Genomic DNA, 1099668 nt, shown 5'->3' on the forward strand with positions numbered 1-1099668 from the left:
GGGAGAACAGTAATCAACAGCCAAAGTCCCCCTCTCCCTCCCTGCTCATTTCTGGCTCTCTACCTACTGTAACAACTCTACCCCCAGATTCCCCAGGGGTGCGCATCTTTCCCTCCTACCTGGCTAGGCACTAATCCAGCCCCTTGGTGGAGGTCACTTTCCTTTTCAGGGACTCAGTGTCCTTCTCGGGGACCATACGAATCCCCGCCTCCTCAGGCTGCTGAGGGGGACCCTTCACCCCACCGGCTCCCACCACTCAGTCTTCCCGAGTGCTCCCCAGGAAGCTCACACTGTTCCTAGTTTCCTGAAACTTTTTCAGCCTCTAGGATAGAAACTGTGCAAATGGGAAAACTGAGGTTGGGAGGTGGGGGTGGGCTCCAGAGAACTACATCAGGTCACACAGCTTTGAAGGAAGGGGCTGGCCTGCAAGACGCGGAATCTTCTCCAAAGCTCCCCAAAAAGGCGCTTAGCACCAAGGAAGCGCCCAGACGAGTTTCGCGTCCCTCCTGGGCCTCTCCGATTTCGCTCTTCGGCTCCGCAAGTCTCTCGGAGGAAACCCGGGTACAGGCGTGGAGCTCGGGCATCTGCTGCTCGCAGCTGTCCCGGGCGCGCGGGGGTTTATGGGAGGCTGGTTGCACGCACCAGGAGCGGCCCTGACGCCAGCGTGGTTGTCATGGCAACCGGGGCGGGACAGGGCGAGAGCGTGGCCCCCAGCCTTATTTGTTTCGTGTTGGTTTTTTTGTCTCAACTCGGGACAGGTTCTCGAAGTTGTTCTTTGTTGTCCCTTGTTCCTTCACAGTTGGGCAGCAGCTGATTTCCTGTCCCCGGGAGCATGTACAGTTAATTAAATGACAACCCTGGGCGGTCGGATTCCCGGCCACAATCAGGTGCGTGTGGAGATTCACGATTAGGTGACGTGGGGTCTGGTCTCCCCGTGTCAATCCGGCTCACGTACACGTGTCGGGTTTTTTTCTTTTCCTATTTTGCTTTTGAGGACTCTGTAATTTATTAACGGCATCTATAATTTATCTCACTTTACCGGCCAGACCTTGTTTAGACCAAATCATGAATCTGAATTTTGCAGAAATGACTCACTGGTGAGTAATTTCATAAGGAAAGCATCATTCTCTACAAAGAGGTTCACAGCAGGATTTCTTTAAATAGAAAACTTCCTCAGTGCACTGAAAATAATTCATATGATATCGGATTTGTTTGGGTACAAGATTCCTTCCCCTGCGTTTTGTCCATAGATGTATGTAAGTCACTGTGTATATCTGTGCAGGGTGTGCCTGAGGATGGGAATGGGGCTGAAATCCAGTCTAGGCTGCGTTCCCCAAGTTGAAGAACACCGCACCTTCTGATTTATCTATTAGTGTGGGTGTCTTTTTCTGCTTGCATGAAATTTCTGTGTCAGCCACCTTCCCACATGTAATAATTTTACAGGAACCAGTCACGTGGCTTTGGGCTTTATGGAATGTTTATATCAAGCTTTCATAGTATGTCGTTCCATTTCGTTCATGCCACAGACTTTGTGTGGACCCAAGTCTTTGAGTAAAATTAAACATGCTGCAAACAAGGTCACATAGGATTGGATATTCCTTCTTTTTCTCTATTCCATTAGGTCTTCCAGGAACCCAGATTGATTCCATCTTCTTGCTCAAACCAACTTGAGGAACATTCTGCAAACTATGGGACCAGTACTCTTACAAAGTGCCAGGCTCATGAGAGGTAAGGAGAGACCAAGTAACTGGCGTAGATGGGAAGAGGTTAAAGAGATGTGATGATTAATTACAATGAGGGTTCCTGAACCAGAAAAAATATTAGTGGAAAAAGTAGTGGTATTGATAAAAGTCTATAGTTCAGTTATTAGTATTGTACCAGTGTTAATTTCTTAGTTTTGAAAATGTGCCATCGTTAAATAAGATCCTAGTATTAGGGGAAGCTGAGTGAAGGGTAAATGGGAGTTACTGTCTGCAATTCTGAAAATTCAAAGTTGTATCAAAAAAGAACGTTTTTAAAAAGTGATACGCAAGTTTGAATTTTTTCAATTATCGCCTTTTGTGTGGCAAAGATGGCAGTTGTCTTCCAAAATGTGTTTTCTTTTGTTTCCGTTACAGTAGTGTTCTTGCCACTTACCTGGTGACCAGCAAGAGGCCACCTTCCTCAGCCTGCACGGCAGAGGTATAGCCAGAGAAGCCTTCTCTCCAATGCCAGGCGAGCAGGGACCAGGTGGGGCGTGCTGGGTGTGGTGGGCCTTAGGACATCAGGTGTAGGGCTCCCCTCTGCTCTTTCTCCCTTTCCTGGAGCTGGAATATGGATATTCCTCCAACCCAGCATCAGTACTGCAGTGGGGACAGTGTCCTAGGTGATGGATGTTATGAGTTGTGTGGTACCCCTCAAAAAGGTATGTTGATCTTAGGAGTGTATATCAATAATACCTTTATAAAAAAAAAAGATTTATTGATGTCCTAATCCCCTGTACCTGTGACTGTGAATGTGAAACTGGGATACAATAAAAAATACATATATATATATGTATATTTGGTCTCTGTTTCTGGTTCCTGGCACAAAGATCCTAAAATGCTCATAATTTTCTGAGTAATAAGGGTGATAAGAGCATCTTTAGTTATAATATTTGGCCTTAATCCCTGGTTCCTAACACAAGAGCCTCTAAGACCCTGGAATCTCCAGAGTGATGAGGGTCTTTCGTCTGCTAATGAGATGACTGGTGGTGGGTGGGGGCAGTAGATAGCCTCAGAATTGGGTCTGGTCTCCAGAAAGACTGAGCCATGATTAAAAGGTTGGAAATTTCAGCTCCAACTTCTTGATCTCTGGGGAAGGGGAGAGGATGGAGATTGAGTCAATCACCAATGATTAGCCAATGATTTAATAAATTATGCTCACATAATGAAACCTCCATAACCCCCTCCCAAATTATGAGGTTTGGGGAGTGCAGGTAAAATTGTCATATTTCCAGAATCTCTCGCCCAGCCTTAGTGCATCTCCATATCAATAGGTGTTTCCAAGGGATGGAGAGAACTAGTCCATCTCCATATCAATAGGTAATTACAAGGGGGAGCAGGGCATATCTGGACCAGAGAGGTTGGGTGAGGCCCCTTTTTGCAGCCAGGTTGTGAAAGACCAGGCGAGCAGAAGTGGACAACTGCTTGTAAGCAATAAATGGGTTTCTCCCACTTTGTTTCTCCTTTTGACTGATTTCAGTTTCAAAGGTATTTTGCACTGGGCTGGGAAAATATTTTGCCCCTGGAGTTGGAGAGAGAGCTTCTTGGCTGGTGAACATGCCAGGGGGGTGGCACACCCTAACTCCACGGGACAGAAGCTCCTGCCCTCAGGACCCTTTCCAGTTTCAACCCATGTATCTTTTTATCTGTATCCTTTATAATAAAGGATATAGTAACAGTAACTGAACTATTCTCTGTGAGTTATGTGAGCTGTTCTGGCAAATTATGGAACCCAAGAAGGGGATCATGGGGACCCCTAATTTATAAACCATTAGAAGTATGGGATGCTCGGAACTTGTGATTGGCCTCTGAAGTTGGGAACAGTCTTATACTGAGTCCTTAACCTGTGGGGTCTGACTTGAACTCTAGGCAGGAACTGAATCACTGGACACCCAGTTGGTGTCCAGAGAGTTGGAAAATGGATTGTCGGTGTGGAAAACATCCATACATTTGGTGTCAAAAGTGTTGTGACTAAAAACATCTCAGCAATGACCTTATTTGGAAGTAAAGTCTTTGCAGTTATCAAGTTAAGATGAGGTCATGAAGGGGAGCTCTAATCCTGTAAGACTAGTGTCCTTGTAGGAAGAGGACAATATAGAGAAAGACACACGGATGATGGCCCTGTGAAGATGTAGGCAGAGATTGAAGTGATATTGTCACAAGCCAAAGAACACCTAGGGTAACCAGAAACTGGAAGAGACAAGGAAGGATCCCCCTTAGGGCCTTCAAAGGTTGCATGGCCCACATATTGATTCCAGACTCTTGGTCACCAGAACTGTGAGACAGTAAATTCCTGATGTTTTAAACCAGCCACTTTATGGCACTTTGTTACTGCAGCTCTAGGAAATGGATATGAATAGCAGAGCGAGGAAATGGAATGAAACTGGGGCTTAAGAGGTCAAACAGAGAAGAGCTGCTCTGCACAGCCTGGACCACTTACCTGAGGACAGTTACCTGGGAAAGAGTCATTCTTCTATTGCTGGGCAGCTGCATCTCAGGAGGTTCCTCCCTGCACACCAGGTGAAGCACTAGGGGTGACCTCAACCTGGATGGCGGAGCGTTCTTGACTCTGAGTGAGAAAGACATTTTGAGAAGGTTGGATGAGTGTAGGTAAGGAAGGAATTCCTTCAAGTGAGACTAGTGGGGAATGGCAGCTGCCTTCAGGGAGCAGAGAGCAAGGAAGAGCAGAGGGAGGAAAGGTGTGTGATTAATATAGAAATCAGATGTATAATTATATATGACTTGATTAGTTTTCATGTAATTCCTGAAAAGTGATCAGGAACAGAACAAACAAGACCAAAACAGTTTCTGTGAACTAATTGCCCTTGCTATTGTTTCAATACCTTGTAAGACGTGGCGCCCCAGGAAACTGCAGACTGCCAAGGATTAAGTTTAGAGTTGGTTAATGGTTGTCCTGTAAGTCCCCCCCACCCCCCACCCCGCACAGAATTCTATTGTGACCGCGCTCACACGGTGTTGGTGTCCTGAGCTGCAGGCCCTAGGGCTGGACTCAGGGTCAGATAATGACTGTGTGTTGATCTTGTGTTGAACCCCCTCCTCAGAATTCTTTGGATGTTTGGGTTCATTTACTCAATAAATATGAGGAGTGCCTTCTCGGCATTACTCTTGCGCTGTTCCGCCTTGAGCCCCCTGGCTGGCCCTTTCAGGTCTTCGATGTCTCATCGCGTCTCCTCCCTTGTCTGTGGGTCAGAGGCAGGGAGGGACCGACAAAAGGGAAGCTCATTGAACTCCTGTTCGGCATGGGGCGAATCCCTTGCCAATTCCTGAAGCCAGGGTCACCTGGAGTCCAGTGTCCGCTTAAATCTGCATGGTGTGGGAACTAAGCCCCTACCACCCCAGGATTTGGGGGAGCTGCAGAGCATTGGATAGACTGAGATTATGTTCTGAAAACTTCCCAAAGGCAAAGGAGATTTTCAGGCAGGCTAACTAAAGAGCAGGATAGCACAGCTGCAGTCCTGTCAGGATCACCCAGGCAGTGGGAACTTGCAGGCCCAAATCAGCAGAAGTCTCAGTAGCCCTTGCTTACTTACCTGAAGTAGGACAGAGAGATTGAAGACTTGTGTTTAGGTATAGAAAACCGAATGAGATAGTGAGGTAACAGAGGCACCCCTGGATGAGTGCAGAGATGAGATGCAATCATTTAAGCAGTGAGAAGTCTTTTTGCCTTAGATAAAAAGTATACACTCAAAGAAAGGGGAGTGCAGGCAACCTCAGAGACGAGGCACTCTTAAAGGGCTTAGAACTCTGTCTTTTTGACATTCTTTTTATTTTTAATTTTGGTATCATTAATATATAATCACATGAGCAACATTGTAGTTACTAGATTCCCCCCATTATCAAGTCCCCCCCACATACCCATTACAGTCACTGTCCATCAGCATAGTAAAATGCTATAGAGTTACTACTTGTCTTCTCTGTGCTATACTGCCTTCCCTGTGCGCCCCCCCATGTTATGTGTACTACTAATCTTAATGCCCCTTGTCCCTCCCTTCCCACCCATCCTCCCCAGTCCCTTTCCCTTTGGTAACTGTTAGTCCATCCTTGGGTTTGGTGAGTCTGCTGCTGTTTTGTTCCTTCAGTTTTTTCTTTTTTGTTATACTCCACAGATGAGTGACATCATTCGATACATCTCTTTCTCCGCCTGGCTTATTTCACTGAGCATAATACCCTCTAGCTCCATCCATGTTGTTGCAAATGGTAGGGTTTGTTTTCTTCTTATGGCTGAATAATATTCCATTGCATATATGTACCACTTCTTTATCCATTCATCTGCTAATGGACACTTAGCTTGCTTCCATTTCTTGGCTATTGTAAATAGTGCTGTGATAAACATGGGGTACACCTGTCTTTTTCAAACTGGGCTGCTGCATTCTTAGGGTAAATTCCTAGGAGTGGAATTCCTGGGTCAAATGGTATTTCTATTTTGAGTTTTTTGAGGAACCTCTATACTGCTTTCCACAATGGTTGAACTAACTTACATTCCCACCAGCAGTGTAGGAGGGTTCCCCTTTCTCCACATCCTCGCCAGCATTTATTGTCCCTAGTCCTATGTTCTTTTTGGGTGAGAAAGTTCATAGACAAAGTAGCTGTGTTGTGTGGAGTGTGCGAAGGGGCCAGGGCCGTGGGAAAGAAGGAGCAGGGTGAGGGAGACATTTGAAGAGGGCCTTGTGGGGCGGGGGACACAGAGAGGTTGGGATGGGGGAGTGACGGAGGCAGAGGGAGCAGCTAGCACAAACGCTCTAGCAACCGCTGCAGCACAGACGTTTCTGAGGAATTGTATGAAGCTGCTGTGGACTGGCTGTTTGACATTTAGGGCTTACTGTGGAGTACTTACGGGATGGTAGTTAGGCTTCCAAAATTTTCAATTTGGGGTGCCAATTGAAGAATTGATTGCTAAAATGATAACGTGTCTGGGATTTTGTTTAAAACATAAAAAGACCCCTTTGTATGTTGGAGACACGGCCAGGAGGCCAGCATGGCTGGGACAGGGCACTGGGTGGGGTGCCGGGACCAGGAAAGGACAGGGCTTTGCTCTAAGCAGACCTGGGGCCACCAGAGCATTTCTGACTGAGGAATGCTAGCAGGGGTGCTGTTCACAGGCGTCTGTCCTAGCTGGGAGGATGGTGTGGGCAGTGGAGACAATGAGCAGGGGATGGAACCCAGATGTGTTTGATGGCAGAGTTACCACGATTTCCTGATGGGATTTGGGAGTGGTAGTCCCATCAAGAGGGTAACCCCAGATTTTAATCTGAGCAGCAGGAAGACTGAATTTGCCACGAGCTAACATGGGAAAGCCACGGTGGAGCGTGAAAGCCTGCATTTCCCCTAAAACTTCTTGCACATTGCGTTCTACCCCGTTATGTCCTGTGTGTGTTTTGGTAACATTGCGAAGATGACCTTGTTCCTTGCAGGGTTAACCCCTCAGGGAAATGTTGTCTAACAAAGTAGGATACTTGGATCATAGAAAATCAGTTATCTGCATGTGCAAGCGTGTATATTTTCTTCCATCTCTTGTCTGTACACTCACATCAAACTGTCTTAGTCACTGTAGCTTTTGGGAAAGTCTCGAAATCAGGTGTAGGGTAAGCCTTCCAAATTTGTTCCTGTTTTTCAGTGTTTTCACGATTCTAGATCCTTTGCATTTCCATGTAAATTGTAGAGTCAGATTGTTTTTCCTACAAAAAGGCATGCTGGGACTTAGTTATTGGGATTGCTTTGAATCTATGGATCAATTTGGGAAAGAACTGTCTGACCCGTGGAAAAAGCATGCCTGTTATTTCTCTCAGTGATGTCTTATTGCAACTTCAGTTTATAGGTTGTGCACATTTAAAAATAAAATCAAGGTTATCCTTAAGTATTTCACATTTATGCTGTTGTAAATGGATTTTCAAAAATCCATTGAAAGATCACATACAGAAGTGCTGCTGCCTTTTGCATCCTGATCCTGAAGGGAGCAGGTGCTCCGAAAGCCCAGGGCCCCTGTTCTGAAGCTTTCCTCCTTCTGTGTCAGAGAGAGAGGCCAGGGCTCAGGAGGTACGAAAGAACTAGAATAATGGTGTCCACTGTGTTTCCCAGCCTGAGTGGGGCCAGAAAGGAGCTAGCCCTTGTGATGGCCACAGCTTTCTGGGCGCCAGTGGAGAGAGTGCCAGGTGCTCCTTGGTGCCCAAACGTCTTCCTGTGGAGTACACTGTATTTGCTTATTTTGCAAGTTCCCCTCTGGGAGTGTTTCTTGCCATCCATGAGCTGTGAATTGCTGTGAACCCAGTTTAAAAATAAAGATTTCATGTCAGAGCGAGCTCCTGGTAGTCATGTGGGCGCAAAGAATGACAACACAGATGATGCTGAGAATATTCAGCGAGCTACAACTGACAGTGCAGCCCGGGAACCCTGGACCCCACCACTTTGCCGGGTGCAGCCTCTCTCTGAGCCTGGAAGGAGCCCTGGATGCCTGACTCACAAAGGAAGGGGAAGTCTCGCGGCCACTCTGTCTCTGTGGCCTTGGGAGAGTTCGGAACATTCTGGAACCTTACTTTTCCTGTCTGTAGGACTGGCAGCCCCTTCCTCCCAGGCGGTGTAAGCCCTGTGGAGGTGAAGCTGCCTCCTTCTGGGAGGTGAGGTCTGCCTGTCCCCTAGGCACATTGCGCCCTCAACTTCTTGAGGGCGAACCCTGCCCTGCCTGGTATGGTGGGGTGGTTTCCCTGGGGTCTGTGTCAGGGAGCACAGAAGTGGGGGGCAGCAAAGAGGTCATGTCTGGAAAGGGAGACCTGGGTGACCCTAGGCAAGTTCCTGAATATTTGGAACTTCAGGTTCCCTTATCTGTAAAATGGGGACAGTTGTGTATCCTACCCCTAAGTTTGTCCTGGGGAGTCAGGGCAGTACTGAGTTTTAGCACAGTGTGTGGAACTCACTGCTGAGCACCTATGAAATGCTAGTTATTACTGTTTCTGCTGTTAAAGGCATTACTATTATAATGAAAACCTTGATCCACTTGTGTGTATTTGGTGTGTTGGCATGTGGCTGTATACCATTTCATGTTCTACCCCTATTGCTAAAGATGGTGGCTGGGATGCTGGTGTTGATTGGTTAGCACTGGATTGGGTCATAGGACAGAGACTGGTAGAGATTTATTTCTCAGTTTGCTCCTCTGTGGTAGGTAGCACGGGCAGAGCTCTGGCTGAAATCTTAAGATTTCGCTACCCTACTTCAGGGGTCAGAGACATTTAAAATTGCTGGTATGTTCCAGAAACTTCCCTTGGAAACTCAGTGTTTCTTTATCCTCCACTTTAGGTTGGCCAGCACGTTTACACAAACTACTGTTTGACGCAGCTGCCGCCGTGGTTAGCTGTTAGGACCAGCGTCCCATGCCCAGAAGCCACGTGAGTGCTCGGGGCCTCTTCTCTGTGGAATGAAGGCCCTGACCGGCCCAGAAGGGCTCGTTTAGCTCCTTGGACATTTGAAACTGAGCTGCTTCAGAAGTTGGTGGCCACCTCCTAGATGTGCTGGACGGGGACAGGCCCCTCCAGGATTTTGTGCTGGGCCGTCTATCTCTACAGGGCCTCTCAGGCCCTGCCCACTGCCTCCAGGGAGGCCGTTTGCTCTCTCTTCCTGTCTCAGGGGTCACTTGAAAAGCTCAGGCCTAAATAGGATGAGCCGCCCTTTGGGAGGATCACGGGCAGAGGATAATCCTGTCCAGGTGGCCTTTGTCCTCTGGCTGTTTTTGTGGTTTCTTAATGCTGACCAAAACGAGTAGAATTTTTTTCTTAACCAGCTGGGCCTGCACTGGTGCTGCGAGCTGGTCACTCTTACTTGGCCCTGTGTGTGTGGGGAAAATCCAAGCCAAGGTCCCCTCCCCTGACTGTGCTTGGGGCTCTCAAGTAGAGACTGTTACGGGCTGTCAGGACCCAGCAGGACAGAGCCTGACACCTGGGTGGGATTTTGTCGGATACCATCAGGGCCCAGCCAGCCCTGTTTTGGGTCAGGGCTGCCTCCGTGAGGAAGAATGTAGAACTGAGAGTCATCGTAGAACTTGAAGGCAGCTTGGAGGCCTCCTGGGTCAGTCAGCTGCTTTGTTAGAGGCTGGCCAGCGGGTGACTTGCTGAGGGGTGCTTACCCTTCTAACAGTGCCACGGCCGCTAGGCGAGTGCATGAGAAGGTGGGGGCTCGGTTTTGTGGGGTTTCAGCTTTTATCTGCATATAGCAAGAAAATAGGGGCACTGTCAAGTAATCCTCATATTAGGGAAACATTTCCAGAATGTTCTCTTAGCAAACACAAACTTTACTGGTACTTTAAAAATTCTTTTTTAGATTGAGATATAATTTGCATATCACAGTTCACCTATTCATAGTATACGATTCAGTGATTTTTTTTTTAATGTTCAAGAATTGTGCAACGATCACTTCTATCTAGTTCCAGAACTACAGCAGTCACTGCCCATCCTGTTCCCCAGCCTTCGCAATCAGTAATCTGCTTTTTGTCTATGTATTGGCCTGTTCTGGACATTTCATACCAATAGAATGAAACAGCGTGTGACCTTGTGTGTTTGGCTTCTCACTCAGCATAATGTTTTTAAGGTTCACCCACGTTGTACTGTGTATCAGGACTTCATCCATTTTTTATGGCTGAGTAATATTCCACCACATGGATGGACCATGTATTTTGTTAATTCCATCATCTGGATGATTTGGGGATGTTTTTACCTTTCTGCAGTTGTGCATAGTGCTGCTGTGAACATGTGTGTACACAGATGTGTGTGGATGTGTTTAAAGTTCCTTTGCGTATTCCTATAAGTGGAATTGCTGGGTCATGTGGTAGCTCTGCACTTAACTTTTTAAGGAGCTACCAGACTGTTGTCATATCAGCTACATCATTTATGACCCAGCACTGCCCAAGGCCTCCAGAGCTCTTTGGAGACAAGGATTCAAAGTCTGTACCGGTTTCCCAGAGCTAGTTGCGGATCGCTGCTGTTGATGGTGTTTGATCCTTGGTGCTAGGGGCAGCACGCAGTGGGGCAGCCAGGAGGAGGGTGGGCCTGGCACTTGGCTGTCAACAGTCTTTTCTTTATACATTAGCATTTAAAAATCATGGGACTGTACATCTGGAAAATGTCACCTTCAGCCCAGTGGGATGAGTGGCTGACTCATCCTTTAGCCCAGGACATTGTCTGAAGCTAGGGGATCTAGTTTAGGCTTCTCCAAGGTCCTGGGCTGGGTGCCTTCACCTTTGCCCAGTCATTTGTTGACTAAGCAGTACATGGTCAGAGCAGTAAGTATTTACTTAATGAATGAATGAATGAATGAATGAACAAATGAGTGAAACCTCCTTTCCTGTCACAGGGCCAGCAGGGGAGGCACAGCCATAGCATTACAAACAGTCAGCGTGGGGGTTTGGCAGGGAGCTTCCAGATGCCATCCCAGGTGTTCCTTTGGGTCCCGCCTCTTCCCATCCTATGCACGAAGGGGCTTGATTGGGAAGGACAGTCTGTTAGTAGTCATGGCATGTGATGGTCAAGGTCAAACAGGCAACACCCTTGAGCAATTATTTTTTAAAGATTTATAAATGTCAGTGTATGTGTACTCTTTGTTGTGCATGGATATGTCAGCTCAGCAAATCAAATGATTTTATGTTTTCTCTGGTTAGCAGACGTCCACACCCTCCTTCAGTTGAACCATGGCCTGTGGTCTGCTGGGTTCTCCACCTTCCTGTCACCCAGAACCCAGCGGGCACAGAAGAGGAGCAGGGAAAGAGGAGGGCTGGCTCCTGGTGGGCACTGAGGTGCGCACACAGCCCCCACACAACACCCCACATCATACGTGCTTGCTGGCATGCACACCCTGGGTCAGACTGCCTGCTGGGGCTATTTCTGCCCTTGAATTTTGTCTGTCAGGGGTCTTGTTCATTTGGCGGGTACACACTGCTCACGCGCCAAGAAACCAGCCTTATATGTCGGGTGTTAAGGATTAACAATGGGTGTGACTTACAGAAAAACAGTTCACAGAGAAAGCGGATGCAGATGGCCCTTAACCAAGGCGTGAAGATACTCAGTCTTTCTGCTACTAAGAATAATGTTTGTTGGAGCTTCCCCACCACATCTCTGACCTGTTGTCTCCAGAAGAGGACACCATTCTGTTGGTGGGAATCAGGCATTGCCATGTGCTGCTTTTGAGAGTTCCCAACAACTCTGAGGGGGATTTGCTTACCCTCTGCTCCAGCAGTTCCTCTTCTGGAAATGAACCCCAGAGATACACTGTCAAACGTGAGGGTTGTGATGAGACTGTTCATCACAAGAATGTGAACTAGTGAAACTGGGGAATGACTTAGATGGTTGTCGGTGGGGACTTGGGGGTGGAGCTGCTGGTGGTGTGGAGCCACGCCCCCGAGTGAAGGAAGGAGGGGTGTCTGTTGTGTCTCTGGTGACAGGAAATGACAAGTGGAAAAAACCAACTGAAGTAAAGAGCTGTAGTGCACTCATCTAAGGAAAGTGGACGGGGTGGGGGCATGCTGTATTTTATTTTTAAACACAGAAGTATAAAACATAAATGAACCACACAGTCACCTCCAGGGGGAGGGAAGGGAGGAGACAGGGTTGCCAGGAGATGACTCTGGGTTTCCTTTCTGAGAGCACCGTGTGTTTTAATAATTATAACACAAAAGTATGTCAGATGCTGGGTGGGTGGGGAAGCAATCTCTAGAAACCAAAGCAAAATGAAGTAAATGAATCTAGGTTCATTCACTTGTCAGCTGAGACTCAGGTATGTGACTTACCCTCTCACAGGACTTAGTACTAAACACAGTAGTTTGTATGTAAAGGTTTTAGTGAGATGTGCCATTAAGGCCAAATTTTTTTTTTTTTAAGATCTTTGTTTTGAGGAATTGTATTTTTGATTTTAGGTTACAATGCCATAGTCTCACAGTAATGTCCCACCTTATCAATGGGAAGCACGTTGCAGGACTCGCAGTGGATGCCTGAAACTGAGGATAGTACTGAACCCTGTATACATTTTTTTCCTTATCTACATCCCTGTGACAAAGTTTAATTTATGAATTAGGCACAGTAAGAGGTTAACAACAATAACAGTGCAAGAGAAGTTAAGAGATGTGAATGTCATCTCTGTCTCTCAAGATGCCGCATTGCCCTTCCCTCACCCCTGTGCTGATGCTGTGGCCTGAGCACACGCCTGTGTGATGAGGAGTGAGGTGGCTGACACGGGCACTGTGACCCAGCGGGAGGCAGGTGCCTGTACGAGGAGCATATGCTTCCCCACGGTCAGCTGAACCCTGGGGAAAAAAAATGGGAGGTGAGGGGGACCTGCTGTGTAGGAGGAGAGAACACATAATGTCTTTAAGAACCACAATTTTCATCACCAAAGAAAAATGCAAATGTAAAATCAAAGCACTATGTTAAAATGTTTTAATTCCTAAATCTACATCTGGGAGTGTCCTGATTGTGTAGACAGTAAGAGGGTTGTGTCAGTGTCCCCCTCCCTGAGGGTGGGACAGGTGCGTGGGAATCAGAACAGGTCCCTGAGTTGGAGCATCAGATGTGCTACAAATCCACGGGTCCATGCCTGTTGGTGCTCAAACGAAAGGAAGAGACTCACTGGTCCCCTTTGGAGGGTGTTAGGGAACCAGCTCATTTTGAAAATTGGTAAATAGAGGGAGAGAAGCAAGCGTTTATCCTGCCTCTTCTCCGTGAGCTGAACTCTCAAAGGAGCAAAAGAATGGGTGAGGGCAAGGTTGCCTCACAGATCAGTGCTGCCCTACAGAACTTTCCAGAATGTACCTGCGCTGTCCAATGTGGCACCTGGAATAGTTTGAGGAAGTCAAGTTTTAATTTAATTTTACTCTATTTAGCCACATGTGGCTAATGGACAGTACAGCTATTGATATATTCTGGCTAATTAAACTGAAATGATGGAATTACAAGCTCGTAAGGTTTCAGACACCTAATGAGATGATGGGTCCAGACCGTGATCTTCAGTGGCCACCAGCCCAGCGAGGGTGCACCTGCTTGTGGAGGGACGTGTGCTTGGTTGGGCCTCAAAATCTAGTTGACAGGAAATCAGGGGAATGTTGCATTATACCACAAGGATGCCATCAGCATCTTCTGCTGTGGGAAACAGGACACATGGCCTGAGTTCTTCACTGCACCATTGAAGGAAAGCTGTGGGGGATTGCCTGTAGATTTCAACCTAGTGTAACTCTGACACAGATGGAGAAATGCTTGTTAAGTTGTGGAAGGTGGGATCATGGGAGCGTGGTTTGTTTGTCCTGCGGAGATAAATACTGCCCAGTTCATTCGTCAAGGGATGTTGTATGGGATTTGCTTCACAGAAGCCAGTAGGGCATGTGGAAGACCTGGAACCTGCGTGGTGGACATGCGCAGTTAACCCTGCTGTTCTCCCTGCTTCTGTGGGTGTGTTTGCAATTTTCTGTTGTCAGCATTTAAAAAATGGGCTGGACCCAGCCATTCCCTTGGCGCTTTTGATGCACTTTGCCCAGGGCAGGGGATATCGATGTTTAGGGACATTTACAGTGATGGTTGCTTGTGGTTTATTAAAATTCAAGCAGGAAATCTTCCACCAGAGATTCTGGAATTGCTGGGAGGGGCTGTGGCCTGTGGCCTGTCACCTGTCAGGTGAGAACCTCTCATTACAGCATTCTCATTTTCTTTGTTTACACTGTGCCTTACACCATGGTGCAACCATCACATCTAATTCCAGGACACTTTATCCCAAAAAGGAGCGTCTACTTTGTTAGCCGCCACTCCCCACTTCCCGTCTTGGGGCCAGGCCTCATCCTCGGGCCTTGGTAACCAGCAATCTGCTTTCCGTCTCTCTGGATCTGCCATTCTGGGCATTTCCTATAGATGGGATCGTACAACATGTAGCCTTTAGTGACTGGCATCTCTCATTCAGCTTCATGTTTTCACTGTTCATCCACATTGTGACATGAATCAGAACTCTATTCCTTTTTTTCATTTTTTTCATAGGGTGTGTACATTTAAAATTTATTTTTTTAATTTTGGTATTAATATACAATCACATGAGCAACACTGTGGTTACTAGATTCCCCCCATTATCAAGTCCCCACCACATATCCCATTACAGTCACTGCCCATCAGTGTAGTAAGATGCTAGAGAGTCACTGCTTGTTGTATTCCTTTTTATGGCTGAGTAATATTCCACAGTATGTGTACACCACAGACTGGTTATCCATTCATCTGTGCATGGCCATTTGGGTGTTTTTACTTGTTGGCTGTTGTGAATAGTGCTGCTTTTAATTTTAACATTTGTGTACAAGTTTTTGTATGAATACATTTTCACATCTCTTAGGTATACACCTAGCCGAAGAATGGCTGGGTCATTCAGTAATGTTGTATTTAACTCTCTCTGAGGACCTGCCAGACTGTCAGCCACATCACCGCACTATGTTACATTCCCAGCAGCAGTGTGGGAGGGTGCCTCTCCCGGCCCTCAACAACACTTGTTCTTTTCTTTCCTCCATTAGAGCTGCCCTAGCAGGTGTGAGGTGGCATCTCACTGTGCTTTTGGTTTGCATTTCCCTCATGACTAATGACACTAACCATCCATCGTTGCCTGTGCTTATTGGCCATTTGTGTATATTTTTTGGAGAAATGTGTGTTCACGTCCTTTCTCCTTTTTTGAATTGGGTTTGTTGTTGATTTGTAAGAGTTCTTTATATGTTCTGGACACTAGATCCTTTTCAGATATATTATTTGCAAATGTTCTCTCCCATTCTGTAGGGTTGTTTCCCACCTTTTCATTGTCCTTTGCCCAAAATATTTTAATTTTGATGAAGTCAAAAGTCAAAATATACTATTTTTTTATTTTGCTGATATTGTGCTTTTAGTGTCATATCTAAAAATCTCTTGCCAAACCCAAGGTCATGATTTACCCTTATGTTTTCTTCTGAGAGTTTTTTAAGTTTAGCTTTTGATATTTAGGTCTCTGACCCATTTTGAGGTAATTGTTAGATCTGGTGAGAAGTGAGGGTTTTGTGTGTTTCTGATCGTCTTTTCTGTTGGCCTGACGACATTTGGACTTGGTTCACTAGGAGGGGGGAGGGTGATTGCTGGGAAATCCAAAAGTACTTTTTCTCACCTAACAAATAATATATTGAGCACCATATTCTGTCCTGGGCCCTGGGACAGTAGCACTGAACAGAGGTGTTCCCTGTTCTCATGGGGGACAGGGGTGGGGAGCACCAGAGAGAGGAGTTAAGTAGATAGAAGGGCAGGTGGTGGTGAAGTGGGAAAGGGGATAGAGACCTGTGGAGGGGATCGTGTCATTTTGCTGTCTCAGCTGGGACCTGAACACAGAGCTCTGTACAGACAGCTGGGGGCAGAACCTTCCAGGCAGAGGGAGCAGGAAGGGCATAGGCCCTAGGTGGGACTGGACTTGGCCCGCAGAGGAGGAGCAGCCAGGGCGTCCTTGCGGCTGGAGCTGAGAAAAGGGCCTCAGGTGGGGCGAGGGGGCATGGGATGGCAGATGGGGTCAGATGATGAGATGATGACAGGCCCCTGAGGCTGGGGTGGGGGCCTTGTTTGACCCTGAGTAGCATGATTTACAAAAAGGCCCCCGATTTGACACTCTTGGGCTCAGCTCTGCTGTTTTCTGAGGTGGGTGTAGGTGCCCATTCCCAGACCCACTCCCTGCCCAAGGGGAAGATTGCCCTACAGGGCGGAGGGGAGAAGTGGGATTTCTGTTCCTGCTCTGACAGCTGGTGCCGAAAGCGCCGCTACAGGAACTGTTTTATAGTCCCATGGCCTTCACTGAGGCTAGAAACTTACTTTAATGCTAGAAGCAGGTTTCCTTGCTGGTTTGGAGCCTCCTGAGGCAGCCGCCAGCTCTGATGCCACAGGGCATGTGCAGGGAGGAGCCGGACAAAAGGAAGCCCAGGCAGCACCTCTGGGTGTCACCATACTGCCGTATGTCCTAATGGAAACGGTGAAAGAGGTGCACTCCGGTCCTCACTTTCCATGCACATTTCCTCTCGGGAATGCAGGTAGCTTTTCTGGCCCTTCCTGGAATTTTCTGTGCAAAACCTGCCTGTCACTTCAGCCATAGGCCTCAGTGGAGCTGGTGCTCAGTGCTGCGTCTTGTCTGGGCCCTGAGGGAGTCAGCCCTAGAAGGGTTGAAGCCCCCATTTTGCTATGGGCATGTTGCAAATGGCATGGAGAGGGCGGGCATAACTCTTAGTGGACTGCGGAGGCTCATGGCCCAGGAGGCCGCTGGTGGGGATAGGGCCGGTTCTTTCTCGTGGGAGGGACAGGTGACCAGCTGGCCCCATGGCGACAGGCGCACCAGGAGGACTCTTGGGCATTGCTCTCCTGTGGTCATTAGCTGTTGCGCAGATTCTTCTCCCAGGCAGCACCTTTGTTTCTGTGTCATGGGCTCGTCCCGCAGCACCTGTTCTCTCTCCAGGGCAGCAAGGTTGGGCTTTGGCCACAGGCCCCTGCTGCTGTGGAGGCTCAGGTGCTCCTGTGGGGCCGCACGTGAGTGGGTGGCTTTGGGTACTTACTGAGCACCTCTGAGAGCAAAACACACAAGTTTCACATGCACTGTGATCCTGGGGGAGCTACTAACAGTTTTAAAGAACCTTGTGACCAGCCTCTCCCCCTTTGAAAGTGACCCGTGTAGGTGCCCTTTCTCGCACCGTGTGCTCAGCTTGGGAAGGAAGGCAGGCTTCATCTCGTCGCTGGGAAAGGGCTGTCCGAGTTGCTGAAGCTGCTGAGTGGGATCTGGGTGTCAGCACTGGATTGTTCCCTGTTTTCAGAAATTTTCAGGAGAGATGTGCTGTGTCTGGGGGGAAGGTAAAACCATAATAATCACTACACCACCTTCCTGGGATGGGATCTGTGCTACCTCCAGTGCGTGGTTCCCCCTTCCGTGACTGCTGGGAGGGAGGTCGAGGTCTGGAGACCTGGTATCCCAGGCCTGGTCCTGCATGTCCTGAGGGTGACTTTGAGCTGCTGGGCTGGCAGTAACTGGCATGAGCTTCAGGACTGTCATTTTCTGGCGGTGATGTGTCCCCAAACCTGCTCTGCTTGCACACACTGCTGGAGTGAGCTGCCACCAGAGCTATTCTCCGTTGTGCAGGCTGCCAGGGATTTGCATTTAGGAATCTGAAGACCATTAAGGTTTTATCTTTAAAATGTTGATGGTTACTGTATAGTTTGTTGAAGATTCTCCTCTCCAGGCTAATTTTGTTAACAATATCCCAAAACATTAATCTGGAGGCATCATTTGCAAGTCCTCTCCCTTAATGAAACAATCAGATTGTAAATGGATGTTTATTTGCAGATGTAGCAGCCAGAGGCACCTGGTTCCTTTTATTCCCTTCAGTCAAAACAACCTGCATCTCTGGGTGGTTCTTGAACCCAGGACTGGAGGTGACCAGCTCAGATGGAAGTCTTGGTCTGACTTTGCCTTGGATGGCAACTCCCCTACCCCTGGTGGTGCTGGGCTTGCATTTGATGTGCGATAAGCATTTCAGATGGAGTGTAGTGTTTGGGCACACCTGGAGTGTTAGAAGTGCCCTGTTAGGAGGAAGCTGAGATGCTCCTGAACTTGACCTTCCCTTTTGGCTTCTGTGACGAGCTGAGTACCTCACTTGCAAATGGGGTGTCTTGCAGGAAGGATTGGGTAAGAGAGCACGTGTGGGGCCGGGTGCGAGGGGATTCCGAGTAGAGAGCCAGGCCTGGGTTGATTTGTCTGACGGATGGAGTGACTGGAGGCACTCCATTATGTGCATTCACGTGGCTTTCTGGAATCTCCTCTGCCATTCCATAGCTCTGCGTGCTGCCCCTCGGTCCTTCAGGTTCACTGCACAGTCCCTGGACCCCTGCAGGGCACAGGTAGCCCAGGCAAGCCCGTGGGATTGTGTGGAGGGGATCGTGTCATTTTGCTGTCTCAGCTGGGACCTGAACACAGAGCTCTGTACAGACAGCTGGGGGCAGAACCTTCCAGGCAGAGGGAGCAGGAAGGGCATAGGCCCTAGGTGGGACTGGACTTGGCCCGCAGAGGAGGAGCATCTCAGGCATCACTCTAGCCTCTTAAACTGATTGTAAGTGGTCTTTCAGTACCACGAATGCCTTTTTCTTCTCAGCAATCTTAAGTCCATTTAGAAAAGTTGTTAAAGGTTTTGAACTCCTTTATTTTGCTTCATCTACTTTTCTTGGAGATGGGTTTTCACATACTTGTATATTTCTGCCACTTCATCTTTTCTGCTTCCATTTCTTCCTCCCTTTTACAATCTCTATAAATCCAGATTCCATCCTTGGGGCCCAGCTCCGATGAAGCATTTCTAGATTCTTCCCCTACTACCCTCGACTGTCAGGGTGGACTTCCTTTTCAGTGTGAACTGTGTATAAAATGATGATCGGCACACGCATCTCACCGTGCTGGGTCTGTGCTGCCACGAAGGCGGGGACCATGGGCCGTCCCTCCTCCTGCCTTCCACAGAGGAAGTGCCCCCTGGACCCTGGTCCCTCAGAGGTCACCGTCTGGTGCAGAACCTGTATTTGCCCGGGGCCTGTTGACATCCGTGTCCTGCTGGCCAGACAGGCTGTGCTCTAGAAGGGGTGTCCCAGGCGGTTAGTAACTGACTGAGCTCCTCGTGCTGTAAAAGCCCCTTATTGGGTTCCACGTCACTCAGATGAACAGTGAGCAGCATGAGTCCTCTGCCTCCCTGGAAGCTTAGGCTGCTGTGTGTGTGAATAGAAGCGAGCACGGCTGCAGTGCTAGTGATTTGAAGATGCTGTGCTGCTCCGGCCGGCCGCGGAACTCTGTCCCGGAAGGAGCTTGAGGAGGCGTGGGTGAAGCGGTGAAGGTGCGCGGGGATTCACAAGAGGCCCTGCAGGGTTCTGGGCTCCTCCGGCTTTCAAGTTGGTCATTCAGGTCCCTGTGTCTAATGTCATTTCCATGCTTAATGGTTTTCCTCCTTCTGAGACAGGTAGGTTGAAGCTGAGCAGACACTGAGCACCCATGAGAACTGCTGTTCTTTTGCTCAGAATTGAACTGGGAAGAAGGACCTTTACTGAGATATGTGGTCAAGATTTGGGAGTGTGAAGAGGAGATGAAAACTGTGTGTGTGTGTGGTGCATGGGTGCCTGTGCATGAGTATGGGCACACAAACGTGTGTGTTTTGGTGTGTGTGGTGCAAGGTTGCTTGGTGTGCAGCAAGCCTCGTGTGCTGCAGCTTTGTGGGCAGGGAGGTGTCTGTTAAGGCCCCAGTTTCCTGTGTCCATCTCCTGCCAATGGGGTGTTCATTGAGTGGGGCCTGCTGATCCCAAGCCTGGGGCACCATGTGTTCCTTGTCCCTTTCCCTTGGCCTCTCTGGAACCCAGGTCCCAGGCTGTCGGTGGATTGGCCACCTCATGAGAAGCCTCTGAAAGAGTGACTGAGTCCCTTGACTAGGACAGAAGCATTTGTCAGTCATGTGTTCCCTTTTGTCAAGTGGCTGTCCACCTGTTGAACTGCTCTGGCCCCTCTTCACACCAGGTAGAAAGCTCCCCAGGGTCAGGGAGTCCCAGTGTGGGATGGGTAGGATACCACCAGGTTGGGGGTGAAGTGACGAGCCCGCCGTCGGGCCCAGTGTTCCTGTAAAGTTCAGCAGAACTGGAGGACTAAGGTGCTGATGAGGTGGAGGCTCAACCCCAGGTAGGTCCCTGAGGCTCCCCCACTGCCTCCAGGCTGGGCTGGGCTGTGGAGCAGAGCCTCGGTGGCAGGCGGAACACAGCAGAGTGCAGGTGGTGATTGCTCAGAGATCTCCATCCTTCCCATGGGGAGGACACACGGTGCAGGGCTGTGACAGTGCTGCCTGCCTGCCCAGAACCTAACCTGGAGTGGGATAGTTGGGGGGCAGTGTGGTGTGGACCTCTGCCCTTCTCAGGGTTTCCCTGACACACAAGACCCCGCTGTCCCCAGCCATCAAGAGCAAAGGTGAGTCCTGGTTACTTGGAGAAGTTGGGCCCTGCGGTTCCCTTCCTCCCCTGGGCTTTCTCTGGGGGCACCCAGGTCTCCAGCGACTCAGCTCCAGTGTGTCCCCCACGGCTGGGCCCGTGCCCATCAGGTCCTTCTCAGCCTCTGCGCTTGTCCTGAGCACTTTGGTCTGATGCTCAGGCATGTGTGTTTCTGTAACTGGGTTAAAGTTTCATCCAGTGAAGTAATGGAGTTGATGGCATGGAATTTCCTTCTGCGAGGGACCTATTTATCTTGAGAATGTGTAGGGCTTTTAGGATGGTATAAAACTGACCCATGTAGTTATTAGACAGACTGACCTTGCAGTGAGCTGTCTGTGATCGGCACTTTTCGAAACTAAATTTCTCCTGGCTTGTCAAAAGAGTTAAGTTTGAGTCCTGGCCTGTTTTTACACATTCAAGTCCTGTTTTTGAAATGTGTTTTTACATTTCAAGTCCTGTTTTTGAAATGTATTTTCTCTGTAGTCAGTTCTGCTATAATGCTTGTTTTGAAAAAGGAGATTTGTTCCAACACTACCAATACATAGTGCATGGTTGGAGCTTAACACACAATGTTGTGTTTGTTAATGTGTGATTTTTTGTCTGGGAGAAATGCTAGGTTAGAGGTTGGGAAGCTGTCGTCCACAGGCTGGCATCCTGTTTTGGTAAATAAAGTTTGATTTGGGATATAGCTATACCCATTTGACTGAGGAGCTGAGTAATCAGGATGACCAGTGACCCTCAGAGCTGAAAATACTTGATCCCTTTAAGAAGAGTTTGCCAACTCCTGCACTAGTTGAATCCAGAAAACTGTTCCTGGCTAAAAGAGCACCTGCCCATATATAAAATCAAAACACACACACATCTCAGTCATGTACCAAGCCTCCTCCAGGCCTTACCCACCCACTCCTGGGGTCAGACAGCCTTCCAGCATGTCAGAGTAACTCAGAAACTGCAGCCCACCCACGGCCATAGCAAATGCCAGGTCTTCCCCCAGGTGAGGAGTCAGGCTCCAGGTAGCTTTGTGTATAAGCATACATCATTTTATTGCACTTGCTTTAATGTGCTTTGCAGACACTGCATTTTTTATGGATTGGAGGTGTATGTCAGACCTGTGTCAACTAGTCTCTCAGTGTCATTTCCCCAACAGTGTTTGCTCATTTTAAGTCTCTGTCACATTTTGGTGATTCTCTCATTATTTCAAACTTTTTCGTAACTATTTGTTACAGTGATGTGTGATTGCTGAAAGCTCAGATGATGGTTAGCATTTTTAGCAACGAAGTATTCTTAAATTAAGGTGTACATTGTTTTATTTAAGACATAATGTTGTGGCATACTTCATAGACTACATAGTACACTTCATAGTATTAGTATAAGCATAACTTTTGCAGTATTTGGCAGAAACATAATTGGCAGTGTCTCCGGGTATGCCTGTATTTCTTAGCTGTTTGATAAGCTGCCGTTTAAAAATCAGGTTCCTGTCTTTTGCTGTGTCACTCATGAAGTTTTGGGGTATTTGGCATCTAACTCTGTTGTTCCCAGAAGCTCTGTGTTTCTATTGCAACAAGTGGCCAGTTTTTAGAAGTGCATGTCGCACTCCAGCAGAACGTACTGTACTTTGAAGCAAACAGCAAAAGGTGGTGTCTCTCACTGATGACACTCCCTAAAGTTGGAATCATTTAATATCTTGTCACCCTATTGGGTGAGAGGTAAGGCCCAATTTCCCCCCTCTGAGGAGTTTCCAATGTCCTTTGGAAACCTCATGCCTGACTTTGCGTGGTAGACGGGTTGTTTTGATGGGCACTGGAGGAGCACAGCTTCACTTTTCAGCACGCCCCACCCACTGGTGTGCTGCCTACCTCAGTTTTCCCACCTGTAAGGTGGGCTGATGATAGCACTAGTGTTGCAGGTGGTTGTGAGGATCATCTGAGGTGACCTTGTGGGATGACTGCTCAATCGGTGTTAGGTGTTCTGCCATTAGAGTTAAGGGCAGCTCCACATGTCTGTTAACAACTGAGGAGCAATAAACTTGGGCCGAGGTCTGAGGATCCAGGGTTGAAAGAGGCTCTGAGGTATCTGGTCCAGGCCTCCCACCCGCTAGCTCCTCACTGTCGATCCTACCTTCATTCCTTCATCAAATGTTTGCTGTGCATCTACTGTGTGGCTGGCCCACTTCTAGGACCAGAGACACACCGGGGATGTTGATGTTGAGGCCCTGCTGTTATGTAGCCTGTTAGCTGGTGGGTGGTGATGACATATGCCTATGGGGGTCCATACCTTCTGGCTGGTGGGGTCGTCCCTGGTTTGGCCCCAGGCAAGCCAATCTTAATTCTCTCAGTCGCAGCCCCTGTGGAGGCTTTTGATTTTGAGGACAGCTGCCATCTGCTTGTCACTCTCACTCCAGATAAAAATATACCATTCAAACACATAGGCTTTAGACCATATAGTGGAACATTCCCTGGTGAGCAGCTCGTGAGAATGCCCAGTGGAAATAAGAGTGGTGGACCTGGTTCTAGACCCTTAGTGCCCCGTAGGCTTGGCTTTCCCCACCTCATGGGATGGATGGTATGCCTGTCCTCTGGGTGAGTGGCAGCTGTCACACCCAGCATGTGTGGTTGTGCCCCCCTCCCTCAGCCCTGCCTTGCACACAGGACATCTCCCCTCATCTTCAGAGTCCAGGTATTCTGAGTCCAGCTGGGCCTTGGGTCTTCCTGATGGTAGATAGGAGAGGAAATGCCTGTATTTCTGAAATGTCTGAAGTTTGCAGACCACGAAGGGTTAAGACCCGAGCTTCAGTCAGTGAGTGGTAAGACTTTGCCTTTTGAGCAGATCTTAAGCACAGGACTCACTGTGGCTGCCCTCCCCTGCTGAGACCCTCCCTCTCCAGTGGCCTGGACCCTCTCCCCAGATTCCTGAGCGTGAGAGGCACCATCTCAGTACACTCACCTTCCAGAAAGTCAGAATGCAGTCATTTTCAAGGAAAGCACTTTACTTGTTTGCTCCGCTCTACCCTGTAGGGCAACCCCGGGTACCATCCACTTCATGAGGCTAATTTACAGAAATGCAGAGTTAGCTCAGTAGCACATAGCAGACCCATACTGTTTGCACTGAAAATGAAGACGAATGGGGAAAGACGTTCCTTCCAAGGAAGAGTTTAGCCTTGAGTGGGAGGAGAAGCCGCTGACCAGTGTGGGGTCGTCGTGGCAGTCCTGGCCAGGACCGTGTGGATGTGGGTCCTCCTGTGGTGATGGATGATGCTCTGGCCCCGTGGCCCCTCGGGGCAGCTGGTGCCCAGGAGGAAGGCAGGGTGTGGGAGTGAGTGGAGGGGTATGGGTTACTGCTTAGAGCTTGGACGTCACTAGTGACACAGAAGGTGGACTTGTAAGCTGCATGGACATTTGCCAGTAACCAATGGGAAGATGGCTGCAGCATCCGCCCCCTCAGTCCACTTAAGGTTACATGTCGTGTTCTCGGTTTGGCCTGCTGGAGAAGCCAGCTGCTTGTCCGCCCCGTCTCACAGGCCTCTGGACCTAGGGCCCTCCTGCCCCTGCCTCCCCACAGGACCTTCACTCCCACCCCCAGCCCTGGGGGCTCTTGTCCTTCCCCTTCTCACCTCTGTAGGTGGGAGTGTTATTGCATCTAGCTTTCCTCCTTCTGTTCCTTCTCTTTGCATGCAGGACTGAGACAGTCACTGGTAAAATAAATAATTTAATCCAGAAACTTTTAATACAGAGAGTGAACGTTTCTTCATAATCCACTCCAGAGGTAAGTGCTGTGGATTTTAACCAATTTCTTTGAGTTGTAATTTTAGTAAACTGTAAGCATTTTTTCCTGCAGAGTTGCAAGCATTTGTAAACCCTGTGAAGGCTATTGCAGTATTCTGCAGTGAAGTCACTCTCTCCACGCAGCGTGTCTCTGATATGTGGGTGGGCAAACAGGCTCAGGGAGTGACAAGCTCCCCTTCCCAGTCACTGCCTGAGGTCTGGCCTCTGTTCTCTGCTGTGGCTGGTGGTGGCGGCTGGCTTTTGGGGTCATCTTTCTGTTTCCCAAGTTAAGGCTGAGCACAAGGGATGCAATTTAAGAGAGTTTGATGTTTAAAACTCAAGAGCTGACATTTTTGGTGTGAGCTGTTTCCAGAATGCAGCCGCTGCATCCCCACCTATCACTTAGATAATGTGTCAGGAAGGGGCTTTGCCAGAGCAGACTGCGGTCTCTGTTCTGGAAGGGAAGATGTGTGTCTGTCAGCCAGGGGCTGCCGGCACCCAAGAGCAGCTCAACTGTTCTCTGCCCAAGTCCTACCCTGGGCACCAGGGTTTGACTAGAAAAGTGGGGGATTCAGAGCAGTGCAGATCTGGGACTTCTGAAGCTTCCTCAGGGTACTGTCCTGGGAAGGGTAAAAGTGGTTCCTGGGTCCAGGTAGGAGGTGAGAGGCCGTGCAGCGAGATGGCACAGCCTGAGCCTCGGAACCACCAGGGCACAGATACCACCCCCTGTGCTGTGCAGCTGCCCAGTGAAGCTCCTGCTCAGTCACCTGTGTGTCAGGAGTGTGGAGCTTGGCCAGTGGGCTGCTGAAGCCAGTGTCTGGTGTTGGTTTCTTGGTCCTTCTTCCTTCTGGACAGGAACGGTGGCCCACACCGCCCTAGGACAGTGGCAGACAGTGGCTGCCGTATGCACAGGCCTGCACCTGCCAGCAGACACTCCCCAAGCATGGGGTCTGGTAGGTGGCTCAACTCAGCCTGTCCAAACCAGCCCACTCCCAGCCTTCCTCCCCGAGATCACTCCTTCCTCATCTCAGAAAATCAATTCCATCCTTCCATTTGCTCAGGCAAAAACAAAACAAAGCAAGCCCCCTTCTGCCTCCTGTTCAGCTGTTGGTGTGTTGTGTTGTCCATATCCTCTACAGTACACCCAGCATTTGGTCATGTCTCCCACAGCCCTCTTCCCACTGCGTTCTGAGCCACAGGATCCAGAAGCCTCCAACTGCTCCCCCTGCCGCCCCTGCCCCAGTCTGTCCCCATCAGCCAGGTGACAAATCGATCCCTCCCCCTACATCCCTCTGTGCTCCTCCTGAGGCCAGTCTACATTTAGCACCTTCTTTCCCCACCTCTTCACACTCCCTTTTCAGGGCTCCAGGAAAAGCACCCCAAGTCCACCTCTCAGGGACATTGGCGCTGCCCCTTCTCCCAGCGTGGACTGCTAAGCCTCACTTTCCTCCTGCCTGAAGCAGGAGTTTGCTGGTACTGTTCCTTCTGGTCTGTTGATAACAGAGTAGCATGAACCGCATTTCCTGGTATAGGTGGGTAATGCCTCAGGGTTGTAGCTCTGTGATTGTGTCTATTTACTTTTTTTTTAATCGAGATGTTTACTGGCATTGTGTGCCCGACCTGTGTGCCATGTGCTTTCTCTTGGTCTCCTGAGTCCTGTTCAGAAATTTGAGTTCCTACTACAGCATAATTCACCCTTTTGGAGTTGTTCTGGGACAGGTTTTCCACCTGAGATTCCCACACTAGTTGGACAGTGGCATTTTACCAAAATGAAGAAGTTTTTGGTAGAGGCGGACTCAGTGGCCCCATCTTCCTGGGGTTGGTCTATGTTGGGCCCTGTTGCCTCTACGGTGGCTGGAACCTGCCCTCCTAGGGGCGGAGGAAGACCCCTCGCGGAGGCCTGTCTCCACCCAGACAGGAGCCCGGAGGACGCACCGAGTAGGCCCTGCTCACCTTGGTTGTGCTGGAGAGTCAGGAGAAGGGGTGAGGCCGCCTGCGTTTCAGCCCTGCCCCTGGGGAGCCCTGTGCCTCAGCCAGCCATGTGGCCCTGGTGGCCTCACCTTTTACAGAGGGCCTGCGGCCGCAGGGGCCTCCTGGGCAGCAGCCAGCGCGGGAGGGGGCTGCTCCCTGTGCGCCAGGTTCCCTAGCCGGGCTGTGGCCGAACTTCTGCTGTTGTTGCTGCCTCCCTTCTTCCCCTCCCACTGCTTGCCCCGAATTTTGAAGCAGATCCTAATCTGCCTGTTGGCTCGGAATAACAGCAGCCTCTTCACCTGCTCTTTGGAAAGTGCTGTGATGCACCTCCTCCTGGCTTCAGCCACACTTCACTCCCCAGGCTCACTCTGTTCCTCAGAGCTGGTCTCTTCCTGAGAACTTTGTCACTCTCCCTGGGTCTGTGCCTGCAGGGTGGTGACCGCCAGCTCTGATGTGCTGGGGGCACTGGGCCTTTCTGATGGGCCTACCAGCAGGAGCAAATGGCCCGCAGTCCCTGAGATTGGCAGGTCTCTGCCCTGCATGGCCTCTGCTGCAAGGCCTCTCTGTGGAGGAGGCACCACCCTGGGGGGAAGGTCAGAACCCGAGGCGCCATCCCCACAGCCAGCCCCACCCCCTCCAGCTGCACTTGTCCTTCGTGGTGGGGGAGGAGGGCAGCAGGCGTGTCCCCCAACCCACCAAGTGGCCTGCCAGAGGCGCAGGGCTTGTGAGGCCAGGCCGGCCATTGGTTCCGGGCCCAGGGTTGGCGGAGCTCCAGCCTCTCAGCTTCAGAATGAGCTGTCTGGACACAGCACAAGCAGCCAGTCTCCTGGGCCCTCTGCTGGGCACCCCAATAGCTGCCAGAGCTGGGATGCTGGGGGGCCCTGAGGCCGCAGTCGTCGCTGGGCCTGCAGGGAGCAGCGCTGTGCTTGTGAGGCTCTGCTCTGGCCCCTGTGACTGTTCTGCACCCCCCATGATGAAGTGAGGTCGCTTGGGCACTGCCTTGCCAGTCTGGTGACCAGGCGCCCAGAGACGTGGTTGTCAGCTCTCCCCACCTTCCCCCCCGTTCATGTGGGCAGTTGGTAGGAAGGACTTCATGCAGGTCTGGGGCTCAGATGAACTTGATGGGTTGGAGCTGGGCTTACAAGGCTGAAGGTGTAAGAATGGGAATAGGTCAGCATAAGAGTAGCCATCTTAGGGGCCTAGAAGCCATTTTCTGAGTATGTGACTTAGAAAGAAAAACTGGAACTGGGTAAGGCCTTGGAAAACAAGTTAATCATGAACACCGGGTTGGGGGCAGCTGTGGCCTTTGGTCAGCTAACCTTGGTCAGCTAATCTTACATACCAAGCTTATCGTGCAGAACCTCCCTAACCATTGAGGAGTGGTCTTATCTTGCTCTCGCTTAACCCCAGGATGTATGACTTGCAAAAATAATGTGTAGCTGTGGAAAATTACTGAGTTAAGTGTTTTGAAAATACTATATAAACCCTTGACTTTGAGTGCTCGGGGTCTTTGTTGAAACCCACTGCGCCGGGGAGACACTTGGACCCCAGCTAGCTGAAATAATAAACCTCTTGCTTGTTGCATCGATCTGCCGTGGCCTTTGTCTCCTCACTGGGGGGAAGCGCAGACTGGAATAAGGCCGTTGGGTCTTACAAAGGCCGCTCAGGGGCTGCCAGGCTGGTGCAGAGGCAGTGTGGAGCCGCATGTGGGGGTCAGTGCAGGATTGGGGGGATCGGCATCAAGGTGTGGCAGTGCATTCTCTCCGTCTACTTTGGAGCCTCCCTCCGCAGTGGGGACCAGGCGATACTGGGAGCTTCTTGGGACAGAACTGCTTCGAACTCCAGCAGGGGCCCTCCTTCCCTGAGGTCCTGGCTTCCCTCACCTTCTGCCCCACCAGCCTCCTCCCTGGCCCTGGGAGTGCAATTACCTGCCATCCCTGCCACCCCAGCTGCCCTGTCATCCAGTTCCCCAAATGTTTGAGGAGCTGCTGTTTCAGGCGTCACCTGAGGAAAAACGACCCATCCCTCCCACAGTGCTGGGGGCGCCCGACGTTTGTGGGCTCATCTGCAGGCTTACAGGGAGGCAGGCTTGGCAGACCCAGTGAGCGGGCTGACGGGGTTTGGGCTCAGGGCACATGGGAGGACAGAGGCCGTGGGAACCCAGGCTGAGGGATGTGGTAGCTCCCCTTGCTGCCCTTGGGGCAGGTGGAGGACTGGCTGGGAGATAATGGGCCAGAGTGGAGGGTCAGAGTGGTTTTGGGGTGGCTAGGCACAGGCTGTGAAGCCAGGAGGGATCGGGGGCGGAAGGACACTGAGGGGTGGCCTGGGCCTTCAAGCTTCGGAGTTCTTAGCCCACCATTGGTCCCCCAGTGGTGACATGGCCATGGGGGTACCTGCCCGAGAAGCAGATGGCTGAGTGCTCTAGCCAGGCCTGCGGGCCTAACGTGTGCAGACGGGTCACCCTTCCTCTTGCTCATGGAGCACAGAGCAGCTGTCACTTGTTTTTCTGTTGTCTGAGTCCAGAAAGGGCCTTTTGGGGCAGGGTCCTTCGCTGTTGCTCATTTGTGAAATCAGCTGCATTACAGAGATTGTCAGTGAGTCAGCTCAGAAGCACGTGTCCCATAGCCACTGTGTTGCCCTGTGCTGCCCCTAGCCTCCCGGGAGGTGGACTGCTGGCCTGGATCTGTCCAGTCCTGGCCAGGACAGGCCTCCCAGGGTGCTGGCTGGTGAGGTACCCGCGTGGACACAGATGGAGCCGGTAGGCTTCCAGTGCGGGCAGCGCCACAGGTGTGCCCTGACACTTGGTGAGGGGCTCATGTAGTGGGCTCCTCCCCGGCTCTGTGTTGGTGGGTGTGCGCACCAACTGCCCTGTGGAGAACTGGCACTCTGGGAATTAAGCTAGAACCTTGCAGCTAAATGGTGTTTTGTGCCCCAGTGAACTCTGACCCGGAATCTCATTTTCTCATGTTCTGCCCTGTTGGGACGTCAAGGCCAGGCTCAGAGCGGCCCCTTTAAGAGCAAGTGCCCAGGTCCCAGACTCTGTTGTGGAATGCCAGCAGCCTCCCTGCAGACAGACATCACTGCGCTGTCGCTGTCGTCTGTCCCATCTCAGTGAGGGTTAACAACAATTGAGCTTGTTGTCTGGAACTGGTTCAGACTGGTTTTCTGGAAAGTGCTTTGTCTCTCAAACTGAATCCTGGGAAGGGTCATGTGGAGCCCAGTGATGTCATGGGATCAAAAACTGACTCAGCTGTTATTTCTTTTCTTTCTTTAAATCAAGATATGTGTGTGCTGCAGGTAGAGGGCACTGGCATGGTAGTGGGCCAGGCCTTACCTCACTCAAAGTTTACCTTGCCAGCGGTCAAAGGGTTAAATGTGACTCTCTCCCCCCAACCCACTCCTCACCCCTCTGAGGTCAGCCACAGGGAGGAAGCAGCCCCTTACTGAAGGAGAGGTGAAGGATCCACCCGAGTCAGTGCAGTTGCGGGGCCCAGGGAGTGCCCTGGGACAGTGTGGTCCCCCTTCCTGGATTCAACGCCTCCAATCCAGTGCAGCCACTCAGAATCCTACGGGCAGGGAGTTCAGATCTAGAACCGTTTTGCTCTATTTGCTTTTGAGTCTGGGGCGCAGAGAATTCCTTCTGTCTCACAAGCAGCCCCTCCCATTGTTCCCGCCCAGGTCCCCACTGGCCTCAGCGCCCCAGATGTTCTGCTGCTCCTGCCCCAGCCTTCCCCAAGACTCTGAAGACATGACATGGGCACACTTTGTGGGCCCCAGAATGGTTGTATCTATTGCCATCATCACATGGCAAGGAAAACACTCCCAGCTGACTCCCTGGGAAGTTTCTAAGAAGGTAGCAGCCTCATTGTGCCATGTTAAAATGTGTTTTCTCCTTCCCCCAAAGTTCAGAATGACTGAAGAAGCATGGAGTCAGAAATGAGCACTTGAATGGGACCCGGTGGAGGATGATGTGGACAGCAAGAAAATAAAAATGGAGAGAGGATTGTTGGCTTCAGATTTAAACACTGATGCGGACATGAGGGCGATGCCTGAGCCGGGAGCGGGCCCAGCCCAGGGACTGCTGAGGGGGCCTGAGGTGATGGCCATAGGCAGAGGCGAAGGGCAGGCAAGCAATGGGCCTGTGAACATGCGCACCACACACAGGTAAGAGGGAGGGGCCTGGAACAGGTGCCAGGCCTGGGCCTGAGAAGGTGGGGCGAGGCTGCCCCTTAGGCCTGTAAGAAGCAGCTTTTGGTGGGTTACTGTGGAGATGGCCATGGGCTCCTGCCCTGGCATCACTGTGCCATCCTGGCCAAGAGGTGTCCCCACTGGGGCCCGGACATTGATGGCATGGGATTTGGGTCTCACAGGACAGGGAGGTATCTTCCATTGGCTCCCCTGCCAAACTCGTACCTGTTGTCTCTCCAACTTGATGTTTTTGGTTTGTAGGAAAATGGGTTTTCACTTAATCACATCTCCTTGTTCTCAGATCTGGGGCTTGGGGGGTCAGGGTTGCTGTGCCCTGCCTGGGTCACTTGTCTGGGGGCAGAGTTGGAAGCCCAGCCTGGCACACCTCTCCTGGGCCAGCTCTTCACGTAGGCAGTGTGTTGTGGAGGGCGGGGGTGCTTGGGTTCTCCGTGACGTGCTGGGTTGTGCTCTTCTTGGTCAGTACCAATCACTTCAGGAGTAACTTTCCTGATCCTCAGCTTTTATGAGGTTCTTAAGGAAAAAGCTCGGAAGAATGAAAACTCAACGAACCACCCCATTTCCTTACTCACAGCCCTTAAAACCAGAGGCTTCTTTTAAAGTTCCAGAAATAAAATTGTAAGCCTACATCTCCTTTCCCTCCCTCGGACTTGGTCCTCAGCAGCATCTCAAGTCAAGTCTCGGGCTGAGGAGGAGCCCATGTTGTGGACATCTGTCGGGTTCCTTGGGTACTCCTGGGCCCAGGTGCACATTCTTCTGTGATCACTGTACCCCCCTGCAGAGCATAACAGTGAATATTGAAGGAGCTCAGAGTTGACACTCAAACCCAGATCTTTCTGTTGTTGCAACTTGGGGGGCTGCATTTGGCCTCTGGGCCTCTTGGTTCCAGACTTTCCACACTGTGCCCATTGGCTTCCAATCCAAGGTTACTTAGAGGATGGGATGTTGTTCTCTGAGGTCAGTGAGAGTGATATCTTATGACACACAAAGGTTGCAAGGGAGCAGGGGACAGAGATTAATCTAGGCACATGGGCCAAGGGTGGTCCTACAGACAAGGCCACCCCAGGGCTTTTGTAAAGCAGTGTGAGGGTGTGGAAAGAGCCTGGTTTTGGTGGCCAGTAGGCAGAGCTGGGGTCGGATCACATTCCCTGATTTCAACCAGATGATCTTGGTTTGTGTGTCTTCGTTCATAAAGTGGGCAGGTTTCATCAAGTGGAGCTCACAAGTCCCTGAGTTCCCACATAGAATGTTCTGTCTGGTTCATTGGAGAAGTACAATTGCAAATTTTGACAGAATCTTAGGATCAAGTCCTGTTCTGAGGTTAGTGGCCCGGTTTCTGTGTTAGAAACAGGCAGTCTTTGGATCCTTGCTGAGAGCATCTGGCCTGGGACATCCCTTGGGAACCTCACCATAGCATGGTGTGGTTGCTCCGTTGCTTTCCCAGGCTGGTCTGAAATCCCCCACAGGGCAGATGCAAAGGCACAGGTGTATCTGGCCACAGTTTATGTTGGCTGATGCTGTTTGGCTTTAGATTCACTCTCGTAAGATGGACATGCCAATTTTAGATTGTTGTGCCAAGAGAATTTAATTTTGTTCTTTGATTGAGGTATTGCATGCATCCTGAAGAGTACATACTTGCCACCTGGTAGATTTTCACAAACTGAACACATCCTTGCAGCTCAAATCAAGAAACAATACCTACTCCTGAGGCCCTCTCACATCAGCTTATTGTCACTACCTTCCCAGGGTAACCACTTTGACTTCTAACAGCCTAGATTACTTTTTCCTGTTTTTGTACTTTAAATAAATGAAATTTTATAGGCTGTACCCTTTGCTTGCCTTCATTCAGCATAACATTTATGAGATTTATCCGTGCTGTTGAGTCAAGCGGTTGGTAATTCATTTTCACTGCTGTGTAGTATTCTCTTTCCAGAATTTCTATTTGTTTTTTTTTTTTCCCCAAAAAACTGTCTCGTTTTTTCTTTGCTGTCTTATGACCCACTTTGGGCATGTTGAAGAGTAGAGAGAGCTTCTGGTTTCTCCTAGGAGAGAGAATTTCCTTTTTTTTTAAGTGGCTGATGAATTGAAATCACCAAAAAACAACTTTATTGTTTTTTTATAACTACTCAGGGATTATTTGCAGCATGCAGAGGCCGATAAAGGGGTAGCATCAATTCTCTCCCCCTCAACAGCCTCCCCCTTCCCATCCTTCTTTGGCAGTTTTTCTATCTTAGTCTTCCACTATGTGTGCTTTTTATTTTCAAAATAAGTCAAGGCTGGAGAGCCACTTCCAGCAGTGACTGAGAGAGATTATCAAATCCTTCCCCTCCAGGATAACTATAAAACAAGACAAAGCTGACCCCTATAACCAGCCATTTCGTACAACAATCTGAGACGTGTTTGTGCCTAAGAACCTGCTGGACTTCAGGTGCGAGTGCCAAGAGTCTGCCCCCCCCCCCCATGCCCTCTGCAGCTCCAGTAGTGAGGAGGTGAGCTGAGTCACTTTCCTCTGGCTACGTTCAAGATTTTCTTTTTCTTGATGGGTCTAGGGATAGATCTCTTAGTATTTGTGCTATTTGAGGTTTTTTTTAGCATCCTGGTCTAGGAGCTTAAAAAAAAATTTCACTCTTGGTAAGTATTTATATGAGTGTGTATTATATAATTCTATAAACTTAGATAGAATTTTTTATTTGATGTCTAAAAAGGAGGACAGGTACCCATTATAGACACTCATTTGTTGAATTAGTTTACCCTCTACCACCCACCTATGCTTTCCAGAAGTGGTTTTGATACAATGTGGTGCTATGTAGAAACCAAGAAGTTCCACAGACACATTAAGTCATTCTGGGCAACAGGAATCTACATTATCTGTTAATTCTGCTAAGAGACCTTGGAGATGCGTGATCTTAAAACCACACACCTTACTACTTGACTAGATGATTTATATCATCAATGTAAGACACATTATTTTGAGCCACTAAAACAAAAATACTACCATTTAAACTACAACACAATGCTTAAATATCACTGATTGCTCTTAGAGTCAGTGAAATATAATACTTTTTTTGACAAGCACAAATAACTACAATATTTTGAGGAAAACCATGTAAGCTGAGAGCACTGATAATTACTGGTCAAAGGAAGTCATACAAAACAGTTGTAATCAACAAGCTAAAATTCTATCCTAGGTGGAATTTTTAAAATGGAAATTTCAAGCAAGTCTTTCAGAGACAGGAAGCTACCTTCAAATCAGGATGTAAACAATTTGCTAATTAACAGCTTAAAGAGGCAATTAAATGGCAGTTAATAACACTGATGCATATGTAAGAGAATGTGTGGAATTATCACTTAGATCACTGCTCTTTTCCTCTCTCTGGACTGTATACAAATATCCCCTTCTTATTTAAATATAGAACCTTAACAGTATTTCTCAAGTAATTATGAGAGTCTTGTGCTTACAAATTGATTATATAGTCTTCATTAGTTATCTCCTATCTACTCTAATTAAAAAGCTATTTTTCTAAAGAAAAAAGCTTACAGTAGTTTCAAAAGTTACTTTCAGAGAACATTCAAATTGCAATTCAGTTTACCTGTTCTGTGGGGCATCTCATCGATTTTGAAGCCTGCCCATTGCAGCCTGTAAACTCTGAAGTTGTCTTTTGTTTCATGATTTTATTGTTTGTCCATTTACTGTGTTTGACTCAAATTTCATGCCCTTAATAATATTAAACTTTTTTTTTGTATTTTCCTCTCCACTGTTTTGGTTCTGTTTCCTTGGAGATCTCACCAGTTGGAAGAGACTGCTTATCTTTAGAGCATGCTGTTAGTGCCAAAATATCTTTGGATATTATTTCTTGTCCTAGAAAGACATATTAAAGAAAAAAAATGAAAAATACAATGCAAAATAATAGAGCAAGAATTCAAAACACTGCTTCTATGTGTTTTAAATTGTTTTCAATTCAAACCCTTCCCTTTTTGCTTTTTATTATTGTTAGCAACCATAAAGACAGCAATTTAACATTATTGAGCATATACTATGCGCTAGTCTTGCACAACATACTTTATGTGCATTTTCTCATACCCACACCAACTCCACAAAGTAGGTGGTATCTCCATTTTGCAGATAATGAAACTAGAAGCCAGGGAAGTGAAGTAATTTACCCAAAGCCATATATATAGCTCAAGGCTCACTAAGGCCTGACGTGATTTTGGATCACAGGTGTGCTGAGATACTGACCACTTGGGCCTTGGTAGTGGGCTGAGGCCTGGGTCTGCTGCTGCCTGTCTGCTGCCTCCTGCCAGTACCTCAGGGTTTGGTATAAACATAATTTTCTACATGTTCCATGACATTAAAAAAAAGTTGTAAACACTCACATGGTCAATAAATTTCAGTGTACTATTCTCAAACCCCAAACTGATTGCCAAATTCTTGCTCTTAACATGATATAATAGTATCTCTTTAAAAAGTCATAAACTATATGAAAAGCAGGTCCTATCAATAAAAAGAAGTTACTTTTTGAAAAAATTCCTGAGTGCTATTCTAATCTGATTGTTGAGCTACATGCCATTTAACCAATCGCCCTTTGTAAACTAAGCTCAAATAAAACAGAAAAAAAGAACATTCAGTGGTGTCTTGCCAATGGGTTTCAGCCCTGGGCAAGTTCGCTATAGATTCACTGTGACCAAAGAAATCCACAGCAAAACATTCTTGGAGTGAAAGTGTTATACCCAACTTTATTTCCAGGTGGCAGGTCAGTCCCTAAAATCCCGTTCACTCAGAGCAAGTCTTTATGCAGCAAGCTAATCTCTGCCTCTGGGCCTCTCAGCCCAGTCGGCGCGCACAGCCGTCCTCTGGGCCTCTCTGCACAGTCATCCCGCACAGCTGTTCTCTGGGCCTCTATCCTTGGCGCTGCCACCACTCCAGCCTCTGCTCTGCTCTGCTCTCCTGCAGCCTTGCAGACCTACCACCATGTCACGCCCAGAGCGTGACTCTTTTATATAGAGTCAATAGCCATGTATTGCCCACAGGTGTGCAGTGAGCTAGTCAACCAGGGGCAGGTGAGAATCTTGGCCACAGGAACTCTCATTTTATCCACAAGTGGCTAGAGCTGAATCTGCTGTTCGTTAGATAATTTGTGAAAAAGACCACCACAAATGATGGCACCTGCTTTAAACTCATGAAAAACATTTCCAAATTCTAAGTAAACCAAATATTTTATTTTTTGGCATTAAAGACCTTTGGTATTTGATATTTAAAAACTTTAAAAACTAAGGAATGTGTTAGTTTCAGCAAACGGGTATTATGCATAAAATGTCACTCATTAAATATAGTGAATATACACTGTGCATGACACTACCAGACACTGATGATATGCTAGTATATAATTCATGATCCTTAACTTTATGAAGTGAACAGACTATAGCACTGTTTCTTAAACTTTAATATGCAAAGGAATTACCTAGGTGTAGGGAAAATGGAAGCTTCATGGCCAGGATCCTCACCTGACCATGATCTACTGGCCTGCTAGCACATGCAAAGCTCACGGGTGCAGGCTTGCACACATGTTGGCAATGAACCGTTACTGGCCATGTTGCTATAGAAACACCTCCGCCCAGTACTGTGTGCGGAGAGCAGAGAGGCAGAGTCAGACCTGCAGACTTCCAGACAGATGTGCTTTTAGCACTAGGCCTGCCACCACGAGAATAAAGGTGGGTATAAAACCCTTTCACCCTCAACGTTCTGTTGTCATTTTTTGGTCTCACTGAATCCAGAGTGTACTTGCTGGGAGCTGAACTGTCCCTCCAGTGAGACACTAGGGGACTTGTTACAACACAGATTCTCCTGTCCCACCAAGGAATTCTGACAGTAGCTGTGGGAGGGGCTCACTTTGCATTTCTAACAAGTTCCCAAGAAATGCTGATGCAGCCCAGTCTAGGACCACATTTGAGGAGCTATGTTATCTATGTCATTTAATCTTTACAATCTTGTAGGGCAGGTTTTATTATTCCAGTTTTATAGGGGAAAAAAACTGCTCAAAGAGGTTAAATTGGTGGTTCTTAACCTTTAGAAGTCACATGAACCATTCAAGAAGCTTAAAGATTTCTGATATTCTTAGTAAATTTGGAATGGGGCCCAAGGATCTGCATTTAACCAAGACCCCAGGTGATTCTTATCAGTGAATCTCAAGACCCTACAACACACCCTGGGCTAAATACTATTATCAAGCAAAAAGTAGTTGTCATGCTAGGGGCCCTTTAATGAAAGACAAAATGGGCTATTTTTGAAAATGCTGAAACTATTTGGTCTGCTTATAAAACTCAAGAGGATGAAAAGCCAGCTGCATAACTGGCACCCTCACAATAGTGCACAGGATCCTCCTTACAAGATCATTAATATATAGCAAGACTCAAGTTAGGAAAATGCTCGTTACTGTATCATGTATGAAAGTTACACTAACATTAAAGCTATTATAAAGGAAAGGTGGTAGAAGAATCTCACATATAACCTGTACTTCAATGTTTCCTTCCAAGACTGCCATAGTGCCACAGAGAGTAACCTGTATTTATTATTGGAAAGCGTGTATAGGAAGTTAACTCCTTAAGACTAAAATAATACCTCCCACGTCACTGAAAGCATCTCACCAGCACTTCAAATGCAACACCCCGAAAAGCACATCCTAGAGCAAATTCGCAAACCCACTTCCCATGTTTTGCGCTTCTACTGGGGGTGAAAAGGAGGTATTTTTGTACTCTAAAATATAGGACATATTTTGAGAGCCTTCTCAAAGCTTTTCGTCATTCTATCATTAAGGGTGTACCCTAACCTCCCAGAGCAGCTCAAGTCCGCTCTCTACCTCACCTGACCTATTTCGCGTCTCGGCAGATCCGCGCCGCCTGGGAAACTCTTCCCCCGCCAGCTACTCCCTCCCATCGCCCCTGCTACCAACCCGCCTCGACGCTGCCCTTGACCGAACCAGCCCAACTCCTGCACAGATGAAAGGCGGAATTTCGTCTCAGGTGTTATAGTTCTCCGTACTGTCGACAAGGCCGCAGCTCCTTGTCTTGCCTGCTCAAGTCCAGCCCTTGACCTCCCCTTCAGGTTTCAGCCGGCTTTTTTCCAGGAAGAATACTCTGAACCTCTCCGGCCACGGTCAAGCGTCCCTGCGTGCTCCCCCAGCACCGGCTGCTGGCTTAGCAGGCGCTCTGCGCTGCCCACGCTCCTCAGCTCTGCTCCCTCCTCGCGCCGCCCGCCCGGCGCCCTTTGCCTCGGGGCCCTCGCGCACCGCGCGCCTTGGGTAGACGCCCGAGGAGGGGAAGCAGCCCCGAGGCGGCGCCTCCGGAGCCGGCGTCCCTCGCACACGGCTCCCGGGGCTGTCACGCTGCCCTCCGGGCTCTCTCCGCCCTCGGGCCGAAGGTACAGGCCCCCAAGGCCCCGGGCACCACGGCGCCCCCAGCGCCCGAGCCTGAGAGCGGAACGCACGGGACCAGACGGCGCAGCGCCGCGTAGCGGCAGGACGGCGGGCGCCGGGCGGGGAGCGCGGCCGGAAAGGCGCATCCCCGGGCAGCGGGCCCCTCCCCTCCCTTCCGTTCCGCCGCCGCCGCCGCCGCTGTCCCTGCTCGCAGCGCTCCGGCTGACAACGGGTGCCGGCGCCTGGGTTTCGGGTTCGCCCGCGGCCGGAGGCAGACGCGGGACGGTGGTCGGCCGGGAGACGCCGATGCGCACGGGGCCCGGACGCAGAACGGAGGGGCGGAGGGCGCACGGAGCAGGCCTGGAGACCCCCGAGGGGCCGGCAGAGCGATCCCGGAGCCTAAGCCGCGCGTTCCCCGCCCGCACACGCGGCGGAGGGCGGGGCGGCTTAATTCTACAAAGTTACATAATCACAGCAAGGATATGGAAATAGCGGGTTGCTTAATGGTCAAAGCAGTTTTACCTCACCTCAGTGCATTTCCTTCCCATAATATCTATCTCAGATTCATTTCTTACATTATTTCATTACTATGCTAATTCTAAGAAACATTTGATCTAAGTAAATAATACATCTTGGAAAAATCTAAGTGAATAATAGATCTAGAAGATTCAAGGAAGAGTTAGACATATTCTGGCAGTCTGCCACCTGCTGTCAACCTGTCCTTGTTAGTGAAACACAACAGGGCAAAGAGAGAAGCCCCTTCTCCCTGGTGGCAGGAAGGGGGAACATAAATGTCACCGCACGGGTGAGTTTTGTAGACATTGTGGCCACCTGCTTACACATTCATCAAAATGTTTGCTGCTTGCTTTATTCCATTTGCCATCATACTTGCTCTGTGCATATACTTCATATGCAATCAAACAATTTATATCATGTATTTCTCTTCACTCACTAGCATTCCCCAAATATGTGACTTAATTTCCCAGTATGCATGTTGCTCTGTTGTCTATTATATACCAGTATTCAGTGATAACAATATATTTATTTTTAGCTATATTATTTTACTCATACTATTTAGTTTCTATTTTATTTTCAGGGTTGGTAGACATTTTTGAATGCCAAGAATTTATCATTTCACGTTTCCATTTCATACAATCAGTATACCTTATGTGAAAAATAATTATTTTCCCTAAAACCAACCTGACGTTAACTTTCAATGCTTCTGTGTAGAAGAGTATATAAAACGTTTTCCAACAAAACTGGGAGGTACCATATATCCCTGCAATACAGTAGTTAATGATAATAACCACATAACTGCCACCACTGAGTACTAAGGGACTTCTGCTCTCATTTAACTTTCCGAATGACATGAGGATTTTACAATGTAAGGTAATTTGTGCATCACGCAGATGAATGACAGCAGGTAACGAGTCCAGGAACAGTCAATATTTGGAAATCCAGCTAACCTGGCCGACAGTGGCATTTGTTCACCAGGTTTGTTCTTTGTGAAATATGCCTTCAGAATAAGCCCACAGACCCAGCGATTTCAGCTCAACATGTCAGTTTACTTGTAACCCCAGTGGTACTGGCAGTTAAATTATTACAAACATCTTTCCAAAGACACTGGACCGACTGAAAGCACAGAAGGAGAGCATGAGGCCGGCCGGGTTGTGATGAGGCCTCCTGGTTCGGGTGGAGAATGAGTGCTTGTGATAGGACGTCATAGGTAACATTTACCTCTTTTTTCCACAGGTGGAGTAGGAGCTATTTTTCCTACAATGGGAAATTTTTATCTTCCTCCCTGTGTATACATATATTTCCAGCGAATGCAGTTTATAAACCAGGTCTGCAGGGAAAATGGAAGTTCCTACGGCCAGGATCCTCACCTCGCCCTAATCTACTTGTTGATGTAATTGGTCTACTGTGTAGACACCCACTTACACACCCGCCAGCAATGAGCCGTTACTGCCTCAGTCGATGCAGTAGGAGCTCTGCCCGGTACTCTGGGCGGAGGCGGGTTACAGACCTGCAGGCTGCTGGTGCAGACATGACTCCAGCATTCCACCTGCCGCCCTGATTACAAAGCCGCATAAATCCTTTCATCCTCAACATTCCTTTGTTGTTATTCGGTCTCACTGAATCCAGAGTGAACTTGCCTGGGCCTGAAACCCTCCAGTGAGACAAGGTCAAATTATAGCATCAAACTTTCTAAAAGAGATGAATATATGCATTTCTTTATATAAAATAAATTTGGATCTGGGGCATCAGTATAAATGGGTAACACTTATTAAGTGAAAATAAAGGCTTTCCCTTTTGAACCCAAAAGTGAGACCATCCGCATTTCAAGGGGCTGGCGACCTGGCCTGGGTCACAGGTCATTGGGTGATGCGACAAGCTACGCAAGGCGCGGTGCTAAGCAACAGCTCCCCAGGCTCCTACGTGGCCGGAGGGAGAGGCCTCCTGGATCACCACCCTGTTGAGTGTAAGGTTGAAGGCACTAGGGGGAGGGGGGAGCACGTCAGACACTGATGACGTGCCAAAGTCCCCGGCTGCTGTCCCCTCCCAACCTGAAAAATATGCTTTAGGCTAGCCAATCCTCGCGCCGCTGTAAATCTAAGCTCTGCCTCCCCCTACCTTCTTTAAAAACTCGCTGCCTGTCTACTTTCGCGCGAGTTCTCCGGCCTGTGACTGCCAGGCCGAGAAACCTCGCCCGGGGGCATTCAAATAAATTACCTGGCCCTTTGTTGCCTCTCTTTTCCTGTTTATTTCGGCTAGAATTTATCTTACATTGAGGTGTTCAGAGTCCAGAGCACGGCCGGGCGAGGGGCGTGGGGCGTGGGGAGACCTCTCCCGGCTGCAGCCCTTAGGGACCCGTGAGGACGAAGTGGTTTAGTCCCTTTCACAGGACATTGCCTAGATGCTGGCCTTTACCCCCACCGTGTGAAATGACTCATGTGCAGTGTGTTTATATGTAAAATTGTTTTTTATTTTAACTTTGTCAAAGCCCAGGATCATGCCTTGCTAACGTGTATTGCACAGCGTGATACATGAAACTTTGTCGAAACAGCGCTCAGCAAATGATTTCTGAAGTTGACGGAGACGTTTCCCGGCAGAAGTGCCCTGGGAACACATCCTGAAGTATCGGCAAGTCCCCGGGCCCGTCCCGACAGCACCATCCCCCCGCCCTCTGGGCTGCCTTCCGGCTGCCTCACCGGCCTGGCCCTGGTCGACCCCCACTCCGCGTTAGCCTTCTCCCGTCCCCTCTGTCCCAGGACAGTCTAACTCACTCCATTGTATGAAAGCCTAGCCTGCTGCTGCCCAGGAAAACTTAATTTGTAAAGAGCTTTTCGCTTCCAGTAGGAAGGCTGAGACTTCCCTTGCAGTTTCCGGGCGCTCCAATTTCGCCCTCAGGAAAGCACTCGGACCTCCCCGGATCTGACCCTTGGACGCATTTGTGATGTTCACGCGCCCCCTGGAGGCAACAGTAATCAGCTTCCGGGGAACACCCACGCGCGCGACAGGTGCGTGTGCAAGTTGGGGGTACGTGCGCCCCGTGGACGCGTGCACGAGTGGTGGGCGCGCGCGCGATGTGCATGTGCGTGTCGGGTATGTGCGCGTCATGTGTATGAGCACGATGTGCACTTGCACGACGTCTGTGTGTGTGTGCGCGCGCAAGTGTGATGTGCGTGTTGGGTGTGTGTGTGCGTGCGTGATGTACGCCATGCGTGGTGCACGTGGGGGTTCGGCAGGGCAAGGCAATATTCCCGAACCCCCCACAGCCCCAGGCCTGCCTGCTGCTCTGACTTCCCTCCCTACTCTCTCCTCCCCCTCGCTCGCTGCATTCCAGCAACTTGGGCCTTCTCTCCGATCTTTGTACAAGCACAACGCTTCGTGCAGGACTTGAGCTTTGCACGGAATATTCTTTTGCCTGCCTCCGAGATGGTCCCTTGATGGGCTCCACATCTTTCTAAAAGCTCAACAGTCACTTTCCGAGCGGTTCCACTCCATCCGGCTGCCCCTCCATGCCGTCCGAGAACTCACCACCACGTCAATGACCTCCTCCCTTCTCTCCGCGGATCACTGAGTGCCTGCAGTGGGCTCTGTCTTCCGTGGGATATACCAGCCTACCAGGGGACAGGCTGTCTCCTGGAGCGGACAAACGTGTCAATCCCATTGTTTACTTAGTTGTTGTCAGTCTCCCCCACTGGAATACAAGCTGTGTGAGAGCAGAGACCGTGGTCAGCCTAGCCCACTGCCTTATCCCCAGAGCCTAGAAAGATTACGTTAACTTGCCCAAGTTTATACAACTATTCATAGTAGAGGCATTTGCATCTAGGCCCTGTTCTCTACACCACTAGACTATCTTGTCTTACAAACAGCTCTCAGCCATTCATGATTTGTTCTACAAATATTTATTGACCACCACCACATGCCAGCTATTGTTCTAGATCAGCGGTGTTCAATACAGCTGAAGGCGATAACGAAATGTTCCCTGTCCTGCCCAATATGGTAGCCGCTCGCCATACGCTAATGCAACTGAAGCTCTGAATTTTTTTTCACTGTAATTAAGCTAAAGTTAAGTGGCCACATATAGTGAGAAGCTGCCCAAATGACGGTGTAATTCTAGACACTAGGGAAACATTGGTTAAAAGCAGAGACCCTTGTGGAGTTACATGCTGGGATGAAGGCAGAGGCGAGGGGAAAGAGAAAGACAGTAAATAAGAGCCATAATAATAAGTAAGTAAATTAGATAGCATGTGACATGCTAAAGAAAATGAAAGTACAGCTGAGTGAGGAGGGACGGGGCTGCATTCAAAAATAGGGCCGTCAGACCAGCCTCAGAAGGATATGGTACTTCAGTCCCACCCCATTTCGACTCCAATTTCTCTCCTCCTTCTCCCCATCCTGGTCCTGTTCAGCTCCTGGAGGATGGGGCCGTGTCCCGTCCAGCGGGACTTAGTTATTCGTGGGGACGAGGGGGATCCGACCTGAAAGAAAATGGGGGCGAGAGAAGAGCGAAGGCAAGACAGTATTCTGATCAAGCCTTCAAATTTTATTGTAGGACGGGGGTAGATATACACCAGTGTTCAGGGGCAGAGTGGGCCATAGGATACTTGGAGGCAGGGGATTGGCTGCATAGCAGGGGTGGCGCAGCGAGTTACATTCTGATTGGTATATGACAATAGGGAAGGAGGGGGAGAAGAGTATCTCTTGGCGCGCGCGGGCTTCCTTGTTGGCGCGCGCGGGCTCGTAGCTAATCTCCAAGAAGTGAAGCAGGAACCTCATGAACTGTGGCCATCTTGTTGTCTTTGTGTGGCTCCCAACATCTCCTCTCTTTCTATTTATTTTAGAAAGGTGGGCCTTAATCGAGTGAGGGAATAGAGGCCTGGCTCCTCCAGCAGGGTAACATTCTGCAAATGCTCTCGGTATCTTTTAGGGAGGAGAGGCAGAGCTGAAAGCCAAATTGACTTTAATATGTCAAGGCTTTATGTACATATGGATACCAACCTCTATGCAAGCCAGGCGTATTCTCAGGGAGGACCAGAGAGGTTCTAGGAAGAACCCTCCCTTGCGGTACTTTGTCTCGCACTCATCTCGATGCCCATACCCTCATAGTTAGGGGTATGTCTGGCTCTGGCTGACCAGCATATGGGCCACATTAAGTACGGTGCCAGAATCGATGGTACCATGGTTGAGACGCCTGTAAAGTTGAAAACCGGAGACCGGGAGCATTGGTTGGCTCGGTGTAAGACTCTTCATCACAGGCCGTAAGTCTGTGATAATGAACAGCAACCGCTGGCTTGACGAGCTGGTCAACTTGCTCTCGAATAAAAACTGTCAGTTTTCTTAAGGCCCAAGGGCCAAGAGACACTAAAAGGAAGAATCCTGCCAAGGGTCCAAGGATGGTGGGGATCAGAGTAGTTAACCAAGGGGTGGCAGAGGTCCAGTTTTTATACCAGGCCTCATCCTTTTCTCTTTGTTTTTGCCTGGCTTCTAGGTTTTTCTTAACTTTATCAATGCTATCTTGCACTAACCCTGTTTTGTCTTTATAGAAGCAACATTCTTCTTTAAGAGCAGCGCAGAGGCCTCCTTCTTTCAGGAAAAGGAGGTCTAACCCTCGGCGATTTTGGAGCACTACCTCAGAGAGAGAGACAACAGATTCTTTCAGGCTGTCTAAACCCTCTTGCAGATTTTGTATGTCTTTATCAATAGCTTGACTAAGAGCATAATATTGTTGTTTAGAAGTAATTATGGAGGCAATGCCTGTTCCAGCCCCAGCTGCTCCTAGTCCTAATAATACAGATAAGGTAATGGCGGTTACTGGCTCACGCTTAGTGCGAGTAGAGCCCGAGTAATATGGAAGGAGATCTTCGGTGGGATGTATGAAAATCTTGGGCATGAGCATGACTAAAACACAATATTCATTGTTAGATATTAATAAGCGCGGGTTAACAGAGGGCGTTATGCCAAAGGAGCAAGCAAAATAAGTACCGTTGGGCGCGACAAGGAATTCATAGGACAGCGGGGGTGAGAAGGAGCTGTTACAAATGGGTACTAGCTGAGGGGGTAGACGCAAGAGGGGGCTATGTATACAGAGGCCTATTCCCGAAAGCTGCGTCAATATCCAGTGGAGTTAAGGGATTTTGCAGTCATATTAGCCAGGCCTTTAAGGATTTCGCCTGTGGAGGGTAAAACCGGGGGGAGCAAGGCCTGGAAAACAGTACTAGTAGACAGGGGAGAAGGGTTAGAAGGTCTTGGGTCTCTTGCCTTAGGGGCAATAGGGCCAAGGACAACGTGCTTGTTGGCGTTTGGAATAGATCGAATTAATTTGATTTTAAAAGTGAGCCCAGGGTCCTTTCCTGAAACATAAAGCCTTAGCCCCCATTCATGTCCCCTGAGCCATCCATCAATAGGGGCCCTTTTTCCCTTGTCAGTAAAGGTAATGGAGAGCGGTGTACATCGCCCTCTTGTGGATTGGGTGCTTTGACATTCTGGGGTAACAGTTGAGTTAGGCTTGGGATTCCAAGCCCTACTTACAGTTATATAATCCCAGGTGGAGCTAGGCTTCCAACTAGCATCTCCCGTAGTCTCACACCCCCAGGAGTCACAGAAATAGGAGTCTCTATATCCACATTTATAGTTAAGGGCTCGATCTCTATGAGCTCCCGGGCAGACATAAAATTCTGTTTCTCTGAGGTAGGTTCTCCTAGGGGTGTTGTTACACCCAGGAGAAGTGGTAGATTGTCCTTCAGGGTAGGTCTCAGGGGAGGTGGAAAGAGGAAAGTAAATGTCTGGGGTCCCCCAGGCCGTAGAAGCTCCAGCGGCCAAGTCACAGAGATCAGGGGCAAGAACAGGCCATGGGGGGGTACTTGCTAAGGTGGAAGAACTGAAAACGACGTCTCCTGCTTCATTGGTGACTGTCCAGGTGAAGTTGGAAATCTGATGGGTCCAAACGGGGCGAAAGGTCATGACGAGGGTCAATAGTGTACATATCTTCATTTTTGCCTCCTGAAAATAAACAGAAAGGGAAGGCTTCTCAGGGGTTAATATGCCCTGGACTGGAATTATTATTGTTTTTGCCTCTATTTGTGTCTAGGAGTTTAATGAGCCTATCTGGGAGCCATCGGGCATTTTGTGCCTTAGCATCATATATACAAGCATGTCCTTTCCCCCATATGAGCACAGGGTCAGGCCCGTGCCATGTGTTGGTCATCGGATCTCTCCACATAGCCTGTGCATAATTATCTGCCGTGGAGGGATGCCAAAGGCGATCAGCAGCGGTTTTACCCGCGGAGTCATAAGTAAGGAAATTGAGAACAAACAGTGCATGATTTAGGAGTGTCTTTGCATTACCTGTTCTCGGATAGAGTACTTCTCCCCCCGACTGAAGTTTGAATAACATGTTTTTAAGGGTTAAGTGGGCTCTTTCAACAATGCCTTGGCCTTGGGGATTATAGGGAATTCCTGTTACGTGCTTAATATCTAACTGCGCACAGAACTGTTTAAAGCTAGAGCTGGCGTATCCAGGCCCATTGTCAGTTTTTAAGATTTTAGGTTGTGGTAGATATGCCAGGCATGAGAGGACATGGGTAATAACATTTTTAGTTGCCTCCCCCGTTTGCAAGGATGCACATAGGAAACCACTACATGTGTCAATAGACACATGGATATATTTTAATTTACCAAAGGGAGGGTAATGAGTGACATCCATTTGCCATATCTCTCCTGGGACTAACCCCCGGGGGTTGATTCCGTTATGAGGCTCTGGGAGGAGAGTTAAACATCCTTGACATTGTCGAACTATTTGGCGGGCCTGTTCTCGGGTGATTGAAAATTTGAGTCTAAGAGTGTGAGCATTGAGATGATGTAGTTCATGAGCCCGTTGGGCTGCAGCTAAGGGTGAGTCTGGCGTGACAGAGGCTACTAATTGAGTCGCCAGATCAACCCTGTCATTGCCTTTGGCAAGCGGCCCTGGAAGGCCAGTGTGAGCGCGTATGTGCCCGATGAAAAAAGGGGCATCGCGGCTTAAAATTAATTTTTGCAATTTTGCGAATAGGGGGGAAGCATTTGTAGAGGGACGTATGTAAGGCACTGTCTCTAATAGGGGAACAGAGGTTGCTACATAGGCACTATCAGTGTAAAGGTTAAAGGGGGCATCTATTAAAAGCTCAAAAACCTTGATTATTGCAGTTAGTTCAACAAGCTGTGCAGAAGAGAGGTCTGTCTGTATTCGAGTAACTTGCCCATTAATACTGAAAGCGGCTATGCCGGAGGAGGACCCATCAGAGAACACCATTACGGCCCCAGCAATTGGCGTGGTTTTAGTTCTTTTGGGAAAGACAACTGGGGTCTTTTGAAGGAACTGGACTAATCTGTCTGCAGGGTAATGATTGTCTATTGTCCCCTGGAAGGAGGTGCAGCTAATTGCCCAATCATCATCATGTTGAATAAGCCATTGTAATTGAGATGTATTGTATGGGAGGGTTATAACTTCAGGGTCTTTCCCAAACAACTTGAGAGCTGCCTCTCGGCCTAAACGTAAGAGGGCAGCAACTAATTGAGGATAGGTAGCTAAGACTCTAGGGGGGGAGGCTGGCAAATGAACCCAAAATAGTGGATGGTTTTGCCAAAGGACTCCTGTAGGGGAGAAGGGGGTAGGGAAAATGAGCAGCCACAAACTTAGATGTGGAGAGAAGTAGCTAATGGTCTGTTCAGAAATAGCCCGCTCTACAATGGTTAATGCCCTTTGTGCTTCTGATGAGAGCGAGCGGGGGGAGGAAGGATCAGGGTCTCCACGTAGGACATCAAACAAAGGCTTTAACTCTCCGGTGGTCAGCTTTAAATAAGGCCTGAGCCAGTTGATGTCTCCTAGCAGACGCTGAAAATCATTAAGAGTGTTTAAGGAGCTTCTCTTTAACTGAATTTTTTGAGTGAGGATTTTATTAGAAAATAATTCAAAGCCTAAAAATAGTTGGGGGGGGTGGACTTGGACTTTTTCTGGGGAAATTTGTAGTCCTCGATCTCGGAGGGCAGCGACTAGCTGTTGACTGGCCGCATAGAGCTGTTGCTGGTCAGGACCGGCAAGAAGAATATCGTCCATATAATGGATAATATACAAAGTGGGGAAGAGCAACCTAAAGGGGTCTATAGTCTGGGCTACAAACTTTTGGCAAAGAGTAGGGCTGTTGGCCATTCCTTGTGGGAGAACTCTCCACTGAAACCGGGGAGAAGGCCCTACACAATTGGTAATGGGTATACTAAAGGCAAAACGTTTGCAATCATCAGGATGCAAAGGTATGGAGAAAAAGCAATCTTTTAGATCAATTACTAATTTGACATACCCTTTAGGAATGGCTATTGGAGAGGGAATTCCCGGTTGTAATGCGCCCATAGGGACCATGGTCTTATTGACTGCCCTGAGGTCTTGTAGGAGCCTCCACTTGCCTGATTTCTTTTGAATTACAAAGATTGGGGTGTTCCAAGGGGATGTAGAAGGTTCAATATGTCCAGCAGCCAGCTGTTCCTGCACTAACTCTATGGCTGCATTTAATTTTGTAGTGGTAAGGGGCCATTGATCGATCCAGACAGGAACATCACTTTTCCAAGTAATCTTGTCTGCCTGGAGTGCAGGAGGAGCAACGGCCCTTACGAAAAATGTTTTTCAAACCCTAAACCTGAGCGGTCTATCTTAGGCGTGGCCAGTATCGGGTTGGGATCTCCCTGTTTTAGTTTGCCCAACCCCTGACCAGGGAGGTAACCCTGTGAGAGCATCTGCTGTGTTACAACTTCATTAGGGCTACACATGATGACTTTCATTTGAGAAAGGATATCTCTTCCCCAAAGATTTACTGGCAACCCAGGAACTACGAAGGGTTGAATGAATCCGGTATTTCCTTCTTCATCTTCCCAGTTTAGTAACTGTGAGCTCTGTAAGGTGTTTCTTGACTGCCCAATTCCTTGTAGATGGGTCAAGGAAGCGTGTAAGGGCCAGCTGGAGGGCCATGAAGCCTGAGATATGACCGTAGAGTCGGCCCCCGAATCTAAAATTCCTTCAAATACTTTTCCTTGGATCTTAAGCTTAAGAGTGGGGCGTTCTTTAGTAATAGCTTGGATCCAATATAAGTCTGAAGAACCTGGGGTAGAGGAGCCTCGCTTCTTATGAATAGCAGGGTGAGATGTACTTAAAGGGAGGGGGAGTGCCTGCGCAAGGCGCTGACCTTTCATAATGCTGACAGGGCACTGGGGAGCACTAGCAAGAATTTTTATTTCTCCAGTATAGTCATTGTCAACTAAGGAAGGGTGGACAATAAGGCCGTTTATTGTGGTGGAAGCTCGCCCTAAAATTAGAAAATAAGTATCTTTGGGAGGTGGGCCATAAATTCCTGTGGAAATAATTGTAACTCCCTCTTCAGGCGTTAATATTGTTGAGGAGGAGGCACAGAGGTCAAGTCCTGCACTCCCGGGTGTGGCCCGATAGAGGGCGGGAGTGCTACAGCTAGGCTGTTCCCCGAGGCCGGCTGAAATGGAATTGGCTGGGGGGCCCGGGGCTGGCCCCTCAGCCCGTTTCCCTGAAAAGGGGGGGTGAAAGGATTTGTGGTACTATAAAAAGGATTTGTTGGATTGTTACGGCACTCTTTGGCCCAGTGCCGCCCCTTATGGCAGCGAGGGCAAATACCGGGGACTGACCCAACTCTAGGAGGAGGAGCTGAGGTAGGGCATTGGCGAGCGAAATGGCCTGGCTGTCCACATTTAAAGCAGTTACGCATAGGCGGTGCGCCCCTGGGGAAGGAAGGAGGATAAGAAGCCGGGGGAGTCTGAACAGCGGCACCTACAGCTAAAAGGGCTTGGACTTTGGATGTAAAAGGATCGACATCTCTACACATTCTCAGCATTTCATCAAGAGTTTTGTCTCGAGTCTTACCGCGGAGGACGGCTCGACATGCCGAATTGGCGTTTTCATAGGCTAGCTGTTTTACAATCTTGTCATTGGCAGCCGCGGAACCAAGGGTCCTTTCGGCGGCCTCTAACAATCTGCTAACAAATTCGCTATAGTCTTCTTGCGAGCTTTGAGTGATCTTAGTTAGAGGAGTGTTAGCAGTCCCGGAAGCAGGGAGTGATATCCAAGCGCCCAAAGCGGCATCTTTCACTTGAGATAAAAGACCAAGGGGAAGGCGCTGCTGCCTGGTTTCAGAGATATATCTGCCCTGTCCCGTAAGCTTATCAAACGTCCAGGACGCTGTTGGGGAATGAGGGTCTTTTACATTGGCAGCAGCGATGGTCTGACAGCGGTCAGCAAAATCTGCCTTCCAAGTTAAAAACTGACCACGGGTAAGCACAGCCTGGACTATACGCAGCCATTCACCTGGGAGTAAATGTCCTCCTCGAGACAGCGAATCAAGAACAGAAAGGGTAAAAGGGGCATTGGGGCCATAAGCTTTAACGGCTGCGTTCAGCTCTTTTAAGCTTTTGAAATGGATTTTGTGAAATTCTCTAGGGCCATCGGCAGGTTCGGCCGGCTCTGGCTCAGCCTGCTCTTCCCCCTCACTTTCTAATTCCTGAGCAGCAGGGGCGTCTTCACCATCGCTTTCAAGATCGCCCTCTTCCGGGCTACGTGTTGTGGAGGTGGGGCCAGAGCGGGCGGAGGCCCGGGTAAGAACAGGAAAGAGCAGTTTTTTAGGTTTTGTGGCTGTAAGCGGTTTCTTAGAGAGGCTCTTTCGCGAAGATAATGAGGGACGAACTGGTTGGGAGACAACCAATTTTTGGAGATGGCAAGTTATTCTTTGTTCTACTATCTGTGCTATTAGGTCTTCAGTGCTGGTAGGGGGGCTAACAGGACCGGGAGCCGGAGGGGGTAGCGGAGGGGCTGACGGGGGCAAAAAGGCCGGGGCGCAAACATTGGGAGGCCGAATAGGGGGAGTGTAAGAAGGGGGGTTAAGCGACGGGGCGGCAAGGGGCCAATCTGGGTTGTGATACCTGGCCGCCTCGTCTTCTAGTTCGGCCGCGTCTCCCGGATCTAAAGGTTCGCTATTTTGGCTCTTAGTCACGACCGGAAAAACCTTTTGTGTATCGACAAAGTCCGAATCTCGAGGGAGAGGCGGATAAATGCAACATTTGGGAGGGGTATCATGGAGGGCACCGAGCAAAGATGGTGTCAGGCTAGGGGAGGGGGATTTAGCTGACTTTGGAGCAGGGGGATCACTCGAAAGAGACGATTTTGAGGCCGCCCGAGATAGGGGGCGGAGGCAATATTCTGCTACTGACAAGAGTTGACGTTTATCAGGGTCAGTATTTTCAACAATATCTCTGATAAGACTCCAATAGGAAAATACTGAAACAGGAACAGAGTCAGGGCCGTTTTTGATAAGATAATCATTTAAATCTCTACCTACTTTCTGCCATTTTTTAGGATGAATTTCGGGGCCATTAACAATAAACCACGGACTTCATCAACAAAAATAAAAAACTTTACCAAGTCTTTCTTTTTAACTCGAACTCCTCTCTCCCTAAGCGAACTTTTTAGGTCTCTTATGAAGACCGCTTCTTTACTTAATCTAGTTCCCATTTTCTTATAAGGCGGCCGGTACTCACCAGGGACGACGACCTCCGTGAGCGGCGAAAGGCGTCTCCTATTGTTTCATCAAGAAGGGGTCTGGCCAGACGATATCTTACTCGGGGGTCCGCCTGCGAAGGATCCGCGCCTCTGGCCCCACGTTGGGCGCCACTTGTCCCGTCCAGCGGGACTTAGTTATTCGTGGGGACGAGGGGGATCCGACCTGAAAGAAAATGGGGGCGAGAGAAGAGCGAAGGCAAGACAGTATTCTGATCAAGCCTTCAAATTTTATTGTAGGACGGGGGTAGATATACACCAGTGTTCAGGGGCAGAGTGGGCCATAGGATACTTGGAGGCAGGGGATTGGCTGCATAGCAGGGGTGGCGCAGCGAGTTACATTCTGATTGGTATATGACAATAGGGAAGGAGGGGGAGAAGAGTATCTCTTGGCGCGCGCGGGCTTCCTTGTTGGCGCGCGCGGGCTCGTAGCTAATCTCCAAGAAGTGAAGCAGGAACCTCATGAACTGTGGCCATCTTGTTGTCTTTGTGTGGCTCCCAACAGGGCCGGAGGCTGGTAGACAGGTAGGCTTGACTTAAACGGGCAGTGCCCTGGGTCCATCTCCTGCTGCTGGGCTCTGCTGGGTGAGGACCCCTCAGAGACGGGCGCGGGATTCCCCAGGGGAGCGCGCGCGGGCTCGCCCCGGCCCGGCCCTGGAGCAGCCCCTCCGACAAGGTCAGCCGTGGCCTGCGCCCGGTGAGGGGCCCCTGCCCTGGCTCCTTGCAGCCCCGGGACGCCGCCCCTTCCTCTAACCGGTACTCTCCTTCATGTGGAGCCCGGGGGCCGCTGAGAGCCTGCTGCCTGCCCTTCACACCAGCTCACCGAGTCTCCCCACCTTCAGAGATCGCTGCAGATCAGGCAGCCGCGGTTACGTCCCGAGAGCGCAAAGATCTCCCGAGACCCTCTTATCATGCACAGCTCCGCCGGGACGGCAGCTTCTCCGTGGCGGGTACGGGGTGGCGGCTCGCGGGGAGAGAGCTAAAGCACCCCTCCAATCTTCTGATCACCCAGAAGTAGTGTGAAAGGGAGCAGTGGGCCCCCTGCTGCGAGCCCTGCCCCACCCCCGGTCCCCCGCAAGTTTGCCAATGACTGACAAGCATCTTCCCGCAGCAGATTAGTTCCCCGCCCAGGACAGACGAGGGGGGCTGGGCTGTGGGTGAGGGGACAGCAGGTCCCCCGGGTCGTGGCCGACCCCACAAGGAGGTGCTAGGAGCCCACCTGTGGCGGTGGTCTCTGGAATGCACGAACTTTGCACCTTGCCCTAAGCTGTGAGCCTCAATACCAGTTTAGGACAAGAGAAATCCCACTCAGCATCTTCTTCCACCTTCTGATGCTAAATCAAAAGTGTAATTTTCACCACGATCAGTTATGCATAACTTCTCTTCTGAGGTTGTCCTTTTGGCCCAGCAGGGGATCTCCGAAAGAGGGTGAAGACAGGCTACAAACCTCCCCCTGGCCACAGTGACGGTACGGATGGGAGACTCAGGAGCCGTAGGGCTGGCGCAGTCTGACGTGACGGCTCCCCAGCTCCTCTGTGACACTTGCAACCCTCGGGCCTGCTCTGCTTAACAGTGTCCCAGCTGGGAGCTGCTCCTCCAGATCTGCGGGGAACATATACATGGCAGCAGTTCAAGCTGAATCTAATGCTTGTTGACTCTGGAAATGTGAAGGATATATCTGTTCTCAGATGTGAAGATGAGAAATGAACAGAACATGAAGGAGAAAATTAGTTCATCTGACACTTCTAGCAAGTCTGCAACTCGAGTAACAGAACCAGTTATAAGCAGATTTTCCAGCTTCTAATCACAAAAGGAAAAGAGACTGGTCTTTATAGTTTTTATGTTCAAAATATGTATAAAACGCTTGTAATGCTTACTTCAGATTGTTAATTTGTCAAGTATAAGAGATTTGCAAGTCTGGTAACGATTTTCATTTATTTTACAATGAGACAGATTATTATTCATTGTCGTTCTCGAGCCTTATTTTATTACCATTTGCAAAAACGGTTTTGACCTTACATCTAAATGAAAGCGTCATCAAAGAATATGGAGGCGGCATGGGAGTAACTGAATACATCCAGCATTTAAAGTACATTAACCATTAGAAACACATCCATTGCAGATAGGCTCAGCCTCAAGGAAAGACCACACACACACACACACACACACACACACACACACACACACACAGGAGAGAAAATCACTGTGTCACACAGGAGAGAAAATAAGCTCTTCTGCTCAGAGCTGGGACCCAGGTGACAATGCCACAGAGTGAAGGGAGGGCTATGGTGGAGATTTGTGTAGTTGTGCATGGCAAGGGCCAGGAGGGTGGGCATGTGGCAGTGTCTGAATGCAGGGAGGGGCCCAGGAAATGGACCCTTGAAGAAGTGATGTCACTGATGACACACCCAGTAGAACCTGAATTGTGACCTGGACAGAACCCAGATCCTGGTCGCAGACCCCAGTCCAGCTCACTTGACCGGAGGCGCTCGACAGAGCAACATGCGGTCTTGTTGTGCGGAGCCTTCTGAAGGCGTGGAAGTCAGGGAAGCCGAGAGAGAGTGTCCTCTTGCTGCCTGTGGGCGTTGGCTCAGAGACCACCTCCAACGCCTCTGTCCATGTCTCCCGAGGACCTCCAAGGTAAGACAGGGCAGCCCAGAGCGGGCCACTCCAGGGCCAGACCATGAGTGTGACCCATCCCGGGCTGACTGTCCCCCCGACCCTTCCTGTGTGTGTGTGGTGGGCGTGGGGCATGGGTGGCACTGCAGGCTGGGGAGCAGGGGGCAGTCAGTGTCACAGCTCTGGTCTCATCATTCAGGATGTGGAGGTGCGTGTTGGGACCAGGTACTTCCACCCACATGTCAATCCTGAGCCTGGGGGTGTCCTTTCCTTCCCTGAGTGACTGGATGTCTACGCAGAAGGCCAGCCCTGTGTGCCTGATTTCGGGGGCAGGGTTGGAGGCCCACACTGGGGTGCCTCCTCCCCAGCTAGCAGGTGCTGGCTTTGCAGAGCCCCACACTGGGGAGCATGGAGGAGCTGGTGGATGGATTTACCTACTCCATCTCCCTGGACCTGGGGCAGGCTGTCTACACCCCAGGACCCCGTTCCAAACATGGCAACCTGCCAGGGCCCTCCCAGGGCTTTCCCATGAGAGTAGCTGACAGTCCCACTCCAGGGGGCTTGGAACCTTGTTCCCAGGGGCACCCCATGGGGCTGAGGTTTCTCGGGTGAGCTGCAAACCTCCCTTGTCCTGGCGGGTCCTGGGTTTCCCACTGACTATATCCCTGCTGCCCCTCTCAGCGTGAACCTGAGCCAACTCTCCATGGGACTGAGGTCCCCACGTGCAGGGATCCCGGGACAGGAGTGAGGAGGAAGGGGAGAAAGCTCTCCATACTAGTGGATCCAGCTCCAAATACCAGCCGGAGCACTTCCGAGGCCGTACTCCCTCCCGAGGACGCGGACCAGCTGGCAGCTGTGAAGGAGAAGCAGGGACAGTCCCTACTCCCTGCAAGGTATGCTGAGCACCCACCCCTTCCTCGGCACAGTCGGGCCTCTGCCCACAGCCCCGCTGTGTGTCTTGCTTGTCCCCACATGTGTCTGAGCCGCAGCGTGCTCCTCTGACAGGCAGGGTGGCTGGCGATCAGCCTGTTAGGGTGCCCATGGGGAACACGGGAGGCACCTTAGTGGGGCTCCCCTGGCCCCCAGCACTGCAGAGAGGACTGCCGGCCAAGCTGGGCCACTTCGGGGCTTACTTCTCTGTACCCGATGAAAAGTCTTTGGCCTCACCCGTCAGTGGCCTGAAGCCTGGCTCATTTGGAAATGAGACTTTGGAACGGAGGCCCGCAATTCCCTGGGACTGGGCCTGGTCCTTGACCTCACAGTGGCCCCACGAGGGACCTCTGGGGGCAGCAGAGGGGTACCTGGGAAGGTTCTGGCAGGACTTCCTTAAGCAACAATAGCTACGCAGTGCCCACTTTGTGCAGACCCTTTGGGGACACTTAACATAACTGAGTGAAGGAAGCAGACACAATACTGGGACCCCATCCCGGGTGGACTTGGGCAGTCACTTCAGGCATCATCCGCAGGTCACGGCCAGGGAGTGTCACAAGCGATGCCCTCAAGGCCTCTTCAAGCAACAAGGGGCATGACGAGGGGCCAGAGGAGGAACTGAAAATGTGAGCATTCACTGGGTTCAGAGGGGGCGCTGCCCCTCTCACAGAATGGGGGGAGGAGGAGTTTGGGGCTTGGGGCAGGGGGAAGCCCAGCAGAACCCAGCAGGTCACTCATCTTCGGTTCCCATGGGCGGGCTGAGGACTGGGGACTTCCTCTTTGGGAGGATGGGAGAGGATGGGGTCCCAGGACAGATACATAGGGTCAGGAAGGGGGAGGGGCAGGTGCCTGGACAGGCAGGGGAGTGCACAGCGGCCAGGCCCACACAAGGGTGGACCAGGAGGCCAGTGTGATTGGGAAGACGAGGCTTCTCACTCTGCCACCCTCCGGCCTTCCCCCAGTCCCAGGATGGGACAGGCTAGACACCTTGCCTGGGAGCCCGAGCATGTGCCCAGCGTCATCGATGCCAGCCAGCCTTCATCCACCCTGGAGGGCCAAGTCCTCCACCACTTGGTCCAGGAGGAGCACCTGGGACCCACGGTGGCAAAGCTGGAAGGTGAGGGGCTGCAGCCAGGGGACCGTCTAGGGTGGGCTTCCCGGACTGGGGTTCCCTTCAAGGCAGTGAGGGCTCTTCTGTCATTGTAAGGTGTGGGGAATCAGCCCCGGGGTGACCCTTTCTTTGTGTCCCGCTCCAGAACCACGGCAGAGGCAGCTGGCTCCAGAGACACAGGGAGGGCCGGCTTCGTGGGTAGAGCCCGTTCAGGAACTCCCTGAGACCCCTGTGCGGGAGCTACGGCCGGTGTCACCTGCTTCAGCCCCTGCAGAGCAGGAGGACATCCCAGCAGAGGCCTCAGCTCCAAGGCAAGGCCCCAAGCTGGAGCCCCAGGAGCCCTCAGGCATGGGGCCCGGAGCAACTGCCATAATGGTACCAGGCCTTGCAGAGCCAGAGACATGTCCAGACCCCATGAGCCCCTGGGACATCCCAGGAGTGGTCTCAGCCCCGGTGCCAGGCCCCGAGCTGGAGCCCCATGAGCCCTTGGGCCCGGGGCCCGTGGCACCTGCAGGAATGGCGCAGGGCCTGGCAGAGCCAGAGGCGGACCTAGAGCCCACCAGCGCCTGTGTCGCAATCACCCCGGACGTGCCGAGGTCGGAGGAGCGGACCATCCTGCAGTTCCCCGCCCACATGGTGGCCGAGCAGCTGACCCTGATCTGTGCGGTGAGCGGAGCGGGCTCTCAGGGTCGGGGTGGGCCTGCCCTGTGTCACGGGCTGCCCCAGACCTACTGTCCCCTGGCGTGGACTCCTGTGATCTGGGCCCATGTCCCAGCTTCCCCACGGACTCACCATGTGCCCTGAGAGACTCTCCTCACTCCCAAACCATCCCTGACCACAGTGGGGGGGACAGTAGGGCTGGCACTGAGGGATCCTTGCAGACCAATGAGGAGGAGCAGAGGGAAGGTGGGCAGAGCCTGGCTGGGCTGGGAGGGGCAGGACAGGGGAGGGGTGCTCAGGGAGGTGCTGCCAGGGCCTTAGGTCCTCCGGCCATTGGCCTGGAAGGCCTCCGCAGCCTCCGCAGTTCAGAGGCCCCTGCCATGCACCTGACGGCGTGGGGGACACAGACACCAAAAAAAGTCCCGGGTGGAGGTGTTTTGGGGGAAACTGCACCTGAGTGGGGAGCGGGATCCACGGGGTGGCAGAATGGGAGGCAGATGCCCCAGGATGGGCAGGTGTGAGCTGCCTTGTGCTTCAGGGAGGAGGTGAGTGAGGGTGCCTGCGAGCAGAGCCCCTCCATTCCCCACCACTGTGGGGTCCTGTGCATCTGGTCCTGGGCGCCTCAGTGGATGTGGTCTGAAGCCTGGATGGCCACAAGGCTCACAGCACGTCCCCAGCTGCCTGTGCCCCAGCTCTGACTGGTGACCCTGCCTGGGAACAGGGGCACCAGGGGCACAGCTGGATGACACCCCTTGTCATCCCCAGGAGCTGTACAGCAGGATTGAATACGGCCAATGCAAGGTCTACTTAGAGAGGCCACCAATGATGGAAGGCACTGAGCTAGTGGGCCCCAACGTGGAAATGGTCATCAGGCAATTCGATGGCATGGTTAGCTTGGTCATCTCCTCCTGCCTTGGGACCGTGACCATGACGGCCCAGAACAGGGCCCAAGTGGTGCAGTTCTGGATCCGGGTGGCTGAGGTGTGTCATGGGATGGCCCCTGGGGTCCCTCCTTTGCCAGCTCTCAGGATGTTTGTCTGCAGTCTTCCCTGCATGGTCCCTGAGACCCTTATGCCAGGGGCATGAGGACATGGACTCGTAGGCCCCGGGGGTGGGACAGCTACAGTCCTCCACCCAGGAGGGCTGCCCAGCAGGTACCAGGTGTGCTGGGCTCCCTGGGTGTCTGTCTCCTTAAGGACAGGAATTCACGGGAGGACAGAGCACAGAAGCAGGCCAGGCTCTCAGCTCTGTCTTCCCTCCCAGGAGTGTCTGGCCCTCAAGAATTTTGCTGCCCTCCATGCCATTCTCTTGGCCCTGCAGAGCCGTCCCATAGGTCGTCTGGAGAGCACCTGGGGACGAGTTTCCTGGTGGGTAGTCCTGTCCCTGGGACCAGGGCACCTGAGTGGACAGGGACACCCTACATCTTGCAGTGTCCCTCAGTGGGCTGGGAATTCCTGGGAGGCGGCAGAGCCTAGGGGCAGGGATGGTGGGCTCTTGGGGCCCCCTGTGGGTTAGGCCAAGGGTACCCCTGCAGGAATCAGTTTCCTGCAATGTCAGGTATGGGTTGAAGCCCATTGGAGATCTTGAGCTTGTGTTCTGCAGTGACCTGGCCCAAAGCAGATTCGCCCCTGGGAGAACTGGGAATGGAGGCCCTGGGTGGAAACATGCAATGCCCTCCCCAGGCCACGGATTCCCCAGGGCCCAGAGCTGTGGTGGAAAGCCTCATGCAGGCTAGTGGATCTCCTGGGTGCCCCAGGAAAAGGGGTCTGCCCCCAAACTCTCCACCTGCTGGCCATGTTTCTCCCTCCTCCTCTCTCCTCCCCTTAGGAAGAGCTCCCGGACCTACAAAAAACTTAAAAAGAGGGATGAGGAGGCTAACAGAGAGTGGCTCCTTGAGGTAAACGGAGGCCAGAGGTCTGGAAGGGGGGGTCCTCGGGGCAAGTCCTCTGCTGTGCTGTGGCACAGCTTTGGGGCAGACTCGAGGTGTGCGGGGTGGGAGGGGGAAGCTGACAGGGAAAGTAGGGACCCCCAGGCCCCCGAGGGCCTCGTCTGTCTCCCTCCCTGGCTCCACTTGACTGGGGGCCTGGCATCCAGTGAGGACCCAGAGGAGAGGCTCCAGTCAGGGCTGGGGCTGGTGTGGGGTCGGCAGCAGGGGTGGGGCCTGTGGCTGAGCAAGGTCGGCTTCTCCCTTGGGTCCCCTGAGCCTGTCACTGCCCCTCTGTGGCCTCGGGCTCCTCATGTGGACATGGAGGGTTGCCGTCACCGTGGGGTGTGGGCCTCCCAGGTGAGCAGGGTCCAGGGAACACAAGATGGGCCACCTCACCTGGCCATGTGAGGGGACCATGCTGATAGCCAGGTGACAGTGAGTCCTCAGGGCACCCTGGGAGGCAGAGGGACCTCCCCTGACACTCTCAGGGTGGCGGCCGTGGCCCAAGGACCCCCAGGAGTATGAGTGTGTGCTGGAGCTGGGGTCGCTCTAGGCTGAGAGCCTGCTGGAGGTGGGGACAGCATGGGTGCCAGGGGGCTCAGGCAAGGCATCCATCCACCACGGTCTGGTTGTGGGAGGCCACGTGGGAGGGAAGCATGAGCAGCTGAGTGTCCTGGTCCTTGCAGGAGGTGAGGGCCCTCATGAAGCAAAAGCTGTGCGCCCGCAGGGGATGCCAGTATACAAAGAAGCAGGTGAGAGTGGCGTGGCGCGGGTCACGGGCGGTGGGGGCGACCCTGTACCTGCCCCTGGTGCCACCAGCCCTGAACTGCCGGCACTGGGGTGACCAGGAGGAGGGCGAGAGCAGCTGGGTACAGGGGGAAGGTGGAGGACAGGTGCAGGGCCCACAGGTCCTGGGATTGGCCAAAAGCCAGCCCTGGGAGACCCCGAGAGGGGAGAGCAGGGTGAAGGGAGGTGGGGAGGCAGCACAGGGTGGTCCAAGGGAGCTGGGGGCTGTGGGTGTGGGGTTCAGGGGAGGCTCTGTGGGTGCCCCTGAGGCAGGTGGGGACTCATCACCTCCCCACCCCGGTGGCACAGGGCATGGTCCCATTCCTTGGATTGTTTCTACATGACGTGCCCGTCGACCAACTCCCGGAAAATAACGACGTGAGTGACCCAGCAGGGAACAGGGGGGCAGGATGGTGAGATTTAGAGAGGAGAGAGCCCCCCAGTGAGCCTGGACCTCTCAGCACTGGGCCTCCCCGCCTCCTCAGTTCCCCCTCCACCCCAGGAGCTGGGCTTCTTGGAGAGGACTGCCAGAAGTACCCACCTAAGCCCCAGTCCTGGCCCCAGGGCAGGTGGGGCTGAGGGCTCCAGGGGGCAGCATCTGGGCAGGACTGGTCTCCCCCTCAGGCCCTGCCCAGGGGGAGGGATGCTGCTCCTTCAGGGCAGGAAGCACATCAGGGGGCTGGCAGTGCCTTCCTGCCTGAGGCCCCAGTCTCCCTGTCTGCCATCACACAGTTGCGTGGGAAGCTTGGCCTCAGCTCCCCAGTGCAGTCCCCGCTTCTCGGTAGCCCCATCCCGGGCCAGGTCCGGGTGCTGTTTCTGGGCAGGCCTGCCCCTTGGAGGGCCCTGGAGGTCCTCCAACTTGAGAAGGGGTAGGGATGTGCCGGCCTCGTTCTGGGCTCAGGGGGCTGTTTCTGATGCACTTTAGTTGCCTTCCTGCCTTCCAGGGTGACGGGATGAGAGAGAGACAGTTGAGTGCCCAGTCACGGAAGGTGAGGGATGGAGTCAAGACCCCCTGGGCAGGACCCTGTCTGGCCCATCCCCTGGGTCTAACGTGTCTGAAGAGAGTTAAGACACACAGAGCTGAGGATACTAAAGGTTTTGTCAGGTGGGGGGTGGAATCAAGGCCTCCTTCCTGGAGGAGGAGCTGGAGACCCAACAGTGGGAACAGGCAGGGCTGGATGTCATTGGAGGGAAGGCGGGTTCCCGTGTGAGCAAAGATCCGGGACCATCCCAGTGCCCCACTCCTCACCCCCTCTTGTCTGCATCCTGTCCTTCCTCTGCCCCAGGTCACTGTCATCCTACATGAGATGATGATATATAAGTACGTGGCCAGGCTGTATGACCTGGAGCGCAAGGAGCACGTCATGTCATTTCTCCAGGCCATGGAGCCCCTGGATGAGGAGGAGAGGTGAGGCCGGCCGGAGTCAGGTGTGGGCTGCAGCTGCTGGCAGGCTCTGGGGGACGGGCCCCCTGACGTGTGGCTCCAGGGGCTCACAGGTGTCCCTCTGTCCTGCAGCTACAGCCTGTCCTGCCAGCTGGAGCCCCCAGGCCAGGGGGCCAGCAGAAAGGGACTGTTGCAGTTCTTCAGGCCCCACAAGATGTAAACTTATGGGCCGGCCAGGGCCAGGTGAGTTTCTGGGCTGGGGCGATCGGCAGGGGGTAGTGGGCTGCTCCTCAGCCTCAGGGAAGCTTCGGGCCATGCTGGGTGTGGGGGCGTCCTAAAGACCGGTGGGGCTGGGGTCCCAGCTCCACGGCCGACCAGTCCTGTCAGACTGAAGGGTGGCTCCCCTCCCCCTCTGGAACCCAGCCTCCTCCTCTGTGAGTAGGTGACGCTCAGGAGCCTTCCTGTGACAGGGACCCCCCCGGGTGCTGGTGATTGACAGGACCCTCCACTCAGGGCCCGGAGCCCAGGGGGCAGTGGGGACGGGGTGGAAGCAGGATAATGGGGGGAACCCGGGATAACCTGCCTCTTCTGCTCACCCGCATGGCCCTGTAGCTGCTGTCATCGGGCCCTCGGCCCTGCTGGTGTCCTGGCTGCATGTGGAGGAGAGCTTCTTCCCCTTCGGGCAGGCGGCACCTGGCACCCCAGGACCCCAGTCTGCTTGCTGCTCCTCTTCCTCCCGCTGCTCATCCTGAGCCTCTCCTGGGGCAGGTGCTCTGGCACCTCCTCTGTCGGCAGACCCGGGCAGCTCCCCAGGCTGCGGCTGTATCCTCAAGGACCCGTACATAGCTGCGGCCAACCTGGCCCCCTTCGTGCTGTGTCGTCCCCTCTGCTCCCGTGGCCCACTGGACAGAGGCGAGCCGCCCCACCGTGCGGAGGATGTTCCTCTTCGTGCAGGTGGCCTCCCGCCGTGACGCCAACTCCTGCCTGGGCGCTGTCAGCTACTGAATCGTAGCCACAGGGTTCCAGGAAGAGGCGGGGGCCTTTCCTGGGATGGCCATGGACACGGCGCAGTGCTGCATGGGACCACAGCCCCCTGGTTCCCAGTGGAGGCATCTGAGGATGCAGGAGTGGCCGGCTGTCTCAGGGTTCCGGAGCTTGCTTCCAGGGGAGCCCCCTGTACAACTCCCTCCCCCATCCCTGAAAATAGCCTCCCCAGGTGCAGTGTGGTCTGGGTGTTGTGTCTGAGGTTTATGGTTCCTGGGGGTTGGGGTCATCCCTGTGCAGAATGTAATAAATGATGAACGGATTGCCATCACACTGCTCTTTCTTCTCAAAGCTCTGCCCCTCCTGCAGACATCGTGTGCCCCAGCCCACCCCACCCCCAGCCCTTAAACTCTCTGACGCAGGGGGGCCCTGACCTACGCCAGGTTGTTGTCCATCCTCTGTCCTCTCCCCATAAGGCGCTCAGGAAGAGCAGGGCGCTTTAAGCCCCAGGCTGGCACACCTTGGCAACACTGTGGAGGGCTGTTCAAACAGAAACTAAACCTTATTTCCTGTCACCTATAGATTGTGATCAGACATAGAAACTTGCTGATTAGAAGCCCCAGGGTGTCTCTTGAACACCACTGCAGATGTACCCAAGTAGATCCCTCGGCTGCAGGGCACCAGCCTAGCACTGTCCCATTTAATGAGACAGAGCCGCTCCACACATTGCAGAAAAGTCCTTTTCAAACAATGCTGAACTTGGTCTCTCAAAGCACCTCCAAGAGGTGCATGCCTTCCACTGGGTGGCTTTCTGTGAGCCCAATTTCTCCACACTTCACACCTCAGAGCACCCCCCAAAGCTCCCAGGTCCCCAGTCCTCCCCCATGGTGCCCCTCAGCTGTCCATCCCCAGGCCAGATTGGTGTGAGGCCCCTGGTGTCCCGCTCCTGGGTCCTGGCTGAGCGGCCTGACATCTGTGACAAAAGGCTCGGGAGGCTGAGCAGAGGCACTGGGCTCTGGTCTCCCCATAATGCTCCCCCGGGGCTCTCAGGATGTGTTCACCCTCCCAGGAGAGGAGGCCTGGCCTGGAGGGGAGTTTCAGGATCAGCACGAACACCCCCTTGGGTGCCCCAGGCTGGAGACAAGTCTCCAGGTCTTATGCTGCAGGTGGGGCCCCAGACTGGGAATAGGGAAGCGGACATGGGCCCCCCTGACAGCCTCAGGTGACCGGGTGACAGGAGGTAAAATCAGGACATCTGGCCACCTTCCTTTCCCTTGCCCTGCCCACAGTACCCTCAGAGCCATTTGCCTGCATGGTGGTCCCAGGGATGACCTCAGGCTCCCCGGCCACATAGGGAGGTAGGTTTGGGCAGGAGGAGGGCAGACGGGCCTGTGGCGGGGTGGTGACCTAGGTCAGTCCTGTCTCCCTGCACAGCCCACAGCCTCAACCTGAGACACATGAACTGCTGGGCTCAAAACAAAGCAGCAGCCCTGGGCCTGCTGGGTGGTCACTGGGCCAGCGGTCCATCCTGCCCCGGTGTGTGCAGGTGCCCAGAGCATGCCACGCCCTGGACTGCTGCTGCTGGAACACCAGGCTCACACGGCTGCCTGGCCACCCTGTGAGCTACAGTGCACCTGTCCCACCCGACGTGTGCTGGGGAGGTGGCAGGGCCCTCTGGCACCACGTGTGCTGCTCTGGGCCCAGGCACAGGGCTCCTCAGAGAAGCTGATGCCCGTGTTCTTGTTCACGGAGTCCAAGAATGAACTTTGCAAACACTCAAGGTAGGAGAGCAAGTGGGAGGCTTTTATTTAGAGATAAAGCTAGAGGACAGAGCTCTTGATTTGCACCTGGCCGCAGGGGACAAGATAGCCGTGGGTGGTGCGTTGTCCAGGGGATTTGTAGGCGGTTGAGAGACAAAGGGTAGGGATGCAAAGTGGCTAAATGGTCCCCAAATGATTATCTTTGAAGAGACAATTTCTTGTCGTCTTCCAGATTATTTTGCAGAGTTAACACAATAAATTTACTGCTCTGATTCTTTTCCAGAATAACAGCTTCTTGGTTTGGGAGTATATCAGTCAAGACTGCCTGTCCTGCTCCCAAGGTGAGCTGACTTGTTGTCTACTATGTTAAGAAACCTATTTTTTGACTTCTTGGGTTTTAAAATGCAATCTTATCTTTGGGATGGAATCTTTCCTGTTTTTACTATGTTGTTTGTGACTGGGTTCGCTTGCCGTTAGTACTTGCCTAGGATGCAAATCATTTGATTAGGGCTAGGGGAAGAAAAGCAGCATGTGGGTAAAGTTAAAGAAAATAAGCTGGGCCTTTTAGCAGGCTAAAGTGAATTTTACAATAGCCTCATTTAATTGACACAATGAAGATCTGGGCTATGCTCAGGTATTTTCTTATCTGGGGGATGTTCAAACATTCCAGGCCAAGTTACTCCTGGCTTTTTAGTTTTAATCTCTTTAGTTTTAGTTTTAGTCTCTCACAGAAGAATGCTTATATTACTTTATAGAGAATTAATGTGACTGACTTTGCTTAAGTGTTTCTTACAGAGCCCGGGTCCCTCCCGCAGGCCCCCCTTGCACGCGCTCCAAGCTCTCTGTTCCCACGCTCGCGCCCCTCTCTCTCCCCGCTCTCCCGCGTCTCCGTCGCACACCGCCCCCCCCCCACCCCCGGGAGCTGGGGCTCCCGTCGGGAGGGCGTGTGTATTCTCCTCGGTTTTTGTCACCGCCGCAGCGAAGAACTGAAGGGCAGAGACACAGCAGTGAAGTAGAGTTAAAGTTTTATTTAAGGAGGAAAAGTGCGCCCTCCGAGCGAGGGGAGTGCAGGCCCCGCGGAGAGGCGCCTGTGCCCGACCTCCGCCCTGTGCCTCCGCAGGCCCTGCCCGCAGCGCCGCGCGCCAGGCGCTCCTCTGGAAGCGGGTCCCGGGGGGCCGCGCACACCCGGCGCCCCGCCTCGGCCGGCGAGACGCCCGAGACCTCATCTCGAGGCCGGAGGGGCTGTCGGCCGAGGCCGCGGCGGCCACAGGCCCGCTCAGCTCGGGGCCGCTTGCAGCGCCTTCCACCGCAGGCCTCACAACAACTCAGAGGTACGCGCGGCCTCGCGGACTCAGGCCGCCGCTCACCCAGCGCCGCCGGCAGGTCCCACCGGGGGCTCAGCGCACAACAGGCAGCGCGGCTGCTACGTTGCTTCTATGTCCGCAGAGTTGCCGCACAAGGCGGCCGCGGCAGGCGGGCCCGCGCCCCTGGGGGGAGGGAGGCTATCGCCCCGTCTGAGGCGGCGGCGGACGGCTTCGCGCACTGCGGGGGGAGGCGGCCCCGCCGTCGAGCCCCGCGAGACGCCGGCGGCCTTGCGCGTGCGCAGTCGTGGCCGAGGGCACAGGCCCTCTGGCGGCGCTGAGGGAGGCCGGCGCGCGCTCTCTTCCGGACGCGCGGGAGGAGGAGCTCGGTGCCCGCGGCGCGGCCTGTGGGAGCGGCCCTAGGGGCGGGCCCGGGGTCCGGGTAGTGAGCCGCCGGCAGGCCGCGCTCCGGGAAGACAAAACGCAGCCGGAGGCCACGGCCCGGCGCGGGAGGGCGAGGACGTGGCGGCCCGAGGCGGGGGAGGGAGGAAGGCGCGGGGCGCACGTCCCCCGCCCAGAGCTGTTGAGTTGAAGCTCCCGGCTGGTGGCTTCGGGCTCCTCCGTGAAGTGGGGGCCCCGGCGCGTCTGTGGGGCAGCCAAGGTGTGGGGAACGCGGAGAACTCTGAAGGCGCCGTGGGCAGGCTGGAGGGGCGGCTGGCCGGGGAGCCCGTGCGGGCAGCTCCGGGGCGGGAGGCGCGCTGTGGGGCTCCCGAGGGCCCAGCGCGTGGGCGGCGGTCGGTGCGCTCGGGCTGAGCGGGGGCTGAGCGAGGGGACGAGCTTCTCGGTGCTGGAGCAGGTCTTGTGTCCGTGAGTTTATGGTGGCACGAGCGTCGTGTGTGTGATTTCATCAAATAAGGCCGAAGCGTGTCCTAGAGGGCAGGTCTGGAAGAGGCCGAGCTGGGGTTTGGCCGGGTGGGAATGATGAAAGGGGCATACGGTGGAGGTGTTCAGGGTGTCAGTTTAGTGCCGAGCCTCAAAGTCTACCACGGGGGGAGGACATGCGGACGGGGGCTGCGGATGGTCAAGGAGTAGATCCTGACAGGGTTGAAGAATTGGCATGTTGAGGACATGGGCTGGAGGCACTGGAGGTTGAGGTCTTCAGTGTAGGATGTCAGTCTCCAGTCCCTCCCAGAGGTCAAACTGAGGTCCCCAAAAGAGTAGAAGCAGGTGTTCACCATACATCACGTTATTAGCCTAACCCTCCTGGCACCGCCCAAGGGCCCAGGTGTACACTCGTACCTGGCAGAATAGTCCAAACGCTGACAGGTTACCTCCCAGGAGACTGCTTTGCATATACAAGATTTAAATACCCTTCACCTGCTGAGTTAGCCCATTTTTACTCACATTTAAGAGTTAGATTTAGAATCCTACTTTTAAATTTTATTTATTCCTGATTCTATAAATATCTATATTAGCTTTTAACCTTAAAAATATAGTGATACTAATACAATATACCTTGCTTTTTTCACTTAAGCTTGTTCCATATCTGAAAAAAAAATTTTTGTTTGATTCTTTTTGATGGCTGAATTTTATTGACCAATTGTCTATTAATAAATGTTTGGGGTTTTTTTTCGTTTTTCAAATGAGATTGAAATGTATAACGTGTATGTATAATTTTACTGATGTTCTAATATACTTGAAAGATATATCTGTATAAGTAAAATTACTGGAGCAACTGGTATGTACGTCTCTAATGCCGATAGATTGTGCCTGTCAAGTACACTTTTCTGTACAGGTTCACCAAGTTTAAGAGTTTCTCTCTAGCAATCTGAAGAGTGCCTGTTTCCCCATGCTCTTGACAGCACAGTGTATTTAAAGACATTTTTGTGTCTGTCGATACTATAGGAATAATATCTTTATAGCATTACTTTTATTTCACCCATGATGAGTAAGGTTGAGGATCTCTTCACGTGTTTGAGTTGCTTTTATTCCTTTTCAGTGAACTATTTGTATACATTTTTGTCTAGATTTCCGTGACTTACTGGTCTTTTTACTGATCTGAAGGAGCTTTATTAAAAAATTGGGATATAATTGACATACATTGCATTAATTTTAGGTATACCACATAAAGATTTGATGTATGCTTATATTGCAAAATGAGCACCACAATAAATTTAGTTAACAACCATCACCACAAATAGTTACAAACTTTTTCCTTGTGATGACAACTTTTAAGATCCACTCTGTAAGCAACTTTCAAATGTACAATATTGTCAACTATAGTCGCCATGCTGTAGATTACATTCTCGACTCACTCGTGTTAAAAGTGGCAATTTGTACCTTATGAAAAAGTAGCTTTATACCAGTGTGTGTGTGTGTATACCAGCCATCTGTATGTTTTATGAAATAGAAATATTTTCCTGTGATTTCTGTTACTTTATATATGTTGCATTGTACCATATATTTTTTAAGTTCATATGGTTCAATTGATCCGTCTTTCCTTTTATGTTTTTTTGGATTATTTTTATATTGTGCTTAAAAAGGCCTTTCTCCACTCTAAATTATGAAAAATATCCTCTCAGAGTTTCTTTTACTAATTATCATTTTGTGTTAAAAATTTAAATCTTTGCTCATCTGGAATGTGTTCTGGTGTAAGATACAAAGTAGAGATGAACTCATTTTTGTTCCAGTGGCTACCCAGTTATCCCAACACCATCTATTAAATAATCCATGTATTTTTCATTAATTTGAAAAGCCCCCTTGACATTGTGTAAGCTGCTGCATGTGTATTGGGGTCTGTTTATAGACCTCTGTTCTGTTTCATTGGTCAGTCTATCTAATAATGTGTCAGTACCACACTGGAGTACCACACTTTTTTTTATGGTCTGAGGGGGCAGATGAGGAAGGCTAGTATTGACTTCTGCAGAATGTAAAATTTTGGTGAAAGTACAACATACAGAACAGTGTACAAATCACAGGAATAAGGCTCAGTGAGAATTCAGAGTGTGAATTACAGGCAGTGTGTATTTAGTACACATAACCAGTACTCAGATCAAGAAACAACATTACCAGTATCCAGAAGCCCCTTCTGACCCGTACACTCCTCAGTGTAACCACTATCTTGGCTTAACACTGACCTCTAATAGCATATTCGCTGTGCCACTTTTGAAAATATGAGTTGAATTATTCAGTGTCTATTCTTGTGTTTGGCTCCTTTCAACATTATGTGTGTAAGATTCAAGTGTGTTGATGCACATAGCTGTAGCTTATTCAGTCATTGCTGTATATTCTATTGTATAAATACAGCACCTTTTATTCATTTTACTGTTAATGGATATTTGGGGATTTTCAATTCTTTGCTATTATGAATAGTGCTTATAGAACATTTTTTACATGTTATTTGGTGAACATATATTCACATTTCTGTTGGATATGTAACCAGGAATGAACTACTGGGTCATAGGGGATGTGTATGCTCAGCCCATAGTAGCCAGATGGTTTTCCAAAGGTATTGCATCAGTGCCTTAGAGTTTCCATTGCTGCACATCTCTGCCAACACTTGGTATTTATAGTAGAAACTATTGGTGCCCCACCCATTTCAGTGCACATAGGCATCTCAAACTATTTCTCTGAGTTTCCCAGGCCACCAGAATCCCTTAGGTCCCCCTCAAACTAGGTGAGAAGAGTAGGGGATTAACTAGTCCTGAGCAGAGATCTTAACCGGTGACCAATGGGAGGCCAGCTTCCTCGACCTTTGGGCAGTACAGCTCTGAAGCACATTCTACCCTTGCTCCTGGAGTTCCCTGGAGGGCTTACGCTCCAGCTGGCAGCAGTGACAACTTGCCCGATGACACATCCTTTATCTGTTACCTTACTTTGCCTTCCCTCTCTCACGTTTCCACTCCCCTGCTGGTGTTTTCAACCCTCAGCCCAGGGCCCACTTCCAGGGGTATCCAAATTAAGAGTATTTTTTTTTTCATTTTAGCTGCTGTGGCGGCTAGAGAGGTGATTAGAGGGGAAAACATGTCTAAAAAGTCTCTAAAGGGGAGGAGATGATAATGAAAAAAGGTTGAGAAACACTGGTCCAGATCTATGCTCCATCTCCAATACACTTTTGTGTACAGTATGAGATAAGCTTACAGTTTAATTTTTTTCTTTTACATATGTTTATCCAGTTTCAAGAGCACCATTTGTTGAAAAACTTTTTTTCCCCATCGAATTACCTTAGCGACATTGTCCAAAACTAATCAATAACATAGATGTGGTCTCTTTCTGGGCCCTCTTCTGTTCCATTGGCTTCTTTGTCTATTATGCTAATTCCACACTGTCTTGACTACGCTAGCTCTATAGTAAGTCTTAAATCAAACTGTTAAATCCTCCAGCCCTTTCCATTTTGAGGTTGTTTTCGCTATCCTTGGTGCTTTGCATTTCCACACTAACTTTAGGACCAGCTTGTTATTTTTCACAAACACCACTAGAGTTTTTATCAGGTTTCTTTTCAATCTGTAGATCAATTTAGGGAGACCAGCAAATTTGGTCTTCCAATCCATCATGACATACCTCTCTTTTATGTAGGTTAGTGTTTTTTATAAATAGGTTTGTGTATTTGATGCTATTGTAAGTGATAGTTTTTATTTCTCAAGTTGCTAGCCTATAAAAATGCAATTGATCAACCATAATGTTGCTCAAGTAATTGTACATTAACGATACCAAAATAAAATAAAAGAGCATAAAAACTACCTAAACCACCAAGTCCAGCAGGAGTCCCAGCACATCAAGTCAGCATCTTTAAAGTAAAAATGAAGTGAATAAGGATTTTTAAAAATTTTATGCCAGTGAATAATTAAAACTGATTCAGGCAAAACATTAATCCTGGACCAATGACCATGGAAAAGCTGAAAAAATTAGCAGAGAATTACCTCCGTTAAAAGTCCCAGGCCTAGAAGTTTAAAGAACGTTTTTGTAAAGTTCTAAAGAACAGCATATTCCTGAGCACTAACAATGTGCAGACTTCATGGGGTTAAAGATTAAATTAAGCTCAAAGACCATAAACATCTTAGAATTATGAAAGGCACATGGTAACAACCAAAAAAAAAAGCAATTGATCTTATGTAATTCAATCAAATATTGGATTCATAACAATAATGTTATTTGTTTGTGTTATCTATTTATACAAAACAAATCCAAAATACTGATGAATAGCAATATATACATTGGGTTGGTGCATTCATTCCTTTTTTTTTTTTTGCATTCATATTGTTGGGGGAACAACTACCAATTCATACTAAAGTGAGAGGCTAAAGAAAATACTATAGAATATTGTGTTCTGATAATATACAACAAGGATGATTTTATTCTTAGTTTCTTAAAATAAAACATTGTGATTCATTTACCTTTTATTCTACCAGACTTTCTCCAATCTCACACTCAATGTTATTTTATCAGCATAACATACCTTTTTGTATTTATGCATGTTTGTATACTGAACAATGTTTGTTATATATTAAAGTTTTTTATAGTCATTAAATATTTTCAGTCGATAATTTAATAAAATTTAAATAATTAAATTTGCCCTTATGAGAAACCAATATGTTGATCGCACTTAGGTAAGAGTACAGAAGCAGAATATACATGGAGCTTATGTATGTAGCTGTACTTTATTTTTTTTCTTCCTTTAATGCATATCCTTATATACTGGTGCTTTGTTTCTGTAGGAGATAGTCTCAAAAGTAGGATTTCTGGATCAAAAAATATGTGCATCTAAGTTAGGAAGCATAACAGTAAAATAAACATTCATGAACCCATGAACTCAAGCAGAATGAAAATACTTCTGATCCTGTGGATGCTGCTGGAGGTTCCTCCCCGAGTCATTCCCCTGGCCTCTCCACAGAGGTGGCCACTCATCTGAAGGTTGTTATGCTCATAACCCCTTGCTTTTCTTTATAGTCTAGATAGATGATAGATGATAGGTAGATAGCCAGATGCATGCATACCTACATCAGGACTTAGGCCTAAACACCATATTATTTTGCTACATTCATTTTTAAGCTTTATAAAAATGGCTATCATGATGAAATAGTATTTACATTGAGGCGTATTTTGATCACTAAAAAACAAATATTAGCTAAATTGCTGGCATTGTTTGCATTGTTCACAAAAATATTATTCTATAAAATATCTGAATAACATTTTTTTGTTGCTACATATCAGTGACTCTTCAACTTAAAAGTGGTGAAAGACAGACTAATTGTAAATGCTTTTCATATATATATCCATATTATTTTCTAGTGGCATGACCCTGTGCAGATATTTAAACATCAGTCATTTTGGCAAGAAAAACCTTGCTGAACTGTGTAAAGTACAGAGTAGACACATGGGAGGTTTTTGAACCTGGAGAAAGCTAGTTTTCTATAAATTTCTTCACAACTGTTTCTTATATTTATACAGATAATTTAATTGCTGTAACACCAGTTTGTTTCACTAGATGGGGACATGAGGCATAATAACTACAAATGCCTTCAAAAAGGAAAAATAACTTGGTATCTTCAGAACATAATTACTTGTAAAAGAGAAACTATTGCATGCAAGATGTCATCTTAAAGGATATGATCTTCCATGTAATGAATTGTCAGCTCCAGGGAGAAACATCAGCCAGGGGATGACACTGAGTAATAGTTCCTCAGTGAGCTGAGTGGGCTCCTTCATTTTATTCACCTATGCAATGGATGAGTTCATCTTCTCGTCCACTGACCATGCATTCATCAAGCACCTACTGTACCAGGGGCTGAGGCCTTGACATAAGGAGGACGCAGTTGTCAAGAAGTTCTCAGCCTTGGTCGAGTAGGGGAGGTAAATGTGTAAGCTATCACGTGTAATATATTTGGGGGGAACTATTGAAGGGTAACACTGGATCGGGAAATGCTTGGCTCTTACTGAGTAGGAAGAGATGCCAGGGTGAGTTTTCAGGAATGAATAATTCAGAGACAGCCAACGATGGGAAGAAGACTAGAGCAGTGGTCCTGACAAAACTTGGTGAAGACCTGAATCACGTGAATACCGGCATGGATAGACAGGAGGAAATAAATGTACAAGACATGGAAGTGACAGAATAGGTTGGGCTCAGAAACCAAATGGTTGTGGGGATCAGAGGTGAGGAAGAGATTTCCTAGATAGCTTAGGACGAGGACTGGGGAGGTCGGCATAAAAATTCAACGTGATTATGAGAAATAGAAAATAATTCTAATAAAGCACCTCTACTTACATCTTAAATTGTAAATTGCCTCCTGTGGGTAAAATTGTAACATTTCCAAACTGTCTCGCCTGGCTTTATAGTACATCTACATATGGATAGGCGTTCAGAGGTGGAAAGAAGTAAGGCTTTAGTTCATTTGCATCATTCCTCAGGGGTGGAGAGAAGCATCTACATATCAATGGATAATCACCTGGGCAAGGAGGGCTTATCAGTGCCTGAGAAGTGAGGCGGGGAGGCCGGTTTTGCTTCTGGTGAAGCAAAAAAAGAGAAGGGGCCCCGACTGCAGTCTGTAGGCAATAAACGGGTTTTAAACTTTATTTCTCCCTTTGACTGATTTCGGATTTTAGAGGTATTTTGCCCCAGGATTTCCTGGCCCCGGATTTACACAGGGTTTGGATTTAGCAAATCATGTCATCAATTTCCTTTCTCCTTTCAATAAACGGGTGCCTTCCATTTACCAGGAGCAAAATTTTTATCTTTGTTATTTATAAGGAAAATCACATCAAATCTATTTCTAATCTTGCCATTCCTGAGCTTGCTCTGAAGTTGCTCTGAACTCAAGTCGCTTCAGCCGGTACATGTGACTGGTGGTTCTCAACCAGGGGCAATTGTGTACCGCTCCCACTTCTCCCCACTGCCAGGACACGCCCCCTGCCACCCTCACCCCCGCCATGAGACATTCAGTCTGGAGACAGTTTTAGTGGCAATTGAGGGCAGGGGCTACTGCTGGCATGTAGTGCTTAGAGGCCAGAGATGCTAAAATGCTAAACAACCTACAAAGCCCAGGACAGGCCCTGCGCCAAGCCCCGCCCCCATCACAAAGAATTCTCCAGCCCCAACTGTCAGCAGCGCTGAGGTTGAAAGGCCCTGAACTAGATTAGTGTATCCTCTGACTCTGTTAATGCCACCTAATGATCTCTCAGGTGCCTCCTCACCTCTCATTGCAATATCTCTGCCCCGTACTTCCGGAACTGATTCCTAGGCCGCACGTGGACTTCGTCATTGCCAAGAACCGCCCCCCTTCTGAAATCCTACGGCCACACGGTCCGATTCTCATTACGACCACTCTCCCACCAGCGTGCTTTCTCCCTTGCTCCCTCTTTGTTCTTTGATGTCACCTAGACCTCTCTCTAGTTTTATCAACTTCTCCCTTTTCCCCCAATGTGACCTTATAGACCAGCACTAGAAATAGAAATATATTGCAAGCTGCATATGTAATTTAAACTATCCTAGTAGCTACGGTTTAAAAGAGTAACATTACAATTGCACTTAATTTTCATAATGTATTTCATTTAACCCAATATGTTGAAAATGTCAGTTCAGCATTAGTCAATATACAAAATAATTGATGGAACATAATGTAAGGTTGAAGGTACTCGGGGGAGGGGGGATCACGTCAGACACTGATGACGTGTCAAAGTCTCCGGCTGCTGCCCCCTCCCAACCTGAAAAATGTGCCTTAGGCGAGCCAATCCTCACACAGCTGTAAATCTAAGCTCTGCCTCCCCCTACCTTCTTTAAAAACTCGCTGCCTGCCCTGCTGAGTGTGACTTCCCCTGGCCTGTGATAGCCACACTGCGGAACATCATCCGGGAATTTGCGTTCAAATAAAATACCTGGCCCTTTGGTGCCTCTCTATGCCTGCTTATTTTGGCTAGAATTTATCTTACACATATTACATTTTTTTGTACAAAGTCTTTGAAATCCCGTGTATTTAGTTATTTTTTTATTAAGGTATTAAGGAATTATTCTATGTATTTTACACTTATGGCACATTGCTATGCACACTGACCACTTTGCAAGTGCTCAACAGCCACACGTGTCATTGAAGCTAGTTTCTTTCCACCACCGGTGCCCTCCTGTTGATAAATCCAATGGGCCCTCTTCAGACTCTAACTCCATCAGCTTTGGACATGATTTCCCACTGCAACATCTCTCTCACGTTATTGGAATGTAGTGGTTATGAGCCAGGCTCTGGAGCCATACTGCCTGGCTTCTAATGCTGGTTCTACCACTTCGTAGCTGTGGGACCTGAGGTAAATAACCTACCCTCTCTGTACATCAGAGATAATTGTACCTACCTCTAGGGTTGTTTTGCAGTTTAAATGAATCAATAGAGAACACTTATCTAGTCCTATTCTAAACGCTTTACATGTATTAACTATTACCTAAAACAGTGCCTAGCCTCTAGTAACGTGTATGTATCTATACGAATAGCATTTTACCATTTCTAATCACTGCCCAGGTCAGAAGCTCCCCTGGCTAGGATCACAGCTTGGCAACAGCTGCAGAGACAAGGAGCAGATCTGTTCTGCATGCTCTCCTCCCCATCCTACCCAGCCTATGCTTGCTGATTGTAATGGATTGAGTTATGTCACCCTGAAAAGATATATTGTGGTTTTAACCGCCAAGATCTTACTGGGAAATAGGGTCCTTGCAGATGTAATTAAGATGAGGTCATACTGGCTTAGGGTTGGCCTCTAATGCAACGTGACTGGCCAGATGACGTAAAGATACGCAAAAAAAAACCACCCAGGATTCTACAAACCAAAGCGACTGGAACAGGTGCCACCTTGGCCCTCAGAACTAATCCTGCTGACACTTTATTCTGGGCTTCTAGCCTCCAGAACTGGGAGACCTTCCATTTCTGTTGTTTAGGGTGCCCTCCCCGCGCCGTATGTGGTCCTTCTTTAGGGCAGCCCTACCAGACTAACCCACTGAAGGGAGGAAGGAGGATGGCGGGAGATCGCGGGGCAGGTCGTTAAGGACAAGCAGCAGCCGCGCAGGCTAGGAGCCCGCGGAAGACGCGCCCCCTAACGCTTCGACCTTGGGTCACCCACCGTTCTCCCTCAGCCCCGCCCCGGCTCTCAACAGGGCGCAGGCGCAGGCCAGACTCGGGCAGGCGGCGGGGCGCAGGCGCAGGCCAGACTCGGGCAGGCGGCGGGGCGCAGGCGCAGGCAAGACAGGCGGTGGAGAGTGGGGGGTGGGGATGGCGGCCGGGCGTAAGCGCAGAACACACCGGGGTGGGGGGAGGGGGTCGTGGGGCAGGCGGCGGAGCACATGCGCAGGGGAGACCGGTAGTGGGGGTGGGAGGCTTAGGGGCTGGGGTGTGGGGCTGGCGGCGGGCCGCATGCGCAGGGAAGACCGGCCGTGGGGCTTGGGGGGTTAAGGGGTGAGGGCTGGGGAGTGGGGCTGGCAGCGGGGCTCAGACACAGAGCAGATCGGCGTGGGGTCGGAGTCTGGCGGCGCGGAGCAGACGCAACCCGTTGGGGCGTGCGAGGCGGGCTGGTTGACCCGGAGGAAGGGTCTTGTCGCGGGTGAGCTGGGTGACGTGTCAGCCTCACGGTGCGGTCACCGCGCGCGCGCGCCTCCTAAACTGGGCTTAGCTTCTCAGCGTCGATCCCACTTCTGGGCATTTGCATATCACTATTAGTTTTTGGTGTAGGCGTGCGAAGAGGCTTGGCACGCACGGAGCGCACGCAGGTCTTTGAGTGAACGTAGGGGTGGAGAATTGAGTAACGGACGAGTGAGGCGGGAAGCCCCAGTGTGGCTTTCAGCTAAGAAGAGTCAGTGGTTGTGCTTGCTTATCAGTTACTGTCCATTACACAGAAGAAAGAATAGAAATGTGGGAAAACTCGGCCCCCTTGTTAAATCATGTAATAGGTCAGTTAGAAGAGTGGCAAAGAACTTACTTCTTTCAGGTCCCTAACTATACCGAAAGACCTAAATGTTCATGAAAATTGTTTTTGAAGATAATGCGTTTGATGTGTTATATGCAGAAATTATTTCGAGAGTTTCCTAGTAATTCTATGATGAACAGAAACACAAATGAAGTTTTACAGGTCTCAATACGATAGGTTTTAGTTTGTGATTTTTGTTTTACCTGCCATGTTATCTGCATCATAATTCTTCGTGGTGTGATTTAAAAAAAAAAAAAAGCATGCACTGCAAGTAAGCTTTCTAAAAATCAAGTAAATTCATTCCGGTGTTTTTTCGGTAATGAAAAAAAGCATCACGTTTTTAAGCTTTTAATAATAAGAGCTGCCATGTATCCAGGGCCTCTCATGTACCAAGCAAAGTGTTAGAAACTTTATATTTGTTCTCTCTTTATGTATTAAGCAATCCAAGTAGCTGCTTCAGAACCCTGGAAATACAGAACAGGGGACAAAAGTTCAGACTCTTAATATCTCTTCCTAGTCCCAGGCATTTCCACCTCCACGTGTCCCAGAACTCCATGCCTTTCCCCAGTCCTGCCACACTCCCGCTGCCAGAAAAATCAGGAAAACCACACACACAGCCATGTGCCTTTTCTTTCGGGATAATCAGCAGCCAGGTTATGCCAGAAACCTGGGAGTCTTGTCCCCTTCTGCCTACTTGTCCCCCACATACCTGTCACCAAAAACCTTGCCAGTTCTTTCTACATATTTCCTTCCCATTTGCTTCATTCCCATCGCCACCACCTTACTCCATCCCATCATTTCCCTGCCTTTTCTGTTGCTGGCTGGAGCCCCACTCTGGCCCTCCTGTCCCTCTCCTGTCTGGTCCGTTTGCTCTGCAGCCAGAGTGATTTTTTCTAATATGCAGATACGCTGTCTGGGTTAAAACATTTCAGAGACAGCCCTTTAATAACCTGGAGGATAAAATCCAGTCACCTGAACTTGGCTTACAGTAGCCTTCAGACAAGGCCTTGTCTGCCTTATCGGCCTATTACAGTCCTTTTTCAATTCTTGCAACTGAACACAATCTCTTTTGCTCTTCAATGTGCAATTCCCTCTGCCTTGACCACTCTTTTCCCTCCTCTATTCCTAGCCAACTTCCATTCAACCTGTAGGGTTCAGCTTAATTATCATTTTCCTGACTCCTCTGGACATTTCTGCTGTATGCTAGCAGAACTCTTTCTGTAAGACTTGCCACCCTACCTTGGCTAAGTTCTGTGGTCCCGTCTGCTTTGGGGAGGGGGCCCATGGTATGAAGATCTTATGATTTAAAACATTTTTTTTTTTCTGAAGACAAGTAATATGTGCCCATTGAGGGAGTGGCTTGCAGGTTGAGGACTGGAACTATTTGGGGCATGTGCATGTTCAGAATTTAAAAACCCAGTGCAGGTGCTAAATGCCTACCTGTTGAATGAAAAGTGGAATAAGTTGCTGCTGTCTTATGATTATTAGAGCTATTTTGAAGTAAGTCTGCTGTTTGAAAATAAATTTAATTCTTATATGTTTCTGTTTTTGTGTACAGGTTAGCAGAACTCATGGTGACTGCATGAGTGGAGCCCGGCTCATGCGTCCCCCAGCGTGGATGGGTACTCGGTCCTGAGAGTGATGGTGGGGGGGCTCTTTCGGCAGAAAAGCAGTAATTAGATATGCATGTAATTTACATAGGAAAATAAGTTCTTGAGTTATAATACGGAATTGCTCCATGCAGATATAATGGGTTTATTCATTAGCGTTACAAGCTCTTAATATATTTCATGTGAATTTTAGGATGTTGTCATTACCAAAAAGGGAGAGAAATAGAGTTTGGGCAGTGATTGCTTTTTATCTCAGCATGAATGATTTGTAATAATTTCCAGTTTTGTATGCATAAAGGTGTCGGGAAGCTTTGCCAAAGCAACTCAGGTGCAATATTAGTGAAAAAGGAATGTGAAAGCACAGTAAAGACTTCGGTGTGAGGGAACCTGTTCTGTCAGTCAATTTATGGGTTTTGTTCCCCTGTCAGGTGAGGAAGTTGCTGATTTCTCCTTGTGTATCATAATGGTCAGAGAATCTGTCATGGAGGCTGTTTAATAATGTTTAGATCAATTAAAAAACATACATATTAATACAGTTCTTCAAGTGGTACATTTCTTTTTTCTGTTATCGTTAATATACAATTACATGAGCAACATTGTGGTTGCTAGACTCCCCCCATTATCAAGTCCCCACCGCATACCCCATCACAGTCACTGTCCAGCAGCGTAGTGAGATGCTAGAGAGTCACTGCTTGTCTCCTCTGTGCTCCGCTGCCTTCCCGGTGCCCCCCGCCCCGCCCCACATTGTGAAGTGCTGCGTATTTTCTTCCCACTGCACTCTTGGCCTCCTTTGGTGATCCTGCAGCGGGCAGCAGTCTCCTGGAGGGCTGGTTTAAAACACGCTGCTGAGCCTCCCCTGGGGTTTCTGTTGGAGCAGGTTTGGGTGGGCCTGTGAATTCGTGTTTTTAATGAGTTCTCGGTGCTGACGAACCTTTGTGCTAGTACCTAATCAGAGGCAGTTTCTTAGGTTTAAGGTAAGCCGTTCAGGATTTCATCCCTACAGTAAGTTAGGGGATAAACAGTTTTGGAAACTTACTTTTGCAAGTCATCTTCTACCATTGTCGCTGCAGTGGTACATCAGTCTATTCTTTTTAATCTGAGCCAGTGGACTGATAAAGTAATACAGGCAGTAAAACAGGGAATCCCTAGTCTTTCTTTAAGGATTTACTATTTTATATATATATATAATATATATACCTTATGTAATATATATACCTTATGTATATATATAAATATATATACCTTATATATACTATATACTATATAAGGACATACTGGCTCTCCAAATCTCATTATGCTTCAGCTGATGTTAGAGCTAGTTTACATTCTATACTTGTAAGGATATAAGGGGTCAGCTTAAGCATGCAAAATATAGCCGTCGTTGAAAAATTGCCATATATTTTCTCTAGAATTAAATAACAAGTTGGGTCAAAGTGCGGAGCTATGAAACTGCATCTAGCATTGGCCTATCTTACAAACTGTGCTATAATTATTGGAAAGCCATCTGTTTTAAAATGAGGTGTTATATTTATGCATAAACTCTTTTTTTAGTCTTTCTTTGATACATAGAATTCTAGGAAGGAGGTTGTTCTCCTGGCCAAAATGAAACACCCCAATATTGTTGCCTTTAAAGAATCATTTGAAGGTCAATGTGAGTCTCCCACCTTCATGCATTTCTGGATTTGATTATGGCCACTCTGCTTTCCTAAAGTATCTTCCACTTGTTTTAGCTGAAGGACATCTGTATATTGTGATGGAATATTGTGATGGAGGGGACCTAATGCAAAAGACTAAACATCAGAAAGGAAAGTTGTTTCCTGAAGATACAATAAGAGACTGACTTACACAGTTTCCCTCAAGGTTTAGAAGCAACTTTTCTCCTAAAATCTGTGTCATTTAAAAGCACTGGTGTCTGATTTCCTGATGGACTAGTTAGAAATAATGTGTTTCTGTACCAGAGTGATTGTTTAGTGTCATCAGGGTATAGCTGGAATAAGAAATGAAATAGACATGTTTACAAAGAATCAAGGAATAAAACTTCCATGTTTAGAAGAATATCAAAATTGTATTTCTCATCACTTTCTGTCCTAGATATTTACAGTTCTGATTGTGATTGTGGTCACATTTTGGGAGGCAAATTAATTCACTGTGTGTTACCAAATCACCAGAGGAATGGAACCTGCATTTCTGTGTCTTGGGAGTACCTAGTCTCAATCTTTTTCCTTCTGAATTTCAGTGTGTTCCCTTAAGTCTAGTGCTTACTCACTTTTAGTGGAAAAGTGCATGCTAAATATCATGGAACAAGTTGACTAAGGGAAATATTTAAGTAAACAACTTTAATGGTGCTGCATTTGATTTAAGGTATAATAACATATTAGGAAAGTATATTGGCATAAATATTTTTCATTTTGAAGTTGTGCTTTTAAAAATATGGGTTCCATAGGAGGTCAGCCTTGGGCACAAATGGATGGCTCTCCATAGCAAAAAGGGGAAAAACATCAGCTTGACATTTAATTATAGGGCCCCTTGGAGTCTGGAGATTCTGAGTACTGTTAACTGGAGGGTTATGAGCTGATCTCAAAGGACTGTTGATGATACAATGAAATCTTTTAATGTTAACATTTGAATATTAAGAAAAAGTAAATGAAAATCATGTAATGCTTGTACTGTAAAAAGTTGTAGCATATTCATTTCTTAGTGGTGAGCTACCTTCCTGTATGTATTCAAGAAATACTTGTATTTGGTTAAATACAATAAAACTATAATGAGCATTCATATGTAAGATACTGACTGACACGTAGGATTCACAGCTTTCCCGAATGTCCCCGGCCACGCTGAGTCTTCGTTGGACTGTGTAATTTCCAGGAGTTCTGCACTCACAGTACATAAAAGTCAGGTCAGCTGAGGCCCAAAGACAATTCTTTGGAGTCTTGGGTTCACACGAGCCAGTGACTGAATTCCTGCACATCTGCATCCTTTTTCCTTACAGATACTTAACTGATTTGTGCAAATGTGCCTTGGAGTAAATCACATTCACAAGAAACGTGTGTTACACAGAGATATCAAGTCCAAGGTAAGTGGACCTAAAAAAAACCCAAAACCATTTCATTCCCTCTATTCTCTGTTATTCTATTTCCTTCTGGGACATTTTATTTATAGTCTATAATACTTAGACTAGCCAAATAAGGTACTACGTGAGAAGAAATCATTAAATCTCTTTCATAGTAGTGTCAACATGTTCCAAGCTCTCTTAGTGACTGATTACTAAGCTGTATGTTCTCAGCTGGAAAATGGTTGAGACCTGGGCTTGCCACGTGGAATTATTCTGACAGAGGGTCGCTGGCTGTCGATCAGGCTCTGCTGATACAGTCTGAAGCTCACCTGTTAGATTTTTAAGCAGTCATCGTGAATTCTCAAGCAGGGGACCGTGTAGCTGTTGAGAGAGTATCCTGTCTTTACGTGTTCTGCTGGGGGACTCAGCTGTTGGTGTTCCTACCGCGCCTCTGTCATCAGCAGGCTGTGAAAGATGCTTCTCCAGAGACGTCTGCCTTATGGAAGACATCATCTGAGCTCTTCTTTTCTTAATGCAGAATATTTTCCTTACCCAAAATGGGAAAGTAAATCTAGGAGATTTTGGATCTGCCTGTCTCCTCTCCCAGTATGTATGTCTATTCTATGGCGGTAACAGTAATCAAAACATCCATTATTTAGGAATGCTCTGTAAGTTGTCTTTGTCTCTTTTTGGTTTTAGTCCCATGGCATTTGCTTGTACATATGTGGGAACACTGTATTACGTACCCCCAGAAATTTGGGAAAACATGCCTTGTAAAAATAAAAGGAAGTGATCTACTTATTTGGTGCCAGGGTGACTGGTGACAGGCATTGTAGCCTACAAACAAGGTTCGGTTTTTAAAACAGTGTATCTAAAGTAGTGTAGAATCTAAATTCCCAGGCTTCTAGATGAAAGCCCTAGTTTTACAGCTGTCTTAATCAGAGCTGAAAGGAGCCGTCAATGCTGAAAGGCGAGTCATCTCTGGGGACTGTATGGATTATGTCACCGGCCCCCAAACTTCACAGCTCCTACTTTTAAAAATCCCAAAGCACAGGTTGCAACCTGAGCAGTTAAATCAGAGTGTCTGGGGTGAGAAACAGCCATTAGTAATTTTCCAGGATCACCAAGTGATTCCAAATGCAGTAAACTTTGGGAACCACTGGATCATGTCATTGAGTTAACATTTATGGATTAGATAATAAATACTTGACTGATAGGTTAATTGGTCACAAGAACATAGTATGAAAATCTTATGATTTAAAACATATTTTTTTCTGAATACAAGTAATATGTGCCCATTGAGGGAGTGGCTCGCAGGGGGAGGACTGGAACTATAGAGATAGACAAGAAGGGAATGGCAGCGTCTCGGTGTTTTTTCCATCCATTCCCTTTTTCCCCAAAACCTAGTTTATATACCATCTATACAGTTTGGTATCTTGCTATTTTTCACTTTATATTACATCATACCCATTTCACCATGTTAAAACTCTTCACAAAAATCGTTAATGGTTGCATAGTATTTTACTACATGACTCTTCCAAAATTTACTTAACATTCCTGTGCCCCTGACCGTGTGTTCCCAGTTCTCAGCGTCATAGACGGTGCTGTGAGCGGTAACGCTCTAGGTGTAAACACGTCCCTGTTTTGCATCGCATGTCGGCATGAATCCCTAGGAGAAACACCTAAAGGCTCTTGTTACCTGCTGCCAAGTTTTCTCTGAAAAGGGTATGATAGTGCATAGTAAGATTCCTTTAAGAGTAAAGTTGGCTGAATCGGGGACAGAACAGCTATAAAGGAGCATACTGGGACAGTTGGGGGAATTTGAGTTTGGGCAAAATACTAGATAATATTGATGAGGGTTACAGTTCCTGGATGTGATCACGGTGCTGGGTTTATAAGGAGGGTGGCCCTGCACTCAGGAGAGGGGTGCTGACATGTTCAGGGGCGAAGTGGTTGATGTGTGCAACCTTTTTTTGAAGAGGTTCGGATACATACAGGAGAGGGAAACGGCACGCAAACGTGACATGTGTTAACATTGGGGGAATCCAGGAAGGGGCATGTGGGCATTTACAACTTTTCTGTGGGTTTCAAATTTCAAAAAACAAAGTTGGGGAAAAGAGTTCATAAAAACCATTAGTTAAAATAAAAAGAATATCATCTAGGAAAAGTCTGGAGGGTGACAAATAGGTGGTAAGAATGATGGAGGGAACAGGAGGTGCTTAGTATAGAGGAGTGGGGGTGTGTGTAGGGCAAACAGGGGAGCCACTCTGGTCTTTGAAGAGCTCCCCTGCAGGAGAGTGGGTCCTCTTGTCCCTCATTTGGGAACGGCGAGCTAATGGACAAGAGTTCCCGGAAGATGCATTTTGGCTTACTGTAAGGAAGAACCATCCCAAGCCACCCCCAGGGGCTGCCGGCTGGGCGAGGGGGGGAGCTGTCCACCAACGCTGCGTCCGCCCGGAGGCCTGCCTGTCAGTGGCATGGAAGGTCCCGGTGGAGGCTGCGCCAAGCGACTCCTGAAGTCCTTCCACCTGTGGTCCTCTGTGCCCACAGATACTCCCTCTCGCAGCAAACACTGCTGAAGCGACACCAGGACCACCCTGATTTGGGGGCTGGGGGTTTCTGCAAACATGATGTTAGGATCTAAGGATCAGGCCCACACTGCCCTATATTTTAATAGCGAGGAACTACTTGGGATTTCTGTTCTTATTAAAGGTAATTTACATTTGTTATGTTGGAAAATGCATGTATTTTCATGTGCTAGCTCATGACCCCCTGGCCGTCGCCTCGTTTCTTCATGCTTCCAGGGACACTGGTCCTTGGGCTGCCTTCTCTCTGAGCTCTGCCCCCTCCAGCACCCGATGAGTGTGGGGTGCACACCGTGAACGGCCCCTTTTAGTCCTGAGGCCTCTATAATGTGCCGGATCCCAGCGCGCGGTTTGCTTTCCCAGGATGAGTTCATTACAGAGGTTTTTTTCCATGTTTCCATTGCTCTTATCTTTGCCTTGATCCACTTTTGTAGCATATGCTAATGGGAAATATCCACTTTTTGGTTCTGTAGTTGTATATTTAGCTTTCCTCCGTCCCTTCCTCCCTCCATCCCTTCTCTTCTCCCTGGAGAAGTCTGAAGTGCATACTGCTGGGGAGCAGGCCCAGGGCTTTCTGGGGAGGAGTGAGGCAAGGGATGTGACGCTTGTAAGCTTGTTAGTGTCATTTGACTTTTTAGAAAGCCATACATCGATTTTTAAAGTATATTAAAAATGTGTGCCTGCAAAAATATCGGTGATGGTGATACACCCGAAGCAGCACTGGTGGTGAGACTTTCTAGGTGAGACGTTTTTACCATTTGTGTTTACCTTTCTCCCGAGTCACCGCAAGATTCTGGTGGTGGTGAGAGCGCAAGATAGCACCTCAAGGACTCCCTTAGGAGGAAGGATGACCAGGCAGCAGGCACATTTATACAATTAAAGTAACTCATCTGACTTCAGTGCAGCTGGCATTTTCTTATGTCCACTCTCTTTCCTTGCATCTGCTTTTACAGTTCAGTTTTCCTTTTTAGTTTCAGGCAAATAGTTGGAAAAGTTTTCTCCTCAAAATATTTCAGGGGTCTGTGAGCCCACTGCCATCTCATTATTCCTGTGAGCTTCAGCACCTGATCAAGCAGGAGTTTAAGAAGAATCCCTCGCAGCGCCCTTCATCTACAAGGTTTCTCTCGAGGCATCTTCGCGTGGCTTCTCCAGAAGTGCTGGCCCCCAGCGGTGCGACCCGTGTTGGACCGGGAACAGTTTACAAGCACATGCAGAAAAAAAATATATCTCTTAAACACAACTGCATGCTATCCATGCTTGTAAAAATTAATGCACACGTATAAAAAAAAGAAAAAGTGAAACTTCCTTTCGCTCCTCTTCTCCCTCCATGACGCTTCCCCAGGTGCGATTGCAGGTAGAGTTTGCATTTCCCTTCAGGTCTTTTTCCAGACATACGTGAATGTCTGTTTACATCTAAATTACATATGTATTCTTACATAGCACTTTTTTTTTTGAAAGTTTTGAGCATTGATCATACTTGATATATATATATTTTTAAAAAGTTTTTTAAGGTATGATTGATATACACTCTTATGAAGGTTTCACATGAAAAAGCAATGTGGTTACTACATTTACCCATATTATCAAGTTCCCACCCAAACCCCAATGCAGGCACTGTCCATCAGTGCAGCAAGATGCCACAGATCCACTATCTTACATAGCATTTTTACATTTCAAGTTTAAATATTGTGGGCAAGAATGTGGATAATTAAATGACATTATGGCAGTATCTAAAGAGTGTTTACTTTACAGCTTCCAATTCTCTAAATTGTCAGATCGTCATAGAGTATGGTTAGCAGATATTAGAAGAAACCAAAAAATCTAAGCATAGTTCACCAAGAAAAAAGGGTAAGGATTTTGGAAAGCTTATATTTTGTTAAGTACCCTTTTTAAATGTAGTGTAACAAAATACATAAATAAATTTCAAGTTATTAGAGATTATTTTCAGAGATACTCCTCAAATCAAGTGTCTTTTTGTCACTTCAGACATAATTCTGTACCAAATTTTATACATTTAGTTTTTCAGGGATCAGAAAGCCTGGTTGGGATTTGAGCGATGTAAAGATTCTCCTGTTTTGTCATTGGTGCTGTATTTACTCAGGTTTGTTACTGGCCAAGAGAGACTGTGTGACTCTTATAGGAAATTCTATCTATCCCCAAGTTTTGGGAAAACCATTTTGTAAACAAATGTTTTAAAACAGCCTTTTCGAAGGTTGGAACTGCCAACATATTGGCTGTACAAAACTTGCCATACATCTTGTCGTCAATCCTGAGCAAATTTATTGTCTCTCTGGAAGTTGTCATCTCTTAATTTTATCAAAGCTATTTTTGTTCCTTTTCATTTGTCACAAGCATAAGACAGAGGAGTTAGTATGAAGAACATCCTCTGTAGGGACATGTTGCAAAATGCCCATGGTTTGGTGCTCATTATTGTGTCGTACGACAGAAGAAACACTTTGAGAACTGTGCTGCTTTCTCAATGTCAGGTTTTAAGTGTTCTTTTTGTAAGATTGTAAATCTTGCTAGTGGTATAAACTCCCAGTGTTCATTCAGCCCGTTCTCCATCTCAGAGGCCCACAGTCACCTTGTTCCCATGCTTGGTTTTATGGTAGCGTTATTAGGTGCTGGCTTGTAGCTTTTGGTCACATACTGGGGTGGTGGGAAATTAAGTTTTAAAATTCTGGGAGGCAATGACAATAAAAACAGTCTAGAAGAGTTTCAAGATAGTTTGGAAAAGTGTCGTTTTTAATTTTCTAAAAAGAGAGGAATGAACTAGTGAAGAAATGTCACCATGTGGGGCCCAGTGTGTCGTGGCAGCTCCCCCTCGTCTGCACACACTGAGGCCAGGGCAGTGGAAGCTGTGTGAGGGCAGCACCCAGGGCCTCATCTGCTCACGGTGTGTCCTCAGCATTGTAGGTGCTCGGTAGCAATTTCTTACAATGTTGAGTGAATGAGGGGCAGGGGAGCAGGGCTCTGCCAGAGGATAGCCAGGCAGGAGGCCCCCGTAGCCAGGGGATCGGTTGCCTGTTCTTCGCGGCTGGTGCCTGGTGAGGGGCTTCTCGGGAGGGACCCTGTTCCACTGGCCGGCACAGCTGCCATGGATGGCATGGACTCCATAGCCAGGTTGTGCCGAGGTGACAGTGGCCTTCCCAGTGCCTGGCGTGCCTTCCCTCCCGGTGCCTAAGTGGGTTGGCTTAAGTGAACAGGGGGAGTCTTGACTTTCAGAAGTTAACCTTAGGACCAAAACAGCAGAAATAGCCTCTTTTAACAGCAGAGGTGTGGTACCGGGAAATTAAGGCTTGAAGTCACTGTTGAGGCTCCTGCTTTGACTCTAAAAGCTTCATTTGTCTTCATTTGTCCCTCTTGCTTTACGCACGTCACATTAGGAGCTTAGACCTCGCGCTCCCTCTGTCTTTCCTTGTGCTTCCCTGCAGGCCCCAGCAGGGGCAAGACCGCCTCGGAAGCGAGGCTCCTGCGTGGGTAAGTGCTGGGAATGGGGTCTGTGCAGCGGGCCGGCCGGGGGCTGGGGAGGCCTGGTGGTGCCCGCCCGGGAGTCTGCATCTTGGGCATGTGGGGTACCCGGGAGCTCTTGGCCTGCTCTGCTGCTGAGCTGCTCAGGATCACATTCATTTTGTTTCGTCATTTTTAAATGGATGACAAGTGGTTGTCAATACAGACGCAAGAGGACTTGTCCTGCTTATAGTCAGGACACCTTGCTTTGGCCTGGCTTTTGGTTTGTTTATATTTTATTGTGGTAAAATGTACATAACATTACCATTTAGCCATTTTTAAGCATACAGTTCGGGGCCATTAATTACATTTGCACTTCTGTGTAAGCATCCCCTCTCTGTTTCCAGGATTCTTCCTTTACCCCGTAACAGAAGCTCTGCGCCCATTAAGGAGTGAGCCCCACACACCCACCCCGGCACCTGGCAGCCTGTCCTACGTTCAGTCCCTGGCGTCCCCTGTTCCTGGCGTCTCACTGAGCGGGACCGCATGGTGCTTGCCCCCTCGTGTCTGGCGCGTTTCGTTTAGCCCGCTCTCTTCAGGGCTCATCCACCTTACAGCCTGTATCAGCATTTCCTTCCTTTTCATGGCTAAATAACATTTAGTTCACTATTTTGATCTCGACATTGCTCTGTTAAAAGCCTTTGAGCACCTCCCACTGCCCGTGGATCAAGCCGCATCTCCCAGCCTGGCCCCCAGCGTCCTGGTCACCCTGCGTTGTGCCCGGCAGCACGACTGGCTTCCACCAAAGCTGTAGCGACTTCCCGGATGGTGGCAGCCGGTCCACATCCCAGCTCAGCCCACCCCAGTAAGTCGTCCTACTGATGTTTTTTTTCTTCTTTTTTATCGTTTTAAGCAACCTTTCAACTCAAAAAAGAAAAGATACACTAACAGCAAATTATTGTATTTATGAAATGTACTAGTGATCAAGCTTGTAAATTTTTTGAATGAAGATTAGGTTGTAATGAATAGCAACATCCCACCATTACGTTGCTCCAAGTGGAGTATGTCCTGCCCCATACTGTTTTTCTCTGTGCATGGTAGTGTGTATTTCCCAGCCTTATTGAGGCATAATTTACATGCCATAAGATGTGTGCAGTTTTACATACAGTTTGGATGAATTTTGGTAATTTTATGCTGCTGTGTAACTGCCTCCACAATCAAGGTGTAGAAATCCCATCCCCCTAAAAGGTGTTTCATGGCTCTTTGCAGGGGATCCCCACTTCTGTCCTAGGCAGCCCCCACTGTAATTCTAATACCATCTCCAGTGGACACAGCCATATGCTTTTGCTAAATGAAAGGTGTGCTATGTAAACAACAGAGACAGAACCAAAAAGTAGGTCGGGCACAGAGGGTGGGGGAGGGAGTCCCGATGGGCCGCCAGCAGCAGTGGGTGTGAAGGCAGAGCTGAGGGGCACTGAGCCACTGCTGTGCTGGGCACTCTGTACAGCAGTGACTCGGTCGGGTCGGGACATCAGGCCCCTGGGGACTTGTAAAAATGCTCAGGACTACCACCGTGCCACGATTCTGGGGTGTTTGTCTCTTGGGGACGCCCCCTACATGTGTGGGGAGAGAACCACTGTATAGAAATAAGAAAACCTGCCTGCTCTGGCCTCTAATTCATTTATTCATTCAAACTGAGAACCTATATGCTGGAGACTGTCTAGGCCCTGGATTTGAATTCTTCTCAAAATATATGCATATTCTGTCAACAGTAGATAGCATGTCACTGTACTTCATGAAATAATTATTTGTGGCCTCTATAAAGACTTCTCAAATATGTCACTTTTATATATTCTCTTTGTATTTGTGTGACTGATGTTAATGGCTGTTAATATATGACAATATATATGTATATATATGTACATGGTTTTTAATATACATGTATATGATTTTAATATACACTTATGTATGGGGTCCTGTGGTAGTTAATGGTTTTTTTTTGGTATCATTAATCTACAATTACATGAAGAACATTATGTTTACTAGGCTCCCCCCTTCACCAAATCCCCCCCACAAACCCCACTACAGTCACTGTCCATCAGCATAGTAAGATGCTGCAGAATCCTTACTCATCTTCTCTGTGTTGCACAGCCCTCCCCATGACCCCCCACACATTACACATGCTAATCGTAATGCCCCCTTTCTTTTTCCCCCCCAATATCCCTCCCTTCCCACCCCTCCTCCCCAGTCCCTTTCCCTTTGGTAACTGTTAGTCCATTCTTGGGTTCTGTGATTGTGCTGCTGTTTTGTTCCTTCCGTTTTTCTTTGTTCTTATACTCCACATATGAGTGAAATCATTTGGTACTTGTCTTTCTCTGCCTGGCTTATTTCACTGAGCATAATACCCTCTAGCTCCATCCATGTTGTTGCAAATGGTAGGATTTGTTTTCTTCTTATGGCTTAATAATGTTCCATTGTGTATATATACCACATCTTCTTTATCCATTCATCTACTGATGGACTCTTAGGTTGCTTCCATTTCTTGGCTATTGTAAATAGCGCTGCGATAAACATAGGGGTGCATCTGTCTTTTTCAAACTGGGCTGCTGCATTCTTAGGGTAAATTCCTAGGAGTGGAATTCCTGGGTCAAATGGTATTTTCTATTTTGAGCATTTTGAGGAACCTCCATACTGCTTTCCACAATGGTTGAACTAATTTACATTCCCACCAGCAGTGTAGGAGGGTTCCCCTTTCTCCACAACCTCTCCAACATTTGTTGTTGTTTGTCTTTTGGATGGTGGCCATCCTTACTGGTGTGAGGTGATATCTCATTGTGGTTTTAATTTGCATTTCTCTGATGACTAGCGATGTGGAGCATCTTTTCATGTGTCTGTTGGCCATCTGAATTTCTTCTTTGGAGAACTGTCTGTTCAGCTCCTCTGCCCATTTTTTAATTGGATTATTTGCTTTTTGTTTGTTCAGGTGTGTGAGCTCTTTATGTATTTTGGGAGTTAATGTTTTTAATTCATGAATTTTATTTTAAATTAAAATAGGTGACTCAGCCTACTTCACTTTGGAATAATTTAAGCATTATTTAATCTGTATTTTTAAATATCTTCTAAAGCATGGGGAAGAAAAGGTAGAAAGTGTAGCCATAGTGATTTAAGAAGCATCAACGAAAATTCGGGTGCAAGTGCACTGAGAACAGCAAGCAGAGAAGAGAAAGGTGAGCTACCCAGGTTCCAGCCTGTGTGTGAGTGAGGGGTCGGGGACACAGAAGAAAACCTACTTTCACCTACTAGTCACAGGTGTTGTAAGCCATGGAAGACACACCTGTTTACTTATCCAATAAAGTCTTTCATGGTACAGGAGTATTTTATTACTCATAATAAAAGGAGAGAATAGTATTTATTAATAAGAGCCTTTCGAAAAAGTAGTGTTTCTTGCACTACCATAAAAGCACGTATAGAAATACACATGCTCTTGGAGCTTCATTCTTAGACATCATGTGTAGTATGTAAGGATATATGTATTATTCTTTGAAATTCACTTTAAAATTATTAGTATTACCTTTTTATTTGGAGGGTTTTTTTTTTCCATTTCCTTTCCTAGACTTGAAAGAACATTGCTGTTAGATGGGAGTTGGAACGTGAAAAGAAAAAGAAACACTTCTGTATTGATGCCAGCGTAAATGTGTAGATACAAACGCACACATCAAATAATATGCTTAGCAATCCTTTTTTACTTTTTGAAATCAGATGGTAAATCAGCCCATCTAGGGGAAAGCCAGCTCCCCACATGCTCCCAGGCGGCAGCGGAAGAGAAATGCCTCCAGTGCGGTTCTGGGAGCTGCGTCCGTGCTCACCTCCAGCGGGACAGGGGAAGAGACAGGTTAGTCGTCAGATGGGATACTATTATTTTATTATAGACGGGTCTCTAAGTTGTTTAATGGGCTAGAGGATTTTTTCGAGCCCCTCTGTGAAGGGTGTTTGGTGCCATGCGTCAGAGCAGCGCTCACACAGGTGAGCACAATAGATTTTAGTAGAGTGATGTACAGTCAACTTTGCTTTGCAAACTTTTTTATTTTTCCCTGCTTTTTTCTCTTCACAACTAGGTGGCCCTGTAGTCAAGTACACTGAGCATAATGCCCATAAACAGTGGCTCAAGGAGACTCCAGAAACCTTGCTGAACATCCTTAAGAATGCCAATCTCAGCTTGGCGTTTCAGACATCCACGGTATATAGACCAGGTGATTCACGTCTATCGCACAATGGTGGAAACACTTGTTTTTGTTTTTAAAGCTGTGATGAAATATACATAACATGAAATTTATCATTTTAATCATCTTGAAGCATACAGTTCAGGGGCACTAAGTACATCCGTGTTGTGCAGCTACCACCTCCTTCCGTCGCCAGAGCTTTTCCCATCTTCCAAGACCTGAGACTGTGCCCATTACATAATAGCTTCCCGTCCCTCTCTCTCAGGAACCTCTGATTTTAAAGTTAAAATGTTCTCCCGAATCATTTCTAGCCAGTCTTAAGCTGTAAGTAAAGTTCCCCATGAGCTTCATTACGTCTGTTTTCTCGTTTGTTTGCTCTTTAATGATCCTGCGACTACTTGGGAGAGTGGCCAGTTCTCACTGTGCAGACACACCACTGCTTTAATGACATCACAATTCAGACCTCATAACAGTAACTTCTGGATTTCTTGTGCTCAGTACTTGAATTCTGCTATATTGAATAGAGCTCAAAAAAGAACAATTAGGATTTGGTTTTCTTATCGTTTCCATAGACATTTTCACTAAAAGTGTCCAAAATAACCTTTCCCAATACTGTCCTTAGGATCTGGGCCAAAGGACTGCATCAGGGTGTGTGTGTGTGTGTGTGTGTGTGTGTAGTTTTGATAATCCAATTGCTAAAGTCACCTTGGGAGGTTAAGATCTAAGATAAGTTACACTAAGTGGACCCTATGAGGGTGTGGCAAGCCTGTATTCACTGTAACAGATTTAGCTGTATTTATTTGATCAGTATTTACTGAGTGCCTAACATGCAGGTTAACACTTTTTAAAAGGGTTAGTTTCTTCCCTGAAAGAGTTTACCGTCTGGGAGACCAGCGCACAATGTAGAATCTTAGAGCTGCCCGGGCTCTGGTGGTGCTGCCCTCGCACTGGTACCGGGGCCCCAGGGAGAGGTGGATGCACGGGAGCCAGGTGTGAGCAAGGTTAATGGCTGTGAATTTATTTTGTTTTAGCCATTATAGGTCCTGGATCTTGAAGTTCTTGTCATTTCAGGCAAGTCACTGTTTAAAAAATATATCATAGCTCTGTATTGAAAGGGCTTTTATAAAGATTTAGCCCACATTTTTATGTTAGGTTATTGTCTTGTAAGCAAAAATCTGAACGTAATTACCATCTGGAAAATTTGTTTAAAGCATGCATGTAGTCTTAACTCCCTATCTTTACTTACCTCCATTGGGAAAACTTGGGGTAGGAGGGAGCTCAGAGGAAAAACGAACTAGTCCTGCTATCCAAAGGTAACTCTTAATGCTTTAATATTGGTGCTTATGTTTGAGGGTTTTAACTGTGATTTTCCACACTTTTTCTTTGGAAGAAAGGACTTTAAAAATTTAATATGCATTCTGATGCTTACCAGGCCTATTTTATGCCAGAAATCATGTTGGGTAATACAGGGAGGCACTACAGAAGAAATACAAGGGCATGGCATTATCTTCAGTCAGCCAGCAAGCTTTGGAGGGTTTTAGCTCAACAGGCACGATAAGTAAGTACTATTGAAATTGCCATAATGTCTGTTAATATTCCTCTGCAGGTTCAGAAGGGTTCTTGAAAAGCCCCCTGGCTGAAGAAACAGAGGCATCAGACAGTGTTGACGGAGGTCATGATTCTGTCATTTTGGATCCAGAGAGACTTGAGCCCAGGCTGGATGAGGAGGACACGTACGTAGGGTCTACCTGGACAGTTCTAGCTGCATGTGTGCACGTGTGGCTTAAATTATACCTCAGTGGTGCCAGGTTTAGTAGGAGCTGGTTGTATCATTTACATTGTAAATGAATGTTGATATCTGGATCTTGTGTCTGGGTTTGGTAATGTATAGTGTTATGAAAGAATTCCTGACAGGGCCTTAGGTTATAAGAGTTCATCTCAGACTTACTATTTTATATAATCTGTTGGATTTTATTTTGAAAAAGTTGTAGAAACAGTGGAAAATGATCTTTTGGAAGAGCTGGCAATGTTTTTGTCTGTTCCATTGCCTTATGGAGCTCATTTTTCAAAGACATAAATATCGTTACTGTGGCATTCTGCTTTGAACCATCAACAAGTATTCTGTGCCCTTCATATGGAGGCTCAATATCCAAATTGTGTTTTCACAGGGACTTTGAGGAGGAAGACAGCAGTCCTAACTGGGTGTCAGAACTGAAGCGGCGAGCTGGCTGGCAGGGACCGTCTGATGGGTAATGCCCAAGGAAACGTCCCTTAGTCACGCTGAGCAGATGTTTAAGATGAGGAATTAATGTTTGGTCAATGTTAGCCCATGGGATATGTATTTTCCTTGGAAACAGAATGAAGAGGAGGAAACTGGATATTGTTCCTGATTAGGACCATGAGGTTTAAAAATTGACAACTATTGTTCTTGAACTCAGAGGAGAAGGTAGGGCCCAGGGGGCGTGGGCTTCGGGCCTGTGGTCTGAACAGAACCCGGATGCTGCGGCTTAGTGTCTGCGGAATCTCAGGGAACCACTAACCTCTTTGAGCCGAATTCCCTCCCCTCTGCAACGAGGATGCCAAAGCTGCCTCCCTGGCCACTAGAGCCGCCATGATGTTACTGTTTGAGTTACGATCTGTGTTTCTTACTGTGTAGCTCTTTTTACATTTCCTAAAGGTTTCAGGGCCTAAAAATATTTAATTGTAACTAATGATGTGATTTTTCAGTAAGACCTGCTTCTGGGTAGTGACCAGTGATCTGCAGTGACCTTCAGTTCCCAGCCATCCTTAGATACAGCCCCCCACGGATGCACGTGCCAGCCACGGGAAGGGTGGAGTGGGCTGCAGGACTTGTCCAAAGTTAGCAGGCCGGTTATAGGAGAAAAGAAGAGGCCAAAGGTGAGGGGTCTATGCGGGAAATACCAAGCTAGAGAGTGCTGGGGAGCAATGGTGTGGGCATCCCAGTGTGCATGGGTGTCGTGACACACAAGCTGGGTCTGGTCATTCAGTCCTCCTATGCTTATGGGGGGAGACTCTTTTACTAAACAAGAAACACACTCCTCCCAGGAGACCCCACAGGGGCCAGTCTGGGAGCAGCACTGACCCAGGGTGGGGTCAATGGTCAAGTGACAGTGGGGAATTTATAGAACTACAGTAGGAGCGTTCATAACAATCTACTGAAATGTGAATGCGTTTTAACAGCTCTAACTGCACATATAAGCGACAGTGGTGTAGACCCTCACCCCACACTTTATTCACACTTAGACATTTGATCAGCCTTAGTCTCCTCTGGTCTCTAACCATCTCTCCATCTTCCCTTATGTCTCAGGACCTGGGCATTTTTGAGGAGTGCTGGTGGAATCTCTCCGTTTGGTTTGTCTGGTATTGTTCTTATAAAGGAGGCAGAGCTAAATGAAGGGCCTTGGGAAGGAATGTCGCCGGGAGCGGAGCCTTCCCGTCTGCCTGTGACTGCTGCTGGCCTTGTCGTTAAGGCAGCGCCTGCCGGTTTTCCTAATAAGATGAAAGTCACGTGACTCTCTAGCATCTTACTGTGCTGATGGACAGTGACTGTAATGGGGTGTGTGGTGGGGACTTGGTGATGGGGGGAATCTAGTAACCACAGTGTTGCTCGTGTGATTGTATATTAATGATACCAAAAGAAAAAAAACACTAAAAGGCTGGGGAACCATTGTTTTAAAGAGGCTGAGAAACTGATCTTTTTTCCAGTTTTTTTTTTGTGGCAAAATACACATGACATAAAATTTACCATCTTAACCATTTTGTAAGTGTTCAGTACAGTGGCTTTAAGCACATTCACATTGGTGTGTGGCCATCCCCACCATCCTCATCTCCCCAAACTGAAACCATGTCCCCATGAAACACAAACCCTACCCCAACCCCTCCCCACCGTCCACTTTCTGGATGTGACCCTCTAGGGACCTCCTGTGAGTGGAGTCAGACAGGAGCTGTCGTTTTGTGATGGTTTATTCCATATAGCATCCATGTTATAATGTGACTTTTATTTTACCTGATCCCACTGGCTGCTTTGAGAGCAGGGGTGGCAGGGGGTAGGCCAGGGCAGGGGCAGTGAGGTAGAGGCGACTGCACTGCCAGCGAGCAGAGACGGGAGCAGGTGTTGGGTGATACTAACAGGTGTGGAGAGACACGATCAGACTGGGAACCTATTTTGAAGGCTGTTCTGATGGCTTTTGAGAAAGGACCAGGTGTGGGAATACCAAAAAGAGAGGAATGAAGGAGTCTGAGATATGGGCCATGGCATTTGGGTGGATGGTTGTGAATTTGGGGGCAGGTCTGGGAGAGGAAGATGAGTCAGAATCCAGCTTTGGCCAAGTTAGGTGAGACATACTCCAAGAGACAGGTGTGATGGGCAGATGACGCTGGAGAGTCCAAGGGTGAGTCTGAGGTCAGGGAACAGACTGGGATGGGGACAGAGGAAGCCATCAGTATAAGTGAGGGGCTGAGCCACTGTGGGTGAGACCCCTAGGTGGCAAGTATGGACAAAGAGGAGCAGGGCTGCGGAAAGCTGGGGTACACTCTGCACGAGATACGGGGAGCAGAGGTCAGCCAAGGGGAGAGTTGTGGACAGCAGGGGATCAGGTAGATCAGTGAGAGGCCAGGGACCCCACTTCCACAGCCAAGGTGACACGTGACACCAGGGCAGCCACTGGGCGGGCCCCCTGGGGCAGGGACCCCACTCAGTAGAAGCAGCTGCTGCCACTGGTGACATTTCACTCCCTGAGCATCCTGGCTTCAAAGTCTCTGCAGGGGTGGGGGAAGGAGAGGAGGGTCTGGAGAGGCCAGTGGGGGAGGGGGCCAAAGCAGGGCCCCAGGAGGGCTGAGCAGCCAGGAGTCAGCCGGAGGCCTCAGCTGAGGTAGGTAGTCCTGATGGGGGTTAAGGAGCAGACACCCCCATTCCGCCATCCACAGGGGGCACAGGAGGAGATCTGGGGTCACTCCACCAGCCCTAGGGCTTGGTCTGGAGCTGAGCCCTCTGCCTATGGCCCTGCTCACCCTCCCACAGATGTCCAGCAAGGTGGCCATTGGCAGTAACATCAGGCAGGCCCGCTGGGCCGTGGAGCAGCTGCGGATGGAGGCAGGCATTGACCGCGTGAAGGTGAGGGCCGGGGTGAGGCGGGCATGTCTGGGTGAGGGGGCAGGTGGCCAGCCCGGGTCTGGTTGATGGTGCTGGCCTGCAGGTGTCCAAGGCGGCCTCTGACCTGCTGCAGTTCTGCACAGAGCAGGCCAAGAGCGACCCTTTCCTCGTGGGCATCCCGGCTGCCACCAACCCCTTCAAGGAAAAGAAGCCCTGTGCCATCCTATGACCCCATGGCCTCTACCACTCAGGAGGCCTCAATAAACAACTGAATGCTGCTGGTGCATGGCTTGGCTGGGCTGCGGTGGGGGAGCAAGGAGGGGCCACTGGGCTCAGCCCCCCACCCACCCACCCAGGATCCTGGCCACAGCAGCACAGACCCCCCGAATCCTGGATAGAAGAGCACGCACTTCTGCATTAGCCAGTGCCCTGTCCCACTGCACAAACACAGCCAGGGCAGAGTCCCAGTCTACATGCCAACGCACAGCACACATGTCACACACATACAGAGGTGTCATTGTACCAACGTTCCCAGGTCCTTAAGAGCCTCCCTCTTTCTTGTACACACCCACACCCAGCGGCATTCAGACATGCACAGGCAGGGTTACCGTCACCACACACCCAGCCAGACTGCCTCCCCAGGGACATGCAGACACACGATCCCAGAAACCACTCAGCAAGCACACATGCCCAGACACACAACAGCGGCTGCCACTGAGGCTTTCACGCCCTCAGAGACACGCCCCAGCCCCAAGCAGGCGAGGCAGAGCTCGGGTGACAATGAGCCCAAAGTCCAGGCTGAAGCACCAGCACAGAACGTTTACTTCTCCTTTGCTCTTCAGAGACAGCTGGCATCCTAATCACAACAGAAACGGTGCCCAAGGGTGGGGAGCAGCCCTGGGTGGGCAGGTGGGCAGACACCAACCTCACCTCCCCTGGGCCTGGACTCCTTGTGCCGGAGGCCTGTGGGTGGGGCAGAGGCAGCACCAGCATGGGGGAAGGTTCCCAGGAACAGGGCCCGCAGATCCTCACCCACAACCACATCCGCCTGCTCAGGCCTGCAGCCTCCAGACCTCCAGCGATAGGCCCCCAGAGGCAGCCACCACCAGGTTGCCCTCGGCACAGATCTGGGAGGGCAGGGATGTAGGAGTCAGGGGTGCTCTGGGGAGCCAGGCAGGGTGCGTGGGGGGCAGGGCCTTACCCCATTCAGCACGTTGTGGTGGCTTCGGGTGCAGATGGTCCTTGGTGGGTCTGTGGGCACATGCACCTAGTCAGGAGCAATGGGCAAAGGTCATGAGGTGTGCCCTGGCCATGGGGACAGGACAGGGAGGGGACCTGTTCTAGGGCCTCACCCGGATGGTCTTGTCGGTGGATGTGGTGTACAAGGCCCCCAGCGAGTGTTTGATCCCTGTGATCTGAGACCTGTGGCCCACATCAAAGGACTGCAGGAGGGAGGGACAGGTGACACTCAGGTGGCTCTTCCTAGGTCAGCCCCTGCCACCACCACCTGGGGGTGGGTCAGCTGGTAGGGAGGAGGCCCAGGGAGGGTCGGGCAGGGGCGAGGGCCCTGGCAGACCCGGACAAGCTGGAAGCAGCCGTCACGGTTGGCAAAGACATGCAGCAGGCCCTGGTTGTCGCCAGCCCAGAGCTGGGGCCTCTGGTAGGACATGCAGAGCAGGTAGGAGTCCAGCTGTGGGAGGGACGTGGGACGGGTAGTTCAGGCTTGGCCAGGCCAGGCCACACTGCAGCCCCCAGCCCACCAGGCCCTTGGGGAGGGCCCACCTGCAGCCGCTGCAGGACGCTGTTAGCCCGGCGGTCAAACACCACGAGCGTGTGGTCCTCACTGCCCGAGATGATGTGCTGGTCGTCCGCCAGCAGCGCCAGCACCGCACTCGAGTGCAGCCGCCGGCTCTTCAGCAGGGCCGGGCCGACTTCATGGGCAATGGGCCAGGAAGGAGAGGGACATCAGAGCCCCTTGGAGGCCCCCAGCCCACCTGAGTATCCCAGGCCTTTGTCCTCCCTGGAAAAACCCTTGGTCTCCTCCCAAGCCCCCATCCTGCAGGTGACCCTGTCTCTTCCCTCCTGTCCCAGCCTCCCAGTATCCCCAGGTCTCGGCCCTCCCATCTCCTGTCCCATCTCCTCACTGCATCCCATCTGCTCTCAGCACCAACCAGAGGACCTGGGCACGTCCCAGCATAAAATGCCTCCTCCTGCAGGTCATGCCCCAACCCCATCCATACCAGCCCCTTTAGTTAAAACAAGAACAAATAAATAAACAGTAGAAAAGGTTTATGTGCTGGACAGTGTTGGTTCTAGGCATTTTACGTAAACTAACATTTACTCCACCCATGTCCTTACTGTCATCTCCTCCCCCTAACCCTATGAGGCTGGGGTTGTTACCTGATTTTACAAATGGGACAGTGGGGTTCCAGCTTCGCTGGGGTGACACAGCTAGGAAGTGGGGGAGCAGGATTCTCAGGGGTCTGTCCTGCCTTCCATGGGATTCAAGCTCAGAGGCCCCTCCTCTGGGAGCTCTCCTGTCCAGCCCACCCCAGGTGGAGGCAGGGCTTCCTGTCTCCAGTACCGGCTCCACACCAGTCACCCTTGATGCCCACAGCACAGGCCACTCTGGGTGGTTAGCATCTGGTTATGTGACTATCACCCTAGCCAGGCTGTGAGCCCAAGTGTCTCCCTCCCCAGCATGACCCTGGGGACCTCAGGCAGCCCTGATCTGCCCACCTAGGCCCCGAGGTCCCTGGCCCACCTCTGGGGTCGTAGACAGTCACCTTCTTGTCGTAGGTGCCAGTAACAAGGATGTCAGGCTGGTAGGACAGACACAGCACTGCTGCCTTGCCCCTGGGGACACATGGATCACAGGGCTGGCGCTGTAGCCACGCAGGATCCTGCCACGCCCCCCCTCCTGCCCAGGACCCCTCAAACTTTATCTCGCCAAACTGCTGCCCATCAGCTGCCATGTCCCAGAGCTTCACCGTGCTGTCCCAAGAACCGGAGCACACTCGGTGGTCCAGCGCCGCCAGCGACCACACCCAGCCCTGCGGGACCAGATGCATGTGATTGTCCCCATATCGTAGATAACAAAATCAAGGGTCAGAGGAGGGAAATTACCCAAGAATCCAGAGAAAGTCAACAGAGCATAGAGTTTAGAGCTGAGCTCTGTGGGCCTGACTTCAGAACCCAGGACCTGCACAACCTCACCTACTAATATTCGTAAGTCAAGTCCTGTGGAGGCTGAGCCCCAGCCAGGGTCTGAGGCTATATGACAGTGAGATTAAGAATGGGGCCTGGGCGAAGCTAGTGCTCTCCCTGGGCTTCTTCACTGAGGCAATGGGCAGAAAAACAGTCCCTGTATCAGAGCTAGTGTGACTTATTTCTCCTCAAACACTCGAAGGAGTGTACTGGGATGTGTCCCATTCTACAAATGAGGAAACCAGGACACAGAGAGGCTGGGTACCTTGCCCAAGGTCACACAGCCAGGAAGTTGCCGAGTGAGATCTGAACCCAGTGGCAGGCTCTGAGACCAAGCTTGTGGCCACTGGCCTAGACCACCTCCTACTAAGACCACCGCCACAGTGCCTTACCCAGGCCTCCCACCTCCTATCCCTGCCTGGCCTTCTGCTTCCTTACCTTGTGGGTGCTGTTCTGGGTGCCCAGGGCTTTGACCAGGACATGGCTGGGCTCCACCCCAAGCTGCCGCAAGTCCCACAGGTTGACGTTGCGATCTCGAGAGCCCGACAGACACAGTGTCCCACCCTGAGAGGGCAGAGAGGTGGTATTGTAGGGGTTACCCTGGCTCAGCCGTGCCTGGCTCCACAACAACCCCTGGCTCACCTGGAGCAGCAGCACTGAGTCAATGGAAGCAAAGTGCCCATCAGCCAAGCAGAAGTACTCAACCTGGCGCCCATCCTCTGCCCAGTGCGACAGGTGCTGCTCCAGCTCAATGCAGGCTGCCGGCCAGTCAAAGTCCTCCTCTGTGGGGCACCATGAGCAGGGTCCCCAGTGGGTGGGAGCCCTGCCACTCACAACAGCTGTCCAAGCCCACCCCTGGCTTCCAGGACTCTAGGGAACCCAACTGTACCAGACTTGTAGAGAACCCCAGCTGGATCCCTCATCCCACCCCAAGGAGGCCCAGGCTCAGGCTTTGGGACCACCAGCCCATCCACCTTCCAAGCACTCCTCATCGTTGTTCCCAAAAAATGGGGCATTGGAGTCTCAGGACCACCCAGGTCTTGGGGATAGCATCCTCAGCACATTCAGGTCCTGCCTCACCCTTGGCTGAGGTCAGACCTCAGCCCCTCAACCCTCAGGTTGGGCATAGGAGCTAGGGCTTCATAACTGACCCTTTCTGCCTTGGCCATCTGAACTGGACCCAGGAAGTATTTCTCAAACTAGTACCTGTGTATCTGGAAGCGCTGCCAAGATGCAGAACCCAACCCCTAGGTACAGAGATTAAGTGGTATGACAGAGCTGAAGCATCTTATGTTTATCAAGCTATTTGGGAGAATCCCATCAATTCAAGGTCACTAAGCTGTTTTATCCCCCAGAGACAGACACAATGACCAACAGCCCCTGCTTAGAATCCCACACTAGATCCTCCACTTGAGGTTCTGTGAATTCAGATGTCAGGGATCCCAACCTTTATACTGTAATTTGTGTTCAAGGGCTGCAGGCTGTGGATCTTGAGTTTCTGTCTCATCTCCACCTAGGTCAAGATTCTAGGGATGAGTGGTTTAGACATAGGTAGTTCCTGATTCAGCATCTAGATCCAGGACCTGAGAATTCTTGGGCTTACTCTGAGTCCCAAGCAGATTCCAACAGCTGAAACTTCAAATCCCTGTTTTAACCCCTGGCCAGGGACAAGGGCCTTAGTACCACCAGACTGCAAACCTGCAGATCACTGGATCCTGAGTTCAGGTACCCAAGTCCCCAGATAGATTTCCACTGTCTCAGAACCCCAAGTCTCTGCCTCAGGTTCACCCAGAGGTCAGTGGCCTTGGCGTCACCACCTCAAACTGCACCTGAGCCAGGACAGCCATGAAGCCTGCTCCAGGGGCTGTGCTCACAGCACCTCAAGCACCTTGTCCCTCACCCCAAGCCTGATCTGGGGGGGGAAACCCCAGCCCCCGGGCGCGCGCACCTTCCACCACGGGGTAGGGCGCGCGTACACGGCGTTGTGCGCGTAGCCGCCAGGTGACACGGTCATGCACGAGGTTGCGCAGCGTGTGGCACACGCGCGGCAAAACGTGGAGCACGAGGCGCGCGTCCAAGTAGGTGCAGATCTCGAGCAGCAGCTCCGGGGGAAGGCTCAGCAGGCCCGGGACTCCAACGGCCTGACCCTTGAGTGCGGCCAGCGGCTCCAGGGCGCCAGGGGATCCGGCAGGCGCGGACAACAGAGGGACGCGCGGGGGCGCCAGTCCCATTTTCGGCGGACTGAGCACGCGGGCCACGTAGGCCTTGGCCTGCGCGTCGGGGTCGGGCTCCGGCTCCGGCTCCGGGTCGGAATCATCGTCCCAGGAGCGGGGATCATCACACGGCCCTGGAGGCAGCTCCATGGCGACAAGGTGGGCGCGCCTAGCCCGGCTATATCAGCCTAGGGCCTTCGCGTCCTGTCTCCTAGGCAGCATTAGCGCATTTCCGGCGCTCTCTGATGACGTTACGTCAGCCGGAAACAAGCTAGCCACGCGGAAACAGGAAGGATCCTGGAATCCCGCTAGCTGGAGGGGTCTTTGGGAGCTGTGTTGGTCTAACTGGAAAATGCAGATTCCTGGTTCCTGCTTTTTAAACAAGCAACGCTGGTTGTGCTGATGCGGAGGGACAGCTGTTTGTGATTTTACACGCTTCTGTCGCAGTTGCCTCTCAAGCAGAACTGATGTTAGAAACCTTAAGTCCCTTTTCCGGTTCAGTCTGGGGCGTGCTAGTAATTCAATCTCCTGTCTCCTTCTGGAGCCAGAAACATGCAGTGACACTGCAAAAGCTCCAGCTAAACAGTTACTCTGAATTACCTAAAATCACACTTACTGACTTTTGAGCCAGGCAGCATTAGCTGGCCCACACAAATTGAGCACTTGCTCTTCCCTCCCCCAACCCTTGAATATCCACTTGGTTCTTTGCTCAAATACCAGCTTTGCAGTAACCCTTCCTGGAATATCCTACTGTAAGACTGCGACCATTTTTCCCGTTTTTATTTCTCCCTTCCTCGCTGTTACTTTCTCTTTGGGACATACCACCATCTTCTATCCCCTCACTAAAATACACATTTGTTGAATGCTGGATGCGTCAGGATCTCTTTTTTTCCCAGGTTGATGCAGGTGATCCCTGAGTCATACTGAGGTTGCCAACAAGAATTAGTATTCCAAGGCTTGAGCATCCTCAGCCTGAGCAATTTCTCATTTGCTGTATTAACTGTTGCTATCTATGTACCTCCCACAGGTCTGGTGCTGAGCTGAGCCATCTACAGAAATGTCTAACCTGCCCAGCAATTTGGTTGTCAAGTCAGCCAAAGATGAGCATGGTGCAAGCCTCACCCCTTGCCACTTAGTTTAGTCTAAGGCAGATGGGGATCTTGAACCTGGGCTGTAACACGTACAGCTTCCTGTTACTTAACTCAGGACGTTTAGTGAGCCCTAATTATGTCGCAGAAAATGCACTGAACATGTATGCTATCACATTTCATCTGCCTTTTTCCCATTCTCATTTCACACAGAAAACTGAGAGACTTGCAGTCTGCACAAATGTTAACTTACCCACCCCTGATTATTTCCTGACCCAAGTCCTGTGCATCCCTCATTTTTAAAGCTTTGCATAACCCCTCCACATCTCTACTGTCAAAGCCAAGGACATAGGCCAGATGGGAGTCCAACGGTTTCACAAGAAACTGATCTTTACTCAACAAAGTTCTACACAAGTGGAATCTTGCGCCGTCTCGGCGCCAATCCCCAGCACAGCACGGTAACAAATGGACAGACCCTGGAGCCCGCAGGAGGAAGATGAAGAGGGACTGGGAACAGAAGGGACTGCAAATCAAAGACAGTCAGGGTCTGCAGTCCTGGGCAGGGGAGGTTGAGAGGCTGAAACTTCGTTGTGCAAAAATCAACCAAAAATAAATAAAAAATTAAATAGTTTTCTCTAAAAACAAAAGAAAGAAAACTATAACTAGGCTCCCCTTCCCTAAAGGTGGTTGGAGCCCCCATTCTGGGTGAAGGGGTTACTAATCCCATCAGACAGCCAACTCATCCACACACCCTAAGACCCAGCAGAGGATGCTCCAAATAACAGGAATTTCCAGAAAATCAAGTGATTTTTTTTTAAAAAAGTTTTTTTTTTCTTTTCTTTTTTTACAAATGGCTTCCAGAGACCTGCTGGAGTTTCACTAAGGGTGGGGGAGGAAGCCAGCTGAGTTTATGGAATGTGCACCTTGGAACAGAGGCAAAGCCTGACCCTATCTGTGAAAACACAGGGCTGTGATAGGGGTGGGGTCCAGGACCCAGAGAGATGGATGAAGCAGTTCCCAGGATGCAGGAATCTAGTCAACCCCCGACCCCCCCACCAAGAAATAACCCAAAAAGGGCCCCAAAAGAGGTACAAAGCAGGAGGGAAAAAGAAAACATTAACAGGGCTGCAGGGCCCGGTTTGTTTCAAGGCCAACTGGTAAGTAATCCAGGTTCAAGCCTCTCCCACTGCGACCACACCCTCAACCAATCCTAGGTTCCCTAGAATCACAGCTCCAGTTCGGTGAGGTCTCAGTGCCCACTGGGAGCTGGGATGAACAGGAAGCCCCAGGCTACAGACTGGGGTGAACGTTTACCACCTTTCCCTTCCTCCAAGCCCTCAGTTTCCTTCCTGCTGGCAAAGCATAAGCCTGCCCTGCAAATTAAATGCCCTGGCCCGAAGCCCTTACAACTCAGGCCTGGACCTGAAGAGAGCTCTCAGAAGCACGGAGAAACAACGCTCCTGAAACTGACTCGCTTATGTATGCAGAGATGCAGGGGTAGCTGTCAGCAGCTCTGGCTGCCCCCCGATGTCTTTGGTGGGGGGAAAGGTCCCAGGCCAGCATCTTCAAAAGTTGCTGTAGCGCAGGGGAGGGAGAAAGGGCAACCTCTGGCCAGCCCCAGCCGCTCCAGCAGTTCCCACTCTTCTGGATGGGACAGGCCAAGGAGGGGAACACACTGGCTGAGCTGCCAGGAAGTGTGCAGAGCAGGTCCCAAGCGTGCAGGTGCTGAGAGCAGCTCCAAGGTGGCTGTCTTCTTCCCCCCACCCCGGGGTCCTGGTGGAGGCCCCAAACCCACCCAGCCCTCCCCAGTCATCGCCAATTCCGGCGAAACAGCAGAAGCTTCTTAAACTCTAGATGCAGGTTACACGGAAGGCCTTACAGGTTAACTGAGGGGTTCACTAATTCTACTGTCTCCATGCAGTCGGGGAAATGGTGGGGCGGCTGGCCCAGCCTGGCTGGCTGCCATACCCACACATGCGTGTGGCCACGTGTGAGTGTCTCTACAAGGACTCTCCCTCCCTGCCTGCCTTCCCCTTGCTTCATCCTAAGCCGGATTTGGTCGGCCGTGTTGATTCTCCCTCCCAGAAGGCTGGCCCAAGTGGGCTGCCCAAGGTGACCCCAATTGAGCAAAGGGCCCTTGCTGCCAAGAAGTCCCACCCCCCTCCCATTTGTAGGATGAGCGTGGAGGCCCCACCCACCTGCCTGCCCACCAGCCGGCCACACAGGGTGGCCTGGTATCAGGGAGACGGGCAGGGAAGGCATCTGGATTTGGGTCCCACTCACTCCTCCCTAACCCCCCCTCGACCAGGGCACAGCGACTTCTGGACACAGTGTGCTCCCCAGCAACCCCTCCGACGATGACGCAGACAGAAACCTGTGAGAAGAGGAAGCAATCAGAGCCTGGGCACATCCAGCCACCGCCCCCCACGCCAGCAGTGCCAGCCGCCTGCGCACAGCTTCCTCACCTGGCAGTCGCCATGCTCGCCTAGACCCCGTAGAAGGCAGCCAGCCTCTCCTTGAGCAGAGGTGGGAACTGTTCTGAGAACTGCTGCCAGTTATCCTCCCCAACTTGGTCTTTGAAGCCGTGGAGAATCTGTGTGGAGGAAGGAGGTGAGGGGTGCTGGGAGCCCAGCAGGAAGAACATGACCTCTCCCCTCAGAGTGTGGCCCAGCGCCACCATAAAGGCCTGTATCAGGGCCAAGACAGGGCTCACCTTATAAAACATGTCCCGAAGGTCATCCTTCGGGCTCACCCATGAGGCTACAGCATCGCAGAAGAAAATAAAGTCCTGAAACGTGACGGGTCCCATGTGAAGGGCGGCCCATGCCCAGCCCCAGTGCCTTCCCTCAGAGCCCAGCTGCGCCGACCTGCACCACGCCCCCAGGGTTGACACCAATCATCATGCAGATGCCTCGGAAGGCAGAGTCCTTCTCCTCGTTGTCCCTGATGTTCCTGAGGGACGTGCACCTGTGGGAAAGGCAGCATCAGCGGTCAGCCAGCAGGGCTGGGACACCTTGGCCGTCTGGGCAGCAGGGCTGGGGTGGGGCATGTATGTTTGGCAGCCAAGGTGGCAGGGCTGGGACATGCATCTATGGGCTGGCACAGAGGCGGGCAATGGGCTTCCCCCCCACTGCCCAGCCCTCCACGCGGAGGCTCCATGCAGGTGGGCACACACCAAGGCCGGATGAACTGCTGCAGCATCGGTGCCACCTCCTGTGGGCACACATAGCCCAGGCGGCCGATGGTGATGGCTGGAATGGCAGAGGGACTCATCAGGCGACCTGTAACCCCGAGTGGCCCCGGGACGGTACGTGGCGGGGCCTCTGGCATGAGGCACCTGCCCCGCCCCTCTGGCCCCAAGGGAATAGCTCTTGCTGGCTGCCTGGGCCACAGAGCTTGGCCCAGCAGGGTCTCCTCTGAGGCCAGCACCTACCTTGGGGCTCCCCCCAGAATCCCCTTCCAGACACCCTCCCTGATTCTTTCCCAAGGCCTCCAGGTCTAGAAACCCTACCTCTAGGAGGTGGGCAAGGGGTTGGCAGTGGCCCTGGCCTGGTGCCCACCTGTGTTTTCCAGCAGCGTCTTGGGGGTGTTGGGCCGGTTAATGATCTCCACCAGGTTGTTCAGGACCATCTGCACATAGGGCTGCATCTCTGCCCCTGGGGGACCAGCCAGTCAGAGCCCAGCATGGCCCGTGCCACCCTTGTTGACCTCAGAAACCATCCAAACACAACCGGTGAAGGAAAAAAAACCTCTGGCTGATCTCCAGCCCAGGACCCATGGCCCTCATCCTCCAAACACCAGAGGGTTCCTGGGGGTCATCACCGCCCCAGGCAGGGAGGTGGCAAAGGATCCAATCAGAATAGGCCTCCTGTCTTCCCTTTTTGCAAAAACCAATCACAGATGGCTTTTCAGCTGCTTGGCCTCCCTGAAGAAAACCACTCAGAGATGTCCTCTTGCCCCTGGCCAACCGCAGCCTTCCTCAAGGGGCACCAGGGCCCCCCGAGGGGTATCTGCAAGTCAGAGCCAGGCTCCAGCCCCCCACTGCCCAGCAATAGGCCCGGGGTCAGCATGGGGCCTGCTCACCCATCTGCATGCAGATCTCGCCAATGGCCCAGGTGGCATTGTTGCAGACAGAGATGAACTCGGGGTTCAGGTTGGTGCCCAGGATGGGCATGAACTCAGCTGGAGGGGAAAAAGAGGGGTGCTGAGCCGGAGACCAGTCAGGGTGAGCTCCCAGACCTGGGTGGGCAGGCCCCCTCACACACTATGAATACATCCTAGTTCGGTTACTGTCTTCCCCAGTCCTTTCTCCATTCTTTGAGGCCAGGGCTGGGCTAAGGCTGTGGGATAAGGATATATCCCCCAGAGGGGTGTCATACCGATACAGGGCTTGACGTGGATGAAGCAGGCTTTGGTGAGGTCTCCCAGGAGGGCAAAGGAGCTCTGCCGGACCTCGGGCATTGAGTCCTGGGGGTCAGAGCAGGGTTAGGGTGGCCCCTGCTCCCCTCCCCCAAGCAATGTTCCAACTAATCCCTCAGTGCAGAGCAGCGAGGAGAGCAGCCCCCAGAGCCTGACGCTGCCACTTCCCAAGGCCAAGGCTATAGGCCATCCTGATATGCTAGGGAGGGGCCATTCTGATACCCAGAAATGGACAGAGCCTGTGCTTCCCTATTTCTTATTTCCTACTTTAATTTCTACATTCTTTGCTTTTTCAGTCATATTTTTACTCGTATCTTACTTGAATCACTTTTTAAAATTACGAGCTTATTTTAAAAGATGGGTCCCTTTTTGTTTGATGTTCTTTGGGCATAATCAGAGGCCAGAGTGACCCATGAAGGTTGCTGGCTGTCATCACTGTCTGGTTAGAGGCCCACAGGCGGCTCACTCACCTGCATGCACTGGAAAAGCAGTGTCATGATGTTGCTTCGGGCCACCAGCTGCTCCACGTGGCCACCCAGGCCCTCAGCCAGGCCGCTGAGCAGGTCTAGTGCCACGATCATGAAATCCTTGTCAGGGGCCTCATACTGCTCAGGGTGCTGGGTATACATCTAGACACAGATGGGGCAGTTGGGCAAGTAAGGGCAGCGGGCCTGGGCTGGGGCAGCAGCAGAAGGGCAGGGGTGGTAGTGGTGTGCTCACCATTGCCTGGGCCAGCGTCTTCTGCACCAAGGTCACACAGCGCTGGTAGACGGGCTCACAGTAGGGCAGGAAGCCACTCTGCAGGGCAGTGGCCACGGAAGACAGGCACTGGAGGGGAGGAAGAAGAAGGGAGGGGAGGTAAGCTTCAGGCAGGGTGGGGAGGGGTGCTGGGAGAGGGCCTGGAGCCCACTGACCTCCAGCAGAGGGAAGAGGTCCTTGTCTTCGTCCTTGAGCTCATTCCACTTCTGGATCAGTGGAGGCATCAGCTTCTGGATGTATTCCTAGAGGGGGAGCAGGAGGTTGGGGCTCCCTGGATGGGGGTGCTGGCCCAGGAACCAGCAGGGCTCCCCGTGACTCAGATGTACCCGCCGCCTGATTGATGAGAACTGAGCATCTCACTGTGGCTCATGGGGCTCCACAGGGCCTCACCGTCCAGCCAGACCTCTAGGCCCTTCTCATCTGCTCCCTTCTCACCAGTCCCCAGCCCCGCCCACCCCGCCCCTGCCCCCACGGAGCCCGGGTTGGCGCCTCCTGGATCCCACGGCCCCTGAGCTCCCCCGGCACAGCACTTACCACGCTGCCTCATAACTGTCTCCCCTGCTAGACGGGGAGCAGGGCGAGGGCGGGGACCAGGTCTGTCTGTCTGCCTGTTGAGGTCACGGCCATGTCCCTGGCGTGCGACACAGGGTCGCCGCCAGGTCACTGGATGCCAAGGGGCACGGGGATCAGGAGGAGGGAGCCACTGTGGGGTCTCACCGGCTGGTTGAGGTGGTGGCCCACAGAGTCAGCCAGCGTGCCGATGGCATCATAGAGGATGAGCAAGTTCTTGTGCTGGTACTTGCCAAAGGCAAAGACGAGGGTATCCAGGATGTAGCTGAGGTAGGGCACCAGCTCTGTGCAGGCCTCCTCCTCCAAGGTGGCAAAGGCACTATGGGTGGGAGAGGGTTAGTGGACAGCTGCAGGCAGGGCTGGGCCCCAAGTGGGGCCAGGAGGGCATCCTCAGGATCAGCCAGTACGAATACTGAGGCATCAGCGCCATGTCAGGGCTCACGAGTGTCATCACTTCCCAGAGGGCAGCCAATGGGATGGAGGTGGGGACTGTGGGGCCAGGGGTCAGGGGTCACCTGCAGGCTGCCTCCTGCACTCTCTTGTTGCCATCTAGGATGCGCTTGAGCAGCTCTGTCATCAGAGGCTTCAGGTGCATGTCAGGTGGCTGGCTGACAACCCAGTGGGCATAGCGGCTCAGCGTCCAGCAGGCGATGGACCGGACCAGGGCCTTCTTGTCTGACAGGCACTGGATGAGGTGCGGGATCAGCTCTGGCAGGTAAGGGACCATGCCCTGCATGCAGCCTGCAAGGATGGGGCGTGGGGTAAGACTGAGCCCAGCCAGGCTGGGACACAGCCACCTTTCTGGGGAGCAAGCATCACCAGCACACCTGACAGACAGGGCACGAAGCTCAGAGCTTCAGTAACTGGCTGAGAGCAGGATTCACAAAGGCAGGGCCAGGAAGGCAGGTGGCATCAAGGCAAGCCTCCCCCTCCACTGCTTGGCCCCATCACAGTCGTTTATTAATTCACAGGTGGCTGGGCTACACGGCAACTTGGGCAGCAGTGACCCGATGGATGATGGAAGGCACTTTTTTTTTTAAACCTTTCTTTGATGTGACTTTTCAGTTTTCTATTTCTCATCCTTTTTTTAATCCTACCTTTTAGAGAACACAGGTAATAGTACACCACCTAAAAATCCATGGCTCAAGATCTATTTTTACTGGTGCAGGGTCAATTCCTCTAGATCTTTTCCCATGAATATGTAGAACACCTAATGCAGTCTATATGCACATGTATTAACATGAGATACATTATACTTATTATGTAAGGGACCCTTTCCTTAGATCAATTTTAATAGCTCTCCAGGGTGAGGGCTCCTACTGCTGTGTCTGAACTTTTTTTTAAATGACAGGCCTGGATGCCAAGGTGGTCACCAGGGATGCCTGTAACAGATTTGCAAAGCTCACTGGTAATTCAAGTTGTACAAGACAAAGGGAATCCAAAAAATCATACCAGTAACGGCACATCATGTTAAGTTTGAATAAATGCCAACCACCGTGCCCCTCTGGTTCTGGCAGGGCAGCCTCGCAGATGGCAGGTTTGAGGCGCAGCTACATCCTGGGTGACTAGAGAAGTAGTGTCCCTCTTTCTGCACCTCACTTTCCCCCTCTGTAAAACCCACCTCATCAGACTGTGGTGAGCCCATGGGACCAGACTGCCTGCCACAGGGGAGCCCTGCAGAAGTGCCTGCTATTGCGTGGCTGTAATTGTACTTACACCCTCACAGAATTGCCTATCTGAGAATTAAGGAGTGGGTTTGCACTCTGGGGTTTCAGGCTTCCATTCAGGCCCACAGGATCGCCACTCTGGAACAGTGTCAGGCCAGCACTGAGGTCAGAGGTCAGGTACCACCAGGCCGGCAGGGTACTCACCCTCAGCAATGGCTCCCAACACCAGGATGCCTGACTCCTTGACCACCCACTCAGGGTGGAAGAGGAGGCCCTTGAGCAATGGGAGTAAGTGGGGCAGCAGTTCCTCCCGGAAGACATTGGCCAGGACGTCCAGTGCAGCCGCCGAGCACTTCCCTGGGGCAGGAGAGGAAATTGGGGAACATGCTCAGGGAGGCCCACCGGCCAGGCCAGCGCCCCTCTCTGCACCGCCTGGAACCAGAGATCATGACTGGGACCTTCACAATCTGCTCTGCGTACGCTTCTCATCACCTCCGGAGAGGGAGCCCACCCACTCCTCCTCCCACCTGGGCCTGGGTGCCCTCCACTCCCCCACCCACATGCCAGGCCACCCACTCAGATTCCAGTCGGATAAAGCATCATCATCATCATCATTCTGTGAATTCTGGGGACCCTCGAGCTGCTCAGCCTCATGGGGCAGCGTCACAGTGCGCGACTTGTGGAAACGTGGCTTGATGTCCTGCTCACTGTCAGGGACCGCTTCATCCTCTTCCACATCCCCCTGTGGGGTGGGGCAGATTGCTAAGCACCACCTGGGCCCACAGCCCCAAGGTCCCAACCCTCGCCTGCTGACCCATGCCCAGCAGCCCAACTCACTGACCTTGAGCAGGATGATGTCAATTTCTGAGTACTTCATCCCGTTTACCAGGATGGGGATCAACCTTTTGGGAGAAAGGCTAATCACCAGGATGCAGGGACCCCCCCACATGGGGCTCCCAGCCTGGGCAAGAGTGAAGCACCAAGAATGCCGAGTGGGCAGAAGCATCAAGGAGCCCAGGGACAGACTTACTGAGTGCGCTGCTTCTCCTGTCGTGCGCCCATCACCTCCCTTAGTGGGCACTGTCCTAACCTGTTCCCAGCCACTGTGATGGGGACAGTGCTGACACAACTGCTGGCTCCTGAGGAGGGCTCCTGACCCAAACCTGACCACTCAGTGAATTCTAGACCCCTTAGTACACTGAAAAGCTTGGAAAGTAGCCAATCCCTAGCATGCCTTAAGGTAGGGAGGGATGTGTGGCCCTGCCACCAGGCCAGATCAGGGGAGCAAATGGGGAGGGAAGCCAGCTCCCTCAGCTGGAGCCTACACACTTCAGAACCAAAAACTTTGATTCAGTGACTCAGAAATAGGCATGTGATCCAAGCTGGTCAAGGAGGGTCAGCCCTAGGGCTTTTGTTGGGGATACTGGTCAGGAAATTTTTTACTCTGAGGTTCCTCATCTGGAAGGCTACAGAAGGCCATAGCACTACCATGAAGGAAGAGCATGCCTGAGAACAAAGCCAGCACAGAGGAAGCAGATCCAAGCCTAGACAGATGCCTTTCCCGTCTTTTGCACACATGGACCCAGCTATCCCTGAGGCCTTTGATTTTTCATTTTTTCCACCTATAACTTACCTTAAAGTCATTAAGGTTACATTATCACTTGCAAAATAAAAGTGCACAGGGAAACTGAGATAGAGGATGTGGACTGGGGTTAACACAGGAGGTGATCAGAGGGAAGGCAGAGGCACTGTGAGGGTGGAGGCTGGGCTGGGCCAGGGCTGGAGGGGGACTCACTGGACCAGGTGGGAGGCCAGGACTTCCTTGCAGATGGGCTGCTCGGCCAGCGTCAGCCAGAACTCGCAGGCCTCAAGGGCCACATTCTCATCGTGGTCCTGGGTCCTCTGCAGCATGTACTGGGTGGGGCGGGAGGGAGGCTGAGACCCCACGCAGCAAGGGAAGCCCCCCCCCCCGCCTCCTGCCTTGCAGCATGCACTTGGGCCGGCCTTAGCCATGCACACCTGGATAATGCTGTGCATATGGGGGATGAGCCTGTCTATCCGCACTTCCAACAGCATCACCAGGGCACGGCACACGTTCTTGCGCACCTCGGGGTCATCATCCACAGCCAGAGCAAACAGGTGCTACAGAGAAGATGTGGTCAGCTGAGGCATGGGGCTGGGGGCTAGGCACTCGGCCCTAGCCCTGCTCACCCCCAGCCCAGTGGCCCACCTCGATGAAGGTATCGATATTATCCATCAGCGCCTGGGCCCGGTCCATGATGAACTGGTTCACGCAGGCAATGGCATGGGACCTGGCAGGGAGCAACGTAGGGGTCACTCCACCCCCGCCCACTGCAGAGCCCCTTGCAGACTCCTGGGAAGCCACACCCACCTGATCTTGGGGTTGCAGTGCTTGAAGAACTGTAGGAACTTGGGGATCATGATGTTTAGGGGCCTGTTGAGGGCATCGCTGTCCAGAAGCTCAGACGAGTCTTCACAGATCTTCTGTAGGGCTCCGAAGGCTCCCTGAGTGGAGAGGAGTAGGCAGCCAGGCGTGGGCCCCAGTCCAGCCCAGGTCCCATTTGAGCTCAGGGCGGGGGGCCGCAGCTAGTCGCCTACCTCACAAGTGTTGTAATCCTCTGAATTGAGCAGGTTGCACAGCTGCGGCAGCAGCTCAGGCCACATCTGAAGCTCACCCTTGGAAGCGATGGTGGTGATGAGAATTCCTAGGGTAGCCGGGACAGGAGCCTGCCTCAGACCGGGCATGGGCCTGCCACACTCACCCTGCCACTCACTCCACCAGCGTGCACGCTTTCTGTCTACCATTCCCCTGCCCTTCTACCCCCGCCTGCCCTGAAACCCTACTGGCTCCTCTTGAGATCCTCCAAGCCTTACTATGAGCCACCACTGTTTCAAACTCTGGGATGCCACACAGAAATGCAAAATCCCTGCCTATGGAGCTGTCTAGTGACGGAGGCTGTGAGGAAAGATAAAATCAGCAGAAGACCTAGGAGGCTAGATGCTAAGAGCAAAGTGGAATTAATGCAGAAAGGATGGCTGGCTAGCCAGGGCTGAGGGTGAGGGTAGCCATTTTAAATTGGGTGGCCGGAGCAGGCCTTCCCAGGTTGATACCTCAATATCTGAGCAAAGACCTGAACGAGGTGAGGGAGAAGCCAGAACTGTGAGAAAAGAGCAGCCTAGTCAGCAGGAGCAGCAGGTGCAAAGGCCCAGGGGTAGGAGCAAGTCTGGTGTGCTCAAGGGCCAATGGGGCTGAGTGGAGAAAACAAGGGGGAGAGTGAGAGGAGGTGAGGGCTGGGGGCAGGTCGCAAAGGGCCATGTGGCCTTGGGGAGGCCTTGTACTGCTTATTAGAAACCCAAGTTCGACCTGCAGAAGGCATGTGAAGTGAAGGGCAATTGAGCGCTCGGGCAGCTGAGCTGAATATGGGTGATGTAAGTGCAGAGATGGTATTTAGAGCCAGGAGGTAGCAGTGTGTGAGGGCACACACTGGGAGCTGCCACTGCCATCACTCCAGGTGACCCTGGCTCACCTGTCTGCTGGGAATGGTGTCCCTGCCTCGGGTAGACTGCTCAGACACCAAATGCAGTCTGAGTCTTGTCCCTGTCTATGTGACCTTGGCCATACTGTCTAACTTCTCTGTGCCTTACACTAGGGAAAAAGAACACCGGCCTCCTATGGCTACAGAAAGCTTCAGTGACTTAACTGAAGTATTTAGAACAGAACGTGGCACCTAGAATGGGCTCAGTAAATCCAGATCCTACTGCTGGCCTCAGAGAGGATGTTGTCAGGGCTGAGGGTCACTTTTAACAGAGGTGGCAGGCCCCAAGATCAGCACTTCTGGCAGGCCCAGTATCTGGCTCAAATTGAGTACTATTTTTTTGTCTTTATGGCATTTGTTTTTAAGGTCATTTTCTCTTTAAGGTGAGTCAATGCCTTTCACTTAAGAGTTACATACAACTTTCTTTTAAAAACAACTTTTAAGGTTGACACAGATTTAAAGAAAAAAGGTGCAAGTCTTTATATGTCAATTACAACTCAATGAAGCTGGTGTTGGGAAATAGTATGAAATAGTAGGGTTGGTGGTTATCAGTGGTGAAAAGACTTCAGGTAAAAGTGCTTTAAAATGGTTAGTCATCCTTCTGTAACTTCCTTGGTAGCCTTCTCGGAGGTAAGAAGGCTCTAATACAAACCTAACTCATATTTCATCTAAATCACTTTTGGAGAGAATTAGCTGATGACAGTGAGCTCCACCAGGGAGCCTTCATATTTTAACCTGCAACACCCTCAGGACCTAACACAAAATCCTGGTCACTGAGTGGCTGCCTCAGAAGTCAGAACGGCTGTTTTGGGAGGGAGTGGTCTGGAGTCTGGACCTGCATTGGCCGCTTCTGAGCTCTGCTACTTACCAGGTCAGCCCCTGAAAAATCTCTGCCTCCGTTTCCTCATCTCTAAAATTGCAACAATAATAGGACTACCATCCACGGTGCTGGAATGTTCAGTGACTCGATATCCTTAACATGCTGAGAAACTTCTAGGCCAAGAAAGAATCGTCAAAGGCTGGCTCCCATTGCTCCCCTCACCTATAGTGGCTCGAATGAGTGAGGAGTTATCACCGATGTTGTTGAGACACTCCTGTTTAATGAAGTCAGCCACAGGCGGTGGAAAGCTCTGGTAATGTGCCTTCACATTGTTCTTGAGGATGAGGCCACTGAGAGAGCGAGTTGGCTCATCTGGGGGAAGAGGGCTGAGGCTAAGAAGACCACAGGGGGGAGAGCGGGGTCCAGCCTGCATGGAGGGGCACCCAGGGTGTACCTTCCGACTTGAGTCTGGTCAGGACGAAGATTAGGTAGTTGTTGAAGTCAGGAAACTGGTTTAGTTGTTTGAGTTTCTGCCAAATTGTTAAGGGACTTAGGAGACAAAGGCCTTCCCCAGGTGGGACCCCCTTAACATCATGTAGCTCAAAGTACCTCTGACACATGGACGCCATGCCCAGAACAACAGAGCATTTCAGGGACACCAAATTCATCCAGGGGGCTGGGGAGCATGCCTGAGCTTCCCACTCACTCCTAAAGACCTGACTAGAACAGGAGAGGGTTGGTGGAGCTGGCTCTGTCTGAAGCTGGCAGCTGCTACTCAGCTCCCATCACTACCCTCCCAATGTTGCCTGCTTTTTCGGAAAGAAAGGGAATCCACATTTCCAAGTGAAACTTGCTAATGGTCTACATATTCTAAATGTTTAACTTACCGTATTTTAAGCAACAAATTGAAAAAGAAATTTTTAACCAGGAACCTAACAACAGCTGAGGGCCAGCTAAAGGTGCCCCACATTACCGCAGGGCCACATTTCCTCTGGAAATGGGACCCTAAAATTCTAATCTTTAATTTGCTGCATGGGTTAGCTCCTTGTCACAGCAGAATGAGTCTGGGGATTAGGGAGTTAGCCCCTTCCTCTCTGGCTTTTAGGGGCTACAGATGCCTGCCGGCTTCCCCCAGGCCCAGAAGGAAGGAAGGATACATCCTGCACGATGCGTTGCGTGGCTGTGTTAGGTGACTGTGAGTCTTTGAGAAGCTGCAGGACCTGCTGCAGGCCCTGTTCGTCTGGCTGCCAGTCCATGGTGCAAGGCGAGCTGCAGGGTAGGGGACGGGGGTCACCATTGGGTCCCCAGGGCTTGGTGTGAGGCACCAGGCTGAGCCCCCGGGGAGATGGCGGCGGCAGTGGAACGACATGAGCGCCCTCGGCAGACGGGCGGAGGCCACAGATCCACACCAGCCCACGTGCGGGGTCCCCTCCAGTTGCACCAACCACAGCGAAGCTGTAGCGGGCTTGGGAGAGCGGCAGGGGGATGCGGAAGCGGGCCACTGAAGGCTGTGGTGGGGCCCAGTGGACCCTCTTCGGGCCCACCGCAGAGCTTTCTTCCCAAGGAGGCCCGTGCCACCGCCCCCGGCTACCAGCCCTAAGGCTTCCGCCTCCCTCGCAGCCACTAGGCGGGGGCCCAGACACCTCTCCATCCAGGGGCTCTGCCCCAGACCGCGATACAGTGCCCCAGTCCCTGTGGTCTGCCCGGTGCTGGTACGGCCCCCGAAGATCTCCCCTCCTCCCGAAATCCAGCCCTCAAGCGCCTCCAGATCCCAGCCGCCTCCTTTGTCCTGGTCCGGTCCTCGAGCCTCCCCAGGTGCACTGTCCCAAGGCGCTCCTATCGTCCTGATCCCTGCCGCCCCCTCCAAACTCAGAAAGATGCTAGACATCCCCCTTTCTGACCTACCCAGGCACCGTCCAGATTCCCCTTAATCAGGCCCGAAGCAATTGCCAAACAGGTCCGCGCTGCCTCTCAGAATAAGAGCCAGTCAAGCACCCCACCCCGCGACAGAAGCCCCTTGAACGGGTCCCTGTCGCTTTCCCCGATCAGGTTTAGCCAAACCCTCCCCCCGCCCACTCCGACACCCGTCCCAGTCAGCAATAACTCCTGTTAACGGATCTCTGCTGCTCTCCTTAATAAAGTTCGGTCAATCCCCCCACCACCTCGAACCGGAAGCCCCCCCTTCATCCGATCCCAGCAGCTTTCTCCAATTAGGCCTGGCTGAACACCCCCCAGAACATTGCACCCAACGGATCCCAGCGACGCCTCGCAGTCAGACCCCGCAAAGCCCTCCAGGCCGAAGTCTGATGCCCCTCCCTATCAAGGCCCAACAAGCCCCCCCAACTTTTCAGTGAGGCCTCCCCCAATCAGACCCAAACAAGCTACGCCGAAACAGACTCCACACACCCGATCCTCGCGACGCCCCCCAATCAGGCCCTAAGCAGTTCCCAAAAGCCTCCCCCAATCACATACCCTCCAGCCCGACCCCCAGTCGCCCCACTGGCCGATTCTCAAGGTACCAGGACCTGACTCGGGTCCGAGGCCCCACCCCCTACGCCCGGCTCCGCTTCCCCCTACCCCGCCCCGGCCCGTTCTCGCTGCCTCGCGAATCGGGCCCAACCGGGTTCTCGGCCTTTCCCGGTCAGGCGCGGCCCCGACGCCCGGGCCGCGCACGGCGCAGATCCGGAGCTTAGCGAGGGTCGACGCAAGCTGGGACCGAGCCGCTCGGTCCCCGGGTGAGGCCCACTTACCGGCCTTGGACGGCAACAGCGGCGCCTTGCGCTGCGGCTTCTCCTGAGACTCGCGCAGAAGGAGGGAACCAAAGAGAGGGAATGCAAAAAAAAAAAAAAAAAAAACGGCCCTGAATGAGCCGCGGCGGCTCCCGTACGCCGTTTAAACTGTCCCAACGGATCCAATCGGAAGGGCCAGCCGTCACACGAGATATGGCACCAAGGAGACCCAGGCCCCGCCAAGGCTGGATCACGTGACCGAGGAGTTGGCGGCTCCCTTGCCTCTCTGGCCGGTCGGTCCTCCTAGTGTCTCGTTTTCTCGGCGTACCTCACGCGGGCCTGACGGCCGCTCTTAGCCAGGAGCTGAGTTTAGTGACGCGTGGGGACTTTCGGGGTGTGCTTGACCCGGGAACCCCTCAGCCAGAGCAAACGAGCCTTTGTCAACTCCTCTAAGAAGTGAACCGTACGTCCTTCCTCCTATCCAGAGGGGGTACTCGGGAGAAGTACAGTATGTGCACGCAAAGAAAAAGCGGGGTCTGGGGAGGGGAGGTAGTGAGCCTGGGGTGGACTTTACCCCAGACAAAGGAAGGAAAGCCAGACAAGGAGGGTGTCGGAAACGGGCTGCGTTCCTACGGAAGTCTCTGCCACATTTTGCGTTATTTTCCAGCACTGTATGACACTTTTTACAAGAATATGAAAAGCTTACAAGGACATAAAATTATAAATGGAATGAATTAATACAATAAGCTGGAACAAAAAACCTAATCTCTTTCCCTACCTGAGCTGAATAAAGTGGAAAAGCCCAGGAAATGTTGGCAAGGTCAGGGTCATGAAGGTATGTTCGTGATCCTTGCACCATCTGAGGACAAAGCAGGGCACTTCGTTCTCTTAAGAGCGAAGAAGCAACGGAGTAAGAAGCGTTTGGAGACACTGGAGCGTCTTGGTTTCCCTCCTCCCGGTCCTGCCGATAACAGGACCTCCAGCCGTTCAGAGCCTTAGTTTCCCCACTTGTCAAATGGGTATAAGAATAGTTTGGCTGAGCTAGAGATTATCCAAGTTAAGCATTACCAGGCCTGATGTAAATTCTTTAAAAAGTTGGCTTTTATGTCGGGAGGCTCAAGGCCGTCCTTTCACTGTATTCAGCCCCTCCCTAAACCAATATTTACTGAATTTAGTAAATCAACTAAGGTTCTAATCCCAAAGAACGATCCAATCCTGCCCTGAGGGACTTTCTGGCCTTTGAAGAGGCACAAGGTCAGTTTCTGCCCTAACCTGGAGGGGCACAGGTTTCTCAGCCCGCTTGCCGTTGGCAGAGTCAGTGCTGGCTCCATTCGCTCATGAAAACAGGTACCCAAGACTTCTTCTGCCGAGCACTGGGGCTTCCCAGGCTTGGGAAGGGTCAGCAGGTGCCTAACTGCATTCCGAGAGTCGCGAAGACTTCCTGAAGGAGCAGCCTGGACTCCCACCTCAGCGGGCTCGTCTGGACAGAAACCCAGCTTGAGAGACACGTGCGGGAAGCCGCCGGATGCGCATGCGGATTAGCCTTCCCTAGCGTGCTCCAAGCGAAGAACCACAAACCGCGTCTTGCCTCGCGCGGGCACCGCAGAGTTTACGGATCCTGGCTGAGACCCAAAATCCGGGGGAGATCCCCGGAGGTGGGCGTTGAGCAGGGAGAGTGAGATTGAGGGACTGGAGTTGGAGGTTTGGAGAGGGGTGCGAACAGTAGTTTTCTGCTCAGGTTTGGGGACTGTCCCAGATAAGGGGCATGTGGGGAGCGACTTGGAGATGCAGGAGGGAATTTGTTAATGCTCAACCTCCCTCCTACATGTTAGGTTTCCAGTGGCCCTGAGCAAGCCTCGGGGGAGGGAATCGGAGTAGAATAAAGTGACCCCTGGTGCCTGTGTAGTTCACAGTATTGGCCTTCGTTTGATCACAAAAGTCTTCTTCCCTCTCCCCGTCTGGTGTATTTGAGTACTAAATCGAGACTTTCCCCTAGTTTTTAACTACGGGTTGTCAGGTAGTTTTCCAAGTGTAATTCTCACAACTGTCCCGTGCACGGCAAACTTACTTAAACATAATTACAAGCGCTCAGTACAAAAACGAAACTGAAGGAGCTGATGTCAAACCGTGAATCTGAGACAGGAGACAAACGCCTCTCGGCTTACAACCAAGGAGCATTGGGCATCTCATCACACTGCAGCTGTGTTTAAAGGTCAGTACTTCTCAAACACAGCCCTAAACACAAGCCGATTGCTTCACCCACAGCATCAGTTTCAGCTGTTTTAAATAATGTCAGGGTTAACGTTATGAACATTGCTCTTTAGAACTTGATTCTCGAGATGCTTCTCTATTTAATCCTATTTTAGAGATGAAGAGCATGAACCACAGAAAGGCTGTGACTTATCCAAGATCACACAGCTAACAGGCACCAGAATAATTGGAATCCACGATGGTGGGACTCACCAAACCCTGAATTTGGTTTTCCTCCCCGATCATACTTTTCCCATGTCGGAGCTGATGAGTGTGGGGAAGGGAGGTGCTGGGATTCCATCAGCATCTGCTGTCTCCTGACCATCAGAATTGAGGCTGAGCCGCTGCAGGGGTGACCTACTTCTCCCACTTGTGTTTCTTTTTAAAGACCCAATGGCTGCTGGTGGTTTTGAAGGAGGAAGCAGAGGTGGCTCCATTAGCGTCCTATGTCCCCTCCTGCCCTACTGCATCATCAAGCGGAATGTCACACGTGGGCCAGCTCACCATCCCTCAGAAAGACCTTTGAACCCATGTGGAAACTACACCAGACAAGGCTTACTGTGGTAGCAGGAAGCAAGAAGGGGCAGGTGTCCTGTTCCATAGCCAGAGAGCTCTTTCTTTGGCAAGTCAGGCATGATTTCAGCTCATGGTCTTTGCACCTGCTGTTTCTCAGCCTGGTACACTAACAGGGACCACCTTCAGAAGTTGGAACAAATGTCACATTCTTGGGTAGGCCATACCTGACCAACTTAAAATTGCCTCTCCTCTCTCATCTCAGTCCTTTCCATACTTTTTTCCACATACAAAGTGTAACTGTCTTGATGTGTTTTGTATTGTTTCTTGTCTGTTTCCTCCAACTGGGATATTAACTCTGCTAGGAGGGCACTTTTTTTTTTACTAAGGTATCACTGATACACACTCTTACAAAGCTTTCACAAGAAAGACAATGTGGTTACTACATTCACCCTTATTGTGTCCTCCCCATACCCCATTGCAGTCACTCTCCATCGTGTAGTAAGACGCCACAGTCACTACTTGTCTTCTCTGTGCTACCCTGTAGGACAGGGCATTTTGTCTGTTTTGGTGCTCAGTATTTGAAAAGCCCCACCCCCACTGGCTGGATCTGAGTCTGAGGTGAGCCAGGTGTTACCTCAGCCCTCCTCCATGTCCACTGGCCCCAGGTAACTGCTGTGATCTGCAAGTTCCGGCCCTCCCCTGATGGAAGAGGGATGGGGAGCCTGGCCTTGGGCTGGACTGTATAGTGCTGAGCTGCTCAGCATTCCTGTGTAGGAGATGGAGCCATGGTGGGGGACCCAGATGTTGTTCCAGGTCTAGCATGTTTGAGAAGGGGTCAGGAGGCAAGGGCATCTTTAAGCATTTGTGGGCTCAGTGGAGAGCAGGCAGCTTCCACCTCCACCAGGGAGAGCAATGAAGGCAGGGCACAGACGGAGCCCTCCAGAGGTACTTGGAAAGTCAGGCTTCTTTTAGGACACCCATCAACAGTCATGTTCTCCCAAGGTGGAACAAACAAGTCCCTTGTCCTTCTCTAGGCCATGTATAAATATGGGCAGGGCCAAACCCAGGTTCCCTGGGATCTGGATCCTAACCCTCCTCACTTCCTCCAGGGTGAACACCCCATTCCCTCCCCTCCCCTAGGTTCTACCCCAGAACCCCCTTCAGTGTATTTTCCAAACAGGAGCCAGAGGGAGCTGGTTAGGATAGAAAACATATCCTGTTGCTCCCCAGCACAATCTCCCACCAAAGGCTTCTCACTTAAGAATAGAGTCCCAAGTTCTCATTCTAGCACACAAGGCCCTGTATATAATCAACCCACCGAACTCGGTGTGTGGGCCTCCTTGAGGCTCCCCGTAAGGACCAGGCACTCCCCCAACTGTACACTGGCTGTTCCCTTGACTTGGGACAGGCTTCCTCACCCAATTCAGGACTCTGATCTGATATGCATGAAATAGCCCCTCCCCCTAGGCTCTACCCTGAACTTCACGGATACCTCCCAAAATGGCTTCCCCTTTTTGTCTATGTCTATTTCTTTCTAGAAGAGCAGGGAGCATGCATAGTCTGTTCTGGGCACTGCTGTAGCCCCAGGGCCAGCACACAATAGGTGCTCAGTGTCTGCTGGATGAACAAATTGATAGCTTGGGCCCAGCCAAATTGGACCATGAAGAGACAATGGGACATGAGACTTGAGGAACAACAGTGTGGGGTGCAGAGTGGAGGGGAATGGGTTCCAAGGAGAGCCCAGGCCTACAGGAGGGGATGCACCCCTGTCCTCCCCACACCCCAAGTCCCCTGTTACCAGGCCAGACCCAAGCTTTTGTAGGCATGGTGACAGCCAATGGGGCAAAGCTCAGGTTGGAGGCAGTAAAGAAGGCAAACCAGGCACAGTTCCAGCACTAAGTCAAGTTCTTTACTTCCCAGAAGTGATGGCTAAAGGGAGGGAGGTGAGGTGAGAAGTGGAAGACAGAAAGAGCCAGAGAGAGCAAGGAGGTGGGGAAGGGAGAGGACAGTAAACCACTGTTCTATAAAGTCTCAGGAGGTAAGTGCTCAAGGTAAAAAAAAGAGTCCTGGAGAACCATCTGCGGCTGCAGGAAGCATCTCGTTTTCCTTCTGTGTATAAGTCCTTGGGGGGTCGGGAGAGGCTGCCGCCGCTGCCGCTGCATTAAATAGTTATGTACATCATCGCAGAGAGTCCCAGACCATGGGCAGGCGGGGGAAAGGGGTCATTTCACCAGGGGCCGAGTTTTATCATCATCGCCACACTGGTGGGCTTTGTACTTTTTCACCTCTGCCATGTACTTGGCCCATGCGTCACCTTTACTTGTTAATACCTGTGGAAGGGAACACGGGGGTGGGGTGGGGTGTTGGGAAGGGGATGCCAAAGTGGCCAAGAACTGGGGTCAGGACTCTCCAGAGACAGCTGACCCACCCCAAGTTCCCTCCAATCCACAAGATCCTGGGTTTGAGGTACAGATACCCAGAGTCAAGTTACCCCAGGAACTTGTTGCAAGCACTCTCCCCACACACCCCTACCACTCAGTACACCCAACCAAGGCCCGGGTGCTGGACAGGGAGGGACAGGGCTGGTCAGCCAGGTGCTGAGGCTAGAAAGGAAAGGCAACATGGGCAGCCCGCACACCCAGTCTGCTCACCTCATCCTCCGTCTTCTGCTTCTTGGCTACTATTCCCGTCTTGAGGGCTAGTTTGTTCCCGCCTCTGCGCTTGCCCACCTGGGTGAAGGGACAGAAGACTGCAACGGTTACAGGAGCCGGGCCCGCCCTTGGCGGCGCTGAGGCCCACTACACCTTCCTAGCCCGGCCCGGTGGCCCGTCCCGACGCCGCGCCCAGCTCCACCAGCCGGCCGACCTGCGCAGCAATCAGAGAGGAGCACACGCGACTCTTAGCGCCTGCCCCAGACCCATGATGTCCAGGCAGTTCTGGGCCCCTGGGCTGGCCTCCCTGGGAGCAAGAACCCCCTCGTTGGTGGGGATGGGTTCGGTCCTCCTGCCGAAGCCTCACTCACCAGCTAGCAGGACCACACAGGCAGCAACAGCTCCCTTTAGTGAGTACTTCCTGTATGCTAAGCCCTGTGCCAAGTGCTCTGGATGCATCCTGTCCTTGCAAGCTGCTCTGAGATGAAGATTACAACCAGCCCCATTTTATAGATAAGAAACACCTTTGAGAAGGAGCGGCCCAGACCCTCACTCATGCTGGCAGCAAACAATGGGGCAGGGTTCAGGGTCAGGAGGATCCAAGCCACAGAGCGGCAGCCTTAACCACCAAGCGACAGACACTCCCTTCCTGGCACTTAACCTGGCCTCTTTGAGAGTGGCCCCGCAAGCCCCTCAATGAACAAATGAAAAAGGCAGCGACAATTACTGCTACACATGCTCACAGAAGGGCACCTGGTTCGGGCCCCAGTTTTCCCACCAAACCAGAAACCCAGGTCCTGACATTTCCCTTCCTCCAATAGTCTTACTCTGGACTTCCTTACTGGTCCTCCATCTTCTCCCTCTGACTGAAGGCTCCCCGTGCCCGTTGGGCTGCAACAGGCTTTACAGACATCATACCTCACCAGGATCAGGTGACCTGCGCTGCAGAGACCATCCTCAAGCTCATTTTAAACAAATTAACTGAGGCTTGGAGATCACTTGCCTAAAATCACACTGTTAAATCCAGGACTAGACTTCCAGCTTGTTATCCTAAAATTAATACTTTCTCCACACCACAGGGATTTGATCTCAATACCAGGGACTGAGCAAGCTCAGAGTTGACCATCAATATAGATGCCATTTATTTAGCCTTGAGTTTCTCAACCTCAACTAATGACATTTTTAGGCTGGATTATTTTTGCAGGAGAGGAGGCAGCTGTCCGGTGCATTGATGTTGAACAGCATCTCTTTTCTCTACTCATAGATGTCAAAAGCATTCCCTCCCCCAATTCTGGGAGACAAAAACGTCTCCAGGCTGCCAATGTTGAGGGCGAGGGCATATGGTCCCAACTGAGAACCACTAGTTTAGCCCTTCTTAAAAACAGTCCCAGTTCTAACCACTTTTCCAGGATGGCCTCACCGAATTCTCATCGCATCAAAAGAGGCGATGATGTCCATTTCTGCAAATAGGGAAATCCAAAAAAGCTGCGATCTCGACTGTCACGTCCGACATTGTATATATCTAGCACCCAGCACAATGTCCAGCACAAGATAAGGTGATCAATAAATAGAGACTGGACGAATGGGATTCAGGGAAATCAAATTTCCTGAGGTCACACCGTAAGCGGTCTGTTATCCACACATATCAGACTTCAGATTTAAATTTGTCCCCTTCCGCACAGCGGGAGATGGCCCCAATATCCAAATTCGGATGCCGCTCAAGTGGAAAATCTGGTATCCTGGTTTCCCCATCCCCGAAGTGCTGTTTCCAATGCAATTCCATGCTCCAGGCTCCCGCGGGAAGGCTTCAGGGGTCCCCAGGGGTCCCCACCCTCGCTCGTCGGGAATCCAGGTTCCGCATCCTCAGCGGGCAACCCGGAAGACCCCCTCATCAGGGCGGGAGGGTGGATCCGGATCCCGCTCCCCTTTCTGAGGCCCCGATTCCCCCTGCCAAGGCAGGCCCTGCAGCCCGCCCCCACCCCCGCGCCTCCTTACGAAGCTGAGTGTGGAGCCCGGGCCGCCCTTCCTCTTCGGATCCCCGGGGCCGGCGGCGCCTGCCGGCTGATCGGGTCGCGGCAGGCCCGGGGGCGGCTCCTCCTGCCGCTGCCGCTGCTCCTCCTCCATCTTCCGTTTGAACAGCTCCAGGAAGCTCCCGTCGTTGGCGAACAAGTTTACGCCGCCCGACACTGGGCTTGAACCCGCGCCCGACACCTCCTCGTCCCCACTGTCGGGGGACGTCCCGGGCCCCGATTCAACCCATCGGCAACCTCCGCTGCCGCCGCCCGCGGGGCCCGGCGCCTCCCGGCCCGGAGGCTCCGCCCGTCTCCCTCGGGCAGCCATTTTGTCGTCAGGTGCCGTGCAAAGGACTCCGGGAAGGCCGCTCGGGCCCGCGCTTGGCGCCCGACTGGTCGCGTCCCGGGCAATGCATGCCGGGAACAGCGGTCCGGACCTCGCGTCCGCAGTGGAGGCGGGGCATGAAGGGCGGGGCGAATGAGAGGTAAAATCTTATTTGCCGGGCTGCACCACCAGGAGTTTTATAATCCCGCTAGATTTGGGCAGGAGGGACGCAGACATGGGTTTGGCGGGAATGAGACCTTCGTCGGGGACTGAGGCTGTAGCTGGCTCTCCGGCGGTGAGGTTTCCGCTTGGGACTGGGGACACATTAGCATTCTGCAGGTAGGACCCCCTTCTGGCAACAGAGATAATCTGTGAGGGAAGGGACCCCGTCTGAGACTGTGTGCTCAACTGACATCTCGGAACCTAGGTCCGTAACTAGGTCTAGAGGACATACCTAGTCTGAGCCTCCCGACTAAAAATGGGGGTGTCTGTGGAGTACCTGTCTGTGGATGGAACTTTCAGTTGGGAATAGAGACATCTGGCGGTCCCCATCCGAGAGTAAAAGCATTATTTTATAAGATGAAGTACTGAAGTGAAGTCAGAGGTATTTCTAGGATGGAGTCCTCCATCTAAGGTTAAGGGTGTCCGCTAAGGGCCTGAGACACAGTTTGTATTCCTGCCCAAGAGAGAAATTCAAACGGGGAAATCGCCGAACTGGAGCTTTCCCTCGAACAGAGAGCAAAGTGCAAGGAGTTTTCGGGAATAGAGTCCCTCCTACGACAATGATCGCGGTTGTAGGTGGGGTCCCTGTTCCTGGCCTGCCCCAGCATGGGCCAGGGCTCAGAGCACAATGCACAGGGATTTGTGGACCCTGCCCACAGCTGGAGTCGTTCTCCCTCTAACCCACCCGCAGCCCCGGGACCTGTCTCCAGCCAACTAATCGGTTCATTTATGGTTGGTTTGCGTCAGGAGCCAGGTGTCTTATAGCCAATTGCCGAACAGGAGACGGCCCTGAGACGATGTCAGGACACTAAGTGGAGAATAGGGGAAATGATCGACATGAAGTTGAGCCTATGGAGTCAGGCCAGGGCGGATCTGGGATCTAACTTCAGGGAATGGGCCTGGACCTAGTGTTTGGCTGGTTGCTAAGGAGTGGTTGGCGGCTACCGGGACGTGAGAGTGATTGGTGAAAGTGGAAAAAGGCATAGTCAATAAAAGAAGAGCGGCAAGACTCACAGTCCAATCAGTGAAGGGGAGGAGCCTGGAATGTACCATTGTGTTAACTAGGCAGGGGAGTCTTTTAAAAAACATCGACAAGAGATCAACAAGGTGAATCCTGGAGGCGGAGGACATTAGAAATATGGATCCTACTAGCTCCTAAAAGTCAGACTGTGAGGAAGTTAATTCTGGTTCCTAGCTTTAATGGCGATGTGACAAACAATTCCCCCTTGGGTACTTTGCACGGTGAGCTCCGCTTGATCATGTGACCCGATTCCAAGATGGCGACAGGAGTGGCTGGTTGGGGGGCTGAAGCAGACGAGTTCGAGGATGCCCCTGATGTGGAGCCGCTGGAGCCCACGCTTAGCAACATCATCGAGCAGCGCAGTCTTAAGTGGATCTTCGTCGGGGGCAAGGGTGGCGTTGGCAAGACCACCTGCAGGTAAGGAGGCTGCGGCGGGGGCCGGGAAGACACGTGGGATGTACCACTGGGCTAAGGGAAGGCCAAAGCCGGGCGAGCGGGCTGGGCCGGAGTCTTCTGGGTTTTACTATCCAGAAGTTACCTGGAGCAATGGAAGACACCGTCTGAATGGAGGCCTGGCACTCCGAGTTGGACCATCCCCGTATGAGGCTCAAAGGCCGAACCACATTGAACTGAGCGCACGGGGGCCGGGAGAGCGCTTAACGTGTGCGTTAGCTAGACCGTACCAGAGTGAGCTCAGAGTAGAGGGAGAGGCACTGGGGCAAATTACCCTAGTCTAGTGAACCTTGCCGTTCTATACCTACGTTGGGGTGGGGGTGGAAGGCAGGGAAGGCACATGATTAAACTATCCCAGTCAGCTGGGAGTGGGACGAGTCCCTGGGGCAGATTATCCTAGACCAGTGGACTGAACATCCTGAGTTTAGCAGAAGGTGCAAAAGACCCCTTAGCTTAGCGTTGAAGAAGGGGTCGTGGGGTCAAACTATGCTGGCTGAACATCTGGACCGTGCCACTCTACAAGCAAAGAAGTAGACATCAAGCCAAATCAATAGTCAGGTGAAAATAACATGCCAACCAGCTGGAGGGGTCAGTTGGTGAGGTCAGAGGGGGCCCTTCAAGGCAGGGATTGAGACTTGATCCTACAATTACCCATGTTCTCCTCTCAAGGCCCCTGCTGATCCAGGTCCCCTTCTCCTGGGCTCTACAACTTCCCTTGCAGACCTAGGGAGCAGAGCCTGACTCCCTCACTCCCTGCCTTTTGACCTTTCCCTTGACCAGCTGCAGCCTAGCGGTCCAGCTATCCAAGGGGCGGGAGAGTGTTCTGATCATCTCCACTGACCCAGCCCACAACATCTCGGATGCATTTGACCAGAAGTTCTCCAAGGTGCCTACCAAGGTCAAAGGCTATGATAACCTCTTCGCCATGGTGAGTGGAGCAGGACTCAGCTTCCCACTCCAGCAAAGGCCCTTTCAGACCTCTCCTGTGAACATGCATATCCTGTCCATTCAACAATCTCTGTCTCTCCAGTTTCACCCCTTTGCCAGCATACCCACAGGGGAACAAAAGAGGAATGTTTCCCCATCAGGAAGGACACCAGAGTGACCAGAGATTAGCAAGTGAGAGGGGAAGGGAGGAGAATATCAGAGCCACATGGTATAGGACTTTGCAGATCACTGCTGAGTGGTTTGGTTTTGATTGCAAGTTTAATGGGGAGCTCTTCGTTTTAAGCAGGGCAATGTCATGACCAAATTGATTTTTCCAAAAGTTTCCAGTGGCTGACATGTGGAATATGGATTGCAAGTCAAAGACAGAAGCAGGGAGACTAATGAGAGTGGGACTGTGACCAGGGAAGAGGGCAGAAAATTGAGAGAAATAGTCAAATTTGGGCTCTCAGAAGTAAAGCAATACAACGGCTTGGTTGTAATGAACGAGGGAAAGAAATGAATTAAGTACATGTCTTAGTTGGCTCCCTGAGCAGCTGGGATGGGGAAGACTAGGAGAGGAGCAGGTTTAGAAGGAACAAATCAGCAATTCCATTTTGGCTACAGTGAATCCAGTCTGCCTACTGGACTTCCAAGTGGATACTACATCAGGACAGTAGCTTAGTTTCATTCAGTCTGCAAGCCAGGGACTCACAGGAGATTAGCCTGGATTTGGGAGCCATTGTCCCAGGAGTGGTATCTACAGCTGCCTGAATGGAGGAGAATGTGAGAGGACAAAGAAGCCGAGCAACAACCCAAGGGCACATCAGCATTTAGGGTCCAGCAGAGGAGGAGGAGGAAGCAGTGAAGGAGGACAAGGAGTCACCGGTGAGGTGGGAGGAAAGCCAGAGGGTTTGGGCTCCTAAGCGCCTCAGGCAGGAAAAGGTTGTTGGCTCCAGCAGGCACATCAGTTTTAGACACCATCCTGGGAGGAGGGGCAAAGCCTGCCTGGAGATAGTAATCCAAGGCTCAGGAGACAATGATTGCCATGATGGGGGCTGAGAATGGGGTCATTGCTGGGGAGAAATGGGAGGCAGGGTGTACAGTGCACTCTTTTGGAGGAAGGAGACACTAGGGCATGTTTGTTTGCTGATACAGATGCTCCAAAAGGGAGGGTCACGTGATGTTGCAGGAGGGCATGAGGATGCTGGCTGAAGACGTCCTTTGGTGGGCTTAAGCTCTGTCCAGCACGCAGACCCAGGGCTTGTGCTCTGCCAGGGCTGGGGATGTGGGCGCATTTCCTAGGGGGAGATGAGAGTGTTGGAATCTGGTAGCTTTTCTTTCTCACTAAGACACAGGCAGGGCACAGTGTCAACAGAGTGCAGTAAGCAAACGGGACAGAAGGGTTTTGAGGAGGGAGAATTTGTGACATAAATGCTCCCAAAGGTGGGTTTTCTAGCTTACCAAGTGCCGTTGGAAATCTGTATCAGGAATGGGGCACAAGGCAAGAGTTACTCATCAGGTCTGTTCCCCTGCTGTTCGCCTCTGTGCAGCTGTACCAGTGAGCTGGGAATAGGCATACCAGTGTGGGGACTTTGCCAACCCCTGAGGGAAAGGGGAACGGATGCCAACCGAGAAGGACACTTGACACTGAGCACAGGGGTAGTTGGTATGAGGACAGGGTGGCCCAGAGAGGTTTAAATAACAGAGGAAGACAAGAAGACCCAGGCCAGAGAGTGGGATATGGGTGGTTGGAGGTGGCCCAGTGATTAGGAGTCACCCATCAAGAGTGTGGTTGTAGGTGGTGATGGGTGGGCAAGCTCCCAGCAGAGAAATGACTCATGGGGCAGAAAATTGGGGGCTTCACCAGGTGACCTGTGAGGTCCCCAAAGAGGTGATACAGGGGGAGGATAGAGGCATTCAGTCCATGATGGGCCAGGGTCCCCAGGGATGGTCATACCTTCAGATTCCACATCCATGTTGAGGACCCTTCAGTCTGCCAACCATTTCCAGGCACTGGGGACACAGCAGTGAAGCAGACAGAAAACCCCTGCCCTTGTGGGGCTGACATTCTGCTGTGGACACAGGTGCTAAACGTAATAAGTAAACCATGCTAGGAGGGGTTAGATATTAAGGAGAAAGGACAGCAGGTCTGGGGTCGCACTGTTAGATGGGGTGGTCAAGGGAAGACTCCCGTTAGAAGAATGATCTGGAGGAGGTCAAGGGCCTCAGAGGGTGGAGGGGGGATGAACACCCAGTGCAAAGGCCTTGTGGTGGGCTTATCTTCCCTCCGGGGCACTCATCGGTTGCAGTTTTCCATCTGTTTGTGAAATGGTTTAACCATTTGTTCAACCGCCCGAGACCTTAAGTGCCTAAGGGAGGACGGTGGCAACTCGTGGATGTCCCCAGCCATGACCTGATGAGAGGGGCTCTGTGATGGCCGCCGGCCCTGGTCTACTCCTGGCCTGGCCTGGATCCCGGGCAGGAAGGTCGGGCAGCAGCAGCAGCCTGAGTCTCGAATCCTCGGCCCCCCCAGGAAATTGACCCCAGCCTTGGTGTGGCCGAGCTGCCCGATGAGTTCTTCGAAGAGGACAACATGCTCAGCATGGGCAAGAAGATGATGCAGGAGGCCATGAGTGCCTTCCCAGGCATCGACGAGGCCATGAGCTATGCAGAGGTCATGAGGTCAGGCCTGGCCAGCGGGGGTGGGTGCTGCCAGGGGCTGGGGCGGAAGTCGGGGCTGAGCAGGCCTGACCCCCATCTCTCTGCAGGTTGGTGAAGGGCATGAACTTCTCAGTGGTGGTGTTTGACACGGCGCCTACAGGCCACACACTGAGGCTGCTCAACTTCCCCACCATCGTCGAGCGGGGCCTGGGCCGCCTCATGCAGATCAAGAACCAGATCAGCCCCTTCATCTCACAGGCAGGCAGGGCCCCAGGGCATCCAGGAATTCCCTGGGTCAGAGTGGGTCCCCAGGCGCCCAGCTGTGCATTGACAAAGACCTTTCCCACACATGGCCCCTTTCTGGTCCACACTTCCCGGTGGGTGGGTTCATCTTCACCATGGGGGGACTGTCCCTACTATTCCACAGGATTCAGAGTCCCCGCCCTCTGCCCACTGTAAGTGTTTCACACGCAGCTTGGAAATATGCTAGAGCCAGGTAGTCTGGGTTCAAAGGTCCTGCACTCTGGTGTCACACGGCTATGTGACCTCAAGCAAATCATGTCACTCCTCTGGGCCTCACCTTCCTTGTCTGTCAATGGAAAGCAGGCAAGTGCTTCCCGTGGGTTATTAGCATGACAACCTGGCAACCCCAGTGCTCCCCCCACACCCCCACTTATGCACACGGTGGTGTGTAGTCCCTGTACAGAACCGGTGCCTCTGATAGAAACATCTGCGGGCCGCTGTGTGCTAGGAAGTGCTCTGAGTACATTATGTGTGTCAGCTCCTTTGGCACAACTCTTGGAAGGAAAGGAAGGGAAACAGGCTCTGGGCAGTGAAACTCCTCTGGCCACAGTCCCCCAGAAATGGCAGAACTAGGATTCAGCTCCTGCGGTCTGCCTGAGGGCCCATGCCTTTGACCACTGGGAGGTGTCAGGTGTCAGCCCCCCCACGTGTTTAGCGAGCCCCCAACTTGGGTTGTAATGGGCCCCAGGTTAGCCATGAGCCTTCCCATGTCCTCCCTGCAGATGTGCAATATGCTGGGCCTAGGGGACATGAACGCAGACCAGCTGGCCTCCAAGTTGGAGGAGACGTTGCCTGTCATCCGCTCCGTCAGTGAGCAGTTCAAGGACCCTGTGAGTTGCTGTCCAGTTGGGTGGTGAGAGGCTTAGACAGGGACATGGCCAGAACCTGCCCCACAATGTCCTCTCATGCCCTGCAGGAGCAGACGACTTTCATCTGCGTGTGCATTGCTGAGTTCCTGTCCCTGTACGAGACGGAGCGGCTGATCCAGGAGCTGGCCAAGTGCAGGATCGACACACACAATATCATCGTCAACCAACTCGTCTTCCCTGACCCTGAGAAGCCCTGCAAGATGTGTGAGGCCCGCCACAAGATCCAGGCCAAGTACCTGGACCAGGTGCGCATACCCAACCTCCTGCCTGGCCCCCACGGCTCTGACCCTCGAGGCTGGAGGCTGGGGCCTGGCCCAGCCCAACCAAGGCACCACCTGCCATTTCCCATATCTGATCTTTTGCTCCGTCCCACCTTCTGATCCTCTAACTCCTGCCCTTCACCCTACTTCAGTCCCGCCACCCTAATTCTGGCCCTTGAGGACTGTGCCTGGCTCTGACCCTGGAAGCAGGAGGTCCAGCCCAGTGATTTCTGACCTCCCCGGCCCATTCTCCACCCTACCCCTTCCATGGACCCACACGCTTTCCCTGCCCTGTGGCCTCCTGACTGCTGCCCTCCACCTTCTGCTCTGGCCACAGATGGAGGACCTATACGAAGACTTCCACATCGTGAAGCTGCCACTGCTGCCGCATGAGGTGCGGGGGGCAGACAAAGTCAACACCTTCTCTGCCCTTCTCCTGGAGCCCTACAAGCCCCCCAGTGCCCAGTAGCTCCATCGCCAGCCCCAGCTGCTGCCATTTCACACTTACCCTCCACCCATTACCAGGCCAGAGTTTGCACAAAGTTCCCCCAGAGTACAGGGGGAGCCATGTTGGGGGCAGGAGGCAGGGAAGGATACTGTTCCCCCTGGTGGGGCCAGGGGAGCTGTAGCTGCCCCCCACCTCTCCCTGCCTCTTGCCCCTCAATAAAATGATCTTAAACCACTGTGGATGTTGACATAGAGGGTTTGGGAGTCAGTGCCTCCATGTGTAGTTGCATAGGTTGTACACTGCACAAAGATGACACATCTAGAGGGGCACAGTCACAACAGAGACCTAATAGAGATGCATGTTGATTGTGGCAATTTTGGAAGGAGGGTGACTTCAGTCAGGGATAACTTTTCCTAGCTCTATATGGGTAGGGGTGTCCCTTCTGGGGTTGTAAAACCTGGAGTGGGTGAAAGGCATCTGCCCACTTCCTTTAAGGCTCAAAGCGTGGGAACCCGGAGGGCCCTTGGCCAGCCCCAGGCTGGTGGGGAGCAGATTAGGCCGGCAGCGGGCCCACACTGCCTGCTGTTTGGTTTAGGAATTAGTAGGCGCCCTGGGCTGAGGCTGGGCCTGCCAAACAGGATTAACAGTCTGCTTCCCAATTCCTGTCCCTGTAAGATGACGTCAACCCCTCACAGCACAGGGGGGCTAATTAGGGAGCAGGATGTCAGAAGGCTAAGGCTGGAGGGGTCCCCCAGGTCCCATCCTTCTTCCAGAACTGTCTCCCTGAGTGGCCTGCAATTTGAATTTCAGTGTGGCCATTCACAGGCATGGAACTAATTCACCTGACTCTAGGAGGCACCTAGCAGCCCCTATCTCCTTCACTCCTCTCTCTGCTGCTCTCTGGAGAGCCCCTGAACTGGGTATGATCTTGGGTGTTGACAAGTTCTGAGCTAGAGCTAGTTGGGGTCAACAGAAGGGGGGTGCCTGAGGACATGCATGAGTCAGGAAGTGGTATTCAGACTGCACACCCAGGGTCTGAGCGTGCCAGAGGGTGCGGTAAGGGGAATCTCAGCCACGAGCCTAGACGTGTCCCCCTACTCGTTTCTACTGGGTGTGCACAAGTGGGTGTGGACATGGGGTGGCCTTTGTAAGCCAAACATGGTGGCAGAGACCCCACGCTTCCAGCCAAGCTGCCTGGGTTCAGGTACCAGCTGTGCCACGAATGAGCTGTATGTCATCTGAGCCTCAGTTTTCCCTATCTGCATAGGAGAAATAAAAGCACCAACTAAACATGCCAGCTTGTAAGGCTTCAATGAGATGAAATAAGTAATGCTTTTGCAACAGCATCAGGCATGTACTGCCAGGGAGTGTTTGTTATTACTCACTGTTACAATTATTAAGCATGTCAACTAGCCCGGGCAGCCTGCCCCCAGCCCAGCAGGAGTCCAGCAGTCAGAAGTGTCTGGGAACACGTGAGCTGGGGGACGGGACACAAGCAGGTGGTACGAAGTAGCAGCAGTGTGTGGATGCATCCTAGGGAGTGGGGGCCTCTGGTGAGAAATGGAGCCCATAACTTAAAGCCTGTCCCCTCCCCAGGACCCAAAGCTAGCAGTGCCATCCCCTCACCCCTTTTTATGGGCTGTCCAGCAGCTGGACAGCGGAGGGTCGGCCGAGGGTGACCAGCCTGGGCCAGTTCCTAATTACTCTGGGCGGGGCGGACAACTGCCAGGTTGGGAACACAGTGTCCTGGCCCAGCAAGACTTAAGGGCGGAGCTTTGAGGAGCCATCTGCACTCCTAGCACATGGTAGGACTTGAGGGGCTCAGGGACACCCCAGGGTACCCCTCTTGGGGCTGGAACCTTAAGCCTCCACCCTTACCACATCAGGCTACATGTTTGAGGTCAGGGATAGGGATGCTATTTGTGCTAGGCTGGGAATGCCACCTTCGCAGGTGTGCCTATGAAGGGGAAACATCTGTCCTGCACCCAAGTCAAATGAGAGGAAAAGGTTTTGGGTCCCTAAGCTTGTGTGTCCATGGCAAAGCTGAGAGTGTTGGAGTATGTGCCCCAAAGTGAAGGCTTGTTGGGGAAGGCGCTATATTGATGGGCAGATGAGTTTCAGGAGAGATTCTGTGGAGACCCCATCAGGATGTGACCCTCAGAGTCTGTGGGACTGTTGGGGGAGGAGTCACTGTTGTATGGAGTGTCTTTGCAACACTGGTGAATATCAGGGACAGCAGGCCCCTGCTCTGACTCCAGGACCATGTGCCTCTGTATGGAAGGCTGATGTTACTGCATCTGGTGTGTGACCACGAGTGTGTGTGTGTGCAGGAGTGATTAGGAGTGAATGCAGGCTACCTGCCCCTGTGACACTGTGTGGCTGTGTGTGGAAAGGCGTTCTGGGATCTGGTTGTGTGACCTTGCACGTGTCTTTGTTACGTGGTCTGATCACAAGAGAATGCAGGGTCCCTTGCTCCCAGCTCATGTGCTCCTGGGTGGTGGTTTGGAGCGCTGTGTGGGCCCCCAGGAGCTGAGAACCTAGTAGCTTAGTGTCCATCTGCCTTATATCTGGATGTTGGGAGTGGGGATAGAGCTAGGTGTGTCTTGTGTGACTTTCGAAGTCCTTGTGACAGTGTGTACTGCCCTCTCTGTCACTGTGGCTGTGTTGCACTGAGGGAGGCAGAATTTGGGTCTGGGTCTATGTGTGACAGCATGTGACCACAGGTGAGCAGTGTCTGTGTCCCAGGCTGGGAAGGAGACGCTCCCTGCCCCCTCCCCTAACTCTAGGTCCAAGATTCCTTGGAACTGCCAGTCACTGATTGAGAGAGACAGAGGAGGAGCAAGGGAGGACAGGGAGGATTTCTCCCCCTGCCCTGGCTAACAAGTGGCAAGACTTCTCCAAACAAAGTTCTGAGGCTGCAGCAGAGGGGGGCGGGCCAGGGAGGGGCCACCCACACCCACTCCCCAGCTCCCTCCCACCCAACTGCTGGAGCCATCCGCCCATTCTGTCCCTGTGCCCGGGTGTCCCTGCACACGCTGTAAGGTGAGAAGGGCCCTGGGTATGGAGGCAGGAATCCATCATTGTCCTCAGGGTGGGGAGTGAAGGGCCTGGAAGACTGGAAAATGGACAGAGGGAAAGTCAAGGTGGGTCCAGCAGAAAGGGGAGGGGCAGAGCCAGGGCAATTAAGTGGATGGTAGACAGGCTGGGGCAGCTGTGCAGGACAACATGTCAGCCTGAGGGAGGGAGCCTGGGAGGCAGCTGTGGGGACGAAAAGCCAGCCTGAGGGCAGGGGGCCTGGAGGATGGGAGCTGAGGGGGTCGGTGGGGGGGCACTTGAGGACAGAGCTTTGGAGGGTTCAGAAAGGAGTGCAGGGGTAGAGAATGGGCCAAGACTGGGAGCTATGTAGGTGGCCTGAGGGGGGTGGGGGCCAGAGGGAGAGGGAGGGGGACGTAGGAGCACGAGGAAGGGGGTGGCTTAGGACAATGGGCTTGGGGAGGAGGACTAGGGGCTAGGGTGGGAATGAGCAGGGCTGGGAGGAAATGGGAACCAAGGCAAAGGACAGACCGAGTAAGTGGCCCCAGTGTGGGAGGGGACACCGGGGTGAGTGGCGCCACATCTCTCCAGTCCTGCTCGCAGCCTCCAGCCCGGCTCCCGACTCCTTGGACGGCAGGACGGGGTCCTGTCCAGCCCATCTCCTCTGGCCCAACGGCGGGGCGCCACGATGACAGTCACATACACCAACCGCGTGGCCAACGCGCGCTTCGGCGGCTTCTCGCAGCTGCTGCTGCTCTGGCGCGGGAGCATCTACAAACTTCTGTGGCGCGAGCTACTCTTTTTCCTCGGGCTGTACATGGCGCTGAGTGCCGCCTATCGGTGAGGCAGCCGGGGAGGGGCGTCGGAGGGGCAGGGAGGGGGCCGCGGGAAGAGAGATCTACGGCTGGTGATGGTGGGAGGACTCGCCCGTGACCCCGCGGACCCTGCCTCGCAGCTTCATGCTGACCGAAGGACAGAAGCGCTACTTTGAGAAGCTCGTCATTTACTGTGACCAGTACGCCAGCCTCATACCCGTCTCTTTTGTGCTCGGTGCGTTCTGGCCTCTGAGAACCCCGTTCCTCTGATCCTGAGAAACCCATTCCATCCATGCTTTTTGGAGACCCCCATGCCTGCCCCTCTGGGGCCCCCTCCTCAAATCCAACCCCCACAGACTCCCATTTCCATATCCTTCATGCCAGATGTGTTCTCTCTCCTGAAGACCTTGGATGTCACCTGGTCAATGCTCCCGTGAGAGCCCTGTGTCACCCACAGGCTTATCCCCTCAAATGTCTTCATGAGATTACTAGTGCCTCCCACACGTCCTGGACCCAGGGACACCATATAAGTCCAGCCTCTCAGTCTAGCCTGAGGGACATTTTTCTGACAAATACTGGCCCCCTAGTCCTCTGTGACTTCACCTGACCCCATTTCAGGTCCCATACTCCCAGGTGAGAATCTCCTTGTGACCATAAACAACCTGCCTCTGTGCCCTTAACATGGACCCTGTGTCTCCACCTCCATACTGGGGTCTCAATCCCTCATCCCAGGTGACATCCAAATAGCCAGGGTGACCCAGCCTGCTCTTGCCTTTCTGACCTCAGGGCTGGGACCCCCCTAAGTTCCAAGACCAGGTGTCCCCAAGTGGTCAGAGTGACCACCCTGCTCGGTGTCCTGGATGCAGACCCTATGTTACCTTTTCCCACAACCTGTGCCCCCAAGTTCCTGGCCCTAGTGTCCTACTGAGCCCCCCATTCCTGTCTCTCCCGCAGGCTTCTACGTAACCCTGGTGGTGCACCGCTGGTGGAACCAGTACCTATGCATGCCCCTGCCCGATGCGCTCATGTGCGTGGTGGCGGGCACGGTGCACGGGCGCGACGAGCGCGGCCGCCTCTACCGGCGTACGCTCATGCGCTACGCAGGGCTCTCGGCTGTGCTCATCCTGCGCTCCGTCAGCACCGCGGTCTTCAAGCGCTTCCCTACCATAGACCACGTGGTGGAGGCCGGTGAGTCTTAGGCCAGAGACAGGGTGAGGGCGGGGGGGGGCGAGGCGAGGCAGGGAAGGAGCGAGTAATCCCCCACCTCTCTTTTCTTCAGGGTTTATGACCCGAGAGGAGCGCAAGAAATTCGAGAACCTTAACTCGTCCTACAACAAGTATTGGGTGCCCTGCGTCTGGTTCTCCAACTTGGCAGCACAGGCCCGGCGTGAGGGCCGCATCCGCGACAACAGCGCCCTTAAACTGCTGCTGGAGGTGGGACTGCCAGGAGGTCATGCATATAAAATACCCAGGAAATTGTACCCCAACTAGAGTTGTGCCAGACAGCAACCTGCCACGTACCTCCCACCAGGCAGATTCCAAACACCCTTACCTAGTGGTCCCCAGATACATGCTTATCTCTAGGTGCATGGGGCCCCTATCCCAGCTGTATATTCACCTATCCCTGGAGCCCCCAGAAGTACACACTCACCTCCATTCCAGGTACCCACATTTCATCCCTATCTGTGAGCTCACAGTTCAGCTCCCCTCATGACCTGTATCCACCTCCAGGAGCTGACTGTGTTTCGGGGCAAGTGCGGAATGCTCTTTCACTACGACTGGATCAGCGTACCCCTTGTCTACACCCAGGTAACCACGCGGTGCCTCCATTTATATCTGACGTCGGAGGTCCTGACGCACTGGCCTCAAGGGGAAACTGCGGGCCAGTTAGGACCCCATCATCGTGATCCGCTGAGGTCGGGAGAACCCTGACCTGGCGACCCGCCCCGCCCCCAGGTGGTGACCATCGCGGTGTACAGCTACTTCCTGGCCTGCCTCATTGGTCGCCAGTTCCTGGACCCGGCGCAGGGCTACAAGGACCACAACCTGGATCTGTTCGTGCCCATCTTCACCCTGCTGCAATTCTTCTTCTACGCCGGCTGGCTCAAGGTGGGTGGGGCCCGAGGCCCGGCCTCCGAGGATGAGGCGGGCAGGGGTTCTCAGGGCTCCGCCTACCTCCTCCCTTCAGGTAGCCGAGCAGCTCATCAACCCTTTCGGAGAGGACGACGATGACTTTGAGACCAACTTTCTGATAGACCGAAACTTCCAGGTGAGACATCTGCGTTGCGACCATCCCCAGGCACCCAAAGCAGCCCTGGCCCCACCCCCGCCAAGACTTGACCAGCTCTTGACCCCGAACCATCTTTCTCTCTTTTGCTCACCATAGTCTTAACCACCCACCTCCCGGTTACCCGCGCTTTGCCACCCCCACCCTGCCCCGCATGTCCGCGCCCACAGGTGTCAATGCTGGCCGTGGATGAGATGTACGACGACCTGGCCATGCTGGAGAAGGACCTGTACTGGGACGCAGCCGAGGCTCGCGCCCCTTACACGGCGGCCACAGCTTTCCAGATGCAGCAGCCCTCCTTCCAGGGCTCAACGTTCGACATCACGTGAGCCAGCGGAGTGGGCGGAGCCTCTTGGGGGCGGTGTTTAAGTCTGCGGGGAGTATTTAATTGAAGGAGGCTATTGTAACAGGACAGGGCAAAGAGCTTTAACTGTAGAGATTCGGGGCCAAGAGCTATAGTCTATGAGGACTAGGATGGGGGCAAGGGGCAGAGGTGGGGCTAAGGTCTGCGACCAGGCCACCAATTGGGGGCCAACCTAAGGGCTGAGGTCTATGAGGATTGGACTGGCGACCAGGGGCGGTACCAAAGAAGACGCAGCAGAGTCACAACTGAGGCTTTTAGGCCTAAATTTGAGCAGAGCCAGAGCATAAGGCCAGGCTCTCTGATGACGGGTCAAGGCTTTTTGGGATAAGTTAGACAAAGAAGTGGGTGGAGCCAGGAAAAGTAGAGTGCCTGAGTCCCAGCTGTGTCAATCAAGGAGAGGAGCGAGGTCGCAGCACTGACCCACTGTGAGTCCCGCAGGTTGGCCAAGGAGGACATGCAGTTCCAGAGGCTGGACGGCTTGGACGGGCCGCTGGGCGAAGCGCATGGCGATTTCCTACAGCGCCTCCTACCTGTGAGCGCGGGCATGGCCGCAGGGGGCCTGCTGGGCCGGCGGCTGTCCCTGCTGCGCCGCAAGAACAGCAGCGTGTCGGAGACGTCCACGGCCGTCAGCTGCGCGTGCGCGTGCGCCCCCGACGGCGCGATCCCGGAGTGCGGCTGCGGGGACCCGCTGCTCGACTCCGGCCTGCGAGAGTCGGAACTCGAATACCGCGCCGGCCCTGAGCTGCCCGCCCCCGAGCCCTTCACTATCGTGCCGGTGCCCGCGCTCCGGGGGCCGGCTCCACCCTGGCTGCCCAGCCCCATCGGCGAGGAGGAAGAAAGTCTAGCCTGAGATCTTCGGGCCCGGGATCCCCAGGGACGGGGAACCAAGTCTCCCGCAGCACGCACGCAGCGGTCTGGGTCGCGTCAGCCGAGTATGGATTCCACCTGCCCTGGATTGACCGCATCCTGCTAGCGGCCCTGCCTTCATGTGGGCACAGGGGTTTGGAGCGCCACCTGGGACCGGCACTAGGCTAAGGGCGGAGGACTCCTATGGCTTTTTTGAACCAGTCCTTATCACCAGCTCTACTTCCATACCCCTTACTGCCTCAGAGGCCTCTATCAGGATGCCTGCCTTTACTCTTTTCTTAAAAAATGGAGATGTGAGTGCCTATCTCACCAGGCTGAGAGGTTGAAATGAGGGTTTTAAAATCTTTGGTACATACAGGTGCCCAATAAAATCTTAGTGGCTTTTGCCTAATTGATCAACCCAAGTCTTCCCGCCAGGCATTATGCCAAGTAAAAATTGAAGATTCTTCCAGATTATTTGATGAGGCTCTGCCTGCTTCTTCCCGGACTCTGCTCTCTGGAATGCTCCATCAGTGTCCATGGCTTTGCTTTCATTATGGTACCAGCCACAGCCACTGAGCCACAGCTTCCTCCTGCCAGCCTTGCTGTGTGAGTCTGCAAGTGACCCATCCACCCCAAGTTTGTGTTCTCAGATGCTCCTTCAGTGCTCCAGGTCTTAATTCAGTCACATGCTAATGATTCCTGAATTTAGAAATCCAACCAGGATCCCCTCCCTGATTATAGACCCAGAGAGCCAACTGCCTGCTTGCCATCTCCATGTGGGGATCTGAACATAATGTGCCCCCAAGCCAGCTCCCTATCTGCTACCCAAACTGCGGCCCAAACTTGAGTCATCTTCCACTCGTCTCTCACTCCCTCCACATCAACCCATCAGCAAATCCCATCAGCTCAGGCTTCACATTGTATCCAGAATCCAATCATTTCCCATTCTACCAAGGACCCCACCAAGGCCAAAGCCCCCATATGTCACCCACCCACCCACCTTGGACTAATGACCTCTGCTCTGGTCTCCCAGCTCTGGTCCTTACCCGCCAGTCTGTTCCTACAGCAGCCAAAAGGAGCCTATGAACATCTGTCAGGTAATGCCTCTCTTTTGGTGAGAATCCTGAATGATTCCCATCTCACTTTGAATAAAAGCTAAAATACTCCCCACAAAAGCTAAAGTAACCTGCAAAGCCCTACCCTGGCTTCCTCCCACTCTTCTCTTCCCCACACAGGCTCCTTGTTGTTCCTCTAACTCATCACGTCTCACCTCAGGGGTTTTGCACATGCTGTTCCCTCTGCCTGGATGGCTCTTCCTTCAGATATCTTCTACAAAGCCCCTCCCTCACCTCTTCCAGGTCTTTGCTTAAATGATGTTACTTCCTTGGTGAGGCCTCCTTTCCTCTTTCATTACAAATCACCACCTCCTAAATCCACTTCCTGCGTCCCCATAATTTTTGTCTGCTTTAATTTCCTCTGTAGCACTGCTCACATTAAACTTTTGTTTTATCCGTTTTGTTTATTATTTTGTCTCCCTTCATTGGAACTGATAGTGCCATGAGGCTGGGGTTTTTGACTGAAGCTTCTTCAAAAACTACCACACATGCACAGTTACAGATACAAACATGATTCTCACTCAGCTCCCACTGGATGCTGTCAGTCACTCATACTTTAGTAAGAAAGAACACAAGCTAGGCCTTTGTGAAAAACAAGGGTCTAAGTCCTTGGCCCATCTTTTCTCCCCTCAGTGCCCAGAGTCCAGCCAGGGGAGACTGAATGTCTTTATTTAATCTTTCAAGTATAAAATCACTCTCTCCTCTGGCAGCTCATTAACCCCAAGGAGAAAATCAAGGCTAAGAATCACATTGCTAAAAAGAACAGACCCGTACCTTCCTCCATCTCAGTCCTACATTCTTGCCCAATCTGGGAGAGTAAAGGACAGAGGTCATGACCTCAAGGTTCTCAAGCACATGACCAAGGCATGATGTTCAGCCCCATGTGAGTTGGGAGAATCCAGGGTGGATTAAGCCCTGACTGGCTGGGCAGGGGGCAGGATTCTGAGGTCCATCAGTGCTTATCAGTGGGGCGCACGTTCAGAGGCATTAGGCGTCCCAGGGGTCCACGGCGAGCATTAGTGGCAAGCCGCTGCTGTGCCAGGAATGACTGGGCATGGGCGGGTGCCCATTCTTCACCAGCTCGCTGCTGCAGAGCCATACCCTGGAGGGAGGGAGGGGGTACAGTAGGGGTCAGGTGAGCCTACCGCACCCAAAATACTCTAACCACGGCTAACATACACTCACCATATTATACCAGGCACTGATGAGTAGCTTTTCTTCCTGCTCCCGCTGATTCCGACTCTTCTCAAAGTCCATCTGCAGAAGAGGTAATAGTCACAGGCCTGGATATGCTGGGGGCAGCCAGGAGGGATGAGGACACCCACCTCCAAGTGCCGGATGCGAACGTCCCGCTCCCGGAGCTGTGTCCTCAGGGAATGGAGTTCTGGGGGTGCCCCTCCAGGTGGCCGCTGCTTGGGTTCCAGGGTCTGTATGACCTTGGGGTTAGAAAGGACACAGCCAGGGTGACCTTGGCTTCACAGGACATCGGACACATCGAGCTGCATGTAGTCTGACAGCTTCTGGCAGCGTGTAGAAGTCTATGATATGAAGGGCATGACAGGTGCAGGACTGGAGAGCAGAGGTGCAAACTGGCAGAGGCATGAACCAATGCAGGCAGTGGCCTCAGCAGGAGGCCTGTGGGGCAGCAATGTCCTCACCGTGCGTGCCTTGTCCACATAGCGGCGATACCGCTCTTCCATGGCCCGCAAGTCTGCATCCTTCTTCTGAAGGCTATGCTGCAGCTCCTCAATTCGACGGGCTGCTGGGGGAACAAGGTGGCCCCTCAGCTCCACACCAGGCTCACGGCTCCCCCAACTTGGCTGGCGGCTGAGTTCTACTCACTGCTGCTATCAGCAGGTGGCTCCAGCTCCTCAATATATTCCCGTTTCCGCTGCAGCTCCAGGTCTGCCTCATGCAGCTTTTGCCTGCGGACAGGGGATGGGCAGCAGCAGGCTGAACTCTGGGCCCACTTCTCCTTCCTCTCAGGGTAGCCACAGCCTTCCCAGCTGGCCAGAAGTGCCACAACCCCCCTGGACCAGTCCCTAGTCTGGTGCCCCCTGGACTAGCCCCACAACCCTCCACTTCTCCCCATTCTACAGGCAGTGGTACAGCCATGACCATCCCTTTCCAGCTTCTTCTACCCTCAATCCCTCAGTCCCATTCTCTACCCAGCAGCCAGGGATCTTCCTAGAATGCAAATCTCTCATAACAAAAATGCAAACTAAAATTCAGTTCTGCTATCTGTGGCCAAACCCCAGAGATCTGATAATATTCTCTATAGGTAAGAATATTATTGTGTGTTGGACGTGGAATGTGGTATAACATCTACCAGCGAATCCTTGGCTATGTCTATGAAAATTAAGGCATGTGCCCTCTGAATCACCAATTCCACTTCTGAGATATACATGCGCACTTTGGAGATACTGCAAGTCTGTTTGACTCCAGAACACCAGAATAAAGTGCATATCACAATAAAGTGAGTCAGATGATGTTTTTGGTTTCCCAGTGCATATAAAATTTATATTTACACCATACCGTCATCTATTAAGTATGCAATAGCATTGTGTCTTAAAAAATCTTAACTTAAAAATACTTTACTGCTAATAAACGCTATCCATCATCTGAGCTTCAGTAAGTCATAATCACTGATCACAGATCACCATAACAAGTGCAGTAATAATGAAAAAGTTTGGAATACTGCAAGATTATCAAAATGTGACACAGAGACCTTAAGTGAGCAAATACTGCTAGAAAGATGGTACCTATGTGGACTTGCTAGGCACAAGGCTGCCACAAACCTTCAATATGTAAAACATAGTATCTCCGAAGTGTAATAAAGCAAATCACAATAAAACAAAGTATGCCTGCATTTGCACACAAGTAAAATGATGTCTACACAAAGTTTGGTTTGGTTGCAAATACCTAGAAAGAATGAGCTAAATACATGATATTCACATAAAATGCTTTAGGCCAGCCCTTCTGTATCAGTATTCTGCAGAATTAAGCCCTAATGCCTCCATGTCTCCATCTTCTGTAAAGAAGTAACTTTTTCTGTGCTCTGGGTTGGCATTAGCTACAGTCCATCCTTGGCAGAACTGAGCAAAGTCACTCAAGTAATTTTCTATTAGACCTAATTTCCCCATGGCACCCCAGATAACAAAGGCTGCTATATATATAAAAAATAATGACTCCCTTTTTTAATTCACATGGAGAAATTTCCTAGACATCTTGTAGAAGGACCAAAGTACTGACTAGCACATATTATGCTACATTTTGTGTAAATAAGGAATGAGAATAAAAATCTATACTCATATTCATTTGCTTAAAAACCTCTGGAAAGATTACCACAATAAACTAATAGAAGTAGGGCTGAGGTGGAAACTGGGCCAAAGGGGGATTGAGAGGTACACTCCTCTCTGTATAATCTGGTATATATTTTGGTTTTTTTAATTGTAAATGTAATAGCTATTTAAAATAGTTTAACAATGTAAAAGGGAAAAGGCGACTATCACTCTGTCACAGTACTTGCTGAAATTCCCTCCGTGCTCCCCACTGTTACCCCAAAAGTCCCTGGCTCTTTTCCTTGGCCTATAAGACCCCACTTGATCTAAGCAAGCATTTGGTCTGTGCTTCAGTGGACCTGCTGTGCTCCTAGGTAACTCCCCATTAACACCAAATCCAACCCCAAGCCTTTGCCCCCGTCTTTCCCCCCTCCAGGAGTGCTCTCCCTCTGGGACTCACAGATGTTCCTCCAGCTTCCTCTTCAGCAGGGTGGACTGCGGAAGAGAAGCAGCACTGGGTCAGTGGGGAGTCCAAAGGTTCCAAACCCTTACCGGGGTGACAGTAGGAAATGCCACCCTGGGTCCACGATACTTACAATGGACTGCACGGAGCATCGGGCAGCAGGGGGAAGAGAGAGGAGAGTTACTGGGGGTCACGAGGGAGAACCAGGCGGGGAGGAGGTGGGCACTCACGTCCTCAGTCTTGCCCCCCTGCTCCTGCAGGGCCTTCTGCAGGTCCTCCACCTGGGCCCGCAGCTCCGACAGCTGCTGCTGGTTCAGCCTACAGGAGTGGGGGCCGCTCAGAGACTGTGACTGCCCTCGGCCCCCGCTCCACGAGCGCAGGGCCCCCCTTCATCTCCGCCGGGTGGATCTTCCCCTCACCGGTGCTGTGTCTCAAGCGCGTGGCGCGCGCGGTTAGCCTCCTCCAGGTGGCGCTGCAGCTCCTCCTGCCGTTCCCGGTCGGCCGCCTCCTTCTGGCACAAGTGCTTGTTCTCCAGCTGAAGCCGCAGGAGCGTCTCCCTGCCGACCGGGGAGGAGGGAGCTGGGCTAGGAATGGGGCTCCGGCAGGGAGACTGGGAGGACGTGGGTAGGAGAAGGATGGAACCCAGGGGAAGTGCGCAGCCAGACCCAGGGATAGGATTAGTACTGGGGACCGGACCTAGGTATGGGTGGGCGGAGCTATGAGCAAAGCCTAGGGGTGGAGCCAGGTAAGGGCGGGGCCACAGAAGCTGGTTAGAAGCTGGTTAGAACCCTGGGTATACGGCTGCTAGAAAACAAGCCAGAGGAATGGGAGGAGCTGGGGGGGCGGTATTCACCTGAGCAGGGTACCGGGCACTGAGCCTAGCACGCGCTACCCTGAGGAGAGGACTGTGGTCTGTGGGGCAGGGCCTGACGTGGGCATGGGTAAGGCATGGGGTTTTTGCCTGGTGAGTGGAGCCAGGTGGGCTGGATGTAATTTACGCACTAAGGGTGGATGGATGCTGGAGATGCTAGCCACCAATGAGGCTAGATCCCCGCCGGCTACGGGCAGAAATGGAAGAGAAGCCCAGCTAGGACTTGGGAACCTGGAAGGGCAGGCCAGGGTAGCTGCAGATGCCTACACCGGAGAGGGGCTGAGAATGGGTAACTGGCAGGCCTGGGTGGAGCCAAAACTCTTAGTGACTCCAGGGTACCTGAGCTCTGCAGGTAGGATCTCGGCTGCTAAGTTTTCCACAGCAGGTGAGGTAGGATCCAATGAGGGGTCTGGAGAATGTGAGAAAAGTTTTCAGGTGGCTCTGGAGCTCTCAACCCCATCTGTAGGGTCCTCTTTCCAAGGTCTTGCCAAAGGCCAGGTTTGGCTCAAGTTTTGTCAAAGGCCAGGCTGGACAAAAACCCCAGCCCTGGCTTGACAGGGAGTGAGTTGGCTTTGCCCCACCATGAGTTCAGGAGGACAGCCCCCACTTAGCCTTCCATCAGTGTGGCCTAGACAAGCCCTGGGACTTCTATCTGCCCTGGGCCACCCCTCTTCAGGCCCTAGGGCAGGTCCGCAGCTCACCGGCCTGGGTCAGCCCCCGCGGCTGCAGCTGGGTGCAACGCAACTCGTCATTGGCCTCTCGCAGGGAGTCCCGCTCTGCCAACAGCCGCTGGAGAGACAGGTGCAAGAGGCCACTTGAGGCAGGATCGGCCTCCTGAGGAAAGGCTGTGCCTTGATGGACAGGGTGGGGCTTGAGCGGTGGGACCTCAGCCTCACCTCCTTCTCCTTTGTCACCGACTCGAACTTTTCCTCCAGATTGCGACACTCAAAAAGCCATTTCTCTGCCTTCATGGCCTCCTCCTGCCACTGGCCCTGCAGTTCCTGAACCTGAATGGAGGCAAGGGGTGAAGACTGCAGGGCTGGAAAGGAGAGGCAGGGACTGAAGAAAAAGTGAAGGAGCAGGACCAGAAAGACCAACGAGTAGCTTGGAGGGGTGGGTATTGCAAATCAAAACCGGAGCTGGCCTAAAGCTCAAGGTGGCCTACGTGGAGCGCCTTAGCACCACACGAGGGGCGCGTGTGCTGGCCTCATTCCCAGCGCCAAGTTCTCCAGGCTTTGCCCAGCGCGCACCTGCCTCCGCTGCGCCTCCAGCTGGGCGCGCAGGGAGCCAGCCCGGCGCAACTCGTCCTCCAGCTGCCGCGTGCGCTCGGCGTGGCCAGCGTTGCACTCCTCCAACTGCCGCACCTGCCGCCGCAGCTCCCTCAGCTCGCCCAAGCGGAGCCTGCAGCTGTTCAGCGTGGCCTCCAGCTGCCCCGCGCGTTCAGAGGACTGCCTGGGAGAGGGGGAAATTGGGGAAAGGGGACCAAGAGTGCAGTCAGGGTTCAGCTTGGAAGCATGTAAGGCTCTCAGGTAGGGGAAGGTGTCTTGTCAGCCTGGGGGTGACTAGGTTCAAGGTGGTAGATTATGAGGGTCTGGGATCAGCTGGGACCTGATGTTGCAGTTCATTATGGGGCATAAAGGGAGTCCTAAGCATCAATGGTTAGCCTAGAGTCACAATCAAGGATCCTTGAGGATGAAATTATGGGGACAGAGAATAACGGGGGGGTTACAAGGGAGAAGCCCTCAGGGACACTTTGGGGTGGGGAGTTGGCTGTGGGTTTGAAGGAACTGTGGGTGCAGGGCCCATGGAAGGGTCTTGGGGAGCTTTGGGGCAGAGAGAACACTACGGGGTCCTTAAAGGTAAAACAGAGGCTCCCTGGACACTAACATTACAGGGGTGCCATGTGGCCACAGGGTGCCCTTTAAGGTTACAGTGAGGTTGAAGGGTGGGTGCTGTGGGGCCCCCTCTGTGCTTTGGGGTCACAAGGTGCTGGGGAGTCATAAAATGGTAAACTCGTGTCCTAGGGGGCACAAAGGTGTCACAGGGGTAGAGAAGGGGGGCGCTATTACATTGTGGGGTCTTGGAGGGCACCATGGGATCCTAGGGCATGATGAGACTCAGAATGGTATAGTAGGGTCTGGGGAGCACTGTGGAGGGCCTGGGCTTGCTGGGGCTACAAGGATGCTCTAAAGTCTCAGGACTACAGTGTCGTTAACAGAGGGATACTGTGGGGTCCCATGGACACCTTGGATCCAGGAGGCTCAGTGGTGTTCAGGGAACATGGTGGAGTCTAGGATAGTGCAGAGGGTTTCAGGATGGCACTGCAGAGTCTAGGGGACATTATGAGGGTCTTCTGGGCACTGGGGGTTGCAGAGGTACTATGGCATCAGAGGGGCACTCTAGCAATGCGGGTGTGTGATGGGGACCCAGGGACCCACCACTCACCGCAACTCATCCATCTCATCCTTCAGGGCCTGAGCCTCCTGGGCCAGGCTGGTTAGCTCCTGGTTCCGCTGCTGCAGCTCGGTGACCTCCCGCTCCAGCTCAGCACAGCGCACATGCTCATCCTCCCTGCCACTCTCCAGCCTGGCGGGTGGGGAAGGAAGCGCCCGTGAGGGGGCTGTGCCACGTCATCCCATGGCCCTCTCTGGAGCTGAGCGCACCTGAAGTTCTCTTCCTGCAGCTGCTCCAGCTGGGATTGCAACAGCAGCAGCTTCTTGGCTGTGAGGCCGGGGGCACCCTCACCCTCAGGCTGGCCCACCTGCTGCCGCAGTGCCACATTCTCCTGTGCCAGGCTCTGCTTCTCCTCTGACAAGAGCACCAGCTGCAGGCAGGCAGCACGGATGAGCTGCAGCTTGCAGGGGGCTGTGCAGACAACCCTGCCCTGGGAGCACCCCTGGTCCCACCACCCTGGCCCCACCTGCCGCTCCAGGTCCAGACAGCGCTGCCGCAGCTCATCCCCCTCATCAGCCTCTTCACTTAGGAAGTAGTACCTGCGGGACTGATGGGGGGGAGGGCAAAGAACTCAGGGATCCCAGAGGAAGACTGGGGGAAGGGATGCTGGGATCTCTAAGGACAGACAGGAGGGGGCCAGGAAACCCTCAGGATGTTAGAAGAGAGGGCTGGAACCCCAGAGGACGAGAAGAAAGGTAACACAGGGATCCTGGGGACCTTAAAGGCTTACAGACAAGCCCCACCCCCTTACACAGCCCAGGGAATCAGTAATGGGGTGAGAAACAAGGTTCCCACCCCTTACCTGGTTATCAAAGTTCCCGTATGTCTCCAGTGACAAGGAGTCAGGAGTGTCTTTGGTCATCAGCTGAAGGGGATGTGGGAGCACAATGAGATGAGCTGAGGGAGGCCTTCCAGGCTTCCATGATCCAGCCTGAGAACCTCTCCTTTCTCCTACCCCCAAAGCCAATTCTCCCCAAAAACCCCTGCTGAAGCTGTCCTGCCATGTGTCCAGCACCCAGAGAGGCAAGGTCCTTTGAGCATGTTAGATTGAGACTTAGAGCCAGGAAGAGCTAGCAGACACATGAGACAGGGTAATCTGGCCAGCTGAGCTCCTGGCAGAACCCAGCTCTTAACCAGATAGAGCCTATGCCCGTTACCTCTGTTCTAGAGATGTTCCCTCCCCTGAGGCTCCTTGCTACACCGGCGCCTCCACCTACCTCCTGGATGGCTTTCATCACCACATGCTGAACTGATTCTTCCAGCGTCATGATTCTCTGGATGTGCTCTGGGGATCAACATGGGGGAGACTGAGACATGGCTGATGGGTGAGGAGGATGTCCTTGGGTCTTCCCCTGGGGACCCCCCAACATCCCCTACCCTGCTTTTTCTCACAACTGATGGCACAGTCTAGCACCAGCTGAAGGAGCTTGCCAAGCTCTTCTGGGTCTGAGAACTCGCCAATGAGGTTCACATCTGGAAGGTGTTGCTCCAAAATGGGATGCCCCAGGACCTGAGAATGGGGGGCAGTATTAAGGGCTCAAAGACACCCCCTTCTCTGAACCCAACCCCCTAAATCCAATCAGTTACTCACATCCTGGGAATACTCCATCAGGCTCTGTAAGATTTTCTTCAAGTTACTGACCTGAAGAGGGGCAAGGAGTTATCCAGGGTCCCAGAGCCCCCCAGAAGGGGCCCTGAATCTGTCTACCTCATTTCCCAATCCTTTGTCACCTCATCCTGTTTGTTTCTCTGCCCAAATGTCCCCTCTCCTAAGGGTGACCTGTCTGGTTGCCTGCCCTTCTTGTCCAACACCCTATTTTGTTCACATGCCCCCAGTATCCACTTTTTACTACCTACCCCATACCCTTGGATCCCAGCCACTCTCATCTCTGACCTGGATTACTGCACCTGCCCTTCCTGTCTCAGCTTCCCCTCTTGCTGACTACCTTCCTTCCTCCCCAAACACCAGAGGGAGCTTTTCAAAGCCCAAGCCAAGTCCTATCATTCCTCTGCTAAAACCCTTCCTTGACTTTGCACATCACTTAAAATAGAATCCACCTCCCTGTCCTGGCCTGCCAGGCCCCTGATGACCTCATCTACCATTCCTGCCTCCCTGCCATTTGCCAATCACAGCTAGTTTATTCCCAACTCAGGGCCTTTGCATTTGCTGTTCCCTGTGTGTGGAATACGGTTCCTCCAAATCTAACATGGAGATCAGCCAACCTGACTAACCACCCACCCACTTCCAGTTGCTCTCTCTCATGGCCCAGTTTTTATTGTTTTCGCAGGACTTACTGTTACTGGAAGTGAGGGTTTGTGTTTATGTATATTGCCTTTTGTGTTATTCCTTGCTGCACACCCAGGCTTCCCTGAGCGAATAATAAAAGAACTAATTGGCTCATCACCTCTTCCTGGCCAGGTCTGTCTGTCCATCACACAGGAGATGTGTCTAGCTAACCCTTCCCTGATCATCTCTTCACCAGTCCGTCCCCCAGTCATGAATCCACCTATCACCTTCAGCCTCCAGTTGGGACCTGGGTCGTCTGAGATGCCCTGGAGCCACGCCTCGTTGAACCAGGAAGGGTCTCTGGGGGCAAGAAGGTGGGATGAGCTGCTGGGGAACCCTTTCGGGACCCTTCCCTCAGCCCCACTCACATCTGGTTAAGCACATAGGCTATGGCGAGGCCACTGCTCAGGTCCTGGGGACTGGTACAGGGTGGCGGGACGTGGAATGTCTGCAGCTGGGGGGAGAGGAAAGGCCAACGCGCAGAGTCAGCGCCTGTAAGAAACGAACCACTCCCCTTTTGCACACTTTCTTGATCAGCAGGAACCTCTCACGGCGGGCAGGGGCTGGCCTGATGCTCCAGCACACCAGCTCCGCGGGAGTGGCCTCTGCTCACCTGGAAACAGAGGGGGGCGTGGCCTCACTTCACCTCTGCCCGATAAACCCAGTGCGACCAGGTCCGGGCTGAACCACGAGTCACCTGGTCTCCACATGACCAGGCCAGCTCACCTGTGCCCTTGCCCCACGTGACCCAGCCACGACGGGGCGGGGCCTCACCTGTTCTTTCCACGCAGACCTGCCACGCGACGGGGGCGAGGTGCTCAGGCCAGAGTCCAACGGCCCCTCAAGCAGACGACCCTTCCTCCTCCCAGCCCCAGGACGAAGGAGTGGACAGAGCCAAGGCCGGGGCTCCCGGGAGAAAAGAGCGGGCGCACACCTGACCCTGGCCCCACCCCAGACCTACCCAGGTGAGCAGAGACCCGCACAGCTCAGCCTTGTCCACACTCATGGCTCCCAATGGGATTCGACCCGGCCGCGGTGCCCCGCCACCGCAGCCGCCTGCAGATTCACCACCAGCGAGCGCCCTCAGCCCCGACCTCCCGCTCGGCCTAGAGCGCCGCCCCGCCCCGCCCCCTAGGCGCAGGCCCCGCCCCATACACGTGATCTCCCGGCGGCGGCTCAGGCCTCCAGGCCCGCCATCTTGGACCCGGGCAGCATTCGCGCGACCGCCCTGCCGCTAGGGGTCAGTCTGAGCCAGCCTTGCGCATCCCTGCCACCCCTTCTCCTTGGTCCTTTTGGGGTAGCGGAGACCTCAAGATCATTCTTCAATATCTGAGGCGGAGCCATTGCAGCCTGTTATACACGCTCGTTCATGACCTTTCCCTTCAGCTGAAGAAATCCTGCTGCATAAACACTTTGATCGGAGCTTTTATCTGCGCGGGGGAGGGTCAGGCCACACACATTCTGTGGACTTGGAAGGAGAGCCCTAAAGGGGTCTTCCCGGTGGAGGTGATTTAGGAGTCTTGGCCCAGGGATAAACGAAGAGTTCGCAGGTATGGCCCTAGGTCGAGGGCAGGATAGGTCAGACACATGTCCTGGGTAAAGGACAGACTCACTTGCCCAAGCGTGCATGCGCCTTCACTGGGCCTCTCCGAGCTGCGCGCTGGAATCCTCTGGCCTTAGAACCAAAGACCAGGCCACCCTGGACCTCGCGGCCCACCAGGGGTCGCGCAGACCGCAGGAACGCGAGGCCCTGGAGGAAAATGTGCCCACTCCGAAAGAGAGAGACGCCGCCTTGTCGGTGGAGGGGGTTCACAAAGGAAAGTAATAACAATAGTAGTTAGCAATAAAATCGCAGTCCCCGTTTATTGAGTGCCTACAGTATGCAGTCCCCGTGCTAAACGATTGAAATATATAGGGGGTTGAAATCTCCCAGAGACCCTAGGTGGCAAGTGCTGTTTTAATTCCTGGTTCGAAGGCGAGGAAAAAGAGGTTCTAGGTGGACCCCGCTCAAGAGGAGGAGGTAAGGCCTCCAGCCGCGCCCTTTGGCGCCTGAGTCCCCGGCAGCCCCTCCCCCGCGGGGTGGGTGAGGTAATGAGCGGTAATTAGAGGTTATTAGCTGTACCCGGAGGGAGAGGCGGGCTCTGCTTTGGGGGTGGGTCTAGTTCTGAGGGGAGGGGTCCTCTTCCTTCCAGCCCAGTCTGGCTCCAGCGACCCTGCCCCAGAGCTGGTTGGGCAAGATGACCGCAACCCCAACGCCGTCGCACGAACACAGTCACTCTACCACCAGACACCCAGTTACAGTCCACTCAGATGCGCAGCCGCACGCACGCGGTCCCTCGGAGGCTCGTCTACACCCGCACATCCCCTTCCTGCGTTGTTTTCAGCTTCCAATCCCTGGGAACAGGGGATGGGGGAGGAGCGGAGATGGGGGTGGGGGGAAAGGGGACAAGGGCCGGCAGTGCCGGCTTCCGTACTGGGCTGCCTTCCGGCGGGCGTGGGAACGACTGCCGCTGGCTCCCCTATCCCGCCCGCGCGGGAGGAGAGGGTACTGCCCATAGGGGAAAACAGGACCATTCTGCCCCCAGTTTAGAAGTAGAAAGTGAGCCGGGAACTACGGTTGTTACAAGGATGGGGGGCTGGGCATATTTGTGAGAATGCCTGGTTACTCAATGTTGGGGACATGCTGGGAACATCAAATATTTGTGGTGGGGGTCCCCAGTATTTGCAAAAAACGCAGGGATCTTGATGGTTAGGAGGCATCTGGGAATACAAATGCTTGGAGCACGGTCATTAATTTTTCTAACGTTGACGGTATAATGGAGGGTGACCCGACTCCCCAGATTTAAGGAAAGGTCCGGGTGCCCTTAATTTGGGAGAGGGGCCCTAGCCCTCCATTTGGGGAGGCAGGGAATCATGTTTAGGAAGAAAGGGAGTTCTTGTGTTGACAGGGAAAAGCAGCAATTCCTATTATGGGATGCACGGAGCCCCTCTCATTCTGAAGGCATGATCTTCAATTCAATGAAAAGGTCACAGGTTTGCATTTTGGGACCCTATATTTGGGAGGAGGATGCAAACCTCCATTTTCGGTAGAGGGAGCCCCCAAGTTTGGAGACCTCCATGAGTAGGGGCACAGAGTGCGGGTCTCGGCCAGCAGCCCCCAGCTGGTTGGGAGACCCCACCCCCTCCTGCTTGTTTCCAGGAACAGCTGGGCCCAGCCTGGGTTGCGCTGCTGGGAAGCTGGTGACTCAGCCCCTCCCTGCGGCCACAGCTGGACCCCCGCCCGCCCCTCCGGCCTTCACATCTGGGCAAAGACCCAGTCCTGAGGGCTGGGAAGGGGGCCCTGGGTTCACACAATTGGAGGTTGGTGCCCCTCTCCTGGGTTGGCCATACCCACAGGGTGGACACCGTGGCACATACCACCGAGACCCTAGCCGACTCTAGCTGGCCCTTTGCACTCCAGACATTGACATCCCTCCAGGAACTCCCATCCTGTTCCCCCTCCCTGTGTGTGTGTGTGTGTGTCCATGTGAAGTGTGCTCACATTTACATAGATGTGAAATGGTGGGTCTGTGATTGTGTGTGCATGGGTGACCCTGTGTGTGTGTGTGTGTGTGTGTGTGTGTGTGTATCCATGTGAAGTGTGCTCACATTTATGTAGCTGTGAAATGGGGCGGGGGTCTGTGATTGTGTGTGCAGGGGTGTGTGTATCTGCATCCACCTGTGTCTCAGTGTGTCTTGGGGCCCTGGGAATTGAAGCATCAGGCTGTTTGTGAGTTAATGGTGTAAGGGAGGGGAGCTGTCAGGGACTGGGGCACACACTTCTCTGTATGAGACCTTGCTTTGTGTCTGTTTTGTGTCATTCTTTGTGTGAGAAGTATGTGATAATCAGTGCCTAAATATGGCTTTAGGTTGTGTTTCCCTGTGACCATGTCCCACTTTCTCCCCTTCATGTGTCTTTCTGTGATATAGCATGACTCTGACATACGGTTTCTTGGTTTGTCCACGTCCCTGAGACAATCTGAGTGTTCCTATGAGTGGCCTTGTGGGTTCATTTTCATGACCCTGCTTTATTTCGTGAGCCCATGGCTGTATGACAGCATGACTGCCATGTTTTCTGCCCACCATGTATTTCTGTACCTCTGCAGTCTCCGTGGAAGAGGCGTGGCTGTATGACCATTAGAGTCCCGGTGTCCAAGACTTTGAATCTGTTTGTATATTTGTCTTAATGATGATGATGTGGCTTTTTCAGAATGCCACTTGTGTGTGGAGATGGCCTTGTCTGTGTCGCTGCCAAATCTGGTGGGTGACATGTGTGCCTGTCTGGGGCTCGGTTGTGTCGATGAGACCATGTCCTCTTTTCGCTGCAGGGCTGGCTGGACTAGGGAAGATTTGTGCCAATGTGCAGCAGGTGTATACTGTTCGTGTGACACGGTGGGTCATGGGAGAGTTGGAGGGTGTCAGAGTCACCCAGGACAGGCCCTCCGCGGATGCGCGCAGGGGGTGTCAGGCAACCCGTCCAGAGGCTGCCAGGAGGGCCCCTCCTCGCGCTGCGGGGGCGTGTGCGTCGTGCGTGACGTGAGACACGGCGGGGGACGCTACGTGCGTGGAGCCCGACGCGGTCGTGCGTGCGAGCACGGGTTGCGGGGGGGGGCTGGGTTCGCTGCGTGTACGCGTGCGTGGGCGACAGCTGGGCGGCTGGGCGCGCGAGGGTGCGCGGGGGACGGCACCCCCACCTCCCGGGAGTGTGAAACCGGGAGGGGGCCGCCGTTAACCCCTTCCTGCCCGACCTGAAACTTGTGGCCCCTCGACGGAGCGCGCGGGGGCTTCCCCGGCGCGCGGGGGCCGTCCCTGCTGAGGGAGGAAACCCCCCCCTTTGGAGCTGAGACATCCCCCCAAGTTACCATGGGAACCGGAGCTTCTCCCGCGGCTAGCGCGTGCTTCCTGCCCCCACCTCCTGCTCTTCCTCCAGCTCCCTGGTCCACCCGGCAATGTGCTTCCCGCGCCTGGTCTCTGGGGAAGAGGGCTGGGGTCAGCCCCGCCAGAGCGTGCATGACTCAGGCCAGCCTGGGGGTCCCCTAGCCGCAGCCGACTTTGCTCCCCAACTCCCCGCCCCCGTGACTCATCCCTCGCGGCTTTACCCATGTGTGACTCAGGCCTCTGGGGAGGGGTCTGCGGACTCTGAGACCCCCCTCCCCCCGCCATGGCCGTAGGGGCTGAGAATCAAGTCCTGGGGACTCGTGCGCCAGGGGAGGGGCTCCCTCTCCAGCGGGCTAGGGGCGGTGTCTTCCCTTAACCTGCCCTAGCCAAGTCACCAGACGCCTCACTCCTCAACCCCTAAATTGGCAGAGTCTGCCCCCAACCCCAGGCCTCCGGGAACCCAGCCCCTCCTCCACAGCCCACAGGAAGTTTTGGCAGAACCCCTCGTGGCGATGAAACGGTTAAAGCCGTTTTCTTATTCATTTCATCCAGGGGCCCCTTTTGACTCAGAACAAGCCAGGCGCCCCCTTGAACCAGGCCTCATGGGGGCCTGGGTTCATACTCCACCCAACATGTACCATTTTTAGAGAGGGGAAGGAAGGCGATTGGTGAGCTCGCTGGGGGTCTTGGGTAGCATATAGATCTGGGTTCAAATCCTGCCTTTGCCCTCATTGCTATATGGGTCTTAGTTTCACCATCTGAAAATGGAGGATAATTATGTCCAACTCACAGTGATGTTGGGGGAATAGGTGAATAATAATAGACAGGACTCTGCATCCAGAGCTGGGTGCAGGAGCAGGGTGGGGGCCTGGCAGGCGGAAGGACCCAGGCTCCTCCTCCCTCTCAAGCCTGGGTGTCAGGGTACCCAGCATAAGCCAGTCCTTGTGGGGCAGGCTGTGCCCCACCCAGGCACTCTTGAGGCCATGGGGTTCATCTGTCCACCCCCTGCCCTGGGCAGGCACCCAGGAAGTGGGAGGTGGGGCAGGAATGAGGCGGAACCTGTTGGGCCCGTAGCTTCCCTGCCCCCACCCTCATTCCGGGGCCCTGACAGGGCCCCCCCACGCTGCGGCCCCACCCCCGCCGTCCTGGACGCCTGGGTCCTGACCCGAGGGTGGCCCGAGGGAGGGGATGTCGGCGGAGACAGCGTCTCGGGAACATCCTGTGGACTGCTGGCTGGACAGACGGGATGATCAGCCCCTCCCTGGGAAGGGCAGAAATCGGCTGGGGGCAGAGTAAACATGGCTCAAGGTGGCCAGACTTGGAGGGGTGGCAAGGAGTGTATACATACAGTCACCCCGTGAGAGACAGAGCCAGTTCAGACACACCAACCCCCATCACCCTGGCCACAGAGACTGGCAAACAGAGAGACAGTGACAGGGTCAGACACACTGCTGGGCAGACAACTCCACAGTGGCTGTCACACACAGGCAGTGACAGGGCACACTCAGGAGCAAGACTAAAATGTGCCACGCACGAAGCTGTCAACAGGCCAGAAGCATGCAAGCAGGGTAAGTATGACACAGATGCATCAACTTGGCACACAGACAAGATGGACACACTGACAAACTCAAGCACAGAAATGCATTGACATCCAGGTGAGATGCTCACAGCCCAGCAGGCACAGTGCTGTGTTTACGCACAGAGACAAATGTGACAGGCCAGAAACACACAGGCAGGAAAGAGAGAGAACAGTGCATCAGACACAAGTGAGTACTGAATTGCATATTGACAGAGAAGGGACAGTCACTTTCATCAGAAGCACCCTAAGAGCTGCACAAGATATTCACACACACACACACACACGCATGCCACACTGTCAGATCCTGACACACAAGAGAAAGCAATACACATTCATATATAGAGCAAGATCAACTCAAGAAGATCTTTAGAGATGGACAGGAGGACACATACACACCGTGATCTCACCTCCAGTTGCACACCTACTCAGGCTCCATGGGATACCTTACAGATACAAACTACCTATGGGTAACACACACATGTCAGGCCCACCAACTGGGCAGACACAAGCAGACAGACATATTCACAGACGTGGTCTAGCCAGACAGTCACACCCAACACAAACGCACAGACAGGCCACAGTCAGACATTCATAAATACATTGGCAAAGAGACACCTTGACAAAACCTGTTGGCTAGTGTGCACAAATACACACACACTCATGCACCAACCACAGAGCTCACATAGACACACACAGACCACACAAAGACAAGCCATGTACCTAACACACACACATATACATACACACTTGACATGAATAGGTTAGACATGAATTCCAAAACAATACGTGCATATAGGCCAGCCACATGCAACCTATTCTACAGAACACACACACACACACTCTCTCTCTCTCTCTCTCTCTCTCTCTCTCTCTCTCTCTCTCTCTCTCTCTCTCTTCCCCATCCCACAAAGCAGACAGTCCCTACACACCCCTGTAGGGTTGGGGCCAATACAGACACATGCACTCAGGAGACTGGCCTCACACACGCTCACACTCCCTGACCGGCCAGCCACACACAAACCCATAGCTGACCAGACACACACGTGCTCCTGGGCCATGTTGAGGTGCTGTGAGGCTCTGGGCTTCCCAGCCTGTCTCTGCCCCGCCCCCAGAGATCCTGGTGCTTCCTCTCTCCAAACATCACCCCCCTCTTCTCCCCCTGCTGTTTGTCACTTCCCCTAGGAGGCCCAGCTCATCAGCCTCAGTCCCTGACAAGGTATGGGCCTCTTTTATCAGCACATTCCCTGTACAGGGGGCACCCAGGATCTCAGCAATCCTCAGGACCCCCAAGAGCTAACTGGCAGTTGTGGGGGAGGGACAGAGCAGCTTTGTGGGAAACTCCCCTCATGCCCAGCTGAGTCAGCTTGAGGAGACACTCTCCTTCCTAGTTCCAGGAAAACCCAGCAGTTTCCTCTCAAGGAGATGGGGTGAGGGACCCCCAAACCAGAGGTGGGAGAGGGAGGTGGCTGGCAGGGTAGGGGTTCCTGGGGGAGGGCCTCCAGGATTCTCAGCCTCTTCCTGCCCAGCTGCCTGTCCACACCCAGGGGCAGGGACGCGGGTGGCTGGGTGCTATGACTTGTGGGTTCTTGCCCTGGCCTGCCCACTGGCTGACTCACGGGCAGCCCCCAGCCCAGTTTCCTGGTGAAGGCCCGTCGGTCAGTGGGGCTGGGGGGATGGGGGTCACCAGGCTATTTATAAGAAGGAGAAGTCCCTCATGCCAAGGCCAAAAGCCCCAGAGAGACCCGTGGGTGGGGGTGGGTGAACTTCCTCCTTATCCTGCCCCCCCAGGGCCAGGGCTCCTGGGTGTGGGGGAAGCCTGGGCACAGGCTTCTCAGCCAGATGCTGATCTGGAGCCCAGGGGCTGGGCAGTACCCGGCTGCCAGTCTGGGCACCCAGGCCAGGCAGGGGAGGGGGCTATCCTCACACCCTCCTCAACATGGCCTTGGCGCCAGTGGGGCGGCATGAGGGGGTGGTGCCCAGGCTACAAGGGTGAGACTGGCAGGGGCCTGGAACCGGCTGTACCAGCTTGGCTGGGCCCCCGCCCTCCCTGGCTGGCCCAGTCCCCACCCGCTGCTCAAACAGCCATGCAGAGTGCATGGAGCAATTCAGTCCTACTCCAACATGCTGGCTTGTACCCCCACCAGCACCCCTCTGCTCTGTGCCTAACTCAGTTTCTCTCTGTGTTAAAGGCCCTTCATGTAAGGGCTTGCGGAGTTTGGCAATACAATTGGTACTGTATAAATGCCTCTCTGGTTGTGAAAATCCACAGTATAGTGGCTGATGCTCTGGAACTGGACAGCCTGGGTTATATTCCAACTCTGGCAACCTCAAGCAAGTTCCTTACCTTCCTGTGCCTCAGTTTTCTTTAAAATGGGGCTACAAAAATAACATGCATTTCTCTGTGTTGTTGGAAGCAGACAATGAGTAACTCCATGTAAACCACTTAGAAGAGTGCTTGGCTCATGGTCAGGGCCATAAAAGTGTCAGCTATTAAAATAATTATTTCTCAGTCTATTTGCCTATCTTAAGTGTCTCTGAGTCTCACTGTTGGTCTGCATGACACTAACCCTGCCCCCGATTTGTCTCTCTGTTTGCCCCTCGGCACCTCTCTCTGCCCTGAGCCCACCCTCATAAATCCACTTTTCCTTGCCCTCCATCTTGACCCCCTCTGGACCCACCTCTCCTCTCTCCAGGACTCTTCTGGCATGGCCAGTCTCAGCACTGGCTGGGACTGACTCACTGTGGTCTCCTGGTCCATGGGACCTTCAGGTTGGCTTCCAGAGATGCTGCCCTCTGGCCAGACCTGCCCAGCCCCCAGCGCTGCCCGCTTGGCCCCCGCAGGGCCCGGCCAGATGTCAGCTGCAGTTATTAGCATGGGCTGGAGACAGGCCTGGCAGTATGCCCACCAGACTCAGCGGCCACTGGAATCTCCCTTGAGCCTGGGGCAGGGGAGAGGGGCAGTTCAAGCAAAGGGAAGAGGGGATGGGGCACCCAGGGATCACAAGGACCTTCCAAAGTTGGGGGATGCCCCCAGTTTCTCATGGGACCTTCCTCCCCAATGTCACTGCTCTGCTGGATTCCCCTCTGCCTCCACACAGCTCAGTTTCTCTCACCTCTCCTTTTCCTTCTCTCTCCTACACTTGGTGAGCTGTGCCTGCCCTACAAGGCTAGCTAGCCCTGTACTTCAGCCTCTCTCTGCCCTAAAGAAATGTCCATCCTCCCAGTAGAGGCCTCTCTCCAAGAGAGACTGAGCTTCTCACCTTGTTTTAGTGGCTCATATTGTTTGGAAGTCCCACCTTAAATCTGACTAGAAGCCTCACCATCTAATCCTCCACCCACTCCTGGGGAAAGGGTTCTGGGTTTCCTCAGATTTTCCCCTTGGATTTTCAGGTCGCCTCTGACTGGAGGGAAGGAGAGCCCTCAGATGAGGGAGACACTCTTTGGAGGGATGGGATCCCCCTTTGTTAATTACTCGATTGTTAACCGGACTCACTAGACTAAAACAGGAGCAGGGACCCTAGCTCCCATGAATGAGGGAGGGGGCACCCCAGCCTCCAGGGGTCTATGGGGGAGGGGCTCCAGACCTCCTGGCAGAAAGGAAGGGCACCCCACCCGAGGGAGGAGGCATCCAGTCGTGCCAGCCCGCCCAGGCGCCGGGACGCCTAGAGGCACTGGCCCGCCCCTCCGCACCCCGTCGGGCCGGGGGCGAAGTCCGACCCAGGCCCGCGGGCAGGCGGGGACCTGCCGGGCTGGGCCGGCCTGGCAGAACGCGGCCCCAGAGCAGCTGGGTGGGGCCGAGCCAGTCGGCTGTCGGGGCACCGGGGGCGGCGGCGAGGCTGGTCGGGACTAGCCATCCGGGGGCCCGGGCGCGCCCTGGGACCTGGCAGATACCCGGGCTCCCGGTTCCTGGCTCCGGGCCCCGGGATAAAGCTGGCCCCACCCCTTCCTGTGCCCTTATATGGGCGTCGGGGGGGTGATACTCCGGGGGCCGCCCCGCCCCCAGTCGTGTAGATGGACTCCGGCCTGTTGCCCTGGCGACCAGACCCGCTCCCCGGTGAGCCCCCCTCCGTTGGGCCAATGGAATGGTCCTCGGACGTGCTCCTCCTCGTTCGTCTCCGGGCGCCGCGGGCTGAACCAATGCTGGGGCGGGGGGACAGTGATGGAGGTACGTGCGGCTGGGCGTGTTCCGAGCCCTTCGGCTTCCGCGAGGGTCGCACGCCCAGGTAGTTCTTCTTCCTCCAAGAACCCGACGGGACCCAGGGCGGGGCGCACGGTCCCGTAGGAACCGAGTGACGGAGGCAGGGCCGGGCTCCTTCCCCGGGGGCTGTTGCCACACTTCCTGCCGCGGCGCTCTTTCCCCAGCCTGTTTCTAAGGAAGGAGTGGGGTTGGGCAACCGCACCCCGGCTGTCGGGCTAGGTCCAGGCACCAGGAGCCGACACGGTGTCGGGCAAGCCCAGGGTCACTGGGGGAGGGCTTTGGGATGGGGACAGAGTATGCCGGTGCTTAGTGGTCACCCACGAGAGGGAGCATCAATCATAGAAATCCTGCAGTCCAGGTTCCCAGGATCCTCAAAGCCCCAGCCTCGTGTGTCTCAACTAGGGACTGTCTGTCACTGTCATCGCAGCTCTGAAAGTGTCCCCCGACCCTTCTAAGTATTTTATATGGGTTTCTCTGATGACCCCAGTGACCCTCAACTTCTGACAGTGTCATCTACCCCATTTATTTTCCCTGACTCAGCGTACCCCAGGACCCTCACTTTCCGCATACCCCAATCTCTTTCCCTTCGCACTTACGGGGGAGCCTGTTCCTCCCGTGTGCTCCAGAACCCCTACTCGTTTCTTGCACGATGGGTCCTCCAGCAGCTCCATGTATGCTTTTGATTTCTCTCGCTCTTCAGTTTTCCTGGGTTCAGCCCCTCCTGTGAAAATTCCAGTCCTTCGACCCCTCTGTACTCGGGACCCCCACTCAATTCCTGAAGCAGGCATCTTACCCCTTACCCATTTACCCTGCTCAAACCTCCCGTCTCTTCTTTGTGGCGTCTCCCAGGGTATTCTCACTCCTCCAATACTTTTCAGATACCCTGCCTTTCCGTGTACGCCTTAGGACGCCCTTACCCCCTTCCCCAAATAAACACATTTGCTCTGAAGCAGGTCCTCGTATCCCTCATAGCGCACTCTAGGGGGAATCATAGACCTCCCAGAGCCTCTCCCGTTTGCCCGCTCCAGCACCCACTTCCTCGCTCACCCCGGGGTCCCCTGAGCCCCTCCCCCTGCAGCAGCGCCGAGCCACCCAGCCCGTGGCCGCTGTTTACAAGGACACGCGCTTCCTGACAGTGACGCGAGCCGCCTCCTCCCCTTCCCCACGCTCGAGGAGGGGGGAGCGGGGGCCCGGCTCGGGCGACGGCCAATCGGAGCGCACTTCCGTAGCTGACAATCGCCGTATAAAGCGTGTGGCTCCGGCTGAGCGGCCGAGACCTTGAGCGCGGCCAGGCCAGCACCGGATCCCGCTGGGAGCGGGGAGCAGGGTGAAGCGACGCCAGGAAATCAAGCACGCCAGAGAGGGGCAGAGGGACGCGAGAAGCCGCACAGAGCTTCCTCGTACAGCCACCGGCTGGCTTCTCCCAGCCGGCGCCGGCCCCCGAGAACGCTTGTCCAGACACCCAGTCCGGCCACCACCGCGGACAGCGCGCGGGTCACTGCAGCGAGGCCCGGGGCGGCCCCGCAGGGACCCCCCCAGACCGCCCGGGCCGCCCGGATGTGCACTAAAATGGAACAGCCCTTCTACCACGACGACTCATACGCAGCTGCGGGATACGGCCGGGCCCCGGGCGGCCTCTCTCTACACGACTACAAACTCCTGAAACCCAGCCTGGCACTCAACCTGGCGGACCCCTACAGAAGTCTCAAAGCACCTGGAGCGCGGGGCCCCGGACCAGAGGGCAGCAGTGGCGGCAGCTACTTTTCTGGCCAGAGCTCGGACACAGGCGCGTCGCTCAAGCTCGCCTCATCCGAATTGGAGCGCCTGATCGTCCCCAACAGCAACGGAGTGATCACGACGACGCCCACGCCTCCGGGACAGTACTTTTACCCCCGCGGGGGTGGCAACGGCGGAGGTGCGGGGGGCTCAGGAGGCGGCGTCACCGAGGAACAGGAGGGCTTCGCCGACGGCTTTGTCAAAGCCCTGGACGACCTGCACAAGATGAACCACGTGACGCCCCCCAACGTGTCCCTGGGCACCAGCGCGGGGCCCCCGGCCGGGCCCGGGGGCGTCTACGCCGGCCCGGAGCCGCCTCCCGTGTACACCAACCTCAGCAGCTATTCCCCAGCTTCGGCGCCCTCCGGAGGCGCTGGGGCCGCCGTCGGGACCGGGAGCTCGTACCCGACGGCCACCATCAGCTACCTCCCACACGCGCCTCCCTTTGCCGGCGGCCACCCTGCGCAACTGGGCCTGGGCCGCGGCGCCTCCACCTTCAAAGAGGAACCGCAGACAGTGCCTGAGGCGCGCAGCCGCGACGCCACCCCACCGGTGTCCCCCATCAATATGGAAGACCAGGAGCGCATCAAAGTGGAGCGCAAGCGGCTGCGGAACCGGCTGGCTGCCACCAAGTGCCGGAAGCGGAAGCTGGAACGCATCGCGCGCCTGGAGGACAAGGTGAAGACACTCAAGGCTGAGAACGCGGGGCTGTCGAGCACTGCCGGGCTCCTCCGGGAGCAGGTGGCCCAGCTAAAACAGAAGGTCATGACCCACGTCAGCAATGGCTGCCAGCTGCTGCTTGGGGTCAAGGGACACGCCTTCTGAGCACCACCACCCCCCGTACGGACATTCCCCCAGCCTGGACGGCTGGGCGCACGCCTCCCACGGGGCGAGGGGTCAGGCCGTGGGCACCGGCCCCGGGGCCTGGGGGTGCCGCAAACCACACTGGAGCCCTGCCCGCCCACTCTGCGCCCAGTCCTTCCACCTCGACGTTTACAAGCCCCCCTTCCACGTCTTTTTGTATTTTTTTTTTTCTGCTGGAAACAGGACTCGATTCATATTGAATATAATATATTTGTGTATTTAACAGGGAGGGGAGGAGGGGGCGATAGCGGCGGAGCTGGCCCCGCCGCCCGGTACTCAAGCCCGCGGGGACACTGGGGAAGGGACCCCCGCCCCCTGCCCTCCCCACTCTGCACCGTACTGAGAGGAAACACGCACTTGGTCTCTAAAGAGTGTATTTTAAGATGTGTTTTTGTGTGTATGTGTGTGCGTTTGTGGTTCTGACTTTTTATTGAATCTATTTAAGTAAAAAAAAAAAAGGTTCTTTATTAATTTGTTGTCTTTTTTTTCCTGCCGGGCGGGCGGAGGGAGGAGAGTACTATGCCACCCCCACCCACTGCTGTTGTGGTTCCGTCCTGTATCTGTGGACCCCTCGCCAGCTCTGCCCAGCTATCTTGAGGCCCGGTCCGGGCGTCCAGCCCTTCTGGTGTCCCCTGATCTCCGGGCTGAGAAGATAGTGTCGGGATGCAGTCCAGCCGCCTACCACCAGGGGCCATGGCGCCGCTTCGGAGAGAAGCGCACAGTGCGCAGGCGTAGCCCCGCCCAGCCGCGCGCGCCGGGGCTTTCCCCGCTTACGCAACGGAAGCACTGCCCATATCTGGGCTCGTAGTGCCTAGTGACGCGCCAGCGGTCTCCGGGCAGATTCCGGGAATCCCCTCCCCCGCTCTGCCGGGCAGGGCCGTGGCGCCGGGAAGAGGGCCGGGATTTTCCCAGGCAGGCGGCTGCGCGCGCAGGCCCGGAAAGCCCCAGGCCTGGGTCCAGAGCGTGTGCGGTGGGCGGGCCGCGCTTCTGGGCCCCGGGAGCCACCCCAGAGTCTCCCCCAACGGGCTGGCGCCCCAGCCCTGCTGTGCCCCACGCCCTCTCTGTCTGACCTGATCCGGGCAGGGGGTAGCTGCTGCTGGCGCGTCGTAGCCACCGCGGTTCCCCACACCCCCGCCAGGAAGGGCGGCGCCCGCCTGCCAGTTTTCCCTCCCCGGTGCCAGGCCGGGAGCAGGGAGACTGCCAGGTCTGGTCCTGCCGGGGCGGCTGCTTGGGCCGCCGGGCGCCCTCGCGTGGGGCTCCCTCTCCTGCAGCTGGCTGTTGGCAAGGCGGATGGTGAGCCCCAAGGGGGTCTGGCTTGCTTCGGAACTGGAAGCCCCCAGAACAGCAGAGAAAAACACAGCAGAGAAACCAGGCCACAGGGGAGGGGTGGGCAGAGCAAACACCTTATTAATTCATTTGTGCAATGCTGAACAACTTAGCCCTGAAGACATAGCCTGGACCGCGGCAGACAGACAATAAACAAACATTCAGAGATGGTGGTAAGTGCGAGGAAGAGGAAAAACAGGTCAAAGTGGTAGCGATAGGGCAGGGAGGTGAACTGCTTTGTAAAATGGATTGGGAACGAGGGCCTTTAATGAGATGATTTCTCAGCAGATTGGCAACAGGGCCCTGAGAAAATCCTTGGTAACAGAGTTCCTGGCAGAAGGAACAGCACATGCAAAGTTCCTGTAGTCAGAACAAGATTTGCCTATTAAAGAACAGCAAGAAACTAGTGGGCCTGGTATGGGGTGAAGTAGAAGTGGGGAGATGAGGTCAGGGACAACAAGCACAGGGCCTTGAAGAGTGTAGATAAAATTCCAAGGCCAAGATAAGTGAATTTGGAGGGCATATCGGTGGATAGCATTATTAATGGGTATGTGGATTAAGGAAGCATGTCGGTCCTGTTTTGTGGAATGGGGGCTCAGAGTGGCAAAGCCACTTGCCTGAACATGCACAGCATCAAACTACACTCCTAACACTGTCTTGCTTCTAACACCTGCCCCCCAACCTAACCCTCACCCTTCCACCCCACGGGCAGACAGGCAGGTCTCCCAAGGTAGAGTGGGGCAGAGTGTGCAGCAGGGACTGCCTGTAGCTCAGACTCCAGCTTTTTGTTCTGTTCTCAGGACTAGGTCCCCACCCTCTTCTTCCAGCCCCAGGGACCAGTCCTAATAACCATTAACTGGGACCCTGAGCTTCACGTAAATTGTAAATTATCTTTTAATGTGGTGGTGCTGTGGGTTGGTTTTCTTTATTCCTGTTTTACTGGTGAAGAAACCCAGAAAAGATCACAGCTCTTAAATGGCATTTCAGCCCAGTGTGACTGAGGGCAAGATGTGGGCTAAGCACTGCACGGTCATGTTTTAGGACGCAGGGCATCCTGGGAGTTGATACCTGCAGGGGTCTAACAGCTCTCCTCCACCGCACCCTCCCCACCCCCGCCCCTTTTTAGAAGCCGCGTTCAGGCCCAGGAGACAGGTGGAAAGAAAGCAGAGCATGAGGCAAGGCTGCCATCCTGTGGTTAAGATAAGTAACTACAGTGTCAGTATACCAGCCAGGAGGAGGTGGGGTTGGGTGGGGAGGGTGACGACCGCACCAGGACAGCACACCAGCAGATTTATATCTGTCCCTAATACTTTATTGATGATCACCTCTAGGCCTATGCCGGGCTAGCTGAGTTCCAGGGAGGGGGTCACCATTCACCAGCTCCCACCTGGGAGCTTGAGAAGGTTTAAGGCCTAGCCCAGTAGGGTAATAGACTAAGGAGTTTGAAGGGGGAGGTCTGGCCTTTCCTGGGTCAGCACAGGACACCCAGGCAGGGACAGGTGGGGACCAAGAGCCCAAGCTTGCCGCCCATCTGCCAGCCTAGTTGTGTTTGGAGAAGTATTCCTTGCTGTCGTCCACATTGGGCTTGATTGTATCACTGCCTGGCTTCCAGCCAGCGGGACAGACTGTGGAAAGACACAGGGATGCACATGTGAGGCTGGAGCCCCATGTTTAAGGTAGAACAGTAGTGAGGGGACCAGCAGAGGCAAAGTGAGAGCCCGAGTTGCAGAAGAATAAGCCTATAGCCAAGTGGTCCAGGCCCAAACACAGTGCATGTGGAGAGAGGCCCTCCAAGTCCAGCTGCAGGATTTTCTGGCTGACATTTTTATTTTTGGCCACTTTGATCCCATCTTTCTCCCTCAGCCCCAACCCACTGGACTTTGAGGGCTTGTGGTCAGGTTGTGTCCTCCAACCCAACTAATTTGATCAAGCCTGCCTCAGTACATGCCTTCTCAAAAATCTATAGCTCTTTCCCCCTTTTACTGGGGTTAACTCCCCCACCAGACTAGCAGCTTCCTGCAGACAAGGTTCTGAACTAAATCTTTCTTGAGGCCCTCACATCCACCCCACACAGGTAATACAGCAAACAGCAAATGTCTGCATGAAAGACAAAGGGGCTGCTGCATACATGCTCCCATGTGAATACGTGAATGTGTGTATCTGCTCACCTTCCCCGTGCTCATCTGTGTACTGGAAAGCCTGGACCAGCCGCAGAGCTTCATCCACAGAGCGTCCCACAGGCAAATCATTGATGGTGATCTGGCGAAGGACACCCTTGCCGTCGATGATAAAGAGGCCCCTGAAGATAGCACGGTTTACAGTGAAGAGCTGGGAGCTCCCAGGGCCAGGGGAGGGAGCACTGACTGCCTGCCAGCCACAAGGCTGGGGGCAGGGAGGGCACTGCCCTAGAATGGTCCCCTCACCCTGAGGACGGGGGCTCCCTGAGGGTCCCACAGTACCTGTAGGCAATGCCCTCATCTTCCTTCAGCACACCATAATCGTGGGATAAGCTTTTAGTCACATCAGCCAGCAGGGGGATGTCCAGGGGGCCCAAGCCTCCCTCCTTCCGGGGAGTGTTGATCCTGGGGGTGGGAGAGAGAGGTCTGGGACCTCAGGATGACTGGCACAGCAGGGTCCTCACCCTATGGGCTGGGTGTGATAAAGGCTGAAAGGGTGTGCTGGGTGTGGGAGATATGGGGCTTTAGAGCAAGGCCCTGGGAGCCCCACCCACCCCACCCCAAAGTGGGTGCAGGGGCTGTTTCCCACCACTGGGAAGCCTAAGCTAACATTCCAACAAAGTGACTTCACATGTTCTGGTGGCCTCTAGCATTCTGAGGCAGAAAGCTTGACTTAGCGTCTCCATCCTCAATTTAGCTCTGCTGGGGCCCAGCCCTTCACTGTCTTGAACCGGAGTTTCCACCTTCTTAAAATAGTTCTTGGAAGGGAGGCCATGTTGCCCTCAGTGTAATAAACCATCTGCAACTCTCTGCATCAAGTTATTCATTTCCAAATGTTAATTACTGCCATCATTGGTAAGAACTTAAGTGTCATTATTTCCATTATTTTCAAGATGGGGAAAAGGAGGTGCAACGGTTGAGCAACGGCCTCCAGTACACACAGTTGCCAGGCCCTTTAGAGGGCGTAGGCTTAGCTGCACCCTCCCTCTCTGCCAGTCCCTGCTCTTACCAAGCCAGGTGGGTGAACTGAGAGTCGACAGAGACCCCCAGCACCTCGCAGCCCAGCTTTCGGAAGTCCTCAGCATGCTCACTGAACGCGATAATCTCCGTGGGGCACACAAAGGTGAAGTCCAGCGGGTAGAAAAAGAGGACCACGTATTTCCCTGGTAGAAGGAACAGGAATTGGTGAGGAGTTAGACCTCCAATGCCCGGGCCCCGCCCCCACCTGGGCCCTCTGCAGGCCGCCCTCACCTCTGTAGTCGGAAAGCTTCACCTCCTTGAAGGAGCCATCCACTACCGCCGTGGCCTGGAAGTTCGGGGCGGGCTTTCCGACATACGCGTGGCCGGAGGCCATGCCTGAAAGCTGAGACCACCCCCCCACCCAACCCCGCCGCGGTCAGTGCATCTAGAGAGATCCTTTGTCCTCCCTTCCCAAGGTCACGCTGCGAGCCAGGCGGGATTGCGGAGTCAGAGCGGCGGAGACAGCAGCAGTGCCTCGCACCCTCCGGTACCGGGTCGGCGCGGCCTAGAGACTGCGGGAGACCCGCCCCCTGGTCTGCACGAGCCTCCGGGCCGCTGCCGCCGGGCACCCCTATCGGCTTGTCATCCCGAGAACCGTGGCGCCAAGCCCACCGCCTCGGGAGGACACCCCTCGCGGCCAGGGAGCTGGGAGCCCGGGAAGCGGCCTGTTTTCCGAGGCTCTGGCCTCGGTTTCCCCCGCAAGGACAAAGGCGGCCAGCGCTGAGGTCAGGATAGAGCCAGAGATGCTCCAAGGGGGTTCCCCCGGCCCGGCACACTCCAGGTGTCCATACCTGTGTGGGCAAGGGCGGGACGCACGGACTAGCGGAGGCGCGGACACGCGTTCTCAGCTCCCAGGGCGCCCGGAGCAGCGGAGCCCTTTATGTGCGGCCCAAACCATGATGTGCAGAGCGCGGGGGGGGGCGCTGAAGAGTGGAGCGGTCGGGTCCACTGCAGCCCCAGGGGAGGGGGTGCGGAGCCGGCCCGGTCCACGAGCCTGAGGGTGGCGGGGAGAGAGCAGCAGCCGCTGCCTCTCCGTAGTCGCCGCGCGGAGCTCCTTCCCCGAGTGCCCCACGGTCGGTTAGATTCTGGTATGGCTCGGAGCCTGGTGGCGCTGCCGCTGCCGCCTCTAACGCTCCTGTTGCTGGCGACCTCTGCCCAGATCTCCCCCGACTACCATTACTTCGGCGAACAGGGCGAAGGCGACACTTGGGAGCGGCAGCGGCTGCAGAATTACCAGAAAGGTATCCGCAGGCCGCGGGTATGACGGTGCGGAAAGGTGCCCCATTGCCCCAATTAGCCAGCTGGCTGCAAAGGCCCTTCCTCAGGTGCTTTGGATGTCTGCCAGCTGCGCACCGGAGGCTTCCCCTTGGGCTGGTTACTTTTCTCTGAGGCTGTTTTCTCATCTGTTAAATCGAAATAGAGACTGCCTTCAAGCATCTAACGGGGAGAGGGAATGTGGGCAGGCAATAAATACCAAAACAGAAACATCCATAAACTCATGGTTAAGTGCTAGGAAGGATGGAGATACCTAGAGGGGCCAGATAAACTTTTGAAGTCAGAGAAGGCAAACTGATGAAGACAGGAAACCAATGCAGCCGGAATCCAGCAAAAGCCAAAAATGCAGAGATTTAGGGGGAAGAGCGTGCCACGGAGTGGGAGCAGCAGGTGCAAGGACAAAAGGCCTGATGGACAAATGGAAAGAGGACGGTGTTGCCTGGCGGGCGCTTGGTGAGGGCATGAGTTGTCAGGAATATGTGACCTGCACAGTTGGGATAATAGCTGCTTCTTAGGGGCGTGGGGAGAAGTCAGTGTAAGAACATTGTAAAGGGCATCCGATCCACACCCAGTAAGTTATTGCTGCTTTAAGTGGTCTTAATAATTGTTTTGTACTATATGATAGCTCATCCCTTGAAGACAGGAATCTGCCTCCGATGGCAGGCGCCAAGGTGGCTGTATTACACTCCCAACTGGACAGGCTGGCACAGGTGGGGAATGTCTGTAGTCCCTCTGGGCCACTCATTAGGTGTGTGAGCTTGGAAGAGTAGTTCCATCTCTCTAGGTCTCTCAGTTTTCTCACCTGGGAATACTGGCAAGATAAAATTAGGTAATCTGCAGTGTGGTGTCTGGCACAGAGGCAGAACCCAGCAAACGTGAGTTACTGTTATTTGTTAGTGTCTTTATCTTCCTCCCTCCCTAGAGGAGGGAATGGAGAGTAGACTTTCCTCTACCTGGTTCCATCCCTAGACTTGGAAGACTCGATCCTTGCCCCGTGGGGAAAGTGGCGCTGCATTTGCGAGGCAGGCAAGCAGCTGCGCAGTCGCCAGCTGCTGGGTTCATCGCCAGACCCCATGTTCATGGACCGCCAGAATCAGGTGCAGGTGCGGCCCTGCACACAACAGGATTGTTCGTCCTGCAAGCCAATCGACTGCTACTAGACGCCCTGAGCCCGGGTGAGAGATGGACGCAGGGAAAGCTGGGAGGAGGCGGGCGTGCTAGTCCAAGGTTGCGAGTCCCCAGGGTGGGCGCGGAGAGAGGAAGGGCGGTGGAGGGGCGGGTACAATGCTGGCAGGGGAAGGGGGAACTGGGGCCCCCAGTCTGGGACTTGAGGGTGGTGAGCCAACAGGGAGCTGACTCGGGAGATGGAAGCCCCCTGATATCCGGGGAGAAAGGGAGAAAGATAGTGAGGGGCGGGGAGGGGGAACTGTTACCCTGAGTAAGGGGCATGAGCCTGGTGAGGGGCAGAGACCCTCAGGCCGAGGACGGTGGGCCGTGCAGACACTAGAGAATGGAAGGAGTAGCGAGCAAACATGAGAGGCATGAGCCTCACTAATATCGTGCGGGGTAGGGGCGGGGAGAGGAAGACGGTGGCGGTGGGGACGTGAACCATTAGCTGGGGGGAAAGCCAACGTGATGGACGGAGACTCGGCAGGAGTCTGTTGAGATCTAGGACCCCGGTGTGTGTGACCTCAACGAGGGAAGAAAGCAGAGTGGGGGTGGGCGGGAGGCGGGAGTCCCGGTGAGGTACCCAGAGAGAATGGGAGTTGGGGGACCCCACGTCCACAGGCCTGAGCCCACTGGAAGCGGGGATACCTAGTCCAAGAGGCTTGGGCTTGGTGGAGTGGCAGGGATCTCGAGTCCAAAGGGGTTCTAGAAGGGTGACAGGGGCCTAGTGATGTGGAGACACTTATTCTGGGAATATAGGGTATTTGACTTTCTAGGCCCTGACTGGGACGGGTGCTCCAACGCCTGCCTCAGCTTCACCTTCATTTCCGTCTCCTCCCACCAGTTCCTGCGGATTGGGCTCCAGGCAGCCCCAGGCGGAGCTCGGAATACTACCCCGTCCACCCAGTGCCTCAAACTAGCAACTCGGCGGGCGTCCTCGAGAACTACAATTCCCAGGGAGCTGCACGACTGCGGCATCGGCGTCGGCTGCGCAAGCGCCAACGTCGTCGGGGGGCGTGCTCTGTGCTCCGATTGGTCGGGAGCGGGAGTCACTCCGGGGCCCGCGGAAAACGCGAGCCGAGACCTGCGCCTGAGGAGTTAATTACTGCGGCTCGTGGCGGCGGCCTAGGCGGCATGGATATCAGCGACCTGGAGAGAGACAATACAGGCCGTTGTCGCCTGAACTCGCCTGTGCCCGCGGTGTGCCGCAAGGAACCTTGCATCCTAGGCGTCGATGAAGCGGGCCGGGGCCCAGTGCTGGGTGCGCCCTCAGGGCCAGGGTAGAGGAGGGGGCATGATAAGGGGGGTGAGAATTGCGCTGGAACGGGAGCCGGGATTTCTCCCGACCCAGGGAAGGGCGTGAGAGTGATGATGGCCATGACATGGTAACTGCATCGAAAAAAAGCGGGGTAATGGAACAAGGATGGTGGCTTTCCCGGGTTCACTGGTTGGACCTCCACTTCCCCAGGCCCCATGGTCTACGCCATCTGTTATTGTCCCTTGTCCCGCCTGACAGATCTGGAGGCCCTAAAAGTAGCAGGTGAGCCCGAGGTGTGTATATGGGGAGGGGCTTCCTTGGCATGTGCAGGGGCGGGTGCAAACTGGAGGGGGCAAGCAGGACCCGGGAGAACTAGCTACTCTCCTCTCCCAACCCTCCTCCCAGACTCAAAGACCCTGTCGGAAAACGAGCGGAACAAGCTTTTTGCGAAAATGGAGGCGGATGGGGACTTTGTGGGCTGGGCACTGGACGTGCTGTCTCCAGACCTCATCTCTACCAGCATGCTTGGGAGGTGAGGGGTACTCAGGAGGGGTCAGGGTGGAGGGGCAGCCATCATGGTCTGGAAGGCCTCGGTGGCTGGAATGGGGTTGACTAGGTTCTGTCCCCCACCACAGGGTCAAATACAACCTGAACTCCTTGTCCCATGATACAGCCACTGGGCTGGTGCAGTATGCCTTGGACCAGGGTGTGAATGTCACCCAGGTGAGCTAACTGTTGGGTTGCCCTCATTTGATCACCTTGGGATAAAATGCAGGTCTAGAAGTACAGTGGGTGATTCAGCGTCAGACATATCTGGAGTACCTCCGGAATATTCGTTGGTGTTGCTCACTTCCTACAGCTTTTCCTACCTTAAATGTGTGCCTCACCCAAGACCATGGTGGAGACCCAGCCCCAACCCCACTTAATCTATTTCTGTATTCTAAAGGCTCAGGATCAGAACAACTTCCAGCTTCTGTCCTAGCCCAGGGCATGTACCCTGCCCCATCCTCCTCTCTGGTCCCCTCATCTGCAGCCCCCTACCCTACAACCTGCTCCCCACTCAGCAGGTTTTGAAATGTAAATCTCAACATTAAGTTTTGTGGTCATAGTAGAAGTTAAATCCAGGTAATTTACAATCAAGTAGAGAAGAACGAAATTCAGTTACCAGAATGAAATATAAGTAGGCATTACATCAAGTACTCAGACAAAGAACAGGCTGTTCTGAGGGAATACAAGAGCGAATACACTTGAGACAGGGAATGTAACAAGGAAGACATTGCTCAGGAGGTGACTGGTGTCCAGGACTGGAATGTGGAGCTGACTGCAGTGCTGGAGCAGACAGACAAGGGCCCTACCTTCAGGGGTTCATGGACACATCAGGGGAGACTGATGGTCAACTGATAACAAATAATGAAGATGACTTCTGAGGACAGTAACTGCTATAGAGACTTTTATCCATTACTTCCCTGACCTTGTCTCTGCTCCATCCATGGGACCTTCTTACTGCTGTCCAGCATACTCGACATGGTCCAACTTCAGGGCCTTTGCATTGGCTGCTCCCTCTGCCTAGAACACTCCAAGATCACATGGCTCTTTCATCTTCTGGCCTTTAATCAGATGTCACCACTCCTGAGTGACCTTCCCTGAACCTCCCCTACCACCTTTCACTACTGTATCCTTTATTATTTGCCCCGTTCTTTGTCTGTGGCCATCACCAGGGTGGGTGCTGCATGAAGACAGATTTTTGGTGTGTTCACTGCCATGTGCCTAGCATCTGGTGCAGCCATGGCATACAGTAGGTGCTCGGTAAATGAAGACTGCAGCTTGATCAGAAAAAGCCTCTTTGGGAGGTGATGATCGAGCTGAGACTGCGGAGAAAAGATGCTGCCTGGGGACAAGCTCAGAGAAGAGTGTTCCGGGTAGCAGGGACAGCAAGTATGCAGTTGTTTTTCTGATGTTTGTTGAATGAATACATTTCTGTCATCATGGCAGGTGTTTGTAGACACTGTAGGGCTGCCAGAGACATACCAGAAGCGGCTGCAGCAGTGCTTTCCCGGTATTGAGGTGACAGTCAAAGCCAAGGCAGATGCTCTCTACCCTGTGGTCAGTGCCGCCAGTATCTGTGCCAAGGTTAGGCTCCCACTGGCCTTGGTCAGCTCCCAGCATCCCCCTGGGCAGGGGAGATGCTTCAGGGGAAAACGATCTCAAGTACCTGTCTTGCTCGCAGGTGGCCCGTGACCAGGCTGTGAAGAACTGGAAATTTGTGGAAAAACTGCCAGACCTGGATGCCGATTATGGCTCAGGCTACCCCAGTGGTGAGCTGACAGCAGTCGGGGCTGCCTCTGGAGCTGCCCTGTAATAGCCACAGTGGCAATGACACTTCACAAGTCAGGCCTAAGCATGCTTCTGAGGTTTTCTAAGTTCTGCTCACCCCACTCTACAGCAGAAAAGGCCAAGGCCTGCACAGGGGCCCCTTCCTTACAGCCAGTGAGTGGCAGAGTTGGATTCCAGCCGGCAGGCTCCCTCTGCTGGCTCTCTGGAGCTCCAGTGAGAGACTGAGCCCCACATGGATGTCTGTCCATTTGTTATGAGGGGAGGGGGCAGAGGTGAGGGGTGTCAGCTCATGTCCAATGGGCTCAGCTTAAATCCATTGTTTTCTCCCCATTATGAAATTCAGTCTCCTTGTTGAGGTAGAGGTGATCATGTGCCCCTTGCCTTGACCCCAGTAGACTGAAGATTCATTGGCTGGGTTCAAGGAAACTTCTGGCCCTTCTGAGACCCAGGGAGGGACTGTCAGTAGGGAGGTATCACAGCAAGTCTGACTGCAACTTAGGTGAGGCCCAAGTGAGGAAACCAGGTCTGGGCCACATGTCTCTAGGCAGCATTTGGTGCTTCCGAGTGCTTGGAATGTGCCATGCAGGGCTGAGCCCTGGGATCTTAGCCGTCAACAAGACAAATGAGGAGCTCCCTGTCCCCACTGAGCTTACGGCTCTGTCGGGGTGATGGGTGTTAGCCCAGTGGCCCACAGATACTGGCCTAATGGCTGTTGTCCTTGGAGGGGATGAGGAAGGTGTCTCAGCGGCAGCCTCCCTGCACTGTACCTTGAGCAGCTGTTGACCTGGTGAAGAGCCTGGAGAGCTGCCTGTGCAATGGTCCTGAGGCTGGAAGATGTCTCACAGTGGGTAGTGCCCCAGGTACTCTGGAGGAGGCCTGTTGTGAGGTCAGGGAGGCCTCAGGTGCCAGGCTGAGGAGCTGGGACATTACAGCAGGACTCAGGGATGCCCCATTGCCCATCCTGCCCTCCGCCCAGATCCCAAGACGAAAGCGTGGTTGAGGAAGCACGTGGAGCCCGTGTTCGGCTTCCCCCAGTTTGTCCGGTTCAGCTGGCGCACAGCCCAGAACATCCTGGAGAAGGAGGCGGAGGATGTGATGTGGTGGGTGTCCTGGAGGTGCTGTGGGGACGGAGGGAGGCCAGGCTCAGCCCTGCCTGGAAGGGCCACTCCCCTGGAAGTGGTCAATGTTACCACCTCTGTCCCACAGGGAGGACTCACCCACAGGGGATCAGGAGGGACTGGGGAGCATCACATCCTACTTCGGTGAGGGTCCCCGAACCCATCCCCACCTCCCCCACCGGTACTTCCAGGAGCGTGGCCTGAAGTCAGCCACCACTCTCTAGGAGCCAGCCTGCACCCCTTTACCTGCCTCCCCCACCCCCAAACTTCACTGGTGATTAAAAGTGTTCTAAGGAAAAACTAAGCGTGGGGTGGTACTTTGACTTTGGTGCAGAGGCAGGGTGAGGGTGTGTGCTCTGACACGGAGACTGAACAGGATGGTGGGCACTGGTTGGTTTGGTTGGTTTTATTTCATGTCCTAAGTGTGTACTATATTTGTATGATGCGGAATTAGGAGGGAACATCAAGAAGCCTTCGCACCCTGCCCTCAGCTCACTGGTGGGCATACTAGGGTGTCTCAGTCCTTTTGGGCTGCAATTACAAACTATCACAGACCAGGTGGCTTATAAACAACTGATACTTATAGTTTTGGAGGCCAGAAGTCCAAGATGAGAGTGCCAGCATGGCCTCGTTCTGGGCAGGACCCTGTTTCAGGCTGTAGACTTCGACTTCTTGCTGTGTCTTCACATAGCAGAAAGGGTGAGGGACCGCTGGGGGTCCCTTTTATAAGGGCGCTAATCACATTCATTCCTGAGGTTTCCATGCTCATGACCCAGTCAGCTGAAAAGGCTCTACCTCCTAATACCATCACTGGGAGTTATACTGTCAACATACCAATTGGAGGGGAGCACAGATATTCAGACCTTAGCATGTCCTTCTACGTCCTTCTGGTGTTAGCCTGGCACATTACTAGTATACTTAAAAAGAAAAGCACAGATACATTCCTTCCTCAAGTGTTGTTTTGTTGTGTTTTTTTTTTAAGACAAATGGAAACAAACTATCCCCTAGATAGTGCACATTGCTCTATTCACCACATACATCTTGGAGGTAATTCCAAATGGTTGTGTAAAGGCCTCTTTTATTCCTTTTACAGCTCAGTCTTCCAGGCATGACTCTCCTGTAGTTCATTTACCACCTCTTAGTAGATACTGGATTGTCACATCTAGATATTTTGTGTACAGCAGGGAATAAGCTGGGAGTGCCATTATTTCTCATGCAGTTTTCCCTGTAGGATAAATTCCCAGAGGTGGGTTTGGAAGGTCAGGGGATCTATACGGTTTGTAATTTGGAGAGAAATTTCCAAGTTCCCCTTTCTGCAGCCAATAGGGGCTCCAAACCTCCCACTAAGTGCCTGTTGAGGTCCAGGGGGCCCTGGGAGTACATGATGGGGAGGCCAGCTCTGGTCTGAGGCTCGCAGAGCCTGAGGAGCTTTCTGGCTGAGAGCTGAAGCATGAGGCGGGTGGAGCAGACAGCAGGAGCATGAAGGGGTTCCAGGAAGTGGGAACAGCAAAGGCAGAGACCCAGAGGTAAGAGGACCTGGCTTCAGGAAGGCCCCGAGAGCAGAGGTAGTGACGGTGAGCCTGGGGGAGAAGCTCTGGCCTCCACATCTCCCCCACACTAAAGGCAACTCTTTTTTTCAAGCCTCAGCCTGTGGCTATCATAGTTGCAAAACATTACCAAATTTGATTCCATTTACCATTCTGTCCCATCCTCTTCTATGCTGTTAATTTGGGAGTTTCTCAGATTTGCTTTTCCTCTCAAAGAATTAATAGAATTATAGTTTATCCTGAAATTATAGGCCCTTCTGGATGGATGGAATCGCCTGAGCAAGATGAGGAGAAGCTGTCCCTCTTTCTCCCTTCCCTCACAGCTGGTGACAAGCAGAAACTAGCCGGCACCCCAAAGCTGTAACTCAAAAATGCTAACTTGTAAGAAAATTTTTGTCTCGCCTCCAGAGTCTGTTGTTTTTCTAACATGTTTTTGAATCCCTGGATGTTCAAATGGGGTCCCCAGATCAGCGGCACCAAGCTCACCTGGAACCCAGAAATGTGAAATCCTGGCCCCCATGCCAGACCTGCTGAAGCTCTCCAGAGCCTCCTTCAAAATGAACCTGACAACAATCCCTACTTGAAGGTTGCAAATGATCACGCCTGCTCTCCTCAGGGCAGCGTGTGTTACCCCCTCTCATGTATCTCCCTCATCCCCATCTTCCAGTTCCTGGCCCAAGGTCCTCAGTGGTATCCCTACCGCTGTCCTGCTTACAAGTGGCAGGCATGATGGCAATCTGATGGATCTTCCTCTGTATAAACCTTCCATGGCTCTCACACCCTTTATCATCAGGTCCAAGTGCCTCCAGTTGGCGTTTAAGGCCTCCTGTGGTCTGTCCCTTTCCCATGCTGTGCTCCAGGCTCTCTGAACAGCTGGAAATATCCAGGCATCCTGCTTGAAATGCCCTTCCCTGTGACTTGGTCACCTGCCTGGAGGTGCTTCAAAGGCTTTACCTCACTTTTTTTCCCTTAAATGCCTGTTTGTCCTCATCATGACACAGCATACAATACCATCAACAATTTAATGGATGATGTTCACATTTATTGAGTATTAATTATGCACCGGAAACTTTCTAAGCATTTTATTTGACATCCCTCCCCCTAGAAGGTGGAGTCTGGGATGCCTCCCCCTTGAATGTAAGCTGGCTTTAGTGATTTACTTTAGTGAATAGAAAGCAGAGGTGACACTGTGACTTCCAAGGCTAGATTGCTAAATATGAGACAACTTTCACCTGGCTAACTCTCTGGGGACACTTGCCCTTGGAATCCATCCGCCATGCTGTGAGGGAGTCCAACCCACAGAGAGAGGCCACGTGTAGCTATTCTGGCCAACAGCCCCAGCTGAGGTTCAAGGCCAGAGGCAGCACCCACCACAGTATGTGTGCATGAGGCCCCTCTTTTACCAGTGAGGAAAGTGAGGACGTTCTAGGGTTTGTAGACAAGGAGGAGGATGTAAAGTAGAGTTTACAACCCAAATCCGGAATCTAGATCCAGTTTTCAGCCTTTAGTCTAGACTAGGATTTGCAAGAAGGGGAGGAAGAAGGAAAGGGAGCATTTATGCCTGACACCGCTGGGCTGCCTATTCAGAGGGAAGGCCAAAAAAGGTGTCCTGAGGTCTGTACAAGTCAGGGTGCTTTTTGGAGGGCAGGCCTCCTGCTCTTGTCCTTTCTCTGGACCTCTTCCTATTTCTGACACCTGGGTATTCCACGTTACGGCAAGTTTCTTCTTTGCTCCAGGGTCATCCGTCATATACATGCTAGTGTGAATCAGACTCTAGCTCTAGGACTTGAAGATTAGAAGCGAGACACATCGCTTTCTGACAGCTATCCTCACCTATTTCCCCAAGAAGCAGCCGCATCATGTGCTCTCGTTGGTGACTTTATTCAGGGGGAGAAAGGGGAAAGGAGCTAGAGTCATTTCTCTAATATGGCGAGGGGCAAATCTCTGGCGCCCCACGGAGGAGGACCAGGACTCTGGAAACTAGAAGGCAGAGAGGGAGAGGGGTGGGGATCCGGGTCGAGGGGCCCGGTTGCGGGAAGGATGTCTCTCTCCTTCGAGGCCAGGCGCCCTCTAGGGGCCGCTGCCGCTCCCGCTGCCACTCCCGCTGCCCGTCGCATCTAGGAGCCAGGTGCGAAGGCGGTGGGAGCGCGGGGAGGTTGTTTCCCGTGCTTTCCGTCCGTGTTTGGGATCCGGCAGTACCGAGATGGAAATGTTGAGGCAGTAACCGGAGCCAGGAGCTGCCACCGGCAGCGCGTAGCCCAGAACCGAGCGGCAAAGGTCCGCCCCGTTAGCAAAGATCTGGGAGACGAGGTGGGGTTAGGGTCCTGTGGGCGGAGCCCAGATCCCTTGGGGGCGTCTTCAGGGGCGTGGACTTGAAAAGGCCGGGAGTTCCCTGACTGGTTGGGACCAGGTCTGGGACGCGCGGTCTTGGGGCTGGCAATTTCTGCCTCTGGTTTTTCCAGGGAGACTGGGGGCGGGCTTGTAGCGGGAGCGGGGCCTTGGGCAGGGCGAGTCGTTCTTACTGGGTCCCAGGGGGGCTGGGGTAGGGGAGGGACAGATTAAGTCCGGGACCTTGGGGAAGGTAACTTGAGCCTCTGGGTCTTCCAGGGGAAACTGGCTGGGCCTAGAGCAGAGACGGTCCCTTGGGAAGGGGAAATCCAGACTCTGTGTCCTAGGGAAGGCTACGGGCGTAACCCACTGTGGAGACCGGGCTGCGGGAAGAAGAGGGGGAGCCGGGAACGTTGGGAGTACCAGTCCAGATCTGGGGCTTAGGCGGATTAAGACAGGACGCAGTAAGGGAAGGTCTCAGTCTCTTCCCCTTGCCCTCTGTCCCAAGCTCACCTGCCCATAGGTATTGCAGCCAGGTTTGCAGGCCGTCTTTTTTAGGAGTGGGGTCCAAGATGGGCCGCAGGTGATATCACTCTGACAGGCGGCAAACCTGGGGATGATGTGTGGAGAGAAGAAGGTGGGAAAAGGCTCCGAAGTAGCGTTCTCGTGGGATTCCTGCGCTCTGAGGCTTCCGCGTGTGTTAGTCGCTCCCTTACCTCCAGACCCCGCCTCTTAGGGCCACACCCCTACACACACCATCCCCTGGATTTCACCCAACCCGTATTCTCCACAAATAACCCAGGGCCCTGTTACAATGGGCCTCATCCCTGCAGACCTCAGACCAACTATTCCAGGCCAGCCTCTTTCATTCTCCACCCTTGTGGCTTCTCTGTTCAATCAACAGGCCCGCCCCTTTAAAAAAAAATTCTGTCCGTGGAAGGCCACGCCTCCTTACTGCCAATCTTAAAAGCCGACGCCTGAGCAGGCCCCACCCCTTTCTGCCAAGAGTCTAAATCCTGGGTCTCATCCTGAACCCTTGGCCGGGGTTGCAGCCAGGCCCAAGCCCTTTCAAACGCTAGGTGGAGGAGCAAGCTGAAGATCCCTCCTTCGGCCACGCCCCACACGCCGCTCTTCGCCTACCAGGAATCGCACAGCTCAGCGCAGATCGGCATCCCCAATAGCAGCAGGCGGAAACGACTAGGGAGGGCAACTTGGAGGTGTCCCAGGAAGGATTCGCACCTAAAGAGGGAAAGACAGGCCCGGATGGGTCAGGATGCGCTGGGATTCTAGCCCCTGGAGGAGGCAACCGGAGCAAAGAACACAAGGAAATACGGGCTGGGGGTGCTGTACTCACCCGAGACTCGACTTCTCACAGCGTTTTGGGGTGATCCCAGGGCCTGATGCCTTTGGTGTGTCCATCTCTGAGGGACAACAGGGCCATGGAGAAGGGGACTCCTGTGAGTTGAGGTCTCGGATCCTCAGGTAGGGTTGGGTAACTAAGACACGGAGGTCTCATGAATAGGAGAGACCCCAGTTACATCAATCTTCCCAAACATAAAATGTAAACAAAGACACTTCACTTGGGATGCAAATGCAGTTTCAAGTAATAATAATCCTTTATCATAATCGGCTTATCATTTATTATGTCTCTGGAGTAGTACAGATTCTCACATGCTTACATAATTCTCCTTTATAACACTCCTGTGAGGTAGGCCTGTTATTTTCCCCCATTTTTAATGGCTCGCTTGAGGTCCAGAGAGATTTAAGTGACTTGCCAGGGTCACACAGCTACAAAATGGTAGAGTGGGATTTGAACCCAGGCAGTTTGACACTTAAACCACCATTCTTCAGCACCAGGTCCGGCTGTCCCTGACCCCTGGTCATCCTAAAACACCTGTCATAAGGAAGTTCTGGCATTGCCATGGTGGAGTGGGGGTTCCTTGGTGTTGGGGATTAGGCAGGGTCTGGAGTGCTCACCTGACAGGTGCAGCTGGCCTGTGGCCAGATCGGCTGCCAGCCTATGGTGTCTCCGGGACCTAGCTGGGAGTGGGTGACTCCCTTCACAGGCCCCCAGCAGGATCCATGCCAACATCAGTCGCAGGGCCCAGGCCAGGCTCCTGGGTCGAGTGCAGCCCCTGCAGGCCATGTCCACCTGAGATAAGAGTCAGCTGGTATAGGGTGAGGTTCCTCCATCCCCTTTAGGAACTCAGGGTGGCACCATAATGATGCACACCTGTGAGACAGAGCCAGGCAGAGCTGAGAATGGGCAATTGATGAGGAGGCAAAAGCCATCTATCTTCAAATCCCAGGGGCCACCAAAATCTCCCTCTGACCCAGGAACTCCCCCATCAGACTCACGTCCCCTCCATCCCTCAGGCCCAAGTGTCCTCTCCCAGTCTGTCCATGGTGCCCCTCCTTACTCAGGCCCAGCAGGATCTCGCACCCTGTTGGCCCTCAGGCAACCCCCGTCGTCCTCAGAACTAAGGGACCTCCTCAATTCTTCCAATCTCCTTCTTCTGACCAGTAATTCCTCCCTCTCTGCTGCCCAGTCTCCCCCCCAGACTTGTTCCCACTGGCCCCTCTCATGATCACCTTCTCTCCACCCATAATCGGCTTAGGGGCTGCCAAACAGGGCTGGGCCTTTGGAGTCAAGTTTGGCTGTGGCAGGATCGGGTTCTGTTACTGGGGTCCAAAAGCCCTAGGGCAGGGGAAACTGGGAGGTCTCTGCTGGCATGACAGTTCCCTCTCCCACTCTGCCCCCTGTGGGCACCTCTCACCTGTTAGCCTAGATCCCTGGGATCTAGGGAGCTGCTAAGACATCTCAGGGTCAAGTCAGGAAACAGTGGCAGCCAAAAGGGGCATGATTTGATGCAGAGAGGGATTTCCCACAGTTCTGTCTCCATCCCAGCTGACCAAGGCAGATGGACCTGAAGCTAGTGCATATATATCTTTGTGTTGGCCTTTACATTGAGCTTTTAGCTTAAGCTCTGTATCTGTATGTGGGGAGTGTGTGTATGTGTACATTTTAGGAGACTTGTATATGTGTCTCAAGTCAAGTGTGTACAGTTGAGTAAGAGTCATAATAAATATGGGGTAGGGGGATGTAGGATCAGTATGGGTGTCCTGCAGGATGTGGATGAATCAGTGGATAAAAGTTGTTGACCATACATACTGATCATGAGTGAACAGGTGGGGTGCTGTCATGTGTGGAGAGGGTGTGTGTCTGTATCTGAAATGCATATGCATGTGTGTCCCTCTGCAGTTTCTTTGAATGTGTGTCCGTTGCAAGCATTCCCTCAATTCATCTATTCACTCAACAATTATTTACTGAGCACCTATTGTGTGCGAGGTTCCAAGGATGCAGTAGTGACAAAGACATAAAAATCTCAACCTTCAAAGAGTTGACATTACAGTGGGAGAGTCCTATGAGAAATATAGCCCTACAGTGGGTATGAGTGTGTATGTGTGCCTGTGTGCTGTATTGTGAGGATAATGTATCTATATGTTGGATGAGAGTTTGTGTGTAGTGAGCTTTCCTTCTTTTGTGGCTATGTGTCGTGTGCTTCTGCTTACTGAGTGTATGTGTTGTATGTGTGTATCTGCATTTGCTGAGTGTGTGAATGTCTGTGTTTTCCAAGTATGTGTTTTCAGAGTGTGTTTACGTGTTTGTGTGTGTATTTGCTGGGTGTGTGTTTGTATTCTGTGTTTATGTGTTTGCAGAGGACTTTGTATGTTTGCTGAGTGTATATTTGCAACTGTGTACATATGTTTGTGTGTGAGTCTGTGTTTGCTGAGTGTGAGTTGGTGTGTATTTGCAGAGTGTGTTTGTGGAGTGTTTGCAGAGAGTGTGAATGTGTATATGTGAGTCTGTTTGCTGAGCATGTGTTGGTATGTTTGTGTTTGTGTGTATGTCTTGAGAGTGTGTGTGTGCATGCCTGTGTTTGCAGAGTATGCACATGCATTTTGTGAGCAATGACCATTACCACAAGTCTCTCTCCCTCCCTTCTCAGGATAGTGCAGTTTTTGCCTGGATCTTTCACTGTTTTACTCCCAGATCCCGAAACACTGATTTGCACGCAGTAGGTGATCAGGACTCATTGAGTAAATGAATGAATCAGTAGGCACTGTCTCTGGGACCCTCTGTTGATACCAGTTTATGTCCTGGAGGCTTCAGCAACTATAACCTAGCCTTCCCCTGGTCCATCTTGGGTGATTCAGGGTGCTCATGGGTCAGATCTGTCCAGCCACTGGGCTGTACCTCTTGCCAACCCTTAGTCTCCCCTGACTTCAGACCCGACCCCACACTCAGATTTCAGCACCGTGGACAGGAGCATGCACGATCAGTACCACGGAGAGTTCCCGCGGCCGTCGGCGCGAGCAGGGGCGACAGAGCGGAGTGCGAGCTTTGGACAGAGAAGTGCGAGCAAATGATTCAGCGAGATGACAAAACCAATATGCCGACAGACAGAGAAGAGTAACGGACAGAGATAACTGAGGCAAAGGCGCAAAGCTCAGAACAACTGAACCAAGACCTCGCCGTCGCCCCGGTTCGCCGGCAGGGGTCGCTTCCGCTCACTGACTGCACCCTCCAGGGCCTGGGGCCAACTGAGCTGGGACCCTTAGGTAGCCCCCTCCCAACCCTGCCCCGCAATGCGTAAACCTGGAGCGGGGAGGTCTTCGGCACTTTTCCCTCCACTCTGGAAAGCATGGTCTGCTTGGCTTCAGCTCTAGGACCTCTGCGGGAGGGTGCATGTGAAAATCTTCAGCTGTCCCCTTTCCTAACTACCAGCTAATCGCTCCTATAAATACAGCCCGGCCCAGCCTGCCTCCTTAATCCTGACGATGAGGGAGGGAGTCTCTAGAGGGGCAGCAGGGTTCCCCGAGGGGGTAAGTTAAGGGAGGAGGCCGTACATGCACGGAAAATGTGTTTCTGAAGGGGCATCTTCCGTAAGCACAGGTCTTCTCAGTGCAAAAGTTACTCTGTAAGAACACATCTCCTCCGTATGTGGGGGTCTCGTGGGTAGGGACAATTTCCCACAGAGAATATAGCTTTTAGGGGATCTTTCATTGAAGGTATCCTCCCTTACCAGGCTCCCCACGTCAAAAGCCACCCGTGGGGATTTTTCTCTAGGTGGGGGGAGCTTTTGAGAGGAAGCATCCCTCTCAGAGACCATTTGTCTCAGGAATGATTCTCAGGGTGAAAGGAGAGTTCCTGACGGGAGAGGGCCGCACCGCGGAGACTATCTTCTATCTCCCCGTGGGAATGTGTCTTCCGCAGGGGGTCGCTGCGGGGTGGGGGTGGGGGGTGTCCGCATAGGGAATGTATCTCGGTTAGAATGTCTCCCTTGGGGTGTTTCTAGATTGGGGGTCTCCCTGTAAGCACGTCTCTCCCTTGGGCCGTTTCTCCTTTTAGGGGTCTCTGGTAGCTTGGCTCCCTCTGGGGCATCCGGAGGCTCCTCCCCACGCCTGCCCCCTCCCCCCAGCGCGGGCAGCCACGGCGGTGGCCGGGCTCGGGCGCCCAGACGCAGTAACGGCGCCGGGCCCGCCCCAATTCGCTCCGCCCCCGCCCCCCCCCCCAAGCCGCCGCCGCCGCCGCGGTCCCCGCGGCTTCTCCCTCCTTCCCTCCTCCCTCCTCCCTCCTCCCGCCGCCGCCGCCGCTGCCGCCGCTTCCCTCCTCCCTCCCCGGGGCCGAGGCCGCTGCCGCTGCCGCCGCCATGGATGATTCGGGCCTGATCCGCCGCCGGAGGCTGCAGGTACTTGGTGGCCGGGGCCACGGGTGGAGGGAGGGGGTCGGCGCCCTGGGGCGGGGCCCGGTAGGGGGCGGGGAACTTGCGCCAGGGCAGGCCCGAGCGCCCCCTCCCACTGCCTCCGGACGCTACCCGAGGGGAACGCGCTGGCCGCGCGTCCCGCCGCGCTGGCGACCCCGCCCCTCAGGCGCCGCCCGGGGATCCAGGGAGATGCCGGAGGGGGTGCAGCCTGGCGCTCCCCCTCGAGGACAGACTGAGGGACTCCTGGACCGCCAGAGGGGTGGGGGGTAGGGCCGAAGTCATTGTCCTGGCGCTCCGCCAGCCTTGGGGAGAAGGGGCGCAGAGCAAAGTAGTTGCCCCAGGGCTCGCGCCCCTTGGGGCCGCCGGCGCTGCAGCAGCCGTAAACATGTTTATACGGCTGCCTCGCCCCTCACCACCTCAGGAGCCCCTTTCTGAGGCGTGGGGACCCCCTGCCACCTCCAGGCACCTGCTCAGCCATCAGTATTCTTCCTACTGCCCTAATTGGACAGGCACCTAGACAGCCTCTCTCCTCAGTCTTCCTCCCACACCTCCCTCCACTACAACACCCCCCACACCCCGCGATCCTCAAGTCCAGCCCAGTTTGTGGGTGGGCGGGAGCAATTTTTAGCTCCTTGCAGCCTTAGAAGATGCTGGTATCCAGGCTGCGCAGGCGCGCGAGGCGTGAGTCCACTGCTCGGAGTGGAACACTGAGGATTGTTGTGGAGTGTGGGAAAGACGGGGACAAATCCAGGCGTTAGGAACTCCCACCTCCAAGGTGGGTGGGGATTCTGAAGCTGAGAAGTGTCCTCTTCCCGTCTTCGGTGTGCACTTCTAAGGGTTAATACTAGGGGTCGATGCTGCCCTAGAACTAACCCCAGATGGAAAACTGATCAAAGCTACCCCTTATGGCCTGTTTGGGGTCTGGTCCTTCTGGGCCTTGTTGGAGCCCAGCCCTGGGCTAAATAATCTGGAGGAGTTCAGATAAAGCCTAGCAGGGGCCCAGACTCAGGCTACATCCCTAGCGTGGAGGTTGGGAAAAGAAGGGGAGAATTCAAACCCTTCACGCAGGGCTCGTCTATTTCTGGAGTCCTCTAACCCACCATCCCTAAGGTTGGAGACCAAGGTGAGCCGATCGGTCATTGCAGCAGGAAAAATCGCAAAATCGGGGTCAGACGGCAGGAGGGATTTCCCGGGCGCCTGAATGATGCTGGACCCAGAACTGCGTCCAGAATTTCCTTTCAAACAAAGCCTAGATGGCCCCATCTAGGAGCCTGTGATTTTCAGAGGAAAAGCCTCTGGATTTCCTCCCCAGCCCAAGGATAAGTTAGGAGAAAGGGTTCGGAGAAAAGTGAGGGAGCTGCGACAATGCCACAGCAAATGCTTGAAGAACACAGACTGGGTCCGCGCCTTCGGGTGCCCGAGAAAGGGGAGGGAACGGGCGGGGTCTTCATGGGGTGTGTCCCCGCCTTCTGGGCCGGCCCCGAATCCCATTGGCTCAGCGCCACGCGGGACTTCGGTCTCCCGCTCAAGACCCCGCCTCCAGCCCAAGATCCTCCTACTCACCCACCCATCCTAACTCAGGCAACCTTTTGGCAAGGTAGCCCTGCCGGAGTCCTGCCGCTACCTCTTCCCTTCAGTCAGGTTTATCCCTTTGGCTGCCTTGGATACACCCTCATACACTGGTGCAACCCCTTAGGAACTGTCCCACAAACCGCGGAGGGCCTGCGGCTTCCCTGTGGGCAGTTGGGATCGATTATATGGACAGCATTCTCACTTCGAATGCTCTGTCCCCAGCGCCGTCCATTAATCCTGGGAAGAAGCAAAATCTGCTTGGCAGAGTAGTTCAGCCGCTGGGGATGGAAGTGGCGTCTGTCTACACTGACGCTAAGAATCCAAATCCTCCAAAGCTCCAGTTTGTCCCTTTCTTCGACCCTAGAATGTTTAGGGGCAATAGTGGACAGGGCTAGGTTCTAGGACTTCTCCGGGAGGCACTTAAAGGTCCCCCAGGGGCTCACTCTCGAAGGCAGAGTGTACGTGGGTCTGGAGTTCCGGGCTCCCTGGCTGGTGAATCCAGGTCTTGATTTCTCTTGGGCCATTGCGGTGTCGCAGCCCGATCTGCAGGTCCAAGCTGCAGCTCATTCAAGCTGATCCTGCAAAGACAGGGAGAAAACCTGGTATGGATTCTAATCACCCATGGCTCGGGAGGGCAGGTCTGCAGATCTGGACAGTGTGCCCTTTGACCCCGACCATATGTCTGTCTATACATGGGAGTGGGAGGTCTCTCTGGTCCATCCTTTGTCATGCAGCACGTCTATTCACAGTAACTCCTGTTTCTACGAACTAATATTTATCGAGTGCTTACTATGTACTAGGCATCACATTAACGTCCTAGACACCTGCATATCTCAAAGAACACTCTAGGAGGCACTGAGCATTGGAAGGTCATTTACCAAGGTTATAAGACACAAAGCTGGAATTTGAACCCAGGGCTTTCTGCTATCAGAGATCCTAGAAGAATCCTTTTTCCCCTGGTTGGAGCCATCACCAAATGGCTTTTGAAATTCACCTGAATCTTTCCGCCTGCAGCCTTAACCAACCTCGTTTATTCACTTTAGCTTGTGGGCACAGAACTGGCTGGAAGGTGGCACCCCATCTCCCCATTGTTCTCCTGGAAAAGGGGTGAAGACCTCTGTCACTTGATCGCTGTAGCGACTTCCTGAGTGCTTGACAAACAGAACACGACCTTCTTCTGATATAGACACATAAGTTAATACCTACCAATTATTATCATTGCCATTTTTGAAAAAGACCACCCAGCAGTTGCCTGATTCCCTTTTCGATCTCAGTTTTGAACCACCCTAACTACCCTCACCCACAACTCTCTGTGAATGTGGCCGGGAGTCGGATAGAACTGTTGGGGTGTGCGAGGATTCATTCATTCAACCTCTCATGCTTGAGCATGCCAGGTTCATCCAGGCCTTTGCAATTCCCTCTACCTGGAATGCCCTCTCCACAGATCCTTCCATCTTAAAAGTCACTTCCCCAGGGCAGTCTTCTCTGACCATTTTGTCCCCCCCCCCCCCAGCCATTGTTCATTCTATCATCTTGCTTAATTTTATTCATGACACTTACTACTGTCTAAAATTATATCGTCCCCTTCTACAGTAATTTTATTGTCTGCTTCCCTCCTCTAAATGCTCGTCTCAAAAGGGCAGGAATTTTTGTCTCATTCACTGCTGTGTCCCCAGTGCCTAGCACAGACCTAGCATACAGATATTTTCAGATAAAGACTTCTGTTTCATTTGCACAAACACACGTTAAGATGACAACTCAGGAGTCCTATACGGGGCCTTGCGCTGGTTTTTTGGGGTTGGGGATAGGAATCACCCTGGTTACCCTTTCCCCCAAGGAGCCCTGTTCTTAGTGCATGGCCGGTGGTGCAGGTGACGATGCTGGTGAGGGGCCTATACCACCCGACTTCTGCTCCTCCAGGGGGCTGACCGGGCTTGTGGGGAGCGGTTGGTGGTCCACGCTGACCTCTATCCTTTTGCCCGTTTACCTTCCAGAAGGATTTGCCCCTGCCCCGGAAAAGCAGTAGGTGAGTTTTGGGGGAGAGCCGCACCGGGCTGGCCGCTCCTTCTTCCGCGCTCTTGGGGGTGCCAGGCGCGCGCGCGGGCGGGGCCTGGCGCGCTGGTGCACAGCAGCGCCCCCTCCTGGCAGACGGCAGCCGCACGGCCCTCCCCTCCCCCGCCCTCCCGGGCCCGCTGCGGCTCCAGCCTCCGCCGCGCGCGCTCGCTCCTCGCGCCGCCGCCGCTGCCGCACCTGCCACCATGTCGCCGCCGCCGGGTCATGTCTGACTCTCTCTGGACCGCGCTTTCCAATTTCTCGATGCCCTCCTTCCCTGGCGGCAGTATGTTCCGCCGCACCAAGAGGTAGACCCCTTATCCCTCGAATCCTGACCCCGCCCTCCCCCAAAAGCTACTTCAGCCGCTGCCGCAGGGCGGGGCCCAGGATGCTGCACCCGTCCAGCTGCGCCAGAGGTGCCCGCGCTGCGCCTTCCTGCCTGGCATGGGGCTGAATGGGAGGCAGTGCCGGCCACGGCTGGGGGGACCAGACGCTGGAAAGGGAGGGGGGGCCGTGCCGGGTGGGGGTTGCGGCGCCTTTGTCTGCTCGCCCTGCAGGCTTGGGAAGTCTGGTGGGGGTAGGGGAAGAAGGGAAGGGTGGAGGGCTCAGCACCCTAAAACAATACCCGCAGCCTGGCCTTCCCCCACCCCTGTGCCGCATGCTCCTGGACACGCTAATATGCTCAGTCACTGTGTCGGGGGAGGGTGGTGGTGGTGAGGGGAGTGGAGGGGCTGGGGGCTCCCTCTTCCTAAGCTGGAATCCTGAGGGTCGGAAGGAAAGGGGGGACTTTTATCATAGTACAAACTACCCCCCAGAGCACAGCCTCATACGGAAAATTGTGACACAGCGTCACACAGGACATGATGTCACACACACATACACACACAACAACCCTAGTGGCCCAGATACACTGGTGAGGCACCACTCACACTCGTCCATACAGTAGTCATAGGTCAGAGGCACGCAGACACACACAGAATCACCTCCAGCGTCACACACAGACACCTAAACCTACAGGTGCAGTATTGTACACACCTAGTAAGATGTCACATGCATAGTGATCCACACACATGATTATGCATCTGAGATAGACACAAGACACATGTGTGGCAATGACATCCATGCACCCAACAATGTCACAACACATTATATCATCTAAGATATAGACTCCAGAATAAACAGGACTCCTGAATAAACAGACACAGGGAATCTTGCAGAGATGGACACACAATATCACACGTTATATGCAGGACTCACCTAGGGAATGTCATATGGTGGTACACTCAGACATGTTAAACACACACAGTAGATGCCACATGAGGACTCACATGGTGAATGTCACACATAGACACAAACACAGTATCTCACACAGAACAGACTTAGAATGCCACACAAAAACAGGTACATGTCGCAGAAATTATGCATCAAGTACATGTTACAGCACACAATGGCACAGTCATGGACGAATGGCATTACACAGTGTGTCACATAGACACACAAAGATATACAGGTTGTGTCACCTAAGGTAAATCCAAGGCCTATCACACATGATGTCACACTATGATGTGCCCAGTGCAGAACTCATACACTGCATGCCCCGTGTGGACACACATCGGGAATGTCATACTCAGACCCAGACACGCACTCAGTATATACAGTAGTGTCACACAGATAACATGTCTATCATTCCATGACTGACATTGTGCCCACATGGTCACACATGATCCATACCAGCAGTTTTGCACACATATGCCATACATATCACATCCCTTCCCATGTATAGTCCTGCCTAGGCCTCCACCATCTCCTCTGAGCAGTCCTCCTCTGAGAATCCAAGCACACAAAGATGGCAGATAGGCTGGGATCTGAGATGGGAAGGCGGCTGGCTGGCTCACAAACTCATTAGGCTTCAGCCTGGCCTGGCCACCTACCTTGCCTTACCTTCCCCGCAGCTGCCGCACCAGTAACCGGAAGAGCCTCATCCTGACCAGCACTTCGCCCACGCTGCCGCGACCCCACTCCCCACTGCCTGGACACCTGGGTGAGACAGGTGGTGGGTGTGGACCAGACTAGAGGGCGTGACCACAGGCAAGGGGCGTGGCCACCGGAGAGGGGTGTGTCCACGCTGCGGGAAAGTGGGTGCAGAGTTTGGACAGAGGAAGACCCAGATTGGACAAGGGGCGGTCCTTGTGTGGATGTGGTCGATCCGTAGAGGTACCGGCATTGGTGGGTGGGTACCCAGGCAGAGCTAGATTGGAATGGGGATGGGGCAGAAAGGAGGAGCCATTCCTGAGGGGCGGGGTCATCCCAGAAGAAAGTGAAATCTGCCTGGAGGGGGTTGGGCTGACTCTGCAACCAAAACACCTTAGGGAGGCGGGGCCCCATTAAGGAGGCGTGGCCCACTTATACATGGGCTGGACTAAAGGCGGGGTCTGTTGTGCTACTCGCTTTGGGATCAAGAAGCCTGATGGAGTTGCCTCCCACTCCAGGCCTAAAGATCCTCCCTTTTTCCGCCACAGGTAGCAGTCCACTGGACAGCCCCCGCAACTTCTCCCCCAATACCCCCGCCCACTTCTCATTTGCCTCCTCCCGAAGGTGAGTCCATTTCCCCAGGGACCCAAAACCTAGCCGGACTCTCCCCACCCACCGTCTGGGTCGCCATCTGTTCTAATTTGCACCTGGGCCAGGGCCAGAGGGACCCTCAGCGTGCCCTATAGGAAGGCGGGGCTAATTGCGTGTCCGGAATCAAAAAGGGCGGGGCTTCCTTTGCCACGGAGGAAAAGCGCTTGCGCTCTGGGCCCAGGGTCTCAGTCGGCGGAGCCTCGCTCTCCCGGCCTTGAGTTTCCATAGCAACAGGACAGGCGAGAGGAGATGAGGTGCGCAAGCGCAGACTGCAAGATGCCCACTGAGCAACTCCAGGTCCCCAACGTTTGGGAGGGCCCCTAGGGTTATTTTTCCTGGGCTCCAGGCGGAATATCGGGTTTCCCTAGGAAGGTCTCTGAGGGTTTCTGGAGTCTCCAATGAATTTTCCGGCAACTGGGAGTGTGGACGAGAGATTCCTCGAATGATTTTTGGAGAAACTGGTGGTATTCACTAGGGTGTTTGGGCGGGTCTCCTTTTCGTTGAACTTCATTTATTCTAAAAGGTTGTCTGAACACCTTTTGTGTTCTGGGAGCTGAGCATACGGGGTGAATGATACCCCATTTCTATCCTTGGAGTTGAGTTGGGGGGGGCAAGTCAGAGGACCCAGATCACTGCAAGGGCTGGTGAAGGCTGTCATGGGAGTCACACGAGATCGTGGGGACAAAGGACAATTCCCTGGGGAGGTTGGGGAGAAGTCCCCTCGATCGTGGGATTCGGCTGAGGTCAGTCAATAGGGAGCCAGCAAAGAGCTCTAAGATTGGGCCTGATGTGGTCGGCTGGGTGGGCTGAATGAGAGCATCGCCTGGAGGGAGAAGTCCGGCGTGTGAGAGCATGTGTCCATGTGAGTGTGCAATCTGTGCTGATGTGGCGAGTGTGTGTTTGTGAGATTGCTAATATGTGACCACACGTGTTCATGGTGGGGTGAATCAGCGTGTGAGTGAACGTGTGTACCTTTTGGGTTGTAAATACATGTGGATATGTGAGGGAGCATGCCCCTCCATGGTGTGTCTCCATGGCTCTGTGTAATCTGTGTGGGAGTGTGAATGAGTGCATGTCTCTGAAAGTTTGAATGTGTCTCTGTGTGAATGTGGAAGTGTAGAATGTGTGTGAGGGAGTGGTTCAGAGTGTGAGTACAGGATCTCTGTAGGCGTATGTGTCTAGATGTGAGTGTATGTCTCTTTTTGCATGTGTGCTTGTGTCAGTGTGGGAAAGTGTAATATTTGGGTCCATGTACGGAGCAATGAATGCATGTATACATGTTTGTGTTGATGAGTCATATGTGAATATGTGTGGCTGTCAGTGTGTGAACTTGACCACACGGGTCACACTAAGGCTAGTGGGAGTGGTCAGGAGTGTTTATGTCTGTGTGAACGTGAACGTTCCAGTGTGGGAGCATGTGTTTACTGGAGGGGTCTTTCTTCTCTGTGAAGACCCACTTGGTCTCCCCCTGAGAGATTTCTCATGGGGGTTCCTTCAGGAGTTAATTTTTGAGGTCCCTCTGGGATGACTTCCTTCAGTGGGCTATTTTGATCTTCCTCCGGGTCCACTCTGGGGGCTTCTTTGGAGAGGAGGACCATGGGAGCGGAGGAGACTCATCTTTGATCCAGGTCCTTGGCTGGAACACTTCTTCACCTCCTTGATTCTGATGGCCTTCTTAGAATCTTAGAGCACAGATCCATTTCCCCACCCCCTGCCCACACCCTGAGGAATGAGGGTACCAGTGAAGCCTGGTAGCTTCTGAGCACCTCACCTGGGTTCTAGGGCGGACGGACGCCGTTGGTCTCTGGCTTCACTCCCTTCATCTGGCTATGGCACCAACACACCCAGCTCTACTGTCTCGGTGAGTGTGGCAGGAGGGTGAGTGGGTGGGAGCTGTGGGGGTTACTCCAGCTGGAAGGTCTACATCCAGGCCAGCAGCTGGGCTGGCCTTAATGAGAGCTTTTAGTTTCTCTTGTTTTCCAGGGGTGTCACCTGTCCATCCATTAGCATGTCACAAGTCCCCTCCACAGCACTATTCTCCACCCTTGACCTATCTTCTTTGGTGTCCTACTCATGGCCTACTCAATATTTTATAGATAATGACATTAAGGCTTACTTGCCCAAGTGTCTGTATATGGCCAGGGCCAGGCTGTACTCTTCACCCAGAGCCCATTTGCTCACCATCTTCAATACCTGAAGTCTCTCTACCCATCTGCCCCTTTTCCTAACTGTATCTTTGGTTCACTCATTCATCAATAGGTATGATGCTCAGCAGACATTTATTGTGTAACTGACATGTGGCAGGTGGGCTTTACAAGCTGGACCAAGGTCCAAGGATTCACAGAGCCCTCATGAGGGAGACAGACCAGTAAGGAAGCATTTGCAACACCTGGCAGTCTGAGCTGTGATGGGTTAGCACCAGATGAGGTGATGGTTGGGGTTTGGGCACCTGACTCAGCTGGGGGGAGGGTCAAGGAAAGCTTCCTGAAAGAGGAGGCACTGAAGCCAAGACAAAGGATCAGGTGGGGTTTGGCAGGTGGAAGAAAGGATGGAGTTGTGTTTCAGGAAGGGGAACAGTATATGCAAACTCCCAGAGGCAACAGAAAACTTTCTACATTTAGGAAGTTGTAAATAGCCTGTGTGGCTGGAGCTTTGGGTTGGAGGAGTGGAGGTGAGGCAAGCAGTGCCCCTGACCAGGCTGCGGTTTCTCAGACAGGGCAAGGAGGTGGAGTTTATTCTACATGCCGTGGGAAGGCATAAAAAGGCTTTTTTTTATTTTTTATTTTTTGCTTTATATTAAGTTGTATTAGAATTTCAGTCTGATCTATTGGAAATTGTGATCTGTAGGTCATGGATTATGTGCACTGAAAGATACAGATAGGATGGGGAGCTTTAAGCAGGGGAGTGAGTGATATTTAAAAAGGTCATTCTGCCTGTGGAATCCAGTGGATGGCCTTGTGTTTCCCCACTGATATCTGTGTGTCTGTGTTTGCCTCCGCTGCTTGCCAGGCCCTGACCAGAACCAAGCAGAGCCAAGTCCCTGCCCTCGGGGAGCAGACAGCAATAACAAGTAACAAAGATGTTGTAAATCAGGAGATAAATACAGCAGGAAGAGACAAGACAGCCCCAGGGAGTGAGGGTGTGTATTCAGAGGAGGTCTCCTGGAGGTGTGACATTTAAGCAAAGACTTGAAGGAAAAGTGATTGGTAGTAGGTATACTCCAGGCAGAGGGAACAATCAGTGCAAAGGCCCTGAGGCAGGAGTGTGCCTGGCTTGTTCAAGGACCGTCAAGGAGACCTGTGTAGCTGAAGCAAAGTGAGTGGGGAGAGGTGATGGCAGGGAGACAGGATCCAATCTAACAGGACCTTGTGGGTCATGGGGAGAACTTCAGCTTTCACCCCGAGTAAGGTGGGAGCCAAGGAGGGTTCTGAACAGAGGAAGGATGTGACTTGACTCAGGTTTTAATAGGATCCCACTGGCCACTTATGTGTCTGTGCCACTATTCTCATCCGTGTCTGTCCCTGTCACCCTATCTGTTGTCAGGAGTCCCAACTTAGGCCCTGGATTTCAAGGATCTTAAGTCAGGTCCTGATCATGGACCTACCCAGTGGCCCATCAGTCCCGGGAGTCCAAGTTCAGGGTGCCGAGCTGTGGGGGGCCCGCGGTGGCTCTGACCCAGGTCCCGCCCCTCTCCCCAGTCTTCCTGCTCCTCCCAGGAGCGCCTGCACCAGCTGCCCTACCAGCCCACCGTGGACGAGCTCCACTTCCTCTCCAAACACTTCGGCAGCACCGAGAGCATCACCGACGAGGATGGCGGCCGCCGCTCCCCAGCCGTGCGGCCCCGCTCGCGGAGCCTCAGGTGAGCCGGCATCACCCCCCGCCCCCAAAGTTGGGCGTCTGGGGGCCCGGGCACTGCGAGACCCCTGTCCCCGCGAATAAAAGGCTTGCAACCTAATACATGAGGTTTTACCTGGAGAGAACTAACGCCTGTCTGCAGTTTCGGAGGCAGAAGGCTGGACAGGATGGGTTTCTTTCCCCGCAGTCCCGGACGCTCCCCCTCCTCCTACGACAACGAGATCGTGATGATGAATCACGTCTACAAAGAGAGGTTCCCGAAGGTGAGGCGGGGCGGGGGCGGCCGCGGGGAGCCCTCGCTCACCTTGGCTCCGCGCGCCCCCTGGTGGCCGGCGCGTGTAGCGCGGGATCCTGGAGGCAATAGCCTCCCAGCACACCCCCGGCCCCGGCACCCCAGCCCTTTCTCGGTGTCCCCCGCAGGCCACAGCACAGATGGAAGAGAAGCTGCGCGACTTCGCCCGCGCCTACGAGCCAGACAGCGTGCTGCCGCTGGCCGACGGCGTGCTCAGCTTCATCCATCACCAGATCATCGAGCTGGCCCGGGACTGCCTGACCAAGTCCCGCGACGGCCTCATCACCACCGTCTACTTCTACGAATTGCAGGAGAACCTGGAGAAGCTGCTGCAGGACGTGAGCACACGGGGAGGCAGGCCCCATCAGGCCCCATGCTTTCCTTTACCCTACATCCATTTAGGGGGCACCTGCCACGTGCCAGGCTGCTGGTGTGGAGCTGAGAATTCAGGGGTGAAAGAAAAAGACGTGGTCCCCACAAGAAAGACATGACCCCACTCTAGATCTGATGGGGAGGCAGGAATTTAGGCTCCCTCACCTCCTTCAGGTCTTTACTCAAGTGTCACCTGCTCAGGTGGCCTCATAGGCCCCCACATTCAAATGTCAAACTCAGCTCACATTCACCACTCACTGTGTCTTTAGTTTTCTCCATCTGTCACAATGTGTTTTTACTTATCTTGTTTCATGGCTCACCGCAAGTGGGTAGTGAGATTGTTTACTGTGTGTCCCTGGTGCCAGCACAATGTCCAGCCTACAGTAGGTGCTCAATAAGTGTTGGTTACATGGATGAATGAATGAATGAAAGCAAAGATAATGCCCCCTGCAAGTCAATGGTAATTGATGACATTTATTACACACCTACTGTGTGCTGGGCACTGTATACTGGGGCACTGGGAACACAGCAGTGAACAAATCAGAGAAATAGACCTGACCTCTTGGGGCTGGTATTCTAGTGTAGGAGATGGACAAGAAACAGAAACAAACAAATCAAGGAATTTGATTTCAGTGATGCTTAGGGCTTTCAAGCAAACAGAACAGGGCAACCAGGTGGAATGTCAGGGCTTTCCCTGTAAGGCCCACAAGGCCTCCCGGGAGAAGGTTTACATTGAAATTGGGACAAGATTAACAAGGTGGCAGCTATGAGAAGAGCTGGGTGGACTGTGTGCTGAGTTGGAGGAACAACACATGCAAAGGCCCTGAGGTGAGAAGGCAGACTGGAAAATTCCAGGATCACAGAAGCCAAGCAACTGTACTGTCTGGAAGAGGTGAGTTTGGATAAGGGCACTAGAACCAGAATGTGGGGCTCTGGGCTCCAGACCCCTGACCCAGACCCAAAGGGCAGTACCTTGATGTCATGGCATTTGGCACCCAGTCTTGTTTGAGACTGGTTTCTGCCACTAGGTCCATAGAAGCTGACAGCACAGACTCTAGACAGCCTAGATTCACATCGGGCTCATCACTTACTTGCTTGCAGCTAAGTCATTTAACCACTCTGTGCTTCAGTCCTTCTGCTGTTAAAAAGAGGATTCAGTCATTCATTAATTCCACAAATATTTATTAAGCAACTGCTGTGGGCCCAGCACTGGTCCAAAGCTGGCTAGTCAGCTGGAAGTCAAACAAACAAAAATCCCTGCCCTCAGGAAGCTGATACTGGAGCAGGAAAAACAAAAGATAAACAGGCACAGGGCTGGGACTAGGACAAGGCCAGTGATGAATTTCCCCCTGCCTCAGAATCTTAAAATAATTATTAAAAAAAATTGAAAAGTAGATATATTAAAACTTAATGTTATTTTAAGTTTGAATATTTTATGTATAATGAAATCAGGATTTGTGAAATTTTACTCCCCTGGCTTTAATGAAAACACACTCTTCAGGAATGATATTTTCGTATCAATATTAAAACTGTTAACCATTCGAAAAACACATGGATTGCTGCTCACTTTTCCTTGGGCTGCGAGCTCCAGTGTGGCTCAGCACAGCCCTGCTGGACCCTGTTCTGTTTAAACGTTGCTATTTTGCCTATCATGGATTTTTTTTGCATTAATTTTGCTTTTTTCAAACAGTGCATTAGAATATTAGTTATCTGGAAGAGTGAGGTTGTGGGTGCCAAGCTGAGTGCCTCACTCTCCTTGTCCTGGTTTCTGTCCTGATAGGCATTGTAAATAAATGAGTATGTGGTGCATGTGAAGGGGATTCAAATGGTAGAAAAAGTAGAGTAGGGTAATCGCAAATGAGGGTGCTGCTGGGAGGTGGAGTGTGATTGTAGGTTGGGGTGGAAACTCAGGGCAGACCTCTGTGAGAATGTGACAGCTGAGCAGAGACCCAAAGGAGAAGAAGTAGGGAGTCATGCAGGGATTGAAGGGGAGAGCATGCCAGGCAGAGCGACTCTGCATTATAGGGCTATTTTTAAGATGATTTGAGTGAATTGAGATTTTAGGATAGTGTTTGCTATAATAAGCACCATCATTATTTTTACCTGTGGCCTGGGGTCTCAGTTTTCTCACCTATAAAATGGGACAACAGCAACCGTGCAGACCCTGTGGGGTGAGAGGGGCCCTGGCTGAAGCAGGGCGCCTGAGATTCCCACCCCAACCCTGCTTGCTGCCCCAGGCCTATGAACGCTCGGAGAGCTTGGAGGTGGCCTTCGTCACTCAGCTGGTGAAGAAACTGCTCATTATTATCTCACGCCCTGCGAGGCTGCTGGAGTGCCTGGTGAGGGGGCTGGGCAAGGATGGGGGACCGGTGGGGGCCCCTGGGACCCGCCACGAGCCTGTCCCTGCCCTGCCTCACCTCAGGAATTCAACCCTGAGGAGTTCTACCACTTGCTGGAGGCGGCTGAGGGCCACGCCAAGGAGGGCCACCTTGTCAAGACAGATATCCCCCGCTACATCATCCGCCAGCTGGGCCTTACCCGGGACCCCTTCCCAGGTGCAGTCCGGTGGGCTCAGTGGGCTCCGGGGGATGTGGGTGAGCCCACCCAGAACTCAGCCTCCACTCACTCTCATTCCCTTCCCAGACGTGGTGCACCTGGAGGAGCAAGATAGCGGCGGCTCCAACACCCCGGAGCAGGACGACCTGTCTGAGGTAAGGCCAGGGGGCCCAGCTGGCAGCACTGTGGTTCTGGCCTGATGGGCCAGCGCGCGCACCTCCTGGCTCTCTGCCTCCAGGGTGGGTGGCTCTCTTGGTCTCAGCTATGAATCTCAGTTTTACCATCTGCAAAGTGGGTTAATAATAGCTCTTCCTCCACAGGCTTTCTGCTCTCCTGGTAAAATATGCCTAACATAAAATGTGCCACTTTAACAATTTTAAAATGCACAATTCAGTGGTATTTAGTACATTCACAATGTTGTGTAGCCACCGCCTCTGTCTAGTTCCAGAACATTGTCATTACCCTGGAAGGAGACCCTGTATTCATTAAGCAGTCACTCCCCATTCCCTCTCGCCCCCCAGGCCCTGGCAGCTACCCATCTGCTTTCTGTCTCTGTGGATTTTCCTGCTCTTGATATTTCATATAAATTTATTTGCATTCTGTGGTCTTTTGTGTCTGGCACGATGTTTTGAAGGCTTACCCATATTGTAGCATGAATCAGTGCTTCATTCCTTTTAATGGCTGAATAATATTCCATGGTACATACAGATGGGCCATATTTGTTTACTCATTGCACACTGATGAACATTTGGGTTGTTTCTTTGGCTATTGTGTGAATAGTGCTGCTATGAACATTTATCTACAAGTATATGTTTGGACAACAGTTTCAATTCTTTTGGGTATGTACCTAGGAGTGGAATTGCTGGGTCATATGGTAATGGTACGTTTAACTTATTGTGGAACCTTTGATTGGCTTTTGAGTTCAGTGTCCCTCTGTATAGTGAAGATTGCCATAATCCCACTCCCAGGCCACACTTTAACAAATCTTCCACATGTCTAGTGGACACTGCCTGCCATAATGGCTACATGTTTTCTCTGAACTGCCCAGTGTTTTTTTTTTATTTGAAGCAAAATATAGAAATCAGATTTTGCCTCAGAATATGGGTTTCTGCTTTCTTTAAAAAAAATCAGAAGTTCTCTTACACTGGTAGAATGGCCACTATCCCAAAGACAAGAAATAACAAGTGTTGGTGAGGAGAAATGTAAGTGGAGAAATGGGAACTCTCCTACACTGTTGGTGGGAAAGTAAATTGGTACAATTGCTGTGGAAAGCCGTGTGGAGGTCCCTCAAAAAACTAAAAATAGAAATACCATTTGATCCAGTAATTCCACTTCTAGGAACTTACCCAAAGAAAACAAAATCCCTTATTTAAAAATATATGCATTCCTATGTATATTGCTGCATTATTTACAATAGTAAGATATGGAAGCAACCTAAGTATCCATCAATAGATTAATGGATACAGAAGATGCAGTACATATACACAATGGAATATTATTCAGCCATAAAAAAGAAAGAAATCCTGCCTTTTTTTTTTTGCAACAACATGGATGGATCTAGAGAGTATTAAGCTCAGTTGAATAAGCCAAGTGGAGAAAGACAAATACCATATGATTTCACTTATTTATGGAATATAAAACAAAGTAAAACAGAATGAACAAAGCAGCAGTAGACTCATAGACACTGAGAAGTGACTGGTAGTTACCATGGGGAAAGAGTTGGGGTGGGTAAGTTGCAGGGGCAAGGGGGATAAAAGAGCACAAAAGTTCTCAATCATAAGTTGGTCACAGGGACAGTAGTACAGCATGGAGAATATAGTCAATGATTCTGTAACATCTCTATGTTGACAGATAGTAACTGTACTAGAAGGGGTGAGAATTTAGTAATATGGGTAATTGTTGAACTACTGTATTGTATATTTGAAACCAATATAAGATTGTATATCAACAATACTTTAATTAAAATTTTTTTTTTGAATCAGAAGTTCTAACAACACTATAGTGGAACCAGCTGGCACTGAGTGGAGGCTGCCCTGTGATATGTTATACCTGTTCCCCAGTCTCCCATGGCCCCCTCCTGGCCTACCTGGCTCCTGAAGGCATTTGAGTTTGTAATCTTTGTTTCAAATTGTGTCTATGAATTCACATACATACATACACACACACCTTTCCTTTATATATATATATATATTTAAAAGAATCTCACTATACATGCCATTTGTTTAATTTTTTTGAATAGGTAATGGAATGACATCACTCAAAAGTCTAAAACTCTAAAAAGGTATTTATCTTTAATTGTTGTTTGAGGATTCTACATAATTCCATTCAATCAAACTTGTTAATTGAGTGATTCAAATCTTCCATCTCCCTATTCATTTTTTTACCTGACTAACATTTTCTGAGAGATAAATGATAAATCCTTGTTTTGAGCAGTTTCTCCCTGTAAATGTCAATTTTTGTATTAGACTTTTTTAGGCTATATTCTTAGGAGCATACAAGTTCAATATATTTTTTATCTCATAGATCTTTTTGTGAAGTGTTTATGTAATAAATCTCTTTGTACCTAAGAAAAAGAAAAATAATTTAAAAATGTATACAATGAAAAATGTTACACCCATCTTTGTTCCCTATTTCCCTCTGTACCCCCAAGTATTATTATATGTACTGCCAAGTACTCCCAAATATGATTAGATAGCTCTATTTTGCCAATTTTTTTATACCAAAGTATATAGTACATACTGTTTGTTGTTTTTTCCTCCACTTAATAAGATACTTTGGAGAACTGTCTGAATCAATGTACTAAGAAATTCTTCATTCTTTTTAACAGTGGTACAATATGCCTTTATAAAGATGTGTTTATTTAAACAATTGCCTGTAGATGAACATATGGATTGTTTCCAATCTTGCAATGAGCAGTATACTACATGTCATTTTTCATATATGCAAGCATATCTAAGGCATTCATTCAAAAGTGAACTTGCTGGTTCAAAGGGAACATGAGTCTGTAATTCTGGTACATAGCAAAGTACCTTCCATGGGTGTTGTACTAGTTTCAGTCCCAACAGCAGGGTATCAAAGTACCTGTTTCCCCAGTTTTTCCCACTGAGTGTGTTAGCCTTTTGGATTTTTTTTTGGCCAGTCTACTAGTTGAAAAACGGTATTTTTAGATAATTTTAGTTTACCTTTCTGTCACTATATGTGAGGTTCAGCATCTTTTCCTATGATTCAGAGCTCTAATTTTAGTTCACATATATTGCCTATTTTTCTCTTCAATTGGTAGGCTTTTTGGTATTGATTTCTAGGAGCTCTTCATATATTAGGGTGGTTATCCATTTTGTAGGCTTCTTTCCTAATGGAAAGAAGTTAGGAATATGGCTTCAGAGGTAGTCCTGGGTTCAAGTCCTGATTTGATTACTCCCTCAGTCGCATTTGGATGAAGGATTCACCCACCCCTTCTATGTGCCTCAGTTTCCTCATGTGTAAAATGCAAATGAGTCTGGATCTTATTTTATGGTGGTGATGGTCTCCATCTTCATCCTGCAGGGACGTAGCAGCACCGCCAAGGCTAAGAAACCCCCTGGAGAAAACGACTTTGAGACCATCAAACTCATCAGCAATGGTGCCTATGGGTGAGCCACCCGGGGCTCTGGCGGGGGGAGGGTGGCGGAGGCCGGGTGTCTCGGAGGTGACAGCCAGTCCTCGCTCTCTCCCCCTGCAGCGCTGTCTACCTTGTGCGGCACCGCGACACCAGGCAGCGCTTTGCGATGAAGAAGATCAATAAGCAGAACCTGATTCTGCGCAACCAGATCCAACAGGCCTTCGTGGAGCGTGACATCCTCACCTTCGCTGAGAACCCCTTTGTGGTTGGCATGTTCTGCTCCTTCGAGACCCGGCGCCACCTCTGCATGGTCATGGAATACGTGGAAGGTACGGCTGCCTGTGGGGCTGTGGGGAGGATGCAGGAATGCATGGTGGTCAGGGTTCCTATGCACCTGCCTGATCCCCAGGCACCATATTACTATCCATATTGACTGTTCACCTTTATGTTTATCTACCTACTTATCTATCCAGTCATTGATCATCCATTCCATCTGTTTATATCCAGCCACCAGTAGGTTTATCTGTTTTCATTTCTGTCAATATAGGCACATCCCTCCACCCATCCCCCATCTATTTATTTGCTAATTCATCTCTTTTTCTATCCATATATCTATGTACTGTCTCTATGCACCCATCCATCCATCGGTTTGAATATCCATCCATTAGTCTGTCAATACACCTGGTTGTTTATCCATTATACATCTATTTTTAAAAATCAATAGCCTTCATTTTTTAGAGCAGTTTTAAGTTTACATAAAATTAATTGGAAAGGACTTTGAGTTCCCCCACACTCCCTTTCCCCCAGTTTCCCCTAGTACTTACATCTTGCATTAGAGTGACATGTTTGTTATAATTGGTGAACCAATATGAATGCATTATGAACTAAAGTCCACAGTTTATTTTAGGGTTATGCTTTGCGTTGTACATGTATTTTTCATCTATCCATCTTTTTATGTATCTTGCCATTCATTCATCCATCTATTTATTCACCCACCTACTCACCACTATCCATCCATAAATACCAATTTATTAACCCATTCATCCATCCATCCATCCATCCGTCCATCCATCCATCTCTCCATTCATCCACCCACCCACTCATCCATCCATCTGTCCACCCATCTATCCATTTTTGTTCATTCTAGCAACCATCTCATCTATCTAGCTATGTCCACCCATTCATCCATCAGTTACTCCATCCATTTGCCATTCATCCATCCAACCACCAATGTGTATCTTTTTCATGTTTATCCATCCATCCATGCTTATATTCACCCAAATAGTAATACTTCCATTGCCCAAATACACACATATTGTGGTTATTAGGCTACACACATGATCTCATGGGGCTACAGCTGTGCCATGCCTTAACCGACCACCCATTTACACAACAGATGTTCCCTCGTGGTCTCTCTTGTGACACAGTGGTGTCCCGGTAGACATATGTCTCCCTCATGGAAGTTGCATTCTGGTCTGTATAGACAGACAATGAACAAGCAAAACAGGCCAAAAGAGACCATGTTGTTTCATACAGTGAGGATGGTAATGAGGACCCAAAGGCCCACGAAGGCCAATGGGACGTTGGGGAGCAGGGCCCTCTCTGAGGCCTGCACTGGACCTGGAGTCCTACACGAGAAGGTGTCTGGGTTTGGAGGCGCCATCCTCTCCCTGCAGGACCCTCAGTCACTCTGAGTGTCTCCTCATGTGTAAAACTGGGCAATCATGCTGACTGTGGGGTGCGGCCAAGAGAACAGGAGGAGCCCCATAGAGGGCGCTCCCCATGTGACTGGGAGAGGGGGTGCTCCTCTCTGAGCCTAAGTCTTCTTAGCTGCAAAGTGGAGTAACATGGGGTGAGGACTTGATACTGTGGTGCACGGTGAATGCTCAGCTCAAGGCTGCAGATTCCGGTGTAATGTGGGTTGCCTTCACCCACAGGGGGGGACTGCGCCACTCTGTTAAAGAACATCGGGGCACTGCCTGTGGAGATGGCCCGCATGTACTTCGCTGAGACCGTGCTGGCACTGGAGTACTTGCACAACTACGGTATTGTGCACCGTGACCTCAAGCCAGACAAGTGAGCCTGACTGCTCCCCTTTCCCATCACTCCCTCCCTGCTCCTCTGGAGGCCCTGTCATGGAAGGGCCAGGGGTGAAGTGGATGGGCTTCGTTTCAGAGACCCCTGCTTGTGTCTGCAGCCTTCTCATCACCTCCATGGGGCACATCAAGCTCACAGACTTTGGCCTCTCCAAGATGGGGCTTATGAGCCTCACCACCAACCTGTATGAAGGCCACATCGAGAAGGATGCCCGGGAGTTCCTGGACAAACAGGTGTGTGTGCGGGCATGGGGTTCACCGTGGGTGGAGTGACCCAGCAGGATCATGGGGCCCAGGGCCTGGTGGGGGGCTCAGCTCCCCCTCGAGGCCCCTCCTGTGGCCAGGGCGCAGGCTGACGGCCTGCCCCCAGGTGTGTGGGACCCCAGAGTACATCGCGCCCGAGGTCATCCTGCGCCAGGGCTATGGCAAGCCGGTGGACTGGTGGGCCATGGGCATCATTCTCTACGAGTTCCTAGTGGGCTGCGTGCCCTTCTTCGGAGACACACCTGAAGAACTCTTTGGACAGGTCATCAGCGGTGCGTGCCTCCGTGGTGGGCAAGTGGGCGCACGCGGACTTAGGCCAGCCCAAGGCCTCCTGGACTCCAAAAGTGACCCCCCACCTTCCTCTGCAGATGACATCCTGTGGCCGGAGGGGGATGAGGCCCTGCCGTCAGACGCCCAGCTCCTAATATCGAGCCTTCTGCAGACCAACCCCCTGGTCCGGCTCGGGGCAGGTAAAGGGTCTGCTGTGTTAGAGAGGCCGGGGGCTCAGGGCCCCTTGTCAGGCAGCAGGGTTCCAAGGCTGTGTCTCTGGGGCAGGAGACAGGTGGACGGCTGGGCTGCTGGGCTGGCTGTTAGTTGTCCGGGCATTCCCTCCCCTGCCCTCACCTCTACCCTTTCCTTCCCAGGTGGTGCCTTTGAGGTGAAACAGCACAGTTTTTTCCGAGACCTGGACTGGACAGGTCTGCTGAGGCAGAAGGCCGAGTTCATCCCCCACCTGGAGTCTGAGGATGACACCAGCTACTTTGACAGTGAGTGAGGACGGCGCGGGTTTGGAGGCGGGGACCAGCCTCCCAGAGAAAGGAGGGGACTGGTTTGGCGGGGGTGGGGCTTATTGGGAGGCGTGGCCCATCGGGGCGGGGCTCAGCCTCCGAAGAAGGTGAGAAACGAGATTGGGGTGGAGGTAGGGCAGGGAGGGACAGGGTGGGTTCCAAAGTTGGGCGAGGGCTGGGCAAGAAGGCGGTGCTGGGACCCAGAAAGACGCCAGGCCCTAGACGAGCCGCTGTGAAAAGCGCCCTACTTGGGGTATGGAGGTGTGGCATCTCTGGAGGAGGGGATGACGGAGCCTCCGAAAGTGCGGCAGGGGCCCGGCCTGGGGGCGGGGCCTGAATCAGATACGGGAGCGCGGCAGGGGCTTGGCGGGACCAGCAGGCCAGGCTGGCCCCGGGCCGCGGCTCAGGTGGGGATATGATCTGGGTTCACGGTTCACGGCCCGCCCACCCTCTCCAGCCCGCTCGGACAGGTATCACCACGTGAACTCCTATGACGAAGACGACACGACGGAGGAGGAGCCTGTGGAGATTCGCCAGTTCTCTTCCTGCTCCCCACGCTTCAGCAAGGTGAGCCAAGGCGGGGCGCGGGGCGGGGCGGGGCCTGAGGGGCCCCGGCGAGCAGGGTGCAGGCCCGAGGTCTCAGGCTGGGGAGGTTACTGAAGAGGGCAGAGGTCTGGGAGTGAGGGGTCCTGGGAAGGCAGCGTGGGCATCTTGTGATAGTGGAGCCTAACGAACCTGGACAAATTGTGGAAAAGAAGCCCACGTGAAGTGGAGCTAGGCCTGAGGAGGCGGGGTCAGGACCTGGGGATGTACAGAAGGAGCAGCCAGGGCGCGGCAAGGCTGGGCCAGGCCTCCCTTTGAGGAGCAAAGTGTAGAGTGGTGAAGGGCCTAGCCTGGGCATGGGTGGACATCATCGGGTGGGGGCCTGGGAGGTGGGCCAGGAAGGAGAGCAGGTTCTTAGGACCGGGCTTAACGTTGGGAGGTGGGGCCTGAGCTGAAAAATACTGTGGTTGGTGACAGCCCAGAATTGAGGGGTGGGGGGTGCAGCCGTGGGAAGGTGGAGCGTGGTTTGGGCGGGTCCACTTGCTGGAAGCCGATTTGTTTGGGAGCGAAGGCGGGATCTGGGAGCTTGATTTTCCTCCTGCCACCACCCCCTCGCCCTTGCAGGTGTATAGTAGCATGGAGCAGCTGTCACAGCACGAACCCAAGACGACCCCCGTGGCCGCAGCGGGGACCAGCAAGCGGGAACCGAGTGCCAAGGGCCCAGAGGAGAAGGTGGCCAGCAAGCGGGAGGGCCTGGGCGGCCTGACCCTGCGTGAGAAGACCTGGAGAGGAGGCTCCCCGGAGATGTGAGCAAGGGCAGGGCTGAGTTTGGGGATGAGGCCTAAAGGGGCGTGTCTCCTCTGACCACGCCCCTTTGCGCAGCAAACGCTTCTCTGCATCGGAGGCCAGCTTCCTGGAGGGGGAGGCCAGCCCTCCGTTGGGCGCCCGCCGCCGTTTTTCCGCGCTGCTGGAGCCCAGCCGCTTCAGCGCCCCCCAAGAGGACGAGGATGAGACCCGGCTGCGCAGGCCTCCCCGGCCCAGCTCCGACCCCCCAAGTTCGCTGGATGCGAGGGTCTCCAAAGAAGCAGCTCACGGGGATGGCACCCCCAGCGCCGGGGACCCAGAGGCCAGTGAGTTCCGCCTCCTGCCGCCTGCCTTAATCCAGTGGCCAAATACCGAGCATTCTATAAGCCTGGTGCTGTTTATGCAAGATCTCACCCACTCTTTGAACTCAACCTGGGGTTCTCATCAACAGGAGAAAGACCCCGTATTTCATGCTCAGTCAGCACATGTATTTGATCTCTTCTTTGTATCAGGAGCTGTGCTAGATGCATAGATTACTTGCTGTCATGAAACTCAAAATCCAGCAAGGGAGAGAAGTGGAGCAAGCATGCTAGCAGAGGGAACAGCATGCAGAAGTCCATGACTTTGGACTGACCTCTAACCCACCTGCTCTATTACAGCTGACCGTGTGCACCCCGGCGACCTCTGCCCACCCTCGAAGGATGGGGACACATCAGGCCCTAGGGCCACCAATGACCTGGTTCTGCGCCGTGCGCGGCACCAACAGCTATCAGGGGACCCCGCGGTAGAGAAGAGACCTCGAACGGGGGGCAAAGTCATCAAGTCAGCCTCAGCCACTGCCTTGTCTGTTATGATTCCTGCAGGTGACACTGGGCCCCAGTGGGAAGGGGCTGCCCCTATATGTGTCAGGATAAGCCAATGAAAACACTGTATGTTCCCCGTCCACAGTGATTGGCTCTGGGATGGACTAATGAGAGCGCTAGGGCTTTGTTTGACTTGGGAGGAGAGTGGAGCAGATACAGAGAGAGCAGTGTCTTACTGGCACTGACTTCTGACCGTGGTTCTGTGTCTGCAGTGGACCCCCATGGAAGCTCACCCTTGGCCAGCCCCATGTCTCCACGCTCTCTCTCCTCCAACCCGTCCTCACGGGACTCCTCACCCAGCCGGGACTACTCCCCGGCTGTCAGTGGGCTTCGCTCCCCCATCACCATTCAGCGCTCGGGCAAGAAGTACGGCTTCACACTGCGTGCCATCCGCGTGTACATGGGTGACTCAGATGTCTACAGTGTCCACCACATTGTCTGGGTGAGCAACTCATGCGTGTGGTCTGTGTCCCAGGGTCAAGGGGAGAGAAGACACCCCACACACCGCCCCCAAGGGACAGGGGGACAGTTCACCCTCTAGAACCAGGCAACCTGGATGAGACTCCTCTGACCCACGGTGTCACTTCCCTCTCTGAGCCTCAGTTTCTTCATTTGTAAAATGGGGGAAATTAACATATCATAAGGTGTTATGAGGATTACCGTGCATGAGGAACTAGGTGTCTGGCACATAAACTTATGGACTTTCCTTGTTACCAATCCTGTTAACTCTGCCCCTGTGGGGTGCCCCATCCCCAGCACGTGGAGGAGGGGGGCCCAGCCCAGGAGGCGGGGCTCTGTGCTGGGGACCTCATCACCCACGTGAACGGGGAGCCTGTGCATGGCATGGTGCATCCGGAGGTCGTCGAGCTGATTCTTAAGGTGAGAGCAAGGGACGGCACGAACTGGAGGGAGGGTGGGAGAGGGCGGGAGAGAGCCTGGGCAGCTGGAGCGAGCAGAGCATTTCCCCTGCTTCTTCCCTTAGAGTGGCAATAAGGTAGCGGTGACCACAACGCCCTTCGAAAATACCTCCATCCGCATCGGCCCTGCGCGGCGCAGCAGTTACAAGGCCAAAATGGCTCGGAGGAACAAGAGGCCCTCTGCCAAGGAGGGCCAGGAGAGGTGGGTGGGGCCATAAACAGCGGCTTGATAAACTCGTTTTTTTTAGCAGTGGGCGGGGCTTATGTGGGAGGGCCACAGGTGAGGAAAGAAGGGGCACAGTAAAGGTAGCCAGGGCCCCCCAGTGAAGAGCAAAAACCAGAGGACAGAGGAGGGGCTGAGAAAGTGGGAGGAGCCAGGAAAGGAAGCTGTGCTAGTCTGTAGGCTAGGAGAAAAGTTTTATGGGCTTTTTGGGCAGGTGGGCAGGGCCTGTTCTTGACTAAAGAGGGCGCTGTGCAGATAGTCCTGCCCAGTTGGATGTATTTATAAGACTGGGAGGGACTCGGAGATTTCTATCTGGAAAGAACATGCCGACATGACTGGGCCAGTTGAGATAATTTCTTACCTTATAGGTAGGAAGGCTAGGAGAGGTGCGTGGGGCCAGGAGGGTGTTCTGTTTTGATCAGTGGGTTTGGCCTGCACAAGTAGTGAGTGGGGTTTGAATGAGAGGGGCAACACTGAACCGAGCAAGGTGAATTTCTTCCTGACCCTTGGGTGGGTTGTAGCGGAGAGGGAGGTGCTAGAGAGGTAGGCGGGGCCAGAAAAGTCGATTGTTTTGATGGGTGTTCCTAGCTTGGGCTGGGAATGCCCAGAAAGGAATTGGTGGAGCCTGAGGGGAGGGGAGCCAAATAGGACCAGAGCTAGGAGAGGTTCTTTGTTTTGATAGGTGGGTTGTAGCTGAGGAGGAGGGGCCATAAGAGTGGGCGGTCCCAGGGGTGCTCCTGAATCCCCGAAGTGGGAGGGGCCGGGGCTCTGCAGTTTGGTCAAGGTTAGGTGGCATTCTCCTTGGACTTCAGCAAGAAGCGCAGCTCGCTGTTCCGCAAGATCACGAAGCAGTCGAACCTGCTGCACACTAGCCGCTCGCTGTCATCCCTGAACCGCTCGCTGTCGTCCAGCGACAGCCTCCCGGGCTCACCCACACACGGGCTGCCGGCGCGCTCGCCCACCCACAGCTACCGCTCCACGCCTGATTCTGCTTACCTAGGTACACTCTGCGCCTGCGCTGGGGCTTAGGGCGCCGGGTGGCTGGGGGCATCTGGGTGGGGCCTTCAGCGCACCACTTGCAACACCCTCCCTCCCGGCAGGAGCCTCATCCCAGAGCAGCTCGCCGGCCTCCAGCACGCCCAACTCTCCTGCATCATCGTCGTCGCACCACATCAGGCCCAGCACGCTGCATGGTCTGTCGCCCAAGCTGCACCGCCAGTACCGCTCTGCACGCTGCAAGTCTGCAGGCAACATTCCGCTTTCGCCGCTGGCGCATACTCCCTCCCCGACGCAGGCATCGCCGCCGCCGCTGCCGGGCCACACGGTGGGCAGCTCACACACGACGCAGAGCTTCCCAGCCAAGCTGCACTCGTCGCCGCCAGTGGTGCGTCCGCGCCCCAAGAGTGCTGAGCCTCCGCGCTCGCCGCTGCTCAAGCGCGTGCAGTCGGCAGAGAAGCTGGGAGCCTCGCTGGGCGCAGACAAGAAGGGTGCGCTGCGCAAACACAGCCTGGAGGTGGGCCATCCGGATTTCCGCAAGGACTTCCACGGCGAGCTGGCGCTACATAGCCTTGCTGAGTCTGATGGCGAGACGCCCTCCGTCGAGGGTCCTGGCGCACCCCGGCAGGTCGCTGTCCGCCGCCTAGGTCGCCAGGAGTCGCCCCTGAGCTTGGGCACGGACCCACTTCTGTCCGAGGGCGCCCCCAGGCTGCAGGCTTCGAGTAAGGAGAAAGAGTCCCCAGGTGGCACCGAGGCGTGCACCCCGCCCCGCGCGACGACCTCCGGGGGCCGGAACCTGGAGCGGGACGCCAGCGGGACGCGACACCAGAGCGTGCAGACGGAGGATGGCTTGGGTGGGGCAGCCAGGGCTGTAGCCAAGGCTGCGCTGAGCCCGGTGCAGGAACACGAGACAGGCAGGCGCAGCAGCTCCGGCGAGGCAGGCACGGCCCCGGTACCCATTGTTGTGGAGCCCGTGCGGCCTGGGGCCAAGGCCAAGGCGCCCCAACCTCCTGGCTTGGACTCCAAGGGGTCACAGAAACCAACAACTCTGGCGCCTACCACACCTGAGGTCCCCCGGGGCCGGGAGTGCTGGGTACTGGAGGTGGTAGAGGAGCGGACCACGCTGAGCGGGCCTCGCTCCAAGTCCGTCTCTCCCAAGCTCTCCCCGGATCCCCAGACCCCCTCCCTAGCCCCGACAAAGAGTGCGCCCAGCAGTGCAGGGCCCCCAGCCCCACCTGCTTCCCTCATGGTCCCATCCACCAAGCCTGAGGTGGGGCCAACCTCCTGGTGCCCTGCTGAAGCTGTACCCCCAACAGGCCTGACCAAAAAAGGGGCACCCTGTCCCATGCCCCCAGGTCCATAGCCAAAAGGGCCTCTGGCTCTGCGCTGTACAGCCACCTGTATACATATGTACACATATAAATAAAGTGCGTTGTGCTGCGTGAGCTTCCTGGGGCTCCCTACTGCTCCCCTGGCAAGCCAGGCACGTGTGTCCATCCTCTTGCCTGTGTGCTTGTTGAGGGTGGGAGCACCAGTCCTGGTTACCATAGAGAGAGGACGTGAGTCTTGGTTGGATGCTTCCTCCTGGTCCCACTTTGGGTCTCACCTGCACACCAGCTGCCCCAGACCCTTAGGGAGAGAAGAGGACCTGCAATGCTGTTCTGAGTCCCAGTACCCACCTGAAGAAAAGGCTAACCGCCCTGGCCACCACTTTCCTTTTATTCCTGAAAAATCTTGAGTCTTTGTGTTAGTACTTCCATGTTGCAGATGGGTAGACTGAGTCACAGGTTAATTAACTAAACTGGGGTTCAAGCTGAAGTCTAAACTCGCTCCTGAGCTTTAGCTCTTTTATGGTCCACTGGGCTTCCTGCAGAGAATACCCTGCTCTCCTCCCCACAGGGCTCCCATGCCTTCACTAGAGGCTGGAAGGCTTTCCAGAGGGTTGGCAGCTGGGTACACAGTGTGCCCCCTCCCCGGTGCTCCTCTCTGAGGTTCCGATTCATGTCACTCACACAGGCCCAGGGCCCTTCTGGGGCTACACACCACTTGGAGTGGTCTTCTGTGGCATTGAAGGTTGGCCCAGTTGGCCCAGGGAAGGCTGTCTGGGTCACATCCAGCACATGCCGGGCCCTAGAACAGTTGGAGGGCAGGATACCAGGAGAATTTTGCCAGAACTGGACCTGCAAGTTGCTGCCAAGGGCTTCTGCCAACCAGCCAGAGTACAGGTCTATAGAGGACAGAAAGGGGACATGGGCAGGGGCAGGGTCACTACTAGCGATTACCTAGGCCACTTCCCCATCAGCTGTTTCCTCAGCTGTTACTTCCTGGCAATATTAATAGTCCTTACTAAATTCTTTACATGCATCACTTCATTCACAACAATTCCTCCAAGTAGATATCGCCATTTTTCAAGTGGGTAAACAGAGGCCTCGGTTAAATCATTCATCACACAGCCAGAAACCAATATTTGAACGTAGGTCTGTTAATTGTCTATCTTCCATGTGATTATAGCTCCCAAAGAGTCCTAATCCCTATCCCTGACCTGCCCTTGGCTATGGACATATCAGACACCCCTCTGCAGAGGAAGAGCTTTCCAACCCAATGTCAGGGCCTACCATCTCCAAAGTTTCCAAATTTGGCAAAGCTCTGGAAGGTGGCCCCTGCCTTTGATGTGAGTGTTATACTGCTGTTCCAGGGTCCCTGACGAATGTGGTGGCCTTTGATCACCTCCTTCAGGTGGGGAAATTCCTGGGCAAAAGCCCCTTCCAACTTATGGTCATACACTAGGGGGTAGGTGTAGGTCAGCTGTCTTCCTGGAGGGCAAGAGGAGAGAAAAATGAGGGACTATTCCATATTCTGGCCTGGGAATCAGGAACTTTCCCTGCCTCCCTGTCCCCACTCACCAATATTCAGGAACTGGGTGAGGGGGAAAGACACACAGAGCAGGGTCTGACCATAGGTGTGGGCACTATAAGGCCAGCTGTATGCAGCAGAAGCAGGTGGAGGGAAGCGTGGAACACTGTGGACCAGCCAGAAGCCCCCTTCTTGGTCCAGGAGCAGCACACCTGAACCAGAAGGCAAAGACCAAGGGATTGCTCAAGGTATCTCAACAACACGTGCAACCAGTAGCTCCCTAGGTTCACAGGAGGCCTGGAGAGGGTGTGGGCAGTGTCTCGACCACTGCTGGGTTCAGTTTCTACAGCTGTCAATTCTCAAAGTCCAGAGGAAGGACACCACTAATATAAGATGAGTAAACAGATGCCCTGGGTCTGACCGAGCAGCCCACTCTCCCACCCCACCCACCCGCAGATCAGAGGTTACCTGAGAGAAATGCATACGGAGACCAGACCCATTTCCCAGCCCTCACCCTTCGTGTGCCCCCGGCTGGAAGAGTCCTGGGCCCCGCTGGATTTAGGTGGCTGGTCATTGTAGAGCAGGAAAGCGAGCTGGGAGAGATGGATGGGTCAACGTGAAGGCTCCCCCCAGGTCGGCCCCGCCCTAGAGTCCCACCCCAAGTTCAGTCCAGCGCCCCTTCACCTGGCTGGCATTGTTCCGGTACAGCGGCAGCAGGCTGCGGCCCACGGCCCCCGCCGAGCTGTTGATGGGCACCACGCCGTCGCGCCAGCCCCCTGAGCCCTCGTCCAAGTACTTGTATCGCAGCCCTCTCTGTTCCGCATCCCCGGGCCCGCTCTGGGCTGGTAGTTTGTAGACGACGAACCTGCAAGTGGGGAGGAATGGACAGACATGGAGGACGGGGGAAAGAAGAAAGCTCAGGCTTCAAGCAGGACGCAGAAGTCCCCAGCTCGACCCCGGGGGCATAGTCGGTGCCCGCTTACTCACCAGTCTACAGGCTGTCCCGAGTCTCCGTAGCAGGTCAGAGCTCCTACAGGGACCCACAGCAGCGCAGCCACGAGTAGTGAGCTCGGCGCGGCCATGGGGCTGAGGTCCAGTAATCTGTATTGGCACCGTGGGGCGCCGGGTCACAGGATAGGCCGAGGCCTCCTCTAGACGACTTTCACTTCCCCAATCCGGACTGGAACCTGGGGCCGTGCTGTGTGAGTTTCCTGGGGCTCCCCCCTCCGCCCCCGGCAAGGCCAGGAAGATGGATACCCCGCCTGCTGGAGGAGAAGCTGAGATTTGAAAGGCTGTCCTTGTTCCCCGGGGGCGGAGCTTCCCTGCCGGCTGTCGCTCCCTGCCGGCTCCGACCCCTCTGAGCCAACCTGGGACTGCCTCCAGCTTTCCGCGGACTCAACCCTCGAGAGACCCCGCCCTCTGGCTCGGCCCAGACGACGCCCTCTCAAGGCCGGGTTTCCCTAGTCCGGCCTCCCACCGCTCCTGGCCAATCATAGCCCACATCTCTCCGCCAGGCCCCGCCTCCACCTCGTTCAATTCGCGTTCTACCCAATACGAGCTCTTCCTAGAAATCCCGCCTCTGCCTCGGTTTCTGGGTCTTTCGCCAATTCAATCTTTTTTTTTCTTCCCTGCCTTACATCCTGAGGTCCAACTCTTGTGACCTTTACTTTCTTAAGGGACACTTGTGCTTCTGATCCTCCCCCTTTTCCTTCTGTATGTTTTCTGGGGCCCTCCTGAGCTAGCCTGGGGGTTACTTGGATCGTAACAGGGTGAAGGGTGCTGGTCTGGGGCTGGGCTGAGGGCTTTTAAATGGAGGGAGACTGTCCCAGAGAATGTCCTTGGGATTTAAGGCAAGAAACAGGGACGGTATAGCTTGATGTTTTAGTGGGGGAAGGAAGGGTGACAAGGCCCTGCAGTGCCGGAAAGGTGTCACTGAGTTTTAGGAGATAAGGATGTGAAGGTGTGTACGACTTCTCCCCGCCTCCAGGCCCATATCACTTCTGGGGGTTCAGCTTCCACCCATTTTCCAGCACCCAAAACCCACAAAGTCAGGCCAACGCTGAAGCTTTATCTGGGAGCGGCATTTTTACAGGACCCATAACCATTCACAGCAGATGCCAGCCACTATGTGGAGGGAGCTTCATTAGTCACAGTGTGAAGCCCCCTCCTAGACCCAGGGTCACTGGGAAGCCTCACCCTACAACCCCTCCCGCTATCCAGGAACGCCTGTGAGCTGATCTGAAGGTCCAGCTCTCTGAGGGTCTGTCTCTTCATCCGAAGTGTCCGAGGGTCCATCTGAATCTGCCTATCTGAGACATGCTGTGTCTGCGTGACCATTAGACGTCTCTGTGTGGCTCCCTGTGGCTGAGGATTGTGGGAGCTTCCATTAGAGCTCCCCCACGTCTGTCTATGGGCCAGCCCTTGGTCTTTCGGTGCATCTGTGGGGCCGCGAGTCCGGCGATGGTCCATTTAAAGGAAAACCACCCTGCGTGGATCTGTTCCAACCCCAGACCCCGGGAAGGTCCAAGTGCTGGGGCGGGGCTCAAAGGTGACGCTTCATGTGCAAGGCCAGGTGGTCGGAGCGCGAAAAAGCGCGGGGGCAGAGCTGGCAGCGGAAGGGGCGCTGTCCGGTGTGTTTCCGGTAGTGGCGGGTCAGTTCGTCTGAGCGCGCGAACCTCCAGCCACAGCCGTCCCAAGTGCAGGCGTATGGCTTCTCCCCTAGGGTTTGGGGAGCGAGGGAGCCGTAAGCGCCACTGTGTGACCCACCCCTCCCTGGGGTCCACTCCTATATCTGGCCAGACTCCTCTGTTCAGCCTTGGTCTGGACTAAGGTGAGGCAAGTGAGTTGCCTAGGGTGCAAAATGTAGGGAAGAGCTCACTCTCAGGAGAGGGGTCTGAATCTTCACCCAGGTGCATCCTCTGAGACCCCGACCTTTTCTGTACCTAGATCTGGCACCACACTCGCTCTCACTTTCTGGGCCCGGGTCTCATTCCCTACCCCAATCGTCCCACTCCCTGTTCCTGGTATCCTGCCGGCGTGTCCTGAAGCCTTCTCATACGTTGTCCCTGTCCCCTGTGTTCCAGTCCCTCCCTTGTACTCGCGTACCCTCCTGCGCCTGGCGTTGGCCCTTGAGCCCCGAAATTATTTGGTGTCCCAGGCCCTGTCCCCATGATTGAGCTCTCCACCTGCTATGCCTGGCGTCGCTGCGTCTCTGCATACCTGAACAGGTCCGTACACGGCCCACCCTTTGTGGAACCCCTAAGCATAGGCCTCACCTCTTCTCCCTACCGCTATTCCACGGTCCTGCCCCTGTTTTAGGCTTCTTGGGGACCCGGCTTTTCCTCCTAGGCCCATCCTCCCCCTCTGTTTCCCAGCTATTACCCCTGCCCTCCTGGACCTGCCTCTGCATCTGGGTTTCGTCTCGTTATCTGGGCCCCCGAAACTGACTCTAGCCCTGTCTCCGCTCCTGAGCCTCAGCCACGTCCCCTACAGTCTGGCTCCGCCTTCATGCCAGGCAACCCACTTTATAGTCTCAGCTACGGTCCCTGAGACCCTAACTCTTCTGCCCGCTTTCCCCAAACCTGAATCCTGTATCTTGGCCGCGTCCTGGCGTTCCGATTTGTTCTCCCGACAGTCCCTCCTCTAGCCCCACCCCTTACTCCACCTGCCAGGCTTTCTGCTCCTCAGTCCATCCCTAGCTCAGATCTTACCCGTCACCTCCCTGAAACACTGCTCGGGTTTTCCAGCTCCTGTTTCTGCTCCCACCTGTCTCCTGCACTACTTCCTGTCCGGCTCCTGAGGTACTAGGCCAGCTCCTAGCTCCCCACGCCCCGCCCCTTGCTCTGAGATTTCGCTTTAGCCCCGCCTCTAGCGTATGGATCCGCCCCTACGCCTGGTTTTCGCCTCTAGCCCCGCCCCTTACCCCTGGTTTCTTGGCTTCCCAAAGCCCCGTCCCGGTCCCCGCCCCTCACCTGTGTGCGTGCGCAGATGCGCCTTCAGGTGAGAGCTCTTGGTGTAGCTCTTGCCGCAGCCCGGGTACGTGCACGTGTGCGCCGCCTGCCTCTTGCGCGCCCACGAGCGCCGGTTGCGCTTGGGGGGCGCGGTCTCCAAGGTCCCTCCTGGGTCTCCTGGGGTCCTCCCTAGTCCCCCACCCACCGTCCCGGGTCCCAGACAATTCAGGAAGGAGGGGGGCGCGGTGGGACTGGGAGCGGGCGCTGGGAGGCCACGGAAGAGCTGGAAGTGCCCTTGGTACTGTGGCGCGGGGTACAGAGCAGGGTAGCCAGACAGCAGCCCGTAGGGAGCACCCGGCGCCGGAGGCACGGAAAGCCCGGTCCGTGAGTAGTAGTTGCCGGAAGAGCAAGCGCCCGGCCCCGGGTACATTGGCTGCAGTGGCAGCACTTTGGACTCGGGGGCCGGGACCAGGGCTGGGCCCACGAAAGCGTCGGGCGCCGGGGCTTGTGGGGCTGGGCGTGCCCAACCCGAGTGCTCCTCGGGCCCCAAGATCCCAGCCACCAGTCCCGGGCCCCCCGCGTACGAGCCCAGAGTCTCGGGCAGTGGCAACGGGAATTGCGCCCCGGAGCCCTCGCCCGGCGCCAGAGAGCAGGTCTGAGGTGCGCCGCCTGGCTCTGGGAAGTTGCTGAGGAGAAGATCCAGGTCCCAGGCACTGGCCGCGTCCCTCTCGTCGTCTTCGTCCTTAACGGGCACATCCTTTGACTCCAGCCTCATGTGCAGGGGCGGCCCGGTGGGATCGGGGGGACCCGGGCCCAAGTCCTGCACCTCCTCAGAGCGCCACCACTGCGGGAGGAAGCCGGTAGCGTGAGGCTTCAGTGGACACCAGGGTACTTTGTCCCGAAGCGGAGGGGACCAGATGCTCTAATGGGGGCAGGTAGGCTGGCCAGAGGCTCTAGAAAGGGGATCTTGTTTGCTTGTCTGTCATGTCAGTGTGTCCCACTCCCTCACTCCCTCACACTGTAACCACCCCCACCTCCACCCCCCCTCCTCAGTTCCAGGGACAGAGGTTGAAAGGGTCTGGCTGGAGACAGGAGATAAGACTTACATTATCTGCAGCCACATTCAGGCACTGGGGGAAGGGGTGGCAGAACCAAAACTGGAAGGGAGGGGGCAGCCTTGCCTCAGTTTCCCCCCAGAATCTCCCTCTCCTTCCCTGTTCTTCAACACGATTAATTCCCAGGATTAATTCCTAGATGTCCCCTAGACACATTTGCTGTTTCCCCTGATATCTGAGGCAGTCTCACTGAGCCTAGAGCCCCATCATGTTCGCTCTGAGCTTCAGTTTTATGGCAGAAATAGTCCCTTAGACCAAATTCAGCCCCCTGACCTGGGCTGAGAACCCCAGCCCCGGCTGGGTCTCTGGATTCCAGGGCAAGATGCAGTCCTGACCCCCAGACTCTGTGACCACAGCCCAGGACCCCAGGCAGCCCACCTAGAGAGACCCCACCTGTCCCCACCTTGAGGAAGTCTTCCTGTGTGTCCGGGAAGGGGCCCAGGGTGGCCAGCGTGCTGATGGAGGGCAAGGCGGTCTCAGCTGCGGCCATAGCTGGCTGGTGCCCACCCTGGGCCTCAGGCCTCCTCTCCTTTGGCAGCCTCGTGGGCTCTGAGGCTCTGATGGCCCCTTAGAGGGCTCCTTTCTGCTCTCAGCTGATTGGCTGCAGCCCTTGATAAGGGGCAGGCAAGGCGGGGGTCACTGTTTCTGGGGAACAGACCTTGCCTCGGCCTGTTTGGGGCTGGGCCTTAAAGAATGACCCTGTATCCAAAGCCAGGTCAGATATTCAGGGGCTGGGGGTTTAGGGGTTGAGGGTTCAGGGATTGGGTAAAGAGAGGCACTGAGTCCCCAAAGGAGAGACTTGGGAGCCTGCTATCAGTTACCCTCTTAGGGAAGAGCTAACAGGCAGAGTGGAGATTCTGGGAAGGGGCTTAGAGACACCCCCCACCCCCACGATGAGGGCCCTGCAGCCCTTCCCTCCAATAAACAACAGCAACCGTGTTGATGGCGGGACTTGGCACCAACACCCTGCCAAGCCAAGCATTATCAGACACCCCAGATGTTGGAGGCTGCTATCAGGTGGGGGCCCAGAACAGCCAAAGCTCTGTTCCTGGTGAGTGGGAGGGGTGGGGGTGGGTTAGTTTGGTTTGAAATTGTCTGGGTTGTGAGCTCCCAGAGTAAGCCCAGCGGCAGGAGGAGCCCCTTCCAATCAGCCACCACTGTCTACCATGGGCCCCCTGTGTGGCCCCCCAGAGTGGGGCTACCTGGAGGTTGAGGTGTGTGCAACTACAGCTGCCCTAGTGTGAGGGGCTGGGCCAGGGGAAGTTACCCTCTCTCCTGGTAGGTTGGATGGGGCCACAGGAAGTATCTGATCTGCGGGAGACCTTCACCAAACCCTCCTGTTGGTCTGGCCGCTGCTTGATTTCTGCCTCACTGGGGGAATCTGAGGTTGTGCACCAGGGACCTCCACTGAGGTGCCCTGGGAGCCTGGGCAGGCCACACGAACACACAACACAGACACAAAGTTCATAGTCCCTCCCCCCACAATATGCAATTACATAGTGACAGATTCCTGGTCCCTCAGCCACACAGACCATATAGATCATACATAGACACAGTGCCCGATAGGAAAATGCAGCCATATACAACATCGGTTGCACAATGTCATAGTCACACAATCTCTCAGACATAGAATTCATAATTAGACACTGACACAAGTTACCTAATCGCACAAAATCACACAATTTAGTCCCAACCAAACAGACACATGAGATTCCTGGATATGTTGTCACAGAACTGTAGAGGATGCAGTCACGCAACTCTGTCAAACATAGACGTAGCCTCAGGCACAAAAGCATAAAACACGGCTGCACACAGCCATTCACACAGCTATACATTAGACACAATCCTTTACAGCACCACACAAAACGTACACCCTTACACAGTCATGCCACCTGTCACCCTCCCGGCATGTAATAGCAGAGCTACCAATGCCCAGCCATAGGGGGCGCACCCATTTAGACACAGACAACCACACCAACCTGGAATCCACACTCTAATGGGGAAAAGCTCACAACCTCACCCCGGCACACACACACCACCACACAGTCAGAGTTGGTGTGCCATAGATAAATCACACAGAAAGGCAAAAAATTATCATGTGCCACAAGGGGGAGAGGGAGTAAAAAGTAACGTAAAAGCCAGCTTGACACACTCACTAGGATGGTTATAATTAAGAAAAATAAGTGTCAGTGAGGAATGGGGCACTTGGAACCCTCATACACTGCTAGTTGGAATACAGAATACTGCAGAGTCACTGTGGAAAAGTTTGACAGTTCTTCAGGAAGTTAAACCAGAGTTACCCTATGACCCAGAAATACCACTCCTACGTATATAGCCCGAAGAATTAAAAACAGGTACTCAGACAAATACAAGTACACCAGTGTTCACAGCAGCATTAGTTACAATAGCCAAGAGGTGGAAACAGTCCAAAATGTCCATTAGTATGTGGTCCATCCATACAGTGGAATATTATTCAGCCCTAAAAATGAATGAGGCTCTGACACATGCTACAACATGAACATAAAAAAAAAAATTGCTGAGTGGAAGAAGGCAGTCACAAAATATCACATATGGTAAGATTCCATTTATATGAAGTATCCAGAACAGGCAGATCCATAGAGACAGAAAGATTAGTGGTGCCATGGGCTGGGGGAGGAAAAAATGGGGAGTGGCTACTAATGGGTACAGGGTCCCCTTTTGGGGTGATGGAAATGTTCTGGAACTGGATGAAATGGTGGCTGCTCAACATTGTGAAAATACTAAACTGGATTGTACACTTTAGATGGTTCATATTATGTGAATTTCTCCTTGAAAAAAAAAAAGGATGGAATTAGAGTGATTTCCTAGAAAGGAAAGCAGTCTCTCCTGGGAAGAGACCTCCTTGGTTTTGGATAAGGCACTGAACAGGCAAGTTTGGCTCTGAAAGATGAGGCAAAGGAATAGGGAGAGAGGGGGCATTTGGCTGGGAAATAAGGCCCCTGGGAGCATGTGGCCAGGAGGGATGATGGACTTCCCAGGGGGGCAAGGCCTGAGCCTCAATTTGGGTTTCCTTGTATGTATGCTGTCATTACCCTCAGACACATACCCCCTGAGCATCAGAGAACTCCAACACCCATGCCAGCTCTAGGGCAGGGAGCTTTGGGGGAAGGAGAGAGGCCATAGCTGGAGGGAGGTGACCAGGAGAAGAAGAGATATGCAGAATCCCAGACATTTCAGGGTGGTGATGTACCCCCTGCTGTGTGGAAAGGAGGGTTCAAGCCATTTTATTTGGATATTAAGAGTGAGAAGGGTCCTGAAAGTGGGAGGGTCCAGGACCATCCAGGCCCCAGGCACTTGGGGACAGGTAGGCCAGTGATCACATTCAGACACAATCTCGCAGTTACAGCTCAGTCTGAGGTGATGTGTGAGGCAGCGCTCTCTAGACAAACAGCTCTCCAGAATGTTTATGTGGGAAGATGTGTCCCTGAGTGGGAGGGGGTGGGGTGGAGGGCTATCCTGGAAACCTGGAGCCTGGCTTCCAGTACTGGTCTGATCTGCACCTGGCCCACTGTAACCTTAAGCAAGATTGTTTTGCTTTCTGAACCTTACTCTCTACATCTGAGAAATGGGTGGGCCATAGTAGATGTGTGACTAAGTTACAGAGATAGTCAAGCACCAGGCACCCAGATTCGGATGCACACCAAACTCATAAAAGTGACCTAGTGAGCATGGCCACTCACATATGTACTCATTTCACACTCAAGCACATGATCACACAGGATTGCATTGACCAAATTACACTGAGACATGGATACACAATCACAGACATACACACAAATATCCAGTCATATTATTACAAACAGCCACACCTAGAGAGAAAACGATTAAAACAGTGTCACACAGACACATGATCACACAGAATACCACTACCACAAGCTTACAATTACAGAGACAAGAAACCACAAAGTAATTCAGACACACAGTAACAGTTACACCGACACACAGTCACCCACAAACAGATACACAGTTATGCCGGCACAATCACACGCATAGATGCATAGATGCACAAATGCACAAAGAACAGAATCACATCAAGTCACATACACAGTCACACGCGGCTATACGAGCTTCCTAGGGCAGACCAGCAGACAGGTTGGGCTGAGATCACCCACTGGAGCCCACCTCCTTTCCCCGCCCCCACAGCACCCTATTAGGGGAGACCTGGGGGTCCAGCCTCCCGGGTTCCAGGACTCATTTTCCTCGTGCCTAGTTTCCCTGTTTAACTACAGAAACCCTGTTCATACGCCCTTTATAACTGACCAACCAGAAGTGAGCCGAGCCCCCTCTTGGGACCAATCAGAGCAGTTATACAGCTGGCCAATTGGGTTGGCCCACTCGCCTACCGCATCTTCCGTAGCCTGATTGTTAAAACAGCTAACACGTTTCGGCCTGGACGCGCCGGTTTCCGCCGGCGAGGCCTCCGTCTCCCGTTTAAAAGGCAGAGCCGTGGAGTAGCTGAACCAATGAGAAGCCCTGTGCGGCCTCAGCCCCTCCCACCCCAGCCAGAGGTCAAAAGGCTTGGTTGTACTGAGGCCTGCGCGCTAGGAGGGAAGGTTCCAGGTGAGGACTGGCCAGAGGCCGGGAGCGCAAGGGCTGGGGCCACGGGTGAGGCTGCTCTGCTCGGCCGCTCCCGCTCCCCCAGACTGGCGGTGGTTGTTTCTCCCGCTCTCCAACCCGCTGCCCATATGGCCCTGAGAGGCGTCTCCGCGCGGCTGCTGAGCCGCGGAGTCTGCCTGCGTTTACTGAGCACGCGGGGGTCGGCGGCGGCGCAGACAGGTCAGTGCCAGCTCACGGGTCGGGTGGGGAGGTGAGGCTGGAGGTTCGGGGGACCTTCCCGGGGTGATTTTCCGGTCCTGTGTTTGCAGAGAAGGGCGGGAAGACACAGAGCAAACCGACCAAGCGTAAGGACTCCACGTTGCGCCTTGCGTCTGCGGCCCTTGTCCAGCGGTCTGCCTGCCCCGGGTCGGGGTAGGGGCTCTGTCCAGGAATACGAGGGCTGCCCTGGCGGGGAGGCAGGTCCGTGGCCAGGGCCAGAGGCGCTGAGGCAATGAGTGTCCCGGAGACAGGCTACTTTGTCGGTCTTGTTTGCAGCCCACATCCACCGGGAGCCAGATGGGGGTGAAGTGGGGCTGAGGATTCCAGGAGAGGAGGGCGCGGTGGTCTGGTGGAATGGGCCAAGTAGAGTCCCGCCCCCTCCCTGTCCCAGCCTCGCGTCCGGAATTTGACTGGAGAGACCCGCTGATGCTGGAGGAGCAGCTGACAGCGGATGAGATCCTCATCAGAGACACCTTCAGAACCTACTGCCAGGAGCGACTCATGCCTCGCATCCTACTGGCCAATCGCAACGAAGGTGCCCATGCGGTGGGTGGGCACCTACCACCAGGCACACCAGCTCTGCTTGCTCCAGGAAGGCCTCTGGGCTTCTTGTCCCTGGGCTGGGTCTGAATTTGAACATCTGTCCCTTTGCAGTGTTTCACCGTGAGATTATCTCTGAGATGGGGGAGCTGGGTGTGCTGGGCCCCACCATCAAAGGTAGGGACAAGTTTCTCTCCATGCTGCAGTCCCCAATGTGTCCTAGAAAGCTCTTTTCCCTGAGTCCGGGTTTCCCAGTCTATACAGCGAGGCTGTTATCTGTATGTCTGAAAGTGGTAGTTGCATTAAAGTGGATAAGCCCTCAAACCAGGGCCAGCTTGGTATCCCCCTTCATGGGTGCCCCTCTGCAACTCTGTCTCTTGGGTGGGAGTCACTGGTCCCGGCTGGGCAGGGCTTTGTCCTCCACTGCCTATCTGCCCTCCCCCAACCAGGGTATGGCTGTGCTGGGGTCTCATCTGTGGCCTATGGGCTTCTGGCCCGAGAGCTGGAGCGGGTGGACAGTGGCTACAGGTCTACCATGAGTGTTCAGTCCTCCCTGGTCATGCACCCTATCTACGCCTACGGCAGCAAGGAGCAGCGGCAGAAATACTTGCCCCGGCTGGGTGAGCAGCTGCCTGGGGGGCCTGGTGGAGGGACGACAATCTTAGTGGTCTGAGTGGTCTGGAACTCAGGGCTGGGCTCCCCCAAGTCTGCCTTCTGTCTCAAGGATGGCACCAATGACCGCCTGGTTTCCCTGCCAGACTCTGGGCCTCACCCCCACACCTGATCCTGACAGTCCCCTCCTAGGTCTCTTGACTCTGCTTCTTTCTCACCATCATCTCCCTCCTGATTTTCTTTCTGTGTTCCTCTATCCCAGCCTAAAATTGAAAGTATTAACTTCCTGACTGGGTCCACGAGGCCCTGCATGAGCGGGCCCCTGCTGATCTTTACACGTCATCTCTGGCCACTCCCCAGACTCAGCTACTTGGAATTATCCCAAAGTACCACTGGACCTTTGTATATCCTGTTCCCTCCCTCTGCTGGGACTGCTCTTCTAAACATTTCCTGCTTAACTCTTTTTCCCTGCCCTTTGAGATAGATTAGCTCTTTCCTGATTCCTGCTGGACCCCGCCCCATCATGGCATTATGAATATGGCCTGGGAGGACCTGCCCCCCATCATCTGGGTGTGCCATGAAGGCAGGGCCACATTTGCTTTGGCCTGGCTCATGGAGAGGCTAATTTTCAATTGAGGAGATGTAGGGGGGCTGGCAGCCTTGTCCATCTTGTGCTTGCAGCCAAGGGGGAGCTCCTGGGCTGCTTTGGACTCACAGAACCCAACTATGGAAGTGACCCCGGCAGCATGGAGACCAGAGCCCGCCACAACCCATCCAGCAGGAGCTATACTCTCAATGGGACCAAGACCTGGTAAGGGGCCTGGGTGCCTCAGGGGAGTTGGGCAAGGATGGGGGTGGCGGCCAGACCCCTCACTGTCCTGTCTTCAGGATCACCAACTCACCTGTGGCTGACCTGTTTGTGGTATGGGCTCGCTGTGAAGATGGCTACATTCGGGGCTTCCTTCTAGAGAAGGGGGTGCAGGGCCTCACAGCCCCTACGATCAAGGGCAAGTTCTCCCTGCGGGCCTCAGCCACGGGCATGATTGTCATGGACGGTGTGGAAGTGCCAGAAGAGAATGTGTTGCCTGGCGTGTCTGGTCTGGCGGTGAGCAGTGGCCTCCTTTGTAACTGGTATTGGGTCGCCTGCTGGTTCATCTTTCCTGGGGCTAACTAGGGAGCAGATAAACACAGTCCCTGTCTGGTGGAGCCCACAGAGAAGTGATTCTGAAAGGTTCTGCTTGGCTCACTGAGGTGTAGCAGCTGTCCCTTTTTGGGGACCACCTTGCTCATACTGGCTCTGTCTAGGACACGTAGGCTTCAACTATCTCAATCCTTTGATGTATGTTCTTCGTCCTGTCTCCTTGCATCAGCCCCTGTATCTGAGTGTCTAATCCAGAGCCTCAGCTGGATAGAACTGTGTGCAAACCAATAGTGAGCAGGCACCGAGCAAGACCTGACATGTATGAGCTTTGGTGCCAGGACTATGTGTGATTTAAATGGCTGCCCTGAGTCCCCTGTTTATACTGACTATGGGTCTGGACTGTCTGGGGAGGGGGTTTCCCCCTACTTAAGAGTTACTTCCAGACACAGGGCCTCTCAGCTCCTGGGTGGGGCTGAGGCCCCCTCTCAACCCTGCAGGGTCCCTTCGGCTGCCTGAACAATGCTCGGTATGGCATCGCCTGGGGCGTGCTTGGCGCTGCAGAGTTCTGTTTGCACACCGCCCGGCAGTATACCCTGGATAGGTGTGTGGGGGCCTCATGGAGTGGAGGGGTTCGGGTTCCATCCCTTACCCAGCCAGTGACTTCTCACCCTCCACCCAACAAATCTAAGTTCCCCACTCTGAAATGGCGGGGAAGTTCTGAGCAGTGATGGGCTGACTCAACCACAGGCGGAACTGTGGCAGCCTGGGAAGGCTTCCTGGGCTGGTGCAGCCTGGGACAGGACCGTGAAGTGGGCCCCCCTCTTTTACTTACCCTGACCTTGCCTGCCTAGGATCCAGTTTGGCGTCCCATTGGCTAGGAACCAGCTGATTCAGAAGAAGCTGGCAGATATGCTCACTGAGATTGCACTGGGCCTTCATGCCTGCCTGCAGCTCGGTCGCTTGAAGGATCAAGACAAGTAGGGGCCGAGTGTGTGGGGAGAGGGGAGACAGCTGTGACAGCTGGGCATGGTGGTGGCTGGCCCTGAAAAAGGTTCTTCTTGCTGGGTGGCCTCTGGGGAGGTCCCTTCTCTCCCTCTTGGCTTTGATGGGCTGCTGCTGCCTGCTTGTCCCCCATTGGGGTCTCAGTGTCTGTTGCTGAGACTGTAACTTGGGGACTCCTCTGCACCTGCTGGGTTTGCCCTGGGCATAAGGACACCTGAATGCCCAGAGTGGGGCCATTTCTTTGTGACGCAGCACTCATTCCATGTCTGTGCTGCTCCCAGGGCCACCCCAGAAATGGTTTCCCTGCTGAAGAGGAATAACTGTGGGAAGGCCCTGGACATTGCTCGCCAGGCCCGAGATATGCTTGGGGGGAATGGGATTTCTGACGAGTACCACGTGATCCGGCATGCCATGAACCTGGAGGCTGTGAACACCTATGAGGGTAGGGGCTGGGTCCCTGGTGGGGAGGGAGTATGGATCACTGGCCTGTCTAGGGGAGGGGGCAGTTGAGGGGGGGCGGGGGCAGCAGGCCTGAGTCCCGTCCCCAGCTGTCACCACTGGCGGTGTGACCTGCGTCACACCCTTCCCCTGGAGTGGCTCACACTGGGACCATGGAGGTGAAATGCTCTCAGCCCTTTCCCCGGAGGTGCTCGGGAGGAGGAACTGTATGGCCTGCTCAGGCATCCGCTGAGTGGGGCACACTGCCTGGCAAGCTGGGCAAGTGCAGGGCAGTGAGAGCATACTTAGACTTAGGGATCCCCACTACATTTTACGTTAAGAGAAAAAAGAAGAGTCGCTGGCAGGCTGTGGTGTTTGCAGCTGGCAACTGATTGTGTGTGACTCACTGGGGCCAGAGAACCCCTTGCCATGTGGGAAGACAGACATGGAAAACAATCATTAAAATTTTTTAAAATATACAATCCTGTGTGAGCCAGGCAGAAACAGAGGAAGATGTAGGAGGTGACAGGCACTGTTCTAGGAAGAAAGTGGAACCCTGATAGGCCTTGAGGGAGGCAGAGATGGTGAGGGTAGTGTCTTTGTGCTGTTCTTGATGGGACATTTTAGAAGCAGCAAGAGGGAGGGGTGGGGGGACCCTTCAGGTGTGGGAAGGACTCCAAGGACAAGCAGAGGGGACCTTCAGATGGTTTTAAGCAGGGGAGGGATGGGGTCAGATTGGCACTTAAGGACATAAATGTAGTTACTTTGTTCCAGGAAAGGGAGGTGATAATCTCTGCCTTCCAGAGGGAAAGCAGCTGAGAGCATTGAGGGCCATACGGTGACCCAGACCCTGGGGGAGGGGAGGGGCGTGGGATGTGGTGTGGGGGAACGCGTCAGCTGGCACAAGTGACTGACCTTTGCTTCCCTGCCCCTCCTGTGGGTAAGAAAGGGCCAGACAAGTTTCCACAGAGCTCATCTGCTCTTTCCACCTCCGTGGGAAGGAAGCATGTCTGGGTTGAAAATCAAACGTTTAATCAACTGTGTGGACCTAGGGTGGGCTGAATTTGCCAAATGTGGGCAGTGCCAAAGCTGGGACCTTGGCAGCAGGGCCGGACCTGCTGAAGTTTTAGATCCACCCCCAGGACTTTTTTCTTTTTCCAAGATGCATTACAGAACTGTGAAAAATAATTTTCTCAGCAGTGCCCAAATGGTGGCCTCTGAGCCTTCTCTTGGTGGCTGTCACAAAGGGCACTTTTCGGGAAGCCGTCAGCACTCGCTGTCCTTGTGGCTCTGTTCTTCTTCCAAAGTAGTGGCCTGGGGAGAGGGCGGAGGGACATGAAGGGTGACTTCAAGGAGAATTTGTGAGCTGTTAAGACTCCAAACCAACTCTGTCTATTTTGTCCAGGCACTCATGATATTCACGCTTTGATCCTTGGAAGAGCGATCACAGGGATCCAGGCGTTCACGGCCAGCAAGTGAATGCACGTCACCCTGGGGCCCGGAGTGCCTCAGGTCCCTTCCTGGGGAGACCTGTGCCCTGAGCTTACTCAGGGAAGTGGTGGAGGCAGGGGAAGTGAGAGACACTAATTTTTAAACACCCAAATTTCCCTTTTAAAATTAATCATCTGTGCTCCTTAAAAAGACAATGGGACCCTCTGAGCCGAGTTTCTCAGTCCGCTTTTAACCATGTATGGGAGTGAACTCCACTCACCCTAGAGCAGAAGCTTCTCTTGCTGGGGCAGCAGTGAGAGGGAAGGAGAGTGACAGGGAAGCAACCTCTGTGGGACCAGTGTCTGGCCAGCAAACGCCCCCCCCGGACACCCCCCCCACAAGTTCCCTGTGTGCCCTCTGACCCTCCTGTTGCGAGGTTATGTGCCTTATGCTGGATGTTGGAGCAGAATGACACCGAGAGTGAGAATAATAAAGAATCTGCATGTCTAACCCCACGTGTGGGGCCACAATTACTTGTAACCACCCGAGAAGTCACTTTGGTCACAGGAGAAACATGGGGGCAGTGAGGCATTCAGGCAGGGTGGGGAAGTTCCCCCGTGTCATCTGGTGCCTGAGTCTCGGCCCTGCCATAATAAGCCCATTTTAGGCACTGCGCAGGGCTCGGGGCTGGTGGGAAACAACAATGGTCCGGCAAGCACAAGCAAGGGGCACAAGCAAGATGGTAGCAACACCAGGGGCCTGGCAGTGATAGTCCCTGGGCTGGGTGCTAATGTCTTTGGTGTCTGTTGACATTTAATTTCAGCCACTACAACTCTCCTTCTTCAGGCAGCACCCCATGTGTGAATGTAGTCATACCTCAGGCTGGACACACAGGTCTTTGTACACCGACTCCACAGTGTGGCACACTTGTTTGAGCTCTGTTTCCAAATGGCTGATATTTGCCATTTTCTGGGTGAACTCTTGGAGCTTTTCCTGAATGATCTTGTTGTGGTCATTATAAGTCTGATGCATCCTTTCCTCTAGCTTCTCTGTCAGGTCTGAAACCTTTTAAAGAATAAGATGTACTCTTAGAAAATCAAACGATAGGCCTCAAAGACATTTGTCCTGATAGGCTTCTTAAGACTTCTGCAATTTGTCTTACAAAAACGGTAAAAACAATCTCAGTGAGGTGGAGGGGGGGATGGGTGAAACAGGTGAAGAGGATCAAGAGGTACAAACTTCCAGTTATAAAACAAATTAGTCAAGGGATGGAAGCACAGCACAAGGAATACAGCCAATAATACTGTAACATCTTTGTGTATTGACAGATGGTAGCCACGCATATCATGGTGAGCATTTTGTAATGTATATAATTGTCAAATCTGAAACCAGTATTATATATCAACTATATTTCAAAAAAAAAAACAATTCGAGTGACTGGGGGTGAAATTGCCTATAAATTAACTTCTTTCAAAGGCAGGATGCAAAATTTAGTATCAAGTATAGGCTTCACCAGGTTAGGAAGAAGTACACCACAGAGACTAGGAGACAGCCTGCAGCCAAGTGGCCTCCAGTGGTGGGATCATAGGAATGTTTTTATATTTTTTATGTTATACTTTTCTCTACTTTTTAAATGTTCTATGATTTACCAGGATGTATACTGGTAGGGATGGGGGCACGGAAACAAGGCAGGGAGAGGTCAGTCTGTTGTTTAGAGATGACATGTGGAACCAAGCTGTCCCCCTCTCAGGATCTATGATGCATTCTGAGAAGTGGCTCAGGGACAATCATTAACATCAGATCTGTAACATCAAGGTTTGTTAGACATAAGCCCTAGCTATGTTGCGCACTCCTGTTCCCCATCACAAGCCACTGGACATCTGGAGGACACGTGGGTGTGATAACACGGGCTATGCCTCAAGCCCCTATATGCCCAGGCCCTACCTGGCAATGAAATAACAGGGCTGAGCTGTGTGTGTAGATGGACTTTTGTTCCTCATCCTGGCTCTCACTTGAGCAAGTTAATTTCCAAATCTTACTTTTCCCACCTGCAAAATGGATCTGATCTCGCACAAATTTATAAGGGGGAAATGAGGTACCATGCAAGCTTCTGGCCTAGAACCTATCACTCAGCAGTAGTGCACTAGCCCCCTCCCCCTGGGGCTTCACCGTGCATCTGGGGGGCTCTGTCACCTTGATCTTGAGGCTGTCCCTGAAGTTGGTCATGAATGCGTAGTCTTTCTGCCGGCCCTCGTTGATGTTTTCAATCAGCTCCTGAGCCCTCTTCTTCAGGGTGTCGATGCTCAAGTCCAGAGAGGAAAAGTAGGGTCCTGACTTCCCTTCCAGCATCATCAGCTGGCGGTTGGCACTGGAGGTCGCGATAGAGGGGCTAGAGACCTGACTTCTGAAAGCACAGGAAACTGAGATCACCAAACTCCAGAGGGTAGCTGATTTGAATCAGCTCTGTGGTGGGAGAACCAGTGTTGTGTGTCTCCCATGGGCCACACTTGATTATTTCACTCACACACACCTTGGAGAAAGGGATGGCATCCCCCTTTTATAATTGAGAAAACAGACCCAGAAACACAAAATCTGCCCAAGGTTCCAGAACAAGGAGATCAACATGGCTGCAAAGCCCAGTCATTTTATTACATCAACTTGCTGCTTTGAAATGAACATCCATTATACTATTTATACACATTATAGTATACTGTATTTATATACTATACTATATATAATATAGTACACTATATCTCATCAATTATATTTACATTATAGTACACTATAAAATACTATATAATGTATATAAAAGAAACTTGTCAACTATATACATTACAGTATACTATATATAAGTATATTTATAGTACAGTACGTAGATGATCTTCCTGTCTCCAACCTGCTGCATCCCCTTCCATTCCTTCCTAAACCTCCAAGGTGATGCCCATAGCATGCAGACCACCAGGGGCTAGTGTACCTGCACATCTCTGCTTCCACCAGGTGAGGTGGCCTGTCAAGAGTTAGTTATGTTGAAAAAAAATCTCTTTTAATGCATGAAAGTTGTTTGTCCCATATTATATACATGACTGTAATTTGTAATTCATTTAAATCTCCTTACCCACTGAAATGGCAAAAAAACTGGGCAGCTGTCTAATACAAGTTCAGCTGAATGAATAAAGGTGAGTCTAATAAAACAACTATTAAATCAGGTCTGAAGGAGATAATTACAGATTGGAGCAAGGATCATAAAAATCTACAAGGATTCTGCACAGATTGTTTTGTCAGGACCTGTAAGTTTTTGCTCTGCTTTAAAAACACAAAAGTGGACATTGCAGGCAATTATGGATGAGGTTTTGTGCAAAAAAAAAAGTTATAATCCAATCAGCAGACACATTGGTGTTTTAATGTAGATAAAATGTTTAAGGAAAGCTTTTTATTTTCTGTTTCTCTGCTTTATCTGATCTTTAAACACTTTGCATTTGCCAGGCACAGTGCTAAACTACAAGCCTCGTCTTGCTGCATCCTCCCAACCAGGTTAGCCCACCCAGCATCTTTACCTTGTAGCTGAGGATGCAAGCTCAGCAGGATCACATTACTTTCTCAGGATCGCCTACCAGTCTGTGGCACCCCGCTGGCCTGACTCCCTGGGTCCCACTTCTCCCTGGGTCCTCAGTTTTCCCCTTACCCTCTGTGGTCCTTCCCAGCTCTGAACAGCTGAGACTCAGAGGTGCCAACCCAGCAGTTCCTAACACACCAGTTCATGAACAGCCATGAAGTTGGCTATGACTGAAAGCCAGGCAGTGATTCCCTCAAAAATTACATCTTGATTTTTGGATGCTTTCACCATAATACTATTTCTCTTGGCTTTTTCCCCAACTGCCTGAGCTTTTCTTTTTGGCTCAGGACACAAACACAGTGAACCCCCATGCCAGAGATCTCATCTGCATAAAAGACCCAGGATGTCAGCTGTGTCCAGGTCCTCATGTATTCCTTGACAGATTGTTTCTTGCCTCTGTACCTTTCTGCTCTCTCAGACTTGACCTGTGAGACCTAGCCCAGGCCAATGCCTCCTTTAAGGAGTTACCCATAACCCCGTTCCTGTCTCTATCACTGCATGTGCTTATCACTGCTCACATCCCTATCTCCCCAGAGGGCTGCGTTCCATTTATCTCCGCATTACCCAAATCAAGCACACAATAAGTTCTCCATTGTTTGCTGAATGAAGGAAGGACATCTTTGTCCATACTGTTCCTTCTCCTCTGGCTTCATACGAAGCATGGAAGTTCATCAGCCTCCAAGGGAAGATGCATGTGGGCAATGTATTTATGAAGACAGGAAAGCAGGTCTCCAACTGAGGCAGACATTTTATCACAAACACTTAACGTCAGCTAGAAAACAGCCCAACTGAAGGCTCCCTGGGTATGCTTGTAAAAAGATGTTTTGCCCATGGGACAAAGGTTTGCTAAGATGTTTATGACCTTTGAGCTTGCAATTACTTTTCTTTCCTACAGGGAGGTAAGGCAGTAGACCCATCCAGGCCTGGGGCACACTGACCTTTTAACATTCAGACTTCTGTAACATCTATCAAGTGCAAGCAGAGAACACAGAGTGGATGGCTCTTAAAAGGACTTATCTGCTAGATGACAATGGAGCTGGGGCATGGGTTCAAGAAAAGCTGACCTTTGACTTCTCCAAGACCTCAAGCACTAGCTGCCTTCCTGTTCCACCTAAATCTGGGGTTCCATCATGTCAGTCACCTGCTGGGGGCCTCCGCAACTCTTCCCTTCAACTCTGTGTCACACCCACCCACAAAAGCCCCACGCTGGCTCTCCACAATCAAGCGCTGTCTTTTTTTTCCACGCTCAGGAATTTAAGTGATGCTGGAGGAAATAATGACCCTGTAAACAGGGTTGCTGCAGAGTCCTGCTCTCCCACCTTCAGGAGGTCCTCAGGGCCACTGGGCACCCTGTCTTGTGTTCTAACCGCCTCTCTCTCTCATTTCCCCCATCAGCCATTCCGAGCCTTCACAATTCTCCTGTTCCTCACCCTTCCTCTTTCCAAACTCCCAGCTTGCCTCTGCTGGCTCCAATCCCATCCATGCTGTACCTCACCTGGGTCTCATACCTGTGACACCTCTCTTTGGCTGGCCCTTTCCCTGGGCCTGTCATCTCAAGTCTCCATTTTTAAAGCAACACACACACACCATCCATATATACATATACAACACACACACCATATACACACTATTGCACAAACACAAACACACTGTTCTCCCATCAAACAGCAGGTCTCCCTGAGCCAAACACCTTCCTTACTTCCCATCACAGCCAAGGTTCTAGAAAGAGCTGCCAACACTTTCTGAGCATATTTTCTCACTTCCTCCTCACTTCTCAGCCCACTGCAATCAGGTTTCCACCCTAGTTCTCACATGAAGTGGCTTCTGCTAAGGTCCCTGGTGACACCTGGTAGATCCTTCAGCCTGTGGCTCCCCAGACCTTCTGGTTGGTGCTAGTGACCGCCCTTCCCTGCCGACCCACACACAGCATCCCCCGGTTCTGCCCTTGGTCTTGCTCTCTCCCCTTTAGACTCTTGTTCACAGTCTTCTACAGCCAGGGCCCCCACATATCTTGTCTGTTGCCCTCTCCGGATATCCCCCCACCTACCAATACACAATGCACAAGCTGTGTTCCCCAAAGGCACCCTCATTGCCAGGAATGCCCTGGCAGTCCCTTTCCTTACCTAAATTGTTTCTTCCAGAACAGTCTCCCCTGGCTGGGTTATGTGTACACAGTATCTAGTGTCACTGCCTGCTCCTCAGTGTCCCCTCTAGTCTCTGGGAGGGCAGGCTGGGCATCCCTATTTTCATGTCGCCAGTACCCACCCCTCATGGTAGGAGTAAAAAAGGGACATCAAATAAATGAGTGACCACTGAGGGCTTTCATTACCATCCACAATCCAGGACCCCCAAACTTATCCTCAGCCCATGCTCTCTCCTGAGTTCCCAACAATGTATCTGACTACCTCCAGGCCGTCTCCACATAGCTGTCCCAGAGGCATCTCAAAACTCCTCTGAAATTGCACACCACAATTGCCATCTTCCCCCCAACCAAATTCATCCTCCCTCCCAGCTCAATAACACCAAAAGCCACATGGTTCTCCTGGATGTCCCACTCCTGCCTGACAGCCTATGAGAGTCCCCACCAGCAATAGGATCAAGTAAATCCCCTAGCACAGCACACTAGGGCTTCCAGGATCCTGGTTTCCACCGTCCCTTTCTACTCTCCACTCTCAGTAATTTGAAACCTTCCAGTTTCACCAAACCCACCAGTCTTTGCCTGAAATGACTTTCCCTTTCTGCCAACTTCATAGGACACCATTCAGAGCTTCTTCTAGTGCCCTGCACCCCTCCCTCCCCCCATATACACACCTTCACTGACTAATCACAATGCTGCCACAGTTCATACACACCAGTACCCTCCAGGGCGCCTTGCATGCCCTGGGTGGGACTGCATTCTACTCATCCCAAACGTTTGCTGAATACCTAAAGGGATGAACTACTGCCAGAGCCCAGTGTCACATTCCTGCTTGCAAGCCTCTTCGTACCCAAGCTTGCGTTGACCTGACAGTGTAAGGATCCTGAAATTAAAATCAATGAGATAACCAGGTGTTTCTCTTTGTGTAATTGGTTGCAACCTGCCTGAGCTGCTAATTGCTCCAAGTTGCTCCTTTCCCAGGCTCAAGGGATTAAGGCTGGAATGGGTCTTCGTGGCAGCTCTGCAAATGGTGAAATATCACTTGAATTCAGTTCGTTCAAATTTCATTGTGGGACAAAGGTCTGCATCAGATGTCTGCGGAGAGCTTCTTGATTTTTTCCAACTTCTCCTTTGGGGGTTTACTCCTTTCCATTTCATTTTTCTTAATACTTAGCAGCTGTATATTAATCAGGATGCTAATGAACCATAGGCTTCCCTGGGCCCACATTCACCAATTAACTTTAATAAACAAAATACATGGTGTCCTCTCTGCTGGCTTCCCTTGTTCCCAGGGCCTGCTTCTGTTGCTGAACCCTGGATGGAGGCCAGGGAAAAGAAGTAGGCCTGACATAGCAGGCCGGATGTCTGAGGCCTGAGGCCTGAGCAGAGATCAGGTGGGACAGCAGGAAGAGTATCATGCTGAACACGTCGTCAAGCTCATCTGCTAATGGTCTGTCCTTCTAAGGAGTCCCTAATTCAGCTGTAAGGATCAGGACATAGTGAGCGGGGCCCAGACTGGCAGGGAACCCGAGAATAGCGGAGGAAATGGGTCTAAGTGAAGAGACCATCTGTTCACTCCAGGTAAAGATGTGACTGGCAGGCGAGTGAGCCAGAGCCACCTGCTGGTGGGGCTCTCCTTTCGTGGCCTCTAACAGATACACAAGTAAACAATCAGCCAGCCACTTATGACCACAGGCAGGCAGCAGTCCCAAGAGGGGAGGCAACCTAATCAAACAATCAAGGAGAAACACAACAGAACCACCGGTGATTCGGCAAATCGCCGTTTGGCTGAAGTACGGCCAAAAAGTGGCCGTAGTGGAAAAGGTTTGATTTGAAACTGCCGAGCCTGTTCCTCACCCTCTGCTTTCCTCTCTTGAAATATGTTCACATTTTAAGCATGTTGCTGAGTGTGTGCTGCTGGATCTATTAACTGGCCCTTGCACTGGTTCTAATCCGTCTGTTTTTCAGCCCAGAGCTCTTGTGGAACTCCTTGAAGTCTCTAACTGGCTTGCAATTGTGTCTCTTCACCACTTAGAGTCAGATCTAAGCATGCTCTTTGCAGGAAGATGTTAACGAACAACCGACTTCAATCATTTCTTTCTTTTTTTTCTGGTCTCTAACTGACAGCACACACCTGGAAACCACCCCACGCTGTAGCCTGCTTTAAGGACCCACGAATCTGGCTTTATGCCTGGAGTCTTCAAGGCCCTAGCTCACTCTCTCCCCAGGTGAGCTGTTCACCTTGCAGCTGCAACTGAAACTCCCACAGCGCCATTTTTTGCCCCTGAGTTCCAGGTCAGAAAGTCCAACTGTATCCTGGACATATCCCTGGCTACCTGAAACTCAACAAGGGCAAAATGGAACTTGTGTTCTCAGTTCTGCCAGTGAAACCTCCACCTGCTAGAAACTACCCCAAGCTAGAAAGCAGGGAGCAGTGGTGTGCTGGTAAGCATTTAACAACTGGCTCTCTGGGGATGGGAGGGTAGAAAAAAGCTCTGATTTGTAGTGTCTGCCAATTTCCATGGTGCAAAGACTCCCATTATAGTCAATTTCAAACTACCAACAACAAGCTGCTAAATTCCAAGGTGGGAAGAGATGGATAGAGCTGGCTTTTTTGAGCTGGTAGGAGCCGGCTCCAGCACACCACAGCATACAGTACCCCTGCTGCCAATCACAAGGCCTGACAAGTTAGCTTTCTCTCTGTTTTGGGACCACAACAGTCTACAGACATCCTTGGCTCTTCCCCTTTGTGGATAACAAGAGAGTTCCTGTGGCCAGGATTCTCACCTGGCTATGGCTGACTAGCTCACTGAACACCTGTGGGCAATACATGGCTGTTGACTCTATATAAAGAGCTACACCCAGTGCTCTGGGCACGACATGGTGGCAGGGCTGCAAGGCTGAGGAGCTCTTGTGCACAGAGGCACAGAGGACGGCTGTGCGGGACGGCTATTTGGACAGAGGAGCTCAGAGGACGGCTGTGTAGACAGAGGGGCCCAGAGGCAGAGACCCGGCTTGCTGTATGCAGACTCACTCTGAGTGAACGGGATTCTAGTGACTGACATGCCACCTGGAAATAAAGTTGGGTATAACCCTTTCACCCCAAGAACATATTGATGTCATTTTCTTTGGTCACACTGAATCCATAGCGAACTTGCCCGGGGCTGAAATGCATTGGCAAGACACCCTTCCTCATGCCTCACTAAATGACCCCCTGTCCAGAGCTGCCCTCCATCTGCCCTGCTAGACGCCACCCCCACAGGAGCCTCCCACTGATCTCCCCACATCCACTCATACACCCCCCCACCCATTTACCACAAAGCAGTCAGTATCTTTTTATAACAGGAACCTAAGCATATCTAACCCAGCAATTCCCCTCCTAGATAATCTACCTAAGAGAAATGTAACATATGTCCACACTAAAGCTTGTACACAGATGTTCATAGCAGCGTTATTCACAAAAGCCAAAAAGTGGAAACACAAATGTGTCAACCAATGAATGAGTAAATAAAATATGGTTGATCCATAATATGGAATATTATTCAGCCATAGAGAGGAATGAATTTCTGATACACATTACAATCTGGATAAACCCTGAAGGCATTATGCTCAGTGAAAGAAGCCAGCCAGTCACCATGGACCACATAATTGTATGATTCCCTTTATATAAAATGTCCAGCAGAGGCAAATCCTTAAAGACAGGAGAGTAATGGTTTCCAGGGGCTGGGGAGGATGCAGGGACAGGGGTGGGGGGCAATGGTTTAGGGGTGCAAGGTTTCTTTTCAGGGTATGAAAAGGTTATAAAGTTGATTGTGGTGATGGTTGCACAGCTCTGTGAATATACTGAAGACAATTGAATTATGCATTTTAAGTTGGTGAATTGTATGGTATGCAAATTATATCTCAATAAACCTATTATTAAAAAAATCCTCAGGACAAAGTGCACAGTCAACAAAATGCTGGGTGACTGGCCCCTTGCAAGCCCTCCTCTTACTCTCAGGCCGCACCCCCACCAACCTGCCCCAGCCACACTGGCCTGCCTTCAGCTCCCTCAGTGCCAGGTACAGGGAATTTGCATACATTCAGCCCTTCCTTCTACCCTCAAGCCCATTCAGCACGGACTGTCCCTCACCTTCTGATTCAGCATTGCCTCTTCAAGGGTGCTGTCCCTAGCTCCCCATTCAGGGCTGGCTGCCCCCAGGGGAAATGTTTTCCCAGCACCCCAATCTCTTCCATATCAGTACTTGTTCAATATCTGCCTCCTGGTCAGATGGAAGCACCCAGAGGGTATGAACACATTTGTCTGGTGGACCTGGGGTAAACTTAATGCCAATCACAATGCCTGATACACTCGCCTTCTTGCTGTTCTGTGAGCACATCAAGCTTACACCTAACCACAGGAACTTCACACTCTGCCTGGCAATGTTGGGGCCCCCAGAAGCCTCCTGGTTGGCTCCTTCTTCTGCGACCTCCTTAGAGATCTTCTGTAAATACTCTGAATTCCATGTTACTTTAGTTCTCCTTACTCTGCTTTGTTTCTTCACACCACTTGCCACCTGTGGAAATCATTCTTTTTTTTATTATTATTATTAGTTACTGTCTATCTCACTTTTAGAAAGTCAGCTTGGCAATAGACCCCAAATAGTCAACACAATGCTGAAGGAGGATAACAAAGTCAGAGGATTGGTGCTACCCAACTTCAAGTCTTACTATAAAGCTACAATGATCCAGACAGTGTGGTATTGGTGAAAGAATAGACAAGAGGACAATGGAACAGAATAGAGAGCCCAGAAATAGACCCACACATATATAGTCAACTGATCTTTGACAAAGGAGAAGAGGAAATTCAATGGAGAGAGTCTTTTCAACAAATGGTGCTGGAACAACTAAACATCCACATGCAAAAAAGTGAAGCTAGACACCAGCCTTATGCCTTTCACAAAAATTATCCCAAATGGATTATAAGCCCAAATGTAAAATACGAAACTAAAAAACTCCTAGAAGATATCATAGTAGAAAACCTAAGTGACCTTGGGTTTGGTGATGACTTCCTAGATACAATATCGAAAGAAAAAACTAGTAAGTTGGGCTTCATTAAAATTAAAAACTGCTGTGCAAAAGATACTGTTAAGAGAATTTTATTGTTGTTAACAACCATTTGATCAATAAATATGAGAGATGCCCTCTCAAAAAAAATAAATAAATAAAATAAATAAAAGTCATTGGATTTATAAACTAAAAAAAAAAAAAAAAAAAGATACCGTTAAGAGAATGAACAGACAGCCACACACAGGGCACTCATTTTTGCAAAACACATATCTGATAAAGGACTGGTATCTAAAACATACAAAGAACTCTTACAACTCAACATTAAGAAAACAAACCATCTGATTTAAAAAAATGGGCATAAGATCTGAACAGACACCTCACCAAAAACGATATAAAGATGGCCAAAAAAAGCATATAAAAAAAGGTTCAACTTCCCATCTCATCAGGAAACTGCAAATCAACACAACAGTGAGATCCTACTACACTATCAAAATGGTGAAAATCCCAAACACTGACAACACCAAATGCTGGTGAGGATGTGGAGCAACAGGAACTCTCATTCACTGATGACAGGTATGTGATTTGGTACAGCCACTTTGGAAGACAGTTTGGTGGTTTCTTACAAAACTAAATATACTCTTACCATATAATTGAGCAATTGTGCTTCTTGGTATTTACCAACGGAGTTGAAAATTTATGTCCACACAAAAATCTGTACATGAAAATTAATAGCAGCTTATTCATAATTGCCAAAACTTGGAAGCAATCAAGATGTTCAGCAGGTGAATGGATAAATAAACTGTGATGCATCCAGGCAATTGTGCTCCTTGGTATTTACTCAAAGGAGTCGAAAACTGAGTACATTTTAGTGCTAATATTCCAAGAACTAAAAAGAAATGAGCTATGAAGCCATGAAAAGCCATGGAAGAACATTAAGTGCATATCACTAAATAAAAACAAGTCAGCTGCAAGACAGCAGGAATTCTGAATTGTTCACTATTGTACCCCCAGCATCTAAAACAGTGTCTAGCCACTAGCCAAAGCAGACCCAATATTTGATGAATCAATAAATATGCAAAACAAAAACCTTTTTGGCATCCCTGATGCTTTCTTTCACTCCAACATCTAATCCATTAACAATTTCTGTCAGTTCTATCTGCTTGAAGATATCCAAAATTTGACCACTTCTCATCACTTCCATAAATCTACCATGGGCCAACCCAGAGTCGTTTTGCACCTAGATTATTCCAAATACCTTCTCAGGTAGTCTCCCAGCTTCCACTCCTACCCTCAACAATCAATTCTCCACATGGCAGCCAGAGGGAGTCTTTTATTACTTTACTCCAGACAACTGCAAACATCTATAAAGGACCACCAGTAAATCTTTCCAGCTTTGGGGGCCCTATGGTCTCAGTTACAATAACTCAACTCTGCAGAAGTAGGTATAGACAAGCATGGCCATATTCCAATAAAACTTTATTAACAACAGCCCTCACCCTGCTGTAGTCACATCAGGGCCCTCTTCTATTCTGAACCTTTTTATGGGTATTTAACATCCAGACTCTTACCTGTTTGACATTATTTCTTACTATCTCTCCCTTTAACTCACCGGTTCCAGTGCAGTCTTCCTTCCTGGCCTTTGCAGCTGTTGTTCCTCTGCCTGGAGCATGGTTCTCCTACCACTTACTCTGTGAAGCCTTCCCTGACAGCCCCTCTTCTAAACTGGACACCTGTCACTCTTCCTGACTCCTGTATATCCCTGAGTTTAGCATCACCTGATCGCCACATATTTCTGACTTTACAGTCTGTCTCCTCCTCTAGAATATCAGCTCACTGTTGTGTCCCCAGCACTTAGAATCCTGCCAGAGATATGGATGATGCTCGACCAGTATGAGGAACAAATGGGCCAAGTGCAGACAATGGTAGAGTTTTGTGTAAGAAACAAGTGACCGAGAAGGACCCAGGGGTCTGTTTGGCCCTGTTGGGCCGGGGGCTTCCTCACCTAGATGACCCCCGACCAGCTTCCTCCTCGTGCTGCTGCTCCTTGCTGTCCCGGAAGGGCTGTGGCTCCGGGTCCTTGCACTCTACGTGGGACATGTCCACCTGTGAGCACAGCCAGGGCTTGAGGTCGAAGGAGGGAGAGTGAGAATGCAGGTCCCCTGGCTCCTGCCCTGCCACCCTGGCACCTCCGTGGGCCGCAGGAGCGACGGCAGGCGCTGGGACGGGCACCACGAGGGTGGTGCTGTGGAGTGGGGGGATCCTGCGCCTGGAGCACAGGAGGCTGGAAGCGGGGAGACCCGGAGGGGCCGGAGTGAGGGCAGGGGCTTCGGGAAGGGCGCTGGCGGGGCTGGGCTCCCTATGTTGGCTCGAGTCCTTTGAGGAAGAAGTGGTAGCAGAAAAAGAAGAAAAGAAACGGGTGCAGGGCGTGGGCATCTGAGGCTTTGTCTACCCTGCTCCTGGCACACGCCAAGCGTGTGTGTCTGTGCTTCTGGCAGCGGCTGGCAGCGAGTCCGTCACACAGTCCGTTCGTCAGTCAGGGCCCAGTCAGTCAGTCAGGCAATCGGACCCGGCGCAGCAAGGGGCAACCGCAATGGCAAAAGATAAGCAGCCGGGCTCGCGTCTGCCGAGGAAGCCCAAGATCGCGGCCATCCAGCCCGTCAGCCCGCCCCCGCAAGAAAGAAACAAGCGTCGCGTACTCCCTGTCGCTGCATCCTGTCTTTTCCCGCCTTCTCGTTCGCATTCTCTGCGCACGCGCATGCCCCGCCCCCGGCACGCCCCCACCCTCACCCCCTCGGCGCGCATGCTTGGTCTCGTCTTCCTCTGAGGGCTTGAGCGCATAGCGGGACGGGGCGGGGCCGGCCGTTAAGTGGCGGTTGGGTTATAGTGGGCTGCGCAGCGTGCCGCCACCGCCGGAGGAGAGGCTGATCACTGCGCGCGCATGTGCGAGGTTCCCAGGCTGAACAGTGGCAAGTCTAGCTGATCCTGCCCTGCGTACGTACGTTTCAGTTAGTCGGTTCTACCCCGAGAAATCCTTCCAATAAAAAATTCTGACCTGCTGTTCACTGATCATGACCGATTGCCTTCAGTGAAAAAGTTTATGCAGTTATCACCTTGAATCAGTTAACTGCGTTCCAAAAGTACGAGCTCCTTGACAGCATGGTGGGGGCTGGCCCTTACAGAGTTGGGCCCATATCCCTCACTAATAGTTGTAACTTAACAGTAATGCCTTAACAGCAACAATAATAATTAGCACACTAGGGGCCACAGGCTGGGAGAAAATATTTACAAAATAGACATCTAAGAATGTGTATCCAGCATCTACAAAGAACTCTTGTAAAGTTGTAAACTTTTGTAAACTCTTGTAAAATAAGACAAACAACCCAATTTAAAAATGGGCATGATTTGAATAGGTGTGTGCTAAGGCCCTGAGGTGCGAGCAAGTTCAGTGTGTCTGAGGGGCAACCTGGTCTAGTGGGAAGGGAGAGCAAAGATTGGAGGAGGCCAAAGATTGGGAGTGAAGAGTTGAGCAGGGTTTGGGCTTGGGGGCTAAGGCCAAGGGTTGGGATTTTGTTCCAAATGACTGGGAAGGAGGTGGAACTCCTTTCCGGCACAACTGTTAGTGTCCATATGAGGGAGGCAGTGGGAATCCATTTGCCCATCCCTTCTGGGCAGGGTTGTGTCCCTAGCCACACACACTAGAACACACACCTTAACACCTACCTTTGGTCTGGAGAACACACGTGTGAAAATGGGCTCTGTCTCTTACCAGCAGGAGTGATCATAAGACTGTTAGTCAATCTCCAACCCGTCTATTACTGAGGTTATAATATCTTAAACACTGGGTTTTGTAGCAGGGATAAACACCTGGAACACAGTAGGAATTTAATAAACAGTGGCTAACATTACTATCTTATGGCCAAGCAGCAAGTTAAACCAAATGCATCTTCCTGAAGCATTAGATTTGAAGATTTAAGGGCTATCTACAGAGAAAAATATCAAAGACTCAGTTAAGCATGTACACACACACACACCCTAACCAAAAGCAATACACAGATGCAGGGTGATTTTTATGGTGCATGGTTTGTATCTTGAAACATGCAAAATAAAACCATGTCTTGTTAAGGTAACATATAAAATTAATTTAAAAAGCACACGAGAATGATAACACCAAATTCAGTCAACCTCAGTGGAGTGGGGCAAAAGGAAGCCCATAGGGTCTTCAAACAATTAACCACAAAATTCTAAAAGGTGAATTATCCAAAACAAAGCCAATATTCAGATTCAAACTAACTGGGGGTGGATTCCTGGGTGTTCATTGTATTAGGCTTTATATTATGTATGCTTCCTGCCTTTACTTTCTACATGGCCTTTACCCTTTCCTTCCTTTATTTTTCTCCAGGCCCCCCCACTTACCCTACCAATGTCATCTCCTGAGTCAGCTTTGCCCATTGCCAAGTCTTCAGCTCATGAACACTGCTGGCACTTAGGAGGTGCACATTTATTGCGTGAATGAGCATTTTTCTTTTGACTGAACTATTTAATTTGAAATGAAAAACAGATATGACTGAGGAACCCTCAGGAGATGGGTGCCCACAGCCTCACCTGACTACCAGCTGTGCTATTACCGGTGGGCTCACGGTTGCACAAGAAACTGTCCACATTTCAAAAAGTGTGCCACCCATGAAGACAAGGGACTAAACAGCATGATGGCTGGGATTGGCTTTATAACATTACCACAGATAGAGGTGTGAGATCCTGCTCCCTGTTCAGTGTTGAGTGGTAGGTTCATGGAGCTTTATTCATCTCATTATTCTGGGCACATGTGAAATCCTTTTGAGAATCTTTTTAAAAAGAGCTGCTTTTTAAGGAGAGGGAGAGATGAATAGGTGGAGCACACAGGACTTTTAAGGACAATAAAAATACTCTTGCATGATACCATAATAATGGATACACATCAGCATACATTGGTCCAAACCCACAGAATGTACAACATGGAGAGTGAACCGCAGTGTAAGCTATGGACTCTGGGTGATTGATTGTGTGTGTCAATGTAGGCTCACCCACTGTAACTAATAACACTGGTAGGGATGTTGATAGCAAGGGAGTCTGCATTTGTGGGGGCATGTGGTATGTGGAAAATCTTGTGTATCTTCTGATCAATTTTGTTGTGAATCTAAAACTTAAAAGTTGTGGGGTAGCTTATAAAAACATAGTTTACTGGCCCCCTAATACACACCCCTAGCTCTTACCACTTAGGGGTAATCTTGGCTGCTGGAGCCCCAAACCCTGACTTGGTCTTCCCCTCCCACAGGGATAGAGAGTTCTGTTCTGTTCACCTAGAAGAGGGCCTGGCACCAGTAGGTGATTGGTTAAGACTTCATGGAACTAGACTTTCTTGGGGGGATCTGGCTTAGGCTGACCAGGATTCCCTGAGATCAAAGACACCTCCAACCCGCCACCCCTCACACCCAGCACACTTCCAGTCCTAAGGAAAGGAACCAGATGAGGGAAACTACCCACTTTATTAGCCAGTAGCCAGCCTTCAGGACTCCCCAGGGCCCACCCTCAAGGGTGGACAACAGAATGTACCTGCTACCTGCTCCCCTGCCCCTGGGACCCTGGGCCGGGTGGAGAAGGAATACCAGGGTTTGGGGGATGGCCTCATAGAGGCCTCATAAATACAAGGGGGTCACAGGCGAGGGATGCAAAGGGGCTGGGCAGCAGGGGCTCGAGAGGGCAAGCTATTCCCAGGGTGGCCCATGTCATGCAGCTCCCTGTGTTCGAGGGGGCCCCGTGTCAGCGTCCAGGCGGCACAGGGGACTGTCGTACACCATCTGCAGGTTCACCTTGTGGCCGACCAGCTCCCGGATATTGTTGATGCCATATTTGATCATTGTTGGGCTTGGGATGGGAGGAGACATGGTTTAAGGTCAGGTCATGCTGTCCTCTGATCAGACCCTCTCTGACGGCTCCCACTCCATCACAGTGCAAGTCCGAGTCCTCCTGGGAGCCCACAAGACCATGCACAATTTGCCCTGTCACCTTCCTGCCCTCATCTCCCTCCTTGCTCCCGCTCCAGCCCCACCGGCTCTTCTGTGTTCTCCAAACACAGCGGGCATGTTCCTGCCTCAGGGTTTTTGCACTGGCTGCTCTTGCTGCCTGGAACGTTGTTCCTGGACACCCCTTCATCTATATGATCTTTACTCAGATGTCACCTCCTCCACAAGGCCCTCCCTGCTGTGTGTCCCTTGGACACACTCTAGGCTTTATCTGTTCAATTTACTTATGTTTCTAATTATCATCTTTCTTGCTCCACTAGGATTCTTGCTTCACAGAGGTAGGAATGTGTGCTGTGGTAGTACTAAGGTAAGCACTAAGGGTTTGTCAGGTGCATGGATGAATGCACAGTGCTGAAGGTCTGCAAGACTCCCACCCCACCCCCAGACCTTGCAAGTCATCTGAGTGACACAGCCAGACACCCTAAATGGTCTTGGCACTCACCGCTCCAGGGAGAGGCCCCAGGCAATGACTGACACGTTCTCGGGGAGCCCCATGGGCAGCAGCATCTCGGGACGGAAGAGCCCAGAGTTCCCAACTTCCACCCACTTCTTCAGGCCTGTAGGAGTAGCAGAAGGACAGGGGTAGATTTGTGGTTGAAGTCTGGCCTGGTGGTGAACTTAGGAGGCGAGGTGAGGGTTTGGCAGTGACAGGGAGCCAGGCTGAGCCATGGGCACCATGAGACCTCCCTTTACCCCAGAATTGGGTTCCACCCTAACCTTGGTGGTAGCTGAACACCTCCATGCTGGGCTCTGTGTACGGGTTGTAGGCTGGTTTGAAGCGCAGCTGGGTGATACCTGGGTGGGAGAAGCAGGCAAAGGGGTGGAGAATAAGGCTGGTGGCCAAGATATTTGCCCCACCAACACTGGTCACCCTGGCCTGCCTGCTCACCCAACTTGGTGAAAAACTCCCGCAGGATGCCCATGAGGTGGCCGAGGGTGAGGCCATGGTCAGCCACAACGCCCTCAATCTGGTGGAACTCAGCCAGATGTGTGGCATCCAGTGTCTCATTTCGGAATACACGGTCAATGGAGAAGTACTTGGTGGGTGTAAAGGGCTTCTGGGGGTGACAGAAGGGCCAGGCCCAGGAGTGGGTCAGAAAGCCGGTTGGTATGACCCCCCTCCTCCACCCCCAGCCCAGGCAGAGGCACACTTTCTGAGCCAGACGGTAGAGGGCACGGGCACTCGCCGACGTGGTGTGCGTGCGTAGCAGGTTCTTCCGGGCCTCGTCCAGCTTCCAGTTATACTTGTACCTTCAGAAGGACATGTGGGAAGTCTGTGCTGTGGCTCTCAGGCCCCCAGATTCCTTGCCCTGACACCCCAAAGGCCCAGCCTTGCCTTACCCCTGTGAGCCATAGCCACCCTGAGAGTGGGTCCGCTTCACCCGATGGACATAGTCCATGGGGAGCTGCAGGGCCTCAGCCGGATCTGGGCAGGACAGACAGTCATGTGGTCAGTCTGGGAGCATTTCTCAAACAGCCACCGCACCGAGAGCACACAGTAACACAATCATTCTGCCCTCATGCGTTGCCCTCCCCCCGCCACCACAGCATCCAGACGGCACTTGGGAACACCCCAGTCACATCCCTCCTCTGCCCAGAGCCCTCTGTGGTTCCCATCTCATTCGGGGGAAAAAGCTGAAGTCCAAGCCCTTTCCATGGCCTACAATGCTCTGCACAGTCCTGTCACATCCCTGTCCTGGTCTCTTTATACTTCTACTTGATCACTCCCTCATCACAGGGCCTCCCAGTTGATCTGTGAGCACACCAGGCATATTCTAGCCACGGGGCCTTTGCACTGGCCATTCCCTCTGCCTGGAATTCTTTCCTAGATGTGGCATCCCTCACTTCTTTTGACCTTTACTTAAGCAAAGACTATTTTAAATTGACAGCCTCTTCAGCCGCTCCCCCCACTGCATTTAGTGCCATCCTCTATTACCTTTTGTATTACTGCACTTTTGGATTACTCAGGATTTAATACATATCTCCCCCAAAAGGAGGCAGGTCTCACCAGGACAAGGACTTCTGTCTCGGTAGGGGACTGTGACCCAGGTGGTTCAACACAGATCCTGGCATACAGGAGGGGCTCAGAGACTACTGTATAAACTACTGTGCAAATTCTTAAGAGCCCTTTCCAGAAACACCATTTTGGTGAGCCTGAAAAGCCTGATATCAAATCCCAGCTCCACTACTTATAAGCTACGTGACACTAGGCAAGTAAAGTTTCTTCTCTGAGCCCCAGTTTCCTCCTGTGTAAGGGGGACTAACAATACTACTTCTCATAGTTGGCAGAAACACTAGAACAGTAACTCGCACAGAGTGCTTAGTATTAAGCTTTGGGTACCATGACAATGACAGCAATGACGTAGCTGCTCCGAGCCAGGTAACGGGCACTGGGTGGCCTCACCTGCCCTCTTGGTGGGGGAGACAACCACCATTGTGGCAAGTCATTCAATTTCAGACCGTAAGGATAGTAAAAGGAAGAAATAACTAGCAACCAAGACCGAGGCCTGGGGGTATAAGGGCATGTCAGGGTGGCCTTTCTAAGGTGACACATAAGCAAAGGTCTGATGCTAGAGCCAGCCTTGAAGATTCAGGAGAAAATAGTTCTCATCAAAGATCACAGCATGTACAAAGGCCCCAAGGTGGGAAGGAGGAGTGGTAGGAGATCACAGGTTGACAGAACCATCTTGCAGCAGCCTTTTTGGCGATGCTATGGAACACGGAGCTTATTCTCTAAAATGGTACACTACCCCAAAAGCTCTGCCCAGCCTGGCACCTCTGATGGCGCACCAGGACCCACCCACCTCGTAGGAAGAAGGTGTCATGCTGGTCGCGTGCTGGGTGCTGCTGGGGCTGGAAGAGCGCGTCAAAGTTCCAGAAGGAGCTCTCAATGAAGTTGTCGGTTGGCATCTCAGTGAACCTGATGGGAGACACGGCCTGGCTGCCCTGCCTGTGCCTGGCAGCTGGGCCACCAACCCCTGGCCTTGTGCTCACCCCATCTCCAGGAAGATCTGCCGGAACTGGGTGCGGACCTTGAGCAGGGGGTGCAGGTGGCCACTGTCGGGGAGGACCCCATGGGCTGAGAAGTTGTAGGGTTTGAAGGGTCGGTCTCGCCAGGAGCCACTGCAGGGGGATGCACAGTCCGTGGAACTGGTGGGGGCTGCCCAACCCACCAGTCTGCCCTGTTCCTTGGGGCCACTGCCTACCTGGAGATCATCTCTGGGCTCAGCTCTGACTCTTGCTTGGCGATGCTGGTACTAAAAGCACTGCCTTTGCTCACCCAGTAGGTCTTCAGGGTTCTGTGACCAGAGAAGGGGAGGGGACATCATTGCCACTTCCTCAAAGAGGCTTTCCTTGATGTCCTATCTGATGCTGACCCCAATACCACTCACCAAGTCATTCTGTTTCTTTTCTTTCTGACAGTTATTACCTGAAATCCTCTTATCTGGCCCGCACTGAGGATCCTGTGTTAATTCACTTATTTATTCGACACTTCTGGAGAACCTACTGTGTGCCAGGGCTTGTGCAAGGCACTCAGCATACAGCTGGGCATGGTAACAACAGGGCAAGGTTAGAGGACTGATTCTGTGTCAGGTTCTGTCCTATTGAAGTTGTCCCACAATCTTGTGAAAAGGGGCCATTTTACAGATAAGGAGGCCGAGGCCCAGAAAGATCAAGTGACTTCACCAAGGTCACACAGCTAACTAGTGGCAGAGCTGGGACTTAGAGTGGGCAACCTGGCTCTAGTCTATATTGCCATAACTCCTACCCCATTCAGAGTCTGCTCACAGGGTATGTCATCCCTATGAGAGTATAGCTCACAGTCTGTCCAGGACCCAAAATCAAATCAGTTCCAGATGGTGCTTAGGATTGAAGAAAATAAATACAGCACAAGGGGTGAGGAATAGGAGTGAGGGGCTTTTCTCAAAGGGAGAGCAGGGTGTCAGGGTGGCCTCTTTAAGGTGTCATAATTGCAAAGGTTTGATACTGGAGCCTGGCTTGAAGCTCAGCAGAAGAAACAGCATAGGCAAAGGCCCTGAGGTGACATAAGCCTGGCCTATATGCTTGACAACCACATTGTAAAGCAGTTCTGGGAGGAGGATAGCTCCCAGGCGACACGTAGGTGACCTGGGTCTGAGCCTGCAGGTGGCATCCACTCACACTTCAGTCAGCAGCTTCCTTTTCCTGAGCTCATTCCTCTCCTTCTCACCCAGCTTCTCAGCCTGCCCACCCTGGACCAGCTGGAGCCGCCGCTGCACCTCATCTTCCACGTTGTCCACCTGCCATGGTAATGGGTGTTAAGGGGCTGTAAAGGCCAGGGCGCCCACACACAAATGCCTGCCTGCCCACCTGCAGGAACTCACCACACGGAACACTCGGGGTCCATCGGCCATGCTCTTGTCCACGCGGACCCACTTGTTGGACATGGCCTTGCTGAAGCCCACCTTGCCACTGGGCATTCGCTGGGGGAGCAAAGCTGCAGTGAGTGGGACAAAGGGGCCGCCCTCATCCCATCACCTCCCTAGGCCCTGCCCCCCAGGTGTCTACCATGAGCTCGCTCTGGGCCAGGCCTTCCGGAGGGACGCTGCGCAACACCCGCGCCTCATGGCTGCCCTCCCGGGCAATCTCCTTGCCCTCAGCAGTTAGCTCCCAGTGCCTGGTGGAATGCAGTTCAGCCTCGATGATCTGCGGGGAAATTGGGGGAGGCCCCCACAGGGACAGGATTTAGAGCCAGGCACCCCCTCACCACAGCACTGGGGCTACACAGTCCCTGAAGCTTGTTTCACATCCCAGCTTTGCCACATCCCAGCCAAGTGGCCTCCCCTTGCTAAGCCTCAGTTTCTCTTCCGCAACATGGGAATAATGATAAAGATGGTTCACAGGTTCCAGGATAAGGTAAAGTACTAAGGGTATTGCCTGTCAAAGGACAAGTTTTTTTCATTGCTTTTGAGCCAGCAAAAGATTTTTCAGGTCTCAAATGAACTATTTGTCTCCAGGTTTATGTGGAGTGCCTGCAGTGCCTGCAGTGTCAGAGAAGGGCTGTGGAGGTCCACATTACACACTGGAACCTGAGGCTCATGATGAGCGTGGGTTCCGGTCATGGAGACAGGGGCAAGGCTGGGTGGGACCTACAGGCCTTAGCTTCATTCGAATTCTCAGCTCTGCTCCTCACTTGCTGTGTGACCTCAGGAAAGTTGCTTAACCTCCCTGGGCAAGTTTTCATACCCATAAGAGATGGGTGTGGTGGGCTCTACCTCAGAGGATTGTTTTGAGGAGCAACTGAATTAATACACAGAAAGAATATGGGGGCTTAGCACACAACAAATGCAGAATAAATTCTAACCACTGTTACTATCATTGCTACCAAATCGGACCGTTGTTATCAGACTGAACCACATTAAATTCCCACTAATTAACTCTGTGACCTACTTAAATGTCAATTTCACATCAATCAAGGTACTGTCACTATACACACTACTGCTTCAATCCCTTCTCTGCAGTGACAGCCTGGGGTTCTGCAACCTGAGTGCCTAATTTCAAACGGAGGTTTGCCTGATCGGTAACACCGATCAAGCTCCTGACCAGTGCATACAAGCTGTCACATCTGCAAAAAGGGGATACTAACAATGCCATCATTGTAGGGTAATTTTCAAGACTGCATGAGAAATAAAGCTGAGAAGAGAGTACCATGCAGAACATGAGGTTGACAAATAAACAGCCCAGATTTGTTTTGAGTCCTACTGACCTTAGGGATCCAGACTCCTGCGTTGCCCAAGGTGACAGTTGCACTTCATCCGTGCTCCGCCTGCCTTGCCATGAATCTAATTCCATTCCCTCTTCTGAATCCCCTCTCCATTCCAGCTGCCTCTCTACAGCGACACTACGCCCTCACCCGCACCCCAGTCCTGCGCCTACTAAACCTTCCCAAAGGTGATGCAGATGGCACACACATCCGACTGGCTACAGCTCCTGCCGTGGCTTCCCGGTTCCCCCGTGAGATAAAGACCTACAGGGCTTTACAAAAATTTTGGCTGTGCTGGTCTCTTTCCACACCTGTCCCCTCTCCTCCATACTGATCCCTAAAGCTTCCCTCCTCGGTGCAAAGACCCGACTCTGCTACCTCCTCCAAGACGCTCTCCAGGCCTCCCAAGGCTTGGGTCAGCTAGCACTGGGTTCCCTGTGCTTCATCAATCACTCCGGTCACCTGCGTATCTCCCCCATCAGACCGCAACCTCCATCAAGGCAGCGACCGCGTTTTCCTTGTCCACCATCGTGCCCCAAACGCTGATCATGCCTCGGAGGACGTTTACTGCATGCCCGTGCGCGCGGGCCCTCACTCGTTCCTGACGCCTCGCCTGCGCACTCCGGGCTGGGCTCCTGAGGGAGTCTGGCCTGGAAGGAGCGCCCTCCCGGCAAGTGGGCTGCAGATGCAAAAGTGAAGTGGCCCGGCATCATGGCCCGGCTCACCTCGCCCAGCGCCTGCAGGCTCTTCACGGCGCCCACCACGGCTTGGTGCTCCACGCCCAGCTCGGCCGCCAGTTCCGCGCTGTCCAGGCCGCCACTGGCCGCCTCCAGCCTCCGCAGCAGCACCTCCGCCAACGGACCGTCCGCCATGGTTGCTCCTAGTGCGCTCGGCATGTCCCAGGCCGCGCCTGAATAACCGGAACCGGAACCGGCGCTGGGAGCACGTGCTGCCATCTTGTGTGTGGAGAACCTGTTGCAGGCTCAGGGTGTCGCCATCTTGAATGTGGCGACCGTTCCTCAAAGGGTGGGAGGGGTTCAGCCCTCAGTAGCTTGTGGTGTCCTGTGGACCAGAGAAGTCAAACTGACGATCTCAAGGACAGAATTACAGCGTTGCCTTAAGTTTCATCCAGTCCCACCTGTGGTGGGCTTTGTGACCTTGGACTCCCCCTTCTCTGGGCCTCGCTGCCGTCCTCTCTTCTGGGATGCTCTCCTTCCCTGTGGGAGGGCTGTGGTGGTGGGTGGGCTCGAGATTGTCATTGTACTGATGTCAACTACCTTTAAATTTTCAAAGGGAGGCTGGGTAGGGACCATTCCACTTTTAGAAGGGAGAGGGACTCACCTAGTAGTAGTTACAGTCAGGTTGCCTCTAATCTGTGTGGATATCCACTGGTGTGCCCAAACCAGGGCTAAGTGTTTCAGCTGTGTTATTTCATTTCCCACCAAAACTTTATGGTGTAGATACTGGTATAATTCCCATTTTCACAGATGTGAAAATTGAGGCGCAGAGGGTAGTATGACTTGCCCAAGGTTCTACAAGGAGTTGGTGAAGAATGGCGTCGGAAATGATAAACACCCTGGATCCCCCCACAGCACACACATACCCATGTTCTGAAAAAATCAATGTCAGGGAAATTATGCATGGTCTAAATTAGCGCTGACCTACAGAAATATAATACAAAATACAAATGTAATTTAAAATTTTCCAGTAGCAATGTCAGAAACGAAATGGGTAAAATCAATTGGAAGAATTCACTGCAATTAATATGTCCAAATTATCATTTTGACACTACAAAATTTCAAGTGAACTATGTTCCATTATTTTTTCCTACTGTCTTCAAAATCTGATGTGTCTTTTACATTTATAGCACATCTCAGTTGGGACCAGCCACATTTCAAAGGGCGAATAGTCACATGTGTCCAGTGAAGACTATGTAGCATAAATAGATTCTAATCCCAGATCTACCACTTATGTCACTCAGCCAAATCAATTAATCCTTCTGTACCTGTTCCCTTGCCTGGATGGAGATGATATAAGCCCAGGTGATTGTGAGAATTAAGTAAAATACGGTACTGGCTGATACTGAGTGTGGACCATGTATCAGGTACTATCCTGAAGAGAACACCTTTACTCATTGAATCATGACAACTACTGAGCTTGATGTAATTGTCATGTACCCAATGGCCCCCAATCCTGACCCTACAGTGGAGGTTCTGATAAAAATTCATAATGTGTCCCTCCAAGTCCCTTCTTAGCTTCAAAGGACTTTCCCTTTTCTATCTCATAGCAATTAAGTTTTAAGCCTGTTCTGTGCCATGTGCTGGAGACACTGGGGGATGGTGAGGTGAACCAGAGAGGCAGAGTGTCTACCTCCAGCAGGAAGCACTGAGCGCATTGGTCCATGACACCTGGTGGAAGGGAGGGAAGGCAGGAGGGTCAGCAGTGAGAGGCCCGGAGTTGTCACTTAGGCTTAGGGCTCCTGCTCGTGAAGGGGGCCCGGTTGAGTGATACTGGATACTGCCTGAGGGAAGAGGAGAACCTCAAGTTCCCCAAGTCTCCTCATTCTGCCTTTTCTGAGTCCCTGCCACTAGCAGGAAAGCACCCCTTCCCTACCCTTTTGCCATCCATTCCCATGTTCCCAGATCCAGGGCCTGTTTGCTCAGTTTGGGAACCCCCCAGCCCTCCTTCCTTCTTCCTGCAGCCTGAGGAGAAGGAGCTGGTGTCAGTCACATGCCTCTGGCTTCAGAAAAAGAATCTAGACTCAGGGGTCCTGCCCATCTCCCTTGAATCTTATCTCTCTCACCATCTGTCTCATTTTTTTTTCTCCCCAACGGAACCCCTTGCTCTCTCTTTAGCTGTTCCCTGCCTTCTCCTCTTTAGCCGTTTAATTGCAAAAGCCAGGCCGTTTGTGGGAGACCACAAGCCAGCGACCCCTCTCATTTACTGGCTGGTGGTAAGGGGTGGTTAAAGGAGAGGCTGCAAGGTCGGGTCGGGGGTTGGAGGGTGGAGACACAGGACACAACACTCTACCCCACACTAGGTAGGAACCACAACCTATAGTCACATCTTCATACCTTCTGGGCTTTATTCTCTCGGACTCAGGACAACTCTGAAAGCTTTGAAAGCATTTCTGTGGGGCAGCAGCTGGCCAGCGTCGCTCCTCCTGGCCTTAGGTGCTCCTGTCCCTTCAGAGAGGCTAAACGACTTGCCCCAGGTCACACAGCATAAGTCTGACTAACTCCAGGGCACTAGGGGCCGCAGAGAGGAGAGAGCTAGCACTCTCCCCGCTGGCCTGCAAGGCTGTGGCACCGGAGTGATGTGAAGCCCGAGTCCCAGCCCTGAGCTCTGGTGCGCTCTGCCCCATTCTGGGCAGGGTAGAGGCAGCTGGCGCGAGCGTTGCAGTGGGAGTTCTCCAACTACAGGGTAGAAAGCGGCTAAGGAAAACCTTGCCCACTGCTCCCTGCAGCTGGATGAGAGAAGGCAAAGCTGGGACAGGGTGCTGGTCCTACGCGGTGACACCTACGCTCGCGCGGGTTCTTTAAACGCCCAGAGCTGAAACCAGTCGCGCGGGCGACAACGGGGTTGGGCATCAAGCTCTGATCACATGACCTGGCCTGAGTGGGTTCGGGGCCCCCACCCAACCGGTGGGCGGACCCCACAACGCGTGGTTGACCCTCATTGGCCAGTGGTGCGGCCAATAGAAATCGGCCATCTGGGAACCCAGCGTTCCGAGGCACAGTCTAACATGCTGAGCTGAAAAGGGCCCAATGATAAGCCATAGCCGTGCCCTCAGACCAATGATAGAGTGTGAAGGGCCGGCCAAGAGGCCGGGCCAGGTTCGTTTGAGAGGCGGTAGGGTATAAAACTGCACTGCCGGCGGCAGCGTCGGTTCCTACTGCAGAGCCGCAGCTTTGGGAGGGAGTTAAAGGGCCCGCGCGCCGCCGCCCCCTCGGCCCACCATGCTGCTACCCGTACCGCTGCTGCTTGGCCTCCTCGGCCTGGCCGCCGCCGAACCCGCCGTCTACTTTAAGGAACAGTTTCCGGACGGAGGTAACTCCTGGTCCCGTCTGGAGGACGCCTAGACGACGAGGCCGGCCCCCCAGTCTAGATCTGCTTTGCCGCTAGTAGTTACTGCTCTGGGCCAACACCGTGGTCCCCGGGGATTAGAGCCGCAGGCGATCCTTACGCGTTTCTGGGGTGCGTGGAGGACACAACGACCTCCGGCTGCGGGAGTTAGGGTTCGCTGGAGGTTCTCTGGAGGTGTCAAACTAGAGGTTGGGGTGGGAACAGCCACGGGGGGGTGTAGGTATCGCTTTGCTGTCTCCAGCAGCTTGTGGCTCCTAGCAATGTTTGTCGGGGGGAATCAGTACGGTCTAACTGACCTGCTCCTCTGATCCCCTAGACGGGTGGGTCCACCGCTGGATCGAATCCAAACACAAGTCGGATTTTGGCAAATTTGTCCTCAGTTCCGGCAAGTTCTACGGTGATCAGGAGAAAGATAAAGGTAAGAGTTGGGGGGCGGGGGAAAGTGATGAGATCCAGGAGAACTTCCTGGAGGAGGCCCTAGTCAACACAGTTTGGGTATCCTCAGGAGCAGCAGAGTAGGGGGAGTCGACCTTAGGTACCCCGCAGGTTGGGGCCGGCCATGACCTCGCTTCATTCCCCTGCTAGGACTGCAAACGAGCCAGGATGCCCGCTTTTACGCTCTTTCGGCCAGATTCGAGCCCTTCAGCAACAAGGGCCAGACGCTGGTGGTGCAATTCACGGTGAAACACGAGCAAAACATAGATTGTGGCGGCGGTTATGTGAAGCTGTTTCCAGATGGTTTGGACCAGACAGACATGCACGGAGACTCCGAATACAACATCATGTTTGGTAAGGCGCCCCCGCCCTGCTGCTGACCTCTGATTAAAGGGAAATCCAGACCTCGTGGGTTCCTTGGAGCCTGTGGCAGATGGCTTGTCTTCCGTGGGGAAGCTGAGAGAATAGTTACTAGTTTATAGCATTGTTATTGCTGCTATAGGACTGTTAATTCCTGCCATCTTTTGTAGGTATTTCTTAATTTTCCTAGTGAGGGTGAGTTGTGGAGTGATTATTTTTTATTTTTATTAAGGCTACACTTATAGCCGTTTTTGAACCAGTCAAGGCCTGAATCTTGTCTTTTGAGATTTTGGAGGTCTAAATTATAAGAACTAAGTTTTCTTTTTGTAAAGAGAGGTGGGTGGAGGCCTTCAGTGGTAGGCAGCCTGTAGCCCTAACTGGACCTGCTTCTCATCTAGGCCCCGACATCTGTGGTCCTGGCACCAAGAAGGTTCATGTCATCTTCAACTATAAGGGCAAGAACGTACTGATCAACAAGGACATCCGATGCAAGGTGTGTCTGGGGGTGGTGACAAATGGCTGCTGGGGGTGGTGACAAATGGCTGCTGGGGCCACTCAGAGGCCAGCTAGGTGGGCGGGGCCACTCACCTCCCATCCTCTTCAGGATGATGAATTCACCCACCTGTACACGCTCATCGTGCGGCCAGATAACACCTATGAAGTGAAGATTGACAATAGCCAGGTGGAGTCAGGTTCCTTGGAGGACGATTGGGACTTCCTGCCACCCAAGAAGATAAAGGATCCTGATGCTGCAAAGCCTGAGGATTGGGATGAGCGGGCCAAGATTGATGACCCCACAGACTCCAAGCCTGAGGTTGGTGCTTGTGCAGGGAGGGGCTCCCTACCATGGAGGTTGTGGAGGATAGCCAGGTCACCTCTGACCTCCTTGTCTACCCTCAGGACTGGGACAAGCCTGAGCACATCCCTGACCCTGACGCTAAGAAGCCTGAGGACTGGGACGAGGAGATGGACGGAGAGTGGGAACCACCAGTGATTCAGAACCCTGAGTACAAGGTGGGCTTGGGGCTGGGCAGGGGTGTGCCATGTGGAATGCACCAATCGCAGCTCACCTGTCAGTTCCCTTCCACAGGGCGAGTGGAAGCCCCGGCAGATCGACAACCCAGATTACAAGGGCACTTGGATCCACCCGGAAATCGACAACCCTGAGTACTCCCCCGATAGCAACATCTATGCCTATGAAAACTTTGCTGTGCTGGGCTTAGATCTCTGGCAGGTGAGACATGGAAGGGAGAAGATGATCCCTAGAGGAACTCCGGTGCTCAGGGTCACCTAAGAGGAAAGGGACAAAGTAGCATTCAACTGTGAGCAGGTCTGACTCCAAAATGAGGTTCTTTTTCTGAAGAAGTTCTTGGTCTATGAAGTTCTCACAACACCCACTTTTAGATTCTATTTATATGCCAGGGACTTTCCCAAGTACCTTTATACCAACCAACTTGTTTACTGCCCCCAGCCACCTAGAAGGTGGTTAGATAACCCCATTGGAAAGTAAGCTTTGTGGAGACCAAATTATCATGTTTTGTTCACCAGTGTACCTTCTGCACCTAGAACAGTACCTGGCATGTAGTAGCTACTGGAGAAATAATCTGAACATGGAAGTGAGACCCCGTTTTACAGATGAAGAAAGTGAGGTGCAGAGAAGCAGTCATCAGCGTAAAGTCATATAGGCAGGAAATGACAGAGCAAGGCTTTGAACCCAGGCAGTCTGTTTTCTAATCAGTGTTACACTGCAACATTGTGTGGTGTTCATGGGGACATAGGCTGGAGCCCTGTCCAAGGCCAGGGCCCCTGGATGTCCCCATTGACCACCCTCCCTGCATCCCCCCACCCCAGGTCAAGTCTGGCACTATCTTCGACAACTTCCTCATCACTAACGATGAGGCGTACGCGGAGGAGTTTGGCAATGAGACATGGGGTGTCACAAAGGTGGGACTGGGGTCTGCCCTGGCCTTCGTGGTGGGCAGGGCTGGTGGGTTGGGGCCAGGTTCTGAGGTGTGTGGTCTGCATGCAGGCAGCAGAAAAGCAAATGAAGGACAAGCAGGATGAGGAGCAGAGGCTAAAGGAGGAGGAAGAGGACAAGAAGCGCAAGCAAGAGGAGGAGGCTGACAAGGAGGATGAGGAGGACAAGGATGAGGACGAGGAGGATGAGGAGGACAAGGATGAGGACGAGGAAGAAGATGCCGCTGGGCAGGCCAAGGACGAGCTGTAGGGGCCACACCGCCGCCTCAAAGGCTGGACTGAGGCCTGAACACTGCCCGCCGTAGAGCCGGCCACGCCAAATAATGTCTCTATGAGACTGGAGAACTTTAATTTTTTTTCCAGGCGGGTTCTGATTTGGGGTGGATTTTGGTTGTGTTCCCCCTCCCTTTTTTTTTTTTTTTAAACTGGTGTTTTGTCTGATTCTTCAGCTCTTACCCCTGACCCTCATTGTCTTAGTTGATATCTTTGCTTTCCTCTGTCCCCTTCTCTCCTCCAAACCCCTAAGTCCAACTCCACCTTGGGGGCCAGGGGTGGAGGTGGGTGCAGTCTGGAGAAGTCCCAGGCCCAAGATTCCATCTGCTCTCCTTCCTGGGTCCCAGAGGGGGGCAGGAGAAGAGGGTGGCACCCCCACCCAGAGCACTGAGGAAGAATGGGGCTCCTAGGGCCTGAGCTCCAACCACCCCCTTTTCTCCCATGCCCCAGGACTGGGCCACTTCTGGGTGAGACAAGTGGGTTCTAGCTCAGCTCACACTGAGAATGTAAGAACTACAAACAAGATTTCTATTAAATTAAGTTTTGTGTCTTCCTCCTGTGTCTCCTGGGAGAGGTGACTTAAGTAACACTCGTTTTTCAGTTGCTAAAGCATTGGTTGAATGTCCTGTAATGTTACAAGGACCCTTGTCTATCCACACTACCCCAACCCAGTGAGAGAAGGTAACGTTTAAGTGCCATTGCAGATACTTCACGTATTAACTGATTGAGTGTGTGCATCAAAGTGGTGAGTTTTGGTTCTAGTTCTGGTTCAGTTTTATGAGGAGACAGCCCCAGAATTTGGCAAGAGGTGGGGCAGGGATATGAATGCACACCACAGTCACTATCTCATACCACCCATTTTATAGTGGACCACATGTACCTCCTACTCAAGGAGCAACATGGCATTGAACGAACGATCGGACAATTTAAAAACATCAACCAGGTTAAAATCTATTTCATAATCCAGGAGGTATCTTCAGAGATGTTTCCTCATGGTCTTCAATGGCTAAATTGGTAGTTGAACTTAATGGAAAGAAGTGCCATGGAGGGAGGGTTGCAGAGATTGAGTTGGTGCAGGGATGGCAGGGGAGGAGAGTCAGCCCCTGAGGTTGGCTTAGGACCTGTCCTGGGATCCATATTAGTGCCATGGAAGTCCAGTGGGTGGTCAGGACCTGATGTGTGATGTTGCAGTAGAGGGGTAAGCAACCTTTAACATCCTGGCCTACTCTGGTGGAATATTCTAGGCTTGGCATGCTGTGAAGCCAGCAGCACCTGGTTACGGTTGGATGGTGGGTGAGGTGTTAGGTGACTGTTCCCTGACCTGGGTGAGTGCTTCGATGGAAAGGGTGAGAAGAGCAGTGTGGATGTAGGTCATGGGCAGTTTATGATTGGGGGTTGGGAGGGAGCCTCACCCCACTAACTGGCCAGTAAGCCCAGCCTCACCTCCAGTCCCCCAAAGCACCATCTTCAGCTTTGACCAACCACCCTTTCAGTTCCTCAATCGTGGACGGGCCTCTTTCCCTCCAGTGACCCATGGCTCAGTCCCATCCCTCTGGAAAGCCTCTCACTCCATCCCTCTGTTGCCTCCAGGATTGGTGTATCCAGGAGAAGTGTGGGGAAAGAAAATATTCAATACAGGGAGGCCTCAAAAAAAAAAACGCTTCCTTAAATATTCGTGGGGTCAGCCTGGGGGTTGTGGGGTGAATAAAGTGGTCGGGAAAGGAGAAGCAGAGGGGGAAACTGTAACTAGATTCAAACTGAAAACCCAGCTTTCCCTCAGGAGTGAATGAGGCCACAAAACGGCCTTGTGTCCTCTCCTTCAAAGCCAAATTTTATTTTAGATTTTTTTGGACGGGAAGAGTGAGAATTGGAAGAAATTAGAGTGACCTTTTTAGAGTATCCTTTCCTGCCCTGAGTAATTTCAATTTCAGGGCTTGAAAGAATTCCTGTCAGGGTGGCTGTACCAGAATAAAACTAATTTTAAACAGGCAAAAAAATGACCAAAGACTTTGCGGAGGAACTTTAAATACCTATGGCAACTACACGAAAATTTTTAATGTCTTAAAGAAATGAAACTCAAAGGCTTTAAAGTGGGGAGCCATTTTGTGGCCACATGACGTCACCACATGACGTCATTCAAGGAAACACGTGATGGGCTGCGCGCCGCGCGACCAGCCCTCTTTCCTTCCTGCGGCGCGGAGTTGAGTCTGCGCATGCCTGGTCAGAGGGCGCTCTCGTGCGCATGCCCACCAGTGCCAAGGGGGCGCGCACAGGTCACGTGCTGCGGTGGTCGGCGCGCGCACCGTCTGCCCCGGAAGCGGTCGAAGCGCGGCGCGCCTAGGCGCTAAGATGGCGGCGGCGTGAGTTGCACGTTGTGTGAGGATCCAGGGGCCGCCGCGTTGCTCGGGCCCCGCCATGGCTGTCACTATCACACTCAAAACGCTGCAGCAGCAGACCTTCAAGATTCGCATGGAGCCTGACGAAACGGTGCGAACCGGACAGAGCCCGGGGGCGGGAGTGACGGGTCCCGGGGGTGGTGTGGGGGTGGGGAGGCCGGGATCCGGATGGGAGGGGCGGGGAAGACGGTGCGGGCCGTGACCCGCCTACTCCTCCCAATTTGATTGGCTTGCTTGGGGGCCCCTGGATGGTCCCCGGCGCAGCCCCTGTCAATGCGGGCGTTGCTCACGGGCGGGTCCCTTGGCGAAGCCCCACCTCCGGGGCGCCCGCCAGGCCCCAGCTCCTGTGTCGGCTCCCTCGCGGGGCGCGGGAGCAACAGACTCAGATTACCGACTGGGCCGAGCGCTCTGAGACGCGGGCCCGGAGTTCCCCAGTTTGCAGTCCTCTTCTCGGGACGGTGGTGGCCGAATCTGGGAATAGTGATTAGGAGGTGCCGAATGGTGACGGCAGCGACGATGATAATGATAATAAACGGTCTGAGTTTCAGTGGTCTGTTTGTTGGCCGTTTGTTCTTCATAGTCGCTAGGCGTCTTGGCGTTTTATTGTTTCACTGAATCTGCGAAACAGGGTTGTCATTTGATGATTCTAACTCCCCATTTTACAGATATGGAAATGTGAGGGGTAATGGAATTTGCTACAGCAAGTACTGGCAGAGCTGGGAATCAAATTCGGTTTTGCCTCATTTGAGAGCCCACTGTCCAAACATTAAGTTGCATTTTTGGTTGAAGAGAGACAGGGTTTAACAAACACATTGAGTGTCTGTGTGTTCAGCACCTCCACAACTACCCTATGAGAGATTGAAGCCCGCTTTTTGTAGAAAAGGAAGCGTACAGATTTTTTGACTAGTTCAACTGTTTGACTTCGGGCAAGTTAATTTTTCTTTGCCCGTTTTCTCAAATATAAAATGAGGCTAATGATATCTATTTCATAACAGTTGTTATGAGGCTTTAAAAATGTAATATATGCACATTTAAAATAGCACTGTCAACTTAGGATGCTTTGGGTAAACACTGTCAGCAGTGTGGAGTGAGGAACTCTCCTATGCCCCCTTTATTCTATTTATTTTCCACTGTACTTTATACCATCTGGAATACATAGTTTTTTCCCCACATGAGGGTCATCTTTATGAGAACAGGGGTTTGTGTTATGTTTTGTTCCCTGATACGTTCTCAGCCCCTAAAACAGGTCCTGATGCATAAAGTGTTCGGTAAAACTGTGTTGGGATGGTGGGATGATTGAACAAATGCAAATTCTGGCACGCTTGACTATGAAGCTAAGCCTTTGGCCATCAGGGCTTTTGTAGTTTCTCCTCCCCAGCTAGAAGGGAAGAGAGAATCTTGGGGTTTTCCATGACCCCTTGTACCGCTTCCTCTAGGTGAAGGTGCTAAAGGAAAAGATAGAAGCTGAGAAGGGTCGTGATGCCTTCCCCGTGGCTGGACAGAAACTCATTTATGCTGGCAAAATCTTGAGTGATGATGTTCCCATCAGGGACTATCGAATCGATGAGAAGAACTTTGTGGTCGTCATGGTGACCAAGGTGGGTGAAGTATGCTGGTTGGAGGGTTGGGTAGATTAGCTGGGGAGCTGGCAAAGAGCCAGAAGAGATTAGCCATGAACAGGGCAGGGCTGAGACATGGTGGGATGTTGAGGCTAGATAGGGATCCTGATGCCTGCTCCCTTTTTCTGGGTGTCACAGGCCAAAACTAGCCCAGGCACCTCGGTTCCCCCAGAGGCCTCACCCACTGCTACCCCGGAGTCCTCCACATCCTTCCCTACGGCCCCTGCCTCAGGCATGTCCCATCCCCCACCTACCGCCAGAGAGGACAAGAGCCCATCGGAGGAATCAGTCCCCACGACATCCCCGGAGTCTTTGTCAGGGTAAGGCAGGGAGCAGCAGCCCCAGGTTGGGCCCTGTCCTCCCAGCACATTCCAGCGCCCACCTACGTGGTCCCACACACCTGGGGGGAAGGCAAGCCACCAGAAGCCAGGGTCCGATTTCTCTCTCTTGAATTTGCAGCTCTGTTCCCTCTTCAGGTAGCAGCGGGCGAGAGGAAGACGCGGCCTCCACTCTAGGTGGGTGGGTGGTTCTCAGGGAAGAAGCATCTGGGTGCCCCAGCCAGTAGCTGGGCCTTGTGTGGGTGTGGGAGGGCCTGGGAGCTGCTCTTTCTTCTCCTTGCTGCTCCCTCCACAGTGACTGGCTCTGAGTATGAGACGATGCTGACCGAGATCATGTCCATGGGCTATGAGCGGGAACGGGTCGTGGCTGCCCTGAGAGCCAGCTACAACAACCCCCACCGAGCTGTGGAGTATCTACTTACGGTGAGGTGGGGCTGCTGCCTCCTGGGGAAGCCTTGAGGGACTATGCAGGCTTCAGTGCCCTGGTGGGTGGTCAGGGAGGCAAAACCTGCCCCCAAAAGTCTTTGGGTCATGGTTCTAGCCAGGAAAAGGCTTCCTGCAAGAGCTTGGACACGAGTGGTGGGGTGGAACCAGAAGAGGCCAGGGCCAAGGCTTCACCTGTGTCTTGTTAGGCCTGAGCATACAGAAAGGAGGTAGCAGGAGGTCTGTGCATTAGAACTAAATAGGACTCCTGACAGGGAATACCTGGGAGCCCTGAGCCAGAGCACGGTTCTGTCCAGGAGAGCCAGGTAACCGAGCAGCCAGCCCCGGAAGCAGGTGAGTGGATTGGGAAGTGTGCATGTGGGGTGTCCGCTGTCAAGGCATCTGGCTTCTCCTCCCTTCCATGCCTCCGGGAGTCCAGCATGGTGTCTGACTACATGCCTGCCTTTTGCCAGCAGGAGAGAATCCCCTGGAGTTCCTGCGGGACCAGCCCCAGTTCCAGAACATGCGGCAGGTGATTCAGCAGAATCCGGCACTGCTGCCTGCCCTGCTCCAGCAGCTGGGCCAAGAGAACCCTCAGCTTTTGCAGGTGCAGCCCTGGGGTCAGGGGAGCTAGTGCAGGAGCCACCTCCCCTGCCTCTGGGTACCACAGCCCCAAAGGAGGAACCTTGTCTCCCCATTCCACAGAGCAAAGGCCCCTCTTTCCTAGCCCTCAGTGTCTGTCTTGGCCCAACATTGGCCCTACTGTATGCTGGGTCCAGTATTTACATTGTGAATGATTGTCTGTGTATTTCCTGTTGATGGCCTATCTCCCCATGCTGGACAGGGCCTGCATCTAATGCTGCTGCTGTTTGGCCAGAATGGGCACCCTCTAAATGTTTGCTGAGTAAATGAAACAGCTAGGGCTGACAGGGCTCTGGGCTACCGTCTCTTTCCTTCCATCTACAGCAAATCAGCAGACACCAGGAACAGTTCATCCAGATGCTAAACGAGCCCCCTGGGGAGCTGGCAGACATCTCGGATGTGGAGGGTGAGGTGGGCGCCATAGGCGAGGAGGCCCCACAGATGAACTACATCCAGGTGACACCACAGGAGAAAGAGGCTATAGAGAGGGTAAGAGGATTGGCTGAGGGGGGACACCCCCCACCCAGTGTGTGGGGCTCCTTTCCCCTGCTCATACCTGCCCATCTTCCCACAGTTGAAGGCCCTGGGCTTCCCAGAGAGCCTGGTCATCCAGGCCTACTTCGCATGTGAAAAAAACGAGAACTTGGCTGCCAACTTCCTCCTGAGTCAGAACTTTGATGACGAGTGATGCTGGGAGACCAAGCCGCCCCCTTCCCCATCTCCCAACTCCACAAAAGTTTTATAAAAGAAAAAAATATATATATATTCATGTTTATTTAAGAAGTGGGAAAAAAATCGAAAACTTTAAAAAAATCCGAAACACCCCAACTTCCAACCCTCCTAGAGTGGCCCCCATTGCCATCTTGGCCTGAGAAGACCCAGGCCAGACAGCTGTCCCCCATCCCCCGCCCCATCCCTGCCAGCTTCTTCGAGCTGGCAGGACTGGAGGTGACAGATGGGCCCCTCTTGGCCTCTGTCCCAGCTCCCTGCAGCCAGATGGAGAGGCGGCTGCTTGCTTCTCCCTTCCCTGAAGAGCCCCTGAGACCTTCCCCCACCTTCTTCCAGGATGAGGGAAAGCTGGAGCTCCAAACTTTGATCCTCCATTGGAGTGGCCCAAACCTTTCCATCTGGGGTGATCACTTAGAGGCCCAAGGCCCCCCACCCCAGTCTGGCCTTGCCCTCCAGCCTGTATCCCTTTGCTGGGGAGGAGGCCTGGTTGGTTCTGTCTGGGTTAGGGCTAACAGCTACTCTGGAGGTCAAGGCCACCCCCACCACAGGATAGAACTACATCTCTGATAAAGGTTTTGAAGTGAATAAAGTTTTAAAAGCCAGTCGTGTTGGTTTGTGACTGCTGGGGCTTCGCACTGGAGCTCATCTGGGTCTGGGGGCTAGTTGGACACAACTGACGTGGGAATGCCAAGGGGCAGAGCAGACTGTCAGCCTCTGCAGATTGGGGCTTCCAGTGTCTCTTCCCTCTTTGAAGGGTCTCATTCCTGGGCAGAGGGTCCCAGCACTTCCCCACCTCCAGTCACTGCCATAGTCTGTTTTGGCTACACTCACCCCCCCACCCCAGTAATTGGCTAATTACTGGAGATTAATGTTGATAAACAGAAGCCCTCTTCTCTTCTGCCATCTGTTCCTCTATTATTTCCCCAACTGCACCCCTGTTCCTCTCCCCCCATAGTCCCAGTTAGTTGGCATGGCCTAGAGTCCAGGAGTGAGCAGAGCCAGGGAAGGGTGGGGGATTCCCTGACTCCAGGTGCTGGGGAAGGAACCAAGGGCCCAATGAGGGGCATGATGAGAAGACAAAGATCCCAAGGAGTGGGGCTGACAGGCAGCAGGTTTTATTGGGAAAGAACACAGCTCAGGAGCTGGGTGCCACAGAGGCTGCTGGGTCTTGGACAGCAGCGGCAGCCATTGCAGCAGCTCGCGCCTCCTTCTTCTGTCTTTGTTTATCCTCCTTGAGGCGCTTGCGCTCCTGCTTCTCCAGGTCTTGCAGTAACTCCTGGAAGCGGGTGCTTCTCGGGTCCACATGGTAGCCCAGGCGCTCCTGGGCCTCAGCCTGCAGCCGGGCCCGCCGCTGCTTGTCCGCCTGCTCCTGCTCCCTGCGCTGCTGCTGTCGCTGCCGCCAGCTCTCAATCATCTGGGGCATCAGGGCCATGCGCTCTGCAATGAGCTGCTCCCTGCAGGGGACGGAGAGTGGGTGGTGGCTGCAGCACCCACCACAGCCTGCCTCTCCCAGCTTCCCGTGGAGATGAAAAACTGGGAGGAATTATGGCGGTCCTTAAAACTGTCAGGGAAAGTGCTTGACAAGTGAAAAAACAGGCAGGGGAGATGAACTAATTCATATGTGACCTTGAGCATGAGAGCCAGGCCTCAGTAACCCCCAGGAGCAGACCCCAAGTCAACCCACCATTTCCCTGAGCTGTCTATTGAGTCATCTGAGCAGTGCACACTGCTGGGTCATTACCAGGCTCACTCCATCCAGATATCATTGAGCACCTTCTGTATGCCAGGCCCAGTTCTAGGCACAAGAATGAAGGCAAGAAATACATCCTCCAATCCTGTGAGTTTGTAGGTGCCATTCACAGCTCCATTTTAAGGATCACAAACGTGAGGCTGGAAAAACTAAAGCCCCACTGGGACTGGGTTGGGAGGTTATCCAGCTGGGATGGGGCAGAGATGGGGGTTCACATCCTAGCTCCACCATTCATTGCCTGGGTGACTCTGGATGAGTGACTGCACCTTCCCAGACCTCAGTGTCCTCTTCTCTAAAGTAAGCATGAGCCCTCTTCCTCTCCAGCTGTTGTGAGGCCAAGAACAAACATCTGGAACACATTTACATTTGGCCTGCTCCCCAGCTCGCCAGCCTGGGCTGCCCCTTCCCTCCAGGAAGAGGCACTATCCGGATGCCCCTTGTACTGCATTCTTCCTCCAAGTTCGATCCTTGAGACCTGTCTCCAAGTTCTGCCTCTGCCCTTGATCCCAGGACCATTTTACCTCCCACTCTTCCCCAGCTATGTCAAGTCCTGGCTACTGCTTAACGCACATTCTTGCCTTAGGGTCTTTGCGCCAGAGGTCTTCCTTCCGTGGCGAACACTCTCCCTAAGATCTCTCCAAGGCTATGTCTGGTCATTCAGGTCTCTGCTTAAACATCAAATCCTCAGGCAGAAGACCTCCTAAACCAAAGTCGCACACTTCACTCAACGTTATCTTCCTCATGGTTGTCATCATCTGAAATATCTTTTGTTCCCTGCTGTGTCCTCAGCACTTAGGACAAGACCCCGCACACAGTAGGCGCTCAGTAAAGATTCGCTGATGAATTACTAAATGAACATATTCAGAAGTCTATTTTGCAGCTAGGTGAACATGCACGTAAATCTAAGCACGCAAACCCCACGACGAGCACCCGGGGGAGTAAGCACAGTTGCGGCACAGTTCACCCACTCGACAGCGAAGGGCGAGATCTGCAACCCAGCACCTGCCCGACCGCACGCACCTGGCCTGACGCTTCTGCTCCTCCGCCAGCTGCTGCACCCTCAGAGACTCCTGCATGGCCTCCAAGTTCGGGTACCACTCGCGCTCCTCTGCCTCTAGCTCTCGCAGCTGTTCCCGCGATGGCCACAGCGAACCGGCAGCCACCCCGGAGGCGGCTCCGTGCCGCGCGAACTGCTTGGCCGCATAGCGCGGCCCCAGCTGCCAGCGCGGGGTCAGTGGGTCTTGCGGGTCCGGCCACCAGGGCCCCGGCGAGCGGCGAGGGGGCGGCGGCGCCCGGTAGCCACGGGACCCGGGGCTCAGGGTCGCCGCCAGCCCGAGGAGGTTACTCACTTGCCGCGCGGGCGCCGCCATCTTGACCGTGTGGGGTCCTCGCGGGCGGCCGGGCTGACCACGGCGCTGCCTGAGCGCGGAGTCCGTAGGGCTCGTCCCGGGCCGGGCTAGGGGTCCCCGCCGCCTCAAGTCCGGACAGCGGCCAGAGGGAGTAATGTATGTTTTATACATCTTCAAGTATAATTTATAATTTTACTTTCGCATTTATGTATTAAAGCCGCAATTAAAATTTAATTTTACGTATTTAAAACACTTTAATTTTTTGTTTTAACATTTAAATGTTTAAAATTTATTTTAGTCATTTACATACTTGAAACAAATATGTCAGTTTTAAGTTCAAGCTACGTATTACATTATGTTTTAAGTATTTAAAATCTGTTTTTAAAGTTCGTTAAAATCTTTCAATTATGTTACTTATTTAAATATTGATGACATTGAATATTTTATGCTTTCTATGATTTTTTACTATATGCTACTTTATGATTTTTAAATTCTTCATTATAATTTTATTTTAAATAATTTTTTAAACCTTACCTAGACGTTTATTTTAAATATTTAAATTTTCTAAGCAAAACGTTTAAAGTTGTATGTATTAAGATATTTAGGTAGAAATTTTATTGTAAATATTCAGTTATTTTATGCCTTTTAATTTCTTTTTTAATTTTTATTTTGATATCATTAATATAAAATCACATGGGAACATTGTGGTTACTAGATTCCCATTATCAAGTCCCCACCACATACCCCATTACAGTCACTATCCATTAGCATAGTAAGAAGCTATAGAGTCACTACTTGTCTTCTCTGTGCTACACTGTCTTCTCCGTGCCTCCCCCTACTTTATGTGTGCTAATCTCGTAATGCCCCTTATTCTCCTTCTCCCTCCCCAGTCCCTTTCCCTTTGGCAACTGTTAGTCCATTCTTGGGTTCTGTGAGTGTGCTGATGTTTTGTTCCTTTTTTGTTTTGTTCTTATGCTTCACAGATGAGTGAAATCATTTGGTATTTGTCTTTCTCCGCCTGGTTTACTTCACTGAGCATAATACCCTCTAGCTCCATCCATGTTGTTGCAAATGGTAGGATTTGTTTTCTTCTTATGGCTGGATAATATTCCATTGTGTATATGTACCACCTCTTCTTTATCCATTCATCTACTGATGGACACTTAGGTTGCTTCCTTATCTTGGCTATTGTAAATAGTGCTGCTATAAACATAGGGGTGCATATGTCTTTTTGAAACTGGGATCCTACATTCTTAGGGTAAATTCCTAGGAATGGAATTCCTGGGTCAAATGGTATTTCTATTTTTAGTTATTTGCTTTCCACAATGGTTAAACTAGTTTACATTCCCACCAGCAGTGTAGGAGGGTTCCCCTTTCTCTGTATCCTCACCAGCATTTGTTGTTCCTAGTCTTTTCTATGTTGGCCATCCTAACTGGTGCGAGGTGATATGCTTTTTAATTTCTTCTATTTTAAAATGTTTAAAATGTCTGGGTGCAGAAACTAAACACTATTTTTTTAAAAAGGATTTCAGCTTTAAAAAGGAGGAAAATTCTAACCTATGCCACTACATGGGTGAACCTGGAAGACATTATGCTGAATGAAGTAAACCAGTTGCAAAAGGATTCTTTGTATGATTCCACTTACATGAAGTACCTCTGCGTTCTTAAATTCATAGAAACAGAAAGTAGAATAGTTGTTGGCAGGGGTGGCTGAGCCTGGGAATGGGAATTACTGCTTAATGGGACAGAGTTTCTATTTGGGATGGTGAAGTTTTGGAGATGATGGTGGGGTGATTGCACCATAATGTGAATGTGCTTAATGCCACTGAACAGTACACTTTAAAATGGTCAATGTTATATATATTTTCTCTCTCTCTCTCTCTCTCACACACACACACAATGAATTGCAGTTTGCTCAGCAAACCAGGAAGCCTTGACAAGGTTGTTCACAGTTCATAGCAACACCATGTGTATCTTACATATCAATTCCAAGCTGGAAACGACGCACGCACCCAAGTTCATCGGCAGTATAATGGATACCTAAGTTTTGATGTTTCAGCCAACAGAATACTGCACAGAATTGCAAGAGCAGAAATCACAGCTGCTCACGTGGGTGATTGTCACAGACATCCTATGCAACAAAGGAAGCAGGGCCCAAATGATTTCTTTTCATAAAGGAGTGTTTTTCATTGCATAAAATTTACACTAATTGTCCTTTTTATGTAAAGTTGAAAAATCCTGGTGATGTAAGGGATGCACACCTTAAGGGGTCAATGATAAGAAAAGGGAGGCAGTGGTCATTCTGGAGCTGGGGTGGGATGCCTCTGGTGGGATAAGGGAACATCTGGGTGTCAGTGGCATGGCAGGGGGTGGGTGGTGGTGGTGTGCAGCAGGGGAGGGCAGTCATTTTGTAACACATCATTGAGCTGGGTGTTTCTGTACTGCTTGCTTTTCTCTAACTGGACCACATTTGATGTGACTTCTTGATCTGGCTACAGTGATGCCTGAGTTATAACGATTCTTTCAGTTGTATATGTGTCAGTTGCACACTTTCCTGTAGATTTACTATGTTTCACAATTTAGAAAATTAAAGTACAAGCAACGAAAAGGATTATAGTGAGCAGCCTTCCACCTATCTCCCTTCCTCCCTCTTCCCTGTCTGAACCCCTCCCCACTCCTGTGTTAGTGTCTATGTATCCTACAGAGCTCCTTTATACTTACTTATTTACAGTGTTAATGGATTATTTCACTCAGAGGAAAGAGTCCCTTCCACTCATGCCATTACCCAGGTTTAACAAGTACCAACATTTTGGCTCGATTGCTTCAGATCATTTTTTAAATTCCTTTTTGAAGGGGGGAGAATTAGTGAGAATGTTTGATATCTTATCTGGGTGATGGTTACATGAGTTTATATACCTGTCAAGATTCATTAAGTAGTACACTAAGATTTGTACATTTTACTGTACATACCTCAATATAAAAATGTAAAAAAAGAAGGACTCTGTACTCAGTAAAGAAAAGATCCTTTTAATAAAACTTGACCCCTACTACAAAAGCCTCCAAGGACAATAAGGCCTCCAGCTGCCAAGTCACCCCTTGCCTTCTCTCCCCTTCTCAGGAGTAAAGCTTATTTTGACATTAGCTTATTCTTTCATGACCAGTCTTTATGCATTTGCTACTTATCTGGAGTCTAAGGAAACAATATGCAGTATATATATTTTTAAACAATTTACATAAATGGTATCCTGAGCATATTAGTTTGCACCTTTTCTCCCTCAACCTCATGCTTTCCAGACATTTTCAGATATTTCCACAGAGATTCCTGTAGGTTTATTGTACATGCTGTGCAGCTGTGTTCGTTTTGTTGGGGGATGGTCACAGGGCCCATTATTGATTCAGGAAATCACTGAGATGGATTACACCAGTACATATTTTGTTCCTTCTTTCCAGGTTTACAATTGGGAAGAATGAGTCATACAAACCTTTTCCTCTTTTTTTTTTTAATTTAATAACTGTTTGTTTTAAAAATCCTGACAAAACGCACATGCAACTTAGCATCATGACTATTTTTAAGTGTACTATTCAGTGACATGAAGCATATTCATACTGATGTGCGACCATCCCCACCATCCATCTCCAGAACTCTGTCATCTTGCAAAACAGAAACTGTCCCCGTTAAACATTAACTCTTCATTTTTTGCCCCTCCAGGCCCTAGTAATCACCACTTTACTTTCTTTCTCAATGAATTTGATTCTTCTAGGGGCCTCATCTAGGTGACACCATAATTATTTGTCCTATTGTGACTGTTAGTGTCCTCAGGGTTCATCCACATTGTAGCATGGGTCAGAATTTCCTTCCTTTTTAAAGCTGAATAATATCCCATCATATGTATTTACCACATTTTGTTTATCCATTCATCCACTGATAGATACTTGGGCTGCTTCCACCTTTTGGTTAGTGTGAATAATGCTCCTATGAACGTGGGTGTACAGTGTTTACTTTTTAACACAAAAATAGAATAGCATAAAAATACCTGACTGTATCACATGTGGAAAGGTAAATATTGTTTGGCAAAACTTTTATTTCCATCATATATACGTGTATGTATATACTAGGGTTCCAGTTGCAGTTGATGCTAACAAACCTTCCCCAACCAACCATTTTTCTTATGCTCATGGATTCTGTCGATCAGGAATTTGGGCAGGGCACAGCATGGATAGTTTGTCTCTGTTACATGCAGTCTACAGCTGGGAAGAATTTAAAGTTGAGTTGACTTGATGCCTGGCCACCAGAATCATTAGAAGGCATTTTCATTCATTCATGTTTTCTGGGGGATGCTGGCCAGAGCTCAGCTGGAATATCTACACAGTGGTCTCTCAGTAGGGGCCAGTTTGAGCTTGCTCAACAACACGGCAGCTTGGTCCCAAGTAAACAAGGCTGAAGTGCATGACATCTTTCTAACTGAGCCTCGGAAGTCACATGCTGTCATTTCCATCTGTATCTATTGGTTGAGCCAAAGGTTATCTAGGTTCAAGGGAAGGGGTCAGAGACCTTATTGCTTAATAGAAGGATTGTCAAAGCCACACTGTCAAGGTCACAGGCAAAGGATTTATGTAGAGCATATAGAATGGGACATACTGTTGAGGCCTCTTTGGGAAGTACAATTTACTACCTCTGGTTCACAGTGTAAAATGTATTTCTTACTGTGCTTCATGGTAAAAAAAAAAAAAGTATGAAAAAAATGTGCTCATTTTTGTCCATGGTATCAATAAACTACAATTATTCTGTCAGACTGTTTTGATGGACCTTTGTTTCCAATTTTTCCTGATTGCAGAAGTGATGCTGCAGTGAGCCTGTCTGTCTGTGTCCTCATGTGCCCACAGGGAAGTTTCTCTGGGGTACTCAACAAATCCAAGTTCCTCCCCAGGATTTGCTGAGGGACAGATGGTGTGGTTGAGGTCCTGTAAATGAAGAGAATTGAGGAGGAGGTGAAGTGAAGAGCATTAAGCAGCGGCCAGTCATACAGGCATTATAAGCCAAGGTGAAGGTTTATTCTAAGGCAGTGGGGAGCCAAAGGAGGTCCTTGAGCAGAGGAGTTGATGTATATGATTTATGATCCTCCCCCAGCTGCTGAGCTGAAGAGACATTGAGTAGGGTGACTTGTAGGAGCAGGAAAACCCTTAGGAGGTAGAAGGGGTGTGGATAACATGAGAGTTCCTGTGGCCAGGATTCTCACCTGGCCCTGGTCGACTAGCTCACTGCACACCTGTGGGCAATACATTGCTGTTGACTGTCTATAAAGAGCTCCGCCCAGTGCTCTGGGTGGGATACGGTGGCACGGCTGTAAGGCTGCAGGAGAGCAGAGCAGAGGCTGGAGTGGTGGCAGCGCCGAGGACAGAGGCCCAGAGGATGGCTGTGTGGGACGGCCCTGTGGACAGAGGGGCCCAGAGGCAAAGACTGGCTTGCTGCATACAGACTTGCTCTGGGCGAATGGGATTTTAGTGACTGACCTGCCACCTGGAAATAAAGTTGGGTATAACCCTTTCACCCCAAGAACGTTTTGCTGTCAATTTCTTTGGTCACATTGAATCCATAGCGAACTTGCCTGGGGCTGAAACCCATTGGCAATACAAGGGGCCACCTGTTCCCTGACCTGCACTGGCCTCAGGGCCTTTGCATTAACTTGACTGAACCATCTCCCAGGATCTTACATGGTAGGTTCTTTCTTGTCATTCTTGTTTAACTCGGTGGTCACCTCCTCCACCCCTTGGACCTTTGAAGACACAGAAAGAAGAAGTCTTCCCTGACCTCAAACAGCTAACAGTCTTGTGGGTGAGACACACAAATAATTACAATGTAAGTGAAGGAGAGGGGCTGATAGGCAGCAGGTGTGGAACTTCTGAGCTGCAGTTTCCTACCAGTCCAGGAAATCTGGGAACTACTCTGAGAAACACCAACCTAGAGGTTAAGAATAGGCACTCTGATATCAAACCAGCCTAGGCTGAGTTTCATCTGCTGGCTGGGGCTCCGTACACAGCAGATGCCAAATGGCCATGGCAGGGAGGGGCCTCTGAAGGCAGGCTTTAATTGGAGGTAAAATGCAATATAAAATTAATCATTTTAAAGTGAACGATTCAATGGATTTACTGCATTCACAATGTTCTGCAACCACCCCTTCTATCTAGTTCTAGAACATTATCATCACCCAACAATGGAACTCCATACCCATTAAGCAGTCTCTCCCTATTCCCCCTCTCCCAGCCCCTGGCAAGCACCAATCTGTGCTCTATCTCTACAGGTTTTCCTATTCTGGACATTTAATATAAATGGAGTCATACAACATGTGATGGTTTGTGTCTGAATTCTTTGACTTAACATGTTTTTGAGGTTTATCCATATTGTAACAAGTATTGGTAGTTGCTCTGAGCTGAGTTGTGTCTCCCTAAAATTCCTACGTTAAAAGTGCTAACTCTCAGGACCTCAGAATGCGACCATATTTAGAAATAGGGTCTTTAAAGAAGTAATTCAGTTAAAATGAAGTCATTAGGGTGGGCCCCATCCTGGTATGACTGGTGTCCTTATAAAAAGGAAATCTGGACACACACACACAGGACTGGGTGAGGGGACAGGGAGAAGATCTACAAGCCAAGGAGAGAGGCCTCAGGAGAAACCACCCCTTGACATCTTAATCTTGGACTTCCAGCCTCCAGAATTGTGAGAAAATACATTTCTGTTATTTAAGCTCCCCAGGCAGTGGTACTTTGTTATGGCAGCCCCAGAAAATTAATACAGTACTTAATTCCTTTTTATAGCTAATGATATTCCATTGCAGGGAATTTTTTTTAATAACCCAAGTATTCAAAAATAGAGAACTGGTTAAAGAAATTACTGAATATCCACAGGATGGAATACTATGCTGTGCTATATGTGTAATAACTACATTATACTACATGTAATACTATATGTGTTTAAAAAGAATAAGGGCTGATTCTACATTGTGGCTCTTAAAGTGTGGTCCCCAGGCCAGCAGCATTACCACCACCAAGGAACTTGCTAGAAAAGCAGGCTCCATCCCAGGATCAGGTACTCTGTGGAAGGGGCCCAGTGATCTGTGTGGCAGTCTTCCAGGCTTGAGCCTTGAGCCAATGCATGTTCATGTTTGAGACCTACTGCTGTATATGTATCAAGAAACAGCCCAGAGGTTCACAGCCGCCAGAAGTGTTTTTTAAAAACAATAATGCCAAAAAAAAAAAAAAGAACACTAATGCCTGGGTCCCATCCCCAGAGATTCCGATGTCATTGATTGGGGAGCAGAGTCTGGGTACTGATTCCCCAAGTCAAAGTGACTATAATGTGCAGCCAAGAATGTGAACCACTGATTCGGAGCCAACTCCCAGATACAGTAAGTGTAAAAGATTCATGTTGCAGAATATTCCTTGCAGGATTGTGATGCTTAGAAATTGGATAATGAAGAAATACATTTGGGCTAGATATATACAATGGGACAGTTTTCAGCAGAGAAAAATCAAGGAACATGAAGTGAAAGGCAGATGAAAGTTGAAAGGATGTATATACATTATGATACTATGTATATTGTTTTCAACAGTGCAACAAATTTGACATGTTTTCTGAATCAGTTGGCCTATTCAGAGATTAGGGACAAATATAGAGCCAGTTTTCATATCTGTGATATTTTATTTCTTAATTGGGGTAATGTGTACAGGGGTGTTTGTTATATTTTTATCTATACTTACTTGAATACCTGACATATTCACTTAAAAAGCGGGGGGCAAAACAAGAGTATAGAAAGCTTTCATCTGTGCCTTTTAAAGTTTCTTTCTGCATAGTTAAAACCATTTTTTTTTTTTTTAGGAGAGCAAAGTACAGGCTTTTATTTAGAAATAAAGTGAGAGAATAGAGCTCCGGAGGGGACAAGAGAGCCCCTGGTTAAAACCATTTTTAAACTCCAAAGGGAAGCCTCTCCCCATCTCATCTGCCCAAAAGGAAAATCCTGCTGCTCCTTTCAATATGCAAATACATGTAAACTGTAAATACAAATACAAGTAAACCTTAGTTGTAGATTCTCATTTCTTTCTCCCCAGAAGGTCAGCGTCTAATAGACGCTCCATTCTTAAGTTTTTTAACTGAACTTTTTCTTGAATCTATGTTGAAAAAGAGCTTCTGCGGCCTTGTACAGGCAGCTATGTAGTCCTGGGATTTTGCCTAGTGAAGCTAGAGGACAACGTGGAGGCGCGTGTGGCTGGAGGGAGTGAAAAAGGGGAAGAGGGTCGGGAGACGAGGGTGGGAGGTGATGGGAACAGACAGGATGAGGCCTGGGGGGCTGCAGGGAGGACTTCGGCTGTTATCCCCACGTGAGGTGGGAGCCCTGGAGGGTTCTGAGTCAGAGGGTGCCTGCGCGGGCTCAGGTGCTCGCCGGCGCCCTCGGGCTGCTGCGAAGGTTACAGGCTTTAGGGGGAGGAGGCGGGAGCTGGGGTACCAGGGCTGAGGGGCTGCCTGTACTGGTTCGGGTGGGAGATAATGGGGTTCGTTTTCATGTGTGGGACCAAGAAGGGAGTGAAAAGTAGGCAGATTCTGGGTAGATTCTGGAGGGTATGGGACTTGCTGTCTTATCAGATTGGGGGGGGGTCAGTCAAAGAAGAAGATGGGGTCAAGGATGCTCCAAAGTTTCCCTTCCTTAGCACCTGGTAGGACTAAGCTGCCATAAGCTGGGTCTACTGAACAGAGGAAGGGCAGACTGGGGCTCAGGACTTCGGATGTGACCGGGTGAATGGGAGGCATCCGCGCACCTGCCCGTGGGGCGTCCCGGAGATAGGTGTCCTGGACGCAGCCTCCATGCAGTCCCTAGAGCTGCCGCCAGAGGGCGAGCGCACCCCATCGCCCTCGCCGCTCCGGGAGCTGGGGGAGGGGTCCGGGAAGGACTGGCGCCGCGGCTTCTCACCGCCCCGCGGCCCGCAGCTCCTCACCTGGGTGTGAGGTGGGGGCCGCGGAGGCGCCGGGACCCCGAAGCCTGGGACGCGGCTCCCACCCCTTTATGTGCTGGAAGCACTCCGACCTCCACCCCCCCAGCAGGACGTTCCCACCGCCACCAACAACGCCTCAGGGATCTGCAAAAATGTCACCTCCTCACGAAGGCCTTCCCAGACCATCTTGGGGGCAGAAGCCCCGCCCCCACATCTCTAAGGCGCATCCTATTTAAATATCTTAACACTTAAGGCTCTGAAATCATCTTACTTACGTTGTATTGTCTGTTTCCTGTATTACGGTGTAAAACCGGTGGCAGCAAGGACCCATTTTCTATCTTGCTCCCTTGTATCCAGAGCTCAGAACTGTGTCTGGCCTCTAATAGGTGCTAACGAGAAAAACAACACCAATGATGTTAATCATAGCTTACTCATGCTGCTAGTATGTATCAGCGTCTATTTTCGGCTCTTATGTAAATGTTCTCGAGTCCTCAGAACACCCTACCCGGGAGGGACTGTTATTACCCCCATATTACAGAAGAGGAAACTGAGGTCCAGAGTGGTTAAGGGACTTGACAGACGTTGCACAGCCAGAAAGGTACAGTGCTGGGATTGAAACCCCAGAAGACTGGCTGCATGGTCTGGTTTTGCTAAATGGTTGAATGGGGCCCTGGACCTGGAAAGGAGTCCCTCAGTGCCTCTGAGTCCCTGCCTCTAGACCTGCCTTTCCAGGTCCCCACAGCCCACATACCAGGCTGCCTTTCCAGGCCCCCCACCAGGCTGGGGGGAGGGGTGGGAACCCAACAAGTTTGGGTTTACTCTCCTCCCCATTGTGGGTTTAGCAGAGGAGACTCCCAGGCTCCCAGGCAAAGGGCAAGCCATTAAAAGGGGGTCTGGAAGGGTCAAACTGCACTAGCCAGACAGCAGGGTCGACTGTCTGGGACCCTGAGCCCATTCTCAGACAGACTGACAGGCAGATGGACAGACAGATGCTCCTCAGCCAGCTGGCCACTCTCCTGAGCCTGCTCAGTGGGGCCCAGCTACCCACAGGCTCTGGGAGGCCTGGACCCCAGGATCCCTCACCCCAGCCCTGGGCTGCTGCCAATCAGTCCTGGGCTCTAGGCCAAGGGGCCCCAGCCTCCCTCTTGCCATCCTCCTCTATTGGCACCTGGAAGACTTTCTTGGGCTTGCAGAAGACCAGGAGGCTGGGGACAGGTGCCCTGCAGCATGGGCAGGAGGTGGCTGCTACCATGTCTCTGCCACTGGACCCACAGGAAGTGGCCCTGGAGATGTGCAAAGCTGTGCCCTTCATTCAGGTGAGGGTGGGTGGGGGAAGGAGAGGGCTGGGTTTCAGCACCTGTTTCCTCTCTTATAAAATGGGAAATGGGGCATAAGCCTCTTACTGAGACCATGCCTCCATCCTGTCTCCCAGCTTCTGCTATGGCCACACCCCCCTCCAAATATATTTTTCTATTTATTGGCCAGGGGGTGCCCATGAGCACTTGAGAGCCCCTCCATCCTCTACTCAGAACCTTCTATGGCTCCCACATCATTCAGAGAAGAAGCCAAAGTCTTCCCCGAGGCCAACAAGCCCTGCAAGCTCTGCCTTTTGTGTCTGTGTCCTTACCTCCTTCTATTCTCTCTCCTACTTCACTCCTGGCACGTTGGCCACCTTACTTTTTCCCAGACACACCAGCATTCTGTCTCCCTCAGGACCTTTGCACTGGTTGCTCCCATTGACTCTAGCATCCCTGCACCCCACCCGCTGCCCTGTCAACATTCTATGGCTCCTTTTCTCACCTCCTTCAGGTTTTTTACCTGAATGTTATTAAAAAATGCACCACCTCCCACCCAGTTCCTCTTGTTCTCCTTAATTTCTCGCTATAGTACACATCATCACCTAGTGTAGGAAATGGATTTTGTGATTGCATTCATCACTTCTTCCTCACTAGAATGTCTGCTCCACCAAAGAAGGGATTTTTATGCCTTATTCACTTCTGTATCCCTGTCCCCAGAATCTAGAACACAGCCAGGCACACAGTGGTGTGGTCAGGGTTTGTTGAATGAATGCTGAATAGTAAATAGTAGTGGTATTTGCTTCCCAGGAGCTATTGGGAAGTCTGAATGAGATGGGTGTAGGGATAAGCATTCAGTTGGTGTTCTATAAAGGCTGTAGGAATGCATATCATGTATTGTTTATGGCCCAGGCTTTGGTGCACCAGGTACCAGGTGTACCTGGGTTCAAGTTTGCCTTAATTGCTGATCTCTGTGTGACTCAGGGCAAATGGCTTCCCTTCTCTGACCCTCAGTTCCCACCTTTGCAAAATAGAATTAATAATAGTCGAGACTTCTGCCAAGTGTCTGGGACCATGTCCAGCAAGACATGAGTTCCTAAGACCCCTTGGCTTGTTATTCATTCAGCGAACCTGCACTGAATCCTGGATCAGCTGCCTTGGCCTGACTCCTGCCTAGGTTGCCCTGCACAGCTGGCATGCTGCATCAGACCTGGGGCCTGAGATCCAGCTGCATGCCCTCTCACAGACCTGCAAATGCCTCCCCAGCAGGTGGGGGTGGCGCAAAGGTGCTCTAAGTCTGAGCAGCCCCCTGAACAATTGTGTGGCCTTAGGCAAGGGACCCCTTTGAGCCTTAGTTTCCTCATCTGTAAGTGGGAATCATAATGGCTCCAGCCTCTCAGCACTGGGGGGAAGGAGGGAGTTCGCCTAAGGTGAGTAGCGTGGGCCAGGCCTGATGTTAGGGTTCAGGACGTGGCAGCTTTGGAGGTGATGCACTTGCTGCAGCTACACCCATAAGCAAAAGGCACAGAAAGTCCCTGTTTCCAGAAAGCTTAGATTCTGGGAGAGAGAGGAACAGTGAAAGAAACCCCGAAGAGATTTAACTACAAATGGCTCTGAACACACCAAGAGAGATTTGGCGGGTGAGAAGAGAGACCACCAGGGGGCGACATTTCCCTGGGGGCTGCTTTTACGATGAGGTCGAGGTCGAATGAGCTAGTGGGAGGGTGTCTGGAAGAGTGGCCCAGGAGGGGAGTACAGCAGGGCCAAAGCGCTGGAGGGAGGCGTGGGTCTGCTGTATTGGAGCAACAGTGAGTATATTGGAGGGGTGGCTGGGACCAAGTGTGGGAGGGGGAGGGGGCAAGTTAGGGCGGAGAAGGGAGGACTAGGGGGTTTAAACAGAGAAGGGCAATGATCTGGGGGCAAGCTGACGGCTCCACTTAGTTGGAGGGCATCATAGGAGGAACTAACATTTATTTAGCACCGACTGTGTGCCAGGCAGAGGGTTAAAGGCTTTCTGTTTAGCCTCCCTGCCCTGGGGCACCTGTAATACCACCCTTTCCCGCTCTCACTCATCCCTAGAGATGGCAGTGGCTTCCTGCTGGTGCCAATCCCCAGGCTACCTTGTCATGGTGGCCTGCCTGGAAGGAGCAGTCCTTCCTTGTATTAATCCTCTCTGTTGAAAGGCCTATAGTGGTGTCTTCTTTACCTGGTTGAGCTTTGATGATTTTCCTGGTGAGGAAATTGAGGTCCAGAGAGGTTGAGTAGCTTACACTGAGTCACACAGCCAGCAGCTAGCAGAATCAGGATTTGAACCCAGGCATCCATGCATCTCAAGGTGGGTGAAAACAGATGGGCGTTTATTCTCACCACTCTGACCCTGCACTCCTCTGCCCTTAACCCGTCTCCCTGACTCCGGCCCCAGGTGTTCTCCCAGCGCGGATGCACGGCCGTCCACCTCCAAAATCACCTCTGCTTTGGCCACTGTTCCTCCCTCTACGTCCCCGGCTTGGGCCCGGCCCCACTCGTCCTCTGCAACAGCTGTGCGCCTGCTCGCAAGCGCCGGGTGCCCGTGGTCCTGTGGTGTTGGGCGGGCAGCCCAGTCTCCCGACGGCGGGTGAAGATGTCCACTGTGCTGGTTGAGGAGTGTCACTGTAGCCCAAAGGTGTGATCTGAACATGATGGACAGAAACACAGATACACTCACTTCAGAGAGGGGAGATGGCCAAGGAAGACGCTGACCCAGATCATGCATGCTGGGTAGAGACCAGAGACACAGGGGCAACCAGACAGATCTCCAGAAACTTCGTCCTGCTTCTGGGGACACCAGGCACAGCTCCAGCCATGGGGGAGACCATTCATAGTCACACCACACACTTACTGAATTCTCAGTTTGCCAGGCCCTGCACTAAGCTTTTCACATGAACTAAAACAGAGCAGCCCAGTGAGATAGGGGTTGGTATCACAGAGAAGGAAACTGAGGACCCAACAGTCAAAGCCACTCACTAGGATCACACAACAGTAAGTGGCAGAGCCAGCATTCAGACTGTGTGGTGCCCACTTTTAACCCCCAGGCTGGAACTCTCATAGAATGAGTCAAAGACACACTTCCGCAGCGGGGAGGACAGATGGCCCCACCCAGACCAGGAGACGTGGTGCTTCCTCCAGCCTGAGACCCCAAGAAACCAAGGCAGGGGGTCAGACAGCTGCTCAGAAAGACCTGGGCTCCCCAAGTCAATGGCAGGACCCACATGCTCCGAGATGCCCCTCTTTCCCCCAAACCCGTCCCCACCCAGCCCCATGCCTAGTGTGGCATTCCACAAGAACCATAAAGGTTGGCAAACCCAGCTGTGTGTGGGCTGTGTTTTCTCCCAACCTGGGAGCAGGTGGCCCTGTGCTGTGGTGCAGGTATTGGGGGTGCTCCCTCAGCTGGGCACAGGGGCTGCGGCGGGCGAGGCCAGCCTGGCTTCGGGCAGCTAGAACCAGGGCCCTAGCAGATGGGACCGTCTGGCACAGACACCGGGACATGTGGTGCTGTCAGGGTTGCCTCCAAATGCCCCCCGGAGCGCAGGGGTGGGGGAGCAGCCGGGCCCCTCTCAGCCTTCTTCCTGCCTCAGGAAGGAAGGCCCCAGGTGAGGGGAGCAGGAGGAGGGGACACGAGGAAACAGATGGGCCAGCAGGGCGTGGGAGCCCGCGACCTCTGACCCCACAGGCCTGCACAGAAGGGTGGGAACAGGCCAGGCAGGCAGCTCCCAAGGCTCTGCTCCAAGGGCCCTGGGGAGGTGGGAGGGTCATGAGGGGCTCATGGGGGGTGCATTCTCTCTCCTCCCTCCAAAAATCTGTGCCAACCCCCAGGTGATCAGGTGATGTCAGAGTGGGCAGCTCAACCCTGGCACTGCGGGCACCCCTCTCTGGCAGGCAGGAGGCCCCTGATTTCCCCCCATCTTCAGCTGTGCCCACCTCCTGCCAGCCAGGGAGCCAGCTGGGAACCTTGGTGCGGTGGGGGGCGCCCAGAGTCCCTGCCCCCTCCTGGGCAGTGCCAACCAGCCCCCATCCCCGCTCCCCAGGCCCAGTAATGGGTGGGTAATGAGTGCTGGGGGAGCGGGGGAGGGGCGGGAGATGCAGGTGCCACAGGCGCTGGCACAGGGGCCGCTAATCAGGTTTGCCAACGCCATCTGTCACCGCATGAGCATCTGGGGCTCAAGGTGACCCTGTCACCCTCAGTTACAATTATGAGTTTGGCATCTGTATTAAAGCCCGCCAGCCAGCCAGGCAGGGGAGGGCTGGGGTGGGCATGAGGGGGTGTGCGGTGAGCCCCTTCCCAGGGGTCCTGTTCCCAGGGGCTGCATGGCTGCCAAGGCATGGGGCTTCTCAGTGCTTGGGGGAGTTCATGTGTGTGTGTGTGTGTGTGTGTGTGTGTGTGTGTGTGTGTGTACGCATGCACGCTTGTGTCAACCTCCACAATTCTGCAAGTGTATCTGTTTGCAGGGCAAGGAGTTGTGGGTTTTTGTGCGTCTCTGGGTGTGGTCTGAGCTTGGTGGGATGGCTGAGGATGAGAGCCAGCCCTGAGATGGTGTGGGTGCACAGGTGAACATGTATCCGTGCAGTGGGAGAGAAGCATGTGGCGTGCTGTTCCAGGTGTCTCGGGGTGATGGTCTGTCTCAGGGTGTGTGTATAGTTGTGTATGATATGTATGATGGTCTCAGGCTGTGTGTTTGGGGGTATGGCTCTGTGGGTAAGATCCTGTTGAAGTGTGTGTGTGTGTGTGTGTGTGTGTGTGTGTGTGTGTGTGTGTGCTCGCATAGGGCAGCAGCTGGAGAGGCTCTATGGTCACTGTGGGGCCCCTGTCCTGCTCTTTCTGTTTGTTCCTGCCCCCACACGCCCTTCTTCCTGGGCTATAATCTGGGGGGGGTTGTGCTCAGAGAACACAGGGGGCTGGCTCTGAGGAGGGCTGTGGGCTCTGGGTTCTTGGATCTGGATTCTAGCTCCTCAATTCGAGATTCTGGCAGACAGGATCTAGAGGTTTGGATTCTGGATCCTGGGTTCTGGATACTGGGCACTTGGACCTGGATTTTAGTGTGTGGGTCCTGAGTTCTTGGATCTGGATTCTAGATTGGATTCCTGGGAATCTCGATTTGGATTCTGGATTCAGGAATTTGGATTCCAGACTCTGGATTCAGGTCTGGGTTCTCCTTTCAAGACCCTGACTTCCAATCTCCAGGCTGTGTGCTGAGCCTGGGCCTGTTCTCTCTGCCCTTTTATTTAGGCTGGGCCACTGGGCAGCTCACCAGCCCCTGACCTGGTGAGTGCAGAGACCGTACATAGCCACCAGGGGACACCCTTGGTCCAGGTTTGGGCCAAGTTGACCCAGACTATGAGGAGTTAGGGGACCGCCCTAGCCTGGCTTGACCCTGGCTTGAGGGGGAGAGGGCGGGGCTTCGTCTCTTGCCCCTCCCTTCCCAGTCTCCACTGGTGACTGATGCTCTGTCTGTCAAGCATGGAGAACTGAACCAGCCCCTACAGACCCCTAATCTGGACCAGGAGACAGGGCACCCGGTCCATGGGTCACACCTGGCAGAAGGTGCGTATGTCCTCAGAATTGTCACTGAGCATAGGAAAACGTGTGCAGGTGTCACAGGGTACCATGGGTCTGGCGGGCACATGTGACTGTGTTTCCGTGGAGTATGAGCCCATGGGATAGTGCGTGGCCATGAGTGTCTGGCAGGGTCCTCAAGTGACAGGGCATCTATGAGGCCTTATCTATGACAGTGAGTGTCAATCTGGTGTGGCCTAGAAGTCCCTGTCAGATGGGTGTGTCTGACTGACATGTCTGTGTCACTGGATGTCTGCGATGTATCTGCAGGTGTCGCTGCGTCCATGAGGGTGTCTCGGAGGGTCTGGAGCAGTGTTCCTGAAGACTAGGTCCCCATGGTGGTGGTATCCTGTTAGCGGGTGTGTGAAGATATGCAGGGAACAGGTGTGACTTTGGAGAGTGTTGTCCAAAGAGGAGCGGGGAAGGTTCCGGGGTGGGGGCACCAGAGGCCCTGGGAGCATCCCCTTCCTTCCCTTCCTGGGTAACTCTGACCCTCCAGCTCTCTGGGTCTCCCGATGGCTGGGTCTCTTCCGCCCGCTCAGCGTCTCATGACTTTGCAGGTCCTGGCCCGCGGCCTCATCTGGCCGCCAGGCACAGCCCGGGCACAGTGGGCTCCGTGGGCCTAGGCTGGCTGGCCTTCCACCCCAGATTTCTCAATCCCACCCCCGCCTCTCCTTGTCCTTCTGTCCGTCCTTCCTCGTTTGTGCATTTCTCTCCATCTTACAGGCCTCTCCCATCTCTTATCTCTCCCTGTGTCTCTGTTCCTCCCCATCTCTGTCTCTCCCCGCCCGGTTTCCCGTCTCTGTAGGGCCGGGTGGGTCCGGGTGGGTCCGGGACAGCCCTGCCCGGGCGCCGCGGCTAACAATGCCCCATTCAGGCGGCCCGTCGGCGCCATGGCAACGCGCCCGCCCCGCCCTCCCCGCGCGGGCCGCGCGGGCCAGGAGGATGCCATGGTTACGTCAGGCGCGTGCCCGCCCCGCGCGCCACCGCCCCGCGCGCCCTGAAAGGGGCCAGACCAGCAGGGGGCGCCCATCCGCAGCCTCCGCCAGGAGTCAAGAGGCGCCGTCCTCCTTGGGAAGGAGGGACCTTCAGCCTCTCCGTGCCTCAGTTTCCCCTTTTGCAAAATATCAGGAATGGGCAGAGATCGGTGTGCGTGTGTGTGTGTATGTGTATGAAAGGGAGCGAGAGAGGGAGGAATGGCGGGTGAAGGCGCTCACTCTTTGGGGGTAGGTTTGTGTGAGTTTGCATTTCAGAGTTGGTAGAAATATATGTATGAACATGTGGGTCCATGTTTGCACCCTTGTGTGGATGTTTTATGAGAAATAGTTGCTTGCAGTTTGGAGGTGATTGTATGCCCATGTGTTGGAAATATGTGTGTGTGTGTATTTTCATGCCTATGTGTGACAGTAAGTGTCCATGTAGTCAGGGTGTGATGGTTTATCGGTGTAATCTGCGTGTGGTCATGTGACTGCTAACACGTCCCTGAGTTGCGTGCTGTGTGTGGTATGTGTGTGGTTTGGGTGTGACTGTGAGCTTATGAGTTCACGTGACTGTGTGTGTCCATGTTAACATGCCTGGTGTGTGGTGTGTGTGTGTGTGTGTGTGTAGGATGGTGGATGGCCATGTTGTTGGGTGTGGTTGTGAGTTGTGTTGCTGCTGTTTGTGTGTCTGGGAGTCTGTGTTCACAGTCATGTGTGCATGTGTGTGGTGGAACTGGGTGTGGGTTCCGAGGATTGCTGGGGCCTGGCTGAGCTCCGCCTCACCTGAGGGCCTCCTGGCACAGAAGGGGGTGCCCAGCTGCCTGGGACCTTGGACTCCCCGCAGGTTCAGGAGATCCCCGGCTGATGAATATTCATGAGGTGGGGGGCTGGCACCCACTGCCTACAGCTGCGCGTCCATTAGCGCCTCTCCCCTATTCTCCATGCTCTGACAGCACAGGGGAGGGGATGCAGTGTGGGCCTGTCCCAGTCTCCTGGGATGGGTCCTAGTGGCTGTCATGGGGGCTATGTCACCATGCCCAGCTGCTTGTTGGGACAGCTAAGGAGCTATCTCAATGTTGTGACAGGTACTGGGGAGAGCGACTGTTGTGTGACAAGATGTCCTTGTCACCATGGTATGACTATCACCCACTGTTTCTTTGTAGCTCTGTCCAGGGACTGAGGGTGTCATGTGGCAGTGTGAGATGTGTGCCTGTCACCTGCAACAGTGGAACTCTGAACATGTGTCTTTAGCGTGTCTTTGAGCAGTTCTGTAGTGGCCCATACCTGCTGGCTGCCTGCTCTGTGACACCCTGACAGTGAGGGTGTATTGCTGTGTACTTGGAGTGATTGGTTTGGTCCAAACACTGATCTAGGGACAGCTGTGTGGCCACACCCAGGGGAAGAAGTGGCCCATTCTGCTTCCCCTCCTGGTGACCAAGTGGGGCAGTGACTCTGTGTGGCCACGTGGCTAACACAGATGCAGGGGACCCCAGGCAGAGTATGTCAGTGTCCCTCTGCAAGTCAATGTGACGTGGATGCAGTGTGAGGGTCAACACGTCAGGGTAACTGTGAGGACGTGGGACACTATGAGGCTGGAGGCATGTGTGACCAGAATCGTTAAGGGTGTGATGGTATTTCTGTAACAGCACAGCTGAGGGTGTGATAGACAGTGTCACTGGTTGAAGGTGTGACAGTGTGGCTCTGTGTGTGGCTGAAGGTGTGACAGCATGCTTATGTGTGACAGCATGTGAGACTGTATAGTTGTGTGTGACAGTGTGACTTAGGAGACTGTGTGGCTGTGTGCGTGGCTGTGTGATCAAAGGTGTGACAGTGACACTATGCATGTGACAGCGAACATGTGTGATGGCAGGAGCCAAGGGGCTGTGACTGCCCCACCCCCACCCCCACCCCCACAGGCTGCACAGGGAGCCCGGCTACACTGCCACACACAATGACACTGTCGCAGCCTCAGTCATGCTGTCATATACAGCCATGCTGTCATGCCATCATGCTGGAGGAAGGCCTAGTGGCACAGGACCAGCAGCTGCCCAGCCTGGGGATGCATATGCACCTGGGACAGGAGCACCTGGAGATCCGGTGCCAGTGGATCTGTCTTCCCCATGCAGTCTGGGTTTGGGGTGTGCCCTCCAGATGCAGCAGGCACGGGGTGGGGAGGGCTCCTTGGGCCTGGGGGACTCCAGCCAGGGCCCTGGCATGTGGCCGGGGGGGCCCTGCAGCTTGGCCAGGGACACAGTGCAGCAGGCTTCACCCCCCTGATACCCACTCCCCGGGTTGGCGGGGCGGTGGCAGAGGACAGAGGCCCCATTCAGGAGCCAGCGCCAGGTTTCCAGGGCAGGTGGGGTGGGTGTCTGGCCTGCTGCAAATGAAACGTTTCCCCAACTGGTTCCCTTTGCCACAACAACCCTGGCCAGGCTGTGGCACCAGGGCATGTGGGAGTGTATGGCTGTGGGGCTTGTGCATAGCCCCGGGCTGGCCTGCATGTCCCCATTTGTGGTTTGGGGAAGTTTGTGGGTGTCTTTGGGTGTTGGAGTGGCCAACTTTCTATGTGTGTAACTGTTTGTACCCATGTGTGATCTTGTGTGTCTGTGGGTCCTTGAGTGTGTGTGTGTGGGGGGGTGTATGTCTTTGTGTGTGCTGCATCTATGGGTGATTTTGAGAGCACCTGTGAGCGTCCAGTAAGTCTGTCCTGTGTGAGATTTTGTGTCCTCTGCACTGTGCAGCCCTGTGTGTATCTGGGTAACTAGGCTCAGTGTGTGATCTGGAGGTGAGTATAACTGTGCCTGAGTATGTCTTTGAGCAAGTTGGTGTGTCTTTGCAAGTTGGTGTATGTCTGAGTCCCTGTGGGGGTCTATGTGATGGTGGGATCCTTTGTGTGTGACTGGGTGTTATCGGTGTCACTCTGGGAAGGTCTGTATGGGACTCTCTGTGCGGCTGTGTGTGTGTTTGTGTGTCTGTGTGCTACTCTGGAAGGCTGTGTGACAGTATCTCAGGGTGCCCCTGTGTCTGTGTGTGATCACAGTATTTTATATGATCCCCCAGAGGAGGAGGGATTGTATCTGTGTGTCCAAGTACGCCTATGTGGGTCTTGTGATTTTGTGCGTGTGTGACGTGGTCTCGGGTGTCCAGCCAGGAGTGCCTCGGGAACAGGGAATATAACTCCTGAGGCCCAGACCCCATTAGGAGCTCCCAGTCTGGGGTAGGGGCAGCAAGCAAAGGCTAGAATCCCCAGGCCTGGGGCACAGACCATGTCTGTTAGGTTGGGCAGGGGAGGCATCAGACCCTTTCAGAGAGTAGGGGATCCTCAGGGCCACCAGGAGGGCCTAGAGCACCCCTCTTCCCCACCCTGGCAGCACCCACAGCCTGGATCTCCACTTGTCTTGTGGGCCAGCTGTTCAGCACCTCCCCTGAGAGGCCTGTCCAACTGCCCTGGAGCCCAGCAATGCCTGGTTCCACCTTTGGTGGCCCAGGATAGAGCTGCCAGAGTCCAGATGTTTCAGTCCCCCCACCCCCTACCCCAGCCAGGGAGTACCATGGGCCTGGTTCCCGGTCCTCCCTCCCTCTCCTCTCCCCCCGACACCTGCATTGTCAGAACACACCTGCTGTCAGCTGCAACCAGGTGGGCAGCCCCGGCAGGGAGGAATGTGGGGGATTCCAGCTGTGGCATCCCAGCTGTGCCTGGCCCCCTGGCAGCACCCTCCTCCCCCACGATTTCTTGAAGGCCAGGTGTGCCCTAAGACTTGGGCTCTGTGAGGAGGGGCCAGGGGGCATTGGTGTTCTCCACGGCAGCCCAGCTGACTGCCTGTAGAAGTCCTCCTGGGGACAACTGTGGAGTGGGGAGCAGAGTGGGGGGGGCTGCTGCTTGGGAGGGGTGTGGTGGGTACGGTGGGGTGGTCTGAGAGTGCGGGTATGTGTGTGAGCATGGGGGCATGTAGACGGATGTGGTGTGTGAGTGTATAAGGAAGCAAGCTGTGTGTGTGTGTGTACATGGGAGGGTGTTCTGGTGTGACTGTGTGTACATGGAAGGACGGGTGGTATGTGTTTGTGAGTATGTATGTGTGAATGGAAGGATGTGTATAAGTGGAAGGTTGTGTCCTGTGTGTGTGTGTGTGTGTCTGTCTGTCTGGAAGGATGGGTGTTTTTTTTGGTATCTTTCTGAATGGAAGTATGGGTGTTGTGTACATACGTCTGGATGTTGTATGTGCATGTGACTGTCTGAATGGAAGGAGGGTGTCCTATGTATATGTGTGTGTCTGGATATTGTGTGTGTATGTTTGTGCATGCATGTGCACATCTATCTGAATAGAAGGATGGGTATGTTATGTGTGTGTGTCTGGATGTTGTGTGTGTATGTCTGTCTGTCTGAATGGGAAGATGTATGTTCTGTGTGTGCGTGTCTGTCTGAATGGACGGATGGGCATCCTGTGCATGTGTGTATGAACAGAGGGGTGACTGTTGTGGTGTGACTATGGGTGAGGTGGGCATGGGATGCTGCCTGATGTAGGGCCCAGGTTTGGGGCCGATACAGGAGGAGGAGGGCCAGGCTGCAGCCCTAGGTGTGGCATGGCTGGAGGACAGGCCAGGAGTGCGGTGGGACTGGGCCCAAGGTGGAGGGGCTCCTGTGGGTGCGCCCCTTGTTGCATGTTTGCAGAGTAGCAAGGAGGGTCCTCCTAGATCTCAAGATCTCCTCAGGCCGCCAGCTACATTAAAGGTACCAGACCCCCCCAAGCCCCCACCATTTCTTCCTGAGCCATCCTGGCCCCCACCCCTTGGTCCCCAAATGCCTTTGCTGACCCTTCCCTGAGCCCCTCATAGACCCCAGACCCCTCTTGCACTCCCTCCTGGTCCCCTTGTAGCCCCACCCCTCCCCCTGGTGCCCCCCTCTCCATGCCCCCTCCTCCTGCAGCCGTGGCAGTGGCCCTGAAACTGTAAACGGTGTTAAAAGTTTCTGTTTACGAGAAGCCCTTGAATTTTTAAGGACGTATCGATTCCCTGTGCCACGGCCTTGCCACAGCAGCGGCTGTGGTGCAGGGAAAGCCACGTGGGACCTGTGAGATCCCAGGGTCAGAGCCCCCCAAGCAGGGAGTAACAGATGCACATGTACCCAGACACACACTCAGGTGTGCAGAGCCCCCTCCCTGACTGGCACGTGTACACACACACCTAGTCCACACACCTACACAACCTGATACACACTCACAGACCCACACGCCTGAAAAGACACCAAGCCCCCCTCCTGACACACACATGCACGTGTGTACATACACTCGGATACGCACAGATCCCTCATCCTGCCGCACACCCTTAGGGATCACCCCAAAGAGAGCAGCACACTCCTAGTGACACCCCATGTACACTTTCTGCCACATACAGTCTGATCACAGACTGACCCACTGACCCTTGCACACGTGCCTACTTGGTCACACACACTCCACACTCCATGACACATGCAGAGACCCATATGCCTGCCACACATACGCAAGTCTGTCACACACACTGATACTGTCTCACAAAAAAGACCCTCAGAGCCGATGCACGTACTGTGGTCAGCTGGAAACACACGCGTTCATCCACACAGCCACATCCCAATGCTTCCTGTCAAACCCAGACCCTGTCTACATTTGACTCCCACTAGAATATCAGCCTCCACCCCACTGCAGGGTCTTTAGTCTTGTTCCCATGTCACCAGCTCCCAGGTACCCCAGCCAGACCTGTATCACTGCTACACAATACTGGTCCACACACAGACTCCTGAATGTACACTGACCTCTTTTCCCGATTAGGACCCAGACCCACCCACACAGACACCCAATACACAACTCCAGCCCCCTGCCTCAGTGGTGTAATGTGAACAGGAACACACCCCCTAGGGACATTTTCACACACACATACACACACACACCCTTTTCGCCTGCTTGCAGGGCCCCAATGAGCATAGCCACAGCAGCCTCTGTATACACACACACACAGGCACCAACACCCCTCCGACAGACAATGCATAGCTGAGAATTGCCACAGCCTCTTGGCCCAGGAGGGCAAGAAGTTGCTAGCTGCACCTGGCAGCAGGAGAGAGCTTTGTCTCGACAGGAGCTGCCTGGGGGCTGTGGGCACCACTTCCCCACCCACCCTGGGGGTCACCCAAGAGTTTTCCCTGCCCGCATACTGAGTGTACACTCTGGAAATAGGGGGTCAGTGGGCTGTATGAGGGACTGGAGCTGCACTTAGGTACATGTACCTAAGGCCTCCATGACCCTGTCTGTCTTTGTGAGTTGGGCTGTGTGGCCCCTACTAGATCCATGTATGTTCATGATCAGGGCCAAGTACAAGTGTGTGTGTGTGCGTGTGTGTGTGCCCGCGCGCAGGCATGCACTGTTTTCAGAGGGGTGGGAATGGCCTGGGTGTATATGTGTGATACCCATGTACATGGCTGGGAGATTCTCTGAGAGGGATTGTCAGTTGACTGGGTATCAGAACTGTTGGTCAGTGTACCCGAGGCTCAAGAGTACGGGCTTCAGGTATGTGGTGTGTATGCTCATGTGTTGTCCTAACTGCCAGTGTCACTTGGTGTTGGTGATAGTTTGTATCTTTGTATCAGGGCCAGTGTGCTGTGTTGTTTGGCACTTATGTCCAGGTGTCTGATGGTGTGTGTTTGTATGATGGTGTGCATCTCCTTTTTATCAGTGTCATTCTGTGTGCCCAGGTGTGTATTGCCACAACTGCCAAGACATTTTGGTACAGCTTTGTGTGTGTGCCATGTCTGTTTGGGCATGTATGTACAGAAGTTGTATGGAGCACGTCAGGGTGTGGTTGTGCAATCATGCCTGTGTCAGTGTGTCAGTCTGAACCTGTACACGTCAGCATGCATCACTGTGTGTGTGTCTTGGTGTGTATTAGTAGTGTGTGTCCGTGTGAGGTCTCATTGGCATGTGTCTGTGTGTATCTGGGTGTTTAAACATGGTTCGTTGCTGGAATGCGTGTGTGTCGGTATCATGTGATGGTGGGCATGTCCTGTGTGGGTCGTGGGCTGGTTTCCTGGTCTTGGTGTGTGTGCACGTGTGTGGGTTGTGTGTCTGCCGTATGCGGGGAGATATCGGCGTGTGCTTTGTTGTCGACGCGTGAATCGTGTGGCAATGCATTCTGTACGTGACGTGTGGCGGGGTCCGAGCCCCGCTGGGAGTGAGCGTGTGCCTGTGCTGGAACGCGGGCCAGCACGTGTCGGGGTGGCTGTGGCGGTGTGCGCCCCCGCACGCGCGCGTGTGTGTGCATGTGTGTGTGTGCGTGCGTGCGTGCGTGTGTGTGTGTGTGTGTGTGCGCGCCGGCCGCCGCTCCCCCGCGCGCCCGCCCCTCCCCGCGCCCCTCCTCCCGCCCGCGCCGCCCGCCCGCTCCCTCTCCCCGGAGTGCGCCGCTTCCAAACTTTGTCTAAACTTTCACTTTCACAGCGCGGCGGCGGCGGCGGCGGCGGCGGGCGAGGGTGACCGGCCGAGCGGCGGCGGCATGGAGTAGACGCGCGGCGGCGGCGGCGGCGGCGGCGGCGGCGGACGCAGGAGGCAGCGGCGAGCGCGGCGGCGGCGGCGGCCCCGGAGCCGGCGGGGCCGAGCCTGCGAGCGGCGAGCGCGGGGCCGCGGGCCGGGCGGGCGCAGCGCGGCGGAGGCCGGAGGAGCTGAGCCGGAGCCCCAGCCAGAGCGCGGCCGCCGCCTGCCGGGCCTCCCCGCGCCGCGGCCGGCCCCGCGCTCCCGCCCGGGCGCCCAGCTATGTACTCCCCGTACTGCCTCACCCAGGTACCGGCCGCCGCCCCCGCGCGACCAGCCCGGGAGGGGAGCGGGCGGGCGGGCGGGCCGAGGGGCGCGCGGCGGCCGGGGGTAGTGAGCCCGCGGGCGACCGAGGGGTGCAAGTCGTGCCGTGGGGAGCTCCGGCTGTGCTGGCAGCACCGTGCGCGGGCGACCCTGGCTCCTGAGCGGACTCCCACTGGGGGTCCCCGGGGGTGGTCGGCTGCGTGCGTGGCGCTGCCCGCGGAGCGCGGAGCGGGAGTGCGTGTGGGTGCGCGCGCGCGCGCGCTCGACTGGGGTGCGGTGGACCCCCAGCGACCTGTGGGCGACTGTGGCTTGCACCCGGGCAGCGTGTTTGCGGGGTGACAGAGTGACAGTGGGTAGTCCCGAGGGCGCATAGTGGGGACTGGGTCCCGCGGCGCTCCCTGGGGCGGACGCAGCTGTTCCCGAGGGTGGCAGCGACCGGCGTGCGTGGCGGCGGTCCCTGCGTGCGGCCGGGGTGCCCGGGGCGGGCCGAGCGGCCCGGGCGTCGCCCCAAAGTCTTTGTTCAGGCCTCACATGGGATCGGGGCTAAGAAAATGGCGGGGCTCCCAAATTTCCGAGGGGCAGGGGAGGGAAGGGAGGGACGGGCGCGCTGCCAGCCGGGGCCGCGCCTCTCTGCCGACCCTGGACGCTGCAGCCGTGTCTCCCCCCTCCCAAACTTTCCTCGGCGCAAACTTTCGGGCCCCAGCTATCCCGGCCGCTGAGAGGTGGACCGAGCCGGCCAGGGGAATCCCGTCCCGCCGCCCGGAGGCGGGAGAGGCGGGAGGCAGCTGTGGACGCCGCCGACAGTGCTGCGGCCACGCCGTCGGGTCGGCAGCGGGCACAACATCGTCAACCTTGGCGCGCTGGGAGAGTGCGTCCCGCCTCCAGCGAAGTTCCCCGAGCGGCGCTCAGCGTTCCGTGGCGGCTAAGGCCCGGGGAATGCTTGCCCTGCCACCCCTTTCCCGGACAGTGGCCCTAGGCTCCAGGGGAGCACAGGAACTGCCCAGAGTCCGGCAGTGGCCCTGGTAGCACTAGCACTGGCTGCAGGGCCAGGCCACGGCTGGTAACAGACTCTGCAGAGCCGACACCTGGAGGCTGCCTAGTCCTGCCTTCCAGCAGGGCCTGCCATGTGAGAAGAGAGTCTCTAGGCCAGGCCTGGGGTCCTAATTGTCCCCTCTGCCCAGCGTGAGCCCTCTCAGCCATATGCCAAGTGTGCCACAGCTGGGAGTGGGTGTCCCTGTGAATATGGCTGCTGCTGGGTGTGGTGAGGGGCAAGAGGGTAGTATGACAGGGGCATGTGTCAGCCACGGCCACGCCACACTTGCTTACCCACAGATACAAGTGTGTGTGTGTGAGTCAATTTTGGGTCTATGTGTGGCCCCTTTTGGCCACCTGTGAGCAGGCTTGCACGGCATGGACATATGTGTGGCCCAGGGAGCAGGATTTCCTGCACAAAAGGGGGTGTGGATGTGTGTTGGCAAGGTACACATGCACTCATATGTGTCACTGTACATGCAGGTGTGAGCAGGCACTTTGGCCGCTGTGGCAGGGTGGGGGATCCTCATATCTGTGCCTCTGACTGGCCAAGCAGTCCATCGTGGGCTCCTGCACAACCCTGCCCCCCTAGGTAGCTTTGGGGTTATGTTTGGTTGGACTGCTTGCTGGTCTTGGGAGCCTACTTGGGATCAAAACCCCATGCTCCAGCAGCCTTTTGCCCACAAGCAACCTGCCGGGCTCGCTGGCTTGCCCCTCGAGGCCTGGGTGAGACTCCAGTCCCTCGGATGTCACAGAACCTTGGGAAAGAAAACGCCAGCCTTGATGACAGGACTCGGAAGAGGTTGGGGCAGCCCCCATTCTCAGGGAGACAGCCAGACTTGATTCTGACACCCCAGAAGGGAGCAAGGGCTCGGCTCCGGGTTGTAGGCCTGTGGTGCCAGGGCAGCTGCGGAGGGGAGCGGGCATGATCTCACTGGGTAGCACCCCCAGCTTTGGGCAAGCAGCTACTGTTGTCAGGTCAGAAGGGTTTGGCCTGCCCCTCCAGAGAGCCACATCTCCTGAATTCAGAGTCTCTGTTTTTACAAATCTTTCTGCTTCCATAGTTCACCCTGCCAGTCTGTCTTTTTCTCTCCCTGTCTCTGGCTTCCTCTGCCCCTTTCCATCTCTCTCTCTCTGTCTCTGCCTTTCTCTGTCTTTGACTCTCCCTGTCTCTCCTTGTCCCTGTCCCTGACTCTGGTTCTGGCCCCATCTCTGCTGCCCCCTCCCACTGTGTCTCGGACTCTGTCTCTCTCTGGCCTGCATCTCTCTCTCTCTCTCTCCCTCTCCCTCTCCCTTTTCTTTTTTTCAAACCAGAATTGGCTTCGATTTTAAAGTCAATAAATGATTGAGCAGGAATGAGCTTGGAGCAGCGGGGCCCTGGCGGGGAAAGGCACTGTGGGCGAGGGGGAAGGGCGGGGGGAAAAATCTCCTTCTGGAAAAAGCATCGAAATCCAGGGCGGCTGGGCGGGGCGCTTGCTAGAGCTGTTTGCGTCCACTGCAGCCGCAGGCCTGAGTCCTAGGCAGAGAGGAGCGGGTGGATGGATGGGGACACCCACCCCCTCCAGAAACAGACACACACAGAAGTGTGGACACATGTTCACCACTGCCGTCCCCAATATGGAGACATAAGTGATGTTCTCACACTGATGTCCAGACACATGGCCATTAATGGACCTATGGACATAGGAAACAGTGGCCCTGCGTTCCTCCTGGACTCTTGTGCACACACACACACACACACACACACACACACACACACACCCGCACCTTGAGACGTGACGTGTGTATTGACGGGCTCATGGAGACAAAGACTGATACAGGCTTTCTCGAGTGTGTGTTCACCCCTGCACTTGCTCACATAGACCCAAGGATGGATGGACGGATGGACAGACACACACCTTTGCACAAGACATCAACGCTGTTGGCTCACCTGGATGTACACAGACATTCATGCACGCCGAGATTCTCTACTGCATGGCCACACAAGCAGAATGTCCATGCATACTGCAGAATGTTGCTGTGCCGCCATACACACAATCCTTCCAGGGTTGAGGGATGGGTTGGGGCCTCCCTGTTGCCTCTCCCTTCCCCCCAGCTCTCTCCCTGGGTCACTTTGGCCACCCCTCTGTCCCCGTGAAGCTGTTGCTCCCTGTCCTGGGACCAATGTAGGGTCCTCTTCTTATGGTGCATTTTCTCTCTGGCTCTGGTACTGCCTGCTTCATGCCCACCTCTGGGGTGGGAGCTGTATGCAGGTATGAGCTGGGATGCTGTGGGCCACGCTTAGGGATGGGCTCCATGAGATGCTTTGAGGTTGGGCCAGGTGCTCCGGGCTGAGGGCTCCCCTGGATTAGTTAGGGAGACAGGGTGCTCCCTTCTCCCAGGGGTCCTGGCCCAGCCGGGAATATCTCATGTGACTTCAAGGGCTCCAAAACAAGGCTGTGGGACCAGAGGTGGAGAAGTGAGCTTTGCCATAAGGCCGAGCAGAGTTTGAGCTCTATGTCTGCACCTTCTAAGCCTGTGACCTGAAGCACAGGATTTTCCTGATCTGTAAAATGGGCAATAATGGTGCCTACCTCTCAGTCTGGGATTAGACTCAGCACAGCACCTGGCATGTGACATGCTCAAGAAATGGAATGACTTGTCATTTTGGTTCTGATCCTAAAGCCACCCCCAGGCCCTCCCAACTGATAGCAGGCTGTTTCGGAGGGGTGGAAGGCAGGGCAGAGCACTTCCCAACCCTAGAATTCCAAGTGGGCTGCCTGGACGAGGAAGTAAGAGAAGAGTTTGGAAGGAGAGAGGCCAGCTTGTGGACCAGCTCTTTTCCCCGGCAGACAGTTGTGAGGGGTAGTGGTGAGAGTGGGGGTCCTGTAGGCCAAGAAGAGGGTGGCAGGGGTTCAGGGCAGGCAGAGATGATGGCGGGGGCCTAGGGAGCAGGAGGCGGGGAGCCAAGGCCTGGGTTGCCCCGTGGGGAGCAGATGCTGTGACCTTGGCCAGGCCTGCTCTGGCGCCGGCTCTGAGTGAGGCCTTTGCGCTGGAGTGTGCTGGAGTGTGTGTGCACATGAGTTGCCCCAGTGTGAGTGGGGTAAAGAGCCTGGGGGTGGGGGGATGGGTCCTAATGATGGCTTCAGGGATGTCCCCATGGCTCCAGAGCCATTTCTACATCTGCAACTGTGTGTTGTCACCTGGACCTGGACTCATGTGCAGGACCCTAGGCTGGTGCTTGGCAGGGTCAGGCAGGTGTGTGCTGGGGATGGGCATGCAGCTGTGGCTGCCAGCAAAATCCTCCTGGTGGTCAGTGTCTCACTGCTGGGCCTCCATGTCCAGCCCGCTGGGTGCGTGGCCTTTTTTGTCTTCTTGGTCCCTGTCCTCTCTGCTCTTGAGCTTGAGTTGGGGGTCTCACACCTCCTTTCAGCTGGACCAAGAGAGGCAGAGGAGACAGGGACATCTGCGCATTCCTCCAATGCAGCGCTGAGGATAGGGCCCCTGTCCACCCAGTTGGGGTGGGGGGGAAAGGGACATATCTTCATTTTCCTGTCCCCAAAATCCCAGTTGTGGAGGTAAAGGAGTCAGGGGAATAGCTGTGAGCAGCTAGGGTTCTCCCAGATCTGGATGCGTGTCCATGGCATGTTGGGCTTTACACCCACCATTTTCCCACAGACGGCCATGCGGCTACACATGTCAATGTGGGTCCCTTTCCAAGTGTCCCTGTGTCTCCGAGTGTCTGTCACTAGGTACTGCCTCTGTCTGCAAGGGTCATCCTAAGCTCTGTCTCTCTGTATTTGGGTGACAGTGGGGCCAGGCATGTGTGTTAGGTGCCTGATGTCTTTGTGTCGTGGTGCTGCCATTGTGTGTCACAGTGCAACCTGGTGTATCCTGTGCACCAGGGTTTTTTTTTTTTTTTTTTTTGCAGCAAGGGTTGTATCAGTGTCACCATGTGTCTCTACTTGTGTCAGCATATGTGTCATTGCCTTTGTCTCTGGGAACCATCTCCCCCTCCCATGTCGTTGCGCATCCTGGGCTTGTCCCTGTGACCCTCGATGTGTGTCTCACCACAACGACACCTCTTCCTGGCCTCTCTGGGCCTCTCCGCATTGTGGGAAATGCCCGTCACAGTAGCAAGGCTAGTGGCTGGGAGCAGGCCGGCCTCTCTGTGGCTTCCCCTGTGGCTAGGTGGCCGTGGTGGCCCTGCTATGGGCCCTGCCTGTGCCTCTGGCCCGGCACGGACAGAAGCCTGTTGTGTGTTGAGGTGCGGGTGTGTTTGGGCCGCCCACAGGCCTCCCTCTGTCTGCCCGGCATGCATTGATCTTGGCTTCTGCCTTGTCCGTCCTGGCCTGGCCGGCTGGGGTGGGTGGCCGGCTGTCTCCCTGGGCCCAAGCCCGCTGCCCCCACTGCCTCCACGGCCAGGCCTGCCCTGGGTTCCACACCCTGTGCCTCCCAGGGCCCCTCCGAGGCTCCAAGGGTGCAGATTTGGAAACTGAGGCCCCCCTTCTCTCTCTCTCTCCTCCCTCTCTCCTCCCCTCCTCCTGCGCTCTCTCCCTCTCTCTCCTCCTGCCAAACACATCTTGGCTCCGTCTGAATATCTCTCCTCCTCGATTTTTGGCTCCAGCTCTGGGCGCGTTCACTAAAAGAAGAAGGGCTAGCTCCCCCCTTCCCTGCTCCCCTCGTCACCGCCTCCCCCTTCCTGAAGAGCCCCTCTGAGGGTGGGAGTGGCCTTGTGCAGGGGCCTGGGTCCCCCAAGAGGGCTTCGCCAAAGGGGGCACAGGCCTGCTGGGCGAGGGGGCTGGTGGACAGGGCCTGGCAGCTTGAGGGGGCAGTGACCGGGGTGACCGTGCTGCCTGGCTGGCCAGGCAGGCGGGTGGGGAGGGTTTGGGGGCATGGAGCTGGGGTGTCTGGCTTCTGGTGGGGCTGGCAGGCCTCTGTGAGGCGCAGCTGTGCCCAGAACTCTGAGCTGTGTTTGCCACCACTACCGATGTGGCTGCGCCAGCCGGGAGGGGGAGGCGGGTGGCGGGCACTGCGGCGCTCCGTAGCCAATCGGAAGCCGGGGTTGCACTGGGGAGCTTTCCCCCCACTGGGCCCCACCCTGAGGGGAGCTGGGGGGGTGGCCAGCCACGGGCAGGGGGCAGCTCCATCACTACTGTGAAGGACCCTGCCCCCTTGACTGAAAGCTCAGCGCCAGCCTTCCTGGCACAGATTGGGCAAGGGTGGGGGTCTGTCCCCACCTGAATCTGTGGCAGCCAAGCTGGAGGAAAGGGCTGCTTGGAGGCGCAGCCCACCCCCTTGGCTTCCCGGGCAGCTTTTAGTCCAGGGCAGCCAGGAGCTGGGGGTAGTGGGGACCAGGTATCTAAGAGGTTCTGTCCAAACCTCAGCTTTGGTCGAATCATCTCGGGAATTTATTCTAGGTCCATTTCATACAAAGTTGAACACTGTCACTGGCACATGCGGGCACAAAGAATCACACTGTCACACACAGGCCATGGCAAGCCCTGGCACAGGACACCTCCCGAAATCAGGCACACACAGACATAGGCGTCTGCACACAAAGAGGCTCGCCTTCACACAGACACCTAGATGCCCATCACCCCCCCGACATCGGTGAGGTGCTGCACACGCAAGGACGTGTGCGTGGGTGGGCGCAGACCAGCAGGCACACTCAGTCGCACAATAACATGCGGTGAGACACACAGCCCAGACACACGCACTGCCGCCGCTGAACACGCAGGAGTGCGTGGACCCACAAATACAGCAAGAAGTGCATGGCACACGTGTGCAGTAACACTGTCAGGTGCCCAGAAACACACATGAGTGCTGACCCCTACCCCCCTCCTCAGACACACAGGAGCACACACACACAGTGACACACTCAGACACACAGTGATACACACACACTTGGCAATGTCTGGAAATATATCTGCTTGTCACACGTGGAGGAGATTTGCCCCTGGCACCTAGTGGGTGAATGCCAGGAATGCTGCCCAACACCCAACAGATGCCCCCACCACGATGTCATTCCCCCAGGTCCACAGTTCCAAAGTGGAGAAACTCAACCCTGGTGTATTGTCAGACACACATGGTAATGCACCTGTGTGCACAGCTAGCCCCTGAGGCCCATTGGACACACACTATCTACATACATACATAAAAGGACAAGAGGCCAGCTGACACAGCATGTCATACATAGTCTGGCCCATAAAGGCAGACCCCGTCCCCACCAAGTCCAGGCACAAATAGTGTGGCCATGGACAGTCCTGTGTTGCCCCACACAGGGATTCACACCTGAGTTACACGTGGCCAGGACACCCCAGCATAGGACACACCGGCCTTTTGGGCCTTGCGGCTAAGGGCCTCTCTTTTGTTTTTCCCACTGCTGGCAGCCATTGAGACAGTCCAGGGTGGAGGCAAGACCACCTTATGAGACTCTCACTCTCGTGGGACCTGTCTCATTAGTCCTCTGGCCATTGACTCCTCATTTCTGACTCTGGAGAAAGAAGGATGGCTGGCAGACTTGTGTGGGCAGAAAGCCTTTGGTAGGATAATAACGACATGAACATTTGTCCTACAAACCCTAGTTGTGGCTAAAGTGTGCTATGTGCGTGCTGGGTCCAGCCTGTGCTAGGTGCCTTTCCAGCTTGTCTTTCTGAATTCCCTCCAGGTGTGGCAAGGTTAGCTGTGCCCACGTGTGTGTTACTGGGTGCATCTGACAGTCTATTAGGGCAGGGGTTCTCCATTTTGACAATGTTGGCATTTGGGACATTTGGACATTCTTTGGAGAGTAGGGCCTCTGAGCCAAATTCTGGGGTTTGAATCCTGGCTCTGCTACTCATTAGCTGTGTGACATTGGGCAAGTCACTCAACCTGTCTGGTTTCCTCTGCCCGGGTTGTGGTAAGGATCAGAGGAGTTGGTTTGTAGAAAGTACTTTGAAATGGTGCTTAACGTGAAGGAAGTGCTTGATTTTATAGGCGAAAAACTGAGACTTAGAGAAGAGGCGTCCAGTGCTAGGGTCAAGGGCTAAGAGATGGTGGAGCCTTGGTCTCTTCTCTGATTGCCACCACCTAAAATCCTACTGATGGGACAGAATTGCAGCTTATTCTCTGGCCTTTACCAGATTTCAAAGTGGGCCTGTATGCTTGCATGTCCCCATATGAAGCTTGCCCCAGCTGTTGGCCCTTAACCCTCCTTACCACTCAGACCTTTGGATCTTCTTCCATTCAGGACTCAGAATGAGAGTGGATGGCCATCTCACCCCCTCTACACCCTCACTGACCAGGCTTGCCATCACTACCCTGATGGGATCCGACGGGGCCCAACAAGGCCCAATGCCCTTTCCCACACCTTGCTCGGCACCCAGCTGGAGCCTGTATGGGGGGGGGGGTGCAGCTGGGGGCCTGTGCATTCCTTTGACAAATATTTCCCAGGCACCTCCTGGGTGCCAGGCCCTGTTCTAGGCCCTGAGAACTCAGCAGGGAGCAAAATCAGCAGAGGTGCCAGCCCCGGTAGGAGGGCAGACAGTGAACCCAAGAAATGGTGGAGTGTCCAGTACTTGAGACAGTGATAGGTGCTGGAGGAGAAGGAGAACAGGTAGGGCCCTCGAAGTGCTGGGCAGCTGCGGTTTCAGAAGAGGTGGTCTGGGAGGCCTCGTGGCTCTGCTGACAACTCAGCATTGTTCTGCCACGGCTCAGGTGTAGCCAGCCCCCAGGTCCTTTTCCCTTTCAAAGGGGCAAGCCTAGAGGTCAATGGTTCGTGGCTTAGCATGGTTGCCCCCACCATCTATCTGCCAGGAATGCATTGTGGTTGCTGCAGCCGGAGGTCATCCATTATCCATACTTGTGGATACACCGTATGCTGCCTGCCCAAGACCTGGGGACAAGATGGCGGCGGCCTCTCCTGTACATAAACTGGGGCTCAATGGGCATGGGGCATTCTCAACCCTGCTGCTCTGAGCTGGGGGTGGGGCGGGGGCAGCTGGTGGCCCGGAATGGCACTTCCACCTGGGCCCCTCGATTTAGCTCCCCCGGGGCGGGCCCAGTTTATTTTTACCTCAGCCCGTCACCCTGGCAGTGCCAGGCTGTGCCATCTTTGTAGGGTCTTGGGGATCTGCCCACAGCTTGAGGGGACCTGGCTTTGTCTGCCAGACCCTCAGTTCCCACTGGGTCCCTTCTCCCTCTACGCCCAAAGCTCCAGGTGTGAGGGCTCTGGGCTGGGGCTGGTGGGGTCAGCACAGCTGGCTGGTAACCACCGTGCCCAGCCTGGTGGCATTTGGTTTGGCGCCCTGCCTGCCCCCCACCCCCACCCCATGCCCGGGCAGAGCTGAGCGGCTGCTGCTGCCAGTCTCCATTTCAAAGCTGGGGGTGGGGGTGGGGGAGCGCCGGGTGCCTACCGGCCCCGTGCCTGTCCCGTGCCACCTGGGGTTTGTCCCCCATCCCTACTTCCTGGAAGGGCCTTGGCTGCTTTTCCTGCTGCCCCTTTGCAGCCTGGAGTTCAGGGAGGATGCCCGCCTGGCTTCCATCTTCCCTGATTCCTCTCTCTCTTGCTTGCCGGCTCGCTTGTAATGGCTCACCGTTTTTGGCATGTCCTCCCCTTCCCCCTCCCATAGGCACCAACCTTGCTTCCAAACCGGCCATAGCTAACTCTCCGACCTTCTCTGCTGCCGGGGGCTGGGACCCTAGAAATGACAATTTGGGGGGCCAGGCATGTTGGCACCAGGGGCTTTCTGGGTGCTTGCATGTGTGTGAGGGGGACCCATGCTCCAAGCCAGCTTGTGCAACCCGCCTCGAGGTTGGCAGAGTTGGCTGAGGAAAGGGGATGGCAGAGGAAGTGGGGGCCCTTCCATTTCTGACTGTCCCTGGGGCCCCATGTTGGCCTGCAGGCTGCTGGGAGACCAGGGTTGGCATTTGTGCCCAAGCCCAGGGCCTGGACTAGCAAAAGCAAGTCTTCATTTGTGGGGTGCCCTGACCCTTCCTCCCCCAAGGTCCCTCAGGACTCCCCCTCCTCCCCAGGGCTGGGGGTGGGTGGGAGAACCAAGCCCCACATTGGGCACTTGTGCCCCCAGAGGGGCAAGGGACTTCGGAGGAACCGGTTTACTGCCCCACCACCCCCCAGCCTGCTGCCCGGGCCTCTGCCTCTCTCGGCACTAAACAAAGTTTGCTAAGTAACTTCAAATGTTATTTGAGGACGGCCTGGCCTCAGCCCAAGGCGGCCCTGTGGAAACTTGTTTTTCGCTGCCGAGGCTGCAAGTATCAAAGACACACTTTCGGGGGGGGGGTGCTTTGACGCCTCTCTGGACTCTGTGGCAGGGGCTAGCCCTGAACTGACACACACACAGAGCCCACGCCAACAGAGGGACACCCGCATCATGCTGCATCTTGTACACCGGATGCACGAGGGCCACGGACCACAGCACACACCGTAATACACACAACACACACATGCCGACACATCGAGGAAGTGAAGTGGGGTTCTCAGGGTGCTGTCCCCCAGCCCGTGGGCTCCAGGATTTTCCCAGCTGTGAAGTTTCTCAAAGCCTGGAATTCTGTATTCTAAGGTCTCCGGGGCACGAGTGGGGGCTAGGACAGTTCTCCTTTCTCTCAGCCTCAGTTTCCCCAGCCATAGAGGGACGCGAAGGCCAGGACGATATAGGAAGTTTAATCCTACACTGATCAGGAGTATGCCTGGGGTTTCTCATCCCTCAGGAAGTGCTGACATGAGGAACGAGTCCCTAAAAGTGGGATCTGAGTGCAGGGCCTAGGGTAAACCAGTGCTTGCAAGTGTCAGCCGGCTTTTCTGTCAGTCCTGACCCCACAAACATGATGTGTGTCCCCCCTGACTGAAGGCCTCAAGCGAGGTCCCCAGGCAGCTCTGGGTTCTCCAGGTGCCAGGGAAGCCTCTGGTTTTGTCACTTCCTCCTTCCCTTTTTCTCCAAGCTTTTCTTAATCTTTCCCCAAATCCCTCCGTCTCCAGGTCTCCAGCAGTCCTTCCTGCACAGGCCTGGAGCTCAGGGGAGGTGTGGGACACAGGCTCAGATATGTGTCTCTTATGGAAGCCAGCGAGGTCTGAGGTCACTTCCTGGGCACCCCAAGCCCAGGCCAGGGGCTGGGGCTTGGGCATCTGAGTGCAGCTGGTGAGGGGAAGATTTATCATAAAGTCCCTCTGACCTCCCATGGTTTGCAAGCAAGGGGGTCCCATTGGACACAATGGAAAGGTCAGGGCCCAAGGGGACACTGGACTGACCCCCCCCACCAGTTCCCGAGAGCATTCCTGTCCCACTGTCAGCCGGACCTTCACCAAGATAGGTTTGCAGGGGGTCCCCATTCCCAGCCCCACTCACAGTCAGTACCCGCAACACCCCGCCACCCGCAGTCTGTCGAGAAGTGACAGCCTGTCACAGGCACCGCCGCACACCGGCACAATCTGTCGTCCATGCACAGTCTCACACACAACCTGTCACACACATGCACACACACACAGCGGCACAGTCGCACACACAGCCAGCCTCACACGATCACACCAAACGTCACAGCTTGTCACAGCCATAGACTCCTCACAATAAAAATAACAGCTACCAACTCCAGAGTAATTATGCCAGGGCAGCGGGTGGGTGGGCGATTGCATGTGACCTCCTGTAACCCTCCCAACACATGGCAGGTATGAGTAACCTGTTTTACAGATGAGGAAACAAAGGCCACAAGGTCAAGTGCCAAGGTCATGGGCCTAGAAGTGGGGTGGCAGGAATTACTCAGCCAGGCCCCCAAGGACAAGCAAGACTCAAACAGGTACCCCTGCTTTTCAACCCACTCATGTGTGGCTGAAACCCCCCCTCCTAGCTCTCCCCATGGGAGCCCCCATCCCATTCCTTGAATGGGGAAAACTGAGGTTCCAAGCAGCCCAGCTAAGAAACAGTCAGGGGCCTGCTGACTCTTTGCTTAAGGGAGCTCAAACTGCCCTCTGCTGAGGACATTTGAGCCATGCCCTCCACCCGGAATGCTGCTTAGCTCCTGTGGCTGGGGGTGCTGTAGGATTCCCTGTGTAGGAGCTGTTGGGTGGGGCCAGGGTCCTGGAAGGCAGAAAAGTCCTGGGTCTTCTAAACCTCTGTGTCTGTCCACACAGGGCAGGGGGTGTTGGGGTGGCGGTGGTAGCCTTGGACTCCCAGTCAAGTCCCTCTGCCCAGCCAGCACCCGGAGCTTCGAGCACCCTGCATCCCTACTCCCTCAGGGCCCTCCGCATTCCAGGGCGCTTCCTCCTCCTCAGCAGCCCGCCTTCTCTCGATTTCCCTTTCTTTGTGTTCTCCCCCCATCCTCCCGCCACTCCCAGGGGCTTCCCCCATTAGGGCTGCCATGGCCAAAACCAACAATGCTCCAATGAGAACCTGTGGGGAGCCCGCCCTGCCCCCTGGCCCGCCTGAGAGTAGATTCAGGCGGCGGCCCTTGCGCCCTGGCCACTCCTAGGGGGCTTGAAAGCACGTGTGCACAACCCTACTATGAGGCCAGCAGGGCACTCAGGCACATGCAAACCCACCCAGAAGGACGCATGCATGCACACAGCGGCTCGGACAGGGGTCGTGAGCACATCCTTGCCTCATGTGCCCCCAACCCCATAGGGATCCCAGGTACTTATGCACACTCAGGCCTGATATCCCAATAGGACTGCCAGGAGCACACATGCCCATAAAAATGCTCTTGCCTGACACCAGATAGGGGTCCTGAGCGCGCGTGCGCGCACACACACGCATCACATGCACTCTCTGCCTTACACCGGGACTGGAGTTCCCAGGTTGGGTGCTGTTCTATGCCCCCATGGGGGTCCTGGGCTCAGATGGGTCAGTGAGCCCACAGAAGCTGCTGGTGCCCATGCATGTGGCACCAGGCCCACGCAGGCAAGCGCTTCCCTAGCCTGCACACGCGTGTGTTTCACGTGAGCTGCACACCTGCCAGGCCGCCCAGGGCACCTGGCTCCAAAGCTGCATTCAGGTTGTTGGGGGAGGAGACTGGGAAGCAGAGGCCCAATTCCCACCATTTCTCTTAGAACACCCTCCTCCCTAAATGTCCCCGGGGTGCAGGTGAGACGCCCCAGAAGTGCTGCCCAGTGGCGCCCCTGCATGTGCTATATTTATATTGGAAATTTGTACCTTTATATATATTTATGTGTGAGAATCTTCCCCCATTCCTGCTCCACGTTTGTACTTGGATTTTACCACCCCCACTCGGCTTTGCCCCAAACCTGCAAGCCCATTTCGCCAAGCAGGGACCTGGGGCGAGGCGGAAGCAGCCTTCCCCCTGCCCACTGTGGACACCCACTTTCTTAAAGACCGGGCCACACCGCCAAATTCCGCAGCCCTCCCCGAAACACAATCGCGGGGGTGGTTGCTGGCGGCGAGACGTGGCTTTTTGGTGTGTGTTCACTGTTGCTGCTTAAATTAATCCTGAGTGACGGCCGGCAATTCCTCTCCACAAAGAGGCCATTTAATGCCCCCTCCTCTGGCGAAACTTCCACTGGGGCCCCCCTGAGTTCAGCTTGGCAGTTCAGGCCTGTGCTCCCAGCCTGTCTGTCCTTCTCAGGTGTGCTGGGGGCTTGGAGGCGGATTCCCTGTGTGCACCGTGGACATAAGGAGCGAGCGCGGGTGGGTTCTGGAGAGGTGGAAATATCTTAAAATAGAAGCGCATCGCTGAGCAGAGGTCTAGGCAGAGGCGATGGGGATGCCCTGGACTCCCTAGACTGCACCACTGCCCAACCGTTGCGCTTTGTTGCCCCACCCCAGCTGAAAAAAACTTAGACCATCTTCTGTGCTTTCTCCGTCTCCTCCCCGCGGGGGAATCCAGGTCGCCCCCAACATCGCCCTGAAGCTCCAACCCCGCGCCCTTGGTGTGCAACTCGTTTTGTGTCTTTGCAAACCCTGATGGAGCCGTGCTGCCATCCCGTGCACTAGCTACAGCGTACGCACTTCGCCAGGCGCCCGCCGCCTACGGGCTCCCTTCCTTGACTGCTTCCAGGTGTTATTTGCGCGTATGAATCTGCTACAATTGGAGGGGGGAACACGAGTGGGTCAGGGTCGTAGGGAGGCTTCCTCTGGGGTTAGGAAGGGGGAGGACCGGGTGCTTTTCACGCCGCCAAACATGGATGTTGGCAGTCCAGGGCATTTAACCGCGCCGCACGGGGTAGGAAGGGACAGCACAGCCCCTGACCGCGTGGATGGCCCTGGCCGCGGGGTCACTAGACAGCTGCGAGCTGCGGGCCGGCTGTGCGCAAAATAGCGCTTGCGCGTGCGAGGAGGAGAAAAGGCGGGAAATGGTGCGTCGAGGCCCCGGATGTGGGAAGTGCCTTTGCCACGTGACCGTTGGGTCGCTGAGGTGGAACCGCTTTAGGGATGGAGTTAGGAGTGAGGACCGCTGCCTCCGCGGGCAGGTGAGGGGAAACCGGGAACTGGTCTGAAGGAGCAGCGGCAAAAGGAGTCGTGGGCCATTTGCGACCCCGCCAATGGCCCTAAAATGATGCAGGCGCCTGGACTCCGACGGAGCGGGGGTGGTCCCTGTGCTGTCCTTTGGACTCCGCTCTGTGCAGGAGCGGCTCCGTCCCGCCTAACTCGCCCAGAGAACCCCAAATGTGACCCGCGGGGACGCCTGGGGTCTACCTGGCTCTCGTTATGCGGCGCTGGCCACTTGCAGCAGGAGAGGCCGCCGCCGGTCGGGGATGGAATGGCGGCGCTCTGGCCTCGAGGCTCGTTCAGTCCGCAGGCGCGCGGGGTGGGGCTCGGGGTCGCCTTTGCAGACGCTCCCTGCTCCTGGGCCCATCCTGACACCCGTCGGGGATAATGCGCCCGAAGGCTTTGGAAATGAATGTAACGGGGGATGATTCCTGTTGTTCTTTGGCCGCTCACGAGCCTTGTGGGTTTAAGCGCCCCAGGATCCGAGGGCGATTTGGGGGCGTAAATCCCGAGAGGGTTCCTCCTCCACGCCCCATGGCGCGCATCGCTTCCTCCAGACCCCAGGCCTCGGAGGAGCCTCCTGGTTTTATCCCCAAGCCGCCTATTCTTGGGGGGAGGAAGGGTGGGGAAATTTACCAGGATAGATTGTTTGTTTCAAGGCTTGGCTGGGTTTGGGGGCGTTTGGCCTTCATCGCACACGGGGAAGAAATGTGACTAAGTGGCAGAAAATGCGCTTTCCCTTTCCCTCTCGCCTGCCTTCAGGCCGCGGGAGTTGCGCAGCCTCCAAGAACCTTTTTAAAAATTTGCCCCCACATCCCCTGTGATCAACACCGCCTTCCCGCTGGTGGCTGACCTCTTGAATTTGGGGCTCTAAGGCAACCCCACCCAGTGCTGCCAGCCATTTTGCAGCACTTTCTGGGCAGGCCGGGGCAGAAGAGGAAAAAGTGAGGAGAAGTGTGCGCTGAGTGGGCCCGACTTCACCAACCTGTTGGAGGAGGAGGATGGTGTTCCACTGAGGTCCCAAAGCCACCCGCAGCCCAGCTCCAACAGCCCCTTGGCCATCAGAGAAAAAGCCCAGGGCCCTCTTCGCTGGCCCGCCCCTCGAAAACCTTTATAAACCCGACTTCTCAACCGAATTACTTAAATGCACTTTGATGGTGTTAGGTCCTTTTCCTTTTGCACGTGCACATGACAGCCTGCGCCTGCTTCCCCCTGGGGAGGTGACCCGAGGCAGTGGCTGAACCTGCGCTCTGCACCCTGGACCCAGAGGCGACCTATCCCAGCAGCACCCTCCGCCCCCGACCTCCCCACCTACCAGACCACACTTAGCTCCCTTCCCAGTTCCCCTTTATATTTCGTGTTATCTTTTCCTGCTTAAAAAAAATTATTTAAAAAAAAGTATTTTAAAAAAATTTAAAGGAGTTTTATTAGTTCTGTTTAAAAGCGTGAGACAGAAGCTAAATGATGGAAACAGGCTGTTAAAAAAAGAAAGAAATACATGCCCGTTGCACTCCGTGGAGCTGGCAAGCCTTGCTTGCCTCGCGACTGAGCTTTTGGTCGCCAGTTCCCTGGTAGAACCGGGCATGGGGCACCTGGGATCTCGGCTGCTGAAAGGCGCTATAGAAATGCAAGGAATTATTATGATTTTAATAAAATTGTGTCTCATTTAGGAGCGTGCCTCTGCGCTGCCTCTGTCGTCGGAGCCCAGGTTTGCCACGGCAAAGTCTGTAATCAGAGAAAAATACCAGCTTTGTTGAGGGTTAGAATATATCATTGGCTAATGTGTGTAGGTTTAAAAAAAATAATGCTAAGCATTGGAATAATTAAAGAGTAAGAAATAACTCATCTCTCCTCTCCCCTCGGCATTGTCTTATTTAAGGGTGGAAAGCGCGCTTTTAGGCAGAGCTGGTTAGTTTTAATGCCGGCTTTTTTCTCGCCCTCCTTTCCCTCCGCTTCGGTCTGATTCGCAAATCCCTAAACTGGCACAAGCCGGGAAACTTGCAGCGGCTGTTCTCCCGGAGTTAGAGCCTTGCTCTCCTTTTTTCCCCTCTTTCAGAGACAACCCTCTCCTCTTCCCTCCCCCAGCCCTGGGCCCTGACCCACTGCTTGGTTTGCGCTAGAGCGATTTAAAACAGAAAGAAAGGAAGAAAGGAGCCGGGCTCTGGTACCCCTGTGCCAGCCGAGGCTGCGTTTCAGAGGCGGCCGGCTGGTGGGAGAGTCAAACCGGGTGTGTGTGTGGGGGGCACTCAGCTGCAGTCTCGATGCCTATCCTGCATCTCCCCCACAAAAAAAGGGATCAAGTAATCAAATATTTCTAAAGATCGCAGGCTCAAACAGCTCAGATCCCTTGTCATATTTTAAATTAAGCCGAACAGTTCTTTCTTCCCAGACCCGTATGCAATAGGAAGAGAAAATACGGTCCTCGAGAGCCCGCCTTGGCAGCCCTGTTTGGTAGGAGAAAGAGCTGCCCACTTGGGCTGGGTCTGGCGTCTAGCCCCAGGGCAGTGCCACCACCCACAGGACCTAGATTTGGGGAAGGACAGCAGGGTCTAGGGCCACTGGGGGGCACAGCCTGGGGAGATTGCGGAACAGAAGAGCTCTGCATCAGAGCTACAGAGGTTTGCTCCGGGCTGGTGGGAGGCTAAGTGGCTATTTGGTCCTTGCTCCAGGTGTGGGGTGGAAGGGCCTGAGAGGAAGAGGAGCCTCTCCGTAGTGCTTGGGGAGGATTTGGCTCCCTGAGAGAAAGGAACGGGAAAAGTGGGCAAGAAATGGGGGTCGGGACTTGTTTCTGCGGGCGCCAGTGGCTGTGCAGTGCCCTCATGTTGCAAGGGGAGTTATTTTTTTATTTGCTTCAGGTGTTTTTAATTAAATGTGTTTCTCTTTTATTTTCCTTGTTATTTGGTGCTTAGACTTTTCAGCGATCCCTTGCATTTGTCTTTTTACATAAGCAGAAACTTTTTCTCCCCTTGGAGAAATATTGTGGGAGGTATTTTGCTTTCAGTACTTTCTCTTTCCTGCTTTTTTTAAAATTTAGTTTTAAAATTATAAAGTAAATTTAGTGCTAGTGAAAGTGAGGGGGGAGCCAGCTGGGGCTGGAGCCTGGGAAGGGGGAGGCAGATGCAGCGGGGTTGGGCCTCCCTTTCCCCAGCAGTCCCAACCCAGGACCCCCCCACCCAACACACACACACACACACCGTCTCCTCTCCTTTCGAGGATCTTGTGGACAGGGATGACAGCAGCCTGCCCTGATGGGTGCTCATTCACTCTCCAGCAGACCCTGGCTCTGCGGAGCCACCTTCCCCCATACCCACACATACTGAGTCCTCCACCCCATCCCTGCTTGTGGACAGGGTGAAAGGAGAGGCAGGAGAGACACTTACTCCCCTTGGATACTATAGCTGTTTGGCTTTCAGCTCAGGTGGGCCCTGTTTGTGCCCCACAGGTGTCCTGCTAGCCTGGTAACCTCACTGCACAGTTAGTTGCCCTGTTGATGTGATCAGACTTGGGCAGGCACAGAAACCCCTCCGCAGCAGTGTGGTGTGAGGGGCTTCTTTCCATCACCCATTTTTGTGGTCACATGAGTAGCATACCCTACTCTGTGAACATGTGTGTACATAGGTGCTCACATTTGATGCTATTGGTGTGGGCAGGAGCTATTTCTAAGGCACGTAAATTATGAGAACTCTATAGCTTAAAAACTAAGGCCTGTTCAGCAGCGCTGAAAATGTTCTATTAATCTGGGTGAGGTTTCACAGGTGTGTTCACTTTGTGAAAATGTTTCGAGCTGCTGATTTAGAACTGTGGGCTCCTCTGTTCTTCTTTATCTGTGCCACGTTTCAGTTAAAAAGTTTATTAAAAAAAAAAAAGAAGGCCCAACCTCTAAAGAAAAGGCTAGCGTTTCACAATATTAATTATTATTATTTAAATAAGAATGTCCTCCTGCTTTCTTTGCATAGGCCTCCTGCTAAGGAATGGCAGGAGAGCTTGTAAAAATTAGTGAGCTGATAAAATGCTCTGCAGGCCTGTGGCCCATGAGGCTTCCTGACCTGTCCACGTATAAGGAGGGCTTGCAAACTGGCTTACAGACTCAGGGTTAGCTGTAGGATTTTAACATTTCAGGACCAAAGGATAAAAAGTGGTAAGAAGGAAGTTACTTGCCAATCACATTTTGCTGTCAACATCTGGAGAGCAAAATTACAGCTGTTCTCCCTCCCCCCCATTACCACCTCTCCTTTTTTTCTGCACACTTAAATTTTTTGTACGCGTGCCATCCATACTTTGGTTTTCTGCTATGTTAAAACATTTTCACGCGTCTGCTCAAATCGAGTTGTTGGGTTTAAGCTTTAAAAAAAATAAGTATCTTATAGTTTGACAGTATAACTTTTGGAGTGATTTATTTGAACAGGCCTGCAGTCAATTGATAATCACCTCCCTTTTCTTTCCCCTCCTTGGCCTTCCCAACACCATTTAGGCCAGATGCCTGGGGGAGGGCGCTCCGTGGCCCTCGCCTCTGCTTCTCTGGGCAGGTACTGACAGCTTCACCCTCCACGGCCCTTCTGCAGTGTTTTTGTTTTCCCTTCGCCCCCCAAAAATATTTGAACCAAAAAGCCTCTTTTTTTTTCCCTCCACCCACAGCAAACTGAAAGGGCTAGTGAACCGTGATTCAACAGAGCCAGGGCGCCTCTTTTCTTCCTTAGCATTAATTAACTCAAGTTCGTTAGGACGTTGGGTCTGTCGCCCACAGTTTTCTCTTGTGTGTGCTGAATCGGGTCATAGAGGGAGACTTCCCGTGCAAACAGTTTGTGTTGGAGCTGGAGGACACAGAGGGGGAGAGAGGGTGGGAAAGAAAGGGAGCCGGGAGGGACGGAGGGATCATGGTGGAGGGGTGGGCATGGTCCCGAGCTCTGGGCACCCCAGTGCCAGCCTTGGAGGGGGCTAGACACCAGGGGAATGAGAATTCTCAGGTTTCCTTGGCAATGATACTGATGATAAAATATTTGGTGGAGAGCAATACATTTTGAGGGATTGAAACCATGCCTCAGTACAACTCCTAAAATTGTACATTTTGGGGAAGCCGCTCACCCAGACAAGGCCAACCCAGCTCTCCTGAGCCCTGCAGCAGTGAAAATGCTGGGCTGTTCCCATCCTGGCCATCCTGCTCTCTGCCTGGGGTTCTGGGCACTGCCTGTTGCCGCAGCAACTGCAAGAAAGAGGCTCTCTCTGGGCTGAGGATGCAGGGAGTGAGACTGGCCGAGGGCTCAGGGACTCGGAGACATTCTTCTCTCTCCCTGGTCCTTCTTTCCTGTGGCAAGGAAAAGAGACCCAGCAAAGCAAGAGGGTGTCATAGGGATCCTGACAGACCTCTTGCAGAGGGCCTGGAAGGTCTCAAAATGAGTCTCAGCGTTCGGACCAGTGGTGCTAGAGGCAGAGGAACATCTCTCCTGGAGGATCCCCAAGCCTTTTGTGGGTCGGGAGTTGGCAGCCAGGCCCTCCTGCGAGTTTTCAGCATTTTTCTCCATGTCTGGCCTTCTCTCCCATCCTCCAAATATTTTAACAGAACACGCTTGGGCTGCAGACCTCATCTGCTTAATGCTGGCCTCCCCTTCCTTGCTTTCCACCAGCTTTTAAGTTCTTTAGCGAAAGTTGTGAGGCTGGCCTGTGGGGTTCTTCCTTCTTCCAGGGACCCTGGCCACGGTGGAGTGACACTTTCCAGGCTGATGAGGGGGGTGAGGCTCAGACTTTGCAGCATTGCCCTTGCCCCTTGCAGTCCTTGGCTGTCACCTGTCCTGTGCACTCTGTGGAGGGTCCCACCACCACACATCTTGGCTGTAGGATAGAGCTCTGGCCTTCCCAGCTCTTACTCCTATTTGGTGACACAAGGAAATTTCAAGCTAAATAGTGAATTAAAGACTAGGGTTTTTGTTTCCTATTCTTTGCAGAGGATGAAAGTAAACAATTTCCAGTTGCACCAAAGAGAATAGACGGTTTCCCTCAATGTCCCTATTCCTACCCTATTTTATTGTGTGCCAGGAGGGTGAGGGGAGATGTGCCTGGAGCAGGGTAGTGTTTGGAGCCAGAACAAGGCTGCCTGTTGGCCCGATCCCAGGCCACCGCTCCTGGTTTGTAGTCAGGAGGAGAAAAGGAAGGGAAGAGGGGGGTTGGTTTTATAGGAGAGGAGTGTGCAGCCTGGTTCAGAGGCAGGCCCTGTCCTAGACCCAGCACAGGGGTGTGGGGCAAATCCATTCATCCAGCATAAGGACGCTGGAAAAACTGTGTGGGGCGCCTTTCCTGAGCAGAGGGAAACAGGCCCAAGTCAGCCAAAAACCCGCTTTGTCCAAATTCTCCGAGCCTCCTCGAAATGTGCATTTTCTGGTTTCCATGACTAGCATTTCCAGTCTTGGATGATTTCACTCTGGCTGCGGAGCTCTTCCTTCTTGCCCCCTCCCCCAGAGAGAGGAGGCCTCACCAGCCTCTAGGATAAGCAGGCTCCTTCCTTTGGCTGCCTACAGTTCTCCTACCATCTCTGTCTGTGAGTCTGGACACGCTCTTCTTGTGTCCCTTCTGTGGGACAAGACAGGAGAGGACAGGGATCCAAAGCTGGCCTCTTTCAGTTTGGGCCAAGGTGGAATTATAAAATCCCAGGAACTGGACTAATTGAGGCTCTATTTGTGGCTTTTAAAAATTTCCTGTGTCCTTTTTCACCCAGGCTGTAGATACGTAGTAGTAAAATGGATATTGAAGTATCTGGTAATTCCTACATATATTTTGTCAGTTGTTTGCACTAACTGTATATAGTTATCCAAATTAACATGGAGATATCAAAATGTATGTGTATGTGTGTGTGTGTGTATATATATATATATATATATATATATATATATATATATATATATATACAATTAGCATGTGTCCAGGGTCTGAGAGAATAAATCTGGCCCTTAAAGCAAACAGGATAAGAACAAATAGTATTTTTTTTTCTGAGATAAAAAGACCTTGAAACAGTGGCCCTGTCTTTCAAGATATAGCTTCTTGGGCTTTTATATGTTTCACTATGGGCATGTATGGGCCAGTTGTGAAAACCTGTGTCAGGCTGGGCAAATTATTTTGTTTCTTTGGAGCATTTTGAATACTGTACATATGAGTGAGGTTCTGTACGTATTTTCCTGTTTTCCCTTAAATAATCCACAAGGCCTCATTTGTTTTGTAGGTTTTTTTGGAAAACCACACATTTTACTTTCTCGAGATAGAAACAGTCATTGTCTTTAGCTAGTTTTTCTTTTTTTTTCCGCCCCATCCCAAAGCCCTTGTCTTTCCTCCTTGTTCACTTTTCCTTCTGGGCCCTGTACGCTTTCCCTCCATCCTTGTCCTCTCTGTTGTCGTGGGCCCAGTATCTCTCCAGGTTTGACTTTCTTCTTTCTTTCTTTCTCCCTCTATCCATTCCTTTTTCTGTGGCTTGCTCAGTCTTTTTCTTTTGGAAGCACATTTCTCCCAGTGATGACTGAAACCCACATGGGTATTTCAGAACTGTTTCAGTGAAAACTGTTGCTTTTAAAAAAAAAAATTCAAATTCATATACCCGACAATACCAAGAAGGAGGCCTTTCTTTTTTACAAAGCCAGAGAAATTCCTTTCCAAAACCAAAAGCGCATGTGAATTTTTAAAGCCTTATCTCTGGCTTCTCCATTTTTCTTTTACGTGGGGAAAATACCATTTCTCCCAAACTTCCCTCCTTTTCCTTTATTTTTTTCCCCTAGTCGTCATTAATTTTCTTTTGGGCTCGCTGCTCTCACTGGCTTCCCTGGCTCCCTCCCTGCCCTTTGTTTTTTCTCTCATCCCCTTTCTCCCTCTTCTCTCCTTCTAGAGGCCTGCCTGTCCTCTTGCTCCCTCCATCTCCTGAACCCTAGCACTGTGAGTGACTCAGCCAAGGAGAAGCCTTGAATGTTCCGAGGTTTTTTTTGTCTTAGCTCTGGTCTGGGTGCTGAGCGCCTGAGCTCCCCACCGGGTGGGAGGGGAGAAGGGAAGGAGGCTGAGTCGGGGACAGGTAATCTTCCTAGAGGAGCCTCCTCTCTCTTTACAAAAGGGGGACAGTCCCCCTTTTGTCTGGGGCTCCTGAGGGGCGTGTCCAGGGCCTAAAACCACTACCAGCGGCATGCAGGAGGAGGGGACTGCAGGGGCAAGGGCTCACCAAGTATTTTACTGGAACCTGAGCGGTTCTTCTCTGTGTGTGCCCATGGGAAGGAGAGACAGAGGGAGACCCTTTCCCTGCCCCCACAAGCATTCAGAGTACCTTGGCCACTCTTCCAGGAAGGCCTCCCCAATCCCCCTCAGCCAGCAGCCCCTGTGGAAACAGGATGAGGGGACATGCTGCCTGGTAATCCACTCTGCCCACCTTTAAGGTTATGGCCACTGGCAGGAGAAGGACAATTGACAATCGACAATTGTTCTGCCTCTGTGTTCTCCCTTGGGAAGGGCCTGATGCTCCTCGGTTAGGGGAACATTGAGAGGGCTTAGTGGATTCTGCTGGGCTTCCTGAGGCTCCATAGAGACACCCCACCGGCCCTTCTGGACCACTTCTGTGTCTGGTCTCTCCGAACTCCATTGACCTTTGATTCTTCCCTCCATCCAGCAATGAATTATGGATTTTGTCCCGTTTCCCTAATGTCCACATAGATCCTTCCATCCGCCATCTCTGAGCCACCCACCCAATTCTACCATCAGATTTAGAATCAGTTCATGTTCAGTGTATCTCTTCTACCTGGCACTGTGGTCTGTGAAATGGAACATGCCAGAATTCTCCAGGAGGCTTACATTGGCCATTTTCTGTTTGGGATCTAATATTTAGTATAAATCAAAATAGCAGGAAAACACCCCCTTTCCAAAGACAGGCTCCTTTGTAGTTTTTACCTTCTCATCTTGACTTTAGGAAGTAAGACTGTTTCTCTCAAGGTGGATAGGCAGGATTTGTTATCTTATGTCACTCAGCTAACATCTTTGGCTAATTGGACTTAGGGTGGTTATTAACATGACGTTAATTATTGAAGTCACCCTAAGAAGCCAGTCCAGAGTGACACCTGCCTCCTGTTCTCTCACCTCGGGGACAGCTGTGAGCTCACTTCAGACCACTCAGGACCAGAACGGGGGTTCCAGGTGCTGGGAGGAACCTTTCCCATTGTCAGGGTTCAGTGCCAGCCCAGGGCTGCATGTTTTGCTTTGGCACACCCCAGGCACTCTTCTGGGAACGTTTCTGCAGAGCATAAAGGCGGAGAGAGAGCACAGTGTTTCAGATGGGGCAGAAAGGGGCACGAGTGAGCAGTGACCTTTCCCATTGCCAGCTGAGGACTGAGCCCCCCCTGGGGAGAGGGTAGCTGTAGGGACTCCTCTGAGCAGCGGGATCAGGCTCACTGTGTCCACGTCCTCCTCTGCTTGTTTCTTTAATAACTGTCTCCTTACTGCTTCTGGAAAGCCTAAGGCATGGCTGCTTAATAGCCCCTGTTGGAGAGAACCACTGTGGAGGAAGGTGCTCCTGGCCTTTCTTCTCAGTGCTTACCTTCCTGCCAGCCTAAGGGGAAGGCCCAGGAGCAGGGGCTCCTGGTGGGCCTCTTCTCTGTAACTCTGTTTCCCCAAGGCTGTTCCTTTTCCTGATAGAGCCTTTTCCTTTCTGTTTTGTTGTTTCCTTTCTTAACTTTCTCCCTGCTATTTAGGTTTCTTATTTTATGCTCTTGCACCTTGCTCCGTGTAGTTCAGGCCCTTTAGTCTGAATTGAATCAAGTGACAGGTGAGTGTCCCCCTTCCTCCAACTAAGAGACACTAAACACAGATCAAGTGGAGGGGGCAGAGCTGGAAAAAGCAAAGAATTAAGTGGCTGGGTGGTGGGGGAAGCATTGGAAAGACTCGTCTGTTTGGAAGTAGTGTCCATCTTCCTGTCTTTGTCATTTCTCCCCCGGGTTGGCTGTTGTGTTTGTGGCTGCAAGTAGCGCTTGTCAGCGGAGTGCTGTGACAGGAGGCTATTTTAATAAACTGTTGCAGTTTCTCGAGCCGAGCTGCATTGCGTTGGCACCCTCGTCACCACTAATGGAGCGTGCGTGGCTGGGTGTGGGCTGAGGGAGGCAGCCAGCGGAGCCCACTGTGGGCTGGGAAGGGGGTTTGCAGAGTGTTGGGGGGCTGCTTGTCTGGGAGAGCTTCTGCAAGCAGCAGCCAGACCCAGGGGCGAAGGGGTGGCCGCACCCTGGGCACCAGGTCCCTTCCCTGGAAGTGCTGCTGGCATCGACACTTTCCGAGCTCTCTTTCTTCTCTTTCTATTCATAGCACCACAGGCTCGTGTGTATGGCCAGGGAGGAAAACTTCCACTCGCCCTGTGTGCTCCATAAATAAAAAAAGAAATAGAACCAGAAAAAGAGAGAGTGTGCGGGCCTAAGAGAAAGAGACTGAAACCAAAACAGAGAGAAGGCGCAGCTGCTTTCCCCAAGGCCTTCTGGGGCTCCCGCCCGCCAGCCTGCCCGCCCGGAGTCAGGCCTTTATTTATTTAATTTTCTGTTAAAAAAAAAAATTCCGAGTCTTCCTCAATCCTAGTCCCCTCCACCCTCCCTCCAAATTTGCTGGGTGGCCGCTGCCAAATGGACCCGAGTGGGAGCCTGGAATGAAAAATTCATAACTGCTGGACTTTGCTTGTTCATTAGACGTGAACTTGTCGATTGGGCAAATTGTTTTTGGTCTCCAACTGCCGGGGGCTCTCCCCACCCTCCCGGCTTGCCCGGTTCCCTCCTCCCCTTGGACTCAGCCATTGGCTGCTCGAGGATGTCTCATTGCCAAATAGGTGGATCCTTCCCCCTCTCTCTCTGTCTTTCTCTCTCAATCTCTCTCTTCCTTCCCCCCTCCTTTTTACTGGCTTTGGCAGGAGCAAGTGGATAGGGATTGAGCATGAAAGGGGAGAGAGAGCGAGTTTGAGAGAAAAAGAAGCAAAAAAAAAATCCAAAACCCAAGCAGCGCTTGCGCGCGCGCGCGCGCACACCACACACACGCGCGCGCGCACACACACACACACACACACACACACACACACACACACATACACACACACACACACACACACACACACACACACACACACATCCCATCCACGTCCCCCTCACTCCCTCTCTCCCTCCTTCCCTCCCTCCCTCTCGCGTTCCCTCTCTCTCTCTTGCACGCGTCTGCCAGCGACAGTCTGCAGCCGGTCCGAACTCGTCCTTTCCCCGGGAATCTGCGAGCTCCCCCTTTGCTCCGACCGGGCTCCGAGGCGGAGGGAGGCGGCTCGAAGTTTACACCCCTGTGCCGCTGCCAAAGCCGAAAGCCTTTTTCCTCAGCTGCCGCTTTTCCCCCTCCTGGTTTTTGTTTTTGTTTTGTTTTGCTCGGGGGTGGGGTAGGGTGTGCTGTGTGTTGGGGGTGAGCGGCTGGGAGGCAGGTTTTTATTTTTAAATTTTGCATATTTTTCTTTCTTTTTTTAACTGGAAGAGGATGCACAGGGGGTGAAATTGAAAAAAAAAATTTTTTGTTGTTGGCTTTTGTTTACCTGCCGTGTGTGGCAACTGGCTCGCTCCCTCGCTCAGCTTGCTATCCCTGACCTTTCTTTCTTTTTGCTCCTTTTCAAAAAAAAATATTAATTTCCCCCTTCTGTGCAATGGAGCGTGGAGGGGGGAGGAGGGGGAAGGGTTTGAGAATCCACCCAAGCCCAGCCCCTCTTCCCCGGAACACCAATAATAGCCCCCTTTAAAACATTTACCTTCCTCCTCGGCTCCGCCCCCTCCCCCTCCCCCACCCGCCCCCAACTCACAACTCTGTTGAGTCCAGAAGCTCAGAATCGGGCGTTGGGCTTTGCCGGGTGCTTCAGATCAATGGTAATTATTTAATTTTTTCCGGTTTTATTTTTGCAAACAGAAATCAATTATTACTTAAACTTCAAACAAGCAAACAAGCAAAAAAAACAAAAAACAAAAAAGCGAGAGCCCAGCCCTCTGTCACCTGAGTGAGAAAGGGGGTGAAAGGGTCAGTAGGGACGGGGCCTCAGGACGCCCCATGTAGCTTTTAACCCTAATGTGGCTGAGACAACCAACTTATTTGTGCTAACAAGAAGTGTTTTGTTCCTTATTACTGTGATTAACATTAGTATCCGTGTGGATAACAATGCTGAAATCACATATTTAGGATTTAGATCTGATTAAAAAATGCTGGGGTGGGTGTTCCAGTTGGAGCAGGAGAAGAGAGAATGAAAACAGCCTGGGGAGGGGAAGCCAGATCCGTTTCCTCGCTCGCTTGTGGATGTCATGTTCTCTCTTCTTGGTGGTGGCCAAAAACCGACCTGGCATCAGGCTCGAGGCGGCTCCTGCATGCCCCACATGTGCATCTGTGGGTGCCCTTGCAGACCGGACACCGCGCCGGGTCGAGCTGACACGAGTTTGCAGCTGCGATAGAACATGGAGATGTCATGGGCGCGACAGAGCCTGGCGGGGATACCAGCAGCGTGTGTGTGTGGACGGCAACGTTGTCTGTGTGCGCGTGTGTGAGTGAGGGAGAGAGAGAGAAAATAGGTGTGTGCTCAGGCTCCGGGTGCCTCTGTCTGGCTGCTGAGGCTGAGATGGGAGCAAGCGGCTGGCTAGGCTGGTGGTGGTTCCAGACCACACTTTTGTAGAACAATCACAAGAGAAAATTGTCGTGGGGGGAGGAGGAGAAGACGATTTTTCTTGTGATCCTCTTCTAACGCCGCTTCTCTCCTTTCTCTTCCCCCTCACCCCGTCTTCCCTCCTCTTGTCCCTCGCCCCGCATGCTCCCGGCTTGCCGCCTGCAGGATGAGTTCCACCCGTTCATCGAGGCTCTGCTGCCTCACGTCCGAGCCTTCTCCTACACCTGGTTCAACCTGCAGGCGCGGAAGCGCAAGTACTTCAAGAAGCACGAGAAGCGGATGTCGAAGGACGAGGAGCGGGCGGTGAAGGATGAGCTGCTGGGCGAGAAGCCCGAGATCAAGCAGAAGTGGGCATCCCGGCTGCTGGCCAAGCTGCGTAAAGACATCCGGCCCGAGTTCCGAGAGGACTTCGTGCTGACCATCACGGGCAAGAAGCCCCCCTGCTGCGTGCTTTCCAACCCCGACCAGAAGGGCAAGATCCGGCGGATTGACTGCCTGCGCCAGGCCGACAAGGTGTGGCGGCTGGACCTGGTCATGGTGATTTTGTTTAAGGGGATCCCCCTGGAAAGTACTGATGGGGAGCGGCTCTACAAGTCGCCCCAGTGCTCGAACCCCGGCCTGTGCGTCCAGCCACATCACATTGGAGTCACAATCAAAGAACTGGATCTTTATCTGGCTTACTTTGTCCACACTCCGGGTAGGTCGCTTTCAATCCCTCCCTCCCCTATTTTATTTTACTTGCTGGCATTTGTTGTGTTTATTGTTCCTCCTTTTTCCAAACGATACATAATACATGCAATGGGCCTAACTGCTGTACCTGTCCTGCTGAGGCCTCCAGCGTATTTGATGTTCCTTTTTCCCGTATTTCCCTCCACCCTCTCCATTCTTCCTCCTTTGCTCCCTTGCCATGTTACCAATTTTGTGCATCTCCATCTTTGGAGGACTCATCTTTCCCAAAAGACACTGCAGGTCTTAGGACTGGAGCCAAGGTGCCCCAGAATTACCCGCGATGGTGAGTCTGTGATGAACATCGCCACCAACACCACTACCACCACCACCCAAAAAAAAAAAATCAATCGTTGCTCTGATTTAAAATGAGTCAGAAGTATAGGGGGGCAGGTGCTGGTTTTCCTGCCATCTTCCCCTCAAGTCCTGGGGGAAAGCTGGATTTGGCACATGGGGGTGGGCAGCAGTTCAGCAGAGAAAGGGGCATGTAAGCCCTACCCCCACCCCCAGTGTGAGATGGAATGAAGAGAAAAGAGGAGAGAAGGCAGAGGTGGGCAGATTCTGGGGCCCATATGCCCGGTGGTTGCTGTTTTAGCTGGAATTTGACTGTCAGAGTGAAGGAGAGTCGTCTGATTTCATTGAGAGCGAAAATGAGCTGAGACTCCTTGTGCTCTTCCCCTTCGTTGTGTTCCGCTGAAGCAGCAGCGGGTCCCCAGGACAGACGCCCAAAGCCCCTGCACCTCTGCCAGGCACTGAGAGGCTCTCCGGCACAGTCAGGGAGCCGCACTGCTGCAGCAGAGGTCTTAACAAAACCATCAAAAAACTCTTGTCAAATTTCCTTTTCCTTTTGTGTTCCAAGTAGTTCCAGTTTTCCTCTTTGCTGTTCCAATTTTACCCTGTATTTTAGGTCAGGATGGTTCAGTTCTCCTCTCTTCCTTCCCACTCCCCTTCCCTTTTTATAATTTCTTTCCGCTTTTGTTTTCTTACAAATTGAAACAGAGATGGCTGGTTAATTTTTAGCCTCCACTCAGCTACGCCCAATTTACTGCCGCCTTTGAAACCTAAACGGGCGGCACTCTGTGATTAAGCAAGGCAGAAGTGTGTTTACATTATGCCCAACCAACTTGTAATGAGGGGGCTACCAAACCTTTCTTTCTCTGTGTGTGTTTTTCCTTTCCTCCTTTCCAGTATTTCCCCCGTTGTTTCTCTTCTTTCTCATTATGCGAATGTAGGAGAATGTGGCTTAACTTCAACTCTGTCAATGTTCTCTCCCACAAGTGTGTGTGAGTGTGTGTGTGTGTGTGTGTGTGTGTGTGTGTGTGTGTGTCTTCCTTCCTGTTCATTCACAGAAAAGAAAAGCAACTCACTTTTCTGCTGTGGTCACCCTCTTGCCTGTTGGGAAGTTGGGATAAGTATGACTTAATCCAGAAATGAAATTTGGGGTTGCTTTCCTCATTATGTTGACTGGGATTAGCACTGAGAGTTTGTATGTTACGGAACTCTGGGGAGGAAAAGGTGGTATCTGAAGCTTCTCTTCTTGCTCATTCTCTCACACTGTAAGGAGGGTAGTTGGTTAGAGACAGTGGACACGGTCCCCGGCCCCCCACCGCCCCTACTACCCTGCCTCCTGTCATGGATCTTTCTCAGCCTGAACCTGGCCCTATATGACTATGACCCTTCATGAAGAATGACCAACTGCCTGTCCTCTCCCCCATTTGTCCTTTCTCTTTTTGAAAAAGAGACTAAAAAAAAATTTTTAAGTAATCGCCTATTCTCTGTCTACACAGTGAGTCAGAGTGGGGAGGGTGTGTGCCTGCTGGCTTAAGGGAGGCTTAGAGTCTTCAGCTTATGTCTGTCAGATAGCTCCTCTGCCAGGGTATCCTGTACCTTCTGATTTTAGAACTAGAGCCTCCAGGACAAAAATCAATACTCATCTTCTTCCTGAGCTGGCTTCCTCCTGCCCTGCTCTCTAGATGGATCCCTGTAGCAGAGGTGTTTCCCTGGCCTCTTTTATTTTAGACCAAATTCTTGACTGCTGCCAGCATGGGGCTGAGGTGGGAAGAAGTGTGTGTGATGAAGGAGACTGTTTTCTGGCTAGCCTTCTGGCTCCGGGACTGACCGGGCAGATGTTGGGAGAAGGGAGGTGCTTCCACTGCCCCCCAGCTACTGTGAGATCATTTGCCCAGTAATATGAGTGAATTCATGCCCCATCGCATGCACCCAGGCCACCTCTGTCCCAGTTGAGGCAGAGTTCCTTGACAAAAGCTGAGTGGAAGACTGAGGACGTTTTTAATAATTCATCTATAATTCAGCTCCCTGGTATCCAGGTAGTTTCAGTGAGGGTAGGATTTTTCTTGCTAGAACTGCTTTAATTCAAGTGTGCCTTACTAAAGGAGTGGGGGTGACTTGGTGCAGCATGGGCCACCAGTGGCCTTGGGTAGGGGGTCTCAAGATGGCATGGAGCGAGCACAGCTTCCTGTCTGAGCCACCCCAGTTTTCTAGGAAGTGTGTTCTGGCCGAACCCCCAAACAGCATCTGTCTGGGAGCACAGCCTTCTCCAGGCCTGAGCCTATAGACACATTCAGACAGTGCCCCTTGCTCCTTCCTCCTAGTGTAAACGGGGTACGGCCAAGGTGGCAAGGGATTAGACAAGAATTGCTTTGGACTCAGAAAGAAGTGCTTGTTTTCCTCAAAACTGAGCTGAAGAACCCGATCTGGCTGAGCTGGTGGCCCTGGGTTTGATGAAGAACAAATTTGACATAGTGGTAAGCGTGGGGCTGTGGTTTCACCTCCAGACGCCTTTGTGATCCATGGCCCTCCAGTGCCCTTGTTTTGCCCCACATGAAGCTAGGGAATAAAGGACGCATATGTGACATCAGGAGCTCCACTCCCAGACTCTGGGATCTGAAAGGCTGCCCAGAGCATGCCGTGGCCCCACATGGGCAACCCTCCTCTGGGAAGGAAGGAATCTTGCTGAGTGTCTGCTGTTTAGAGAGGAGGTCAAGGCAGAGCTAGGTCAGAGAGCACTGCCATGGGATGGAGGAGGTACATTCCTGGTAACAGCCTTCCATCCAGAGGGGGTATCCCTGGACAACTGGCTGGAAATGGAGGGTTGGGGAAGGGGTAATGTGGGCCAGGAATCCTCTGCCAGTGTGAGGGCTGAGCTAGTGGAAGCACCGCAGCAGACTATCTCTAGGGCATCTGCAGGGCTCTGAAAGTCTCCTGGTGTGCTCACACCTTCCCCCACCCAGGCCTCAGTCAGTGGTAGGAAAGAAAAGAAATCTGAAAGTAATAAAGTGCTTTCCTGCCTAGAAATTTCATCTTCTCCCTGTCAACAGTGGAGGCCCACCAAGTCCAGGCATTTAGGTGGTAGCTCCTCATCTCAGCTGTTTCATTATGGAGAAGGAACCCCCACCACCAGTGCCAGCAGTTGCAGACTTATGGCCAGTCTTGATTCATCCATACCCTCCACTGCCTGCCCACGCCGGGTTTAGAAGAAAATCTAGACATCATAGCCTTTTATCTGTAAATATTTCTGTACACATCTCTAAAGATAAGAACTCTTGAAAAATGTACCCGCAATACCACTATTGTGCCTAAAAATAATCAACAACTTCTTTATATGGTCAGATAGCTAGTCAGTGTTCAGTATTTCCTTAATTATCTCTTAATTTTGTTTGTTCACATGGATCAAAACCCAAATCAGGTTCCTTGCACTGCAATGGGTTGATGTGTCTTTCAAGACTCATAATCTCTAGGTGGTCCTCTTCCTCCTCCTCTTCCTCCTTCATCTTAGTTTCTTTTCTGGCAGTTTCTGGGTTGCTGTTGAAGGAACAGAGTCGTTTGTCCTGTAGGGTTTCCATGCCTGGACTCTGCAAATTGTGCTTCCCTGGGTCATTCAGTGCCCTGCTCTGAGAGGAGATTCTGCCTCCCTCCTGGCCTGATCCTGGGACAGCTGGGCCTTACCTGTCACAGGAAATGGATTAGCACCTGAGGATTTGTCTAAGTGAACATTTTCAAATGTAAACTTGCTCTTCTGAGGTATAAGAGCTCCTGGTTTTTGCTCTGTGCTTCCAGGCTTGGAGTTTTGAAGTGAGCACTGGTTTTCAGCCGCTTGTCTGCATCCTTCTCTGGTGTGAAGGTCATCTCTTGGCCATGTCAGCCCATCCAAGGTGGGGGCCAATGCCAGCGATACCCTCCAATCCTTTGCTGGATGCCTGGCCTGTCTGGTGGCTCTGGTAAAAATGCATGGGAGGGGTCACAGGAGTACCAGCCGCCCTCTCAGAGGGCTAACCCCTACCGTGGCCCCTATGCCACCTCACCCACTGCCTCCTTTTTCAAAGTTCAGAAATGCCACTGGTCTGTGTCTTTGAGGCAGCACCATCTGGTGCCAGGGCTGGTGAAGACAGATTCATAAAATTAGCAAGACATACAGATGATCTTTTAATGCAACATAGGATCCCCTTTAGAACATCCTGAAAGAGATACCACTGTCATTCAAGGGTCAGCTTTGGTTGTTGTAAAATTCTTCTGTTTGTTTAACTCAGAGGATGGTTAAGGGATTAAACCAGATAATACTTTAAGGTACCAGCACACAGCAGGCAAGCAGTGGATGGCAGCTGCCTCAGTTACTATTGTTAGGATCTCGTGAGCCCAAGGCTGTCTCCGTATCACCTTGACCTGTCAGTCTTATTTCTGTCTTACAGGAGACCCAGGTGAGAGCTAATTTTTCTTGAACATGGCAGCCTTTTACATGCTGAAGGTAGTGCTCACGGTTCCTCTCCCCTCTCCCCCAGGAAGTTGTCCCTTCTCCAGGCCAAACATTGCCAGTCAGTCCCTTCCGCCTCCTGCATGTGATGCAGCTCCTTGTACCCTTGCCATTTTGTTCACCATCCCCTGGAGGTCCTCTTAAACTGGGGTGTTTGGTATTGAACACAGAAACTCTAGGTGTGATCATATCCCATGGGAGCTATAGGATTTTCGGGGCCTCCCAGATATGTAATTTGTGGGACCTAATGCAAAATGAGAAAGCAAGGCACCTAGTTCAAAGTGATTAGGAATTGGGACACAACAGTTAAAGCATTAAACCAAGCATGGGGTCTGTGTGACTGGCCAGGCTGCCTTTGCTCTGTTAATGTGACATGGGTGCCTGGCTCTCTGTCGTCTGAAAGGGTGATAGGGCTCAGACTGGCCTCAGCAGGGGTGTGGCCCCAAAGAGGAGATCAGAGATGCCCAGACCCGGTCCTTGGGCTTGGTTTCATTCTGGGACTCCTTTGGCCATCTACTCCCATCCCCTTTGTCCACAGCGCATGTCTGCCCAACCAGTCAGGGGTCTGTGCTAGCTGGGACATGCAGGGGGTCTTGGTGCTGTACTCCACTGGCTGGTTGGAAGCTGTAGTTCAGTGAAAAAAACAACCACCCTTGTTTGAGCTTGAGCCGGGAGACATGGGCTGTGAATAAGCCAGAGGGGACCTGGATGCCTGAGCATGGTGACCAGCTGTGCTCTACCGCCCACCCAGGGGAAACAGGGCCACTCTGCAGCAGGAGGGCTGGGGTCCAGACATGCAGAAGGACTTCCTGAGGATTTCTTTTACTTTTTGGCATTGAAATACGCACTTGGTGAACCCACTATGAGCAAAGCCCTTCTAAGAATGAGAGACTCATGCACATGGCAGGCTGGGTGAAGGCCTTGTGATGATTTCTAGAAGGCACTGTCCTGTAGGCGTGAACATTAAGTGATCTTAGCTGGAGGGGAGAGAAGACCCAGCAGGGCTTCCATCAGGGGCCCTGAAGAGGAATACAGGGCCCATCTCGACCACCATATAGTGTTGCAGAGACTTGGGGTGCCGAGGAGGGGTGGGCCAGAGGGGCAGAGGGCTGTGCCATGGTCTCCCTCTGTTCTGGGTCCTGTAGCAGCTGACAGAGGACATAGCTGAGTGTCCCCCTTTCTGCCAGGAAAGAAGGTAGCTCCCTCCCCACCCCTTTTCTCTTTGCCCCATCAGTCCCACCCCCCCACCCTGTCTCAGGAGCTGCCACGCTTCAGTTATTTTATCCTTCAGTGTCCGATTCAGAAGTCCTTTCAAAGGCCCCAGCCGTGTCAGCGCAGTGCTCACACAAAAGGCCTCTTTGATTTCTTGTTTGTTTTCATTTGCCAGCAGAGGGGGAGGGGGCAGGGGAGAAAGAGCTTCTGGATTTTAAAATTTTTATTTGGGTTGCTTCATTCTTAGAGGAGTCGGCTCCCTGGAACTCCTTTCTGATTTGGGGGCTTGGAGGCAAGGGGCGGCCTTCTGGTGAGAGGGCTGGGTGGGAAGTGCGGGCTGCCCCAAAGTGAAGGAAAAGGTTATGGGGCTTCAGGACATAGTTGTTGATTCACTTTCAGACATTCTGTCCTAGGCCTGAAGGTGGGAAGAGTCAGATTGGAGCCCTGATGGTTGGGTGGGGAAAAGTCTGAAGTGTCAGCACCAAGGGACACTCCCCTGCTAGCTGTGTCCCTAGCAGAGGCCTCGTCACAGCTGTAGGACCTGTGCAGTCCTGAACCTCAACTTTGCCATTTTCCCTTTACCATTCCTAATTCTGCCATTTCTCTCTAGGTTAGACAGGAAGTGGGGGTCTTTCTAGCATGCACACACCTCAGAAATTCTTAGCACCTTGAAACACAGGCTGGGGCTCCCACTCTCTATCAGGGAATAAATTGGAGGGGTGAGAGGTCTACCCAGCAACCGGGCATCTGGCCAGCAATAGTGCCCACAGGCCCAGGATGAGTCCCCCAGGCTCTCTCTCTCACCCCGTACCTCTCGTCTGTCCATGATGGCTGCTTTGTGAGACGCTGCAGCATGCGTGCAGAGGACCTAACCACTTGCTTGTGGAGGACTTTGAGGGCATGCTGGTACTGCTGAGGCACTGCCCAGGAGGGAGCAGAGGCTGAGAGGAGCCAGAGGGCCACTCATGCTCACCTCTCTGGCAGAGACACACAGACCAGCACCTGTTGGGGTGCATACTTTAAACACATACGGGTGCACCCTGACATACTAGTAAGAAGAGGTGCAGCCTGTCGGTTGTCATGCCCTTGCAGTGGCCTGATTGCCAGGGCTTGAGAAGAGAGCACTGGAGAGTGAGGCTTGGGCAGGTGGTCACGGGCGTCAGCAACAGGGAAGTGGGCCCATGGGGTGAGGGGGGTTCCGTAGGGCTTGGTTGGCAGACGGGAGGAGGAGGAGGCTGGGGGGCTGAGAGATAGATAAATATAGCTGATGGCATTTCTGATGATAGGTTTTTCTTGGCACTGAGGGCACTGTGGAAAACAGCACGACAAACGCCCGGCCCCACAGGCCGCCGTCGCCATTTTAAGCATGTTTGAGCCGAAGGGTTGTTGGCATTGGAAGAGGGTCCCAGCAGGCGGAGGGGCTGTGCAGGGATATTTGGCTGGATTGGGCTTTATTTTACCCAACTGGGTGCCTGGGTTCCTTACTTTGTCCAAATGAATATCTAACTTCTGATTTTCTGGCCTTCTGGAGACTTAAAAAAAAATATCTGGGTGTTGCCATCTGTGGTCCTGTCTCCCAAGTGACTTATGCCCCACCAGCCGCTGTGGCCTGCCTATCAGTGGGGATGTGGCTATCCCGGCTCTTTTCCTCACATTGGATGTCTTCTGGGGGGAGGACCATTGTTTGCTGTTATTTCAGGGACACACAGTAACTTAAGGGGTACACTTTTGTCTAGGCTCCGAACCTCTTGTTCCTTGTTGACAGAGAAGAGGGCATCCCCTTAGTCTCTGTCCCCCGCTTTGATTCTGTTTTTCCGCTGAAGGTCCAGTATGGCCAAGGCACTGTGCTGAGTCCTGTCTGTGTGTTGACCACCCAAATTCTCACACCAGTTCTAGTTTTAAGCCCATGCTTCAGGTTGCACACGCACATGTACATGTATGTGTGTGTATGTGCACACTCAGGAGACACACGTGGGTTTCTTTGGGTAGGGAGGAATTGGTGAGCTAGACCTGGGGACCTGGGAGGCTTCCTGGAAGATGACCTGCTTGAACCGCACCTTGAAAGACGTTGAGGAATTAGCTCGTTTTTGTCAGCTGGCTGAGCCTTTTCAGCCTGTGGGGAGCTGATTCCCTCCTCACAATGGCTGAGTGATACAGGCGGGGCAGGTATTATTATCCCCCATACAGAGAAGGGAACCCAAGTACAGAGATGTCAAGGCACTCAGGTCACACGATGCGTTTCCGGCAGAAGGACCCCAGGTTCCAGGTCATTAAGCACCTCAGCTTCCCTCTGGGGCCTCGCTGCCACCCCTTGAACTTTACCAGTATTGCTGGCCTTGGTGGAGTCTCAGAGGAGAAAGCCAAGTGAGTCCCCTTGGCCTCCATCGCTCTCTAGGAGCTTAGACAGAGGGTCTGAAGCCCAGCCTGTGGCTCAGCTCAAGGGCTCCCCCAGCCGCTGGGATGGAGGCAGTGGGCACCTGGCCTGTCCTTGACACTGGCCTCCCTCCCCACCCGCTGGCCCCCTGCCTCTGACCTGAGAGGCGGCATAATGACTTAGATGGGGACTGTCGGCTGGACACCCCACCCCGCTGCAGCCAACTCAGCTTCTTGGCACCCCTTCTTGGAACTGGGGGAGGGCAGGTAGAGTGTGCAGGAAGTCCAGGCATGGGGCCAGGTGAGCTTGGCTGGATCTCGGGATCCCTGATCCTAGCTCTGTCACACCCTTTTCCTGGGAGCCTGCTTGAAATTGCAGTTTGAAATAAAAATGAATGTAATTATCCTAATTAACCAGATGATCGCTGGAAGTTTTGCAGTAATCTGCTCTTCACGGCCTTTTGTGCTCCTTCACATAGCACTCTTACCCTTATCCATTTCTTAAAGTTTGAAAACTTTGGGACTGTGTATATAAAAATTCTCCCAACTTGCTGAAGGGCTGGGTTGTGGGAGAGGCTGGCTGGTTCATGGCTAAAGATTTTACCTGTTTCTGTGGCTTGTAAGACAAGGACGTACCCTCTTAACCATTGGTATCAGCTCCTGTAGAGCAGGGTTTCCCAACCACAGCACTGTTGACTTTTGGGCCAGGTAATTCTGTGTCGTGGAGACCATTCTGTGCATTGTAGGTGGTTAGCAACATCTCTGGCCTCAGCCCACTAGATGCCAGTTGCAACCCCCCACCCAAGGTGTAACAACCAAAATATCTCCAGACATTTCCAAGTGTCCCTGGGGACAGGATTGACTAGGCTGAGAACCTGGGTGAAACAGGGATTCAAACAGAATATCCCCAGTATTTACCTCTTGCCTCTCCTCTGGTTCAGAACCTCACGTACCTTTTCTTTCCTGGCAACAGAACTTCTGAGCCTCAGCTGTCGCCCTGCACATCCTAAGCCATTTTCCCTTTTCTGGGCAGCAGGCCCCTGCTCTGACGCCGTCAGGGCTCCTTTCCCCCATGGGAATGATGAGCCCCTGCTCCAGGTCTCCTGCTGAACAGCCGCCTGCTGTCTTGCTTCATCTTGGTCTCCCTGTGTGCCAGGCTGCTGACACAGGCCCTGAAGCAAGGGTCTGCTGCTCGGCTGACCCAGGCCTATGTGGTGAGCCAATGACCCTATCAAGCCCATCTTGGAGCCCAAGGAGCGGTACACGTTCGTTTCTCTCTCTAGCATGGGTTGCAGAGACTGGAACTGTTGCCTGAACCTCAGCACTGCTCTTTTTAAATGATGTATTTCTTTTTATTATAGTAATAAAACACACTGTTTGTAAAACATACAAACAATAGAGAAATGTAAGAGACAGGCAGGTCTGCAAACCACCCTCCTGCACAGGAGAGTAACTCACTTCCCAGATTCATGTAGGTTCTAATTTTTGTCATCAATTCACATATCAAATAACTTTTAAATATAGAAATATCTATTTTAATAGCAGACAGTATGTTTGGGCTGATTGAATTGAGTGCTGTCAAGTACCACTGTGGTCTTAATTTTATCCAATCTATGCCCATTCCACTCATGTCCCCTGTGGCCCCAGGTTCAGAGCCATCTCTCCTGAAGTGACAATTTCTGCTTATCTATCTGGGAACAGGGTGACCGGCATAGCATGTGTTGGTGTCTGAATAGCCAGGGTCCATGCCTAGGACATTCCTGCTAGCAGTGTAACCCTGATGGTAGAAATCAGGGCCCAAGCCTCAGCCTGTGCTGAGACCCCACCAAAGGCCCAGCCACCATAGGGGTTGAGATGGGGCACCGAGGGAAAGAGGGGCCTTTGAGAAGTGGCCTGCTTGGCTGTGCCCTGCTTGGCCCCTACCCCTCACCTCAGGAGCTGTCTTCCCACCTCTTTCTTAGAGGCCCAGCGTGCTTCTCTGCATGGGACCAATCCTCCACAGCTAGCTTTGTGTCCTGGAGGATTTTCTAGACCTACAGACTCCTTCTCAAGGCAGCTGCTGCTTTTTTCTTCTTTTAAAATGGGGTGTCAGTGTCTGTCCATCAGCCTTCCAGGATTTATCCTATCATAACTCTTTGTGTCAAGCTTAAAGACATGGCAGAGAGAAAACTGTTCTCTCCAGGCCAGGGGTAGGGGCAAGACAGGGAGAAGGAATCTGGAGATTGCTTGCAGCTTGGTCTGGTCTCTTGGAGGCTGCAGGTGACAGCTGGGAGTAGGGTGACACCTGGTGACTCTTCTGGACTGGATGGAGTGTGTTGAGAGATCAGGAGATCCCTGGAGGTGGCCGGCAGGAGGCCGACCGAGTGCAGCCTTTGAGGAGTGTGTCCTTATTATGCCTGCAGATTATATCCCTATTAGCACATAATTATTATATAATGGGTGTTATTGCATAATGGCAATTATATAACACATAGCCCAAAATGGGGGGGGTATAATAAGTGTATATCCTCTGGCTATAAATAGCCACCAGCCCTGCACTGAATCTGTGGTCACACCAGAGCTACCTTATAAATACCCTGCTCTGGGCTATAAATTTCTAGGTGGTGAGGCAGGCAGGCTTGGTACCTAGTTAGGGGGTGGTAGGAGAGGCCTGCAGCCCCACCCAGCCACATGACCTCATTGTTCCCATAGTAACAAGAATGCTCCCTGGGGGACCAAGGGAAGAGAGGCCTTTAAAGGGAGGAAGGAGGCAAATAGAAAACTTGGGGTGGGGTTGCTGAATCTGGGGTTGACTGGGGTGGAATCCCAGGGGCAGAGGACTGGGTAAGGTGAGACAGGCCATCTACCCTCAGGTGTTCAACCAGCACCAGGGCAAGAAATTCCATTTCTTTCCATCTTCTCTTTAGAGGATCTCAGGTCCCCTCCCTGTATATAGCAGGTCATTTGAGACTCAGCTGCCTGTCTGGGAGAACAGGGAGCCAAACGGTCTCTCCTCCTCCTTCCTTCCCCCAGATGATCTCTCTGTGGTTCTGAGGCCACTTTGCTGGATGGGAGTTGAATGGCACACCAGAGCTCTGCACCCCAGCTATGTACACCCCAGAGGGTGGGGCTGCTTCCCCTACCAGAGGTTTTCAGCCAGTTTTGGCCTTAGTAATATAAGAAATATGTGAACAATTTGGTGTGTGTCTCAGAGAGCCTCATGGAAGTCATGGCACTAGGAGATGATGCCTGGGAAGAAAGAGGAGACAAGGATAGTATTTTGGTCCCAGAAGAAGCTATGGGGTAGGATATGATCTTTTTAGGTGTATGAGAGGTAGTTTCATTTTGGTGAATAGCTACTCTTGTATCCCTGAAGGTAGAAGAGGAAATCGGCAGCTGGGGGGATTGAAGTTGGTTGGGAGGGAGAGAGGGAGGGTGGATGACCAACTCATCCCACTTTGCCCAGTAGTTTCTTGGTTTCAGCACTGACAGTCCCTTGTCCTGGGGACACAAACTGTGAGGCTTTGAACACAAAGGCCACTACTCCATGGAGTAGTGATTCTCAGGGTATTAGCCAGCCTGAGAGAGATGGACAAATGAGAGGCCCCTGCCCTGAGAGCAGCTGGCCACACTGCATCTTCCTCTGTTGCCCACAGCCAGGATCATTGGTTACCCTAGAACAGCGATTTTCAACGAGGGGTGACTTTGCCTCCCCCAGGAACATTTGACAGTGTCTGTAGACACTTTTGGTTGTCATAACTAGGGGAGAGTGCTGTTGGCATCCAGTGAGTCAAGCCACTGCACAGGACAGTCCCTCAACAGGGAATCAATCATCTGGCCCCGAACGTCACTAGTGGCAAGGTAAGGTCAAGAAGCTCTGCCTTGGAGAGAGGGTAAGACCCTGAGTCTGTCCTCAAGACAGCCCTTGCCTCTGCTAGCAGAGGGGGGCCCCTGGCCTCCTTTATTAATTTCTTGCAGCAGCTCTATTGTCTGCTTTGTTTGTGGGTAGGGGTCTGGGTCTGGGAGACCTTTTGTAGGGAATTGTGGGGCTTCTGAGAGGGCCTTTTCACCCTTGGAAAGCCCTTTTCAGCTAAGACAGTGCCAGGAGTAACTCCTGCCAGCCAGCATGGTGCTGGTGTGGATCTTTTGCCTGTTATTTAAAAAAAAGGAGGGGAAATCATTAAACACTGATCCCTTATTGCCTACCAAAGTTTCCAAGAGGCAAAACCTGCCTGCTTCCTCCTGTTTCAGGCCAGCTCTTCCTGTGTAGCCCTGAGCTGGCCACGGCAGCCTCTGGGTCCATGGGGCCCCCTGAGTGAACAGGCCCAGGGCATGAACTCATTTCCACGAAAGCCCACCCCCAGGCCCAGCTACCAGGGCAGTACTCTGCCTGCTGCCCAAAGATTTCACAAATGGAACAGGTATGGGAGCTGTATCCCATTCTGGCATGTGGAGTTTCCAGAAATCTGGATTCTAAGCTACCTGATGGCATTGATAGCAGATTACATTTTGCATACATGAAATGTAATGAGGAGAGTGTAGCAAATCCTTTCTTTCTCACCTGTGTTTAATGCCTGTTTAGTTTGCTACCCTGCTGCAGTTTACTTGGTGCCCTCTGGCCCTGACCACACATACAGTATGGCCAACTGGTTCATGGTTTCTGCTGGCCTGGGATGGGCCCTGCAGATGATGGCCAAGATGGTGGTGCAGTGGTCTGGTGTGCACTGGGTAGTTGGCCAGAGCAGGAAGAACAGGTGGGCCTTGGGCTGCTCATTGTGTGTGTCAAGCCCTACTCAACTTGGGATTGGAGACAGCTAATGAGCATGGGTTGGGAGGCAGGGCCCACAGGTCTGCAGGCAAGGCCTGCCTGCTGTTCCAAGGGAAACTCTGTGGGGAGGAGCAGCGCTGGCTTCAGACACAAAGGCCACTGCTCCACGGAGTAGTAATCCTCAGGGTATTGCCAGCCTGAGAGAGATGGCCAAATGAGAGGCCCCTGCCCTGAGGACAGGCCAGATTTCTCTCACTTATTTATGGTATTGTGGCTTATAAAGTGGGCCCAGCACAGAGAACTCTGGGCATAGTTTCAAATACATGCGTTTCTTTTAAATTAAACAACACACACACACACACACACACACACACACACACACACACACACACACACACACACACACACACACACACACACACACACACACACACACACACACACACACACACACACACACACACACACACACACACACACACACACACATGTCTGTTCAATGCTGCTGCCCAGGAGCATTCCCAGCAGCCACGTGGGACAGTAACTGAGGATGATAGTTCTGAAACCACCGTTTAATATTAGATTTTGTAATTCAGGATTCATTAATATAATTACTCTGATGCCAGCTTGGTTTGGCAAAGCCTCTTGAATTGTATTCCTCCCTCACAAAGCTCTCTGGCTGCAGCGATGTCTTTGGTGAACCAGAGCCCCACTCCCCGGGTTTGTGGCTGGTAGGCAGAGGCGTGTGTTGGTCACCTTGGTACACTCTCCGTGGGAGAAGCTGGGCATTCCCACAGTGGCGAGTCCTGCCTTTATGTGTCTTGTCACGAGATAGACACCTCTGGAGAGTCTGTGGCAGAAGCAAGCAGTCAGCTGGGTGAGACTCCATTTAAATGCAAGTTGGATCCTGGGTTGGGTAATTTTGCTCCTCTGGGATACTTTGCACTTAATTTTGTAGGTTTCTCTTGCTAGCCTGGAATCTTGGAACTGTAACTATGTTTTATCTGCCTTTGCATCTGTCCGTTGCCCAGCCTATAGTTTTATACAACTCATAAACCCGTTTTGAATATTGAATTACCTTCAGATGGGAAGCAGCTGACAGCCCATCCTTAAGACAGCAGAAAGGCATGAAACAGCATAAAACCCAGAAATGGGGCTGATGAAGGAAGGGAGTGAAGGCAGGGGAGAGGGGTTGGTGTGCTTTCTGGGTGGGCATCATGAGGGGAGAGAATGCTGACAGATGAGTGGTAGAAGCTTCCAGAAGGCTGGAAGGGATGTGGCAAGCAAGTGAGAAGCTATGGGTTAATGGATTGAAAGGGACTTGGTTTCTCAAAATATATTTTTTTCCCTTTACAGGAATGAGGTGTCAGGAAAATGGGGGAAAAGCAGCCCTCTTCCTGGCCCCTGACTCATCCTCCGGCCCCTTCTTAGAGGGGCCCCTGCCGGGTGGGTCAGCCTGCCCTACCCTCACTCAGGTCTTCTCTCTGTCTCCTTGTCTGACTCTGCTACACAGAAAGGGTGTCCCCACTTATGGCCTCACAGCACTGACCCCCACCCTCTCCCTAGAGCCCACATACTCTACAGATGTAGCCTGTGGGGCTGCTGAGCTCGCCCAAGACAGGATCTCCTGCCTCGCTAGCCTAGCAGGTGCCCTGCTGCATGGGTTGGCAGGGCAGCCTTGGGGCCCACCGGGATAATTTGCCTTTTGCTCAGAGGCTCCCCTTCCCCTCCTCTCCTTTTTTCAGAAGCCCTGGCCTCCAGGCCCATCATGTGGATTTGGGTGCTAGCTCCTCCTGCCCTCTCTCCTGGGGACCCTCTGGCCCCAGCCTCCTGGGTTAAAGATAGCTGCCATCCCCCAGCTGGTACATGTGCTCCCAGCTCTGGTGGCTGGATTTGGTTCTTAACAATGAATTATTAAAGGAATGTGAATAGTGTGTTCCTCACATGCACAGTCATCTTCTGTTGCTGCCCCTTCACCAGTCTTGGACCTTAGAGTCAATCCTATTTGTTTTCAGTGAATTCCCAGCTCTCCCCTCTCCACCTTTAGACTCTCCACCCAGCCACTCCCTCCCTGGTCCTGAACCTTTTCCCTTGGGCCCACCGTGTGCCTGTCTTTCACTTGTTCTTGGAGTCTGGCTTGCTTTCTATTCCAAAATTCCCATTGCCTGGTGGAGGGGTGGCCCCGGTGCCCTGTCTCAGGAATGTGGCCTGTGGGGGTGTGGCATGCTATAGCGTGATAGTAGTTTGCAAGTGTCATTTGGCTCAGAGTCCACTTGAGCATGAAATTTCCAGAGACTGAGGCCAGCCTGGCTCACATGAGCACTTCTGGACCCTCAGGGATGAGGTTTGCCATCATCTCATTATGTTTTTCTATGACTGGGGAGAGAGTCACACATGTATAGTCTTTTATCCCTCCACTGTTTTTTAAAAGGTATTTTTCTAATTATAAGACCAGTGCATATTATTCATAAAAACACTAAATAAGGACAATGCCTGGAGGGATAAGTAAAACTTAGCAAAATTCTTCCACTTAAATAATATGATTACCTTTTTTTGTACCTTTTTATACCTATTCATGCACATATTTTATTTTTTAAAAGTTGGAGTTTCTGAGAAACACTTTTGGGTACTACTTTTAAAATTTAACACTATTGTATATTCTGCCATATCATGGTTTTTCAAAAGCTAATTTTTGGTGGGTTAGCATCTTGTTAGCCTCCTTGCCCCTAATTCTCAACATTTCTAATGATTTCTATCCCCTTTTCATTTTAGAAATGAGAAATTACTTTTTATTATCAGTGTAATAGGTGCTTTAAAAAAATACAAACATGCTTTTTAAACAGCTATATGAGACTTCAGCATGCCAGAGTTGTAACCCTCTGTGTGTAGAGGTCTTTGCATTGTACATTCTGCTATAATGGACATCCTGGTGCACTAAGCTTTGCGGCTATGTTTATGAACTTCAGACAAGGCTTCCTAGCAGTTGAATTACCAGGCAAAGGGTGCAGACTCTTCTGAAGGCTATTCATATATATTGTTAAATTGCTGTCTAGAAATTTGATGCCCACAGATGACATGTGAGGGCCCATCTCCTCACATCCCCAGCTATATCTTGTTCATGCTCCCCAGAGTCCAGAAAGAAGCTCCTGTCATTCACACATACCATGCACATGTCACGTATGTATCATGCTCCCATCCCTGTCATAGGTGTACATTATTGCATCAGCTCATGTATCCCCTGATGGACACATGCTTTTGTCCATCATAAGAGCTAATCTTGGACATTACCACATACACTTGTACCCTCAAACCTGTGTTTTTATGTGAGTCTGAGGTCCCCTCTCCCAGGCCTTTCTCTGATAGCATTGCTAGATAGAAAAGGAGGCATCCTCAGGGCCCCTGGCATGGCAGTGTCGGTTCTATTGGGCCAGGAGCTGGCAATGGAGCCCAGAGGCTGCCTGGAAGTGAGCAGGTGCTGGCCACACATCTTAATGGTAGCAGCTCTCTAGTGCCACTGCCACAGTGGCCACCAGCACATACCCTGAGCTCCTGAGGAAGCAGTTGCTGCTGCCTAGGCCTGAGGCAGACCATGCCATCTGCCACCAGGACCCTGGACCTGCCTGGCGAGGTACATGTCCTCCTATGACTGGAGGGGAGGCTAAGGGAGAGCAAGCTGTGAGTTTCTCACTCTAGGCTCCAGACTCTGTTTTCACTCACATACACACACACGCCCCATGCTCAAAAGACGGCATTCCCCAGGGCCATGTGGGCTGGAGAACACAGCCCCTTGTGCCCTGCCCCAGGGCCAGGGCCGTCCCCTCCCCAAATCCTGAGGCATGTGTGTGTGAGCATCCTCTCCTGGGGCTCCATCCCTACTGGCTTCTGCCAGATGCTCTCAAATCTGCATGTGCACAAACGTGTTCATTCTCCTCGAGTCCAATTCATATGCCACTTTCTATGTCTCTAGCCCATCAATGCTGCAGGATCTTGGGCCTCTGGTGCCCCTTGTCTCCCACCCCTTCTACCTAGTGCTCCATCTTGCCCAGAACTTGACTGTCCTCAGGCCCTGTCAGGTAGGAGCCACCCTACGACCCCTGGGACCCAGTAGGAAGCCTGTGAAGTGCAGCAGTGGGGTGGTTGTGCGGGACAGGTAGACACACCAGAAGCCTTTCTTCTCTCTTCTTGTGGTGGCGGCTGCGGTGCGGCAGTGCCAGGCATCCAGCACCTCAAGGGCCCATGGCTGTGCTATCGCAGATGGGACATGTGTTTATAAAGTGTGGTCAGTTCTTTTCCACTGTGGTATTCAGACGTGCTACCCTGTGAGTGTCTGTGCATGTTTGTCCAAGCATTAGGAGGTGGGTGTCTGTGTATTAGTACGGGTGGGGTGTATGTGTGAATGTCAGTGCCCATCACACCTTGAGGACTTAAGAGGAAACTTGAGGGTTAGGTTCAAATTCCCTTTGCTCCCACGAGGACACAGAAATCAAGGGAGGTGCAGTTACCTGGCCCCCCCCACCCCATCACCCAGTGAGTCCCCAGGTCATCCAGGGGCACAGGGGCAGGGTTTGGGGTAGGGACTATAGGTCCTGAGCCCCTTTGGCCTTGAGTGAGTGTCCCCATCCTCAGTGTGTACACTTGCTGCAAATTGTCAGGCCCTTCCCACCCGCTCAGCCACTGAGCAGCTCCTTTCTGGGGTTCTTTGTGAACCTGCCTCACTATTAATCTACCTGTTAGTAAAAGAGATTACAATTGCTATAATTACAGGGCACTATGGCTCCACCGTCAGGAGCAGGGCTGAGGAGAGGTGGGGGGAACACAGCCCCACAGGAAGTTGCTATTAAAAGCCCCATGTTTAGATACGGTGCAAGGACAACAGCCCTTCCCGGGGTCTGGGCAGGCATGACATAGGAGGTCAGCTGGGTGGAAGACAGGGAGGGCAGAGGAGCCCCCCAGGCTTCCTGACCTCGTGGGCCCCATACTGAAGGGATGGGCCTTCATAGGTATAGAATGGAGGAGATGCTGCAGCACTTGTCAGGATAGGACAGTGGCTCTCTTCTGAGGGAGCTCCATAGCCACCAGCTCCTGGTGATTTGTGTGAATAAACAGAAGTGCCTGGCCCACAGCTGTGCACACAGTGCCTCTAGGAGAAGAGGATCCTCTGGTCAAATAGCACAGGCGTTCTCAGTGGGGTGATTGTACCCCTGGGTGACCTCTGGTGATGTCTGGAAATAATTTTGGTTGTCACTACTTGGGGAGGTGGGTAGTCACTGCTTACATCTAGTGAGCTGAGGCCAGAGATGCTGCTGTCCTACAATGAAGGGTACAGCCCCCAACATCAGAGAGTGATCCTGCCCCGAGGGCCAGAGTGGGATTGGGGCACTTGCCCTCGTTCCCTCCTCGTGCTCTGCCTGGTCCTCATAGCCCACTGAGGCACCTGGCAGTGAGGGGCTCAGATCCTCTCCCTCAGCTGAGACTCATAGGCCCCTCTGGGTGGGGAGAGTCTGGAGCAGGGTGTACAGGGAGGAGAGGGTTGGCACCCTCCTGCTCCCATCCTGTAAGGACACTGGCCACACCTCTGCTTCTATAGAACTCACATATGGGGGGCATGGAGCAGAGCAGGGCTGCAGCCTCACTGGTAAACTAGAGCTTGCTGTTTTCTGGATGGGCATAGGAAGCCTTCCTCTACTATTCATTCCATGTGCCAGGCACTGCTTCCCCTTTCCCACTTTTCTTTCCAACTTTGGTCCCCGGCAAGGTGCATCATGGGGGAGAGGACAGGTTGGTTGACTAGGAGGCATGGTGAGGTGCGTCCTGCAGTGCTGGACAAGGTGAGTGCAGGCACTTGGTTCTGTATCCTAGGGTATGTGCTTTGCTTGCAAGTGGGCCATGTGTGAAGGGGCTTCTGATGCCCTCCCAACCCTCAGGCTGCTGTGTCTCTGTTTTCCCCAGACAAAGCACCATGATTTTCAGTTGTAAATTCTGTGTTTCACACGGAGTCCCTAATAGTGGAGTTGCTTTGCCTTTTCCCCAGTTTTTTTGCCTTGACAGCTCCAACCTTATAATTTTACCTTCTCCTGTCTCACACATACTCCTTTTCCTCCCTTTCCCCTTCCTGGGGTTTTTATTGCTCTTTGCTGGGAACCCCCTTTACGAGGGATCACTCCTGACAAGAGGGGAGGGGCTTCCTGTCAAACATTGGGAATTGATATTTTGTTTGGTAAAATGTCTGTAAATAGGCTGTAAGGCATTGATTCTACATGAATCCTTGTGCATGAGTGTCTTTTTGTGTCTGCACGTCTCCACTCATGTGAATGAATGTCAGGAGCACAGAGAAAGGGAAGAAGGAGGAAGGAGGAGAGAGGAGAGAGATGGTTTCTGGGGACCCTGGGGCTGTTCTCTTCCTTCTGGGATACTGTCTTGGCCTAAATCACTGGTCCTGATCAAAATTGGGCCCAAAGCTCAGGCGCTCTGAGAGCCAAGGAGAATATCAGAAAAGAAACCGCTACATGCCATGGTGGTCCTGGACCAGCTGGAATGGGACAGTGGGCCTGTGCTCCCCCTAAAGCTGTGGGTCTGGAACCTGACGAAATCCAGGTACCCAGGACTCGGAAGTGGGTTGTAGAGGGAGCTATTCCTCCCGCCCTGGTCTTCCACCTGTGAATGGGAGCCCATTTGTCTCTTAGGTAGGACAGTCTGCAAGGCCACTCCCTGTTCTTTTTTTTAAGTTAAGATTTCTTGTTGCCTTATATTGGCCCCTTTTTAAAGCTTTAGGTGACTTATACCTATCCCAGGATATGATGTACAGCAAACTCAGTAAAAACTCTGGTGTACTTGACTTTGTAAACTCAGCCACATCCGTTTGCCCACCATCAGCCTTCCAAACTGCAGAATGCTCTGCCTTTCAGCTGCTCCTCAGCCGACACCCTCCCTGAATCCATTTTGAGTTGCTCTTCCTCATCCCCATTAGAAAATGTCGACCCTGACTGCACCATGCTCTCCAACAAAGGTGCAGAATGATTTTGGCTGCTTTGTCCAGGAAATAAATTCCTTTCTGGTGCCAGAAACCATTGAATGGTGCCATGTGTTGAGCTCGGGGGCCCAGCACCATGGGCAGGGCTGTTGCTCAGGGCAAGGAGGGTGGAAACGTGGATCAGCAGGCTCTGGTGTTGAGAACTTTGCTTCCCACACATCCCACGTGCCTTGGTCAAGGACCCGGACCCAATAACTTGCTATTTGGCTTGCTCTCTTAGACCTGGTTTTCCATCTGCAATTGCCTGTGATCTGGTTGGTCCCTGGACCCATAAAAGACAGCCCCTGCTGTGTCTTTTCTTCCCTTGCACCTTGCCCTGGTGCTCTTACTCTCACTGCTCTGTGAAGGTGGGCTTCCCCAGGGTCTGCTCGCTCTCCTCTTCTCTTCCTGTGCTCTCACCTGTAATCAGTGATGCTACTTGTCAGTGTCACCGAGCTCCATCTCAAGCCCATGACCATCCAATGAACTAGATACTGCTTTGATACTGAATTATGCCCGAAAGCCCAGTGGGCATAAGAGACTTGCTGGAGGTCATGCATGGGGGAGCAGCCGCTTAGGTCCTGTCCCCTCTGTGCACATCTTCTCCTCCCTGCTGATCCCCCTGGCTTATCTCAGGTCTGGTTTCTCCAGACTCTTCCTTACAGCTCCCCAGCTGACATCCAGTTGATACTGTGTCCATAAGTGACCTCACCGCACTCCCAGCCCCACTCTTTTCTCTCCTTTCCAGGCCTTGTCTCAGATGGGGGCATCACCAGCTACCCAAGCTTGTGAGCCCTCACAACCAAACTGATGTGGCCCTGTGGTGGCTCCAGAGCACTCCTGTCTCTTCACCACCGTTATTTTCCAAATTCAGTTTCTTTTCCTTTCTTTGCATTTGTTTCTTACTGGGATATAAGTTACATAATAAAATTCAGTATTTTAAAGTGTGTGACTTGGTGGCATTTAGTGTATTCACAATGTTGTACAACTATCACAATGCCCGAACAGTTCCACCATCTCTCCCAAAACCCCATACCTATGAATCAGTTTGTCCCAATTCCTCCTTCCTCCCAGCCCCTGGCAACTACTAATCTGCTTTCTGTCTCTATGGATTTGCCTATTCTGGGCATTTCATATCAATGGAATCATATACTATGAGGTCTTTTGTGTCTGGCTTTTTTCACTGAGCATAGTGTTTCAAGGTTCATCCAAGCTATAGCATAAGTCAGAATTTAATTCCTTTGTGGCTGAATAATATCCCATTGTATGGATATACCACATTTTGTTTATCCATTCTCCTGTTGATGAACAGTTAGGTCGTTTCCACTTCTGGTTGATTGTGAATAGTGCTGCTATGCACATGTGTGCATAACTATGTGGACATATGTTTTTATTCTCTTGGGTGTATACCTAGGAGGGGAATTGCTCTGTTCCGGAGTTTTGTAACTACCTTTAAATGGGCAGCTGGTTCCACCATCTCCCACAGGGGCTGTCTTCTTGGGTGGACACCAGGCTCTCATGAGTGGGCCTCTGCTGAGCATTTCAGCATCGTCTCCCATCACTCCCCAGCACCGTGTACTCCAGCAAATGGAGCTCTCTGCAGGTCCTGCATGCACTTGTTCTGGTCTTGCCTCTGGGCCTCTGCTCATGTTTCTTTCTGTCTGCCATTCTTTTTCCCCCTTTATCCAAAAGCCTCTATCTTTCACACCCCGACCCAGCTGTCACCTCCCTTGATGCAGCCTTCTTCCACCTTACTTCTCACCCATGAAACCCATTCCTCCTTTTGGGGCTCTCTGCATTTTGTTATGTACCCAGCTTCCAGTTGCAGGGGAAGTTGCCCAGGGCAGCTTCTCTGGTACTATATTCTCAGATATCTAGTAGGTAACGGTGCTTAACAAATGTCCAATTAATAGCAAGTCACAGTATGCACTTTTCCTGCATGTTACAGATCTGTATGTGACCCACCCCAGTGCCCCTGCAGATGTACAAATGAACATACATGCACAGAGGGCCTCCCATTACCCTCTGGGCCCTGGGGGTCAGTAGATGCCAGCGTCCTCACATTCACTCCTCCCTCATCTCATGGGAGCTGTTAGAGGAGGGGTATGGGACAGGACTCCAGGAGCTCCAGAGGTGACTCTGAGGGAGCCCAGTCCCCTTTAGTCCAAACAGGTGAAGAGCAGGTCACAGGTGACCTGGTTTCTCTCTGTTCTCTTTCGCTCCTCTAAACACAGAGGGGTCGTCCTGTCCTCCCTTCCAGACCAGCCCCTCTGGAGGTGGTCCCAGAGCAGCCTCCAGGACCCAGTGTTGTTGGCCACAAGTTTAGGCTAGCCTCGAGCACCCTGTGTGCCTCCAGGACCTCCCCAAGGCCAGGGCAGGGTCCAAGCAGAGGAGCGGGAGCAGCTGCCCCAGGCTCAGGTGGGTGTTGGGCCTTCGATCCTGGATCCCATCACAGAAGGTGGGGCTGAGGCAGTTTGGGATGCTGCCTGGCCTCTGCATCAGCCCTACTGAGACTCCAAATGAGTCTTCAGGTCAGGCTCTGCCAGGAGGCCCAGGGTAGGCAGGCAGCTCAGGTGGGCACAGCACCACCCCGGCCACCCACCTCAGGCCCAGGGAGGAGCAAGGGAGGGCTCAGTGAGGGCACAAGGGATGGTGAGAACAAAGGAGGGGAGAAAGGAAGGGGAGGTGCTGTCTGCACCGGTCAGCATCAGGTGAGGCCCCGCCCTTACCCTTGTTTCGTCTCCAATTGGATCCTCCCCTGGCCATTCCCCAGCTGGGAGTCCAGCTCCTGTCAGCCGGTGTGTATCTGTTCCACAGCAGTGAGCTTGATATTCTCCAAGCCCAAGTACAGACAGGTTCCCCAGGCAAGCCAGGGGCCTTCCTAGGCAGCCTGGCCCTCCTCCTCCTCCTCCCTCCTCAGCCCTCTTCTCTCCCTGGGCCTCTTCCCCACGTGGCTCATTACAACTCCAGTTGTTCAGGTCTTGACCTCAAGAGCCTTCCCTATTGACCCCTGACCAGCGATACTAATCTGTGTCAACAGGCCCCAGGGGTTAAAGAAACACAACCCTCCGCTCCCTCCTTAGCAGGTGGCTAGAGGGGCGGGGCAGCTCCTGGGAGCACAGGCTCGAGGAGCTTCTGCAGCACTGCCCCCTCCCCACTGTGCCTGCCCTGCCGCACCCCCTTTCCTGCTTGCTGGGATTTTTTTCTTCTTTGGCTGACTCCCTCCTGCCCACTGTCACTTTCTCTCCATCACCACTTCCCTTGTGTTTTTCCTTTCCTCTGCCCCGTAGGATTTGAGACCAAATGTCCCTTGCTTCCAGGGGGTGTTGCCCTCATGCCTGCTCCCCACCCCCATCCTACCCCACACTCCCTCCCTATCTCTTCTCCTCCAGTTTGTAATTCCAGTTAGGGTCCTCCCCTCTGTGGCCAGAAAGCCTGCATCAGAGTCCCCTAGAGGGCTTGTTAGACACAGACCCCTGGGTCTGCCCCAGAGGGCATCTGCATTTCCAACTAGTTCCCAGGTGCTGCTGGTCCTCCACGCTGCCCCCAGCCTCTGCCAGTTGCCTACCCTTCCCCCATCCCTGTCTTCACCTTTCTCCCCAGAGGCGGGGTCATCCTTGGGAAGCTAAAGAGGTGCAGTGCTGGCCACCTGGGCAGGGAGGTCAGATGGGAGTTGTCTGGTGGGGCACAAACTCCCCTGAGTGATCCACAGATTCTAAAAGCACAGGGTGGGTCACCTGAGGACAGCCTGGTGACAATGCAAGGGCTGCCAGGTGGGGCTCCCTCTGTATCACTGGGGTCATACAAGGGGAGTATCCTGTCTCCCATGGCCCTGACTCTGCTGGAGGCAATGTCAGGGTGAGGGGGGGCACCTCCTGACGCAGACAAGAGGGTCCATGTCCTTTAAACAGTTGTGTGGTACATATATCTCCTTTCTTGGGGTGAACCTACACTTCTGTTTGTAACATGCCCTAACAATACCCAATGATTGAACTACAGGCTATCAGTCCAGCCTGGGCTGCTCTGTCCTTGCCCCCATTCATACACAAACACACACACATACCAGAGCAGGGAGGATGCTGGGATTTCTTGAACTGATCACTGCCCCTGTCGTGTCTGGCTTGTCGAGTCTGTGTTGTCCCATGTTGTCCTCAGCCTGCTCATAGGGAAATGGAAACCCACACAGAGAACCCTCAGGCCTGGAGCTCACCTGCCTTCTCCTCTGTCCCCACTCGGAGCTGCTGTTACTGCCTGTGGTTGCCTATCCTAAGATGTCCTCTTCTTCACGGGCTGCCCGTCCACCCCCAACTGGGTGCACCTATCTGGCAGGAGTTGGCCTGGGAAAGGTGCTGAGCAGAGCTGGGTGGGACTCCAGCAGGGAGTGGCCACCATAGGCCTAGAGTGCTTGGGTGGGCTTGATGGTTTTGCTGGTTGAGGAGATGCTGGTGGGCCCAGGTAGCCCAGCTGAGGGTCAGGCTGGCTGGTGGGGCACCTCTGGGTACTCCCCACCTTCCCTGCATGCTCTATTTCTCTTTTTCCAGCTCTGTCCCCCACTCCCCTGAACCCCTCCTGCCCTTCTTCCTCTTGGCTGTGACTCCCTGGCAAGGCTGGGGAGCAATAGACAAACTCCTCAAAAAAAATTTTTTTAAGTTTCCCAAACTTTTCCAGATGCCAAGAAGGGGCCAGAGAAACCCTGTAACGGCAGAGGGGGGAGGGGAAGGGAACGTGTTCCAGGGCCTTTCGCCTCCCCCTTGGTGGAAAGAAGGGACAACTGGGGAACAGGGTGACTCCAGTACCTCAGACAGTCCACCTGGAGGTCAGAGAGCCCCTTTGTCCTCCCCAAGCCCCCAATCCTCACCCAAAAACCCCCAGCCAGCATGGGAGGCAGAGTCAGAGGAGAACATCAGCAGGACTCTAGGAACTGCAACATCATACTTCAAATGAAGTGGCTTCTGGGGTTCGGAAGGGCAAATTTGGGACAGAACACCCCTACCCCTATGGTGAGGAAGGTCAGGAGTTGAGAAGGGGGGGACCTGCCCCAAGGGCTCCCTTGCCTCGAGTCTGGGGCCTGATATGAGAACTCACCACTGCTGGGGTCAGGAATGAGGGCATAGATGGGAGGGAGCTATGTGTAGGGCCAGTGCAGGCACCACTGCCCTCCCCAAGTTGCACCTCCAAGAGGTGCTGCCCCCACCTCTGCCATTCTGTCCATCTACTCCCTGGACACCTCCTAAAACAAAGGCCTCTTTGTGGTCCTGGCTCACTGGCCTGCTGCCAGATGCATTCTTTGCGTGTTTCCTGAGTGCGGATCCTGGCTCAGTGGTCAGCTCCTCCCCCACCAGCTTGCCGGACTCCTTGGGGCTCAGAGCAGTCCCGTCTCGGCAGCACTACCCAGGGTCCTCCCACAGCTCCTGTCCCTCCTGTCAGTGGATCTGGGCTGAGAAGGGAGCACACCTGGAGCTCAGCCCTTTGGCCCGCAGAGCCTTCAGGATCAGGGGGAGATTCCGTCCATCTGGGCTCTGGCTGATCTTAGCCAGTCCCACCAAGCCTCAGTGTTCTCATCTGTAGAAATGGGGAACATAGCAACCACCCCATGGGACTGTCAGGAAGATTAATGTCTCCCAAACACCCCTCTCCTGCCTGCCCACACAGGGGAGGCACCATGTAACTCCATCTCCCTGTTTCTGCACTGCACCCTGGGGGGTTGGGTTGACCAGTGCATGTCCGAGGAGCTCAGAAGGTCTCGCTTAAGAGGCCTTGGGTGGGACATTTCCCTGCAGTCTTGTCAGGTATGCAAAGCCTAAGGCCTACCCCTGGGGAGTCTGTCCTAAGCCAAGAGCCTGCCAATTCCAAGCATAGTTCCACTCTCTGTGCCCCCTGCCCCTCCTGGCATCCACCTCAATCTGTGGTAGCAATGGGGTGCCCTCTTTGGACTAGGCACAGGGCAGGTGGGGTTAGATCCCTGATGATAAGGGGACCTGGGAGGGGTGGCCAGGCTGTGGGAGTAGAACACTTTGGAAAGTCGGCAGATACACACCCTATTACCTCCAGCCACCAATCACTCACGGTCACACACAGTCCTAATGAAGTCCTAGATTGCTGCTCTGCGGTCCCCTCCTTGTTAAAAAAATGTTCATAATTTGGAAAGAAAGGGAGCTTTTTACAAGCTGGCGGCTCTAGGGAACTTTCCGTCGGTTCTTTCTGGCCTTGTGATGGGTGGGGCCCACTTTTCCCTTCCCATTCTCTCCCGATCTCCTAATAATCCCTGTTCCCTGACTCCACCAGATACACACACCCTTTAGGAGACCTCCAGCCAGCTGTCACCCCAAGAAAGCTGAAGGAAGGCCAAGGACCTGTCTGTGCCCTCCTGGGCCCCAGCCAAGCCCCAGCACAACCTCTCCTGGCCCCCTGCCCCATGGCCCCAGAGGTTGCCACCACATGTCTGGGAGCCCTCAGATAGCAGCGCTTAGCAGGATCCATGCCTGGACCAGGCCTGGCAGCTGGCCTGCTCTCCCTTGAGGGCTTGTCCCACTCTCCTGCTGAGTGAGGGTCCCCTGAGTCCTCTAGGAGTCCAGGGGGCCCTGCCAGGGAGGGAGCGGGAGGTGCTGAGCTCACCGCCTCGGCATCTGCCCTCCCCCCACTATGGTGCTAGGGCCGGCCACACTCCAGCCAGCGCCTCACTCCCTAATAGCTTTTTAAGTCCAACCACATGTGTCTGCGGAGCGCAGAGTCACCCCTCCCAGGGCCTCTGCTCCCCCTACCTTCATGAAGACCACCCTCTACTGGAGCAGCCTCAGGCTGGGGGAGGTTGTCTGCCTTAGAGAGACCATCTGCTTGCCCCCAGCCCAGCTGAGCAAGAAGGGGATGGGCTGTTGAGATGGCTGAGCATTCGGCTTGGGGTCTTGGGAGTTGTGTGAGGCCAGCCCTCAGGCTTGCCAGGCTGCAGGTCTCCCCGCTTCCCTTCTCAGCTTTGAGGTCTGGGATCCTCTCTCCCTGTGGCAGACCAGGAGGGGTCGGCTGTTTGGGTGCAGGAAACTGAGCAACCCAATGACTAGGAGCTGAGCGAGGAGCCTGGGCCTCACCACGGGCCTCACTGACTGGGGCTTTTGCCAGCACCTCTCTCCTGTGCCTGGCCTCACTGTGGTGACCCCACAATCGTCCCTCCGACTCATACACGTGTGGTTCCCTGTGCGTGTGAGTGGTCTGTGGGGAGGACTGTGGGGTGTGGTTTCGCAGGAGGGGAGTTAGGGCAGAGAACCAACGGGCAGGCAGGCCTGGGGTCCTAATGAGAAAATTGCTTCCAGCCAGGGAGCCCTGCTCTGCGGCTGAAATTGCATCCAGCCCCAGCCAACTCTGCCACCGCAGGCCCCGCCCTTTGGAGGGAGGTGGGGGAACAGCCCAGGGCAGGGGGAGGAGCGGGGCTTGCACACGACTCAGAACCCCCTAACACCTTGGAGACACTCTTCTGCCTCTCGGGGAGGAGGGGACACAAGTAAGCTCCAGGGCCAGGCTTGGCTCAGGACCCAACTGCTTGATCCTTGGGAGGCAGAGGCAGGAGGGAGGCAGGAGTGATTCCCCTCTGCTCCCTTCCACTCAGTTACGCTGCATTTGTGGAGCGCCCACTGTGAATGGACATTCTCAGAAAGGTGGGCCCATTTACAGTCTTACTGAGTAAGGGCATGAGGAGCATGGTTTCCACACAGAGACTGTGTGAGTCTGTCTGTCTGCTAGTACTTGGAGTCATTTGAAATTCAGCCTCCCGCCGAGACTCAGGGTCCCTCTTGCCTGCCCCTTCTCTCAGCGGAGCCCAGTGCGCACACCCCAGGCCTGGGGACCCAGTCAGTGAAGGGCCGGCTCAGCTTTCTTCCTGTTCCTCACTCACTCCAGCCTTTGAGCAGAACCATCTACAGAATTTGTGGGGCCCAGCGCAGAATGAAAACACAGGGCCCCTTGTTCAAAAATTAAGAATTTCAAGACAGGAACAGCAGAAACCAAGGCCGTGAAGCCAACTCTGCTTTGGAGGAAAGCTGGTGCCCAGCCACGCAGGAGCAAGTTGGCTCAGTGAGCTCCTGCCCCACAGATTTGATCTACCAGCCTCCAGCGTGCCCCTGCCTTGCCCTGCCACCCTGGACTAGAAGGTTCCATCTGCTGGTTACCTGTGAGGGAAACCTATCCGACTCCTGGGAGAATCTCTTCCTCACCTGGGGCTTCCATCTTTGCCTGTGTTCTGGATTTTAGCGATGGTGGTGAGGGAGGAGAGTGGGGTATAGGAGGCAGAGAGAATAGGACACATCTTAAGTGCTTCTGGAGTCTCAGGGCAAGGTGGCTCTTGTCTCCCTCCAGCGAGCCTCACAGTGGAAATGGCCTGCAGAAGTGGAACCTGCAGCCCACTGGGCTCAGCAGGCAGCAGGTCAGCCTGGACCTTCCTGCCACCCCCCACCCTCCTGTGTGGGGCGGGGCCAGGCCTGGCACTGGCAAGTTGCAATGCTGTGCAGAGCAGGGAGTGAGCAGAGTGCTTGGCGGGAGGGAAGAAGGCAGGAGGAAGGAAACAGCCCCATTGTCATCCCCCAAATTACTGGCTGGGATGGCAGGGGAGGAGGCGGAAAGCCGACATTGTTTACTTAATTAAAAGTAAACAACAATTTGTGGCTGCCAGCCTCCCATTAGCTGTGTGCCGAGCCCCACAAGCTGGGGACTCGGCTTTCGCTCCCGTGGAGCTGGGCTCCTGTGCCCCCACCCCCAGCCTCTACTCCCCAGGGCCCCTATCCTTCCCTGGTTCTTTCCTTCTTAGGCTGAACAGTGGGGACACGAGAAAACCAGTAGTATTCGCAGAGACCGGTGGCTCAGGATAAGAGTGTCAAGAAACTGTCGTTTGGCAGGCCACCTGTGGGGCCAAAGACCCTTGCATGTGCACATTTTTGTGGACCCCCTGTGGGCAGGTTGGGTGCCCCTTCCCTGGCGAGCCAGACGTCCGCTAGCTGGGAAGGTGGTCCTCCTCCCCCTGCCTCCCCCTCCCCACCAAAGCTTGGTCCACACTACCTGGAGGCCTGGGCCTCCCCACCCCACCTCCCACTTTTTTCCTTTTCCCTTCTTACAGCTTATAAACATCCTTCTCCCCATCTTTTTGGCTCTGCTCCCAGAAGGGGGCTGTTCAGGGCTCCTGGAGGGCTGGGGAGAGAGGCAAGCTCCCTGGGCCTGAGGGGCAAAGGGCTGCTAGAACTGGGTCTCACCTACCCCTGCCAGGACAGATACAGGTGGCCCCAGGGAGGGGGTTTGGCCTGCACTGGCACTAAGCTAGGGACACCGCAGTCCTGCTTCTCTGGAATCCCCAAGCAGGAGGGGTGGTCAGATGCTGAGAGGGTTGTGCAGGGACTTCCACTGGCCTCCAGAGGCTGAACAGGGCATCTCTCCAGAGGTCTGTTCTCAGGCAAGTCCCCACCTCCTGTGGGCTCTACCCCCTGCAATGGAGAGTTCAGGCTTCTGTGTGGACCCAGGTGTGTGACCTCAGGCTCATGACTTTACGCACTTGGAGCTTTCATTTCCCCGTCCAAGGTGGCCCAGACACTTCCCAGCACCATGCTGCTTATAAAACCATCTCCCAGTCAGAGTTTTGCTCTTGGCTTCCTCTGGCCAGATGGGTAATGTGGGAAGAATATCTCAGAAAAAAAAGAGCCAGACCTGAGACCCTTGGGAAACCAAGCACACTTGGATTTAAGCCCGAAGTGGGAGAGGTGAGGTGAAGCACCAGTAGAAAGTACACAAGCCAGTTTTCACCTGAAGCCCCAGAGCAGTGGATCCCACCAGGGCTGATGTGCCCCCAGGAGATGTTTGGCAATGACAGAGATATTTTTGATTAAAACAACTGAAGGGGCATGCTGCTACTGGCATCTAGTGGGTGGAGGCCAGAGATACTCCATCCTACAATGCACAGGATGGCTTCACCACAGAGAATGGCCCATAGAGTGGACTTAGAACCATGATCTGCAGTTTGGCCCTCCAAGAAAACTTGGGTACCCACTCTCCCCTGAGCCATCCTGACTGCCCCACCCAACATTTACATCCTCTTATCTTTCTCCTCCACCATCAAGACTTGCATATCCACATTCGTGCAGGCAGGCACACATGCTCACAGCTCCTGGGATTCACACACATCAGGGTTGTTTTTTTTTTTTTTTGAGAGGGCATATCTCATATTTATTGATCAAATGTTTGTTAACAACAATAAAATTCTGTATAGGGGGGTCAATGCTCAATGTACCACATCAGGGTTTTTGCATGCACTCACATACACAGAAAAATCTGGGAAGTCCATCCCATACTTAATTGAATTAAAGGACTTGGTTTTGGCAGGACATTGTGTATTTGAGCTGCAGCTCAGCTCCTTGCAGCCGTTTCAGCGCTGGACTGGACAGTTCAGGCACCCAACCACTCCAGCTGCTGCTGCTCCTCTCCTCTCTCCCCTTCCTCCACTTTCCAGGCCAGAGGCTTGGGGAGGTGAGGTCAGTAACACCCTGCTCCTCTCTTTTCACCGCCTGGCTTTCCTCTGTTGCTGGCAGGAGGCTGGGACCTCCTGAGGAGCAGGCACCCCACCCCCAGCATGAAGCCAAGGAACTATCTGGAGCAGAATGTTTTGGGCCAATCCTCATTGCAGGTTCTCTGCTGCCCATGAATTGGGTGGGAGCTGGAGGGTGCTGATGGTTGGCATTGAGATGCACTGATTGATCAAGTGTACAGCCACCAAACTCTGCCTGAAAGGTCTGAGGGCTCTGGGGAGACTGCACCTTTGCAGGAGTGGCCAGAAACCCTAATGGCCCAGGTTGGGGTGCCAGTGGAGGGCACATGGTGCGTGGGGCACTGTCATCCCTCAGGTCTCCTCCCCCATCTGAGTTGGTGTGGGGGAGGCAGAGTGTGCTCTGGAGTAAAGGGGATGCTTTTCAATGTCTCTCTCCTTCCATTCCTGCTTCCCCTTTTCTGAAGCCTCTGCTTTGTCAGGCTCTAAGGGTGGGCCTGTTGTCAGCCGTCCCTTAGGACCACACTCTGGCCCCTCCTTGGGGAGGACAAGGAGTGAGCTCAGGTCCTGCCTCTCATGTCAGGGCAGCCCCAACACCAAAGGCCAGCTTTCCCTTTGAGGAAGCCCTGCATGAGTCACCCCTTGATGGCACTGGAAAGGGCTGCCTCTGGGATGGGTACAGGAGACACCCTGGAGCCTCACTGTGGGTGGGAGGGGCATGTTCAGCCAACCTGTGCCTCCTGGAGTGCCATCCTAGCATGTGCCACCCTCTCTGACCATGCCTTTGTGCGTGAGTGGGGTGGACGGAGGGGGGTGATGCTTGCAGAATCTGCCCCCAAAACCCCACGGCTTAAAAGCAGCCTGGGCAAACTGCTAATGGCTGGCAGTGCGCACTTCCAGGAAGCCCATCAGAGGAGCCCAGCCCAGCTCAGCCCCACATGTGTGGCTCTTGGTGCTTGGGCAAGGCAGCAGATAGGGATCAGTCTTTCCCTGGTCGTTGGGCTGCTCCACCAGCTGGCAGGAGGACTGAGAAAGGATTGGGGGGCCAGGGAAGCAGCTAGATCCAGTATGGAGCCCTGAGAAGCTATCAGCACTGCCCAGGGTCAGGGGGGTGGGGGGAGCCGGCCTCACCTCAGCTAACCTCCCCGCCAAACAAAGGGGCCTTTCTCCACACCCGGCCTGCGGGGTGTGCCTGCCCAACTGCTGCCGCCACTGCAGAGAGCGGGGGTGTTTTTTCTTCTTCTTCTTCCTCACTTTTCTCCATTTCTCTCCCTCTCTTTGGTTCCTGATAGCTAACTTTTAGTCTCCATTTTTCACTTTTTGAGACGGGTGGAGGGTGGGAGGGAGGAAATCTTAAGGCGTTTTTCAAGCGCAGTAGCAAGTCTGTGTTGCCAAAGAGTAGGGGCGTCGTGGATGTGTTGAGTACACTCCCACATGTGTTGGGGTCACGCGGCCGCAGAATCGCGCACATCCAGGGTAGCCCCGCACTGGGGAGGCAGGCAGAGAGACTCCGAGCGCGGTAGTGGACCTGCAGGGTGGCCCAGGACTCCCAGGGTTACCTGCAAGCCATGCACCTGGCAGCATCCTCACCTCTCATTTCTCCTCACTCGCCCATTCCCGGCTCCCTTCCGGTCCCTGCATCGCAAGCTGTTCCTAATCAATGGGAAAGGGAAACTCGTCCCTCTCGTCACATCACGGGATGTGCGCGGCAGCGACAGCAACGGGAGCCGCTGCCTGCAGCAGCACATCCTGGGGTGCGAGCGGCCCGGGCCTGGCCGGGTCCTCCTCCTTCCGGCTCCGGCCTTGTGGGTGTGCAGAGGGAACCCTGGCCCGTGCAGCCCCGGCGGGCCGCGCACGAGTTCTGTGCCCCCGCCCCCGCCGCGGCCGGCGGCCGGCAGCTAGTGTTAACTCGTTGCGCCACCTAGCTACTGCTTCCGGGAGTGCAGCGCGCTGTTCCTTTGGGGTGCGACCCCTGAGCCTTGCTGCCAGACTGCCCAGGGAAGCTGTTTTCCAACCTTCAGGGTGTTGTGAGTGGGGAATTTGGCACATGCCAGCCTGGAGGTTCGATGTAGTTTTGTCCCTTCAGCAGCCTGGACTGTTCCAGCCCCGAGTCTGTGTGGCTGCTACTACCAGGTGCCAGTGGAGCCACTCTTTTGGAAGATGCTCCTTGGCGGCTGCTCAGGATTTCAGCAATGCTGAAATACAGGGTCCTGGAAGCTGACCCCCTTAACCCATAAAAGCCTTCCTTTCCTATGCTTGGTGCTTTATAGTGTGTGAAACTGTCCCATCTCATTCTCTCTAAAACTTCCTGTTCACATCTCACTGTGCCCCAAGAGGCAGGCCTGGGTTGTGTTGCATAGAAAGGGAGAAGAGGCCTGGAAGACAGCCAGGGCACTAAATAGCAGCAGGTCTAGGATTTGGACCCAAGGCTCCTGCCTCCAGGCCCGAGACTCAGCGCCTTCCACCACCCAGAGCCATCTCACCCTCTCTGGAGGCCACCTGCCTGCCCACTGCTTCAGCCCAGTCTGGGTTTTCAGGGCTCTGAGTAGGAGATTTGGAGTCAAAGGCCCAAATTCCTTGTGTCTCATCTGGACAGCTCTGGACACCTCCTACAAAGCTGTCATCAGGCTTCCAAGGAAGGAGCAGGCCCGCAGGAGTGCCCCCCTGCCTCTCTCCTCACAGGGAGACTCTAGTTCCTCCCTCTGGTCAGCCCACCTCAGGCATGAGGGCCAGTGTGTAAAATCCTACATGAGGTCCAGTGGGGCTTTGCAGGATGTTTAGTGGTACTGGGGTTTCCATATCAGTTCTCTGGGTGTGAGTGTCAAGGGTTGGGCCTACAAGATTTTCTCTCCCTGTGAGGGGAAGGTGTCAGCTAGCTGGTGCTTCTGTCCCCTGGGTAGTCACTGTAGCCACAATTGGAAGAAGGATCTAGAAGGGTCTCTTTGGAGTCTTGTTATCCACTCCAACTGTGCTTCCAAGTGTGGCAGATACAATAGTAAACAAAAGCCTGAGATGCCTTGACCCCAGGAGGCTGATGGTCTGGTGGGGTGTTTCCCACCGGGAACTCCCAGCTGGGGAGGCCTAGTGCCTAGGTCCTTGGGGCTCTCAAGTTGTCTAGAGCCAGAGTCTCCCACTCTCCCTGCCCTGGCCCAGCCAGAGACTCTAAGTGTGGCTGGGATGTAAAGTAAGGGCTACTTGGCTTCCAATCTCCAGGCAGAAGTTCTTCTCTTAGACATTTGATTATGGCCTGTCTCTGTGACTGTTGCTCTTCCATGAACCCAAGTCCACTTTCTCCCACAAGGCTAGTTCTCTGCAGAGGAGGCTCCTTTAGGGCCACCAGCCTGGGTGCTGGGTGCTGTCCCTTAGAAGGCTGAGGAAGTTAGAGCACCTGAGGATGGGAGGCTTCTCTTTCTTGGGTTCCTGGGTTCCTGGATGGACACTCTCAAGACAAGGGGGTACTGGGAGGCAGGTAGGGGCAGGACTCTGCCCATGGACAGAAAGAGAGAGTGAACTTGGAGCACAAGGAGGCCAGGGGCCCTGAAGCTCCCCTACTCCCATCCTCTGGCTCCCCCAGCCCCCATTCAGTAGGTGAGGAGGCTCCAAGTGTGGGCCTTGCCCTGCCCAGGGTTAGGAGTGAATTTCCTCTTCGTGGGGACTCCCTTCTCCCACCTTCTTTTCCCAGTCACTTGTTCCTTCTCTACATCCCATCCTCATCCTCTGCCTCCCCTTCTGTCCCTGGAATATTGCAAGGATGAACAGGGAGGGACACCTTGGCCTGGGGTCTCCCCAGCCCCTTGTCCTGCTGTGTGATCCTCCAGACAGATGCTAGTAATTGGATGCAGCCCAGGCAGTTGAGTTTGAAGGCCACTCCTGGGTATTTTTAGGAAAGTTCTCCCTGTCCCCCACCCTTTTTTAAAGGAGTCATTTCCTTCTTAGCTCTCTCTTTCTCTCTCCGCTTTCTCCCCTTTACCCTGCCTCTTTGGAACCTTCTACTCCTCTGAATCCTTCCATACAGTCTTCTTTCTTTGAACCACTTTGCTTTGGCCCTGATTTTCCATCTTGGCCCTTTCTCTCTCTCTCTCTCTCTCTCTCTCTCTCTCTCTCTCTCTCTTTTAATTTTAATTTTGTCTTTTTGTCATTCTCTTGCTCTAGGGCTCGCTGCCTCCTTCCCTCCTTCCCCTAGACTCCCACTTGTCCCAGGCATGTCCCCCAAGCAGCCTCCAGAGTGCCTGCTTGATTCTCTCATCCCTGGTTGGCATTAATGCCTGGAGGACTCTGTCCCTTTACAAATAACTAGACCAAGGGCAAGTGTATTTGGAGGGTGGGGGGAGAGTGACGCCTGCCCCTGGGAGGTGGGGACACTATTAATAGTCTTAAGAGCAGCTGGGGGTGGGGGCAGTTGTCTGGCCAGGCCTGGCCTGGGCAGCTCAAAGGGCAGCGCTGGAAATAGGGAGAGCAGGCGGAGGTGGGGAAGTCATTCCGCAGGCTCCTCGCTGATGTGAGTGCCCCACCACAGGGTCCTCAATCTTCTTGGCATGCAGGGTATGGAAGGCATTCTTCACTGTCAGTTTCTATCCATCAGGCTGAGGAAGGGACCGAAACATCTGGGGCTGGGGGCCACTTTTCTGGACCCCACCATCATATGACTCCTGGTCCCAGGCCCTCTCAGAAATGTTGGCTCTAGCTTCAGGCTGTCAAGGCACCCAGCAGCACCACCAGGAGAGGTGCCCATGGGGCAGCACCTATGCTCCTGGTATCCTCAGCTACCCCATATCCTCAGGGATGGGCTAGGATAGGCGGGGTCTGGGGCCCAGCACCCTCAGAATCCAGGGGCACAAGTGTTTACTCCCTTCCCTGGTGGCCTTCCCTTCTCCTGCCTCTCCCCTACCACTTCCATTATGAGACTATTATTGCTGACTTTGGGAAGGTGCGCCTTTAGAAGACAGCCCACTCCACCTTTTATTTCTAGAAAGACCTCTCTGCTTCTCTTTGCAAATGCTAATGGCCCAGGCCCTGAGGGAGCTCCTCAGCTCACTGGCCATGGTCTCTATTTCAGTGCACAAAAAAACTATAAGCTAGGGCGTCCTTAAGGTGTCCTAAGTGTATGGTTCCTACAGGAGGGGAGCTGAGAGCAAGCAGCAGCTTCCCTCCAAGGCGGCATTTGAGCTGAGCTGCTGGAAAGGAGGAGTAGAGTTTCAGCCATTAGAGGTAAAGAGAAATGGTGATCCCAGCGGAAGGACAGCTGGTGTCTGTGGAACCTCCGCTCTGAGCTAGGCCATGGGCTAAGCACCTTATACCTGTTTTCTCATTTATTTTTCACCCAAGAACCCTAGGGGCAGGCAGTATCTGCAATTTACAGATGAGGAAACAATTTAGAACGTGGCCAAGGTCACTGGGCAGATAGGTTCTGGAGCAGGGATGTGGATTCAAAGGGGGAACTTTTCTGCTATTGCTGGCTGCCCACATCATCTCCCCTTGCCCTTAGTGTGCCCCCTTAACCCCTGCTGTGCTGAGGTGAGATCAGCCCACCCCACATTCATCTTGGGATCCAGACCAAAGGACATCTCCCTGGATAAGCCAAGGGCAGGCTCAGGGCAGCAGTGGAGGCAGGCCTGGGGCTAGGGGCTCCTGCTTCCGTCCATCCCCTCTTTCCCCTCTTTCAGTAGCAGCTGCTTCTCACCTTCATCCCCTCCCTGATAGGAATTCTGTTCTGATGGGACTTCCTAGCCCCTGGGCACCTATGGAACCTTCCAGATGGTGTAAACTGCCAGGCTCTGGATTTGCTCATTGACTCTACAGACAGCAGGAAGCACTGCTGTCCGAGGTACTGGGGGTTGGTGCTTGGTCCCCTGAAAAGGGCAGACCCAGGAGGAGCCTACAGTCCTGCCCACATCTCCCAGTGCTGCTGTGGGTAGGAGTCTCATTCATTAACTGCTGGGGTGGGCTTGGAGAAGCAGCTGACAGGCTGATAGACCTGGGCTCTTTCCCTCCATCCACCTGCTGGGTGCTCTGCTCTGAACCAGGATGCGGCCCTCTTCCTCCCTCCTTTGCTGGCCACTGTCTGTTACCCCATGGAGATGAGCTACTGGGCACCCAGTTCCCCAGGGCCTCAGTGCCCAGGAGCCATCTCTAGTTCTTCCTGGGCTGGGGGCAGTGCTAAGGAATGTTCTCCCAGCATGAGTGGGACACACTGCTGAGCAGCTCATGTCAGGGAGCACCCTGGAAGGGCTGCTTGCCTGGGCCCGGCCACTGGAGCCACTCTGCCAGTCTCCTGGGCCCCGATGAGCCAATGGACTAGCTGCTTTCTCCTTTCCCTGCAGCCTCACTGCTAAGCACTGAGCAGGGAACCCTGCAGTAGCCACACCTGGTCCTCACTCCTGGGGGGCCACAGGCAACACCCTTGGAGATAGGCTGGGTTGAGGTGGAGAAGGTAGTGCTGCTGGGGTCAGGATCCCAGAGTGGAATGTCCCATCCAGGTGCTGGCCCTGGCCTGCCAAATCCCTGTGGCCTGATCTGCTATCCCTGCCCTGCCCCACCTTGATGGCCTTCCTTGAACCCAGGCCTCAGGGGCAGCCAGAGCAGGTCTACCCCACACAGGTGTGACTGGGCCTCTTCGTCTCCCCTGTCACTCACTCACCTTTTCTCCCCTGTACAGGTGACTCAAGTCAAAGACTCACGCCCCTTTGGGTCCATGAGTGGAGGGGGAATGAAGAGAAGAGAGATGAGGGTGACTGGGGGGAGGGTGGTATGCTTCCCACCCTGGCCCTGCCTGCACCCCTGCCCACAACTTCAGGGCTGTGCTTCCTGGTCAGGCTCCTGTATGCCAGCTAGGTGGGGGTCTAGGGATGACAGACAAGGGAGAAACCGGGATGGCTCCAGGGCCTGTGCAAGCACACACACTGGCTGTCTCTTGACAGGTGGAGGGAGAGTGGAGGGAAAGAAGGGAAGATCCTAGAAGCCCCTGGGGTCTGGCCCTGGCCAAGCTCCACCCATCTCTGCCCTCTGGCTGCACTGCGTTCTCAAGGACTTCCTCATCCCAGAGTCTCCTGTTTGCTGAGATGTGGAGAACCCCTCTGTGACCCATCCCCAAGCCCCCCATCCATCCACCACTTTCCTCCTCAGGGTGTCTCAGATTCTAAGACTTAGGTTTCAAGAAGCACAATAGTTACATTCTCCAGCTCTGATTGCTGCGGGCCAGGCCTCTGGCTTCTCTTGAGATTGAGTTTCCCGTGCCCTGAACTCTCTGGAATTGCAGAGGAGGGGGAAAGGGGGAAAAGGGGTGCCATGCTGGGGAGGGTCAGGACTGACTTCTGAATTGCATCTGCCCCTCAGCTGATGACGCCCCCAGGACAGATCACACCATCCCCTGCTTCTCCAGCCTCAGGCTTGGGAGAGCCAGGGGAAAGGCAGGTGTACCTTTCAGGCTGTCCTCCCCAGCCCTTAAGGCCAGTGTCAAGACAGAGCTGGAAGAGGTTCTTCTCTGGCCCAGTGCTGAGCCTGAGCATGTTGCACACAGTGGGACCACAGCTCTGGACACACCATCTTACTCCACTGCTGTGGGACAGCAGGAGGCAGCTGGTGACATCTCCAAGTGTGTGCATATCTGAGTATGCTTGCCTGGGTAAATGCACATGCCTGGGTATGCATGTGTAGGTGGGATTGAGTTAGGTCTGTGCGCCTCCTCCCAGCCCCCGGAAGAACTTGCTCCATCAGTGATGCTTGTGGGGGTGGCTGGCTGGCGAGTTACATGTGGCCCCCTTTTCAGAGAGTTTGTCTCAGGTGGGAGAGGAGGCAGAGCATTTGCTGCAGGGAGCAGGAATTCCTCTCTCACTTAGCGGGAGCCATAAATATCTCCCTGTCTGTGACTGGAAATATATATTATAAAGCATGGCTGTCATTTGGGGTTTGTGTGCAATGCTAGGCTCCTTTTGGCTGCTGGAGTTTCTGCTCCAGACCTCCAGTGAAGAGGCAGAACTCTCTTGGAAACATTCACACATGGACACACGTACACATGTTTGCGAACAGGCAGGATCAGGAGAGGAGAGGGGGAAAATGAAGGAGAAGGAAGGTCTGAGAGAGGGGCCCAGAGCCAAGACAGAGAAAAATGACACCAGAAGTGGGATTCCAGAGGGTAAGACAAAGAGCTGAATAAAGGAAGTATGGGGGCTTCAAGGTGGTGCTGGAGGTGGGTGAGAAAGGCAGCACTAGGGGACTTTGTGGCTGTTCCAGGGGATATGGAGAGACCTGAGGAAGAAAGGGCCCCATACTATCAATCACTGAGCCTGGCCCAGGTCTGGGTGCTGAACAAAGCCTCCAGTCTGCAAGCCATTGACACGAGGTGGCTGATGACATGTGTGGATGAATGGGGAGCAGACCCAGACCCAGGTAGCAAATCCCATTGTAGAGCCTTGCTTTGCTTAGCCCACCCAGGCCAACACCAAGACAGAGTCCAGATTCATCACCAGATTCATTCACTTCCCTTCTGGAAGCCTCCACAGTAGCCAGAGCCCTATGGCACCACTGGCAGGTGAGGCCTCTGCCTCAGGAGTATGGGTTGCATGAGTAGCCCAGGACCCCAGAGGAGGGCAGCCAACGGAGGATGCTCAGGTGTGCAACTGGAACCCACTGTGGGCCCAAGACCTGGCTTGGTGCAGGGATTCTGGTGTCTGCCTGCCCCAGACATCCATCCCAGGGCATCTACCCTGGGACGTTGGACACAGTGGTTGGACTTAGTTTTGAGGAGGCTGTGTTTGATGCGAGGTGTGGGAGGAAGCTTAGTGTGGAAGGTGCTCTCTGGTCCTTAGCACCAGGACACAGGAAAACTTTGAGTTGTCTCAGGGTCAAGGGGAGATAGTGCTGCCCCATCCCTCTGTCCCCCCTTCAATATCTCCAGAAAGTGAAGGCAGCTCTGGTCTCTGAAGAGAGGCGCAGGCAGCAGGGTCAGGGTTTCTTCGCTAGCCTCACCCTGAACTGGGGGCGTGCACACAGGGTCCCCACTGCTCTGGTAACCAGGCTGGAGAGAAGGCCAAGGCCGGAAAGGCTGCTAGGTGATGTGGCCCCAAAAGGCTGGGGATTCAGAGTGACTGCCTTGGGGGCATGGGCTGGGTGGGAGAGGATAAAAGATGGAGCCGGGCACCTGCCCACCTTGTGCCAGCCAACAACGTCCCTGCCCCTCCGCTGGCCCACAGGCCACCAGCTGGCCCATTATCCCTGGTGAGAAAACAGGCACTGGAGGGGGTCTTCTGTGCGGCAGGAGCTTGCTCATGCACAAGGCCAGCAGGACTGCCAGGGGAGAGCCACCCCATGCTGGGCCTGGGGCAAGGAGGGGAGGAGGGTGCTGGATAGCAGAGCCCCCTCATGAAGCAGTCAGGTCTATTCCTGTGCTGTTGGCAGGGGGCAGTGCGTGGGGCCTGCGAACAGGAGATAAAGAGTTCAGGCAGAGGGTTTTCTCGCACTAACCATGGATTTGTGTGTTTGTTCAGCTGGTGGCTCTGATAAGCCCCTTCTGCCAGATAAAAGCCGAGCAGCCATGAGGCAGGGCTTGGGGAGGGGTGTCGTAAAGGGGCCTTCCTCCTGTCTGTCCTGAGGCCTGGGGTTATCCACTCCCGGAGGGAGGAACGGAGACAAGGCGCTGGGAGCTGGGATGACAGCTCCTCGCCCCTGGGGGATGCCCAGAGCAGGCCCTGACCTCAGGGCGTGGCTCCCCAAAGAGTCCCAGAGAGCTGGCCTGGCAGCTCCCCACCGCCCTGGGATCCTGTCCACCATGGGCTCAGCAGCCTGTCTGGGCCTTGCAGCCGCTGGCTGGGTTCCTGCCAGCCCCCTTCCCCATCTGTCCAAGGCCTGCCCCTGAGCTGACTGGGTGGATAAGGGCCTGCCCCCATCGTGTCACTTAATGTCACTTAATCAGGGCTCGAGGTCCATTCTCACTGAACCAGTAGAGTCCCTGGGCCTGGGGACATCCGTGGGGGTTTTGGCTGCTTCTATGCCTGTGAGCAGAATGTAGTGTCCCCAGACCCTCCACCTCAGCCTCCCCACCTGGCCCTTGGTGCAGGCTGAGGAGGAAAGGGCACCGTCTGAGGGGCGGCAGGGCCCCAGCCACGGCTGCCGTGCCACAGAGCTGGCCCCTCTGCCTCGGAGCCTGGGTCCAGGTTTCCAGTGTCTCTACCTTTTGTCCTGGAGCTGAGCTGAGTGTGCCGGGGGCTGGTGGTGGCAGTGTTACGGCGGCCGCGGGTCAGGCCGCCAGCGTAAGATGGCTGCCAAGGGCTAAGATGGCTGCCAGCAGCAGGGCAGCGCCCGCAGGCACGTGGCAGCGGTCTCACCGCGGGAGCCTCGCTCCCCATGCTCCTTTACATCCAGCTAATAGTAATAACAGCAGTAACATTCAGGCAGTGTCCTGCTGGAGGATTTCCTGTCTGCTGCGCTCTCCTGGAGCCCATTTGTCTCTGCCTCAGTCGCTGGCCCACCTCCATCCCTTTGTCGGCTCACTCTCCTCTTTCTGTCCTTGGGCCGGGTGTGCGCATGCTCACGGCTTTTGTCACCACCTGACCATTTTCGGGGAGCCAGGACCACTCCCATGGGGTGGACTCCGGGGACTCTTCCGTCTCCCTGGGACTGTGCACACCCAGGCCTGGAGGGCTGGTGGGGTTGAGTTGGTCCCGGGATGGGTGGGGTGGGTAAGAGGGACCTCTGGGCAGCAGAGCCTGGAGCACATGCTGCTTGCCAGGCCCTGCACACTGGTCCTGTGGCTGTGACCTTCTTCAGTTTCAAATCATGGACAGGGCAGGGTGGCCCTGAGAGATGCAGCAGGCTCAGAGCCTGAGTCCAGGGGTGGCCCTAGGGTGGCCTGCCCACTCCTGCCGCCCTTCATCTGCTCACTCACTTCTGGACTGGCTGGGGTTTGAACCAGACCCAGAGGGCCATGAGTGGGCCAGTAGGAGAGAGTGACAAGAAAATTCACACCCACAGGACGCCGTGGCACAGAGGGGTTGCCCTCCCAGGAGCTTGGGAGGATGTCCCAAGGGCTCTCTCCAGAGCAGAGTGCCACTAACACAGAGGGGGCCTGGGGTGGGATTCCCCATCCCTAAACACACCACGGGGGTGAGCACAAAGGGAGGGGAGGAAGGATGCATGCCAAACCAGAGGGGTGAAGGAAGATCCCCCATCAGCACTTTCCTTATTAACCTTTATTTTCTTGATGGATAGCAAGACGAATTGTTTTGGGGAAATAAAAAAAAAATTGTAACAAGGTGAAGTATGGAAGAAGTGGGGCCTGAAACTGTTGTGGGGACAGCCAGTCCTTTCCCACTGGCAGCTAGGACCTTGCCCTGAGCCATGGGAGGGCCTTTGCCCCCAGAGGGCTGCTGTCCCTCCCGCCCCCCCAGCGTCCAGCACTCTTCCGTCTCTCCTGGGTGGCCTCAGGGCACCCTGCCGCCCGTCTCTCAGGCCCGTGCTGTCCCTTAGGAACTTCCTTCTCGGTCCCTCCCCAGGATAAACAGCTTGGCTGTGAGGCCAGTGGGGGCAAACTCCCCGGCCAGCAGGTTGACTCCAGGGTGTGGGCGAGGCCCAGAAGGCAGAGCCCTCCAAAGAGTCAGGCGGAATCCTGTGCTACCCCCATGCTGTTCCCCTGCAAGCAGCTGATTCTTTACCAAATGCCTGCCTTCCTTCTGCCCCACAACCTGCCCTGGCCCCCCTCCACCATCCTCTCACCAGCTGTCGTGCCTGGGCAGGCATTCGGGAGGTCCCCGTTGTGTCCCTGGCACACAAAGCTTTGAGGACATGGGGGGCAGGGGTGGGGGGCTTTCCCAAGCTCAGCAAAATATTCACACACACACTCCACCCTGCCCCCAGCCCTCTGCGAGCTCCCACTGCACAATGGGCCCTTGTCTCGGGGCTCCCTCTGAGCAGCTGTGGCACTGGGGCATGAGACAGCACAGACAGGCTGGCACAGAACGGGTGGCGGCGTCAGGGCAAACCTCCCCGCTCTGTGTTGCCAGGCTTCGCCTGTAAGCATAAAGGTGAGGTGGGGGTGGTGCAGGCAGACAGGAATGGCTCTAACTCATGAGGTGAGGGAAGGAAGGGGCTGCTCTTCTGGGTGAGCTGGGTGGGCAACCTGGGACCCTTGGGTCCCTCCCAGCTGTGTGAAGAGGTGATCATTGGCTTCTCTCCTGGGCACCCTCCTTGCTCTGACTCTTACTGAGTGCTGCTCACCCACAGATGACTTTGCCCCCAGGGCATATTGGGTGATGTCTAGAGATAGTTTTGGTTGCCACAAAGGGTGCTACTGGCATCTAGTGGGTAGAGGCCAGGGAGCTGCCACATACACTACAGTGCCCAGGGTGGCCCCCACACACAGAATGACCCCAGCCTGGTGTTACTGTACTTCCTTGCCCCACACTCCCCAGGTCTCCCAGGGCTGCTTGGAGAGTAGGTGTGAAGGTATTTACAGGGCTGGAGGGGCAGGTGCTCAGCTGGTGTTTGTGGGGCACTTTGGTCTTTACCCATCTCCCACTTGTGTCTCCTGCAGAATCCGGACAATCAGATAGTTCAAACCAGCAAGGAGATGCGGACATCAAACCACTGCCCAACGGTCAGTGCTCCCTGCCCCTGCCCGTCTGAGCCTAGCCGCCACACCCTGCTCTGCCCCACAGAGCTCTCCTCTGTCCGCCAACACCCTGGCCTCCCACCCAGGTTCTCCCCCTTTACCCAGCTTTGCCCCAAGGGGAGAGGGCTCATATGGAGCACATCTCCTCTTTGGAATAGATGAGCAGGCACCCAAGGGCCAGCCTGTGCCTGGGACCGGCAACTTGGGAGCAAATGAGTCTCAGTGAGGGTGGGAAGAGCTCCCACCAGGCTGGGAGAAACAAACAGGCAGCCTCTCCTGGCCTTACCTAACCTATTCACTTGTCCTCTCCACTCTTCAGGGCACTTAAGTTTCCAGGACTGTTTTGTGACTTCCGGGGTCTGGAATGTGACGGAGCTGGTGAGAGTATCACAGAGTAAGTGAGTCCTTCCTTCTGGGCTGGGGCTGAGTCCCTCAGAGGCTGGGGGGGCGGGGGGGACTTGGACCCCATGCAGGTCTTAGTGAGGGTACAGACAGGGTTTCCTGGGACACTCTGCCCTTTAGACTGGGCCAGGTGGAGCAGAGGTGTCCAGAGAGCCCCATCACTGATTTCTGCTGCTCTGGAGGAAAAAAAATCACAACCAAGGGCTCTTCCCCAAAGACCCCAGCCAGGAGGAAGTTGCCTCGGCAACCTTCCCAGTGAACTCACCCTGGGGCTTCTTGGGAACTGCTCACGGCAACAAAACAGGCCCCCTTGGGCCTGCCACACCTTCCAGACCTCACCACCCTCTCCCTTCTTCATCCCAGCTCCTGTTGCGACAGCATCAGGGCCCAACTTCTCGCTGGCAGACCTGGAGAGTCCCAGCTACTACAACATAAACCAAGTGACCCTGGGGCGGCGGTCCATCACCTCCCCTCCTTCCACCAGGTGAGCCCAGCACCACAGTCTTGCTTCCTGCCCCAGGCTATCTCAGGCGCTGTGAGCAGGTGGATGGCCTTGGCTTGGTGCTTCAGAAAGTCACTCCTTATTGAGGGCATTGGCGCCAGAGCTGCCTGGACCCACCATGCTGAGCTCCCTGCTTTGTGCTGCTGCTGTGCACTGGGCCCTGGGGACATAAGCCCAAACAAGGTACAGCTGTGCCTGGAAGGCGCTCCCAGTGGGGATCTCAGAAGGCCTCTCTCTTGGGGATATGACTTCTGAGCCTAGACCAACGGGGGCTGGTATGGGCACAGGGTGGATGCTCGAGGAAGAGAGAGCAGCCTCCATTCCAACTGAGACTAGACGAGCTGGTGGGACGCCCACAGAGGGCTGCAGAGGCCAGAGGAAGGCGTTTAGACTTAAAACCTGCTGAAGGGTTTTAAGTAGGAGATGCTGGGGATGTGCATTCCAGAAAGTACCCTCCAGCTGCTGTGTGCATGGGCAGGACTGACAGCCACTTATAGGCCATCCCACCAGGCTGGGATAAAGGAGTGGCATGAGAGGGAGGGATGGAGTTGAGAGATGTTTGGGAGGTGGGTACAGTTGGCCCTGGTCAGGGCCAGTTGTGCAGGGCAGGGTAGCATCCTGTCCTTTTTGAAAACACTTGGATGTTTAGTTCATTATGAAGTTTTAGGAAACCATTTTGATTTGTTAAAATACTGCATTAAAATATTATAATATTTCTATATTTACTATTTTAACAAAAAATAATGTAATATCTTGATGTCTGAGTTTTGTGGCACTCCCTGCATTTTGTCCCCAGAAGCTCCCTGGGGACTGATGCTGAATAGAGGGCGGGGCTGAGGAAGCAGTTAAGGGTTTTGCTACCTTCCACATGGGCAGCTCAGTGAATCGTGGTATCACCACCCAGAAGGGGCTTGAGGAGGGGCAGCAGGCCAGCTGGGCCCAAGGGGCTCTAAGGCGGGTACAGGGGTGGGCACACAGTGAGTGCCCCAAAGTGCTGCTGTCAGCAGGCACTGGCTCTCCACACTGAGGGGCATCAGTGCAGGCTTCCTTGGTTTGAGTGCCTGTGTCTTGGCCCACCCTTGGCACACCTGATCCCTTTCCTCCTTCCCCAGCACCACCAAGCGCCCCAAGTCCATTGATGACAGCGAGATGGAGAGCCCTGTTGATGACGTCTTCTATCCTGGGACAGGCCGCTCCCCAGCGGCTGGCAGCAGCCAGTCCAGTGGGTGGCCCAACGATGTGGATGCAGGTATGGCACTGTGGGGCCAACCCAGAGCCTCCTCTTCCCTGGCGAGCCTCCCACCAGTTCCATTGTTGTCACTGTCACTGTCGGTGGCACTACCTATCTTCTCGCCTGCTCATCTTCCAGAAGAGCGCAGACCAGACCGGAGGAGGGAGCAGAGGCAAGGAGCTGGGCTGTCACTGTGTGGACAGAAGAGCCCACAGGCATGGAGAGAGGAGAGCAGAACCTCCTTGGCCGCCTCCTCTTGGTATTTCTCTAGAGAGGTTGTGCGCACGCATGCTGTGTGGGGCACAGGTCTGTCTGAGCCCTGTGGTCTTCATGGTTTAGAGCAGTTTGTCCATCTGGGTGCTGATGACCTCTGGGTCCGCATGGTCTCTGGTGTGGCCATCTGCAACACTGTAGGGTTTTGAGCAGCAGATCTGGCCTCCACCCACCAGATGCCAGTCATAACCACCCCTGACCCAGGTGTAATGATCAAAATTGTCTCCAGACATTGCTGAATATCCCTGGGGAGGACCAGGGGGCAGATCTTCCTCAGTTGAGAACTGCTGATCTGAAGGGCCCAGCATCGCAGAGGAGATAAAGTCTAATAAGGAATGAGCAGAATCATTTTTGACTGAACAGGGAAACTAGTGGAGGGCAAGGTCTGAAGGAAGCCAGCTCAGTTCTCTCAATCTCCTCCAACCATCCCTCTTTCCTGGTGAACCCACCCACCTTTACCTCCAGTCTTGACAGGAAGTGTGGGAAGCTTCCATGTGGAATAGAGTGAGATCTTATATGCTTGTGTGCGTGTGTGCATGTATTTATGTATGTATGAGGAGGCTGGCTGCAGGATATTTCTGCCTGACACACTGGTGATACAGCTGTGTGTGTCCTTGAGGTGCAGGGGTCTTGGGGTCAGAGAGTAAAGACCCCATGTGTGGGGGTGTCGACAGGGAGCACCTGCTCTGGTCAAGCCTGGGGACAGGGGCTTCACTCTCCAGCACAGGAAGGTGAGGATCTGACTAGATGGCGCTTTGCCTAGTGTTTTCCAGGTGTCCCCTCCTGGGAAGGGCCAGGTGGATGGGCAGGGTCCAAGGCTGGGGAAGAAGCAAGAAAAACGGGCTGGGAGTGCTCCTGCTCTCCTGCCGCCCTGCCACAGCCCCTGGGAGGAGGAGAGGCCGCTCCCGCCTCCCAGCCCTGGCTGGAGGAGTGGGCTCTGGACCACCAGCAAGGCTCTCATCTTTGGGACAGTACTCCAGCAGGACCTGAGTGCCTAGTGAGACCCTCCTGGCGTCTCCTCTTGGCAACTGGGGACCTAGGCCAGCACAGCCCAGATTCCCTGGGGCAACCCTGGGAGGCTGAGAAAGGGGTGAGAAAGCCCTGAAGACTCCTAGCCAGGGCCTCAGTTAAGTGACTGTTTCCTCCAGGACTCAGGTGCCTTGAGGACACTTCAATGGCTGTCTCCCCAGGCCCTTCTGCCCAGACCCAGGGTCCCAAGGAGCCTCCTCTCCCCAGCCCCTGCCCTCTCCTTTCTCAGGTGTCTGCTCCTGCACCGCCATCCCTGCTCCTTCCAGCTGTCCCGCCTCGCACACCCTGTCCTCCTGCAGCAACAGCTCCCTTGCTTTCCCCTCCCCCTCCCTCCATATGGCCCTTCACCACATTGTTTCCCTGTGCTGCGACAAATCGCCAATTAAGCAGCCCAGCTGCAGGACCAGGAACAGCTGGGGAGGCGCTGTGCGGCCTCAGGGACAGCTGCGCACAGCTGGTGGGGGTCCTCCCACCCCACCATGCCAGCTATCAGGTGGCACACAGCTGCTGCCAGATAACACCTCTGCTGGCGGCTGGGAGTTCGCCCTTCCCCCACATCTTCCCTCTGCGGTTGAGGCTGCTCTTACTGCTCTGTTCTGTAGCCCCCCAGCTCCCACCCAAACTAACTCTACTTGTGCCTCAAAGATGGCAGCTCTGGAGATTCACCCCACTCTACCTTACCCCTCCCATCCTGGGCACAGCCTTGAGACTCAGCCCAGAACAGCAGGCAAGGAGCTCCCCTGGGAGACCTAGCCCTGGGGTCCTGCTTGTCATAGCATCATTTGGACATCATGCCAGCTGGGCACAGAGATGACCTTGGATGGCAGCATCAGACTTCTACAGGCAGAGCTCCAGTGGGGTGTTCTCTGTGCCCTGTCTCCTGCTGAATGCCACCCCACCTCCAACAAAAGCAAAGCCCTGAAATGACCCATCGCACAACAGCCCAGCCTCGGGGTCTTCCGGATAGGGAGTCCTCTCCCATCCAGCTCTGCCCCCAGCGCCTGCTCAGGCCCTTCAGCCACTCCCTATTCTCTTGCTGGGTGTTGTATGCCCTTGGTGGTCCTTCCCAAGGGCCGCTGGCTGTGCTGTCCCTTCTGGAGGGAGCCCTGGCTTCCCACCAGAGCCTCTCACAGCCTAGAGAGCCACAGAGCAGACCCAGCCTGTCCCTTCTTGGGCCCCCTCACTCTGAAGCTGGCTCCCTGGGGCTCCTCTGCACAGCTTCCTGGCCCACCCCTGCGTCCCGCTGTCCCCTTGCCCAGTGCACCCAAGGGCTTCACTTTCCTTTCCTGTCAGAAGCACCCATGGCCCTGGGTATGCAGGGCCTGAGAAATGGCCAGGACGGGTAGAGGAGGCAGGAGGTAGTGGTGAAGGGTGAGGGGAAGGCGGCGGAGAGAAGGAGCAAGCTGCTGGCTTCCCACCTCGCCTGCTCCCACCCAGCCCAGCTAAACCTGCCCTGTGTTGCTGATTCCTCCCCCCAGGCCCGGCTTCTCTAAAGAAGTCAGGAAAGCTGGACTTCTGCAGTGCCCTCTCCTCTCAGGGCGGCTCCCCACGCATGGCTTTCACTCACCACCCGCTGCCTGTGCTTGCTGGAGTCAGACCAGGTGAGAGACGGGCCAGGTGGGGCCGTGGGAGGTGGCAGAGCACTGAGGGGCAGTGTGGCTATGAGGTGAAGGGGTCAAGGGGCGGCCTGGTCTCTGAGTGGGCTGTGGTGGCAGCAGTGGGCATGGGATGGGCCCTCCCTCCAAGGCAGCGCCTCCTCAAGTACCAGGCCTGGCCCTGGGCATTCTCTCACATGCTTCTCACTTGCTGTGGACACACGTGTGCCGAGCGTGGGCATGACTACATGTGTACTTGCTTACGTGTGTGCATGTGTGTGCCTGGGCGTATGTGTGTAAGGCACAGGTGTGTCCTCTGACTGCAGAGGCCTCAGGTCCACTCCAGCACAGCTCCCCTCTCCTCCCGCCAGCTGTGCGTGGGAAGGTACAGGCCTTTCCCTCTGCCCCCTGCAGCTCCTCTCTCCCAGCTCCTGGCCCAGCCCAGGTTGGTGTGGGGCATGGATTGACAAGAGCTCTTGTAGGAGCCCAGGCTCCCTTCTTAGGGCCTCCCTGCCCTTGTCCAAAAGTGAAGGGGTAGGCCCCGGGCACGGCGGTGCCTGAACTGCTTGCTGGGCAAGGGAGCTGCCTGCTGCCTTGAGGGCTCTTGCTTCAGACTCACTGCCTAGAGGTGCCTGCAGGGTGCACACCTCAGTGCTCCTAGGGGACGGAGTCAGGCAGGAGAGGTTGGAGCTGAGGCTTCAGCTCACCACTCACTCACGTGCTTCTTCCCTCCCTCGTTACTCTTCTGGCAGAAAGAGGCCTGGACTTTTCCGGGACACTGCCCTGTGTCTGCCTGCCACCTCCTGGGCCCTTCCGTAAGACACAGAACAGCGAGGTTCACCCTCCCAGCTTCCTCCTCAAGGCCTCCTGGCTGGGAGCCCAGAGGCACCCCGCAGGGGCAGGGCGTGGTGGCCGCAAGGTGGGGGCAGGGACCCCAGGCCCTCAGCCGGAGCGCAGCAGGCCCAGCTCCACTCAGCTTTTATGAACTCCAGAGTGAAGCCAAGTTTCCTTTGCTCCCTAATGAAACCAAGAGTGAGAGCGAGCTGATTGGAAACAGACAGGAGGGGGAGGACTGCGCCAGGGGAGAGCTGGGGCCTGCGGTGGGTGGGAGCTGTGCATTCGAAGGCCGTGAGGCCCAGCACACAGAAATGTGGCCTGGGTAGCAGCAGCCAGGTGTACACCCACTGGCACACAGGAGCCGGGGTATGCGTCTCAGGGGCCGTAACCAGGAGCCATCTGCCTCCCTGTGCCTTAGCCAGGCTCCCATCCAGGCCTGGGACTGGGCAGGCTGGGCTACCAGCAGGCCCGCACCATGGCGCAAATGTCGGGGTACCAAAAACCTCAGTCATCAACATAAATAGGAATTTAGTGCAATATTTTAACAAATTAAAACTATTGCAAAAGACACACAATGAGCAAATACCAACATTTCAACAAAAAATGAGAGCAACCTTGCACTTGCATGATCCTGCCTCACTCTCCTCACCTTAACCCCAGCCCTGGTTCCAATCAAATTTGATTTGTAAAGACAAGCAGCTGGCCTGCAAGCCCTGGTTTGCCAATGTGACTTTTTTTAATATTGCCTTAAACTGTTACTACCCTGGTTACTGAGATTTGTAGTGCCAGAGGCCAGTGCCTCACTCTTTTCCCTTGAGTCCAGCCCTTGCCTCATTCTCCCTTTGCCTCTGGACCCTCCGTGCTCTGACCAGCAGCTGCCCTCATCTTCTGTCCGTCCCCTGCCCCCTAGGCCCTGACGCCCTTCTCTTCCTGCCCACATGCATGCAGGGAGCCCTCGGGCCACCGCGTCAGCACTGCATTTCCCCTCCACATCCATCATCCAGCAGTCAAGCCCGTACTTCACGCACCCGACCATCCGCTACCACCACCACCACGGGCAGGACTCGCTGAAGGAGTTTGTGCAGTTTGTGTGCTCGGACGGCTCCGGCCAGGCCACCGGACAGGTGAGTCCAGGGAGCCCCAAGGAGCCCCACTACAGCTCATCTCTGCGTCTGTCTGTCTGGAGGGCTCATGGGGAGAGAGCCCAAAAGCTAGAAACTCACCTAGGCCTGGAGCAGCAGAGAGCCAGTAGTGCCGAACTCCTCAATCTTCTGGGTCTGGGGGTAGGGGTCTCTGTATCACTTGGGGTCCTGTCACAGTCCAGAGAAGGGGGGACAGAAGCTGTCTTTGCTCGGGCTCCTTGGCCTCCCTGCAGTCTCTGTTCCCCCAGTAGGAGTGGACACATGATCTGTCCAGTCCCAGGCCTGGGCCCTTCATTTCCTAACACCCTTCTTAAACCTCAGGGCCACAAGGATTTGTTAGGTCCTAGACCAACAAAGTTTCCCAACCTTGGCACAACTGACATTTGGGGCTATTCATTCTCTGTTGTCTGGGGACATCCTGTGTACTGTGGGGTGTCAAGCAGCATGCCTTGCCCCTACCCACTGAGGCCAGTGGCACCTCTGCAGTCGTGATGATCAAGAATATATCTCTGGACTTCAGTGCACCTTGGGGTGCGTCATCATCCCAGGTGAGAAGTCTGGACAGAGGGAAGGCCCCTTTCCACAGGGGCTAGCACAGAGACTCCTGTTGGCAGGACTCTTAAGGTGTTCTCAGGTCAGTTATGGCTTTGGAGTAAAGCACTTTTGCTCCTCAGTTTGGGAGAGAGACTGGCTCTCTGTGCAGCTCTGCAGCCTGCTGCCCTTCTCCATCAGCAAGCCTCAGGGCCTGGTCACTAATGAGCAGACACGTGGGGCCACTCAGCAAAGGAATTATCCCAGACAGAGGGATGGGCCAGAGGTGACTCTTCAGTGGGAAAGTGGTCTTCACTAAGTCCTTGGGAGGCCACTCTGGATTGGAACACAATGTTGTCTAGACCTCTCGGAAAATTCTGGAGTCCCAGCAGCATGCTGCTGTATCAGAAGGCCGAGCCCCTCTCTCCTGAGCCACTCCAGCCTGGAGGTTGCTGTGAGAGGTCAGGAGGGGAGTATGCTCAAAGGCCATGCTGGGGCAGGGCTATCAGAAGCCCATGGCAGAGGCAGCCCAAGTAGAGCAGTGGCTGGCCCTCAGCTATTTAGTCTAGTGCTGCCGAGGGCACCCTGCACAGAGCAGGCATTTGCTAAATGCTGGCGTATTGATGTGGGACAGGGCTGCCATGCAGGTTTTTTGCTCTCGCTGTCCAAAACAGAAGCCTGTCCTCTTCCCTCTCTCCTGCTCTCCTTCCTTCTGCTGTCCTCATTTCCTTTTTCCCTTTGCCCCGTGAGGGTTTCTCTTGCTGGCTCTGCAGCTCCTTAGCACGCTCAGAGCCTTGCCCGCCTCTCTAGACAAACTCTGTCTACTTCCAGGGACATGAAGGGAAAAGTGAACATGACCCCCAACAGCTACTGTACTTACTTCAGAGAACTGGCAGAGGCTACAGGATCTGCCAGCCTCTGTGCCAGCCCCCAAGGGGCCTGGGGTCTGGAATATAGATTAAAGAGGTCAGGAGTCCTGCCTTGCCTCCTTCTCACCTGCAGAGGTGGTTGGGATTTATAATCAAAATGAGACTGACTGGGGAGACCAGTTTAGACCAAAGAGTCAAACTTAACCCATAGGACCCTCAAGAGTATGGGTTAATCTATCCCTGAGCATCCTGATGGCTAGATCCTGAACCTCTCCCTTGACCATTCAAGATTAAGGACTCACTTTGGGCTACACAGTTTTCTTCTTGAGGCAGGTGCTTACTCACAGTAGACCACAGACAAAATACTGCAGACACCTTCACCTGTCAGATGAAAGCGAGGGGCTATCCCAGCCTCTAGGGTCCTTCTAGCTCCTTACCCCACCACAGACAGTGGGATAAACAGCCACTCTGGCTAAACAGAGAGGACAGCCCAGCTGGATTTCCTCTTGTGGCCCATTGTGCCCAAAAGGGGGAGGGTGTCTACAGTAAGCATGCTTAATGAGGCTTAGTTTCTGAAAGGAGGCTGGAGACAGAGGAGCTTTGGAGGAAGAGAGAGCCAGAAGCCCCAGCTCTGCAGCTGACCTGGAGGCAGGGAGTAGCGATACCAGGTTATGCTTGTTCCGGGGCCACGTCCAGAGCAGTTCTCAGTCCTAGCACACCCGAGAGTCACCTGGAGGCCTCACTAACACAGACGTGGCTGGGCCTCACCTCATTCTGATTCAGCAGGTCTGGGATGGGGCTGAGAATCTGCATTCCTCCCCAAGTTCCCACATGGTTGCTGCTCCTTCTGGTCAGCGGACCCACTTTGAGAACCACTGATCTAGAGCCTAGAGAAGTAAATCCCTAACCTCCTTGAGAATCTGAAGTTGCAGAGCATCTTTACAGAAAAACACATGCAGACAAAAATTTTATGAACAATTTGCAGAAAGGTTCCCAGGCAACCTTATGGTTCTTCCTCAGACCTCAGCGCAAGGGGCCTGATGGGGAAGAACCAAATCAGTAAAGGCCAAGGCCAGATGGACACCACTCAGCGGAGGAGATGTAAAGCACAGAACAAGGATGCCTGGCTAGCTTTTATTTCTGGCAGAGAGAAGAGACCACCAAGCAAACATGCTGGAGCAGTCATGGGCGCCGTGGGCAAGTGTGACTCTGGGAGGCGGGAAGCCTGGTTCTAGCTCAGCTTCAACCAGAACAGCCAGGCCTACATCTTCACCTGTCAGATGAAAGCTAGGGGCTATCCCAGCCTCTAGGTTCCTTCTAGCTCTTAACTCACAAGGTTTTAAGGCATCGCAAAGCCATGAGGCCTTGAGATTTTTAAAACCTAAACTTGTACCTCAACCAGAGCTGAGACATCCTAGCTGGGTTGGAAGTTGCTTCCAAGGAACTGAATGTTGTAAATCAGTGGGTTTCGACGTCTGGCCATATCAGGCTGGGATTAGGTTTATCAGGTGGGATTAGGGATTTAGATGCTCCTGGGGGAGACAGGATCCAAGAACTAGAAGGAAGCAGAAGCAACCCTGTGGGAGCAAGGGCTGCCTGGAAAGCCCCTATGTCCCAGCCCCCCAGGAGCCTAAGCTCAGGATGGCCTGCAAGAACAAGTGAGGCCAGAATCTATTGGGATCCTTCCATTTCCTGCCCTGATGGAAGAACAAAATAGGGATCAGAGAGGCTGTGGGAGTGAGGGAAGGCAGTTGCCATTTGTATCTCAGCATTATACCTGCAGAGCCCTCTGGAGTTCCATTCTGTTGCTTGGAACGGAAATGTCCATTACTGAAATGACATCTGGCACACAAGGTCTACAGCTCAGGACATATAGGGATCAGAAGCCATTGCTTGCTTTTGTCAGGGGTCTCTTTTGTCAGGGCAGGGAAGACAAAGTAAAGGGAACCATTTGGAAAGACAATGTCCGACATGGGTGCTGGTCATTAGAGGGAAGGATGATGGGCAGAACAGCCAGTGTTCAAGAGGGCGAGGCCTGCACATGTCAGTCAGGGAGCTCTGTTGTTTTAAAATGGTGCAGGATGGACTAGTCCACTCAACTCAAGTCAGTGGGACTTTAGTGCTACATGCTTGGGCCATACAGTGGTGAAGTTCTGTGGGCTTGTTGGGGAGCCTGGGAGGTAGTCTACCTCAGAGGCTCCAGTGGAGGTCAAGAGCATTCTTGGAAAAACAGTTCAGAGAGAGATGGATGGTGGTTCAGGGAATCTGGCTGGTCCCTACATTGGGGACAGTGTTTTCTGAGCAAGCCTTGAAGGGTGTGGCAAAAGGTGTTCTGGCACAGAGGGTTCTGCAGCAAGCAAGGGCACAGCCCTGCCTGCTTAGACCAGGTTCTAGAAACGTCAGTCAGTTTGCAATAGAAAGTACTTGGTGGGAGGGAGTATAGGGGCATGAGTAGTGGGAGACCCTCCCCACCCCAGGCTCCAACATGGAGGCCTAAATGCCCGACTGGGAAAGTTATATTTTATGTCAGATGCAGTCAGAGTTGTGGAAGGTTTCAGGGATGAAAGAAGACTGAGATCCTTTGGATGTGGGGGAAGAGTTGATGAAGCTGCTGAAAAGAATCCATAGGATCTCAGGTGTCAGACAAGCATCTCTGTGAATTTCAGGCATTGCCAGTTCCAACTGGGTGACTTTGGATGAATCATTTAACTGCACAGAGCCTCAGTTTCCCCAATTGTGAAAAGGGGAAAACAGCTTTCTTTGCAGCAGTGTTTCCCAGCCATGGCACTATTAATATTTGGACCGATAGGCCTTTGGACTGGGGCCACCATGCTCATTGTAGAGTGTTGAACGGCTTCCCCTGGCCTCCATCCTCAAGATGCCAGTAGCAACCCCCAAAGTGTGAAAATTAAAATGTCTTCAGACATTGTCATTGCCCCCTGGGGGGAAGAATCTCCCCCAAGAGAAAATTGCTGCCCTACAGCATGGTTGGAGTGTTGGACACATGAGAAAAGTGCTTGGTGCAGAGCAGGGCACCAAGGCGCTGAGCCCGTGAGCTCACTGTCCACACAGGGGAGACCCCTTAGGAGTCTCACTGTCATGGCCCAGGCAGGACCAGTGAAAGTAGAAAGAGGGGCTGCCTGGAGACATCAAGGGAGTGGGCTCTACAGGGTTCACCTACCAACAGGAGGAGCACAGGAACCTCCCAGGGTCTCACACCTGGGTGGCTGGAGGGCAGAACTTTGTCCCACAGGAGAGGGGCCAGTTTAGGACAAAGTACTCTGTCCCAGCCCCCCACACCTGGACTGCAGGAGGTCATGGAGGGCCCTGCTCAGAGCTCCAGGGCGGTCTCTCCAGGGAAGCTGTGCCTGCAAGAAGCCAGGGGCCTCCAGCCTTCTCTGTGGTACCTACGTCCCCTGAAACCCAAAGGTTGGCACATGCAAGACCATGCACAGGGCCTGGAGAAGGAGACTTGAGTTTGAGGCACAAGAGGGAATAAAGGATGAGGAATCGATCTGGCGACCAGGCTTCCAAGGGCGTTGTACAGGGAAGTCTGCTGGAAGAACCTCGAGGGATCTGGAGCTGGCAGCAATGGATTTTCCTCCCAGTTGGTTCTGTAGCAAATAGCGTCCCACCATTCTCAGGCTGCGGGAGCCAAGGGCCAGCCCCTTCCCCTGCAATTGGTGTTCCCCTGAGGCCATGATGTGGCAAGGATGCTGGCTGGCCTGCCGTCCTCAGTTGGGTACACCAGCCCCACCCCAGAGCGGGGCACGTGTGTGTTTTTCGGGACAGTGGGGGGGGCGAGCTGATGTACCTTTCCTGTCATGGGAGAAGGTTTTCAAGAGCGTGAGCATTCTGGGTGCAGCTGCTTGTACGGCTGAATGGCATGTTTTGGTACCTAAAACATGTTCCCTAGGATATGACAAACCACCCGCCGGACACCCCCTCCCTCCCTCCCACAACTTCAAAAGAGAACCACACACACCAAAAAAAAAAAAAAAAAAAAAAGAGAGAGAGAGAGAGAAACACCCGAGAGACCAAATAGAGGCCTCACACCCTCCCCCTCTCCATGGCCGGAGGAGAGGATCCCATCCCGCATCTTGCACCGGGAGCGCCCGCTCTCAGGAGCGAGCTGGCGCGGCCGCGCAGGGGAGCATGTGTCTGTGTGTGATGTGCCTTCATGCGTCACTCTATTTATGTTGTTCGCAGCCCAACGGTAGCGGCCAGGGCAAAGTCCCGGGGTCATTTTTGCTACCGCCGCCGCCTCCAGTGGCCAGACCTGTGCCCCTTCCTATGCCTGATTCCAAATCCACCAGCACTGCCCCAGACGGCGCCGCCTTGACTCCTCCATCACCTTGTAAGTGGACGATGAAACCGAAACCACAACGCCCAGCGCCCTGGCCCGTCCAAACAGTCTCCACTGGAAAACAGAAAAGTTCCCTCCCCTGCCCGCTGCCAAAGCCCCCAACCCAGAGTGCCACGGAACCTCCCGCCCTGGACAAGAGCAGATCTGAGCCCCCCCAGCCACAGCCTCCCAGGCCTCCACTGCACCAGCCAGCACCCCACCAGCCCCCCTGCCGGCCCGCTGCTCCAAGCTGGGGCAGGCCCCTCTGGGGGGCGGGAGGGGGAGCGCAGTGGGACATGCAGGCCAGGGCTGCTGGCCGGGGTGGGAGGGGGTGGGGAGGCGCAGCCATGCCATCTTCATGCCTGATTGCTGTTTTTTTCATTTTTCGTTTTTTTGATTTTTTTGTTTTGTCGTGCCCCGCTACACCAAGAAAATCAACTGTGACCACTAGGCGATGCCACCACCATCCCCTTTTGGCCTTGCCCCCCTCACCTCCATTCCGGGGGCCCTGGGGCCTCTAAAGGTGCAGCAGGCTAGCCCCTATCCCTTCGCCTTCAGTCTCACATTTGGTTTCTCGTTGTTCCTCTTTTTTTTTTTTCCCTCCCATCCCTCTCCTTTTCCTCAATTTCTTCCCCAGGTTGGATGTTCCAAGGACAGACAAGGGAGGGGGGCCTCCGCTTACTTCATCTCTCTCTCTCTCTCTCTCTCTCTTTTTTTTTAAACCAATGACAGTGTTGTCAAAGGGAAGAGAAAAATCTGAGTTGAGAGGCCCAAGGTAGACCCGACGTGTGAAGGACAGGAGAGGTGGAGGGTGGGCAGCGTGCCGTCTGTGGGCAGGGGGTGGGCAGTGCTCTGGGCGCTCTGAGGGCTGGCAGGCCGCAGGCCAGGACTTCCGTGTCAGTAGTGGGGAGAGGCGGACCATCTCACCACTTTTCTCCGTCTTGCGCTCTGTCTCGCCTTCTTATGATTTGAGTTCTTTCCCCTCTCCATCCTCTCATCTCATCTTCCCATCTGCATCTGCCATAAGACACGAAGCCATGGTCATGGTCATTGGAGGTGGGCAGGGTGGGAGAGGGGAGGCAGGCTGCCAGGTGGATGGGGGGCATTTCTGGACAGAATCTGGCAAGCGTGGGGTCCCTGGGATGTATCTGGTGCAGGGTCGGGAGTGGGGAGCCTTCAGGCAATCTGAAACACTCCTTGCCCCTTTGGGGACACTGGAGGTGTAGGGCTCATTCCCCCCATAGGACTCCAGCAGGACAATCCAAGAAGAGCTCAGGGGTGTTTGGCCCATTTTCTTCCTCAGGCCACAGAACAGCTGGGCATCCAGGCCCTGGGGCTCTGCTAAGCCCTCCGGCCTCCTCCTCCACTTGTCCCTTGGCCCATCTCAGGCCCTGGGGACCACAGGACCATGGGACCCGGCTCATTCATCAGAGGAGGAGAATGCCTGCCAAGCCTGTGCCTCGTCACCCCTGCTTGCCACCTGAGCTAGCAGCCAGTGCCTAGGCCCCTCCCCAACCCTGTTCCATCTGCCTCAGCCCTCCATTGCGCCCCTTCAAGTTCCCCAGGCAACTGCCCGAGTCCTTGGGACTGGCCAGGGTGATAAATGGTGCAGCAACCAACTAGCTGCCCCAGGTGGAGAGGTGGCCCAGCTGAGATGGCCTTCCCCAGGCAGGGTAGGGCCAGTTGGCCAGACCTCCCACCCTCCTGGGCTCCCTTCTTTCCAGAACTGAGAGGGCCAGTGGGAATCAAGGGCACCCACTTCAGGTGCTTTGGGATGAGGGCTATCCCCAGCCCTGCCAAGTGCCTGGTTAGGGGACAGACTGGGTCTGGGGGACCACAGCTGATGCCTTTAGGGCCCCTCCCTCACCCTGGGCCACTAAGGAGGATGCCTGGCTGAGGCAGAGTGCCAGGGACAGGACAGTGCGTGCTGCTGGCAGTGAGAGGATGAGGGCCCCCTGGCCTGTCCTTCCCACCACCAGCCAAAGCCCAGAAGCATGGTCTAACCCAGTCTCTCCCTCTCCCAGAAGCCCCAAAGGGCAGTGCCCAGGCAGGCCCCACGGCCTCACGGGGTCTCTCCCTCTCTCCCCTGCTCCCCACAGCATTCGCAACGACAGGCGCCTCCTCTGCCAACCGGTTTGTCAGCATCGGACCCCGGGACGGCAACTTTCTGAACATCCCACAGCAGTCTCAGGTAGGAGGCCTAGCCCACCCAGTGGATGTGGGCACAGGGTCGGGCAGGCAGGGGTCGGGGCACCTTGTTGTTAGGTGGGGTCCTTGTGCCAATCCAGGAGAAGGAGCTGGGGCAGGGCTGGAGGGCCCAGGCCTTTGCTTGCCCAGCTGAGACTACTTCCCCAGACAGCCCCCAGGTCCCCTGGCTAATCAGCTAATTGGATAATTAGTGCTGACAGCCCTGGCCCTGGGGAAGGTGGCCAAGGACCTAAGGCTAGAGGCATTCTGGGCCAGGCTGGTGGAAGCAAAAATGGAAGCCTGAGGCCCTTTCAGGAGGACGTCTGCCTCACTGCTCTCCTCCCACTCCAGCTGGAAGACTTGACCCCCACCCTCCCCTCTCCCCTGGCTTTGGGTGGGCTGGGTGAGGGGTGGAGGAGAGACAGAGCTGGCCTGGTGGGCCATGTGCCCAGAGACTCTGGCACCAAGGGTAGGGCAGGGCCCATCGCCTCCCTGGGGGCCCCTCCTCCAAGTCCTCATGAACCCTGATAGAGGGGAAGCCAGGCTGCTGGAGCCCCCAGTTGCGCTCTCATCCACTCCCAGTTCTCACAAGGAAACATGCCCACCCCACCCCCAGACCTGTTACTGGAGGCCCTTGGACCCAGTTTTGCACAGGCATCTGTGCACAGACATACTTGTGGGCCCCCTCCTCCCTGAGAGCCTGTCCCCAAGAGGCTGGGAATAGCCCAGCGGAAGCCAGAGCCCTCAGGGCACAGAGAGGACCTGTCTCAGGGGCAGGGCAGAGGTGGCTTTTATAGTGTGGGGTTTCTTGGGAAAGAACATGCAAGTATTTTTTCTCTTTTGCACATTTTGCAAAAACACTGCCCTGTAAGCGCAGGGCCTTGCAGGCTTCCTCAGCCCCGGGAAATCCACCTCGATCCAGAGCCCCCAGCCGCTCTTGGCTCCTGCTCCTTCTGCTCAGAGGCCTGAGTCAGAGAAAGTTGATGGATGGAAGTTTTGTGTGTGTGGTTTGAGGTTTTGTTTTTTTTCCCTTTTCCTTTCCCTCTTTCAAAAAAAAAAAAAAAAGCCAACAACTTCGTCAAACTTCAAACTTCAGATCTCCCTAGTGGCAAGGAAGGGAGGGGAGGAGAACTTCAGCCCCCTTCAGCTTCCCACCCCCTTTCCCCAGAGTCACGTCTGACCCGTCTGGTTTCCAGGAGCAACCAGACATGATGTAACACCCAGATGAACTTGAACTTGGGGGTGTTGAGAAGAAAAACAATGGCTCTGAGCAGGGGCTGGAGCCAGCCCCCTCTGCTCTGTGCCAGGGAGGCTGAGAGAGCCCTGCTGGCGGAGGGCGGGAGGGGTGCCAGAGGAAGGGACAGCAGACAGGCCTCCCCTCTCGGTTCTGGCTGGCACCAGGCGGCAGGGCTCCACCGCCTCTCCCTGGGGCTCGGCTGCTCATAACTCTGACTGTGGTCACTCACTCACTCTCGGGGACCACTGCCACAAGCCCTCCCCACTAAACCTGTTTCCGCCTTCCTCTCTTTCTCTGCTCACTCTGCTTGGACTTTGGGGCCAAGTCAGAGTTTGAGACAAGTTTGGGAAATAGTTTTTCTCCTCCTTGTTCCTGAGAGGAGCCCGAGCCCCAGTCCCCGGGAGCAGGCAGGTGTGTCTGGGTTCTGGGGGCTGGGGGACCAGAGCTGGACAAGCCGAGCTGAGAGCCCTTGGGCCTGGGGACAGGCAGGCGGCTGCAGCGGGTACAGGGGATATAGTGGGGGTGGTTTCCACAGTAACCAGTGACTTTAGCTGATCTCTGGAGCACCAGATGGAGAAAGAACAATAGAATGAGGGAAGAAAAGAGAATTTTAGCAATTTTGTCATTCCCAGGGCAGCACTTTTTACTTAATTTTAATCAGTTTTGGACCTGGCTCAGGAAGCAGAGAGGGGTGAGCAGAAAAAGCCACTCCATGCTTGGCAGCAGATCACCCCCCACCGATTCCTGGGACCCATAGGAGGCACCGGGGAGCCCTGTTGGAGCTGCCTTTGTCCCTAACTCCAGGCCTGGAACCAGAGTCTCTGAGGGCCCTCCCAGTCTGAGCACTGGTGGTTGTCCCCACACTGTGCAACTCAGGAAACCCCAAAGGGGCCAGCCTGGGACCTTGACTTGGTCTGCCAAAGACAGAGGGCCCAAGCCAGCCCTCCCTGTCCTGGTTGCCCCTGCCTCCTTTCCCTTACAGGGAAGGGGAGGGGCAGGCTCACAGCCGGGGCAGTAGTCTAAGCATTCCCATGTCATCTCCCCTTAGGAAGGGGGTCCCAGAGAACACTGAGGCCAAGGCTGCAGGGAGGGGGGCTCACCCAGGCAGCCCCCCACTTCCTTGGTCCAAGACTAGAAGCCCAGGAACTAGCTGCTGACCTGACCTGGCCCTCCCCCACCCGCTCTGGGGATGCCTCAGGCCAGGGATTCCCCTGCACCTTGCCAGGCCAGGCCAGGCCACCATGAGCCTCCATTCAGCCTTAGTCAGTTGATGGGCTTAGACTGTGGGCAGGTGCCCCAGGAGGCCCACCACAGGAGAGCAGGTCTCCTCTGTGTGTGCTCTGCAGCACATGGCAGGAGGTGTGGCATCTCTGCCTGCTCCATAAATGCCAGCAGTACCCTGGGCATTGAGGTAACCCCAAATGCCATTTCCAAATGCCCTCCATTTGTACCATCCAATGGGGTAGCCACTGTCCATGTGTGGCTGTATAAATTTATATTAGGTAACTAACTAGAGAAAACTTTAGTCCCTTGGTCACACTAGCCATATTTCCAGTGCTTAGAAGCCATGGATACCTAGCAGCTACCACACTGGACAGTGCAAATAGAGAGAATGTTTCCATTGTCCCAAAAGGTTCTAGATGATCTTTGAAGCCCTTTCTAACTCTAAAATTTGATGCTCCATTTCACAGCAGACCACAGCCTGTGGTCCCAAACCAAACCCTAAGGGGCAGGGCTGGCCTACAGGTATAATGTGTGTAACTGAAACAACTGTTTTAAATATTGAAAAATTTCATATGGAACTCTGTCTGGACTTTTGGCTTCGTTTGAAAAGTTGGCTAATCTAGCTGCCTCAGGCCCTCGCCCCACATGGCAGCCTTGGCCCTTAGCCACTACAGACCCTGCCTCCCTGTGGGCATGTTACATGTAGGAGCACTGACTGAATTGCCCCCTGTATTTGAGTTCCCTGGCAGGTCAGCCACCCTCTTTTACTTGGCTTCTGTGTAGGGTTGGAGTGAGGGTAGAATGAATGAGTCAATGACCAGTGCACGCTCTGTAGTTAAGTTCTGCATGGGCCCTGCAGATCTCTGTCTGTGACCTAGATCCTGGGAGAGGCCCCAAGATGCATTTCAGGGATCCCCATTTTGCCCGAAGTTTATCACCAGGCATATACCCAGGCACTGTAGACCATAGAGGAGGACCCCCACCACCATGCCCCTTGGCCATGAGGTGGGGCAGAGGCTTTGGCTGAGGGCATTGCCAAGCAGCGCAGCCCTGGGGGTCTACCCTGAGTGTATTTTGTGAAAAGTGGCTGCCAAGGCCCATTTGTAGGAAGGTGGCGCCCCCTGCTGGCACCCTGTGGAAAGCCGTGCCCACCCCAGGGAGCCTCAGGTCCATCCCCTCGGCTTAGTGGTCCTAAGGGTAGGGGATCAAGCACAGTGGGCTACAGGGCCCCTCCCTCAAGCCTGGCTCTGCTTGGGACTGAAGCCATGTGCTGTCCCCCCCATCCCCAGCCTTTCAGCCTGTGGGACCTTGGCTGGGGTGTCCAGACAGGAATTTCTCCCTCTAATCCAAACAGATAGAAAACTCAGCAAGAAACCCCCACCCCACTCTCAAAACCCCTCTGGGGACAAAAGCTCCAGCCTGGCATCCTCCCCACCCTGCAGGATCCACACAAAAACTTAAACAATTGGAAACATAGCCAGACCCCAGGTCTGTGCCTGTGCCAGCCACAGGGGTCCCACCCGCTCGGCATGGTGCCCACAGGAAGGCCAGCTGGATGCTAGCACAGGGGGCAGAGTCCCTTGCAGGGGCAAGATTCCCATAGGAGAACTGACAGAATGGGGATGTACCTCTGCATGGGGTGTTGGTGTCCTTGGCTTTGCTGGAGCTGGGACCTCCAGGGGCCTTGGGCACAGGCCTGTAGTCAAAGGGCCAGGTGGGAGCCAGAAGGGACCGGCACCCACTGTTCTCAGTATTGCTTCCTTTTGTCCCCTTTCAGTCCTGGTTCCTCTGATAAGATCGACAAAAGAAATGACAAAATGCAAAGAAGAGGTTCCTCAAACAGGGGGAGAAGAAATTTTGAGACGTGGAAAACTCCCCCAGCCCAGCCCAGCCCAGCCCAGCCCCGCCCCACTGAAAAGCAAAAATTAGACGTCGTCAGCCACTCAGCCCTTCTCTCCTCCAGCCCAGGGACCCCTGTAGGCCCCCAGAAGCAGCCCAGTTCTCGGAGAGCCCTCAGAAGAGGTCTCGGTGGAGCTGTGCACCAGCAGCCAAGCAGAAAGAAGCATGCAAAACGGATTCTTGTCAAGTAGAGGACAGAAAGAAAGGATGCAGAACTGCCTTCCTCCCATCCCATTCAGGCCTCGTGGGGAAGGAGCACAATCCCCAGACAGAGCAACCCGCACAGTTCTGAAGGGGCCTGTCCTCCACCCTCACTCTTCCTAAGGGAACCCCACCCCACCCCCACCCAGACTTGGGCAGAGCTTCCCTAAGGGAGCTGGAAGGCCCAGCTTATAAAGATGGTGGGGGGCGGATCTCTGGGGTGCTCCCTCCAGGCTCCACCTCTCCCTCCCTGTCTGCCCCCTCATAGTCTTCTCCTTTGGCTTCTCCCCCAACTGCTCTGGACTAGGCCAGACAGTGGCCTCCATGTCCCCCAGACCTGGGGGGCAGGGGGCATCCTTGGAGCTAGTTTTACTCTTCTGGAGTGGAGGGTGTTCAGCCACCCAACCCTGAGCTGCGGGGACGTTTCCAGGGTCCCAGGCCCCTCTGTAGAGTCCATAGGAAAGAGTCACAATGCTTTCCCAGCCTAGGACAGGCCCCCTCTTCCCTCATTCTGCAGGCCCGGAGGGTCACCCTCCTGCCCTACCACAAGTGAGGGAGGTGGGCCCCAGGTTGCCCCCACACCCTGCCCTGCATGCCAGTGCCCTCGCTCCGCCCCATCAGTCCCTACCCCTGCCCCTCGCGCAGACAGCCCTGCAATGGCCGGGCCGGAGAGTGGAGCAGAAAGGGACCCGGGAGCCGAGCAAGGAGGCCGAGGCAGCCGCTGCCGCCTGGGCTCTGCCACCACCTGCGCTAGGTAGGCGCCCTGCCCACCAACTTCCAGTTCCTGTGGAGGGTGCTGGGTGTCGTCCAAAAGTGTTTTGGAGCTTTCTCTGTCTGCCCCCACTTTCCTTACCACACTGCCCCATGGCCACTTCTCTCTGGATTTCAGCTGTAATGTCTTTGCTGTTTATTTAGGGGGTGGGGCTTTCGTTGTTTGGGTCTTTTGCTGTTGAAATTGGGATCTCCCCCTCCATTTGAGCAACTTGGGAACAATCTAGTAACACCACAGGAAGTAGCTCCCCCTAGCCCCCACCTCCCCCTGGGATGGTTGGGGGCCAGACCAGAGGGTCTTCAGAAGCCTCCTGGGAGGGAGGGGAGCAAGAGCACGCCCAGCCCCCTCCAGGGTGTGACTTGACCCCTCTGGCTTGTCTTTCTGTGCCTTACTCCCCTCCTCGCTTCGGTCCCCAGTCCTCGTGCCTCCTCTCTCTCTCTCTTCCCTTCTCAACTGTTTGAAAACACAAAGCACAGGTCAGGATCCTCTGAAAGTCAATCAACCCAACATTGCACCATAGGGGTGGGTTATGGGCTTTATTTATTGTGAATCTAGTATTTGAGGCTGTGGCCTCGGAGGGGAGGAAGGGAGGGAGCCAGCTGGGGAGGGCAGAAGGGCCCTTACCTGGGACATAGGGGCACCCCATCCCCAAGCTGGAAGCCGCAAGGTGGCTGGCCCCAGGGTGGCTTTTGTTGGAAGTTTAGCGAAGCCCCTCCCCCAGCCGCGTGCAACACTCGGGGAGGTCCGGGACTGAGAAGCAGGGGACAGGGGATCCCGTGGGATCCGGGGGGGCGTGGGGGTGGGGGTGGGGGCCGGGTGGGCCGGGCGTGACGCGCGGTCAAAGTGCAATGATTTTTCAGTTTGGTTGGCTAAACAGGGTCAGAGCTGAAAGGCGAGCGTAAGGGACCCCCTGCCCGGCCGCACGCGCCCCTTCCCTCCAAGACAATCGGGGCAGCGGGACGCCCGCCCGGGCGAGGTCGGAAGCTGCAGGCCAGCTGGGCCGGGGCGGGAACGCTCCCCGCGGGGCTGCCGGGCGGGTGGGGAGTGAGGGCCGCGCCTTTCCCAAGTGTCGTTGTGAGAGGCAGGTGAGGGGCGACAAGGGCGACAGGAGATGTGGGGACGTGTTAGAAGTGGAAAAAGACCCACAAAAAATATATATGGGGGAAATGAATTTTTTTTTCATTGAACCAAGTGCAATGCATCAGAGAGTTTTCCTATCTTTGTATGTTAAGAGATTGTTAAAAATTCTATTTTTGTTGTAATGTCCTCGCGGCCCTGGGGACGCTAAAAGAACCAGGCCTGTCCCGCCTTGCGCGGGAATAACGAAAGCTGACTGTTTTTTCCTTTTTTTTTTTTCTCCACTTTTTTTTTTAAGTCGTTTTCCTGCGTTGACGAGGATGATCTGGGGTTTTTATTTGTTTCGTCGTTCGTTCTCGGTTTCGGTGGGAGGGCTGAAGGAAACGTTCATATTTTAGAGTTAAAAAATAAAACAGCTCGACATTTAAAAAACACCAGATCAAAAAGGAAAAGGACGAGAGAAAATTATTTTTAAGATAATTTAACATAAAAACCCTGGTGCTTCTTACATTATAAAGTATGTTAAAAAAAAAAACCCCACAAACTATTATACATAAGTTTATGAATCAATTAAATATCCTGCACTTGTTAGGAACACGCATATCCCTTCTTTGTTGAGTTTAACGGAACGGGACAGCGGCGTGCGCCCGGCGGCTGGGCTGCTCTGGCCGCGGGTCTCCCCGGGCGACCCCTCCCCAGGGCTCAGCGCTCCCTCCTCGCCCCACCCCCGTCCGGGCACCGGGGCGCGGCGGGGGCGTCCCCAGCCCCTCCCCTGCAGAGGTCAATGCCAACGAATAAAAGTCCCCTCCCTCCCTCTCCGCCCCAAGCGCCCTTCTTTGAGCCAGAAGCCAACTTGACCCTCACCAGCATTAAAAGGAGCGCGCTCAGCAAGTTGGTAGTTCCTCCCCCGCCTCCCCCAGTCACCGCCACCCCTCCCGTCCCTGCCGCCGTCGCCCTCCGGGGAGCACGGGGAGGACTCGACGCTCCAGGACAGGACCAGCCACGCTGACAGGTCGATTCGCCCAGGCCCGCGCACGCACGCACGCACGCACACGGCCCCGCACACAGCCCCACCCCGCCCTGCAACCAGCCCCGTTGACTGCCTTACACACCCGCCCCCGCGCTGGCCGGCCGACCTAGTGCCTTGTTCTCACCCCCGTGCTGGCGGAGCGGACGCCGCGCTCTGGGTCCCAGAGGGGCCGGGTGGCTCAGACGACCCACCACTTCCCCACCCCGACCGTGCTGAACGGACCCCCCATACGAGAGAAAATAAAGGAGCAATAAAGTCACGAGAACTTTCGTCCCCCAATCGAGAGCCCGAGGGGCAACCCAGCCCCGCCTCTGCTCCCCCACCCACCCTCGGGGCGCCCCTCCCCCTGCAAGCCAGCCTGGGCCAGCCCCGCTTCGGCCCCTCCTGGGAGATCCGTGCGCCCGACCAGCACCAGCATCGCGGACCGCAAAGGCCGCCCGTCCCGTCAAACAAGTTTCTTCTTAGGCTAAGAAACGCAGTATATACGAGTATCTCTATATATAGTACTAATGGATTTGGTGTGCTTCCCCCTTAGCGTCCCGTCCCTCCGCTCCTCCTCCTTCAGCCTGGTCTCCCCTCTCTCTGCCCTCCACCCCCGTCTCTGCACTGAGATACATAAGAAACAAGGGTAGTTTACTGTCTGTTTTGTTTTCTGGGTTTTCAGTGTCCTAGCGGAATGCAAGTAGGCAGCCAGCCCGTTTGTTCCCTCTCCGCCCCGCCCCGCCCCCGTCACTGCGCTTCTGTTATACCATCTTTGCCTGACTCTCTCCGGCTTCTCCATTGAATGGCTAATGTGTATGTGAAATAAAGAAATAAAGAAAAACAAAAGCAAGACCGCCTCAGCCTTCGCTAACGCAACTGTGCGGGATCGGGCCGAGATCGCTGGGTTGGGGCGCCGCGTGGATTCTGCTCTCTCCAGGCACCAGGAGCACCGCGGGCGCCGTCGAGCGGAGTGGACCCGTCTCCGGAAGGGGGCGCCAGTGAGAAGGGCGAAGGCTCTCCAGCTCCTCCCCACCTCTTTCGGTACCCCAGCCCGGAAAAAAGAGGCACCCTTGAGTCCGTTGACCGCTCTGCCATGTTGGTTACCGAACCTCGCCCCCGGGAGGGGGACTCGGACAAGGCCACTTCCAGCGGGCAGTGGGTGATAAAAGGGTCTGCAGGGTCCCTGGGGGTGACGGTCGCCCTTCCAGACCCCGGGGCCATTTTCCCCGTAGGGGACGTGCTCACTAGTCCCTCGTCGTCGGGGGAGTTCTCTCCAGACCAGGCTCGCGACTCGTCCGCCTCTTCCTCGAAGGCCCTGGCCTGAGTTCCCAGTGCCCCAGGTCTCAGAGGCGACGCTGCAGAGGTCACCGCACCTCGGGGCTCACGGCCGCTTGTTGTTCTGTCTTGATGGGCCGGGCCGCCCCACTGCGGTTGCCGTCGGAGGCGCCGTCGTCCGGGCCTCGGTGCGCCAGCCGTTTGCGGGGCCCGGGAGGGGTTGGGCCTGCGGCCAGAGCAGCTGCCTGGTCGCGCAGCAGCCGCACCAGGAAGCCAATGTATTTCATGGCGAGGCGGAGCACCTCGTTCTTGCTTAGCTTCCGGTCGGGCGGGTGCGTTGGCAGCAGTTTCCTGAGCTCTGCGAAGGCGCCGTTCACGTTCTGCTGCCTCCAGCGCTCGCGGCTGTTGGTGAACACGCGCCTTGCCACCTTCTGGGGCTGGTGCCCTTGGGACAGGAGGGGCAGGGTTGGCACCAAGGCCCAGGGAGCGCCCCCTCCTGCCCTCACCACAGGCACCCAGCACCCTCGAGGGTGCCTTCAACACAGGCGATGGGTTGGGGCTTTCCCTGTCCAGGGGAACCCACCCCCACCATGCCAGTTAGCAACACCCTCCATAACAAGGACCATCAGAGGCCCAGACTGCAGACACCTGGGGCCCTCTGTATCTGACTGTCACACCTTTATATTCACGGCCTAGATTCCCTAGGGAAATGTTCCCTGCGGCTGCCAGTCTGGGGAGCTGTCCCTGTGGTTCTCATTCTGAGTGCATCCCTGTGTGTGGCTGGGTGTGCTGGTGGGCCTGAGAGGTTCTCTTGTCGTGACTGTGGTCCTGTGTGTGTCTCAGGTGGTTGTGTCAACTCCTGGCACATCTAAATGGCTGTGGTTGTGTGTGAGCGTTGCCATGGGGTTGTAGTCACATGGCTGTGTCATATGTGGCTGTGGTTCTGTGGCTGACTCTTGTGTGGCTGGGTCCTAAGTGGCTGTGGCTGTGTGGCTGTCTCCTGCGTGGTTGTGGTTCCATGCCTATCTTTTGTGTGGCTCTCTTGCATGGTGATTGTCCTGTGGCTGTTTCCTGCATGGTTGTGCATTCAAATGGAGCTGTCATTTTGTGACTTCTGGGCCATGTTATGTTTTACCCTGATTTTTTGTGGCTTGTTGGGGGGTTGTCAGGTGGAACTGGCCATGGGTGTAACCTGTGTGAGTACTGAACCCCCGTGTGGGCTGCCCTGTGTATGTCTGTGTGCACCATCAACACCTCCCCCTGTGGAAGGGTATGCAACAGACGTGGGACCCAGTAGAGATGGCCATGCACACAGAGACCCACACTCACCCTCAGCCAGCTCCAGCGCACAGTGGCTTGGTCTCCGCTTCAGCCGGCTACTAGGGAAGATGTTGAAAGGTCCTGCTGGCCCAATGTAGAGGCTGTAAGGAGTTGTGGGTCACTAATGCCTTGTGAGCAAACCCTAGCCCCAGATTCCCCCCCAGGCCTCAGCTCCCCACTGACCTGTTGAGAAAGGGGTGAGGGTGATAATGCAGGGCCAGGGGGGGTGGGGCAGCTCCCAGAGCAGACAGTTGCAGCAGTGGGGGCCGCAGGGCACTGAGCTCCGTGGTGGCCATGGCTGTCCCTGGGGGCCTAGTGTGACCCAGGCTGATGACTGGCACGCCAGGGGGCAGCCCGGGGGGTGAGGAGCCTCTGTGGCCCAGCTCCTCTGCCTTCAGGGGCCCAGGTGAGGCTGGCTTGGGGGGCAGTTCAGGTGCTGGGCTGGGGGCACACACCATCTCAGGCTTCTCAGTCATGGTGGGGCCCACCTCTGCCTGGGCCTGGGGTGGGCACATGGACCCCGAGGGGGTGCTCACCTGTGGGAGGGAAGGGGGATTAGATGCCACAAGCCCCCTTTAGCACAAGAGAGAGGGAGGGAGGGAGGGCAAGTGCAGGGGATGGCCAGTCAGTGGGCAAAAACAGGTGGGGGGCTGGGCCCAGAAACTGCCAGGACATCGGGGGTTGTCCAACACAGGGGCAGGAGGTGCCTACCCAGCTGGGCAGTGCTGAGTTCAGCAGTGCTGTCTCTGAGCTATTTGTGACCCATGAGGACCTCAGTCACCCAGACCCTGAGCAAATTTCCCTTCTTTCAGAATCCCCTCAGCTGGTGCCTGGGAGGGCAAGGCAAGGAACCAATACCAGATCCTGGGACCCTCCAGGATGTCCCAGTAATCTTCAGTCTGCTCCTGAGACCCCCTCACTGATATCATGTAACCTTGGAATCCTTCCACAATGGACCTTGGCCCTTCACTAACTCCCTCTTACCCCTGGCTGTCCGTGTGGCTCTCAGCTATGACCCCAAGGCTCCCCCGTGCTGCTTCCATGTCAAACCTACATGTCAGACTCCAGCGACTCCCCACCCCCACTGAAAATGTCTCTCTTACTAACCCTGTGGCCCTACTGCTGATGCTATGACCCCAAATGCTGACCCCAGGATCCCCAAACACTGACCCCACTGCCTTACACACAGCCATGCCCCAGTCCTCCCTCTGACCCTGGGATCCCCCCACCCCTACCTCCATCAGCATCCCTCCCTGCACCCTGGCCTGGAATGTCCCAGCAATGCCTGGGACTCCCGGACCCTCTAGCCTTGTCTTCCCTTGTTTGGCCCTGGAGAAGCTGGCCTGGTCTCTCCCTTAGGGGATCCCTGTTGATGAATGAATGAATGAACAAATGAATGAATGCAGGCAGGCCGGGATCCCCCACTTTCAGGCTGGCTCCCCTCTTACCCCAGCGCTGGTCCTGCTGCCTGGTGAGTGTCCCGGCTCTGCCCTTCAGGGCCAGATGCAGTTCGGCTTCAGGCCAGGCTCTGCAGCCCCACTCCTGTCCTGCCTCTGTGGTCCAGGCCGCTGGGAGCCAGCCGCCCTGACCAGGCAGCGGCGTTGGCCGCGCCTCTTCCCGGGATCCCAAGGGCCACCGCAAGGGCGTGGGTCCCTCGAGGGAAAGTGAGCGCCTCCAGGCCAGCCCGCCCTCTCCCCGCCCCTGGCGGCTCAGTTTCCTCCCTCTCACCCCCCGGCGGGCCGCGACGGAGGATGCTGGGCCGGCACAGATAAGGGCCTGGCTGCCTGGCCACGCCTGATAAGGAGCCGGCCTGACCCCGGAGGAAACCAGCGGGCGGGGATCTCTGAGCGCGGGCCTCAAGGCCCCGCCCCCAGCCTCCACGGGCCGGTCTCCACTGTCACCCTTGGGGCCTCACCTTTCAGTCACCCTAGGTACCGGAGGCCCTCCCCCCTCGGGGGCCCAGTGCACAGCTGGCAGTAAGGTGCACTCAGGATGCACGAAGAGGGGAAACCGAGGCAGGGAATCAGAGGCCTCCTGTGTCACTTGGGTCTGGCTTCTGGCTTTGAGCATCCCCTGCCCAAGTGTCTGTGCTCGCGAGGGTGGAGGAGAGCGTTTTCCGGCCCTGCTGGGGGCCTCGTGACCCGGGGCCCCCTCCTTCTCTTCTCGTCACCCTGCCTGGTTCCTCTTTTTACTGGGCCCCTCCCTGCCTTCCCACCACCCACCTTCCCAGACTGTGTGGGGAGGGAAGGCAGTTCCAACAGAGGGCTCTGAGGTCCAGCCTGGGCAGGTGTTCTGGACCCCCATGCATGCTGTCCACACCACCTTTCCAGGCCCAAGAGGGTGAACGGAAGTGCCACAGCTGGGAGGGACTTCCTAGGATGCCAGGGCAATAGGCAGTCCTACCATGGCATGTCCCCCTAGGCTGAAGGATCACATGGCCTCATCTTGGTGGTCCCTGGCTTTCAGCCCACAGGGGCCGTGGGCACAGCTAGGCAGCAGTAACAAGGCCCTTCCTTATCTCCAGTGCCCTCCTACTTGAGTAGGTCATTATTTGCCCTGTGTATCTGGGGGATAGCAAGAGCCCTTAGACAGGCCTTCATCTGCCACCCAGCACCAATGCCAACACCACCCTTTCAGGATTCAGGTTTGGCTCAGGATCCCATAACCATCCTACTACCCCGGGAAACGTTAAGTACAGTGCTTATGCACGTGGGTGAACTCTGCTAGTCCTACGACTCTGGTGTGTTCGCAGGGTCCCACAGCTACCACCCTGGAGGTGGAATTCTGCCCCACGCTGCTCCGCTGCTCCATTAACTTTGCTAACCCCCCTACCCTGCGAAGAGCAGACGCAGCAGCCTGCCTGGTGTCTGTGTTCGAGGCAGAGGGGCCGCGGGGCAGGAAGCACCTGGTCTGGAGCGGATGCAAGAGGCGCCTGGTTCCGGTCCGGCTTCCGCCACCACTACCCCTGCAGTGGAGCTGGGCCAGAGAAACCAGGCGGCGGAGAATGTGGCGCGAGGCCACGTGGGGGATCGGAGGCTGGAGCACCGCCTGCGCGCGCGCCCGTATGCGGGAGCGCGCCGACGGGGAGTGGGGCCGAGGTAGGAAGCCCGGCGGGCGCGAGCTTACGGCTGCCGCCCCGTGGCCGCCTCTGGCACCTCAGGCGCCAGCCACGCGGGGCTCCGAGGCTGGCTGCCTTGTGCTGCAGAGGGTTGAACCACCACCCTGCAGGCAGATGGTCAGCTCCCACCCACCCCGGACAGACAGAACGCCCCAGACAGAAACACAGACAACTCTTCAGTCAAGCCAGGACAAACCAACCCTAAATGCACAGAGTTCCCCCAGGGAGTTAAAACGGACAGACCCGACCACACGCAGCCTCTCCCCGTATCTAAGACAAACGAGTCAGGGAAGGTGACATCTCTTTATTGGCTCAGTCTACACCAGGACCAGTGGCAGCCTCAGGTCCAGGTAGGTTCTGGCAAGGAGTCCCTGGACAGCCAGTGGAGGCAGCTTCAGCAACGACCTCCAGTGTTGGGGGACTGTGGGAGTAGCAGCACTGGTCCCCCCTTTGACAGGTGCCCTGGTGGGAGGATGACGGCCTCTGCTGGGCTCGTTTCCTGGATGTGGAGCTCACTCCCAGCCACTTGCCCTCCTGCCCGGACGGGAACTCCTCGGGGTGTGCCAAGGTTTGGGGTGGAAGGGTGCCTCACCTCCTTGAACTTCTTGCAGGGAAATGTCTTGAGCCGGGCAGCCCGCTGGGCCGGGTCCTCAGCTGGCTCTTTTCGCTTATTCTGGAGCAACCTGCATCTCTCCTCCACAGTCTGGCCTGATGCCTTGCCCCTGTACAGGGAGGTGAGTAGCTGGGACCCAAGTAGGTTTTGTGGCTCCCTGCCCCGGCCAAACCCCACCCCCACCACTCTCTCACCCTGGCCGGGCACGGGGCCGAGGGCCCCAGTTGGCCTGGGGATTGGTCTGGAAGCGCTTGAGTCCTCGCTGGCGGGAGCTGGGGTTGGCATCGTCCCGGATGGTGAAGTTAGCCTGCAGCCTGGGGAAGTAGGGGTATAGACTGAGGGGCAACAGCACACAGACATACACAGATGCCCACGGGGCCTGCCTACCCCAATGCAGCTCCATGTGCCTCAAGAAGACTGTGCCTCCTTGTGTCAGGATTCTTTCATGCATTTCATAAACATTTGAGTGTCTACTGTGTGCACAAAACCTGCCACTCGTATCAAGACAGACAAGTAGTGGGACAGATCAGAAATAAACAAATCACACTGGGTGGCGTGTGAGATAAAAGTTTGGGGAAAATCAGAGGAGGGTAAAGAGGACGGGGTGACTACACATGGGGCACAGTGCAAGACAGAGCGACCAGGGAAACCTGGAGGAGGTGAGGGAAGAGCTCTGGGGGGGATCCTCAGGGACCCCAGGCAGAGGGAACAGCCCACACAAAGGTCCTGAGGTGGGGCCATGCCTTGTGAGTTTGAATGACAAGGCCAGCATGGAATGAGGGACAGAGTGAGACAAAATGAAGGCAGGGAGGGGCTGGGGAGGAGGGACTGGAAAGGTGGGACTGGAGAGGTGGGACAGAACCTGCAGGTAGAGCTCTGGTTTTTACTGAGTGAGGTGGGAGCCACGGAGTTCTGAGCTGAGGAGAGATGTGCTCCAACTGAGGTGCTCACGTGTGTCCTAGCATGCGGCTGTGTGGGGAAGCATGTGTGCTGTAGGCATACAAGTGAGCTCCCCGTGCCCTGTGGGCAGCTACGACTGTGCCTACACCCATACCCAGGCTCTGTGCTGAGAATGCGGAACGCTGGGCTGGCCTCTGACAGACGCTCCCGTTTCACTGGACACCCCTTCTCCTGGGAGGCAAAGGCCAGAGGTCAGGGGATGCTGGGACCGACCATGCCCTGCCCTCCCACCCCCATCTGCCCAGGCAGGCCCTCACCCAGCAACGCATGATGTCCCAGACAGCTGAGGAGGGGGCATCCGTCTTCACGGCGTTCTTACAGGCATGGGAAAGTGAGACCTGGAAGCCAGCATGGAGGAGGGCCGACCTGGGGACCAAGTGGGATTGTGAGGGTGAGGGCTGGACCGGAAGCCTGTGCTGACCTGCGTGGGTGTGAGCCATTGTCTCATGGACACAGCTGACTAGGAAGCCTGTGTGATTCCAGCAACTGTAATAGTAAGACTATCCCCCTGGCCAGGCTATCCACCTGAGCTCTGTTCTGTGCACTTGTGCACATGGTTTGACCTGCTTTATAGGGACCCAGGCTGAGAGGGGCACCCAGCATCCAGGCACAGGCTCCTCCTGCTCCCAGCCCCGGCCCGGCCTCACCGCAGCTGCAGGAGGCTGGGCGTGCTGCAGTGAATTGTGCTGCTCAGCTGGTCCAGCGTGTAGTAGAGGGGCACATCCGGGAGCTCCTGCAAGGGGGGTGGGATGGGCATGGAGTGGATGAAGGAAGGATGTCTGGGCACAGGTGGAGCCCCCTCCCTGTCACAGCTGGGTCCCACCTCGGTGATGACGCTCAGGACCCCACGGATCCGCTCCGAGGTATGGAAGCGGCCTGGGTTGGTGCTCACAGCCTCGAGGACACGACCCACAAAGTCCAGGTCATGGATGGCCTCTGCCCACAGGGGACCACCCAGCTGCAGACACACAGTGACCAGCTAGGCAGGGATCGAGATGGCCAGGACCCTTGTGGCCCCCTTACTTCTCCTGACCCAGCCCCACCTGGTGTCGCTGCCCACAGTGTTCACACTCAGGGGCCACGGGGGGACCACAGGCTGCAGAGAACTTGACCCTGCACAGAGACGGGTGGTTAGGGGATGGCAACCCCGGACACGTCCTTCACCTTCCTCCCCAGCTCACCCTTGCTCACCGGCCACCAGAGGCTCCTGATTTGCCCAGGCGCTGCAGATGGAAGGTCCCACAGCCCACACACTGAAACACCAGCGCCTGCTTGCTGTCAGGGGATGGGGTTGGGTGGGGGTGACTCCAGTCACCCACACCAAACTCCTCCCTGAGCTCAACTCCACCCCCATTTCTCCAGGGCAGGATCACGTGAGGATCTTGTGCCACCAGCACCCCACCCCACCCCACCCCAGCGCAAAGGCACTGTTACCTCCTCCCTTGGCCAATCACCCCTTCCTGCCCCCAGGCTAACCTGGCTGAGGCCTTGACCTTGGCCTGGCCGGTGAAGACTCGAACAAAAACACGCACATAGAAGTCAGCACTGATGCTGAGCAGCGGCACTACAAAGCGCTGGTAGCAGTTGGCTCGGAGGTCTAGGCTGTGCAGGACAATCCTCAGGGCCTGGGGATGGGGGCTGAGCCTCAGAGGGCTGCCTCCACTACCGCTCCCCTGTATCCCTGAGCCGCAGAAGGTGCTTCCAAGCATAGCCCTGGGTTCCAAGCCCAGCCCCAAACGTCCTGCTGTATGACCCTTGGCAAGTGAGTGCTTTAATTTCCTCATCTGTGAAATCAGGACAGTCTCTGTCTTTGTGGCCCTGCTTGGAGTATAACTGATTAAAGAATGCACAGGCCTGGCAAACTGAATCTATCTGGAGTAGCCTTCAGCATGCCCCAGGCTGTGCAGTGTGGTCCAAGGCCTGTGTTCTGGCCACTAGAGATGCAGAACTGCTGGGCCCTTCTTGCCGGGGGCTGCTGCAAAACTCTGACCCAGGAGAGGAAGCAGTGTTTCCCAGACTGACCTGAAGTCAGGGCCCTTAAGGAACTAGGACAACGCACCCCACTTTCCTAGCCTACCAACATAGCCAGTCCCTGCCATCCTGAATCCCCACACCAACTGAATGAGCTCTGGGCCATCATCAAACCCATTTCACAGATGCAAAAGCCAAGGCCCAGAAAGGTGAAATCCCTTGCCCAAAGCCACCAGCCAGGCTAGGACTTGAACGCAGGGCTGAACTCAGACCTGGAAAAATGGCCTTAATGAAAAGAAAAAAGAAAAAAAATTTTTTGAGAAGTTGTTATAATAGAGAATACTAGGAAGACTGAGGTAACACCCACTCCTACCCTAGGCAACACGCTGCCCCAGAAATGACCAGGATGGGCAACCCATGCTCTTAGGAACTACACTGGTTAAAGTCATGCTTGTCATGAATGTCCTGGGATGGATCTGGCCCCAAATGCCTGCAGGTAGCTGAGCAGGTCTGCAGGGTGGGAAGGGATGCTGGGGGTCCCCTCACCATCTCGTGGCAGGCCCGGCTCTTGAGGGCCATGGCCCCATACTTGCTGTAACACGTCTCTCCGCTATTCCCTGCCAGCACTGCCATGTCCGTGCAGGTGATGCACAACAGCCCTGTGGGGAGGGCCTGGGCAGTAAGGACCCCTCAAATGTGAGAAGCCCTGCTCAGTACCCCTGTGTCAGCCAGGCTTACCTCCTTCGCTTACAGCCTGCACAGCGGCATCTAGGAAGGGGGCAGGGCTACCATAGGGGTCCAGGTCGATGACATCAAACCGCTCCGACACCCTCTGGTGCTGGTACATCAGCAACCTGGGAGGGAGAGGGCCAGGTCCTCAGCCGCCTGCACATGCTCACTCATACAGTGTGATGGGTTTGGCTGCACTTGGCGGCCAGCTGCCCGGGCTCAGATCCTGGCTGGGCCATTTGCTCACTGCACAACTTTTCCACCTTGGGCCTCAGTCTACCCATTTCTGACGATGGCAGTAACAGCCAGTGCTGACACAGCACATATATACTTGATACGGTTTTGAGCAGTTTATAGAGATATTAACTTGTTTAATCTTAATCATCCGAACAACTCTGTGGACTTAGAGCCCTATTATTCCCTTTATAGGTAAGGAAATGCAAATAAATCTACCTTTTCAACGTAGCCTACCCTGACCGCATCATTGAAAATTGCAAGCCCACCCCTGCCACCTTCTTCTATCCCCCATAGCCTCTACTTTTTCTCAGAACCCTTTTCACTAGTTTCCTATATAATTTACTTACTCGTCATGGTTTTTTTGTTATAGTTTGTGTTTCCTGTTAGATCCTAACACAGCAGTGTAAATATCATTTATCTGCTTACTGTAAAGGGTCACACAGTAAATATTTTAGGCTTTATGGGCCACATAAGGTCGCTACCATGTATTGAGTTAAATTTAAAGTGGAAACCACAATGGTGCTTATTTCGTGACAGTCAGCATGGGCTATACAACCATTCTCTCTCACTTAATGGGTATAGCAACCCTTGTAAAACTAATGTCCTCATTTCAGTCAATGAAACCAGGGCTCAGAAAGGCTAAGGTACTCTCCCAAGGTGACAGAGCAAGAATGTGACAGAGCCAGGATTCGACCCCAGGTAGCCTAGTCCAGAATGCGGCTTCCAGCCACCAAGCTCTGCTGCCCTGGACCCACCGGGCATCCGCCTGGCTGGGCTGTACCAGGTGGGCCACACTGTTGAGCTGCACATTGTGGCGCATGAGATCCACGGCTTGGGCAGAGGCATCGTTGGCAACCACAGATCGGAGCCCAGGCACCTCTAGTGCGAAGCGAATGGAACGTAGGCCTGAGGCTGCCAGGCCTTCCAGCACTTGCAAGCCTTCCTGTGGGAATTAAGAAGGCAGTCCCACTCACATGGATATCTCTATGCTCCACTGCACCCCAAGAAGCACCCACCATCCACCTCCTATATCCTTCCCCCTCAGGAGCCTTCTTTTCTCGATTACCCACTAGATGCCAGGACTGCCACCTCCTATGCCCAGGCCCCACCTCACAGATCTCCCCAACAGCAGCTGTTCGAGGTTGGTCTCCTGAGGCCAGGCTTGCACCCTCTTTCAGTTCAGCCTTGTCCTCCTCTCGCTCTGACAAGTCCACGACCACCTTTTGCACGTCCTTCTCACCTGGCACCTTGACTGCAGCCACCCGGAAGCACAAGTCAGGGGATGTCACAGCACCCTATGAGAAACCTCCCCCTACTCTACAAAATACAGATGATTCATGGAAGAAAATATTCCCCCAAAGTCCCTGGGGAAAGGCTGAGGAAGCAGAGCCGAGGGCCTGCTGTGCAGCTGGAGCCTTTCTGGACTTTAGGCGGGGGAGTGGGGCAGGAAGAGAGCTCTGTGTGGAGACAAAACGTCCACTTACTCTGGATTCCTTTGGCCCGGAGCTGAATGCGAGCAAACTCGGTGATCACCGCACATCTGCGGGAGACGAGGATCAGGTTACACCCGCTCATCCTCACAGACCCACTATCCTCTGCCAAGTTGACCCCGGGCCCCGTGCTCACGTCAGGTCCCGGTTGAACTCCTGCACCGGGTTGTAGAAGACTTCGTTGGCGCTGGGGAAGGCGATCTTCGCGGCCCCCTCGGTGACCGTCGTCTGCTGGGCCTCAGGTGGTCGCTCTTCTCCGCAGGACCCCGTACCATTCTCCATTGCGGCTGCACTCCGCGGCCCTTGGGGCTGCCCCTCCACAAATGGGGCTCTACAGAGATTGAGGGTGGAACGGAGAGTCAGGCTTAGCCAAGGAACGATCCTCGTTCGGGACATTCGTGGACACTTCGCCGCCCAAGCCTGGTTCGCGGTGCAGAGGAGGGCATAAGGAGACGATCAGAGAACTGCCTTCCGGGCTGGGTAGCCTATACATCTATAAAGCAGGGGCTAAGGAGACCCGGCCTCGTTAAGCTGACACCCCCCCAACATCAGTCGGAGGACCGCCCCTGCGAAGTCGGAAGCTCTCGAGCGGGCCCTCCCCGGCTCCGGATCCCTCCACGCGCCGCCCAGGCCCTCCTCACCTTCTCTGGAGACACCGAATACCGAAGTAGTCTCGGTACACGTTTCCCAGATTAGGACCCGGGCGCAGCCATGTTGGCGCAGTTGGGGAGATCACGTGACAGAGTTTAGCCACTCCGTGAGGTGCCTACAGTAGGCGGCAGGGCTCAAACTGCCTGGCGGAAAGCGCTGGACGTGTTGCGCGGGTGGTCTCAAACACAGCAGCTCCCCAGGGAGGGGGGCTGTCAGTAACCCATTTCACGGATGAGGAAGGTGAGGCTCAGAAAAGGGGCGGTAAGCCGAGAAATACAACACTATTGATACGCTCCTGTGCGCGGGGTGCTGTAAACACAGTATGTCGGGGTACCCTGAAGGAATAACTCAAGTCCTGAAATCAGATTCACTGCATTTGAATCTCATGCTCTTGGCCCATTACTTAAATTCTCTGGGCTTCACTTTATTTACCTATTAAATAAGAACCCGAGCTTTCGATACAGAGCAAAGTTTAAACAACAGAATGCCTATGCCTGGAAAGTGAGCAAAGCTGCCCCTCTCACGGAATAAACCCTTAATAGGTTCTAACAGATGTAGGAAAGGAAAGCCCGCCTTGCCTATCGTTCTTAACCCTCTCCGTGCCTGTTTCCCTATTTGCAAAAGCGGGCAGAACTTTTCAACTTTCGTTATTGGGTTGTGGGGAGTTTAAAACGAGTTGGTGCAGGTTAAATGCTTAGAACGGAATCTGGCATAGTGTAAGCATCATAAAATCTTTATCTTTTATTGTCTTTAAGCCTGGGTTTGATTCCTGGCACCCGCCACCACTTCACTTGCTGTGTGATCTTGGGTAGGTTTCTTCATCTCTCTGTGCCTCCCTTTCTATAGTAAATGTGTGTGTGTGTGTGTGTGTGTAACTTAAAAATGTTTCTACTTAAAAATGTTACTGTGACGTTTAAACGAGATAATTCCTACAGGGTCCTAAAACAGTGCCTGTCACAAGAAACAAGTCATTATATTCTTCGTTTTACAGGAAACGAAAGTCCCGAAAGGCAGAGCGACTTGCCCGAGGTCGCGGGACTAGAAGGTGGCGAGCAGGATTCGAATTCTCCACCAGAGTAGAGAGGTACCGGAGGGAGGCGGAGAGACAGAAGGAGGGGAGGAAGGTGGGAGGAAGGGGCGCGCTCGGCGCTCGGCGCTCGGCTGGACTCGTCTCGGGGGCGGGGCGGGGGCGGGGCCGCGGCCGTTTCTCCCGGCCTGGCTGCGGCGGCGCCGCTGCTTGCGCTCGTTCGGCGCTCGGCTGGGGCGGCCTGGCCCACAATGAATGGCCGCCGCGGCTGCCGCTACTGCTGAGGCGGAGGCCGCGGAGGCGGAGGCCGAGGCCCCGGCGCAGGGGGGCGCGCCCCGGGCCCAGGCCCGGCCCCAGCCGCCGCTGCGGAGCCCGCCGGGAGCGGCCACGGCGCAGGTGAGGCGGCCTGTCCCAGGCTCGGTTCCGGCCTCCTCTCGCCGGGACGGTCCGAGGGCATCCGAGGGCCGGCTGAGGATTGAAGCGGGAGGGCCGGGGAGTTGAGGCTCCTCCGACAGAGGAGCCAGGCCCGCAGCCTGCACTGTGTCTAGGCCGGCTGGTGCGGAAGGCCCGGCCCTCACGAGAGGCCTTCAGCGTCCAGACCCGGGGCCGGCCGGATCGGGCCCAGCCCTCCCCTCATTACCCGCGAGCGGGGCGCGAGGCCGCCCCAGGTCAGGTGCCGGGGGCGCCAGGGAAGTTGAAAGACCCAAAAAAACAGTGAAGAGGCGTCCGGGGAGGCCAGAGGGGGAGGGGGATGAGGAGTCGGGCTTTGGGCCGGCCGAGTGGGGGAGGAGGGCCGAGCGGCGCGGCCGGAGGGAAACGGCCCGGAGGCGGGGGCGGGGAGGGGCCAGGCCTGCAGGTACTGTCATTGCGCTGGAGGTGGTGGGTGGGTCAGGTTACAGGCCTGGGGGCGGCTGAGGAGAAGCCCTGGAAGTGGGGCAGGATGGGTGTGGGCGGAGTTAGTTCGGGTGGGGGCGGATAGGAGATCCCAGAGATGTTTGCAGGGGTCACGTGAGGTTAGGGCTCGCCGAGATGTGCGGCGGGGTGGGCGGGGGAGGCCGGGTACCGGGCGATCGGGTCGGTTGAGGACCAACTGTCCGGGGAGGCAGAGTCTGTGCGCTTCGCTAGTGGGGCTGTGGGGGCAGGTCCCGAGAAACTACTGTAATCAAAGGCACATGCCAGGGTGTGCGCACACGTCTCCCGGCAGGTGTTAGCTCCGGCCCGAACCCAGGGGGTTTCTCTTCCCACATCTAATCTCTGGCAGGCTCTGGGTCCTGGACCTACCTTTTGGACATGCCTCTGCCGGTTGTTCCAAGGCGCTGGCTGCTCAAGTGGGTGTCTGTGTGGGCAGCTTGGGAAATAGTCCGAAACGCCTAGCATCTTGTTTACCATGAGGGGTCGCCCTTGCCCCCCACCCCATTATTCTTTAGGGAGACACTGTGTGCTGTTACTTGAGGATCTTGGGGTTCTAGATTCTGTCCCTACTTTCTGTGACCAGAGCCTCGAAGCTCAAGCCTAGGGAATGGGACCACGCAGCCACCATCTTATAACATGGCCTCCTCAGGCACCAGTTCCTTAGAGATGAAGAACTGGGAAACGAGCATGTAAAGGTCTGTTCATTGTGTCTTGCTGTGTCTTGATGGGGTGAAGCCAGGACACTGAGAAAGGGATCGAGTCAGGGACCTAATCCAGGCCTTTGGGGCTGCTAGCCCTAGGGCTTTACTTTTGGGGTGATCTTCCTGGGCCATGCTCCGTGTTAAGCTTGATGGTCAGATGCTCTATTTGAATGCTCACTTCCACCTGGTCAGCTTATGTGTTCTCCATGGCATGAGTCACGGAAGCTGGAGCTCAGGGTTGCTTGTCCTGGGTCACACGACTAGGCAGTAGCAGTAGCAGACTGGGAGTGACTGACCCTACCCCCTTCCCCCCCAGTCTCCCGAGCTGGCCATTCAAGGAGCATGACTGGAGGAGCTCCCTACTGTTCCCGATTTCCCTGGTGGAAATTCTCTGCTGAGGACTTCCCCCTTGTCCATCCCAAGGGATGGATCAGGATCCATGTGGAGAGAATTTTCCTGGCATCCCTGGGGGCTGGAACAGTGAAGCTGCTTTCTCTGAGGCCTGGTCTCACCTCATCCCCTTTCTGGGAGCCAAGAGGTCAGGGGTCACCAAGCTGTGGGCTGGCAGGGGGAGACGGTTATGAGGATGGGGCCTGGCTCCCGAGCCAGATTTTGCTTTGCTTGCCCCATTTGTCTTCCAGAACACTTTGGTTCCTGGTTAGACTGCCCCAGCTTTTGTAGTTCTTTCTGGGCTAATTGCAAGTTTGTTAAAGCATGTGCCTGGGAAGAAGACTTGGGACCTTCCATATCTGAGGCAGGAATCAACAAACTGCTAGGCCAAGTGGTATCATCTAGATCCGGGTTGTCACCCTCTTTCCCTCCTTTCCCCTAGTCTCCCTGTAGTTCTAGAACTGCCCCCACCAGGACGCTGCTCTCCTCACCTCCCTGGCTGGCTGCCTGGTTCTGAGAAGGGTAGCATCCAGGCCAGCAGCCCCACTTGAAGTGGCCTTTCCCCTGCCTGGTTGGTGGGCCTCAGCAGGGCTCTGCGTTGGGTCAGAGGACAGGGGTGGCTACTTCTGGTCACATGGCTGAAATGGGTAGACACTGGTGGGAGCTGGCCATGGTGTGTGGATCCAGGCATGCTCCTGGAGCTGGAAGAGAAGGCATTCAATAACTACCTTTCTTTGAGGATAAGATGCATGAATCTGGGGCCCAAAGGAGGCCAGAATAACTGCAGAGGGTGGGGAGGGCAAGTGCAATAAGTAAAGGGACCCTTGGGACAGTTCTGTTTCCCTAGGGTGGGGACCCCCTGCTAGGGGATGGGGGGGGCAGCGCTGAATAACACATCATGAAGCTGCTCTCAGCAATGTCTTTTCTAGTGAAGGTGACCAACCTCAAGATCGTTTTTTATTTCCCTATTCATGAACTAATAAAACAAGGTGAAGTGGTAGTAAGTGCTGGCAGGGATGGAGAGTTCTGGATTGGGTGGTCAGGGAAGGCTTCCAGGGGAGCTGAGCTCTGAATAATAAGGAATAAGCCTGGCATAGGGGAGCTGGGCAGGGAGGGGTGAATATTGTAGGCAGAAGGGACAGCACATTGAAAGCCTTTATTGAGCATGTGCCAGGCTCTTGCTAAGTGCTCTAATCATCTTGTCTTCATGAGGAAAGAATTGGGGGGGATGCTATTGTGGAGACAAACACCCTTAGTGTCATTCACAGAAAAGAAACACCCAGGGTCTCCTGGATCCCCCACTGCTCCCAGATGAAAGACCAGACCCCTTGGCCTGCCTTCAGGGCCTGTTAAAATCTGGTGCCCTGGCCAGGCAGTGGGGTGCCCCAGCGAGCAGGCTGCAGGAAGAGCTGCGTTTTTGTTGGTCTAGCAGAACCCGTCATTGGGGTCAGCCTGGAAGCACAGGGTTTAGAGAGGTTGGGAGTTGGTCCAGCCAGGCCTGACTCGGAGTTCATCAGCGTCATTCCCAGAGCCCTTGATGGAGAGCCACAGGGCTTGAAGGCTTATGGAAGCGGTATTTGAGACGGCTCCCTCTCTTGGGCCCTTGCTACCCCTCCTCCCCCCAGCCCCTTTCTTCGTTTCCTCGGGCCAGTGAGGGGTGGCTGGGCGTGTGTGGTCATTGTACATCTCTTCCCCAGTTGCCTCCTTGTCAAGGTCTGGCATTCTTAGAGCCCCAGGGGCCCTCTGTGAGAACTGACTCTTCTCTGAATTAGGAAGAGGGTGGGTAAAGGAGAACAAACACCAGCTGAGAGAATCAGATTCCATGGTTGTTAGCTCCACCCTACTCTGCCATGAGACCCCAGGCAACAATCATGACCTCAGCGCCTCAGTTTCCTCCTCTGACAGGTGTGGACAAGCAGGAACATAACTGAACTGCAGTGCTTCTCAACAAGGAGGGATTCTGTGCACCTGCCCCCACCCCAGGAGAGACTTGGGAAATGTCTGGGGGCATTTCTGGGTGTCCCAGTGGGGGCTTAGGGTGCTGCTCACCATCCTAGAACATTCGGGGGCAGCCCCCCAACAATGATCCAGCTGTGGTGGCCGCAGATTCCTACTGTGTGGTTCTCCAGGAGAGGGTGGTGTCTGGGGTGTGATTGGATGATAGGGTGAAGTCTGGGTGGGGGGCCTCAGTAAGCCCTGCCCATTATCTCGTGGATGGAATAAGGTTCTGGAAGATGACAAGAGGCATAAGATGGCTCCGCCACTGCCAGAGAATTTACAGTCCTGTGAGGGGTCGGGGGGGCGGGGGGATGAGCAGAGGGAACGTAACTAATAACAGCTGGTGTTAAGCACCGGTCTACCTGTGTTATATGGTGGTTTAATCCTTGAAACAGCCTTTTGAGGTGGCTGCTGCTATTAGTCCATTTTACAGTTGGGAAGACTAGTGCAGGTGCTATAGGTGAATGTTTCCCTGAGTATAAAGGAAGAGAAGCATAATTCCAAACTGGAAGCTTTGTAGGGGGTGGTTGATCCTAGTAATAAGATTACAGTTATTCTTTATAATAAGATTCCGGTTCTCAGGCTCTGCCCAGGCTCTCTGGTCTCCAGCTGGCTTTGTGTTCACTGCATCAGTGTCACCTCAGGGCCTTTGCACTTGCCCTTCTCTCCTTTGCACAGCTGCAGCCCCTGTGTCCTGCCCAGCGGGAGTAGGTGTGGTGTGACTCAGGTGGGCTTGTGGTCAGAGTGGGAGGGGCCAGGGCCTTGGCTTCTTGCAGCACCCTCTGTGGAAGGAGCTGCCTCATGCAGAGGCCAGATTACCAAGGGCTGCGAGGAGAGTAGGAGGAGAGGAAGGGAGGCAGCTGGCTAGACTGCTCATTCCCGGAGGTGGTGGGGAGGGGAGGAAGGGTGAAGAATTGCTGCTGGGAGGTGGGTGAGAGGGGGCTGGGCAAAGGAGGAAGGCCTCCCGTGGAGCGCCCCCCGCCCCCACGCAGGCAGCAGACCCCCCATTTCAGGAGAGGACACACCCAGTGAAGAGAAAGAGCTCTGGCTCTGACCTTGACCTGTATTGGCTTCTCTGCTCCTCTCTGGCTTCTCTGAGGTGCCATTTTCCCATCCTTGAAATGGGTCTCATTGCGGCGGCTGCCTGCCTTGGGTAGCAGCAACGTCATTCATGTAAAGGACCAGCTCAGGATGGGCCGGCTGTGGTCAGGAAGCCTCAGCTACCTCCCAGTTTGTAGCCAAGAGCCAAATAGCCTGGGTGGAATCCTGGGCCTTGCTCCCTTTATCTGTAAAGTGGCGGGAAGATTGTTTTCCTCCTTAAAACCAGCGGGAGGCAGATTGAGCCCTCGCCAGGCGCTGTTGCAAAGGAGAGGCAGTGTAAATTCCAACCACTGTTGCTAATCCTGTCACCCAGCCTTTGTGGGTTTAATGGCAGCTTTTCAGGGAAAAAGAATGAATTAAATGTGCACCTACTTAAAAAAAAAATACGGATGCCAAGAATAGGGATCTGTACAGTCAGACATCACTTTGCTCTTCACTAGCACACGTTCACCTAAGCTGCCTTCCAGTTTGGCCCCCACAGAGGGTCTGAGTGGCTCCGGACCAGAAGGGCACCCAAGCAAGCCCTGGGGTGTGTCACTTTTTTCCCCCATGCTGTCATTCTGCCCTCATGATGAGCTGGGTAAAGGATGGTGGGTCTTTCCAGGGGCCTTCGGTCCTTACACTCAGAGGTGGTGGTTTCCTTAACTAATTCTGTGTCTCTGGGCAGTTCACAGCTTCCCTGGAAAGGGCAGTCTTGGTGAGACACAAATCTTTTCCATCAGAGGCTGGGGACTTCAGAGCTCCCTTTCCAAAAAGCTGGGAGTTTCCACTCCTGGGAATGGACCTGTCACTTGAGCACTTCGGTTTCAAGCCTGCTGCACTGCGGCGTGATCCACGGCAGCTTGGGCAGTCAGTGGGAATCTGAAGTCCAGTTCCACTAGCCCCAAGTGGGACCCCGACTACAGGCCACCCATCTGGTGAGGCTGCCAGAGAAGTGTTCCTGTCTGCATAGCACCATCCATGCCAGCCCCAGCGGCCTGTGCCTCGGTGCGAATGGCACCCCTGCTCAGCCTCCAAGACCTCTCCCAAGTCCCATCCTGTTTTAGTCACATTAATGTGGAACAAAAAAGGAGTCCTATTGGAAGTCATGGAAATAATTCTTTGTTCATTGCAAACAACCATTGAGTGCCCACCGTGTGTCCATTTGGTACTTGGGGCAGGGGTCACACCAGTGTGACCCAGACAAGCAGGTGCCCTGCCCAGTGGAGCTGATACAAAGCCAAGGACACGTTCTGTTAGCTAAGTGGCGGGAAGTGCCACGGAGGAAAAACCACGCAGGAGAAGTGGCTGAAGGAATCAGGGTTGGGAGAGGCTCTAGCTTTGGAAATCAGAGATCGGTGGCCAGGGAAGGTGTGAAGAGCTGGCGCCACCTGGGGGACAGCAGTTTGGGAGGCCCAGGAGCAGGCGGGCCCCCAGAGTGTGTTGTAGAGACCCTGGTAGTGGTCCTCAGGGCCCAGGTGGTGAGAACTGGCTTTGAGGGAGTCCAGGGTGTGACTGAGGGTCTTGCCCAGGTGAGAAAGGCCGGGGCTGGTAGAAGCTGTGCCCGAGCAGGTATGGCAGGTACGAGAGCTGGGTTGTGAGCACATTAAGTTGGTGTAGGGCCGTGTGTGACTCTGGCGCCCACAGGAGATCCAAGCCAGAGGCCAGAGGAGAGTTGTAGGCGAGTAGATGGTGTTCCAAGCCTGGCATCACTCGGACTGCCATAATGAAATACCACAGACTGGGTGGCTTTTATCTTCTCACACTTCCGGGGACTGGAAGTTCAAGGTCAGGTGCCAGCATGGTCAGGTTCAGGTTGGGTTCTAATATGCTCCTGTGGCCTTTGCTTTGTGTGCATGCTTGTAGAGGGAAATCTCTTCCTCCTGTGACAAGGACACAGGTCCTAGCGGATGAGGGCCCCACTCACTCCATGACCTCATTTAAACTTAGTTATCTTCTGAAGACTCTAGTTCCAAATCCAGGCCATTTGGGGGTTGGGACTTCGACTTACAATTTGGGACTTCGAATTTGGAGGGGACAGTTTGGTCTAGAGCAGATCCCTGGGTTCAGTTCCCAGGTGAGAACAGGAGGAGAGATGGTCACAAGGGCTGAGTCTAGCACCACTTTCTGGAAAGGCCAGGCCTACTTCTCCCTCCAGGTTCTGCACACCTTCCCCCGCACCTTGAGGGCCATGCTCCTAGCCTTTTTAGATGTGCCTCCCAAGATCTCTGCTCTGACCTCACCCTTGGGTGCACTTGGAGGCCTCAGTATGCAGCTTGTTGATCTGTGTGACCTGGATGAATGGCCATGAGCCTTGTCTTGGTTGTGGCCTGCCCCAGACACCCGGGCTTGGCAAATATTTGTTGAGTGATTGCTGGGAGGTCATGGAAACCGTGTGCTGTGCTGTCACTTCTCACTGGGAGACCCACTCATGCCTGGGACCAGGACACTAGTGATGTTAGGAGGGTCGCCTTCGCCCCTAGCGGGAGTCGGGGCTGCCCCTCCCCTGCAGGCAGGTCTGGGGACCCCAGAAGATGGGCAGGGTGATATGCCAAGTTGCTAAGAGAAAAGATTGAAATATGGTTTTCTCTCATAATCCAGTGGGATTTAGTGTTCTCAGGGTGCAGCAGCTGGGAGATTGGGGGTATGTGCAGAAGAGGGGTGCTCTCTGAAACCTGGAGAATTAGAGCAGGAAGTAGCTAAGGGTGGAAGAAGAAGATGTGGGAGCAGGGGGCACTTGAGGCAGGGTGCAGAGCTCAGGCAGCAGCCTGGCCAGCAGCAGGGAGCCAGAGGGCTGAGAAGGGTGGAGTGGGAAGGGCTTGGGTGCCAGCTAAAGAGGTTCTTCCAGCGGAGTGGGGGGCTCTGTCTGGTGGGGACAGAGTAGTTGGGTGATTTAGAGACCCTGTCCCTTGGCTCAGGCCCATCACCTCCCAACCAACAAGTAGCCAGCTCACAGACCTGCCGTTCCTTCCCTGCCCGGTAGGCAGTGCTGTGGGGAGGGTTAGGCCGCAGATTGGTTGAGCCTTTTGCATTAATTGTGTCCCCCACCCCCACCCCTGCAGATGGTTAACTGAGGCTGGGGCTCCTGAGGCTTGGGGAATCCCAGCCTGAATATCAGGTTAGCTCATGCCCTCAGGAGCTCCCTCCTTCTCTGGTCCCTCCTGCTATCCCAAGAACCTCTGACATCCCCACCCTCCCCTCCAGCAGCAGTCCTGTGCCAGTTCCCTTTGAGGGGGCAGGGCTGTGCAATGTGGTCCCCACCCACAAAGTGGGGCTGTCCTGGCGTCCACTGAGGAGGAAGCCTGAGCAGAGCAGCAGCGCCAGGTGCAGGTCGGGGGCCCCTCAAGTTGGCCTCTGCAGCGTGGATACATCTATGCCCACACCACCTCAGGCCTGCTCCCTCTCCATACCTCCCACCCAGCTGCCATGTCCCAAATTGGAGTTGGTGGTTAAATTCCCTCACCATAGACTTCTGAGTCTGTCCTCTCTCTGTCCTTGTCCCTGTCCCTGCTGTTACCACCTCCCTCCACTGCTGGCCAGGCCTCAGCATCTCACCCCAGCTGTCGGACTCCACACTGGTCTGCACCATGGACAGCACCCATTTCGGTGCCCAGACAGACCTGGTATGAGTTTTGTTGCTGCCACTTAACCGTGGCCTCAGGACAGTCCTTAACTTCACATGGCCTCAGTTTTCCCCGCAGAGAATTGGGAGTGTGAAATCGGCCCTATAGGCTTACTAAGGTTTCAAAGAGCCCATGCAGGTAGCCAGGGTGCCAGGTGGTGCAGAGTCTGTGTCTTGCTCAGGGTCAGCCACATGTGAGTACAGATTGAATTTGCAAAATCAGGGTGGCCTTATCAGCATCCATTTCCAAATGGAGAAGCAGAGCTTTGAGGCTCCTGGCCTCCAAGTGCCCCTCCAGGCAGCCCCACTTGAATGAACCTGTTTTTACCAGGTGGAACCCAAGTCCCCACTGTATCCCACACTCAGCCCACAAGGCAGCTTAGAGTGAACTTGCTAATGAACAAAAGACAGCTGCCTGGGAGCTAACATGCAAATGAGGGAAGAATAGCTAAGGGCTCTAGGTTCTGCCCCAGGGCCTTTGCACCAATCCTTTCCTCCTTTCCTCCTTTCTCTCCTTCCTGTTCACCTGCCCAACTCTGTTGGGGCCTCTTCTCAGACCCACAGCCCTCTACATCCTGTAGAAATTACGGGAGACTTTCTTTTACCTGAAGTGGGGGCCGGGGTCACTTGTAAAGCCACATTCCTCCAAAGCTCCTTTTCTCACTGCACCCGGAGTGTAGGACCTGCTCCTTCCCATCTGACTAGCTTTGGGTTGCAATGTGCCTGAATGTACACTGATGGGGTAGGCTCTGACGTGGAAGCTCACTCAGGTGAGGGGTGCCTGGGTCCAACAGGTCAGGATAGGGGATGGGCTCCCTGAGCAGGGTCACAAGCCATTCCTTAATAAGTTTGTTGCATGAATTAGATGTGTGTGGTATGATTTCACACATTTATTTAAAAATATGACCTATTTTCATAAGTAGTCAATACCAGGTTCTAAATGTAAAAGACCCAGAACATGCATGTTCAGTTAGTCTCTCATTCCCAGTTCTGCCCAGAAGAAACCAGTCTTGTGTTTTCCTCTCTCCCTTGCTGTATCTTTCACAGCTTTATTGAGAAGCATGTATCATGGAGTTCATCCATTTAAAGCATACAGTTCAGTGGTTTTTAGTAGATTCACGGAGTTGGAAATCCACCACCACAATTTGGACATATTTCATGATGGCAAGAAACCCTGCATCCCTTTGCTCATACCTTACCCCCTCCTCCCAGCCCCCTCCACACCCACTAATCTGCTTTCTGTCTCTGGGTTTGCCTGGATATTGTATAAATGGGATCATGTAATTTGTGGTCCTTTTGCCTTGCTTGCATTTAGCAAGTGTTTTCAAGGCTCATCTGTGTTGTAGTGTGTAGCATAGTTCCTGTTTATGGCTGAATGATACTCTGTTGTATGGATAGACCACGTTGCGTTTATCCATTTACCTGCTGGCAGGCATTAGGTAGATTTTCCACCTTTTGGCAGTTGTGAACGGTGCTGCTTTGAGCATTTATGGACTAGCTTTTCTGTGGATATATGTGTTCATTTCTCATAGGTAGAATTCTAAGGAATGGAATTAACTGGTTCATGTGGTAAACTCTGTAATCATTTGAGGAACCACCAGTTTCCCACACCCAGCTGTGCCAGTCTCCCACCCTGGTCAACACTTGCTATCTTTTTTTATTCCAGCCAGCCTCGGGGTATGAAATGGTATCTCACTGTGGTGTGGATTTGTATTTCCCTAATGACTAGTAATGCTCTTGTGCATTTCAGGGTTTTTTGGGTGATTATTCAGTCATTCAACAAACTGTGATTAAGGGTCATGTGCAGATGCAGTATGGAAAATCAGATGACCTTGCTCTTTGGCTATTTCTGTGCCAGTGCCTTTCAGAGGTACCCTGTGCATGTCGTACTCACTGGGTGCTCGCTCTGTTAACTCATGTTAATTTTCAAGCACATACATGTAAGTGTGCCTTTGTTCCCCTGTCTGCAAGGGACAGCCCACAGTCCCTCTGGCCTATAGTTAACGTAGCTGCTTTGTCCTGTAGGCAAGTCTATGCTAGAACAGAAGCGGGTGGCTCTGGGTGATTCTTAGGGCCTTGGCACATTCAACTGCATTGATGTCTGTGCTCCCATGTCTCCCTGCAGCAGGGAGGTCCATGAGACTGGGGCTGAGTGTGCCAGCTGACCCTGTTCCCCATCTCTCCCTGTCTCCCACACAGTTGCAGCCATGGCTCAGACCCTGCAGATGGAGATTCCAAACTTTGGCAACAGCATTCTGGAGTGTCTGAACGAGCAGCGGCTGCAGGGCCTGTACTGTGATGTGTCGGTGGTCGTCAAAGGCCACGCATTCAAGGCCCACCGGGCTGTGCTGGCCGCCAGCAGCTCCTACTTCCGGGACCTGTTCAACAGCAGCCGGAGCGCTGTGGTGGAGCTGCCGGCAGCTGTGCAGCCGCAGTCCTTTCAGCAGATCCTCAGCTTCTGCTACACAGGCCGGCTGAGCATGAACGTGGGCGACCAGTTCCTGCTCATGTACACAGCCGGCTTCCTGCAGATCCAGGAGATCATGGAGAAGGGCACTGAGTTCTTCCTCAAGGTGAGCTCCCCCAGCTGCGACTCCCAGGGCCTGCACGCTGAGGAGGCCCCGTCATCCGAGCCCCAGAGCCCCGTGGCACAGACGTCCAGCTGGCCTGCTTGCGGGACCCCGTTGCCCCTTGTGTCGCGCATCAAGACAGAGCAGCAGGAGTCAGACTCCGTGCAGTGCACGCCCGTGGCCAAGCGGCTGTGGGATGGTGGCCAGAAGGAGGCGGGGGGCAGCGGGGGCGGGGGCAACGGCAGCCGCAAGATGGCCAAGTTCTCCACGCCGGACCTGGCCACCAGCCGGCCACCCCAGCCCCCGCCGCCTCAGCAGGCCTTGGTGGCGGCAGCGGCGGTGGCAGGGGGCGTGGTGAGTGGGCCCAGCACCTCGGAGCGGACCAGCCCAGGCACCTCAAGCGCCTATACCAGCGACAGCCCCGGCTCCTACCACAACGAGGAGGATGAAGAGGAGGATGCGGGCGAGGAAGACACGGACGAGCAGTACCGTCAGATCTGCAATATGTACACCATGTACAGCATGATGAACGTCGGCCAGACAGGTAAGGTGCCCACCCTGTGCCCCCACCCCAGCCCGGCCCCTGCCGCCTCTGTCCGTGACACACGCCGCTCTCTGCCCGCCAGCCGAGAAGGTGGAGGCCCTCCCTGAGCAGGTGACCCCCGAGAGCCGGAATCGCATCCGGGTGCGGCAAGACCTGGCATCTCTCCCGGCTGAGCTCATGAACCAGATTGGCAACCGTTGCCATCCCAAACTGTACGACGAGGGTGACCCCTCAGAGAAGCTGGAATTGGTGACAGGTGGGCCAGCCTTGCCACCCCCTTGGGCCTCAGCGCCCTCTGAGCCAGTGGCCTGTGGCATGGTAGTAGGAGCCAGACTTAGGGTGGGATCCAGCCCAGCCCTGCTGCCCACTGTCCCCCAGGCAGCTGACACCCCTTGGCTTTGATAACGTATGAGAGACTGGTCTTTACGCTTCTACCCTGGAGGCTGGCATGCATTCATTGGCTGGCACTGTTAGACATATGGGGGTAAATAGTGGCTTCATAGGGTGGTTTGAAGGTTGATTATCAAGTGGTTAAAAGAACCTAGTCCTTGGAGTCCAGGTGACGGGTGCACAGCGAGCCTCTTCTGCTTGTTCTTTTTGGCACCCAGGTAGTTGTGCGGGAAATGCTGACCACGTGTGAGCAGGGTCTAGCATGGCACATTGTTGGTGCCCCATGGGTGGTGGCACTGCTGTCACTGCCTTTTCCTGAACAACAACAAGGCCATCCTGGGGCAAGTGGCCAGGGAGGGTCTTGGGCCCTGACCAGGGCCTGGCTGCGTGGGGAATGTGGTGGTTTGGGGGCCCCAGCCATTCGCTGGCTCCCTTCTTCAGGCACCAACGTGTACATCACAAGGGCGCAGCTCATGAACTGCCACGTCAGTGCGGGCACGCGGCACAAGGTCCTGCTGCGGCGCCTCCTGGCCTCCTTCTTTGACCGGTGAGCTGCTCCCTGGAGCCCCAGGGGAGGGGAGGGGAGCTGCCCTGTGTCCCACCCACCACAGGGAACCTGACTCTGACTCTCCCCACCACCCCCTGCCTCAGGAACACGCTGGCCAACAGCTGTGGGACCGGCATCCGCTCTTCCAGCAACAACCCCAGTCGCAAACCGCTGGACAGTCGCGTCCTCCACGCTGTCAAGTGTAAGTGACCTTCCAGGGTCAGGCTGGGTGGGTCCTGGGGTGGCAGATGGTCCCTCTTGATGGTGTTGGCCCTGATGGCTGGATAGAGTTCGATGTTAAGAAGGATTCTGAGGCTCCATCTAGGCTTGTTGGGAAGAGAGCTGGATTGGGGAGAGATTTCTTCATGGGAGGCAGTGGGCAGGACCCTGAAGGGAAGCCAGTGTCATGTGGGGCAGGGGGACCTCCAAGTCACAGTGGTCACAGAAATGATGAAGCAGCCCGGGCTCCAGCCAGTGGTCAGGAGGGAAGTCTAGGTTTTCACATGCAGTCCCCCAGTTCCTGAATTCTGGCACATCAGTGCACTTTTTTTTAAGAGCACTGGGCCACCCGTCAAACCCACACATCCCCCGCATGAGGCCATGCTCAGTGGAGCCTGGGCCTGGCCAACACCGTCCAGTGTCTTGACGATGGCCTCAGTTGTCATGTGTGAGGGGGTGTTCAGGGGTGCCGTGTCTGTGTGGCTCAGGGTTCTCAAGAGCCGTGTGGCCAAGTGCCTGTCAGCAGGGTTGGAGGCCGGGTCCATGTCGGCCCTGACTGCCTGCTCTGCCCCCACAGACTACTGCCAAAACTTTGCCCCCAACTTCAAAGAGAGTGAGATGAATGCCATCGCGGCTGACATGTGCACCAATGCTCGCCGTGTTGTGCGTAAGAGCTGGATGCCCAAGGTCAAGCTGCTCGTGCCCGAGGGTGATGCCTACACCACCTTCATCAGCGACACGGGCAAGATCGAGCCAGACATGATTGGCATGGAGCACAGCTTTGAGACAGCCAGCCATGATGGCGAGGCCGGCCCCTCGGCTGAGGCTCTGCAGTAGCCGCACCAGCCTGTCCCCAAGGGGCTGTCACACTCTGCCCCCTTTCCCCCTCCCTCCCCCCACCATCACACCTGCCCGCCATTTTGGTCACTAGCTACTGTCTGTCCCTCCCCAGGGCCCGCGGGGGGTGGTGCATGCTCCCAGCCCCTCTGCCTCCCCGGTCCCACCCCTGACCCCAATCGGAGCGGGCTGGGAGAAGGCGGCAGGGTTGTGAGGTCTGCATTGCCTTCTCTAGCACACACTTGTGCACAGTTGGGGAGCCCCCACTCCCCTCTCCTAACCCCTGGCAGTTGTCTCCCTACTCCCCAGGCTGGGCACAGGGAGGGGCTGGCCTGGGGGGGCTCCAGAAGCCCCACCTCCCCAGGCCCCAGGGCCACCTGGAGGAGGTATTCCTCAGCCTCCATTCCTTGGGACTCACAGGGGCCCTGGGGTTCTCAGGACCCCCCACCGCCTCCACCACCACCTCCCAGTGCTTCCATGTTTCCAAAAGCGCCTTCCTGTCTCCCTGGTCTGTCCCTGCACCCGCAGGCTGGGGTAAGCGAGGTGTGGGGACTGCTGCCTGATTTGTAGCAGAGGAAACAGGCTCAGAGAAATTCCACGACTAACCTAAGGTGGTAGAGTGGGGGCCAGCCCAGTGCCCCTCTCTGCCACCCTGTACTCAGCCTCTGCTGCCCCTATCTGTCCCCTGGGGCCTGAGGGGCAGGCCCTGGGTGAGGGGGCCCTTGGGGGCAGACCCAGGGTCTGAGGACAGAAGGAGAGGTTTCCGGGCGCTTGCAGAAGCGTTTGCGTGTGTGCGCGCGCGCGTGCGTGTGTAGATGTTTTGCGTTTAAAAAGATGAAGATAAAAGCAGCAGTAGGACCAGGGTTGGAACCCAGGGGAGCAGGCTGGGTGGGGGGGCTGCTGCCCTTCCCTCCCTTCCCCACCCCCACCCTGCGCCCACCCCGTGTACATACTTTTTAAAACATTTTTTTAGCTAATGAAATACTGAAGTATAAGATTCCTTTTATTTTTCAAACCAACGGGACTGTGTCTGAGGTCCCCTTCGGACCCCAGGGCTGTGGAAGGCAGGATGGGGCGTAGGGGCTGGGGCAGGTTGATTGCAGTGTGCACGTGTGGAGTGTGGGTGCGCGTTTGGGAGGCAGGGCTGCCCGGGCTCCTATGGGTCTAACCTGCTGCTCCCACAGCGGGCCTCCATTTGAAGGGTATCCCTGGCCTTAGGGACAGGGCAGGGCCTGCTTTCATTATTAGCAGTTGTTGCAGAATTTTCTCTCTAACCATTCCTCTGTCCTTGCCCAGAGCAAGGGGTTTTTGTTGTTTTCTGTTTGACTTGTGAACTTGGGGCGTTTTATTGTTTTCTTCCCCATTCCCTCAGCACTGGGTGTCAGGATTTCACATTTGTAGCTTTGGCCCTTGACCTCACCTGTCTCGCCTCCCAACCTGACAGGCCCCGTGCACCCATTGCTCCCAATTACCTCTGTCTCCAGAGGCAGGGGGATCACAGGAGGTGGGAGTGGGGGTCAGCCCTGACCGGACACTTAGATTCTGAGTGGGAGCCACCCTACCCCCACCCAGCATCCCCCGCTGGTCTGACATCTGCTTGTTGCAGGGTGGGGAGTTGTGGGGGGGGGTCCCAGTGCGCTGTTCCCTGGCCCAGCCCCCGGCACCTTAGCCTTCAGTGCCCGAGTGGTAGGGGGGAGCCGACACCCCCAGCTAAAGCACAAGCACCTTAGTCGCACCTCCCCGCCCCTCATCCTGGCCTTGACACCCCACCCCAGCGTCAATCCCAAAGCACAATATCCTGGACACTTGGTAAGCGGCTGGCCGAGGCTGAGGGGTGGTCTGGGGCTCCAGCCAGACCCCCCCCAAGGAAGGAGTCTCCAGGCGCTCCCCTCCTTCCAGGCCTTAGCAGGGGCCAGCTCTCTGGGACTGGAGTCTATTCCCTCCCCACCTCCTTGTCCTGGGCAGACCCCTGCCTGGCCTCTCCCTGCCTTGTCCTCGGGTGGGGCTTGCCCCGTCCCTCCTCCTAGCCCCTGCGCTCTGGGTTGGGTGGCAGAGCCCTCTCATTTCAGGGACCCCCAGGAGGCGCCCCTGGCTCCCGGGACTGTGTGTGTTGGTCTGGGGGGGTGGGGAGAGAGGCCAGGGAGGGGTGCAGGGGAGGAAACTCCTCACCAGGAGAGCCAAAGACAGGGTTGTGCCTTACCCCAGGAGCTGCCCCTGCGCCCTCCCACCTGCCTGCCCTCTGGCGCCTGCTGCTTTTTTCCCCTTGGCCCTGCCCATCCTTGCTCTGAGCTGCATGGTCCCCCCACCCAGGGCAGCCCAGGAAGGAGCACGAATGGAGAAATCAACTAACGCAAAAAAGACTGTGGGGGCCTTCTCTGCCTGCCCCAGCCGCCTACTCTCCCACGCCTCTTTCACGCAGGACGGACTGCCCGCCCTGTCCGCGTGAAGTGCCAACGCCCTGCCCTCCCCACCCCGGGCCAAGCCCCCCACTCCCTGGGCTGTCAGTGAGATTGAGATTGCACATGAACTACTGTAAGGAAGGCGAGGAGCCACACTGGGAAATGTGAACCATGAGAACATCAGTGATACTGATGAGGAGAATAAACTAAACGCCTTTGTAACAACCCTGCTGCATGCTGCTCATTGGGAGTGCAGAGGTGCTCACTACACATGAAGGGTCCCCAACTGCCACAGTGACACCCCGCTTTCCAGGGTTTCCTGTTGACAGATGCTGCAGGGGCCACTCCAAGCATCACCCCTTGGAGTGTGAGAGTGAGCAGGGATGGGGCGCCCCTTTCAATTGAGAAAACAGCCTCTGACCCAGGCCCCTGACAGCTTTCACTTAAAACACCCTCCTGGCCTTAATCCCAGCATCCCACGGGAGCCTCCCCTTAACTAGAAGGGTAGCGGCTCCATTGAGCTGGCCATGTGGCAGGTCCACTTGCTCATTGCCTTTGTGGTTTGAAGCCCTCAGCCCCACATATGTGTCATGAACACAGACCTGTACCCCTTACCCCATCCAAGCCAGCGCACTCATGCAGTAGAAGAAACACCGAAGTTGAGAAGGCCGGTCTCAGTGCAGTTCGGAGTGCCCAAAGAGCAGTAGGTTCTGGATGTGACAGGACAAACGGTCCATCAAGTGAGATTAAAAAGACAGATATGTCTTAGTGTCCCACTCAGATTAAAAAGAGATGTGCCTTAGGGTACTGTCGATTCAGAGATGTTTAAAGTAGTGTGGAAAGATCTTACTGATTTTAGGAAATCCCATCTTGTCAAAAAATCTTTGCCTTGAGGTGGAAAACGCTTGATGCCTGCTGAGACCAGGTCTGCCTACAATGACTAGGGGAAGCTCCAGATGTCTGTGGGGAAGATCAAGTGGTATCTCAATATCCACAGAAACGGGTATATTTCAGTAAGACCAGCCCCCAGCCTCAGCTGCCATAATAGTACAGCTTTTGAAGGCCAACATTAATAGGGAGCCTGTGTCTTAACATATAGATCGCCCCTGGTACACGGAAATGCCCAGAAGCACATCTGTTAGTGCCAGGAAGACTTAGAACTAAGTACAGAAAGGACAGAGAACTCAAAGCCTTCTGCACAAAGAAAGAAACCTATACCCACTTGGTTCATTTTAAGATTTGACCAATCAGCCTAATGGAATGTCATCCTTGTAACGCCCAACACTTTGCGAAGTGTAAGTGAGCAACTGAAATGCATGGTTCTGATGCCAGATCAGAAGGCAAGGGATGGCAACATCTAACATGATAATCTCAGGTTGTGAGTTTACCTGGCTTTTAGGAATCATTACGTACTAAGGACCATGGTAGGCAAAAATCTAAATTTTACAAACTCTGCCTTGCTAGAGTAATGTGTCACAGAAGTGATCAGATGGGCAGTGGAGCCCAGAGTGGCTCAGACACCCCCCAGCAATGACTGCTCAGCTAGAGGATTTACCTGCCTTAGGCACCAAGCAAGCAGAAGATCCTTAGACTGAACTTAATTCAAAAGCTCAAGGAAGTATCAGGGTTTGGAATTTTCAAGGGTAACAAAAGACCTAAGCTGGAATCATTTTTTCCACACCAAATATCAGTGAAGTTCCTCATAGACACGTGCACACACACACCTGGACCCCAGCGAGTGCAAGCAGGGAGCTTAGAGTGGGAGTTTTCATCCCGCAGGCAGCCCCAAGTTTAGAGTCAGCACACAGTATGATACAGATACGTATAAAAAAGGCTGGGGTTTTATTTTCAAGTTGGCACATGTAGAAGGCACAAAGCAAATGGCTTTGGGGCACTGGAGTAGAAACGGGGAGGGGTCCCCTTACCTCCACCACCCCCTAAGCACACTTGAGACAGGACCAGTGGTGGGCGCTGTGGCACAGGGGCCCTGAGGGTCCCACTAGCTCTGGATGAGTGCCTTGGGACAGCTCCCCAGGCAGGAACCTCTTCTCCCAGGGGGCAGGGCCCTGCCAGCTCTCCCAGCTAGAGGGACAGCCCCCTGGGGAGGGCCAGGGTCAGAGAGAGAAGAGCAGGATGAGAACCAGGAGAAGCACCCCCAGCAGCACCATAATGGCACACCACTGTCGGCGGTCTAGGGTCAAAGGGTCAGAGGTCACAGGGGAAAGGGGCACTGTCCGAAACCCATGTCCCCCAGCCCTGAATCACTTCCCCTGGGCGACTCACCATTTGTCATGTGGGATACTTTGGCCATCTTCCTGAGGACCCCATCCATCCGGGACTGGGTGTGGTCCATCTCATGAACAAAGGCATCCAGCATGCTGCCCAGACCAGGACGGCATCAGCCCCCGAAGGCCCTGTGCACACGAGTCAGCAGAGGGCTCCCAGGGCCCACCCCCAGGGACCCAGCCTCACATGCCCTGCTCATCCAGCTCCTCTCCAACCCGGCCAGACATGTGTTTCAGAACCCGGATGCTCCCAGACACCATTTCCAGCTGTTGATCCTGTTGACCCATGATCAACTGCAGATTGGATGAGGGGAACAGCTGTCAGTAGGGAGTTCTGAGCTGTCCACAGGTCCCTCCAGCTCAGGGCCCTGGATCATCCACACAAACCTGCTGCGTGGCCTGCTGCTCTTCAATGTAGCGAGAGGTAGCTGAGACCACACTGGCATCCAGCAAGTCGCTAGATGACTTCTGGGAGGCTGGCCTGCCTGTCAGCATCTGTAGGGGCACAGACCAGAGGCTCAGGCAGGGACCCCACTCACAGCAGAGCCAGACACAGGTTAGTGGCAAATAGAGATGGTGATTAGTCAGGAAAGCAGTGTCTGATGTGGAACAGCCTTGATTCCCCAGCCCACCTCTAACTAGCAAGGTCACCTTAGGGCCATGTCACTTACCCTCCCTGTGCCTCAGTTTCCTCATCTGTAAAATGAAGAGAGTTATACTCCCTATCTCCTGGGATTAGGATGGAGACTTAATGAATTAATCTGTAGAGAACACTTATCATATAAAGATGCATTTAAGAATTTAGACTTTAATCTACACGGCAGCACACCTGGAAAGGCAGGTGGGTACTGTTAGAGGACTCCAAGCTGGTATGGGCCTCAGCCACCAGACCCTCCCAGACCCCCATGTGGGCTTAAGATAGGATGGGGAGAGACCACCGTGTTACAACAGGCAAAGAAGGAACACACCACACAGAGGCAGCAGGGAGAGTGAGCACAGAAGGCATGAGCAGGTAAACCACAGAGGCCAATGGTGCTCAGGCAGGGGGCAGGGGGCATCCACTCGGGCCAAGTTCACACGCTCAGACGCATCAGTCACATACATACACAGAAAAAGGGTAGCTTATGTCTTGGGATCAGTAAGACACAGTAAAAAAAAAGAAACCAGTTTCCCCAGGACACCAGTACAGATGCACAGGAGATGGCAGAAGGGATTACCCACAGGGAGGGGCTCGGCTGTGTGTACACACCCAAAAAGTGCAGGCATGTAGACAGTCAGGACACAACTGTGCACAGGGACTACGAATGTTGACACAGAAGGGACAGGCATGCACATATACTGGAGACAGGCAAACACCCATAGTGAGGGTCAGGCTTGCCCTCAAAGGGGAGGATCACCCCAACAGACTCAGGCAAATATGTTGGGTCAGAATGCCTTACCTCTCTATTGTTCCTCTCCATGAAGGCTATGGCTGCTGGGCTGACCATATGGTCTCTCATTTCCTGGGGGTGAGGACAACATCAGAAAGTTAAGACACTCCAACATTCCCACATTCACCTCACCCAGAAACTCTCCTCACCTGGACTGCCTCCCGCATCCGATCCACGAAGACCTTCCTCTCCTGCAGGTCTCCGGCTGGGAGCTTGAACTTGCCTGGGTTGGCTTCCACGATGCGTAAGCCACCATCAAGAGTCAAGGCCAGAGGCAGACACAACCTACTCCTGCGCCTTCAGCCCTGGACACCTCCCGGGTACGCAGCCTCCCCAGGGGCTGGCTCGCAGTGCCCCCTGCCACCCAGAGCACTCTCCCATGTGCCCCTCCAGCCCCCCAGGATATCGATGGTCTCCTCCAGATCCTCCAGGTCCCACTCGATGCTGCGCAGGCCATTCCGCAGCTCATTGGTGGTCCAGTCCAGCTCCTCGCGTCCGACTGCGGTGCCCTCCTGCAGTAGCTCGCACCACCTCTGGTACAGCCCGCGGGCAGTGTTCACAGCCTTCTGCACCTCTCTGTGGGGCAGGGGCACGGTGGGCGCGATGGGAGCAGGCGGTCCTCCCACCCGCCACTCTCCTCCAAACGGGTGGGGGACTCAGTAGATCCTCCCATCCCGCTGCGTACACCTCCCACACGGCCACAGGGGAACCCCGAAGCACGCACCCCGACGGCTGAGCCCAGACCGCCTGGCACGCTCTGGCGGGCACCGGGCGCTGGCTGGCACGGGGACGAGCACCCTCTGCCCTCCCCCATCACTGTCACTCACCCTCGGACTACAAAAAACGGGTCTTCGAGAGACATGTCACTCCGCCGCCCTAGGCCGAGCCCCTCCCCTCTCTAGGCCCTGGCTTACTGAGTCCCTCCCAACCCGGGAGAACTCGCCGCCACCCCCGCCCCCGCCCCCGCCCCTGGCACGTGACTACTGCAACTATCGAGAGCGGGGCCGCCAGGGTAGAAAGACAGGCCGTAGAGGCCCAGACTGCGGGAACTTCCGCCCTCTTTGCGGCCATCTTTGTTGTGGGCAGAAACGGCTTCCTGCCGGTGCGCACAGCCAATTCCCCCCTGCAGCTCTGTCCCGCTGGTTTCGTGTCGGAGCTCGAATCGTGGGTTCGAGACCCAGCCTCTCGGATTTTTGCTGCGCATCCTCAGTTTCCCTTCTGGGCAACGTAAATAAAAATAACCTTCAAACCAGACGAGATTATGGCTGGGGAAGGGGCACATTCGATTCATAGATCCTTTTAACGGATTCCCCGAGCCCACATCTGGATCCGGATCTGGGAGATCTCCCCAGCCCAGAGCGGCAAGTTTGGAAATGGGTTGGGGGAGATGTGGTCCTCCCCACCTAACCGCGGGGGCGGAGGGAGACGAGGGCATTCTCCGGTGGGGAGTTTTGCTGTACTCTCCTCTCCTCTTTTTTCCTGCGGAGGAGGGGCGCCCCGACGTCGCCCTGGGGTAGGGTGGCTGTACGTGGGCGCCCCGGAGATGTTTCTGGGGTGTGGGGTCTTTCTGGGTGCGAGCCTGGGAATCGCAGGAGGGGATATGGTAGTGGGCCTGAGGATGGTCTGCAAGGAAGTCCTCTGCGTGGAGAGTGGAGCAGGTATGGCTGGTTAGAGACTCATAGGGTTGCCCTTTGTGTGACAGAGGTATATCTGAAAAATCCTCGGAGGGCCACCCCGGTGTGTCTCAGAGATAGCGCCTCGACTGGGGATGTCTTTGTGGAGTCTTCCATGGGAGTGGTGGTGGGAGGATGTGGGCGTCCTCAGCAGGTCGCTTTAATGTGTGGCAGGATAGCTGAACAGGTCGTTTTTGAAAGGATATTTTATAAGAAGAATTGTTGAGTCCCCATGTGCTGGGGGGTGGGAGGCGGGACGTGAGGGTGCTCAAAAGGTGCAAGATTTTGGGAGGGAAAGCAGGAATACCTGGAAAATTTTGTAGGGGGAAGAGTGGGGGGGGGACAGGGATGAAGGGGTCCCCAACGAGTCGCCCCGGTATTGGCAAGGTCTTTGTATAGGACCTGTGGTAGATGGCGTCAATGGGAACCCTGAGGTTGCCCCTACCCGCCTGCGGGGTGCTTTCCCGGAGGGGCGTCACGCCTTCCTGGCCTCCGGAGGGAAGGAAGCGAACTTGCTTCTCCCTCCCGGCGCTCGCCGGGAAGCCGCTCCGGAAGCCGGGGACTCCGGCCAGCTCCAGCGGCCAGGTTTGAGGTGACGGAGAGGGAGGGGGCGTGTTCTGAGACCAAGGCACCGCCCCCGCCTGCCCGGAAGAAGCCTGCTACTGTCCAGTTTGGAGCTCCCTGCCCCTATCCTTATATGGGCATCCGGAAGCGGTTCGTGCGCCTGTCCTACGTCATTACTTCCAAACTTAGTCCGGGAAGTCTGGTGCGTCTTGAGGCCTGAAGACCTAGCGCACCAGTCCGCTGGGCGGAGCCTCTCATTAAAGGGCCCGCACCATGAATGCTGTAGCGAGACGGCCAAATGGTGTGCCTTTATTTTAAGGAACTGGAAATAGGTTTGTTTGGAGCGCTAGCGCGTAGCGAAGGATGGGACCAACTTTTTTTTTTTTTTAGTCTATTCTACCTTCGTTGCTGTTTTCCGGCTCCCAATCCCGCCTCCCGGGTCGCAGAGGCAGAGCGGGGCCTCGTCGTCTAGGGAGCAGCAGTGGAGTGTTCAGCGTGACAGTCTGGTAGCCAGTCCGCCTCCTTGCAACCACCAACCCCACCTGTGGAGCCCCTTTGTAGGGAAACGGGGGGAATGCTCGGTGCGGAGCGCAGGAATAGCAGCGCGGGCTGTTCTCGTGTCTGCAGACGTCCTCTGTCCGCCTTCGTAACATCTACAGACAAGGCGAGTGAAGAGGGCTGGCTACAGAGATAGAAGAGCTGGAGGCCCCAGTGGCCCCTTTCACCGCAGTGACCCCATATATTAATTTAACAAATGTTGGACGAGCCACTGGCTCGGTTTCCCCACCTGAAGAAATCAGGTATTTCTTGATTGGAGGAGTGGAGATGAGGGATCAATATTTGTGAAAGGAAAGCCCTTAACAACGCCTGGCACGTTGTAAAAGCTCCATCAGTGTTTAGCATAGTTATCGATTAAAAAAAACATTAATTAGACGTCGTAGATGATAGGAACTATTCCCATGGGAATGTACCGGCTCGAAACCCAGCCTTCCCAGGTGTGAATGGAAATGTGCTGCCTACTACCTGCTGGGGCTGCAGACGCAAGCACATGGGTGGGCCCTGAGCCCCACTCGCGGTTCCTCTCCTACAGGCCAGCGGGCGGGCGCACTGGGGGACCCTGGGAAAGGAGACTATCCCGAGAGCTCAGCGTGGACTGGGGAACGCCGGTCCTCGCCCGGGTTCCAGTACCCTTCTTGCCTAGCTCGGTAAATTCTGCCTTGTCGCTTTAAGGAGTGTCTCGCCATGGCGAGGTGGAAAGCCCGGATGCGGCGCTCTGATTGGGCGGGGCGTCCATGATCTCACTCTGGGTACAAAAGGGCCCGGGTGGCGGGCGCAGGGGCAGAGTCCTAGCAGGGTCACAGAGTGGGTAGGTTCGTGGAGAGGCGTGAGCGAGCGCGTTGTTCGGAGTGCACCTGCCACCTGCCTTTTCCAGCTCGGAAGTCGCCGCCGTCGAACCACCATGGAGGTGCAGAAGGAAGCGCAACGTATCATGACCCTGTCGGTGTGGAAGATGTACCATTCGCGCATGCAGCGCGGTGGCCTGCGGCTGCACCGGAGTCTACAGCTGTCGCTAGTCATGCGCAGCGCCCGGGAGCTCTACCTCTCGGCCAAGGTGGAGGCCCACGAACCCGAGGTCCCATTGCCGCCTGCCCGCTCCGCTGACCCTCGCCTGCACCCGCCGCGGGAAGCGGAAGCAGAGGCCAAGGTAGCGCCCCCCGACGGTGAGCAGCCCTCTCTGGAGCCCATGGACACGCAGGAAGTGTCCCGAGCCCAGGAGACCCCTACCCGCTATGCCCCGCGCGCCGCCAAAATCAGCCGCAAGCGGCGAAGCAGCAGCCTGAGCGACGGCGGGGACATAGGACTGATTCCGAGCAAGAAAGCCCGCCTAGAAGAAGACCAGGAAGGTGCTTCTTCGGAGGTCTCTGATCGCCTGCAGCCCCCTCTGGCGCAAGCTGAGGGCGCCTTCCCCAACCTGGCGCGCGTCTTACAGAGGCGCTTCTCCGGCCTCCTGAACTGCAGCCCCGCTGCTCCCACGACGGCGCCGCCGGCGTGCGAGGCAAAGCCGGCCTGCCGCCCCGCGGACAGCATGTTGAATGTGCTCGTGCGGGCCGTGGTGGCTTTCTGAGTGCCCCAGAGCTGCGCTGCCGGAGCCCAGAGCGCGGGCCAAACCGTCTGTCCGAGTGTGCAGACCGAGGCGTGGCCCATCCCCGGGGAGCGCCCGCGGAACCGTGGAGAGGAGCCACCGCCCGGGCTGCTGAGAGGCCCGAAGAGGGACGCTGCCTCCGGGGAGCCGTCTCCGCCTGTGTGTAGTTGCGGCGCCTAGGAGCCTGAGCCGCGGGGGCTCTGGCGCCTTCCGCCGAGACCTGCCGCGCCCACAGGTGCTGTCTTAACGGACTGGGACGTAGACCTTTCCCTCTCCTCCTGGGACTGGGAGTAGGGAGGCTTAGTTCTTTAAAACTCCTCAGGGTCGGACTTTATTTTTTACTGGGGCTGTGCTGCCCTTTCAAGGTTTTTCAATAGTTGGTTTCTGCGTTTCCAAACTGAAGAGAATTCCAGGCGCCCGCCTCCCCCCTCCCGTGGCATACTTGTGCAAGCGGTCATCGTTGCGTCATGGGGCAGCCGTGGGGAGCTTCCTGTTGCCTTGCGTGGGTGTGGGGCCTGGGAGGAGGGTCTGGGGTGTGGGTGTGGACCGCCCTGGGGGAATAGGAGGCGAGCGGCTTGAGTCACTTGACCCCGCGTGTTGCAGGCTAGTGTCCCGCGCCCCTGCGCCTTCCGGTGTATGTATGGGGGCCCTGATCTAATTTCAGGTTAAAAATTGTTCTCATCTGGTGCATTAGAGGTGGGAGTATGTTCAGTTTCAAGCGTGACCTTCCTTCAGAGGCAAACAAATCAGTTGGGACATCCATATTCCTGGTCTGAATAAAATATGGAGGGGAGAGAGTCTCTGGAGCGCTGTGGGACTTAGCTGGGACCAGTGACTGGTGAGACTGGACCAGTTTGCAGAGCGGGGAGGTTCTTGCCAGGGCATTCTGAGGTTTACCTTTATTGTGGTGGAATCTGTTTAACTTCATCTTTCTGGCCTTTTGCTAGAGATGCCAGATAGGAAAATAAAGACCATTTGAATAAAAAGTCTCTGCTGCCATCTGGCTTTCTTCGCTGGTGGGGGGCGGGGCGGGACCAAGGGGTCCGGAGCTGGCTGCGGCTCGCTGGGGCCCCAGAAACCCGTCTGACCGGTCACCACGTGGGCAGAGAGGGCGGGAGGGGGCTGGGCCTCTTTGACGGAGCACTTCTCGCCGGGCGCTCTGGTGTGCTGACTCAAGCCTCTCACTTTTAGGGTTCCTTCCAAGTTACCCTACAATTCGGCGGGGAAAAAAGGACTTACTGACTTTAGACATTTGTAAGGGGCGTACTGCAGGTTACAAGGCATCATAGTCCGGGAAGCACGCCGCCGTCGGAGACTGGTTCTCCCCCTACCCCGCCTCCTGCCCCGGCTTGAGGACCTCAGTCACCTGCTAGCGGGGGTCTTACAGCCTAAGGTGTGGGGACCCGAGCGGGTGAGCTTTGGAGCACACTTGATGCACCTGTGCCAATCTCAAGGGGTATAATTGTGAGGCTCAGGCAGTGTCCGTATCTGAAGAGCAGGCCTTAGAAATGCCCGAAGCTATTTGCTTCGGCCCCACCCCAGCTCCAGGTTAGCCATCCCGGAGAAACAATTCACCCAGGTTTGGTTTAGGAAAGGGGCCTGCAGATGCTGCCCCAGGGCGGGTGGCAGGGTTGCTGTAGGGAGGACAAAGGAGCCGCAGGTGCGAGGAGGGAGGGCGGCGGCAGGCGCCGGGAAAGCACCCGCCCCTCCCCCAGGCTGGCCCGGCCCCTGCGGGCTTCCCGTGCCTCGGGGGACCTGACCTCGAGGAGGCCGGAGGGTAGAAGGAGGAGGGGGCAGTGCAGGGCCGACCCGCTCCGGATCGACCCCCGCTGGCTCCCTCCCCGCCTCCCAACCACCTCGCTCCCTCCTCCCTCGGTTTCCTCAGGGGAATTTCGCCCGTCTCCGCAGCCACCTGACTGCTTCCCGGGAAACGTGGGAGGCTTTAGCGCCACCCACTACGGGGCCTGACCCACAACTCCCCAGTGGGATGTGGGGAATCGGAGCCCCACACCCTCAGCGGTAACTATGCACCCGCGTGGGAGCAACTTCCCCGCGAGCCTGGCCCGGCCCGGGAAGTCCCCGGCGGCAGGAGAGGGGGCCTCACTGCGCATCCTGTCGCAGGAACCGCCGGGCCCTTCCTTCCGCGGGAAGCCGCTTGGCGGACCCCCACCCCCGCCAGGGCGGCCAGGGGGTTTCCGGTGCCCGAGCCCGGGGTTAGGGGCTAAAGATGATGCAGTGGGAAGACAGCAAGACGAGCATCCCGCACACATACCCCATGAAGATACACCCCTCTCCAAGACCCCATTTCACCCATAAGGATAGGCAAAAACTTGCCAGAACCACGGACGTTGATGAGGCCTGGAGTTTTCCCACCATTCCATGGTACTGGGTCATTCGGACAGGCCCTCTGAGGGAGTAATCCATTGGACAACTGCTTTGAAAACGAAAAACGACACATATCTGGTGACCAGCGATTCTCCAGGGAACCTCAGGCATGAGGCAGGAGGCTCCAAAAGGGTGGTCACTACAGTGTTGTCCAACCTCGGCTCAAATTGCAAACAACCTACGTGCCCGTGGAACTGGACTGATGTGGTAGAATGGGGACTGTCTACCCATGACCCTCCCCAGAGGATGAAAGGCCAGAACCAGATAGATCTACGTGTTTGGACGACAGAGGTATCTCAGAACCGTGAGTGACAAAGGCCACCAGCAGAAGTTGTGAGGGAAAGAACACAGATTCCGGAGCCACACAGCCTGCTCTGTTTGCTTGCTGTGTAGCTTGGAACAAGTCACTTCACCTCTCTGGGCCACAGTTTACCTGGCTGTAAACAGTGAGCAATAATAGTCCCTACCTCTTAGGTTCCTTGTGAAGATTAAGCAAACTAATAAATGTAAAGTATTTAGTAGGATGCCTGGCACACAGTGTTACCGTTTTTATTATTATTAGAGCCAGACAATAATAGTGCTGTGCGTTTGAAAGCATATACAGCAAGAAAGTATATATGTAAGGAAAAGTGTGTGTAGATGCTGTGCTAAGCCCAGAGAGCTGAAAAATAGTCCAGCTCCAGTTGGGTCTCATCCTGGTGATTTGACAAGAGTTGGTTTTTCCCGCCTCCAGGCCCGCAGGCCCGCACACTCCAGCATCCCTTGCCCAGGCCTTGGGCCTCTCTCTGCGTTTACACCCTCGGCAGCTTTATTCAGTCTTAGGGCTCTAAATGCCACCTCTGTGGTGATTCCCAAATTCAGCTCTCCATCCTGGACCTCCCCCCAAGCCCCATACTTGTCTGTCCAGGGCCTTCTGTCCCCTTGTGGGGGCCTAAGGAATTCCCACCATAACAAGATTCAAAGGGGATTCTTGCTGTTTCCTGACAGACTTCCAGCTGAGGAACCCTCCTTGAATCCCTTTTTCTCCTTCCCTCGTGCCTCATTCTAGTCACAGGGGTTGTCAACATGACCTCTCATTCTGCTTCATTCCCCCACCTTATGGCTCCTGCTCAGGTCTGAGCTGCCACCACCTCTCACTCTTCCCTGCCCTTGCCCCCACTGTCTATTCTGTGCAGCAGCTGTGCCGGATCTTATAAAACACAAATTGGATCACTTCCTTCTCCCATCTCCCCTCTGCTTCATCCACACTGGCCTCCTTTCTGCTTGGAGAACAGGCCAAGTATGTTCGAGCCCCATGGCCTTTGTACCTGCTGTTTCTGCTGCCTGCCGTATACTCTACTTCCAGACACCCATTAGCCCATCCTCACTTTCTTCAGATTTCTGCTGAAATGGTACCTTCTTGGGGAAGCCTTCTTTGGCCACCAGATCTACAAGAGCACCCTATTCTACTCCTTGACCCTGCTCAGTCTTCTTAGAGCACTGCTCACCCTAATCAGATAAATTTATGTTCTATTTAGCATCTGTATTCCCAATGTCAATTCTAAGAATGCCCAGCCCAGGCCTGAATGAGTAAATGAAGTTGTCTGGGGTGAGCAGGTGCTAACTGCTTAATATTTATTACCTAATTTTATCAGTGGCCTCCCATGGCTCTTAGAATAGAATTTCCCAAATTTCAGTTTTTTTTGTCATATCTGCATAACAGCTTACCTATTTTTTTAAAACAACCCACTTGTTAATCACTCACCATAGTTAGAAGGAAACAGTTAATAGAAGTTACAATGAAAACAAAACAATGTCCTGAGATCCTGCTGAAACTGTAGCCAGTGTGAGATTCCACACAGCTTTCTTAGTTATAAAGGGAGATTGGCAAGCATTTTATTAAGGCAGGAAGACCATCCTTAGACTAGCTGGACTGAGAGCTGACAAGGCAAACACTCTGAAGAATTCATTATGTTATTTAAATAACACTGAATCCCTTTGCCCACTGCCTCAGAGTTAGGAAAATTCTTCTTGTGGAAAAGGGACAAAACTCCTAGGACTGAAAAGCTCTGTTTGACCTGGCCCAGCCCATCTCTGTCCTAATCTTGCATCACCCTGAAGCCACACTGACCTGCTTTTTGTTCCCCATAATTCCACCATCTTCACAGTCACTGGCCTTTGTCTGTGCTATGATCCCCCGAAACTCTTTTCCCTCGACAGCTCATCTCAAGGGCAAAGCATCAGGGAAGTGTTCCCTGTCTGCCCCCCATTTGGACCAAGTATTTATTAACACTCAAGAACTATTGCTTTTTTGTGATGGTATTTATCACAACTGCAATTTTACATTTCCTTCTGGATTTGTCTCCTTTTCTAACCTCTGGTCTCCATAGAAGACAAGGACGAATCTAGCAGGCGCTTAAATTATTGTGGATTAATAATGGTTTGCAGCTCTCCTTTGGGGTCGGTCCTTTCAGCCCCCACTTTTATCAGACATGGAAACTGAAGGCCAGAGAGGATCGCCTAGCGGGAGAGCAAGTAGGGGACAGCTCTAAGTCGCGTCCCCCATCCCGACATCTCCCCAATTCCACTGTGCAGGACTCAAGGGACAGGGCTGAGGTGGGAAAGGGCCGGGCCACGGGTCGGGACCATCCTAGAAGCAGCACCCAGACCGGTTTGCCCGGTTCCAGGAACCTAGGTGAGGTCTGCCGTCCGAGCGGGTATAGACGCAGACCTTGCCCGGGCTGATAGCGGGGCGGGGCGGGGACTTGATCTCTGGGAGGAAATTTGAGTCCCCCTCGCGGCGCAGGGGTGGGGAACTAGCCAGGGCGCGGGACGGAGCGACACGGCTGTCAATCATCATGGGGGCGAGGGTACACAAATTATTCCGCCTGCTCTCTCCCCCGGGCCCCGCCCCTGCGCACTACGTCCAGCGACTTCCAAGAACTGCCAGAGTCGGCGGTGGCTCGGGCCCCGCCCCTCGCCGCCAAACCGGTTCTTTCCGGATTTCGCCCGGACCCTCGGCGTGTGGTTCCCTTCAGTCTCTGCACGCCCCACGGATGAGGGGGCGCGGCTTAGGGGGCCGCACTGGGAGGCCGAGGCCGCGCCGGGGGGCGTCCGGGGCTGGGGGTCGGCTCGGAATCAGGTAAATGGCGGAAAAAGTCTGTGGGAAACGAGGATTGCGGGAGTGAGGCTCACGCTAACCCACGCTTGGTGTGGAGGCTGCTGAAGTCCCTCCCTGTGCCTAGGGGAGACCAGACCTTCCTCACCTGTGTCCGGGGGACTTAGAGACCCCCACCTGTGTTCAGGGAGCACAGACGTCTTCCATCTGCGTCCAGGGTTGCTCTCACTAGGGCATTTCCTGTATTAAGGAGACCTTAGGTCTCCCCAAATTTGTGTCCAGGAGAGCTGAGCCCAGACACTAAGGCTGTCCACCTGCAGGTCCGGGCCTGAGGCCTCCCCAGGCCCAGCTCCCTGCCTGACCCTTTTCTGTGCAGCCCCCCTGAGCAGAATTCCCACCCATCACATCCCTGTCCCGTAGTCCGGCTCTGCCCCTTTAATACGCCCACCTGAGCAGAATCTGCACCCATCCCTTCCCTGCTGCCCCCTTCCCAGCCTCTGATTTCTTGGTGCCTTCCAGCCTCCAGGCTTATTCGGCCCCAGATCAGCCTCCGCCCCCAGCACTTTGTTGACTCTGGTTAAGAAATAGTCTCAGTCAGTCTTTGTCCCCCACCCTCCTTCCCAGACTTAGGCGGCTCCCTGGGTATCCTGGGGTGCTGCCTTCCCCGCCGGCCACCCTACTGGCACCAATTAATTTCTTCCCGAGCCTGTCCACCCACATCTGGTTGCCAGCTGCTCGCCCTCGTCCCGCCTCCCCCGGGGTCTTCCAGGGAATTGCTAACAGTTCTCCTTAGTCCTTTGCCCCCCAAATCCAGGCCGTCCTGCCAAAACACACCCCCTTCTCTCCCCCACACACCAGAGTCTACTAATCAAAAAAAGCTGGCAGTTAGGACCTGGCGGAGAGAAGACTTGAAATCAAATGGAGGAGGGGTGAGGTGTCAAATTTTCTGACAGGGAGATGCTGGGGTTGGGGGGCCAAGGGAGGAAGCGGGTGGAGGGAGGCAGGTGTTTAAGTTGTACCTAAAGGATTGAGATCAAAGCCTCCTGGCTTCCAGAGGGGACTGTGGAGAGAAGCTGTGCCCCCGCCCCCCCTCCCGACATTCAGGGCTTGGTAAGGCTGAGTCCCCCTTTCCTTGGAAACCCCCGGAGGCGTGGTGACAGCTGTGCTCCAGTCCACGCCCGGCGGGCTTCCTCTTCCTGTGCAGGCTCTCCCGACAGGGCTGGCCTGCAGCCTGGAGCCAACGGCCGGGCCCTTTTGAAGGGGCTCCCTAGAGGGTCTTCCTGGACAAGGGGGAGGGGACAGACTGGACAACAATGGGCTTCTGTGGCTGCAGGGCACCAGGAGCTTCCTGTTAACCCTTCCTTGGGGGGAGCAGCTGCAGGGGGCATCTTGGAAGCCTGGTCTGCTGGGGAGCAGAGGTTGGGGAGGTGAGGGAATTGACAAAGCTAACAAATCCGCTTGGGGATTTTCTCCAGTTCCAGGTCTTGTTTGCAGAAGCGATGGGGAAACGCTTAGGCGAACCCAGACTTTGCCCTGCTCAGTGGACTCACGGGCCCGTTTCTTTTGCCTGCCGTCGTCGCCGAGGGTCGTGCGGCCAGGGGACAGGGCGTGGCTAACCTGGGAGCAGCCTCCACGCTGAGTTCTGAGAAATCCCAGATCTCTTGGGGAGGGCTCTGCTGGCTGGGGTACCCAGGCAACCCAATTCAATCCAAGGTACAGCTGTGTTTGCCAACCACTGTCCTAGCTGCTCCACCTGGTTAGCCGCAGGGTCGCTCCTCCTGAACCAGTTCTCTAGATGGTCTGGGCCTCAGTTTCCCAGTTTGGGATGGCCTCCCAAGGGCTTGACAGGAACACAGGGTGGTCCTAAGGAGCCAGAGTCAAGCCAAGCCTGGAGCCTTGGAAACGCTTTTCTCTTCCTTGGAGACCTGGGAGGATGTGTTGGGGAATTAACGTCTGTTCATTGAGGCTTCATGAAAAGTCCCCTCTGTTTATGAGCTGGCCTGAGAAGCACCCTCAGTAGATTCTGAGAGCCTCTGGAGACCCAGCATCCGGCCCCAGGGGCTTCCAGTTAGTTCCAGACCAGATTACAGGCCTGTTCTGAGAGACACTTATTGATGCTTACTGCCAGCCAGGGGCTGTGCTTCGCTCTTTCTATGTAGTCACTTAGTTAACCCTTGATGCAATCCTCAGTCAGCATTAAAGCAGGCTCTTCCACTAGTTCCATTTGACAGATGAGGGAACTGAGAGAGCAAAGGTGTCTAGTAAAATACCCATTGTTTTCCTTCATTTCCTGGATTTGGGGGCAGGAGGGTGGGTGGCTCCAGACTTAGGTTCAGTCCGCAGACTTTTGCTTATACATACCGAGAAATTTATGTCCAGTTCACAGATGAAGAAAGAGCTCAGGATGGCCAGGCCCTCATCTCCTTGCCACTACTGGGCAGCCTTTTCTCTCTTCTTGTGTCTGCAGCTGACTGCACACCAGGTTTCCTCTCCCAGCTTTTTCTGGATGACTCTGCCATCTTTTCTCCCCCTTCCATGGATGAAAATGCCCCCTGAGCTCGAGGAGGACTAAATTGGTTTGAATTTTTTTAATTTTTGGGGGGTGATCATTATTTACTGAGCAAAACCAAACTGCTAGACCAGAAAGGCTGCCGCAAGGCCCCCTTGCTGGTGTCTGGGTCAGGAAATGGCTCACTGCTTCTTCGCCCTTTAGACCAGAGGGCGGGCAGAGAGGGTGGGTCCGCTGGAAGCTCCCCACCCTGACGAGGGCTTGTTAGAGGCCAGAAGGGGCCAGGCCTCTGCGAGCAGCTGCAGCAGCAGGAGCAGCTGGAGCTCGAGGGCTCTGAGACCTGGACCCCACGCCAGCCCACCGCCAACCAGTCTCCACCTGAGGTCCCTTCCCCTCCCTCGCCTCCCTCCCTCGCCTCCCCTGCTGCGGCCCGCCCTTCCGGAATGAACCTTGTCTTGGCTGTGCGCCACAGGAAGGCAGAGGCAAGCCTACAATTACTTGCTGCCGCTGCCGGATCCGGCTGCAGCTCTCAGACTGAGCCTGGGTGGGGGCGGGGCTCTGGGGACCCTGTCCCCAGTGGGCTCTGCGCTGGGAGTGGCTACTGAAATCTGCAGCATACGTTCCAGGGATTCCCCGGCTACCCTCTGAGTCCCCGAAGATACTTCCTTACAAACAGATCCTGGCATTTTTGAAGTGGTGTCTTGGTGTTTGGGACAAGGCATTCCCTTCCAAGGGGGGTGGGCACAAAGCAGTTTGGAGGGAGAAACAGGCCAGGAGGAGGGCATGCCCTAGGACCACCAGAGCCTTCCTTTCCGCCACGGGGTTATCCCCTCTCCTGGCTTGGCTTTGTACCTCTGGCTGAGGCGCCCAGGAGGCAGGGTGCAGGAGTGTCCTTGGGGACTGTGCCCCAGAGGGCTCTTTGGAGTCTTCCCAGGCAGCCAGGTATGCTCCTATTTCCCCTTGCTCCTCTTTATTTCTCTCCAGGCTTGCCCCTCCTGCTCATGACTCTGCACCTCAGTGGGAGGGGTAGGGGCATGCATCCGTGTGACAGAACCTGCAGCGGTTCCCCTGTGATCAAAGCCAGGCCTGTACCTAAAGGCTGGGGAGCGCCAAGGCAGGACCCACCTCCAGGGCCACATGTCCATTCTTGGACCTAGGTTTCTGGTCAGACCAGGTGAGCAGAAGGACTTGACCTCCCGAATGCCCTGAGCTCCTGGGAAATTCTCTGCCCACTAAAGAGCCAAGTTTCCCACTGATGCCCTGAATTACTCTAGCGTACCTTACCTTTTCCCTCCTTTGGGTGACTTCCCCTCCTTGCAGCTGGTCTGTACATTTCAGAAAGCTACTCTTGGTTGGCTAAGCCTCACCCATACATGGGACTATACACTTCCTGCCCAGAGCTCCCCATCCCCCAGGCCAACAGGAATCCTCCCCCAATCCGCCTCCAACTCCTACTGCACCTGAGCCCATCCTGTCCCACTGCCATGGTATCCGTTGTACCCAGAAGCCAGATGGTCTTTTGTTCCCTAACACCCCTTCTGGGCTCAGGCGCTTCCAAGCTCAGCAAGAGTTCACTCAGCACTCCAGTGACCGCAGCACGCACTGAGGCTACGTGCCAAGTAGCTCATCTGCTTTCCCTGGTGACCCCCACGACAGGCAGTGAGAGCACGTTTTGGAGGTTGGCTCATAAATGCTGAATTTGAACCCCACTCTGGGAGTCGGAGGCTAATGTCTTCAGAATGACAATAATCCTAACCAGCTATTGTTTACTTGTTTAGGCACTTCGCTTTTGGAGTCTGCACGATCAAGCTTTATTATGGTATTATCATATCACCTCAGGGAAGCTGAGGCACAGGGAAGTTAGCTGGCTTCCTATGTATATATAGTATTTGCAGCTAAAAAGTGACAGGGCCTGAATTTGAGCCCAGGGGTTGGATCGTTCTCTGGTGGGGGCTGCCCTGTGCACTGAGGGGTATTGAGCTATGGTCCTGGCTTCCACCCACTAGGTACCAGGAGCACCCCTTCCTACAGTGTGGCAAAGAAAAAAATCCCCAGGTGTGGCTGAATGTTAGGGTGGCTACCTGCCTTTGGTGGTTCCACCTCTCCGCAAGTGCTGACTGTGTATGTGTGTGTGTGTGTCAGGGTGGCTTCCTGCCTTTGGTTCCACTTCTCTACAAGTGCTGACCGTGTGTGTGTGTCAGGGTGGCTTCCTGCCTTTGGTTCCGTGTGTGTGTGTGTGTGTGTGTGAGTCAGGGTGGCTACCTGCCTTTGGTGGTTTCACTGGCTTCCTGCCTTTGGTTCCGTGTGTGTGTGTGTGTGTGTGTGTGTGTGTGTGTGTGTGTGTGTGTGTGTGTGTGTGTGTGTGTGTGTGTGTCAGGGTGGCTACCTGCCTTTCGTGGGTTCCGTGTGTGTGTGTGTGTGTGTGTGTGTGTCAGGGTGGCTACCTGCCTTTCGTGGTTTCACCTCTCCATAAGTGCTCACCGTCTGTGTGTGTGTGTGTCTTTTCCCAAATAAAGGTATACCGTAAACCTGGGGTTTGGGTTTGAGTCTTGCTTGTAGAGGTGAGTGGCAGGCTCTGGCATCTTGGGGAGGAGTCAGCACAGCCACCATTCAGGGTCATGTCCCCTGGGCCTGGAGGGAGGGGTGCCGGCTCCCCAGCCCCAGTGGGTGGGCTAGCTGGGTGGTAGTGTGCCCGCTGCCCCAGGTGAGTGGAGACAGGCAGGCGTTTTCTTCCTGGTTCCAAGGGTGGTTGGTGGCTGCCGCAGCGGGCGTGGGGAGCCCTGACCTGGCCTGCCGATTTACAGGGCGGGTGCCGAAGTGTGCGCCCTGTGGGCGTGGAGGAGAAAAAGTAGGTCTCCCCACCCACCCGCCTGCTGCCCTAACATCCCACCCAGCCCTGGCTCCTGGCCAGCAAATGCTGGAATAGTGACTCACAAGCTGCCCAGCCAAGGACAGAAACAGGGTGCAGGGTGGGGAGGTCCCCCTCATCCTCAGCCTTCCCAGCATCGCCATCACAGTCAGGACCCTTGGGGCCACATCTCAGACCCACCAACCTGGTGGTGCTGCCCCTCCTCCCTCCTTCCATCCCACCCACTGCCCCAGTGGGATTTTTTTTTTTCTTGGCACCACGCTAGGGCAGGAAGGCGGAAATGAATGTGGGGTTGTCTCTCTCAGATTGGAATATATTTAGTCCAGAATGAGAGTGGGTGTGTGTGGCGTGAGGAGGGAGGCCAGGGCCCTGAGCCAGTCTGGGGGAGGTCCCTACCTTGTGGCTTGTAAAGACAGAGCTCCTGGGCCCCCTTTGGGAGACAAGGGTGGGAAGAACCAGGGTGGCTGTAGAAGTGGAGGCACGCCCTGCACAGTGCCAGACAGAAATGTTTACAGCTGAAAACCTGGGTCCCAGAGAGCTTAAGCAGCTTCCCTGAGGTTGCCCAGTAAAGAAGTGAAGGCATCAGGGTTGGCTTGCTGGCTTGGGTGGATGCAAAACTGGGGTGCTGTTGTCATACACACCTGCACTGGTTCATTCATGCAGCAAGTTTTCTTGCATGGCCTAGGCCAGGTGCTCTGTGTGGAAGAAAGCAAGAAACAGGCTGCACCAGGCTCTTCAAACCACAGTGCGGGAGCCACATCACCCATCTCTGCACAGCCCTCAGGGTTAAAAACCTTTTTTTAAAAGAGTTTTAAATGGTTGAAAACCAGAGAAGATTATTCCCTGAAACATAAAAATCATATGAAATTAAAATTTCAGCCATTGTAAAATTAGTTGTACCCATTCATGCCCATGATGTCTGTGGCTTTTTTTTTTTTTGAGTTAAAATACATCATAACCATTTTTAAGTATACAGATCCCGGGTGTCAAACATTCCCATTGTGCAGCTAGCATCACCCTCCCTCCCCATTCCTCCTGTAAATCTGAAACTGTCCCTATTAACCACTAACTCCCAGTCCCTGGCCCTCACCATCTACTTTCTGTCTCTCTGAATCTGACCCCTTGAGGGACCTCATAACAGTGGAGTCATGCAGTGTTTGTCCGTTTGTGTCTGGCTGATTTCACTCAGCATAATGTCCTCAAGGTTCATCTGTGATGTAGCAGGCGTCAGAATTCCCTCCCTTCGTGTCAGAATCCCTTGTATGAATGGACCACATTTTGCTTATCCATCCATCCATCACTGGACACGGGTTGTGTCCACCTTTTAGCTATTTTGAATAATGCTGCTGTGAACATGGGTGTACAAATATCTTCAAGACCCTGGGTTCTGTTCTTTTGGGTATATACCCAGAAGGCATTGCTGGGTCGGATGTCATCCTACTTTTAGCCTTTTGAGGAACCGGCATACTGTTTCCCATAGCAGCTGTACCGTTTTACATTCCTACCAACAGTGCACGAGGCCAGTTTCCCCACATTCCCACCTGTGTCTCCCCACTGGTAGAGGCTTGGCCCCCGGCCCCCAGTTGCTGCGGGCCCAGGAGGGTGGCTCCAGAGCGTGTGGCTTCTGACTACAGCCATGACTGAGTCGAGTGATGTGATGTGCGCAGGGGGTGGTGAGGGCGGGGTCAGGGCAGCATCTAGTCTTGGGGCAGTTTGACCTGGAGATTTAGAAAGTAGAGGTTGTGGGGAGGCAAAAGACAAAGAGGAGAAGGAGGCTGTCACCAGCCAGTGGCTGGGACCAAGGTGACTTGCATTCCTGCTCACAGCCACTGTGCTGGTGGCCAGATGCAGGGCCAGGCCAGGTGCCTATACATTTCTTCCTGATTCTTGGAGGATTTCTCAGAGGGCTTGTTCTGTTCTGTCTGCTTCCTCCACTGTCTTCCCCTCGGTTCTCCCTTGCTGGGCTGGGAGCAGGGAGTGAGCCTGCAGGATCGTGGGCTCAGCCTGGCTGGGCTTGGCCTCACTTTCTGGGTTGACTCGGGGGCCCTGAAGCACCCATTTCTTTTGTCCCTTAATGCTGGACTTTAAATTTGGGTCCTTTCCAGCAAACCACTAGGGTCCTCAGAATTCAGAAAGCACAGTATATTCCTCTGTTTTCCTGGGTTCACCCGACTTTGCACCATACCCACTCACCTTAGTGGGTCAGCTTCTCTGGCCACAGAAACAGAAGTGCTGCTGAGGAATGGCCCATCCAAGCTTGGATTCATCGAATCCTTTATTCCATACAGTTTCACTGAGTGCACATAAATCATCAACGGCTGGTTGCAGAGCCTGCCTGCCACTAGGATGTCCTTGCTGTGCTTTTAAGTAAAAATGCATATCACCATCCCAAGAATTAAAAGCAGGTGTTCAGACAGATCCTTGCACACCCATGTTCACAGCAGCATGAGTCACAAGAGCCAAGAGGCGGAAACAACCCAGGTGTTCATTAATGGTAAGTGGATAAACAAAATGTGTTCCATCTGTAGAATGGGATATTACTCAGCCATGAAAAGGAACGAGGCCCTGACACGCCCTACAACATGGATGAATCCTGAAAACATCACGCTGAGCGAAAGAACCCCAACACAAACAGCCACCTACTACGTGACTTCATTTCTGTGAGGTGTTCAGAACAGGTAAATCCATAGAGACAGAAAGTAGCGGTTGTCAGGGGCTGGCAGGAGGGTAATAAATGCTTAATGGATATGAGGTCTCTTTTTGGGGAGACAGAAAGCTCTGGAATAGATAGAGGTGATGGTTGTACAACATTGTGAGGCTACTGGATGCTGCTGAATGACTTAAAGTGGTTAAGGGCTAATTTTATGTTATGTGACTTTCACCTCAATTAAAAAAACAACATCAAGTCACCAAGCTGTAAGGGTTCCATGTTTCTGCTTTGGCTTCAAATAAAAGGATTTATAAGGTGTGTGGTGGGAGGCAGCGCAGGAGGGAAGGGAAATTGCCTGCCTGGTGTTAATCTTCTCCTACTGGTGCATGAGGCTTCCTGCCTCCCAGCTGGGTCTACACAAGTGGCCGTGACCACCAGGAGGCTCCCACGTGGACTCTGCCCTTTGGAGCCACTCAGACACAGTGAACTCTCAGGATGGTGGTGACGGCAGAGCTACAGACCAGATGGCTGACAGTGGTCACCCAGGCAGAAAGGGAGGCAGGCAGGACTCGGCGGCTGCTTAGTTTACGAGGAATCCATGAAGTGTTGCGTGGGTGGCTGGGGAAAGAGCCTGCCGGGATCCATAGAATGGGTCGCCCTATCCACTCGATTATCAGAATCCTCTTCCACTGAGGCCACCGGTAGGTAAGGGTCTTAGTCCATTTGGGCTGCTATAACAAAAATACCATACATAGACTGGGTGACTTAAAAACAACGGGCATTTATTCCTCTCAGTTCTAGAGGCTAAAAGCCTAGGATCAAGGCACCAGGAGATCCAGGCTCTGGTGAGAGGCTGCTTCCTGGTTCACAGACAGCATCTCCTGGCTGTGTCCTCACATGGTGGAAGAGATGAGAGTTTTCTGGGTTCGTTGTTCAGAAGGACACAGATCCCATTCATGAGGGCTCTAGTGATCTAAGCACTTCCCGAAGGCCCCACCTCCTAATGCCATTACTTTAGTATTAAAGTCAGGGGTTAGAGGTTAGGATTTCAACACATGAATGGGGTGAGGGGACACAAACCTTCAGACCATAGCCGTGAGTATAGGACACAAATACTTCTGCCCGTGCGGAGAAGTCTATCCACACACCTCTTCCAGAGACTGCCTTGTCATGGACTTTCCAGTCATCTTCCTTACAAGTACTTCTGCCAGACCACAGCCCACGAAGCACCTCGATTTTCTCTTCTTTGACTGATTGTAGGGAACTCCCCCGTGAAGCCATAGGTGCAGGAGGGGAGAGAGGAAGCAGTGTAGCAGGGTGCTGTACCAGGCAACTTCTGCTTATAAACATGTGGGCTTATGTTATCCTTATAATAATATATTTTTTAAAGCCTCCATAATCCTCCCAGACTCCCTGATAGGGGATTAAGAAGGGGCAGGTGTGGAGCCGGAGATGATGTGGGAACCATCCCCAGCCTTGGTTGCTAAGTGTAGCCCACCCACTGTTTCTGTACAGTCTTCAAGTTAAGGACGGCCTTTTCATTTTTAAATGGTTGAAAAAAAAAAATTTTCACAATGCAAAAATTATATGAAATTCAAATTTCAGTGTCCAAGAGGGATCAAGGGGACAGGATAGATGTTGTTTAAGGGTATAAACTTACTATGAGTATTAAATAAGCCCTGGAGGGGTAACGCACAGCAAAGCGAATATAGTCAATGATATTGTATTATCGTCATCAACCTTGCAGAGACCACACTTAATTATTCCAACCACTAAAAAGAAATGATAGTTATATAACGTGATGGAGGTGTTAATTATTGCTCCAATGGCAATCACATTACATTATGTAAATATATCAAAGTAACATGTTGTACACTTTAAACTTAGACAATACTGTTGTTGAATATATTACAAAAAAAATTCAGTGTCTACAAATAAAGTTTTATTGACACATGGCTGTGTCGTTCATTTCCCTGTTATCTGTGGCAGCTTTTACCCCAAGCAGCAGAATTGAGTCATTGCAACAGAGATTGCCTGGCCTGAGAAGCAGAAAAGATTTCCTGTCTGGCCCTTTTGAGAAGTTTGCAGACCCCTGACCAGTCAAGTCCAGTCTCCCTTCTTGGTGTTTCTCCCTTCACCCTGCTTTTCCTGTCCCGCTTGCTGTCACTGCCCTTACTGGGGGCTGGCTGGGTCAGGAGGAGGCGGTTTGCCGAGCAGACCAGTGGGCGTGGAGAGGTGAATCCCAGCAGAAAGTGCAGCCTGGAAGCAGGGTCAGGTGGCGGTGGGGCTGAGCGGCAGGGGCTGTTCCATCCACGGCTGTTCTGTAGGTGAGTTAAGAGAAAAGGAAGGCCCGACTCGGGCTGGAGCCCTTTCAGGGGCCAGCAGCCAGAGCCCCAGTGTCCTTGCTGAGGGAAGTTTCTGGGGCCCCAAGTGACCCACCTCAGTTGGGGGCATCGGCACAATTTGCGATTTCCAGGGCCCGGCTCCGGCCAAGGGGCGAGGCCTTTAGTAAGTCAGACTTGGCTTTACCCCGACTGGCTGGCCTTCTGATACCTGATTCTAAATGCCAGCTTGTCACAGTGTCTTCCTGTGAGCACATGCCTGCACCTCTTCCTGGGGGTGTGTTTGTAGTGCCAGGGCGGTATCTCCGAGCAAGCCCGTGGTCCTTCCCCACCCCGAGCCTGCCCCACGCTTCTTTTTATGTCTCACATTTACAGAAAGCCTAAACATCTGAGCCTGGGCCGTTTTGAGGCCGGGAGGGAAGGGGCGGGAAGGCAGAGGTGGGGGTGTCTGAACCCAGCACGGAGGGAGGCTGGCCAGGTTAGGGGCAGCCACTGGCTTCCTTCCATCAGCCCTGCAGCATCAGATGGCACTGAACTATATTTAAAGGCTGCTTTCTCTGCCTCCACTGTGGGGTCCTCAGTGATGAGTCAGAGGGAGGCCTGGTGTGGGCCCAAAGGCTGGCCGGGTCCGTCCTGAGAAGCTGGGAGAATCTCCCCAAGAGGCAGGCCCGTAGCAGCCCAGGCTGTGTCCCTGTTGACTGGGGTCTCCCTGCCCAGACCACCCACCCCAGCCCCGACCGGCTCTGCAATGGGTGAGGAGCCTACTGGATGACCCCAGCTCAGGAACGCCCGCAGGCAGCTGAAGGCCAGCGATGCCTTCCTGGCTTAGGGGGTTTCGTTTGCAGTAATTCCTGTAATATTCCCGAGGCACTGACCTCCTCCCAGAGGTGCACAGTCACGTTCTCTGGCTTCTGTAGCATCATTGTGAGCCTGTGTGGTTGACTGTTCACATGCACATGCACACACGCACTCCGTGCCAGGTAGCCCCCTGAGGCCTGCACACACATTTCCTCCCTATCTTAACCCCTGTTTTATTGATTAGGAGGCTATGGTTCCCGGATGGGATATGGCTTAGTCCACTTGAACGGCTCAAACAGAATCCCATAGACTGGGTGGCTTATAACCAACAGACATTTATTTCTCGCAGGTCTGGAGGCTGGAAGTTCAAGATGAAGGTGCTGGCAGTGAAGTGCCCGGTGAGATCTCTCTTCCTTAATCACAGACAGCATCTCACTGTGTCCTCACTAGGTGGAAGGGGCCAAGGAGCTCTCTAGGAGGGCACTGATCCCATTCACGAGGGCTCCACTCTCAGGACCAGATCACCTCCTCAAAGTCTCCTAATACCATCACCTTGGCTTCAACATATGAATTTGGGGGACACAAGCATTCACAGCAGGACATGTGCCTGTGTGGTGAGTAAGAGCAGCAAGAGGTTGGCCAGATCTGGCTGGCAGAGCAGGAGTTGAAGGATGGTTTGTCTGACTGTCTACTTTGCAGGCAGCACCTACTTATCCCAGCATCAAGGCCCACAGACACGTGGATCCCTGTGATTGGACATGAGCAGGCGGCTCGAGAATGATCGCAGGGGTGTGAGGCTGGACCTGTTCAGTCTAGGATGGGCACGTGGTTATCGAGTGCTTGAAATGTGGCTGGTCTGAATCAATGTGTGCTCTGAGCAAAAAATACATGGTGGGTTTCAAAGAGTTGTTACGCGTGAAAAAGAATGTGAAAGACTGCAATAATATTCATATTGCTTACATGTTGAGATAACTGTATATTGGCTATGTTGCACTGAATAGATGTATTATTCAAAATAATTTCACCTTCCTCAAAAAGCTAAATAGAGCTATCCTAAGACTCAGACTAGGTATACGCCCCAAAGAATTGAAAACAGGTATTCAGATAAATGCTTGTACGTTGTGTAAGTGCATGTATACTGCAGCATTATTCATAATCACCGAAAGGTAGAAACATCCCAGATGCCCATCAACAGAAGAATGGATAAACAAAATGTGCTTTGCCCATATACTGTGGAATATCATTCAGCCATAAAAAGGAAGGGAATCCTGAAACATGCTTCAATGTAGGAGCACCTTGAAAACTTACTCAGAGAAAAAAAGCCAGGCTAAAGAAGTCACATTTTGTATGATCCCATTTATGTGGACTACCAGAAAGAAGCAATTTTCTTCTTTCAGTCTGCAATCAGAAAGCAGCCTGGTGGCTGCGGAGGAGGTGGATGGGGAGTGGCTGCTCGTGCAGAAGGGGTTTATTTTGGGGTGATAAAAATATTTTGAAACTGGATAGAGGGGGTGGTTGCATGACATTATGAATAAACTAGATGGCACAGAATCATGTGCTTTAAATAATTCATTTTATGTGAATTTCACCACAATTTAAAAAAACCTAAAAAAATTTTTTTTTCAGCAGCTCCTTTACTTTCTTCAATGCAGTGACTAGAAAATGTGAAGTGACTCACTTCAGATTGCTGTTGGATGTCCCTGGTCTTGACTACTGCACCTCTAGGGGAGTCCAGTCACACTTCTGTGTCCTCTGCTCAGCAGGTGAACTCCTGCACCACTGCTGACCCTGAGCAGGGCAGGGAGAGGCTGTCATCCTTGGTGCTGAGGTGGGAGGGTGCTGTAACTGTCTGTCCCGCTCCACCAGGACTTTTGATTGATTCTTTGGGTCATAAGGCAGCATGACCTCACTCTCCCTGGGTGGTGGGGAGGGGTGGTTAGATTGGTGCAATACCTGAAATCACCTTGAACTTTTGACCACTGTTCAAATACCTGGACTGTTCCTCCCGATTGGTCGTTAGTGGTTTGCACCCCCAGTGGTCCTGGCGGGCAGGGTGGCAGCCTGGGAGTGGGTTTAGGATGAGAGGACAGTTAAGCCAGAGAAGGGGGCATGGCATGGGGGGATGGATGGGGTAGGAGGTAACTAGGCTCCAGCCAGGAGGGGCATGTGTTCACCCTCCAGGAGGCAATAGGGCTGAGTGGAGAGAAATCAGCTCGGTGTGGATTCAAGGCCCACTCTATTTTCCCCTATGTGACCTTGGTCAAGACCTTTCTGACGCTTAGTTTTCCTGACCTGAAAGTGCCTTCCTTGTCCTAGCCAGCCCCGCCTCTCACTGTATTTCCCAGAGCTCCTCTGCCACCCTCCATACCCCGCTGGGCTCTTCCTGAGAGAAGTGGAGGCAGAAATTTGGAGGTTCACGGGGCCTCCCACTATGGTCAGCCTCAGTGGGCTAGATGCCCTGATCTCTTGGGCCATCTATTCTGTTCAAAGTAATTGTTAGCAAGTTCTTTGGATAGAGAGGCCGGGTATTTATATCTGTGATGTCCCCGTTGGTCCTGCTTCTATTCCTGGAGCAGGGAGTAGGGTTGCCATCACTCACACCCCTGACCCTCCCTGGGTCCAACCCACACTGGGTTCCTAGTAGGTATCTTGTCCTTGGCCATTCATTATCTGGCCCCTAGGTGGCGCTGCCTGCATGGTGCACCTTAACTAGCTTCCTCTGCAACCTCAGCTCAACCAAATGCCCCAAATGCCTTCTTGGGCCTTTGTGACAAGAGCCCTTGAACAAGGCCTTGATTTCAGGAGGCTCTGAGTCTCATGCGACAGGCCAATTGCTTGATTATTATAATGTGGCTTTCGATGGGCCAGGGCGATGTGAGGGGGGCTCAGGAAGCACTTTCTGGAGAGGGAGGCTTCTCTCTGGAGCCTTAAAAACTGTTCCCAAATTGCAAAAGCGATCATGGTTTTGGAGCATTAATTTTGTACAATACCAAAGTCTAGACAGCCCTCCGCAGCACAGCTATCTTCCCAGCCTCTCCGGAGGTAACAACCGTACACAGCTGGCTGTGTATCCCTTCAGACCATTTTCTAACGGAGCTAGTGGAGTATTACAGGATGCCTTTCTCAAGTTTAAGAGCAGAGTGGGGAAGGGGCAGGATAATGAGGGGGGCTGGCCCTGGGGGAGACACATGGGAGGCTGGGAGGGGGGCTGCAGCAGGGCCAGAGGAGATGGGCTTGTTGGGGAGAACTCAGAGTGGGGAGGGCTGCCCTTCTGGGCTGGGACAGGAGGCCCGGTGGGACGTGGGTGTCACGTTCAGCAATGGGGCTGTCATGGCACATCCCCTCTTGCAGATTCTACTCCGGGCCAACAGCTCATCTTGGGGCCTTCAGCGGATATTTGGTGGTCTCAGTTCATTCAGACTGCTGTATCAGAACACCACAGACTGAGGGATTTAGGAACAACAGACATTTATTGCTCACACCTCTGGAGGCTGAAAGTCCAAGATCGAGGTAAGGTGCTGGTGGATCCCATGTCTGGTGACAGCCTGCCTGCTTTCTGGTTCACAGATGGCATCTCACTGTGTTCTCACATGAGGAGGGGACAAGGGAGCCCTTGCAGGGTCTCTCTTATGAGGACACTAATCCTATTCACAGGGGCTCCTCCCTTATGACCTAATCACCTCCCAAAGAGCCCGCCTCCACACACCATCACCTTGGGGGGTTAGGTTTCAACATAGGAATTCTGGGAGGATGGACACATGCCCTCTGTGGCACCGGCGAGTGAAAGCATTACTCCTGGTCACGGTAATCATACATGAGACTCCGGCTCAGGGTGAAGTCAGCTCCTGTAGGACACACAGTAGGTGCAAGCCAGCAGTCAGATGCTTCCTTGTTCGGCCGTGCTCCACACTCGGTCATTCACAGGCACCATGTTGATTTTTTGCATGCCTACTTGACTGCTTATTTTACTGTTTAATGCCCTCCCAGAATTCACGTCCGCCTGGAAACTCAGGATGGGACTCAGTTGTTTCTTAACACCAGTTGTGGGGTTTTTCCCCCACACCAACAGATTCTCTGACACCAACTGGCTGTCCAATAATTCAGTTCAGTTCTGACACTGTTTACCTGGAGTGAGCATCATGAGTTGAAGGACTCACCCCCTTAAGACCATCCTCATTACAGACACCAGTCAAAAGTCCCAGGCCACTATACATCAGGGGTCCCCAGGATCCCCTTCTGAGGTTTGATAATTTTCTAGAATGGCTCACAGAACTCAGGAAGGAACTTCGGGTATTTACTGGTTGGTCATAAAAGACACAAATGAACAAGCAGAAGAAGAGACACCTAAGGTGAGGTCCGGGACAGTCCCGCAGCAGGAGTTTCTGTTCTGGTGGAGGTGGGCTGCTCCACCTCCAGGCAAGTGGGTGGGTTTGCCCGCTCGGCGCATTCTCTGCATTTTTGTTTTTGTAAACCTCTCCGGCCTCCCTGCGGGCCCTGGAGATTGGGATTGGGCCCGAAAGTCCCCACCTCCAATCACTTGTTCTCTCTGGTGACCAGGCCCCAGTCCTGAAGCTACTCTAGAGGCCCCACCCTAAGTCACCTCCTTTGCATAAACTCAGGTGTGACCGAAAGGGGCTTCTTAGAATGACCAAGGACATTCCTAGGACAAAGGACATTCCTAGGACTCAGGAAATCTCCAGGACTTTGGGAATCCTGTGCCAGAAACTGGGGACAAAGACCAAGTGTGTTTCTTATGAGGCCACAGGGACCTTATTTACAAATAGGGTCTTTGCAGATGTAATTAATGTAAGGCTGGAGATGAGAGTTGTGGCAGTGGGGGACTAAATCCAGGGAGAGCGTCCTTATGAGAGACAGAGAAGGACCCACAGAGACAGGGACCACGGTCGTGCAAAGACAAATGGAGAGGGGAGCTATGTGGGCAGCTGCATGCCCGGGAACGGGACCTCTTTTTGTGGGAACTGCTGGCAGCCCTCCGAAGCTGGGCGAACTAGGCGTGGGGCAAATTCTCCTTCAGAGCCCCTGGCAGGAGCCAGTCCTCTACACACTTTACTTTCAGGGCTCCTTGCCTCCTGAATTGGGAGAGAATACATTGCTGTTGCTTTCTGCCACCCAGGCTTCGGTGATTTGTCACAGCAGCCCTATGACACTAATATTGCTACTATTTCTGTAATCTTTTGAAAGGTGGTTTCCCTTTTTCTTAAATATTTGATCTTGAAAAGCCCTGGTTATCTGTAAGCTACTGGCGGCTGCATTGGTGAGGCTTTTTCAAATGCACGGTGCCATAAACAACAGCCTCCTGGCTGAATGTCCTGTCCTTGTCTGCTCTTTCCCGTTGCTTCCCTAAAGTCAGTGCGTCAACCCAGGGCTGCCTGGAATTCCCGAGGAGCCAGCAGCCCCAATAGTGGAGGTGCCCGCACACAGATTTGGCTCTCCCGTGAGTCCTGGAGCAGACTGCTGTCACTTCACCCTGCAGGTCTTTGAGGGCAGCTGAAGGAGATTGGATGTACCACCCCCAAATACACTACTTTTGGCAAAAGGATAACTCTGAGCTGAAGGCAACTGAGATTCAGCAGATGTAGGAATTCTCCCCCATCCCCTTTTCTGTCTAAAAGCAGGGCATACATTTCTTTTTGTGAAATAAAGAAAACTGACCACCAAATTAGGGACCACCAAAAAGACTTCTAAGGCCCAAGTACTGAAAGTTTCATAAACTCTGGAAGTCTCAGAATGTCCACTCTTAAAAAATTAAAATTTCTAACTATAACACCAGCTAGTAATTAAAAGTTAAAGCCAAGCTAAAAGCTAAACTAAGTATATGCCGTCACATCTGTTTTCCTTTGCTGTCCAGATTCCTGCTCAAGGACACAGATAAGCAAGAATGTTTGCCCTTCCCCTTAATGCCCTTTGGTGCCAAGATGTATACAGAACAACCTTTCTTTTTAGCATTGCATTTTACAGAGAGTCAGCACCCACACGAGTCTGCATATACAAACCTTACTAAAAAATCCTCATTTTCTGTTAGTTTCCCCCCTTATATTTCCTAGTTTCTCCATGATTTATCATCTTTTGAAGCACAAACCCTTCCTTTGTTAAAATGGTATATAAGCCCCTGAGTCTAATTGCTTGTGTAAATTTTATTACTTTTCTGTGCATATACGTAATGAAAGTTGTGGGCTTTTCCTCCTGTTAATCTGGCATGTTAGTTTAATTCACAGGCCCCAGTCACTGCATCTAAAAGAATAGGGAAAAATCTTGCCTCTCTGACACACTGGTGATTCCTAATTTCACAGACAGGAGGTTAGAGCTCAGAGAGGTAGCAGATGGAGACTGTGAATTGCAGGAAAGGGGCAGGAAGACACATCTGAAGTAAGCCTGGGTGTTTTGGAGCTCTGTGCCTCAGGAAGGCAGCTGCTCAGAGCATAAGCATGGCATACCTGGCTTTCAGTCTCTGTTTCTTTGCCCCTTGTTCAGCCTTCCAGGTGATGTGACTCAGGCCAGATACTGAGGAGGCATGAGACCAGGACCTAAGATAAGCTCCCTATGCCTTTTCATCCTGTTCCCTTCATTTTGTCTCTTCTGTACAATGCACACCCCCTCTAGCCTGAGGGTGTGGGCTATGAAGGCCTGGGGTCCAGCCTCCCTTTACTCAGCCATAGGTTTAGCCTTTAGGTCCAGGGGTTGTGGAGGGCTCTGGCAGGGAGCTTTGTCCCTTAGCAGACAGATGGGTGCAGCTTCCCTGGCTCTGGAGGGACCTGAGTGGGCCCATCCGCTTCTAAATCGCTCCAGCACCATGGGGGACAGAACTTTGCCAGCCCCACCTTGGGCAGGGAGCTGGTCCAGAAGTCTGCAGGGGTTGTGACTGGCCAAGCTGCCTGGGAAGTTAAAAACCTCTTTAGCTTCTCATTGGACATCACTTCCTAGATGCTATTATTATAGGAGGCGTTCAGTCTGCTTGCCATTTAGAGTTCCTCAGCCTCTCTGTCCAAGGTAAGCTCAAGGCTTGGGGTCTGGAGCAAAACTGGTTGAACTTTGATGTGATGGTCATGATGACAATAGTAAATAATAGCCCATTTGGGACAGGCACTGCTCTGAGAACAGCAGTTCTCAAAGGGGTCCAGAACTCTGAGGGCTGTTGAGACCCTCCCAGGAGACCCATAAGCCCAAACAATTTTTATAATAATATTAAGATGTCCTGTGCCTTTATCAATTTTATTCTGAGTAGAGTGTGGTTTCCAGGGGCTAGTGGATATTACAACAAGTCGAAGGCAGAAGTGGATATGAGAATTCAACAGTCTTCTGTGAGCCATTAGGGAGATGCAAAAATGTGAAGTGAAGCAAAGCCTTTCTTTTCATGGAATTTTTTTGGTTTGGAAAATGTGTTATTTTTCATTAAAAATGTCATTAGTTGAGCTATTGTGGATTATGATTTAAAAATTAATGCATAATTTAAAAATGGTTTTAATTCCTAAATGGTAAATATCAGTAGCTAGAACCCACATAGACATGCTTTGGGGTTCTGGTAAAGGGGTGCTGAGACCAAAAAGTTTGGGAACCTCTGATACAGGACAAGGACTCAGTCTGGCCCACTGCATGTATTTATAAATAAAGTTTTATTGGAACACAGCCACACTCACTTGCTTACCTATCATCTGTGGCTACTTTCCTGATACAGCATCAGACTTGAAGAGTTGCAACAGACTGGGCCACAAAGCCGAAAATATTTACTTGATTCTTTAAGGGAAAGGTTGCTGATGACTGATACAGAATAATGCATTTAATCTTCATAAATTGTCCTATTACCATTTCCATTATACAGATGGGAAAACAGAGGCACAGAGAGGTGAAGTCACTTTCCTGAGGTCAGATAGCGAGTGAGGCTGGAGCTGAGTTGGGAGAGTTTCCAGGGGAGGTGGAGGTACCAAGCCCCTCAGAGTCCAATGACTGGCCTAAAAATTGGGATTTGGTAGGTGTCTTGTGGCTTATCTTCCTTTGCCCTGCCTTTGATTGCCGTACTTGTGGCACCCTGATATTCCAAGGGCCATCCCACTCTTCCTGTCTGCAGATTTTGCGGGATTCTCTGAAGCCAGGAGAACCGGGAGCTGTCTTTTCAGACCAAAGGCCTCTTACCTCAACTTGAACAAGGGGTAGAACTGTTTTTGGTTCACCTTTGAATCCGCACAGCCATCTGACCTGATCTCACCTACTACAGCTTTTTGGCTCTGGGCTGAATTCACAGAAGCATGTGCAGAAGAGGCAGGGAGGTGTGGGCCTGATGTGGGGCTGGGCTTAACTGCCCGGCCTTCCAGCCAGGGTTTGGCCTTGGCTTCCCCAGGCCTGTAAAGGCAGCCGGGATCCCTGGAGCTCTGGCAACTACACCCCGTGAGGGGCGGAGCTTGTCTGCCTCCCTCTGCTGGATGCAGAACACCCCCCAGACATCGCGGAAAGCTCAGGTGTGTTGGGGGGGAGCTAAAGCCCTCTCTTCCTTAGCCGCTTTCAAAGTGTCTCCTTCCATGGCCCCCACAAAGAGCTCTGGGGAGCCCTTTGCAGACAGGTAAAGACCAATCCAATCCAAAAGCCCTTTGATTCAACTTTATTTTTTTTTTTGAATGTCATGCAATAATTCACAGTCCCAAGCCCACAGTTTTCAAACAAGGTAGGAAAAAGGGAAAAAGAAGCAAAGGAAATCGGTGGTGGTGGTGGTGTTTTTTTTTCTCTTTTGTTATTTCAAGCAGGACCAAATGTCAGAAAAAAAATGCTTCTTTTCTCAATCATTAATTTTTTTGTCCTTTTAAAAATTGTTTATTTTTTTAAAACTGATTTTTGCAGGCAGTAATAGTAGGGTTTGGTATAACCAGCAAGCACTCCTGTGTGTCTGAGAACGTGTGGGGTGTGAACGTGTCGTGTCGGTCTGTGTGGGACGCTGGGTTTCCCATTCCTTCGGCTTTGCCGCCGCACACGGGCCACCAGCTCGTGTTCACCAGGGAAAGGAAAGATTCAATCGAGATGATAAAACTCATCAATAGAAGCGATTTGTTTTTTACTCCCCGTTTTTCTTTTAAAAATGTTTTTTTTTTTTTAAATTTCAATTTTCCCCAAGGTTCTCCAAAAATGGCTGAGTTAATTAGAATCCCTTGGCTGTGTGGTTTGTCTGCCCCTCCCGAGGGCCCCCGAAGTGGGGGATCGGGGTTGGGTGGGGGGCGCGTCCCTGCCCAGGAGCGGCTGTTCTGGAGCCGAGGGTCTCTGCGCTGGACGGCTTGGGGTGTTCCGGCCCTGGGGTCACCCTCCTGGGGCCGGGATCGTCGGGCAGGTCCTCTCCTGGGCCCTCCCCCGTGTGCTGGGCAGGTGGCAGCGAGGTGACCCCGCGGCCCGGGCGCGGCTCCTCCCCGGGGTGCGTGTGCGTGGGGTGCGTGGGGGGGCCGGGCGGGCGCCACCCCGCCCGGGCTTAGCACCAGTCGTCGTCGTCCGTTTCGCTGCAGGCTTCGTGCAGGCCTCTCCGGGGGCCCGGCCCACGCTGTCGGGCCGGGCCGTGGGCCAGGTAGTAGCCGTTGGGGAGGCGCCGGCCGTGCCGGGAAGGCGAGGCGCAGGCCGTGCCCGCGGCGGCCCGGGGAGTCCTGGGCGAGCACGCGTGGCGCGCGGGGGGCGGCGCGTCGAAGGCCGCGGCCCGGGGCTCCTCCCCGCCCCCGCCGCCGCCCGGGCCCTCGGCCTCGTCGTAGTCGGAGCCCCGGTAGTAGCCGTGATGCCGGGGGCCCAGGGTCCCCTCGGCCGCCGGCCACCGCGAGGCGCCGCCGCCCTGGCGACACGCCCTGGGGGACTCGCTCCGGGCTGGGCCCGGGCCCCGCCGCTCCATCGCGGGAGAGCGGCTGCTGCCGTGGCCCCCCGCGGACGGCCGCTCCCCGGCTAGAGGCTCGACCGCGGGGCCCGGGTACCTCCGCGCGCCGCTGGGGGCCGCCCGGCCCGGCCGCACCGCCGCCGCCGGCTGCTGCTGCTGCTGCTGCTGCTGCTGCGGGGGCCCCGAGCCGCCGGCCTTACGGATCACGGGGGAATAGGACACGTGCGGCCGGGGGGTGGAGGGGGTCTGGGGGAGCTGGCGGCGTCCCCGCCGCGGAGTGCTGGTACCAGATGTTGAGGGGGCTGGGCTTCCACTTACGGAACTACTGCCCTACACGAAAATTGAAACAAAGGAAATCAAAAAAAAAGATACAACAAAATCAACCAGAAGGAGACAGGAGGAGACACAGAGGTAGGGAGGGACGGGGAGGGGCAAAGGAGAACCAAAGGCGGGAGGGGAGGGCGAGGAAAGGGAGGACACAGGACATTGAATGGAAAAACGGAGAAAAGCCACAGCCACAGGAAGGGGAGGGGGAGGGGCCGGGGGTGAAGAGGAGGGGGAGGGGGTTGGAGAGCGGGGGGAGGGGGAGGGGAGGAGGGACACAGGAGGGGGAGGGGAGTCAAAAACCAACACAACAAAGTGAAAAGAGAAATGAGAAATGGAGTTTTGTAAGTTTTGGGGTTAAAATAGCAGAAGTTTCAAAAATTACTCACAGGCGTCCAGAGGACAGAAATCATAATCGAAACAAAAACGGAAGCCAGGTTAAAGGAAAGCAAAAGGCAGCAGGCAGCCAGCGGAGGGCATGAGTCTAAGGACCACTGACGTGACCCACAACTAAGGAGGAAGGTGTAGGGAAGGCGGTGGCAGGCGGCAGGGGTCTGGGGTCAGAGTGGGGAGCCAGCGTGGGGGGAGGCAGTATCTACCCCCGCCCGGGGCACTCCCTGGCTTGGGGAGCCCAATGTGGGCAGCGGGGAGTGGGGGCTCTGCTCAGAGTGGCTATCAAGTGCGTGGGGGGCCTTCGAGGGCGCGGGTTAGGGGCGCCTCATGCCACACCCACCTGCCGGTGTGCCATGTGCTCGCGGCCCTCGCTGGGCGAGCGGGACCAGCGCTGATCCCGGGCCCTGGCCCTGCTGTGCTCAGGCCGCTCCTGGGTGTAGCGCTCCTTGTCGGGGGGTTGGGCGTGGTGGTGGTGGTGGTGGTGGTGGTGCCGGTGCTTCCGGTCCTTGGGCCGGCCCCGCTCCTGGTCCCTCTCTTTGGATGGCAGGTCGCCAGACTGGGTGGTCATACTCAGGTCTGTCCCCAGGCCTGGGCCGGGTGGAGTCAGAGACGATAGCCATGAGGGAGTGGTGGGGCTGAGGGTAAGCAAGGGGGTCCGCAAGCCCAAGAGAGGGTGCCTTCCCCTGCACCAAGGAGGGCCTGGTGGGTTCTGGGGGCCAATCCCCAGGCTCTGTGCTGCAGCTGGCCTGGCTTCATCCTGGGTCCCCCATCCAGGCCTGATTTCATGTCCCCAGGGTCCACCTGGCTCTGCTTTATTTTCCCCTCACCCCTCTAGCCCCTGGGCCCTGCAGGCAACCCACCTGTGTCTACATCTGTGTAGCGGCCCAAGGACCGCTCGGAGGCCCGGTGGCCACGGTCCCGGCGCCGCTGGTGGTGCCGCTGGTTCTCCTCAGGTGGCACCCTCTCCAGGGAGTAGTCGTCCAGGCGCCGGGCCTTGGGGCCCAGCACAGAGGCTGAGCGCTTCATCGGGCTGGTGTCTGAGATGGTCTGGGGGGGAGGCACAGCCCGGCAGGCCCGGGTCAGCAGCCCGCACCAAGAGGTCCCAATCCATCCTGCCTCACCACCCCTCAGCGACTGGAGTGTGCCCATCCAGGGGTGCCATGGGGCCTGGCTCGTGATCAAGCAGTGCCCGGTCTCCGCTGTCCCCTCTCAGGCCTACCCTGGGTTCTGGCCAGGAGGCCCTGGCTAGTCACTTGGGACCACCCCTGGGGATGGGGCCCAGCCAGGAACAGGTAGGCCAGCGAAGGGAAGAGCTTCCCTCATCCAGAGTGCACCCCGGAGCCCCAGGCATTGGGCAGCTCAGCCCTGCCCTCGCCACTGCTTGTTCTCCAGGGCGGGCGAGAAGCCTCGGCGTCTCCCGGCTGTTGGGCCTCCTACAGGCCCAGGGGCAGGCGTCCGGCACCCCAGCTCGCTGTCTTCCTGGACCAGCTGGGGCTAAATTTTCCTGCTCCGGGAGGGAGCCCTTGAGGGGCTGCCCTGGCGTTTGAGGCCTGGGGGGGACCTGTTCTTCTCTTTGGCCTGCAGCCCTGGAGAGAGGGGCCCTGTGATTCTCTGTGGCTGGGAGGGGACAGGAGGAAGATGGGGCAGATGTCTTCCAGGACCCAACCCGCTAAGCTGCTGGCACTGCCCAAGGCAGAATTGTAAGGGACACATGTGATAGGACCAGAGGGTCAGAAGAGGTGTCAGGGGAACAAGCCCTGAGAAAAGAGTGGGCCAGGCTGTAGGTCAGGCTTCTTGCAATGATGGTCCCTGTGGCTTGGGGGCTCTCAAGAGAAGGGATGGGGGGCAGGCCCACCCCCCAGGGCACACAGAGGACACAACACACAGAGGGTGGGGCTCCACAGGGGGAGGGGTGCAGGCTGCAAAGAAAGGGGTGGGGTCCAAGGACAGGGAGAAATGACAGGACGCCCACGAGGGGGGGTGGGCGGGAAGAGGGGGCCGGAGCCCAGCTGGGCCGCAGGCGGGCGCGGTACATACACTGAGGTTACTCCCACGTGGCCGGCCCCTTCTCCTCTGTCACAGCCCCACGGGATGGTGCACACAGAAAAACAGAAAGAAGAAAATAAATATAAAAGCCAAGGGGGGAGAGGAAGAGGTGGTATATGGAGATGCCAGGTTGGGGAGAGAGTCCTGGGAGGCGGGGCAGGGCAAGAAAGGTTAAAGTTCCAAGTGCGTGGGCGACCCTAAGCCGGGCCGGCTGTCCTCCCACAGCACAGAGGAGACAGACAGGAGACACCACAGACAGATGGCAGAGGCACAAGACTGACAGATGGGGTGGCGTGGCCACAGGCCCCTGGCCCAGGGCTCTGCCTCATGCAAGCCTCTCCAGCCCTGGCTCTGGCTGACACTTAAAGCTTGGTGGTTGGCCAACAGCTGGCTGGTCCCAACCCTCTCCCGGGACCCCGTGGCTCACTCCTGGGGGGGATAGGAACCCGGAAGGATGGGGCTGGGGAGCCACATGCAGGCTGGGTGTCCCCACCCAAGTTCCCAGAAGCCAGAGGCCAGGTCCCTGAGCCACTCTAGCCCAGCCAGACACAGCACAGCCTTGCCGCCCCGTGCAGACGCCATGGCACAGCACACGGGGAGACCGCTGCAGCCACACATGCCGCCCCACCTCTCAGGCCGGGTGGGCAGCCAGCCATGCTTCTGGCCCCTCTGCCCTGTGGGCCTGGGGCAGTGGGTCCATGACATACCCCTGCCCCCCGTCATCCAACCAAGAGGACCCCGAAGCTGGTAAAGCAGCCACACACAGACACACATCAGGCACAAACCCTGCCCCTCCCCAGTGACCCCCTCGGAGACCATACAGCAAGTAAAAACCCCAGCTGTTGTCAGGCCCAACCCAGACTCTGCTACCAGGTCCTGGGACCTGTCAAGTTCCCAAGAGCAGACCCATGTGTGCATGCATGTGTGTGCACGCCTGTGTGCATGGGTCTGTGCGTGTGTGTGTGTGTACTGCCTTCAGCTCTCACCTGGGCTGACAGATCACCTCCCACAGCCCATCTACACCCCCATGTGTCCTCCACATTCCCTGTTATCAGCACCTCCAAATGGAGCAGAGGAAAATGGCTTGACCCCCATGCCCTGCCCCAGGGTCCCCTCTGCCCTCTGGGCACCTTCAGGCACTCCAGGTATGGCCAGGAGGGGCAGTGGGGTCTGCATCTTGCTGCTGAGGGTACAGGTGGTCCCGCTCAGGCGTGGGTCCCGGAGAAAGGAGATACCCTGGCTGATGTGGAGGGGCAGAGGGCATCACTGCACCCAGCAGGGGCTCCAGGGGCCCGGTTCCCCCATAGCAGTGGGTGAAAGCCCTCACCTGGTTCTCCGCAGGGAGGCGGGGCATGGAGGCGGCCCGGGCCTGGCCTTCCATGGGGAGGTAGTGCTCGCTGTCTGAGTAGCCGTCTCTACCCATCTCTCGCATCTCTACGGACTGTGGAGCAGACGGTGAGGCCAGTGAGTCTCAGGGACTGACACTTGGGCCCCAGGGGTGCCCTGGTATGTGTGGGACTGCGGGCCTGGGGCCCGCCCAGACCCCTCCCTCCTGTATTTTTGGGGGCCAGTGGCGGGGCAGAGGCACCTGAGAGTCAGGCTGGCTGTTGGGTATGTCGGTGGGGGGACCCCGCTCTGGGCTCCATGTGCCTGTCTTCTGGAACATCTCCTGAGCTCGCTGGGTCACCCAGGACGGGCTCTCCTTGAGGCCACCTTCATGAACCATCCTGCATGGGGGACAGAGGCCACGGTGGCAGTGGGTGCTCCAGGGGCTTCTGCACCTGAGAGCAGTGCTCCCTGCCCCTCCACCCCCACCACGTGACCAGGGACACTCACAGGCCTCCTCCTGGGTCCAGCTGGGTGGAGGGGAGGGCATTCTGGCTGGGCCCCGCCTCCTGTGTTGGAGACGGGGGCTCCATGCGCTGGAACATGAGTGGTGTCCGGTTCTAGAGAGGCAAAGAGCGATGTGTGCCCAGGGTGGGTAGGGCACAGGGCACAGGTGGGGGAGGGTGCCCAAGGCTCAGGCTCTGGCCAAGGCCGCAGATGAGTGAGTGGGACAGCAGAAGGCCATGAGGGGATGCTCAGTGTCCCCTGGTGAAATCCCAGAAGCCATTGTTGACACCTCCACCGCACACCCCCCCACAGTCAGGTCTACTCTGTCAGCCAGTCCACTAGGCTATTCCTTCCAAATCCATCCAAAAAGGTCGCTTCTTGCCCCTCCAAGCCCCCACCTAGGTCGGGCCCTGCCACTGCCATCCTGGCCCTGGGTATTTGCCTTCTCCCAGGTCTCCTGGTTCCAGCCTCTTACTCCATGGTCACCAGAGAGCATGCGTGACCACCTGAGTGAGGTCCCTCCCTCCCTCTACTGAATTGAGGCCTGGCTCCCACCCCACTCAGAGCAACAGTCAAAAGGTCTCCCTGTGGCCTCCAAGGCTCTGCATAATCTGCCCATCACCTCCCACCCTGTCTCCTCCATCGTTCACTGAATTCTGCCATACTGACCTCCTCGCCATTCCCCAAACTCAAACTCATGGTTCTGCCTCAGGGCCTTTGCACTGGCTATTCCCTCTGCTCAGTGTTCTTCCCCCAGGTGTCTACTTGACTCACTCCCCCTCCTCTTTCTTCAAGTCTTTGCTCAGACATCACCTCTGCAGGAGGGTCTTCCTGATCACCCATTTCAAAATTGCATCCACGTGGCACTTACTATTTTCTGTCTTATTATCTGGTCATTTATTATTGCGGGCGTTTCCCCACCTGGAACGTCTGCTCCTGAGAGATTCGGATCTGTTTTGCTCACAGCTGCACCCCCAGGGTTGGTAACAGTGCCCAGCACTCAGGGGGCACCCAGAAAGTGTTGCTGGGGCAGAAGAATTCATCCAGGCTGTCTCTCCTCAGCAGAGCCCTTCTACGCCAGGGACCTTCCTGGGGGCCTGGCTGTACCCTACTGGGTGGTTGGTCCTCAGAGCCACAAGGAAGGTGCCATCTTCCAGCTGAGGGGTCCCAAGAGATGGACTGGGGGGCATGGGCCATCAGGCAGGGGGCCATACCTGCTCTTCACGCATGGCCTGGAGCTTCTTGGCCTTGCTCTGCCGGTAGTACTCCATGATCATCATGGCCGCATAGATCTTCCCCACCGTCAGGTCCGTGGCTGGGGGCACAGGGTGGGCTCACCGCGGGCGGGGGGCCCCTATATACCCCCGCCCTGTCCCTGAGTCTGCAGCCTGTTTCCCACCCCCTCCGGCCTGGAGCCCAGGGCCAGGTTGGCTCTTACACTTGTGAGGGGTGACCAGCAGGTCCAGCGTCTTCTGGGACAGGTTGGGCCAGATGGCCATCATCTCCTTCCTCAGCTCGGCATCCATCTGCTGTTTGTCGGCCCCACCTGCAATGTGTGCACACGGAGGCCCTGACCACCTGCCTGGGCGACAGCCAGCCTCTGGGGTGGCCGGCAAGCCAACAGCTCCTGCTGACTCAGCACTGCAGAGTCCTGGGCTCTGGGGGCCTGGCCCAGAGGAGGCATGACTATGTGGGCTCCGCTCCTCTGCAGGGCCAGGGCCATGCAGTGACTGCATGGGGGGCAGCCCAGCACCGAGGGGGGCTAGATGGCTCAGCTCCCACTTGCCAGCTGGGTGACTTAGGGGTCAGTCTACTACTCTGTGCCTCAGTTTCCCCATCTGTGAAACACGGATGATAACAATAGTACCTGCCTCACCAAGACGCTTAGGCGTTCGAGTAGACGATATGTGTGCAGCCTCCAGACAGCGTCTGCCATCAGCTTATTAGTGCAGCAGCCCATGGGTCCGAGGAGGGCTTGGGGTAAGCCCAGGGAGGCTGGGATGCCCGAGAGCAGTCCCGATGGGGGGGTTTCTTTCTCCACCAAGCCTCCCCTTCCACAGATGTGACCTTGGGCAGTTGCTGGTCCCTGGTCCCTCCCCCTAGCCATGGTGGTCATCAAGCCTCTTTGCCAATAATTGCTGGTTCCTCCCGCCTGACCACAAGGGAGCATGGCTCTTCCTGGCCCCTGTGGTTGGCCAGGGCCGTAGGGTGAGTTCTTGTCACTGAAGTATGAGCAGAGTGCGGTACCACGTTGGGGCCAGGGCATCAAATGGCCAGTGAGGGCACCTTCTGAGTTTTCTCTCCCTTTGTCATGGTAGCTGGTGGCATCACAGACAGTGGCTGCTCTCTCATGGCTGGTCCCTAAGTGACTGAGGGGCAGAGTCCCCTGCCAACTCAGAAGGGGCACACCACAGGAGTGAGAAGCAAACCTTTGTTGGTTTGGGGATGTTTGTTATGGCCAAACATGCTTGTCCATCCTGACTGATACACCAGCCCAGCCCCTGCTTCTACTTCTGTCTCAGAGCCCCCAACCTTGGGCACAGGGCCACTGTCCCACACATTTGCAAGCAGGTATGGAGGGGACATTGATGACAGAGCCACAGCAAGGGCATGAAAGCCCCCTGCAGGGCCAAATATTAACTGGGTAGTTGCTGGAATGTGGGGGCAGGTCCAGGAGACATAATGGCAGGGCAGGAGTCGGCTACCAGACAGGAGAGTATTTTGGTGGTTTAACCACCAGCTGCAGGAGCACATCCGCTGAATAGCCAGCCTCTCCTTGCCACTGCCTGCCCTCTTTGCCCTTCTGTCCCTGATTCCCCCATTTCTTGGGTCCAGCTGCCTCTGGCAACTGCCATGGGCTTTCACTCCTCTCTCCCCATGTGACTGTGGAAGCAGAGGGCTTTATTTTGGGCATATCCTTCACAAGGCCCTTTTTATTTATGTGCAGGGAAAGCTCAGACCCTGTTCTGGAGGGAGGCTATGGGGCAGCGGGGAATTGTGTTACCTGGAGCTGGGCAGCCGCCTCTGCCCAGGTCTCCCTGCTCCCCACCCCCAGAGGGCGCCAGTGAGCACCTGAGTCAGTCATGGGCCTCCTCTGCCTAGAGCCCTCCGTGGCTCCCACTTCACCCAGGGGGATCGCCCAGAACCTCACCGTGAGCCCGCAAGGCTCCCCACGGTCTGTCTTCATTTTTCCTACATCCCCCTCTTGGCTCACTCTGTTCCGGCCACACTGAGCTCCTCACTGTTTCTCAAACTCACCAGGCACGGACTTGCCTCAGGGGCCTTTCTTTGCACAGGCTGTTTCCTCTGCCAGGGTAGTTCTTTCTACAAATATCTACATGGCTCCCGCTCTTATTTCCTCCAGATCCTGCTCTAACCTTGTACCAAAGAGGTCATCTAGCTGGCGCCCGATCTAAAACAGACCCACCCACCCCAACACCTTCCATGCCCTTCTCCGGTTTTCTTTTCTCCCTTCTTGTTCCCCATTTCGTCCACTAGATGGCGTGCTCCACGGTCTGGTCTTCATTTGGTCACTGGGGATGCAGCTGGTTGTGGCCACTGAGACGCAGCTGCCTGGGAGTGGGGCTGATGGGTGGGCCTGGACACGGGCTGGGAGGTCACAGCTACTGTGGGGGCCCTTGGGAAAATCCCACGCTGGTGGACCCTTAATAAGACTTCTGAAGCCACCCCATACCTTCCTTTCCTCACGGGAAGCTGCTGGAATTAATAGCTATGTCTCCTGTCCACTGCAGCTAAGTGAGGTGCCCAGGGTCTCTGTTGTGGCTCCTTCTCAGAGACACAGGGAGGGAAAGAAGAGATCATGACATTCATTGTCTGATAGGAGTCACTCTCTCCTGACAGCTTATATGTTTCCTGTTTTGCATGAAGAAAAGAAAGACACCAGCCTTTAGGGATTAATTGTGTCCCCCCAGAATTCATGTTGAAGCCCTAGACGTCAACGTAGCTGCACTTAATTAATGAGATTCTTCTTGGGGGGAGAAAACAGAGGGGAGGGGGTGGGGGGAAGACCAGTTGAGAAGAAAGAGGGACGTAGATGGGACCCAGACACCTAAGTAGAGAGACCTGTACTCTTTCTCCCAAGTCTCCAGCTCAGAATGGCCTCCCAGTTTTAGAGAATCTGAAGAATGGCTGAGGTTAATCTATCCCCCACCCCTTCAAACTGCCTCCCCTGACAGCTATGATGGCTAGAAAGGAACTCAGCACATTTACAATTAGATTGAGCTGTTGGGAGAAAAAGTGTGCGTTATACTCTCAGCAGGCCCGACGTGCAAATCTGCTAGGATGGCTGGGACTGTCATCACTGTTACATCGTTGTCGCCAGGCCCTCAGCTGACCTTCCTTACCTCCAGAGCCTGGGTCAGCTGGGCCTGGGAACTTGGGACTGGGCCTGGTGCCCTCACTGAGGGCAGGATGGAGAGGGGTCCCTGGCTCGGAGAGGACCTGAGCAGCGTCTGGGGTATGAGTGGCGACCAAATGCAGGCATATCCCCAGGAATCCTTGAAATCCTCAGGTGGGCTGTCTGGTAGGTATCATAAAGGTTGGACTTACTGGGTCCCACAGAAGGGATTTTTGTGGTAAAGGACAACTCAGCAGGCCTGGGTTGTCCAAACCCTGCACATTCCAAAGAAAGGCCTGGTTCTTGACCAGTTCCTGGGGGGTCAACTGTAAGCACTTAGAGTGTCCTGTCTGATAAAAGCATCTTTATTCGTCGTCAGGCCTCTGAACGCCATTCCGGGCTGGGGAGACCTCACCCCTCCATCAGACCTGCCCTGGTCAGAGCGACCAGCGATGACCTGTCAAGAAACCTGCCGATCATTTTTGGCCTCTGTCTTCCTTGGCCGCTGCTTAGCACCTGCCACACCCACAGGGCTGCCCTCCAGGAGGCCACGCAGCTCTGGTCCCTGCCCACCCCTTGGTAGCCACTTCTAATGCTGGAGTGGTCCCAGGCTTGACATTTGCTGGTCACTGGGCTCACACTCACCCCCGGGAGAACTTGTCCAGGTTCTTGGCTTAAAATCTGTCAGCACCTGAGGCCTCCTGATTCCTCCTTGTGGGCCAGGTGGGCAGGCTCATCAGCTCTCCTTCAGAACCTTCTCGGGAAGTATAAGCTGGAGAGCCGCCTGCCTACTCTGCATCTGCACACCGACACCACCCTCCTCCCTGTCCTTTGCCCAGACCCGTCCCTCCCACCTCTTCCCCGTCTCAGTCAACAGCAAATCCATCCTTTCTGTGCTCAGGCTTCAACCCCTGGGGGTGACCTTGATGCCCCTCTTTCCCTCATGCCTCACATATGATCCATTGGCCATCCAGTTGGTTGGCTCCCAGGAAATACCTGGAACCTGAATGCACCCTACTCCCTGAGTCGAGTTGCCAGGCTGAGTTCACCTGGATTATGTCAGTGGCCTCCACCCGGGCCTCCTCCCAGTCCAGTCTCCCCACTGCAGCCTGAGGGAGCCTGGTCAGAGGTGAGCGGGTTCAGGTCTCTCCTCTGCTCTGGATGCTGGGTGGTGGCCCTCCCTCGCTCAGAGCAAGTTAGCTTAAGACAGTCCTGGTGGCCTCCTACCTCAGGGCCTTCGCACTTGCTAGTTCCTTTGCCTGGAACACCTTCTCTCCAGGTATCCATGTGATCTGACACTTCACTTCCTTCAGAGCCTCCTCAGGGAGGCCTCCCTAACTGGAAGTGTAAGCTGCTGTGTCCCCCATGCTTAGAGCAGAGTGTGGTGCGTGCGAAGTGTGCATGAGATTATCGCTGAGCCAGTGAGGATCCAGCTGGGGCAGCAGCTCCTCTGGCTTCAGGCAGGGAGGGGGATCCCTGGCTACTTGTTGCTCTCCCTTCCGAGGCCCCGTGCCCAACCTGCCCTGACTGCTCCCATCCCTACCCTTACCCTTGGCGATCTTGATGTCCAGGGCTGTGCGGATCAAAGCCATGAGGGTAGAATTGAAATGGACGGTGTTGTCATCAGCAACGGGCAGATCCATCCGCAGGAGCCTCTACAGAAAACCAAAGGCAAGGACACAATCATTCCCAGGCACTCTTTCCCCCTCCCTTGTGAGCCAGACCCACAGTGCCCAGGGAGCGCCAGGAAGAACTCTGATGGCAGTGACTCAGGTGCCCCCCACCCTCAGGTTACCCACCCCAGCACTCCCTTTACTGATTCCCCTTTGTGCCCCACGGCGCGGGCACTGGGCACTTGTGGCCACTTCTAATGCTGGAGTGCTCTTTCTTCTCCCACCCAGTGCACCCTAGAGCTGGTATCCCCAGGGCTCGCCCAGACCCTCGCTCTGCCCAGAGTTCTTCTGGATGGCTCCGCTCCATTCCGACCCCCTGAAACATGAGGCAAGCCGACTGCAGCAACCCATGCGGCAGCCAAGCACAGGAGTCTACGGCCACAGCCGCTGGGGGGCTGGCAGCTCCCCATCCCACCCAGATGGGCACAGACTGCATCATTCCTCTGAGAAGCAGCAGGCAGGCGGCCCCCCACTAATGGGGCGGGCCCCTCGCAGACATGCAGCGAGGCCGTGTCACACAGAGCAGCAGACAGGCACATGCAGACGGGATCTCGAGACTCATTCATAGCTCCGTGGAAAGTGTATCTCGGGGGCATGTCCAGATGTTGGCTCTCTGTGCAGTGGCAGGGGGTAAGGGGGAGGGGCACCCCGTGGCCCAGGGAAGAAAAGACTCCCTGTGTCCCAGGCAGGGACTTTGTTCCCCATGCTTGGTGGCATGGGAAAGGGCGCTGGGCTGGTGAGGTGGCACAGAGACAGGACTTGAGGGAGTTTTGGTGTTCACCAGGGGATTCAGACACACGTCAGCAGGAAACAGAGTTGGAGACGGGGAAGGAGAGGGCAAGCCTGGAGTAGAAAGGAGAGAGGGGTGGGAGCAGGAAAGGGATGGAGGTGGTAGATAAACACACACAGACTGGGTCGCTGTGCACAGCTACACAGGTTGTGCACTGCACAAAAGGCTCCACATCTTAGAAAGCATGGATTTGTATTCCAATGAACTGCTTCCCAGGTAATAACAGAAAAGTGTCTTGTTCTCACCACATGAGTGGATTATAAGAATTTTCCAACAGACGAGTGTTCTGTGGAAAGGGTGCCCTCTTCAGATTTGCACAAAAGTGCCTTGTGGAACCACAGTAGCCCTGCACAGGAGGGGAAGGATGCTCCCTCCCTCTCTCTCGTGCACACAACACTCAGCCAAGCAGAGACTGAGAGAAGGGACAAAGGGCAAACCAGAGCAGGAACAGGTAGAAGGGGAGGCTTGGTCCAAGATGCTGCTGGGACAGCCTCTTCCTGCCCCTGACTGGGAGGGAGGGGTGCACGGAGGGAGAGGAGAGGAATGAGGTTGTGGGGAGGCAGCTACATGAGGCAGGAAGGAATAGCATTGACAGGAGGGAAGGAGGACTCTGCAGACACATGGAGGGCCAAGGTGGATGGGAGAATGGGAAGATGGGGCCATTTTTCTGGATGGGCTGGGGTGACTTTAAGTCGCCCTTGAACTTCTCGTGGATGAGTTGGAGGTAACAGAGCATCTGTCCTTGGGTGCCAAGGGAGATTCCGGGACAGGGGTCTGGAGAGGTGGTCTGGCCCAGCCGCCTGGAGGCAGGACCCTTGCTCCTTCAGCCAGCATGCAGCACCCCCGGTCGGCCATGGTGCCTGCCCTCCCCAGGCCCCCGCCAAGGCAGCGTGCATGGCCTGCGTCAGGGTGCCACGGTCCAGGGGTCCAGCTGCGGCCCTCCTGCCCACTCTGGAACAATGGAGAGGCATGTTGGGGTGTCTAGGCAGGGATGGGTGGTGTAGGGCTGGGGGCTGGGGAAGCAACTCTGGTGCAAGGAAGGCTGGGGAGAGGAGAGGCTCTGGGTCTTCCCTGGGACGTCTCGGATCCCCCAAGGCCCTAGGTCAGAGATCAGCTTCAGGTACGTGTGCAGTGGGGAAGGGGGGCTGCTGGCCCTGGGGTGGAGATGCAAGATGGGGTCGGGGCCTCGTCTTCTTGTGGGGCGGGCAAAGCCCCCTTGCTGCAAGGCACCTGCCCCAGCGTAGGCATGGGGGCTGCTCTGGGTGGGCAGAAGGGAGGCACGGTGGTGACCCCCTCCCCGGGAAGTGTTTGTGTCCAATTTGGCTCCCAAGGGACCAGGTGCCAGGGGTCCTGGGAGCTCCCCTCCTCCTCCCCCTGGCGTGTCGGCCATAATGGAGTCTCAAAACACCAAGACACACTCATCAGAAAAGACGGACACAGTGTGCTGCTTAGAGTCAAGGGTTGGTCATGATCCATATACTTGAGGAGGGAAGGGAAAAAAAGAAAAAGAAAAAGAAAAAGAAAAAGAAGGCTGGAAAAAGAGACTCGTTTGGCTGTTTCTGGTCAGCACGGAAAAATCCCCGGTGCCCGGACTTCGGTGGTTGGCAAGGGTAGCTACCTTGTAAGCCACTCTGGCCGGACACTTCTTCCCCAGACCCAGGGGAGGAGACATGTGTCTCAGCATCTGATACATGTCCGGGTAAGGCATGCGGCCCCTGGCAGCACCGGAAACAAAAAACGGGGGTGGGAACGGAGAACCAAGGGAAGGGGGGGTGGGGTGGAGTGGGGCGGGAAGAAATGGAGGAAAATCCAAACCAAAACCAAACCAAACCAAAACCATAACCAAAAAAATCACACGGGCCGAAAAAATAGAGAAAGATGCAGAGAACGGTAAAATAGGTATTTCAAATAAATGGAAAAGAGGAGGAAAAACAATGGAAGGAAAAGTAATTAAAAAAAAAAGATTATTTCACTGCTCACAAAGCAGGGGGAGAGAGAGAGAAAAGGGAACAGTCAGATTCAGTTTGGACTCTGAGCTATGGTTCTGGTGGAATGCGGAGGAAGCGGGAGTTCTTGTTTTGGAGGGCCTGGAGAGATGCTTTGGTTTAATTATTTTAAACATTGGGTCAGGTTCTCTGGTTTGGCTGAGGCTGGTCTCTGAGGGGGCCTAGATGGGGAGGAGGGGCTGGGGGTTGTAGCAGGAAGGCTGGGGGGGCTTTGGGAGGTGAAGGGTGGACGGGGAGAAAGGAGGTGGATGGGGCAGCTGATGCAAAGTTACGATCCCCCCCTGGACGTGTCTAATTTGGGGTGCCGTTGAGACCCTGGGATGGGCAGCTGCAGCTAAGAGCAAGCAGAAATGGCTGAAGGGAACGGAGAGATATGTTCCATGATGCTTCATTGAGTCTACGTGACCGCATTCTGTTGGCTAAGAGTTTTCTAGTTTAATGCAAGAGAGAGACATGGCTCTGTTTTTTTATATATATATATATATATATATATGAAATATATATATTGAAGAACCCCAAGCCACACTCATTCCATGGATGCTAGCAGGTTTTAGTGGAAATCAAACCTTGCAAGCAACCCTATGAGGACATTTCTTGCCTAAGCCGAGAGGGGGAGATATTACGCGCAATAAACTGTACATATCCTTATAATGAATCCGACCGCTGAAAGGAGAAGAGAGGGGATTAGTGGAGGCATGGGTCAGGCTGCCCTCATGCTGGCTTCCTGTGCACACAGCAAAGTCGTGCAGCCAGGGGCTGGGGACCCGCTGGCTTGAGGGGGCTCGGGAAACGGGATGAATGAAGGTCCCTGAAATGCTCCCAGATTCTGGAGGCAGGGGGATTCGGGTGAGGTGTGCTAGGAGCTCTGGGCTGGGGGGCACCTCCCCCAGGGCTCTCTCTGTATCTCCCTCCTCCAATCTACATGGGCTACATTGGAGGGATTGGGGGCAGGGCTTGTGGAATAGAGGACAGGGGGACAGCATCCAACTGCTGTGACCTAAAATCAAAAGAGGAAGAGTTAGGAATTGGCCAAAAGTCAAGCCCCAGACCCGTGGCTCACCCCAGCCTCTCGGTCTCTCGGAGGACTTGTCTGGGGCTGCAGGAATGGCAAAGATTGACTCCTCCCGGCCTTCCTCGTGAGGCCTCCCCTCCAGCGCTCAGGCTGCTGAGGGCCCCTGTTAACGCTTTCTCAGGCCCCAAGCCCAGCCTGAACTTGAATCCTCAGTTAGTGGTTGGTAGGCTCTGAGCATCAGGATGGCACCTCTGAGTGTCCTGCAACGGCTTGGTGTTGAGCAGGTGCTCAATACACACACACGGAATGAAGCAGCCCCTCTGAAACCATCACCTATCAGCCAGAAGGGGGCACTCTGCTGCCTACGGAGATGGGAGAGCTCACTATTTAGATGAACAGGAACATGCAAGGGCCAACTAGGCTGTGTTATTTGCCCTTGGCCTTGAATGATCACCTGCTCCATGGTCTTGAGATCCCAGGGGGAGCTGGCTTCTGCTACTCTGCGTTTGCAGACTATCCTGCTTGCCACGGGAGCTAGGCCAGCCCCTTTCCCATTGCTCCCAAGGAACTGAAGCTGAGAGGCCTCTGGCTTCCTCCCTGGGGCCTGGCTGAGGTCCTTACCATCTAAAGGCCTTGTAGTGAGGGACAGGAGAGACTCACAGAGGCAAACCCATCATCTCCCTCCCTTGTCTCCCAGAAAGCCTGATGCTTGGGCAGGGGGTGGCTTCCCAAAGCATTTAACCTGAGATGTGTGATGGTGCTGATCCTCATCTCTTTCCTCTAGCCTGGCCCCTGAGATCCCCACTAGCTCCCCGGGGACCCAGCGCCCTGAAGTCTCGGGCCTGACCTAGCCTGTGCTCCAGGGGCAGAGAAAGGTGAGTAACATGGCTGGAGGTTTCAGGGTGACTCCTTACCACGCTGCAGGGTCGTACTCAGCCCAGACACGCACGTACTCATCCAGGTGGTGGGGACCCAGGATGGAGGAATCTCGGGTGAGGTACTCAAAATTGTCCATGATGACGGCGACAAAGAGGTTCAGCATCTGTGGGGACCCCAGGGGTCAAGAGGGAGTGGGAGAGGGCAAGATGCACCCCACACACATATGCAGAGGCCCGGAGGGAGAGAGGGAGGGACATGAGATGGGGAAAGGGAGACAGAAAGATACAAACACCAAGAGTGACGGATAGAGACAGACAGTCAGAGAGGCAAGAGAGGCAAATGTTAAAAGGGGCTCAATGCCAAGGGACCCCATGGCCCCAAATCCTCTCATACCTGGCCTCCAGAAAGGCCAACGTGAGAGCTCCATGTGGGCAAGACTTTGTGTTTGGCAGCCCCATCACACACAGTAGGCACTCAGCAAATATTTCTTGCATGGGTGGATCACTTTCCTGCTCTCGTCTGCGTCTGGTAGCACCTTTCCATGTGTTCTTCCTGCCCTTAGCACACGGGGAGCTTGCATTGGTCTTGCCTCCAGGCCTTTGTAAATGTTGCTTTTTTAGTGAACATCAGGATTTTCCTCCTATTGGGCAGCAGTACCTGGGGAAGCCCTCTTCCTTTAAACTTAAGACACTCTAGTTGGACGCCTAGTGGTGACTTCCACTTTACGGCTCCACAGGTGGTGGTCATATAACACAGGCCTGTGATTGGTTAGGGAGGGGCACATGACCCAAGGTGACCAATGAAAGCCTTCCCTGGGATTTTTGCTGGCAGTCTGGTCGCCACCTTGTCTCTACCGGGAGAAAGTGAGAATGAAGCCAATGTGGAGAATTGCAAAGAGGTTGGAGTCCACGACCCAGCCTCACCTGGACTTTTCAGTTACAAAACTCAGTGAACTGCATGTGCTGCTTAGGTGAGTTTCAGCTGAGTGTCTGTCACTTGCAACCAATTTGCTTAATATATGTTCTAGTTCCTGCTACACTTTGAAATTTTCCTTCCCTCAGTCTGAATCTCCCCCATCACAGCACATGTTAGATTATATCGCTATTGTTTGCTGACTTGTCTTCCCATCACTCCTGCAAATAGCCATGTTCTCTACTTATACTCCCAGTGCCTAGCATAACGCCTGGCACATAGTAGGTATTAACTGAATGTTTAGATATAAACATAGTAGGTGATTAATAATAACTCATAATCTTAGGTGCCTCTAATATTAGTGATTCTATCTTTAATTCATGATATTGATTGAGCCCCTGCTGTGTGACAGTAGCTGTCCTAGGTGAGGGGCTACAAGCAGTGAACAAAACAGAAATTTCTGCCTTTCAGGGGCTGACGGTCAAGTGTTGGAGGTGTCTTCTCAGGTGCCTGCCCTTCCCAGATGGGCTGTATGGTGAGATCTTGTCCCCACATGCACCCAAACTGCTTGGACAAGGGTGGTCATTTGACCAGGGGCTGGGCTGCCCACTCAGACTCTTCTGGGAATTTGGAATTGGGCATGGTCCTTCTGGGTCAGAGGCTGCAAACACTGGACTTGAGGGGCTGGGAGACTGAGGCTGCAGGGCCTCTGCAGACAGCAGGTATGCTAGGCTTTGGCCAGCAGACACTGGTATTACATCCTGCTCTTCCAGTAGGGGGCATATCCTCTTGGAAGAAGGTCCGGAAGAAGGGCCTGGAAGTCTCCTGCCCCAGAGGCTCTGGAGAGAACACAGCCCTGCCAACACCTTGATTGGACTTCTAGCCTCCAGGACTGTGAGAGGATATATTTCTGTTACTTTCAGGGGGACAAGTACCAGCTTGTGGTACTTGTCACGGCAGCCACAGAAGTTACTATCCTCTGCAATTGCACAGGGACAGCAGAAACCTAGGGTACAGTATAGATGCACTCTTGGGGGTGCCAGGGGCAGCTACGCAGGTTGGTGACACCCTCTCTTCCTTTTAATTCCCCAGTCCTGGCCTTCCTGCAGCTGGTGGTCCCTGGTGAGTTGAGCCTTATCTGAGCCCATTCAACCCTATGCAGCCAATCCCTGTATTAAATTCCTTCCACTTGAAACACCTGGACAGTTTCTGTTCTGGCTGTGTTCTGACTGCTCCAGAGAGAGAGAACATAAATCGTATCCTCTATAGCTACCACGGGCCACAGGACTGGCTCTCGGCTCTAGTCTGCCCTCAGTGTAATCTAATGGGTCTCAAACGGGGAAGATTCTGTCCCTCCCCTGCAGGTGGTGTTGGCATTGTCTAGAAACATCTTTGGTTGTCACACCTGGGTTGAGTGGGAGAGGTCTGCCACTGGCATTTAGTGGGTGGAGGTCAGGGATGTTGTCAACACCCTCCAGTGCCCAGGATGGCCCCCACCATGGATAACAATCCAGCCACAAATGTCAATAGTGCCAAGGTTGAGAAACCCTGGTTACCCTAATGCCCAGCTGGCTCAGAGAAGCCTTGGAGGAAGCAAGTCTGTGATGCAGCCACATTCTAGAGAAACCCATGCCCGAGAGGGAGCCAGATCTCAGGATCCCACACCCACACGTCCAGACTCACCAGAAATGAGCAAAGAAAGATGAAGGAAACGAAGTAAAAATAAGCAAATTCATTGCCACACTCGGGAGTCAGGATGCCAGAGTTCTTATCACACGGCTTCCCGCTGAGGCAGGAAAGCATGATGTTGTGCCATGCCTCCCCAGTGGCACTCCTGAGGACAGAGAGGGGTTATCAGGGACCTCTGGACACCAACACTCCCCCAGGGGGGGCAGAACACTGAGGTTAAAAACTTGGGCTCTAGAGCTGGACTGGCATGGGTTTGAGTCCCAGGTAAACCACTTCTTTTCTCTAGGATCACAGAAAGGTGATTCTCATTGGTCTGGGATGGAGCGTGGGGACGTAGGTATGTTTTAAAAGCTCCTATCCTCCAGGAGATTGTCATCATTTGCTACTTTCTCCTTAGGTTACTCTGTTCCCCACACACTGAGATCCTCACTCTCCTCAAACATACCTGCCACTCCTGACTCAGGGCCTTTGCACTTGCTGTGTCTGCTGCCTGGACTGCCCTTCCTTAGATATCCACAAAGCTCCCTTCCCTCACCTATTTCCTTTCAATGTCACCCCCCACTCCAGGGTGGCATGACCTGCCAATAGACACAACATAAAGTTTATCACTGTAACCATTTTTAAACGTATAATTCAGTGGCAGTAAGTACATCCACAAACCAGTGCACCTATCACTGCTATCCACCTTCAAAACATTTCCATCTATCCCAAACTGAATATTCGTACCTATTAGGCAATGCCTCCCCATTTTTCCATTTACCCAGCCTCTGATAAGCTCTAGTCCACCTTAGTTTCTTTGGATTAGTCCATCCTAGGTACTTCATATAGGTGGAATCATACATAATTTGTGTCTCCATTTCCCTCTTAATCTTGAATTTTATCCCCTTATACCATTCTCTGTAATTAGCTTTATTTCCCCTCTCCCCACTGGGAACATAAACTACCAGAGAACAGAGAATATCTCTTTCGGCTTTGTCTCTAGTACCTACGGCAATGCCTGGCACACAGAAGGTGCTCAATAAACCTCACACTAGTGCATGAAGGAGCTCTAATGAGCAGCCAGGATTAAGAATGAAGCCTCAGTGTCTAAAAGCTTCAGTTTTCTCATCTGTCAGATGGGGCTGCCACAGATCCCCACCTCACAGGACAGTTAGGAGGATTCAATGAGATAATGCCTGAAGATGCCTTCCGTACTTGTGTCCCAGAGTTAGGTCCTGGCCCCCACCCTCAGCTTCACAGGAACAGAAGGAAGAGGCTACGCCCCCTACTGGAAGAGCAGGATGAACACATGCCCCCCTCTCACCGGAAGAGAAGCATGAGGGCCTGGAAGAAGGTCCGGAAGTTGTTGTGCTCAGTGATCTGGAACTCATCCTCATCACTGTCCTCATCCTCCACGTCGATGCCAATGTTGCCAAACACCTGGGGAATCAGAGGGTGATGACCAGGGGCAGCCATGCTCCCTAGTGGCTTCAGGGCAACCCCCCTCAACCCTCATGGTGATCTCTGAACTGGCTTTCCCTGACCCACCCATGCCTGAAGGCCATGGCTCCCCTCGGGAGGGCTCAGGGAACATGGCGGGGGTGCTGGCACTCACCTGCATCCCAATGATGGCGTAGATGAAGAAAAGCATGGCGATCAGCAGACAGACATATGGCAGGGCCTGGTGGGAAGGAAGGCAATGGAGAACAGTGCTGGGGGCCCTGGTCCCCATGCTGCATGCTGCACCAGAGCAATGCCAGGACTTGCGGGGAACCGAGGCTGTGGTGGCAAAGCACCATGGGATATTCCCCCTGGAGCTCTCAAGGACACATCAAGGGCAGAAAGTTAGACAAGGACCCTGCAGGTAACAGATTCTCAGTAAGGTGCATCACAGAGGCATTTCTACCTGATTTCTGGATTTAGCCAGAGATGTTGGGATGGAGATTAGGGGTGGAGTTGTTTGTGCTTTTCTTCTCAACTCTGGGCTGGCAGCACAAGCTCACCTTGAAGGACTGCACAAAGGTCCAGAGAAGAATTCGGATGGTGTAACCCTGACGGAGGAGCTTGATGAGTCGGGCAGCTCGGAAGAGGCGGAGGAAACTCAGATTGATGAAGTTATTCTGGGGAGATGGAGAAAGAGGGGTGACCATCCACCCACCCCCAGGGGCTCAGAGCCTTCACCACTCACAGAGGCCCCTACATGAAGCCAACCAACAGGAAAAAGCAAGCCAGACCCCAAATAAGGAGGGAGAGGAGAGAAAGCACTATTAATGCAATGGTGCAGAGGAAAAAACTCGAAAAAGGATCAATGTCGGGAGTGGGTGGGTGGGATAAAGATAGGAGGAAGGAAAAGGCATCAACTCAAAAGCATAAGCCCTCCCTGCCAGTCCCACCCACGATGGGGAAAAGGAAAGAAAAAGGAAGAAAAAGGAATGGGGGTAGGGAAGAAATAACAAAAGAACAAATAAAAGAAAATATATCCGAATCATCCAATCAGGAAAAAAATCGAGATGGTTTTTGTTTCTCCCAACAACCAAATGCACTGAGACGATAGGACACAAGCGGATCAAGTTGCTGAATCCATCACACGTGTACGATGCACAAACACCAGGGCGGGGTGGGGGTAGCCAGCACGCTCAGGCCTGGTGGGTATGTTCGGGTTCCGAGGGCATGTTACGCTCCGGGCCAGAAATGCATCTGTCATGGGACTCACTGGGCATCCTGCCCTGCTCTGCCGAGCTGCCCACCCGCTCCTGCCCGCCCTGACCTCACCCCACGGCCAAGAGGAGCAGCGGCTAGAGCCAATTCGGAGAAGCAGAAGTGCATCTTTTCTTACCCCCTTGGCGAGCGGGAATGGGGAGGATGGGAGGGAGCTGGGGCTGTTCGGCTGCAGGGCGAGTCCTCGCTGCCCGCTGAGTCGAGAAGATGCATTTGGGGCCCTTTTCCCCCCTCTCAGGGATGGCTTCTCAGCTTCTGGGGCTGGGTGGAGTAGCACGGGACCAGGCCTGCGGGAAGCAGGAAGTAGCAGCGCCCGTGGGTGGGTGAGCTCGCAGTCAGCCCAGGCCCCCCAAGGGGCCAGTACTGGGGGCAGGGAGGTGGGGCCATCCCTGCCCCCAGGACCTCCCTGGGTGGACCCTGCCTCTGCTCAAAGGCCCTCTGTCTAGTCACTGCATCTACCTCCTCCCACCCAAGCCAGAAGAACCCAGGGTGGGGGTGTCAGCAGCTGTGGGGGTGGGGGCGAAGCCAGCCCAAGATGGGCACATGCTCTCAGGAGGCCTTATGTGACTGTCCTGAAGCTTGCCTCCTTGGGGCCTCAGGGGGTGCCAGTGGAGTACAGGAGGCCAGAAGTCCCAAATAGACCGAATCTGGCTGACAAAGCTATTTGGTTGGGCTTGGATTTTTATTTTTTAATTAAAAAGTTGCCAGTGTGTAAATATCAGATTTTGCCTCCAAATCAGGCTTTCTGGCTACCTTGGGCCCGCTTCTGACCTGGCACCAGTTAGTTGGGGCTCAGATGTGGCTGCCCCCTAGAAGCAGGCCATATGTCCTCATTTGCCTTGTTCTAGAAATGACACCTGCTTTCTTGGCTTGTGACATCTGCTTGGCCGCCAGTGGCATTTGGGTTTGAAACCGTTGCCTCAGTCAGACACAGAAACCGCCACTGGTCAGTCACCCAGTGGTTGGAGGCAGAGGGTCCTTAGCTGGCCTAGCCCTCACCCCCCAAATGGCACAGAGGTGACCAAACAGGTTGCCCTGATGGTCACAGCACCCCATTTGGACTCAAAAGTTTGGATGATGAGTTAGTTATGTGGGCATCCTGCTTTTTAGTTGTCATGACTTCTCAGCTACCAGGTCTGTATTTTGCACTATGTCTGGCCTGGGAGCTGAGAGGCAGAGATGGGGTTTCAAGACATTTCTGGGGCTCACAAGAGGCCTCTGATTTGGTGGCAAAGTTTAGGATGCTCTCTGGGACACATCCGTGGCCCTGAGGCCTCTAGGATGGGGGAGGGGACTGGGAGATCCTACCCTGGCCACATCTGGCCCAACCACTAGGAGAATACCCCAAGGGCCTTGAATAAGCCCCCCAAACCCAGAACAGTGGGGAGCCACCCCTCCATGCCCTGCAGACCTGACTCCCAGCCCTGCCTGGCCACCCAGCTCCACCTGGGGAGGGGCCGATGGCCCAGGTGTCCCCAGGCCCCTACCGTCCATTCCCGAGTACAAGCCATCCCTTCATGGGGGCGGGTCATAACATGTGGACTCGGCCCAGCATGCAAAGGCAGGCAAGACCTGGAAGCAGCCTCTAGGGGCTCGGGTGGAGCCGGGGGGTCCTGCCACCGTGCAGAAGCAAGGGGTTCCGCAGGGAGCTGCGTGCAGAGCATGCTGCCCTTCCTGGAGTCGAGGGAGAAAGGAAACACACGAGGGAGGTAGGGGGTGGAGATGAGAGAGGTCTGGGAGCATGGGAGGGCACTGACTGCGCTCATCCAGCCCCACCTCTCTTCCTGGGTCGGCTTCAAGTCCTTCAAATGCTCACAGACCTTCCGGTGGCTTCCCTCTTCCTAGCTTCCATTTTCCATCCATAGCCTGGAAGGAGCAGCTTTCGCCCAGCCTGGTGGGGGTCCTCTTCCTCAACCCTGCCCTGTGCTTCCCAGTTGTAGGGTGAGAGGGTGGGACACAGGCCCTGGAAGGCTGGCTGCGATCAGTGGTGTGATTGCTCCCATACATGGGAACCAGACTTCTGGGGTCCCCCTGGAAATCCTCTTGCAGACCCCACCTCCAGCCCAAAACTTGCCTCTGAGCTCCAGACCCCATAACCACCTGCCTACCTGACTTCTCTTGAAGTGCCCTTAAAGGCACCCCAAACCTGCTGTGCCCTGAATCATGCGCTTCCCCCACCCTGGTCCTCTCCAGGTGGTCCCTAACTTCCCTAACTCTTGGTTCAAGCCAGATTCAAGTCTCTCCAGGTACTTCTCTCCACCCCCAGCCCAGATCTGACCCATCTGCCTCCTTCAGTGTCATCTCTTGCTGGGATTCCCCGTGCTCACCTCCAGCCCCGCCCTCTGCCTAGCCAATCCGCTCTGGAGCTGCAGTGAACTTGTCTAACCATCTAATCGCACCTCCTCAATCCAAATCCTCCCAGGCTTCCACAAGGCTCCAGGGACCTGCCCCTTTTGCCCTCTTCATTTTCTCTAGGTCAGCCTTCCTCTGCTCTCTTTGCTCCGGCCACACCTCCTCACTTGCAGACCCTGTCCCCTGCCCCCTGCCCTCTGGCCTTTGCACATGCTGTCCTGGGCCTCTTTGCTCCAGCCACACCTCCTCACTTGCAGACCCTGCCCCCTGCCCCAGGGCCTTTGCACAATCTGTCCTGGGCCTGGAATGCCCTCTCCTCCCTGCACCACCTTGTTAATGCTGCTTATCCTTCAGCTTGCAGCACAGTTGGAATTTCAGGTGGGATTGAGGGTTTATTTGACCAATGCTTGACTCCCCCACCTGACTGTAGATGATGGGGATGGGCAATGATGGTGTCCTCTTCTGCCCACCACTCCATCTATGGCACGAAGTTGGGACCCAGTAAGATGTTTGGTGCATGAATGCATGAGTACCACTAGCAGGGGACGGATCCTGGTACAGAAATGCCACGCAGGGGGTCCTTCAAGGGGTTCAGGGGTGGGTGGGAGAAGTACAGAGCGGACGGGACTTGACAGAGTGACAGGTGTGCAAGAAGCTGCACAAGTGAGTAGAGAGCTGGAGACAGTGTGTGCTGGGGTAAAGGTTTGTTTGCGCAAGTGGAAGGATGTAACAGAGCAGAGGGCTAGGGGGCACACGAGCATGTGCCTGCGGATCATGGCTCCAGGAGAGGGCCTCATCCAGCCAGCCCGTGTAGAAGCAGCCAGACTTGAGTCATGGCTGCTCTGAGTTCCCCTTGCCTGAGAATCTTTGTCGGCCTGCTGGCCGGCCCTTAGACCTCCTCCATCAGACTTGGAGATTTACATCTGTTTGTCAAGCCCAAAGAGCTTGTGGGTTTGGAATGGGGTGAAGGACCCGGTGGGGGTTCCTGGGGCCTGGGCTCCATGGAGCTGGACAGGGGACAGGAGTGACACAGAGCTGGCTGAGGGCTCTGAGTGCACAAATGTGTGCAAGGGTCAGGGCGGAGACCCGTCACCCGACTTGTCCCGCTGGAGGCGCTGCATGGGGCAAACCCATCCTTTTCTCTGCAAAAGACGAAAACCAACCCAAACTGAAAACCCTGGTTCTGAACCCAATAAAAACAACCAGGAAAGAGAGAGAGGGTGTGCAGGGAAGGGATTCTCGGGGGGATGTTGGAGAGACAGACAGACAGACGACAGACAGACGGGTAGGCTGCGGGTTGGTGCATCAGGCAATCCAAGTTTAGAAAGCCCAGGGTACAGCGTGCAATGCTGATGCGAGAAGATGCGATCACAGTTAATGTAAGGCATTTAGACTTCAGAAAGAAGTAAGGACCAACCGGATTCTAGGTGCAGATGTTGAAGATGGAGGGGGAGCGGGCGGGCGGGGGCAGTTGGGGAGGTGTGTTCAGCGTTTTTTTTAGGTTGATTTGTAACCAGTGCCAAAAAACCAATGGGTTTCGGTTCCCGGGTGGGGAGTGGGGGTGGTGGTGGTGGGTTGGGAGATAGTCATTGGTGTATGAACACACAGACCACGTCATGGATGAACAAATGGATTTCATAGTGCATTTTGATTGGATGAGTTTTTCAGACGGCGTTGTGCCAATATACAGTTTAAAGAGCAGGCATGAAAAAGACAAGACAAGAAACACAGTCATTATCCATTGCACGCAGGGCAAACCCATGTCACCCCAGCCACTTGGGGGTGGCAGCTGAGGCCCAGTGGGCCTCATGCCCTCTCCCCACCCCAAGCCCTGGGGACTTGCCCTCCCGAGGGTCTAGTTCCCCCTGCCTTAGCCTGGCTGAGCTCTGGCCTCAGACCTCGTGGGCTTACCTGGGAGGCAGAAAGGGGAGGCTGTGGTTTCCTTGCCCAGCAGGGCAGGCCTCCCCCTACTCCAGGTTGGGAGTTATCATCCCAAAAGGGTCCAAACACCCACCTCTATTGTTCCCTCCAAATGATTATGTAATTCAGGGCCGGGAGGGGGGACTGACTTACAAACTGCAGACCCCAGTACGTTCAATGGTAATAATAGCAATAGCAATAATAATAACCACCATTCACAAATGACCCATCTCCTGGGAGGTTCACATTAATTGCTCTGACTTGTTAGCAGTTGCCCTCTCCCTCCCTAGAACTCAGCCCTCTGGCTGGCAGGCAGCCAGGCATTCTGGTCTGTTTTGGTTTGTTTACTGTGTCAGGCACCCATAATAATGCCTGGTACACAGCAGGGGCTCAGTGCATGTTTGCTGAATGCTGGATGAATGTGAGGCTTGCAAGGATCCAGCTGGTTAATTACAGTCGTTATCCCCATTCTATACACAATGAGAAGAGGTGATGCAAGTTGCCTGAGGTCAAACAGCTTGTCAGGAGGGCTGTTTGGCTACTGCACCAGTCCTGATGTCCCTGAAATGCACCCCATGCCAGCCAGGAGCACAGGCCACTGGAGTCCAACTCTGTGGATCTCTTACTGGAGATGGGTGACTGGAGATTTCAACCACTTCCTCCGCTTGCCCTACTGAGATGCTGGGCCACCCCTTCCAAGCTCATGACCCAGAGGGACATTGGTTCAAAGCTGTCTTGTGCTCAGCTGGATGGTAAGATATTTTAATAGCCACTTAGATCTCCAGATTCTTACAAAGTTAGGATAGAAGATGAAGTCCAGACTCCGGCCCTCTGCCAGAGCACAGTGGCCAGGTGGGGACACCCCAATGGGGACAGCCGGTGGGCAAAGCCTCTCCAGGGATGGGATGACGGGCACGGAGAATTTCTGGCTCACTGGAGCTGAAGGCAAAGAGGTGTGGCAGGGACTCCACTTGGATGTGAAGTGTTTGGGAGAATCAGCCCCTCTTCTGTATAGCTCTCCATCCCCACCAGCCTTCCAGAGTGGAAAGTTGGCCCAACTGATCCCTTTTGGCTGGGGTCTCGGCTGTGGCTACCCCAGGGGCCACCAATGAGCTCTGAGGAGTCACCAGGTCTGGCTGCGTGACCCCAGGCAGGTCCCTCACTCCCCCGAGCATTGAGCATTTGTGCCTCATCTGTGAAATGGGGCAAACTCTCTTCCTTCCGCTATATCCCCCCACCCCAAGGTCTCCCCTCTGCTCATCTCCGCCTGCTCTGGGAACGCCCCCATCTGCCTTCCTGCTCCCTTCTGGCTGGGCTTGGCGAGTGGGAGGTGCAGACAGGAGAAGAGATAACTTGGGGTATTTCTCCACGTGCTCTATGCCTGCTCTGGCCCTCATCCCTCCACGTCTACAGCTTCTTGCTGGGAGACCCCTCCCCATTCCTGCTCAGGTTCCCTCCCCACTTCAGCTCCTGGGCAGGTAACAGCTCCCCATGGTGTCTGGGCGCTTGGCCATCCTTGCCAGGTTTTGGGGGGCCCTTCCCCTCCCCTCCACGTGAGTGGTCTTTGCTTTCAGATCCTTTCCATTGAACCCTCAAGGGAATTCTTTTATTTATGTACTGAGCCCCTGACTTGTACAACAAGCGAATCCATGCCAAACGCTTGGCCCAGTGCTTACCAGGCAGCGGGGGTGCCATCCGGGTCAGCCATTATTATTTTTATTGCTATTATGACGAGGTTGATACCGTTCTTGGCTGTCGGCACCGACACGCTGTCCTTCTGCTCTTCCTGCAATGGTCTCCTGCCCACCCACTGTCTCCTGAGGGTCCCCCAGCCTGGGCTTACTGGCCAGTGGCCAAGGAGGGAGTCTGGGACAGGAAGGAGCTCTGGCACTGAGTCTTTCAGACATGGGGGAATGACAGTGAGGCCCATGGGGCCAGGGCACAGAGGTCCAGAGACCCCTCCCCACATCAGGATCCTCCGGGGCCTGGGGATCGAGGAAGGAGGACATTCTGGGGACCCTCCTGTCTTGGGAGTGGTGTTCCTTGCTGGCCCACAGGCCACAGCTCCCTTGGCCTGTGACCTGGAATGTGGTCTGGTCAAGCACAATGGACTTGAAGCTGGTTGTCTCTGGGCCCCCAACACTCTGTGGGGTTTGGGGTTGGGGATGAGCCTTGGGACCCTAGAGGACTTTATGGTGCCTCAATTCTCTCTATGCACTCACCCACACGATTCATTTCCTAAGTCAACTTCCAGGACACAGGGACGTGCCTACTGTAGCACGGGCCCTCCCTACGGTCTTGGCTCTGGGTACCCCCACCTCCCCAGGCGCCCTCCTGAGGGGCTGTCCTTGCCCCCAAGGGTCCTGCTTCTCCCTCTTCGGTCACAGTCAAGTGCTGGCCCGAGCCAGCTGTGGCTGTCGGGACTGCTGTTCCTGGGTGACCCCCCCACACACACCCCTGCTGCCCAGCCAGGAGTTGCCCCAAGAGAAGCTGGCGGGAAACTTACCCCAAACTCAGTCACGAGGATGTCGGTGATGCTGCCCAGAACAGTCACAAAGTCGAAGATGTTCCAGGCATCGCGGAAATAGTTCTAGAACGGGGACCCACAAGACAGAGATGCCAACACAGGGCTCCATGCCCGGTACGCACAGCCACCCCCAGGGTACGTTAGGGGCACAGCTGCCGATCTGCCCACATGCTTGTGACAGTTGTGGCCACTACAACAGCAAAGCGCTGCTGCGTGGGTTGCTTAGTGTCACCTGCTCAGAGTCCCGCTCCCTGGGACCAGAGGAGGCCTCGAGGTCCTGCTTCGGCTTTGCTGGGGAGAGAGGGCTGCCTGTGTCTCTGACGTTTCCAAGGGCTCCTTGAGACCCCAGATGCTTTATAAATGACATTGCTGGGATCCTCACGGGGACCCTTGAAGGGAGGGACTGAAGCTCAGAGACTGAGGTCATGACTCACCCACTTCAAGTGAGCAGTACAGAAGAGTCAGAATTTGAACCCAGGCCTGAGTGAGTCAGAGTCTGTGTCTAAGACCCCACAGAATCACTACTGTGTTCATAGCACATTTCCTAACAAAGCGGACTCTGTGAGTTCACAACAATGCTCTGCTACCATCCTGCTGTGTGGCTGTGGGCCGGTAACTTAACCTCTCTGTGCCTCCACTTCCTAATCTAGAGAAGGGGGACAGTAACAGGGGTGCAAGGCCGTCTGGGCACATGCCAGGCAAAGAGCCTCCCTGCTGAGTCAACAAAACCTTTGTTGATTGAGGTTTGCAAGCTACTGAGATGTGGGGGTCATTTGTTAAGGCAGCTTCACTTGATCATCCTGTTATACCCCCAGGCTGCGGGCTGACTCACCACGGACACGCAGGTAGAGCACGTCGTTGTTAAAAATACAGAGATACTGCGCACAGTTTGAACCCACAGAGCACGATCCACATGCGGATCTAAAGATAGGATGTGGCTTAAACAGACAGCCCTCCTTCAAGGATCTGTGAGGACAAAGACAGACTTGCCCGGCAACCTTACAGAGCAGAGGCCAGGATGGGTCTGGGCCCCATTCTGAATGGCCAACTCTTCCCCTGAATGTCTGACTCTGCAGCAGTCCCTCTGATTCACAGAGAAGGACCCTGGCTTTGGAGCTGTGCTTCTAGGACCAGCCTTTCAGTATGTCTGAGTGAGATGTCCTCAGAGCTGGGCTGCGTGGCTTCCAAGCCCTCTTCTGGAAGATAGGGGTGAAACAGCAATTGGATGACATGGGATTTGATATACAGTAGGTGTTCAACAGATGGATGTTGTTTCACGATTGTCTACAAGGAATTTGGGTTCCACCGGCACTTTTGGTATTTTAGCAGATGCTGCTCGGGCCTTGCCCATATCTCCTCACATTTTGACTACACACTTTCATTACTCTACCCAGTGTCTTCTCTGGTTGCAAATTTGTTGGGGAAATTAACAGCTCTCCTGGGAGCAGCCCTTGACTATGATTGATGGGCACTGGAAGATAAATACCCCAGTTCTCTCCCAATTCAGGTAGGGATGACTCTGAAGTATGTGCTCTCTGCCTCCTCCTGGAGGTCCCCAGCGGAACTGCGCCCCAGTTGCCCACAGTGGGAATTGGCCACAAAACATACCCAATACTGGCCGCCACCTAGTCCCTGTCTCTCTTCCCTTCACCCTTATTGTGCTTCCTGGGGTCACCTCCCAGATAAATCCCTTGCACTCAATCCTTTTCTCAGGCTCTGCTTCTGGCAGAGCCCAAACAAAGACAGCTTCCTAGGTGTCTGGCCACAGACTTTAAGTCCCTGGACTAGAAAGTTCCCCTCTGTCACCTATATTCCACATGGTGAACTGGGGGATTCATCTAAAACTGAAGGAGGATCTGTGCAGACTGTCAGGGTGGGAAAGATGGAACCCTAGCTCCTGGGGTAGAAGAATCACTTCACCACCAGAAGTTCAATTGGAAACACAATCATTGTACACAGCTGCATTGGACAGGGTCCTTGCCTGAACACAGGCTCACGTTCCTTTCAGTCCCGGGAGGCCAGGTGTGTGGCACCCCTATGTTGGAGATGTAGAAACAGGAGCAAAGCAGCCAAATGCCTTACGAGGGCACACAGCTAGAAAGGGGCTGAGGCAGGGTCTGCAGCAGGTGGGAGTGTGCCAGAGCCTGGGTCCTTCCCAATATACATTCTGTGACTTGTCCTGGTGGCATCCCCAGGATCAGAGTGCTGGGATGGTGTCAAGGACCAACTCAGTGCCTTTGGCTGCAGGGCGCCTCCTCCACCTGGCCGGTGCTCTAGGCAGGGCCTGGCAGCCTGAGCTATACCTTGGACTTCCCTGGGGTTCTTCGTTTAAAATACAGATTCAAAGGCTTTCACTTGGCCAAGGGAATTAGAACCTCTGTGTTTGAGTTTGGAGATCATTCAATTTTACGAAATCCCCTCAAGTGCTCCCAATGGGTGGGAGGGGTGGGAGCCACTCATTTGGAAGTGCAGGTGGGGTGATGAGCTCTATCATAACCCTTCCTAGCATTTACTGAGCACTCACTACATGCCAGGCTTCACCCTCAGTCTTCAGACACCTTATCTGCACCACGGTTTGCAGGAACTCTGGAGGGAGGGGCAGAGATGGCCCTTCTTGCAGTGGAGGGGAGAGAGGTTAGGCGGACCCAGGCAGCGTCTGATCTGAATCAAAGTTTCTCTGGTGCCAAAGCCAACACTCTTTAGCATCTCAGGAAGCCAGGGTGTGAACTCAGGCTGTGCCCTGCTGAGGCCCTGGGGCTGTAGGTCATTCTCTTCAGAGAGGCAGGCAGAGCGAGTGGTCAAGAGGGAAGACATCCTGTTTCAAGTCTTAGCTCGGCCACTCACTGGGGACCTCATGGAAATCATCTCAAGTCACAATTCATTAGCTTAGGCTTTCTTCACTTTTTTTTTTTGGTGTGTGTGCTGTGAACCTGCTGGGCCGCATGGGAAGACCTCTTGGAGGAGGCTTTGTAAATGCATAAAATAAAATCCCCGGATTGCAAGGGCACTTGTTATGTTGACATGTGATTGTCAAAATATTTGTAACAAAGATCTAATGGTTAATGTACATCTTCCTTAACATTTTAAGTGTTCTAGCTGTAGATTTAATAGCTACCAGCATTTTGAAGCAAGGATGAATAAAACTAAATTTTGAAGTACCTGTAAGTCTGTAATACACTACAAAAATATCTCATTTCTACTGGTGACATGGATCGTATTGGTAATGGTGCACAGGCTTGCTGACTGCCTTCAAGATGGAAAGAAATGCAAAAGTCCAGTTGGTGGCTGGTGAAAAATAAAGATGTAATTTCTTCACATCTAATTTCAGGGACCCCCTCACCCCCACATCCGTTGATCCTTTTGGGGATCAGTGGGCCTAGGTTAAGACCACCTGCATTAGTGGGAGATAAAGTAAGCTAGTGGGTCATGAACTGCATTAAAAAAAAAAGGAAATGGAATCGAGTAGAATAAACACCTTCAGAGTCCAGGGCAGCAGTAAGGGTAGAAACTGACTTGATGAGATTTCATTTTGGTTGCCTGTATGCACGTCTGCATGCTGGGCTCTAATGTAAAATACACTTCTTACTGTGCACTGTGGTTAGCATAGCTTGAAAGCCATGGACTTGGCCTGTATGGATCTCAGTTTCCTTACCTCCAGAATAGATGATAATTACACACATCAGATCATTTCAAGGAATGACTACATGCTTGGCACATAGTAAGAGTCAAAAAGTGTTGGGTCTCCTTGGTGTTATTTGGCAAGCACGAGAATGCCTAAGTGGGGTCGGTGGGTCTTGGAGGGATGCTCAAGGCACCCCTGGGGTTGGAGGTCTTGGGGCCAGGTGGGGAAACCTTTACTCAGCACCCAGTAACCCCTGGACCTTCCCCCAACCCACAGCCCTAGCCCCAAGGCTGTACTTACCAGAATCCCAAAAGCCATGACTTTCAGCAGACATTCCAGAGAGAAGAGGGAGGTGAAGACAATATTGAATACTCTCAGAGCGTTTTCATAAGCAACCGAGGCCCCGTAGAACTAGAGTAGAAAGGAGGAAGGGGGCGGGGTCAGCAGGCGGGGCAGGGACTGGGGAGGCAGCTTCGGGGCTGTCCCATCCCAGGAAGGTGGGACTCAGATGCTTGGTTCCCCCGGTGATGTCCTGTGGAGCTGACTTGGGTCCCAGACAAGCTTTTCACAGGCTGGGCTAATCTTTCCCATGTAAACAAAAACTCTTTTGAGTCCTGACTGGGCATCCCAGATCCCAGGACGGCTGGCCTGTCCGGGCTCCCGGTGGGATGTGGGAAGAGGTCTACAGCATCCCTTCTGTAATATATATATATATTTTTTGTCTTTCTATTCCTACCTGGACACTCCCATGAGACCACTCCCAGATCAAGATTTAAGACATTTCCAGCACTCTGAAAAAGTTTCCGGCATCCCTTCCCAGTTGATAACCACCCCACAGTAACTGCTATTGACTCCTCCTGAAATATTTTTGCTCAAACTATTTCATCAGATTTGAGTCTGTAACTTCCAGACCTGACTACAGTTGGAAACAGAAGTTACACCGCAAGAGGAAATGAATACACCCAGAAGTAGAACGGTTTTCATGTAACTCAACTGGTTTCCTCAAAAAGCCAACAGTGTGGGGAAAAAAAGATACAGGGAGAACAGAGATTTAAAGGACAGAACTCAGAAGCCACATGTAGCCATTCAGAACTTGGCTCAAAAACACAACTTGCTGTAAAGGTCATTTTGGAGACGATTCACTGTGGATCTTAGAGAATCAGCAGTCATCTTGTCAAGCATAAGAAGATGTAGGAAAATGTTCTTATTTTTTTAGAAATGCATACCGAAGAATTTAAGGGCAAAATATTGCTGTGTCTGTCAGTTAAAATAAGAAATACCAGAAACATCCAGAGTGGGTAAATGGGGAGTGACTGCCCCTGGGAACGGGGTCTCCTTTTGGGGCGCTGGAATGTTCTGGAAGTAGACAGAGGTGGTGGTTGCATACCCTGGTGAATGTACTAAATTCTTCTGGACTGCACACTTTGAAATGGTTGATTTCCTGTTATGTGAATTTTGCCTTGATGAATACTCGGGGAGCGCTCCTGGTTCCCACAGCAGCGGCAACAGGGGATGCTGGCGGAAATGCAAGATCCCAAGCCCACCCCGACTTGCTGAGCCAGAATTTGCATTTTAACGAGCTCCCCTGGTGATCCGTGAGCCCCCCCGCAGTTGGAGAAGCGCTGGGCTACACGGCTCCTCTCGCTTCTGTTTGGCACTGATCCTGATCCTAGTAATGAAAACATAACAGGTCAGGCTTATGGAGAAGAGTTTCTGGTGCAAACAGGTAAAGCTTTTTTGTTGCCAATTCAAAAATGAGCAGCTTCAATTTACTGAGCGTTTTTGAAGCGTCTAGAAATGTGCCAATGTCTCCGTGTGAACTTTCTTCTTCAATCCGAATCTCCACGGGGGGCGGGGCAGAGAGGGGAAGATGCTTCTCATTTCACTGACAGGGAGACTGAAGCCTGGGCCATCACCAGTCACTGGTGCAAAGTTAAATGCTGAGTTAACTAGCAGAGAGGGACTGGAACCCCTTTAGGTCTCCAAACCACAGGGTGAAAGATAACTTTTGACCCCATAAAGGCTCCGTGGCCCCAAGGGTTGCAAGGTCCTTCCCTGCCCTTCCTCATTTATTCATCAAACATTTATTGAGGTCCCCTAGTTCCCTCTGAGCCAGGCCCTCACTGAACGCCAGCAACCCAGGCGGGACCAGGACTTGTCTGGCCCCCTGGAGCGCACAGGCTATGGGGGAGTTACCCCAAAACAGATATTTTAACATGTGAGATAACAGGATGCTTGTAAGAGGGGTGCCTCGTGCAGTCTTGGGAGGTCAGGGAGGGCTTCCTGGAGGAAGCGCTCTGCAGGTGCAGCTCAAAGGAGCTGGCCTTCCAGAGTGGTGGGAACTGTGCGTCAGGCAGAGGGAAAGGCTTGGCGTTGACACAGCGTGGTCTGGGGAATTGCGGCGGACGGTCTGTCTTGCTAGAGGAGGGGGTGTGTGGGGGCAGGAGTGTGTGTGTGGGGGCAGCGGCATGGAGGCTCACCTTCATCATGAGCACGACGGTGTTGAGGGCGATCATAGCCATGATGGTGTACTCGAAGGGCGGGGACACCACGAACTGCCACATGCGGTACTGGAAGCTCTGCTTGTTCTGGGGCATGTGCCGGGTCAGCGGTTTGGCGCTGATGGCGAAGTCGATGCAGGCCCTCTGTGGGGGACAGGCGGTGGCGTGAGGGCCATGGGCCGGAGGCAGCCGCAGCCAGAGCGCCCTCCATCTGCCCCCATCAGCACGGCTCCCTGGCGCACCTGCTTGGACTGCTGCCTCCCTTACCCCCAGCGAGGATTCCCGAACTCCCCATAAACTGATCACCTTCTCCCAACAGCCACGGCACCGTGAGGAATTACCATCTGCTGAAAGTGGCGCTGACATTTCCCCCGTTACCTCGTTGAATTCCCTTAGCAAAGCAAGGGCTGTGGGTACTCTCAAGAGCTCCACTTGGCAGATGAAGAAAATAAAGGCTCAGAGAGGTTAAGCCACCTGCCCTAGGTGGCACAGCTGACAAATGGGCCAAAGCTGAATTTAAACCAAAGTCTGACTTTGAAGTCTGACCTTTTTGTAAATTTCTACTGAATACTTTGCTTCTCTTTCTCCTCCTTGAGAGAGGGAGAGGGGGAATGGATAATGGTTATTTAGTCTTAGGTGCCAACAGTGTGGAAGAAGAATGCATTTTAGGTCCTTCACCTGGCTTAGAATATTCTAGAAGGGAAAAGTGTCACATTATACTCCCTAATGGACTGGGTTTTCATTCATAAAGATTCATCACCTCTCCCTAGGGGAGATTATACTTCCCCACCCCACTGACATCAGCCCTGCGACTTGCTCAGGCTAAAGAAATGTGAGCAGAAGTGGTGTGTGTCCACAAAAGTTGGACCACGGTTTGCCATTTTTTATTGATCTGAAGTATCTCTGAAGAGAAACATAAAAAAGATCATGTGGAGCAGAGCCACATGGACATGCAGAGTGGGCAAGAAATCAACCCCTTTGTGGAGATCTGGCCCTGAGATGCTGGGGCTGCTTGTTACTACACATTAACCTAGTCCCAACAGACTGATACACTTTCTACCTAGTGTGTTTTCCTCTAGAAACCCATGAAGGGCTGCCCTGCAGACTGGATTCTGCCCAGAGAATGCAGATGCTCTCTCCCCAGAAGCTGGCTCTGGGTGTGCAGATTTATGTGTGTGTGGTGGTGGGAGTGTCAGTTTTTGAATGAGGCATGCAACCAGCAAGTGGCACCTCATTTTTCTCCAGGCTGTATTCCTCCATCATCTTGTCCCCCTGCTCCTGGAAGGTGATGATGATCAAGGCCACAAAGATATTGACGAAGAAGAAGGGGAACACCACGAAGTAGACAACATAGAAGATGGACATCTCCATGCGGTACCCAGGGCTGGGACCCTGGTTCTCAAAGGTGGCATCCACGGAGTGCTTGAGGACCCTGTGAGGACGGGGGCAGGGAGATGGGCAAACAGGGACAGGGGAACGGGAATGGAGGGAAACATTAAGAGGAGACAGAAAAGAAGTGGAAGTAGTCACTGTTTTCTGACTCGTTACTTTCTGAAGCTTTCCACCTCCTCTGTTTATGGGGGGTGTTGACATGAGCAAAAATCACTGATTATATTCCAACGGTTTTCTGACAGATTCTTGGAAGAAAAGTCTGTTGAAGAAGGAGTATCTTTAAAAAATTTGCAAAAAGGTGTCCTATGGACTACCATTAGCCCCAGGAGTGTACGTACTGAGTGTGTGAGTGGGTGAGTACAGAGGCACATGAAGGTTGGTGTGTTTCCTGAGACAGGGAGGGGCACATGCTGGAATCAACCTGCATTTCTGAGATGCTGGGAGGACCAGGACTAGGCGGAGGAGGGGGAGGTGCTTGCCTAGAGCACAGATTAAGGGGGTGCCAAACCCCTTGGTCATCACCGTAAATAGTATTTTACTGCCACATTTAAAAAATCAAAATTAATGCCAAAAGCCCAGGATGAACAAAATATCAAAATCTGAAATAAAGACAGGGTCTGCCCCTGGACTTACATGATTCAGCCTCACCCCTTTTACCCTGGGCCTGACCCTATTTGGGAGCCAATGGTCCTGTGGTCAGACAGACTAGGAAAATGCCACATTCACACCCCTGCCTTCAAGACTTGCATTTATCAGCACAGGAAGGGTTAAGAGGATGTGGATGTGGCTGCCTGGGCACGTGTACGTGTGTGTGTGTGTGGAAGGTGGTGGTAGGAGCTGAGGAGATGCAATGGGGAGGCACATGGGAGTGTGTATGTGCATGGCTGCTCTGAATAGTTACACAGGTTGTGCACTGCTCAATGGTTCTGTGTCTAAGGGGTGCCATTCACACTGTAGAGATGATAGGTTTACTATTCATGACACCTTTTTGGCAGGTGGCCATAAAGTGTCTTTGAGCAAAATCATTAAATATATTCCAGTGGTGTTCTGATAGATGGCCTGTGTGCACAGAGCCTTTCTAAAATTAGAAACAGTACCTGTTCTGGAAGGATGCAGCCCTGTACAGTCAGAGTTGGGTAAACTGAATGTGGGCTGGATTTCTGTCCCCTACAACCCCAACCATACATGGAGGCTGCTGTTCTTGAGACAGCTCCCTGTGGCTCCAGCAGGGCCCCTACCTCTGGACACCAGGCATGAACCTCTCTTCTCCCAGGCCTTTCCTATCCTGCTCCCCAGGGGCCCCTGAGAGCCCCCCATGGGGCCTTATGGCCAGGCCACTTACTGTGGCCAGCCTTCCCCCGTGGACACGGTGAAGAGAGTCAGCAGGGCCCACAGCACATTGTCATAGTGGAACTCATACTTCTTCCACTCGCGGTCCCGGGCCTTGACCTCATTCTTCTCGTAGAGGAGGTACTTGCCGCTGTACAGGGAACGGGGACCGTTAGTCAGTGGAGGAGGGGGACTTCGGGCACTCTCCTTTGGCAACCAGAGACCGGAGGAGGAAGAAGAGGGGCCCACCAGCCCGTGCTGCCTCCCTCGGCCCATGAAGCGGTGACGCCCTGCATCTCCCTGGAGTGTGCGTGTGTCCTGTGGAGACACATCCACGACTGAGGCCATGGCCCTGCGTCAATGGGAGAGCCGACTCGGAATCTAGCACCCTCCTCAGACCTGAGAATTTCTACCCCTGAGGGTGGGAGCCTCCGGCTTCTGGGGCTGAGAGCAGGGACAGAGGCAGGTGCATTTCTGGGTTCCACAGGCCAAGGGGTTGGCTTCTCTTCCTTTTCAGGGCAGGAACCAAAGCTTAGCCTCAGGCATTCAGCCACGTATCTAGGACACTTCCAATTTCAGGAAAGAGCCACCAAAATAGCAGGCTGCCATTCATAGCAGAGTAACGTCTTCTACTACTAACAACAGTACTATTTACTGAGCACTTAGTTAGTCAAAGGCTCAGCACTTTCCCTTCGAGGATAACCCAAAGATAGGACTCTTCAGGTCCACAATCCCTTATCTGCAACTCTCAAGTCCAGAAAGTTCTGAAAACCAGACATTTTCTCCTAACTCATGTTACAGCCCACAGACCAAATGTGGATTGGTCCACAAACTAAGCACATAACAAAAATTTTTTTTAAATGGTTGGAAACAGATCAAAGCAAATTCATGACAAGTAAAAGTTATATGAAGGTCAAATCTGAGTTTCCAGAAATAAAGTTTCATAGGAACACAGCCCATTTGTTTATCTACGGCCTGGTTGCTTTCCGGTTATGATGGCTGTAACAGACTGTACGGCCCATAAAGCCAAAAATATGTACTCTCTGGCCCTTGACAAAGTTTGTCCATCTCTGATATAAGTCGTTTGATAACGAAACCAGACCCAAGGGGATGTGAGATTCTTTATACTTGTTATTTATCGCTTTTAAGGCAAAGGATTACCTGTTTCCCTGCAGAAATACTGTGTTTGATTGCAGGATAGCTGCAGACCCTGCTGAGGGTGTTATGTCCTATGTGGTATATGCACTACACAATCTTCCTAAAAAAAAAAACCTCAAAAATATTCTGGATTTTGGAGCACATCTGCCCATGGAGCTTTCGAGGAAGGGAATGTGATGTGTATCGACAGCCCTCACTTGACAAGGCTGGAAACTGAAAATTAAGCAACAGCTCACGGTTCATCCTGAAGCAATGGGCAGCGACTCAAATTCCAACACCATTTTCCTTTTGACTGCATATCCAAGTTGGGTGCAAACGGGTCTCTTCCAATGCACACCCCAGTGGCCAAACCCGAGAGGTCGGTGCTTCTGGCCACCCCTCTCCTCCCCGTGCCCAGCTCAACAGGGACGCATAGGGGAGTGGAGACCCACCGACAGTCTTTCTCAAACTCCTTGGACTCATCCGTACAGTGGAAGAACTTGCCCTTGAAAAGCTGCACGGCCACCACAGCAAAGATGAACATGAAGAGCATGTAGACAATTAGGATGTTGAAGACGTTTTTGAGCGAGTTTACGACACAGTCAAACACAGCCTGGGGGGTGGAGATGAGAGAGGGCGTGAGGGCCCGGGGGCCCAGCCAGCCTCTGCCTCCGGTAGCCCGTGATACCAAAATATTGTTTTTATTCCCATTTTACAGACAAGGACAAGAGCCAAATCATGAAGGTCATGTGATTTTGAGAAGGAAGTGTTGGGGTTGGGCTGAATCCTCAATTTCTATGCATTCAAAGCCCCTTGTTTCAAACCCGAGGAAATGGCGCCACTTCTGTGAGCCTCTGCAAGCGCACAGCTCTTTGGAGCAAGAGGAAAGGTCCTCAGTGGAAAGGCCACTTCCTGTTAATTATGTGTCCCTGCCACACGCCCTTCCTGTCCCTCATCATCCGGAGTCGGGGGCGCTTCCCTTGTGCCCACCGAGCAGTCGGGAGTGCTCTGGACTTGAGAGGTGAAATTGTGCCCAGGAGAATCTGCCCCGGGGGAGATGGAATCCGTCACTGCCCAGAGAAGGCAGGGGTCCCAGCCTGCAATGTCTCCCACCCTGTTCTGCTTCCAATCCCAGTGGGTCCTAACCACCAGTGGGCATCAAGGATTGTCAAAGTTCCTGGAATCACAGGCTAGCTTTGCCAGTTTGCCCCTGGGGAGAGAACGCAGAACATTCATGGGGCTTTTAAAAGGGGCTGTGATCCAGAAACTGGGGAAGAGCCACTGAAACAAAGACTTCTGGAATTCCAGGTGTTTCAAGGCAAAGCTGGCTTTCACACATTTCCTCTTTTAACATTCATCAACAAAAAATGGGCATTCCTAACACCATCCTCCAAATCCTGGGCAGGGGCGCACCCCTGGTGATATCAGACATACTTTATTAGGTCCTGTAGGAGCTCCTTAGCGGAGCCCTTAGGTCCTATGAAGTAACGCTGAATTGCATGGTAACAAAGTCATTCCCTCTCCACTCTCCTTCGATGCTTTTTTGCAAAGGAGGAAGTCTCGCTTAGCTGGCACGATATCACCACCTAACGTCGATACTTTTCCTTTCCAACCAAGAAAGAACAGCACCCATGCTCAAAGCCTTTTTCAGGCCATCGCATTTCATTCGACTTTAATAGTACATAATTTTAAAAAATAGATACTTTTTATGTTCTGTTAGCGGTGGGTTTTGGTTTTCCAACTTGCTGAACCTGACTTAGCATATCCCTTTAAAATGAATTCGCTTAAGTAAAAAATAAAAGTGTTTTAATTAAAATCATTAAGATGTAATACAAGTGGCCCTCAGGTGGAGCATAAGTGGGAAAAGGAGTGTCTGAATGCCTAGGCTTCATCTCTTTTCTTTCTTTTTTGTCTTAATGACAAGCTTTTGGGAAATGCTGGTTCATGCCATTTCTAGAACAGGTAGGTAAAAAGCCAAAGTTTATGTGGGACCAGAAACCTAGTTTCCTGCTTCCCAGATGAGCATTATGCCCTGTTTTATCCATATAATGCCTTCATGTGAATTAGGAAAAGAGACCCCTGCAACCCCCTCAAGATATTTCATCTAGTGGAAAATTGCCACAATATACAGATTTTGTTAGATCGACTCACTTTACTGCCACCTGCTGGAAAGTTGTAATAATAAATATACCCACAGACAACAGCTGTGATGTTATCAGCATTCCTTTCAATGTAGTGTCCTTGAGCAGTGTGCAACCTGCTCAACTGTGCACAGCAACCCCAAAGGCCTCCCGCATATTCCAATCTCACCTTGAGCTTTGGCAACCGCTTGATGGTTTTAAGAGGTCGTAGCACCCGGAGGACTCGGAGGGATTTAATCGTGTTGATGTCCTTTCCTTTGCTATTGCCACTGTGGAAGGATGTCAGGGTGGGGAGAAGGGAAGAGAGGGAGCAGAGGTCATGCTGGGTGGTGGGTGGTGCATAACTCCATGTGGCCCCACCCTCCACGGCCTAGGGGTCTGGGGTGAGCCTGGCACAGTCCTACCTTTGCTGGGGAAGAATTGTCACTTCCTTTGCAGTGTTTGGGCTCAAGAGCTAGTGAGTGGATGGTTCTGGCCTCAGGGTCTGTTGAGTGCCTTTACCACCTGGCTGGGTGTGAGTAGCTGCTCGGGGTAACTAACCCTCAGACCAGCACAAGGACACTGGCTGCCCACCGTGCGCTCTGATAAGAGGTGGGCTTGCTGGGCTCTTACAAACTGGGACTTCTTTTCCCCCTTCCAAGGAGTCAGAAAATGCTTTAAGTGGCCCCTAAACAAAGACCCCTCGTCCCCCAAGATTCCCGAGTTGCCGGGAAAGGAAAGAACCCGGATGTTCAGGTGCTGGTGTTGAACCACTGCCGAGGTTTCTGCTTCATTCTTTCAGCATCTCTTAGCCCATCTTTTTCAGAGAGCTGCAGAGAAGTTCAGTCCAGGGTCTACTGGACCTGAACTGCAGCTAGGGAGATGCTGGGGATGCCGCGACACCCTTAGCTGGCCGTGACCCAGGCCCCCAAGAGGGAAGCCCTGGGCGGAGCCATCACAGGCTGTGGTCAGAGGAACTTGCCACCCACCCAGCTGCCCAAGCCAGAAGTCTGAGTCATGTTCAACTCCCTGCCCTCCACTGCCACCCCCAGAGGGTTACCCTACCCATTTCCCAATTCCCCCCCAACTCCCTGTCTCTCTCTTCCTTTTTCGGCACACAGAGGACAAAACCAATGGCCATGTCACTCTCCTGCTCAGAATCCTCCTGGAGTGTTTGAATTCCTAGGAGTAAATGTGTAGCATGGCATTTAAGGCCCTTTGAAATCCAACCCAACTTACCTTACCTTTGTATTCCCATCGATTGCTACAAACCCCCAACCTTGGTCACACTCTTATCTTTGTCTGCTTTAGTACATACTGTTCCCGCTGCTAGGAATGCCCTTCCTCCACTTCACCATTCAGGGGACCACGTGGTTCTCAAAGCCAAGTTAAATGCCACTTTAGCCAGCACCTCCCGACTGCCTCTGTGTTCTGCCAGAATCATCTTTGTTTCTGTCTTTAACTTCCAGCTTTTGACAGAAAACACCTCAAAGGCTTAAACTGTGATTTCTTTCTTCTATGTGCTCATTTCCCCTTTTACCTTGGTTCTTATCTCAGCCCCCAGCACGCGCCTGGCATGTGATCTCAGGTCACATGTGAGTGGATCAAGAGCAGAGTTCTTTGATGGTCTACTAGCAAACATCTCCCTACATTTACCTCATTGGTACGGATAAAGCTGCCCCAGAGGCCCCCATCATGCTGGGGCTGGGCATTTGGGTGCAAAAACACCGCTCTTCACGCCATTTGCTGTTTCAAGGCTCCCTCCTCTCATTCTTCAGGGAATAAAGAGACAAACAGGACTTTATCCTGCCAGACACAGCTATGCTCCAGGATTGAACAGTCTGACTGAACATGTTTCTCTCCCTTTTTTATTTTAAAACCAAGCCATCATTGTTATCTCAAAGCTGTGCCCCCAAAGTATGAGACACATGTCAAGAGAGTGAGATAATTTTAGGCAGAAGAGGGGTACAATGAAATAACTGGATCACACAAAGAGCTGTCTCTTCAAATATCTTTCAGGCCTCCTGCCTTGGACAGAGAAGATGTCTCTGGTAGGTGCTAGTAGGTCTTCCATACCTCCCTAACACCCACCAATGTCCCTTTTTAACAAAGAAGCCAGCATGAATGCCACAACTTGAAATGCAATATTTCCTGTTGGATTTACTTTTGCAATGTGGTTTTATCTGAGGTTAGCAATTCTGCCTGTAGGGGGATGATATAAAGTTTCCTAGCATAACTAAAATGACGTTTAGACCAGGTATTGGCAGGAAAACGTCAAGGTCAGAGGATGTCTAGGTTGTCTGTGGAGTGGCTAAAATTTTGATGTGCTGAACGGCTGACGTTTGGGAGCATGCCTCCCAGGGCACATCCATTCACCTGACAAACGACTCCATGGCCACTGCGGAGCTCTCTCCTAGGAGGCAGTTTGCCCTCTGGTGAGGCTAAGAAACAACTCTGTTGATGGAGGCACCAAGGAGAGAGCTCCTGGCAATTTGGTTCACGGCATGCAGGAATAGCTTGATCAAGGTGCCATCATAGAAAACCACCAGGTTTTGGAATCACTTTGCTGAAAGTGTAGCTGTTCCTCAGGAGTTATCTTCTCCTTTTAGAGCCCAAGTTCTGGTTGTTTGGAAGGCGCACTCTCTCATCTGGGAGGCTGGACACTCATTCTTCTGATAACCATTCTAACCCACTTGTCTGACTTCCTGGAATCAGACCCTGGGGAAGTACCCTGCCCCCCATGCCTTTTCTGTTCTCTGTCAAGAACGGGGCTAATGGGGGTGCTAAGGTGGAAGGCAGTAGCCAAGACCCCTTGGGGCTCCTCCTCCCTGGGGAGCAGGCTGAGGTGGGCTATGGTCAGTACAAGCAACAGGACAGCAGCAAGGACAGAAGGCCATGGAAACAGGTCCATAGCCAACACGGCACCAGAGCACAGAGAACGATAGACAAAACGAGAGAAAGAGAGAGAGAGGGAGAGGGAGAGGGAGAGAGAGAGAGACTTTACCGTGTACTGCTCCTGGTGAGGTGGCGTCGGAGGGAGAGACAGATCGTAAGCGGCCTCAGAGGAGAGAACACAGAACACACACATACACGCACACGCATCTGAGCATCCCCCAGCCTGCCTGGGCACCAGGAAGGGCAACCTCAGGCTCGGCTGACGTCCATCCTTCCATCCGGAAGCCCCTGCTCAGCCCCCTGCCCGCGGCAGGCCCTGCACTGCCCTACAGCACCCAGAAAGCCAGGACAGCCAGAAAGTCATCAGTTACCAAGGGCGAACTGGCCACTGACGGTCCCTGCCAAGAGCTGGAGAAACTCCTTTTCTCCAGAGGTTCTGGGGCTGGAAGGCTTCAGAATGTCTGGAAGGTTCCCAGTTTGGGAGCTGGGGCACCTGGGTGTGAGCCCCAGCTCTGCCCCTGATCATCATCCTCATCTATAAAGCAGACCTCAGGGATGCTGACTGCGCACAATAGCTGTGACTCGGCTCTGTCCCTTCCGTGCTGCAGGAGAGGGAGGCAGCGGAGTGCCAACTTGGGCTGAAATTAGAGAGCAACTCTCAAGAGCCCTCTGAGAAATTACGAGCCTGGAGAAAGCTCTAGCATCTGGCCAAGTCCACCTTTGGAACCAGGCTTGGGCTCGTGATGACTCTCCAACCATGACTGGAGATCAAGGTAAGAGGAAGCTGACTCTCATCAGAATGGTGGAAGTCCTGCACCCCCAAGCAGACGCTCTACAGAATTTTCTACCCACCACCCTTTAAAAGTTAGGATTTTACAGAACAGTTAAATGCCTGCAAATATTCCCCTTGGATTTTTCCTCCTGCTCCCTTTTTACTTTAGCTTAGTGGCTCTCAAAGTCCAATGTATCTAGAAGTTACTGTGTACACAGAATTGTGTACACTCTCCCTTGTTGGTTGTTGAGGGAACTTTCAATGAGAGTGATTTCTGCCCCACTTGCTGACTTCAGGTGTAACACGTGAGTTACACAGTGAATATCACTGTGCCTGCCTGCAGGAAGGTAGCACCCTTATGCCCATTTTCCAGATGAGGAAGCTGGGGCCCAGAGAGGGAGAGGCACCTGCCCGAGGTCAAACAGCCAGGGAGTGGCAGACTGAGACTCAAACCCAGGTTCGTGTAACTTGTGCTCAAATCCTTCCATGTCATCACACGCAAGGAAAATAATGCCTTCTGGGGCGGGAGCTGTTTTGGGGATGGGGATAAAAAAGAAAGTGGTAGCCTGATGGCTCATTCTTTGGCTTCCTGGTAGTTTGGCTCCTGGGCATGCAGGAGCAGCTTGATCAAGGTGCCCTGCCAGCTGCGCCAGCCTGCCTTGAGGGAGGAGTGGCAGCACCAGATGGACTCTTGGCAGGGAGCACAGGATCATGATATACCAGCTGCTGACAAATGTCAGTTGGCCACCCCAATGCATGGGCACAGAGCGTGATATCATGTGCGATGGCTCATGAAATGGTGTGTTAGTGATGGCTGCATGGACGTGGCACACGGTCAGTGAATGGAGCAGGACACACACACAGATACTTGGGTGTGGTGCAGGAGGGGTGAAAACCCTCAGGAGAGCTTCAGCACATCCCTTGGAGGACCACAGGGATAGTTTTCCCACATCTGGCATGGGGCCATGATCACAGCACTGTGGCAGAATCCTTGCCTCCAGCCACTAAGGCTGGAACAGCAAGATTCCTCTCGACAAGAAAGGCAACACCCTTATGCCCCCTTTCCCGGGACTTGCAGGCTCGGCCGGGACCTCAAAGAACCCACAGGATGGCTGCACTGCCAAATCTCATTCTGCTGACTTACAAAAGCCTCCAAGTGCAGGGCTGGGAGACGGGCTGCAACCCTGAGTCTGATGGCTGAAGCGAACTTCACCGATCCTGCTGGACGTGCTTCCCTCCCCAGTTCCTCTGGGCCTCAGTTTCCCACAGGCGGTTGTTGAGAAGATTCATTAAGTGGCAGCTGTTATTACTATTCGTGTTATCAAGGCAAGATTTTCTATTTTATGGGAAAAGTGAGTCACAGAGAGAGACCGAGGGATTTTCACATTAGAGAGAAACCAGACAGACTGGCGGGAACCTTTTTCTAAAACACTACGGTTAATCTAACACCAGTTGGAGTTCTCAGCCTTGTCTAGGAGGACATGGCACACAGGATAGATAAAGTAGGTTAAGAGACCATAAAGCCCTTCTGCTAAGGACTCTGGGGTTGGGTATTCGGATTGAGAACCTCAGAGCATCCCCTACTCCTGCCAATGTGGCATCCATCTGGTAACAAGGAAACATGATAAGCAAAGTCCTTGTATGGTGAGAACATCTCAGGCAAAAGTGGCCAGAAACCTGCAGCCCAGGGGGAGGATTCTGAGACTCTTCTGGGGAGAAAAGTAGAAGCTTCAGGGCTCCTTCTCTGGCTTTCTGGAAGATTGGCCCCGGGCATGCAGGAGTGGCTTGATCAAGGGGCTAGTCAGTTGTGACAGGCCTGTAGCCTGGCCCTGGAGGAGGAGTGGCAGCACCAGATGGATTCTTGGCAGTGAGGTGGGGAGGGTGCAGCAGGAGTGGGGTCTCAGGGTCTCTCCAATAGAGAAACTCTTCTCCCATCCTTATGACCATCATATAAAGGTGCTCCCATGACTGTCAGCCCTTCCAAAGTCCTATGAGAGTACCTGGCACTTGTCAGGACACCACTACTGAAATCTACCCCCACATCCCCCAGGTCTTGTGAGATCTACAAGCCCACCAGGGCTCACCCGATGGCCTTAAATTCCTGTCTGGCCTGTTTCCTTGCATAAGAATTTAAAAACCATTTGAAACAGGGATTTTCAAGGGCATGGGCTAGTTGGCTTCATGCCTGTAGCAACTTCATAAAATCAGTTTAAAAAACTGACTCTACAAATATGCTGCCAAGTTTCTGTGAATTGTAGGCTCATTTTGAATGCCCTTGCATAACTTTTGACTTAAAATGAAAACTCAAAAATTGAAGAAAATCAGCTCCTTGAGGCAGGTTCTTCTGCAACACAAAGAATCCTTCCGCCAATTGATTTTTGGTGGAATAATAATTTTTTTTTTTGCAATTAGGTTTAAGGTAGAGCCTACTTACAGCTCAAGGGAGCCTAGAAACAGCATATTGTAAACTATGGGCCACCATAGCAAAAGCTTTATGGTTGAAAGCTTGTTCCCAGGTCTTTTGAAGGCCAATCCTTCCCCAAGTTTGAGGTCAAATTAGGGGGTGGCAGTGGGGCAGGGCAGCAGTAGGGGCCCCTTCTCTTCAGCACTGACGCGTGTGCTTTCCAACAGGTCTGGGAGGGAAGTGGCAGGGGTTAGTTGATGGGCACGGTCACCATTTCTTTTGTGCCACACCCAGTGGCAATCACAATATAAGTTGGTCATGGGGATGGTAGTACAGTGTGGAGAATTCAGGCAATGATTCTATAACATTTCTATGTTGACAGATAGTAATCACACTAAAGGGGTTGAGGATTATGGGGAATATGGGGAGCTGTTGAACCACTGTGTTGTACATTTGAAGCCAATATAAGATTGTATATCAATATATCAATGATACTTCAAAAAAAAAAGATGGGGGTGCTAATCTGATAGGGAAGAAATTTTATCTGGTTTGTATTTTACATCTCTGAATTCCAACGAGGTTGAAAACATTTTTTCATTTTTATTAGTTGTCAGCATTCTGTAAAATTTCTGTTTACACACTTTGCCCATTTATCTATAAAGGTTCAGTGTTTCTTATTGATTTGTAAGTGCTTTTTACATATGAAGGTCATCGACTCCTTGCCTTATTTGTGGCAATCCCACCTCCCTTTCTCTGTGCATTTTGCTCTGTTTATTTTTTTAACCTACAGAACATCTTAAGGATAATGTAGTCAAGCTTTTTACTTTGTATTTTTGAAAATAGTATCTTTCATTGCTCTGATACTCAAATTCTCAATTACTTAAAAAAGGATTAGAGAGAGGAGGAGGGAGAGAGGAAGGAAAAAAAAGAGAAAAGGAGAGAGGGTGGAAAGACAGCCGACATAGAAAGAAGGGGGCAAAGTAGAAGGTACAGAGGAAAGGTGGTGTGGACAGTTTGGCCAGAGACAGAGATACAATGAGCCTCCTGACACTCCTGGTACGTCACCAGCTAGGAGGCATCCAGAACTCTGGAGGTTTCTTGCTTTTCTGACACAACTTGACCTCACTGTGTTGCCAGGGAAGAATCTAAGAGCGACCCACTTCAGTCCCTAAATGGAAATGGGTCACCACCCTGGCTTCCTGACAAACTGAGTCCTCATTGGTCACGGCGGCCATTCAAGGGCCCCATAGCAGAGCTGCTGAGAAGGCAGCTAGGAGGGAGAGGCACAGAGAGAGCCCCCGATGTCTCAGTATGGGAGGAGGTGGGCCAGTCAGAATTCCTGTGAGACTTTCCTTTGTGGGAATGATCCCCTGTGATGGGCACAGATGGAGGCTCCAAGAAGATACGTTCATGGATTAGGGACTGATTAAGTCTTTTCATTCTGCTTCTAATGTCTATAACCTGAGGAAGGTACTGTCGTGTTTGCTACCGGGGCCCTAAGAGCTGGTGACTGCTCAGCCCTCGGGTGCCACCTTGGGGTCACACAGTGAAGCATGGCCTTTCAGAGGGCAGAGAGTCTCTAGGGCTGCCAGGAATGACGGACACACAGAAGGAGTCGCTAAATCTACACCTACGGGGGCTGCAGGCACAGGGTCGGGGTCTGAATTCCCATGCACATTCGTTTCCTGATCGTCTCTTTAGGGGCTCTCTAAGAGACAGCGGTTGCGGCGGAGCTGGGAGAGCAGAAGGGAGATGAGATGTCCTGGGGGGCTAGTCTACGTAAAGCGGCACAGCACAGGGTCGGTGACTGGGCTGCGTGAGGAGGTAGAAGGTGGAGGACCCGTCTCCTTCTTCCTCCATGGTGGACAACATGCAAAAGCCATCTGAAGCTCTTCCTGGTGGCATGCAGATGCCTCCCACCACCCCAGAGCCCACTCTCCCCATCTCTACACCCTGAGAACTTGTTCCCTGATCAAACCGGCAGCCCCAGGCCGGGGGTAGGGAGCGAAAAGGCCAGTGGAGGCCTCACAGGGAGACTTACGTGAAGGCAAAGGCCACCAGGGCCCCACTGACCACTATGAAGTCGAGAATGTTCCAGAGGTCACGGAAGTAGGCACCCTGGTGCAGGACAAGCCCCAGGTCGATCATCTGGGAGAAAAAAAAAGGTGCTTAGATCCTTTACCCTGCCCAGGAGAGCAGCCCACCTTCCAGCCTCTGTCCCCAGCAGGGGGCACGGTGGGGGACGCACAGCAGCCAGAGGCTGGGGCTGGCGGGGGTGACTAGCCCCTGCCAGTGTGCCTCCCCACCTCCTTCAAGGCAGTTCTAGGCTCGCTGGCTTTTAGGTCCACACCTGGACCCCCCGGCTCACACCTGCACTGGGTCCATCTGCCAGCCTCACCGCTTCCGTCTTCCACACCTTCCAAGAAGCTGCCCACTTCTCACCACCCTCTCCACCGCCACCCCCGTCTGGTCCCTGTCACCATGTGCCGGAGCCACGCAACCACCTGCCTCCAGTTCTCACGGCTCCCACCCACCTCACCCCCTGCCCCAAGTCCGCTTCCCCTCCCCAGCACCGGGGGGCGCCTGTGAGCACCCGAGTCCCGTCAAGCCCCTCCTCTGCCCAGAACTCACCCTGCCTCCGGTAAAAGTGGCCCCCAAGGCCCTGCATGTTCCGTTCCTGTCGCCGCCCATCTTCCCTGCTCTCCCCACTCCTTCCAATCACACTGGCCTCCTCTCCACTCCTCCAGCACACCAAGCATTTCTAACCCTCCAGGGCCACCCACCTGTGCCAGAGTGGCATTCTTGAGGGTGCAGAATCCCTTGGGTCCCTGGCTTTCTTGACACTCACCTTGATCACCATCTCAAAGGTAAAGACGCCTGTAAAAACGTAGTCAAAATATCGCAGCACCTGCAGGGGATAAAAGCAAGGTGGCCGTGGATCACTGGCTTGCTCCAGCACAGCCTCCATGAACCTAGTGATGGCCCACTGGGGCGTGCGACCTCCAGCAAAATCCCCAGGGAGCAGACTCTGCATCTGGAGGGGAAATAGAGCTGTCAGGTACAGTTGAGCAGGGCATGCACTGCTTAAGGGCTCCTGGCACAAGGGCTGTTTCAAAGCACAGATTTGTATGTTATGAATGAAACTCTCCAGCAGATGGCAGCAAAGTCCTAACAAAAATCAATTAGGACAGTTAGTTTACTGATGGGAAAGGCACCTTTTTTATTTGCTCAAAGCCCTATAAGGAAGTGGCCCAGGGAAGTTGAGGGATGGCTATATCCCTGTTACTGACGAGTCTGACCGCCACCCCTCCCCACCCAGTGCTCTTGACAGGTTGGGCCTCCTCAGGGAGAATTCCTTCCCATGTAGGGTCTCCTAAACACGGCCAACCTTCCAGGCCAGACACTAGGGGCCAACCTTCCCACCTGCTGTCTGCCACCCAGCCCCACGGCCACGTCCTCATCACAGTGGGGTGATTCCCCTCCTTCCCACTGCCTTACATGGGACGGGTGGTTTCTGCCTGGGTGAGCAATGGCCTGCAGCCCGGCCTTTCTCCAGGCCAGGTCACAGCACACCTTTGGTGTGACCCTGGTGCGAGGGCATGGTTGTGCCCGCCCAGGGCTGACTCCATCCAAAGTAAGGGCTGGTAATTACCAAGTACCACCACCAGAGGGTGCCCGTGAGCACCTGAATCAGGTTCTGGCTTTTCTCTGCTTAAAAAGCCCCCAGGGCTCCCACTTTCCTTAAGGTAAAAGCTAAGGTCCTCCCAGTGGCCCCCAAGGCCCTGCACCACCTGGCTGGTCACCTTCCTGCCCTCACCTCCTCCCACTATCCACCTTACTCACTCCGCTCCTGCCACCCTGGATGTCTTCACCTCAGAGCCTTTGTGCAGGCTATTCCCACTGCCTGGAATGCTCTTCCCCACATCACCTGATTCTCTCCCTCCTTCATGGCTTGGCTCAAAAACCACTTTCTCAGTGAGGTCTTCCCTGACCACCCATTTAAAATCCACTTCCTGGGACTTCTGAACCTCCTTACCAAATCTACTTCCCCTTCCATCTTGCAAACTTTTTATTATTTTTTATAGTTTTTAATGTATTGTTTATAGTTATTAATAATCTCCCCCACCCAAATGTTAGCCTCATGAAGGCAGGGATGTTGTTCCTGTGGTGTCTCCAGCTTATAGTACAAAGCCAGGCACACAGCAGGTGCTCAAGAAATGTTTGCCAAATAATGATGAATAGCTGCAGCTGTACTGTATTGTACAGAAGCTGGGCTCTGTAATCTGTGTGGTCACAACTTATTCCCATTATGTGTGGTGCTTGAAGGATCATCAGAGATCGGAGTGGCCAGAACGGCTGGCTTCCTGGGGTGGGGTGGCAGGTGCAAGGGGCTGGAAGGATCTAGGTAGACAGAGAGCAGTCCAGGTGTACCAGGCGGGGTGCACAGCATGGCAGAAGGCCTGGTGCTCCATGAGCCCTGGGAAGGCATGGTCCATCTCATGCCCTGTCAGTACTTAATGTTCTGCTCTGCACCTGGCACTGGGTAATTATTATTAAATAAATACTAAATAAAGCAATGAATGGAAAATGGAGGAAAGAAGGAAGGAAAAGTCAGGTAGTTGGATGAATCAAATTCTGGAGAGCTGAGAAGCTGGCCAAGAGGAAATCAAGAGACCAATACATTAGATTTGACTATATCTAATACACAGATCCTTTGACCTATATGAATGGCAATTTCCTATGTCTCAGTCTAATCCAATAAGGATCTCAGATTCACCTATCTCCCTGTGATACAAATCAAAGTTCCAAGAGATTCCACTCCATATCCACCAGGGTGGACAAAAGCAAGAGCTGCCAGTACCAAGTGTTGGCAAGACTGTGGGGCAGTGGAGTCCTGTATGGTGTCACTGTATAACCCAGTAACCATCTGGCTGCATCTAGTCATGCTGACCACATGTAAATTCTATGATCCAGAAGGTCCACTTACACTTTTACAGCCTGAGAAAGTCATGTCCAGGCATCTTGAGAGACATGTTGGGGAGGGATGCAGGGATAGCACTCTGAAAGGGAAACCACCTAAATGTGTGTCGGCGGGAAGATGGAAAAGCCAATCATGCCACACAGCAGAATATCAAACAGTGATGAAAAAGGACAATAGTCACTCCCCTAACAATACGTGCTCGTCTCACAGTGGACTCAGTGTTGGGTGACAGAAGTGCGGCACAGAATTAGATCATCTGTTTAGTGTTAGATATGGACAAAAATAAATTTCAGTGTGGAAGGATACATGTGCAGGTGGGAAAATTTGACAAGATGCTCACTCCAGAAGGGATGGCTGTTGTTCACCTCTAGGGTAGGGTTTTTCAAGCTCTGCACTATTGACATTGGGGGCTGGATCATTGTCTGGGGTGGGGCTGTCCCCACACTGTCCGGTGCTGAGCAGTAGCCCCAGCTGGGACCCACTTGCTCTGAGTCACAACAACCAAGCACGTCTCCAGACGTCTCTGAATGCGCACCCAGCTTCAGAGGGAGTAAGAGGGAAGGGGGACCAGAGGCTTTGCAAGCACCCCATGGGGCTGGTCCCATTCCTGCCTGGAGCTGTGGCACCCCCTGCAGTCTGGGCTGTTTCTGAGCCTCCTAGAGTTGGTGGGAGGGTTGCTGACCCCTCTTGGGATGCAGCCTCCCTGGTCCTGGCTCCCTGAGGCGCCTGGGGAAACCAGAGGGCAGCAGATGACAGCCTCAGCCCTGCCCTGGTACTAGTTTCTTCCGGAAGCTGTGTTCTAATTATTTCCTTCCATCTCCCCCATTGGGTCCCCAGGGGGCCTGCCAGGCCTGTGAAGGAAGGGAAAATGCAAGGTAAGCTGCCGGCAGCTGGGTTTGATTTATGGGGCCTGCCAGCCTCGCCAGGCTCCTAACCTACTTAGTGAGGATGGCAGGGCCTGGCTCCCAGTGGAATATGTACTTTTGGCCCTGGCAATGGGGAGCAACAGGGAAAGCACTGGGGGAAGAGGTACCACTGCTGGTCTAGAATCTGCCATGCCCTCGCTATTGGTGCCATGGTCTCCCCTCTCAACCACGGGCGCGCATTCATTCCTCTTTGGCAGGATTCAAGGGGGGCCACGCATACAGTAGGTGCTCAATAAACAGAGATGGTTGGGGAAGGCAGACTTGGAATTCTGCTGTGTGACCCTGGACAGATCACTTAACCTCCCCGAGGCTCAGTTTCCCTATCTGTCAAATGGGGCTTGCAGTACCAGGGGGGCTTGCATGTCAAGTGCCTGGAAGCAGGCCTGGAACACAGCAAGAGCTCGATTAACAGGGACTGTTAGCAGGTCCTGGGCCCCCAAAAGGAAAGCTTTTTAGGTTTCTAAAAAGCTGAAAGTTCAGGCTGTGTTTGAGTTAGATAATCCTTTCTTTCGAAGCTTTGCACCAAATGGGCAAGTCTGTTGGGTAGACTGGCTGCTGGGGCGGGGGGGTTGCCTCTGGAGTGCCCCTTGCTGAGTACCCCCCACAATCCATGCAGAACATGTGCACCTACATATACTGCCAGCATCACTCCTGCTACCAGGAGTTCCAGCAATTTTCAGCCCCACCCACTCTAGACCACTTCTCCCCAGCCAGGCACACAGAGCCTCCTGCCGTCAAGAGCACCCCCGACAATCAGAGCTTGCCCTCCCAACCAGCAGCCATGCGGGCTGTTTCCCAGGGATGCCCCTGATGTTCCAGCTCTCAGCTTTTAGGATGCAGGAGAAAGTAGCCCATGACAGAGAACTGGGCTGGGAAGGGGCCTGTGGGGTAGGACTCACATTGTTCCTCGGTGCGTTGGGCTGCACGGGGTCCTCGGCCGCCAGGGCGATGCTGCTCATGGCAATGACCATGAGGATGCACATCTCAAAGTAGCGCAGGTTCAAGATGTAATGGCACAGGCGGCGAAGGCTGTTGGGGACAGGTGGGCGTGCAGAGGTCCACTCAGACCACGGGCTTGCAAGCCCTTTCCTTCTGTACTCTCCTTATGCCACCTACCGCAGCCTGAGATCTCTGACTCCCAAAGGCCCACATCCAACAAAGAATCAAGCTCCTATGTCTGGAGGTCCTTTTGGGGGTCCTGGAACCCCAAGAGGGCAGGGAGCCCTCAGCCAGTGAAGATATTCACAGGCCCTATTTATAAGTTCCTATCATTCCCAAATGATCCTTTCGGAACATCTTGATTCCCAAGCTGAGTTGCAGAAACATTGTATGTGATTCTGTAGGAGATGAAAAAGTCCTGTGGTCAAATAAAGCTGGGCAATTCTGGGTGAAGTAAATTAAAAAAGAAAATTAACTAATTGAGTGACCTTAGGCAAGTAACTTATCCCACAGTACCTCAGTGTTTTCATCTGTGAAATGGCCATGTCAATAGTGCCAACCTTCCAGGAATGTGAAGATGGATCAAAAGAGCTTATATTTGCCTGGCACATTGGTAGGGGATCCACAGAGTAAAAGGCCTGAAATTATGAACTGCAAGCCTTATCAGAGCCTTTAATGTGCTAGTAGAATAATACTTAAGCCCTTAACCTCTTAAGTGGAGCTCATAATAAATAGGTCATTAGGTCGTGTGAAGGGCAGCAGGGCTCAGTGGTAAGGACAGGGATGCTGGAGTCAATCTCTCTGGACCAGCCCACCTGCTTGCTGCTAGAACCTCGGGGAGGTGACTTCACCTCTCTGGGCCTCAGTTTCTTCTGTCAAATGTGTATAAGCATAGTACCAACCCCACAAGATTATCATGAGATCGAAGGAAATTGAAAAGCACTCAGAACAGTGCCTGGCACTGAATGCCACATTTGAGTGTTTCTCTAGGAAAACAGATAACGTCAATTAAATAAAAAAGTTAATGTGCAGTGTGAATCTCCAAGAGGTAGACCAGAAAGGAGCGACTCCCTTGCTGGCTTATTTGACATGATTTTTCTTTGTCGAGAGGCCTTCTAAGGACTAGGGTTTCAAGAAACACCCTTTGGAAGAATGCCATTGTAGAACCACCTCTGAGTCACCATGACACACATGATAAATTTCTCCCCTAAATAATCCATCCTCCTCAAGGATGCCCAAGACAAAAACGCTATGGAGCTCAGAGACCATCTGCTTAGAAGACAAACCTTGTAAGCAGAGGTTAGGCGCAAGCGTTCAGGAACCAGGGCTGTCATGTATGGGTGTACAGGTTGTGCACTGCACAAGGCAGCCATTTCTAAGGGGCACCTGTCACATCACAGATAGCGCAGATTTGGAAATCTGTGACAATGATTTCTAGCTGATGGCAGGATGGGGTCTTTTTTCCTGTGAAAAATTACTATTTATATCACTTAAGGGCATCATTTTTTAATTTGCTCAAAGCTTCCCTATGGGCTAATGGTGTTCTTGGAGGCAACTTTTCCACTACCCTCTACTGGCTTGACATCTACTGCCCCAGTGGGAGCCCCGGGCCCCCGCCCTGGCCACGGGCCATACTCACGGGTTGGTCGTGGAGAGGATAAACATAGAGCTGTAGGGGGGCATGGGCTTGGGGCCGTCTTCCCCAGGATCATCTTCCTCCTCCTCCTTCTTCTCTTCCTCCTTTTTTGGCAGTGGGTCTGGGTTGGCGTTTTTGTTCACTGTTGGGAAAGAACCAACACAGGGCTCCCTCCACAATTTCCCATAAGCCTCTGGGCTCCTGTCCACTCCCCAGAGCAGGCAAGCAGCAGCTGACTCTTACCAAGTGCCTGCTGTGTACCAGACACCACCTTATGCCACTGAATCCTCACATGACACTATGAGGTTGGTGCTTTAGGATCCCCATTTTACAGAGGCGGCAACTGAGGCCCAGAGAAGTGATGTGCCTTGCCTGAGGTCACACAGATGGGCTGTGGCAAAGCTGGGTCTTGAACCGGGGCGGCCTGACCCCAGAGCGCCTGCTTACAACGACTCTGCAGCCTTGAGTCCGGTGGGGCTCTCACAGGGTATTAACACAGACCCACCCCCATCCTGCCGGACCTTTGTATGTTGCTTCAGAGGCATGTGGGATGAGGCCCCACGGCTCCACTTTATGGATGGGAATACCGAGCTCTCCCACTGTCAGACTTCAGGGCTTCCCCCCATTAACACCTCTCTCCTGACTGGAGGGGAAGAGCCTCTACCCGCTCGAGCCTTGATTCTGCAGCCTAGCCTCACTAGCCCATGGCGGGCTGAATCCCTATCTGAGCCTCAGCATTTTAATTGGCAAAATGGACACGATGACAAGATCCACCCTGCAGGACTGTGGCAAGCATTTATTGAGCAGACGCATGGGAACTTTTGCACGGGGCAGACACTAGAGGAATTGCACTACTGTTATTTTAGGAAATAAGCAGCTCAGTGGGTCATCTCCAAATTGCGAGTGCTTCTCCAATGCCAACTGTATGTGGGCGGGCAGGGGGGCTCAGAGGGGGCGAAACCTGCTTGTCCCTTGAGGGCCTAGATCTGCACTGCCCAGCACTTGAGATGTGGCTAGTCAAACGGTGATATGCACTAGATTTCTGAGACGCAGGACAAGAAAAAGAATGTAAAATAGCTTGTCAATAATTTTTTTAAGTGTTGGTTACACATGTAAATGGTTAAGTTTGGATATCAATAAATAAACTTTGGGTTAACCGCAATGTATCATTAAAGTTCAGTTCACCTAGTTTGTTTTTACTTTCTAGATCGTTTCTTCCTTCCTCCCTCCTTTCTTGTAATATGGCTACTAGGAAGTTTAAAGTGACGCATGTGGCCTGTGTCATTTCGTTTGGACCGTGCTGGCGTAGCATGCCATTTGACTCTCCCCAACTTGCAGTCACAGGAATCCTCTGCTCCTCAAATATGGCGGCTCCCTGGCTCCCTGTGGGTATTCAGGATGCAGGAAATGCCACCAACCCTACTGAATGTGCACATGTGCCAGGCATTGTATGTATAGTATCTCACTTAAGCCCCATGAGGCAGGAACTACAGCTGTACCCATTTTCCAGAGGCAGAAACTGAGGCCAGAGATGTGGGGGTGGTTCCTGTCCAGGGTCATCCAGCCAAGCCTCCAGTGACTGAGCCCAGGCAGCCCCATTCTCCAGGGACGCTAGGCCCGCCCCAGCTCAGCAGTGGGGTGGAGGGGAGGGTGGGGGCCTCACCTTGGAGGACGGTGTGGTTGACCGGAGGCGGGCAGGCCGGGGGGATGTCCACCGTGGTGTGCTCGGGCTTCCTGGCAGTCTTAGCTGAGTTGGTCTGGGTGCTGCTGGGGTTGGTGACGATAAGGCTGTTCTCGGGGGTCTTGAGGGGGCCCGGGTTGGACGGGTTCCCCGGGTTGTTGGGCATCCGCCGGCTGGCTGTGTTCTGGGGGTTGGTGGCCATGGCAGGTGGGGCCAGCATGGGCCCAGGGTCAGTGCTGTTCCCCATCTTGGCTGGGCTCTGGGGCAGGCCGGTATGGCCAAGGCCAGCGTGGGGACCGGCAGACTCCGCGGTGGCCAGTTTGTTGTTCTTCATGTTGTCGATGTCCTCGGCCAGCGGCGGCTCTTGGCGGCCCAGGTCCTGCTGGATTGGCCGGGTGGTCGACAGGCTGGGGCCCGATCGGGAGACCTGGTTTTCTCTGCGGAAGGCAGGCCGACAGAAAAGAACCCAAAACCGAGTCAGGATAATCGAGGGGCCATTTCCGGATCCTGCCTAACAGTCCACCACACGGGAGCGCCCCTGGGGCACCAGGAGGCCGTGCCCTGGTGCTCCTGGCACTGACAGAGAACCAGGTGGGTTCTTGGTTGGGGATCAAGGCCCTACAGGGGTGCAACTAACCCCCCAGTCCCCAAAATCAGTGCTGCTTCTCCTGCCAGGAGGCTGTTTCTTGGAGGATAGTTGCTCCCTCAGGGAAAAGCCCGACTCTGCCTACTTGACCCCCATTAGCTCCTGAGCATGACAGGGGCGCATGATGCTTTCGGAAGTAGTTAAAATGGATACAGGAGTGGTGGTGGTGGGGTCATGGGGAAGGTAGTCCAGCACAGAGGAGACAAGTAGTGACTCTGTGGCATCTCACTACGCTGACGGACAGTGACTACAGTGGGGTATGGGGGGAACTCGATAATATGGGTGAATGTAGTAACCACATTGTCTTTTTATGTGAAACCTTCATAAGAGTATATATCAATGATACCTTAATAATAAAAAGAAACAACGGATACAGGAATGCCATCTCTTTAGGTGGCCTTAAATGCCTGTACTATTTATACCCCCACCAAGTATTTCAGATAGGGGAAGTGGGCATGCGCACACGTAAACATAATAAGGCTCTCAGGTGCTGTTCTAAGTGCCTGGCTTGTCACAACCCAGCCATCTGCAGCCCCTAGAGGGACAACTGCCAGCACCATTTTACAGATGAGAAAACTGAAGTTCAGAGAGGTTAAATCTCTTGCCTAAAGCCACATGGCTGGTAAATGAACAAGATGATTTTCAGAAGGATACAAGTGCAGTGGGCAAAGCATTCCAGGCAGAGGGAACAGCCAGGGCAAAGGCCCTGGGGTGGGGACACGCTTGTTGAGTGGGGCTGGAGGTGGAGCTGGGGAGATGAGGTGGGTAGGAGTTTGATGCCTCAGTTACCCAAATAATTAACACCACGCAGATGGGCATGAGGAGAAAGTGGGTGGTCAGTGTACTGGGGAGAAGGGAGAAAAACATGAAGGGTCCTCGCTGAGCTTTTTCTGCCCCAGCGCGCGCCCAGGCATTAGCTTGGTGAGGGAGGGTATCTATTTTTGTCCCTCTAGTTCACAGCTGTGATTGCAGCACCCAGAACAGGGCCTGGCATATGGCAAATGCTTGGTCACTTCTTGTCAATTGATCGACACTTGCCCCCATTTTTCAGATGAGGACAGTGAGGCCCAGGAGAAAGTCCTACACGCACTGACTGCCCATCCACCCCTGCCTCCTCCTATCTGCACACACTTTGCTCGGTTTGCACTGAACCCCTTCTGCACCCTGGATTCTCAGACAGGGGCCCTGTCTTCCCCCAGTCCCTGGATCCCGGCCATGACAAAGCCCATTTCCCAGAAGCACCCCGATAGCTAGCATTGGCAATCTCAATGGCTCCTCTCTGCAGAGCTCTCAGCAGCGCAAACTTCTTCCTCAGCTTAAAGGCAGCCTCGTGTTCTGCTTCCTCTGCCCTCTTCTTCTCCTAAGAACTTGCATTTATTGAGCACCTGCTGCCCAACAGAGTTCACAAGTTTCAGCTCATCTAATCCTCAGGACAACCGTGCGATGCGGGTAGGACTGCTGTCCCCACTTTACAGAGGAGGAAACCGAGGTCCACAGCCAGGAGGGGCCCTACCTGAGGCCGCATGGCCAGTCGGGGGGCAGAACCAGCTCGGAGACTGCACACTGAGGTCCCAGTGCCTGTACTGCTTACCCCACCCCCTGACGCTGCACCCCTCTCACCAGGCAGCCTGATCTTGCAGCAGGCTCAGCCCACGGCTGGTGGGTGCAGGGATCTGTGGGGCTCTCTGGAACGGCCCCCAGTGTGAGGCCCCCTCTGGCTAATCCCAATTCATTAACTTCTCCAACAACCTTTTAAGGCAGGATCGTGACTGTTCCCATTGTATACAGATCAGGAAACTGAAGCCCGGGGAAGCTGAATCACACTAGGACATGGTTTTGTCACGTTGTTGCCATCACACACTCACTCAAGACACTAGAAGCAAGCAAAAGGTGGCACTCAGATTGTACCTGGGCCATGAGATGCGGTCCCAGGTACCCGAAGCCTCTGGGCAGTACAGGCCTGGCTCCCCATATCCAATCTGGAACCCTAAATCTACCTCATGCTTAAAAAAAAAAAAAAAAGTCAGCCTCCCCCAAAGGGCTTCCCACTGGCTAAGCTGCCGGCACCATCTTCCACAATTTATTTTTGCATTTTAACTTGAAAAAGTCCACAGTGTTGTTTGTAAGTGACAGAGAGACAAGGTTATTTAGTTTCAGATTAGTCTCTCTGAGGCCACACAGGCCCAGGTGAATTTCTCAAAAAGGCAAGGGGGTCATAGATTGACACTTTAGAAGACAGACTGACCTGGGTGGGAGTCTCAGCAATGCCACATACTAGCTGTGTGACCCTCTGCAGTTTGACAAACTTCTCTGAGCCTCAGGTCTCTTATTTTTAAATTGGAGGTGACAGCAGAACCTTCCTTATAACATGGAGACTACAGTGAAACTCCAAATCTTGGAGCTGATTTGCTATGTAACCCCTGGCGGGTTACTCAGCCTATTTCTCACTCAGAACATGGGCCTGGTCAGCCCACTGTGACCGTGGGCTGCCGTGAGGAATACATGTGTTCTGCCCTCAGGGCTACAGAACTACTCCTGGACCTTGAAACCTAGTGGGATTTTCCTCCAAAAATGGATTTAGAACTTGCTTGGGACCCCTGACCCTTTATCCTTCCTGATTTCTCCTTTTTGGAAGTGGAATATATATCCTGTGTGTTGTATCTATAAACTACACCATTTATTTTCTAGACAGTCACTTCTTATCAATTGATCAACACTTGCCCCCAATTTTCAGATGAGGACACTGAGGCCCAGGAGAGAGGTCCTGGGTTTCTGGGTCCACAGGTAGAGGGGGATTTTGGCCCCAAATAGATTATTCCCAGAGTCTCAGACTTAGATGATGGGATTTCAGGTCTTTGAGTTGATGCTGTACTGGGTTAAGACTTGGGGAGCCGGGATGGGGTGAATATTTTTTGCACATGGGCTGGATGTGAGGTGGTGGTGGTGGGGGTCAGAGGGTGAGCTGTATTGAGCTGAATGCCTTCAAAAGACATGTCTATGTATAACCTTGGGATGATCATCCTAGATTAGGGAAGGCCCTGAATCTAAGGACAAGGGTCCTTAGAAGGGAAGTGGCAAAGACACGTAGAGGTCAAGGCCATATGAAGACAGAGGGGGAGACTGCAATGACTTCTCAGCCAGGGAGCGCTGAACGCCCAGGACTGCCAGCAGCCCTCGGATATTAATACCCTGCCCAGACAGTGAGCGTCAGCTGCCACGGTGCGGATGAAGGAAATACATTCTAAACTAGTATTTCCCAGTGTTTTTGCACAGCCCCCAAATAGGTTCTCCTAAAGCCACCACTGGCTGCTGCTTTAGAAATTGTACCCCAAATGAAAATCTGGCTGGGGATATTTCTGCATCGTTTTTATATGTGTATGTTTGCAATAGATATCCCTATCAAAAGCAGGCTTGGTTAACTTACCATTTCAAAGAGAACCAACATCCTCTGGCCACCATCTAAAGAGGTTGTACTAAATAATACAGCAGTGGACACCATGCTGAAACTTGTGGGGACATTTCATTAGAGGGACAGCCTCGTGCAAGGGACTGAGTCCCTCATTTGGATAGAAAGGGGACCTGCAGATTTTTGTTTTGTTTTGTTTTTTCTTCCTCTGTTGGCTCTGTTTGTTGGCGGATTTTTAACAAGCTCAGCCCCAGCTGGCCTAATACCAATCTCCGGGAAGGGAAGTTGCATTTCCAAGCGTCTCTAAGGAGAACTCAAAAGGGGCCGAAAACTTTGAAGTCAGTCCCCCTCCCCCTTCCCTCTTGGGCATCAGCCATCAGCTGCCCGGAAGAGGCAGCCCGCTGCAGCTGCATAATGCCTGCGCTGATTCCGTTTGCCAGATAATCACTTTGGCGGCCCTCTGCCAAAGGCTGTGGGCACCTTAGCTGGGGCACTCGGGCGTCTCAGTCCAGAGGACGGCCCCACTTCCTCGCGCCACCACTGTCCCACACACATACGGGTATCGACTCCCTTACAACGACTATCACCGCCGTTGGAGGTGGTATCTGGTTCAGGCCTATTTTACAGACAAGAAACTGAGGCCTGGGGAGGCAAAGAAATTTGCCTATGTTACATCGCTGGGAAGGGGCGGAGCTAGAGATTTTAGATGATAGAGCCACGCAGTAAAGGAAACGGGTCAATGGATGAATTGGGAGGCATGGAACAGGGGTGCTGGAGAGACTCCCTTTGGGGGTGCTGCAAAAACCAGGGTGTTCAAGGGTGAAGCACCCTCTCACCCTGACCCCAAGCAGGATACACTGAGGCTCAGAAGCTCAGCATCTCTCTTCTTGCTCCTTTTGGGGAGCATGTTGTTATGGTGATAGGAGCAGGTGGAACTAGGAAGCAAAGAGCCAAGATATTAATTCCAGGGGGGGTGGGTATAGGTCTCAGCAAAAGCTCCCCTGGCTCAGCTGAGTCTAGCAGGGGGCACTGCCTGGCTATCGGGGAGCAGCAGATGCCCTATGACCCCCAGCTTTTCTACTGGGAGTCAAGGAAAATGCCATTTTCTCTTTGGCCGCCCTGGGTGAGGGTCTGGGCTGAGCACCTATGGAATGCCGTGACGTAGAATGTGTTTCTGGCCGTTTTCCACTGGGCAGAGCCAGTGAAAGCTTAGGGGAGGGGGCATGTAAGCTGGTGGAATTGAAGAGGAAGACAGGAAAGCAGAAGTGGGGAGAAGACAGAGGGAACAGAATGAAAAAAATATATATATGTAATTATCAGTATTTTGGAGAATGGAAAACACACAGCATGTCTGGAATGCAGGAAGCAGACCCCTTTGGTAGGGCCACTGGCTTCACTGTAACAGAAACGAGATGTCTTTTTAGTATGTTATATTCTTGAATAAAGTTTTATCTTTACCATTCCTTTTTTTTTTTTTTAAGCAGATGAATGGCTCATCTTGTATTCATTTCCAACAAGCACTAGGACCTTTTTATCAGCCAAATGAGTGACGTCTCGCCTGAGCAGGGCGTCGACATGTTGACTGATACGGGGTGAGCAGTGAGTGCCCTCCTGGTGCAGATCTGGGACATGGGGAGCAGGCTCCTCCTCCAGAGGGGAGGAGGAGCAGGGGCCACCTCAGGGGTTCGGGAAAGCTGGGGTCTTAACACATTTCTGCTGTCCGCTGGCTGTGCTTGGGGAAACCCTTCCCTGCTCTGTGCCTCAGTTTCCCCATCTGTAAAAAGGAGGAGTTGGATCTAAAGGCTGTGGATCTAAAGTCGTATTTTTAAACAAAACAAATAACAAACTAATCAGAAACAGACTCATAAAGGCAGAGAATGGACAGGTTGTTGCCACAGGGGAGGGGGCCGAGGGGCTGGGCAAAATAGGTGAAGGGGAAAAAGAGGTGAAAACTTCCAATTACAAAATAGACTAGTCAGGGGGATGGAAGTACAGCATAGGGAATATAGCCCATAAAATTGCCATTTTTTTGCACATTGACAGATGGGAACCACACATACCGTGGTGGGTATTTCGTAATGTATGTAATAGTTGAATCACTATGTTATACACCTCAGTCCAACATAATATTGTATTTATCAACTAAACTTCAAGGAAAAAGGAAAAAATTATAAAGTTGTTTTTGTCTATCGATGAATCTTAATAGTAATAATGATAATAGTAGTAACAGCTAATACTTATTGAGTGCTTACTAATACTAAAAAGTTAACATTTATTGAGGATGCAATATTAATAATAGGCAACATTTATCGAGCACTTATTATGAGCCGGGCACTATTAGAGCATTCTACGTGTATTAACTCATTTGAACCTCACGCCTGCCGTAGGAGGTCAGCATTGTTCTTATCCCCATTTTTCAGATGAGGAAAGGGCAGCCCAGAGAAGGGAAGTGACATGCTGTCAGTCACACAGAAGGGAAGTGATGGAGCAGGAGTGTGGCCTCTGGATTTGGGGTTATTGCCCGTCACCACCAGGCTGTGCTGACATTCTGTCCCTGTCATTTGGTCTCTTTCAATGACCGGGGTAGATATAATAACAAGGATGATAACAATCATTTTTATCACTGGTAGCAGTAATAAGAGCAACTGTCAATCATTGAATCATGTGCCAAACATTTTATGCCACCTAAAAATCCCTTTGGTGGCCTCCCATTGCCTTGACAGGACCCAAGGGCCCTGCTGACCCATCCTTGTCCCTTTTCGTGGTCTGCCACTCTCTCACCCTCCAAACTGCAAACTGGCTTTCTGGGCCACCTCAGGGCCTTTGCACACACTCTTCTTAACCTACAGCACTCCCTTCCTTTCTTGCATTGATGTTTTCGGAAGCCTGTCCTGGGCTGGGCAGTTTCTTGGTCTTATTTCTCAGAGTGCCCCAGATCAGGTCTAGCATGCTTGTCCCCTGAAGTTACTTGACTGAACCCCCAGCACCAGCATAGACTACAGTAGGCAGTTAGTAAACACTGATGGAATGAGTGGAGAACCCATAAGAGAAGACCCCCTAGTAGAAATGACCTGGAACAACAGGGTTCAGGGGGCTCTTGTTTCAGGAGACATGTGGAGACCTAATGACATAATAATTGTGGGCTTTGTGGACATTTAGGAAACGGAAGGCAGGTATATTAAATACCCTACTATGTGCAGGGTAGTCCCATCCTTTCTCCTTCATGACATTCTGTCCCTTGTACAGGTGAAGAATCTGCTAGTGACAGTCTGCACCTTTAGTTTTAACCTAACTCTGTTACAACATAAAATACTTTTTGCACATTTTAAAATATATAGTGCATTTTCCCAGAATGCAACTATTGGACAAATTTTAAAGGAAGACTGGGCTCTATTTTTGTAAGGAGCTTCACCAAGAGGTGTTCCCCATTTTGGGACATCTCAACCCAGATGGCAACTCCCTCCTGTCGTGTGAGCTGCCCACACAACCCTGAGTCAGCTGGCATCTGTACCTGTCGCATTCTCAGTGATTTTGTGTAGACCAGCCTGCCTCAGAATCACTTTACTCTGTCCTCTAGAATCTTATTACTCAAAGTGTGGTGCCTGGACCAGCCTTGGCCTCCTCTGAGAGTTTCTTAGAAATGCAGAATTTCAGGCTGCATCTGAGACCTATTGAGTTAGAATCTGTATTTCAACAAGATACCCAGGGATATTTCGAGAAGTGCTGGCCCAGAGCCTATGCCATGTAACAGAATCACTTAAACACATCACTAAAAAACCAATATGATACCTTACTGGTGATATAAAATAAGGTTGAGAGGACATCAGTTAACAAAAGAACAATGTCTGTTTCAACATGTAAGTTGTTAGGCTGCTATATGCAGAATCACATTAGGATCCTCTAAAGCATGTTACAAAATATGGTTATGAAAAAGAGAATTCTGCTTCCAACTGGGTAAGGTGCTGGCCTGGAACATGCCTCAAAAGCCTTGAACTCTGCTTTTCCTTCAAATTGAGGGCCCAGAGTAGCTTCTCAAATCCCCCAGGATTTAATAAGCCGAAGGGGGCCTCAAGCACAGCTAAAAATGGTCTAAATTTACAGAACACTTAATGTGTTAGTTGCTTTTTCAGGCCTTTTGCATGTATTACATCATTTAATTCCAGCAATGACAAAATTAGATCCCATTATCCACATTTTACAGATTAAGAAAACAGGCCCAGAGACATGGAGCCGCTTGCCCAAGGTCACACAGCAAGCCACAGAAGAGCTGTATAATTCTGGGGGAGAGTTCAGGATGTTAGCGTTTCTTTAAGATGCACAAGGGTGTGATGATCTGCCTGCAGCCTCTGGCACCAGATGGCCTGGGTTCAAGGCCACTTATTAGATGTGTGACTTGGGCAAGTCACGCCACCTCTCCATTTCTCCGTCTGTGAAATATGGCTATGACGGTGGGATCTATCTGGGTTGGGGGGGCGGTTGTCAAGGTCAAAGGCGCTGCTCAGGATAGGATCGGGTATATAGGAGCTGCCACTTCGGGTGTTACTATTACTGCTGCTATTGTCGGGGCCGGGTCTGAAGTCACCGCCACTTACTTCCTCCTCCGGTGCCTGTGTTCCTTGTCGTCCCTCCGCGCGTCCGCGTCACACGTGGCGGGAGGCCCGTGCCGGTGCCGCCGCCTCCGCTCGCCGCCGTCGGGCCCGTCGCCCTCGCCCTCGCCGCCTCGGGCCGGCCGGCTGCCCTCGCGGTGCCGGGCCCGCCGCTCGGCCCTGTCCTCGGGGCCCTCGTCGGCCGGCCTGCGGTGGGCGCGGTGCCGGCGGGGCTCCCCGTCTGCCCCCGCGCGGGGCGAGCCGCCCGCCGGCCGGGGCGCGTGCCTCCGGCGGGGATCCCCGGCCTCGGCCCGCTCGGCCTCGCCCTCCCAGGGCCGCGGCTGCTCCAGGCCGCCCTCATGGGCGCGGGGGTCCGACTCGCGGCCGTACGGCCCCTCCCGGCCCGGCTCGGCCTCCGGGCTGCCCGCCCAGGGCCTCCGGGCGTCCGGGCCCCCAGCGCCGCAGGCGTCCCGCGCCCGCTCGCGGTAGCGCGCCGGTTTCCGCAGCACGTCCTCCACCCGCTGCTGCCCGAGACGCTGCTCCGCCGCGGACTCGGCCGCCCGGCTCTTGTTGGTGTTGTTGTTGCGGTTCTCCTGGGGGTCGACCACCAGCGGCCGGTCCAGGTGGGTCTTCATATCAGGCCGCAGGTGCCGTGCGTACGAAGCCTTCCAGCGCTCTTCGGGGTCCATCTCGGGGTACAGGGCCTCCCGGCTGGCCAGCAGGTTCTGCTTCCGCATCTCGCTCGCCCGCTGCTCCCACACGGACTTGGTGGGCTTCTGGTTCCTCAGTTGCTCCTTGCTGCAAGGGAAGGGCGCGGGGCTCAGGGCGCTGTTGGCGCCCTGTGCCCCGCGCGGACCCCCCGGTGGACATCTCTGCCTGGGTGGTCTCAGCCCAGGTCGGCATCTCCACCCCCACGGTCCTGGCTCACGTGGACACTGCCAACTAGGTGGTAACTCCACCCAGGTGGACATCCTCACCAGGTACATGTTTTGGCCCAGGTGAGTGCCCTTTGCCCAGCTAAACATCTCAGCCCGGCTGGGTGTTTTGGTCTAATCAGGGTCTCGGCCTAGGTGGGTGTCTCCGCAGTCCTCCTCTTCAAATGGTAGCACATGATCTCCTGGGGGCGGCCTTGATGTCCAAACTATTTTAACCTCAGAGATGGCCAATCATAATAGACACCTGCCTGGAGCAGGTTCAGAAGCCCCCATGGTGCCTGCGTGACCCTGTAGTTCTGGGTCATGCCAGGGTGGATACTTGGGAGTGGATACTTGGGAGTGGCAGAGCAGTGACTATACACGCACTGGTGCAAAGCAGCCAGAAGGCCTGCTGCCAGGAGTGCTGGCCGGGGTGCAGCCCTGCGCGGGGCATACAGATTTTTCCAGAGGTGCTGTGTGCATTGATCGTTTGTTATAGACCATCACCTTCCACAGGCTGCTCTCCTAAACTTGCCTGCCTCAGCATATGACCTCCTGGGATCCCCTTTCACAGCCACCTCTTTCCACTTTGGCAAAGAATGCCCCCTCCCCATTGTCCCATAATGCACTGCACCAGTGTGTAAAATTCAGAGTATCACTGTCAATGAATCTCCATTTAATCAAGACACCTTAATGCTACCACCTCATCACGTCTGATCTACCAGCAACCATCTGCTCTGCACTTAGAATTCAGGTATGTCCCTCACTCCCTTGGCTACAACCCCAATCCAATCCTCACTCTCTCTTTTGCGTGGACCAAATGCGGTCTTCTGCAGTCTGGTCTCCTGGCTCCCACTCATGCCCCTCAGTCTATCCTTCTGCCAGCAGCCAGAGGGCACCTGTGAGCACCTGAGCCAGGTCCTTTCCTCCTTTGCTCAAGAATACTCCATGGCTCCCACCTGACTCACAGCAAAAATCTGTCATCCTCATAGTCCACAAGGCCTTGCACAATCTGCCTGTCACCTCTCTGTCCTCACTTCCTCCCACTGTGCCCCCTCTCTCACTCTACCTCAGTCACAATTGCCTCCTTTATGTTCCCTAAAGAAATCAGGCCCATTCCTGCCTCAGGGCCTTTGTATATGCTGTTCCTGCTGTATGGAATGCTCTTCCCTCAGATCACCCCACAGTTCCTCCCTCATCTCCTTCAGGCCTTATCAGCAAGGCCTTCACCAACAGCTTTAATTAAAATTGTAACTCTTCCTAGCACTCCCTATACCTCTTAACCTCTTGCTATGCTATATCCCCAGCAGCTTGTACAGTGTTAGGTGCTTATCAACTATTTATTGCATAAAAAATGGGTAGGAAGGCAGCAGTACCTCTTCCTAAAGCTCAACCCTGTCAGGGACTACTCTCTGCCCCCAAACTGTTAACTGGAAGTTTGCAGATTCCCAGATAGCATCCCAAGGTTGGGGGAACTTACACAGCTATTGACATGTTGGCTGCGGACAAAGGACTCACTTCGGCCACCTCCTTGGCTTTCTGTAGAGCAAGTTTCTGGTTGGCTGCCTCTTCTTCTTCTTGTTCATCCTAAAAGGCACATGGGATACCTGTTCACAAAACATGAACTGGGCCTCGGAGCCTTGCCCCTGACCCTACTGCTGATGAGGGGTGACATCTGAAATATTTACAAATAGGTTTGGTCTGGGTGTCGACCAATCAGAGCCACAGCTGTGATCAGAATGGAGGCCCAATGTCAGTTAAGTGTACCGCTATCCCCTTTGTGTACATGTGCAATATCCAGCCCATTATTTTTAAGCACACAGCCAGAAGAAAACAACAACAACAAAAAGACTCCCTTTCCTTCCCACAATGGAGATTTTTCTGCACCGTCACAATAAGCTGGGAATGAATGCAAAGATTTTCTTCTCATTCTACTTTCCAGGCTGTTTAAACTCTCTGAACCAAGCTTTTTAAAAAACACAGATGAGCCCCCATGTGCAGAAAAATCTGGTATCCCATGGCCCATCCCATGCACTGCCAACAGCCTCCAGAAGAGGAATCAGGGGAGGAACTTATATTTTCAACCAGTTAGGTTCAGAGAGAAGGAGAATAGGGGAAGATATTTTAAAAATACATACAGAAAAAGACGTTTTGGGGCTTTAAATCCTTCTTCAGCCGTCATGCAGGGCCTCATTTGTAAAACAGAAAAGCCAACAAAGAAAAAAGCAACAAGACAGACATAGCCAGAGACTACACCATGAATAAGAAAAGTCATGCAGTGGCAGGGCACCTTTCCCACCTCGCTGGCACCTCCGGGGTAAGAAGCAACCTTATCACCTCGGAAATGGTCAGATCAGGACACTGTCAGTAACAAGTCAGAGGTGGCACCCGGCCAGCCGCCCTGCTCTCACAAGGCCTCCCCTCCTGGTATTGTACCGAGAATTTCTCAGAGTTCGGTCTCTGGATTACCTGCCTCAGGAATGCTACGAATGCAGACTCCTAGGCCCCCGAAGACACTGGGATGGGCCCTGGCATCTGAATTTCCAACAAGCTTTCAGGTAAGTATGAAACACACTGGGGTTTGAGCAATGGTGCATAGAAGCCTAAGTTCTAGACCCATCTGGATTCAGATCCCGGCTCCTCTCCTTATTGCTTACCTTGGCTTGGACAAGTCACTTAACTTCTCCGTGTCTCAAAATCCTCAGCTAAAGTTTCAACCCTCCCCCACTTTCCCAACTTCCCAACTGACAAATTTATTTCTCATAAATCTCTCCCACTTGAAAATCAGCCCTATGAGGGCAGGGATTTCTGCCTGCTTTGTTCACTACTGTGTCCCCGGCTCTTAGACTGGCCTTTCTCCCTCCCCTTCTGCCATCCCCCAGGCATACCCTCTTCCCCATGATAGTCCCCAGGGATGAGCTCTTGGAACTTGGCTAAGTTCATGGCTGGATCAGCCCCCCACAGTACCCATTCCAGCCAGCTCCACAGTGGCTAGGCTCGTGGCCGTTTGCTTGGGGTGGCGGAGACTTCCGTTTCCACCCAGGTGGAGCTGGGCACAGGCAACTCATTCTCCCTCCTGCCAGGACCAGCAGATGGAGGGTTGGCAGCACCTGCTCAGTTCGGTTCAGTTCCATGAACACGTCCTGAGTACCTTGAGGCACTGGGGTTGGGGCCATGAAGGTAAGGGAGGTCCCAGGCCTGGCCTGCTCTGGCTGAAAAGAAGATTTCACATGTGTTCTCTTAATGTGATGGGGCTTTTGGGGAAAGGCTTAGGCTGGACCACGGCTAGTTCCTAAGTTGCCTTTGTTCCTAACACCCTTCTCTCAAACTGCAGAAAGTTGACCAGATTCCTTTGTGCAGTGCACAGCCTGTACAGCCATTCCCAGCTGCCCCATTCATTCATGTTCAACATCACTGACCATGAATGAAAACCGGGCTTCCTGCATGGACAGTTCTCACCCTCCTACCTCCCAAATTCTCTGACCTCATTTTCACTGCTATTCTCTCTTCTGCTCTGTTGACAGGCCACATCTCTGCTCTTTCAGTTCCTAAATGTGTGGTGAGGTCACTTAACTTCTCTGGGCAAAATCCTCTGTTTTCCCATCTGTGAAATGGGGATAACAGTGACTCCCTATCTTTTATGCTTTTTGGTGTCTGGTACACAAGAGGGGCAATCACATTTTCTGTGGTTGCTATTTTAATTTTTATCATTACCTGCTCAGCAGGGGCTCCAGTGAAAGCTCAGAGGGTATGTGGGTAAATAACTTGGGTTTTGGAGCTTTCCAGGTCTGGCTTCCCAGCCTCTCTTTTACCAGCTCTATAAAATATGAGCTCCAGGTCCAGATCTTTGCTTGTGCCAAGTGACTAACAAAGGCTCCCTTTAATGAGCACTTACTGTATACCAAGAACTGTGATGAATGCCTGACATGCACAGCATGATGCTATAAATAGTAGCTGCTATCAGCACTATTTATTAAAGCCAAGACATGGAAGCAACCTAAGTGTGTCCATCAGTAGGTGAATGGATAAAGATGTGGTACATATGCACAATGGAATACTATTGAGCCCTAAGAAAACAAATCCTACCATTTGCAGCAACGTGGATGGAGCTAGAGGGTATTATGCTCAGTGAAATAAGCCAGGTGGAGAAAGACAAGTGTCAAATGATTTCCCTCATTTGTGGAGTATAACAATAAAGTAAAAACTGAAGGGACAAAACAGCAGCAGACTCACAGACTCCAAGAAGGGACTAGCGGTTACCAAAGGGGAGGGGTGGGGAGGGCGGGTGGGGAGGGAGGGAGAAGGGGGTTAAGGGTCAATATGACTAGCACACATAATGTAGGGGGGTCATGGGGAAGGCAATACAGCACAGACAAGTAGTGACTCTATAGCATCTTACTACACTGATGGACAGTGACTGTATGGGGTACGGGTGGGGACTTGATAATGGGGGGAATCTAGTAACCACAATGTTGCTCATGTGAAACCTTTGTAAAGTTGTGTATCAATGATACCTTAATAAAAAATAAAGAAAAAAAAATAGCTGCTCTTCTCTTGTCACCTAGGACCAGTGACTTTGTCTTTCTGAGCCTCAGTTTCCTCGTCTGCAGAAGGGAGGTTAACAGCGGTGCCTGGTGCCTTAAGCATCCAATACTTTTTTACTGCTACCACTCCGAGGTGAGACCTGGTCAGCTCCCAAGCTCACAATGATGCAAGTTGAACCTCAGGACCCCTGTCGGTTGTTCCCCATTGGCCCCATCCCTTTGGGTTTAGTGGGGTGACCGGGCTGCTAGCCTGGGGGCCGCCCCATTCCTTGGAGGTCCCTTGACGCTGCCCACTCCCTACAAATGGGCACTTCGGTGGAGTTTGCCATCTGCTTCCTGTGGCAACCCCGCTGTCATTCCCCCTCCCATCTCCTTTCCTGTAGAATCCTCCTGAATAGGGACGGTCTGTTTGCGGGGGAGGAGGTGCCTTTTCCTTGGCACCGTACATCCAGGGTAAAAGCTCTGACCCCATCCCTGCTTCCCCTCCCCACTCGACATGGTCCTGATCTGCCATGAGCAGGTGGTAACCGTGCTAGAGAAACATCTTCCCACCAACTCCACCTTGGTGAGTTCCTGGGCGTTGGCCAAATTATCCACCGCGATGGCCAAGAACACATTTAGGAGGGTGTCTGTAAACACTGGAGTCAGGGAAAGCATCGCCACTTGTGCCGTGGGCGTCTGGGTCTCCTGATCCCCTCCCGCATGCCCCCCTCCACTCCATCAGAGTCCCAGGCATGTCCTCTCTCCCCACACGGAGGATACAGTTCCCAAAGAGTGTCAGCACGATGAAGTAGATGGAGAACACCATGCCGCCCTGCACGCCCCCCTGAGACTTGATACCGTCATACATGACCTCGTTCCAGTCTTCACCCGTCAGGATCTGAAAGGGGAGGGAGAAACACACAGCCAACCCCCCCTCAGCCACGGGCCCCGCAGAGACGCAGCTGTGGAGCCGGAACCTGCCCGTGTGGGCTCCTCCTTGGCCCACGTTTCTAGTGGGGGGCACCTCATCTGTTTGCAAGTGGAAAGGCCCATCCCTGCCCCATAAGGCTCTCAGCCAGGCTTCTAGGAAAAGGTCAGTATGGGGGCGTCATGAATCTTTCTGTAACTGTCTCCCTGATGTGATGAGATTTGCTATGAGCTGAGTTGTAAAAAAAAAACAAAAAACTCATTCATGGAAGCTCTACAAGCTCAGTGATGGTATTTGGAGATGGGGGTGATTAGATAAGGTCATGATGGGATTAGGGCCTTTCCACACCAGAGAACTTGGTCTCTTCTCTCCATCACGTCATGTGAGGACACAGCGAGGTGGCCTTCGCCAGGAACTAGCCCCTGGGGCATCCTGATCATGCCCTTGCAGCCTCCAAGACTGCAAGCAATATATTTCTGCTGCTGAAGCCACACAGCCGCTGGTATTTCTGGACTGCTGTGCCTGCGGTCAGGGCAGATGCTGGCGACCAGAGCAGCCTCAGACAGAGGCATGCAGTGGTAGCAAACAGAAGTTGCTCTGATGCACCCACATAGTCATGAAAAAACCCCCAGCTTCCCTCCTTTGTAATATTTCCACAGGGATAAAGTAAATGTGAAAGAACTTCAGAAACGCTAATCCACTAATACAGGGTTTCCCAGCCTCGGCACTGCTGGCATTTGGGGCCGGATCACTCTCTGTGGCCGGGGACCATCCTGCGCACTGTGGGGCTTCGAGCAGCCCTGGACTCCATCCCCTAATGCCAGTAACACTCTCCCTGCAAAGGTGTATCAACCAAAAATGTTTCTGAACAATTCCAAGTGTCCATGGGAGACAGCATCCCTCTTAGGCAAGAACCTCTATGCTGAAGATATACATATGGGTAATGGTGAATTCCTATTAATAATCATTTATGTGAAGGCACAGAACTTCATGGATGGTTTCTCTTTCCAACCCTGTCTAGGGGGGTCTCGTTTAGAAATTAGCCACCCCCCCAGGGGAAAGGGGGAGTGAAGGCACATTTTTCATATACTCTCTGTCCCATTCAAAAAACAGAACCTACTGGGAAGGCCCTGGGGGTCCCAGCTAAGCCAGTCCCAAACCTCAGGTCATGTGCCCACACAGGTGCAGAGGTTGGTTCGGGGAGACCAGCCAGGGCCAGTCTGTTGGCCCTGGAATATGGCATTGGGGTGTCTTCCAATCTGGCAGAGGATGGGTATAGTAACTGTGTCTTTTATTTTCTGTATTCTGATGTTTTGACATCTGAGGCTCTGCGGACCTTGGAGACAGCCAGAGCCAGCACATTCTCAGAGACAGTAAGCAACGTGCCCAGGGAACAGGCCTTTCAAATGCAAGCTCACCAATTCAGAACCCACACCCCCAATCACTGCCTCTACCAGACTCTCACATGTGAGAGCCAGCAATGGCTCTGATCATCCCAGGGCAGGTACCAGACAACCTAGGGCAGCCTCTCTGCCCAAGCTGCTGAAATCATTCACACTAGCCAATCCTAAGCCTGCTTAGCCTGCCTCTCCTGCTCCTTCTGGCAGAGACCACAGGGAAGCTGCATGCCCACACTTCCGCCCCCACCGCTTCCTGACCCACCCTGGTGCTTCCCGTGTGGCCCTGCACAGCACGCCATATACTCCCTCTCTGGGGACCTATGAGTGCAACAAACTATCTACTCAATGGGAGTTGTCTTCCGCTCTGTTGGCCTCATCATACCTGAGTAATAATAAAAACTGTATTTTAAAACAGTGGGACAAGGCAAAGCAGGGAACCTGGGATTCAGGGACCCTTACACTCAGCGGGTGCTTTAATCTTTGAAGGTAAGAGGTGTGTGTCCGTGGGGCTGGGTAAAGGCCATACCTGAAACACGGTCATTATTGCTGCTGGAAAGGTGTCGAAGTTGGTAGGAGGAGTCCCGTCATCAAAATTAAACCTGGGGTGAGAATACAGACATTTCACACTGGGCCCAACCCAGAGGTGCCTGGGGGCTTGACTCAGCGTCTCATCTTCAGGGCAACATGTCTGGCACGTCTGACCCCCAGAAGGACACCTTGAGCAGTACCCAGAGCCAGGGGGAGGGCAGTCTGCATGATGGAGGTGGGCCTGGGTCTCCCGATGCACCGGGCCTGGGTCCGTGGGGGCGCTGGAGCCCAGGGAAGCCGCCGTCGGAGTATCTGCTGAGCACTTACTGGCCGCCAAAGAGCTGCATTCCCAGAAGGGCGAACACAACGATGAACAGGAAGAGCAGAAACAGCAGGCTGATGATGGACTTCATGGAGTTGAGAAGGGAGACCACCAGGTTCCTGAGAGACGCCCAGTACCTGCCAACAGGGGCCGGTGGGGGTGGGGGGTGTGGTTAGGCCCCCCAGCAGGCTGGAGGCGCCCTGTCCTGGCCCTGCCCCCACCCCCATCGGGATGCCAGGGAATCCCAAGGACTTACTTTGTGACTTTGAAAATACGCAATAACCTGAGGGCTCGTAACACGCTGATTCCAAAGGATGTGCCGGGTTTTATGACAGCCCAGATGACCTCGAAGATGCTCCCGATAATAACCTAGGACAGACGCCCTGGTTTCGTGATCAGGGTCCTTGCAAACACGCCCTGGGCCTGAATCTTGCAGGAACCCAACCCAACTGCCGCCCCCAAGTGGAAGTGCGGTGAGGGTCTCAGACCCTTCTCATCCTTTGAAATATTTATTAAGACCTCCCACGCAGAGCAAAGGATTCCGGAAACACATAATTACAAACTGAATGCATACACAACTATCACCTACATCAAGAAATAGGACATGTCACCACCCTGGGCTCCTCTAAGACCCCTACACAAAACCACCATCCTGAATTTTGTAGTGACCATTTCCTTGCATTTTTAAAAGATGCAGACGAAATTCACGTAACATAAAACTAGCCATTTTAAGTGCACCAGTCAGAGTTATTTAGCACATGTACAATATTGCTCAGCCGTCACCTCTATCTAGTTTCAAAGCATTTTCATCCCCCCGAAAGGAGACCTCATACCTATTAGCAGTCTCTCCGCCTCCCCCAGCCCTGGTCTGCTTTCTGCCTCTATGGATTTGTCTATTCCGGGCATTTCATATAAATGGAATTATGCAGTATGTGACCTTTTATGTCTGGCTTCTTTCATTTAGCATAATGTTTCTGAGGTCCTTGCCTTTTCAGAGTATTGTTAAGTGTCATCCCTAACCAGTACAGTTTATTTGAGATCCCATGAGCTGAATCACGCTGTGTGCACTGATTCTGTCAGTGTCTGCCTCTATCGGTGCAATAGTACCCAGGGGAGAGGCACCCACATGTTGGGTGTGGCTGCTGAGGGTGTCTTTCACAGCTGCAGGGTATTCCATTTTAGAGCCACCCCACAACTTCTTTAATCCAGTCTACTGCAAAGGGATATTTGCAAAGGTCATTTGGTTTGGGGCTGCTATTAACAAGGGCCACTCGGCATTCTTGGACGTGTCTCCTAGGCACCTGTGTGAGTTTTTCAAGCATGAATCCCCAACAGGAGAACCGTAGGTCACTCCTGCATAAGAGGAGCCACACATTTCTCCTCCCACTGGCAGGAGCTAAGAGTTTTGGGAACTCTGGGTCCTCACCAACATTTGGGATTACCCCACACTGACTCTGCATTCAGCTGAGTCTCTCCTATCGAGGGGTGACCCTACCTTCCCCTTTTTGATGTCTCCCGGTATTGGCTCTTCTAGGCAAGAGCTGGAGAAATGCACTCCTTACCAGAGCACTTACCCCACAGTCAAAGCAGTTGAAGGAAGAGTGGAAATAAGGCCGTGTCCCAAGCCCATACATTTTTATAAACATTTCGGACATAAAGAGTCCTAAGAAAATGAATTCTGCATAGTCTAGAAAGAAAAGTGGGAGGAAACAGAGAGGAGGTTAGGCTTGCGGGTTGGGGGTGGCTCCTGGTAGCTGACTTTCCTCTTAGTAACAGTCTTGTCCCTTTCTGGCCTGGCAGGCAGGGAAGGAGAATGGTCTTCAGCGGCCTCGGCCAAAGATGACGCAAGGATTCCTTCCCATGGGTCTCAGTTTCCCCTCCAAGAGCGGCACTTGTCCCCGACCCTCCGACCAGCCAACCCCAGGCCAATCTTACGAAGGAGTGAGAAGTCCGGCAGGTCTCTGTCATACAGCCTTTGTCCTAGTTCGATGAGAAGACTTGGATGTGGGTTATTTGCCAAGGGCCTAGGTTTTGTGCTGACTGGTGGGTTCCCAGGGGCTTATAACATTTTAAAAACTAATGAACAGACTAACTAACTAACTGGCTAATTAGCAGTCAACTAACTGACTGACTAACTGACTAACAAAATAACAATGGCCCTGTGACACCAGTGTGTCATAATAATCTAAGAATTATGATGAATCCACTTTTATGTGCCTGAGCTCCAAAGGAAAAATAGAAATAGAAATCATAACGGTGTCCTATTGCTACTAATCCTCGACTTACTTGGAGCATCCCAGGCACCTAACTCAAGGCCTGGCTTTTCTTCCCAGCGTGGAAAACCTATGTGATGACCCCTGGAAATCCCATCTTGCTGATGTCTAAAGGTCTTGGGCAAGACGAAGCCTTTCGTTTTTTGGTGAGAAAGCACAAATCTTGGGGAACGGTAGCACATGGGTATTTCTTTGCTCCAGCAAACATATGGCTAATATCAGGTCCCTTTCTGAAAGGGCTTTTCTTGGTGGGGCAGGAAGACGAGACATTCGGAAAAGGGAATGAACACTCACCTAGTGGATGGGAAGGAGAGGTAAGGAGGGTTTCTGAGGGGAACAAAGCATACAGAAGGGGAAGACAGCGTTGCCAGACTTCCAAGAATTTCAGTTTTGGTCACATAGCTAATTCTGTTTTGAAAGTCAAGGGTGGTTATGATAACATTCTTGAAAGTGGTGTTTTGAACTGACTGTCATGATCCTTCACATTCATTCCTGATTGAAACGCGCTCTTAGTTTTTCTTGGATTCCAAGGAGCTCCTGGTGCCTGAAGGGAACTAGGATCTCCAGGATCCCCAGGGCCAAACCGTCAGAGAAGGAAATTTGTCTAACCATCTGGTGCATTCCAAGAACCATTGGAAGGGACTCGGGGGATTTAAGGGTTTCCGAGGCCCTTGTTCCCCAGTTACCATGGAAATGTGATAGCTGGCAATGTAGAGGACCTGAGAACTGTCTGTAGCACTGGTGGGTCTGCAAGAACTTTCAGAGCCATTAAATCCAACCTCTGCCAAGTATAGATAATGAATTTGAGACCCAGAGAAACTACTACACTTCATCAATTCTCAGACATATCTTCCTGTTCAGTTTGACATCTCTGAAATTGGGGCGGATCTTAACATCTTCATGTCCTAGTTTAGATGGCAGCATTGTTTCATTTCTTAGTGGCACATAAAATTAAAAAGTGCCTTATAAATGAAGACAACTTTGACAGACAACAATAATGGGTTGTTCAAGGCCACATGAAAAATTAGAAGCAGAGAAGGCATGAAAAACTCATGTCACCCAGTGACTAGGGAAGAGATCTGTCATCAGACACAGCTCGGACTCTGGGTTCAAATTCTGGCTTCATCACTTAACTAGCTGTGTGACCCTGGGCAAGTTACTTAACTGATTTGTGCCTCAATTTTCTCAGCTGGGGATATTTAAAGAATCTTTATAGATGCAGAGGTTCAGGGCAGGAAGTTCCAACCCCCTGTTCCTGAACCAGGACAGAGCAAAGTGATTAGTGCGAAGAAGATGGGAGATTAAAATTAGACTATCAGAGGAGGTTAAGACAAGAAGTAAAGAGTCCTCATTTTTAAGAGACTCAAGGGGGACCAAATGCAATTATTAAGGTTGGAACTAGGTCAGGGCTCTCTGAAGGAGAGCTGGCCCCTGGGGGGTGTCCTGGGGGCCACCAACATGACTGAGAACAATGAGGGTTACAAGGAGACAATGACCTGGACCAGACTCCCAGGCCTTTCCAGGCTATAGACTCGACTGTCTCCAGTGGCTGTGTGGGTCAATTCTGAACCAGGTCAGAAAGGCAGAGAAGCTACAGACCTAAGTAGATGTAGAAGGAGGGCAGCTAACAGGCAAAAAGGTTTGGGAAGTCCTCACTCAGGATCCACAAGCCAGGGCCAAGGTATCCACATGCCTTTCTCACTGCCCAACCACTATTCTTGTTGATTCCTCAGAGCTCTTTACTTTTTAAATCCTGGTTGGAGGTTTCCTTAGCGCTTCTCCTCACCCCCATCTGGCCATCAATTCTGATATTCTGTCACATTCATTCTTGGAATCTGGGAATAGGCCAAGAAGGGCAAAGCCTTGGGGGTCCTGATACCCACTGAAGGAGCAAGCAAGACAAGCTCACACTTGTTGGAGGGGATTTTCTATGAATGAATTCCAGACATAAGGAAGTAAAGAGGGCAAAAGAGGAAAGGGGAAAGCAGCAGGAGGTTTGAAAGAAGAGGGGAGAATCAGGGAATTAGAAACTTGCAGAGAAAATGGGGACAACATACAGGCCACGCTTGGTCCTAAAGCATCCTCATCTCTCAAACACAAATTACTTACTTTAACATTCTCACCTGGAAGTCACATATGTTTCTCTCTATCTGGTTGTTTTATGGTCTCTGCCTCTCTGTCTCTCTTCCAATGTCCCTTTCACCAGCACCCCCATCTTTCTCTCTTAGAAAGGGATCACAGAAGTGTTTGGTGGCCTGAGTTCCAGCTTCCAGCTCTCAGGCCCAAGGAAATTGGGCTGTGCTTTTTGTGGCAGTTACAGACACAGCCAAATAAAAAAGCAGATTGAACAAGGACCAGAAGGAGCATACTGCTGGATAAAGATGCCTAGAAAAAGGGTGTGAGGAAGGGATCGAGGAGTTGGCAGGGGCAGAGCCAGGTGGTACTCACAGAGGAAGTCGGAGAGCCACTCGGGCTGGTTGTAGTGGACGATAGCGACACACAACGTGTTGAGGGCTACCAGACTGAGCACTGTCCAGTAGAAGGCCTGAGTTTTGACCATGCGGCGGATATAGAAACGCATTCTCCTCTCTTTTTTGTGAAAAAAAGTAGAGTTCTCCAGCTTGGCACTTTTAATGCTGGCTCGGGCAAAGGGAGACCCTGCCAGGGAAAGGATGGAGAATGTCAGGGTGTTCCTGTAGAGGAAATTAACTGACAGGAGGCCCAGGCACGGACTGTGGCCAGGGGATCCATTAGCCACTCCAGCAAGCCCTCTGGCCCAAGAGAACCATTATGACCCCACGGGCTCAGCTTTCCAGAGATGGAGCTTACGAGAAGGCAATGCCCCTGAAAATAACAGTATTGGAAAGAACCAGTAATTGCTCCAGATGTCAGTGGAGAGGCTGATGGCACTCCATTGCCGGAGCCAACTTTCTGTGTCTCTTTCTCCTGACCATGTCTCTGTGGGTCATGCCACAGGGTGGGATGAGGCAGGAGCCTCTCTGCTCAGGACCCCGGTGCAGGGGCAGGTGGTGGAACAGCATGGACCATGCTTGGAAAGCCTCAAGGAGAAGGTGTGGATGAGACCCTAGTGTTCCATGGATACTTCACTTTAGAAATGATCACATTAATGATCATTAATTCGCTTGCCCATTCACTCAGGTTGAATGAGACTGCTGTGCCCTCTGCCTGCATGTATTTTTGCTCTTAAGCATTTATGGAGCACCTACTATATGCAAGGCTCTGTTCCAGGTGTCTAGGATATACTAGTTAACTGAGCCCAGCCCTAAAGCTCCAGCTGGGGAGACAGGCAGCAAACATGATACAATAAATAAGTAAATAATAGTGTAATTTAGTGAAAGTACTTTGGAAAAAAAGAAAAAGTAGAGTTGCATAAGGGGAAGATTGTGGGGGGGCGGGGCCCAGGAGGGACCCCAGGAGAGGCGGTGAATGTGTTGACCCAAGTCACCTTAGTATCTGAGAGGAAACAGCAAGTACAAGGGTCCTGAGGCAGGAATGTGCCTGCCTGATGTATTTGGGGAACAGCACCAGGAGGTCAGGGTGGCTGGAGTGGGGTAGTTGTGGGGGAATGGGGAGGAGGGGAGCATGGGCGGGGGACAGTGCAGACTGAGCAGGGCCTTCTGGACTGTGGGGAACTCTTGGGCTTTTGCTTTGAATGAAGTGGGAGCCACGGAGAGTTTGAGCAGAACAGGGATTTGCCCTGACTCCGGTGCTCACAGGCTCCCTCTGGCTGCTGTGGGGGGGAACAGGCGGTGGAAGGGGAGGGCAGGGGCAAGACTGCTTACTAGTCCAGGTAAGCAATGATGGGTGCTGGCTGAGGAGGGAGAGCAGGCAGATTGGGGATATATTCTCTAGGCATATTTCTGTATTTGCTGCTGGATCAATTCTGGGTGGGAAAGAGAGGGAAATGCCCAGGTTTTTGGCCTCAGCCCCTGGAGGGACACAGCTGGCATTCACTGAGAGGGGACAGTTTTGGGTGGAGATTCAGAGTTCAGTTTAGGACAGGTGGATTTTTTATCTTCCAAAATACATTTTCTTGAAAACCTTCAATGGCATTCATTTCTTTGTTTATTGTTCTTTGTTGATGTCTTCCTTCATTCATTAGCTGGCTCATTCATTCACGCATTCATTGATTCACCTGCCCATCCCCTCATTCCTCCATCCAGCAGGTCCACCCACCCCATCCCAGGAGCCAGGCACGGGACACAGCAAACATCTCACAGGATGCCACTCCCCATTAGGGTGCCAGATCCTGAACACCACTTGCGAGCTGGCACTCAGGGGCCATGCGGCTTCATTCTGGCTTTGTCAGAGTGGAAATTATTGGTCCACATTTAAAAAACTTTGGAGATTTTCCACAAAACTATGGAATTTAGCCTCTTAGGAATGAAAAGAACTGACACTTACTGAATGTTTTGTAGGTCCCAGGCATTGTGGAAGGATGTATTTTACACAACAAGGTCCTAGGTCTTCATGACTACTTTAGGAAGTGAGGACCCTTTTATACCCGAAGAAACAGAGTTAAGAGGGGTCCAGTGATTGGCTAACAAGCATGGAGTTGGTTCAGAGCTTGTGCTCTTGGCCATGCGCTGAACTCACGTCTGGAACATGTGGCCATGCGGAAGGGCCCGCAGTCCCACCCAGCAGTGGCCGGCCAGGTCTGGTGGCTGGACTCTTTCCTCATGTCCATCACCTGCCTGACCTCATAAGCCATTAGGAATTACACTCCTGGAGCCACACTGAAAACTCAGCTCCATCACCAGCCAATGAATGACCCCGGGCAGGCAACCCTGCATCTTAGGACTCCGGTGCCTCCACTTGTAAACTGGGGACAGCCACACTTCCCACCTCAGAGGGCACTGGGGGGAATCAGTGAATTGATGCACCTTAGCAGGATGCCAGCCCATTAGGATCAGGATGTGACTATGTGGAAATAGGGCTTTTAAAGAGGTAATGAAATTAAAATGAAGTCCTTAGGGTAGGCCTTAATCCAATAATACTGGTATCCTTGTAAGAAAAAGAGATTAGGACACATACATGTACAGAGGGAAGACCACGTTAGGACACAGGGAGAAGATGGCCATCTGCAAGCAAAGGAGAGAGGCCGCAAGAGAAACCAGTCCCACTGATGTCTTGATCTCAGATTTCCAGACTCCACAACTGTGAGAAAATAAATGATTTTGTTTACACCACCCAGTCTGTGCTATTTTATTACGGCAGCTTTCGCAAACAGATCCACTCTCCTTACTCCACATAGAGACCAGGTTAAAAACACCTCTTTCATGGAGCTTTCTTTGCTCTTCCATCAAATTCCTCCCTGCCTTGTACAGCCATTAGATTCCTTATAATTAGTCTCTGTTGCTTTTAAGTAACTTTAAACCTAGCTAATGACTTTGCTGATCTCAATTCATACTTTCCAGAAAAAAGGCATGTAGACAGTGAAGATACCTTGCAATCCTCCAATTTCTACACCTTTAAGTACTTTTTATACTTCTTAATATTATTTTTAAACAGGGGTCATATATTTCACCTAATGTTGCTCAATTTCCTTTTTTTCTCTGAAAATTATATTTCAAACATCTCTCTAAGGCAGCGGCAACCCCGTTCTTTTTCCTGGCTGCATAATATTTCACAACATATAAATACTACACTTTTTTTAATCAACCACCACTTCTGGGCATGTGGATTGTTTCTGATTTTTACATTCAGAAACGATGCTGCTGAGAAGAGGCCGGCACATAGATATTTTGCATGAAGAAATGTTTTTGAAGTAGAAATGCTAGGTCAAAGAAGATGAGCTTCTATAATTACAGAATGGCAAACCATATATTAGAAACACTATAAATTACCCTCCTGCCAACAGCATATAACTATGCCCATTTCCTCTCATCCTTGCCAACCCTGGGTAATATCACTTTTTCATTTTTTATAGACTGATGAAAAAATAATATCTCCTTATTAATTCAGAGCAGGTACCCAATCTTATCCACAGAGAAGATGCTGACACGGGTACCCCAGTGTTTTTTGTTTTTGGTGCCTGGTATTTAATCAATGTGGTAGGAACAGAACAGTTTGCCTATTAAAATGTAACAAAACTGATTAATAAAAATGGAAGCAACCTAATTGGGAAAATATGCGGACCAGACATGACTGATGACGTACACAGTGCATGGAGGAGGCACTCAGTTCTCGAACCTGCTGGAAGAAGAGAAACAGATGCATCTACAAGTGGAAATTGGACTAGTTCATCACTACAAGGAAAACAGTGTTTTGGCTAGACATTAAAAACACAAATTAAGACAAGCCTTAAGGTATCATTACAAACCCACTGAACTGGGAACAGAAATTAAATGGGTAATATGCATGGCCAGGGTGGGGAATCCATGAATGTATGAGTACTTGGCAAGTTTATAAATGGGTTCAATGTTTTTCAAACTCAGAAGGGCTCTGTGAATAATGAGTTGAAAAGCTGTTAATATCTTTGATCCTATAATTATCCCCAAGGAAATACGCCCAAAGGGTGGGGGGAGTAATTGTACATAAATGTTCGCAGCAGTGTGCCTTCTAAGGGCAAAAAGTGGAAACAACTCTAACACCGTCTAATAGAGCCATGGTTAAACAAACTATTGTGTAGCCACCCTCACGGAGTAGGGGACGGCGATGGAAATTATGGCCAAACACGGCGGTAAGGTTACAAACTGGAGCTAACTGGAAAATAGTTGGTGTCTGTGGATTAGAAACACGCATATATACTGAACTTCCTCCTCTCTCCCTTCTTGTTCCTCGGCCTCTATTTTTTCTTTCTCTCTCTCCTTCCCTCTTTCTCTGCCTCCCGCTTGCATCCAGTCTGCCTAAATGCCATCGCCCCTCAGAGTCCTGTGTTATATCCTCTGCCTGGGGGTTCTCCCAACTTCATTACTGGAATTAAACATAACCCATTTCAAAGAATAATACATATTCTCCTTGGGGAAGGTCAAAAGCAACACAATCTCAATGAAGAGGGGTGGCCAGGAGAGGAGCAAATGTCCCCTCCTGCTGCAAACTCTGCTCCTTGCGATACCCAGCAGCAGCAGTCTGAGCTCAGCCTTCCGCATGACTGTCTCTGCTGCCACTGCCATGGTGAACTCCTACCCATCCGTCAGTTCTCAGCTTCAATGTCACCTCCTCTAAGAAGCCTTCCTTGACTGCATCCAGAGCAGCCCAAGCCTGAGGTGTCTCTTCTGCAGTGCTATTATTATAGGGTGTAATGATTGGTTTACTACTCATTTCCTGCACTGGACCACAAGCTCTCACGGGGGTAAGGACTGGGTTTCTATCTTGTTCACTGGGTGCCAAAATAGAGCAGTGCCTCAATGAGCACTGATGAATAATATTATTCATGAATAATGAGTGAATACTGTCAGGCAACCTTACTGGGAGCCCATTCTCCACCACAGGCGCCGTTCTAAATGCTCAGTGTGGATTATTTTGCTTAATCCGTGCAACGATATTAGGAGAGAGGCATGTTGTTATTCCCATAACCATGTCACACACGTGGTAGGCGGTAGAGCCAAGAACCAAATCCGGGCAACCCGGTCCCCGAGCCTTCAGCTCCTGCGTCGTGGGCCTTCGGGGATCAAATGCTCAGCAGGCTGGAGGAGGAGGGACTCACCCACAGAGGCGATATCGGCCAGCTGGTCCTCAGCTTCCTCGGGGGTGAGCAGGTCTGTCTTGCTCTTCTTGATGGTGGCTCTCCGCAGAGCTCCAACAATGGAAACATGGCAAGAGACAAAGACATTACCCTTTCTGTGACGACAACGCTATCGACCAAGCGTGTCCGTGGCGTTGGGAGGTCCGCCGGGGGGACTTTCTCTGTGTCAGTGGACTTAACCCTGAGGGCAACCCAGTTTGGTGGGATGTCACGGGACAGCCACGGCACAGATGTGGAGACCGAGGCTCAGGGAGGTTACTACGTGCCTTTGCTCAAGGGGTAAAGAGGAGAATGAAGCCCTGTCCGGCCTGAATCTAAGTCTGGTCTCCTAGCCGTCATTTCCCCTCTGGGAGTCCTGGGACTGGATGGATAGCGACTCCCATGACAACAGTGCACCCCCTGACTTGCTAGGCAGGCTGGGATTGGGGATGTTCCCTCAATATTTTGGTTCTTCTCCCCCAGGAGCTCTCCAGGCAGCAATGAGTTCAGGCATATACTTCCAATAAACTGATTTAGACACCCTCAGGGGTAGGGAATCTCTTCCATTCGCCGCAAATCATAGTCCATTTTGTAACCTCCTGGGATCCCACCCAGCTTGTTTGCTTCCCTCTAACTCGTGTTTTTTTCAGTCAAGCGTTGCTGCTCCGTCTAGCCAAATTTCTACTATGGGAGACAGCTGTCCTTAACAGTGAGCTGGGTTCTTGATGAAATTATTATTATGTATTTATTTTTATTTAGTGAACACAAACATTGCTGACCCCGAGCCGGGGACCATTCTAGGTATTCTGCTGGCAAGAATTAATGGAATCCTCACAGACAACTCAATGAGGCAGGCATTACTATTATTACCATCATGCCTGTTTTACAGATGAGAACAATAGAGGCCCAAAGCAGAAAAAGCTGGGCCCACCATTCAAGCAGAGAGAGAAGGCCAGAAAATGAAAAACCTGTGCCAAGGTCCTGAGGTGCCTCAAGGAAGCAGGTTCCCGCCATTCCCTGTCTCTTCCTGAGCCTGATGTGGTCTTGTGTTTCTTCTTTGTGTCACCAGGTCCTGAACACCCACTCCCTGGGGGTCCCTTAGACGGAGGGGCCTACTCGCCCAGCCCTGGCTGCTCTGGTCCCTCCCCGGACCCACCCCGACCCAGCCAGGTTCAGAACAGTTACCATCAAAAGGATGCCTCTGCTCCCCGTCGGCTTCATCCTCAGCGAGGATCACCTCTTCTGGAGAGGAAGACACACAGTTAAGCTCCCGTGTGTGGAGCACCCTCCGGCGGTTCCCTTAGATCAGGAAGGAGAAGGCTCTGTCTGACCACCTCCACTCCCACCTTGCTGACGGCGACAGCTCCCTCGGCCGGAAATGTGCTGCCCAGTTTCTGACTCCCAGCCAAACTTCAGCCAACAGTAATAATAGCCAACATTATCTTCACCTCCTTCCAAATAAAACCCAACATCCTAATCATAGCCCAGGAGGCCTGGCCTGATCCAGGCCCTGCTACCTCCCTGCCTTCCTTCTCTCCCTCCCTCTCCTTCAGTCGCTCTGCTCTAGCCACACTGGCTTCCTTGTCATGACTCAGCTCAGCCCCTACCTCAGGGCCTTTGCATTTGCTTTTCCTAGAACACATGTGGACATATCGTTCCCCAGACACCCACGTGGCTTCCTTCAGGTCTCTGCTCAGATGTCACTTCCTTAGAGAGACCCTCTTTGGTCACCCTGGCTCCTACCCTACTGTTTTTCTTCCCACCACCCAACATTACATGTATCTATTGATTTTCTGTCCCTCCCACTGGAACAGCAGAGCCTGGAGAGCAGGGTTTGATCTGTTTTGTTTGCTGCCATATCCTCTGTGCCTAGAACAGTGCCTGACACATAGTAGGTGCCCCATAATTGTTGAATGGCTGAACAAATAAACACACGCTTACTGTGTGCCAGGCCCTGCTCTCCCTATGTGACTTAGTTTGGATTATCCGATTGGACACCCAAACAGCTCTCTGATGTGGGTGCCATCATTATCTCCATTTAACAGCCAAGGAAACAGAGCACAGGGAGGTGAGGTCATTGCTAGGAGGCGGCAGAGCTGGGGTGTAAACCAAAGTCTGGTTTTAGAGCACTTAACCATTATGCCATGTCATTTCCTGGTTTCATCCCAGAAGTTTTACTATCATACTCTTAGATTATTGCTGCTAAAAATTGGGGCGACCAGGTCAGATCCTCTTTTCCTTCCCCTCATTCATCTCCAGACTGCATGTAAGACTGTGCTCCATGCCCTGGGATTTCGATTCCGGGGCCCCCGGATGAAAGGGCCTCACCTGCTTTTGAGATCCACTCCATATACCCATTGAGCTCTCGTTCAATCTGTTGCTGCCGTCTCAGCTTCAGAAAAGCCCGCCGGTTCTCAACTCGCTCCCTTTCTTTGGCAAACTCCCTGCAGAAGCACATAAAAAAGCCAGGTCTGGCTGTTTTAGAAATTTTAGGGAGTGCAGGTTTAGGGGTTCAGCAATCCCTGGAGGGCAGTAGATTTCAACAGGAGGAATCTGGTCTCCTGGGAGAAGATCAGATTATTATAGGGATGAGTGTCTCTGCCAGCTTCCCATACTCCCCCAAAACTGTACCCGCTAGAGAAAAAAGCAAAATCATAAAACCATGCCATGTTGACCACTTCTGGCTGGCTACACACCCCATTCTCTTTCTCTGAACCCGTGGATAAAGAATGGTTCATCCCTCTTTTAAGTTATACCAGTGAGACATAAACTGAAGATTTCTGCAGCAGTCTCATTTCCCTAATATAGGCTCCACCCCTGCCTATTTCCCACCTTCCTCTTCCTGTTTGGAATGTAGGATAGCTACCTTGTGAATGTGAGGCAGCCATCTTGAGACCATGAGGTATCCATGAGATTGAAAGCCTCTGGTAAATGTATCAGAGTAGAAAGCTGGAAGGAACAGGGGTCCCTGATGGTACTATGGAGTCACCATTCCCGTCTTCAGACTTTGTATGGTGACAAAATGAAACCCATTAACGATTATGTCAGAAAAATCCCAAAATCAATCTTGGGGTTGGGAGCATGTGTGTCATGAAAATATGCTTGCTTTTATGCTGTTGTTCTTTATTTGGTAAACAGGAGAGGGAGGAAACCCAACCTATTCCTTTGTACAGTGTAAACTATAGAAAATAAAGCTCTATAGAATTTTCTTGTGTGATGGGTTGTGAGTTGGGGAAACCTGAATGAGAGGTCTGCACTGGAAAGACGCTCCTCTTTCTCTGGGTGGAGGCATGTCAATGCCAGGGGTACAGGGTTCTGAGTCAAGGCTGGGCTGGATTTCATGGCCCATGAGTCCCTCCACTGGGTGTCTTCAGCAGCGCACAACCTATGCACCTATACATGGCTTGCTAATAACTGTCTGGTTAACCCAAAGTAAGGGAAGAGGTCTATTCTCTGCCTGGAGAATGAAAGAAAGCTTCCATAGCTTTGTCCTGGGAAGATGGTAAGGGGGAATGGCAGAGACTTACCCTGACAGCACACCCAGAACGAGGTTCAGCATAAAAAAGGAGCCGATGATGATGAGGGGGATGAAGTACAACCAGTTCCAAGTGTTCCCTGAGGCGTCGTTGCTCTGCGGGGGGGAGGTGAGGACAAAAATCAGGTGAGCACTGGGTGGGACTCAGGTTTGACCTGACAGGCGGGGGAAGGAGCAGCTCCTGTTCTCCTGAGGCTCTCTCCTCAAATGTCCGTGGCTTGTGGAGTCCTAGAGCCCTGATAGTCCAGAGAAAGAAATGGAATACGGGACCCACCAGTGGCAGGAACCCCCGAGACCTCATCATCAGGACACAGCCTCCTCCTAATCATGTAGCCCTCACAGAACCAGGAAACCAGCATGAAACTTAAGATTTCCCACACTAGATTTCAAGAGAAGCAAAAAAAAAGTTAATCAAAATATAGAAATGACCCCCCAGTTCTCTCCCTTCTCCCCGAGTCATACTGTCCCATTAGAGGCACATGACGGCAGGGTCTGACAGCCAGGTCAAATCACCAAGTGGGACAGCAGGGCTGTCAGCCCTTTTGCCATGTGTCTCCCTCTTTGATTCCCTGCAGCCTCAACATCAACCACCAAAATATTCCCCAAAGGGCCCAGCTAAATTTTTAAGGGGAGAGGTCTACGAATAGAACATTTTTCTCTGGGAGAACAGAATACTGTGTCAAGAAGAGAGTAAGATGAAGATAAGAAAATCAAGAATAGAGAGAGAAAGAAAGAGAAATAGAATAACCAGCACTTGCAGAGTACCTGCTTATTATATCTGACACTCTCATAAGCACATAAACTATGTTTTCATTGTGCCTATTTTACATCTGAGGAAACTTAGGCCCAGAAAGAGAAAATCGCCAGCTTAAGGTCACAGAGCTAGACAGTGGTGAATATGGGATTTGAACTACGGGTCTGGGTTCCAAAGTTCATGGACTTAATGTGCTGGGGAACCCTGGCTTCAGCTGCTAATGCAGAGGGGAGCCTTCTAGAGATTCTTCAGCTCTGTGGCATCTGCAGAATGCGGGGCCCCAAGCGTGGCCTTAAAAGCTCACCTTTAAAACCACATGCAAAGCTGCTGCCCCCCAACAGAAAGGCTAACATGGGGAAGAGTGACACTGTCACGTGTTGGTGAATCTGTGGGGGAACTGGAACCCTTGCATGGTGCTGAGGGGACAGTAACATGGTGTATGCGTTTCCCGTGACTGCTTTAACAAAGAACAAGATACTGAGTGGCTTAAAACAACAGAAGCCTGCTGTCTCAAAGTTCTGGAGGTCAGAATTCCAAAATCAGTGTACCAACAGTGAGGCTCTGGGTGAGAATCTGTCCCATTATATCTGACACTCTTGTAAGCCAAGGCTCTCCCCTGGCATCTGAGATTTACTGACAATCTTTGGTGGTTCCCTGACTTGTACATACATCACTCTTATCTCCATCTTCATCTTCACATGGCATTCTCTTTGTGGTGTCTGTCTGTGTCCAAATTTCCCACTTTTTAAATGACTCCCTAATGATCTCTCTTAATTAAGTACTTCTGTGATGACCCCATTTCCAAATTAAGGTCACATTCTCAGGTACTGGAGGTTAAGACTTCAACATGTGAATTGGGGAAGTGGAGGGAACAATTCAACTCATAACACATGGTACAACCACTCTGAAAAATGGGTTGGGAGTTTCTACTAAGGTTAATCGTGCACATGCACTACAAACTGGAAATTCCACTCTTGACTCCTGGACAGTTACCCAACAGAAAAGTGAACCTGTGTATGCCAAAGGCATGCACAAGAATGTTCATAGTAGTGATTTTCCTAATAACCCCAAACTGGAAACAATCTGTATCCTTAGCAACAGGAGAGATGACAAATGGAATACTGTACAATGAATGACTGCCCTATCACATGAAACCTCACCTGAGTTAGTGTCAAACAAAGGAAGCCAGAAAGAAAAGAGCACATCTGTAAGATTCCATTTATACAAAATACAAAAACAGGCAAATTGATCAAACATGCTTGAAGTTCTGATGGGACACCCTTCGGGGAGGATAGTGACCTGGGAGGGGGAATGATTAGTGACCTCTGGGACTGACAAGGTTCTGTTTCCTGATCTTGGTGCTGGTTACACAGGTGTATTCAGTTTGTGGCAATACATCAGGCTCCTCAATTATTATTCTTATTTTTTTATTAAGGTATTATTGATATACACTCTTATGAAGGTTTCACATGAAGAAACAATGTGGTTACTACATTCACCCTTATTGAGTTCCCCCCCATACCCCATTGCAGTTACTGCCCATCAGTGTAGTAAGATGCCACAGAGTCACTATTTGCCTTCTCTGTGCTACACTGTCTTCCCTGTGATACCCCCCACCCCATGTGTACTGAACATAATACCCCTCAATCCCCTTCTCCCTCCCTCCCCTCCCACCCTTCCCCACCCCTCCTCTTCGGTATCCGCTGGTCCCTTCTTGGAGTCTGCTGCTGTTTTGTTCCTTCAGTTTTGCTTCATTGTTATACTCCACAAATGAGGGAAATCATTTGGCATTTGTCTTTCTCTGCCTGGCTTATTTCACTGAGCATAATATCCTCCAGATCCATCCATGTTGTTACAAATGGTAGGATTTGTTTTCTTCTTATGGCTGAATAGTATTCCATTGTGAATCTATACCACCTCTTGTTTATCCATTCATCTACTGATGGACACTTAGGTTGCTTCCATATCTTGGCTATTGTAAATAGTGCTGCGATAAACATAGGGGCGCATATGTCTTTTGGAATCTGAGAACTTGTATTCTTTGGGTAAATTCCACAGGCTCCTCAATTATGACGTAGGGTTTTCTGTATGTTTATTTTATTTCAATTTAAAAAAGCCTACTTTAAAAAAGAAGGACTTCTGATGTGCTCCAACATGGATGATATTTTAGGACATTATGCTCAGTGAAATAAGTCAGTCATAAAAGGGCAGATACTAGATGATTCCACTCATAGGCCAGTCCCTGGAAGAGTCACATTCATAGAAACAGAAAGCAGATGGTGGGGGAGGCGATGGGGAGCCTGCATCTAACGGGGACAGAGTTTGCATTTGGGAAGATGAAAAAGTTCTGGAGGTGGATGGGGGAGATGGTTGCATGACAGTGTGAATGGACTTAATGCCACATCACTGGACTCTTAAAAATGCTTAAGAGAGTACATTTTCTGTATTGTGTCTTTTACCATAATAAAAAAAAAACAACCTAAAAATAAATCAAACCAAAATAGTCAGCTTTCAACTCATACAGAGACAGGTTCTGGGGACAATGAACGTGCCAGGGTCCCCCAGTGCATATGCCCTTGTTCTAACAAGCTCCCGAAATTCCAATGCTTAGCTTCTGGAAAGTTCTGGAAGAAAGAATGGAGACAGCAGAAGGAAGGACTGGCTTTGTGTTTCTCCCCTCCGATGCGGCGGTAGCCGAGGCTTCTCATTCCCATTTCTTAAGGCTAAATATAGTCCAGGAAGAGAAAGCCTGCACTAGCCAACACAAGAAAAAGTCTGGTCTGTCTGGGGAAGCACGATGGGAACAGAGCGGTGCAGGGGGAGAGATGGCTGAACGGGGCCCCTCAGTGCCAAGGCAGCCCCTCCATTTCACAGTCCACACCCCAGCTCCCTAAAATGTTCAGGACCCTCTGGCCCTGTGACATGCTCGCTGCCTGGTGTAAAAACACCCACACACATGGTACCAGGTACTCGGCCTGCTTGAGCTCATTTGATCCTCCTATGAACTCCAAAAGGTGAGACATAATCCTTCTCATCCTCCCAGGAAAGGAAACTGAGGCATGGAGAGGTATGGTCCTCTGCTTAAGGTCCCTGGGATGGGCTGCACTATGTCCCCCCAAAGACATAATGATGTCCTAACACAGGTACCTGTAATGTGACCTTACTTGGAAACAGGGTCTTTGCAGCCGTTATCAAGTTAAGATGAGGTCACGAGGGTGAGCCCCCTTCAATAGGACTGGCGCCCCTTCAGGAAGGGGAGAATGCCACATGCAGACAGGGACACACAGGGGGTAGGGGAGGAGGACAGCCACGCGACAGGGGAAGCAAAGACTGGAGGGATGTGGCTGCAAGCTAAGGCAGGTCAGGAGTCTGAACAGCCAACACCAGAAGCCAGGCAGGGGCAAGGGAGGGTTCTACCCAGGCTCCTAGAGGGAGCATGGACCTGCCGCCATCTCGATTTGGGACACTTGGCCTGTGGAACTGTGATAGAGTATGGTTCTGTTGTTTTAAGACACCCAATTGTGGTACTTTGTGGTGGTGGCCACAGGAAACAAACACAGTCGATGAGCTACTCAGTGACAGAGGTGCTTGCCACCCCCTAAGCATCGCTGCCTTTACCTCCTTCCTTTCTTCACCTGATCACTTTGCTCCAGCTAAATGGCCCCCTTACAGCTCCTCACATGCACCAAGCACAGGGGCACCCCAGGACCTTTGCACCTGCTCTCCGCCCAGATTCCTACCTGGCTCCTCCCCCACCCCCTTCAGGTCTTTGTTCAAATGATACCTTCTAAGGGAGGCCTTTCCTGATACCCCTTTACAGTCAAACTCTCCATTTCTAATCCCATTTCATGCTCTACTTTTTGGCTTGGTCTTTCACTCCTCTATACTTATTTCTGCTGCTCACTGTCAGTCTCCCTAGCTGGGAATGTCAGTTCTACAAGGGGCAGGGATGTTGTCTGTTTTTGTTCCCTGTTGGATTCCCTAGCACAATGTCAATCATGCACACAGTACTCAATAAATGTTTGCTGAATGACTGAATGAGAGGCGGGTCTAAGCTCCCCAGATAAGCCCACATCCTCAATCCCAAGCTGTGCTCTATGCTCTCTTCTCTCTCCTTCCCTCTCCCTGGGGACTGGGGTTCTGCTGCCTAATTTTAGAGACACTTGTTCTCTTTCCAATCCAGCCCAAATTATTCAGTTCCATGTTCTGGGTTCCACAACTCACAGAGAAGTTGGCAGATGGTTGGGTGCGGTTTTTGGTTAGGAGATGGGCTTTCCCTGGGGTTTGCGTGCAGGCAGTGTGGGAAATAGATTTCCTGAGCAGAAAGGCGGGAGCTGCCCACTGTTTCGTGGTAGCACAGAATGCAAGGGGCACAAGCTTCCCTTCCTGGGCCTGACCTCCTTTGGCCATTCTTCAGGTTAAGGGCAGGTGTGTGCAGGTGGGCCTGGGTTTGGGGAAGAGGAGGGGGAACAGAAATTTGCTCACTTTTGAAAAGCAACAATAATACCAGGAAGGAGGAGATCTCAGATCACTTTGTCTTTCTTCTAAATGCTCAAAGAGTTCCCCTGCCTGGAACACTGCTGTCCTTTAGTGCTGTCACTAAATATTTTTGGTGATATGGCAGGATGGCCTGTCCCCGTCCCCCTGTGGCTGGCTGAGGGACACGTGATGAGTGCTGGCTAATAAGGAATATACTTGTGCCACTTTTGGACCAAAACATTGACCTGTCAGTGTCAGACCCTCTAGGGCTTTCTTTCGAGACAGCAGGTGGCAATGCCTTAGATGGTGGTTACTGTACTAGCTGGGCTCCAGGGGACTACGTAGAGGGGAGCACTCCCTCCCCCACTGCCAGCCTGCGCTGAAGGGGCAGTATGAGCAAGAAAAGACATTCATTAGCCAGAGACTTTGGGGGATGTCTGTTACTGCAGCATAACCCAACTTTCCTGACTGATACACCCTGATAACTCCTTGGTTCATGCCCTCACCTACTTCCAGTCTTTTCCAAATGTCTCTTTCTCACTGACACTTACATGAAATCTCATGATGTGGATGGGGAAAGAAGAATATCTCCTGTATGTCTGACAGGGAAATCGGCACGTCAAAGAGTAAAGTTCAGGATGAGAGCTAGATGTTTCCTTTTCTCTGAGTCTCTGCCTGGAGGCCAATTTCCCTTAGGTCTTGGCTTGGTTGCTTCCTTCTCATTACCCCACCATGCCCCTCTCAGAGAAGCCTTCCAGGACCCCCCGACCAGAAGGGCTTGTCCCTCCCTACAGCACAGCCAGACACCTCATTCTCTTCCCAGCATCTTGTGCTCTCTCAATCACCTTGTCAATTTGTGCATTTCCTTGTCTGCAGATTGTCTCTGCTCCCTAAATTGTCAGCTCCCCAGTGCCCACAATAGCACCTGGCACACAGAAGGTATCCATCCACTAAACATCTATTGTGTGAAAATTAATAGAGAAACCTCACTGACATGGGGCCAGGAGGCCAGCAGGGGGAGCTCTGGGACCCCACCACTTCTCATCAATTGCACACCCAAGGGAAAGAGGCAGATCTTGTAAGACAATACTGCTTTAGATACTAGTTTACCACCCAGCAGGAGGAAGGAAGATTTCCTCCTCCTCTGGCAAAAGCCCAGTCAATGATAGACTATCACAACACAGTCAATGAGAAGCCACAATCCTTGGAACTCTGTGCTGCAATGGACTTTGTATTTATAACAGCCCCTCCCAACTCTCCCCTTTCCTCTATAGAAGAACCTTCCTCTCCTTTGTTCTGTGGACTTGATAATGGTTTTACCGTAGCTTGCATGTGCCCAGTGCAATTACCTGCTATTCCTGAATAAATCCATTTTTGCTGGCAAAATTAGTTCTTTTTTAAGGTTATGAGTTGTATCGCGAATGCACATGATTTTGGGGTCCCTGTGGGTGGACTGTTTAAATAATACTAATGACAAGGAAACATATTTATCCCAAGTCTAAATGACCAGGCTGTTTGTTTGGGAATGGAGAGGCAGGCAGGACAGCCACCGTCACTTAAGCAGAACACTTCTGAGCTGACAAAACACCCCTCGATTCCCACAATCTCCACACCCAGTGGATGGGGAAACTGAGGCTGGGGAAGGTGGTGTGATTTGCCCGGCTCTCACAGGGTGTGGATGGCATGCTGTGGCTAGACCCCTCCTTCTAGCTTGCAACTGACTGATTTTTTTCTACTTCACCCCTTCACTGCACTTACGTAGTATTTTATATTTATAATGATTACCCAGGAGAGCCTTAAAGGAGAGGGGAGATGCCCTGCACCATCGGTGCCTACCGTGGCAACTGGCACTTAGCAAGCGCTCAATACATACTCATCAAACAAATTAATGGCTTAGTCCCAGTAAAATCCTTAAGTGCCTTCTGTTTTATGGTTTATTTCCTCTATTTTTGAGCATGGTTCATTCAGAAAAAGTATAGAGGATGTAAAAAAATATATACTCAGCTCAGGAGAACACCCAGGTCCCCAGCCTGAGGGATAAAAATGGTGTGGATTTGGCTGTGAAAGAGCCACAGTCCCACAGTGACCATGAGGGAGGTCGTATGTCTCAGGTTATACTTGGGATACATCATGCAGTCAATGTCCGTCAATTATGTTTTGAGTCCTCCATTCTCCCATCTGCTCTCAAAATTGTCCTGGTTTGGATGATAAATTATATAGTCTCTCTAGCTACGAGGTCTCCTGCCACCTGTCCTGGCCTCACGAGTTCTCTCTTTTTCATTCACTCACTCCTCTGCCTTTCGAGCCACTTCACTGCTTTTCATAAATACCAGGAGCACTCCTGCCTCAGGGCCTTTGCACTGGCTGTCCCATTCACCTGGGTCTCTTTTCCCTGATGCATCTGTATGGTTCTCCCTTACCTCCTTCAGGTCTTATTAGCAGAACTATAACCTCTCATCTTGATGACCCACAATGCCTCTACTGCTTCATTTTTCTCCTTAGGTTCTCATCAATCTCTTACACAGGAGTCGGCAAATGACAGCCTATGAGACAGCCACTTGGTTTTGTATATGAAGGTTTTACTGGCACATAGCCATGCCCATTCACTTCTGTATTTTCTCTGAGGCTGCTTGTGTGCTAGGACAGCAGATACAGTAGTTATGACAAAAATACAAATAAATATGTATCTCTTAATTATTTTGTTGATTACCTTCTTCCCCCACTAAAATGTCAACTTCCCCAAACAGGTGCTTTTGTCTTTTCTGGTCCCTGTATATCCTTGGTGCCTAGAAGAGTGCCTGCACACAGTGGGCATTCAATAAATGTTTGCTGAATGAATGAATAATTTAAAAAGTCCCCTGAAAACTGATGTTATGATATTGGCCAAAATGAACATGCATGAATGAAACAGAAAGAGAAGGGGGAAAGTCAGAGAGAGAGAGATGGGGTGTAATGGTTAGTCCCCAGTGTTGGGTTCGAGTTCTGATTTCACCACCCTTGACCACAAGACCTTGGCAGGTCACTTTATCCCTGTGGGCTCTGGTTTCCTCATCTGGAAGATGGGGCTAAAAATACCTCCCCTGACAAGCTTGTTTTGTGGCTCAATTGACAAGGTAAGGAAGGTCTGTGGCGTGCGGTCAGCTCTTAGCGAATGGCAGCCAAAAATTAACTCAAGATGTGCTGGTCCTGCGAGGATCCCTTTGCTGCTCATGAAGGGTCCTGATCAAAGATCCACACCTGTTCACCTCCCCTCCCCAGTACCGACTAGGAGAGGACATGTCCTGTCACCCACCTGATGTTGCCACGCAGCTCTAGCACAGCTGGTGAGCAGTGCATCGAGACACCCCTTGTGTGGGGTGAGGTGATTTTGGCTTTTTGGAACCACAAGGGGGCACATAGGATGAGGGGGTTCCTGTGAAATGGGGCCTCCTGTTGCTCAAGCAACATGCAGTCACCAGCTCCCTGTCTCCCTATCTACCTTCTGGGACCAGCTCAGGGTACAGGAAAAGGGGAAATCAGGGCTCCCAGCCTGCTACCGCCACTCCCAGCTGGCAACCTCTGAGTCTTATTTGTAAACGGGGGATAGTATTTTCTCCCTCACAGGTCAGTTAAAGACAAAACGCCAGATTCAATTTGGATTTCACTCGTTTTTCTATTAACATCCCCTTGCTGTTCCAGGACTAAAGAATTTGGGGAAGAAAGCCACAGAGGTGAGGTCTTCTCCCTATCACTTCAACTTGGGTCACATGATCACTGGGGATGCCGGGATTTCCCGCTGTACGAGGGCAGAATCTCCCCTTCCCAACCCGATCCTCTGGAAGCGAGTCACTAAGTTCAGCCCATCCTCAAAGTGGGGTTGGGATCAAACTCCACCTCTGGAGGGGCAATGCCTACATATAATAAATGATATTCTTCTCTAAGATTTGTCTCTTTTCCACTTATTTTGCTTAATAATAAAATGATCATGTCTTATTGCTATGTCAGTTCACTGACACTTATTTCCGTGTGGACTTTCTTTGGTGTGGACAGATTACAAAAGACAAGAGCACCCCAGCACACAGTGGGCACCCAGAAAATGCCCTTCCTCACATCTCCTAGTCTATGAGTGACTGAAAAGCTCCTTTTTTTCCTCCTAAATGTTTAGCAAGACAAGTGTAAATATTTTTCCTGATTACAAAAGCTGTGCTCACTGTAGAAAAACTGGTGAAGCGTATCTAAAATAGAGAGAAGTCTCTATCAATAATTGAGAAGTACCAAGAAAATTAAGATTCCTGAATCCCACTACCTAGAGGCCATCCTGGTACCATGCCTTCTGGCCATTTTTTTCCTTATAGATTCAAATTTACACACTTGCGATGAGAATTTGCTACAGACTGAGATGTATTTCCCCACCCTCCAAATTCACATGCTGAAGCCTTAACCGCCCCCGTCCCAAGGTACCAGCAGGTGGGGCCTTTGGGAGGTGATTAGGTTCAGATGTGGCCCAGAGGGTGGGGCCTCATGGTGGGATTAGTGCCCTTGTAAGAAGAGATACAAGGGACCTTGCTTGCTCTCTCTCTGGACATGAGGACACAGTAAGAAGACAGCTGTCCTCAAGCAAGGACAGAGCCCTCAGCATGCTGGCACCCTGGTCTCAGACTTCCAGCCTCCACAGCAGTAAGAAAATTAATTTCTGCTGTGTAAGCCGCCCCAGCTATGGTATTGTGTAATGTCAGCCTGAACCAAGACATATAGTTTTATCTCACCTTGATTATATTTTTAAAATCAATCCCCCCTAACATCCAAGTCATCACTAGATGGGGAGCATTTCCCTGCATCCTTAAATATTCTCCCATAGATGATTTTTAATGACAACATAATATCCCATTGTATGGAGGGACCATACGGTACTTCACCAGTTGTGTCCAGTTTTGTCCTAATTTTGTAAATAATGCTGGGAGGCATGTCCTGATATAAACCTTCAACAGCATTGCTGATTAGTTGAGGTTAGACTTTTTCCAAAAAGCCACTTTAACCAGCAGGCCAAGCGGGAAAGAGAACAAACTGAAAACAGGAAAATGTGGAAGGGGCCTGCACATGCTGTGTAGGCGAGCTGCTGCTGTCCCGTCTGCCAAGAGTGCTCCCCCTCAAACACCTGCCTGGCTCCCTTCTTTTCTGTGGAAATGTCACCTCCCCTGAGAAGCCCTCTCTGATTATCTAAGCTAGACTAGCCCCCACCTTCCATCACTTGTCCTCTCGAACTGCTATCATCCCGATCGGGCATGTCATGACATGCCACATTATGCCTTTGCTGACTCTCTCTCCTGTTTTCTGAGCAGTCTATTATTCCTCATGTTTCTTGTTCATGTCGGTCTCCCCTGTCAGGGTGGGGATTTTCGTCTGTTCTCCATGGCCGCATCTCCGACCACCTGACTATTTCCTAGCACACAGAAGGTGCTCAATAAGTAACGACTGAGTACACAAATGGATTTCAATGATGTCGGGGAAAGAACTGAGATTCTGGAATCGTAAACAGCTGCCCACTCAGGTGGGTGGAGTCCGTTTGGCATGTGCAACCGTGGATCTGAGACACATGGAGCAGGTGAATCTGGACTCACTCCTCACAGATTTCACCTGTTGCTGGGGCCTGTGAGACCATGTCCCCAGGCCTTGGCTGCAGCACAGATTATGGAGGACAGAGATTCCAGACTGTGTCTGCCTGTGGCTGGCTGGATGGCAGAACACACAGGCAGGGCCCAGATGGGTGTGGAAAAGCAACAGCTCTGCCTTCGCCAGCAGGAACTCAAAGGCAGCCACCTTAGCCCCTGCCTTTGGCTCTCAGAGGCCCCACTGGTGGTGCTGGCGGGGGTCGGGCATTGTCCTGATTTGGGAAGCCCCAGACAAGGGCTCAGGTTCACTTATTTGGGAAGTGTTATGAACTGAATTTTGTCTCTCCCGACTCCCAGCAAAAAAGATAGGCTGAACCCCCGGGACCTCAGAACATGACCTTATTTGGAAACAGGGCAACTGCAGATGTAATTAGTTAAGACAAGGTTGTACTGAGTAGCATGGGCCCTAATCCAACATGACTGGTGTCCTCATAAGAAGACGGCCACATGAAGATGGGGTCCTGGCATGCAGGACGGGGATGCCAAGGATTGTTGGCAGACACCAGAAGCTGGAAGCAGCAAGGAAGGAACCTCCCCAACAGCCAAGGGAGGGAGCCTGCCCTGCGACACTTCGATATCAGACATCTGACCTCCAGGCTGTGAGATAATAAGTGGGTGTTGTTTTAAGCCACCTAGTTTGTGGTACTTTATTACTGCTTTTGGCTCATGTCAGGCCCAAATCACCACTAGGGTTTCTGTCCAAAGGACCACAGCAGGTGGTAAGGGCATGGAAAGTTCTAGAAGGCTACTCAGAGTTAGTGGTAGTTTCCAGAGGGGCCAGGGTGGGGAATAAAGTGGGAACCACAGCTTACTCCATTTCCTCAAATGCCCCTGGAGCTTTTATGATGAAAAATTCATACCCGTTTCTAAAAGGAGAGCCCATGTGGCCCACATAGGGCTCGCTGAGGACCAGGCAGTTCTAACAACTACACGCATACCATCTCACTCAGTCCTCATGTCTGTGAGGTAGGACTATGCTTCTGCTCATTTTTCACAAGTGAAAATGGAGGCACAGAGAGGCCAAGGGACTTGCCCAAGCCTGCACAGCAAGGAAGTGGTGGAGTTGGGATGGGAACATAGGCAGCCCGGCAGTTGACTCTGCTCTCAACTACTTCCTGAGCTTGCTTTCCTGAAGGCAGCTCAGCTCTAAGAGTCCAGGACAAATATCCTCTAGGACAATGGTGCTTGTGACTAGAATCTTCTGGAAGTTCATGGTCCTGCTCACACTTCCTCTGCCACCACTGAGCACATCCCCAGTGTGCTCAGTGTCTGGATGTCTGACCCCCAGACACAACCTTTTGCCACGTTCACAATTTTCTCAGCTCCCACTCCCCTGTCCCACTCTGGGCTGGGTTCCCCTCCCTGTCCCCCGGCTCTGTTGCACTCTCAGGAGGGCTCATTTCCCCCTGAAGCCTCCTCTTCTCACACTAGACTTACAAAGCAAAAACCTAGAATCCATAAAAATCCATCAGCAAGCTTTGGCCAGCTGGGTGTGACCTTTTGCCCAAGCTGTTTGCAAGTGAGGCCCAAGAGAGAGCCTGGCATGTCTCAGGTCTGCTGTCTGTTTCTAGCGATGTCTGCTCAGACAAGGTTTTCATGCGAATTAGAACACCATGTCCCTTCCCTACATCCTTTACATTTGTCAATAAATTATCACAGTGATGTGGAGATCTATGTCGGCTATGATTTGCATGCCTCTCCCCAGATGTGGTGACTTGTACAGTGCATGACATGCACAACCGTCCGTGGTGGCTCCCTATGATACCCATTCCCGGGCTGCCCGCCCAATCTTACCCTAACATGAGCCATTGATCAACAGGACAGGTTCTTGTAAATCTCGCTCTACCCCCAAGGGAGGAAATTCCTCATGGAACACACAGTGTGACCAGGAAGAGAGTTCAGCTCCTTTGTGTGCAGGAGGAAAGTACCGCTTCCCCAACAGGCCAAGCCCTGGCTCACATGGGCAGAACCTGAACTGGCAATTTCAGTGCGTACGGCGGGTGGAGAGGGTTCATGGGCCAACGGGTATGTGCAAGAGGCAGTTCCAGAATGCTCCATGGGGTTGCTATACCTGCGCTATTCTTGTGTTTGATCCTGAATTCTTAATTCCTCCCATCTCCAGCTGCTGTCAGGTGATAGGCTTGGTGACCTCTCACCTGCACAGGTGGGTAAGGGAAGGTGTGCTGTGTTGAGGGCAGAGTGGGCTTTAAAATGTGCACATCTAAATTCTAAGTGCATTTGAGCCTTTGACCCAATGATGTTACTTCTGGGAACGGACACACCGCTATCCCCAGCTATATCTGTCCAAGCAAGAAAAGACATACATTCAAAAGAGTGTTCAAAATTCTCTCCCAGCTGTTCCAAAGAATGAGGGCATGCTTTATGTCCTGCAGTGAAAAGATCTCCAGGGTATGTCATTATGTGAAAAAAAAAAATCACAGAATAGAACAGTATGTATAAAGTGCTACCCTTTGGTTTGGGAAGGAGGGGGAGGATCTAGATTTTATTACACTTACACTTGTATAAATAAGCATTGGAAGCGTATGCAGGGTGGGGGATGGGGCACAGGGTGGAAGGGGGGCAGGTAGGGGTGAACATCTCTTCAGATCTGTCCCTAATGTCGTCAAGATCTAGGACAAGAGTACTCATGGAGGTCTACATACTATGTGTAAATATTTAAAAACTTCTAAATAAAATATGCAGTATGTTTCTCCTTTACAAACATACCTTTCTAAGCGCTGGGAAGGTCGGGGTGGAATTCAGAACTTGGGTATCTGTGCTGGGGACGTCACGGTGTCGGGAGAAGCAGGCCTTTCTCCTGACCATGACCTGCCACCTTCTCTTTCCACCCACGGTTCAGTCCTGCCCATGTCCCCATGCATACACGGATACTTGTGTTTGCACAGCCAAGCTCCAGACACAGCTGTGCGGACAGGCGCTCCTAGGACATGTGACACAGTTGGAGAACAGATTGTGGAAGAATCTCAAGCAAGTTCATGGAATCTGGGCTGGGGCAGAAAAATTCAAGAATCCCAGATAACTGAAGAGCATGGTTGAGAAAGTGGGAGAGGCGGCACCAGCTCCCGCTAGACACATCCCCTTGGCCCCACGGGGAAGGACCCAGCTGCAGGAGGGCCAATGAGGGCCCCAGTGCAGAGCCCTTTGCGCCGGTCCAAGGACATTACTCCATCTTTTATCCATGTTGGTTTTTGAACCACATCACCTTTATGTATTCAAAAAACCTAAAATCATGTTTCAACACTTGCAAACTGAAAAATTATTCGGCATCTCTGCATTCCCTAGATTTCCATGTCCTAAGGGACCTGCTCCACTTACAAGTTCTGATGATAAGCACCCCCCCACCCCTGGGCCCTACCCTATCTTCAAAGGCCTGAGGTGCTGAGTTGCCCCTGGGCTGCCTCTGTAGCTCAGGGTCCTTCCACTGTAGCCCCAGGAGCTGGCTGGCCCCAGAGGGCCACTCGCCTGTGCGCTGCATCACTTACGTTGTAGAGGAGGTCGGTCCACCCTTCCATGGTGATACACTGGAAAACAGTCAGCACTGCAAACAGGATGTTGTCGAACTGGGTGATCCCATTGTTTGGCCCTTCCCAGTAGGGCTGACATTTGGTCCCGTTGGGGCAGGTGCGGGCGGGTTCCTCTGTCCCACATGGAGCTGGAGACTCACCCTGAATGTCATCTATGAAAGGAAAGGGGAGAAACATCAGGGAAGGGGCTAGAAAACCAGTTCTGAGAAATAGGGCCTATGAAAATGAAATGCTATTGGGAAAAAAATGGCTATTGGGATGAATTTGTTGGTCTTTAAAAACCAACAAACAAACCAATGTTTGGCTTTGTTGATCCATTCATTGTTTTCTATTTCATTACTTTCTTCTTCAAGCTTTATAAGCTTTATAACTTTTCCTGTGCTCTTCTTAAACTTTTGAGATGGATTAACATTCTGTCAGACTATAAATTGCCCTTGAAGTGCAGCTTTAGCTGCATCTCATGAATTTTTCTCACGCATTAATATCATTAATTCTCAAGCAAAGTATTCTGCTATTTCCATGATTATTTCTTCTTTTATTCATGGATAACCAAGAAGTATTTATTTTTTAAAAAACTTGTCAGGTATATTAAAAAAACAGAATAGTACGATGAATTCTCATGTGCCTATCACCAGTTTCAACACTTAACAACTCAGGACTAATCTTGTTTCATTTATATCCCCTCCCCACATCTCCATGCTTTGCCTTACCACAAGATTGTTTTTAAAGCATATCTCAGACAACCTATCATTTCGTCCAAATAAAAAGCATGCTTCTTGGAGGATGGGTGGGAAGGGAGGGATAAGGTGGGGGAAGAAAGGGGGCATTACGATTAGCAGGTATAATGTCGGGGGGCATGGGGAGGGCTGTGCAACACAGAGAAGACAAGTAGTGACTCTATAGCATCTTACTACGCTGATGGATAGTGACTGTAATGGGGTTTGTGAGGGGGACTTGGTGATGGGGGGAGTCTAGTAACCATAATGCTCCTCATGTAATTGTAGATTAATGATACCAAAATAAAAAATAAAAATAAAATAAAATAAAATAAAAAAAGCATGCTTCTTAATTTCCAAACACTTTTGGAGTCTTCTTTCTGTCACACATTTCCAGTTTAATCGCACTGTGGTCAGAAGATATGCTTTGTATTATTCCGCCCTTAGAAATCTGTTGAGATGTGCTTTACGGTCCCTAATACAGCCAATTTTGGCAAATGTGCCGTGTGCATTGTCAAGGGGTTGGCTGCAGTGCTCTCCAGACTTCCATTAGGACAAATTTATCAGTCGTGCTGTGTTATTCTGCTGTAGCCTGACTGATTTCTCATTTTTCTTAAGAGATACTGGGCTCAGGAAGATGTTCTGGGGGCGAGGGAGGCAGGCCAGTACACACAGTATTTACCCTGAGGCACAGGAGCTAAGCTTTCTCCCCACATAGCAGGAGGCAGATTGTGGAAATGCCACAAAGAAGGCGACATGTGCCATGGACGTCCCTTTCACTGGAAAACAAAGACAGCTTCCCTGCAAAGTTGCACTGGTTGCTAAAGACTGGGTCTGAATTCCAAGGTTTTGATGTGAACACACGGAGTCAGAGAAGCACAAAACATCTGGGTGTATCCTCACCAGACCAGAGCAGGAGGCATGAGAAGACTAGTCAGTGCTTGACACTTTTGAAGGTTTTTAGAAAGCAACGCTGTCCGCTAAGAAAATCAGCAGCTGAGAGTGGAAATTCAAGCTCCCCACCAACCAAAACTATATCCCAGTATATGTGCTACAGGCTTCACGGCACCAATCCTCAACCTTCACCCAGCATGGAATGCATGAATCCTATGGGCCTTTGGAGCTCTGGTTAAATCGAAACTCTAGGTCACGCAGAGTGACACCCACCATGCTCAGAAGTGATACCAACTGCTCAAGAAGCAACGACCACACTGGCCACTGGTTTACATGGCTGCAGGGCCTTCCCCATTCAAGCTGGGCTTGGCACAGAGGTTATTTTTTAATAAATACAGGCTGGAAAGCAAAATATTTAAAGCAGGAGGTTCAGGGCAGGGGGGAAAAGCCCCACGGGCTCCTGTCATACATGAGAACCACTGTGTGTTGGAAAGGTGGCTTGTGTCTGGAACCTTCTCTGTCTCTACCCTGTGTCCACGTCTGGCTCAATTCCTATCCTGTGAGGTCCTTCCTTTTCCTCAGGGTTACAATAGTTCCCGGATGTTCATATTTGGCAGGGAGATAAAAGCACACACTAGCTTCCACTGCTACAAACTGGTTGCAGAGGAAAGATTTTGTCTCCTTAAACTATTTTGGAAGCTCTTGGAAAGCAGGATGTCTTCCACTTTCACCTTTGCATTTAGCACAGCTCTGGGCACACAGGAACCGGTTTCCTGACGATACAGGCATGCAACTAAACACCCATCTATCTTTAGCTGCATTGCCCCATGGTGTTCTTGATTTCAATTCCCCCACATCCCCTCACCCCCCATCATGAAACACTCTGAGGGCTGCTTCTAGAAAAGCAACCGTCCAGAAGAGTCTGAGGAATTTGGTTATAAATACATTTTAAAATTAACCTGCTGCCTGGGTGTCTGTATATATCTGTCTCTTACTCACACGCCTTATATTTTTAATCGTGAGCTTTTTAGTCAATCTCCTAAATCAGGGCTTCCTACCCTCTGGTAGCCCCACCCACGTCTGCCCCCTCAAATCCCACTCAGACCCAAGCCAGTTGTGTATCTTCTTGGCTAGAAGGACAAAAACCCAAAAAAACCCAAAACCTCCCAAACCCCACCCAAACCAAAAACCTAGGATCCAGGAGTCCTGGTTCCTCTGTTCCCTGCTGACTTTTCCAAGGGGCCCTGCCCTGTATCTCTGTCTCTTGCATTTCCGCCCAGGTGACGAGGTGCAGAAATAGCTCTGCCTCAATTAACACCTTCTTCATTGGGGAAAGAATAATTAGGACATCCCATATTGAGCAAACTTCACAAGCCCAGGAGAAAAGGAGACAGGAGCAATGAGGGAAAAGGAAGAAGAAGAAAAAAAGAGCATCTCCAGTAACCTTCCCTGCTGGGTTTTCCGTCTCTGGGGAGGTCTGCAGAGAGCGCTCTGCCACTTGGGGGCCCCTGGGCGGGGAAGGCGGGTGTGAAGCTATTTCCAGACAGAACCTTCTCCCCAGTAAGACAGGCCCTCAATACATGGTCCCTCTGACTCAAGACCAGCTTGGCCACTCAGCCTGTCTGCACCCAGACAGCCTGGGGTCCAAATAGTGAAATAGTCATTATTTGATTCCATTTGGCTGTTGGGCTTCAGACAGCAAAAGGCTCTGGACGGCAGGGAATTGAACTGAAAGTGTGTCTGGAAGCTCCGGGGGCCTGAGCACACGCGGATGTGCGTGTGCGGGGGGCACTGCCTGCCACGCTGCTGACTCAGAGCTGGGCTCCGGAGCGCGCCTCCTGCCCTCTGGGTTTTCTCCTGACCCGTTTCTCCTCCACACTTTCTGACCGCGCCACTCAGGGCTGGCACCGGCCTGGGGCGGGGGGTGGCGTGGGATGTCGAAGAGGGGCTGGGCTCTGATCGGCTGGTGACAGGACCCCCAGTCGGGGTATCCTCAAGGTGCATTCTGGGGAAGACCAGGAGGAACTGGCCCCATCTGCCTTTTCTCCAGGTGATGTGTCCCCACCCATGAAGTCATCAGACCCCTTCCTTTTTGGCCAGGCTGTCCCCCTGCCTTCTTCCTGCTTTAGAAAGGTGGGCACTGCAAGGCAACTAGGAAGAGGCTGTCAGCACTCTGCCCACATCCTGTCTCCATTTGCTCTGCCCCTACACACTCCCACCTGAGCACACCTGTGATGCCAGCCCAGCAGGCCAGGCAGCCGGCGGTGCCAGATCACTAATGCTCAGCCCGGGGCAGTCTCCGCAAAGTCGAATAGAAACTGGGAGACAAGTACCCCAGCCCCCTCGCCCCTTGGGTGGATGGCTCTGAGGGGTGTGTCCTATGCTGTCTCCCCGAGGTGCCCAGTGGCACTGAGTCCTGGTTGCCCACCATGGTAACCTGGGTGATAGCACCCTTTACAGACACCATCCCTTCCCTGTCCTACTTTTCCCATTCCCCCCGCTGGCGCCTCCTAGGATCGCTTTTCAAACGCAGCCCTGGGAGAGCTCCAGGGACCCCAATACAAAGTCCTAGCAGCATCCGGGATCTCGGGGGCTCCTGCACCCCCTCCCTTGCCTGCAGCCCTGTTGAAGGACGTTTACCCAGCCGCCGGGAAAGAGACAAACCCCTACTTGTCCCTTCCAGGAGCTTGTCCCCAAGGGAGGAAAAAGGGAGGAAGGTTGGAAGAAAAAAACATACCGTGCTGCTCGGACCTACCTGTCCCCTCTTCAAAGCAGGTGGTATGAAATTTTCCCATATAAAATTCTAACCCTATGATTGCAAAAATAAGGATTGCAAAAAATAGGAGGAGGCCAATCTGCAGCAGGGGGATCATCGCCTTCATGATCGACTTCAGGACGACTTGTAAACCTGGGGAGACACAGAGAGAGGCCCCGGGGCCCTGTGAGCAAGCGCCCCCGAGCCCCGCCCCCAACATGTCTCCCGAGCGAACAAGGAGCCCCCGGGGGGCGGGGGAGGGGGCCAGGGCGAAGGAAGCCGGAGGGAGGCCCACACAGAGGCTGGTCGTTATAGTAAAGGGAACAATCTCTCCTAATATTTTAAAGCACTTAAAAAATCATTTTTCATTAGAAAACATTTTTAAAGCACCTTCTATTGAAAAATACATTTTTAAAGTATTTGACATATGCTATGTCACTTGATGACCTTGTGGGCCAGAAAGGGATGGAAATCCCTTACTTTTTGAGCCCTATTCCTGGGGGTTGGGTAGCATTCACCCAGGGTGGGGACACCTCTTTCTACTTTTTTTCCCTTCAAGAGTGAATGTCTTCTCCTGATTCATACAAAAACACCACATAGACCAGTTGTGCCTCTGCTCGGGGAAGCAGTCAACATCCCAGCTCCAGCCCCGAGAAACCAGACATAATTTCATCAGCTCTGGCCCAAGCCCAAGGGCGGCTACAGGTGTAAATTTATGCTCATTTAGCAGAGGTGGTAGGCAAGGCTCAGCGAGGCGTCTTGATTGGTCCAAGGGGATGAGATGTAACAGGGTGGGGATTGGAACCCAGGTCTGAGCGATGTCCAATCCTCGGTAACCACGGTGCTGTATATTAGGGAAGTCTATGGTTAAAATTAGGACTCAAACATACAGCCTGAGGCCTGGCTTCCTTATTCGAACTTCTAATGAAGCGGCTCACGATGAGTTATCTCCTGATGGGTAGACACTGCAGGCGACTCTCCTGCCTGAAGTCGGACAGTGCTAACAGAGGCAGTATGGCAGAGAGGCTACAACTGTGGGCCCTGGGTGCTACCGGTGCCCAGGCCGGGCCTCTCCGCCGCTGCCTCCGCCTTCCAGCTGCTGTGGGTGTTGGCCCCTGGCTGCCCTTCTTAGTAGAACTGACCCTGTGAGCAAGAGCTGTTCCCCCGGAAGGCTATTACTTCCCTATCTCCCACTCCCAACAACTGACCGGAGAGGTACAGAAGGCCGGCCTCCTTGCGTCAAGCTGGAGAAGGGCTCTGGGGCTCCTTGCACTCCAGAGCTCCCCACGGCTCAGGCTGAGATGGCATCCTTGCTCGGCACCTTCCCTGCCCCATCCTGGGGCCTCCTTCCCTCTCTCCTGACAGCCCTCCAGAAAGTAGGTGCATCTGAACACCTACCTAAGTGTTTCTGGGGGACCCGAGTTAGTCCCCTACTTCCTAGTGATATGACCTTGAGCAAGTCAGGCCGCCATTCTGAATCTCAGTTTCTTCATCTGTAAGTGGGGATTAGGACAGCACCTCCCTCACAGGACTAAGGGAGAGAGTGCATACCTAGCAGAGTGCCTGGTGCATCACAGGTGGTCATTAAACAGAGACTCTCATTAGTATGAGCTTTGGGACGATCCTTGACTTAATACGACGCCACACCTGCTGGGATCTTGCAGACACCTGAGTAAACAGGACTTCTCCCCACAAACAGACCCTGCTGGTGGACATCTGGGAGACTTAGTCTCTATATCGAGATGGCAATGAACCCAAAGAATGAACCCTGTGAAGTGTAAAGCGGTGAAAATAACAGAACCTACCTCTCAGGCTTGTTGTGAGGATAAATGAGCTTTAAAAATGGCAAACACTTGGAACAGTGCCTGGCATGTAGCAAGTTCTCATAAATTACTATTATTATAGTTATTATTATTATTATCTGAGGCAGCAAGACAGAAAAAGGCCAGCCCTGTTTTGTTTCTTTCTGATTTTTTTTTTTTTTTTTTTGCAGCTGCACCTCACCTTGACCCTGAATAGTGCAGCGCCCGCACCCACCCCACCACCAGGGGAGGAGGAGAAGCATCAGTGGAGATTGAGAACAAGTAGGGACTTTGGAGCTTATCACTGTCAAGTTTTGAGAATCGGGTGAGTAATTCAGCCTTTCTGGGCCTCAGCCTTTCATCTGTACAATGGGTTCATTGGGTGACAGTGAGAATGAACTGCAGTCATGCGCATAAAGCCCTCTCTGCCGTGCCAGGGATGCTGCAGGCACTAAATAAACGGGAATGGCTATGGCCACCGGTGTTACCTCCATGGCTTGGGGTTACACTTGCTAACTGCTGGTGCTGCCATTCTCAGCCATGTGCCCCTGCTCAAATTCTTCAGCTGCTTTGAGCCTCAGTTTCCCTTTCTGTCAAACGGAAATTTCAGCACTGACCGTACCACTGGGTTGTGAGTGCTGTCTGAGATAATGTTTGGTGCTTAGCATGGTTCCTGACAGACAGCAGGTGCTCAACAAATGGGTGCTGTGGTTACGGGGGAGGCTCCTGGTTTGCCTTCTGGTCACCCAGACCTGCAGCCAGGGGCCTGGGGATCATCCCCAAAGTGGTCACTACCCTGACACAGGCTGGGAAGTACTCAAAGGCCCTTCAAGATGTTCTGCAAGAGGGAAATCGAAGGCAGCTGGGACCCCTGAGCAGACCCCTTGCCAGAGTCAGAAACTCACGCACTTGGGATTCCAGACACCAGCTTGAGTGGCCTCAGCACTCGAACTGCCCTCAGCGTCCGTAGGTCAAACTCCGTTCCAACTGTCGCCAAGATGCTGGAAGAAAGAAGCCAGAATGGAAAACAGAGGGTGGGTTTGAACGTCAGACCGATGGGAATGAGGTTCGATGTCTTTTCTTGGCTGGGTGACCACAGGCAGGTGACTTGACATGTGGGGTCTGAGTTTCATCACCTGTAAAACAGTGCTGATGCGACCTGCCTCGTGGGGTAAAGGAGGATTTACAAAGGCTGCAAAAAGGTGCACGGTTCATGATGCTCAATAAACGCTGGACTGAGAAGGATGGAAGCTTCTAGAAGGCACATGTCAGGGTGATGCTCAATATATTTCATGACCCATAATCAGAATGGATTATGGGGGTGCCTGGAGGGAGGGGTTTTCATTCTACACTTCATTCCAGATCCCTCTGAGTTGTGAATTCTACATGGGCTCCCATGTAGAGGAGCCCAGAGGGACTGAGGCCATCTGCCCCTTGGGGTAACCTATTCAACCACTCACCCTACCCCTCCTCCCTCTCCCACCAACAGTTCCTGGGGTCACTCCCAAACAAACTATATTGATACTTGTATCTGACTTCTTGCTTCTGGCGCACCCCAAACTAAGATGGGCATGTTCCCAACTCCAAGATTACTCCTAGAGAAGAGAAGGGCATTTTAGGTTGGTCTGACCTATTTTTTCCACCATCAATGAATGTGCATCTGAGCACGTCCTACATGCTGGGCGGAGCACTACGCAAGACTTTCTCTACTCAGGAACCCTATGAAGAAGAAAAACGTTTAACAAAAAAATACACACAATGAATGAATCTATCACCGAGTGTGATGCATTTTCAGAGACAGCCAGGGGAACAACAGCTTTAAGGGCAAACAGCAGGTCGTGTTAACTGGTCTGGGACCCAGGGAAGCCCCTGTCTCAAGCTGGGGTCCCATGGATAAGAAGGAGTCTAGTCAGTGGGGAAAAAACTTCCCAGGCTGAGGAAACGGCTGAGACAGATCGTTTGGTGTGGGGAAGAGCTTGGCAAATTAAAGGAATGAGATGGTGCCATGTGGGGAAATGGATGGTGCCATGAATCTGTGGAGAGTAGGTGGGGAGCGTGCCATACCGCCCCAAAGAACTTTTAATTCGCTTTATTCTCTTTCTTCCTCTACCAACTTTCTGATATTCATTTGGGTTCTGCAAACTCCCATCTTTAGATCACTGCTCTATTTCTGTGTTTCCCTTTCTTCTTTCTTGGCAGACAAAAACTACTGGTTAGGGCGTGCACAGGAAAGGACAAACATCAGTTGAATCTTTATTTATTCACTTCACAAAAATTAACTGAGCACCTACAATGTGCCAGACCCTATCTGAGTCTTAAGGACACAGTCACAGGAATTTCTGACCATGTGGGGGAGACTGGGAATAAACCCAATAAATATAACTGATGGTCAGGGTCATGAGTATGAGGGAGAAAAACAATGGAAGTGAGGGGGGAGCGTGGGTGACACGGGGCAGGAGGAGGGGAACAGTGACACCATATCAATTGGTAAAGGCTAAACGGTGTTTACCACCTGGCAGGGAGGTAGTTCAGTGTTCAAAATGTTCAGGTCAGCGCTACTCAGCAGAAATTTAGTAAGAGCCGCATGTGAAATTAAAGATCTTCTAGCAGCCATAGCAAAAGAGTAAAAAGAAACAGGTGAGATTAATTTTAATAACAGAGTTTTAAAAATCTAGTCTATCCAGAGCGTTATTTCAACAGGCAATCATTATGAAAGGTTATTAAAATGACATTTTATACATTCTTTTCTTTGGATTAAGTCTTTGAAATCTGACATATTTTCTACACGTACAGCACATCTTGATTCAGGTGCTCAATGGCCACTTGCGGCCAGTGGTAAATGTACTGGTCGGCAGAGTTCCAGAAAAAGAGACACTGCAGTAGAGTGTGAAGCAAGCAAAGGGATGAACTGCATGAATACATCAGGGGGAAGTCTGAGACAAGGGAACATCCAGTATGAACATCCTGAGACGGGACAGCATCTGGTGCATTTGAAGACCAGCGAGGAAAACTGTGTGACTAGACCCGAGTGAGCCGGGATGCCGGTGGGTGGAGACAGGGCGGGGAGGTGACAAGACAGATCGTGCAGGGTCTCATGAGCCACGGTAAGGACTCTGGTTCTTGTCTGAGTGAAATGGGAGCCATCGAGGGTTCTGAGTGCTGGAGGGGTGGGATCTGACTTGGATTAAAATAAGACCCCTCCGGAGGCTAAGGCCAGAAGCTGGGAGACTAGAGCGAGGGGAGTTGACTTCATTGCTGCGAGTGACACTGCATCAGACCAGGTTGTTCTGGGTATGATGAAAATGCCGAGATGAACTCAGCCCTGTGCTTGGATGACCACACAAGTAGGTGATGGACTCAAGTACAAGTCCCTCTGGCCCCGGGTTGTAGGAAGCAGGAATGAGCAGGACATGAAAACAGGACTGGAGACAGCATCACCGTGGAGCCCAGGTGTGAGGAGGCAGCACGGCAGGTCAGAAAATCTGGGACCTGGGGTTAAACCCTAGCCCCACACCTTCTCCTGGTGTGGCCCCTGCCCTGACCTGTACGACCACAGCAGGGCAGATCGTCTGACCTCCCTCCAGCTCAGTACATAGCTGGCACCTGAGATGTATTATCCTTGGAAGGATAGAGAAGGAACTGGGAGGGGAACAGGGAGCAAGCACAGAGGCTTTTGTGGCTAAGCATGTCCCACGGAGGCAGACGACTGCTCTCAGGATATGCGGTGGGGGAGAAGCCGGTGGGCTGGACAATGGAGGCAGAGGAGCTAGGTCTTAGCTTGTGGACAGTGGGAGTCATGCAAGGTTTCAGAGCAGGGGAGGGATGTTGATTAGGGTTGGCGTTGTGAAGACAAGGCTGACAGCTGAAAGGACGGATCGGTAGTGATGGAGGCAGGAGTTAAGGAGGAAGCTGCAAGGGACAAAGCTGGAAACTAGGACAAAAGCAGTGGGAACACAAAGGAGGCCCCAATTTATATATAGCTGCCATTGATTGCCATGCACCAGGGAGCTGCCTGGACTTATCAAATCCTCCCTGCAACCAGCCGTCTGCAGGATGAGTCCCATTTTAGAGGAAACTAAAGCCCAGAGAAGTTACTAATGCGTGGAGGTCCACACCACTAAGAACTCAAACCCGGAAGCCCAGGGCCCAAACCCCAGTTCTCTGCCTCACATGGCTGTGTGGATGGGGGCGGGGACAGCAGTGGGGAAGAAAGATGAAGGAAGATGAACCACTGAGTGACGGTCATTGATTTACTGAACGAGGGTTTACTGAGCACCTACTATGCGCCAGGCACTCAGGCAGGGCCTGAGGACGCCACCACGAACAATGTGGCAACGGGAAAATATGTGGCACATCAGATGGTGTGAAGAGCTACGGAGGATAATATGGCAGCCGCCAGGCTCCCAGCTGAAGGACTGAACGTGGGAAGGGAAAGGGGAATCGAGGGCTATTGCAGGGCTTTCGCCTAGGCCACCCGAAGGATGGAGTTACTGTCAACTGAGATGGGGGAGACGCATGAAGTGGTAGGTCTGCAGGAAGATCAAGTGTGGACATGGTGAGTGTGAGATACCAGTTTTCTGTAACTCCCTAATTAAGTTTCCAATGGCTTCCTTCAGGCTTAGAAAAAAACATCCTAACTCCACTGTGCCCACAAGACCTTGTGTGACCTGACTCTCGTTGACTAGCCAGTCCCACCACACTGCAGTCACTCTTTCTGTTCTGCCTACAGGAAAGGCTCCTTCCCACCATGGGAAGGGTGCACACTGGCTATTTCTTCAACTGCAAACACTTACCCCATCCCCCTAACTCTTTCCCTCTTTGCCCAGCTGGCCTCTTCAGATCCTTCAAGGTTCAAATTTTGCCTTCTCAGAGAGGATCCCCCTGTTGCCTCTAGCTCAAGAGATCCTTCACTCTCTGGAATTCTACTGTTTCTTAGGTTTTATTTATCATCCACCCTTTCTTCTAGAATGTTATCTTCATGAGGATAGAGATCTTTTCTTGAAGTACCTGTAGCACTTCTTATGGCCTAGCAGGTACTCAAGAAATATCTGGTGAATGAGTAAGGAGTGAAGGAGTGGTGGTGTTCAGGATTATGGTAGACCAGATATCCCAGGGTAGAGAGGTAAAGTGGAAAAAGCCAAGGACCCCCAACAGACTGTTGGGGAAGAGCAACATTTTAGGAGACAAATAGAGGAAGGAGATTGATTAAAAAAAAAAAAAAGGAAGTCATTTAGGTGGGAGGAGACCTGGCAGAGAGAGTCATCCCTGGGGGTCAAGCTCAGAAGCATTTTTGGGAAAGCGAGGTCATTAACCTCCAGGGCAGCACAGCAATGAGTAAAGGGCAGTGGATGAAAAGCATCCATTCCACGCAGCATCAGGTCACTGGGGAGTCTCACCATGGCTGACGGCTGGGAAGAACAAGAGCAAAGGACACGGAAGCGTGGGTATATGAGGAGGGAGGATTTTCAGGGCAGGAGAGAACTGAGTATGTTTACAATGTTAAGAGAAAGAAGCTGATGACGGATCCTTTGGCCTTTAGAGCTGCACTTCCACACATAGCTATTTAAGAATACACTTAATTTAATTTAAATTAGACATTGAGTTCCTCAGCAGCATTAGTTGCATTCCAAGTGCTCCACAGCCACATATGGACAGCTGCAAACACAGAACATATCCATCACTGCAGAAAGGTCCATTGCAAGGCACTGCTCTAGCACGGCCACCCCACAAGGGCAGGAATTTTCATCGGTTTCATTCACAGCTCTATCGCCAGTATCAAATTGTGCCCAGCACAAAGTAGGTGCTCAGTAAATGTTTGTTGAATCAATAATGAAGTGGTACATAGGAAAGCAGTGACAACCAATATATAACTAGTATATTTTAGCAGAGATGGAAGGCCAGGTAGAAGACAGGGCTTGTCTTAAACTAGGAAAAGAATCACGGTAAACACTGATGGTGTCTGTCCAGTGGCCAGTGCTATCCCTCCCTTGCTAGCAGAGCCCATCTACCATCAAAGAGGCAGAAAAGCCTAAGTCTCTTTTTCCCAGGATTCCTTGCAATAGGAGCACTGGTCACATGACCCAGTCATGTGCCTAAGAGGACCTGAGTGAAAGTCTGCTGGGGGCTTCCGGGCGTTTCCTCCCCCTTGAGAAGAGCCCCTCCTTTTCTTTGGCCAGATGTTTTGTGTGCACAGATGGCTGGATCTTGGATCAACATGATTATCTTGGGACCATGAGAGGTAAGGATCACCAGGAAAGTTCTTACACTGAAGAGAGCACAGTGGAAAGATGGAAAGGATCCTTTGGCGACACTGCTGAGCTGCAAAGCTGACCCTGTAACCAACCACCCAGATCTCAGACGTTTTGTAATGTGGATGGATAACAAACATCCTTCCTAGTGGATAGGAGCCAGGCAGCCTGGGTTCAAGTCCTAGATCCTCCAGTCACCAGCTGTGTGGCCTTGGGCAAGTCACTTAACCTCTCTGTTCCTGTAGCAGAAGGTTGATAACAGTACTTACACCTATAGGTGTGGATATTCATGTGCTATGTTCAGAACTGTGCCGGGAATTCAGTAAGTCCTATATAAAGGTTTACTTTCACTGCCATCCTCCTCACTAATTTTATTTTTATTTTGTTTCTGGCAGCTAAGTGATACCAGAACCAACTGATACAGGCAACATTCATTGAGTTTTTCCTCTTTGTCAGTGTGCACACTGACTGCTGTACATACTGAGATCCCATTTTATGTGCTGGTTATGAGGTTAGTGTTCTACTCTCATTTCATTGCAGGGAAACTGAGACCCAGAGGGGCTAGCTACTTGCCTACAACCACATGGTGCTCGGATCCTGAGTCTGGCTTTGCCATCACTATCATGCTGCTGCTGATGAATTCTGCCACCCCACTTACCCTTTCCCGGGACCTCAGCCAACATGAGCCTACACCAGCCTGAGTGCAGTAAGGAGCTGGATTTTTCTCTGCTGGCTGCAAGTTAGGATGTCAATAAATATTTGCAGAGGAGCAACTACTATGTGCCAGGCAAGTAAGAAGGGGAACACGTGCAAAGGTCATGGGGCTGGAGTGCTCCTCAAGGCAGAGTGAGGCTACCAGCTGAGAAAGTGGGGAAGAGGACAGGAGAGCAAGAGGAGGTGTTAGCATTGTCAGAAAGCAGGGGGAGGAAGTACCTGCCATTTACAGACCAGGTCAAATCTTCCTAAGATGGGTACTTAGGAGCATAACTGCTTTCCATCCTGTCTATATTCTTGCCATTCAGAGATTGTGCAAACCTTCATATTCATTATCACTTGGCTTTTACATTCTCTTGGGAAAATGATTTCTAAAATTTCTTTTGTAAAAACCCTCAATGCAGAGAATGGAGTTAATTGCTCCCCAGTTCACTGCAAGTTTTCACCTTTGTGCAGTGGCCCTCTCTGTTCATTCACTGGTTGGTTGGTTCTGTTATTCATTCATTCATTCCCTTTTAGCCCCATACTCTCATTTTCCTGAGAAAGACATTGTACATTCATTCTTTTCCCCCAAGAGACAACCGATATAATGTTTAATTTGGTCTTAACTGGAGTGCATTCTTGCAAACACGTGCTTTATTTTGAGTGCATATATTTTTAACTTACATAAACGGCACGAAGTTAGGCATATCCTGCTATTTCCTGTTTTCACCCAGAACCATGTTTTTGAGCCCCGTCCAGGGTGGTGTGTTGGGCGTGCAGTCCTGGGCTGTCACTGGGCCTGGGATTTCCTAGGTATGTCTGCCACATTCCACTTCCCCATCTCTCCGGCATGGACACTAGGCAGTCACCCCCAGGTCCTCCTCCACAGACGGTGCCACAGTGAACACCCTCACGAATGCCCCATACAGATCCAGTGAAAATCTCCATGAGTTGGGTGCCTGGGGGCACAATGCTGGTGGGTCTGGACTTGACCTCAGTACTGCTGATGACCCTTCCAGAGTGGCTGCCCAGGCCACACCCCCACGAGTGGGGCAGGCTCCTCTTCTGACCCCGTAACCCTCAGCTTATCCACCTTTCTCGTTTTTTTCCACTGTAAGAGGAGTACAGAAATACTATTTCAATTTTCATCTTTCTGATCACAAAGGATTTTGAGAGGCCTGTGATACACTGATCCGCTTTTCAACTTCCTTAATGCCCCTGATCACATCTGTTGACTGTTTTCCTATCGGCGTTGCTGACCTCTTGTTGCTGACTCCAAGACATTCCCTGTACAGTCCTGCCCAACAAGGTAGCCAATGGCCACATGTGGCTACTGAGCGCTCGAAATGTGGCTAAGGTGGGTGAGACGCTGGATTTTACATTGTGCTCACTTTTAATTCATTTACATTTAAAACAGTCTCATGGCTGGGGGCCACTCTAATGGACAGCAGTTAGGAATCAATCCCTGGCCATTATTTTTCTACCGCTCTACACACTATTTACAAACACTACCTTCGTTCTGACCACATACCATGTGCTCTTCTAAATGATTTATAAATACCAGCTCATTTAAGACTCCTAACGATCCTGTAGGTAGATACTATTCTTTCCATTCTATTGATGAGGAAACAGACACAGAAAGGTTGAGTCACTGCCCAAGGAGTCATAGAAAATGGTACAACTAGGGTCTGGATCTATGCAATTGGGTTTCTGAATGGCCTCCATTATGTCTTTATTTGAACAGAACATCTTAGTTTGTACCCAATCAAGTATATATATATATTTTTGCCAGTTCGTGCTTTTAAAATTCTGTTTGCACCCAATAAGTATATATATATATTTTTGCCAGTCCGTGCTTTTAAAATTCTGTTTAAGAAGTCCTTCTCCCCACCTCCCCCTTCCACAAAGATATTCTCCTGAGTTTTCTTCCCTTAATGTGAAGTTAAGTTCCTACCACACAGAGAAGGTCCTCTCAAGCTCCTTAACCTTTGCCTGGAACAATCCTTCCTATTTATCTTTTAAAGCAGAGGATTGCACAAAAGGATACATTTCTATTTTGGGTGATTCCTGAAGCTCTCTTAAAGTGCAGTGTTTTCATAAATAAGCAGCAGCAGAAGCAGATGTAAAAACCCCAGAAGGCGAGAGGTAAGTGATTCTAGAAAAGACGGGAGCTCCAGGGTGATGAGTTTACTGAGGACAAGAAATGGACGGCGGTTGAGCGTCGGCCGCGGATCCGGAGATCAGCAGTTCTTGGGCCTCCTGAAGGATATCACTGCATTACCTTACTTACCGCAAGGCTGGAGAAGGGGGCAGAGGGGACCCTATTCTTGAGAAGAGGGAGGAACATAATGTGGGGACCTGAAGGGGGCAGAGGCAGAGGGTCTTCTAGGGAGAGGAGATGTGTCCAAGTTTTCAAGCAGAGAGCATAGTGTCAGCCAAGAAGAAGAGCCTGAAGGTCTAGTGAGATGCTTGACAGACTAAAGCTCTCAAGGCAATAGCACATTTTCACTGTAATTCTCAGACATTTAGTGTGCACCTCCTACAGGAAAGGCGCTCCTGGATCAAAATAAAAACATAAGGGAGACTCACGCTTGCACTGATGGGAGAGGAACTGGCTCCAACATTCAGGAAAATTGTTAGGCAGTTTCACCAAAGCTAAGCAGATGCCTCCCTATGACCCAGAAATTCCACTCTGAGGAATACTTCCCAGAGAATTGTGAGCAGTGGCCACCAAGAGAGACATTTCCGAGTGTTGGCAGCAGGTTTCTCTGTTTCAGTTCCAATGCGGGAAGCAACCAAATGCCCATCACCAGCGATGTGCATAAACAGGTGGCGCGATACACATAGCCACGGGGATGAAGGAGCCACAGCCGCAGCCGTGCCATAGGTGGACCTCCCACAGACATCAAGGGAAGGAGGCCAACTGGAGCACGCTGTATGATCCCATGTGTTCAAACACGAGACTAATCTACACTGTCCCATGTCAGGATGGGGTTACAGGGGACTGGAGGGGGATAAAGGGGTTTCTGGAGGTTGAGGATATTGTTTCTTGATTTCACTTTCTCATGCTGGTTACATGAATGCTTCAGTTTTTGAAAGTTACTCCAGCTGCGTCTAAATATGTATGCACTTCTGCAAGTGTGTTCTTCTACTTCAATATCAAGATTAAAAAGCAGATTTAGAAGGAAGCTATCATTTATTGAGTGCTTGCTGTAGGCTACCCGATCTGCATTTTTTATTCAATCTCCATGACCCCATGAGGTAGGGCCTGTCATTCCCTCTACGTCCCAGATCAGAGAGGTTGAGTCAGTGCTCCAAGCTCACAGAGCCAGTATGCAACTGAGCTGGGTTTCGATCCCATGTCGCGTTTGCGTCTAACTACTCTGCAATACCTCCCAGGCTTGGAAAAGGGAAGGGATGTGGATTTCTCTTAGAGGACAAAAAGGAAAAGAGAGAACTGAAGATCCTGAGAAGACTGAAAGGAAGGGAGTTCATAAAAGTGACCACCAATGTCTTAAGAAAAATTGGAAAGATCCCCAAGAATCAGGGAAAGATTGGAAGCAGATGTGGGGTGAACTGAACAAGGCATTGACAGAAGATGAAGTGTTGGGCACTCAACATCCCGTTAAACGAACGCTGTGAGGGAACCCTACCCACTGGTTCTTTTGTGCCATTTTGGCCTCAGTCATATCATTAACCCACGTGGCAACAGCTGCCACTCGATACAGTCTTACTTTTCCGCGGCCCAGTTCATGGACAACGTCATCACGGGGGGTGGGCTGATGCCCACTTTGATGGTGAACCAACCGGGGTTCTAAGAGGCCAGCCGTCTTACCTGAGATCGCACACTGGTTAAGCTTCACTGTTGACTCCTGAACTGACGCTTTTTGACTCTCCTCTGCACCACGGGGGGAAGCCTCCATCTCAGCAAACCTGCTCATTCCATCTCCCTGATTCTTCTGCCTTTATCCAGATGACCTCCTCCCCACTGACCCGCGGCTCTGCCCACCTTCAAAACAGCCTCCTTCACCGTCTGGCTCCACCCTGACTCCTTCCCCTTCCATCCATAACCCTCAGGGGCTCAGGACCTACCAACACCCAGAGAACTTTCTTGTGGACATGTTCTGTTCTGAGCCGCCAACAGCTACGTGCAGCTAGAGAGCACTTAAAATGTGGCTGAGCAACTGGATTTTTCATTTAATTTTACTTTACATTTATATTTAAATAGCCACATGTGGCTAGTGGCTGCTGTTCTGTATTGCTCAGCTTTGTAGATGCATTATAGAGCAGCTTACATCCTTGAGGGGATGCAGTTGGTCACACACCGGTATGCATTGATTACTCCTTGTTTGCTCCTCAGGTCCATTCTCCAGCTTTCTCTGCCCTGTGAGGTCAATCCCGGTGGACTACATCTCCCAGAATGCTTTGCTCTAGCTCCTGGTTGGGTTTGGCCAATGGGAGGCACAAGTAGAAGAAGATGAGGGAGAGAGGTTGGAGTATTGCCTCCGTGCTCCCTGCTTGGTTCTGAGCCTACTCCCTTCTGCTGGCTCGGCCTCCACTGGGTCCAAGAGTGTGAGCACCTCAACTTCCCTTATCTGCCGCCACCTCCTTAAGGAGGGTCTTCATGACATGTTCTTCATTTGAAACCATCTGATGGGTGACTTCTGCTTCCTGTCAGGACCCCTGACTTGTAAAAGGCAGGAGTAATGGCTGATCCTTGAAGGCCGCCCACCTGAGGATTCCTAAATCCCCCAGTTTCTGAGACAAAGGTCTCTGGAGAAGGAGGATTTAACTTTAGGTTTCCTTATCTCCCAATGCTGCTTTTCCCAAATGAGACTCTAAACTGGGAGAAAGGAGTCTGCCAGGTTCTTACTTTACTCCACAGTAAAGCAAGAGCAATTCCTTAGCGCAGAAAACTCTAGTAACACAGGAAGTGGGCAGAAGAAGATAGGGGTGCTTCCTAAAGCTGTCCTAGGGTAGTGCTTGCAAAGGCATGACGTCGGTCAAGAGGCGGAGCTTGATTTTCAGTGAGAATACCTTCCACTGATTCTGCCTTTTCCCAGCCTTGCAGGTAGGTGTGGCCACGTGACCAAGTTCTGGCCAGAGGAAGGTGAGCACCAGGAAGGCTACTTCCAGACCTGGCCCAGAAATGTTTCCAAGGTGTGCCCTTCCATACTCCTTTTCTTTCTGTGGCTTCATCCTGAGGAGCACAGAGACCTTGGAAGCCATGGACTGAAGACAAGGGAACACAGTACAGAAGGACCCTGGCTCTCTGTCTCCCTGTTTAGAAGAGAGTGGCCCACTGTTCAAGAAACTTTTATTACATTTGAGCTTCTGTTTATATATCTTTGAGAGTTCTTTGTTACAGCAGCAACTAGTAGCTGATACTTACTAGTATTTTACCAGTTACACAGTGACTGATATACTTGTTCAGTTAAAATGTCAGCTCTAGGAGGCCACAGGTTTTTCTCTTGTTCATTGATGGACCCCCAGTGCCTAGAACAGGGCCTGATACCTGGCCAGCCTCTAGAAGTATGTGTTGAATGAGCTGTCAGCTTCAATTTGTCTTTCCAGTGGAATGAAAGGCAGAAAACTAGCTGGTGGGAGCTCTGGCTGTCAGACGGCAAGGTGCTGGGTTTATACTTGGCCCACTTATTTCCTAATTGTCTACAATTCCCAAGCAAATTCCCAAACCTCAGTTTCCTCGCAGGGAGGATGGAGAATTACATAACAGCTTTTACTTTTTGTGGACAGCGGAAGGATTAATTGTGACCATTCATAAAAAGCGCCGAACACGCAGCCTGCTGCATAGTAAGCCCTCAGGAAGTAGCGGTCACAAGGATCTGCACTTTTCTCCTTCTCTGGGCAAACCTAGAGCTCTGAAGCGGCCCCTGCAATCGCTCTGGCAAATTTCAGGCCCCAAGGTATTGGCGGGGGGAGGGGAGAGGCAGGATTTGAGCCTGGGATTAGAGCCAAAGACCAACTCAGGAAATGCTATTACATTTCCAGGATCCTTCTGTTGTCCCAGGAGGGCTTGAAACACTGTTTCTTGTCCTGACCTCAGACAAGCTCTGCAGAAATCAGCCCCCCTGCTTTGGGGCTCAGGACTGTTAGAGACCTCAGGACTGAGGAAGCAAGCCATAGTGTAATTCAGGGCATCCCACGTTTTTTGGGTATTCTTGTTATAACCAGCCTGGGGGTATGGGGGATTGGACCCATGCCTTGGCGCTGATCAGGTTTTTCTCCTCCATTAATTAAAATGTGAATCACAACTGAGTCACTGAAGAAAGAAAGCGGTCAATGAACAATTTCGACTTCTCCCCTCTTCCTTGCTCAGAGAGATGAGTCAGCAGAAGTGCGGACTGGAAAATGAGAAGCAAAAAAAAGCAGAAGAGATGCAGGGAGAGCAGCAGCAAAGCAAACCTGAGTCACTGTATTCTTCGTGTTAGCAGAACAAGTCCCCAAAGCCCATCCCAAGGCCACCAGCCAAACCCTCTAGTGAGCGCACCTCTGTTTCTCATTTTTGCACAGACCCACAGGCACCTCAAGTTCTGCACAAGCCCAACAATCTCCTTTCTTGTTTCCTTCAGGCAACGGCAGGTTCATGGCCATGCCAAAAACCACCTCAGAATCTCCATTCTTCTGTTCATTTTTTTCCCACAGAGCCCCAAGCGTCGGTTTGAATTCATATATCATGATTGTGTTTCATAAGCTAATGAAAGAGTGGGGAGCGATGCTACCTCTGGGCAGTGGGAGAGGGCCACAGGGAGCAAGAGTAGAAGATTCCAAGAAAGGGGTCCCCTCAGGGTCAGGGCGGCATGGACCTTACTGGCTAAAAGCATGGCTGAGTCGAATCCTGCCTCTGTGTAGCCCGGGAGGGTTAGTCCGTTTTTCAAAGCCTCAGTTTCCTTGTCTGTGAAATGGGGATTGTATGAGAATCTACGCACAGTGTGCAGATGAAGAAGTACTTACTAGAAGCTGGCAATGGTAATATTTTTACAAACAAATAATCCAGGAATTCCTGCCTCATCCCTAAGGTCAGCATTATACCTGACACATGCACTCAAGCAGGGATGTGTGTGTGTGTGTGTGTGTGTGTGTGCGTGTGTGTGCAATTTCTCCCCCAAACTGCCCGAGAACATAGAAGAAGATCCATCCTTCACTTTTGGCCTCTGCATTATGAATTGTCAGGAGAATTATTTTTATTTTCAAATTCTCAGGGGGGGTTCACCAATGACCCATCTCAATCCTTTGATATTCAAAGGATTCTCTTTTAAAGAGCGTGTGGTGTCTTTGTCCTCATCCACTTTTAACTAGATGAACACTGTCCAGGTCCCACTGGTTAATGACTTAGGGGGTGATTTCAGCAGTTTGCCGCCATCATGCTCATGAACTTTATGAAATCCTGCATTTTTTTGTTGTTTTTTGCAGGACTGGCAATCGCAAAGTCCATCTGCCTTTGACTTGCATCATATTATAGGCTGGTACTGAACAGTCTAGAACAGCAGTTCTCTACCAGAGGCGACTATACCCCCCAGGGGACATTTGGAAATGTCTGAAGACATTTTTGATTGTCATGATTGGGGGGTTGCCATTCATATCGAGTGGGTGGTGGCCAGGGATAATACCAAACACACTACCATGCACAGGACACAAAGAACGGTCTCGTCCCCAAGGCCAGCGATACAGCAGCTCAGAAACTCTGATTTAGACCTGAGCAAGCAAGGATGCAGGCCCAATGGCCACAGTTGTCGTGGGGAGAGATTTTCGAGTCAGGAATCATTTTTACAAGTGGTTTTTTTAGTGACCAAAAAGTGGATCATGTCATGCCTCCTTCTAACTATAACAAATTTATACCAGGCTTGGGGCTCTGCAGCCAGACTGCCTGGATTCCAACTTCAAAACTGGAAAACACTGCCACTTTCCTAGCTGTGTGACCTTGGGCAAGTTACTTAACTATTCTGGGCTTCAGTTTTATCACTTGTAAAGTGTGGCTAATAATAGTGCCCATGAGATGTGTTGCATGAGATGGGCTGACACCTGTAAAGTACTTTCATTTGGCTACCCAGTACCTGGTACCTCATGAGTTGGAGGGACGGTGGGAAATGGAATGAAACCCTGGTACAGGCACAGGCAGCTAAATGAAAACTCACATTCGCCTTCCATCGAGTGGCTGGGAAATTGCTGCCTAGTCAGAAACTACACTTCCCAGACTCCCTTGCATTTAGGTGGGGCCATGCAACTAAATTCTGGCCAATGGGATGTGGGCAGAAATGAGGTTTACCACTTTCTGGCCAAGTCCACTCTCTCTTTCCTGGAACCTGCTGGCTGGAAGCCGATTCTGGGAGCTACCTTGGAAGCCACATACTGAAGAAGGCAGAGCCTCTGTCAGTCTGGATCCCCGAGTGACTGGGTGGAGCAAAGCCTTATGCCCTCCACCCTGTGCCACCCCTCACCTGTTGTACTTTAGAAGAAGTTTATTTCTCACTCATGCATACTCTTCAGAGATTTCTGGTTTTATTTGTCATAGCAGCTAGTATTAACTAACACAGTCTCTTCTGTTGGCTTGGCTTTTTTTTCTCCCTACCAGCAAATATCACCATCTCCTCACCATCTGACCAGATTCAAGATGACCCCAAACCTTTTCCTAAATACATTCCCCATAATCTGGCAGATAAGCTGGGGAGAGAGCCCCTTCACCAAGGGGAGTGGAGAAGGGAGATGGGTTTCCCGGGCCAGGATCTTAATAAAGATCCACAATACAGGAAACAGAAGGAACCCGAGTCCTGGTTCCTCAGCCAAGTTTTGGGTATCAGGCCAATTAATGGGGGCAAGTAAGATGTGCCCCAACTGAAATTCAAACTCATATTAGTGCCACCAAATAATATGTGCTAACACCTTGGTAGTTGGCTCAAAGGCACATATGTCACCAACCCTGGCCACTCCACTGAGTACTGCACACTGTACCCATATTTGAAACTTGCAGCTCCCTCTACCACTTTTACTGCTTTTCCCAGGTACCCCTAACCATCTAGCACATCACTACTATTGTTTACAGCTCCCCCCCCACTAGATCATAAGGACCACGTGTCTCCCCAACACCTGGGACAGTGCCTGGTATGTAGTAGATGCTCACTAAACCAGTAGATAGATGGGTGGGTAGATAGATGGGCAGACAGACAGACAGATGTTGACTTAAATCAAGTGCTTGCTCTGTGCCTGGAACATTCTAAGAGCTTTATGCATACAAACTCATTTTAATTCTCCCAACAGTTCAACAAACTGGAGATTATATTATTCCCATTTTTATGGATTTAAAAACAGGTTCAGAGGAGATATTTGGCGAGGAGGTGGGGGAGCTGAGATTTGAACCCAGACTGTCTGGGTCCCCAGGTCTAGGTCTTCTGGTGTCATGGAGTCAACTAACCCTGGACAAGTGTGAGGGGGGCCTAAAGCCAACCTGTTCATTTGGTTTGGTTTGGAAAACATACACCGTGCTGTATATGGCATGTGGACATGACAAGCTCACTCAACTGCACTTGGCAACCACTGTGAGGACAGACACGTCTACGTGATCAATTCAGGCCCTTCCTCCATTCAGCAGCTCTATGATCTTGGGACAGTAACTTTACCTTTCCGGGCTCTGGTCCTAGCCTCTATAAAATGGGTCATTGGCAGGATTTAATATGTTAATATTTGGAAAGTGCTCAGAGCAGATTCACAGACACACACAGACGTACCCATCCGCACACAGATGCACACATGGTAAGTGCTATATAAATGCCTGTTAAAGGAAGAACAACCATCATTGCTGACTGAAGCTCAGGAGGATGGGGCAGGCCACCTGAGCGGATTCAGGCCATGCCCCCTGCGGAAAGGTGTGTCGGGAGTTGAAAGGGCTACTGGCGGCCTTCTGATGGATGACTCTTGCTAATTTAAGGTCCAGCTTTTCAGTGCTGACACTTGAGCCAATCGCTGCCTTTTAAATAACATCACCAGGTATGTGCTTGCAGGTCTCCCATTGGGAAGATCCTCCCCCAAGAAAGATGAAAGGGGCAAGTGGCCCTGGCTGCCCCAAACTGGACACAAAATGGCCCGGTGCAAACAGGTGGGCAGGGAGAGAGCATCCTCCACGTCCTCCGCCTGCTGGGCCGAAGGAGCCCGCCTTGGCTCAGACATCATATAAGCCCAGTGATGTTTCCAGCCCGCAGAGCATGCGCAGCTCGAAGCGCTTCCTGGAAAATGAGCTAACGAACCCCCGGACACGGATCATTGATGCTAAGTGTGGCCACCCTTAGGGGAAATGTGGAATTCGTTCAAGACAACTGGCAGGACAGCAGGTCAGGGAGACAGAGGCCCTTAGTAATAATGATGATGGTGTCGGGATGTAGCATCTGATAGGACACTACATAGTCTTCATCACCAGGATCAGTCTCTAATACTGAGCACTTGCAAGGAGCCAGGCACTCTTTTAAGAGCTTTAAGTGGGTTATTTCAATGAACTCACCTCATAACTCTAGGAAGTAGGTGTATGATTAATCCCATTGAATAGATGACATACATGAGGCCCAAAAAGGTTTAGCAACATGCCCCAAGTCACACATCTTACAAGAGGGGGAGCTGGTTTGAGCCCAGGTGGTCTGGTGACTCACTTTCCTTATCATCCTCACCATTATTCTGTGTATTTTACAGTATTTGCAACCCCCCAAGTTCCACTACTACCGGCCCCATTCTACAGATGAGGAAACAGAGGCACAGAGGGGCTGACTGACTTGCCCAGGGTCAGAGCCAGGAGGTGGCAGGGTCAGGATTTATTCACGCTGCCTTCCTGTCTCACTGCCCACATCAGCACCACTAGATGGACGCTCTTTCCACAAGACAGTTTTGCAAAGTAGAAAACCTGACCCCCAATTAGTGAGACAGCTTCAGTGCAGAATTTAAGCAGGATACGGGAGGATAGACTCAATGTATCTACTGCCTGACCTGACAGGAGGCCTGTTCTGCTTGGCCACGTCCAGTCTGTCCCTTGACACGGTGCTGTGCAGAGAGGGTGGGTAGACATCCTTGTTCCTGGGCAGAGAGAGTCCACATACTCTTGTATTCGGACCACCACATTCAGCCAGTGATCCTTCTAAAAACCAGCAATAATGTTTGATACCTTCATCTGGATGATGATTCCATGAGTGTATACACATCAAAATTCAAGGAGCTGCACACTAAGATTTGTACATTTTATTGTATGTACCTCAATATAAAAAATTTTTTTGAATCTGATCATATCCACCCATTGTCTAAAACCTTCTGTGGCTCCCTTGTGCCTTCAGGGTAAAGTTCCACACCCTCAAAACATGGCCTGGTCCCTGCTGACCTTCTGTAGAGTCTTCTTTTGCCCCTCTCCTCTCCGAGCACACACATGCATATGCACACATGTGAATTTGCACACAAGCACGTGCACACACACACATACACATGTGTACACACACAGAGTCCAATCACACTCTGGTCTTTTCCTGCACAAATTCTGTTACCCGGACCGCCTGGTTTTGAACCCCAGCTCTGGCACATGGGCAAGTCACTTATCTGCTCTGTGCCTCACTTTCCTTATCAATAAAAAATTTTGCTCATCTGTGTTATTCTAAATCCTAACCCTCAATGGGATGGTGTGTGGAGGCGGGGCCTTTGGGAGGTGATTAGGTCATGAGGATGCAGCCTCATGAATGGGATTGGTGACCCTATAAAAGAGACCCCAGGGAGCTCCCTTGTCCTTTCTGGCCTGTGAGCACACAGCGAGAAGACGGCTGCCTCTGAATCAGGATGTGGGCCTCACCAGACACTGGATCTGCCCGTGTTTGGATCCTGGACTTCCCAGCCTCCAGAAGTGTAAGAAATAAATGTCTGTTGTTTATCAGCCACCCAGTCCATGGTATTCTGTTATAGCAGCTCAAATGGACCAAGACAATGAACATTTTCTGCTTGGTTTTATGGAAGATAACACATACATATAGTATGCAATTCAGAAAAACACAGAGCATTTAAGTGGAAAGTAAGTTTCCTCTGCATACCTACTTCCAAGATTCTCAGTCCCTCTGTAGAGGCAAACACAGTTATTAGTTTCTTACAGAATCTTCCAGAAATAGTCTATGCATTTATAAGCAAATGGTAGCTGCTATATGTGCCATTATAAGACCTGATTTTTTCACCTGACATTAATCTTGGATATAGAGAATTTTATTTCCCCAACTGTAAAATGGGGATATGTCAGAATCTATCTTACAAGCTTGGTTGTGGGATTGAATGAGTTAATATCCATTTTAGAACAGTCTTTAGAATAGTGCTTTTTATACAGTAGGGGCTCTGTAAGTTCTAGTTCTTATCAGCACCCAGAGGTCTACTTCCTTCTTTGTTAATGCCTCCAAAGCATGCCATGGGATGGAATACCGTAATTTATTTGATAGCTCCCACTTGATGGACATATGAGTTATTTCTAGCTCTTTGCTACAACAATGCTTGCAGAATATGGCTGAACAAGCAAAACAATCAGTGAAGGGAGAAATGAATGAAGAAACGTTCTCTGAGCAGTACGTCAAGAACTTGGGTGAGTTTTAGAGATTCCAAGTTCATCAAAGACTTCTTCCTAGGCATGAAGTCCTATACTTTTACAAACTGTTTGCATGTAGCGGTAAGGGTGTATGTTCAACATCACCAGTACCATCAAATCAAACCACTGTGCGTGGGGTATTATGGTCAGCCCCTTGTTGGAGAACTGGTCTACCCAACGAGATAGGCATGAGCTGAGTTGTTCCAATTTAGCAACTGTTTTTGCCCCAAAGAATGTAGTCACTGTTCTTTCCATCAGCTCATGGTTTTTGAGGATACTGCTGGTCCCGAAAGGGAAGATATTAGTTGGTCAAAGGAGTACCAATTTGGCCCAGGGAGGGAGGCATGTGGTGCACAGCCCCCAGGGTGTCCTTGAGCATTTGAAGGAGACACGGTGAGCCTGGGTTGAGTTGTAGGATGAAGGGTAAAGAAGAGGTGGGAGGCAGAGAGGAGGAATGAGGTGCATCGTGAGCTTTATTAAAAAGTATTTTTGTAACTCTGAGTTGAAAATAGGCATACCGACTTAATGCTGATTATTCTGTCTCAATGACGTATCCCTGCTAGTGGGGGCCTTTCCATTCAGCACGTCTCTGTGGCAACGGACCACTTCTCATTCATCCCATCTCCAGGGTTACCTTGCTTGGCTCATTCATGACTGTTGCCAAGGAGACAGGCCCATTGATACAATCTTGATTCTTTGGAACTTCACTTTACCAAATGCTGGGAGTGTTAGCCTTGGGGAAGGGATGGGATCAGGAATAGATAAAGAGAGGTTTGGGATGCGTTGGGATCTAAAGATTTAAAACCCAGCAAGAGGAAGATGAGCTAGTAGGAGGTCGTGGACAAACATCATTCCTGACTTTGACTTGCAGTGAGATGGCTGGTCTTTTTCCCAGTCCCATGAGTGGATGTGTGATGTCTCCTACTGGACTCAAAATACAAATACAGCAGGTGCTTAGCTGGGCCTCTGTTGGCAGCTATATCCCCAGTACCCAGAACAGTGCCTGATAGCGAGTAAACATTCCTTGAATAATTACTGAATACACTAGTCTGTTGCTCATGAACCTGTCTTTGATAAACTGGAAGAAAACAGAAGCTTTAGAATAGGACTTCTACAAGGACCTGCCATACAGTCACTCCCCATCCTGCAGTACTTGTGCCCAAACGGTGCCTTCCTCATATTTCTGTAGATGACTTGTGTATGCTCCTACTGAATCTAAGACCCATTGTTCGTATACCCAAGGCCATGCCTCCCCACCCACCGAGCGATGTCCCTCCTGCCCACCCTATCCTTTCCCTCGGCCATTATCATGTTTCCCTGCCCACCGGGTTATGCCCACCAGCATAATAAAATCTGCCGTTAGTCCTCCTATCTTAGAAAAGAAAACAAACCTCCAAACTTCATTTTCCCCACCAGCTGACATAACACCCCACCTCTCCCCCTCCGCCCCTCACAACAAAACTCTTTTTAAAAAAACTCAGTAATCCTTCCAATAGTCACTTGCCTCCAGCTCTCCTCAAAGCAGCTCTGGCTAGAATGACCAGAGACTTCCATGCTGTGAAATCTAACAGGTGATTTTCATTCCTTGTCGCGCCAACCCACTGGCATCAGTTGACATCATCGATCACTTCCTTCTACTCAGAATGCCTTAATGCCTTCTTTGCAATGGCATCCAGGACCCAGGTTCCCCTCATTTGCTCCATCTCAGCCTCCTTTGCCTTTTCCCTCTGCTTCTTCCTGGCTTTATTTTTTACTAAAGCATGCATCATGATTTATTTACTAGGTATTTCACTTTTTAAGTTTATCATCCATGATCTGTCTTTCCCTCGACTAGACTCTCGTAAGATCTGGAAATTTGTATTGCGTTCCTGGCACCTAGAAAATTGCCTTGCACATAGTAGATGCTCAAGAAATGTTTGTTGAATGACTGAATGTAAAAGGACAATGAGAAGGAAGGCTAGGAGTTAGGCAAAGACCAGGCAATGTGGCCATGACAAAGAGTTTGTTCACACTGGCTCCTTAGAGGTGTTTCTGGGGCCACCTCATGGGTGTCACGCAGGGGCGGGGTGTGGCCTGACCAAGCAGAACTTTTTGGAAAGCCCTTTTATGCTTCAAAGCTCCATTTTTATTGTTTTACATATTAGGAGTCAAGTAACATGTCAGAAGTTTAGTTAATAGTAATGTACTAAAGTCAATTTCTTAGTTTTGACAAGGTTACTGTGGCTATATAAGGTGGTAACATTAGGGGAAACTGGATGAGGGGAATATAGGAATTCCACCCTATCTTTGCAATAAGTCTGTAAGTCTAAAGTTATCCTATAAGTCTAAAATTATTCTTTCAAAAAAATTTATTTAAAGAGAAGAGTTACTCAGCAGAAAGCGTTCCCATTGATTTAAAAGGGTTTAAATCACTATCTAGTTTTTCAGGTGGGAAGTGATTTGATTAAACTTAAAGATTAGATGAAAATGCTTTTGCTGGAAGTCCAGAAAGCGGGTAAGACGGAGTAGATGCTGAAGGTGGAAGCCCGATGGGATGACGGCCACAGGTCTAGGTAGTCTAGTGGGGTGATGACCCCACTAAACAGATGCCTCTGAGAGACACTCAGGGGGTGTGGGCTCTACAGATTTAGGGGTTGGGTGGATGAAAGGATGAAGGGGGGTGGAAGAAGGCAGGATGACTTTGAAGTTCCTGGTCTAGGTGAGTGGTGTGGACATGGAGCCACTGAGAAGGAGGGGAAGGACAATAGGGTGGGGTCTTCGGTGATCTGGCACTGCTTTGACACTTAGATCCTTAGCCATGGAGCTCCCAAGAGAAGGCTGAGCACAGGCTTGGGGGTGGTGCTCACAGCATAGGCTAACTGCATGTTTTCCAATTTTAATGTTCTTTCTTGTCTGTGCACCTTGGTGGATTTTATTTCCCAGAACCCCTTGCATCAGGACAGGGTCATGAGATTAAATTTGGCCAATGGGATGTGGGAGCAAGTGACGTAAGCATTCCCAGACTTGAAAATTCCTTAAAACTTCCTGCAACTTCCCTTAAATTTCTCTGTCTCTCCTCTTATCTGCATCCAACCACAGAGGATCCAATGGAGGACTCCATAGCTCTTGGGGATGGCAGAACCACAAGCTGGATGGAGCCTGGATCTCTGCATGACTGTATGGAGCACACCCAACATTCCCTTCTGATCAAACTGTGCCATGACCAAAGAATAATCCTTCAAGCCACTGAGATTTGGGGATGGTTTATTACAGCAATTACCCTAGCCTAATACAAACATCCTCAGCATGCTGGTGATAAACAGTTCAGGGTAGTTTGATTCATTCTGTATTGAGCACCTACCATGTGTCAGTCTTTTTTGGCAGTATTAGGGATCCAGATCTAAGTAGAAATGTGACACGGTCCCTTTCTTTTCAAAATCTGTATTAAATGTTATACTAACAATAGCTATCTCTACTCCACATATTGTTTCATTCAATCTTCAGAAGAACTTTATGAGGAAGCCACTCTTATTTATTTCCATTCTACAGATGAGGGAACGGAGACCCAAAGCAGCTTGTAACTTGCCAAAAGACACACAGACAGGAAATGGCAGAGCTGGGATTTGAACCCAGGCAGCCTGGCTTCAGAGTACGGGCTCTTCATTTCTGCTCTTGCTTTTGAAGCATGATGAAAGGAACACAGCTCAGCTTGGGAGAGTAAAAAGGAGTCCAGAATGAAGAAGTGAGGAGGGTGGTGATCTAGGGGAAGAGCTCAGCATATGCAAAGGCCTGGAGGTACAAAAAGGCTGCAAGCATGGAGGTCCCGACGAATTTGAGAGGAAATACAAGGAATGAACAGTGGAAAGTGGAGACCTGGTAAAGGTGGATCTGTGTGCCATGCTAAGGAGTTTGGATAGTATCTTGAAGGCAATGGAGGGTTTAAAACCCTGGGCCTGTCAGAGATGGCTTGGGAATCACACGTGGCATGAGAAGGGTATCCTCTAGGTGGAGAGAAGAACTTTCGGGTCCCAGGGGCTGGGAGGGAGGAATCAGAAGACAAGAAATGCAAGCGAAACATTATCATCAAGCTGAAAAGAGAGGCTGTCAGCATGCCTCAGGATACTCAAGAAAGATAAGTTCTTAGATGCCTGAATATGACAACTGGCTACTCATTGGGAACTTTTCCATTCCCAAAGTGATTTGGGGCAATGTGGGAACAGAGGCTTCTGGGTTGAGGAGGAGACAGAAGGTGGGTCACCTTCTCAGGAAGTTTGAGAAGAGTCAGGCCAGTGGCTAGAGATGGAAGCCAAAATAAGGGCAGAATTTGGGGCATGGAAAATCCTATCTATCTCTGAGACAGAAAGCGTGTGTGTGTGTGGTATGGGGCGGGGGGAGGTGGTGCAGACACAGACAAGTGTAGAGTGAAGGGAGTTAGACACAACTCTTAAATGCCCTTGTAAGCCCACGGTGGACCCTCAACAATATGCCAGCCTTCCTGCCAGAGCTGGACTGCGATTTTCCTTCCTGTGTCCAGAGCTCGTGAGTGATACATTTAGAACCAGACAGGGTCTTGGAATTTACCAGTGGGGATAAAATCCTGACTTTACCAATGGGGACCAAGTTTCAGAAGGGCTAAGAGAGCTGTCCAAGGTCAGCCAGCAAAAGCGTGGCAGGTCTGAGTCTAGAATACGAGTCTTTTGTCAGCCTAGCCTGTATCTTTCTTTTCTGCTCTAAGAATTCTTTTCTATTGTTATTTTGTTTTATTGTAGTAAGAACACTTAACATGCACTCTACCCTCTTAACCAATTTTTAAGGGTATGACATATTATTATTGACTAGGAGGACCTGCTGTACAGCAGCGCTCTCGAGATTATTCATCTTGTTTAACTGAAACTTTATACCCGCTGATTAGTAGTTCCTTTCTTCCCTTCCCTTAAACCCCTGGAAACCACCATTCACACTACTATTGCATGAATTTGACGATTTCAGATGCCTCCTCCAAGTGGAGTCATGCAGTGTTTGCCTTTCGGTGACTAGCTTATTGCACTTAGCCTAAGGTCAAGGTTCATCCACGTTGCTGCAAACTGCAGAGTTTCCTTCTTTTTTAGGGCTGAGTCATATTCCACTGTGTGTGTTTACTGTATTTCCTTTATCCATCCACAGGTCAATGGACATTTAGGTTTGCTAGCGTGGCTATGGTGCCTAGTGCTGCAGTGAACACTGGAATGCTGATCTCTCTTCAATATCCCGATTTCACCTCTTTTGAATAAATACTCAGAAGTGGGGTTGCTAGATCATATATGACAGTTCTGTTTTTAACTTTTCTGAGGAGCTTTCCCACTGTTTTCCATAACGGTTGGCACCACTCCGCATGCCCACCGAGAGCGTGCAACTCTCTGCATCCACGCCAGCCCTGGCTGTCTTTTGTTTTTGTGAGAACAGCCAGCTTGACTGGTGTGAGGTGGTATCTCACCATGGTTTAGATTTGCATTTTCCTAATGATGAGTAACGCTGAACATTGTTTCACACGTGTTGCCCATTTGTAAGTCTTCTTTGGAGAAATAGCTATTCATGTTTTTAGCATTCATGTTCAAGAAATCTTAGGGATTTCTTGCTATGGAGTTGTAGGAGTCTGGCCTGTGTCTTTCTACGTGCTGGTTCCCACAGGATTCAGGAGCATAGCTGAGCGTCCCGAAATAATGAAATTGTTCACCATCTGTGCTGTCCAATACGGAAGCCACCGGCTATGAGCGCTTGAAATGTGGCTAGTATGCATAGACATGGAATTTTAAATTTTATTTAACTTTATTAAATTTTGACTATAGTGATTCCTCAAAAAATTAAGCATAGAATTAGCATGTAATTCAGCAATCCCACCTCTGCATATATACCCAAAATAACTCAGAACAGAGGTCTGAACAGATAGCTGTACACCCATGGTCAGGGCAGCATTATCCCAGCAGCCCAAAGGAGGAAGCAAACCAGGTGTGCATTTACAGATCAATGGATGAGCAAAATGTGGTGGATCCATACAACGGAATAATATTCAGCTTTAAAAGGCAGGAAATCCTGACATGTGGCAACATGGATCAATCTTGAGGACATTATGCTGCGTGAAATGAGGCAGTCATAAAAGGACAAATACTGTATGACTCCACTGATATGAGGCCCTTGAGGAATCATTCATAGAGACTGAAAGCAGGTGGTGGGGGTGAGGGGCTGGAGGAGGGGGCTGTGGAGTTAATATTTAATGGGGACAGAAGTTCAGTTTTGCAAAATGAAAGGAGTTCTAGAGATGGACAGTGGAGACGGTCGCACAACCACGTAAATGTATACTTCATGCCCCTGAACTGTACACCTAGAGATGGTAAAATGTGAAATTTTATGTTGTGTATATTTTACCACAATTTTAAAAAAATGAATGCACTTGAAAAAAATTAACATCCATATGGCTAGTGGTGACTGAATTGGATGGTGCCAACTCTAAAAATGTTTCCAAGGATGGTTTCGAATGACCAACCTTAAAGCTCACAGTCTTCCCAAAGTGTCTTTCAAAAGATCCCCTCCCTCAGTGGGCAGCCTGATGCGCCAGGAGGTGGCAGCCACTTGTCAGGTCAGAAAGCAACTGCCAAGAACTTGCTGGACCTTGGCAGTCAGCCAGCTGCCAATCTGTCAGCTCGCACCTGGAGGGCTGCAGGAGCATTGCATCAGCTGGGGAGCTCTGTGCTGCTTGCAAGCGCTTGGCACCCAGGCCCAGGGGGTTTTCCACTTCGCTGGGTAGGGATGGGGAAGGAAAGCTGTCACGCCTGAGTTTCTGCATGCCCAGTGGCTGTGGTGACAGCAGGAGAGAGCAGTCAAGGGCTGAGAGTAGGGGGGCCTGGCCTCCCCAAATGGAATGGTCCATCTGGAGCCCATTCTGAAGGCAGCAAGGGAGTTTCCTTCTAACCAGCAATGGGCTCTCTGCTCCTGGTCAGCACTGCATGCAAATGCCTGGCTTTCTAGGGGTGACCTGGCTTGGGCTTCCCCAAGACATCCAGCACAAGGAATCAACCAAGACCCAGACCATCTTAGGCTGAGGTGCAGACTCTCAACCTCAGCTCTGTCATGGGCTTCCTTGGGTCTTTTCTCTCCCATGCCCTGTCACTTCCTGGCCCTCAAAACGTACGTGGAACAACACTTAAGTGGCGGTTACAGCATGTATCTAGAGTCGGATCACACAGGTTCAAATCCTGGCTCTGCCACTTATTGAGGTGAGTTACTTACCCCTCCATGCCTCGATTTCTCTGTGGATAAAACTACAAATGAAACTGGTTAATTCATGTAAAGTTGGCAGACCAGAGATTGGCACCTCCTAAGTGGAATGAAACCTTCGAGAAGTCAACTTTTCCGGGTCACAGCAAGCGCTGGGGGCAGGATGCTGCAGGCATTAAAAATACAAGGCAGGCCCCCCAGAGGGCAGAAATTGAATTCCAAAGGGCATTCTGGGTGTAGTGGGTTGAAGGTGACCCCCTACCCCCACCCCAACAAAAAGGCAATTCTGTCCTAATCCCTGGAAGCTATGAATGTGACCTTACTCAGAAAAAAGGTCTTTGCAGGTGTGATTAAACTAAGGGTCTGAGAGGAAGAGTTTATTCATGGATTATCCAGGTGGGCCCTAAATACAGTCACATGTATCCTTGTCAGACAGAGGCAGAGGGGGGTTTGAAGGAGAAGACGAAGAGGCCATGTGACCACAAGGCAGAGACTGGAGTGAGGTGGCCACAAGCCAAGGAATGCCTAGAGCCTCCAGGAGCTGCCGGAGGTGAGGGGCAGATTCTGCCCTAGAGCCTTCCAAGTGGGCACGGCCCTGCCAACATCTTAATTTCAGGGTGGACATGGTGAAAATCCTGGCTCTTCCACTCACTGGCTGTGGGGCCTCTCTGACCCTCAGTTTCTTTATCAGTGAAATAGGACAATCTATCTCCCAGCATTGTTATAAGGATGTCATGTGACCAACAGGGGACCTGCTTCTGGGTAAATTCTCAGTTAATGGCAGTCATGGTTTTCATTATATCTGGGGACATTATTGGCAGATAAAAGGGAAATTCTTCATTCATTCAAAAATCGCTTACTGAGGTCCTGTGGTGCCCCAGTTCCCGCGGACACAGTGATCAACACGACTGGCCTGCCTCAACCTGAGAAAAGAATTCTAGTGTTTTCAGCCTCCAAGCTTGTGGTGGTCTGTTTGGCAACTCCAAGAAATGAATAATCTATAATATAATGTACAATATATTATGTAACTAGGAGGTTCCAGGCACTGGACTGGTGACAGTGGATGGGTCAAGTGGGACCCTGACCTCACAGAGTGCACAGTCTCATGGGAGGAAAGCAGATCATTAAAATCTCAATGATATAACCGGACACCTGGTGGAAGGGCATGCTCAGAGCCGAAGGAAGTTTCCTGACCCCGATGTGGAGGCTCAGGGAAGGATCTTTGGAAGGAATGATGCCTGATCTGAGGTGTGAAGGCAAAGAGAGGGAAAGGAAGAAAAGGGTGTATTTCAAGAAGGATGAATATTCCCGAGGCTGCCCAGTAAGAGAAAGACCAGGATCCTAAAGACACCTGATGTAGTTAGAGACAGGAGAGGGCACAGGTGGGGTGGGCAAAGGCAGGTGACAGCGGGGTGTCAAATGCCCTGCTGAGAGCAATGGATGGCACCGGGAGGACTTTAGGAAGGGAATGATTCGGTTAGATTTACATTCTGCACAGGGGAGGGTTTATCAGGGGAGTTGGACGTCCAAACCATGCATATTCCAAAGAAAGGGCTGGCCCTTGCCTGGCTCCTGAGAGGTAACCTCAGAATAGCCTGCCTGATAAGACTGTCTCTGTATCTTTGGGGACTTGGGCCACACCGGGTAGTTTATGATAACAGCGTGATTAATGGTGAGCTCCTGCTTGTGTTCACCCAGGGCCCAGGGCCACACTGTGGCTGTTAGATCTCGGCAGGTGCTGGTGACCCAGTAATTCACCAGTCACATGGGTTCTCGGTGTCTCTGTGATTGAGCTCCAATAAAAACCATGGATGCCAAGGCTCCAGTGGGGGCCCCCGGTTGGCATATGCCATGCATGTTGTCACACTGCATGGCTGGGAGATTTGAGCACTGTCTGCATGACTCCCCTGGGAGGGGACAACTGGAAGCTTCTGCCTGCTCTCTCCTAGATTCTTTCCTGAGCACGTTGTGCTTGGCAAATTTTAATCTGTAGCCTTTCCCTGTAATAAACTGTAACTGTGAGTATCACAGCTTCTCTGGGTCCTGTGAGCCCTTGTAGCAAATCACCAGATCTGAAGGTGGTCTTGGGAACCCCTGACACATAGCATCCCAACCTTAAGGCTGCTTCAGGCCAATGAGATTCCTGTTCCAGTTACATCTCAAGACAAAGAGACTTTACTTGACACATTTTCTGAAGTCCCTCCTGCTTGAGGCACAGGGCTATAGTGAATTCAGAAATAGACAAAACTGGTCCCTGTCTCCAAGTAGCTTGGAGGAGAGCAGAGGAGACAGAAAGGAGATCAAATCAGTCTGCCGAGTAATTTAACAGCAGAACGTGCAATGGAGGGCTTGAGGGTTTGTTTCTTCTTTTAACTTCTGGCCAGGCAGCACCCAGCCCATAGATCAGTTGCTGGATGGGGTGGTGGTGGTGGTGTGTTTGTGTGTGTGTGCACGTGCACACACTGTGTATCCTGGGGTGGGAGGGGTGGGAGGTGAAATGGAGCAGCTGATGCTGCATGGGTAGGATTAAGTCCCGAAGAGAATTTTATTTTGTAAGTCAACCAGGAGCAATGCAGAATTTTGGGTACCCAGAGCTACCCCAAGAAATAAATGAGGCTTCAGACCAATACTGGCTAAAATCTGAAACACCACCCAAAGAAAACTATGTCACACCCTCTGACTCCACCTGACAGGCCCCTTGCTCTGCTCTCCAGGGAGTGCCCCTAAGCAAGCCTTCACTGTTCTTCCTTTTCTTTGACATCATCCTTAGTAACGAACAAAATAGCCACTGCCTGCCATGCATTGTGCTCAAGTGTTCTACTATTTTGTAGCATCCATATGCCAGACCTGCATTTCTGATAATATAGCAGGCTGGGTAATCAGACCGATCCTCTTGCTCAAAGCAGTCACAAGTCCTGCGTTAAAGCTAGAGACCCTTTTGTTGACGTGCTGAAGGCCTAACAATTCAGCAGATAATTATCAGCCTCAAATTTAAGTGAAACCAGTAACATCCAGGAGGAGGGCAGAGCATTAAAGCCATTTTCCCTCGGAGGGCATTTGCCCAGCCCAGAAAACTTGCTGCTTCAGTCTATGGCCCCCTGGGGGTCAGGGGTACACGGCAAGCCCACCTAAGACAGCCTAAAAGGAGACCCCCACCCTGATTTAGGACGGGACCCCAAGGGCTACTGCTTTAGGGTAAGAAAGCAGGAGTAAATTTCCCCCATCCTCTCATTTTTGAGGAAAGCTACTTTGGCACTTAGCTAAAAAGGAAAAAAAATACTGAAGTCTTTGAGAAATTATAACCACAAGGTGGCCTTTGCAGACGCTGGCATCCTAAATTCTCGACACGTGGGGGGGTCCAAAAGTTTAAGGTGGTCCTGGAATGGGAGCCACCCCAGGCATCTGGAAAAAGTAAACGCAAACCTTCCAGGGAGGATACCTCACCTCAGGCCTCAAAGAACTGCCCCCAACATTGCTCCCAGGGAAAAGGAGCTTCTCGCAGTCAGGAATAGTAAGACGCTCAAGGAGACAAGATAAAGAAGGGAAAAAAAGGCATAAAGCATTTAGATATTTAAGTTTTCAAGCCCTGATTATAAAATGATTCTTTGCATATTATGTTTAAGGAAATAAAAGATGTGCTTTAAAATACCTCTAGAGCGATTATCAACTGGTAGCGATCCTGCGCCCCAGGGAACATTTGGCAGTATGTCCAAATGGAGACGTTTTTGGTTGTCACGACTGGGGAGGAGGTGCTCCTGGCATTTAGTGGGTTGCCGTTCAATGTCCTGCAGTGCACAGGGCAGCCCCTCACAGCAAAGAATTAGCTAGCCCCAAATACCCACAGTGCTGAGGTTGAGAAATTCTGCCACAGGGAAACGAACGAACTTCAAAAGATGAAGTGGTTTTGAAGTAGATCAGAGAAAACTCACAGGAACGAAAAACCTAATACTCCGAAGAAAAATGCAGCGTGCATGGTTAATGGCAGATGAGACATAGCTAGAGAGGGACTCGGTAAACCGGTGAGAGGCCGGTCCAGTTACCAAATGGGTAAACTGAGGCACCTTGTGAGCCAGCATCCTGCTTGCTGGGAAGTAAATCGCAAACTGGCACCTGCCTAACTTGAGATCCACACTCTTAACCGTGCTGCTGTTCTACTCAAAGCTGAGAGAGTGGTTTCCTTTCCCTGCCTGTGTTTCTGAATTTCTTTCCCACTTGCTATTTGTTTGGGCAAAATATTTTGAGGAGAATAGAATTTGTCTAAAATGCCCGACAGAAGACAGACACATTGTGTTGGATCAGCATGTAGGCAACAGTGCCTAGGGAATAAAGCTCAGTGATTCCATCTCTAAAGCATTTACCCTCCATTTACTAATCACATCCCACCCTTTGTGGTGAAGAGGCCTGGGGTTTTTATCTTTACATAGAAGCAGAGAAAATCAAACCAAGAACCTATTAAGAGCTTTCCCCCTTTGAGCCACTGGAGGGCTGGGATGTGCAGTCAAGACCACCCCAAATCTGCAACCCCAGAGTCCTCAGCAGCAGGATCTCAAGCAAGCTACTTAACCTTTCTGTGATTCAAAGAGTCTCTCAGTGAATGGGGATCATTAAGAATCAGCCTCAGTGGAGATGTGTGGAGGACATGGCACCCAGCAATTGCTGGATGTGACTATTTCTATCCAAGGGGCAGGAAAGCACAGTGGGAAAGAGCACAGCCTCTGGGACCACACTCCTGGGTTTGAATCCCAGCTCCACCACTCACTAGCTGTGTGGCCTCGGGCTAGTTACTTAACCTCTCTGTGCCAGTTTGTGTCAGTTTCCTTATACATAAAACGTGGATAATACCAGCTCTTACCTTACTGGCTCTTTGTGAAGACTGAATGAGCTAATATTTGAAGAAGGCTCAGAACAGTGCCTGGTTTATAAGTGTGAATTGTTGTTATTCTTATCACAATTCATGAGAATTACTGGGCTGACTGATGAGTGCAGTGTGGTTAGACTGGGGTTTCGCAAGGCAGGAGTCAGACCAGTTGTGTTGATCACTGTATCCGTGGGGCCTGGGGCACCACAGGACCTCAGTAAGCGACTTTTGAATGAATAAAGAATTTCCCTTTCATCTGCCAATAATGTCCCCAAATATAATGAAAACCATGACTTCCATTTACTGAGAATTTACCCAGAAGCAGATCCCCTAATTGGGCATATGATATCATTATAACAATGTTGGGAGATAGACTGTCCCATTTCACTGATAAAGAAACTGAGGGTCAGAGAGGCCCCACAGCCAATGAGTGGAAGAGCCAGAGTTTTCACCACGTGCACCCTGATTCCCAAAACCAAGTGCTCAGCCACTTTCTGCCACCTGGCGTGGACTTCACAGCCCACTCATACGCCCTGAGAGCCTTCTTGCTTAGAGTTCTGTTTCTCCCTTGACTCTGTATCTTCGCCTCTCTGCTTGGTTCATTCCCTGCTTCTGATGGGGGAATTTATTTAGTTCAGTGCCTCAGTTTCCCTAGTCACAAAAGGGAGATACTAATGGTAACTTTCTCATAGATTGCTCATCAGGAGGAACGGGTAGACAGTGCTTCACACAGATCAAGTCTCCCCAAATGCAACCATTTCTGTTCTGCTTGTTGCCTAATATCACCCGTCACCTTGACCCTGAGGCTCACACCTTCAAGCTTGCTTACCACCCCCTGGGCTGGGTCTTGGGCCCCTGCCAGCTATTTTACTTTCCCCAAGCTGATTTATCCGGCAACTTCTTGCCCACAAGGCCTGGGTCACTGTGCATGCATGCATGCATGCGTGCATGGGCGCGCACACACACACACACACATTCTCTCTCTCCTCTCGCAGCCTCTTTAGCCACTAAAATCAGCTCCATCTCCGGTCTGCACCCCCAGCACGCCTGTCCTGGTTTCTCCCTGGCTCCCAGCCACCTGCGATATTGTGTCTCAGATGCCACATGCTGCCTTCCTGATGCCACAGCCATTTCCTAAAACAAGGGGTATTTTGAGACACCAGAGCGGGTGGGGTGAGGAGGGAGGGATTGCACCTATCTTCCTCCTGGCGTGTTTAAAAAACCCTGACACACAAGAGCCGTCTCTCCCCACTGCACCCTTTTTCTCCCTATTTATAATTTCAAAATGTCTTAGGGAAGCTTTAGCCAGTGAGACCCTCCAGGGCCCCAGTGAGTTCAACCTTGGCTTTTAAAAAATGGAAGAACAGTGATCCAGCACTTCTACTTCTGGTATACACCCCAAAGAATTGAAAGCAGGGACTGAGACAGGTCCTTGCACACCCAGTGTTCACAGCAGCATTATTTGCAATGGCCAAAAGGTGGAAGCAACTCAGCTCCCCACTGAGGGATGAATGGGTCGGCAAAATGTAATAGATAATATGTGATACATAAAACACTATATCATTTAAGGGAGTATTACTCAGTCTTAAAAAGGAAGGAAATTCTGACACCTGCTACCATATGGATGAACCCTGAGGACCTTATGCTCGGAGAAGTAAGCCAGACACAAAGGGAGAGATCCTGTATGATTCCACTCAGATGAGGTTCCCTAGAGTCATATCCACAGAGGCAGAAAGTAGATGGTGGTTGCTGTGGGCTGCAGGGGTGGGATGGGGAGTTAGTAGTTAATGGGGACAGAGTTGAGTTTAGGAATGTGAGAAAGTTCTAGAAGATAGTGTCGAAGGGTGCAGACCAATGTGAATGCAACGCACAAATCAGGAAATGCGGACAGGGGCTCAGTGCCCCTGAAGCATTTTACTGGGGCAATTCATTCCATGGATTATTACTGAGCAGCCATGTGCCAGGCCCTGTTCTAAGCTCTGGGACACAGCAGTGAACAACACAGACCAAAGTCCCCGCCCTCATGGACGGATATTCTAGTGGTGGAGACAGATAATAATCAAGATGAAAAAGAAATGGGGTTTGGCGGCTGCTCATCAGGAGTGTGGAGGGAAATAAAGCAGAGAAGGGGGAGAGACAGTTATAATTTTGAAGGACATTTGTGCAAAGATCCAAAGGAAATAAGGCCGAGTCACGCAGAAAACCTGAAGGAACAGCCTGTGCAAAGGCCCTGAGGCTGGATTGTATCTGGAGCCCAAGATGCCCCTTTGGCTGACACAGGCTGTGGCCCAGAGGATGGATGGGTGGGTAGGTGAATGGGAGTAATTATTCTTAGCAAGAGAAAGGTTGTCATGTGTCCAGCCAAACTTTCCCAGGGAGGACTGTGTCTGCCAGCCACCACCCTCTTGAGACCAAGTCAGATAACGGATGCCTGGAAGCAGGATCTTTACCTCCCTGATTCTTGCCTCAGATAACCTTGGGATCAGCATCCTTCAGTCCATTTACTGAATGCTCTTCAGTCCATGAGCCAAGCCTTCTCACTGAAATCCCAACTCTGCTACTTCTTAGCCATGTGGCTTGGGGCAAGTCCTCTAGCTTTCCTGAACCTCAGTTTCTCATCTGTGAAATGGGGGTGACACTTCACATCTCATGGGGAGGTAGGGACTGAAAGAGATGATTCTTGTAAAAGTCCTTGTGGTAGAGATCCGGCCACAGTGAGCATTATATCTGTGCTTGTGGTTATGACTGTTATCTTTATTCACCTTACAAATGAGCCCCATTTTACAGATGAGGAAACTGAGGCTCAGAAAGATGAGAAGATTTGCCAGAGGTCAGCAGAGGCAGGGCCCGACTGCACGGGTTCTCCTCCCTGGCCCAGCCACTCACTGAGATGGAGCAGGTGGCAGGTTTGGGTGACAATGGTCAGAGTTCCTTTGTCAGTCATAAATGATCCAACACCTCTTATGTCAGCCGTAGATGGACCCTTGGAGTCTGGGACATGGTAAGTTCACAGTCAATGCCAGAGTTGGCTGTAACTGCCACCATCCCACAGCTGGGTGCTGGGGAAGCCCCTGAGACTCACTCCAGGGTCCAACTCTTGATCACTGGATTCTGCTGTTGAACTTACAATTTAAAATCATCCCCTTTCCTTTAGAAATGACTAGAGAATGGAAATTCAGGGGCTGGTCCTCCAATTCCCTTTGTTCTCAAAACCCCCTTTGTGCCCACACCTTCCCAAGATGCCCAGGTGGCTGACAAAGCCCCCAACACAAAGCCAGATTGAAAATTAAGGGATATCCCATTCTTCCTGCTGCGTATGCCTCAGCAACACCTGGGCAAACCTACCACCAAAGGTCATGCTTCTCTCTACCACCAGCTACCAGTTCATTCATTTCATGTTTATTGAGCCTCATTTTGTCCTTAGGCTCTGGGGCTAGTCTTTGTTCTCCAGAGGAAGAAGATAGGCAATTAACCCAGTAAACAATGGTAACAGCTGCTGCTAGATGCCCATAAAGAGGGGACCTGAACTGCTCGGATACTGGGCATCACACAGGAAGGCTTTCTAGAGGAAGAGACAATATCAATCAATACATACTTCCCCAAGCCCTGTGTGCCCCCTGGCACGTTGGTCCCCCTCCAAGACCCCTAGGTCCCTCCCCACAATGCAGCAAAGGGTCCATACCTGGCACAAATGGGGAGCCGCCTTTCTAACTGGTCAGGGCCCGTGCCATTCCAGATGTTAAATATCCTAAATGTCATGTCTGAGTAAAAATTTGCCAGACACAGAGGAGAGAGCATACTTTAGATACAGGCAACAGGATATGCAAAGGCCCAAGGTGAGTGATCAGACACTGCTGGAAGATGAGACTGGCATCTCTTTCCCTAATTTTTCCCTCTAAAATGTGACAGCAGATAGAAGGAAGCCTGGTTCTGTAGTGGGGTGGATTTGTACCCAAATCCTGGCTCTAAGAGTTTCTCTCTATGTAACTTTGGACAAGTGACTTTCCCTCTCTGAGTCTAGTTTTCCTCATCTGTGATGACATTCATTGAGCTGTAGGGAGACTTGAAGGTGATAAGACTTGCAAAGGGCCTGGCACATAGCAGGTGCTCAATTAATGCCAATTTCCTTTCTCTGAGGTTGGCCTCCTCCATTGGGCTGGGTTCTCAAAAAGTTGGAAAGGCAGGAGGGAAGAGAGATGGCAGTAGCTAAAAAAGAAGGCAGAAACAAAAATAGAATTGGGGTGGGAAGGAGAAAGATGGGGAACAGGTCTTCATGCTGACGCCTGCCAGCCTGGCCTCTGTCCCCCTGAGCCGACAGAACGGGAATGAGGTTTCCATCTAGCTCTGATCAGGAGCAGTTGACATTTTGAAAAAAAAAAGAAAGAAAGAAGCAAAGAAATCAAAAGCCCCAGTTCACACAGGGAACCAGGCTGCACTCATGGCTGTGAACTAGGCTGGGTCAACATAGCAGACAAGAAATCTGTTCCCTCGCTTCAACCACCCGTGAGGGCTCAGAACTCAGATATCAAGTAGAGATTTGATAAAAGCTGTGTGACCTTCCCCACCTGTAATTCCCAGGTGGTTGCATGATGGGCCCTGGGCTCTCAGGAGAGCCTGTGCTGGCGTTTTTCTGTCCTTTTCACTATGTGGGTGACATGGTCATAATAAGACATCACCCCTGTCTCTTACTAAGAGGAAGGGAAGGGTGTAGCACCAATAGCTAACAGAAGTCGGGGCAGGAGGCCTCAAGGGACAGGAATTGGAGTCCTGATGAATATCTTTTGGATACACACCCTTTGCAATGCGATGTCTTCACCTCCCAACAGAGGTGGCATCTGTTGCCTAATCCCTTAAATCTGGACTGGCCTCACTGCTTGAGTTGGCTAGCAAGGGCCAAAGCGAGGTGTCCAATTTCTGGGACTAGCCCTCCAGAGAGGCCTACGTACTTCTGCTTTCTCCTAGAAAGCTTCTAGGAGCTCCTAGAAGCTTCTGCTTCTGCCATGTGAACAAGTACACACTAGCCTGCTGGATGGTAAGATCCTGTGGAGCAGAGCATGAGCCACGGCCTTCCTAGACCAACCGGAAGCCAACCACCATCCAAACAGGTGAGCCACCTGGCCACCCCACGGCTGCCCACAGATGCATGGATAAGCTCGACTGGGACCAGATGAAACATCAGCTGAGCCTCACCCTAAGCTGCCAACCTGCGGAATCATGAGTTAAATAAATGCTTGTCACTTTAAGCCACTGGATGTCGGGGTCTTTTGTTATGCAGCAGAATTATGGCAATAAAATAACTGATACACTAGGGTATACAGAAGAGATGGTTATAAGGTAAATTAAGACAGAGTTTAAAAATAAGATGTTCTAACTTTCAGTATACCCTCTAACCATATAAAATCAAAAGTTAGAACAGTCTCTACCATGGTTAGAAAAGTGAAATATTGTCCCAGGCTCTCTTAGACCTAGATGTGCACATGTGACATATTTCTGGCCATGAGACCATACATAGGAGCTCAATGGATGGTTTCTGGAATGATTTTTTGCCTTGCCTGATACAAAAGCTGGTAGAGATGCATGGGGTCCTCTCATCCCTGCTTCTTCCTGCCTTGAAGGTGGACGTGATGCTGGAGCTCCAGCAACCATGAGCTAAGGCCAAAAGACTCATGACGGAGATGCCAGCCAGCGCCAATGAGCACTCACCCCAGACTTTTTTGGAACACGAGAAGGAATAATCCCCTGTTTAAGTCCCCATGAGATGGATTTGTCTATTACTTGCCACTGAACACACTCCTAATACATCCTTCAAATATTTCCCCATTTCTGGGCCACACATGACTCCACAATAGGAATATAGGAACCATACTTCTTGCTTTTCCAGGTGTGAAGCCACAGGCTGCTGTGCCGTCCCACTGGAGGACAGGCTTATCCTGCTGATGCAATTCTCACTTCACAGTGAGAGAAGCCCAGTTTGTTCATTCCTCCCTTTCTGGAACAAATTCAGTCATCATCGCTAGCCGAAGACAATAAAAAGTGTTGCTCCAGGGTCCTGGATCCCACCTGGATCCTGTTCGGCTCTTCTGCTTTGAATTCCCATGCCTCTAATTTGCTCTGACCTCGGCTCCTCTCTGCACAGAAATCCTGTGACCCACTAAGTCAGGAAGGAGAGTCATTTGTTTCCAGAATATCAACAGAACCAAAACTCCCCAAAGGTCTTTCAGCTGCCCCTCATTTATCCCTTCCCTACAGAGTGGCTGTTCTCACTTCCCATTTGGGGCCACAGGGTGAGCCTTACTTCCTGCTCGTTGCTGAAGGATGAACTGAACGAATCTCAAAATGCTTCACCAGGAAAGCTAAGTATTTGAGCAACAACTCATGGCAGAACAAGGCCAAGGTAGACACTGTGGGTGCTTTGCCCATGTCCCCTCATTGTTCACTAAGAACACGGGTGACATGGTGGCCACAGACGTGTGCTCAGTCTGTATGCAGGACAAGCCCAGAGACCCAGAGAGCTCACGCCCCCGAAAGACCGCTCCCTCTCTCCTTAGGCGGGGTAACTAACAGTTAGCTAACTAATGGATAGCTCACAGATAACTAGTAGTAGAGGGGTGTGTTCTACTCAGCCTCTCGAAGCTCTCCGGAGAGATTAAGCCGGCACTAGTTGCCCACAACACTGACCGGCTGGATTAGGCATCACAGGGATTTTTAGGAAGCTAGCATAATCAACAGGAGGCCAGTGGGGAGGCTTGGAGAAATGGGCAGTAACAATGCAGCTAGACCTACCCCCACTGCAATCTGGAATCATCCCTTCCTGTTTGAAAGACTCTGTTTTCAAGTTCCTGGTTGGGGGTTGGAGGCACGTGACTGGTTGAGGTTGAATCACATGCTCTGATCACCAAGAAGCAGGGAGAGGAAGCCTCCCCACTTCCTGCAACCTTCAACTTGTAAGTGCTGTGGGGTCCCATCATTTTGCGGAACTAGATACAAAGGGGGCTCCCCCCCAGATTGGAAGAGGAGGTTGGATGTTGGGTACCCAACTATCAAGAGCAAATGTTCTCTACAGCTAACTAACTGCTCTATGGAACTGGGCCTGGAGAAATAGTAATAATTATTATTATCATTGTAATTACAGTTATTAGTGTTATAATAGCTAATACCATTGTGCACTTATCTGGTGCCAGTTTCTAAGTGCATTACGTGTGTTATCTCATTGAATGCTATCTTTTGAAGTAGGTACAATTATTCCCATCTCATAGATGAGGAAACTGAGGCCCAAAGGAGCACCTTATCCCTTCCTTTTTCTTCAAATTATCCATTCATAAACCCAGCCCACCACCCAGACATGACCTCATTAAACCTTTCAAACAACTCTACATTGGAGGGGGTGTTATTACTTCTGTTTTCCAGATGAGGAAGCTAAGATTCAGGAAGGCCCAATCCCTTGCCTAAGATCACACAGCTGGGAGTTGGTGGAACTGGGTTTTGAATCTGGTCAGACTCCAAAGCCCGTGGTCCTCCCCAACACGAACACAGACTGGCCGCCCCTCATCCCGAGCTGTCTGTACAAGAAGCAACTGCACTGCAAAGCAACGTGGCGACTTGAATGCTGTGCTACCCAAGCACCTGTCAATGTGGAACTCACATCTGAAGCCATCATACGGCAGACACACTGCTCCCGAGAAGTCACCCAGAGTTGTGCCTTCATTTCTGCTGTCCTGGTGAATATATTCTACCTCTGTGAGAGAAAGCCTCTCCAGTGAATTTCCTGAATATCACCGAGTAAAACCATCTCAAATGGATCTTCCACATTTCATGAAGATCTGTCCATATGCTTTGCTATGATGTAACCAGAATTTTTTATTTATGAAGAGATGCATAATAATATGTGACACCTATTTTCTCCATCTTCCTCAACAGGCCCGCCACCTCACCCTCTCAATAAAAAATTTTGTAAAGGAGAAGAAAAAGACCCAGGAGACCAAGCTCTTCCCCCAGTGAGACCCAACAGCCCATCATATCTCTGGCACAGATGGTAGGAACTACCAAATGTTTTCTGCCTTTCTTTCTTGGCCAAACTTCCTGAAAGGGAGCAAGTCAGGCTTGCCTGCTTTCTTTTCTTCTAAAAGATCTCTCCACCACCAAGATTTCATGCATCTACAACCTCCCTATGGACAAGGCTATAAAAGTCATTCTTTTCCTCCTAATTACAAAGCCCCAAAGCCCTGGAGATTTTCTTCTCTCTTCTGCTGCAATTGACATAGCTGCCTAAAGCTTGCCTTCTTCCTAACTTCCTGTCCACCGCATCTCCTATTTCCTTCCCTGGGCTTCTTCCTCCCTCGGATCCCTAAGTACGGGTGCTTCTCTGACCCTGTGCTCCTGTTATGCTTACTGGGCTCCGTCATTTTCTAGCTTTGACCAGCCTCTTGTGGACAATGGTCAGACCTCAGCAGGCCAGTTACACTTTAACCGTATGTCCCTCTGCCTGCTAAACAACATTTCCATTTTGATGTCTTGCAGGAACAGGCTGAAGTAAGTTCTCACTAGAAGCACCCTGAGCCCGTGCAATGGCACCACCATTACACCAGTCAATAGTTAGTTGATTGTCATGTTCTGGAATGTTGTTTATTCCCAGGGAAACACCTCTTAAATGCATCCTTTCTTCCCTATTTCCATTATCAGCCCCAATCATCCCAGATGTGGAATCATCTCAATTCTAGGACTTAGTCCATCACAGTCAGGAATCCTCCCCCTCCTCACTTTTCTTCTCCTTATTTCCCTCTTCCTAACTGTATTTTATTAAACCCCTCCTAGATACTAAGAATTATCCCGCTTCATCTTCACTTCGGCCCAGTGAGGTAAGTATTAATATGAACCTAATTTAACATATGACTAAAGAAGGATTAGGGAGAGTAAACCATTTGCCCAAAGTCACACACACAACTTCTGAGCTGCAGAGCTGGGACTGGAGCCCACATCTCCAAAGCAGTGTCTTATTTTACAGGGAAGAGTTAAGTTCTGGTTCTGAAGTCAGTGCACAAGGGAAAAATTGCATATACTCGAAAAAAACTTTAAATCACCCATAAAGTATAATATAAACAGTTTTGTGCAAGGAAGTCTGGACAATAAGTGTGCATAATGTGTAGTTTTATGGGATAAAAAAGAATATGAATAGTATGCTACCTGTGACAGATATTGTTAGTTGTCCCAACAGCCATTTCCCTCTCTCATCTTTCCTACAGGCAGAGCCTCATAAAATGGCAAAAATGTCAGACACTCATGTTTCTGCTCTGCCCTGAAGCTAGAAATTGTCATGTGACCCAGAAATGGCCAATAAGATAGAAAGGGAAGTCTGCTGGGGACGTCTGGGAAAGATTTTTCCTCCTAGATAAAAGAGTAAAGTCTCCAGTGACAGTTTTCTCTCCCAGCCATTACTTTCTTGCTTTTGGATGAGGCTGTGAGAGGAGGAGAAGTGGCAGCCGTTTTGCAACTTTGAGGCAATAGAGGATGAGGTCGAAATTCAACCCACTGAAGCAGGTGGAGTGAAAGGTGGAAGGACATCACTGAGCCACTCAACTAATCCACTAATTTGTGAATTTTAAAGTCAGGTGACAAAAACCTCTGTTTAATGCTAATGCCTCTTCTAGACATGTCTTCTGTTACTTTCAGGAAAAGTAACAGACTGATGGACTGGGTTTTATGAAAAACACCTATCATGCTCATTCTTTGGCAAAAGCTCACTAAAAGGAATGGCAGGTAGAAATGACCTCACTATTTAATTATTATGTTCTTCTTTTTTCTGTTCATATGCGTGACAATTACATACCAATAAAAGATTTTGCATGAGTAAATTTGCACAGGATGCAATTCTGCTATACATTTTGCAGTTTCTGCTTTGAAAACATCCAGGGCTCTTTCTTGTCAGTCAAAATGCATCAGTCTAGTTTACAAAGACCTCCCTCCTGTCCACTCAATCTAGTAATTATTCTACTTAACATCCTTGGAATACCAACACGAAGCAAGTGAGTCGGCACCAGCCACTTATTACTGCCCGGAGCAGAACTTAAAGAGTCTGAGGTTTCTTTCCTGCCTGTCCCTGATGAGAGGCAGGAAAGAGTTTTGTGTCCTGAAATTCTATGAGCGGCCTTGAAATGTGTCTGTGAACAGGGAAAACAAAACAACCCATGGCCTGTGTCTCATTAGGACCACACACCACACACACAAAAATGCTTGCATCCTAAAACCACAGCTTCTTAGGACTGAAAGGACTCCTGGGTGTAAAGTATCTCATACTCTTTAGCCTATGATGCCTCTAAAAGAGGTATACATGCAGGTATTACACACTTAGAAAATACACTTCCACTGTCTGGTTTAGTGTGCAACCTGTACTCCCACTGTCTGGTTTAATGTGCAACCTGTACAACCGTACACAGCAGGCCTGACAACACACCCCTGGCTCAGACCCTCCCTCTCCCACACAAACCTGTTCATATCTGTGCCACCTTATTAGTGCACAGTAGCTAACAAAGCTGATGCCAAAGAGTTTTTGTTCATTCAGAGCCACAACACATAGGATACGGCGTAACTCCTGGGCTAGGACCACAGCCACGAGCAGACATATTCTGGCCATAGTACATGCAGTGGTTAAGCCAACAGACCCATCCACCCTCCAAACACTGCATCATCTCCCCAAGACCAGCCAACACACATGGGCGCTCAGGCAGTGGCTTCTCTGCCTCCAGACCAGCTACTGTGCAATGAAACTTCCCTCAGCACTGGAAGGTCACCATTGATCCACTCATTCAATCAGAAAACATTCACTGGTCATCTACAGTGTGCCAGGTACTATTCTAGGCACTGGGGAATATAACCCTGAGCAGAAGAAACCCAATCCCTGCCCTCATGGAGAGACTTGTGGAGGAGACAGACAAGAAATAAGTAAGTACAATATCTAGTTTGCCAGACAGTGGTAAATGCAAGCGGTAAATGTGAAGGGAGAGTAAACCATTTGCCCAAAGTCACACACACACCTTCTGAGCTGCAGAGCCGGGACTGGAGCCCACATCTCCAAAGCAGTGTCTTATTGGAAGGTTTGGGAAAGTGTTGCAATTATAGAGAAGAGGCCAGGAGACAGTGGAGTAAAGTCTGGAAGATGGACTGAGAAGGTATTTGGGAGAACAACATACCAGGCAAAGGGAATTGCAAGTGTAAAGGCTCTGGGATAGAAACTTACCTGACGTGTTCAAGGAACAGTGAGGAGCCTGGGGTAGCTGGAGTCAAGAGAGTGGGCGGGAGGCTGGGGGCCGACAGGAGCAGGTCATGCGGGTCCTTGTGAGCCACAGTGAAGACTCAGGCTTCAACATGGAGTGAGATGGGAATCATGGGAAGGATGTGAGCAGAAAAGTGATTTGATCTACTTTATGTGTTAAAAGGATCCTCCTGGCTGCTTGTGTTGATAACAGGCTGGGGCAGAGGGACAGCAGAAGCAGACAGACCAGGGCGGAGGGTGCTCCAACAACCCCATCGGGGGGTGGTGACGGCTCAGCCCAGGAGGGTGCAGGGACGCCGGGGAAGTGGTGAGATCCTCTGTGTACATTACAGACAGAAACTAGAGAATTTCCAGGACTGGCTCTGACGTGTGTGTGAGAGGGAGGGGTTAAGATTTTTGGCCAGACTCCCTGGAAGGATAGAGCTGCCACCAACAATCTAGGAAGACAGCAAGAGGGAACAGGAGGGTGCGTGGAGGTCAGTTTTGGACATCTTGAGTGTGAGATGCCAGGGGACTCCTCTCCAGGTGGCAACTTTGAGAGACCTCCAGGCTGTAGACATAAGTTTAGGGGACATCAGCATAGAAGGCATTTGACCCTCTGAGACTGGGTGAGATCAGCAAAGGGCTTGTTACAGCCAGAGAAGTCAAGAAAAGAAGGGCTTTCATTTTCCTAGCCTCCCACCCTCAAATCTCCGCTTTTCCCTTCTACTACACAACCCCACTGAAGATAAGGGCCTTTCGCCTCTGGGTCAGGCCTAGGTCCTGCCCGGAGAGAGGAGAGACTGTCCAGCTTTCACACAGCACAGCATCTCCGGGTTATAGAGCTCTCCCCAGCACCAGGCAAACAGTGTCTCGCGCTTGGCAGCCTCTGCCACGGCCCCAGGTACCCACTTGCTTCCTGTTTTGCTGAGATTTCCGCTGTCTGCCAGGCAGCTGCCTCCCTGCCCTGGCAAGAAGAGAGGAGTCATTAGCCCTGCAAACAGGAGAGGCCGTGGCCAGATGCCTCACTGGAGGTCGGCTGGCATCTGTCACAGCAATTCAAGAGGACAAGACTTCAATCAGCCCCCAAACCTGCAGAGAGATGGACTGTAAGGTCCTCTTCAGCCACACAAGGGAAAATGGCCAAGAACTCAGTACAGAACAATGTCACCTGGCCACCTGGCCATCTGGCCCTTGCTCAGTCCCTTCCCACTCAGTCAGGGGCCAAAGGAGAAGGAAGGATGCCTTTATAATAAAGAGCACCGAGCGCTGTCCAAGGTTCTGAAATTCCATCCCAGTGGGCTTCCAACTACTGCTGCTTGGAGTTAGTCTGGGATCCAAGCAAAGGACTTTAGTAGGTGATCCATGGAATTACAAAGGATAAACCAGAAAGCAAGATGTTGGTAAAGGGTGTGCTTATGAATGGGTTTCACTGTGAGCAATTGGGATTCAGTCCTGAGGAGGGCCTTTTGAAAGGTTGTAGATCATAACTCTTGAGTTTTCTCACTGAGCGACAGGGAAGCAAAGGCATTTACACAAGGATTCCTTCTCTCGCTGGGTAAGGACTGTTCCTGGAGGTGTTAAGCATCTGCCATGTGGGCTGCGATGCTGAGGAGGGCCCTCCAGCAGAGATGCAGAAAGACAAGAGCGCTGGAGATACAAGGAAGTTAGCTTGCGTGAGCACACTACCCACTGCAGGCAAATCCGGCAGTGAGCTGGATGCATACACAGTGGGGTCTTGGCAGCATCTACCACACAACCACAGAGGAATTTGTTAGAGACTTTTCCTCTTTTCAGTTCACCAACTCGGACTGATGAGGCACTCAGAAAGGTCTAGGGGCTCAGTTCACAGTGTCTGCCACATTCACTGCCTCTTTGAGTCCCTACCACGGCCCGAGAAGGTGGACACTACCCTGAACTCCTGCAGAGGCGGAAACTATCATGACTCCCCTTTTTCCCAGGTGAGAAAACCAAGGTTGAGAGAGATTAACTCTCTTTTTTGAGTTCAGTGCTGGCAGAGATCTCTCTGACTCTGAAGCCTAGGTCTCAACCACTGGGCTATCCCAATCTCCCATTTCTAGAACTATCTTCTGCCCATTTTTTCCTGCTATAGTGGAGCCCAAGATGAAAACTCTACCCAACCAGGCTTCCAACAATTGCTCCTTGGCATTATTTTGGGATCCAAGAAATGGAGTTTTAGGAAGCAATCCATGGAATGACAAGGGATGAAGCAGAAAATGAGATATAGTAAAGGGTGCACTAATGGATGGGTTGCCTTCTGAGCAACTGGAATTCAATTCTGATTTTTCTGGAAAACTTGATATTAAGGAGATGGCATAGGACTCAAGAAAATGGACTCTGGTCCAGATCTGCCTGAGCCCAAATCCTGAATCTACCACTTATGAGGTGGGTGACACTGGGCAAATTATGTAAGCTTTGAGCTTCCATTTCTTAATCTGTAAAATGGGGATAATTGTACTTAATTCAGAGAGCTGTAAGGATTAACTGAACATACACACATGCATAGTGTATCAGGCTGCAAATGACTTATGAGTTCTAGTTTGTTGATGTTGTCACTGTGTTGAAAACAAGCCTTATGTTCATACTGGACTGAATCTTTGAATTTAACTTGGACCCAGGGTCATCCTAGTTTTAAGGCAGCTGAGATCTTGATCCACCCTTTTACTAGCTGTGACATCCCTTGCAAATAGCGTAACCTCTCTGAGCCTCAGATTAATCTCTACAACAGGCTTGTGAAACTGAAAGGTGATCACACACATAAAATCGTTAATAGAGTGCTAGCACACAGTAGGTGCTCAATAAATGATGAGAATAAGGCAGCCAACATCCTTATTGCCACCATCACTGTTATTACAAGATGGAGATACTACCTTCCACTGCTTGGAAGTGAGGCAGTTCCCAGTAGAACACAGTTCAGCAAACATCATGGCAACCACATGCTTTAAACAGTAAAAAGATTGATGCCCTCTCAGTGATAAAATTCTCTGAATGATAAAAAGCATGTTGCCACAGTGAAGAATCCTTCTGGTACCAAGGGTGACTGAACCACGGGGGAGAAATGAGTGCCGAGAGACATTAAAATAAAGTGCAGCTGGTATTTATAGGCATGGTTAGTTGGTCTTGTGAGTTAGAATGCTGGTTGTGTTTTGTTGTTGTGTTTAGAATGCTGTTTATATCTGCAGGCACTTCAAAATAGCTACATGGGAGGTGAAGGAAGGAGGAAAAGGGTAACTACATGTGTTTGTTCAGTGAATCAAGAAGGAAGAGAGCATAAGAGGTATATGACTCTGGTCAAATCATTTGCCCCCCCTACCCAGCCCTTAGTATCTTCAACTATATATGAAAAAAGGGTGGGGGCAGCAGGATTACTCTCTGAGGCTCTTTCTGTTTCTCTGGAAAAGGGCCACAAGCTAGGTACTTGGGGGACAGGAGGAATAAAGAGAAGGCAAGGCTCTGATGGCAGAACCTGAGGGCTGGCAGTAGTCATGACCACTCTTAGTGCCCCCAAACCAGGGTTCTAGGCTTCTTGACATGAACATACTGATTCTGGAAGATTCCTGGTTTGCCACCATCTCAGTGTGACTTTGGACAAATTACTCAGCCTCTCTGTGTCTTAACTCCCTTGTGAGTGAAATAAATGGGTTAGACCTGCCAGGAGTCCACTGAGCCCTAAAACTCAATGATGCTATGAAACCAAATCCAATGTCTTCCCTGCTGGACCTTGAGTACTTGGGTCATCAGCCCTCAACAAAACTGCCCAAAGCCTGGGGCACTTCATAGGACCTTATAGAAGGAATCTTTGCTTTTACAGTCACAAAATGTGTGAGTTGGCAAGGACGCAGAGCTCATCTGTCCTATGACTTTTCTGATGTCAGGACACCTGTCATAGCCTGTTTCGGCTATTTGACACTCTCTCTCAGTGTAACAGTCCCCATCTTCTTAAACAATTTAGTCAATTTCCCAGAACACTCTGATTATCAGAAGTGTTACCACTTTCCAGCTCAGCGCCATTTTACGGAGTACCTACTAGATGCCAGGCACACTGCTAAGCCTGTAAATACAAAACAATTGCCTTCATCCCTACCCTGGTAATATTCGTAGTTTCTTTTCTCAACATGCATAATGGTATTAGTTGACCTCCTAGATATTTATATATATTTGAGCATTACAGTGAAAGCTCTGCCATCGGAGAAATATAGCCAAGCTTCTGAAATCTTCCTCTTACACATCTCAATTTAATGACCAGACCTTCAAATGCAATGGAAGCATGCTTTAAAGGGATTTGATAAAATTACAAAATCGGAGCATCTCTGGGCCTTAAGCCATGCAGAGCAAACGGAATTCCACGGGTAAGATCTTTTCTGCCAAACGGCCACACGAAGAAGGCAAAACTTTGGTAATCCATGAAAAATGAATGATGTTTTAATGCTGTGTTTTGCTCAGAACAGAAGACAATGAGTTCATCAGGAAGTGTTCATTAAAGTCATCTTTGTCTCACCAGAGTCATTGATGTCAAATTAATACATATGAGTCTCCTCCCCCTGGAACACGGAATTAAGGATTTACCGCATGCGACCATCAGTGGCATTTTGAGGAGAAGCCTAGGCTTGCAAGGCTTTGAGTCTGCTCTCCCTGTTCTCAGTTTACAACCCAACAGGAGACTAAACAGCCCCTTGGAATCTGAAGTAATGAAATTTGAGCTACGCGCCTGATGTGGAGGAGACAAAACCACTAGACCAGGAGAAAGGATGTTAGCAGCTGGAGGAGTTAAGAGCAAAACCAGCTAAAGGAGAGTCAGAAAAATAAAGACGGAAAGGAAGAGATAAGCGCGCGACCGAATGGTGGTTCCTCATAGGATCAGGATCCGCTGAGAACCTAATGAAAACTACAGACCAGAGTAATAGACACACACACACAATTTTTGCAAGCAATTTCCAAGGGCTTGTGAATCCCATTAATCCCAGCTAAGGCCTTTGATCTTTGGGACCTATCTGCCCCACATAAAGAATTTGTCCTGGAAAGCCTCATCAGATGTCAGGCAGCTAGACCAGAGGCCACCTGATTGTAACCAAGGGGCAGATATGAACACCGAAGCGGCCAACCCATCGATCAGATGGCTGCCTTTCCACTCTCTGAGACTTGCAATGGGCCCAGCAGTAGTTGGGCTTCCCTAGGTGTTCCAAGAACCATGTTATATTAAAAACCAGGGGTTTTTAAGGCTCCTTCTGCCAGCAAGGTCAAGCCAGTCTCTGCCAGCAAAAGTCAGCCCCCAGGGAGCAAAAACTGGCACAACTCCTTTGTAGAGCAATTTGGCAACATCTAGTGAGGCTGAGGAGGGGGAGAGCACACAACTCAGCAATTCTCCTCCTGGCTATGTGCCCTAGAGAAAGCCACTGGCAAGAATGAGGGGACGAATTGGTGCAAAATAGCCCAAAGCTGGAAACACCTCAAATGGATAAACACATGGTAGAATATTCACACCACAGAACACCATGCGGCAGTGGGAATGGAGTTGTCAGTAGTCTTGTTAATCAGATCCATCTCATATTCAGTGAAAAAGGCAGGTTGTAGAAGACGACATGTATAGAGCAACTTAAAGCATGCAAAAACAGCACCATTTATATTTCCTATATAGTCAGGTAGTCAAAATGTAAAACAGGTGGTAAAGCATATTTCTGTATTCTTACATAAAGGTGTGACATATACATAGGAATGTCCAACACAACACAAAATTCAGGGAAGTGCTCCTGGATGGGGAAGAGGAAGCAATGAAGCCAAAGAAATGCACGCAGAGGTCTCACGGTGTATGGAAAGGCTTCACTTTGATGGCAGATTGTTGCCTCATCTCCCACCCTCACCCCTCTTCCACTGCCTTCCTCCTTCCCTCTGCTCCAGCCACTCTGGCCTCCTCTCTGCTCATCAAACAGGCTGCCTCAGGGCCTTTGCACTTGCTGCTCCCTCTGCTGGGCACTCTTGTCCTCCAGCCAGCCTCTGGGCTCATTCACTCATGGCCTTTGGGTTTTCACTCAAATTATCACCTTCCCAACGAAATCTTCCTTGGTTTCTGGCCCTCTGGCCCATCATAAATCCCAATCAATAAACCATAGTTGAAAGGTGAACGGGTATACATTTCCCACCAAGGACCTTGTATAAGGTAACACTAGCTGCTATAACAAACAAGCAAAAGAACTAGGTAATGTCTTCAACACAGCGGAAGTTCGTCCCTTACTCACTGAAAGCCCAGATCGATTCCTCATTGGTGGGCTTCTTTCATCCAAATGGAGCCTGAGGCCCTGGGCCCCTGCTACACTGTGCTCTAATTGTAGGCACCCAGCCCATCCTCTCCCTGATTTATTATTTTTGCTCTGTAGCCCTCACCACCATGTAACACACCAGATATTTCACTCATTCATTCATTTTCTCTTTCTTTCCCACTTGAATATGAGTTCTGCAAAAGGGGGTTCCTGTTATTTTCTTCACTGCTGTGTCCCAGAACCTGGTGCATAGTAGGTACACAATGAATATTCACTGAATGAATATTTGCATATATTGGTATTTGTTATATTATTATTCTCTATTTCTTTTTGAATGTCTGAGTATTTTTATTATCTGTTTTTAACAACAAAGTCAGCTATTAGGCTATTTCACAGACGAGTATCCTAGTAAGCTAAGAGAAAAGTGCCCATCGCCATAACACGTCCCTGGAATGTGCCGATGCCTCATCAGTAGTGGTCCCTTGGTGAACACCCAAGCCATTACAGCTAGCCTAGAGTCCTCATGACAGGTCACTCACATCTGAATGCTTCTATGGAAGTGGCCCAATATGACAGCTCCCCTGCGAGAAGCAACATCGCTCTGGAACAACGAATGTGTCCCTCGCCTTAACAGTGGGAGCCCAGCCAACACAGCAGGGGTGCTAAGACTCTGGACATCGGCCAAGAGCGACAGAACCAGTAGCAGCCAGAGAGTCTAGAGGAGAAATATGATCCTGCAGAAGAGAACTGTGAGGATGGCCTCTCAAGAATTGGGGTCTTGCAAGAGAAAAGCCAGTCAGCTCAGAAAGGCACAGGAAGCAGAAATCAGCACAAAACAGTAATGTCATGCCTGCCTCTGATACAGCGCTTTGGGGTCCCTGACAGAGCCTAGCTGGCTACTCAGCAAATCCATTTCTCTTTCTTCCTAAGCACAGTCTGATGTTTCCCAGCTCCCCTTGCAGTGATGTGTGGCCATGTGACTGAATTCTAGCCAAAGGAATATGAAAGAAGAGGTGTGTGCCCATCAGGCAGCCCAAGTATCACCTTCCCTGCACACTGCTTTTCCGTGGTTTGACGCAGACCAGCATAAGGTTCTTGGAAGCTGTGGGTCACTAAATGGAGCCACAATGTAGCAAGGGCCTGGGTCTGTCAATCATTGTTTGGAGGAGAGAAGCCGGCCAATGAGGAACTGTTTTAGACACTCAATGAGCAAGAAACAAACTTCTCTTCTGTTGAAAACATGCCTTAAATGTTGTGGTTGTTGTTACAGCAGTGAGTGTTACTTCATGCAGAGCTCTTGGTGGACAGTGTGCACCATCCTTTCAACTATAGTTCACAGTATACAGATCTGAAAACTCCTTGAAGGTGCTGACTTGACCTTATCCAGACTGGTTTTCTCCACAGTCTCACCACAAACTGTTGCACCCAGAAGTCCTCAAGAATCATTTACCAACTTGAAATGAAAGCATCCCCAAGTGAGACAAAAGGGCGTGAGAGTTGACAGCTTGAGTTCTGGAATCACAACGTCTCAGATTCAAATCCCAGCACCACTAGCTGGGTGATCTCAGGCAAGTTCATCTCTGTGTTTCAGATTCCTCTGTGGTCACATGGGAATATTAATAATTCCTAATTCATTGGGTCATTGTGAGGATTAAATGAGAGGAGGCACAAAGAGCTCTTTGGAAGCAGTCAATTCTAATAAGCTATCATTCTAATTGTAACAGAAAGCATCCGCTGTAATACGCAGCCTAGATGTGGAGGTGGGGGGGTAAGAAGGCAGATGCTTGTTGGAGAACATGGAGATGCTCAGCCTTCCCAAGCCGAGCCCACCCCAACTATTACGTTTCCAAAGTCCTTGTAATTCAAGATGATGCTAAGAAACACGGCACACGTCACTTACCCTGTTAGCACCACCACGAAGTCCATCACATTCCAACCATTCCTCAAGTAAGAGCCTTTGTGGAAGGCAAACCCAAGGGCGATGATTTTAATGCCCGCCTCGAAACAAAAAATTCCAATGAAGTATGGTTCTGTGTCATCCTGGAAGGGACAGAGGTAAAGGTCAGGGTCTTGGGCCAGGCAGAGGGCGCCAGCTCACCCATAGATCTGCACCCACCTGCCCTCTCCTGACCCTCCAAGCCCCCACTGCCGCCTGCCCCATCCTGCCCGCACGCTCTTGCCTGAAGGCTTTTGCAAGAGAAACAGAAGAACAACAAAAATGCTCTCCTGCTTTCCTCTTAGCCAACCTCACACACCACTGGCCAAATAGAATTGCTTGTTTAGACCTGCACTGCCCCATAGAGCAGCTACTGGCCACATGTGCCTGTTTAAATTTAACAGAATTTCAATGGAGTAAAATGAAACATTCTTCTCTGCAGTCACCCCGGCCACCTTTCTAGTGGCTACACTGGACAGCGAAGATGTGGCACATTCCCATTACTGCAGAAACTTCTACTGGAAAGCTTTGCATGTTCCCTGGTCACACACACCACTCAAGGCCTTGGGGGCTGGATCCTATGCACCAACGTCACCCCCAAATCCGGCCCTCATGACGGTTCCCCGCTAGTATGCACATGTTGCTGAAGTACTGGGATAATACTTCCATACTTGCTGGCAAATGGCCAGTGCCCCGGCCCCTCACAGCACTTCCTGCTGCTTCTGGCTTCCAGCTGATGGTCTATAAAAACTGGAAATTAAACTCTAAGTCCCAATCCATCAGAGCCCCTCCATGGGTGTTTCCCCATCTGTTACGATTATGTCTGTCAAGCTTCAATCATTTGCATTCTGCTTCCACGAATTTTTGTGTATCAGCTTGCCATGGTGCTACTATTTGCTTACTATTCTTTCAATTGACTATTTATATTAGCTGCATCTTAAGCAAAAATAAAGTCTTAAAATTTTGGTTTGCTAAGCTATTAATATGATATGTATCATAATACATAACTATTTAAATCTTAAGACCGTCAGTACTTTGTGAATTAAGAATTAGTAGATTCTCACATCCCTCTTTCCCTGTCCTTGAGCTATCACAGCTGACTCTGAAAAGGTGACAGAAAAGGAGAGAGGTCTCCTTCATTGCACGGTCAGAATGCCAGTTGCTCTCTCTCTCCCATTCCCAGCAGGAAGCTGATGAATGACTTTGGGGGGATCAAGAAGGAGCTTAATACTGGTTTCGATTTCTGCAGTTTCACTAAATGAGCAACTCTGAATGTCCCCCAGACAGCCACGTATAGGAAACACAGGAGACAGGAGAACAAGTTAAACAATATCATAAGCAAGCAACCAGGCTAAAATCAGTATGTGGGATACTCCTTAGGGAAACTAGAGTTTCTACAAGAAGTTCAGGGTAGGAGGGAAAATGCTGCTTTAGATTCAAAGTCTTAAGTGACAATAAAATCTAGACCACGTTCGGACCTTTGTTCGAACAAGGTGTAAAATGCCATTTCTGAGACGGTCAAGGAAATTCAATTATTGGCTGGGTCTTAGATGCCTTCAAGGAGCCACTGAAGATTGTGTTGGGGGTAGAAATGTCACTGTGGTAACTTCAGAAAACACCCATATTTTTAGTAAAGCAGACTTCTGTAAGTATATGTTCTTCTAGGATTTGCCTGAAAATATTTTGGTCGTGAAAGACAAACCAAAGAAATAAAAAAGGCCAGAGGCAAGTGAGAGAAAATCTTGACCCTTGTTGAATCTGTGTGATGGGTTTGTGGTGGGGGCGTCACTGCAACCGATCTATTTCTGTGTCTGAGCAACATTTTTCACAAAAGCATTTTGTTTTGAATATGATGTTTCTATGGACAATGTGACCACTTATCACCCAGTGTCCTTTGGGTGGCACCTGGTCTGTCAGCTCTAGGGGGTGGACAGTGAGGGCATCCCTCTCCCCAGAGTACTGGTATTCATGACATTTAGGCTTCCCACATTGGGGGGCCCGTGATCCAGCTCTTGGCTCCAAGACTGAGGGCCCACTCCACCCTCCGCACCCGCTGCCACATCAGTGTGCCACTAAAGTGAAGGAGAGAGACCCCCAAGTGAGACGTCACTCACCAGTCGTTCAGACATTGGAGTCTTGTCATCATCAGGGAGGTGTTGCTCCAGGGCGAGGACGATGCAGTTTGCTATGATGGTGGCTAAAATCATATATTCAAAGGGAGTATTGAGGAATTAAGGAAAATCTTTCCAGCTTGTTTAGCTTCACAACAGAACAGAGCAGAAGGCAGCTTTCCCATACACCCTCTGTCCCATAGGGGTAGCTTTCTCCATTTTGTTACAACTGTTACAATTTGGTGTATATTCCGTGGGTTTGGATGAGTGTGTAACAACACATATCCACTATTATAGGGTCCTACAGAGTAGTTTCATTGCCCCAAAGTCCCAGCAAATGACTTTTTAAGGAAAATGTCAATATTCTTCCTCCATCATGCCTCCGACATTCACTGAACAAACAGCAATTCAGCACCTACTGTGTGTCAGGCCCTGTTCTGGGCACAGGGGACACAGCTGAGAGTAAAATGGGCAAAAATCCCTGTCCTAATGGAGGGCAAGTGAGCTAACCTTACCACATTATGTAATATGTTAGACGATGGTAGATGTAATGGAAAGAAAAAGCAGAAAAGGAAGTCAAGGGTGTAATTTAAAATGCAGTGGTCAGATCTGACACCAAAAGCCTGAGTAACAAAAGAAAAAAAAAAGATAAATTGGACTGTATCAAAATTTGAAACTTTTGTACATCAAAGGGCATTAGTAAGAAAGTGAAAAGAAAGCCAACAGAACGGGAGAAAATATTTGCAAATCATTTATCTGATAAGGGTCTAGTATCCAGAATACATAAAGAACACATATAACTCAAGAACAAAAAGACAAACAACCCAATTACATAATGGACAAATGGCTCGAAAAGATATTTCTCCATAGAAGATAGTCAAATAGCCAGTAAAGACAAGAAAAGACACTCAACATCCTTAGTCCCTGAGCAAAAGCAAATCAAAACCACAATGAGATACCACTTCACTGAAACAGTCAAAATAAAATACAAACAGAAAACAGTAAGTGTTGATGAGGATGTGAGTAACTGGAACCACGGTACATTGTCGGTGGGAATGTAAAATGGTGTGGCCACTGTGGAAAATAGTTTGGTGGCTCCTCAGCAAGTTAAACATAGAATTACCACATGATCTAGCAATTCCACTCAGGTGAGAGAATTGGGAAACTCAAAACCATTGAAAAACAGGTGCTCAGGTGCATGTTCACAGCAGAAATAGTCACAAAAGCCAAAAGGGTGAAACACCCCAAATGTCCACGAGTGAGTGGAGACATAAAAATGTGGTATATCCATAGAATGGAATATTATTTAGCCACAAAAATGAAGTACATGCTATGATGTGGATGAACCTCAAAAACATTATGCTCAGTGAAAAACATCAGACACAAGAGACCACACAGTGTATGATTACACTGACATGAAATGCCCAGGACAGGCAAATCCGTAGAGACTGCCAGAAGATTAGCTGTTGCCAGGGGCTGGCAGCGGGCCGGAGGGGGAAATGGGGAGTAGCTGCTTAATGTTCTGAACTAGATAGACATGATGACTGTGCAATATTATGAATGTACTAAATGCCACCGAATCAGTCACTTGGCTAATACTATTATGTGAATTTCACCTCAATAAAGAAATACATTGGTCAGGGCAGACTTCTGGGAAGCTGGCCTGCCAAGATGTGAGGGAGAGAGCAGGTAATCCACATGGGTATTTAGAGAATTGCCTCTCTCTCCAGATACAAACTCCTCTGCCAGAGCGCCCCACTTGGGGGGCCGCACTTGGGGATAATCTATCCTGCTCACTTCCTATTCTACTGATAGGAAGTGAGACTGCTTGAGCAGTCACTTGGTGAACCGGAACGTCACCTGTCCTGATGCCAGACCCACAGAAGTGTCCCTGTTCCAACAGCCTTGGTAAATGGAGCAGGCAGTCTTGGAGGAGGTTGAAACATGGAGAAATTGATGCCAGAGGCCATGCATGTTGGTTACTCTGGACATTTCCTGACCTGGGCACTACTGACATTTGGGGCTGGATCATTCTCTGCTGGAGGTGGGGGGCGCTGTCCTGCACAATGCAGGGAACTGAGCAGCACCTGTGGCCTCCACCCGCTAAATGCCAGCAGCATCTCCAGTCATGACAACCAAAACTTAACGCCCACCAGAAGTGATCTCTAGACATTGCCCAGTGTCCCCTGGGAACACTGGAATTCATTGTTCTGTGGAAGGATCAAACAGCACGTCTTGGTGAATATGGCCATGTAAAATCACTGTCTTCCTTCCAGCTTTCTCCCTTGGAAACCTAATTGGCCTCAGTCTCCCCTTTGGCCCTATAGTTAAGGTTAGCATTTTGGATGCTCCATAAAACCAACGGATCTCACAGGCAGGAGGAGGAGAAGGTGGAGCATAGAACTACTTTCCAGGTGGGGAAAGAAAGTCTGAAAGAGACAAACTGGGAGCAAGAGTAGTAAACCCAAAAAACCAGGCCTTTTTTGTCACTAGCTTCGGCTTTTGCCTCCAGCTGAAAGCAGCTGAGTTGGGCTCCACATACTCTCTGAAAAGCAAATCCAAGACTCAGGGCAATTTGGGGAGCCAACAAAAGCCAGCCCTGCCGACGATCCACTCTGATTGGCTTCCTGCCTTCGAGCTGACAGTCATTAGGAGCCCAGAGAACAAAGCTGCGCCGTGTTGCACAAATACTCCATTCTGCCTCACCCTGCAGCCCAGAAAATAAGAGACAATATTTGTATATACAGAAGCAACGCCAAGCCCTTCCCTGGCCTCCCATCCCCAAGGCTTCTGCAGCCATGACTTGAATCTGATGATTTCACTTCCCTGCACTGCCCACCAGCTCCTTGCCGGCTGCTGCATGAAGCTGCCGCCTCACTCCTGGTTGGGGAGGTGTGGGGGGGGGTCTGGCCTCTTGGCCCTAAACAGCTGGGGTGTGACTTCCTTTGCATCCCATTCAAGCTGAGATTCCAGGCAGAGTCCCAGAAGGTCGGCAGAAAGTGGCACTTTTATGGGCTGCCTTATCCGGGTTTCAATTGTCCAGTGTCACCTGGACTTCAGAATCAGAGCTCTCTGGGAACAGTGATGAAGCCTTAAGTCAGCACACGGGCAAATGGCGAGAGCCTGCCCACTTCCCCCTTATTTTTTGTCAGACATGTCCAGTCTGGCTATCAAATGTCATCCCTCTCTCCCTCCCTCCATGCACCTGCAGACCACGCCAAGGTCCACACACAAGCTCCAAATGGGAGTCTGCAACACAGACCTCACATCCTTGCAACTCAACGTGTGGTCCACGGGCCACCGGCGGCACCGGCTACATCCATTAGAAAAGCAGAGTCTCAGGCCTATGCCGACCTGCTCAGTTACAATCTGCATTTTAGCAAGATATTCAGAGGATTCAAGTTTAGATCTATTTTAGAGACAGGAGGAGCTCAGGTAGCTGGCTTTGAGTCATCCCCAAGGAGGGGGGCTCCCTCTTCTCCAAGCTTTTCTTCCATGTTCTGACCCCAGCAGGAAAATTCAGGAGTCCTGGACCAGTGTTCTGCCCCGACTCAGGCAAGGGAGGTGATTAAGAAACCCCAGATCTTGATCAAACAAGAACAGTCTTGGAATGAGACCAATAAGCAGAAAAGAACTCCAGCTTAATGCATGTGGAAGTGTTCACAGCCTACCCATGGCTCTCAGTCTCATTGAGAAGAAAGTCAAAGTCCTCCCAGCAGCCAGCAAGGCCCCACACGACCTGCCTCCATCACCTCCCTGCCCTCATCTCCTCTATTCTCCTCCTTGCTCACTCAGGTGAGTCACACTGGCTTCTTCCATATTCTCCAAACACACCCCAGGGCCTTTGCACCTGCTCTTCACTCCTGGCATGCTCTTCCCCCACAGAGTTCCCTCCCTCACTCCCTTTAGGTGTTTCCTCAGAGGTCACATCCACAGCAAGGCCTTTAACACCCTTTCTCCACTTAATGTTTTTCCTCATTCCTTGTCCCCAGGCAAAAACACTGCTGTATTTTCCTTGTCTTGTTCACTGTTCATCACCCTTACTAGGCTATAAGCTCTATGCAAGCAGGGATTTTTGTCCACTTTGTTCACTGTTTTGTCATCAGCACCTGGGACACCATGTGTTACATAGCAGATGCTAGATAAACATGTGAGCGTGGAAGGAAAGGTGGGGGGTGGTCCTGCTCTGTGCCTCTCTCCCCCCCTTCATTGCATGCCAAGTCTCAGTGGGCATGGTAAGGGCACAATCAGCTCCTTGAAATATGCAGATGTGGTTGGCACACAGACACAAAGGTGAGGTCTTGAGTTCTTCACACAGGGGTCGAGGCTGGTGGAGGTGCCCCAAGGCAAAGTCAAAGGTAGTGGGGGTGGGGCTGCTTTTCTCAGCCCAACCCTGAGTTGTGCCTGAGTTTCTCAATTTAGAAAGCCTGAGTTCTAACTCACAGCTGTGGTGAGCAATGCCTCTGTGAGCTGAGCTGAGCCTTTCTGCTCCCCGATTGGTTTGGGGAGAAAGCACCTGTGTCAGCGGGATCCAGAATAATCAGCCAGCGAAGAGTCCAAGGGGAGGGAGCAAGGGGAGGGGAGGATGAAAGGAGAGAAGCACCCCTGATGGGAGGAAAAGCTGGCTCCTGAAATGGCTTGTGGAAGCCAGGCTAGCAAACAGCTCTGCAGGCAACTGCAGATACACAAAGCTGCCTGCCCAATTAGACTGATCAGGACACACACAGAAGCCCCAGAAAGGGGCTGTGCATGACACAGGACATGACCAAGCGACACTTCCCAGGGAAGAAGGGTGGCATCTGCTAACAGGAGCTGCTCTTGGCATCCAGAACATCAAGGAAAATCAATCTGCAAAGTGGGCATGGCTGGTGGCTCCAGCCCCTTTGCAAGACCTTGAAGAATGTCCAAGTGATTTATTCTTCTCTTTGTGGCACCTCTGACCCCATCGCCTTCCCAACCTCCTGTGGCTGTCGTGAAAACCAAATCAGGCATGTTAAGTCATCAAGACCTTGTCTCTACAATGAGGGCCGCCTGATGGACAGTTTCTGAAGATGCAGAAACTTCTGAGTCAGCTAAGCAGTTGAGCCTGTGGGGAGAAGGCAAACGATCTTTTCATGTTACATCCACCTCATTACAATTACCAGAAAAAGAGTAGGGGTACCAGGCCCTAGATGTATGGGATATATTTCTTTCTGCACTGAACAATGCCAACCATTTAATTTGGTGGTATCATCAACTATTATGGGGCCATTAATGGGCACAGCAACCCTAATTGTAGCCGCTGTTTATGAAATGTTTTGTTGGGCAGACACCGTGCAAAGCATTTTACACTCATTGTTTCAGTTAATTCCTTGCAACAACTCTACAAGATGCCTTCTGTTGCAGCCCCATTTCCAGATAAGCAAATTAAGGTCCAGAAAGTAAATAAATTGCTCAAGAGTTCTTCCAGATAAGCAAATTAAGGTCCAGAAAGTAAATAAATTGCTCAAGAGTTCGAGCTCATCCCAAGATCCACACTTTTAAGTTGGTGGTTCCCACAGACCACTCAGCAACTTACCTTTATTAGACGGTGCATGGTTTGCCTTCATTTAAAAACTGGAGTTGGGGGGTATGCCTGAGGCCTTAACTACATGGCTGAGACCTCATCTGAGTCCTGACCAACTGCCACAATATAACGTAGTTATGATCAATCATCCCATACTAGTCCATGAACTCATAAAGCCCAACCCAGTGGGTCATATTCAAGAACTTACAATAATCCAAAGTTTTTCCAGTTCTCAGACACGGGCTCTGAACTCTTCAACACAGAGTATCAACCAAAAAATCAAGCCTAGCAAAGAACTTTCCACCAGCTGATTAGCTTGAGACACTAGCAGTGAAGATACACTAATAAGGGCAACCCCTGGGCTTTCAGCACCACGGCCAGCAGCAAGTAGGAGAAGTTTAATTTCCCGTCCACCCAGAGGCAGCAAGCCTGGGGCAGGGCAGGGCAGGGCAGGCAGGCCTAGCGTTGTCAAGTATTAACACTCTCTGAGACATCTGTGAAGACCTACAAGACACATACAGCTCAGAGAAAAAAAAAAAAAGATTCATTACATCAGCAGGAAAGTAAAATGAGAAAATTAAAAACCCAACACCAAATAGGGTTGATGTGCATTTGTTTTTACATATCACCCAAGGATTTTTCAACACTTCGATTCTGAAATAATTCCCAGAAGAGAATGCAGTGAACGTCTGTGGTCCATTCCCTGAATACCAGGCTCAAGAAAAGCGCTGTGAACATCCCCATTGGATATTCTGTATGAATGGGATGACACAGTATGTGACCTTGTGTGTCTGGCTTCTTTCATTCAGCAGAATGTTTTTGAGGGTCATTCACACTGTAACACGTAACTGTACATCATTCCTTTTAAAGGCTGAATAATATTCCACTGCGTGGATTTACTGCAGTTTGTTTATCCGTTCACCCCAGTAGCTGATTCAACCTTTTGGCTATCTAGAATAGGCAAATCCATACAGACATAAAGCAGATTGGTGTCTGCCAGGAGCTGGAGGAAGGGAGGAAGTGGGGAGCAACTGCTTAATGGGGACAGGGTTTTCTTTCGGGCTGACGAAAACGTTTTAGAACTCGACACAGGTTGCTGTTGCAGAGTATTGTGAATGTACCAAATGCCAGTGAGTGTTCACTTAAAAATGGTTAATTATGGTATGTGAATCTCATCTCAATTTTTTAAAAATCCCTGCTGGTTTTGCTTCTTTTCTTTGCCCTCGTTTCTCGGAGTTCCCATGATATGTCTTTGCTCATATCACTGACTTTTCTGGCTCTTTCCTCTGGGCCCTGAACCTTGAAGAGAAATACCACCCAGACAGCCTTCAAGATCCCTTTTTAAAATAACAGATGGTTTTAGCTACAAAAGGAATGTATGGCTATTGCATTCTTTGTCTAATATTAAAATTTATATTGTATCTTTTAAAAAGGGAAAAGTCCTTACTCCATCCCACTGCCCGGAGATAACCACCACCAGCAGTTTGGGGTTTTTCCCCTACGTGTATTGTTTATACTGGCTGCTCTCTTCCCTGGGTTACTCTTGCCCTCCATGAGCAGGGCTCAATCCTTCGCCCCCTTCGGGCTGTACTAAAACATCATCTTCCCAGCGAGGTCTTCCCTGGCCACCAGGTCTAAAATCTCAACCCTGCCTACATCTCCATCCCTCTTCCCTGTTTGTCTTTTATTTTTAAAGCAACCTACCACACTGAATAAACTATGTATTTTATTCACCTTATTTATGTCAGTCTCCCATTAGGGGCTTGTTCTTGGCTGCGTGCCCCGCACCTAGAACAATGCCTAACCCATAGCAGGTGCTCAATAAGTACTATGAATGAATGAAAACAAACATACAACATCACAGCTTTCCTTTATAAAAATGGGACTGTGCTACATAATGTACTGCCATTTATTGTGCCCCACCCCCACCCCAGAGGACACATTTTCCTATTCCACCTTCAAAATACCCTTCTCTTTAGCCACCACTCCCTTCCTCCCAGCACACCAAGTCTTCCATGTAAACCAACAACTGATCTATGAAGCCCTGCAACTCGCTGATGCCGCCGTCTCTTAGCACCCTGTCCTCCATCTCCTTCACTGGCAACCGTACTTAGTTTGATCATGTATCACTCCCTCAACTCTCCTTCCCTCCTGGAAAAAGCCCATCCTTGGTTGAATCCAACCAGTTGCCTAGCTGCCTTTCTAGTACCTCTATTGAGGAACATTCCTGAATGAGCTCAGTGATCCGGGCTGATGTGAACTTCACGATCTTAAACCTCAAGTAAGCGTTGGAGAATTCTGGCATCCCAGTTGGCAGAAGATACCAGTTCTCTTGGGAAATGACCCAATTTAGAGAAATAAATATTCCCCCATCACTAGAAACCCCACCCTTGACTCCAGATCTCCATCCAGCACCCACCCATTTCTCCACTCCCAGTCATAAAGGAGTTGACTACATATGTTGCCTCCACTTCCTCACCCTGAGTTATCCCACTCTCTTCAGCCTGGCTTCTAGCCCCATGGCTTAACCAAAACTCTCCTCGCGAGGAGGATCGCCGAAGACCTCCTGGCTGCTGCCAGATTCCAGGGCCACTTTACTGTGCTCCGGCCACTTGGCCACGCCCTCCTTTTGCATTCCTACGACCCTATTCTCACTAGGCCTGCCTCCCCTTCTCACACCTCCTGCCCCATTCAACCTCCAAATGCTGGTCTTTTCTGGGGCTCAGTCCTCGGCAATCTCCCCTTCTCCATCTGCACCCACGTCTCATGCCTCTGACATGTTCTGTCATTCTCCTGCTGCCCTTTCCCTGCCAAACACCCACTCATCACTGTCGGTGTCCTGGGAGAGGCAGGGTTGACTCGGGCTGGAAAAGCATCACTCCCTTCCCTCATCTCCTGCCTTCTGGGTGGGGCTGACCGGCAGGAAGGTGGGGGGAGGGAAGTTGAGGGTATGGCTCTGTTCTTTTGTACCTTCTCAGGCAGCTGCAACTGCATAAGAGCATCTGTGTTTCCTACGGCTGCCGAAACGAATTTCCACAAACTGGGTGGCTTGAAACAACAGAAATTTATCCTGTCACCATTGTTCAGGCCAGAAACCCACAATGAAGGTATGACTGGCAGACCTAAGCTCCCTCCAAAGGCCCTACTGAAGGATTCTTTTCTGCCTCTTTCAGCTTTCTGGGGCTCCACACATTTCTTGACTGGGGGAAGCGTCTCTCCAGTCTCTGCCTGCATCTTCATATGACCTTCTCCTGTTTATCTCCCATTCTCTTCTCTTTTAAAAAGACTGTCATGGAATTTGTTCACCAGGACACCCTCGGCACCCATCTCAGTGCCAGGCACCTACATAGCAGGATAAATGTTTGCTGAATGAGCAAATGAATCCACATTCACTTCATTTCTCTTTACCTCTTAGCAGCAATCCTTTCTGCCTCTTCCACCTTCTCTTCCAGCTCTTCCAGCTGTTGCACTGGCAACCCAAGTTAAACAGATTTTCCAGAAAGCCCCAGGCCCCTGATGAAACGTCCTTCACATGCTCCTGTACCCTTCCCTCCAAAAGGGGGTCTTTCTGGCCTTTTCTTCTGTTGGTCTTGCTGTCTGTGAAGATTCTCCTTGACGCCTTATCATTAAAGAAAAACAAACCAACATATTCTGTGCCTCCAAAAGCAGCTTTTACTTTTGCAAACTCTATTGATTTAATCCTAGAGACTGCTGGCAGCAGTCCCAGGAGCTTAATCAATACAACACCCAGCACAGCCAGAGCATCAAGGAACCTCAGCCAAGATCTTCTGCTTGGGTCTTCACAGACCCTGACTGAATCTTTTACAACGATAAAGAAAGATTTACAGTAGGGGACAGGATATATGCAATTGCTCCAGGATCCTGCTTAGGTGAGCAAAAGGAAATGTCTTCAAGCTTGAAGCAGTTCAGAGCTATCTGTTAATTGGCTACTACAGCTGATTCCCAGGGGGGCTAAGCAAGCAAGAAACTGATAATAGAAACCCTGCAGGTTCTAGAACCTGAGTATAGACTCCCTGGAGGGATGAACAGGTGTAGATGCCCCAGCAGTTAACCTTGCTGTAATTTAGTTCCTGCTTAAGCTTAATCCATAGTCAAAACTAGTCTAAGAGAAAGAACAATATGATTTGTAGCCGAAACTACTTTTAGAGAATAGAACAATGGGTTGGTCTTGGGATCTGGTGCAAGTCATGTGCAGTTCTTGTGATCCTTTCCGACGCAAACCCAGATAAGGAACACACTGTGGGACTCACGTGGCCAGATGACTTGATGGAACGTAAGAGAAACTGTAAGAAAGAATTAGCCTGCAATTGTTTAGCTTGATGAAAAAACTCATCCTGTAATTATGGATCGATACCTGTCTGTTTGCTGCTGTAACCTAATAAAAGCACAGGGGAGCGCTAACTCGGGGCTTAGTCTCGGAGGAAGTCTAAGCTCTCTGCATGAAACCCATTCTGACTCGGTTGCTCATGTTCGCGGTCCCCGACTGCAAGAGCAGGAGTACAACAGACAGAAGGGGAGTGGGGGTAAAAAAGGTGACGGTGGCAAAAATGAACACAGAATGAGTTAAAACTGGAATTCCTTCACCCCTCAGCAGATACTAAATGATCAGGGAAGGAGAGAAAAAGGGTCATAGGAAGAAAGGGGTTGAGCGTGACTGAATCAATATATAAGGGTTTAGAAACCATTTAGCTCCTTGAAGGAAAAGTCAAACAATTCTCTCCCACATATTTTTTCCAGACTAGAAAACAGGGAGAGGAAGTAGAGGCTCTATAGGAAGAAAGCAGAAAGGAAGTAATAATAGTGGAGCTAGAAGTTTAAATACTTGAAGGTCTGCATAACCCTCATGAGAACACTGTATGTTAGCCCCAGTGCACAGAGGCTGACACCTTATAGCCTGGATATTGTACATCCTGCTGCAGTAACAAACAGCCCCCAAGTCTCAGTGGCTGAAAACACCACAGGTCTATTTTCTTGCTTATGCTGCATGTCCGCTGTAGGTGGGATGGGTGCTCTGTGTCCCCTGCACCTCGTGTGTTGAAGGCTCCATCCCTGGGTACACACGATGGCAGAGAGAGGCAAAACATGTTGAATTATACACTAGCTCATAAAGCTTCTGCCCATAAGTGACTCATGTCACTTCCCCTCATGTTTCATTAGCTACCACAAGCCACTCAACCATGTCTGACTTCAAGGAGGCGGGAAAGAGAAACTGCACTGTGTGCCCAAAGAACCAGAAATATTAGTGGAGCAAGGTGAGGGATTTCCACATAGGAAGATTAAATGACCTGCCCAAAGTCAAGTAGCTTCAACGGTGGGAGACAGGGGACCAGAATTCAGGACTCTATGGTCCACGTTTTTTAAATGCTACCAACTTGCACATGACAGGAGTTGAGAATAAAACTGAGACAACAGTGAGGAGAAATACCAATGGAGGCATCAGGGAGAAGGAACAAGAACAATAATACATTGAGTGAGGGAGAGATGGAAAGAGTCTGAAAGGTAACACCAGAGCATAAGCAGCGAAGTCGCATCTTTAGAAACCGAAACACATCAAAAACATTAGGGAAAGGGGTGGGGAGTTCCACACTCCTTTCAGAGGTCAACAGAGACAGAGGATGGAGTAGACACTTACATGGAGCCACATAAGGAAGTGGAGGTGCCACTGCAAAGAGAACCTGTGTGCTTCTTGCTCTTCCCCCTGAAGGCCACCATCTTCACTCAGCTGGAAGGTCCAACAAACGCTAATTGGTATAAGCGTCCCCAAGAAGCTGAGGCCTGGGCTTGCCAGAATTTCCATCAGCTGCACTGCCCTTCCCTGGACATGGTTCTGGGGAATCTGGGCTGGAGCTGGATGGTGTTCCAGAATGGAGGGTGTGGACTTGGCCCTTCTGACTATTGTTTCCCCATCCCTACCCAGGCCAGACAGGAAGCATGAAAGATCCTGGCTTTGTGTACACCCAACCAGCAGGCAGGAACTCCAAATAAGCGCGTAGGCCAGTTCAGCGTTAGAGCAAGGCTTCCAGAAAGCACTCCTCGTTGCAACCAATGCATCACTGCCATTTTACTCACAAGCACCTATGATGTACCACCTAAGTACTTCCTGGGTGTTAATCCATTGAGCCCTCATGACCTTCTGTTCAGAAATTGTCACCCCTCAAATTATATCCAGAATTGGTGGCTGCCAGGAACTGGGGGAAGAGGGGAAAGGAAGTGACTGCCAAGGGGCTTAGGGTTTGCTTTTGGGAAGATCAAATGTTACAAAACTAGAGGTGATGGTTGTGCAACATGCCGAATGTACCAAAGGCCAATGGATTGTACAGCTCAAAATAGTAAATGTGTTGTCATGTGTATTTAAGTACCGTTAAAAAAAATCTAAAAATTATTGCCAGGATCTAACCCATTCTAATTACCTCCACAGCCAGCACCCTGGTCCCACCCCCACTTGCCTGGACCCTTCTGTCACTTCCTCTCCAATCCCTAGCTTCTGCCCTCTTCCCCCATAGTGGCCAGAGGAGCCTGTGAGCCCCTGAGTCAGGTCACATCCCTCCTCTGCTCAGAGCCCCTCATGGGGCTCTCACTCAGAGCAAAGCCGAAGTCCTTTCCTAGTCTACATGGCCCTGCACACTCTGCCCTCATCTCCTCCCACATGCCCCTCTGCCACTCCTTTCAGCCACAGCCGCCTCCACCTCCTAGCTGTTCCTCCAACATGCCAAGCTCGACCCTCCCCCAGGACCTTTGCAGCCACTGTTCCCTCTTCCCCCAGACACCCTCACGTCTTTCCGCTCACCACCTTCAAGCCTGGGCTCCAATGCCACCTCCTCAGTGAGGTCTTATCTAATATAGCAACTGGCCTCCCCAAGCCCCTTCCCTTACTGTTGTTTTCCCACTGCCCTTATTAAGAATCTCTTTAAAGTACTCTGCAAGTAACTTATTATTTTGCCTGCTGTTCATCCTGTTTTTCCCAGTGAAAATATAGGCCCATGAGGGGAACGACTTTTGTCTGCTTCCTGTATCTAGACCACTGCCTTGCTCACTATATTCACTTGACCAGTACTCAGGAAATGAACATATAGCCCTGTGAGGCAGAGGCTATTTCCCATCTGTTTTACAGAGGAGAACTGAGACTCATTATCAGGAGCACAGCTAGTCATGCATGTGTGGTCACCAAACAGTCTGAGTTCACAGTCCAGTTCTCAATCAGAATGACTGTTTTGTATTTCTGTCCATGCAGCAAGGATGCCCTGGGCACCTCCTCTGTGCCTGGTGGTGTTCTAAGTGCTGGGGATGACCGAAGACAAAACAGAGCTCAGGTTATAGGGGTGACATCATACCTGCTTAGCCTTTTCCTGCCTCCACTCTCACCTGTTTTCATATTTGGCTCTGACAGTGGCCACTGGGCCACATGCTTCAAGACGCCCTAAGACACAGACTGACCATGAGACACAGTCTTTTACCCGTTTCTGTCATTTGTCATCTCTGACATCAAAAGACATCATTGACACTGTACAATGATTTGTCAACTCCACCATCTTCACAATCAACAGTTTTCATCCCATGCCTGCAGATTCATGGATGAATGGGATACCAAGTGCCTCCTCCTCCAAGAAGCAGCCCCTGATTTCTCCTCCCCAAACCAACCCTCATCTCTCCATCCTTGGAAACCTAAGCACCTCCCCTGAGCTGTTTTACAAATGTTTATGTGGTCTTTTTCTTTCATGTTTCACTGCATAGGTACAGAGTTTTGGCCAGAATGCCACATGCACTCTTAAACATGAACATATTGTACATTATTTTAAGTGTTGCAAAGAATGATGAATGAGAGATCTAACTTAGACAGGGAGAGGGGGGCTGGGTTAGGAGAGGCTCTCTGAAGATATACCGATTAATGGAAAAACCTAAAGGATGTATAAGGGTTCGCCAGCTGAAGAGTTGGAGGAAGGTATGAGCACTTTGTACCATAAAGTGTGGCTTTATTTGTAATGGCCCAAACGAGAATAAGCACAAAATGTCCATCAACAGATGAATAGATGGGCAAAAACTGTGGGATTTCCATTCCCCCATATGTTAATCAGCAATAAAAATGAATGAAGCCCTGGAGCTCACTCATTCAACACGTTTATTGGCCACGTACTGTGTGCTGGGTTCCAGGCTGCTCTAGTCCACACGGGTGGGCAAAACCAGTAACACTGCCTACCTTGTGAAGGTCACAATAAAGGGGAAAGAGACAATGAGAGGGAAAAGTAAAGCAGGATGGAGATGGAAAATGCTGGGTGTGCAAATTAAAAAAGGATGGATGATATGATCTCACTTCTACACAGAATCTAAAAAGCAAAAGAAATCAACAGGCAAAAGAGGAACAGACTGAAACACAGAGAACAGACTGGTTGGTGCCGTGTGGGGGGAGGGTGGGTGAAATAGGTGAAGGGGATGAAGAGGTACAAACTTCCGGTTATAAAACAAATTAGGGGGATGAATAGTACAGCACAGGCAATACAGTCAGTAATACTGTAATATCTTTATGTTGACACATGGTAAGTATACCTGGTCAGCAGTTCAAAATATATGTAGTTGTGAAATCACTGTTTACGTATGATACCAATATAATAATTGTTTATCTATTTTTCAATTAAAAAAATGGAATTAAAATAGGGTGGATGCAAGAAGGTGGCCCTTGAGTAAAGATCTGGAAAGAGAAGCCCTGAGGTTACCTGGGGTAGAAGGATCCAGGCAGAGGGAGCAGCCAATGCAAAGGCCCTGGGGTAGGACACTGCCTGGTGTATCTGAGGAAGAGTAAAGAGGCCCATCTGGTAGGAGCTGGGTGAGGGGTTTGTACAGCTCAGAGATACTCGTGGATTCCCCGAGGAACAGAAAATCAGCAATGGCCATGAGCATGGTGACTTCTAGAGCTCAGGAATAAGGGAGGGAAGAGAGGATGAGAAGTCTGAGCTCAGAGTCTTCATCACCCTCATTCCCCACATCTTACTGACCAACAAGCCTGGTGTTAGGAAAGCCCACACATCTCAAGGGCCTGACATGCTTCTCAGGAGCAAAGAAGAGAAACAAAGTCTGGCTTTGAAAGAACAGAAGGGAAAGAAAAACATATAAACAGAGGAACATGGGGGGGCAAACTGCTGATACATAACATGTACTATATATAACATCATATGACTTTGGCACAGTACAGTCTGTGGCATGTTTTTTAATAAAGTTTTATTGGCAAACAGCCATGTCCACTCACTTACATATTTGCTACAACAGCGCGAAGCAGTTTTCGTTGTTACTGTTCCATTGTTGCCTGTTTCCTGCGGACAGAGACCCATGGCCCTCAAAGCTTCAGAGCTTTACAATCCAGCCCTTTGCAGAAAAAGTGTGCTGGCCTCTGTACTCTAACAATAACACAGAACTGCCTATCAATACATTAAATACTTACAGCATGTATTTACAGATTAAATATAACTTTATAATATAAAATGATATAATTGCTATTATAACTAACTGGTATATTGAGTATTTATTATATGCTGGGCAGCAGACTAAGCTTTTTGGTTTACATTGTTGCATTAAACCTGTTCACTAGCTTAATGAATAAGGACGTGAGCATCACCGTTTTTCCTGATTAAGAGCGCAGCCTGAATTCAAATCCCACCTCGGTCCTGTGTGGACAGGGAGACCTCAGGTGAGCTACGGAATCACCCTCTGTCCTGGTTTTCCCTTTTGTCACCTAGGATGATGATAATGGCACCCACCCTTCCAGGCATGAAAAGGATGAAATCAACTGATGCAAGTGAGGTGCTTGGCATACTGAGCAGAACTCTGTTGCTGTGATTGTCCTTAGGAGGAAACAGAGCCTGAGGAGGTGAAATCACTTGCCCGAACGGGCTTTCGGGGATTGGATACGGGCCGCCCTCCCTGCCAGAAGCAGACATCAGGCAAAGCTGGGAAGAGCGTGACAAAAACCAGGAACCACGGGGCTCATGAGAGGCAGAGCCAGCCCACCACCCTAGGGAATGGGCCGCCTCGCCCCTCTTTGCCATCCTGGACCTTGGAGCGCTTGGGAGGCCAGGACCTGGCTGGCTGGCTGCCCAAGAAGCAATGAGGGGCTGCTCTTCCGCTGTCTGAAGAGGGGCGGAGAGGCCAGCTGAGCGTGGACGGAGGAAACCCAGACAGCGAGGGCCCTATCATCACAGAGCCCGGAGGAGTTCAAAGGAGTGGGCAAGGCTGGGAGGGGACAGGCCATTGTCACAGCCACTTGGCTAACCCTGAGGGGGGCTGGAAACTGGGATCCATTGCTAACACAGCTGGGCTGGTTTGGGGTGGGGTGGGTACAAGCCATTGTTAGCACATCTAGGCTGCAATTGCATTTGTGCACCTACCTGCCAAGACGCTAGGAAGAGAGGGAGGGGCAGGTGAGGTGGGGGTGGGGTTGCTTCCTGCCCATAGGACCTAGTCCACCTCCCGGGCTCAGCCCCAGAGGCCCCTCCGGGTTCCACCTCCACCAAGACTGTCGCTTGCTTGCAGCAGGAAGCTTCCCTCTCTGACCCTGTCCAGGTACCTTCCCTCCACCCCAGCTGAGGGGTGCAGACTGCCTGCTAAGTCCCCACTTGCCAGCTTCCTAAGCAGAGGGCCCTACACTCAAGCCTGGCATAGAACAGAACTCCTTTCGAGGACACCAAAAGACTTTCACTCAAAGCCAGGAAAAAGTGAGATTCGAAAAAGATAACAGAAGGGGAGGTACAGCAGGTAGAGAGAACTATAATCTCCACCCCCCCCCCACCACCGAATAACACTAGCAGCCGAGGAGGCTTTGTTTGGGCACCTGAGAACCCATCTCTCCTGGTGGAAACGACATCATGAGGTGTGTCTATCCTCCTAACCTCCTCCTCCTGGGTGCACACATGGCCTCAATGTCACAGTGTCCCCGCAGCTGGGGGGGCCATGGTGTCGGACATCTCCTGTTACCCAGATTCCACTCCCTATGCTGTGCCCAGGGAGGCTGACCCGTGTGGGCTGCCTCACTGCGCTCCTTATCCTCTGGCTTCAGGCTGGGCACGAGAGTGGAGGGCCCTGGCAGGAGATGGGGGAGGGCACAAGGCGGGGGGCCTTCCTCAGGTGGCAGCTGCTGTCAGGCACCTATTTTGATAACCCCCTCTCCCTTTCTCTTTCTTTCAGAGAGGGTGCGAGGGAGAGACCATCCTTTGCAGAAAATGGTATCTCTCTCTGTCCTGATTTTCTCTGATTTGTAACTGTCCACATCTCTCAATTTGATTCTTGAAGTGTGTGTTTTCTGTTTCCTACGGAGACCGTCACTGATGCAGCACAGCATGAGATTCTAGTGCGCGGAAAGCCGGCAGAAGCCAGGCTCGCCTCTCCTGTTACGGCAGCCGGCACACGCTAATACCCCTTAGCGGGCTCGCTCCCCCCGAGCCCACGCAGTTGTCTCCACCTCCAATACCAGAGACCGACTGTGTGACTCAAGCCTAAGCCGGTCACAGGAGGCCTGTCCTTACCTCCCATTTCCCCACAGTGATTGGCTCAGGCAGGAGCACATGACCAGAGCAGAGCCAATCAAAAGCAAGAAAACGTTTGCGGAGAAGGCTGGGAAGATGGCGGGAAAGGAGAATTACTTTGGAACTCCTGGGATGACCAAACCCTCAGAACTGCAGCCACATCACGGCTGCATGGGAATGGAACCAGAAACGAAGCCTAATGATGTCATCTGATCCCTGAATCCAAATGAGCCGGAAGCTGGTCACTCTCTGCACTCTTCTGTCCCAGGAGCCAGTAAACTCCATTTTATAACAGAACCGAGATAAAATCTTTGTCTCTCTCCCCTACCCGTCTTGTAGGGTGGGTTGGGGGTGACAGATGAGGCAATAGCTAAAGTGTTTTGCAGGAAAGACTATCAGGTCACTGTTGTTACTGTTATTAATAAATGGCCATTGTTGAACTGCTTCCAGAAAACCCTGGGGGCCAGGGGCTGTACAGTGGCTTTCTTGGCTACAGTTCCAAAGAACATCTGTGATAAATACATCCTCCAGAGCACATACCCTTGGCAGGAACACAAACGGCTTTCCTCACCCAGAAAACTCAACCAGAGAAAGAGAAATAGAGGATCGGGGTAGGGGAGGGAATCACACCAGCTCAAAATATCTTTCAACCTGATCAATGAGTTCTAGCTCCACAGCCACCATCCCAGTCCAAGGCACAGATCTTTTCTGAAGGACTACATTCATTTGCTCACTAGTCTCATGGCTTTCATTGTCTGTCACCTCCCCACCCCCGCCCCACCCCCACACCCTTTCCAATCCATTCTCCACAGAGCAGCCAGGGTGGCCATTCACAGACACAATCTCATTGTATTGCCGCCTCAGTGGTCAGATGGTGCCTTTAGGATACAGTAATTCCTAAGCCTCTGCCACAGGGCCTTTGCACATACTTTTCCTCTGGTCAGAACATCTTTCCTACCACTCCTACCCCTACTATAGCAGAGTTCCACTAAAGACACAGTTTATCGTGACTTCCTTGAGAGATGTTGTAAGCTCCTTGCCAGACTGTAAGCTCCATGAAAGCACTGTCTGTCTATCGATTGCTATAACACAGTGCTTAGTAAATAATTAGAACTCAGTAAATATTGTGGCTTGGGTGGCTGAGTACAAAAAGAGACCAGACCAAGGGAGGTAAGAGCTAAAGACAGAGGTTTTCTTCAGAATACTGAAGCAAGTCACTGGACTTTTTAACTAAATGGTGCTGGTACAACTCTTAGGGAATAAAAAGGAAAACAGACCCCTACCTCACACCATAGACAAAAATAAATTCAAAGCTGATTGAAGACATACAGTGAGCAAAACTATAAACTTATAGAAAGAATACAGAGTATCTCCATGACTTCTGGGTAGAAACATTTTTCTTAAATAACATACAAAACTCACAAACTGTAAAAGAAACTAAATCTAACTCCAACCACATTAAAATCATGAACTGCTACTGATCAAAAGACATCATAAAAAAAGAATCAAAGGCAAGCCAAGAGAAGATATTGCACAGCATATATAATAATGAAGGACCAATTTCCAGAATAGATAAGGATCATGTGCAGATCAATATGAGAAAAAAAAAGCAACCCAATAAAAAAGGAGACAGGACATGAAGAAGCACTTCATGAAAGAAACTTAAATAGCCAAAATGAATACATTAAAACATGTTCACCCATTTTGTAATCAGGAAGCACAAGCAAATCACAATGAGAAATTGCCACACGTCCACCAGGAAGGTTGCAGTTAAAGTCTGATAATACCAAGTGACGGTAAGGGTATGGAGCAACGTGAAAGCTCAGGGTACATGAGCACAGACACCCTGCCAAACAGTTTGGCAGTATTTTGTCAAATTGAAGATGCCTGAATTTTAATATCCAACAATTCTGCATCAAGGCACATACCCTCAAGAGACTCTGGCCTACATGCAGCAAAACCCACAAACAACCAGCAATGTTTGCTCATGACCCAAAGGAAAACAAACTCACGCTCATCATCGCTGAACAAGTTAAGACCAGGAAGGAGCCACGGCGGCTGCAGAAAGGGTGGGTCTTACTCGCAAAGGTAATCGCAAGCCAAAGAAGCAAAACAGAACAATTCCCATCACATAATTTCATTTCTATAAAGTGCAAAACCACGAAATGTTTAACTGTATCATTTCGGAATGCAGACCTAGGTGGTAAAACCACAAAGAAAAGCAAGCCAATGATTCCCATAAAGTCCTCAGCAGAAGCTCATGCAGGAGTGGAGGAGGGGGTGCGGTGGGCCCACAGGTGACCCCGAGGATATGGTGGCACTCTGGCTCTCAGCCCAGGCACAGCGGGGTTCACTTTGTGGCTGGTCTGGAAAATGTTCATGTATGTTCTTACACTCTTCTTGAGGGTTATTTTCTCTCTTTCCACACACACACATACACACACACACACACACACACACACACACAGTCAGCCAAACACTGACTAGGAAAACAATCAGCCGCATCCACCGAGGGTGGTTTACGAAGAGGGAGAGAGAAGGGGCCAACCCTCAAGACAAAACTAAAAGATAACAGCAACTCAGGAAATGAAAAAGGCTGAATGGCTGGCGAGAAGGCGAGAGCAAGGAAATGAGAGATGGGGAGAAGTGGGGGCCGGGGGGAGGGGATGGCTGTCGGGGGTGATGGGGAGGGGAAAAGATACAAGGAACAGCATTCTCTCTCTTCCTCCCTGTTTCTTTTCCTCCCCTTTCTCTATACTTTCGCTCCCCCTCCTGCTCTCTCTCCGGCCCCCTCAGTGCACACCGTCTCTGTGTGTGTGTCTCTCTCATCGTCTTCTTCGGCGTCCCTCCGGCTCTTTTCCCGTCCTCTTCCGTCTCTGTTTCTCATCTCCCCGCCTCAGCCCGTCTGTCTCCATTTTTCTTTCTCCCTCATCCTTTGCCGCCTGCCTTTTTTGCCTCCATTTCTCCTACACGCGCGTGCACACACACACACACACACGCATGCATGCACAAAGTCTCTCTTTTAACATCCATTTGTCAAGTGATTGCTCTGTGCCAGACACAGTGCAAAAGAAGAGAGGCCACAGGCAGGGGACACAGGTGGCATGGCCCACACCGGTCACCGCGCGCTGGCAACCCAGACGCCTTGCCCAGGTCTGCACCACCAGGCCTGTGCACACATGGGCCTGTGGGCCACCTGCCACTCTCTCCCACTCATTAGGTTCACTATCAAATGCTGCCAGCGTCACAAGTTGTAAGTCTTATTTATGAAATATTTAACTAGGAGAAACCCAGCTGAGATGAAACCTCTCCTGTGTGGCAGCCCCAGGAGAGCAGAACACGGGTGCCTACTGCTGGGATCAACTAAGGCTGGCGGGCGAGGCCCAGGGGGCCAGAGGGGAACCTGGGGGGGCCAGTCCCCACTCCAGGAAGAAGGGCACCCAGGAAGGAAGAGAGCTGGGCCTTCTCCCAGTCTCACTTGGATGCTGGGGGTCATCTGCCGGGGGAGAGGGCTTCAAGATCTCCCAAACCAGAAGAGGTCAACTCCAAGGAGCAGACCAGACTAGCAGTCACCAGGGGCTGGGGAAGGAAGGGCATGGGGAGTGAATGTGAGAGGAGACGGAGACAGGGTTTCCTCTGGGGGCAATGGAAACATCCTCCTGGAACACGACAAGAGATAATGGTTGCACAACATCGTGCAAATGCCACTGAACTGTACGCTTTAAAACGGCTAAGGGTTCGTTTTATGTTGTGTGACTTCTCCGTCAATTTCTTAAAAATAAAAAACATCCACTTAAAAAAAGGGTTTAGTTTCTTCCACTCCAATTATTAGCTCTAAGGCTGCTGACCTCTTTTAAAAAATCAACACACTGATGGAGGGAGTGCTTACTAGCCATACTCGGGTCTCCTGCTCAGCACTTTGAACCACACCAGTTACTCCCCACAGCCCGGGGAGCAAGATGCCAGCAGGTCTCTGGTTTTATATAGTGGGAACTTGGGGTTCAGAGAGGGTAAGTGACTTGCCCTAGGTCACACAGCTCCAACTCCAATCTACGTGCCTTCCAAGTGTTCTCTTTTTTTAAATTAAAATATAGTTTATAGACATTATAGTGGTTTCAAAAAAACAACTTAGTGATTCATCTATAATACACATTACTAAAAGCCTTTCCAAGTGTTCTTAACCATCTGGTAGGCTAACTGCCAGCTAGCCAATCCTAACTGAACTTTAGAATCACCTAGGGAGTTTTCAAAAATGCCCCTGCCCAGAGGCAGCCCTGGCCCAATCTCACCAGCATTGCAGGGATAGGGCTAGGGGCATCAGCATTTTTTAAAAGTACATATGATTCCAAGTGCAGATGGAGATGGAGACTGAGAAGATCTCCCATGGGGGATGCAATTCTGCATTTCTAACAAGCTCCCAGGAGACGCTGCTGCTAGAGGCTGTGGGGCACTATGTCCTATAGAACTTCCCAGGATGGTGGACTGTTCTAGATGATGGAATGTTCCAGATCTGCACCTTCCAGTACAATGACCACTAGCCACATGTGGCAATTGAACACCGGAAAAACGTGGTTGGCATAACTGAAGGACCGACTTTTTCATTTTACCTCAATTAAATTAATCTTTAAGTGGAAGTGGCCACACGTGGCTCATGGCTACCTTATCGGGCAGTGCAGGTCTAAACAATGTCTAAGGAAAGAAAAAAAGGAGCCATCAAACAGGATAGAAAAAAATGATATCCTAGCATTTGAGTAAATAACCCAGGGCCTTAAAAACAACCCACAGCAGAGTCCCTTTGTCTGCATCTTTAAGTGACACAAGATCTGGGACAAAAACTGAGGAACACCTAGGGGAGCAAGGCAGAGACTGGACCATCCTTGGTTCCCTTCACCCTTCCTTTCCAGCGCTGCCACCGGCTCAGCCATTCACCTGTCCCTTTACCAGGCCTGCCTGGGGTCCACAAGCCAACCCTTGCATATCCTGACAGAGCCATCAATGAAACAGACCTCCAAGCTCACCGTATCTGCTCTTCAGCTTCCCTGTTCCCCAAAGCAAGCCCCCACATCCCCTGGCGGCCCCTCCTAGCTCAGCGTCTCAGCACTAACACCCCCCACGACCCACAGCACCGTTTTGTCTCTGCTTTATTTTGCCCACAGCACTCACGAGCCTTCAACTGTACCCTTTATCCGGACCCTAGTCTATCTCCCCAGCTGGGATGCTGGCCACCACCCAGGACAGCAGTTTGTGTCTGTCTGTGTCCCAGTGCTCATGCCAAGGAGAAAACATAGGGCTTCTGCCTCTTGCTGAGCACTTCCTGTGTGCCTAGCACAATGTTTTGCATGCACCGTTGATTTCATCCTTACAACAGCCTTGGGAATTAGGTATTATGCTGTCCATTGTCCAGATGAAGAAATCAAGGGCCTATGAGGTCATATAACTGCCCACGGGCCACCCCACTAACAAACAGGAACCTAGTCCTGGCTGACCTCAAACTCTTTCCCTTGATGACTGCCTCGTGTCGCCTGCTGCCCGTGGGCAAGCCTGTCTCTCCGGAGCATCAGTGCTTCCCAGACACAACCTGAGCCTCTGCCTCTCTCGGCCCTCATCCCTGCTGTACAGTGACCTGTCCCATAGCTTTCCCCATTTGCTAGATGTGCAACCTTGGTGAGCAACTTTGGCTCTCTGGGCCTCGGTGTGCCCATCTGTAAAATGGGGGCAAAAATAAACCCACCAGGCTGTTGGGGTTGGTACAAAGATTAAGCCAGGCAAAGAGGTTCTCACACGGCCTGGAGGGGAAGGTTCTAAGCTCTCCAGAAAGACGAGCTACTAATGATTCTCCCAAACGCGGATAGTTCCTGTGTCCTCCTGGGGCTCCAGGGAAATCCCCGACATGGGCAAGCACAGTGGCTGAGGAAAGGGCCCACCCACTGTGAAGGCAGAAGATGCACCAGCTGCTGTTCCTCAAGTCTGGGGGTTGGTGGGGAACGCTGGTTGGTCAGAAGAGCTAGGGCTGCCACTAAGGCTCGTGGAGCTTACTCTAAATCACATGGCAGCGATTGCACCCCGAAATAAAGGGGTTCTCAGTACCAACAGAAGTGTGCAGACGTACACCTATTATTGCATCGATGGGGGAGAAAGCTAATGTCTGGCCCATAACAGTAACGTGGGCAAACTCTCCATCAGCATCCACCGGGTGCCAGGCCCTGTTCTAAGTGCTGCATGGGCCTTAGAACAAGGGCATGACACGGACACTAATTTATACCCATTTCACAGATGAGGAAACCTAGACCCAGGAAGTTCAGTGACTTGTCCAGGATGATAGGGCTGAAAAGAAGCAGGGCTGGTATTTGAACCCAGGTAGCCCAGCTCTATAGGCCTCCCTCTTAATGACACTGGGCTGCCTTGGACCCAGCACTGAGCCACAGAACCCCTGAGTGTCTACAGAACCAAGGGCAACCTCCCCCGCCAAGACATCTGTGCAGAATGCCCCCAGAAAAAAACAGAGCAAAGGGTGTGATCAGGGGGATCACAAAGGAAGTACAGACAGCTCCCATGGACCTGGTAAATGCTCTGTGTCTCCAGGAAGTGAAGAAATGCACATTGCTCCACAAGGCCAATTCTGTTTTTTGCTTATCTGTTTGGTCAACATGCAAAATCAAGGGGAATCCCATCGGGCCAGATAATGAGGAAAAGGGGGCCTCAGAGTTTGACAGGGCACAGGCTTCCTGTTTCTTGCAACTTGGACCCAAAGCTCAACATATGACCCAGCTATGTCATTTCGAGGCCGCTATCCTAAGGAAAGAGGCCCAGACATGTGCAGACATCACAGGGTGGGGAGGAGGGGGTCACTGCAGCATAGCCAAGTATTGGTGGAAAAACAGCAGGTCTCAAAACACAGACACAAAATGACCTTATGTTTTTTTTTTCTCTTGCTACGGCATGCCAGGGGGCAAAATGGGAATGGTGATGCCATTTCATTTGGAGTAAAAGTCCTCAGAGCCTGCACAGCGCACCCTGGTCAACACCCTGTCCTCAGCTCCGCTGACTCGCCTGGTACACAAGAGCTGTTCAATAAGCATTTAACACGAAGGTAGTCATCCTGAAGGAAGGCGGGCACGCCTCTTCTCCCTCAGGGCTCTGCGCTGATCTGCCCCGGGGGTCTGTCTCCTGCACATGCCCGAGACCAGCACTGGGTGTGAGGACTGTGCGAATAGAGAACCATGGTCTATTCCCACAGCCCTCGCTGTACCAGGAGCCCAGAGAAAGTGAGACACGATTTAAGAACTGGGCAACAGAAGGAGGAGGAGGGAGAAAGCGAGGCTGCGGCAGCTTTCATTCCAACATTTCCCAACGCCGGGTGAGATTTCCTTCTATATACTCATCTATATTTACATCAACGAATCTGTTGGTAGCAAGCCTGTTGCTGATCATGTGGGATCTAAAGTTCACAGAAAGCTGGCTTAGACACCCAGCTAGGAAGAGAAACTGTAAATTAAATTTAAGTCACCCAAAAACCCTAAATCCACCCACTCCCCTCCAAGGAATCCATGACATCTTTTTCATCAGAATTTCTCAATCTTGGTACTATTGACATCTTGGGCGGAGAAGGGGGGCACCATCCTGTGCATCTGAGGACACTCAGCAGCATCCCTGGCTTCTACCCACTACATGCCAGTAGCACCTTGCCCTTCACATTCATGCAACCAAAAACATTTCCAGACATTGCCAGAAGTCCCACATGGGGCAAAACTGCCCCCAGTTCAAAAGCTCTGTTTTACATGAAGCACAGGAAAAATTTCAAACCGATCAACTGTTCTTTCCCTGCTCACGCCACCAACTTCCTGAATTTTGAGTCACCTGGTCTTAAAATCTTTTTTACAGATTCAAGGAAAGTGGTAGCAACCATTTCAAGACTTGAGCTCTGTATTTAGAACAGAAATTTACTGTGAAAATAATCAGAACCATGGACAAGAATTTACGCACAAGGATGTTCGCTGCACTGTTATTTATAAGCAAAGCAAGCAAATGACTGGAGATGGTTACACAAAGTATGATATATCCATAAAGTGGAGGATCAGCAGACACTAACAACAGTCTTTTCTGGGGTTGCTGCCAACCCATACAGTACCACTGTGTGAATTTAAATAAGTCACCCCTTTTGCAAGTTGTTTGGTCCATCTGTCAAAAATTGTCATATCTTCATTTTTCTAGAGCAAGATACTTAAGCTTCCATCAGCTGGGAAACTTAAATAATAAGTATACAGTTTTGTGATGCCCATGGTATGGGATATGATACCCTTGTGCAGTATACAGCCTGTGCAACTATACATGGCAGCCCTGACACTGCCTCGAAGATATCTAGTGGCATGGAAATGTGTTCACAAAAGTATACATCCATAAAAAGGTATTCATGGAATGAAATACATTAAAATGTCTCCAAACATTCTGGATAAGAGAGTATATATACATATACAGTATATTCTTTGTACTTTAGGTTTCAATAAATGAAGAGTATAGGCCTCCTTGAGGAGGTGACTTTTGGGCTAAGACTGAAATAAAGAGAAGGAGTCAGCTGTGGTGAGACCTGGGCAAACAATGACACAGGCAGAGGAAACAGCCAGCACAAATGCCTACAGATGCAAATGAGCTGGGGGTGGGCAAAAAGGATGAGCAGGGCTGAGACAGTGTGGTAGGGGTGGAGAATGGAAGAAAGGAGATCAAAATCCAAACAGAGACTGGACCACATGGGGCCTTGTAGGACCCCGGCACATGTAAAACCTGGAATCTCTTGCCAGGAGATAAGAATTTAGGGCATTTACCCAACCTGCTCAGAAGAGAGATATTCCACTAACCCTCCACTACTCACCAATGGGCAAAGTCCAAGGAATTTTACTTTCAGTCCCAGTGCTGAAATTAACAAAATCAAATGTTCCCAGAATTCCAATAATCTTTGTCAACAACATCATTTATTTTTCTCTTCCTTACTCAAATGACAAATACTTATGCATGTATAATACTGCTGGGCGAGGTGAGGAAAGTGACCACTGTCCCCTGCCTTCATGGAGCTTCTCATTAGAGAGGCACATGATCTTAATGATTTCCAAACAAAGCATGCAAGACTCACTTAATGCTGGGGAAGGCAAGCAGAGGGGCTGGGTCATTCCCAAACCAATAAGAACACCAAATATTAGACAGACTCGACATGGACATCCACCCTTCCATATACCCTTATATGCAACAACCACTAGTTTACCCACCCATCCATCTACCCATCTATCTTTTTACCCTTCAATCCAGCCCAGTCATCTGCCTATCTATTCATCCACCCATATATCCATTCATCCATCCATTCACTCACCCATCTAGTCATCCACCAGTCTACTTTACCACTCACCTACAATCCATCCACCTACCCATCCGATCACCCATCCATCTGGTATTATCCGTCTCTCTCTCCCTTCTTTCCTTGCTTCTTCCCCTCCAGCCATACAGCTGTCTGTCCAACCATCCACAGATCACTCCACCCATCCATTCACTCACCCAACACTAATGGCATGGAATGCCCCTCCTTCCCTTTAAACCACAAATATCCATCCATGATCCATGACTTAAAAGATTTCATTGTGATTAGGAACAGACCACACTGTTAAAATTTTGCATTCTAACTCTTTCCAAGGTAACTTAAGTCCATCAATGTTTCTCAACAAGACCCAAATGCTCCAAGTCCTTTTAAATACCCTCAAGGAAGCTGACCTATTCTCACTGGTTTGAAGTATTTGGGGTCTTCAAAGATGGTGCTCTTAGAGCAAGGCTAAGGGGTAGGGTATGGTTAGAGAAAGGGGGAGCTGTGGGGACACTGGAGAGAGTCTGGCATTGGAGTGTAGGGAATGGGAGAGGAAGCTGATTAGGCACAAAGAGAAGGATTGCTGAGGGATGGGCGAGGTTCTGCTCTGGCCTTGGAATCACAGAATCCTACTATTGACATTCAGTGTGACCCTGTGATTGTCCTCCTTGGCTTATTCACTGGAGCAATGGTGGTTCAACTGATCGTCCAGGAGATGGGTTAACAAGATAGATGCCAAAGAACAGCAGAGATCAAGAGAGCTAAGGACATTGGCAAGAAAAAGAAAACAACTAATAATTCACACTACCTATGATGTACCACACACTATGCCAAGCACAGGGTCAGAGAGACCCAAACGTGGCTGCCCAAATAGTCTACTCATCTATCTACCCATCCATCTATCCATTCATCCACCCATCTTTCCATCCTTCATACTATCCATCTATCCATCTTCATTCCCTCCTTCCTCCCTTCCTCCCTCCCTCCTTTCCTCCCAACCATCCATCCACCCATCCATCCATCCATCCATCTATCCATATATAAACACATACAGTGTTTACTAAGTACCAGGTACTGGTCTAAGCATAACATGTATTAACTCACATAATCTTCCAAGGTAAGTGTTACAAGAATTCCCATTGAACAGACTGGGAAACTGAGGCACAAAAACTGAAGTGACTTGCCTAAGGTCACCCAGCTAGTAACTGGCACAGTTCGGATTTAAACCCCCGCCACTTGGTTCCATAGGCCTCATTCTCAACTCCATGCTGCTTCTCTACAACCACATCAACCGCCGATGTCTAAAGCACAGGTTGACTTTCCGAAGACAAGCAGGAACGGGGACTGTCTGGCTGACCCAGCTCTTACTGAAAAGTATGATGGACTGTGAAATGGCTCAGTCAGCGCCTGTCAGATGGCTGGTGTTCCATAAACACTGATGAATCTCAGCTGATTCTAGCTGAAGCTAGATTCCCAACTACACAGACTAAAATTAACACCTTGAACTCATTCATTCAAAAATTACTTATTCATCACAGCAGTAATGTTCATAATAAAAAAAAAACTAGAAACAACCCAAATGTCCATCAGGAAAATGGACAAATTGTTGTTTCATCACAAAATGCAATCTTATACAGAGAAAAATAAATGATCTACAGCTACACACTCAACAGCAGAGACATCATATACACACACAGTTGAGGGAAAAGCACATGCAAGTGCCAGAAAGCTAAAAAGTTCAAAAACCAGGGAAGTTAAATTTATGTTAAGTATATGTAAATACATGATAAATTTTTAAAAAAGACAGTGGGGAGGAGGGAGGAAGGAGAGAAAGAAAGGAAGGGAGAGAATGGTTGCTTTGTGGGGCATGGAGTCAGGGACGGATGGGAAGCTACAGGTAAAATTAAGTTATTGATCACGTTTTAGTTCAGGGGTTTTCAAAGCATGCTCCCCAACCACCAGCAGCATCAAGCGCCACCTGAGAAACTGCTAGAAATGTAAATTCCAAGGATCCACCCCAAACTTCCTAAACCAGAAACTCTGGGGTGGAGACCCAGCCACTTGTGCTTAAACAGCCCTCCAGGCGAGCGTGGGAACCTCTGCCCTGGATCAGGTGTGCCAACCCTGCAAGGCCGGGGGTCACACTTCGAGGACCACCGTTTTGTTCTATTAAAATAAACAAAAGGATAGACAATACTGGCAGTGTGCTGGGAACCTGCAGTAGAATTAAAGCAAAAGGTCTTAACCTGAGGTGCAAGAAAACACTCCCCAGTTATGTATATTCAGTGCCCGTAGGTACCAAGCCCAGGGCGGAATGGTGTCCGCAGTGAACCTAGTCCTTGCCGACAGGGCATCTGCAGTTCGTCCTTTTTACAGAGTGATCCTACGTAGCACGTGCTCTCTGTGCACACTGTTGTTTAATCCTCCCACAATTCTCTGGACTAGGACTGCTCTGCCCATTTTATACACGAGGAGACTGAGGCTCCACTGCTGTGGGATGGGGCTGAGATGCGCAGCCAGCGTCGCCCATCCCCGAGCCCTGTACCCTTAGCCTCACCCTCTCCCTGCTCTTCCCCACCTCTTCTCCTCCTTTAAGCTCCACTCCTTGGCGCTATTGCTCAGACAGGAACTTCCTTACATGGGCTCCACGACGTGCCACAAACATTTCATAGCAGGAAGGGAAGGCCCCCAAGCTCATTATTCTTAATAAAGAAAATAATAAAAGAATACAGCAGGTTCTGGAAGGTCAGAAACTGTGTAGCCCCCACTCCCAGCCCCAGCAAGGTCTAGGTCGGCACCAGCGTCTCGTCTAAGACAAACCCATCCATTTAGTCTTAAGAACAGACTTAGCCCTTGTGGCAAAGGCTGCTTGTATAAAAATACCTTAAAAATTGGTTTAAAAATTTTCAAATGTACTTTACACACAGACCTAAAAGGGGAACAGAACTTAACAGCATGAATACTATTTACTGGCAGGTGGGCGATGAACTGGAGTTTCCCTCCCTGCTCCAGAGGGGCCCCTGCCTCTTCAATAGTGCTATTCTGGCGGGGAGAGGCTGTTAATTCCAAACTCCAGGCCCGATCCGAGCATTAAGCACCTTCAAGGAAGATCCATGGTCTGAACAGAAGATAAAGCTGCCTCTGACACAAGAGAGACGACAAAACTTGATCCGGACTTAACTCAGGAATTTCGCTTCAGAGCCAGGATCTCTCCCGCATTAGCTGCTTTACATAGGAGGTTTGCAAAAGCACGATTCATTCCAATAAAAAGTGTCAGCTTTTCAGAGGGAAAAAGCCACCTATCTGGGCACCGTCTCTCGTTCCCCTCCTCTTGTCTCTCTTGGTTGTTAGGAACTCACCAGATGGATGACCATCATCCTGGTTCGCCCAGAATGACTGTTTCCAGAGATGCTAAAGCCAGGATAGGTCAAGGCACACTGGGACATCCGGCCGGCCACCCTCCCCAGACAAAGCTTTTGAAACCCAAGTTGTTGAGCGCACCCACTAGGTTCCCTCTCCTGGAATGTTCCTTGCCTTCTCTATTCTCCCAGGAGGTAAGAGAAGAAAGAACAAAAACAGGAATTGGTAGAATTTGGGAGGAGGGGGTAACAGGACACATTCTAACCCAAAAACCAAGCAGAGTTCTATTATTAAACTTTCAGTGGTTGCCAGGAGGTGGCCACGGCACGCTGTCCTAGGCCTGGGTCTCCATCCTGGGCTGGACTCCTCACCAGCTCAGAAAAACGAGATGGGAGTAGGAGCGGGGATCAGGAAAGCTAATTACACGCTTCAAACCTCCCTCACCTTGTCGCCCACAGAGGAGGGATCAAGGGAGAGGAAGACAATTAATTTTATCTGAGACCAAAGGGAACAGAAAAATGGGTCAAGTGGGCATGAATTTTTTCCCCTTTAAAGGTTCCAGAGAGATCGGAAAATGCAAAGCATTGAGAGTTGCTTTAAAGAGTGCCACATTCAGATGAATACACCCAAACTGGCCCTTTACACCTAACTCCTTCCCAGAGAGCCCCATTTCTAGCCAAAGTTTCCAAAAAGAACAGGAGGGGGCAAAGTACACACTGATATTATGGCTCATATACTTTGGGGCTTTCTCCATGCTGGACGACGTGCTGAGCATTCAGCACTTAGTGAGGCCTTTTAGCATCCCTGAGAGCCCTCCAAGGGAGATGCTGCCAGAAGCAATAGCTTCATCATGCACATGGAGAAACTGAGGCTGGTGCCCAAGGCAGCCTAGCTGGTGAGCCACTCAAGCCTGCACCTGCCTGGCCCACAGGCCAGAGCGCTTTCCCTCCTCTCTCTGCTGCCTTTCATGGCACCACCTGGATCCTTCCTAAAGAGCTGACTTAACATTCTCAGAACTATATTAGCTGTGGGGCACTGGGCTGTGAGCATCTCTGGATTGCTCCACATTCCCAGTGGCCCTTTCATGCTGAGGGAGGGTGTGTGGGTGCTCGTGGCTGGGGCTGGGGGCAGGGGAGTATATAAGCCCCCGGCATCCAACAGACACTCCCGCCTAAGCCCCTGAAGGGGGCTTCACGCTCCCCACTTCTCAAGCACTACAGCTTCAGAGGCCTTTGGTCTGATAACCTCACATGCACACACCCCTCCTGTACCCCAACCCCCAGACAGAAAACCTAAATCATTGCTACAAAGGCACATCAGATCCATATGATTTAGTAAACGGATGAAGAGAGGCATTTTTCACTCAGTGTACAAACGTTTATGGAGTGCCTACTTTGTGCCAGGCGTAGTGGAGCTGCAGCAGTGGACAGGGGGGCAGGCACAGATCTCTAGGCCTTGGAGTCCGACTGGTGAGTGGCAGGGCCAGTGCACCCCAGGCCAGAGATCCCCCTTCTCCCACACTGGAGACCCCTTTCTCTTGCAAGATTTCCAACCAGCGTGGGCACATAGCTACCAACGACAACCTCACTGTTTTCCCATTTCTACCACTGGCACTTAACACTACCACTTCCACCACTTTCTACCCATCCACGAGCCTTCATGGGAAACCCTCGAGGCCAGACACGCTTGGCGTTTCAAACATAGTGCTTTTAAAGGAGTAACGAGGAAAGGAATGTAAAATGGTGTGACCGCTTAGGAAAACAGTTTGGCAATTTCTTCTAAAGTTAAACATATACTCCCAGCACAAACTAGCAATCCTACTCCTGGGTATTTCTTTACCCAAGAGAAATGGAATGTACATTCCCGAGGTTCCCGCTGAAACCCATAGGCTGGTGTTTATAGGAGCTCTATATTCATAATCGCCCAGCCTGGCAACACCCAAATGTCCTTCAACTGGGACACAGAGGAACTGCCTCTGGCCCAGCCATCCCACGGAATACTCCTCAGCACCAACAACGCATGACATACTGATACACACAGATACACACAACAGCACAAAGGGATCTCAAAGGCTGCACAAAAGAAGCCAGACACCAAAGGCACTATGCTGCACGGTTCTATTTCTACAACCTCCTGGAAAAGGCAAGTCTATCAGGTTGGAAAACAGATCATTGCCTGCAAGGGGACTGGACAAAGGGGTGTTGACGCAAAGAGGCACTAGGGAATATTTTGGGGTAATGGAACTGTTCTGTAGTGTGGTTCCAGTGGCGGCCATACAACTGCACGCATTTGTCAAAACGCACAGAACCATGTGCTAAAAAGGGTGAATTTCACTAGAAGGAATTTATACCTCAATACATCCAGTTATTGAGTAAAAGGGAAAAAAAGGTAACAGGATGCATTTATGATGTGACCTGCATACTCCAAATGTGACCTACAGACCAGTGGCATGGGAGTCCCTAGAAGCACGTTGGAAAACAGGATCCCAGGCACCAGAACCATCATTTTAACAAGACAATCTTCATACAGGTGAAAATCTGGAAACCGTTACAATGCATGCATAACACACCCGGTGGGGAGCCACACCCCCTAATCAAGCATACCTAATATCCCTAAGGCCAAACACAGCAAGACACACACCAAGTAGGGTTGAATTAAGAGTATAAGCTCAGGTCAGTTAAAGGTAGGTGTTTACCACAACAGTGAGCTGATCTTTTGGTTTTCAGAGTTTTTTAGATTTGGGGATTACAATGGAGGGATTTTGCACCTTTGGAGGAAAAAAAAATCCCAGTGGTAAAATCCATATTAAGTTTTCCTTTCCAGAATTTCCTCTTCTGGAAATACCAGCCACACTGATCTGGTAAAAGGATTGTGGGTGTCATACTTCCTGCTCCTAGAAAATAGTAGTATCTTCTAGCATGTTCTACTTCTCAGTGAGGGCCCGCAGTCTGATAACATGCTCCAAATTCTCCCCTGTAGAACATTCTTTTCTAGAGAATCTTTCATTAAATCATAAAAAAATAAAAAAAAACTAAAGGAATGCCAGTAGGCCAAAATCCACAGGTGACCTGATGTGATGAGACCCTGGGCTTCCCGTCCAGATTCCTGAAAACACAGATGAAAAGCTGGGATCCTGCAAGCAATTCAGGAGGCGGAGCACAATAACACAGAGACCTGTGTCCATGGCCCTTGAAAGGCCCAAACTCCCACACCATGCTCAGTGGGAGCCCTGCTGGCATCAGCAGGACTGGGGGAAGGTGACATTCACACTGGCGCTTGGTTGTACATCAGAAGTGGCATTAAGTAGGGGTTCTAGGAAGGTTGACAGATGTGCCTTATTGAGCTGACAGATTTGAGCCCTCTGGAAACCATGAGAGCCCATCACAGCCATATTTAAATCAGACTTCCAACCAACACAGAAAACATCGACCCAAGGTGTGTGGTCAGGACGGCTCGCTGCCCAGTAGATTTCAAGAAGGAAAAAGGCAGCGAGGTAAATATGAATATCAAAGACTTCCATCTAGGTTTCCTTACTTAGGAAGAGAAAACTAAAATTAATGAGAATGCTCAACTCTTATTTCTGGCTTCCTGAGCCACTGCAGGTTGAGCGGGAAGGGTGTGAAGAAGGCTAAGGAATCACGCGGGCAAAGTACCCATGAGTGTGGGGAGGGCAAGGCTGTGTCCTCTCCCAGCGCGCCCTGCTGGGATTTGCCTTTGGAAGTAACACCCTTACAGCCAAGTTCACAGAACATTCACTCACTCCTCCACGTGGGTTAGAAACCTGCTTCCCCCATTCCCCCACAACCCTTAGTAAACACTTCTTCCAAATACACGTCCCGCCACACACACATCGAAGAATGGCAAGAGGCAATTCCGCTCCTAGGTATAGGCCCAGCTGAAGTGCAAAAAAATAATAATAAAAGTTCAACAGAAGACATATACAAGAATGCTTCTAACAGCACAATCTGGAAACTACCCAGATGGCCCTCCACAGGAGAGCAGGTAAGTACATGGTGGTAGAATCACACCATAAAATACTACACAGTAATGAGAAGGAACAGCTTCCAAGTGCTGACAGCAACATGGCTGAATCTCACAGACACTGTTGAACATAAGATGCCAGACACAAGGGAGCGTAGCCTCTGACTCCATTCACAGGCGGGTCAAAGGAGACAAAATGAACAAAATGTGGGGTTAGAAGTTGGGGCAGCTATCATCCTTGTCAGGGGAGTGGCCAGAAGGGGGCATGAAAAGGTTTTGGGGGAGGGGGTGCTGGCTGTGTGGCTGTGCTCACTTTGTGAACACATACTAAGCTGGGCTCGACTTGTGTACATTCCTGTACGTGTATTAGACGTATTCCAGAAGTTCAGAATGAGTACTTAAGCACATCTATTTTTAATGGCAGAAGTATTTGAATACATAAGTCCATGTTCTCACTTCTTGGCATTTTGCACAAAACCGGTCTCCTCAGCCTGGCCTGACTTCCCTGATCCAGCCCCTCAGCTCTCGGACTGTTCCCCTCTCACCCCTCCCCCCACACCCAGATGACCGCGCTAAGTGATAGACAGGGGGATGGAGCGCTTTCCCCTCCACTGGGGCTGTAGAATGTGTTTGCTGCCTCGGGCCAAAGAGAGAACAAACACCGTCTGCAGAGAGCAAAATGCACAAACCCATCACAAAGCTTCTAAGAGTAAGAAAGCCCACAGTACCAACTAACGCTCCCAGTTCACCAGCATCCATCCTGAGAGATTCCTGCTTCCAAGGGAGCCTGCTGGCAATCCCCTCCCTCCCTCCAAACCTTCTATCTGCAGGATCTGGGCTGGACCAGGGTGACCTAAGGACACATTAGGATCCCCACCTTCTTCCTTTCCTCTTAGAAGACTCCAAATCCAGGCTCCAGAAGGTGATCTAAAGCCACTTGCAATGCAGAAACCTGTCAGTTCAGTGCATTGTTTCTGGACACCCCCTGGAGTTCTCTGAGCATACACACACTGACACCTTGCCATCCTCCAAGCCCCCCCAGCATGTCCCCTGGCTTGGAGGGGTTGTAGGGGGAGTGACCACAAGACCCGAGCATTTCAACGGATCTTCATGAGGTAGGAATTGAAGAGGCAGAGACTTGGCGCCTGCCTTGGGCACCAATGAAGATGACACTGTGGTTAGGGGTACACCCTTCCAAAAGACTCCAGCTGAACCTTTGCATTGTCACCACCCTCAAAGTAGACTGTTCACACACTCAGAGACCTCAGAGCCGTTACAACTTCAGCACCCAGAAGCCAAAGCTTGCTCAATTTTGAGCCCCTCAAAAGTGACTCCACCAGCCACTCGTCTCCTCAAATAAGCAACCCAGGAACACCCATGGCCCAACTCTGTTGAGTATATTAATAGTCAAAACCATACACAAAAGGAATGGGGCTCAGTGCAGAGCCCCAGGGGCCCACCAGCCCTGTCCATTTTTACACTGAGAGCAGCCAGTTGGAACAGAGCCCAGGAACAGCACATTTGGGCATGGCCCAGTGGCCAGTCAGCCTGGGGGGCAGGGTGCATCCCCCCACTTGGAATCTGGGTCATGCTTAGATAACTGCTAGAAAGCCCGACTAATTACCCATCCTTGCCTGCCTACATCTCAACAGATGTTAAGCCCTCCTCAAGGTTTATTTCAAGCAGGCACGTATTTAAAGAAATAACAGGAGGTCTGCATTTTGATAGCATCTCAATAGAGGAAAACGTGGTCTTCACCTTCTTCCTCTGGGTCTTTTGATTTAAAAAAAAAAAAAGGCATTTACCTGCCCAAGATGTCCACACGGATGCTGATTCTCGTGGTGTCCCCTCCCGGCTCCCTAGGGTGGGAGAAGCCAAATCCATTCCAAGGCCTGACCCAGTACCGAGGAGGAACCACCTTCTCATTTTCTCTTGTCCCTTCTTATTCAAATAGCCCACCTGGATCTTCCAGGTGAGGGCCCGAGATGGGGCACACAGTGTGCTTCCTACACCCCAAAAGATGGTGAGGTCCCTGAGGAGACATGGGGGAGAGTAAGTGTGCCCAGCCCTTCACTGCCTTCCCCAGATCCAGTCTGGTGGCCCACCCTGGGATATTAACTCTGGCCAGTGCTGGCCCCTCAGTGTGAAGGCCACATGTTCCTCCACTTGCTCTTGGCCCTGGGAACCCCTAAGCGCCTTGTCCTGAGCGTGGGGCCCCCACCTCGAGGAAGGCAGAAGTGGAGAGGCCGGGCAGCTGGGACTGGGCTCTCATTCTGGAGGATGCCCCGGGTCCCAGTGAGGGGCGGCTGGGGCAACCCAGTCAAGGCCCCCAGGGTCCCCCTGGCCACAGGCGGTGCTCATTCGGGAGAACTCCGATGCCTATGTAACTGGCTCTGAAGCCCGCCACCCCCAAGGCCCCTGTGCGACCCCAGAGCCCGGCCCTCACCATGAAATGGGTCCTTGGGAGGAATCCACTCCCCGGGCGCCCCCACCCCAAGCCTCCACAGTAGCTCAACCCAGCTTGGAGCAGAGAGGCGCTCCGCACTCTTCCCCGGTGCCCCTCTCCCAACCCCGGGAAGACCCCCCCACCTCCCATCAACCCCCGGGTCTCTCTCCCAGCCTGGAAGGGGGAAGCTCGGAGGGAGGAGGGGGAGGCGCAGCCGCCGGGCATCGGGCAAAGGATATGGCCATTCGGTGATCTTTTTGGCGTATTTTCTCACCACGTTGTCCTCGCTGAAGAGGAATAAAGACCGGTTGACCGTGAGGCAGTTCTGTCGGACGGGGATGGGGTTGTAGAGGGCCATGGTCCGCGCTCTCTGCGCCATTGACTGCTTGTACATCCTTTGCGCCCCGGGCTGCCCGCCCTGCCGGCTGCTCCCGGCTCCTCGCCCGCCTCCGGCGCCCACGACCACCCCGGCGGCTGCCCCGGAGCCTCCTCCCCCGTAGCGGGCCGGCATCTCGTCTCCGAAGCGGGCCATTCTGCAAAGAGCAAAGGGCTCCGGGTTACGCTGCGGCGAACGATGCGGAAGACGCCGCCGCCGCCGCCGCCGCCGCTGCTGATGCTGAGGCTGCCGGGGCTGGGAAGACGGCGGCTGGCGCTGCGGCTGCGGAGACGCTCCACGGCCCAGCCCATCGGGCGGCGGCGGCTCGGCGCCTCGGGTCGGGGGCTCACACGGCGGCTGCCCGGCCCCGGCCCGGGATAGCGGCAGCTCGGGACATCTTCCTGGCTGACCCCGGGGAAGGAGGGGCGGGAGGAGGCGCGGGGGCGGGGCGCGGGGGCCGGGGCGGGGGGCGGGGAGAGGGAAGCGAGGCAAAAAATAAACCGAGGAAGGAATCCAGGCAATCCCCAGTCCACCCACTTCGGGGAGAAAAAAAAAAACGCACACCCCCTTTAAGACGCGGATCGCAAAGGACGCTCCCACCCCCCCACCCCGGGACGCAGTGGAAGCTTCAAATTCCTCCGAGGTCCGGGTCAGGCTGGCATCTTGCAAAAGGAGTGCGCTCGGCCCCTTAAAGACATTTTTTTTTTTAATTTCAAAATAAGAAAATAAAAATCGGGTCTTTGCTGGGGGGGAGGGCAGCCCCCAAATTAAAGAAAAAAAAGAACCCCCTTTCTGTTTGGCTTGAGTTCCTAGACCTTAAAAATGCGGAGACATCTGCAGCCAAAAAAAAAAAAATTAAAAGAAAGAATATTAACGGGAAGGGAAAGGAGGGGAGAAGGAAGGTAAACGCTCCGACGGGCTCTTAAGGAGTCTTGAAGCCGCAGGTCCCGGTGATATTTTTTTTTCTTCCTGAATCACCAGCAGCTGCCTCTTCTGCTCACGGAGTGTGAGTGTGCGTGTGCGCGCAGGCTTTTGCTCAACCGTGCCTCATTTTGGGGTTAAACTGCAGCAATGAAATCCTGAAAATGCCCAACAGGGGGGTAAAAAGGAGAGGGAGAGGTATATGCCGTTGGCTTAGCCGCTCTATAGCTGCTCCCCGGTGCTGCAATGCCTGGCGCTACCCCCGCCCTCCACCGCCCCCCGGGCCGCCTCCTCCTGCTTCTCTGGGTTTTGCTAAAATAAGACTGGTGTGGAGGGGGTGGGGAAAGAGGAAGGAAGGGGAGAAATGGGGGCAAAGGTCAGAACCACAGGCCGGCGAAGCCCCAAAGCGGAGCGATTGATGAGTTTCACGGGAGAAAGACCCACCCAGTGTGGACACATGATGGCCCGCGACCAATCGCCGAGGCGCGAGGGGACGGGGGCTCAGCGGAGTTTGTGCGGGAGATGTGAGAACGGGATGGTCGGGAGGCAGGGGGAGGTCGGGACGCCAGCTTCCTCCCTCCTCTGGGAGGAAACCTTCTTTTCCAACGGGTTCCGTCTCGGTTGCAGACCACCGGACGCCTCCAGCATCATGCAAGGAGGAGAGAGGAAGACACCGAACGATAGATAGAGAAGGGGATCCAGAGGAGCGATTAGACCATTTCTAAACATATTTGGTCTATTTTGCAAAAGACGGGTTTTTAAGGAGAATGGTGTTGGGAGGGGTTCTTCTGTCAAAGTTTCAAATCACAGAGGCCGGAAGAAAACATGTAACCCATCTTTGAGAAGACCGCGGAGGTGGTAAATCTTAACTGTCAGGAGCAGAAAACTAGATCCTAGTTGGCTGGATAAGGCTTCTGGGTGGTCGGTGCTCACTGCTCCCCAGAGCCATTCATTCCCCTTCTTATACAGTGAAATTGAATAAATACAAAGATGCCTAAAGCATGAATGTGTAGTTTAAGAAAATGCTGTGAAATGGACATTCTGGAAACTAACCCTCAAATTCAGGGTTAGAAACAGGACATTGCGAGCTCCCCAGAAACACACACACATACATACACGCACGCGCGCGCGCGCCCCCGCGCTTCTTACCCCCCCTCCCAGCAATAAACACTATTCTGCTTTTAATAACCTTGCTTTTCTTTATATTTTTATTACCTTATTGTGAATTCCTAACAATACAGTTAGTTCCTCTTTGCATCTTTGGGGGTTTTATATAAATAGAATCATACAGTTTGTATCCTGTGATGTCTGATTTATTTGGTTCAACAATCTTTAAGATTCATCTGTTTTTGTCACCCGTAGGTGTGATGGATTCACTTCCACTAATATTTAGCATTTCATTGAAAGAAATGGCTACAATGCACCCATTATTCTGTTTGTGGACATTGGGGCTTGTTTCCTGTTGGAGTCTTAAATAGTCACACCTGGAATACTCTTGATGCTTTATAAGCATGGTGTCCATAAGCCCTAGGTGTGGAATTTCTGGGTCACAGGTTCATGTCTTCAGGTCTTCAGGTCTTGTCACCAACCTGTCTTCCAAAGTGGATATACCAAGATACCACTGAGTTTTTTGCAAAGCAATATGTATAGACTGGAAGGCAGGGGAATGGGGAGGAGTGAATGAAGGCAAATATTTTTTCAACCTTTAACTAGCTAAAGTCCCCACCCCCGTTGATATTTGGGATCATTTGGAACATTCTAGAAAAGATATGTCTTTATGTAAGTTCCCCATTCTGTGCTTATGAATCAGCCTTTACAGGTTGCTGACAGCACCGTGGAGATTTTCTAACTTGTTAAGGAATGGACAAACTGACTAAACCAAAAGTGATCAGACTTGCAAAGAGATGGGTTGTATGGGATTCTGGACAAATACTAATCATTCTTGTACTTGATGCTGTCTCACATCTCAAAGGCGAGTAACAACTAATTCAGTGAAACGTGAAGTACTCCCATGTGCTTGAATGTAAACAGCCAGTCATGGAAGATGACTGTATCGTGCAAGGTGCACTTACATGTAACTTGTTTCCATGGATTTTTCTGGAGAAGACTGTTGAGTTTAGTAGCATGAGCATTACCTGCAGAGATTTCTAAAACCCCCAGAGCTTTTCAGGAAAGAGTGACCTCTCTGATATAAGTCCTTACCAGTGTAAAGCTTCTATTGAGTCTTCCCAGAAGCCCTACTTTACAGATGAAATCACTGAGGCTGAGAGAAGTTTAAAATCTTACTATTCACTGACATGGGTCTGAAACCACTTCCGACTCTCCTATTCCGTTAAGCGAGTGATTTGGTACAACCGCACCAGGAAACCAGCCATTTCTGCCAAGGCTGAACATTCGAATACCCTGTGACCTAGCCCTGGCACTTTCCAGTACACCCCCAGGAGGAATGAGGATGTACGTCCACGGAAAAGAGGAGGAAATTGTATGGGTCAATCTCACAACCATGATGCTGAATCAGAGAAGCCAGATACACACTAGAACATGGTGTGTAATACCTGTTGTATACAGTTCAAAGATGGGCAAATGCATTTGTGCTATAAAAAATCAATGCAGTGGTCACCTTGAGGATAGAGAAACAACTGGCACTAGAGGATCCTCTCGGAAGCTTCTCGATCTGGGTGGTAATACACAGTTGTGTTCACTTTGTAAATTTTGTACATTGCACTGTACACCCATTAGTCGTGCAGTTATCTGTGTGCGCTATATGTCAATAGAAAATGTCTGCATTGCTTTCTGAATATAGATCCCAGATGACCCCATTTGTCATGGTGACCTGCGAGAATTCTCACTGCGTATTTTGACAGGGAAAGCCCCTACAACAAACTCTGGTCTCCTTTTTACCAGAAGACAAAGAACAATCTTCCCAAATTCTCTAACTCCTGACTAACAGCAGACAAGCTCGTTGCATATCACAACTGCCAGCAAAGTGTTGTTAAAATTCTGATTCCTGAGCCCTCCCTCTTCCCTGATTTTCCTTTGGCAAGTCCTTGGGGGTACAGCCAGGTTTGGCAATCACTGTTCTGGAAGGGGCAGAGTTATCAACCCTCTCTTGGCATTCTCTTGAGTTATCAATGGGGTGTCACTGGCATTTTTGATGGAATAATTCTTGTGCATTCCAGGCTATTTTAGCATCTCTAGCACATGCCCATTAAATGTCAACAGCACCCCCAGTCTTGTGACATGCAAAGATGCCCATAAACATTTCCAAATGCTGCCCCCCACTCCTAATCAAGGTGGTAGAAGAGTCTACCCTCCCCTTTCAAGAAATGGCATTCCTTAAGCTTACCTCACTATGAAATTTAATATGTTGGAGTACACCTCTCCTTCCTTGGCATCTTCCCAAGTCCTCCAACACCCTCAATTGCTCAATCTCTCTTTTCCAGAAAGAACTCAAGTCTTGAACCCTAAAGTATGACCGGGCTCCAAGTACATCATTCTTCTGGATTCACTTTACGAAGAACAAAAACTTATTTAGCCAAAGGAATGAATCTCTAATAGTAGAATCTTGCTATATTACCTAGCAAGTAGGGATGGATGGGCATGAAATCTTAAAAGACTCCTCAAATGATGGCAGTAGGTAGTTCCTTGCCCCCCATTGATCTAAATTACTAATGTTGACCAGGTAGAAAGATTTAGAATTTCATTAGCATCACAGACAGAAGCAGTCTAACAACAGGCCTCTAGAAATCAGTCTCCGCCATTGGTTCTATTCTTTAACACATTTGCCAGCTGGAAGTTTAATTTATCAATCAGCAGCAGCATTACCATACAGACATTGAGAATGTTATTCAATTGAACAGGGCTAGCATCTCTGAAATAAATGCCCCAATAAATAACTGCAAATCACATTCATGTGGCTGCTAAAACAATTACCAGCTAATCCAATCATGTTGAGTTGCAAGAACGGATCAGCCAGGAAACATTTGGTCTCTGCCTTCTGGGCTGGATACCAGTTGAGGAATGAGTACCAAGATCTTTGGAAGGAGAGTATAAATGGCAAAACCCAAATCTGATAATCCAGACATTTGCAGGTCAAAATTTAGGCAGTCAAGAGTGAGTCTGGAGACAGACTGTGGCAGTGACTCCAGGCACAGCGTCGCAGAGCAGTATATACCGTGCAGATTTCCAAAAACAAAGGAGACAAAGCCTAATTCTGGATGGGTTCAAATCCTAACTGTAGCACCTCCTAGCTGTGTGCTTTTGGAAAAGTTCTCAACCTCTCTGAGCCTCAGCTTCCTCATGTGAAATGGAGACATACCCCCACAGGTTCTTGTAAGGATTAACTGAGATCAGGCAGTTAAGCACTTGGTACAGTGGCCAACACATAATAAGCAGTCAAGAAATGGTCACAAAATGGATTTTTAAATATAATTATAGTCCGGAGAGATATTTCATGATCATGGATAGAAACACTTAATATTGTCAAGATGCCACTTCTTCCAAACTTGACTTAGCTTCAGTGTAAGCCCGATCAAAACTGCAGCCAGTGCTTTTGTGAAATTTACCATATTGACAAACTGATGCTAAAGTTGACACGGAGAGGGAAAAACCCAGATTAGCCAGTGTAAACACTACTTAAGGAAAAGAACAAAGAACACTAATGAAGGAAAAGAAAGACTGACACTCCCTGACTTCAGGGCTTGGGGTAAAGCTCCAGTAATCAAGACAGCATGGTACTGGTGAAAGAATAGCCAGCTGTGTCAACGGAACAGAAAGAGATCCCGGAAATAGACCCACAAACATACAGTCAACTGATTTTTGACAAAGGAGCAAAGGAAATGCAGTGGGGAAAAAATGGACTTTTCAACAAAAATGATGCTGGAACAACTGGACATCTGCAGGCAAAAAAAAAAAGAAGAACCTAACCATAGATCTTACACACTGCACAATAATTAACTCAAAATGGATCACAGACCTAAATATAAAATTAAAAAACCTGTAAAACTCCTAAAAAATTACACAGAAGGAAAAGCTAATGACCTTAGGAACAAATCAAAAGTTAGACTTGATTAAAATTAAAATTTTTCCAACTCTGCAAAAGACGCTGTCAAGAGAATAAAAAGACATGCCACAGACTGGGGTAAAATGTTTGCAAAAAGCGTATTTGATAAAGGACTGTTGTCTAAAATATACGAAGAATTCTTAAAACTCAACAATAACACACACCTGATTTTTAAATGGGCCAAAGACCTTAACCTGGACAAAGAAGACACACAGACTGTAAATAACACATGAAAAGATCCCCTACATCATATGGCGTCAGGGAAACACAAATTAACACAACAATGAGCTACCACTACACACCTGTTAGAATGGCCCAAAACCGGAACACTGACAACATTAAATGCAGACAAGGATGTGGGGTGACAGGTATGCTCATTCATTGCTGCTGGGAATGCAAAATGGTGAAGCCCTTTTGGAAGACAGCTTTGAGGTTCCTGGCAAAACTAAACTTTTACCCTATGATTCAGCAATGGTGCTCCCTGATTTACCCAAAAGAAGAAAACTTATATCCACCAAAAACCAGTCAAAGGCTGCTGAACGCAAAGCAGGATGAGGACTGAAAAATACCACCCTGGTTCTGCCACAGATATGATAATGGCCTTATGGTCATGGTTTTTCAAATGAGTCAGCCTTTTTGTATATGATAAAGTACACGTAGTGAAATTTACCATCTTAACCATTTCTCAGGGCATGGCTCAGTGGCATTACGTACATTCACATTGTTGTGCAACCATTCCCAACATCCGTGTCCAGGACTTTCTCATCTTCCCCAACTGAAATCTGTCCCCATGATACACTAACTCCCCACGGCCTCCCTCAACCCCTGGCCCCACCACCACGCACTTCCAGTCTCTAGGGATGTGATCCCTCTAAGGATCTCATCTGCGTGGAACCATACAATATTTATCCTTTTGTGCCTGGCTTATTTCACTCAGCACAATGTCCTTAAACTTCATCCACCTTGTAGCAGGTGTCAGAACGTCCTTCCTTTTAAGGCTGAATAATGTTCCACTGTTCAGATACACCATTTTTGTGCGTCCATTCATCTGTTAATGGACCCTGGGGCTGTTTCCACTTTTGGTTCTTGTCAACAGTGCTTCTATGCACATGGATGTGCAACTACCCCTTTGAGTTCCTGCTTTCAATTCTTTGGGGGTGATTCCCACCCAGAAATGGAATGCAGGATACGATTGGTAATTTTATGTTGAACTTTCTGAGGAATTGCCATAGCATTTTCCACAGTGGCTTTAGGATCCTTAGCTCTTAGAAGTGCATATTATTTACAGAAGAAATCATATGATGTCTGAGATTTGCTTTAACATAGTTCAGGGTTATGTTTAAGTGAATGAAAGATTTGCCTTAATGAGCAAAGTCAGGTTATGTTAGAGGTTGGGATGCAGCCACACAAGATGTTATTGAAGGATAATAATTATTGAAGATGGAGATAGGGATATGAGTATTATCATTCTATTCTCTCTTCTTTTGTATGTATTTGAACTTTTCCAAACGGAAAAAAACATTCTTTTCATATAAACTACTTGAAATATTCCTGATCTACATTGCGACAAGAACCTCACATTTAATTATGGAAACAAAAGTACTCAAGCTTACTATATTCTCAGGCAATTACAGATGATATTCAGCATCTAACCCTCTGTTCAGTCAGGAGCTTGATTAAATGCTTACTTATATATTCATGTGTATCCTGAGAAGTTAGCAAGGGAAATTTAATCAAATGAATTCCGTCTGCCCTTGGAAACCCCCATCTTGCTTTTTCTTGATTGAGAGCTGGTTGAGGTCTCCTCAACTTGAAAAATAACAAGTTTTACCACACCTGGAGATAAAGTCACAGGCGACAGAATCCAATGCATTGTTTCACCTGGAATGCTTGAGAACAACGATCAGCATGAGCTATTCATTTATTCATTAATTCGACAAGTGTTTATTGGACATCTATTATGTATCAGGCCCTATCCCAGGCCCCAGGAATAGATAGAGCCTGGAATAGAACAAATAAGAAACTCGTGGTTTAGGGCAGAGGAACCAGAAAAAAAATGAGTGAACTGGGGTGGATCGATCTTCTGTCAGGTAGAGATCGTGCTTGTAAGGAAAATGGAGCAGGTATGGGATCAGACAGTAGAGCAGGGGCAGTTATTTCGGAAAGACCGTTCTGAGAAGGTGACATTTAAGCAGAAACCCGAGGAAAGAAGGAACAGGGATGCAGATGCCGGCGGGGAGGAGGGCTGCAGGCAGAAGAAACATCAACAGTGGGGCCGCGTGAGGATGGTGACTGGCATGTCTAAAGCGCAGCAAAGAGGCTCTGTGGCGGGAGTGATTGACAGGAAACGAGAAGGGAGGTGACAAGGATGACAGCGCTGACATCCTGCGTTGGGCCTTTATTGTTTTAAATAGTATGTTTTATTCTGTATGGAATTTCCTTGAAAAACTAAAAATAGAAATACCATATGACCAAGGAATTCCACTTCTAGGAATTTACCAGAAGAAAATGAAATCACTAATTCAAAAAGATACAGGCACCCCTGTGTTCACTGCAGCATTATTTACAATAGCCAAGATACGGAAGCAACCTAAGTGTCCATCGATAGATGAATGGATAAAGAAGATGCGGCACATGTATACAATGGCAGATTATTCAGCCATAAAAAAGAATGAAATCTTGCCATTTGTGACAACATGGATGAATCTAGAGGGTATTATGCTCAGTGAAAAAAGTCAGAGAAAGACAAATACCATATGATTTCACTCATGCATGGAGTCTAAAAAAATAGAAAGAACAAACAAAACAAAATAAATGCATAAACAAAGAGACCCAACTGGTACCATAGGGGAAGATGGGGAGGGGAACAGATGAAATAGGTTAAAGGGATAAAGAGGTATAAACTTCCAATTATAAAATAAATAAGTCATGGATGGAAGTACAGCATACGGAATATAGTCAATAATACTGTAATATCTATGCATGGTGACAGATGGTACCTACACTTACCGTGGTGAGCATTTCATAATGTATGTAATTGTCAAATCACTATGTTGTACAACTGAAATCAATGTAATATTGTGTATCAACTATAGTTCAATAAAAAAATTTTAATTAAAAAATGTAGGTTTTATTGTAATTCAGTTATGGCAAGGCCATTAGATCGGGCAATGACTTCTATAAAAAAAAATACTGTGTTCTCACATATGCCAGGAGGAGGAAACACACCATGGCATACGGGGCCACACTGGGAAGCACCAGGGCTGGTCAGCAGTCAGAGGGAGCAAAGAGAAAATGTGGGCAAGGGCCTTTCTTGTGGTTCTGCAAAAAGGAGCAGGCGAGGGAAGGTAAGCAGGCTTGGATTGGCTAGTCTGAATAATTCCAGGGCTCCGGGGCCTGGGGCTGCCCCTGGTTGTCTGGTACCTGGGGTGATAAGAGCAGGCGGATAGTGGCCCTGAGTCTGAGAACCTGATAGAGGAAGAAGGTGGTGGGGGTGTGGGCTATGGATTGATCACTTTTATTTGAAATGCATGCCCCCTGGGGATTCCTTTACTATCTCAAAGGGATTGTTTAACTCTGGGAGAGGCAGCCCCAGCTTCAGTCAAAACATCTGAAACACACGGCTTCTGGAATTCACTGGAAAGACGTTTCCTCTTGTGAAGTCCTATCATGCCCCTTAGGGTTTTGAGTTCTGGGACCTCAGGGCCCCACCTATCTTGTTCACTGTCTCAGCAACCAAGACAGGTCGAGACAGAGACCCATTGCCTCGATAAGGAAAAAGGGTAAGTTGTAGAGAAGTGCGGAATGTGAAACATTTTATGAGAGAAAAAGAATGCATGAAAATATAAAAACGTTGGCTCGCATTTCCAGGAAGAAACAAAGGTAAAGCATAGACCGATACAAACGATTTCCCAATAGTCAGAGAAAGGGAGAGGGGCTGTGGACAGAGATGGAGGCGGGCCGGGGCTGTCTGAGCCTGTCATCTGGTTAGAATCACAGCAGCATTGCTGCCTCGGAAAACATGGAGTTACTCCTTTTATTTTCTTCTGTTTTGCCCAATGACTAAAAAAGAGGGCAGGGAAAGCACACACACACAACAACAGAGAAAGTGGTAAGAGTTAAGCTTGGTGACAACATGAATGGGAACACACACGTGTTCACGAGGTTACATGTAAATATATGCATACATCTGCGATGTCCTTCTATAGCTGTTCTGCTTTTTCTGTCACTGAGATGACAACAGCTAAATAATCTCATGTCCCATATGGCACCCCGACTGTCACAAAGTTATCGCTCTTCAAGTAAAGGCGGGCTTGGCATGAAAAAGAAAACTTGTGAGTGGTGAGAAGACAGGTGTGTCACGCATGGGGTTGGCACTGTCCAGCCTTGACCTTACCGCTTCCCCGCTTCCTACGGGCAGCCCCTGGGGGGCGTTCTCTGGCCACCGGAGTGTCCACTCAGCAGACTGGGATGCTAGGAAATAAACGCTCCTGAAGAACAGCCTTCATTCAACCCGTGACTGATGAAGTCGTGGATAAGCGCCCTCCCTGGTTCCTAGGGGTGGGCACGCTGAGGCACGTGCTCTCTGCCGCCCCCAGCGGTCTCCACCGGTACTGAGTCCTAGTTGCTCCGGGGTAACTTGTTGGTCCCTTTCCTGCCTCTCTGCCAGTGAGTCCCGGCATCTTCCCCAAAACCAGTCGAATCCTTGCTTCCGGATATGGTTCTATGGGGAACCCAAACTAAGGCATGGAGCTGGACAGATTCTGTGAGCCATTTCAAAGTGTTTAGGCAGAAGGAAAACCCCTCCATCCCTCCTTCCTTCCTCTCCTCTTCCTGCTCCTCCTCCTCCTTCCCCTTTCCCTGCTCGTCCCCTCCTCTCCCTGCTTCCCTCTCTTGTTCTCTATGTTTTTCTTCCTTCCTTCTTCAAAAATAATTTGGGGAGCTTGTAGGATAAAAGCCGAGCGTAAATCAGGGGCCCCCTGCAGTACACGTGCCCTACCCCAGGTTCACCGTGTAACAGAAAAATCCCAGGATGGCGTGTCAAAACATCTGGATGCACTGCACACTCTCCGAAATGCAGCCACAGGCCTCCCGTGGCCACTGTGCACTTGGAATGTGACTGATCCGAATCGAGAGGGGAGCATAAAACTATACACCAGACCCCCAAGACTTTGTATGAGAAAAACAAACACAAAACATCTCATTCATAATTTTTGTATTCCAGACAGGTGGACATGAGAACGTTTTCCATACGTTAGGTTAGAGAAAACCTATCATTAAAACTAACGTTATGCATGTGACACTGGAGAAACTTGATCTGGATAATAATCCATCTTTGCACTTCTGGGCTCTGATTCAGTGCAAGACCTTGAAGTCCATGGACAAGGTTCTTCACTTAGGAACAACACAGCCACAATAACAGAGTAATAATACCAGTCCTCCACACTGTGCCCAAGCTGTGTTCTACTGCTGTGTGGATGTGACCTGTCACTAACTCTCCCTGAGCCTCAGCTTTCTCATCAGCAAAATGGGGATGAGAGCAGTACACACCCTGTGGGATCGTGAAAGAGATCAATGATACCCTAAGAAATGTGCCAGGCAGGGTTGCTGTAAATAGCAATAATAATAAATGTTGGCTGCATTGATGATAATACTTACTGCATGCAGAGGAAACTACATCTCATGTCCAAAGGACATATTCCCAGGAAGCATCGAATGCTCCAGAAATCAGGAAAGCAGAAGCAGGGAGGATCCACCAGAGACACAGCCAAATAAAGGTAACAGAAAAAAGATCCCAATGACACCCAAGGAAAGTTCCATCTAAGAATTACATGCAGAGAGAAATATAAATGCATTTATTCAGGCAGCTCAAACACATATTATCCCATAGAGAAACCATAATGGATTGACTTGACAGAACATTAAACGCCTTTTCCATGTTTTTTTTTAATTCTTTCGCCAGTGTGGTCCTTGTCTTTGTTGCAGAAAATGCTTTCATCCCGTGTAGGCAGACATCCCTTCATTCCCATACCTGAGATGCTCCCTTAAGAACACATCTCAAAGTGTTTTAAGACCCCAAATCAAGAAAACAAACAAACAAACAAAATCGCCCTGTGGGGAACAGAAGTAAGGGAAAGAGATTTAACTGGGCTCAGAGATGTGTTACAAGGTAACATGACTTGTGGTTGTGCTGTGTGACCTTGGGCAAGTTGCTTGACCTCTCTGGTTTCAGTGTGTTCGTATATAAAACAGGGAAATTGCAGTGTTCACTTGATTGGGGGTTGTTGAGGATGAACTGAGATGAGCCACATAGCAAGTTAGATAGACTCAGAGTCTGGGTGCTGATGTTACTAACTTTTGCTGCCTCCACCCTAAAGTCATTTTTTACTACCAGAGAGAGTCCTGTCCTCCCAAATAGGTCTGAGACTTTTCTTTAAACTTCTTATCATTTGTTTTTACACGTTTTCAAAAGTAAAGTCATTTCCACACATAAAAAAATGTTAGGCAGCTATCCCATGACTACCCCAAAACTCTGGGTATTTTATTGCATGTCTAACTGCTCCCCACCCATGTTTTAATTCTACATAAAGGTAGTTATAAAGATATTTTGTATATATAAAATCCTCATCATCTGAGGCTTCATCATATGGGTCATTATCCAGATATACATGCAGCTATGAGTTTAAGGAAGCAAAAGTCATCCTGACATAAAAATACTCACTCATGAACGGACAGCTTCACAATCATCATTCCAGACTAACGCAAGCATCACTTTGGAGCCCGTCAGCCCAAAGTGCTTGCCAATGTTTATCTCTGATTGTCGATGTTTATTTGAAATTCAGCAATACAACTGGAGATGATATGAATCAATTGCAACATGAGAATTGGAAATCTTGGCAACAGGCAGCAGGATTTTGTGAAGTCAGTGAAAGCAATCGGGAAGAACCCCTTGCAAGGCAAAAGGCATCGTTTACAAGGGAGGAGCCTGTACAGTCAGACTGGCTAACAATGGAAATGCACAAAACAAGTAGACAGTGCAGAATGTTTAAAAAGACAAGAAAGTGATAAACAAGTAAGTGAAAGGCCCTCTGGGGAAACTGATGAGGACTGCATATGTGTGCAAAAATGACCTATGTGGCAACATCGCGGAAGTCCAAGATACGAGGAGAGGTGTCCCACTGATCTACTGTGCAATTTCAAAAGGAAATTATAGGAATCACGTGTAACATACCAGCTTTTGACTCATTCTTTGCTCATTCAAAGAATTAGAGCATATTTGCAATTATCACTTAAGCTTTGTTAAACACGATTCAAAAACAAACTTAGGTTTATGAAGTCTGGCTTCACTTTACAGGGCAAAATCCCTGCTGGATTCCTAATTCCATGGATTCACTGCAAGCTACTTTTTCCAGGAATGCATATTCTGGGATGGAGAAGGTTTCCTCTACCGTTTTCTCACTGAATATCATATTATAACCATCATTTTAATGGCTACATTTACTTATTTACTTATACCCCTTCTGCAAACTTTTAATGTTCACAACTAGAGGTTTGTAAAAGTAATAAGGAAATGAGTAAAGCTGAGTCTTGGTGTTCCGAACACAAATTTGTTGTCCTGTGTGTGGAAAAATACTGGATCAGATATGGAACTGCTGCATTTGTAAGATCCTTGTCACATATTTTCAATGTCTTTCCAAATTGGCCATAAAATGTGTTCTGCAATTGGAAACACATGAGGACATGTTTCTGCTTTCATATATTTATTAAGCCAAGAGCTCAATATTTCATATATTTATTTATGTATGTATTTATTTATTCCATATATATTATTGACAATGAAGTGATATGCAAGTAAGTTTAAAGAGCTGTTCTAGGCTTCCTGGGACAAAGCCCAGAATCACCTGGCCTCAAATCCCTGCCCTCACAGAGTTCACATTATAACTGGAGAAAATAAACAATAGACAATTATTTGTTTATTAATACAGATGTGTTGTAGAAACATGAAGTAGGGTGTGGGATTAAAAGTGGGTGGGGTACAGACAGGATGATTCAGGGAGCCTCCTTTTAGGGTAACATTCAGGCAGACACTTGAAGGTGAAGAAGGGAGCCATCAAAAATCTGTGGGAAGAGCATTCCAGCTGAGGGCATAGCACATACAAAAGTCCTGAGGCAGGAACACGCTTGATGTGGAAAGATAGATAGGTGAAAGCAGATCGTGCAGGGCCTCGAGGATTGCAGCAAGGACTTCAGCTTCTATTCTGAGACGGGAGCCATGGAGGGTTCTGAGCAGAGGAGAGCTGTGACATGCGTGCCAGGCTCCCGCTGGCCACGAGAAAAGAGTGAGAGGAAGGGAGAAGCTGGCAGAATAGGGAAGAGGCCATTGCACTGGTCCAAATGAGAAATGATGGGAGCTGTGACCAGGTAGGAGCCATGGAGAGTTATTCATACACATTTTAAAGGCAAAGCACAGATGTTGCTTATGGACTGGGCATGGGGAATGAGTGGATGAGAGGAATTCAGGATGCCTCGGGGAATCGGGCATGAGCAGCCTAAGGACAGAGCTGCCATCAGCTGAGATGGAGAAGGCAGAGGGAGATGTAGTGTTGGAAGGGACAGCAATCTGCCTTTCACGTCCCCCTTGAATTACAGAACCACCCCACAGCAGCATCCATAAAGAATGAAAATGCAAACATCTATTAATAATTATTTGCAAATGCTGCATATTAGGTAGTTCAGATAAACCCTCCTCTCTAGGAATTTTGCCAGAAAAATCCTGAACTAAGCTTCTACAGCTATCAAAGCCAATAAAATGCCATCAGGGAGACTATAAAGAAAGGTAAGCTTTCTGCCTCATGTGAGAACCTATTTTCTCTAACATCATGATTCCTTCGTCTCTCCTTCTAGAAGACCATGGATCATCTGAACATAAAGATACACCTAAGAGCGCTGAAGAGGGATTGGGGCCAGAAAACAAAGTTGTGGCAGGCACAGGATATTTGGCAGTTTAAGGAGAGACTGAGGAGGAATCCTCAATCTGGGAGAAGATTAAATGTTAACTACCTCCCCCCACTTAAAGTAATCCCCTGCTTTCCCTCTTTGCCCACTGCCATCTCCAAGCCCTGGATTAGAGCCCTCATCTCTACTTCTGTTCTTGTTTGTGTGACCTTTCTTTTAGTAACAGTCCCACCATATTCTAGCATATTTATTAATTTAACAAATATTATTGATATTGTTTCTCTGCTATGTTCCAGGCACTGTAATAGACACTTGAGATGGAGCATTTTGGAGACAGCCAGTTGCCCACCCAGTATTCACTCATGCCGTCCTCCCTAGCTTGGAGAACCCAGAAATAAAACAGAACTACCATCCCCTGGCTCCCTTACAGGGAGTATAGCCATGTGAATAGTGCTGGTCAATGAAAACTAAGGGCATTGTTCTCAACTGACCTTTATCTCCTTTCAACTTTCTTCCTGCCTGAAATGCGGATGTGTTGTCTGGAGCTACAGCAGCTATTTTGAGACTGATCAAGAGAGAAAAACCTAAAGGTCCTTGGCCATGACATCTTTGGGTTAAGGTAGCATTTTATTTTATATACAGCCAAAGAAATGTCTTGACAGATACATATATATGGTCTGAACAAACTGTCTTTTTACCCATTTCTCCACTTCAGACTCCTCAAATGCAGAAACCAGCTGTATTTAGCTTTTTAAGTCCTCAAGAAATGTCGAATGAATTAACAAATGAATGGGGTAGCTCTACTTTTACAATTAAAAAACAGGGGGCCAGATTTTGAATGACAAAACGCCTAGTGGGGACCATCTGAGACCCTCTATCTGAACACAGGTTTCCACAGTGAGCTCCTAAAGCTTTGGAAGACCTCATGTATGAAATGGGAAAAACAACAGTATCTATCTATGGGCTTGTTGTGAAGATCAAATCAGTTATCACAGCCAAAAGATTGAGAAAGGTATCTGGTCTGTTGCAAGAGCTACTTCTGTGTGGCCATTGCTATAATTATTTCTTAACTTCCCCAGCTAAAGGCGATCTGACCTCATGCAGCCCTGCCCCACGATTATTCTAATACTGCTGCATGTGTTTCTTTCCTTCATAGGCTCTTCATACTATGCACTGATTTGTTTATTTTATGAGCGTCTCCTCACGAGAAGGTCATTCTCCATTTGTCCACCTCTGCCAGACCCATTCTCTACCCTTTGCTGCTCTGAACATCACACCCAGTTCCCTGTTGCTTTCAGCCAATGGGAGGCACCAGCAAGAACTCAGAGGTGGAAAGAGGAAAAGGACAGGGTATTACTGCCGCATTCCTTCTCTGCTTTGATGTCTCATCCTGACCAGTGGCTAGGTCCCTCCATGATGATGTCTCCTGCCAGGGAGCACTTCCAAAATTCCACTGCCATTTCTTCAAGTCAAGGATGGTATTGGCTCTCCACTACTGCTAGCTCCCCAGTGCACCCCATCCCTTGTGGGTTCCCTTGACTCTTCAAGAAATTCCCACTTTAAACCCTCTCCCCTTGAGCTGTCAGGGGAATGGAGTAGTGAATTCTGTTTCCTCTTTGGACCCTGAATCAAGACACCTGCCACCAGGTGATAAATTTCACAAGGACACAGAATACATGTCTGCTTTACTCACCAGTCCCCTGGACCAACACAAGGCCTGTGTGGAAAAGTTGCTTAATAAATATTTCTGGAATAAGTAACCTCACTTTCTATCAAAAAATGAGAATTATAAAATTATAAGGCAGTATCATTTCTGTTTATTAAATTAACAAAAATATTTTAAACAATAATATTCAGTGCTGGTCAGTGTGCACTCAAATGAGTACAGTCAGGCATTGCTGGTGATGTGTAATTGGTACAACCTTTTGGAGAAGCCGTTTGGCCACATGTAGCAGAAACCATTAAAATGGGTTCTGGTTTTTTTAATCTTTTTTTTTATTAAGGTATCATTGATATACACTCTTATGAAGGTTTCACAAGAAAAGCAATTATGGTACCATTGATATACACTCTTATGAAGGTTTCACAAGAAAAGCAATTAAGGTATCATTGATATACGCTCTTATGAAGGTTTCACAAGAAAAGTAATGTGGTTACTACATTCACCCTTATTATCAAGCCCCCCCCACCATACTCTATTGCAGTCACTGTCCATCAGTGTAGTAAGATGCTGCAGAGTACAATGGGTTCTATTTTTTGACTAAGTAAAATTACTCCTGGAAATGTATACAAAGAAAATAATCCAAAGGAAAGGAAACAATAGGTAAAGATTTTATTGTAGCATTTAAAAAATAATGTTAAAATATTCCCAGGAACAGTAGAATTGTTCATATAGATTCTCAGAAAAGGAACTATAACCTTTAAAATGATAACATGAATATTTGGTGCTGTCCCAATTATGGGTGATTTTTTCCCTTCTGTCTAATGTGGTTTTAACAAAACAAATATTTATTTCCAATAAATAATAAAAATGATGGTATCAGGAAAAATAAATTAAATCCTTCATGTCAAAAACCCTCCTATTACTCCCAGATTCCTTTTTTCTTATCTTCAGATTGTCCTTGTGCCCCGCAAGCTGGTAGCCCATGAAGCAGCCAGTGTATCCTCTCCAAGCATACTCTCACCTATTTTACTAAAAGCCTCTTCATTGGTTTGATCATTCAACAAGAGTCAACTACTACATGCTGGGTATATGGCCATGAGCAAGACTAACAAGAACCTGCCCTCAAGGAGTTGGCATTCGAAAAAGAAGAAAAGCCTAAACAAGATAAATAAGCAAAATTTGTAGTATGTCAGATGGTGACAAGTGCTTATGGTAAAGGTAAAACAGCAACCCATTTATGTGCAGTTTAAAACAGGCACAAGTAATCTATGATTATGAAAAGTCATGCAGTAGCCAGGCAATGGAATATTATGCAGTAGTGAAAGAGAACAAGGTGCTGGTCCATGCAGTACAAGGCAAGACCAATCCACGCTGATAAGAATCAAAGCAGCAGTTGCCTGAGGAGCAGGGGTCCTGGTCTGGGAAGAGATGGGAGGCAATGTTCTGAGGGGATGGGAAAGTTCTGTATCTTGAACTAATGGTGGTCATGCAGGTGTCTACACATGCAAATATTTACTGAGCCATATCCCTGAGATTTGCAATTTTTTCTGTGTATGGTAGCCCAACTGAAAAAAACAGAGACAAAAAAATAGGAAAGGGAATTTAAATGGTGCTATTGATCCATGGTTCATACTTAGCTCTCTAAATTCATGTGTCTATATGAAGGACCAAGCATAATGCCCGCCTCAATTAGCTATCTCAGTTTCATTCCGTAAAGGGAATGGGCAAAAATCTCCAAATGCTGAACACATTTTGAAAGGATGAGTCTGGGGTAAAATCGGATTAGGCTGTTTTTTTCCCTTCTAGAGTCTTCAGCTATGTAATTTATCATGCAAATCGAAACAATTTGTAGAAAGAAAGGAGGCGCAAAAAGTAATTAAAAAGTGTACAATTTTTGAAGTGTGTATGGACTGAAAAATTTTGTTTATCACATTGGTGGGCCTATAATTTGCACTACTCAAAAGCTAACTTCGAAGATAGAATTTTCTCCAAAGTAATGAAAACACGTATGTATGAAAAAAAAAGAAAGAAGGGAGGAAAAAGCTGGTAGCAGTGGGGGAGTCACAATGTCTCATAGGTGGAGGGGGTCAGGGAAGGTGACTGAACAAACCGGAAGGAGGTGGGGGGCAGGAGTCAAGCAGGTGGAGGAATAAGTCAGAAGAATAAGAAAACTGTAAGAAAGGAATGTTAATAATTAGGTATTCACAGTTGTGGGTTGACTCATAAATATTTCTGAACTCCTGCTCTGTGCTGAGGAGGTGTCAGGAGAAAGACTAGACATAGGTCTTACTTTCATAGTAATCAGATAATCAAATCAATAAATGCTAAATGACAATATTAACAAGGGCAATGAGAGAAAAAGCTCCCGACGCAGCAGAAATGCGTAACAGGTGTGGGAGAGAGACCAAGACAGACAGAGATGCTGAGCGAGGGAAAGAGAGAAACAGAGATACAGGGAGAGGCAGAGGCAGAGACAGAAAGAGAGAGGAAGAGAGAACAGAGACAGGGAGAGACACAAAGAGATGTCTGTCTATAAGACGAGTGATATTTGGGGTCTCCTGAATGCTCCTTTCCGGGGTTGAATAATAACAGTCACAGCCTGGTGATGAAAAATAAAACTGCTAAGTCTTTCTCTCTTGCCTGGGGCTGGCAAAGAAAACAGGCAGTTAGGCCGGAGAAAGGATTCAGGACTTAAGGAAGCATTTGAAAGAAAATCAGCCTAGGCATCGCTCATTGGAGAAAAACAGGCAGATGGTTCTGGCCAAGTAAAGACACGCCTGGGGTCGGGAGGGAAGGTGTGTATGTTAAAAAAAAAAGGGAGAGAAAAGTATTTCTAAAGTAGGTTCTGATGTTAAATGGGATTGTGGTAGAATGAACAGACCAGGAGGATTTTTGACTCTGAAGTGCTCACAGATGATGTTCCTGACGCTTCAGCACCAGGGCCATCCGTGTGTGTGTGTGTGTGTGTGTGTGTGTGTGTGTGTGTGTGTGTTCCTCCAGTTATGGAAAGTCATGCAGATGGATTTTGTTTTTGCAACACCCTCTCTTGCTGGTCCCATTTGTGGCAGAAACAATGCTACAAATCTGCTAGATCCAGTTTCCTTTTCCTCCCGGGCGCACGAGGGCACCTGTCCCAGCTTTCCTTGCAGGTGGTTGGGGCCCGGAAACTGCATTCTGATCGATGACATGTAGGCAGACATGACGGGAGACTCTACCAAGCCAGACCCATCAGAGAATGTCCAATCCCCCATGCTCTCTCTTGTTCCTCATCTGCCAGCCCAGTTCCGAAGCACCCCTGGGAAACTCAGAAGGCAAAGGCACACAGTGGAAGAATTCGGGGTCCCTGAGTCGCCACCTGGAGAAAAGCTCCCCAGGAGAACCGTCCATCCGAGACAGCCAAATGAGCAAGGACCCTGTCACTGCTCAGCCGCTGAGCGCTCAGGGCCCGTTTGCTACTGCAGCTGTCATTCCTTCTCCTGTCTGATACACTCTTTCCAGAGTGGTGTATGTAGCCATTACATTTTGAGAAGGGTTGACAGCCTTTCCATTTCTCCTTCTAAACCTTTATTTTTCCTGCCCTTGAGAAAGAATCCACTTTCCTTTGAACTTCAGACCATCCATGTATCATCTCCCTTATCTCCGAGGTGCCCCCATCCCCATCACTGTCCCCTCCAAACTGTTTCTCACCGCTGTCATTGCCCTTGCGTGAATTTCCACCTGAAATGCCAAAGAAATACAGCAGACAATGGATGGGTCTCAATCTAAATGGACAGAGGTGCTAATAATCTAAATGTGTGCTGCTGTGGGACAGATTGAAAGTCTGCTGGTAGCATCATACCTGTGACTTTTCTCTTGGTGATAACTGCTTTCTAGCTACTAAACAAACCAAACATGTAAGCTTTTAAGACAGCCCAGTTACTGAAGCAGATAATTCCATCCATCCATCCATCCATCCATCCATCCATCCATCCATCCATCTGTCCATCCGTCCATCCGTCCATCCATCCATCCGTCCATTCCAACCATCCATCCATCCATCCATCCATCCATTCTTTCCATCCATCCATCCATCCATCCATCCATCCATCCCTCCATTCTTTCCATCCATCCATTCCATCCACCCATCCATTCCATCCTTCAGAATAGATGGATGGGATTTATTTTTTCATTCTTCCCTCCCCCTCATCCCACTACCAATCAGTCACCAACATGTATTGATTTTACATCTAAACACCTCTCAAATCCACCCACTTTTTACATTGCCTCTGCTTCCATCAATTCCATGCTACCATCATCTCTCAGGATAAATTCCAATTCCATTCATGTGGCCCAGAGGCCCTGCATGATCTGGACCCTGCCCCAGCGCCAGCCTCCTCTCTCTCATACTCTACATTCTAGCTGACTTACATTCCTTTCATTTCTTTAAATGCACCATCTTCTTTCTCATCTCCAGACCTTTGCAATACTATCCCCATAGCCAGAAGCATTCTTCCCTCCTCTCTGCCTTTCCCAGCTAACTTCTACTCAATCTCCAAATTTCAGCTAAAATGCCTTCTTTGAGCTTGTTAGAACACATTCGACCTTACAATTATAAACCCTGTTCTTCGTTCAAAGCACTCCAGTTACCTGTGAGACTAGGATGATGGCCAGCAAGAACTACATTTATATTGTTCACTATTAGGTTTGCAGGGCCTGGCATGGGGCATGACACACAGCAGGTGATTGATAAGATACTGCTGAATAAGTAAACGGATGGATGGATGGATGGATGGATGGATGGATGGATGGATGGATGGATGGATGGATGATGGATACACAGATGAATGAATTCCCCCCTCAAGATGCTGAGTGTTAATCTGTGAGTCCAAAGGAAACCAGAGAGAGTGTGATTTTGACAAGCGTAACACCAGAAGTTTCATGAGACCACATCTTTGCTCATCTTTGCTTTTATGGAGTTTGCTTTCTATTTAGGGGTGAGCAGAAAATGGTGAGGGAGCAAAGACAATACAGGACCACAGATAAACCAGATAAGACAAGAAGACTATATACACCAAATGCTCCCAGGAGGTGACGTTTGAACCTGAGGCACTTAAAACTAAAATTAAACAGGTGAGCATGCCAATTCCATGCCAAAGATCAAACCAAATGATAATCAGAATGTGTTGACTGACAGCGGTGGCTGGGATTTAAAAATAGACCAGTCAACCTATTATGCATGTCCTGCCTTTTGCTTTAGTAATCACGTTCCCCAGATGCTCAAGGAAATACAAATGGCCCTTAGCCAGACGACAAGGGGCCCATTTTCACACCGAATAGGAGAAAGCAATTAAAATTGCAGAGATGCCATTTTCCACCTATCACAAGGGCAAAACCCCAAAAGCATGACATTGTGCTCTGCTGGTGGGGCTCAGGGGCACCGGGCAGTCTCACCCACTGCTGGTGGGGGTGGAAATTGGTGGAGGCCACCTGGAGGGTCCTTTGGCACTGTCAGTCAAAATTATCCGTGTCTTTATTTTCTGACCCAGCGATCCAGCTTCTCCAAATGCATCCCATCGTCCCCATTACCTTTGACATGTTTTTTTTAATGAAAATGTACAAAGTTACTCATTGCAACTTTGTGTGTAATGGCAGAATATTGGAAACAACCCATGTCTATCCATCAGTAGGGGCTGGTTTAATAAATTACAGACCACCACACAATAAAAATAATAATAATCTTAGCTTAGATGTATATCACTTACTTCATGCCTGACACTATTCTAAGTGTGTTATATGTATTAATTCATAATAGCCATATCAGGGGCAACCTAACCACCCTCTCCTTTAGAAGGGAAGAAATTGAGGCCCAGAGAGGGTCAGTAACTTGCCCAAGGTCACACAGCTAGCAAGTGGCAACTCAAGTCAGGGAGGCGGTATGGTGGCTTGAGAGCCTAGGAGCAGGAACAGTTACGTGGCTTTTTAAAAAAGCCCAAAACAGCTATTGAAGGACAGCTATTGAAGGACAGGAAAGATGAGTGACCCAGGCACCTAAGAAAATACTCACAGTTGGGAGAAAAGGGAATCTCAGCTTCTCCTTCTTCCTCAGCTAAGCCTGCACTATCAACCATGCAGCTGTAATTCTGCCTCTCTAACAGCAAGAAAGTTCCCACCAAACTAATCCAGAAAGATCTCCAAGAACATACAGGTTAAAAAAAAAAGCGAGATGCTAAACTTCATGTAGAGTATCCTCCTTTCTACATAAGAAAGGAGAGGAAATTCAAACAAATATTTATATTTGCACACACTTCATGTGTTTGCAGGAAGTAACTCTGGGAAGCCATACAAGAAATAAATGAATGTTGCAGGGGTAAGAAATGTAAATGTATTAACTATTCAAACATTAGTAACTAATTTTGAAGTTGCCAAGGAGCTCACAGGTACTCAAGAAAGGAATCTCTCACCTGGAGAATGACAGGGTTTATGACTTGCACTTTGCCGCAGTCCCCACTATTCCCTAATGATTCTAATATAGAGGCCTCATCTAAAGGGGGCAGTCACTCTCAGCTTCAATCAATTGTTGCCACGCCTGAATGTGGGCCCAAAGTGGCCAGATTTTTATGTGAAATCTTCCAGATTTTAGAAGTTGGCAAGGAATTCATTTTTTTGGAAAGTGAAAACTGTAAGTCTGTGTACAACCTCTGATCCAGAGGAATTCGGATGTGCATCCTCAGAAAACCCTCTGGAGACTTTTTCTTAACTGAGCGGCAGAGTTTGCGACACTCTAAGAACCTTTTGGACAACTATCTTATGTGCCGTTGGAAACCAGAGGTGTCAAGAGGCAATGTCAAAGGTGACAAGAGGCCTCCATGTACGGTTGCTCAAGGTGAGCACAGCACAAGTGCTCCCAACCACAGAAGAGAGGGGAATGTTGAAATACAGCCCACTGATGGAGAACTTCATGATGGATAAATCAAGCTGGTAAACATCAGAAACCCTACCAAATTCAACACCACTAAAGGAGACAACCAGATATGATGTACCACCTGATGAGGCAACAGGAAATTCCCGGCACCATCAAAGAACTATTCAAAGAAGAAGCAAAAACAAAACCAAGCACCAAAACTGAATCTGATTAACTCCCTAAGTCAGAGATCATCAGAGTCTCCCAACCAAATCCAGCCCTCCACCTGATACTGTAAACAGTTTCACTGGAACCTCCCCACATCCATTTGTTTACCTATTGTCTGGGGCTGTTTTCACACTACAAAGGCAGAGTTCCAAGCATCTGAACTGAAAAGCCTAGAATACTTATTATCTGGATCTTTAGAGAAAAAAGTCACCAACCCCATGCTAGACCCAGGCACCAGTTCACAGGAAATACAGGGGACAGAGCAGCACACTACACCAACACCACGGGGCTGTACAATCAGCAAAATGCAGTGCGGACTGGTCTCAGGACAGATGACCCACCTCCTTCCATGAATAAGTGGCAAGAAAACAAAAAGAAGGAGGCAGAACTGTCAGAGATTCCAAGAGACTTATAAGACATATCAGCCAACTAGGGAAATGGAGATAATGACAGGACATTTGACATTATTAAGGACAGATGACCCACCTCCTTCCATGAATAAGTGGCAAGAAAACAAAAAGAAGGAGGCAGAACTGTCAGAGATTCCAAGAGACTTATAAGACATATCAGCCAACTAGGGAAATGGAGATAATGACAGGACATTTGACATTATTAAGGAATTTTAGTCATTTCTGGTAGATATGAAAATAGCATTGTCCTAGATGCAGTGCTATTTGAGGTTGGATCCTGGAACAGCAAACAGGACAGGCACGGAAAAACTGGTAAAATCTGAATAATAAAATCTGTGGTTTAGTTAATAGTAATGTACCATACTAATGGATCACACTAATGTAAGGTGGTAACATTAGTGGAAACTGGGTGAGGGGCATACAGGAACTCCCTGTTATCTTTGCAACTTTTCTGTAAATCTAAAAATATCCTAAAATGAAAAGTTTACTTGAAAACAATGACATTGTGACTGCAGTTTTTTTTTTTGACTGACCTTTTTATTGTCTCCATAGTTTCATCTTTTACAGAATGTCATATAGTCTGAATCATGCAGTATGTAGCCCTTTGCAGATTTTACCTTCATTCTTAGAGGATGTCTTTCACAAGATGAAGAATGTTAGGCTGGTAGTTATTTTCTTTTTTCTTTTTTTTTTTTTTGGTATCATTAATCTACAATTACTTGAGGAACATTGTGACTGTAGTTTTTAATAGAATCTTTATCTCTTAAAGATACATGCTGTAAGATTAACCATACAACGATATGATACCACAAATTTGCTTTAAAATAATCTAGCAAAGTGCAGACAGTAGGTGGGAGTATAGAGAAACCAGATTTGCCAAAGGTTGATAATTATTGCTTAGGAAATAGGTAGGTGAAAGTTGTCATTACAATTCTCCCCAATTTTGTGTAAGTTTGAAAATTTTCATGATAAAAAGTTTTTTGGAAAACTAAAAACTTGAACCTACATGCTCCTAAACATGCTCCCCAGGATAGATGGTGTCCACATGGAGAAAGAGGCACTTTCATCTCACCTGAAGGCACTCTCCACTAGGCTACATGGCCCGAATTGCAGGCTTCCCACTGCAGTCCATCAGGGTGCCTGGGCCTTGGCACATTTCTCCATGGAATGATGGGATGATGTAGGTGTCTGACCCCCTGGGCTGCTAAATCCTCCCCTCAACCCAACCTACCTGCTAATCAACTCCATCTGACATTGCAGAGTCTGCCTAAATCCCTGTTACACAATCAGCAGTGACTATGAAGAAACCCAACTTAACACCACACATGTTAATTTGGACAATAAAGTACACACAAAAACATTTCCTGGGGACATCTGCAAAGAATCCTTGTCTCTTACAAAGCCACAAGAAACTATCATTTTTTTTCCATTAGGTATGAATAGGGAAGCAAGTAGCCTCAATTGCAATGCCAATCTTGCATCTTGAGAGATGAAAACAGTTCAGGATCAGTACCATTGTGAAGCCCACGCCACTTCCGTATTTCCAGTCACGAAAGCCAGTGCCTTCCCCTGCTGTTCAGTCTGCCTGAGTTTGCTGTGACCTGCAGCCCAACACTCTGCCTTGGTCTAGCCACATAAAACTTTCTTCACACAGGTCCTATGTGTATCAGCTGGTACATACAAATCTGCACAGATTCACCAGGAAGGTAGGCAGTAGGCTACAGGTACAACAGTTCATTTGAAGTTGTCAAACTCTGAATCCCAATACGGGCCCTGCTGGGAATCCTAACCGGATGATAGAAGTTTCTATAAGCATCGCTAATGGGTCTAAGTAGATTAAAGCCCTCTTCACCACCCCTATCCAATTAATCAACCAGCCACTTGTCAAATGTCCTGCTCACCTATCCCTTCTTTTCCATCCTGATGGCTACTCAGTTCAAGCCTCCATAATTGCTTGCCTGGACTGTTGCAGTATCCTCCTTATTAATTCCCCTGCCTCCAGCATCATTTCCCTTCAAATCATTTCTCATATTGCCCCCAGAGGGCTCTTTCTAACTCACACATCTGATCAAGGAACTATCTGGCTCAAAATTCTTTAGTAACTCTCTTTGTTTTTTATGAAATTGTGGTAAAATACACAGGACATAAAACTTACCCTTTAAACCACTTTTAAGGGCACCTCAGTGGCATCAAACACACTCATATTGTTGTTCAACCATCTCCACCATCCATTTCCAGAATTTTTTTCAACTTCCCAAACTGAAACTCTATATCCATTAAATACTAAATCCCCATCCCCTTCTGCCAACCTCTGGTACCCACGATTTGACTTTCTATCTATGAATTTGACTCTTCTATGGATCTCATTTAAGTGCAAACATACAGTATTTGTGCTTTTGTGACTGGCTTGCTTCACTCAGCATAATATCCTCAAAGTTCACCTGTGTGGCATGTGTCAGAATTTCCTTCCTTTTTGAGGTTAAATAATACTCCATTATGTGCATATATCACATTTTGTTTATCCATCCACTCATTGATGAACACCTAGGTTGCTTCTACTTTTTGGCTATTATGGATAATGCTGCCATGAACATGGGCATACAGATATCTCTTCAAGATCCTGCTTTCAATTCTTCTGGGCATATGCCAGAAATAGGATTGCTAGGTTCATGGAGTAATTCTTTCAATGACTCTTTTGCTTCCAGGTAAAGCCCTTTGCTCTAGGCTTCCATGCCTCCCACCCAGTCTCCACACTGTTGCCAGAGGCTGCCCTCTGCCCACTGGATAAAGCAGGAAGCCTTGATTTGACTTTTGTGTACCAGATTCCCAGCTTGCTGCAACCTCCTTGAACAGTAAACTCTAGCCCAGAGGTGCCAGTTGCCCATTAGAATCCCTGAGAGGAGGGGAGATTTTTAAATACCTACCCACAGAGAGTCTGTTTCACTTAGTCTTGGGCGTGGCCCTGGCTTTGGCATTTTATCTTTTAAGTTGTCCAGAGCAGCAGGTGGGTAGGCTGCTTGAAGAAGCAGAGACATCTATGCTCTGTCACTTCCCATTCCTCCAAGACCTAAGACATTTCATATTTCTAGGCCTTTGGGTACCAAGCTCCCTTAACTCTGGGAGACCTTTATCTCCCTGAGTGTTTGACACATATACCAACCTACGTTAAGAATCACACACTTCATAAATCCTTTTCTAATATTTTTCATTGGAATGAGAAATAGAATCCCTGTGTATCCAGAGTCCCTGGGTACCCCAATCTTACCAGGCCTACCTCCCCCATCTAGAATATCAGCGCTTTGAGAGGAGAGATTGTATCTTATCTTTGACGATTACCCTTCCCCCTGACCCCATCTAAAACCCTTGCTGGCAAACAGGAGCCCCTGGCCAAGAGTCATCTCAGTAGCACACCAAAGCCACTCTTCTCACTCTGAGATTCCAAGGGTTTTAATTGCTGTGTGATGGGAACTGGGAATGAAGCCCAAATATGTATTATACCACAGGCAGATGACCTCATTCCAGCCCCTGGATGCAGCCATTCCTGAAACCTGTCTTCTTTTAGCTCCCAAGATGCAGCCATTCTGCATATTAAAATTATTTGAGTCAATAAATTCCACACACACATATTCTTTTTTTCTTTAACCTGAGTTAGTTTGCATTGTATTTCTATCACAGCTGCAAGCTGACTGGTACCTCTGGGCTATCTCATCCATCTGGAATGCCCCCCTGCACACCAACACATTTTTCAGCCTAACACTGTCATCACGTACACCTTGGCTCAATGCCTCCTCCACTGGGAAGGCTTCCCTCATCCCACAGAGCAAATCTAGAGGTTCCCAGGGCACTCTGAAGGTTCCCTCCCTGCAGCGTTCACTGGACACCATGATGACTGTTGATCGGCACGTCAGCTGCACTAGACTTGTTCCTGAGAGGTGAGCACTACAGCCTTTTTGCGTCTGTATTCCCAGGACTGACCCCAGAGGCACCCAGTAAATAGCTATTGTGTTGAATGAGCAAATAAGTGAATGATTAAATAGTAAAGTGTCGCCTTCCTCTGACAGTGGAATTATTTTTTCAAAGAGCAAGAAAAACAAAAGGCTATACCCCTGATGGTGGCTGCACGGCTCATGCATGCATTCCCTTCTCTGATTAAATAGCAGGCAAGGTGTGTGGGAAGGGAACACAGGGGCCTCGGAGACAGGCAGATAAAGGAGTGGGTGGCTCTCGCCAGCAGCAGGCCTTTCTCTCATCTTCTGCTGTGCGGCCAGCTCCCCACACCCACCCCTAGTGCCCACCTACCAAGCTAACCTCCTCTGGATCCCCAGGAACAATGAGAAATAATTTGTCTGAGGAGGGGCAGGGGAACAGGACGGAAAAAGGGAGGAGGCTGTGTCCGTCTCATCCCAGCGGGCCCCGGCTCTCCACTCCCGCTCCCGAAGCTAGCCAAATGCATCCTCTCATTTCACCCATTCTTCTCTTCTCAGACACTGCAAATGGACCCACATGGAACACTGTCAGGATTCAGCCTTCCTTCCTCCCTGGAAAAAAAGGAAAAATGAGAAGGCATGCAGAAGAGAAATGGACAGGGAGGGAGGAAAAAGGAAAAAGAGAAAGGAGAAATCAGCATAGCAATAGCTAAGAAATACAGCTGTTACTACGGGCCAGACACTCAGGTGAAAAACATGATGTATAGGAACTCAATTCACCCCCTCAAGGCTCTAGGATGTAGGTTCCTAGTATTATCTCCATTCTACAGATGAGAAAGGGGAGGGAAAATAAAGCAGAAGACAAAGCAGGGCTTTTCCAAAATATTTTCAAATGAAGGATGGATGGATCTCAAGCCCCTAGAACACAAATCAGAACAAAGTAGGTGCTCATTAAACAATGTGGAATGAAGATTTGGAAGAAATCCTAGCCCACACCATTAAGACATCATCATCATGTCTTATCAAGTGGAAAAGAATCCTCCCCAAAATGATAGGCATTAGGATGCTAATGTTGCTGATCTCAGTATACAAATGGAAAACATTCACAAGGACCATCACCACTATTTTTTTCCCTTTTTTTTTTTTTAACTAGGGTATCATTGACCTACACCCTTATGCAGGTTTCACAAGAAAAACAATGTGGTTGCTACATTCACTCTTATTATCAAGTCCCCCACAATGCCCCATTGCAGTCACTGTCCGTCTGTGAGTCCCTACTTGTCTTCTCTGTGCTACACTGTCTTCCCTGAACTATCACCACTATGAATGGAGATTATCTTGGATGGGGGGTGGGGATAAAAAGTAAATTCAGACATTTCAACCACACTGATTGTTTAAAAAATAAGTCAGTGATGTTATAGTAAAACACATTTTGGCGGAGGTGAAGACAGCACGTGTAAGACTTTCTGCCACCTTTAATGCAAGACCATCACTGCCAGATTTTTAACAATTTTGGACCAAGAGACTGGGGTCTGGCTTTTGTATTAAACTTTGTCCTGCTTCAAAGCTTAAATAGCTCTGGAATTTTTGCACTGAAAAGGCTAAGGGGCGTCACTGGCATATGGTCTGGGGGTGTTGGCTTGAAGTCACGTTTGTGTTAACAAATGCAGTGCCTCTTCCCGGTTTCTTAGTTACCAAATGCTGCATAACAAATTACCCCCAAACTCAGCAGCCTAAAACAATAAACAGTTAGGATCTCATAGTTCCTGGTGTGGCTTAGTGGGTGCCTCTGCCTCAAGCTGTCTCATGAGGCCTCATGAGATGGCATCACCCAGGGCTGGGGTCTCATCTAAAAGTTCAGCTGAGGAAGGATTCGCATTCAAGCTCACTCACATGGCTGTTGGCTGGACTGAGTTCCAACTCAGTTCCTTACCACGTGGGCCACTCCACAGGGCAGGTGGTCTCAACACAGCAGGTAGCCTGAAGCCAGCACACAAGAACCCATGGAAAGTAGAACAAGACAGAAGCCAGGGGGTCTTTGTCACCTAATCAGGAAATGACATCCTATCATCACTTTGCTGTACAGTAGTTGTTAGAAGTGAATCATTTGGTCCAACATATGTTCAACAGAAAAGGTTTATACAGAGGCATGAAAGCCGGGGGGCCAGACCATGAGGATCATCTCAGAGGCCACCACACTTGGACTGAAAAGCTACACAACTTAATGTTTCAGCCTGGAGCCAGGCTGCCAGGGCTTGAATCCCAGCTCTGCCAACTCCAGCTGTGTTACCTTCAGCAAGCCACTCAACCCCTTGTGCCTCAGTTTCCTCATCTGGAAAGTGGGTGTGATCCTAGAACTACCTCACAGGGTTGTATGAGGATTAAAAGAGTTGATACATGCAAGGAGCTCAGACCAGTGTCTGGCACACAGTGTGCACTGGGAAAACACTTGCTATTGTTGTTACAAATCCCACATCAAAGAAAACAGCATGGTTTCCTGATCACACTTACAACTAGGAAAGTAGCGATTGTCAGTGGCAAAGAATGAGAACACAGTAGGGGTTCCCATTTATTGGGCATTTGACAGTAATTAAGCCTCATCGATACTGACAGAATAAAGGGTGTGGACTGGGAAGGGGCAGCAAGAAGCCCTGGGGGAAGCGAACTCATTCTACATCTGGATACGAATCATGTTCACATAGTTGTGTACCTCAGGAGGAATCACGGAGCTATGAACTTAAGAGTATGTACGCGTTTTACGCATCTTGCCCGGTGCATCTTACACTTCAACATTTTAAAATTTTTAAATGAAAAAAAAAGTTCAATTATAAGAGCGTGATGAGATAGCTGGCAGAGGGCTGCTGCTGGAAACTGCAAAGGCTAAAGCCCCAGGTTGAACCCTGGCCCCAGGCTGATGGTCCCCCTGGGGAAAGAGTGGGTACACCTCTGCCAGCTCCCTTTCCCGTGACAACAGGCAGCCAGGGCACTGAGCAACACTGGCCTCAGCACTTTTTAATCTGAGAGCTTTGAAAAAAGCTCAGAGTCGGGGGAGGAAGAGGAGAGCACAGAAGAACTGGCTGGCAAGATGCTGGGGTGGTGGGAAAAAAAATGCTTCCAAAGCAAAAAGGATGAGGAACCAGCTCTCCCGGCTCTGGATGCATTGCCTGGCAGGCTGGACACATTCCCACCCGGTCCTGCCTCCCCTGGAGAACAGAGGAGGGGTGCTGCTTAAGCTTCACCAACACCCTCCCACAATAAAAAAAAAAAAAGGGAGAGAAAATAGAGCTCACTCTTAAAACATTTTTAAAGCCCTCTAAAGAATATTTAGCCAGAAAGTGTCCCTAAGAAAACTGGGAACAAATACTAAGTCAACCTAACTGAAGAAATGCATGCATATTTTGGGCCTCCATGACTATCTCTCTGGTCAGCAGGCTCAGGTAGGAGAGGTATCTTATGGTCCAGACACTTAATCCATCTATGTGTCATCTAAACAGGAAAAAAAACCAAAAAAACAAAATAACAGGATTCTCTGTGCTTCACCAATGAAGTGTTATAATTCTAAGATTTCAAGGCTGCGAACTGGCTTTGCCCCTAGGAATGAGTCAACAAGGAACATCAGGGTGAACCCAGAGAGAAAGACATGGTTGTGAATGTGACCTTATCTGCAAATAAATTATGCACTTCTCGTGAATAAAGATTGTCAAGTTTTCATCCTTGGTTAATCATCTTTTCAGAAGAGATTCTCCATGTCCACTAACATCCTGGCATGAGGGTGAACTACATTTCCCAGCTGCCCTTGAGATTCAGGGTGGTCATGTGACCAGTGAGACACGGGCAGCTTTAGGTACCTATTCTAGACCTTAAGGAAAGAGACATCTCTTCACATTTGGCTATGATCCTTGGTGAACCAGCAAGTTATGACCCTCAGAGGTTGTTTTCTTGGTTTGGGCTCCCCAGAAAGAGACCCTGAGACAAGGATTCAAGTGTAAGTATTTATTTGTGAAGTGACCCTAGACAATAACAGTAGGACAGCAGGAAGTGAGACAAAGTCAGGAAGGCAGCCAGTTACCACCATAGGTACCGGGGATTCAATCCTGCTGGAGAGTTCTGGAAGTCAGCATAGAACATACACCTCAGAGCCATCCCCCACAAGGGAGAGGCAGTTGGGGTATTTATCCACCACGCCTCAGCAGCCCTTGGTTGAGGACGCTCCCTGGAGGCGGTAAGCTCCCCAGGACTGCTAGATCGCCTTGCTTGGACACACAGTGAACCCTGGCTGTGAGGAAAGGCATTCTGGTCTGCAGGAGATGCAGGTGCCTTCCATTGAGAATGGGGCTGGCAGACCCAAACATAGTACATGCCAGAGGCGTGGGTGGAACACTGACAGTGTCTGCAGCAACGGCAGAGCCACACAATGGAAGGAACCTGGGCCCCTGGCTGATTGCCTGGAGCCAAGACACCCCATCAACCTGGGTATACAAATAGAGAAATAAACGCCCACTCTCTTCAAGGCACTGAAATTGTAGGGCCCACTCTTACCCTAAGGAATACATCAGCCTTCCTTCCACCGAGCATGGAAGCTATAGCTTCAGAGATGATAGCACCCAACACTAAGGATCTGTGGTTTCCATGCATTGTCTGAGTGAATGCCAGATGCTATTGGTATCCTACCCCTAACATCCTCCCCAGTGGTTTTGAGGGAGGGAGGACAGCCAGAAAGGCTGGGGAGTTAGCATTCTCAGGAGCGATTAATGTCCTCAACCAATGAAGGACTGATGAGGCCCTGTGGATAAATACCCCAGCTCCCTCTCCACTCAAGTGGGGCGACTCTGAAGAGCGAGTTCTCTGCTGCCCCCAGAGGTCTCTGGTGGAACTGAGCCCCAGTTGTTCACAGTGGAAACTGGCTTGATTACCTGGTTCACCGGCTGCCTTCCCTCCCGTGCATCACCCCACTTCCCTCCTTGTGTTTCCCGGGATCACCTCCCAAATCACTATTTGCCCTTGAATTCTTCTCCCAGGATCTGACTCCAAAGGCCCCAAACTAAGACTGGGGAGGAACTATTATTACCTCCAACATACAGACCAGGAGACAGAGAAAGGCCAAGGTCATCCCAGGTGACACGAGGAGGGAATGTGGCCGAGATACAAGTGCATGCGGGCTGAGTGTGGTATTTCACCTCCTAACTGTATCGCTGTCCAATAGATGGTACCCCTCATGAGGACGTCCTCTCATGGCAAGCACCTTATGGGGAAAGCCAGCCTCATCTCTCTCCCTCCCAAATCTTGTTACTCCCCAGGTTTTAAATTTTGGCAAACATTTATTAAGCACCCGTGGTATGCCATGCACACGCTGGGGCCAACTAAGCAACCTGTCTGTGGATCCCTGCTCTCAAATACCTCGAGGTCTAATTGGGAAGCTGTTCATAAAGGAAGAAAGTCCAAAGCAACTGGTTCTAATAATAGCTGCCGTTCACCCTCTCAGCTGTCACAACTGTGAAATTGTTCTATTCCAGTGATAAATAGCCACTATCCCTAGTCTCCCTGAGGGCCCCCATCTGCTATCTGGGGCTTCCTCCAAGCCACGCTGGACCTCCCCTTGCTCCAGCATTTAAAGGGGCACTTTTGGAACCAGAAGAGCCAGAGGACCCTCCTCCAGAGCTACTTACAGTCCACGCACACTCTGACTGACCGACACTGATGCCACCGACACTGGTTATCCTAGAGGTGAGCCCTCAGTAGAGAGACCAAAGCAGGTGTCATTAGCTTACCTGAGCTGGCCAGGTAAGGCCTGGACTAAGTTTTTTTCTCTGTTGGACCCAGAAAGCAACAGCTCAGATACAGCCTTCTTTATCCTAGAAACAAGGCTCAGGGTTCTTTAGGGAGTCATGCAAATGCTCTGGAAGTCCATGGAGGTGAGGGTTGGACAACCTTATGCATATCCTAAAAAACCAATGGATGGTACCCTTTGAGAGGGTGAGTTTTAGGGTATGTAAATTATATTTTAATAAAGCTGTTATTTAAAAGAAAGAAAAAGAGAGAGGAGAAAAGAAGGGATGGAGGGAGGAAAGAAAGACCCAATTGCTATTTCCTCACACCTCTGGCACTGGGATTGAAATAGGGTGAGGAGAGTAAAGTGCTTGCTTTGGGCACAAAATTTAACAGCTGTCCTGCTGGGCTATATCAGTTAGTAGCTTCTACAGCAGATATTTATTGCCCCGCAGTTCTGGAGGCTGGAAGTCCGAGATCTAGGTGTCCGCAGGGCCAGGCTCCCTCTGAAACCCCAAGGAAGGTCTCTTCCAGGCAACCCTCCTGGCTTCTGGAAGTTCTGTGGCCCATGGCAGCACGACTCAATCCTGACACAACATTCTCTTAAAGGCACATGTCTCTGTGTCCAAATCTTCCCTCTTTTTTAAGGACACCAGTCATTCTGGATTACAGCCCACCATGTTCTAGTCTGCCTCTTCTCAACTAATTATATCTGCAATGACCCCATTTCCAAAAAAAGGTCACATTCTGAGGTGCTGGGAGTTAGGACTTCAACACAGGAATTTAGAGAGTGATAGGATTCAATCCAAAACACGTGTCAGGCCATGTGGGAGCCTGGAGCCAAAATAGTATCAAAAACACTGATCTTGCCTTTATTTAAAATGTTGATATGTAGCTCATCATGGCTTTTTGCATTGATGTTTACTGCTTTAAATATTGCATTCAATTATTTCCCTTGATGACTGAGTTTCTTGGTGCCCCTGAAATTCTGCCATCAAATCAAATGCCTCATTCGCCTCACCGTGGTCCAGGCGTTGTCTGGCGTTCTCCATGATGTAAAGTGTGCAGCCAGTGGTTCCCCAAGCACGTCTACAAATTTTCTCTGCCCTCCAAAGGGCCTGGTTCAGGTCTAGGTTTAAAGGAGCTGGGCTATTTCTTATCTGCCCCTGCCCACCATCCTGGGCTTTACTTCCCCCTTAGTCAAGGCTGCTCTTTCTGCCTCTCCCCACGAAGTTTCTTATCAGGAGAGAAGATGGAAGCCAGCAGATGGTGGCCAGCTTGGTGTGCTCCATGCCACGTCTCACGTTGACTCCCTCAGCAAATCCGGCTCTGTTTTGCTCATCTACGTCTCGCGTCCTTCCCATGTGTGAAAAAACCATTCTGGAGAAAGCTTTATCCTCCGCCAGTAATGTGCAGGGTCTGTGGCATTTTCGTCTTGAGATGTAGTACCCAAACATTTCATTTCAAAAGCCCTCCTGGCACACCTTCTCTGGGAATGCAAGCCCATCAAGGCTTCGCTGCTCTAAGACCTGGCTAGGATGACTCAGCTCTGACTGGCTCTGTCCTGCCCGCCCTCCTGTTGAGACAGGGGCCATCGTCCTGACAGCTGGGGGAGGGGAGAGGGAGCGTTGGAGAAGGAAAACCATTAGGGGTTGTAGGCACCATCCAACAGGCCTGTTCTGGAAAGAGCTATTTTAATATATTAATATATTACCCACCTTCATGCACAAAGAAAATAGCTCAAATTACAGGCAAGGTTCAAACTAGACAGATCTCATAGTAACAAGAATAACTAGGAGATATTTTCATAGCACCTGTCGTGTGCTGCACATTTGATGCGTACTAACTCATTTTATGAGGCAGATAGGATCACTGTCCCATCTTACAGATAAAGAAACCAAGGCCCAGAGAGGTGAGGTGACTTGCCCAAGGTCACACAACTGTTAAGTGGCAGTCAGGACTTGAACCCAGACCATTCAGGCTCACCATCCATTCTCTGGACCGCTATGCTACAGCTGCCCCTAGTACTATAATTGCTATAATAATAGTTTTGATTATTCTAATAATGATTATCATCATGGACATTGAATATTAGTAATTATTACTTTGATTGTAATAGCAACCCAACACTGAATCATTACGAGAGTTTATTTGCTAAGCACCAGACATTGGACCAAGAATCTTCCCTGTGGTTCTTCTAATAGGCCCAGGAGGGAGACTCTTTTGTCCCCGTTTTCCAGATGCAGAAATGGGTTTCCAGAATCCAGGAACCTCACATGAGACACGTGGCCAAACATCAGCCCTGCAGCTGGGCCGAGAGCCGTAAAGCCCTTGCGTCTGCCTCGGCCTGTGCCGCGTGAAACAAGGAAAATGATGCCTTACTGTCAGTTCCCTGCTTCTCCAGGGAACCCAGCAGCCGTCCTCCCAGGACTGCTGACGCCTCCCCTCCAACGCAGCGTGTGTCACTGAAATCGAGGCCACACTAAGACTGCATGGTGGGCCAAGCTGGCTCCTTTGGTCGGGTTTTTTTAGGCCTTCTCCCACTGGAAAACTCGGAATCTTCTGGATCCTTCAGGGCAGAATCCAATGCATGTTACTGAACTATCTGGACCACTCAATCAAAGCACCAGACAGGGAGGCCACAAATGAGCACCTACTGTGTGCCAGACACTGTTTTGGGGCCAGGGATACAGCTGTGAAAAAATGAAGACCCCTGCCCTCATGGAGCCCATATTCTAACGGACTGAAAAGGTCAATAAGCTGGATCACAAATGGGGGTATCAGGATGACTCCAGATACCATAAAATGGTAGAAGATAAGAGGAACGTATAGCAGAGAATGACAAGGATCAGTGAGGTCTCTGGAGCAAATGACTTCAGAGCTGATACCTGAAAGAAGGCTGATGGGCCAAAGCATGGGAAACAAGGAGGGTTGTGGGAAAGATGGGATCAGAGAAGCAGGAAGGGGTTACTCAGCAATCCCTTGGTTACAAGGGCTAACATTCTACGGTGCCAGTGGAGAAAGACCGACAATTAGCAGGATAAGTAAGTAAAATACATAATACGTTAGATTTGGCTCAGTGTTAAAGGGGAGTAAGAAATGCTTGTGTGCTTGAATTGTGGTCAGAAAGGCCTTGCTGGGACTGTGACATCTGAGTAAAGCCCTGAAAAAGGTGAGGGAGGAGCCCTCAGGATATCTGGTGGAAGAGCATTTTGTGGAGAGAGAACAGAAAGTACAAATGCCCCGCATTCAAGAAGCTTATAGTCTGCTTAGGCAATGTCTTAGTTCGCTAGAGTTGCCTTAATGGCACACGGCAGACTAGGTGGCTTACACAACAGAAATTAATTTCTGTTCTAGAGGCCAGAAGTCAGGTGTCAGAGGCCTTTCACTTTGCTTGTAACTGGACGTCTTCAACTATGTCCTCTGGTCCTTCCTCTGTGTGCCTGTGTCCTGATCTCCTCTTCTCACAAGGACACCAGTGATGTTGGACTAGGGCCACCCTAAAAGGTCTCATCTTACCTTAATTGACTCTTTAAAGGCCTTGTCTCTGAACACAGTCACATTCTGAGGTGCTGGGGGGTTAGGATTCCAACATATGAATTTGCGGGGGACATGATCCAGCCCATAATAGCTAAGCGAGACTAACCCATGCCACCACAGCAAACGATTAGGTGTTAGTGATACAGGCAGTTAGTGTAAATATTGTGAAAGTTTAAAGACGCTTCATCGAAGCTATTTTTAAAGACTCCATGGGATTTGGAAAGGAATGAGAAGAGAAGGGGAGAACAAGATCACACAAGTAAAGGAGACAACCAGCACGCAGATCTGAGGAAGTTGCTAATGCTATGATCACAGTCAGGATGGCCCAGTTTTGCCACTACAACAAACAGTCCCAAGTTCCAGTGGCTTTAACAGAACAAATGTTTTTCGTGCTCCTGCTGCACGCCGACTTGGTCAGTAGGTGGCCATGACCTGGACCCGGGATGATAGAAGCCCATCTTGTCACAGCAGGAAGAAAGGAATGTGGCATGACCCACACTGGCTTTTAAAATTCCCACATAGGAATTCCTCAAGTCACTTCTGCTCACATTTTATGGGCCAAAGCAAGTCACATGGCCACCCCTCTCCTCAAGGCAGAGGAAGCAAACAACCATAAATACCACCAGTGACAAATATTATGTGACGAGTATCACGTGACAAATCACCAGTGCTGCTTATCACCAAGGACAAATATCACCAGTGACTACGTTAATCATTGTCTTCTTAATTGCTCTTCCCACCATGCTGTAAACTCCTCAAGAGTTAAGAACCTCATCCAAATTGCCTTTGCACAGTAGGGGCTCAATAAATGATAACAACTGCTATCCAGCCCATAGCCAGGTGCCTGGAACAACATAGGAGTTGAGTAAATGTCTGATGACAAATCAGCTGGGAAGGTTTGGCAGCATGAAAGTGGCAGCATATTGAGGAAGGGAATGATAAATGGGAGAAGGCAGCAACCATTTGAAAAATAGCAGAGGTTGGTATGGTCGTTAGCACATAGGCTAATGAAGACCAAACTCAGTGTCAGATGTGGGTTCTTAGATACCCACCAGTGGTGGATAAGCCAGGCATTTCAAAGCAAGAAGAGAAAGTGCCCAATGACACAGAAATTCCCAGTATTGAAAGAAAGAGATGAGTCAAAACACGACTCCCATATCCTGACACTCAGTGATTAGGAGCTTAGATGGGCCACTCAGCCCCCTCCTCCTCACTCCACAGGACACAAGATCTGGCTTTCAGCCATTGCTCACCTGGAACTCCCCACTTGGCCCATACCTGATTTCTTCCCAATCTCTGTTGACTTGATCTCTTGGTTGGATCTGACCCTATGGACCCCATTCTCCTTCTTGAAACACTACTTTCACTCACTTGTATTTTCATGATCTGATTGTAATCTCCTTAGCTGACTCCTCTAGGTACCTCCAAGGATTATGCCTTTTCCTTCTCATTCTGTTCTTGAATGATTTCCTGCTTATCTTTGGTCTCAGCTCATCAGTCCTTTAGAAAGCTGTGGTTAATCCCTCTTTTAAAACATTTACCTCATTGGAACAATTTGCAACTATGTCTTTGAATTTATTGAGGTGACTGCCTAGGACAGATTCATCCTTCTGTCTCAGACATATCATCTAGGAGCTGATCTCACCCAACCCCTTCCAACATTATTTTCCTGCCACTCTCCCACCTTGCTCCAGCCACAGTGGTGGCCTTGCTGGTCCTCTAACACACCAGGCACACTCCTGCCTCGGGACCTTTGCACATGCTGTTCCATCTGCCTGGAAGTCTCTTCTCCAAGAACTTGGCATGACTGGCTCATCCCTTCCAGGCAGGACTCAAGTCAAATGTTGGCTCACCAGGCAGGCCATCCCTGACCATCTTTTTTGAAATGCTCCTTCCAGGTATCACTTTACTCTACTGCCCTATTTTATAATCACTTATCACTACCCAAAATTATTCCATTGTCTATTTACTTGTGTATTATCTGTCTCTCCTTATAAAACCTAAACCCCATGAGTATAGAGTCTTTGTCTTCTTTGTCCTCTGCCTCAAAATATTCAATGCATAAATGTTGAATAAATAATTAATGAATAAACTTTATGCTTTTTAACCCCTTCTATAATAATGGCTATGTCTATATAGCACATACTGTATGCCAAGTACTGTTCTAAGTGTTTAGCACGTATTAATGAATTCATTTGATCCTGACAACACCTCTGGGAGAGTGGTGATACAAGAGCCATTCCCATTTTATAGTTGTGTAAACTGAGGCACAAGACATTGGTCCAGTTAGTTGATATATAAGGCAACAGAGTATGATTTGGTGCCAGAAGTGGGATGCCACTGGACCACTATGATTACAAAGCTGGTAAGAAGTCTGGCCAAGATCTGAATCCAGGCACTCACAGGCCAACCCTCTGGTACTCTATTACTAACAATTCTCCTTGCCAAACTCTTTCCACTCCCCTTCTCTCTCCTCTAATTTCTAATAGGGTAAACTCCACCTTGACCCTCCTAAGACCAGAAACTTCAGTGTTCCCTTTGAACCCACCCCTGCTGTCATTCCCTAAATGAAGTGGTACTTCGCTTGCTTTTAATTCAAGGAGTCTGTGACTTCAGTTGGGAAAAAAAAAGTCACATCTTAATTTTCACTATTCTAGCTGAAATTATAAACAGAGGCAAATAATTGCAGTCATATTAACAGTGTTAGTGGCACCTGTGACTTTGTCATCATCAGAAAACACATTTTTATGTCACATCTTGATTACTGCAGATATACTGGAATATCATTTACTCTCATCACTACCTTGAAATTGTTAAGACTGATACTAGATCTTATTTTTTTACATGCTATTAAAGAAGCATGTTTATAACAGTATGAAAAACCTGTTCCTAAGATATTCTGATAACTAAGTTACATGATAAGGGAACTTCTTTGCATTTGACTTTGTAAATTTAAAAATACAATTCTGCTAAAGGGTCCCTAGGCTTCATCAGACTGCGAAGTGTCCCATGACTGAGCAAAGTTAAGAATCTCTGCCCTTCACCCTTTCACCCATTCCTCTACACCCTTCCTTCCCCTCTAGCAACCACCAGCCTGTTCTCTGTGTTTATGAGTCTAATTCTGTTTCATTTTCTTTTTGTTGTTTGTTTTGTTTTTCAAATTCCACATATAAGTGAAATCAGATGCCATTTGTCTTTCTCTGGCTTATTTCACTCAACGTAATACCCTCTAGGCTCATCCATGTTGTTGCAAATGGCAAGATTTCAGTGACTCTGGAATGTTCCTTCCCGCCCTTGTGGGTGTATCTTTGCCGTTCCTCCTCCATGACATGCCTTTCCAGCCCCACTCCCCATCTTCATGACCCACTCCTGACTTCCCAGACTACCTGTCCTACCTGTACACCCCATAACTTTGCTCATTCTTCTCTTTTAACAGAACACTCTTTGTTATAGGAAGTTGTGGTTTCCTGCCTCAGAAGAAACAAAATTCTTTGAAATCAACAACTTTCTCGTCTTTTAGGAAATCTTGAGCTCACTGAGGAAATTATACCAGCTGCATCCAAGGACAGAGGGATAAGGGTGATTTTGAGGGTAGCAAACAGGGGGACATGAAGGTTGGGGGATCCTCCAAGTACAAACTGACTGCTCCCCAAGTGCAGCAGGGTGCACAGGGCATCCAGGGTGGCTGGACCCTTGGGAATGGTTCAGGGCCACTGCAAAGATTCCTGGGTTTTGTCTCAGAAACCCACTGAGTCGCCCACTTGAGGGTACCCTGTAGGCCGGGACAAGGGAGGGTCTCACAGTAACCAGTGTGGGTTGATGACCCAAAGGACTTTCTGCCTCTTCCAGATACCCATTTGCTCAGACATGAAAACTACAGACACACACATGTGGGTGAGCAGGTCAAAGGGCAGCACCTAAAATACTTAACAACCAGCAAGAGGCACCACCCCTGGGTCTGGACTGTCCGGAGGTGTGGGGGGACCCAGGAAGGGGCCTGGCAGGTGGGGGAGCTCACCCGGGGGGTTCCAGGTAATAGCTATTTACTAACTGGTATGGAAATATTTTAATATTTTAACAATCAGCTGTACCACTATGTCCCAGCTGAATGTCTGCTCTACACACCCACACACGCACAGGAGACAGTCAAAGCCAGAAGAATAAGAATCCAAACCGTGAATCCTAGGAGAATAATTCCTCATCAGCTTGGGGATGGATTAGACATTACAATTCTTTTTTTTAATCCTCCAACGGATTTTCCACTTCCAAGTTGTGCATAACCTGGGAGCCTCCTCTGAGTGTATCGTAAGTAAAGCCACAAGGAAGGGCTACGTGTTAGAATCGCCTGGGAACTTTAAAAAGGCCAATGCCTGGGTTCTACTCGTAGGGTGGGATTTAATGGATTTAATGGGGTATAGACAGCCTGGGCACTGGGATTTTTAAAACTCTCCAGGTGATCCTGATGGGCAGCCAAAGTTGAGAACCGCTGACTTAAAGCCATGTTTCTCAAAGTGGAGCCCCAGCCACCAGCCCCAGGATTACCCTGGAGCTTATAAGAAATGTAGGTTTTTAGGCCCTGCCTGACAGCTGAGTCACAAACTCCAGGTGGACCCCGCAATATCTGTGTTTTAACAGGGCCTGTTAACAAGGGGTGACATGTGTGCTCAAGGCCATGAGGGCTGGCAGAATTTAGAAACCTGTTTCCAATGATCCTGCAGGACAGCCGAAGCCACAGGGACACACTGCCACAGAACAGAAAACCCACTCTCACTGCGAAGAAATCCAGGACTCCACCACGCCGCTAACCTGCCGAGGTCAGCCCGAGGTCGGCACAGAGGCCTACCCTGGGACTGGAGTTTCTGGACACAGATCTAAAGAGAATGGGTCAGTCCTGAACACTGGCTACACTTGAGGAACAGCTAAGCTGGTCTTGCAGGTGAACTGTGAGGATTCCCGCCCATGCTGGGAAAAAAAAATACCTGAGAAAGAGCCCCATCCTTCAACGACTAAGAAATTCAAGGAGGTCCTCGGTGTGACCTGTTTGATGAAGTCTCTTTTAAATAGAGCATCCTTATTCTGAGCCAATAACTGCAGAGTTCCAGAATATTCCAGCAGGCCAACCAACAGGCCCTATGCACAGGCTCCAAGCAAATTTATAAAGAATTCCGATTCCATGTGTCTGCTGAAAAACCCAACGCATTTGCATTAGACCTTCAGATGCTTCCTATTTGGGGAGTCTTGCTTCTAGGACCTGCATATGCAGCCATGAACATTTCAATGACAACTTTGAAAGAGGGTCCCCTTCTCTGCCCTGGGAGGAAAAGGTTAGAACTTGGGAAAGGGACCCAGGTGGCCTAGAAGGTCATTTCTGAGCGGTGTGACCTTGGAAAAGTTTCTTAACCACTCTGGGCTCTAGTTTCCTGATTTAAAAAGGAGGAAAGGGTAGTTAAAGATACTCACCAAGGTTGTCCTACAAATTAAAAGAAAGCATGAGAGTTACAATGATGAGCATGCAAAGAGCATAACGTGTACTTAACAAATGTTAATAAATAACAAAAACAAATAGACCCGCTGATTGGAGTCTTAAGGGATACCAATAGCGGGTTTTTACCACCACCATCTCTCCAGAAAGCACCATCTGAAATATCTTCTCTTTGTTCCCACTAACTTCCCACTATAATTTAGAACAGGAGTCAGCATGCTACACCTCTCAGGCCACCTATGGCCCTCAGCTTGTTTTTGTAAATAAAGTTTTATTTGTGCATAGCTATACTCATTCACTTACCCATTTTCTATGGTTGCTTTTGTACTACAAGGGTGGAGCTGAGTTGTTGCAATAGAGATCATATGAACACAAAACCCTCAAAGCTGAACATATTCACTATACAGCCCTTTATGGAAGTTTTCTCCCCAGATTGAGAGGTTAGATTTTCATCTCTTAGCCACAAACTCATTCCAATCTCATTTCCTGCTTCCATCCAACCTTTACTGACCACCTACTATGTATGTATGTATTCCCTTACCAAACATAATCAATACGATAAGGTCTATGGCCTTTCAGAGGTCACAGCTAAGAGCATGGGTGAGAATTCATTCATTTTATGTAACCTAACATATCTGTAATGCTTTATAATGTGCCAGGCACTGTTCTAACCAGTTTGCAAATGTTTAATCCTTGTAATAACCCCGTGAGGTGAAGGCTTTTCCACTCTGCATTTTACAGACAAGGAAGCTGGGGCCCCTAGAGGTGGAGTCACTTGCCCTCAGTCACAAAGCAAACAGCAGAACCACAGTGTGAATCCAGCCAGCCGGCCTCCAGGGCCACTAAGCTGTGTGAGTTTCTTATTCAAAATCCCTTGACCTAAGATGGAGATTGGAGAAGATGCGTGTATATATTGCCAATACCATCCCAAGATGACAGGAGGAGAGAGACAAGGCTGGTTTTCTTTCAAGACCCTGTTATCTGAGCACTCTCCCAGACTTTCTCCACCAGGAACTTTTAATCTCTATCAGTGCTCAGAGAGGCTGTGGCATTTGCCCAGGGTCACACAGCTCTAAAGGGATGAGCTAGGATTGCTAAGATTTGAAGATATCTCCTTTTGCCCCCAAATCTGTCCTTTGTACAGCATTTGAGACCCTTCAGAAGAACTTAAAACAGGCAAGAACAGCCTGCTCGGATGGTGAAGGAACACATTTGCTCCACAAGGTGGCATTTCAGGGGGATAGTGGAATTATTTTTTAACTGCACTGTTGCCAACCTGATTTGTGGCCCCGGGCTCACCAGAGGGTTATAAGGCCTGCCCTTTTCCTTAAGGCAGTTGTGACAAGTTGGAAATGTTAGCAGGTAAGAAATCATTTTATCTTATCCCAGTGTGGCCTCTTATAAGCCAATCCTGGTAGCCAGGATTTAGAGGGTGGGTTAGGTGTGCCTGCTTGCCTTCAGGACTTTATAGATTTCATTCTGAACCTGTCTCAGACTCGACACAATCAAGTTCAACAGCTATCGAGTGGCCTCTATCTGCAAAGCTCTGTGCTGAGCAATGCCAAAGAATCAAGGATCGATAAGGAAAAGAACCTTCCCTTCCTGGAATTTAGTACCTAAAAGGCAGAGAAAAGCTTAATGATCACACCTCATTCATTCATTTATTCATTCATTCTGATATGTGCCAGGCATTTCTAACTTCATGATCTTGCAAGGAGAAGAATTAAGTTGGGCTTTGGACTCAGACAGATCTGGCTTCCAAGGCTGGTTCGGCCCTATGAGCTTTGTTATTTCCCTTTCTGTACCTCAGTTGCCTCCTCTGCAAAATGGGTGCTGGGGCGACGACCTCATGAGCTCATATCCTAAGTCCTTGGGCCCAGGGCTGGGACCATGGTGGTTATGGGATAAATGAGGACTGGTCTCTACATAGCCCCTGAACACCATGCCCAGTCATTGTGTGGATCTCTCTCACCTCCTCCAGGCAGACCCCCTTGACTGCAGCATGCAGGCCTTGGAACCACAGGATGCGTTTGCTAAACAACTGAAGAGAAAATGGGATTCGCTGGCTTTAAAGGGCTTGCAGGTCTCCCAGCCAGACCCAGAGAAGTCATCAGTACAGATGCTCAAGTTTCCTGGAATCGATCCGTTATTCACTCAACAAACACTGGCCCCTTCTATGCACTGGGCACTTTTCTAAGCACTGGGGACACAGTCGTGGACATGGAAGACAATAAAAACCCCTGCCTTCATGTTGCCAGCAGTCCAATTTAAAAGGCAACACACAACTGCAGATTACAAAGTGGTGTGATCTGAGGTGACCAGGTAGGGCACATCAGCATGAAGAACTGACATCTGTGCTGAGGCTAGAATGCAAGAAGAAGCCAGCCAGCGCTAGGGCATTCCAGACGGAAGGAATGGCAAGTGCAAAGGCCCTGATCTGAAGAGGCAACTTGTAAATACAGGGAAGAGCAGGAAGGCCAATGAAGCTAACGGAGGGGAAAGCGATAATGGAGGAACACAGGCAGAGGGGAAGCCGAAGGTCACCTGGGTGGAGGCAGGTAGGAGAGCCTGGGGAGGAAGAGAGAGAACACAGACGCTACCAGAACCTCCGGGTGCTGGAGGGACAGGCCTTCCGGGTAACGGCGGCCGGAAAAAAGATGGGAATCAGCATGGACAAGAAGGTGACTCTTGGGGGGTGTTTGCTCACAAGTTTTGGGTTCCAAAGACCCTCATGGGAACTCTGAATGATCATAAGGGGCAGGGGGGGGCCCCAGGTCTGGGGGAGACCTCTCCGGGCCCTCCATCTTTTTCCCTTCATGACTTTCCTTTCTGGGCCTTGGTTGACTCCCCTGTGAAATGGGTGCAGGGGCAAGGCCCTCACAAGCTCGTACTGCAGCCAAAGCCACTAATTCAAAGGACACAAGCAGGGTTTGGCTGCCCTGAAACCCAGCCAGCTGCACTGAAAGAGAAGCTCCCTGGGACCAGACCTATTTTTTTTTTATTAATATCAAGTAGGCTAGAATTGTCCAAAATGGCTCCCTTTAAAAAAAGAAGAAACAGTGCTCTGATCACAATCACAAGCAGATTTTCTTTAAAGGTCAGATTTGGAGTTCACTGTGGTCTAAACAAACTGGTCTTTTTTTTTTTTAACTGTGTAAACTGAGGCCTGCAGATGCTTAAGACTTTTACCCTGTCCGCAGGCCTAGCAAACCTACCAGGGCTGACTACGTGCCGGCACTGCCCTGATAGATGTTGCTATCTAACACTGCATTGAATTTCACCTTTGTAAGAACCCCGGGGGTGGATGCTATTTTTAACCCCATTTTCCAGGCAAGGAAACTGAGGCGCAGAAAGAGGCATGCCCCTCCCCCACAGGCAGCAACGGGCAGAGATGGGATTTGAACTCTCGCCTCTCGCCGTCTGGCTTCCAGCCCAGCAACGGAACCGCACCCCAGACCGAGAAGTCGCCATATATGTAAAGACTGAGTTTTATATGAAAACTGGATTCTGGCTTTGGGGAGGGATGAGGCCGGGAGGCGGGTCCCAGGGAGAGTGAGCGCATCAGCGCCCGCCCGGCTGGGAGCCACAGCGCCACCTGGTGGGTAGTCGTGGCAGCTGCAGACGAGAGGGGGTGAACTCAGGGGAGAATAGGGTCCCGCTGGCCTGGATCTCCGCGAAGACACCGCCACAGCTGACTGCTTACAAAGCACTTATCATGTGCTAGCCCAGGAGACCCCAAACTTCATCTTCAAAGGGCCTAAGATATTTTAAAGGTACTTAAAGATACTTAAAGGTAAATATTTGCGGCTTTACATGCCAGCTGTTACAGACAACCCCACTGCTGTAGTGCAAAAGTAGTCAGACGACAGATGTACAAATCCACCAGGCTGCGTTCCAATAAAACTTTATGGACACTGAATTTTAAATTTCATACAATTTTCACATGTCAAGAAATCCTCTTCTCCTTTTGATTTTTTAAAACCACTTAAACAAGGAAAAACCTTTCTTAGCCTGTGGGCCATATAAACCAGGTGTTGGGCTGGCTTTGGCCTCCTGATTGTCGCTTGCTGACCCCTGTTCTAGGAGCTGGAGACCCAGCAAAGAACAAGCCAGGCAAAACTTCCTGCCCTCGAGGAGCTTGTAGAGAGAATACAGTCAACCACACAGCAAGCCAGATATATGATACAAATGAGTTGGGCATCAGTGCTAATGGGAAAAATTAAGTAGGGCAAAGGGAATAGATATGTTTAGGGGCTGCATTTTAAGTAGGGTGGGGAGGAAAGGCTCACTGAGGAGGTAACCTTTAGGTAAAGGCTGGAAGGAACCAAGATTGGAGCCCCTGGGTATCTGGAGGAACAGCATTCCAAAGAGAGGGAACAGCCAGTGCAAAGGTCCTGAGGCAGGACTGCCCTGATGTGTTTGTGGAACAGTGAGGAGGCCCATGTGGCTGGAGTGGAGTGAGCAAGAGGGACAGTGGGAGGAGGTGAGAGGGCAAGAAGGTGACAGACAGGTCGCAGGGGGCTTTGAGAGCCTTGGAGAGGACTTTGGTTTTCACCTGGGTGAGGTACAAGCCACAGAAAACCTAGACAGATCTCAACAAACTTTGAGAGCACACACAGATTAAACATCTCTTTTGGGTCCAGTGGCATTACCCATTTTACCAACAGTCTGATGTAATTCAAATAATCCTAGTTTTTCCACAAAAAGCCACGGAACTATTCTATTGGGCATTGAAGATGGAGGGAACCGGGAGAGGGGCCGACAACACATGGGAAAACTGATCCACTAGAACTGGTGTCTCCTTCTTCCTCACATTCCCTGTCCCCGCCTCTCAGCCCAGGCCCTGGGGACCAGGATAATCAGGACACCCACCCCAGCCCCCACATCCCAGAAACAGTCAGCTGTGGCCTGGGAGTCAAGGTCACACCATCCTTGTCCTGGCTCAGCCCCCAGATGCCTCAGTAACCTTGGGACCTGTTTGTCCATCTGCATAAGGAGCAAAATAATAATAGTAACAGCAATGCCTGCTCCAGCTGCCACAACTTGTGTATGTGCAATAAAGCGGGGAGCACAGAAGCACCCTGGGAAATAATGGCATTCTGCACCATCTGTTTATCACAATGGCGGTGAAGGTTAAATGAGTCCATTTATGTAAAGGGCGTGGCACTGTGCCCTGCAGATAGTAAGTACTCCATAAATATCTGTTATTATCATCACAGAGTAATAACTATTATTCATGGTAGTCATTACAGTTTGCTTAGCTCTCCCCTCCCGGTCTTCATTCTCCCTCCCAGGTCCTCTGTTCTCTGATAATGACTATGCATTAGTTGAGAACCTAGCTGCTTGGACTATGGTCCTGGGACAGCAGCACCTGCCTTACCTGGCAACCTGTTAGAAAGAAATGCAGAGACCTGGGGAATCAGAATCTGCCTTTAAATAGATCCCACAAGGGTTTGTGAGCACAGTTAAAATGTCTGAACTAGCTGGGAAATTTCCTCTTCCAGGAAGCCCTTAGGGCTCCACCCAGACCTGTGCACAGCCCCCTCTTGGCACTCTTCCTGCTTGTCACCATTTATGTCATGTCAGTTTTTCCTGCTCGGAGGAGGGTGTTACTGTGGCAAGAACTGACCATTGACTGATGTGTCTGTCCCCGGGGTTCCCCCATGTTGCTGAGCACAGAGGTATTGCCCTAAATACTGGTGAAAGAAAGAAGCAGGAAGGAGGAGAAGGAAAGGGGAAAGGGAGGCAACACCTCCCCACTCAACTCTGGCTATAAGAGCCTCCAAAGTGGGTTAGTGGCACCCCAAGGAGTGCATCTATGGACAGGCAGAACCAGGTACTCAAACTTCCATCTCGGTTATTGTTTCATTGACAGTAAAGAGAGGCCCTGGGCTTTCTTAATCCTTGATGTATGACTGACCCAAACCCGCCTTGCTGGTTGGTAGCAACCCTCATCCATTCTCATCTGGTGCGTTCATTCAACAGATATTTACTGAGCACCTACAAGGCATCAGCCTTGGTCACAGGCGCTGGGGACACAGCAGGAAACAGGACAGACAAGCATGCCTGCCAGGGACATTCTAGTGGGCAAGGCAGACGAGAAGCAAGATGAATAACAGTGCCAGCACATGGTGATGCACCATGGTCTGCTTAGACTTCTGTAAATGGCTTGATGGATTGGGATATGGGTGGGCAAAGTAGACACACCTGGAAGCACGGATTGAAGAAAACAGTAACGAGCAGAAAGGAGGGGTGTGAGGCGGCGAAGCTGGGACTCTGTCCCTTCTTGGCCCCAGGACTCCGTCAGTCACAGGAAAAAAGTAGAAACAGTAGTGAGCCCACTCAGTCTCTATTAGTAAGTGGCCAAAAAAGTTCAAAATCTGCAGAATGCCACTGAGTGTACACTTAAAAATGGTTGAAAGGGTACATCTTGTGGTACATGTATTTCACCACGATTTTCAAAAAGAGATATAATGATCAAATGCAACACACTGACTTTCTTGATTCAAAGAAGTCAACTGTAAAAAGATGAGTGGAGAAATCTGAATGTGGCCTGGAAATTAGATGATATGCCAAGTTATCTGTTCTGTCAGTGCGATATTAGTAAGAAAATGTCCGTGTGCTTTAGAGATGTACTCTGGAGTCTGTGCGATCATATAAGGTCTGGGATTTGCTTACAAACAGCTGAGAAAATAAGAAAGAGGAAAATGGATTTATGATGTGAATCTGGCAAAATCCTGATAACTATTAAATTGGGGTGATGGAGACGTGGAGTTCACTGTGCCTTTTCTCTACTCCTAGTGTACATGAACGTTTTCAGGACAAAGAGCTGTTATGCAGTAGACTCAGACACAGAGAGGTGACTGACGGGTACCATTGGGGAAGGGTTGGCACGGGCAGGTGGGGAACACAAGGGGGATAAAAGGGCACGAAAATCTCGGTTGTAATGTAAGTTGGTCGTGCCGATGGAAGTGCAGCATGGAGAATATAGTCAGTGGTTCTGTAACCTCTGCCTATGCTGGCAGTAACTGCACTAGTTGTGGTGAGGATTTAATCATGTGTGTAACTGTTGAGCCACTGTGTTGTATACTCAAAACCAATGTAATACTGTATATCAACTCTACTTCAATTTTAAAAATTAATAAAAGAGCAATTAACGAAACACAGCATTCAAAAAGTGAAGTTAAACTTCTTAAGTGTCTTGTACCACTAAATTCTAAAAAATTTATCTCACTGATGTGCCATCCTTTTAACATTTCTAGTTTTATGTCTATTTCACAGTGCATATCATAAATATAGCAGGATACTTATGTAATTTATAAATCAGTGAATGAAAATATGTTACAGGGGTGCTGAAATGAGTTTGTTTGGGTAGAGGGAGGAGTTCAGAAGTTTGGAGATCATGGCTGTAAAGACCCTTCGAATCTTTCTACGACCCTAGGAAGCTACAAGAATGGGAAACTGAGGCAGACATTGGCCATTCAAAAAGGCCAGGGTGAAAATGGCATGTTAAGCAATGCCTCCTGGTTCTAAATATCCTATAATGCTTCTCTCTTTCTCCCTGATATGATTTTCTTATTTTCTGAATTATTTGAAAGTAAATTCCCACTACTTTCTGTCATAGTACTCCTTGGCCAAATGGCTGAATAAGTTCCTAAGTTTCAGAGCCTAACAGCCCTGGGTTCAGATCCCAGTTCTGCCCATTTCCTAGCTGTCAGACACCCTCCTTCACCCCCCAAAAAACTCCTTTTTTTCATCTGTAAATTGGGGATAGTGCAGAATCTGCTGCATGGCAGAGTTACTGCAAGACGATAGCATGTTTGGCATACCGTAGGTGCCGAATAAATGTTAGCTGTTATTGTTATTATAAATTACAGTTACTATGTTCCTTGGGCAGCAGGGCTTTTAAAAATTCTTAAATTCACTGATAATTTTCCTCACCCAAACAATCTCTTTTCAGCAGATCTGCAGAATACTAATAAGTCATTCTAATTCCTTAAAGAAGCCTTGTTGACTCTGAGAGAACTTTAATCAAGTTTCTTTTTAAATTGAAAATAAGGAGAAGAATGGAAATAAGTGGAGAGTAAAGAAAGAAGGGAGAGGAAAGAGGTGCACCCTACGTATTTAAGGAAGGAAGGATGGATGGATGGATGGATGGATGGATGGATGGATGGATGGATGGATGGATGGATGGGAGGAAGGAAGGGTGGATGGGTGGATGGAAGGATGGGTGGGCAGGTGGGTGGGTGGGTGGATAGAAACATGGACAGGTGGATGCATGGATGGAGAGAAAGATGAATGGATAGATGAATAGAAATATGGTTGAGTAGATGGATGGAAATGGATGGACGGATGGATGGACAGACAGAAGGATGGGTGGGTGGCCAGATGGTAGATGGGTGGATGAAGAAGACGGAGTCCAAAGGAACAGTATTGAAAACTTTGTCACCCCTTTGCCTTTCTACATGATACCCGAAAGTGCCACAAGATGTCAGCCTAACTTCAAGAAACCACCTCCAAGGCCACATTAGCATCACTCTGCTCCCCTAATGTGGAGCCCTTTGATTCAAAGTGAGCACTAGCTCATTTGAACACGGTCTTCCCTGCATCCTGTATTTACACACCCCTCATCAGCACACCCTTAACCCAACTGGCACTTATAACTCAGCTCCCCCACCCAGCAGACAGAAAGCAGAAAATCGGGGGAAACTTGGTGGAGGGCTCTGTATGATGCGGAGACAGTGTTGCTAACTTCCCAGAGGTCAGATGAGCACGGAGAGGATGGGAATGGGGGTGCGGGGTCCCCAGCAGTGAGTAGCGTCAGTGTCAGCCTCAGGTCCAATCGCCCTGAAATTCAGATTCACACCCCACCTTCCCAGTGACCGCTGGTGGAACCTGCCCCAGCTCTGAGTCTTTGCCAAAGACACTCTTGAGGAAAAGAGGAAGAAAAAGAAGAAAACACCAGCACTGCCTCGGTGCCCCTCACTACACCGTCACACAAACTGCCCTCCCTTCTCAAAGAGCCTAGAAACAGTGATTTCATGGGCAGGTCTATGAACCCAGGGAGGCCACTTTCCCAAGATCAAAGTCCACCTCGCCACCCCATCACGACTCCCAGGAGAAGACCCAGTTTGGGGTCCGCTGGGGAACAGAAAGGGGCTCCCAAGGCCCGAGTCATCCCAGCCTCTCCAGCCCCCTGTCCCAGGGCTTAAGTCAAAAATGCAATTCCAGCTCTTTTTTCCAGAAAACAGCACTGTTCAGCTGGGCTTGGGAGTGCCCTCCCACTGGAAATATTTGCCAAGCCACTGGTGTGGGCACTCGCAGAACCCAGGAGCAGGCCCTGCCTGGCCTGCAATGAACCTCTTTGTTGCTGCACCAGGGGTGCTCCAGGGGTACACAGAGGGGGTTTAAGGCAACACACAGAAGGTACTAATCCACATACAGGCAGGGAAGGCACCTGACACCTCAGCAGCTGGCATAGCCTTCTGAATGTGTTCCAGCCGCCTGCCCATGCCCCCCGGAACTCACCAGAAACAAGCTTTGCCTGATCCCAGGGGACCCCGAGCACTGCGCCCACACTGCCCCTGCCCCAGCTGGGGTTGGCCATCCACCCAGGCATACTCACTCCCATTCCTTCCTCCTGGCCTGGGGCGTGCTGTGGATTTTGTGCGCCTGGTGGGCCAAGATGACATCCCGGTGGTCCACCACGCCGCCCCGCCGCTTCAGAGGGCACCCCTCGCAGCTGCCACTCATCCGGTGGGCCCACGTGCCCCGCGGAGCGCTGGGTGTGCCCGCGGGGGCGCCGTCGGGACCTGGAGGCCCCAGATCGTGCAGGGCGTCATAATAACCGCGGGTGGAGAACATGGGGGGCTTCGACATCCATGAGCCTTGCTCAGAAATCCCAGGCTCTTTGGCTTCCAGCACTGGATGCAACTAGAGAACAGAGAGAGGGAGAGGGAAAGTGAGTGATCTGGGGACAGCAAACTCGGGGAGAGACGGCACAGTTGTGGAAGTCAAGATGTACCCGGGGCGCAGCCAAATGGGATTTAGTATTTCCTTGGCAACTCCGGGCCGGGAAGCCGGTTCTTAGGTGCTGCCCAGCAACAGAGGCAGCCGGGTGAGGCAGAAGACCCGGAGGCTGTGTCTCCAGATGCAGGCTCCACCTTCCAGGAGCAGCAGCGGAAGGTGGGCCTGCAGGAGTTCCCAGCACCTCAGTGTTTCCCTCTGCAAAGCGGATCATCAGGAGCCCGCCTGTTCACTCTCCTATGGTCCCCCTTGGTCCTGGGACCCCAAGAGAGTCACCTAGAACATGGAGATAATCCGCATAGGGCATGGTCATCTGGCCAGGGAGGCTTTCCCACCTTGCCGGGTTTTTGAAAAGAGAGAAGGGACAGGGCTTCTCACTGCTCACAAATGTTACCAAGTGGATACACAGCACCAGAGGAACTCACAGCCCCCAAAGAGACCTTTGTCTCCACTGTCGCTCACTTATTCACTCAACAAATGCTGAGCGAGCAGCCACTGTGTGCCAGCCCCATGCTTGAATGGGGGGAGCAAATACCCTCTGCATCACTGACTAGACATCCTAATGGAGAAGACGGATGATGAGCAAGGTAAGGACCTCGTGCAGAGACTAGGTGCTGGAAAGTGCTATGGACGGAATATAAGCAGGAGAGAGGTCGTGGTTTGCTGGGGCCTCCATAACGAAACAGCTCGGACTGGGCAGCTTAAGCAGCAGAGGTTTGCCCTCATAGTTCTGGAGGCTTCAAGTCCAAGGTCAAGGTGGTGGCAGGTTTGGCCCCTTCTGAGGCCTCCCTCCTTAGCCTGCAGGCACCGCCGTCTCAGTGTCCCGCACGGTCTCCCTCCTATGCGTCTGTATCCCGGTCTCCTCTTCTCATATGGACACCAGATGTACTGGATTAGGGCCTGTGCTGATGACCTGAATTACTTCACTAAAGGTACTACCTCCAAATACAGTCACATTCAGAGGTCCTGGGGGTAGAACTTCACCATATGAATTTGGGGCACACAACTCAGCCCATGACAATGGGTGATGGGAAGTGTTGGGTGGGCTGGTCAGGGCATTAAATAGGGGTCAGAGACAGCCTCGCTGAGGAGATGACACCTGAGCAGAGATGCTAAGGAGGTGAGGTAGAAGTCATGCAGCCATCTGAGGGATCAGTGTCCCAGGAGGAGACAGCAGCATGGCAAAGGTCCCGAGGCAGGACAATTTGTGACTTGCTCAAGGAACAACGAGGAGGCCCCGAGCCGCTGTGAGTGATCAGCGAGGAGTGTAGGGGATAAGCAGGAGGGAAGGAGACGGGCAGATCTTGTGCAACCTTGCGGACCATGGTAAAGGACTTTCCTTGGTTCTTCTTGGAGGGAGACAGTCCGTGGCTTTTGGAATGCAGCCCTTGCCCAACAGCATGTTTTCCATCTCAAAGTGTTTCTTCTCACCCAAGTCAGCCCCACTGCTAACCTCTCAGTGTGTGTCTAAGAAAAGCAAACCCACCGGAAAGCTGGCACAAATGAAACAGGATTAGGAGGCTAAATCTCATGCACAACTTGCATAAATCACTCAACAGCCAGAGTTGGAGGGCAATGTGGAGAACAAGCCCACCCGCCGATTGCCAAGAATTGGACGTTGGAAATGGAGGCTTATCTCCCTCCCAGTTATTTCGTCTCCTGCTTGAAGCACCCAGAAGAAATGAGCTCTCCTTGCCTCTCCTAAGCACATCAGCCCAGTATCAGTTTAACAGTTACCCTGTCGGTTGTTTGTCTTTGCACATCCTGTAACTAATTTAGTTTAATTGATCTATTTCGTATGATGCCTTTAAGCTTCTATTTACTCCCATGAAAACTCTTAGTCACCTACTATCGATAGCACTTTTATAAAGTATTCTGTGTTTCTCCAGAGATGTTCCAAACACATCTTTTTAAAAAAAGTCTGCTATTCCTTTTATAAGCACTTACACAGGGAAGGCATTCTCCTTCCCATTTTACAGAAACAAAACTGAGGACAGGAGGTGGATTCAAGCCTCTTGCTACCAGCTTCTAATTCTACCTCCGGGAGTGACTCCTCCCCACCCCACAATACTCTTACTGCATCAGTATTAAAGAAAGGACCCAGCAAGCAGGTGGGGTGCGCTGCATAGGATCTACAAGGTGGGCCCCCTGATGGCTCACCTTCCTCCAGGCAGCCACCTGGCCTGGGTCGTTTGGCTTTCCCACGGCCCGCTCCCAACCTGTGCTCTGCTCTGCTGCTGGGGTGGGGGTGTTCTTCTCTAACATCAGTCGGCAGTCTGCCTTTAGTAGGAGTGCAGACTCACTGGCCTCCTCACTTTCATGGTCTCTGCTGAGCTCAGTCCACCTTTGCACCTGTGCTCCCTCCTCCTAGAGCGCTGTTCCGCTCATCTCCGGTGGGCCAGCCCCTTCTTATCATCCAGGACTGTGGTTAGATGCAGGCGCTGCCCATCACATCCCCCAGGCCTTCCACCTGGGGCTGGTTGCTGTCTGGGAGTGGTACTCATCTGGGGCTGGTTGCTGTCTGGGAGTGGTACTCATCTGCAGGCTTGGATGACATCTGTCTCCCCTGCTAGGATGTCACCGCCACATGGGCAAGGATCTTGTTCTGTCTTCTTTGCCACTGGCTCCCTGACACCTTAAATATTTCTTGCCTGAATCAGTGAATGAATGAATGAATGAATGAATGAGTGGTCTTAGAAATGGATCCACCCAGGAAAACGTCAAGCACCTTACAAACTGCTGCCTGGAGTCCAGGACTTCTAAGTAGTGAGGAAATCAAGTGTGATGGCAGAAGACATATTCCAGAGCCAGGTCTGACCCCAGAACACCATCAATAGGCAGTGGTCCCCAGCAAAGTACTTAACACTGAGTCCCTGCTTTCTCCTGCTAATGTGGGTTTGATGATAAGTACTGCAGAGAGCCACCGTGTCAGCGGTCAGTGGGGCCAGTGGTCTAGCCTGTGGAAGGCAGCACCCTGGGTACAGTGTCAGACCACGGAAAGTGCCTGATCAACACTGGCTGCTGTGTTGATATTGTGGCAGGTAGGTGGAGCCTGGCAGCTGGGGCACAGGAGGCCAGCTGCTCTAGCAACACCACCCAGCATGCTCTGCAGAGCCCTTGCAAGCATTTCCAATGGAGCCCCAGCTGTCCTCTGTGTACACACAAGAAGCAAACACATCCCCAGCCAAAGGGCACCTTCCCAGGTGGGGGTTGGTCCCTGGCACCTGCCGGGCCCCACGACCAGGTGTGCTGTTCCCTTTTTCTGTTTGCTCAGCCACAGCATGGAGGAAATGGCAAAGTACGTGAGGGTTGCTTCCCGTAGGAGCAGCCAGGTTCCATGAACAGACAGACGGGGCAAAGAGAAGACAATGGGGTAAAGCAAATAGAGTAAAATAAGCGGCCTTTAACCTGAGGCCACAGAAAGCCTCATTGTGAACATAATAAAATAGAACTTTCCCATAGCACCAGGTATTGCTTGTACTCAGCCTTTTCCCAAATCCAAACTGAGCCCCGACCTGAGATAGGGGGCTGATCCCCATCGCCAAGCCTGGCCCAGCCTGAGTTGCCAGGGCAACAGATGGCACCTGGAGATGCTCCTGATTAGCACAGGCTGGTCCTGGTGCTATGGGGGAGGCGCAGAGAGGAAGGAGCCACAGGGAAGTCTGGGGGCCTTCTGCGAACCCCCCAAGTGATGGGGACATTCTGGCAGCTGTGCCAGGCACCAGGCAGCTTCCCCACCCATGGATGAAACAAGTGCTAATAACTGGTAAAGTCACTTTATCCCTGGTAGAAATTAGCAGAAGATATGGCACTTAAGCAAAAATGCAGAGGACAAATATTTCTCTAAAACTTCCCGGGCTCATTAGACACCATTGGAAGATATATGATACTCTTAGGGAGGATGGGAACTCAGAAATGCCCGTGATGGATGGTAAACTGGGGCAGCCACAAAGGAAAGCAGCATGGAGGTTTCTCAAAAACTGAAAACAGAAATACTGTAAGACCCAGTAATTCCATTTCTGGGAATTTGCCCAAAGAAAATAAAATCACTAATTCAAAACAATATATGCACCTCTACATTTATCTCAACATTACTTACAATAGCTAATTTGGGAGCAACCTACATGTCCATCGATGGATGGATGAATAGATAAAGAAGATGTGGTGTATATACACAATGGAATATTACTCACCCATAAAAAAGAACGAAATCTGGCCATTTGGGACAACATGGATGGACCTAGAGGGTATTGTTCTCAGTGAAATAAGTCAGAGCAAGACAAATACCATATGAGTTCATTTATATGTGCAATCCAAACAATAAAACAAATGAACAAACAAACAAAACAGAAAGACTCATAAACACAGAGAACAGACTGATGGTTGCCATGGGGGACAGGGGTGGGAGGGTGAGAAATAGGTGAAGGGGGGAAAATTAACGAGAATGTTTCATATGTCAATCTGGGTGACGGTTACACATGTCAGAATGCATCAAACTGTACACTAAGATGTATGCATTTGATCATAGGCACTGCAACAAAGAAGTAAATAAAGCAAAAAAAATAAAAATAAGTAAAAGAAAAGAAAAAAACAAGAAAATGAAGAAACAAGTTGTGGAGCACACAGATAATGAAATAGCAGCAAAAAACAGCAAAAAAGAACAGCAAAAAAGGCAGGTGACAACGTGTATGAATCTCACAGGCAGACATGGAGCAGGATTCACTGTGTGATCCCATTGACACGAAGTTCAAAAATGGGCAAAACTAATCCATGGTGATGACCTTGAGGGTGGGGGAAGTTATTGACTGGGCTGGAACTCAGAGAGACTGCTAGAAGGAGGCCAGATATAATATAGGATGCCCAGTTGCATGGGACATACTTACACTCAAAGCTTTTTTGTTTTGGAACAAAATTTCATTGTTTATGTGAAATTCAAATTTAATTGGGTGTTTGATTTTTTTATTTGCTTAATCTGGCAACCCACTGGGAAATGGAAATTCCTTGACTCTTGACCTAGGTGATGGTGGGGGCAGGTGATAAAATGTACATGCATAAAAATTCACTGGAGCATTTTCCTGCACGTTTGTTGTATCACGACAAATATTTGTAAAGCTAAGTTTATTATACTGAATTCACTGAAAGGGATTCAATATGCCCTTCTTCCCTGTAGTTGGGAAGAAAAGGGGACATAAACCAGGTCTCCCCACCCAAACACAAGTCCCAGAGGAAGTGGGAAATCTACTCCCGAGTGCCACAGATGAGACTGGAGTACAGAGAGCAGTGACTCACCTGAGGTCCCACAGCATGGAGTAGACAGGTAGGGTATACAGGGCCAGGTTCTGGGAACACTGAAGGTCTCTCTCTGAGGTCCAACCCAGAATCTGGCACTGAGCATACTCCTTGCAAGGCCCACTTCTCCCGAAACATAAACAGTCTGTGGTAGGCAGGGCCCTGTGCCCCATGACCTTGGCACCTGAGTATGTTACAGGCCATGGCAAAAGGGTCACTATCAGTGGAATTAGGTTTCACACTTTAAGTTAGGAGATTATCCTGGATTATCCCAGTGGGCCTGATGTAATCACATAGGCTTTAAAAGTGGAATAGGGAGGCAGACAAATAGATCAGATGTCACGGAAGAAGAGGCAGGAGAGATTCAAAGCATGACAGGGCCTTGGCCCACCATCGCTGGTCCTGAGATGAAGAGGCCACAGGCCAAGGAATGCTGGCAGCCTCCAGCGAACAACCTCCAGCTGACAGCCAGCAAGGAAACAGCACCCCAGAGCTGCAAAAGCGTGGAACTGAGCTCTGCCAACAGCCTGAATGAACAGAGCACCCAGCAGGTCACGAGGGCCCAGCAATACCTCAACCGCCAGCCAGCCGAGCCTGTCAGGCTCCCGGCCCACGGAAACTGTGCCATCATACATGAATGCTGCTGTGAGGTCCATGAGTTTGTGGTATTTGGTTTGGCAGCAATAGAAAATCCAACACACATCCCACTACATGTAGAATAATTCTTCTCCAAGCGTGGAATTTGTGACATTACATCTATGTATTTTTATGTATACATAGACACATATGTATATATTTCCACTAATCCCATCATGGGGGCCTCACCCGTATGAGCTTGTCAAAACCTGATCACCTCCCAAAGGCCCTTTCCCCAAATGCAGTCACACTGGGGGTCAGGGCTTCAACATATGAATCATCATGGGGAGGGGGAACATGATTAAATCTGTAGCGTTTCCATAACTAATACACTATTTCGTGGAAGCAACACTGGCTTCGTTTAATGAATGTTTCCTTTGTGCTTTCAAAGCTTCGCACACAAATTTGGAGCCCTGCTGAGAACACTAAAGCGTTCATTAAAAAAGAGAACTAAAAGATGCATCTCTGTGTGAAATCCTTTTTCCTCAACCCTTCTCTTTATTTTCTCTCTCAGCCTTTCTTCTTTCTTCCACTGGTTGGCTGAGCCTCTCCTGGGCAGTTTTGTTCCTTCCTGTCCTGCTCTGTGTGCAAAAATCTCAACCTACAAAACATATTAATCTAGCCCCAGACAAAGGCGGGCCACTAAGGCCCATGGAGATGGTTATCTCCTGATGTCTAGGCTGAGGAGTGTGAACTTCAGCAGACTTCACATTCTAACATGCAGAATGAAGATAATCCAAATTTTATTTTTAGCTGACCTTCACATGCATTTGTCACCTTCCAGAGGATGTTTTATTTGGCTGATAGTATAAGCAATTTCTGAGGCCCAAACAATCTCCAAAGTAGGTAGTCAGGTACTGCGCAAGTGTTTAAGGCTCTATGTAGAAGTAAAAAAGCAAACATCAATAAGTGGGACAGCATCAAACTAAAAAGCTTCTATACAGCAAAGGACACCATCAGCAAAATGAAAAGGCAACCTACAGAATGGGAGGAAATATTTGCAAATCATATTTTGGTTGCTACCCAAAATATGTAAAGAACTCACACAACTCAATGACAACAACAACAAAACACTAAAAATAAATAATCCGATTAGTGGACAGAGAAACTAAAGAGACATTTTTCCAAAGATGTCCAAATGGCCAGTGGGTACATCGAAAGATGCTCAACATCACTGCTCATCAGGGAAATGCCAATCAAACCATAATGAGATTATCACCTCACCCCTATCAGGACGGTTAGCATAAAAAAGACAAGAGATGACAAGTATTGGTGAGGATGTGGGAGAAAAGGGAGCCCTGGTGCACTGTTGGTGGGAATGTAAATTGGTAACAGGGAAACAACCAAAATGTCCACTGACAGATGAAGGGATGAGTAAAATGTGGTATATACAGATAATGGAATATTATTCAGCCCTAAAAAGGAAGGGAATTCTGACACCAGCTACAACATGGATGAACCTTGAGGACATTACTTGAGTGAAATAAGCCAGATATAAAAGGACAGATAATCTCTGAATGGTTCCACTTGTATGAGGTCCCTAGAGGAGTCGCATCCATAGAGACAGAAAGTGGATGGTGGGCACCAGAGGCTGGGAGAGGAAATGGGGAGTTAGTGTTTCATGGGGACACAGCTTCAGTTTGGAAAGGTGAGGAAGTTCTAGAAATGGATAGTGGTGATGGTGGTACAACATTACATTTACTTAATGCCACTGAACTTCAAACTAAAAAATGAGTTAGGATGGTAAAATTTATGCTATGTATATTATACCAAGAATTTTTAAAGCAGCAAGTGATCCCCAAACACCCACTCATCATTATGAAGGTACTTAAATATCCACAGTTGCCCCAGCATTTCAGCCTTCTTGCCTGTTGGCTTCAGACACCCACTCACTGAGGGCACCAATGAGTAGACATAGACATTTATATACAAGGGCTTTCTTGCTGAGTCGGGCCACAACCCGAAGCAACCCCATCTCAGGCAGTGTGGACTCACCCACACCCCTTTGCACAGAGCAGTAACAGAGCAAGGTGGAGTGAAAAATACAATCAGGGCTGACAAGTGCTCTCACTGCTTGGCGCTAAACTCCAGAAGTGCCCCACATTTGTAAGAACAGAGCTAAATAAAATGCCAGGCCAGATGGCCAAAGCTGAAGGCTAGGCTGAGACCAGCATATCAGTGTAGCCCCAAGTATGGCTGCAAACATCTGTCCCCTGGAGAGAAGAAACCATGTCACAGCTGGTCTGATTCTCCATCCGCTTTCTCTCTCGCTGTCCCATCACAGCCTGGTGAGACATGCACGCTCCCTCCCACGGCAGGGTCGCTGGGTGGTTTCAGTGGGCAGACACAGCTCGTTGACAGGGGCTGAGGGAGGACAGAGGAGGAGAGACCTCCAGGGATGCTGGGCAGGACCCATGTGCGCTGCCACTCAAGCTGAATTCCTGCTCCCAGCTTCAGGTCACCCATTCACAGTCATTCATTTTTTTCATATCCAGCAGCAATATTTACTGAGCACCTACTGTGTGCCAGGCACTGTGTAGACACGAAGGACCCAGCAAGGAAAAAAAACACCAAAGTTCCTGCCCTCATGGAGCTGATATTCTAGTGGGGGAGCCGAGCAAGAGACAAGCTAAACAAAACCTGCAGGGTGTCAGATGGAGAGAAGACAACAGCAGAGAAGCGGAGGGAAGGGGAAGTGCATGTTATTTGGAGAAGGTGGCCAGTGAGGAAGAAACTGAGTAAAGAGCTGAAGGAGGTGGGGGAGGAACCATGGGGGGGCTAGGGGAAGCAGAGTATTCCAGGCAGAGGGAACAGCCTGTGCAAAGGTCCTGTGGCTGCAGCGTGCCTGGTGTGTTCAAAGAACACTAAAGAGGCCTGTGTGGCTGGAGTGGAGTGAATGAGGCAACAAAATGAAGGAGAAAATGGGATCGGATGGCACAGGGCCCTGTGGGTCATGGGGAGGACCTCGGCTTCTTCTCTGAGTGAGGTGGCAGCCTGGTGAGGGTTCTAAGCAGGAGTGCCCTGACTCAGGTACTCCCAGACCCCACCCCCGGTGGTCATATTTGAAAAAAAAATGCAACAGAATTGTCTTCCTGATCACTGTGGGACCTGCTCTGCCGCCCTTCACTCCATGCTCTGTTCAACATCCGGGCTGGTGATGCTCCCTGGTACTTCCTGTCCCGCTTGCCCTCAATTGCCACCCCCACTGGACTGTAATCCTTTCCTCCGTACTCACTGCTCCCTGGGTCTCTCTTTCCTCCAATTCATGATAGATCATTGGGTCATCCCCTGGCCAACCCCAAAAGGACTCCCTGTTGCCAATCCTGAATGCACCCCGACATCCACATCTCTTTGTATCCATCCTGAATGACTTTCCCGCTTCCCACCCTCAAGTCCAGCTCTGCTGTGAAACCTGCAAGAGAAATCTGCCAGTGCCCACACATGCCTCGCCTGCCCCCATGTGCACAGTTTCCTACCTCCAGCACCTGCCACTCCCTGCATGGGGCCTTCTGGCTGCAGGAGTGAGGAGTCAAAACCCTCGGATATCCCTCAACCAGAAGGGGTTGGTGGAGAAACGTCCCCATCTTTGCAGCCAGCCTGCTTGGATCTGCCACCTCCTGCTGTGTGACCTCAGTCGAGTTACTTCACCTCTCTGGGCTTCAGTTTCCTCATCGGTGAAATGGGCATGTACTTCATAGAGTTGTTGTCAGGATGAAATTATTTCATTCTGCCTGACACGCTTAGAAGTGTTCTGCGCATAAGCCCTAAATATATGTGTGCTATTATCGCAACCTTGACTACCACGATGATTCCATTCTCTGCTAAGTCCTCATAGCCTAGCACAGTGCCTGGACAACAGAAGGACATCATAAGTGCTTGTTGAAAGGTAGATCCACAATCCCTCTTGTTAAGGCTAGGCGGTATTGCAGCCGGACCAAAGTTCCGGATGCTCGGTGCCATCTCTCAGTCCTGTTTCCTCTTTCTCTATTAAATTTGCTTGACTCCACTGGTGTGAGAAAGTTAATAGGAAAAAAGACAGACAGCCAGGAAAAAAATAAACCTTCTCCCAAGGGGAGAGTGTTCCTCTACTGTTGCTCCTTTAAACGAAACCATCGTGTATCTTTCCACGATGTTCTCAGCAGGAGTGAGTGGGAAGTTTTGCTTACAGGCTGCATCCCTGGTTTTGTTTCTCCCTCCGAGTATGTGTTTTTGACTCTTCAATATTTAGCATTAGTAGGGTTCACTGTCTCCCTCATTCATTCTGTCCCTTCAGCTAATCAGTGGCCGTGTGTGGCATCAATGTATTATTATGTTAAGATGTGAATTACCACAATGGTAATTATTAGTGCCCACATGCTTCATTTGTTCAACAAATATTTATTGAGTCTCAACTGTGTGACAGCGTGACTCAGTTATCATGCATCTTGGGGATCTTGAAACTCAATAAATCATCTAGTAAGTGCCTTCCCTCAGGGCTTAAACTTCAGAGATGGTTTTTGCAGGAGAAAAATAATTGGGTACCTATTTATATGAAATATCCAAAAGACGAAATCCACAGAGACAGAAAGCAGACTAGTGATTGACAGGAGCTGGGGGAGGTGGTGGGGGTGGGGGGACCTGTTCCATCCATATCCCTTTGTGGGTAATAAAAAGTTCTGGAACCAGATAGAGGTGATGGTTGCACAACATTGTGGATGTACTAAATGCTATTGAATCGTGCACTTGAAAATGGCTAAAATGATCAACTTTACATTGTGTATAGTTTACAACTGAAAAGGACAACACAAAAATGTGGGCACACACCCTCGCTCTGGAGAGAGTAATTTAAAAGTAGCCCATATTATCAAAGGTCTAATGTCCTGTCCTTTTAAAACTCAGGGCAACTGTATTCCTTTCTTAAAATAGTGGATTTTTCCCTTGTGCTTTAAAGAAGAAATGAACAGAAAAAAATTTGGAGTCAATGCATTTAAAAAGAAAAACTTATTTTTAAAAAGTAGCCAAATCTTACTTACTATGCTGATGGACAGTGATTGCAATGGGGTGCGGGGGGACTTGATAACATGTGTGAATGCAGTAACCACAATGTTGATCATGTGAAACCTTTATAAGAGTGTATATCAATGATATCTTAATAAAAAAAGAAAGAAAGAAAAAAGTAGCCAAGATTTAGTGACACTTACTATGCACCCAGCATCAGCTGCCCAGGCCTCCCAGGAACCCTACGATGTGGGTGCCATCATTAGCCTGCTTGTTAGCTGGGAACATTGAAGCAATAAGTGGCCTAGTGACACTCCAGGGTTCACAAACTCTGACCATCAGACGGCTCACCAGGGATGTGTCCAAATGCAGGTTCTAGCTCAGCAGGGCTGGATGGGGCCTGAAGCTCTGCATTCCTAGGGGATACTGCCAGTCCAAGGTCAGCACTTGGAGGGGAAGCAGCCCCTTCCACTTGGCTGACTCCATCTGGCCTCCTCCATCAGATAGGCTTGGCCTTGCCAGAGGGGGTCCATGGCTCCCCAGGGCTCTTTGCCTGTCCCTGTGAAAGACAGCCTTGGGTTGAAAGATCCTGGAATAGAATCTCCCTCACTTCGTCCAGGCCTTTAGTGCCCTCTGGTCCTGTAAACTAACATTTGGAGAAGCATAATGAAATGCATAAGGAAGCCCCTCAGTCGGAGCCTTGGGATCCAAGCACTTGGCATTACTCTGCAGGCTATTCGCTCAGTAATTTGTTCAATGTCAAAACCAGCTTTTGTCTCCAGATCCCGATCTTTCTGCTTACTTTTTGGAGGGACAGCATTGAATTAAAACCTTTTTATCTAGAGCAAGGATGGCATTTGTCCAGAGTGACATCTTTACGCATCTCTGCCAATCCCTGAGTCTTGGAGGAGAACTATCAGCAAGCATAAACCCAGCTAGGAACACCTCTGGAGCTGGGGGCATATCTGCAGCCTGAGTTTGGTGCTTGGTGGGGACTAGAGGCCATGTGAGGAGGGAGGGGCCAGCATGAGCCACAGACAGCCAAGACTCCCTCCATCCCCCCACCAGGAACTCAGGACTGGCCGTGTAAGAGCCCTGGAAGGCGCTGCCTCCTTCTCCAAGATGTCTCTGAGGGGCCCCCAAAGCAGGAGCTCCTGGACAAGGAAGCAGAGCCCAGTACGCCCTGCGCTTCCCCCGCAGGCGCACACGGGTCCCCGCAGCACGTGTCTGTGAAGCCGTCAGCAGCCAGCCACGAGAGAGGAGCCGGTCTTTCTCACCTCCTGAGAAAGAAAAGCCACCAACCCGAGGGTCAATTCTGTCCAAAACAAAAGAAAATGGGGAGAGGGACGGGCCTGGCGGGGTGTCAAGAGCTGTCATGGCTTTTTGGCGCAGGGGAGGAGAAAACATTAAATATTAACAATGCTGACGGTTTCCTAAGACAACGCAATTACTCTCAAAAACCTAAAGCCCATCTGCCATCTCCCTGTTCCCAACGCGTTCGCGCTGCCTTGAGCAGAGAAAACAAGGCAGGGGCACAAATAACTTTTGTTTCCGGGACCCCCAAAGCCCTAAACCAGCGGGAGGGAAGGTGCGCAGGATTCCAAGCCCTGTCACTCATCCAGCCTGCCTGGGTCTCAAAGCAGAAAGAGACTAACGTAGACCTGAGTGAAGGGGTGGGGGTGGCGGGTGGGGAGCCCCCCCAAATTAGAATTTGACTTAGGTCAGGAGCTACAATCACTGGAGAAATATTGCAAGTCTAGGCAGGTGGCAAAGGTATTAAGTGCTAAGAGCATTTAAAAGAAAATTGATTTTTAATACGGAAACCAATCTAAGGTAGAAATGAGGGTGCACACACACGCACACAAAGAGAAACTATTCAGAAAGGGGAAGCAGTTTTTAAGGCAGAAACAAGCGAAATTTAGCAATAAACTGCCCCCCCTCCCCCCGAGAAAAACTATTCACAGGAAAGAGTTGAGGGAGATCATCACGTTTCTGCCTTTGCCTCTGGAGATGTTGCAGCAAGGAAATGAAGGTTAGACTCCCTGCAGGACTCTGGCCCCCAGCTTCTCACCCCTGGGGGAGGGGCCCGCTCACCTGGATGGCATGGGCTCCGGGGCGCAGGCGGTGTGGCTAGTGGGCAGTGCAGCGGAGCCTCCAGCTGTCCTGAGGATCCCACCTTGTCAGCACCCAGGGGTCCACCCCGGCTGAAGCCCACGCGTCCATGGCGCGCCCAGTAGGAAGGAGAAGGGGACCCCTGAGAGAGAAGAGAGGAAGGGTACCAAGCGCAGCCGCTTCCCGAGCTCAGAGCTCCCCACAAAGGCAGGCGTCAAGCAGGGCTGCTGTGCCCGCTTCCAGTGGGGGAAAGAGGAGGAGGAGGGGGAGGTTTCCCCCGATGTTGGGAGGAGAGAGGGGAGGACCGAAGCCTCACCAGCTCCTGCTCTTCTCCAGCAAAGTGCTGCGTGGGGACCCAGCACTGGGAGACACACCCAGCCAAGGACGTCCCCCTCCCCATCGCCCCTCTGGGGGAAATCAATTTCTTGCTTTCTTCTCTCTACCACATAACACTGCAACGTGACCCTCCCAGCACGGGGCAGGACTCTAGTCTCTGAAAGGACGCTGTTTATCCCGTTCCACCTCCTTTCAGACTGACTTCTCTTGAGCAGAGGGAAAGCCGGCGACAGGAGGGCTCCCAGCCTTTCCAGCGGGGAGGGTGCGTAGGACAGGCGGCAGGCGGCGGGGAGATGGGATCAGCCTTCTTCTAACTGAACCATCTCCCCTTTGCCAGATCACGACCTACATTATTGATGCCCTTACAAAAAAAAGATCATTAAAGACAGCTGCTAAGCACACACACCCCCACCAGGCTTTTCCATTCGCTCTGCAAACAGATTTCCCTCGCCCCCTCCCTCTCTCCTTACGCGGAGGGGTTGTATTATTTGAGCAGAAAGGCAGGGAACAGGAAAATTCAGTCTTGCAGTGCAAAAAAGGCAGCTGATTCCAAGTTCAGAAAGTTGGTTGGCCACAGGCGTGGACTTGGACTCCAACACCTGTCTCTATTTAAAGGGGCCTCTTTTTAAAGATGAGGGTTATGTTTTTCTTAAAAAGAGCCATATCGGGTAACAGAAAACTCCCTATATTTTTCCCAAGGTGGAGTCAAAGTAGACGGATCTACCTCACTGAGGAAAGAAAGCATCTTTGGGGGGAGTGGTGATTGAGATAGAATTAACATATAACATTATATTAGTTTCAGCTGTACAAAATAATGATTCAACATTTATTTATGTTGGGAAATGATCACCATGATTAAGTCTAAGAAACCGGCATTGTTTAGACAGGAAAACGGAGTATGGGCTAGGTGTTTAGGGGATCTTGAGGAATTAGTGTCAGTTTTGTAAGGGCAGTTGGTAGTATTTTGACAATGTTGTGTTTAAGTCCTTCTTAGAGATGCATACTGAAGTATTTACAAGTGAGGAGATACAATTGTTCCAGGAAAGCAATGAATGTATAAACAAAATATGGTCCAGCCCTACAATGGAATATTACACGGCAATAAAAAAGAAAAAGAACGAAGTACCTATTCATGAACCTCATAAACATTATGCTGAGTAAAAGATGCCAGACACAGACGTCACATAGCCTATGATTCTCCTTGTGTGAAATCTCCAAAAAGAGGCTAATAACAGAGAGGAAAAACAGATTAGTGGTTGTCAGGAGCTGGGGAGAGAGAAATGGGCAGAGGGTTTCCTCTTGGGGGGATGGAAATGTCCTGGAATTAGACAGAAGTGATGGTTGCATGACACGGTGAATGGCCTACCACCGCTGAATTGTTCACTTTAAAAGGGTTAATTTTATGTGATGTGAATTTCACCCCATTAAAAAAAAGAAACTCCAACAAAAAGGGAGGGAGACCTAAACAATCAGAATAGAAGGCTGCTGATTAAGGAAACTGGGTGATAGGAACCTGGGGGTCTACTGTGTATTTCATTGTATTCTTCTCTCTGCTCTGTGAACTCTTGAAATTTTCTTTTTTAAAAGAGGGGCGGGGCAGAATGGAAACAACGTGCCTGTGCACTGTGATTTAGACCAACAGAATGGGGGTGGGTGCACACCCTCTTTCAGCGGAAGGTGAGCCCCTCACCTGCAAAGTGAAGAAACTAAGCCCTAGGGTCCCCTGGCCTGGGACAGCAAACAGCCCCCTGTGATGTCAGACAAGCCTCAGACTCCTCATCTGCAAAGTGGGGCTAATCCTCCTTATCTCTTGAGGATTTTGTGACAATGCAATGAGACTGTTGAAAAATGGTCTAAAAAAAATATTTGCTTCTATGTGTATACTAAAACCATCTCTAGAAAGATCCATGAGAACTAATCACAGGGACTCTCTGTGGGGCTGGGTACAGGCACGGAGAGGGCTTTCCCTGCCTACCTTTTCATGTTTAGGGGATTTTGAACCATGTGAGTATAGTACAGAATAAAACATTTAACAGGGAGATGATGTATGTCAAGAGATGGCACACACTTTTTCTGTGAAGGGTCAGATAATAACTGTTTTGGGCTTGGCAAGACAGATGGTCTCTGCAACATCCACTCAATTCTGCCCCTGGAGAAGCACCACAAACCATGTATAAATCAACAGGCATGGCTATGTGCCAATAAAACTTTATTTATAAGAACTGGTTACAAGTTGTATTTGGCCCCTGGGCTGTAGTTTGCTGACCTCTGATGGGTGTAAATCCCTTAGTGTCAGCTAGACATCAAGTGTTTTTCTTAATTTCAGGCTCTGCCACTGGCCAGATGTGTGACCTTGGGCAAGTCACTTAAGCCTGCATCACTTCCTGTTCAAAACTAGAAGAATAATACTTGAGAAGGGTTGTTCTGTAATGAGACATCCAACATAAAAGCATTTTGTGTACTCTAAAATGTTATGCAATGTAAGATATTATTGTTATGCCAGAAGCCATGAATCTATGCAATTAGCACTGAATCTTCCTATTTTTAAATCACACAACTTGAATGAGTCACAGTATGAACATAAATAGCCATCCTAGTTTAAAAGTACTTTGAAATTTTCAAAAAGTTCTGCTTTTTCTTTATGTGAATGAGACTATACTGAGTCGACCATCCTTGAAACCTTGTGTCTTTTGCAGGAGTTGGTGACCATGAATAGACTAAACAATTGGCCCCAATTATTCACTCCCACCTATATCCCTATTTTTGCCACATTCTTGGGCTGGGAGGTACTCATGGGGTGGCGTGGACTTCCTCAACCTCTAGCTCTGGACTTGCTTCCATCAATAGCATGTGGGCGGAAGAGGCAGTGAGCCAGTTCCAAGTCTGCCCTCTGTGGGTACAACTGTGACGTTTCCAGAGCATCTCCCAGGCTTTAGTGCATTTGCATACCCTCAGGGCTGGAGAGAAGTTCATCTCCAGGTCAGTGGGTAATACCAGGGCATCCCAGGGCGTGTCTGAACCTGAGAGGTTCAGGGGAGGGGCTGGCTTGCTTGCTGACTTCTTCCAGAGCAGAGGAGACGGCCCTGGACAGCAGTTTGTAAGCAATGAACGGTTTTAAACTTTATTTCTTCCTTTGGATGATTTCGGTTTTTAGAGGTATTTTGTTCCAGGATTTCCTCTCCCCTGACTTACACCTCTCACACTTCTACTCTCATGGGAACACCTGTCCCAGGAAGAGCATGAGAGACGCGTGGATCAGATCACAGTGTGCTCTGTTCTACATCATTGCCATTTCAAGTACCTAGACTGTTGAAGTCTCCACTCTCTAGAACAATGTCAGTTGCCATGGCAGTGAAAAGGGAGATGAACAATTGTGCTCCAGCTCTTACATGCTCCCTCACAGAAACGATGCACATCACTGTCCATTTGTCATTGGCCATAATCAGTCACATGACCACACTAAACTTCAAGAGGATAGAGAAGGGTAATCCCCCTCTGTGTCCATGTATCAGTTAGCATTTGCTGTGTAACAGATAACCCCCAAAATTAGTGGTTGAGAACAACAGAAGATTAATTGCTTGTCACATAAATTTTTTAGGTTTTTATACATTTTTAGGTTGTATTTTATATATTTATGTATTTATGTTTTATATACTTTATACTTTCTTAGGTTAACACAGTGGTTCACCTGATCTTGACTAGATCCTATATGCTCTATAAGTTAGCCCTATATATTCCTGAATGCATGACTGTTTTGGCCACAGGAATGACCTAGATTATTCCTCCTCTGGGCAGTTGAGGCAGAAAGCTACTTACCCTCAGATTCTGTTCTCCCCACCTTCCATAGTAAAACAATTTTAGATGGGCACATGGCAAAGGACAACATTTCCTAGCAACCCCTGCAGCTAAGTATGGCTGTGTAAACTAAGTTTTCACCAATGACCATGCGCAGAAGTAATATGTGCAACTACCAGCTTACCTGCTTAAAAAGAATTCACTTGTCCTGGACTTTCTCTCCTCCCACACTCCCATGGGCTGCACTGTGGAAGTTGTGACCAGCTTCAACCATGCACATGAGGACGACACCCTGGGAGAATACAAAACCACAAGATAGAAGGAACGTGGGTCTTGGACCCTCTCAAAGGAACAGAATCATCTACTCATCTAAGACATCTACTTACCTTCAAGCTGTTACATGAGAAAGTTCGTTCTATCTAGCATAACCCATTGTATTTTGGGTCTCTTTGTTACAGCAGCTTAGCCTGTATACTCACTCTTCCATCCAGTGGCATCCATAATGATTCTCCATAATATCTACCCACAAAGCATGCTTGTCTTTGAAGGACTTATTTTTGAAGTGAGTACTTAGACTTTTATACCCTGTTTAATGTTTTTACACCGTTGTTTGTAGATACTGAATTTTTGTCTCAATGCCAATATGTCCTATATAGTCTGTGGCCATATTTTTCTGAATCAGATATTGAAATACAGATATACTTAAAGAAACAATGGAGATGTAAAATTATGATCATGGCATTTTCAGTTCTTCAAATGCAGATTTGAATCCTGATTCTGCCTTGCAACAGTGTGCAGGCTATTTGACCTCTCTGATCCTGGGTGGCCTCTGCTGTAAACTGCAGATAATAATAGTACCTACCATAAAAACTTAAATTAAAAAAGTTTAATCAAAGATTAAATTAAAAAATCAGATTGAGAACTTAACCTGCAGCCAGGACATAGCAAGTGTATATCATATGTTAGCTTCTGCGATCAGCATCAGCAGGATTTCTTGGGAAAATCCAAAGCAATAGTGAATGACTAAGGCTTTGGAGCCAGACGTTCTGTGCTAGAATCATTGCGCTAGTACTGACTAGCTCTGTGACTTTAAGGAAGTCACTTAACCAATTTGTATCTGAACTTTCTCATCTGCAGAATGGGTATGATAATGATATTTATGTTTAAAGGCTTTTGTGATGTTAACATATACAAAGCACTTAAACAGTGCCTGACACACATGGTATGTAAGTATTAGGTATTATTGCTATTATTATTATTATTATTATTATTACTACTACTACTATTTATATCCATCAGGGTCCATACAGAAAGCAGAGAGCATGCTCAAACTGGGTAATTTGAAAAGCATTTAATAAAATATATTTATAACAAGGGCAGGGAGGGTGGAATAATGCATAGTCCCCAAGGTAGCAACAGCAAGAAGCCATTCCCACCCATGTGTAAAGGAGCAAAGAGGTGGGTGTTTTCCAGGACCTGCGGATAGAGACCCTTGCTGAGCACAGCCTGAATGAACTGTGGCCTTCAGTAGATGGATGTATGCCATCCATGGCAACGTGAAATAGAGGAAGCCAAGAAAATTAATTCTCCAACCTCACTCTTCTCCCACTTATCATCTGCGAGTGCCTCCCATTGGCTGAACCAAACAGCAGCCATGTGTGATGGTCAATTTCATGTGCCAATTTGACTGGTCTACACAAGGTACCCAGAAACTTGGCCACACACATTAGTCTGGGTCTGTTTCTGGGAGAGAGTTTTGAGATGAGATTAACCTTTAAATCAATGGCCTTTGAATAAAGTGGATTGCCCTCTATAATGTGGTGGGCCTTCTCCGATCAGTTGAAGGCATACCTAGTTCAAAAGAGTGAGAAGTTTTCTCCAGGAGAACTCTATAGATTTGAACTGGAAAATTTGATTTTTCTGCCCTTGGACTCAAACTGAAACGCTTACTCTTCCTGGACCCCTTGAGCCCACCAGCCTTTACACCAGAATTACACCATCAGCTCTCCTGGATTTCTAGTTTTCTGTCCCACCTTGGAAATTCTGGACTTGTCAGCCTCCATAATTGCATGAGCTATTTCCTCATAATAGATCTCTTTTTCCCTATACCTGTCCTATTAGCTCTGTTTCTCTAGAAAACCCTATTACACCTGTTGGTCTCAGAGAGGGACAATAGAGCCCAGTGAGGTCACCCTTACAAGTCAGCCTCCCAGGGCACAGAAGAGGGTGGAGAATAGGGGAGGCTGGAGCTGGACAGCAAATGGACTTTCACCATTTTTCTTTAACCAGTTCTCAGTTGCTCATTTGTCATCAGTTTGATTTGGGTCATTTTTCTCAGCAATCTGCGTGACCTGATTTTTTTCTTCTCTGGCCACCAAAGGAAACAAATACAAGAGGAGAAAACAGAGATCCTCTAAGACATCCCCAGTTAATCTTCAGGACTGTCCCACCCACACGTTTATATCCCTAGTGATATTTTTGAGCCAGTTTGCCTGTGGGCAGAGGGCCGTTAACTACATTATTTACATTCTCCCGATCCTCTCTCTCTGGAACAAAAAAGCAGACAGCTGGCCAAACTTATAATGCCCTCCAGGATGACAAGGTCTCTCTCTGAGCCCAACAGCGGAAGCTGCGCATGCAGAGGTAGGCTGGGAAATACGACGCCCTTCCGGATTGGCAGGGCAAAGGTCTCCGCCGCCCTCCAGAAAAGTGCCTGGTCGCTTACCTGTCCTGGGCAAAGTCCGATGACATGGTAACAGCGAGAGAACGGCCATCAGGAGAGAGGAAAGCGAGAGAAATTGGGAAGTGAAGTGCCCTACACTTCTTGCTTGCGTAAGCCAATCCTTAAAACCAGAAGGGACACGCCATGAAAGTAAGTGTTCAGGCTCTGAAACTGGGCCCATCTGGGCCCAAACCATGGCTTTGCAACTACAAACTCCCATGATTTCTAAATTGCTCTCCCACTTTGCTGGGACAGCTGGATCAGAATACCACAAATGGGATGGCTTAACCAACAAAAATCTGCTCTCAGTGCTAGAGGCTAGAAGTCCAAAATCACAGTGTCAGAAGGGTTTGGTCCTGGGAGGGAAAAACCTACCCTAAGCCTTTCTCCTCGGCTTGTAGAAGGCTGTCTTCATACTCACCTGGCTTTCTCCCTGGATGCAAGCCTGTGTCCAAATTTCCCATTTTACAAGGACACTGGTCATATTGGATTAGAGCCCACATTAAGGATAGCATTTTAGCTATTTACATCTGCAATGACCTTATTCCAAATAAGGTCATATTCTGAGGTATGGAGAGTTAGGATTTCAACATAGGTGAATTTTGGGGGGTGCTACAGAACAAATGTGTGTGTCCACCACCAAATTCATTTATTGAAAGCTAACCCCAAATGTGATGGTTTTAGGAGGTGGGGCTTTTTGGAGGTGACCCGCTCATGAGGGTGGAGCCCCCATGCATGGGATCCTCCTTTTATAAAAAGACCCCAGAGAGCTCCCTTGCCCCTTCCACCAAGTGAGGACACAGCAGAAAATCAGTGAGCAGGCTTTCATCAGACATTGAATCTGCTGGCACCTTGATCTTGGACTTCCAGCGTCCAGAACTGTGAGCAGTAAATGTCCATTGTTTCTCAGTCACCCAGCCTATGGCAGTCTCCGTGTTCTGATAAGCAGCACAAATGGACTATGAGAAGGGGAGACACAGTTCAACCCATAACAATTACTTAATCTGAGTCTCACTTCCCTTCTGATAAAATCAGTTAAGAAGCTTGAATGGGCTGATCATCTTGCTGAAATGATTATGAAGTAGGTAAGCACTTAAAATACTGCCCTACACACCATGTGGCCTCAAAAAAATGTCAGGCCAGCAAAAGATATGCTGAAGTCCCAATGGTGGGACAGGACCTGGGGAAAAGCCTCCCCCTATATTGAGTAAAGGTGCTGGATGACATGTAACATCGTAACTGAATTGACGGAGGCATATAATTTATGCCTGTGATACAATGCACCCATGTGGAGTGTCCAGTGTGGTGAGTTTTAAGTAGTGTTTACACCCTGTAACCACCACCATTCCCCCAAGATTCAGAGCATTTCCATCATCCCAAACACTCCCTGGTGCCCCCTGTATGGTCCACACTCTCCTCCCCGTCCCCAGACACCCCCTGATCTGTTTTCCATCACTGTAGCTCAAACTCATCTCTTCTGTAATTATATATAAATGGACTCACGCAGTGTGTACAACTGCTTTCACTCAACATAATGCTGTGGAGATTCACCCATGTTGGTGAGTTTATCAGTATCTGTTATCTTTTTATTATATTCTGTTGTATGGATGGATCATGGTTGGTCCAGGCATGTGTTGATAGATATTCAACTTTTTGCTGGTGTTTGGCTATTACAAATAAAGCTGCTATGAATGTTCACATAAAAGCCTTTGTGTGGACTTGTGTTTTCATTTTTCCTGGTTAAATACCCAAGAGTGGAATTGCTGGGTCATCGGGTGAATGTACGTTTAACTCTGTAAGAAGCTGCCAGGCTGGGCATGTCACACTCCAGCCTCGCCAGCCCTTGATACCTTCTTTCTGATGACAGCCATTCTAGTGGGGTGTGGTGATTTCTCACTGGGGTTTTCATTTGCCTTTCCCCGATGGTTAATGATGTCATACAAATGTACAGAGATGAGTGAGTGCTAAAGAAATAAAAGGCTGCCCAGAGAAGAAATGGCCAAGAGTCAGGATGTAGACAGGCAACAGGACACTCCAGCAGCTCAGAGAGCATCAGCGTGTGACCGCATGTCTTTGGGGAACAGATAGTGAATAGGAATTGACATTCCTTACATAGAGCTGGACCTTATGTAGGACCACACCCGGGGGAATGGATATCAGGGAAACTTTGTCTACCAGCCCAGGAAGGTCACAGGGAAGCTTGTCTTGTCTCTGTACATTAAAAAAAAAAACTTCTTTTATAATATCCTGTGTGGGCTAGGATGTGGGCATATACACTGCTGTAATCTGTTGGGAGGGCAAAGTTGCATTAATCATATTTGTATTCATATCATGAAAATATTTTGAGATCTAAATATGCATGCTTATATTTATCTGAAAAATTTTTGGAAATGTGGAGCAGAAACTAAAAGTAATCTGAGCAAAATGATGATGATGATAAATGGGAAATAATGCAAAATAACGCAAGATCAAGCATCCAGTGAGTCTCTCACAGAATCCAGGGCCAGTCTTCACGAAGCCGTCAGAGCCCCACAGATCCTCGCTGGCTGCGCACTGACTCCGTCCTTCTGCCTCTGCATCCATCCATTTCCTCATGTTCACATGTTCACTGAGCATCTACCACGTGACGGCAGAGTGCATAGCGCCGGGCTTGGCTATGTGAGACCTGGCTCTGCTTCCTGCTGACTGCACGCTCTTGGGCAAGGTATTTAATCCCTCAGAGTCTCTCCGTTTTCTCATCTGTAAAATGGGAAAAATCAGGGACCTTGAATACAGGGCCGGTGTGAGGAAATGAGATAACTACACATGTAGTGCCTGGCACACCGTAAGCATGCAATAAGTGTTATTTATTATTGTTCTTATAACCACTCCCATATTCATTGCAGTGTTATTCACAGTAGTCACAATATGGAAACCATTCAAGTGTCCATCGGTAGATGAACGGACTGAAAAAAATGTGAAGGCAAATAAGTGGCCAGAAACTCAGTGACAGTAGCACTGAGCTGTAGGTTTGTCCTGGAAACTTTAAAAAAAACGACTCCCATTGATGTCATTTTTGGAGGCTGCAAATCAATGGATGGGTGTTACCCTGGAAATCCAGGTAAATGGGGAGTACGCATGTGACATAAAACAGACTCGGAAGCCATGAGTATAGAAGTGATGGTGCCAAGGAATGGATGAGCTCCCTCAGGGAGCATGGGGAGAAAGAGAAGAGGCAGGACAGGCAAATGGGGACGGACGGGATAGAGAACCGAGGACAGCCACAGGCCGAGCACGACAGAGCAGAATTGCCAAAGCCACGGACCGGAGGAGTTCCACAGTGGCAGCATCTCCAAGGCCACGTGGGAAAGACGGTCAAGGAAAGTAAGGCTGAAAATTAGCCATGGGCTTGAGCAAACCTGAGGTCACTAGTGGCCTTGGCCGGAACAATTTGAGAGGCAATTTGAGTGGTGGGGTTTCCAGGCAAGCAGCAATGGATTCAGAGTGAACGAAGATACGGGGAGTGGGACTGCAAAGTGCAGACACCTCTCACCACAGCTGGCTGGAAAAATGGAATAATTGTGCCTGATTGCTGCAGGGTTGTTATGACAACGAAATAAGACAATGATGGTAAATGCTCTTTTTCTGAAGGACTTTTTTAAAATTGAGGCATCATTTATCTCCAGCCGAATTCACCCTTTATTATGTGCCATTCTACAAGGTTTGAGAAATGCACACAATCATGGGACTGCCGCAAAACCAAAAACCCAACAGTTCCATCTCCCCAAACGGCGCCCTCCTGACCCTTCGTACTGAATCCCATCCCAAACCTTCAGCCCATGGCAGTCATGATCTATTTCCTGTCCTTGTAATTTTGCCATCCCCAGGTCATATAAATGCAGGTACATGGTACATGGACAGTTTGTAACCGAGTGAAGAAGTTGGCACCTCGGCCTTCATATTATCTCTGCCTCCTTTGCTACTTAATCTTTGGGTCAAAATGCTTCTGCTCAGCCCCGCAGCCCTGCACCTGGGCTTGTTGATCACGGAAAGGAGTTTTGTTCGTGACTTAAGATGGATACAACCAGCCCCTTACCTGAACCTTGCCTCCCCCAAGGAGATAAAAAAAGTATGTACAAAATGATGCCTGGATTGTTAAAGACTTACAGGAACATCACAGCTAAGGCCATGTCAACAAAATGAGTAGAGTCCAATACCCAAGGACGGGGGGTTTCACTGCCCTCCTCAGACCCTTGCTGATGTCCAGATGTCTGAGGTCAATAGTCACCTCCTGAGGTCTGTTCCCTCCAGCTCCCCCTTTCATCAGAGAAGCGTGCAATTAACCCTGAATTAAGATAGTTCTTTAGGACAGTAGTCCACCATCTTTTCAGTCTGCTGGTTTTCCAAATAAAGTCTCATTTCTTGCCCCAACAGGTCATCTCTCAATTTATTGAACTATTGTGAGGAAGCGGCATGAGCTTCGACTCAGTGACAGTTTGAGTCTGTTTTCCTTCATTCAGTATGCTGCATTTGACATGTACCCATTGATCCACCCTTGACGTAGCCGCCAGTATTTTATTCTCTTCCATTGGGGAGCAACATTCTATTGGATACACAGGTCCCTTGATGAATGTGAAATGCTGTAGAAAATCAGAATGACTTTTTATTCTCGGCAAAATATGTGCATGCAGACCAGGGAGTGGGTTTTAGTTTTGACTCCCTCAGAGGCAGACTCTTAGAAATGATTCAAGCAAAAGTAGATTATTTTAGAGGTGGTTTCAGGAGACCCAGAAGGGGAATGGAAATGGAGACAGGGGAGCAAGGAGTGAATTATCAAGCAAGTCACCATGACAGGAAAGCAGAACTCAATCTCTCTGGAAAGCTGCATAGGCTCCAGACCTTGGTATCACCTGAGGGGTGAGCGAGTAGGGATATATGTCCACCACCTCCTAACACTCACTGGTTGGCGGCCACTCATATAAGACATTCTTTCCCTCGCATTTCTGGCTTGACTGAAGATCACAATGCGCACCCCAAAGGCCAGAAAAGTCCTCAGGAAGCTGGGCCAGGGTGTGATGAGTAAGAATTTGAGGAGACGGGCCTAACCCAGACAGTGCCCACTACAAAGTGGGGACACAGCCAGATCGCAGACTACCTCCTCTTAACGTTCATCTCCTTCTTGAGCTGTAAATATCAAATATTTTTATACCTATTCAAGGTTTGCATGCATACATTTTAAATCATCTCTCTGTCCCCTAATTGGGCCTGTCACTCACTCCTAATATCGCTTATTTATAGTTGTTCCCTCTGTGTAGGGTCTGAGGGCTTATTTTCGGATCTGTGAGTTATGCATGAATCACCCTGCTCGTCACCCACTGTAAGAAATCTGACCTGTGTGACAAGAGGTCAGGGGTCAGCTGTGACTCTCCCATAGGCAGCAGCCTAGCCGGAGGTTCACTCAGCGCCATCGGATCCATCGGCCAGAGCCAAGATCCAAGGACCACTGTCTACTAGTCCGGTCTGCCCTCCTAGCCCGCAGCTTATGAGAGGAAAGCAGGAGCTCCGTGAAGCCACTCTGTGACATTCCCATCTATCCAGAGGTGGGAATCATGGACGGCACACACCAGGAAACTTTCAACAAGACTTAAGACTGGTAGCCAACGATAATTGTCTTTTAGGTGGCGAACGGGTGCACAGACACATTTTTATTAGATAAAAAGAATACCATTTAGACAGGAATAAAAGTGAAGTGTAGATCTCCTACCTTGCAGTGGTGAGCATCTGGTTCTGTGAAATCAATGAAGTTAGAAGAGAGTTAGGAACGCCCCCTGCCTCACTGGAAGTCAGAGAGAAGCAGGCTGGAAGTCAGAGAGAGACAGAAAGAGGGACACTCCTCACCGATACCCAGTCGGGCTGTCGGGGTCTGATTCCAGACACGGAGGCCTTTGAGAAGCCGCTGAAGTGCAGCCTCAGCCTAGGCTCTCGCAGGTGCCCACGGCCTTCCTCAGTCCCTCGCATCCAGGGAGATGCCTCTGAAGGGGAATCCTGGCCTCCACTCAGGTGACTTTCCCAGCTCCCAAGGGAGACGGGGGATCCACTGAGGGAGACGCAGGGGACCCTGTCACTTGAGACTTTGAGATCAGCAGCCGGGCTAGTCCCATTTAAGTGGCTGACGAGCGCCCGATGTTGTGTGCCACAGATGGCTTCCTTCTATAAGGACAGTGAAAGAAAAGGCAGGCTTGGATGCTGACACTCACCTCTGAAGTTAACCCGGACGAGCCCCCAAAAATGATGCAGCTTCTCACACCACAAGGGTATGAAACTAGAAATAAATGACACAAATAAAACGAAAAAGCACACCATCACATGGAGGTTTAACAACATGCTCTTAAATAACCAATGGATCAATGACCAAATAAAAAAAGAGATCAAGCACTATATGGAGAAAAATGACAATTATTCAGCGACGCAAAATCTGTGGGACACAGACAAGGACGTGCTAAGAGGGAAGTATATTGCAATACAGGCCTACCTCAGGAAAGAAGAACAATCCCATATGAACAGTCTAAACTCACAATTATCACAACTAGAAAAAGAAGAACAAATGAGGCCCAAAGTCAGCAGGAGGAGGAACATAATAAAGATTAGAGTAGAAATAAGTAAAATCGAGAAGAATAAAACAATACAAAGAATCAGTGAAAGCAGGAGTTGGTTCTTCGAGAAAATAAACAAAACAGATAAACCCCTCGCCAGACTAATCAAGAAAAAAGAGAGTCTGCACACATAGACAGAATATGAAATGAGAACGGAAAAATCACTACGGACACCATAGAAATACAAAGAACTATCAGAGAATACTACGAAAAATTATATGCAAACAAACTGGATAACCTAGAAGAAATGGACAACTTTCTTGAAAAATACAACCTTCCAAGGCTAACCCAGGCAGAACAGAAAATCTGAACAGACCAATAACTAGCAACAAAATTGAACTGGTAATCAAAAAACTGCCTAAGAAAAAAAAACACCTGAGCCAGAAGGCTTCAACGCTGAATTTTATCAAACATTTAGTGAAGATCTAATAGCCATCCTCCTTAAACTTTTCCAAAAAGTAGAAGAGGAAGGAATATTTCCAAACTCATTCTATGAGACCTGCATCACCCTAATACCAAAAACCAGGCAAAGACACAATAAAAAAAGAAAATTACAGACCAATATCCCTGACGAACATAGATGCAAAAATACTCACCAAAATATTAACAAACTGACTTCAAAAATACATCAGAAAGATCATCCATCATGATCAAGCAGGATTTATTCCAGGGATGCAAGGATGGTACAGTATTAGAAAATCCATCAACATCATCCACCGCATCAGTAAAAAGGAGGACAAAAACCACATGATCATCTCCATAGATGCTGAAAACACATTCAACAAAATTCAACATCCATTCGTGATAAAAACTCTCAACAAAATGGGTATAGAGGGCAAGTACCTCAACATAATAAAGGCCATTTATGACAATCCCACAGCCAATATCATACTTAACAGTGAGAAGCTGAAAGCATTTCCTCTAAGATCGGGAACAAGACAAGGATGCCCACTCTACCCGCTTTTATTCAACATACTACTGAAGGTCCTCGCCACAGCAATCAGACAAAACAGAAATACAAGGCATCCAGATTGGTAAAGAAGAAGTCAAACTATCCCTGTTTGCAGATCACATGATATTGTACATAAAAAGCCATAAAGAATTCACTCCAAAACTACTAGAACTAATCTCTGAATTCAGCAAAGTTGCAGGATACAAAGTTAATACACAGAAATCTGTTGCATTCCTGTACACTAATGATGAACTAGCAGAAAGAGTAATCAGGAAAACAATTCCATTCACAATTGCATCAAAAAGAATAAAATGCCTAGGAATAAACCTAACAAATGAAGTGAAAGGCTGTACCCTGAAAACTACAAGACACTCTAAACAGAAATTAAAGAGGACACTAATAAATGGAAAAACTCATCCCATGTTCTTGGGTAGGAAGAATTAATATTGTCAAAATGGCCATCCTGCCTAAAGCAATCTACAGATTCAATGCATTCCCTATCAAAATACCAACAGTATTCTTCAACGAACTGGAACAAATAGTTCAAAAATTCATATGCAACCACAAAAGACCCAGACTAGCCAAAGCAATCCTCAGAAGGAAGAATAAGGCAGGTGGAATCTCGCTTCCCAGCTTCAAGCTCTACTACACACCCACAGTAACCAAGACAATTTGGTGTTGACACAAGAACAGACCCATAGACCAGGGGAACAGAATTGAGAGTCCAGATATTAACGCAAGCATATATGGTCAATTAATATACGATAAAGGAGCCATGAATACACAATGGGGAAATGACAGCCTCTTCAACAGCTGGTGCTGGCAAAACTGGACAGCTACATGTAAGAGAATGAAAGTGGATTATTGTCTAACCCCATATACAAAAGTAAACTCAAAATGTATTAAAGAAAGACCTGAATCTAAGTTATGAAACCATAGCACTGTTAGGAAAAAACACAGGCAAAAATCTCTTAGACATAAACATGAGGAATTTCTTCATGAACATATCTCCCTGGGCAAGGGAAACAAAAGCAAAAATAAACGAGTGGCACTATATCAAACTAAGAAGCTTCTGTACAGCAAAGGACACCATCAGTAGAGCAAAAAGACATGCTACAGTATGGGAAAATATATTCATAAATGACATATCCGATAAGGGGTTGACATCCAAAATATATAAAGAGCTCACGCACCTCAACAAACAAAAAGCAAATAATCCAATTAAAAATTGGGCAGAGTATCTGAACAGACACTTCTTCAAGAATAAATTCAGATGGTCAACAGGCACATGAAAAGATGCTCCACCTTGCTAGTAATAAGGGAAATTCAAATTGAAGCCACAATGAGGTATCACCTCACACCACTTAGGATGGTCAGCATCCAAAAGACTAGGAACAACAAATGCTGGCGAGGATGTGGAGAAAAGGGAACCCTCCTACACTGCTAGTGGGAATGTAAACTAGTTCAATCATTGTGGAAAACAATACAGAGGTTCCTCAAAAAACTAAAAATAGAAATACCATTTGACCCAGGAATTCCACTGCTAGGAATTTGTCCAAAGAAAACAACTCAGATTCAAAAAGACATGTGCCACCCCTATGTTTACTGCAGCACTATTTACAAGAGCCGAGATATGGAAGCAGCCTAAGTGACCATCAGTAGAGGAATGGATAAAAGAAGAGGTGGTAAATATACAGAATTGAATACTACTCAGACGTAAGAAAGAAACAAATCCTATCATTTGCAACACCATGGATGGAGCTAGAGGGTATTATGCTAAGTGAAATAAGCCAGGCGGACACAGACAAGCACCAAATGATTTCCCTCATTTGTGAAGTATAACAACAAAGAAAAAATGAAGGAACAAAACAGCAGCAGACTCACAGAACACCCATGCCTGGCGGCCACATCCCAACAGACCCCCCCACCCCCACCAGCCCCCTCCTCAGGGGGCCACGCGCACCACTGGCCCGCTCCTCAGGGGACCCCGCTCCAGCGCCCCGTCCTACCTTGAACCAGCACCTGGAGCAAGTGCAGCTGGAGCGTCCGGAGCGGCCACCACCCGCGCCGGCAGCCTGCGCTCAAAATGGACCAAACTCAAAATGGACCAAAGACCTGAATGTAAGTCATGAAACCATAAAGCTCTTAGAAGATAACATAGGCAAAAATCTCTTGAACATAAACATAAGCAACTTTTTTCTGAATGCATCTCCTCGAGCAAGGGAAACAAAAGCAAAAATGAAAACATGGGACTATATCAAACTTAAAAGCTTCTGTACAGTAAAGGACACCATCAACAGAACAAAAACGCATCCTACAGTATGGGAGAATATATTTGTAAATGACCTATCCGACAAGGGGTTAACATCCACAATGTATAAAGAACTCACACGCCTCAACACCCAAAAAGCAAATAACTCGATTAAAAAATGGGCGGAGGATATGAACAATTCTCCCAAGAAGAAATTCAGATGACCAACAGGGACATGAAAAGATACTCCACATCACTAATAATCAGGGAAATGCAAATAAAACCCACAATGACATATCACCTAACACCAGTTAGGATGGCCAGTATTGAAAAGACTAAGCAAAGAATGCTAGTAAGCATGTGGAGAAAGGGGAAGCCTTCTACACTGCTGGTGGGAATATAAGCTAATTTAACCATTGTGGAAAGCAATACGGAGGTTCCTCAAAAAACTAAAAATAGAAATACCATTTGACCCAGGAATTCCACTCCTAGGAATTTACCCAAAGAATATAATGTCTCAGCTTCAAAAACACATATACTCCTATGTTTATTGCAGCACTACTTAAGATAGCTAAGGTATGGAAGCAACCTAACTGTCCATGAGTATATGAATGGATAAAGAAGATGTGGTATATATACACAATGGAATACTACTCAGCCATAAGAAAGAAACAAATCCTACCATGTGCAACCACATGGATGGAGCTGGAGGATATTATGCTCAGTGAAATAACCCACGCGGAGAAAGGCAAGTATCAAATGATTTCCCTCATTTGTGGAGGATAACAACAAAAAACTGAAGGAACAAAACAGCAACAGACTCACAGACTCCAAGAAGGGACTAGAGGTTACCAAAGGCGAGGGGTTGGGGAGGACGGGTGGGGGAGGGAGGGAGAAGGGGATTCAGGGGTATTATGACTGGCACACATGGGGTGGGGGGGGGTCAGGGGGAAGACAGTGTAGCACACTGTAGGCAAATAGTTGACTGTGGCATCTTACTACACTGATGGGTGGTGACTGCAATGGGGTATGGGGGGGACACGATAACGGGGTGAATTTAGTAACCACATAGTTTTCATGTGAAACCTTCATGAGAGTATATAGCAATAATACCTTAATAAAATAAGTAAGTGAAAGAAAAAATCTTACTTCTTGTCAAAAAGTGAATCTCTGGCATATTACTACACTGATGGACAGTGACTGCAATGGAGTATGGGGGTGAATGTAGTAACCATATTGTTTTTTTAGGTGAAACCCTGTTAGGGATGTATATCAGTAATACCTTAATAATAACAGAAAAAAGAACCTTACTTCTCAACTTCCTGGGTGTTTAAATGTAATCTCGTCTTCAAGATAGGATCTTCCTGCCTTTTACTATGTTGTCTGTGCCTGGGCTTACTTGCCGTATTAATTGCCCACGTTATATATTACTTGATTAGGGGCTCGAGGGGGAAAAGCAGCATTTGGGAAAGTTAAAGATAAGCCGGGCCTTTTAGCAGGCTAAAGTAAATTTTACAATAGCCTCATTTAATTGACACCATGAAGACATGGGCCATGCTGAGGTATTTTCCTACCTGGGGGATGTTCACACATTCCAGGTCGAGTTACTCCGGCTTTTCAGTTTTAACTCATCTTCACTGAACAATGCTTATACTCCCACTAGTTTGGTATTTTACTTAGGAGACTCAATGTGACTCTGACTGCGCTCAACTGTTCTGATGTCCGCTGGTCATCCTCTGATCCCCAACATCTGATCTCCGCTGGTCCCGCTGTGAGGATGGGACGACGGACCGGAATCGCCGGGCCGCTCCAGCACGGGAAGGCGACCGAAGCATGGACGGAGACCCTGGAGCTCCCTCTCCCGGCGGCGCTCGGGACACTAGTGATTGCTGAATAGAGCGGCGGCGGCGGCGGCGGAACCTGCAGCTACTGCGCCAGCCATTCGGACGCACGTATTTTGCGAGCGCCCACAGTGGCTGCCTGCTCCTGGACGTCGCTCAGTCATTGGCCGTGAGGGACGTCTGTCGGGGGCGGGCCTGCGCGAGACCCCGCGAGCTCACTGGCCGAACGCGCCGACAGTCGATGGCGGGCAGCCATTGGGCGCGCCCATAGAACACACTGGTCCGGCGGTTGCGCAGTAGCTGCAGAAAGAGACCCCCGCCCCCCGCCATATTTAACCGTCAGTATCGTCGCGAAAGCCTCCGGGTGAGGGAGCACCAACGGTTCTGTCTGTGCTGCTGCGGGCCGGCGGAGACCTGATGTTGGAGCCGCGCTGTACTTGGCTCCTCCTTCCTCCCGGCGACAATGCGCTGGCGGCACCGACCTCTCTCCCCAGCCTCGGAGCACCTCTTTGCGATCGCTGGGTCCCCGGCGCCGCACTTGCCCCTTCGCGGCTCTCCGGCGGCGGGCGGAGGGCGTCGATCGCCCCTGACTTGGAGCCGCTGCCCCTGCCGGACTTGAGCCAGTGCACCTCTGCCACCTCCAGCCTGGCGCCGTCGAGCGGGCCCTACTTAAAGGATGAAGGCGACAGCGACAGCTCTGCGGGCTGGAAGGTACGTGCCCTCGGGGCGGCGCGGGGACCGACCCCTGCGTCCGCCTGAAGTGGCGGTGGAGCCGGTGAGGGGGCGGCCGTGCACGTTGCTCGGCGGGCAGTGCGTCGCTGCTGTGGCCGGGAAGCGGCCGACGCGGGTGCTGGGCTTCCTGGGCCCGGCCGGGGTCGGGAGTCGACCCGCTCCGCCGGAGGGGCCGCCCGGGGAGGGAGGGAGGTGGAGCAAGTGCGCCGAGAGCGGCCGTCCGCGACGCCGCCGAAGTTCGCCGGAACAGGGGCGCGGGGCTCGCTGAAGCCGCTGCTCCTCCGTCCAGGACCGGGCGGTGAGGGCGGCAGCTCTCCGCCCGGCCTGGGGCCGCGCCGCCGCCCCGCCACCGCCGCCCGGGACGGGGCCGCAGGCGGAGGGGACGGGCCGGGCCGCGCAGATGTGGAGGCCGGCGGGCGTCTTGCCGTGTGTGGATTTTTTCGGCGGGGACTTCGAGGGCGAGGGCCGGGCGAGCTGGAGTTCAGGTGTGACCCGCGGCGGGGCGGCTGGCGAGAGGCCGCCCGGAGGCAGCGCCTTTAGCATTAAAAGTTTTTTCATGAGGTACCTCTCGTTTTTTTTATTTGGGAGTGAAGTTTCTTGACTTTGGTCTGGGAATAGACAGTGCGTTTTCTTGTATTTAAAAAGTCCTCTCTTTCTGTCATAGATGTTTGTAGCCTGCAGCTGAGTAATTTGTAACTAGCCACAGAGACTCTGAGACACGGACCCTGCGTGTAGTCAGCGTAGCGTGAGGGCCTCTGGGAAAAGACACCAAAACTCCGTATAAAACAGTTGAGCAGAGTCAGTCACATTAATTCTCTAAAGTAAAATATCAAAACTAGTAGGAGTATAAACATTGTTCAGTGAAGATGAGTTAAAACTGAAAAGCCAGGAGTAACTTGGCCTGGAATGTGTGAACATCCCCCAGATAAGAAAATACCTCAGCATGGCCCATGTCTTAATGGTGTCAATTAAATGAGGCTATTGTAAAGTTTACTTTAGCCTGCTAAAAGGCCCGGCTTATCTTTAACTTTGCCCGGATGGTGCTTTTCCTCCTCGAGCCCCTAATCAAGTAATGTATAACGTGGGCAATTAATACGGCAAGTAAGCCCAGGCACAGACAACATAGTAAAAGTTAGGAAGATCCCATCTTGAAGGTGAGATTGCATTTTAACACCCAGGAAGTTAAGACGTAAGATTCTTTTTTCTATTATTAAGGTATTACTGATATACACCCTTATGATGGCTTCACATGAAAAAACAATGTGGTTACTACATTCACCTGTATTGAGTCGTCCCCCCCATACCCCATTGCAGTAACTGTCCAACAGTGTAGTAAGCCAGAGATTCACTTTTTGCCAAGAAGTACCATTTTTTCCTTTTTTTATGTATTTTATTAAGGTATTATTGCTATATACTCTCATGAAGGTTTCACATGAAACAACCATGTGGTTACTACATTCACCCCATTATCGTGTCCCCCCATACCCCATTGCAGTTAACTGCCCATCAGTGTAGTAAGATGCCACAGAGTAAACTATTTGCCTTCTCTGTGCTACACTGTCTTCCCACTGATCCCCACCCCCACCCCATCTGTGCCAATCATAATACCCCTGAATCCCCTTCTCCCTGCCTCCCCCACCCCTCCCCTTTGGTAACCGGTGGTCCCTTCTTGGAGTCTGTTGCTGTTTTGTTCCTTCAGTTTTTCTTTGTTGTTATCCTGCACAAATGAGGGAAATCATTTGGTACTTGTCTTTCTCCGCCTGGGTTATTTCACTGAGCATAATATCCTCCAGCTCCATCCCTGTGGTTGCACATGGTAGGATTTGTTTCTTTCTTATGGCTGAGCAGTATTCCAATGTGTATATGTACCACCTCTTTATCCATTCATTTACTGATGGACACTTAGGGTTAATGTCTGGAGTCTCTAATCTGTTCCACTGGTCTGTGGCTCTGTTCTTGTGCCAGTACCAAATTGTCTTGATTACTATGGCTTTGTAGTAGAGCTTGAAGTTGGGGAGTGAGATCCCCCCCACTTTATTCTTCTTTCTCAGGATTGCTTTGGGTATTCGGGGTCTTTGGTGTTTCCATATGAATTTTGAACTATTTGTTCCAGTTCGTTGAAGAATGTTGCTGGTAATTTGATAGGGATTGCATCAAATCTGTATATTGCTTTGGGCAGGATGGCCATTTTGACGATATTAATTCTTCCTAGCCAAGAGCATGGTGATGGACACTTAGGTTGCTTCCTTATCTTAAGTAGTGCTGCAATAAACATAGGTGTGCATATGTGTTTTTGAATCTGAGACATTATATTCTTTGGGTAAATTCCTAGGAGTGGAATTCCTGGGTCAAATAGAATTTCTATTTTTAGTTTTTTGAGGAACCTCCATATTGCTTTCCACAATGTTTGAATTAGCTTACATTCCCACCAGCAGTGTAGGAGGTCCCCTTTCTCCACATGCCTGCCAGCATTTTTTGCATAGTCTTTTCGATACTGGACATCTTAACTGGTGTGAGGTGATATCTCATTGTGGTTTTTTTATTGTTGTTGTTATCATTATCCACAATTACATGAAGAACATTACGTTTACTAGGCTCCCCCATCACCAAGTCCCCCCCACATACCCCTTCACAGTCACTGTCCATCTGCCTAGTAAGCTGCTGTAAAATCGCTACTTGTCTTCTCTGTGTTGCACAGCCCTCCCCATGCCCCCCACGCACTATACATGCTAATCATAAGGCCCCCTTTCTTTTTCCCTGCCCTTATCCCTCCCTTCCTACTCATCCTCCCGAGTCCCTTTCCCTTTGGTAACTGTTAGTCCATTCTTGGGTTCTGTGAGTCTGCTGCTGTTTTGTTCCTTCAGTTTTTTTCTTTGTTCTTATACTCCACAGATGAGTGAAATCATTTGATACTTGTCTTTCTCCACCTGGTTTATTTCACTGAGCATAATACCCTCTAGCTTCATCCATGTTGTTGCAAATGGTAGGATTTGTTTTCTTCTTATGGCTGAATAATATTCCATTGTGTATATGTACCACATCTTCTTTATCCATTCATCTACTAATGGACACTTAGGTTGCTTCCATTTCTTGGCTATTGTAAATAGTGCCATGATAAACACAGGGGTGCATATGTCGTATTCAAACTGGGCTGCTGCATTCTTAGGGTAAATTCCTAGGAGTAGAGTTCCTGGGTTAAATGGTAACACTATTAGTTTTTGGTGTTGGTGTGCGAAGGGGATTGGCATGCTGGAGCGCAGGCAGGTCTTTGAGTGAACGTAGGGATGCAGAGTTGAGTAATGAACGAGTGAGGCAGGAAGCCCCAGTGTGACTTTCAGGTAAGAAGAGTCAGTGGTTGTGCTTGCTTATCAGTTACTGTCCATTATAGAGAATAGAAAAAAGAATAGAAATATGGGAAAACTCTACCCCTTGTTAAATCTTGTAATAAATAGGTCAGTGAGAATAGTGGCAAAGAATTAACTTCTTTCAGGTCCCTAACTATACTGAAAGACCTAAATGTTCTTGAAAATTGTTTTTGAAGAAAATGCATTTGATGTGTTATGTGCATAAATTATTTTGAGAGTTTCCTGTTAATTTTATGATGAACAGAAACACAAATGAAGTTTTACAAGTTTCAATACAATAGGTTTTAGTTTGTGGTTTTTGTTTACCTGCCATGTTATCTGCATCATAATTCTTTGTGGTGTGATTTAAAAAAAAAAAAAAAAAAAGCATGCACTGCAAGTAAGCTTTCTGAAAATCAAGTAAATTCATTCTGGTGTTTTTACGGTAATGGAAGAAAGCATCGCGTTTCTAAGCTTTTAATAATAAGAGCTGCCATGTATCCAGGGCCTCTGGTGTACCAGGCAAAGTATTAGGAACTTCATGTTCATTCTCTGTGTATTAAGCAATGCAAGTAGCTGCTTCACCCTGGAAACACAGAACGGGAGAGCAATGTTCGGACTCTTAACATTTCCACCTCCATGTGAACCAGAAAGGAGCCTATGTCTCCCTTCTCCATGCCTTTCCCCAGTCCTGCCTTACTCCCGCTGCCAGAAAAATCAGGAAAACCACACACACACAGCCATGTGCCTTTCCGTTCTCCTGATAGAATATCATCAGCCAGGTTATGCCAGAAATCTGGGAGTCTGCCTTGTCCCCTTCTGCCTACTTGTCCCCCACATCCTGTCACCAAAAACCTTTCTACATATTTCCTTCCCATTTTCTTCATTCCCATCGCCACCACCTTACTCCGTTCCATCATTTCCCTGCCTTTTCTGTTGCTGGCTGGAGCCCCACGCTGGCCCGCCTGTCCCTCTCCTGTCTGGTGCGTTCCCTCTGCAGCCAGAGTGATTTTTTTCTAATATGCAGATACGCTGTCTGAGTTAAAACATTTCAGAGACAGCTCTTTAGTGACCTGCAGGATAAAATCCAGTCACCTGAACTTGGCTTACAGTAGCCTTCAGACAAGGCCTTGTCTGCCTTATCGGCCTATTACAGTCCTTTTTCAGTTCTTGGAACTGAACACAATCTCTTGCTCTTACATGTGCAATTCCCTCTGCCTTGACCACTCTTCCCTCCTCTTTTCCTAGCCAATTTCCATTCAACCTTTAGGGTTCAGCTGAATTATCCTCTTCCTGACTCCTGGGCATTTCTGCTGTATCCTGGCAGAACTCTTTCTGTAAGATTTGCCATCCTGCCTTGGCTGAGTCATGTGGTCCCGTGTGCTTTGGGGCATGTGCGGTGGCGGGACATGTGCGGTGGCAGGGCCCAGGAGAGATTTGTTCAGGATTTAAAAACCCAGTGCACGGGCTAAATGCCTACCTGTTGAATGAGAAAAGGAATGCGTTGCTGTTGTCTTATGATGATTAGAGCTATTTTGAATTAAATCTGCTGTTTGAAAATAAGTTTAATTCTCCTATGTTTCTGTTTTTGTGTACAGGTTAGCAGAACTCATGGAGACTGCACGAGTGGAGCCCGGCTCATGCGTCCCCCAGCGTGGATGGGTACTCGGTCCTGAGAGGGAACGGAGAGGGCTCCTTCGGCAGAGCCCTTTTGGTTCAGCAGGAAAGCAGTAATCAGATGTTTGCCATCAAGGAAATAAGGCTTCCCAAGGTCACTGCTAAAGCAATTACCTCATGTCGAACATGCACATGTGCTTTATATAGGAAAATAAGTTCTTGAGATGTAATATGGAATTGCTGCATGCAGATGTAATGGGTTTATTCATGAGCGTTACGAGCTCTTGTTGTATTTCATGTGAATGTTAGGATATTGTCATTACCAAAAAGGGGGAGAAAGAGTTTGGGCGGCGACTGCTTTTTATCTCAGCATGAATGATTTGTAATAATTTCCAGTTTTATGTGCGTAAGGGTGTAGGGAAGCTTTGCCAAAAGCAACTCAGGTGCAATATTAATGAAAAAGGAAAGTAAAAACACAATGAAGACTTTGGTGTGAGGGAACCTGTTCTGTCAGTCAGTTTATGGGTTTTGCTCCCCCGTTGAGGTGAGGAAGTTGCTGATTTCTCCCTGTGTACCATAATCATTAGAGAATCTGTCATAGAGGCTGTTTAATAATGTTTTGATCAATTAAAAAACATACAAATTAATACAATTCTCCAAGTGCTACGTATTTTTTTTTGGTATCATGAATATACAGTTACATGAGCAACATTATCAAGTCCCCACCGCATACCCCATCACAGTCACTGTCCAGCAGCGTAGTGAGATGCTAGAGAGTCACTGCTTGTCTCCTCTGTGCTCCGCTGCCTTCCCCATGCCCCCTGCCCTGCCCCACATTGTGAAGTGCTGCATATTTTCTTCCCACTGCACTCGTGGCCTCCTTTGGTGATCCTGCAGTGGGCAGCAGTCTCCTGGAGGGCTGGTTTAAAACACGCTGCTGAGCCTCCACTGGGGTTTCTGGTGGAGCTGGTTTGGGTGGGCCTGTGAATTCGTGTTTTTAATGAGTTCTCGGTGCTGACGAACCTTCGTGCTATACTTAATCCATGGTAGTTTCTTAAGTGTAAGGTAAGCCATTCAGGATTTCATCCCTAGAGTAAGTTAGGGGATAAACAGTTTTGGAAACTTACTTTTGCAAGTCATCTTCTACCATTGTCGCTGCAGTGGTACATCAGTCTATTCTTTTTAATCTGAGCCAGTGGGCTGATAAAGTAATACAGGCAGTAAAACAGGGAATCCCTAGTCTTTCTTTAAGGATATACTATTATATATATAATGTATATACCTTGTGTGTGTGTGTGTGTGTGTATATATATATATATATATATATATATATATATACACACACACCTTATATATGCTATGTACTATATAAGGACATACTGGCTCTCCAAATATCATTATGCTTCGGCTGATTTTAGAGCTAGTTTACATTCTATACTTGTAAGGATATAACGGGTCAGCTTAAGCATGCAAAATACAGCCATCGTTGAAAAACTACCATATATTTTCTCTAGAATTTAATGCCTTAAGTTGGGTCAAAATGTAGTGCTATGAAACTGATCTAGCATTGGCCTTTCTTACAAATTGTGCTATAATTACTGGAAAGCCATCTGTTTTAAAATGTGTTAATTTCCCTTAAACTCTTTTTAGTCTTTCTTTGATACACAGAATTCTAGGAAGGAGGCTATTCTCCTGGTGAAAATGAAACACCCCAATATTGTTGCCTTTAAAGAATCATTTGAAGGTAAATGTGAATCCCCCACCTTCATGCATTTCTGGATTTCATTATGGCCACTCTGCTTTCCTAAAGTATCTTCCACTTGTTTTAGCTGAAGGACATCTGTATATTGTGATGGAATATTGTGATGGAGGGGACCTAATGCAAAAGATTAAACATCAGAAAGGAAAGATATGGTAAGAGACTGACTTACATAGTTTCCCTCAAGGTTTAGAAGCAACTTTTCTCCTAAAATCTGTGTCATTTAAAAGCACTTGTGTCTGATTTCCTGATGGACTAGTTAGAAATGATGTGTTTCTGGACCAGAGCGATTGCTTAGTGTCATCAGAGTATGCCTAGAATAGGAAATGAAATCAACATGTTTACAAAGAATCAAGGAATAAAACTTCCATGTTTAGAAGAAACACAAAGAAATAAAAGTCATCCAGATTGGCAAGGAAGAAGTTAAACTGTCCCTGTTTGCAGATGACATGATATTGTACATAAAAAACCCTAAAGAATCCACTCCAAAACTACTAGAACTAATACCTGAATTCAGCAAAGTTGCAGGATACAAAATTAATATGCAGAAATCTGTGGCATTCCTATACACTAACAATGAACTAGCAGAGAGAGAAATCAGGAAAACAATTCCATTCAGTTGCATCAAAAAGAATAAAATATCTAGGAATAAACCTAATCAAGGAAGTGAAAGACCTATACTCTGAAAACTACAAGACACTCATGAGAGAAATTAAAGAAGACACCAATAAATGGAAACACATCCCGTGCTCATGGATAGGAAGAATTAATATTGTCAAAATGGCCATCCTGTCTAAAGCAATGTACAGATGCAATGCAATTCCTATCAAAATACCAACAGCATTCTTCAACAAACTAGAGAAAATCATTCTAAAATTCATTTGGAACCACAAAGACCTTGAATAGCCAAAGCAATTCTGAGAAGGAAGAATAAAGCTGGAGGATTATGTGCCCCAACTTCCAGCTATACTACAAAGCCACTGTAATCAAGACAATTTGGTACTGGCACAAGAACAGACCCATAGACCAGGGGAACACTAGAGAGCCCTGATATACACTCAACCATATATGGTCAATTAATACATGATAAAGGAGCCATGGACATACAATGGAGAAATGACAGCCTCTTCAACAGCTGGTGTTGGCAAAACTGGACAGCTATATGCAAGAGAATGAATCTGGATTATTGTTTAACCCCATACACAAAAGTAAACTTGAAATGGATCAAAGACCTGAATGTAAGCCATGAAACCATAAAACTCTTAGAAGACAACATAGGCAAAAATCTCCTGAATATAAGCATGAGCAACTTCTTCCTGAATGCATGTCCTTGAGCAAGGGAAACAAAAGCAAAAATGAACTCATGGGACTACATCAAACAAATTTCTGTATGACAAAGGACACCATCAACAGAACATAAAGGCATCCTACACTATGGGAAAATATATTTGTAACTGACATATCCGACAAGGGGATAACATCCAAAATATGTAAAGAACTTACACACCTCAATCCCCAAAAAGCAAATAACCCGATTAACAAATGGGCAGAGGATAATGAAGAGACAGGTCTTGAAAGAAGAAATTCAGATGGCCAATAGACACATGAAAAGATGCTCCACATCACTAATTATCAGGGAAATGCAAATTAAAACCACAATGAGATATCACCTCACACCCATAAGGATGGCCAGCATCGAAAAAACTAAGAACAACAAATGCTGGTGAGGATGCAGAGAAAGGGGAACCCTCCTACACTGCTGGTGGGAATGTAAGCTACTTCAGCCATTGTGGAAAACACTATGGAGGTTCCTCAAAAAACTAACAATAGAAATACCATTTGTCCCACAAATTCCACTCCTTGGAATTTCCCCAAAGAATACACCTTCTCAGATTCAAAAAGACATATACACCCCTATGTTTATCACAGCACTTTTTACAATAGCCAAGATATGGAAGCAACCTAAGTGTCTATCGGTAGATGAATGGATAAAGAAGATGTGGTACATAAACACAGTGGAGTACTATTCAGCCATATGAAAGAAACAAACCTTACCATTTGCAACAACATGGGTGGAACGGGAGGACATTATGCTCAGTGAAATAAGCCAGGCAGAGAAAGACAAGTGCCAAATGATGTCCCTCATTTGTGGAGTATAACAACGAAGCAAAACTGAAAGACCAAAACAGCAGCAGACTCACAGACTCCAAGAAGGGACTAGTGGTTACCAAAGGTGAGGTGTGGGGGAGGGAGGGAGAAGGGGATTGAGGTGTATTATTTTTAGTGCACCTGGTGTGGGGGGATCACAGGGAGAACAGTGTAGCACAGAGAAGGCAAATAGTTGACTCCGTGGCATCTTACTGCACTGATGGACAGTGACTACATTGGGGTATGGGTGGGGACTTGATAATATGGGTAAATGTAGTAACATTGTTTTTTCATGTGAAATTTTCGTAAGAGTGTATATCAATAATACCTTAATAAAAAATTTAAAAAATAAAAGTAAAGAAAGAAAAAAAGTTAAATGAAAGAAATATATATAAGGAGACTGAAAAGTCGACAGAACACAGCAGACTAGCTAGGAACTTGGGACCAATGGGAAAAAACAATGGCAAGCTCCCTGGGTTTCTTTTTCCCTTACCCCATAATGGGTACTAGTGAAGTTGGCAACTCAGAAACACTAATGGGCATAGACCAGAAGGGGTAAACAGAAAAGTCCCCCCAAACCTACTCTAACCAAAAGATAAAGGACATCCTAGCAATACTGAAAACTTTTAGGCAACAACCTCTTCCAGTCAAACACCACAGATAAAAAGTGCAGCCCCCACTTCATACCCCCATCAGCAAACGTAGCCAGTCTAGACTTCTGCTCTTGCCAGGCCGTAATCCCCAATGGCTCAAACCAAGGTGGTGTCAGAGAAGACCAAGTGGGAAGCTGGGATTTTTACCCTGAGCTTCCTCCGTACCCAGCAGTAACAAGGAACTGCATCCTCTCCTTGCTGGAGAGGTTATCAGAGCTGCTGTTGGAGAGGCAGGACCGTCACCACTCGGCGGTAATGAGAGCAAGCCCTCGGAGTGTCGGGGGCAGGCCACGTATTCGTCTGGTGTTCCTTCGTCCCGCTGCGGTAACAGTGAACTCCTTCACATTCCCCAGGGGGTGGAATCAGAGACTAGTGCGCTTGTGACTTTACCCTCCTGCTCCCGGGTAACATGACTACTTCCCACATCAGGGGGGCAGGTAGAGAGCACTCCCCCTCCCGACCAGGCCGGTATGAGCAAAGGCCTCGTGGGAAACCCGAACCCTCACCTCGGCCAGGCCAGCGGGCAGTAGCGAGGGGAGGCAGCCCTCTCCCTCCCCATCACTGGCTGTCAACAAGTTAGAGAACCTGGACTTCAACCCGCACCAGCAGCAAGGAGCCAAGGAGTACCGAGCTCCATCCCCCAGAATGGGATCAGAGAAAGCCTACGCCAGCACAGGAATTAAATTAAGATCCAGTCTTGTAACATAATACCCAAAGTGCCCAGGTTTCAATCAAAAATCACTCATCATACCAAAAATCAGTAAGATCTCAAATTGAAAAAAAAAACAAATGTCAACACAAAGATGGGCACATATATTAGAATAATCAGACAAGGATTTTCTCAAAACAGCCATCATAAAGTACATATGAGTAATTACAAACCATTTCAAAAAAATGAAAAAAATAGAAAGTCACAGCAAAGATATAGAAGATAAATGGAACTTTGGGGAAGACAGAGGTAACAGAGGAAAGAATCAGCCAATTAGAATACAGAACACAGAAATTACCCAATTTAAGAGACAGCAGTCCAGAAAACAAAACTAAAAAACAGGCCTCAGGAATTTATGGAACAAAAATAAAAAACCTTACACCTGTGTCTTCATAGACTCAGGAGAGGAGAAAGGAAATAGAGCCAAAAAATATTCAAAAACACAATGGCCGAAAATTCCCCAAATCTGGCAAAAAAACAAGTGACCTCCAAACACAATGCACCCAAAGAAATTTGTGCTAAGACACATCATAGCCAAACGTCTAAAAAACAACAGAAAAATCTCGAAAGTTGCCAGAGAAATAATGCATTACCTATGTAAGAAAAACATTTTGAGTTTCAGCAGTTTCATCAAAAAGCATGGACGCTAGAAGGAACTGATACATTTTTCAAGTGCTGAAAGAACTGTTAACCCAGAATTCTACAGCCAGTGAAAAAATTTGCTTCAAGCATTAAGTGGAAATCAAGGCATTCTCAGATGAAGGAAACTAAGAGACTTTGTCACCAGCACACCGGCCCTAAAAGGGTAACAAGGAAGTTCTCTAAACAGAAAGTAAATGATAAAAGTAAAAATTACAAAACAATAATGAAGAAATTATGTAAATAAATGTAGAAATATACCATATCCCTGAATTGGAAGATTCAACCTAGTAAAGATGTCAATTCTCCCCAAATTGATATACATATTGAATGTAATTCCTATCAAAATTCCAGCAAGATTGTTTTGTAGCTACAAGATTTTTCTAAAATGTACATGAAAAGACAGAGAAACAAGAAGAGCCAAAACAATTCTGAAAAAGAACCAAGAGAAATTACCTGATTTCAAGACCAACTATTTAGCCAGTCATAAAGGCTAGTACGTGATTGGGGGAGGGACTGAAATATATGAATGGAATAGAGAACCCGGGAACAGTCCACACAACTACGAACAACGGATTAATGACACAAGCGCAACAAATTCAGTGGAGGAAAAGAGCTTTTTCAGAAAAATGGGTCCTGAAAGAATTATATATTCATAAACACACACAAAAAATGAATCTTGACCTAAACCTCACACCTTATGTAAAAGTTAACTGAAAATAGGTCCAAGATTTAAATGTAAAACAAACTATAAAATGTGTTAAAAAAAATAAGAGAAAATATTCAGGACCTAGGGCGTGGGAAACAGTTCTTAAACATTACAGCACTAGAATGAAAAGAAAAATTGGACTTCATCAAAATTAAAAACCACTGATCTTCAAAAAGACCATTAATAGCATAAAATGCTGCAATAGAATAGAAAATATCTGCAAATCATATATCTGACAAATGCCCTCATACCTAGAATAAAGAACTCTCAAAATTCAGCATTAAGAAAACAAACATCCTAATAGAAAATAGGCAAAAGGAAATGACACTTTCCTGAAGAGGAAAAATGGATTGCAAAGAAAGAAATGACAGCACATCTGAAAACACACATCATTAGTACCTGATGCAAATTAAAATTAAAAACCATGATAAGACACACTCCCATGGGAACTAAAATAAAAAATAACAATGTGTTTGTGGGACTGTGAAGAAAGATATCTCAAACTGCTAATGGGAATGTAAAATGGTACAGCCACTCTGGAAAACACTTCAGCTATTTCTTTTTTAAAACTACACATGTATTTACCATTTGGTCCAACAATCACACTCCTGGAATTCATCTCAGTGAAATGAAAACTTGTATCTGTATAAAAACTTCTACACAATTGTTCACATCAGCTTTATTTGTTAGCAGCCAAAACTGGAAATAATCAAAATGCCCCTCAAGGGGTGAACAGTTACACAAACTATAGTAAATACCACGGAATATGATTCAGTAATAAAAGGACTCATTACGATGAGTGAAAACAGCAAATCCCCAGAAGTCATATAACCTCTGTCATCCCATCAAAATGACAAACGTATAGAGATGGAGAATAGGTCAGTGGTTGCCAGGGCTTAGGGAAGTGGGAGCAGGGTAGGCAGGAAAAGGCCAGAGTCTCAGCCTAATTTATAAAAGGACAACATGAAAGGGGATTTTGTGGTAATGAAGTTGTTCTCCCTCCTCACTCTCGTGCTGGTTACACAAACCTTTGTGTGTGATAAAATGGGACAGAATTACATACACACTGTACTAATGGCAAATTCCTTGTTTTTATATTGTACTATAATTTATAAGATGTAACCACTAGGGGAAAATGGGATGTAGAGTACATGGGGATCTCTCTGTACTACCTTTGCAATCTATAATTATTTCAAAATAAAAAGTTAAAAATAATAACTCTTAGATGATATACAATAGACTTTTAAAGGCTTCCTTAAGGGAAATAAAATATCTGTTAAATATGTGTTCTTTGAAGCAAATAATTCAGTTTACTCTTTTTTTTTTTTTTTTTTTTTGGTTTGGGGAGGGAGATAGGTTTTTGCTGATGTTTACTGTTGAATAATGTTAGTTACATAACATAAAAGAAGATTACATTGCTTATGCAAAGGCATTAAAGAGTTAAATATTTAAACTCTACCTAGATTTCACTGCACTTTGTCTTTCTTTGTGTCTGTCTTTGTGGCTAAATCTAAATCCTTGTAAATTCTAATAAATATATCTCTCCAAGCTACTTCATGCAGTAAGATTTCATTTTTTATATGTAAAACATTTACAATACCAACAAAATAGAAATAAAATAAACCAAAAGCCACTGGAAATGAATGAAACATAATGCCTCAAAAAAAAAAGTTATATGGTCCTGCATGCTTGAGATATTTCAATACTGGTAAAAAATATATACAAATACACACACACCTATACTAGCCAATATTTTAATAATACACAAAATTAGCTGATATGTAAAAAGTACTTTCACAATCTGTCACCACCTAAAATAATATATAATTTTCAAAATTGTGTTCTTTGATTTTTAACCTCTGGTCTTTAGAAATTACCTGTGAAGGGGGAAAAAAATTAAGATTCATATTATACCTATGACAAATAAAACACGATTCCTGAACAAAAAGTTAAATAGTCCTATGTGCATAATATGCAACACTGAATTTGTAAGATCAATTTGGAAGGTGATTAGGGAATCTTTTGCCTTATAATTGGTCTTGACTTCTCAACCTACTTCTCTCAAGAAATGTGAAATGTGCCTGTATTCTCAAAATCTAGTTTTATGATCATTTGTTCATTTCTTCTACTATAAGTAATAAGTATCCAGATTAATGGTTCCAACTTGGGGTCTGTAGACAATTTAGTAGTCCAGAAAGTTAAAAAGTGTTTGAAAACTTAAAGTACTATTATAAACATGGTATTTAACAACCATAAAGCAAAACAAATCCACTCCAGCACCAAGTTTCTCATGTTTTAGCTGGAATTACCTTAGAAACCAAGACTAGTCATCTTAAATTGTAAAAGTTGTTAGGTAGACAAGTTCCAAAACATATAGCCCATGACAGAAATAAAACGACATCTTTGGTTATGAAAGACAAGAATCATTAGACCCAAATATACCTAAACTGTTTTTAAAAAACTCATCTTCTTTTAGTTTAACAAACCTATAATTTATGTATTTACTTATTTTTTAAATTTTAAACTTTTTAATCAACTATAATAGATCAATAATCATATATAAGAATTCTGACTCATGCATCAATTACATACATTATACAACAGTCACACTATACAATGCTTACATTCTTTTGAGTTGGTACCTAAGAAAACGTATACAAGTTACTAGAGCATTTTACTTAATGAATGTGATACTCTTCAGTAAAAATGCTTCTGTCTTTCACATGCCTGCTAAAATATATACACCCCTAGGTCTGCGGTATTTTTTCGTACCTCGAAATATGAAGCACCTGGAAACTCTTAAGATAAGTAGGCTCAAAATCTTGTTTTTACAGACTTCAGTTCCTCCTTAGGAGGAGGTTGTCGATGTCCTCGAGTTCCCGGATGTGGGTGTCCTCCCTCCTAAGAAGCTCTTTGTGCTTCACTAGTTCCTGTAGTACCTCCTCATAGGTCAGACTACTGTGCCCTGCAGTGGCATTAAAAGGCTTGCTGTCCGGGATTTTCCTGAGGTCTTCATGACTTGTCAGATTCATATGAAAACTTGAAGGTGGCATTATATTTGCAGCCCTGAATTTTGCTGTAAACGGATTAGCTCACTCATCACCAAAATAGTCCTGCTGATTTTCACTAAATGCTTTGGGTGATTTCAAGTCACAAGGGCTATCAGATCCCCCATTGTTAAATTTATCAGATCTGCTATCTTTTTTTCCCAGTCACTCTTTCAAAGAGGCTTTCTCCCTTTTCTCTCTCTTATTTTCTGTCCTTACTTCAACTGATTTTGTAAATAAATTCATGCTGCTGTCCCATGATTCACTGCTTTCTTCAAATGGATTTTTCTTCCTTGGCAGTGTTGCAAATTTTGGGGCTAATGAAGCAGTCACATTTGTAAATGGGTCATTTCCTCTCCCGAAAGACGCTTCACCTTCATCCACACTGCTGTCAGGTCGGTTCATTTTAGAAGTATCAAAGCTTAATATTCTTGTGTGGAGATCTGAGACTTCCACTTTCAGGAACTGCTCCAAAGGAATCGATCTGGCGTCCAAGAAGATGTGATTGACCAGCGGTGCCAGACTTCAGTTTCTCAGAAGACATGTGAGACCCGGATACTTCAGACATTGAATGTGCTGAAGAGAGTCGCTGAGGACCCACAGGAAAGGCTTTCTTGGCAGACCCCCGCGCCCGGCGTCCGCACCTCCACGCTCCGCAGGCCCGGGGATGGGCCCGTCGGCGGGGGCAGCGGCTCCCGGGCCGGCGGGCAGGTGAAGCCTGGCCTCCGGGGCAGGGCGGAGGGCTGCGGGGGTGACCCGCCCTGCAGACCGGAGCTGGCTCGCCCAAATTCCTCAGCCCCCGGACCCGACCCTACTCCCCGCTCGCCTCCTAGGGCAGGTCCCCGGGAGCGGAGGGCCCGGAGGAGGGGGACGCGGGGCGGTCCGCCGGCTGCGCCTATAATTTATTAATAAAACCGAACAAACCCTAAATTTAAAATATACATATACACACTTCAAGCTCTTAAGCGGTTGCATTACCTGCAGAAAAATACTTAAATTGACTTAGAAATTTGTTAGGAAGCTTACTAATGCAAGACAAATTTATAACCCCTAAAAAAATGCCAGGTCACGCACATTTCTAGGCTTCCATAGAGGCCACCCAAAATAAAAATAGGTCTGTACCCTAGGTCAGTACTTCTCTTCTCCACATAATGAATGATAGGTGGTTTACATACTCAAAGCTTTCAAATGCTAAATTAAACGAAGTTCAAGTTTCTTTACTGCTATACTTCTCATAACCTTTCATAACTTTACGTAATTATAGTTACAGAACAACAGATACTAGCATTGTGGGAAGCTGGATAAAGGTGCATGGGAACTGTATTTTTGCACCTCCTGCATGCCTATAATTATTTCAAAATGAAAAAATAATAAAACTCTACAAAGAGACTGATAAAATGTCTCTCCCATATCATCCCCAAGTAAACCATGGTTGCCAATTTCTTCCATGTTCTTACAGAAACAAGCTCTTTATATATAATACATTGAGACTATTCAAGGAAGCATAGTATGGTATCTAATCAGACCCCCAAAGCTTTTCGTGATGGGACATCTATTAACATCAAGTGGAAATAATTTGGGGAATGTATTTGGAAAAAAACTCTTACATCATAAAGAAATAGCAGTGAGAAGCCATCCCCTCTGCTTATTAAGAGATTTGATTTATAAGTCTCTCAAATGTCAAACACAAAGTTAGAAAAACAAGTACGTAGGTGATTAGGAAAACTGTAATGATCAAGAATAAAGTTTTGATAAATTTCAAGGTGATAAACCTTTTGCTGTACGTTACAGCCTACTACATATCAGACAGCAAACATTCATTTGCCCCTAAATGGTGATAAATCAGTGGCCATGAGTCCTATGTAATCTATAATAGACACGTAAAAAAAAAAATCTAACTCCATAATTAAAATCCACTAGCATGAAAACAAAAACAACCCAGTTAACAAAGCTGAGCAAGGAATCTAAATCAGGCGGAGCTGGTGAACCAGGTGATACTTTTTAAGGTAATTCTTGCTCAAGAAAAGAAAGTAGGATTTTACCTTTGCTGCAGCCTGTTCACGCTTCTTTTTGATGACTCCAACACGTACTCTCATCAGCATCTGTCCTCGACTCTCCTGCTAACCGACGAACAAACCGTAAACAGTTCAAAGCTCCTTTAAAAAAATTCAGTAAGAATTTTAAACTCTAACATTGGTGCTTTGAAATCATGACTTTTAAAAATAAAAGATCCCAAAGTTTAATGTTGTACTGCTTATTTACTATTGTGATTAAGTCAGTTAACTTCTATTTAAAGAAATACAGAAGCCGGTTTAATATAGGGCCCATCTTAGATTCCCTACAAGAGAGACTTAGTTATTGCAGTATATGAGACAAGACTATGTAAGACTAAACAAAGGCCATAGCCAATAACATTGTAAAGCAACATTATATCAAAACTTATTTGGGACTCTTATCACATCACAGATTCCCGCTTCCCATTCCAAATAAATTTAAATTTATAATGTAATTTAAAATTTCCCCAAAATTTAAAATCAGAACATATCAACAACTTTACTTAAGGCAAATCATCTATCGTTCTACAATCCAAGGTCTAAAGATTTTTTTAACCAGATATTTAATTTGAAATACCTATTCAAAAATATACTAATAATTGAAATTCCAAGTTTACTGAATTGGAAAGCATATGTATAGAGGCCAAGTCACTTGTCACCCAACAATATCAAAATAATATTTACTACTAATAATCTTTAAGGCTCTTAATACATTACTTAAAATATAGAAGCAGACAGTACAAAATTCAAAACTCCATAAAGAACTGTAGTTATTTGAGATTTTAGCATTGTGGGAAGGTGGGTAAAAGGTATATAAGGATTCTCCATTACTTTTGCCACTTCTTGTGTATCTGTAATTATGGCAAAATAAAAATACAAAGCAAAAAAGCCTACAAAAAGGTAGGTTGTCAAAGAGTTCTCTTCCACATTATCCCCCAGTCATCCATGGTTACCCATTTCTTCATATTCTTACTGAAACAAAGCTTTACATATAAGCAACCTATATATATGATTTATACACACACATATCATTATTTAATATATCTAAAAAAGTACATGAACATTTTACTAAATAATCAATTCAAAAGTCACTATCCAAACCAAAAAGTGCTATTCAATCTACAATCACATATCTTGAAAACAGTTAAACTAGTGCACAAAATCCAAGCAAGAGAATGTACAGTGAGCTGCAATCCTATCTCATCAATTCTCCCTCCAGGGTCACATCTAGTGCCCTTCTATTCAAATTATTGGTAACATCTTCCTCATCCTCTGCTTCTACCAGATACCTGAAGGCACAACAACTTAGATCCAAACAGGTATTATATTTAAACATACAATCTCTTTGGTCATTTATTTACTAGTACACACTCTTCTACAGTTAGAACAATATACAAAACCTAATTCACTATTTTTTGTACTGCACACAACCACTCCCCAACAGTTCATTAAAGGTTAAGTAACTAGGTAATGCAGTGTTTTAAGTTACTTATATTATGCAGAAACCTTAAGTTGATTGTTATAGATGTTTAAGAATGCTTTAGTGATATCTGGTGAAAATAGGAGTTTGGAGTTTTAATTTAATCAAATAAAAGAATTTATGGATGGAGACATTATTTTGGTACTTTTTTGATGTACTGTCTTCTTTAATTATCACAAAAACTATGAGATAAAGCACCCTATTAGAATTCTTTGTATTATGCCATGTCAATTTTTTTTCAAGCTTTCAGTGATTATCACTATTTACTTTTGCAACAAAACTATTCCATAATATGGCATAATTTCCTCTGTTAATCTGTATTTTCTATTTCTAAATAGCTTCCAGATGCCCTCAGGATAACTTCCTTAATACTAAACACCACTTACTAGGCTTTTGCAGTTTCACCTCACTTTTCTCAAGTTCCAGTTTTATACTAGGTCTTTTGACCTTCTTTCAAGATTCAAATGCAACCCGGCCTACAGGCATCTACTGGTTTGTAAACTCTGAAAAGCCCAACCCCCACGTCCACCACCAGCATGTAAGGTTATGTAGATCCATGGCACCCTGAACTTCCTATCGCCCACCGCACACACTGCACACATTATGCAGCAATTCTCACCTGTCCTCCTCCATATGCTAAGGACAAGAACTATGTCTATCTCCCCAACACTGTATCCCTAGTGACCTTTAGCCCATGGCCAGTATATAGCAGGTAGTCAATAATTATTATTGCATGAACAAAAGATAACTCCGCATTTCCCATAATTAGGCAAAACAGTTTTTTAATCAATCCTACATAAACCACATTATGTTTTGAGACTTGGCTCATGCTATTAACCTACATAGAAAGTCCTTTCCTCTTTATGGCTATGAGCCATAGATACTAACACAAGTTAGTATTACTTTCTCTGATATCACAGCATTTTTTTAAGCAACCCATTCTTCTGTCATAAACAGTTAACTGAGCAATGCCACTCAAGGGCACTAAGGTTTAAATTAAAATGGTCAGAATAAAAACAAAGTTTAAGGCATTATGTAGGTATCAAATTTCAAGAAAATAAGCCATTGCATCAAGCATCTACCATGGGGGCGAAGGGATTAGTTTGCTTGAAAGGTGAATCAGAACACAACTTACAAAGAAATATACATTTCTTTACAGTCTCAACTGATCAAAAGACTAGGCCAGCCTGACCTCCTCCTCCCTTCATCATAGCACTTTTTGAGTTTTACATAAACCATAAGCACCCAAATATTTACACAGCATTCCTCCATAATAACTAAAAGCTAAATGAACCATGAGAAAGCTGAATAATTAATTCAAATTAACAGATGTACTCAGTATTCCCTGGGGATACACAATTAAATGAGGCATAAAACAAAAAGTCAGTGCAGAATAACTATGAAATAGCACAAGGAAATTGTGAGTACAAAGCTTAGATAAAACAATCCACATATATATCATGCATTCCCAACACACACGGTGAATTCCCAGCATTAACTGTACACTCCGAATGTTCCAGGAATTACAAACACTAGGGAACACAAAAAGTTCCCAGTTCAAAGTTCCTGGTACAACGGGAGAAACAAACCCATAAAGAAACTGAAGACCCTGTGGGATGACAGAGGACAGAGGAAGATAAAGTTGACCCTAATATGTGAACTAAATTTTGAAACTGGTGTTTGCCAAGTGGAGTAGAGTGAGGACATCTTCAGGCAGAACAAATGTCATATACAAAGACAGCATAAAAGTCGATCAGTTTTGTTGTTAAAGACGATGATAGGCACAAAAGGAGGCTGGTAAGGGTCCTTGCCCTCAAAAGGCTGCATAGCACGCTGGGACATGACACTGACATCCGAAACTCTTAGAGAACAGTGTCAGAGCCCCAATAGCTAAATTGCTTGATGCACACTCTTAAACTACCCAAGCTCAGAAAAGAGATAAAAACTGACTGCCTCAACTGTAGAAAAGTTTATGGATTATGTGGGACACCTGCTGGGTAAGATTATGAAGTGTTCAAGGACAAGCAGAAAACTGTACGCCAAGAAACCAGGGTGATGCATAGTATATACAAGATGGTGTTGAAGAAATGAATACAATGAAAGCTAAAGACAAGCATACAAAGAATAGATAATGGCCAAAAGAGCTTCCTTTCCCCTACTACGGCAACTGCTTGGAATTTCACCACTCCTTTGTGTTACCACCTGGATCCGGCTCCATAATAGAATCCACCTGCCCTTGGGTCACTTTGGGGCAGACAGGGGTAAATGCTGGAGGATTCTGAGTACTTTGTTGTCAAACAATCTGCACCAGCTATGAGTCTCCTACATACTCTTGAGCAGGTACATTTACGCCCGCCCCCCTCCATTTAGAATCCCAGCACCAGTGAAAACTCCAGAATAAATAACCTAAAAATGTTTTGCAAAGCAATTTCACTTTAACCCAGTTCACTTGTTCTGATGCTGGGGTTCTTGTTTGCGGAGTCGAAGAACAAACTTCGCAAACAGTCAAGGCAGGAGAGCCAGGGAGACTTTCATTGAGAGATACACGGAGAGGACAGACAGAGCTCCTGGCGTGAGCCAGGAGAGAAAGGAGAGCCCAGGGTGGTGCGTCGTCTAGGGGATTTAAGGCAGTTGAGAGACAAAGGGTAGGGATCCAGACCCACCAGATGGTCTCTAAATGTTTATCTTTGAAGAGACATAAAGTTTCTTATCAGTTTTCTGGACTATTTTGCACAGTTAACATAAGAAATTTACTGCTTTGATCCTTTCTCAGAGTAGCAGTTTCTTGGTTTGGGAGCGTATCAATCAAGGCTGCTTGTCTTGATTTCAAGGTGAGCTGAGTTATTGACTTGATTAGGGCTGGAGGAGGAAAAGCAGCATTTGGGTAAAGAAAGATAAACTGGGCTTTTTAGCAGGCTAAAGTAAATTTTACAATAGCCTCATTTAATTGACACAAACAAGACATGGGCTATGCTGAGGTATTTTCTTATCTGGGGGATGTTCAAACTTCGCAGGCTAGGTTATTCCTGGCTTTTTAACTAATCGTTATTGAAGAATGCTTATATTCTTAGTTTAATATTTTACTTTAGAGAATTAATGTGGCTCTGACTTTGCTTAATTATTTATTAAGCAAATTATTTATTAAGCAAAGTTTTAGTAGGGGTCTTTTTCCAGAGGCCCTCACTTAACTCTGACAACACCCACGGGCCCTGTCTCAGTTCCAGCTTTATTACCACCATGGTCGGGGAATGGGGGTGCGCACAAAACAGCATATATTTTCTCACAGGGTCTGAGAAAGGACAATAAAAGGAGAGTAGGAAACATTAGGAGCGCTACTTTTCCAAGGGAAAAAAAAGTTATTTTGGCTTCAGAGACCAAATAAAGGAGGAGTGAAGACAATTCTACAGGAGCATAGCCAAAGAAAAAGAAAACCCCTGCAAGCAGGCAACAGATGGGGAGGCAGTAAAGCAAGAAAACAATGTAGCCTAAGAACAGATGGGACTGTGCGTTCTGAAGACACTCTCCATGCCACCCGCCCTTGTTAGCCGCAGTTTTCACCTTGGCGTCCTGGTAATTAGGTGCCCACTTATAATGCTTCTTAATTCAGAGGGCTCTGTGGCAAGGACAGGAGGTACCTATCGTTTAAACCTAGATAAACAGTGTTCATCCTGCTGAAGGGTTGTATGTTCCAGGCATTCAACACAAACATTCCCAATTTATTTCAAGACAGAAAGATTACACGGGGGGGTTTGGTTGTGGCCATTTATTAGGTGATCATGACGCTGCATCAAACTGTTAGTGGTTTGGCTTGAAAACTGAATCGGCATTCTATTTGTCTCGGAAAACGAATACACAGTTCAAAGCATACTGCTTAAAAAGAAACTTTTGAATCAGGATTAAAGTAGTAAACTAACGTAGAATAGGGATATGTTTGATTAACGACGCAAAAACGGGGGGAAAAGAGGAAGGCGTGGGGAGGCACTTGAAACGCATGGCATTGACGCCTTTTACAGCAGTTACACATGCCCCAGCCTGAATTCCAAAACCTGTCTGAAGACTGTTACCTTTCATACTTTTCCCTTGGCTGTGCTCCAGAACAGTGATGTTTAGAAGCTATAAGCAACAACTTCATTTTCTCCTTAAGTTGATGAGGCCAAAAGCCTCCGGTTAAAGAAAAGAAAAAAAACAACCCTACATTTCGGAGAGCCCCTGTAGCACTAAGCGTCAGGAGCCTGAGCCGACACGCCAGCCCGGGGCCAACCCGCCTCGTGGTGCTGGAAGCGCCTTTAGCAGAAGCCTGAGCGCGCCCTCCGGGGTTCCTTCCCCTCCCTCCTCCTGCCCGGAAGCACCTTCTGGTCGGCCGACAGCGCCGTTCACCTGGCGGCCTCCCCTTTAAGGCGCGCTCACCTGGCGGCTCACCTGCGCGCGGGCGCTTCCGCAGGAAGAAGGAAGCCAGGCCGCCGTCGCCCCCGTGCGCTCCTTCCCCTCCTCTCGGGTCCGCCGGCCGCCACCATGTCCGCCTCAGCTGTCTTCATCCTCGACGTCAAGGGCAAGGTGAGGCTGGGCACAGGGCAAGGGGACCGACAGGTGGGGCTGCGATACCCTGGACCCAGGGGCAGCGTCTGTTCGCGGGAACACCCCTCCCCCCAGCCCTGGGAGTCCCGGGTTGAATCCCACCCCCACTGGTTTACCCGCCGCAAGCGGGGGAAGGGGCCTCGCCTCTCCGAGCCGCAGCCTCCCTGTCCCTGAAAGTGGGAGCAGCACAGGTGTCCACCGGGTAAGGATTAATACACCCAATCCGCCCAAACCCCTGAGTGCAGAAGTCCTGCAGCAGCGTTAGGCGGTCAGTCAATTCAAATTGTTCTTTCTATCGCCGTCATCAACCCCAAGAGGACTATCTGGGGGAGACACCGGGGTGGGGGGCTGGAGGCCCTCGTTCCGCCTGCAGCTGCGTTCTCTCCTGAAGTCCCTTCTCATGTGTCTTGTCATTTAATATCGATAAAAACAGCGGGTGGGGAAAGTTATATTCCTGATAATAATAAGAGAGCTAAGGTTTCAGAGTACCTGCCATGTGCCCTCCTGCTTCTAAACACCGGACTAAACAACCTTTCGAAGTAGGCACTATTATTACTGACTGTTACTGCCTGCCAGGCAGAGCTCTCTGAGCTAGAAGGAATCTTTCTCATTCTTTCTGAATGTTTGCTTCCTTCCCTTCCCTCCCTTCCCTAAGATCCTTCTGTCAACCCTAGCTCAGCAGTTTGGTGCATATGAAGCCATGGCCAGAGCAGAATTCTGGAGCCAGGGTCCCTTGATTTGATTCCTCACTTACACGCAGAGTTCACACCTGTTTCCCCGTAACACCTGCTTCCCAAGGTTGTGCCGAGAACACAAGCAATTAGCAAACAACCAGTCTTTAGTAGAACTCTGCCTGGGCCTCAGTGAGGGCTCTAAACCCCATAGCTGTTGTTATCATGTGCCCATTTAACAGAGGGGGAAACTGAAACGCAGAGCTGCGCTCACGCGCCTCCGAGAAGCAAGGTGAGAACCAGGCACTCTGATGCCTCCGGATGCCAGGGGTGACCAGGCCTTCTCTGCCAACCCTTAGCCCCTGATCAGCCGCAACTACAAGGGCGATGTAGCCATGAGTGAGATCGAACACTTCCTGCCTCTGCTCATGCAGCGGGAGGAGGAGGGCGCCCTGGCCCCGCTGCTGAGCCATGGCAAGGTCCACTTCCTATGGATCAAACACAGCAACCTCTACTGTATCCTGCCACCCTGGGCACCTGGGGTGGTGGTAGCTCAGGTCCAGCGAGGGTGGGCAGAGGTTGCAAAGCACACCAGGGGCGCTGGCTAGGAGGTGGGGATGGGAGGGGGCAGAGTGGGGGTTCAGGGTCTGTGCTCCATTTGAGCCTTCCAAAGTGGCACCTTTTCCTTAACCTGGCTGCCCACAGTGGTGGCCACCACGCTGAAGAACGCCAATGCCTCCCTGGTGTACTCCTTCCTCTACAAGACCGTGGAGGTAAGTCCTGGCTTCCCATTGGTCGGCTGGTGTGTCTGTCCATCAGTTTTGCCTGCCTCTCTGTCTGGATCCATCTCTCCTAGGAAGCTTTCCCTGACCTCCCTGGGGGTGCCCCGTCAAAGCCCCATCACCGTGTTTTCATTAGCTGCTTATGGGATCTTCTCTCCCTGTAGGGCAGGGACCAAGGAGACTCCAAGAGGGTGTGCTGCTCAGATGTGAGCCACAAGGGACTGGGTTCCAATCCCAGCTCCCCCATTTTCCTGGCTGTGTGACCTTGAGTGAGTCACTTCTCTCTGTGTATCTAAACTGGGGGTTACAACAAGGCCCGCCTCAGGGCTGTTGTACAAATTAATCAAATTCATACCTGCAAAATGCTTAAAACAGTGCTCAGTATGCAGTAAGTATCAGTAAAGGTTTGATGTTATTGTTAGTATTATCACTAATGTTATAAAATCATACGAAAATGTATTGAGAGCTAACTCCATGCCATTCTTAGTGACTGAGAAACTGACCAGCAAATACTTCTCAACCAGAAATATTTATCGGTTTATCTTCTCTGTGCCAGGCAAACGGGGGATGCAGCTATGTACAGCCAGGCATGGTCCCTGGCTGTCCTGAGGAGTTAAATTGCATGAAGGAGACTGTTGGTTTCTTTCAAGGAGATTATCCTAATCCTCAGGGGCTCTGAAGGGGCCTTGGGTAGAATTCAGGGCGTCCCTTATTCAGTGAACTTAGACATATTTCTATATAATAGATTGCCACCCTGTGTGTTTTATTTTGCACATTTACAAACTTTATTCTGAGGTGGCTCCATAAGCATCACCAGATACACAGGGACCCATGGGCCACGAAAAATGGTTCTGAGCTCTTCAAATCCCTCTTTCATGAAGTCTTCCCTGACCTTCCACCTCAGGGATTCTACTTTGCTTGTGTTTTCTCCATTATTGCAGCCTCCGTGTTGGATTATATTGGTCCCATGACCAGTCCATTTTCCCCACTATGATTCTGTGAGGCGTGGATGCCATTGGCTTTGTTCACCATTAATGTCCTGCCGCTGATACATAGTTGGTGCTCAATAGTTGTGTGTTGGATGGCTGGATGAGTGGGGACCCAGCCCACAGCCACAGCTACACCAGCCACACCTCCGTGGGTGTCTGTCTCTCCACACTCCCCAGGTGTTCTCAGAGTACTTCAAGGAGCTGGAGGAGGAGAGCATCCGAGACAATTTTGTCATCGTGTATGAACTTCTAGATGAGCTCATGGACTTCGGCTTCCCCCAGACCACCGACAGCAAGATCCTGCAGGAGTGCGTGGGCCTGGGGGACAGCCACAGGGTGGGCCGCGGGCGGAAGGAAGTGGGGGAGGGCCGGGAAGTGTCCCTGGGCCCAGCGGCTCATCCCCCCTGCCCTCCTGCCAGGTATATCACACAGCAGGGCAACAAGCTGGAGACTGGTAAGTCGCGGGTGCCCCCCACCGTCACCAATGCTGTGTCCTGGCGCTCTGAGGGCATCAAGTACAAGAAGAACGAGGTCTTCATCGATGTCATAGAGTCTGTCAACCTGCTGGTGAGCCCCCCACCCCCACCCCATACCTCTACTCCACCCCTGCTACTTACTGCCTGGAGGCAGGAGGGGAGCCCTGTTGTGCCTGTTGACCACCCCGCATGTGTGCATCCTCAGGTCAATGCCAATGGCAGTGTCCTGCTGAGTGACATCGTGGGCACCATCAAGCTCAAGGTGTTTCTGTCGGGAATGCCAGAGCTGCGGCTTGGCCTTAACGACCGCGTGCTCTTTGAGCTCACTGGCCGTAAGCGTCTTGGGGAGAGCCGGACCCGCCCCGTATGGGAACCCAGAGAATTGCCGCTGGTTCTGAAATAAGCGCTCGGTCGCCCTCTTCTGGTCATGACCAGTACCGCAATGGCTGGTTCATTACACAAACGCGGTTTCGTTTAGTTATTGAGCGCCAGATGCTAAGAGACTACAGTGAAGAAAAAGACAAATTCCTGCCCTCTTGTAGCTGATAGGCTAGTGCGCGTGGGCGACAGGACAATATCGGGTTTACAAACCTGACAGCAAGAACCAGATCCTAGCTCTGCTCATAGACAGCTGGGTAACCCTGGGTAAATTATTCACCCTCTCTGGGCCTCAGTTTCCTCATCTATAAAATAGGGGTGATGGTAGTGATAGGCAGAAAAGGTAGGGCTAGAGAGCCTGCCCTGGCCCCAGGCCCTCAGGGCCACCCTGCATACTTTGCTCTGTGTTTCAGGGAGCAAGAACAAGTCTGTAGAGTTAGAAGATGTGAAATTCCACCAGTGTGTGCGGCTGTCTCGCTTTGACAATGACCGCACCATCTCCTTCATCCCTCCTGACGGTGACTTTGAGCTCATGTCCTACCGCCTCAGCACCCAGGTCAGGCAGGGTCAAACCCCACGGTAAGGGGTGGGCAAGAGCTGAGCCCAGAGTGACTGAGAACTTCCCCTTCCTCTGCCTGCAGGTCAAGCCGCTGATCTGGATTGAATCTGTCATTGAGAAGTTCTCCCACAGCCGCGTGGAGATCATGGTCAAGGTGGGCCCCGGAACAGATACCGTGCTTGATCTGGTTGATCACCAATACAGCCTCATCTCTCGTGTCCCTCAGCTCCTCACTTCCCTCGAGCCACGCTGGTCTCCTGGCTGGTTCTCAGTCATGCCAGGCACAGTCCCATCCCCATCACCACCACCCAGGGCCTTTCCACTGGCTGTTCCTTTCTCCTAAGTCACATGGCTCCTTCCCTCATCTCCTTCAGTGCCTAGCTAAATGTCACCTCCTCAGAGAGGCCTTCCCTGATGTCCCCATTTAAAATGTCAGCTGCCTAGCATTCCCCACCTCCCTTCTTTGCTCTGTTTTTCCCCCTACTACTATACATCACCATCTGACGTACTGTTTTACTTTTCACATCATATACACACACACAAATGTAATATGTGGTTTAAGAGTAAGGTACCCCCCTTATTCAGAAGTGCTTGACCAGAGCCTCTGAACCCCTGTATGTCCTTCCAGTTTCTCTTTCCTGCCGGACCAAGGTACTCACAATCTTGAACTTGATGTAAACTATTTATTTGCTTTTGTCTGTACTTTGCCACCCTCATTTGTAGCCATAAATATTTTGTTCTGCTGGTTTCTGATCTTCAGATGCGTGGACTCGGGCTGTGTGATTTTGCATGACTTGCTTTTTGTTCATTAAGGTTGATTTTAAGTGAATCCCAGGAGTGGTGCTTAGCTCATCCATTTCCGTAGCTGTAGAATATCCTTCCACTATGGGAATCTTCCCTGTTTGTCCATTCACTCACATGGGGTATTTTCAGTTCTCAACTGCTGTGTGTTGCCATGGACAGTTCTGTTCATACCTTCCTCCAAGAATTTCTCTAGAGCTTACAGTTAGTGCTCTCTTGTTGATGGGGTAACTGAGGTCAGAGGGATAAGATGTCACATATCTAGGAAAGGGGGGTCACCTCACATTGAAACTTCTAACTGTCTGGCTTAAGAGTCTGTGTTCTTAGATTTGACTTTGTTCCCTGGTCTTGGGGGAGCTGGGTTGCAGGGTGGATGGTCAGCAGGGAGAATCTTGATGCTCCTCAATGTCCCAGTCTCTGCTGGCAGGGAAAGGGGAAAGGGCCATTAATGCTGGTGCCTTCCAGAAAAAACAACCCGTCCATCCCTGGTTTACCTCCAGGTCTTCTGCCCCTGACCCCCACCTCTCAAATATCCCTCCTCATGTTAAAAGCTTGTCCCATGTCACACGGTGCCAGATATAATGTAACTTACTCATTTATCCTAAGGAGGGCATGTGATGGTTGGGCACAAGCTTAGTTTGAATCCCTGCCATACCAGTTATCAGCCCCGTGACTTGGGCAAATGCACTTTCTCTTCCTTGCCCGAGTCTCCTCATCTGTATAGTGGACCTTAGGAATGGCTCCTACTTTAGAGAATCACTAAGAGGACTGAGTGCTTGGCACAGGGACTGGCCCTGGAAAGGACTCAGTAAATGTTAGCTATCAAATGAAACTCCTCTGTGATGGGCTCAGGGGCGTCATTTCGAATCAGGCAGAAGCCTGGGACTTTTCAAAGGGCAGGCACCAAGAGCAAAGCCTCGGGTTTCTCATGGGTGTGGACCCCAGCTCTGCCACTTGTTGGCTTTGTGTTTCCAGGAAAATGCCTTGGCATCTCTATTCATGTCCCGTGCTCTCCCTGCTGGCAGGCCAAGGGGCAGTTTAAGAAGCAGTCAGTGGCCAACGGCGTGGAGATATCCGTGCCTGTTCCTAGCGATGCCGACTCCCCACGCTTCAAGACCAGTGTGGGCAGTGCCAAGTATGTGCCAGAGAAGAATGTTGTTATTTGGAGTATTAAGTCTTTCCCGGTGAGCACTGTGGGTAGGGGGATGTGTGTATGTGCGTGTGTGTGTGTGCGTGTGTGTGTGTGTGTGTGTGTGTGTGTAGGGTGGCAGGGTTGGGGGGGACCTGTGTCTGCTGCTTGGGTCATGGTGGGACTAAATCAGGGACCCACATATATGCATGCACATAGTTATCCTTTGGGAGCAATAAAGCTAAAAACCAGGCTCGCATGGTGGTTAAGTTCTCCACCTACAAGGTCTTGGGAAACCAGCCCAGGTTCAAGTTCCTTCCCCACCCTTGCCTCTCTGAGCTAGACAGCCTTTGGAAACCCACTTTCCTTGATGGAGTCCCAGTTTATCCATCTGTGAAATAGGTAGGATTATGTTAATATCTTGGGCCGTTGGAAGATTTGGTTAGCTCCTGGGACCTGTGGGAGTTCAGAGGGGCCTGGACAATGGGAGATGGTCATTAGAAGCCTTACCAACTAGGTTTTGCAGTTGGAAGCTTCAACAGAGTCTTGGCCGGGAGCCTTTACTTTCTTGTCTGTGAAATGGGCAGAGCAGAGCCTGCTCAGACGGCTGCTGTGAGGATGGTTTGGGGTGGATAGGGGCACCTTGGTGTGTCTGATGCCCCCATGTGCCCGCAGGGGGGCAAAGAGTACCTGATGCGTGCCCACTTTGGCCTCCCCAGTGTGGAGAAGGAGGAGGTGGAAGGGCAGCCGCCCATCGGGGTCAAGTTTGAGATCCCTTATTTCACCGTCTCTGGCATTCAGGTAAGGGAAGTGGGATGGTGGCTTTTTCCTTGACCTCATTGGAGTCCCTTCTCTGCCATCCTTTCACTTGGGTCTCTGTTCCCTGGCCTAAGTCATCTCCACTGCTGCCCACCTAGGTGCACCTCAGACACTTGCCTTGTCAGGCCATGGCTGCAGGTGAGGCTGCACCCAGCCTGGCATGGCCTCAAGGTTCCAGAGAGCCTACCCACCAGGGAAAGGTGGGAGCAGAGCCCCAGGGCTCCCCCCACCTCCCTCAGACTTTGAGGGTGGTAGGGTCTGGGAAGTGCTGGAGGGCACCATTTCTCTGAGCCTCGTTGTGGGTGGTATAAAAAAAAAATCAGAGACCCACATATATGCCTGCACATAGTTAGTTATCCTTTGGGGGCAATAAAGCTAAAAACCAGGCTCGCATGGTGGTTAAGTCCCCCACCTCCCAGGTCTTGGGAAACCAGCCCAGGTTCAAGTTCCTTCCCCACCCTTGCCTTATCTCACCGTCTCTGGCATTCAGGTAAGGGAGGTGGGATGGCGGCTTTTTCCTTGACCTCTGTACCGCTTTGTTTCCACTAACGAGCCCGTTGATTCTGTCTCCCCTGCCCACAAGCTGTTCACCAGTCTCTTGGCCTGTGCCATCTCATGCCCCCACAAACTGCCTTCCCTTAGACTGTGCTGCCTCTTCCCCTGCCTTGCCCCCCCACTGCCCATGCCAAATCTTTGCCCCAAGCCATGTCACCTCATTCCTCCCAGCCTCTGTCATCTTATTCCCCCAAGCTGCGTCACGTGTATTCCCCGGCCCCGGCCAGTCCCTTTCCCTCCCTCCAGCACGGACCACCTGCTTCCATGCCCTTCCAGGTCCGATACATGAAGATCATCGAGAAAAGCGGTTACCAGGCCCTGCCCTGGGTTCGTTACATCACCCAGAGTGGTGGTAAGGCAGCTGGCACGCTGGGACAACGGGGTCAAGGAGATGAAGGGGATGGTCTCGGGGCTTTGGCTGTTTTTGGGTTTGGAGAATTCCGAAACTCAACCCAGGCCTACCCCATTTTTGTCACCATGCTACCCTGAGCCTTGGTTTGGCCATCTTTAAAATGGGGCAGTTGCCAGCTCTAGTGTAGTGGTGGGGCTTGGACAAGGATCTGACCGCGTGGCATCCCCATCTGCCTGGAAACAGACTTGTTGCTGTGGTCCTGCCCTGTTTAATGCCATCCTTATCCTTGTCACATACTCATGGAGCTGATCATGGGCACTGGGGCAGGGGATGGGTTTTTTTGGGGGGTGGGTGGGGAGTTTTCCCTCTGTCTCTTTTCCCCAATTCTGAGACTGTTCCTGGTCTTTTTTTATCCCTGCAGATTATCAACTTCGAACCAGCTAGAAGGGAGAAGAGATGGGGGCTTGAATGTGGGGCCTTCCCTCTCCCCAGGCCTGCATTGCAGACTTCGGGGGTGGGAGATGGGAGGTGCATGTGTGAGGGTAGGCACCTGTCTTAGCAATTTCCTGCTCCCAGCATCTGACTGCTCCCCACCTTTCCTCTATCCATAGTATGGGAGGGATGGTCTCCCTGCCTCCCTCTGGGCTCTCCCAGCTCTAATTTTATATGAAGTAATAGAGGGGGGGCTTGAAGTCCCCCTCATGAGTGCCTTTTTGCAGTGACCTGCCTTAGGGGGTGTCGGGGGGCCCCTCCTTCACAGTTGCTGAGCCCAGAGGTCCTGTTGGCCCATTGGCCCATTCCTCTGAGTTTTATGGCATTAAAAAAGATGAATCTAGCTATTGTGTTTGTGCTTCTTGGCTGACGACTGGGGATGCCAGGGAAGTACCTGAAGTGCTGGGATGGGGGTGGGCAACGCCTCAGCCCTAGTCATGAATCAGTGGATCATCTGGCCCAAGGCAGTTGCCTCCCAACCCCAGCCTTTGCTCCCCCAGCATCCTCCTGGCTCCCCAACAAGTCAGTGCCCCTTGCCGCCGCCAGAGGCTAAGTCCTATCATGGCTCCTCCTCTGCTCAGAACCTTGTTAAAAGTGAAAGTCGGGGGCCCACCGCGCCCACCAGCCTGATTTGCACGACCCCTCCCCCCAGCAGCCTGCCCTCACCACTTCCCACTCACCATTCCTGTACGCCCAGACACACACCTAACACCCACCTCCCTGTGCATGTGCAGCGTCCTCCACCTGGCATGCTTTTCCCGATATCCACATAGCTCCTCTCACCTTCAGGTCTCTAATCAAATGTCACCTCAGGGTGGCCCTCCCTGACCTCTGTTCCAAAGGCCTCCCTTTTCCAAGAGACTATCACAGTGAGTGTTTTATCATCTCCATAGAGTTTAACACTGGGAAAAGATTTATCATCTCCCGCCCTAATCGGTAGGCATGCTGTAGCAGGAGCCATCCAGCTGGTTCTCTTTCCAGTTGGGTGCCCAGTACACAGTAGGTGCTCAGGAAATATTTGAGTGTAGGCCTCTGGAAGAGCAGCCTCCAACCGCAACTCTCGCTTCCCAGGCTCGCCACGTGGCAGCTACACCGTGCACTTTCCCTCACGCCCTTGCATCTGCATTGCCAGGGCGGGCCAGTCTAAGCCAGAACGTGATTCCTTCTCACCAACCCATTTCCCCGTTTTATTTTCTTCTAGGTGCTTAACGCTATCAAAAATTATTTAGTGGCCCCGACTGTGCCGTTCCGTGCGCGGGTATCGGTTCCAGCACACAGTGGGCGGATAAGTGAAATAAAGCGCTGGGCGTACAGTAAAGGTAAATGCTGCTCGCGTTACGGGACGATAGAATCTCCGACTGGGTGGCCCCACTGCTGCCTCCCTTCCTCCCGTAGGTGCCGAGATCCTGGATCAGCCCACGCTTCCCTGCCCCTGACCTTTCTCCTCCGGGTCAGTAAATCGGCCGCCTTTCCCGCCCGCCCGGCGCATTTGAAAACTGAAAACCCCGCCATTGCCGGCAGTCCACCGGTCACGGCGGCTCGACCAATCAGGAGCGGCTCCGTCCGCTCCGACGCGCTTACGCTCCTCGGAGACTCATGCCCATTGGCTGCGCTTGCATGGTGGGCGAGGTGCCGCAGGGTCTGGCCCGGGGCAGCGCGGCTGGGCTACAACGTAGAGAGTTCATAAGAAAACAAATCCGTGGCGTTCGTGGGCGGGCCCTCGAGCGTGCTGGCTCGGTCCCCTGGCTGCTGACTCCGCAGCTGCTGCGGCGCCGGCTCAGAACAGACCCCGCCCGTCGAAGAGGAGGGAGGGTGAGTTGGGGGGAGAGCCGGCCCTCAAGGGGCGGGGGCCGGGCAGGGCCCTGCCGGCAGCCGGGGGTTGGGCGGTGCTCAGTCCCTCGCGACCCGCCGGCTGACAGAGGGAGGAGTCAGCCGGGGAGGGAGGGGGTCGCGCCTTGGCCCTGACTGGCGAGCCGAGCCGGGAGCGTCGCGCAGGCCCGTCTCGCCACGGGAGGGCCGTTCGGGCCAGCGCCAGCGGGCTGCCCCGTACTGACCGCTCCGGGTTGGGGCGGGGGGCTTCGCAGGCCGCCAGTGTCGACATGCTGCTGGAGGAGGTCCGCGCTGGCGACCGGCTGAGCGGGGCCGCGGCCCGAGGCGACGTGCAGGAGGTGCGCCGCCTTCTGCACCACGAGCTGGTGCACCCCGACGTCCTGAACCGCTTCGGCAAGACGGCGCTGCAGGTGAGTCCCGGCCGGCCCACGTCTAGGGCGAGGACCGGGACACCAGACTCCTTCCCTCTCGTTTCTTGGCCCCGGCGGTGGCCCGCTGGGGTCCGGGCCTCCTCCTCTGGGCTGACGTTGCTCCCTAATGTTCCCTCTCGTAGGTAGGTGGTGGTTGGGGGAGGGCAGGGCTTTCCATCTTCTCTGGAAGATTCCTTGTTCTCTGGCTGTGAAGGATTCATTTTTCGTTAGTGAGGGCCCAGCTTGTTCGGATCCCGCTTCTAGGGTTGGCTCCGGTTGCTTGGGGGGCTTCTATATGGGATTCGATCTCTAGAAAGAGGGATTCATGTCTCCAGGAGGGTCCCCATTTTCTGGAGGATTTTCTGAAATATCCAGTTACTTGGGGAGAATTCCATTCCTGGGTTTGTTGGGGGTTTTTTTAGATTCCTGGTATATTATGGGGTGTTCCAATAGGGAAATAGGGGAACAGTTACAGATTGCGTGGGAATCCTTATTACCTGGGGGGCATTTTACAGGGGAACCGCATTTCTTGAGGGGGGTCAAGTGCCCTGGGAGCATCCCCATTATATGGGAGGGGCTATTCCTTGGAGAAGGGGTTTCAGATTTCCTGGGCATCTCCTTTCCCTCGAAGGGACTCAGTCTCTTTGGGGACATTTTCATTCTATGAAGCCTATTTCCTGGTGGGGGGGGGTTATATTTCTTGGTGATTTCCCATATCTGGGGAGAAGAGGGGTCATCTCTGGTTCCTTGGGGAGGGTCTTAATGTTTCCCTGGGGGCATTTCTTACCATTTGGGGATGACCATTTTCTTGGGGGTCCCTATATCCCCCTGGTGTCTCAAACAGCTTCCTGGGGGCTTGTGTTCCCTGGGGTCTCACCATGCTCTAGAGGACCTCTACTGGAGTTCCCTATTTCTGAATGATCCCTCTCACCAGTGACCCTTTTTCCTGGAATCTTTCCCTTAAGGACCCCTACCCTCTGCCCCCACAACAGGTTATGATGTTTGGCAGCCCCATCATTGCTTTGGAGCTATTGAAGCAAGGGGCCAGCCCCAACGTCCAGGATGCCTCTGGCACCACTCCAGCCCATGATGCAGCGCGAACTGGATTTCTTGACACCCTGAAAGTTTTGGTAGAGCATGGCGCTGATGTCAACGTTCCTGATGGCACCGGGGCGCTCCCCATCCATCTGGCAGTGCGAGAGGGCCACACCGCCGTGGTCAGCTTCCTGGCTCCTGAATCTGATCTTCTCTACAGGGATGCCAGGGGCCTCACTCCCCTGGGAGTTGGCGCAGGGGAGGAGGGCTCAGGATCTCATGGACATACTTAAGGGGCACATGGTGGCACCGCTGTGACCCGGGGCCACCTATTCCAGCAACAGGACCCAGATGGGTTCTATGCTAAAAGAGGAGGGAAGAACACTTTCTCCCCTCGCTTCCCCTGCCCACCGTCGAAGAGAGAGGGGCCCCAGTTTGTGGCTTGTTGGTGTTGATTTCTGGGGTGTGTGTGTTTGAGGGGCATTTTTCATTTGTTTTTCTCACCCCTGTTGGTGTGTCAGGGCAGAGAAGGGCTCCTGCAGGCAACAGCCACCTAAACGGTTCGGTTTCCTCCACGCCCCAGACTGCTGGGGCTGCAGACGAGTCCCAAGGACAGAGCGTTTAAAAGTCCCAGTCCGGGTGAGGTCATCGATTCCAGGGCTCCTGGAACCTGGCGACCTTGGCCGGCTGCACCCAGAGAGAGACCTTAAGTGTGCGCACTGCTTTCAGACATGGGGGGAGGGGGGAGTGTTCCAAATCAATAAAAGGGGTAGTATAAGTTCATATTTTTTTGGAAGCTTGTTTTACAGTCTCTTGTACAGCGTTTTTAAAAAAAGATTCTATTTATTAAGCTTTGTGAAAAAATTGTGTGTAATAATTTAATGTTTTTACCTATTAAATTAAGATTTGTGCACGATCACAGAGCTGGTGGCTTCTGATTTTTGAGTCTGCGATGGAGAGTCGCGCCTCCAGGATGTTTGTCCGGGTGGGCACGGGGGTCGCGGTCAAGGGTGCTTTGAGGGACAGGAGCGAGTGGTAATTCCCAGGGTGCCGGGGACGAGAGAGCTGGGTGGGGCAGTGGTTTACGCTGCGGAACGGAAGGGAGGCAGGAAACCGCGAGTGGAGAAAGGGCCCCCAGATGTCAGCTGGGTGCCGGGAGCCCCGGGGGTGGGGAGGATGGGGGGATGTTGGCTGCAGCCTTCCCCGCAGGGGCGGGGATTGCGGTAGCGGGGTGGCCGGAATCCCGGACTGGCCGAGGGCGGGGCTAGATACGGCCCGCAAGGCCCCGCCCTCTTTAAAGCTCTCGTAGGGCAGGCCGTAGGTAGCCCCGCCTCCTGGGGCGGTTGCCCTACGCGTGCGCAGTGGGCCGCAGGGCCGCCATGAGGGAATCTCGTAGGTCATCACCCCTGCGGGTGAACGCGGCGTTTGCCGCGCGGTACGGCCGCTACCGGGAGCGCGAGGAGCTGCAGCGGCGTGAGTGCGGGACGCATGCGCGCGGGGCGTCGACGCGTGCCGGGTGGTCTGGTGCTGGAGGGGTAGATATGGCCTCCCAGGCTGATCTGGGGGGGCTCCCCTCCGTGCCCCGCAGTGAAAGATCGCTACGGGGACCCGGACAGCGGCGGCGACTCCAGCTCCGAGTCAGACTCCAGCAACGAGCGCGTGGTGAGTCTCCTCGCTCCGGCGCCGGATGTGCGGGAACCATCCAGGCCCCTCACCGCATCGCGAGAGTCCAACCCTCGCCCCCTGCTGCAGTGAGGGACACACAGCGCCCTCCCCATCCCCAGGGGGTGCACAGTTCCCCCTACTTCCCCTCACCCCACGGAGCCACCTGCCCATCTTGATGTTGGGAGGTGCGATCGCCCTGCCCTCTGCACCCCCAAGAGTCCAACCATTTCTCAGTGTGCGACTCTGTCCCTGAAGTAGGGTATCACTCTGTCACATGGGGCACACAGCATCAGCCCTGATGTGTGGCCCACCCTGCTCCCTCCACCACCTGTTTGACCACTCCCCCAGCCCTCCTCCAGCCACCCACCTGCAGGCCTCGAGCCCCTTCGCTGTCCCTCCGCCCTAATTTCCACACCGTCTCAGTCCACCTGTTCATGCTGCTTCCTGCCGGCCTTGCACCCAGCCCCCCACCAGGGCTCACACCACCACTCTTCTGAAAGGCTGTCCCCAATCTTTTTCATGACCTAGGAATTTGACCCCCAGCAGGACCGTGATTTTTACAGGACTCTCTCCTTGTTGAAGAAGAAGGACCCTCGCATTTATCAGAAAGATGCCACCTTCTATCACAGAACAGGTTTGGGGCTTCCCCTTCCTGACACTCAGGTTCCTCACCAGCTTACAGGTTGTTGTGACTATGTAATTGTCATATATGTCAGAAGTGCTTAGCACAGCGCCGTAGGTTATTGCCTGCTAGTTAGTAATGACTGTGCGCCGCACTGTTCGGAGCACGAATTACTCACTGGCAATCACAGTCACGTAGTAGCAAGTGGAATACCTGTTTTACACCTGGGACCTGGTGGCTTGGGGATTTGAAACCTCAGTGTGACCCTGGCCCTGCCCTACGGGATTCTCTGCCTGTGGAAGGAAGGGGGTTGTGGGTGATGGCAGGTGTCTTCTCGTGGCCCCACAGCACCATCCTCAGAGAGCGAGGAGCAGCCGGCAACCGAGGAAAAGCCGAAGAAGGTGCAGCGCATGTACTTGAAGGACTACGAGAGGAAGGTTATCTTGGAGAAAGGAGGGTGAGAAGGAAGCTGACAGCCCGGCACCCCCTTCTTCCCAGCACAGGCAGACACATTGGGAACCTACAGGCAGGGGTGGGAAGAAGTCGGTGACTCACCAGGATTGAGGGAATCCCAGAGAAAGCCTTGGTGGCCCATCTGTACCTCATTGCCCCTGTCACGCCCACCAGCTGCTGCTGGTAATGGCTCCCCACCCCATGGGGACAGATCAGCCCTGGGGAGTCTATTCTGAGCCCCCATCCTTCTTTGCACAGCAAATATGTCGATGAGGATAATTCAGACGGGGAGAACTCCAACCAGACATGCCAGGTGGGTTGGGTGGAGGGTGGGTTGGAGGGCTGAGGGGCCCAGGGCTGGGCCTGGTGCCCACGACACTGTCTCTACGGCAGATCTCGAAAAGTTACGTGGAAGAACAGAAGCAGCTCAAAGAAAGGTGAGCCTGAGCAGGGTGAGCGGCCAGAGTGTAGGACTGGAGGCTCTGGGGAGGACAGGTCATTGGGTAGGCCACTTGCTTTCTCCATGCCTCAGTTTCCTCCTCTGTTAAATAGGGTTGATAATGCCCTGTGTGTCGCAGCACTACACCGAACTTTTTGAGGAGAGCTTGGGGCTTGGTTAACGGGTTAATCTTGGGGCAGTGGGCAGGGGCCAGCCTGCCTATCCTGAGCCTTGTTCTCTCTGCAGCTTCCGGGCATTTGTAGATGACAGTGAGGATGAGGACAGTGCCGGGGAAGGCAGCTCTGGGTTGCTGCAGAAATGTCCTAAAACCAGGCAGGAGAAGGTGGGTGCTGGGACCCCGGTGGCCTAGGGCTGGTGGTGGAGAGGGGGTGCTAGGGCTCCCCACGACCCTCCACCTGGCCTTCCCCCAGGCCCAGGAGGATGCCAGCTACCTGGAATGGCTGAAGGGGCAGAAGGAGATGGAAAACCCCGACACCCTGAAGGAACTGGTGAGTCCCCAGGCATGGGCCATGAAGGACTAAATTGCTTGTTTTGCCTCCATTCAACCTTTTTCCGGAGATCTTGAAGGGGCGGCCAAGAGCACACACCCGGAAGATGGGGTGTGCTCCTCTTGGGGCCTCAGTTTCTAAGTCTGTAAAACGGATTCCCCCGTCTACTCTTATGGGCCGGCTGTGAAGTTTCAGTGACGTCCACTTAGTGGCCTTGTCTGCCCTCCATCCCTGCCCCGAGTTCCTGACCCGGGTCGTCACCCCCTCACCCCCAGACCCACCTCAAGGAATACTGGAACAACCCAGAGCTGGATGAAGGGGAGCAGTTCCTGCGGGATTATATCCTCAACAAACACTACGAGGAGGAGGAGGAGGAGGAAGAAGAGGAGGAGGAGGCGGCAGGGTGAGTGGCCATGTTCCCCCAGGGGCCTGACATCAACACTGACCAGAAAGCAAAGGGCCCCAGGGGGTTGCTTTTTCACATGGACGGTACAGTTAGTTTTTGCAGAGGAAGAGCGGAGGTGAGCGGACCCTAGAGCCAGGTGGCCCTGCTGCTAGACTTCCGTGCCTCAGCTTCCCCACTTGCAGAATCGGGGTCACAGAAGCACCCAGCTGCAGGGTCCTCGTGAGGGTTGAGTGAGTTGGTACGGCCGGTCCACTGGCCCGCAGGACCCTGGCTGACCCCTCGCCCTGCCCAGTAGTGTCCCTGACCTCCCAGTTCAGCTGGTAGTGAATGACTCCTCAGACGAAGGGGAGCTATTTCTGAAGAAGCAGGAGGACTTTGAACACAAATACAACTTCCGATTTGAGGAGCCGGACGCGGCCTCGGTGCGTAGCCAGAGCCGGGGCCAGGGAGGGTCCAGCCCGTGGGGCCCCGGCCGGGAGGGCCTGGAATCATCTCTGTGGCCCTCCTGGGCTGCCCTGCTGCCCACAGGTCAAGACCTACCCTCGAAGCATCGCGTCCTCGGTGCGCCGCAAGGAGGAGCGCAGGAAGGAGAGGAGGGAGGCGACTCGGGAGCGCAAGAGGAGGGTCCGCGTGGGGGCAGCGGGCTGGAGGCCTGCCCGTCAGCAGGAAGGGCCCACGCCTGCCCTCTCACCCCTGCCTGCTCCCTGTAGGAGAAAGCCAAGAAGCGGGAGGAGCTCAAACAGCTGAAGAACCTGAAGAGGAAGGAGATTCTGGCCAAGCTGGAGAGGCTGCGGCAGGTCACGGGCAATGAGACGCTGGGCTTTGAGGAGCGGGACCTCGAGGACGACTTTGACCCCACCCGGCATGACCAGGTCATGCAGGTGAGGCCCCTGCACCCTGCCCCAGCCATGCAGCCCAGTGCTCGGGAAACCAGTGGTCTAAAACCAGTGGTCGTTTGTTGACTGTGTGGCCTCAGGGAAGTTACTTGACTTCTCTGAGCCTGTGTCCCTTTCTGTAAAGTGGGTCCAACCGTCACATCTATCTCTGGGCTGTTGTCAGGGTAGCCTGTGGGGAGTCCATGTGAAAATTAAGTTGGTAGGTGCTCAAGAACAGTGGGCTGCTGTAGTTCCTTTAAAGTCATTTATTGAGCTGTTTATTGTTGTATTGGGGGGGAAACAGCATCAGGCCATGGAAACAGGCGGCAAGAGCTGTCTGGGAAAAGCAGTGGGGACTGTAGAAGCCCGAAGAGGCTCCTGACAAGCTGGGAGGTCAGGGGAGACTAAGGATGCATAGGTGGGCTTGGTGAAATGGAGTAGGTGGATGCTGTGTGGTTGGAGTTCAGCTTTCACTTTCTAGAAGCTTCTCAGATCTGAGCTTCAGTTCCTCAAAGGATAGAAGTGGTTTCTATCTGTGGGGTGTTTGTGAGAACTCTGTGAGAAGCAGCTCAGCATTGGGCATGTCGTAGTTGCTTAACAAATGGCTCCGTCACCAATTTCTGCCTTTGCTAGGCCTCCACTGGGTGCTGGGGTTCCAGCAAGGGCCCAACACAGTCTCAGCCCTTTTGGGGCTCATGGAGGTGTAAGAACCTGTCTCACATTCATTGAGCACCTACTGTTTGCCAAGCACCTGGTAGCATAGCAGTCCCTCCCCTCCCAGAGCCCCCAGTAGCAGGTGCTTAACTGTACAGTTACAACCCCCAGGGATGAGAGTGGTGATGGGGACACACGGGGGGAGGTGGGGTCCTGGAGGAGCCCCGACTGGCTTTGGCAGGCATGAGTGGGTTGAGGCCGGTAGCCAAGCTAAGACCAGAAGCCTGAGCTGAGCAGCTAGCTGTTCAAAGAGGGAGTAGGTGCACCTGGTGGGAGTCCTATTAGGGCCTCAGTCCTGAATGGTGGCCAGTGTAGTAGGAGGCTGGAGGGGCTGAACACACAGGGTTCCCTCCAACCCCAGGAGCCAGGTCAGGTGCAGGAGTACAGCGGTCAGGGGAGTGGCCCTGCTGACCCTGCCCCATGACTGCCCTGCAGAAATTCTTCGGAGATGAGTACTATGGCACCGTGGAGGAGGAGAAACCCCAGTTTGAAGAAGAGGAAGGGTTTGAGGGTGAGGTCCCTGGGATACCCCACTTGGGGTGGGGGGTGGCTGGGTCCAAAGCCCAAGGTCCCACCCAGATCCTGCCCTGCCCGCCTGTCCTCCGGAACCAGATGACTGGAATTGGGACACGTGGGCTGGGCCTGAGCAGGCCAGGGCTTGGAGCCAGCAGGAGCTGCACTGCGAGGACCCCGATTTCAATGTAGGTGCCATGGGCAAGGGCCCCAGGGGGGCAGGGAGTTGGGAGGAGGCGAGGGCCAGCCTGACCTGCCATCTGGCAGATGGATGCCGACTACGACCCCAGCCAGCCACAGAGGAAGCAGCGTGAGGCCCCGTCGATGGGCAAGAAGAAGCACAGGTCGCCCTTTGCCACAGCTGTGGTGCAGGCAAAGCCTGTGTTCGACCCAGGTGAGGTCCCCATGGGTGGTCAAGGGTGGGCTGGGGCTCTGTAGGGCCCTGCACAGCCCGGCAGCCTAGCTTTGTCCCCAAGCAGGGGACACATCGTTTGAGGAGTACCTGGATGAGTATTACCGGCTCGACTACGAGGACATTATCGATGACCTGCCCTGTCGCTTCAAGTACCGTAGCGTGGTGCCCTGCGACTTTGGGCTGAGCACTGAGGAGGTGGGGGCTCTGGGCGGGCACAGTACCCCAAGGGGCACCCAGTAGGCACAAGGGGACGCAGAGCCAGCAGATGCTGCCACTCAGCCTGTTTCCTTATCTCGAAATTTATCCGGATGAATGGTGCCAATGACCATACTACGGACATTCCTTGCCTTCAAGGGCTTCTGTGAGGCAGGGGGCTTTAAGCAGTGCTTTGCCCAGACATTATTTTTAATTCAATCATTGTGTATCTGCAGCTGGGGGACCTTAAAGACTTAGTGGGCCTTGGAACCAGATGACCTGGGTTCAAATCCTGCCTGGCCACTCGCCAACTGTGTGACGTAGGATATGTGACTTAATGCTTCTGCATGCCTTAGTTCCCCAGTCTGTCAAACAGGCCTGGTAGTGGCCCCTACCTCATGGCTGTGGGGCTGAAAGGAATGTGTTGCTCTTTGGCTGGCAGGTGAGGCCCCTGCACCCTGCCCCAGCCATGCAGCCCCGTGCTCGAGAAACCAGTGGTCTAAAACCAGTGGTCATTTCTTGACTGTGTGGCCTCAGGGAAGTGCCCCTTGCCAAAATCATCCAGTGGCGTCTGCAGAGAGCAGTTCACCGCAGCTGCTGTGGCTCCTTGCCGAGTGGTACTAGCGTGACTCTGCTTTGGCTGATGAGGGGACTGAGGGTTAGAGGGAGGCGGGCCTACACTCAGCCATTCACGTAAATTAACTTCTTCAGCTTTAAATGCACTCCATGAGCTCCTGTCTACCCCTGCTTGACAGACCAGGCAGTAATAGCAGATCCCCCTTCCTGTGCAGATCCTTGCTGCTGACGACAAGGAGCTGAACCGGTGGTGCTCACTGAAGAAGACCTGCATGTACAGGTGATGGGGTGGGGTCAGGCCAGGTGTCCCGGAGGAGGAGGGGCAGGCAGGTCAGCTCAGGCACCTCCCAGAGGCCCCAGCGGCGTGTGTGCTGGGCACCCACAGGTCAGAGCACGAGGAGCTACAGGACAAGAGAGTGTACAGCCAGAAGGCCCAGAACTTGTGGAAAAAGAGGCAGATCTTCAAGTCACTCTGCCCAGAGGAGTAAGTGTCACTAGGGCCAGGGGAGGGTGCGCTGGGCTAGTCTATGTCTGTCAGCCATTTGTTGTGTGACCTTGGGAAGGGGGCTTCCCTTCTCTGATACCTGGCTTCAGATCCTGGATGGGCCATAGCTGTGTGACCTGAGGCAAGTCACATCCCCTCCCTGGATTTTTTTCCTCATTTGTAAATTGGGGGTTAATAAAGATGGCCCTTTTTGTGTTGGGTTTTTGAGGATTAGGTAAATTAATGGAAAGCGCTTGGAACAGTAAAAGCCTGGTAGGTGTATTTCCTGATCAGTAAAGCAGAGGTTGATAGAAGCTCATGGAGTTTTTCAAAAGCTGAATAAATTACTTTACGCAAACAGCTTAGTGTTGACCCAGGCTCAGATACCAGAATTATCAGCCACACAGTCCAAGCTCGGGGTTCAGTAGAAAAGCCTTTTTGGTGTCAGACCGTGGTTTGAATCCCAGGCTAGTCCCTGCATTGTTGCACTGCTGTCTGAGCCTCCCCTTTCCTCATCTGTAAAACGGGGGACATGTGCTCCGTACAGACTGAGTCCCAGCTTTCTCCCTTAGGACAGAGATGCCCATGGAAGCCACACGGAAGCCACAGAGAGACAAAGCAAGCCCGCAGAGGCAGCTGCTGGCACCTGATGCGGCCTGCAGGAAGCAGCCCCAGCCTGAGAGCCCCCCGGCACAGGAAGAGGTGGCCTCTGTGTCACGCACCAAGCCAGACCATCAGAGGCGGAGGAGGGGCAAGAAGGCCCGTCTCCTGGGCCCCACTGTGACTCTGAGTGGACGTGAGTTTAGCCACCAGAGGCTGCAAGCCTTTGGCCTCAACCCCAAACGGCTACACTTCCGCCAGCTGGGCCGGCAACGGAGGAAGTACCAGGGGCCCAAGAGCCGTCCCTGAGCTCGAGGTAGCAGGCAGGGTCCTTGGCGTTCTCCCCCTCAATCAAGCCCCTGGATGCCTTCTCCTGTTTTGACTGTATAATCCTGTCTACCTGTGGGCGAGGGAGTTTTACCATCTTACAGGTGTGGAAGCTGAGGCTTACTTAAGCTTCCCTGGACCCCATCCCTCAAGTTCTGGCCCATCCAGAGCCACAGTCAAGTCAGATGGTTTTATTAGCCTCCAGTGGCCACGGATCCCCCTACTGCCACCAGTCCTTGGCAAGACGGGGGCTTGGGGACCGGTGAGTGGCCTCAGAGGTCCAGTGCAAACTACAGTACCTGAGTCAGGCCCTGAGTGGGTGCCCGGGGGCCCTCCCTCCCTGCCCCCAGGAGAGGCCCAGGAGCAGGCGCTGCCCCTGGCCACACGCCCCGGCCAGAGGTTTCCTGGACTGGTCGCAGCTGCGCTTGTCAAGGTGAAATGGGAAGGTCCCTGTTCTCGGAGTTCAAGCTTCCACACCCAGTGTGACATAAATAAAAAAATAAATAGTGTTGCATCTTCTTCCCCTTTCCCACCCTCTATAAAAACACAAAGTCCTCAGAACTTGGACGTTTGGCCTTGAGGTGCTGCCCCGTGCGAGGGAGCTGCAGGGTGGGCTGGGAGAGCTGGGAGCAGAGGTCATCCAGGCTGTGGTCCTGAGCGTGGCCCTCGGCCAAGGTGAACATGGGGTAGCGCTCCGTGACTGAGGAGCAGCTGAGGACCTGGTGGGAGGAGGGAGAGAGTGGCTGGGCTCCAGGCCACGCTAATTACCTTGTAGGTATAAGTAGCCTAATAGGTGTATTTATCGGGTGCTTCAGGATCTCAACTGCCCTCCAGGCAGTGACCCAGGCCAGCCAGTCAGCACCTTCCACTCCCGCCCCCCGCCCCGGCCACCGCAATTGGCTCGGCCTGAGCATATGATCCAAGCCAGCCAATGAACTGCTGCTGGATCTGGGAGAGCGGACCACACCCCCCACCCCACCCTTCCCCAGAGTCCGGTGGCCGCCTCTTGCCCCCATAAGGGTAAAGCCCTGATGGGACAGTAGGGCCCTGGATGTAGCTGTCCCCCGTGGGAGTGATGCTCTAACTTTTCATTTTATGCCCTTTTTGGTGGAACCAGCTAGAGCTAGGTTTTTGCAGCTTGTGGCCAGGGTGCTAATCTTGCCGGCACAGCAGGGAAGAAGATGCTGGGGTCTGCGGGACTCCAGACCACAGTTCCTCTTCCAGTCCCTCCCTGCCCCGCTCCCACTCCTTGCTCACCCTGGTCAGCTCTGAACAAAGTGTCTCAAACTCCTTCCTGTCCCCAGCATAGAACCCCACAGTGCAGCTCGGGTCCATCTTGGTGAAGGCCATCTTTCGGGGTGAGGTACAATGGAAGGACTGGGGCAGACACAGGAGGGAAGCTCAGGAGGTCCCAGCTCCCTCTCCGTGATCCCACCCCATTGGGGATCCCAGCTCACCTCCAGGGGGAAGTCAGCCTGGCTGACATCCACAGTGGGCTGGCAGTAGTGGGGATCCAGGTAGAGCAGGAAGTCATCTGCAGGGTTGAGTCATGAGTGGAGGGGGTGGGGAAGGGTAAAGGGACAGATGGGGCACACCTACCCTGGTAGCCGATGAAGTACAGTGAGTGCCGAGGCTTGCCCCCCATGATGCCCAGGCACAGCTCTGACCGCAGGAGCTCCTGTGGGAAGGGGAGTGGGCAGAGGAAGGTAGTCAGGGCAGGTGCTGTCTGACAGTCATTCAACAAACAGCAATGCCCAATGTATGCAAATCCAGCTCTGCACTGGGCCCTGGGGGACAGCAATGCCCAGACAACACCACAGCTCCTGTTGGGGAAGCTAACATTGTAGCTGAGGACACAAAGTAGGAACAAGATGAGTGAGTTATGTTATGAGTTGGGTGATACCACAGAGAATACAGAAGGGGCTTTGGAATTTTCAGTAGGGCAGACAGCAAAGGCCTCTCCAAGAGGTGATGTTCTGTCAAAGACCTGAAGGGGGGAGGAGAGGGCCTGAGGAGTGCACCTCCAGGGAAAGGGCACTCCAAGCAGATGGAGACAGTGCCAAGGCCCAGAGGCAAACACGCTCCCGGAGCACTAAGGCAGCCTGGCTGGAGCCCAGTGAGGTGAGACGGGTGTGGGCAGATAAGGTCAAGGAAGGGACAGGGACGGGGTGCCAGGCCTTGTAAGCTGTGGGGGGAACTCTGGCCTTTATTCTGAGTGTAAGCACACTAGGGTCTTCCCAGCCTTGCTGTTCCTTGTGCCTGGAGCACTATTCTGGCCCCTCACTTGCCCTGGCTGGAGAGGGGCTTCCCCAGGCTGTGCAGCCACCCCAATCTGTCCTTCATCGTGTCAGTTTTGCTTCCCATAGAGTCCAAGTTGTATGCCACAGCTGTCAGTGTGGGTCCAGCTCCACTGCCTGCCAGTCCTGGTAGAGTGTCTGCTCCCAGAGGGCCTGAATGCTGGCCTGTTCATCTCTGAATACCCAGCAGCCAGGACTGCTTTGCACATAAACTACTGAATAAACATGACAGGATGAAGGAAGCATAAACACCTCACACCCAACGGAGGCTTGGCGGACTCTGGCCGAACCTACCTTCACGCAGGGCACGTACACGGGGTTGAGAGTCTCACCACCCAGCCGCACTGGCACCAGGATGACCACAGACTTCCACTCAGCTGTGGGGTCTGCCCTGGCCACCAGGCGTGCCACATCTGCCTTATACACTGGAAGGACAGGGCAGCAGGTCACATTCTTGCTCACCCTTAAGTCTCAGAATGTAGTCCCCCCAACCCCAGGGGTCCAACTGCCTCTCGGGGTGACACTCCTGTTACCAGGGGAGAAGGATGTCTTTCCAGTGGGCTCCCCCAGCCAAGTTCCCTCAGATAATCCCAGGGCTTCCAGGCAGGTGTGGACATCCTCGTTTTATATGCAGAACAACCAAGACCCTGAGATTTAGATGAGGAGCATAAAGCGAGGGGAGGCAGAGCCCATTCCCTGCAGCCTGGACACCTCCCCAGCCCAGGGCCTGACTGGTCCCCACTGATCAGTGCCTGGCTTTGCCAATATGGAAGTGGGAGCACGGAACAGTTTGCCCCTCAGCTGAGCACTCCTGCGTGTCCCTCCTCAGTGGAGTCCCTGCTGGTCTCCATTCTCCCGACTCCTCCCTTGCCTCCTCCTGGCTCCCTCAAAAGTGGATTCAGCCCTTCCTGGAGACACAGCTGTTACGGTCTGAATGCTTGTGTCCCTCCAAAATTCCTATGTTGAAATCCTAACCCCCAAGGGGATGATGTTTGGAGGTAGGGCCTTTGGGAGGTGATTAGGTCCTCGGGGTGGGGCCCTCATGAATGGGACCAGTGCCCTTACAAAAAAGAGCTCCTTGTCCCTTTTGAGGACGTGGCAAAATGAACAAGAGAAGTGGGCCTCCACCAGACACCTAATCAGTCAGTGTCTTGATCTTGGATTTCCCAATCTCCAGAACTGTGAGAAATAAATGCCTATTGTTTACAAGCCACCCAGTCTGTTGTATTTTTGTTACAGCAGCCAGAATGGACTAAGATAATGGCTGTCCATGAAAATAGACCCTTGCCCCCAAATTGCTACTATTTTGCATGAAAATGTACAAGTTTTGTAGATCTCCTAATATCAATTCATGGAGGCACCTGTTAATTGAGACCATTGCTGAACTGACTTGGAAGGTGGCAGGGAATAATAATAACAGTGTTCAAAAACACGTGAGCACGTACTTTGTGCCCAGCACCACCTTTAACCTTGGATGGGTGACTCATTTAATCCTCATGACAACCCCATGAGGCAGAGGAGACTGGACTTTCATACATGTTAGAACTGTTTATAGAGTAAGAGTGAAACAGGCCTGAGAGAGGGAAATACTTATGTCCTTAACTCTACCACTGTGGGGGAAGAACCGTGGGGTTTCTCTCCTGGGTAGAGGGATCCTGAGCACCTGCACTGTGTGAGCCTTAATCCTTTCCAAGGGTTCTTCTGCCCAGACTTATTTCAGCCTCTGAGGAAGGGTCCAAAGAGGCAGCTGAGGGAGTTAGTGTCTGGCTCAGGTCAAGAACCTTGTGACCATGATTCCTAGGCCCTCACCTGTGCAGTCCTGAGAAACGTATACAACCAGGCGGGTGACCTCTGAGCAGCTCTCCACAGCTTTCCTGGGGGTGGGAGAGAAGGCCTGAGTTCCAAGGGGTACCCAATGGCTCCCATGTCCCCTGCAGCGGCTCTCACCTGAGTATGTGTGCCACCAGAGATGGCCCATACCAGTCACCCGCCTTCTTGCCTGAGCTCTGCCCAAGCTCCACCAGTCGGTGTAGGCCGAAGGGGGCCTGCGGGTGGTCGGCAAACCAGGACACAATCTGCCGGTGTTGGTATTCCTGCTCCAGCTCAGAGGCACCCTTGGCCCAACGTGGGGGCACCCAGCAGGCAGGTCCACGGTACCAGTTGGGAGAGGCCAATCCTGATGGCTCAGGGGGGCCCAGGCTTGAGCCCCCAGCCCACGTCCAGTCTGGTGGGGATGGAGTACACAGTCAAATACTGCTGGTGTGTGTTGGGGGGGACACTGTTCCATCTACTCATGCTTTACCCACAATTCTCATGATCCCAAGACCCCATGTTTAACAATCATTTCAACATTCCTGAAACATTTTATAAACAACTCTCACTCCCCCCAAAAACCTACTTCACACACATTTCTACCATAACTTTCAACTCCTGGTCTGCCAGCAATGCTCACACTGCTGCCCCGTGTGGCTGGTGCTGGACGCCCGGCCGGCCCCTCCCCTCCCTGCTCACCTCTGGGCAGGAAATGCAGCAGCAAGCCCTGTGCCAGCATCATCTGTCCGCTGCGTAACATGCATCCCCAGCCGCAGTCCGAGGTCAGGCTGCCCCCGGCCAGGGGTGGGAAGTCCCGGCGGTATGTGAGCCACAGGAGAGACATGAAGTCCCGCTGAAAACGCTGGATGTCACCTATCAGAACAAGCTTGTCAGCTGCCACCAGCAACACCCCTAGGGGCCTCCCCCAACCCTGGCCTGGGGCTGCCAGCTCACCATCGCCCTCGAAACAGTAGCGGCGGCCACAGAGGTGGACACTGGAGATCTTGCTAAAGCTGGTCCGGCTTTTAACCGCCCAACCTAGGGAGACAGGAAGTAGCACCCGGCGAGATGAAACACTTGCTTGGCGGACACACAACCTAACACTAGGACACCAGCGTTCCCATTCCTGCAACTGCGAAATGGGGACCATCCTAGTTACTATCTCAGGGGTGGGAAATCCATGCCATATTCCTCTTAGATGGAGGCAGAGCTCCTGGGAAGTGCCATGGCAGTGTCTGCTGTTAATTCTCAATGAATTAGGTCAGAAAGTCAGGTCTGATTATTGTACCCATTTTGCGGAGCAAGGAAACGGACACAAGCACAGAGAAACAAAATACCTTGCCCAAGGTCACGGGGGAAATGGCAACACTGGAAAATGCGTTCCCGGGTGGACCTGCCACAGGTCCGCCCGGGGCTGGACAGGGCAGGGCGGGGAAACCACCGGTGACTCACAAGGAAAACAAGCGGGGGAATATAGCCGGTGGGGGCAGGGTCTGGTTCCCCTCGACTCCCACCCACCTCTAAGCCGCCCGCCTGCAGCAGCCAGCCATCCGGACGGCCCCCTCCTCACCGTACTTGACGTTGTTCCAGGCGCTCAGGAACTTCGCCTTAAACTTGTTCATTTCGTCCGGCTCCCCAGGGGCGGCCCCGGACGAGCCGAGAGGGGGGCCGCCGGCTGCGGAGGGCGCCAGGCCGTTGGGGTCGGGGGCCCGGGCGGCTCGTGGCCTGCGGGCCTCGGGCCGGCGCACGTCCTCCGGGCTCCCGCTGCGGTACTGCGCGGCGGCCGGCGACACGGAGTTCATGGGCGCGCCGGTAGGGAGGCCGGCGGCCCGGGGCGCGCGCGCGAGCGCCCCCGGGGCCCGGGACGCGGGCGCGCAGGAAGGCGCTAGTCGGCCCCGGGCGCGGCGGCCAGGTCCCCGGGTCTCGCATGGGTCGCTGTCGCCGCCGTCGCCGCCGCCGCCGCCGCCGCCGCCGCCGCCGCCGCCATTTTAGCGGGCCTGGCCCCGGGAGGCAGGGAGGGAGGCGGGCGTGATACGGCCGGACGCCCCGCCCCGGTCCGGCCCCCAGCCTGGGGCGGCGGGCTTGGTTCCCGGCCGCGCGGGGGCCTGCAGACGCGGCTCCTGCCCGCGGCGCCCCTCGGCCCACACGCCCGGCCGGCTTATCGCAGCGCCCAGGAGCGTTCGAGCCCCTGCAGGCGCTTATCTGAGGCCCCCGAGCCAGAAGCCCCGCCCCCGCCGGCGCGGAGCGACCAGGCCTGCCATCGGCCCCGCCCCTCCCGTGGCCCCGCCCACCAGCGCCTTGAGGGACCCTAGTACGGTTCACCTGCCCAGCTCCACCACTGACCCGGGCGCCCCTCCGCGGGCTGCGTTCCCCGGACCCGCCTCGGATTCAGGCCAGACATGCGTAAGACACCCCCTCCTTACCCGACCCCAAACCACACTTCTGTGTGCTTCAGTTTCCTCCTGAGCAAAAGGTAGATGAAATACAAGCAGCACCATTGACAAACCTTTCTAACAATTTTGAGGAGGAAAAGAATCCAGACAAAAAAAGGAGTATACATCCTCTGGTCCTATCTATATAAAACTCCAGAAAATGCAACCTCATCTATAGCCACCGAAAGCAGATCAGAGGTTGCCAAGGGGTGGGGTGCGGAGAGGCGACAAGGATGGAGAAAAAAGGGCTAGAATATACTTTCTGGGATGGTGGATATTGATTGGGTTGGTGGCTTCCAGGATGTAAAAACGCATCGGATTGTAACTTTTAATGTGTGCGGTTTACTGTATGTCAGTTACACCTCAATAAAGTTGTAAAAAAAAAAAGTCAATGCATCTGCCTGAGGAACGCTGGGAAGATGAAATGAGGTCATCCGGGTAAAGCGCAGTAGCGTGGCATTTGAGGTACAGTGAGGGCTGGGGGGAAAACACCCACAAAATCAAAGGCTGGATGACCGTGTAGTGACCCCGTTAAATCCCAGAGAATGGACTCTAGCGGCCAGCCCAAGGGCGACTGTCCTCAGCAGATGAAGATTTAGATGCGGGTGTGGAATGTGAAGGAGAAAACCCTCCTCTGGCTCTTCCCTGGGCCCACTTCCCTGCAGCCATACCTGCCTCCTTCTTCAAACCTGACAGTCCCACCTCAGAACCTGTGCGCTTGCCATTCCCTCTGTGTAGCCCTCTCTTCCCTGAGACAGATGCATGGCTTCCCCTCAACCTCCCCAGGATTTTATTAAACAGTCCCCCCTATGAGGTGACCCCCACACCCACGTCCCTGGGTTCCTTCCCCCTTCTTTGCTATATATTTGTTTCAGAGCAGTTCCCACAGCCTGACTGTCTGATTCTGCTTGGGCTATTGTAACAAATACTGTGGATTTACACAACAGACATTTATTTCTCACAGTTCTGGAGAATGGAAGCCCAAGATCAGGGTGCTACAACAGCCAGGAATCTCCCTGATTTCGACCTCACATGACCTTTCTTAGGTGCAAGTGCACACAGAGAGATCTTGGTCTCTTCCTCTTTCTATAAGGTCAATCTCATCATGAGGGTGCCCACCCTCATCATCTCATCTAACCCTACTCACCTCCTGAAGGCCCTAACTCTCAATGCCATCACATTGGTGCTTAGGATTTCAACATATAAATTGGGCGGGGGGCAGAACAACCTAAGACAGGCACAGTCGCAGGGGGGCCATCAGGTGAGAAATTGGGGATCAACAGAGGTGAGGCTTAGAACCTCACCCCCCCTGTTTTGAGAGAAATCTCCTGCATCCGTGGATGTTTTGTTGCCCTTATCTAGCTTGGATTAATACTTAGTCTATAGGCACAGACCTGATCATCTACATTTGCCCTCTTACAGCACTAAATTATGTTTTCTACCTTTATCTTGCATCTACCTACCACTTCAGCATTTTATTTAAATAAATAAGGGAGAAATGTGGGATTCACATTTAAATCAAGTATAAAAATCAAACGAATAATTATAGTTGACCTGATTGTTTATAGTTCATAATGCATGATCAAAACCGAAAGTTTCTGTGATATGACTGCCCTTGCACTGTTCACCATGTAAGAACTTATTCACCATGTAAGAACTTGTTCATTATGCTTCAGAAGATTGGAGACTGTTGAGAATTAGGCTTGGGGTTGATTAATGATTGTACATTGAATCCCCTATACAGAATTTTATTGTTGTTAACAACCATTTGATCAATAAATATGAGAGATGCCCTCTCAAAAAAAAAAAATTGGGTGAGGGGGATACAGTCATTTAGGCCATCGCCCTGATTATATTTCTGTGTTTATTATTCTGTCCCCAGTATGTCACAAAGGCAGGGGTCTCTGTCCAACTTGGTCACTGCTGGATCCTTAACACTAAGCATGTGGGTTGGCACACAGTACGTGCTCGATGACACAGTAAGTGCAACAGACAACTGAAGGAGAACTTATAGCTTCACAGGGGACAGATGGGCTGTGGGGGCCCCATGTGAGACAGGGACCATGGGCTTAGACAGAATAAGGTGAGGGCCTTTGGAAAAAGCAAGGCAGGATATTTACAGTCAGAGCAGTGTGACAACCAATGTGCAAAGAAGTCCCTATCAAAACTGTGTTAAGCATTATGCAAAGTCAAGGTCACACTAATTCTCTAGGGTAAAGATACTGGACTAGGAATATAGACATCTTCAGTGAGATCAGTTAAAGCTCAAAAGGCCAGGAGCAACTTGGCCTGGAATGTTTGGGTGTTCCACAAATAAAGAAGGTATCTGGTATAACTTGTGACTTCACTGTAAACAGTCCTAGCAAACAGACAACAACCCAACCCACCTTGAGGGTGGGGGCAGGTGGTACAAGTCCACACCCTAAGCCCATTCCCAAAAATCCTCAACCACCTGTAAAACCCCTAGACCACGCACCACCCCGGGCTCTCTTGTCCCCTCCTGGCATGAGCCGGGAGCAATGTCCTCTCACTGTATCTCTCAATAAAAGCCTCGACCTGGCTCTCCTACCTTGGGTGTTTGCTAAGTTCACTCTTCAGCTCCACAAACAAGAACCCTGGCATCCATGTGACCCCCTTCTGTTTGATCTGGTGGCTGACCACCTCCCCACGGCCACCACTGGTTCCTCCCTCCAGGAGGGGGTGTTTTATGGTGCAGCTCTGGATTTCTTGCCCTTCACCACCCTCCTCAGTGAGTACAGCCACATCAGCTCCCCACGTAGGTCTCTGTCCCCAGCTCGGGGTCTAGCTGCCATCTGTGTAGCTCCCTGGGGTGTCCCCTGACTCTCTAACTGATCCTGACTTTTACCCTCACTGACTTTTCCTTCCATGACCTCACCTCCACCTCCACCCCAGCCTCTATTGTGTCCCTTACTAGTCTGTCTGTCCACCTGTTAATCTATCCTCAGTTGTCCCCATACCTCCAAAGCGGCACAATTGTCACAGCCACCTGGGCAGATGCTGCAGCCAGATGTCTTGGACAGATGACTTTGTCTCTCTACATCTCAGTTTCCTCATCTGCCAAATGGGTAGTAGTAGTGTATTTCTTAGGGTTTGGGAGAAAGATGAAATGAATATGCAATATGCTTAGAACACTGCCTGGTGCAAAGCAGTCCCCACTTTATTTATATGTAGAAGTGGAAAACAAAACAAAACTCAGACACAGAGAACACTTACTGTGGTGAGCATTTCACAATATATACATACATCAAATCATTGTGTTGTACACCTAAAATTGATACCATATTTTGTGTCAATGATATCTCAGTTAAAATGAATAAAAAGAAACAGATGGAATTAATTTTAATAATGATTTTTATTTAACTCAGTAAGTACAAAATAATGTCACTTCAGCATGTAATCAGTCTGCAATAATTATTGAGCTATTTTACCTTTTTTTAAACTGTCTCCGATATCCAGTGCGTATTTTATACTCACAGCACATTTCAATTTCGACTGGCCACATTTCAGAGTGTCCAATAGCTCCATGTGGCTAATGGCTACCATACCGGACAGTACGGAAAATACGACCACTGCCCACGTCAAGATCCCAGCTGCATGGTTAGCCAGAGACGGGTAAGATTCCTCAAGGGAGAAACAACCTAAGACAGGCACAGTCGCATGGGGGCCATCAGGTGAGAATTTGGGGATCAACAGAGGTGAGGCTCAGAACCTCACCCCCCTGTTTTGAGAGAAACCTTCTGCATCCGTGGATGTTTTGCTGCCCTTGTCTAGCCTGGATTAATACTTAGTCCATAGGCACACACCTGATCATCTGATCATCTACATTTGCCCTCTTACAGCACTAAACTATGTTTTCTACCTTTATCTTGCATCTACCTACCACTTCAGCATTTTATTAAAAATAAAAATAATAATAATAATAGAGGGAGAAATGTGGGATCAACATATAAATCAAGTACAAAAATCAAATGAATATTCATATTTGACCTGATTGTTTATGGGTCATAATGCGTGATCAAAACCGAAAGTTTCTGTGATGAATGCCCTTGTACTGTTCACCATGTAAGAATTTATTCACTATGTAAGAATTCGTTCACCATGTAAGAACTTGTTCGTTATGCTTCAGAAGATTGGAGACTGACGAGAATTAGGCTTGAGATGGATTAATGATTGTACATTGAGCATTGACCCCCCCATACTGAATTTTATTGTTGTTAACAACCATTTGATCAATAAATATGAGAGATGCCCTCTAAAAAAAAAAAAAGGGGGAAATTTTATATTATGTATGTTTTACCACATTGAAAATAAATTTTTAATTTTTAATTAAAAAAAATATTGTAAAAAAAAAAAAAAAAAAAGATCCCAGCTGCAGTCAGCCCCGTGGGTCTGTCCTCCCTTGTCCTCAGATAACCTTTGCCTGAATCGGGGTTGCCCGCTTCGAGCTGCTGAGCTCCCAGTCCCTCTCTCCATGGGTATCCACCCTGCAATTCCAACCCCTTCTTCCCTCCTCTTCTCTTACTTCTCCTTCTTCTGCAAGGTCCCACCCCTTAAGGAAACCAGTTGCCAGGCACCCCACCCGGCGAACCCCCTTTCTGGGATGGCCTAGGCTCGTCTGGTCCCAAATGTGGCCACAACTTTAAATTCCAAGGACCAGTGATCATCACGGGTCAGCCTGCCTTGTGGGCTGCGTTGGTTCTCCTGAAAAAGTATGCTCAAATCCTAATCCCGGGTGCCTGTGGCTGAGGCCTTATTTGGAAATGGGGTCTTTGCCGCTGTAATGAGTGAAGAGAAGGTCATCCTGGGTTAGGGTGCCCTCATTAGAAGAGAAGACAGAGAGAGACTCGCAGGAAGAAGGTCAGGTGACCATGGAGGCAGAGATTGAGGTCATTCAGCTACAGACCAAAGAATGTTGGTATCCACCAGAAGCTGGAAAAGAGGCAAGGAAGGATGCCTCTCCTCTCCCAGAGCCTTCAGAGAGAGCACGACCCTGCTGACACCTTGACTTGGCACTTCTGGCTTCCGGAACTGTGAGAGAAGCATTTCTGTTCCGAATGCGATTGTTGCAGCTTGTGGCGATTTGTTACAGCAGCCGTGGGGCACTAATACAGCCTGTGAATGCCTTCCACCTTCAAAGCCCAGCTTGCCCATCCCCTGCTTCGAGAGGGCCTGTCCTGACCTCCACTTGGCTAGCCACCCTTCATGGGCCCTCAGTCTGCCCCTGATCACAACTGTAATAATCCCTAATCAACTGTGTTATTGCTTATTAATCCTGGTGTCCCATGTAACGGCAAACACCCCCACAAAGACAAGAGCTACAACTGTCCTGAGCATTATTCCTTCCAGAACATCTATCATCACTTATAGCATGCCCACATCAATGGCCAGCAACGATGAGAGAGAACCAGCCATCTCTGCTCCCTTGTGCCTCTCATGTTGGAATCTGAGATACACAGTAACTATTTGTTGAATGACTAGATGATTGATTACAGAACTTAGCCATCCTCAAAGCTTCCTCCTAACTATTCCTGAAGTTACCCAGTTGGTTTCTCCAGGGCTCCAGATCAATTCCCTCAACCTCTGCCCTACTGACTTTACCTGTCTTAAGCCACCTCATCTTACCTGTAAGGTAGGTACAATGATTATCCCCATTTTTCAGATGACAAAATAGAGGCTCAGACATAGAGGTCATACAGTAGGGGAGCTGCTCTCATCCCCAGTGGTAATCTTCCTAGTCACCATGCATTTAAAACTCAGAAAGCAACCCAATAAAAACACACATAAAAGATCTAAACAGACTCTTCATGAAAGAAGATAAATGAACACATGAAAATCATCATGCGCCATCAGGGAAATGCACACTAGCATGACAATAAAATACCACTTCAAACCCACCAGAACAGCTAAAATGAAAAAGACTGACCCTACCAAGTGCTGGCAAAGATGTAGAGAAACTAGAACATATGAAGTACATGCAGTTTGTTGTATGTCAGTGAAACCTATAATAAAGTTGAAAAAGTAAGTCCGTATGGCAACATCAGGACACAAACGCAAAACTGCATTTGAGTGGAATTTGGGAAGGTAGGATTGTCTTCTGGTGACTGTATTTTGGCGTCAGTGCATGAATTTTATCATGGGTCTCAGCAATTCCAAGAATGTTTCCGTGCCTTTCCACCCAGTTCCCATGCCCCTTCGTGAAGTAAACTACTCCCTGGAAATCCCTCTCAGGATAAAAGTTGTTAGAATAAATTACACGCTCTTGAAGAAAACATAAATATGCAGATAAATGCTTTCTTACGATAGATCACTCTCTTTGCCAAACTTCCTTGCTTGCTTCCTTGAGGCCATCCTGTCCCACCTCTCACAGATCTACTATATCGAGAATTGCATGAGAGAATGCTCTAGAAGTGAACTCTGCTCATTGCTGCCTTTTTGGCTGCAAGAATGCAAAACTCTTCTTTCATTCAACAAACATGTCCTGAGTATCTACTGTGTGCCAGGCTCTGCTACATTCAGAGCTGCAGCAATGAACAAATACACAAATATTGTTGTGTTCTCTTGGGTTCTTGGAGGTGGGATATGGGAGAAAGATGAACCCATTACACAAATAATTACACAGTTATGATTGCAGTGAGTGTCATGTAGGAAAATACAAGCTTATAATAGGGGGGAAATAATCTAGTTTGGGGTCTATGATCTGGGAAGACTTCTCTTAGGAATCTACATTTAAGATGGACCCTGTGTTAGTCAGAATAGGTCAAGTTTCACTGCAGTAACAAACAAGTCAAGAGTTCAGTGGTTTAACACAACCAAATTTTATTTCTGCCTCATGTCACCCATCCTGCATGGGATCTCAAAGTCTCAGCTCCACATAATCATGCAAGGGCCCAGGCTAATGGAGCAACTACCATCTCGGGGTTGACCCCTAGGAAACTCACTGCTTCAGGTGCCACAGAAGGACAAGAGGGAAACTAGAGAAACATATGTGGGCTTACAATGCCCCTGCGCAGAGAAGTGGCTGACATACATAAGCGATGTATGTCCTTTACACTCACGTTTCAATGATCAGAATTAGTCAAGGGAGCCAGCTAATTGCAAAGAGTAGTTTTTCTTCAGTGAACACTGGTTTATCCGAGAAATGTCCATCATGGGATCTAAAGGATGAGTAGGAATTAGCTAGAGAAAGAGAGGAAGAAAGTGCATTCCTGACAGAATGAACAACGTATTTGAAGACACTGGCAGCAAAGAGACAATGGGGCTATGGATTCAAAATTCTGACAAAAAAGGATTTTTGACCCAGACTCCTATTTCCAGCCAAAATATTGATCAAATGTTAGGTGCAAGTAAAGACATTTTATGTCTTTATTTATTTATTTTTATTATGATATTATTAATATACAATCACATGAGCAACATTGTGGTTACTAGATTTCCCCCATTATCAAGTCCCCACCACATACCCCATTACAGTCACTGTCCATCAGCATAGTAAGATGCTATAGAGTCACTACTTGTCTTCTCTGTGTTGTACAGCCCTCCCCGTGCCCACCCCCTACATTACGTGTGCTAATCATAATGCCCTTTAACCCCTTTATGCCTCCCTTCCTCCCCACCCTCCCCAGTTCCTTTCCCTTTGGTAACTGTTAGTCCATTTTTGGGTTCTGTGAGTCTGCTGCTGTTCCGTTTCTTCAGTTTTTGTTTTGTTGTTATACTCCACAGATGAGTGAAATTATTTGGTGCTTGTCTTTCTCTGCCTGGCTTATTTCACTGAGCATAATACCCTCTAGCTCCATCCATGTTGTTGCAAATGGTAGTAAAGACATTTTAAAACACAGAAGGGGTCAAAAATATTCTCTCACATGCTCCTATGTTCTCAGAAAGTTACTGCACGATGTACTCCACCAAAACAAGGGGGCAAACCAAGAAAAAAGGAAACCATGAGATTGGAGAAACAGGGGTCCCAACAAAAGAGAAAGTTGAAGAAAATTCCCAGGAGTGTGACAAGAGGAATTCCCCAACAGAAATATTCCAGGAAAAGCATAATGCTATCTATAGATTATCTGGCAGATGTGATCATTTGGAAAGATTAATTGAGATGCACTACCAGCATGTCTAAGAAAGACAGCCAAGTAAAAAAAGAAATAGGCAATTGACTCCAGGTGAAGAAACTGTATACCATAATAATGACACTTCTAAATTGAATCCTCCAGAAGGAAATGAAATTATATTTCCATAAAAGCCATAAAAAGAATGTAAGTCACTGAGACACCAGGCAAATGCATGTCTCATATCCAGTTGATGACTCAGTGGCACAGTGTGATGGCTGGGAGGCATCTCAGACTCAATTGGTCCCAAACTGAGCTCCCCAAATTTAACTCCTGACCTTTCCTCTAGCTCTATGGCCTTCCCACCTTGAAACACAACCTGCCAAGGTTTGGGGACTCATAGTGGCCCAGATAAAGGTGCTCAGACCAATCTGAGATGACCCCTCCCACATTCTCCAACCTGGACGCTCAGAACAATCCATCCCCCAGGCCAGGTGATTGGCTTGGTTGTGATGTGTGATCATAGCTGGACAAATGAAATCCAGTGCTGGACTAATGTTGAAACCCTGGGTATTTCTTTCCAAATGGCTACTGAGTGGGAATAATGGATCTACAGTGCCAGGCAGAATCTCTGTCTTCAGGAGAACTTGATGAGATGAAAGCCCAGCCAAGCCAAGAGACAGCGAGTTAGTTGACAATGGGGCTTCTTGATCCAGCTATGTCTGAAGGCAACACAAGTCCTCAATCCCTAGATTTTCAGTTTTATGAGCCAGTTTATTTTCTTTTCCTCACACTAATTTGAGAGGTTTTTTTTTTAGTTGAAGTTAGTTTTGTTTTTGTTTTTCTGGAACTTCCAACTGCGCAAATCCTGACTAATACAACCCCTACTCAATGCCAGGCATTGCACTTAAGAGATGATATGAACTGAACGCTATGATAGAGGGAATAATCATGATTCCCATTTAACGGCTGAGCAAACTGAGACTCACAGAGGTGAATCCACCTGCCCAAGATCATCAGAATCAGGATTCCAACCCATGTCTCTCTGACCTCAGAGTGTGCCTCTCTTTGACCATGACCAGCAGTTGCCAGAGGCAGGAGGTAAAGTATGGGGGAAGTGGGAGGGGAGCCAAAAGCCAGATGCCAATGGCCAGGGCTCTTGAACTTTCTTTAAAGGAAACCAAGGAATTATGGAGGTTGTGAGCTGGGGAAGGAGAAGCGGAAGGATGGATTGCAGTGTGGGCAGTGGAATCAAATAAATATAGTAACAAAAGGTAATAACTATTAAGACCACAATGCAATAATCCTTCACCCCTAGGAGGATGGCTGTAATAAAAAAGGGCAGAAAATAACAAGTGTTAGCAAGGACTGGGGGAAATCAGAGCCCTTACATACTGCAGGTGGGAATGTAAAATAGTGCAATCACTTTGGAAAATGGTGGCAGGCCTGCAAAATGTTAGACACAGGGTTACCACATGACCTAGCAGTTCCCCTCCTAGGTAGAGATCTAATTTTGTGAAATTACATGTCTGCACAAAAATCTGGTGCATAATGGTTCATAGCAGCTTTTCTGGATACAACTGATAAAGTGGTAATAACCCAAGTGTCCATCAGCTGATGAATGGATAAATAAAATATGGTACATCTATACCAGGTAAGGTTATTCAGCCATAAAAAGTAATGACAAACTGATTCATCCTATGATGGGGGATGAACCTTGAAAACATTCAACTGAGTGAAAGAAGCCAGACACAAAAGACCACACAGTGTATGATTCCATTCATAAGAAATGTCCAGCATAGACAAATGCAGAGAGGCAGAAAGTAGATTAGTGGTTTCCAGGGGCTGGAGGGAAGGGAGAAATGGAAGTGATTGTCAGTGGGTATGAGGTTTCCTTTTTGAGTGAAGAAATGTTCTAAAATGGATTGTGGCAATAGTTACACAACTCTGTGAATACCCTAAGAACCAGTAGAAATGTGTACTTTAAGTGGGTGAATTGTATGGTATGTGAATGATGTCTCAATAAAGCTGTTAAAAAATTACAGCTGACATTTATCAAGTGGTTAACTATGCACCAGGCAATGTGCTAACTTCTCACACCAATGATTGCATTTGTACTTACAAGGTCACTGTGAGAAAGAGAGTCCATTTTACAGGTAGGGAGACTGAGACTAGGGAGGTTGAACAAGTCACACAGCAGGGCAATGGCCTGACACCAGAGGTCTGGCATAGGAGCCCCACCAGACCTGCCCCTTGCCACCCCCACCAGACCTGCCCGGTGGTTGCCTGGGGTGGGGGAAGGGGAACGGGCAGTGGTTGCTTAATGAGAATGGGGTTTCCTTTGGAGCAGATGGAAATGTCTTGAAACTAGCTCAAGGTGGTGGTTGCATACCCTTGCGAATGTGCTCACAGTGACACTGAGCTATTCCTTCAAAATGGCTGATTTTAATATCCCCTCAATTTTAAAACATAAAGTCAAAGGATGGTTCCTCTGCCAGGAACACCCTCCCCTGCTGCCCTCTTGCTACTCTGGCCTCAGCTCACTTCACCTCCTCAAAGGGGTGTTTCCTGCCCTCCAGATCTAAAATAGCCTCCAGTTGTTCTAGCATCACACTGTGATATTTTATTTGTGTACAGCACATATCACTAGGTGGAATTATCTTATTTATTTGTATATGGGTTTTTTTTGTCCCCCACTAAAATGTAAGCCCCTAGTGGGCAGGGCACAGTGTGTGTCTCTATTTGCAGATAAGGAAACTGAAGCTCAAGGACATTTAATAAATCCACTGCTCTGTCCACCATGACCTCTCCCATTTCGGGCATCCCACATCACAGTGGTACCTTTGGTAGAACTGGTGAATCTACAGTGACACAGCATTACCCACCCAAGTCCGTAGTTTCCATTAGGGGTCAGGCATGTTGTTGTACATGCTATGGGTTTGGACAAATGTATAGATATGTATCCACCACTACAATATCACACAGAGTAGTTTCCCTTCCCTAAAAATTCTCTGTGCTCCACCTACTCATCCCTCCCCCCACCCTTTAACCCCTGACAACCACTGATCTTTTTATTCCCCCCACATTTTTGCCTTTTCCAGAATGTCGTAGTGTTGGAATCACACAATATGTAGCCTTTCCAGATTGGCATCTTTCACTTAGTAATATGCATTCAAGGGTCCTCCATGTCTTTTCAGAGCTTGATAGCTCATCTTTTTTCAGCACTGAATAATATTCCATTATCTGGATGCAAAAAGTTTGCTCATTGTTCTCATCTGTCATGGGATGCTGCCCGCAGCAATGATTGCCGTGGTATTCTAGGGATGATTTTCTATTTTCAGCATTCATTCGATGTTTATTAATTGGAATTCTTCTGTCAAGATTTGCCCCCTTTTCTGCATTTTAAAATTGATTTACTCATGCATTTTTATCAGTATGGACTTGTGGACATTTATCTTATTCTCTGGGTTATATCCAAAGCCATTGCTATTTATTTTGTTCTCAAATTGTTTCATGTGTCCTCTGGAGATTTTGTTTTGCCTTTTAATTTTTTTTAGCACCTTCTAGCCCTGAAAGATACTCCAGACTTGCTTTGTATTTTCTCTGCTCCAGCCCTAGAATAAGCCATTGCTTTGATGAGCCCTGGATCTTTATATTGAAAAAGGTATTTAGAAACCAAGATCTGGGTGCTGAGTATGCTCATTTTTATTGGGGTATCACTGCTTCTGAGCTCTTCGCAGCCAGAGCTAGGAAATAGGTGTGTACTAACCCATGCATACACACATATCTATATTAATTTTCATATCTAGCTATCGAAATTAATATTTCTTACTGATATTTGTAACTTCCTTCTGCAATAGTGTGAGACCTGGCTGTCAATATCTACAAATGTGTACTTATTTACTCAATGCTAGAATATAATTCATTCCAGGATTGTTAACCTGTACTCTTGTGAGAAACAAATTCACTAACTAAAGTACAGTGTTTGAATGGCAAACCTCTGAGCTAAGCAAACAAGCCTTATGTGGTGGCCCTCAGGACCTTCAGTTTCTGACCCTCCCCCACAAACCACAACTACTCTGGTCTCTGGCCATAGGAAAGTTATCAGTCTGCTTTGCACCTCCCTGCAGCCACATTCATACCTCCAGATCGGGCCAAAGAGGATGGAGGGGGGCCTTGGAAGCCTTGCTGCAGTCCTCTGCCTCTGTAGGTGGGTGGGGGTCTGAGGGGATCATGGGAGGCATTTTTGTGCCTTCATTTGTGCTGACGCAGCTCTGAGAGTGGGCACAGACCAGGTGGGGCAACCCCTGTGGGCGAGGGCCCTGGCAGCAGAACCTGCCAGGCAGGTGTGCTGGCCCAGGCATGCATCAGGCAGGCGGGCTGTGACAGGAGTGGGAAGCCAGGGGTGCCCTTCCCCTGGGAAGAGACCAGGTTTGGCTGGGAGGGCAGGGGTGGGAGTGAGTTGGGGGCGCTGCCTGGGACCCATAGGGCCTGAGCTGAGTCTCCCCCTAATCCCTCTATCCCTCTGTGGGGACACACTGTTGACCAACAGCACAGATGCTAACATTTATTGAGTGCTCACCGTATGTCCTTGCTCTAGTTTACAGATGGGGCTGCTGAGCCCAGAGGGGAGGCAGTTACTTGCCCAGAGTTCTAGACTACAAAATAGCTGAGCCTGCCTCCAGACTCCAAGCCCTTAACATTCCCATGAGGTCTGGGCAGGACAGACAGGGTCTCAGCCTTCCTAGACCTGGGGACAGACACACAACTGGCCCCATGAACGAATGATCACAGTAATCCCAGATGGTACCAACTGCCATTTGAGATTGGGGAGGAGAGGAACAGATCAGGGAGGGCTTCCCTGAAGAGGTGACCCACCAGGATGGGTTGGGGAAGGGTGTTGCAGGCAAAGTGATCCCCAAGTGCAAAGGTCTGAAAGTGTGTGAGGAATGGAGGAGGAGGCCAGTGGGGCTGGAAGGAAGGAAGTCAGGGGGAGAATGGAGAAGAGGAGAGACCCTCCAGGGCCTTGTGGGTGGTGGTGAGGACTTGGGCATTTACTCTGAGGAAAATAGGGAGCCATGGGAGAGTTTGGAGCAGGAGACTGACAGGATCTGAATTTTAAGAACTGTGGCCCAGTGTGTGGATGATAGGGACCGAGGGTCCCGACATCTGCCCAAGACACCAGGGTCTCTGTCTACGGAAAAGACGCGCTGAGAGGTGGCAGGAATGAGGGGTGCTGGGCTCAGGACCCACTAGCGGAAGAAGCTCCTCCTCTCATAAGGCCCGAGGGAGGTGAGATTGCAGCCTGGGAGGTGTGAAGGGGCCACCTTCCCACCACGGGGTGCGGCTTCCCCTTCGCAGAAAGGGGTCATTTATCGGGTGCCTGCTGTGTGCCAGGCGTGGCCCCACCGCGTTTAGGGACTCTTCAGGGCTCATCCCGGCCGCCTGGTCTGCAGGGCCCTGGGCTCTGGCACTAAAGCTGTAATCACTACGCGGGACGCCGGTCCCACTGGCTGCGCTTGCCTTTCTTCGGAGCAGGAAGGAGCGGTTCTATCTCCCCGAGGCACAGCGGGGACAGGAGCCGGGGGAATTCCCAAGGGGCTACACGGGGACGCAACTCTGTCCTTCCCCCAGGGACGCCTTCCCAGCTGACCCACCCCAGCCCCCACCCTCCGGCTCATCGTCCCTGGGACGCCCCCACCCGACCCGACGCCAGCAGAGCCTGAGGCGGTGGAGGCAAAGGGCACTGTCCCGACGAAGGTCGCAGGAGCCGGGCCCAGCCCCCTTCCCAGCTGTGACCGCTGGTCTGTGAGTGCGGGAGCTGGGCCCCTCCAGGAAGCTCCTGGGAAGTCGGGGTTGGGGTGGGGGCCAACTGGGACTGGCCCATTGGAGGAGCGGAGGCCTGGGAGAAGCGTGGGAGAGCGACACAGAGAGACACAGCCAGCGACTGAGAGACACGCAGACAGGGAGAAACAGACGGATCTTGAGAGTTCTGATGAGAGATACCCGCAGAGACAGTGAGGGAGACATTCATTCATTCACTCACTCAACGGGTACTTACTGGGCACCGACTGGGTCTCCGCAGTGCCCATAGCAAATGCAAATCCCTGCTGCGTGGGGCTGATGGTGGGGTGGAGACACAGACCAGAAACGCGTTATAGGAGTAAATCATATTGTCAGGAGAGATGAATGTGGGAGAGACGGGCAGGCGGAGCCAGGGGGCACACGAGCCAGATCCTCCTTATCTGGGGAGGGGGAGGTTCCTACCAGAATCCAGCCAGCGCCCGCCCTTCCCCCTCTCTCCCCAAGCCGGGGGTGGGAGCCGGGAAATGGGGAGGGGCCTGCACCCGCGAGCCGCCGGGACCTATCCGCTAGGGGAGGGGACTGAGGCTACCGCCGTCCCCGCTGAAGACCTTCTAACCCTCGCTGCCGGAGTCCCTTCGGGTGCAGCCAGAGCGCAGTTGGAAGGTAGGCGGGAAATGGGGAGGGGCCAGTACCCAGCAGCCAGAGGGCAGACCAGACCCCGCCACTGGAAGGAAAAGGGACTCAGGCTGTGGCCGCCCCTGCTGAGAACTCTCCCCTTCCCCTGTCTCCGGGTCCTCCCACCGCGACAGAGCGTCCCCGGGAGGGCAACCCAGGCCGGGAGGGGGAGCCGAAGACTCGCCAGTGCCAGTCGCCGCCGGGGCGCGCTCCGATGCCGCGGCGGGTGGCACAGGCTGGCAGCCCCAGGCCTGGTGCCCAGGCTACAAGGGGAGGGGGCAAGTGCTAGCGACCGCCAGCCGTCTGCGCTGCGGGCCCGCCCACTCGCTTGCCAGCTCCAGCCCCGCCCGCGGAGTGGGCTTCTTTCTCTCCGTTCGGGGCAGTGCAACTGCTGGGGGCGCACGACCAGGGCTCAGGGGTGAGTGTACAGCGCAGTGGGTCCGTGGGGGCACAGGGCTTGGTGGCCCGGAGGGGATTGTCCCGGCCACCATCCCGGTCCCCTTGCTTGGGTTTCCCGGGGCTTTCCCGGAGGCCTCTACGGAGAGGCAAACAGCAACTCCAAGGCTAGTTTCGGGGCCCCGGGATGGGAGTGGGGGCGCCTCGAATCCCCTGGTCTCGCCCTCTCCGGGCCACTTACTGCAAGTTTCGCTACCTCAGTCCCGCTGCTAGGCAAGCCGAGGCGAGGCGGGAGGTGCAGAGACTGTGTCTGTGTGAAGCCCCCATCACAGCGAATGTAACCCGTGTCTAGGTACATTTTACGCCCGCCTCTCTCCAGTGTGGCCGAGTTCCAGGCTCTCTGTGGGTCTGTATTTGCGCGTGGTTTCTTGTGTGCAACTGAGGCTGTCTGATATGCATGTGCAAATAAGTCCGTCCCCCTCCTCTGGCCACATTTTCTCACCTAAGCAGGACTCACACAGTTGTGTAGTTTTCTCATCTAAGCAGGACTCATGCTGATTTCTGTGTAGCTGTTATGAGATCTCTATGCCTGTTTCTATGTGAGGAACTTCTTTTGAGCCTCAGTTTCCTAGTCTGTAAATTGGGACCAAGGGGAGAGCTGTCCAGGGGATTAGAGGGCACAATTGCAGGTGGGAAGTATTATTATATCCTAATGACACGTGTGCCTCAGCAAGAGCCTATCAGTGCGACGTGGATTCTGTCTGCAGCCCTCCAGTTCTGCCTCTGTAAGATGGGTGGATAGGCTCAGCTTTTTCACAAGGGCTTTGCAGTGGATGAGGGGTTTTGGCAGGAAAAAGGCCTGTGTGCAGCAAGGCGTGTAGATTGTGGGGCTTTGGGCTCCAACCCCAGTGGTGGGTGGAAGTTGTGAATTTGTGGCTTGTGCTGCTGGGCGTGAGACCCTGTCTGCATGGGCCTGATTGTGTGTTCTTTGTGTCTTTAAGTTGCTCTCCACAAATGTGATGTATTTTCGTGTTTCCCTCTTGGGATGTGACTGTATGTTTGCCCTAGTTTGTGCCTAGGTTTGTACATGTCCTTGTCGGTGTCTTACTGTATTTGGTGTCCCTTCAGTGTGTGGCTGTATTTGTGTGTGTTCCTGTCTGTTTATGATTCAATGTCTCTGGGTATTCTTACTTGTGTGTGAATTACTAGCGTCCCTTTCCTGTGGGACTGTGTGTCACCATGTCCCTTCGTGATGCTGTTTTTGTGTCGGCCGGTCTCCATTGACACCCCGTTGCATCCCTCTGAGCCACCCCCGGCATGAACGTCGGGTGGTGGATAGGGGGTTAGGGCCCCTTTCCCAGGCTTCAAGGCTCTGCCCGTACCGTCCCCGCAGGCCGCAGGGATGGTGCGCGCCGAGCCTGACACTGTACCTGACCTCTCCGCAGCCTTGGGTCGGGAGGCCCATGGAGTCGGGGCTGCTGAGGCCAGCGCCAGTGAGCGAGGTCATCGTCCTGCATTACAACTACACCGGCAAGCTCCGCGGTGCGCGTTACCAGCCTGGAGCAGGGCTGCGCGCCGACGCCGTCGTGTGCCTGGCAGTGTGCGCACTCATCGTGCTGGAGAACTTGGCGGTACTGTTCGTGCTAGGGCGCCACCCGCGCTTCCATGCGCCCATGTTCCTGCTCCTGGGCAGCCTCACGTTGTCCGACCTGCTGGCCGGCGCGGCCTACGCAGCCAACATCCTGCTGTCGGGACCGCTCACGCTGCGCCTGTCGCCAGCGCTCTGGTTCGCACGTGAGGGTGGCGTCTTCGTGGCGCTCTCCGCGTCGGTGCTGAGCCTCCTGGCCATCGCGCTTGAGCGCCGACTCACCATGGCGCGCCGGGGACCTGCACCGGCTGCCGGTCGGGGTCGCACGCTGGCGCTGGCAGCCGCCGCCTGGGGGGTATCGCTGCTCCTCGGGCTACTGCCCGCGATGGGCTGGAATTGTCTGGGCCGTCTAGACACCTGCTCCACCGTCCTGCCGCTCTACGCCAAGGCCTACGTGCTTTTCTGCGTGCTGGCCTTCCTGGGCATCCTGGCTGCCATCTGTGCACTATACGCGCGCATCTACTGCCAGGTGCGCGCCAACGCGCAACGCCTTCGGGTCCGCCCTGCGGCTGGCGGGGGCTCCTCCACCCGCGCGCGCCGCACGCCTCGCTCACTGGCGCTGTTGCGCACGCTCAGCGTGGTGCTCCTGGCCTTCGTGGCGTGTTGGGGCCCCCTCTTCTTGCTGCTTTTGCTCGACGTGGCGTGCCCAGCGCGCGCCTGCCCCGTGCTCCTGCAGGCCGACCCCTTCCTGGGCCTGGCCATGGCCAATTCGCTTCTGAACCCCATCATCTACACGCTCACCAACCATGACCTGCGCCACGCGCTCCTGCGCCTCTTCTGCTGCGGCCGTCGCCCCTGCGGCCGAGGCTCGGGCGCCTCCCTGCGGTCTGGGAGCGAGGCTGGGGCTTCGGACGGCCTGAACCGCTGGCTGCCACCCGGCCTGGACGGCAGCTCCAGCCGCTCCGAGCGCTCGTCGCCCCAGAGGGATGGACTAGACACCAGCGGCTCCACGTGCGGCCCCGGCATGCCCACAGCTGCCCGGATCCTGGTACCCGCTGCGGTCGCGGACTGATGTCCTTCCGAAGCCTGCCATTGCCCTGCCTAAGAGCTTGCAGACTTTTCCTCTTTAGACCAAGGACTTTGTAGGAAAAGCAACGTAAGATAGTGGAGGCCGGAAAATGTGTTTTATCGACTCTAAAACTCCATGGCAGGGAATAACAAAAAAAAAACTGTCTTTATGGAACTGACCTTCTGGCAGGAAAACTGGCAGTAATGAAGAGATAATGGAGATAAATCCAGTGACAATACAGTGATGTAATGGTAGTTGGGGATACTTTTGGACAGGTGATGATAGGTGATGTGCGCTGAGATGTCATTGTCCTGGGAATACGTGAAGGAGGAGCATTTCAGGTTGAGGGATCAGCAGGTGCAAAGGCCCTGAGGCTGGAGGGTGCCTGTGTGTTCTGTGAAAAGCAAGGATCCTGGTGTGGCTGGAGTGGCATTAGAGGGAGGAAACAAAGGCAGGGAAATAATGTGGCAGATGGTGCAGGACCTTGTGGACCCAGGGGAGGACTTTGTTTTTGCCTTGAGTGAGGTGGGAGTCATGGAGGGGTCCAGGCAGAGGAGGGATTTGACCTGGTTCAGATATTCACAGATCGTGGTGGGGGAAGGAAGGTGGAAGTTAGAACAAGGTAAAGGGGACTGTACTGGCCCAGGGGGGTGATGACGGGAACTCAAACCATGTGGATTCTAGGTAAATTTTGAAGACAGCAGACAGAATTACCAAGGAACCAAGTGTGGAAGAGAGAGAGAAGGAAAGAGGAATCAAAGACAACTCTCCAGTTCAGAGGAGAGGATGCCAAAAACAGGGCACCCTAAAATTGGACTCTGGGAGACTCAGCCAATTCCTATCTGAAACAAGATTTCTTTATGGGGTCAGATCTTTCATAAAAAATAAAAAGAATAAAGTAATAAGAACAATTACCACTTATTGTGCCTGGCTAGTCACCCCTGCAGTTGTTAAGCCCAAGTCATTTTTCTCATGCTCACTGCAACCTTGCAAGGTAGGTTTCCTCAGCACCGTTTAACAGATGAAGACACTCCAAGCAGTGAGTACCTTGTCCCAGTGTGACTAAACCAGGCCTTCAGGCGCCCAGGCGGAAGGAGGTACAGACCTGGTGCCTTCCAGAGGGGGCTAGCAAGGCCAGACACTTCCTCCCTCAGGGGTCTGTATTCTTGGCCGGGGATTCTACCAGGGCCTGTCTGTGCCCATAAAAGGCTCCAAGAGCGCTGGCCACAGCCCCCGACTATCCCAGGCGCATTCCTGACCCCTGTGCGGAGGGGTCGGCGTGGGGGAGGGGCGGGGGCTTCAAATTCAGACTGCAGCGCGCCACCTGCTGGGAGGCTGGGAACTGCAGGCACCCGCAAGGAGCAGTGTGTTTTGGGGGCCACTGACCCAGCAGCCTGGGGTCCGGAGTCTCCGCGGACCACGCTCAGGCCGTCTCTGCAAGCCAACGCAGGGAAACCATCCTATTTCCTCGGACACACACTCAAGCCTGGGGTCACGGTCCCAGGACACTCCAAGGACCAGACCCAATGCCCCACTGCCATCTGGCACCCTTAACCCCAGAGTCCTTTAATCTTCCAAGGGAAGGTGAAGTTCACTCCATTGTTCCGGTGTTTGATGGTGTGATGGTAGATTTATTCACTTGTTCACACTTTACAAAATTCAAAAAAACACCAGTTCTCCTTTTGTATGTGATCACTGAGGAGATTCTTGGGAAATTTCCAGAGCTATTCTACAAATAAATGAGCTGAAAGCTAAACACATTATCAGTCTTCTTAGCACTGCTCTGCAACTTGCTTTGTTCACTCGATAGTATGTCTTGGAAACTGTTGCATACCGCAGATCTGGTACTTGCTATCTTAGTCTCCTCAGGCTGCCATAACAAACACCACGGCCTGGGTGGCTTAAACAACAGGAATTTATTTCTCACAGTTCTGGTGGCTAGAAGTCCAAGGTGAGAACGTCAGAATGACCGGCTGCTGGTGAGGGCTCTTCCTGGCTTGCAGACAGCTACCTTCCTGCTGTCCTCTCATTGGGTAGAGAAATCAAGGGCTTTGGTGTCTCTTCTTATAAGAGCACTAATCCCGACATGGGGGCCCCACCCTTGTAACCTCATCTAAACCTAATAATCTCGCCAAAGCTCCATTTCCAAATATCACATGGGGAATGTGTGTTAGGGTTTTAAGATATTTTGGGGTTGAGGGGGACACAGTTCAATCTATAGCTTGTTTGTTTTAAGATTTTTTTAATTCAAGTAAGCATTCATACAGTAAATATCTTGCTCCTTTTCACTGGCTGCATAGTATTTGGCAGCATATATGTGCCACCACTTATTATACCAGGGTCCTGTGGAGAGATATGTGGGTTGAATCCAATCCCCGACCTTTATATTCAGTGCTGTAGTAAACATCCCTGTGCATACCTCCTCCTGCACGTGTGCCAGTGTACCTCAGACAAATTTCTGCAGGTAGCTGCTGGATCACAGGGCCTGTAGATTTTATTTTGAGATATAAGAGGTTGCTCTTGGGCACGATCCACGAAGGTGTTGGTTTCCCCACAGCCTCAGCCACTTCGCCTATTCACTGACTATGCTATGGGGCCCCCTCTGGAGCAGTCCAGAATCACACCTTCACCCAAAGCCCCCCATCCCCCCAGGGAAGCTATCATCCTAATCCCAGACCCTGACTTCAAATTCACCCAAGTCTGGTGGAATCCTTCTTTAGAGCAACATCTGAAGCCTAGCGTTTCCTTCTATTCAGTTAGTTTCATTTAGATGGACTTCTGAAAATAAACGTAAGTACATTTATTTAAAAGTTAATTTATAAACAGCATAAATGACAAATCCGTATCTCTTGCCATGAAAAAACAATCGATCCTGTCTAGTGGGCGCTGGCATTTGCATTTAGTCCTACGACTAAGCAGGTGGGTGCTAGTACTATTACCATGTCACATGGAGGAAACGTTGACATGGAGAGGTTACGTCACTGCCCCACCAGCACAGGGTTAAAGAGTGGCAGAGCGGGGGTTCGAACCCCAGCAGGCGAGATCCACGCGCCTCTAAATGGGATATAAAATAACTATAATACAAAGACAACGAAAAGCAACTAGGTAGATAATTCTAGTTGGATCTTGTGGCCGGCGGACCGTGAGGCTTGAGCTGCGTGGAGTTAAAGGGAAAGAGCAGGCTGTGGAGGGCAGCTCCGCGCAGACGACGAAACCGGGCCGATGGAAGGGACAGCGCTAGGGGGCATCGACCAGTCCCCTCCTGACCTTGCGCCCTCGCCCGACTCCCGGCTCCTCGCCCATGGCTCCGGGCACCTGCGGGAAGGGCGGGGAATCGCGGCTCCTTCCCCGCAGCGCCCTCTCCGCCTTCTCCCCGCCTCCTTCTCGGGCGTCCTGAGGCCGCCCACACCCGACGGCTGCGACCCCGCAGGCCTTGGGCCCCGAAGCCAAGGTCCCCCTACGGCGGAGGCGCCCGCGGGTCCCAGACAGCGAAGGTTAGGCGGGAGCCGCCCCCGGGCGGGCCGCGTCCCCTCGGGTTTCCCGGAAGCTCGGAGCGCTGGTGGCACCACAGTGCCCGGAATCATCGCCGTGCCCCGGGCATCCCCAATCCACGGCGAGAGCTACCGAGGCCACGCGCGGGCAGAGTGAGCGCGGCGGCGGCAGCGGGGAGAGGTGTCCACGATCTCTGGTGCGGGCTGGGGCGCGTCGGACCTCGAACCCGGGGCTCAGATTACCTGCTGCTGCGACCACGCGGCTGCGCGCGCCGAGGGCTGCGGTCCCCCGCCCCGCCGCTGCGGTGACGGGCGCTGTGGTCACTACGCCGGGGCTGCTGGGCGGCAGCCGGCGGGAGCGGCGGAGGGGGAGGCGGCCCCGCTGCTGTTCCGGCCGCTGGCGGCCCGGGCCGCAGGGACTTTTATTTTGACACGGCCGGCGCCGGGCTCTGCTTAGTCATGGTGACCTGCGCGCGCTCCGCGCCTCCCCCCGGCGCGCTGCGATGGAGGCGCCCGGGCCTGGGCGACGGAGGCGGAGCCCGAGCGCGGCCATGGCGGGGTGAGTGAGGCGGCCTGCGCCCGGGCTGTGGGCACCGCGGGCCGTGGGTGCCCCTGCGGCCGTGCCCGGGGGCCAGGAGCGGGGGCCGTACCCCGGGCCCCCTCGGGGTTCTCGCTGCCCCGAGGAGGGTGCGGCTCGAATCCTGTCCTTTTGTTGGACGGCGCGACCCGCGGGGTGTCCTGGGAGCAACACAAGCCGGGAGAGAGGCCCGGGGAGCGCCGCTCGGACGGAGGGCTGGTGACCACGGAGTGCGGGGGGGCTTGGTCTGCGCCCTGGCGGCCGTGCGGCCCGGCGGGGTCCCTACCTCCCGTCTCCGGGCCTTGGTGGCGGCCCAGGCGGGGCATGCGCAGTCCCCACTCGTCGCTTTGTGGAGGGGGAATTGTGCAGGGGGCACCGCTGGCCGCTTGGCCAAAGACCGAGAGGCAGGCCCGGGGCCTCCGCCGGGGAGAGGGCGGTCAGGCGGCGCCTTGGGCCCCGTGGAGAGGGGTGCTTCGGCCGGCACGGTGGAGCGGGCCGCCAGCCAGCCACACGCGTTCTGACCCCTGCGCGGTGCCAGGCTCCAGGCAGGACCCCGGGCAGGCGCACGAGAGGGGGGGGCACCACCCTTGACCTGCACAGGGCTCCCAGCCCTCAGGAACGCTGGGGCTGAGGGCCAGCGGGACAGGCCATCAGGCAACAAGCAAGCAAAGGGGCCCATTTCAGTTCCTGACAAGTGTTGTGATGGAAATAAAACAGGGAGGAGGGGACTCTGAGGTGAGCCTGGGAAAGATAAGATGGAGAAACTGGGGAGCCTCTTGCAGATACCCCCTTCTCCCCGGAAGACCTTTCAATATACAACCCACGCATGCCCTGGCGCCCAGGTCCCACAGGTTTCATGGAAACCGTCATTTCAGTGGTCAGTACCTGTGATCACACTCCACCATTATCTCTCTCATTCTGCCTCTGAGCCTCTACACTTGCTGTTTCCTCTTCCTGGAAAACCAACTCCCATCCCCATCCCCTTCCTATGTTCATCCTCATCTCAGCTCGAACAGAGGCCTGGACTACCTGATTTAAAGCAACTGCCCCCAAGTCACACTGTCACAATGCTGTTGTAATTTTCTTCATGACCTCAATGATCTGTTCATTAATAACTTTCACTTATTTGATGGCCCTTCCCTCCCCGTGTGTCAGTTCCAGGAGGCTGTTTATGTCACAGTTTATGCCTGTCTTTCTCATCTCTATGTCCTGGGACCTAGAACAGTGCCAGGCACATAGCAGATGCTCAATAAATGTTGGTGAGGTTAGTGACAGAATGACTTGGACACGCTCTGGGAAGGGAAGGGCCACCAGATAGCTGGAACAGAGTGAGCAAAGGGAAGAGGTGGACAGGGGCCAACTGTGAAGGCAGGCCATTGAAATGTTTGTTTTTATCCATAGGGAGTTGTGGGGGGATTCTCGTAGGGGAGGGGTATCATCTGACCTGTTTTAACATATACCCTTGGGCTGGTGAGGCCATGGGGCAGTTAGCACAAATGGATGCTGCTTCACCTGGGCTTGGGAAGGAAAACTGGTCTAGGAGTCACTTTAGCTTCAAAAAGGAGGCCTGGCCCCAGGCTCCACCCCAGCCCTGTGCTCTCCCTCCTCCAGGCCCCTGAGTGCCAGTGGTGGTGTTGTCCCTTGTCACCTGGAACCTCATGCAGCCGGAACCCAGGCCTAGTGGGGCTGGGGCCCACACCCGATTCCTGCCCCTGATGTCACAACGCCCCGAGGGGGTAGGGGACACAGTGATGTACGCCTCTACTGAGTGCAAGGCTGAGGTGACGCCTTCCCAGCATGGCAACCGCACCTTCAGCTACACGCTGGAGGACCACACCAAGCAGGCCTTTGGCATCATGAATGAGCTGCGGCTCAGCCAGCAGCTATGTGATGTCACACTGCAGGTCAAATACAAGGACGCGCCGGCTGCGCAGTTCATGGCTCACAAGGTGGTGCTGGCTTCATCCAGTCCTGTCTTCAAAGCCATGTTCACCAATGGGCTGCGGGAGCAGGGCATGGAGGTGGTGTCAATCGAGGGCATCCACCCCAAGGTCATGGAGCGCCTCATCGAGTTCGCCTACACAGCCTCCATTTCCATGGGTGAGAAGTGTGTGCTCCACGTGATGAACGGCGCCATCATGTATCAGATTGACAGTGTCGTCCGTGCCTGCAGTGACTTCCTGGTGCAGCAACTGGACCCCAGCAATGCCATTGGCATCGCCAACTTCGCCGAGCAGATCGGCTGTGCTGAGCTGCACCAGCGTGCCCGCGAATACATCTACATGCACTTTGGGGAGGTAAGCAAGGGGAGGGGCTGTGGAGCCAGCACTTGAGGGTGGTATCAGAAGGACCAGGGACAGATGGGTGGTCATCATTGTCCCCCTTGAGATGTTACGGTCAGATCAGGGAACTGGAGAAAAATGTAGTCTGAGCTCCTAGTCTGCACATCGGGGGCAACTCCAGGAAATAGTTGAGGAAAGCGAGGCTTTCACGGGTCTCTGGGATCAAGAAAGGGGACAGGGTGCAGAAAACATGACAGCAGCTCAACCCTGGGTATGCTGACCTGGGCTCAGCATTTCAGGCAGTTCAGCAAATATTTATTGACTACCAATGACATGCTATGGACCTCAAATGTGACCCTTAGATGTATTTTTTTTGGTCCACACAGGGTTGTCCTCACAGTGTTCTCGGTTTCATTTTCATTTTTGAGTGGAGGAAGTTGTAAACAGAAAATAACAGGAGACTTCTTGAAAAATCACAATGAAAACCCAGTTCTTGGGTGGCAACCAGTAGAGATTGTTCCTTTGGGATGATAGTGCTTGTTGAGTACTTGCTGTGGGCCTGCCCCTGTTCCAAGTGCTTGCTATCCTCTAAATCATCGGATCCTTCAACCATGCTATGAGCAAGTACCACTCTCAGGCCTGGGCAAGCAGGGCCCACGCGCCAGGTCCCGAGCCTTAGGGAGTCTCAGGCTTTGAAATGTCTTCCTAGAAATTTTCAAAGTCCTCCTTCAGTGGCTGGGACCAGCCGGGGTGGACACTGCGGTCTCCATTTCCATCCTTCAGGGATGGATGCTCTCTTTCCCTCACTCCGCATGTGAGGTGGACCAGATGCCCAAGGAGCTCTGGCCTGAGTCCCAGAGCCTTTGGCTTCCAGGGAGGTGGTCTGAGAGCAGGGCTCTCCCACGGCCTGCCTGGTATTTCTTTCAACGGGTTGTCTGGGCTTGGGGTCGCGGAAGCGTGGTAACTTGCTGATGTGGGGAGGCTGAAATTATTTATATACACTGGAGCTGACAAGAAATATTTCCCGGGGCCTCTGTATACCCTAGGAGTAGCTCTGCTACTAATATAATCCCGCCTTTTACCGAGGAAGAAAGGAGAACCGAGACACAAAGAATTTTAGGTATTTGCCTGAGGTCACCCAGTGAGAAAGCAATGGGCCAAAATTGCATCTCAGGTGGCTTTCTTCAGAGCCTGTGCTTTTTTCCCCCTAGAATATTGTACTGCTATTACTTTTCCCTTTTTTAGTCAATCTCCCCTTTTAAAAAAGTAATTTCATTAAAAAAAAAAAGCTAACATTCTTATAGTTCTACCACAAAATGATACAAAAAGGTACATGGCACATTGAGTCTTTGCCCGTTTACCTAAATATGTGTGTACCACAGGCCTGGCACACAGTATTAACTCACTTAATCTTCACAACCTGTGAGGGTGGTACTATGTGAGTCCCCATTTTACAGATGATGAAACCGAGATTGTCAGGAGGGTTGAGTGACTTGTTCAAGGTCTTTCCAAGGTTGCATGTTGAAAAACCATGGGGGAGACACACAGGAGTTAGCGTATCACACTAACACTCTCTGCAGGTGGCCAAGCAAGAGGAGTTCTTCAACCTTTCCCACTGCCAGCTGGTGACCCTCATCAGCCGGGATGACCTGAATGTGCGCTGCGAGTCTGAGGTCTTCCATGCTTGTATCAACTGGGTCAAATACGACTGTGAGCAGCGACGCTTCTACGTGCAGGCGCTGCTGCGGGCTGTGCGCTGCCACTCGCTCACGCCCCACTTCCTGCAGATGCAGCTGCAGAAGTGCGAGATCTTGCAGTCGGACTCGCGCTGCAAGGATTACCTGGTCAAGATCTTCCAGGAACTTACGCTGCACAAGCCCACACAGGTGATGCCATGCCGGGCACCCAAGGTGGGCCGGCTCATCTACACCGCTGGTGGCTACTTCCGCCAGTCGCTCAGCTTCCTGGAGGCCTACAACCCCAGTGATGGCACGTGGCTCCGGCTGGCGGACCTGCAGGTGCCCCGCAGTGGCCTGGCAGGCTGTGTGGTGGGTGGGCTGCTGTATGCCGTGGGCGGCCGGAACAACTCACCTGACGGCAACACCGACTCCAGCGCCCTGGACTGCTATAACCCCATGACCAACCAGTGGTCGCCCTGCGCCCCCATGAGTGTACCGCGCAATCGAATTGGGGTTGGGGTCATCGATGGGCACATCTACGCTGTTGGTGGCTCCCACGGCTGCATCCATCACAACAGTGTGGAAAGGTGAGTAGCAGGGCTGGGAGGGGTAGGCACCAAGGGCCTTGCTGCTAACAGGTTTTAAGCCATCGGGGTTCGGGAATTTGCCCCTGTGTTTGAGTGCCTGTCTCTGTACCCTCCCTTCAGGGAATGGAAGCCTCAAAGTGAAGTGAAACTCCTGAGAGATTTATAGTCTGTAATCTTGGTTAATTTGTCTGGGCCCGGGAACTGCTGACAGGGCTGTCACAAACCCATACAAGATTTGCATCCTTTGTGCAAGTCTGGGAAAAGTTCTGTCAGTTTGAAATTATTATAGTATGCTAATTTTGTTAAAACATGGCACCTCACTGCCATCTATCCAAAAACTGTCATGATAAACATACATATAAGGTCTTTTGTGTGGAAAGGGCCCCCTTAGATGTGGTGCTCTTGTGCAGTACACCACCTGCACAACTGTGCACAATGGTCCTGTGTTTAGAGGCTGAGCATTTTGGGCTTTTCCCTTTTGCATAGTTTCCAGAAGTGGGATCCAGGACACAGTTCTCATGTAGAGAACTTGAAAACAAATTCCTGCCCACTGCTAGAGATGCTGGAGATCTGGCATTGCTGGGTTTGGAGTAATGCTGGGGAATGGGAATTTTAAACACTATGTTTTGAGAAAAACCATCCTGGGTGGTAGCCTAGTTGTTAGAATTGGGATTGTGGTGTCTGAGAGGGCTGGGTGGGTCAAACCCCAGCTCTGCCACTTCCTCGGGGACCCTGGCCATGCTACTTCACTTCTTTGTGCCTCCATCTTGTCATCTGTGAAGTGGGGGACAATAAGGAAGACAACCTGCCCCACCAGGCTGGATGGGGCTTTGGTGGGATAATACACATAACACCCAGCACAGGGCCTGGCCAGTGCTATGATGGAGCCACTAGAGTACAAGAGATGTGTGAGTGACCTTAAGCAGATGATGGCTGTGGACCTCAGTTTCCTCATCTGGAAAATGGAGCTACTGATAACTTGCATCCTGAACTATGAGAATTAAAGAGTTCAAGTGCATAAAGAATGAGGATACTGGGCCGTAGCAAGTGTGCCATGAAGGTCTGCTCTGATCGCTGTTGTCATTGTTCTATGCCCTTGCAGGTATGAGCCTGAGCGGGACGAGTGGCACTTGGTGGCCCCAATGCTGACTCGAAGGATCGGGGTGGGAGTGGCTGTCCTCAACCGCTTGCTCTATGCCATTGGGGGCTTTGATGGAACAAACCGCCTCAACTCAGCCGAGTGTTACTACCCAGAGAGAAATGAGTGGCGAATGATTACACCCATGAACACCATCCGAAGTGGGGCAGGTGGGTGGGGGCTGTGGGGAGGGAACTGTGGAGGAACGTCCTCCCACCCCTGGGAGTGAAACGCGGCCAGGCCTGGGTGAGGACTCCTGTTTCAACCTTGAACCCTGTGGCACACACAGGAGAACTAGAGTCTGGCAGAGTGTAAGCTCCTCTCTCCTGGCTTCGTTTCTGAAGGGTCCCTTGGGGGAGGGAAGAGGGGAGGACACCCCCCACAAGAAGTGGTGGCTGGGGCCCCGGAAGCCAGGCCCCAGAGTCACCCTCTCTGCGTGCTGTGCTTTAGGAGTCTGCGTCCTGCACAACTGTATCTATGCTGCGGGGGGCTACGATGGTCAGGACCAGCTGAATAGTGTGGAGCGCTACGATGTGGAGACAGAAATGTGGACTTTCATAGCCCCCATGAAGCATCGGCGAAGTGCCCTGGGGATTACTGTGCACCAGGGAAGGATCTACGTTCTCGGTGAGGCCCTGGGAGCGGAAACCTGGGAATAAATAGTGTCATCTTCTTGGGGGCAGGCTTCAGTCCTGGTAGGAAGGCTTCTCGTGGTTTCTTCCTCCTCTCTCCCCTGCCCTCGGAGGGAGTGACCATCCCCTCTGCTCTCCCTACAGGAGGCTATGATGGTCACACGTTCCTGGACAGTGTAGAGTGTTACGACCCAGACACAGACACCTGGAGTGAGGTGACCAGAATGACATCTGGCCGGAGCGGGGTGGGCGTTGCTGTCACCATGGAACCCTGCCGGAAGCAGATCGACCAGCAGAACTGTACCTGTTGAACCACTCTTGTGTCTTGGCCAAAAAAAAGGGTCCGATCAAGAGTATGGTCGTTTCGTACAAAAACGGGAATGAAAGAAAAGGCGACAGAGCAAATGCTTGTCCTCCAAGATGGGAGGCTGGATGCCTTAATGTTAAAATGACACCTCAAATGAAGAGAAGGCCAGACTGGGAACCCATGAGTCCATCCGGGTAGTCCCAGGAATGTCCAAGAAAGCCTGCCTGGGAGGGGGGTGCAAGAAAAGCAGGCTCCCAGGAGAGGGGCCCCTGCTTCCACTACTCCAAGACTAGGCCCGGGTCCCACACCAGCAGGCCCCCCTTTGGGGCGAAAGCAGGTGTCAAGGTCAGGCTGGTTTTTGTTCGTGTCTTTGTGATTGGTTCCTGGAGGCCTGGGAAGGAGCCAACTGAGGCCTCAGTCGGGGAGGCCCCTCTGGAGATGTGGACCCCAGGGATGGGCCTGTACATAGAAACCACTGGATATCTCTGCCTTGGACAGTCATTTTGTTGATAAGAAACCCTGTAACTTTCCAATGAAAATAAAGAACAAACTAACTAGTGTCTGCCACCTGAGCTGCAGGTCTCAAATGCAGGGACAGAAAGGACTCTCCTCCTGAAATGCACTCAAGTCTTTGATTTAGGACTTGAATTTGAAACCAGTTTGTTATCTCAGCCTGTATCATCTTGACATGTGGGGCATGTTTCTCCCCATAAGCAAGCCACACAAAGCTAGCTCTTTTGATCACTTTGGCTGCTTTGAAGCCAATGACCTTGACACTGGGACACCTCTCCTAGGGCCCCCCCAAGATTAATGTCATATGGCTGTACAGTTTATATTTTAAGACAAGCCATCCCAGACATGTGTTCCCAATTCGGTGAAAATCCATCTGGTCATTTTTCTGCACTTCAGTACACACACGGAACCTTTTATTTAGGTACCTGGGTATTAAAAGGACAAATTGGTTCTTGGGAATTTTCTTAGGCAAAGGATCACAAGCCTGGTCTCTTCTGAATGATTTGTGAGAAGGCAGTATGTGGCCCCAATATTTTCTTCTGCCAATCAACTCTGTTCATGCTGTGGGAGGGGGGAAAAGGGAGTGAAGTATGGTCTCAACTATTGGGGATTTCAAAGGTTTTTTTTCCAAGGAGCTTAGAGAAGAAACATTTGATTCTTTCTCTTCCAGGGAAAACCTGGTACCTCCTATCTCTGCAGCTTCACTCTCTCAGTTCCCCCGAAGGCTGTCTTGGGCCCAGTTCTCTGATCCTCAACCTAAGATTTTTAATGGAACAAGAAAAATCTACATTGGCTACACTGAATGGATGGGGGAGGACTAGGAACTGTAAACATAATACTGGATAGCCTTTAGCGTTTGCTAAGTGTTTCTACACATGATTTGATCCTCAATGGTGTCATGAGCTAGGAGGGGCAAACCTGAATTCTTTACAGATGGAGATGTGGAGGTTCGCAGAAGTGGCTTGCCCAAGGTCACGTGGCCACTGGGTGGTAGGGTTCAGGTTTGATCTGCAGAGTGCACCAAGCCCCATTCGCAGCCACTACACAGTCTACCACTGTATTTGTGAGAAGGGATATTAAAGAGGTCAGTGGTACAGCAGTGAAAGTTCTGGAAGCAGCCATCTAATCTAGAGTCGGGATTTACATGTCATTAGCTGCCAGAAGCCACACAGCCTATCCCAGATGGTGTTTCCTTTCAGACGGGTTAGAGCCCTGGTCTTGAGATGAAGGCTGACTGATAGATAAAGCAGTTTGGGTATTTGCAGTCTGGTAAATAGTTTCTTATCTGTAAAAACGGCCTTTGACATCCACTTGGCACTAGGCCCTGTGTGAACTGCAGGACCAACAAAAGAGTATTTACAGTCACTTTGTAACTCCACAAAAATAACTTTTTCTTAAGGCCTGACTTTGCTGGGCACTGGGACTATGGTAGTGAACTAGCCCTGAATGACCCCTGCCCTCATGGAGATGACAGCCTAGCCTGGGAATAGGGACACCAACTTGTCCTGGTTTGCCTGGGATTTTCTCAGTTTGAACACTGAAAGGCTGGCATTGGGAATCCCTCAGCTCCAGGTAAAGCAGGCCCATTGGTCACACTCCACAGATAAGCCAGATGCCAAAGCAATATTATAGACATGCTGAGTGACAGGCAGGTAAAGGTCACAATTGAGTGCACATTTGAAAGTCAGTGGCTCTGGCTGCAAGGTGGCCATGGTGTAGCTGGGGTAAGCGTGCACTGGGGAAGGCTGGATAAACAGCTATTGCAGTAGCTGGGTGAGGGGATGGTTTGGATTAGGCAGGCAGTTGTGGAAGTGGAGAGAAGTAGAAGCTGTAAGTGAAGAGACTGCTTGGATTCTGATGAAGAATTAGGAATGATTCTGGGTGGTTTCAAACTCAAATAGCCAGGAGCAGGGAACCTTGGAGAAGGCTTCAATCTTGGAAGGGAAGTGATGGTTTGGGTATATCAAGTTTGAGGCCTCGAGATACAGTTATTTTAGAAAAGTGCACAACTGGGTTTTTCTAGCCCTCAGGTTTTAACGCTTTGAACAAATAGTTCTTGAATGGCTGTCTGTGCCAGACATGAAGTGGGGTCTCCAGACACAATGAGGGGCAAGTCTGACACTGTCCATTTCTCTTGGAGCTGGAGTTAACATAATTACCTAAAGCATATGTAATTACATTTGAAGGTAAGCTCTGAAGGACAGGAGCTTGACCTAAGTCAAGGGCCCTGCAAAAGCACTCTTGGTTTTCTCATGGAAGTACAAAGGAACTGATAGTGTAAACAAGGTAAGGAAAGGAGGGGGAAGATTCTTGAGAGAGGAAGTATCATGTGCAAAGATCCTGTGGCACTGGGAAGTAAGCCTAGAAGCTCTGAGAGGGAGAAGGAACATGGTGTCAAAAGAAGCCAAACAAAGAGGTATAGGGGGCCAAACTATGCTAGCCCTATGGGCCAGGACAATTTCTCTTTAATTGTTAAATACCTAAGTATTATCCATGAAAAAAAATTAGAACATTACAGATAATGTTGAAATCTCTCTCTCCATTCCAGCCCTTCCAAATCTTAAAAAAAATAATCTGCAGTAATGTTGTTTGGATTTCCTTACCTAAACGGAATAATGTTGCCTGTATTATCCTGCAACTTGCTTTCCTCCCTCAGTAAGACTTCTAGATCTATCTATCTGTGATGTCACATTCCTTTTACCAGCTTTCAGTGTCTGTAAAATGTGGGTAATAACAGTACCTAGCACCCAGCACACAGTAAGAAAACAGGCAGCATACCTCACTTAACCACAATTTGTTTTATTGTGCCTCCCAGATAGGTAGGGTTGTTTTACAAAGCAAAGGTTTGTGGCAACCCTGCATCAAACCAACCTATCAGCACCATTTCTCCAATAGCATTTGCTCACTTCATGTCTTTGTCACATTTTGTTACTTCTTGCACTATTTCAGACTTCTATCATTATTATGGTATTTGTTATGGTGAGCTGTGATCAGTGAAAGCTCAGATGATGACTAGTATTTTTTAGCCATAATGTATTCTTTAATTAAGGTATTAGAGACTGATATCTATATCATATATATATACACACACACACAATATATGTATATGGTATTAAACCTAACTTTTTATGTGCTGGAGAACCAAAAAATTAATTTGACTTGCTTTATTGAGATAGTTGCTTTGTTACAGTGTTCTGGAGCTGAACCTGTAATATCTCTGAGGTATGCCTGTATTATTATCAACTAGGAATGAGGCAAGAACTGGATACCTGAAATACTGACATTAATCTGAATTATCAAGATTGTTAAAGTGAGAATGATAGTGATAACATTTAATGAACTCAGAGCAATTTTACCTGCATTACTTAAAATTCCTCACTGGCTCTCATTACTTGTGACCAGTCAAGTGTGTCCACTAAGCCACCTGTCTTATTTTGTGATGGTTTTGGAGCTCCCCAGGACCCATCAGGGCTTACACAGCAGGTGTGCTCTAAAAGGAGTACAGCACCCTCTTGTGGGCCACTGGGTGAAAAAAGAAACTATTTTCAGAGAAGGAAAGTTGGAAAAGCAACAAGATTGGATGAGCCCCAGAGTGTAGAATCCCCTGATCTTGGCTTGTTCTTATTGTTTTAATTAGCAATCTTTCAAACTTCTAGGCATGTGACATTTTGAGTAAGTCAAATATAACTGTAAACGCATCCCGGAAGCTCCCTGTTTAAAGGACTCTCCTTCCTGTAAGCCCCAATACCACATCTGCAGCTCAGGGTTGTGACTTTGATTTGATTATGCCACATTTGAAGCAGGGCACCCAGGCACACTTTTCAGACTACATACCCCAGTATCCTCCCAGATTTAACCAGCTGATCTAAGCAACTTTGATGGAAAACCTGAAACTGGGCTGCTTGGATGCTGACTTCAGGGTCAGGAAAGATAAATTGCTTTTAACCAAGGAGTTGGTGTTTCTCTAAGTCTCTGCTATGGCAGTTGAGGTCCCTTTCATCTCTAGCCCATGTCTTCCCCATACTCATCATATTTCACCCTGCCAGTCATCTCTCAGTTCCTCTAAGGATTCACCAGGTGAAGAATTAGGACAGGGGCAACAAATATTTCAGTGGCTTACTGTGTTCCAGGTACTGAAGATACAAGTAGGAGCAGAATACATGGCTTCTGCCCTCCTGCAGCCTATTGTCAACCAGGAGGGACACAGATATTTGCAAGATTCATTAATGAACAAACAGAAACCCTGAGAAATACTCTAGGAAAAAGCATCTTGCAGAAGTCATAAGCAACGTGTTTGTCGGCCTGTAATCATAAAAATTCTTCTAATCTTCTGGCTTGGTCATCATACTATTTGCTGGCACACAGTAAGCACATCACACAGATTTAAATGTTGAGTAGACAAATGCTTGGTCAAAACAGACATGCAATAAACATGCGTGTGATTGAATAGAATCGGCCAGGTCTTCCAGGTCTTTCCTCAAGGGTGTGGATTTCACCAGCTCTGTGCAAGAAGAGAGCTCCTCTCAGCCTGTGAGGATTTCAGTTCAACACAGGAAAGCCTATTTGACCTCCTTCTAGCTGTCGCCGTCAGATCTCTTGGAAGAGATCCCTCTTCCAGGTGACAGTCCCACACACATCCCACCACGCAGGAAGTACCTGCTGACGATGCCCGGAATTGTGAGAAGCACTTGATATACATCCTCCCTGCAGCTCTCATTTTAGGAGAAGCAGCCCCGGTTCCGCAAAGGATTTCTCACGTGACACGGGGTTCCTTCATCAGCCAGCTTCATTCCCCCACCCCAACACTCTGAGGGTGAGTTGAGTCTTGCTTTCCCCCTCCCCCCAACTGGGGGCTTTGAGACGTCTCACGAATAAGGGGTCCACCGATGCCCTTGCAAGGGTCCCCCTCAAATTTCAAGGGAGGAAGGGGTTACCCTCAGAGAAAAGGGGGATGGGGATGGCAATGGCAGGAAACCGTCAGGAAAGCGGGGGACAACACCAGGCCCCTTCTCAATAAGGAGGAACAACGCTGGGGACCCTTGAAGAAAGAGGAACGACTCTGGGGTCCCCTGAGGAAAGGACGACACAGGAGGGATCCCCTCAGGGAGGATGACTTCAGGAAGGAGGTGGCGCCGGGGTCTTCCCCAGGAAGGACAATGCTGGGACCTCCTCAGGAAAGGGGACTGACCCCGGGGTCCCCTCAGGGAAGGCGGACAACACTGGGATCCGCCTAGTGGATGTGGGGACGACTCTGAGGTCACCCTCAGGAAGAAGAGACGACGCTGGGGTGCACAGGAAGGACAGAGGACGCCCGGGTCCTCCTCAGGCAAGAGGGACATCCCAGGGGTCGCTCTGAGGAAAAAGGGATGACGTCAGGCGTCCCCTTCAGGCAGCGGGGAGTGACGCACGGTACTCTTAGGAAAGGAGGATGACGCCGGGGTCCCCTTAAGAAAGTAGGAACGATGCTGGGGTCACTCTCTAGGAAGGGAGTGACCCCACGTCTCCTCCTCCACCTCAGGGTTCATCGCCCCAGCCACACGGGGCCCAAGCGCCTCCGCTCTCTCAGCCCGAGCTGTCCGGAGGCGAGGAGGCCAACCTCTCATTGGCTACTTTCTCCGCTAATGACAACCACCACAGCCAATCGTGGCGCAGGAGAAAATCTTGGGCGTGCCTTCGCCGAGTCTCCTGCCCGATCAGCGCATGCGCGCCTTCCTGTTCCTGCTGTAGTCCCCCAGCCCTACTGCCAGGGGGCTCGGGGGCTCGAGCTCCCAGGCCAGCCTCCTTCCCTACCTGTAATCCATTTTAGAATAGTGCCAACTTTATGGAGCTGACTTGAGAAGTGTGATAATTTACATAAACCATACAAGTGCTTGGCACATAGTAATCGACTGGTAAACCTGGGCTGTTATTATTTGCATTTTACAGCTAGGGAAACTGAGGCACAGAGAGAATAAGCAACCAGCTCAGACTAACCCCGTCATTAACTGGCAGAGTTAGAACTAGAATCCGGACAAGCTAAATCTAGTCTGTGTACTTATCTACCATGCTTTTGTGTCTCAAGATAACAAATGCCGGCTATTTCTTTCCCCCGGATTATAAAATAACTCTCCCCTTGATTACATGCTCAGTGCTGAAATTCAGAAAATATAGAACAGAAAATACAGATCTCTTCTAATCCCACCACTGGAGATAACTGCTAATATTTTGATGGACAAGCTGCTTTTTCTATGAACATATTTTTTAGTAGGATCATATAATGCAGAACGTTTTGAAACCTAGTTTCCTCACTGTAAACATCTTGTCATTTTAATATAGTCCCACCTTATTGTTTTTAATGGCTACATATTATTCCATTGTACAGGTGAAGCATAATTTGATTTCCTAATGCTGGACATCTGGGTTTTTAATTCTTCACTATTCTGATAGTACTAGTATGGATATTTTTTACCTGCCATCTTTAGGTTTTCTTCCAACTCTTTCTTTAGGATATTTTTTATAACTGCAATGGCCAGATCAAAAACATGCAGTTATGTTTTGGATAAATATTATCAGACCACTCCTGGAAAGCTGTATACGTCAACTTCCACCAGCACCAACAAGCTATGAAAAGCGCTTTGCTCACCCCAGGTTGGTCCATTTTTCATTATTTGCTGATAGATGAAAACAAGGTGTTTTAATCAGTACTTCCTTATATTTTTATGCTGCAAAAGAGGGAAATTTTACCCATCTCAGGATTTTGTGCATAGGGACTAAAAGAGTGGTGATAATGATATCAACGTATCAGTCAGTTATCATTGTCAAACAGGCACTGAGTGAAATGAGATCCCTGCCTTATTTCTCTGAATTTCCTCCATACTGTGAGATCACTTCCCCACCTCAATTTCCTAATCTGCAAAATGGAGCCTATGATAGTACATATCTAAAGGACAGCTGGAGAAATGATAAAATAATCTGCCTAATGAATTTAGCAGAGTCTTCTAAAGGCTGGGAGAGGCTGAGCCATTTGCCCAAGACCTACATAGCCTACAAGTGGCTGATGTCAACTTTAAATTGAACTGACTCCACCCCTTCCCCAGGTACCCCTGTGCTGTGCAGATTACAGGGCCTTGCTGCTGTTCCCCACTACCCTTGGTCAGCTATGCCAGAGAAAACATGAACTTCTCACCCAGAGGATTGTGAAGAGCCAGCTGATGGTCACATGCCATCCCTGCCCTTTGACCCACATTCTCAGACTATCACCATGTCCCAACACAGGAAGCATTTGGGACATCATGCCGCCTTTTACACTTGGGGAAACTGAGGCCCAGAGCAAGAAGTCTTACCCCAGGGTCACTCAGCCATCCCCTGCAGCCTGGAATTGGTGCTACCGCCTTCCGACCCCCAGCCCAACACCCTTTTGCTGACTCTGCCTCCGTTTGAAACACCCTTGGGAAAAGATCTGTCTCCTCTTTTCTTTCTTGCACAAAGTTCAGATTCCCTGGAAACTTCTACCTGATTTTCCAGTTTTTTTTCTCCACTCTGGGTCCAGGCTGGCTCCCCCTCCTCTGGGTCAGGATATCTACTGTGAATCTTTAAGCTACAATCAGGCAGGCAGACCTTTTATATGTGCTAAGTCCTCTACATTGATTCTCTCACTGAAGTTCCAGAACTGCACTCATACTGTAGATGTTGGCTACATGTGGCTACTTAATGTAAAGAAAAATTAAAACCCCCTCAGTGCCACTAGCCCCATTTCAAGGGTCTAATACTCACACATTGCTAGTGGCTCGTGTATTGGGTAACACAGACATAAATCATTCCCATTATGGTAGCAGATCTCACTAGACATCCCTGCTCCAGACCGACCCTGTCTGTCTGGATTTTTATCTCCATTTTATAGATGAGACCCCCGAAGTTCGGAGAGATCACACCCAGGGTCACATAGCTAGAGCTGGGATCTAAACTAGTACCTGATAACCAAAGATGAATAGCAGGTCAACCGTTCCTTAGAGGTAAGGAAACCACCGTCATTTTGTTTCAGAACATAGATGCTGCGAATATATACATCCACTGAGCCCACTGTGCTTAACTACGTTAAGTGCTGCTTGTGTGTGTGTCTATTTTAATCACACCCCAGAAGCAGCCAGTATTGAAATCCCAAAGTCCAAATCATAAACACTTCCACTATTCATATCGTTATACAAATGGGAAGTTTTGCTCATTAGCATAATTGTCAGAAAATGTTTTATTGGCAGCTTGTTAATTAGCCTGATAAAGGTTGGCAAAATGGGCTCCCATGGGTGGCATTAACAGTACTCAAATATGTGTATTCACTAAAACATCTGAGACTCACTCACTCCCCAACCTTGTATGGACATGTCTGAAAAACAGAGCTTAAATCCTGAGCGAGTCCTGTGTGACTAGAGGATTCAGCTTGCCTGATACCCACTGTGATGCTTACAGGCTCAAAGTAATACAGAACTCTGCCTTTGAGATATTCAAGTTTGTTCTGTTTGGGGTTTTGTTTTAATGCAATGTCAAGGCTGCAGCACCAAAATGGCCAGGATGCTGGCAATTCATGGAACTTACTGGTAGAAATTCTCTTGTACCTGTTAAACAAGTTTAATGCTTGCATGGCAGAATTTAACCAGAGACCTTTTATCAGGACCTGCCAGCCAGATGTTGGAGGCGTCATCAATCAGGCCCCCTTGAGGTTGCCAGGAGTGACTCCCGTTCTCAGGGGAACCCAAGAGTTGTGTCAGATGTGCTCTGTGTGGGAGAAGCAAAGCTTACCTGGGTCTGCTGGCTTCCAAAGACTGCGAGGACTAAACCCTCTCTTTACAGCCTCGAGCCTCCGTGCCGGGACCTGGCCCAGGTTTGGGGGCTGCCTCCTGCCAAGCTCGCTGTACCCCCTTCAAGTTCCATTTGCTTGGGAAAGGGTAAGGGCAGAGCCCCCCATTTCCCCTCACCCCTACCCCAGACAGACAGTGCGGGATAAACAGGATGGGAAAGGAAGTCACATCAGCCAGAAAGGTCGGTGAAAGCCTCGGTTTAATTGGAGACAAATTCGAAGGGCTGATAATCGATCAACGGAACAACTGATTGATTGTCAAAGTGGACAACATGCAAGCAGCTCACGGGGGTCCTCCACCCTCCTGGGGAAGAGAAGCCTTGATTGGGGGTGGGTGTCCATCCCATCAGTCACACCTGTGGAAGAGGGTGGGCAGGCTCTACCCGGCGCTCCCCCTCTACAGTGACACAACTTCCCACCCAATGACAACGCTGAGTCCCCCCTTTCAGGGCATATGGTACAGTTTGTATAATACAGCGGGAATTACACAGCCCACTTCCCCTGACTGGAAGGACAAGTTTATTTTCTCTTTTTGCCTCTACAGAATAATTTACAAACCAACCTTACAGTATGTACAAAAAAAAGAAAAGAAAAGAAAAGAAAAAACCAAGGCCCACTCCAGTGGCCGGCTGGGACAGGAAATACGTCTGCTACGAAAATGAACCCTGTACAGCGTCATGGGGGTGGGAGCGGGTGGGACTCCCCCTGGAACGGACAGACAGATGGGAGGCTCAGGGGAGCAGGGAGCTACAGTACCGTGTGCTCGGGGAGGGAGTGGGAGAGAGAGGCCCTGCTCTGCCCGGCTGCAGACCCGGGCCACGGGGCATAGCAGAGGGGGAAGTGGGGATGTCTCCTTCCAAACAGTCCCCCATGGCTTGTCTGTCGTATTGCACAGGGACTGGCTAGGCGCGGAGGGTGAGGCTTGGCCAGGTTGGGGCAAAGGAGCAATGACTTGGTACCAGGGTGGGGATGGGCTGCCCACAAAAGGGGGGTGTGGGGGTACACTATTATTGCTTCCTCCTAGAGCAAAGTGTCAGGGAGGCGGGCAGGAGGATGCCGGGGGTGCCCAGGATGGGGGCTCTGGGCCTGGCCCCACCCTACCCAAGGTGCAGGTGGGAGCCACTGCAACCCCACTCCTGTGGCCTTGGAAAGCCTAAGGCAGAAACAAGAGGAGAAGCAGCTAGAAGGAGAGGGGCTGGGAGCCGTCCCCTGCAGACCAAGAAAACCCAAAGTAGAAGGAGAAGGGGGTGGCAAGCAGAGAGGGTATCAGGCCCTCTTCAAACCTCAGACCCCGGGCTGGTGGTGTGAGTGTGCCCCCAACAGCCCCTCGCTGCCTCCTGCGGCACACAGGCCCCCGTGCCCATCCCCCTAGTATTGCCAGGTTTGTGCAAAATGAGTCGGAAGACGGGAGGCTGCCGCAAGCCAGGCTGGGGCTGGAGCTGGGGCCTCCCACAGTGGCACCCCCGCCCCGCACCCCTGGTGCAGTCCAGAATGGCTGTTCCTGGCTGAGTTCCAGAGATGCTCCAAAATCCAGAAGAAAACCCTGGAGGGAGACGTTGTGCCTGCTGGGGCCCAGGTGAAGGGCCCCGGGAGGCCAGAAGACTGAGCCTCGAGCCCGGGCTGGAGACAGAAGGGGGCAGCCAGGAACAGGAGCGTCTACAGTTGCTGTGTTACATCCTGATGTTTTTTTTTCTTTTACTTTTTCTAAAAATGTAACAATTAAAATTCAAAAAATAAAATCCCTTCCAGGACCTCTGCCCCTTGTTCCCCAGCCCCCACCTCCAAAAAGAGGCCCCATGGGTGGGGATGGAGGGAAAGGGGAAAAAAAGAAAAGAGAAAAAACCCCACTTTTCTGTTTTCTTTTTTCTCAGGAGGCCCAAGAGTCTTTGAGGCAGTGGAGGAGGTGGCTGGGGGGTGAGGGTGATCAAGGGAGGCAGGGAGGGCAGCAGGGAGTAGGGGCTGGGGCCCAGGTGGGTCCTCCAGCCGACCACCGTCCACCAGGAGCTGGGAGCGCGGGTGGGTCCTTGCCGCATGTCCCTGGGCAGGCACAGCACACCCTTTGGCAGCCCGGTGCTCTTTTTGGGCCCCCGCCTCGGCCGCCATGGAGGGGAGGCCCAGGAGGCCTGGGGCCTCCTCTAGAGGGGCAGGGTCCTCAAGGCAGGCAGAGGGGGGTTCTCAGGAGACAGGGCCGGGGGGCTGCCGCAGCCTGCGGCACCAACAGGTGCATCTGGGGACATGGCCTTGTCCTGGCCCGTGGTCGTACGGTCTGCCGCGTCTGCTTGCTGCGTCAAACCCATTTCCTCTACCTCCACCCCCGTGGATGCATCCTGGGCTGTGGACAGTTCCTGCGCTCCCGATGCACCTGGGGTGGTAGACACCTCCTCCTCCTCTTCTTCCTCCAGGGTCAGCTTAAAGTGGAACTTATCCGGTGGTGGGGGGTGGCCTGGGCCCCCAGGCTCTCCCTCAGGCGGTGGTGAAGGGCTCTGCCGAATGGCACTGTAGTACCAGTCCCGGTTCTCCTTCAGTGTGTCTAGAATCTCCTGGGCATCTGGGTGGACCAGGTCAGCCCACGTCTCCCACAGCGGGTGCACGATATAGTCGATGAAGCCCACCTGGGAGAGGGGAGGAAGGTACAAACTGGTGGCCTCATGGTGCTGATGGCACCGCCATGCTACGGAATCTAATACAATGTAAAAGATGCTGATAGCATTGGACCCAGCAATCTTACTTCTCCAGACCCAGCCTGGAAAAACTCTTGCATAAGAAAAAAAAAAAAATCACACATGAGATGTAAATAAAAACTGGAAATACTTCCACTTATCCATCAACTGGAGATTCATTTTTAAAAATTGTAGTACATCACAGCTATGCATTATGGCATTTTTTGCAGCAGAGAGAAATTGGAAATAACTTGATGGCAGACTACTGGTTAACACCCTGATATGTCTTCCTTCCTTCTTCCAGACAGGATCTGATTTTTCTCGGGCAATGCTTCTCATGAGGCAATGCTGCCCCCCACGTAGCTGAAAACTACATTGCCCACTTCTTTTGCAAATACAGAATGGCCATGTGACTACCAGGAGCTAGAAGGTATCAGTTGCTGCCTTAGCTGGCAGAGGCCTTTCCTCCCTAGAATACAGCCGGCACGGCTGGAGCTCCTCCTATAGGATGCTTCCAGGGTGGAGACCCAGAAGGTGGGAGGGTGAAAAACTCTCACGTCAGTGACTTTTACAAGATTGTGTTTCTGTCCCTTTTGTTAGATTAGGTGGGCACTTGACGAAGACTGTTCCTTTCACATCATTTCAAAATCCAATGAAAAACCAAGGACAGTATCAGTGACCAGGTTACAGGGCAACTGAGAGGCTGAATCAAGATGAGGTCTGTAATTAAGAGCTGGGTAAATAGTATTACAGATGCTGTGCAGTTGCTACAAATGAGTTAGAGTTTGTGAGCTCAGGTCTACAACTTGCGAGCCCAGAGGCTCAGGTGACTTGCCCTTTGGAGGGGAAATGTCATTGCCCATCAAGACAGACAGGGGAAAAAAAATGAACAAAGAGAAACTTGACTTTCTGGAGAGGCAGGTCAGGGCCTCCTGACCCTCGTCAGCCTCAGCTGGGATTTAGCACTGCCAGCTGGCGGCAAGCCTGCCTCTCCGTGGTTTGACCTAGTCACTCAGCAGGTGTGACGTGCTGGGGCGCCCCCATCATCCCAGCATCAGTCCTTTTCCTTCCACCTCCAGCTGCAGGTCATCCAGGCTGGCAGGCGCACGGCCTGGCCAGCCAGGGCGACCTTGGGTCTGCAGAGGGCCGCTGAAGTGTGTTGCCGCTGGGCCAAGGGCAGCGCATCCCGGGACTGTCCTGGCTGTGCCTCTCTTTGTTCACTGCTCTCGTGTGGCTCTGAGGTCACCATCCTCCTTGACGTTCAGTAGGAGCTCACCAGAGAAAGCTTTTGTTTCATGCTGGGTGTCTGGGTCTTGGGGGTTAGGGCTACTTTTCTAGCCTTTTAAGTGCCTCCTGTTTTCTTGTACTTAACTTTCTTATTAACTTTCTTCTCATCACCTGTCCTTCATCATGACTTTACCAATCCTCAATGGTACACACATGTGACACAGCACATGCCACAGTGTGGGGACCAGGGAGCTTACAGGATATGTGGTTGAGAAAGGGGACAGCGGCTCTACAGAGCTGTTCCCTGTCCCCACACATAGTGGGGAGTTACAGAAATGCCCCTGGAGTTTGGGGTGTACTTGGTCTTGCTCCCTGAAGTCATTGTTGGTGTGTACCCCTGCTTACAATCTCCACTTGTCATCAGCAAGGCCCGGCCAGCAAGGAGTTGTGCGTGCGAAGAGAGAGAAAGGAAGAGAGGAAGTGTCTCTTCTTGTGCGTCCTCTAGTGCAGAGTCAACTTGTGAGCCCCTGGAAAGACCAGCTCACACTTTGTGAACAAATGAGCATTCTTACATTTTTGGGCAGACCAGCTCTGTTGGCAGATCTGAGCCACGAGAGATGGGTCACCATCTCAAGACCAGAGGGGTGACTTCTGCAGAGTCCCAGCTTCCAAAGAAGAGAGAACATTTCCAGAATGGTCGGAGTGTACACTGTATCTTTTGAAAGGGCCTCCAGAAGCACTTCCACAAAATGTCTTAAGACAATGGCAATGCTTTAGAATTAAGCTTCTGGCACTAAGCTTGGAGAAGGAACTCCGAAAACGCACACAGCACAGGGTTCCGGGGCACTTGGCTCATTCACCGTAAAGTCCCATGTGCTCCATTCACTGTGAACTTCTGGTTGGCACAGGCTGCATTTCAGCTCTGGATTCTCAAGGTCTAGTACACAGAGGGTGCTTAGTAAATGCTGGCAAATGAGCAAATGCAGTGCAGATGTTTGCTACCTGGGTTATGGTCATACCTTGTTGTTAAAAGTCATACAGAGTCGTGTGCATTTGGGTGGACTGACACCTTCTTCACATAGGAGCAGCCTGTGGTATATCCATCTGATAGAATAGTATCCAGCAATAAAAAGGAACAAACAAATGAGGTATACTAATCTAAAGGAACTTCCAAACATTTACATTAGACACACAAGACTACATGTTGCATGATTCCATTTCTACAAAATACTCAGAAAAGGCAAATCTGTAGAGACAGAAAGCAGATGTGTGATTGCCTAGGGCTGGGCAAGAGAGAAAGAGCTAACTACAGCAGACACGTGATGGAAACACTCTAAACACTGGACACTGCACTTACTCAGGAAAAAGATTCTCAGCAGATTAGGAATAGGGAACTTCCTCATCTTGATACAAAACACCCACAAAACTACAGTTGAAGCCATGCTTATGTTTTTTGGAGACGTTTTATGTTCACAGTAAAATTGAGTGGAAAGTGCAGAGCTTTCCCAGTACTCCCTGTGCCCACTCATGCATTGCCTCCCCTATTATAAACATAAGCAATGGCAAATGATGCAGGATACAAAATATACCTCAGCAGTGCTGCTTTTGAAAAAGAAACAATAATCAAAACCAGATGTATTCACCTATTTAAAGTGAATACTCATACAAAACTGAGTATCAAGCATAAAACTTTCAAGATTCCTTCAAAATCTTTCTGTTGTTCATTTCTGATTTTAACTGAATTTATACCATCAGTTTGTTTATCCTTTAAAAGTTTCCTGACATAATAAACAGTGTTTGCAACAACTTTCCTTTTGTTATCACGAATTAAACAAATGAAAAGATAGATAAAAACTGGCAGTCGGCATGTGAGTGCGTTTACTGTGAAAAGTGTGGTAAGAAAATACCAGGGAGGGTGAAACCTAAGGTAAGCAGCTGCCACAGCTGCTCCTGAGGGCCCCCAGGTGGGCCCTGCCCGTCATGTGGGGTAAGTTCATGTGCCTGGGGAGCCAGGTCAGGCACGAGAAGCTCGGCCAACAGACCCTCTGTGGGGAGCCCCATCTAACCTGCAGGAACACACAGTCCTTCAGAGTTGCTCACCTATCCTTCCACAGTTTCACCTACACTGTGAAAGCCAGAATGTTCTCTCCTGTTCAAAGGCTGCTACTGCCAGGATGCCCCTGGCCGGCCCCTGAGATCACATCACGCCCAGTCGGCCCCTTCCACCAACCTCATCACTGAGGAAACATCTTGAACGAGGTCAAGGACCAAACTGTCCGCGCTCCAGTAGCCATTCCCCTAGAAGGCACAGGAGCTGCTGTTTACAAAGCAGACATCTTTATGATTTCTGGATCCACACTTTCTTTTGTGTTCTCTTCCTCTTTACTAGATTCAGTAACTTCTGCCTTTTCCTAACAACTTTTAGCCACACTGAAGCACCTACTAGCAATACTATAATTTAGGATCGAGACCCTGGATTCTTTCCTGGTTCCTCAACTGTATAATTGTCGGCTCCCCGCTGCCTCTGACCCACAGATTTGGAAGGAACACAACAGAATGCTGAGGATCTGAAAGGCCAGCCAGGGGACTCAGGCATCACAGCAGAAGAGTAAGGCCGAAAAGGCACTCCTCATATTTATTGAGCAAATGAATTTAAACATCTAAAGAATTCTGAGTAGGGGGTTCAACACACTATCAGCACGCAATCATTATCTGACCTTGAGTCTAGCCCAAGGGCGATACGCTCCCCTCAAGGACACCCACACCATGTGAGGGTGGTCACGAGTAGTAGGAACTCTTTCGGCTCTAATCATTCTGTTTTCAATCACGCATCAAGAGTTGTAGGAAAAACAATTAAGTCATATGTGTTTGTACATTTGATTTCTATATTACTTGATTTATGTATTAATTCCATTAATCCCAGACCCAACGACAAGGAGTTTCAGCACCCTCCTCAGACCCTTGCTGACGACAGATGTCTGAGACGCACTGGCAGCTCCTGACTTTAATCCCTTCCTGCTCCCCAACTCCCCTAATATAAAAAGAAGCTTGAAATGAGCCCTAAGTGAAGATGGTGCTTGAGGACACACGAGTCCACCATCCCGGTCTGCTGGCTTTCTGACTAAACTCACTTTCCTTGCCCCAGGACTTTGCGTCTCCACTTCCTGGCCTGCCTTGCGGTGAACTGGAAATACCTGCACATGAGCCTGGACCTTGTAACAGAACTAGAATTTAATTTTCTTTCACTATTAAAAGGCAAACATTTTCTTGGATTATTAAGAAAGATTTTTCTTTACCTGTAATTCACATGTTCTTTAAGTAATTCACAGAGAAAACAAAGATTCCGTGTTTCATCAAAATGCCATTTCTATGAGGTCTTTGATTACTTAGGAAAATTGAGTCTTCTCAACAATAAAAGAGAACTTCCCAACTGCACGACATACCATGTTTGCCTTTAAAACTTTCATTGTCACTTTGCTTAAGTAGGTAACCAAGGATTATTTCATAGTAGTCTCTGATCCTATTAATCAAGTGTTCAAGCCTTTAAGATTTTTGACAAAACCCCAAAATCAAATGCTAAATTTTTACCTCCCCTACTCTGTGTTTCCTCTTGGCCCATGGCTGACATTTTATAACTGAAGCCATAATTGCTCTCTGTATGTGAATTTGTAATTTAGAGAGGTTTTTACTTCTCACTGTGTGTGTTGTATTTTTCTACATCAGGAGGTATATGCTAGGCAGGATTCTAAGATGGTCCCTAGACTGTTTCAGGTGCACACCTGTATATACCTGCACACCTGCACACTGGCACACCTGCACACCCATATACTTGTATGCCTGCACACCTGTACACCCTCCTTGAAGGTAAGTAGAACTTGGGAATATGACATAATGCAAATATTATGTTATATTCCAGAAAGGGTTCTGCAGACATAATTATCCTAATCAGTCCATCCAGAGGGAGATTGGTCAATGCCCTCAGTGTCTGCGATACATGTCTGTTAATCACATTCCTGAAGGTGCAATGTTAGTCAGCAACAGTACAGTGTGATGCTGAATAAGTCCAGTTGTTCATTAAAGTGTTAACTTGGCCAGGATCCCAGTAAATTAGCCTCCTCTGGCCTTTGACACTTTCTCAGTTTTTCCTTCTTTTTCTCTTTTGAAGAATATTGGTCAGATACTGGGTACAATGTCCTTCGATCTGGGTATGAGTGATGTTTTCTCATTAGACTTGAGGTGCTGGGAATTTGGAAAGACTCCCACAGAGGTTGTACGCCCCGGTTGCATCCTATTAGGGGCATGTGACGTGTACATTATTTACCATGGGTAATGCTAATCTGGGTCACATAGTTAAAGTGACATCAGCTAGATGTCTCTACACTGCCTTCAAGTTGCTATTTCTCACTTTCCCTACTTCATTCTTTGTAATTGAGTAACAAAATCCAGTTTAGTCTCGAAATGGGGTGAGGTGGCAGCATGAAGCCCCACCCCCCGGAAGAGACATAATTTGCATATAGTGACCTGCCCGTTTCAAAGAAACGAAGCTTGACTTCTGGGGGAGGCAATGCTTAGAGGCCCTCACAGGACAGCTGGGTTGTCCCTGGCTTGCAGAGTCAGCCTTACAGGTCAGTACGGACAACCCAGATCCTTGCGATATTTGGGGAACATCGAAAAGAGAGGACTTCACAAAAAGGCATAGATACTACAGGTGAAACTAGTGGAGTTCCTTTTCTCCAGTTAGCAAGTGATCATGGCTTTTAAGAGTCCAACTTGAGATTCTTTACAGAAACTTCCAGTGAAGCAAACTGAGATCCTGCTGCACCTGTGTAAATAATCAGGGCAGATCCAATAATACCTTCCAAGCAAGATCTTTCTGTGAGACTATTTTTAACAAAATAAGACGGCTCAAATATTATCCAGGCATAGAAGAACAAGGAAATCCTGCCATTGTGACAACATGGGTGGACCTAGATGGCATTATGCAAAGTGAAGCAAGACAGATGGTTAAAGACAAATACTGCATGATTCCACCTGTATGTGGAATCCAAAAAAGTCAAAGTCATAGAAACAGAATGGTGGTTGCCAGGGGCTGGGAACGGGGGAAAGGGGAAGACATTGGCCAGAGGGTACAAACTTCCCTTGTAAGATAAGTAAGCAGTATGGTCACTTTAGTTAGCAATACTGTATCATATACTTGAAAGTTGCTAAGAGAATAGACCCTAATTGTTCTCATCATACACAAAGAAAGGTAATTTTATGAAGGGATAAATGAATGAATGTAATCATTTTGCAATACATACATATAGCAAATCCATTGCACACCTTAAATATGTACAACTTTGTCAATTACACCTCAGTAAAGCTCAGGGACCATCTTTCTTTTGTCTTTGGCTTAAGATGGTATTTAAGGCTTGTTAAATCTTTAACATATAATGGCTTGGGCCATTCTGTGGTTTTACTCAGTTTTCCTGGGTATCTCCCCATGAATACGTAAAGTACATCTATTGTGAAGATTATGTTGTTTTTCTTTTAATCTGTCTTTTATTACAGGGAGTCTCAGTCATAGAAACTGGAGTGTAGAGGGAAAATAGTTTTTTCTTCCCTCTAACTGTCATCAGTAACCCACGTGGCTATTGAGCACTTGAAATGTAGTTAATCTGAGTTGAGATGCCATGTAAGTGTAAATTGCATACCAGTTAAGACTTCGCATAGAAAAAATAACTTAAATAATGTAAAGGTTTCCCATATAGATTCCATATTGAAATGATAATGTATTAGATATATCTATCAGGGCAAATCAAATCTATTGTTAAAATTTTAAAAATACATAAAGCTGGGAGTAAAAAAAGGGACCGCCGCCTCCAGTCAGCTTTGTGACCGAGCGGAAAAGTCAGGCTTCTATTTGCGTAGTCATTTCATCATTACTCATTTTTAAATCTGCCTGTTCTTCGGATTCTCCTTTGAACATCTGGCCATTTTCATTATTCATGAATGACTGAAATCTTTAACATGTATTCCTCTTACATCAGTAGGAGAATCAAGATTTCTCCTTTGTTGAAAATTAATCTACAACACACCATTGTTCTCAGATGCCTCAGCCTGGCATTCTAGTTCCAGATTTTGCTGTTGGCCAGGCCTTTGTACACCGTGTTCCCCTTTCCTGGAACACCATGACCTCTCCTTTCCACCCTGCAGGGAACACCTTCTTTAAACTCCCCACGCAAGGTCTTGGCTCAACCTATGTCACCCAGAGTGGTCAGCAAAAGACGGTAGCTAGGGATGTTCATTGAATTCATGAATACACCTGCTGCCTAATGTATGCCTAGTCACTCTTCAAAACCCCAGCCCCATGGCCCATCTCACCTACTCACTCCCCCTCTGGGCATCCCCAGCCCTCTTGCCCCCTCTGGCCCATCTGTGCCCCTCATGGAACTAGGGATGTCTATTTGGCTCTGCGTTTCCCAGACAGGGAATTTCTCAAGGGTCCCAATATTGTGGAGGTCCAGAAGAAGGGGATTTGCCAACTTATCAAATGAATCACAACATTCAGAAGTGTTTATTAAACTGGTTTCAACATAGCACCGTTCTCATTGGGGCAAGATTCTTGATCTTGGGGCTGAATTTTGAGTGTGGGCTTCATGGAATGTGTAGAGTTTGCCTGGACAATGAGCAGAAGCTGCTGAGGGTCAGCGATCAAAAGAATAAGGGCTGGTGAACTCTTGCTCTTCTTCCATCAGCTTCCTCCAGGGCACCGGCCTCACTTGAAACGGACTTCCCTCTGGGAGCTGGCCAGGTGTTGGCAGACTTCTGGCTTCTCACCCTGGAGGAGAGGACCATGAGTTCCTGAAAGGAGACCCTACCCCATTGGCTGAATCTCTCTGTTCCCCATCCAATTTACCTGGTACAACCGGCAGACAAGGCTTAGGAGCTGGCTCAGATCTCTCAAGGGTTTCTGCACAGAGCAAGACAGGAAGTCATACAATACAGTCATGCAGAGATGGGCCAGAGGGAGGCGCCCAGGCTGGAGGAGCCCGGAAGGCAGAAGGCACGCTCTGTACAGGGGAGAGGAGCACTGGGGCTGGGGTTTTGAAGGGTGACTGGGAGTACATGAGACAGCAGATGAATTCATTAATTCAACAAACACCCCTAGCTGCCCTCTTCTGCTGACCCCACACTGGGTGAGAGGGGTTGAGCCAGAGGACAGAGCTGGGACCTTGCCTGGGGACTCAACCAACCCATGCCTGCCCCAGAAGGGGCCACAAAGGATGCTGAGTATGGCCCCTGCCTCCCACCTCCCAGACTGGTGGGCACATCCATCACCCTGGTCCTTGCCTGGAAGCAGGAGGCAAGAGTTCTTACCCCATTGACAACGACCCAGGGCACATATTTGTGGGGCGGCTGTAGATCGTTTGTAAGCTGGGCATTGGCATGCATGAGTTGCATGCCACGGTCCCCCATTGTGCACTCCATGATGGTGTCCGGGGACACCTTTGGGGCGTAGAGCTGCAGGCACTGAGGGTGGAAGGGGGTGCTGTTAAGCTGGGGCATTGCCTCAGCTTCCTCCCTGTTATCTCCCCAACGGTCCCGCCTCCAGCCCCCCAAGCCAAGCTTCTGTTTCCTCACTGGCAACAGGGACAGTTAGGACAGCAATGCAACTATACCCATAAACATCAGGCACTTAATATTTGCCTGAGTGGAGGGCTCAGGCTGTTCTATGTTCTACTTCCCATAACACCAGACCCACAGCCCCTGTCCCCTGCAGTGTCTCATTTTCCTCAGAGCTTCCATCCATGTTGTTCCCTCCACCAGTAACACCCTTCCTCCTCCTTCCCCAGAATCTCCTGAGTGCATCCTCCTCCTCTGCACTCCTCTGGTTGGGCCCACTTTGACTCTTCAGGGTTGAAGTTGTCTCAGCAAGGCCTCTTGGGAAGGCCAGATGTTTGATGAATGAATAAACAACCAGGGCAGATGAATCATCCCTTTGGGAGTTTTTGCAATCCTCCAGGGACGTAGGTGGGCCTGTCCTGTCATCCCTATACCCCAGGTGAGGATCATCATCTGTGTCCCTCATATTTCTTGTTCAAACAAATCCAGCTCTGAAGCACCTCCTCCAGGAAACCCTGATCTTTGTTCCTTTGACTCAGAGATTGAAGTTTTGAGAGGAGAGGCCGCTGTTCTCCTGGGGTTGCACAGAATGTGGCTGTCAGGGACAGAACTTGAACTTGGGTGTGTCTGGGTGCAGGGAAGGCCAGGGTCCCCCAAGCCAGACCAAGAGAGGGGTGTTGCTCACCGGCTTCAGATTTTTCTCCATGTCATCCATTCCCTCCAAGCAGACAACAGCCAGGAAGGCCGCTTTTGGCTTTAGCTGGTCCAAAAGGCAGGCCTGGGGTTGGGGGAGGTAGGTAGGCAGGCAGGAGTGTGAGGTGGGCCCAGAGCACCCCAAGACCACTAAGCAGTGAGTGAAGGATTAATTAAATGGAGGCACACAGGCAGCAGGCGGAGCTGGCTGCAGTGCCCTCTGAGCCTCGCTTTGCCTTCTGCCTCAGGCAGTCTCCCGGCCTCTGTGCCCCTGGCTTGGGAACTCATGGGGCCGCTCACCTCCATCTTGTTGAGTTTGCACTCCAGCTCACCATGCTGGCACGTGAACTCCCACCTGCCACTGATGTTTTGTTCCTGTAAGGCAGCAAGGTGAGCACTGGCTGGCCCGTGGGGTGTCCCCCTCCCGGGCTGCATGCCTCAGTTTCCCTGGTGCCCTTGTACCTGGGCATTTCCATAAGGCACCAGTGTGACATTGAGAATCTCCAGGACCATCAGCCACGTCGGGAAGAGCTCTCTGACCAGGAAGTACCGGCAGCCAGAACACAGCGACTCATAGTAGAGGCTCACGTTGACAAGCGGGGCGTCAGACTTCCTAAGGGACCGCGGCAGGCACATCTGACCCGCCTGTGAGGGAGGGAGGAAGGGATGTGAAGGTGTAAAGCTCTGCCTGGTTCTCTTGCAGAAAGGAGCTACGAACAGTAGGTGCTCCATCTTGCTCTGCTCTCAGACCACGCTTGGTGGAATCCTGCCTCTGAGACTTTACAGCATCCTAAAATCTCCCTAAATCTCAGTTTGTCTGCAGAATAGATTTGACAAGAGACTTGCACAACAGTAGGCACTTAATTCATGCACGTGATTCTTGCTTTCCTCCAGGTGAGGTGAAACCCCTAGCTCAGGGGAACTGCATGCAGTAAGGATTCAAGGCACGCACATTCTGGTCACTGCCCTCAATCCTCCGTTCTCAGAGGTGCATACCACAGGGGGCTAATGCATGCTCACTGCTGCCACTTCATCCCCAGAGCCGTAGCCCTGGGCTGAGCAAGGCCCTACACTCAAGCCGACTCTTCATTTTTCTCAACCAGCCCGCGTGAACTTCTCCCAAGTTTTACCGCTGAGGCGGCGCCTAATATGGGCTTGCTTCCAGCTTCAGAGCTCAGGCTGTGTGCTGTGGGGGCGGGGGGGGGGGGCGGGGGAAAGCACGGGACGTTGTGAACAAGTCGCTCAGCCTCAGGGGCATCTGCTTGCTCTGCGCCAGAAACTCGGGAGCTCTTCCCTGGCCGAAAGGCACCCAGTAAGCAGCACCTAGTGAGTGCGCCACCGGCAAGCTTATCTGGGCTCGCCCTGCGAGAGGAGCCCCCATTCCCGCTCCAGATGTACACAGTGGGTATCCCGTGCACCCTGTTGCGGGGCGGGCGGGGCTGGGGTGAGGGACAGCTGCGCGTCCCAGAGGCAAAACCGCGAAACGCAACGACTCCGCGCGTGGCCGCACTGCCGGGCCATTAACTAGGGGCGCTTTTGGTATCGCCCAGGTCAGCGTCGTCAGGAACCCGGCCTTCCCCGGCGCCGTGTGGACGGAGGGTGGGGGCCGCCCGCCCACCGCCCCCGAGCCCGAGCCCGGGCTCCCGCGGGCCTGCGAGCCGCGCCACCGCCCCTACCTGGCAGGCGGCCGCCCCCTCGGGGCGCATTTCCAGCGGGGACGCCCGCCCCGCCGCGGGGACTTCCAGCAGCAGCAGAGGCAGGAGCAGCACGAGTGGCGGCCAGGCCATCACGGCGGCGGCGAAGATGCGGCGGCGGGAGCAGCAGCCCGGGGAAGGAGCCGCCTTTAACTGGGCGGTGGCCCAGCCTCCGAGCGGGACCCGCCTCCGGGCGCCCACGCCTCCCGGGCTCTGCGGCGGCTGACTAGTCCTCGTTGTTTCTCCCTCTGGGTCATCTTTTCCCAGGTGCTAGGTCCCCAGTGAAGCGGCCACCCTCGGATCTCCCCCACCTCTGGGGCACGTGAGGCCAGGCCGAGCGCGCCTGGAGAGGAGGGGAGGGGAGGGATTCAGAGACGGACACAGAGACACTTAAGGGGAGGGTCTCCACACGCCAGGTGACCCCTCTGGGAGCTGCCAGGGTGATCCAGCCTCCTGTCTCTAGGCCAGGGAGCCCTCCTGTGCCCTGGGATGGGGGCCATCCATTGCCTGGCCCAGGAAAGCACCTCATTTACAACTCATAGAACATGTCCCTGGCCCCTTCCAGGGTGAGGCCTCCCAGCCCAATGCTCCAGACCCACCAGCCAGTCCCACTGCGCTGACGCAGGCTTGATCACAGCTGGGCCAGAAAGGGGCCCCTCCCTTCTCTGGCCACCCTCACGCCCCCACCCCTGCCCCACTCCAGCTGGGGTTTGGGCATAGGAGGCTGGTGTTACTTCTTTTCATCCTCCAAGGCTTGAAGAGGGGGGCATGCCGGCATGCCAGCCCTCGGGGTATTCCCGCTGGGGGAAGGAAGCCCCAGGTGTAGGGGTACATTGATGGTGGTGGAGGGTTGGTGGTGTAGGACCCAAAGCCACCAGGCAGCCAGATTCAGGTTTGTCCTGGGCACCTCAGCTGACGGCCTCTCAGAGTCCCCTTCCATAAAATGGGAGCCGAGTGAGGCTTGGGGAATAAAGCCACCATGGTGAGCTCAGAGGCCAAGTCATCCCACGCTGGGGGTAGAAGTGGCACAGCTGGGTTTGTGAACCTGGGAAGCTGCTGGCGCAGGACAGCAGTGTGGGCGCAGAGAAGGGCCCGGATAAAGGCTTGGGGGCTGGGGTGTTGGAGGAATCCCCAAGGCATTCATAGTTTGCAGGGCCCCAAATGCCAGGTATGACACAGGACCAAACCCCCCGGGAGCAAACACCCAAACCTGGCCTGGATACAGACAGATCACTGGCAACACAGCCTGTGTGCCTGTCCAGCTCTGGTGTCTATACTCACAGAAGCAGATTTGGGAGCCAGGGTTTCCCTGAGGTCCCCGTGTCTGGGTGAGCACTACATCCCATCCCTTTGGACTCTGCACCAAACCCATTTCCTTCCTGAAGCCTCCACAAAACCAAGCAGCACAGCTTTGGGGAGTTAGTGTGTGTTGCCCGGTAGTGAGCAGGTAGGAAGAAATAACACTAAACATAATGGCTACAATTTTTCTGAGATTACACAGCACAAGCCCTATTGGATAAATTTCATAAGCAGTAACCCCACCCATTTGATGAACTTTCCAGAGACACCCTGGGGGCAGGAGTAGCAACTACTGACCCCACTTGGTAAGAGGAAACAGGATCGGAGAAGGGAGGTAACTTTCCCAAGGTTACCCAGCTGGTGGCTGAGTGAAGGCCCTGGCGTGTGGGCTGTTACCCTTTGCCTATAGGCTCTGCCTGGCTGGTCTCATGGGATTGGGAAAGTGACCTTTATTATGTCCACCCATGCCATGGGTGGAGTCCACCAGGGAGGCAGTGTCTGGGTTGGAGTTGTTTATGGGATACCTCCTGACTGGAGACACAGTGGGGACAGTGCTTAGGAAGATGTGGGGGCTCTCAGAGGGCAGCTTTGTGCATTCTGTTCATGCCCATGGGGCACGTTAGGCCCAGAGAACAGGTGTGTATTGGGAGGGGAGGGACAAGGAACAGTGAGCTTGGGAAGGGAGTCATGGTGAACGGGAGGCGTTCAGGCCAGAGGCCCCCTGAGTGCCAGGGGCTGGTGTGGAAAAAGAGGCCAGAAAGTAAGCGGGGAGGGATTGGCCCTGAGGGTATCAAGGACATGGGGGACCCCTCTGGGTGGCCTGGGGATTGTGACCACTGCCTGCCTGACGAGGAGGCAGCACATTAGAGGGGAGGTGACTTTCCCAAAGGCATGGCTGGTGACTAAGTGCAGGGACTCAAACCTGGTGGGGATGAGGTGGGCAGTACAGAGCCAGCCTGGACACTAGTGAGGAGCTGAGCCTAGGCCTGGGGTCCCTTGAGCAAGCAGGTGGGGAGTAGGGCAGAGCTCAGGGTTTGAGCCTCTGTGGGTGACCTTGGGCCGGTCTCTCAACTCTGGACACGTGCAGCTAAACTGGGCTGCAGTGGGGGTAGGTCGTCAGCCTGCATGGGTGGCCTGGAGTTAAACCCTGGGTCTGTGTGACCCCCTGAATGCCAGGACTGCCAGCACATGTGCTGCAGAGAAGCCTGTCACTGACAACAGAAGCATTCACCGTGTTCAATGTTTTATATCCATTATCAGTATCAACGTACCATACAAAACCTGCCCACCAGTCTAGCCGAGCAGGCAGGAGGAAGGGTCGGCGGGCAGCGTAAAAATCCAGGGCTCTTGTTCCAAAAGAGGAGAGAAGAGAAGGCTTTACAGTCAAGGAAGAATGAAATCAGAGCCCAACGTGATGGGAGAAGCCTCGGACTTGCACTGGTGCATCTTGGCCGCCCCTGCAGTGCCAGCAGCCTCGATTCTTGAGAGGCCTGGGGCTGGATGGGGCCAGCTCACTGGTTTATTTTTAATTATTTTCTATCTTAGGCAGAGCTTCTCAGTAGTGGCCCCCTCCTGGGGATAACCCTGTGGCAGGTTTCACTTCAGGCTTTAGAGGGGAAGTTGGGGTCTGTGGGGCGGGTCCCGCCCGCCCAGCCCCAAATGTCCCGGCTGAGGTTCTTGGAAGCGGCCAAGTGAAGTTCCTTCCTGCCCTGACCCCAGGTCTATGGCTTAAAAATTGGGGCACCCAGGCTGGGGCCGCACAGCCCAGGGGCCTCTGTAAACATGGCAGGTGCAGCCAGGTGGGGCTTTGGGGACCCCAGGGGCCTGTGGTGGGCAGGGCACAGGGTTGGGGGTGGCCAGAGCCATGGGTAGGGCAGTGCCCAAGGAGCAGGAGGGAATGGGGTTGGGGAGGTGGGACCCCCAACACAGACATGGAGGGAAAGACACCAAGAGAGACAAACAGATGGACAGATGCGGATAAAGACAATCACAGGGAGAGATGGAGAGAGACTCAGGGGAAGAGATGGAGACAGGCACACAACAGAAGAGAAACCAATGGAAAGAGACATGGGTTTCAAAGAGGGACATAGGGAGAAAGAGCCAGGGAGAGACCCATAAAGAGTCAGAGAAAATCCACAAGAAGAGGCAGAGACAGAGATGGAGACCCAAATGCAGCTGCTGCCGCAGGCTCTAGGCTCAGTGCGGCTCTGCTGGGCCAGTTCCCCTGCTCAGCAGTCAGCGGGCAGAGGCAGGGGGCCCAGGGCCCGGGGCCCGCACGGGATGGGCGAGGGTGACCGTGAGCGCATCATTGTGCTGTACCAGCGAGGCGTGCTGGTAGTGCAGCACCAGCTCCTTCAGTGACCCGTACAGGTTGTAGGGCTCCGCGAAGCCAAAGCCTGTGGCCGTGCGATAGATAACACAGTGCTTGGTGTCGCCGTCCACCCTGCAGGGGTGGGTGAAGGGGAGGTCAGGTGGGCCCCCACCGGGCCCTCCCACCTTGGCCCTACCAATCTTGCCAGTTGACCCCGTCGGGAGCTTGTGTTTCCCATTTCCTAGATCCCCCAGCTGGTCCTGACCCCACCATCTCTTGCCTGGGCACTATCCCCACTTCCTTCCCTGTCCCCAACTATCCTTTCTCACTGTGGCAGCCACCAGGGGGCATCTTCCCAGCTGTCCTCTCAAGACCTAGCACGGGGCAGGTGCTCAATGGGAGCTCTGGGAAGGAATGCGCAGATAACCCCCTCCAGCCCACTCTCGGCCGCCCCGCGAGGCACTCACACCACAGAGCAGGCATAGCAGCCCCGCTGGCTGCTCTCGCGGATGAGGAAGGTGCCATCCCGCTTGCCGCTCAGCATTTCCTCAGCCTGTGTGCGGTTGATCTTGCCCACATACCATGTGCGTTCTTCGTGGTGGGGGAGGTCGTCCTCATCCTCCATCAGCGCATACTGGCTGCGGGGGCAGCAGGGAGGCGCACTGGTCACTCAGCCACCAGCCGCCAAGGCCTCCCTGCTGCCTGGACAATGCGCCCTCCCTGGTGAACTCCTACTCATTCTGCAAAGCCCAGCAAAATGACCCCTCTTCTGGGAAGCCCTCCCTGCCCCTCTCCAGGTGATCACTCACTCCTCAGTCTCATTTTTGATCCCCAACCACTCGTTGATTTTCTTCTGCCGGGCGCCTTTCTGAGTAAGCCAGCTGGGAGGAAGAGGAAAAGTGGGCTTGTGCTGTTCCATGGTAGGACGCCCCCCCCCGCACTGGCCAGTGCAGCATGGCTGTAGTCAACAAGGGCTGACCTAGTGGTTGCTGGTTCTGGGTGCGATGCTCTGGATTGCCACAAGGGGCCAGCTTGGCCAAGGACAGCTTGAACCCAGCTGGGGCTCCTTGGGTGCTGCCAGGGAACCCAGCTATGTATTGTTTCTGTTAACACTTATTGAGACCCCAATACATGCCATCCCGGCAAGGTCTTACCACTACCACGGGCTCAGTCCAGGGGGCTGCACGCCCATGCGCCTCACACAGGGCAGCTGTCTCATCTGTACCTCATTTTCCTCAGGCTGTAAAGGGGAAGCTTTGCAAAAGACTTTGAGGACAAAATGAGCTTATGTGTGCCCAGTGCTTGGCACGGTACCTGCCACACAGCAGGTGCACAGGAGGCCCAGGGGGAGGGGGAAGCCCTTGAAGAAGCCCTCAGTGGGTCGGCGGGAGAGGTGGGGTTTGAGCCCAGGCTGGGGTCACACAGGTGGTACTCATGGAGTAGATTCTGTCCCAGGCTCCCAGTCCCCACTTCACAGACAACAATGAGGTTGAGGCTGACCCTCAGGTGGCCCTTCTGAGGGGGCCAGGAGGGGCCTGATTGAGAGGGAGAGGGGCGGCTTGTGGACAGAGGAGAGGTCCTGAGGGATAGGTGGGGCCACTTGGTAGTGAAAGTGAGAGATGCCTGCAGAGATCTCCTCACCAGGTGCCTTGCACCAGTGGGAGACCTGCACGTGAGCACAGAGCCAGGCACTCACACAAGATACTGGTCTCGAATCTTGCGCAGCTGCATCAGATCTGGCTTGAGGCTGTTCATGCGCTTGTCTATCTCCCGGTTGTCTGAGGCCTGGGCTCGCAGCTCCTGCTCCAGCTTTGTGCGGCTCTCGTGGATCTCCGCAATGCGAGATTTGAGTCGTTCTGAGTTCAGCAGGATCCTGTCGGAGGAATAGCTCAGAGGCATCAGAGGGCTCCCACCCTCTAAGCCTTTGCATATGCTGTTTCCCTGATGTCTTTTGCTGGTGAACTTTTATTCACCCTTCAAAGCCCATTTCAAATGACTCTGTCCCCCCCGTAACCCAGGCTGCCCTCTTTATTTCCTTTCTTTCCCCACTGCACTGTGACAGATTGGCGTGGGGTAGGGCAGGGCAGAGGCGCCAGACTCACCTTTGCATCTCTTTCTCATTGCCTTCACGCCGGAAGCGCTCCAGATATTCCTTGCTACACTTCTCTTGTGTTTGACCCTGCTCTTCGAAGATTTTGATGGTCTCATTGAAGGCCTCAATTGCTGTGCGCTTCATTTGTAGTTCCTGGAGGAGGGGGTGAATCTTAGCAATTCCTGGGACTCTCCACAAGTCCATCAGGTGAGATGAAGGCAGATCACAAGTCTGATATGGAGACTTTGTTCAGAGACTGTTCCCTTCACCAGGTGCATCATTCTTGTAAGCACCCGTTGTGCCAAATGAACTCCTATTCAGTCTTCAAAACCCCACTTCCCAAACCCACTCTTCCTTTAGTTCCTCCTTTGGGTACCTTACAAACACCTGGATCTGTTGGCACTGCTGAGAATTAGTGATTAATCTAGTTGCTACAGTTTCATGGGGTTGCTTCTCAGGGTAGATGTTGCACCGAGTACTTTCCATGTACCATCTCACAGAACCTGCCAATAGCCTCCTACAAAGTCAGAACTATTAATAAGGAAACTCAGGCTCAGGGGCTTCAGTCACTTCCACGATCACAGTGTTCTAGCCAATTCCAGACAGGAGTCTTGTCCATTCTGAGACTCAGATGACTCATCAGTAAGAAAGGAAACAAGAAAAAAATTCCTCAGGGACTACAGGAGAAATTCCTGCTTGGGATGGGATGTTTAATCTGAATAAGCTGCGTTATCAACTTAACAGAAGTTAATTGACACAGTCCTTTAACACAGTCCATGAGTGATAAAACCTCCCCCTTCCCTGTTTTAAAAGATGCTGCTCTTTTCCCCTGACCTCTGTGACTCTGTGTTGGTCAACCCATTGTCAGACTGATATTAGCAATTTCAATAACATCCAGGTTGAAGGTGATGGAGAAGTAATTAAGAGCCACAGTTCCAGTTTATAGGTGGGGAAACTGAGGCTCAGACACCCACAGAGGCTCAACTGAGACATCGCCTAGGTCTGGTCTGCTCCTGGGAGGCTGGTTAGTGCCTCCTCCTCTTTCTTTTTAAGCCATGTGCATTTATTTCAACCATTTGAGGGTAGTCTTGGTGCTCAGTGCCTGCTCTGTGATCTGGGAGCAGATGTCTGTGCCTGCAGCCTCACCACTGCCTCTCCGTGCCTGGGGCTCCCCATCTGGGCAGACCTGCAATACCTGGGAGGTGCGTGTGTACTCCTCGTAGAGCTGGTCATACTCGCGGCTCTTGTCCTGGTACTGCTGGTGGTAGACTTTGAGTTGCGCTCCCACTGCCTCCACACTGTCCTCCTTGACGATCTGGTCCTAGGGACACCCAGTGTGATCAGAGAAGGAACGGAGGCCCGGGACTGGCCAGTTGCTGCTCTCTCTGGCTCACACCCCAACCCCAGACCTGCTGGTACTTGGACACAGGGTAAAGGAGCCGAGTGTCCAATTTGGCGTTGTACTGGGCCAGCGACTCATGGCGGTAGTGGGTGATGAGGTCAACGACTGAGCAGAAGGTGAGCGGCTCTGAGAAGCCATAGTGCCCGTCCCGGTGGAAGACCTTGATCAGCTTGTTGTTCCCGCCTTTCCTAGGGGTGGGAGTAGGGTGGAGCCATCAGCAACTGGCAGAACCCGCAGCCTCAACCCCCAGACCCCCTGCCATGACTCGCACATATCCCACACCCCATGCAACTGTCTTCTGACCTGGATGTCCTCCCTCCCACCTCTTCAGTCATTCCGGGAGAGGCCCCCACCTGAGGGTCAGCGTGTATTCCCCCTGGATCTTGCTGGATGCATCTCGGACCAGAAAGGTGCCATCAGGTGTGTCCCGAAGTTTCTCATTCACCTCCTCCCTGTGAGGACACCCAAGATTGGGGACATCTACCCAGTGCCCTTCAGGACCCACCCACCACATCACACTGCACACATCAACCCTACCTGGAGATGTCACCCCAGTACCACTCAGCATCCTGCAAGGAGGGTGGACTGCCCCCATTGGCCAGGCCTACAGGGGCTAGCTTGGCCTTGGGGGGTTTAGGCGGCAGTGCTGGGGGACAGGAAGACAAATGCACATTGAGCACCCATTGTATACTGTGGTCGGCTCCCATTGCAACCGAGCCTGCTGATAACCCTAGTCAGCATTCATGACCCCCAATAAGAGAAAAATCAAGGCTGGGGGGAATCACCTGGGGGTGCCACCTCCTGTTCCTCCAGATGTTCTTGAAGCAACTTCTCCACCAGCAGTACAGGGAAGTCGGGGTTGGGCTCAGTCCTAAGGGGAAGGAGAGTGCGGTGAATACTGGGTAGGGCCTGGTGTGCACATGATCTTGCATGTGCAGGGAAGAAGGGTAGATGCTGCAGGCAGGTGTTGGAGGCCAACTCTTGTTTACATATATGCATTAAGCGTTCAATAAATGCTCACAGGACAAACAGGAGTCCCGCATCTGGTGTAGGGCAACAAAGGAAGGTGCGGGTACCACCCATGTGACTCCCCTTAGGTCTAGGACCCACTGTCCCAGGGCCCAAGCTCTGCTACAGTCTTCCTGGAAGCCGAGTCCCAGTCTTGTTACCCATTCTAGCCTCCACCCTCAATAGCTCTGGCCTCTTCCCCAGGACCCTGTGCACTGTTCTCGTCATCTAGACCCCTCCTGGCCTCGCCCTCTCCGTCACTGCCCGCTCACCCGTCGGGCGCGCCCCCTGGCGGCGGCGAGGGCGGTGGCGCATGGAGCACCAGCGGCCCAAAGGTGGCGCTCAGGGCCCGCACCGCGAGACCAGGGGCGGGTGCGCGCCGGGCCACCCGGCCCAGGTGCTGGAGCAGGAAGCGCAGCGTGAGCGCGCGGTGAAGCGGCAGCGTCGGGGGCTCCAGCGTCGGCCCCACGGGCTCCGCGGCCTCTGCGGACATAATGGCCAGGGCAGGATGAGCCAGGGACGGCGCCCGTGCACCCTTTGCCCCTTCCCATCCTGGGCTTCCCGACAGCTCACCCCGCAGGGCCCGGCGCGCCTCGGCTGCGGCCTCGGGCGTTACGAGGGGCGCGGGCAGCGCCAGCAGGAAGCCCTTGACGCCGTCCGACAGGGCTGCAGCGTCCCACTGCTCCACGTCACTCAGGGACCAGTCTGAGGGCGCAGGGGCTCACATGTCAGTCAAGGTGGCCTGGCCAGCTCCTCCCGCACCCTGCCCATCGCAGCTTCCTCTCACCTGTGCGCGTTGCCGGCGGCTCAGGCCTGTAGAGGGATTCGCTGTCTGGGCCTGGGGGAAGGGGAAGGGTGGGTCAGCTCCACGCCAGGCAAGACAAGCTGTAGGGGGCCTGGGGTGGCTCTCAACCTCCCAAAGATAAGAGCAGGAGTAAGGGCGGGAGATGGTGGCAGAGGACACAACATGTGCGGTGGCAGATCTGAGGTTCACATTCCCATCTCCCCTGGGGTCATTCCTGCCCCAGTTCAGCGTGGAGACCCCGAGCACTCAGCCTTAGCTTCTTCTCATGCAGAGTGAACCCAGCAGCCCTGATAGAGGATAAGCTGCCCATAGCCAGAGGTAAGCAAGCAGAGTACAGGAGCTGCAGCCAGGCTGAGGCTCACCTGTCCGCTCAATGGCCTCCACAAGCTTCACCAGGACTGGGGGAGCCACGTCAGGCGGAGAGAACTGCTCAGGCAGGTCAGGGAGCGTGAGGCCTGGCAGGAGTGGACAGCATGTTGGCAGGGTTGTTGGAAGGTCCCCAGCCCCTCTTTTTGCCCCCTGGACCTCAGCTCGGTCAGCTCCAGGCAAATGCCTGGCATCTGGACCATCATCCTGGGGAAGCCCCAAGGCCCAGCTGGAAGGGCTGGGAGGGCCCAGTTGGTGGGAAACAATTTTCTGGAATAAAATATCAGCTCACACACACACATAACTTTAGACGGACCAGCTGTAGCGGGTTACTTAGCATCCTCTAAATGATATGTCCACATCCTGATCCCTATGACCTTATTTAGAAATAGGGTCTTTGTAGATATAATTAAGGTAAGAACTTGAAGACCAGGTCATCTTGGATTTTAAGGACCCTAAATCCAACGACCGGTGTCTTTATAGGAAGAGAAGGCCATGTGACCACAGAGGGAGGGGCTGGGCTGACACTGCCACAAGCTAAGGAACACTGGGGCCATCAGAAACTGGAAGCAGCAGGAAGAACCCTCCCCTAGAGTTTCAGGAGGCCTTGCTGACACCTTGATTTTGGACTTGCAGCCTCCAAAACCATGAGAAAATAAAACTCCTGTGGTTTGAAGCCACCCAGTTTGTGGTAGTTCATTGCAGCAGCCACGGGAAACTCATACAACAGGTTAGAGCTATGCAACCCTGGCACAGGGACCTGCCTCAGTTTCTTCAACTAAGAACCTGGCCGATGGCATCATCTCTCCTTTGTTAGTAGGAACAACAAAGTGGTTGAAAAGGGGTAAAAGGAAAACATCCCTGTCTGGATCAGAACACCTCATTCCAAGGACCTTTCTTCATTTTCTAAGTCATTTTACTTTTAAAAAATTATTTCCCTCAATTTAAAAAATGCTGAAAGCCCTCCTGGTGGGAGCCAGGGGCCTCCCTGGCCCAGCCTGCTCTGGGCCCTGCGTTTCCCGCTCCACTGGGCCCTTTGTGTTCAGGCGTGCTCTGCCACCATTTGATGCGGCCCGTGGCGGGGACGCCTTGGTACACAGCAGGGGCAAGCTGGGGCCTGCGGGGCCTCCCTGAGTGATGGGCCAGGTGGCGCTTCAAGCTGAAGAAGGGCAGGCCCAGCCGTGTCAAAAATGCCAAAAAAAAAATAGGGGAGAGGAGGTGAGTGACGTCCTGGCTGGTGGGGGGACTACAGTTCTGAAATCCAGCTCTGAAATAGGACTGTAACCATTTTTCAAAACGGGGAGGGAGGTCCCATCAGGACAGACGCCACCTCTGTCTTACAGGGGAGAACCTGAGGCTCTGAGAGGGAGCAACCTTCCCCTGGGGACTGAGTTGACACTGGGGTTCAGAGCTCAGTTCTCTGCTTGGGGTTGAATCAGCATGTTGGTTAGTGGTCTCGGGGTGCTGGAGGGTCACAGCCTGAGGTGCAGAGGGGCCAGTCCACCCCCTTCCCACATGAGGAAACTGAGGCCTGGTGAGGGCTGGCCCTGGCAAGGCACATGGCTTGAAAGATTTGGAGGGCAGGGCTGGGTGGACACCGCGAGTGGGCAAGTGTGCGGTGGCTGGCCTGAGGCCAGGCAGAGGAGGGAGGCGGCTGTTACCAGGGGGAGAGGCAGACTCTGGCAGGGAGCCCGGATGGGGCCGCCTCCTGCCCCTCCGGGCCGGGGAGGTGCCAGATGCTACAGGGCTCTGGCCAGCACCACACCGTCTGGGTGGTCCCTATTCTGCCCCATGCTGTGGGACTCCGGCTTGATCCTCTTTGGGCATCAGTGTCCCTCTGGCCCAAAACAAGGCAGGCCAAAGGATAGGGCCGTGGCACCTCCCAGGGCCGTGGCTTTCACTGGGTGATGGCCTCAAGTGGGTGGCTTGACCCTCTCGCACCTCAGGGCCTTACTGGGCTGCTGGGAGGATCAGAGCAGACTGCACCAGGCATTGCGCAGGCATCCCCACAAGCAGAGCCTCAATTTCCCTGGAGCAAGTCCCACAGAGCAAGTTCAGCACTCACTCAGTTCACTTGATTCTCCTCTCAGCACATCCCTTGGAAGTGGGGATGGCCAAAGGTCTTTGGGGAGGCGTGTGGGGTCTTTGCACCGAGTGTGCTGCACGGTCTTGGCTGAGCATCCTGCCCTGTTTTGGCCTTATGGCTCCTTTCATTTTGGAAACTGGTTAAAATCAGGGTAACAAAGGGTGTACTCAAAGGACTCTGTCTGCAAACCACAGGAGGAGGCTAAATTGAGCCTCTGAATCCTCCCGAACACTCCCCATTATCATCAAAATTAGCCTTATGAAGCCCAAGGCCTTATCAATCTTATGAAGCAGCCCCTGTTGCCCCTTCCTTCCTCACTCTCCTCAGCAGACCATTATGGCCCCACCTCCCGGCCTTTGCCCTTGCTGTGTCTGCTGCCTGCAGCCCTTCACATCCAGCTCTCCCCATGTGAGACTCCCTCCTCAATGAATCTGTGGTTACCAAATCACAGTCTTATCACTTCTTGAACCATAAGCCCCACGAGGGCAGGGCCAGGCCTTGTGCCCACTGCTGTGTTCCCAGTGTGGTGAAACGCATCCAGTCCTTGACACTTGCAGACTGACTAAATGTCCTTATTCCTCCTCCCCTGGAAGAGGCCCCACCGCCCCACTGCCCCACTGGAAAGAAGAGGAAACAGAGTCTAAGGGAACCCTGCCCCTTCCAGGGCCCCTTTCTGCTGCTCACCTGGCTCGGGGGGCCCCTCTCGGGGCCTGGCAGGCAGTGGGCGGGGACCACGTGGGCGAGGGCCTGGTCGGGCCAGGGCCACTGGCCCCAGGAACTCAACATAGGTGCCGGGGAAGTCACCTCGCTGCCGCGTGCGCTCGTTGAGGCCAGGCATCCAGCCTACATTCTGTGGGCAGCGTTCGCTGCCCTCGGCCACTCCCAACACCTGCAGGGCTGCCCGGCTCACCACCAGCACATCACCTGGCAGCAGCTCCAGGTCCTCTGGCCGCTCCCGGCGAAATGGGTACAGAGCACGATACTGGAAGCCTTCAGCACCAGCCATGGCTTGACAGGGTGGAGTCTGGATGATCAGGTGGCTGCTGAGGGTCCTAGTGGCCCCATCAGCCAGGGCGGAGGCCTGGGAGGGTCTGCTGTGTTGGCTTGGGGCACTCAGACAGTTATTTCCACCAAGAAGTTACAGGTGATCACGGGGGCTGCTCACACCCTGCTTCCCATTATTCCACCACCTTGACAAGGGTTACTCATTGCTCCATCCACGTCAACTAGTAGGAGGGGGTCAGCAGCGTGGTCTCAGGTCACCCAGCCGCTGCTTTCCCCCTCAATCTGAAGGGCAGAGCCAGGCTGCTCACTCCCTCACGTGGTGGGCCATCGGCGCCCGAGGCTGGCGGCTCTTCCAGCTGCGCCAGACGAGGGGGCCGAGGGCACAGGCCGTCACCATGCTTGGCTGGGACACTGACCTAGGGAGAGAAGGGCAGGGCAGAGTCAGAGTCAGCCAGGTTTCACTCCTCCCTGCCCTAACTCAGAGATGGGCCCAAATTATGGGTCAGAATCCCTTAACTCACCAGGTAACTTTGGGCCAGTCCATACCCCTTTCTGAGACTCAGTTTCTCTGGCTGTAAAGTGGGTATAATAACAGCCCCCCCTTGGGGTTGTGGGGAGTGGAGCTACCAAGAACCTTCTCTGGGCATACCACATGCTCAGCAAACAAGCTCTTAATCGTCCTTGTTAAACATGGAGAAACTGAGGCTCAGAACAGGGAGGTCTTTGTTAGGCTACTAAGTAGGCCAGAAAACCAGGACTCAAAAACCAAGATCTACCCAATTTCAAAGCCCAGGATGGATTCAGGAGGTAGTAGCCACAAGGCCAGACAGTTATGTCTGGGGCAGGTAGGGTGCCATGGAGACGCTCAGGGTGTGGGTGCTGTGGAAGCCCCAAAGAGGGGTCCAGGTAGCATAGAAGGAAGCAAAGAGGTAGGGAGTTCCAGGACAAGGCCCCACCAATGGGCAAAGGCCTAGAAGTGTCTTGAGCAAATGAATCTTTGGTCTCTGCAGGGGATGCGCAAATAGGGGCACTGAGTGAAGAGGCTCAGTGAGGGCCCAGAGTAGGTGCTCAAAACATAAGGGGGGTAGCAGGAGACCAAGGGGACCTTAGTCCCAGGGTAGACATGAAGCCAGGAGAGGGTGGACGAGGGAGGGCACTGCACTGCAGCTGCCAAGGAGGTGGCTGCTGGATGCAGGGCCACAATCGCACCCCAGGAGCCCCCTGTCTGGGGGAGACAGAGCCTGATAGAACACACTCTCAGTCTCATCCCTGCAAGTTCAGTTCTGAGAGGTGGGGGGTAGGGGCTGGGGGGTGCTTTTCTAAAGGGCTGTCCTCACAGAGGCTAGGAGGGGGTACTGCCAGAGGGAGTAGTACATGCAAAGGCTTGACAGCCGGAAGTTGATTGCCAAGAGCTCAGGGTGGTTCTAAGAAAGCCGGGACCACGCTCGGCCTGGAGCGCCAGGCAGAGGATCGGAGCTTTATCTCCTCGACCACCGGGAGCCCCAGGAGTTGATCAAGCAGGGAGCAGAGTGTCCACATTACGGGGCGTCCCAACTAACCCACTCCCTGGTCCCTGAACTCCCATTCTACAGGTGGGGAAACTGAGGGCCAGCGAGGGGACATCCAGAAAACCGCCCAGATCCCCTTGCCGCCCGCCTCCGTGCCCCGGCGTGCGCACGTATGCACACGCTCCGGAGTGTGCGCCCAGGGAGCCAGCGCTCCCCGAATTCAAGAGGCGGGGTGGAGGGGCCAGGCCTGGCTGGGGGGTCCGGAGGCTGGACTCAAGGGCCTGCGCGCTCACGCGTGTTCAGACGCGCACTCGAGCCTGCGTGCACCCGGCAGTCCAGCGCCGGGAAAGGAAGTGGGTCGACCCCTGACCTTCCTGCACCCAAGTCTGCCTAACACAATGCCTGGGTGCCCCTCAATACAGCCAGACGCCCCACTCCCGCCAGGGCTTCCTTCCATTTGGGGTGGCGACTCCAGTCCCTTATTTCTGTCTGGGGGGGTTCCCTCTTTCCGGCCCCACCGTCCCGGGCAGGCTGCACTGTTGCCAGGTCGAGTCCGAGGCCTCCCGCTCTTTGCGGCCCCCGTTCCCGCGGGGCCCAATAGAGCCTAGCGCTCGCGTTTAGGCTTCCAGACTCTGTCGGAGGGTCCCGCATTTGAGCGCACCCCCAGCCCCGCCTGCCAGGCCGGCCCGGCCAGACTTACCGGATCGCGGCCGCCACCGCCGCTGCAGCTGGGGCCGCCGTCACGCAGGGCCAAGTCCGACCCGCGGCTCCACCGCGGCCGCCGTCGCCGCAGCCGCGGGATCCCCGCCTTCGCCGCCGCCGCGGTACCGAACGGCCGGGCCCGCCCCCTGCGGAAATGGCCGAGCATTTTCGGGTCGGGAGGGTGACACGAGGCCGAGGCTGAGAGCGAGTGCTCCCGGAAAGAGCCGAACATACTCCCGCGGGACTGGAGGGTTGCGAGTGCTCTGAGATAGCCGATCATGTCCGGAAATAGCCGAGCGCAATCGGGTCAGACGAGGAATCCCGAAGCTCAGCTCAACTCGACTTGGGTGGGCTTAGAGACGTCCGAGCGATTCCGGAAACGGCCGAGCGCGCTACAGCTGGGCTGGCGGAATAAAGGCTGAGCCTCGAGACTGAGGAGACTTTCTGGAAAGAACCGAGTGTGTGCTTGGTCCCAAGTGGAGGCCCTGGACGTTTAGACCCAGAGACAGACCACCGGCTTCCGAAAGTTTGCCGACGGACGGACAGCTCTAGAGGACGCGTAAGGCGGGCCCAAGCTCACCGAACAGGAGCAGGTGAAGTGGGGAGGGCGTTTGCCCCAGAGAGAGGAGCTTTTCAGAAAACAATCGAATAAGCCGGGGTTGCAAGCGTTTCCATGGCAGCCCAGAGCGTCCGGAAACAGCTGAACTCCAGCCCTGAAGGCCCGAGTCCGGAGGCGGGCGATTGTTTCCGGAAATAACCGAAGGTGCTCGGGAACGGGTGGGCGGGCAAAGGTTTCTCTTCCCATGGAGAGACGGGAATTAACCCAAACGTGCTCAGATTGGGCTTATTAGAGTTTAGGGTATAGCCCGAGCTAAGACTGGCATATGAAGGACACAAAGATGGTTTATGTATTTTATTAGCACAGCTCAGGGCCACAGAAGGGTGTCCGGATGAAGCTTTTAAGGGCAGAAACCACGACGGGTACTCACAAGGGAGAGGGCAGCAGGAGGCCAGGCTCAGAGAAGGAAGGCATTAGGGAGAAGCTCATTGGTGAACTCCTATGCAGCCTTCAAAACCCACTTCAGGTGACTTTGAGCCAGGGTCAGTTTTCACCCCTCCTGTGCACTCTTTCCTTACTCCTTTCTTTGCCTCTCACAAATTCAGACATTGGACCTCTTTGTAAACGTGCACTTTTATTCACTGTCAGCTCCAGGATGGAAGGGAGCAAGTCATGCACAGCCTTGGTCTAGCTCCAACACCAGGCAGTGCTGGGCGGGGGTCTCTGGGAGGGATGCAGAGTGGGCTGCAGTGCTTGGAAAGTGCCTTCATCATGTGGGCACAGCAATGTTGCCAGCCACCTCCAAATGCAAAATGGAGGTTCTTTAATCAGTGGGTCATATAGCAGCCAGGGAAAAGCTGGGGCTGGAGTCCACTGTATCAGTCATTAAACTCTCCATTGAACGGCAGAGCCTGGCTGCATTAACTCTTGCCAGGTGATCCAGGGATAGGTCTCTGCCCCTTGCCAGGCCTCAGTTACTTTTCTATAAAATGGGGATGACATCACTTCCAGCCTTCTCAAGGCTGGCTGAGGGAGAAGCCACAAGTAAAAAAGCATTTAGCACAGAGTAGGTTCTTAATAGTCACTGGTATTAGTTTTGTAAACAAGGAATCTGAGGCACAGAATGGGGAAGCCTTTTTCCAAGAACCACACAATGCCAAGATTCAAACTCAGGCCTCACTGTCCCACAGTTGGGTTTTCTCATTTGAATTTCATTCCCAGTAAGTTTTAATTTATCAAGGGGACACTCAGGGGGTGTTTCAGATATATCAGTTATGGGCTTACCCTGTTGGGAATCAAACGTGAAATCTTGCCTGGAGTAGACATTCTGCTCCCACCCTGGTAGTGTGCCCTTGGAGGCTGTGCCTTCTTCCCAGGGCATCAGTGTTGCCTATGGGGCAAGTGACCCCTTTGCCTAGATCTGGTGAACTCCTGCTCATCCATCAAAACCCCAGTTCCCATACCTACTCCTCCAGGCTTCAGCCTGGAGGACTAGAGGCAGACTCTAGCAAGGCTGGCTTAGGGATAGAGGCTATGATGATGGAACATAGCCCTCAGAATCCGGCCCATCATCAGAGTTACTTTGTTTTGTGGTGAAAGGGAACTGTTTATAGACTCTCCAAGTCATATCTAAACTGGGCCTGGACAGGTGAGCTTGCCTGTGCTCCTTCAAGTCCGTGAGACTTAGGTCAGGGATGGGGTCAAGTAACAAAGAAAAACTTAAAAAAGTACAGGAAAACTAGAAAATACAAACACGTATGACTTGTACAAAGTACTTCCTTCTAAGCCCAGGGGACAGGGTCCTGCAAATGGAGTCCCAGGTGTGTGGGGCAGGACCCAGGTAGCCACCTTCACTATGGTGGCTCAGTCTGGCTATCGCTTATAAAAAGTAATAAATTAGTTGCAGGGATTTGCTGCTATTTACAATGCCACTCTCATCCCCCATTCCTGCCCGTACAGTTCCTAATCAACACCAGAACCCGAGGGAGCTGCAGTTTCCACCTTCCAGCAAGGACCAAAATGGCTTCTTGCCCTCCAGATGTCATGGGCTCATGGCTCAGTCTCCATCCAGGTGTCACTTTATGGAAAAAACATTGCACAAAAAATGACGCCCAACTTCCAGGCCAGGGAGAGGCCAGGTAGGAGGGATTAGTCCTTCCCAGAAGGTTCGCAGGCCCCTGGCACGGCCTCAGAACCCTCCACAGCAATCTGCGGCGCTGAGGTGGGTGGCCTGGCAGCCTCCTCAGAAGGTTCATCAAAGCTCACCTCCTGCACAGCCTCCTGTTTTTTGAAGGAGTCTCGACGCTCAGACAGGTGCAGCCGCCTCATGACCACGAGCTCCGAGTCCAGCCCACGGCCGCGACGCCCCAACTCTCCATCTAGTCGCTCACCTGCACCCAGCTTGTCAGCTGACTGTCCCCGGCGCAACCGTGGGGAACGGGTGGGCACAGGTGGGTGTCCGGGCAGGGGTGAGGGTGAGCGGGGTGGGGGCGCAGGCACAGGCGGGCAGGCCAGTGGTGAGGGCGGAATACTGCTGGTGGACTTGCGACGGCCAGCCTTGGGGCGGGGTGGCCCGAGCTTAGTGGCCAGACCATGAAGGGAGCTGGGGCGGGTGTGGCTGGTGGCAGCTGGAGAAGCAGGGCTGCTGGAGCTCGGGGATGCACTGGGTGGGGATGTGGTGTCTGTGGGTGACAGAGAAGGATCAGGGCCACCAGCCTCAATTTCCTCAGCTTTGAGGTGGGACCCTGGGACTGAGTGCATCGCCAAAGCCCTCATTCTTCCCTGTAGTCACCTACCATGCCTGGCTTTCCTGCTTCCTGTCGTTTGCAGAGCTGTTCTCTTGGCCCAGGTCTGGTGAACTCCTACTTACCCATCTAAGCCCTAGCTTCTATCCACCCACTTCTCATCTAATGACTCACCACTCCTTGCATCAAATATACAAGATGGCACAGTTAACGTCAGCCCCACAAGGTTAGGGTAGGCCAGATGCAGGTCCAGGAGTTGGGGGGTGCCCAGGGGGCAGAGAAGGCTTCCTGGAGGAGTGGGGGGCCTGTGGGCCTCCTCCAGAAGGCCTTCCTTGCCTCCCCTGTGGGTTGCCCCAGCCTGCCCCACGCTGCAGCCTGATGCTAACCCAGTGGAGCTGGGGGTGTCTGTGTCTAGCTCTCTCACAGATGGGGGCACTCAGGGTTGGGCCATGTCACCATCCTTTCCTGTCCCAGAATGCTCTTTCTAACACTTAAACCATGCCCTCTCCGGTTCACACATCCTCCATGGCTCCCTATTGCTGCCAGTTTAACTCCAGCTGCTTGGCCTGATCCACTCCTGCAATTTCCCCCTTCCCCAGCCTCCCCCCAGCTTTCATACCCCTCCTGTCCAGCCCCCTTTGTCATGTTCCCTCTGCCCACTCCCAACTCCCCACTTGCCTTATAGACTGCAGGGAGCTGGAATGACCCTGTGGGCACCTGGCTTCCTATATTACATCATTCTATCCTCCACCCCCTGCTTGCTCCCTCCCTGGACCGGCCACCACAGCCCTGAGTGGCCCTTTCTCCTGGGGTGGCCCGCGGGGTGTGCCCACCTGCTTGGGCATCGGGAGCTGGGCTGCGGCATGGCGTGGTGGGGCTGGGGGAGAGGCTGTGGGTGGGAGAGCCCGGGAGGCTCTCACTGGATGACAGGGAGTGGTGGAGGCCGGATGAGAAACTTCGGCTGGTGTGCAGCACAGACGACTGTTTGGAGATCTTCTTGAACAGTGACTTCCGTCTGGGGGTGAGAGACTCTGATGTTTCGGAAGCCCTGCCCACAGCAGCCGGAGCATGCCCCAGGCCCCCACCCGTGCTCCCTGGAGGCCTGCCGCTGCTCACCGGTCCTGGGTCTCCCGCCGGCGGCTCCTCTTGCTCCTGCGTGCCATGCGACCCTTGGCCACGTTCTTCCTGGCGGGGCCTACCTTGATGGATGTGTTCTCCAGGGCTGTAGTCCGCAGGGAGATCTTGTTGCCGCACTGTGCAGGGGGGATGGTGAGGGGTCGCCTGAGTCCTTGTCCCTCCCATCTGAGCCACTCACACACCCACCCACCTGTACATCCATCAGAGCCCCAGATCCGAACCCCTCAGCTTCTTACTCAGTGGGCCAGAGATTCACATCCAGTCTGTCCATCATCCAGTGAGCCACCCAGCGACCCACCCAGTGGTCCCAGGAGCTACCCACCCAGGGGGCTGTCTCCAGCTGTTGCTCATCTCCCCACCCAGAGGCCTCAGACCCCGAGGGTGCCTGGTCTGAGGAAGGCAAAGATGGCACAGGTAACTCCAGCCCCACAAGGTCAGGGTGGGCCAGAGGGAGGGCTGGCGGTGGGAGTGCTCAGGAGGCAGGGTGAGCTTCCTGGAGGAGGGGACCTGGGGGGTGATGTTAGGAGGCTACAGAGCAAGCATAGCCTGGGCAGGGGGGAGGGGCACGCAAGGCCTGGGGCTGAGAGCGAGGGTGGGGTGGGGTGGTTGGAGGAGGAAACCCATGTAGAGTGGGGAACTGAGGCCAGGGAGAAGTGGGGGTCACAGGAGCAGCCCAGAGGGCAGCGGGGAGATCTGGGGGCCCTGAGGATGGACAGGGGGTGGGGAGATCTGGGTACCCCAGGGTCAGCTGAGCTCTGGGGGCAGTGGGGCTGTACCTTCAGCAGCAGCTCAATGACATCCATGTGCACCAGCCCCAGGACCGACTCCCCATTGATGTGGGTGACGAGGTCTCCGGCTCGCAGGCCTGCCTCCTGGGCGGGGCTTCCCTCCTCCACACTCTGGGGGTGCAGGTCGGGGTGGGTGGCAGGGTCAGTGGCTGGGCCCCACAGCCAGGGAGCCCAGCTGGGGTCAGCTGTGAGACTCCAGCAAGCTGCTGCCTCAGTTTCCCTGACTGGCAGGGTTATTCAAAGAGTGAACAGAGGGGATGGGACAGGTCTTGGGCTGGCAGGAGGGAGGACAGCACACCTGCTGTGCTCCCGCTGGCACAGGGCTGCAGCCTCATGCTCCCCTGGGGTGTCTGTCCCTCTCCCCATCCCTGTCCTTGGGCCCAGCCCCAACCCATCCCCACCCCAGGCCTCCCCACCTCATAGGCCATGAGTGCAGAGCTCACTTTTTAAGACTAGAAAATGCAGCTCCTGCCAGGACAGAGTTGGACTCCAACCAGGTCTGGCTGTTTCCCCCAACCCCAAGGCCAACTCACCCAGACGACATGGTGCACCGTGTAGACATCACTGTCACCCATGTAGACGCGGATTGCCCGCAGGCTGAAGCCATACTTCTTGCCTGAGCTGTGGATGACAATGGGGGGCCGCAGGCTGCCACACACGGGGGATGGATCTCGGCTTGGAGAGGAGTCACGGGACGACGGGTTTGAGGACAGCGAGCGTGGGGACAGGGGACTCATGAGGGGGCCACCGCTGCCATCATCTGTGGGATGAGGAGCAGGGTGGGGGGCACTCCTTTGTGGAGTCCCCTCCTCCCAGCACACTGACCACTCTGGCTGCTTGCTACTGTTTCAGTGTCTCAAGCACAGTCCCCCCGCCAGGCCTTTGCACATGCAGTGGCTTCTGCCAGGAATGCCAGGCCTCCAGCTTGTTCCCCTCTCCTGGGGCTCAGCCACAACAAAACCCCTAGGGATCCCCTCCAGCTTCCCTCCAGCTCCCGACACCCTGGCCAAAGCAGCAGATAAGCGAAGACAAGGCTGGGCCATGGGCATTACCTGCTGTGATGATGAGTGACAGGGCAGACACTGAGGCCGACTTGGGCACACGGCCCCCACTGGGGCTGGCCCTGCCTTTCTCAGGGGCTGATTCTCTTGGACCCCCAAGGCGGCGGCCCTGACCAGCATCCAGGGCCCGTGGTGTGGAGTGTCGAGCACCGGTGCTGTTGCTTCGTAGGCGCGCATGGCTGAGGGCAGCTGTGTCAGCTAGGGGGTCACCAGGGCCTGGGGGTCAACCTGGCCCCACAGCTCACCATTTGGCCCCTCTCCCCTCAAGAGGCAAAGCCCCTTCCTCCCGGGATGGCATGTACAAGGTCCAGCCTCCTCATCTTTGTTCAGGCAGTTCCCTTTTCTTGCACTGTTCTCCCTAGAAAACTCCACTCTTCAAGTCCCCTCCTCTAAAAAGCCTTCTCCCTGTCCCAGTCAGACACTAACTCCCCTTCTTAGAGTCCCCAAGCTCCATCCCTTTCTCCAATCCTGTCCTGACCCAATCACCCACAGACTGGGGGCTTCCCGAGGGCTAAGCTGAGGCCTAAGGCCTCTCTGGAGCCCTGGCTTCTCCTATCTCAAAGCCTTTGTTAGGCAAATGAAAGTTCTTGCTGGAGAACTCCTACTCATCCTTCAAAACCCATCTCAAATAGTCCCTCCTTTGGAAAACTTTCTATCCTGGACCCCACCTACCAGAAAGGCTTGAGGGCTTGGACATCACTGGGGTGGTTGATGGGGGAGGGTCAGGCTCCCCCAGAATGAAGATGGGCCTCTTGGGGATCACAGGGACTGGGCTGGCTCCCTCATCCTCTGATGAGAAGGCAAACTTGGGCATTGTGTCCAAGTTCAGGAGAGATGGGCTGGGGCCCTGCTCAGGCTGGGAAGAGGAAGAGTGGCAGGAGGAACCAGAGGACGTCCAGGACCTCAGCCTGCAGCGGGGAAGAGCCCAAGTCAAGCTTGCTGGGTGCCCTCACCCAGGACACCCAGTCGCCCCTAGTGGCCACATCTTAACTCTCTGTCAAAGGCAATTTGTAAACACAAGGTGAGTTCCCTCTGCCTACTGTCTTCTCTGTCTGCTCAGAGAGCTCCTATTTATTTTTTAAGACACAGCTTCAAACACCCACCCTCCAGCAGACATTGATTATTCTGTTGAGATTGGACTTTGAAGGATAAATAGAAGTTCATTTGTACAGGGTTGCAGAGGGAACAGTACAAGCAAAAACCTAGCAGTGTCACAGTGCACATCTGCTTTATGTGTGCTGTGGTTAGGAAAGCAAAGTCGAAGGGAGTGATAACAAAGGCCAGGTTGGTTGGAGTCTGCGAGGCTGGCCAATATGCTTGACCCTTTTCTACTGGGCCACTGGGAAGCTCCTTCCAATGTTAGATTCTGTGGTTCTATCTCCCAGCAGGGCTGGAAGCTGGATCTGTCTATATTCCCCAGCCCACCTACCGGACCTCAGTGTTCAGCCAGTGGCCATGCTCTCCTTCGCTGCTGCGTTCCCAACCTTCATCTCGGTCCTCACTGAAGCTCCGTTCAGTGAAGGTTGGTGTAGGTTGGGCGGCCAGAAACTCGGAGCTGCTATAGACCTGGGAAATAATAAAAAATAACAGTGAAAACAACAGAGGCAGGCAGCCACACCCATGGGGAAGGGCCAGCTTGGCCGAGCGCTTCCTACATGCCTGTGGCTTCCTTGTGAGTCACTTCCTTATATCCTTACCACATCCCCAAAGAGAGCAGTCTTTTGCCTACTGTACAGATGATGAAACAGGTTCAAAGGGGCCACAGCCAGGGTTTCTGCTGCTGATCAGATGTCCTGCCTGGGGCCCAGGCCCACAAGCAGTACAGTAAGTTTTGTCATCCAATTATAAACAAAGGATGGCACTTAATTAAGTTTGTGAGGTTTTGAGATGACACCCAGCAGAGCAGCTCTACCCACAATTACCCCAAAGTGGAAACAACCCAAGTTTAGCAGCTGATGAAGTAATAAAAAGGAACAGTGCAGACAGGATGTGTCCCATCTATACAGTGGAACAGTGAGACAGGACTCAGCTGCGGAGAGGAATGAAGCCCTGACATGCTACAGTGCGGATGAACCTCAGAAACATTGCACCAAGTGAGAAGCCAGATGCAAGTGGCCACATAGTATGTGATTCCATGTACATGAAACGTCCAGAAGAGGCGAATCCATAGCGACAGAAAGCAGATCCGTGGCTGCCAGGGGTTAGGGGACGGGGAAGGGGAGTGGCAGCTCATGGGGATGAGGTCTCCTTTTAGGCTGATGGGAATGTTCTGGAACTACAAAGAAGTGGTGGTTGCATATCATTGTGAATGTACCAAATGCTACTGAATTGTATAGGTTAAAATGGCTAAAATGGTATGTATTTTACCACACACACAAAAAAAACCCCTCCCCAAAAAAACAACAAACCTCCCACCCCCCCAAACAAACATCTTGTAGTGTTTTCTGAGCACCAGCTCCACCTAGGGTCATGGGCCCACCTTGCTGAACCGGTGGGAGCAGGAGGAGAACTGGGGGATCTCTGTGGACGACTCCTCATCACGGGGCTCGTCATCCTCAGAGCCCAGGTGGCGGTAACGTTCGGAGCGTGCTGTGGGAGGGAAAGACATGTAGAGCCTGCAGGATGCTCGGAGGTAGCCACAAGGGCTGTGGGGTGATGTGCGGAGGGCTTCCTGGGCAGGGAGACACAGTCAGGACAAAGGCATTGAGGCAGAACCGTGCCTAGTGTATCGAGGGACCACGGGAGGCTGAGGTGGCAGAGTATCTGGGAATAAATCCCAGCTGTGTCCCTAAAAGCTGTGGGACCGTGGGTGGGAATTCTTGTGTCTGAGCCTCAGTATTCTTACCCTTGAGATGGGTCACCCAGAAATAGGTAGAAACAGGTAATATTGTGCATCTTAAAAGTAAAGCATGCTCCCTGTCTTACAGAAGAGGAAACACACTCACAGAGGACTCTGACAAGCCCCAGATCACACAGACAGTTCTGGAGGAGGTGCTGGAAACCAAGGGTGTTTATTCTGCATTTGGCTGGCGCCCAAGTGGGGAGAGGGAGACTTGTCTGAGCCCGCCCACAAGTGTTGGAGGGGCTCCCTCCACAAAGGCTGAGAGAGACGTCCCTCTCCGTGTGACAGACAGGGCTCCATGTCTGGTCAGGACTGGACACTCAGGATGGGCCTGTTGGGGTTCCCACATAAGTCAGCCACACTCTGAACCTTTGTTTCCCCTCCTGCAACCTGAAAGGTTGCCGTGGCCTCTTGAACCCAAATGCACAAGAAATCCCAGCCAGGGGGGCAGCCAGCAGATACCCCCTCCCCACCCCAGAGGACTGTGGGACAGCAGAGCCCACCCTCTGGGCCCCCACTTACTGTCGAAGTAGCTGGTGTCATCCTCAGCTTCGAGCTGTGGCACAAACTCAGCCTTGTGTCGCAGAAGCCCTGCCCAGTCCAGTGTCCAGAAGAATGGGTGCTGCTTTACCTCGTGGGTGCCACCTGCAGACATGCCTGGCTGAGCCTTGCAGGTCTCCCACCCCACACTGTCTCCGAGCCAACTGTGAACCAAAACTTAGCTAACACAGAACCAGCAAGTTGGGAGGAGAAACCAGCCGCCATTTAAGAGCCTGGAGAGGGATGGAGCTGAGGATAGAAGCCACCCTGCTCCTCCTGCTGCTGGATTCTGAGATCCCAACACCCGGAGAAACCCTAGAGCCTTAGGAGGTCTTCCTCCCCAGGCCTTTTTCACACAAAGCTGGTTGTGTGAAGGTATCATGTTCCCCAACCTTGCCCCCCAGGTCCTCTCCATGAATATGACCTAGAGTGGCCATGTAGTGGGTGGCTGCATGAGTGACAAACAGTCCCTTAACCATTAGTCAGGTAGATGGGGAAACCAGGACATTGGGATCCACTGGGCTGTGAAGACTACAGCACAGACCACGGTGACCTTATAGGCTCACATCCTCAGCCTCAGTGCCCCTTATCCTCACCAGACTCAGCTAGCTGCTATTCCTCCCAGGTCTTACTCTAGTTCCTGGTGAACTCCTACACACCCTTCAAAACCCCAGCTCCAAGTCCCATGAAGCCTCTCAAGTAGAGCTCTTGTTCACTCCAACTTCCATCCCCACTCACACCTACATACCAGTGCCCAGACGGTCCAGCGGACTCTGTCGGAGCAGCCTGGTGATAAGGTCCTGGGCATCAGATGGAAGGGCCTCGTCCCCCTCTGGCCACATGATCTCATCTAAAACGAGGGGAGCGAGTGAGCGGGTGGGGAAAGCCCTTCCTCGCACCTCCCACTGCCTTCCCTCACTCAGTGGGCTCCAAGCGACCATCTTTCTTTAACACACTAGGCTTGGTTCCCACCTCACAGCCGTTGCTCCGGCTGTGCCCTCTGCCCAGAGCACCTTCCCCTTTTCTCTTTGTGGCCCCCTCTTCTTCCTTCAGGTCTCTGCTCACTGTCATCTCAGTGAGGCCTCCATGACCCCTATTTAATACAGCCCTCCTGACATCCGGTACCCTGTTCCCTTCCCTTCTTCTTGCTGCTTCTCCTTTGTATTGTTTGCCTCTGATTTCCCATAGTTTGATTTTTTATCTACTTTACGGTCTGTCTCCCTTGCTTTGGCTGTGCCAGGTGCACGGTAGGTGTCCAATCCACACCTGGGGCTGCCCAGAGCCCTAGTGGGGCTGAGGCTCGAACCTGAGGCCATGGGTAGGGGAACGCACCACTGACCACCTGGCCAAAGAGCTCCTCAGGGGTGTCTCCGAAGAAAGGCACGCAGCCCACCAGGAATTCATAGAGGACGACACCCATGGCCCACCAGTCCACCGGCTTCCCATAGCCTTGACGGAAGATCACCTCGGGTGCAATGTACTCGGGCGTCCCGCACACCTAGGCCAGGCAGAACAGGGAAACTGAGCACAGCCTGCAGCCCGGGAGAGACCACAGGAGAAGTGGGGAGGCTAGGGCCAGGCTGGGAATAAGGGGTGGGGAGAATTACGGGGCACTTTATTTTCTCCTTTATGCTGGACAGTCTCCCCGTGTCTGGGAAGTTGGTCTTCAAACAAAGGGAGGTAGTGCCACATCCAGGGCTACCGCCTGCCCACCCACCTGCTTGTCCACGAACTCCCGGGTGTCCTTCTCAATGTGGCCCTCATAGAGGTTGGTGGCCATGCTCATGAGCCCAATCTTGGATAGGCCGAAGTCGGTCAGCTTGATGTGGCCAAGCGAGGTGATCAGCAGGCTGTGGGCGGGAAAGTGGTGTACTCAAGGCTGGGGGTACCTGGTCACTCCTGCCGCCCCAGAATTTGGCTCCAACCTAGCTGGGCCAAGGTCCAGCTGGGGCAGCCCACCTCCTCCAAGGAGGTCAGAAAGTACTTGCCATTCCTGGCCACACTATTGCGAGAACAGGTCTTGGACAGTATTATAGTGTGGCAAACATCTCGGGGTACCTACATCTGGGCGCATCCTGAGTTGCTACTGAGCACCTATTGTATACCCTACTATTCAAATATAAATTTCCTGAGAATCACAGCATGTTCTCCCTGTGCATTAAAAATATCTGACTACCTATTGGGTGAATCTATGGTCCATTTTTGCATGTGTGTCCATTATTTTAACAAACACTTAACAAACACCTATTATTTACATCCATTAAAAAATGAACATATCTTGAGCACCTGCTGTATATAGAAATATACCTCATGAGTGCACCCATTTTTTTAAAACCTGCAAACCTACGGTATACACTGCTGTTCAAGTTTTCCTGTGGGCTTAAATATATGTGTTTTGTTATAGAACAGAATCATATGCACATCTTTATAAAGTCACATTTTTGTGTAAATCCTGATACATCTGCTGCTTAAAATTAAATTTCTGGAGAACTCACTGCATATATTCAAGTTGTTTAGTGAGCCATTTATTTGTCACCTACTGTGTACCTTGCCTCTACAAAGAAACAGTTCTGTGTGCCTCTGCTGTTTTTAAAAATGAGGACATTTCTCGAGCAACTGCTGTGTACACCAGCTGTGGAAACACTTCAGTGGGGCTATCAGGTGCAGGCAAGAGCTTCCAGAACCAAGGCCTTGTGGCAGGCCTGGGGCCATCCACCTGCTCAAACATTTCTGCAGCTCCTAAGGAGACACCGCTATCTACAACACGTTCTTTTCTTGAACACTGACTATATCTATTTAAAACTTCTTTCCTTCTCACAAATGAAATGATTTAATGCCTGGAATTTGCTTCAAATTATCCAGTGGGGGTTAAGGGAAACCACGGTTGGGGTGGTGGTGGTGGGTAGTAGGGAAGAAACAGGATTGGCCGAGTGCTGGCAGCTGCGGAAGCCAAGGATGGGAGTGTGTGGAGCGGGTGGGGCCACTGCACCTTTCTGTTAAGGGGTTAAATTTTGTCCCCAGACACTCACACGTTGAAGTCTGAAGCCCCACTGAGCACGGGCGCAGCCTCATTTGGAGAGTCAGTTGTTGCAGACATGACTAGTTAAAACGGGGGCTTCCTGGAGTAGGGTGGCCGCAACCCAGTATGACTGATGTCCTCTTAAAAAGGGGAACTTTGGGCACAGCCATGCCCCAGGGAGAATGCCAGGTGAAGATCAGAGACGCTGACACAAGCCAAGGAACTGGAAGCTGGGAGAGAGGCCTAGAGGGGTCCTTCCCCTCTTGCCTTCAGAGAGGAGGACCCTCTGACACCTTGAACTTTCACCCCCAACAACTGTGAGAATAAATCTCTGTTGTTTAAGCAGGCCAGCCTGTAGTACTTTGTTACAGCAGCCCTAGCACACTAACACACCTTCACTTGACTTTTTTGCATGTGCTCCAAATTTTCCAAAGTGAAAAGGACAAAATATTTTTCTCAAGCACCTACTGTGTGCATTTATCCCTCCTGTAGGGGCTGGGGGCTGGGCACCTCCTCCTTTTGCAGAGGAAGGTCCTGAGCTTGACAGGAGCAGGTCCTGCCTGGGGGTTTGACCTGAGACACTCAGAAGACCCTACCTGACTCCAGAGGCCTCACGGGCACAGAGCATCCTTACATCGTTGAATGCAAAGGCCCAAGTATACAAAATACACATTCGATTTGTTTCCTATGCCACTCACAAACCACAAGATGCCCTGAAAACAAGCAGGCTCTTAATGCCTATGTTTGCACCTCCCCACCTCAAGTGTCTGAGAAACATACTCACCCTGCACCCAGAGGGCACTTGACAGTACACAGCAGGTGCTCAATGCAGGGTAGAGTGCCTTAAAAATTATGTAGGGGTTACAAAGCATGAGGGATTACTCCTTGTGTCTCCCAGTCACCCACAGAGAACCTAGCATGCAGTAGATGCTTACTAGGTGCTAGAATAAAATAAGCATTCCAGGGGTCTCTTGCTTGCACTAACAGCAGATGCTCAAACCATGCACAGCCCCTTTCTTCACATATAAGGTCTTGCAATGTGCATGTCTCTATTCCCTGTGCATAGCTGGTGCCCCATAAATGCAGTCTTTCCTCTGCAAACAGCAAGTACCTAATAAGTATCAGCTCTCCCCTATACACACCAGGTGCTGAACACTGCCACGTTCCCCACAGGGCCTTGGGCCCTGCGCAGAGGCCCACCCACTCACTTGTCTGGCTTGAGGTCCCGGTGCACGATGCCATAGTTGTGCAGGTATTCCAGCGCCAGCACTGTCTCCGCGAAATACATGCGGGCCATGTCCACAGGCAGCGGGCCCATGTTCTTCAGGAGCGTGGCGCAGTCGCCGCCTGAGGAGGGGCGGGCGCACTCACAGGTGCTCTGGGCTCTACTCTCCTGCCCTCGCCTAGGCCACCTGCCCACCTCCTGCAGAGCATCCCCAGTCTCTTCTGAATTAGGGAGGGAGCACACCTCCCTCCCTTCCCTGCTCTGGCTTCCAGCCCCCAGGCCTCTGCCCACTGGCACCCACTGCCTGGGAGGTCCATCCCTCCCTTACCCCCTAGGTAGGGGTCCAGTTCTCACACTCCCTGTTGGGCTCCCCCAGTGCCGATCCCTAAGGGGACCCCCATCACAGACGGAGGGTGCCCAAGGCAGGCTGGGACCTCATGGAGGACAGAGCAGACCCCAGCTTCAAAGGAGGGACTTTCTCCTGGATCGGGCTGAGCTCCCCACTGCTGGAGGCAGGAGTCCCTGTGACTGCACCTTCCACGTACTCCATGACCATGCAGAGGTGACGCCGGGTCTCGAAGGAGCAGAACATGCTGACCACGAAGGGGTTCTCAGCGAAGGTGAGGATGTCGCGCTCTACAAACACCTGCTGGATCTGGTTGCGCAGGATTAGGTTCTGCTTGTTGATCTTCTTGATGGCGAAGCGCTGCCGGGTGTCCCGGTGCCGCACCAGGTACACAGCCCTGGGGAGGCCAGGCTTGCTGAGGCCTGACAGCGAGGCCCCAGCAGGCACTGAGACGTGACCTGGCCTCACAAGGCGCCCCACCGGGCCTTTGCCTGGGTGTGCTTGCTGCCTGGGATGCCCTTTCCCCTTACCTGGCCCCTTTCCCAAAGCAGCTGCCCCATGGGTTTAAGGTGCCCTGCCTGGTGTCATAAATAAGCCAAAGATGGTCTCAAGGTTGCTTATTTCTTTATAGCCAACTGAGGCCCGTAGACCCTTTAGCTCAAAAGCCCACTGCACCAAACTCAGATGCCTTTAAATAGAGCCCAAATAAGCAGATGTTTAGCCACGTGGAGTCTGCTGGCTTTGCACCCCTGGTGAAACTGCACCCGCATCTCCCAGCCGGAGATAAGCTCTAGGGCTGTAAAGACCCCAAGCCGCTACTGCCCTTCGGAGCTCTGGGACCCAGAAACGCCCCACTGTGCCACCCAGCGACATCGCCTCGACGCACATGACCCATTTCCAGTCTCCCTCTGGAGGGTCTTCTGTCTTGAGGGACGCTTACCTCCTACCTCTGCCCCTGCAAACCTCACAAAATGATACTTAAAAAATGCTCACTGCATGTGACTGTCACTGGGTGGCCGTCAGCTAACCCCATGCGCATCTCAGAATGGGTCTTTGGGGCACCCAAGGACTCACCCATAAGCCCCATTGCTGATGAGTTTGATGGTCTCAAAGTCATTCTCACACGGCTTTCTCCGTGCTGGGCCAACCAAGGCACGGCTCTGGGGAGGCACAGAAGGGTCAGGCTCCTGCCCCACTACGGAGCAGGCTTAGTTTCTCCCGCTCTCAGGTTCCAACCACCAGTCCTGACACCGGACGCTACTCCTTCCTCCAAACTTCTCAAATGCAGCTTCTGCATCCTTCTTCCAGGAAACTCCTACACATCCTTCAGCTGCCCCTCCGAGGCCCACTCCAGCCCTGCCCTGCCCAGCCTCCTCAGTGGGCAGTCTCACTTATTCTTGCCTTTCCCTGAAAGTCACAGGCTTTTATTAAACATCCCAGGAGCCTCAGCCCCTCCCATGGCCATCTGATCTACTATGAAAAGGACAGGACAGGTGGGAGTAGGGGGGTGCTAAAGTTCTGTGACTTACCTCTGGGGATGCAGGTGCTGGGGGCTGTCTATCATCAAGGTGACTCAGAGGTACCACCTCTGCAAGTTGAAGGAGGAACCTCAAATCAGGGCCCCCATGCACTGTCCTTCCATCACCCAGAGATTCCCAAGGCCTCCAGGGCTCATCCTGGGCTGGGGATCCGGTGCCTCCCCTGACCAGCTCACCATCATTGAGCCCCTTCTGCAACCAGGTCTTGGCCAAACCCAGGAGGCCAGAGTAAGCAATGACTGAGGAACTTTCCAGGAAAGGCCGGTGGGAAGCCCAGGCTCCGACTGTCAGTCATCATCCTGCCTCCGAGCTTCTGGGCTGGGAACATGAGCCCTCTGGGTCTTGACCCCTAACATCCCTCTCAGCTCAGGGCATGGCCCGCTATTTTCTGGCCCCAGGGCTTGGCAGAGGGACAGCCCGGAATAAGCAGTCAGTAAACGTGAGCCGTGCTGGTGGCAATGAAAACAAGTGTCTCATGGCCACAGAGTAAGGCTGGATGCGAAGGCAGAGTCTTAGGGGAGAGGGAGGCCTGTGTTCAAATCTATCCCGCCCACTCTCAGCAGGTCCCCCCCAGAGTGCTGGGCAGACAACCCGCCCCCACAGTCTCAGTCACCACCTGTCCAGGCACTTCCTGCTTCCTCTGACACCCGGGCCCACCCACGGTGCCACCTGCATTATCTTTACAGGACAGGCAGCAAGACGGCTGCGTTCGCATCGCCTCTTGCCAGAGCCTCTTAACCACCCTGTGGCCACGCCAGGTCCAGGTCCGAGGCTCCCCTAGCACCGCACCTTGGCTGCCCCATCTCTGATGTTCGGGGTTTTCTTACTGGACTGGTGGTGAGCTGCCCTGACTCCAAGTCCCCCTCCTGGGCCACAGTGAGACGAGACTGGAGAAGTGCTTTGGAAACGTGTGGGACAACAGGAATGACACTCTAATAATGTCCTCCTGGCACCCCGGCCAGCTCAACTTGGCACTTGAGGCTCCAAGGCCCTGGCAGACCAGGGCATCTGCCTCGCAGCCACCTGACCCCAGAGTCCTGGGCACTTTTCCTGTAGCGGGCCCAGCAGGTGGCTGAGGGCAGGGCCAGACAGGAAGGACGATGTGGGGGCTCCGGAGTCAGATGGGTACGGGTACAAATCCCAACTAGACCCTGGGCTCTCCTCAGTTTGCTCTTTCTGTCCTGTCCCCACACCAGCTCACCCTCAAGGGGGTCCTTAGCCAGGCCCAGCTGCCCGATGATATACTGTGGCAGGTCCGTCTTGATGCCCTGGCCCTCACGGGCCTGGCCCTCAGCAGCCTCCAGCAGGTGGTAAAACTCCTCAGGGTCAAACTCCTACGGGTAAAGAGGAGCTGGTCAACTGGGGCTTGGTTCTCCCCCTATGCCTCTGCACATGCTGCTCCGTCTGCGGCACCCTCACAGATGGCTCCAACTTTTGCCCTGGGTCTCAGCTTCTGGCCCCAGTTGGGGGAAGGAAGCCCATCCCAGCCTGGCAGCACCCCACGGGAACTGTCTCATGAATCTCAGGACTGTAGCGGACCGAGGCTCAGCTCTGGCAGGACCCAACACCCAGCTGTACGTGGAGACTCACCAGGCACTCAAGAAGTCTCGCTGGCCTCGAGATGATGATCAGCAGCTTGCGGACAAGCTGGACAATGAAGCTGACCTCCTCACTGTCCGAGCGCTCATGGGCCTGGGGGCAGGGGGGCAGCGGTGTCACCATAGGCCTTGGGCCTTGCCCTGCCTGGCCTGGGGACACCATGCCCCAACACCACGCACGTCTTGCAACAGCCTCTCTAGCTTCTCCTGCATCTCCAGGAAATAGCGGGAAGTGACGAGTGCCTCTCCAGACTTGGCCAGGCAGTCGCGGGCCAGCTCGACAATCTGGTGGTGGATGAAGCCCAGGACGCCATCGGCTAGTGCCAGCCGGGCGCCAGGAGCAAAGGCAGACAGGAACTCCTGCAGACGGCCCTCCATCTGTGCTGTGGCCTGGGGCGGGGGGATGAGATGGGGGTGACTTGGTCACTGGATGGGGCTGGGGAATGACATGCACATTTGGGGCCAGGAGAGATAGTTGGGGGGGGAGGAAATGTGACCTACGGGTGTGGGGTGGGGAACTGGATGGGAAAAAGCGACATGCCTAGATGGAGGGGGTTTAGGGCAGACAGGGAAAGTCAGGACATGGGTCCAGGGCAGGGATGCAGCCGAGAAGACACAGTGCATGGATGGATGGCAATGTGGAGACGAGTCAGGGCCAGTCCAGCTGCCCCGGACTGCCCACCTTGGGGAACCTCTCCCGGTACACGTGATTCATCATGATAATCTCGTTGTCGAAGTTTCCTGTTGTGCGACCCGGGCTGAAAGGGGGACAGTTGGCGTGTGACATGGGACTCAAGACCCAGCCCAGGGGAGGGCTAAGGGTCAGGGCCAGAGGGGTCACCATGCAGAGGCAAATCCAGCCCGGGGAGCAGCTGGGGCTGGGGCCAGGGATCAAGTCCTACCTGAGGCTGCGGGAGCGGGGGCGAAGGCGGGGTGAACGGTGGCTGCCCTCCTCGTCAGCCACACTCTCTGAGCTGCGGAAATGCTTGGACAGGAAGTGGAGTTCGTCTGGCGTCGGCTGGAAAGGAAGCTGGTGGAGGTGCTCCCGCGAGGATGAGTTCGACTGGCAAGGGGGGGTTATCAGAGCCACAGGTTCACGGTCAGCGCCACAGCCAGGACCCCAGCATTACCCATCAAGGCCTAGCGTGCGTGCTGGTCATCAGATGGTAACACTCTCTTGCCTGGCTCTTTCGCACCCCTTAAAACCCCAGCTCTGATGCCCTCTCCTTCGGGAAGCCCTCCCTGCCTGTTCCCTTAGGCAGCCCTAAGACTCAACTGGGCTGGGGACGTCTGTGTCCCCCAAATGGGGGACTCCTTGGGGCTGACGCTGGGTCCTCTCAGGGACCCCCATGTTGCCCAGAATGGGGCATGGAAGGGGCAGCTAGGATTTGTGATGACCAAACAACTATCCAATACCTTGATAAAAACCAAAGACCCGTCCCACCCCACCTCGCACCCGCCTGTCTGCTTGCCAAGGTGGGACTGTGGGTACCGAGACGGTGGAGCTGGGCGTGTTGGTTCCATAGCCAGAAGATGGGAGAGACGCAAGGGACCATCTTCTGCCGTCAGCCCTGGAGAGGAGAACCGGGGAAGTTGGAATAGAGGCATGGCCTCTGTGGTGCGTGTGGATTTTGGGCAGACACCGTGGCTGGCAGGTTCTGGCCCGGGTGAAGGCAGTACCTTCTGGAAGGCCGAGAACAGGGATGCAGGGTGAGCAAACCCACTGCTCATTTTCTCCTTGTTCTTCAGATGCCTCCTCCGCAAGTCCTCCCTGACCCCAACTGCCGGTGCATCCCCCACCAAAGCTGTGACCTCGGAGTTGAGGCTGCTGGGGTACACGCCGGCTGCTCCCACCAGACTGAGGAATCCCTGAGCTTCAAAGCGCAGCCTCCCATTCCTCAGGCCCCAGCATCACTCATGGCACATAGCAGGCTCTCAATAAGTGTTATTGAATGAGTAGATGTTTAAGAGCCTGGTGCACCATAGTGCCTCCATCAGATCTTGTTGAGTGAATTAATGACTTTTAGTGAATTAATGACTCTTAGATCAGATCTTGTTGAGTGAATTAATGACTTTTAGTGAATTAATGACTCTTAGATCAGATCTTGTTGAGTGAATTAATGACTTTTAGTGAATTAATGACTCTTAGACTGGGCAGTATCCCCTCCTCTTCCCCAAGGAGCTCCTTGAAATTACCTGTCTATGCAGGGAATGTGGCTGCAGAACGCCGTATGTTTGCCAGGGGCAGAAGCCAGAGGGAGAGCCCGCCGCAGGGTAGGGGCCAGGGAGGGGAAGAGGCAAATGAGGAGACAGGCCCAGCCAGCCACCAAACGCATGCTCCTGCCAGTGCCCTTGGCAGTCATGCCGACACCATCCCCCAAAGTTGAGGACCACTCACCTCCGGGCAAACGGGAAGTTGACAGCAGATGTAGCCGAAAAGTTCCGAGGGCTATCCAGGGGGCTGTTGCCTGCTGAGGAGGAGACAGGGCAAACTGAGTCAGCAGAGGTGGAGACAGGACCCAGCACCCACCTGCTCTCTCCCACACTTACCCGTTGGGACTGACAGTGGTGACAGCGGCCGGGAAAGGGTCGGTGAGGGCGTTCCTACCGTCAGGCTTTTGCGGCTCCCGCTGCGGCAGCTGTTAGGGGGTGGGCACGAGGTCAGGCGCTGTGGCTGACTTTGGGGCAGAATGGGAGGCTGGGTACAAACATCCTACCCCACCCCTCATCACACTCCTTGACTGGCCTAAGCCCATTTGAAGCCTAGAGGGGAGTCCTATTTGACAAATACTACCTATTATTAAAACGATTATTGGTATCATCAGTGGTGGCATGAAGCACTTCCAGCCTCCTGGTGGACACTGCATGTAGGCAGGAGCCCCTTCCCAGGCTTCTGTGTTCACAGTCCCACCACCAGGCCTCTGCCCATGCCATGACTACTGCCAGGGGCACTGGCAGATAAGGCACAGGAGCTCGGAGCCCATAGGTGGGCTGAGGCAGGCCTCCACTCCATTCCATGCACCCTTTGCCAGGGCCATTAGGAAATCTCTTGGCAACCCCCTCCCCAAGATGCCCCCAAAATGCCAATTGACCCTTAAAAACCCTAGAATCAGCATCTTGCACAGTTTGGTTCTGTCCTTCCTGTTCTACCAAACTTGTGCCTGTGCATTTCCCTCCCTTCATCCCAGCTTCCTCCTGGCTGCCAGATCCATGAGCCAGGCTGCCCCCGGCCCTGTGCAGCCTCCCTAACCTGCACCTTCGCCCCAGCCCCCACCCTGGCAGAGAGAAATTGGGAGCGACACCATCCCCCGCACCCCCACAAGAGCAGTCGCCCAGCAACGGCTCTGCTAGCTTGACAAGTGCATCAGCCCACATACCCTGAGCCGCCAACGCAGCTCAGCCATGCAGGGAAGGAGATGAAACCTCAGGGCCTCAAGGAACCCTGGAATGGTGTCTCAGGAGGAAAGCACAGTGCAGGCCAAGGCATGGGAGAGACCGAGGCGACAAGACAGGCAGGGAGGAGGGGCCCAGCCTGTCCATGGGTCCATGTGCAGCTGCCCCTCTAAGCCTCAGTTTCCCCATCGGAATACTTTGCAAGGTGCTGGGAAGGTTCCATGGATTCCATACACAGTTGTCAGCTTTGGGCCTGACACTGGGTAAACTGTGGCAGGTACAAATACTGTGTCTCCCCGTAATGCTCACAGAATCTGGTGCACACACATTCGGAGAGCAGGCAATGCCTCCCCAGCAAATTAAGCCACCATTTGTCAATCCCAACAAGCCCAGAGATGGGAGAGACCAGCTGCACCCATTTCCTGGCCCAGGAAACTGAGGCCACAGATGTCAACAGCCACAGGTACTGTCCTCAAGTCTGAGGTACAGAAGCAAAAGTGAAACCCACAGGTTCCTGCAAAACTTCCTGTCAACCCCTCTCCCCAACACACACACCCATCAGTACCACATCCTCTCCCAGCCTGTCACCTGGATCCTCGACTCCAGGCTGCTCCCAACCATATCATTTGTCAGCTCCAACAGCATTTGGGAAAAACTTGGCTGCTTCCCTCTTGCTCCCAGGCGTGGCTTTTTTGAAAGCATAGCCAAATTGAGGTCTCAACTGGGAATTGGGCATCATCTGTTTACTTCCTGAGCACTTATTGAGCACCATTATTTGCTCAGCCCTCCCCGGAGGAGGCCCAGGACCCTGAGAAGGTGCTGAACTGTTCAACAGTCACCCATGTGGAACAACAGAGGATGAGAATGTGGCAGCACATGGGGGACTGAGGCCAGCTGACTGTACCTGATCCCTGAGGCACCCATAAGCCCTCTGTGACTCCCCAAGATCTGGGAGAAGAGTATAAGCCCTGGAATTAGCATTTGAGGTCCTTCAGCAGCTGGTCCCACCATCCAGCCCTTTGCCTATGCTCCCCTCTGGGAATTCCCAGACCCAGCACCAATGAAACACCCAAGCACAGAGAGATTAAGGGACTGCCTAGAGTCACACAGCCTGTCATTGGCTGAGCTGAAATTTGAACCCAAGACAGTAAAGCCCTCAGTCCTCACTTGGCTTCTCTGTTTTTCAGAAAGGGAAACTGAGAGTCCAAGGGAAGCTAGGCTTTATTTAGGGTTAAACCCAGTGGTTTATGCTACCGACACCCCCACCTGCATGCCAGCCTCGTGCAATTATTTGCTTCTGGGCCAACGTTTCTGCTGACTGGGCCCCAGGGGCAGGCTAGCCTCAGTTTTTCCAAGAAGCTCCCCCAACGTCCGCCCCGGGTTCGAATCCTAACTCAAGTCCCAATTCTCTGCTGCCTCTTTCACCACCCTAGCTGTACCCGTGGCGTATAGACCCACTAGTCCGGGTAACCAGGGGCGAAAAGAGGGTATCTGGGACACCAGCAGCTACTTCGATCCCAAAGTGTCCTCTCCCTTCCCCCTATCGCCGAACTCACTGGCCCTCTCCACGCCGCTGGGACACGCTTCTAGCAACTCGTGTCTGCTCGGCCTCCAGGCGCGCCTTTGCCAGCACTGTGCCGCCTACCTCTTGGAGCGCTGCAGCAACGCGCCCTTGGCCAGGCGGCTCCGGTGGCCTGGCGCCGCCACCGCCGTCCAGTAGCTGGGGTCAGACATGCTCCTTCTCTTTGTGCCGCGCCGCCGCCCGCGGCCCGGGAGGCGCTGGGGCGCAGCCGGCGGCGGCGGGGCGCGAACCTCCGCGGCCAGAGAAGCCCCGGGAGCTCGGCGGAGCGGGCGGCTGGGGGCGCGCCGCGGGGCTGGGGATGGGGGCGCGAGGAGGAAGCACGCACTCCCAGGCGCGCGGCGGGGGCGGGGCCTGGCGGGGCCTGGCGGGGCGGGGCGAGCGACGCGGAAGCGCGGCAGGAGGATCCGCCTGTCGGAGTGGGCGGCCAGTTACCAGGGCCGCGGGCGGCGGGGCGGGGCGTTACCACGGTCGAGGGCGGCGGAGGCGGGGCGTTGGCGGCACCAGGATGTCTGGAGGTGAACTTGGCTCCCTTCCCTCTAAACGTCAATCAGATCACGTCCCCCTTTCCCTCTCTCCCGCGGCGCTAATCGCGTCTGCGTGCGGCATTCAAGACCCATCCAGAGGCCTGGCCTAGCTCACGCTACCGCGCCCACACTGGCTCCACTTGTTAGACTGTTTCCTACCTAGCAAAATCCACCGTCCTCTCCCTCAGAGGGATCCCTCCTTCCCTTCTCTTGTGTCTGTCTGGCTCTGCCACCCCAGGCTTGGGCTCCTTGGGGTCCCAGCACTGAACTGGCACAGAGGGCCAACCGAGTCAGAACACCCAACATGCTCTGCCTGTGTGGTGGGCCAGGAGCCTGGCTCATCAGGAATCAGACACCCGATTTAACTTCTCAAGCCTGTCTTCTCAAGTGCAGAATGGGAGGGAAACTGGGCTACCTCGAGGATTACAAGAGTTAGATGTCAGGTGGTGCCTACAACAGTGTCCTGTAAACGTTTTATGAATGTTAGCATTAGGCTAAATTCCCGGCCTGTTTCTGCGGCTACACGTGTCACCTCCTGTAAATGGAATAAAATTAGAGACAGAAAGTGCTTGGGGTACAGTGGGCATTCACCACGGAGGGAGGAATGTCTCACGCAGTGGGCAGTGAATTAAAACCATCTCCTCTCCTGATGGCTCCAGGAAGTCAGGGACGGTGACTGATGGTCACAGACCACATATTACTTTAGGAACCAGCCCATGCCTGATACTGGAACCCAGACCCCACATCTGAGGAGTCTAAGACATGGAGGGGTCCTGTTGCTGGTATGTAACCCTCATTCTACCCATTCCTCTTGCCACCAGTTTTGCTTCTCAAGTCTCAGCCTTCCCACCCTGTCCTTTCCAGCGCGGAGTCACACTCAGGTACCTACTGTGTCTCCCCAAGAATGGCCTCCAGGACCCCAGGCCCGAGGTTCAAACACCCTTATCTGGCCATCATTCACTCCACAAACATTTGTTGAGTACTCTGTGCTGACTCCTGGGGAAATAGTAGGAACCAGGTCACAAATAACTCCTGCCCTTAGGGGCCCCCAGTCTGGTGGGGGAGGCAGAGAGTGAACAGGAAACAATGACATGAACAAGGTAATTTCAAACACTTACATTGAGGAAAGAACAGAGTGGGTAACACTGGCAAAGGACAAGGACAACTTTAGCTCGGAGGCCTCTCTGAGGAGGTGATAGTCCAGCCAGTCAACACACTGAGAAGGAAGGGGAACCGGCCATGGAGAAAGAGTATCCCAGGCAGTGGGCACAGCTTATACAAAGGCCCTGAAACAGGGCTGAGGGGAATATGCCAACAGGGCTGAACCTTTTGGGCTCCACAGAGTACAGGTTTACAGCAGGAACAAGGGGCAGGAGTGGAGGTGGTAGGAGACCAGTGAGGGGGCTGTGCCAGGGTCTGGAAGGGTGCCAGAGGCCTGGACCAGGGTAGAGCTGTGGAGAAGAGTGGGTATAGATCCTCGACTTGTTTAAAGGCCAAAGGACAAGCCTTGCTGTGGGGCCAGATATGGAGAAAAGGATGGGAGTGGTCACCTATGACCCTCAGGTATTCAGCCTAATACACATGAGGGGGACAGAGCCACTGTGTGGGGGTAATGCAATGTCCCAGAGGTCTGGGGACCCAAATGGGGTAGGAGGCATGGTCCCGTGTCACCATTTGCTGACATACTGTGCCCATGAACCACCCCCTACATGTGTGGTAGGAGGGACATTTCTGCACAGTTAGTAAAGGAGCTGTCCCTCATCCCCAGCTGTGGCCACACCCTGCAACGCCTACATGCCCCCATCACGCCCACCGCACTGGCATCCCCAGCAGCTGTTTCTCCTACGCCCATCTGGCCTGTTGCCTCCTCTGCAGAACAGGGCTGTAGCTAACAATTCAGAGGGCCTCTGGCCAAGGCAAAGGACTCCCAGAAAGCTTGGCTGAGCCACTGACCTCTAGTGCCAGCCCACTGCCCACCAGATCACACCCTTGCCTTTCTCACACACCTTCTGTGGCTCCTCAATGCTTTTACAGCAAAATTCCTGGGTGAATCCCACTCCCAGGGCTTGGATCCCAACCCTGTCTGTGACTCGGGCTTTGCCTCTCTGCTTATGCTAGTGATCTTAACTGGCAAAGCCTCAAGTGGGTGTACAGATCCATACTTCCAACCCCTTGTTGGTCTGACCACCCCATCCTTTCCCACCTACCCATGTGTGCCCACACTCCTCCCAAACCCATAACCTGTGTGGCTCTTGTGTCCTCAGGAGAAAATTCCAAATTCTTCCTGTCCTTGGCATTCAAGGCCCCCAAAGAAATTGTTGGCCCCCATGTCTGCAAGGGTCCATCTCACCTTCTTCAACACCCCCAACACCACTAGCACAGGCAGAGCCCTCCCACCTACTTCCCATTTGTCCATGCCACAAGCATTAACTGAGCACCAGCTGTATTCCGGCCTTGCCCTGAGGATACAGGATGACCAGGACAGATATGGTCCTCAAGGGGCTCCCAAACCTCTGGGTGAGCAAAACAACCCAATAATCACACAGACATGTGGAAATCATGCCATGATGGGGTCCCAGTGAGAGAAATGGACAGGTATAATGATATAATGGGTCTGGGGGGTCCTGAATAGGGGAGGTCAAGGAAAGCTTCTTATCTAAGGGCTTGATAGGGACTTAACAAATTTAAAAAGGATGAAATGAAGCTCTGGGCAGAGGAGGCAGCAAGTGTAAAGGTCCTGAGGCTGGACCAGTTTATGTTCTGTCAGTCCAGGAAGCTATATGGCTACAGTCGGGTAAGCGATGGGGAGATGGATAGGAGGAGACGGGGTGGTTACAGGAGCCAGACCCACAGCGTGTTGGAGGCTGAGGGGACAAATGTGGGCTTCTTCCCAGAGCTTGGAGCTGGGAGGCAGGGACCCGTTTCCTTGCCTGGCCCAAGGCGATGTGGCTCTGCTGCCCCCTGGTGGCGAGTGTGGGGACCCAGGGGCCTCAGCTAGGGCCCCAAACTCTGCATCCATTTCCTCCTAGTAAAACTGGCAAAGCGACTCTCAACAGGTCCCCTCCTCATCCTGGGGTTGAGCCCAACCACTCGGAGTCGGATCCGGCCTGATGCTGTCTCCCAGGGCGCCTCTGGACAACAAACTTGAGGCCCCAAGTTTCCTCCTCTACTAAAGGAGGGCTACAGCAGTCCCTGCCTCCCACTGGACAGACCTGGTCCAGGTCTCACCATCACCTACCCGGGTGTTGCACTAGCCACCTCCTTGTCCCCACCACCTCCATTCTGTTCCCTGTGCCAGCAGACCTTTGTTCCCCCAAGGGAGCCATAAGAGACTTTAAAAAAAAACCGCAGGCCTGCCTCAGGATCTGTGCATGTGCAGTTCTCTGCCTGGAGCCTCTCTTCCCCTGGCCCCGCCCAGGCCTTGGCTCAAGAGCAACCTACCCCAAGAGGTCCCCTTGTGAATGTATCTTGGTAGTCCATTCACTTGATGGTTGCCCACCTCTCACTGAGAGCCCCATGAGGGAAGAACTGTGTTCTTAGCACTTGGTACTCAGTAGGTGCCTATTTAATGAAGCTCTGTCCCTGTTGCCTAGCACCCAGTGTGGTCTTCAAATTGTTCTCTTTTCTCCCCATTAAAGGACTGTGGGAAGAGTCTGGGCAGCTCATTCATACTAAGATGTAAACAACTGATACATCTATCCCTTCCTGAACTTTTGACCAAGCTGTTCAAGGAGCAGCTCATATTAACCCTGGTTTCCCAGTTGTATGGGGGCAGGACACTGAGAACCACCCATCAAAGGGTGGCTCAAGCCCTCAAGGCTCTGGTAGCCGGGCTGGCCTTGATACCTGGCCCCCAGACATACTAATAAACTGGGAGAATTGGCCTCTCCTCTCTGAGCCTCAGTTTCCACAGCTGGGAAATGGGGCGAGAAAGGGTGCCTTGCTCCCAGGGCTGCTAAAAGTTGGGGGGGGCGGTGTACAGAAGGCACATGGTATAGAATCGGCACCCCCTCAGGCTGGTTCCTTTCTTCCTGCGCCAGTCTGCTGGGTTGAGCTCAGTGAGTTGGGATCTTATGATGTGGACTCTCAGCCCGTGGTGTGTGTGCATTCCCAGGGAGGAGCTTTCTGGAGAGCTGACCTGGGTGTGGGGAGGGTCCCTGAGGTCACAGCCTGGGAGGCCAGGCTGATTCAGCAGGGAGGGTGCTGAGCAGGCTGGGAACCCAACACCTGTCTTAGGGATGTCCTTGGGCAACAGCTCAAGTTCCGACCTCGCCTTGGCAACCTGTCGAACAGGGGACCTGCTAACTATGGCTAAAAATGTAATTTCCCCATCACAGCCCTAGTGCGATCACAGCACCATTCTATGGAGAGGTAAACCGAGGCCCAGAGTGGTTACATCACTAGCCCACAGTACCTTGTGGAGAGAGCCGGGTCTGCGCAGCTTCCAGGGGTCTGGGGTGGCAGGCCAATGTCCAAGCCCCGCCCCTGCAGGCTGTCACTTACCTCCAGGGATGCAGGCCCAGCGAGGGGCTGCAAGGGCTGCAGGGGCTGCTGGGGCTCAGCAAGGACGGGCTCTGGCTGCTTGGAGACAGACTGAAAAGAAAGAGGCCGGGGACGGTGAACCTGACAGTGGCCCCTGCGCATGGTCCAATCCAAAGACCAGACCAGGGCTGCGGTTCCCTTAGGGAGAAGCGGCCCAAGGCACAGGATTCTGGGTCTCTCGCAGGCCGCGGGGGCGGGGCCAGACTGATGACCCGGGAGGGCTCCTCAGAGGCGGCGGTACGAACAGAGATGCAGCAAAGGGCAGCTGTCAGCTTCCCTCTTCCCCACAATTCCCCCCACCTTCCCCAGCCAAGCACTCACTCGAGGGTTAGCGCCGGGATGTGCAGTTTGTCCCGGCGGGACTTCATACCGAGGCCGGGGCCACGTCTACGTGGCCAGGTTCAGACGCCCCCTTCGTGGCCCCAAAGCCCCGATCGTGGCGCGATCCGACAGACGCGAACGTGGGGACAGCACGTCAGGCTGGCGCGGCGCGAGAGGCGGACGCGGTGCGGAGGCTGGGCCGCCGGGGGGCGGGGGGCGGGCTCTCTCCGCCTCGGGGCGGGACTCGGAGCCCTGCACCTGCGCGCGGGCCGGCCCGGCCCGGCGGGCGAGGTTGAGTTGCGGGAGGCAGCAGCAGCCGGTGCGACCCTCTGCCCCGCAGGGACGCCGAGGCTGCCTGGTCCTTTCGGGCACCCCGGCTGCGTGGCCCGAAAGGAAGGGCGGTCACTGTCTCCTCGGCCAGAATTATTGCTCCATCGTCTGGCCGCGTCCCGCCTGGCTTCTTCCTGGCCTCTGCCCTCTGCCTGCCCTGGGGGTCTTCCGGATCCCGGATCTGAGCGCACCCGCCCCTAACCCCAGCCCAGCCGCTCCGCTCGGCGACCGTGGCCCTTCGCGGCGGGTCTCGGCATTCCGGAGCTCACCGGAGGCTCCTGCTACGCCTTTAGGCCTTCGCTCCATCAGTTCCCTCAGCCAGGGGCGTTGTCCCCCTCACCCACATCCGAGTTCAGCCCCCATCGGCCCCTCCTCCACGAAGCCGTGCCTACACAGACCCAGGGCGCATCGAGGCCCCCCCACTCCTGCCCAGCCCGGACCTCTAGGGTCTGGGCTGTCTGCCTTAGGCCCCCTGGAAAACCAAAATCACGCACACGGCAGGTGGCAGAGAGCAGATCATCCTCAGGGTGTTTTTGTCCTCGTTCTACCCCGTGGCCCGGGACTTTGCCTTTCGTGGGCCCTACTGATTCACTGTCCACCACCCCGCCCCAGCCTGGGCAAAGCCCGGGAACAGTGCGGGCGATCAAAATGCAAGCCCCGCCCCCACTGGGGCCCTCACGCCCCTCCCACCAGCTGCACCATCCCCAGTCAGAGATTAGATGGTCTGGGCTTGGGGGCCACTCTGATCCCACCCCCTCCAGCAGATTTAAAACTCTCATCCAGACCCCAGGACATCCCCCTTCTCTCCCCACTCCACCTCGTCTGTGCTCACTTCACTCCAGCAGAGCTACCCCTGTCTCCATGCTGTTCTTCCAATACCAAGCTGGTTCAAACCACAGGACCTTTGCCCATGTCCTTCTTTCTGCTGGAATGCTTCCCCCAGACTTTCTCCCTGACCTTTTCCAACTCTTAGAGATCTGGGTTCAAATGTCACCTCCTCCAAGAGGCCCCACATTTTCAGGACTAAAGCCACCCCACCTTCCGTCTTTCTGTTTCATTTCACCCTATGCATAATATTACATTCCCATCACTCTTCCCAGAGATGGCCTTGGCTGTATGCCCTGTGCCTGTGCAGAATAAGAGCACACAGTAGGCTCTCAAAAATAAATCTGAGTGAGTGCTTTCACTGATGGGTAAGAGAATTCCCACCCCCAACTCAGGCAGACTCAGTTCCCAAAGAGGGGATGTCTGCACTGACACACCTCCAGACCACGAACACAAGGCAAACCCCTCCCCAACCTGGCCTTTCCCTGTCAGTAAACTGGCAAAGGTGTTGAACAAAATGTTCTCTGAGCTTTTGGGATCCCAAAATGGCAACCTACAGGAATGCTAACATGACCCTGAAGGACACAATTTCCTACCCATGTTTCCTGAGAGTGAGCTCCCCATTCTGGGAGTCATACAAACTGGTCCCAGGGTTCTGGGTTGCAATTCTATAATGTGGACTCTGGACACCAGACAAGTTTTCCCTCTTTGGTGCTGGGTGCCCTTGAGTCAGTGATACAACATGCCTGCACCTCAGTTTCCTCACTTGCAGCTTGACATAGGCCTCCCAACCTGTGAGACTTTGCCAACACCAGGGGCAGGATCAAGGTGGGCAGCTTTGTTGTAAATATTAAATAACTTCACAATTCAGAGGCAGCCGCTGCTGAAATATCTGTGCCCAGGACCCCAAGGCTCCTCCCCGCTGACAGGCCCTAGGTAAACTCACCCACGTCCACGGCGCGGCAGGCTCAGCTCCTTCTGAAATGAGATGAAAACAGGGGTCATTTCCAAGGAGACAAGCCCTTCACACCCCTGGTCTTCCCAGTTGCCCCATTGCTTACCCTGGTCCAGCCAATGCCTCTTTTCTGCTCATTCCCCATACTGGGCTCAGCACTGCCTCAAGGCCTTTATGCCAGCTGTGTCCCCTGCCAGGACCACCTTCTTTTTCCTCAGTGCTAGTTAATTGCAACTCATCCTTTAGGTCTCAGCTTAAAGCACCCTTCCTCCTGTCAGTCCTTCCAGATACCCAATCTACCTCCCTGCTGGGCTCATAGTCTACTTAAATGGAAAGCAATTTTATTATTTAAGATAACAAATTAGTTATAATTAAAAAGAAATGGGTTAGTAGTGGCTAAACACTAATCATCTGTTGAGGAAAGGGAGATTCCTGAGTCATCCTCACCCTGCCCCCCACCAGATCTGAAAGCCATCCCCACTACCCCCCAGCCCTCCAGCCACCCTCTGCAAAGCCTATGCAAGTTTGGGTCCTGGGCACCTGTGGAGGTTTGGGGGGCCCTGACTGCTGACTCCCTGTTGTAGACTCTTTAAGAACTCAGCAAGCTGACCTGTACCAACCTTGCGTGCCCTCACCATATATAGGGTAAAAAGCAACTGTTCTTGGGGTCCACTGTGACACCACAGTCCACCCTCAAGTAAGGCTCACCCATGAGGGTTTAACTCCCAAAGGCCATGTTGCACAAATTTAGAATCTGGGGACACTCAGATCTACTATCTGTTCCTTTCTAGTTGTGGTACCTCCAACAAATGACTTGTATGCCTCACGGTTTTCCCATCTGTTTTGAAGGTAATCAGGAGAGTTCTGCGGTAATAATCATCAGCCATTATTACTGTTGCTGTGTTACTGTCGAGCTCAGCAAGGGTCTATGTGGACTATCATACCACCTGATAAATTTAACATTCGCAGAGCCGCTTACTGTGCACCAGGAGCAGGGGCCATTTTACAGGAAGGGAAACTGAGGCGCGGAGGGCAGCCAGCTTCCCCTGGCTCTTGGCAGAGAGAGGGAGGGAATCTAGGTCTCTGAACAGCCCTCCCCTCATCCCCACCCCCAACACATGCCAGGGCGGTCGCGTCAAGGACACAGGACTATTTTTACTTTGGTGGGCTCCAGGCTGCCCACTTCGGCAGTGGGGCGTTCGCCATGGCAACCAGTGACGCCATCAGCCCCCGCAGCCAACTGAGGGGGCCGGAAGCTGCTGAGCGCAGGACGCCAGTGCTGGGAGAGGTTGGCAGGGCCTCCCAGCAGCAGAAGAGAGTCCTCCGGAATGGGGCGCTGCCCCAAGGCCAGACCCCAGCTACCTTGAGCTCAGAAGACTGAGTGGTCCAAGCAGGTGAGGCTGACCTGCCACCCTAAGGTCTCCCTGTATGCTTGAATACCTTTGGAAATGCAGAGCTCACTACCATTCAGGGCAAAGGGTCATGGACCCAGGGACTACCATTTTCACCATTAGGGCCTCTTTCTGCCCCTTTCCAATTGTTATGGGATCTTATGCCTGCTCCCACCCTGCCCCTTTTCTCGAACCTGCAAAACAGGGAGCTGGGATTTGAACCTAGGGCTCTCCACTACACACACCCTTTCCTACTCCAGTCATTTTCCTTCTAAAGTCCTGACAGTTCTGGGTTCCCAGAATCCCACCCTGTCCTTCAACCTGGGCTGTGTGACCTCCACATCGACTTCACTGCTCTGTGCCTCAGTTTCCTTATTTGGAAACTGGCACAGTTACATAGGGTCCTGGAAGAAATCAAATACCAAGCTCAGGGCCTTGGTGCCAAGACAATGATTTTGTGAGGTTAATAATAACCACCAATTTAACCACACTTTTTAATTTGCTTCCACAATACAAAAAGATGTCAAGTGGCAGAGAGAGGTGAAGGAAGTTGGAGCCTCCTGCAAGGGCTCGGTGTAAAGCTGGGCCAACATGGAACTCTCCCAGTACCACCCCCGGACCCTCTGCTCCCTGTGCCATCTGCTTCTGCCTTCAGCCCCCTCTTTGCCAGCTGTTCTGCAGGGAGTGGCTCCCACATAGAAGGGGTAGGTGGGGGCTCTGACCCCCTGGAACCACCCTTAAAGACAGTATTTACGGTATCCTCTTCTGTGCTTGGCTGAGCTGACGGATGCTACCTCCCTGCCAGACACCTCAGCTCCACCCTGAAGAACCCTGAGTATGGAAGAGACAGCAGAGCATGGACACCCCCATACCAGAGGCATGGGGTGGGTGCCCAGAGGGAGATAAGGAGCTGGACGATGGGGAGCCCAGAGGCTTCCCAGAGGAAGATGTCAGGCTGGGCACGCAGGCTAGTGGGAAACACTAGGCCCCATGGGCACCAAGCTCCATGGAATGTAGGCAGCTAGAGAGAAGGGAGAGAGATGTTAGCAGGCCGTAGGACTTCCTGGAAGAGGAGAATGAGTGGAACTGGGCTGTGAAGATTCATGACAGACCTTCCAGGAAGCATCCCCAGAAGCAGCGTAGACCAAATCTAGACATAGGCTGTGGCCACCTACTCTGCCCTCGATGTTCTGTTTGGGGATCTGGTGTTTTAAAAGTCTGTAGTTCGTGAAGCAAAGATCCGAGTGGGAGAGGATGAAACTAATGATAAAACCAGAAGTAATAATCCTAGTAATAACAGCTCACGGTAACTGGTGCCTCAAATGCTACACAAGGAGACTGACCTTAACCCAAACCGGGATTGACCAGTCTCTACCTCTTGCCCTGACCCACAGCCAACCCAAACTGGTGGCCTACAGGGCCAGGCCAGGTCCTGTTTACGACCTCCCAGCACACAGCCAACTGTGTGCCCTACACTGCCACAATCAGATTGACCAGGAGACCCAGGGCTAGTGTCTGGACTGGCCAATCAGCACCAGACTCACGTCCCCTCCGCTTCCTCAAGCTTTTATGAATTGACTCTTTAACCTTCATCAAGGCTCAGCCTCCAAGATATCTGATTGGCTGTGATCAGCAGGCTGCCATCTGATTGGCTGGCCACGCTCCGGGTCTGTCAACTGGGCTCCAGTTGAGGGAGTGCGTGGTTAATGGCCAAACCCAGGCCCTCAACATCTTTGCACCCTGAGGCACCGCACCGGGTAGAATTCCAGCTCTCTGATTTCCGGGCTGTTAGTTTCCCTTTATGAGCCTCAGTTTTCCCTTAAGAAAAATAATATCTCTCCCACTGTTAGGAGAATTAAACGCATATACAGTGCTTAGCATTCATAGGTGCCCATTACTATGAATTGTTATTTATACTTAATTGTATTTTTAAAAAATTATTTTCATTGTCTCCTACTTGGTCCTTTACTTCAAGCATCTCCCCGGCTTTTGGCCCCCTCATCTTGCCCCCAACCAGCTCCAGAGGAGCCCTTCAAAGCCCTCAGATGAGAGGGCATGTCCTCCTCGGCTCCAACACCTTCCATAGTCCCCAATCACCCTAGGGAGAAAGTCGAACCTCTCCAAAATCGGCCCTGGCAGTCCTGGAAACAGACGGGTCCCCTCTCACACCCCAAGCTCAAGCGCTAAGAAATGGCTTCTGTTACCCATACAGCACACACGGCTGCATGTCTTTGTACCTTTGCACATGCTGTGCCTTCTGCCAGAATGCTCTCACCCATCTGGGCAATCCCTATTCGTGTGTCTCCGCCCCCATGGATGGAGGTCAGCCAGTGTGGGGTTGGTCTGGAGGGGGAGCCGGACCTGCCTGGGTTCAAATTCTAACTCTTGCCACTTACAAGCTGTGACACCTGGACAGTGGCTATGCTTCTCTGAGACTCAGTTTCCCCTTTTGTATTCCGGGACTTGTCATCAGAATGGGCACCTCCTCTCATGAAACAGGCTCCACTTTCTGACGTCAGCAGCGCCCCCATTTGACTACTCGAAGGCGGTTTCTCTATTTTAAGAGGCCTTGGGCGGGGTTCGAGTCTAACTGGGGTTCTGGGCGGGACCGGTTTCCCAACAAACATCCCACTGTTCACAAGTCCTGCCCTGCCCCCTCCTCTATACCCAGGGGTCCCTCACTTCTGTCTCTAGCCTCCGCCCCGCCCTTCTGCTCCCTCACCCCCCGCCGCGCCCTCGGGGGTCTCTGCCCTGCAGCTCTGCCTGCACCCTCCCTGAAAACGCTCACCCCCAAACACAGGCGCTCCCCTTCACCTTCGGAAGAGTTCGCAGTCCTGCAGCCCGGGTTCAAGGTGCGCCTTCCCCTCCCTCGCAGCCTCAGTGCCCCACCCTATCCCCAGTCCTTTCTAGGTTCCAGCTGTGCTCAGACTCATTTCCCCAAACACCTCTGCACTGAGGCGACCCAGCAGCTAGCTCTTCGTTCAGGCGCCTTCTCCAGCTGTGCCTGAGCGTCCCCCATCACAGCTGGCTACTCCTCCGGGGGTCACTCACTGATACTCAGGCTGGGAGGTTCGGGAAGGCGGTTCCAGGGGGTGAGGAACAGACACTCAGATGTTTGTTGGGCAAACCATGAATCCCAGATTCCCCACCTGCAACCTGGTGACTTCTTAAGGGAGTGGTCTAAACCCAGAGGGAAACAGCTATATTGTCTTAATCCCCACTGCACAGATGGGGAAACTGAGGCACAGAGAGGTCAAAGGAGTCGTGGCCCCTTAGTGGATCCCAACGTAGGTCTCTGCTAGCCCTAACGCCCATGTTCTTACCTCCTCGTGGCGCGACCTCCTGAATGCAAACCCGCTGCCAGACTCAGAACAAAAGGGCTCTTACGGCGAACAGAGAAACTGAGGCCCACAGAAGCAAGCGTGCCTCCCGCCGCCTTCCCCCAACCCAGCCCCAGACCACACAACCAGCTGGCAGTGGCTTGTGCCCTGAGAGAACTGGTGAAGGGTGCCAAGATTGAATCCCTGCTGGGTGACCTCAAATCAGTGACTTTCTCAGACTCAGTTTTCTCATCTCGCAAATGGGCTCCTGGTCAGCCCCAACATCCCCTGCTGGCCTTAGGGCTGAGCTGAGACAGCGGCGGGGTGGCTGAGCGAAGACATGAGGCAGGTATTAATACCTATTAATTAATATTAATACATCACTAGTAATAGGGTTAATACAACAATGAACATATGGTGCGCGCTCAAAGGCTGCAGTTGCTCATATTATTAGAGCAGCTTGTGGGGAGGGGTGAAACCCTCAGCCCCTTTCTCCCACGCCAGCGCTTGGACCCTCAGTTTCCCTATATGTCAAATGGGGCATACCCCCTTCCCACCAGGCAAAAAGCACTTTGAGAAGCCAGGGGGCAGAGGAAGCGATCGGAGCGCCCCGCGGTTCGCCTCAGTTTCCCAGGCCCGCCGAAGCCCCGCCCCCAACATCCAGGCCGGGTCGACTCGGAGGAACCCTCTGCCCGCCCGCGCAGGGGCCTCACCTGGAGCCCGCGGCGCCGCAGGAGGCTCGACTCGTCCATGGCCCGCTAGTCCTTGCCCTGCGGGCAGCCCGCGCTCCGCCCCAGCCTCCCAGGCCCCGCCTCCCCATGCCATTGGCCAAGCCGATGGCTGATGCGGACTGACCCCGCCCCTCCCCGAGAGCCAGCCTGGAAGGTCCCCAACCCCCACAGCCTAGAAGTAAACATATTTCTAGGAACCCTCAGGGAAGGAAGGGGGCTTTATTAACCCCATTTTGCAGATGAGGAAACTGAGGCTTGGAGAAGTTCATCAATGTGCCCACGGCCCACAACAAGGCCAGTTCTAAGGTGAAGTGAGTTTTGCACGCCTGCGTGCAAAATTCAAGAGGACCCACAAAAACTCAATAATCAAGATACATGGCATTTGGAGAGTGTAAAGGAAATGCGTGATGACATCAACAAAAAGAAGGACAAAAACCACATGATCTTCTCAATGGATGCTGAAAAAGCATTCGACAGAATTCAACATCCTTTCGTGAAAAAAACTCTCAGCAAAATGGGTATAGAGGACAAGTACCTCAACATAATAAAGGCCATATATGATAAACCCACAGCTAACATCATACTGAACAGTGAGAAGCTGAAAGCTTTTCCTCTGAGATCGGGAAAAAGACAGGAATGCCCACTCTCCCCACTGTTATTCAACATAGTACTCGAGGTCCTAGCCATGGCAATCAGACAAAACAAAGAAATAAAAGGAATCCAGATCGGTAAAGAACAAGTTGAACTGTCACTATTTGCAGATGACATGATACTGTACATAAAAATCCCTAAAGACGCCACTCTGAAACTGCTAGAACTGATATCGGAATACAGCAAAGTTGCAGGATACAAAATTAACACACAGAAATCTGTGCCTTTCCTATACACTAACAATGAACTAATAGAAGAGAAATCAGGAAAACAATTCCATTCACAATTGCATCAAAAAGAATGAAATACCTAGGAATAAAACTAACCACGAAAGTGAAAGGCCTATACCCTGAAAACTATAAGACACTCTTAAGAGAAATTAAAGAGGACACTAACAAATGGAAACTCATCCCATGCTCCTGGCTAGGAAGAATTAATATCATCAAAATGGCCATCCTGCCCAAAGCAATATACAGATTTGATGCAATCCCTATCAAATTACCAACAACATTCTTCAATGAACTGGAACAAATAGTTTAAAAATTCATATGGAAACACCAAAGACCCCGAATAGCCAAAGCAATCCTGAGAAGGAAAAATAAAGTGGGGGGGATCTCACTCCCCAACTTCAGGCTCTACTACAAAGCCATAGTAATCACCATAGTAATCAAGACAATTTGGTATTGGCACAAGAACAGAGCCACAGACCAATGGAACAGAATAGAGACTCCAAAGATTAACCAAACATATATGGTCAACTAATATTCGATAAAGGGGCCATGGACATACAATGGGGAAATGACAGTCTCTTCAACAGATGGTGCTGGCAAAACTGGACAGCTACATGTAAGAGAATGAAACTGGATCACTGTCTAACCCCATACACAAAAGTAAATTCAAAATGGATCAAAGACTTGAATGTAAGTCATGAAACCATAAAACTCTTAGAAAAAAACATAGGCAAAAATCTCTTAGACATAAACATGAGTGACCTCTTCTTGAACATATCTCCCCGGGCAAGGGAAACAAAAGCAAAAATGAACAAATGGTACTATATCAAGCTGGAAAGCTTCTGTACAGCAAAGGGCACCATCAATAGAACAAAAAGGTATCCTACAGTATGGGAGAATATATTCATAAATGACAGATCCGATAAAGGGTTGACATCCAAAATATATAAAGAGCTCACACACCTCAACAAACAAAAAGCAAATAATCCAATTAAAAAATGGGCAGAGGAGCTGAATAGACAGTTCTCTAAAGAATAAATTCAGATGGCCAACAGACACATGAAAAGATGCTCCACATTGCTTGTCATCAGAGTAATGCAAATTAAAAACACAATGAGATATCATCTCACACCAGTAAGGATGGCTACCATCCAAAAGACAAACAACAAATGTTGGCGAGGTTGTGAAGAAAGGGGAACCTTTCTACACTGCTGGTGGGAATGTAAATTAGTTCAACAATTGTGGAAAGCAGTATGGAGGTTCCTCAAAATGGTCAAAATAGAAATACCATTTGACCCAGGAATTCCACTTCTAGGAATTTACCCTAAGAATGCAGCACTCCAGTTTGAAACAGACAGATGCACCCCTATGTTTATCGCTGCACTATTTACAATAGCCAAGATATGGAAGCAACCTAAATGTCCATCAGTAGATGAATGGATAAAGAAGATGTGGTATTTTATACACAATGGAATATTACTCAGCTATAAGAAAAAAACAGATCCTACCATTTGCAACAACCTACCATTGCAATGGATGGAGCTAGAGGGTATTATGCTCAGTGAAATAAGCCAGGCAGAGACAGACAAGTACCAAATGATTTCATTCATATGTGGAGTATAAGAACAAAGGAAAACTGAAGGAACAAAACAGCAGCAGAAGCACAGAACCCAAGAATGGACTAACAGTTATCAAAGGGAAAGGGACTGGGGAGGACAGGTGGGAAGGGAGAGATAAGGGCGGGAAAAAAGAAAGGGGGCATTACAATTAACATGTATAGTGTCGGGGGGCATGGGGAGGGCTGTGCAACACAGAGAAGACAAGTAGTGATTTTACAGCATCTTACTATGTTGATGGACAGTGACTGTGAACGGGTATGTGAGGGGGACTTGGTGAAGGGGGAGCCTAGTAAACATAATGTCCTTCATGTAACTGTAGATTAATGATACCAAAACAAACAAAATAAAAGAAAATAAAAGAAAATGCATGATTGACTAAATATCAAATTTTTAAATAAAGACCTGATCAGATTCTGACTTTGCATGACCCTGCCTCACTTGCCTCATCTTAAGCCTGGCCCTAGTCCCAATAAAACTTTATTTACAAAAACAAGCTGCCCTTGTAAGTTGCCAGTTTTGGTTTTGAGGATGAGTGCCTTTGCTGAGTGCCAAGTGGGGATCTGGCTAAGTGCCTCATGGGGTCCGCTTCTCACAGATATCTGATGATAGCAGTTCAGCCTCACTTTGCAGAAGGGAACCTGAGGCTGGGAAAAGCCCAAAGTCCCCAGATGGCACCCATGTTCTCTCCTCTGAGACTCCTACTGCATCTGCAGCTGCAGGTTACCTTGGCTACCCCACTGTTTGACCTGGACACTAGAGTGTGCTCCCAAGCCTGTGAGGTTCTGTAAGAGTCCACCAAGTTACAGTGGCCAAATAGAGCACACAAAAACACAAGACTCCCAGGCAAAACTAGTTTTTCTCATGCACATTTTAATTTTATTTTTTTCTCAGTATGTCACTTTTATTTTTATTTATATACATCCTGTTTCTATTCTTTATTGAAATATTCCCATACACATTTTAAATTAATATAGAATTTATATGTTATAAAACTCACTTTTTTAAAGTGTACAATTCAATGTCTTTTAGCTTATTCACAGAGTTGTACAATCATCACTACTAATTCCAGAACGTTTTCATCACCCCCAAAAGATAAGCTGTACTCATGAGCAGTCACTCCCCACCCCACCACCCAGAACCCAAACCTGCTTCTGTCTCCATGGATTTACCTGTCCTTGGGCGTTTTACATACATGGGATCATATACTACACGGCCTTCTGTGTCTGGATTCTCTTACTCAGCATGATGTTTTCAAGGTTCATCCACATTGTAGCATGTGTCAGGGCCTCACTCCTTTTTGTGACTGAGTAATACTCCATTGTGTGGATGGACCACATTTTTGTTTATTCATTCATCCTCTAATGGACATTTGAATTTTCCCATATTTTGCCTGCTCCAAAGCATTTCTGTACACATTGTTGTGTGGGCATATGCTTTCAATTCTCTTGGGTATATACTTAGTTATGGAATTCCTGGGTCATATGATAATTCTGTTTTAACTTTCCCCAAACCTACCAAACTGTTTTCCAAGCAGCCACTGTTACAGGCTGATCTGTGTTCTCGAAAATTCATATGTTGAAATGCTCACCCCCAGGAACTCCGAGTGTTACTGTTATTTGGAGATGGGCTTTTAAAGCGGTAATTAAAATCATATGGTTGGGCCCTAATCCAATATGACTAGTGTCTGTGTAAGAAGAGATGAGACACAGACACACAGAGGGAAGACCATGTGTGGGTACAGAGAGGGGAGACCATCTGCAAGCCCACAGGGACCCCAGAAGGAACCAGCCCTGCTGACACCTTGATCTTAGACTTCCAGCCTTCAGAACTGTAAGGAGGGAGATTTCCTTTGTTGAAGCCACTTAGTCAGTGATACTTTGTTCTGGCATCCCTAGCAAACTAATATAGCTACCCAGTTAAATTTAATTTCGGATAAACAATGAATAATTTTTCAGTCTATGTCTTGCACAAGACTGTAGGACATAGTGATGCTCAAAAATTATGTATTGTTTACCTGAAATTCTAACTTAACTGGGTGTCCTGTGTTTTATCTGGTAGCCCAACATTAAGTGAACTTCAGTTTGTAGCTTGCATGGCTCAGGTGATGGGAAGCTCACACCCTGTAATGGCCAACTGTTCTGTCTCTGGTTATTTCTGCCTAGAAGTTCTTCAATGGGTAAAAGGGAGCATTTATTGACTGACTGCTTGACTGCCTATCTGAATGAATGAATGCAATTTTCCCATGGTGAATACCCATTTATTCTTCAAAATCTACTTCAAATTCTCTTTGAGAAGCATCAGAGAACATTCACTGAATGAATAAATAGATTGTTTTTCTTGTGACTTTCTAGGCATCCATCAAAACCCTCCTCAAATATCTCCATAAAGGGCATCAGGGAGTGGCATTTTTGAATAAACGAATGAGGTTCTTTTTGTTCTCGGTAACCTATGTATTCTTTAAAACATCCCTAAGTGATTCTCTGGAGGTATCAGGAAGTCCTAGCTGAATGAATCAAAAATGTTCTTATTGGTGAATGATGCCTATAAATGTGTTTGTTAATGAAGGAATGGATGTTCTCCTTGAAAACTCCTACTCATCCTTCAACATCCTCTTTAGATGCTCATCAGGGCTATCAGGGTCTGTTGGCTACACAGAAGGAAGTTCAGCCCTCCATGACTGAAGGCCACTCTCCCCTGGAAGAAGGCAGAAGGGTGGCAAAATTCTGTGGTTCTTCCTGTCATGATTTCCGCTCCTTTCCGGGGCCCCTGTAACCCAGTCTTCCTGCCTCCTCCTCCCCCAAGTCTGTGGGGCATCTGAAAGTGGGACAGCCCTGGGGGCTTATCAGTTGTGCTTCTGCGGCAGCTAGGAGGGGCCAATAAGGCCCCCGAAGGGCTTCCTGGAGTAGGCGGCAGGCTGGCCAAGGGAGGTGGGTGTGCAAAGATTCAGCACAGCCAATGTGAAATTCTGCAATCCTCAGGGTGAGTTTCCGACTGTGACCTCCTTATGTCGGGCATCTCATGTTTGGCTGGGGCCCTGCTCTCACACCTACTCTGGCTCCCTGGTGCCCTTGGGAGAAAGCCCAGCCCATCTCTGTCCACCTCGCGACCTTCATTTCACCCACGAAGCCCCAAGCCTTCCCTGTTCATCTTGGTGTTCCCTGAAGCATGTCCTTGAACTTGGGCCTCTGCTGGGCCCTCTGCCAGGAATGTCTTTCAGTTCTGTAAATCCAGTTCAACAGCCGCCCTCTCTGGACAGCCCTCCCCGCTCCCACTCAGAACATCCCAGCCTCTCTGCACCCAGTCTGACCCCAGGGAGTTGGGGGCATCTGTATCCAGCTCTGTCCCCACACATACCCCTCTCTCCCTCCCTTGATATTTTTCCAGTAGCAGCTCTGACAGATGGGAAAGAGGTGTGACAAGATCAGAGGCACAGGGATCCCAAAACAATGACTAATCACACTGGCTGTCTGGTGGGCAGCACCTGCTCAGAGCTGAGCCCTCCATTATCTTCACTACAGCCCATTTTGCAGATGAGGAAGCTGTGGACAGGGAGGGCTGACCTTGGTGGGCTGGGAGGTGGGGTCAGTCCTGGGGGCGTGGTCCTTACTCCCAAAGCTCAACCTCACTGGGTTTGAATCCATGTCTTCACCTCTAGCTGGGGTCTTCAGTGATCTGGGCACCTCTGGACTTAGTTTCTCCTCTGTAAAATGGGGCCCTTGATGCTATCTCCTGGGGTGGCGTCTCAGCATCATGGAGAGGGACCAGGCATTTGCCCCCATCTCCAGGTGTCCCGTCCACCTTCCTTTGTGCGTTTCTTGGTCTCTGCCCCTCCCCCAGGACTCATGTATCAGGCCCTCAGCACACTCCCTGCTGTCCAACAAGGCTGCTCTGTGTGGGGTCACGGGGTCCCTGCCTGCACTGTGCCAGACCCTGGACACTGCCTCTTTGTTTCTGTGGCTCTGACCTCATGACCTTGTGGGTGCCTGACCCTGGCAGGCCCAGGGGCCCCTCAGGACCAAGATGCTCAGAGAAGGGACCTCCTCCCTGCCACCTGGGCCTCAGTTTCCCCTTCTCCTCAGTCCCCTTGGGCTCTATGAACAATTTTTTTTTTTAGGTGACTATCACATAACATTAAATGAACCATTTTAAAGTGAATAATTCTGTGGCATTTAGAACATTCACCACATTGTGCAACGATCACCTCTATTAGTTCCAGAACATTCCCATCACCCCAAAAGGAGACCCCGCCCCATGAGCAGTGACTCCCCCTCCCTCCCTCCAGCCCCTTGGCAACCACTGATCTGTTTTCTGTCTCTGTGCATTTCCCATTCTGGACATTTTGTGGGAATGGGATCTCACGCTGTGTGGACTGTTGTGTGTGTCTGGCTTCTTTCACTCAGCATTATGTTTTTAGAGTTCATCTACTTTGTTACAAGAATCAGCTCTTCTCCATGGATATTTTGGGTCTTTGTTGACAGTCAGGAGAGAGTCAGAAACTGAGACCCCCAGAGGCAGAGAGACAGACACACAGAGATGACTGAGGAGCTGGGACCCAGGGTACCTTGGGGCTGGAGTTTGGGAAATGGGCAGGTGGGCATTTGGGGAGGCCTAGTGTGTGAGTACTTCGTAATGATTTGTTGGGAGAGTGAGCTCAGAGGTCCAGGGACACTGGGCTTCCATCAACTCCTGAGACTCTGAAGTCTACAGAGGCTAGAGAAGGCCGGACACCTGGCCAGAGGCACAGAGCCACGGGCCACCCACAGTGCTGGCATCTGGTTCTCTCCAACCTGGGCCTGGGGCCAGCAGAGCAGACCACCGGGTCCTGGGCCCTGGGGCCGGCGTGCTCCGAGGGTGGGTTTGTGGCTGGGATGGGGCCGCTGCCGCTGAGCTGGCTTCCTGAGTTTCTCTTTCACTTTGACTTGCCCTGGGAGGGGCCGTGACACCTTACCTTTTTTTTAAAATCTTCTTTTTAGTTCTCTTTCTTGCTCAGCTTTAGCGTGCTCCGGGGCAAGGATGCAGTAGGGGCCTTGCCAGCGGTGCAGAAGCTCACCTGGGGCTGGAGGCCTCTGTGTGGACCCAATGGGGCAGCCGGTGGCCACACTAGCCCCCTTCCTCTTACTTCTGCTCCCTGCGCAGGGTGGTGAGTTCCCTGACCTGTCCCCACGGCTCCTCTTGCTGGGATCGTATGTGTGGAGGGCCCTGGATGCTGGTTCCGGGTTGGTTCTGTGTCTCTGTGCCTCTATCCTTCACTCTGTCAAACGGTAAATTGGTGATCACGGCTTCTGGGGTCAGACATGGGGATGTCCCCTCTAGTCTTGATTTTGTCTTCTGTGGAATAGGCCGAATTTGAATCTTTCCCAACTCCTCGAGTTCAGTGAGAAACAGTTAAGGAAAGGCTGAAGAGCAAGTATGTATATAATAAGTCTGTATAATATATATACACAGTCTCTATCCTGTGGAGCCCAATGGGAAGGGGTCTAGCCCCCTACAGATGACCTACAGGGTTTGGATTCTAACCCCAGCTCTGCTGTTGCCGCTGTGTGACCTTGGGCAACTTCTTTGCCACTCTGCATACAGTTTCCCTCTCTGTATGGGATCAGCAAAATGTCAGGGCCTTTTGGGGTCAGGTAAGGCTGAAGACCAGCGACAGGGAGGGTAACAGAGGACCCTGAATTGCTTTGGAGGAGTAGCCTGAGAGGTTGATAGCTAGATGGGTGGATGGGCGGATGGAAAATGATGGATGGATGCATGCGTGGGTGGATGGGTGGAAGTGTGGACTGATGGATTGGTGGTTGAATAGATGAACAAGTGGGTGGGTAGGTAGGTGGAGGGTCACTTGCAAGCCCCCAGGCCAAGCCCCTCTCCCAGTGAAAGGCTGGCAACGCCCTGATCTCTTCTTTGCCTTTGCAGCTGAAGCCTGCAGTACCAGCAGGTGCTGTTTTCAGGACCTGCCCTATCCGGATGCAGACTCAGGTTGGGGACAGTTCCCATTGGTGGGGGGCACTGTGCTGAGCTCTGACTGACCCACCTCTAGCATCCCCTCCCTTGGGGCCTTCCTCTTCCTTCTGCTCCCCACGCAGGGTGGTGAGTTCCCTGACCTGTCCCCACGGCTCCTCTTGCTGGGATCATATGTGTGAAGGGCCGTGGATCCTGGTTCCGGGGTTGGTTCTGTGTCTCTGTGACTCTATCCTTCGCTCTGTCAAATGGGAAACTGGTGATCACGGCTTCTGGGGTCAGACCCCTCCAGGCCTGGGGTCCTGGGAGCCAACCCAACAGCCTGCTGGCCTATCTTCCCCAAGCTCAGTCTCCCCGCTGAGCCTTCTCTCCTTCCTGGCAGGGTCGCAGGGCTGGTGTCAGCATCTGCTCAGATTGGTCAGTGTGGGGGGCTAAGCAGCTGTTCAACATTTTGACGTTCCCCCAAGGCAGGCATTGCTGGACAATTTATGCTCATAATGTGCCCCACTAAGGGTCTGTCACCGAGTGGGCACTTCATCTGTTCTTTGATCAAGAAATTTTTACTGAGCACCTATTATGTGAAGACATGGTTCTAGGCATGAGGGAATTAGCTTTGAACCCAACTCTTGTCTTGGGGTCACACCCTAGCATAGGAAAGAAGCAATAAACAAACAAATATGTATACTGCACATGGTGACAATGATGTGCTATGAGAAACCAGAGCAGGGTGGGAAAGGCACTCCTGGCACGGGTCACGGCATGTGCAAAGGCTCTGAGGTGGGAGTGAGCCTGATGTGCCTGAGGACCTGTGAGGAAGCTGATGTGGCTGCAGCAGGGTGAGCAGGTGGACATGGCAGGAGCCGGGTGGGAAGGGCACCGGGAGGGCAGTGGGAGTGGGTTTAGGCTGCAGTGACACCAGATTACATGACTGTCACAAAGATCTGTCCTGGGGGTGCATCAGTACAGAGACCACTGCACCCTATGGCCCATTCTCAAACCTCTGGGATGTGCTCTAGGCTCCGCTTCAGGCCCCAGGGACCTGACCTGCTACCGGGTGTTCAGCGCTGGTTACGAATGCTCCTGGCAGTATGAGGGTCCTGCAGCCGGGGTCAGCCACTTCCTGAGGTGCTGGTGAGGACCCCATCCCATTCTCCACACTCTCACCCCCATCTCGTCCTTGCTCCTGGCTCCATGTCCCTGCTCTCTGACGTGTGACTTTGGCAGGGTCCTGGCCCCTTCCTGGGGCTCAGTATCTTATGTGAGAAGGGAAGGTTGGGGCCCTGTATTCAGTGTGAGTGGGCATCCGTGTTGGGTGGCAGTTAGGGTCCCTCTAGCCCTTCCTTCATCACCCTCTCACTTATTCATCCATTTGTCCACCCATTCATCCATCCATTCATTTCTTCGTTCCCTCTGTGGCAGCCCATGCTGGGAGATTCTGGGGGTCCTCAAGCCCCTCAGTCCCAGGATGATTCCCTGGGGAACCCCCAGGCTGGGAAGGGGGAATAGAAGGGGCAAGAAAGGATGCTGGGATGTGATGCACACTGCTGTGGCTGCTGAGACACTCTGGGGTCCACTAGGACCCCCAGACTCAGCACCAACATTGTCCTTCCCACAGCCTCAGGCCTGGGCACTGCTGCTACTTCGCCGCAGGATCAGCCACCAAGCTGCAGTTCTCCGACCAGGACGGTGTATCCGTGCTCTATGCTGTCACGCTCTGGGTGGAATCCCGGGCCGCGAACCGGACAGAGAAGTCGCCTGAGGTCACCCTGAAGCTTTATAGCTTGGGTCAGCTCCCTGCTCTCCTCCTCTTTTCAGCCCCTACTTCCTCACCCAGAGAGGCCTCTGGTTTCCAAGCCTAGACCTTGGGGGATTCTGGCAAGGAGCTTGACAATGCCAACCATTTTCACATCCCACACTGTTGTGTCGCATGGCAGAGTCTTTCACAGTCCCTTTACCAATCCCCAGCTGCTGGACACTTGGATTACTTGTTTTCTCCCTGATACTGAAATGCTGCCACCAGGACCCCGTTACGCCTTTAATATCTGTTTCCATGACTCAATCACATGCGTTTAGTATATAGTTATTGAGTTCTACTGGGTGCCATGCTGAATCACAGCAGGCACGGCCAAGGTCAATGGAGGTTGTAGCCCAGGTGGGGCTAGGATAAGACAAGTGAGACTCCCACCTTGGCCACACAATTTTAAGGGTGTGTCAAAAAAAAATCAGTATTGTCAATATAAACAATACTGTAATGCAATATTTGAATAAGATCAAAATTAATGCAAAGAAGTCCATGAAGAACAAAATATCAAAATTTTAAATAAAGATAGTATCTTCCCCTGTATGTGTACAGCCTTGCCTCTCGTCTTCCCCTGATCCCAGCTCAGTCTCTGCCTTCATGGAGCCAAGTCAGGTGGGAATGATGGGCAAGGCCTGATCATGCCACGTGATGGATACTGGTAGGGGGTCAAGGGGGCATCCAGCTCATGCTGAACCCTGAATAAAAAGGACCCAGAAAGAATAAAGGTGCGGCAGTGGGCAGCTTCTAGACAGAGGGCAAAACCTCCAGAGAAATCAAGTCACTAAGCCTCTCATCAACAATTTTCAAAAGTGCCTATCACCACAGTGGTGCCAGCGAGGAGTACCAATAGTTTGCAGATTTTCACTATCAAAATGCTGTGTATAAATCTTGACTCTTTGGCCCATTGAATCCAAGGCTTAGATAGAAACTGTCAAGGTGTTCCTGATTCACATTTGGGGGACTCAGTTGGTTACCTGGGGTTGGGTGGGACATGGACAGTTTTTCTGGAATTTTCAGAACCAGTTCATACACATGCTGGTTCCCCTCCCCAACCCCTCTTATGCTTCCAGTTAAATATGACCCTCCGCCAGAAGACATCAAGGTATCCAGGTCAGCAGGGCAGCTGCGCATGGAGTGGGAGACCCCAGCCCGCCAGGATGGGGCTGAAGTGCAGTTCCGGCACCGGACACCTGGCAGCCCTTGGAAGTTGGTAAGTTCACTCTCCAGGTCAGGGGTATGCAGAGTCCTCTCCCAGGACACCTTCACCCCTCAAATTAATTTCACCATATTTATAACTTTACCCCTCGAACCCAGTCCAACTCTTGCCCCATGTCTAGCTGCTGGGGTGTCTCTGATACTCAGATCTGATTGTGACCTCTCTGACTCACACACCCTCCATGGCTCCCTAGTACCCTCAGAAGGGCATTCTCATCCTCAGCTGACCCCATGTGCTCTCACCTGTCTCTTGCTTCCTCTGGGCCCCTCCTGAATGGCTGTCATTCTCTGCCCATGCCCTGGATTTCCAGAGACATAATCTTTGCACACACAGTTTCCTCCACCTGCATGCCCTCCTTTCCATCTGAGCACATGAGAATCCAGCCCACCTTCAGGGTCCAGCTTAAGGGCTGCCTCTTCCAAGAAGCTACCTTCCATCCATTCCTCCCTTCCTTTTTTCTTTTTTTGAGATGTAACTGACATACAATATTACATTAGTCTCAGGTATAAAACAGACTCGATATTTGTATATATTGTGAAATGATCACTGCAATAAGCCTAGTTAACATCCATCACCACATGTAATTACACATTTTATTTTCTTACGATGAGAACTTTTAGGATCTACTCTCCTAGAGACTTTCAAACACACAATACAGTACTGTTAACTATAGTCACAGTGCTGTACATGACATCCCCGTGACTTATTTTATAACTGGAAGTTTGTACCCCTTTTGCCTCCGTTCACCCATTTTGCCCACCCCTACTCCCCACTGCTGGGAATCATCAATTCGTTATCTGTTTCTGAAGTCGGTTTTGTTTTTTTTGTTTTAGATTCCACATGTATGTGAAATCATACAGTATTTGTCTTTCTCTGTCTTATTTCACTTAGCAAAATACCATGAAGGCCCATTCATGTGATTGCAAATGGCAAGATGTCCTTTTTTATGGCTGGATAATATTCCATTGCATAGATATATACCACATCTTCTTTATCCATTCATCCGTTAATGGACACTTAGGTTGCTTCCATGTCTTGACTATTGTACATAATGTTGCAATGAACAGAGAGGTCCAAGATACTTTTTTGAGTGAGCTTTGGTTTCCTTCAGATAAATACCGAGAAGCGGGATTGTTGTATGGTAGGTAGCTCTGTATTTAATTTTTTGAGGAACCTCCGTGCCGTTTTCCATAGTGGCCGTGCCACTTTGCATTCCCACCACCAGTGCACAGGGTTCCCTTTTCTCCACATCCTCGCCAACACTTGTTATTTCTTGTCTTTCTGGTAATAGCCATTCCTACAGGCATGAGGTGGCATCTCACTGTGGTTTTGACTTGCATTTCCCTGATGATTAGTGATGTTGAGCATCTTTTCACACGTCTGTTGGCCACACAGATGTCCTCTTAGGATCTTCTCTTGATTGTCTCCTCTGCTCCCCAAGGGCAGGGCAAGCCTGGGCCTGCAAGAAACCTCGGCCCTGACCTAGTCCCCAAGGAGCCCGTGGTTTGGGAGGAACAGAGAGCCCTACCCTCTGAGTTGTGGCATCACCTCCTCCCTCAGACTGGGAGCACCTTGAGGCCAGGAAGTCAGCTGCAGGCCTTTCATCCCCCTAAGTGTGGTGTGTCTTTCTGAACCTCGGTTTCTCCACTAGGAGAGTGGGTAGAGATCAGCCAGAGGCAGGCGACATGGGACCCCTGATGGGGAGAGACATCTTCCTATGTTTTATTTCCAGCCCCTTGAGCACACTCTGCAATAGTGACGCTAAACTTGTCTCTGCCCGCCCCCAATACCACAGACAGACAGATTTTGCCTCCTAAAATAATTATTTTTTTTTCAGGGAAATACAAAATAATAATTTTGCTCCTAAAATAATCCTTTTAAATAAACTTTTTAATTCTGGAATAATCTTAGATGATCAGAAAAGTTACAGGGAAGTACAGAGAATTCCTGTAGAAACATCTCCCAGCTTCCCTGCGTATTCACGTCTTACATTCCTGAGTGTGTTTGTCATTGCTGAGAGGAACGCTGGTACGTTGCTATGAACTAAACTCCAGAGGTTATTTGGATGTCATCTGTTTTTCCAAGAATGTCCTTTCTTGCTCCTGGATCCAATCCATGCTTCCACATTGCATTTCACAGAGTTAATTGTTTAAAATTTCAACAGAGCTAATATCTGTCAACACCAACATGTAAACAATAAGGGAATATTGTCTCATCCTAGGGTGACTGCGGACATCAGGCTGATGCTGGCTTCGGTGAGAATAATAGTAACAACAGCTGCAGCAAGTTAGCATTCATTGAGCACCCACTGTGTGCCAGGTCCAGTGCTAAATTCTTTGTGTGCCTGTTGGCCCACCCTGTAGCTCAGTATTGGATTATTCCCATTTCACAGGTGAGGAAACAAATTCTTAAGGGTGAGAAGCCCTTGGACAAGGTCACATCCCAGTGGGTGGCCTTCCTGGGGCTTGAACCTGGGGCAGGGACAGAAGTGTGGGATCCTTGAGGCCCCAAAAGGACAGGGCCAAACCTATTCTTGCTGTGACTCCAGGGCCCAGCACAGTTGGTACTCGGTAAGTGCACGATGGCTCAGTGGCCAGTGCCAAGCCCTGGTCACATGGGGGACAGTCCCTTGGCCTGATGTTCGGCCTGTTTCTTGCCAGAGTCATGCCTCTGTCCCCTGGAGATGGATGCAGCCCAGGAATTTCAGCTACGGAGGCGGCAGCTCTCGGCGGCAGCTCTGGGAGGTCCCTGGAGTGGCTGGAGCAGCTCTGTGTGCATCCCCCCTGGTGAGAGCACCCGGAGCTGCAGGAACCCGGGCGGGCATTAGAAACCGGGCGGGGGTATTTGAAATCAGGCGGTGAGTGTTAGAAATAAGGCAGCAGGAGAAGTTAGTGAAATTCTCAAAAGGTGGCAGGGCAGTGAGTGAGATTCACTTTGTAAAATGTGGCCAGTCCATATCTAAAAAGAAGACATCTCTCTGTCTTTCTCTCTTTCCATTTTGTTTGGTTGGTTTTGCTCTTTTAAAGCCACAGAGCTGTTGACAGGTGACACTGGCTGTGTCATGAAGACATTCTTTCCCAAATGGCACAGGAAGCTCGAGACGGGAATGGAGAGGTGGCCCAGGAGGGAGGGATGGATGGAGTGACTGTCATTTGCCCCCTCTGCCCTGTAATCTGGGGCCTCCTCCTGCCCAAGTACATTCTCTGCTGGGAAACAACTCCAAGGGTTGTTTTCAGATTTTTTAAAAAACTGTGGTAAAAAAAAGCATAACATAAAATGTACCATTTAAACCATTTTTAAGTGTTCAGTTCAACAGTTTACAATAGTTTCACATTGTTGTGGAATGGATCTCCAGGTTTTCAGATCTGGAATACTATTTAACAATCCATGGGAATCTCATGTTTCCTGGGAAGGAAGGTAAAGGTCCCCCAACCTAGGTCTGCAGGAGGCTGTGAGGAAGGGCACCGGCCGCAGTGTCACTGTCTTAGTGTCTCATTGCAGAAACTACCCCACAGCCTGAGGTGAATTTCTCGGTGGAGCCCCTTGGCCTGGATGGGAGAAGGCGGGTGGCCCTGCACTGGCAGGTAACAGGGCCACTACAGGGCCATGGGGTGGTCTGGGGCAGCGGGGAAGGAGCCGAGAGGCTGCAGTGGAGGTGCACAGGCAGGAGACAGAGGGTTGAGACACGGAGGTGGCAGAACTGGGAGGCCTGCAGGTAACTCTGAAGGTAGTGGGGAGCCACGGAGGGTGTATGAGCAGGGGAAGGAGATGGCTGAACTCAGGTGTTCACAGGATCTGTCTGGCTGCCAGAACAGATTGTAGGGAGCTCAGGGGGAAGTCAAGGGCCAGGAAGGAGTCGACTGTGTTGGTCTGAATGGGAGATGATTTCTCAGAAGTTCCCCAAACAATCCATTAAGTACAGTCTGACTAGCCTCATTTTACAGAAAAAGGAAACTGAGGCTCAGCGGGAAAATCTCTTGCCAGAGTCCGGGGAAAAACCACCAAATATTCCACCCCTGGTTTTGCCATAATAGATTCAGCCAGGGACCTAAGGGATATCAGTAAGGTCGCTGGGAAGTTCCTTTGCTTCCTGGGTTTTCTCTAACTTAAATTCCTTATTAGGAAACATTTCCAGGCTTGAGTTAACTGGGCCCAAACATGGAAACAGTTTTTTACCTCTGGCCCTCAGTGGGTTTTGCCAAATTATTTTCCCCCCAAAGTAATGTGCACTGGACAAGAATACCGGTTTCCCAGCAGCCTTGCTAGCATCAAGGTTTATTATTTTTCAAAATTTTGGCATAGATCATAAGCTGTGGCTTGTGGGTCTGTGTTCGTGGGCTGCACCCTGGTATATCACAGGGACAGTGAGCACGTTCAGGTCTCCATGAGCCATCTCTGGCACTCACGACAGCTGCCCCAGTTGGAGGCTCCGGAAGGCTGCCTCAGGCCCAGCTCTGGCATGGAGGTGACCTACTACATCCACCTGCACATGCTGTCCTGTCCGTGCAAGGGCAAGGCCACGAGGATGCGGCATCTGAGGAAAGTGCTTATGCTCTCGGGCGCCGCCTACAACCTGACTGTGGTCTCCTGGAATCGCTTCGGCCCCGGCTCAAACCAGACGTGGCACATTCCTGCCCACACCAGCACAGGTGCCTCCTCCGGGTAGGAAGGGCTGCGGGGGGCACCTCGGAGCTGAGCGCCTCAGCGCAACTAGAGTGAGCTCAGTGGGGCACAAATATCTGAGGGGTGTCCAGTTTCGGAGGATGTCAAAAATCTTGAGACACAGAATGTTTTAACACAACGTATTTTCAAAGGCGAACTGGGAAACTACAGTTGCCACGCTAACTGCCTGTTTTTATAAATAAAGTTTTTTTGGGACCAGGGACAGGGTCAGGGTCTGGCGTGTGAGGCAGAGTCAGGCAAGTACAGGACTGATCCTATCTTAATTTTAAAATCTTTATATTTTGTTTATTTTATATATATATATACACATTATATATATAAACATATGTTTATATTATACACATATGTACATATGTTTATACATATATTTATATAATGAAAATAAAGATTTATATTTATGTGTCTATGTAGGTAATTGACATATACATCTTATTGAGGTGAAATTTACATACCAAATTAACCATTTTAACATGTATGATTCAGTGGCATTGAGTGCATTCGCAAAATTGTACAACCCCCACCTCTGGTTTGAGAGCATGCCCATCACCCCATGAGACCCCATCCCCACAAGCAGCCACCTCCCACCCGCCTCATGCAGCCCCTGGCACCCACTGATCGATCTTTCTGCTCTGTAGATTGACCCATCCTAGACATTTCATACAGATGGAATCACACACTGTGTGGCCTCATATCTGGCTTCTTTCTTTCAAGATGATACTTTTGAGGTTCATCTACACTGCAGCATAGATCACCGCTTCATTCCTTTTAGGGTCGAGTAATATTCCACTGTATAGATGGGCCATGTTTTGTTTATCTATTTATCCATCCTCAGACATTTGGGCTGTTGCCCATCACATATTCTTGCATTCCTTTGGGTTTTAAACAAATATTGCATTAAAATAGTGTTTATCCGACTCGAGTTACTCGGTGCCTCCCTGAATTTCCTGCCTGCCAAGTGCCTCACTGGCCTTACCCTGACGGTAGCCCTGCTGCACACCCAGTAGCCCTGGGAGGGCAGGTCTGCTACAAGGACACAATTTTCAGAGATGAGATACCTGAGGCTCAGAAAGGTAAGGTACTTCACCTTTCAGCTCCTGGCCCGGTTTGGGCCATGGCTTTGCTGTGTGACGGGCTGGTGGCTCCCCTTCTCTGAGCCTCAGTTTCTGTACTGTTGGGGTGATCATGTCCCACTTTGTAGCGAAGTACGCACTCGGCAGTGGTTTGGTGCATAAAGGTGGTGCTCAGTAAATGGTAGTTGCCTTCAGAATCACAAGCAGCACCTCCCTCTCTGAGTTTGTGGCTAATGCCCTTGCTGTAGGGAGTGGGAAACATGAGCCCAGGGGATTGACTGGGAGTATCCTTGGGCCTCGAGCCTTGACCAGCCCAGGCGGCCCATCCTGCCCCATGCCCACCCAGCATGGTCGGGGGCAGGGCAGCCCAGCAGCACAGGGAGCACTGGTGGTGGGTGTCCTGGTGGGGAGCCCATGGTCAGGCTGGGAGAGGACTCAGCTCAGTCAGACAGCTGCTGTCACCCCCTCTGTGCCAGCCTCCAACCTGGCAGCCCCCAGCTTGGGGAGACAGCCATACACAGACACTTCTGCCCCTGTGGGCTTAGAGCTTGGCCAGAGGGTGGGATGGGGCTGCTAGGGCCTTTGGGTGGGAGAGAGTGACCCAGTATCCTGATGTGCTTGCCTGTCTCCTTCCAGAACCAGGAGCTCTGAGCGTCAGGACTGGAGTGGCTGGGACCACTATGCAGTGGCCAGCCCGAGCCCAGGGCCTGACATACTGCATTGAATGGCAACCTCGGGGCTGGGACGGAAGCCTCGCTGCCTGCACCCTGATCACACCCCGGGACCGGAACCCTGCTGGCATGGGTACTGTAAAGTCGGGGTTCCTGCCTCTGCTTCTGTGCCCTCTGTTAGAGCTCCTAGTCAGCTCAGACCTGCAGGTCTGTCCATGTGGAGTGTCTGAAGCCCAGAGAGGTCTTGCCACTTGCTCCAAGTCACATAGAGGTAGGGACCGCCTATGACTCATCCTCTCCTACCCATGTGGGTCTGGAGCCTCCTGCTGGGATCCTGGGGTGTCAGGGCGCAGCCGCGGGCAGATTGCACTGCAGCAGGTAATGAGTCTCACATCCTAGGGTGTGTGTAAAACATTCCCCCACGGCAGAGAAGGTGGCAGCTAACAAGCTGCTGGTGGCAAATTAATGAGGCCTCTAGAGGGAAATGTGGGGGCTGGGGGCACATGGCCTAGGCAGCCTCTCACTCTCCCATACTATCCTGGGCCTGGCTGGGCCCCCAGAAACTTCAACCTCAGTTTGGCCCTCGAGGAGCTCCCATCCTGGGGAGTCAGAGATACAAACATCCGCAGCCCCAAGGAGAAAGGGCTGGGCTGGATGGAGGGGATGGGAAAAGGTTGTGCGGGGCAAGGGAGGGGATTCTGGAGGAGGGGACATTGGTGCAAGGGCTTTGAACCATGAATAGAGTGCTCTAGGAGTTCCCGACAGATGGCACAGACAGTTCAAAGGTGCAGAGGTGGAAATACAGCCTATTTACTAGCCTGGCCCTTGCTAATCCTTCCAGCATCCCATACCTGGAGCCAAGCAGCTGGGGCAATGGGGCAGAAGACGTGTTATCACGTCATGATCTTCGCCTCTGCACATCCGGAGAAGCCCACCTCATGGTCCACAGTCTTGTCTGCCTACCACTTTGGGGGCAATGGTAAGTGGCGCAAACCTGCAGGGTGGTCTCTGTGGAGGACCTGGCAGTGGTCTTGGGTATCAGGAAGAGGGATGAGCATTTAGAGGCACCATGTGTCAGGCCCTGGCCGGAAGATGGACACACAGAAGTCACCTCAGTCGATTGCTAAGACACCCCAAGCAGCATTGCACCATTTCATAGATAAGCAAACTGAGGCCAGAGAGAACAGGTGATGGCAGATTCAAACCCGGTCCCACCTGACTCTGTGGCCATGTTTCCCTGGGCCTCTGGCGGGGCTGGCTGGGCGTACAGGCGGCGCTCAGCCAGTACTCTGGGAGCTGACCCCAGCTATGGCGCTGGTTGCAGCCTCAGGGGCCGGAAGCCCACAGCACGTGTCGGTGAGGAAACTCAGCCGGGACTCAGTGTCCGTGGCCTGGACGCCGTCCCCACTGAGCCTCTGCCCTGGCACCCTGAAGGAGTACGTCGTGCGCTGCCGGAATGAGGACAGCAACCAGGTGTCAGGTAAGTGATGCAGCACGGGACTGGTTGGGGAAGGAGGGGGTCTGGGCTTGAGTTCTGTCTTGCTGTGTGACCAGGGGACCTCACTGTACCCACTCGGGGCCTTTTCCCACCCATAAAATAAGGTGGTTGGACTCAAGGGTCTTGGCTACCCTTTCCAGACCCCCAGAGAGGTCCCAGTGGGCAGCGGCTTAGTGCTTATGATTGCCCAGCAAATGGGTAGCAAGCCCTCATGTGCATCAGCAACTCGACTCCCACAGAGCAGAGGTAGACAGTCTCAGGAAGGTAAGAGGTGAGAATGTATGGGGGTGGGTCTATCACCAGGACTTACCCCATCCTCTCTTCCTGGGTGACACAGCCTTGCAAATACGGCCTCACCCACCCAGCACCCACAGCCACAGGCCAGGCCACTGAGGCCGTGAGTTCGTGTCTTGCCTTCCCAGCCAGCGTCCAGCAGGAGGCAAGGCAGGACTTTGGGAGGGAGGAGGAGAGATGCTCTGGCATCAAAGACACACATCCTGCCATCAGCCTGGCCATCCCTCCGTTGTTTAGAGGGCAGAAATGGGGCCAAGTGGGGGCTGGTGGCTTATTCAGGGTGGCACAGCTGAACTCAGCCCATTTGCTGAAAACCAATTTGCCAGAAAGTCAAATTGCTGAAGATCAATGTACCAAATGCCCATTTAGCCAAATTGACAAGATACCCCAAAATTTCCACTGAAGAATATTCCTCTTGAATAGAGAAAAAAGTTAGGGCTTTAGGGTTCTAGGAATTTGTACTTCTCTTTTTAAGGATTTTTATGGAATGCTGTATTCGTTAAAGCTGTTCAGTCCACAAACACTGAGGTCCTACAGTGTACTAAAGTGCCGGGGACACTGGGGGAGCAAGTTAAACAAAGTTAAACTTGACCTTGGCCTTGGCCTTGACCTTAAAGTGGTGAGGGAGGAAGCCATGCAGGTATCTGGGGAAAGGTGAACCAGGTCAGGGGAGTCTCCAGTGCAAAGGGCCTGAGGTAGGACTGAACCTGATCTTTTAGGCATCTGGGAGGAGAAGGCAGATGGGGCAGGAGGGGGGTGAGCAAAGAGCCAGTGGAGGTCAAAACTGGAGAAAAATAGCATCATGCCCTGAATTTTTTTTTTTTTTGAGAGGGCATCTCTCATATTTATTGATCAAATGGTTGTTAACAACAATAAAATTCTGTATAGGGGGGGTCAATGCTCAATGCACAATCATTAATCCATCTCAAGCCTAATTCTCGTCAGTCTCCAATCTTCTGAAGCATAACAAACAAGTTCTTGCATGGTGAACAGTACAAGCATGCCCTGAATATTTTGATGAAGAATAGTTCTTTAAATAAATTGGGAGTGAATGGGTGCATTAAAGGGAGAAGTTTCAGCAACATGGCCATCCCATCATGCAAGCTCTGCCTCTGGTGAGTAAAGCGGCACCAGGGATGCATGTGTGCCTCTGTCCTGCAGAGCTGTCTGTGAAGCCCACAGAGACCCAGGTCACCCTCGGCAGACTGCAGGCTGGTGCATCCTATACTGTTCAGGTGCGCGCAGACGCGGTGATGCAGTGGGGCGCCTGGAGTCAGCCCCAGTACTTTAACATCGGTGAGTGGAGGGCAGGGGAGGCGGGGCTAGGTAGTCACCTAGTATGTACTGCCCCTTCCCACGCCTCTGAAAGCAGTCCCACCTGGCCCTGCTCCGTGGCCCCTCATGCATTGCTCTCAGGAGAAAGTCCCAGCCTGGCCTGCTCCCACCTCCTTCACCAGCTTGTCACCTGCCGCTTTCTCTCATGAACCTTCTCTCACACCCCTGTAGCCTTGCCCATGAAGCCCCTCTGCCTGGAATGCATCTTCTCTCTATTGTCAAACTCCTTTTCATCTTTCAAAGCTCAGCTCAAAAGCCTCCTCCTCCAGCAAGCCTTCCAGGCTTTCCCTCAGCAGAGACTGCCTGGCACCTTGGGAGTAGGTAGGAGTGTGTGTGTCTTGGCTCTGCCTCCCCCAGCCTAGGGTCTCCTGGGGAGCAGCAGGGAGCAGGGGGTGCTATTTAGAGTGAATGAATGACCATCAATGAATGCGTGTCTCTGTCATCACAAAGATAAGGAGGTGAGCTCTGTTGTCTTGGGGACCATGACCCTGAGGGATTGGAGACCAAATAACCGCTGTTCCTGCTAGGGTCCTTGCCTGTTGTCCCTGCAGTGAAATCTGGCCTCAAGAGGGCCAATCAATCAGGCTTGGTGTGGGGAGGGCAGTTCTGGGACCAGGGGAGCAATATACAGGCCGCACCCGTGGTCCCTCGGTGCTGGTGTCCTGAACACTGGCGGTGTGTCAAGGCCTTTACCCCACAGACAAGGCACAAGGGGGTTTCTTGGTCTCCCACTTCAAAGGTAAGGAAATCGAGGCATGGAGGGGCCGTGATGTGCCAGGGTCAGCAGCAGGTTGATGGGAGGCCTGCCTTCCCCTCCCTCCCCAAGGAGAGGCGGAGGTGTCCCTCCCCCAACCCAAGCTCTCCCTCCTGCAGAAGTCCAGGTCTCTGAATTGTCGGATTTGTCCATATTCCTAGTGTGTCTGGGGAGCTTTGTGAGCATCCTTCTCCTGGGCATCTTTGGGTACTTCAGCCTGAACAGGTAACTTGCACCCTCTCCTCCAAGACGATCCATAATAGCAATAATCATAACAGTAATAACTGTTCACACCAGCTAGGTATTTGTGCCCACTTTACAGATAAGGAAACTGAGGCCCAGGTGGTCACGTTCAGGGCATCTGGCAGTGGGGAGTTTGGACCTGGGTCTGTTAGACTCCTGTAGCCCCTCCCTCAATCCACACCTTCACTCCCTTTAGAACCTAATAAGAGATTTAAAAAAATAAATCAGGAAAGTCAAAAAGTAACATTGGAAGCACTGTTCCTCTGACCGGCTTCCCTTCTTTCCCAGGGCCGCACGGCACCTGTGGCCGCCCCTGCCCACACCCTGTGCCAGCAGCGCAGTCGACCTCCCTGGCAGCCAGGGGAAGCAGGTAAGGGCTCCTTTCCCAACTCCAGGTCCTGCTTATTGGGTCCATACTCTGGGCCAGGGCTCTGCAGGGTAATGGCCATACATCAGCTCATTTTTTTCTCCCCAACCCACTGAGGCATGGACTCCAAACGCCTGTCCCGTTTTACAGATGGGTGAGCAGTGGCTCACAGAGGAACCTCCCGTGGGTCATTTCCTAGTAACAGAAACAGCTCAAAGTGATTTTGACAGAGGGGACCCCGATGGGGGAAAAAAAATCCAGAGTGGTAGGCTTCAGGTATGGCTGGATCCATGTGTTTGGGCTGCTGTTCTGCCTGCAGGGTCTCCTCTCTCAGGCAAGCTCGGCCTTCCCCCTGTGGGAGCTGGCTGTCCTTTTTCCCCATTCACTGCAGCAAAAGTCGCAGGGCCATCACTGATTGGCCCAGCATGGGTAACATGCCCATCCCTGAACTGATCACTGGAATCAGGGGGCTGGAATGCTCTGACTGGCTGGGCGCCATTGCCCTGCCCTACCGCATCAAGTGCGAAAAGGAGCAGCAATTTCCCAAAAAGAAATGGGGTCCCTTCCTAAGAGGGTCTGAATGGGGGTCACTGAGGCAGACTTGATCTTTTAATTGATCTCAGGATTTTAAGAGAATTTAGCCAGCAGGGACATGGACCACCCCAGGTGGAGGGTGGGATTGTGTGGATGGGAAGTAGGGATCCGCCTACAGCCTTGGCCCTACTCTCCCTTTCCAGGTGTGGCAGTGGACCAGCCCAGTGGACTTCCCGGAGGAGGCAACACCAGAAGATATGCTGGTGGTGAACATGTCCTGGGACAAAAGTGAGAGGGCTGACCTGGACACCCCCGGGCCTCTCACAGAGAAGACACAGCTGCCTCAGGGCACCCCTCAGCCATCCCTGGACACGGAGCTGCCCTTGGAGGATATGACACAGATGCATGGGCACCCCACGGCCAGGGCTCTGGAGCCTGGTGGGCAGGATGGTCTGGAGGGCAGCTCTGCGCAGGTGGCTGGACTCCCACTGCTGCTCGGAGATCTAATGCAGAGCCCCAGGTTTAGTGGCCCCCAGCACCTGGAGGCCTGAGGGAGAAACAGGAACGTCTGCCTGGTCTTTTGGACAGGAAGACTGATGAAAGCTGGTTATTATGTGCTTATTGTATACCCAGCCTGTTCCATCCACTCACATGATGCCCTGAACCCCCATAACCCCCTGGAGAGGTGCATGGCTGTTGTATTTTATGGATGTGACCACGAAGGCTCAGAGAGGGCGGTGGCTAACCCGATTCCAGCGTGGGCAGGACTCAAACTGGGGCCAAGGGGCCCAGACCCCATTCCTGCCCCCAGCTCAGGCCTCACTCTCCCTCCTTGCTCCACCTACTCTGTCTGGCACCTGTGGTGGGAGCCCTAGAAAGCGCCATAAACAAGTGGCTACACTGGGCCCTGGCCTGACATCCAGGGGGCATGGACAGGCACTGTCACTGGTCTATTCAGGGGTGGAATAGGCAGGAGAGGGCCCAAAGGGGGCTGCTGCTGATCCTAGGACCCTGGGCTGGGTGTCCTGTCCCAGAAGCACTGGATGGGGAGGTTGGGTGCAGAGCTCAGCCACACTGCAAGACGTGGGAGGATCCCGGTGTGGGAAAAGGAAGGGGGATCCCAAGCATTCTGAGGGAGGTGGTAGCCCCTCCCTGGCTTCAGTCTCCCCTGTACAATGGGGGTGGTGGTAATGCTGACCTTACAGAGCTGTTCTGGGGTGGGGCAGGTGCATCTAAGGCTTAATAAATGAACCTCCTGTTAGGTATCCGCCCCCCAGCCAAAGCCTGGCTGTGTTGCTCAAAACCCCCTAGTTGGAGAATTCATTCATTCTTTCCATGCGCACTTATTAATCTTTCCCCCTAGCGCCCCAGTAGCACCCACTCTGGGGGAGAGAGCTGGATGGTCACTCGGAACTCTGCAAAATCACGCCTGGGCAAAGGGAGGGACGGCCGGAGGGGGAATGGGGCGGGGTACCCCTATAACAGAAGCCTCAGTCCATCCATCAGCCCTGCCCCGAGACCTGCTCCTCACCCCCAAAGCCACGCAGCAGGACCTGTGCCCCGGTCCCCCGTACATACCCCGACAGCGCCATCCTTCAAGGAGTTTGTCGTAGATTCCACCCCCCGCATGGCCACCAGGCGGCAGCAGTGGCACATGTCCCCCAGGCCCACCCCGCCCTGTTCCCAGCCACCTCCCATGGAGTTTGCAAAACAGATTTCTCCGTTTTTTTTTTCCCTTTAAAAAATTCGAATATACTTGACATACAATATTGGTTTCAGATGTGCAACATAATGACCCCATAATTTTATATTTATTAGATGCTCAACGAGATCAAGTTTTCGGTTTTAATGGGGGACGAGGCAAGATGGTGTTGGAAGTGGAGATTAAAACCCAGAATCTCTGAATTTTGTGGCAAAGGAGACAACGCCTCTGGGCTGGGGAGGCCCAAGGCAGAAGCCCAGGCCCCGCCCTTTTGGGGGTGCTCAGTTTCCCTATCTGTGCCTTTAGAAGGGGAAACTGAGGCCCCAGGGCCCCAGCTACAGTGACTGCTCACTGCTCCATGAGGGCCCCTTCCCTGGGATTGGCCACCTCCTAGCTTTTGCTCAAGCTGTGCCCCAGGGGTGAGTTTGGGGCACCAGGCATGCCCTCCCTTGAAGACCAATTCTCATTCCTTAGGGCTGGACTCCAGCCTAGTGGCACGGCCAAGTGGGCAGACTGGACGGGATGCCGGGTCAGGAACCTCATGAGAAAGACCCTAGAGACCTGACCCCCCAGGGGCTCAGAGCTACCTGCAAGTCCAGAATGGCACCTAAGCCCCCCAGTAACAGCCTCCAGGGAAAGTCTAGGAAGCTGTATGTCTCGATGGTGGTCATCCAGGCTTGTGCCCAGTAGTAGCAGAGCACCCAGCTTGGTGCCCTCTGGTACTGATGACAAATTCAGCCCCACACACAGCCCCTGGGTCCAAGCCCTGGGCATTAGATTCTCACTGAGCACCACCTGAAGCTCTTGCTGAAAGGAACGGGGAAACGGACACCCTGTTCCTACCGGGAGCAGGCTGAGACTGCCTGGAAGGGAACCCTGCAGGGAGGACAGTGGCCCAGACAGACAGACAGACCCCAGTCCTCAGATCTAGCCATGCCTGACGCCCGCCACTCTGGGATTTTTTTTCATCACAGTCTCTTTTTACTGAAGCCACCTCAGGTTCTGTCTTTCCATCTAGAAAACGGCCTCCAGGAGATTCCTCTCTGGGCCTTTGGGAAGTAGAAAGGAGTTCAGAGCACTGGTTTCGGGCCCTATCTCTAGGTTTGGGCAACCCTGCTAGGCAGAGCCCTGGCCCAGGGTTAACTGAGTACCTGCTGTATACACAATACTTTGGACTCTCAAGTGTCTGTCCAGCAGCTCCTCCCAGCAGCTCCAGGAGTCAGGACTGTGGGAGACCTCATTCAGAGCTCCATTCATTCACTGATGTAGGAAGTCAGTGCTCAGCACCTGTTGTATACGAACCCCTTTCTCTCACAGGTCAGAATAAGTCCCATCTGCCTGGGGTGGGGGTTATAGGTCATAGCCTAGGGACCTATGGGTTTTATTCTTAGGCTTGGGAGGGTGTCCTCACAATTTGTGAGCTGCCCATTCTTCCTTTTTTTGTTTTTTGGTGTTTTGTCATTTTTATAAAGATTTTTTCACAGTCACGGATAAACACACAAGACCTGACTATATGCTGCCTGTAAGAAACTCACTTCAAACCCAAATACATACACAGACTAAAATTGAAGGGATGGAAAAAGGTATTTCATGCAAACAATAGGGAGAAAAAAACAGGAGTCACAGTGCTTGTATCAGACAAACAGACTTCAAAACAAAGAAAGTAACAAGAGACAAAGAAGAGCATTACATAATGATAAAGGGGTCAGTCCAACAAGAGCATATAACCATTATAAATATATATGCACCCAATGTAAGAGCACCAACATATGTGAAACAAATACTAACAGAATTAAAGGGGGAAATAGAATGCAATGCATTCACCACTCACTCCAAAGGACAGATCAATCAGACAGAAAATAAGTAAGGACACAGAGGCACTGAACAACACATTAGAACAGATGGACCTAACGGACATCTACACAACTCTCCACCCAAAAACAGCAGGATACCCATTCTTCTCAAGTGCATATGGAACATTTTCATGAATAGATCATTTATGAAGCCACAAAAAGAGCCTCAGTAAATTCAGAAGAGTTGAAATTGTACCAACCAGCTTCTAAGACCACAAAAGTATGAAACTGGAAATAAATTATGTAAAGGTAAAGAAAACAAAAAAGCCCACAAACTCATGGAGGCTTAACAACATGCTCCTAAATAATCAATGGATTAATGACCAAATAAAAACATACATCAAGCAATATGTGGAGACAAATGACTACAATAACTCAACACTGCAAAAATCTGTGGGACACAGCGAAGGTTGTGCTAGTAGGGATGTATACTGCAATACAGCCCTACCAAAGGTAAAAAGAACAATCCCATATGAACTCACAATTAATGAAACTAGAAAAAGAACTAATGAGGCCCAAAGTCAGTAGAAGGAATGACATAATAAAGGTCAGAAAATAAATAAATAAAATAGAGAAGAATAAAACAATACAAAGAATCAATGAAAGCAGGAGCTGGTTCTCTGAGAAAAGTAACAAAATAGATAAACCCCTAGGCAAACTTATGAAGGAAAGAGTTTACACACATGAACAGAATCAGAAATGAAAAAGGAAAAATCACTACAGACACCACAGAAATACAAAGAATGATTGGAGAATACGATGAAAAATTAAGTGCTAACAAATTGGATAACCTAGAAGAAATGGACAACTCTCTTGAAAAATACAACCTTCCAAGGCTAACCCAGAAAGAACAGAAAATCTGAACAGACCAATTACTAGCAACAAAATTCAACTGGTAATCGAAAAACTACCTAAGAACAAAATTCCTAAGCCAGATGGCTTCACCATTGAATTTTATCAAACATTTGGTGAAGATCTAATAGCCATCCTCCTTAAACTTTTCCAAAAACTGCAAGAGGAAGGAATACTTCCGAACTCATTCTATGAGGCCAGCATCACAGGCAAACAGGCAAAGAAACCACACACAAAAAAAATCACACACCAATATCGCTGACAAACGTAGATGCAAAAATACTCAACAAAATATTAGTACACCAAATTCAAAAATACATCAAAGAGATCATCCATCATGATCAAGTAGGATTTATCCCAGGGATGTAAGGATGGTACGATATTAGACAATCCATCAACATCATCAACCACATCAAGAAAGAGGAGTACAAAAACCACATGATCATCTCCACAGGTGCTGAAAAAACATTCGAAAAAATTCAACATCCATTCATGATAAAAACTCTCAACAAAATGGGTATAGAGGGCAAGTACCTCAACATAATAAAGGCTATTTATGACAAACCCACAGCCAACATCATACTTAACAGCGAGAAGCTGAAAGCATTTCCTCTAAGATTGGCAACATGACAAAAATGCCCACTCTCCCCGCTTTTATTATTCGATGACAAAATTGTCTCGGATGCTCTCCTCCAGCTCCTTGAAGTACTCTGAGAACACCTGGGGAGTGTGGAGAGACAGACACCCACGGAGGTGTGGCTGGTGTAGCTGTGGCTGTGGGCTGGGTCCCCACTCATCCAGCCATTCAACACGCAACTATTGAGCACCAACTATGTATCCGCGGCAGGACATTAATGGTGAACAAAGCCAACGGCATCCACGCCCTCACAGAATCATAGTGGGGAAAATGGACTGGTCATGGGACCAATATAATCCAACACGGAGGCTGCAATAATGGAGAAAACACAAGCAAAGTAGAATCCCTGAGGTGGAAGGTCAGGGAAGACTTCATGAAAGAGGGATTTGAAGAGCTCAGAACCATTTTTTGTGGCCCATGGGTCCCTGTGTATCCGGTGATGCTTATGGAGCCACCTCAGAATAAAGTTTGTAAATGCGCAAAATAAAACACACAGGGTGGCAATCTATTATATAGAAATATGTCTAAGTTCACTGAATAAGGGATGCCCTGAATTCTACCCAAGGCCCCTTCAGAGCCCCTGAGGATTAAGATAATCTCCTTGAAAGAAACCAAGTCTCCTTCATGCAATTTAACTCCTCAGGACAGCCAGGGACCATGCCTGGTTGTACATAGCTGCATCCCCCGTTTGCCTGGCACAGAGAAGATAAACCGATAAATATTTCTGGTTGAGAAGTATTTGCTGGTCAGTTTCTCAGTCACTGAGAATGGCATGGAGTTAGCTCTCAATACATTTTCATATGATTTTATAACATTAGTGATAATGCTAACAGTAACATCAAACCTTAACTGAATACTCACTGCATACTGAGCACTGTTTTAAGCATTTTGCAGGTATGAATTTGATTAATTTGTACAACAGCCCTGAGGCGGGCCTTGTTGTAACCCCCAGTTTAGATACACAGAGAGAAGTGACTCACTCAAGGTCACACAGCCAGGAATTGGGGGAGCTGGGATTGGAACCCAGTCCCTTGTGGCTCACATCTGAGCAGCACACCCTCTTGGAGTCTCCTTAGTTCCTGCCCTACAGGGAGAGAAGATCCCATAAGCAGCTAATGAAAACACGGTGATGGGGCTTTGACAGGGCACCCCCAGGGAGGTCAGGGAAAGCTTCCTAGGAGAGACGGATCCAGAGACAGATGGACAGACACACCAGCCGACCAATGGGAAGCCAGGACTTACCTCCACGGTCTTGTAGAGGAAGGAGTACACCAGGGAGGCATTGGCGTTCTTCAGCGTGGTGGCCACCACTGTGGGCAACCAGGTTAAGGAAAAGGTGCCACTTTGGAAGGCTCAAATGGAGCACAGACCCTGAACCCCCACTCTGCCCCCTCCCATCCCCACCTCCTAGCCAGCGCCCCTGGTGTGCTTTGCAACCTCTGCCTTCAGCCCACCCTCGCTGGACCTGAGCTACCACCACCCCGGGTGCCCAGGGTGGCAGGATACAGTAGAGGTTGCTGTGTTTGACCCATAGGAAGTGGACCTTGCCATGGCTCAGCAGCGGGGCCAGGGCGCCCTCCTCCTCCCGCTGCATGAGCAGAGGCAGGAAGTGTTCGATCTCACTCATGGCTACATCGCCCTTGTAGTTGCAGCTGATCAGGGGCTAAGGGTTGGCAGAGAAGGCCTGGTCACCCCTGGCATCCGGAGGCATCAGAGTGCCTGGTTCTCACCCTGCTTCTCGGAGGCGCGCGAGCGCAGCTCTGCGTTTCAGTTTCTCCCTCTGTTAAATGGGCACATGATAACAACAGCTATGGGGTTTAGAGCCCTCACTGAGGCCCAGGCCGAGTTCTACTAAAGACTGGTTGTTTGCTAACTGCTTGTGTTCTCGGCACAACCTTGGGAATCAGGTGTTACAGTTATTCCCATTTGACAAATGGGGAAACAGGTGCAAACCCTGCGTGTAAGTGAGGAATCAAATCAAGGGACCCTGGCTCCAGAATTCCTGCTCTGGCCATGGCTTCATATGCACCAAACTGCTGAGCTAGGGTTGACAGAAGGATCGTAGGGAAGGGAGGGAAGGGAAGGAAGCAAACATTCAGAAAGAATGAGAAAGATTCCTTCTAGCTCAGAGAGCTCTGCCTGGCAGGCAGTAACAGTCAGTAATAATAGTGCCTACTTCGAAAGGTTGTTTAGTCCGGTGTTTAGAAGTAGGAGGGCACATGGCAGGTACTCTGAAACCTTAGCTCTCTTATTATTATCAGGAATATAACTTTCCCCACACGCTGTTTTTATCGATATTAAATGACAAGACACATGAGAATGGACTTCAGGAGAGAACGCAGCTCCAGGCGGAACGAGGGCCTCCAGCCCCCCACCCCGGTGTCTCCCCAGATAGTCCTTTGGGGTTGATGACGGCGATAGAAAGAACAATTTGAATTGACTGACCGCCTAACGTTGCTGCAGGACTTCTGCGCTCAGGGGTTTAGGCGGATTGGGTGTATTAATCCTTACCCGGTGGACACCTGTGCTGCTCCCACTTTTAGGGACAGGGAGGCTGCGGCTCGGAGAGGCGAGGCCCCTTCCCCCGCTTGCGGCGGGTAAACCAGTGGGGGTGGGATTCAACCCGGGACTCCCAGGGCTGGGGGGAGGGGTGTTCCCGCGAACAGACGCTGCCCCTGGGTCCGGGGTATCGCAGCCCCACCTGTCGGTCCCCATGCCCTGTGCCCAGCCTCACCTTGCCCTTGAGGTCGAGGATGAAGACAGCAGAGGCGGACATGGTGGCGGCCGGCGGACCCGAGAGGAGGGGAAGGAGCGCACGGGGGCGACGGCGGCCTGGCTTCCTTCTTCCTGCGGAAGCGCCCGCGCGCAGGTGAGCCGCCAGGTGAGCGCGCCTTAAAGGGGAGGCCGCCAGGTGAACGGCGCTATCGGCCGACCAGAAGGTGCTTCCGGGCAGGAGGAGGGAGGGGAAGGAACCCCGGAGGGCGCGCTCAGGCTTCTGCTAAAGGCGCTTCCAGCACCACGAGGCGGGTTGGCCCCGGGCTGGCGTGTCGGCTCAGGCTCCTGACGCTTAGTGCTACAGGGGCTCTCCGAAATGTAGGGTTGTTTTTTTTCTTTTCTTTAACCGGAGGCTTTGGCCTCATCAACTTAAGGAGAAAATGAAGTTGTTGCTTATAGCTTCTAAACATCACTGTTCTGGAGCACAGCCAAGGGAAAAGTATGAAAGGTAACAGTCTTCAGACAGGTTTTGGAATTCAGGCTGGGGCATGTGTAACTGCTGTAAAAGGCGTCAATGCCATGCGTTTCAAGTGCCTCCCCACGCCTTCCTCTTTTCCCCCCGTTTTTGCGTCGTTAATCAAACATATCCCTATTCTACATTAGTTTACTACTTTAATCCTGATTCAAAAGTTTCTTTTTAAGCAGTATGCTTTGAACTGTGTATTCGTTTTCCGAGACAAATAGAATGCCGATTCAGTTTTCAAGCCAAACCACTAATAGTTTGATGCATCGTCATGATTACCTAATAAATGGCCACAACCAAATCCCCCGTGTAATCTTTCTGTCTTGAAATAAATTCGGAGTGTTTGTGTTGAATGCCTGGAACATACAACCCTTCAGCAGGATGAACACTGTTTCTCTAGGTTTAAACGATAGGCACCTCCTGTCCTTGCCACAGAGCCCTCTGAATTAAGAAGCATTATAAGTGGGCACCTAATTACCAGGACGCCAAGGTGAAAACTGCGGCTAACAAGGGCGGGTGGCATGGAGAGTGTCTTCAGAACGCACAGTCCCATCTGTTCTTAGGCTACATTGTTTTCTTGCTTTACTGCCTCCCCATCTGTTGCCTGCTTGCAGGGGTTTTCTTTTTCTTTGGCTATGCTCCTGTAGAATTGTCTTCACTCCTCCTTTATTTGGTCTCTGAAGCCAAAATAACTTTTTTTTCCCTTGGAAAAGTAGCGCTCCTAATGTTTCCTACTCTCCTTTTTTTGTCCTTTCTCAGACCCTGTGAGAAAATATATGCTGTTTTGTGCGCACCCCCATTCCCCGACCATGGTGGTAATAAAGCTGGAACTGAGACAGGGCTCGTGGGTGTTGTCAGAGTTAAGTGAGGGCCTCTGGAAAAAGACCCCTACTAAAACTTTGCTTAATAAATAATTTGCTTAATAAATAATTAAGCAAAGTCAGAGCCACATTAATTCTCTAAAGTAAAATATTAAACTAAGAATATAAGCATTCTTCAATAACGATTAGTTAAAAAGCCAGGAATAACCCGGCCTGGAAAGTTTGAACACCCCCCAGATAAGAAAATACCTCAGCATAGCCCATGTCTTGTTTGTGTCAATTAAATGAGGCTATTGTAAAATTTACTTTAGCCTGCTAAAAAGCCCAGTTTATCTTTCTTTACCCAAATGCTGCTTTTCCTCCTCCAGCCCTAATCAAGTCAATAACTCAGCTCACCTTGAAATCAAGACAAGCAGCCTTGATTGATACGCTCCCAAACCAAGAAACTGCTACTTTGAGAAAGGATCAAAGCAGTAAATTTCTTATGTTAACTGTGCAAAATAGTCCAGAAAACTGATAAGAAACTTAATGTCTCTTCAAAGATAAACATTTAGAGACCATCTGGTGGGTCTGGATCCCTACCCTTGCTCTGTCTGTCCTCTCACTGTGTCTCTAAATGAAAGTCTCCCTGGCTCTCCTGCCTTGACTGTTTGAGAAGTTTGTTCTTCGACTCCCCAAACAACCCCAGCATCAGAACAAGTGAACTGGGTTAAAGTGAAATTGCTTTGCAAAACATTTTTAGGTTATTTATTCTGGAATTTTCACTGGTGCTGGGATTCTAAATGGAGGGGGGCGGGCGTAAATGTACCTGCTCAAGAGTATCTAGGAGACTCATAGCTGGTGCAGATTGTTTGACAACAAAGTACTCAGAATCCTCCGGCATTTACCCCTGTCTGCCTCAAAGTGACCCAAGGGCAGGTGGGTTCTATTTTGGAGCCGGATCCAGGTGGTAACACAAAGGAGAGGTGAAATTCCAAGCAGTTGCAGTAGTAGGGGAAAGGAAGCTCTTTTGGCCATTATCTATTCTTTGTATGCTTGTCTTTAGCTTTCATTGTATTCATTTCTTCAACACCATCTTGTATATACTATGCATCACCCTGGTTTCTTGGCGTACAGTTTTCTGCTTGTCCTTGAACACTTCATAATCTTACCCAGCAGGTGTCCCACATAATCCATAAACTTTTCTACAGTTGTGGCAGTCAGTTTTTATCTCTTTTCTGAGCTTGGGTAGTTTAAGAGTGTGCATCAAGCAATTTAGCTATTGGGGCTCTGACACTGTTCTCTAAGAGTTTCGTATGTCAGTGTCATGTCCCAGCGTGCTATGCAGCCTTTTGAGGGCAAGGACCCTTACCAGCCTCCTTTTGTGCCTATCATCATCTTTAACAACAAAACTGATCGACTTTTATGCTTTGTATATGACATTTGTTCTTCCTGAAGATGTCCTCACTCTACTCCACTTGGCAAACACCAATTTCAAAATTTAGTTCACATATTAGAAAGGGTCAACTTTATCTTCCTCTGTCATCTGTCATCCCACAGGGTCTTCAGTTTCTTTATGGGTTTGTTTCTCCCGTTGTACCAGGAACTTTGAACTGGGAACTTTTTGTGTTCCTAGTGTTTGTAATTCCTGGAACATTCGGAGTGTACAGTTAATGCTGGGAATTCACCGTGTGTGTTGGGAATGCATGATATATATGTGGATTGTTTTATCTAAGCTTTGTACTCACAATTTCCTTGTGCTATTTCATAGTTATTCTGCACTGACTTTTTGTTTTATGCCTCATTTAATTGTGTATCCTGAGGGAGTACTGAGTACATCTGTTAATTTGAATAAATTATTCAGCTTTCTCATGGTTCATTTAGCTTTTAGTTATTATGGAGGAATGCTGTGCAAATATTTGGGTGCTTATGGTTTACGTAAAACTCAAAAAGTGCTATGATGAAGGGAGGAGGAGGTCAGGCTGGCCTAGTCTTTTGATCAGTTGAGACTGTAAAGAAATGTATATTTCTTTGTAAGTTATGTTCTGATTCACCTTTCAAGCAAACTAATCCCTTCGCCCCCATGGTAGATGCTTGATGCAATGGTTTATTTTCTTGAAATTTGATACCTACATAATGCCTTAAACGTTGTTTTTATTCTGACCATTTTAATTTAAACCTTAGTGCCCTTGAGTGGCATTGCTCAGTTAACTGTTTATGACGGAAGAATGGGTTGCTTAAAAAATGCTGTGATATCAGAGAAAGTAATACTAACTTGTGTTAGTATCTATGGCTCATAGCCATAAAGAGGAAAGGACTTTCTATGTAAGTTAATAGCATGAGCCAAGTCTCAAAACATAATGTGGTTTATGTAGGATTGATTAAAAAACTGTTTTGCCTAATTATGGGAAATGCGGAGGTATCTTTTGTTCATACAATAATAATTATTGACTACCTGCTATATACTGGCCATGGGCTAAAGGTCACTAGGGATACAGTGTTGGGGAGATAGACATAGTTCTTGTCCTTAGCATATGGAGGAGGACAGGTGAGAATTGCTGCATAATGTGTGCAGTGTGTGCGGTGGGCGATAGGAAGTTCAGGGTGCCATGGATCTACATAACCTTACATGCTGGTGGTGGACGTGGGGGTTGGGCTTTTCAGAGTTTACAAACCAGTAGATGCCTGTAGGCCAGGTTGCATTTGAATCTTGAAAGGAGGTCAAAAGACCTAGTATAGAACTGGAACCTGAGAAAAGTGAGGTGAAACTGCAAAAGCCTAGTAAATGGTGTTTAGTATTAAGGAATTTATCCTGAGGGCATCTGGAAGCTATTTATCTTTAGAAATAGAAAATACAGATCAACAGAGGAAATTATGCCATATTATGGAATAGTTTTGTTGCAAAAGTAAATAGTGATAATCATTGAAAGCTTGACAAAAAATTGACATGGCATAATACAAAGAATTCTAATAGGGTGCTTTATCTCATAGTTTTTGTGATAATTAAAGAAGACAGTGCATCAAAAAAATACCAAAAGAATATCTCCATCCGTAAGTTCTTTTATTTGATTAAATTAAAACTCCAAACTCCTATTTTCACCAGATATCACTAAAGCATTCTTAAACATCTATAACAATCAACTTAAGGTTTCTGCATAATATAAGTAACTTAAAACACTGCATTACCTAGTTACTTAACCTTTAATGAACTGTTGGGGAGTGGTTGTGTGCAGTACAAAAAATAGTGAATTAGGTTTTGTATATTGTTCTAACTGTAGAGAGTGTGTACTAGTAAATAAATGACCAAAGAGATTGTATGTTTAAATATAATACCTGTTTGGATCTAAGTTGTTGTGCCTTCAGGTATCTGGTAGAAGCAGAGGATGAGGAAGATGTTACCAATAATTTGAATAGAAGGGCACTAGATGTGACCCTGGAGGGAGAATTGAGATAGGATTGCAGCTCACTGTACATTCTCTTGCTTGGATTTTGTGCACTAGTTTAACTGTTTTCAAGATATGTGAATGTAGATTGAATAGCACTTTTTGGTTTGGATAGTGACTTTTGAGTTGATTATTTAGTAAAATGTTCATGTACTTTTTTAGATATATTAAATAATGATATGTGTGTGTATAAATCATATATATAGGTTGCTTATATGTAAAGCTTTGTTTCAGTAAAAATATAAAGAAACGGGTAACCATGGATGACTGGGGGATAATGTGGAAGAGAACTCTTTGACAACCTACCTTTTTGTAGACTTTTTGCTTTATATTTTTATTTTGCCATAATTACAGATACACAAGAAGTGGCAAAAGTAATGGAGAATCCTTATATACCTTTTACCCACCTTCCCACAATGCTAAAATCTCAAATAACTACAGCTCTTTATGTACTTTTGAATTTTGTACTGTCTGCTTCTATATTTTAAGTAATGTATTAAGAGCCTTAAAGATTATTAGTAGTAAATATTATTTTGATATTGTTGGGTGACAAGTGACTTGGCCTCTATACATATGCTTTCCAATTCAGTAAACTTGGAATTTCAATTATTAGTATATTTTTGAATAGGTATTTCAAATTAAATATCTTGTTAAAAAAATCTTTAGACCTTGAATTGTAGAACGATAGATGATTTGCCTTAAGTAAAGTTGTTGATATGTTCTGATTTTAAATTTTGGGGACATTTTAAATTACATTATAAATTTAAATTTATTTGGAATGGGAAGCGGGAATCTGTGATGTGATAAGAGTCCCAAATAAGTTTTGATATAATGTTGCTTTACAATGTTATTGGCTATGGCCTTTGTTTAGTCTTACATAGTCTTGTCTCATATACTGCAATAACTAAGTCTCTCTTGTAGGGAATCTAAGATGGGCCCTATATTAAACCGGCTTCTGTATTTCTTTAAATAGAAGTTAACTGACTTAATCACAATAGTAAATAAGCAGTACAACATTAAACTTTGGGATCTTTTATTTTTAAAAGTCATGATTTCAAAGCACCAATGTTAGAGTTTAAAATTCTTACTGAATTTTCTTTCTTAAAGGAGCTTTGAACTGTTTACGGTTTGTTCGTCGGTTAGCAGGAGAGTCGAGGACAGATGCTGATGAGAGTACGTGTTGGAGTCATCAAAAAGAAGCGTGAACAGGCTGCAGCAAAGGTAAAATCCTACTTTCTTTTCTTGAGCAAGAATTACCTTAAAAAGTATCACCTGGTTCACCAGCTCCGCCTGATTTAGATTCCTTGCTCAGCTTTGTTAACTGGGTTGATGTTTTTGTTTTCATGCTAGTGGCTTTTAATTATGGAGTTAGATTTTTTTTTACATGTCTATTATAGATTACATAGGACTCATGGCCACTGATTTATCACCATTTAGGGGCAAATGAATGTTTGCTGTCTGATATGTAGTAGGCTGTAACGTACAGCAAAAGGTTTATCACCTTGAAATTTATCAAAACTTTATTCTTGATCATTACAGTTTTCCTAATCACCTACGTACTTGTTTTTCTAACTTTGTGTTTGAGATTTGAGAGACTTATAAATCAAATCTCTTAATAAGCATAGGAGATGGCTTCTCACTGGTATTTCTTTATGATGTAAGAATTTTTTTCCGAATACATTCCCCAAATTATTTCCACTTGATGTTAATAGATGTCCCATCACGAAAAGCTTTGGGGGTCTGATTAGATACCATACTATGCTTCCTTGAATAGTCTCAATGTATTATATATAAAGAGCTTGTTTCTGTAAGAATATGGAAGAAATTGGCAACCATGATTTACTTGGGGATGATATGGGAGAGACAGTTTATCAGTCTATCTCTTTGTAGAGTTTTATTATTTTTTCATTTTGAAATAATTATAGGCATGCAGGAGGTGCAAAAATACAGTTCCCATGCACCTTTATCCAGCTTCCCACAATGCTGGTATCTGTTGTTCTGTAACTATAATTACGTAAAGTTGTGAAAGGTTATGAGAAGTATAGCAGTAAAGAAACTTGTTGAACTTCGTTTAATTTAGCATTTGAAAGCTTTGAGTATGTAAACCACCTATCATTCATTATGTGGAGAAGAGAAGTACTAACCTAGGGTACAGACCTATTTTTATTTTTTGTGGCCTCTGTGGAAGCCTAGAAATGTGTGTGACCTGGCATTTTTTTAGGGGTTATAAATTTGTCTTGCATTAGTAAGCTTCCTAACAAATTTCTAAGTCAATTTAAGTATTTTTCTGCAGGTAATGCAACCGCTTAAGAGCTTTAAGTGTGTATGTGTATATTTTAAATTTAGGGTTTGTTCGGTTTTATTAATAAATTATAGGCGCAGCCGGCGGAGCGCCCCGCGTCCCCCTCCTCCGGGCCCTCCGCTCCCGGGGACCTGCCCTAGGAGGCGAGCGGGGAGTAGGGTCGGGTCCGGGGGCTGCGAATTTGGGCGAGCCAGCTCCGGTCTGCAGGGCGGGCCACCCCCGCAGCCCTCCGCCCTGCCCCGGAGGCCAGGCTTCACCTGCCCGCCGGCCCGGGAGCCGCTGCCCCCGCCGACGGGCCCATCCCCGGGCCTGCGGAGCGTGGAGGTGCGGACGCCGGGCGCGGGGGTCTGCCAAAAAGCCTTTCCTTGTGGGTCCTCAGCGACTCTCTTCAGCACATTCAATGTCTGAAGTATCCGGGTCTCACATGTCTTCTGAGAAACTGAAGTCTGGCACCGCTGGTCAATCACATCTTCTTGGACGCCAGATCGATTCCTTTGGAGCAGTTCCTGAAAGTGGAAGTCTCAGATCTCCACACAAGAATATTAAGCTTTGATACTTCTAAAATGAACCGACCTGACAGCAGTGTGGATGAAGGTGAAGCGTCTTTCGGGAGAGGAAATGACCCATTTACAAATGTGACTGCTTCATTAGCCCCAAAATTTGCAACACTGCCAAGGAAGAAAAATCCATTTGAAGAAAGCAGTGAATCATGGGACAGCAGCATGAATTTATTTACAAAATCAGTTGAAGTAAGGACAGAAAATAAGAGAGAGAAAAGGGAGAAAGCCTCTTTGAAAGAGTGACTGGGAAAAAAAGATAGCAGATCTGATAAATTTAACAATGGGGGATCTGATAGCCCTTGTGACTTGAAATCACCCAAAGCATTTAGTGAAAATCAGCAGGACTATTTTGGTGATGAGTGAGCTAATCCGTTTACAGCAAAATTCAGGGCTGCAAATATAATGCCACCTTCAAGTTTTCATATGAATCTGACAAGTCATGAAGACCTCAGGAAAATCCCGGACAGCAAGCCTTTTAATGCCACTGCAGGGCACAGTAGTCTGACCTATGAGGAGGTACTACAGGAACTAGTGAAGCACAAAGAGCTTCTTAGGAGGGAGGACACCCACATCCGGGAACTCGAGGACATCGACAACCTCCTCCTAAGGAGGAACTGAAGTCTGTAAAAACAAGATTTTGAGCCTACTTATCTTCAGAGCTTGCAGGTGCTTCATATTTTGAGGTACGAAAAAATACCGCAGACCTAGGGGTGTATATATTTTAGCAGATATGTGAAAGACAGAAGCATTGTTTTTACTGAAGAGTATCACATTCATTAAGTAAAATGCTCTAGTAACTTGTATACGTTTTCTAAGGTACCAACTCAAAAGAATGTAAGCATTGTATAGTGTGACTGTTGTATAATGTATGTAATTGATGCATGAGTCAGAATTTTTATATGATTATTGATCTATTATAGTTGATTAAAGTGTTTAAAATTTTAAAAATAAGTAAATACATAAATTATAGGTTTGTTTACCGAAAAGATGAGTTTTTTTAAAAACAGTTTAGGTATATTTGGGTCTAATGATTCTTGTCTTTCATAACCAAAGATGTCGTTTTATTTCTGTCATGGGCTATATGTTTTGGAACTTGTCTACCTAACAACTTTTTCAATTTAAGATGACTAGTCTTGGTTTCTAAGGTAATTCCAGCTAAAACATGAGAAACTTGGTGCTGGAGTGGATTTGTTTTGCTTTATGGTTGTTAAATACCATGTTTATAATAGTACTTTAAGTTTTCAAACACTTTTTAACTTTCTGGACTACTAAATTGTCTAGACCCCAAGTTGGGAACCATTAATCTGGATACTTATTACTTACAGTAGAAGAAATGAACAAATGATCATAAAACTAGATTTTGAGAATACAGGCACATTTCACATTTCTTGAGAGAAATAGTTTGAGAAGTCAAGACCAATTATAAGGCAAAAGATTCTCTAATCACCTTCCAAATTGATCTTACAAATTCAGTGTTGCATATTATGCACATAGGACTATTTAACGTTTTGTTGAGGAATCGTGTTTTATTTGTCATAGGTATAATATGAATCTTCATTTTTTTCCCCCCTCACAGGTAATTTCTAAAGACCAGAGGTTAAAAGTCAAAGAACACAATTTTGAAAATTATATGGTGTATTATTTTAGGTGGTGACAGATTGTGAAAGTACTTTTTACATATCAGCTAATTTTGTATATTATTAAAATATTGGCTAGTATAGGTATGTATTTGTACATATTTTTTACCAGTATTGAAATATCTCAAGCATGCAGGACCATATAACTTTTTTTTTTGAGGCATTATGTTTCATTCATATCCAGTGGCTTTTGGTTTATTTTATTTCTATTTTGTTGGTATTGTAAATGTTTTACATATAAAAAATGAAATCTTACTGCATGAAGTAGCTTGGAGAGATATATTTATTAGAATTTACAAGGATTTAGATTTAGCCACAAAGACAGACACAAAGAAAGACAAAGTGCAGTGAAATCTAGGTAGTTTAAATATTTAACTCTTTAATGCCTTCGCATAAGCAATGTAATCTTCTTTTGTTATGTAACTAACATTATTCAACAGTAAACATCACCAAAAACCTATCTCCCTCCCCAAACCAAAAAAAAAAAAAAAAATCAGAGTAAACTGAGTTATTTTCTTCAAGGAACACATATTTAAGAGATATTTTATTTCCCTTAAGGAAGCCTTTAAAAGTCTATTGTATATCATCTAAGAGTTATTATTTTTAACTTTTTATTTTGAAATAATTATAGATTGCAAAGGTAGTACAGAGAGATCCCCATGTACTCTACATCCCATTTTCCCCTAGTGGTTACATCTTATAAATTATAGTACAATATAAAAACAAGGAATTTGCCATTAGTACAGTGTGTATGTAATTCTGTCCCATTTTATCACACACAAAGGTTTGTGTAACCAGCACGACAGTGAGGAGGGAGAACAACTTCATTACCACAAAGTCTCCTTTCATGTTGTCCTTTTATAAATTAGGCTGAGACTCTGGCCTTTTCCTGCCTACCCTGCTCCCACTTCCTTAAGCCCTGGCAACCACTGACCTATTCTCCATCTCTATACGTTTGTCATTTTGATGGGATGACAGAGGTTATATGACTTCTGGGGATTTGCTGTTTTCACTCATCACAATGAGTCCTTTTATTACTGAATCATATTCCGTGGTATTTACTATAGTTTGTGTAACTGTTCACCCCTTGAGGGGTATTTTGATTATTTCCAGTTTTGGCTGCTAATAAATAAAGCTGATGTGAACAATTGTGTACAAGTTTTTATACAGATACAAGTTTTCATTTCACTGAGATGAATTCCAGGAGTGTGATTGTTGGACCAAATGGTAAATACATGTGTAGTTTTAAAAAAGAAATAGCTGAAGTGTTTTCCAGAGTGGCTGTACCATTTTACATTCCCATTAGCAGTTTGAGAAATTTTTCTTCACAGTCCCACAAACATTTTGTTATTTTTTATTTTAGTTCCCATGGGAGTGTGTCTTATGGTTTTTAATTTTAATTTGCATCAGGTACTAATGATGTGTGTTTTCAGATGTACTGTCATTTTTTTCTTTGCAATCCATTTTTCCTCTTCAGTGAAGTGTCAATTCCTTTTGCCTATTTTCTATTAGGATGTTTGTTTTCTTAATGCTGAATTTTGAGAGTTCTTTATTCTAGGTATGAGGGCATTTGTCAGATATATGATTTGCAGATATTTTCTATTCTATTGCATGCGTTTTATGCTATTAACGGTCTTTTTGAAGATCAGTGGTTTTTAATTTTGATGAAGTCCAATTTTTCTTTTCATTCTAGTGCTGTAATGTTTAAGAACTGTTTCCCACGCCCTAGGTCCTGAATATTTTCTCTTATTTTTTTAACACATTTTGTAGTTTGTTTTACATTTAAATCTTGGACCTATTTTCAGTTAACTTTTACATAAGGTGTGAGGTTTAGGTCAAGATTCATTTTTTGTGTGTGTGTTTATGAATATATAATTGTTTCAGGACCCATTTTTCTGAAAAAGCTCTTTTCCTCCACTGAATTTGTTGCACTTGTGTCATTAATCCGTTGTTCGTAGTTGTGTGGACTGTTCCCGGGTTCTCTATTCCATTCGTGTATTTCAGTCCCTCCGCCAATCACGTACTAGCCTTTATGACTGGCTAAATAGTTGGTCTTGAAATCAGGTAATTTCTCTTGGTTCTTTTTCAGAATTGTTTTGGCTCTTCTTGTTTCTCTGTCTTTTCATGTACATTTTAGAAAAATCTTGTAGCTACAAAACAATCTTGCTGGAATTTTGATAGGAATTACATTCAATATGTATATCAATTTGGGGAGAATTGACATCTTTACTAGGTTGAATCTTCCAATTCAGGGATATGGTATATTTCTACATTTATTTACATAATTTCTTCATTATTGTTTTGTAATTTTTACTTTTATCATTTACTTTCTGTTTAGAGAACTTCCTTGTTACCCTTTTAGGGCCGGTGTGCTGGTGACAAAGTCTCTTAGTTTCCTTCATCTGAGAATGCCTTGATTTCCACTTAATGCTTGAAGCAAATTTTTTCACTGGCTGTAGAATTCTGGGTTAACAGTTCTTTCAGCACTTGAAAAATGTATCAGTTCCTTCTAGCGTCCATGCTTTTTGATGAAACTGCTGAAACTCAAAATGTTTTTCTTACATAGGTAATGCATTATTTCTCTGGCAACTTTCGAGATTTTTCTGTTGTTTTTTAGAAGTTTGGCTATGATGTGTCTTGGCACAAATTTCTTTGGGTGCATTGTGTTTGGAGGTCACTTGTTTTTTTGCCAGATTTGGGGAATTTTCAGCCACTGTGTTTTTGAATATTTTTTGGCTCTATTTCCTTTCTCCTCTCCTTCTGGGTCTATGAAGACACAGGTGTAAGGTTTTTTATTTTTGTTCCATAAATTCCTGAGGCCTGTTTATTAGTTTTGTTTTCTGGACTGCTGTCTCTTAAATTGGGTAATTTCTGTGTTCTGTATTCTAATTGGCTGATTCTTTCCTCTGTTACCTCTGTCTTCCCCAAAGTTCCATTTATCTTCTATATCTTTGCTGTGACTTTCTATTTTTTTCATTTTTTTGAAATGGTTTGTAATTACTCATATGTACTTTATGATGGCTGTTTTGAGAAAATCCTTGTCTGATTATTCTAATATATGTGCTCATCTTTGTGTTGACATTTGTTTTTTTTTTCAATTTGAGATCTTACTGATTTTTGGTATGATGAGTGATTTTTGATTGAAACCTGGGCACTTTGGGTATTATGTTACAAGACTGGGCTTAATTCCTGTGCTGGCGTAGGCCTTCTCTGATCCCATTCTGGGGGATGGAGCTCGGTACTCCTTGGCTCCTTGCTGCTGGTGCGGGTTGAAGTCCAGGTTCTCTAACTTGTTGACAGCCAGTGATGGGGAGGGAGAGGGCTGCCTCCCCTCGCTACTGCCTGCTGGCCTGGCCGAGGTGAGGGTTCGGGTTTCCCACGAGGCCTTTGCTCATACCGGCCTGGTCGGGAGGGGGAGTGCTCTCTACCTGCCCCCCTGATGTGGGAAGTAGTCATGTTACCCGGGAGCAGGAGGGTAAAGTCACAAGCGCACTAGTCTCTGATTCCACCCCCTGGGGAATGTGAAGGAGTTCACTGTTACCGCAGCGGGACGAAGGAACACCAGACGAATACATGGCCTGCACGGCACTCCGAGGGCTTGCTCTCATTACCGCCGAGTGGTGACGGTCCTGCCTCTCCAACAGCAGCTCTGATAACCTCTCCAGCAAGGAGAGGATGCGGTTCCTTGTTACTGCTGGGTACGGAGGAAATTCTGGGCTCAGGGTAAAAATCCCAGCTTCCCACTTGGTCTTCTCTGACACCACCTTGGTTTGAGCCATTGGGGATTACGGCCTGGCAAGAGCAGAAGTCTAGACTGGCTACGTTTGCTGATGGGGGTATGAAGTGGGGGCTGCACTTTTTATCTGTGGTGTTTGACTGGAAGAGGTTGTTGCCTAAAAGTTTTCAGTATTGCTAGGATGTCCTTTATCTTTTGGTTAGAGTAGGTTTGGGGGGACTTTTCTGTTTTCCCCTTCTGGTCTATGCCCATTAGTGTTTCTGAGTTGCCAACTTCACTAGTACCCATTATGGGGTAAGGGAAAAAGAAACCCAGGGAGCTTGCCATTGTTTTTTCCCATTGGTCCCAAGTTCCTAGCTAGTCTGCTGTGTTCTGTCGACTTTTCAGTCTCCTTATATATATTTCTTTGATTTCTTTACTTTTATTTTTTAAATTTCTTGTTAAGGTATTATTGATATACACTCTTGGAAGATTTCACATGAAAAAACAATGTTACTACATTTACCCATATTATCAAGTCCCCACCCATACCCCAATGTAGTCACTGTCCATCAGTGCAGTAAGATGCCACGGAGTCAACTATTCGCCTTCTCTGTGCTACACTGTTCTCCCTGTGATCCCCCCACACCAGGTGCACTAAAAATAATACACCTCAATCCTCCCTCCCTCCCTCCCCGACCCCTCCCCTTTGGTAACCGCTAGTCCTTTCTTGGAGTCTGTGAGTCTGCTGCTGTTTTGTTCCTTCAGTTTTGCTTCGTTGTTATACTCCACAAATGAGGGAAATCATTTGGCATTTGTCTTTCTCTGCCTGGCTTATTTCACTGAGCATAATATCCTCCGGTTCCACCCATGTTGTTGCAAATGTAAGATTTGTTTCTTTCATATGGCTGAATAGTACTCCACTGTGTTTATGTACCACATCTTCTTTATCCATTCATCTACCGATAGACACTTAGGTTGCTTCCATATCTTGGCTATTGTAAAAAGTGCTGTGATAAACATAGGGGTGTATATGTCTTTTTGAATCTGAGAAGGTGTATTCTTTGGGGAAATTCCAAGGAGTGGAATTTGTGGGACAAATGGTATTTCTATTTTTAGTTTTTTGAGGAACCTCCAGTGTTTTCCACAATGGTTGAAGTAGCTTACATTCCCACCAGCAGTGTAGAAGGGTTCCCCTTTCTCTGCATCCTCACCAGCATTTGTTGTTCTTAGTCTTTTCGATGCTGGCCATACTTACGGGTGTGAGGTGATATCTCATTGTGGTTATAATTTGCATTTCCCTGATAATTAGTGATGTGGAGCATCTTTTCATGTGTCTGTTGGCCATCTGAATTTCTTCTTTTGACACCTGTCTCTTCATTATCCTCTGCCCATTTGTTAATCGGGTTATTTGCTTTTTGGGGATTGAGGTGTGTAAGTTCTTTACATATTTTGGATGTTAACCCCTTGTCGGATATGTCACTTACAAATATATTTTCCCATAGTGTAGGATGCCTTTATGTTCTGTTGATGGTGTCCTTTGTTGTACAGAAATTTTAGTTTGATGTAGTCCCATGAGTTCATTTTTGCTTTTGTTTCCCTTGCTCAAGGACATGCATTCAGGAAGAAGTTGCTCATGCTTATATTCAGGAGATTTTTGCCTATGTTGTCTTCTAAGAGTTTTATGGTTTCATGACTTACATTCAGGTCTTTGATCCATTTCGAGTTTACTTTTGTGTATGGGGTTAAACAATAATCCAGATTCATTCTCTTGCATATAGCTGTCCAGTTTTGCCAACACCAGCTGTTGAAGAGGCTGTCATTTCTCCATTGTATGTCCATGGCTCCTTTATCATGTATTAATTGACCATATATGGTTGAGTGTATATCAGGGCTCTCTAGTCTGTTCCCCTGGTCTATGGGTCTGTTCTTGTGCCAGTACCAAATTGTCTTGATTACAGTGGCTTTGTAGTATAGCTGGAAGTTGGGGCGCATAATCCTCCAGCTTTATTCTTCCTTCTCAGAATTGCTTTGGCTATTCAAGGTCTTTGTGGTTCCAAATGAATTTTAGAATGATTTTCTCTAGTTTGTTGAAGAATGCTGTTGGTATTTTGATAGGAATTGCATTGCATCTGTACATTGCTTTAGACAGGATGGCCATTTTGACAATATTAATTCTTCCTATCCATGAGCACGGGATGTGTTTCCATTTATTGGTGTCTTCTTTAATTTCTCTCATGAGTGTCTTGTAGTTTTCAGAGTATAGGTCTTTCACTTCCTTGATTAGGTTTATTCCTAGATATTTTATTCTTTTTGATGCAACTGAATGGAATTGTTTTCCTGATTTCTCTCTCTGCTAGTTCATTGTTAGTGTATAGAAATGCCACAGATTTCTGCATATTAATTTTGTATCCTGCAACTTTGCTGAATTCAGGTATTAGTTCTAGTAGTTTTGGAGTGGATTCTTTAGGGTTTTTTATGTACAATATCATGTCATCTGCAAACAGGGACAGTTTAACTTCTTCCTTGCCAATCTGGATGACTTATTTCTTTGTGTTTCTTCTAAACATGGAAGTTTTATTCCTTGATTCTTTGTAAACATGTCGATTTCATTTCCTATTCTAGGCATACTCTGATGACACTAAGCAATCGCTCTGGTACAGAAACACATCATTTCTAACTAGTCCATCAGGAAATCAGACACAAGTGCTTTTAAATGACACAGATTTTAGGAGAAAAGTTGCTTCTAAACCTTGAGGGAAACTATGTAAGTCAGTCTCTTACCATATCTTTCCTTTCTGATGTTTAATCTTTTGCATTAGGTCCCCTCCATCACAATATTCCATCACAATATACAGATGTCCTTCAGCTAAAACAAGTGGAAGATACTTTAGGAAAGCAGAGTGGCCATAATGAAATCCAGAAATGCATGAAGGTGGGGGATTCACATTTACCTTCAAATGATTCTTTAAAGGCAACAATATTGGGGTGTTTCATTTTCACCAGGAGAACAGCCTCCTTCCTAGAATTCTGTGTATCAAAGAAAGACTAAAAAGAGTTTAAGCAAAATTAACACCTCATTTTAAAACAGATGGCTTTCCAGTAATTATAGCAGAATTTGTAAGAAAGGCCAATGCTAGATCAGTTTCACAGCACTACATTTTGACCCAACGTAAGGCATTAAATTCTAGAGAAAATATATGGCAGTTTTTCAACGATAGCTGTATTTTTTGCATGCTTAAGCTGACCCTTTATATCCTTACAAGTATAGAATGTAAACTAGCTCTAACATCAGCTGAAGCATAATGAGATTTGGAGAGCCAGTATGTCCTTATATATAGTAAATAGCATATATAAGGTGTGTGTGTATATATATATATATATATATATATATATTTATACACACACACACACACACAAGGTATATATATTATATATATAATAGTATATCCTTAAAGAAAGACTAGGGATTCCCTGTTTTACTGCCTGTATTACTTTATCAGTCCACTGGCTCAGATTAAAACGAATAGACTGATGTATCACTGCAGCAACAAAGGTAGAAGATGACTTGCAAAAGTAAGTTTCCAAAACTGTTTATCCCCTAACTTACTGTAGGGATGAAATCCTGAACGGCTTACCTTACACTTAAGAAACTACCATGGATTAGGTACAGCACGAAGGTTCGTCAGCACCGAGAACTCATTAAAAACACGAATTCACAGGCCCACCCAAACCTGCTCCAACAGAAACCCCAGGGGAGGCTCAGCAGTACGTTTTAAACCAGCCCTCCAGGAGACTGCTGCCGCTGCAGGATCACCAAAGGACGCCAAGAGTGCAGTGGGAAGAAAATACGCAGCACTTCACAATGTGGGGCGGGGCGGGGGGCACCGGGAAGGCAGCGGAGCACAGAGGAGACAAGCAGTGACTCTCTAGCATCTCACTACGCTGCTGGACAGTGACTGTGATGGGGTATGCGGTGGGGACTTGGTAATGTTGCTCATGTAACTGTATATTCATGATACCAAAAAAAAAAATACGTAGCACTTGAAGAATTGTATTAATTTGTATGTTTTTTAATTGATCAAAACATTATTAAACAGCCTCCATGACAGATTCTCTGATGATTATGGTACACAGGGAGAAATCAGCAACTTCCTCACCTCAACGGGGGAGCAAAACCCATAAACTGACTGACAGAACAGGTTCCCTCACACCAAAGTCTTCATTGTGTTTTTACTTTCCTTTTTCATTAATATTGCACCTGAGTTGCTTTTGGCAAAGCTTCCCTACACCCTTACGCACATAAAACTGGAAATTATTACAAATCATTCATGCTGAGATAAAAAGCAGTCGCCGCCCAAACTCTATTTCTCTCCCTTTTTGGTAATGACAATATCCTAACATTCACATGAAATATAACAAGAGCTCGTAACGCTCATGAATAAACCCATTACATCTGCATGCAGCAATTCCATATTACATCTCAAGATCTTATTTTCCTATATAAAGCACATGTACATGTTCGACATGAGGTAATTGCTTTAGCAGTGACCTTGGGAAGCCTTATTTCCTTGATGGCAAACATCTGATTACTGCTTTCCTGCTGAACCAAAAGGGCTCTGCCGAAGGAGCCCTCTCCGTTCCCTCTCAGGACCGAGTACCCATCCACGCTGGGGGACGCACGAGCCGGGCTCCACTCGTGCAGTCTCCATGAGTTCTGCTAACCTGTACACAAAAACAGAAACATAGGAGAATTAAACTTATTTTCAAACAGCAGATTTAATTCAAAATAGCTCTAATCATCATAAGACAACAGCAACGCATTCCTTTTCTCATTCAACAGGTAGGCATTTAGCCCGTGCACTGGGTTTTTAAATCCTGAACAAATCTCTCCTGGGCCCTGCCACCGCACATGCCCCGCCACCGCACATGCCCCAAAGCACACGGGACCACAAATTCAGCCAAGGCAGGATGGCAAATCTTACAGAAAGAGTTCTGCCAGGATACAGCAGAAATGCCCAGGAGTCAGGAAGAGGATAATTCAGCTGAACCCTAAAGGTTGAATGGAAATTGGCTAGGAAAAGAGGAGGGAAGAGTGGTCAAGGCAGAGGGAATTGCACATGTAAGAGCAAGAGATTGTGTTCAGTTCCAAGAACTGAAAAAGGACTGTAATAGGCCGATAAGGCAGACAAGGCCTTGTCTGAAGGCTACTGTAAGCCAAGTTCAGGTGACTGGATTTTATCCTGCAGGTCACTAAAGGGCTGTCTCTGAAATGTTTTAACCCAAACAGCGTATCTGCATATTAGAAAAAAATCACTCTGGCTGCAGAGGGAACGCACCAGACAGGAGAGGGACAGGCGGGCCAGAGTGGGGCTCCAGCCAGCAACAGAAAAGGCAGGGAAATGATGGAATAGAGTAAGGTGGTGGCGATGGGAATGAAGAAAATGGGAAGGAAATATGTAGAAAGGTTTTTGGTGACAGGATGTGGGGGACAAGTAGGCAGAAGGGGACAAGGCAGACTCCCAGATTTCTGGCATAACCTGGCTGATGATATTCTATCAGGAGAACGGAAAGGCACATGGCTGTGTGTGTGTGGTTTTCCTGATTTTTCTGGCAGCGGGAGTAAGGCAGGACTGGGGAAAGGCATGGAGAAGGGAGACATAGGCTCCTTTCTGGTTCACATGGAGGTGGAAATGTTAAGAGTCCGAACATTGCTCTCCCGTTCTGTGTTTCCAGGGTGAAGCAGCTACTTGCATTGCTTAATACACAGAGAATGAACATGAAGTTCCTAATACTTTGCCTAGTACACCAGAGGGCCTGGATACATGGCAGCTCTTACTATTAAAAGCTTAGAAACGCGATGCTTTCTTCCATTACCGTAAAAACACCAGAATGAATTTACTTGATTTTCAGAAAGCTTACTTGCAGTGCATGCTTTTTTTTTTTTTTTAAATCACACCACAAAGAATTATGATGCAGATAACATGGCAGGTAAAACAAAAACCACAAACTAAAACCTATTGTATTGGAACTTGTAAAACTTCATTTGTGTTTCTGTTCATCATAAAATTAACAGGAAACTCTCAAAATAATTTATGCACATAACACATCAAATGCATTTTCTTCAAAAACAATTTTCAAGAACATTTAGGTCTTTCAGTATAGTTAGGGACCTGAAAGAAGTTAATTCTTTGCCACTATTCTCACTGACCTATTTATTACAAGATTTAACAAGGGGTTGAGTTTTCCCACATTTCTATTCTTTTTTCTATTCTCTATAATGGACAGTAACTGATAAGCAAGCACAACCACTGACTCTTCTTACCTGAAAGTCACACTGGGGCTTCCCGCCTCACTCGTTCATTACTCAACTCTGCATCCCTACATTCACCCAAAGACCTGCCTGCGCTCCAGCATGCCAATCCCCTTCGCACACCAACACCAAAAACTAATAGTGTTACCATTTACCCCGGGAACTCTACTCCTAGGAATTTACCCTAAGAATGCAGCAGCCCAGTTTGAATAAGACATATGCACCCCTATGTTTATCATGGCACTATTTACAATAGCCAAGAAATGGAAGCAACCTAAGTGTCCATTGGTAGATGAATGGATAAAGAAGATGTGGTACATATACACAATGGAGTATTATTCAGCCATAAGAAGAAAACAAATCCTACCATTTGCAACAACATGGATGAAGCTAGAGGGTATTATGCTCAGTGAAATAAACCAGGTGGAGAAAGACAAGTATCAAATGATTTCACTCATCTGTGGAGTATAAGAACAAAGAAAAAAACTGAAGGAAACAAAACAGCAGCAGACTCACAGAACCCAAGAATGGACTAACAGTTACCAAAGGGAAAGGGACTCGGGAGGATGGGTGGGAAGGGAGGGATAAGGGCAGGGAAAAAGAAAGGGGGCCTTATGATTAGCATGTATAGTGCGTGGGGGGCATGGGGAGGGCTGTGCAACACAGAGAAGACAAGTAGCGATTTTACAGCAGCTTACTACGCAGATGGACAGTGACTGTGAAGGGGTATGTGGGGGGGACTTGGTGATGGGGGAGCCTAGTAAACATAATGTTCTTCATGTAATTGTGGATAATGATAACAACAACAACAAAAAAACCACAATGAGATATCACCTCACACCAGTTAAGATGTCCAGTATTGAAAAGACTACACAAAAAATGCTGGCAGGCATGTGGAGAAAGGGGACCTCCTACACTGCTGGTGGGAATGTAAGCTAATTCAACCATTGTGGAAAGCAATATGGAGGTTCCTCAAAAAACTAAAAATAGAAATTCTATTTGACCCAGGAATTCCACTCCTAGGAATTTACCCAAAGAATATAATGTCTCAGATTCAAAAACACATATGCACACCTATATTTATTGCAGCACTACTTAAGATAAGGAAGCAACCTAAGTGTCCATCACCATGCTCTTGGCTAGGAAGAATTAATATCGTCAAAATGGCCATCCTGCCCAAAGCAATATACAGATTTGATGCAATCCCTATCAAATTACCAGCAACATTCTTCAACGAACTGGAACAAATAGTTCAAAATTCATATGGAAACACCAAAGACCCCGAATACCCAAAGCAATCCTGAGAAAGAAGAATAAAGTGGGGGGGATCTCACTCCCCAACTTCAAGCTCTACTACAAAGCCATAATAATCAAGACAATTTGGTACTGGCACAAGAACAGAGCCACAGACCAGTGGAACAGATTAGAGACTCCAGACATTAACCCTAAGTGTCCATCAGTAAATGAATGGATAAAGAAGAGGTGGTACATATACACATTGGAATACTGCTCAGCCATAAGAAAGAAACAAATCCTACCATGTGCAACCACATGGATGGAGCTGGAGGATATTATGCTCAGTGAAATAACCCAGGTGGAGAAAGACAAGTACCAAATGATATCCCTCATTTGTGCAGGATAACAACAAAGAAAAACTGAAGGAACAAAACAGCAACAGACAGACTCCAAGAAGGGACCACCGGTTACCAAAGGGGAGGGGTGGGGGAGGCAGGGAGAAGGGGATTCAGGGGTATTATGATTGGCACAGATGGGGTGGGGGTGGGGATCAGTGGGAAGACAGTGTAGCACAGAGAAGGCAAATAGTTTACTCTGTGGCATCTTACTACACTGATGGGCAGTTAACTGCAATGGGGTATGGGGGGACACGATAATGGGGTGAATGTAGTAACCACATGGTTGTTTCATGTGAAACCTTCATGAGAGTATATAGCAATAATACCTTAATAAAATACATAAAAAAAGGAAAAAATCTTACTTCTTGGCGAAAAGTGAATCTCTGGCTTACTACACTGTTGGACAGTTACTGCAATGGGGTATGGGGGGGACGACTTGATAATACGGGTGAATGTAGTAACCACATTGTTTTTTCATGTGAAGCCATCATAAGGGTGTATATCAGTAATACCTTAATAATAGAAAAAAGAATCTTACGTCTTAACTTCCTGGGTGTTAAAATGCAATCTCACCTTCAAGATGGGATCTTCCTAACTTTTACTATGTTGTCTGTGCCTGGGCTTACTTGCCGTATTAATTGCCCACGTTATACATTACTTGATTAGGGGCTCGAGGAGGAAAAGCACCATCCGGGCAAAGTTAAAGATAAGCCGGGCCTTTTAGCAGGCTAAAGTAAACTTTACAATAGCCTCATTTAATTGACACCATGAAGACATGGGCCATGCTGAGGTATTTTCTTATCTGGGGCATGTTCACACATTCCAGGCCAAGTTACTCCTGGCTTTTCAGTTTTAACTCATCTTCACTGAACAAGCTTATACTCCTACTAGTTTTGATATTTTACTTTAGAGAATTAATGTGACTGACTCTGCTCAACTGTTTTATACGTAGTTTTGGTGTCTTTTCCCAGAGGCCCTCACGCTACGCTGACTACACGCAGGGTCCGTGTCTCAGAGTCTCTGTGGCTAGTTACAAATTACTCAGCTGCAGGCAACAAACATCTATGACAGAAAGAGAGGACTTTTTAAATAGAAGAAAACGCACTGTCTATTCCCAGACCAAAGTCAAGAAACTTCACTCCCAAATAAAAAAAAAAAACGAGAGGTACCTCATGAAAAAACTTTTAATGCTAAAGGCGCTGCCTCCGGGCGGCCTCTCGCCAGCCGCCCCGCCGCGGGTCACACCTGAACTCCAGCTCGCCCGGCCCTCGCCCTCGAAGTCCCCGCTGAAAAAATCCACACACGGCAAGACGCCCGCCGGCCTCCAAATCTGCGCGGCCCGGCCCGTCCCCTCCGCCTGCGGCCCCGTCCCGGGCGGCGGTGGCGGGGCGGCGGCGCGGCCCCAGGCCGGGCGGAGAGCTGCCGCCCTCACCGCCCGGTCCTGGACGGAGGAGCAGCGGCTTCAGCGAGCCCCGCGCCCCTGTTCCGGCGAACTTCGGCGGCGTCGCGGACGGCCGCTCTCGGCGCACTTGCTCCACCTCCCTCCCTCCCCGGGCGGCCCATCCGGCGGAGCGGGTCGACTCCCGACCCCGGCCGGGCCCAGGAAGCCCAGCACCCGCGTCAGGCGCTTCCCGGCCACACCAGCGACGCACTGCCCGCCGAGCAACGTGCACGGCCGCCCCCTCACCGGCTCCACCGCCAATTCAGGAAGACGCAGGGGTCCCCGCGCCGCCCCGAGGGCACGTACCTTCCAGCCCGCAGGGCTGTCGCTGTCGCTTCATCCTTCAAGTAGGGCCCGCTCGACGGCGTCAGGCTGGAGGTGGCAGAGGTGCACTGGCTCAAGTCCGGCAGGGGCAGCGGCTCCAAGTCAGGGGCGATCGACGCCCTCCGCCCGCCGCCGGAGAGCCGCGAAGGGGCAAGTGCGGCGCCGGGGACCCAGCGATCGCGAAGAGGTGCTCCGAGGCTGGGGAGAGAGGTCGGTGCCGCCAGCGCATTGTCGCCGGGAGGAAGGAGCAGCCAAGTACAGCGCGGCTCCAACATCAGGTCTCCGCCGGCCCGCAGCAGCACGGACAGAACCGTTGGTGCTCCCTCACCCGGAGGCTTTCGCGACGATACTGACGGTTAAATATGGCGGGGGGCGGGGGGTCTCTTTCTGCAGCTACTGCGCAACCGCCGGACCAGTGTGTTCTATGGGCGCGCCCAATGGCTGCCCGCCATCGACTGTCGGCGCGTTCGGCCAGTGAGCTCGCGGGGTCTCGCGCAGGCCCGCCCCCGACAGACGTCCCTCACGGCCAATGACTGAGCGACGTCCCGGAGCAGGCAGCCACTGTGGGCGCTCGCAAAATACGTGTGTCCGATGGCTGGCGCAGTAGCTGCAGGTTCCGCCGCCGCCGCCGCCGCTCTATTCAGCAATCACTAGTGTCCCGAGCGCCGCCGGGAGAGGGAGCTCCAGGGTCTCCGTCCATGCTTCAGTCGGCCTTCCCGTGCTGGAGCGGTCCGGCGATTCCGGTCCGTCGTCCCATCCTCACATGGTGACCAGCGGAGATCAGATGACCAGCGGACATCAAAACAGTTGAGCGCAGTCAGAGTCACATTAAGTCTCCTAAGTAAAATACCAAACTAGTGGGAGTATAAGCATTGTTCAGTGAAGATGAGTTAAAACTGAAAAGCCGGAGTAACTCGACCTGGAATGTGTGAACATCCCCCAGGTAGGAAAATACCTCAGCATGGCCCATGTCTTCATGGTGTCAATTAAATGAGGCTATTGTAAAATTTACTTTAGCCTGCTAAAAGGCCCGGCTTATCTTTAACTTTCCCAGATGCTGCTTTTCCTCCTCGAGCTCCTAATCAGGTAATATATAACGTGACCAATTAATATGGCAAGTAAGCCCAGGCACAGACAACATAGTAAAAGGCAGGAAGATCCCATCTTGAAGATGAGATTGCATTTAAACACCCAGGAAGTTGAGAAGTAAGGTTCTTTTTCTGTTATTATTAAGGTATCACTGATATACATCCCTATCAGGGTTTCACTTAAAAAAACAATATGGTTACTACATTCACCCATATTATTGAGTCGTCCTCCCCATACCCCATTGCAGTTACTGTCCATCAGTGTAGTAATATGCCAGAGATTCACTTTTTGACAAGAAGTAAGATTTTTTCTTTCACTTATTTATTTTATTAGGGTATTCTTGCTATGTACTCTCATGAAGGTTTCACATGAAAACTATGTGGTTACTAAATTCACCCCGTTATCGTGTCCCCCCATACCCCATTGCAGTCACTACCCATCAGTGTAGTAAGATGCCACGGTCAACTATTTGCCTTCACTGTGCTACACAGTCTTCCCCCTGCCCCCCCCTCACCCCATGTGTACCAATCATAATACCCCTGAATCCCCTTGTCCCTCCCCTTTGGTAACCTCTAGTCCCTTCTTGGATTCTGTGAGTCTGTTGCTGTTTTGTTCCTTCAGTTTTTCTTTGTTGTTATCCTCCACAAATGAGGGAAATCATTTGATACTTGTCTTTCTACCCCTGGGTTATTTCACGAAGCATAATATCCTCCAGCTCCATTCATGTGGTTGCACATGGTAGGATTTGTTTTCTTATGGCTGAGTATTATTCCATTGTGTATATGTACCACCTCTTCTTTATCTGTTCATATACTCATGGACAGTTAGGTTGCTTCCATAGCCTAGCTATCTTAAGTAGTGCTGCAATAAACATAGGGGTATATGTGTTTTTGAACCTGAGACATTATATTCTTTGGGTAAATTCCTAGGAGTGGAATTCCTGGGTCAAATGGTATTTCTATTTTTAGTTTTTTGAGGAACCTCCGTATTGCTTTCCACAATGGTTAAATTAGCTTATATTCCCACCAGCAGTGTCGAAGGTTTCCCCTTTCTCCACATCCTCACCAGCATTTTTTGGTTAGTCTTTTCAATATTGGCCATCCTAACTGGTGTTAGGTGATATCTCATTGTGGGTTTTATTTGCATTTCTCTGATTATTAGTGATGTGGAGTATCTTTTCATGTCCCTGTTGGCCATCTGAATTTCTTCTTGGGAGAACTGTTCATATCCTCTGCCCATTTTTTAATCGAGTTATTTGCTTTTTGGGTGTTGAGGCGTGTGAGTTCTTTATACATTGTGGATGTTAACCCATTGTCAGATAGGTCATTTACAAATATATTCTCCCATACTGTAGGATGCCTTTTTGTTCTGTTGCTGGTGTCCTTTACTGTACAGAAGCTTTTAAGTTTGATATAGTCCCATGTTTTCATTTTTGCTTTTGTTTCCCTTGCTCGAGGAGATGCATTCAGAAAAAAGTTGCTTGTGTTTATGTTGAAGAGATTTTTGCCTATGTTATCTTCTAAGAGCTTTATGGTTTCATGACTTACATTCAGGTCTTTGGTCCATTTTGAGTTTGCTTTTGTGTATGGGGATAGACAATAATCCAGTTTCATTCTCTTGCATGGAACTGTTCAGTTTTGCCTACACCAGCTGTTGAAGAGGCTGTCATTTCCCCATTGTATGTCCATGGCTCCTTTATCGTATATTAATTGACCATATATGGTTGTGTTAATATCTGGACTCTCAATTCTGTTCCCCTGGTCTATGGGTCTTTTCTTGTGTCAGGACCAAATTGTCTTGATTACTGTGGCTTTGTAGTAGAACTTGAAGTTGGGAAGCGAGATTCCCCCTGCTTTATTCTTCCTTCTGACGATTGCTTTGGCTAGTCTGGGTCTGCTGTGGTTGCATATGAATTTTTGAACTATTTGTTCCAGTTCGTTGAAGAATGCTGTTCGTATTTTGATAGGGAATGCATTGAATCTGTAGACTGCTTTAGGCAGGATGGCCATTTTGACAATATTAATTCTTCCTACCCAAGAGCATGGGATGAGTTTCCATTTATTACTGTCCTCTTTAATTTCTGTTTAGAGTGTCGTGTAGTTTTCAGGGTACAGGACTTTCACTTCATTTTTTAGGTTTATTCCTAGGCATTTTATTCTTTTTGATGCAATTGTGAATGGAATCGATTTCCTGATTTCTTTCTCCTAGTTCATCATTCGTGTATACGAATGCAACAGATTTCTATGTATTAATTTTGTATCCTGCAAGTTTGCTGAATTCAGATATTAGATCTAGTAGTTTTGGAGTGGGTCCTTTATGTTTTTTTATGTACAGTATCATGTCATCTGCAAACAGTGTCAGTTTGACTTCTTCCTTACCAATCTGGATGCCTTTTATTTATTTGTGTTGTTTTCTTGCTGTGGCTTGGAAGTCCAGAACTGTGTTGAATAAAAGTGGGGAGAGTGGGCATCCTTGTCTTAGTCCCGATCTTAAAGGAAAAGCCTTCAGCTTCTCTCTGTTAAGTATGATGTTGGCTGTGGGTTTGTCATATATGGCTTTCATATGTTGAGGTACTTGCCCTCTATAACCAATTTGTTGAGAGTTTTTATCATAAATGGATGTTGAATTTTGTTGAATATTTTTTTAACATCTATGGGGATGATCATGTGGTTTTTGTACTTTTTGTTGATGTGGTGGATGATGATGATGGATTTTCAAATGTTGTACCATTGTTGCAATTCTGGAATAAACCTATTTGATCATGATGGATGATCTTTCTGATGTATTTTGAATTTGGTTTGGAGTATTTTGTTGAGTATTTTTGCATGTATGTTCATCAGGGATATTGGCTTGTAATTTTTCTTTTTTTGTGATGTCATTGCCTGGTTTTGGCATTGGAGTGATGCTGGCCTCATAGAATGAGCATAAGTCCCTCCTTTTCTACTTTTTGGAAAACTTTAAGCAGGATGGGTGTTAGGTCTTCACTACACATTTGATAAAATTCAGCGGTGAAGCCATGTAATCCAGGGGTTTTTTTCTTAGGTAGTTTGTTGATCACGAATTCAATTTTCATTACTGGTAACTGGACTGTTCAGATTTTCTGTTTCTCCCTGGGTCAGCCTTGCTAGGTTGTATTTTTCTAGAAAGTTGTCCATTTCTTCTAGGATATGCAGTTTGTTAGCATATACTTTTTCATAGTGTTCTCTAATAATTTTTTTTTCTGTGGCATCTGTAGTGATTTTCCATTTCTCATTTTTTATTTTGTTTATGTGTGTAGACTCTCTTTTTTGTTGATATGTCTGGTTAGGAGTTTATTTTATTTTCTCGAAGAACCAACTCCTGCTTTTATTGATTTCTTTCTACTGTTTTATTTTTCTCTATTACATCTTTTTCTGTTCTAAGCTTTATTATGTCCCTCCTTCTGACTTTGGGCCTAAATTTTTCTTCTTTTTTAGTTTCATGAATTGTGAGTTTAGACTGTTCATATGGGATTGTTCTTCTTTCCTGAGGTAGGCTTTTATTGCAATATACTTGCCTTCGCTGCATCCAACACAGATTTTTGTGGTGTTGAATTATTGTTGTCATTTGTCTCCATATATTGCTTGTTCTCTGTTTTTATTTGGTCATGGATCCATTGGTTGTTTAGGAGCATGTTGTTGAGCCTGCATGTGTTTGTGGGCTTTTTCGTTTTCTTTGCATAATTTACTTCTTCTTTCATACCTTTGTGGTCTGAGTAGGTGTTTGTTACAATTCCAATCTTTTTACGGAGGCTCTTTTTGTTGCCTAGGATACGATGTATTCTTGAAAATGTTCCATGTGCACTTGAGAAGAATGTGTATCCTGCAGTTTTGAGTGTAGAGTTCTGTAGATGTCTGTTAGATCCATCTGTTCTAGGGTGTCATTCAGTGCCTCTGTGTCCTTACTTATTTTCTGTCTGGTTGATCTGTCCTTTGAGTGGTGTGTTGACGTCTCCTAAAATGAATGCATTGCATTCTATCTCCCCCTTTAGTTCTGTTAGTGTTTGTTTCACATATGTAGGTGCTCTTGTGTTGGGTGCATAGGTATTTAAAATGGTTGTATCCTCTTGTTGGACTGACCCCTTTATCATTATAAAATGTCCTTCTTTGTCTCTTGTTGCTTTCTTTGTTTTGAAGTCTATTTTGTGTGATCAAGGTACTGCATCTCCTGCTTTTTTCTCCCTATTGTTTGCATGAAACATGTTTTTCCATCCCTTCACTTTTGGTCTTTGTATGTCTTTGGGTTTGAAGTAGTCTCTTGTAGGCAGCATATAGATGGGTATTGCTTTTTTATCCACTGTGTAACTCTGTCTCTTTTGGTTGGTGCATTCAGTCCATCTACATTTAGGGTGATTATTGATATGTACCTACTGCCATTACAGGCTTTGGATTTGTGGTTACCAAAGGGTCAAGGGCCGCAGTACCTCCCGGGCCTGCTGCACGTCCCTAGGGGGCGAGGCGTTGTAGGAAGCCGCCCGGGCCGGCTGATCTGTCCGAAATTGCTAGTGGGCGGGTCAGCGAGTTAGAAAACAGGCGCGGGGTGGGGGCGGGGCGCGGGGCCGCGAGCCTCCTCCCCTCGGCCAATCAGCAGCTTCGGCAGCCCGTGGGAGGGCGCACTTTCTTCCCTGCACCCGGCGGGGAGGACGACGGCAGCGGCGTCCCCTCAACTGCAGGCGGACTCCTCAGGAGCCGCGGCGCGGCCCTGGCGCTGGCTGCGGGGCCGCCGAAGGCGTTCTGCCGGAAATTTCCCTGCTTACAACCTCGCCGCCGCCGCCGCCGCCGCGCTCCTGGAGGCCCGCCGCTGCCTGATAACGGGCCGCTCTGCTGCACCGTGGCGCCCGAGAGCCCGGCCAAAGTTGAGCGCAGGCTGGCGGCGCGGGTGGTGGCCGCTCCGGACGCTCCAGCTGCACTTGCTCCAGGCGCTGGTTCAAGGTAGGACGGGGCGCTGGCGCGGGGTCCTCTGAGGAGCGGGCCAGTGGTGCGCGTGGCCCCCTGAGGAGGGGACCGGTGGGGGTGGGGGTGTCTGTTGTGATGTGGCCGCCAGGCATGGGTGTTCTGTGAGTCTGCTGCTGTTTTATTCCTTCATTTTTTCTTTGTTGTTATACTTCACAAATGAAGGAAATCATTTGGTACTTGTCTGTGTCCGCCTGGCTTATTTCACTTAGCATAATACCCTCTAGCTCCATCCATGTTGTTGCAAATGATAGGATTTCTTTCTTTCTTATGGCTGAATAGTATTTAATTCTATATATTTACCACCTCTTCTTTTATCCATTCCTCTACTGATGGTCACTTAGGCTGCTTCCATATCTCGGCTCTTGTAAATAGTGCTGCAGTAAACATAGGGGTGGCACATGTCTTTTTGAATCTGAGAAGTTGTTTTCTTTGGGCAAATTCCTAGCAGTGGAATTCCTGGGTCAAATGGTATTTCTATTTTTAGTGTTTTGAGGAGCCTCCGTATTGCTTTCCACAATGGTTGAACTAGTTTACATTCCCACTAGCAGTGTAGGAGGGTTCCCTTTTCTCCACATCCTCGCCAGCATTTGTTGTTCCTAGTCGTTTGGACACTGACCATCCTAACTGGTGTGAGGTGATACCTCATTGTGGCTTCAATTTGAATTTCCCTTATTACCAGCGAGGTGGAGCATCTTTTCATGTGCCTGTTGACCATCTGAATTTATTCTTGAAGAAGTGTCTGTTCAGATACTCTGCCCAATTTTTAATTGGATTATTTGCTTTTTGTTTGTTGAGGTGCGTGAGCTATTTATATATTTTGGATGTCAACCCCTTATCGGATATGTCATTTATGAATATATTTTCCCATACTGTAGCATGTCTTTTTGCTCTACTGATAGTGTCCTTTGCTGTACAGAAGCTTCTTAGTTTGATATAGTGCCACTCGTTTATTTTTGCTTTTGTTTCCCTTGCCCAGGGAGATATGGTCATGAAGAAATTCCTCATGTTTATGTCTAAGAGATTTTTGCCTGTGTTTTTTCCTAACAGCACTATGGTTTCATGACTTAGATTCAGGTCTTTCTTTAATACATTTTGAGTTCACTTTTCTATATGGGGTTAGGCAATAATCCAGTTTCATTCTCTTACATGTAGCTGTCCAGTTTTGCCAACACCAGCTGTTGAAGAGGCTGTCATTTCCCCATTGTGTATCCATGGCTCCTTTATCGTATGTTAATTGACCATATATGCTTGTGTTAATATCTGGACCCTCAATTCTGTTCCCCTGGTCTATGGGTCTTTTCTTGTGTCAGCACCAAATTGTCTTGATTACTGTGGCTTTGTAGTAGAGCTTGAAGTTGGGAAGCGCGATTCCCCCTGCTTTATTCTTACTTCTGAGGATTGCTTTCTAGTCTAGGTCTGTTGTAGTTGCATATGAATTTTTGAACTATTTGTTCCAGTTTGTTGAAGAATGCTGTTGGTATTTTGATAGGGAATGCATTGAATCTGTAGATTGCTTCAGGCGGGATGGCTATTTTGACAATATTAATTCTTCCTACCCAAGAGCATGGGATGAGTTTCCATTTATTACTGTCCTCTTTAATTTCTGTTTAGAGTGTCTTGTAGTTTTCAGGGTACAGCCTTTCACTTCATTTGTTAGGTTTATTCCTAGGTATTTTATTCTTTTTGATGCAATTGTGAATGGAATTGTTTTCCTGATTACTCTTTCTGCTAGTTCATTGTTAGTGTACAGGAACGCAACAGATTTCTGTGCATTAACTTTGTATCCTGCAACTTTGCTGAATTCAGAGATTAGTTCTAGTAGTTCTGGAGTGGATTCTTTATGGCTTTTTATGTACAATATCATGTGTTCTGCAAACAGGGACAGTTTGACTTACTCTTTACCAATCTGGATGCCTTGTATTTCTCTGTTTTGTCTGATTGCTGTGGCGAGGACCTTCAGTAGTATGTTGAATAAAAGCGGGTAGAGTGGGCCTCCTTGTCTTGTTCCCGATCTTAGAGGAAATGCTTTCAGCTTCTCACTGTTAAGTATGATGTTGGCTGTGGGATTGTCATAAATGGCCTTTACTATGTTGAGGTACTTGCCCTCTATACCCATTTTGTTGAGAGTTTTTATTACGAATGGATGTTGAATTTTGTTGAATGTGCTTTCAGCATCTTTGGAGATGATCATGTGGTTTTTGTCCTCCTTTTTGCTGATGTGGTGGATGATGTTGATGGATTTTCTAATACTGTACCACCCTTGCATCCCTGGAATAAATCCTGCTTGATCATGATGGATGATCTTTCTGATGTATTTTTTTTTTTTGAGAGGGCATCTCTCATATTTATTGATCAAATGGTTGTTAACAACAATAAAATTCAGTATAGGGGGTTCAATGCTCAATGCACAATCATTAATCCACCCCAAGCCTAATTCTCGTCAGTCTACAATCTTCTGAAGCATAATGAACAAGTTCTTACATGGTGAACGAATTCTTACATAGTGAATAAATTCTTACATGGTGAACAGTACAAGGGCATTCTGATGTATTTTTGAAGTCAGTTTATTAATATTTTGTTGAGTATTTTTGCATCTATGTTCATCAGGGATATTGGTCTGTAATTTTCTTTTTTTATTGTGTCTTTGCCTGGTTTTTGGTATTAGGGTGATGCAGGTCTCATAGAATGAGTTTGGAAGTATTCCTTCCTCTTCTACTTTTTGGAAAAGTTTAAGGAGGATGGCTGTTAGATCTTCACTAAATGTTTGATAAAATTCAGCGTTGAAGCCATCTGGCTCAGGTGTTTTGTTCTTAGGTAGTTTTTTGATTACCATTTCAATTTTGTTGCTAGTTACTGGTCTGTTCAGATTTTCTCTTCTGCCTGGGTTAGCCTTGGAAGGTTGTATTTTTTAAGAAAGTTGTCCAATTTGTTAGCATATAATTTTTCATAGTATTCTCTAATAATTCTTTGTATTTCTGTGGTGTCCATAGTGATTTCTGTGTTTTCATTTCATATTCTGTTTGTGTGCAGACTCTCTTTTTTTCTTGATTAGTCTGGCGAGGGGTTTATCTATTTTGTTTATTTTCTCGAAGATCCAACTCCTGCTTTCACTGATTCTTTGTATTGTTTTATTCTTCTCGATTTTACTTATTTCTACTCTAATCTTTATTATGTTCCTCCTCCTGCTGACTTTGGGCGTCATTTGTTCCTCTTTTTCTAGTTGTGATAATTGTGAGTTTAGGCTGTTCATATGGGATTGTCCTTCTTTCCTGAGGTAGGCCTGTATTGCAATATACTTCCCTCTTAGCATGGCCTTGTCTGTGTCCCACAGATTTTGCGTCGCTGAATAATTGTTGTCATTTTTCTCCATATAGTGCTTGATCTCTCTTTTTATTTCGTCATTGATCCATTGGTTATTTAAGAGCATGTTGTTAAACCTCCATGTGATCGTGTGCTTTTTCGTTTTATTTGTGTCATTTATTTCTAGTTTCATACCCTTGTGGTGTGAGAAGCTGCATCATTTTTGGGGGCTCGTCTGGGATAACTTCGGAGGTGAGTGTCAGCATCCAAGCCTGCCTTTTCTTTCACTGTCCTTATAGAAGGAAGCCGTTTGTGGCACATAACATCGGGCGCTCGTCAGCCACTTAAATGGAACTAGCCCGGCTGCTGACCTCAAAGTCTCGAGCGCCAGGTTCCCCTGCATCTCCCTCAGTGGATCCCCCATCTCCCTTGGGAGCCGAGAAAGTCACCTGAGTGGAGGCCAGGATTCCCCTTCAGAGGCATCTCCCTGGATGCGAGGGACTGAGGAAGGCCGTGGGCACCTGTGAGAGTCTAGGCTGAGGCTGCACTTCAGCGGCTTCTCAGAGGCCCGCGTGTCTAGAATCAGACCCCGAAGGCCCGACTGGGTATCCGTGAGGAGTGTCCCTCTTTCTGTCTGCCTGACTTCCAGCCTACTTCTCCAGGCCGCCCTGGCCTCTGAGTGAGGCAGGGGGCATTCCTAACTCTCTTCGAACTTCATCGATTTCACAGAACCCCATGCCAACCACCGCAAGGTGGGAGATCTCGCTTCACTTTTATTCCTGTCTAAATGGTATTCTTTTTTTTTTTTGAGAGGGCATCTCTCATATTTATTGATCAAATGGTTGTTAACAACAATAAAATTCTGTATAGGGGAGTCAATGCTCAATGCACAATCATTAATCTACCCCAAGCCTAATCTCATCAGTCTCCAATCTTCTGAAGCATAACAAACAAGTTCTTACATGATGAACAAATTCTTACATAGTGAATAAGTTCTTACATGGTGAACAGTACAAGGGCAGTCATCACAGAAACTTTCGGTTTTGATCACGCATTGTGAACTATAAACAATCAGGTCAAATATGAATATTCATTTGATTTTTATACTTGATTTATATGTGGATCCTATATTTCCTTATTATTATTATTATTTTTATTTTTAATAAAATGCTGAAGTGGTAGGTAGATGCAAGATAAAGGTAGAAAACATAGTTTAGTGTTGTAAGAGAGCAAATGTAGACGATCAGGTGTGTTCCTGTAGACTATGTGTTAATCCAAGCTAGACAAGGGCATTATAACATCCACAGATGCAGAAGATTTCTCTCAAAACAGGGAGGTGAGGTTCTAAGCCTCATAAATGGTGTTCTTTTTATCTAATAAAAATGTGTCTGTGCACCCGTTCGCCACCTAAAAAACAATTATCGTCGGGTACCAGTCTTAAGTCTTGTTGAAAGTTTCCTGGTGTGTGCCGTCCATGATTCCCACCTGTGGATAAATGGGAATGTCAGGGAGTGGCTGCGTGGAGCTCCTGCTTTCCTCTCGTAAGCTGTGGGCTGGGACGGCAGACCGGACTAGTAGACAGTGGTCCTTGGATCTCGGCTCCGGCCGATGGATCCGATGGTGCTTAGTGAACCTCCGTCTAGGCTGCTGCCTATGGGAGAGTCACAGATGACCCCTGACCTCTTGTCTCACCGGTGAGATTTCTTACAGTGTGTGACTAGCACGGTGATTCCCAGGCAGTGGCAGAAACTGGTGTTGAAGTGTACAGACGCCCCCCAATAAATGTCCGTGCCAGCCTCTGAATTTTATCTCTGGCTTTGAAAAAAGTTCCTTGCTCCTCATTCAAAGCCGTCCTGTTAGGGCTGCGCCCCTTTCTCCTGTATAATGTGAATGAAGTCTGTGCAGTAGTCAGGCTGAAACCTGAGTCCAACATGTAAATGGTTCTGTGCTATTGACCTCCCTTCCTTAGAGGCAGCCATCCTGGGGCTGTGGCATTTCCCTACGTGTAGCCCCAGGAAAGGGAAGCAGGCTCGTGAGTCTGACCAAAGCTCTGACAGGGAGATGTCAGACAGTCCCTGCACTTATGGGACAGGCAGGGGGCTCTCAAGGAATGATCCCGAGTGTACTATGCTAAAGCTTGTTCAGAGAAAACTAGGATCTAGATTACAATTCCCAAAAGACGTAAAGTGGGAGCACACTGGTAAGGTCACACTAAAAATCCATAGTTCTGAGGCGACTCTTGCTTAGTTGGAAGGCAAGAGGGAAATCAAGGCAAGGTGCAGGCCACAGTGGTAAGGAGTGGTGAAAGCCAGTAGGCCTGGCAGAGGAGGTGATTGACCACTATCACTCAGGCTCCAAGGTGAGGGGACGCCCTCACGGAGAGAGAGGCTGACCGGGTGCTGGGTGTGAGGCCCCACACAGGGAGCACCCTGGCTGGCCTGCAGGGGCCGAGGCACGTGCAGGCCCCGTAGGTAGGTGTTTGTGCCTGTGTGCTGATGTCACCCCCATGGTCCTGCCTGGTGGCCCTTCTCCAGAGAGCATGGGTAGTCACAGGTAAAGGAGCCTCCTTTTGGGGACACCCTGGGCTGGTGTTGGTTAGTGGTCCTTTGCTTGCTGAGGTGGCAGGCCAGCTAGCTTGCTGGGAAACGGCTCCCCTCTGTGCTGTCAAGGTGTGGACATGGCTTTTCACTGCATTTAGGCACTTAGATGTGAGTGAGGTTTATTTGAAATGGAATAGTAGCTTTTAGAGCTATGTTTCTTTCTGTTCGTATGAAAAAGGTGCTGAGCCTAAGGAGTTGGGTGAAAGTGGCAGGAATTCTAAGAATATTTATGTCCTTGCATTTCTGTTTAGGGAAGTGATTCTGAAGTAATTTTTTACTCATATATGAAAGTGATGAGTAAAGTCACATTAAACATGTCGAGATGAAGTGATAATGTAGCAGAAATAAAGCCCCTACACCTTGGCCTGATACACAGGAGACACACCATTGGCGCTCTTTGCTCTCCTGTCCTGGTTCATTACCTTAACTAACTTCATGGTTCAGAGTGGTCCCATCCACATTTCAAGCAAAGTCTTTCTAAAACTGTATAGAAACACTTGTGAGGATATCCCCAGAGGGTAGTAGAAAAATTACTCTTTCTGATCACTGTTTGTTTGCCAGTTGTTCTCTCTGCCCCGCGTTCCTTTCCTATTTCTGCATTTCCTGCGATTGCAGACCGAGAGGGGCAGTGGTGCGCGTATCTGCTAGACGAGCCTTTGGGGCTGTTCAGGGGCCGTGTTTCTGTGGTGTTGGCAGTGCTCTTACCTTAAACATAGCTTGTTCTCTGAAGTATTCACGCGGGGTTACTTCTCTTATGCAATCAAAATTGTAGAAAAACCATTAGCTTTTTCTGATCTCAGTTGTATTTCAGATCTAACCCTATTTCTTAGGCATGTTATATGTTCCTTTTGAATTGTAAACATAAAGCAACAGATCACTTTTTATGTTCACCTACATCATTAGCTATAAAGAATTGGAGCAATGTGTAAATTTCATCAAATTGTGGAGCATACCAGTGTTCTAGCTTTGAATAATTCTGTGTGATCACTTAAGAATCACCTACGTCTTAGCACACAGTTTACCAGCACCTACCATCATTTGCAGGAATGTCTGCCAGTTCTAATTTGATTTTTTTTCACTGTTTGCTCACTTTCACCTAGGAACTGATGTTTAAATATGTTTTAGACATTTTCTGATTAGAAAATATCGAGATGAAACATAGAACATAGAATCTCTTCATGGTCACATGTTCTGTTCTCATTATTTTAATGTGAGTATTTGAGTTACAGACACTTGATTTTGTTTCATTACTGATGAAATATAGAGATATTCTTGGAGTTTGTGAGCCAGTCACACTGGACCATTTTATTTTATGTTCTTTTAAGCAGTCTTTTGAATATGTTCAGCCATGAAGTGAAATACACACCCACAGTATCTGAATCTCTACATATATTTATGATGACATTTTTTCAGAGGGACCCCAGGACACAGCCATACCAGTGAAACAATGACTTATAAAAGACCCTACCAAATAAGATTATGTATAATAAGTAAATAACACACATGCTTTCTCCATTAAATAAGGAAACTGTAACACAGTTTGGAAATTATGTATCTTCTGGGGTTAATTATTTCTCTGTGACATAAATAGTATCTTTAAAAAACAAAACAGTAGAATTATTTGACAATCAAAATTAATAGTTCCTAGCAGATAGTTTAAAGATAATAAGTGGTAAACTATAAAAAGTGTTTTAGGACATTTTTATTTTAAGATAGTTTCAGATTTACAGAAAATTTGCAAAGATAGGGCAGGTTTTCACAATTTGCTCAGATCACCTCCCCTCTTGCTACCATCGTTACAGTTCATTGTTACAGTTACAGACAGTGATGCTGCACTGTCACCATCCGCCATCGATTCTTTCCCTCAGATTTCCATAGTTGGACCCTTTCTTGAAGATCCAGTTCAGGACACCTTAGTAAATCCAGTGACCTCGTCTCCTTCGGACACTGTGTGTTGTTGGTGTTTCTGAGACATTCTTTGTTTTGGATGATCTTTTCCATTTTCAAGATTCTTTGCCATTAATATTGTAGAATTTTTCCCCGCTATTCTCACTTAAAGTAACATTTCTCTTGTGATTACTTGGAGTTGTATTTTATGGGGAAGAAGGTCACAGAGGGCAAGTCCAGTTCACAGCACCTCATGTCAAGGGCAAGTGCTCTGAAGGAGACTTACATTGTTGATGTTGTCCCAAATGGCAGGATTTTTCTTTCTTTCTTAAAGCTGAGTAACATGCCACTGTGTGTGTGTGTTTGTGTGTGTGTGTGTGTGTGTGTTTCACGTGTTCATTCATGTATCTACGGACATTTAGGCTGCTTCCTTATCTTGTCTATTGTAAATAATGCTGCAGTGAACATAGAGACGCATATGTCTTCTCAAATTAGTATTTTCCTTTGCGGTAAATAAATAAAGCAAAATTGCTGGGATATATGGGAGTTTTATTTTTAATTGAGGAGCCTCCACACTGTTCTTCACATTGGATATACCAATTCCCATTCCCAGCAATCAAGGGTTCCTTTTTCTCCACATCTTTTTCTAGTTACTTTTTGTCTCCAATTCGAACTTCCATTCTAAAAGATTTGAATTGAGATCTCATTGTAGTTTTGATTTGCATTTCCCTGACAGTTAGTGATACTGAGACTCTTTCCATGTGTCAGTTGGCCATCTACATGTCTTCCTTGGAAAAATGCCTGTCTAGGTCCTCTGCCCATTTTTTAAATTGGAATACATTTTCAGTAGTAGTTGTAGGAGTACTTTGTTTTATATGTTAACCCCAAATTGAATATGTCATGTGGTAACATCTTCTACCATTCAGTACATTATTCTTCTGTATGGTTGATGGTGTCCTTCGCAGTACAGAGTGTTTTAGTTGGATGTAGTCCCCTTTGTTTATTTTAGCTTTTATTGTCATTGATTCAGGAGAGAGATAAAAAAAAACGTTGCTAAGACCAGATTCGAAGAGCTTGCTGCCCATATTTTCTTCCAGGAGTTTTGTGGTATCAGGTCTTACATTTAAGTCTTTAATTCATTTTGAGTTTCTTTTTGGATATGTTTTAGGAAAGTGGTCCTCCTTTTATGTAGCTGCCCAGTATAACCCACACCATTTATTGAAGAGATTTTTTCCCATTATATATTCTTACCTCCTTTGTTGTAAACTAACTGACCGTGTAAGTGTGGATTTAATTCTGGGCTCTTTAGTTTGTTCCATTGATATAAGGATCTGTTTTTGTGCCAATACCATAATGTTTTGATTACTACAGCTTTGTAGTATAGTTAGAAACTGGGGAGCATAATACTTCCAGCTTTGTTGTTTCTCAGTATTGGTTTGGCTGTTCGGGGTCTTTTGTGGTTCCACAGACATTTTGGGATTATTCTAGTTCTGTGAAGAATATGATAGGTATTTTTTTTCAGGATTCTAACCTTCTTTATATTCTCTTTTTATTGGTGAAGGGGATAACTTGGTACATTCTTCAAATTATAAAATAATTTAGTCACAGGGACGGAAATATAGAATAGGTAATGTAGCTCCTAGCATTGTGATATCTTCTTATGCTATGAGTACTTTGACAGAGATTGCATTGAATCTGTAGTTTGCTTTCCATAGTGTGGACATTATCACAATACTAATTCTTCCAATCCATGAGCGGGGTTTATCTTTCCACTTATTTGTGTAGTTCAGCTTATTTCATCAGTATTTTGTGGTTTTGAGCATATAGTTATTTTACTTCTGTAGTTAAATTGATTCCTAGGTATTTTATTCTTTCTGCTGCATTTCTAAGTAGGAATAATTTTATAATTTCTTTTATTTTGCAATCATTTTTAGTGTGTAGAAACACAACAGACTTTCGAATATTGATTTTGTATCCTGCACCTTTATTGAATTCATTTACTACTTGTAATACATTTTTGGCGAATGCTTTTGAGTTTTCTGCATATAGCATGAAGCCATCTGCAGATAGTGACAGTTTTACTACTTCCTTTCCAATCTGAATATCTTTTATTTCTCTTGGCCAATTGCTGTGCTACGACTTTGAGTATAATATTGAACAAAAATGGCAAGAGAGGGTATCCTTGACTTGTTCCTGTTCTCAGAGAAAAGCTTTCAACTTTGCACTGTCAAGTATGATGGCTGTGGGTTTGTCATATATGTCTGTTTTTATGTTTAGGTGTGTTCTCTTTATACCCACTTTGTTTCAAATTTTATCATAAATGTATATTGAATTTTGTCAAAAGTTTTTCTGCATCTGTTGAGATGATCATATTTTGATCCTTCATTTTGTTGCTGTGATGTGTCAGATTGATTAATTGTGGATATTAAACTATCCTTGCATCCCCAGAGTAAATCCCACGTGATGATGATGCATGACCGTTTTATTGTATTGTTGAAATTCCCCTTTCCGTTCTCAGCCTGTATGTCACCTCCTGGAAATGACTTCCTTTAGCCTGGTCCTCCTCCTTCCCGTCATGAACTGCTATCTCAGTGCCCTGTTTAGTGACTTAATGTAACTGGTTACAACTGGATCTTGTCTTGTTTATCTTTTTTCTCACTTTGTTGACTTTGGTCTTCCTTCCATGCAGAAGACTGGTCTTGCATGATTGTACTCCCCTGGCCTGGCACAGCAGTGAGCATAACACAAGTAATGAACATTATTTTGAATATTGTGATATAATCAGTTATACAACATACATACTTGGTCATTCAGTAACCCAAATATATAATTGCCAGGTATATTTCTTCTTCTTCCACACTTCCTGAAAACACTGCAGAGCCTTAAAGGTGAAGTCAGTGTCTTGTCATGTTAATGAGAGACTTTTAGACCCCACCTGCTGGTGGGGGCTGGAGGTTGAATCAGCCAATGATAGAGTCAGTCATGACTATACAGTGAAGCCCTCAGCAACATCAAATGTGATGGGCATCTCTCTCTCCGGATCCTGCTTCTCTGTCGGAGAGAGCTTCCACGCTTGGGGAACCAAAAGGATTCCATGTGTAACAGAGCTAGTCCCCAGGCCCCAAACTCCGCAAGGATAGAACCTCCTTTATTTGGGAGCTTGCCCTATGTGTGTCTTCATTTGGTTGTTAAATTGCATTCTTTAGGGCACCCGTTCTTAAACTTCTAAATGTGTTTTTCTGAGTTCTGTGACCACCCGAGCAAATTAATCAAATCTAAGTGGGAGGACATCAGAACCTGCAATCTGTAGCCAGTTCTGTAGAAGCACAGGTCACTGACGGGGGCCTGCGACAGGCATCTGGAGGGGCAGGTGGGGAGTCTTGTAGGGTGGAGCCCTTCACCTGGGGAATCTGGTGCCGTCTCCAGGCATATGTCATTAGAACTGAGTTGAGTTCTCAGACACCCTGCCAGTGTTTAAGAATCACCTGGTGTCTGTGAGATCTCACATACACATACGCACGCGCACGCGCAATGTTGGAATCATGTCCGCAAACTCAAAAGGAGTTGTACTGTGATGTGTATGAGAAAACACATTTGGTGTCAGGGTGCTGGGATTTGCTAGAATTGCCCACGTGCTCTGAAGTATGTGGTTTTTGAAGAGAAAGAATGGAAGGGCAGGGAATGAGGACCATTTGATGCTGGACGGCTGCCCACTCACCCTTGGTATGAAGGAGCAGCTGCCGTAAAATTGGTTACTAAAGGTAAAAGTTAGCAGTGGAATTTAGAAATAGCAGTGGACCCACCTCCTAAGGAGTTGGCTTGGTGGCTATGTAAGGAAGTGCAGATGAGTAAGAAGCAGGCTAAATAATCCTTTCCCTGGTTGTTGTTATCTGTAATAGTCAAAATGAAAATGAAAGAAAGTGCTGGGTCAGGGCTTGATGCGGAACCAAGCTGGAATTTGGGTCAACCTGAGCCTCGTCTGTGAGCGTCAAAGCTGCCTAGAAAGGGAAAATGGTGTCAAGCGACACAAAGTACCTGTAAGACCTCTAGTCGCCAAGAAAATAATGTAGGAGGAGACAAAAGCCAGGAAATGTGTGAAACCAGCGAACATAGTGTAAGGGAACTGGCTCCCTGTGCGGACCCGTGTCCCCAGCTCCCTGAACAACCTTTCGTGAAGGGCATCGTGAGGGCACCAGCCTGGGGGCTGTGTCTGGTTTTGAATGCCTCCGAGTGACAGGGCATGTTTGGGCTGATGCGGGACCTTGTGTCCCTCTTGGGCAATCACAGGGGGCTGGGAGTGATCCAGACACACAGAAGGTTATTCCCGAGGGAACAGCCTGCCTGGCAGACTGTGTAAAAGCCACTGTGAGGTCTGTATGTCCTGAGAAGGGGGACTGCCCAACCGCCCCTCTAAATGCAGATTGAACACCCCCGATGATAGAGCTGCTAATGCTTCCTATGTGGGACTGACTTTGCAGTGACCGAGGTAGGTGCCCACTGAATGTTCCTGGTACACAGGTCATGGTGAGGGCTGAGGTTTAGGGCCCCAGTACACGGGCAGCTCGTGTAACCTGACGGCTACAAAATCGAGCAGTTTGAGGAGGCTTCTCAGGTTTCTTACCTCAGCTTCCCCTCGTGGGTTTTACCATACCAAGAACATGAGCAAAACTAGGAAGATGGGGAGGGACAAAGGAGAGAGTCAAGGGACTCGGCCCGAGTGAGTGGGAGTTTTCAGATGGTTACTGAAAAATTGTGTGAAAGAAGGAGACACTGCTGGGGTTGAAAAAAGGTATTAATGCAGCACTACCAGAAATTGGGTGAGCCGGTGGGAACCCCTGTGGTTGCTGCAACATTACAGCAGCTCAAAAACTCCACTCTGTGTACCCCAGTTCGGAGGAATTTAAAAAGCCTGCAGGCCATGATTACAATGAGAAACCTTACCGGGAATCCCCCGGAGTGGTGGTCAGGCAGGTTAATCAATTTAAAGATAGACAAAAGTGCCAGTCTCTTCTGGCTGTACCCCAGCCTGGGACCTGAGACCGTTCACATGTATGTGAGAAAAATGGCCAGGGGGAGGAGGAAAATGGCCCTGGGGCTCCTTGGTACAGGAGCCCAATGCACTATGATACCAAAACCTGTTGGTGAAGTCTTAGCAGGGGCTAAGGTTAGATTGGGAGGATATGGAGATGCAGTGGCTGATGGTATTGAGGTGGAAGTTTGGATGAAAATTGAGTGTTTGAGCAGGTTTTGCTTGAGGTGGTTGCATCCCCTTTACCTGAAAGGATTATTGGGATGGATACTGTGTCTGACTGGGGTTGGCTTCCCCTGCCTAATACAGTAACACAGAAGGCATGTAAGCCCACCCTCAGACCTGTTTAATCAGACATGCTAAATTGGGAATACCTGGAACTTGACAAACGTATCACCATTCTTAGGAGTGACATGCTGGAAGCTGGAGCACTGGTGTCCCCAGATTTGCTGTGCAGTAGTCCTGTGTGGCCTGTGCAGAGGTGGATGGCACATAGAGACTATTCAAGCTTAGATGAAGTGGGTACCGCCCATAGTCCCAGCAGTTCCAGGCACGGTGTCAGCCGTACGGAAAGTACAGCAGGTTGGAGGAGGCTGGTACCCCTGGATGGACCTTGCAAATGCTTTCTTCTCCATCTCAGTTCCTGAGAAAAGCCGAGCCCGGTTTGCCTTCCGGTGGGAAGGATCCCAGTTTTTCTCTGCTGTGCTAGGCGGGCATCTGAGTCCCCCGGCTTATTGTCACCACGTGGTCAGGAGGGATTTGGACTTGACGCTACACTTGAGTGTAATAATACACGATGTTGGTGACATTATGGTAATACCAGAAACGGAGAGGTTGGCTAGGACTCCTTTGAATGCATCAAGGACATACGTGACCAACCAGGGCTGGTTAATAAATCCAGCGAAGGTCCAAGGTCCTGCTCAGTGAAATTCGTAGGAAGAACGCGGGCAGGAGCCACCCAGGATATTCCAGAAGTGTGACTATCAATAAACTGCTGTCACTCCCCCACCAGGTCCAAACAAGAAGCCCAGCACTTGTTTGGATTATTTAGATTTTGGAGGACTCGTATTCCACACCGGGAACTGTTTCTAGCTCCAGTGTGTAAGACTCCGTGAAAGAAAGCTGCATCTGAGTGGGGTCCTGGACAGAAGCGGGCCACGTCAGAACTACACGTGGCAGCTGTGTGCTTGACACCATCGGGCCCTTGTGACCCCCACTCAGACAGGATTTTGGAAATGTCTGCCCCCCACACCCATGCAAACTGCAGCTTGTGGCAAAAAAAAAGAAAATGAGCACCTCCCAGCTGTGACCCTTGGGATTTTGGACCAGAAAATTACCACATGCTGCTGCCTGGTACACACCACTTGAGAGACAATTATTAACATGCTGTTGGGAATTAATCAAGACTGCTTAAGTGACCGAAGTACATAAAACAATTTTGAGACCTGAGGTACTCATACGTGTTGGGTGATGTCAGAGAAACACCCTAATCGGGAAGCAGAGCCCAGAGGAGTCCCATAATCAAACGGATATGGTTCCTGCAGGGGCAGGCTGCCGGAGGGGTGCAGCGAGACCCCTACGGACCCATGGGCAGGCAGCATCATCTCCTCTCGGACCGACACTGGAGCCCCTGGGGAGCTGCATGGACGGTGCCCTAGGAAAAGCTCTCAGCTGAACGACCGAGCTGCTTGGTTACAGATGGCAGTTCCAGGGGGCATGGACAGTATCCTGGTTGGAGAGCTGCTGCAGTATGGCCAGGGGATGGCAAGACTGGCTGGGAGGAAGGAGAACAAAATGATCTCAGTGGGCTGAATTTCATGCCCTTTTCTGGGCAGGGACGGGAGAATGGAGCAGTGAGGAAAGCCCCTCGTGCTGGGGTTCCTATGACCTGGGGCTGTGGCCACTTGCCTGGCTGTGTGGCCAGGTAGACGGGAAACTGGACTATGAAAGGAATGCCCGTGTGGGCGACGGCCATATGGATATTGCCCTGGGAATTTGAGGGGCACGTTAAAGCGGGCCATGTTGGTTTGCATCAGAAAAGCCTTTCTAGGAGTGGGAGGTGACTGTATCCACCAGGTGGGCCTGGTGGTGCTGCCCTTGGAGGTGGCTGCCTGGGTCCATACAAAGAGTGGCCGTGGGGAGCTGCAGCAGTGCGCGCAGAGGCTGAGTCTATGCGTATTCCTCTTGCACCCTGTGAGGCATGGAATGCCAGCAAGACCTGTTCCGGCTGTCAGCTAAAGAGGCAGAGGCTGCATTTGGCTAAGGGGAAAGTTCCCCAGTGGGCACGCCCTGCACATAGCTGGCCAGTGGGTGACATTGGATCAACGCTGGTACCTCTCGGAGGCTGTAAGTGGGTCGTTAGCAGAGTAGACACTCATTCGGGACTACGCTTTGCATACCCAGTGGTAGGTGAAATGCTGAAGATACCGTTTAAGGTTCGGAACTGAAGATTCTATACCAGTTTGGACAGCCGAGTTACATCTCCGACCAGGGGACACGCTTTACCGACCATGGTGTTCCACGGTGGGCCGAGAAACATCCCATCAGACGATGTACAGTGTTGCATGTCACTCTCAGAGCAGTGGTTTAATAGAAAATTGGAATAGGCTGTGGGAACATTGGCTGTCTAAAATGGGAGATAAAGGCACGAGGGGCTCACTTACATGCCTTCAAGAGCGGGTGCTCACACTCAACGTGAGGCGGGTAAGGGAGGGTAGGTTCCTCTGCTTCTCCAGGGGTCTGGGGAAGGGGGTCTGGGGGAGGTTGCTGTGCACTGTTCTGTTCTTCCCCACACTACCAGAACTTTTTTTCCTCACCCATTCAATGGTTCCAGGAACGCAGCTGCTTCTGAGGCGCCAGAGCAGTGACCTTTACTAATTAAGCAAGAAGATGTAACCACACCCTTAAATCTTTCTGCCGTAATTCCTACGCGCCTGCTGAGGTGAATGGTGCCTTGACCCCATATAGCCAGGTCAGAACTCATAGCAGAGGTGTGCTTCCTAGTGACCGGGAAAGCCCCCCAGCTCTGCTCCTGGGTAACCCTACCCAGGGTGGGAGGGGGCTGAGGGGGGGCACTTGTGAGACTGGTATTGCTGCCAGCCATCTGGACCAGCCCAGTAGCCAGACCTAATGTCCACTCAACAGGCAGAAAAATCTGGGTAAAGATAAATGGCAAAGGAAGAGAGGAGGAAATTAGAGCTTAGGGTACAGGGATGGATAAGTGGGTTATGCCTGGGCAGAAATCCAGCATTTTATTCATACCTCAATAGATAGAGCCTCAGACCAAGAAAATAGTACCTGTCAGCCAAAGCACACCAGACGCAACGAAGGGTGAAGCTCTGTGTTTGCCAAGACCGCCACTGCGTTTGCAGCCTGGCAAGGTTGAATGGCAGCCTGCAAAACGGAGGTACATCACTCTGGGAGAAACTCTGGTCATAAGATAACGTTGACAAACTGAACCAATATAAAATGCTTGTAATGAGTTTATAGGTCAAGTGAGTTATCAGTGTAAATCTGCCCCCACCCCACACTGGCGTCTCCAAATGTCAGGCTTGTTTGCACTGGTACTATTGTTCTATCTGTTGTATGAGTGCTATGCCACATGTAAGGGCTGCGACAGGCATGACGCTTTGCTGTGAGGAATCCGTGTTTGAGACCGAGGAGCGCGCTGCATGACAATGCACTCCTGTTGCTCTGCTCTCTTCCTCACATACTGCCTTCTGCTCTGAATTCTTGCTCCCTGGGACCCTCCTCACCACTGCAACACCAGTGCAGACTGTGTTTAGCTCCATCCTTCACCTGAGCTGAAAGGCAGGCGAGGAACTGGCACTGCTGTGGGGCTGGGTAGCTGAGGACTGGTCCAGGGAGGGGCTGGCTCATCCTCTGGGGCCTGAAGGTGGGTCGGATTGAAATGGAACGGCAGGGGCAGGGCCAGAGCCTGGAGGAGTCCCGTGTGACTGCTGTGGAGGGGGCTCGGGCAGTGACCAGCTTCCCCTGCACCTGCGGCTGCCAGCACACCTCTGGGCCCCGTCATGTGGCCTCTCTGACAAGATGTTTTCAGGGGCTTTAAAAGAAAGAGAGAAAATGCTATTGTAATTCTCTTCCTGCTTTACTAAATAACCTCCATGTAAACCATAGAGCGTAACAAAGCAAACCCACTTCTCCCTCTCCAGGAATTGGGTGGGGACTTGGCCCACCCCCACTGCTGTGTAGTCACTGCTTGCCTTATGGCTCCCCCCATGCTCGGTGGGATAGATGGACTTCAGTCTAGGCTGTTCTCTCTCTCCTGCTGGCTTCTTGGGGGCCTGTGTGGCTGCCCTTCTCATCACAGCTGGGATGGGCTGTGGCTCCTGGATACAGGGACAGGGATGTCTGTCCCCAGCCCTGGCCAGGACCCAGGCACGGCACTTTTAACCTCACCTTCCAGAACTGCACAGCTCTGAGGTGACCCAGCTTCCAGTTTCACTGACCAGCTTGAGGTTTCCATATCCCGTCTACTTGCCTGCCGGAAACACTCCACTTAAAACTTAAGGGTATCTGCACATACAACATTTAATACATCCAGGTTATGGCAAAGGATCACTGGTATTTAATGATTGTGTGTGTGTGAGAGAGAGAGGGGTGGGGAGAGGAGAGAGGGCGAGGAGAGAGCATAAGCTAGCAGGAGAGCTCTTTAACGGGTTTATCCAGTTTTCCCAGCATAATTTGTCAAAGATTCCATCCTTTCCCCATTCATGTTTACACTTGGTTCCTTAATAGTTGATTGTACGTGTTTATTTCTGGGCTCTCTCTTCTATTCTGTTGAGTTACGTGTGCGTCATTATGCCAGGACCATACTGATTTAATTACTGTAACTTGTAATATAGTTTGCAGTCCGGAAGTGTGTTCCTCCCATTTTCTTCTTTCTCAAGATTGTTTAGCTCTACTGGGTCTTTTGTGGTTCCATCTGAATCTTAGTTTTTAAAAAAATATTTTTGAAAAAGAATCATTGTGATATTTATGGGGACAGTATTGAATCTGCTGATCACTTTAGGTCTGATGCTCCAAAGCACAAGTAACAAACAAAAACAAATGAGGGGCTACATAAAACTAAAAGGCTCTGTACTGCAAAAGAAATAATCAAATGGAAAAGCAACCTACAGATTGGGGAAAATACATGAAAATCGTGTATCTGGTAAGGGGTGAAAATCCAAAAATATGTAAGTAATTTGTATAACTCAGGAGGGAAAACAATTGGAACATGAGCCAAGACCTTGTATAGATACTTCTTTAAACACAGAGAAATGGGATTCACATGAAGAGACGTTCAACACTACTAATAATCAGAGAACTGTAAATCCAGACCAAAATACAATCACTCCTCATGTAGAATGGCTATTAGAAAAAGAAGTGTTGGCAGGGATGTAGAAAAATCGGAATCCTTGTGCATCCTTGGGCTGTGTCTGCATCTGTCTGTGTCTCCACAATTGATGTGGGAGATTCTTCCTCTGTCAGTAATTATTTGTAAATTCTGATTGCTGTGTGGGGTCCCAGGGGCTGCAGAGAGCGCTGTGTATATCCATTCCCTATTCATGAGCATTTGGTTAGTTTTTAGAACAGTGATTTTGAGTCTGGTTTTTGGGACCAAACAGGGCGCAATATTGGGGATGTTTGTGTGCAGGGACCACTGTAGGCGTGTACACAGCCTTAGTAGATGCCGGCTGTTTTCCAAAGAGGTTCTACCAATTTAAATTCTCACTAGTCCTACACGAATGATCTGATTGTTCCAGAACCTGGGGACCATGTGGGATTCCTGGTATTTTTTCATTCATCTAACCTGATTTCTGTCTTAAAACAGCTCATTGCAACTTTTAGTAGCATTTCCCTGAAATTAAAGAGTGTAGAAAGCTTTTTAAAAACACTTCCGTTATTTGCTTATCCTCTTTTATCTAATGTCTATCCTAGCTTTGGCCATATTTTTCTAGTGGGCTTTCAGTACTTTGTTTTATGGGATGGTATTATTTACCTAATTTGGCTTGATGTCCTTTACCAGATGCAGGTGATTTGAGTCTCTCCCACTCAGGCTTTCCACTGTTCTGTCTCACTGGTGAACTTGGAGAAAAACCAGCTTATAATATATCTTATTGTGATCCAGGTTGTCATTTTCTCCTCTCTGTGTTTCTCTGTATGAGGAAGGAAATTTTTTTCTCCTCATTGTGAAAGAGCTCTGCTGTGTTCCAAATGAAGGCTGTATTTTGTGTTTATGTTAGAACTTAAATGAAGAAGTTAATTTAAGAAGTGATTGATCCCAGCATAGGCTGGATTCCTGAATGGCAAGACAGTTGAAGAACCAATATCTCAACAAAAGCGCTGTGTGAACAATACTGGAGATGTCAGGACAGAGTGGAAGGAGAAGTGGGATGTGACTGAAGGAGGAGCAGAGGGAATGCGGGGTAAGGAATTGATACCCCAGGGGGAAATACCCAGCATGCTCCCCGCTGATGAAGGACAGCAGTCCACACATGCAGTTAACATGCCCTAAGCACAATATCTACACTGTAAACCATAAGGGGTTACAGTATGATAGAAAAACCAGAATTAACGTAACAGACTTCAGGGTAATCAGAGGCCAAATACGCAAGAAGAAGGCTGACAGGTGATGTCTAAACATATATGCATACGGTAGATATACCAGCAGAGCACTATTTTTAATATGCTCAATAAAATTTTCGTGTCAGACCAGAATTCTACACCCATCAGCAGTATTAACCACAAAAATGTTTTAAGAAAAAGTTGAAGTGAGACACGTCATAGTTGGCAGCCTTGAATTAGAAGAACTACTAGAGTGAGTTCTAAAGTCCAAAGGAAAGTAACTCCAAGTTGAAAACCGGCAATGCAGGGAGGAACGAAGAGGAAAGGAGAAGGCACTTTATGAAAAGAGGTGAATGTTAGTCCGTGAGTTCTAGAGTGAGCTCTCACGGAGATTAGACTGTGTAGAATTACAGTGCATGAGAACAGTAATAAATGTCAGAAGGGTAGGAGAATTGAAAGTGTTCTGAGGTATTAATCAGGATTTGGGAAAGTGGAAAGAGTAATTATTTTATTAGAATGTCGTTACTTTTTTTAAGTTTATATATTTTTTTATTTTGGTATAGTTAATGTACAATTACTTGAACAACATTGGGCTTACTAGACCCCCTTTTATCAAGTCCCCCCACATACCCCATTACAGTCATTGTCCATCAGCATATAAGATGCCATAGAATCATTACTTGTCTTCTCTGTGTTATACTGCCTTTCCCTTGTCCCCCCACCCCCCACTACATTGTGTGTGCTAATCATAATGCCCCCTTTTCCCCCTTATCCCTCCCTTTCCCCCCACCCTCCCCAGTCCCTTTCCCTTTGGTAACTGTTAGTTCATTCTTGGGTTCTGTGAGTCTGCTGCTGTTTTGGTCCTTCAGTTTTTGCTTTGTTCTTACTACTCCGCACATGAGTGAAATCATTTGATACTTGTCTTTCTCTGCCTGGCTTATTTCACTGAGCATAATACCATCGAGCTCCATCCATGTTGTTGCAAATGGTAGGATTTGTTTTCTTCTTATGGCTGCATAATATTCCATTGTGTATATGTACCACCTCTTCTTTATCCATTCATCTACTGATGGACACTTAGGTTGCTTCCATTTCTTGGCTATTGTAAATGGTGCTGCGATAAACATAGAGGTGCATATCTTTTTCAAACTGGGCTGGTGCATTCTTATGGTAAATTCCTAGGAGTGCAGTTCCTGGGTCAAATGATATTTCTATTTTTAGTTTTTTGAGGAACCTCCATATTGCTTTCCACAGTGGTTGAACTAATTTACATTTCCACCAGCAGTGTAGGAGGGTTCCCCTTTCTCCACATCCTCACCAACATTTGTTGTTGTTTATCTTTTGCGTGTTGGCCATCCTAACTGGTGTGAAGTGATACCTCATTGTGGTTTTAATTGACAAAATTACACTTCAAATTTCTTAGGAAAAAGAGACCTGCGTGCATCTTAATAAACCTCGCAGGGTTTCCTTACGTAACCGCGGTAGAGCACTGTTCCCTCAGTTACGTACCTGAGGAAGCAGCTGGTTTGATCATCTTTAAACACCAAAATCACCCTCAGCTGGAGCCGCACAAAGCATGAAAAAATGAGACTAATAACATAACCGCAGAATCACATTTCCCATCTCATGGATGCTCACTGCAGAACATATACTTGTCAGGAAACAATGCTTCATGAATATTCTTACATTTCTGTATGGTCAGGACTTTCTGAGCAAACAGCTTTGGTATCTGGGTTAAATATGACTGCATAAGGATCCAAAAGACAGAGCCCACCAGACAGAAAGTTTCTTCTCTCCCCAGAGCCTTATGTTTACACTCCAGGCTATTTAAGCAATAGAGGAGACCTTTCCTTCTCTTCCAGAGTGAGGATCTGTTTACATTCCAGAGCAAACATCTCTGTTTCCATCTCCAGAAATGCAAATGGACCAAAGTGCCAGCTATCAGTGTAAGCTCCAAGTTTCATGATTTCAGAATTCCTTCCTTGTGGTGCGAACCCCAGTGTGCACATAGGGTATTTTTGCCTCTCGCTGCATCACCCTGTGGAGAACTGAGGCGTAGGGAACCAACACCACTCACTCTCTGAGTAAATAAAAGGTATGATTTCAGATCCAAAACAAAAAGAAAGAAAGAAAAGCTAGGACAGCCGCTGTGGCCATTCAGGGAGGTCTCCCCCTTACCCCGCTATACTTTCTGGGAACGAAATGTGCTTGTCCTAGAGACAGACCACCAGGGGTTCAAATCCAAGCTCCTTCACCAGTTGCTGGAGCCCACACAGCACATCTGCTGGGCCTCACCTCTCCTCATCATCCAGGGGCTCCACTGCCTGGAAAAACGACATGAAGCACTCCTCAGGTTCCAGGTCACACAGCGCAGCCAAGTGCATTTGCATCCGGGTCTAGTGTAGGATGGAAGCCACAATCATGCACTGTCATCTCCAAGATTCATCTGTTTTCTCAGTGGGCCAAACGAGTGACTTGAATAAGGGTATGTGGAAATCACAACCCCTACATCTTTCAAATCCTTGGTGGCGACATCAGTCTGTAGTCTCTCCTGGAATATATACTTTAGAGGGAGTTCTAGAGGCTTGTACTTGACCTGCCACACAGCATGAGTTCCGTGCTTCCCTATTCCCAGTCTGGGGCCCCACCTGCAGCATAAGACCTGGAGACTTGTCTCCAGCCTGGAGCCCCCCCAAGGGGTGTTTGTGCTGATCCTGGAACTCCCCTCCAGGCCAGGCCTCCCCTCCTGGGAGGGTGAACACATCCCGAGAGCCCTGGGGGACTGTCATGGGGAGACTAGAGCCAAGTGCCTCTGCTCAGCCTCCGGAGCCTTTTGTCACAGACGTCAGGCTGCTCAGCAGCCTGGCCTGGGGACGGATGGCTGAGGGGCACCATGGGGGAGGACTTGGGACCTGGGAGCTTTGGGGGGTGCTCTGAGGTGTGAAGCGTGGAGAAATTGGGCTCACAGAAAGCCCCCCAATGGAAGGAGTGCACCTCTTGGAGGTGCTTTGAGAGACCAAGTTCAGCTATTTTTGAAAAGGAATTTTCTGGAATGTGTGGAGCAGCTGTGTCTCATTAAATGGGACAGTGCTAGACTGGTGCCCTGCAGCCGTGGGATCTACTTGGGTACGTCTGCAGTGGTGTTCAAGACGTGAGGAGACACCCTGGGGCTTCTAATCTACAAGTTTCTGTGTCTGATCATAATCAATAGGTGACAGGAAATAGGAAATAAGGTTCAGTTTCTGTTTGAACAGCCCTCCCCAGTGTTGCCGAGGTGTGCCAGCCTGGGGCTTAGAGTGCCCCGCTCTTCTTCAGCACCTTATGGGGGGAGGACAGAGGATGGAGGACAACCTGGCGGAGGTCAGGGACCCCTGCGTCATAGAGTTTGAGGGCTGGGGGTGGGGTGGGCTGGGGCACACGATGTCTGCAGGAGGGGCTGAGTTTTGAGAAGAAAGAGCAGTGTGGTGGCAATCCGTTCAGCATTTATTACATTCTGCACAGGGATGACCTGAACCCCCAGGAACCATAAACCTCAGACACAACACCCAGAGGACACTGCGCCTGGGGAGGCTATTTCTCAGGGATGAGGGGAGGGAGTTGCACAGGGGCTCCACTGGGAGCATGTCCCGGGACCCTGCGTCGGCCGGCCACCCCTGCAGCCTCGGATGCCTCCACTGGGCACCCAGGGGGCAGTGGTCCCATGCAGCACTGTGCCGTCTCTGTGTCCATCCTGGGAAAGGCTGGCCTTGGTGAGGATGGGCCCCAGCTCTTCCTGGACCATTGTGGCTACGAATGGGTGGCTGACAGCGCCCAGGCAGCAGTTGGCGTCACGGCGGGAGACCACCTACTCGAAGGGGAAAACCCTCCACACGGTGGGGTGGCTCGCCTTTGTCCAGCGGGCCGAGCAGAGGGTAGGACACAGCACAAAGGCGGCCAGGTTGGCAGTGGCTACGTATAGGCCCTTGAGGATGCAGCGGCAGCCTGGGGAGCTGCCCGAGTCTGCCGACGGAGGAGGTGCCAGAGCACCTGCCCCAGCAGAGGTTCAGGATGAGTAGCGGGAGGAAGAGGAGCAGCAAGCAGACTGGGGTCCTGGGGCGCCAGGTGCCGCCTGCCCGAAGGGGAAGAAGCTCTCCTCCACATGCAGCCAGGACACCAGCAGGGCCGAGGGCCCGATGACAGCAGCTACAGGGCCACGCGGGTGAGCAGAAGAGGCAGGTTATCCCGGGTTCCCCCCATTATCCTGCTTCCACCCCGTCCCCACTGCCCTCTGGGCTCCGGGTCCTGTGCGGAGGGTCCTGTCAATCACCAGCACCTGGGGGGTCCCTGTCACAGGAAGGCTCCTGAGTGTCACCTACTTACAGAGGAGGAGGCTGGGTCCCAGAGGGGGAGGGGAACCACCCTTCAGTCTGACAGGACTGGTCAGCCGTGGAGCTGGGACCCCAGCCCCACCGGTCTTTAGGACGCCCCCACTCCCAGCATGGCCCGAAGCTTCCCTGAGGCTGAGGAGCAGCCCACTACCCCCTGCCGATCGCCCCAGCCCAGAAACTCACCTGGCCCTGGCCGGCTGGTAAATTTACATCTTGTGGGGCCTGAAGAACAGTCACTTTCTGCCGGCCCCCTGGCCTGGGGGCTCCAGCTGGCAGGACAGGCTGTAGCTGCAGGACAGAGGGACACCTGTGAGCCCCTGGAGCCACATGTCAGGGGGCCCTTCCCCCAGAGCCTGCCGGCAGCTGCAGCCCACGCCGACTCCGGCCGGCCTCACCTCTGCTCCTCGTCCAGGAGCTCCACGGCCTGGGCAAAGCACCGGAAGCGCTCATCGGGCTCCAGGTCATACACCTTGGCCAGCTTCCTCTGCATGGTGATCTCACTTTGGATGACACGGAACTGGGGCAGAGAAAGAACAGGGTACAGAGAAGGAGGTGTGTGAGGAGTGGGGCACTATGATGGTCCTGGATCTTTGCTCATGGGAACCCGCCTTCTCTCCAATGCCATCCAGCCCTGCCTGTTCTGACACTTGGGTCTCCAGCTCCTCCTCCAGGAAGGCGGCCTTGATGCCACACCCCATCCCCCACCTGACAAAGCCTTGAGTGTCCTGAGATCTGGGTGTCTTAACTTTCTCAAGACACATTAGGCCCAGGGGATGGGCTGGACAGGGTCCTGCTCAGGGGGTCTTGACGGCAGGAAGGAAACCAAAGTGCATCAGAAACAGCCCCCTGAGCCCAGAACAAGGCCGGAACGTCCCCACCCTTTCTCAAGTTGGAGGCCCGCCAGGGCCTCTAAGGCTGTCCTGCCCAGAAACAGCACCCGGACCTGGCCCGGGCTCGGGGCTACTGAGAAGTGGGGACTGCACCGGGGAGCTGAGGCCTCCGGTGGGAAGGCACTGCCAGCCCTCTGATGTGCTTCCTGCCCTGAAGGAGCAGCATCCCTACCCCTGGGCAGGGCCTGAGGGGGAGGCCAGTCCTGCCCAGATGCTGCCCCCTGGAGCCCTCAGCCCCACCTGCCCTGGGGCCAGGACCGGGGCTTAGGTGGGCCCTTCTGGCATTCCTCTCCAACAAGTCCAGGTCCTGGGGTGGAGGGGGGACTCAGGAGGGGGGGAGGCCTGGTGCTGAGAGGTCTGGGCTCACTGGGGGCTCTCTCCTCCCTAAAGCTCACCATCCCGCCCCCCTGTGCCCCTCTGGGCTCACTCACGTCCTCATATTCCAGGTGTTTGTCTACGGAATCGTCCAGGATCATTCCGAGGTAGGGAACCATGTCCTGTGCAACCCGGGTGGGGAGGTGATGAGTCCCCGCCTGCCTCAGGGGCACCCACAGAGCCTCCCCTGAACCCCCCACCCGCAGCCCCCAGCTCCCTTGGACCACCCTGTGCTGCCTCCCCCACTCCCTTCGCCCAGCCAATCCCAGGACCTGTGGTCCCTGCACCTTTCCTCCAACTTCCCCCTGTACCCAGCTGCTCTCGCCCTCCTCCTGGTCACCCCAGTGCTGGCAGCTCAGGGCTGGTGGCACCAGGGGCAGGTGCAGGGTTGCCCCCACAGTCCCGAACCTGGCCACGCCTCTCTCACCTTTGTCCTCCTCTCCTCCAGTCCCATGCGGCCCCGCTGCCTTGCCCTCAATATGGACTCCAGCTCCTGCAAGGTCCAGGACACTCAGGTGCTCAAGCTCCCCTCCCACGTGCCTCCCGCAACCAGACCGTGGTGGATGGGTGCCAGGCCCCCAATCAAGTGGAGCCAGGGAGGGAGACAGATGAGGCCCTCGGGGCCTTGGGGAACCCTACTTGCATCAGCTCCCCCCCTCCCCCCGCACACCTGGAGTCCTTCCCAAAGCTGTGCCACAGCGCGGCAGGGGACTTGCCCCGAGGACCCCTCCCTTCCAGACCTCCAGCCCCCATTTACCTTGAACAGCCGCTTCCTGTGCACCCAGTTGTCCTGCGTTTTCAGGTCTTCGTATACCATCAGGCAGACGCTAAGGGGAGAGGAGAGGAGGAGGTAGATACATGGCCAGCAGGTGGAGAGCCTCGGGGCAAACCCCATTTCCTGGAGATACTAGAAGGTCCACTAGCCTGCAGGAGGCTTTCCACCATGGCCCTGAGCCCTGGGGAATCCGTGGCCTGGGGAGGGGGCTGCGTGTTTCCACCCGGGGCCTCCATTCCCAGTTCTCCCCGGGGCGAATCTGCTTTGGGCCAGGTCGCTGTCCTTGGGGCAGAGACCTCCTGCTGCAGAGCACAAGCTCCAGATCTCCAATGGGCTTCAACCCACACCTGACATTGGAGGAAACTGATTCCTGCAGGGGTACCCCTGGCCTAACCCACAGAGGACCCCAAGAGCCTGCCATCCCTGTCCTTATGCTCCACCACCTCCCAGGAAGTCCCAGCCAACTGAGGGGACACTGCCAGATGTCGGTGTGCCCCTGTCCACTCGGGTGCCCTGGTTCCAGGGACAGGAGTACCCACCAGGAGACATGTCCCCAGGTGCTTTCCAGACGATGAATAGCAGGGCTCTGCAGGGCCGAGACAATGGCATGAAGGGCAGCATAGTTCCTGAGGTTCAGACTCCCCTGGGACGGAAGACAGAGCTGAGAGCGTGGCCTGCTTCTCTACTCTGTCCCCCCATGAACTCCTGTCCTTAAGGAGGCAGACACCCAGGGAGCCCAGCACACCTGATACCTGCTGAGCAGCCCTCCTGGGTGGAGGACTATAGCACAACCCAAGGAAGGGGCCAGGGATGGCTGTCCCCCCCTTGGGACCTGTGAGTGCAGGTCCACACACCCCTGGTAGGAGGGGCCCAGGGACTGTGCAGGGCAGACCACAGGCACCCATCCTGAGAGCTGGCCAAGGAGGGGACCCCGGGGGCATCCCATGACATACCATGGCCACCCAGATCCAGAACCTAACCACTTTGGCCCTGTCTGAGGCCATCATGCTCAGCGTCCCGAGGCAGGTGGTGGTGACCAACTTAACCAAGGCATCACATTCCCAGAGGACCCTATACATGGTGAGAGCCAGGCGCTCAATGTCTCCTATCTGTGGCTGGTTCTGTAAGTAACTGTTACATTCCACAAACTCCATCCTGTCGTACAGCCCCTGGGGATCACAAGGGAGGGTCATCCAGCTGTGCCCCTGGTGCCCCTGTTCCCAGGCAGGGTCACTGGTCAGAGCTGGAGCCCAGGCAGCTGAGGACGTGCTGTGAGCCTCGTGGCCGTCCAGGCTTCAGACCCTGTCCACTGAGGCACCCAGTGGTGGGGAACAGAGGGGCTTTGCTCACAGGCACCCTCACCCACCTCCTCCCTGCAACAAAAGGCAGCTCACGCCTGCCCAAACTGGGGCATCTGCCTCCCATTCTGCCACCCCATGGACCCCACTACCCACTCAGGTGCAGTTTCCCCCGAAACAACTCCACCCAGAGCCTTTGTTGGTGTCTGTGTCTCCCACACAGTCAGTCCATGGCAGGGGCCTCTGAAGTGCAGAGGCTGCGGAGGCCTGCTAGGCCAATGGCCCGAGGACCTAAGGCCCTGGCAGCACCTCCCTGAGCACCCCTCCCCTGCCCTGCCCCTCCCAGCCTGGCCAGGCCCTGCCCACCTTCCCTCCGCTCCTCCTCATTGGTCTGCAAGGATCCCTAAGGGCCGGCCCTACTGTCCCCGGGTGGTTAGGGAGGGCTTGGGGGTGAGGAGAGTCTCTCAGGGCACATGGTGAGTCCGTGGGGAAGCTGGGACATGGGCCCATATCACAGTAGTCCACACCAGGGGATAGCAGGTCTGGGGCAGCCCGTGACACAGGGCAGGCCCACCCCAGACCCCGAGAGCCCGCTCCGCTCACCGCACAGATCAGGGTCAGCTGCTCGGCCACCAGGCTATGGGGAAATGCCAGAATGGTCCACTCCTCCTTCCTCCACACGTCCCGGGTGATCGCGACACAGGTGCTGGTGGGCTCCGGGTCCGCCTCTGGCTCTGACAGGCCCAGTGCCATTCCTGCAGGTGCCACCGGACCCGGGCCCAAGGGCTCATGGGGCTCCAGCTCGGGGCCTGGCACCGGGGCTGTGACCACTCCTGGGATGTCCCAGGGGCTCATGGGGTCTGGACATGGCTCTGGCTCTGTAAGGCCTGGTACCATTATGGCAGTTGCTCTGCGCCCCAGGCCTGAGTGCTCCTGGGGCTCCAGCTTGGGGCCTTGCCTCGGAGCTGAGGCCTCTGCTTGGATGTCCTCCAGCTCTGCAGGGGCTGAAGCAGGTGAAACTGGCCGTAGCTCCTGCACAGGGGTCTGAAAGAGCTCCTGGACTCGCTGTAGCCACGAAGCCAGCCTTCCCTTTGTCTCTGGAGCCAGCTGCCTGTGCCGTGGGTCTGGAGCAGGACACAGAGAAAGGGTCACCCTGGAGCTGATTCCCCACGCCTTACAATGACAGAAGAGCCCACACTGCCTTGAAGGGAACCCCAGTCCGGGAAGCCCACCCTAGACGGTCCCCTGGCCGCAGCCCCTCACCTTCCAGCTCTGAAACCGTGGGCCCCAGGTGCTCGTCCTGCCAGGTAACGTGCCTAGCCCGTCCCTTCCTGCGGCTGGGGTAAGGCCTGGGGGTGGCAGAGTGAGAAGCCCGGTCTTACCCACCACACTGCCCTCCGGGTCCATCTTGTGTGGGCCTGGCCGCTGTGCACTCCCCTGCCTGTGCAGGCACCTGCCCCTCCCCGTTCCTGACCCTGCGTGTCTGTCCTGGGACCCCATCCTCCCCAAGAGGAAGTTCCCAGTCGTCAGCCCGCCCATGGGAATCCGAAGATGAGTGACCTGCTGGGCTCTGCTGGGCTCCCCCCGCCCCAAGCCCCAAACTCCTCCTCCCCCCATTCTGTGAGACGGGCAGCGCCCCCTCTGGACCCAGTGAATGCTCACATTTTCAGTTCCTCCTCTGGCCCCTCGTCATGCCCCCTGTTGCTTGAAGAGGCTGTGAGGGCATCACTTGTGACACTCCCTAACCGTGACCTGCAGATGATGCCTGAAGTGACTGCCCGAGTCCACCCGGGATGGGGTCCCAGTATTGTGTCTGCTTCCTTCACTCAGTTATGCTAAGTGACTCCAAAGGGTCTGCACAAAGTGGGTGCTGCGTACCTATTGTGGCTGAAGGAAGTCCTACCCGAACCTTCCCAGGTACCCCTGTGCTGCCCCCAGAGGTCCCTCATGTGGCCACAGTGAGGTTAAGGACCAGGCCCAGTCACAGGGAATCGCAAGTCTCGGTTCCAAAGGCTGCTTTCCATGTGCTTTTCCAAATGAGCCAGGCTCCAGGCCACTGACAGGTGAGGCCAAAGGCTTTCATCGGGTACAGAGAAGTAAGCCCCGAAGTGGCCCAGCTTGGCCGGCAGTCCTTTACAGTGCCGGGCGCCAGGGGAGCCCCTCTAAGGCTCCTCCTGTGTTCCCCATGGACACCCTAACAGGCTGATCGCCAGCCACCCTGCCTGTCAGTGGAGCACACTGCAGCTCAGACACGTGGGGACACACAAGACATACAGCAGGCTGTGGGCAGAGGCCTGACTGGCCAAGGAGTGGGTGGATGCTCACCGGGGGAGCCGCTGGCCCGTGGTCAGCTGGTCAGCGTCCTCGGAAGGGAGGGTGGCCTTGAGAGCGCTCCGCCTGGTGTTTGGAGCTGGTTCCACTCGTGCCGTGCGCTTTCTCCACTTCCTCCTCACACCTTTCCAGGGAGCCCTGCGCTTGGGGACCTCAGTCCCATGGACAGATGGCTCAGGTTCAGGCTGAGGGGATAAGCAGGGATATAGTCAGTGGGAAACCCAGGAACCACCAGGATGAGGGAGGTTTGTGGCTCACCTGAGAGCCCCCAGCCACCTGGGGTGCGAGCAAGGAGAGGCACGGGGTGCCCCCGGGATCAAGGTTCCAGGCCCTCTGGAGTGGTCCTCTCAGTCACTCTCGTAGGGCAGCCCTGGGAGGGCCCTGGCAGTTTGCCAGGTTTGGAAGGGATCCTGGGTGTAGACAGCCTGCCCCAGGTCCAGGGAGATGGAGTAGGTGAATCCATCCACCAGCTCCTCCACGATCCCCAGGATGGAGCTCTGCAAAGCCAGCACCTGGTAGCTGGGGAGGAGGCACCCGGGGATGCCTGGACCTCCCCGCAGGGGGCAATGTGGGCCCCAATCTTGACGGAGATCAGGCCCACAGGGACATCTGCGTAGACATCCAGTCCCTCAGGGAAGAAGAGGACACCCCTGGGCTCAGGACTAACATGTGGGTGGAAGTACTTGGTCCCAACACTCACCTCCATGTCCTGAATGATGAGACCAGAGCTGTGACACTGACTGCCCCCCTCCTCCCCAGCCTTCAGTCCCACCCATGCCCCATGCCCACCGCACACACACAAGGGGCCTGGGGAAAGGTCAGGCAGTATGGGTCACACTCGTGGCCTGGCCCTGGAGTGGCCCACTCTGGGCTGCCCTGTGTTACCTCGGGGCTCCTCGGGACACACGGATAGAGGCGTTGGAGGTGTTCTCTCAGCCAACGCCCACAGCGAGCAGGAAGACTCTCCCTCTCGGCTTCCCTGACTCCCACGCCTTCAGAAGGCTCCACACAACAAGACCGCATGTTGCTCTGTCGAGCGCCTCCGGTCAAGTGAGCAGGACCTGGTTCTGCGACCAGGAGCTGGGTTCCGTCCATCCGGGTCACAATTGAGGTTCTACTTGGCATGTCATCAGTGACATCACTTCTTCAAGGGCCCCTCCCTGCATTCAGACACACCCACATGCCCCTCTGGGCTGCTGACTGCCCACCCTCCTGGCCCTTGCCATGCCTGAGTACACACATCTCCACCAGAGCCCTCCCTACACTCTCTGACAATGTCAGCGGGGTCCAAGCTCTGAGGAGACAAGAGCTGAGCTCAGGCCGCTTTTTCTCACTAGTTCCCTGTCCTGCTGAGGCCACAGCACCTCCCAGGACCTGCCCAACATCCCGACCTGCACGGGGAGGGTCATGCCAGACATTCCTCCCTAGAGACATCCCCAGGGATATGTGGATAACACCTCCAGCTCCTGGGGGCTGGCGTCACGTGTGTCTGACACACAGACTCAGAGATGGAAGAATGCCAACCAGGCTTGGCATGGAGCATGGAACACCATGCAGGTCAGGCCGGGGTCTGGCCCTTGTGATCTTGGGCAAGTCCATCTCACACTAGGCCGTTTTCAGGTGTGCACCTGTAAGGGGTGGCAATGAGAGGAGATCCAGTTGTTGCTAGCTACTGCCTTCCACCTTCCAAAGGTCCAGGCTGCTCTCAAACTAGGTGCTTTTCGAACCAATCAGTGAATGGGGCAGAGTAGCCCACTGGAAATGAGGTTTATGCTGCCTCTGAAATCCGAAGTGGTCCACCAGGCTGCTGTGCTCGTGTGTGTGTGTGTGTGTGTGTGTGTGTGTGTGTGTGTGTGTGTGTGTGTGTGTGTGTTGGGGTAGGGGGTACAGATACAGCATCTTATTCTTTACCTTAGAAGGGATAGCTTGGCATGCCCACGAGATAGATTTCTAGTAACTTCTCTAAGATGAAAGGTCCCGGAATTTTTGTTGGATTTATTTCCCACCTTCTGACACGTGACTGCGCTATCAATATGCCTAGACGAGCTGTACTTCCTGATCAGTGGGTCCAATCAGCCTAGTACCATCAATGGGATGGGCCAGTGTGACGGCTTCTGGAAGAAAAGGGAGATGAAGCTTCCTTCTGTCTAAATGACAACCCAAGTCTGGAGGTCTGATATGCCTCTGAGATAGTTTTCTCTCCTTGCCGGCTGAAAGCTAACTGCCCTGCTGGTCTTTACTCACAGGAAGAGAACAAAGAGCATTTTCCTGACCAATAGTTACACACTGGGTGCTTGCGGATCAAGTGATGAAGCCCCATGTGCAGCAGGAACTGCAGTTTGAGACACTCTGATTACACTGGCAATAATGCACTGTCATCTCCAAGATTCGTCCATTTTCTAAGTAGGCTAAATGAGTGACTTCAATAAGGGTATGAGGAAATCACCACCCCTACTTCTTTCAAATCCTTGGTGTCACCAGGCATTACTGCTTTCAATGTATACTTTAGAGGGAGTTCTAGAGGCTTGTGCTTGACCCGCCACACAGCACGAACTCCTGGCCGGCACAGTCCCCTGTGGCTAGCAAGGAGGAAGCCGGGAGCTCTGCGTCCCTGACAACTCAGCCCGGTGGCCTCTGACACTGAAGAAGCGGCACTGTGGGCACTTGGTCGGGGTGAGGGGGTGCTGCTCCTGATACCAAGACCCGGTCCTCGTCCCTGAGGTCAAACCACAAAACACAATGACAAGGGTTTGAAGAAAGGAAAGAATCGTTTATTGACTTGCTAGCAAACGAGGGAGTGGCAGGCTCCTGCCTTAGAGAACCACCGTCCTCCTGACACAAGTGGTCAGGGCTTTTCAAGGGGAAATGGTAGGAGAGAGGCTGGGGTGCTGACACATGAAGTAGCAGCTTGCAAGGGTCCAGGCAGACATTCCTACACCGATTCACTAGCTTTGTGTTTTTCTTTTCTGCTTCTCCTCAGTCCCCGGGGACTGGAATCTCGGGGTTGAACAAAATCAGCTTTCAGCTTTAACTCTGACCCTCAGACTAAGAAAATCTGGAGAACAAGAAGAAACTGCCACCCCATCCACCTCTGCCCATTAGTGGACAAAGTTACTGGGGCAGTTTGAGTTCACTTTCCAGTAAATGTTAGTGTTTAGTTTTGAACAAAGATTTGATTCCCCTTTCCTTCTATTACAAATTCATTTCTTACTGTTACATTCCCTTAACAGCAGTCCCAAAACAGATCATGAAATGCCTTGAGGGAAAGTTTCTGACTATTACCTGAAGATAGGCACAAGTTGAAAAACACAACTCTAAGCATTTCTTGGAATATCAGTGCTGGCTGACAAGACAGGAACTGCCATCTGCAGTTCAGATTTCCAGTGGACTTGGCTTATGTGTTCAAATTCTGCAAATGTTGCTGTTAAGAATCAGCAAGGGAATGTCTCCTTGCAACTGCCTGGAGCTGACAGCCTTGCATTGAATACTCGCATGCAGAATTTTCTCAAGAGCCCCTCCCCCACTTCTAGCACATGAACAAGTTGGGGAAATGAGAAGAGGGGACCCACAGATGCCTTTATGTCCAGACCTGCTGCCCCACTCCCTCCACAGAGGCCTCAGGAGCCAAGGGGGCAGTGCTTGCAACCCTAGGGCCTCTGCTTTGCCTTCCAGGCTGCTCCCCCTGCTGCTGCTGCTGCTGCTGCTGCTGCTGTTGCTAAGCTTGTTAGCACTTTCAGAAACTTAGGAGAGAAACACAAGCACAACTTGGGCCTCACTGAGGTTTCGGTTCAGTGAACAGGTGAGCCTACAGCTCCCAGGAGTCAGCCTGTCCTGGCCCTGCCCCTGCCAGTCCTTCTTCATTCTGTGCTGTGAGTACCAGCGCTGGCCCTTCCTGCTGGGAACCTGTTAGCCGATGCTGTTGCCGAGTGCCTACTGCCTTGTGCAGCGGGCCGGGTACGCAGCTGGCTGGGTATGGATCCCACCATGCTGCCCCCTCTCCACGCAATACCCTGGGACTCTGATACTATGTTCATGTCTTCTCTCATTCAGGTTTTTAATTTTAGTCATTCTCATGTGCATTGTCTGTGTTTTCCACCTACATTTCACTTCCATGTCCCTCATGAGTCATGTTAAGAAAAAAAAAGTCAAGCCACACATGGACTTGGAGCAAATTCTTGCAAGTCATACCTCAACAAAGGACATGTGTTTATAGTATATAAAGACCTGCTACAGCCCAATGGCAAGAAGACAAGTAACCGTTCCTTGTTCCCCAGGAAACAGGAGAAAAGGCAAGTGAGGTGTCCCAGGAGTCCCACCAGTTAGGTGAGGGAGATGGCCCCCATCACCAGCCATTGTCAAACTTGACCTCCATTGCTGCCCAGCCCTGGCCATCCTTCCCTGGACTCCCAAAGTGTCCCCAGCCCTGACCCCACATCCTGTCCCCAGCCTGCAGCACAAAAGGGTGGTGTCCGACTCGGATGTAAACCTTTGTGTGGCCTTACCACTCTCAGACTAAGGGCCAAAGCTGCCTCCCTCTGGGAACCGTGTGGTCCAACCCAGCCACTCTCTTGGCTGCAACAGAGGAGACTCCAGGAGCTCAGCCCCCTTAGGTTCTGGGTGGGCCTTCTTCACCGGTGTCCCGGTGCCCAGGGCAGTGTCTACAATGTGGTGGGTTTTGATAAACTTGATATGTCAAAACCATTAGCTCTCCTGCCTAAACCAGGATGGGGCACTGGGGGAAGTTCAAGAGACTCTGCCAAGTTCCACATAATGGACGGCTACCCCTCAGCTTGGCAACCTGCTATATAGCCCTATACCGTCCCTTAGCTGGAAGGGCCTGGGTCTCTGACACCAGTTCCCCGAAGGGATTACTTAGGAAAGTGACTCCAGGAGGCTGTTGCCTGGGGAAGATGCTCAAGGTGGCGCTGTGACGGGGTGAGGACCAGGGCAGGTGAGCCCACTGCCTCCATGTGTTGACTGACAGCCTGAGCCCAAAGGCCCCATCCTTCCTGGGCCTCTACATGGGAAGATTCCTGGCGAACAGCCACACACAACTTCCTAGAGCTGAACCTGGCCAGCTGAGCCTAGAGGGCGGTCACTTTTCACCAGTGCTGAGCACACATGGACAGGTGGAGAGAGAGCGTCTGGCCATCCACGTCCCTGTACCCTCTGGATTCTCTTCCCAGGCCCAGCATCCTCCTGGCGACCCAGGTGTGCCTGCTTCGGGGAGCGCCTTCCTTATGCACTGGAGGGCGGGACCAGGCCAGGTAGGGTGGGGCTCCATTCCCCACAGTTTCTGTGTTGGGAAGGGGACAGAGGTCGGGCCAGGGCCTCCTGTCCTCCTGTGGCCAGTGGGTGGGGACCCGCTTTCCGATGCACAGCTGTTCCGATCCGTGTATGGCTTGTTGGAGGTAAAACTTATTTTTTCTAGGTATTGGAAGAGCCTTTTGCCATATATATTATATACATACATCCTCCGTCGGAGCAGGAGATGGGGCTGAGGGAAGCGGGCAGTTAATGGGATTTTTTTTTTCCTGTCAGAAAACATGTGACAGGACATACTTAAATATAGCTTTACCTGGAGACAAAATATCATCCTTCCCTCCGGATTTTACCTTTTTCGGTGAATGGATGTCAGCCAGAGGGGAGGAAGGGTCTCTGGTTTCGGGTTCCTGCCCAGCACCTGCAGGCATCCTCCCCTCCGCGCACAGCCTCAAGGGCCCCCTGGGCTCCCGGACATTAAAGCGGCCCCGTCCCGTGGGGGCATCAGGCTTAGACCCTCTGTGCCTGCTGCTTTCAGGTCAAGGCGGAAGACTGGGGTGTGGAGTTCACGTGGCCACTTGGAGTTCGGCTACTCGGAAAACGCGTGTCTCTGCAGCCCAGGATCACCCCCGACAAAAGCTGATTGTGCCAAGGCCTTCCTCAAATGAAAAGGGAAATTAATGATTCCTTCTGTTAGAATCCCTTTCCATCCTAAAAACGGCATTTTTGCATATTTATTCCTACATTTCCTTAATAGCCCTCGCATAGAGATGTGTACGGGTGCGAGGAGAGCAGTGATTGTCCAACCCCTTCAAGAGCCCACCAGTGGCTCCTGCACTCAGACGCTTAGTTATCACTCCTCGCTGGTGCTGGGGTGACTGTGACAGTGGTGACGGTGTTGACACGAATAGCATGTTCAACAGCATGGGTCCTCTGAGACCTCTGGCAATTTTATGTTCACCTCACTTTGCCACCCGCCACATCTTGCCTTGTGTTGTAGTTATTTCATTATGAGCTTTGTTTTCCTAAACAGAAATGCTTGAGGAGGAGGATTGTGTTTTACTTATTTCCATCCACTCTGTGAGGGAGAGCACTAGGTTCATGTATATTCATTAGTAAGTGCTTTAGGGCATGTATGTAATTGAAAATTAATGTGTACACCTGAAAGTCATGTATCAACTATATCTCGGTTTTAAAACACGAAAGAAATTGGTGGTAATGGTTGTTCAGTAACTGCTTTTCCTAGAACCATATAGAAGTGCTAGAAGTGCTTGGCCGTGGCCAAGAATGCTTGACCACCTTGGTGCAAACTGCCCAGCTTATTGCAGTAATTTCCTAACTGGTTCCACTGAGTCTTTTCTTGCCACTCTTCAGCAGAATTTCTTAAAGAACCAATATATTTTATTTGCCACTATTTTTTTCATCACTTTATTGAAAAATAATCCAAATGTCACATAATTCACCCATTTAAACTGTACAATTCAATGATTTGTAGTATATTCACAGAATTGTACAGCCATCACCATATTCAATTTTGGAAGATTTTCACCACCAAAAGAAGAAAACTCATATCCTGTACTTATCATACCCCTTAGTTATCATACCCCAGGCTCCCCCATTCTATCCCTCCCCAGCATTAGGCAACCACTAATCTACCTGTCTCTACAGATTTGCCTGTTCTGGACATGTAATATAAATGGATTCATGCGATATGTGCTCTTTTATGACTGCCTTCTTTCACTCAGCATGAATTTTCCTAGTAAAGAGTTGTGACAATACGTGTGAAATGTTGTTTGTGAGGGAATCTCATTGGAGCCTCAAGGCCCAGGGTTTTTATTGGGGGCTGGTCATGCAGACACCCTCTTCCTTGCACATACCAAAACCCAAACTCCCAGTAGAAAAGCTGATTACCACAAATCATATTGTATGCACAGTGGAGGCACAGTGAGCTACTCTTATCAGTTAGGGTGGTGGGAGCCCTCCCCCACTTCCCAGATCCTAGTCAAAGCCCCAACTTGCCAGCAGCATCTCAAAGAATAGCACTCTCAGGCCTGTTATGTTAACTCATTTCTACACAGATTTTGATAGGGATTGCATTGATTCCGTAGATCCATTTGTGGAGGATTGCCATCAACCATATTAAGTATTATATTCAGTGAACACGGGGATGTCTTTATAGTTATTTAGGTGTTTAATCTCTCTTGATGTCTTGTGGTTTTCAGCATAGAAGTCTTATACTTCTGCTAAATTTATTTCTAAGTATTTTACTTTGATGCCTTTGTAAGTGGAATTTTCTTAATTATTTTTCAGATTGTTCTTTGCACATGTATAGAAATACAGTTGAGTGTTGTATGTTGATCTTGTATCCTACAACCTTGAACTCATTCACTAGCTCTAATAGTGTTCTTATTTTTGTGGATTCTGTAGCCTGTTAATATGGTGAATTACGTGGATTGATTTTTTTCAACCAGTCTTGCATCCCCAGAATAAACTCCATTTGGTCATGGTGTATAGTACTTTTTATATATTGCTGCATTCTGTTTGCTAATATCTTGCTAAAGATTTTGCAGCTATTTTTATGAGAACTGTAGTGTTCTTTTTTTCTTACTGTCTTTGTATGGTTTTGGTATCTTCTTGAAAGCTTTCTCATATAACTTGGGAAGTTTTCCCTCCTCTTCTGTTTTCTGGGAGAGATGGTCTAGAATGGCTTTTAATTATTTTTTAAACACTTGATTTAATTATCCAGTGAAGTTATCTGAGCCTGGAGAGTTTTTTTTTAATTGCAAATTGAATTTCCTTAAAAGTTTTGAGCTATGCAAATGATTTAGTGCAAACTGGGTGTATTGTGGTTGTTTGTGATTTCCAAGGAATTTGTCCGTTTCAATTAAGTTGTCAAATTTATGTGTGTATAGTTCCTAGTATTCCTTTATTACCCTTTTGATGTCAGTAGGGTCTGCAATGATATCCTTTGTTTCATTCTGATATTGCTAATTTGTGTCTTTCTTCTTTGTCGATCTTGTTAGAGGTTTGTCAGTTTTATTGATCTTATCAAAGAACCAGCTTTTTGCCCTATGTGTGTCTTCATTTGGCTGTTAAATTGCATTCTTTAGGGCACCCGTTCTTAAACTGCTAAATGTGTTTTTCTGAGTTCTGTGACCACTCTAACAAATTAATCAAATCTAAGTGGGAGCACATCGGAACCTACAATCTGTAGCCAGTTCTGTAGAAGCACAGGTCACTGACTGGGGCCTGTGACAGGCATCTGGAGGGGCAGGTGGGGAGTCTTGTAGGGTGGAGCCCTTCACCTGGGGAATCTGGTGCCGTCTCCAGGCAGATGCCATTAGAACTGAGTTGAGTTCTCAGACACCCTGCCAGTGTTTAAGAATTGCCTGGTGTCTGTGAGATCTCACATACACATACACACGTGCACGCACGCGCACGTGCAATGTTGGAATCATGTCCCCAAACTCAAAAGGAGTTGTACTATGATGTGTATGAAAAAACACATTTGGTGTCAGGGTGCTGGGATTTGCTAGAATTGCCCACGTGCTCTGAAATATGTGGTTTCTGAAGAGAAAGAATGGAAGGGCAGGGAATGAGGAACCTTTGATGCCTGGACAGCTGCCCACTCACCCTTGGTATGAAGGAGCAGCTGCCCTAAAATTGGTTACTAAAGGTAAAAGTTAGCAGTGGAATTTAGAAATAGCAGTGGACCCACCTCCTAAGGAGTTGGCTTGGTGGCAATGTAAGGAAGTGCAGATGAGTAAGAAGCAGGCTAAATAATCCTTTCCCTGGTTGTTGTTATCTGTAATAGTCAAAATGAAAATGAAAGAAAGTGCTGGGTCAGGGCTTGATGCGGAACCCAGCTGAGATTTGGGTCAACCTGAGCCTCGGCTGTGAGCGTCAAAGCTGCCTAGAGAGGGAAAATGGTGTCAAGCGACACAAAGTACCTCTAAGACCTCTAGTTGCCAAGAAAATAATGTAGGAGGAGACAAAAGCCAGGAAATGTGTGAAACCAGCGAACGTAGTGTAAGGGAACTGGCTCCCTGTGTGACCAGTGTCCCCAGCTCCCTGAAGAACCTTTCGTGAAGGGCATCGTGAGGGCACCAGCCTGGGGGCTATGTCTGGTTTTGAATGCCTCCGAGTGGCAGCGCATGTTTGGGCTGATGCGGGACCCTCTGTCCCTCTTGGACAATCACAGGGGGCTGGGAGTGATCCAGACATGCGGGAGGTTATTCCCGAGGGAACAGCCTGCTTGGCGGACTGTGTAAAAGCCACTGTGAGGTCTGTATGTCCTGAGAAGGGGGACTGCCCAACCGCCCCTCTAAATGCAGATGGAACACCCCAGATGATAGAGCTGCTAATGCTTCCTATGTGGGACTGGCTTTGCAGTGACCGAGGTAGGCGCCCACTGAATGTTCCTGGTACACAGGTCATGGTGAGGGCTGAGGTTAAGGGCCCCAGTACACGGGCAGCCCGTGTAACCTGACGGCTACAAAACCGAGCAGTTTGAGGAGGCTTCTCAGATTTCTTACCTCAGCTTCCCCTCGTGGGTCTTACGATACCAGGAACATGAGCATAACTAGGAAGATGGGGAGAGTCAAGGGACTCGGCCCAACTGAGTGGGAGTTTTCAGATGGTTATTGAAAAATTGTGTGAATGAAGCAGACACTGCTGAGGTTGAAAAAAGGTACTAATGCAGCACTACCAGAAATTGGGTGAGCCGGTGGGAACCCCTGTTGTTGCTGTAACATTACAGCAGCCCAAAAACTCCACTCTATGTACCCCAGTTCGGAGGAATTTAAAAAGCCTGAAGGCCATGATTACAATAAGAAACCTGACCAGGAATACCCGGAAGTGGTGGTCAGGCAGGTTAATCAATTTAAAGATAGACAAAAGTGCCAGGCTCTTCTGGCCGCACCCCAGCCTGGGACCTGAGACTGTTCGCATGTATGTGAGAAAAATGGCCAGGGGGAGGAGGAAAATGGCCCTGGGGCTCCTTGGTACCAGAGCCCAATGCACTATGATACCAAAACCTGTTGGTGAAGTCTTAGCAGGCGCTAAGGTTAGATTGGGAGGATATGGAGATGCAGTGGCTGATGGTATTGAGGTGAAAGTTTGGATGAAAATTGAGTGTTTGAGCAGGTTTTGCTTGAGATGGTTGCGTCCCCTTTACCTGAAAGGATTATTGGGATGGATACTGTGTCTGACTGGGGTTGGCTTCCCCTGCCTAATACAGTAACACAGAAGGCATGTAAGCCCACCCTCAGGCCTGTTTAGTCAGACATGCTAAATTGGGAATAGCTGGAACTTGACAAACATATCACCATTCTTAGGAGTGACATGCTGGAAGCTGGAGCACTGGTGTCCCCAGATTTGCTGTGCAGTAGTCCTGTGCGGCCTGTGCAGAGGTGGATGGCACATAGAGACTATTCAAGCTTAGATGAAGTGGGTACCGCCCATAATCCCAGCAGTTCCAGGCATGGTGTCAGCCGTACAGAAAGTACAGCAGGTTGGAGGAGGCTGGTACCCCTGGATGGACCTTGCAAATGCTTTCTTCTCCATCTTAGTTCCTGAAAAGAGCCGAGCTTGGTTTGCCTTCACGTGGGAAGGATCCCAGTTTTTCTCTGCTGTGCTAGGCGGGGATCTGAGCTCCCCGGCTTATTGTCACTGCGCAGTCAGGAGGGATTTGGACTTGGCGCAACGCTTGAGTGTAATGATACACGATGTTGGTGACATTATGGTAATACCAGAAACAGAGGAGCTGCCTAGGACTCATTTGAATGCAACAAGGACATATGTGACCAACAAGGGCTGGTTAATAAATCCAGCGAAGGTCCAAGGTCCTGCTCAGTGAAATTCATAGGAAGAACACGGGCAGGAGCCACCCAGGATATTCCAGAAGTGTGACTATCAATAAACTGCTGTCACTCCCCCACCAGGTCCAAACAAGAAGCTCAGCACTTGCTTGGTTTATGTGGATTTTGGAGGACTCGTATTCCACACCGGGGACTATTTCTAGCTCCAGTGTGTAAGACTCCGTGAAAGAAAGCTGCATCTGAGTGGGGTCCTGGACAGAAGCGGGCCACGTCAGAACTACACATGGAAGCTGTGTGCTTGACACCATCGGGCCCTTGTGACCCCCACTCAGACAGGATTTGGGAAGTATCTTCCCCCCACACCCATGCAGACTGCAGCTTGTGGCAAAAAAAAAGAAAATGAGCATCTCCCAGCTGTGATCCTTGGGATTTTGGACCAGAAAATTCCCACATGCTGCTGCCTGGTACACACCACTTGAGAGACAATTATTAACGTGCTGTTGGGAATTAATCAAGACTGCCTCAGTGACTGAAGTACATGAAACAATTTTGAAACATGAGATACCCATACGTGTTGGGTGATGTCAGAGAAACACCCTAATGGGGAAGGCAGAGCCCAGAAGAGTCCCATAATCAAACAGATATGGTTCCTGCAGGGGCAGGCTGCCAGGGGGATGCAGGGAGACCCCCACGGATCCATGGGCAGGCAGCCTCATCTCCTCTGGGACCGATGCTGGAGCACCCAGGGAGCTGCATGGATGGTGCCCTAAGAGCAGCTCTCAGCTGAACAACAGAGCTGCTTGGTTACAGATGGCAGTTCCAGGAGGCATGGACAGTATCCTGGTTTGAGAGCTGCTGCAGTAAGACCAGAGGATGGCAAGACTGGCTGGGAAGAAGGGGAAGAAAATGATCTCAGTGGGCTGAATTCCATGCCCTTTTCTGGGCAGTGACGAGAGAATGGAGCAGTGAGGAATGCCCCTCGTGCTGGGGTTCCTATGACCTGGGGCTGTGGCCACTGGCCTGGCTGTGTGACCAGGTAGACGGGAAACGGGAAACTGGACTATGAAAGGAATGCCCATGTGGGCGACGGCCATATGGATATTGCCCTGGGAATTTGAGGGGCACGTTAAAGCGGGCCATGTTGGTATGCATCAGAAGAAGCCTTTCTAGGAGTGGGAGATGATTGGAACCACCAGGTGGGCCTGCTGGTGCTGCCCTTGGAGGCGGCTGCCTGGGTCCATACAAAGAGTGGCCATGGGGAGCTGCAGCAGTGCGCGCAGAGGCTGAGTCTGCGCGTATTCCTCTTGCACCCTGTGAGGCACGGAATGCCAGCAAGACCTGTTCCGACTGTCAGCTAAAGAGACAGAGACTGCATCTGGCTATGGGGAAAGTTCCCCAGTGGGCACGCCCTGCACATAGCTGGCCAGTGGGTGACATTGGATCAATGCTGGTACCTCTCGGAGGCTGTAAGTGAGTCGTTAGCAAAGTAGACACTTATTCGGGACTACGCTTTGCATACCCAGTGGTAGGTGAAATGCTGAAGGTACTGTTTAAGGTTTAGAACTGAAGATTCTGTACCAGTTTGGACAACCAAGTTACATCTCCGACCAGGGGACACGCTTTACCGACCATGATGTTCCACGGTGGGCCGAGAAACATCCCATCAGACAGATGTACAGTATTGCATGTCACTCTCAGAGCAGTGGTTTAATAGAAAATTGGAACAGGTTGTGGGAGCACTGGCTGTCTAAAATGGGAGATAAAGGCACGAGGGGCTGGCTTACCTGCCTTCAAGAGCGGGTGCTCACACTCAACGTGAGGCGGGTAAGGGAGGGTAGGTTCCTCTGCTTCTCCAGGGGTCTGGGGAAGGGGGTCTGGGGGAGGTTGCTGTGCACTGTTCTGTTCTTCCCCACACCACCACAACTTTGTTTTTTCCTCACCCATTCAATGGTCCCAGGAACGCAGCTGCCTCTGAGGCGCCAGAGCAGTGAACTTTACTAATTAAGCAAGAAGATGTAGCCACACCCTTAAATCTTTATGCCGTAATTCCTAAGCGCCTGCTGAGGTGAATGGTGCCTTGACCCCAGGTAGCCAGGTCACAACTCATAGCAGAGCTGTGCTTCCTAGTGGCCGGGAAAGGCCCCAGGCTCTGCTCCTGGGTAACCCTACCCAGGGTGGGAGGGGGCTGAGGGGGGGCACTTGTGAGACTGGTATTGCTGCCAGCCATCTGGACCAGCACAGTAGCCAGACCTAATGTCCACTCCACAGGCAGAAAAATCTGGGTAAAGATAAATGGCAAAGGAAGAGAGGAGGAAATTAGAGCTTAGGGTACAGGGATGGATAAGTGGGTTATGCCTGGACAGAAATCCAGCATTTTATTCATACCTCAATAGATAGAGCCTCAGACCAAGAAAATAGTACCTGTCAGCCAAAGCACACCAGACGCAACGAAGGGTGAAGCTCTGTGTTTGCCAAGACCGCCACTGCGTTTGCAGCCTGGCAAGGTTGAATGGCAGCCTGCAAAACGGAGGTACATCACTCTGGGAGAAACTCTGGTCATAAGATAACGTTGACAAACTGAACCAATATAAAATGCTTGTAATGAGTTTATAGGTCAAGTGAGTTATCAGTGTAAATCTGCCCCCACCCCACACTGGCGTCTCCAAATGTCAGGCCTGTTTGCACTGGTACTATTGTTCTATCTGTTGTATGAATGCTATGCCACATGTAAGGGCTGCGACAGGCATGATCGCTTTGCTGTGAGGAATCCGTGTTTGAGACCAAGGAGCGCGCTGCATGACAATGCACTCCTGTTGCTCTGCTCTCTTCCTCACGTGCTGCCGTCTGCCCTGAATTCTTGCTCCCCTGGGATTGTCCTCACCACTGCAATAGCAGCGCAGACGGTGTTTAGCTCCGTCCTGCACCTGAGCTGAAAGGCAGGCAAGGAGCTGGCACTGCTGTGGGGCTGGGTAGCTGAGTACTGGTCCAGGGAGGGGCTGGCTTGTCCTCTGAGACCTGAAGGTGGGTCGGATTGAAAATGAAGGGCAGAGGCAGGGCCAGAGCCTGGAGGAGTCCCGTGTGACTGCTGCGGAGGGGGCTCAGGCAGTGACCAGCATCCCCTGCACCTGCAGCTGCCAGCACACCTCCAGGCCCCGTCATGTGGCCTGTCTGACAAGATGTTTTCAGAGGCTTTAAAACAAAGGAAGAAAATGCTATTGTAATTCTCTTCCTGGTTTACTAAATAACCTGCATGTAAACCATAGAGCGTAACAAAGCAAACCCACTTCTCCCTCTCCCTGAATTGGGTGGGGACTTGGCCCACCCCCACTGCTGTGTAGTCACTGCTTGCCTTAGGGCTCCCCCCATGCTCGGTGGAAGAGCTGGACTTCAGTCTAGGCTTTTCTCTCTCTCCTGCCTGGCTTCTGGGGGGCCTGTGTGGCTGCCCTTCTGATCTCAGCTGGGTTGGGCTGGGGCTCCTGCATACAGGGACAGGGATGTCTGTCCCCAGCCCTGGCCAGGACCCAGGCACAGCTCTCTTAACCTCACCTGCCAGGATTGCACAGCCCTGAGGTGACCCAGCTTCCCGTTCCACTGACCAGCTTGAGGTTTCCATATCCCATCTCCTTTGGCCCTCTGCTTGCCTGCTGGAAACACACCACTTAAAACTTCAGGGTATCTGCAAATACAGGATTTAATACATCCAGCTTATGGCAAAAGAATACCAGTGATCTTTTGCCATAACCTGGATGTAATGATGGGGGGGGGGTGGCTGTGGAGGGGAGAGGGCGAGGAGAAAGCATAAGCTAGCAGGAGAGCTCTTTAACGGGTTTATCCAGTTTTCCCAGCATAATTTGTCAAAGATTCTGTCCTTTCCCCATTCCTATTTACACTTGGTTCCTTAGTAGTTGATTGTACGTGTTTATTTCTGGGCTCTCTCTCTTCTATTCTGTTGAGTTACATGTGCATCATTATGCCAGGACCATACTGATTTAATTACTATAACTTGTAATATAGTTTGTATTCAGGAAGCATGGTTCCTCCCATTTTCTTCTTTCTCAAGATTGTTTAGCTCTTCTGGGTCTTTTGTGGTTTCATCTGAATCTTAGTTTTTAAAAAAATATTTTTGAAAAATCATTGTGGTATTTATGGGGACAATATTGAATCTGCTGATCACTTTAGGTCAGATGCTCCAAAGCGCAAGTAACAAATAAAAATAAACGAGGGGCTGCATAAAACTAAAAAGCTCTGTACTGCAAAAGAAATAATCAAATGGAAAAGCAACCTACAGCTTGGGGAAAATACTTGAAAATCATGTATCTGGTAAGGGGTTAATATCCAAAAATATGTAAGTAATTTCTACAACTCAGGAGGGAAAAGAATTGGAACATGAGCCAAGAATTTGAATAGATACTTCTTTAAAAACAGAGAAATGGGATTCACATGAAGAGATGTTCAACATTGCTAATAATCAGAGAACTGTAAATCAAAACCAAAATATAATCACTCCTTATTTAGAATGGCTATTATAAAAAGAAGTGTTGGCAGGGATGTGGAAAAATCAGAATCCTTGTACATCCTTGGGCTGTGTCTGCATCTGTCTGTGTCTCAACAATTGATGTGGGAGATTTTTTCTCTGTCAGTAATTATTTGTAAATTCTGATTGCTGTGTGGGGTCCCAGGGGCTGCAGAGAGCACTGTGTATATCCATTCCCTATTCATGAGCATTTGGTTAGTTTCTAGAACAGTGATTTTGACTCTGGTTGTTGGGACCAAACAGGTGTTCAATATTGGGGATGTTTGTGTGCAGGGACTACTGTAGGCGTGTACACAGCCTTAGTAGATGCCGGCTGTTTTCCAAAGAGGTTCTACCAATTTAAATTCTCACTAGCCCTACATGAATGATCTGATTGTTCCAGAACCTGGGGAGCATGTGGTATTCTTGGTATATTTTCATTCATCTAACCTGATTTCTGTCTTAAAACAGCTCATTGCAACTTTTATTAGCATTTCCCTGAAATTAAACAGGGTAGAAAGCTTTTTAAAAACACTTCCGTTATTTGCTTATCCTCTTTTATCTAATGTCTATTCTAGCTTTGGCCATATTTTTCTAGTGGGCTTCCAGTACTTTGTTTTATGGGATGAAATTACTTACCTAATTTGGCTTGATATCCTTTACCAGATGCAGGTGATTTGAGTCTCTCCCACCCAGGCTTTCCCTGCTCTGTCTCACTGGTGAACTTGGATAAAAACCAGCTCATAATATATCTTAGTGTAATCCAGGTTGTCATTTTCTCCTCTCTGTGTTTCTCTGTATGAGGAAGGAAATTTTTTTCTCCTCATTGTGAAAGAGCTCTGCTGTGTTCCAAATTAAGGCTATGTTTTGTGTTTATGTTAGAACTTAAATTAACAAGTTAATTTAAGAAGTGATTGATCCCAGCAAAGGCTGGATCCCTGAATGGCAAGACAGTTGAAGAACCAATATCTCAACAAAAGCGCTGTGTGAACAATACTGGAGATGTCAGGACAGAGTGGAAGGAGAAGTGGGATGTGACTGAAGGAGGAGCGGAGAGAATGCGGGGTAAGAAATTGATACCCCAGGTGTAAATACCCAGCATGCTCCCCGTTGATGAAGGACAGCAGTCCACACATGCAGTTAACATGCCCTAAGCACAATATCTACACTGTAAACCGTAAGGGGTTACAGTATGATCGAAAAACCAGAAATAACATAACAGACTTCAGGGAAATCAGAGGCCAAATAAGCAAGAAAAAGGCTGACAGGTGATGTCTAAACATATATGCATATGGTAGATATATCAACAGAGCACCATTTTTAATACGCTCAAAGAAATTTTCATGTCAAACCAGAATTCTACACCCATCAGCAGTATTAACCACAAAAATGTTTTAAGAAAAAGTTAAAGTGAGACACGTCATAGTTGGCAGCCTTGAATTAGAAGAACTATGAGAGTGAGTTCTTAAATCCAAAGGAAAGTAACTCCAAGTTGAAAACCGGCAATGCTGGGAGAAACGAAGAGGAAAGGACAAGGCAATTAATGAAGAGAGGTGAATGTTAGTCTGTGAGTTCTAGAGTGAGCTCTCACGGAGATTAGACTGTGTAGAATTACAGTGCATGAGAACAGTAATAAATGTCAGAAAAGTTAGGAGAATTGAAAGTGTTCTAAGGTATTAATCAGCATTTGAGAAAGTGGTAAGAGTAATTATTTTATTAGACTGTCTTTATTTTTTTTAAGTATTTATTTTTCTATTTTGGTATTGTTAAAGTACAATTACTTGAACAACATTATGGTTAATAGACCCCCTTTTATCAAGTCCCCCCACATACCCCATTACAGTCACTGTCCATCAGCGTATAAGATGCCATAGAATCATTACTTGTCTTCTCTGTGTTATACTGCCTTTCCCTTGTCCCCCCACCCCCCACTACATTGTGTGTGCTAATCATAATGCCCCTTTTTCCCCTTTATCCCTCCCTTTCCCTTTGGTAACTGTTAGTTCATTCTTGGGTTCTGTGAATCTGCTGCTGTTTTGGTCCTTCAGTTTTTGCTTTGTTCTTATGCTCCACAGATGAGTGAAGTCATTTGATACTTGTCTTTCTCTGCCTGGCTTATTTCACTGAGCATAAGTTGTTGCAATGGTAGGATTTGTTTTCTTCTTATGGCTGAAAAATATTCCATTGTGTATATGTACCACCTCTTCTTTATCCAGTCATCTACTGATGGACACTTAGGTCGCTTCCATTTTTTGGCTATTGTAAATAGTGCTGCGACAAACATAGGGGTGCACCTGTCTTTTTCAAACTGGACTGCTGCATTCTTATGGTAAATTCCTAGGAGTGGAATTCCTGGGTCAAATGGTATTTCTATTTTTAGTTTTTTTGAGGAACCTCCATAGTGCTTTCCACAGTGCTTGAACTAATTTACATTCCCACCAGCAGTGTAGGAGGGTTCCCCTTTCTCCACATCCTCACCAACATTTGTTGTTGTTTATCTTTTGGGTGTTGGCCATCCTAACTGGTGTGAAGTGATATCTCATTGTGGTTTTAATTGACAAAATTACACTTCAAATTTCTTAGGAAAAAGAGACCTGCGTGCATCTTAATAAACCTCGCAGGGTTTCCTTACGTAACCGCGGTAGAGCACTGTTCCCTCAGTTACGTACCTGAGGAAGCAGCTGGTTTGCTCATTTTTAAACACCAAAATCACCCTCAGCTGGAGCCACCCAATACATGGAGAAACGAGACTAATGACATAACCGCAGAATCACATTTCCCATCTCATGGATGCTCACTGCAGAACATATACTTGTCAGGAAACAATGCTTCATGAATATTCTTACATTTCCATATGGTCAGGACTTTCTGAGCAAACAGCTTTGGTATCTGGGTTAAATATGACTGCATAAGGATCCAAAAGACAGAGCCCACCAGACAGAAAGTTTCCTCTCTCCCCAGAGCCTTATGTTTACACTACAGGCTATTTAAGCAATAGAGGAGACCTTTCCTTCTCTTCCAGAGTGCGGATCTGTTTACATTCCAGAGCAAACATCTCTATTTCCATCTCCAGAAATGCAAATGGACCAAAGTGCCAGCTATCAGTGTAAGCTCCAAGTTTCATGATTTCAGAATTCCTTCCTTGTGGTGCAAACCCCAGTGTGCACATAGGGTATTTTTGCCTCTCACGGCATTACCCTGTGGAGAACTGAGGCGTAGGGAACCAACACCACTCACTCTCTGAGTAAATAAAAGGTGTGATTTCAGATACAAAACAAACAACAAAGAAAGAAAGAGAAGCTAGGACAGCTGCTGCGGCCATTCAGGGAGGTCTCCCCCTTACCCCGATATACTTTCTGGGAATGAAATATGCTTGTCCTAGAGACAGACCACCAGGGGTTCAAATCCAAGCTCCTTCACCAGTTGCTGGAGCCCACACAGCACACCTGCTGGGCCTCACCTCTCCTCCTCATCCAGGGGCTCCACGGCCTGGAAAAACGACATGAAGCGCTCCTTGGGTTCCAGGTCACACAGCGCAGCCAAGTGCTTTTGCATCCAGATCTAGTGTAGGATGGAAGCCACAATCATGCACTGTCATCTCCAAGATTCATCTGTTTTCTCAGTGGGCCAAACGAGTGACTTGAATAAGGGTATGTGGAAATCACAACCCCTACATCTTTCAAATCCTTGGTGGCGACATCAGTCTGTAGTCTCCTGGAATATATACTTTAGAGGGGGTTCTAGAGGCTTGTACTTGACCTTTCACACAGCATGAGTTCCGTGCTTCCCTATTCCGAGTCTGGGGCCCCACCTGCAGCATAAGACCTGGAGACTTGTCTCCAGCCTGGAGCCCCCCCAAGGGGGTGTTTGTACTGATCCTGGAACTCCCCTCCAGGCCAGGCCTCCCCTCCTGGGAGGGTGAACACATCCCGAGAGCCCTGGGGGAGTGTTATGGAGAGACTAGAGCCAAGTGCCTCTGCTCAGCCTCCCAAGCCTTTTGTCATAGACGTTCAGGCCGCTCAGCAGCCTGGCCTGGGGATGGATGGCTGAGGGGCACCATGGGGGAGGACTGGGGACCTGAGAGCTTTGGGGGGTGCTCTGAGGTGTGAAGCGTGGAGAAATTGGGCTCACAGAAAGCCCCCCAATGGAAGGAGTGCACCTCTTGGAGATGCTTTGAGAGACCAAGTTCAGCGTTTTTGAAAAGGAATTTTCTGGAATGTGTGGAGCAGCTGTGTTTCATTAAATGGGACAGTGCTAGACTGGTGCCCTGCAGCCGTGGGATCTACTTGGGTACATCTGCAGTGGTGTGCAAGACGTGAAGAGACACCCTGGGGCTTCTAATCAACAAGTTTCTGTGTCTGAACATAATCTATAGGTGACAGGAAATAAGGTTCAGTTTCTGTTTGAGCAGCCCTCCCCAGTGTTGCCAAGGTGTGCCAGCCTGGGGCTTAGAGTGCCCCGCTCTTCCTGAGCACCTTACAGGGGAAGGACAGAGGATAGAGGACAACCTGGCGGAGGTCAGGGCCCCCCTACGTCATAGAGTTTGAGGGCTGGGGGTGGGGTGGGCTGGGGCACATGATGTCTGCAGGAGGGGCAGAGCTTTGAGAAGAAAGAGCAGTGTGGTGGCAATCCGTTCAGCATTTATTACATTCTGCACAGGGATGACCTGAACCCCCAGGAACCATAAACCTCAGACACAACATACACCCAGAGCACACTGCGCCTGGGGAGGCTATTTCTCAGGGATGAGGGTAGCGAGTTGCACAGGGGCTCCGCTGGGAGCATGTCCCGGGGCCCTGCTACAGCCAGCCACCCCTGCAGCCTCGGATGCTTCCACTGGGTACCCAGGGGGCGGTGGTCCCATGCAGCACTGCGCCGTCTCTGTGTCCATCCCGGGAAAGGCCGGGCCTGGTGAGGACAGCCCCCATCTCTTCCTGGAACCTGGTGGCTACGACTTGGTGACTGACAGCGCCCAGGCAGGAGTTGGCGTCACGGCGGGAGGCCACCTACATGAAGGGGAACATCCTCCACACGGTGGGGCAGCTCGCCTCTGTCCAGCGGGCCACGAGCAGAGGGGACGACACAGCACGAAGGGGGCCAGGTTGGCTGCAGCTATGTACGGGTCCTTGAGGATGCAGCGGCAGCCTGGGGAGCTGCCCGAGTCTGCTGACGGAGGAGGTGCCAGAGCACCTGCCCCAGGAGAGGCTCAGGATGAGCAGCGGGAGAAAGAGGAGCAGCAAGCAGACTGGGGTCCTGGGGCGCCAGGTGCCGCCTGCCCGAAGGGGAAGAAGCTCTCCTCCACATGCAGCCAGGACACCAGCAGGGCCAGCAGGGCCGAGGGCCCGATGACAGCAGCTACAGGGCCACGTGGGTGAGCAGAAGAGACAGGTTATCCCGGGTTCCCCCCATTATCCTGCTTCCACCCCGTCCCCACTGCCCTCTGGGCTCCAGGCCCTGTGCGGAGGGTCCTGTCAATCACCAGCACCCGTGGGGGTCCCTGTCACGGGAAGGCTCCTGAGCATCACCTACTCACAGAGGAGGAGGCTGGGTTCCAGAGGGGGAGGGGAACCACCCTTCAGTCTGACAGGACTGGTCGGCCGTGGAGCTGGGACCCCAGCCCCACCGGTCTTTAGGACGCCCCCACACCCAACATGGCCCGAAGCTTCCCTGAGGCTGAGGAGCAGCTCACCCCCTGCTGATCGCCCCAGCCCAGAAACTCACCTGGCCCTGGCCGGCCTGTAAGTTTACATCTTGTGGGGCCTGAAGAACTGCAACAGTCCCTTTCTGCCGGCCCTCCGGCCTGGGGGCTCCAGCTGGCAGGACAGGCTGTAGCTGCAGGACAGAGGGACACCTGTGAGCCCCTGGAGCCACACGTCAGGGGGCCCTTCCCTCAGAGCCTGCCGGCAGCTGCAGCCCACGCCTCCCTCGGGGGGGCCTCACCTCTGCTCCTCGTCCAGGGACTCCACGGCCTGGAGAAATGAGATGAAGCGCTCCTCGGGCTCCAGGTCATACAGCCCGGCCACGTACTTGTAGATCATCATCTCTTGTAGGATGAAAGTGACCTGGGGCAGAGGAAGGACAGGATGCAGACAAGAGTGGGTGAGGAGTGGGGCACTGGGATGGTCCCGGATCTTTGCTCACATGGGAACCCGCCTTCCCTCCAATGCCATCCAGCCCTGCCTGTTCCCACTGTTGGGTCTCCAGCTCCTCCTCCAGGAAGGAGGCCTTGATGCCACCCCCCACCTGACAAAACCTTTAGTATCCTCAGCTCTGTGTGTCTTAACTCTCTCCAGACACGTTAGACCCAGGGGATGGGTGAGACAGGGTCCTGCCCAGGGGGTCTTGACTCCATCCCTCACCTTCTGTGACTGGGCACTCAACTGTCTCTGTCTCTTCCCGTCACCCTGGAAGGCAGGAAGGCAACCAAAGTGCATCAGAAACAGCCCCCTGAGCCCAGAACGAGGCCAGCACGTCCCTACCCTTTCTCAAGTTGGAGGACCTCCAGGGCCCTCCAAGGGGCAGGCCTGCCCAGAAGCAGCACCCGGACCTGGCCCGGGATCGGGGCTACCGAGAAGCGGAGACTGCACTGGGGAGCTGAGGCCAAGCTTCCCATGCAACTGTGTGATGGCAGACAGGGAGACTGGGGCCTCAGGCGGGAAGGCACTGCCAGCCCCCTGATGTGCTTCCTGTCCTGAAGGAGCAGCATCCCTCCCCCTGGGCAGGGCCTGAGGGGGAGACCAGTCCTGCCCAGATGCTGCCCCCTGGAGCCCTCAGCCCCACCTGCCCTGGGGCCAGGACTGGGGCTTAAACCTGTCTTTCTGGCACTCCTCTCCAAGAAGCCCAGCTCCTGGGGTGGAGGGGGGACTCAGGAGGGTGTGAGGCCCAGTGCTGAGAGGTCTGGGCTCACTGGGGGCTCTCTCCTCTCTAAATCTCACCACCCTGCCCCCCTGTTCCCTGCTGGGTCACTCACGTAGTTATTTTCTGGGAGTTGGTCTACAGGCACGTCACGTAGAAACGATCCAAGGAATGGGACCATGCCCTGTGGGACCTGGGTAGGGAGGTGATGAGTCCCCACCTGCCTCAAGGGCACCCACAGAGCCTCCCCTGAACCCCACACCCACAGCCCCCAGCTCCCTTGGACCACCCTGTGCTTCCTCCCCACCACCCTTCGCCCTGCTCTCCCCTCCCAGGGCCTCCCAGGGCTGGCTTTTGGCCAATCCCAGGCCCTGTTGGCCCTGCACCTGTCCTCCACCTTCCCCCTGTACCCAGCTGCTCTCGCCCTCCTCCTGGTCACCCCAGTGCTGGCAGCTCAGGGCTGGTGACACCAGGGGCAGGTACAGGGTCGCCCCCACCGCCCGTGACCCATGCCATGCCACTCTCACCTGCTTCTTCCTAGGCTGGCATCCCCTGGGGGCGCACAGCTTTTGCTTCATGAGGGCCCTCGCCTCCTGCAAGGACCAGGACACTCAGCTGCTCCTGCTCCCCTCCCACGTGGCCTCCCACAGCCAGACCGTGGTGGATGGATGCCTTGCCTGAACCCCCTGGCACCCATGCTGTCCCCACCTCCAGCAGGCTCTCAGCCTAGAGCGACCCCAGCTCCAGCACACACTCATACTCATGGGGGTCCTTGGGCCACGGCCGCCACCCTGAGTGTGTCAGCGGAGGTCCCTCTGCCTCCCAGGGTGCCCTGAGGACTCACGGTCACCCGGCTATCAGCACGGCTCCCCTCACATGACCAGGGGGGTGGAGCCACAAAGCTGAAGCCCATCTTGTGTTCCCTGGACCCTGCTCACCAGGGATGCCCACACCCCAGGGTGACGGCAACCGTCCATGTCCACATGAGGAGCCCGAGGCCACAGAGGGGCAGTGACAGGCTCAGGGGACCCAGGGGAGAAGCCGACCTTGCTCAGCCACAGGCCCCACCCCTGCTGCCGACCCCACGCCAAACCCAGCCCCTCTGGAGCCTGTCCCCTGGGTCCTCACTGGATGCCAGGCCCCTAGTTAAGTGGATCCAGGGAGAGAGACAGAAGAGGCCCTCAGGGGCCTGGGGGACCCTACTTTCCCCGTCAGCTTCCCCCTCTCACCCCGCACACCTCGAGTCTGCCCAAAACCTGTGCCACAGCACGGCAGAGGACTTGCCCCAAGGACCCCTCCCTTCTAGACCTCTGACCTCCGTTTACCTCGAGGAGCCACTCTCTGTTAGCCTCCTCGTTCCTCTTTTTAAGTTTTTTGTAGGTCCGGGAGCTCTTCCTAAGGGGAGGGGAGAGGAGGAGGGAGAAACATGGCCAGCAGGTGGAGAGTTTGGGGGCAGACTCCCCCAGGAGATCCACTAGCCTGCATGAGGCTTTCCACCACAGCCCTGGGCCCTGGGGAATCCATGGCTGGGGGAGGGCGTTGCATGTTTCCACCCAGGGCCTCCATTCCCAGTTCTCCCGGGGGCGAATCTGCTTTGGGCCAGGTCGCTGAAGAACACAAGCTCAAGATCTCCAATTGGCTTCAACCCATACCTGACATTGCAGGAAACTGAATCCTGCAGGGGTACCCCTGGCCTAACCTACAGAGGACCCCAAGAGCCCGCTATCCCTGCCCCTAGGCTCTGCCACCTCCCAGGAAGTCCCAGCCCACTGAGGGACACTGCAAGATGTAGGGGTGTCCCTGTCCACTCAGGTGCCCTGGTCCCAGGGACAGGACTACCCACCAGGAAACACGTCCCCAGGTGCTCTCCAGACGACCTATGGGACGGCTCTGCAGGGCCAAGAGAATGGCACGGAGGGCAGCGAAATTCTTGAGGGCCAGACACTCCTGGGAGGGAAGACAGAGCTGAGAGCCTGGCCTGCTTCTCTGCTCTGTCCCCCCATGATCTCCTGTCCTTCAGGAGACAGACACCCAGGGAGCCCAGCACACCTGGTACCTGCTGAGCAGCCCTCCTGGGTGGAGGACTGTAGCTCAACCCAAGGAAGGGGCCAGGGAAGGCTGTCCCACCCCCGGGACCTGCGAGTCCATGTCCTCATGCCCCTGGCACAAGGGTCTCAGGGACCATGCAGGGCAGACCGCAGACAACCATCCTGAGAGCTGGCAAAGGAGGGACCCCGGGGGCCATCCCATGACACACCTCGGCCACCCGGATCCAGAACTGCACCACTTGGGCCCTGTTCTGGGCCGTCATGGTCACAGTCCCGAGGCAGGAGGAGATGACCAAGCTAACCATGGCATTGAATTGCCTGATGACCATTTGCACGTTGGGGCCCAGGAGCTCAGTGCCTTCCATCAGTGGCGGGCTCTCTAAGTAGGCCTTGCATTCGCCGTATTGAATCCTGCTGTACAGCTCCTGGTTATGACAAGGGGTGTCATTCAGCTGTGCCCCTGGTGCCCCTGTTCCCAGGCAGGGTCACCAGTCACAGCTGGGGCCCAGGCAGCTGGGGATGTGCTGTGAGCCTTGTGGCCATCCAGGCTTCAGACCACATCCACTGAGGCACCCAGGACCAGATGCACAGGACCCCACAGTGGTGGGGAACGGAGGGGTTTTGCTCACAGGCACCCTCACTCACCTCCTCCCTGCAGCACAAGGCAGCTCACACCTGCCCATCCTGGGGCATCTGCCTCCCATTCTGCCACCCCGTGGATCCCGCTCCCCACTCAGGTGCAGTTTCCCCCAAAACACCTCCACCCAGGGCCTTTGTTGGTGTCTAGTGTCTCCCATGCCGTCAGGTCCATGGCATGGGCCTCTGAAGTGCGGAGGCTGTGGAGGCCTGCCAGGCCAATGGCCCGAGGACCTAAGGCCCTGGCAGCACCTCCCTGAGCACCCCTCCCCTGCCCTGCCCCTCCCAGCCCGGCCAGGCCCTGCCCACCTTCCCTCTGCTCCTCCTCATTGGTCTGCAAGGATCCCTAAGTGCCACGGTCAGGGATGGCTTGGGAGTGAGGAGAGTCTCTCAGGGCACATGGTGAGTCCGTGGGGAAGCTGGGACGTGGGCCCAGATCACAGGAGTCCACGTCAGGGGACAGCAGGTCTGGGGCAGCCCGTGACACAGGGCAGGCCCACCCCCGACCCCGAGAGCCCGCTCCGCTCACCGCACACATCAGGGTCAGCTGCTCGGCCACCAGGTGGGCAGGGAACTGCAGGATTGTCCACTCCTCCGTCCTCGGCACATCCCGGGTGATCGTGACACAGGTGCTGGTGGGCTCTGGGTCCGCCTCTGGCTCTGCCAGGCCCGGTGCCATTCCTGCAGGTGCCACGGGACCCGGGCCCGAGGGCTTATGGGGCTCCAGCTCGGGGCCTGGCACCGGAGCTGAGACCACTCCTGGGATGTCCCCGGGGCTCATGGGGTCTGGACATGGCTCTGGCTCTGCAAGGCCTGGTACCATTATGGCAGTTGCTCTGCGCCCCAGGCCTGAGGGCTCATGGGGCTCCAGCTCGGGGCCTTGCCTCGGAGCTGAGGCCTCTGCTTGGATGTCCTCCAGCTCTGCAGGGGCTGAAGCAGGTGAAACTGGCCGTAGCTCCTGCACAGGGGTCTGAAGGAGCGCCTGGACTAGCTGTAGCCATGAAGCCGGCCTTCCCTTTGTCTCTGGAGCCAGCTGCCTGTGCCGTGGGTCTGGAGCAGGACACAGAGAAAGGGTCACCCTGGAGCTGATTCCCCACGCCTTACAATGACAGAAGAGCCCACACTGCCTTGAAGGGAACCCCAGTCCGGGAAGCCCACCCTAGACAGTCCCCTGGCCGCAGCCCCTCACCTTCCAGCTCTGAAACCGTGGGCCCCAGGTGCTCGTCCTGCCAGGCAACGTGCCTAGCCCGTCCCTTCCTGCGGCTGGGGTAAGGCCTGGGGGTGGCAGAGTGAGAAGCCTGGTCTTACCCACCACACTGCCCTCCGGGTCCATCTTGTGTGGGCCTGGCCGCTGTGCACTCCCCTGCCTGTGCAGGCACCTGCCCCTCCCTGTTCCTGACCCTGCGTGTCTGTCCTGGGACCCCATCCTCTCCCATCCTCCCCAAGAGGAAGTTCCCAGTCGTCAGCCCGCCCATGGGAATCCGAAGATGAGTGACCTGCTGGGCTCTGCTGGGCTCCCCCCGCCCCAAGCCCCAAACTCCTCCTTCCCCCATTCTGTAAGACGGGCAGCGCCCCCTCTGGACCCAGTGAATGCTCACATTTTCAGTTCCTCCTCTGGCCCCTCGTCATGCCCCGTGTTGCTTGAAGAGGCCGTGAGGGCATCACTTGTGTCACTCCCTGACCATGACCTGCAGATGATGCCTGAAGTGACTGCCCGAGTCCACCCGGGATGGGGTCCCAGTATTGTGTCTGCTTCCTTCACTCAGTTATGCTAAGTATCCCCAAAGGGTCTGCACAAAGTGGGGACTGCCTACCTATTGTTGCTTAAGGAAGTCCTACCAGAACGTGTCCAGGTACCCCTCTCCTGCCCCCAGAGGTCCCTCATGTGGCCACAGTGAGGACAAGGACCTGGCCCAAACACAGGGAATCCTGAGCCTCTATTCCAGAGGCTGCTTTCCATGTGCTTTTCCAAATGAGCCAGGCTCCAGGCCACTGATGGGTGAGACCAAAGGCTTTCATCGGGTACAGAGAAGTAAGCTCCGAAGTGGCCCGGCTTGGCCGGCAGTCCTCTGTGCACTGCCGGGCGCCAGGGGAGCCCCACTAAGGCGCCTCCCGTGTTCCCTATGGGCACCCTAACAGGCTGATCGCCAGCCACCCTGCCTGTCAGAGGAGCACGCTGCAGCTCAGACCATGTGTGGACACGCAAGACACACCGTGGGCTGTGGGCAGAGGTCCAACTGTGCCGAGGAGGGGGTGGGTGCTCACCGGGGGAGCAGCTGGCCCGTGGCCGGCTGGTCAGCATACCTTAGAGAGAGTAGGGACCAGGAAATGTTCCGGCTGAGGGTTGTCCCTGAAGACAGCGTTCTTGCCCAGAACTCTCCCTGCTTCTTCACAGCTGCCAGCTGGTCCGCGTCCTCGGGAGGGAGTGTGGCCTCAGAAGCGCTCCGGCTGGTGTTTGGAGCTGGTTCCACTCGTACCGAGTGCTTTCTCCCCTTCCTCCTCACTCCTGTCCAGGGAGCCCTGCACGTGGGGACCTCAGTCCCATGGAGAGTTGGCTCAGGTTCACGCTGAGAGGGGCAGCAGGGATATAGTCAGTGGGAAACCCAGGACCCACCAGGACTAGGGAGGTTTGCAGCTCACCCGAGAGCCCCCAGCCCCCTGGGGTGCAAACAAGGAGAGGCACAGGGTGCCCCTGGGATCAAGGTTCCAGGCCCCCTGGAGTGGGACTGTCGACCACTCTTGTGGGAGGGCCCTGGCAGATTGCCAGGTGTGGAACGGGGTCTTGGGGTGTAGACAGCCTGCCCCAGTTTGAGGGAGATGGAGTAGGTGAATCCATCCACCATCTCCTCCATGCTCCCCAGGGTGGAGCTCTGCAAAGCCGGCACCTGGTAGCTGGGGAGGAGGGACCCATGGTTGCATGGACCTCCCCGCAGGGGGCAGTGTGGGTCCCCAACCCTGCCCCTGAGATCAGGCAAACAGGGTGGCCTTCTGCATAGACATCCAGTCGTCAGGGAAGGAAAGGACACCCCTGGGCTCAGGATTAACATGTGGGTGGAAGTACCTAGTCCCATCACTCACCTCCACATCCTGAATGATGAGACCAGAGCTGTGACACTGACTGACCCCTGCTCCCCAGCCTTCAGTCCCACCCATGCCCCACGCCCACCGCACACACACAAGGGGCCCGGGGAAAGGTCAGCCCGGGATGGGCCACACTTGTGGTCTGGCCCTGGAGTGGCCTGCTCTGGGCTGCCCTGTGTTACCTCGGGGCTCCTCAGGAGACATGGACAGAGGCGTTGGAGGTGGTCTCTGAGCCAACGCCCACAGGCAGCAAGAGGACACTCTCTCTGGGCTTCCCTGACTCCCACGCCTTCAGAAGGCTTCACACAACAAGACCGCATGTTGCTCTGTCGAGCGCCTCCGGTCAAGTGAGCAGGACTGGGGTCTGCGACCAGGAGCTGGGTTTTATCCGGGTCACAATTCAGGTTCTACTGGCGTGTCATCAGTGACATCACTTCTTCAAGGGTCCATTTCCTGGGCCCCTCCCTGCATTCAGACACGCCCACATGCCCCTCTGGGCTGCTGACTGCCCACTCTCCTGGCCCTTGCCATGCATGAGTACACACATCTCCACCAGAGTCCTCCCCTCACTCTTTGGCAATGTCACCAGGGTCCCAGCTCTGAGGAGACAAGAGCTGAGCTCAGGCCTCTTTTTTTCACCAGTTCCCTGTCCTGCTGAGGCCATGGCACCTCCTAGGAGCTGCCCAATGTCCCGACCTGCACAGGGAGGGTCATGCCTAGGGACATCCCCAGGAATACATGGATGACACCTCCAGCTCCTGGGGGCTGGTATCACGTGTGTCTGTTGCAAGGACTAGATGGAAGAATGCCAACCAGGCTTGGCATGGAGCGTGGAGCACGACTCAAAGCAGGCTGGGGTCCGGACCTTGTGATCTTGAGCAAGTCACTCCCCTTCTAGGCCGTTTTCAGGTGTGTACCTTGAAGGGGCGGCAATGAGAGGAGATCCAGGTGGTGTCATCTACTGGCATCCACCTTGCAAAAGTCCAGTCGCTCTCAAACTAGGTGCATTCACCAGGTTGCTGTGCTTGTGTGTGTGTGTGTGTGTGTGTGTGTGTGTAGGGGTGCGGGGTGCAGATACAGTGTCTTATTCTTCACCTTAGAAGGGATAGCTTGGCATGCCCACAAGATAGACTTCTAGTAACTTCTCTAAGATCAAAGGTCTCGGAATTTTTGTTGGATTTATTTCCCACCTTCTGACACGTGACTGCGCTATCAATATGCCTAGACGAGCTGTACTTCCTGATCAGTGGGTCCAATCAGCCTAGTACCATCAATGGGATGGGCCAGTGTGACGGCTTCTGGAAGGAAAAGGAGATGAAGCTTCCTTCTGTCTAAATGACAACCTAAGTTTGGAGGTCTGATATACCTCTGAGGTAGTTTTCTCTCCTTGCCGGCTGAAAGCTAACTGCCCTGCTGGTCTTTACTCACAGGAAGAGAACAAAGAGCATTTTCCTGACCAATAGTTACACACTGGATGCTTGGGGATCAAGTGATGAATCCCCATGTGCAGCAGGAACTGCAGTTTGAGACACTCTGATTACGGTGCCCATCATGTTATCTCCAAGATTCAAGCATTTTCTGAGTAGGCCAAATGAGTGACTTCAATAAGAGTATGTGGAAATCGCCAGCCTGACATCTTTCAAATCCTTGGTGGTGGTGACATCTGTAACCTCTCCTGGAAGGCAGTACTGCTTTCAATGTGTACTTTAGAGGGAGTTCTAGAGGTTTGTACTTGACCTGCCACACAGCATGAATTCCTTGCCGGCACAGTCCCTTGTAGCTAGCAAGGAGGAAGCCGGGAGCTCTGCGTCCCTGACAACTCAGCCCGGTGGCCTCTGACACTGAAGGAGCGGCACTGCAGGCACTTGGTCAGGGTGGGGGGTGCTGCTCCTGATACCAAGACCCGGTCCTCGTCCCTGAGGTCAAATCACAAAACACAGTGACAAGGTTTTGAGGAAAGGAAAGAATCGTTTATTGACTTGCTAGGAAATGAGGGAGTTGCAGGCTCCTGCCTTGAAGAACCACTGTCGTCCTGACACAAGCGGTCAGGGCTTTTCGAGGGGAAATAGTAGGAGAGAGGCTGGGGTGCAGACACACGAAGTAGCAGCTTACAAGGGTCCAAGCAGACATTCCTGCGCCGATTCACTAGCTTTGTGTTTTTCTTTTCTGCTCCTCAGTCCCCGGGGACTGGATGCTTGGGGTTGAACAAAATCAGCTTTCAGCTTTAACTCTGACCCTCAGACTAGATAATCTGGAAAACAAGAAGAAACTGCCACCCCATCCACCTCTGCCCATTAGTGGACAAAGTTTCTGGGGCTGTTTCAGTTCACTTTCCAGTAAATGTTAATGTTCAGTTTTGAACAAAGATTTGATTCCCCCTTCTATTACAAATTCATTTCTTACTGTTACATTCCCTTAACAGCAGTCCCAAAACAGATCATGAAATACCTTGAGGGAGAGTTTCTAACTTTATTTCTTGAAGATAGGCACAAGTTGAAAAACACAGCTCTAAGCATTTCTTGGAATATCAGTGCTGGCTGACAAGACAGGAACTGCCATCTGCGGTGCAGATTTCCTGTGGACTTGGCTTATGTGTTCAAATTCTGCAAATGTTGCTGTTAGAATCAGCAAGGGACTGTCTCCTTGCAACTGCCTGGAGCTGACAGCCTTGCATTGAATACTTGCACACAGAATTTTCTCAGGAGCCCCTCCCCCACTTCTAGCACATGAACAAATTGGGGAAATGAGAAGAGGGGACCCACAGATGCCTTTATGTCCAGACCTGCTGCCCCACTCCCTCCACAGAGGCCTCAGGAGCCAAGGGGGCAGTGCTTGCAACCCTAGGGCCTCTGCTTTGCCTTCCAGGCTGCTCCCCCTGCTGCTGCTGCTACTGCTGTTGCTAAGCTTGTTAGCACTTTCAGAAACTTAGGAAAGAAACACAAGCACAACTTGGGCCTCACTGAGGTTTCGGTTCAGTGAACAGGTGAGCCTACAGCTCCCAGGAGTCAGCCTGTCCTGGCCCTGCCCCTGCCAGTCCTTCAGTGCATTCTGTGCTGTGAGTACCAGCGCTGGCCCTTCCTGCTGGGAACCTGTTAGCCGATGCTGTTGCCGAGTGCCTACTGCCTTGTGCAGCGGGCCGGGTACGCAGCTGGCTGTGTATGGATCCCACCATGCTGCCCCCTCTCCACGCAATACCCTGGGACTCTGATACTACGTTCATGTCTTCTCTCATTCAAGTTTTTAATTTTAGCCATTCTCATGTGCATTGTTTATGTTTTCCACCTACATTTCACTTCCATGTCCCTCCATGAGTCATGTTGTTAAGAAAAAAAAAAGTCAAGCCACACATGGACTTGGAGCAAATTCTTGCAAGTCATACTTCAACAAAGGATACGTAGTTACAATACATAAAGACCTGCTACAGCCCAATGGCAAGAAGACAAGTAACCGTTCCTTGTTCCCCAGGAAACAGGAGAAAAGGCAAGTGAGGTGTCCCAGGAGTCCTGCCAATTAGGTGAGGGAGATGGCCCCCATCACCAGCCATTGTCAAACTTGACCCCCATTGCTGCCCAGCCCTGGCCATCCTTTCCTGGACTCCCAAAGTGTCCCCAGCCCTGACCCTACATCCTGTCCCAGCCTGCAGCACAAAAGGGTGGTGTCCCACCTGATGTAAACCTTTGTGTGATTGAAGCTGTGGAGGGAGAAAATAAAGGACTTTAGAAACTTATAAACATTCATTTTTTTATTTCAGAGGTCATCTGTTGAAGGAAAGAGGACTTTACATATGTTGGGGTTTTTTTTTAAGACAGGGGCTTAATCAGGCAGCTACGGCCTGTTCTATTGCCTGACTGTACAAAATGACTTAAAGCTGTTTTTGAGGGGTGGGCTTTGCTTGGCAGTGGCCATTTCAGGTTAGGCTCCTCTCTCTCAGATTGGGAAATTCCTCTGATTTCCTAGAACATTTGCTTATTGCCTGTGTAATGCATCTGACATTTACTAGATCTGGCCTTGTAGAGTTAACTTCTATTGCTGGATCACCTACATTGAAAGACTCCAGGCAATCTCTCCTTGCTTATTGTATCTGGCCCACAATACAGGCCTCACAACTGGGCTCAAGAAACAAATGACGTTCTTAGAATTTCAAGCAGGAAACATACTTAAGAAGCCACGGAGTCATGGAATCTGTAATAGTGACAAAGAAAGCTGGGTAGCTGTTTCAGCGGGCAGCCTACTTAGAGCAATAATTCTCACAGTTCAGGTGCCTCAGAATCACCCAGACGGGCTAAAACTGGCAGCTGGCCTGAAAAATCGCCTGGTGTTGATATGTACACGCATTATCTCATTTAATTCCCACACAGCCTTATGAATTAGGCACTGTCTTAACCCCAGTTTTATTAATGGGTCTCTGGGGCACAGAGAGGCCACTCGGCGGACCGTAGGCTGGGGATCAGGCACCAGTTGCTACCACCGTCTACGAGGCGGGGTAACTGTGTACGCAGACCCTAGTACGCCTTTTCTTCTAGAGTCCCGAGATGCGAAAGAGCAATTCCCTGAAGAAAAGAAAAGTGCCAAGAGCATGTCCTCCGATCTTTGGCGCCCCGTGGCGGTTTCCGGCCTGCCTGGCCGGCGTGCTGAGCCCGCGCTGCCCCTGCGGGTGGGCATGGCGCGGGCCGGAGGCCCCGAGCGCATGCGCAGCCCTGAGGCTGCTGCTCCCGGCGGCGTCCCTCTGAGGTGCTTTTGCCGTGACGGCTGTTCGGGAGCGGCTGGTCTCCCCTCCCGCCGCGCGTCATGCGTGCTCTTGTTTCCGTTTCCAAACGGTGGGGACCCGCTTTCCGATGCACAGCTGTTCCGGTCCGTGTATGGTTTCTTAGAAGTAAAACTTATTTTTTCTAGGTATTGGAAGAGCCTTTTGCCATATATATTATATACATACATCCTCCGTCGGAGCAGGAGATGGGGCTGAGGGAAGCGGGCAGTTAATGGGATTTTTTTTTTCCTGTCAGAAAACATGTGACAGGACATACTTAAATATAGCTTTACCTGGAGACAAAATATCATCCTTCCCTCCGGATTTTACCTTTTTCGGTGAATGGATGTCAGCCAGAGGGGAGGAAGGGTCTCTGGTTTCGGGTTCCCGCCCAGCACCTGCAGGCATCCTCCCCTCCGCGCACAGCCTCAAGGGCCCCCTGGGCTCCCGGACATTAAAGCGGCCCCGTCCCGTGGGGGCATCAGGCTTAGACCCTCTGTGCCTGCTGCTTTCAGGTCAAGGCGGAAGACTGGGGTGTGGAGTTCACGTGGCCACTTGGAGTTCGGCTACTCGGAAAACGCGTGTCTCTGCAGCCCAGGATCACCCCCGACAAAAGCCGATTGTGCCAAGGCCTTCCTCAAATGAAAAGGGAAATTAATGATTCCTTCTGTTAGAATCCCTTTCCATCCTAAAAACGGCATTTTTGCATATTTATTCCTACATTTCCTTAATAGCCCTCGCATAGAGATGTGTACGGGTGCGAGGAGAGCAGTGATTGTCCAACCCCTTCAAGAGCCCACCAGTGGCTCCTGCACTCAGACGCTTAGTTATCACTCCTGGCTGGTGCTGGGGTGACTGTGACAGTGGTGACGGTGTTGACACGAATAGCATGTTCAACAGCATGGGTCCTCTGAGACCTCTGGCAATTTTATGTTCACCTCACTTTGCCACCCGCCACATCTTGCCTTGTGTTGTAGTTATTTCATTATGAGCTTTGTTTTCCTAAACAGAAATGCTTGAGGAGGAGGATTGTGTTTTACTTATTTCCATCCACTCTGTGAGGGAGAGCACTAGGTTCATGTATATTCATTAGTAAGTGCTTTAGGGCATGTACGTAATTGAAAATTAATGTGTACACCTGAAACTCATGTATCAACTATATCTCGGTTTTAAAACACGAAAGAAATTGGTGGTAATGGTTGTTCAGTAACTGCTTTTCCTAGAACCATATAGAAGTGCTAGAAGTGCTTGGCCGTGGCCAAGAATGCTTGACCACCTTGGTGCAAACTGCCCAGCTTATTGCAGTAATTTCCTAACTGGTTCCACTGAGTCTTTTCTTGCCACTCTTCAACAGAATTTCTTAAAGAACCAATATATTTTATTTGCCACTGTTTTTTTCATCACTTTATTGAAAAATAATCCAAATGTCACATAATTCACCCATTTAAACTGTACAATTCTATGATTTGTCGTATATTCACAGAATTGTACAGCCATCACCATATTCAATTTTGGAACATTTTCGTCACCAAAAGAAGAAAACTCATATCCTGTACTTATACCCCTTAGTTATACCCCAGGCTCCCCCATTCTATCCCTCCCCAGCATTAGGCAACCACTAATCTACCTGTCTCTACAGATTTGCCTGTTCTGGACATGTAATATAAATGGATTCATGCGATATGTGCTCTTTTATGACTGCCTTCTTTCACTCAGCATGAATTTTCCTAGTAAAGAGTTGTGACAATACGTGTGAAATGTTGTTTGTGAGGGAATCTCATTGGAGCCTCAAGGCCCAGGGTTTTTATTGGGGGCTGGTCATGCAGACACCCTCTTCCTTGCACATACCAAAACCCAAACTCCCAGTAGAAAAGCTGATTACCACAAATCATATTGTTTGCACAGTGGAGGCACAGTGAGCTACTCTTATCAGTTAGGGTGGTGGGAGCCCTCCCCCACTTCCCAGATCCTAGTCAAGGCCCCAACTTGCCAGCAGGATCTCAAAGAATAGCACTCTCAGGCCTGTTATGTTAACTCATTTCTACACAGATTTTGATAGGGATTGCATTGATTCCGTAGATCCATTTGTGGAGGATTGCCATCAACCATATTAAGTATTATATTCAGTGAACACGGGGATGTCTTTATAGTTATTTAGGTGTTTAATCTCTCTTGAGGTCTTGTGGTTTTCAGCATAGAAGTTTTATACTTCTGCTAAATTTATTTGTAAGTATTTTACTTTGATGCCTTTGTAAGTGGAATTTTCTTAATTATTTTTCAGATTGTTCTTTGCACATGTATAGAAATACAGTTGAGTGTTGTATGTTGATCTTGTATCCTACAACCTTGAACTCATTTACTAGCTCTAATAGTGTTCTTATTTTTGTGGATTCTGTAGCCTGTTAATATGGTGAATTACGTGGATTGATTTTTTTCAACCAGTCTTGCATCCCCAGGATAAACTCCATTTGGTCATGGTGTATAGTACTTTTTATATAGTGCTGCATTCTGTTTGCTAATATCTTGCTAAAGATTTTGCAGTTATTTTTATGAGAACTGTAGTGTTCTTTTTTTCTTACTATCTTTGTATGGTTTTGGTATCTTCTTGAAAGCTTTCTCATATAACTTGGGAAGTTTTCCCTCCTCTTCTGTTTTCTGGGAGAGATGGTCTAGAATGGGTTTTAATTATTTTTTAAATACTTGATTTAATTATCCAGTGAAGTTATCTGAGCCTGGAGAGTTTTTTTTTAATTGCAAATTGAATTTCCTTAAAAGTTTTGAGCTATGCAAATGATTTAGTGCAAACTGGGTGTATTGTGGTTGTTTGTGATTTCCAAGGAATTTGTCCGTTTCAATTAAGTTGTCAAATTTATGTGTGTATAGTTCCTAGTATTCCTTTATTACCCTTTTGATGTCAGTAGGGTCTGCAATGATATCCTTTGTTTCATTCTGATATTGCTAATTTGTGTCTTTCTTCTTTGTCGATCTTGTTAGAGGTTTTTCAGTTTTATTGATCTTATCAAAGGACCAGCTTTTTGTTTTATTGATTTTCACTATTGGTTTTTCTGTTTCTTTTTTTTAAATCATAGGAGCTATTTCACTTGCATGGTAGGATCAGTTTTTATTGAAGTATAGTTGACACAATATTATATTAGTTTTGGGTGTACAACAGTGATTCAACTGTAATATACATTACAAATGCTCACCACAATCAATGTAGTTACCATCTGTCACCACACAAAGTTATTACAGTATTATTTATTTATAACAATATATCAATAATATAATATGATCATTGACTATGTGCCCTATACTGTACTTTCCATCCCTGTGGCTTACTTGTTTTGTCATGGGAAGTTTGTACGTCTTTATCCCCTTCACCTGTTCTGTCCATCCCTCCATTCTTCCCTCCCTATGGCAACCACCAGCCTGTTCTCTGTGTTGATGAATCTATTTCTGTTTCATTTGTTTTTAGTTTCCATATATCATATTCCACAAATTTCAATACATTGTAGTTTCATTTTCATTCAGTTCAGTGTATTTTTTGATTTGCCCTAAGACTTGCTCTTTGATGGATGAGGTATGTTGTTTAGTTTCCAAGTGTTTGGGGTTTTTCCTGTTATTTTTGTTATTGATTCCATTGTGGTCAGAGAACACACGCAGTTCTGATTTCAATTATCTGGTATTTGCTGAGGTTTGTTTCATGATGGCGGGTATGGTCTATTTGGTAAGTGTTCCACGGGAGCTTGGAAAGAGTGGGTATTCTGCGGTTATTGTATGGGGTGCTCTATAAACAAACGTCAGTTAGATTCTGTTGGTGGTGGTCTTGAGTTCTTCTATATCCTTGCTGATCTCTCCTTTCAGTTCTATCCGGTTTTGCTTCATATATTCTGCAGGCCTGTTGGTTGATGCAGGCACATTCAGGAATGCTGTGTCTTCTTGGTGGATTGGCCCTTTTATCATTATACAGTATTAGCCTCTGTCCCTGGTAATTTACTCTGCTCTGAAGTTTACATCTGGTATTAATATTGCTGCTACTGCTTTTTTTCTTTTTTAAAATTAATGTATGTATGGGATATCTTTTTCCACTTTTCCATTTTCAACCTACTCATATCATATTTGAAGGGGGTTTCTTGCTGACAACATACTGCTGGGTCGTGTTTTTTTGAAAATCCACGTTGCCAGTCTCTCTTTTCATTCCTTAAAATGATTTACATTTAATGTGATTATTGATCTCATAGAGCTAGATTTCACCATTTTATTTTTTGTTTTCTGACTATTCCTTCTGTTTCTCATTTGTGTGTTTTCTTTGTCCCGACTTCCAGTCCATTACCAAGACGTTTAAGCTTTATTTTATTATTTTTTGTACATAACTCCTTCACGCACATGGCTTCAAGTGCTGTGTGTGATGCCACCTAAGGATCCGATGTAATTGTTTTCAACATGGACTCTCACCTCCCAGGTCCTTTTGTGGAATAGCTTCCCCTTCCCCGCTGCTGGGACACAGACCCTCTCCATCTTGGAGCCAATTCCTGACCTGCATAGGGTGTCTGTGGGCAGTTAATTCCCATTAGTTGGTCAACATGCCTCTCCCTGTGCCAATATTTCTGACTTAATTACAGGCTTTGTAATGGGCCCCAGGATCTGGTAGGACAGGTAACACTGCCCTGTTCTACTGTAGAAGTGTCCTGGCTATTTCCAATCTTCTGACCTTCCAGATAAATTTTAGAGCTGTCATTTATTCCTCTTCCCACTATGAGGCTTTTTTTTGGATGAACCCACTTTCACACGGCTGGCGTCTTCCCCTTCCTGTTTGGGGATGAACGTCAAGTTCATTTTAAGCTCCTGGCTATCTGTCTGCCCTTCTGTTCCCACTCTGGGTAGAGGCCATGGTTCAGAGATGTTTTTTCCTGGTTGAATGCTGGGTCTCTCCAGAGCTGCTCATTTGGGTGGTAGCCCCGTTGCTCAGGGATATCAGTGATAAGGCCAGCCCCAGTGCTCGGTCTTGGGGTCTCGGACCAGCCCCAGTGCTCGGGTCTCCTCCAAACCCCCTCCCTTCCTGTGTCTGGGCTTCCCTGAGCATCACCGGGAAGTCAGCCCTGGGGAGGCAGATTGCTCTGTGCACTGCACAGGCCCACCCAGGAGTGAGGAGGGGGGCCACCAGCGGGGTACTCCAGCTTCGGGGGGCAGGTGTGGCGCGCGCCCGTGGTTCCGCCATGGCAGGAGGATGCTCAGAGCAGAATCTCCGGCTCCCGCCTTGAGGCAGCCTGCTGCCTCTGTGTCAGGCCTCGGGCATCCTTGGGTTTCCCCCAGCACCTCTGGCCTCGTCTCCAGGAGCTGCTGAGATGTCCCTGGATCCTGGACATCAGTCCTGAGATCAGCCCTCAGGAGCCCAGAGGTCATTTTTAAAACACTTTGTGTCAGGGAAAATCTCAAGAATGCGGTGACCCACGGGCTGTCCCCAGATTCACAGTAACCCAGGCGGTGCTGACCCCATTTCCACCCCCGCCTTCCCCCTCCATCTTACTAGGTCCCTGTGAATCCCAGGGTCACATTCCCCATCCAGGATGTGGGATTCTTCCTACAGAACAAGCCTGGCTCCAAAACCCACGGGGCAGCACAGGCCCTTCTGTTCCTCCTCCGCAGCCTTTGGGGCCCTCCCTGCACTCCATCCTCAGGGCCCACATGCAGGTTGGCAGCTCGGGGCCTCAGTTTCCCTATATATATGTAGGACGGGCATCCACCGGGTTGGGGCCTGGGGAGGGGTCCAGGCTGGACCTGGGAGATGGGATTAAAGGCCCAGGAGCTCTCCCTGTGTCTCTCTCTCCCTCGTCTCTCTCTCCCCATCTCTCCACTATCTCTCTTTTTCCTTGTCTCTGTGTCTCTGTCCCTCCCTGTCTCTCTCTTCTCTCCCTGGCTTTCTCTACCTGTACCTTGATCCAGGGCTTCCCAGCCTGCGGACCTGTGATAAATAAAATGTTTGTTGTTTAGGCCACTCATGCTGTGGGATTTTTGTCTTAACTGCCCAACTAAGACCCCTTAGTCCTGGAGTCGACCTCGAGCCCTCAGCTAGCAGCTTCACCTTGGGACTCTGTTTCCCTGTCTGTGAAGTAGGGATACTATGGGACCATCCTGGGGGCTATTAAATGGTGCCTCTCCTGGCACTTGTAGCCCCTAGGCTATTATTATTACTGTGGTTGCTATTGTTGCCATCCCAGCCTTGGTTCTGTCCTGAGAGTTCCCGGCTGGCTGTCCCAAAGCTCTTCTGTCTGTCCTGACTCCACCCCACCCAGCATCCTGGGACCCTGTCCCATTCCTCCAGTCCCACAGCCCATGACGCAGTTACAACAATGAGGGAGAGAAGGGTCCACCCACTAGGCAGGTGGCTTAGGAAATCCCAGGGCAGAGCAGTACTGGGCACTGTTCATCTGGCACCCACCTGCACCCAGGATGTGCTGGGTGGGCTTTTGTCTTTGCCCTTGTGAGCGGTTGAAGGAGCACATCCTGCACTTGCCAGGCAGCCCTGGCCATCCTAAGCTCAGCTGTGTCAGCTGTCTGCTGGAACCTGCAGATTGTCCAGGCAGTTGGAGGCGACACAAACACAGCTCCTCATATGGTGCTCACTCCCACTCCAGGCCCTTTGCACATGCTGTGCCCTCTGCCTAGGACCCTCTAACCCATTTGTACCTACAAATCTCTTCTTCCAGGTCTCTGTCAGGTGTCACCTCCTCCAGGAACCCTTCCGAGACCCCATGCAGGAGGTCCTACCCTGGTGTCTCCCTTTGGCAGATCTTGTCCAGGTTGTAATTTTGCATTCATGGTGATATTTGGATTAGTATTCATCTCCCTTGTTGATAAGGAGCCCTGGGCAGGCAGGGAGTGGGGTATCTGGCACACAGCAAGTATTAATAAAGAATGGTGGACTCAGTCTTTGAGTTTAGTAACTATTTATTAAGTCCCATCTTTCATTCATGCAACAACTTTTACTAATCCCTGCAGCGCATCAGGCCGGGCCCTGGGTGCTGGGGACATGCTGTGAATGAAGAACCCTGGCACTCTTCCTGCAGGTCCCCTGCAGACTGGAGCTTCTTGCTGACATTCAGGTGCAACTCATTCTTGTCACCCAGGGCCTGTTTCCTAGAGACAGACAATGCACTTACGAGCCAGCTGTCAGACCTTACTTGGACCCATCCCCATGAGCTCCTGGCAGAGACAAGGATAGTGTCACAACACAGTGGTCATGCTGTTTCCCAATAAAACTTTATTGATGGACACTGAAATTTGAATTTCATTTAGTTCATAAAGTTTCACTGGTCAGGGAAAGTTCATCATAGGGGGACCAGATTTAGCAAATAAACATCTAGGCACCCAATTAATTATGAGTTTCAGGTAACAGCCAATACATTTTTTAGTATTATTATATCCCAAGTATTGCATCCAATATACTTACATTAAAAAAGGAAAACCAAACACCGTTCATTGTTTATCTGCTGGCCAAGGCTAACTAGGTATCCCGTATTTTGTCTGGCACCCGTGATCCATCTCATGCCCATTTTGCAGATAAGGAAGTAGAGGCACAGAAAGGGTAAGTGATGTGCTCAAGGTGGTACAGCCAGGGATGAGCAGAGGCTGAATACAAGCCAGACTACAGGACCTAATGCCTTCAGTGCTCATTTCCTGCCTCCCAGGAGCCCAGTCTGAGTATGGGGTCCTGAACGAGCAAAAGCCCCCCTTTGCCTGGGTTAGGAGCACTTTTCTCATTTTGAGGAGGGTGTCCCCAGGCCCAGGGCCCTCTGCTGGCATCCGCAGAGAAGACTGTCCCACCGGCCATCTGGACTCCAGCATCTGGAAATAGGGCAGCTGGTCCCCTGTAAACAGCCGGTGTCTAGAGGTGTTGTCAGAGGGCCCATATCTTGGTGTGATGGTGCTGTGACTTGATACCCTGCCACTGGTCCCTGTCACTCGATACTTGGTAAACAGTTTTCTGAGCAAGAGCAGCAGTGCCCCACCTGGTCAGTGCGGTGTGGGGAGCAGGGGGCTGGGTCCAACCAAAACCCAGCTCCTGACACCCCATTAGACATCATGCCTGCTCTGCCCTGATCCTTTGTCAACATCAAGCCCTGATACCTGTTACTTGTCAAGGATCAGACACTGTTAATTATCAACCCACCCTAGTATTTCTTAGCTGGAGACCTGGAAGCACTATAAACAGAGCTTGGATACTTTGTAAACAAAGAATTCTGACATTTTGTTTCCCATCAGGAGCCTCATCCGGGGGCTGGCAAAGCACAGCCCTGGCCACCACGTAGAAATGGCTTTTACACTATTCAATGTTTGGAAACATACCAAAGGAAGGTTTGTGACACATGAACACCAGATGAAATTCAAATTTCCATGTCCACAAATAAGGTTTTCTTGGGACACAGCCATGCCCCCTCACTTATGTATTGTTTATGGCTGAGTTGAGCAGTTGGGACAGAGATTGTATGGCCTCTAAAGCCTCAACTATTTATTATCTGACTTTTTCTGGGAAGTTTGTCAATTCCTGATCTAAGCTCTTAGGAGGTCCCTGTTCCCGGTACTGCACCTCGTATTCTGTCAGTAGTCAGTGGCTCCTGGTGTTCACCTGCTCCGCGGCGAATGAGCACAGTGATCCATGATGTTCCCATACGAGGCATGTGAGTCCCCTCACTCTGTCAGAGTCACTTGCAGCCTCATGTGCTAACCTGTTCCGTGTGGCAAACATTTGGTCTCTGACAGCAGTTACTGTGTCCTGGGACTGTATCAACAGTCAATACTGGGAAATGCAACCAGGACAAGACCCAAGAGTGACTGAGAATCAGGCAAAGATTGAAAAGAAAGGATCTTGCCACACGCGGGCAGGGCCTTGAATGCTGAGCCAGAGCTGGGCTTTCTCCTGCACGGTGCTGTGGAGTGGTGGCTGGTGTGTGAGCGGAGGAGGGGCATGCTGAGCCTGGCCGCATGAGCAGGACCTCTCCTGCCCTTGGATTCCCCATCTGTGCTGTGAGCTGGGGTGGCCAGAATGAGGAGCTTCCTAAGCTTAGAGTCTGGAAGGAGAGGGTGCTCAGGATCATGAGGGGAGAGTTTCCTGGGAGAGGCTAGTGCACAAAAAAACTGAGCAGGGCCTTCTGCACCCCCAGACACCATGCAGGGTCTGTGGGTGGAAGTCAGCAGGAAGCTGGAGGCCAGAGGCAAGGATAGGAGACTATCCCTTAAGGGGGCGCACCCTGGGTTCCTGCACTTGCAGGCTGCAGCCCTACCTTCACGGAGCTCCCATTACAGAAAGGAGGCGGAGGACGGCTGTGGACTCACTGGTGTGTCATAATTCTGAATTATCAGAAGCACAAGGGAGGGGCTGAGAGCGAGAAGTAGGCAGCTTCGGTTGGGGCAGGCCAAGGGGCATCTGTGGAGGGGACATTTGAACTTAGACCTGAAAGAGGAGCTTGTGAGGAGTGAGGGAAGGGCTATATGAGCAGAAAGAACAGCAAGAGCAAAGGCCCTGAGGTGGGATTGAGCCTCATGACGGGGGCTATGGGGGCCAGGCCACAAGGGGCTCTGTAGGTTTCAGGAGTGTGTGAGGGGCTGCGGCATTGAGACATGGGCAGGAAGCCCCCAGCACAGTACCTGGGCCTCGGAATGTCTCTGGTCCATTTCACAGATGAACCAGCCCAACACGAGCCAAGGCCACAGGGGCCACACACCTGGGCAGGGCAGTTACCAGAACACATGGGCCTCAGGGGCAAGTGGGAATATCTTGCCTGCCCTTTGAAATCACAGAGCTCGGCAGGTCCTGAGGGTGAATGGCAGCAAGAGGCACCTCCTGGGGGTCAGGCACGGCAAGGGCAGAGGACCAGCTCCAGAAACTCAGCGTGTGGGCGCCATGGCCCCGTGCTCCTGGCTGGCTGATGCTAGGCTCCTGAAAGGCCTCAGCCCTGGCCTGACGGGACGGTACAGACACGGCCAGGCACAAATGCTCTCAGCCCATGGGGTCAGGAGTGAGTTGGAAAAAGCGGGTATTAGGGATTGGAGAAGTTTGCCAGCAAGAGGCAGGCGTCCCAGGAATGTGACATACCGGAGGCCCCAGTTTGGCCCCACCCAGCTCCTGTGACTGAGTGACCCCACACTATACTGTCCCTGACCCTTGGTGTTTCCCCCACTTGATATGAGCAAGGACAAAGCTTGAGATCAGGCCGGCCCAGGTTTGAATCCAGGCTTTTCTGCTCCCTGGGTGACTCTGGGCAAATGAGGCCACACCACGATTGGCCCCAGTTTACAGGAGAATAACCTGAGGCTTATAGAGGGAGCCACTCACCCTAGGACGCAGAGGAAAGTACTAAAAGCTGGGGACTGGGGTCAGGACTGGGAGGAGGGCAAGAAGCAGGAAGGAGGAGGTGATTGCCCAAAGGCTGATGCCTGAGAGACGGAGAGGAGGGGAGGGAAGAGCAGCCTGGCCAGTGGGCATAACAGGTGCAAGGGCACTGAGGTAGGAATATATTTGGCAGCCTCCCAGAACAGCAGGGAGGCAGGTGGAAGGAAAGGTGGGCATGGTAGTCACAGGGTCCATGTAGGGCCTTGGGGACCAGGAAGAGCCATGGTGGGTTTGGAGCAGCAAAGAGAAAGAATCTGAGTGACCACTGGCAGCTGAATCGGGGCCAGCCGGGGGATTCGGAGGCCTTGGAGCTGTCACACGGGTTCCTATTAGCAGGCACACGTCAGCACGCACCAGTCCTTAATCAGCACTAGCCTGCACAGACTGGTATGCTCCCACACAAGCCAGCTCTTGGCAGCACACAGCAGTGCTCACTGCCGACACACTCCCATGCCCAACATTGAGACCCAGACTTGCAAATGCACCAAGCAGCCCACATCTGCTCCCATGTTGCCTGAGATGTGGAAACCCTCAGTCAAGTAGATGCAGAACACGTGCACATACCTCTGGGCACCTCCACAGACAAGGCTGACATGCAAACACAAGCATACACTGCGGCTCCACCTATGTCCATACGTACACACCCACCAGCATGCGTCAAGAGGAGGCTCAGGAAGCACTGCTGGGGACACCCATGAGAACTGGTTTCCTGTTTTCAGAGAGATCAGGAACTGTTGATGGAATATTCTGGATGGGCCCGGCCCCTCTCCCACTGCCTCAGCACCCTGCCATCTAGTTCCATAGACCTTGCCCTCCTTCTGTGCCCAGGACTGACCCTGTCCCCAGCAAGGTCAAGTTCCAGCCAAGGAAACTGAAGCTCAGAGAGGTGTTGGAACTAGCCCAGGGTCACACAGGAAGGAAGATGTGGTGTTGGGGGTCTAGATCCTGAGATCTAACTTGCCTCCCTCTGGAGTGCCAGGCGCAGGGCAGTGGTTCACCCACGCAAAGACACCAGGAGCAAATGAACAGACACATCTGTACCCGCTGCTGCTAGGCTCCAGCCCACAGGGCCGCTGGGATGGCTGAGGACATGTGTGGCTCTCTCTTGCCAGCTGAGGCTGCATAGGATGTTTCCTTTGCCTGGAATGCCCTTCTCTAGCTCCCTGGTGAACTCCTCTTCATCCTTCAAAGCTCCAACTCTGATATCCTCTCCTCCCAGAAGCCCTCTCAGAATCCTCCAGCCCCCAACGTTCCCTCTAGCTCCACAGATGGCCCCCATCATCACCTCCACTATCATCCCTTCTGGAAAGACCCCAAACTCCCAGGGTGATTGGTCCAGTCAGAGTCACCTGCCTATCCCTGAACTGTACTGGAGTTGGTGGACACAAGAGGCTCTAACTGGCCAGAGCTGGTCATATGTCCACTTCTGGACCCATGAGGTGGACCCGGCTTCTTTTGCCCACCAAAAGGCAGGCAGGGACTGTCAATGCGCCCAAGACCCTTTTATGAAGGACTTAGGACTTAGAGGTCCTCTGTCTGTACCATCCTTGCTGGGAGGCCCTGGGGAAGTCACCTGTTCTCAGTGCCTCAGTTTCCCCGCCTGTGAATAAGGCTCCGCAGGGCTGACATGTTGGAGCACAGTGGGCCCACTGAGGCGTGCCCCTCCCTATGGTCTGCTATGTGGGCCATTTACTCTGCACCCCCATACCCCTTACTGTTGTTCTCTATGAATCCTGCGTTGGGGCCGCTCAGCTTGGCAGGCGCTGATGGCTGCCAGCTGAGTCACTGCTCCCTCCTGGGCCTCTTGTCTGGCGTGATGCTTTCTGGGGACTTTCCTGGCCTTTCCTGAGCATCAAAAAAAGGATGGGGTATAAGTCCTCGGTGGGGGAAAAGAGGGCAGAGGCGTATGTAGACAAGGCTGTGCACACCCTGGCATGGGTTCAAACCCTATGTCCTGTCTCCACCTGTAACATGGAAGGCATGACCGTTTCCTTGAGGTGGGGGACTCCACACGTGAACACCCCACCAGCCCTCAGCTGGGCCGATGGGCACCGGGAACTGGTCATTACTATTGTTTTTGTTCCAATAGGGGTTAACATGCTTTATGCGCATATGCAGACACACATGCGCCTGGTCTGCGTTAGCTGAGGTCTCAACCATGTGTGCCAGAGTCTGCTGGCCTGTTTCTGTGTCTGCACGCATGCTCATGTATTTCTGCACATGTGTGTGTACATCATGGTTGTCCCTGTGTGTGGAGCCCAGTGGACCTGAAAAGTAGTGAGACCCAGCTCCTCGCAGAAAAGGTGTATCTGGAGGCAGGAACTCGCTGGGCAAAGGGGGAAGGGCTGGGAGATTGCTGCTGTGTCAGGGTGCAAGGAACAGCAGGGGGTGCAGGGAACAGTGAAGGCAGCAGAGTCAGGAGGCAGGGCTGGGGTAGGTCAGGCAGGCTGAGAGGATGAGGAGCTGTGGGTGTGAGCCTGGGCGGCTCAAGCAGAGCTGAGCTTTGGGAGGAAATGATGTCAATCCTAACATATTCCCTGAGCACCTATTGTGTGTGCCCAGGGCTAAGGCTACAGTGGGGCCCTGGGGTAACAGATACCATATCAACAAACAAGTAAATATATAATTCTGGGGAGATGGTGGAAAGATCAGGAAGGAAAATGCATCAGGGCAGAAGTAAGGGAATCAAGGGAGCATTCTGGCCTAAGGATAAGGAGTGCATCTTGAGGTAGGTATGATCTAAGCCTACAGAGAACTCCAGGTGGACAGCACAGCAGGTGCAAAGGCCCTGAGGTGAGGATGAGCTAACACAGAGGCCCCATTCAGGAAGACCTAAGCCCAAACCAGGGAGGGGAGGTGTGAGGGGGCAGTGCTGGTGGGAAGCAAGGCCACCAGGACAAGCTGTCCTATAACTGGAGCCCAGCAGGAATGGCCCCACTGCCCTGGCCTCCGCCTGCCCCCAGTGCTTCCTGCTCGGGACAGAATGTGCTGGGAGGAGAGGCCGGTGGCTTCTGTGTCTGGTGACTGGAGCAGAGTGGCCGGAGAATTCCTGAACAGCAGCCCAGCTGGGCCTCTTGCCAGTGAGGGCAGGAAAACAAGTGGCAGGAGCCCTGCCTGTCTGTCACCCCACATCCCGTCCCAGGCCCGGCCTGGCCAGGGCAGGAGACAGAGACTGAGAGAGACGGAGAAATGGTGAGCAAGAAACAGACATGCAGAGACAGTGAGCCAGAGACAGGGGGAGACAGAGACAATGAGAGACAGACAGAGAAACTGAATAAAAGAGACAGCAAGAACACAACGCGGAGAAGCAGAGATGGGGGAGACAAAGAGAATGAGAGAGGGTAGTAAGAGAGAGAGAGAGAAGGCTGGTGTTTGACTCTCTGTATGGGTGAGGTCTGATTCTGGGGGTTCCTGGGAACAAGTGTAAGGCAGCAACCCTCCCACCCTCATCAGCATCTTCATCCTCTCTAGTCACTTAGTCAACAACCACCCTCATGCCAGCTATGTGCTGGGGCAAGAAACACAGCCCTGACCCAGCACTGCTCTGGGAAGTTCTGATAAACAAGTGAATATCTCAGCAAGAATTTCAAAGTGATGAGGGCTATGAAGACAACAGGACGGGGGGTGGTGACTCTAGCCAGGAGGCTGACATGTCCTTGACTAGATGAGACTAGTGGGTAAAGAGGAGCCAGCCATAAGAGGCTTTTAGGAGTGGGAACCACATATGCAAAGGCCTCTGCAGACAGGAGGTGGCCTGTCCTCCCAGTCCCGCTGGGGGAACTTTCATGGAACTATCCTGGCATCCATTCTTGCAATGAATACCTTAGACTCTTCTCAGTTCAGGAATGTGGATCTGGGTTTTGCACACCCCAGGTGATGGGGGTAAGTTACCCTCAGCTTGGCCCCAAGGAACCCTGAACCTTCATTGCTCTGAGCTTGAAGTTAGGTCAGCTGCTCATGGAAGACGCTGCTGGACAGGAAGGGCTGGGTGAATTTCAGGACCAGGAACAGGTGGAAGTCAGGGCTCAAATATTCAGACTGGAGACAGGGGATGACTGACACTCTGGAGGGCAGGTGTCCCAGAGTCTCAGATGGGGAAATTGAGGCTTAGAAGCAAGTGACCTGCCCATGGTCACACAGAAAGCAAAGCCTGGAACCAGATCTCCCTACTGTCCAGCCCCAGGTTCCCCATCTTCCTCCCTGCCCTTCAGCCTTCTCAATGACCATCCCTGGCTGCCAGTTAATTGCTGCTGCCTTGGGCAGGCTGGTGAGCACAGCCAGGGCTTATCAGACCTGGGTTCTAATTGGGTCCTGCCTAAAAGGGGCAGGGGCCCTGGAGTTGGGTGGAGCCTGAGTTCTAGCCTTGCTGTGAGCCCTCATGTGGGATGTCACATGGGCTCTGGGGCATGGATTCCAGAGACCCAGGGGTGGTTTTATTTGATGAGCCGTCTATCTTTACTGTTGGACCCTGGGTGAGTGAGCTCACTCTGCTGGATTCACTCTCCCTACCTCCAGCTCCACAGTAATAGCCTCTGTGCCACTAGTGGTGCCTTAACACCCAGTATTTAAACAAATCCCCGTACAGGCAGGTCCGGAGCAGCCCTACTGACGGTCTCCAAAACATGGAAGAGACCTAAATGTCCATCAGTAGAAGAACAGACAAACAGAATGTGGTCCATCCATACAGTGGAATATTGCTCAGCCACGAAGAGGAAAGAAACCCAGGCACACACTACAATGTGGATGAACCTTGAAACCATCATGCAGGGAAGCCAGACACCAAAGGCTGCATGTTGCAAAGTTCCCTTTACATGAAACGTCCAGAACAGGCACATCCATAGAGACACAAAGCAGATCAGTGGTTGCCAGGGGCTGGGGGCTAGGAGATTGGGAGTGGGTGCTCATGGGGGTGGGGTCTCCTTTGGGAGTAATGGAAATGTTCTAGAACTAGATAGAGATGATGATATGTGACATGATTGTGCTAAATGAATGGTATACTTTTAAATGGTTAATTTTATGGTATATGAATTGCACCTTAATAATGGCAAAAAAAGCCCAGACTTGGGCAGGATCCTCCTGCACCAGGGACCCCCTCCCCCTGTCCGGCCAGCTGCCTCCTCTGCATTTACTGAGGATAGATGGGACCTCTACCTGTCCTCCATCATTCACATCCCCAGCTCCTGTGACTGCGTGAGGGGAGGGCAGTGGGGGTCCAGCTCCGGCCCAAGCTCCGCCTGTGTGTCCCTGGGTCTGTTTCCCCTTCTGGACAATGGGCTGCTCAACCCTCCCCAGCCTGGAATTCAGTCCTGAGATGCTAAGCCAGGTTGGCAGTCAAGGCTACCCAGCTTCCCTGGCAGCTAGGGAAAAGAAATGAACAAACACAATCTATTTGTTCTACACTTTTATTTTTAAAAAAAATTGTACATTACAATGTGTTCTCAGAAAGATAACAATTCAAGGCTTATCAGAAATGCTGAGACCCATGCGGGGGTCCTGGCCTAGCCATGGCCGGGCCTGTGCAGTTGGGAGGCTTGTCCAGCTGCCCCTCATGCTTTATCCCTCCGGGACTCAGGGGTCTCCAAAAGCTCACCAGCCCTGTGTCACCTCTAGCTGACCTCTGTCCCCGGGGTCTGGCTGAATGTTCTGTTGTTACTGTCTTGAAATTCTTAAAATCTTTGAACAAGGAGCCCTACGTTTTCTTTTTCCAAGTTATATAGCCAGTCTTATCATGCATTGAAACTAGATTTTCAGCACCACATAATACCCAGGAAGTCTCAGGTCCTGTAGTACTTGGAGGAGCCCAGGCAGTTCTAGCCTGGGCCCGGAATCTCTGGCTTCCCAAGCCTTCAAAGGCTGGAGCTATTGCTCCTGACGCCCATAGGCCCCACATAGTTCCAATGACCTGCTTCCATGAGTGCCTCAATCCTGGGCCATGTCACCTGCCAGACCTTGTAGTTTGGCGCACTTGTCCTCTGAGCCCCAGTTCTAAGATGAAGGGGGGCAGTCTTCAAACATCACTCAGCTCTGACCTTCTCTGCCTTCTTGCTCCTCGCTTGCCTGCTAAGCTCTTATTCATATGCCAAAGCCTCAGCTAAAATGCCCTTCCCCCAGAAAGTCTTCTGTGTTCCCCCTTTTGGACTCTCCCAGCCCCCGACCCCTTCTTCTGGTCCCATGAGAACTGAAGTAGTTCTGTGTGGCTCTGTTGCCCCCAGACTGGAGGTTCCTGGGGAACATCAGCTCTGCCCACCAGGCATAGACAGGTTGAACAGTCTCTTGGGTCCTGCTCTGGCCATCTGATGCCTAATGAGGACCAGTCTGGCTCTTCCTGTGCAGCGGATGTTGGGACAGCTCTGTCCTGTTCCAATATTCCCGAACTTCAGTGCAGGGAGCCTGGGCTGCTCTTGATCCAGCCACTCCTTGTGTCCATGGTGGCTGGAAGCACATATGTAGCCTCATCCCTTGAGGTATCAGCTTGCCCCTCAGCAGGTCACGCAGTGTGGTCTCATGGCCTCTGAGGGTGGGTTTGGGTCCTCCTGAGGACAGCAGTCCCATTAAGTTTTAGGGGGGACTGGGTTCAGAAACACCCCTCGCCATCCCACTCATCTCCCACTCCCACACGCAGCCCCAGCCAGAGCAGACTGAGGCGCAAGGTGGCTTCAGGCCCGGACTGGATGTGTAGGAATCCCATTTTCATTTAAACCTCCTATGTGCCTCCACCCCCACCTCAGCTCCCAGGGCCTGGAGAGGCGTGGGGGCTTCTCAGATCCCCAGGCTTACCTCGGAGTACAAGGGTGGTGGGCAGGAGTGGAACTCCTGGATGTAGGCGAAGAAAGGGCCTTCGAATATCAAGTCAGGATCCTGTGGTAGCGGGAAAGGGCTCTGCCCCATGACTGCCACCTCGTCATCTGCTACCACCTCTGAGTACTTGGGAGAGGCTGGAGGTAAGAGATAGGGCGGGTGAGGCTGGCTGAGAAGGGGAACCCCCAGTTCTAAGCCAATGGCTTGGAGACAGTTTGTGCTAGTTCTGGGGCTGCCAGGCTGTGTGCCCTCAGGCTGGGATTCTGGGGGGACCTGGGCTGCCAACATGATCATTACTGTGCACTTTTACAGATGAGGGTATTGGGCTGGGGGAGGGAGAGTCGGCCTGGCACCTGCCTCCGTGTCTACCTACCCCCTGGCAGCAGGATGGAGAGCTCACCCTCAGGCCGCTCTGACAGAGCCCCCAGCCTCCAGTCCAGCAGGAAGCTTGCACGGCTGCCCACGCTGGAGGAGCACCTGCTCAAAGGGTGCAGGGGAATGGTGCCGATGACCAGCGGCAGCTCTAAGAGCAGCTTAGAGGTGCCCGGAATGTCCACGCAGACCTGGAAAAATGAGCCACAGTGGAGGATGCCTAGGCCCTTCTACAGAAGGGGACCCTTCCTGTTCTCCAGGGGTGGCAGGGGGCTGAGGCCCCAGCTCCAGCCTCCCAGGGACCCCAGTCTGGGGGACACAGCAGATGCAGCCACCCCTGCCTCCTAGGACCAGGCAAACACACTACCTTGAGGGAGTAGCCCACATGCAGCACGCGGCAGCGCAGGATGGAAGGACCCAAGGGGGTATCTGAAGCGCCCGGCCCTGCCACAGTGCCTGCTGTCCAGGGCCCACAGGCTCGCCTGCAAGGCTGGCCACCACTGCTCACTTCTGCTTGCGGGCACCTCGAGCCACAAAGGTCTGTGTCTGAATGACCGCTGCCCGAGGCAGCTCTGGGTGTGTGGAGCCATTGTCAATCTCATCAAAGACGGGGATCACCTCACCTGCAGTGGGCAGCAGTGTGGCCTCAGTGTCTCCACCTGCAGCCCCGAAACTGGCTCTTTTCCCCGACCGGCCCCACCCACCTGGTACCTGCCCTTGCGGTTGATTTTGGCCGAGAGGGAGACCAGGCCACGGTTACTGTACCATGATCGGGCAACCTTCTCCAGCGCTCCTGCCTGAGGGGCCTGGTGGGGAGGAGGAAAGGGACATGAGTGGGTCACTTTGTGCCAACCACAGACCCTGTGGAGCTTCCAAACCACCCCAGCTAAGGGAGGATTTGGGGCATGGCCTAGTTTCCTGGTTGCTTTTTAACAATCCAGGAACTGTCTGGAAAATGGGTCCAGGGATATGACCCATCTTTTAAAGCTGAAAATAAAATGAACAAGCCAAACTTTGTGTGCAGCTCAGGCTCAGTAAGCCATTATTACCACAAGCCCTGGCTGTGCCCTGTTTCATAGATGAGGTATCTTAGGCTCAGAGACAGTTAAACACTTTCCCAGAGCCACACAGCAGCTGGAATTTGCACCTGGCTCTACTAGACTCTACATGTACTCCTTTCCTGCCTCCCTCCCTGCCAGGGCCCTGTTGTAACCACCACTTTGTGAACAGAGTGAGGGGTTAAAGAGCCAGTCTGGGTCACCCCGCAGCCAGGCCCCTGTCTGCAATGCCCCTTTCCCCCCAGGAGTAGCCCCTCACCAGCAGAGCAGGTGTGTTGATGTCCACCGGCTCAATGACAGTAAACACCTTCCTTGCCTGGCAGGCAGGGACCCAGGGGCGGTGCAGGGTGGCCTTGATGCAGTATCGGACACTGACGTGTTTGCCCTCAAAAGAGGTGACTAGGGTCCTGGGGGTGGAGGGAAAGGAGCTTCAGGGATCAGATAGACATGCAGGTGGGAAGTGGTGGGGGGGTAATCCCAAAGACTAAGGGGAGTGAAAGACCCACAGTGACACTCTGAGGGCGCTCCCCAGGGGGGCAGTCTTGAGGCTGAGGTCCCCACATACAAAGCAGTGGAGCCTCAAACCTGGAAGAAGCTGCAAACTTGGAGACTCCCCCACAATCCTGCACCCCAGATGACTTACGGGGGCAGCTGGAAGCTGAATGGGAACTCATGGCGCCCAGGAGGCAGCGTCGTAGTCTCTCCTCTGTCTGCAGATAGGACAAGAGGGGGCGCCTCAGAAGGTGCGCGGGGCTCTGGGAGAGCGCAGCACGTGCGCCACGCGGGGGTCCCCGGCCTGTACCTGGCGCTAGTAGCGTGGCACGGTGGCTCACGACATCCACGCACTCGCTGTAGCTTTCCGTGTACGCTGTGCTGGGGCCCGCGCTGCGTAATTCGGTCCAGTGCACGAGGGCGCGGCCCCGCGCACGCAGCTTCAGGGCGCTCACGCGCGCCGAGCCAGTCAGCTTTAGCAGGACCCGGCCGGCCACCGCCTGGCCGCCGCTGAACACCGGCTCGGCGCCCGCGCTCGCGCCATCCAGCTTCACCAAGAACGCCTTCACTTTATCGAACAGCATTGCGCCGGGGACGCGAACCTGCAACCAACGCGGACCCTGGCCTCGAACTCGCGACCCCGGGGCTCGAGGCGTGGAGGCTGTAGTCCCCGGACACTAGCTTGCCCCCCGCACGCGCAGATGACCTCGCTCACCGGTCCGGAGCTTGCTGGCCGGTGCCTGCGCCGGCTTTATACGGAAAGGGGCGGGGGGAAGGGGCGGGAGAGATGTAGACTCCACCCCCGAAAAGGAATACACCAGTGGCAAGGTGAGGGGGCGTAGCTCTGCCCAGGCGTGGAGCAAAATAACAAACGCCCTCCCAGCCCCTGGCTGCGGAGCCCGGGACTGAGGTCACCCAGCAAGAGCATTCTGTTCCCCGGTTTAATCATCAGCGAGCCGCGACTTACAGACTTGACTCGGAGATATGTCCAGCCCAAGATGGAGGGGTGTGGCACGACTTGGTCCCAATTTCCACCCTGACATCTTTAGGACTATCCCAGGGCCTCAGTTCCCCCTCTGTGCAACGTGGGGAGGGGGAGGGGAGAGGAGGGAGGAAGTGGATAGGGCCTCTCTCCATTCAGGCCTCTCTTGACCCCTCTTCTAATTCGAACGCTGCCCAGCACTATGACAACTCCTGGCGCCTGAGTTTCCACGTTCCTGGAGCCGGAAGAAAAACAGTCCCAACCTCAGAGTGTTGTGCAGGAATCACAGTGGATCTCCTACTCGACCCCTTCCAGAGCCTCGCTCCAGGGTCATCAAACCCACTCCTGACTTTTTTCACTTCCTGTCCCAACTTTTCAGCCACCCGCCAACTCCTCCAGGCCCAGCCCCTGTGCCTTCTCCACACACACCGTCCGGGCTGGCAGAGCCGAGTGGAGAGGACACTCCAGGAACCTCCGCGTCCAGGGCTGCGGTGCGCCCTTGGGATGGTATGACCCCAATCTGGACCCGAGTTTCCCCAAAAGAAGCGCACGTAGGATTTCAAGGCGGGAGTTGTCTCCTTGTGGTCGGCAGGGGCCGGCGCCCTCTGGTGGCAGCAGAATACGCTGCTGCTCCACCCCACCCCCTACGGTGCCGGTCTCTTGAGTCTCGCTCAGAAGACGGTGAGACCACCCCCTGAGGCCTCGGAACCCCCAGTGGGGTTGGGCATAACCGGATATGGTCACCCGCAGCCGGTGACAGGGGTTAGAGCAGGACCGAAGGGAGGGGCAGAGGCTCAGAGATCAGCTTGGGAGGCTGCCTGGAGTAGTAGTCTCTGGGGCAGAAATGAAGAGTTGGGATGGGACTTTCTTCCAGGGCCAAGTGGAGCCTGGAGGGAGGACAGGAGACAGTAAATCCGGGAGGAAGTGGGGATGAGGTGACTCTGGAGGGACCAGGAGGCTCGTACTTAGCTAGGGCCTCCCTCAGTCCATTTCAAAGATGGTTCCCCAGAGGCCCAGAGAGGATCAGGCAGGGCCTCAGCAGAGGTCACACCCCAGTTCCTCAAGCTTCGCCCTCCACTGTTTTAAGGAAGTCGCTGGTGAGTGGAACCAGCCCCAATTTCCCTTGAGCCACAGGGGTAGGGCAGTGCCTCCTGGGCCCCTTCCGCTTCTGCCTGGGTTTCCACAGCTGGCTTGGGAAGAGTCCCCCTGCACCTGGGCGCTGTTAGGACGAGGCTGAAAGACTGTAGGCAAACCATCTACGGTGTGCAGCGTTGGGAGAAAGGGGTCTGCGGGCAGGGAGCCAGGTCTGAGCTGCCTCCTGCCACCTACCTCCGCCCATTTTGCAGATGGGTATAGTGGGGTCTGGCTTAGCCGGGAGGAGGCAGCAGGGCAGCCCAGAGAGCCGACATCCTCCGCAGCCATACAGTACTGTGCTGGGGCACAGACTCGCTCCTTCTGAAGCCTCTGTCCTGCCACTGGCTGGCCATGTGGCCTGAGGGTGGCGACAGAGGTTCAGAGCAGGATAGGGAGGTGGCCAAGACCTCGGACTCCCAGCCTGATTTGACCCCACTCGTCTCCTTTTCATGTGGGATGCTTTTCCATTCCCTCACCTGCAAACACCATCAGAACCCCCAACCCAGGGAAGAACTCGTTCCTGCCCGTAACTGGGTGTGATGTGAAGGCGAGTAAACTGAGAACGTGAGATGGGGCTCTTCCTTAGGCCTGGGGCTGAAGGGGAATCTTGAGGTCCAAAAGGTCGGTCCCGATTCCACCCAGGGGACACCCACGCTCTGAATAGTGGATCCCCACCCCAAAGCCTTTAGGTGAAGGGAGTCCCGGCTCTTGGAGTGAGGGTGGGGTGGCGCCCATACCCTGGGAGACTTTCCCAAAAAATAGGGTTTGGGAAGCGGGTAGGTGTCCCAGTGGGGAAACATCCCCACTTCTTGAGACGTGTCACCCGACCTCATAGCCTCTAAGCTGACAGGCTTCTGGCTTTGGGGCGCCCAGACCTGGGAAGAGGGTCCCGGAAGACCCCAGCTGGGGTAATGAGCGTCTCACCTTGGAGGAGCAGCTGCCGCTGCCGCAGGTACGTCTCGGCGGCCGCGTAGTCGCTGGACCCCGCGTTGACACCTACGCTTCGGCCCTCGAGCCAGTGCGTGGCCGCCCCGCCCCGCCACCTCGATCGCTCGTACCCGCAGCGGCGCCGCCGCCTCCAGCAGCAGGCGGTCGCACAGCCTCTCCCCGCGGTGGTACGCGCCTGCCGGGCCCCGCGCCAGCTCCAGCGCGAAGCTGCGCACGCCCCCGGGGCGCATGGCGCAGGCCTGGGCGCACGGTGGGAAGGGCGCCCCGGGTGCGGGGTCCAGAGTGCAGCGAAGAGGCGCGGGGCCCGAGCGTGTCCGCAGGCCTACCGGGTCTCAGCTCTCGGCCTCGCAGCCCGGAACGCCCTCCCGAGCGGTCTCCGGCCCCGACGAACTTGTGCAGGCGCATCTTCGACGCACTTCCTGATCCAACTCGGCCGCCGCTGTGACGCGCCCCGGCCCCTGGGGACGTGCGGCCCTCCCGCTGGCCCGCGCGGCCGACTTTGCCACCCCCCAGCTCGGGGCGGGCCCAGTTTTTGTAGGGTCGGCGCTGTTGAGTAAGAGGCAGGCAGGGGCGGATGTGGCTGGCCCAGAGAGGAGGCAGACGCCAGGCAGTCTTCTGGTCTCAAGTTGCTCTCCACCCGGCCTTTGGCCCTGAGACCGCCTTGGCCTCCCGGTTGGTCTCCCTGCCACCTCCTAGCTGTTCCCCAAGCACACCAAGCTGAAGTCTTGCCTCTTGGTCTTTGCACTGGCTGTGTCACTGTTTAGGTATGCTCTTCCCCAGATCTGCCCAGACGCCCCCCGCCCCCACCACACCGCAGTGCCCAGCTGTTAGCCCTCCAGAGTACCATAGCCATGCTCTGGCCTTGTTTATTTCTCCATGGGTCTGGTCACTGTGTCCGTGACTGCTGTGTTTACTGTGCCTCTGTCAAACTAGGTGCTCCCGAGCCTGGGGTGGGGGGCACAGCATCCTATTCTCACTGGATCTTACAGATGAGGAAACTGAGGTCCCCAGAGGGGGCAACCACTGCCCAGAGGCACCCAGCAGTAGGAGAGTCAGGAGTGGAACCCAGGTCTGACCCCAGCCCACAGGCACCTCCCCAGACCCTTCTGGTTCTTGCACCCAAGCTATCTACCAAGCCAGGAGGGGCCAATGGCCTTATCAGAGGCTGCCAGGGCCTGGAGATCTCAGCCAGCCCTACATTAGCCTCCTCAGGAACCAGGACCCCAGCACCTGCCAAGTGCCTGCCACCCTTGCCTCACTGCAGCATGCCAAGCCCAACGCCAGAGGGACCTTTCTGTTCTACTTGTGTCTGGAACTTTCCAGCCCACCCCAAGTCCTGCCCCAGAGGGGCCACTCTAAACCCAGGATTGTACCATACCCCACTACTTACATCTCCTAGAGTGCCCACCACCAAGTCTGGGGTCTTCACTTTGGCCCATGGGACCCTGAGTTTGAATCCTGACTCAACCCTCCTTGCTCTGCAGCCCCAGGCTGGTAGCTTCACTTCTCTGAGTCTCAGTTTACTCCCCCTGCCCTGGTCAGGTTCTAGTGAACAGTGAGTGTAGTAGTTTGCAGTACGTTCCCTGCATACAGCAGGCACTTAATGCATATCCAGTGAAGACTGAATGACCCTCCTCCTCACTCTTGTCACCTCCCCCATGGGACTGTGACCCATGGCCCCACTGGAGCCTGGCCCACGTGGGTGCTCCAGGAAAGCAGGCTGGTAGCAGGAATGCTCCCTTTATCTGCTGCCTCTGGCAGGCCCCAGCTGGGCCCTGCCCTCTGCAGGGTCCCTGTATCATCACCAGGTGATGGTGCAGATCTCAAGGAGGTGTCCTCAACCGAGCGTGGGCCTGGGGGATACCAAGCTTGGATAGTGATGGGATGGGCTTACCTCGACCCCCACGTCCATGTTGACACCCGGACCCAGTGTCCACCTCCCATGTTGTGATGATGAGGGCTCCCAGCCACACATGACAGGCAGCAACTGAGTGGGTCCTGCTTTATTCAGAACTGGCAAGGACCCCTCTCCCGGCTGCTCCACACCCACTGGGGGCCTGGGAAGAGTCGGAGGACCAAGGAACCAGAGGAAGCTCCGGGCTCCCCCGGTTCCAACCAGGCAGGAAGCAGGCTGTGGCCTGTTCCACACCGTGTGGTATGGCCCTGCCTTCCACCCTTTGCTTGGACAGTCTGGACAGGGTGGGCCCTGGTCCACTCAGCCCAACTCAGCTTTGGCTCCTGGACTCCAAGAGGCGCTGCTGTATAGGGCATCCTGGGTGGCGTGGAGTGGCGGCCACACGATGGCCAAGATTGAGGGGTCCGGTGGCAGGCAGGGCCGTCACCCACAGTCTGAAGGGGCCGTAGGTGGCCACCAGTGCCTAGGGCTCTGAACTACCTTGTCTGGGGGTCCAGGGCTGGGTCGGGAAGGCTGGGGGGCGGGGGGTGGGTGTATGGCTTGGGCGATGAGGCTGGGCAGGGCCTGCAGAGAAGTGCCCAGTGCATCCAGGCGGCTTTCAAGGGCAGCCAGGCGGGCCTCCAGCTCCTCGTGCTGGGCGTGCAGCTCGGACATGAGGTCGTACATGACATTCTGGGTCTGCCAGAGACACAAGGGGTGGGAGGGAGAGGAGAGGCCAGATGAGAGGGAGGGACAGACCTCGAGACAGATGAGCAGCCCTGGGTGGGGTGGGAGGGGCCTGTTAAGGGGACCCAAGTGAGGGGCAATGGTGACGACACACCTAGCCCCACAGGTCTCTCGCTAGATAGACCCCACCTTGCGTGCCAGGATGGGGGTGAGCAGGCCTGAGGGAGGTCAGGATGGTTCTGGGGCCAGGTGGATGTGGCCAGAGCTGCCCCAATGGGATGAACTGGCCACATGACACATGAAGCCAAAGGGTGGTCTTGGGCAGTGCCTTCACCATGAGGAATCACAGCCCATAGACCTGTGGGAGGTTCTAGGCTTAGGTTCAAGACTGGGGTGATGGTCATGCGGATGTGGAAGGGGGCTCAGCTTTGAACTGCCCCCTCCCTGCACCCATTAGATTCTAGGAGAAGAGGTGTCTACCCCGAGATCTGATCCAATCACAGAGCAGGGAACATGACAGCCAAACAATTACTGTTACAGCAGGCAGTGGGGCATACCCATCACCTAGACTGCTTCCCACCACCCAGCAAGCAGGGCCAGGTTGTCCAGATGTGGCCAGCCACGCAGGGAAATCCCTCGGTGCAGGCGCCTCTCGCCACCAGGTGGCGCTAGAACATCTTTTCGTGTCTACAGCTGCGTGCTGATCAGACACAAGGCCGACGACCTCAGCTCACCACCCTTCCCGGGCCTCGTATGGGAGGACGGAAGGGGCAGTGCCAGGCCGAGGTGGGGAAAGACGCCCCAATCAATCGCTCCGTAGTCGGGGGAAAGAATAAGGCACCCACACGGCTCCTTGCTTCACTTCACCCAGCCTCTCCCTTCTAGCATCCACACCTTTGCCTCTGTCCTGCCCCCCACCCTTTACTGTTATGGGTAGACCTACCCCACCCGGGTGTTAACTACCACCTCGAGCGGACCCCTCCTATGGCCACTGACCTTCACCTCAGCCTGCCTCAGGGGAACAGGCCCCAGGGCCACAGACTAACATCTGCAGGCATCTAGCCCTGGGATGGTTCTCTTTGGCCCTGAGGTTTAATTTTTTTTTTAACTTAGAATAGTACATTTTATTTTTGTCAGAGATTAAACCCCAATATCTATCTAGTACCTGAGTTTTCAAAGGCATTTTATGTGTAATCTCTCATACGACATGAAATTCGCTGGCCCAGGATTTCTACATGCTCTTAGGATTCTGTTCTTTCTCCTACCAATTGAATTATATTTTCAGGGCTCTAGAATATGTTTTTTCTCCTCTATAATGTTCCCTTACAAATTAAATTTATGTAGGTTAATATTAAATTATACTGCATACTCTTAATAATGAAAGGGAGTGGATCCAAAATATGCTGGTATAAGTAATATAGGATAAGACTTAACATCTGCTAAAGATAATATTAAGTTATCCTCAGAGTGATTAATTGATTGGGATGAAGCCAATGAGCAACGTTCACACCTGAACTATTTATGAAAGGCACATCATTGGTCAGAAGGGAGTTCAGAATAATGTGACAAACTGTAATTTCTGAAATTTATTTAATTCCCACACAAATAAGTTTTCTGCTAATGCTATAATTTGAATTTCCATCCACAGCAAGAGATTTGTTTTTCTCTTAAACTTTAGAATTTGTATCTAGATGACATGCTTAGATACAAAAGTACCACTTCACCAATTTATCCCACTAATTAAATGCTCTTATTAAAGCTATTTTATTAGGTGGTGATTTTTTAAATAATATGCCAATGTTAAAATGTAAAGAGTTTACACACAGAAGTAGATTCTCAGTGTCTCTCACAGAGTCTCTAGTCATAGTGGACTCTTGCAGACAGAGCCCTTGTCCCCTGGTGGTGGGTCCCTGCCCACCTTGCATCCTTCGCCTGTGTCACCTGTCTGCTGTCCCTCCCATGGCAGGAAGTGAGTCCTCTCCTGGGGAGCCACCCCACCCAGCCCTGCTCACCTTGGCCAGCTCGGCGAGGGTGTTGGCTTGGTCATTCAGCTTCCCCTGCTCAATCTTCACACTCCGGAGCCTGCGGGACAGTGAGCAGGTGGGGTTGTTTAGTGGCTGTAGGAGATATGGGGGTCCTTCGTGTACCCACCCCACCTGGGGGGTCACCTTGTAGAACATGCAGTGCGGAATAAGGTGGAAGTTAGGGTCAGGCACCTGCAGCCCATTCCCTCCCAGCACAGTGCCCACCGTCTGGCCATGTCCACACAGCCCAACTCAGGATGACCCAGGACCTTGGCCTCCCCCAGGCCCAAGTGAAGCCTGCAGGGTGGGTGGACACAGCCTCCAGGAGCTACCCTGGATGTGTGCCCTCACCCGTGACCGCCATGCACCGCTAACCTCTAGGAAGAGACTTACTTCTGAGCTCTGGTAGGACCCGGCAGAGAAGAGAGAAATCACAAGGCAGTTTTAATCTCCGTGCAGCTGGGTGGCATATGCCCGGCCCCACCCGCCTCCCGAGTGTGTGGCCCCAGGGTCAGGCTGGCAACAGCTGCTGCCCTTGCTCTGGGAAGTAGCCCAGCCCCTGAGGAGGTAGTGCCAGCCCCTTGGGGACACTTCTACCTTCCGTCCTCTTCCTCTGGCAATGATCACCCAGTGAAAGCAGCTGCCCTCAGCTCTGCGGCCTCACTGTATGCCATCCTGTGCCAGGCACCTGGCCCTGGTGGCGGCATTTAGTCCAGAAAACTGCCTGTGCTGTTTTCCCAGGTGGAAACTGAGGCTCAGACCATTCCTGTAGGACTCTCTTCCTCGTTACTGCAAACCTAATCCCAGCATGTCCACATGGGATAGATGCTTAGGAGGCCCCTTGGGGGGCCCACCCTTGCTGGCAGGAGGACCCAGCCCTTGGTCTGGGGAAATAGAGGTAGATACAAACACCCCCAGCTCTGGAGGTTTGGGGGTGCCTTGGACAGGAAGCAGAGGCTCGCTGAAGAGCCCTAACCTGCTTTCCCCAGGGAAGTCATTCCTGGCTTTTCTAGAACCTCCCTGTTATGGGTTGAATAGTGTTCCTCAAAAAGAAATACATCCCAACCCCCAGGACCTCAGAATATAACCTCATTTGCAAATAGGGTCTTTGCATATTTAACCAAGTTAAGCTTAGGTCCTCAGGGAGGGCCCTACTCCAATGTGACTGGTGCCCTGATAAAACGGAAATTTGGACACGGACATTCACAGAAGTAGGGCGACGTGACCTCACAGAGGCAGGATGATGTGAAGACAGGGAGAATGTCAGGAAAGACAGAGGATCAGGATGATGCATCTACAAGCCAGGCTTGAGGCTGCCGGAGGCTAGGGGGAAGCCTGCACAGGTCCTCTCTGGTGCCTGCAGACCCTGCCTACTACCTCAATTTCAGACTCTGGCCTCTGGAACGGTGAAATCGTACATTCTGTTGTTTTAACCCCCCCCCCGTCCTTTGTTTCAGCAGTCCCAGGGAGCACATACACTCCCCAAAGCCACGCTGTGCTCCTCAATCTGGCATCTCCATTTCTTCCTTTTCACTTGCTGCTCACACATAGCTTCCACCACGGGGACTCTTCAGCTCAAGAACATGACGTGGCTCCCTCCTGCCTGCAGATGAGACCTCTAGTCTCCCCGACACTGTGCTCATCCCCACCTCCCTGCCTTTGCCCAGGTTGTGGACACTCCTTGGTATGCCTGCCCACCTCTCGGTTTCTTACCCATCCCATCCACCCTTTAGGCCCTAGTTCACACTTGCTTGATTTCATCAGCTGTTCTTACAGGGCCACTTTTTTTTGAGGGGTACAGGGGGACCTAAGGGTGACTGAGACAGTCCCACTGCAGGACAAAGGGACACAGGTAAATGATAGAGCAGGTGCCTTCTCTCCAGACTTGGCTTTTCTCAATTCCCACTATCCCCGCTTACCCCAAAGAACCTTTTGGAACATTCCTTGGGGCAAGGTCCTAGCAGGGCCATATCTGTGTCCCCCATGCCTGGTGTACCAGCTGGTGTAGGAAATGCTCATGCGGTGACCAAATGAACATATCATGGGTGGTTATAACAAGGACACCAGGTTCCATATTGAGAAAATACTGTGGCAGGCGGGCACAGGTAAGTCATCTGGTCACCCCAATTGTGTTTGACTGACAACCCATTCCTGAGAAGAGACACATTACCATCATCTCCACTTTATAAAATGAAGCTTGAAGTGGCACTGTCACTTTCCAAAGCCCCACAGTTAGGTGGCAGAGACCAGACTGGGACCCAGTGGTCAGTTAACAACTGCAGAAGGGTCAATAATGTGGGATCCCTGTCCTCAAGGGCCTTGGGGTCTTGTGACGAAGTAGGACTAACACCTAAGCACAGTAAAGTCGAGTAAGTGGGGTACCAGCCCCTCTCCCTGCTTTTTAGGCAACGTCAAAGCAGAGGCAGGAAGCAGGGATTGGAGGAATGCATTCATTACCAAGCACTTGTCTGTGCCAGGAACTATGCCAGCTATTTCTGCACATAATCCCATTCAGGCCTTTCCAAAATCCTGTGAGGTATGGGCTGTTATCATGAGAAATCAATACCATTATAACAGTAAACACCGTAAACATAAATGGACTAGACTATCTAGTTAAAGACAAGTAGGTGTACAATAAACACAGTAGGTGTAAATGGACTAAAGTCTAGCTGAAACACAAGGACAGTAAAAGGTACAAGGAAACACTTAAGGTGATGATCTGCTTGTTATCTTGACTGTGGTGATAGTTTCAAGGGTATTTACATATGTTAACACTGATCAAACTGCATGTTAAATAAAAGGTACAAGGAAACACTTAAGGTGATGATCTGCTTGTTATCTTGACTGTGGTGATAGTTTCAAGGGTATTTACATATGTTAACACTGATCAAACTGCATGTTAAATAGGTGGGCCTGACTGTATGTTGACCATACCTCAACAAAGCTGTTTTTTAAAGAGGCAAAAATGATTAAATAGGATTAAAAAGTTATAAAGTCCAGCTGGCTGAGCTTCGTCTCCCATGACCTGGTCTCCCCATGCTCATATTCTTTTACCTTCTGGCACCCCAGAAACCAGGCTGCCCCGGTCCCATCCTGGGCTCTCTCCCTACCCAGCCTCCCCACTCCACCACTCACACTGGGGTTCTCGGTGCCGCCTCTCATCGGCGCCCAAGCTGACTCATCGGTCAGTTCCCCATGGCTGACCTGGTACCTGTCCTGCTGTACTAGTTCAGACCTTAACACTATTTGCCTCACTCTCTGGCTCACTGGTCCCTGAATCTGGCCTGGCGGCTTTTGAGGTAGGGGTGTCCCTGTGACTTATTTAGGGGAATCTAGTTGTGAATGAGGTTTCCCATGCTGAGAGACAGGAACCCGTGGGCTCATTCTGAAAACTGCCTAAAAATGTTTTTATTATTTTTAAATCGGGTATCACATGATTCAATTGTAATTTATATTTGAGTGCCCCACACCACAAAATACAGAGCTATTTAAATTCTAGACTTAAATCCATTCTATATCCCATCCATCCTCTATGTGGCTATAGGGCACTTGACATGTGGCTGATCTGAATAAAAACAGGCTATAAATGTAAAATATACAATGGACTTTGAAGACACACAAAAACTTCTAAAATATCTCAATGATTTTTTATATCAATCCATGTTAAAATGATATTTTAGATATATTAAATAAATATATTAAAATTTATTTCACTTGTTACCTTTTTCTTTTTTTTTAATGTGGCTACTATGAAATTTAAAATGATATATGTGGCTCACATGGTATTTCTAGTGGACAGTGATCGATATATTATAGCCAGTGGGCCAAATGTGGCCAGCTGCCTTTTTGAAAAACAACATTTATGTTTTTTGCGGCACCCATTCATCTCACTGCCTTCCAAATATAACGGCAGAGTAGAGTTGTTATGACAGAGACTGTCTGGGCTACAAAGCCTGTAATATTTAGTATCTGGCCCTTTACAGGAATGGTTTGCAACTCTGGATGCACAAGGTCTCCCCTGAGGAACTGAAACTTAAGCCCAAGCTGCATCCCATACTTACGGTAACTGGCTTTGGGTGCAGCCTGTGGGATTTTAAAAGTCCCTTGGGTGACTCCAATGAGCAGCCAAGGTGAGAACTGCTTGACTAAGTAATTCTCAAGACAAAGAGACAACAGTGGAAAGAAAGCAATTTCTAATTACCCCACCTGATCACTTCAATCAGGCCACAAATTTAATTCTGAGCTTCCTGGCAGCCAAAGCAAAGAAAAGGAATTTCTTCAATGTCTAAGGTGTAAAATCATATTCCAGAGAATAAAATAGGCTTCCTGCCATTTCTGTTGGGTGGATGGCATGACCGATCAAACCTGATTGCCCTGGACATGTGTTGGGCCTGTAACCTGCTTCCCCCTGATCATCCCACCATCCTACCCAGCACAAAAGCTGCAGCCCCCAACCAACTGACCGCCTGGTATGGGAGGAGCTGTGACAAGGCCATGCTGAGCTGCCTGGCCTGACCCACAGCTTCCTCCTGGAGGCCAAGGCTTCCTCCAAGCCAGGTGGACACAGAAACACAAGCGGGAAAGGTACTGGACTTACTGATGGATGGCTTGGAGGAACTTACGCTGGTGTTTCCGAACCCGGGTGTGGTCTGGCTTCTTCACCAGCCTGGTATGTTTGTAAATGAGCCACGTCTCCCTGAGAACGTTAGCAGCGGCATTTTTCACCTGGAGCCAGAGAAAGAAAAATTCCTCAAGGTGGGCACAAAAGCACAGAATGCTCTGGAAACTTCCAGAAACTCTTGGAACTGCCCCTTTGAGGTCCTAGAACTGTAAGACAGGGCCATGTTTATATTATGTCTACAGCTGTGCTCTATGTGTGTGTACCTAACACACAACACTCACCAGGAGTCAGACCCTTTCTATACACCTTGCAAATGTTAATTTGGTGAATCCCCCTCCTTTAATAGGTGGGAAAACTGAGGACCAGAGAGGCCAACCTGCCAAGGTCAGATAGCTTATAATTGCACCTGGTTGCTTAGCCCCAGAATCCCTACCTCTTGCTGTGTTCCCATGGCTGGGCTGTGACTAGGCATTGCCACATTGCTCTGTGCGCAGCTCATAGGTGTAGGTATCACTGCAGAGCCCTGGACAGTCTTCTACACAGAGTGCAGTAGAGTGATCTGTGGGCACATGTGTATGCCTGGCTTGTGCAGAAGTAAGGTGGGGAAGGCCCTTGACAACCAGAAGGGGAGATGGCTGTGATGGGGGCTGGAGTCCTTACCCGCTTGGTGAGCTGGGTGTCCATCATGAAGTTGTGCACGTGTTTTTCTGCTTTGGTGAGCTCCAGTTTCCGGGCCACCACGGCTACCACAAGCGCGGTGCAGCCGGCCCCCTGCAGGTGGAGAGGTGGGGGACATGTCAGTGTCCGCCTCATGTGGATCCCAGCCGTGGGAGGACACAAACCCTTCTCCAGGAAGCCCACCCTGATTCCACCCTTGCCTTTACGCATCTGACTCCTGATCTTACTTGCTTAATGTCTGTCAAACGTCTGGGGATGCATGTGTCATGGATTAGCTCATTCACTCCCCAACAAGCCTGGGAGGTAGAACTCTCATCCACATTAAGCAAAGGGGGAAACAGACTTGGAGATAAGAAAGGAACAATGTACAGGGAGGGTCTGCAGGTACATTCGGGACCAATGACCATGGAGGTGGATTTGCAAGGACTTCTGTCAAGGCTTTGGGTTCTGGGTGTTGGGAACAGAGACCTGGCTGACATGTTGCTGAGCAGTAATGGGGGGCCAGCTGGCTGGGTGACAAGGATGGCGTGAGGGTGGGTTGGGCTGACTGCCTGAAGTGAGGCATTTGCAGGGAGGCAGAAGCCAAGTGTAGGTCCCAGGACGTGGGGAAGTGGAAGCGAGGCCTCCCCTGTGATGGGGGCGGGCCCGTGGTGGGGGGCAGGCAGCCAGAGGGATGTAAGGGGGAGGGTGGGGGTAGGTCTTTCTACCAAGAAGGGGAGCCTGGGAGTCCAGGACATTCATAAGGTGTCATCCGCCCCAGGAGTGGCCAGGAGGCAGGTGGCAGGGGCAGGAGAGGGGGGCCAGCAGTTGGCTCCCCACCCGTGCGTGCTAGAGGCTACCCTGGCGCCTCCCTGCCAGCTGCCTCCCCTAAGGCTACTGCAGACAAGGCGGAAGGAGGGAAAGGTGTGGGCTCGGCCCCTGGAGGGCCTGAGTGGTTCAGTTTTTCTTAGGGATGGTAGGAAACATTTATGGTGGGCAAGAGCAGGAGTTCTGCAGCCTGGTGTTCTGCCCAGCCTGGGGGTGTGGGGGATGGGCACAAAAGAGCCGCGAGGAAACCCTGTCGTGGGTTCTTGGCCAGGACAAAGTTCTTGGAAGGACATGGGAGAGCACTGTCAGGAAAAGCCGTGTTGACAGGGCAAACAAAATGCTGGCAATGTCCACATGGAATAGCACGCAGCACGGAAAAGGGTGTCTGACACTGTGTCTTAGACTTTCTGGGTTTTACTTAGACTTATCTGAGTGTGTTTCTTTGTTTATGTGTGAAGTTTATTTGCTTGGTACAGAGATGGGGCACGGCTGATTTTTACCCCGCCCCTCTGGCAAAAACGAAGTAAGCAAATATGTGTGATGCCATTCAACAAGAGGGGCTGTGTCGGCCTGGCCAGGGGAAGGGGGGCCCTGCTGGGGACAGGATGAGGGCGTGGACCCCCAGCTGGTGTTCAAACAGGAGGGGATAAGAGGCAAAGAGGGATCAGAGCCACGGGCCTTGGGAAATGGCGAGTGTGCACCCAGTGAGGGGGGCTGGGCTGCACCACAGCAAGATGTCCCCTTCCTCTGCAGGAGGAAGGGAAATGGTGGTGGGGACGGCATCATACTTTTGCAAGAGGAAACATGTCTCTGTGACAGGGAAAGGGCGTAGTCTGGGGTGGCCCCTGGGGTGGGGTCAGGTCGGCTTCTTTTGCCTGGTGATACCAGTTTTTCACAAATGGACGTGTTATTGATTGGGGTGCGGGGGGCACTGGTGAAGAGGACATGCAGTGGACAATATCCTCCCATGCAGTGGACAGTTCATAATGCAAAACACGGCCAAGTGTTTGTGGAGGAGGTGAAAGCAGCTTGGAGAGTCAGAAGTTACTACGAGGCAGGGAACCTGATGATAGAATCAGGGAGAAGGCACCAGGCATCGAGGCTGCCCACCCTCGGGGGTTGGAGATAAGGAGGGTGGTGGAAGGGCGGGCCCACAGGAAGAGGAAATGTGAGGCCTCGTGATGGAGTGAGCTCCCCATGCTCAGGGGTATGAGAGGTCCTGGCCCATACCATGATGCCGGTGAGCAGGCACACGCCCTTCCCGCAGTAAGTGTGGGGCACCATGTCACCGTAGCCGATGGAGAGGAAGGTGATGGAGATAAGCCACATGGCTCCCAAAAAGTTACTGGTCACTTCCTGCTTGTCATGGTACCTGGGGGAAGCCAGGGAGGGCCTGGTCAGTCCACATGGACCCCTCTGTCCCCATCACACTCTTGGGACAGTGCCAGGGTGGCAGAGCCCTGGCTCTGCCCTGCACGGCGGCCTTGGCTGCAGAGAGCTGATCACTCAGGGGCTCAAAGTGATACAAGTGCCCCCCCAGAGCGGGTGGGGGTGGTTAGTGTCCTCCCGAGGGCACCATGGGGTAAAGGGCACCCACCCCCCACCCTCCAGCATCCCTTCCAACCTTCTTCCTTTGCCCGACCCCCAAGCTGCTGCTCGGGATGTCTGCCCTCCCTGGTGATGAGGCAGAGGGGACCAGGTGAGGGTGCGCCCATGTGTGCCCAGGTGTGCACACGATCCCCCTCCCAAAGATACACACAGAGACAGATGCGGACATGGGCAGCCACGGGTGCCAGAAGCAGCAGGGAGTGGAGGTGAGGATTCAGGTCAGACACCAGGAAGAACTTCCCCAGCCCGTGAGGCCCCGAGGAGGTCGGACAACTGGAGGAGACAGGAGCTGGAGGAGGATATCCCAGGACTCGGGAGATGACAGACCAATATGTGGAGGTCAGCACTGGGCCTGGGGTTTGTCTGCAGGGTGGGGAGGAAGAGGGTAGCTTGCCTGGTACTGGGGTGAGGCCTGGGGCTACACTTTTGGTATGGGGGAGACAGACCCAAAGGCCTTGCAAAGGACATGATTTTGTCCCCATCACAGGCAGGCCTGGGAACCCAGCCACACGGGCGGCAGAGAGGTTCTATCTATGGCCAACCCAGGCTAGGGGGCCGAGGAGTCAGTTCTCCAGTTCTGGGAGCGCCTTGAAGTTCTTTTCCAGCCCAGCCAACAGCCTGCAAAGCCCCTCCAGCTTGGGCAGCCTAGGGGCTCCTTCTTGCTGACACACTCCTTCGCAGACCTCGGGCCCTGGGGGGTTCAAGAAAGTTTGCGGTCCACTGGGGAGGCACAGAGGCAGGGCAGCTGGTAGGGGGTGGCCTGCAGGTGGGGGCGGGGAGAGGGTTGTTGCAGGCAGATGGGGCTGGGGTCAAGGGCTCTGGGGCAGGGGGGATGGAAGCTTTAAGGCAGCGTGAAAGGGACGGAGGTCTGGTGTTTGGGGGCCCCTGCACCCTTGGGAGTTGGATGCCATCCCAGGCCCATCCAGCCTGGGCTCACAGGCTGCTGGCTGGGCGAGGGGGACCAGGGACTGAGCCTTGCCTTTCCCCAAAGTACCTGAGCCCCAAGGATCTGAGGACCTCCACCTCTCAGGAGACCAGCCCCCTACATACAGGAGGCAGGAGGAGGGGGGTCCCCCAGCAGTGGGCCAAGGAGCCCAGGCCCGGCTAGAGCGATGGTAGGTGCCATGGGCCCACCCAGGATCGGGAAGTGGGGAGCATGCGGGAGGTGGGATGGGGTGGGACAGAGCCACAGGGTGGAGCGAGGCAGGTGAGGGGGCTTCAAGCAGCATCACAGGGCCCAGAATTTAGGATTGGCTGCCCCCTGGCCCTGCCCCATTCCTTACCCCCACCCAGGGACCCCTAAAATGACCCTGACTGGACCTCAGCATGCCTAGGAATCCCTCTCCAGGGACCCCAGTCCTGAGCCCACCCCAATGGGGTGGGGGATGGGAACTGGCATGGGGGCACATCAGGGGTCCAGGAGACCCCATGGGACACCCAGACGATAAGCCTTGGCAGCAGGAAAGCTGGAACTTTACCCCCACATCAAGCTGAGGCAGGAGTTGTTGGTAAAGAGGGGGTGAGAACTGGGGGTGGCGGGTCCAACCCCAGGGACCCCCTAGGAAGCCTGGTCCCACGGACCCCTCCAGGGCCTTCTCCAGCTAGGCACAAGGCAGGAGAGACCCCCTTCCCCAGACAAGGCACGCCTGCCCCTTGAGAGGCCCAGCAGGGCCCCTCCTCCCCTGGAGCCCCCCAGGGTCCCTGGAGATGACCAGGAATTGGGCCCTTGGGACTGTCCCTTGCTCCTCAGTTTCCTTTCCTGTAAGTTAGGTTGACAACCTGCCACCCTTACAACACTGTTCAGATAAAACCGTGTGCAGGGTCCTAAAGGCTGGGCCAGTTTTCACTCACCTCAGGCTCTTAACTCTCCAGAGACGCCTGAACCCCCAGGCTCAGCTGCCTGAAGGAGATGCAAGAGCCAAGCCCTTTTTCCTCCTGCCACCTTGGAGATAAGGAGCCCCAGTGGACACAGCCCAAGAGTGGCCAGCCTCCCCTTATCCTGGGCCCGACTCCAACCTGCCTGGCCAGGCCCTGCTGGGGTGGCCTCTCCCGATGGCTTGCAGGCTCTGGCCAGGTCCTGGCCACCCCTCCCCTTCACACACACACACCCCTTTCAGGCAGCTAATCTTAAATTCCTGGGGGCTGGGATGGCGGCAGCTCTGTGCACAAGGCTCGGCTGAGGGTAGGACTCACATGTTTTCCCTACAGTCCAGCGGGGCGGGCAGAAGGGAGAAGGAGAGCAGGTTAAATCGTTGGGGAGACAGGCAGATGGGGGTGTCCCTGTTCCTGCTGCCTCCATCACCCTGGCCCATGGGTCAGAGGTTGGCTGCCCACAGTGGAGGGACGTGGGCAGAAGAAGAACATCAGACCCCCCTGGAGAGGAGGAGGGGAAAGAGGGCTGGGGTCCTGGAGGGGTGCAGGTTTGGGGTGGCTGGGGACACCACGGCCAGAGGCCCAGGGACCAGGGGGCTGTGAGGGGCGGTCACTGAGGGGGGCACCTCAGGGGTCAGGGCCATGGCACTGATGGCAAGGTGAGCCCTGGGTCCCTAAAGTCACGGGGGCCATGGGGTCCCCGGGGTCAGGGGCCTGGGGGCCAATCACACCTCTCACAGACACGCACGGTCCAGGCGGCGATGATCCAGGAGGAGAGGCTGAACACGAGCAGCACGGTGCCGGGGCAGATGGTCATCAGCGTCTTCATGACGAAGCGCGTGTTGAAGGTGATCTTGTTGAGCGCACCGATGCTGCGGCTGGAGGCGTCCGTGAAGATCTTGCTGTGCAGCAGCATGACGCGGCCCAGCAGGTAGAGGCGCAGGAACATGGGGACGGACAGCAGCACGTCCACGTCTGCCTCGGCCGCCGACGGCGCATATGTGAAGGCCAGCCGCGCCGTCCATGTGAAGCGGTAGTGGCCTGGCACCGGGTGGATGGCACACACGGCCAGCTCCAGGGAGATGAGGAAGACACGCTCGCGGGTCATAGCGATGCGCCAGTCATCTGCCCCATTGTCCACCATGAAAAGCTGCAGAGGGCGGGGGGCAGTGGGTCTCGGACATGCACCCAGGTCCCCCCAGGGAGGCCCCAGGCCTGAGACCCCACTGGCTCGGCTTTGAGGAGAAACATGGCCTCCTACGTGAGACTCCGTCACTGTAAGCGTTGGCCACAATTCAAAGTAAACATGGCACAGTTGTTCCCCCAAAACTTAAACGCGGACCTACCAATACCCCAGCGGCCAGGCTCCTGGGAATATACACAAGAGACATGAAAACAGGCATTTGAGCAAATCCTTGTATGCACATGATCACAGCAGCACCGCTCATAATTGCCAAAAGCAGAAACAATGTCCATTAATAGATGAATGAATGAACAAAATGTGGTCGTCCACACGATAAAACATGACTGGGCCAGAAAGGGGAATAAAGCTCCAAATCACGCTACAATGTGAATGAACCTCAAAAACATTGCACTGAGTGAAAGAAGCCAGTCACAAAAGGCCACCACTCAGAGCTGAGGGGGCAATGCTGCCACCCCAGTGGGGGCCTGCAGGTAGAGCATGGAGTCACAGATTATTCTCAAGCCTTCAAATCTGATGGATTTGCCTGCTTAGCTCTTAGACTTGCTTAGGACCTGTCACTCCTCTCTTCTTTGGGATTTCTCCCTGTTGGGATGGGAATGTCTAGCCTATGCCTGCCCCGCCACTGTCATTTGGAAGAACGGGGACCTGTCCTGTTCACAGCTGGAGAGGAATTTTGCCTGGGTCTCACTCATATCTGATTTAGACGGTACAGGCATACCCGGGAGATTTTGCGGGTTCACTTCCAGGCCACCGCTATAAAGTGAGTATCACAAGCAAGTTGAATGAATTTTCTGGTTTCCCAGTGCATATTCATGTCTGCACTATACTGCAGTCAATTAAATGTGCAATAGCATTATGTCTAAAAGAAAAAAAAAACAAGGTACATATCTTAATTATAAAATACTTTGTTGCTGAAAAATGCTAGCCATTATTTAAGCCCTCAGCCAGTAGTAATCACTGATCACAGATTACCCTTAAGTATAATGACAAAAAAGTTTGGAATACTGTGAGAATTACCAAAAAGGAACACAGAGACACCAAGAAAGCAAGTGCTGTGGGGAAAAATGGTGCAGTCAGACTTGCTTGATACAGGGTTGCCCCAGATCTCCCATTTGTAAAAAATGAGATACCTGCGAAGCACAATAATGCAAAAATCAATAAAATGAGGTGTGCCTATACCCTAGTGAGACTCTGCACGTCCAGCTGATGCTGGAGTGGTTTAAAAATTTTGGAGCTATTTGGATAGGGTGAAGGTGTTTTGCAGGGGAGAGAGATATGACTTTGGGAACCAGGCCAGACGGTAGATCGTTATGGACTGACTGACATCCCCTTACCATTCATAAAGCCTCCAATACAGGCCTCACTGATTGTATTTGGTAAAAGGGCCTTTACAGAGGTAATTAAGGTTAAATGAAGTCCTAAGGGTGGGGCCCTAATCCTAGAGGACTGGTGTCCTTCTGAGAAGTGGAAGAAAACACTAAAGATGTATAAACACAGAGAAAAGGCCACCTGAGGACACAGCGAGAGAGGCGTGCTGCAGGCCACAGAGAGAGGCATCAGGAGAAACTGGATTTTGGATATTGGATTTCCAGCCTTCAGAACTGTGGGACAATACATTTCCGTTGTTTAAGCCACTCCGTTGTTGTGGTACTTTGTTAGGGCGACCCAAATAAAACTCACACAGGGCTTCATTCTTTCTTTTCATGGCTAAATATTCCACTGCATGACCACGTTTAGTTTATTCATACAGCAGCTGATGGACACTCGGTTGTTTCCACTTTCTGGCTATTGTGAATTGGGCTGCTATGAACATACCTGTCCATGTTTTTGTGTGGATGTAGGTTGTCATTTCTCTTGGGTCTATACCTAGGAGTGGAATCATAGGATCAGAGGGTAACTGAGTTTAACTTAGAAACCACCAGATATTGTCCCTAGCAGCTGTCCCTTAAGAACTGCTTCCTTCCAGCTCAGATGCTACTGTACCCCTCTCCACAGCGGCCACATCTAGGACCCCAGGTGCCCCCACGGAAGTCTACACATAGTGCAGTCCAGGCAGGTTTTCCTATGCCCATCTCTCACCAGACTGTGGCTCCTTGAGGTCAGGGGTCAGAGGTGAGAGTCAGGAGTCAGATCTCGACACCCCTTGGCATCCGTGGGCCCTGGGGCTTGCCCCAGGTGACATCTGCTCACTGTGGGCACATGTGCCGGACAAGCCCTGAGATAAGCTCTCTGGGGTCTGACCAGAGATTGTGATTAACCCCAGAAATAGGAGAACAAGCCACCTGGTAATGTAATAGCATTTCAAATGCAGAGCCCAGTCGAGTGAGGGAAGGGGCCTGGTGCCTACCAGCACTGACTTCCACAGCTGCGAGACCTCTGGAGACCCCAGGGCCTGAAAAATCGTCCCTGTTTACCAGACCCCAGCTCACCTCCTACTCCTGCACCACCCATTTCTTCTGCAAGTAATCAATGAAAATTAAAGCACAGATAAACGTTCCAAGGAAATTTAGAGTGATCCGCACAGTGTGTCTTCACTGAGGTGGTTTTTTTCTGTAACGAGTCTATTGATCTTTTTATGTTTTAGGGGGCTGGGGCCACAGGCGGCTGGTGTAGGGGGCTGTGGGGTGTGGGGAGGGGAGCTGCCCTGGTCCAGCCGGGCACTGACCTGGATCTCCCTGGCGTGGTAGAGGACCACCAGGCCCAGCAGGATGACCGTGGAGAGGCTGATGAGGCATTTAAGGGCAAACGAGTACAGGGACCCCTGGGCAGAGAGAGAGCAGAAGGCAGCATGGTGGGGGCTGCGGCGCTCCCGATCCCCTACCTGCATTCCGGTGCTGCCCTCAGGAAGGGTGCTCCTGTCCTTGCTCCTTGGGCCTGGACTGGCACCACTCCACAGTTATTAAGTCCGGCCCTCACATGGGCACAGCACTTCCCAGTTCACAGGGCCGGGCCTCATCCAGGCTCACCACCTCACAGTTTACAGCCTGACATGGCCCTTATCTCTCTCTGTCCTCACAAACCCTTGGGGAGCAGAGGGGACCCCCAGGCAGGCTGTAACCCAGCCCTGCCCACTCTAAAATGGTGGGGAAACTCTTTTGCTCCCTACTAGGCTTTCTCCAAGACTCCCTGACCCTGGGCCTGTCCTGCACACAGACGCCTTCCCCACTTTAAGCCAGGGTGCGGCCCTTTGGTGCTGGGCAGAGGGAATGGGACGGGGTCTTCCACCCCGGTCTGCAGCCTCCCTGCCCCCAGGGGTCCCCACAGCATCCCCCACCTGACTCTCCTGGGTCTGATGTCCCTGACCCCATGCCCAAGGGACAGCGGGGAGCTAGGCAGGCTGGGCGGGGGCCTACCTTGGTGTAGACCCCCCAGGACAGCTCCGTCTCGGTCACCATGACAACAATACCAAACATGCCGAAGATGAGTGCATAGTCGCTGAGGCGTTTCCGCTTCTCAAAGAGTGCCCGCCGGTGACCCAGGCGGTGGCCCACATTCGGAGGCTTCCCTGAGCCCCTCTGCCTCCCTGCCTCGTCCTCTTCGTCATCTTCCTCCTCTTCCTGGTCCTGAGGCTGCCCCTGGGGACTACCAGGTGAGCGCCTGGCCTGCTCGCTCTTAGCCACCACCACCTGGAGGCCCGGGCCATGCAGGAGCTGTGGGGGGCGGCCAGCCTCGGGGTCTGGAGGGTCTCGGCCCAGAGCACCCAGCCCGCTGCCCAGTGGCTGCCCCCTGCAGCCACTGCGGCTGTGGCTGTTCATGACTATGTGGGTGCTGGGCTTCGGCTTGTTGCAGGCCACCAGGGGCCTGGCATGGCTCAGTGGCTGGGTTCCAGTGCTGACCTGAATGGGCAGAGGGGACATGGTCATGGCCGGACCGGACCAGAAGGCCAGGGACCACTGTCACCACCGCAAAACATTCTGTCTCAGAAAGCCTTGACTGTAGAGCGGCTGACATGGGTTGGCCAGTCCAGAAACATTCAAGTCAGCTATGTCCCTCCTCTGCTCAAAACTCTCCCATTGCAGAAAAACCAAATTTCTCACCATGGCCAGGAGGCCCTGTGATCTGGCTCCCACCCATCTCATCCTTCTTTTTCTCAGCAGAGTCAAATCCTTCTAGCCAACTGGCTCCTTATCACCAGATACTGATAAGCTTGGTCTCGCCCTGGGACCTTTGCACGTGCTGTTTCCTCTGCCTGGAACACTCTCCTACAAGACCTCTACCATCTGACGCTCTGTGCCTCCAAGTACCTAGAACAATGCCTGGCACACAGCCAACACTCAGTAAACACTTCTCAATGCCTTGAGATGGAATTTGACAACAGATTTTCCCCGGAGGGCCAGACACTATCTAAGTATCCACTCAGAGGTGGTTACAATTGGCACTCCTTCTAACCTTCAGGCTGTTAGATAATATCATCTCGCTCTACTCGGCCTCCAGTCCTCCCACAAAGTTGTTCAGAGGCCTGGTAAGGCTGGGAGGATGTCAGGAACTGTGGCTGCGGCTGCAGAGACCCTCAGCAACCTCCTGCCTGGGTGGAGGGAGGGCCGTGACCTTCAGATTCCAGGACCAGCATGGCAATCTGCAATTTAACTCTAAGACCCCAGAATTCATTCTTAGGGCCTTGTGAGCCCGGCCCTCTGACCTCAGCCTAGCCCGTTTCCCCACCAGGTTACCAAGGAGCAGACTGTCAGACCACTCTGACAGCCTTAGTTCTGCCCCTGCACAGGACAGTGTCCCCACGGCATCACATGCAAGAGCAAGGACCCTGGTGGCGGTGACAGGCACAGGAGGAGGCTGCCTGGAGTCTGGTCTCCTGGGTCCCAACTTGCCAGGACCTCTCCCACCCCAACCCTGCCCACTCTCTCATCCTCTCCAGCATGTCCCCTCTGCTGTCACCACACCTGACACTTATTGAACATCTGTTGTGTGTCAAGCTTCATCCCTCACACAGATTTTCTCTTTAATCCTCACAATTCCCCCAGGAAGGGGATCCTGAGATTTGGCCGGTTTTAAGGAAGTGGAATCTCCTTATAGGACAGATTTGGGACTGGGCTGCTTTGTGAGATTTTCCCAACCAGCCAGGCAATGGTGGGCAGTGAGCCAAGTGTGTCCCCTTTGAAAAGGCCAAGCTGGCATGCATTGGGGGACCTGCGAGAGGGGGCTGTACGCACAGACAGGATGCCCCCACCCCCAGTCTTGAAACTACGTTCTGAGGGTGACAAATGGGGAAACTGTCATTTCAGGACATGCCAAGATGAGTCATGCTCCCAGGCAGGACCTGGGTCACCACGGCATGCATCGCAGGACCGCCTGTGCCCCTGCCTGGCACCCCCCAACCAGTGTCTGTCCCATACATGTCCCTAGAGGCTGGCGCCAGCATACAGTAGGAGCACAGGAAACATTCCTTCCATGGCTGAGTTACCTAATGAGCCTCAGAACATGGCATCACCCTTGCCACTCCCGTCATATCAGCTGGGCTGTGGCCACCTGTGGCCTGGAGCTTCACAGTTTATAAGGCCTGATGTCCTGCAGACTCAGCACTTCAGTTTATAAGGCTGACCTTGGCCTTGATCTTTCTGTCCTCACACTCAGGTGCCACTCTCCTTCTGGTCTAGAACCCCTGCCTGCCACCTGAAGGGGCATCAGCTGCTAGGAGGGGATGGGATACACAGTGTATGCACAGTGGCCCCCAGACCCCACCCTTGCCTGGGAGATGAGGAAACCCCAGGCACCTTCTGAAAGCAAAGAAGGTTCCCCCAGCCAGGGCTTAGGGCACAGGCAGGAGAGGCGGGTGGCCTGGCAAACAGGACCTGGAACGGGGTGGGGGCGTTTGGATGGCAAACGACCTTCCAAAATGCATAGATGAAGATGCAATTTGGGGATGTGACTCAGCCGCCCGACGCATAGGCCAAAATCAGCTCTGTGATCGCCATGCTCTTCTTTGCCTGGCAGCCCTGTCCTAAGGTGCCCTGGGCAGGAGGAAGGTGGGGGAAGGTGGGTACAGGCAGCAGGTGGCTCCTGGGTGGGCAGGGGTGGTGGTGGTGGTGGTGTGGGACTTCCTGGTGACAGCTTATTGTAGACAGAGCCCTTATCAGAATGATGGAATTTAATTCCTATTGCTGCTCAGCGAGGTGGGTGGCATTCCTCCTCCCATTTTACAGATGGGAGACAGAGCTCAGAGAGGTTTGCCATTTTGCCCAAGGTCACCCAGCCAGGAAGGGCAGGGACTAAGTGAGTGCCATGGGGGAGCCGGTGGCAGTGGGTGGCAGGATGTGTCCGGCTCCCTCTTGATGAGCTGCCATCTGGAAAGGGTGTCAGTCTGGCTCTGCCCTTGAGGGGACACAGGCATGGTGGCTGCCTGACCCTTCCTGTGACCTCAAAGGAAATGGAAGGATAGAACGGGCTGCCCGAGTTTCCACAGGAAAAGGGGGCAGTCTGCTTCTATAGGCTGGGTGGGAGCAGAGAGCCCTGGGGACAAGAAACCCCATCCCTTCCTAGGCCCACCTTCCCCTCCCCAGCTGCAGTCTGGACCTAACACTGCAGCCCTCTGGGACCCTCAGAGATTCCCAGGAGCCAGAAACCTTGGCCAAAGTGTGGATGTCCTTAAAAGGGTGTAAAATTTTCTGGGTGAAGGCCTTGAGTTTGCCAAGGAGTTCCCTAAGAGGTTACAAACACCGTGCAGACTGCGTTTTGGTTTGACGGTCCCTAGATTTGCCAAGCCTGCCTAATGCATCTAGGGCACAAGACCTCTGTTTGCTGAAAGCTGGGTGGGCAGATGAGCAGGGGTCATCTGGGCTCCTCACCACAACCATCCCAAGAGACACTGTGGGAAAGCTGTGAGCCAAGCAGGGCAGGGGGCACCAGGAGTGCTTGAGGAGTGCAGGAAGGTGGGCAGGTGCCACGGAGCAGGGTGGCTCGCAGTGGCTACCTGGAAATGAACTGCAGGTGTTCCAGCCAGGACAAAGTCACAACCCCCTCCTCAGCTGCCTCTTCAGTAAAGGGGTGTCTTGGTGCCCACACAGCAGGACTGGTGGCTAGAATGGAGTGCAATCTCCAGTGGAACATGCTTAGCACACGGTTGTGGGCACGCTGGCTGTGGTGCTACTGCCGCAGACCAGTCTCCTTCAGAGCTGGACCAGGAGAAAGTGTCCCCTGCCCATCCAGGCAAAGCCCCCCTTTGGGGCGAAATGCCCACTCCACCGGTCCCAGGAACCACATCCAGAGCAGCACATGGCAGAACCTTCCAGGGTGTGTGGGAGAGTCATGGGTGTGTGTCCCTGTGGAGAGTGGGAGAAGGACCCCAAAACATCCCCCCTACCAGCACTCTTGGGGTTCTGGCTCTGCAGGGTGCAGAGGACCCACATGTCCTCACACTCCATGGGCTGCCAGGGAGTGGGTACAGAGAAGTGCTGGCTGACTACCCAATTCCCCTGGGGTGTTTCTCCCCCAGCATCACCCATCAGGAACCTGCCAGCAGGCAGCAGGGTGCAATTAGCTTGCCCTGCCCTCCCCAGAGCCACCCATTCTGATCCATCTTTACCTGCATCTGACTGGCCCCCAGCCTCCAGCACTCATATCTGCAGCCCCGCCCTCCAGGACACCCTGGGGCAGTGCTCTGTGAGAGGTACCCCCACCTCCGCCCAGGAAGGTCTGGGATACCCGGCTCCCTGACCCTTGCAGGGGCGACCCTAACTGCTTGATCCAGGGGCCAGTGGGAAGCATCTCCTCCTCCCCTTCCTAGTCAGTCCTGGGTCATTGACTGCACCCTGAGAGCTCCCCCCACCATATCTAGGGAGCTAGGACACTCGCTAATCTGCCCCCCACCCCAAAGTGGACCCATTATCCTCTCTTTCCCGAAGGGGGTCCTTGAAGCTTCACTCATTGCACAAACACAGATTTTACCCCTCCTCGTGTCCCTGGGCTCCGGACCTCAGGGAGACCCTTCTGGCCCCTGGCCCAAACCACGTCTCCCTCTGGGACGTGCCTCCCTCCCAGGGCGCCGCAGCCCATGCCACTCCATACCTGCAGGGCTCGGCTCCGGCGGGCGGACGAGGTTGGAAGGGTGAGGGTCCCGCACCGTCGCAGACCCCCGGGCGGCGGCCGGGGCCGGGCCGGGCAGCAGCCGGCGGGCGCAGAGCCCGGAGGCTGCGGGGCCAGGGGCGGCGGGCGCATCACCCGCCGCCCAGTCCACCCGCCCGGCCTGGGGGGCGCACGCCCGCCCCGGCCAGGAGAGGAGGGGGCGGTGCGACGCGGGTGGTGCCACCGATTGGTCGAGCCCGGGTTGGCACCGCCCTCGGCGACCCCGCAAACCCCGCCTACATTTAAAGATCCCACATTCCCGAGTGCCGCTCTCAGCCCCGGCGTTCAGCTGGCGGGTCCTCAAAGTCGCTCTCTTGCCCCGCGCTATGGAGGGAACCTTCGCGAAGTGACAACTCTCGCCCTCGACAGTCCTCGGGAACTAGCCATCGCCTCCCCCAGATTCGGACCCCAAACTCGTCACCCCTCTACCAGTGCTCGCCTGGGTTCTTTCACGAGCACCTCCCGAGGGAACAATTCTGCAAAGCGACCGGACACCTCCCTCCTAAAATGACCTCTGCAGATGTCTGCTCCCTGTCAGGGAGCCTTGGGGTGGGGAAACAGGTCATTGGCAACTGAAGAGTGTATAGGACAAGGGAGAGTGGGTGCCTGCTGGGGTTATGGTTCAAGGCCATCTTCTCTGGGACAGAGCCTCCACCCCCAGTCCTAACTCAGCACCAGTGCCAAGACGGCAGAACAGCAGGAGCCTGTTTTGGGGGTGTCCAAACCGTGTTCCTTTCCCCTGGTTTCCAGGGTGTCCTTGGACCACTCATTCTTTCAATATTAATAGCAGCTGGGGGTGGCCTTAGGGACCGGGAGGTGGGGAGTCCTTTTCTCCTTCCCCAAACAGCTTCACTACCTTGGCCTCATCTTGTTCCTACCTCGCTGGGGGTAACTGAGTCTGGCTCTGTTCCCCCAGCGTGGGGACCCCGGGGGACAGCAGCTCCCCACATCTCTTTCTCTCTCGCAGCCCCGTTTGTTTCCTTTCCAGCTCTGAGCCTGGGACAGAGTCAGGAACATCTGATTGCTTGGCATTGCCTTAGGGCAGCTGAGGTATTTTGTTTCCTCCACAGAGTCCAGAAATTAGCGACCAAATGAATGAATGAGCGGTGGGCTGCTTGGACGGGGGTGGTCCCATGGGCTGGGGATGGTGGTAAGGCTGAGCAGGGCCAGGTGACAGCCCAGGTTGTCAGAGAGGACTCCTGTTCCTCATACCAGCCTGTCAGGGACACCCTGAGGAAGGCCTGGCCGTGGTGACAGAGGCCTGGGGACCACCCACACCCTGCTGTGTCTACAGGGGTGCCAGGAGTGGGATGGGACCCCCTAAAAGAGTGCCATCTTGGGCCATCCTTCCTGAATCCTCCACCTACTCACGAGCCCCATCCCCAGGCCTTTGCATGTGCTGCTCCCTCACCTGGGCTGCCAGGTACTCTTTCTAAAGCACAGCATTGATGGAACAACCCACATCTTCCCCCTGGATCTGGCACACACATACCTGCACCGCATTCAGTGTCCTGGTCCCCCAAGGCCCAAGCCTGCCCCCATACCAGTCCCTACCCCGGGGAAGCATTCACACTGTGCCCACGAGCTGACCCCAGTTTGCACAGGCCACTGTGGGACTCCTGAAACATCTGATCCTTCCTGAATTCATGTCCAACATGGCAACAGACAGAAATTCACAAAAGCAATGGCCACAGCCCCCAAGGCTCCTCCAGGCCTCCCACCCTGCCCAGACTCTGCAGCCACCTTCTTCCTCTGGAAAGATCTCTGTTTTCCCTTGGGGCTCATCTATCCTGAGGGATCAGAGACCCTCTTCAAGGGGAGCACTCAGGATGAGGGACTTGGTGACTGAGCACCTCCTACCCAGGTCTGCCCAGCTGCCTGCTGGAACCTGTCCTCAGAGACAAGGCTGGCAGTGGTGGCAGTAGGGTGGGGGCTGCTTGAGTCTCCATTCTGGACAGAGCCTCTCCTCAGCCCATGGTTGGCTGGAAGGATCTCTGGGAGCCTGCAAATGAACTTGTCAATTAGGATGCCCCCAGGACTCACACTCCGGGGAAATGGCTTGCAGACTGGGCAGGGGAGGGTGTGCTGGCTTAATAGGAAGCCTTTCCTCCAGGAGACTGGGCTGGACCACACGTCCCAAGCAGTGGCAGAGAATCTGGAAGCTGAACACCTGAGAGAACCTCAAAAAAGCTGAGGGAACCAGAGGCAGCAGCCTGAATGGAGGGGGCCTGACAGCCTGCCCCTGTCCACCAGCTGTGTATCCACAGAAATCTCAGACCCATCCTGGGTCTAGCCCACCCACAGCTACTTGGAAGGAGGCAGGACTCTGAGTCCCCTAGGAGTGTGGGGAAGGTATTCACTTATTCATTCATTCATTCACTCAATATTCACCTAGCAGGGTGGGATGAGTCTAAGGCAAGCAGGGATCCCACGTGCAGGGCTGGATGTGGGAGGACTCTGAACAGAGCAGAAGTCATTGAGGCTTAAGGGTTAAGCCCCTGAGGGTCTGGTAAATTGTTAGGAAGGCCCTGAGGAGCTGGGAAGGCATTCAGATATTTGGAGAGGCTTCCTTCATTCTATCAGCATTTACTGAGTACCTGCTGTAAAGCACAGCTTGTACTTGGAGGTGGGGATACTGTAGTGACAAAGACACAAATTCTCCAAAGTCACAGTTCCAGCAGGCAAGGTAAGATCTTGAGTCAATAAATAGGTACATCTGGCCCTTGAAAACAGTCCACAGAGGAAATGAGGCCAGGGAGGGGTGGGGAAGGGCTGCACCTGGCACACCGGGCACCTGGTCTTCACCATGGGTAGCCCACTGAGCCCTCTGTCACTGCTCTGGAGGAGGAGGTGGGAACCAGGGGTGACAGGCAGGCAGAGAAGCAGTTCTGTTGTGAGCACAGAGTCCCCCACAGAGCAGCTGAGGTCTGGAGCCCCTGCCACACCCAACAGGGTACCTGCCCTGGCACTGTCATATCCATTCAGGTGGCAGTGGCATCCTTAATCCAGACACCAGTGTCCCCTTCCTCCAGACTAACTTTTCCTCCCCAGTGAACCCCACATCCAAAGGGTCTCCAGGCCTGTCCATCCTTGCCCCTAAATTCACTCCAGGCCACCCCTCCTCTGTCCCTGTCTGTGCAGCCCCTGTCTTGGCAAAACTCTGGGGGCAAAGGCTTGACTCTGAAGCACAGCAAAGATCTGCAAAGACCCTATTTGCAAATAAGGTCACATTCTGAGGTTCTACGTAGACTGGAATTTGGCAGGGGGTGGCGGGGGGTGGGGACTGTCCAAACCAGTCCACCCAGGACCTCAGAATGTGACCTTATTTGCAAATTGGGTCTTTGCAGATGGAGTCAAATAAGATGAGGCCATGCTGGTTTACCGTGGGCCCAATCTAACAATTGGTCTTACAATAAGGCCGTGTGAAGACAGAGGCAGCGATTGGAGGGGTGGAGCCATAAGCCAAGGGACCCCTGGAGCCACCCCAGGGGCTGCAAGAGACAAGGACTCTCCCCTAGAGTCTCAGAGGATTTGTGGCCCTGTTCACACCTGGAATTCCTCTGGCTTCCAGAATGGTGAGAGAATACATTTCTGTTGTTTTAAGCCACCCCAGTTGTGGTCATTTGTTAGCGCAGCCCCAGGAAGCTGACACAGTGGTCAGGACAAAGAACTGCCCCTCTCTGAACATCAGCTTCCTCAGCAGGGGAACGAGGGCCCTCCAAGGGCACTGGGAGGGGCTAGGGTGCTAATCCTCATCAAAGATGCCAGGCACAAAGCAAGTGCCCACTGGATGCTCCTAGTTACCACCACCTGGACCATTTCAAAAGCTCCTTCCTGGTCTCTCTGGCTCTAGTCCAGTCGCTGCCAGGCCCTCAGAGGGATCTTTCCTTGCTAAAATATGATCATGTTGCTTCTAATTCTGAGTGCTCAGTGGCTCCCCGCAGCCCTCATGGCATCTGTACAATTAGATCCCAGGCTCGGCTCTAGTGGGTCACCAGCAAGCTCCTACTCACCCTTCCGGACCAAAAGAACACCTGTCCCAGTCCAGCTAACTCTACCCAGATGACTCCTTCGCCTCCCCTCTGGCCTTCTGCCACTTCCACTCCCTGTGCTCCATGGCAGCCACAGGGACTTTTGAAAATCATAAATCACACCATGTCTTTCCCCTGCTTACACACCCTCCATGGCTCCTCATTGCTCTTTAATCCTCAGTCCCTGCCTGCACACCTCCCACCTTCATCTTCCTCCTCTCTTCCCCTCATTCATTCTGTTTAGGACACATCAGCAGCCTCCCCACAGTTCTTCAAACATGCCAAGCTCGTTTCTGCCTCAGAACCTTTGCACGTGCTATTCCCACTGCCTGGAATGCTGTTCTCCCAGCTCTCACCTGGCCGGCTCCTCCTCTTCCTTCAGGTCTCCCCTCATGGTCCCCTCCCTGGAGAGGCCCCTCTGCCCACCCACAGGAGATCTCTACCCTGGTCATTCTCTAATACTTCACTGTGCTTTATTTTCCTCTCTGTACATGTCACAAGGGCTGATATGGGCCTGCCTCAGTCCCTGCTGTAGCCCCAGTGCCCAGCTCAGGGCCTGGCACATGCTAACTGCTCGGTGTTTGTTGATGGACTAAATGATCCCCCTCCCCCATCTGGGACTGTTGCTTCTGTTCTCTCCAGACATGCATGGGCAGCTTTTCTTTTAACCTGGAATGTCAGGCAACGTTTGCAGGGGAAAGAAGGAGTAAAGGATCTTTCACCCTAGGAGCTGCCTCCCTCCAGGGACTGAGGCTACACTATCCACGTAGTGGAGACTGAGATTCAGTCTGGTTCAACTCTCCCCATCTGGCTATGTGACACTTCACCCAGCCTCTCTGAGCAGGTTCCCCACCACCAGTGATTAGAGAAAGTGAAACAGTGGTTCTCTTGGGGGGGGAGGAGGGCATTCTAGAAAGCACAGGCACTATTATTATTGTATTTGTATTATTACAAAGTCTGGCATTTCTTCTTAAGTCACCGGTTTTTCTATCCAACGCCTGGGTCATCCCCCCTCCCAAAGGTGGCCTGAGTCTGGGATTCACTCACGCTTGGATGCAGGGGTCTCCCTGATGAGCCACCACCAAAGGGCCTGTCCCCTTCAGTCCTGCTGGGTTGCCATTTAGCTGGCAGGTGGCCGTGGCTGCCTTTCTTTTCCCTTCATCCTGGAAGGACCAGACATGGGGTGTGGGGTGGAAGCATGACCCCAGAAAGGTGGGGCGCAGACAGCTCCCAGGCTGCAATAGTTTTCAGAGCAGATCTGTACATTCTTCCGCACTACCCCTTTCATTCTGACTACCTGGGTTACCTTGTAAGCTTTAAGGAAACTTCAGATCAGAGGCATTAAGATCCAGTGGGGCCCGGTTCCGTCCCTGGGGCTCCCCGGTGAGCCCCTGCTGACACCTGCTCCCCATACAAGGCCCCCTCCCTGGAGGTCGCACCTCCTTCCACTGAACACTGCAAACTGAAGGCTCTGCCTTTCCCCGTGCTGTTCCCTGTCCTCCCCCCTCGTGCACCCGCCCCCAGTTCCTTCTCTGCAGGGGAGATCTGAGTAGGCGAGGTTGTATGGAGGATGGAAGAGTCAGGGGTCCCTGGCTCACCTAGCGCCCTTGGTACCCACTTTCTGTACAGGACTCTCCAGAGTCCTGGTAAGAGCAGAATACCCAGGTCTTGCCCTGGCGGAGGCAGCTGAAGGGGATGCAGAGCAACCCCGTGTTACGGAGGGGTAGGGGGCATGGCCAGACCCCAGAATGGGACTGAAGGGGAAACACAGTTGGCTGTGGCCATCCCGGCTGCCCTTTCTCTCACCCCAGACCTGAGTGGGCCCATGTCCACCTGGACAATCAGACACTGCCTGTTTCAGGCAGGGGGACCCTGGAGCCGACCCTGGTCCTGGGAGGGCAGGGGGATTTCCCAAGGTCACCCAGAAAGCCTCTATGGGTTTTAAAAACCCCACCTCCCAATTTCCTTCCAGGGAGGCTAGGGAGGGGGGACTAGGAGGGGCAAGAGACCTGGGAACCCTAGAGGCAGCCAGGTGGGGGTTTCCCTCCAGCAGGGCAGAGAGGCTTAGAGAGGGTGAAGAACCCACCAACCTCTCAGCTCCAGGAGCCCTCCCTCAAACAGGGCCCTCGGACCCATCCTCACAATTGAATGCAGGGAGCAGAGCACCCAAGAGTTGTCACCACCAGGCGTTAGTGAACTGGCCGCAGACCCAGCTCTGCCGTCCCCAGCTGGGTGACCTTGGGTAAATGCTAAGCCTCTCTGGGCTTCACCCCCTCTTCCGGGTGGGGGTGGGGGGAGGGAATAAGCTTAGAAAGAGAGCAGAGCTTGAGCTCCTGTACACAGTAGGTTGGCAGGTGCGGGGTTCCCTTGCACTCTACAGCAGGTCCAGCCAAGGGAATCCCCACCTCGCACTGGGAGAGACAGAAAGGACTGGGGCGAGTACGGGGATTCCGGCGGGGGAACAGGAGGAAAGGGGGAGGGGCGATGGGGCCGGTCCTTCCCTCTCCCCGCCCCAGGACAGCGCGGGAGGTATCTTCACTCTCCCCTCTGTGTGGGGATGTCTCTGTATTCCAAATTCCAGGAGCGGGAGCCCCTCCTCACAGGGTCATGGGGGGGGGGCGTCTGGAGCTGACTCCGGGCTTGGTGTTGGGGGACAGTCGAAGGGATTTCCCTCCCTCCCGCACTCCCCTTTTGAATCCCGCTAGCCAGCCAACCCTGACCGATACGCCGCCACCGAGGAAAAGGAGCGAGCCGGTGGGACCTCCACCCTGCAAACTGTCCCCCCACCCCACCCCCCAACTACTGTCTACTCACCGGCCAGAGACCGCCGCGGCAGCTGGCGCCCCAGCGCCCGCCCCGAGCGCAGAGACAAGTGCACAGCCGGCGGGGCAAGGGCGTGTGAGCGGGAGGGTGCGCGCGCGCCGCCGCAGAGCTGACCCCCTCCCCGCCGACCTGGGCCCCGCCCCGCCCCCTGGTGGGGAGGGGGCGCCCACCAGGCGGAGGAGAGAGGGAGGCAGCCTGCGGCGGCGACGGCACGCGCGACCCCCTCCCCCGCAAGCTTCCTTAGGAAGGGGGTTGCGGGGAGGGAATCCCTTTCTGGGCCCCGAGCAAGACCCCTCCCCGCTGGGGCGTGACTGCGAATTGCAAGAACGCTCCGAACGCTGGGAAGGCCTCCCCTGCCCGCTCTGCCCCCACCCCCCACCCCGGCGCTCATTTGACAAACGGGGAAACTGAGACCCAGAGAGGGGGGAGCCCCTGGCCAGGGCCCAACGCCCCAGCAACACAGAATAAGGCTACCCCCTCACTCAGGGTGAGTCTCCCTCCGGGAAAGAAAGCAACTAAGCCCCCCATCCTGAGCGGGCTCTGGGACCTGGAAGGTCCGTGGGGTGGGGGTGGGGGGACCCGGAGGCTTCGGGCAGCTGGTGACGTTGCTCTGGCTGGAAGGTCCCAGTGAGGGAGGAGGACCCCCGGAAGCCAGAAAACTTCTCTGTGTCACTGTTGGGCCTTGACATCCCCCCTCTCCCTGCACGATTTAGGGACCCTGATGAATGTGAGTGACAGAGGCCCGGGCAACGGGATTCTGAAGGTCACTCTGCCAAATCAGAACAACGCGGCTCCGGGTCTAGGTCACTGGAGGATGGGGGAGCACAAGGCTCAGCCCCTCTGGTGACCTTGGCCCTGCCTAGGCCCGTCTCTGAGCCTCAGTTTCTCTCTTGGGACTGGACAGCGCCCACCTCCGGGGGACCTCCAGCTCTCTGTAGTCTATGGGGCAGCGGGCTACGGTTTGCTGTTCTTCTGCAGCAAGCCCCTGCTCCCCGCCGTCCTGGAAACGGGGCGCCCTCTCCGACCACCGTGTTCGCCCTTGCCGCCCCCTGCCCCGCGCGCCTCTGAACCCCCACCCACCTGCCTTGGCCTGGGTGAGGGGGGTTTCCTCGGGTGCCAGGAGGCTTCTCCGAGCCTCCATCCTTTTTTTTGTTTTGTTTTTCTCCCCACCTCTTTTCTTCCATTCATTCTAAAAATAGCCCTCCCCCTCCAAGTTCCCCCTCCCCCTCGCCGGGAGCTCCTGAAAGGTAACGCGCTCCCGGGCGGGGTCCTGAGGCCGGGATTCCGCGGTGCGGGCGGGGCTGGGGGACGCGGACTGAAGGGACGGCGTGGGGGTGGGAAGCGACGGGGAGCGCATGCCGCCACCCCGCTGTGTGTGTGAGCCGCCCTCAGAGGGGGCCGCCAGCACCACCGTGACCGTGTGTGGAGAGAACAAAGCGGGGGTGGTGTGCCGCCGCCGGGGTCTGCGTTCTGGAGGCAGAGAGGGGACCCACCCATGGGGGGAGTGCCTTGGTGTGACACAGCCAAGGAGTTGGGAGCCAGCCTGACAGGGCATGCGTCATGGGAGGGTGGCAGTGTCCCCTGACCTTGAAACCCCACACTGCCCTGTAGAACCCCCAGGATGCCCCCCCTCCCAGTCCCGAAGTTCATATTGTCCCCACTGACTCTCCACAGTCCTCTTTGATGCACCCACAGAATTCTGTCCTCACCCATGTCCTTGTCCCTGCATAACCATCACCCTCCCCCTTGAACCAAGAGAAGAACCCTGACTTTGCCACCTCCTCCATGCCCTGCAGGGTCTGCCTCCCACTCCCCTTGGTCCCAGCCCTTCCACTGTCTCCCTGGACAGCCTACTACACTCCTTGGACAGCCCAATCCACCCCACTAGCTTCAGGGCCTTTACATCGCTATTCCTTTGCCAGGATAGCCCCTTCTTGGCTTTCCTTCTGCCAATGTCACCTTCTGCCTAAAGTCATCACTTCTCTGGGCACGTTTCCTTGCTTTACTGTCCCCAACCCAGGCGTCATCTGTTCATACACCTTCTGCCTCCCCCAGGCAGAATGTAGGTACAACCTGGGCCTAGTCACGAGAGTAGGGGGCCAACTCTGACTTTGACCCAGCATCATCCCAGGAGCTGCCCAGCTCGAAATAAAGGGATGGCACCACCCTCTGCCTAGCTAGCCACCCTGGAAAGCATGCCTGGGACATGGCACAAAAGATCCAGGACCTGCTTCTGCAGGGGCATAGCCTGGAACAGTGAAACTAAAAACACAGCGGGGCGCTCAAATGCTCCCCTGCTGGGGACCACTTAGGGCATTTCTAGAAAAACATGCTCTTTGGAAAAATTATCCACATAGACCAAGTTCCATGCCTGCTGAGCAGAAGCCAGGCCAGAGGCTCAAATGTTCCAGGGTCCCAATGGCAAATAAGCATGAAGAGCAAAGAGGAGAATTGGTACGGGGGGAGGAGGTGCTGGGGGCAGCCTGGGGTTGGCTACCCTGCCCTCTCCTGTTATTAGCTTTTCCATAATGTTTTATTATCTTACATTTTTTGAAACCAAAGGGGAAGACAAAAGGAAAATTGTTTTGTTGGAGGGTACAAAGGCTGGAGAGGTTTGGAAAAATGCAGATGTCTGTATTGAGAAATGAACACTCCCTCCATACTTGCCTCCATTAAATTACCCTCAAGTGTTTCTTGAAGCACTTACTATGTGCTATGTGCCAAGACTGAGGGGGAGCCCAGCCAGTGGGGTTCCCTGGGTCACAAGCCCAGAGTAGGGGGCCCTTGGAGGTTCCCAGAGGTGACTGTGCAGCTAGGATGTGCGGAGAACATGTCACCTAAGCAGGTCCACCCTATGGCAGAGGGTTTGGGGGGAGACCCTCAAACCTGGGTGTTGAGAGAAGGCACCAGAGGTGCCTGTGGGTGCCACTCCTTTGTGCATTTCACTGCTTGACCAGGACTCGATCTCAAGCTGGTGTTCAAGGCCAGGAGGATGGGAAGAAGACATGGTGTGTGCGCGGACACCTAGCATGCAGAGCTGTGCCGAACCAGGCAGATGAAAGGCAAAGGCGTCTTCCTCGAGGTCCCCGTGGCTTTCAGAAAGCTTCAATGGACAGGTGATGTCCGGTCGGGGGAAAAGAGGGTGACTGACCAAAAATAGGGCTGCCAGATAAAATAAGGGGCACAGGAGGCACAGTTACTATTGTTGTCTATTCGAAAGTCAAGTTTAACTGGGTGTCCTGTGCTTTATTTCCTCTTAATCTGAAGACCCTTGGCCAGGATATGGGTTGGGGGTGTGTGTCCTGTGGGTGTAGGTCCTCTTCCCAATGTCCCTTCCCATCCCTCCCCCAGTGTCCCCTAAGGCTTCTCTGTCCCCCTCACTGTCCACGTCCCTTAGTTCCTCCCACTTCCTTTGTTGTCCCCCTCCCTCTACATTCTCCCCCACCCGTCCTCCGTCCCCTCCCTCTCCCGCATCCCCGTCCCCGCGCCGCATCCCTCCGGCCCTCACCTTTCCTCCACAGCCTTTCTGTGCTCACCTCTTCCCCCGGAGCCCACCCGCTCCTCTCCTCCCCGCACCCGCCCCACTGATCCCCGGGGAGCACGAGGGGAACCCCGGCCATAGGCGCGCAGCTCCACGCAAGCGCAGGGCTGCCCGCCGGCTTCCCCAAGACCGCCGCCGCCGCCGCCATCCCCTCACTGCAGCCCGCGCGCCTGGTTGCCAAGGCGACGGCAATAACCTGAGTAGAAACCTGGGGAAGACCCCACTCTCGCTCCCTCCTCCGCCACCTCCTCAACAAACCCCGCTCCGGTTTGAGCCGGTTTCCACACCCCGCCCCCAGTGCGCACTGCGGCGGGTGAGGATTCCCCGGCCCACAGGGCCGGGGGTCGGGCGGGGGTCGACGCATGCGCGCTGAATACGGCTTTCCCTTGCCCGACTCCCGCGCGACGGGAAAGCCCTGGCGCGTGAAGCGAATACCCCCGCGCAGGCGCAGAGCGCGCCCAGCGCCGCCCGGCCCCTCCTGGTCGTCCTGGCAACGCGCGCGGGGAGGGCGGAGAGCTCTTGGAATTCCCGTCTCACGCCCCCGCCCGCGCACTGCGGCGGAGCCGGGGATTCCCTGCTGCCTATGCGCACGCGCGGGCCCGGGATTCCGCGGGGGCGGGGCCAGAGAGAGAGGACTTTTCTGCAGAAGGAAGCAGGCGATATTACCGTCGCCTCTTTTTTAAGACTGAAAGTGCCCTCTCAGCTCCTATCTTAAGTTTGATCTTCATTCTCTGCTCCACCGGCCGTTCCCCTACCATTCCCCTGCAGATCTTGCCACGCGCAGCTGCGATACCCTTTCCTGCTCTGCTAACACCTCGGCCGTGGCTCCCATCGCCCTGGCGTGAAGTCCTATTCCTTAGCCTTGTATCCGAGTCCCTGATGGCCCAGCTGGCTTCTTCGCCTGGGTCGGTCACTACTGGTTCCTGATCATCCCTAATCCCGAGCCACAAGACCCCAACGTGGCCGTGCAGGAGGTTCCTTTCCCAAGCACCATCTTTTGATTCTTGAGATAGCCTAGATAACATTTTCAGTCCCATTTTACATAGGCGGAAACTGAGGCCCAGAACCATTGAAGCCCTGTCTAAGGTCTCAGAGCTAAGAGAAAGAGGCCTTCATTTGTGGGGCTCCTCCACCCATTATCTGACATCTTTGGCCCTGATTCCTAGCCCAGCCACCACCCCTGGTGGCTTCTCCCCAGCTTCAGGCTCTTAGCACTGGCAGCTAACTTGGTTTTCCCATACCTTCTAGGGCCGTCCTCAGGGCTCAGTGAAATGGTGCTACCATGTGCTAGACCAGGGTCAGCAACTAATGGATGCTTCTCACAGTTGGTAAAGTCTCCCCACTCCCTCGTGGCGATTCTGTTCCTTGGTGGCCCCTGAAGGGCTCCTTCCCTCCATCTCACTTCCCTATCCACCATGGGGTCTTCCTGGATTCCTCACAGGCCCTTTATTCCTTGTGTCAGGGTTGGCCCCTGGGAAGGGGTCCCCAAACTAAGCCAGCATTCAATATATGTTGGTTTTTATGACAGCTACCATTGTTTCAGGCAATCTCCATAGTGTACTTTCAGCTGTACCCAACTATTAATGGCACCCCTCCCTTGAACAGGACAGTTGTAAGCTCTAGGCCTTTGTATGCATGGTTCCTTTGGCCTTTTCTGTCTCTTGTCTGTGTGGAGACCTCCTATGCTTTCTTCAAGGCCCTCCCTCCATGAAGCCTTCTACCTCCCTACCTCTGGGCAGAAGCTGGCTCCCTGTGGCCCAGCCCGAACCCCACCCAGTTGGGGATACCTGTGAGGATCTGAGAGGAGTGTTCTTGGCAGATAGAACTAATGGGGCAGAGACCCTGACGGGAAACAAGCCTGCTGTGTTGGGAAGGTTGACAGCAAGGAAGTGGGTGGGGTTAGAGCTGAGAGGGGAGTGGAGCTGATGGAAAATGGGAACCTGAGGCTGCAGGGGCAGCCTTGTCGGCACAGGGAGGGTGCCACTTAAGTGGGAGCCATAGCACTGACCCATTAAATGCTTGGACCCTGACCTGACTCCCATGTGAGCCCATCTCCCAGCTGCCCTTGCTGTGTTGACTCCTCAAGGCCAAACTCTAGGAAGACAGAACCAATTCCAGATCTCACCCAGCCCTTCCCAGACAGGCAGCTGCTGATGGCATGCTCACTTCCACCTGGATCCACCTGCCTGCTCCAGCCTTCAGGCCTTTGCCTGCCCAGTGCCCTGCCTCTGCAATGGAATCTAACTCATCTCCCACTAAGGCCAGCTCTGAAGAAATCTTCCACCAGGAAGCCTGCCCAGGACTTAGAGCCAGATGCCTCCCATGTTGGAATAACAGAGTAGCCAGCATTTCCTGACCCCAAGTACAGTTTGTGAGCTAGCTGCTGACTTTTTAAAAAAAATATGGAACGCTTCACGAATTTGCGTGTCATCCTTGCACAAGAGCCATGCTAATCTTCTCTGTATCGTTCCAGTTTTAGTATATGTGCTACCGAAGCGAGCAGTAGCTGCTGACCCTTAACTAGAACTTCATCTCCAACTCACCTCTGGTTTCGTCCCTCAAGTGCTGTGTGACTTCTATGCAGTGCCTCAACCTCTCTGAGCCATCTCTTTGCAGCGCCCAGTCAGGCTTTGGGGATGGTGGTAACAGGTCCGTCACTGGACAAGCGGCCCAGCTAGTCAGGGACACTGTAGGAGTGCTGCAACAGGAGCTCTGCTGGGGATCATGTTTTCTCCCACTGTGGTCCCCGCCTTCCCCCTCGCTCCAACCCTCCTTTACCCCGCCAGCCACCCACCTAACCACGCAGACTTCAAGTGCGTAGTCAGCTTCACTGACGGCCTTTATTGTGCACTTGGCCCCCGAGGCTCTGTGAGCACAGGAAGGGGCGGGGTGGGTGTCAATCGTAGCAACGACCCTCCAACAGGGAGTGTGGCCGGTGATGCCACGTGGCTCTCGGGCCTCTCCGCAACCCTCAGAGCTGCCCTAGCGGGAGGGCGAGCGAGATCACGCCCCCGACTGCCCGCGGGGCGGCTCTTCCAGTCCCGGGCTCACTTTGGGGCGTTGAAGGGCACGGCCCGCTGGTTCATGGGGTTGTCCGGTGAGCGCAGCCACTCCTTCTTGAGCATCTGCTTCAGCTGCGACAGCCGCATGTTGGGGTTTTCTTGTTTGAGCCGCGGCAGCTGCGCTTCCTCGAAAGCCGTGAAGGCCGCCCGCATGCGGCGCTCGGGGTGCCGGTCCGCTGCCTCCTCCGCCAGGCTGCAGAGAGACCTCGGCGTCACGGGAATAGGGGCCCGAACCCGCCCGCAAAGGCCAGGCCCCGCCCCCAAGGCTGAGGCCTCGCCCCGCCACCTGAGCACCGCGATGGCGTCCTCCACGGTGCGCGCCTCCACGCTGCCCTCCTCCGGCAGGCGCCGGTTCACGTTCTCCTCCAGCGGCACTTCCAGGTGGCTCTTGGCTTTCTCCGCTGGGGGCGGGGGGCCGGGTGAGGGTAACAGAGACCGGGATAAGCTGAAACGCAGCGCTCCAGGGAGATGAGAGGCGGTGGGGGGAAAAGCCAGGGGTGAGGGGCGGGCGGGCGGAGCAGAACCATGGCGGGGAGGACGGAAACGCTGAGCTGGAAGCCCTCCCAGGACCCACCTACACAGTCGACACCGTACTTCTAAATTCCCTGCATCTATCTGGTCACCTGGCTACTGTCTCCTCAGCCTCAGATCACCCCATTTACGCCCTGGGGGTCCCGGGGAGCACAAGCCGCCGTCGGGGTCAGAAGTGCACGCGCCTGTGTGCCTGTGCCATCCGTGCTCTGGGCCAAGACAACGCCCGCTCACCCTGGTTCACCAGGCAGAGCCCAGGCAACTTTTCTGGGGGTGGGGGGCTCCGCATCTCGCCCAGGGGTCAGCCCGGCTGCCTATCCTTTAGTGGGTAAAAAGGCAGCTCCAGAGAGGGCCGCGGCCGCACCTGGGTCCGGGACTTCCTTGTGCTGATGGTCCCGGCGGAGTGTCTCCTCAATCTGGGCGCGGGTGACCTTGCCGGGTGCAGCCACCCGAGGGACCTTGCCGCCCTTGATCTTCGAGTCCTCCTCCTCCAGCAGGCGCTGCGTCTCCTTCTTGCGTTCCAACTGCTCCAGGCGCCGCTTCTCCTTCTCTTCCTGGGATTGTAGGGCGGTCGGGAGTGAACCTCGCCCCAAAAGCATGGGGTCTGGGATCAAGGCCCTGCTGTGTGCTAGGCACCATGTTGGACACAGTGGGGGCACAATGGACCTACTCCGGGGGCTCCCATCCTACATAACTGTGGGAACTGCAGGGAACCTGGGCCAAAGAAGGTGGGTGGGTGGCTCTCCAAGGAAAGTGAAAGCTGGGCTGGAGGACCAACCAGCCAGGAGGAGAGCTAGGAGAGGAGAGTCTTTAGTGGTGGTAATGCATGTGCAGAGGCCCTAAGGCAGGAACTACCTACCGTAAGGAGAAGCACAGAGGCTGGAGAAGGGAGGACGTGTAGGGAGGGCAGATGGAGGGCCACGGGAGGGTCAAAGGTATGGGGGCGGGGTTGTGTTGGATTCCAAAGGCAACAAGAGCTACCCCACTTAAAAGGCTGGGGCAGGGATTCTGCCCTTATAGGCCAGGAGACCTTGAGGGAGGCACTGAGTGTCCCCAACCAAGCATCACAGGCTGGGACATCCCACATTGCTCTCCAAAGAAGCCCTGATGCCAGCTGGATGAGGGGACATCTGGCTGACAGGACCTGTCATTGGCCATTACCCCTCCACTGCTGCAGGAGCAGCGCAGGTTCTGATTCATTTCTTGAGCAGTGCAGCCATAGGCTTGTAATATTCTGCTGCCTCTCAGTCCCCCACAAGGCCCTGCACAGCAAGCACTCCCACTGCTTCCAACCCCGTCATCTGCCTCCCACAGCTTGGAAATGGTACGGCTCCTGCAGGGCCTGCCAGGACACTCCAGTAGCGGGACAATGTCCCTGAGGACACCCACTGGGCCTCTGGGTGGGGAGGGATGTTAAAGCTCAGGAGTTTATATGCAGCTGCTGGGCTCCTGCTTCTGTGCTCAGGCACCTCGCAGAGCTATTGTGCTCTAAGCCTCAGTTGCCCTGTTAGTCAGAGGAAATACCCTCCCAAGGCTCTCTGACCCCTGCAGGGTGCTCTTTCACCAGCCCGCATTCACTCTGCCCCAGCACAGCCTTGCCCCAGGGCCTTTCCACTAGCTGTTCACTCCTAAAGCTCTTGTCGCCATGTCTTCCCCTGGTTAACTGGCTGTTCCTGAGCTCCTGGCTCCCTATCCACCCCTCCCTCCACCACATGGCTCTCTCTGCAAATCTCTGCTTCTAGTCTCCTGATTATCTGTGTCATCCTGGAGGCAGAAGGCAGTCCCCAGCCTGGATTTTGAATGGCTGCCTCTGGCCCCAGGTCCAGCTCATAGTAGATGCTTAGTAAAAATGCGCTGAATGTATGAATTCCAGAGGGCTCCAATAACTCAAGAAGAACACACAGCAGGTGGCTGTTAACCTCTAGGGATAGGACTGAGCATGAACATATATTCTTTGACCTTTGACGTTCAACAAGTGTTTGAAAAAGTCACTTGCCGTTTTTTAAAAAGGGCAATTAGCAGTTGACAGCATCTGGTAATGGGTGAATGATGTGTCTACTTGGCAGAATATTCCAGAGTTATTAGCCTTATAACTAACAGACATAGAACCCAGATGGTCGGGAACTCACTGCTGACTCAGTTAACATGGAACAAGTAGAGACAAAATGCCAGCCTCCGGGTAAGGTGATGAATTACGGTCCGGCCCAAGATTGGTGCCTGATGGCTGGGAGAAATCTGGCTGTGGTACCCCACTTAACTGAGAACAAGGGCTTTGTTCAGGGTGTGGTATTGGGTGAGAAAAGCCTTTGGTGTCATGTGGCAGACGGAGATGTATTGTTTTTTTAGTGTTTTGGAGCAAGCATAGATTTACTTTTTTCCTGGAAACAGTATCTTTTTAAAGCAGCTGTCACCTAAGGAGAAAAACGTATGCCCACAGACTGTGGGTCCTACATGCCCACAGTGGGAGTAGGGAGACAAACCAGCCAGAAAGCCAGGCAAAGGTGAAGAACCATCGGCAGCTTCATGCAAAATATTTAGGAAGGGGATTTGCCTGGGAGGGGCACCAGGGCTGGGAATGTTCTGGAGAACAGAGGTTTGCAAACTGCAGCCCTCTACAGTTTTGGCAAGGTTTTAGCCCATTTGTGTACACACTTAGGCATGGATGCTGGGCTTCCTGCCTGCTCTGTGCTTTAATTTCCCCATCTGGAGGATGTGGATGACCCCAAGGCTCAAGATGCCAGCTTGGGTTGGACCCTTGGTGCCAGGGTCCTGGGCTGGGCTACAGATCTGGGGCTGTGGAAATGTCTCCAGCTTGTCTGCCTGTATAACGGATCTCTGGCAGACACTGTTTTTCCCTTGGGGTTTTTAACTTTCCTATATTGTCAAAATGATGGTTAAAAAGAAAACTGAAAGACCTCCACAGGTTGGAATGCAGCATGGGTGGATGCGGGGCAGGGACAAGTGTCATTCAATATTACAATTAAAAGCAAGGCAGGATTCAGTCCTGTAGAGAAAGATTTTGGGGAAAACACAGGAGTGCTAGGAGCCCCACAGACTGGGCATGCAGGGATGGCAGGTCACCTCGGCTATTTTCTGCCACCGTTATGAGTCCGGGTAGGCACCACTGACCAGCCCCAGGCACCAGGAGCAAAGGCTGAAATGAGTCTCTGGCGCCACCTACTGGACCAAGCTGGTCAGCATCACCCCGAAAAATCACTCCCCAGATACCAATTAAGCACCCACAGTGTACCTGGCACGGGGACCCATCGTGGGAGAGAAGACCATCCCTGTCCTCTTCCATCGTTTAATAAACACCTGGAAAAGGCTGCGGGCCCCGGCTGCTCATCCCAGCCTTCTCACTACTGACATTCTTTGCTGCAGGGCGTCCAGTGAATGGAAGGATATTGAGCAGCATACCTGGCCTCCATCCACTAGATGTCAGTAGTACCCTGCACTGCTGGTTATGACGACCAAAAATGCCTCCAGATGTTGCCGTGTCTCCTGGGTAAAAATTGCCAGGGTGGCTCAACCCTAGCATTTCACAAGGGGAGAAACAAGCCCATGGCGGGTGGTGGCTGCCTCGCCAATCCTAAACGTGCCAAGTCCTGGCTACCCCAGGCCTTTTGCACAAGCCCTTGCTGCTGCCTCTGCCTCTTTCCTTGCCCTTCAGGCCAAAGGCCCAGGAACCCCTGCCACACACCACACTTCTGTGTGGACCACCCACCTTGCGCTGCTCCTTCCTCATGACGTGTTTGTCCTCGTCCTTCCAGTAGGCATCCTCCAGCTCCTTCTGCTTCCTGGCATCAGCTGCTGCCTTGGCTTCAGCCCTCCGGGCCCTGGCCGCTGCGGACTTGGTGTTCTCGCCCTGGAACTTCTTGGGCATCCCTCAGCAGGCTGTGGGAGGGCAGGGGCCAGTGAGCAGGGGGCACCCACTATCCACAGCCCCAAACTCACACCAGTGCAGCCAGCACCCCCTTGAGGCCTTAATGGCCTTGGTCTGGAGAACAAGGGCTTTGGACTTTGTGATCTCTTTTCCCATTACCTCTAATTCTAGAACATTCCCGTCACCCCAAAAGAAGACCCCATCCCCATTAAGTACTCACTCCCCCACCCTTGGCCCTGGCCCCAACTCATCTGCTTTCTGTCTCTATGGATTTCCCTGTTCTGGACGTTTCGTATACATGGGATCGTATACACATGGCCTTTTGTGTCTGGTTTCCTTCACTGCACAGGAGGTTTTCGTGGTCCAGCCCCATGGTAGCACGTGTCAGTGCTTCCTTACTTTTTATGCCCACATAATATCCCATTGCATGGATGAATCATGTTTTATCCATCCATCCATTCACTGATGGACAATTGGGTTGTTTCCACTTTTTGCTGCTACGGACCCCTGTGGGCCAGTCTGTGAGGCCCCTTCTACTCTGCCACCTAGTCCCTGGGCCCCTAGCCCTGAGGCCAAGTTCTCCCCACCCTGGATGAACCACCATGAACTGTCCCTAATGACCCAGGTGTGGCTCCCACAGCTAGGACGTGTGACAGCAACAGTGAAGCTGGTGTCCTGCAGGTACCTCGTCTCGAGTCCCATGCTGGCTGCTGGAGAAATGACGATACACACAAATGGCAGGTGCCACTCTCCCCAAGCCCAGCCCTCCACCAACTCAGTGGATGTCCCCAAAGTCTTAAACACAGGGACTGTCCTTATTCCCATTCTGAGGCAGGGAAGCCAAGGGACATGATCAGGTCGCACGGGACTATCAGGTGAGGAAAGGAAGACTGTGTGGCCCGGAGCATTTGCCTTTGGTTCCCTGGGTCTGTTTTCCTCATCTGGGAAATGGGCTGATGCTCCTCACTCCTGGGTTGTCCTCTTACCCCCTGAACATCTCCACTCAGCCTCCTGCTGAACCTTGGAGGAACAGGCCCAGCTCCCAAGAATGAAGGGGGAAGAATGAGGGCGCCATTCTGACTTGGGACCACCAGGCAACTCCTTGCACCATTCTTCTAGTTGTGTGACTTGTGGGTGGCAGAGCTCCCACTGGAAACTAATATCAGCTGTTTGCAGCATTGTGCACACTGTGCTGAGTGCTGTACACGTGGTGTCTGTGAGTTCTTACAGCCCTGGTTGGTGGCAGCCAAGCTGAGACCAGAAGGGATGGGCTGGAGGTGGCCCTGTGAGGTTGAGGTGGGTGAGACTTCCAGGCAGAGAGTACATAATGTGCAAAGGCCCTGCGGCAGGAATGAGGCCATGCACTACAGGAAGTGTGGCAGCCGCTGAGGCTGTTGTGGGTGAGTGATGGGGAGGTAGGGGTCAAGGACTTTACTTTGTGGGTACCAGGGAACTGTTAGGCAGCTTTGAACAGGGCATGGATACATTCTGATGTAGGTGGTTCCAAAGTCCCCTCTGGCTGTAGTGTAAGTGGGTGAGGGGCTGAGGGTGGCCACGAAACACTGAGAGAATGACAATGGGCAGAATGGGTTTGGACTCAAATGGAGCTGGGTAATAATAATAATGATAGTGATACTAACTGAAATGCCATGCACTGGGCCAGGTGTATTTCATTCCCTGGCAGCAGCAAAGGCTGGCACTTATCTCCCCATTTTACAGTTGAGGAGCCTGTGGTTTTGAGACGGGTTGACTCTGTGCTCCTAACCACCACCCCTCCCCACCCAGGTCCTGGCTGGTGGGAACATCAATGCAGATCAGGACTGAGGCCACCAGAGCCCCTTGCTTGACACAGAGGGGTGGCCCCTCGCCCAAGCAATCCAAGCTGAGACCAGGAGAGGGCCCTGTGGGGCGGAGCAGGGCAAAATGGGAATCAGTGGACCAGGAGACTCGGAGTTGAGTCAAGGCTCTGCCATCCTGGCTGAAATGCTCCCTCGGGACGTGAGGTTGATTCTAATCTAGCCCCCACCCCCACCCTGGTCCCTGGACGGGATGCAAGAGCAGCCACCAGGGGGCTAGATATGCCAGCCTGAGCCCACATTTCTCCCAGCTGCCCTCAGGCCCCAAAATCAAACATTCATTACTGAGTGTCTGTAGTGTACCCAACAGAAAACCTCTCCTGGACTCCTCAGGAGGGTGCCAAGTAATAGGAGTCACTGTCCAGGTTATAGATGAGGGAACTTCCCATGCACCTTTCCCCACCTCCTCAGCATCAGGGGAACTTTCTTCAAACTTACCTAACAGCTTCCCACCTCAGGGCCCCTGCACGTGCTGTGCCCTCCACCCAGCTGCTCTTTAGTCCTCTTTGTACCAGTTAACTGCTATTTAGACATCAGAGCCTATTTCAGGTGTTGCTGCCTCCAGGAAGTCTTCCTGGAGAGCCCTCTCAGACCATAAACTTCTCTCTGAGGCACTTGTCTGGGTTGAGATCTTATGTTCATTTAATATGATTATTTGACAACTGTCCATCTTCCCCACCAGGATGGGAGTAATGTGAGGGTGGGACTGCTGTATCCCCAATGGCCTGCACAATAGAAACTCAATAAATGTTTAGAGCAAATGAACAAACAAGTCTCTATTTCTAACGTTCCCTAAATATTTACTTCACACTGTGTTAGTATACACTCAGCTTCTCACTGTTCTTCCCACCCACCTCTCTATCCAGCCTCTGAGCCTTTACGCTTGTTGTGTACACCCTCCCATCCCCTCCTGTGAAAACCCTGCCCACTCACAGGGATTCTGCTCCAGCATCCCCTCCTCCCACACCACACTGCTCAAGATCAACTCCATCCCGAAGCCCGATAGGGCTTTTTTGATCCCCATCTGTAGGCCAGGACTGAATGATTCTGTCCCTCCAAAATTCCTATGTTGAAGTCTTAACCCTCAATAACACTGTATTTGGAGACAAGGCTGGTATGTAGGTGATAAAGGTTAAATGAGGTCCTAAGGGTGGGGACCTAGTCTAATAGGGCTGCTGCCCCTCTAAGAGCAAGAGACAACAAAGCTTGCTGTCTGCACCGTGTGAGGACACTGTGAGAAGGTGGCCCCTGCAAGTCAGGAAGAGCCTGCACCAGGAACTAAACTGGCCAACACTTTGATCTTGGACTTCCCAGCCTCCAGATCTCTGAGCAAATAAATTTCTGTTGTAAGCCACCCATCTTGTGGTGTTTTGTTATAGCAGCCCAGACTGACTAATACAGACAGCTTTTCTTCTCTGTGTGGTAAACACTCACTCACACACACACTTTGTCATTGAGTAAACATCAACTGAGCACCTAGTATGTGTGGGACACTGGGGAAAGAGGCAGCACTGAGGGGACTTCCAGGCTGCCTGGGAGACAGACAATAAGAGTGACAATGTGCAATCAGAGATGTGATAGGGACATACAGGGGGCTGCAGAAGCCTGGAGGGGGCTTCTGACCCAGCCTGGGAGTGGAGAGTGTCAAAGGGTTTCCTGGAGGAGTCATTGAAGGAAAGGCCTAAAGGGATGGGGAGTCCCTAGCCCCAAGGAGTGTGAAGGAGGCAGGCTGGGAAGAGGGGATTTGTATTCCAGGGTGATGGGAAGGCGAGCAGGGTGTTAAAAGCAACTAGTGCAGATCTGCGGGTTTAGAGCCCTCAGGGGTTGTGAGGTGAGCTCCAGGGGTGAGACAGAAGCAGGGAGCTCAGGAAGGGGTCCGGGGAGTGGCTCTGGCTGGGCAAGGAGCACACTTCGGAGGGAATCCAGACCCACGTGGCCGACTGGATATGAAAGTAAAAGAACAGAAAAGGGAAGCTCAATGCCTCCTCCTCCAAGAAGCCCTCCTGCTATCCCCCCACACGTCATCCCTTTCCTCAACCCTGATCCCACAATAAGAGGCCGGGGGACATATGTACCCGGCTCCATCATCCCCAAGCCTGGAAGCTGCCCAGTGGGAGGGCCTGAGCTGGGTGGCCTCGAACACAATGCTGTCCCCCTGGGTCTCAGTCGACTGCTCCGGGAAATGGGCAGTGCCCCTGCAGGAGCTGCCTTCACTGGGGGCCAGAAGGGCCCCCGTCTCTGAGCACCCTTAAGTCTAGCCCTCCAGGCAGGGTGGTCCCAGGACGAGCCACCCCGCTGGGCCCACCCGCGCCTCGCGCCCCGCACCGCGCGCCCGGGCTCCGCCCGCGCCACTGCCGCTCCTACCTCCTTTCCCCAGCGCCGGCCCGGTGGCGCATTCGTGACGTCACTGATAGGCTTGCGCGCCGAGCTCCCGGAGGCGCGCATTGATTACGTGTCATCAGCGTCGCCATGTTGGTAAAGAGAATGTAGCCCTGGACTCCATCCCAAACCAGGTCATCGGCCATTTCTGTTTCTTTTCAGGAAATAGGTATTCTATAAACTCTCATTCCTTGTGCTCACTTCGGATTTTGGACAGGTCGGAGTTGACGGTAGAAACTACATCTAGAAAATTGCCTTTACCAAGAAGGCCGCTGCCCGGGTGAAATATGGCGGCCCCGACTTCCGCCTGTTCTGGTGACGTCATCCAGGAGGTGCCTGGCCGCCAGGGCGCACCAGAGCCCGCGGTTTACGCGGGGTTTGTAGACTGGCTTCTCCCGGAGGTGGAAGCTCTGCGCTGTACAGGGTTTATCTGAGTTCACATTGTCGGCCTTCCCCACCCGATAAACTGGGGCATGAGGGCATGAGAATAGGGCAGAGAAATGAACACACTCCGCGCCGTCCAGGTGGGGAAACTGAAGTTCAGAGAGACAAGGAATTGATTTGGCCAAAATGTGACCATAAGGGGCCCAAATTCCTCACCAGTTCTGTCTCCTGGATCACTACACCCCCACCCCACCAGGCACACATCTTGTTTTGTGATTTTAGTCAACAATTAGGTTCGGAGGCAGGGTTCGGGCAATTTGTCCCAGGCACCCATACTTGAGATTTTTCACCACTAAGCCTCAGGGACCTCATCTGTAAAAATGGTATTGATGCTGGGGTTCTTGTTCATGAAGCCGAAGAATGAGCTTCACAAACACTCAAGGTAGGAGAGCAAGGTACAGGCTTTTATTTAGAGATAAAGTGAAAGAACAGAGCTCCCGGCTCACGCCCGGAGGGGACAAAAAAGTCCGTAGTGGTGTGTTGTCTAAGGGGTTTTATAGGCAGTTGAAGATTTTTGGAGAACATGAAAAAGCTTAGGGGTGTGGACTTATTAAATGGTCCTAGGATATTTACAAGTAACTTGACACAAGTAACCTCCTGCTCTGATGATTTCTCCCAGAGGTACCAGCATCTTGGTCTGGGGGCATATGAAACAGGGCCACCTGCTCAGCCTGGCCCCTGGGTGGGCTGAGGCCTTGTTTGCTAAAGAGTAAGTTACGCGCAATCTTATCTTTAAGGTGGAATCCTTCCTGCCTTTTACTGTGTTACGGCTAGGCCTGCGGCTCAATTAGTTTGCCCAGTTTGCAAAATCACTTCCTCAGATCTGAAGGAGGAAAGACAGCACACAGGCCCGGGCCTTTTAGTGTGCTAAAGTGGATCTTACACATGATTATAAATGATTAGCATAAAATAAACATGTGCTACTCTTCTTTATCTGGGGTACACCGACTGATCTCACTGAAGAGTGAGTGACTCTAGAGCTGAATGTGTAACACAGAGTTTTAGTAGGGGGTTTCCTTGCATGTAGTTACACTGCTCTGACTGCAAATATCCTGCCTTGCTTTTTCCAGAGGCCCCCACCCTACTCTGACTACACCCACGGTCCCTGTCTCAGTAGTTCTGAGGATGGTTGCACTGGGCCTGGCTGTGGGGAGAGAAGTAGGGCATGGCTTTGGGACTGCAAAGTCCATTCTCTTTGAGTGGCTGCTCCAGTGACACTGCTGGGACCCAAGTCAGACATGTATGCCTCCCCTGACCTAGAGCCTCCCCGGGGGTTCTCGCTGCCCTGCAAGGCTCCTTCCACCGCCCCATCTCCCCTCCCTCCCTTTCCCCTTCCTCCTTCAGCTCCCAGCCATACTAGCATCTTTCTTCCAAGTTGCCAGGCCCAGTCCTGCCTCAAGGGGTTTGCCCATACTGAACTCTCTGTTGCCAGCTTTTCCCATGGTCAGGTCCTTCACATCCTTCAGGCCTCAGCCCAAATATCCTTTCCTGAGAAAGTCCTCTCTGATCTCTCCAAGTGGTTGGTGCGCCATCACAAGACCTCTTTTTTATTTCCCTCGTAACATCAACTTGCTTTATCCATGTGTTGACCTGTTCTGTGTTCTGTCTCCCGTGGCTGTGATGCCTGGAGGATGGAGCCTGTGCACCTGGAAGGGTGTTTGTCACCCAGAAGAGGGGCTCCACATGAACATGTATTGCTCAGTAAGGGGGTGTGTTTGGAGGTGTCAAAGGCAACATGCACCATCTAGTTAACCTTCCACTGTTAAAGAGCCAGGTGTAAAATTAATAAAATAGAAAATTTTTAAAGGGCCAGGCTTGTGACACCTTCCTGGGGGCAGGGAGCCTCTTACCTCATATTGACATAACTAGGAGTGCAGGTCAAGTGAATCGTTCCAGAACAAGCTAAGTCTTCAAGGGGACTTCCACTCCCTCCAGGCACATACGCGGCGGCTGCAAGTCCTGAGGACTCTTGGTTTCTACTGTTTTGACATCCTAGAACCTCTTAGATGCTCTAATTTTCAAATAAGTATCGAGGGTCTACTTTGGGCCTGTGCTGGGAGCACAGTGGTGAATGAGACAGACATGGTCCTTGGTCTTCTGGGACTCACAATCCGGAAGTCACATAAAAAATTATGATCCTAACCAGGGCTAGAATATATGCCCCAAGCTGAGAATGGATTATGGACGTTGGCGGGCTGGGTGACCAAAGAGGCCTTCTCCAAGAAGCTGGCATTTAGGTGGAGTTGGAAGAAGAATGGGAGGGAAGTGCATTCTAGGCAGAGGGAACAACATGCTCAGAAGCTGGGTGGTGAGTGCAGAGTGAGAAGAAAGCAGGTCCTGACTGTGGTCAGCTGGGAGTTGGCCCAGTGTCCACAGCTGAGCTGTGGCATTCTCCTGCTGAACCTAATTTCACAGAACCTCATATGAGACAAGGCCAGGATGGAGTGAGACAAAAACAAGACCCCTCCATTTTGACCACAGACAAAAACTAGGGCATTGCCCATGTCATGAAAACGGCCAGACCTCCCTGTCTGCCTGCTGACTGATGTGAGGGACAACGGCCTTTCTCCTCTGCACTTGTAAATACAGCCTTGGCCCCACTGGGTTCCCCCACCCTGACTCCTACGTTCAAAATGTTCAAATACCTTGAGAATTGCCCTGCTCTTTGCACCCAGCCCAAAGCAAGCACCACTTCCTTGAGCCCTCCTTAAGTCATTTAACGTAAGTCCTAGTTTTATAACAAGCCTCTCCTAACACTGTCTTCTGGAGATTCTCCATGAAGCCCCATTGCAAGAGCCAATACACGCAATTTTGTGTGACCACAGGTATGTTCCTGGTGGTGTTTAGCTGGAAGGTGTCAACAGGCATAGAGGTCCTGCCTTGATTCCACGAAGACCCTTATGTTGCCAACCAGGATTCTGCAAGGGCCCTTGAGGAATACCCTTCTTTGCCTATTCCAGCTTCTGGGGCCCCCAGACATTCCTCAGCTTGTGGCTGCATCCCCCCTAATCTCTCCCTCCTTCTTGTGTCTACTTTCTCTTCTGTCTCTTCCAAAGATACTTGACACTGGAAGTAGGGCCCGCCTGACATGCAGGATAAGCTCATCTTGAGATCTTTACCTTAATTGCATCTGCAAAAACCCTATTTCCAAATAAGGTCATGGTCAGAGGTTCCAGGGCCCAGGAGACGAACATAATTTGGGGGGACCACCATTTGCCTCACTCCAAGTACCTTGAGTGTTGTGTGTCCTTAAGAGGATGTCTGTAGAGAGAGGACAGGCCTGACTCGATAAGTAACTCTTGAGTCAGTGCTGGTGTGGAGGTGTTCCAAATATCTCAGCTTAGCATCCTTTGGACAACTTTGCACTAGTTTGGGATCTTAAAAGAAAAAGAGAAAAAAAAGAAGAGAAACCCTTATAAGGGCATGTTCTCTGATCCTTTTTCTCTCTGTCTCTCAGAAATACTTTTTTAGCTCCATCTGCCTGCAGCCAGGGGTGCATCTGGCCCCTGGTGGCTATTGACTAGTCTTTAGCAAAGTCCTGGGGACTCAGATTTGCACAGACACCATCCCAATAGTCTTTGCCATTCTCATGGGACCTTGATCAAAATGTATGCTTCTTCTGAACCAGATGCCTGCATCTTTCGTGTTTCTGTCAGGTGAACTTATACACAGCCTCTCCCTGCTGGTATTGTCTTGGTAGGGACAATTTGGAATGCAGTCTGGAATTGCAGTGGCCACTGTGGGGCCTGTCCTTGGACAGGGGTCTTAGAAAACAAAGGAAAAAAAGCTGTCACAAGGAGGTCACCTGTCGTGCCCTGCTACATAGAGAGACCATTTTGCCTAACATAAGAGACACCCTTCCTTTGTTTCAACCTTTGGAGGTGTCTGTAATAAGTGCTTCCTGCAATCTTGTGGCTTGATGTGGTTGTCAAGGGCCTAAGTTAATGTTAAAAGCCACTGTGATGACTTTCTCTGTTTTGTGTGGGTATGTGTATGTCCAATGGGTTTTCCTGCACCAAAATTTCTCCCCTCTCCTTGTAAAAGAGTCCTAATGATCCTTTGATTATGGGATGTCATGTCTAAAGCCCACTCTGCTTTTTTTCTGTCCCTTACCCTTTTCTCCTCACCTGGAAAACTTTAAAGATGATTTAAAGGAAAAGCATTGTCTTACTGTGCATGTCCTTGGAGTGTTATTCTAGCTAATGGGACAAAATAGCTAAACCTGGGACACAAAAACTTGTACATGCACATGCATATTTATAACAACACTGTCCACAATCATTAAAAAGTGAAAGCAACCTGAATGCCCATCAATGGATGAGTGGATAAATGAGATGTGGTCCATCCACCCAGTGGAATATTACTCAGCCACAAAAAGGAATGAAGCCCTGACACACACTACAATGTGGAGGAACCTCAAAACCATGATGTTGAGTGAAAGAGGCCAGACAAAAAAGGCCACATAGTATTTTATTCCACTTATATGGAATCATCCAGAACAGGCACATCCATAGAGACAGAAAGCAGATTGGTGGTTGCTAGGGGCTGGGGAGGGGAGATGGCGGGGTGGGGCGGTGACTGCTCATGGGGTTGGGGATCTCCTTTTGGAGTCATGGGCATGTTCTGGAACTAGACAGATTACACATTGTGAATATACTAAATTGCACTGAATTGTTCACTGTATATGAACAAACTGTATGGTATGCAAATTATATCTCAATAAAGTTGTTACATATAAAAACATCTAAAAAAGATAAAAACATTCATTTGTGCATCTTTTGCTTTTAAAAATTTGAACTTGGGGAAGTGTATTTAAATAATTGCCTTGTTGCTACTGTTGCGAGATAAAAGAGCTTTTAGAATAATTAAGGAGCTTTACATTTTCATTTCCCAAATAAAATTGCCAACACAGTATTTCAGTTTGTACAAGAGGAAAGTTAAGTTTTCATCATGTAAGCAACCTAAATTTCCACTATTGTTTCTATGAGTTTAGTAAGTCATTGATATTTCCATAACTTATTTTCAAACTATGAATGTGGAATTATATTCAACAAAGTGAAAAGGAAATAGGTTTATTTTTATGTTTATTTTGTTTTTAATTGTGGTTACAGCATACAACAGTCAATTGGCCACCTTAAACATTTCTAAGTGTACATACAGTAGAACAGATTTCTTTCAGAAAGGTTGAATTTGATGGTATATGAGTCCATGCTGGTGCCACAAATGACATACATAATGCCACAAATTACAAGGACTTTGTGTGTTTGCTGAAAATGTAATTTCCAGACCTATAAGAAAATGTTAGGTAACTGAGTTAATTAATGAATAATGTTTGGATGCGTGGACAATTTCTGTGGTAGGCAGAATGGCACCCCCAAAGATGTCCTCACCCTGGATCCTGGATCCTAATAACTTAAGGCGTATGAGAAAAAGGATTTTGCAGATAAAATTAAGATTAAGGACTTGATTAAAATAGAGAGATGATCCTGGCTGGTCATGGTGGGCCTGGTCTAATCACACACGCCTTTAAATGCAGACGACTGTCTCCAGCTGCAGGCAGAAGAGATGAGCAAAGTGAGGACCCCCACATTGCCGGGTGTGAAGATGGAGGGGGCTGGAGACCCCCCTCCCTCCGTGCAACTAGATCCTTCCAGCAACAGAATGATCCAGGAAGCACATTCTTCCTCAGAGCCTCCAGTAAGGGAGGTAGCCGGGCCACACCTTGACTTTGGCCTCATGAGACCCTGAGCAGAGAACCCGGTGAACCATGCTGTGCCCACCTCCTCTACCCACAGAAACTGAGATAAGAAATGGGTGTGGTTTTCAGCCTCTAAGTTTGTGGTCATTTGCCATGGTAGCAATTGAAAAGGAATTCACTTTCTAAGAAAGAAAGTGATATGAAATGTGGTCATTAAACATAATTGTTATCTGCTCTTATTTTTTGCAATGTCTTTCCTTAACAGGATATGCAAATACTGTTACATATATGTAAAATGTATGTGTCTATGTAGATGTAAAATTTATTTTACCACTCAAATTTATTAAAATTGATGTTCATGGGGAAGACAGCTAAACAGTTCTTATTTTCATGACCTCTACTTTTCTCTCAAGACAGGAAAAAAAGAAGAAAAATTGGTTACTGGGTTAGAGATGATAATTTAGATAAATGGTTGGATATATAACAATTATATATATAATAATATAACAATTTCAGGCAAATAAGAGTATATTTTATTAAATAAAATTATTACAGTATAATGATTTGTTATACTATTAATATATTACTTTATTATAAATAAAAAATTTAATTTTATTATATTATTTTTATATGCAAGATAATGGGTATGATTGTGTTTGTTTACTATGAAAGTTATTAAGTTTCTCAAGACGGCAGATTCTATATGATACACATGGTTTTATTCCATGCAATGATAAATTAATTTCTATCTTTATATTTAAAGCTACCATTAGAAGTGTTACACTTATTATATATTTGAATATTCACATACCCCTGTGTGCCTAAATACACACATGTAAAGATCTACTAAATCCTTCACTGCAAATTGTTACAAGAATAATGTACACAGTGAGTAAAATTAGAATTTTGGTCTTTTTTTCCCCCTTTAAATGGCTGCTACTTCATACAGGCATTGCTTTTTTTGTCCTCCAAATATTGTTAACTCTTACGCTTTTTGATATATTCCCAAATTGTTTTTTGAAGCATCCTTACCTTTGAAAAGCATTCAGTTCCTAATAACCAGGGTTGTTTGTTGCTGTGTAACTATTTCTTTTCTTTATGACTTAAATAGTTTCTCTAACAACCCATCCATAGTAATTCTACCTTTCCCAACTGCCGGTTCCAAATTCAGAATAACACAACCCTGAAGATGCCTTTTGTGCTTTAACTCCCACCAGGTGTCCTGAAATTGCCATTAGGTAACACAGACATTGACTCGTTCACCTATAAAAGCACGGACAAATAGAAGCAATCGGGTTCGTCACAAATGCTCCAACTTTTCATGAATTCCAAACTATTATGAGAACTTTTTCTATTACCAAATTTAGGATTAAAAGACAAAAAACGATGACATGTCAAAAGAAGAGCCCCTGTTCCTAGGTTGGTTGTATTTAAGTAAAACATGCTCATAGCAATACCTTTCAATGACTGTATACTTTTTAAGTCAAAGGAAACATGGTTTTTCTGAAGTGCAAAGACGGTACAAAAAGCAGTTGCACAATGTGTTTCCTGGATTCCAGATCCACAACTTCTTTTCCTGGTTGTTCAGTGAAATGGCTGGAGAAGCACGAGAGCTATTGGCTCAGTAACACAGGAATCATCCAGCACCACTGTTTATGTCAATCTTTCATCAGGTGTAGAAGCCAAGAGCTGTTGCCTTGAGTAGGAGCTGGGGAAGTGACCAGAGAGCCTGTGGGAGCTTCCAGGATTGAGTTCTGGGGTCTCCAAATTCCTGGACCCCAGACTCGCAGACCCCACACTTCTCAGCTCTGAGGACATAGTCCTGCTTCTCCTTACAGGTGTCGTTCTCCATCCTTACAGCCACCCTCCTTCTCTCTGCAAAGAAGGAAAGCCCACAATTGCCTCCCTCTGTTAAAGAACTATCCCGACTCGGGAAGCCCTCCACAGATGCACTGTCCAGGAGAAATTAATACAAGGCAAGCCACAGGTGCAATTTGAAACTTCTTAGGATCCTCCTTTAAAAATAAAAACAGTAGTCAATAACAACCTCTTTCAGTGTTGACAAATCATAAATAACTACATGTGTTGGGGTGAGCGTTTAATGATGTCGATAATGTTGAATCACTGTGATGTAAACTTGAAATCAATATATTGTCTATCAACTACACTTTTTTATTGTATGTCAATAAAAAAAGTAAAAACAGGTGGCATGCATTTCATAATACAACAGATCCAGAATATTATCATGTTAACAACTAAGAGACTTCTAAAATGAAACTTAGTAAAGATCTCAGAACACCCACGCCCCCCAGCCATCTTCCAGGTTTAAACTGTTGCCAAATAAGATCAAACGCGTTTGGATCCCCAAGTTATCTCACTATGAGGGTTAATCTTAAAAAGGAAATTGTCAGTTATTTTAGCAAAAATGGGTTTATCCAGGAATAGTGGAGAACTGCAGTTCAGGACATGCTAGCTGTAGCAAAGCCGTGAGCAAGTCCAACGAGCAGAGGAGAGAAACATTAACTTTATCGAAGAAAAAGGACGTTGGAAATGGTTGTTTTGAACAAAAGCCCACTGGAGAAAAGCAAGCATTTAGGGTGACGACCATTTCTCATTGGCTGAGCTGCAGGGGTAGCCAGTTTCCTGTAGGAAATGCAATGTCCATGTGTTCCTGTTGGGGCCTGTGGTTGATTCTTCCTTTGGAGGCGCTCATTGACGTGTCTTCCTGTAACTGACAAGTGGTGCTGGGCTCTCCCTTCTAGCCTCCCTGCTCCATTCCAGCCAGATTTTCCCTTAGTAATTTTCACAACACCCTCTATCACCTGGCCAAAAGTTTTCTAAATACGCCCTTCCTTAGCTTCATCCTGCATTAGTGACCTCCTACAGTTTTCTTACAGCACTTAAGAAAGAATAAAACTCTTGCACATTTTTCACAGATCACAGCTACTTTTCTGGAAAACAGCTGATGGCTGCATCTTCATCCCCACCTGATCCTATTGACAAAAACATAATAGGTTTCCTTTAAACAATTCAGAAGGTAGATGTGGATGGTTGACTTTTGTTCCCCAAAACAATGTGCTGAAGTCCTAACCTCTGGCACCTGTCAATCGGACCTTACTTGGAAATAAGCTCTTTGCAGATACAGTTATGACGAGGTCATGCTGGATTAAAGCGGACCCTAATGCGAACCTAAATAAATATTGGGATTATTCTCACTATAATCATCAATGTGTTCCCCTTAGAGACACCCTGCCTCTTTTGCAGGAACTGTTTAATTCCTCCTGGAAAATCTCTGTCCTGAAGAGACCCAATGTTTGATTTACATCCGCTGCGGTAAACAATTCTTGTGTTCCCATTTGAGACTATGACTTCCTATGTGACTGCTTCTTATAAAGACATAGCTTCTGCTCTGCAAATCCCACAGACTTGTTTAAATGTATTTGCCAGTGTTGATTTCTCATAAGCAGTCAGTGGGGAGTGTTATAGCAAACACTTAAAGCTGTGCAATATAATACTGTAGGTTGATTTGAACAATCGATGACTAGGAAAAAAAGAAAAACCTATCTGGATTTCGAAAACAGACCCGTAGCTGGATTGGGGGCATGTTTTTTTGCCTAGATTTGGTCTATGGGCTCTTGGCTCTGGGGCCTGTAAGGGGAAGCCTTCAAGATGGTCCCAGGTGATTTCCTCCCCAACCCCTGCTAGTCACAATTTTGTGTAATCCTTTCCCCTTGAGCATGGGCTGGACTTATTGACTCACTTTTGATGAATATCACCCACAGAATGATGAGAAATTACTCCCAAGGTTACATTTACAAGTCTATATAGTTTCCTATGCCCCAACTTCCTAGCTTCCTTTGTAGGTTGGGTGGCCATGACTGGAAGCATGCTGTGGGGATTTCTAAGAAAGCTTTTTCTGTCCTGAGGAATATAAAAGGGAGATGCAGTGGCTTCCTCCCTCCCCATGCTTTCCGCCTTGTGCGTGTGGATATGATGCCTGGAGGTGCAGCAGCCATTTTGCAACCAGAAAGCAATAAGCATGGGGATAAAGAGGACACACTAAAGAAGCCAAAAAGGAAAAGCCTGTGGCATCACTGAACATGTGAAGGCATGCCAGCAACTTTTTAGTTCTGGGTTTCTCATTATGTAAGAAAAATCCCACATGTGTTTAAGCCAAAAAAAAAAAAAAGTGATTTTGTCTGGGTTGTCTGTCTCTATTGGATCATTAGTGCTGTGAAGTTAGATGTTTTGTCACAGGCAGTGTTGTGAGTGATCATGGCAGAGGATACTTCAGTCCCCATCAAGTGAGCTGACTACAGCCCCAGCCAACACCTTGACTGTGGCCTCATGAGACCTTAAGCCAGTACCCAGCTAAGCAACTTCAGATTCCTGACCCACAGAAACAGTGACATAAATGCTTATTGTGTGAACCTGAACAAAGGAAATCTCATTGGAAATGGACTTGAGAGGCCAGCAGGGGGACTCTCATGCCCAACCACTCATCATTGATTGCAGACCCATAGTAAGAGCCTATACTTGCCTACCCCAGCAAAGGGAAGGTTTTCTCCTTGCCCAGCAACAGCCCAGCCAACTAGAGACTGTCACAACTCAGCCAATGAGAAGCCATGATACTTGAAGTCCCACTTTTCTCCAATGGACTCTTTGCTTACAACAGCCCCTCTCAGATGTCCCCTTCACTCTGTAAAAGAGCTTTGGTCTCCTTTGGTCTCTGAACTTGCCTATGCCTTTGCTATACTTTGCATGTCCCAAATTGCAGTTTCTGCTATTCCCCAAAAAGACCATTTTTGCTGGTAAAATAACTGACAGTTTTATTTATTTATTTGTTTGTTTGTTTGTTTATTTATTTATTTTGTTATTATTAATCTACAATTACATGAAGAATATTATGTTTACTAGGGTCCCCCCTTCACCAAGTCCCCCCCACAAACCCTATTACAGTCACCTGACAGTTTTATTTTTAAGGTTAATAGTTGTTTTCAGCTGCAAACTTTTGGGGTTACTTGTTATACAGTAGTAGATAGCTAATATAAGACTATTACAAGGACTAACAAATAATTTGGTTTTGGTGTTTGGGGGAGTTGTTATGGTGCAGTTGATCAGTGCAGCCTGACCAAAGTCTTAAATTTCTACTTCAGAGAGCCAACTGCCCATGAGGAGATCCAAACACGACAATCAGAAGAGCAGAAGGGGCTGACGATGTTTTATGGCAACCTCCTGATCAGCAAGATCCTGGCAGTAGTGAAAGGCTGGATATCACAGATTAATGCACTGCAGCTTGACTTCATTCATCCTTGGCCAAAAGGAAGGGCTGAGAGAAAACACAACCCGGGACTTCTCCCAGCTGGGAGTTGATCTGTCTACCAGCTTGGCTATTCCATGGTGTCATGGAACCTCAAGCAAGACAACCTCTGTGAGCCCTGAAATCCACTTGCTCTGGTCTGAAGCCTAGTTAGTTGTGCTGTGCCAATATTAATTTCCTGGTTTCGATAATGTACTTAAGTTACCTAAGATGTATTATTGGGGGTAGCTGGGTGATGGGTGCATGGGACCTCTCTGTACTAGTTTTGCAATTTCTTGTGAGTCTCTAACCATTTCAAAGCAGGAAAAGAAGACCCCTTCATAATCACGTCTGAGCACAGACAGAAACAACAACACCATGCAAGCCACAGAAATGGCCAAGTGTCCCCATTCCTGGCAAGCCACAGAAATGGCCAAGTGTCCCCATTCCTGGCTGCCAGGAGCAGCTGTCCCTTCTCACAGTTACGGTGTAGCCTTGCCTCATTCCTCTGTCTCCTAGATAAAGATGCCCAAATAGAGAATCATTCCTCCCTTCCCACTTGTAGTCAGTCCAGAGGAAAACTGAACTTCCTTGAACCCAAATATAAAAACAAGCCCCCATTATTATTGTATTACTGTCAATTTCTCCCTTTAGTTCTGTTAATATTTGCATATATTTAGTGCCTCTTTGTTGGGTACATATATATTTACAAAAGTTATATCTTCTTGCTGGGTTGACTTCCTATCATTATGCCCAAAGTAATCTGGAGAAAGAAGAACAATGTAGAGGCATCACACTTGCTGGTTTCAAACTATATTACAAAGTTACAGTAATCAAAACAGTGTAGCTGTGGCATAAAACCTGACACACAGATCAATGGAACAGAATTGAGAGCCCAGAAATAAACCCATCTATATACAAACAATTAATTGATGACAAAGAAGCCAAAAATATACAATGGAGAAAGGACAACTTCAATAAATGGTGTTGGGAACACTGGACAGCCACATGCAAAAGAATGAAATAGACCACTAGCTTATGCAAATACACAGAAATTAATAAAAAATGCACAGGGAAGGCAGTATAGCACAGAGAAGACAAGTAGTGACTCCATAGCATCTCACTACGCTGATGAACAGTGACTGTGATGGGGTATATGGGGGGGACTTGATGATGGGGGGAATCTAGTAACCACAAAGTTGCTCATGTAAGTGTATATTAATGATACCCCCCAAAAAATAAATTAATTAAAAATGGATTAAAGACTAATGTAAAACCTGAAACCATTAAATTCCTAGGAGAAAATCTAGGTAGCAAGTTCCTTGACATTGGTCTTAGCAATGTGTTTGTGGATCTGATCACGAAGGCAAGGGAAACAAAAGCAAACATAAGTGAGATTACATCAAACTAAAAAGCTTCTGCATAGTGAAGGAAATCATCACCGAATGAAAAGGTAGGAGATATTTGCAAATCGTATATCTGATAAGGGGATAATATCCAAAATATATAAGGAGCACATACAACTCAACAATAAAAAAATCAAACAATCTGATTTAAAAAATGGGCAAAGGATCTGGACAGACATTTTTCCAAAGAAGACATACAGATGGCCAACAGGCACATGAAAAGATGTTCAAAATCACTAATTAGGGAAATGTAAATTGAAACCACAATGAGATATTACCTCACACTTGTTAGAATGACTATTATAAAAAAGATTAATAACAAGATTTGGTGAGGATGTGAAGAAAAGGGAACCTTTGTACACTGTTAGTGGGAATGTAAATTGATGCAGCCACTATGAAAAGCAGTATGGGGATACCTCAAAAGATCAAGACTAGAACTACCACAAATGATCCAGCAATTACACTTCTGGATATTTATCAAAAGAATGTAAAAACACTAACTTGAAAATATATATTCATTGCAGCATTATTTACAATAACCAAGACATGGAAACCATTTAAATGTCCATCGATAGATGAATGGATAAAGATATGGTACATATATACAATAGAATATTACTCAGCCATACGGAAGAATGAAATCTTGCCATTTGCAATGACATGGATAGATCCTGAGGGTATTATGCTGAGTGAAATAAGCCAGAGAAGGACAAATACCATATGAATTTCACTCACATGTGAAATCTAAAACAAAATAAATAAACAAATAAAACAATACAAAAACAAATTCATATCAGAGAGCAGATTGATGGTTGCCAGAAGGCAAGGGGATTGAAGAGCGGGCAAAAAGGGTGAAGAGAGGAATGAACTGTAGGGGATGGATGGTAACTAGGCTTTTGGTGGTGATCGCCTTGCAGTGCATATAGATGCCAACTTATAATGTTGTACACCTGAGACTTATATCATGTTATCTATCACTTTTACCTCAAATTAAAAAGCCAACCCCAAACAAAACACACTAACTCTCCTTTTCCTTCCCCCAGCCCCTGGCAACCCCCATTTTACTTTCTGTCGCTGTGCATTTGATGACTCTAGGGGCCTCATATAAGGGGGATTGTACAGTATTTGTCCTTTGGGGACTGGCTGATTCCACTAACCACAATGCCCTCCACGTCCACCCAGGTTCTAGCATATGTCAGAATCCTCTTCCTTTTTAAGGCTGGCTAATATTCCCTTGCATGGATGGACTACATTTCATTTGTCTGCTTGCCTGTCAGTGGCACTTGGGTTGCTTCCACGTTTGGTGATTGGGTGTAATGCTGCTGTGAACCTGGGTGTGCAAAAATCTCTTCAATATTTGCTTTCCATTCTTGTGGGTAAATACCCAAAAATGGGTTGCTCCATCATGTGGTAATTCTATGTTTAAGTTTTTGAGGAACTGCCGTACTGTTTTCCATAGTGCTGTGATTCTTTCTTTATTAAATTATTTTATTTATTTGTTAGTGTTTGTGGAGGTGAGATTCACATGACATCAGATAGTGTGTAATTCGGTGACCTTTAATACATTCACAATATCGTGCAGCCACCGTCTCCATCTAGTTCCAGAACATTCCCATCACCCCAAAAGGAGACCCCGCCCCCATGAGCAGTCATTCCCCGTGCGCCTCCGCAGCTCCCAGCAGCCACTGATCTACTTTCTGTCTCTACGGATTTGCCTATTTTGGATATTCCATATAGTTGGGATTAGTCACTATGTGGCTTTTGTGTCTGGCTTCTTTCAAGATTCATCCAGGCTGTAGCACGTATGGATACTTAATTACTTTTTATGATGAAGGCTGGAGGTTCTGAATCGGTGGCCTATGGTCTGAGCAGGGTGTGTTCTTCCACTGTGGGACTCTTGGACCCAAGTCCCTGGCCTGGAGAGAAGCCCTTGGGTTCAGCCCTGTGCAGCCTCACGCAGTCCCGGACGTGCCTCCGTCCTGCTCCACCCCGGCTGAGGGCTCCGACCCTGGCCGAAGGTCATGGGGCCTCCGCAGGAGCCTTGTCTTGAAAACAAATGTTTGAGCAAGGGCTGAATTCAGCAAACACCCTGCACCTTTATGTGGGCGGTGGAGGCCCCGGGTGGGCTAGGGCGGAGCCCTGGTGTTATTGTGCGACCAGGCCTTTTGGGGACACAATCCTCTGTTTGCTTTCTGGGTTGCCGTGTGCAATCTGTGGGCCCCCTGCAGCCCTTGCATACCTCAGGTTTGTTTTCACTGTGTTCAGATAGTGGCCAATCTGGTGCCTCTTTGCTACATCAAACATGGCCTCCACCAGTAACCCCGGCCTGGGGTCCCATCAGTCCGCAGTTGCCCAGGCAATGCCTCTGGTAAAGGGCAGTGTCTTTACAGTACCCAGAGCCTGCACTTCTTTGAAGCAAAAGCACCCATTGTTATGGACTGGGAAAGTGAAGCTCTGAGTACTGGAACTGCCCAGATTTAGCTGGTAAAATGCAAAGTCAAGATTTGAACTCTACTCTGCTTGGCTCTAAGCCCAGAGTCTTTGCCATTTCATAGAGGGTGGGGGTAAGGAGGGGAGGGAGGAAGAGGAGCCCGGAATTGTGGTTGGCCTGTTACCTGGTGGGTTTGGCTCTGAGGGCAATAGGGAGCTATGGAGGGTGTGTGAGCTGGAGAGGGAGGCTGGGCATTATCTCTCTCTGGAGTGAGGGGGCAGAGTGGAGGACAGAGCACTGGGAGGGGTGACCAAGGGGAAGACTCAAAGTTAAGTGACAGGAACTTGGACCAATGGCTTGTGGGGGTGGGCAAGAGGGAGGCTTGTCTATGTGACTGGCTCCGGTTCAAATATCCCCTACCCCTAACACCTTCGAGTCCACATCACTCCTACACTGTTCCTATTTCTCCCAAGATTGTGTTGATGTTTTTCTTGGTTTCATCAGACATGGGAGCTGTGGTGTGTGTGTGTGTGTGTGTGTGTGTGTGTGTGTGCGCGCGCACGCGTGCACACGTGCATGCACTGATTTTCATAAGAAGCTTTCCAGAATAATCTCTCTTTAAACTTAATCTTACATAATAAAAAGGTAACAAACCAAATTTAAAAAATCAAAAGATGAATAAGACTTATAATTATTGCCCAGGAAACATTTCTATGATTTACTCTTGAAAGAAAAAGTAAATTTCAGAGTAATGTGAATAGTGGGATACAATATTCATGTTTTTATAAAGGGAAAATAAAAGATAATCTTTTTTCATGATGTGGGGTCTATGCAGCATTGCTGGGGCAACCATGGGTTTGACCTGCTCTTGAGCGGCCCATTGCTAGGTCAGGATTTGGAGAAAGTAATGTGGATGACTCAGAGAGGGGCAGTGATGGGCTGCAGGTTGCACAGCAATTTCGTGGGGATTCTATGTGGCAGGTGAGGTGGATGTGAGGTGAGCTGCCTCCCGAGGAGCCATTGGTTTAGGGGCATCCCAGATCCTAGCTCCAGTGAGACACTTGGCCCAAGGAAAGCAGGACATAGAGTGGCTCCTTCATCCTTGCCCTGCTCTGTCCCCAGGTGTACCTGGAGCTGGCTGAGCCTGAAGCCCGCAACAGTCATGGACCCGAGGAGGGGGCAAGTGGGGCCGAATAAGTGGAAACTTCCCTGCTTCCCTCCAGGTCATGTCCTCTGCTCAGCTTGCCTTCATGACGACTCTCCTGCTGCACCAGAATGAAAGAAATGGGACCTCTGTTTTGACCTCAGCTGCTGATGCCAAGATCAGCACAGGAGACTGAGACAAGCCTGAGGCCCTGGGATGTGTGGGGCGGGAGGGGAGAGAGAGCTGTGTGGCTGGGCACCTCTCCCAACTTAGGAAAATGTGTCAACAGGACTAGGGGATGGGGTGTAGCGGGTCAGTGTGAGCAGAAGGGGAGGATGCCTCCCAGGGTGCCAGGGTGGGTGGCAGGGCTCCTTGGAAGAGGAGGAGCAGTTCTGGGAGGGGGGCTAGGGAGCTGCTGAGTTGAAGTCACCTGGTGGAGCTCAAGCAGATGTTCTGAGTAGACGCTCCCCAACTCCCTGTGGGATTCAGCTCAGCTGCAGGTTGAGAAGATGCCAGGAAGGGGTCAGAAGCCTGAGTGCATGCAAAAATGCTAAATAAAATATCAGCAAATTGAGTTCAGCTGCACTTTAAAAGACAACATACCAGGAGCATGCAGGGTTTTATTCCAAGGAGACAAGGAAAGTTCAACTTCAGAAAGCTTCGTTTATTCAGTGAAGAGATAAAAGGAGGATAATGCCAAATGGTTATCTTACTGTGCTAGAAAAACACTGGATAACATTCAGCAACCATTTCCAATTTCTTTTTAAGTTCTTACTAAATGGGGAATATGAAGAAATTAGATCAAAGATCATGATTAGAAAGGAACCATTTGAACAGTGTTGGACTGTGAAACAGAGAGGTAGTATATTCCAAGATGAGGCATGGATGCCCACAATCATGGCTCATATTAAATGCTGATGCAGAAGTGCTGGCCAGTGCAATAAGATATGACAAAGAATTGAGCCCAGATGATACTATCATTGATAAAAAGTTACAAAGAATAAGCAAACAAACGAACAGATAAAGGTGTTGAAGGCAAGACCAATATAGATGGAACACAGAGGATTTTTAGGGCAGTAAAATGATTCTGCATGATACTGTAATGGTGGAGACATGACATAGTGCATTTCTCAAAACCCATAGAATGCACAATGCAAAGAGTGAACCCTAATGTAAGCTGCAGACCTCAGTTAAGAATAATGTATTAGTATTCACTCATGAACTGTAGCACATATACCACATTAATGAAAGTTATTAATAATAGAGGAAACAGAGTGGTGGGGAGAGAGGGGGTCTGTGGGAGCTCTCTGAACTTCCGGATCTAAAATATAAAGTCTATAATTTAAAAAAGAAATGCATAGAATAGTTACAAAAAATTGCTTGCTGTTTAATAAACATCACTGAGCCACTGCTCAATAAACATCAACACTTCTGATATGAGTAAACAGTTGGCACATAGTATATGCTCAATAATGTCAACCATTTCAAAATATTCTTCTCTTCTGATTAGAAAAAAAATGAGTCATTTTAAACATTAAATATATACTATAGAAAAGGAAACCCTACATATAACATCTTGACCCTCTTTGGATATAGAATATTGGTGTTCAATCAGGGATGATACTGCCCCCTGTCATGGGGACACTGGCAATGTCTGCAGGCATGTTTGGTTGTCACAACTCAGTGGTGGGACAGGGTGCTACTGGCATCTAGTGGGTGGAGTCCAAAGATGCTGCTCCAACACCCTACGATCCACAGGTAAGTCCTATGAGAGACGATTAGTCAGCCCCAAATTTCAACATTCCCAAGGCTCACTGATTCTGGCACTCATTCTTTTTTTCCCCTAGTCTAAGTGAGTTCTGACTATAAATATCACTGGGGATCTTGCCTTTTCCACCCTATGACCTATAGTCCTGGGCAACAGGACTTTTTCTGCAGATCTTTTTCTCAACGGCCTGATTTTCTGTCTCTTGAAAGAACCATGTCCTGCAGTCCAGGCTTTTGAAATGGACACCTGGACTGTATTTTTTTTTTTTACTTTTAGAGCTTGGTTTTTCTGAATGCCACTTGTTCCCCATAGATGCTGGCCAATCTCCTTGGGCCAGGGCCAGGCAGCACCATTCAAAGACCTTGGTTTCTACTGATGCTGGAAGGTTATAAGCTATAAAGCTACAGTAATCAAGACAGGGTGGTACTGGTATAGGCATAGACCAGTGGTTCTCGCCCAGGGGCAGTTTTGCACCCAGGGGTAAATTGGGCAATGTCTGGAAACATTTTTGGTTGTTACAGCTGGAGGGGTGGTGCAACCAGGATCTAGTGAGTTGAGGCCAGGGATGCTGTTATACAACGCAGGTCCAAAGCTGACTATTGGACCCAGCTCCAAATGCCAGTAGTACCAATGTGAGAAACCATCACATTGGTACTCTCATTGGGATGAGAAATAGACCAGTGGACCAAAATAAAGAGTCTGCACATAATGCTATACCTGTATTGGGCACTTGCTTTTTGGCAAAGATGCCAAAATGATTCACTTGGGATTGGAAAGAATAAAACATTTTATACAAAGAGTTTAACTCTGAAAACAAGGTAGCTTCTAGAATGAAACAGAAGAATGTCTTAGTCATCTTAGGTTAAACAAAGATTTCTTAGATTGAACACACAAAAAATCTTAACCTTAAGAGAAAAAAAATTGCATTACCCTGATACCAAAATCAGACAAAGACATTACAGGAAAAGAAAACTGCAGACCAATATCCCTTATGAACACTGACGCAAGAATCCCCAACAAAATACGAGCAAACTGATTTCAATAGCATATTAAAATAAACACCATGACCAAGTGGAATTTATTCCTGGAATGCAAGGAAGGTTTGACATACAAAAAATGTCAACACAATATACCATATACCACATTAACAGAATGAAAGGGAAATACACATTATTATCTCAATTTATGCAGGAAAACAAATACCTGACAAAATCCAATATTCTTTCATGATAAAAACATTCAACAAGCTAGCAATAAAAAGAAAATACCTTAATATAATAAAGACCATATATGAACAATCCAGAGCTCACATCACACTCAATGGTGAAAGATTGAAAACTTTTACTCTAAGATATGGAATAAGACAAGGCTGCCTGTTTTTGTTACTTCTATCAGCATGATATTAGAAGTTCCAGTCAAAGAAATAAAAGACATCTAAATTGGAAAGGAAGGAATAAAATTATCTCTGTTGGCAGATGGCATAATCTTATATGCAGAAAATCTTGAAGATTCTATTTAAAAAGCTGTTAGAGCTAATACACCAACTCAGCAAAGTTACAGGATAGAACTTTGCAGGATACAAATCAACATACTAAAATCAGTTGCATTTCTATATGGTATGATGAACGATCTGAAAAGGAATTTAAGAAAACACTTCCATTTATAATAACATTTAAAAAAAAACCAAAATACTTAGGAATAAAATTAGCCAAGGAGGCAAAAGACTTGTACTCTAAAAACTACAAAATGTTACTGAAAGAAAATAAAGAAGACAAATAAGTAGAAAGACATTCCATGTTCATGCACTGGAAAACAACACTGTTAAGATGTCAGCACTACCCAAAGCAATCTATAGAGTCAGTGCAATCCCTATCAAATCCTAGTGGTGTTTTTTGCAGAAACAGAAAAACCATCATGAAACTCACATGGAGTCTCAAGGAACCCCAAAGAGCCAAAACTACATAAACATTGTAATATTGTGATTTGTAAGATATATGTTACATATGTCTCATATAGTTTGGTTTTCATCCACAATTCCTGGCTCATAGCTCCCAAACCCTTGGAGCATAAAAGCAACATGAGCATATTTTGTCAAAATATTTGGTTTCTTTGTTACTGGCAGACCCTAGAACAGGGTCCTCAGTCCTTGTTTTTGCATATTAAAAGAATGTAACACCAAGACTTAAGAGTATGCAAACAAGCAAGGCACTTTATTAGAGAAGTATGGAAACAGAAACCCCTTGAGATTTCAAGGTGGGCTGCCTAAGAGAGAGTCAGCCCTAAGAAGAATCAGGGTAGCTCATGTTATGTGGAGCAAAAATATTTATTTATTAGTTATTAGGTCACCTAGCATGAGTAGGGAGGGTTTCAATTAGCACATGTGCATGGATTATGTACATACATGTATGATGCAACATCATCTCATGTAGCATTAGCATATAAAATCTCCACCCAAGGGTGAGAAAATTAGTCTGATGAGGAAAAGGCAACCATCAGACATCAAATTGGGCAACCTTACGTTCATGTCACAAGTTGTTTGTGTCCTGGTCTGTTGATTATCTGACCAAGGGGTCTCTAAACTTAGGACATGGTGGCTATAAAACTTGTTAAAACAATAGGCTGACATGAAAAACAAAACATCTTAGAACCTTACAGAGCCAGTGGTCTGAGTCACAACACACTTCATCAGGTCTTAGGCATGTAGGCTTGGGCTGGTCTCTCCTTTTTTTTTCTACCTATCTCATCTTGTCCTCAGTTCCTGAAAATGCTTCAGAGGCATAAAGGTGAAATGCGTGTCTTGTTATTCATAGTAAGTCCCTTTCCACCAAAACTGGATTTATGTTAAGGAGGTGACTTATGGAAGGCACCTAAGGATGGGGGCTGGTTGCCAATAAGCCAACCAGGAAAAGAGGGTTGGAACTTTTACTCCTGCCTCCTGATTTCCATGAAAGAGGTAGAGGGGCTGCAGTTTGAATCAATCACCAATAGCAAATGATTCAATCAATTGTGCTTCTGTAATGAAGCGTCTATGAAAACCCAAGAAGAGAGGGTTCAGAGAGCTTCTGGGCTGGTGAACATGTGGAGATTCAGGGAGAGTGGTGCACCCAGAGCATGGAGGTTTCTGGCCCTGTACCCAAATCTTACCCTGTGCATCTCTTCCATCTGCCTGCTCCTGAATTATACCCTTTTATAATAAACTGGTAATTTAGTGAGCAAATAGGTTTTCTGAGTGTTATTAGCCTCTCCAGCAAATTAACTGAACCCGAGGAGGTGGGAACCTCTGATTTGTAGCCAGTTGGTCAGAAGTACAGGTAATAACTTGGACTTGTGATTGGCATCCTGAGTCAGAGGGGATGTTTGAACCTCTAATCTATAGCTGGCTGGTCAGAAACACAGGTGATAACCTGGACTTGTAACTGATGTTTGACGGGGAGCAGGGAACAAGCAGTCTTGTGGGACTAAGCCCTTAACCTGTGGAATCTGATGCTATCTTCAGGTAGTGTCAGAATTGAGTTTAATTGTAGGACACCCATGTGGTATTCTGAGAATTGCTTGGTGGTGTGGGGAAAACCCCCTCCTATGAATTGGAATTGGGTCCAGAACCCAAATAGACATATAGACCAGTGGAGCAGAATGAAGAACCCAGAAATAAACTTTCACGTATATGGTCAAATGATTTTTGACAAGGGTGCTAAGACCATTCAATGGGGCTTGAGAGGGGGGAGGACAGTCTTTTCAATAAATTGTGCTGGTGAAAAAGAATAGCCACAAACAAAAGAATGAAGTTGGATTCTTGCCTTAAAATGTATACAAAAACTAATTCAATATGGACCAAAGACATAAATGTAAGAGCTAAAACTATAAAACTCTTGAAAAAATACAGGAAAAGTTTTATGACCTTGGATTTAGCAATGATTTCTTAGAAATGACACAAAATGCACAAGCAACAAGATAAAAAAATCAGACTTCATGAAAAATAAAAATGTGTATCCAATGGCACTCCAACTGTGAAAAGACAACTCACAGAATAGGAGAAACTATTTGTAAATTATATATCTAATAAGAGGTTAATATCCAGAATATATTAAAACTCATAAAACTCAACAACAGAAAAAGAAACACTGAATTTTAAAAATGGACAAAGAACTGAAAACATTTCTCCAAAGAAGATGTACAAGTGACCAATAAACACAAGAAAAGATGCTCAACATCATTAATCACTAGGAAAATGCAAATCAAAACCACAATGAGACATCATTTCCCACCTATTATTATGGAAATAATCAGAGAAGTGTTGGTGAGGGGGATTTCTCAAGATGGCAGGTGAGTAGGGCAGCAGAAATCTCCCAACAGCCAGGCTACATCTACGTTTGCGAGAACTCAGCACCTCACGAAAAGGTAAGATACAAAGCAGTAACTTGTGGGACCCGAGCACTCCCCCCTCCCCAGCTCACTGGTGGGAGGAAAAGAATCCGAGCGGGGAGGGCGTGGAAGCCCAGGACTGCTGAATACCCAGCCCTGGTCATCTGCACCGGGAGCACAGACACACAGTGCATGGTGCACTGGATATTAGAAATGGAAAAGTAAAATCTGAAATGGAGACTGTGAGCAGGTCCCCACAGCCGGCTCCCCTGGGACAAAAGAAAAGCGGGGGCTTAAAAGCCTTAAAGGGATAAGGGTTTAACAGGTGGACAAAATCATCCTGGCACACTCGGCTTAGCAGGCTGGGAATTTTAAGGAACTTCAGGTGCCCTAACCCCCTGGGTAGCAATGCAGCTCCAAAGCCCCTCATGGTGATAAGCAGCCTGCTGTTCATTCCCCTCTGCTGCCAGCACTGCAAGCAAACCTGCTGACCCACCCACAGCAACCACACAGAGTCTTCTCCCAGCGCACGGCTAACTGGGCCAGACCCGGAGGCTGCCCCCTGTGCACAGCTGCCTGACATAGGCAGAGGAAGCTGGCGCAAAGTCTGAAAGGCACAAAGGGGTGCCATTCTTGCAGGAGAACACACACCATGCACCTACGACCCCCTGGCATCTGGGGGGCTGCTCCAGAGGCTGCTCCCTGTGTGTGGTTAACTGGCACAGGCAGTGGTGAAGGGCAAGGTGACCAGCGAGCAGGAAGGGACTTTGTTCTTCCAGCTGACACACGTGCCTCTCACTGGGGATCACTTCTATTGCCATGAAAAGGCAGAAGAACCTGGTCCAGTCCAAAATCACTCAAACACCAGAGAGAGGGCCTGGTGAGACAGATTTAACCAAGCTTCTTGAAAAAGAATTAAAAATAAAAGTCATAACCATGCAGTTGGAGCTGCAGAGAAATATGCAAGAGCTAAAGGATGAAGTCTGGATGGAGATAACAGAAGTGAAACAAACAATGGGAGGACTTAAGAGCAGACTGGATGAGGTGCAAGAGGCCGTTAATGGAATAGAAATCAGAGAACAAGAAGGCAGAGAAGCTGATGCAGAGAGAGATAAAAGGATCTCTAGGAATGAAAGAATATTAAGAGAACTGTGTGACCACTCCAAACAGAGCAATATTCTCATAATAGGGGTACCAGAAGAAGAAGAGAGAGAAAAAGGGATAGAAAGTGTCTTTGAAGAAATAATTGCTGAAAACTTCCCCAAGCTGGGGAAGGAAATGGTCTCTCAGACTATGGAAGCCCACAGATCTCCCAACACAAGAGACTCAAGGAGGACAACACCAACACATATAATTGAAATGTCAAAGATGAAAGACAATGACAGGGTATTAAAGGCAACCAGAGAGAGAAAAAGATCACCTACAAAGGAAAACCCATCAGGCTATCATCAGACTTCTCAGCAGAAACCTTACAGGCCAGAAGAGAATGGCATGATGTATTTAATGTAATGTAACAGAAGGGCCTTGACCCAAGAATACTGTATCCAGCAAGATTATTATTTAAGTTTGAAGGAGGGATTGAACAATTCCCAGACAAGCAAAAGTTGAGGGAATTTGCCTCCCACAAACCACCTCTACAGGGTATTTTAAAGGGACTGCTCTAGATGGGAGCACTCCTAAGACTAAATAGATGTCACCAGAGAAAATAAAATCACAGCAAAGAAAGCAGACCAAGCAAATACTAACTAAAGGCAAAAAATAAAATCAGCTATCCACAAAAGCAGTCAAGGGAAACACAAAAGAGTACAGAGTAAAACACCTAGCATGTAAAGAGTGGAGGAGGAAGAATAAGGAGCTCTTCCCAATCCACCCCCTTAATTGGCTCAGAAAAACAATCCTCCAGACTGGGAATGAACTCCTTGTCTACCCTCCTTAGCCCTGGAGCTACACTATGCTGCTCGACCCACTGCCTCAGTTCAATGCCAAAACAGTTCAAATCCTGGCGGTCTCTAATAGACCTCAACAGTTTATCTCTAAACCTTCTCCCTTTTGCTTAGGTCCTCTAAGAGATACGCCTTCTTTTCTCCTTAGTTCCTACCCACCCCCCACCCTGACTCACTAAATATCACTAATAAGAGATGTCTTAGAAAAATATGCTGGAATTTCTTTCTCCCAAAAGGAGAAAATAATTCTAGAATTTCAAAAGGAGCAACCAAAATAAAGTAGGCGAATCAAGTGATTCTTCAACATCTTTTATGTGCTCCATCCACCTCAGAGGGGCTAATTCTAAGGACACTAAACCATTTGTCTCTATTAGGTCAGCTACCACCCTCATTATGGGCAAAATCTTCAACTGATACTGGCAGAATCACAGTGCACCTCCTATGAAGATTCAAAGAGATCCCTCAAAACCTCTTCCCAACATTAATCAATACTGTATAAATAAAGAAACCCTCAAGGCATCAAGCCCATAATAGAAGACTATAAGGCTCAGGACCTCATTATCCCCTGCCCTGTAACATCCTTGCATTGAGAAAACCCAATAGCCGAGGATGGAGGTTCTCCAAGATCTCTGAGACATAGACAATATTGTTATCCCTCGACACCCTGTTGTTACTAACCCCCATATTTTATTGGCTTCCATCCACCCTGAAAGCAAATTTTTCACTGTGATCAATTTACGTAGAGCCTTCTTTAGCATCCTTGTGATAAGGCCAGCCATTATCATTTTTCCTTGAGAAGGATAACAGTACACCTGAATGGTAATGCCCCAAGGTTTTACTGAGAGTCCTTCTTACTTCTCCAAAATCTTAAAAATTGACTTAGATGCTATAAAGTTTTCTGGAGGCTCTACTTTGTTACAATATTTAGATGACATACTTTTCTGCTCTCTTTCCCAAGGATCTACCTGTTAAACCTTTTAGTCTTACAGTTAAATAAAGTCTGCAAGGAAAAATTTCCAGTTTGCTCAAACTCAGGTTTGATATTTAGGGAACCTGAGCTAGAAACAAGGGCTATGTTTAGATCTAGCTTGGCTTTGTGGTATCCTGACCTTTCCCAAACCCAAAACTAAGGACCAATTATGAGGTTTTCTCAGTCTAGTTGGCTTCTGTCAAAACTGCATTCCAAATTTTTCTATTATGGCCTAATCCCTATATATTGTATTCAAAACCTACAAACTCAGGATGACATAGCCTTTGGAGCCTTAAAGAAAAGGTTAATAAAGCCCCCACCCTTGGAAATCCTAAGTATCACCTCCCCCTTTTCCTCTTTGCATGTGAGAGGGAAGGGAATGCCCTTAGAGTACTCACCCCAAAATATGGAGACTGTCATCAACCCAGAAGGGTAGCATAGCCATCAACTGGACCCTGCTTCAGAGCCATTCCTGCCACAGCCCTTTTTGTTACAGCCAGTGAAGAAATAATCATGGGACCTCTAATAGCCCATGTAGTAGAAGCCCTCCTAAATTCTCATCACACTCAATACTTTTCAGTGAGCCATCTCTCCTTCTATCATTCACCCATATCATTAAGTGCCCCCCATACCCCATTGCAGTGACTGTCCATCATTGTAGTAAGATGCCACAGAGTCACTACTTGCCTTCTCTGTGCTACACTGTCTTCCCCATGATTCCCACACACCATGTGCATCAATCATGATACCCCACAATCCCCTGCTCCCTCCCTTCCCACCCACCTTCCCCCACCCCTCCCCTTTGGTAACCGCTAGTCCCTTCTTGGAGTCTGTGAGTCTGCTGCTGTTTTGTTCCTTCAGTTTTGCTTTATTGTTATACTCCACAAATGAAGGAAATCATAGTCCCAGATATTTTAAATTGTCCATTGGACATTTGAGGTTTGGTAAATAGATTTTATGCAGCTCTCCCCATATCGTGGATATAAATATGTTTTTAGTCATGGCTTGTGTGTTTTTTCTCTGGACTAAGGCTTACCCTTGTAGACAGGCTACAGCATCTTCTGTGGCTACAGTCCAGTTAGAAAAGATCATTGCATGCCTGGGTAATCCCTCTTGAGCTTCACAGTGTTGGGGGATTCACTTCATCTGCCAAGGTCTTTGACAAGTCTGTGCTGTTTGGCTGATTCTACCCTTGCGCAGTGCTTACCGTCCTCAGGTCTCAGGGGTAGCCGAACACAGTGGTGGCACTATTAAGACTCAACTGGAGAAATATGTAGACACCATTCAAATATCCTGGCCAAAAGCACTGCCTTTGGTCCTTCTAAATCTTAGCTCCACCCCACTGGAACCATGGACTCTCACCCTTTGAAATAGTCCCAGGACATCCAATGCACTTGGCCCCTGCCTCCTTTGACCCAGAGTCAGCAAAAGGGGATAGACTTCAGTCCTGTAAAGGACTAATCACTTCTGTCGAGAATAACCATCCTTCAGTAGAGCAGTCTTTCACAGTGCGCTCCCAGGAGATGTAGACCTTAAACATCCCACTTTGTGACCTAGAGGTTTCCTCTATTGGAAAAGACACCTCCAAAAGGACTTGGCCCCACGTCATTGCAAGCACCTACCAGGGAGGGTAAATCAACCATGGTGCTGCCAAACTTAAGGGAAGAGACTCTTGGATTCAAGTGACGCATTTAAGAAAGCACCCAACCTGGCTGAACCTGCACCTGGATTGGCAGCCTCAAAGTAAAAATGTCCAGGAATTGAAGCAGATTGCGTCTGATGGAGACAGCTTTCCCAGGGTGCCTTGACCAGACCTGTATACCCTTTTCTCACTTCTGCATCTGAACCTATTTTCTCCCACTCCTCCTTAGGCAGATAATGCTCTTATCCACATTTCCCAATCCATTCCAACAGAGGGTAACCTCTCTGACTACTGCATTTGGTAACAGAAATCCTGATCTGTTCCATAACAACAGTTCACCCTTTAAGAGATCTTGCAGCAATCCCAGCATGCCTAAATTGTCCCATGTGTCCCTTTTATAAGGTTAGAATAGAATACTAAATCCACACACCCTGTTTCTTGCCTCAATGTAACCCAGGTTTGGAGAAACAAGATCTCTCAAATATATGTAAAAGACACCGTAGAATAGCCATTTTAAGTCAGTCCTGTCTTACCCATCTTGTAAGCTGGCTGTCATATCCATATAATTAGAAAGACTTTCATTATGTGATAATATGGTATTTGAGTCTTGGCTGAATGAGGCTAATGCCTCTATACCCGCAAATGGGTCCATAAATGCTAATACTTAAAAGGGAGACCTATGTGCATCTTCTGGCTACTTTTTTACAGGTGGAGGTTTTGGTAATGGCCCCTACCCTTGGGCAACTCATTGCCTTGAAAGCTGGAGGATAAAGGGCAATGTGCTCTTGTTGAATTTTCTGTTCTCTTTTCTCTTCATAACAACACAGCAGCTTTCCCACTGGTCCACCTCATGGCCATCTAAAATGAGTCTAGGCTTACCTCCATAGGGAGAACTGTTCTCCCTTCATTGGAGTTAACGAACACCTGATTAAAAATCCCCCCTCACATGAGGGGAGCTGGTCAATTCCACAGCCAGAGCAGCAGCAGCCCAATGATCACTTGACTCATGTGCCAAAATAGTTTTGGACAATGCATAGCTCTCGATTACCTTGCTTGCTGAACAAGGAGGCATCCGTGTGATAGCAAACACCACCTTCTGCACATGGATAAACTCCTCTGTGAGCAATAGACACCCAGTTGCACAAAGTATTCAGGATGATTTCCAACACCCATGACCTCAGCAAGAAATAGACTTGCTGTGGGAAGTACCTGAGAGTTCTCTCATCCATCCTTCCTTGTTGCGCAACTGTGGCCTGCAGTGGTTTCCCACCGCTGTGCACTTTTCCCGCAGCATGGGACCTGACAGTCGGGAAATGGCTTCCTGGTATTGAGGGACATAGATAACTCACCTCTTGCTTAGTGGTGCTTTCAAGGGAAGAGCTTGATCAAAAGTTGTAAATGCGAAACTGAAAAAGGAAACCTTATTTAAAATAGAGTCAGGAAGCCAGAAGAATAAAGCTTTCATGCCCTACCACTTGATGTCAACTGTAGACCACCACAGGGAGGTATGTACCTTACATTTTACAACAGGAAGAAGCATATTTTATTACTCTTACGGAAGGAATGAAGATTTTCTTCCTTCTAGGCAACGGACCAGCCAATGAGAGACTGTCAGACTCAGCCAATGAGAAACCATCACTACCCTGAACTCTCACCTTTCTGCACTGCCAGCAGGCATTGGTTCAAAGCAGACCCTCCCAACTTCCTCCTTTTTCTCTAGAATGTAATGTTCTTCTCCTTTGTTCTCCCAACTTGCCTATGGTTTTGCCATAGCTTGGGTGTCCCGAATTGCAATTCCTTTGCCATTCCTGTTTTGCTGCCATAAACCCATTTTGCTGGTAAAATAACTGGCTGTTTTCAGGGTCGAAATGGTGAGTGGATGAACAAACTGTGGGTCACCTGTACACCAGAATACTTTTCAGCAATAGAAAGGGATGGATTATTGATACATGTGACACCATGAATGGTCTCTAAAAAACCAGCCAGAGCAGCTTGCTCTGCTCAGGGGAGTCTTAGCCCCGCCCCTGCCCCTCACACCTCTAGCTACCCCCAAGGTGGGTTCTGCTCTGAGCAAGGACTATCAACCAGTGGAAGGTCTCCACCAAACAGCCTGCACAGAGGGCCAGGTCACTGAGCACCCCTCCCAATGGGCAGGGGTGTGCTAGTTTCCTGAGGCTGCCTTAGACGAAAACAATAGACATTTATTCTCTCATAGTTCTGGAGACCAGAAGTCTGAAGTCAAGGTTTTGGCAGGGCTGGGCTCTTTCTGAAGGCTCTCAGACAGGCTCTTTGCTATGCCCCCCATTCTGGCTTCTGGCGGCTCCAGCAGTCCCTGGGGACTCTTGGCTTCAGATGCATCCCTCCAGTCCCTGCCTCTGTGTCGCCATGGCTTTCTCCCTATGTGCCTGCATCTGTGTCTCTTCTGCTCTTCTTAGAAGGGCTCAGCCATTAGATTCAGGACCCATCTAATTCAGTATGACCTTATCCTAATTTACCCAAGCACACCTGCTGAGACCCTATTTTCAAATAAGCTGACATTCTGAGGTTTTGGTTGGACATGGATTTGGGGGAATCCTACTGAACCCAGTACAGGAACCCCAACTACT

The 1099668-nt window shown here is 51.3% G+C and overlaps 45 protein-coding genes, 16 long non-coding RNA genes, 2 other non-coding genes and 2 pseudogenes across 209 annotated transcripts; 30 read left to right on the forward strand and 35 right to left on the reverse strand.

Annotated features, from left to right (window-relative positions):
- Positions 1–734: 734 nt before the first annotated feature.
- Positions 735–61930, forward strand: LOC108387529 (uncharacterized). Of its 7 annotated transcripts, XM_073220013.1 has the most exons (19): positions 735–887; positions 1047–1097; positions 1622–1728; positions 9051–9139; positions 30383–30642; positions 52613–53841; positions 54502–54713; positions 55287–55376; positions 55713–55867; positions 56007–56527; positions 57287–57502; positions 57785–57888; positions 58349–58418; positions 59135–59200; positions 59544–59612; positions 60179–60223; positions 60521–60642; positions 60751–60861; positions 61231–61930. In XM_073220013.1, the coding sequence occupies exons 6-18, from the start codon at positions 53704–53706 to the stop codon at positions 60836–60838; spliced, it is 1896 nt and encodes a 631-aa protein (XP_073076114.1). In that variant the 5' UTR covers positions 735–887; positions 1047–1097; positions 1622–1728; positions 9051–9139; positions 30383–30642; positions 52613–53703; the 3' UTR covers positions 60839–60861; positions 61231–61930. The 7 variants fall into 7 exon arrangements, with proteins under 7 accessions (XP_073076114.1, XP_073076115.1, XP_073076112.1 ...); XM_073220014.1 differs by lacking the exons at positions 735–887; positions 1047–1097; positions 1622–1728; positions 9051–9139 and adding an exon at positions 23630–24508 and having other exon boundaries at positions 30388–30642; XM_073220011.1 differs by lacking the exons at positions 735–887; positions 1047–1097; positions 1622–1728; positions 9051–9139 and adding an exon at positions 23633–24508.
- Positions 30639–39839, reverse strand: LOC108403543 (uncharacterized). Its single transcript, XR_012124397.1, has 3 exons — positions 37632–39839; positions 34275–34543; positions 30639–32726 (listed from the first exon to the last, which is right to left on the reverse strand). It is a non-coding gene; the product is annotated as an uncharacterized lncRNA (long non-coding RNA).
- On the reverse strand, positions 43126–52307 carry LOC118973319 (uncharacterized). Of its 4 annotated transcripts, none has more exons than XR_012124395.1 (2): positions 52038–52307; positions 43126–51715 (listed from the first exon to the last, which is right to left on the reverse strand). It is a non-coding gene; the product is annotated as an uncharacterized lncRNA (long non-coding RNA). The 4 variants fall into 4 exon arrangements; XR_012124396.1 differs by having other exon boundaries at positions 43126–51779; XR_005062588.2 differs by having other exon boundaries at positions 52025–52307.
- Positions 61931–74968: 13038 nt separating the features above from the next.
- LOC140845558 (uncharacterized) lies at positions 74969–81056 on the forward strand. The gene is made up of 2 exons (XR_012124401.1): positions 74969–75232; positions 77154–81056. It is a non-coding gene; the product is annotated as an uncharacterized lncRNA (long non-coding RNA).
- A 4680-nt stretch (positions 81057–85736) lies between these two features.
- LOC118973188 (uncharacterized) lies at positions 85737–94377 on the forward strand. Of its 2 annotated transcripts, XR_012124402.1 has the most exons (9): positions 85737–86322; positions 86700–87157; positions 89418–89519; positions 90052–90184; positions 90408–90542; positions 92119–92245; positions 92681–92761; positions 93240–93410; positions 93841–94377. It is a non-coding gene; the product is annotated as an uncharacterized lncRNA (long non-coding RNA). The 2 variants fall into 2 exon arrangements; XR_012124403.1 differs by lacking the exon at positions 89418–89519 and having other exon boundaries at positions 85738–86322.
- Positions 94378–94480: 103 nt separating this feature from the next.
- On the reverse strand, positions 94481–101619 carry FBXW9 (F-box and WD repeat domain containing 9). Of its 7 annotated transcripts, none has more exons than XM_073220027.1 (11): positions 100781–101614; positions 99475–99614; positions 99271–99396; positions 98390–98678; positions 98026–98076; positions 97408–97556; positions 97202–97315; positions 96978–97067; positions 96827–96892; positions 96658–96752; positions 94481–94948 (listed from the first exon to the last, which is right to left on the reverse strand). In XM_073220027.1, the coding sequence occupies exons 1-10, from the start codon at positions 101193–101195 to the stop codon at positions 96678–96680; spliced, it is 1515 nt and encodes a 504-aa protein (XP_073076128.1). In that variant the 5' UTR covers positions 101196–101614; the 3' UTR covers positions 94481–94948; positions 96658–96677. The 7 variants fall into 7 exon arrangements, with proteins under 7 accessions (XP_073076128.1, XP_073076127.1, XP_073076126.1 ...); XM_073220026.1 differs by lacking the exon at positions 94481–94948 and adding an exon at positions 95627–95760; XM_073220025.1 differs by lacking the exon at positions 94481–94948 and adding an exon at positions 95672–95820 and having other exon boundaries at positions 100781–101613.
- GNG14 (G protein subunit gamma 14) lies at positions 95554–95857 on the forward strand. The gene is given in 3 exon segments (XM_017664512.3): positions 95554–95692; positions 95695–95736; positions 95739–95857. Coding segments are annotated over 3 exon segments (297 nt in total). The 3' UTR covers positions 95855–95857.
- Positions 101620–104320: 2701 nt separating the features above from the next.
- TNPO2 (transportin 2) lies at positions 104321–116909 on the reverse strand. 4 transcript variants are annotated; one of them, XM_017664501.3, is made up of 25 exons: positions 116676–116909; positions 115083–115194; positions 114380–114455; positions 114148–114297; positions 112168–112274; positions 111941–112074; positions 111779–111860; positions 111568–111690; positions 111344–111462; positions 110390–110450; positions 110125–110290; positions 109753–109905; positions 108397–108622; positions 108029–108200; positions 107467–107553; positions 107273–107380; positions 107023–107181; positions 106513–106600; positions 106217–106315; positions 105694–105789; positions 105309–105384; positions 105001–105100; positions 104847–104921; positions 104599–104726; positions 104321–104507 (listed from the first exon to the last, which is right to left on the reverse strand). In XM_017664501.3, exons 2-24 carry the CDS (start codon positions 115179–115181, stop codon positions 104619–104621), a joined length of 2664 nt encoding a protein of 887 aa, XP_017519990.1. In that variant the 5' UTR covers positions 115182–115194; positions 116676–116909; the 3' UTR covers positions 104321–104507; positions 104599–104618. The 4 variants fall into 4 exon arrangements, with proteins under 4 accessions (XP_017519990.1, XP_017519988.1, XP_017519989.1 ...); XM_017664499.3 differs by having other exon boundaries at positions 105309–105414; XM_017664500.3 differs by lacking the exon at positions 116676–116909 and adding an exon at positions 116398–116418 and having other exon boundaries at positions 105309–105414.
- Positions 108273–108341, reverse strand: LOC118973197 (small nucleolar RNA SNORD41). The gene has a single exon (XR_005062439.1). It is a non-coding gene; the product is annotated as a small nucleolar RNA SNORD41 (small nucleolar RNA).
- Positions 116910–121307: 4398 nt separating the features above from the next.
- On the reverse strand, positions 121308–124484 carry TRIR (telomerase RNA component interacting RNase). 2 transcript variants are annotated; one of them, XM_017664548.3, is made up of 3 exons: positions 124067–124471; positions 122072–122149; positions 121308–121750 (listed from the first exon to the last, which is right to left on the reverse strand). In XM_017664548.3, exons 1-3 carry the CDS (start codon positions 124409–124411, stop codon positions 121643–121645), a joined length of 531 nt encoding a protein of 176 aa, XP_017520037.1. In that variant the 5' UTR covers positions 124412–124471; the 3' UTR covers positions 121308–121642. The 2 variants fall into 2 exon arrangements, with proteins under 2 accessions (XP_017520037.1, XP_036878475.1); XM_037022580.2 differs by lacking the exon at positions 121308–121750 and having other exon boundaries at positions 122073–122149; positions 124090–124484.
- A 244-nt stretch (positions 124485–124728) lies between these two features.
- Positions 124729–131807, forward strand: GET3 (guided entry of tail-anchored proteins factor 3, ATPase). Its single transcript, XM_017664547.3, has 8 exons — positions 124729–124747; positions 125908–126068; positions 126885–127032; positions 129565–129713; positions 129800–129950; positions 130718–130825; positions 130912–131109; positions 131462–131807. Exons 2-8 carry the CDS (start codon positions 125908–125910, stop codon positions 131591–131593), a joined length of 1047 nt encoding a protein of 348 aa, XP_017520036.1. The 5' UTR covers positions 124729–124747; the 3' UTR covers positions 131594–131807.
- A 2732-nt stretch (positions 131808–134539) lies between these two features.
- On the forward strand, positions 134540–140431 carry BEST2 (bestrophin 2). Of its 6 annotated transcripts, XR_012124400.1 has the most exons (12): positions 134571–134715; positions 135197–135445; positions 135561–135655; positions 136375–136608; positions 136700–136854; positions 137152–137229; positions 137377–137529; positions 137609–137689; positions 137878–138032; positions 138510–139526; positions 139954–140017; positions 140156–140431. XR_012124400.1 is itself a non-coding variant. In XM_037022589.2 (10 exons), exons 2-10 carry the CDS (start codon positions 135294–135296, stop codon positions 138919–138921), a joined length of 1515 nt encoding a protein of 504 aa, XP_036878484.1. In that variant the 5' UTR covers positions 134540–134614; positions 135197–135293; the 3' UTR covers positions 138922–140431. The 6 variants fall into 6 exon arrangements, 3 of the variants coding, with proteins under 3 accessions (XP_036878484.1, XP_017520051.1, XP_073076131.1); XR_012124399.1 differs by having other exon boundaries at positions 138510–140017; XR_012124398.1 differs by having other exon boundaries at positions 139954–140431.
- A 252-nt stretch (positions 140432–140683) lies between these two features.
- On the reverse strand, positions 140684–150511 carry HOOK2 (hook microtubule tethering protein 2). Of its 7 annotated transcripts, none has more exons than XM_017664558.3 (22): positions 150353–150511; positions 149760–149845; positions 149619–149691; positions 148696–148746; positions 148482–148614; positions 148322–148389; positions 147907–147969; positions 147571–147651; positions 147314–147474; positions 147096–147236; positions 145901–146102; positions 145547–145657; positions 145352–145439; positions 144990–145059; positions 144199–144336; positions 144010–144097; positions 143777–143811; positions 141878–141960; positions 141694–141794; positions 141361–141471; positions 141221–141292; positions 140684–141137 (listed from the first exon to the last, which is right to left on the reverse strand). In XM_017664558.3, exons 1-22 carry the CDS (start codon positions 150395–150397, stop codon positions 140988–140990), a joined length of 2151 nt encoding a protein of 716 aa, XP_017520047.2. In that variant the 5' UTR covers positions 150398–150511; the 3' UTR covers positions 140684–140987. The 7 variants fall into 7 exon arrangements, with proteins under 7 accessions (XP_017520047.2, XP_017520046.2, XP_073076119.1 ...); XM_017664557.3 differs by having other exon boundaries at positions 141694–141797; XM_073220018.1 differs by having other exon boundaries at positions 141694–141797; positions 149774–149845; positions 150353–150492.
- A 10829-nt stretch (positions 150512–161340) lies between these two features.
- On the forward strand, positions 161341–163196 carry JUNB (JunB proto-oncogene, AP-1 transcription factor subunit). Its single transcript, XM_017664572.3, has one exon. It carries the CDS (start codon positions 161643–161645, stop codon positions 162684–162686), a length of 1044 nt encoding a protein of 347 aa, XP_017520061.1. The 5' UTR covers positions 161341–161642; the 3' UTR covers positions 162687–163196.
- A 2145-nt stretch (positions 163197–165341) lies between these two features.
- Positions 165342–168169, reverse strand: PRDX2 (peroxiredoxin 2). Its single transcript, XM_017664570.3, has 6 exons — positions 168040–168169; positions 167480–167591; positions 167238–167391; positions 166511–166633; positions 166220–166350; positions 165342–165676 (listed from the first exon to the last, which is right to left on the reverse strand). The coding sequence occupies exons 2-6, from the start codon at positions 167580–167582 to the stop codon at positions 165591–165593; spliced, it is 597 nt and encodes a 198-aa protein (XP_017520059.1). The 5' UTR covers positions 167583–167591; positions 168040–168169; the 3' UTR covers positions 165342–165590.
- On the forward strand, positions 168129–170761 carry THSD8 (thrombospondin type 1 domain containing 8). Its single transcript, XM_037022590.2, has 3 exons — positions 168129–168489; positions 169493–169698; positions 170535–170761. Exons 1-2 carry the CDS (start codon positions 168129–168131, stop codon positions 169681–169683), a joined length of 552 nt encoding a protein of 183 aa, XP_036878485.2. The 3' UTR covers positions 169684–169698; positions 170535–170761.
- Positions 170762–170780: 19 nt separating this feature from the next.
- Positions 170781–174700, forward strand: RNASEH2A (ribonuclease H2 subunit A). Of its 3 annotated transcripts, none has more exons than XM_073220031.1 (8): positions 170781–170951; positions 171207–171230; positions 171354–171480; positions 171584–171671; positions 172941–173078; positions 173176–173263; positions 174259–174382; positions 174489–174700. In XM_073220031.1, exons 1-8 carry the CDS (start codon positions 170825–170827, stop codon positions 174622–174624), a joined length of 852 nt encoding a protein of 283 aa, XP_073076132.1. In that variant the 5' UTR covers positions 170781–170824; the 3' UTR covers positions 174625–174700. The 3 variants fall into 3 exon arrangements, with proteins under 3 accessions (XP_073076132.1, XP_017520054.1, XP_073076133.1); XM_017664565.3 differs by having other exon boundaries at positions 170794–170951; positions 171159–171230; XM_073220032.1 differs by lacking the exon at positions 172941–173078 and having other exon boundaries at positions 170794–170951; positions 171159–171230.
- A 3113-nt stretch (positions 174701–177813) lies between these two features.
- Positions 177814–187687, reverse strand: RTBDN (retbindin). 4 transcript variants are annotated; one of them, XM_017664526.3, is made up of 7 exons: positions 187603–187687; positions 186059–186193; positions 180253–180427; positions 179630–179771; positions 179416–179514; positions 178789–178885; positions 177814–178245 (listed from the first exon to the last, which is right to left on the reverse strand). In XM_017664526.3, exons 2-7 carry the CDS (start codon positions 186137–186139, stop codon positions 178018–178020), a joined length of 822 nt encoding a protein of 273 aa, XP_017520015.1. In that variant the 5' UTR covers positions 186140–186193; positions 187603–187687; the 3' UTR covers positions 177814–178017. The 4 variants fall into 4 exon arrangements, with proteins under 4 accessions (XP_017520015.1, XP_017520017.1, XP_036878496.1 ...); XM_017664528.3 differs by having other exon boundaries at positions 179630–179696; positions 187603–187680; XM_037022601.2 differs by lacking the exons at positions 186059–186193; positions 187603–187687 and adding an exon at positions 182936–183070.
- MAST1 (microtubule associated serine/threonine kinase 1) lies at positions 183934–209901 on the forward strand. 2 transcript variants are annotated; one of them, XM_037022591.2, is made up of 27 exons: positions 183934–184028; positions 187610–187641; positions 189620–189708; positions 190187–190262; positions 192072–192150; positions 193988–194148; positions 194332–194407; positions 194565–194774; positions 197046–197147; positions 197231–197363; positions 197452–197519; positions 200908–200993; positions 201083–201291; positions 202900–203038; positions 203160–203292; positions 203429–203594; positions 203691–203792; positions 203967–204089; positions 204568–204677; positions 205278–205459; positions 205536–205783; positions 206117–206320; positions 206533–206762; positions 207077–207199; positions 207303–207439; positions 208273–208460; positions 208561–209901. In XM_037022591.2, exons 1-27 carry the CDS (start codon positions 183990–183992, stop codon positions 209817–209819), a joined length of 4704 nt encoding a protein of 1567 aa, XP_036878486.2. In that variant the 5' UTR covers positions 183934–183989; the 3' UTR covers positions 209820–209901. The 2 variants fall into 2 exon arrangements, with proteins under 2 accessions (XP_036878486.2, XP_017520012.3); XM_017664523.3 differs by lacking the exons at positions 183934–184028; positions 187610–187641 and adding an exon at positions 187834–187975.
- Positions 209902–210155: 254 nt separating this feature from the next.
- DNASE2 (deoxyribonuclease 2, lysosomal) lies at positions 210156–212702 on the reverse strand. The gene is made up of 6 exons (XM_017664525.3): positions 212297–212702; positions 211994–212174; positions 211824–211902; positions 211360–211521; positions 211072–211269; positions 210156–210683 (listed from the first exon to the last, which is right to left on the reverse strand). The coding sequence occupies exons 1-6, from the start codon at positions 212389–212391 to the stop codon at positions 210277–210279; spliced, it is 1122 nt and encodes a 373-aa protein (XP_017520014.1). The 5' UTR covers positions 212392–212702; the 3' UTR covers positions 210156–210276.
- A 635-nt stretch (positions 212703–213337) lies between these two features.
- On the reverse strand, positions 213338–218256 carry KLF1 (KLF transcription factor 1). Its single transcript, XM_037022594.2, has 3 exons — positions 216778–218256; positions 215281–216103; positions 213338–214027 (listed from the first exon to the last, which is right to left on the reverse strand). Exons 1-3 carry the CDS (start codon positions 216862–216864, stop codon positions 213852–213854), a joined length of 1086 nt encoding a protein of 361 aa, XP_036878489.2. The 5' UTR covers positions 216865–218256; the 3' UTR covers positions 213338–213851.
- A 2551-nt stretch (positions 218257–220807) lies between these two features.
- On the forward strand, positions 220808–226902 carry GCDH (glutaryl-CoA dehydrogenase). 3 transcript variants are annotated; one of them, XM_017664537.3, is made up of 11 exons: positions 220815–221189; positions 221279–221314; positions 221620–221763; positions 221883–221945; positions 222218–222388; positions 223062–223191; positions 223269–223485; positions 224019–224122; positions 224373–224498; positions 224805–224965; positions 226367–226902. In XM_017664537.3, exons 1-11 carry the CDS (start codon positions 220877–220879, stop codon positions 226438–226440), a joined length of 1539 nt encoding a protein of 512 aa, XP_017520026.1. In that variant the 5' UTR covers positions 220815–220876; the 3' UTR covers positions 226441–226902. The 3 variants fall into 3 exon arrangements, with proteins under 3 accessions (XP_073076152.1, XP_017520027.1, XP_017520026.1); XM_073220051.1 differs by lacking the exon at positions 221279–221314 and having other exon boundaries at positions 220808–220973; XM_017664538.3 differs by lacking the exon at positions 221279–221314 and having other exon boundaries at positions 220811–221189.
- Positions 225973–239996, reverse strand: SYCE2 (synaptonemal complex central element protein 2). 11 transcript variants are annotated; one of them, XM_073220061.1, is made up of 5 exons: positions 239888–239996; positions 239194–239312; positions 228586–228793; positions 227269–227457; positions 225973–226275 (listed from the first exon to the last, which is right to left on the reverse strand). In XM_073220061.1, exons 1-5 carry the CDS (start codon positions 239900–239902, stop codon positions 226228–226230), a joined length of 579 nt encoding a protein of 192 aa, XP_073076162.1. In that variant the 5' UTR covers positions 239903–239996; the 3' UTR covers positions 225973–226227. The 11 variants fall into 11 exon arrangements, with proteins under 11 accessions (XP_073076162.1, XP_017520031.1, XP_036878494.1 ...); XM_017664542.3 differs by having other exon boundaries at positions 228586–228796; positions 239888–239995; XM_037022599.2 differs by having other exon boundaries at positions 228586–228760; positions 239194–239294; positions 239888–239969.
- Positions 239997–242694: 2698 nt separating this feature from the next.
- FARSA (phenylalanyl-tRNA synthetase subunit alpha) lies at positions 242695–249910 on the reverse strand. Of its 2 annotated transcripts, none has more exons than XM_017664573.3 (13): positions 249719–249910; positions 247799–247936; positions 247615–247713; positions 247412–247530; positions 246457–246549; positions 246245–246373; positions 246055–246170; positions 244592–244676; positions 244402–244501; positions 244140–244308; positions 243968–244045; positions 243693–243807; positions 242695–243092 (listed from the first exon to the last, which is right to left on the reverse strand). In XM_017664573.3, the coding sequence occupies exons 1-13, from the start codon at positions 249887–249889 to the stop codon at positions 242954–242956; spliced, it is 1551 nt and encodes a 516-aa protein (XP_017520062.3). In that variant the 5' UTR covers positions 249890–249910; the 3' UTR covers positions 242695–242953. The 2 variants fall into 2 exon arrangements, with proteins under 2 accessions (XP_017520062.3, XP_036878481.1); XM_037022586.2 differs by lacking the exon at positions 249719–249910 and adding an exon at positions 249456–249690.
- Positions 249911–252871: 2961 nt separating this feature from the next.
- Positions 252872–256677, forward strand: CALR (calreticulin). The gene is made up of 9 exons (XM_037022581.2): positions 252872–253043; positions 253396–253497; positions 253665–253868; positions 254273–254367; positions 254479–254688; positions 254775–254888; positions 254965–255108; positions 255726–255818; positions 255904–256677. Exons 1-9 carry the CDS (start codon positions 252953–252955, stop codon positions 256099–256101), a joined length of 1251 nt encoding a protein of 416 aa, XP_036878476.2. The 5' UTR covers positions 252872–252952; the 3' UTR covers positions 256102–256677.
- Positions 256678–258425: 1748 nt separating this feature from the next.
- Positions 258426–262873, forward strand: RAD23A (RAD23 homolog A, nucleotide excision repair protein). 3 transcript variants are annotated; one of them, XM_017664551.3, is made up of 9 exons: positions 258426–258611; positions 259957–260118; positions 260278–260459; positions 260599–260654; positions 260773–260900; positions 261176–261254; positions 261374–261507; positions 261867–262031; positions 262117–262873. In XM_017664551.3, exons 1-9 carry the CDS (start codon positions 258540–258542, stop codon positions 262228–262230), a joined length of 1092 nt encoding a protein of 363 aa, XP_017520040.1. In that variant the 5' UTR covers positions 258426–258539; the 3' UTR covers positions 262231–262873. The 3 variants fall into 3 exon arrangements, with proteins under 3 accessions (XP_017520040.1, XP_017520043.1, XP_017520042.1); XM_017664554.2 differs by having other exon boundaries at positions 261867–261966; XM_017664553.3 differs by having other exon boundaries at positions 261377–261507.
- A 488-nt stretch (positions 262874–263361) lies between these two features.
- On the reverse strand, positions 263362–265422 carry GADD45GIP1 (GADD45G interacting protein 1). Its single transcript, XM_017664549.3, has 2 exons — positions 265042–265422; positions 263362–263725 (listed from the first exon to the last, which is right to left on the reverse strand). Exons 1-2 carry the CDS (start codon positions 265389–265391, stop codon positions 263407–263409), a joined length of 669 nt encoding a protein of 222 aa, XP_017520038.1. The 5' UTR covers positions 265392–265422; the 3' UTR covers positions 263362–263406.
- A 4543-nt stretch (positions 265423–269965) lies between these two features.
- Positions 269966–305281, reverse strand: LOC118973187 (uncharacterized). Of its 2 annotated transcripts, XR_005062428.2 has the most exons (4): positions 304680–305281; positions 278115–278316; positions 274628–274741; positions 269966–270332 (listed from the first exon to the last, which is right to left on the reverse strand). It is a non-coding gene; the product is annotated as an uncharacterized lncRNA (long non-coding RNA). The 2 variants fall into 2 exon arrangements; XR_012124416.1 differs by lacking the exons at positions 278115–278316; positions 304680–305281 and adding an exon at positions 277854–277961.
- On the forward strand, positions 275342–278315 carry DAND5 (DAN domain BMP antagonist family member 5). Its single transcript, XM_017664550.1, has 2 exons — positions 275342–275668; positions 278070–278315. The coding sequence occupies exons 1-2, from the start codon at positions 275342–275344 to the stop codon at positions 278313–278315; spliced, it is 573 nt and encodes a 190-aa protein (XP_017520039.1).
- NFIX (nuclear factor I X) lies at positions 289735–384288 on the forward strand. Of its 13 annotated transcripts, none has more exons than XM_037022547.2 (11): positions 289735–290013; positions 317293–317824; positions 360996–361058; positions 361393–361467; positions 361839–361959; positions 363090–363226; positions 365989–366111; positions 367891–368066; positions 373694–373841; positions 375929–376020; positions 380441–384288. In XM_037022547.2, exons 1-11 carry the CDS (start codon positions 289987–289989, stop codon positions 380666–380668), a joined length of 1722 nt encoding a protein of 573 aa, XP_036878442.1. In that variant the 5' UTR covers positions 289735–289986; the 3' UTR covers positions 380669–384288. The 13 variants fall into 13 exon arrangements, with proteins under 13 accessions (XP_036878442.1, XP_036878443.1, XP_036878439.1 ...); XM_037022548.2 differs by lacking the exon at positions 289735–290013 and adding an exon at positions 316223–316345; XM_037022546.2 differs by lacking the exon at positions 289735–290013 and adding an exon at positions 316886–316972.
- Positions 384289–384513: 225 nt separating this feature from the next.
- On the reverse strand, positions 384514–387618 carry LYL1 (LYL1 basic helix-loop-helix family member). Its single transcript, XM_017664576.3, has 4 exons — positions 387482–387618; positions 386217–386569; positions 386043–386134; positions 384514–385158 (listed from the first exon to the last, which is right to left on the reverse strand). The coding sequence occupies exons 2-4, from the start codon at positions 386546–386548 to the stop codon at positions 384803–384805; spliced, it is 780 nt and encodes a 259-aa protein (XP_017520065.2). The 5' UTR covers positions 386549–386569; positions 387482–387618; the 3' UTR covers positions 384514–384802.
- Positions 387619–389440: 1822 nt separating this feature from the next.
- Positions 389441–396024, reverse strand: TRMT1 (tRNA methyltransferase 1). Of its 5 annotated transcripts, XM_017664514.2 has the most exons (17): positions 395793–395887; positions 395288–395571; positions 395146–395201; positions 394771–394913; positions 394417–394604; positions 393434–393549; positions 393242–393354; positions 392201–392349; positions 391916–391999; positions 391768–391837; positions 391548–391682; positions 391372–391457; positions 390982–391090; positions 390819–390895; positions 389959–390078; positions 389744–389873; positions 389441–389613 (listed from the first exon to the last, which is right to left on the reverse strand). In XM_017664514.2, exons 2-17 carry the CDS (start codon positions 395545–395547, stop codon positions 389464–389466), a joined length of 1986 nt encoding a protein of 661 aa, XP_017520003.2. In that variant the 5' UTR covers positions 395548–395571; positions 395793–395887; the 3' UTR covers positions 389441–389463. The 5 variants fall into 5 exon arrangements, with proteins under 5 accessions (XP_017520003.2, XP_036878432.1, XP_017520004.2 ...); XM_037022537.1 differs by having other exon boundaries at positions 391372–391682; positions 395288–395482; positions 395793–396024; XM_017664515.2 differs by lacking the exon at positions 391548–391682.
- Positions 395939–413263, forward strand: NACC1 (nucleus accumbens associated 1). 5 transcript variants are annotated; one of them, XM_037022540.2, is made up of 8 exons: positions 395939–396042; positions 396558–396610; positions 396794–396886; positions 407732–408646; positions 408729–408902; positions 409454–409583; positions 409688–409785; positions 410380–413263. In XM_037022540.2, exons 4-8 carry the CDS (start codon positions 407740–407742, stop codon positions 410637–410639), a joined length of 1569 nt encoding a protein of 522 aa, XP_036878435.1. In that variant the 5' UTR covers positions 395939–396042; positions 396558–396610; positions 396794–396886; positions 407732–407739; the 3' UTR covers positions 410640–413263. The 5 variants fall into 5 exon arrangements, with proteins under 5 accessions (XP_036878435.1, XP_036878437.1, XP_036878436.1 ...); XM_037022541.2 differs by lacking the exon at positions 396558–396610 and having other exon boundaries at positions 395962–396042; XM_037022542.2 differs by lacking the exons at positions 396558–396610; positions 396794–396886 and having other exon boundaries at positions 395956–396042.
- Positions 413264–413294: 31 nt separating this feature from the next.
- STX10 (syntaxin 10) lies at positions 413295–417735 on the reverse strand. Of its 4 annotated transcripts, none has more exons than XM_017664519.3 (8): positions 417581–417735; positions 417160–417329; positions 416903–416997; positions 416763–416825; positions 415711–415818; positions 415511–415617; positions 415322–415416; positions 413295–413748 (listed from the first exon to the last, which is right to left on the reverse strand). In XM_017664519.3, exons 1-8 carry the CDS (start codon positions 417613–417615, stop codon positions 413627–413629), a joined length of 795 nt encoding a protein of 264 aa, XP_017520008.1. In that variant the 5' UTR covers positions 417616–417735; the 3' UTR covers positions 413295–413626. The 4 variants fall into 4 exon arrangements, with proteins under 4 accessions (XP_017520008.1, XP_017520011.1, XP_017520010.1 ...); XM_017664522.3 differs by having other exon boundaries at positions 413732–413748; positions 415515–415617; XM_017664521.3 differs by lacking the exon at positions 413295–413748 and adding an exon at positions 414862–415229 and having other exon boundaries at positions 415515–415617.
- A 2478-nt stretch (positions 417736–420213) lies between these two features.
- IER2 (immediate early response 2) lies at positions 420214–422119 on the forward strand. Its single transcript, XM_017664574.3, has one exon. It carries the CDS (start codon positions 420450–420452, stop codon positions 421113–421115), a length of 666 nt encoding a protein of 221 aa, XP_017520063.1. The 5' UTR covers positions 420214–420449; the 3' UTR covers positions 421116–422119.
- A 4337-nt stretch (positions 422120–426456) lies between these two features.
- LOC108399672 (uncharacterized) lies at positions 426457–431657 on the forward strand. Of its 6 annotated transcripts, XR_012124413.1 has the most exons (5): positions 426457–427544; positions 428091–428328; positions 429083–430298; positions 430673–430802; positions 430903–431657. It is a non-coding gene; the product is annotated as an uncharacterized lncRNA (long non-coding RNA). The 6 variants fall into 6 exon arrangements; XR_012124411.1 differs by having other exon boundaries at positions 429083–430802; XR_012124412.1 differs by having other exon boundaries at positions 430673–431657.
- On the reverse strand, positions 431427–434504 carry LOC140845571 (uncharacterized). The gene is made up of 5 exons (XR_012124417.1): positions 434187–434504; positions 433535–433711; positions 432635–432688; positions 431569–431950; positions 431427–431510 (listed from the first exon to the last, which is right to left on the reverse strand). It is a non-coding gene; the product is annotated as an uncharacterized lncRNA (long non-coding RNA).
- Positions 434505–447042: 12538 nt separating this feature from the next.
- On the reverse strand, positions 447043–710573 carry CACNA1A (calcium voltage-gated channel subunit alpha1 A). Of its 2 annotated transcripts, none has more exons than XM_037022578.2 (49): positions 710354–710573; positions 696957–697264; positions 644362–644655; positions 607923–608028; positions 605773–605912; positions 555632–555723; positions 552921–553073; positions 548514–548707; positions 534122–534225; positions 532923–533038; positions 531780–531836; positions 530577–530666; positions 525356–525565; positions 522209–522321; positions 520891–521003; positions 520640–520771; positions 520311–520383; positions 518237–518354; positions 518036–518103; positions 514411–514517; positions 512023–512814; positions 503361–503815; positions 501701–501839; positions 500022–500151; positions 496064–496123; positions 495257–495363; positions 487335–487434; positions 485477–485637; positions 483901–484038; positions 482397–482598; positions 481146–481310; positions 478966–479076; positions 475023–475106; positions 467530–467646; positions 467142–467207; positions 466851–466966; positions 465542–465692; positions 462982–463109; positions 460668–460764; positions 458136–458241; positions 453668–453775; positions 453444–453544; positions 452233–452342; positions 451985–452123; positions 451724–451837; positions 450388–450423; positions 449211–449397; positions 448691–448938; positions 447043–447963 (listed from the first exon to the last, which is right to left on the reverse strand). In XM_037022578.2, exons 2-49 carry the CDS (start codon positions 697208–697210, stop codon positions 447247–447249), a joined length of 7719 nt encoding a protein of 2572 aa, XP_036878473.2. In that variant the 5' UTR covers positions 697211–697264; positions 710354–710573; the 3' UTR covers positions 447043–447246. The 2 variants fall into 2 exon arrangements, with proteins under 2 accessions (XP_036878473.2, XP_073076175.1); XM_073220074.1 differs by lacking the exon at positions 460668–460764 and adding an exon at positions 461622–461718.
- Positions 447821–465623, forward strand: LOC118973190 (uncharacterized). Of its 4 annotated transcripts, none has more exons than XR_005062436.2 (4): positions 447821–448044; positions 462852–462942; positions 463778–463916; positions 464330–465623. It is a non-coding gene; the product is annotated as an uncharacterized lncRNA (long non-coding RNA). The 4 variants fall into 4 exon arrangements; XR_005062435.2 differs by lacking the exon at positions 447821–448044 and having other exon boundaries at positions 461936–462942; positions 464330–464393; positions 464632–465623; XR_005062434.2 differs by lacking the exon at positions 447821–448044 and having other exon boundaries at positions 461936–462942; positions 464330–464393; positions 464951–465623.
- Positions 710574–717256: 6683 nt separating the features above from the next.
- On the reverse strand, positions 717257–729012 carry LOC140845573 (uncharacterized). Its single transcript, XR_012124419.1, has 4 exons — positions 728634–729012; positions 726818–726923; positions 723461–723525; positions 717257–719963 (listed from the first exon to the last, which is right to left on the reverse strand). It is a non-coding gene; the product is annotated as an uncharacterized lncRNA (long non-coding RNA).
- A 210-nt stretch (positions 729013–729222) lies between these two features.
- LOC140845572 (uncharacterized) lies at positions 729223–735245 on the forward strand. Its single transcript, XR_012124418.1, has 2 exons — positions 729223–729611; positions 734575–735245. It is a non-coding gene; the product is annotated as an uncharacterized lncRNA (long non-coding RNA).
- Positions 735246–743940: 8695 nt separating this feature from the next.
- LOC140845393 (rab11 family-interacting protein 2 pseudogene) lies at positions 743941–745232 on the reverse strand (annotated as a pseudogene).
- Positions 745233–752188: 6956 nt separating this feature from the next.
- On the forward strand, positions 752189–760712 carry AP1M2 (adaptor related protein complex 1 subunit mu 2). 9 transcript variants are annotated; one of them, XR_012124422.1, is made up of 12 exons: positions 752189–752345; positions 753397–753553; positions 753743–753810; positions 754986–755116; positions 755228–755375; positions 755490–755616; positions 756076–756218; positions 756304–756375; positions 757998–758206; positions 758827–758952; positions 759802–759877; positions 760299–760712. XR_012124422.1 is itself a non-coding variant. In XM_073220075.1 (12 exons), exons 1-12 carry the CDS (start codon positions 752304–752306, stop codon positions 760319–760321), a joined length of 1278 nt encoding a protein of 425 aa, XP_073076176.1. In that variant the 5' UTR covers positions 752189–752303; the 3' UTR covers positions 760322–760712. The 9 variants fall into 9 exon arrangements, 4 of the variants coding, with proteins under 4 accessions (XP_073076176.1, XP_073076178.1, XP_073076180.1 ...); XR_012124421.1 differs by having other exon boundaries at positions 757998–758157; XR_012124420.1 differs by having other exon boundaries at positions 757998–758157; positions 758871–758952.
- LOC118973185 (uncharacterized) lies at positions 757234–761937 on the reverse strand. Its single transcript, XR_005062427.2, has 3 exons — positions 761807–761937; positions 758662–758723; positions 757234–757439 (listed from the first exon to the last, which is right to left on the reverse strand). It is a non-coding gene; the product is annotated as an uncharacterized lncRNA (long non-coding RNA).
- A 28-nt stretch (positions 761938–761965) lies between these two features.
- CDKN2D (cyclin dependent kinase inhibitor 2D) lies at positions 761966–764563 on the forward strand. The gene is made up of 3 exons (XM_017640140.3): positions 761966–762181; positions 762454–762609; positions 763602–764563. The coding sequence occupies exons 1-3, from the start codon at positions 761966–761968 to the stop codon at positions 763935–763937; spliced, it is 708 nt and encodes a 235-aa protein (XP_017495629.2). The 3' UTR covers positions 763938–764563.
- A 398-nt stretch (positions 764564–764961) lies between these two features.
- KRI1 (KRI1 homolog) lies at positions 764962–772946 on the forward strand. 4 transcript variants are annotated; one of them, XM_037022533.2, is made up of 19 exons: positions 764962–765117; positions 765233–765306; positions 765838–765943; positions 766280–766388; positions 766643–766697; positions 766778–766821; positions 767070–767166; positions 767255–767332; positions 767608–767735; positions 768031–768160; positions 768267–768362; positions 768449–768619; positions 769763–769838; positions 769940–770028; positions 770108–770234; positions 770317–770450; positions 771242–771306; positions 771412–771510; positions 772083–772946. In XM_037022533.2, the coding sequence occupies exons 1-19, from the start codon at positions 765024–765026 to the stop codon at positions 772417–772419; spliced, it is 2109 nt and encodes a 702-aa protein (XP_036878428.2). In that variant the 5' UTR covers positions 764962–765023; the 3' UTR covers positions 772420–772946. The 4 variants fall into 4 exon arrangements, with proteins under 4 accessions (XP_036878428.2, XP_017495627.2, XP_036878429.2 ...); XM_017640138.3 differs by having other exon boundaries at positions 770320–770450; XM_037022534.2 differs by having other exon boundaries at positions 768034–768160.
- Positions 772614–778736, reverse strand: ATG4D (autophagy related 4D cysteine peptidase). Its single transcript, XM_037022535.2, has 10 exons — positions 778117–778736; positions 777501–777584; positions 777246–777419; positions 776682–776958; positions 776544–776608; positions 775029–775159; positions 774037–774115; positions 773895–773971; positions 773695–773814; positions 772614–773156 (listed from the first exon to the last, which is right to left on the reverse strand). The coding sequence occupies exons 1-10, from the start codon at positions 778346–778348 to the stop codon at positions 772974–772976; spliced, it is 1422 nt and encodes a 473-aa protein (XP_036878430.2). The 5' UTR covers positions 778349–778736; the 3' UTR covers positions 772614–772973.
- A 13660-nt stretch (positions 778737–792396) lies between these two features.
- On the forward strand, positions 792397–797491 carry S1PR5 (sphingosine-1-phosphate receptor 5). Of its 6 annotated transcripts, none has more exons than XM_017640133.3 (3): positions 792397–793512; positions 794182–794272; positions 795366–797491. In XM_017640133.3, exon 3 carries the CDS (start codon positions 795384–795386, stop codon positions 796578–796580), a length of 1197 nt encoding a protein of 398 aa, XP_017495622.1. In that variant the 5' UTR covers positions 792397–793512; positions 794182–794272; positions 795366–795383; the 3' UTR covers positions 796581–797491. The 6 variants fall into 6 exon arrangements, with proteins under 6 accessions (XP_017495622.1, XP_017495623.1, XP_017495626.1 ...); XM_017640135.3 differs by lacking the exon at positions 792397–793512 and adding an exon at positions 793519–793942; XM_017640134.3 differs by lacking the exon at positions 794182–794272.
- A 2459-nt stretch (positions 797492–799950) lies between these two features.
- On the forward strand, positions 799951–807830 carry KEAP1 (kelch like ECH associated protein 1). Of its 4 annotated transcripts, none has more exons than XM_017640131.3 (6): positions 799951–800071; positions 802257–802942; positions 804508–805193; positions 806296–806501; positions 806782–806958; positions 807108–807830. In XM_017640131.3, exons 2-6 carry the CDS (start codon positions 802304–802306, stop codon positions 807272–807274), a joined length of 1875 nt encoding a protein of 624 aa, XP_017495620.1. In that variant the 5' UTR covers positions 799951–800071; positions 802257–802303; the 3' UTR covers positions 807275–807830. The 4 variants fall into 4 exon arrangements, with proteins under 4 accessions (XP_017495620.1, XP_036878454.1, XP_036878453.1 ...); XM_037022559.2 differs by lacking the exon at positions 799951–800071 and adding an exon at positions 800247–800265; XM_037022558.2 differs by lacking the exon at positions 799951–800071 and adding an exon at positions 800486–800627.
- A 19195-nt stretch (positions 807831–827025) lies between these two features.
- On the reverse strand, positions 827026–830648 carry IFI30 (IFI30 lysosomal thiol reductase). The gene is made up of 7 exons (XM_037022604.2): positions 830475–830648; positions 829261–829443; positions 829099–829173; positions 828791–828883; positions 827860–828012; positions 827399–827452; positions 827026–827320 (listed from the first exon to the last, which is right to left on the reverse strand). Exons 1-7 carry the CDS (start codon positions 830583–830585, stop codon positions 827258–827260), a joined length of 732 nt encoding a protein of 243 aa, XP_036878499.1. The 5' UTR covers positions 830586–830648; the 3' UTR covers positions 827026–827257.
- A 2373-nt stretch (positions 830649–833021) lies between these two features.
- Positions 833022–845230, reverse strand: PIK3R2 (phosphoinositide-3-kinase regulatory subunit 2). Its single transcript, XM_037022532.2, has 16 exons — positions 845075–845230; positions 842546–843282; positions 839772–839864; positions 839392–839442; positions 839178–839309; positions 838877–839087; positions 838382–838467; positions 838134–838242; positions 837950–838048; positions 837604–837784; positions 837390–837515; positions 836205–836347; positions 835799–835975; positions 834912–834983; positions 834570–834740; positions 833022–834234 (listed from the first exon to the last, which is right to left on the reverse strand). Exons 2-16 carry the CDS (start codon positions 842865–842867, stop codon positions 834027–834029), a joined length of 2181 nt encoding a protein of 726 aa, XP_036878427.1. The 5' UTR covers positions 842868–843282; positions 845075–845230; the 3' UTR covers positions 833022–834026.
- Positions 845231–845974: 744 nt separating this feature from the next.
- MAST3 (microtubule associated serine/threonine kinase 3) lies at positions 845975–911214 on the reverse strand. Of its 33 annotated transcripts, none has more exons than XM_073220090.1 (30): positions 911087–911214; positions 909859–910015; positions 909595–909662; positions 874937–874968; positions 865024–865112; positions 864872–864941; positions 864670–864690; positions 863930–864044; positions 863376–863536; positions 863156–863231; positions 862654–862863; positions 862466–862567; positions 862077–862209; positions 860867–860925; positions 860412–860497; positions 859526–859734; positions 858975–859113; positions 856465–856597; positions 856080–856245; positions 855496–855597; positions 854730–854852; positions 853845–853954; positions 852795–852931; positions 852038–852273; positions 851357–851563; positions 850838–851064; positions 850293–850415; positions 849496–849632; positions 849213–849394; positions 845975–848316 (listed from the first exon to the last, which is right to left on the reverse strand). In XM_073220090.1, the coding sequence occupies exons 1-30, from the start codon at positions 911126–911128 to the stop codon at positions 847784–847786; spliced, it is 4185 nt and encodes a 1394-aa protein (XP_073076191.1). In that variant the 5' UTR covers positions 911129–911214; the 3' UTR covers positions 845975–847783. The 33 variants fall into 33 exon arrangements, with proteins under 33 accessions (XP_073076191.1, XP_073076190.1, XP_073076195.1 ...); XM_073220089.1 differs by having other exon boundaries at positions 864872–864944; XM_073220094.1 differs by having other exon boundaries at positions 863966–864044; positions 911087–911213.
- IL12RB1 (interleukin 12 receptor subunit beta 1) lies at positions 887246–903859 on the forward strand. The gene is made up of 16 exons (XM_073220754.1): positions 887246–888027; positions 888798–888860; positions 889859–889973; positions 890458–890627; positions 891714–891853; positions 894081–894114; positions 894520–894645; positions 895361–895443; positions 896271–896508; positions 898249–898416; positions 899125–899262; positions 899608–899763; positions 901237–901371; positions 902284–902389; positions 902696–902777; positions 903512–903859. Exons 1-16 carry the CDS (start codon positions 887967–887969, stop codon positions 903857–903859), a joined length of 2163 nt encoding a protein of 720 aa, XP_073076855.1. The 5' UTR covers positions 887246–887966.
- Positions 911215–917788: 6574 nt separating the features above from the next.
- On the forward strand, positions 917789–921448 carry LOC140845394 (rab11 family-interacting protein 2 pseudogene; annotated as a pseudogene).
- Positions 921449–928099: 6651 nt separating this feature from the next.
- LOC140845579 (uncharacterized) lies at positions 928100–935236 on the reverse strand. The gene is made up of 2 exons (XR_012124425.1): positions 933742–935236; positions 928100–928772 (listed from the first exon to the last, which is right to left on the reverse strand). It is a non-coding gene; the product is annotated as an uncharacterized lncRNA (long non-coding RNA).
- Positions 935237–939764: 4528 nt separating this feature from the next.
- On the forward strand, positions 939765–975165 carry LOC140845584 (uncharacterized). The gene is made up of 7 exons (XR_012124430.1): positions 939765–939797; positions 964911–964946; positions 965288–965354; positions 967906–968219; positions 972916–973042; positions 973294–974454; positions 975044–975165. It is a non-coding gene; the product is annotated as an uncharacterized lncRNA (long non-coding RNA).
- On the reverse strand, positions 963261–969588 carry LOC140845581 (ral guanine nucleotide dissociation stimulator-like). Of its 2 annotated transcripts, XM_073220131.1 has the most exons (12): positions 969238–969588; positions 968575–968664; positions 968176–968261; positions 967516–968036; positions 966568–966783; positions 966154–966257; positions 965597–965666; positions 965267–965332; positions 964896–964961; positions 963970–964091; positions 963758–963862; positions 963261–963389 (listed from the first exon to the last, which is right to left on the reverse strand). In XM_073220131.1, coding segments are annotated over exons 2-11 (1308 nt in total). In that variant the 5' UTR covers positions 968577–968664; positions 969238–969588; the 3' UTR covers positions 963261–963389; positions 963758–963807. The 2 variants fall into 2 exon arrangements, with proteins under 2 accessions (XP_073076232.1, XP_073076231.1); XM_073220130.1 differs by lacking the exons at positions 963261–963389; positions 963758–963862; positions 963970–964091 and having other exon boundaries at positions 964138–964961.
- Positions 975166–989441: 14276 nt separating the features above from the next.
- Positions 989442–997777, reverse strand: LOC140845580 (uncharacterized). Of its 5 annotated transcripts, XM_073220120.1 has the most exons (14): positions 997640–997777; positions 996681–996943; positions 995975–996064; positions 995566–995651; positions 994906–995426; positions 993950–994165; positions 993536–993639; positions 993018–993087; positions 992220–992285; positions 991808–991885; positions 991197–991241; positions 990778–990899; positions 990559–990669; positions 989442–990192 (listed from the first exon to the last, which is right to left on the reverse strand). In XM_073220120.1, the coding sequence occupies exons 1-13, from the start codon at positions 997775–997777 to the stop codon at positions 990582–990584; spliced, it is 1887 nt and encodes a 628-aa protein (XP_073076221.1). In that variant the 3' UTR covers positions 989442–990192; positions 990559–990581. The 5 variants fall into 5 exon arrangements, 3 of the variants coding, with proteins under 3 accessions (XP_073076221.1, XP_073076219.1, XP_073076218.1); XR_012124427.1 differs by lacking the exons at positions 989442–990192; positions 990559–990669 and having other exon boundaries at positions 990806–990899; positions 991808–992285; positions 994043–994165; XR_012124426.1 differs by lacking the exons at positions 989442–990192; positions 990559–990669 and having other exon boundaries at positions 990806–990899; positions 991808–992285.
- Positions 997778–1009134: 11357 nt separating this feature from the next.
- Positions 1009135–1013239, reverse strand: LOC140845586 (uncharacterized). The gene is made up of 2 exons (XR_012124433.1): positions 1010792–1013239; positions 1009135–1009341 (listed from the first exon to the last, which is right to left on the reverse strand). It is a non-coding gene; the product is annotated as an uncharacterized lncRNA (long non-coding RNA).
- Positions 1013232–1018280, forward strand: LOC140845587 (uncharacterized). The gene is made up of 2 exons (XR_012124434.1): positions 1013232–1015786; positions 1017180–1018280. It is a non-coding gene; the product is annotated as an uncharacterized lncRNA (long non-coding RNA).
- Positions 1017983–1022275, reverse strand: ARRDC2 (arrestin domain containing 2). Of its 2 annotated transcripts, none has more exons than XM_037005309.2 (7): positions 1021625–1022275; positions 1021466–1021532; positions 1021082–1021229; positions 1020388–1020570; positions 1019766–1019955; positions 1019372–1019529; positions 1017983–1019127 (listed from the first exon to the last, which is right to left on the reverse strand). In XM_037005309.2, exons 1-7 carry the CDS (start codon positions 1021896–1021898, stop codon positions 1019074–1019076), a joined length of 1074 nt encoding a protein of 357 aa, XP_036861204.1. In that variant the 5' UTR covers positions 1021899–1022275; the 3' UTR covers positions 1017983–1019073. The 2 variants fall into 2 exon arrangements, with proteins under 2 accessions (XP_036861204.1, XP_017501887.2); XM_017646398.3 differs by having other exon boundaries at positions 1020469–1020570; positions 1021625–1022274.
- A 4438-nt stretch (positions 1022276–1026713) lies between these two features.
- On the reverse strand, positions 1026714–1054777 carry KCNN1 (potassium calcium-activated channel subfamily N member 1). Of its 4 annotated transcripts, XM_073220128.1 has the most exons (10): positions 1054695–1054777; positions 1052928–1053043; positions 1043127–1043609; positions 1042439–1042534; positions 1039301–1039719; positions 1036320–1036461; positions 1034265–1034375; positions 1033581–1033708; positions 1028972–1029041; positions 1026714–1026971 (listed from the first exon to the last, which is right to left on the reverse strand). In XM_073220128.1, exons 3-10 carry the CDS (start codon positions 1043526–1043528, stop codon positions 1026717–1026719), a joined length of 1623 nt encoding a protein of 540 aa, XP_073076229.1. In that variant the 5' UTR covers positions 1043529–1043609; positions 1052928–1053043; positions 1054695–1054777; the 3' UTR covers positions 1026714–1026716. The 4 variants fall into 4 exon arrangements, 3 of the variants coding, with proteins under 3 accessions (XP_073076229.1, XP_073076230.1, XP_017501883.2); XM_073220129.1 differs by lacking the exon at positions 1054695–1054777 and having other exon boundaries at positions 1052928–1053225; XM_017646394.3 differs by lacking the exons at positions 1052928–1053043; positions 1054695–1054777 and adding an exon at positions 1047793–1047997.
- On the forward strand, positions 1036414–1039453 carry LOC140845585 (uncharacterized). 2 transcript variants are annotated; one of them, XR_012124432.1, is made up of 3 exons: positions 1036414–1037036; positions 1037689–1037812; positions 1039325–1039453. It is a non-coding gene; the product is annotated as an uncharacterized lncRNA (long non-coding RNA). The 2 variants fall into 2 exon arrangements; XR_012124431.1 differs by lacking the exon at positions 1039325–1039453 and adding an exon at positions 1038570–1039250.
- Positions 1054778–1060640: 5863 nt separating the features above from the next.
- LOC118970024 (U6 spliceosomal RNA) lies at positions 1060641–1060747 on the reverse strand. Its single transcript, XR_005057832.2, has one exon. It is a non-coding gene; the product is annotated as a U6 spliceosomal RNA (small nuclear RNA).
- A 318-nt stretch (positions 1060748–1061065) lies between these two features.
- CCDC124 (coiled-coil domain containing 124) lies at positions 1061066–1069988 on the reverse strand. The gene is made up of 5 exons (XM_017646427.3): positions 1069941–1069988; positions 1065562–1065731; positions 1062202–1062391; positions 1061593–1061707; positions 1061066–1061499 (listed from the first exon to the last, which is right to left on the reverse strand). Exons 2-5 carry the CDS (start codon positions 1065718–1065720, stop codon positions 1061292–1061294), a joined length of 672 nt encoding a protein of 223 aa, XP_017501916.3. The 5' UTR covers positions 1065721–1065731; positions 1069941–1069988; the 3' UTR covers positions 1061066–1061291.
- Between the last annotated feature and the right edge of the window lie 29680 nt (positions 1069989–1099668).

This window comes from Manis javanica, chromosome 13 (genome assembly GCF_040802235.1).
Source record: "Manis javanica isolate MJ-LG chromosome 13, MJ_LKY, whole genome shotgun sequence".
NCBI classification, from domain to species: Eukaryota; Metazoa; Chordata; class Mammalia; order Pholidota; family Manidae; genus Manis; species Manis javanica.

What these genes read in the sequence shown, in the direction of transcription:
- LOC108387529 (XM_073220013.1), top strand. Translation starts at nt 53,704, where the DNA reads ATGCGGTCTTGTTGTGCGGAGCCTTCTGAAGGCGTGGAAGTCAGGGAA. An exon ending in CAGTCCCTACTCCCTGCAAG is followed by an intron (nt 54,714 to 55,286) that starts GTATGCTGAGCA and finishes CATCATCCGCAG; the next exon opens with GTCACGGCCAGGGAGTGTCA. An exon ending in AACTCCCGGAAAATAACGAC is followed by an intron (nt 59,613 to 60,178) that starts GTGAGTGACCCA and finishes CCTGCCTTCCAG; the next exon opens with GGTGACGGGATGAGAGAGAG.
- FBXW9 (XM_073220022.1), bottom strand. Translation starts at nt 101,195, where the DNA reads ATGGAGCTGCCTCCAGGGCCGTGTGATGATCCCCGCTCCTGGGACGAT. An exon ending in GACTGTCTACGACCCCAGAG is followed by an intron (nt 98,077 to 98,389) that starts GTGGGCCAGGGA and finishes CCCACTTCCTAG; the next exon opens with CTGTGTCACCCCAGCGAAGC. An exon ending in TGTCCCATTTGTAAAATCAG is followed by an intron (nt 97,557 to 98,025) that starts GTAACAACCCCA and finishes TTGCCCATGAAG; the next exon opens with TCGGCCCGGCCCTGCTGAAG.
- TNPO2 (XM_017664499.3), bottom strand. Translation starts at nt 115,181, where the DNA reads ATGGACTGGCAGCCAGACGAACAGGGCCTGCAGCAGGTCCTGCAGCTT. An exon ending in TTTATCCGACTGGAATCTGA is followed by an intron (nt 109,906 to 110,124) that starts GTGGGTGGCCTG and finishes CTCCTGCCCCAG; the next exon opens with GGAAGTGCTCGGCGGCTGCA. An exon ending in GCCACCACCTCAACCAGCCG is followed by an intron (nt 107,554 to 108,028) that starts GTGAGACCCCAC and finishes CTCCCCCTCTAG; the next exon opens with GAATACATCCAGAAGCTGAT.
- TRIR (XM_017664548.3), bottom strand. Translation starts at nt 124,411, where the DNA reads ATGGCTGCCCGAGGGAGACGGGCGGAGCCTCCGGGCCGGGAGGCGCCG. An exon ending in CGGGCTCCACACTCAGCTTC is followed by an intron (nt 122,150 to 124,066) that starts GTAAGGAGGCGC and finishes CCCTTCACCCAG; the next exon opens with GTGGGCAAGCGCAGAGGCGG. An exon ending in AGCAGAAGACGGAGGATGAG is followed by an intron (nt 121,751 to 122,071) that starts GTGAGCAGACTG and finishes TCCCTTCCACAG; the next exon opens with GTATTAACAAGTAAAGGTGA.
- GET3 (XM_017664547.3), top strand. Translation starts at nt 125,908, where the DNA reads ATGGCGACAGGAGTGGCTGGTTGGGGGGCTGAAGCAGACGAGTTCGAG. An exon ending in GTTGGCAAGACCACCTGCAG is followed by an intron (nt 126,069 to 126,884) that starts GTAAGGAGGCTG and finishes TCCCTTGACCAG; the next exon opens with CTGCAGCCTAGCGGTCCAGC. An exon ending in GTGAGCAGTTCAAGGACCCT is followed by an intron (nt 130,826 to 130,911) that starts GTGAGTTGCTGT and finishes CATGCCCTGCAG; the next exon opens with GAGCAGACGACTTTCATCTG.
- BEST2 (XM_037022589.2), top strand. Translation starts at nt 135,294, where the DNA reads ATGACAGTCACATACACCAACCGCGTGGCCAACGCGCGCTTCGGCGGC. An exon ending in ACCCGTCTCTTTTGTGCTCG is followed by an intron (nt 135,656 to 136,374) that starts GTGCGTTCTGGC and finishes TCTCTCCCGCAG; the next exon opens with GCTTCTACGTAACCCTGGTG. An exon ending in CCCTTAAACTGCTGCTGGAG is followed by an intron (nt 136,855 to 137,151) that starts GTGGGACTGCCA and finishes ATCCACCTCCAG; the next exon opens with GAGCTGACTGTGTTTCGGGG.
- HOOK2 (XM_017664557.3), bottom strand. Translation starts at nt 150,397, where the DNA reads ATGAGTGTGGACAAGGCTGAGCTGTGCGGGTCTCTGCTCACCTGG. An exon ending in GCGGGTCTCTGCTCACCTGG is followed by an intron (nt 149,846 to 150,352) that starts GTAGGTCTGGGG and finishes CTCTCCCCCCAG; the next exon opens with CTGCAGACATTCCACGTCCC. An exon ending in GATGAGATGGATGAGTTGCG is followed by an intron (nt 146,103 to 147,095) that starts GTGAGTGGTGGG and finishes CCCCTCTCCCAG; the next exon opens with GCAGTCCTCTGAACGCGCGG.
- JUNB (XM_017664572.3), top strand. Translation starts at nt 161,643, where the DNA reads ATGTGCACTAAAATGGAACAGCCCTTCTACCACGACGACTCATACGCA.
- PRDX2 (XM_017664570.3), bottom strand. Translation starts at nt 167,582, where the DNA reads ATGGCCTCCGGCCACGCGTATGTCGGAAAGCCCGCCCCGAACTTCCAG. An exon ending in GAAGCTTTCCGACTACAGAG is followed by an intron (nt 167,392 to 167,479) that starts GTGAGGGCGGCC and finishes TCCTTCTACCAG; the next exon opens with GGAAATACGTGGTCCTCTTT. An exon ending in CAGTTCACCCACCTGGCTTG is followed by an intron (nt 166,634 to 167,237) that starts GTAAGAGCAGGG and finishes TCCCACCCCCAG; the next exon opens with GATCAACACTCCCCGGAAGG.
- THSD8 (XM_037022590.2), top strand. Translation starts at nt 168,129, where the DNA reads ATGTGCGGCCCAAACCATGATGTGCAGAGCGCGGGGGGGGGCGCTGAA. An exon ending in GCTGCAGAATTACCAGAAAG is followed by an intron (nt 168,490 to 169,492) that starts GTATCCGCAGGC and finishes TTCCATCCCTAG; the next exon opens with ACTTGGAAGACTCGATCCTT.
- RNASEH2A (XM_017664565.3), top strand. Translation starts at nt 170,825, where the DNA reads ATGGATATCAGCGACCTGGAGAGAGACAATACAGGCCGTTGTCGCCTG. An exon ending in AGGGTGTGAATGTCACCCAG is followed by an intron (nt 171,672 to 172,940) that starts GTGAGCTAACTG and finishes TCATCATGGCAG; the next exon opens with GTGTTTGTAGACACTGTAGG. An exon ending in CCGCCAGTATCTGTGCCAAG is followed by an intron (nt 173,079 to 173,175) that starts GTTAGGCTCCCA and finishes TCTTGCTCGCAG; the next exon opens with GTGGCCCGTGACCAGGCTGT.
- RTBDN (XM_017664526.3), bottom strand. Translation starts at nt 186,139, where the DNA reads ATGGCCCAAGAGAAATCAAGACCTGGATTCACCAGCCAGGGAGCCCGG. An exon ending in TGTGAGAAGTCGAGTCTCGG is followed by an intron (nt 179,515 to 179,629) that starts GTGAGTACAGCA and finishes TTCCCTCTTTAG; the next exon opens with GTGCGAATCCTTCCTGGGAC. An exon ending in GCTGCAATACCTATGGGCAG is followed by an intron (nt 178,246 to 178,788) that starts GTGAGCTTGGGA and finishes CTCGTCTCCCAG; the next exon opens with ATCTTTGCTAACGGGGCGGA.
- MAST1 (XM_017664523.3), top strand. Translation starts at nt 187,893, where the DNA reads ATGTCTGACTCTCTCTGGACCGCGCTTTCCAATTTCTCGATGCCCTCC. An exon ending in CACCCAGCTCTACTGTCTCG is followed by an intron (nt 192,151 to 193,987) that starts GTGAGTGTGGCA and finishes CCCTCTCCCCAG; the next exon opens with TCTTCCTGCTCCTCCCAGGA. An exon ending in GGTCATGGAATACGTGGAAG is followed by an intron (nt 201,292 to 202,899) that starts GTACGGCTGCCT and finishes CTTCACCCACAG; the next exon opens with GGGGGGACTGCGCCACTCTG.
- DNASE2 (XM_017664525.3), bottom strand. Translation starts at nt 212,391, where the DNA reads ATGGCCGCGCCGAGCTCACTACTCGTGGCTGCGCTGCTGTGGGTCCCT. An exon ending in ACCGGAACAATGCCAGCCAG is followed by an intron (nt 211,903 to 211,993) that starts GTGAAGGGGCGC and finishes CATCTCTCCCAG; the next exon opens with CTCGCTTTCCTGCTCTACAA. An exon ending in CACCCAGTTCCTGAATATTG is followed by an intron (nt 211,270 to 211,359) that starts GTGAGTGGGGAC and finishes CTTGCCCTCCAG; the next exon opens with GAAGACAGCTGACCTACACC.
- KLF1 (XM_037022594.2), bottom strand. Translation starts at nt 216,864, where the DNA reads ATGGCCGCAGCTGAGACCGCCTTGCCCTCCATCAGCACGCTGGCCACC. An exon ending in CACAGGAAGACTTCCTCAAG is followed by an intron (nt 216,104 to 216,777) that starts GTGGGGACAGGT and finishes TTCCTCCCGCAG; the next exon opens with TGGTGGCGCTCTGAGGAGGT. An exon ending in GCATCTGCGCACGCACACAG is followed by an intron (nt 214,028 to 215,280) that starts GTGAGGGGCGGG and finishes CCCAAACCCTAG; the next exon opens with GGGAGAAGCCATACGCCTGC.
- GCDH (XM_017664537.3), top strand. Translation starts at nt 220,877, where the DNA reads ATGAGAAGCCCTGTGCGGCCTCAGCCCCTCCCACCCCAGCCAGAGGTC. An exon ending in GTCGGCGGCGGCGCAGACAG is followed by an intron (nt 221,190 to 221,278) that starts GTCAGTGCCAGC and finishes CTGTGTTTGCAG; the next exon opens with AGAAGGGCGGGAAGACACAG. An exon ending in CGCTTGAAGGATCAAGACAA is followed by an intron (nt 224,499 to 224,804) that starts GTAGGGGCCGAG and finishes TGCTGCTCCCAG; the next exon opens with GGCCACCCCAGAAATGGTTT.
- SYCE2 (XM_017664540.3), bottom strand. Translation starts at nt 239,624, where the DNA reads ATGCCCACGCCCTGCACCCGTTTCTTTTCTTCTTTTTCTGCTACCACT. An exon ending in GGGACAGCCTCAAGATCAAG is followed by an intron (nt 227,458 to 228,585) that starts GTGACAGAGCCC and finishes ATTCTTTAAAAG; the next exon opens with GTTTCAGACCTGACAGAGAA. An exon ending in ACCTGTGTGTCCAGCCTGAG is followed by an intron (nt 226,276 to 227,268) that starts GTATGACTACAT and finishes CCCTCTCCCCAG; the next exon opens with GCCACTACTTTGGAAGAAGA.
- FARSA (XM_017664573.3), bottom strand. Translation starts at nt 249,889, where the DNA reads ATGCCGAGCGCACTAGGAGCAACCATGGCGGACGGTCCGTTGGCGGAG. An exon ending in GCCTGCAGGCGCTGGGCGAG is followed by an intron (nt 247,937 to 249,718) that starts GTGAGCCGGGCC and finishes ATTTCCCCGCAG; the next exon opens with ATCATCGAGGCTGAACTGCA. An exon ending in TGGGGCCTCTCCCTGGAGCG is followed by an intron (nt 243,093 to 243,692) that starts GTGAGTGCCAAG and finishes TCCCATCCCAAG; the next exon opens with CCCAACAATGATCAAATATG.
- CALR (XM_037022581.2), top strand. Translation starts at nt 252,953, where the DNA reads ATGCTGCTACCCGTACCGCTGCTGCTTGGCCTCCTCGGCCTGGCCGCC. An exon ending in CGAATACAACATCATGTTTG is followed by an intron (nt 253,869 to 254,272) that starts GTAAGGCGCCCC and finishes CTTCTCATCTAG; the next exon opens with GCCCCGACATCTGTGGTCCT. An exon ending in CCACAGACTCCAAGCCTGAG is followed by an intron (nt 254,689 to 254,774) that starts GTTGGTGCTTGT and finishes GTCTACCCTCAG; the next exon opens with GACTGGGACAAGCCTGAGCA.
- RAD23A (XM_017664551.3), top strand. Translation starts at nt 258,540, where the DNA reads ATGGCTGTCACTATCACACTCAAAACGCTGCAGCAGCAGACCTTCAAG. An exon ending in TCCCCGGAGTCTTTGTCAGG is followed by an intron (nt 260,460 to 260,598) that starts GTAAGGCAGGGA and finishes TTGAATTTGCAG; the next exon opens with CTCTGTTCCCTCTTCAGGTA. An exon ending in GCAGCCAGCCCCGGAAGCAG is followed by an intron (nt 261,255 to 261,373) that starts GTGAGTGGATTG and finishes GCCTTTTGCCAG; the next exon opens with CAGGAGAGAATCCCCTGGAG.
- GADD45GIP1 (XM_017664549.3), bottom strand. Translation starts at nt 265,391, where the DNA reads ATGGCGGCGCCCGCGCGGCAAGTGAGTAACCTCCTCGGGCTGGCGGCG. An exon ending in GAGCAGAAGCGTCAGGCCAG is followed by an intron (nt 263,726 to 265,041) that starts GTGCGTGCGGTC and finishes CGTCCCCTGCAG; the next exon opens with GGAGCAGCTCATTGCAGAGC.
- DAND5 (XM_017664550.1), top strand. Translation starts at nt 275,342, where the DNA reads ATGCTCCTCAGCCAGCTGGCCACTCTCCTGAGCCTGCTCAGTGGGGCC. An exon ending in AAGCTGTGCCCTTCATTCAG is followed by an intron (nt 275,669 to 278,069) that starts GTGAGGGTGGGT and finishes CTCCGGCCCCAG; the next exon opens with GTGTTCTCCCAGCGCGGATG.
- NFIX (XM_073220068.1), top strand. Translation starts at nt 316,933, where the DNA reads ATGGGCGCGACAGAGCCTGGCGGGGATACCAGCAGCGTGTGTGTGTGG. An exon ending in CATCAAACCACTGCCCAACG is followed by an intron (nt 361,059 to 361,392) that starts GTCAGTGCTCCC and finishes TCCACTCTTCAG; the next exon opens with GGCACTTAAGTTTCCAGGAC. An exon ending in GCTTGCTGGAGTCAGACCAG is followed by an intron (nt 366,112 to 367,890) that starts GTGAGAGACGGG and finishes ACATGCATGCAG; the next exon opens with GGAGCCCTCGGGCCACCGCG.
- LYL1 (XM_017664576.3), bottom strand. Translation starts at nt 386,548, where the DNA reads ATGTGCCCACCCCAGGCCCAGGCAGAGGTGGGCCCCACCATGACTGAG. An exon ending in CCTCACCCCTTTCTCAACAG is followed by an intron (nt 386,135 to 386,216) that starts GTCAGTGGGGAG and finishes AACTCCTTACAG; the next exon opens with CCTCTACATTGGGCCAGCAG. An exon ending in TGCGCTGGAGCTGGCTGAGG is followed by an intron (nt 385,159 to 386,042) that starts GTGAGTGTGGGT and finishes TCCTGTCCCAAG; the next exon opens with GGCACCAGCCCCAGAAGGTG.
- TRMT1 (XM_017664513.2), bottom strand. Translation starts at nt 395,547, where the DNA reads ATGTCCCGAACGAGGATCGTTCCTTGGCTAAGCCTGACTCTCCGTTCC. An exon ending in ACTGTGGGCAGCGACACCAG is followed by an intron (nt 391,683 to 391,767) that starts GTGGGGCTGGGT and finishes GTGTGTCTGCAG; the next exon opens with CTGGGTGGTCCCCTGTGGGC. An exon ending in CGGCCCCGTGCCCGGCCAGG is followed by an intron (nt 389,874 to 389,958) that starts GTGAGAGAGTGG and finishes CTCCCTGTACAG; the next exon opens with GGGCAAGGCATCAGGCCAGA.
- NACC1 (XM_037022540.2), top strand. Translation starts at nt 407,740, where the DNA reads ATGGCTCAGACCCTGCAGATGGAGATTCCAAACTTTGGCAACAGCATT. An exon ending in GATGAACGTCGGCCAGACAG is followed by an intron (nt 408,647 to 408,728) that starts GTAAGGTGCCCA and finishes TCTGCCCGCCAG; the next exon opens with CCGAGAAGGTGGAGGCCCTC. An exon ending in CTGGCCTCCTTCTTTGACCG is followed by an intron (nt 409,584 to 409,687) that starts GTGAGCTGCTCC and finishes CCCCTGCCTCAG; the next exon opens with GAACACGCTGGCCAACAGCT.
- STX10 (XM_017664519.3), bottom strand. Translation starts at nt 417,615, where the DNA reads ATGTCTCTCGAAGACCCGTTTTTTGTAGTCCGAGG. An exon ending in TGGAGAGGAACAATAGAGAG is followed by an intron (nt 415,819 to 416,762) that starts GTAAGGCATTCT and finishes GTGCCCCTACAG; the next exon opens with ATGCTGACAGGCAGGCCAGC. An exon ending in GAGCTGGATGAGCAGGGCAT is followed by an intron (nt 415,417 to 415,510) that starts GTGAGGCTGGGT and finishes TGGTCTGGGCAG; the next exon opens with CATGCTGGATGCCTTTGTTC.
- IER2 (XM_017664574.3), top strand. Translation starts at nt 420,450, where the DNA reads ATGGAGGTGCAGAAGGAAGCGCAACGTATCATGACCCTGTCGGTGTGG.
- CACNA1A (XM_037022578.2), bottom strand. Translation starts at nt 697,210, where the DNA reads ATGTCGAAGCCCCCCATGTTCTCCACCCGCGGTTATTATGACGCCCTG. An exon ending in AGGCCATGCGTGAAGAGCAG is followed by an intron (nt 452,343 to 453,443) that starts GTATGGCCCCCT and finishes TTGCCTCTCTAG; the next exon opens with AACCGGACACCACTCATGTT. An exon ending in ACAGCCAGCCTGACTCTCAG is followed by an intron (nt 451,838 to 451,984) that starts GTGCCTCTGCCC and finishes TCTGCTCCACAG; the next exon opens with TCCGTAGAGATGCGAGAGAT.
- AP1M2 (XM_073220075.1), top strand. Translation starts at nt 752,304, where the DNA reads ATGTCCGCCTCAGCTGTCTTCATCCTCGACGTCAAGGGCAAG. An exon ending in GACAGCAAGATCCTGCAGGA is followed by an intron (nt 755,117 to 755,227) that starts GTGCGTGGGCCT and finishes CCCTCCTGCCAG; the next exon opens with GTATATCACACAGCAGGGCA. An exon ending in GGAGTATTAAGTCTTTCCCG is followed by an intron (nt 758,207 to 758,870) that starts GTGAGCACTGTG and finishes TGGCCTCCCCAG; the next exon opens with TGTGGAGAAGGAGGAGGTGG.
- CDKN2D (XM_017640140.3), top strand. Translation starts at nt 761,966, where the DNA reads ATGCCCATTGGCTGCGCTTGCATGGTGGGCGAGGTGCCGCAGGGTCTG. An exon ending in CCCGTCGAAGAGGAGGGAGG is followed by an intron (nt 762,182 to 762,453) that starts GTGAGTTGGGGG and finishes GGGGCTTCGCAG; the next exon opens with GCCGCCAGTGTCGACATGCT. An exon ending in TCGGCAAGACGGCGCTGCAG is followed by an intron (nt 762,610 to 763,601) that starts GTGAGTCCCGGC and finishes CCCCCACAACAG; the next exon opens with GTTATGATGTTTGGCAGCCC.
- KRI1 (XM_037022533.2), top strand. Translation starts at nt 765,024, where the DNA reads ATGAGGGAATCTCGTAGGTCATCACCCCTGCGGGTGAACGCGGCGTTT. An exon ending in TTGGGCTGAGCACTGAGGAG is followed by an intron (nt 770,451 to 771,241) that starts GTGGGGGCTCTG and finishes CTTCCTGTGCAG; the next exon opens with ATCCTTGCTGCTGACGACAA. An exon ending in AAGAAGACCTGCATGTACAG is followed by an intron (nt 771,307 to 771,411) that starts GTGATGGGGTGG and finishes GGGCACCCACAG; the next exon opens with GTCAGAGCACGAGGAGCTAC.
- ATG4D (XM_037022535.2), bottom strand. Translation starts at nt 778,348, where the DNA reads ATGAACTCCGTGTCGCCGGCCGCCGCGCAGTACCGCAGCGGGAGCCCG. An exon ending in CTACTGTTTCGAGGGCGATG is followed by an intron (nt 777,420 to 777,500) that starts GTGAGCTGGCAG and finishes TTGTTCTGATAG; the next exon opens with GTGACATCCAGCGTTTTCAG. An exon ending in AGGCTGACTTCCCCCTGGAG is followed by an intron (nt 773,815 to 773,894) that starts GTGAGCTGGGAT and finishes TGTCTGCCCCAG; the next exon opens with TCCTTCCATTGTACCTCACC.
- S1PR5 (XM_017640133.3), top strand. Translation starts at nt 795,384, where the DNA reads ATGGAGTCGGGGCTGCTGAGGCCAGCGCCAGTGAGCGAGGTCATCGTC.
- KEAP1 (XM_017640131.3), top strand. Translation starts at nt 802,304, where the DNA reads ATGCAGCCGGAACCCAGGCCTAGTGGGGCTGGGGCCCACACCCGATTC. An exon ending in CATCACAACAGTGTGGAAAG is followed by an intron (nt 805,194 to 806,295) that starts GTGAGTAGCAGG and finishes ATGCCCTTGCAG; the next exon opens with GTATGAGCCTGAGCGGGACG. An exon ending in GGGAAGGATCTACGTTCTCG is followed by an intron (nt 806,959 to 807,107) that starts GTGAGGCCCTGG and finishes CTCTCCCTACAG; the next exon opens with GAGGCTATGATGGTCACACG.
- IFI30 (XM_037022604.2), bottom strand. Translation starts at nt 830,585, where the DNA reads ATGGCCTGGCCGCCACTCGTGCTGCTCCTGCCTCTGCTGCTGCTGGAA. An exon ending in TGCCTTATGGAAATGCCCAG is followed by an intron (nt 829,174 to 829,260) that starts GTACAAGGGCAC and finishes GCTGCCTTACAG; the next exon opens with GAACAAAACATCAGTGGCAG. An exon ending in TGGAGAAAAATCTGAAGCCG is followed by an intron (nt 828,013 to 828,790) that starts GTGAGCAACACC and finishes TTCCACCCTCAG; the next exon opens with TGCCTGCAGCTCTACGCCCC.
- PIK3R2 (XM_037022532.2), bottom strand. Translation starts at nt 842,867, where the DNA reads ATGGCTGGTGCTGAAGGCTTCCAGTATCGTGCTCTGTACCCATTTCGC. An exon ending in AGAGGGGCCCCCCGAGCCAG is followed by an intron (nt 839,865 to 842,545) that starts GTGAGCAGCAGA and finishes CACTCCTGCCAG; the next exon opens with GCCTCACGCTCCCTGACCTG. An exon ending in TACTGGGGTGACATCTCCAG is followed by an intron (nt 838,049 to 838,133) that starts GTAGGGTTGATG and finishes GTGTCCTCACAG; the next exon opens with GGAGGAGGTGAATGAGAAAC.
- MAST3 (XM_073220082.1), bottom strand. Translation starts at nt 865,656, where the DNA reads ATGAAGGGAGGGAAATGCACAGGCACAAGTTTGGTAGAACAGGAAGGA. An exon ending in CGAGACTTCTTGAGTGCCTG is followed by an intron (nt 862,210 to 862,465) that starts GTGAGTCTCCAC and finishes CTTTACCCGTAG; the next exon opens with GAGTTTGACCCTGAGGAGTT. An exon ending in CAGCACCTGCATCCCCAGAG is followed by an intron (nt 860,498 to 860,866) that starts GTAAGTCACAGA and finishes GTGCCTCCCCAG; the next exon opens with AGCCGTGCCTTGGTTGGCCC.
- IL12RB1 (XM_073220754.1), top strand. Translation starts at nt 887,967, where the DNA reads ATGGGGCAGCCGGTGGCCACACTAGCCCCCTTCCTCTTACTTCTGCTC. An exon ending in TCAGGCTGATGCTGGCTTCG is followed by an intron (nt 894,115 to 894,519) that starts GTGAGAATAATA and finishes GTTTCTTGCCAG; the next exon opens with AGTCATGCCTCTGTCCCCTG. An exon ending in CTACCACTTTGGGGGCAATG is followed by an intron (nt 899,263 to 899,607) that starts GTAAGTGGCGCA and finishes CGCTGGTTGCAG; the next exon opens with CCTCAGGGGCCGGAAGCCCA.
- LOC140845581 (XM_073220130.1), bottom strand. An exon ending in CACGGTTTCAGAGCTGGAAG is followed by an intron (nt 968,037 to 968,175) that starts GTGAGGGGCTGC and finishes GTCCTGCTCCAG; the next exon opens with ACCCACGGCACAGGCAGCTG. An exon ending in ACCTGGGGACATGTCTCCTG is followed by an intron (nt 965,667 to 966,153) that starts GTGGGTACTCCT and finishes CTCTCCCCTTAG; the next exon opens with CGTCTGCCTGATGGTATACG.
- LOC140845580 (XM_073220117.1), bottom strand. Translation starts at nt 997,777, where the DNA reads ATGCGGTCTTGTTGTGTGAAGCCTTCTGAAGGCGTGGGAGTCAGGGAA. An exon ending in CCAGAGGAGGAACTGAAAAT is followed by an intron (nt 995,652 to 995,974) that starts GTGAGCATTCAC and finishes TGCCACCCCCAG; the next exon opens with GCCTTACCCCAGCCGCAGGA. An exon ending in CACGGTTTCAGAGCTGGAAG is followed by an intron (nt 995,427 to 995,565) that starts GTGAGGGGCTGC and finishes GTCCTGCTCCAG; the next exon opens with ACCCACGGCACAGGCAGCTG.
- ARRDC2 (XM_037005309.2), bottom strand. Translation starts at nt 1,021,898, where the DNA reads ATGCTGTTCGATAAAGTGAAGGCGTTCTTGGTGAAGCTGGATGGCGCG. An exon ending in TGCCACGCTACTAGCGCCAG is followed by an intron (nt 1,021,533 to 1,021,624) that starts GTACAGGCCGGG and finishes TCCTATCTGCAG; the next exon opens with ACAGAGGAGAGACTACGACG. An exon ending in CACACTGCTGCCCACTGCAG is followed by an intron (nt 1,019,956 to 1,020,387) that starts GTGAGGTGATCC and finishes TCATTTTTCCAG; the next exon opens with GTCTGCGTGGACATTCCGGG.
- KCNN1 (XM_017646394.3), bottom strand. Translation starts at nt 1,047,942, where the DNA reads ATGCGCCCGCCGCCCCTGGCCCCGCAGCCTCCGGGCTCTGCGCCCGCC. An exon ending in CCTGGGGGGTCTACACCAAG is followed by an intron (nt 1,042,535 to 1,043,126) that starts GTAGGCCCCCGC and finishes CTCTCTGCCCAG; the next exon opens with GGGTCCCTGTACTCGTTTGC. An exon ending in CCCTCGCCGAGCTGGCCAAG is followed by an intron (nt 1,026,972 to 1,028,971) that starts GTGAGCAGGGCT and finishes TGTCTCTGGCAG; the next exon opens with ACCCAGAATGTCATGTACGA.
- CCDC124 (XM_017646427.3), bottom strand. Translation starts at nt 1,065,720, where the DNA reads ATGCCCAAGAAGTTCCAGGGCGAGAACACCAAGTCCGCAGCGGCCAGG. An exon ending in CAAGGAAGTCCCGGACCCAG is followed by an intron (nt 1,061,708 to 1,062,201) that starts GTGCGGCCGCGG and finishes CCCCGCCCCCAG; the next exon opens with CGGAGAAAGCCAAGAGCCAC. An exon ending in GACGCCATCGCGGTGCTCAG is followed by an intron (nt 1,061,500 to 1,061,592) that starts GTGGCGGGGCGA and finishes GTCTCTCTGCAG; the next exon opens with CCTGGCGGAGGAGGCAGCGG.